This window comes from Triturus cristatus, chromosome 5_2, assembly GCF_964204655.1.
Source record: "Triturus cristatus chromosome 5_2, aTriCri1.1, whole genome shotgun sequence".
NCBI classification, from domain to species: Eukaryota; Metazoa; Chordata; class Amphibia; order Caudata; family Salamandridae; genus Triturus; species Triturus cristatus.
Window position 1 is genome coordinate 303,185,705 of NC_140588.1, and position 1,141,243 is coordinate 304,326,947.

Here is a 1,141,243-nt window from a genome sequence, read left to right on the forward strand (position 1 = left end):
TTTTGTGTTGCCCTCACTCAGGCAGCACGGTGAACGAGGTGTTGTTTTCCCTCATCCTACTGCAACGTGTCAAATAACCTCCTGCCTCTGTTTATAGCTGGTGTCAGGGTCTGGCCGACTCCACTAATCCTCGTCTGGTTTGACTGATCCCTGTCTCGACTATCTGTTGGTTCGCATCATTCTTTCCTGACTTTATCTTATCCTCTGGCCTTCGCTATTCTTTACTCGTATTCTCTCATTTCACAACTGTCCTGCGGGGCATACAAATGTGTCCTGTCACCTGCAAGTCGACTTATAAACACTACCACTGATTAACTTGTGGGGAAGGGTGACAAACACAGTTGGAAGGGAGGCTTATTTGAGTTACTTAATATCTTGTTTTCACATTCTTCTCATTGGTCAACCCTGTATGCATTGGGAGTGTTCTTTGTGAATATGTGTGTTATAAAAGATTGTGCGCCACGAAGTAAAGTGGCAGTCTCCTAAGAACATACTGAGTGTACTTCTGGGACAACTGTACTTAGCTGCAGCTAATAAACCAAACCTTCTACGCCTAACGGAGTGTCCCGTGTCTCTGTTCAACAAAGCAGGTGAACTCAGGAGATTAAGGCGTACCCTGCGCCGCCAGGCCCATAAGGTCTAGGTTCTTCAATTTGGCGCCCGAACGTGGGCCGGCTTCAGAGGTAGCAGTTCTGCCCGAGGATCGTGAGGAGCCCCGCAAGAAAATTCTGGAGGAATCGCAAACCACGTCAAGCGACCCTGTATGTCGAAGGGGTCCGAAGGTCTTTTGCAGCGCGGTTTCTCCTTTCTGACGGCTGCTGACGACTGCTGCCCAGACTGCTGCCCTGCTTTGGTCCCTTTGATGATGTTTGGTATCGCGAGACATTAGACGGGCCTCTGTTGGCGTAAGAAGACACTTAGTTAAGTATTGGTGGGTAGCTCCCACTATGTTGTTTTGTTTTTATTTGGGTCTTTGATTCGGCTATTGCAAAAGCCGAAGCCGAGGGGTGAGTACGTTTGTGCTGTATTATTTGATTTAACCTCTTGATGTTTGTGAACAGTCCAGTGAAATAACGATGCCTGGTCTGAGTAAGTTTAGGAAGTTCTGTTGCCTTGGTTGTAATAGGGATTCCCGGCTGGAGGACTCTTGTCCGATTCCTCCGGTTGGAACTCCCACCTATGAGCTTTATTCAAAACATGGTGTCGGCCCCATTGCCTTTAATAAGGCATGGATCCGATACACGAAGAACGATGGCGTTCTACAGTGGCCACAAAATGGTAGTTTTGAGCCTGACATATTAGACAATTTGGAAGCGATATTGTTCAAAAGACAAGCCCGGCCGGCACTGTTTGACTCTTTCCGCCTCTGGCGTAAGGAAGCCAAACAGAAAGAAATTAAGCAGGCAAAACGAGATAAGAAAGCACAAAATATGACGATTATACAGGCTGCACAGCAGTGTAAATATAATGAGATTGATAATGCAATGGAAATTTCAGAAAGACAGCATCGTATGGCAATAGATAGATGCTATCCGGTGTTGCCTAATTCCCCTTCTGATAAAAGTAAGGATGTGGAGGAAGACCCTTTGATGTCTCACCTATTGAGATTGCCTCCGCTCTATGTACAAGGTGCTAATGCACCCCGTTGTTACAACCTGTTCAGTTGCCTGTTGTCCCCCCACCTGTTCCGGTTCTTCCACATTTGCCCCTTCCGGTATTGCCACTCCCACCTCTCGTGCCACCGATTCCTTTGTCTCCATCTCCTGAACATCAATCTTCTTTGCCTTCGGCTCCCCTTATAACTGCCAGTTCCTCTCCTGTATCGCCTAATACCTTGTCCCCTGTCCTTCTGTCTAATTCTCCTACTGTGGGCAAACGAATAACAGATACTGTCTCTGGCTTTTTGTCCCCTTTCTTTGGGACTCTGAACATGTCTCCGTCTTTCTCTCGAAGACAGTCTCGTAGTCAACTTCCAGGTTCCGACGAACGGGTGGTATTGGACTCTCTCGCTCGCAAATGGATCGAGAAGGGTCCCCAGTATAGTGTGAAAGATATCATAATCACCTTTCATCAGTGGGATGCGCCCACGCAGAGATATGTATTTAATGTTATGTGTGATACTCTTGCTAAAGGATGGGAGGATATGGATTTGGGCTTACTTCCCCAGGGTCTGGTGGATGTTCAGGCTAATTTCGATAAAGGACTCATTGTGGGTTCTAAGGTTGAGGACGCCGTAAGGACACTTGTTACTTTTAGGTCGTTATTTTCTTCACAAACTTTTCTTGATTCTGATCCTGCTGTTCGGCAGACATTGAAACATTACCCAATGAAAGAGGTTCCTCCGATATGGAGGGAAGAGGTTGCGCAAGCAGGTAATAATCCAGCTATTCCCGCTCACTTCCAGCGTATATGGGTACATGTGCCCTGGAAGAGATCTGATGTTTTGGCCCTCAAACAATCTTTACCGGATCCCCGTAAAAACCCTGCTGGTTACTATAAAGAATTGTCCCAGACTGTTGATGCCTGAATTATGAATTTAGCCGATATTGACATGTTGATGGGAAATGTAGTCCCACAAGCGTTATAGGCTCGGATTCGTAGAGAGGATCACGCTCAGGAATTAGGTGGTACATGGAATGCTATAACTGCCTCGGATAGAGCACAAGTGGATGGTGCTAAGCCTGATGTTTTGATCACAGAACTCCCTGGTAGGATTATTACTTTAATGAAAACAACGATGCCCGCCTTACGAGTTAATTGGGATAAATTAGCTGCGTGTAAACAGAAGAAAGATGAGAGTGTCTCCGATTTCTTCACTCGTTGTGAGGAGACGTTTATTGATCACAGTGGTCAGGATATGACTACGGAGGGTGGACAGCGATTATTTGTAGATAAATTCGTATTTAATTTACTCCCCGAGTTGTCACATAAATTAAAAGACTCTGAAAGTTCATGGGCTGTTTCTTCTTCTGCTCAGATAGTGGCTACTGCTCAATATTACGAAAACAGGGACAAAGAGGAAAAAGACAAGCAAGAGAAAAAGACTAAAGAATTAAAAATGAAGGTTCTTCTGCAACAAGCTTATCCTCCTCGCTCTGCTCAGCGCCAGTTTCAACAGCCTCCCCAGTTTCAGAGGGTGTTTCAAAAGCCTGAGCCCTATATTCCGCGGCCTTTGTTAGGTCCTAAACAATGCGCCTATTGTAGGGAGGAAGGTCATTTTAAGAATGGCTGCCTGGTTTAATTACAGCGTAATGGAGGACTATCTACTCCACGAGGTCGTGCTGGTTCCCAGTTAGCGCCCAGGGGTAGAGGTCGAGGTATGTCACCCCAGACACAGCGCTCCCCTCCCCCTCCACATTCTACGAACTACTTTGATCAGCAAAATACTCAGTCTACACAGTATTACAATGATGATTACTATGTTGAAGGTGAGAATGACGGTCTTCACGCTAACTAGGACAGCAATAGACAAAGTGGGGGAGTTGTATCGATTCCAGTAGATCAGAATGGGCCTTATGTTAATGTCACTACAATGGGTGTTTCAGAGCCATTTCTTTTAGATACTGGTGCAATGAGAAGTTCTATTATTCACTCCAAACTCCCTGGGGCACCTTTGTCTGGCTTAACAAACGTATCCGTAGGATTTTCTGGCGCCCCAGTTCATAGCCCTGTCTCTTGTCCTCTGCCTATTTCAATTGGTTCTTATGATTTGGAAGCTCCGCTTCTTTTAACGACTGGTTGCGGCGAAAATCTGTTGGGTTTGGATTTATTGAAAAGACTGCATGCAACGATATATTGTTCTCCTTCTGGTGTACATCTCGTTTTGGGGCAAAAACTGACTTCTCCAATGTATTTGTCTAAAGATCAATTTCCACATGAATTGCTCTCTCTCCCTGCGACACTTTGGGCTACGGGTGCAAATGATGTTGGTTGTCTTGAGATCCCACCCTATGTCGTTACCCTCAAGCCCAATGCTAAATTGCCACGCATCCCTCAATACAAAATTCCCAATGATGGTGAAAGAGCACTTTTTGCTATTATTTATGATTTGGTTCAGAAGGGTGTGGTTGAGGAGACGAGGGGAAATGTATGCAATAATCCTGTTCTCCCAGTTCTTAAATGCACTGATCCTTCTCAGCCTCCTGTTTATCGTTTTGTAATTGATCTCCGGGAGGTTAATAAAATTGTTGTACGGCAGTTTCCTGTCGTTCCAGATATCACTGCCCTGTTAACTCTGATACCTACCTCGGCAGCTTGGTTTTCTGTTATTGATCTGAAGAATGCTTTCTTCAGCATCCCCATTGCTGAAGAGAGTAGGGATATTTTTGGCTTCTCTTTAGGAGGCCGAAGTTTCCGGTTCAAGCGCACACACTGGCAGAGTCCAGAACCCAATTGTCCACGGACTCGATAATTCTCGCTTCGGTGCCCACTCTAAGCATGAGTTCACACTATGCAGCTCTGGGCAACAAGCCTGCTTAATCTCCACAACGGCCCCCCGCGGCGGGATGCCTGGCTTTCACCTTGGGGATACCCAGTACGGGTTATCTTACAGGGAAAAACCAGGACGGGTTCCCAATGCAAGCGCCAAGATGCCCGTAGGGTGATAGTTGCGCTCTATAAGTACCCCAATCAATCAATCAATCAATCAATCACCCCAAGGCTATTGTGAAAGTCCCTCCATCTATAGCCAAGCTCTGAAGTGCCAGCTTGATGCTTTTCCTTTGCCGCCAGGTGCTACCCTTATTCAGTATGTGGATGATTTATTGATTGCTGCTGATTCAGAGGATATTTGCAAAAATGTGACTATTGCACTATTGCGTCACTTGTCTGATCTTCACCATAAGGTTTCACCTTCTAAATTACAATATGCCCGCCAAGAGGTTACCTATCTAGGTCATCTCTTGTCGAAGGAGGGAAGGCGACTGACCCCAGAACGTATTCAAGCAATTGCACAAATGTCTGTGCCATCCACACAAAGACAAGTGCGTGCCTTTCTGGGCATTACCTCTTATTCTAGACAGTGGATTCCAAATTTTTCTTTGTTGGCTAAACCTTTGTTGGCACTCACTTTGAAAGACACACCCCAACCTCTTCCTTGGACTGACAAATGTCAGAAGAGTTTTTCTGATTTACGTGCTGCTCTGTGCTCTGCTCCTGTGTTGGGTACTCCGGATTACAGTAAGCCCTTCACGCTCTATGTCCATGAAAGAAAGGGTTGTGCGTTGTCAGTCTTAACACAACGATTTGGAGACAAGCAGCGGCCATGTGCCTACTTTTCGGCTACATTAGATCCAGTAGCCAAGGCATTGCCTAGTTGTCTTAAAGCTACAGCAGCAGCAGCAATTTCTATTCGTCAGTCTGTTGGAGTGGTGCTAGATAACACTCTTATTGTTATGGTACCACATGCAGTGGATACCTTGCTAAATAGGACGAAAACGCAGCATCTTACGAGTGCTCGCTTGTCTGGGTATGAGCTGACGCTCTTGGCTAGTCATGTGCACATCAAACGATGTAACACTTTAAATCCAGCCACATTGATACCTCTTCCAGAAGAGAAAGGTATTCAGGAACAACATGATTGTTTTCTCCGTACTGAGGAGGAGACAAAAGGTAGGATTGATTTGAAAGATACACCACTAATGGACCCGGATGGGATCCTATGGGTGGATGGTTCTTGTTTTAAACTCCCTAATGGTGAAACAACTTCAGCTTATGCTGTTACCACCTTGCATACAATCGTGGAGACAGCACGCATCAGACATAATTCAGCTCAGGCGGCTGAACTGATAGCTTTGACCAGAGCGTGTGTGTTATCTAAGGGGAAGAGAGTGAATGTATATACCGACAGCTAGTATGCGTTTGGTGTGGCACATAGTTTTGGTCGTTTGTGGAAGGAAAGAGGATTCTTTATCTCCCACTTTACTAAAATACAGCATGGTCAGTTGGTAACTGATCTTCTTGAGTCACTTGCTTTGCCTACCCAGATAGCAATCATAAAGTGTAGTGCGCATAAGAGGATTACTGATGATGTTGGTCGCGGGAATGCTTTTGCGGATGAGGTAGCGAAAGAAACAGCCAGAGAGTCTATGAGTCGCATGTATGTTGCGGGCCCTGCAAATTGGGTCAAGGAAACAGGAATGTGTGAGGATACAATAGAAAGTGTGAGATCGATTCAAGGAGAGGCCACAGAGAAAGAGTTGAGTAAGTGGAAAGAGAGTACAGGAATGTTAGACGCGATGGGATGTTGGATAAAATTGTCAGAACGTCAGCGTTGACTGTTACCAGATGCCTATGTACTGCCTGTAGCTGCTAAGGCACATGGTCCAGCCCACATCAGTGCGAAAGGAATATGTAAGCATCTGGCTCCAGTGTGGCTGAACGAAGGGATTAAAAAATGTGCAGATAATTTAGTGAAGCATTGTATCGTTTGCTTGATGCATAATCCAGGAAAGGGAACCCCAACTCCAGCAGGTCATTTTGCTCCCCCAACATATCCTTTTGAGGTGTTGCAAATTGATTATATTCACATGGAACGATGCAACAATCTCAAATATGTTTTGGTGGTGGTGTGTGCCTTCTCCAGATGGATAGAGGCCTACCCCCTGAAAGACAACACTGCTTTGTCCACTGCCAAAGCTCTTCTAAAAGAGTTCTTCCCTAGGTTTGGTTTGCCGCGCATTGTCTGGAGTGACAATGGAATTGAATTTGTGGGCCAAATTATGAAAAAGGTGTGTGCCGGTCTTGGTATCGGGCAGAAATTCCATGCGGCGAACCATCCCCAATCAGCGGGTTTGGTAGAGTGCTATAACGGCACTCTCAAACTTAAGCTTGCAAAGGTACAGGCTAGCACGGGACTTGCCTGCCCCGATGCTTTACCTTTGGCTCTCCTATCCACTAGAACAGCTGTACATTCTCGTTTGGGACTCAGCCCATACGAGGTTGTTTTTGGGCGCCCGGCTAATGTTTGGGGAGTCCCTCGCCCTAAAAAGTATTCTGACATACAGTATCCAATGCTGATTGACTACTTACATGACCTCACCACTAAATTACGTGTTCTCCCCCAACAGGTTCGAAACACTTTACCAGAGGCCTCCACAGACCCAGGTCATTCTATCCAACCGGGAGACTGGGTCTGTGTGAAAAATTTTCAGAGGACATGGAATTTGGAACCTCGTTGGAAGGCGCCTCGACAGGTTCTTCTGGTGACACGTACAGCAGTGAAGGTCGAAGGGAAAAATAACTGGATCCATGGCATGCACTGCAAAAAGGTGCCCTTGCCCTTGTCTTTTGACCAGTGGGTCCATAGGGGTGTAGGTGATTTTGAAGGCGAAAGGGTCCCCCGGTTTGTACCTTTCAGTAGTGCACACCTAGATGGAACTCGGTCAGAGAAAGAAGATGACGACGTTTTACAAGAAGCCGTACCGCCACATCTCCGATTGAACACTACAGATCTACAGACACTATTTCAGGACCAAACTGTACTGAACAGAACTCGATATAATTTAAGGCCTAGACTGGTCTCATCTCTTTCGTGACATGTATCATCTGTCCAGGTTGCAGGGTCACGGTAGGAGTCTTGGTTCGTGACCTGTATAGTGGCTAGGCCCCCAGGACTTGCAGTGTCATAGGACAGCTAATAATCACAGCCAAGTGAGTAAGGAAGATTGCCGTGAGCAACTATTTTAGAGGATGGATGTCAAATTGGGAAAGAATAATAAGAAGGAAGAGATGAGAAAGAAATATTGTAAATTAGTGTACAGTCAATGTGGCATAACATTGTGTGTTCTTATGTTTTCTAGTATCTTATTGGCTTGTATAGGTTGGATTGTTCATGCTATGCAGCACAAATCTGTCCCTACTTCTATTTCCTTGCCTTTTCATTCTACTATCTCCCCACATCAATTACATACGCTTCCCCAACATGAACTAATCAGGAGAACAGAATATTTTAACAATTCATTTATCCAGTTGTTGCATCAACACCAATTGGTAGTCAGCACAACCGACTGTTGGGTGTGTGGACTTATGCCTCATACCACAGACAAAGGGATGCCATATTTAGCCCTCCCATTTTCTTATGAAGGTTCCGCTTGGGCCTATTTTGTGATGTTTTCAAATGCATACCAGAACCGATTTAGACGTCCGGTTGGTTCATATGGTAGTGGGCAAGATTTTAGTCCTAGTTCTCTGATAAAAGGAATAGTGGCTATGGCTAGAATTGTGGAGAATAGTAGGGTTCCTGTTGATGAGAAACGGGCATACGATGTTTGGAACGTGACTCTACTAGCCTTACAGATAGAGTTAAACAGGGAAAATCTCCACCAATTTGGACTGTGCCTCATCGAGGTAACTTTATTTTACAAATGAATGGCCAGACTACTGACACTGGACAAGGAAAGAGTGTTTGTTCCCATACATACATTCACACATCTCAGAATTCACCACCGTTAGTGTCATCCCAGGGCACATATTTTGTCTGCCACGATAGAGCGTACACGTGGCTACCGACGGATTTTTCAGGAACATGCTATATAGCCTTTCTTCTCCCTCCTACCTACACTGCTCCTTCGGGACATCATAGAAACAGATATGGCAGAGGGATTATTGATTCTAAAGACACGGCAGGACAAGAGGGGGGTGATTTCCTTACAGGATTTCTTCCTTTTTGGGGCCCAATGGCCAACAGTAGAAACATGAGACAATTGGTTCGTGTTGTTGAGACTACCATAGATGTCACTGTGGGAGCCTGGAGTAATCTCACAGCTGAACTTCAAGCGGATCGGCTCATGACATTGCAGAACCGGATTGCTCTGGATGTTATTCTTGCGGATCGTGGTGGAGTTTGTAAATTGATCGGATCTAGCTGTTGCATTTGACGACGCCCCTACGGTATACCAAGCCATCTCCAAATTACATGTGATCTCCGAGTCGCTCCATCAGGACGAAGGAGATTGGTCTTTATTCGAATGGTTTTGGGGATTACTGTCTAAATGGGGATGGAAGGTATTAACATTCCTTGGAGTGGTTTGGCCATAATTTTTTCCTGTTGTCTCTGTATGCAGTGTGGCCCCGCCATCTGTGGTCTTTGTGCCACTATATGTGTCCCAAGGCCTGTGCCACAGAAGACGGAGAGCATTAAAATGATGTTGAAGCAACAGCTTGATGACCTCATAGCCATTGACGTCGACTCAGATTAAAATGAGTCTGTGTGTCTTGCCTGAGTAATGGCAAAAGGAGGGTCTGAGGTAATTCAGTTTTCGTATTTAGCCACCATTTTGTGTCTTTCCGCCATTTTGTGTTGCCCTCACTCAGGCAGCACGGTGAACGGGGTGTTGTTTTCCCTCATCCTCATTGTGTGTTCTTATGTTTTCTAGTATCTTATTGGCTTGTATAGGTTGGATTGTTCATGCTATGCAGCACAAATCTGTCCCTACTTCTATTTCCTTGCCTTTTCATTCTACTATCTCCCCACATCAATTACATACGCTTCCCCAACATGAACTAATCAGGAGAACAGAATATTTTAACAATTCATTTATCCAGTTGTTGCATCAACACCAATTGGTAGTCAGCACAACCGACTGTTGGGTGTGTGGACTTATGCCTCATACCACAGACAAAGGGATGCCATATTTAGCCCTCCCATTTTCTTATGAAGGTTCCGCTTGGGCCTATTTTGTGATGTTTTCAAATGCATACCAGAACCGATTTAGACGTCCGGTTGGTTCATATGGTAGTGGGCAAGATTTTAGTCCTAGTTCTCTGATAAAAGGAATAGTGGCTATGGCTAGAATTGTGGAGAATAGTAGGGTTCCTGTTGATGAGAAACGGGCATACGATGTTTGGAACGTGACTCTACTAGCCTTACAGATAGAGTTAAACAGGGAAAATCTCCACCAATTTGGACTGTGCCTCATCGAGGTAACTTTATTTTACAAATGAATGGCCAGACTACTGACACTGGACAAGGAAAGAGTGTTTGTTCCCATACATACATTCACACATCTCAGAATTCACCACCGTTAGTGTCATCCCAGGGCACATATTTTGTCTGCCACGATAGAGCGTACACGTGGCTACCGACGGATTTTTCAGGAACATGCTATATAGCCTTTCTTCTCCCTCCTACCTACACTGCTCCTTCGGGACATCATAGAAACAGATATGGCAGAGGGATTATTGATTCTAAAGACACGGCAGGACAAGAGGGGGGTGATTTCCTTACAGGATTTCTTCCTTTTTGGGGCCCAATGGCCAACAGTAGAAACATGAGACAATTGGTTCGTGTTGTTGAGACTACCATAGATGTCACTGTGGGAGCCTGGAGTAATCTCACAGCTGAACTTCAAGCGGATCGGCTCATGACATTGCAGAACCGGATTGCTCTGGATGTTATTCTTGCGGATCGTGGTGGAGTTTGTAAATTGATCGGATCTAGCTGTTGCATTTGACGACGCCCCTACGGTATACCAAGCCATCTCCAAATTACATGTGATCTCCGAGTCGCTCCATCAGGACGAAGGAGATTGGTCTTTATTCGAATGGTTTTGGGGATTACTGTCTAAATGGGGATGGAAGGTATTAACATTCCTTGGAGTGGTTTGGCCATAATTTTTTCCTGTTGTCTCTGTATGCAGTGTGGCCCCGCCATCTGTGGTCTTTGTGCCACTATATGTGTCCCAAGGCCTGTGCCACAGAAGACGGAGAGCATTAAAATGATGTTGAAGCAACAGCTTGATGACCTCATAGCCATTGACGTCGACTCAGATTAAAATGAGTCTGTGTGTCTTGCCTGAGTAATGGCAAAAGGAGGGTCTGAGGTAATTCAGTTTTCGTATTTAGCCACCATTTTGTGTCTTTCCGCCATTTTGTGTTGCCCTCACTCAGGCAGCACGGTGAACGGGGTGTTGTTTTCCCTCATCCTACTGCTACGTGTCAAATAACCTCCTGCCTCTGTTTATAGCTGGTGTCAGGGTCTGGCCGACTCCACTAATCCTCGTCTGGTTTGACTGAACCCTGTTTCGACTATCTGTTGGTTCGCACCATTCTTTCCTGACTTTATCTTATCCTCTGGCCTTCGCTATTCTTTACTCGTATTCTCTCATTTCACAACTGTCCTGCGGGGCATACAAATGTATCCTGTCACCTGCAAGTCGACTTATAAACAATACCACTGATTAACTTGTGGGGAAGGGTGACAAACACAGTTGGAAGGGAGGCTTATTTGAGTTACTTAATATCTTGTTTTCACATTCTTCTCATTGTTCAACCCTGTATGCATTGGGAGTGTTCTTTGTGAATATGTGTGTTATAAAAGATTGTGCGCCACGAAGTAAAGTGGCAGTCTCCTAAGAACATACTGAGTGTACTTCTGGGACAACTGTACTTAGCTGCAGCTAATAAACCAAACCGTCTACGCCTAACGGAGTGTCCCGTGTCTCTGTTCAACAAAGCAGGTGAACTCAGCAGATTAAGGCGTACCCTGCGCCGCCAGGCCCATAAGGTCTAGGTTCTTCAATTTGGCGCCCGAACGTGGGCCGGCTTCAGAGTTAGCAGTTCTGCCCGAGGATCGTGAGGAGCCCCGCAAGAAAACTGGAGGAATCGCGAACCACGTCAAGCGACCCTGTATGTCGAAGTGGTCCGAAGGTCTTTTGCAGCGCGGTTTCTCCTTTCTGACGGCTGCTGACGACTGCTGCCCTGACTGCCGCCCTGCTTTGGTCCCTTTGATGATGTTTGGTATCGCGAGACATTAGACGGGCCTCTGTTGGCGTAAGAAGACACTTAGTTAAGTATTGGTGGGTAGCTCCCACTATTTTGTTTTGTTTTTATTTGGGTCTTTGATTCGGCTATTGCAAAAGCCGAAGCCAAGGGGTGAGTACGTTTGTGCTGTATTATTTGATTGAACCTCTTGATGTTTGTGAACAGTCCAGTGAAATAACGATGCCTGGTCTGAGTAAGTTTAGGAAGTTCTGTTGCCTTGGTTGTAATAGGGATTCCCGGCTGGAGGACTCTTGTCCGATTCCTCCGGTTGGAACTCCCACCTATGAGCTTTATTCAAAACATGGTGTCGGCCCCATTGCCTTTAATAAGGCATGGATCCGATACACAAAGAACGATGGCGTTCTACAGTGGCCACAAAATGGTAGTTTTGAGCCTGACATAGTAGACAATTTGGAAGCGATATTGTTCAAAAGACAAGCCCGGCCGGCAATGTTTGACTCTTTCCGCCTCTGGCGTAAGGAAGCCAAACAGAAAGAAATTAAGCAGGCAAAACGAGATAAGAAAGCACAAAATATGACGATTATACAGGCTGCACAGCATATTAAAGATAATGAGATTGATAATGCAATGGAAATTTCAGAAAGACAGCATCGTATGGCAATAGATAGATGCTATCCGGTGTTGCCTAATTCCCCTTCTGATAAAAGTAAGGATGTGGAGGAAGACCCTTTGATGTCTCACCTATTGAGATTGCCTCCGCCCTATGTACAAGGTGCTAATGCACCCCGTTGTTACAACCTGTTCAGTTGCCTGTTGTCCCCCCACCTGTTCCGGTTCTTCCACATTTGCCCCTTCCGGTATTGCCACTCCCACCTCTCGTGCCACCGATTCCTTTGTCTCCATCTCCTGAACATCAATCTTCTTTGCCTTCGGCTCCCCTTATAACTGCCAGTTCCTCTCCTGTATCGCCTAATACCTTGTCCCCTGTCCTTCTGTCTAATTCTCCTACTGTAGGCAAACGAATAAAAGATACTGTCTCTGGCTTTTTGTCCCCTTTCTTTGGGACTCTGAACATGTCTCCGTCTTTCTCTCGAAGACAGTCTCGTAGTCAACTTCCAGGTTCCGACGAACGGGTGGTATTGGACTCTCTCGCTCGCAAATGGATCGAGAAGGGTCCCCAGTATAGTGTGAAAGATATCATGATCACCTTTCATCAGTGGGATGCGCCCACACAGAGATATGTATTTAATGTTATGTGTGACACTCTTGCTAAAGGATGGGAGGATATGGATTTGGGCTTACTTCCCCAGGGTCTGTTGGATGTTCAGGCTAATTTCGATAAAGGACTCATTGTGGGTTCTAAGGTTGAGGACGCCGTAAGGACACTTGTTACTTTTAGGTCGTTATTTTCTTCACAAACTTTTCTTGATTCTGATCCTGCTGTTCGGCAGACATTGAAACATTACCCAATGAGAGAGGTTCCTCCGATATGGAGGGAAGAGGTTGCGCAAGCAGGTAATAATCCAGCTATTCCCGCTCACTTCCAGCGTATATGGGTACATGTGCCCTGGAAGAGATCTGATGTTTTGGCCCTCAAACAATCTTTACCGGATCCCCGTAAAAACACTGCTGTTTACTATAAAGAATTGTCCCAGACTGTTGATGCCTGAATTATGAATTTAGCCGATATTGACATGTTGATGGGAAATGTAGTCCCACAAGCGTTATAGGCTCGGATTCGTAGAGAGGATCACGCTCAGGAATTGGGTGGTACATGGAATGCTATAACTGCCTCGGATAGAGCACAAGTGGGTGGTGCTAAGCCTGATGTTTTGATCACAGAACTCCCTGGTAGGATTATTACTTTAATGAAAACAACGATGCCCGCCTTACGAGTTAATTGGGATAAATTAGCTGCGTGTAAACAGAAGAAAGGTGAGAGTGTCTCCGATTTCTTCACTCGTTTTGAGGAGACGTTTATTGATCACAGTGGTCAGGATATGACTACGGAGGGTGGACAGCGATTATTTGTAGATAAATTCGTATTTAATTTACTCCCCGAGTTGTCACATAAATTAAAAGACTCTGAAAGTTCATGGGCTGTTTCTTCTTCTGCTCAGATATTGGCTACTGCTCAATATTACGAAAACAGGGACAAAGAGGAAAAAGACAAGCAAGAGAAAAAGACTAAAGAATTACAAACAAAGGTTCTTCTGCAACAAGCTTATCCTCCTCGCTCTGCTCAGCGCCAGTTTCAACAGCCTCCCCAGTTTCAGAGGGTGTTTCAAAAGCCTGAGCCCTATATTCCGCGGCCTTTGTTAGGTCCTAACCAATGCGCCTATTGTAGGGAGGAAGGTCATTTTAAGAATGGCTGCCCGGTTTTATTACAGCGTAATGGAGGACTATCTACCCCACGAGGTCGTGGTGGTTCCCAGTTAGCGCCCAGGGGTAGAGGTCGAGGTATGTCACCCCAGACACAGCGCTCCCCTCCACCTCCACATTCTACGAACTACTTTGATCAGCAAAATACTCAGTCTACACAGTATTACAATGATGATTACTATGTTGAAGGTGAGAATGACGGTCTTCACGCTAACTAGGACAGCAATAGACAAAGTGGGGGAGTTGTATCGATTCCAGTAGATCAGAATGGGCCTTATGTTAATATCACTACAATGGGTGTTTCAGAGCCATTTCCTTTAGATACTGGTGCAATGAGAAGTTCTATTATTCACTCCAAACTCCCTGGGGCACCTTTGTCTGGCTTAACAAACGTATCCGTAGGATTTTCTGGCGCCCCAGTTCATAGCCCGGTCTCTTGTCCTCTGCCTATTTCAATTGGTTCTTATGATTTGGAAGCTCCGCTTCTTTTAATGACTGGTTGTGGCGAAAATCTGTTGGGTTTGGATTTATTGAAAAGACTGCATGCAACGATATATTGTTCTCCTTCTGGTGTACATCTCGTTTTGGGGCGAAAACTGACTTCTCCAATGTATTTGTCTAAAGATCAATTTCCACATGAATTGCTCTCTCTCCCTGCGACACTTTGGGCTACGGGTCCAAATGATGTTGGTTGTCTTGAGATCCCACCCTATGTCGTTACCCTCAAGCCCAATGCTAAATTGCCACGCATCCCTCAATACAAAATTCCCAATGATGGTGAAAGAGCACTTTTTGCTATTATTTATGATTTGGTTCAGAAGGGTGTGGTTGAGGAGACGAGGGGAAATGTATGCAATAGTCCTGTTCTCCCAGTTCTTAAACGCACTGATCCTTCTCAGCCTCCTGTTTATCGTTTTGTAATTGATCTCCGGGAGGTTAATAAAATTGTTGTACGGCAGTTTCCTGTCGTTCCAGATATCACTGCCCTGTTTACTATGATACCTACCTCGGCAGCTTGGTTTTCTGTTATTGATCTGAAAAATGCTTTCTTCAGCATCCCCATTGCTGAAGAGAGTAGGGATATTTTTAGCTTCTCTTTAGGAGGCCGAAGTTTCCGGTTCAAGCGCGCACCCCAAGGCTATTGTGAAAGTTCCTCCATCTATAGCCAAGCTCTGAAGTGCCAGCTTGATGCTTTTCCTTTGCCGCCAGGTGCTACCCTTATTCAGTATGTGGATGATTTATTGATTGCTGCTGATTCAGAGGATATTTGCAAAAATGTGACTATTGCACTATTGCGTCACTTGTCTGATCTTCACCATAAGGTTTCACCTTCTAAATTACAATATGCCCGCCAAGAGGTTACCTATCTAGGTCATCTCTTGTCGAAGGAGGGAAGGCGACTGACCCCAGAACGTATTCAAGCAATTGCACAAATGTCTGTGCCATCCACACAAAGACAAGTGCGTGCCTTTCTGGACATTACCTCTTATTGTAGACAGTGGATTCCAAATTTTTCCTTGTTGGCTAAACCTTTGTTGGCACTCACTTTGAAAGACACACCCCAACCTCTTCCTTGGACTGACAAATGTCAGAAGAGTTTTTCTGATTTACGTGCTGCTCTGTGCTCTGCTCCTGTGTTGGGCACTCCGGATTACAGTAAGCCCTTCATGCTCTATGTCCATGAAAGAGAGGGTTGTGCGTTGTCAGTCTTAACACAACGATTTGGAGACAAGCAGCGGCCATGTGCCTACTTTTAGATCCAGTAGCCAAGGCATTGCCTAGTTGTCTTGAAGCTACAGCAGCAATTTCTATTCGTCAGTCTGCTGGAGTGGTGCTAGATAACACTCTTATTGTTATGGTACCACATGCAGTGGATACCTTGCTAAATAGGACGAAAACGCAGCATCTTACGAGTGCTCGCTTGTCTGGGTATGAGCTGACGCTCTTGGCTAGTCATGTGTACATCAAACGATGTAACACTTTAAATCCAGCCACATTGATACCTCTTCCAGAAGAGAAAGGTATTCAGGAACAACATGATTGTTTTCTCCGTACTGAGGAGGAGACAAAAGGAAGGATTGATTTGAAAGATACACCACTAATGGACCCGGATGGGATCCTATGGGTGGATGGTTCTTGTTTTAAACTCCCTAATGGTGAAACAACTTCAGCTTATGCTGTTACCACCTTGCATACAATCGTGGAGACAGCACGCATCAGACATAATTCAGCTCAGGCGGCAGAACTGATAGCTTTGACCAGAGCGTGTGTGTTTTCTAAGGGGAAGAGAGTGAATGTATATACCGACAGCTAGTATGCGTTTGGTGTGGCACATAGTTTTGGTCGTTTGTGGAAGGAAAGAGGATTCTTTACCTCCCACGGTACTAAAATACAGCATGGTCAGTTGGTAACTGATCTTCTTGAGTCACTTGCTTTGCCTACCCAGATAGAAATCATAAAGTGTAGTGCGCATAAGAGGATTACTGATGATGTTGGTCGCGGGAATGCTTTTGCGGATGAGGTAGCGAAAGAAACAGCCAGAGAGTCTATGAGTCGCATGTATGTTGCGGGCCCTGCAAATTGGGTCAAAGAAACAGGAATGTGTGAGGATACAATAGAAAGTGTGAGATCGATTCAAGGAGAGGCTACAGACAAAGAGTTGAGTAAGTGGAAAGAGAGTACAGGAATGTTAGACGCGATGGGACGTTGGATAGAATTGTCAGAACGTCAGCGTTGACTGTTACCAGATGCCTATGTACTGCCTGTAGTTGCTATGGCACATGGTCCAGCCCACATCAGTGCGAAAGGAATATGTAAGCTTCTGGCTCCAGTGTGGCTGAACGAAGGGATTAAAAAATGTGCAGATAATTTAGTGAAGCATTGTATCGTTTGCTTGATGCATAATCCAGGAAAGGGAACCCCAACTCCAGCAGGTCATTTTGCTCCCCCAACATATCCTTTTGAGGTGTTGCAAATTGATTATATTCACATGGAACGATGCAACAATCTCAAATATGTTTTGGTGGTGGTGTGTGCCTTCTCCAGATGGATAGAGGCCTACCCCCTGAAAGACAACACTGCTTTGTCCACTGCCAAAGCTCTTCTAAAAGAGTTCTTCCCTAGGTTTGGTTTGCCGCGCATTGTCTGGAGTGACAATGGAATTGAATTTGTGGGCCAAATTATGAAAAAGGTGTGTGCCGGTCTTGGTATCGGGCAGAAATTCCATGCGGCGAACCGTCCCCAATCAGCGGGTTTGGTAGAGTGATATAACGGCACTCTCAAACTTAAGCTTGCAAAGGTACAGGCTAGCACGGGACTTGCCTGCCCCGATGCTTTACCTTTGGCTCTCCTATCCACTAGAACAGCTGTACATTCTCGTTTGGGACTCAGCCCATACGAGGTTGTTTTTGGGTGCCCGGCTAATGTTTGGGGAGTCCCTCGCCCTAAAAAGTATTCTGACATACAGTATCCAATGCTGATTGACTACTTACATGTCCTCACCACTAAATTACGTGTTCTCCACCAACAGGTTCGAAACACTTTACCAGAGGCCTCCACAGACCCAGGTCATTCTATCCAACCGGGAGACTGGGTCTGTGTGAAAAATTTTCAGAGGACAAGGAATTTGGAACCTCGTTGGAAGGCGCCTCGACAGGTTCTTCTGGTGACACGTACAGCAGTGAAGGTCGAAGGGAAAAAGAACTGGATCCATGGTGTGCACTGCAAAAAGGTGCCCTTGCCCTTGTCTTTTGACCAGTGGGTCCGTAGGGGTGTAGGTGATTTTGAAGGCGAAAGGGTCCCCCGGTTTGTACCTTTCAGTAGTGCACACCTAGATGGAACTCGGTCAGAGAAAGAGGATGACGACGTTTTACCGCCACATCTCCGATTGAACACTATAGATCCACAGACACTATTTCAGGACCAAACTGTACTGAACAGAACTCGATATAATTTAAGGCCTAGACTGGTCAAGGACACCTGAGATTCTCATCTCTTTCGTGACATGTATCATCTGTCCAGGTTGCAGGGTCACGGTAGGAGTCTTGGTTCGTGACCTGTATAGTGGCTAGGCCCCCAGGACTTGCAGTGTCATAGGACAGCTAATAATCACAGCCAAGTGAGTAAGGAAGATTGCCGTGAGCAACTATTTTAGAGGATGGATGTCAAATTGGGAAAGAATAATAAGAAGGAAGAGATGAGAAAGAAATATTGTAAATTAGTGCACAGTCAATGTGGCATAACATTGTGTGTTCTTATGTTTTCTAGTATCTTATTGGCTTGTATAGGTTGGATTGTTCATGCTATGCAGCACAAATCTGTCCCTACTTCTATTTCCTTGCCTTTTCATTCTACTATCTCCCCACATCAATTACATACGCTTCCCCAACATGAACTAATCAGGTGAACAGAATATTTTAACAATTCATTCATCCAGTTGTTGCATCAACACCAATTGGTAGTCAGCACAACCGACTGTTGGGTGTGTGGACTTATGCCTCATACCACAGACAAAGGGATGCCATATTTAGCCCTCCCATTTTCTTATGAAGGTTCCGCTTGGGCCTATTTTGTGATGTTTTCAAATGCATACCAGAACCGATTTAGACGTCCGGTTGGTTCATATGGTAGTGGGCAAGATTTTAGTCCTAGTTCTCTGATAAAAGGAATAGTGGCTATGGCTAGAATTGTGGAGAATAGTAGGGTTCCTGTTGATGAGAAACGGGCATACGATGTTTGGAACGTGACTCTACTAGCCTTACAGATAGAGTTAAACAGGGAAATCTCCACCAATTTGGACTGTGCCTCATCGAGGTAACTTTTTTTTACAAATGAATGGCAAGACTACTGACACTGGACAAGGAAAGAGTGTTTATTCCCATACATACAGTCACACATCTCAGAATTCACCACCGTTAGTGTCATCCCAGGGCACATATTTTGTCTGCCACGATAGAGCGTACACGTGGCTACCGACGGATTTTTCAGGAACATGCTATATAGCCTTTCTTCTCCCTCCTACCTACACTGCTCCTTCGGGACATCACAGAAACAGATATGGCAGAGGGATTATTGATTCTAAAGACACGGCAGGACAAGAGGGGGGTGATTTCCTTAAAGGATTTCTTCCTTTTTGGGGCCCAATGGCCAACAGTAGAAACATGAGACAATTGGTTTGTGTTGTTGAGACTACCATAGATGTCACTGTGGGAGCCTGGAGTAAACTCACAGCTGAACTTCAAGCGGATCGGCTCATGACATTGCAGAACCGGATTGCTCTGGATGTTATTCTTGCGGATTGTGGTGGAGTTTGTAAATTGATCGGATCTAGCTGTTGCATTTGACGACGCCCCTACGGTATACCAAGCCATCTCCAAATTACATGTGATCTCCGAGTCGATTCATCAGGACGAAGGAGATTGCTCTTTCTTCGAATGGTTTTGGGGATTACTGTCTAAATGGGGATGGAAGGTATTAACATTCCTTGGAGTGGTTTGGCCATAATTTTTTCCTGTTGTCTCTGTATGCAGTGTGACCCCGCCATCTGTGGTCTTTGTGCCACTATATGTGTCCCAAGGCCTGTGCCACGGAAGACGGAGAGCATTAAAATGATGTTGCAGCAACAGCTTGATGACCTCATAGCCATTGACGTCGACTCAGATTAAAATGAGTCTGTGTGTCTTGCCTGAGTAATGGCAAAAGGAGGGTCTGAGGTAATTCAGTTTTCGTATTTAGCCACCATTTTGTGTCTTTCCGCCATTTTGTGTTGCCCTCACTCAGGCAGCACGGTGAATGGGGTGTTGTTTTCCCTCATCCTACTGCTACGTGTCAAATAACCTCCTGCCTCTGTTTATAGCTGGTGTCAGGGTCTGGCCGACTCCACTAATCCTCGTCTGGTTTGACTGAACCCTGTCTCGACTATCTGTTGGTTCGCACCATTCTTTCCTGACTTTATCTTATCCTCTGGCCTTCGCTATTCTTTACTCGTATTCTCTCATTTCACAACTGTCCTGCGGGGCATACAAATGTGTCCTGTCACCTGCAAGTCGACTTATAAACACTACCACTGATTAACTTGTGGGGAAGGGTGACAAACACAGTTGGAAGGGAGGCTTATTTGAGTTACTTAATATCTTGTTTTCACATTCTTCTCATTGTTCAACCCTGTATGCATTGGGAGTGTTCTTTGTGAATATGTGTGTTATAAAAGATTGTGCGCCACGAAGTAAAGTGGCAGTCTCCTAAGAACATACTGAGTGTACTTCTGGGACAACTGTACTTAGCTGCAGCTAATAAACCAAACCTTCTACGCCTAACGGAGTGTCCCGTGTCTCTGTTCAACAAAGCAGGTGAACTCAGCAGATTAAGGCGTACCCTGCGCCGCCAGGCCCATAAGGTCTAGGTTCTTCAATTTGGCGCCCGAACGTGGGCCGGCTTCAGAGTTAGCAGTTCTGCCCGAGGATCGTGAGGAGCCCCGCAAGAAAACTGGAGGAATCGCGAACCACGTCAAGCGACCCTGTATGTCGAAGTGGTCCGAAGGTCTTTTGCAGCGCGGTTTCTCCTTTCTGACGGCTGCTGACGACTGCTGCCCTGACTGCCGCCCTGCTTTGGTCCCTTTGATGATGTTTGGTATTGCAAGACATTAGACGGGCCTCTGTTGGCGTAAGAAGACACTTAGTTAAGTATTGGTGGGTAGCTCCCACTATTTTGTTTTGTTTTTATTTGGGTCTTTGATTCGGCTATTGCAAAAGCCGAAGCCAAGGGGTGAGTACGTTTGTGCTGTATTATTTGATTTAACCTCTTGATGTTTGTGAACAGTCCAGTGAAATAACGATGCCTGGTCTGAGTAAGTTTAGGAAGTTCTGTTGCCTTGGTTGTAATAGGGATTCCCGGCTGGAGGACTCTTGTCCGATTCCTCCGGTTGGAACTCCCACCTATGAGCTTTATTCAAAACATGGTGTCGGCCCCATTGCCTTTAATAAGGCATGGATCCGATACACAAAGAACGATGGCGTTCTACAGTGGCCACAAAATGGTAGTTTTGAGCCTGACATATTAGACAATTTGGAAGTGATATTGTTCAAAAGACAAGCCCGGCCGGCAATGTTTGACTCTTTCCGCCTCTGGCGTAAGGAAGCCAAACAGAAAGAAATTAAGCAGGCAAAACGAGATAAGACAGCACAAAATATGACGATTATACAGGCTGCACAGCAGTTTAAAGATAATGAGATTGATAATGCAATGGAAATTTCAGAAAAACAGCATCGTATGGCAATAGATAGATGCTATCCGGTGTTGCCTAATTCCCCTTCTGATAAGAGTAAGGATGTGGAGGAAGACCCTTTGATGTCTCACCTATTGAGATTGCCTCCGCCCTATGTACAAGGTGCTAATGCACCCCGTTGTTACAACCTGTTCAGTTGCCTGTTGTCCCCCCACCTGTTCCGGTTCTTCCACATTTGCCCCTTCCGGTATTGCCACTCCCACCTCTCGTGCCACCGATTCCTTTGTCTCCATCTCCTGAACATCAATCTTCTTTGCCTTCGGCTCCCCTTATAACTGCCAGTTCCTCTCCTGTATCGCCTAATACCTTGTCCCCTGTCCTTCTGTCTAATTTTCCTAGTGTGCGCAAACGAATAACAGATACTGTCTCTGGCTTTTTGTCCCCTTTCTTTGGGACTCTGAACATGTCTCCGTCTTTCTCTCGAAGACAGTCTCGTAGTCAACTTCCAGGTTCCGACGAACGGGTGGTATTGGACTCTCTCGCTCGCAAATGGATCGAGAAGGGTCCCCAGTATAGTGTGAAAGATATCATGATCACCTTTCGTCAGTGGGATGCGCCCACGCAGAGATATGTATTTAATGTTATGTGTGACACTCTTGCTAAAGGATGGGAGGATATGGATTTGGGCTTACTTCCCCAGGGTCTGTTGGATGTTCAGGCTAATTTCGATAAAGGACTCATTGTGGGTTCTAAGGTTGAGGACGCCATAAGGACACTTGTTACTTTTAGGTCGTTATTTTCTTCACAAACTTTTCTTGATTCTGATCCTGCTGTTCGGCAGACATTGAAACATTACCCAATGAGAGAGGTTCCTCCGATATGGAGGGAAGAGGTTGCGCAATTAGGTAATAATCCAGCTATTCCCGCTCACTTCCAGCGTATATTGGTACATGTGCCCTGGAAGAGATCTGATGGTTTGGCCCTCAAACAATCTTTACCGGATCCCCGTAAAAACCCTGCTGGTTACTATAAAGAATTGTCCCAGACTGTTGATGCCTGAATTATGAATTTAGCCGATATTGACATGTTGATGGGAAATGTAGTCCCACAAGCTTTATAGGCTCGGATTTGTAGAGGGGATCACGCTAAGGAATTAGGTGATACATGGAATGCTATAACTGCCTCGGATAGAGCACAAGTGGGTGGTGCTAAGCCTGATGTTTTGATCACAGAACTCCCTGGTAGGATTATTACTTTAATGAAAACAACGATGCCCGCCTTACGAGTTAATTGGGATAAATTAGCTGCGTGTAAACAGAAGAAAGATGAGAGTGTCTCCGATTTCTTCACTCGTTTTGAGGAGATGTTTATTGATCACAGTGGTCAGGATATGACTACGGAGGGTGGACAGCGATTATTTGTAGATAAATTCGTATTTAATTTACTCCCCGAGTTGTCACATAAATTAAAAGACTCTGAAAGTTCATGGGCTGTTTCTTCTTCTACTCAGATAATGGCTACTGCTCAATATTACGAAAACAGGGACAAAGAGGAAAAAGACAAGCAAGAGAAAAAGACTAAAGAATTAAAAACGAAGGTTCTTCTGCAACAAGCTTATCCTCCTCGCTCTGCTCAGCGCCAGTTTCAACAGCCTCCCCAGTTTCAGAGGGTGTTTCAAAAGCCTGAGCCCTATATTCCGCGGCCTTTGTTAGGTCCTAACCAATGCGCCTATTGTAGGGAGGAAGGTCATTTTAAGAATGGCTGCCCGGTTTTATTACAGCGTAATGGAGGACTATCTACTCCACGAGGTCGTGGTGGTTCCCAGTTAGCGCCCAGGGGTAGAGGTCGAGGTATGTCGCCCCAGACACAGCTCTCCCCTCCACCTCCACATTCTACGAACTACTTTGATCAGCAAAATACTCAGTCTACACAGTATTACAATGATGATTACTATGTTGAAGGTGAGAATGACGGTCTTCACGCTTACTAGGACAGCCATGGACAAAGTGGGGGAGTTGTATCGATTCCAGTAGATCAGAATGGGCCTTATGTTAATGTCACTACAATGGGTGTTTCAGAGCCATTTCTTTTAGATACTGGTGCAATGAGAAGTTCTATTATTCACTCCAAACTCCCTGGGGCACCTTTGTCTGGCTTAACAAACGTATCCGTAGGATTTTCTGGCGCCCCAGTTCATAGCCCGGTCTCTTGTCCTCTGCCTATTTCAATTGGTTCTCCTCTGATTTGGAAGCTCCGCTTCTTTTAACGACTGGTTGCGGCGAAAATCTGTTGGGTTTGGATTTATTGAAAAGACTGCATGCAACCATATATTGTTCTCCTTCTGGTGCAAATCCCGTTTTGGGGCGAAAACTGACTTCTCCAATGTATTTGTCTAAAGATCAATTTCCACATGAATTGCTCTCTCTCCCTGCGACACTTTGGGCTACGGGTCCAAATGATGTTGGTTGTCTTGAGATCCCACCCTATGTCGTTACCCTCAAGCCCAATGCTAAATTGCCACGCATCCCTCAATACAAAATTCCCAATGATGGTGAAAGAGCACTTTTTGCTATTATTTATGATTTGGTTCAGAAGGGTGTGGTTGAGGAGACGAGGGGAAATGTATGCAATAGTCCTGTTCTCCCAGTTCTTAAACGCACTGATCCTTCTCCGCCTCCTGTTTATCGTTTTGTTATTGATCTCCGGGAGGTTAATAAAATTGTTGTACGGCAGTTTCCTGTCGTTCCAGATATCACTGCCCTGTTAACTATGATACCTACCTCGGCAGCTTGGTTTTCTGTTATTGATCTGAAAAATGCTTTCTTCAGCATCCCCATTGCTGAAGAGAGTAGGGATATTTTTGGCTTCTCTTTAGGAGGCCGAAGTTTCCGGTTCAAGCGCGCACCCCAAGGCTATTGTGAAAGTCCCTCCAGCTATAGCCAAGCTCTGAAGTGCCAGCTTGATGCTTTTCCTTTGCCTCCAGGTGCTACCCTTATTCAGTATGTGGATGATTTATTGATTGCTGCTGATTCAGAGGATATTTGCAAAAATGTGACTATTGCACTATTGCGTCACTTGTCTGATCTTCACCATAAGGTTTCACCTTCTAAATTACAATATGCCCGCCAAGAGGTTACCTATCTAGGTCATCTCTTGTCGAAGGAGGGAAGGTGACTGACCCCAGAACGTATTCAAGCAATTGCACAAATGTCTGTGCCATCCACACAAAGACAAGTGCGTGCCTTTCTGGGCAATACCTCTTATTGTAGACAGTGGATTCCAAATTTTTCTTTGTTGGCTAAACCTTTGTTGGCACTCACTTTGAAAGACACACCCCAACCTCTTCCTTGGACTGACAAATGTCAGAAGAGTTTTTCTGATTTACGTGCTGCTCTGTGCTCTGCTCCTGTGTTGGGTACTCCGGATTACAGTAAGCCCTTCACGCTCTATGTCCATGAAAGAGAGGGTTGTGCGTTGTCAGTCTTCACACAACGATTTGGAGACAAGCAGCGGCCATGTGCCTACTTTTCGGCTACATTAGATCCAGTAGCCAAGGCATTGCCTAGTTGTCTTAAAGCTACAGCAGCAGCAGCAATTTATATTCGTCAGTCTGCTGGAGTGGTGCTAGATAACACTCTTATTGTTATGGTACCACATGCAGTGGATACCGTGCTAAATAGGACGAAAACGCAGCATCTTACGAGTGCTCGCTTGTCTGGGTATGAGCTGACGCTCTTGGCTAGTCATGTGCACATCAAACGATGTAACACTTTAAATCCAGCCACATTGTTACCTCTTCCAGAAGAGAAAGGTATTCAGGAACAACATGATTGTTTTCTCCGTACTGAGGAGGAGACAAAAGGTAGGATTGATTTGAAAGGTACACCACTAATGGACCCGGATGGGATCCTATGGGTGGATGGTTCTTGTTTTAAACTCCCTAATGGTGAAACAACTTCAGCTTATGCTGTTACCACCTTGCATACAATCGTGGAGACAGCACGCATCAGACATAATTCTGCTCAGGCGGCTGAACTGATAGCTTTGACCAGAGCGTGTGTGTTATCTAAGGGGAAGAGAGTGAATGTATATACCGACAGCTAGTATGCGTTTGGTGTGGCACATAGTTTTGGTCGTTTGTGGAAGGAAAGAGGATTCTTTACCTCTCACGGTACTAAAATACAGCATGGTCAGTTGGTAACTGATCTTCTTGAGTCACTTGCTTTGCCTACCCAGATAGCAATCATAAAGTGTAGTGCGCATAAGAGGATTACTGATGATGTTGGTCGCGGGAATGCTTTTGCGGATGAGGTAGCGAAAGAAACAGCCAGAGAGTCTATGAGTCGCATGTATGTTGCGGGCCCTGCAAATTGGGTCAAGGAAACAGGAATGTGTGAGGATACAATAGAAAGTGTGAGATCGATTCAAGGAGAGGCTACAGAGAAAGAGTTGAGTGAGTGGAAAGAGAGTACAGGAATGTTAGACGCGATCGGATGTTGGATAGAATTGTAAGAACATCAGCGTTGGCTGTTACCAGATGCCTATGTACTGCCTGTAGTTGCTATGGCACATGGTCCAGCCCACATCAGTGCGAAAGGAATATGTAAGCTTCTGGCTCCAGTGTGGCTGAACGAAGGGATTCAAAAATGAGCAGATAATTTAGTGAAGCATTGTATCGTTTGCTTGATGCATAATCCAGGAAAGGGAACCCCAACTCCAGCAGGTCATTTTGCTCCCCCAACATATCCTTTTGAGGTGTTGCAAATTGATTATATTCACATGGAACGATGCAACAATCTCAAATATGTTTTGGTGGTGGTGTGTGCCTTCTCCAGATGGATAGAGGCCTACCCCCTGAAAGACAACACTGCTTTGTCCACTGCCAAAGCTCTTCTAAAAGAGTTCTTCCCTAGGTTTGGTTTGCCGCGCATTGTCTGGAGTGACAATGGAATTGAATTAGTGGGCCAAATTATGAAAAAGGTGTGTGCCGGTCTTGGTATCGGGCAGAAATTCCATGCGGCGAACCATCCCCAATCAGCGGGTTTGGTAGAGTGCTATAACGGCACTCTCAAACTTAAGCTTGCAAAGGTACAGGCTAGCACGGGACTTGCCTGGCCCGATGCTTTACCTTTGGCTCTCCTATCCACTAGAACAGCTGTACATTCTCGTTTGGGACTCAGCCCATACGAGGTTGTTTTTGGGCGCCCGGCTAATGTTTGGGGAGTCCCTCGCCCTAAAAAGTATTCTGACATACAGTATCCAATGCTGATTGACTACTTACATGACCTCACCACTAAATTACGTGTTCTCCACCAACAGGTTCGAAACACTTTACCAGAGGCCTCCACAGACCCAGGTCATTCTATCCAACCGGGAGACTGGGTCTGTGTGAAAAATGTTCAGAGGACAAGGAATTTGGAACCTCGTTGGAAGGCGCCTCGACAGGTTCTTCTGGTGACACGTACAGCAGTGAAGGTCGAAGGGAAAAAGAACTGGATCCATGGCGTGCACTGCAAAAAGGTGCCCTTGCCCTTGCCTTTTGACCAGTGGGTCCGTAGGGGTGTAGGTGATTTTGAAGGCGAAAGGGTCCCCCGGTTTGAACCTTTCAGTAGTGCACACCTAGATGGAACTCGGTCAGAGAAAGAAGATGACGACGTTTTACAAGAAGCCGTACCGCCACATCTCCGATTGAACACTACAGATCCACAGACACTATTTCAGGACCAAACTGTACTGAACAGAACTCGATATAATTTAAGGCCTAGACTGGTCAAGGACACCTGAGATTCTCATCTCTTTCGTGACATGTATCATCTGTCCAGGTTGCAGGGTCACGGTAGGAGTCTTGGTTCGTGACCTGTATAGTGGCTAGACCCCCAGGACTTGCAGTGTCATAGGACAGCTAATAATCACAGCCAAGCGATTAAGGAGGATTGCCGTGAGCAACTATTTTAGAGGATGGATGTCAAATTGGGAAAGAATAATAAGAAGGAAGAGATGAGAAAGAAATATTGTAAATTAGTGTACAGTCAATGTGGCATAACATTGTGTGTTCTTATGTTTTCTAGTATCTTATTGGCTTGTATAGGTTGGATTGTTCATGCTATGCAGCACAAATCTGTCCCTACTTCTATTTCCTTGCCTTTTCATTCTACTATCTCCCCACATCAATTACATACGCTTCCCCAACATGAACTAATCAGGAGAACAGAATATTTTAACAATTCATTTATCCAGTTGTTGTATCAACACCAATTGGTAGTCAGCACAACCGACTGTTGGGTGTGTGGACTTATGCCTCATACCACAGACAAAGGGATGCCATATTTAGCCCTCCCATTTTCTTATGAAGGTTCCGCTTGGGCCTATTTTGTGATGTTTTCAAATGCATACCAGAACCGATTTAGACGTCCAGTTGGTTCATATGGTAGTGGGCAAGATTTTAGTCATAGTTCTCTGATAAAAGGAATAGTGGCTATGGCTAGAATTGTGGAGAATAGTAGGGTTCCTGTTGATGAGAAACGGGCATACGATGTTTGGAACGTGACTCGTTACGCTACTAGCCTTACAGATAGAGTTAAACAGGGAAAATCTCCACCAATTTGGACTGTGCCTCATCGAGGTAACTTCTTTTTACAAATGAATGGCCAGATTACTGACAATGGACAAGGAAAGAGTGTTTGTTTCCATACATACATTCACACATCTCAGAATTCACCACCGTTAGTGTCATCCCAGGGCACATATTTTGTCTGCCACGATAGAGCGTACACGTGGCTACCGATGGATTTTTCAGGAACATGCTATATAGCCTTTCTTCTCCCTCCTACCTACACTGCTCCTTCGGGACATCACAGAAACAGATATGGCAGAGGGATTATTGATTCTAAAGACACGGCAGGACAAGAGGGGGGTGATTTCCTTAAAGGATTTCTTCCTTTTTGGGGCCCAATGGCCAACAGTAGAAACATGAGACAATTGGTTCGTGTTGTTGAGACTACCATAGATGTCACTGTGGGAGCCTGGAGTAATATCACAGCTGAACTTCAAGCGGATCGGCTCATGACATTGCAGAACCGGATTGCTCTGGATGTTATTCTTGCGGATCGTGGTGGAGTTTGTAAATTGATCGGATGTAGCTGTTGCATTTGACGACGCCCCTACGGTATACCAAGCCATCTCCAAATTACATGTGATCTCCGAGTCGATTCATCAGGATGAAGGAGATTGGTCTTTATTCGAATGGTTTTGGGGATTACTGTCTAAATGGGGATGGAAGGTATTAACATTCCTTGGAGTGGTTTGGCCATAATTTTTTCCTGTTGTCTCTGTATGCAGTGTGGCCCCGCCATCTGTGGTCTTTGTCACAAGGCCTGTGCCACGGAAGACGGAGAGCATTAAAATGATGTTGCAGCAACAGCTTGATGACCTCATGGCCATTGACGTCGACTCAGATTAAAATGAGTCTGTGTGTCTTGCCTGAGTAATGGCAAAAGGAGGGTCTGAGGTAATTCAGTTTTCGTATTTAGCCACCATTTTGTGTCTTTCCGCCATTTTGTGTTGCCCTCACTCAGGCAGCACGGTGAACGGGGTGTTGTTTTCCCTCATCCTACTGCAACGTGTCAAATAACCTCCTGCCTCTGTTTATAGCTGGTGTCAGGGTCCTGCCGACTCCACTAATCCTCGTCTGGTTTGACTGAACCCTGTCTCGACTATCTGTTGGTTCGCACCATTCTTTCCTGACTTTATCTTATCCTCTGGCCTTCGCTATTCTTTACTCATATTCTCTCATTTCACAACTGTCCTGCGGGGCATACAAATGTGTCCTGTCACCTGCAAGTCGACTTATAAACACTACCACTGATTAACTTGTGGGGAAGGGTGACAAACACAGTTGGAAGGGAGGCTTATTTGAGTTACTTAATATCTTGTTTTCACATTCTTCTCATTGGTCAACCCTGTATGCATTGGGAGTGTTCTTTGTGAATATGTGTGTTATAAAAGATTGTGCGCCACGAAGTAAAGTGGCAGTCTCCTAAGAACATACTGAGTGTACTTCTGGGACAACTGTACTTAGCTGCAGCTAATAAACCAAATCTTCTACGCCTAACGGAGTGTCCCGTGTCTCTGTTCAACAAAGCAGGTGAACTCAGGAGATTAAGGCGTACCCTGCACCGCCAGCCCCATAAGGTCTAGGTTCTTCAGTTCCCCCACTTATTTTACCGGGTTTTTACCTAATGGACGCCGTCCCCCCTGCCCAAAAGCTGGACTTTCAATTATGGCGTTACTTGCCCGCATGGCCGCCCCGTCGATCTCCCTTTACCCAGTGACTCAAGAGATCCGTGCGATTTTACCTGCATTATTACTATTATGATATTATGCATAACGCAAAGCAAGGAGAGTTGTAAAACCAGGACTGGCTGACATCGCCCACATGACAGTGGAAAATTTGAGAGCTCAAAAACTGGAGCAAATGGAGCCACAGATTCACTCTCTGGGGCGAGATCGGAGCTCATTCAGAACGCTGCTCATGCACTGGCTTCTCTGATGCAGTCGCATCTAAGGGGTGAGCAAGGGGAGGCAATGAGTCTGATGGTGCAAGCCACCTTTCGTGACATCACTTCCTGTTGTGACGTCACTTCTGGTGACACCACCTAACTTGGAGAGTCCCCCAACTTCTTTTTTTAGGACTTGTGCCCTGGCTATAAGGCTATAATACTGGACTAACCACCAACTTTGGGTTTCAGAGCAGTGTGCTGCCTGGCGTAAATTGCTTCAATGCCTCATCAGGGGTAGTAAGCATGATATAATTACAATTATAAAACGTCAGGAGGTGGCTTTGTGTCTCACATATAGCAATTTGAATAACGTTTGCTTAAGCAACAAGCATCTGTGATTAAACTCTACAAATTGTGCGGCATATTGTAGATTATGTGACAGATTCAGCGAGTTCACATTTACGCGGAAGTTGCAATGACAGTGGAATCAGTGCATCATTTTAGTTGATGGGCCCCACCGGGCACCCATTTTTGGCGACCAAGCACGTATGTTCACTCATCAAACATTTACAAACAGCAAAAGAGTAAAAAACACACAAAAGCAAAGGAAGAAGGAAGAAAAAGAAAAAAATTCAAAAAGGGAGAAAGCATTAACCTGCAAGAGTGAGATAAAGAGGCAGATGGTGTCTGGTGGTGGATTAAAGAGGCCTGAGGTGGATTCCAGACTATGCAGCCTTGGTATTTGGAACGCCAACATTTAATAGGGTTGGATTTGGGCTTATGAGGAGAGCTTTGGGCACGTGCACTCATTCATTTATAAACTAAGCACTGAGTGGAATCACATTTTTGTAGAAGTACTGACCATAATAAATAGTTATGTTCTATTTCTTTTTATACACCTCCTCACAGAGGCATTGAAGGATATAAATAATAAATCTCTTTCAGAAATACATTTGTGAACATGTTTTCCAATAGCTAGTACACTTAACAAGAAACTTCGCATAGTGAAAATAAAAAAAAACTACCAGTCACCAGATGTCTGGAGTAAGAATATATAAAAACAATGATGTTTCTTGCTCCTGCATTTAGACAGCTTCAATAGAGCCAGATTTCCTATTGCACAATATGCAGGCATAAGTCTAGGCGTTTAAGACAGAGTGCACTTTGGGAGGTGCAGTCAGACTAGTATTCATTAGAATAGCCTTCTTCTCAGGCAAAAAAAAGGAACATTTTATATTGCTGCCGGCAGTATTCAAAGTTATTTAGAAACAATCACATATTCTCTGTTGGCTGTCCTTGAACAGAGTGTGCAAATGTACTGGCTATATCTAGGCCTAGAACAAATGGTCGATGTGCAGTTTGAGCTACATCTCGTAAAAAACAATCTGGTGACACTCATTGCGGCAAAGGAGATTTGGCCTAGGAATATCAGCCAGACAGCCCCATTTTGGGTTAGGATGGAATTAGCTGTACAAAAGAAGTTCCTTTCTTGAAGCTAAACATTGTGTGAAATACTGCCATTATTCCAGTTGGTTACAAGGTCTAGTAATTTCAGCCACAACATGTTTATGTTTGACTTGTATGAATCCTGTAAGGCATCCTTCCGGTTTGATAGCTTTTTGATTGGTTGAGCTGCCAGCATCATGATTCAAAAAGGAGCTTTGCCTGTTTACATTATTTGTTCTACAGCATTTGTTAATTTTTTGGCTTGGTGGTGGTAGAAAAGAAATGAAGTCTTTACAGAAAACATTCAAGCTAGACACAACATTTCCAGATGATAATAATGTTCAGCAAGTGTCTGATAATTTCCTAGAGCATTACATTAAACAAATGAATGATATGGAACTCTCTGTGTCTAGAGTGAAGTGTAATCTTTGGTTGGAAACGTTTCAAAGGAGAAGACTGATTGACATCTATGAAAATATTACGCAAGCTACAGCTCTTGTGTTAGAAGGCAAGGAGCTGAATAAAGGATAGAAAACTTTACAGCTGTGTTGGACATGGCCCTCTTTGCAGGGTCACCCCGAAACGTTTTGCCTTCTGCCCTCCTGTTTTGCTGAATTCGTTGTTGTTGGCTTTTAGGACTCTGTGCACTTTGCCAGTACTAAAGTGCTTGTGCTCACTCCCTAAAATATGTTGAAACTGGCTTACACCCAATTGACACATTTAGTTTAATTAAAGTCCCTGGTAGTGCCACCCACTTAAGTAGCCCTTTTAAACATGTCCCACTTCTGCCATTGCAGCCTGCATGCAGTTTTAAACTGCCAATTCGACTTGGTCAAATATTCTCTTTGCCAAGCATAAAACTCCCTTTTTATTCAGTTTTATTGAATTTTCGAAGTAGCTCGCCAGAGAGTATCCAACATACATCAATTGCATACAGTTCATAAAAGCTTTATTGATATTAAAAAAAAAGGTGTCGATACACAATTCACAAAATAAAACTCATGTCAGTACAATGAAAGTTGCAATAATACATTAATAAGAATTTGGACTCATAAATAAAAGATAAAAAGAAAGAGGGATAAAAACAGTCAAAAACAGTAACAAAAACCACTAAAATATCAAAATATTTGGAAATAGTAAGGGGAGTCAAGGGGGTTTTAAAACTTCTTGTCGAAATGGTTGCATCTGGGAACACTGCTTGGCCTTTATGTCCAGGTATATTGTGACAGGTGCCTACAGATCCAAGCGCTTCATTGCCATATGTAAGGGATGAACAAAAGCAGTATCTAATCTATGATTGTGGCAAACAGTATACCACCATGCCTTGTAAGAACTTTTTGTAAAATCTTTCCAATTTGCAGTAATTTGTTGAAATGCAACCGCTAACAATAAGTAAATAATTTTGATATCAAGCGAAACATTCTCCCAACAAGAAGATAAACTACCTAAGAAAACATTGGTAAAAGAGAAAGGACATTTGGTTCCATAAAACAAGTTAATTTCGGACCATACTTGTTTCCAGAGAGTATGCACATTTGGGCAGGAAAAGATCATGTGAAACAAATCAGCATTTGGGGAGGTACATGTCCAGCAAGCATCAGGTACAGTTGTAAACTGCTTGCATAAGACATTAGGTATCAGGAAAAGCCTATTATACACAAAAAATAATGTCCGTGTTATATTGGCTGCTCTAGATGACTTACGAATCTTGGTCCATATTTTGTTCCATAAGGACACTGGCCAGGATACCGTAAAGTCCTTTTCCCATGCCTCTTCCGTTTTAGATTTCTGCCGAATAGAGTGATTACCTTGTAGATAACTGTATATCGTAGAAGCCTTGGGTGTGGTTTTTAACAATGTGTAGAGAGGCGAGGCGGGGTTAGGATTGCTAATAATACCAGGTGAAGCAGAAAGTTGGTTATATATATCCATCACCGCTTTTTAAGTAAATCATATTTATGAATAAATGAGTCAGGCATATTAAATAATTGACGAAGTGAAGCAAAGGGTAGGAAGTCTGATTGTGAGAATAGTTGATGGATTCAAACTAAACCTTTTTGTCTCCAAGACCGCCAATAAAATGACTTATTACGAATGAGCAAGTGTTTATTATGCCAGATTGTTGAGTGAAGGAAGGATTCCATAGCATCATGAGTAGAGGGAGAAACGGATTCCAGAAGTTTGGAGGTGAATTTAATAATAGGAGTGGATACAGTCTGTGGTTTGCGTGAGAAGGAGAGATATTCAGTAAAGGAGAAAGGGGACAGGAGGAGATGTTCAATTGTAGTCCAAAGGGGACAATCCTCGTTAGAATCTAACAACCAAAGAGAAGCCTGACGTAAGAGGAAGGCTTTGTGGTATGTCTGAAAATCGGGAAAATTAACTCCTCCTTCTGACTTAGGACGAATTAGTTTGGATAAGGACATTCGAGATTTCCTATTGTTCCAAAGGAAAGAGGAGAGGATCGAATCAATTTTCTTTAAAAATTTAGCAGGAATAGGGACTGGAATATTAGAAATGGTGTAAAGAATTATGGGTGACAACATCATCTTTATGGTATCCAAACGACCCCACCAGGATAAGTATAAGGGATGCCATTTAGTGGATAAATCAGAAATTTTTTGAGAACACTTATTCATACAGAGGGCAACCGTGTCCGAAATTATAGGGGTAATGTATAGTCCTAGATATTTAATGTGGTCAGGCTTCCTTGTAAAATTAGAAGCACTAAAGTCAGCCTAAAGCGTAAACTTAGTTAGGGGCAAAATCTCACAATTATAATTATTTAATTTGCAGCCAGAAATCAAAGAGTAAGCTTGCACTTCTGCTAAAAAGGCAGGGATTGAGTCATTTGGTTGTGACATAAAAAGCAGAATATCATCCGCATAAACTGCAAGTTTAATATGGGAATGTGATGTCTGAAAACCATGTACATTGGGTTTCGAAAGAAAGGGTTCCAAAGCCAGATTAAAAAGAAAAGGAGATAAGGGGCAGCCCTCACGTACTCCTCTACCAAAATCAAAAAATGGGGAGATTAAGCCATTGGCGCATACTGCTGCGTGAGGATTTGAGTAAAGAGGGGAAATCAGGGAGATAAATTTAGGGCCGAAACCGAACCACTTAAGAGTATAAAATAAGTAGGTCCACTCAACCCTGTCAAATGCCTTTTCGGCATCCAATGCTATTGCCGCAAGTGATTGCTTGGAGTAGGAGGATTTAGACAGAACATTAAAGAGAAGCCGTGTGTTATCAGTTATAAATCGACCCTTAACAAATCCTGATTGTTCCTTTCCCAGCAGATCTGGCAAGTAAGAGTCTAGCAGTATAGCTAAAGCTTTAGAATTTATTTTATAATCAATATTAACCAGGGATATAGGCCTATAATTCTTACAATATTTAGAGTCTTTCCCTTCTTTAGGGATGAGGCAGATGTGTGCGTCAGAAAAGAAGCCCGAGGAACTACCTAATAAATTAAAAGAGTGTATAAGGGAGTAAAGTTTAGACATTAGATGTTTAGAGAAATGGAGAGAAAACTCAACTGTAGATCCATCCGGTCCCGGTGCTTTGTCTTTTTTAAGGCGGTGAAGGGCATTCGATAATTCTTGCTGTGATATGTCTAATTCCAGGGAAGACAGATTTGGAGGGGTGTGTTGAGCTTTTTGAATATTGGAAAAGAATTGTGACAAGGAATGATCAGTGGGTTGCGTTTCGGAACTATATAATGATGTATAAAAGGAAGAGAATTCTTCTAAAATTGCTACATCTTTGAATTGTAAATTTGATTGTGCATCATAAATTGCTTCAATGTTTAATTTGTTATGTTTAACTTTTAAGTAATTGGCCAAAATTTTCCCCGCTTTATTTTTACCCCCATAAACTTTTGCTCTAGATTTTAGCAAGTATAATGAGGCATCTTCAGTAGACTTCTTATTAAACTGCAATTTGGCATTAATGAGAGCTTTCAAACAATCTTTTGAATGGGAAGAATAATAAGAGTGCTCCAGTCTCTTAATGTCCTGAAGGAGGTCCTTAGTAAATCTGCGGGCATTTTTCAGTTTCTTAGCCACAAACCCAATTATAAAATCTCTCGCAGAAGCTTTAAAAGCATCCCATACAGTTGAGAAAGGCATGGAAGGGGTCTGATTTATCTCGAAAAATTTGTCAAAAAATGTAATGAAGGAGGCAGTACATTTTGGATCCAAGAGGAGGGCATTATTAAAACGCCACCTTCTAGAGCCAGGTGCCCACAGATCCAAGCGCTTCACTGCCATATGTAAGGGATGAACAAAAGCAGTATCTAATCTATGATTGTGGCAAACAGTATACCACCATGTCTTGTAAGAAATTTTTGTAAAATCTTTCCAATTTGCAGTAATTTGTTGAAATGCAACCGCTAACAATAAGTAAATAATTTTGATATCAAGCGAAACATTCTCCCAACAAGAAGATAAACTACCTAAGAAAACATTGGTAAAAGAGAAAGGACATTTGGTTCCTTAAAACAAGTTAATTTGGGATCATACTTGTTTCCAGAAAGTATGCACAATTGGGCAGGAAAAGATCACGTGAACCAAATCAGCATTTGGGGAGGTACATGTCCAGCAAGCATCAGGTACAGTTGTAAACTGCTTGCATAAGACATTAAGTATCAGGAAAAGCCTATTATACACAAAAAATAATGTCTGTGTTATATTGGCTGCTCTAGATGACTTACGAATCTTGGTCCATATTTTGTTCCATAAGGACACTGGCCAGGATACCGTAAAGTCCTTTTCCCATGCCTCTTCCGTTTTAGATTTCTGCCGAATAGAGTGATTACCTTGTAGATAACTGTATATCGTAGAAGCCTTGGGTGTGGTTTTTAACAATGTGTAGAGAGGCGAGGCGGGGTTAGGATTGCTAATAATACCAGGTGAAGCAGAAAGTTGGTTATATATATCCATCACCGCTTTTTAAGTAAATCATATTTATGAATAAATGAGTCAGGCATATTAAATAATTGACGAAGTGAAGCAAAGGGTAGGAAGTCTGATTGTGAGAATAGTTGATGGATTCAAACTAAACCTTTTTGTCTCCAAGACCGCCAATAAAATGACTTATTACGAATGAGCAAGTGTTTATTATGCCAGATTGTTGAGTGAAGGAAGGATTCCATAGCATCATGAGTAGAGGGAGAAACGGATTCCAGAAGTTTGGAGGTGAATTTAATAATAGGAGTGGATACAATCTGTGGTTTGCGTGAGAAGGAGAGATATTCAGTAAAGGAGAAAGGGGACAGGAGGAGATGTTCAATTGTAGTCCAAAGGGGACAATCCTCGTTAGAATCTAACAACCAAAGAGAAGCCTGACGTAAGAGGACGGCTTTGTGGTATGTCTGAAAATCGGGAAAATTAACTCCTCCTTCTGACTTAGGTCGAATTAGTTTGGATAAGGACATTCGAGATTTCCTATTGTTCCAAAGGAAAGAGGAGAGGATCGAATTAATTTTCTTTAAAAATTTAGCAGGAATAGGGACTGGAATATTAGAAATGGTGTAAAGAATTATGGATGACAACATCATCTTTATGGTATCCAAACGACCCCACCAGGATAAGTATAAGGGATGCCATTTAGTGGATAAATCAGAAATTTTTTGAGAACACTTATTCATACAGAGGGCAACCATGTCCGAAATTATAGGGGTAATGTATAGTCCGAGATATTTAATGTGGTCAGGCTTCCTTGTAAAATTAGAAGCACTAAAGTCAGCCTAAAACGTAAACTTAGTTAGGGGCAAAATCTCACAATTATAATTATTTAATTTGCAGCCAGAAATCAAAGAGTAAGCTTGCACTTCTGCTAAAAAGGCAGGGATTGAGTCATTTGGTTGTGACATAAAAGCAGAATATCATCCGCATAAACTGCAAGTTTAATATGGGAATGTGATGTCTGAAAACCATGTACATTGGGTTTCGAAAGAAAGGGTTCCAAAGCCAGATTAAAAAGAAAAGGAGATAAGGGGCAGCCCTGACGTACTTTTCTACCCAAATCAAAGAATGGGGAGATTAAGCCATTGGCGCATACTGCTGTGTGAGGATTTGAGTAAAGAAGGGAAATCAGGGAGATAAATTTAGGGCCGAAACCGAACCACTTAAGAGTATAAAATAAGTAGGTCCACTCAACCCTGTCAAATGCCTTTTCGGCATCCAATGCTATTGCCGCAAGTGATTGCTTGGAGTAGGAGGATTTAGACAGAACATTAAAGAGAAGCCGTGTGTTATCAGTTATAAATCGACCCTTAACAAATCCTGATTGTTCCTTTCCCAGCAGATCTGGCAAGTAAGAGTCTAGCAGTATAGCTAAAGCTTTAGAATTTATTTTATAATCAATATTAACCAGGGATATAGGCCTATAATTCTTACAATATTTAGAGTCTTTCCCTTCTTTAGGGATGAGGCAGATGTGTGCGTCAGAAAAGGAGCCCGAGGAACTACCTAATAAATTAAAAGAGTGTATAAGGGAGTAAAGTTTAGACATTAGATGTTTAGAGAAATGGAGAGAAAACTCAACTGTAGATCCATCCGGTCCCGGTGCTTTGTCTTTTTTAAGGCGGTGAAGGGCATTCGATAATTCTTGCTGTGATATGTCTAATTCCAGGGAAGACAGATTTGGAGGGGTGTGTTGAGCTTTTTGAATATTGGAAAAGAATTGTGACAAGGAATGATCAGTGGGTTGCGTTTCGGAACTATATAATGATGTATAAAAGGAAGAGAATTCTTCTAAAATTGCTACATCTTTGAATTGTAAATTTGATTGTGCATCATAAATTGCTTCAATGTTTAATTTGTTATGTTTAACTTTTAAGTAATTGGCCAAAATTTTCCCCGCTTTATTTTTACCCCCATAAACTTTTGCTCTAGATTTTAGCAAGTATAATGAGGCATCTTCAGTAGACTTCTTATTAAACTGCAATTTGGCATTAATGAGAGCTTTCAAACAATCTTTTGAATGGGAAGTATAATAAGAGTGCTCCAGTCTCTTAACCCCTTCCCTGCTCATGACGGAACCGTTCCGTCATGAGCCACGGTTGGCGTGTGCTCATGACGGAACGGTTCCGTCATGACAATCCTGTCGGCGGCCGCTCCGCCTGCGCGGCGCTGTTTCCCCGCCTGTGCGGGGCGACAACGCAAATGGGCGGAGTCATGACGGAACCGTTCCGTCATGAGCACAGCTCAACTGTGGCTCATGACGGAGCGGCTCCGTCATGAGCACAGGCCCACCGCGCTGCCCCCCTGCCCCCCCCAGCGCTGCAGCGGAATGTCCGCAGCAGCGAAGGGGTTAATGTCCTGAAGGAGGTCCTTAGTAAATCTGCGGGCATTTTTCAGTTTCTTAGCCACAAACCCAATTATAAAATCTCTCGCAGAAGCTTTAAAAGCATCCCATACAGTTGAGAAAGGCATGGAAGGGGTCTGATTTATCTCGAAAAATTTGTCAAAAAATGTAATGAAGGAGGCAGTACATTTTGGATCCAAGAGGAGGGCATTATTAAAACGCCACCTTCTAGAGCCTGTAAATTTAGGTGAAATGTCCAGGCCAATCGAGACAGGGGCATGGTCTGATAATAAAATGGGACCAATCTCTGCGTGAGTGAGAGTTTGTGAAATGGCATGAGAGACAAATATGTAATCAATTCGTGATTGGGTATGATGGGAAGGGGAGTAAAACGTGTACTCTCTAGTAGTCGGGTGACAAAGATGCCAAGCATCAAGGAGTTTATGTTGAGTGACTGTGTGAACGAAAGACTTTTAGGGTTTATTAGGAACAAAAGAGACAGTGGAATTCCTATCAATAAATGGATCAAAAATCTGGTTACAGTCACCGGCCAAAATGAAGTTATCTTCTATGCAATGAGAAATTTGCAGAGCGAGCGTGGGCCAAAAAGTGGGATCTCCACAGGTAGGGGCATAAACGTTGAGAAGAGAGACTGGAGCACCCTTCAGTGAAAGTTTAACATTCAACCATCTACCATCATCGTCTGACTCTTGAGATACAAGTGTGAACGAAAGGGACTTACAACAAAGTATCATTACACCATTGCGTCTACCATCACCTGGAGAGTAAAAAACCTCACCCACCCAACCTCTTTTTAATTTTAAAGATTCAATATCTGAGAGGTGCGTTTCTTGCAAAAAAGCAATGTCGGCACCTAATCTGGCCAAGTGAGACAAAACCCTCTGTCTTTTAATGGGAGAATTTAATCCCCTAACATTCCATGTAATTAATTTTAATGACATAGAGTCTGAGACACGAAGTAGGCGAAGAAATAAAATAAAAATAAAAAACAAGAGTCCAAATCATTATGACAACAATAAAGAACATGAGAAGAAATAAGAATGAAGAAAATAATTAGTTCAGAAATAGAATAGAGAAACTTGAAAAAGTCAAAGAACAAAGACCAAAAACAGAAGTCAGAGACGCCTGTACTACAACAGAGGAATCGATTAAATAGATGAGAGAAAAGCGAAAAAACACAGAAAAAAAGACAACATGTGGAGCCCCAATAAGAAATGTTGACGACACCCATGGATAGAAGAATGAAGAAAGCTAGGTAGGAAAAGAGGAGGAAAAATAGAAAAGAGAAGAATAAAAAGGAGATGTAGAGGAGTAACATACCTACACAAAGAAAAATCAGGGAAGTAACACGAGGGGAGGGATGGAACCACATGGAACACACGGGCATCCAGGTCCAGCAACAGAGGACCAGGGGTAACCACGCTGTAAAGGTGAAGGATCTGTGAAGACGGAGGACAACAAGAAGTGAGCCAACAAAAGAACGTTCTATAAACACATGAAGCTATAAGAAACATGACCAACGAGCGAACGTGCAATAAATACAAGAGAAAGCATCAAGATTATCTAGATCATTAAGTAGTATAAAACGTAGAAAAATAGAAGGAACAATCACTATAAACTAAGAAGTGATGCATTCTAAGAAACAGGTAAGCAATGCGTAATAAGAACATAAAACATTGAACAAGCATGAAGCCAAAAAGTAGTACAAATTACAAAAACAGCAGATGTTGAGAGTCAGGTAATATGTGAAGATGAGGATCCTGCAGAATCCATAGCACTCGGCCTACAGGAGTTAATGAAGCTCTGTAGCCGTACAGGATCATCATAGGATGTTGTTCTGTTGTTGTGGGTAACTTTAAGGAGGTAAGGATGGAAGAGACCATAACGGGCATCCATCGATCTCAGAGCTAGTCTCAAATCAAGAAACGCCTTGCGTCGATTGGCAGTGGCCTTAGCGTAGTCTTGCGCAAAAAATAAGGTTGAACCAGACCAAGTGATACGCTGAGAGGACCTAACTGCCGACAAAACCTTCAACAGATCAGTATATTCCAAAAAATATAAAATTACTCCTCTAGGTCGTTGCGCTGGTGAGGTATTTGAAGAAGGCCTACCCAATCTGTGAGCTCGCTGTATGTTGAGAGCCGTTCCATCAGCCATGTAAACATTTTTTGGAAGGTAGGATTTAAAAAAGGTGAGAGGATCCGACCGTTCAATTCCTTCCGCCAGGCCGTAGATGCGCAAATTGTTCCTCCTATTGCGATTTTCAAGGTCCTCGAGCTGTCGCTGAAGCACAGAGACCTGAGACTGGAGCTGAGAGACAGTCATACTCATTAAAGGAGGATATGCTCTGTTCAACTGTGGTGACTCTTGTATCAAGCTGAGACTAGTTGTCTGCGAGAATTTGTAATTTGGTATTAGTTTCCTCCATAAAGGGTCGAAGGGCCCTAATTTCTTCCAACAGTAACTCCATAGAAACAGGTGAAGACGATTTAGGAGGAGAAGGCGGATGTTGTTTTAGACGTTTAGTATCAGATTTGCTAGGGGGTGCCGCAGGAAGATCCATGTTTGTCAAATTAGCCTGGGATGAAGACAACAGAGTTTTCCAATCTGGAAAATGTAGTGAAAATTCTTGAGTTTTTGTTGAAGATGTGTTTTGGATTTTGTTGCTTGAAAAAGGCGCCTTTCAACCTGCCCATAGGTCAAAAAACTGCTTCGCGGGTTGAGTCACAAGCAATTAAGACCAGTTGCCATGGAGTGAAAAGGAAAAATCTGTAGGAAAAAGCAGAATCAAAAATAAGCCTATTCAAGTGACGCAATCAACGGCTACTCTGTGGTGATAAAACTCCGTTATAAGGCATTACAATCTCAAAAAATGAAAAAAAAAGAGAAAAGTCAACATTCTACCCAGGTATTATTGGAAATAGCGCAAGCGTCAAGAAAAATATGCCACCAATGAAGCCCAGTAAGGTTGAAATCCCATGGGATCACAAAATGGCCGCTGAGGAGAGTGTTCGTCCAGATAACAGTCAGAAATGGGCGCATAGAAGTACTAGTATGCTTTGGGGCATAGTGAAACAAAACAAAGTACCAAACCTGCAGGCAGAAATGGAGCGAGAATCGTTGTGGAGGAAGAAAGCTTCATCCAGTTCAAGCACCTCTGAATATGTACATTTCAAAATGGCGGCCGTTACCGCGATGTCGTTTCCCAGTGAGAGGAGGCTTCAAAACAATGCTGTTGTGCTCTCACGCATCTGCAGGGTCTGAAAAGAGCACAGGGCACTCATGGAACCTTCCGGTGTCCGCCGCTCCGCATCTTGAAACAAACGGCAGCTGGGAAGCGCGGGACCTCCGAGTCGTGCTGCGGAGCTTCACCCGGATGCCTCCATGCGTACCGGGTGCCAAGCCACGCCCCCATCAACTGCATACAGGATGATAGCATGTTACACACAATGGGATACCTGTAAGATACACTTTGCGAACAGAACATATGTAAAAATCAAAACTTCACGCTGACTGTCCCACCCCCCAAGCATTGGCAAATATTATTGACAACATGTACACAATGAAAATAAAAGTCAGACATATTATCATATAAATTGGCCATTAACAACCAATAGAAGCAGATTCTTAAGGGTTTTGCGAGGGAAGAGGGGGAAGATCTATACCCTGGTAGTTAGCCCATCTAGACCAAATTTTCCTGTGCTTTTGTGGGCATCCCCGTGCTTGGAAGACTGCTATTTCTGCCCCCATGCAAGTTTCAAACACCCCATGCCATTGTCGGCGGGGAAGTTCCTTTCCAAAGCTGAGCGATATCCCACTTGGCAGTCATGAGCGCTAGGAAAAGTAAGTGTTGCTGTACCGGTTCCCCTCTCCATATCTTCAGTGCTATGAAGAAGGAACCGTCGAGGATCCAGCGGGAGGTCCCATGACAGTACCTCCTTAAGGCAAGTCTGAAACTTGCACCAGAAGCGCTGTATTGCAGGGCAGCTCCACACCATGTTAAAATATGACCACTCTTCCCTGTCACAACGTAGGCACAGTGGGAAAGCTATAACTACCATCTTCCAAAGGTGAAGGCATGTATAGTAGCGTGTATAGTATACCCTATGTACAAATTTAAATTGAATAAGACGGTATCTAGAGGACACCGCAGCGCCCCTAGGACTGGCGATAGCTTCTGCCCAATTGTCATCAGTCAGTTCAGGGATGTCATCCTGCATGCCTTCCTAGTTTTATGGAGGGTCATGGTGGCATGTGTAGTTTGATAAACCTGCCTTATTTTGTGAGTGCTTAGGTCCCCCATGAGGAGGCGGCCTTCCAGTGGGTGAAATTCAGGGAGGTCATTTACGTATTGAATCGCTGGATTGAACTGGAGCGAAACTGGAGATTTTTATAGAATTGTTTTATGAAGTTGGAACTCTTCCTGGAGTTGCTGCAAAGATTTTAAAGTTGTGCCTCGCATGACATCTCCCAGAGTGGGGATGCCAATGAGATTCCAATGCTGGAACCCCCCAAAGCTGTCACCTGGCACAGGTAATTACCCTGCCACAATGACGTAGCCTGGGTCAGACGCCCCTCCATCCCATCCTCCCTGACTAGTGCCACCAATGGGGAAAGGGGGAGAGCACTGACTGGCAACACAGACCAAAGCCATAGGTTTAGTTACAGCAGGCGTACGTATGCCTGAAAACACGGGCCAAGATTACTAGCCTCCAGAAGGTGGAATAGATACTCCCAGCTCAAGGAAACAAAGGCCTTATCAATACCTGCAAGGAGTATGGCGGCGGAACGTCCCAGCTCAGGGGCCAACGCCATAGCGTTAAGGACCTGGCGAATATTGTGGCGGGTGGCTCGATGTGGCATAAAGCCAGTTTGGTCCAAGTGGACCAGTTCTTGAATGCAGGTCCGCAGGCGATCCGCTAAAACCTTCCCCAAGAGTTTGGGTTCAAATTAATTAGAGAAATAGGGCGGTAGGAGGATGGCTCTTCTGCAGGATGGCCTGGTTTTAAAAAGAAAACTACCTCCGCCTGACACCAGTCCCGGGGCAAAGATTTTCTTTCAAGGGCCTCATGTATTGTGTCCAACATATGTGGACCTAACGTAGACATATGAGAGTGAAGAAATTCCATGGGGAACCCTTGGGACCTGGGGCACGGCCAGGCCGCATCGCAGATAGTCATCCACCGTAATGGGAGAATCCAAGTGATCCCGCATTTGATCAGTCAATCTCCGGGGGGGAATTACGCGAAGGAATTCTGCTATGAGGTCCTCTGAGAGCTGTTCCCTCTGTGTGTATAGTGTGGTGAAGTAATATGTAAATTCGGTAACCACCGCTGCGGGGGATGAATGTAAAACACGTCACTACCTCTAATGGTTGGGACCACGGCTGGGGTGTTACCTGCCTGACAGAGTCTATGTAAAATGTTGCTAGATTTGTCCCCCCACTGGCATATTCAGTGTTGAGATGCCAACCATATATCCTTATCCTCCTCTATAAAGTGTTGGTGTAGCCGTTGTTGCGTGAGAGAGAGATTACGATAAAGGGTAGGACTCTGGTCCGATGTGTATTGCACCTCGAGCAATGTTATGTTATGTTATATGGTTCTTATAAAGCGCCTATCACCACTGGTCTCTAAGCGCTAGACAGACGACCAACAACATATCATGTACATTGATCTTCCAGCTCCGTCCTCTGGGCAGAGTGTTCACGCTTGTCATTTGTCCTGTAACTAATGTCCAACCCATGGAGTGTAGCCTTGCATGCCTCCCATAGGGCCTCCTTGGTTGGAGCAGAGTCAGTGTTCAGGGTAAGATACTCTTGAAGTGCATTGGTCAGGCACTCTTGATAGTCAGGATCTCGGAGGTGCAATGGGGATATTCCCACCGAAAGGGAGGTCACTGTACGTGCAAGTGGAGTGTTGCCTTGACCGGGAAATGATCTGACAACCCTCTGGGGAGGTGGAAGACCTGGGAAAACCTGTGGATATAGGTTTGCGGTACAAATATATAATCTAGGCGGGACATGGAGCCATGGACATATACGTGTAGCCTGTCTCAGCGGGATGGTATTCTCGCCATAAATCTGCCCATCCCAACGTCCCAGCAAGCAACGACAGTTCAGAAGTCAGGGCTGAAGAACCTACACCGGCTCCACTGGTTCTATCAGGAGGTGCCATAGTGTTGTTCCAGTCTCCTCCCAGAAGAGATAGGACCTCTGGAAGGTCGCCCCACTGGCTAGTGATGTTGTCTACAAATGTGTTTCCCAGAGGTGGGGGTGCATAGATGCTGCCCAAGTTCAGTGATTCCCCATAGAGTGTACCCATCAAAAGGACATATCGGCCTCCAGGATCTACCCAGTGTGTAATGTGGAGGTACGGAACACGGTGGTGAATCAGAATGGCTGTTCCCCGAGAACCCCTGGTGAATCCTGCTTGAGAAACCTGTTGATACCCAAACCAGGCCAGGTATGGGGCCTTATTACCCAAGAGGTGAGTCTCCTGCAAGAGAAGGATATCAGCTCCATAACGTTTGGCCTGTCTTAGAACGGCCCCTTGCTTTATTTTATTAAGCAGCCCTGGGACATTCCATGTTACTACGGTTAATTCAGTCATGTGGGAAGTTACTGGCTGGGCGGCCATATGTAAGGTATTGGAACCAGATAGACTGACCTACCTAGTGGAGAATGGAACGTGTGTCTGTGTGTGTGAAGAAATAGAAAAAAACTATGAAACTCTAAACCCAAAAAACACCCTTCCCGCCCATCCCCCCTTCCCCCCGATACCCTCAGGAAATTGGAGCATCTGTTGCGGCAGAGAAGGGCCCAGGACCCTAAATGTAGATCCCAGAACCCTCCCTCCAATGGATCCCAACAGCCCGTAGAACCTTAACAGTGGGGTACACGTGTCCGGGTCAGTTCAACCATAGTGGAACGCGTCCACCTATACCCGGTGCTGGATAGATGGGTTCGTTTCGAACTGCTCCAAGTCAACTGCAGTCTATTGGTAACCATGCTAGCGTAAAGTATTCAAGGCACACGCTCAGGGCTGGATGTTCGTTGTGTCTAACCAGAACAGTGTGGCTTGCATTTCATTCTACGTGGTCTATTCGTTTGTGAGCTTCTGGAGGAGTCAGATTCCAGCGGCGGCGAGGAATGAGGTTTCGAATGCATCCGCTCATCAGACCAAGCAAAGACCGCTTTAGGCGAGTCAAAGAAGTATGTCTTAGAATTATACACTGTAGGAGAGTAGGATCTGCTTCTTATGGTTACCCCCACTTTTTGCTGATGTAACACTGTTTTTCAACTTTAGTCTGACTGGGGCCCTGCTATTCAGGACCCCAGCCTAGCTGCTTCCTCTCTAAATGGATTCCTAGTACCTTAGGTACACCACAGAATAGATTCTGGAGTGCCCTTATAAGTCCCTACTACATGGTATACCATGTACCCAGGGCATAGGTACCCCAGAGGCCTACCAGGGGCTGCAGCATGTATTAGGCCACCCCTGGGAAGCCCTCCAAAATGACACCACTGGTTTGCTACTGTAGCCTGTGTAAGGTGGTGCATGCTCCCCTTACTGAGATATAGGTTCACTATATATCACCTATCACTGCACATATAAACCTATCAGTCAACCCTATGGCAGGCCTTATCAATCCTGAAGGCAGGGTGCTTGGTTTTGTGTGAGAGGGTGCCCATGCATGAGCAGAGTCCCTCTGCAGCCTTCGGAATCTCTTCTCCAGGGTTGTCTGTGATGCAGCCTGCCCATATACTCTTAAGTGCATTATAACCAAACAGTAAATGCTAACTTTGGACTGGCTGCACAGAAACATCTTGTGTTTGTGTCAAACACCTTGGAATCATACCCCCACACCAGTAACTGGTGTGGGAGTATGATCTCACCCTTCTAGAGGGAGAGACATGACAGCACCGGTATACCCAGTACCAGCTAACAGAGCCCTGGCATCACAAAATGGATGCTGCAAGCTACAGACAAGGGTCTGGTCTCCTGCTGCTGATTGAAACTTTGGCAGGGGAGGCCTGGACAATAGGTTTCCTGTCACAGGGAGGTGTTACCACCTCCCAGACAGGCCTTAGCGGATTGGGGCTTAGTGGGTGCACTCCAAGAGTGCTTTGAAGTCCTGCACTGGGAGAACATTTGGTGTCCCAGTGCATAGTCCAGTTCAAACTGGTTCCAGGGGCTACCAGCCCCTGCTCAGGCACGAAACTGGACAAAGGATATGGGTGTAGCCACCCCTCTTTCCAAACCCTCCCATAGGTGGGTCCCCAGAGTTAGTCCAACCCCTTCCTTAGGTATAAAGAAAGAACCCCTGACTACAGGACTTTAGATTACACCTGGATGAAACTCTGCTACAGAAATCCTGGAACTTCGATGATCTACACGACTAGATGACTGAAGAAACTCCCTTGGAGTAACGGAGTTACTCCCCTGCTTGGCAGGCACCAAAAACGCATCTGTCCGGTCTGCATCTCCAAAGCTCCTGCCGGACGCCGAAGACTTTGCAGCACAGGAGGTGGGTTTCCAGACTTCCCAGAGGCTGACCCGAGTCCCCAGCAAAGCTGAGACCCGTAGCCCTCATGGTTACTGTGGAACCGGAACCCCTGGACACTGTGCACATTTGCAAGTGCATCAGTTTCTCGACGTCCTATGAGGCTGTGCATTGGGTTACTTGTAGCCCAGACCCCGAGCACCTTTTCCACCGAAGATTGCTGGCCTACACTCTACAAGTGTTCCGTGAGCCCGCTCAAGGTTCCTTCGCGATCCCTGGTCCGTTGACTGGTGGGTCCCTGTGAAGGCAACTCTTACTTCAATTGGGCTTCCCTGGTTGCTCCAGACGTGCCCTGACCCTCCATCGCTTGGGGAGACCCCAGGACCTTGCTGGTCCACACCGAAGCATCTTCTCTCTTCACACTGCAGTACTCAACATCCTTCATGGGACAGCTCGAATCCAGCGCCTGGTCATCCTCAACGCCTCCTGTTGCTCGTGGCTGACGAGTCAATCAATCTATCAATCAGGAAATTTGTAGAGCGCACTACTCACCCGTGAGGGTCTCAAGGCACTGGGGGGGTAGGGGGTGCTGCTACTGCTCGAATAGCCAGGCATTGAGTAGCCTCCTGAAGGTCAGTAGGTCTTGGGTCTGCCGTAGGAGGATGGGGAGGGTGTTCCAGGTCTTGGCGGTGAGGTAGGAGAACGATCTGCCACTGGAGGTCGCTCTTCAGATGTGGGGGACGGTAGCGAGGGCACGGTAGGCGGAGCGGAGCTGGAGGTTCGGGGTGTAGAAGGTGAGTCGTCTGTTCAGGTATGATGATCCGGTGTCGTGAAGTGCCTTGTGTGCGTGGGTGAGGAGCTTGAAAGTGATCCTCTTGTTGACGGGCAGCCAGTGCAGGTCTCTCAGGTGGGGTGTGATGTGGCTGTGTCGAGGGATGTGAGGGATCTGGCGTGCCGAGGCGTTCTGTATGTGTTGGAGTCATTTCAGCAGTTTGGCCGGGGCTCCCGCGTAGAGGGTGTTACCGTAGTCCAGCCTGCTGCTGACGAGGGCCTGGGTGACCGTGCTTCTTGTGTCAGTGGGGATCTGTTTGTAGACCTTGCGGAGGATGCGGAGGGTGTTGAAGCAGGAGGGCGAGACGGCGTTGACTTGCTTGGTCATGGAGAGTGTTGAGTCGAGAATAAACCCCAGGTTGCGTGCATGGTCGATGGGTGTGGGCGCTGTTCCCATGGCGGATGGCCACCAGGAGACGTCCCAGGCTGAGCGGGTGGAGCCAAGGATGAGGACCTCTGTCTTGTCTGAGTTCAGTTTCAGACAACTGTCCTTTATCCATTCAGCGACGGCTTTCATTCCTTCATGGAGGTTGGTTTTGGCGGTGAGGGTATCCTTTGTGAGGGAGAGGATCAGCTGTGTGTCGTCAGCGTAGGAGATGATGTTGAGATCGTGTAGTCTGGCGACGTGGGCGAGCGGGGCCATGTAGATGTTGAACAATGTCAGGCATTCCAGAGCCTTGTCTCGGATCCCTGCGTTGTGAAGGCGGGTGCGTAGGGTGCGGTGGCAGACCGTGTCGAAGGCGACTGATAGGTCCAGGAGGATGAGGGCCGTGGTTTCACCATTGTCCAGCAGGGCACTGATGTCGTCGGTGGCAGCGATGAGGGTAGTTTTGGTGCTGTGGTTACTGCGGAACCCGGACTGGGATGGGTCCAGGATGTTGTTCTCCTCGAGGTAGCGGGTCAGTTGTTTGTTGACGGTTTTCTCGATGACCTTCACCGGGAACGAGAGCAGTGAGATGGGGCAGACGTTTTTGAGGTATCTCGGATCTGCCTTGGGTTTCTTGAGCAAGGCGTTGATCTCGGCGTGCTTCCAGCTCTCCGGGAAGGTCACGGTCTCGAAGGAGATGTTGATGGCCTTGCGGAGATGGGGTGTGATGGTGGCGCTGGCTTTGTTGAAGATGTGGTGTGGGCACGGGTATGACGGGGAGCCGGAGTGGATGGTGTTCATGATTTTGATGGTGTCGTCGTCCTTGATGTTAGTCCAGGTGAGCAGGGGGTTGCTGTGGGTGGTTTGCGTGGAGTCTGAGGTGTCGTTGGCTGTCGGGGTGGTCAGATTGTCGAAGCTGTCGTGGATGTCTGCGATCTTGCGATCGAAGAAGGTGGCGAGGGATTTGCACAGATCTTGCGATGGTGGGATGTCGTTGGTGTTGGAGCTGGGGATGGAGAGTTCCTTCACGATGTTGAAGAGCTCTTTGCTGTTGTGTGTGTTGTTGTCTTGGCGGTCCTTTTGGCGGATCTGATGGGGTGATGGTGTTGGCGCATGGCATTCTTGTGGGCTGTGTGGTTCTCCGGTGTCTGTTCGCGGTGCCATTTCTTCTCTAGTTTTCAGCAGGTTTGTTTGGAGGTCTGGAGGTCCGCAGAGAACCAGCTGGCATTCTTGTTGGTGCGTCTGTTGGAGGGTTTCTTGATCGGGACGAGAGTGTTGGCGCAGTCGTCGATCCAACGCCCGAGATTGCTGGCTGTGGCGTCGGGTTTGATGGGGTCGATGGGTGGGCTTCGGGCTGTGTTTAGCTGGCCTTCGCTGATTTTGTTCCAGCTGCGGCGGGGGATCTGTTGGGTGCAGTGGGGCATGGTGGGTTTCCGAAAGGTGAAGTGGATGCAGCGATGGTCGGTCCAGTGGAGCTCGGTGGTGTGGCTGAAGGAGACGTGGGAGCTTGCGGAGAAGAAGGGGTCAAGCGTGTGGCCGGCGGAGTGGGTGGGCGATGTGACGAGCTGTCTGAGTCCGAGGTTGGTGAGGTTGTCGATCAGGGTGGTGGAGTTGGTGTTGTTGTTCTCGAGGTGGAAGTTCAGGTCTCTGAGGAGGATGTAGTTCGTGGAGACGAGGGCGTGCGTGCTGACGAAGTCGCCGATGGAGTCGCTGAACTGAGGCCAGGGTCCGGAGGGTCTGTAGATCAAAGTTCCTCTGAGGGTGGTGTTGGGATCGGTGTGGACCTGGAAGTGCAGGTGTTCGGCGGTGCTGAGGGTGTCGTTGGAGTTGGTCGAGACCTTGAGGGTGGACTTGTGGATGATGGCGATTCCACCTCCTACTCTGTTTGTGCGGTCTCTGTGGGTGATCTTGTTGCCGTCCGGGATGGATATGGCGATGTCGGGTGCCGCGGATTCATTCATCCAGGTCTCTGTCAGGAAGGCGACGTCCGGGGAGGATGTGTCGAGCAGGTCCCAGAGTTAGACGGCATGTTTGCGCGCGGAGCGGGTGTTCAGTAGTATGCATCTGAGGTGGTTGCATCCTGTCCTGGTGGGCGGGTTGGTGGCTCGGAGACTGCTGAAGCTGCAGCTCCAGCAGGATAAGGGTCCTTTGGTGCGTTTTGTGTTGGCCAGGAAGCAGGCGTGCGATTGTCTGGTGTTGAGTGCATGGAGGGTGTTGGCGTTGTAGCGGCGTTGAGTGTTGTGGCGTTCGTGGGGGCCAGGGGGTCTGGCACTGGGTGCATCCAGGGGCAGAAGGGCGCAGACGGGCTTGCCTTAGGTGCGCCCGCGCAGCGGCGGCCATATAAGGGGAGGTGGAAGGGAGGAGCATCTGGGAGGCAGGAGCGGGGTGGCAAAATGGGCAAGCAGGGGGTTGGGGACGCAGCGGCGGGAACACGGATGGACAGAGGATACAGATGGCAAAAGTACGGGCGGAAAAACAGTGAACAGTGCACAAAGGGGAAACAGAAGAAATATACCTAATACGAAACAAGGAGGAAAATACAACAGGAGAAATACAGTTAATACCAACAAAACAGCTAATACCAACAAAAGTCGGGCAGAGGATACAGAAGGCAAAAGTACGGGCGGAAAACAGTGAATGGCACAAAGGGGAAACAGGAGAAATACACCTAATACGAAACAAGGAGGCAAATACAACAGGAGAAATACAGTTAATTCCCAACAAAAGGCAATTACAGTAGGCAAACCAAAAAAGGGGCAGAACGAGTGCAGAGCGCTAGCGGCTTACCACTGGCTACCAGGGATGAGGCGCAGGTGGTAGCCTGCGGGTGGAGGCGGGCCTCGAACTACAGGCAGCAGCAGCGGCGGGCTCAGGGGCACGAACACACAGGTGGCAATGTGCGGCATGGGGAGCGACCTGCCTGAAAACAGGCTCAAGGGACGCTCTCCTCACCGCGCAGCAGCCGCCATATTAGGGGAGGTGGGAGGGAGGAGTAGTTGGGAGGAGGGAGCGGGGCGGCGAAATGGGTGAGTAGGGGGCGGGGCCGCAGGGGACGCAGCGGCGGGAACACGGGCGGGCAGAGGATACAGAAGGCAAAAGTACGGGTAGGAAACTGTGAACAGTGCACAAAGGGGAAATAGGAGAAATACACCTACTACAAAACCAGGAGGCAAATACAAAAGGAAAAATACAGTTAATACCAACAAAACAGTTAATACCAACAAAAGGCGGGCAGAGAATACAGAAGGCAAAAGTACGTGGGGAAACAGTGAACAGCACAAAGGGGAAACAGGAGAAATACACCTAATGCGAAACAAGGAGGCAAATACAACAGGAGAAATACAGTTAATACCAACAAAAGGCAATTACAGTAGGCAAATGAAAAAAGGGGCAGACCAAGCGCAGAGTGCTAGCCGCTTACCACTGGCCACCAGGGATGAGGCGCATGTGGTAGCCTGTGGGTGGAGGCGGGCCTCGAACTACAGGCAGCAGCGGCAGTGGGCTCAGGGGCACGAACACACAGGTGCTGCTGTGCGGCGTGGGGAGCGACCTGCCTGAAAACAAGGTCAAGGGTCGCTCTCCACACCGCGCAGCGGCCCGCCATATAAGGGGAGGTAGGAGGGAGGAGCAGCTGGGAGGCGGGAACGGGGCGGCGAAATGGACTAGCAGGGGGGCGAGGTCGCAGGGGACCCAGCGGCGGGAACACGGGCAGGCAGAGGATACAGAAGGCAAAAGTACGGGCGAAAACAGTGAAAAGTGCACAAAGGGGAAACAGGAGAAATACACCTAATATGAAACAAGGAGGCAAATACAACAGGAGAAATACAGTTATTACCAACAAAACAGTTAATACCAACAAAAGGCGGGCAGAGGATAGAGAAGGCAAAAGTACGGGCGGAAAACAGTGAACAGCACAAAGGGGAAACATGAGAAATACATCTCATACGAAACAAGGAGCCAAATACAACAGGAGAAATACAGTTAATACCAACAAAAGGCAATTACAGTAGGCAAATGAAAAAAGGGTCAGAACAAGCGCAGAGTGCTAGCCGCTTACCACTGGCCACCAGGGATGAGGCGCATGTGGTAGCCTGCGGGTGGAGGCGGGCCTCGAACTACAGGCAGCAGCGGCAGCGGGCTCAGGGGCATGAACAGACAGGTGGCGCTGTGCGGCGTGGGGAGCGACCTGCCTGAAAACAGGGTCAAGCTTCCCCTCTTCGCAGATGAAGCATCCCACATCGTCAAACATTTGTCTATCGTGCCCCTGGTCACTGGCAAGTGACCCAGGCTCTGTCCCCTCTGCTTTCAAGTTCTACACATCTTTGATCCAGGCTTGGATCTCTTCTGACACTTCTCATCTTCCCGGCAGCAGCACTTTTCAGCAAGCTGCCATTGAAAATGACAACGCGACCTGACATCATGTGACACCAATGCATCTGGCTTCACTGGGTAAGGTAACACGAGTACTCCAGTGCTCCCGTGGGTGTTGGCCCTAGAACCATCTAAGTCCAAAAGGGTTTGTTCCTAATCCACTCCTAAGTGTACTTAAACTTTAAAATTCTAACCGCGACTTTCCCAATAGAAGCTAATGGGAGCTTGCGGCTGTGTTCTCACACTGCACACGTCCCCTGTGGGTCCCCTGTGTAACTACCTTGGGTGGTTCCTTGGGGTCCCAGCGATTCTACAGGCTCTAGGCCTTCTGTCTAGTCAAGTCGTGGTTTTTATACCTGTGGCGTGGGCCCTCCCGACCAGCAAACTACCCTGCCACCACGCCGAACCTCGATGATACAGCCTCCCGGCCCCCGTGGGCCAACATCCCGAGGGCCGGCCAGATCCCCAACACGCATGCCCGGCCGAGAGAGAGAGCGAAACCCCCCCCAAACCAGACCGAGAGGCGCCGATCCTGTCACACCTCTGGTCTCTTCCCCGAGGGAGGTTTCGATCGACCACCAGGCTCCCGGGGAGCAGGCGCCTCGCCCGCTGGGTGTCTGGAGTCCCTCCCGGACCCACCTGAACAGATCAAAGGGCCGAGCGACAGGAAACCCCGACACACCGCCCCCCAGGCACCAGACCCCTGTCCGCGAGGACTCCGGACTTCAAAGAGGAGGGGGAGTATAACAAGGGGTGCTGAAGGGACGAGAGGAGAGAAGACCTGGACTGACGAGAGCCTGCTGACTTGGTCGCGGCTCGATCGCTCCCCGAACCGAAGAACTCTGAACCATCTGAGCCCTGCTGACGCGGCTCCCCGAACTCTGAACCATCTGAGCCCTGCTGACGCTGTCGCGGCTCCCCGAACTCTGAACCATCTGAGCCCTGCTGACGCTGTCGCGGCTCCCCGACCTCTGAACCATCTGAGCCCTGCTGACGCTGTCGCGGCTCCCCGAACTCTGAACCATCTGAGCCCTGCTGATGCTGTCGCGGCTCCCCGACCTCTGAACCATCTGAACCCTGCTGACGCTGTCGCGGCTCCCCGAACTACGAACCTCCGGTGCCTACTGAGTGACTCGCGGCCCGCTCCTCCAAGAGAAACGGCAGAGATTGCCGAGAGAAGTGACATCCCCTCAGCTCGAGGACTGAGAGCTGTGCGCCGGATACTTCGCAGAGACACTGATTCAAAGACTGTCCCGCTACCCCTTTCCCCTCATCACGAGATCGCTGCCGCTTGTGGCATCAATTCTGCACCTGCCTTCCGGATCATAAAGATCCCTGACAACTAACGATAAAAGCCTATTGTCTTGCAACGAATTACTGTGTGGTGTCCCTCTATCCGGAGAGAGTAAGCGCAGCCTGTGCGATCCTAGGTGCGAGACCCTTCCAGGAAGGGCCTCCCCGCTCTTGCTCGGCCTAACTCTGGGAAAGGTGGACCTCCGGGTGGTCAGGAACGCATTCCGTAGCCTCCCCGGGGAACGCCTTCCAACATTTGGTGGCAGGCGACGGGATCCGAGCCAACACCTAGAGATCGTGCAGTAGACGGCTGACGCACTACCAAGAAGAAATGGAAGGAGAAACTTCCCTAGGTGCCGCAGGCACCAACCCGAGCACGACATTCCAAGAGGACCAGTTAGAATCTTATACGCACCGAACTGAAACAATTTTGCAAAGACCTTGGAATCGCTACCACCGGACTAAGCACGAAAGAGGACTTCCAGGGAGCATTAAAAACCTGGGTCGAGGTGGGAACTCCCCGGACACAAACAGAAGGAGAGTCCCCTAACGAACCACGAAGCACCCCGGGAAGGAACGGCGCCCCCGAGGGGAGCCTATCCCCAGAGGAACTAGCGGACCGAGAAAGAGGTCGCAACCACGAACTAGAACTAGCAAAATTAAAAATCGAAGGAGAGCTAAAGCTGGCCGAAAAAAAGCTGGCAGTGGAACAGTTATGCCTACAAGGAGAACTCGAGGAAAAGAAACGACAAAGAGAACACGAAGAAAGAAAACTCCAACTGGAGCACGAACGTAGCCTGAAAGAAATCAAGCTCAAGGCTAAGAATGCGGAGGCCAGACGCTCGGAAACCCAACCCCTCTCCTCCACCGTGGAACCAAAGGTCCAGATCCCCAAAGATGTGGTGAAAGAATATTATAAGAACGACGACATCCAGCAATGGTTCAAAGCATACGAAGTCGCCATGACCTCCCACCGAGTCCCGCAGAAAGACTGGGGGGCTGGGCTGTGGGGCCGGTTCCTGAGCGAGGGGAGAGATACCCTGCTGGACCTGCCTTCCATGGTGATGAACTCCTACAGTCACATGAAAGAGGCCCTAGTAGCCAGATATGGGCTCACCCCTGAAATGTACCGGCAACGGTTTAGAGACTGCAAGAAGATACCCGGTACCACCTGGGTGGAGTACGTGAACTTTTACAGCCGGGCCTTGGACGGGTGGATCAAGGGCAGCAAGGTCTCCACCTTTGAGGAACTGTTCGACCTAATCGCATGGGAACACTTGTCCGCTAATTGCTTTGTAGAGCTGCGCCAGCACCTCCTGGACAGCAAACTCACAGACCCTCGAAAACTGGCCGTCGAGGCTGACCGGTGGGTAAACACCCGGGCCTCCCGGGGCCCCGTGGGAGACTACGGTCGCCACAGTCAGGGACCCCCCCCCCGCCAGAGGGGCAGAGGGAATCAAGGCCGGCCAAGGGAACTCCCGGGGGGATCCCCGCTCAGCCCCCCCAGAGGACAACCTCCGCCCTTTCCAGCTCCACCTCCGGCCAGCACCGGGCCACCGGGGAGGCCGGGGCCCCGAGTGAGGATCACCTGTTTCCGCTGCCAGCAGACCGGACACTATGCCAGCTACCCTCAATGTCCCATGTACCAGCGAACCGCCACAACAACCCCGCCGGCTCGACAAATGGCCTCCGTAGCCCTGGGGGAAGAGATGGAAGACTCCGAAGAATGGGAACCAGCCGCCATGGCCTTGGTCTCCCTAGGGGACCGGGAGATGGTCCCCGTAACGTCCCTGCCCGCCAACACGAAGAAGTACCGACAGCAGGTAACGGTCAACGGTCACCGCGTCGAGGGCCTCTGGGACACGGGGGCGAGTGTCACGGCGGTTCATTGTCACCTGGTCTCCGAAGATCAGATCCTGCCCGGCGCCTTTTGTCCCGTCATATCATCAGACAATTCCGAGAGCCTCTGCCGGATGGCCCTAGTCCCCTTCGAATGGGGGGGAGTCACCGGCAAGTTAAAGGTGGCAGTCCGAACCTCCCAGCCCGTGGACTGCCTCCTGGGCAACGACCTTGAGAATTCCCCGTGGGGACAAGTGGAACGAAGGGCCCATCTCGAGATGATGGGCCTACCCGAATGAGTATGCGCCACCACGCGCTCGATGACTCTCAGAGCGCCTTCCTCCGAGGGGGGGGAAGCCATGCCGCTAAGCACCGCCACCATCCCCGAGGTCCAGAATGCGCCACCAGGGGCCAACGACCCCCTTCCGGACGAAACGACCATTCCCGACGAGGGGTCCGTGCCTTCCGAACCCGAACCCCTGACCGAACTCGGGGACCTGCCAGAAATGGCCCAGTGGCACTGCGAAGGAGGCCCCTCCCATGAAGAATTCTGCCACGAACAATCCACCTGCCCGTCCCTCATTGGACCCCGACAACAGGCCGAGGCCCAAGCAGCAGGCGACCGGACCGGCACCCACTGGGTATACTGGGAAAACGGCCTCCTGTACAGCGAACAGAAGTCGGCCGAGTTGGGATCGGCCCGAGTACTAGTGGTACCCCTGCGCTTCCGAAGTCTCCTCCTGGGCCTGGCCCATGATGTACCCCTGGCCGGACACTTAGGCTAAGATAAGATCTACCAACGACTCGTCACCCACTTCTATTGGCCCAAGATGCGAGCAAATGTGGAGGCCCACTGCAAGTCTTGCCCCACGTGCCAGGCCAGCGGAAAGAGTGGTGGGAAGCGCAAGGCTCCGCTACAACCCTTCCCAGTCGTCAGTACCCCTTTTGAGCGGGTAGGAATCGACATCGTGGGACCACTGGACCCCAAGACCGCCCAGGGCCATCGGTTCATCCTCGTCCTGGTGGATCATGCCACCCGTTACCCCGAAGCCATCCCTCTCCGCACCGTGACGGCCCCCGTGGTAGGCCGGGCCTTGATGGGGATCTTCTCCCGCGTGGGGTTCCCCCGCGAAGTCGTGAGTGACCGGGGTACGAACTTTATCTCCAGATACATGAGGTCCCTCTGGCAGCAGTGCGGAGTAACGTACAAGTTCACCACCCCGTACCACCCCCAAGGGAACGGCCTAGTCGAGCGCTTTAACAAAACACTGAAGGGAATGATCATGGGCCTCGAGGAACCCCTACGCCGGAGGTGGGACGTCCTCCTCCCATGCCTCCTGTTCGCCTACCGGGAGGTTCCACAAAAATCCCTGGGGTTCAGCCCATTCGAACTGCTATATGGACACCCCGTCCGAGGACCCCTGAGCCTGGTCAAGGAGGGTTGGGAAACGACTCCCCGGGGGACCCCTCCGGATGTGTTCCGATACATCTTGGCGCTCCTCAACCAGACCCGGAAATTCCGAGAACTCGCAGAGGCGAACCTCGAGGCTAGCCAAGAAGAGATGAAGCGATGGTATGACCAGAATGCTACGCTGGTCGAGTTTCAGCCGGGCCAACAAGTCTGGGTCATGGCCCCGGTGAAACCCTGCGCCCTCCAAGATAAATGGACTGGACCATTCAAGGTGATCGAGCGGAAGAGCCAAGTCACCTATCTCGTCAATGTGCAGTCCCCGCGGAACCCCCTCCGGGTTCTCCACGTGAACCGCCTCAAACCCCACTTTGTAAGGACGGAATTGAGTTTACTCCTGGCCACCGACGATGGGGCCGAAGAAGACACCGAGCCCCTTCCTGACTCCCTGGGGGCGAAAGAGACCGATGGTTCCGTGGAGGGGGTGAGACTATCAACCACCCTCACAGCCCAACAGTCCGACGACTGCCGCCAGCTACTACGGCAGTTCGCGGACCTCTTCTCCCTAAGCCCTGGGGTCACCAACTGGTGTGTCCACGACGTGAACACCGGCGAGAGCCCGCCAGTGAGACACCGGGCCTACCAGGTCCCTGATCGGGTCCGAGCCTGCATCCAGACCGAGGTAGCGAAGATGCTGGACCTCGGGGTGATTGAACCCTCCGACAGCCCCTGGGCCAGCCCGGTAGTCCTGGTTCCGAAAGCGGCTACCCCGGGCGTCGCACCCGAGCTGAGGTTTTGCGTGGACTACCGAGGACTCAATGCGGTCACCCGGGCGGACGCTCACCCTATCCCCCGTGCCGACGAGCTCATTGACTGCCTCAGGGCCGCTCGCTACCTCAGCACCTTCGACCTAACTAGTGGATACTGGCAGATTGCCCTCACCGAGGGAGCCAAGGAGCGCTCCGCCTTCTCCACCCCGGACGGGCACTACCGCTTTAGGGTGATGCCGTTTGGAATGAAGAATGCCCTGGCCACCTTCCAGCGGCTGGTGAACAGGGTCCTGTCCGGACTAGAGGGGTTCAGCGCAGCATACCTCGACGATATAGCGGTATTCAGCTCCCAATGGACCGAGCACCTCCAGCACCTCCGACAAGTCCTGCTGGCTCTGCGCCGGGCCGGCCTCACCATCAAAGCCAGCAAATGTCAAATTGGGCACGGCTCCGTAACCTATCTGGGGCACCAGGTGGGAAGCGGGCAGGTCGCCCCCCTCCAGCCGAAGATCGACGCCATCTTGTCCTGGGAACCCCCCCCCGACCCAAACGGAAGTCCGGGCCTTCCTGGGCCTCACCGGTTACTACCGGAGGTTTATTAAGAACTATGGCAGCATCGCAGGCCCCCTCACAGAACTAACCTCCAAGAAACACCCCAAGAAAGTACACTGGACTCCCTCCTGCCAGAAGGCGTTCAATACCCTAAAAACCGCCATGTGTGCGGCTCCGGTGCTCAAAGCACCCGACTACGCCCAGGAGTTTGTGGTCCAGATGGACGCCTCGGAACACGGCATTGGGGCAGTCCTCTCCCAGTTCGACGACAAAGGCATAGATCGGCCCATAGCCTTCATCAGCCAAAGGTTGCTGCCCCGAGAACAGCGGTGGAGCACAATTGAAAGAGAGACCTTCGCAGTAGTCTGGGCCCTCAAAAAGCTACGGCCCTACCTGTTCGGAACACACTTCCGAGTACAAACGGATCACCGACCCTTGCGGTGGCTGATGCAGATGCGAGGGGAAAACCCCAAGCTGCTACGCTGGTCCATCTCCCTTCAGGGGATGGATTTCACGGTGGAACATCGCCCCGGGACGGACCACGCCAACGCGGACGGCCTGTCCCGATTCTTCCGCTTCAGTGAGGAGAACCCCCAAGTGGATGGGTAGTTCTCCCCGCCTTTCAGCTGGGGGGGGCACGTGTGAGACCGGCCTCGTGGCGTGGGCCCTCCCGACCAGCAAGCTACCCTGCCACCACGCCGAACCTCGATGAAACAGCCTCCCGGCCCCCGTGGGCCAACATCCCGAGGGCCGGCCAGATCCCCAACACGCATGCCCGGCCGAGTGAGAGAGCGAAACCCCCCCAAACCAGACCGAGAGGCGCCGATCCTGTCACACCTCTGGTCTCTTCCCCGAGGGAGGTTTCGATCGACCACCAGGCTCCCGGGGAGCAGGCGCCTCGCCCGCTGGGTGTCTGGAGTCCCTCCCGGACCCACCTGAACAGATCAAAGGGCCGAGCGACAGGAGACCCCGACACACCGCCCCCCAGGCACTAGACCCCTCTCCGCGAGGACTCCGGACTTCAAAGAGGAGGGGGAGTATAACAAGAGGTGCTGAAGGGATGAGAGGAGAATAGACCTGGACTGACGAGAGCCTGCTGACTTGGTCGCGGCTCGATCGCTCCCCGAACCGAAGAACTCGGAACCATCTGAGCCCTGCTGATGCTGTCGCGGCTCCCCGAACTCTGAACCATCTGAGCCCTGCTGACGCTGTCGCGGCTCCCCGAACTCTGAACCATCTGAGCCCTGCTGACGCTGTCGCGGCTCCCCGACCTCTGAACCATCTGAGCCCTTCTGACGCTGTCTCGGCTCCCCGAACTCTGAACCATCTGAGCCCTGCTGACGCTGTCGCGGCTCCCCGACCTCTGAACCATCTGAGCCCTGCTGACGCTGTCGCGTCTCCCCGAACTACGAACCTCTGGTGCCTGCTGAGTGACTTGCGGCCCGCTCCTCCAAGAGAAACGGCAGAGATTGCCGAGAGAAGTGACATCCCCTCAGCTCGAGGATTTAGAGCTGTGCGCCGGATACTTCGCAGAGACACTGATTCAAAGACTGTCCCACTACCCCTTTCCCCTCATCACGAGATCGCTGCCCCTTGTGGCATCAATTCTGCACCTGCCTTCCGGATCATAAAGATCCCTGACAACTAACGATAAAAGCCTATTGTCTTGCAACGAATTACTGTGTGGTGTCCCTCCATCCGGAGAGAGTAAGCGCAGCGTGTGCGATCCTAGGTACGAGACCCTTCCAGGAAGGGCCTCCCCGCTCTTGGTCGGCCTAACTCTGGGAAAGGTGGACCTCCGGGTGGTCAGGAACGCATTCCGTAGCCTCCCCGGGGAACGCCTTCCAACAATACCACTTTCTTAATATATGGTTTGGTTCGCCCCTAGGGCCTAACGTATATTGTGCTAATTTACAGTGATATTTGAAGTGTAACATATGTGCTTTTACCTCTAGCCTCATAAAGAGACTAGTAGGGTGTGTTTAGGAATAAATACATATATTTTATATATATATATACCTGGTGTGGTCTCCTTTCATTTAGCCACTCAAGATATTATAGACTGGTAAAACAAGCTGCTTCACATTCCTTCAAGACTTATCCTGAAGACTGCTCTCCATAGCTACCACTAGGATAGCTTTCAATAAAGGTTGTCTTTAACCTATCATCAATAAGGGGTTGTTTGGACTGGTGCAAGGTGCCCACTATAACTAGTGGACAGCATATACCAGGCCAACTTCTCACATACACCACCCGGAGTCTGGCCGGATATAGCAGCATGTATGAGACATTCAGGTCTCGTAGACGCTTTTTCGCTGCTGTGAAGAATTGCTGCTGCTGCTGTACCAAGCGAGTATACTCTGGGAAGATCATTATGGGCTTGGAGTCGAAGATGAGTATATCTCTGTGTGATCGTGCAAACTGCAGCACTGCATCTCTGTCCACATAATTGAGCAGCCCGGCGATAACCTGCTGTGGAGCCTCCCCAGGAGGCGGCCTTCTAGTGAGCGCCTGATGAGCTCTCTCAACTACGAAGCACGTGGAGAGCAGTGCGGCAGGCAGCAGATCCTTGAGCCATGAGGTAAGGAAGCGGTTCATAGAGTTACCCTCAACAAAGCATAAGTTATTGCGCCGTGTGCGGCCTTCTGCATCCTCCGCCCGAGTAGCTAGTTCTTGAGATATGACCGTCAATTTATTGACACGCTGCTGGAGGGTCGTAACATTGTCTTCTACCGTGGACACTCTCGTCTCAGCTTCAGTGATCCCATCCACAGCTTTCCTCATGTCCTGATGTAAGAAGGAGACTTCTGTGCCCACTGCGCCGATCTTATCCTCCAGTGTGTCTCTCACCTCTGTGATGGCCGCCAACAAAGCTGCATTGTCCGGGATTGGGCCACATGGGGAACCACCACTCGGAGACGTGGCATATTGGTCCATGGCGCTCTGTTTCTGGCTCGATACGTTAGGCTTTTCTTTCCCCATTGCAAACTCTCGTCACAGCCACCACAAGGAGACTCTGGTTAGAATTCGGCTGGTCACGGGATCACGGCTGCACCAATCCACCACGTAGGGGGCACCAGAGAAAGCGTGACGGGCCAGTCCTCACGGAAATCCCCACTGCAAGGTCACAAGCAGCACCAGGCCTAGCCCACCCGCCTCCGCAACCCACAGCAGAAAACCAAGTAGGCTTCACTAGTGGGACCTACCGTGCCGGACCACCAGCTTGCCACTCCCCCCCCAAGCAGCCCCAGCTCCACAAGGCAATCCTCCTTTGTCACGCAAAAATCAGGCACACAGTAGGTCCAGTGTTGACCGAAGGTCGTACTGTGTGTCGTCTGCCCCACCAGCCAGGCGGTGCCAATGATACTCTATGTCACGTAGCGATAGTGAAGTGCTCGCAGGGGGTCCAAGAAGGTGATGCACATGTCTCTAGTGCCACATCAGGGATCCGTGTACATGTGGCATATACGATGCTGCAATCAGGCTGAGGGTGAGGTGTGGGACTCCAGGCTCTAGGCACCCACGGCGCCGCCCCCAGACAGCAGGAACACCACCGGCTGTACGCAGGCTCCCGGGCACTGTACCCCGGGGGAAGCTCAGAAATGCCACCAGGGAGGCCTCGCCATGCAGAGTTCCACCCCCGTACCCCCAGTGCCAGGAACCCAAGCGGCCATCCCCCACCCCAGTCCGGACTAACCCCATGGCCCCAACCACGATCGGGCCGGCCTGCGAGGCTCCCCGGCAACCAAAACCCCAGCAGCAGGGAGAACGTCCCACAGTAGCGAACCCCGGCAGGGCGGGAAGCAGACACACCCACAACGCTCTCCTTGGCCCCCCGTGCCTCCCGGCTCCTCACCTCAAGGCAGTCCCCGGTCCAGGTATTTCACTGAGGCCTGTAACCGCCCGCGGTGCTAGGGCCGATCCACACCGCCTCCCAGATAGCTCCCGCGGCCGCACGCAGCCACCAGCAACCAGATCTCCGCCTCGCTCCGGATACACTAAGACAGAGACAGTTCCCTTATCATCAGATGGGTGCACCGAGTTTGTAATTGGAGGATTATGTCGGATTAAAGAGGAGGACGCGCGGAGCTCGTTCAAGCTGCGTCCGCCATGATAGCTTCCCAAGCCACGCCCCATAAAACTCCCTTTTTAATGCATATAATTCCCTCCTAGGGTAGGCCCTAAACAGTCCATAGGGCAGGGTGCAGAGTATTTAAAAAGTTGGACATGTACATTTAAGTTTAACATGTCCTAGTGGTCAAAAACTCACAAATGTATTTTTCACTACTTTGAGGCCTACCTTTTCCATAGGATAACATTTGTTACCTTATTACATTTAATACATGATATCTTTGTTTGGGGGCAGGTACACAATGTCATGTTTGGCGTCTAAGGAATTGTAATTTAAAATCACTTTTATTGGTAAAATCTGATTTCTATTCACAGTTCTGAAAATTCCACTTTTAGAAAGCTGGTGTTTTCTTGCCCTAACCACTTGGTGCCGGCAGCCTGGTTCCAAGGTCACATGACTAGATGTAGATGGCCTTTGTGTCTTCCTACCAGACAGCCACACAATAGAGAAGCTGCACCTTGTCAAGACGGGACATCTAAGACAGGATGGGGGCAGAGCTATGCACAGCCCTACTTGCACTTCAAAGACACTGATTCAGCTCACACACAAAGAACTTCACACTAGACTATTGTGCTTGCAGACAGACTAGGAGCAGGGCAGGGAAGCAGGACCTTCCAGACACCCCTGAGGGTGGAAAACTCCAGAAGCTTCTCCAACTTCAAAGCTGGCATCAGGTATAGCAATAGGACCCTCAGACTCACTCTTCAGTTCTCAGAGGACTGCCCGGCTTCCTGTCTTCTGCTGTGGACTTGAGAGGACTGCCCTGATGTCTGAAGCTTGCCCTGTGTCCTCAGAGGACTACCCTGCTGCTTGAGACCTGCTTACACTCAAGACTTTCAGAGTGACTCCAAGGGCTATTTGGCTGGCCTCCTAATAGAGCCTCAGGGGCAGAAAAGACTCAAACCATCTTGAACCTGCACATCGACTCAGCCTGAGGGAGTCCTGACCATTCAAGTGGTGCTCCTCCTGTCATGGACCCTTGAAAGTGGTGGCAAAAGTCCCCAGATAGCCCAAATCCCAAACTTGAGACATAACATTTTCTGCCAGAAAGTGTTCTGAGAGTCAGGAGGCAACCGGGGCCTACCTGCTCGCTGATCCACCCAAAGTAGATCACTGGCTGGCCTGACTTCGCGGTAGCTCCTGCTCCAGTTTTCTCAGCAACAAAAATCCTGTTCATCAGCTCCTCGCAGAAGGAGTATCTGGCATCATGGAGTCCTTGTTGGCTACAGCCTGCAGCTTCGTACCGATGGAGATCTTCGACTTCCAAAAAAGAGATTAAGTCAGAACAAAGAAATCTTAACTGCAACCTCATCCAGTGGCTCTACGACGCCTCCTCCTCAGACACTGCTGACTGGCTTGCCCCACTGAACTTTACCTTCTCAGACGTTTTGCTTCAAAATTTCTTCTAAGTCTGAAGGTAGGTGGAGACCGGGCCCAATCCACTTCGTGTGGTTGGCCATAGCTTTCGACTTTGCCCTGGTCTCACGTGACTAGATGTCCACGGTTGGTGCTTTGATCTTTTAGGTGTTATTTTTCGTCTAATAAATCATAACTCCGGTTCTACTGATTGGATTGTTGTCATTTTGGTGTCAAATAATTTATACAAATTATCACTATTTTCCTTAAATTGGTTTGAGATTTTTCTTATATTATGTTTTCACTTTATTATTGTGTAAGTGCTGCATAAATACTTCACATAATGCCTCTATGTTAAGCCTGACTTCTTTTGTGCCAAGATACCCAAGGGTTAAGCATAGGTTAATTTGGTGACTTTTGTTGTTCACCCTGACAGGGATTGTGGCTGCTGCTTGAGAAGGGCTCACACCCCTTCAACCAGCAACCCAATTTCTCAAAAGCTGCAAATAAGGCATGTCAAATTGCCGCAAAAAAGTGCAAATATATGGGTTTTTAAAACTATACTTTTCATTCACCCATCCATATGTGTAAATGCCAAGTGGGACGTCATGCGTGCACCATCAGGCAGTTTTATGTTTTTTAGTCAATAGCAACTTGCTGTTTGGGACTTGCAATTTGTGTTTATTATTAAAAGTGTATGTTAAAAAACATACCAGCACACAAAATGTGCCTGAATAAAAAGAAAAAACAAAAAACTATCCAGAGGTGTCATTGATGACAAATGGGTAATTAATGTATTTCCCATATTGTACATCACTATCAAGCATTATGTCGTGCACAATTCAGTATCAAGCAATATGTTGTGCCCAATTCTGCAGCTAAACTTCGGTGCCATAATGGTATCTAGAACTCCTAGACTTGAGCATTTAACCTCCGATCAGGCTGCCCCTTCTGGAGGACCTGCTGTTGCAGCAAAAGGGTAGGGTTCTGCACCTGTGCCTTTGCAGAATCTACTTTCATACTTGGAGATGAAGCGCTAACAGCTGAACACCTTTGACCCTCCTCTGGAACTGCTTGATATCATTTTGGGAACCAGGCGTCTCTCGAAAAGAAGTGTATATGCCTGTCATTGGCACAAATCAGTAGTTTCTGTGGTGCTGAGCAGATAAACTCCCCACTCTAGGCAAAGTTATCTGAGGTTTTGTTGTTTGTTTTGTCCCTAGCCTGGCAAGGCTTTGCTCTGGGCACGGTTAAAGTTGGCTCTTTCAACCTTTCAACCTTTCAACCTTTTTGCTGTTGTCAGAGCAGCCGTCTTTGTTTAGGTCTCCAGTTGTTTTGCTTTTTTTGAAAGGTTTACATTTGCTTGCTACCTCTCCCTTTGTGATGCCACAGGGGGACCTCAATTTGGTCTTCGCATTTTTAATGTGCATCCCTTTTGAGACACTTCAGAACAGTTCCTTGTGGCTTCTCACCCTCAAGACAGTGTTGCTTGTTGCCATAACATTGTCACAGCATGCGAGTGAGCTTCACGCTCTTTGTGTCAGCCCAATATACACCACCTTGTTCTCAGACACACAAGTTATGCAGACACAAGCACCTTTCTTGCCTAAAGTTGTGACGCTGTTCCACATGGGTAAATACATCACTTTGCCAGTGTTCTATGCTCGGCTGCACCCCTTTAAGAAGAGAGGCTTTATGTCTTGGGCCCCTAGAGAGCACTAAGCTTTAATATACATCATATTAAGCCCATTGGATGGATGATCAGCTTTTTGTGGGGTTCTCTGTAGTGAAAAAAGGCAAGGCTGTGCAGAAGAGAACAATCTCCCGCTGGATTGTGCTCTGCATTAAGATCTCTTATGCATTAGCTAAAAAGCAGCTGCCGGAAAGACTGTGTGCTCATTCTACCAGGGTCAAAGCTGCAACCAGTGCATTAGCACACAGAGTCCCCTTTCTGGACATTTGCCTGGCGGCTAAGTGGGTATTCCTCCATAGGTTCGGTGATGCACTATTGTCTGGATAGTCAGATTCTCCAAGAGGGGTATGTTGACCAGCCGGTTCCACAGGACTTTCTGGTTTGAGTCCATCCACAGACCCACCTCCAAGTAGGTACTGCTTTGGTATCTATTAAAAAGGTGAGGAATCTTCAGCTAGAAGTTTCTATCAGAAGAACATGTTACATACCTTTGGTAACGCTCTTCCTGGTATGAACTCTTTCTAGCTGCAGAATCCTCATCAATCCTCCCATATTCCCCGTTCTGTGATTAACTCTAACTATTAATAAGATCCCAAGTCTAGGAATCTACACTCTGGTCACCACAAATTTGCTTTTGGGGCCCTGTGTCTGGGTGCACAGACATTCTTGAAATCATCTGATGTCAGAGTGTAAGAGTGCGCCTATATAGGCTCCTCACATCAGTTCCGGAGCACAATGATGTCAGTGCAGAACCACAAGGTGCCACCTACAAGAGGTACTTCAGAATTTTTTTTCAATTCAGTCTGATACCTGGGAGGTGAGAAATTTGCTGCTAGTCTCTACCAGAAAGAACATTATTACAGAAAGTAACATGATCTTTTATATGCCGTTGAGTTTTGCCATAGTCAAAAGGGTATTCCCAGATGTGGACCCTCGATCGTTTTGCTCAGACACTCAAACCAAACTCAGCTGATTTTTCTATCAAATTGTTCATTTTTATTGCGTTTTTGTAGGTGGAATATTTAGGTTTAGATATGGACTATTTGCAAACCATGCTAACAGTATAGGACATCTGTGTGGTATTTGTTGAACCCTAAGTAATTTTTGCTTTTTTTAAAGTCCATTGTTTGCTTCAGAATGGATCCTGGCCCTGTGCAATACAACAAAAAATGTGTTTTGTTAACATGACAATCACATTACATTGTTTGCACCTATAACAAGCATTTGCAATGCAATCGGTCTCGCCTTTGGAACCTTATATGTATTTAGCTATGCAGTACATTAGCCTGGGTGCTGAAACATCTACTGTTCTTTAACATGAAGGCAAAGTAAGCACCAAATTGCATGACATGCCAGGTATGGGAACACATGGAAAGAAATATTGCCTTTCAGCAGCAAATGGTATAGTCCAAAGCTCTGTTTTTAATATAAAATCAGGGCCTTCGGTGGTCATATCACTGAAAATACAAGATTTGAAAAAAATATTATTGTCTACAGGTGCTCATGGAAGACAATTTCTATGGACTGGAATCTAGAGATGGCTAACGGGATTCTGGTATTTTACTGATCTCTGCCGGTCATTTTATATCAAGAAAGTTAACTAGAGGCAGTTGCCAAAAAAATAAAAAAAAGAAAGTCCCTCAGGAGAAAGCAATTCTGGTATGTTACTGACCTCTACTGGTCCTTTTCTATTAAGACAGTTAAATAGAGGCAGTTGAACAGAAAAAAGTCCCTAAGCGGAAGCAGACAAGTCCTAAGGCTGATCTCCAGAGCCCACAAAGTACATACACATATAATTATATACTAATATATAAGTATATACTAAAGTATATACAAGAGGTCTCGAATGCTCGACCCAATAAGGGATGAGGTACGTGTAAGCAGAGGCCACTGAATTAATTGTAAGATTTCTTTTTTAAAGTGAAGTAAGACAAGATCAGTACTAATGCATTATTTAAAAAAACAGCAACGGAAATTACAATCACCAGCATTAAAATCGTTTTTATGCAATTCTTAATAACAGGAAGCGCTCACCAACACTGATGCACAATAGAAAGAACATCGTAATAAGCCCACAATACCAATTAGTACTTTTTAAAATCAAATTCTAAAACCGTGTTATGGTTGGCTTATTTGAATATAATTCCATATATAGGAGTGTTTGGGATTCGTTATGTCTAGCTTTTCTGCAGTGTAGTCATGCCCCCTAAACTATCGTTTCTAGAGCAGTGTTGGCTTCGTTTCCTCACAGAAGAGCGGAGTAAACTCCTTATTTGGGAATAGAAGTGGCTTTTCTCAGTTGGTTTAATTCTTGGAGCCATCCTAGCAATTACGCTTTCTGCTATGTTGACTTGTAAGGCCAGACGGGCCGTAGCGGCACCAGGCAATCCCTGGTGCGCAGCACGGGTGGGGGCCGGTTTTGGGCCCTGGGGGCCGTTTTTGTTACAGGGCCGTTCTTGCAAAATCGGCCGTGTAACAAAACCGGCCGAAAACCGGCCCTGGAAAAGAGCTCGGCCACCCCACTGGGGGGGGGGGAGGAGGGGGGGGGGGGGGGGGGGCTCTGCGGCCGTCCGAGCACTTTGCCAGGGCTGGTTGTGGTTCCCAGTCGGCCCTGTTGACTTGTAGGTAATAACAACTCCCAGAGACCTGGAAGGGTTTTGAGCTTCAATGCAAGTCCACTGTGCGCACCTCAATACTTTGACAACAGGACGGACAGTGGAGCAAGGAGCATTTACCCGCATTGCAGTTTAGTTTTCTCTAGCCAGAGAAAACAGGTCTGAACCTTGTTAGGCAAGTTTTTAATTTGGCAATTAAGGGTCATGAAAGTCAGAAAATAGTCAGTCCACCACTACTTAGGGGCATATTTACAATATTTTCGCATAGGGCAACGCCGCAAGCCTTCTAGGTGCGACTTCCTACAACATTAGTGAACATGGACTGTCAGTAGACACCCTGGCGCTTCGTGTTTTTTGTGAAGGTCCTTTTCTCAGGATCTCTTTCTATCACTATCTGTCACGGTACCCTACCCAATGTTGCATCTCTTCTCAATCTAACAAACCATGTGAATGTTCCGCAAAGGACAAGACATGCAACAGAAATGGGAAAGCAGCATTATATGCAGAAAGAAATACACGCCTAGTCAGGGCAACTTAAACATATGAAATTAATGGTGCACATTTAATATACGTGTGCACATACAACTACAACAAACAAGCATTTGCAATGCAATAGGTCTCGCATTTATAAGAGTTTGAGCTATTGGCATTGTAAAATTACAATGCCTCTTATTTATGTTTTGTTTTTCAAACAAATAAAAGGCATTGTCCTTTAAAATGTCAGTAGCATAAACTCGCATAAAAGCAGTGTGTGGAGTGCAGCAGTGTGCGGCGTGCAGCAGTGTCTGGCGTGCAGCAGGGTGTGGCGTGCAGCAGTGTGTGGCGTGCAGCAGTGTGAGGCGTGCAGCAGTGTGAGGCGTGCAACAGTGTGCGGCGTGCAGCAGTGTGCGGCGTGCAGCAGTGTGCGGCATGCAGCAGTGTGCGGCATGCAGCAGTGTGTGGCGTGCAGCAGTGTTTCGTGTAGCAGTGTGAGGCATGCAGCACTGTGTGGCGTGCAGCGGCGTGCAGCAGTGTGCGGCATGCAGAAGTGTGCTGCATGCAGCAGTGTGCTGCGTGCAGCAGTGTCATGCAGCATGCAGCAGTGAGTAATGCAGCAGTGTGCAGCAGTGTGCGGCATGCAGCAGTGTTCGCCGAGCAGCAGTGTGTGGCGTGCAGCAGTGTGTGGCGTGCAGCAGTGTTTCTTGTAGCATTGTGCTGCATGCAACAGTGTGTGGCGTGCAGCAGTGTGTGGTGTGCAGCAGTGTGTGGCGTGCAGCAGTGTGCGGCGTGCAGCAGTGTGCTGCGTGCAGCAGTGTGTGGCGTGCAGCAGCATGCAGCAGTGTGTGGCGTGCATCACTGTGTGGCGTGCAGCAGTGTGCGGCATGCAGCAGTGTGCGGCGTGCAGCAGTATGAGGCGTGCAGCAGTATGAGGCGTGCAGCAGTGTGAGGCATGCAGCAGTGTGTGGCGTGCAGCTGTGTTTCATGTAGCAGTGTGAGGCATGCAGCACTGTGTGGCATGCAGCGGCATGCAGCAGTGTGCAGCATGCAGCAGTGTGCAGCGTGCAGCAGTGTGTGGCGTGCAGCAGTGTGCGGCATGCAGCAGTGTGTGCCGTGCAGCAGTGTGTGTCGTGCAGCAGTGTTTCGTGTAGCATTGTGCGGCGTGCAGCAGTGTGTGGTGTGCAGCAGTGTGTGGCGTGCAGCAGTGTGTGGCGTGCAGCAGTGTTTCGTGTAGCAGTGTGCGGCGTGCAGCAGTGTGCGGCGTGCAGCAGTGTGCGGCGTGCAGCAGTGTGCTGCGTGCAGCAGTGTGCGGCGTGCAGTAGTGTGTGGCGTGCAGCAGTGTGTGGCGTGCAGCAGTGTGTGGCATGCAGCAGTGTGTGGCGTGCAGCGGCATGCAGCAGTGTGTGGCGTGCAGCAGTGTGTGGCATGCAGCAGTGTGTGGCGTGTAGCAGTGTGCGGCGTGCGGCGTGCAGCAGTGTGCGGCATGCAGCAGTGTGCGGCGTGCAGCTGTGTGCGGCGTGCAGCAGTGTGAGGCGTGCAGCAGTGTGAGGCGTGTAGCAGTGTGTGGCATGCAGCAGTGTGTGGCGTGCAGCAGTGTGTGGCGTGCAGCAGTGGGAGGCGTGCAGCAGTGGGAGGCATGCAGCAGTGTTTCGTGTAGCAGTGTGCGGCGTGCAGCAGTGTGCGGCGTGCAGCAGTGTGTGGCATGCAGCAGTATGTGGCGTGCAGCAGTGTGTGGTGTGTAGCAGTGTGCGGAGTGCAGCAGTGTGCGGCGTGCGGCAGTGTGCGGTGTGCAGCAGTGTGCTGCATGCAGCAGTGTGCTGCGTGCAGCAGTGTGAGGCGTGCAGCAGTGTGAGGTGTGCAGCTGTGTATGGCGTGCAGCTGTGTGTGGCGTGCAGCAGTGTGTGGCGTGCAGCAGTGTGAGGCGTGCAGCAGTGTGAGGCGTGCAGCAGTGTTTCGTGTAGCAGTGTGAGTCGTGCAGGAGTGTGTGGCGTGCAGCAGTGTGCGGCGTGCAGCAGTGTGTGGCATGCAGCAGTGTTTCGTGTAGCAGTGTGAGGCATGCAGCAGTGTGTGGCGTGCAGCGGCGTGCAGCAGTGTGCGTTGTGCAGCAGTGTGCTGCGTGCAGCAGTGTCATGCAGCATGCAGCAGTGAGTAATGCAGCAGTGTGCAGCAGTGTGTGGCGTGCAGCAGTGTGCGGCATGCAGCAGTGTGTGCCGTGCAGCAGTGTGTGGCGTGCAGCAGTGTTTCGTGTAGCATTGTGCTGCATGCAGCAGTGTGTGGCGTGCAGCAGTGTGTGGCGTGCAGCAGTGTTTCGTGCAGCAGTGTTTCGTGCAGCAGCGTGCAGCAGTGTGCAGCGTGCAGCAGTGTGCAGCGTGCAGCAGTGTGCGGCGTGCAGCGGCATGCAGCAGTGTGTGGCATGCAGCAGTGTGTGGCGTGCAGCAGTGTGCGGCATGCAGCAGTGTGCAGCGTGCAGCAGTGTGCAGCGTGCAGCAGTGTGCGGCATGCAGCAGTGTGCGGCATGCAGCAGTGTGTGGTGTGCAGCGGCATGCAGCAGTGTGTGGCGTGCAGCATTGTGTGGCGTGCAGCAGTGTTCGGCGTGCAGCAGTGTGCGCTGTGCAGCAGTGTGAGGCGTGCAGCAGTGTGAGGCATGCAGCAGTGTGAGGCGTGCAGCAGTGTGTGGCGTGCAGCAGTGTTTCGTGTAGCAGTGTGAGGCATGCAGCACTGTGTGGCGTACAGCGGCGTGCAGCAGTGTGCGGCATGCAGCAGTGTGCAGTGTGCAGCAGTGAGTAATGCAGCGTGCAGCAGTGTGTGGCGTGCAGCAGTGTGCGGCATGTAGCAGTGTGCGGCATGCAGCAGTGTGCGGCGTGCAGCAGTGTGAGGGGTGCAGCAGTGTGAGGCATGCAGCAGTGTGAGGCGTGCAGCAGTGTGTGGCGTGCAGCAGTGTGTGGCGTGCAGCAGTGTGAGGCGTGCAGCAGTGTGAGGCATGCAGCAGTGTGAGGCATGCAGCACTGTGTGGCGTGCAGCAGTGTGCGGCGTGCAGCAGTGAGCTGCATGCAGCAGTGAGTAATGCAGCAGTGTGCAGTAGTGTGTGGTGTGCAGCAGTGTGCGGCGTGCAGCAGTGTGTGCCGTGCAGCAGTGTGTGCTGTGCAGCAGTGTTTTGTGTAGCATTGTGCGGCGTGCAGCAGTGTGTGGTGTGCAGCAGTGTGTGGCATGCAGCAGTGTGTGGCGTGCAGCAGTGTGTGGCGTGCAGCAGTGTTTCGTGCAGCAGTGTGTGGCATGCAGCAGTGTGCGGCTGTGAGACCGGCCTCGTGGCGTGGGCCCTCCCGACCAGCAAGTTACCCTACAACCACGCCGAACCTCGTGGACACGGCCTTCCGGCTCCCGTGGGCCAACATCCCGAGGGCCGACCAGATCCCCAACACGAGGGAGAACGAAACCCCCCACCAAACCAGACCGAGAGGCGCCGACCCCGTCACACCTCTGGTCTCTCCCCCGAGGGAGGTTTCGATCGACCACCAGGCCCCCGGTGAGCGGGCGCCTCGGCTGCTGGGTGTCTGGAGTCCCTCCCAGACCCACCTGAACAGATCAAAGGGCCGAGCGACAGGAAACCCCGACACACCGCCCCCCAGGCACCAGACCCCTCTCCGCGAGGACTCTGGACTTCAAAGAGGAGGGGGAGTATAACAAAGGGTGCGGAGAGGACGGGAGCAGAGAAGACCTGGACTGACGAGAGCCTGCTGACCTGGTCGCGGCTCGATCGCTCACCGAACAGAAGAACGCTACCCGAACTCTGAACCACCTGAGCCCTGCGGACGCTGTCGCGGCTCCCCGAACTCTGAACCATCTGAGCCCTGCTGACGCTGTCGCGACTCCCCGAACTCTGAACCATCTGAGCCCTGCTGACGCCGTTGCGGCTCCCCGAACTCTGAACCATCTGAGCCCTGCTGACGCGGCTCCCTGAACTACGACCCTCCGGTGCCTGCTGAGTGACTCGCGGCCCGCTCCTCCAAGAGAATCGGCAGAGATTGCCGAGAGAAGCAACATCCCCTCAGCTCGAGGATTGAGAGCTGTGCGCCGGATACCTCGCAGAGACACTGATCTAAAGACTGTCCCGCTACCCTTTCCCTTCTCACGAGATCGCTGCCGCTTGTGGCATTAATTCTGCACCTGCCTGCCGGATCATAAAGATCCCTGACAACCACCGATAAAAGCATATTGTCTTACAACGAATTACTGTGTGGTGTCCCTCTATCCGAAGAGACAGTAAGCGCAGCGTGTGCGATCCTAGGTACGAGACCCTTCCAGGAAGGGCCTCCCTGCTCTTGCTCGGCCTATCTCTGGGTAAGGTGGGCCTCCGGGTGTTTGGGAACGCATTCCGCAGCCTCCCCGGGGAACGCCTTCCAACATTTGGTGGCAGGCGACGGGATCCGAGCCAACACCTAGAGATCGTGCAGTAGACGGCTTACGCACTACCAAGAAGAAATGGAAGGAGAAACTTCCCTAGGTGCCGCAGGCACCAACCCGAGCACGACATTCCAAGAAGACCAGTTAGAATCTTATACGCACCGAGAACTGAAACAATTTTGCAAAGACCTTGGAATCGCTACCACCGGACTGAGCACGAAAGAAGACTTCCAGGGAGCATTAAAAACCTGGGTCGAGGCGGGAACTCCCCGGACACAAACAGAAGGAGAGCCTCCCAACGAACCACGAACCACCCCGGGGAGGAACGGCGCCCCCGAGGGGGCCCTATCCCCAGAGGAACTAGCGGACCGAGAAAGAGGTCGCAACCACGAACTAGAACTAGCAAAATTAAAAATCGAAAGAGAGCTAAAACTGGCTGAAAAAAACTGGCGGTGGAACAGTTACGCCTACAAGGAGAACTAGAGGAAAAGAAACGACAGAGAGAACACGAAGAAAAAAAACTCCAACTAGAGCACGAACGTAGCCTAAAAGAAATCGAGCTCAAGGCTAAGAAGGCGGAGGCCCGACCCTCGGAAACCCAACCCATCTCCTCCACCGTAGAACCAAAGGTCCACATCCCCAAAGATGTGGTGAAAGAATACTATAAGAACAACGACATTCAACAATGGTTCAAGGCCTACGAAGTCGCCATGACCTCCCACCGAGTCCCGCAGAAAGACTGGGGGGCTGGGCTGTGGGGCCGGTTCCTGAGCGAGAGGAGAGATACCCTGCTGGACCTGCCCTCCACGGTGATGAACTCCTACAGTCACATGAAAGAGGCCCTGGTAGCCAGATATGGGCTCACCTCTGAAATGTACCGGCAACGGTTTAGAGACTGCAAAAAGATACCCGGTACCACCTGGGTGGAGTACGTGAACTTTTACAGCCGGGCCTTGGACGGATGGATCAAGGGCAGCAAGGTCTCCACCTTTGAGGAGGTGTTCGACCTAATCGCATGGGAACACTTGTCCGCTAATTGCTTCGTACAGCTGCGCCAGCACCTCCTGGACAGCAATCTCACAGACCCTCGAAAACTGGCCGTCGAGGCTGACCGCTGGGTGAACACCCGGGCCTCCCGGGGCCCCGTGGGAGACTACGGTCGCCACAGTCAGGGACCCCCTCACCAGAGGGGCGGAGGGAATCAAGGCCGGCCAAGGGAGCTCCCGGGGGGATCCCCGCTCAGCCCTCCCAGAGGACAATCTCCGCCCTTTCCAGCTCCACCTCCGGCCAGCACCGGGCCACCAGGGTGGCCGGGGCCCCGAGTGAGGTTCACCTGTTTCCGCTGCCAACAGACCGGACACTATGCCAGCGACCCTCAATGTCCCCTGTACCAGCGGACTGCCACAACAACCCCGCCGGCTCGACAAATGGCCTCCGTAGCCCTGGGGAAGAGATGGAAGACTCCGAAGAATGGGAACCAGCCGCCATGGCCTTGGTCTCCCTAGGGGACCGGGAGATGGTCCCCGGAACGTCCCTACCCGCCAACACGAAGAAGTACCGACAGCAGGTAACGGTCAACGGTCACCGCATCGAGGGCCTCCGGGACACGGGGGCGAGTGTCACGGCGGTTCATTGTCACCTGATCTCCGAAGATCAGATCCTGCCTGGCGCCTTTTGCCCCGTCATATCATCAGACAATTCCGAGAGCCTCTGCCGGATGGCCCTAGTCCCCTTCGAATGGGGGGGAGTCACCGGCAAGTTAAAGGTGGCGGTCCGAACCTCCCAGCCCGTGGACTGCCTCCTGGGCAACGACCTTGAGAACTCCCCGTGGGGACAAGTGGAACGAAGAGCCCACCTCGAGATGATGGGCCTACCCGAGTGGGTATGCGCCACCACGCGCTCGATGACTCTCAGGGCGCCTTCCTCCGAGGGGGGAGAGGCCATGCCGCTGAGCACCGCCACCATCCCCGAGATCCAGAGTACACCACCAGAGGCCAATGACCCCCTTCTGGACGAACCGACCGCCCCCGACGAAGGGTCAGTGCCTTCCGACCCCGAACCCCTGACCAAACTCGGGGACTTGCCAGAACTGGCCCAGTGGCCCTGCGAAGGGGGCCCCTCCCGTGAAGAATTCTGCCAAGAACAATCCACCTGCCCGTCCCTCCTTGGACCCCGACAACAGGCCGAGGCCCAAGCAGCAGGCGACCGGACTGGCACCCACTGGGTATACTGGGAGAATGGCCTCCTGTACAGCGAACAGAAGTCAGCCGAGTTGGGATCAGCCCGAGTACTAGTGGTACCCCTACGCTTCCGAAGTCTCCTCCTGGGCCTGGCCCATGATGTACCCCTGGCCGGACACTTAGGCCAAGATAAGACCTACCAACGACTCGTCACCCACTTCTATTGGCCCAAGATGCGAGCAAATGTGGAGGCCCACTGCAAGTCCTGCCCCACGTGCCAGGCCAGCGGAAAGAGTGGAGGCAAGCGCAAGGCTCCGCTACAACCCTTCCCCGTCGTCAGTACCCCATTTGAGCGGGTAGGAATCGACATTGTGGGACCGCTGGACCCCAAGACCGCCCAGGGCCACCGGTTCATCCTCGTCCTGGTGGATCATGCCACCCGTTACCCCGAAGCCATCCCTCTCCGCACCGTGACGGCCCCTGTGGTAGGCCGGGCCTTGATGGGGATCTTCTCCCGCATGGGGTTCCCCCGCGAAGTCGTGAGTGACCGGGGTACGAACTTTATCTCCCGATATATGAAGTCCATCTGGCAGCAGTGCGGAGTATCGTACAAATTCACCACCCCGTACCACCCCCAAGGAAACGGCCTAGTCGAGCGCTTTAACAAAACACTGAAAGGAATGATCATGGGCCTCGAGGAACCCCTACGCCGGAGGTGGGACGTCCTCCTCCCATGCCTCCTGTTCGCCTACCGGGAGGTTCCCCAAAAATCCCTGGGATTCAGCCCATTCGAACTACTATATGGACACCCCGTCCGGGGACCCCTGAGCCTGGTCAAGGAGGGGTGGGAAACAACCCCCCGGGGGACCCCTCCGGATGTGTTCCGATACATCTTGGCGCTCCGCAACCAGACCCAGAAATTCAGAGAACTCGCAGAAGCGAACCTCGAGGCCAGTCAGGAAGAAATGAAGCGCTGGTATGACCAGAATGCAACGCTGGTCGAGTTTCAGCCGGGCCAACAAGTCTGGGTCATGGCCCCGGTGAGACCCTGCGCCCTCCAAGATAAATGGACTGGACCCTACAAGGTGGTCGAGCGGAAGAGCCAGGTCACCTATCTCGTCGATGTGCAGTCTCCGCGGAACCCCCTGCGGGTTCTCCACGTGAACCGCCTCAAACCTCACTTTGTACGGACTGAATTGAGTTTACTCCTGGCCACCGACGATGGGGCCGAAGAAGACACCGAGCCCCTCCAGACCCCCTGTGGGCGAAAGAGACCGATGGGTCCGTGGAGTGGGTGAGACTGTCCACCGCCCTCACAGCCCAACAGTCCGACGACTGCGGCCAGCTACTAAGGCAGTTCGCGGACCTCTTCTCCCTGACCCCTGGGGTCACCAACTGGTGTGTCCATGACCTGAACACCGGCGACAGCCCGCCAGTGAGACATCGGGCCTACCGGGTCCCTGATCGGGTCCGAACCTGCATCCAGACCGAGGTGGCGAAGATGCTAGACCTCGGGGTGATTGAACCCTCCGACAGCCCCTGGGCCAGCCCGGTAGTCCTGGTTCCGAAAGCGACTACCCCGGGGGTTGCCCCCGAGCTGAGGTTTTGCGTGGACTACCGAGGACTCAATGCGGTCACCCGAGCGGACGCTCACCCTATCCCCCGTGCCGACGAGCTCATTGACCGCCTTGGGGCCGCTCGCTACCTCAGCACCTTCGAACTGACCAGTGGATACTGGCAGATTGCCCTCACCGAGGGAGCCAAGGAGCGCTCCGCCTTCTCCACCCCGGATGGGCACTACCGCTTTAGGGTGATGCCGTTTGGAATGAAGAATGCCCCGGCCACCTTCCAGCGGCTGGTGAACAGGGTCCTGTCCGGACTAGAGGGGTTCAGCGCAGCATACCTCGACGACATAGCGGTCTTCAGCTCCCAATGGACCGAGCACCTCCAGCACCTCCGTCAAGTCCTGCTGGCTCTGCGCCGGGCCGGCCTCACCATCAAAGCCAGCAAATGTCAAATTGGGCACGGCTCCGTAACCTATCTGGGGCACCAGGTGGGAAGTGGGCAGGTCGCCCCCCTCCAGCCGAAGATCGACGCCATCTTGTCCTGGGAACCCCCTGCAACCCAAACGGAAGTCCGGGCCTTCCTGGGCCTCACCGGCTACTACCGAAGATTTATTAAGGACTATGGCAGCATCGCAGGCCCCCTCACAGAACTAACCTCCAAAAAACACCCCAAGAAAGTACACTGGACTCCCTCCTGCCAGAAGGCGTTCGACACCCTAAAGGCCGCCATGTGCGCGGCTCCGGTGCTCAAAGCACCCGACTACGCCCAGGAGTTTGTGGTCCAGACGGACGCCTCGGAACACGGCATCGGGGCAGTCCTCTCCCAGTTCGACGACAAAGGTATAGATCAGCCCATAGCCTTCATCAGCCGCAGGTTGCTGCCCCGGGAACAGCGGTGGAGCACCATTGAGAGAGAGACCTTCGCAGTAGTCTGGGCCCTCAAAAAGCTACGGCCCTACCTGTTCGGAACACACTTCCGAGTACAAATGGATCACCGCCCCTTGCGGTGGCTAATGCAGATGCGAGGGGGAAACCCCAAGTTGCTACGCTGGTCCATCTCCCTCCAAGGGATGGATTTCACGGTGGAACATCGCCCCGGGACGGACCACGCCAACGCGGACGGCCTGTCCCGATTCTTCCGCTTCAGCGAGGAGAACCCCCAAGTGGATGGGTAGTTCTCCCCGCCTTTCAGCTGGGGGGGGCACGTGTGAGACCGGCCTCGTGGCGTGGGCCCTCCCGACCAGCAAGTTACCCTACAACCACGCCGAACCTCGTGGACACGGCCTTCCGGCTCCCGTGGGCCAACATCCCGAGGGCCGACCAGATCCCCAACACGCATGCCCGGCCGAGGGAGAACGAAACCCCCCACCAAACCAGACCGAGAGGCGCCGACCCCGTCACACCTCTGGTCTCTCCCCCGAGGGAGGTTTCGATCGACCACCAGGCCCCCGGTGAGCGGGCGCCTCGCCTGCTGGGTGTCTGGAGTCCCTCCCAGACCCACCTGAACAGATCAAAGGGCCGAGCGACAGGAAACCCCGACACACCGCCCCCCAGGCACCAGACCCCTCTCCGCGAGGACTCCGGACTTCAAAGAGGAGGGGGAGTATAACAAGGGGTGCGGAGAGGACGGGAGCAGAGAAGACCTGGACTGACGAGAGCCTGCTGACCTGGTCGCGGCTCGATCGCTCACCGAACAGAAGAACGCTACCCGAACTCTGAACCACCTGAGCCCTGCGGACGCTGTCGCGGCTCCCCGAACTCTGAACCATCTGAGCCCTGCTGACGCTGTCGCGGCTCCCCGAACTCTGAACCATCTGAGCCCTGCTGATGCCGTCGCGGCTCCCTGAACTACGACCCTCCGGTGCCTGCTGAGTGACTCGCGGCCCGCTCCTCCAAGAGAATCGGCAGAGATTGCCGAGAGAAGCAACATCCCCTCAGCTCGAGGATTGAGAGCTGTGCGCCGGATACCTTGCAGAGACACTGATCTAAAGACTGTCCCGCTACCCTTTCCCTTCTCACGAGATCGCTGCCGCTTGTGGCATTAATTCTGCACCTGCCTGCCAGATCATAAAGATCCCTGACAACCACCGATAAAAGCATATTGTCTTACAACGAATTACTGTGTGGTGTCCCTCTATCCGAAGAGACAGTAAGCGCAGCGTGTGCGATCCTAGGTACGAGACCCTTCCAGGAAGGGCCTCCCTGCTCTTGCTCGGCCTATCTCTGGGTAAGGTGGGCCTCCGGGTGGTCGGGAACGCATTCCGCAGCCTCCCCGGGGAACGCCTTCCAACATTTAGTGGCAGGCGACGGGATCCGAGCCAACACCTAGAGATCGTGCAGTAGACGGCTTACGCACTACCAAGAAGAAATGGAAGGAGAAACTTCCCTAGGTGCCGCAGGCACCAACCCGAGCACGACATTCCAAGAAGACCAGTTAGAATCTTATACGCACCGAGAACTGAAACAAATTTGCAAAGACCTCGGCAGCAGGGCTCAGATGGTTCAGAGTTCGGGGAGCCGCGACAGCGTCCGCAGGGCTCAGGTGGTTCAGAGTTCGGGTAGCGTTCGTCTGTTCGGTGAGCGATTGAGCCGCGACCAGGTCAGCAGGCTCTCGTCAGTCCAGGTCTTCTCTGCTCCCGTCCTCTCCGCACCCCTTGTTATACTCCCCCTCCTCTTTGAAGTCCGGAGTCCTCGCGGAGAGGGGTCTGGTGCCTGGGGGGCGGTGTGTCGGGGTTTCCTGTCGCTCGGCCCTTTGATCTGTTCAGGTGGGTCTGGGAGGGACTCCAGACACCCAGCAGGCGAGGCGCCCGCTCACCTGGGGCCTGGTGGTCGATCGAAACCTCCCTCGGGGGAGAGACCAGAGGTGTGACGGGGTCGGCGCCTCTCGGTCTGGTTTGGTGGGGGGTTTCGTTCTCCCTCGGCCGGGCATGCGTGTTGGGGATCTGGTCGGCCCTCGGGATGTTGGCCCACGGGAGCCGGAAGGCCGTGTCCACGAGGTTCGGCATGGTTGTAGGGTAACTTGCTGGTCGGGAGGGCCCACGCCACGAGGCCGGTCTCACAGCAGTGTGTGGCACGCAGCAGTGTGAGGCATGCAGCATTGTTTCGTGCAGCAGTGTGAGGCGTGCAACAGTGTGCAGCATGCAGCAGTGTGCGGCAGGCAGCAGTGTGTAATGCAGCAGTGTGTAATGCAGCAGTGTGCACAGCAGTGTGTGGCATGCGGTAGTGTGCAGCGTGCAGCAGTGTGCGGCGTGAAGCAGTGTGTGGCGTGCAGCAGTGTGTGGCGTGGTTTGTAAACAACAAGAAAAGCAGACATCAAAGGAAGGGTGGGAGGGAACGAGCATATGGGGTGTGAGTTATAAGGAAAGTTAATTGTTGTAAGAGGGGATGCAGGAAGTGAGGCCGAGCGCGCGCTGGCAAAAGCAGTCTGCTGCTTTCAAGTCCGATGCCAGATGCCAGCTTCGCGCTTGAATGCCTCACATGCACTGGCCATAAACTGGATTCCTAAGGCCTTGTGCCCCTTACTAAATCTCTCTGAATGCGTGAGGCGGTGCACGCGCAGGAAGTAGCTGGTGGCAAATGGAATGCGCGTGGTTGTGCGCATAACCGCCACCCGATCCGCCTGGGAAGCCTTTGGGAGCATTTTCTGAAGCCCCTACATAAGTCTCGGTGTGCGATCGCTTATGCGATAGCCAGGCGAGACCTAAAAAGAAGATGTCAGTACATTAATTCAGAATTAAATTTATGTTTCCTTTCTCATTTCTGAAGTAAACGCATTCTAATAGAGTGAGAATGGTTGCATCAGATTCTTAAAAGTACAATTCATTTTAATAAGATTAAGGCACACAGTGTATATGAATCTCTAGCTCTACAGTGAGTGCACTTCAGTAGTACATCAAGGTGCAATACTTCTCATTGATAACGTTAGGATACAAGGAGTATATGTTGCTAAGTGCACATATATGTTGCGTATTTGTGACGGGAAAGGGTGCAGCCAAAATTACGCTGCTTCATGACAGAACCCCTGCATAAGGGCTCACGTAAAATTGTAGACTTTTTCTTCTGTGAGCTTGTGTCAGAAATACCGACATTCACTAAACATACTGCTATGATTTCGCTGGAGAAATGGCGCTCGGATATTGCAATATGGACCTATAGTGCGAGTTTAGTGCTGCACAACACACTTGAGAGAAAAACACGCCCCAGACACCCCCATGCTGCTTTATTGTTCATATCCAAACACACTGACACATGTCTATGACTGCCATCATAAGGAGAAACTGAAAATGCCCTTTTGGAATGACCTCGTCAGAGCCGGTCTCTCCTCCCGCCGCGTGGCTCCTCCTGAGTGCGCCGGTCCCCCCTGCTCTTGCCGCCTGTTCGCCGCTGCCCCCAGGGCCTAGGTGCCTCTTGGTTGTATTTTATTCATTCTGCTCTGTGCCTTATTGTGTGTTGTATTCTGCTCTGTGCCTTATTTTGTACACCCACTGTGCCCCTGTACTTTCTAGTTTTTTGCACTTATTCTGCCACCTGTTTCCCGCTGTTTTTTTCCCCGCTCCCTGCCGCTGCTCCCCCGCGGCCCCGCCCACCTTCTCTCTTCTGTACCCTCTCCCCTCCTAGTCGCCACCCCGCTCCCGCCTCCCAGCTGCCCCTGCCTCCTTCCTCCCTCCCTCTCTCCATTTATGGCAGAGTCCGCACGTACGCGCAGCGTTCATGCACAGCAGGCGCGCGATTGTGCGCCGAAGGCACGCCAAAGACAAGCCTGTCTACGCCCGTCCGTGCCTGGACCGCGCCCAGCGCCAGTGAAGTACTGGGTTTTTCAGAACCAACCCAGCGGTGCCAGGGGATACACCCGAAGACTTCGAGTTCTTCCTGTTTCAGACTACAGAAACACAGAGTCTTCTAGGTGAAGTCAAAGATCGTATTTATTGGCTGCAGACCAATCACAGGTATCCGAGAAGTACAGCACAGTGTATGTTCTCAGGAGACTGCTCTCAACCAAAAACCAGTCTTTTCTTCTATACAGAATATTACGCTCTGGGCAACACCGCCCCTATTTTACAAGTGGTCGTTCACATATTTTCGCTTCAAAGAAAGAGCAAAGTCATGATGATAATCCCACATTTCAGCTCGGTCAGCCCATAATTATTTACCCAGCGAGGCTCAGAACCCTCATCAGATATCAGCAGACCCCAATAAAAACGGGCACCCCCTCCTCGTAAAACAAGCCATAAAGTAGGAAACAGAGTCAGATGTGAAAGAGATTAGTCAGGGTTCGTGTGGGATGCACGACTTTATGATGTGTCGGGCCCTGATGCTAATCCCTTTTGGCCGCAGTAAAAGGAACCGGCCGGGCAGGACTGACCTCGGGCAGCGGAGTCAGTTTGCACAGGTCACAAAGAAGTCACGGAAAGATTGCGTGTCCTTTAGGCCTAGGCATGGTCTTAGTGCGCAGCCTATGTGAGGGCAACCACAAAATGGTTACCGTTCTAAAATGGAACCCGAGGGTTTAATATGTAGTATCGTATACACGGTGAGTTCATCGGGGAAACATGACGAAAACACTCATACATACTGCATTAGTCATCTGCGGTTCACTGATACCAAAATCGGCATGGTAGGACTATGCTACCAACATGGTTCCGAAATTTACAGTACCACACCAGAACCCCTGGTCCTCGACGATGCCAGCGCACCCGACGGACCTACAACGCCGCAACCCTCCACGCACTCAACGCCGGCCGGAACCCCGCCTGCTACCGAGCCACCCCAAAACTCACCCACGGACCCTTCACCTGCCAAGCCTGCCGATTCACCTGCCTCCGGACCTGCTCCGCACCCGCCAAGCCGACCACCAACAACAACCACCTCAAGTGCATCCAACTCAACACCCGCTCCGTCCACAGGCACAGCGTGGAGCTCTGGAACCTCCTCGACACAACCTCACCAGATGTCGCCTTCCTCACGGAAACCTGGATGAACGCCTCCTCAACCCCCAACATCGCCATAGCCATCCCGGAGGGCTACAAGATCACCGGGAGGGACGGAGCCAACCAGACCGGAGGAGGCATCGCCATCGTCCACAAGAACACCATCCGCATCACGACCAACTCCGACGACACCAACATGGTTCCGAAATTTACAGTACCACAGACCCTCCTTTTGCCCTTACATAGGCAATCACTATACTCATACTAATCTGAGTCCAGGTCTATATTCATAAAGTCATGAAGATGTTGCTGTAGCATCATCCTATTGCTTAGCTCGTCCCTTGATACAGGTTTCCTTACACATGATGTAACACAGAGGCTACACATTACAGGAGCACACTGTATACATAAACAGAACAGGAAAAGAATGGCTAAGATCGTCCCAGTGACTATTAGAATCTTCCATCCCCAAGCTGATATCAGTCCCCAGAACCACCCTACCATCGACCAGTCTCCTTTATCCACATGAATGGATTCGGAAATTTTATGCAGTTTGGAAATGGCCTGATAGACTGTCGGAGCGTTATCTGGTATGAAAATTAAGCAGCTTGATTGGATAACCTTACATACCCCACCACGGTCTGCAAATATGACATCTAGAACCATACGGTTCTGCAACGTCATGAGGCGATCCGCTTGGAGCTCAGCTGTCAAGTTACCAAGGGCACCAGCCGTTACATTAACAGTGGATTCAACTACACGAGTCAGTTGTCTCAGGTTCCTACTATTGACCATTGGTCCCCAAAACGGCAGGAAACCCAGGAAAAAGTCTCCCGCTTCCTGACCGGCAGTATCCTCCTGACTAGCAACGCCTCTCACAACTCTGGTCTTGTGATAATCAGAGGCAGCAGTAAATGTCGGCGGTAGCAAATTTGCAACATAACACGTGCCCGAGAAATCAGGGGGCAACCATGTATATGCTCGGTCATTACAAACATAGTATGTACCCTTGGCAGCCAAAAACGCAGGGGAAAACTGTGATGGAAAAATGTACGTTTCAGCACAGTCACTCTTCCCAAATTGAGTTCTTGGATTCTGACCATTGCCTTGTAAACAGAACCGACCTATGTGGGGTACGACCCAAATCGGAGATGAACTTTTACGCTGTTTCTCGCCCAGACTAATGCTATACCCCGTCGCGTTCCAACCCACATAAGCTCGCAACTCATCCTTGGGAATAGATGAATATGCATCGATATCTCTACTCATATCAGCAACTCCTCTCATCAAGGCTTTATTGTTCGTGCTAGGTCTATTGGAACGCGGTGGTCGCGGGGAATAGGTCTCAAGTGCAAAAAGAAACATAGTCTGGAGTGCCCATGATGACCCATTAAGCTAAACGGCAGCACTAGATACGGGATACCCTTATCAATGATTTTGACCAGCACCCACGATCCAGGATTGATAGGATGTCCTGGAGCTTCAGAGACCTGAGGCAGAGTATCATGCACCTGTTGGTGTAAAACACGCAATTTAGCCGTCAATTCATACAAATAATCAAGCAGTACTGGATGTTCGATCTCACTGAATTTTGTAGGCCTTGGCACTCCCCATATATTGGCCGGGCGGCCAAACACGATTTCATAGGGACTAAGTCCCACTCGTGAATGTGCAGTCATTCTTGTTGACAGGAGTGCTAAAGGCAGAGCGTCAGGCCATTTAAGACCAGAACTTGCTTGAATCTTAGCCAACTTAAGTTTCAAAGTGCCGTTGTAGCACTCTACTAGTCCAGCTGATTGGGGGTGATTTGCAGCGAGGAATTTCTGCTTAATGCCTAGTCCCTCACATACATTCTTCATCACTCGACCCACAAATTCACTCCCATTATCACTCCATACCATTCTTGGCATTCCAAACCTAGGGAAAAATTATTTGACAAGGGCTTTAGCTGTGGATAAGGCAGTATTGTCTTTCAGGGGATATGCTTCTATCCACCTTGAAAAAGCGCAGACAACAACAAGTACATATTTCAAATTGTTGCACCTTTCCATGTGGATGAAATCTAGTTGCAAAACCTCGAACGGATACGTTGGAGGCGCAAAATGACCAGCTGGAGTTGGGGTTCCCCTACCAGGATTGTATTTCAAACATACCATGCAATTTTTGACCACATTCTCCGCACATTTAGGAATCCCAGCATTTTGCCATACTGGAGCTAACAACTTACAGATCCCTTTCGCACTGATATGCGCCATTCCATGTGCCATCGTGACCACTGGAAGCACATATGCATCAGGTAACAACCATCGCCGGTGTTCTGACAAATCAACCCAACAACCATTTTCATCCAATTTACCCTTACTTTCTTTCCACATACTCGATTTTTTCTCTGTGGCTTCAGTTTGAAGGGACTTCACACTCTCTATCGTGTCTTCACACATTCCAACATCACCAACCCATCTTGCAGGGCCTGCAACATACATTCGATTCGTCACATCCTTTGCTGTTTCTTTCGCTATTTCGTCAGCAAAAGCATTACCACGACCAACATCATCGGTAACCTTCTTGTGTGCACTGCATTTTACAATCGCAACTTGTAGCGGCAAGGTCAACGACTCAAGGAGATCATTCACCAACTGACCATTCGGAATCTTAGTTCCATGCGAGGTCAGGAACCCACGTTCTTTCCACAAGCGCCCAAAACTATGGGCCATGCCAAAGGCATACTGACTGTCAGTATATATGTTCACTTTCATTCCTTTCGACAACACGCATGCTCTTGTAAGGGCAATTAATTCTGCTGCTTGAGCCGAATTATGTGGTATACGTGCAGTTTCAACAATCGTGTGCAAAGTCGTGATAGCATATGCAGCAGTCGTATCACCATTCGGAAGCTTGAAGCACGAGCCATCCACCCATAAGGTACCATCACACTCAACCAGGGGAGTATCTTTAAGATCCACTCTCCCTTTTGTTTCTTCTTCTGTTCTGAACAGACAATCATGTTGTTCAATCTCATCTGTGTCTGCTGAAATCGGCAATAATGTAGCTGGATTCAACGTGTTGCACCTCTTTATGTGCACATGACTCGCTAACAGTGTTAACTCATAACCTGACAATCGAGTACTAGTTAAGTGCTGTGTCTTGGTCTTGTTTAACAATGTGTCCACTGCATGCAGAACCATTACAATCAACGTGTTATCCATTACTAACCCAGCAGACTGTCGAATAGACACATCTGCTGCCGCTGTGGCTCTCAAGCAACTCGGCAATGCCTTAGCTACCGGATCCAAAGTCGGCGAAAAATACGCGCATGGACGCTGTTTGTCTCCAAAAGACTGTGTTAACACTGACAATGCGCAACCTTCCTTCTCATAAACATACAATGTGAAGGGTTTACTGTAGTCGGGGGTACCCAACACAGGAGCTGAACATAATGCATTACGCAATTCTGAAAAACTTTTCTGACACTCTTCAGACCACGGGACGGGATTCGGGGTATCTTTACATGTTAATGCTATCAAAGGTTTTGCCAGCAAAGAAAAACTCGGGATCCACTGCCTACAGTATGAAGTAATACCCAAGAAAGCACGCACTTCTCTCTGTGTTCTTGGCACACTCAATTGTGCAATGGCCTGAATTCTTTCTGGGGTCAGTTTCCTTCCCTCCTTCGATAAGAGATGGCCTAAGTAGGTCACTTCTTGTCGACAATATTGCAGTTTTGAGAGAGACACTTTGTGATGAAAGGTAGACAAATGACGCAACAACGACAATGTAGCTTCTTTACAAATCTCCTCAGTATCCGCGGCAACTAGTAAATCGTCAACATACTGAATAAGGGTAGCACCACTAGGTAAAACAATTGTATCAAGCTGCGCTTTTAAAGCCTGACTGTATATTGATGGACTTTCAAAGTAGCCCTGTGGAGCGCGTTTAAAACGGAAGCTTCGACCTCCTAGACTAAAACCAAAAATATCCCTGCTCTCCTCTGCAATCGGGATGCTAAAGAAAGCATTCTTTAAATCGATCACTGAGAACCAAGCAGCGGAAGCTGGAATCATAGTTAACAAGGCAGTTATATCAGGGACAACTGGAAACTGTGGCACAACTATCTTATTAACCTCTCTAAGATCGATCACAAATCTGTAAACAGGTGGCTGAGAAGGGTCAGTACGTTTTAAAACAGGCAAAACAGGGCTATTGCAAACATTGCCTCTTGTCTCTTCAATTACATCCTTTTCAATCAAATCATAGATGATCGCTAACAACGCTTTCTCACCTTCATTAGAGATCTTGTATTGGGGAATGCGCGGCAATTTAACATTGGCTTTCAAAGTGACCACATATGGCGGTATTTCTAAGAGGCCCACATCATTAGGACCAGTAGCCCAAAGGACATCTGGAAGAGACGACAATTCAGCTGGCAGTTTATTCTTCGACAAATACATTGGAGAAATCACTTCCCTACCCAGTGTAAGTTGTACTCCTAAGGGAGAACAATATAATGTAGCATGTAACCTCTTTAACAAATCCAATCCTAACAGGTTTTCACCACATCCTGTCGTTAGGATAAGGGGTGCTTTCAGCTCACAAGGTCCAACAGAAAGGGGCATAGGACTAAAGATCGGGTTCCTAACCGGGGCGCCAGAAAAACCTACTGAAACATTCATTTCGCCAGACAAAGGCGCGCCAGGGAGTTTTGAGTGCATAATAGAACTCTTTGCAGCACCAGTATCCAATAGAAAAGGCTCTGACACACCCGCTGTAGTCACCTTGACATACGGTCCACTCTGGTCCACTGGCACTGAAACAACTCCCTCTCTCTGTCTATGGCTGTCCTAGTAATCATTACCTTCCGCATTTTCATCTTCCGCATAATAGTCATTATTATAGTACTGAGCTGTCCTACCAGTTGCATTGGCTTGCTGATCAAAACTATTCATCGTATTTTGAGGCGGAAGAGGACGCGCGTTCTGGGGAACATTTCCACGCCCTCTACCTCTAAGAGCTTGCTGACCACCTCTACCTCTTGTGCCATAAGCATTATTCGTACGCTGCAACAATATAGGACAACTATACTTAAAATGACCTTCTTCTTTACAATACGAACATTGATTGGGACCTACAGGAACACGCGGTTGGGAATATTCGAACCTTTGCATGTTTCTTTGAAACTGCTGAGGTTGATGATAGTTACTCTGACTACCGCGTGGTGGGTAGGCCTGCTGTAACAGACCTTTGTTTTTAATTCTTTTGTTTTCTTGTCTGCTCTATCCATCTCATCTTTATCCCTATTTTCGTAATACTGTGCAGTAGCCAGTATTTGCGCTGAAGAGGAATCAGCCCAAGAACTCTCTGAATCTTTTAATTTCTTGCACAACTCGGGAAGCAAATTATGCACGAATTTATCAACATATAACCATTGACCACCTTCCGTACTCATGTCTTGACCACTGTGGTCGATAAATGTTTCTTCAAACCTGGTGAAGAAATCAGACACTGACTCATCTTTCTTCTGCTTGCATGCGGATAATTTATCCCAATTCACACGCATCGCGGGCATTAAAGTTTCCATGTAGGTAATAATTCTAGCAGGAAGTTGTGCTACTAAGGGCTCAGGTTTCGCACCACCAACTTGTCTAGTGTCTGCAGCAATGATATTAGCCCATGTGTCACCTAGTTCTGCAGCATGATCTGCATTACGAATCGATCCCCACAAAGGCTGCGGAACAACATTCCCAAACAACATATCTATGTCAGCTAGATTCATGACACACGATTCTGCGGTCTGTGATAACTCCTTATAATATCCTGCAGGGTTTTTACGGGGGTCAGGCAAGGTCTGCTTAAGGGCTAAAACTTCAGATTGCTTCCAAGGAACATGTACCCAAACACGCTGAAAATGAGCTGGCACAGCAACAATACCCTGAGCGGCATCAGCTGCAACAGCGTCCTTCCATACCGGAGGGACTTCCCTCATCGGGTATTGTTTAACCTTTTTATCAGAGGAGTCATGTTCAAACAGTGACTGAGAAGGACCCTCTATCCTGAAAGACAATAAAGTCGCAACTGCTTTCTCAACATCGGGACCCACAATCATACCTTTTTCAAAATCAAACCGTACATGACAAAACTCCTGCGGGCTTGAGTCTAGACCATGATCTTCCAATTCCTCACAGAGGAATTCACACATTTTCTCGAAAACGTATCTCTGTTTTGGTGCTTCCCATTGATGAAAAACATTTACAACAGACCTTACATCATATCTTGAAGGATAAACAATCCATTTATGTGCCATGCGGTCTAATACTTCTTTCTCTTCAGAACCAGGCAGCTGACTACACAACTGCTTACGTTGTGAACCAGGGGTCGTACTAGATGACCCGAAGAGAGGCGATATAAAACTAGTGACCGCACTAGCTATTCGTTGTCGTGTAGAAGGTGAAGTTGAGGCAAGAACAGGGGGAAAGACAGAGGGAAGAAAAACGGGTGCGGATACAGGTACAGGGGTCGTATCAGGAAGAGCGCCGAGAGAGGCAGCTGATGTACTAGGTAGAGTCGCAGGAAGCGCAGAAGAGATAGGTAGCGAAATCGGCGGCCCGTGAGAGGGCTGCGCTGTAGGGATAGGAGCCGGCTGAGGAGGAGCTGGCGGCTGCGGGAAGGCTTGCGGCAAATTAACTGGAGGCTGTACATTAAAAGGTTGCGGAGGCGCTGTAGCACTCTGCGCATACGGGGGTGGCGAACTCAGCAAATGTGACATTAGGGGATCTTTCTCCTTTTCTTTTGACACATCTTGCTGAAGGGGCGGCAAAACTGGGTAACATTTATCAATCACTAGTTTACGTTGCCTTCGCAGCTGCTCATTCATTTGTTCTTTTTCATTATCTTTAAACTGTAAAGCTGCTTGCATTATCGACATACCTTTCTCTCTTTTATTTTTCTTCGCTAATTTGATTTCTTTCTGTTTGGCTTCCTTTCGCCATAGGCGGAAAGAATCAAACATCGCCGGCCGGGCTTTCTTTTTAAATAATTTAACCTCTAGATTATCCAGAATCTCTGTGTCGAAACTACCATACTGGGGCCATTTTAAATCACCATCTTTCCTGGTGTATCGAATCCATACTTCATTGTACGTAATGGGGCCCACGCCATGTTTCACATAAAGCTCATAAGTTGGAGTTCCAATTGGAGGAACCGGACACAAATCCTCTAATCGGGAGTCCTTATTACAACCCAGACAAAACAAATTTCCAAATATACTAGAACCAGGCATCTTCGCTCACTAGTCTAGTGTCAAACTTCAAAGGATTATCGAATACGATAATCTTGTGAATACACGAGTCCTTCGGCTTTGGCACTTGCAAGTTCCAAATCAAAGCGATCCCAAAGGGATACCAAACTAAGAACCAAACTAAGGACTGGGAGACGCTCCACTTATACTTAACTGAGGTATCGATGACGTCACCAGAAGACTCGTTAAATCGTTTCGCTCTACCAAATCATCAAGGGTCCAAAACAGGGCGATAGTCAGGGCAGCAGTCCTTCGTAGCCGTCGGGACGCGGAGAACCTCGCAGTAAAGACTTTCGGACCACGTCGACATGCAGGGGTCGATGAAGTGGCGGCCTTTCTCCAGAATTTTCACACGAAGCTCCTCAAGAACCTCTGGCTTGGACCGGTACCGCTGAAATCGCCCCACGTTGGGCACCAACTGAAGTACTGGGTTTTTCAGAACCAACCCAGCGGTGCCAGGGGACACACCCGAAGACTTCGAGTTCTTCCTGTTTCAGACTACAGAAACACAGAGTCTTTTAGGTGAAGTCAAAGATCGTATTTATTGGCTGCAGACCAATCACAGGTATCCGAGAAGTACAGCACGGTGTATGTTCTCAGGAGACTGCTCTCAACCAAAAACCAGTCTTTTCTTATATGCAGAATATTACGCTCTGGGCAACACCGCCCCTATTTTACAAGTGGTCGTTCACATATTTTCGCTTCAAAGAAAGAGCAAAGTCATGATGATAATCCCACATTTCAGCTCGGTCAGCCCATAATTATTTACCCAGCGAGGCTCAGAACCCTCATCAGATATCAGCAGACCCCAATAAAAACGGGCACCCCCTCCTCGTAAAACAAGCCATAAAGTAGGAAACAGAGTCAGATGTGAAAGAGATTAGTCAGGGTTCGTGTGGGATGCACGACTTTATGATGTGTCGGGCCCTGATGCTAATCCCATTTGGCCGCAGTAAAAGGAACCGGCCGGGCAGGACTGACCTCGGGCAGCTGAGTCAGTTTGCACAGGTCACAAAGAAGTCACGGAAAGATTGCGTGTCCTTTAGGCCTAGGCATGGTCTTAGTGCGCAGCCTATGTGAGGGCAACCACAAAATGGTTACCGTTCTAAAATGGAACCCGAGGGTTTAATATGTAGTATCGTATACACGGTGAGTTCATCGGGGAAACATGACGAAAACACTCATACATACCGCATTAGTCATCTGCGGTTCGCTGATACCAAAATCGGCATGGTAGGACCATGCTACCAACATGGTTCCGAAATTTACAGTAACACACCAGAACCCCTGGTCCTCGGCGATGCTAGCGCACCCGACGGACCTACAACGCCGCAACCCTCCACACACTCAACGCCGGCCGGAACCCGCCTGCTACCGAGCCACCCCTCCCACGGACCCTTCACCTGCCAAGCCTGCCGATTCACCTGCCTCCAGACCTGCTCCGCACCCGCCAAGCCGACCACCAACAACAACCACCTCAAGTGCATCCAACTGAACAGCCGCTCTATCCACAGGCACACCGTGGAGCTCTGGAACCTCCTCGACACAACCTCACCAGACATCGCCTTCCTCACGGAAACCTTGATGAACGCCTCCTCAGCACCCAACATCGCCATAGCCATCCCGGAGGGCTACAAGATCACCCGGAGGGACCGAGCCAACCAGACCGGAGGAGGCATCGCCATCGTCCACAAGAACACCATCCGCATCACGACCAACTCCGACGTCACCCTCACCGCTGCCGAGCACCTTCACTTCCAGATACACACCGACCCCAAGACCACCCTCAGAGGCACCCTCATCTACAGACCTCCGGGACCGCGCACACAATTCAGCAAAGCCATCGCAGACTATGTCAGCCCACACGCCCTCACCTCCACAGACTACATCCTCCTGGGGGACCTCAACTTCCACCTGGAGAACAACAAGGACTGCAACACCACCGCCCTGCTGGACAACCTCGGACTCAAGCAACTGGTGAACACCCCCACCCACTACGCCGGACACACGCTTGACCCCGTATTCTCCTCCAGCAAGCACATCTCCTTCAGCCACTCCACCGGACTACACTGGACAGACCACAGCTGCGTCCACTTCAACTTCAGGAGAACCACGACCCACCACCACCCGCAACAGGTTCCCCGCCGAAGCTGGAGCAAGATCACCGCCGACCAGCTCACCACCTCCCTCAGCCAGAACCCGCCCACCAACACGACAGACCCCAACGAAGCAGCCCGCAGCCTCACACAGTGGCTCACCGACTGCGCCGACGAACTCGCACCACTGAATAATCCTCCCAGCAAACCCAGCAGCAGGAGAGCCTCGTGGTTTACCATCGACCTCAAAAACTCCAAGAAAACCTGCCGCACACTCGAGAAAGCCTGGCGCCTCGACCAGACAACAGAAAAAATGACAGCCCTCAAGAACGCCACCCACGAACACCACCAGCTGATCCGAAGCACCAAGAAGACAGCATTCAAATAAAGACTGGAGAACAACACCCACAACAGCAAGGAGCTCTTCAACATCGTCAAGGAGCTCTCGAATTCCAGCGCATGCAACACCGACATCACTCCCTCGCAAGACCTCTGCGACTTTCTCGCCTCGTTCTTCCACCGCAAGATCGCCGACATTCACAACAGCTTCGGCGCACAGACCGCGCACCCAACCACCGAACCAGCGCCCCCAAACACCACCCTCTGCACCTGGACCCCTGTCAGCACCGAAGACACCACCCACCTGATGAACACCATCCACTCCGGCTCCCCCACTGACCCCTGCCCACACCACATCTTCAACAAAGCCAACTCCACCATCGCACCCCAACTCCGGAACATCATCAACAGCTCCTTTGCATCCGCCACCTTCCCGGAGAGCTGGAAACATGCCGAGCTGAGCGCCCTCCTGAAGAAACCCACCGCGGACCCCACGGACCTCAAGAACTTCCGCCCCATCTCGCTCCTTCCCTTTCCAGCCAAAGTCATCAAGAAGACCGTCAACAGACAACTCTCCGCCTTCCTCAAGACTAACGGATCCCTCGACCCCTCACAGTCCGGGTTCCGAGCAAACCACAGCACCGAGACCGCCCTCATCTCAGCCACCGACGACATCAGGTCCCTGCTCGACAACAGGGAAACTGCTGCCCTCATCCTCCTGGACCTCTCAGCAGCCTTCGACACTGTCTGCAGCCGCACCCTGATACAGCACCTCAGCAACACCGGAATCCAAGGAGCGGCCATGGAGTGGATCATCTCATTCCTCACCGGAAGAACCCAGAGAGTCCGCCTCCCCCTGTTCCGGTCCGTGGCTACCGAAGTCATCTGCGGCGTCCCGCAGGGATCCTCACTCAGGCCCACCCTCTTCAACGTCTACATGAGCCCCCTCGCAGTCATCGCACGGCAACACAACCTCAACATCATCTCCTACGCCGAGGACACCCAGCTGATCCTCTCCCTCACCAACGACCCCGCCACCACCAAAGCCAACCTCCAGGAAGGAATGAAAGACGTCGCGGAATGGATGAAGATCAGCCGTCTGAAACTGAACTCAGACAAGATGGATGTCCTCATCCTCGGGCCCTCCCCCTCCGCCTGGGATGGCTCCTGGTGGCCCCCTGCCCTGGGCAGCGCACCCAAACCAACGGACCACGCACGCAACCTAGGGGTCATCCTGGACTCCTCCCTCACGATGACCAACCAAGTGAACGCAGTCTCATCATCCTGCTTCAACACCCTGCGCATGCTCCGAAAGATCTTCCGATGGATCCCCACCGAAACCAGGAAGACGGTCACCCAGGCCCTCGTAACCAGCCGTCTGGACTACGGGAACGCCCTCTATGCTGGAACCACAGCCAAACTCCAGAAAAGACTCCAGCGCATCCAGAACGCCTCGGCACAACTCATCCTGGACATCCCGCGCCGCAGCCACATCTCTGCCCACGTGAGAGACCTGCACTGTCTCCCCGTCAACAAGAGTATCACGTTCAGACTCCTCACCCACGCACACAAGGCTCTCCACGACATGGGTCCGAAGTACCTCAACAGCCGCCTCACTTTCCACACACCCACCCGCCAGCTCCGATCCGACAGCCTCGCCCTCGCCTCCGTCCCTAGAATTCGGAAATCCACCGTCGGAGGAAGATCCTTCTCCTACCTGGCAGCCAAGACATGGAACTCCCTCCCCACTCACCCACGGTTGACCCAGGATCACCTCTCCTTCAGGAAACAACTCAAGACCTGGCTGTTCGAGCAGTAGCGCCCCCCCCCCCCTCCCCTCAGCGCCTTGAGACCCTTACGGGTGAGTAGCGCGCTTTACAAATTATTGTGAATGATTGATTTATTGATTAACGATTCAAAGCTGTATCGAACCATAGCAGATTGTCTTATCTATGATTCTGGCCTGCATCCCTCGTGAGCTTCGTTTCTCAATGGACCTAACCCACTGGGAAAGTTTGGATTACTAGTTTTTTATTTAGTTCATTATTATATACAGATATCTGTTGCTAGTGACAAATGTATATCTATAACACCCAAGGCGTTATTGTTTCTACTATCGTTTAAGTCTAAACTATGTTATAATAGATATGTATATATATTACCTATTGGCGGTCGCCAGTAGGTAGATATAGTTAGGACCTATTTTCCATAGGAAATCCGCAACATTCTATTTGGAATAACATTGGCGCCGATTGACGAATCTTCGTGAAGTTTTCCAAACTTTTGGCCAGCTCCGGTCCGCTCCTATCCTGAAAATTTCACGGTAATTCGTCAAGTGGAGTCGAGAAAAAAGGGGGGTCCCAAAACGCGTTTTCCCCATGCATTTTCCCATAGAACCTGTTGACGCAGCTACAGCCCGAAGTGCTGAATGGAATTACACCAAATTTGGCAAAGAGGTAGTCCTCAGTTCAGACTCGTGCCTTTTGCTTAAATGGTGTAAATCCGTTCAGTAGTTCCTGAGAAAATCAAAAGTAAAATCATAGACATATCTATGGCCTCGGAGGATCCGCGCACCCTCCCCGCACCCAGCGCGCACCCTGCCGTGCACGAGCTGTATTCTAATTGGCTGTCAACACTCCAGATCAGGAAGTGTTGGCAGCCATCTTGTGCCTCGGTAGAACCGAGGCACAAGAAACCTATAAAACAAACGCGAAAAATGCAAAAAGGGGGCAGGGTAGAAACAGCCTGACCCCTTAGGCCTGCTCAGGGGGTCCCACAAGGACCCCCAGGGCCAAAAATAGCATTAAAAAAAATAATAAAATCGGCGAGATTCGCGCACCCAGCGCGAATTTCGGCAGAAAAAAAAAAAAAGAAGAGCGGGGCTCCCGCGCTTCATTGGTGATTGGCCCCCGGGGGGGCCAAATCCCGGGGGCAGAATTAAAACACCGACACCCCCTGGGGCTCAAAGATAGTATATGCGGGGGCTCACGGCCCCCCCACAGCCCCGGGAACCGCCACCCTCTGGGGCTTCTTGAAAATGGGGCTTGAAGTAATTTGGGCCCCCAGCCCCGGGGACCGCCACCCCCGGGGCAACTTGTCAATGTGGGAGGGGGGCCACGCGGCCCCTCTCCTGGAGCCTTAAATAGGCCCTGGTGACCGCCACCCCCCAGGGCCGGCTCCTGCAGTGTCCCGGGGTGCCACCCCTGGGACACTGTAGTTTGCAGTGACAGGGCGGGAGCCTCGCGGCTCCCGCCCTGTCATTGCAAACTTCTTTGCTTCATTGAAGAGAGAGCAGGGAAACCTGCTCTCATTTCAATGAAGCAAAGCAGATTGCTTTTCCACATGGGGAGCAGCATGTTAGCTGCTCCCCATGAGGAAAAGCAATGCCGGCTCCCACAGGACGAGGGGAGCCGGCTGGGACCGTTGGGGGATTAGGGACCCCCCATGGCCCCCAAGAGAGGCCAGGCCCCGGGGGGATGCGGTCCCCGGGGCCATAAGTGGCCTAGGAGGGGGGCCACGCGGCCCCCCCTCCCAGATGAAAAAAAAAAAAAAAAACAATGGCTGGCCCCGGGGGATGGGGTCCCCGGGGCCTTAAAGTGGCCAGAGGAGGGGGGGCTACGCAGCCCTCCTCCATAAAAAATAAAAACATTTTTAAAGAAGGGCCATGCCCCGGGGGATGGGGTCCCCATAAATTAGTTTATTTATAAACAAAAATTGGGGGCAGGCCCTGGGGCATGGGGTCCCCAGGACCAAAAAAATGGAAAAAGAAGGGGGGTTACACAACCCCCCTCCTAAAAAAAGAAATACGAAAAAAAGACCGGGATCGGGCCGGAGGCCACGCCCCCTCCTTACACCATTCTGCAAACGCATCCCCTGGCGGGGGAACTAATTCCCCTTAAATACTGGGGTCCCTGGGGGCCAACTAGCCCACCAGGAACCTCCAGTATGCGCCAGGGGGCTGCGTTGCAGAGCGGTGTAATGAGGCCACGCCCCTTTTTACACCTCTCTGCAACGCAGCTCTGTGGCGCATACTGGAGGTACCTGGTGGCCTAGTTGGCCGCCAGGGGACATCAGGATTCAAGGGGACTTAATCCCCCAACTTAAAACGTGCCACGGGGTGCATTTGCACAGTGGTGAAGGTAGGGGTATGGCCTAAGGTGATACTGTGCAAACACGCCCTGTGGCGCGTTTTAAGTTGGGGAATTCATCCGTCTTCAATCCAGAGGTCCCCTAGGGGCCAACTAGCCCACCAGGTACCTCCAGTAAGTGCCACGGAGCTGCTTTTTACAGAGTGTTGTAAAAAGGGGCGTGGCTTCTGAACACCTCTCTGCAATGCAGCTCCCTGGCGCATACTGGAGGTACCTGGTGGGCTAGTTGGTCGCCAGGGGACCTCAGGATTCAAGGGGACTTAATCCCCCAACTTAAAACGCGCCACAGGGCGTTTTTACACAAGTCAGCTCAGGCCCCGCCCCCTTCCTTCACCATTGTACAAATATTCCTCTAGTAATTCTAAGCATACTTACCAGTAACTTGTATTTCCTTCCATAGGAATCCATTGTGTGGTTTTCACCAGAAAAGTTTCTAAGTGTCCATTTTTGAAACGTACAAATATTCCTCTAAAATCAGCCGAAATACGAATTCCAATTTACTCACCTGTTATTAGGAGAGAACCCAGTGCTGGATCTTTTAGACCAGCACTGACCCTGAAAAGTAATTCTAAGCGTACTTACCAGTAACTTGTATTTCCTTCCATAGGAATCCATTGTGTGGTTTTCACCAGAAAAGTTTCTCAGTGTCCATTTTTGAAACGTACAAATATTCCTCTAAAATCAGCCAAACTACGAATTCCATTTTACTCACCTGTTATCAGGAGAGAACCCAGTGCTGCATCTTTTAGACCAGCGCAGACCCTGAAAAGTAATTCTAAGCGTACTTACCAGTAACTTGTATTTCCTTCCATAGGAATCCTTTGTGTGGTTTTCACCAGAAAGGTTTCTAAGTGTCTATTTTCACAAACGAAAAATATTCCTAAAAAATCGTCTGTATGACTTAAACACATTCTTTCAACTGTTTACAGGAGATTGGCCAGTTCTGGATCCAGGATCCACCACTGAGTAAGAAAAAGTAACGATAACACTACTTACCTGCTAAGTGAATGTTCTGCCGTAGGATAACATTGGTGATTCTATGTGGAAAATTTTCTGTCGACTTTTAAAATACAATATTATTCCTTAAAAATCACTACTTTAACCAAAAGGCTTTTACTCAACTGTTTACAGGAGATGTCCAAGGACTGAATCTAGGATTAAGTCCTCTGGTTAGAAAAGTAATCCATAAAGTAACTAATTGCATTTGACGAGAAATTCACATTGAGCTCAATGTTGCATTGTGTTTGAAATTGTGTTGCCCATTGCAACAACAGTAACTACTGTACTTAAAAGTCTATTGCCTATTTGCAAAGTATTTAAACTAAAGTAATTCATTCTGAGAAAGTATATTTTGTATTGTAATGTATAATGTAATTAAAAAAATAAAATATCTAAAAATAAACAGTTTACAAAATGTAGTAAATCAGTATCAAAATAATCAGTATAACAATTAATACATTAAAAATTGTCATTTACAAAACCTTTGAATTTCACTGAAAAAACCATAGGTTTCGATGTCATCAGTGATGTCACTGACCATGTCATGAATGATGTAATATGTGACATCATCAGCAGTGGATAGCGGGCGCGCGTTAGTACAACTAACTATATCGGAGGAATTTCAATGGTTTTGTTCGAGTGAAATGTCCAGTTAGCTATAACACCCCTAAAACCTATTATTTTTTCAGTGAATTTCTAAGGTTTTTTAAATGCTAATTCCTAACTATATCAGGCCTGAAACCTATATATATTTATTCCTAAATGTTGGAAATGCTAACATTGTAATTTGGATATGCCGCAATTCCGTTTGTTTGCAGAGGAACACATAGTACACTGCACTCTATGAAGAGGGCAGATGGATTTGCATAGATTCTACTGTTAGTCTTATCTACCTGCTGATTGCTGTTCAACCCAAATCTCAATAAACAGATTTACAAAAAATCATATTGCTATGGTGATTTGACGAGACTTATGAATTTTTAGTATCCTGTGATATTAAAGTGTTCTACACAAATATCATCCAAAATGCGCTACTAGTATTCCCGGAAAAGGTACTACCAAGTAAACAATACCCACATCAAAAACGAAGTTTGATTCATCACAAATTGCGGACAGCAAGCACTAATGAGAGATTTCTTCTTCAAGAATGAATGTTATCTCCAGAAGACAGGAACAAGCATGGGAGCAATTTTAATCCTAGGGTGGCAAATGCATAGAAGGTATCCTACAAAGAGAGAGAATAAGAGTTTTCAGAAATATTACAGAGATAAGATCCAAGGATGGAAACATCATAGAATTAACTATTTGAATGGGATATAAAGAACTAGCATAACTTTTATAAAGGAGCAACACAAGTGAGAGAAATCTGACAATTAGCTTTGAATACACAAATAGAAGTTTTAGGTAGCTTGATTTATGAGGCACATGGACACCTAGACTGTACCCTGTACATTAAACTGTCTGACATGAAGACAGCCAGGAAGACATTATAACACTTCACACACAAACTCATTTAGACATAATAGGAGTATTATCCTTATTGACAGCTTCTCTGAATATGAAGAAACTGCTGCAGTAAAGAATGAGAAATATTTAGGTCAGTTGAAAGAGTTGAGAAACTTTGCTGAAAAGGATAGCCCGTACATTTTAAGGAAACCTTACAAGAGAACCATAACAATCTTTTGATAGAGTGGGATAAAAAAATCCTTATAAGCCAGAATAGTAGCAGTATTCACATATAATCATGACAGCTAAGAAATCTCAAACAGGAAATGTGATATTATAAATTCTGGAAAAAATAAAGGTTGCAGAAACCTTTGTTTCCATTTAGAGGGTGGATCACATTGAGAGACACATACATACATATGCCGGAAACAAAAAAGAAATATGTTAACTGAAATATAGGGCTTCAAACCCATAAAGAACCTTCATGGCACAAGAAAATGCAGTCTATGCAAATTTTGTATGAACACAAACATCTTTTAATATAAAAGTATAATATAATAATATGCTAGATTTATTTTTTAATATCCAAGGAAAGTAAACATGGGAGAAATACGTCTGTGGAATGAATAAAAATGGTGATTTGATCCAGGGGCTTAAATCACTGGGTTAGATTAAACTCAGTTGAGTCCCCTGTCTTTAATGAAATAAATTGATGACCTAGACGTATAAAATTGAGGGGACAATGATATCAGAGAAAGATCAGAGTAAATATCCCCATGAGTGGTATCCTTTCCATGACTTTGTGAGCAAAGTAGGTTCATCACACACACAAAAGCTGATAAAAGGATGCTTCCAATAATTGACCATTAGATCCCTTGCCCAGATGCGGATCCCTGCTCACTGTACCACTGGAACCAAGCTACACCCAACTTAAGAGCCCCAAATAGGGAGAAAACAGTTTTGAGTTGCATCCGTTTCAGTTCAGGGAGGCCCTGGCTTGGATGTCCAGGCCAGACTGGTCCCATGAGAAGACGGGTCAAGACTGATTTCCATATGCCGGGGTCTAAACTGAGGTGGTGTTGTGGGCAATAGAACTATGGGTTAGAGAGGTATCCCAAGCTATTGCGGGTGGTTAGACCTATTACAAGCATTCCTAAACATCACCTCTTCTGTGTTTGATGTAACACCCTATGTGCCCAAGAGTATGCCCAGGTGTGGATACCTTTGTCACTGTACCACTGGAATCAAGCTACACCCGAATGAAGAGCCCCAATCAGGGCCCCTGGCCTCATTCAGGACTGTGAAAGTACGATATTTAAATTACATGTTAACAAAAATTGCACCTCCTCAGGTCTCCTGATTTACAGACCTCCAGGTCCTTCTAAACAGTTCGGGCCTCTCTAATAGAGCGCTCCTTGACACTTCCACTCCAATTTTCAAACTTCAACATCACTGGAGACATGAATCTGCATCTGATCAATCTAATGACAAGGAAATCCAGGACTTCACTAGTGACCTAGCTGCCTTGCAACTAGTTCAATTAGTAAAATGCACAACCGATGAGTCCGGCCATCTGCTGGACTGTGATTTTCAACATGGCTATCCCCAAACAACTGTCCTTATCCCAGTGACCTGTTTGGACCATCACATAGTACCTATGACTATAGATATTCCTAGCACTAAGAACACTATCACCATTAACCCACCGATGAGAAGGCAATAGCATAAACTGGACCTATCTGCCTTTTCAACTTTATCGAGAGAAGAGTCCCCCTACTAGAGTCCAATATTGAACGGGCAGAGTCTGCCACCAAAGCATGCTAATGATGGAGCGGGTAGTACAAAATGTTGTATACCCCCCCTATTCTGCATGAGATCACTAATTGAATAATCTATTAACTATAATATTTTATTAAATGAGTTTTGCATTTTTTATTAATCAACATTATTAATATACAAAATATATGTGAGATTTGCATTTTGCATGACTAAATAACCTTTATGACTAAAATCTGTATGCATACTAACAGTAGTATATGTAATAAATAGAATATTGCATGGTATATGTTGCTTTTGTGATGCCTCTGTAATGTTGCCCGAGAAGACAACGTAAAGGGTGAATATAAACGCTTTAAATGTTGCTATACGCTAGATAAATACAAGCACATAGAGGGATTAGTTAGGGGTTAACATTAGATTTATTATTTCTATGCATTAATTACTCTTTTGGGTTTGTTTCGCTTGAGTTGGCGTTTGGGCCTAAATAAAATGGCCGCCGACGCGACACGACGATGTGGCCACTGTCCCACGAGGTGCGGAGCGAACAGCGCATGTGCGACAAAGATGAGTGCAGCCTCTGCATGACCAGTAACCCACTGTACTAAGGCAAGGCCACGGTGGGACAACAGCCAAGTGACTAGACAATGGACGTTTATAAAAAACCGGAATAGAATGAACTTGTGACCTCACCCCTCAAACTGTGCTAAACCCCATCGGACGATCTCAACCAACCAATCACAACCGTACGAAATTATCAAAATGTAACTTTTGTTGTGATTTTGTTATAAAAGTACATGGTAGAATAGAGAGGGAACCTTGCTTTACTTGACTGCTACCTACCCTACTGACCGATGACCACGACGACAACGGTGACGCTACGCGAACTCTACTACTTAGGGTGACTGCTGCGTTCCTGAATCCTAAATGGTCTGGATGCTGCCCAATTACCTGATGACTGCGAACCTTTCCTAATTCTATGGGCATTGACAGATGCTTGCACGTCTTTGGTCTTTACTGATCTTGGAGACTGTGGCGTGCTGAGCACAGAACTTGAACATTAATCTGTATTGACGAATGACAACAGACTTAGAGGACTCCAAATAGTCAGAATAGGTAAATATGATGTTCTGTGATTTAATTGAAAATTTTATATAAACTCTCCAAACGCAAATTTAACCATGCTAAGAAATTTTAGATAAACAGATATTGATTAACAAAGAATGAGTTTGTGGTTGATTGAGAAGGGTAAGATCTAAATCTTAAAATGTGTTTTAGCTGTTTCTAGATCACCATCAACCAATCCAAGTATTCGGTCCATTGGCCACGTGGGAGGAGTGCCTTGATGTTTAGGATCGAGATCTGTAGGTGGAAGGGATATTGATGTATATTCTGTAAATTAACTTTTCTTTCCCTATAGGTTAATAGGCATTCCCCTCACATGTAGAGCGCTTGAACCGCTCATTCTCCGACTGTGTGCAGACCGGTGAATGGTCAGTGGGAGTGTTGGTGATATGGGCCCCACCAATGACTGCATGTGTGAATGAGTTAGTGTGACGTTGGGTCTTTGGCACAGGGAGGATATCGGTACGGGTTTGCTTTCTACGTTACTAAGGTTTCTGCGCTCCATCACTAATTTCTGCCTTAGATCATTTTATTCCGACCAAACGCTGCAGAACCAGGAAGCTGCCCCCAGCTGCCTAGTTCAACGAAACACTGCTCACGGAAAAGAAGCAATGGAAAAAACTAGAGAACGCCTGGCACAAATCCTATGATGCTAAAGCAAATTCACATTATCTGAGACTGATTAAAGGCTACCAGAAATCTATTAAAAGAGCTTGCGCAACTTTTTTTGCTGACAAAATTTTAAACTTCAGCAACCCTTCTAAGGAAATATTTTCTATTGTAAACAGCCTGACTAAACCCATATCTACTCCTGGATTAGCAGAGGCTTTTAATAGACACTGCAATAAACATGCTGTTCATTTTGTTAACAAGTTCAACAATATCTATCTTCACTTTAATAAAAAAGAGGAAACAGTCTGTTATGCCCTGCATAGTTCACTTATATCTTGTACTTTATCAATCTTTCTGCTGCTCAGCCAGTGTGCGTGTTTACTGTAGAATGTTGGGAATTCTGTGATGCACGGAATGTTGGGTGTCTGTGTGAGTGAGGAATGACAGTTAGAGATATACTGAGCAGCAGGCAGCCTGCTCCTGGTGGGGTTTCCTGTCACATGAACTAAGAGCTTGACTACTGGCTAACCTACATCTCCTTCACCCATTTACCTGGACTACCTATCTGATTTACTTGTGTACCATCTTCATGTACTTGGACCAACTACAGAATAAACGTACTTATGAACTTTACTTGGCTACCAGTGTTTACTTGTGTCTTAGGGCACAACATATTTTGACGAGGATCTCAGCGTTGGGACTTCACAAGATGGAGAGCAGTGGATTTAACACAGAGACTTCTTGATGGCTTCAGGCAAGAACAAACTTTGCACTGGCAGTGGTTGACGGAGTGGTGCATGCTTGGCGCTTCACAGTGGCAGTATCATAAGGGGCAGGGGCAGGTGAGAGACATTGTGTGACTTTGATTGTTGATCTACTCTGAGACCTCATGTCTCCAGTTTTACCCAACCGTCATTTTCATATGTTAAACTGGAGTACCTCAATAGAACACGCGCTTACCTTAGAGCGTTCCTTGTCTCGTGCTGCTCTTGTTGTGCAGAGTCGTACGTAGCTGCTATGACGGAAGCTTCCCTTCAGCTCCAGTGATCCTCATTGTCGTTTTGGTGCACGCTAATGCTGAGAGCCACCCGGCACAGTGTGAAAAAGAGTGCCACCTTCTTGGGGTTGGCAGTCGCCCTTGTGAATTGTTGGTGTTCAGCCTGTCAATTTGCCAACCACGTTTTTTTTTCTTCACATGCGCGTCGTCTTCATTAAAGTTATTTGGAGTATGAAGACTGACAAGAACGTCGTGTTTAGAGGAATGAGTATGCTGCTACTTCTTGTTTTCATCCAGCACTAGAGGTTATCTCATTATCATGGTGATCGGTCAGGTATCTGACAGAGGACTAAGGATGCTGTGTTTTTCAAATTAACTACCATCCGGCGACAGGATCTCTATTGACTACCATCCGGTGACAGGATCTATTTGTCTTGTTCCCGTTACACACGTGGACAGTAAGAAAGAGTAACATGAAGATATACTCTTGTTAAGAAGTGGCAGAACACGTATGAGAGACTTATAGGAGTAGCGGTCATTTTACAACACGAACTGTGACTTGTTAAAAAAAAAAAAAGGTAACAGTGACTCGTTTTATTTGCTCTAGTGCGGCGTGAAAATGTTCAAAACTGTGGGTATGATTTTTCAGTATTTTCTGCCCAGTGTTATGCTGCCATCTATGTTCAAAACTGGGGGTATGGAGGGAGGAGCCTAGCGCGTGACCAAGATGGCTGCGTGAGCTTTGAGCTCCCGAGACCCTCGCGCCCTCCGTCAATTATCCTGTTCTTCATCCTGTCATCTATGCACGGTATCTTGCAGATGAGTCATCGTGGGGACGATTGACGCATTCCGGGCCAAAATCGCCCGTCGGGGACCGGAGTTGTGGACGATGGCGGATTGAGGCCTACATCCGAGGGATGCCAGGGGCTCGCGTTGGCAGGATGCCCGGCCTCTAATTGAACAACAGCGGGCCAGCGGGGTGTGAACGAGCGGATGGTGACCGTCGCACTTTCACTTTCACTTTCTAGCCTTGTGCTGGATCCGGCCTGAGAGCGCATCCGGAGGCTTCACGGATACCTGGAGGACTCGTGCCAGCCTTGGTCGTTGAGTGACGGTCCGGCCTGTCTCGGCTAACTGGGTGAGGGACTTTTCTCCGGAATTGTCTCACTCGAGCCTGCAATTTCGACCAAAGCGGAGGCTGACAAGCCGAAACTCAAGACAACCAGGCGGGGAGGGTATACCCAGTCCAACAATATGGATCGCTATGCCCAGCAGAAGGGGTCCCCTGGTGGATCGGGACAATCGTTGGAAGTACAGAAAGCTGACCCGGCCCCGGCCACGGAGCTGTCATTGCAGGATGTTATGGGGGCTATAGAGGGGATGCAGACATCGATCGGGCGACAGTTTGATGCCTTGGCACAAAAAGTGGATACTATTTTGGTCGATGTTAACTTGATCCGTGCGGATTTGGCAAAAACCAATGAGCGGGTCAAGTCCCTGGATCTCAAGACTACGGGCCTTGCGGATGATGTATTGGGACTACAAGCGGAGGTCGAGAAGCTGCGGGCTGCTAGTGATCTCTCTGCCCGTCGGCTGGAGGAATTTGAAGGCCGGGCCAGGCGCAACAACGTGCGCATTACTGGAGTCCCGGAATCCTCGGAGGAGCGCTCAGTGGACCTCCTCGTCGAAGACTTGGTTGTGAACCATCTTGGGCCTAAGGGCCTTGGAAAGTTTTTTGCAGTAGAACGTGCTCACAGGGTACCTGGCGGGAGGCCTAAGGTGGGAGCTCCCCCAAGGCCGATTGTCACCCGAATTTTTCATTTTCGGGATCGGGACGCTATCCTGCAAGCATCGAGGGTGACGGGCCCGGTTCCTTTTCAGAACGCCTCTGTGAACTTTTATCCTGACTTCACCCAGATGGTGCAAAAGCAAAGGCAGTCTTTCTTGGGGGTAAAGAGGCGCCTTCGGGAGATGGATTTAAAATACGCTATGCTTTTCCCTGCCAGACTGCGTGTGGTGTATGAGGATCGGACTTTCTTCTTCGATTCGCCTGAAATGGCCGGAGAGTGGTTGGACGCTCTGCCACGGAGGCGGACCAGCGGGGACTGTAACACGGGAAGGGACAGTGACCGGGCTGAGCAGGAGTGATGCCCCGTGTGTTGAGTCCATTTATTTTTCCCCCGGACAATGACTTGTGGCTAACTGCAGTAATGAGGGGGTGGCGGAGGGCCGTTAGGAGTTCTTTCCTCCCTTGGGGTTCTTTTTGTAGATTTGTTTTTGATAGGGCGACAGGCACACTGCAAGTTGGGGGGGCTTTGTAAGCTGACGCAGGGGTGCAGGGAGGGGGGTGGACATGGGGTGTTGGGGTGGTTGTTGGGGGGGTTTTTCTTGCAAGGCGTAGTAATTGTTGTCAGGATGGTTTGGGGGTGGCTTTTCGGGGGGGGGTGAAGGTCTCTTGGTGTTTGGGGATGGGGGGTAGGGGCCTCAATATTATTAGCTGGAACGTTAATGGCTTGGGTGATCGGATTAAGCGGGGGATCGTCTTACAATTCCTGAAACGGGCCTCGCCTGACGTTGCCCTATTGCAGGAAACACACCTTATAGGCAATATGTGCTATGCACTCAATAGAAAGGGCTACAAATTCATTGCCCACTCGGGCTTCACATCGGGCTCCAGAGGAGCGGGCATACTTGTGCGGGCCTCACTGCCACTGGAGGTTGATTCCACCATTGTTGACGATAGGGGCGGTTTGTAGCTGTGGCGAGGAGGTGGGAGGGTAGAAAATTGGTATTGGTTTCTGTATATGTTCCTCCGGCCCTGCAGGCCTCCACGTTTGCGGATCTGGGCAGAGCCTTGTTGGAACTCCCCGAGGGACTGTTGGTGGTGGGAGGAGATTTCAATGCTGTTGGTTCTGGGCTGCTCGATAGGCACCCGCCCAGGGATACCGGGGGGGCTAAGAAGTGGCTTCCTGACTTCATGGACACTTTTGGCTTTGTGGACTGCTGGAGGCTCCTGCACCCTGCTCAGTGTCAGTATACCTTTCAAACCGGGGCGCATGGGAGTCTTTCCCGGATTGATTATGTGCTCACCCTGGCTGCGAATGCCTCGCTAGTTTCTGAGGCTCGACATATGGCACGTGGCATATCTGACCACTCCCCGGTGTGGGTCCGTTTTGATATTGGCCGGGTGGGAGGGGGTAGGGTTGCTCCTATTAACCCCTGGTACTTTCGTGACCCCAAGACGCGCAGGGCACTGCTGAAGGCAGTTGATCACTATTTCCGGGACAATCAGGATTCGGTGGATTCGGCGGTGTCTCTATGGGAGGCGTTTAAGACCGTTTTGAGAGGGGAGGCCCTCTCACTGGTGGTGGCCGCCAAGCGACGGACGGACGCCGAGGTGGTGCAGATTGAGGATGAGATTGCGGCTTTAGAAAAGACCCTAGAGGAGGGGGTGGAAGCGGACACGCTGCATAATCTGAGTTTGAAGCAGTCAGAGTACAGGGATTTGGTGGAGAATGCTGCCAAGACCCTTGGCAGGGAGCAGCAGGGCCGTCTGTATGATGTTGGGGACAAGGCCGGGAAACTGCTAGCTTGGTTGGACAAAAAAGAGCGTGTCAATAGAGTGGTGCCGGAGTTAACGACGGAGGAGGGAGCGATTGTTACTGACCCCGATGGTATCGTCCAATGTTTCTCGGATTATTTCCGCGTAGTGTACACTTCGGTTTCGGACAGGCCGACTGCGGACTCGTGTGACCTCCTGCGTGATATTGCGCTGCCCTGCCTCTCTAACGTAGATAGGGACGACCTGGATGGTGATATAACGGTTGATGAAGTGGCGGGGGCCATTCGGGCGTTGAACTCGGGTAAGGCCTCCGGTCCAAATGGCTTGCCTATCGAATTGTACAAGCTTTGTCCGGATAAGATCGCCCCTCACCTGCGCGCCATGTTCGTGGAGGCGCGGGGGAACGGATCTCTGCCGCTCGACCAACGGCTGGCAACCATAGTGGCGATACATAAGGACGGTAAGCCTTGGGACAAATGTAGTTCCTATCGGCCGATATCGCTTCTTAACGCTGAGCCGAAAATCCTCGCTAAGGTCCTGGCGAACCGCTTGGTCCGAGTGCTTGAAGACTTGATCCACCCGGACCAATCGGGCTTCATTCCTCATCGTAACACTGCCTTGAATCTTAGGCGCCTCCACGGTGTGATCGCTAGGGTGGACACACTGCGGGAGCCGGCTATTGTGGCGTCACTTGACGCCACGATGGCGTTCGACACGGTGGAGTGGGCATATCTGTGGGCGGTACTAGCTAAGTTTGGCTTTGGACCCGGATTTGTTGACTGGGTGAGGTTGCTTTATGAGGGTCCCCTTGCTAGTGTAGTGGTAAACGGGAGGGCTTCCAGGCCGTTCAAGCTTGGGAGAGGCACCCGGCAGGGGTGCCCCCTATCGCCTTTGTTGTTCGCCCTTGCTCTTGAGCCGCTTGCAGCGTGGATAAGATGGCACCCGAGTATACGTGGCCTCCGATGGTCGCCCGACTATGAGGATCGTATCTCACTTTACGCCGACGACATCCTATTATACCTGGCCTCGCCCCAGAAGTCTCTCATAGTGGTTTGCAACGTTTTGACTTCCTTTGGTAGGAACTCGGGCCTTGTTATTAACTGGGGTAAGTCGTATCTGTATGTACTGTGTGGCGATGTTCCACCTGTCCCCCGAAACTGTTCGATCCAGATCGCCCAGCGGGGCTTCCGATATCTTGGGATTTACATCTCCACTGACCCCACCCTGCGATATGAGAAAAATCTGCTCCCCCCCTTGGCGCGTCTGCGGCGGGATGCGGCGGGATGGCGGAGGCTGCCGCTCTCTCTCGTCGGACGCGCCGCACTGTTTAAAATGATGTCTCTTCCCCGTTTTCTGTATGCATTGCAGAATAATCTTGACTGGGTCCCGACTAGTTATTTTAGAGAGGTCGAGAGCCTCCAACGCTCGCTATTGTGGGATGGGGGACCATGTATAGCGATCGCTAAGTTGACGCTTCCGTGGTACGATGGTGGTATTGCGCTTCCGGACATTCGCAGATACTACTGGGCTACCCAGCTATGCGCGATTAATCATGGCGTCTATGGCTCGGCGTCGAGCCCCGGCTTCGCTATGGATCGGTGGCTACTGCGCGGCGGTAATTACCACAGGGCCTTGTACACGACGTCGTTGGACTTGTCCCTTACGGGGCCCACCGGGGTGGCGGTGCGGGTGTGGAAGTTGGCAACGGACTCCCTGGGTTGGAAGGGCAGACTTACCCTTGCTACCCCGCTATTTGACTCGGATATCCTGGGGAAGCTTTGGCATACAAAAGGGTTTGAGAAATGGGACTTGATCGGCATCTCAAGGGTGGGAGACTTGCTGGCTCGGGCGAGGTGAAGTCCTTTGAGGAGCTGCAGAAGGAGTATGAGTTGGGGAACACTGAGTTTTTCCGCTATGCCCAGGTGCGTCACGCCTTGCGATCGGTCCTTATAGAAGGTGAGAAGGTGCCTGCGTCCTCTCCATTGGAGGACCGAATTCTGGATGGCCATATGCCGGAGAGCACGATCTCCCTCATCTATAAGAAGCTGATTAATGTCCGGGCTGACCTTCTTCGTGGGTTGCGGGATCAATGGACTAGAGACGGCCTCGAACTGGATGATGAGGACTGGCAATATGCAGTTTCCTCTCCTAAGGAGGTTGCGATTCCGTCGCGTCTGCGGCTGGTCCAGCTCAAAATACTACATCGAGTCTACGTGACAGGTCCTAGGCTGTTTCATATGGGTTTTTCGGAGGAGGGTCTATGTAAGCGGGGCTGTGGCATGGTGGGCACCTTCCTCCATATTATCTGGGAATGCGGCGTGATTGTGGAGTTTTGGAAGCGAGTGCATGCAGTGATGGGGGAGGTGACAGGCATTGTCATGCAACCGGAGGCGCGGTGTTGTCTCTTGAACGTCTGGGGTCCTACCGATCTTGATGACGCACAGACTCAGTGGGTTACCCTGGGGAACATGGTGGCCAAGCGGGATGTTGCGCGTCTGTGGGGCTCGGCAGTGCCTCCCGCGCTGGCAGCGTGGAAGGAAAACATGGACTGGTGCATGCTCAGGGAAAAGACGGTGTATTGTGCTAGAGGGCGCCCGCGGAAATGGCATGCAGTATGGGGGCGATGGAATCATACAGAGGGGACATATGTCTGCCCCCTGACCTGGATCAGCCAGAGGAGCAGCTCTCCCCTTGACATTCTTTCCGGCTATATGCGTATTGTGGATGATTGATTGCCTATTGTGGGTCCCTGCTTTCCCCCTCTCTCCCTTCATTATAGTATTGTTTCTGGTAGACGAATGGGGCGGACTTCCCCTGATGAGCACCCCTCATGTGCACTCGAAGCTTAACGCCTTGCAAGGGTTTGGTTGGTGTTGGTGTTTCTTTAAAATTGAACCTTTTATTTGATTCTCCTGTTTGTTCAGTGTGAATGCATTTCCATGTTGCTTCACCTACGCTGCTGAACCTCCGGGCTGTCGGCTGAATAGCTGTGTTCCGGATAAACTGAATAAAGGTTTTCAAAAAAAAAAAACTGTGGGTATGATTTTTCAGTATTTTCTGCCCAGTGTTATGCTGCCATCTAGTGTCTAGTTGGAATTTGACGTTTAGGTAGTAGAAGTGAACCATTAATCCACGTACTCTTAAATTATATCTTGCACGATCCGTGTGAGAGATCGCTCACCGGCGCAATTTCTGGGTTTACTTTTTTCTTACAGAAATGTTTTTGCCTTGCTAGTACAATGCGTTTGTATGGTTTAGTATCCATGCTTGTGGTATTTAAGTTTACAGTTTATGTGTGCCAGCTTCCACAATTTAGGTTTTCTGTTGAAAGGACGTCCTTATCTAGTTTATTGTATAGGGTAGCTGCACTACATTCTCCCTTACATTAGGAATGGTCATGGGTTTGGGAACGAGTCCCTTTCTCATAAAGCGTTACACGCGGCACCTACACAGGGATGGGTTATCATGAGTTTCTATCTCATTAAGCGTCACACGCGGCCCCTACTCAGGGGTGGGTTCATGGGTATGGTTCCCATATACAGTTGTTCGGTTGTTCTATTTGGTAACCCTGACACGGGGAATGGTTATTGGGTCTTCACCAATTAACATAACATGTAACTCTTACACTGGGTTGGTTTTGGTTCATGGGCACGATTCCCATTAACAGTTGTTCATTTAGTAGCCCTTACGCGGGGTGTGTTTTTGGGGATTTCTCCACTTAACATTACATGTAACCCTTACATTGGGTTGGTTTTGGTTATGGGTACACTTCCCCTACACAGGGTGTATCTTCATGGTTTATGGTCCCATATACATGGTTAAAGTCTTTTACCCTTACAGGAGGGTGGACTTTAGGGGTCGCAATCCCAAGTGTTTGTACCTCACATGAGGGGCGAAAGATTGGTTTTTAACTCCATCTTCACAACGTTTGTAAGTTTCCTTATGTGAGGAATCTTGTTTATTAATTTGTTTCCTTGCCGTAGGGATCGAAGTTGCGGGGTGTGTTTTTGCCCTTTGCAGTTTGTAACAAAGTTTTCTCATTTTATTTATTGGGAGAGGATGGGTTAGTTTATTTATTGGTTGTAAGTTATCCATTCTTTCTGTTTCAAATGGCTCTGACCCTCTCGTGATGTTTACATTATTGCACATCCCTGGGTTTTGAACTGTTTATTGCATTTGTAATTGTTCTTATGTATAGTTTCTCTCTTAATCCTTATCTGTATGTGCAGCTTTCGTTTTTCATTTTAACAGGAGGGGGATGTGTTATGCCCTGCATAGTTCACTTATATCTTGTACTTTATCAATCTTCCTGTTGCTCAGCCAGTGTGTGTGTTTACTGACTACTGGCTAACCTACATCTACTTGACCCGTTTACCTGGACTACCTATCTGATTTACTTGTGTACCATCTTCATGTACTTGGACCAACTACAGAATAAAGGTACTTATGAACTTTATTTGGCTACCAGCGTTTACTTGTGTCACAGGGCACACACAGTCATGTCTTACTACCTTGATACAGGGGCCACCTACATGCAATGGGCACCCTTGAACCAATTGGCTCTGCTTGATGTCAACAATGCCTCCACCTAATGCGTTAAGAAAGTAAAATCTGGATCCCCGGACGATCCGTTAAAACCCGACCTCATTTTAAAAATTTCAGGAAAGTATTACTCCCATCTTTCTTGAAGTAGCCTTCCTCGTTCTGTGTACTGCAGAAATACCAATATCTTGGAAATATGCAAGGTTATCACTCTTTTAAAGAAGCCTCGTTAGATACCACTCAGCCAGAAAACTACTGTCCTATCTATCTCTTGCCATTTCTATCAAATGTGGTGGAGAAACATGTAAACAATCTCTTAACAAAACATTAAGAACAAAACCAAATACTTGATGTTTCTCAAAATGGATTCCAACTGTCACACAGCACTGAAACTGCTCTTCTAACAGTAACTGAAGCCCTGGGACTACAGGGTAAACGCCGAAACTGGTTTGCCTCTTTTCTAAAAGAGTGGTAGTTTCAGGTTGTATTCCCCCCTTTTGCGTCATCCCAAAAAGCACTGGTACACGGCGTCCCCCAGGGTTCCGGGCTCAGCCCTACTCTTTTTAACATTTACATCAGACCCCTAGCGGAGGTAGAGAAATCCTTCGGAATTTCACTAGTGTCGTATGCTGACGACACTCAGCTGCTCATCTCCTTGTCAGCAGAATCATTCAGCAGCTGTGCTAATTTCAAAAACTGCTTAACAGCAGTTGCTGAATGGATACACAACTGCTTAAAACTTAACACCAATAAAATGAAGATTCTCCTGCTAGGTGGGCATGCCCATCTTTGGAGTGACCAATGGTGGCTTGTAATACTAGGTCCTCCCAGATCTAAAATCAGTGGTAAAAACCTTGGATATAGATGGATAATTCTTTATCATGCAAAAACCAAGACATTAGCAGTTCACAGTTTTGGCATGCTAAGGAACCTCAGGCCCATCTTGGAACTCTCTCCCCAGCAAGTACGCCAACTGATTGTGAAATCCTTAGTCATCTCACAACTTGACTACTGCAAAATCCTCTATCTGGGCTAAAAAAAATCGATTATGAACCGCTTACAGGTTGTCCAAAACGCTGCCGCTAGACTTCTCTTTTCCCTCCGTAAATTCAGCTCTGCCTCCCAACTTCTAGTTAAGCTCCACTGTCTACCTATTGGAAAGCGCACTAAATTCAAGGCCCTATGCATCTCCAACAAAATGGTATACAAGCAAGAAGCACCCAACCTAGCCACCCTGATGTATTTCTACAGACCCTCTAGAGCACTTAGCTCTGCTGAGTTAAACCTGGCCTACATCCCCTACTATAGCAGGGCCATTATGACAGGCTGCTCTTTTAGTTTCTTAGTCCCGATCCTGTGAAACTCTATGCCAACCAACCTCAGGAAGATTCAAGGTCACTTACATTCCCGATAACAGCTGAAAACCTGGCTGTTAGGCTGATGATCTCACTGTCCTGTTGTTGCCTTTTCTTACCTGTGACTAGTGCCTGGAGGCCCCTTTTGGGGTAGCCGTGTGCTTTAGAAATCATTTTACAATAACACAAAAGGGTGAAATTGGTGTTGGGTTGCTAGTGTTCCGGTTCGGATTGGACTAGTCCCAAGAGGAAAAGGTTCAAAACTGATGTGCATATGGCTGGGTTCAAACTGAGGGGCTTGTTACGTACTTGTGGTGGTGATCCAACCACCCCCACACTGCGGGCCCGCCTGCAGTATTAAAAGTGTGGCAGTTGAACCACCACAGGACCGCTGCATCCGAAGGAGATTCAGAATCCCACAGCAGTCACACAGTGGTCAGGAGCAGGTATACGCTGGCGGTGCAGCCACGGCACCGGCGAGCATATTCTGAGCTGCCTGTCCACCCAGGGCGGTGAGCCTGCCATACAAAGGGTGGTGGAGAGACAACTAAGGGGGCCCTAACAGGGCTCCCTGCTGCTCCTTGGGGTGCATGCAGAGGGGCACATGTTGTGCCCTCCTGGAATTGCACCCCAGCTCTTGCACTAGCATGCACAACATGGTGCATGCCACACCGTGCAGGCATGTGCTGCAGGCGTTCTCACGGTGGCAGTCTATATGTTAGGCTCTCCTATGAGCTTAACAGACCACTGCCTTGAGACCGCCTCAGCACTGTCGGCGCGACCTGGACTAAACTTGTTTTCTGGCGACCGGGTGACCACAGCTGTAGTGGTCCTCCAGAAGATGGCGCAGTGGTGGTGCTGCTGGAGGACCGCCAAACTCGTAATAAGGACCCGAGGGTGCTTGGTGAGCAAAAAAACATTGGGTTGGAGTGCTAACCGAGCAATTGTCAGTGGTTACTTTTATTGCAAGCATTCTTCCCATCACCTTTTGTGTGTTTGATGTAATGCTGTAAGTGCACAAGGTTATGCCCAGGTGTGGATCCCTTGCTCGCTATGTAACTGGAACCAAGCTACACCCAACTGAAGAGCCCCAACTAAGACGAAACCAATCTTGCGTTGCTTGTTTTCTGGTTCAGGGAGGATCTGACCTGGCAGTTCAGTCAGGACTGGTCCCATGAGGACAGGATCAAGACTGATTTGCATATGGTTGGGTCCAAAGTGAGGTAGCATGGTGTGCAAAAGAACAATGGGTTAGAGTGCTACCCTGAACGACTGCCAGTGGTTAGACATATTGCAAGCATGCCTCCAATCACCTTTTGTGTATTTAAACTATGTTGATGGTTTAAGTTCGAACCATGGTCCTAATTGTAAACCCATTATATTCTGAACTTTTAAGTAATATGGAAATTGTTGCACAACAAAGTTAAAAGAGCACAGGAAGATCAGTGAGCAATATGTATGAATAATTATAATAACTAAAATACTAAGATTCTGAGTAAGGAAAATTACTTTTAATACACATAGTTATGATTACTATGGCTCTCAGAATATAAAGTAACAGAACATAGTTCTGGTAGGCGTTTCATCTACTTTCTACAGATTAAAGGGTAAGTGGACCCACTGAAATTTGAATCTGTGACCTAAGGCTCAAATACATGTCCCTGCAGTGTATGCATTATTCTACTAAGCCAAGAAACATGGACCATTCATAATGTATTCAAATGATGGAGGCATTAACTAATATAAAAGTGACCTTAGTGCATTAGTATTTATATGTAAACAGAAATACAATGATTAAATTATTGAAGAAGGTTAATATTATCAAAGCCCTACCTTACAAGAAGATTTGTTTATTTTAACGAAATGGAATGTTTGGTAGAAAACAAAGATGCAAAAATGGTTGGAATTTAGCAATGAATAGTAAATAAGAAATAGTTTGTTGACAATAAATAAGAATTTGGTAACTAATAATGGACTATCCAAAATCATAAATTACATTTGCAGCCAGCTGCCAGTGATGTAGTCAACAAAACAGATCAACGAATGGGGAAGAAGGATGTTGAGCTACATATTGGTTGAAACAAATGTAAATTACAAGAGTTTAAATAATGAAAAATATAAACAAGGGTAACATTTAAATGAACACAGCAAACCTACTGAGGAATGTATGTAATGAGTGAATGAAATATGCATGAGATAAAAAACAAGATAGGCGATAAATGCATGTAAGATTGATTTAATGAGTTTTAAACCGAGATACATTTTGGAAATGCATGTACTTCTGGTGATACCCTGATACATGAATTTAATAAGTTAGTCTAAAACATGCAGGATTGCTTTGGCAAACATATGCTATACAGTAATAACAAATTCAAGTAATGATTGTGATGAATTATTATTATTACTGATAAAATATTTTTTTTTAATTTGAAAAGCTTTAAATACATTTTGATTTACAATCCGAAAACAAGTAAATTCTTCCAGCAAAGTCCTTGCCATGGGCATTTCTTTCTTCCATATTTTGTTTCAAAATCACCAACATTCACCGAAGCCTATGTTATACATTTGCAGTATTGTGCTGCCATTTAAAAACAATATTAGACTATAAACATTAACACAACACTTTAATCACTTCGATTTTTCTTGGTTCACCTTCAAATATACAACAATACTTTAACTACACCATCTTGTTCCGAGAGCTTTATTATACAAAATTTTGTATAAGGCAACTAACTTCCTTTAAGAAATGTGGTGTGATTTTTCTCCCAAATGTGGCAGCGTATGAACAAGTTAGCTAAAAACTATTTCCATTTCAATATATTAATTTTCACTATAATATTTTTTTGAAAATATATTTATTGGGATTTATATTACATACAATGTATGCGACAAGGTAGGCCACCCGTAGTTACATTGTTGAAAAAACACATACCATGTAAATACACATTGAATTAGTAAAATCACCTAACGGTGCTTACATCTCAGCAATAAAGAAAACCGTGTAAATACTACGTGTACCCTGCCGCAATGTCGTTAGCTGGGGTACAAATAGTAGCAGGGGAGGGAAGAGGGCGCGTACAGGAGATGGCGGCAGCAGGATGTATCGATTGTTGTGACTATAATATCACCATCGAAGCAACTAAAAGATTGATGCCACTAGGCAACAGAAGAGCTATTATTCAAGAGGGTGGTTTGTGGTATAATTGTTATAAACCAAAAATGATCATTTCACAAGGGATAAAGTCAGTGGCATTCATTTACATAAAAAGTAAAAGCAAATGCAGAATTCTGATAAATGTTGTTTTTAAAACAGAATAAGTACAGCATTTAAACTTTCAAATACTAAATCACATCAGATACACACAACAGACCCCAGTGGTCACTGGGGAATCGGCCACAGTCCAGTTTTTCTAATCCAAGTAGGTCCAATGTACGAGGGACAAAATGGCCTCCATCCTTGGATGCTCGGAAGAATATGCGATCAAACCTCAGACTGCAGGGATAACGTGCTCCTAAGTTATTATTCACTTTTGTGTCCCATGTGTAACGACAGTGCTCAGGTTTACCCAAACATTCCCAAATGTCCAAAATGTTACTTGGAAGGCCTCCTATTTTAGATACCTGGAATGTAAAATAGACAAGATTGAATACCAAAAAATAACACTGCAAGCTATATTTAACTACTGCATCTTCAACAGTGAGAACATCATTGTTGCTTATGAACTGCAAACTCTGGCCACACTCACAACTTGCACCACTGCAAAATCCAGTCTTCCATGCTAATTCCTGGATTACAATGAGGCATTTGTGCTGCAACACAGTCAAATTTATAAGCTGAAATCTAGAATTCAAAAGAGGGGTTGCAATAGGACTTGGGAGCCTTGCAGAATGGTTAGGTAGGGGTTGGGGTGAGACCTGGTCGGAAAAGCAGGCTAGGGCATCAGGCGATACTCATTCTGGATTGGACAATTTAGGCGAGGGAAAGGTTTAAATAGTGGCAGAGAAAGGCTTTCTTTTCCCACCATTCCATGCTTTGGAGGGCCACCTTTATGAGAATGAGAAGACATATGCATTTATGTATATGGAATTTGCACAGTATGCACCTAGCCTAAGGCAGAAGAGAGCTGTACCTGGTCAAAGTCAGTCAACAAGTGATTCAGCGGTAGCTGGTTTGTGAACTGACAAGGCATCATGATGTAGTGTTCTTTAAAGGGGTGTATCATCAACTCTTTCCTGAATTGAAGCAGGGTTGATGCAGTCCTGATGGATACGGGAATGTTGCTCCAGATCCCGCATACATAGATGGAAAAAGCCTATTGCCTTGATTTTTATTTTTTACACTTCTTCGTCTCCAGTCTGATAGAGGATTAGTGGATTCATCCCATGGCAGTGGTATTAGGAATAAGAAATGATGTTATGACTGTGGAATTGCAAAAAGCCATCAGAGATGGTGAGTCTGTCAGCTAGATAGGCAGGGAGTACAGGTAATGATGGCTTTATAATTGAAGCAGTTGGTTTTGAAGATGGTGCATGCTGGCACGCAGACCCAGTTGCGTTCCAACAGGATAGAAATGATATTTCTCAAGGCCCTGGATAAGACGTGCTGAGGTGTCTAATATGTCCTTTTATGGTCTATTTTGGAGATTGGAAGGCCATGAGGTAGGGCATTTTGTTGTACAACACTACGGAGACTTTAACAGCAGGTCTCAAGTTGCTTTCTTGGGTTAAGAACAGCTTTGCTTTACTCATAAAAAAGAGCTGGTTACAGCCATATTTGTTCTTTGAGCGTGAAGTTAGTGGGCAGGGTGAAGCCAAATGACTTGGCATTAGGGTAAAAGTAGTTGCTCGAAGCCCCCAAAGTTTATTTAATTGAGCCAAGTTTATACAATTTCTTGCTTGCTGTACTTGGCAAAAAACAGGAATTCTGTCTTGGTAGGTTTGAGATTGAGGTTCAGATAGGTGCCAGACATCCAGGTGTAAATGTGGCTCAGGCAATGTTTGATGCATTGTATCTCTGGAGTGGCAGAGACTTTCAAGGAAAGTTGTGTATCATCCTCATATTGTTGAATATTTATTCTGGTGTTGTTGAGTACAAACCTCTGAGGGTCTATGTATAGGTTTAAAATGACTGTAGACCGTATGGAACCATGCAGGTGATACGGGCCTGGGTGCATGGCTCATCTCATCAGAGGGAAGCCAGGCTGGGGAATGGTAGGAAGGGTGGTAAATATGGGGAAGAAGATATAAGTAGACGGCCCGTGGGCACCAGCCCAAAACAGGTTAGTGTCCAGTAAGGCCCACACAACTACTGCAACAAGAAGGTGACTGGTGGGCATAGGCGATGAGGAGCAACTAGAGACGAGAGCGATATGTGGTGATCTGATGGATGGTTAATGGAAAAAACATTTGGTGGGAGGGTAAAAAAGTTCCTTAACTGCGACAGGAAGATGACGGGTAAGAGAAGAAGTGCAGAGTAGGGATGAATGAGAGGTAAGTTCAGAGGACAGAGAGCATGTCAAGCATGGGGAATAAGAAGCCGGTCACTTTTTGATGATATCAGGTAGGCTCAGGAGTTCTATAAAGACAACCTGATATAATATGCCTCCAGGAAACTCATCTTCTTAAAAAGGACATACCCAGAATGAGAAACAGATTATACACACAATATTTCTAAGCTACGAGTGAAGTTAAGAGAAGTGGGACCATGCTAGCACTGCATAAAGATGTTGATTATGTGGTGCATAGAGTCATGACAGATTCCAAAGAGTTTAGGTTTGTTTATGTACAGAGATATATACAAGAAACGGAAATAGCCATACTCACTACTTATGCACCAAAGGCAGGCCAGAAACACTCCCTCTTGTACATGCTTGATAGAATGAGTGAGATTGGCCCACTGGAACTGTTACAGGTGGGTGATTTTAACATAGTCCCAAAAGTTGCACTGGATAGACACCCTCAGGATGGATACCTTCCTGGGGCAATGTTAAAAATTGTTAGGGAGGATACCTGACCAAGGACTGCTCGACATTTAATGGGAACGGTATTGTCTAGAGAGGAAGTACACATTCTTCTCACACGTCCATGGTTACTTCACGGATAGAATTAGCATGAGGGTCCCAATCATTTCTGCAGGCTACATCCAGGACAGAGATAGGCATGACTGTACTTTTATGCTCTCATGTAAGGTCAAGGTGGACATATGACTAACATAAGGGACAGTTGGTGATTTAACAGATCCCTTCTAAAAGACAAATTGGTAACCCAAATCCTAACCGAACAGCAACGTAAAATATTTTGAGAAAATTACATGGAGGATGTCCTTCTATGTGTCCTATGGGATACCTTTAAGGCAGCTACAAGAGGTCAATGTATTGCAGCATAAGTTGAGCAAGGACAAATCTGGCTGATATCTAAAGAAAAATTGGAGAAGGACTTGAAATCCAAATAAGAAAGGTGTAGGACTGATGGGTCACTCGCCTGTCACTGTTAAAGACTCCCTGAGTATTTTTCAGGAGGGTGAACATGCGAAAAGGTTAATCTGCAAGGATTATTACAGAACTCTGTACATAGAGGACCCTGTGGATTCTGTAAGTCAAGAGGCTTTCATATATCTACTGTTGGGCTCCCCTTGATGTCCGTTAGTATGAGGGAAGCTTTAGAGTCCCATATCACAGCAGAGGAAATCTCTGCAGTGTTTAAAAATTTGGACCACTATAAGACTCCAGGCCTGAGATGTCCACTTAACGGGCCAGATGTACGACCAAGAAAATTGCACATCGCAAATTGCGACTCTTTTGCAAGTCGCAATTTCCGATGTACAACAGTGTATGTCACACTGTTTGCGATTCCCAATAGGGTTGCAAATTGCGAGGCTCATTAATAATAATGAGCCTCTCGCAATTTGCGAGCCCATTGGGAATGACAGCCCTCCCAGGGATGGTGGCCTACTGGGGCTGGGAATGCTTTTTAATAAAGCAGCTTTTTTTTTTTTTAATGCAGCCCGTTTTCCTTAAAGGAAAATGGGATGCATTTAAAAAAGAATTTTTTTTAACGTTTTCCTTGGGACCACTGCCTGCCCATAAAAATATTTTCATCTGCTTTTGCTAAGGGGAAGGGGTCCCCTGAGGACCCCTTCCCTTTTGCGACCACATTACCACCCTCTTAAAGACGGTAGTAATTTGCAGGTGTTTTGCGCCCGCAATTGCGGACGCAAAACGTTCTTACATAGGGTTGCGCTCGCTATTAGGAAGGGAATGCCTCTTCCTAATAGCGAGTCGCAAAACCCTATTTGCGAGTTGCAAAAATTTGCGAGTCGCAAAATAGGGTTGGTATATTCCCCATGCTGTTTTTTCATGCGCAAACGGGATCGCAAACTCGTTTGCACATGCAAAAATGGTCGGACATCTGGCCCGACATCTTTTACAAACATTTTCAGTCTCTACTCACGCCACAATCAGTAAACATTTTCAGCTCATTTTTACAAACCAACACAGTTATGCCCACAATGAGGAAGGCAAATGTTACCTTAATACATTATTCTGGTCACCCCATAGATCTCTGCGCATCTTAAAAATCATAGCTCTGCTTAACACAACAGCCACTAAGATTTTCACTAAAGTCCTCACAAATAAACTAGCAGTGCTTATTACCCACTTGATTCACCTAGATCAGTCGAGCTTTATCCATGGGAGACAAACACTAGACAACGTTAATCGGGTACTGAATCGTATTGAGAAATCCAATACTTGGAAAATCCCCATAGCCATATTGATCCTGGACACAGAAAGAGCATTCAACGTGACCAATTGGTCCTATATGAGTCTATAAGACAAAACTAAGACTGAATATGAAGACCTTTATCAAGGCCATTGACAAATTCCAGATCGTTAAAGTTCTAGTCAGTGGCCTTAAAATCAGATCCCTTTCCTCTAAGCACCGGGTTATGATTGGAGTGTGGTCTCTCGCCAATATTAACTACCTTGGTAGTAGACCCACTGGTGGTTAAGGTAACGGAATGCGGGGGCATTAAAGGCATGCCATTTGGAGGGGGTCTGAATAAAATTCAGATTTTTGCAGACAATATACTCCTGACCATGTGGGACCCAGTTTCTTCACTCAAAGCAGTGCTGGGCATCTCGCAAGAGTACAATGACCTCTCTGTATTCAAAGTGAATCTGGACATAGAGTTATTGAGTAAGGTTCTAAGTTGGAACGAGTAGCCACAATTTCTTAATTTCAATGAACAAAAGAGAAGATTAAATACTTGGCAATTTACATTACCCCTTCTCTGACTGGGTGGTATAAACAAAATTAATGCCCTACCCATGCTTTTTTAGGCTTTCCTTGTTGTGATCCTTGGGGAAGACTGTGAGACCGGCCTTGTGGCGTGGACCCTCCCGACCAGCAAGCAACCCTGCATCCGCACCTGATCCCCGGTGTCACTGACTTCCGGCCACCATGACCCAACAAACCCGATGGCCGGCCGGGGCCCCAGCCGAACCCACGACACTACCACACATGCCCGGCCGAGGGAGCGGGAAACCCCCAAGCAAGACCAGGAGACGCCGTCTCGGTCACACCTCTGATCTCCTCCCCAAGGAGGGTTTCGATCGGCCACCAGGCCCCCGGTGAGCGGGCGCCTCGCATGCTGGGCGTCTGGAGTCCCTCCCAGACCAACCTGAATAGATCAAAGGGCCGAGCGGCCGGAAATCCCGACACACCGCCCCCAGGCACCAAGACCCCTCTCTGCGAGGACTCCGGACTTCAAAGAGGAGGGGGAGTATAACAAGGGGTGCTGAAGGAACGGGAGGCAGAGAAGACCTGGACCTACGTGAGCCCTGCTGACGCTGTCGCGGCTCCCCGAACTCTGAACCATCTGAGCCCTGCTGACGCTGTCGCGGCTCCCCGAACTCTGAACCATCTGAGCCCTGCTGACGCTATCGCGGCTCCCCGAACTCTGAACCATCTGAGCCCTGCTGACGCTGTCGCGGCTCCCCGACTCTGAACCATCTGAGCCCTGCTGACGCTGTCGCGGCTCCCCAAACTCTGAACCATCTGAGCCCTGCTGACGCTGTCGCGGCTCCCCGACTCTGAACCATCTGAGCCCTGCTGATGCTGTCACGGCTCCCCGAACTCTGAACCATCTGAGCCCTGCTGACGCTGTCGCGGCTTCCCGAACGCTGAACCATCTGAGCCCTGCTGACGCTGTCGCGGCTCCCCGAATTCTGAACCATCTGAGCCCTGCTGACGCCGTCGCGGCTCCCGAGGATCTGAAACCACCTGTGCCTGCTGAGGGACTCGCGGCGCTCCTATCCAGAAAGATCGGCGGAGAGTGCCGAGTGAACCCAAATCCCCCAGCTCGAGGATTGAGAGCTGTGCGAAGGATACTCCGCAGAGACACTGAACTTAAAGACTGTCCCGCTACCCCAATACCCCAATCCCGAGACCGCCGCCGCTTGCGGCATTGATCTACGGCTGTATCACGGATCATAAAGATCCCCTGACCTTCTGATAAAGTATACTGTCTTACTAAGAACTACTGTGTGGTGTCCCTCTGTCATAGAGTGTAAGTTCAGCGTGTACGATCCTAGGAACGAGTCCCTTCCCGGAAGGGCCTCCCCGCCAGTGCTCGGCCTAACTCTGGGAGAGGTGGGTCAACGGGTGGTCAGGAACGTATTCCGAAGCCCCCCCGGAGAACGCCCCTTCCAACATTTGGTGGCAGACGACGGGATCCGAGCCGACACCTAGAGATCGTACAGTAAACGGCTGACGCACTACCGGAAGGAGATGGAAGGAGAAATCACCATGAGTACCGCAGGAACCAACACAAGCCCATCGTTCCGAGAGGACCGACTGGAATATTATACGCATCGAGAACTAAAACAGTTCTGCAAAGACCTTGGAATTGCTACCACCGGATTAAGCACGAAAGAAGATTTCCAGGAAGCATTGAAAACCTGGGTCGAGGCAGGAGCTTCCCTGCCCCAGACCGAAGGGGACGGCCAAGAAAGAGAACCACCAACCGAACCACGAAGCATCCCGGTAAGGAGCCACGCCCCAGAGGGGGGCCTATCCCCGGAAGAGCTAGCGGACCGAGAGAGGGGCCGCAACCACAAACTAGAACTAGCCAAACTAAAAATAGAGGGAGAGCTAAAATTGGCCGAAAAGAAGTTAGCCGTAGAACAATTACGCTTACAAGGGGAACTCGAGGAAAAGAAATGCCAGCGAGAACACGAAGAAAGAAAACTTCAACTAGAACACGAACGCAGCCTAAAAGAAATCGAACTCAAGGCCAAAAGTGAGGAGTCCAGAACCACGGGAAACCAACCGACCTCCCCCGCCGTGGAACCAAAGGTCCACATCCCCAAGGATGTGGTGAAGGAATACTACAAAAACGACGACATCCAGCAGTGGTTCAAGGCCTACGAAGTCGCCATGACCTCCCACCGAGTTCCGCAGAAGGATTGGGGGGCTGGCTTGTGGGGCCGGTTCCTGAGCGAGGGGAGAGATACCCTGCTGGACCTGCCTTCCACGGTGCTGAATTCCTACAGCCACATGAAAGAGGCCCTACTAGCCAGATATGGACTCACCCCCGAGATGTACCGGCAACGGTTTCGAGACTGCAAAAAGATACCCGGTACTACGTGGGTGGAGTACGTGAACTTATACAGCAGGGCCTTGGACGGGTGGATCAAGGGCAGCAAGGTCTCCACCTTTGAGGAACTGTTTGACCTAATAGCATGGGAACACTTGTCCGCAAATTGCTTTGTGGAGTTACGCCAGCACCTCCTGGACAGCAAACTCACTGACCCTCGGAAACTGGCGGTCGAAGCTGACCGATGGGTGAACACCCGGGCCTCCCGTGGTCCCGTGGGAGACTACGGTCGCCACAGTCAGGGACCCCCCCGCCAGAGGGGCGGAGGGAACCAAGGCCGACCGAGGGAATTCCAGGCGGGCTCCCAGCATAGTCCCCCCAGAGGCCAACCCCCGAACTTTCCAGCCCCGCCTCCGGCCAGCACAGGGCCCCCGGGGAGGCAGGGACCCCGAGTCAAGATCACCTGTTTCCGCTGCCAACAGACCGGACACTATGCCAGTGACCCCCAGTGTCCCATGTACCAACGACCCGCAGCGACGACCCCTCCAGCACGACAAATGGCCTCCGTAGCCCTAGGAGAAGAGATGGAAGACTCCGAAGAGTAGGAACCAGCAGCCATGGCCCTGGTCTCCCTAGGAGACCGAGAGATGGTTCCCGGAACACCCCTACTCGCCAACACGGAAAAATACCGACAACAAGTGACGGTCAACGGCCACCGAGTCGAGGCCCTCCGCGACACCGGGGCGAGTGTCACAGCGGTCCACTGCCACCTGGTATCCGAAGACCAGATCCTGCCCGACGCCTTCTGTCCAGTCATATCTTCGGACAACTCCGAGAGCCTCTGCCGAATGGCCCTGGTACCCTTCGAATGGGGGGGGAGTCACCGGTAAATTAGGAGTGGCAGTCCGAACCTCCCAACCAGTAGACTGCCTCCTGGGCAACAACCTCGAAAGCTCCCTGTGGGGACAAATGGAACGAAGAGCCCATCTGGAAATGATGGGCCTACCCGAGTGGGTATGCGCCACCACGCGCTCCATGGCTGCCCGATCGCCGTCCCCCGAGGGGGTTGAAGCCTTACCCCTGAACCCAGTCGCCATCCCTGAGGACCGGGACGCGATACCCGAGCCCGACGACCCTCTTCCGGAAGAAGAACCCGTTCCCAATCACGGGTCAGTGCATCCAGACCCCGAACAACCGACCGAGCTCGGGGACCTACCCGAGATGGCTCATTGGCACTGCGAGGGAGGTCCCTCCCGAGAAGAATTCTGCAGGGAACAAGCCACCTGCCCTTCCCTCATTGGAACCTGACAGCAGGCCGAAGCCCAGGCAGCAGGCGACCAGTCCGGGACCCACTGGGTATATTGGGAAAACGGCCTCCTGTACAGCTAACAGAAGTCGGCCGAGCTGGGATCGGCCCGGGTCCTGGTGGTACCTTTGCGCTTCCGGAGTTTCCTCCTAGGCCTAGCCCATGATGTACCCCTGGCAGGACACTTAGGCCAAGACAAAACCTATCATCGCTTGGTGACCCACTTCGATTGGCCCACGATGCGAGCGAATGTAGAGGCCCACTGCAAGTCATGTCTCACGTGCCAGGCCAGCGGAAAAAGTGGTGGGAAGCGCAAGGCTCCGCTACAACCCTTCCCCGTTGTTAGTACCCCTTTTGAGAGGGTGGGGATTGACATCATGGGACCCCTGGATCCCAGGACCGCCCAGGGCCACCGGTTCATCCTTGTCCTGGTGGACCATGCCACCCGCTACCCAGAGGCCATTCCCCTCCGCACCGTGACGGCCCCCGTGGTGGGGATCTTCTCCCGCGTGTGGTTCCCTCGCGAAGTCGTGAGTGATCGTGGCACAAACTTTATCTCCAAGTACATGAACCTATGGCAACAATGCGGGGTGTCGTACAACTTAACCACCCCCTACCACCCCCAAGGCAATGGCCTAGTCGAACGATTTAACCGGACCCTGAAAGGGATGATCATGGGCCTCGAAGAACCCCTTCGCCGGAGATGGGACGTCCTCCTCCCTTGCCTCCTTTTCACCTACCGGGAGGTTCTCCAAAAATCTCTGGGGTTCAGCCCGTTCGGATTACTCTACGGACACCCCGTCCGGGGACCCCTGAGCCTGGTCAAAGAGGACTGGATAACGGCTCCCCGAGGAACCTCTCCCGATGTATTCTGCTATATCCTGACGCTCCGCAACCAGACCCGGAAGTTCCGGGAGCTCGCTGAGGCAAACCTCGAGGCTAGCCAAGAAGAGATGAAGCGTTGGTATGACCAGAATGCCACGCTGGTCGAGTTTCAGCCGGGCCAACAGGTCTGGGTAATGGCCCCGGTGAAACCCTGCGCCCTCCAAGACAAATGGACTGGACCCTTCAAAGTGGTCGAGCGGAAGAGTCAAGTCACATATCTGGTTGATGTTCAGTCTCCTCGGAACCCCATCCGGGTCCTCCACGTAAACCGCCTCAAACCCCACTTCGTGAGGACGGAGTTGAGTTTGCTTCTGGCCACCGACGATGGGACGGAAGAAGACACAGAGCCCCTTCCGGACCCCCTGTGTGCTAAAGAGAAAGATGGCTCCGTAGAGGGGGTGAGACTGTCATCCACCCTCACCCCCCAACAGTCCGACGACTGCCGCCAGCTATTGAGACAATTCACAGACCTCTTCTCCCTCACCCCTAGGGTCACCGACTGGTGTGTCCATGACGTAGAAACCGGCGACAGCCCACCGGTGAGACACTGAGCCTACCGAGTCCCTGACCGGGTCCGGACCTGCATCCAGACCGAAGTAACCAAGATGTTGGCCCTAGGGGTGATTGAACCCTCCGACAGTCCCTGGGCCAGCCCGGTAGTCCCGGTCCCGAAAGCAGCCGCCCCTGGTGTCGCCCCCGAGCTGAGATTCTGTGTGGACTACCGGGGACTCAATGCGGTCACCCGAGCGGACGCTCACCCTATCCCCCGCTCAGACGAGCTCATCGACCGCCTTGGGCCGCTCGCTACCTCAGCACCTTCGACCTGACCTGCGGATACTGGCAGATTGCGCTCACTGAGGGAGCCAAGGAGTGCTCCCCCTTCTCCACCCCAGATGGGCACTACCGCATCAGGGTTATGCCTTTTGGAATGAAAAATGCCCCAGCCACCTTCCAGCGACTGGTGAAAAGGGTCCTGGCCGGACTAGAGGGGTTTAGCGCAGCGTACCTAGACGACATAGCAGTATTCAGCTCCCAATGGACCGAACACCTCCAGCACCTCCGACAAGTACTGCTGGCCCTGCGCCAGGCCAGCCTAACCATCAAAGCCAGCAAATGTCAAATTGGACAAGGCTCAGTGATCTATCGGGGACACCAGGTGGGGAGCGGGCAGGTCGCCCCCCTCCAGCCGAAGATCGACGCCATCTTGTCCTGGGAACCCCCCACGACCCAAACGGAAGTCCGGGCCTTCCTGGGCCTCACCGGTTACTACCGGAGGTTTATTAAGAACTATGGCAGCCTCGCAGGCCCCCTCACAGAGTTGACCTCCAAAAAACACCCGAAGAAAATACAGTGGACTCCCCCGTGCCAAAAAGCGTTTGACGCCTTGAAAGCCGCCATATGTACTGCCCCGGTACTCAAAGCCCCCGACTACTCTCAGGAGTTTGTGGTCCAGACGGACGCCTTGGAACACGGCATCGGGGCTGTCCTCTCACAGTTCAACGACAAAGGCATAGATCAGCCCATAGCCTTCATCAGCCGAAGGTTACTGCCTCGGGAACAACGGTGGAGCACCATTGAAAGAGAGACCTTCGCAGTAGTCTGGGCCCTCAAAAAGCTGTGGCCCTACTTGTTCGTAACCCACTTCCGAGTTCAGACGGATCATCGACCCTTACGGTGGCTGATGCAAATGAGAGGAGAAAACCCCAAGCTGCTACGATGGTCAATCTCCCTCCAGGGGATGGACTTCACTGTAGAGCATCGCACCGGGACGGACCACGCCAATGCTGACGGCCTGTCCCGATTATGCAAAGGTTGGTCGCACACTGCTCGTCACACCAGCAAGTTGCCCCAAGGGACTGTGGTAGATGTAGTGGCGACGGCGGGTACGCCTATGCCACGATGTATAAAGAACAGTATGTGTTGCGTTAGCCATCCCTGGACACGTGTTTCGAGGTAGTTGCCTCTCGTCAGCAGGGAGCAGGTCAGTGTAAAGGGGTGCCGCGTGGACTGCCAAAAATGTAATTAAAACAGGTCAAGTACCTCTCATGGCGCGCAGGTGCAGATCCAAGGCTCGTCAGCCCGTTGGCTCAAGGGAGCCGTAATAAATTATGCAAAGGTTGGTCGCACACTGCTTGTCACACCAGCAAGTTGCCCCAAGGGACTGTGGTAGATGTAGTGGCGACGGCGGGTACGCCTATGCCACGATGTATAAAGAACAGTATGTGTTGCGTTAGCCATCCCTGGACACGTGTTTCGAGGTAGTTGCCTCTCGTCAGCAGGGAGCAGGTCAGTGTAAAGGGGTGCCGCGTGGACTGCCAAAAATGTAATTAAAACAGGTCAAGTACCTCTCATGGCGCGCAGGTGCAGATCCAAGGCTCGTCAGCCCGTTGGCTCAAGGGAGCCGTAATGAATTATGCAAAGGTTGGTCGCACACTGCTCGTCACACCAGCAAGTTGCCCCAAGGGACTGTGGTAGATGTAGTGGCGACGGCGGGTACGCCTATGCCACGATGTATAAAGAACAGTATGTGTTGCGTTAGCCATCCCTGGACACGTGTTTCGAGGTGGTTGCCTCTCGTCAGCAGGGAGCAGGTCAGTGTAAAGGGGTGCCGCGTGGACTGCCAAAAATGTAATTAAAACAGGTCAAGTACCTCTCATGGCGCGCAGGTGCAGATCCAAGGCTCGTCAGCCCGTTGGCTCAAGGGAGCCGTAATAAATTATGCAAAGGTCGGTCGCACACTGCTCGTCACACCAGCAAGTTGGCCCAAGGGACTGTGGTAGATGTAGTGGCGATGGCGGGTACGCCTATCCCACGATGTATAAAGAACAGTATGTGTTGCGTTAGCCATCCCTGGACACCTGTCCCGATTCTTCAGCTTCAGCGAGGAGAACCACCAAGTGGATGGGTAGTTCTCCCCGCCTTTCAGCTGGGGGAGGCACGTGTGAGACCGGCCTTGTGGCGTGGACCCTCCCGACCAGCAAGCAACCCTGCATCCGCACCTGATCCCCGGTGTCACTGACTTCCGGCCACCATGACCCAACAAACCCGATGGCCGGCCGGGGCCCCAGCCGAACCCACGACACTACCACACATGCCCGGCCGAGGGAGCGGGAAACCCCCAAGCAAGACCAGGAGACGCCGTCTCGGTCACACCTCTGATCTCCTCCCCAAGGAGGGTTTCGATCGGCCACCAGGCCCCCGGTGAGCGGGCGCCTCGCATGCTGGGCGTCTGGAGTCCCTCCCAGACCAACCTGAATAGATCAAAGGGCCGAGCGGCCGGAAATCCAGACACACCGCCCCCAGGCACCAAGACCCCTCTCCGCGAGGACTCCGGACTTCAAAGAGGAGGGGGAGTATAACAAGGGGTGCTGAAGGGACGGGAGGCAGAGAAGACCTGGACCTACGTGAGCCCTGCTGACGCTGTCGCGGCTCCCCGAACTCTGAACCATCTGAGCCCTGCTGACGCTGTCGCGGCTCCTCGAACTCTGAACCATCTGAGCCCTGCTGACGCTGTCGCGGCTCCCCGAACTCTGAACCATCTGAGCCCTGCTGACGCTGTCGCGGCTCCCCGACTCTGAACCATCTGAGCCCTGCTGACGCTGTCGCGGCTCCCCGAACTCTGAACCATCTGAGCCCTGCTGACGCTGTCGCAGCTCCCCAACTCTGAACCATCTGAGCCCTGCTGACGCCGTCGCGGCTCCCGAGGATCTGAAACCACCTGTGCCTGCTGAGGGACTTGCGGCGCTCCTATCCAGAAAGATCGGCGGAGAGTGCCGAGTGAACCCAAATCCCCCAGCTCGAGGATTGAGAGCTGTGTGAAGGATACTCTGCAGAGACACTGAACTTAAAGACTGTCCCGCTACCCCAATACCCCAATCCCGAGACCGCCGCCGCTTGCGGCATTGATCTACGGCTGTATCACGGATCATAAAGATCCCCTGACCTTCTGATAAAGTATACTGTCTTACTAAGAACTACTGTGTGGTGTCCCTCTGTCAGAGAGTGTAAGTTCAGCGTGTACGATCCTAGGAACGAGTCCCTTCCCGGAAGGGCCTCCCTGCCGGTGCTCGGCCTAACTCTGGGAGAGGTGGGTCAACGGGTGGTCAGGAACGTATTCCGAAGCCCCCCCGGAGAACGCCCCTTCCAACAAAGACATAACTGATCTCCAGGATCCCTGAGAAGACTTTTGTATAGCGTTGTATCTTGAGAAGGTAAAACCACCAAGGAGGTGGGGAGGATGGGTACGCTGGAGCCTTTTGGTGCCCGGGTTCACAGAGAACATACGCTACAGAACATTCTTAGCATTTCTGATATAAATCCATGTTATAAGGGCCCAAAGTAGCAGTATGATTAAACCAATGGAATTGAACTACTCCTTTGGTTCCTTCTGTAAAACTGTGTAAAATTCGAGGAGAGACTCTTAATGTGACACTGGTTGGCTGATCCTAACATAAGAGGAAAGATCTCAGACATCTCTGTCTTGCAACATGGATATCAAATTCTGTTGGCAAAGCTATGCTAGACTGGGCTCTTTGTTGTAGTTCCTGAATGCTTGTATGCTGCAAAGTATTGTTGAGCATTGCTTTAAAGGCAGTGTCCACTCAACCTCTTCTTTTACTGGCAGCTGTCATTAAACTGGGCCTTTTCCATCTGAGCAACCAAGACTCACTGCAGCTTATGGTCCATGCACATACATGCGTCAAAACCATAATTTCTTAAATTTTGTTGCAAGTTTAGTCCTTCAGACCAAAATGGTAATAGTATATTTGTATGTTTGCAGGACATGCCCTAAAAGAATGTGCTCCTCTAATACCCTAGAGCTGCCCCAACTAACTATTTTGTGAAGGCAGTGTCTAATTATTTTTTGGGAGTGCTAATGGGTCAGTATGATAAAGACCTTGGAAAACATTAATATATAATTCTCGAAACCTTTCAGATGTGCATGAGTTAATGACAACAAGGAGCCATATTTATCAAAAGTACTAATCTTTAGTTGGCTGAATTTCAGACCTTCTGAAATGAAGTTGCATCACCAACTTTAGGGGGGTGACTGCTTGAGTTAATGTTCACAGCGAGTGTGGACAAAGTAAACAAATACAGTGGCATCATTTACCTCTTGATCTCTGAGATTGGTATCCCCAGCAAATATGACCGTGGAAGACTCAGGAGCTTCATCTATTTTCTTCAACACAATGTTGAGTTGGTTTATGCGTTCCTTAGCATGATCCTTTGTGCTCTCCAGATGCGACGTCATAAGACACAGGTTGGTACCAGATACATTTGCCTGCAAGAAAAAAAATGTATATGTATTTAGTTACGATTGATCTGTATTTTTAACAGAGGTATCTTCAAGTTGTTTGCAGGATGTAAAGTTTTTGGCTTTGTGGTTCTGACTTAATAGGTAGGGCCCAATTGTTTGCATGATAAATGTTGACACTTAGTATATTTATACAAACCAGGCAACAGACAGCTTGTTTAGTTCAATACCATCACTCTTCATTAAGTCAATGTGTGCTAGTATGAGTGCATACCCCACAAATTTAGAATATCAAAAAAAAGAAAAATCATATCTAGTAGAAGTGAACACGGCAACAAGAGCCCTACATTGGTTACAAAAAATCATTTTGTTTAATACAGAAATGAAGGAGTTCAGTGACACAATACAGTCGAATTTTGGTTATCAGTATCTCCATCAAACTAGTTCATTCATTCTTATGCACGTTCCCATGCTCCGGATCTAATAGATAGTTCATAGAGACATAAAAAGGACTAGATTAAAAAAAATGACTATAAAAAAATATTCAGAAAGTAACACTTTCTTGAAGAAATTAAGAAGTAGAAGATTAAAAATGTTAAAAACATACGGGCCAGAAAAAGGGCTATATGCACCACAAAAACTATTAACATAATATTAGTAAATGGCACATTCAAACATATCAATAGAGAATGTTTGTTCTGACTAAAATTATTTATTAGACTAGTCGTTTTGAGTGAAAGCTAATTAGGAAGACAACATTGTGCAAATATATTGTAATAACAAAGGAGAAATCCTTCCTTAAGCATCCTAATTATCTAGGAGTTTTCTAGGTTTTGGTCTGTCACATAAATCTGCTTGCTTACTTTTGGTAACTTTCAATGGTTGTTGAAAGTGAAGTAAAGTATAATGTCAACTGAATACTGTCACAAAGCTACATGGGTACATGGAAACAAGAGTTATATCTCACTGTAAGTAACAAGAATGACAGACATCATTATTTGAGAAGGGCCATTAAATAAATAGTGGAGGAGCAGAGATAGCACCATCCAGTGGGTGTGAGGAGCTGTGGTCAGTACATGGCCCCACTCACAACCGCAGCTAGAAGACACACAGGAAAGTTGTATGAAATCCCTTGCTTTTTTTCCCACACACCTGCTAATTAGCATATTAGCAGAGGGGCAAAGAAAAAAAGTGAATGGTATCTGCTTAGGAAAAAGATTATTCCAGGGAAAGTAACCCAGGGAAATAAGAACACACACAAATTAAAAGAGGAAAGAATCAAATCAATAATCCCTTTTTTTTAATTATTGAATTCATTGGCACAATTTTGCCCATACGTTAAACTTAGAGCAAAGTAACACTCTATTCCAGACGCACAGCGAATTCCTAATAATGTTCACAAATGTTACCAAAAAGTTTTCACGTTCAAAAAACTTTTAATGAATGTGTTCCACCATTTCATTTGATTGAATGTACTTCTCATGTCACAATGGAGACGATTAGTTATGCAAACACAAAGTTGCAAATGCGTCAGATATGCCATTCCAAGCCTTTTTCTGAGGCCCTAAGTTTACATAAAACATCCTCAGTCGTAGTAGCTCATGTTCCCAATGCATTTTGGGGTTATATTTAGCCCTTCGTCAGGGGTTTACTGCAATTATTAAAAACAACACCATTTAGACTGTATGTTCTAACCTTTACGACTTACAAAAATTATTCGACATTGCATCAACAAATTCATGCTGGGTTTTGGTTTCCTGGCTGCACGCCACAAGTTGAAATAAGGATACATTTGAAAAAGTTCACGAAAAATTGAAACAAAGAGGTGTGCACTGTCGACTCATGTTGAAATTGATATTAACCATTGACCCCTTGACAAGCTGTACCCACAGACTATTGGCAAATTTGGATAAACTCATTTAAGTCACAAGCGAGACAACTATTTTAACACCGGACTTCAGGAGCAGGAGTGAATGGACAGCTTATGAGTATAAACATCACTGAAGACTTGGACACGGACTTTGCTATTACAATGAGTGTTTGTTTACGTAAAGTGTTGACAAGCAAATAAAATGCATCGTTTTCAGATGAATGCACTGTAATACATTAATCAACGTCACAGATTCACATGTAAGGGTGGGTGGGGTATTTTATTAAGGCGGTGGAGGTAGTTTCAGAAATAGTGCCCAAGGTGGGGTAAACACTCTAGAGTGCTAATATCTTTAATTGATGTGATCGATATACCACAAGCAGTGCACCTTGGGATTTGTGGGAATACGGGGAATGGAAAGGGAGATAATTGGTGTTCTGCTTGGGTTTTCGGATCAGATAGAACCCGCTCATCAGAGCCTCTCTAACCCAGCCAGAACGTTACCCTCTCCCTAGGGCCTATTCACAACAAGTAACCACCGATATATATACCACCTAAGGACAGGGAATTCCTACTATATATATATATATATATATCTAGACCTCTTATAATACAAGTGGCGGCCTCGCGATCCCAGACGGACCCAGGACTTCCTACCCAGACGGCAGTCTCAGCCTCGCGGTCCCAGACGGACCCAGGACTTCCTACCCAGACGGCAGCCTCAGCCTCGCGGTCCCAGACGGACCCAGGACTACCTACCCAGACGGCAGCCTTAGCCTCGCGGTCACAGACGGACCCAGGACTTCCTACCCAGACGGCAGCCTCAGCCTCGCGGTCCCAGACGGACCCAGGACTTCCTACCCAGACGGCAGCCTTAGCCTCGCGGTCCCAGACGGACCCAGGACTTCCTACCCAGACGGCAGCCTTAGCCTCGCGGTCCCAGACGGACCCAGGACTTCCTACCCAGACGGCAGCCTTAGCCTCGCGGTCCCAGACGGACCCAGGACTTCCTACCCAGACGGCAGCCTTAGCCTCGCGGTCCCAGACGGACCCAGGACTTCCTACCCAGGCGGCAGCCTTAGCCTCGCGGTCCCAGACGGACCCAGGACTTCCTACCCAGACGGCAGCCTTAGCCTCGCGGTCCCAGACGGACCCAGGACTTCCTACCCAGACGGCAGCCTTAGCCTCGCGGTTCCAGACGGACCCAGGACTTCCTACCCAGACGGCAGCCTCAATACAAGTTCATCCTATGATTACCATAACATACAACAGGGGAATCAGTTTTACTATTTATCAGATCACACAAGAACTGCCAGTTTGAGCACAACCTGTTCTCTGGTTCGAGGGGTTCCTCTCCCTTATTCAGTTACCACTTACCTGATCAGGGTTAACATCTGTTCATGTCAAGTCACAGCTGACTAGAAGAATAGGCTACCCTCTTATACAAGAACACGCAGCACATGTTGATTCACTACAAACTGGATACTTTATTATTTATTATATACGCAATCACATAACATTACTGTGTAACACATAACCTGCAAAGAAAAGTAAAAGATTAGGTTGTACACTCTGATAAGAAAGGGGTCGACATCACCTTAGTCGTGTGTAGCCTGCACTCAATGGTCATCTAGGTTCCCTTCTCGTCTGTGCCTCGGCTCGCCTGGAGGTCACACCTCCGTAGTCACAGCTCCCTTCTCCGAGTCACTGGGACCTCTTCCTCATCGGCTACTCTCTCCTCTCTGGCAATTCTGCTAGAAGAGTATCTGTCTCTGGGTTTTTCTCCGCCTTCAAGTTTATCATCTGTCTTCCCTGGAATAAGTAGTAGCTTTACTACTAACGGCTAGATGCCGCCTACGGACTGAAGTAAGTGCCTCGTAATTGCCTCAGACTTTCACTAATATAGAGGTGCATTTCCTCATGGAAAATTCCGGACCGTAACCTGCCGCCCACCAAATTCTTGTACCTCCCCGTACCAAGGACACTTTCCCAGCCGGCCGGCCTGATGTAGTGTCTTCGGCATGAAGAAAAATACAATCCTTCGATAAGGGCCGGTCTGAACCGGTTCTCTCCAAGCGAATAACACCTCATAACTAAAACATCCCCTTTAACCTAGAAGCATCTCAAGCTGCCAGAGCAGAAAGAAAGATGGAGTCTCTCCCGTTTGAGGCCTACCAGGCCTGAATTCAGCACGGCTCCATGAAATACCCTCACTACAGGGCAGGTTATCCCTAATACTAACGAATCTATCCCCTAGGATATGTGTGCAAGCCCTAGTCTATGGGGAAGAACACAGGATCATGTCGAAGTGCCTAGTAAATAGACTTCATTCACTACTCTAACCCTTAGGCTTGAATGGTGGGAGACTGAAGTCACCCTAATCACCCATCAACACAATAGGGCCGGGAAAATCGAGCAGTACATTTCACCCTTGACTTCAGTCTATTATACATTCATTAAACAGAACTAACATCTGTGGAAGAATAATATGAAACAAAGCTAACAGATCTATGTCTAGTACCAAATGTGCAAAATTGAAGTAGTGAAGGAATACACTGAATAAAGCAACAGATAGAAATCAAAACAGCGATGGTAATCAGAATACCTCCTAATATTTGACGTAGCAGATACAAATCAGGTAACCAATTAAAGAGCCAGTCAAACCAGCCCTGGTCAATGTGTTTTTTAACTTCCTCCGTCAAGTCATGTAGCCTGTCAATATGAGCGCGAATAGATTGTGTATGATCAGACAAGTTAAAACAACAAAGACCCTCAAAATCGGAACAGTCGTGTCCATGTTTAAGCAAAAGATAATCAATGGCCGCTCGATTTTGCAAGATGGCTCTCCGTTCACCCTGGGCGTCTAACAGCATGTCAGACAGGACTGTAGAAGTATGATTAATGGATTTTACCATCCAGCAGGCCATTTTCTCAATAGATTTAGCATTATAAACCGCCAAAGCAGGAACACCAATAATTGAAATAGCCAGGCTAAGGTATTCAGACTTGGAATATAAATGCAAAGATGAGTCACAATCCTCCTGTAACATCACTGTATCTCGAATCACACGAGAATTGGCATTCGGATGTGACGAGAACATCAGTAAACTGAGTCTCGTAATGGCACAAGGGCCACCAGAAATATTTGCGGGGACATATGGCCAGGAAGTATTACCACATGAGAAAAGCCATCCGGCAGGTAGTAACATCGTGCGATAATGACTAGGGGTAACGACCAAACTCTTGCAAGTCATATTGTTCTGGACCGAAGCACATGTTTTCGGTGTCCTTTGAAAGCACAAAGTTCGCTCATGAAGGGTGAAGGAAGTAGCACCTTTCAATTTTAGACGCAGACATTCAGAAATTGCACTAGGATTACACGTAAGGAAAAAACACATATCTCCTTGTGTGATATTATAGGTAACTATTTGGGACTGGATGGGGGGTATCTGGTCTGGTAGTTCAGTACATAAGGGGCAATACGCATGGGTGGCAAAATCGCCCAGAAGAACATTGGGGCGAGCCTTTGAAATGTTGAAAATATTAGTTAACGTTTCCAGCGAAGCAGGGACAGCAACCAGACAGGTCGCTAAGATGTCGTGTACAGATCTCATCGACGTCAAACAAAAGTGAGGAGCATCGGTCACCCTTTTCGCCAGTAAGGTCCAAAAGTTCGATGACGAATCCCACGCAGCGAGGGAACGCGACACTCGGGTGCGTAGCTCATCCCGGGTCGACGGGATTCCTCCTCTCTCGTCGAACCAACCCGAAAATAGTCCGACGACGACACATCCTGCAGCAACAGTCCAAAGAATGATCTGAAAGAGAATCAAATACAGGCATTAATCATTCTCGTAAGTAACATTTGTCAGCCGGGACCGCTTCCCAGCTATCTTTCCCTGGTCTCATAACTAAAATGGTGTTATCATGACCGGTGGCGATGACCTCTGCCTGTTCAGGGGGAGTCTTAGGCGACTGCACCCAAACCCTGGCCCCAGGGTTATCTGTGGAGCCAAAACCTTTCTGGCCCCGTACAGTTAGCAAAGTTGGGGCAGTGCCTTTTACCATCCCACCACTGAAGACAGGCATTATGAGTAATTGAGCCACTCGGTCAGTTCGATGGATTAGCAAGTCAGCCTCACTGCTATTCAGCAGGAGCACCTTAATCTCTCCCTGATAATCACTGTCAATGACCCCTCCAAGTACCTGAATGCCTTTTACAGCCAGCCCCGATCTAGGGGCGATTAATCCAAAATTCCCGGGTGGTATATGAACACCAACACCGGTCGCGATGATGACCCGATCTTTACCTTTTATAACGGTGTCATCCATGGCATGCAAGTCTAAACCTGCCGACCCTGGGGTCGCTCTACATGGAGCCAAAGCTCCGGGAGTAATTTCCCAGTACATCACAGTCTCTCTGATTTCATTTGGCTGAGCATTAACATTCGGAGGGAACAAACGCATAAGTGGAGATTCAGCATTTAGAAAAGGACGATTATTTAAAATTAATAGCGCTTGGGGCAAAAAGTCTCGCCAATTCTTATATTTGTCATCTGTCAATTTACGTAGCTGCTCCTTCAGCAGACCATTCAATCTCTCCACAAGACCCGAGGCCTGTGGATAGTATGGGACATGAAATATCCAGTCAATATTGTTTTCCACACAGAATTCCTGTACCAATCTTCCACGAAAATGGGATGCATTATCAGATTGAATTTGGAATGGCACACCATAATACATCATAATCAATTCCAATGTTTTAATGGTATTCAATTGGGTAGCTTGCTTACAGGGAAGGGCTACCAACAGGCCACTGTATGTATCAACAATAGTGCAAACATATTGACAATTCCTACTCATGGGAAGTGGACCGATGTAATCAATTTGCCAAATTTGAGCGGGCAGTTTCCCGCGATGTAAATGACCTTTAACAATTTGGGGCACTTTGCGCTGTCTGATATGCTGACAAATGGGACAATGTAAAATAACATTCTTGATCAAATCTAGGGGAATATAAATTCCCCGATCAGCAGCCCACCTGCTAGTGGCTTTCTCTCCAAAATGTCCTGCCTTCTGGTGGGCCCATTTCGCCAATCCCGCAATATCAGAATCTTGCCTGTCCACCACTGCCTCAGCAATTTTAGATTCCTCATCTGCAATGTTATGAAAAAATTTGTCAAGAGAATCTATCGGGGTGTGAGCATCCACATGGAAGATTGTAACAGTACTCTGTGGGAGCATCTCCCAAATCTCTTGCCATAATTCTTTTCCCCACAATTGTTTTGAATGCAATTCCCAATTATGGGAATGCCAAGTCGGTAACCAAACTGCCAATCCATTGGCAGTAGACCAAGAATCGGTGAAAATATGACATGTGCCAGGTAATTCTTGTTTCAGGACTTGATAAACAGCATAAAGTTCAGCAAATTGACTGCTCTTACCTTCACCAGTTGTGCTCAGCAGTTTTTGTGTGATCGGATTATAGGATACCGCTTTCCAGTGCCGTTTCGTCCCTATGAACCTTGCTGAACCATCCGTAAACCAGACATGGTTCCTGTCCTCTGCGGACAAATCATCAAAAGGTCTACCCCACTTGACAGGAGACTCCTGTACTAAAGGTACGGAACATTCACTCTCAGTCTCAGTCGATGGCGCTCGCGCCACCTGCTCATGTAAAGATGCAACTCCTTTCTGTCCCACACGTGCCCTGTCTTGTATATACCATTTCCATTTAATCACACTAGCCTCTTGCACATGTCCAATTCGGTGAGTTTTCGGCGAACTCATAACCCACTGCATGATAGGAATTTCAGGTCGCAAAACTATATCATGACCCAAAGTCAGTTGCTCGGTATCCACCAGAGCCCAATAACATGCAAGTAACTGTTTCTCAAAAGGTGTATAACGCTCACCAGCATCAGGTAACTTTTTGGTCCAGAAACCCAACGGCACTCTACTCCTGCCTTGCTTCTGCCACAAACTCCAATTCGCATAAAGGCCCTGTACAGACACATTCAAATCTACCTCACCATCACGTACGGGCCATAAATCCAAAGCATGTTGAATTGCCTCTTTTGCTAGGTTGAACGCATTTTGCTGTGGTTTATCCCAATCAAATGCATTCTTTTTACGAGTGACACGGTACAAGGGGGCCAATATTTGACTCAAATGAGGAATATGCTGACGCCAAAAACCAAATAAACCAATGAAGCTTTGGGCTTCTTTCCTATTCCTTGGAACTGCAAAATCAAGAATTTTCTGTTTAACCTGAGGGATCACTTCACGGTGCCCTTCATGCCAATTAATTCCCAAAAATTTTACAGCCTGGGACGGGCCTTGTAATTTATCCGGATTGATTTCCCAACCTTTCTCACGCAGGCACCCAATGACTCTGTCCAATTGGGTCTGAACTTCCTCTTGTGATTCGCCTTGGATCAAAACATCATCAATATAATGACACATCTGAATTTGTGGAGGAACCGGTACCTCAGCCAAATGCTCTGCCACCAGCCGGTGACATATCGTAGGACTATGCACATAGCCCTGAGGAAGACTTCTAAACGTCATCTGACGCCCATTCCATGTAAAACTGAACTGTTCCTGACACTCAGGGGCAATCGGAATCGAAAAGAAAGCATTAGCAATATCAATGGACGCATACCATGTACCCGGATGTTTTTGGATTCTTTCAAGTAGAGTAATGACATCCGGTACTGCAACGGTCAAAGAGGGTGTGTGTTTGTTCAATTCTCGATAATCAACAGTCATACGCCAAGAATTATCACTCTTACGTACAGGCCAAACAGGATTATTCCAAGCAGAGGTAACTGGGGCAATAACACCTGCATCCACCAACTCCTGAATAGTGGTACTAATCTCCTCATGACCACCTGGAATACGATACTGCTTCTGACAAACCACTTTTGTTGCCTGAGGAACTTTTATGGGGGGCATTCGTAAACGACCAACCCGTATAGGCCTGGACGATATATAATGCGTAGTTCCAAATTGGTAACATCCATCATCTAAATGCAAAGTCATTCCTTTCAAAATATCAATTCCAATTATGAATTCCAAGAGTGGCACCACTAGTACAGAGTATTCTTTTCTAGGGATTCTACCTATTCTCATTTCAAGTAAAGTTTGAACGGCAGGAGTTTCCTTTCCACCTAATCCGGTAATTGTAAAAGGCTGACCTGTAAACTTCTTTGATTTTCCATGAATAACAGTGGCCTCCGCTCCTGTATCTACCAATGCTCGGGCCCTTTGGATATTACGATGTCTCCAATAAATTTCAATATCTACATAGGGTCTATTATCTCTGTGAGCCCATCTGTGTACTGGAGCTTGACCTATTTCCTAGTCATGCTTACTGCATTCTGTGTACCAGGATAAATCAGGATAAAGACTCTCACGTTTCTTAGGTATCGGTACCTCCTGTTCATATCCATTCCCAGTACGAAATGGATTCGTGTCTTCTGCAGTACACTGCTGGTTTCGATCGGCTAAACTATGACGATCCTCTCTCCTCCTCAACTCAGGGGATTGATCCCTATCATCTCTACGTCTGCTGTAAACATAATCATTTTTTCCTCTCTCTCTTTCCTCATCTCTCTCTCTATCTCTTTCTCGACGGGGGGACATATCACGTACATAACGTCGATCATCACGACGAACAGAGCGCCCACGGCGGTCGTCATCACCGCTACCGTCAGAACCACCACGATCACACTCAGTCATCCGAACACGCCGGGCACCCTCCTTCCGATCCAAGCCACGTTTGCGAAACAACTCCCACAAACGAGCAGTAGTCTCACCGTCAATGTCCTCCCTCCGCACACCATCGGCCAGAAGACCAGAAAAGATATCACGTCTAGTAAGTTTATTGTCACCAGGAGTACGAGTGTCAGGCCGGGACTGACGTTCAGGTTTAAACCACTCACCCAACTCACCGAGTTGGCGTACCGATTCCAGTACCGTAGATAACACGTTACCAGTTTGATTAATCAATAAAGTCATCATGACCTGCTTATAAGCAACAGGGGAAGAACGAATAATAAGATTCCGCACAGAAGATGTCAACGAACCATCAAGCAACCTGTCAGCAGTACCCAGAAAAATTGCCGTTTTCATCACCTCCTCTTTGAGACGTTGTGCAGCGTCGCGCAAAGTATACCATGGTTTGTCATTCACAGGCCAATCAGACTCAGTAGGATACTTTATATTACAACCTTCAGTCGCCAATTGAAGTAAAGAAATTTGACCACCACCATTATAGTTACGAAAATGATCCTGTACAGTAGAATCCGAACTCAAGGAACAAAACTTCAAACAATCGCCATTATCCAACATAATGCCAGCAGCGCCCAGTTCATAAAGGCGCACCATCCATGTGAGTAAGGTCTCACCAGCTCGCTGCCGAAATCGCTGCAAAATATCACTAATTTCCTGTTGAGTAAAGTCCTCTAAAGAGTCTAAAGAAACACCCTGCGGAGCAGCGGGAGACTGCTGCAACTTCCGACGAAAAACTGGATGCACCGAGACCGCGGGATGAGCATCACAAGGAGCTCGACCAGTACACGTAGAGGAACAATCAGTGGAAGAAGCATCAACCCCGCTCGAAGGACGAGCGCAATCACGGGGTGCACCATCAGGGGTGCGAGAAGCAGGCTTACAATCATGGCGGGAGCGAGAGGACTCGCGCTTGACAGAGTCCTCACCCGAGGAACAAGAATCACTCGAATTCCAGATATTACCATCCCATTCATCAGGATTCCAATCCAGTCCGGCTTTCGCCACGACCAGACGCACCTTTCGCGTCGAAACCCGACCGCGCCGATTCTTGTATTTATAACGAGCAATTCGCACAGCCGCCCTCTCGGCAATAGTCTGGTAAGTCTCAAGTTTGTCAGCAAGCAACTTATTTTGACACCGCAACAAAGTATGAGAATTCTGAATCTCAACAAAGTGCGCTTCCACATCCTTAAGAGATATCTGTAGCTTTAACAACCTCTCATGCAGAATCCTGTACGCAGACAGAACAATCCAACCTCTGCGCTCCAAAATGGGAATCTCCTCACCCTTCGAGATGGGTGCCTTCTGTAAACAAGTAATCACATTAGCCGGCTCCGCCAGCTCCAAAGAAGAATTCCAATTCTCACTCAAACCAGTAGAATCAGCCCACTCACGGGCTAAGGCTTCATAAGGCGTTGAATCCCATCCGGGAATATCAACGGGCAACTTAAAAGTAGATTTTGACTTTCTAGAAAACATCGTGAAAAAGAAAGAAGAAAAGAAAGAAGAAGAAAAACTATACACACAAGTATACCACAAATAATATACAAACAAAACCACGCACACGCCGAAAGCAAACACGAGACAACACGACGCACACAGGTTTCGAAAACGGTTCGTGACGCCAAATGTTCTGCTTGGGTTTTCGGATCAGATAGAACCCGCTCATCAGAGCCTCTCTAACCCAGCCAGAACGTTACCCTCTCCCTAGGGCCTATTCACAACAAGTAACCACCGATATATATACCACCTAAGGACAGGGAATTCCTACCATATATATATATATATATATATATCTAGACCTCTTATAATACAAGTGGCGGCCTCGCGATCCCAGACGGACCCAGGACTTCCTACCCAGACGGCAGTCTCAGCCTCGCGGTCCCAGACGGACCCAGGACTTCCTACCCAGACGGCAGCCTCAGCCTCGCGGTCCCAGACGGACCCAGGACTTCCTACCCAGATGGCAGCCTTAGCCTCGCGGTCCCAGACGGACCCAGGACTTCCTACCCAGACGGCAGCCTCAGCCTCGCGGTCCCAGACGGACCCAGGACTTCCTACCCAGACGGCAGCCTTAGCCTCGCGGTCCCAGACGGACCCAGGACTTCCTACCCAGACGGCAGCCTTAGCCTCGCGGTCCCAGACGGACCCAGGACTTCCTACCCAGACGGCAGCCTTAGCCTCGCGGTCCCAGACGGACCCAGGACTTCCTACCCAGACGGCAGCCTTAGCCTCGCGGTCCCAGACGGACCCAGGACTTCCTACCCAGACGGCAGCCTTAGCCTCGCGGTCCCAGACGGACCCAGGACTTCCTACCCAGGCGGCAGCCTTAGCCTCGCGGTCCCAGACGGACCCAGGACTTCCTACCCAGACGGCAGCCTTAGCCTCGCGGTCCCAGACAGACCCAGGACTTCCTACCCAGACGGCAGCCTTAGCCTCGCGGTCCCAGACGGACCCAGGACTTCCTACCCAGACGGCAGCTTTAGCCTCGCGGTTCCAGACGGACCCAGGACTTCCTACCCAGACGGCAGCCTCAATACAAGTTCATCCTATGATTACCATAACATACAACAGGGGAATCAGTTTTACTATTTATCAGATCACACAAGAACTGCCAGTTTGAGCACAACCTGTTCTCTGGTTCGAGGGGTTCCTCTCTCCCTTATTCAGTTACCACTTACCTGATCAGGGTTAACATCTGTTCATGTCAAGTCACAGCTGACTAGAAGAATAGGCTACCCTCTTATACAAGAACACGCAGCACATGTTGATTCACTACAAACTGGATACTTTATTATTTATTATATACGCAATCACATAACATTACTGTGTAACACATAACCTGCAAAGAAAAGTAAAAGATTAGGTTGTACACTCTGATAAGAAAGGGGTCGACATCACCTTAGTCGTGTGTAGCCTGCACTCAATGGTCATCTAGGTTCCCTTCTCGTCTGTGCCTCGGCTCGCCTGGAGGTCACACCTCCGTAGTCACAGCTCCCTTCTCCGAGTCACTGGGACCTCTTCCTCATCGGCTACTCTCTCCTCTCTGGCAATTCTGCTAGAAGAGTATCTGTCTCTGGGTTTTTCTCCGCCTTCAAGTTTATCATCTGTCTTCCCTGGAATAAGTAGTAGCTTTACTACTAACGGCTAGATGCCGCCTACGGACTGAAGTAAGTGCCTCGTAATTGCCTCAGACTTTCACTAATATAGAGGTGCATTTCCTCATGGAAAATTCCGGCCCGTAACCTGCCGCCCACCAAATTCTTGTACCTCCCCGTACCAAGGACACTTTCCCAGCCGGCCGGCCTGATGTAGTGTCTTCAGCATGAAGAAAAATACAATCCTTCGATAAGGGCCGGTCTGAACCGGTTCTCTCCAAGCGAATAACACCTCATAACTAAAACATCCCCTTTAACCTAGAAGCATCTCAAGCTGCCAGAGCAGAAAGAAAGATGGAGTCTCTCCCGTTTGAGGCCTACCAGGCCTGAATTCAGCACGGCTCCATGAAATACCCTCACTACAGGGCAGGTTATCCCTAATACTAACGAATCTATCCCCTAGGATATGTGTGCAAGCCCTAGTCTATGGGGAAGAACACAGGATCATGTCGAAGTGCCTAGTAAATAGACTTCATTCACTACTCTAACCCTTAGGCTTGAATGGTGGGAGACTGAAGTCACCCTAATCACCCATCAACACAATAGGGCCGGGAAAATCGAGCAGTACAATTGGCTAAATTGAACGGGTGTAGATAACATACATGAGTTGAAAAGGAAGAGCTCAGAAAGTAGAATACCGACTTGGGAAACGAAAGAACTTGGCAGGAAGGAGACAAATTTGAGGACTCATGGAGGTATTGAAGAAGGTTGATGTAGAATGATTTATGAATAGCGGGTAAACTTAAGAATATGAGATAATGGAGAATGGTCAGTGGGGGGTTTGATACGGGAATGGGGAGTAATAAAGGGATGGGCAACCAAAACCCAGCATGAATTTGTTGATGCAATGTCGAATAATTTTTGTAAGTCGTAAAAGTTAGAACATCTAAATGTTGTTGTTTTTAATAATTGCGTTAAACCCCAGACAAAGGGCTAAATATAAGCCCAAAATGAATTGGGAACATGAGCTACTACGACTGAGGATGTTTTCTGTAAACTACGTGCCTCAGAAAAAGGCTTGGAAGGGCATATCTTTTTTTTTTTTTTTTTTTGAAACCGTTTATTGCAATCTCAAGTATATACAAGTATGGGCCTACAACCTTCCGGCCGGCCGCTAGAGTGACAGGAGCACCTAACAAACTTACAAAGGGCACTTGGCGTTACAAAGAAGCAAATCAGGAGACATCAACGACGTGGGCCACATGACTCTAAGCCCACAATACGGTTTCATTTTATACACACGCAACAACATAGAAAAACACACCCGCAAGGCAACCCGCAATCGAAGGTAACCACACGTGCTCCTCGAATGAGGGACCCCGACCATCCACAGGAATCTGAAGAGGGGGAAGGGAAACAAGTCCAGGACTGGGGGAACTCTGTGCCCGGGGCTGGGGGAGGGGGTCAACTAGGGGGACGGAGCCGGTGAGGCAGCAGGCAGCAGTGGTGGCTCGCAAATACCCCCGCGGTAGGCGTTCCAGGGGCCCCATATTTTCACCCACGCCCCAGGCTTGCCCCTCGCCACATACACCACCTTTTCTCGGAACATGCACCAATCCATATGTTCTTTCCAGGCCGACACCGCCGGGGGCCGCTGGGATCCCCACAGTTGAGCGATGTCACGCTTAGCTATCATATATCCCAGAGTCACCCATCGCGTCTGCGGAACCGAGTAATCAGTTGGTTCCCACACATTCAGCAAGCATCTCCTCGCTTCAGGCAACAGCGCGACATGCGTAACCAGACGCAGGACCTCATGCACACCACGCCAGAATCGCTCCACCTTCGGGCATTCCCACAAAATATGCAAAAAAGTCGCCAAGGCACCACACCCATGCTTACACAACCCATCCTCAGCATAACCCATACGCAGAAGCCTTGGCCCCGTCACGTAAACCCGGTGGAGTATCTTAAGCTGGACGAAGCGAAGGCGAGCCGGTATGGCCACCTCCTTCGGAGAGGCCACCGCGGAAATCCAGTCTTCGTCGTCCAACTCCAGCCCGTCGGCAACCCAAGCCTCACGGAGGCCGGTCAGCAGGCCCGAGCGGTCATTAATCAATTTTTTGTAAATGAGGGAGATCGTGCTATCCGGAACGTGGCCATCCAGCACTCTATCCTCCAGGGGGGAAGACTCCGGGATGGAGGCGGCGTCTGGGAAGACGGAGCCCAGCGCATGACGGACCTGCAAGTACCGAAAGTATTCACTGCCCTGCAGCTGAAACTCCGTCTGCAGCGTCTCGAATGTTTTAAATCCCCCTCTCGTCCAGAGGTCCCCCACTTTACTGATGCCAATCGTGTCCCACTTCTCGAAGCCCTTCGAGGTCCACAGAGAGCCCAACCGCTGAGGCGCATACAACGGCGACGCCCGGGTCAAACGGTCCTTCCACCCCATAGCTGCATTGGCCGTGTGCCACACCCGCACCATGACACGCGTGGGCCCCGTCAAGCGGGGATCCGGCGCGCCAGAGTAGAGTGCTCGATTGTAGTCGCCACCGGGCAGGAGCATCTTGTCCATTTCAAATGCCGGGTTCAAGGCGGGCCCATAGAGGCCGTGATTAATTGCAGCTAGCTGGGAGGCCCAGTAATACCGCTTAATGTCCGGGAGGGCAATCCCCCCGTCATACCACGGGAGCGTCAACTTCGCCAGGGCTATACGCGGCCTCCCGTCCCAGAACAGGCGGCGCTGTAGACTCTCCACCTCACGGAAGTAGCGCGCCGGGACTAGGTCCATAGTGTTCTGGAGAGCGTACAGGAAGCGCGGCAACGACATCATCTTAAACAATGCCGCCCGGCCGAGCGGCGAAAGCGGCAGGTGCCGCCAGCGCGCGACGTCCTCCTTCAAGCGCTGGAGGGGGGGAAGCAAGTTTCGCTCGTAGCGGGCCGCCGGGTCCAGCGTGATATAGACACCCAGGTACCGAAACCCCTGCGAGGCAATCTGGATCGGACATCCCCGCGGGAGGATGGGAGCCTCCCCGGAAAGCACATAGACACATGATTTAGCCCAGTTGATGACAAGGCCTGAGTTACGGCCAAAGGAGCGCAGGACATCAACCAGGACAATCAGTGATTTGCGCGGGGAGGCTAGGTACAAAAGGATATCGTCAGCGTAGAGGGACACGCGGTCCTCATACTCGGGGGTCCAACGGAGACCACGGATGGAAGGGTGCCACCGCAGCCACTCCGCCAGGGGTTCCAAGGCCAATGCAAACAGGAGCGGCGACAAGGGGCAACCCTGTCGCGTGCCCCGTCCCAGCGCGAACGGGGCCGAGACTCGCCCATTCACTACCACCTGCGCTAACGGGCCCGAGTACAACAATTTGACCCAGCTGATGAATCCCGGTCCAAATCCAAATTTCGCCAGCATCGCCCAAATGTATGGCCATTCGAGCGTGTCAAACGCCATGGTGGCGTCTAAGGACGCCAAGATGGCCGGCTCCCGCACAAACGGAACACGCGCGAGCACCCCGTGCAAGCGCCGCAGATTGAGGGCCGTGTTGCGATGGGGGATAAAGCCAGACTGGTCTTGGTGGACCAAATCGCCCACCACGCCGACCAGCCGGTTGGCAAGCACCTTGGCAAGGATTTTGGGCTCCGCATTCAAGAGCGAGATAGGCCGATAGGAGGTAACCCGGTCTCGGGGTTTCCCCTCCTTGTGGATCACCACGATTGTAGCCAGACGTTGGTCCGGCGGGAGGGAGCCCCGCGAGTGGGCCGCAAGGAACATCGCGCGGAGGTGGGGTGCCAGTACGTCCGGTCGCAGCTTATACAACTCGATAGGGATGCCGTTCGGGCCCATGGCCTTGCCAGATGCAACCGAGCGTATAGCGAGGGCAATTTCGTCCGAGGTAGGAGCAGCATCCAACGACTCCCTGTCCTCCACCGAAAGGGAGGGCAGCGCGATATCTCGAAGCAGGGCATGAGAATCCGCCTCCGAGCAGGGAGAGACCGGGGAATACACCTCGCGGAAATAATCCGCGAAGCAAGAGACAATGTCTTCTGGCTCGGTGACACATACACCATCCATCCTCTCAATCAGCGGAACCACACGACTCGCTCTCTCCTTTTTATCCAACCACGCAATCAATTTACCAGCCTTATCACCCACATCATACAGTCGCCCCTGTTGCTCTCTACTGAGGCCCCTGGCTGCCTCCGTGACGAGGGCCCTATAGGCCGCTTGCTTAAGGTGTAGAACATGCAGTGCAGCATCCGTCACCCCACTCCCCAAATCACCCTCTAGTTCAGTAATTTCGGCCTCCACTCGGGTCACCTCCTCCTGCTCGCGCCTCCGGGCATGGGATATGAAGGAGAGGGCCTCCCCCCTAATAACTGTCTTGAAGGCCTCCCAAAGGGAGATAGCCGAAGGGACAGACCCCACATTCTCCTCGAAATACCGCTGCAAGGATTTAATCAGGTCAGCGCGAATAGTGGGGTCGCGCAGATACCAGGCATTGATTGGAGCTACCCTGCCCTCCCCCCTCGGGAGGACACCAAAGTGCAACAGGAGCGGGGAGTGATCTGAAATACCCCGCGCCAGATGGCGCACCTCTCCCACCCTCCCAGCATAGGCCGCAGGGACAAGGATATGATCAAGCCGCGAGAGGCTACCATGGGCACCCGAATGGAAGGTGTATTGCAGCTGCGTGGGATGTTTTAAGCGCCAGCAGTCCACCAATCCCAATGTATCTAAAAGGCCGGACAGCCATGCCTGCGCCCGGGGGAGGTCCCTAGGGAGGTGACGATCCATAGTCCCAGAAACCACCGCATTGAAATCCCCCCCAACCACCAGAAGCCCCCCCGGAAGGTCAAGGAGGAGGCGCCCCAGGTCCGCAAAAGTGGTAGACTGTAGCCCCGGTGGGACATACACTGAAACAAAGACAACCACTTTGCCCTCCATTCTCCCCACCAAGGCAGTGTAGCGTCCCCTCTCATCATGGCGCACCTCATCTATTTCCAGCGGGAGCGAGTTCTTAACCATGATGCCCACCCCCGCGAGCCAGACGTGAAGCCCGAGTGGGCCACCAAACGATAGCCACGCCGATTCATGGCAAAGAAGGAATTACCAATAAGGTGTGTCTCCTGCAGAAAGACCACATCTGGCGAAATTCGTTTCAGATACTGCAGGACCACACCTCGCTTAATCCTATCCCCCAGTCCATTAACGTTCCAAGACAACAAAGTCAAGTCCCTACCCCCCATCACATACAGAAGCCATCACTCGTCCCCCCGAGAGCACCTCAAAAACACCAATACAGTAAAGGGTTTGCCTTGCGGTAAAAACGAACAACACCCCACCCCAACCCACCCGTCCCAACAGAACTCCCCCCTCCCTGCACCCCTGCATGAGCCCGAACAGCCCCCCCAAAGTGCAGTGTGCCTGTCGCCCCATAGATGAAAACACTAACTAGTCCCCCAGAGGAGGAGGGAAAGCCCCCAAGAGACCCCGTACGACCTCCACGGGAGGGGAACTTACACAATCAGTCAATGATGACAATAATGTTGTCCAGAGCAAGGCCTACTATTAGTCCCTCAGTCCTGATCCGGCAAGCCCTCCCCACCAACCGCGCCCCCCCCACCCCCCCGGCCCCGATCCCCGGGCAAAGTGTCCAACCAGTCCCCGGCCGCCTCGGGACGATCAAAAAAGTGCGTGCGGCCATCCACCTCTACCCTCAACTTCGCTGGAAAAAGCATCGCATACTTGAGGTTCAGGTCCCGTAGGCGACGTTTGACTCCGAGAAAACTCAGTCTCTGCTTCTGGACCGCCGGAGTAAAATCAGGATAGAAGTTTACATCCATATTGTCGAGTCTGACCGGTCCTTGTTGCCTAGAAGTCTGAAGGATAGCGTCTCTGTCCCGAAAGTTGAAGATCCGGGCAATGAGAGGCCTCGGAGGGGCTCCGATCTTAGGTCTCCCTCCGGGGACCCTGTGGGCACGTTCCACTGCGAAGAGTTTACTCAGCCCCCGGGGCTGGAGACGGGTGAGGATCAGGTCCTCCACAAACAGATCCGCCGCCTCCTCCTCTCGTCCCTCCGGCACCCCGACAATGCGAACATTGTTCCTCCGGGCCCGACCCTCGGAATCTTCCAGTCAACGATCCATCAGGGCGCTCGCCTGGCCCAGTCGGCGCACCTCCTTTTGGAGGGCCGCCACGTCCGTTGTGAGGCCCGAGGTGGTGTGGGCCAAAGAGTCGACCCGGTCATTCGTCTTGGACAGATCGGCCCTCACCAGGCCCACATCCACGAGGACCGAGTCAATCTTTTGCGCCAGAGTGTCAAAGCGCTGGTCCACTGAGGCCTTCATCTCGGCGATGGCGCCCATGACGTCCCGGAGGGTCAGATCCGCGGGCAAAGCAGGGGCATCAGTCGGGCCAACAGGGGACCTACGCGGCGCCTCTGGAGATCCCTTCTGGAGGGTGTAGCGGTCCATGCTGTTAGACTGAGGGGCTGCGCCACGGCGGGTCGATTTCACCTTTGCCCGGTCGCCATCTTGTTTCGTGGACATGGCTCCAGTCCCCAAATCGTGCCAATCTCCTTGAAAGGGGCTGACAGACCGGTTCACGGGCTCTGGGGGAGGGCGACCACAGCTCCGAAGGGCGGATCACAGCTGGCGGGCCGGCAGGGCACCCCGATGAAGTCACACCACCGCACGCCGCCTCGCGACCCTACCTCGCTTGGCAGCAAGGAGGGCGCGAAAGCGAAAGTGCGGGGTACGCGAATCGCCCAGCCTCGCCCGCCGCTGTTGTTCACTTTGTCTCCGGATCGCCCCACAACTCCAATCCGGGGGGCCGGCGTGGAGAAGGCCGCAAACCTCAATCGATGCTCCCGCCAGTGTCCGAGGTCCGATTTGGAAACGGAAAACGGGTGGCACCTCAGCTCGGTCTCACGAACACAGTCCCCTCGTCTAGGACAGGATATAGTCAGGATTTATGCAGGAGGTCGCGGAGGTCCTCGGGAGCCTCGCACCTACGCGGCCATCTTGGTTGCACGCTAGGCTCCTCCTGGAATGGCATATCTGATGAATTTTAAACTTTGTGTTTGCATAACTAATCGTCTCCCTTGTGACATGAGAAGTACATTCAATCAAATGAAATGGTGGAACACTTTCATTAAAAGTTTTTTGAATGTGAAACATTTTTGGTAACATTTGTGAACATTATCAGGAATTCGCTGTGCGTCCGGAATAGAGTGTTACTTTGCTCTTAGTTTAACGTATCTTGAATCCACGTGGTTGGAGGGCATGCCACGAAAAAGTTGATGAAAAATCGAAACAAAGAGGTGTGCACTGTCAACTCATGTTGAAATTGACAATTTTGCCCATACCATGGAGAAAATGTTTTGAAACCTGAACATTGAATTTTGTTGTCATCTTAATGTGCTGTACATAATCCATTCTTGGGTGCCCTCACAAGTTGGCCCCACTCTGGAACTCCTGGAATGTAGCTCAATACTAAGGAATCATTGTGGGGCATGTGGGCTCATATGAGAGGTGAGCATCCTTGAAACCATCCACTATCATACTCACAGGATAGCAAATATCCATAAAGCACCCATTAATTAACCACCCTTCTGAAACACTCATCAGAGGTGATCTTCATGGCCAAATCCATGTCTAGCAAGATGGTGCTCCCTTAAGAGAAGCACAGCTTTGGACCGTGGAGTGAGAAGTGAACTTCTGCTCTGCTAGTAGGATCAGCATCCTAATGGTGAGTAAGTGGAACTGTAATCTGGCATCATGTCTCCTCTGAGCCCAAAAGCACAATCCAATGCAAACTTTAAGGATCGCCTCAAAGCCCCTCCAGCTCCACAGTAGGCTTCACTGGAGAAATCCCAAGAGCAAGTGATTGGTCAGCCTGGTGTGGTGGAAGACTAATAACTGAATTCTTAAATGCAGTTTTAATTGACTTACTGGATTTGTTGGGTGCTTTCAATAATGAAACATGATATATACATCTCTATGGCTGAGGTTAAATGTTGTTTTGAAGAGAGGCAGTGTTGAAATTGTAAAAATAAAAGCAGATGAACTGATCCACAAGCAAGGCAATATGTGGGCTACTTTCCAGGGAATTAAGAAGCATCAAGAACGGACCATGTCAAAACGTGAGGGATCCAAAAAGTGTTCAAAGAGTAACAACTATACATGATAGGGATACCAGTCTCCATGACACTGAGTGAACAGAAGGAATATGTCCTCATTTATTGACAAACTCTTCCAAAATTCTGTAATGCCATTACTCCATCCTGACTGTAAACATAACGTTTGGCAGATTTCTAACAAATGAAGAGTGGATCCCAGATACACCAATTAGGGCCCATTTCCACAACATGATGGAGGAAAATCTAGAAGCTGCTAGAAAGTGTCCTGACCTCACCTTTCAGCCTGAAACATACCCATATTTCAAGTTATTACTCAATCCACAAGGACGAGAAGAAATAATTGATGTTCTTCATTCGTAAGAAATAGATGACTTACTATTAGAGGTTGGCTTTCAGAATTTTCCTTTAGTACAAGAACGTAAGGTAGGCACTACACTATCATGTTGCAAGAAAGCCATGAAAATCCTGGGGCTCCAAGCGCAAGGCCTGAGAACTGATCCTAAGCCATGGCAGTTTCCCCAAGAGCAGGTAATTCTGATGTCCACCCCACCAGCACTATAATGCTGTGAGTGTTAACAGCGAAGCACATTGAAGAAATTATACTATTCAATAGAGACCCAAAAAGATAACTGAACTACCTTGGGGGTTGGTGCCCTCCTAATATTCTTTTACATGAAAGTTGCACTTTATTTTAATTTCAAAAGATGGGTACTGGGTTATACTAGCTTGATTGCCTTTTTTATTATAATCAATTTTATTGATTTTGTGAGAAGACAATAATAAAACCTGAATACAAACAGCACATCATATTCAGCAGCATAAATACATATGACATTGGACGAGCAAAACATTCTTCTATCTGCATAAACTAACGTATCTCCGCCCGCCAATTGATATCTAGGAATGGACTCCGAGAGAACGGGGAAGCTGACTAACCCACCATTCCCAACCATTTGCCCTAAACTTTCCAATCTTTGATCGGGCATCCCCTGGCCTCGTACAGTGACAGTTCTTGTGTGGCACACCAGTCTACTCCCCTATGCCATTTGACTATATTAGGTGGATCAGGATTTTTCCACGCCATTGCGATGTCTCACTTGGCCACCTCAAGGGCAGTGCCCAAGAATAATTTGTCTGCTCTAGACCCATCTAACCCACCTGTGACACCCAATAGTATGTTCAAGGCATCTCCCATACCAGCACCTCTGTAAGCTCCGTTTCCAGTGACTCCCAGTAGGAAGCTATGCTTGGACAAGACCACACCATGTGGTAAAAATCAGTGGGCTCCGCCCCGCATCATATGCAAGATGGGTGTGTCAGTGGGTCCGCCCTATGTAAGCGAACAGGGGTGAGGTAGGAGGTATGCAGATAGTATCATTGGACCAAACGGAGTCTGGCTGAGACAGTGACGGTCTTGGGGTCATCAAGGCATCCCTCCAGTCTTCATCCTCCATAGCACCCAGCCAGGTCTCCCATCTAGTTCTCAGTGGGTCAAGGGAGGTGGGACCATTGTTAGTTAAGGATCGATAGATGCAAGATACTCTACCCCCACCCCCAAGTCACCCATTGTGATTTGAGCTACTACGGGGCTGTGCTCTGACAGCGACGTGCCTGTTGCTATATGTATGCTAAGAGCGTGGCGGGGTTGCATATACTTATATTGTGGGTTACAGTGGGTAAGCTCCTGGGGATGGGTCCCCCTTACATCATAGTTTGGACCTGAGGGAGTCCCAGTTCCCCCAAGTCGGTCCTGTAGGCAGGGTCAGACTAGCCCCCATTGAACCAATCATGCAATGTTAGAAGGCGGGTTGCTAGGTAATATAAGTACAAATTTGCCATCCCATGCCTCCATCGAAGGGTGGAATTTGGCAGTGAGAAAGGGCCATTTGTGGCCACGAACCGTTCCAGAGGAAACTCGCGATCAAACTGTCCAATCCCTTGAACCAGGCCCTGGGAATATGGAATGGGGTGTTCTGAATGACATAGAGAAAACGGGGAAGAATCAATTTTAAAAAGTGCTACTCTGCCTAGTGGAATGAGCATCAGGGTTTGCCACTTCTGGAGGTCTTGTTTGGCTTTTGGGACTAGTGGGGTAATATTAAGCGCTCAGGCCAGCTTAGGGAGCAAGGTAACCCAGATTCCTAAGTACTTAAACGATTGCCGGCTGATGGGGTTGGTAGATTGCCAGTCAAAACACTCTCTAGATAAATGTAGGGGTACCAGGGTTGATTTTGTGGGGTTCAAGCGTAAGCAAGAGGTTCGCTCGAAGGCTTGCAGTATTTGTAGGCATCTGGGGCCGGATAGAGCCGGCTCTGCAAGAAAGAGCAATACATCATCTGCTTATAAGGTGATTTTGTCCTTGTGAGAGCCTGCCCACTTCCAGCCCTGGACCCGACCGTCAGAACGAATGAGGCTGACTAGGGGCTCCATTGGTTGGGCAAACAGGAGGGGCAAGAGGGGACATCCCTGTCTCATCCCCTTCCTGATTGGGAACCTGTCTGAGAGTGCTCCATTGACCAGCACCCTTGCAGTCAGTTTGTACAGGATACAAACCAAATGGCGAAAGTCAGGGCCCATGCCCATAGCAGCCAGAACATCATCTAGGTAACCCCAGTCGACCGAGTCAAAAGCTTTCTCGAAGTTGATGAGGAGAAGTGCCAAATAGGGAGTTAGTGACTGTCGGTTGGCCAAGGCCATGTGAAGGCGTCTAAAGCAGTGCCTGGTACTCCGTGCCAGCATGAAGCCGCATTGATACGGATGGACCAATTTGTTGAGGTATGGATTGACACACTGGGCCAGGACTGTGGCGAATATTTTGACCTCTGTATTGATTAGGGATATGGGGCGGTAGTCCGTGCAGGCTGGTGAGGGTGGCTGTGTTTTGGGAATAATAACTATCGTGGCCACGTCGGTCTCTAAAGGAAGTGAGCCCCTTTCTACGGCTTCTGCATAGAGGGCCTTTAACTGTGCCCTTTAGTTTACTTTAATTAAGTTTCTTTACCTTGAGCCAGGAATGCACAGGCATGGGCTCAAAGGTATGTTACTTCTCACTGTTAAATGCTGGTGGTACATGACTATGCCAGCATCAATACTCTAATGTCTTGGTGCTCGAGTTGGAGTGTTTTCAAGTAGAGTGGGAAGAAAAGGTGATAGATTTCACAGAGTATTGATTTTTTCAATTTGGTGCTTTAACTTGAGAAAATACTTATCCAACATTTTTCTGCCTCATATAAAGGCAATATGGATAAGTCAATTAATTTTCTCATACTGTTATTAAGGCTCAATTCCCTAATTTTGCAAGGATTATTTGTCCAACCTTATGTCCCAAGGGGTGAGCACAATCTTACTTTTCTACTCTTTTGCATTTACTTTCAAACTGTTTAGACATTTTAAAGTGATGACTATGTACTTTAGCAAGTTGGAAGGATATTTCTCTCATTCCTCTACCGGTCTAATTAGTTAGCTTTGACCACCCCATCACTACACCAAACACAGTCTTTTACTGTATATTACAGACACATCAATTTACTTTTGGTTGGTGGGCTTCCACATAATACAGTGTTTTTCTCATGCTTAATAAAACCTCAGCATACCTGTCATAGCAGATGGTTGGGCTGCAAGCACTTTGATGCTTATACAAGGGGACTCTTCCCCTTTACTTTGTCACCTGAAAAGAGTTCTGCCCAAATTAGTTACTAAATCATCCAATCAATATTCAAAGCCCAAGGCTTGAGAGTCTTTCCACATTTGAAACACTATACCCTTACCCAACAATACATGGCCTTTCGAGGATATTTGTTCTGCTGCTCTCCTCTATGGACAAGGCCAAATTGGCCCACCTGCAAAAATATAAACTTAGAGTAATCCCTGAGGAGCAGCAGTATCGGTCCATAGATGAAAAGACTCCATGTGTGTCCAATCGATAGAAAACAGTAATAAAGAATTACCTGGCAAGACTTTCAAAACTTTACACATATGCCCTTATAGGTTACTGGGGGTGCTGTACCCGTTTAGGAGATGTGCTCATGGTAAAATGACACACATATTTTGGAATGAGGTGCTTTTCCACTCTGAAACCCAGCTATCATTGGACCTTCTGGTTTTTCTGTTGGGGCCCAACATTGAAAGAGGCTTATAATCATAGTGAACCCACTTGTGCTTTGTATGTCAATTACTCATGGCTGCCTTTATTACCTTGACCCACAATGGAAGTTTCCTGATAAACCATCAACTGACGCCTGGCAAGACAGACTCTGACATTTTGCAATCCTGGAAATGATTACCTTTAGGGTAAGGGATATATCAATCAGATGTAGGCAAGTTTATAGCCCCTTTCTAACTTGGCACGCTAAACGCACGCAATGTAGTGGACAGCATGGGTTTCTGAAACAAGCTTGCTCCATGGAATGATGTCTCTTCTACCTAATCGTTCACACTCCTTTTGGGTATGTTTTGCAGATTGAGTTTTCTGCTTTAATTGTCTATTTGCTGAAATACGCTTAGTGCAGATAATGTGTAGCTGTAAATTAACATGTCTCCTTGTGCCAATTGATGAAATAAAAAATAATCATTCCAAGCATTGCAACAATAAATATTTCTTTTATTTTTTCCTCTGGGCTATGGGCCTCGTATCCTTGGCTGAGTGTTAGACTTCAACTAAAAAATGTTGACCAATATCGTAAAAAAGAAATATAGTCTCACTGCACCTACTACTTTTATTATATCCAAATACATCCAGTGCCGGGAAATCTTCTGATCTTGTATGTGGATAAAAAGTATGATAATACAACTCCATTATGGGGATAATGGTTCATTATGGTGTGGTTGTGTGACCTCATTGTGCAATACACTCACTACCTGTGCTGGTCCAGTCAGAGCTGTCTGAAAAATCTCTCAGCGTAACCCTGGGTAGCTGTGGCTCAGAACAGTCAGGTTTTATCAAGGGATCAAGTGTATATTATTAGGAAGTACCAAAATAGTTGAATAAGAGAAAAACAAGACACCAATTTCTAAAAATAGGTTATATTTCTTTTGCTAAACAGACACCTTAATGACAAAAATCCATAGGAGGGCTATGGAGATATGAATTTTCAAATGAACAATAAATCACTGCTTTTTCACTTAGCACAATAAATTGCTGTAATGGGCCACGCTAACGTAAACTTTATAAATATAAACGTTGCAAACTACAAATGTGGCAGGGAGCATAATCAAGCTCACTTGGAGTTACTGAACAGTTACTTCACAGTCAAAGGCTCTATGGGAGAACTGCCATTGACTTTAATAGAGTGGTCCTGATGCAAAAGATACAGGATTCTGATCCGGTGACAGGGGTCTTCCTATGGCCAACTCTAGGTGCACAAACATGTGAGGTGACTTGGCCTTAGAGGTCTATGTCCCTCGTACTCTGGGTGAAGTTCAGCCCAAAAACTAGTTGCCACTGGTCTACTGGTCTCAGTTACAGTGAAACCAGTGGCTCCCCGCAAATGGTGATAACTATCTTGCCGGTAAACCAAACTGCACAATGATGACTCTCCACGGTCTAGCAGATTCGGTGCAACTTTTGAGGGTCAGGACTCTGTCTACCAGGCTGCACTTCAACAGTCAGGCGTTCTTGGCTACCAACCTAATACAGCAGGCTTCTTCAGCTTTTGTGGCCCTGTAGCTGTAACAGGAAGTCAGCCAACTGACTCTTGGAAACACATCTTCAATCTGGGGCTCGGGAGGACTTTTCCTACAGCAGGGCTCCACAGGCTCAGTCCTCTCTTTGCTAGCCCATGGAGCAGCAGGTGCAGTCCAGTCTTCGGTGCAGCCTCTCTATGCTGGGGCACAGAAACAGCAGGGCAGTCCTTCAGTCCTCTCTCAAGTACATAAGCGATCTGAGGTCTGGGTGCCACTATTATAGCCAGCTTGTGCCCTCTGGAGATGCGATGACTACCAGCCTAAGGGTGAACAGGTTCACACCCATCTAGTGACAACTACTTGAGAAGTGAGGCCTCAAGCTTGTCCAGAATTAACAATTCTGCCCACACCCAATATGGCAAAACTTTTCCCTTGGACTGTGGAACTCCCTAACCCATCCCAGAGGTGTGGCTACCTGGGGACTACACGCTCACAGGAAAACAGTCTCCCTTCTCTGTCCCGGATGCCAACCTGTCTGCAAGAACATCAAGCAGCCACTCTGGGTGGTGTACATTTGCTCTTCAAAGGCGGCTTCCTCTTTCAAGATCGCCTTTTGGGCTCACACTCTGTTTGACTTTCTTGCCAGGGAGAGGTCATACCTCTTCCAACTCCAGTTCCTTTGTGATCCTTCCAGTGAGCCATTCACAGCTTGCCCCAGGAAGGCTGTCTTTTGGCCATAAACCATAAACGGTCACTAAAAAACCCAGGGCAACAAAGAGGCTACTTACTAAAATTGCTATTTGTGTAAAAGCTGCAGTAAATTCGAATTGAGCATCAAGCTCACTTGGAGTTTTTACTCCCAGAACATGTAAGTTAAGAACCACATGTCTAACTGTTTAATATAATGAACCCTCCCTTTAGGGCTCAGTTGGCCTGCCTCAGGGGTGATTTATAAATATTAAATAGGAAACTCTGGGCTTTGCCATGCCTTCAAATGTCAAAGTAGAGTTAGCAGTCAAAAACTGCTCTGCCAGCCAGCAATGGCAGGCTGGGAGTGACATTTTGCTTTTTCACATTCGTGGTGGCACAATCAGTGCTGCAGTCCACAAAGGATGCCTTAACTTACAGGCCCTGGGTACCCCTGGTACCATACAAAGGGATTTATTTGTAAGTTCACTTATGCAAATTGTGGTTACCCAATCAGAACAATGGCACTAAGGTCTGTTTAGCAGGCCTCTGTATACCTTCAGGGTTGAAATATGGGCAGTATCAGTCCAAAAACCTGGAGGTGATCATGGAAAAAGAGGTATTTCCTTACGTGTCCCCCTCCAGATAAAAGGTGATAAGCAAATAACCTGCACCCTTGTAGGTATCATCTAAGTGGAAGAACCTGGAAAGGCAAATTTGCATTGGCATGGTCAGGCCCTAGTCTGTTGTCCACTGTAAAGTCCATACCCTGTAGGGAACTGGACTACCTCAACAGTTCTAGGTTTTCATCTTTCATCTACATATGCCACCTGATAGGATTGTGGTCCGTTTGAACTCTTAAGTGAGTCCCAAACAAGTATGTTTTCAGCTTGTTCAGGGACCAAACCACAGCAAAGGCTTCCATCTCAATGGCACTTCAATGCTGTTCTTTGGGGAGGAGTTACCTACTCATAAACACAACTGGTTGATCCTGGCCCTCATCATTTACCTGTGCCAACACTTCCCCAATCCCATGTTCAGAAGCATCTGTCCAACCAAAAGGGCATCCCTTTAAATTGAAAGTGGCCTTGAGGAGTGGAAAATGAAGACCTCTCCATGGCTCTTTGTGTGATGGCTATCTGCCAGTATCCTGAAGTTAAAGTGAATGTAGTTAGGTACTTGGCAGACCCCAACTTGTCTATGAGCTCATCAGCCCTGAGTATGGGGTGAGCATCAGTCAGTGACAACATTCAGGCATCTGTAGTCCACATAGAACCTCACCTCAGGTTTTCTCCATTTTGGGTTTTATTTGGGCACCAGCACCTCTGGGCTGGGCCAGGACTCAGCCACCCCAAGTTCTAGCATCTTGGCAACCACAACCCTAATTCTAGCTGTGACTTGGACTGACACCCTATAAATTTTACTCTGAACATGCAGACTGTCACCGGTGTCCATATCATGAAGCAAGTTGTCAGACCTGGAGTCAAGGAGAGCAGACCCGCAAACAGTTTCAACAAGGTTTAATAGTCCTTGTGTTTCTGGTCAGTCAAAGTGGAGGAGTGGACTACTTCAGGTTGTTGGCATTCTTGGACAGTAAGTCAGGGAGAGGTTCACTTTTCTCCTCTTCCCCTCCATCCGTCACCATGAGCATGGCCATGTCCGCTTTGTCAAGGTGTGGTTTCAAACTGTTGACTTATATATATTACCCTGTGAGAGTTCTTTGGGGTACCTAGGTCCAGCAGATAGGTGTATCCCGCCTTCTTTTCAGAAATGGAGAGGGCCTAGTCCACATGTCTTGGAGGGCACTACAAGCTACAGTTTCTAAAACCCACACCAACTGCCCTGATCGGTAATCTACCAAGGAGAATTTCTGGTCACACCAGTGCTTGACAAGCTGTCGCTGGCCTCCAAATTCTTGCTTGCCCTCTTCATATACTTGGCCATCCTGGAGCAAAGGCCCAGTATATACTCTGTGACTGTCCTAAGGAGGTGGCTTCTGGGTACCTTGTGGCATGGTCCACTAACACCTGGATGAAAGATGAGCCTGTGCCCAGATGCAGTCTGAGTGCTAAGAGGGTCAACAATATCGATCCCTACCCTCTCAAGGGAGTCCCCATGACAGTTAGTAGTATCTAGAAACCCTTTGGCTTGCCCCTGCCTTGACAGGTGACACAGAAGTGACAGAGCTCCTTCAATTCTCTGACATTTGGGGCCTACAGAAGTGAATGACCAACCTCTCCCAGGTTTTGGTCTGCTGCAAATGACCAGATAGGGGGATGCCATGGGCCCGGTTGAAGAGGAATTGTCTGTATTGCTGAAGGACCACCACTTTCCTGGTATCCTCAGGTCTTCAAGAGTTGGGCAAGTCCTCTGCCTCTGGCACAAGTCATACCTGGCGGGAAGTTCGCCAACGCTGGCAGATCTTGCAAGTGGGTGATTTCTCCGTGCACTCAGAATATCCTCTCTTGTGTCCTGGCAGCTAACAAACATAACACACCCCAGCCTTTGAAGGGTCATAATTCTTTCCCAAGTACTCCCTCCCCTTGGAGTGGGAAGGGTCTCCGGTTCCCCCACCCCTTGGGTGTTTTTTTGGGGACTCTTTCTTTTTATTTTTGTTGCCCACATCTTTCCCCTGAACAGAGGGCTGACCCGCTTTCTTAGGGGACTTCTTGGGTACCCTAGTGTGCGTCCATTCTTCTGCCAGTGTGCCCAGCTCCTTGGGACTAGACATCCTTGAATTTACCAGGTGCTGGAATAACTTCTCTGATGAACAATTTGTAAGGATATCCTATTTAACCGACAAATTATAGAGCCCTTCTTAAGTATCCACCTTGTTACCTTTAACTCAGCCATTCAGCACCTTTACTGAAGCATCCAAAATGTCCACCCATGTCTGTGCTGTCCCCTTGTGTGTGTTACTACATTTCTGTCAATACACCTCTGGGGGAGACCAAATGAATGTATAAATGCTGCTTTCATGCGAGTGTAAGACTCTGCCACCCCATCCTCTAATGTCAGCAGCCTTTCTCAACCCACCACTGGAACCAGTTCCCACAACAAGGACCCCCGTGCTGAGTACCCACTTTCCTCATCAGGACAACTCTCTCATAGGTTACAAGCCACTTATCTATGTCATTCCCCTCAACATATTTAGGCTGTGCAGTTACCTCAGCCTCTTGGTTGCTATCACCATTCTCTATGGATTTCAAGCCCAGCTTGACCCTTTTCTCCTAATGTGCCAGTCTCCTTTTCTTCAAGGCCAATCTCCTCTCCTCCAGATCTAGGAGGCTTACTAGGCCTCCTCTCTGACCTTAAGCTCCTCTCACTGCTAGATGTTGAAGGAAGCCTTGGGTGGATGGTGGGGGTCAGGGTGCTATCACCCCCCTCCTCCTCGTTGATGATCCTCCTGTGATCATCCTTTTCCCCACTGTCTGGGTCACTCTCCAAAAGTGCTTGGGTTCCCCCGGGCATCCTCACAAGCCCAGAGGGCTCTCTCTAGAGATTCTTCTTTTTTGCTGATGCACCCAAGCTGATGTTTCAGTCCTTGCACAAGACTCTCAATTCATTGATCTTGATAGTGGACAGACTGGCCAAGCCTATCTTTATGTTTTCTAACCCTTTTTGTGACACTCAATAACTTTGCAAAAACGTTGACAAACTTTTTCAAACCTTTTGAAAAGTTTCCAAACTCATGCAAACAGTGTCCAGTAGATTTCAGAACTTGGCAACGTGATTGGAAATTACAAGCACTTCCTTCTAGGTATCAAGTTGGAGGATTTTTTAACTTTTCAAAAGGTATTAACCGGATGTCCCTGGATACACACAAGTTCTGGATCCCACCGCTAGGCACCAATCTGGGGAAAGCGGTTTATTATATGGTGTTGTTGTGCAACCTCACTCTGTAATAAGCTCACTAACTGTACTTGGTTCAGTTAGATTTGTTTCAAACACCTTAGCTCAACTGTGGATAGCAGTGGCTCAGAGCAGTCAGGCTTTATCAGAGGAACAAGTGTAAGTCACATCCTCTCCATGCACTGTTTATAACCGCACATATTACATCACTCATGACATATTCTATGACATCATTGATAATATCAATACAACATCTGAAATGACATCACTATGCATAGTGGGGATGAAAATTATAGTTACTTCAGCTAACCATAACTGATAAATTTCAGGTTTTTCTAAGTTTAAAATGTTAACGTCACTTTAACCTTTGTTTTTTATTCAGTGAAAATATATCCATAAATATAGATACCATATATAAACGCAACATTAAAACTAAATAATTTAAATAATTAGGTAACCTTACCTCAAAGCTTAGCCGGTACACAATATTTAAAACACATATCACACACACACCCAAACGTTTAGAAATAATACCATAAAAGTGCAATGTATAGGTACCATGAGGTAAAACATTGTGGTCTAAAAGTAACTGTGATGTGAATACTGCAATGTAATCTACAGCGATGTAATTATAGGTGTTGTATTCACTGATACTCTTTAAAAAGGGTGTATCACATTAATTAAATGGCTGCAGACTGCACTGAGGGTTAACTTCAAATTAAATTAAAATGAGTTTGCTTGGTACAGGCAATTCTGTGCAAATGTGGTTTTGACTAATACCCACACCTGCTACTAATCTACCTCTTAGACACCTATGGGTGTTCTCCCAAAACTGGTAGGAATGGTTTGGGGTACATCTCTTCATAGAAACTTTACAATCTTATTAAATTCTTAAATCTCCCATCCCCTTTGGATAAGACTTTAGAAAGGTCTTAAAACTCGCCAGACTCGCGGGGTGAGGCCGCAGCCTTCCGACTTCTCTATTAGAACTAGGGCAGTCGGGTCTCCCTGGGACAGCCACAATTGCCAGGGATCAGAGATCCCTGGTGGTGGCGCGCTGTTCTTGAGGCTACAAAAGGCTTGGCGGGTCTGCCGCAGTCCCACCATGCATATTACGAGTTTCCTCTATGCCGCGGGTTTCATTTGAGCTCTACCTCCATGCAAACCGTGGCAGAGAGGAAACAAAGGGGGCCTTACATTTCCCCCTGTTGCCTCTGGGACTGGGGTTGCATGCAGGGGGACACATGTTGTGCCCCACGTATGCATGCACCCCAGTACCTCCACGGCATGGACTGCAGCAGTTCATGCCGTGCAGGTACTGATTTTGATGTTCCCATTTCGGTGCCTATTTAATAGGCATAGCCATGAGAATGCCAAAGAACTGCCTGTTAGACCAGGAGAAAACTCCTAATCTGGCAGGCGGTTCAATCACAGGTTTGGCAGTGCGGTCCTGCTTCCGCTCCGCCAAACTCCTAATCAGGCCCTACGTGTAGCAAGTGAATATGACTGGACAGGGAAAATTTCATATTTGTCTACCAAAAATTGTGCTCTCTCCTCATAAAGGTTTGCCAAGCTGGCTATCCGGTGCACATTTGGCCTTCCAGTCCTGAAACTGGCCCCCTGGTCCTCATGCTACCATGGGTTTTCACTGACGTGAGAACAAACATTTCAGTTTCCTATAATGTGGCAACATTTTTACTAGGAGAAACATTTTAAATTGCTCTGCATTGAGTAAGAGATACATTTAAGGCCTTTCAGCCTGAAAGAAGCAGTGCCACCCTAGAATGGGACAGAACAAATGCCCAACTTATTGCTCAATACTATTTTTCATTCAGTGTAGCATTATCGGCCTCACCTTAAAAAGTCTCTGCCATCAAAAACAAGTCTCAACAAAGATCCAAATAAAAGGGAAGCTGATCACTGAAATTGTGGGATCATTTGGAGTAAACTGATTTAAACCATCCTATTGCTCTGGTCAGGGACGGATATTATCAACCTCTCATAAATTATTTTCAGATTTTTCTGGGCAAGTTATGCCTCTCATTATTAATGATCCTATGCAGCCTGCTAGGTAAGTGACATACTGGCGTCTTTCACTATTTATAATCAGTCAAACCATCAATTGGAAGACTATGGTATTAACCAATGCACAAGAGTCTACCCAACAGTGGTATCAGCAGTGAACTGTTACATGGAGTTGTTCTGCAATAGCTGCGCTCTGATTTGCAGAGAGGATTTTAAGTCAAGTTCCAGACACAAAGGGCCTGATTCACAGAACTAACTTAAGACTAAATCCTAAACTTACTACCATTTTGGTACTCACAGAAGGCACTTACTCATCAATGAGTAAGTGCCTTCTATGAATACCAAAATGAGTAAGTGTCTTCTGTGAATATCAAAATGAGTAGGTGCCTTCTGTGAATACCAAAATGAGTAAGTGCACTTAAACATCTCATTTGGTATTCACAGAAGGCTTACTCATCGATGAGTAAGTGCCTTCTGTGAATGCCAAAATGAGTAAGTGCCTTCTGTGAGTACCAAAATGGTAGTAAGTTTAGGATTCTGTCTTATGTTAGTGCCCAAAGAAAGCATTTGCTACAGCATGAAGAATATGAATAAGATAATTATTATAATCAGTCCTCTTGAAAATACCCCCATCGGCAATAACAAATTGTTTTTTTGCAACTATAAATAATTCTACCCCCAACTACTATAAGCAGGAATTAAAACAGCCACTTTAAAATCCTATATGAAGCCCAGATTTTGTGTGTGTGAAAGATGAACATTCTGGCTCCACATAAATACACAACAACTAAGGAAATGCCCTATAAAGGCACAAGACTCGTCAGTGCAATTATTAAGTACTCACATGAACAGTAAGGAGGTTTCTCATCATGGTTGATGAAGGGAAAGGAGTTATTTCTTGACTGATCAATTTAACCTTAGAATTTTTCAACAGAATGGCAGTAAAATAACGAGCTTCGTTACCTAAAGAACAGGATACAACATTAAGCCTTCACGGAAAGACATTCCTAGGCCAGTTCTGACTTAACTCGGTATATAAATTACTATTCTGCGGCAATGCAACAAAAGGAATTTTGATGTTTCATCCTTTCTATTGTCCTGTCTACATAAAGTGAAGAAGTGCAGGATTTCATGAACGATTTGTGGTAAGATGTTTATCTAAACGTACATATTTTGACAGAGAGTACGGATCTCAAAACAACCACAAAATAACTTGTCTGTCGATTCTATGTACATGTCAGATAATCGTCTAGCAGTGGACAACACTTATTAAGACTTCTTCAAGAAACAAATTCATTAGGACAATACTGGTTTCGAATGAAACTAAAATTCAAAATTAAGTTAGTACGCAGATCATAACCTCAATCAATACAGTGTGCCCTAATGTTGGTCGGTGAAGAAATGCTAAAAACTCCAAGGAAATTACTGTATTTGAGGCACAAAAGGCTCCAGGTGCTTACGGGCAGGACCAAAGCCTAATTTAAGACATTTAGGGACAGGATGATGAATGTATAAATTAATTATTTACTCATTTATTTTAATGATCTGTATAGCAACAGCTTGCAACATGCAGCAATTTTGCAATGCTTGCAAAGTGAGGGTCATAAGGTCCATATCGCGGATGATGCAAATCAACCGGAGGTAGAGAGTAACCCTTAAGTTTGTTTCCAGTAAAGTGTTTCTTAGGAAGATGGACTCAACTCAAAGGGGCAAGTTCTCACCTTTGGAGGAAAGCTGTGGGTTGCCGCCGTACAGTTGAAAGCAGAAGGTCTCTTTCATGTGGCCAGACTTCAAACTTCTTTAGAATGTGTTCAGATGTGGAAAATTACTCAGAATGCGATTTAATGAATTCCAGAGTTGTGCTTTAAGGGCACAGAGCACTCTGCTTGAGGAGTTTAAAGTTTGAAATTGGTTTGAACTATTAGATTTGCTTAGCCTCAAGTTATGACTGTGTTCCAATGATAATAAGGCATCAGCTTCTGTGCCTATTTTGTGCTTGCTTTAGAAAAGGAATAAGCTAAACCTAGTTCTTAAAAATACAGTGTAATGTGAACTTCCTTAGAATGAAGGGGACACTTTCTCAATGCATTTTTATGTCTGGTGTTGGAATATGGCCATCTCGGAATGTTCACCCCAAACTTTTTGCCTTCCTCCTCCTCGTTTTGTTGAATCTTTTTATTGGCCTTAGGACTCTGAACACTTTGCCCCAGCTGACCAGTGCTAAAGTACATGTGCTTTTTCCCTGAACATGTGTGCAATTGGTGTATACATATTTGATGTACTTGTAAGTCCCTTGCAAATTGGTATACCATATACGCTGGGCCTGTAAGTTAGAGTGTGGAGAAGTGTGGCTCAATGGTTAGAGCGGCAGACCCTGATGCAGAGGTCTGGCCCGGGACCAGGGTTCAATTCCCGCCTCGGCGGGTCTTGGGCTCATAATTCCTCGGACCTGATTTCTCGCCTCGGTGCCTATTCTAATCATGGGTCCCACGCTGCAACTCTGGGCAATAGCTTGCTTAATCTCCACAACAGCGCTGGGATGCCTGGCTTCCCCCTGGGGATGCCCAGGAGTGGACATTTCACAGGGAAAAGCCAGGAAGGGTTCCCTAGCGGTATGAGTACAGTGCCGGGAAACCCTGAAATGGGGTAGCTGTGCGCTATATAAGTACAAACACATTTACATTTCACCCTGTCCCTTGCAAATTGGTATACCATATATGCAGGGCCTGTAAGTTAAATGCTACTAATGGGCGTGCAGCACTAATTGTGTCACCCACAAAAGTAGCCTTTCAAACCTGTCCCTGGCCTGCCACAGCAGTACCCGTGTGTGCAGTTTACTGCCACTTCAACATGGCATTTAAAACTACTTAGCAAACACAAGGAGATGATGGGCGGAGTGCTGAAACTTTTTAGACACTAACTCCCAGTCACAGATCTGGGTTGAATCTATCATCATTCTTTAGCTCACTTCGCCACCTCAGTTCAGACCCAGCTATATACAAATCAGTCTTGACCCTGTGCCTTATGGGAACATTCTAGCCCAAACTGCCAAGCCAGGTCTTCCATGAACCGGAAACAAGCATCCTGGGGCCGGTTTCTGGGTAACACCCTTCATCAGCCAGGCTAGCTTGAATCCAGTGGCAAATTGAGCAAGGGACCCACGTCTGGGCATACCCTGCCAACTTAGGGCGAACAAAGCAAACTCAAGGAGATGATGAACGGAGCACTGAAACTTTTCAGACACTCACCCCTGTGGTGGCAAAGTGAGCTAAAGAACGATGATGGATTCAACCCAGATCTGTGACTGGGGTTTAGTATCTGAAAAGTTTCAGCGCTCCATCCATCATCTGCTTGTGTTTGATTTAAAACTACTTGCCAAGCCTTAAACCCCCCTTTTTTATTACATATAGGTCACCTCTGAGGTAGGACATGTGGTTTTATGCTTTGCATGTCTTGGTAGTGACAAACAGCATATTTTGTTTTCACTACTGTGAGCCCTATTCATCGCATAGGTTAGCATTGGGAATTCCGTAAATGAACTTTTAAAACAACAATCCCCTGCACACGCCAACAGTATACAGTTTATATCAATAGCAGTGTAACAAAAAACTTGACTCCTTGCTGGAACATTCGCTTCAGTTTATTCTCAAAAGCCTTAACCAAGACATGTTTCATCGTGCTTTATGGTTGTGCGCAGCGACTTCTCCAAGGCTAAGAAATAAGCAAACGTACAGAATTGGGAATGCAAGGTATCCAACAATAGCATCTAATGTCGATTTCCCATTGTGACAGAACGACTTTGAAGGATCGACTCGTATTGCCTACTCGAGCCTGTGGAAACCCATGCTGTCGTAAACATGTCACCTTGGTTGTCTAATGACAAACTAGTGCGTTTAAGAAAAATTAAGTTTACACTCTAAGACACTACAAACTGGTCTGGAATTAAGACATGCTCGTTCCTCGTGAGTTCAATTGTGACATTTAATCCTAAAGTCAACAGTGACTTTACTAGAGTGAGACATAGAAAGCAACACCCCTTTAATGTTGCCTGATACCCAAAAGGTTCGTAACAAAAAGCAGAAGTACCTATACTCTATTCACGTAGATCCTAGGAGAAGAGAGAAGGGCAAACAAGATTAAAAAAAATGCTAAGTTTACAGTACTCTAAGAACAGGTGTATCATGCTAGTGGTAACCATAGCTGATAGGGAAAACAACCTTAATTTCAGTTGTAGTTCTGTCCCGAAATTGATTTAAGAGGTCCAAAGTATGACACACAGTTAAGACTGTAAGGCATCCTATGTCCAGTATATAGTCACTCCTATTCAGTGAATGTGTATCCTTGTGATTTCAATTCAAAAGTTCCTAAGGATGAATAAAAAAGGAAAACAACCTAATTGCATATAAGAGTATACCCAAAGAAAAACGGCACGGGCATATGCTGTTTTGTTTAGGAATATGATCAAGTGGTCCCACGTACTTTAAGGAAGATTTCATGGTTGTACAAGTCTATTCAGGCGTAAAGAAATGTGAACCGTAGTGCAGTGCACCTACTCTATGAAGGTTGTGTCAAACCAAATCACCAGTAGCCATATCTTTGCGGGTATCTGCAAAACCTATACATGACAGAGAGGACCAAAAGAAGGAGTGTCAGGACAAGTAAGCTAACAGACCCTGTGGTAGGTATGCTGCAATAGTTCCCCCAAAAGCAGAGGCTTGTACCTAGCGTAAGTGGTATTGTACCGCTGGTTGCAGATGAACGTCTGACTATGGGTGCTCACTCCGGCGTGTGCGCTGGAGACCTAATTCTGGCCCGCAGATGAACACAAGTTTATATGGGCAAGAGAGCGAAAACAGTTGTAGGACTGTACCCGCTAGAAGCATGACAGGCAATATCAAACTGTGTACAGAAAAGACGATTGCCATCTTAGAACGGTAACACTCAGTACCCTTCTTTGCCATAAAGGTTAATAACATACAAAGCGTTAGCCCCCAAGGTGTGTTATTGTGGCCCGCTGGGGATCCCGTGTAATTGGGGATAAGAGAGCAGAAGGCTCGTAGGGTTGTGATAAGCATTAAGCATAACAGACTAAAACAAAGTGGTATATAAGAGAATGTCGGACATCTTGGAGCGGTTAGTCACCGCATCCCACTTAGCATCTGAGGTAATTATGGGCAAACAATCAGCCCCGCAAAAGAGTTAAGATCAGATATTGTTATTGCGCTTGTGTCCACATATATTGCGGTCTAAATACAGTAAAAGGTTTAAAAAATTAGACATTGCTGATGTCCACATATACTGGTGTGCCCACAGAAAATTAAGAATTTGGTGGGGGAAACATATAGTAAACGGAACGTGGGAAAACCATCGTAAGAAAACGAATCAATCTTGGCAGGAATTACCTGAAGCAACAAGTTTATTCATATTTGAATCCAAAAATTCTCATGTAATAGAAAACTGAGGCAACATTGAGGGAGACTCGAGGTAAAGGTTCCAATAATTCAGTGGGTTTAAAAACCATCTAAGGTAAACGGTAAAAAACAGTAGTTATCATAATTCAAACTAACTCGTATTGTATGCCTACAGGATCTACAGACACAATCCTGTGAGTCGCCTTGAGAATATAAAGCATTCACAGTAAACAAATCGGTACCAGAGTAAACACATTGGTACCAAAGTAAAAGAAGAGAGGCTATGACAATAGAATCCTACATCAGAAGGGAAACGGGTATAGGGAGCATGATAAATAATGAAGAACAAGTAACCTCCCCAGATGGCAGCGATAGTATTGAGATATCAAATCCATATTGGGACGTGCAGTCCTAGGTAAGCTTGCATGTTAGTGTACAGAAGCATACTTCAAGACTTCGGTTTGAACTTGGCAGTATTGGATGGTTGAAAGTAAGAAAATAAGTGGTCAGCATAGGAGAGCCAAAGTTGAGATCAAATTGAAAATTGTTAGAAAACCACTTGGAATGTGATGTTGAGTTGATAAATACTGTTTCAATTTATTAACATTAAGCCTCATGTAATGACTGAGAGCGTAAGTCCCCCAAAAAGTAGTGTAATTCGTAGTCTGTGCTTAGGCCCATTTCTACACTTCTTAATCGCATGATCCAAGTTACCTCCCTTCGCCTCAACGTTAGTTCCCTATTGCCACCTCTCATGTCTCTGGGTATGGTGTCAAAACGGTAAAAAGAGAAGGTTTTGTGGCTACCCTGAGTAGGACATTCCAATATGTGCAAGGCTATAGGATATCTGGTGTCAGCCTGTTTAACCGCCCTGATGTGTTCTAAAATGAGGTCTTTCGAAGGTCTGATTGTGCTGCCAATGTAGCTGTGTTGGCATTTACATATGACTACGTAAACCACATAGTTGGTCTGGCAGTTAATGTTTGTAGTTATCTTGTAAGACCGTCCATTCGGGCCAGAAAATTCCTTCTTTTTGTCAGTGGCTCATCTGCACGCAGTGCACCGTCCATATTTGAAAAAACCCAGACCGTGAGTCGAGAGACAATGTGCCTGAGTGCCTGTTCTAGGACACCTAGGACTCAGTAAGTTCCTAAGGCTTTTACCCTTACGGAATATCAGTTCCGGTCTGTAAGAAATGAAAGGTTCCAACGTCTTATCAGCATGTAGTAAGTGCCAATGCTTCCTCATGCTTTTTGTAAGTGTCATACTGTTGGACTTGGCCCTTTTTCCCTCATTTTTTTCGTTTTTGTAATGTTAAGGTGCAGGGGCTTACTTCGCCCAAGATGGCTGCCACAGACCCCTGCTACTGCAGGGTGGTCGTTTTTCATAGTAGCACCCTAGCTGCCAGGAGCTGGCTGGGACCCACAACAATGTTGCGATACCAGCCCGCCTTTTTGTCCCATAGTTAGAGTGGGGAAGCTCCTGGAAGAAGCTGGAACCTTCTAGAAGGGAGGTGGGGTTTTACTTTTGCCGCCTTGGCTAGAGGTCACCTGACCTAGGGCTACTTAAGAGTGGGAGGGAAACTTTTGTGGTGAGTTGGCCATTGGGGTGAAGCAGAGCTGGAAGAATCCACCAGGAGTGTAGGCGGTAGGGCCTAGCCAGGGACTTATGCCTCTGAGAGTGACAGGATTTAGGTACTGCCTCTTAAGTGAGTGAGGTGCCCTGTGAATCCCACTGATCTTGCCCAGTAGTAGGAGGACCCAGAGACTCTCTGCCAACCTGACTAGGAAGGACCTAGTCGCCCTCTCCATCCCTACCCCTGTAACAGAACCCCTTAAGGGCGCCAGATACATCTGCGCCAAAAGACTTCATCTGTCAACTGAGAACTGAAACCTAACTTTAAGAACTGAGACTGCATGACAAGAGCGAGCTGTAAGCCTTGAATGCCAGAGCTGAGACTACGTGTTCAAGCTACCCTATTGAACAAATAGTAAGCCGATTGCCAAGTCACCGGGGATCGACCAGGTATTAGCGCTGTGACCCCCGCGCTCCCTGCCCTGGTCTGGGACCCCCGGCAGCGTGCTCCGCTGAGCACTTTACCCCCATCCTTAATTTGAGCCCCCCCCCTGCGACGACGAAGCCAGCGCGCTCACCGCCACGGCCTGGAGGCCTGGGAGAGTGCTCTGCTGTGTCGCGAGGCCCAGGCGAAGTCCGGGGCCCCGTCGCTGCCGTCGCAGCCGTGTGAGGAGAAGCGCAAGGTCGGGGCCGAGTTCCCCCAACGTCGTGAGGACGGACGCCTGCTGACGCCGAGACGGAGGTAAGCCCGGAGGCCGAGATCCCCCCTGGTGCGCCCCCTGCTGGTCTGGAAACCACACCGCACTTGGCCCGGGTTGTCCCCTCCGTGGGAATCCCCTCCCCTGCCTGCGCGATGGAGAGACCCCGCCGAGGGATCCTGTCCGGGTCCCCCCTCCTGTGTTACTGAGCGCGGTGCTCTGTGAACTGCACCGGAGCATAGGGACTCGCTCCTCAAGTCCAGTAATCTTCCCCGCTGGAAGCCGTTCAAAGTACTGACTAACATTACTCTCGTGTGGCGCTTCACGCCACCGACTCTGCTTCCTCAGCCGGAGAGACCGGGACGGCGAGTAACCGCATGTGTTATATGCTCTGCTCGAAAGTAATTAAATGCCAAGGAATGCGAGTAGCGCATTGTGTTATATGCTCTGCTCGAAAGTAATTACATGCCAAGGAATGCGAGTAGCGCACTGTGTTACATGTTCTGCTCGAAAGTAACTATATGCCAAGGAATGCGAGTAGCGCACTGTGTTACATGTTCTGCTCGGAAGTAATTACATGCCAAGGAATGAGAGTAGCGCATGGTGTTATATGCTCTGCTCGAAAGTAGTCACATGCCCAGGAATGCGAGTAGCGCACTGTGTTATATGCTCTGCTCAAAGGTAATGACATGCGACTGATTACGAGTCACGCGATGTATTAAATGTTCTACGCAAACGTATCCACATGCAACTGATTGCGCGTAGCGCTATGTTTATATGCCTTGCTTCACAGTACTAGGGGCCCTTGATCACGAGGAGCGCTCAGTTCTACAGGCGCCATGTTAAGTGAACCCAATGTGTCCCCTTTCAAGTATTACGCTTAGTTAGACGGCCGGTTCAGGGAAAGACTTTACGTAAGCGCGCACGGCGCTAGAACAAGGTTAGGCACTGCATAGATATCACCCAGAGTGTCGAATGTAATGTCACAATGGTATTATGATTCATGTATTACCTTGTTATTTCCTGAACTGCATCTGACCAGCTATACTTGGATAAACTTGAAGTATTTGCATAATTTAAACGGTGTGGCGTCCCTTATTGTGTGTGACTCTCGTCCATGAGAAGCGTGTGGTGTATGGTTGCTTAACACATAGCCCTCTGGTTGCCCGACCGGCTCGCGCCACGCTACCGCCTATAGGGCCTGGTGACCCCAGGTTCCTACATTGTTGGCCAGCGGTGGGATCCTTGGGACTTGTGACCATACAGCACCCTTCCGTGAGGCGAAGGGCGCCACAATTAAACGCCTATCCTACATTTTTTGTTCCACAGCTCAGAAACCATTGTTGCTGGATCATTAGTTCCACTGTCCAGGTAGAGAGTGCAAGAAACCTGGTTAGCCACTAACTGTTGCCTACACCCTAGGAATTTTCTCCTTAGTGTCTAGGTCCCCACCTGCCAGAATGGAATCCCGGTTAGCTGACCTCGAGGGGTACACAGTGAAGCAACTAAGGGAGTTCGCGCAGGAGTTGGGGGTGCCTGGGATGCGGAGGGCCAAAGCGCCGGAACTCCGTACCGCCATTAGGGCATGGGTAGAAGCCCACCAAGAAGGGAGAGGGGATGAGGGACAGGGGGCGCCAGATGCACCTCAGGAGGAGAGCGCCCAAGAAGTCCTAGACGTTGTGAACATAGAGGAGTCTGAAAATGTGCCCCCAGGGACACGTTCTGGGGCCAGTAGTAGGACAGGGTCTAGTAGGAGCGCGTCTCCACAGGAGTATGAGGATAGAAGGGAAGAGAGGCAGTTAAGGTGGTAGCTAGCCAAACTGGAACAGGAAAGGGAAAGGGAGAATAAGAAATGGGCAATGCAGGAGAGGAGGATGGCGCACGAGCTTCGGATGAAGGAGTTGGAGCTGCGTGCCCTCCAGATGAATGTGTCCAGTGAGGACACTGGTGGCAGCATACCGGAAGCTCCACAGGAGCTAGAAGTTTATTTACCCCAGGATGACATCACCAGGGTGTCTGAGGAGGCATTGGGGTGTGACCCTGAAGGGGGTGGTGCAGGGATCTCCCAACCCAGCGAGGTGGGAGAAGTGGCAGATAGCCCAGCTAGGTCCCAGGGAGAGAGGGTTGTAGGGCCTCACGACCTATCTGTAGGAAGGCGTGAGACGGGGAGGTGTCCCGAGGTGCCCAAACCGAAGTCTCAGGGCCTGGAGAGTTCCGCAAGGGAGCCCCAGGTTGGGAGCCTAGGCTGTCCCGATGTGCCATCCAGTGCAGGGGAGCCCCTAGTGTCAGGAGGACCCAGGGCGACTGTAACCAGCGCTCCTGAGGTTCTGGGGTTGGCCCGGTTGCAGGGTTTAGATCCTGGGCTGGGGTGCCAGGCTCAGGGGTTGCCTGACCTGGCGGGTGGGGCCTCTGCTAACAGGGTCCCCCCGAAATTGACTTCCAGGGGTACTTTTCCCGTTAGGAGGGTGCTGAAATCTGGAAGGGGGTGCAGAGGGAGGAAGGTCTCGCCTCGGGCACCGGCTCGGCCTAAGGGTTTAGACCCTAGGTTGAGGAATCAGTTGAAGGGTCAAGGCCCTGTACTGAAGAGGAAGTGGTGGTCTGAGGGTGCCTCGCAGGGTAGGGTGAGGAACCCCAGAAGGAGAGTTAGGGGGAGGAGAACCTCGCCCCTGAAGGCTGGTCAGCCTAAGGGTGTGAACCCCAGGAGGAAGGACCAGAGGCAGTTTAGGACTGCAAGGAGGAGGACCGGAGTGGTCAACAGGCACTACAGGCCTGGGGCTACTGCCCCCCACTCCGCGAGATCACCCGGGCCAGAGACATCTGGACGGCCCAGGGGCCGGTCCTGGCCACAACTAGCTAGGGAGCCCCAGTGGGGTGGTTTCGTTGGTCCAGGGAGGTTTGTTAGGGAACCATCGGGTTCCAGAGCGGAGGAGAACCTGCGGGTGCTCCTGCCGTTGCGGGCCTGCGTCCACCTTTTCTCGCCCCAAGCAGGGAAGACCATCAAGGGAATTGATCGGTCTACCCTGGCTTTCGGCTGGAAGGGGGTTATGTTGGACTTGGCCCTTTTTCCCTCATTTTTTTCGTTTGTGTAATGTTAAGGTGCAGGTGCTTACTTCGCCCAAGATGGCTGCCACAGACCCCTGCTACTGCAGGGTGGTCGTTTTTCATAGTAGCACCCTAGCTGCCAGGAGCTGGCTGGGACCCACAACAATGTTGCGATACCAGCCCGCCTTTTTGTCCCATAGTTAGAGTGGGGAAGCTCCTGGAAGAAGCTGGAACCTTCTAGAAGGGAGGTGGGGTTTTACTTTTGCCGCCTTGGCTAGAGGTCACCTGACCTAGGGCTACTTAAGAGTGTGAGGGAAACTTTTGTGGTGAGTTGGCCATTGGGGTGAAGCAGAGCTGGAAGAATCCACCAGGAGTGTAGGCGGTAGGGCCTAGCCAGGGATTTATGCCTCTGAGAGTGACAGGATTTAGGTACTGCCTCTTAAGTGAGTGAGGTGCCCTGTGAATCCCACTGATCTTGCCCAGTAGTAGGAGGACCCAGAGACTCTCTGCCAACCTGACTAGGAAGGACCTAGTCGCCCTCTCCATCCCTACCCCTGTAACAGAACCCCTTAAGGGCGCCAGATACATCTGCGCCAAAAGACTTCATCTGTCAACTGAGAACTGAAACCTAATTTTAAGAACTGAGACTGCATGACAAGAGCGAGCTGTAAGCCTTGAATGCCAGAGCTGAGACTGCGTGTTCAAGCTACCCTATTGAACAAAATAGTAAGCCGATTGCCAAGTCACCGGGGATCGACCAGGTACTAGCGCTGTGACCCCCGCGCTCCCTGCCCTGGTCTGGGACCCCCGGCAGCGTGCTCCGCTGAGCACTTTACCCCCATCCTTAATTTGAGCCCCCCCCCTGCGACGACGAAGCCAGCGCGCTCACCGCCACGGCCTGGAGGCCTGGGAGAGTGCTCTGCTGTGTCGCGAGGCCCAGGCGAAGTCCGGGGCCCCGTCGCTGCCGTCGCAGCCGTGTGAGGAGAAGCGCAAGGTCGGGGCCGAGTTCCCCCAACGTCGTGAGGACGGACGCCTGCTGACGCCGAGACGGAGGTAAGCCCGGAGGCCGAGATCCCCCCTGGTGCGCCCCCTGCTGGTCTGGAAACCACACCGCACTTGGCCCGGGTTGTCCCCTCCGTGGGAATCCCCTCCCCTGCCTGCGCGATGGAGAGACCCCGCCGAGGGATCCTGTCCGGGTCCCCCCTCCTGTGTTACTGAGCGCGGTGCTCTGTGAACTGCACCGGAGCATAGGGACTCGCTCCTCAAGTCCAGTAATCTTCCCCGCTGGAAGCCGTTCAAAGTACTGACTAACATTACTCTCGTGTGGCGCTTCACGCCACCGACTCTGCTTCCTCAGCCGGAGAGACCGGGACGGCGAGTAACCGCATGTGTTATATGCTCTGCTCGAAAGTAATTAAATGCCAAAGAATGCGAGTAGCGCATTGTGTTATATGCTCTGCTCGAAAGTAATTACATGCCAAGGAATGCGAGTAGCGCACTGTGTTACATATTCTGCTCGAAAGTAACTATATGCCAAGGAATGCGAGTAGCGCACTGTGTTACATGTTCTGCTCGGAAGTAATTACATGCCAAGGAATGAGAGTAGCGCATGGTGTTATATGCTCTGCTCGAAAGTAGTCACATGCCCAGGAATGCGAGTAGCGCACTGTGTTATATGCTCTGCTCAAAGGTAATGACATGCGACTGATTACGAGTCACGCGATGTATTAAATGTTCTACGCAAACGTATCCACATGCAACTGATTGCGCGTAGCGCTATGTTTATGTGCCTTGCTTCACAGTACTAGGGGCCCTTGATCACGAGGAGCGCTCAGTTCTACAGGCGCCATGTTAAGTGAACCCAATGTGTCCCCTTTCAAGTATTACGCTTAGTTAGACGGCCGGTTCAGGGAAAGACTTTACGTAAGCGCGCACGGCGCTAGAACAAGGTTAGGCACTGCATAGATATCACCCAGAGTGTCGAATGTAATGTCACAATGGTATTATGATTCATGTATTACCTTGTTATTTCCTGAACTGCATCTGACCAGCTATACTTGGATAAACTTGAAGTATTTGCATAATTTAAACGGTGTGGCGTCCCTTATTGTGTGTGACTCTCGTCCATGAGAAGCGTGTGGTGTATGGTTGCTTAACACATAGCCCTCTGGTTGCCCGACCGGCTCGCGCCACGCTACCGCCTATAGGGCCTGGTGACCCCAGGTTCCTACATTGTTGGCCAGCGGTGGGATCCTTGGGACTTGTGACCATACAGCACCCTTCCGTGAGGCGAAGGGCGCCACAATTAAACGCCTATCCTACATTTTTTGTTCCACAGCTCAGAAACCATTGTTGCTGGATCATTAGTTCCACTGTCCAGGTAGAGAGTGCAAGAAACCTGGTTAGCCACTAACTGTTGCCTACACCCTAGGAATTTTCTCCTTAGTGTCTAGGTCCCCACCTGCCAGAATGGAATCCCGGTTAGCTGACCTCGAGGGGTACACAGTGAAGCAACTAAGGGAGTTCGCGCAGGAGTTGGGGGTGCCTGGGATGCGGAGGGCCAAAGCGCCAGAACTCCGTACCGCCATTAGGGCATGGGTAGAAGCCCACCCAGAAGGGAGAGGGGATGAGGGACAGGGGGCGCCAGATGCACCTCAGGAGGAGAGCGCCCAAGAAGTCCTAGACGTTGTGAACATAGAGGAGTTTGAAAATGTGCCCCCAGGGAGACGTTCTGGGGCCAGTAGTAGGACAGGGTCTAGTAGGAGCGCGTCTCCACAGGAGTATGAGGATAGAAGGGAAGAGAGGCAGTTAAGGTGGTAGCTAGCCAAACTGGAACAGGAAAGAGAAAGGGAAAGGGAGAATAAGAAATGGGCAATGCAGGAGAGGAGGATGGCGCACGAGCTTCGGATGAAGGAGTTGGAGGATTGCAGAGGGAGGAAGGTCTCGCCTCGGGCACCGGCTCGGCCTAAGGGTTTAGACCCTAGGTTGAGGAATCAGTTGAAGGGTCAAGGCCCTGTACTGAAGAGGAAGTGGTGGTCTGAGGGTGCCTCGCAGGGTAGGGTGAGGAACCCCAGAAGGAGAGTTAGGGGGAGGAGAACCTCGCCCCTGAAGGCTGGTCAGCCTAAGGGTGTGAACCCCAGGAGGAAGGACCAGAGGCAGTTTAGGACTGCAAGGAGGAGGACCGGAGTGGTCAACAGGCACTACAGGCCTGGGGCTACTGCCCCCCACTCCGCGAGATCACCCGGGCCAGAGACATCTGGACGGCCCAGGGGCCGGTCCTGGCCACAACTAGCTAGGGAGCCCCAGTGGGGTGGTTTCGTTGGTCCAGGGAGGTTTGTTAGGGAACCATCGGGTTCCAGAGCGGAGGAGAACCTGCGGGTGCTCCTGCCGTTGCGGGCCTGCGTCCACCTTTTCTCGCCCCAAGCAGGGAAGACCATCAAGGCATTGATCGGTCTACCCTGGCTTTCGGCTGGAAGGGGGTTATGTTGGACTTGGCCCTTTTTCCCTCATTTTTTTCGTTTTTGTAATGTTAAGGTGCAGGTGCTTACTTCGCCCAAGATGGCTGCCACAGACCCCTGCTACTGCAGGTTGGTCGTTTTTCATAGTAGCACCCTAGCTGCCAGGAGCTGGCTGGGACCCACAACAATGTTGCGATACCAGCCCGCCTTTTTGTCCCATAGTTAGAGTGGGGAAGCTCCTGGAAGAAGCTGGAACCTTCTAGAAGGGAGGTGGGGTTTTACTTTTGCCGCCTTGGCTAGAGGTCACCTGACCTAGGGCTACTTAAGAGTGGGAGGGAAACTTTTGTGGTGAGTTGGCCATTGGGGTGAAGCAGAGCTGGAAGAATCCACCAGGAGTGTAGGCGGTAGGGCCTAGCCAGGGATTTATGCCTCTGAGAGTGACAGGATTTAGGTACTGCCTCTTAAGTGAGTGAGGTGCCCTGTGAATCCCACTGATCTTGCCCAGTAGTAGGAGGACCCAGAGACTCTCTGCCAACCTGACTAGGAAGGACCTAGTCGCCCTCTCCATCCCTACCCCTGTAACAGAACCCCTTAAGGGCGCCAGATACATCTGCGCCAAAAGACTTCATCTGTCAACTGAGAACTGAAACCTAATTTTAAGAACTGAGACTGCATGACAAGAGCGAGCTGTAAGCCTTGAATGCCAGAGCTGAGACTGCGTGTTCAAGCTACCCTATTGAACAAAATAGTAAGCCGATTGCCAAGTCACCGGGGATCGACCAGGTACTAGCGCTGTGACCCCCGCGCTCCCTGCCCTGGTCTGGGACCCCCGGCAGCGTGCTCCGCTGAGCACTTTACCCCCATCCTTAATTTGAGCCCCCCCCCTGCGACGACGAAGCCAGCGCGCTCACCGCCACGGCCTGGAGGCCTGGGAGAGTGCTCTGCTGTGTCGCGAGGCCCAGGCGAAGTCCGGGGCCCCGTCGCTGCCGTCGCAGCCGTGTGAGGAGAAGCGCAAGGTCGGGGCTGAGTTCCCCCAACGTCGTGAGGACGGACGCCTGCTGACGCCGAGACGGAGGTAAGCCCGGAGGCCGAGATCCCCCCTGGTGCGCCCCCTGCTGGTCTGGAAACCACACCGCACTTGGCCCGGGTTGTCCCCTCCGTGGAAATCCCCTCCCCTGCCTGCGCGATGGAGAGACCCCGCCGAGGGATCCTGTCCGGGTCCCCCCTCCTGTGTTACTGAGCGCGGTGCTCTGTGAACTGCACCGGAGCATAGGGACTCGCTCCTCAAGTCCAGTAATCTTCCCCGCTGGAAGCCGTTCAAAGTACTGACTAACATTACTCTTGTGTGGCGCTTCACGCCACCGACTCTGCTTCCTCAGCCGGAGAGACCGGGACGGCGAGTAACCGCATGTGTTATATGCTCTGCTCGAAAGTAATTACATGCCAAGGAATGCGAGTAGCGCATTGTGTTATATGCTCTGCTCGAAAGTAATTACATGCCAAGGAATGCGAGTAGCGCACTGTGTTACATGTTCTGCTCGAAAGTAACTATATGCCAAGGAATGCGAGTAGCGCATTGTGTTATATGCTCTGCTCGAAAGTAATTACATGCCAAGGAATGCGAGTAGCGCACTGTGTTACATGTTCTGCTCGGAAGTAATTACATGCCAAGGAATGAGAGTAGCGCATGGTGTTATATGCTCTGCTCGAAAGTAGTCACATGCCCAGGAATGCGAGTAGCGCACTGTGTTATATGCTCTGCTCAAAGGTAATGACATGCGACTGATTACGAGTCACGCGATGTATTAAATGTTCTACGCAAACGTATCCACATGCAACTGATTGCGCGTAGCGCTATGTTTATATGCCTTGCTTCACAGTACTAGGGGCCCTTGATCACGAGGAGCGCTCAGTTCTACAGGCGCCATGTTAAGTGAACCCAATGTGTCCCCTTTCAAGTATTACGCTTAGTTAGACGGCCGGTTCAGGGAAAGACTTTACGTAAGCGCGCACGGCGCTAGAACAAGGTTAGGCACTGCATAGATATCACCCAGAGTGTCGAATGTAATGTCACAATGGTATTATGATTCATGTATTACCTTGTTATTTCCTGAACTGCATCTGACCAGCTATACTTGGATAAACTTGAAGTATTTGCATAATTTAAACGGTGTGGCGTCCCTTATTGTGTGTGACTCTCGTCCATGAGAAGCGTGTGGTGTATGGTTGCTTAACACATAGCCCTCTGGTTGCCCGACCGGCTCGCGCCACGCTACCGCCTATAGGGCCTGGTGACCCCAGGTTCCTACACATACTAAGGACATTATAGTCCGTGACAAGCCGAAAAGTGTTAGGGTCCTCTTGCTTGCCTTTGTTCTGAAGTGTCTGTTGTCTCTCTACTCATGAGATTCTGCTCAGTGCATTGTGTACTGTCCTCTGACTGTAACCTCTGCGCTTGAATCTGTCCCCTATGTTATTGAGGCAACTAACAAAATCGCCATCATTACTGCAATTGCATCGTGCGTGCAGGAATCCCCCGTAGGGAATAACATTATTCTGATGTCTCGGGTGCGCGCTGGTGGCATGTAATATACTGTTACACACTGTCTCCTTCCTGTAAATCTGCTTTCACTTTTGTCATTGGAGACAAAGAGTTCCACATCTAAAAAGATAATGGAGCTCTTGCTATGATGGTGGGTGAACCTAATATTAGCGTCATTACTGTTGAGGTATGTCACAAATTCCGTCAACCTCTCAGTGTTGCCTATCCAGATTAGGAGGCAGTCGTCAAGTATCTGCCCCAGAAAAGGATGGAGTTATATAGCTATGGGGTAAGCTGATAAGCCACTGTACCTGGTACATGACAGTACAAGAAAAAAGGTCGCATTCAATCAACAAAATGTAACATCACCACGAATTCAAATCGTTACAATGTATCAACTTCCAACATATGCTGATTTATTCAATGAAACAGCATAAACAAAATGTACATTTGCATATAAAAATGCAGCTGCTCCAAAGGAAGTGAGAATAAGGCTGTTCGAAGGGGATATACACCTGTTGTTCACGTTTAGGTTAGTCCCCTGAGTCACTAGTGGCCGAATATATACGTATGCATGTCTATACACATGTGCACCTTCAGTGCAATATATCCATCTATGCACTGTTTCCAAGAATGATCATGGGTATACTGTCATGATTAAACTGTAAATTTCTCTCATATGAAAGTATTTTCAACGTTGTCCAGGGATTTTTACTTTATGTACCAGGATATGTCTATTTACATTCTCATACAATTTTCATAGGCACTGTGTCCCTCCTGTTATCTGTTTTCAATTGTCTGAAATATATGACTAATCAAATTTTGAGACGGATCATGTTTCTTGTACTGTTTAAGCATCACATGTTGTACTGATCATAAATATGGTAATTCAGGGTGTGAAGTTTATTTTGTTTTCCTTCAGTCCTTGTCATGTGTGGTATTGTCCTTAGACTAAGGGGTATCATGGTCTTGTCACTTAACAGGGTCCCTTACAGATGTAATGTAATTTTATGTACATTTATGTCCTTGTATCCGAATACTGAGAATGAACACGAAACACAAGCTACGGTATCTGGGGTTTCCCACCAGTGAGTCTGTTTTCTGTGTCTGCATTTAGCCGAATTTATTTCATCATCCAAACAACCGTAATTCCAATTAGATCCATCTCATTTACATCAGGCATACGAAATATGGATCCTTCCCACCCTTTTTAGATTTAATAACTATTCTCACCACAGGGCAATCAACAACACTGTATCTCAATGAGTTAAGTACTACGTCATCGGTGACCGCCCCGCATGGGTTCGGTAATTGTCTTTCGTAGGTTGGAGCGTGTTAGCATCCAGTGTCTGCATGCTACACGTACGCAACATCCACGTTATAAATACCTGCGTTCGCTGAGCACCCGTGGTTATGACCGGAAGCATTCGCACGGTACGGCAAATCTTTAACAGACAGAGTTCCGCTCATACAGAACATTGGTCCTAACAGACATTCTCCATCTCTGTTATGCAGGTTGGATTTATTCCTCGACCATGACGAATATACAAGGTATGCCACAGTCTTTTCCTTTTTCCTCTCTGTTTAGGGGTTGTCCATAGACACCAATGTGTCCAACTACATGTTCGCATGTTGTATAATTACAGGAATCATCCCTCCAATACAGTATAATATTGAACTTTGAATACCACACAGTTAGTATCTTTCAGATGGTATAGGCAATTCACATGTCTGCCCTTATCACCCATGGAGAACAGAACGATTTCAAACATTGATTGCTACTAGAACCATTTAATTCGGTGAGTAGCAGTGGAAGTTGTTCCATGTTAGACACATTTTCTGTTCTGATTGATTAGTACTAACAAACCTTTTATTCACAGCAAGTCCTTTTTCACCTCCCTGACGTTGGAGCCTACAGCCCGCACTTTCTGAAAACAACGGCCTGATTCCTCTAGCCGATCGTGAATGGTAAAACATTAATTGTCCTTTTACCTAATCATCCTCATTTACACATGTCCATCACCCGAATAGTGAGATTACATTATTAATTTATTATAGGTGTCTCCTCTCCCCTCCCCTTTGGTCCTGATGAAGACCCCAACGTAAGGATTATTCTACCTACTCGAGTGAAGGGGGTTGGCAGGTCGACGATTCAGGTCAGAGTTGACGAGTACAGACAATAGGGATTGATTATCTATGTCAGAAAATCACTATGTTCATATGTAAATATTGCCTTCATGCGGCTGGATAGGTCCTCTGATGTAATTATTTGCACATTGCCTTTCCTACCTTAAAACCCTCACGAGTGCACATCCCCTTCTAGCACCTTTTTCTTACTTCCCTTTGAGCACCTGCATTTTTATATGCAAATGTACATATTATTTATGCGGTTTCATTGAATAAATTAGCATATGTTGGAAGTTGATATTGTAACGATTGGATTTCGTGGTGATGTTACATTTTGTTGTTGAATGGTATACCACTGTGACCTCTTTTCTTGCACCAGAAAAGGATGGAGTCACTCCAATCATTCCTTTGGACCCCAAATCCAATTCTCCTCCAACGACCCCATGAATAGATTGGCATATGATGGGGAAAATTTAGAGCCCATTGCTACTTCACGTATCTGTCCATACTATGCCCCTTGAAAAGGAACATATTGTTTTCAAGAATTTTTTGTGTCATTTCCATTATCATGCCCATATGTTCCTTGAGGCTAGCAGGACCTGAGTTAAGTGTATGTCTTAATGCCTGTAGGCCCAGTCATGTTGGATGCTCGTATACAGTGCAGTAACATCCAAAGTGACCAATGTCATAGTATCATCCCAAGTAATGTCAGCCAACATGCTGAGAACATGTTTAGTATCTCTGATGTAAGAGGGCAGATTAGCTACTAGCGGCTGGAGAAATAAATCCACATACTCTGATAATTTCTCTGTGGGTCCACCAATTCCAGACACTATGGGTCTGCCAGGTGGAAAAGGGAGATTCTTATGCATCTTAGGTAGTGTATACAAGCATGGGTGTCTGGGGTGCTCTACTCTAAGGTAAGTGTACTCATTAAAATTTAAGAGGCATAGATCAGGCCAGCCTTTAAGTTTCTTATTGATGAGACTAGTCAATGTCCAGATGAGGTTCTAGGGTAATTTCTCACAGCAATCTATGTCACTAAGTTGTGATGACCTCCTTATCATAGTCAACCTGGTTTATAAGCACCACATTGCTCCCTTTGTCAGCCAACCGTATTGTAATGCTCTCATCTACCATCAGTTGATGTAGTGCTTCCCGTTCTGTCTGGGTGAGGTTGTAGTGAGTCAGCACATTTATCTAAGTCTGACATAACTAGCTTGTAAAAAATGTCAATGTTATTGCCAACCGGCATTGGGGGAGTCCATCTCGATTTAGCCTTAAGTCCACGGCTAATATTCAGGTCTATTTGAACATCAAGATCATAAAGCAGTCTATCCACTGTCACTGGATCCTCCTCACATTCAGAGATTGACATAAGCAACTTGGTATCCAAAGCATCCTGAATAGTCAAATCATCACACAAAAAATTGACTTGCATTGTGATTCTGTTTTTATTGGTACAAGGAAAAAGTGTTTTTTAAGTTTAACGCGTCTGACAAATTTGAACACATCAACCTTGGCCTTGCATATATTGCCCCTATCCATTGGGCAGAAGCTCAAACCCTTCTGTAATAGTGATGTTGCTTCCAGGCTAATTGGTTTATCAGTGAGGTTGATGACCGTGGGAGCCCTCATTTTTCTTGTTCCAGGATCTGGTTCTAAGTCTGTCTTCCTGCCAAACCCCCTTGTCAGTCTATGGTGGGAGTGCGTAGGTTATGCTCCTGGTTCCCCTTATTTATCCTTAAAACCTCCCATAAAAAAGTGTAATCCCTACCTCCAGTCCCCTCTTGTTCACTCTCACTGGTCAGCGGCGTGTCCATTGAAGTGGAACTGGAACTGATCGATGTAGCTGTCTCTTTGGTCCCTCTCTGTGGTTTAGGGTTAAGATGGTCATATTGATTGGTGAAGGTAAATGCCCTACCGCTGTTGTAGTCCTGTTCGTCCCTTTTTAGTTTCTTAGCTTTTCTTTGTTTTACCTCAGTCTGGTGTCTCAGTATTACGCCCTCAAGAATTGCGTAGTTCTTTCCGGCTGCCTCTGGTAGGTTGAGATCTTTAATCTCTGTCTGAAAGGGTGTCTATCTCCTGCAATAGTTTGCTGATCTTTCTTTGTGAGTTTTCAATTAGTATATCCATTAATGTATTTGAGTTTGCTGTCAATTTCCTCTCTCAAGCTGCTAGTATGTCTTCTTCAAGGTCGTCATAGGTGGGGATAATTTGCGACCTGAGGCCCCTTGGGATTCTTCCTAGTCTGATGTATTGTTTTAAGGTGGCCCCATCCCACCATTTCGACAATTCACTCTTTTTTAGTCTCTCCAGTCTAATGAAAAAACATGGGGGTCTCTCGAAGGGGTGTGGCCAATGTAATTAAGGGCATGGCTTAAAAACACATAAGCTAAAAATCTGTGCTTAGCATGGTGTGCTGCCCGACGTGTATTTTGCTGTTTCAGTCATTGCATCCAGATATATGATACAACAAGTAATATCATACCTACAACAAGTCAGGACTATTGGCTTTGTCAATGGTTGTTAGTTGCATAAGATAAATAAGCAGAAAATATGGCTTGTATATAATATTGAAAAAGCTTTCACTTAAAGCCCTGGTGACACCATGACAATGTTGCTGCTCCTGAGTTTCATAAAGAGAAGGGAAATCTAGAGAGAAAATCGCTCTCTTTAAAGGATTTCCCTTCCCCTACGATGATCACCTGGCATGACGTCATGCCGTAACTTCTCCACTAGTGAGAAGTGAGCAGTGCAAGCACGCGCACATCCATGTGCCTGCTGTCTCTACAGTCCTGGAAAAAACGGACCGCCTGTGCCAGGGCACAAAACAGAGCCCAATAGAGACCCGTTTCGAGGCCCCCTTTAAAAAACTGCCAATGCTCAGCACCGGTGAGACCCACTTAAAGCCCTGGGTATAAGCACTGGGTCAGAAGGACTGCAGTGCTGCTTAAAGGACTCATCTTTGGACTGCAGACTTGGACGGCCTGCCATTCTCTTGTGTTGCCCTGCTGCCTTCTGCTCTCTGACTCAGCTGAAGGACAGCTGAACTCTGCCTTTACTACAAGTGATCTTGAAGGGCTTCTTGCTTGCCTCCTGTTGCTTGAGACTCAGAATAATCGAAGTCTCTACCCCTGCTCCTGTGCCTGGCTCACCGGACGTGGCCCAGATACTTGCAACACGGATTTCAAAATACCTCCTGTGTTCGTGTAGCAGAACTGGTGCATCGACCCAATTGCGGGAGTAAAACCGGCGCATTGGAACCAGCACTTTGCCTCCTGAAATCGCCGCATCAGACAGAGCATCGCTGCTGCTGCAGCTTGGTGAAATCGACGCATCCCCTTGACTGCGGGGGAGAATCTGGCGCATCACTAGATGCCTCTCGACTTTGACTTTACACCGGTCCAACGTGACCTTAAGTAGCCTTTTTAGCGCTACTTGTTTCTAAGCGCTTAGCAGCATTTATTCTTTTAAAATTTGTAGTTTTGGTCTTGTTTTGTTTATAATACAATAATCTATTTTTATAAATGTGTGTGGAGTCTTTTTGTTGTGTATTCATTGTGTTACTGTGTTTGTGTTGCACAACTACTTTACACATTGCATCTTTAGATAAGCCTGACTGCTATGTGCCAAGCTATCAGAGGGTGTACATTGGTTATATATTAGTGTGTATCTATCTTACTTTAACTAAGATTGTGGTTTCTACTTGGACCAGGTGCATACCTTTGCCAACCAGACACCCAATTTCTAACATCTGGCATTAGCCAAGACCTTTTGATTTTACTAAAATTATATAGATTACATACACACTTATTAGGGCTTTCAGCCAGCCCTCTTTATCCTTTGGTCTGTTGTGCCATTAACAATTCTTTCCAGTCTCTATGGTGTACAACAGGGGTAATGGGTCAGTCCACTTCAGCTTCTGCCAAACTTCTCTGAGAAGTGACGGTATTTTGACCCTTTAGTTGTGCCTCTATGTCAGAAGGGGAAGCAGTGAGAGGCAAATGAGTTTCTTTAGTATACTGCTTTGAAACCAGCATCTGTCCTGATGCTCTAGCACAGTGGTTGTTAACCTTTTTTTTTACGTCTCTGGACCCCCACTGAATCATTACTGGAAGTCAGGGACCCCGACTGAATCATTATTCACCCACTGAATCATTATACCCCCATTGAGTAATTACTGGAAACCAAGGGACCCGGACTAAGCATTTTCAATATTCTGAACCCCAAAACAATGTATCAAAATAAAGAAACAAGCATTCAAACAAATTCACAAACAATGTCATATTTTATTTAATTCACAAACAAATAAAAAAATCAAAATTTAAATGGGAAGGTTGGAGCTTTTCTAAATTTAATTGAGGCCACTCATCATCTATAGTATATTCTGTTTGATGCACTTGTACTACTCCCATGACTCAATTTGAGGATACTACCTTAATTTTTAACTTCCAATTTCGAATTCCTTCATATTTACAGTGTTTTAAAATTTTCAGCTGTACATTTTGATTTTTTATTCATATACACTTTATTAATGTGTTAATATTATTTCATTTTCTAATCAGTGGTGGACCCTCTCAGTACGCTTCACGGACTACAGATAAAGAACCACTGCGCTAGCATTTGCAAATACAAGATGTTCCACAGACACTGCCGATTAACTCAGTCCTCACTTTAAAAAAAAATTGTGACAGGCCTTGAAAATCATAAAAATGTTACCAGACCTGCAAGTCAAGTATTTTGATTAATCTACTTGACCTAAGTGTAAAACGCTTGACTCATAAACAGGTCATCCTAGGCAAATATTTTATTTTGCTGTTGCCTTTTTCTTGCGGACATCTAAGTCTTTTGAGATTCTGACCCAGAAAGAGGATTCTTGCTCTGACAGTCAATAAACGTTTCTTCACCAATCAGATGCTGTCTTCCTAATTTGTCATTCCCAAAGCCAGTTAATGTACAACTGATACACGTGGCCGGATGTGAACACATTTAGACAATTAATTCCTTAATTCCTTCAAGCAATACATTTTATCATTATATTTGGTTATTTAAGACAGTCACGGCTAACACCACGTCTATATTGCAGGCATGTGGCACAGGAAAGTGCAAAAGTTTCACAATAGTAAGAAGGCACACTTCACAGAGATGGATGAAAGGCATGTCTATTGTAGTGACCAACAATATTGAGACACATTTCTAGGAATGAATGCAAAGCATATGTTAAATTCAAGCCATTTTATAATGCAAAGTTATTGGTAAACATAAAGTGTGCTCTAACGTCACACTTTAACCATCAAGCCACTTTACATCTGCCTGAGAAGGTGAAATCACATTTTGCTGTACACAGTTGGTATGGCTTCTTTTAGTACCAGAGCAACAGTAGTTTTTAGGTAAAAAAACCAAAAGTCAGACTCCAGGACACTTTTCATTCTCCTCATACAAATTGCAAATGATGGCATTGACCTTTAAAAAAATGCAGTTCATAATGTATGCTCATACCTGGAATGATGGTGTAGCCGACTGCTCTCTTCTTCAAGTAGGCAAGGTAAGGAGGAATGACTTCCTGCAGAAAAACTACATCTGGGTCGTATCTAAACAAATATATAAGCAGAGGCAAGAACAGCAGATTGAAGTAAGGTTAGCACACCAAGTTACCAATTCATTAGCAAGCACAAACACAAACACAACACAAATACATAAGTATATTGTATTTGTGACTTAGAATGATGACATACAATTTAGAAATATAATTATTGAAAGCTACATGGCTGAACAATTAAAACATCAACACAACTGACACGTATTTGTTGCAATATCACATGATACAAGAAAGACATTTACACAGAGTAGGCAGAATATCATGAAAACATTGGATGCATTTCAGGTACACATTAATGTTTAGTGTAGCTAGAAACAAGCAATTGAGAAGCTATGAAACAGGATTTTAAATATTCCCCATATTTTCATAACCTGGAATCCCAGTGGTTTTATAGTGAGTACACTTGTTAATTTGAAACTGTGCAGCCCACTGTGTGCGAGGACTGCATGTTAATGGTGAAAACAGAGAGCAAACTACATTTCACACTGAGCTGATACATCTACTGAATCAAGGAGATTATATCGGATATCTGGATTGTTGTACTTGTGCAAAATTGTTTTTAGTCTAAATCAGGAAAGACAGATTTCCCAGTTTATTGGTGTGTCTTTGAAGCCGCCGAGTACACAACTATTCAGGTCTGCCTAAGTCAAGATCTTTTGTTTTTGAAGAATATATTCAAGACGTGCATCTAAGAGGTTTTGTATCAGCCTCTTTCTGCCATTAGCTTATTTTGCTGTGGAGCCTTCAGTCTGAACTTGAGACATTGTCAGATACATTTTAGATTAGTAAACAGGGAATATTTTAGTTTCACTGCTGTTCTACTGGCTGTGTGGTTGTATTCTTTCACCTACACTGGGATGCACGTGAGACTATTTGCATCTCATAAATTCAGTCAGTCACCGCACTTTGTCAATTTCAATTACTTATGCGACCTGTGCACTTCTATTTATAAAGCAATTCTTTTTTTCATTATAGCATCCGTTATCACACTTCATGAAATATCATATGGTGAAAATAATTGATAAAATGCACAAATTATCATTGGTTAGAAAACTGTGATGGGTTAGTTTAAAAAGATTTTTTTATTAAGAGTTACATCCTTATAAATTATGTTCCACGTCAAAAACAATAATACATTCAAACAATTGAACACTTTCAGAACTCTCTGTAGTAAAGACAGTTAAGCTTTATTACTAAAATCCCACAAACAAAAAGAATTATGAACTATAAAATTAACAGCTGCTTTTCACTTGAAACATTTTCCATTTTAAAAAAGACAAAGGAGAAGATAAAATAGGGTCAGATGTCAAGACACAAACAAAACCATCCTAACAGTTACTAATCAATTAGCATGCTAATCATAAAAACAGAGACCATATACCCTCATACAGATGTGAGGTGCCAACCATAACATACAGAACTCTAATTTGAAGATACTACTAACATATCTATTAGCCAATTCAACATGGCATGCATGAATAGACTTTGAAACTTTGGGCATCTGCTTTGTGGCTGATCTCATAGCACTTCCATCCAACCGTTTGTGCTACGGTAAAAGCACGAGGACCGCCTATATAAATGAACAGAGTTAATGACTCTTGTCAGCTTGGTTTTCAAGATTATATATCTATTCAAGCACTTCTAGACATTGCATTCTTTAACATGTGTCAAGTTGTTACTTACATGAAGACAAAGTAAAATTGCACAAGGCCAATTTAGTCACCATACCTTGCATCCACTAAATCTTATAATCAATCCTCTCGTATATATGGCTTAATCTATAATGAACTTCACTTAACAAAATGCCACCACAAATCCCCACATTCATCAACACCAAATAGATAGATGCCCCACTAGCATTTACTCTCACACCTATCTTCTTTAGATGAATGGCTAACACATTTATAAGGCATTTGTTTATAAACACAGCAGTGGGGTATGTAGTATTTAGTCAAATATACAAGACGGTCACGTCAGAAATACCCATTGGAATGATTTTAAGAAATAATTCAACAGCTATTTTAATTTCTCAGAAACTCATAGTCCACTGCTGAATTTTCAGATCACAAACGAACAGCAAAAATATCAGCTGCTGTTTAACTTTTACAAAACAACTGCACATTGTTATTTTCACTACTGTATTCTCAATATTTAAGCATCAAATACTGTCTACCCATTTTCTCAAAATGTGTGATCCATTTTTTGTGGAGTGTACAGGATCGTAGGAAGAACTCTACCGTTATCAAAACCCTTATGTACTGGGAACAGTGACCATAATGGCATAAGGCCCAACACCTAGTGCTCCAATTTTATCAAAATAACCCCTCTTTCACAAAAAATAAGAAACTGTCAGAATAAGGGCTGAAAGAAAATGTAGCAAGCTAGGCACTCCAAATCTCACTTCCTTTAGTCTACTAAAATGGATCGCCTATAGGAGTCACACTTTGTTTGCCCACTCTACCTCCCAAAGGTCAACGAGATGTCATTGACCTGTCTCGAAAATTAAGAAGCAGAGCATTTAAATGTATAATTGATCTAATGATAATGCAGAGGAAGAGTCAGCGGAACACAGTTTCTGCGTACCTCATAAATAAAAACACACCACCTACCTCCAATAACAATGTAACCCTTTCACTGCCCTTAGGATATACCAATATATCATAAAATTCACATGAATTTATAAAATTACTGGTAAAGAAAGGGTCATCTCCTCGCTTTGCTAAATCTACTAGAGGGCACTTTGTTGCCCACTTGCTAAAGATGATGGGTGACATCAAAATGAAAAAGGTTGAAAGCGTACTACAGCCCAATCTGCTGCATAGCGCCACGCCACGCAGCAGTCCCTAACTGGCATCTGGGTCGGGGGCAGAGTTCCTCTCACCTGCTTGTGTTGCCGCCGCTGGTCTACCTCGCCGCCTCTTGTCACTCCGAGGCCGCTGTGGAGGTGGACTACAGCCCCCAGCAGCCAATCTTCGAACCGCCCACATCCGGCGGAGAGCGCGCCCGGAGGCGCTACTTCAATCCAGGCTCCCCCCACGTCGCGGGACGCGCGCGGGCGGCGCCGGGCTGAGCCCGGGCAGAGGGCGGGCCGTCTGTGGCCGTCAGGGGCTGCAGGAGGCTGGGCTGGGCCACCCTATTGACCATTCGCCCTGGACATCTTATTGTGAGTAATGCCAATTGAGACATTGTGAACATTGCTGGTTATATTATAACCTCTATTACTGTGACTCTTTCAGCGCCCGGGGTGTGGCAGCTGGGCTTGTTAATTTTAAGTGAGACATAGAGTTTGTGCTGCAAAAGGCGGGTGATCAAAACTATCCACAATATTCGTATAAGAGACTGACCTGTAGTTGGGGGAAGTATGGCCGGTAAAACTCAGACACGGTTATTAAGACCTAAGCGTTGCATTGTCAATGCCTCCCAGGCACAGAAAGAAGCCAATAGCTCGGTTTTTCCAGTCATAATGCAGCCCACGGCTATTGACCGTATGTTAAAAAGAGCGCTGGGGGCTGTATCCAGTGAAATCGAGCGAACTGAGAGGCGTCTCTCTTTAACCCCTGATACTGACCCTGACCTTGTCGAAAGAACACGAGACCAGGAGCAGGAGATTTTACTCATCTCACCCCCCAGCACTCTAGATACTAGTGAGAGGGACATTCCATGTGCCCAACCTATGTTCACCAGTAATAAGAAGGAGGTAGGTCATACTAAACGCACTACTACACGCATAAAAAAGAAATGCGCCCCTAAAAAGCGAAAGATCACTAATAGTGTAGCCCCGCTTACTAACCCAATTAATAGAAACTCCTGCGGGATTGAGCGTGCCACCCAGACAAGTCCCCAGACAGATGCTCCAATTTGGTTAAATAAGATTATGTCAGACCTTCAGGCCCAGGTCGAATTATTGATTATTAATCAATTAAAGCCGGTCACAAGTAGACTAGACAAAATATTAAGTGAGATAAAAAATAGAGTGTCTAAAGACCCCCTGGCAGGTGCCCCAAGTACTCACACTAGCCCTCGAGTGACCCACCCAGTCACTAAAAAGGTGACTAATGCCAATGAGAGTAGAAACACACATACAATTTTAGCACAAATTGATGAGCCTCCCATCTCTCACGGACAAGTGGCTAGTAATGATACTGCTAGTGAGAGTAAACGGCGCTCAGATAAAGGACCAGGAAAACAGAACGCAGACGCACAGTCTCAGCCTTTGGCCGGTCCCTTAAATGATGTAGTTGCCCACGAAAAGAGGCCCTTCCCTATACATAAGCAACTCCTCACGATAAACCTTCCCCCCGAGGCCTGTCCGTTGGTTGTTGTGTTTGCAGGGGTTCCAGAACTTAAAGAAGCACAGAAAGAATCCCAAGAGGAGCTAAAAAATAAACTCATCTTCTGGCTTAACCAGAATAAACCTATTGCCAACAACCAGGTTGGGGAAATCCTTTTGGTTAGACGAGTGAACTGGATAGGGAGGAGCCCGAAAAATATTGAGGGAAACTGCATCATTGCTAATTTTAGGGACAGCAGGGTGGTCGAGCATATTTTGAATCTGGGACCCTCGGGAAGTATGACAAGTATAAGGCCCCTGCCACTTAGTTTCTTTTATTCAAAGCAACAGGTATTAAATGAGGGACAGTATCATGGGTGGAGACATGCGGATGGACGACACCCTGGTTTAAACAGAGGTCTGAATTTTGCCCATCAAGCTACGGGGATATGGGATGGAGGACACCAGTCCTGGGTAAACAGGTTCGCCCCATTAAGGTCACTAGAGGAGATTGATTGACTTTGTAATTCTCACTCTTCTTTAGCACAGGCTGACATGGATCATATAGGCCTGCCAGATGAAGTTTCCTCGGGATATGGTTTACCCACGGAAGAAGGGCAACCAGCACTTGGGGGGGAGAGGTCTAGGATTTTAGCAAAAACCCAAGGAGCATTAGATACTCCGGGTGTGGGTTGCGCATATATACCCCCTGAGTCAGTCACTTTAGCGACCAAGCGAAGAAAACAAGCTAGTGACACACAGATCCAATCCCTTGGTAAGGAAAACGGGGGGCGACTTATTATTAGTCAAGAACTGGTAGTGGTAGGGCCCGTTACCATCGAAAAAGAGGGCTTGAGAATTATCTCGTGGAATATTGCAGGTATTGCAGGAAAATTTAACAACAAGGAATGGCAGCAGTTTATGACGCCTTTCCATATCATCTGTCTGCAGGAAACCTGGGCTACTGATAACACTCACTACCAAATAGCCGGTTACAAATGCTTCTTCGTACCCGCCCAGAAAACCCCATCTGGCGGGGCCAAGGGAGGCCTGCTAACATATATTGACCTAAATATAGAAGGCAAATGGTCTAAGGTGGATTAGTTCACATGGAACATACAGGCCCTTAGGTTTAGAAACAAAGGGTTGGGCCTTGTTTTGTTCAATGTGTACAATGCCACTGCCTCGGAAAGTGATCTTTCTACTCTGAAGGAGTTGGATGCCAGGTTGAAACATGAACTTGCCATTGCACAGGGTGCTTTGGCCCCTCTGTTATTAGTAATGGGAGACCTGAATTGCCATCTATGTCCTGGCCTGTTCCCCTTTAGTGCTAACTGGTCCAAATGCCCCATAGAAAAGGGTCCCCATTTTAGCCACTCTTCAAGTGGCTTGGAATGGGGAAAGTTGATCCACTCCTTTGACCTTGAGCATACAGTCGACAGGATCACCCTGGGACCGGACGGAACTCTCCCCACGACTTTTAAGGGGAGAGAGTGTTCGTCCTATATAGATTACATACTTGCCTCGAGAGGCTTAAAAAGTCGCATTACCAAGGTAGACATCGAGTGGAGTCCTTTTAGCGATCACAATCCTCTGGTAATGGAGCTCTTGCTCCAAGGAAAGCAAAAAACTAAGTCAGTGGATGGCACTATCATGGAAACTGTGACGGCATAGGGCAGAAGGCTTAAGTGGTCAAAAATAGATGGGCCCAGATTTTATAAAACCCTGATGGAAAAAGGCAAGTCTTTCATCGACAAGTGCTTAGATCCGCTGGTGGCTGGGGCTTGCCTTATAAAAGCGTTCGACCAAATAACGTGTTTGGTGAACGAATTATTGTTGGCCAAGGCCCCTAAGAAACCTTATCCAGATTCACCAAAATGGTTTGACAGGGGTTGCACACGAGCATTGAAGAACCTAAAAATGGCCTTGAGTAGCAATCCGAGGGACCAGGCTGTAGTTAAAACATGCAGGCTAGCTTATAGGAAGGAGCTAAAAAGACGGAAAGTCACGCTCCAGGTGGAAGCTTGGGCGGCTCTGAGGGAGGCATCTGAAAACAGGGACATCACCGAATTTTGTAGATTAATAAACTCTCCTTGTTTTCAAGACAATAATGCCCCGGAGATTGCCTCAAATATCCTCCCCGAACAATGGATTGCCCATTTTGAGGGGCTATACAACCATGGGAAAGATACTTCATTACAGGAGAAGAGGACGATCATCACGAGTAATCAAGTGGCATTCTCTCTGGAAGAGATTAGACTGGGTATCGAGGGACTCACCAAGAACAAAGCCCCGGGCCCAGATGGGATCCCCCCAGATTTATTTTTGAGTCAAGTGGATCTTTGGGCCCCTATTGTCACTAGAGTGCTTAACGCTGATATAATGACCGTTTTGCCACGATCATGGTCAACGGCCATTATAGTCCCTATTTTCAAGAAAGGGAGTAAGGATGACCCTCAATGTTATCGGCCTATCTCTTTGATAGACGTTACTGCTAAAATTTTGGGTAGGGTAGTCTTGACCCGATTGACCGAGTGGGCTGAGGACAATAATATAATCTCAGATGTCCAGTACGGATTCCGGACTGGCAGGTCAACCAGCGATCAATGCCTGAACCTATATATGCTGGTAGCAAAGTACACCAAGACCAGCAACGAAGCCATGTACCTGGGGTTCATGGACTTGGCCGCTGCATTTGACCATGTCAAGAGGAAGAAGTTATGGGCCATGATGAGTCAGCTTGGAATTGACCCTGGGTTAATCCACATTTTGAGGGAATTACATAGCGAAACCTCGGCTAGGGTACGGTACAACAAAGATGGGGGTCTGACTGAATCTTTTGGATGCACAAGTGGAGTGAGGCAGGGATGCATCTTAGCCCCTTTTTTGTTTTCGCTGTACATTAATAATCTGGAACAATCCCTCAATAATTTAAAAGTAGATTGCCCAAGGGTTGGGACTGGTAATATCCCAGTGCTGCTGTATGCAGACGACGCGGTCCTGTTGGCACGGACCCCCAAGAGTCTGCAGATCCTTATCGATGGGTTCGTTAAATTCATGGAGACAATTGACCTGTCTGTCAATCTAAAAAAATCATATGTTATGACAGCAGGCCATAGGCCATTGACCGGCTTCACCTATAGGATTGGTACCCATACTCTTGAAAGGGTGCAAACATTCTCTTATTTAGGGGTGCTATTTGACGAATCCTTAAAATTCACATCCCTTGCACAAGAAAGAAGTGGAAAACTGGTTGCATCTTTTGGTGCAATCTCCGGTTATGGGAGAAAAGTTGTCCGTTGGAGCCCAAAACAAACAACAAATTTGTATGGTTCAATGTGTTGCCCAAAAACTATGTATGGTTCAGAAGTATGGGGTTTTATAAACTTGGATGGTATACAAAGGGAAGAAAACAAAATATTTCGTTCAATATTGAACGCTCCCAATTGTACGCCAGCTGTTATTGCCCATAAAGAACTTGGAAGACCCTACATAGAGGACTTGATCAAGTTCAGACCAATTTTGGCCTGGCTTAAATTATGGACGAATCCTGAAGCAGCACTGAGTAGGATGATCATGCAAGATTGCTGGGGAAGAGACAAATATTTGAAAATCCCATGGATCAGCTATATCAAGAACACTTTGGAAAATATGGGTTATCCAGAGATGTTTCTTAACCCTTTATCGATCACAGCACAGGATAAGTTAAAATTGAAGAGAAGTTTCCTGGAACTTAGAGCAGCGGATAGGAGCACACTAGAAGGGACTAAACCCTCGGTGAGCGCCCATAGCTTGCTTGTAACGACTAGTGGGTTGGAACCATACCTGTGTGTCCTTTATAATGCCCAAGAGAGGTTTTTAATGGCACGTTTTAGGCTCAATTTTTTACCTTATTTATTGGCTGAACCAGCTGGTTTTAACAGGTCTATTGAGCAGAAGGGTCCCTGCGGCTGCGACAATAGGTCTCCGCAGGACACCCTTCATTTTGTACTTTTATGTCCTATGTATAGCCTCCCTAGACGTAAATTTTTGATAGGCATTTTGAAAAAGGAAAGATTCACTCGGGCAAAGGAGGCCTTGACTTTTCTACAAAGGGCTAGTGATCCATTGACTTTATGTGCAGTGAGAAGTTTCTTAAAATTTGCATTTAGACTCAGAGTCTCTAGAGGGTAGCTCCATTCAGGAAGCCTGTAGAATTGGCAATGTGTTAGTTTTAGGCAACCCACTTCTGAGATTTGTAATTGACCAATGATTTATTTGTACATATATAGTATCATTCAATGTTCTATGAATTGATTTAATATTGTCTTAAATGTATAATTGTGTAATCTTTTATGATGATTTTTAACCATCGAATAAAGAACTATTGAATTGAATTGAATTGAAACCGGATACCACTCTCTAAACACTATAAACATAAGGGAAGGTTGGTTTAGATGAGCTCTTTCCCTACCCAATACCTTCAGCCTCGACAACCGCAGCAGGATATCACAACGGCATGGGTATCGCCCACCCGTTATTGTGACAAGAGGTTCGTAGCCTCATGATTCGTAGCTCTGCAATGGGGTTTAAACCTCGAAAATACTTGAACAGACTCAAGTGAAAAGAGCAACTGGTCCTGGATTCATAAAGAAGGGCTCAGTGGGGAGGGATCAAGTGTTAGGGAATGATATACAATCTATATTTCAGAGTTCCATTAAAAGTGTTTGCTTTCAGACAATCAAGAAAAAAACAAGCAACTCGGCAAAGACACTCAAATCCTGGAACTGTTAACACCTAAATTATTTTCTGTCAATAGATTTCGTGTAAATATTTTTGGGGGATTGGAAGTCTAATAACATCAAACATCTATAAAGTTTTCACAGGCACAATAGGGAAGATAATATGACAGGCAAAAGACAAATCCTATAAGAGCATAATATTAATTGCCATATTGGTAGCGGAAATTGGGTAGTCTGACTCATCACTAGAACATTAATACAGATGAGGATGTTAGTCATCTAATATTGGGTGTTCTCAAGCTTACAGAAATACTAATCAGGGCTTATTGAAAGACCAGAGTGTATTCTTCAAAAGCAAAATCCAAGACTATTTTAAGTGGCTTGCAAAGAGCTATGGATGAGGTCAGTTCCCTTTGTGAATGGTAGTTGTGCAGAGGAAAGTGACTCGGCAAAAAATCTTTTAATTGAAAATGAAATCCGAAGAACAAATTTAAAGATCAAATGTGGCTGGAAGACATGAATAAGCATGCAGGGCTTAAATGACAAAAATTCAATAGTAAGGAATATTACATGTATTAGAAAGCAAATAAATTAGGTGAGTTTTCTGTTTGTGGCAGTAAAGGTCATTCAAAAACCAATCATCATGCACGGCACTTCTCTCTTCAGTATTTTTCTTTACTCTTACTTTAAATGCTTTCTCATGGCTTGCAAGCGATTTTTGTAGCAACCGTTTCACCGTAACCTTCAGAGGACATATATGTGCCATTAAAATGTAATGATAACAAACACTGTTGTGTGTCCGTGTGGATACACTTGTATAGTGAATCCACTCAGACACACAACAGCCACTCACACACATTATACTTTCATCAGGACAGAATGTGTTCTAAGTATCCCAACATTAATCACCTAATGAGTGAAGATGAAGACACAGATAGAATATGTGTGTATATATTTACAACTTCTTTGCCCCCTGGTGATGCAGAATGTTTTTCTTTTTAGGTACCTCAATTAAGGCACCTATGTCTGCTACCTAAGCCGAAAGGATTATCTGAGGCCGTAGATATGATACTCTGATCTTTGTTCCCCAGTAGCACTGTGATCACAGCAGAAAGGTCAAGATAGGATCCAAGTGATAACATGACATTCCATAAATGGAAACCTTACCCTATCACCATAGGAAATGGCGGTCATCCTCTTCCATTGAAGACTAGCATATGCTGCAAAGACACTAGTAACTTTCGAAATAGCACTGTTTGAAAGTCAAATTTATTGCTATGGGAAAGTGTTGTAACAACAACTGAAACCATAGCCTTTGAGAACTAATTTATGGCCTCTATCTTTAGGCCTGCATCCAAGACCTCATATTGCTCGCGTCTTTATTTCTTTACACTGGCTGCTTGTAATAAAAGTAAACTTTTCAAGACTCTGGGGCAGATTTAAGAAAAATCTCACACAACGAAGCAAGACACCTTGCTGCACTGCATTGTGTGACAGGATGCGGGCAGGAATGCGCCCTATTTAACATTATATGGCGCATTACTGTCCTCTTTGCGGTGGTGCACTTTGTGCTCCCTAGAGCCAATGCAGGCAGGAATATGTTTGTGCAGGAAGGGACACCTTCCTGCACAAAAACAATACTCTGAGGCTATTTCCTCATCCTATGTGTGCTGCAAGATGCAGCACACATACAAAAAGGAGGAATAAGGAGAAATAAACATATTTCTCCTCATTACGTCTCTCCTGTGAGGGCGTAGCATTTTGACAAAATCCAAGGTTTACAAGTCATGGTAAATCTGGGAATGCACCATAATCCATGGGTGGATGCATGGGAACACCCATGTACCACCTCCTTGGGGTACAGTAGTGCAAAGCAGACACTTGCGCTGCCTTGCGCTACTCCAAATTTACCAAGTCACGCAGGGCCATGCAAAGCGGCCGTGCGTGGCAAGGAAATCTCATTCTAGGTTTTGCATCACACTGTGTCCTCTTGCGTAGCAAAAGGCCAATGCGAAACCTTTGATAAATATGTCCCTATTTATCTAATCCATAAGGCAATGTTTAATTTCCGTTGTTCTCCGCTTAACAAGCATTTTCAATGGTACCAGCCCACCAGAGACCGCCACTGTAAGGACAAATTTCTACCTAGGATTTCCAAGTTTCATTTAAAGACCATGGGTAGACAAGCTTTTTCTGTGGTTTCGGCAACATGGTGGGATCTGCGGCTGCTTCATCTATGCAAGAAAGATATCTGGATAAATTCTGAAAATTGTTAAAGATTTGTTTTTTTTCTTAATTCCTGTACTCACCATTCCTTGTAGCAGAGACTTTGGCAGCAGTTGGTTTTAATTGTGTGTGTTTTAGCGCCAAGGTGCCCCTAGTGGGTAATGTATGTGCTTTACAAAAAGCCATAAAATGTTGGGTTTTTTTAAATACAAAATTACTAAAAAATATACATGGCTAAATTAATTCATATATGAAAAAATCACATAGCCATGATAGACCATTAATTATGGTCATTTTTCCTTTACTATTAAATGCAAATGTGTTTATATTTTCCCATAAACTTGTCACTATAAAATAATACCGCAGGAGGTGAGACACATGTTGGCTGTTACTGCTAAGAACAAAGCTATCATTTTGCTAAGTCAATGAAGAAAGTGAAAAAGAGATATGTAACTGTTATTGTTGAACATTTAATGCAATACTGTGTTGTTAAATTTGAGTGAATTCCACTGCTTACATATTGTTGTTCCCATTCTACCTCCAATTATGTAACTATTTTCTGAGCTCGTGGCCCTACTTATGGTCTTTAGAATACATAAAAGCACCAGCCATACATATGTCCTTTTTTCTCTCACAATTTAGTGGGCTTTCGACCCATAGCATTTCTTCCCAATCTTTTTTTTTTTAATTTGGAAAACCAAAAGTGTTTAACTTTTAGAAAAAAAGAATCAGAAATCAGTCCGGTTTTTAAAAAATCTTATCAAAATCTAATCGCCAAGATCAGTCAGGTTTTTTTTCTGAAAAGAGACCCTGGTCACCCAAGTAGTGAAACGTAAATCTTGTTATCAACTCCTCTTAACTATGGACAAAGAAGAAATAAGGAAGATGCCTGCATGGGACTGAAAAGTAACTAACCTTGTCAGTGCAAGGTCCAGGACTCATTTTACCAAACACAGCATCTCTTTGTCAAGATCATTGAAGCAGCCCAAGACAAGGCATATGTTTGAAGTTTTAGACATTCAAATGTGTCATCGAGTATAGATCTGCATTTTATAATGTGGTTTTGAATGTCTTCTAAGCTGTTTCCTAATTTGTTACCAGTTAGTGCACATGATGTTATATCCTTCAAGAACCAACAGCTCTATTGCAGACTGGCATTAAGTGCTAAGTTAGGATATGTTAATGCACAGAATGTTTAAATCATAGTTGAATGAAGTTGGAAATTTAAGTGCGAGCACTTTCTGATCTGATATTTAGCAGCATGCAGGTTAGGAAGGAGTTTGCACTGGTAAAGGTGTACGTCCGAGAGCATTTGATACTAATGAGGTGATATGGTAGATGAGTTTGACGAGGGTAAGAAAGGAAAGGGAAAGAGTAGGATTATGTGATTATGAGCAGAAGTAAGGGGAGTGAGTATGAGTAAAAGTTTGAGTAGGTATGAATAGGTCGGAGTAAGTAGTACTGGAATGAAAATAATAGAGAAAGAGTAGAATTATGGGTAATAGTAGTACGGATAGGCTTGGGGTGGAGTAGGCATAGTGGTTTGAGAGAGAGTAGCATTTGAGTGAAGTAGGGGTAGGTAATAGAGTAAGATTAATAGACCAAATTGTGATATGAGTAGGATTGGAAGAAGAGAAGGGGTAGGTTGGAAGTAGGTGAAAGAATGCAACCCAACTGCAATTCATTGACACTTCACAGGCTGTGAATTAGAGGAAGCAATGTATAGATGGACTAATACACCTAATAGCAAGTTACTTGATGACACAGAGAAAATACTTGTGTGGGCTGATCCAAAATCTGAATGCCACTTTCATGAATCAGTTGCTGAAGGGGGATGACCCAAAGTCCCTCTGTGTGTATTTGTTTTCCTTTTCTTTTTTTCCATCACATGCGCTCAGACATCCAGTTAAATCCATTTATAGGCCAGAAAATAAAAGTGGACACACTAAAAGAGCTGAGGGCAAACTTATAAACTCCAGAGCCTAGAGGAACTATACAGGTCTACATCAGATGTAGCCCGTTGATGGAAGTGTGTCTCCAAGGTGCATCTGCCTTTAAGATTCTTCGGGATGAAAAAACTTGTAAAACAAATGTAATAAATGGAAAAATCTCTCAGTCTGGTTTGTATATATGCCAGGTTTGAGTGAGTGAAAGTGATTGGCAGGTTTAATTGCACAAGTAGTGAGGTGGGTGAACAGACAGAATATCGAGTTGCAAATATCGACCTACCATAATATCGAGTTGCAAATATCGTGATGCACGAATATTGACTGCAAGAATATTGTGGTCCAGAATATCGACAGTAAGGTAAGAAATGTTGTCTTTTTTATATCGAAGTCAGTAATATCGTTTGTAAAGATATTTTTGTTTATAATATCGATTTTTATATTTGTGTGATGCATTTTAGTATGCATTATAAAAGTATGTGATCTAATTGTTTTGTACAAGTATTGCTTTTTTAATGTATGTGTGAAATTATTTAATGTTAATTACATTTTACATTTTAGTTCCGTAGCGGGATGTGGGTTTATAGGGGAATAGGGTAGGAAGTAATTTAATTATAATAAGTTGAATATTAATTTTATTTTAATTAAATCTTGTGTTTTATTTCCGTAGCGGGTTGTGGGTTTATAGGGAAATAGGGTGGGAAGTAATTTAATTATAATAAGGTAATTAATAATTGTTATGTATGATTATTTATAAATATTGTTTTATTAATTAGTTATTCATTTTTATTAATGTATTGTTAATTGTGTTAATTGTGTCATTTATTTAGGAGCGGGTTGTGGGTTGATAGGGGAGTAGGGTGGGAAGTAATTTAATTATAATACATTTTTAAAGATTTTTTATATGATATTTATTTAATGTTGTTTTATAGTGTTAATTGTTTGAATTAATTTATTAATAATTGTTTATAATGTGCTTGTTAATTGTGTCATGTTTTACAACATTGGTGGTGTAAATTTTTTGTAATTAATGCTAATTAGTTTGCTGGAGTGGGAATAGTAAATTATTCCCCTCCTCTATCCAACACTATCCTTACTGTTGCAGTTGCTGGAGTAGGAATAGTAAATTATTCCCCTCCGCAATCCAACACTTTCCCTACTGTTGCACTTGTTGGAGTGGGAATAGTAAATTATTCCCCTCCACTATCCAACACTTTCCCTACTGTTGTACTTGCTGGAGTGGGAATAGTAAATTATTCTTCTCCGCTTTCCAACACTTTCCCTACTGTTGCTATCCCTGGAGTGGGAATAGAAATCGTTACCCCTACGCTATCCAACACTTTCTCTACTCTTGCACTCCCTGGAGTGGGAATAGTAATTTTTACTCCTTCGCTATCCAACACTTTCCCCACTGTTGCACTCGCTGAAGTGGGAATAGTAATTTAATCCCCTCCGCTATCCAACACTTTCCCTACTGTTGCACTCTCTGAAGTGGGAATAGTAAATTATTCCCCTCCGCTATCCAAAACTTTCCCTACTGTTGTACTTGCTGTAGTGGGAATAGTAAATTATTCTTCTCCGCTATCCAACACTTTCCCTACTGTTGCTATTCCTGGAGTGGGAATAGTAATTTTGACCCCTACGCTATCCAACACTTTCCCTACTGTTGCACTCCCTGGAGTGGGAATAGTAAATTATTCCCCTCCGCTATCCAACAATTTCCCTCCTGTTGTACTTGCTGGAGTGGGAATAGTAAATTATTCCCCTCCGCTATCCAACACTTTCCCTACTGTTGTACCTGCTGGAGTGGGAATAGTGAATCATTCCCTTCCGCTATCCAACACATTCCCTACTTTTGCCCTCCCTGGAGTGGGAATAGTCATTTTATCCCCTCCGCTATCCAACATTTTCACTACTGTTGCAGTTAATATATTGTAAAATGTAGTTTGAAAAAAATAAAAATATTTTAATTATATAAATATATTTTATTTTTATTTTACAGGTGTTTGTATATGTATATATATATATATGTATATTTAATTTTTTATATGTTTCTAACAGTGTATTATTTATTAGTAAATATATATATTATATGTTATATATGTATGTTTAATTTATTTTTATATTATATTTATTACTTATAATTTAAAATTATTAATTCGAACTATGTTTTTTAATTATATGTATTATTTAATTTATAGTACATTATTTTTTAACATTTTAAAAAAACGATATTTTGAAAAACGATATTTTTAACAACGATATTTTTGTCACAATATTTTTGTACTTACCATTATGTAGATAGGAGGTCGATATTTTCGACAACGATATTTTTGTCACAATATTTTTGTAGGTCGCATTCTGTCAGTGATCCAGTGTGGTGATATCTAAGCAACTGAGTTTGGAGTGTGAAGATATCTAGGGTTTTGTTACCGATGAAAGCCAACTATGAAGGCACATTGATTTGGCTGAAACAAAGACCTATAAATGTTAGAGTCCTAACAATTACCCTGATACCATCACCTGTGCTGTTACCCTTGCAAAAAGATCCTAGAATAAACAAAACCTTCAGTTGACCATTAGGATACCTGTAGGCAATTTTAAATATAGGATCCCTCCCCGGAGGTTCAAGGTTGAGCCCGCCCAGATACAACTAGTATCTGGGTGAGGACACTATGATGAAGCATGTCACTAGGAACCTGAATAGGTGAGAGCCATTTCAAATAAATAGGGATTCCCACTAGGAGGAAATGAGAGACAACTAACAATTAGAGAAACCACATAAAGCTTCTTGTTTCCCACTTCATTGATTTTGTCAAACTTACAGATGCAAGAAAGGGGATTGAGGCTTAGGAGAACAGTGAAACTGTGTTAAAGGTGATATATTCCACAAACTCATTCAATAATTTGACCCTTTATTCAATAATATTCAAGTGACAAACCTGTTCGGGGTTTACATTGTCCAGGGTCCTTGGTCAACCACTGGCTAATTGTCAGCTTTCTGATGATAAACAGCTGTGTAACACTGGTGGCCCAAGAAAAGCGTGATATCGTACAGCTCAAAGAATGCTGTGTTCATATCAATGTCATGAATGTTCAATGGTGAAGTGCTAAGTAGTCAAGCCAGATGTATATCTTAAAATATATAGGTTTTTAGTTATAAAAGCAGAAGGTGGAACAGCTGATGCTGTTATAAGCCCTGCTAGGGCTGTGATACAACCCCTAACCTACTTGTAGTGCTTACAAGGTAATGCACTGTTAAGTGGTTAACATTATAGTCTATGTCAGTATTCATCTATAGGAGTGGATTCCTAAATCCTATTAGACATTGGACCCTACTCTGGATTCTCTGGCTCTATAAAGTCTCAGGTTCCTGCGATCTACACCACCAATTTGCTAGACAGCATACAACTTGTCTATTTCAGCCCTACAATCAAATAGGAGTAACTAAGTGGGACAGAGACAACGTTTTCTTTAAAAACGTCATACCAAACAAAACCCATCATCCACACAAGAGCAATGAGAGCTCCATCCAAACTGAATTGGGGATTACTTGCTGTTACATGAAACAGAACTGCACATCTAGGGGTCGATTCCGATCCTGTATTTTTTTTTTTTGTACAACTCGTATCCGTATTTTTTTCCGTACGAATCGTACAAGTCACGTCCGACCCGTGAAGTACGATTCGTAAGGGGAAAAGTACATATGGATCGGCCCGATCCATACGAATCGTAGCGGGAAAAGTTGTACGAGACGGACCCGGACACTTTTCCGTATGAATCGTAAAAATACAGTCCGAGCGTACAAGTACGATCCGGAAAACGTCCCGTACACGGGGAATGACTTGTACATATGCAATGTCGATGTACGCACCATACATACACAATGTTGTTGTACGCACCAATGTTGTATTACGCACCGTGCATACGCAATGGCGGTGTACGCACCGTACATACGCAATGTTGTTGTAGTATGCATCGTACATAGCAATGTCGGTGTATGCACCGTACATAGCAATGGGGGTGTACGCACCGTACATAGCAATGTCGGTGTACGCACCGTACATACGCAATGTCGGTGTACGCACCGTACATACGCAATGGCGGTGTACGCACCGTACATACGCAATGGCGGTGTACGCACCATACATAGCAATGGCGGTGTACGCACCGTACATACTCAATGGCGGTGTACGCACCGTACATAGCAATGTCCGTGTACGCACTGTACATACACAACGCATGGGGGTGTGTGCCTGTACGACTCGTACCCCAGTACCGTACTGAACCATGGAAACTGTAAAACAGCACAAGGAGGGTCTATTCGACTCGCACAACACCACAAAACACGTCTACAGTGCACAAACAATGGAAATGACTGACCTGGCCACATCCAAACAGGCAAACAGAGGGGCAAACTCACAACCACCCCTTATAACACACCCACCAAAAATTCTAACTGAGGCCCACCCACAAATGGACCAATAAAAAGGGCCCACACACACAAACCATGAGTCTTTGCAACAGACTCACTGCAGCTAGAGAGCACACACCAACAACTGCACCCATCCACCTTAACATATTCATACACCTTCACACAACCTCCTTCACACATACCCCCTCTTCACATTCAGACCCACACCGTCACATTCAGACCCACACACCCACAACCATCCACACCCTCTCCCCACACCATGCCCACAGACAAGAATCCAAAGTTCACAAGGGAGGAGCTGTTTGTCTGGAGACGTGGGGGCGCGCTGCTGAATCCTGTTGTATGCCCTACCTGGTCTGTCCTCCGCCGCCGCTAACACCAACGCGGCCGCAGAGTGGGGACTTCAAATCCCAGCTGCCTGTGCGGCCGGAACCCGCCGACAGAGTTTCCCGCGCCAGGAGGCGCTTAAAAATCAGGCACTCCCCCCGCGACGCGGGACGCGCGCGGGCGACGCCGGGCTAAGCCCGGGCAAAGGGCGGGCCCTCTGAGGCCCTCAGAGGTCAACAGTGGTCGGGCGGGCCACCCACCTAAGCTGCACTATCGGGGTTTTACCAGGTGAGAGAAAGGGAAAATGTCGATCAGTGGGAAGTGCTCTGTAAATCAAACTGGCAAACTGGCAACGACACATTCCATCATACCTCCATCACTAGAAAGCATGCTGGATAATGCCTTTAACATGGTTGCAAACGAAATCGCGAGCACAGAGAGACGGATGTCATTGGGGCTCCTACGTACACACTCCGAGCCCGGGGACTTAAGTACAGAATACACCTCACCCTTATCCCCAACTGTTATAATCACTAAGCCCAACACGTCTCACCCACCATCTATTTCCCCTGAGGAGGAAGGCGACACTATCATCCTTGATTCTCAACTGGATGTCACTGAATACGTCCCTATTCCCCAGGCACCCTCGAAAACTAAATCTACCGGAGGGACAAGGAAAAAAGGCCCTCCAAAACAGTCAACTAACAAAAAGAAACCAGCCACATGCAACAAGGACCAACCCACACCACAGAGTATGTGGACCAGAGGGAAACAAAAAACAATAGAGGGTAGTAACGCCATGACTGAACAAGTGCACTTGGCTGAAGGACCCTTGAATACTACCACCCTCAGAAATGGCATAAACTGTACATGTACACAGACTGACCCCGTCAGTGAAAGTTCCACACTTAATAAGCCAAATGCTAATTTTATGGAAACTATTGTGGACACCATTTTTAAATAGTTAGAATCTCAAATGATCAAACAGTTTAATAATATTTTTAAAAGACTAGACCGTATTGAAACCATGATAAAAAACGAAGATGTAAACAGGAAGGGGGTTATTAGCCTTGACCTAATAAGGGGTGAGCGCTTTATAAAAGATCTAGAAGCTGCAAATAGGGGCACTGTGATTGAAAGTCAAAATGCTTCTAATAAAACGACCATCCCTAGTACTGTACCCAAAGGCGCCAATAAAGCCACAGAATCAACACGCCACATTAGTCAGGTCAGTAGTAATATGTTAAGTGACGCTCCCACTTTGTCATCCATAGGGGGGAAGGCACCTACTACCATTGGATCAGATAAGAGCCACACAACTACTACTAGGCCAACAACGCATCCAGGGCCTGTCCTTCATCTGCCCCCCGACGCCTGCCCCAATGTAGTAATCTTGGCAGGCGTACCACAGTTAAGGGAGGGACAGAGCGAGTCATGGATGCAACTAAACAACAAGTGCACAGACTGGCTATCCAAACACAAAGGGGTAGGCCCTAACATTATGAGAGAAATTCTGACCACTAGACGAGTGAGTTGGGTTGGGCCATCACCTAAGCATATAGAAGGGGATTGTATTGTCATCAATTTTAGAAATCCCTCTACAGTCAAATTTATCCTTGGTAGTATTAACATGCGTTTCCCCCTTCCCAGTGACATAACTTCTCTGCCATTGGGCTATTTCTATAGACCGCATCACAGATTACCCAGCCTCACTTTACCACCTCTTCCCTTACACAACAGGTACAGTGCACTGTCCGACCTGGGTACCCTGGACTGACCATCAATTATTCTTCCAGATCCACTGAGTAGAAATCAATCTAATATACTTGATCCAACAGGGGACCTATCTTTGGATCCAACTATAGTGACTGCTAATGCTAAGAGCTATGTTTCCCCCTTGGTAAGACCTATTAACAACCTGACAATTTTGAGCTGGAATATAGCAGGTCTAAATGCCAAAGTAACAAACGGGGATTGGGTGGACTGGGTTTCTAAAATTGACATTTTGATGTTTCAAGAAACCTGGTGCACTACTCCTTTATTTTTTGATGGATACAGTTGCTTTAATCAAACCGCACCAATTCCTGCGATGGGTAGACCAAGTGGGGGACTATCCATATGGGTTAAAATAGGTGCAGATATTAAAATTGAACCATTGGAAACACATGACAGGAACTTCCAAGCGTTGCTTCACATTAGTAGTGTTAGAATATGTTTATTAAATTTTTATAATAATGATTTTAAAACACATCCCAATATGAATTTTATTAGGTTGTTTAATTTTATTGATAATATCTTAGAAGGACAAAAGTGCGGTAATCTTGATGGGATATGCGTAGGAGGAGATTTCAATGCACATATTCACCGTCAAACCCCTCCTTGCAAAAGAGGCAAAGAATTATCCAATCATTTGGCCACAAGGGACTTAATTAATGTTATGGAAAAGGTAAACATTATGGAAAGTAACTGTCCCGTGGCCACTTATGTTGGGCATGGGAGTGCATCTACAATCAACTATGTATTCATGACCTCCGCACTTGTGGATCTTTTACTAGAGGCTAAAGTAGCTAGGTCTGTACACAGTGACCATTACCCGATCCTATCCACTCTGAAACTTCCCCATAAGAGGGTGAATCGGATAGAAATAGGGGCAAAAAACCTAGTCGCATCAACGGACAAACTCAGGGTGGTCTGGAAGGGGATTGATAACAAGGGGGTGCTAGCCCGAGTCATCAAATCCGAACCCAGATTAGTACTCACCTGTCTATCTTCTGAGTGTCCCGATCATACGATTATTGAAGCTTTCACGGAGCTGTGTAAGACCATAAAAAAGGAGATATCTAAGCCAGTTCCAATTAATTCTGATATTAACCCTAGATGGTTCGATAACTCCTGCTCTAGAGCAAACAGAGATTTGAGAGCTGATCCACCTAATCAAGCATTGGTGAGGTCCATGAGGATTAGTTATAAACGCACCTTAAGAAGACGATCTGAAGAGCTACTAAAAACCCACTGGGAATCCCTTGTATGTACTGCAGCTACAAAGGATGTTGCAGGGTTTTGGAGCGAGGTTAAAAACCTGAAATCATTTGGCTCCAATATCACCCCCCTAAATTGTAGTATACCAGGGGATGTATGGGTGAAACACTTCACAAATATTTATATGGCATCGACTCCTCCCACTGAAAACCGCCAACCTTTTAAGTTTCCGCATATCTTATTAACAGAAGTGGAGGATGCAATTCTCCAAAGCGCAGGAAATAAGGCGCCAGGGCCTGATGGGGTATCCATTGACTTAATAAAATCAGAGCCCGACTTATGGTCCCCATTACTGTGTAATGTTTTTAACAATTTGTCCATTACCTCATCGCCCGATACCTGGTCAAATAGCACCATCGTTCCTATTTTTAAAAAAGGCGATAGACTCGACCCCGGCTGCTACCGCCCAATATCACTAATTGACAATACACTCAAGATTTTGGGCAGGGTTATTTTTAATAAGATCAGTACTTGGGCCGAGGAAAACAAAATCTTACACCCTTGCCAGTTAGGCTTTAGAAACAATGTAGGGACGGTTGAGCAGTGCCTGAACCTAAACCTAGTTTTAGATAAATATATTATAGCAAAAAAATCCCCACTCTACCTAGGTTTTATGGACTTAAGCTCTGCTTTTGATTTTGTAAACCGATCTCGTCTATGGACAGCCTTGCTGAGCTATGGTCTAGATGAATCTCTGGTCCAATTTTTCGCTTATTTACACAGAGATCTAAAAGCTCGTGTTCGCATTAACAACGATGGTGAGGTTTCGGACGAGATTTTAATTGGAAGGGGTGTAAGACAGGGTTGCGTCCTGGCTCCCCTGCTTTTTATTTTATATATAAATGAATTAAACTCATCTCTAGATAAACTAACTACTGATGTCCCGCTCGTCAATGGCAATTCTTTACCCGTACTTCTTTACGCCGACGATGCGGTACTTATAGGCCGTACACCTAATGCACTTCGCACTTTAATCTCAGGCTTTGTTTCTTTTATGGCCGATCTCGACTTATGCACAAATTTCAAAAAATCTTATATAATGTCTTGCGGGCCAAGGAAACATAAAATTTGTCACACAATGTCAGGGAATAACATTTTAGACAGCACTTGCACTTTCCCTTATTTGGGCCTGCTGTTCTCCGATTTTGGATCCTGGCAACCACATGTTGCCAGAGGGAGGAACAAACTGGGTAAAGCCATTAACTCCTTAATTACCTTACGCCAACCAAGGCACGCAGAGGTCACCTCATCACTTTTACAAATCTACAAAACCCAGTGCGTCCCGACAGGTACTTATGGTGCCGAGGTGTGGGGTTACTCGAGCTGCACCAATATCCAGATAGAAGAAAACAAATTCTGTAGGAAGGTACTGGGGGGGGTCATTTCGGCCCCTTCATACGTATGTCACAGTGAACTGAACCTGCCTTACATAGAGGATTTTATAAAATCAAGACCCGCTTTGTTTTGGTTAAAAATTTGGCGTAACCAAGCTGCCTCATTGACCCGCGACATAATCTTAGATTGTTTGAAATGTGAGCGGGCAAACTATATTCCTTGGCTTAAAGCGGTACAGACGAGTTTAGAAAGTGTGGAAATGGGGCATCTTTTCTCCGCACCTGAAACAATAAACCCATCGCATAAGCTCACAGTGAAAAGGGCCTTATTCGATCTGTACCGATCGAACAGAGAAAACATTGAATTTAGAAAGCCAGCCATCCTTGGGTACTTACACATACAAGAGCTCTGTACTAGGCCACCTAACAAGCCCCAAGGTTATTTGTGTAAGGAACTGGGCAGATGGAACAGGAGCTTGTTGTTTAGATTTAGGGATGGGAGCGTGGTAAACCTACTTTGCTTCCCCTTAGGTTACTCCTATAATTTAAGAAATCTACCCTGTCCATGTAACCAGGGTGGTAAGCAAAGTTTGATGCACTTTACTCTGTTTTGCGGTTTCTACAAAAAATACACCAAACACTTTCTCATTCCTTATTTTAAAGCCAATGCCCTGACAGATTTCATTGAGGCGTTTAGAACTTTGCGGACACTAAGCAATGATGACTTAATTCACAGAGTTAGTCACTTTCTTCAAACTGCTGTGCGCTCCCGTGCCTCAATGAATACGACTTGAAGTATATCTATCATCTTACATACTTGCACAACGGTTGTTCATATATTATAATGAACTTGGCCTGATAGTTTGTCTATTATCTGTATGTTGCATTCTTGTTCATTAGGTGTCCGACAATATATGTTGAAAATAAGACTTATTTCTTACTGTTTACCGGGATGATCTTTTTATATATTTTAATAATGCATTTTATTGAGCTTTTGATGCGAACAAAATGGATTTGGCTGAAAATAAGACCTATTTTTTACTGTTCATTGGGATGATCTTTTTACATATTTTAATGATGTATTTTATGGAGCTTTTGATGTGAACAAAACGGATTTGGAATGTATAAAATAACTTGTATGTACTTTTATGGATGTTTTAAATATATCCGAATAAAGATCATTTGATTGATTGACAAGGGAGGAGCTGGAGATCCTTGTCAATGAAGTCATCAGAGTCGAGCCACAGCTGTTTGGAACATTGGTCAGACAGACCAGCATAGCTGTAAAATCACGCCTGTGGCAGAGGATCGTCGATAGGGTGAATGCTGTTGCACCCATCAGAAGGACCAGGAATGAATGCCAAGCCAGGTGGTACGATCTGCGGAGGTCGGTAAAGCGCAAAATGAATGATGACTACTCCCAGAGCAACATCACTGGAGGTGGTGGGTCCCGCACACCAGTACATTTCCATCCCTGGGAGGAGAAGGTGATGGCCCTTCTTCCGCCGGTGGGAGTACATGGACTGCAAGGAGTTCCAGAGCCAGGTGAGTACACAAACAACTTAGGTTACATTGGGGTAATGGCATCCACACCCCAACTACACCAAATGCACGCAACTACCCCCAAACCCTCACCGGCCAGAACCACAGTAAAAAATAACGCTAATGCCACTAACATGTGTATGCTCCATTGAGAAAGCAAGGCCATGCTATGTCCCATGCTACACGAAGCAGCAAGCCAAGAATGGATGTCCGGTATGCTGGGAGGGTGGGTGGCACTAAACACATTGTTGAACTCCAAATCAGACACAATTGCCCTCATCCCATATGGCCCAGGTACATACCCATGCACCATGCGTAATGCACAGGGACTGGGAAAGTACTGACAAGATAGCTCACACTCAGCCTGGGTGTAGGCAGCACAAGGCCCTCCTGTGACCAGTGAAAACACAAACACCAAGACAACAAGGTCAGATATCTAGGACAGGAACTCACACTCACTGTCATGGCAGCATGCTCCATGGGGGGACAGCTACATCACCTGGGAGCCCCAGTGCCAAATCACACTACACCCACCAGCAGGCCCTTACACACACACCCCTTACATAAGCAGACACCCCTGGGACAGGCAATGGATTTACCCACTGTCACAATGGACATGTAACACAACAACACCAATACATAGCCGAAGAAGCATCCAAGCCAAAAATCTACATGTCAAAGACTCAGGAGAACATATCAATCTGTCCCCAGCAACATACCCATCCACAAGTGAACATTGAGGAGAATGCTAGGCACATACAACTACCTGGAGGAACAGTGCCAACTTGAATGTGTATGATACATGCATGTTGAGTGAAACAGCATTAACATTGTCTGTCTCTCACACACAGGACAACGTGATGAATCTACCTCCAACAATGGGGGTGAAGATTCACAGTCCCTGGCCCGGGAGGAACCTGATCCCACCGGCAGCGACGCCTCTCAACACTCCACGGATGACCCCGACCGACCTGGACCCTCTGGTGTCCAAGCCCCTGCAGAACCTGGTTCAGGACCATCTGTGCCAACCACCGCCCCCATTCCTGCCACATCCCAGGAGACACCGAGGAGCCCTGCCCGCAGTGAACAACTGAGCCAGTCTGACTAGGAGGGACAAGGAGCGCCGGGCAACCAGGAGGAGGCAGACAACACCGCCACTGCCATCCCTCAGGGGTCCCGTAGACCTGATGTGCCCACAACGGCGGGCCAGGCTCGTGTGGGCAGGGGTGGTGGGAGTGGAGGCAGGCAGAGGCAAAAACCTGACCAGCCAGCTGAAGGGACCGGTATGTCACACATACACAACATCATGGAGGCATACCGGCGTGACACCAGGGAGTTCAGCCAGGTAGTGGTGACCCTCACAGAGATCAAGAACCAGCAGGCCGAGCAACATGCCAGTCAACAAGAACACCAAGGATGGATGGAGGCAAGACTGGTTGAGCTCCTGGCGGTGCAAAGGGACATAAGCCATTCACTCCGTCAGGTCGCCGACAACATGGGCAACCCTCCCTGTGCCACCAGACGAGGACCACCACCAGCCACAGGGAGGGAGGAGGAGGAGGATTCGTCCGACAGAGCGTCCCAAGCATCGTCAAGGCCTGCATCTGAGGGTCCCCCGAGGAAGGTGGGTCGTCCACAGAAAAGACCGTGAGAGGCAGCCACACATCCACATCTCCCAGGTCAACTGGCCTTCATGTGCAACAGCATCACCTCATTGACTGACATCATCTGCCACATGGGCCTGCTGGTCACAGTCTGACTAATGATGCCAAACACTGTGCTCTGGACTCTGATGACTTCAAATGGCAAGGCTCCCATCTCCCCCTGTGAACTTTGGATTCTATGGTCCCTGCATTGCACCTTTTTCAGTGCACAAATCACGCCACAGAGCTATAAATAAATAATTAATACGTGAAATTTTATGTTGCAGTCATTTAGCATGAGTCCACAACATACGTGTGGGGATATGTCAAAGTATGCCTGAGTGTGGAACTAACTCCAGCCATCCATACACTTGGATCTGAGTCCGGTCGAGGACACACATGTGTCTCCATGTATCACCAAATACAGACATGGAGCGCAATACTCACCCGTGATGGCCTCAAGCTGCTGAGGCGGGGCTTGCAATACTGCTCAGACAGACCAATTTGGAAGAGTATCATGAAGGTGTAGAGGTCATGGGTCATGTTGATGTGCCCGGGGAGGGAGTCCCAGGTCTGTTTGGCGAGGTGGGAGAACTATCTCCTGCATGCAGTTTTTATGTGGATGTGATGAATGGTGGCCAGGGCAAGGTGAGCTGCATGGAGTTGGGCCAACGGGGTGTTGGATCACAGACGTCCAAGGTTTGTTTTGGGTCTGGGGTTGTGGACTGCCTCCTGTGTGGTTGAGGAGTCTGAAGGTGATCCTGCAGCAGACAGTGAGCCATTCTAGCTATCTCAGGTGGACGGTGATGTGGCTGGGGCTGGGGATGTTGAAGATGAGGTGTGTGGATGCACCCTGGATGTGGACAAGTTCTCCTGCAGTTTTGCTGTTGTTCTACGTAGAGGCCGGTGCTGTAGTTGAGCCGGCTGGTGTCGTGGACCTGGGGGACGGTCTATCTTGCCATGTAGTGGATCTATCTGTGGATCATTTGCAGCATGCGGAGGGTGTTGCAGCATGAGGTACAGATGGTGGTGAGTTGCATGGTAATTGTGAGCGATGGGTCCATGATGAACACCAGCTTGCGTGCATGGCCACTGGGTGCTGGTGCGGTGCCCAGACCAGTGGGACACAAGGAGTTGACCCAGCCGTAAGGGGACAATCCTCAGATGATGACCTCAGTCCTGTCCAAGTCCAGTCTCAGGTGGCTGATGTTCAGTCATTCGTCAACGGATCTCATGCCTTCTTGAAGTTTGGATCTGGCAATGGCTGGCTCTTTGGTGAGTTTGAGGAGCAGCTGAGTGTCAATGGCATACGAGATGATGATGAGGTCGTGTGCGCATGTGATGGTGGAGAGGGGGGTCATGGAGACATTGAAGATCGTCACACTGAGAGAAGAGCCCTGGGGCATGTGCCACATGACCCCAGTGTACTACATGCTGCAGGGTGGAGGCCGACTCCCTGGGCCTTGCTGGTGAGCTACTTTCTGATTTAATCCTGGGTCCTCCTCTGGATACCAGTGTTGGAGATGTGTGAGCTGACAGTGTGTTAGCACATGGTGTACAATGCCGTTGAGAGGTCAAGGGGGGTGGGCTCACCATTGTTGAGCAGGGCAAAGTTGTCGTTGGTAGTGGCAATGATGATGGTTGCAGTGGTGTGATTACTGTGGAATATGGTCTGGTGTTGGTTGCCTGGAGCTGGTTGCGTGGAGGAAATTTGTCAGTTGCTTGTTGAGTGTCTTCCGGATGACATTTGCTGGGTAGGGAAGCAGGGTGATGTACCAGGAGATCCTGCGGTACTGCCGTCCGTTGTTTAAGAAGGGCCTGGGTCTCTGCATGCCCCCAGCACCCATGGAATGTGGCTAAATCAAAGAAGACATTCATGACGCGCTGGACGTGGGCTTCAAGGATGGGGAATGATGTAGTTGAGATGTTGTGTGGGAAGGGGCCTGATGGAGAGCCAGGGTGGATGGTGCACATGAGCCAGGTGGTGTACTTGCTGCTGACGGGAGTCCAGAACCTGAGGGGGGTTTGTCCTGCGGATAATAGTGCTGTCTGCCTCTGTGTGCCAAGGCTGTTGTGTATGGCCAAGAGCTAGCAGTGGTACAAAGTTGCAAGGGATGTGATCTGCCTTGCAAGGGTGGGGTGTCTTGGATGGAGATCTGCTGTCACTTCACTCACAATGCTGATTAGCTCCTTGATGTCATGTGTTTTGGTGTCTCGGCACTATCTGAAGGATCTCCACTTGTCCTTGCTGATGATATGGTGATGTCTGTGTGGTCTTTTCCAGGCCTGTAAGGTAAATGATGGCTCTTTGTGTTGCAAGGTTTGCACAAGAGTCCGGCTAGGTCTGTAGGAGTCCAGTAGGTCTACCTTGTCCCAGGTGCCTTAGCTGTTGTTGTGCTTCACAGGAAAGTCCGTCAATGTGGCAAGATTGTTGGATCAGTTGCTGATCCAGTGCGTGAGATTTCAGGGTGTTGCGTTGGTGTTGCTTTGAGTGTCCCACACAGCTTGTCTGTGGTGACTCACATCAAGCATCTTTGGGGGATCGTTAGCGGGGTGTGGGGCAGTGTGTTGCTTATCGGAGACGTCGATTAAAATATTGATGGACCAATGATGGATGGTGGTGTGGTTCTTCTCCAGCCAGAAGTTACTGGCCCCCAGCCACATGTATTTTGTGGAGGTGAGGGCGTGCGTGCAGATGTATGTGTTGATGGCTTAGCGCAATTGTGGATGTAGGCCTGGAGATCTGTAGATGAGTGTTACTCTGAGGGTTGCCAGGGAGTTGCTGCAAACCCGGATTTGTGACTCTGAGGGTGTACTTGTGAATAAATTGCAATTTATCCTCCGGGATTGTTTGTGCCGTCCCTGCGGGTGATCTTGTATCCGTCTGAGATGGCAATGAAGAAGTCGTGTGCTGAGGATGCTTATGTCCAGGTTACTGTCATGAAGGTGATGTGTGGGGCTGTTGTGTTGAGGAGGTAACAGAGTCCAATGGCGTGCTGGTGGACGGAGCGGGTGTGGAGTAGGAGGCACATGACCTGGTTGTTCTGACAGGGTCTGGTAGGCGGGGCAGCGCTGTGTAGGCAGTTGGAGTTGCACACTCAGCATGCAAAGGTGTCGTGTGTGCGCTTAGGGGTTGCCTGATAGCAGGCGGATGATTGTCTGGAGGACATTGCTTGGAGGATGGCTGCAGCATGAGCCTGTTGTGTGACGTGGGTCATGCAAAGACCAGAGGCTCGTGCACTGTGCACGTTGCAGGCACAGACGGTCCTGCCTTTGGCACGGCGTTGGCGCAACAGTGGCACAGACAAGCTGCTGGCTGCATTAAGAATGGGTGGAGGGGGGAAGGGAGGAGCATTTTGGAGGCGTGTGGCTTGCAGAATCAGGTCACTCTGCGGGGCGGTGCCGCAGGTGAGGCAGCAGCAGGCGGAAGGGGTGAGAAACTAGGCAAAAAGTAGCACACAAAGACAAGGAGGTCAGAAAGGCACAGTGCAACAGGTGTATGTAAAGGAAGGAGTGTCAGGTTACTCATGGGTCGCTACGAGAAAATTTATGACCAATCACCAAAAATGACGGCCACAGGGTCAGGCAACAAAATGTGGAGCTGCGCACAGGAGACACACCATCAGCATGTGTTCACGTCCCGTTGTGGGGAGCAACCTGCACAAATACATACACAACCAGGGACTTCATGCACAATTGATATTATTAGCCATGAAGAACTGCATGCATGTTGCCGAAGTACACATACACAGATGCTCAATATTTGACAAGTATGCCATAGATGACGCATGCAAACTGGCAAGAGAGCTGCAGTGACAGAGATGAGGCACTTTGGATTGAGCTGAACACCTTTATTCCACATACACACACAAAGGGAAATGTATCCATGTGAACAGACTCACAGGTCAGTTGACAGAACATGTGGGACATACACTGAACCCCCCTTCACGACACGGATGATGTCAATCCCAATGAACTGGCACACAAGTTAAGGGGATGAGCCAAACACATCCTGCTGCACACGGAGAGGCTGCAATTCCCCATAGAGCCTGTTGTTGTGATGTCCCACACTATATCCACCCGTAGCATCGGCAATGTTTCAAAGGCAAGGTTTACGCACATTGATGCCTTCATCAGATTCGACACTCCACTACAGATGACTGTCAAGAAGGGTGACTATATATCGAGGAGGAGCCTAGCGCGCATCCAAGATGGTCGCGTGAGCACAGGGCTCCCCGGACCCTCTCTGCTCCTCGGAATTTATCCTGAGAATATCCTGACGTGGCTTATGGAATCTGGGAGATAAAGACCAGCTGAGCGTATATCTCTTTTCAAAACTCAAATCGGACCTGGGAATCCTGAGTTGTCGTCGTCGGAACTTTTGGGACCCACCCGACGGAGGTGACCGGGGTGAAGGTGACCCGAGGGACCGGGCTGCAATTGAACAACAGCGGCTGCAGCGCGGTGCCAGCTGCCGATCCACCACTTTCGGTTTCGGTTTTGCACTTCAGGAGACCGGCAGGGAGGTGCGCTCGGGGTGGAGAGGTGCTTCCTGGGCCTCTGCATGAGGTTTTCTTTCATCTGCCACTAGAGCGCCTATCGCCTCGGACCCCCTATACCGACATTTTGTGGTCTTCTTGCTGGTGCCTTACACCTCTTGATTGGAGGTCCCCTCGGGTGACCGTGTTCACATGGGGGGCAAAGGGGGTCCCGAGGGCCGCAAGACCAAGGCTTCCCTCCGCGGGGGGGCAGTCCAGAGCAATAACATGGACCGCTACACCCAGGGCAGGGGGCCCTCTGGCGCTGCTGGCCTCCCCTCGGATACTGCGGAAGGAGGCGCGACCGCCACTACGGAATTATCCTTGCAGGACATTATGGGCGCCATTGATGGCATCAGGGAAACCATCGCGACGCAATATGAGGCCCTGGCCCGTAAGATTGACACTGTCGCGATCGATGTCACCCTGATCCGGTCCGACCTCTCCAAAACTAACGAGAAGGTCCAGGCTCTCGACGCACGGACCTCCACCCTCGGTGCGGATGTGTCGGATCTGCGGGCCGCGCTTGGAGACATCAGGGTGGTTAACGACCATATGGCCCGGCGGCTTGAGGACTTCGAGGGACGGGCCCGACGCAACAACATCCGCGTCATAGGTGTACCGGAGTCCTCTGACGGCCGCCCGGTTGACCTCGTGGTCGAGGAACTTATCCTGAAACAGTTGTCCTCGGCTGGCCTAAGTAAGTTCTTTGCCGTGGAGCGGGCCCATCGAGTTCCGGGCGGTCGGCCACGGCCGGGGGCCCCCCCGAGGCCTATCGTGGCCAAACTGTTCTATTACAGGGACCGCGACGCTATTCTGCAGGCCTCACAGACCCACGGCCCGGTTCGTCATGAGAACTCGACCATCAATTTTTACCCGGACTTCACGCAACTGGTCCAGAAACAACGGATGGGATTCCAAGGGGTGAAGCGTCGTCTCCGTGAGCTGGGCCTAAAGTATTCGATGCTCTACCCTGCAAAACTCCGAGTGGAACATGGGGATCGGACAGCCTTTTTTGACTCTCCTGTGGCTGCAAGTGACTGGCTGGACTCTCTGCCGGACGGAGGTGGCCGTCCCGGACCCTCTGCGGGCACCGCAGGTGATGGGTCCCCTTTAGAATGACTTTTGGTCCTTGATTTTGCCTTTTTGCACTGTACAGTCGGGTCTTATTTCATTTGCATATTGTGTTTTACCAGGACCAGTGAGGGGGGCGGGCGGGGACGGGTCCCTTACCTCCTCTGGGTTCTTTTCGTAGAATGGGGTTAGTGGGGCGACAGGCACACTGCAAGTTGGGGGGGTTTTTTGGCCCGCAGGGGTGCAGGGTGGGGGGAGTTGGTCCTGGGGTGGGGTTGGGGGGGAGGAGGGTTTGTTTTGCTGTGTGTTTTTTGTTTACAGGGCGAGGTACTGATTTTTGTCCACATTTGGGAACTGTGCTGCAGGCGGGGGGACCCTTGATCTATTGGGGGGGATGGGGGGGGACGGGTTGAGGCTTATGTCATGGAACGTCAATGGGTTGGGGGACCGTATCAAGCGGGGTGTAGTACTGCAATATTTGCGTCGTTTGACTCCTGATGTGGTGTTTCTCCAGGAGACGCATCTGGTTGGCAATGTTTGTCATGCAATGAACAGGGGGGGATACCGCCTCGTGGCCCATTCTGGTTTCACAACTGGTTCCAGGGGGGTGGGCATTCTGCTGCGAACCTCACTTCCGGTGGAGATCACTAAGATAGTCTCGGATGACAGAGGGCGCTATGTGTGTTTGATTGGGAGGTGGGAGGGGCAGCCCCTTGCCCTGGTTTCAGTTTACGTCCCCCCGGGCCTCCAGAACTCCACCTTCACTGACTTGGGTCGAATGCTGCTTGACCTTCCGGACAGCCTCCTGCTCATGGGCGGGGACTTTAATTCTGTGGTTTCGGGTGAACTGGATCGTCACCCACCAAGGACCCTCCCCGCTGCCCAGGCATGGCTGGGTGGGATGCTGGAGACCTTCGGCCTGGTGGATAGTTGGAGATTAATGCATCCGACCCAATGTCAATTCACCTTTCACTCGGGGGCGCATGGGAGTCTCTCTAGGTTAGACTACTTCCTTATGCCCGCGGCGCAGACTGGTCGGATTCGAGAGGTCAGGCACCTGGCGCGGGGTATCTCCGACCATTCTCCGCTGTGGCTTGTTTTTGACACCGGGCCGCGGTCTGCGGGGCGGATCGCTCCCATTAACCCATGGTACCTGCGAGACCCTACGACTCGTGACAGCCTGGTTAAGGCCATGGACCAATACTTCCTGGATAACGAGGGGTCGGTGTCTTCTGCAATGTCCCTGTGGGAAGCCTTTAAAACCGTGATCCGCGGACACGCCCTTTCCCAGATAGTGGTGGCTAAGAGGGTCAAGAGTGAGGCAGTGGTGAGGCTGGAGACTGACATCTTGGGGCTGGAGTCGGCCTTGGAGGCGAATGTTACTCCGGACGGGCTCCATGCCCTCAGCCTGAAACAGTTTGAATATAGGTCCCTGGTCACTGACGCGGCCAAAACTATGTATAGGGAGCAGCAGGGTCGACTGTACGATGCCGGGGACAAGGCGGGAAAGTTGATCGCGTGGCTGGACAGGAAGGAGAGAGTGAATCGTGTGGTCCCGGAGTTGCGTGCTGCGGATGGTGTGTGTGTGACGGAGCCTGACGAGATTGTGGAATGTTTTGCCGACCACCTCCGGGCTGTGTACTCCCCAGTGACTGACAGGGATGAGGACGACTCTCGCCTTCTACTGAGGGATATCGCCTTGCCCTGCCTGTCCGTTGAGGACCGTGAGCGGCTGGACGCCCCCTTGTCGGTGGATGAAATAGCGACCGCGATCCGCTCCCTTCGCTCGGGCAAGGCTATGGGTCCCAACGGTCTGCCCATTGAGCTATATAAATTGCGCCCTGACAAGCTTGCGCCTTTCCTCAGTCGCATGTTCCGTGAGTCTCTGGCGGCGGGTTCCCTCCCGGCCGATCAGCGTTTGGCCACGATAGTCGTTATCCCCAAGGAGGACAAGCCGCGAGATCGCTGTACTTCTTACCGGCCTATTTCACTGCTAAATGCGGAGCCTAAGATCCTGGCGAAAGTCCTTGCCAATCGTCTGTTGAGCGTCGTGTGCGATCTGATTCATCCGGACCAATGCGGATTCATCCCGCATCGTAACACCGCTCTTAACTTGCGGCGTCTTCATGGCGCCCTTGCCAGGGCGGAGCTCCTCTCCGAACCGGCCGTGCTGGTTTCTTTGGATGCCACGATGGCTTTTGACACCATCGAGTGGCCATTCCTCTGGGCTGTCTTGGCTAAATTTGGCTTTGGGGAAGGATTTATTGGCTGGGTGAAGCTTCTGTACACGGGACCCATGGCTCAGGTGGTGGTGAACGGGCGGGTCTCTCGGCCCTTTGCCCTCGGCAGGGGCACGAGGCAGGGATGCCCGTTGTCCCCTTTGCTCTTCGCTCTCGCCCTGGAGCCACTCGCGGCTTGGCTCCGCTGGGAGCCCTCGCTTCGAGGGATCCGGTGGGCCCCGGGCTTTGAAGATCGGGTTTCGCTGTATGCGGACGATATTCTCCTATATCTCACCTCACCGCGGCAGTCGCTCAACGTCCTCTTTGACGTTCTGACTTCCTTTGGGAGTAATTCGGGTCTCACGATCAATTGGTCTAAATCCTGCGTCTATCCGATCTCCGGTGGTCCTCCACTCCTACCGCCTCGGCTTCCGATCCAGGTATCACTGAGCGGCTTTAAGTACCTGGGGATATACGTTTCGCTGGACCCGGTGGCTCGCTATGAGCTGAATCTCCTGCGTCCGCTTCGGCGATTGCGAGAGGATACGGCCCGGTGGTGCAGGCTGCCCCTGTCCCCGCTGGGTCGGGCCGCGCTGTTCAAAATGATGTCCCTTCCCAGGTTCCTCTATGCACTCCAGAATTCCTTCGACGTCATCCCAGTGGCCTACTTTCGGGAGGTAGAGAGCCTGCAGAGGAGACTGGTGTGGGACGGGCGGGCGCGTATTGCTCTTGCTAAGCTTACTCTCCCCTGGTATGACGGGGGCATCGCGCTTCCCGACATTCGCAGGTATTATTGGGCCGCGCAGCTTTCGGCCATCAACCATGCCACGTATGCGCCTGGCCTGAACCCGGCGTATGAGATGGACAAGTTCCTGCTTCCCGGCGGGGACTATAACAGGGCGCTGTACTCCCGCTCGGCTGGCCGGACCCTTACGGGTCCTACTAAGATCGCTGTGCGGACCTGGAGGACCGCCACTGCGGCCACGGGCTGGGGTGAGCGACTGACATGTGCTACTCCTTTGTTTGCCTCCGATCGCCTGGGGAGCCTCTGGACTACGAAGGGGTTTGACCAGTGGGACACGATTGGTATCAGCAAAGTGGGAGACCTGTGGCATAAGGGCGCGGTTAAGACTTTCGCGGCTCTTCAGGCCGAATATGAGCTTACGGACAGGGAGTTCTTCCGCTATGCCCAGGTTCGACACGCCCTGCTCTCGGTCTTTGGAGAGGGGACCACGATCCCGGTTTCCTCGCCCCTCGAGGACCGCATACTTGACGGACATGTCCCGGACAGCACTATTTCTTTAATTTATAAGAAACTGATTAATCATCGGGCTGACCTCTTGGTGCGCCTTCGGGAGGCTTGGACGGGGGATGGGGTGGAATTGGACGACGAGGACTGGCAGTCTGCACTGTCGTCCCCCAAAGAGGTCGCCATTCCAGCCCGTCTCCGGTTGGTACAGCTTAAGATTCTTCACCGGGTGTATGTGACGGGTCCTCGCTTGGTCTCGATGGGATATTCCGACGATGGGCTCTGTAAACGGGGTTGTGGGCTCAGTGCCACCTTTCTCCATATCCTGTGGGAGTGCCGCGAGGTGGCGGACTACTGGCGCCGGGTACATACGGTTATGGGACAGGTCACTGGGGTTGTGCTGCTGCCGGAGGTGCGTCGCTGTGTCCTGAATGTGTGGGAGCCCAATGATTATAGCGCGGCTCAGACTCGGTGGGCGGCCCTGGGGAACATGATTGCCAAGAGAGATATAGCGCAGCTTTGGGGTGCCCAGCGGCCGCCCACCGTGTCAGTATGGAAGGAGAATATGGACTGGTGTATGTTCAGGGAGAAGACTGTGTATGTTGCCCGTGGTAAGCCGGGGGCATGGGGCAGAATCTGGGGGCAATGGAATGCTTATCGCGGGGGTATCTGTACGCCCCCCCTGGCGGACACCGATATCGCCATGTCCCCCTGACCCTTGACGGTTCCGGGCACCTTTTGGAATGACTACATATGGACGTTCAGTTCCCTTGGCCCCCCCCCCCCCCCGTCCCCAGCCTCCCGGTACTCCTTCCTTTCGTGTGCTGCTTAATGGTCTGACCTGGAGTTCCCCGGAGGAAGCCTGACCTGCGCCGTTTGTCTTTATGCCTCGCCTTTTGTTTTTCTTTTAGTTTTCTGTGTTTGTTTGATCTAAGTCTCCTGTGCCTCTAGAACTATCCGGACTCACTACGGGGCCGACCCCCGGGAACCGACTGCAGCTTTGATAAATGTATATTTCATTCTGTACTTAGCGGCCGGCCCTGGTGGTTGTAGGCCCGTGCTTGTAATCGAATTATTGTTCAATAAAAACTTTTAAAAAAAAAAAAAAAAAAAAAAAAAAAAAAAAAGAAGGGTGACTATCATGTCATGGGAGTGATGCTACATGTTATATGCTCCATGGTGAGAAGACATGTATGCATGGTGCCACAACATGCACAGAAGCAGGCCCACACATTCCAAACCCGTAACACCACCAAAAAGCCTTGCTGCAATCCTTACCCAAACTGACATTTCCACATGTCCATGCTTGTAACGCTGATTCAGAACACGTTGCAATCCTCATGAGGAATGGCAGGAGGACAACGATGACACGAGCAGACAACATGCGCAAAAACCTGGGAATGACAGACACACAAGAAGTCACCTGAAACAATTCTCGCCGCACACATGGACATTTACAAAACATGAACAATGTTGGACATATGTAAATTTCAAAGAAAGTCTCTCCGCAAAACTGTGTGGCATGACATCATCACTAGAGTGACACATCAGAACACACATCAAAGTCACTTTGCATTCAGTCAGCTGGACACACACATTGCAACACATGCCACTCAATGCTACAAGCTTGCACAATCATACCCAGTGACTCACCATTATGAGAAGAGGTTGCGTATGAGCTGACTCCGGATATCATCCTCCTCCTCATCACTAGCCTTGTGAGCAAGCCCTTGATCCTCCACGGGCGGATGTTCCTGCTCATCCGGATCCAGGATGAGTGGCACTGCCTTCTCAACTGCCATGTTGTGCAGCATGCAGCACACGAGGAAGATTTGGCAGACCTTCTCCGGGGCATAAGGGATTGACCCGCCTGTCTTGTCCAGGCACCGGAATCGGCTCTTCAGGAGTCCAAACGTCCTCTCAATCACTTGCCTGGTCTGCCTGTGTGCATTGTTGTACCGGTGATCTGCAGCTGTTCTTACGTTGCGGAGAGGTGTCAGCAACCATGGCATGTTGGGATAATCCAGAGTCCCCTACATGGAAACATCATGTTAAAAAGTGGGTCAGGAGATGCCGTAAGAGCCAAAGATACCGCAACACACAGGACAAACAGAGTATACCCACCAACAAGACATGCTCGTTTGTTGTGCAGCCGCAGCATCATTTGTGGCACCCTGCTACGCCTCATGATGTAGGCATCGTGTGCTGATCCTGGAAAACGTGCACAGACATGGCAAATCAGCATGTTAGCAAGACACACCACAAGGGCATTTATCGAGTGGTAATGTTTTCTATTGCGATAGGCTTGTTCCTGTGCCTGTGGTGGTACCAAAGCCACATGTGTACCATCAATGAACCCAATTACATGGGGCATCCCTCCCAGGGCATAGAAATCACCCTTGACATCTGTCAACTCCTCAGGAATAGGAAATTGGATGAATTCATCAAGGTGCTCCAACATGGCTGCTAAAACATCACGCAGGACAAGGCTGAACATTGTCTGTGACATGCCACCAACATCAGCTATGGTGAATTGAAACGTCCCTGTGGCAAAAGAAGGTAGGGCTGCCATCACCTTCTTCTTGGGGTCAGTGCAGTAGGATACCTGTGTCGCGGTTGCAGGTGTGGTGCCAGCTTGTCTGTCAAGTCCTCAATCAACTTGCGAGTGAATCTGTAACGGCGGATGCAGGCACGTTCCCTCATGGCACCCAAGTCTGGCATTGTTCTTGGGACAGGCTGTACCCTGCAAAACATTGTTTGTAAGAATGAAGATTGAGAGTCTGCCAATATCAATGTCAATGAACATAGCACATGCTACACTGCTAATACACATCAGGTAACTATGGAGTCGGGTGTGTGCAATACATACAGAACACATATGCCAGCTTGCTGGCACTCCTACAAAAAGCCAGATACACCTGTTGATTGTCAAGTCTAGATGACATGCCCTGAAATGAGTTGGTGGCCAGTTTGAGTGAAGAGCCACAGATATCACTGGAGTGACACACAACCACATAGCTGCATTGGAAGGATGTCATCTCATCCACACAGCTGACTGCAAGGCACACGCACAGGTCACATGGAATGTCAAATGTACATATCAAACACATTGCGATGAAGGGGTACACGTGACAAGAGAAAGACACAGCCATTGAGACAACGCAGACATGTATGACTGGGAAAATATGATGTCCAATGCACACAGACCCTACAGCGGTGGGAATCCACATGTGGCATGGTGTGCGTAGATGTGTTCCATGCCCATCTCCACACAGACCCATGTTGGATGCACCAACAGCAGATGCAGTTGATGGAACACTGACATCAAGATCATGGGAACACATGACACACACCTGACATAGTCACAAAGGGGCACGCTGATCGTGACATGTCAGTTGATAGAGTGTCCCTGTCCCTGGCATCAGGAGACAGGTGCGGGTGTCGATGACTGTGCCATCCCACTGCTGCTGTGCATGACACAGTTGGACTACAGACACACATGTGGCAAGTGTCAAGGTGATGTGTGCCACATAGTGCCCCATCACACATGACATGTGTCCACAGGTCATCACAACTCAATTGTGCAACTAGATGAGATGACCTGTGCAATATCACTGGCTGCCACACCTAGGGCCTGCACATGACAGTATGCAATGACAACTACTTGATGGACATCCTTGTGCGAATCGTAGCCCTCCATTCCTGGCATGTGTGCGCCTGTATTACCATTGTAAGCGTGTGAAATGCGTACCCGTACGTGTGAACTAGTGCGTACCTGTACGTGTCAAACGCACTTTACTACTAGTGCGTACTCGAACGTGTGAACTAGTGCGTACCCGTACATGTCAATCACACTTTACTACTAGTGCGTACCCATACGTGTGAACTACTGCGTACCCGTATGTGTCAAACGCACTTTACTACTAGTGCGTACCCGTACGTGAACTAGTGCGTACCCGTATGTGTCAATCGCACTTTACTACTAGTGCGTACCCGTACTTTGTTTCACCATTGTACTTGTGCCGTAGGGGTACGTGTGAAACGCACCGTACACCTGCTATCATCGCATGTGTACGCTTCGTTTCACCATTGTACTTGTGCCGTAGGGGTACGTGTGAAACGCACAGTACACCCGCTATCATCGCGTGTGTACGCTGCGTTTCACCATTGTACTTGTGCCGTAAGGGTATGTGTGAAACGCACCGTACACCCGCTATCATCGCGTGTGTACGCTTCGTTTCACCATTGTACTTGTGCCGTAGGGGTACGTGTGAAACGCACAGTACCTGTGTGTGGATTTCAAAATTACATAGGGGACACATAAGGGACAAGTATTAGGCCCTAAATGCATGCTGGTTGTCATGGAGACAGAGTATTCAGTTGAAAAGTGTTGATCATGTGTCCTGGAACAGTCAGTTGGCCACAAAATACAATGTTGCAAAGTGGTTGTTGACTTGACATGATGCTCAAAATTTGAACGATGCAAATGCTGTCATTGGTGTATGTTTAAAGTCATTGGTGTATGTTTAAAGAGATTGGAGTAACTGTAGGATGCGAATGAGTCTGACCAATCACTATGTACTCCTCTAAATGAATGCCTCTCAGCAAGACAGATATAAGGCAGCCAGAACCCATGAGAGGGCACTTGCCTGCACAACTTTCCAGTCGACCGCACTGCTGCTGTCTCTGCTTCCTCTGGACCATGTCACGTACTGGGGAGAGGGCCCAGCTATTTACCCAGGAGGAGAATGAGGCCTTGCTGGACTGCCTCCTCCCACAGTACACCAAGCTGTATGGGAGACCAGGGGAACAGGTGAGTGTTGAGTCCACTACCTTTGCCTATGCACCTGTTGTGTGACTGTCAATATTGTGTCCAGGTGGGACAGACATGCAATGTTGTTTAGAGTGGGACCCAGGGGGGGGACATGCTGATGTCTCTCATGCAGAGCATGATGTAGTTCCTGTGTGCACTCCTCACTTGCATTGTGCTTACTGTGACTTTCACTGCATAGTGCATGACACTTTCAGCCTGGCAAATCGTTGGTGGCTTTTTTTCCTATTGTCCTGAGGTGATTCAGTGGTCCCCCCGGTGTGACAGGTGACTGTACCCACAGATGTGTATGAGTTGAGTGGACCTGTGGTGAGAGTTTCCAAATGATGTGTACGACCTCATGGACATTGATGTGTGTGAATGTTCCTTGTCATGTGGGTGAGTGTCTATGTGAAGTGTTGCACCACAGCTGCATGGCGGAGGCAACAGATCAACCCATCTGATGTGACAAGTAAGCCGTGCTGTGTGTCTGACTTGCGGAGCTAGCATGACACCTGTGACAACCCACTGGCAAGTGGCACATGTGCAGAGTGAGGGTTGTATCCGCTGTTGTCAATGACAGGCGAGTGATCTGTGCTTGGGTGTGTCTGTCTAGTATGCTGATGGTGCGTCAGTGGAGTGGGACATGTGACTGCTTGGCACGTGCTGGCCTTCAGCCTGCTGTTGCATGTCCTGCACAGTGTGTGGCATGATCAGTGAGTGTGTCGCACCCCTCATGCCAACCTGTTGACTTTCAATGCCATGTAGTGCATTGGGGCTTGCACACAGGCCAATTTCTTATTGTGTATGATGTAATTCCTGTCTGCATCCTATGCCCTGTTCAACATTTCAATGATGTTCAAATGTGTGTCTCTGGGACATGGAGCAGGTGTATTGATGTTGTGTCACTTTGTCATCCTGACAGGTAACTGCCTACGAGAAGGGGGTGATCTGGAAAAACATCATCAGGGCCGTGAGATCTGAGGGGGAGCATAGTCGGCAGCTGCCACAGGTCCGCAAGAGGTGGCAGGACATCCGGTGCTGGACCCGGCGGATCGCCCGGGTCCAGCTGGGGCTCGACAGTCCTCGCCCCCACGGCGGCCGCCGACGCCTGACCCCCCACATGAAACGTGTCCTGGCGGTGGTATTCCCTGAGCTCGATAGGCAGTTACAGGAGAGACTGCAGCAAGGAGGGGGTAGGTACATGGCTGTTTGTCGTGTTATGTGTCGCCAGCTTTTGGAAGTGCTCTGTAGCCTGCATACACTCCCAGAGTTTATATGTGCAGTGCATTTTCGGTTCCCCAATGTCACCTGGTGCTCTTTTTCATCCCTTCCCCTCTTTGACATGTGTCCCATGGTCTGTGTGTAATCACATTTGCACATGGTCATCTAGGGTGCCAGTAAATCTAAGTGCACATTGCTTTCTGCATCATGTGGGAGGGTGGTCTGTGACTTGTGTTGGTACCTTGCCTGTGCCATGACCTGTTCACTATGTTGGGGGTCCATATTTGTTGTCATTGGTGCTGATTCTCAACATAGGAGTGTGAGCTTTCAACTAAACACCCTTGCAGCATGCATGACCAATGTTGTGGCCTCAGACATGATGTGCATGAGTGGGAGATATGCATATTGCCATGACGGTTGAACATGGTACAGTCAGCTCATTCCAGGACCACGGAGCAGTGTGCCCACTACAGTCTCCTGAGACACCCTGGCCTCCTAATCATGTGTGTCATACTACACTGTGCACATTCTCTGTGGGTTCAGCATAGGTCTGCCTCTGTGGCAAATTTTCCCTGGCCTAGTTAGTATTTTGCAAATGTGTGCTACATGTGTCCACTGGACAGGGATACACCATTTTGCGTGTGCATACTCACACTGGGCAGTGCCTGTGTGGCTATTCACAAGAATCTGTTGATGGTTGTTTGTCACAAATATGTGTTGCCAGCCCCAAGAGGTGATGTTGTGGAAATGAAGCTATTTTTCCAGCACAGTTATTGTAACCCTGAATAAGAGGTGTCACTTCTTGATCTGTATCAATCACATTGACTCAGGCATGGGGTGGGGTGTGCGGGAGAGGCATACATGTGCAACCCTGATTTTTCATTGCCAGGTCTGACTTGTGTGTGAGACTTGGCTGTACAAAGAATCACCGTGCAGCGCCCCTGTGATGGTGGCCAGTGCTTAATGTTCGTGCTTTGCAGCCTGTGTCAGTTTTTAAAAAACATGATTCCTGCTCATACATTTTTTGCACCTGTGTGTGGTTCAGATGCAACGCAGTTTGGACTTTGTGTGCTGACATCTGTGTGTATATTCTGGCTTGCCATGAGGGTGTCCCCACAGTACAGCTAGGCTTTTTTTCAACCCAATTGTAGGCCCATTAGCTTATGCATTGTCCTGGGTGTGGACATGTGTGCCACTCAAGATGACAGGCAGTAGGTCATCTGTGTAGCCAACTGTGTAATCAGGTGACGGATGGCAAAGTGATAACTGACATAATTCAAGTTGTTAGTAAAAAAATATTGTACCTTGGCACTCACAGCACTTGTCAACAGTTCTTCATGTTTTAAATGTGGAAATTTGATCATTTGTGTTAAGAACACTGATGTGCCTGCATGAAAAAAGTCTCCCAAGGAAGTTCACACCAAACGACATTTCCACTTTCATGGAACACACTGGCACATTTTCTAAGAAGCCACTGTTAGAATTAAATAGTGTTGCAGATTCTCCATATACATGTTCCCACAGTGCTCTTGATTTTGTGAGACTCCTTTGTTGTTGGTGGTACAAACTGACGAGTCTCAAGACATCAAGACCTGCGTGGGCCCATGTATATGTACTTTCTGCAACACCATTTATTTCTAACAGTGGCTTCTTTGAAAAGGTGCCAGCTTCTTCAATGACAGTGTAAATGTACTTTTGTGTGCACTGCCTTGTGCGACATATTTCATGCAGGCACATGAGTGTTCTTTTCACGAAATGGCGAATTGGCACATTCAAAACATGTAGATTTTGTAAAGTATTGTGAGTCCCAAGGTAGCAAAAGTTTTTCGTTTTGTGTTCCAAAGTACTTACAGGTCTCTGAGTGTGGTGGCACCTTGAGTATTGAGGTGTGTCAGTTTACGTTGGGTGCACTACTACTGTTTCTTTCAGGGTAAACAAGAGGTGGCATGACTTCATTGTATTGCTGTGCTCACCGGTTCACAGACACTAGCTTCTCAGTGTATTTCTCATTCAAGTTGTGGCCTTTTGTGTTCTTTTTTTCCTGGTGTCCAAGTGGCATAGTGGGTCTACCAACTGGGCAGTACGGGGCTTACATATGTGCGGAGTTATCTAGCTGTTACTCATGATGCATTGCCTGATATGCACTGTGACCAATTGTTCTTGTGCTCATGTGTCAGATGTATACAGGTGACTGATGCATTTCGGTTTCTTCTCCTTGCCCACAGCATCATCATCCGCAACCGAGGGAGACACCTGCATGGACCTGGAGGAGGGACCCAGCGACAGTGCCACCAGTGCTGTGGATTCAGAAGGACCCAGTGGCACGGAGGGCGAGGGGAGTCAGTCGGAGGACCTGTCTGGAGGCGAGAGCAGCTACGACGCCGACGGATCCGAGGCTGACATCCTTGAGGAGGCGGAGGCTGCAACACCAACTGGCAGCATCTCCACATCTGTCCCCGCCTCCTCCATTACCATCTCCGCCCACCCAGTTGCTCCCGTCCCTTCTGTCTGTGCAGAGGCCTACCATGTCTCCTTCTGCCCAGGCACCGCACCCCCTGCCCCTGTCACCCCTGCTGCCCTCAGTGGAGTCTGTGGAAATACTGCGGCAGTTGCAGGTTGGGCAGGCATCGGTGCTGAATGTCCTCCATGGACACACTCAACTGCTCACACAGATGGTATCGTTCATGGAGGGCATGTCAGCAACGATGTCTGACCAACACAGGTTTCTGCGGTCCATGGACTCTTCCCTGACGGCAGCAGTTTCTCTCCTGCAGCGCTCCGTCCCCCCCTCTACCCCGGACCCATCCACACTGCCCTCTCCAATGCCTGCCCAATGCACACCCAGTGAGTCACGGGCACGCACCCCACCAGACACATCCAGCACACCCCCAAGTAAGGCACAGCGCACACCTCCTGGCACGCACACTTAGGGGGATGGAGGCACACCCACAGGGTCTGGGCGCAGACGACATACACGCAGCCACAGTCGCAGTCCGCAGTCCTCACAACCCTGTTCCTCCAAGACCACTCCCCTTAGCTCCCCTGCCAAACTCTCACCCAAGGAAATCTATATGGGTGGGCTGGACCTCGCCCCCACTGAGCCACTACCCCACAAGCGGGCAAGGAAGTCCCCGGGCACGGGAGTTGAGTCCCCCACCATGTCCACCCCCTCCCCCAAGAGCACTGCGCCCCATCCCTCACCCACCACACCCTCTGTTGACCCTGGGGAATCCTCAGGTGCAGGGGTTCGGATGGAGGCACTGGCAGCGGTGTGCAGTGCCGAGCTCGCATCCACCTTCGGTGCTGTGGTGGAGACATCCCCCCCTGCACCCGCAACACCTACCATTCCCCCTCCTCTCCCTGCGGTGCCTGGTACTGCCACTGATGATGCCCCCCCGGTCGACAAACCTTGAGGTTCCTTTGTGCAGGCAAGGTAGGGGTGGACACGGTCCCCTACGTCCACCCTTGGACTTGAGAAATGGACTGACCATTGGCCTTTGTACATAGTCTCTTTTTAATTAATTGTTTTTTGGTGCTGAATAAAGCCTTTTCTTTTACTTTCAACACTATTGCATTTCAGGTACTTGATGTTGGTGATGGGGCTCCTAGAGTTGGTGTTCTGGTAATGTGTTAGGGTTCTGAGAAATGTTTTTGTATGATGGTCATGAGGTGGACCATGATATCTGTGTGCCATCACAATGTCTCTGCAAAGAATCATTGGTAGTGTGTGTTCTTTTTGTTTGGAGACATTGTCCCAAGGAGTGTTCCTTCCTCTGTGGCACCTGACATCTTCCCTGCAAACAGTTGCACAATTGTTGTGCTGACCTGTGTCAACATTTCCTTTGTTGGTGAGGGATACCTTCAACAATGGCCATGCCTGCTCACCGATGTCTCCTGCTGAATCGTCTGTGCCATCCTTGCTAGTCCCTGTGCGTGTCTTTTGGGTATGTAGGAATGCCTTCAGGGACAAATTGGCCCTTTTCAGCACTATGCATGTGTGTAATCATGGCCTACCACACAAATTGTACTTGTTATGCAGGGTATTTGGGCACCTGATTCACAATTGTGGGCATTGTATCTAGTGAAATAGAACCCTATTGCTTCCATGAGAGACAACATCTTGATGGCTGGACCAGCACCTGAACATTCCTATCACTCCTGGGATGTGCGTGACAGGGTGTGTTCCCTTTGTCTATCTTAGTTTTGTATGCAGTTACATGACTATACAGTCTGTTGGCATGAAATCAGGGTGTGTACTGTGCTGCATCCGCCATGGGGGGGTATGCATGTGTTAAATTTTCCTCACACCCCCATGTGGTGTGTCATGCAGTGTGTGAAAGACATCCATCCTCCTGGGAGTGGGACACTGCTGTCAGTGATGTGTTGTAATAGCACTAAAATCATAGTCCAAAGTTAGGGATGCGTCCATACCACCATGTAGGTGTGGTCATCTGATAATGATGTACACCCCCCCAAATCTCTGTCCACTGCTGGGAGTCCTCTGCACCCACCCCTCATATCTCTGTCCACTGCTGGGAGTCCTCTGCACCCACCCCTCATATTGTCGGCCACTGCTGGGAGTCCTCTGCACCCACCCCTCATATTGCAGGCCACTGCTGGGGGTCCTCTGCACCCAACCCTCATATGTCTGGACACTGCTGGGAGTCCTCTGCACCCCCCCCTCATATTGCAGGCCACTGCTGGGAGTCCTCTGCACCCACCCCTCATATGTCTGGAAACTGCTGGGAGTCCTCTGCACCCACCCCTCATATTGCAGGCCACTACTGGGAGTCATCTGCAGCCACCCCTCATATGTCTTGACACTGCTGGGAGTCATATGCACCCACCCCTCATATGTCTGGACACTGCTGGTAGTCATATGCACCCACCCCTCATATTGCAGGCCACTGCTGGTAGTCCTCTGCACCCACCCCTCATATTGCAGGCCACTGTTGGTAGTCATATGCAGCCACCCCTCATATGTCTGGACACTGCTGGGAGTCATATGCACCCACCCCTCATATGTCTGGACACTGCTGGTAGTCATATGCACCCACCCCTCATATTGCAGGCCACTGCTGGTAGTCTTCTGCACCCACCCCTCATATTGCAGGCCACTGCTGGTAGTCATATGCACCCACCCCTCATATGTCTGGACACTGCTGGGAGTCCTCTGCACCCACCCCTCATATTGCAGGCCACTGCTGGGAGTCCTCTGTACCCACCCCTCATATTGCAGGCCACTGCTGGGAGTCATATGCACCCACCCCTCATATGTCTGGACACTGCTGGGAGTCCTCTGCACCCACCCCTCATATTGCAGGCCACTGCTGGGAGTCCTCTGCACCCACCCCTCATATGTCTGGACACTGCTGGGAGTCCTCTGCACCCACCCCTCATATTGCAGGCCACTGCTGGGAGTCCTCTGCACCCACCCCTCATATGTCTGGACACTGCTGGGAGTCCTCTGCACCCACCCCTCATATTGCAGGACACTGCTGGGAGTCATATGCACCCACCCCTCATATTGCAGGCCACTGCTGGGAATCCTCTGCACCCACCCCTCATATGTCTGGATACTGCTGGGAGTCCTCTGCACCCACCCCTCATATTGCAGCCCACTACTGGGAGTCATATGCACCCACCCCTCATATTGCAGGCCACTGCTGGTAATCATATGCACCCACCCCCATATCTCTGTCCACTGCTGGTAGTCATATGTACCCACCCCTCATATTGCAGGCCAATGCTGGTAGTCATATGCACCCACCCCTCATATTGCAGGCCACTGCTGGTAGTCATATGCACCCACCCCTCATATGTCTGGACACTGCTGGGAGTCCTCTGCACCCACCCCTCATATTGTAGGCCACTGCTGGGAGTCCTCTGCACCCACCCCTCATATGTCTGGACACTGCTGGGAGTCCTCTGCACCCACCCCTCATATTACAGGCCACTGCTGGTAGTCATATGCACCCACCCCTCATATGTCTGGACACTGCTGGGAGTCCTCCGCACCCACCCACGCACCCCCTTGGAGCAGTACACTGCTGGCCTGGACCTACACACACACCAATATGAAGGTAACATACTGGGCCAGTCCTCTAAGCCCACATTCCTGGCGTGTGTATGCCTCGTATCCCAAATGTACTGGTGCCGTAACGGGGTACGTGTGACACGCACCATACCATGCATTAATTGCGTGTGTACGGTCCGTATCACAGTTCTACTGTGCCTTAGGGGTATGTGTGGTACGCACCGTACCCATGCATTCAATGCGTGTGTACGGTCCGTATCACTGTTCTACTGTGCCGTAGGGGTACGTGTGGTACGCACCATACCCACGCATTCATTGCGTGTGTACGGTCCGTATCACTGTTCTACTGTGCCGTAGGGGTACATGTGGTATGCACCATACCCATGCATTCATTGCGTGTGTATGGTCCGTATCACAGTTCTACTGTGCCATAGGGGTACGTGTGGTACGCACTGTACCCACGCATTCATTGCGTGTGTACGGTCCGTATCACTGTTCTACTGTGCCGTTGGGGTACGTGTGGTACGCACTGTACCCACGCATTAGTTGCGTGTGTACGGTCCGTATCACTGTTCTAATGGTGCCGTAGGAGTATGTGTGCAACGCACCGTACACGTCCACTTCCGTTGTTGCGGTACGCAGGGGTTGCTGGCCACGCCCCCCCAAGTGACCAGAACCTGGTGGTAATGTATGGCCTCCATATTATAGGGTTGGCTTTGAGTATGGGGTTTGTTTCCTGCCCCTCAACCCCACCCTGGCCCCTGGGTGTTGTTCTCACCTTCTGCGGCGTGTGCGTCGGGTGCGGTGCACCAAGTCGTAGGCCAAGAGGACCGGGAGGACACGTACGATGGGGTTCATGGCGTGTACGTCGCGTACCGGGGCTCCGTTGCGTAGCGGTTCGCGTCGGACTCTGCTTTTCCGGCTGTGTTTGACTCCCATAAAAAAAGATCCGTACGGAGTGACTTAGGGACGAATCGTACTTGCTGGGCTGGAAACCGCTGCCTGAATACGTCCAGACGTCGCGTACAGGCTGTTCCGGATCAGAATCGTAGTTTTTTTTTACACGTATGGTCTTTTGTACGATTCGTACGGAAATAGGCTTTCTGTACGAATCGTACTTCCTAGGTTGTAGGGACAGTTTACCGGGTACGAGTCGTACGGAGAAAACGCTCCGTACGACGATTCGTACGGCCTTTTTCCAGGATTGGAATCGGCCCCCTAGTTAGTGAATGTCTGGTCATGTTGAATAGAGGAGACAAGAGTTGGGGGGTGTTGACTGACGTGCTTCAGGGAGCGTTCAGGGTCAAAGTGGTCTGTTTCAGGGCCACTCTGATCAAGTTCTGGTTGTCAAACCGATCCTGGAAATTGGGGTGGCATTTTAGTTAGAACTAATCTCTCTGTCATAAATAATTAGGGACCCGTTTGTCATAAATATGAAACATTGTCAATGTCACTCCGGTCATTGAATCATTTTAAATTAAGCAATAGTTTGTTTCGTAATTTTAGTAATTATTATCTTCCATAGGACTAGTCATTATCTATGAACATTAAGTATTTCAGTTCTGAAATAGACCCAACGCTGGCAAGCCGTAAAGGTTGAGACAAGTGTTAGAAATACAGCTGAAACGGCTTCAACGCATCCAGAACACCTCTGCATGCCTGATCCTCGACATCCCTCGCCACAGCCACATCACACCCCACCTGAGAGACCTACACTGGCTCCTTATTAACAAGAGAATAACCTTCAAACTCCTCACCCACGCACACAAGGCACTCCACAACACCGGACCAACGTACCTCAACAGCTGACTCAGCCTCTACACCCCCTCCCGACAGCTCTGCTCCGCAGACCGCGCCCTCGCCACCGTCCCCCGCATCTGAAGAGTGACTGCCAGCGGCAGATCATTCTCCCACCTCGCCGCCAAGACATGGAACACCCTCCCCATCCGCCTGCGGCATACCAAAGACCTTTTGACCTTCAGAAGACTTCTCAAGACCTGGCTCTTCGAAAAGTAGCAGCTTCCCCACTCCCCCACCAGCGCCTTGAGACTCTCGCGGGTATGTAGTGCGCTTTACAAATACCATGATTGATTGATTCATTGAATGAAATACAAAATATTGTCTTTAAAAGTGGAAACAAAGTAGTGTAACAATACTCACAATGCCAAACAGGAGCAGACACCACGAGCCCTTTCTTGCAGGTTTGACATATCCAGGCCATCAATATTCCACGTGACAAAAATAAGTCCACTGTCATCTTCCTGCTGTGCGTCATTTATACCGCTCTTGGTAATCACTGCATCAGCGTCAGCTTTCAAATCTATGCTGGGGGTGAGGACATATCACACTAATAATTAGCACAAAATAGAACATATCAAGCTTTTTTGTATACACCACAAACATTCAACTCTTATTTGGTTTAATCTCATGCAAGGGAATCGTATATTTAGCATACAGTTCAGAGAAGTCTACTTTCTGCTTTTAAAGAAACAAACAAAAACAACTTTGACAGTAATGTATGCGTTTATGAGAATAGCCAACTATACCATGTTGCAAAGTTGTATAATTATTGGTGTTCAATTGTGTCAAGTGTTGAGGCTTATAGTTTCAAGAAGTCCGATGGGAAAATGTACATGATGCACACATTTGAAACATGCAGGTTACTAGTTAAATGATGGTGGTGGATGAGGCACACACGATCTTCATTACAAATTGAATAAAAATATATGATCTTTGGTCAACTGTTGAGCTGATGACTCGCAAAAGCTTGCAGGGTGCAAATAAAAAGTACCTCAAAGTAACCCAGTATAAGAAGGAAAATTATTCTACCTATTAAAAGTGAAGAATTCAAAATAAGACCTATATAGGATCTGCGCGTTTAGACAACATACACTGTAGGATTGGTGCCAGACTTATTCTGAGCACCCCCACCGAGTATGTTAGCCTGTATACCAGCTAGCTTACAGTGCCACTAGAAACTCCTCTTACCAAGGAGAGAATAGTTCTTGACAACTATCGAACATGACAACCCTGATCCCTCAGGACCGTGGAAACAGTGTACTACTTTTGGATCAGTCACTCATGCTCACTTAGTCTCAGAGAGATACACAAAATAAACGGTAGGGACGTTTTCAATAAGTATTTATTGAACAGTCATTATTCTAGTGTAAAATAGATGTGTTGTAACGATCGTTAGACAGTAGCAGATATAATTAACTAGAAACACCAAGAAAGTAAAAGGATGGCAGATTTATATTATTCTGATATAATCATGAATACAGGCAAGTATATAAAATACACTCCTACGATGCTGCCCTAACTGGATGTACCTAAGTGTACCTAGAATGTATGTAGGTGTGGAGCCAAGAAGCCCTCTAGGATAAAGTCAACCCCCAATGCCTGAAGTAAGAGACTGTGGGACCCCATCCTGGTCTCGGGTTGGACACTCCATAAGGGATGTCAAACCACTGCGAGCTGGAGTGTCTGCATGCAGGGTGCTTCAGCCTCTCGCGTCAGTGTGTCAGCATGGGAGTCCTGATCTCCTCCGTTTGTCTCAGCAAGATGTGATGTTTTTATACCCAAAGGTCTCCCGGGAGTTCTACCTTGCTGTGCGAGTGTTGGACTTAGGATGACGTCGGGAATTACCTTTACACATAGGTATTATGCAGAAAATGAGTCCTGCCGAGTTTCCAAGAAGCCTCATGCATAATGTATGAGTCTGCTACTAGGGAAATCCTGTGTTCTGTGTGCAGTGTTGTATCTAGGTAAAAGGTCAATTCCCCAAGAACTGTTATGTATGTAATGTAGGGGAGAATATAGGTGAAAGTTGAGATGTTACCTGAGCCTATATCGAGGTACCTATAGGGAATATAACAAGACGGCTAAAAATATCATATTAAGAGTTTTTCAAGTCAAATTGCAGGTCCAAGAGAACACTGGCCATCTGAAAAGGAAATCACTTCAAAACAGAAGGGAAAATTGAGGGAAAGGGCCAAGTCATTCTGTCCTAAGCCCCACTTCTTGTTCTGAAACATATAATTACAAAAGTATCAGCAAAGTCAATAGGTCTTGGCTGTGAACTCTAATGGCTTTGCCAATGCTTTGCGTTCTGAGGTAGGCATCCGGTGTGAATGCAGGGGCACCCACAATGGTCATTTCTGAGAAAAATGAAATAGTAATCACAGATGCAAGTGCATGCACTGTGGCCTTGGTTGAAAGTATTTTATCTTATTTTTTACAACTCTAGTTGCTTGCCTATGACGCACGAACATTCATGGTGATCTTCTTTGAAAACCATTTATTTTTACAAGTCCTGTTAACCCCTTCGATGCTCATGACGGAACGGTTCCGTCATGAGCATCGGTTGGGCTGTGCTCATGACGGAACCGTTCCGTCATGAGGACAGCCCCTGGGGGAAGCGCTGGCGCTCCCCCCCTTGCGCATCGATCTTGCCCCCCTTTACGGGGGTGGCAGCGGAAGAGCTTCCGCTGCCACCCCCGAGCCCCCCCACGCTTTCTGATGACGTCAGCGCGCACAGCGCGCGCCGGCGTCATCAGGAAGCGTTGGACGCGCTGGAATCCATTTCTTCCAGCGCGTCCAAGGCAGCAACAGGTAGGTTCCCTTGTCCGGTGGGGGCCGCGGGGGTGATTTCTTTTGTATTGAGGCATCGGGGGAGAGGAAAGAGTATTTCCTCTCCCCCGATGTCTCAATACAGGGCATTCCTGCTCCACGATCGCGCACAGCGTCGCGATCGTGGAGTAGGGATGCCCCACTAGACACCAGGGATTTGTTTTTTTGAATTTGGGAAGCGACCCCTTAGGCAAGGGTCGCTTCCTTGGGGGCAAAATTTTTCGAAGTCTTTTCTGCCCCCCCTGGGGGCAGATCGGTCCGCTTTCTGCGCGTTTCTGCCCCCAGGGGGGGCAGAAAAGCCCACTAGACACCAGGGATGTCGTTTATGTTATGTAGGAAGCGACCCCTTAGGCAAGGGTCGCTTCCTTGGGGGGCCAAATAATTCGAAGACTTTTCTGCCCCCCCTGGGGGCAGATCGGTCTTCTTTCTGCCCGTTTCTGCCCCAAGGGGGGGCAGAAAAGCCCACTAGACACCAGGGATGTCTATTTCGTTATGTAGGAAGCGACCCCTTGGGCAAGGGTCGCTTCCTTGGGGGGCAAAATAATTCGAAGACTTTTCTGCCCCCCCTGGGGGCAGATCGGTCTTCTTTCTGCCCGTTTCTGCCCCAAGGGGGGGCAGAAAAGCCCACTAGACACCAGGGATGTCTATTTCGTTATGTAGGAAGCGACCCCTTGGGCAAGGGTCGCTTCCTTGGGGGGCAAAATAATTCGAAGACTTTTCTGCCCCCCCTGGGGGCATATCGGTCTTCTTTCTGCCCGTTTATGCCCCCGGGGGGGCAGAAAAGCCCACTAGACACCAGGGATGTCTTTTATGTTATGTAGGAAGTGACCCCTTGGGCAAGGGTCACTTCCTAGGGTGGCAAAATAATTAGAAGACTTTTCTGCCCCCCCTGGGGGCAGATTGGTCGTCTTTCTGTCCGTTTCTGCTCCTAGGGGGGGGGGGGGGGCAGAAAAGCCCACTAGACACCAGGGATATAAATATTATTGTAGGAAGCGACCCCTTGGGCAAGGGTCGCTTCCTTGGGGGGCAAAATAATTCGAAGACTTTTCTGCCCCCCCTGGGGGCATATCGGTCTTCTTTCTGCCCGTTTATGCCCCCAGGGGGGGCAGAAAAGCCCACTAGACACCAGGGATGTCTTTTATGTTATGTAGGAAGTGACCCCTTGGGCAAGGGTCACTTCCTAGGGTGGCAAAATAATTAGAAGACTTTTCTGCCCCCCCTGGGGGCAGATCGGTCGTCTTTCTGCCCGTTTCTGCCCCCAGGGGGGGGCAGAAAAGCCCACTAGACACCAGGGATATAAATATTATTGTAGGAAGCGACCCCTTGGGCAAGGGTCGCTTCCTTGGGCCCCTAAATGTTTTGAAGACTTTTCTGCCCCCTCTGGGGGCAGATCGGTTTTATTTTTTTGCCGTTTCTGCTCCCATTGGGGGCAGAAAAGCCCACTAGACACCAGGGAATTAGTTCAATTAGAAATAGAAGTGACCCCTCGCTTCCAGGGTGCAATTTGTTATATGTATTTGGCTCACCCGCCCCGGGACTGAGTAGCCTTTTTTTTCCTGCTGTTTTCTGCCCCACCTGGCACACAACCCGATTGACCATTTGGGTAGTGACATGGCATGTTATAATGTTTATTGTTATATTTTTTGTGATTTCCAATTGTAATGTTTTTTTTTTGTTTACTTTTTTGTTCTAGGTGAAGGCTTTTCTTCTTTTCACGTTGACGTTTTGGTACTGGTGGTTCTGCTGTTTGTGTAGTTTGGTAAGAGACTGTTTTTTTGTACAATGCAAATGTGTTTGATTTCTCTGCCTATTTTTTTTTTGCAAATGGTGTAATAATAGCAGTATGTTTGGTTTTTGAGTGTCAAAAACTTTTTGCATTGGTGCTCGATGTGTATTTTGTTGTCTTGTGAGTAATTTGGTTTTTTTTCTTCTTTCTAGTTTGATATCGTTGGTCTTTGCTGTGTCACTGCAGAGTTTGTTTCTGGTGAGTGCAGCTGTCTCTTGTAATTGGATTGTATAGTTTTTGAGTACATTGATCTTAGTGATAAAAGGTACACATTTCTTTACTTACTTGGTTTGCACATTGTTGGTTGTTGTTGACTTGTTTGTGCAGTCTTCTATCTTAGTAAGTATAATGGCTAGCCGCAGGATGACTGCTCAGCAGGTTGTTGGTTTGCTGTTTGAGTCTTCCTCTGATATTGGGTCAGAGACTGACTCTGCTTCTGAGGGAGAGGAGGCAGGGGACGATTCTGGCAGTGAGTTTTCTCTCCGTATGGGGTCATCGGATGATGAAGATACTCTTAGTGCGGATGAAGTGCCTGTGTTAGAGGAGGAGACTGATGTGCCGATAGTGCGGCAAGAGGCATCTGGGCTGCAGCCTGCGGCTGCAAGGCTTCCCGTTGGTGTAGTGCGGCAAGAGACATCTGGGCTGCAGGCTGGGGCTGCAAGGCTTCCCGTTGGTGTAGTGCGGCAAGAGGCATCTGGGCTGCAGGCTGGGGCTGCAAGCCTTCCCGTTGGTGTAGTGCGGCAAGAGGCATCTGGGCTGCAGGCTGGGGCTGCAAGTCTTCCCGTTGAAAGTGATGACCTCTGGGTTGCCCCTGGCATGGTGCAGCCGGAATTTCCAGAGTTTACTGGTGTTCCAGGGTCTAGAGTGAATACTGAGAACTTTTTGCCTGTAAATTTTTTTCAGTTGTTTATGGACGATGTGTTTTTGGCAGAGATTGTTGAGCAGACTAATTTGTATGCCGAACAGTTTTTGAGGGACAACAGTGCCAGTCTTAAGCCACACTCTAGAGCTACCCGGTGGACTCCCACAAATGTTGAAGAGGTGAAGAAGTTCTTGGGTTTAACTTTTTTGATGGGCTTGCTAAGGAAGCCATCATTGGCTTCATATTGGTCTAGCAGTCCCTTGATGGCAACGTCTATTTTTCCGGCAGTCATGAGTCGTGACAGGTATTTGCTTCTGCTTCGGATGATGCACTTTGTTGATAATGGTTTAGCGTTGCCACGAGATCACCCTGATTGTGACCGTCTTTTTAAGATTAGGCCTGTCCTTGATCACTTTGTTGATCGATTTTCTGAGATTTATGCCCCTGGTAGAGAAATTGCAGTGGATGAGTCTTTGGTGTTGTTCAAGGGCCGCTTGGTTTTTAGGCAATACATTCCTAGTAAGAGGGCACGCTATGGAATAAAGCTGTATATGCTGTGTGACAGTAGGACTGGATATGTCTCTAATTTCAGGGTGTACATCGGTAAGGAATCTAGGTTTAACCTCCCTGGTTGTCCGTCCACTTTTGGAGTGACTGAGAAAATTGTTTGGGAACTTGGTAGAGGATTTTTTAACAAAGGCCACCATTTATATGTAGATAACTTCTACACTGGTGTGCGGTTGTTCAGGGAATTGGCCAAAGTGGACACTTTTGCTTGTGGCACAATCCGCTGTAACCGTAAAGGTTTTCCGAAAGAACTTGTTTGTCAAAAGCTTGTGCGGGGACAGTGCAGTGCGTTGCGTTGCCAGGAGCTTCTTGCTGTGAAGTTTACAGACAGGAGAGATGTCTACATGCTGACTTCCATCCATGATGAAAGCACTGCACCTGTGACTGTTTGGGGTCAGGTCGCCGAAGTGCGCAAACCTGTGTGCATTTTAGACTATAATAGGCACATGGGTGGTGTTGACAGAGTAGATCAGAGGTTGGAACCTTACGCTGCTCTTCGTAAGGCTTACATTTGGTACAAGAAGTTGGCTATCCATCTTTTCCACTTGGCAATGTTTAATGCTTTTGTTGTGTTCCAGGATTCTTGCCCTGAGTCAAAGATGACTTTTGCTAAGTTTCAGGAGTCTGTAATAGGCAGCCTTGTTGTAGTGGAACAGGCAAGTGTTCCTAGAGTTGGACTGGTGGAGGATGTTGCTAGATTGAAAGAACGCCACTTTCCAGATCACATTCCTCCCACACCCGCAAAAGATTTTCCCAGTAGGAGATGTAGAGTCTGTTGGCGAAGAGGTTTGCGGAAGGAGAGTCGTATGTACTGCCCCGATTGTCCCTCTCATCCTGCACTGTGTCTCCCTGCTTGTTTCAGAGCGTACCACACGCGTAAAAATTTCTGGGAACATTCATGAGTGGTAAAGTGAACTGCCTGGTCTGTATTCTTTGGAAAATATGATTCTGTTTCAAGGTTGGTGTTAGTGCAATGTATTTAGTTGCTGATTTTCTGTTAGAAGATTTGTATCTATTTGCAATTTGTTTGTGTTTTTTTTTTTTTCTAAAAAAATCCAAAATGTGATGGCGGTGTGTGTAGGCTTGCGCTTGGCTGTTGGTGTGTGTGGACTGGCACTTGGTTGGTGGTGGGCGTGGAATGGTGCTTGGCTGACGGTGTGCGTGGACTGGCGGTGTGCATGGACTGGCGGTGTGCGTGGACTGGTGCGTGGCTGGTGGTGTGCGTGGAATGGTGCTTGGCTGACGGTGTGCGTGGAATGGTGCTTGGCTGGCGGTGTGCGTGGAATGGTGCTTGGCTGGCGGTGTGCGTGGATTGGTACTTGGCTGGCGGTGTGTGTGGACTGGTGGTGTGTGCGGACTGGTGTTTGGCTGGTGGTGTCCGTGGACTGGAGCTTGGCTGGTGGTGTCCGTGGACTGGAGCTTGTCTGGTGGTGTGCGTGGACTGGAGCTTGGCTGGCGGTGTGCGTGGAATGGTGCTTGGCTGGCGGTGTGCGTGGACTGGTACTTGGCTGGCGGTGTGCGTGGACTGGTGGTGTGTGCGGACTGGTGCTTGGCTGGTGGTGTCCGTGGACTGGAGCTTGGCTGGCGGTGTAGGTGGATTGGCGATTGGCTGCCGGTGTGCCTGGACTGGCGATTGGATGGCGGTGTGCCTGGACTGGCGCTTGGCTAGCGGTGTGCGTGGACTGGCGTTTGGCTAGCGGTGTGTGTCGACTGGTGCTTGGCTGGCTGTGTGTGAGTAGTGACTTTCTGCTGGTCACTACACATAATGCTAGCTGAGTGCCACTCCACGCAATCCTTCAGCCTGTGTAGTTGCTGTGTCTGGATTGTGGGCGTGTGAAAGTGATGGGCCCTTGAATGGCGCTGTGTGCTGGTGTGAGTTTTGTTATGTGATGGGCCTGCGGCTGGCGGTGTGAATGGTTTTGTATGTCTCACACGTATGAAAGGTGTATGAATGGCCTGTAAAGAGGTTGGTGCCTTGTCGTGGCTTTACAGCTCACGAGCTGTGAGTCAATGGTTCAGTTTCTCGCCCTTTCAATTATTACCAGTGCATTTCATGTTTTGTGAAATCACTTGCTAATACAATTTTATCTACTGAACCATCACTCACCCTCGTGCCAAATCCAACCATTATGTGTGTGTGCTTGCGGGTTAGATGGCTGTGCAGTAATATTTGTCTTTCTGAAGCAGGGTGTACCTTGTCCCTTTTTGGTGATTTTTGTACTGTGTTGCTTTTGTACCTGGTGGTGCGAATGGTCTTGTTTGTATCACGTATGAAAGGTGTGTGAATGGCCTGTAAAGTGGTTGGTGCCTTGACGTGGCTTTACAGCTCACGAGCTGCGAGTCATTGGTTTGGTTTTTTGTGAATTTAATTATTGACAGTGCATTTCATTTTTGTGAAATCTCTTGTTAATAAAATTTAATACACTGAACCATGACTCGCCCTCGTGCCAAATCCAACCAGTATGTGTGTGTGTTTGAGGAATAGATGGTTGTGCAGGAATCTTTGTCTTTAGTTTCTCTGCCAAGGTACACTTTCCATGTAAGAATAACCCACCAACTGTAGATATTGTCGAAAACCCTTGGGAGTTCATGGTGATGTCTCTCTAGTGAATTGAAAAATATTTTTTATCCCCATTGTCCTGTAAACCTCAAACTGTCTGCCACATTTTCTTTGCAGTATTATTCCTAAATTCTCACGCTGTAGTACCACCACCCAGCGTTCCCCCAGGTCTCCCGGTAAAAATGGTGCCTCACTTGTGTGGGAGGCCCAAGTACCCGCGGCAGGCAAGGACAACAAACGTAGTGAGGCGACATTTGGGATAGGCAATGTTCATGTCGCCTCACTACGTTTGTTGTCCTTGCCTGCCGCGGGTACTTGGGCCTCCCACACAAGTGAGGCACCATTTTTACCGGGAGACCTGGGGGAACGCTGGGTGGTGGTAAATTTGTGTGAGCCCGGTGATGCCACTACTTTCCCACCCCAAAATGTGTGAAAAAAGTGATTTTTTGAGCACAAATTGAGGTTTGCAGGGGATTCTGGGTAAGGAAACTTTGGGGGATCCACGCAAGCCATACCTCCCTGGAAGCCGCCGGGTGTCTAGTTTTCAGAAATGCGTGGGTTTGCTAGGTTTCCCTAGATGGCCGCCGCGCACCGGGCCAAAAACCAAAGTGACCCCCCTTGCAAAACCAGGTGGTTTGGCGATAGGCCATTTTGATGTCGCCTCACTACGTTTGTTGTCCTTGCCTGCCGCGGGTACTTGGGCCTCCCACACAAGTGAGGCACAATTCTTACTGGGAGACCTGGGGGAACGCTGGGTGGTGGTAAATTTGTGTGAGCCCGGTGATGCCACTACTTTCCCACCCCAAAATGTGTGAAAAAAGTGATTTTTTGAGCAAACATTGAGGTTTGCAGGGGATTCTGGGTAAGGAAACGTTGGGGGATCCACGCAAGCCATACCTCCCTGGAAGCCGCCGGGTGTCTAGTTTTCAGAAATGCGTGGGTTTGGTAGGTTTCCCTAGATGGCCGCCGCGCACCGGGCCAAAAACCAAAGTGACCCCCCCTTGCAAAACCAGGTGGTTTGGCGATAGGCCATTTTTTTTTTTTTTTTTTTTTTTTTTTTGAAACCGTTTATTGCAGTTCGTAAAAGTTACAGGTATGGGCCTACAACCATCCGGCCGGCCGCTAGAATGACAAAAACATATTGCACACATACAGTAAAAGTCTCTAGGCAGTGCAGAGCAGTGAAACAGGAGTAATCAATGGTGCAGGCCACACAGCTCCAAGCCCACAGTACGGTTCCCTTTTCTTGAAACAAAACAACACCAAAAAACCACACCCGCAGGGCAACCCGCGATCCAAAATAACAGCACGTGCTCCATAAGTGGGGGATCCAAACCAGCAGCAGAACTCTGGAGAGGGGAATGGGAATAGATCAGGGACTGGGGGACCGCGCGCCCGCGGCTGAGGGAGGGGGGCCATCTAGGGAGACGGAGCAGGCGAGGCAGCCGGTAGCAGTGGTGGCTCACAAATACCCCCGCGGTAGGCGTTCCAGGGGCCCCAGAGTTTCACCCACGCCCCAGGCTTACCTCTCGCCACATACACCACCTTTTCACGAAACATACACCAATCCATATGCTCTTTCCAGGCCGACACCGCAGGGGGCCTCTGGGATCCCCACAATTGAGCAATGTCGCGCTTGGCTATCATGTATCCCAGAGTCACCCACCGCGTCTGCAGGACCGAATAGTCATTCGGTTCCCATACATTCAGCAAGCATCTCCTCGCTTCAGGCAGCAGCGCAACACGCGTCACCACACGCAGGACCTCATGCACACCACGCCAGAATCGCTCCACCTTCGGGCACTCCCACAGTATATGCATGAAAGTCGCCAACGCACCACAGCCACGCTTACACATTCCGTCACCAGCAAAACCCATACGCAGAAGCCTTGGCCCCGTCACGTAAACCCGGTGAAGGATCTTGAGCTGGACGAAACGAAGGCGAGCCGGGATGGCCACCTCTTTCGGAGAGGCCACCGCGGAAATCCAATCCTCATCGTCCAGCTCCAGCCCGTCGGCAACCCAAGCCTCGCGGAGACTAGTAAGCAGGCACGATCTATCGTTGATCAGTTTTTTGTATATGAGGGAGATCGTGCTGTCCGGGACATGGCCATCTAGGACTCTGTCCTCCAGGGGGGAAGACTCCGGAATGGATGCGACATCCGGGAAGACGGAGCCCAGCGCATGGCGGACCTGTAGGTACCGAAAGTACTCACTGCCCTGCAGCTGGAACTCCGCCTGCAGCGTCTCAAAAGTTTTGAATCCCCCCCTCGTCCAGAGATCTCCCACCGTGCTGATTCCGATCGTGTCCCACTTCTCGAAGCCCTTCGACGTCCACAGGGAGCCCAACCTCTCAGACGCATACAGCGGTGACGCCCGGGTCAAACAGTCCTTCCACCCCATAGCTGCATTAGCCGTGTGCCAGACACGCACCATGACACGCGTCGGTCCCGTCAAACGGGAGTCGGGCACGCCAGCGTAGAGCGCTCGATTGTAATCGCCACCGGGCAGGAGCATCTTATCCATCTCAAATGCCGGGTTCAAGGCGGGCCCGTAAAGGCCATGATTAATTGCAGCTAGTTGGGAGGCCCAGTAATACCGTTTAATGTCAGGGAGGGCGACCCCCCCATCGTACCACGGGAGCGTCAATTTAGCCAGAGTAATGCGCGGCCTCCCGTCCCAGAACAGGCGCCGCTGGAGGCCCTCCACCTCACGGAAATAGCGTGCCGGGACCAAGTCCATAGTATTCTGGAGGGCGTAGAGGAAGCGTGGCAGGGACATCATTTTAAACAAGGCCGCTCGGCCGAGCGGCGAGAGCGGCAGACGCCGCCAGCGCACCACGTCCTCCCTCAAACGCCGGAGGGGGGGTAACAAATTCCGCTCATAGCGGGCCTCCGGGTCAAGAGTGATATAGATACCCAGGTACCGAAAACCTTGGGAGGCAATCTGGATCGGACAGTCCCGTGGTAGGGCCGGAGCCTCCCCGGAAAGCACATATACACAGGATTTCGCCCAGTTGATGACCAGGCCTGAGTTGCGACCGAATGAACGCAAAACATCAACCAGGACGATCAGTGATTTACGCGGGGAGGCGAGATACAGAAGGATATCGTCAGCATAGAGGGACACACGGTCCTCATGCTCGGGGGTCCAGCGGAGACCACGGATAGAAGGGTGCCACCGCAGCCACTCCGCCAGGGGCTCCAGGGCCAGGGCAAACAGGAGAGGCGACAGGGGGCAGCCCTGTCGCGTACCCCTCCCCAGCGCGAATGGGGCCGAGACTCGCCCATTCACTACCACCTGCGCCAATGGGCCCGAATATAGCAATTTGACCCAGCTAATGAAACCCGGGCCAAACCCGAATTTTGCCAGCATCGCCCAGATGTATGGCCATTCAAGCGTATCAAACGCCATGGTGGCGTCCAAGGACGCCAAGATGGCCGGCTCCCGCACAAATGGGACACGCGCGAGCACCCCGTGCAAGCGCCGCAAATTGAGCGCCGTGTTGCGGTGCGGTATAAAGCCAGATTGGTCTTGGTGGACCAAATCGCCCACCACGCCAACCAACCTGTTGGCCAACACCTTGGCGAGGATTTTGGGCTCCGCGTTCAAAAGCGAAATCGGCCTATAGGATGTGACCCGTTCACGGGGCCTCCCCTCCTTGTGGATCACCACAATTGTGGCTAGACGCTGGTCCGGCGGGAGGGAACCCCGCGAGTGGGCCGCCAGGAACATCGCGCGCAGGTGGGGCGCCAACACATCCGGGCGTAGCTTGTAGAGCTCGATGGGAATACCATTGGGGCCCATGGCCTTGCCGGATGCAACCGAGCGAATAGCCAAGGCAATTTCGTCCGAGGTGGGAGGGGCGTCCAGCGAATCCCTGTCCTCCACCGTTAGGGAGGGCAGTGCGATGTCCCGAAGCAGGGCATGGGAGTCTGCCTCCGAGCAGGGGGAAACCGGGGAGTAGACTTCGCGGATTAAGACAATGGCTTCCGGCTCAGTGACACACGCACCATCAACACTCTCAATCAAAGGCACCACACGGCTCGCTCTCTCCCTCTTATCCAACCACGCAATCAATTTGCCAGCCTTATCACCCACATCATACAATCGCCCCTGCTGCTCTCTACTGAGGCCCCTGGCCGCCTCCGTGACGAGGGCCCGATAGGCCGCCTGCTTTAGGTGTAGAACATGCAACTTGTCGTCTGTTACCCCGCTTCCCAGGTCACCCTCCAGTTCTGCAATCTCGGCCTCTACCCGGGTCACCTCCTCCCGCTCGCGCCGCCGGGCATGGGAGATAAAGGAGAGGGCCTCCCCTCTAAGGACTACCTTGAATGCCTCCCACAGGGAGATGGCCGAAGAGACCGACCCCACATTCTCATCGAAATATCGCTGTAGGGATTTGATCAAATCAGCACGAATGGTGGGGTCGCGCAAATACCATGCATTGATTGGGGCCACCCTGCCATCCCCCCTCGGGAAGACATCGAGATGCAACAACAATGGGGAGTGGTCTGAGATACCCCACGCCAGATGGCGCACCTCCCCCACCCTCCCTGCGTGGGCCGCCGGGACAAGGATGTAATCAAGCCGCGAGAGGCTACCATGGGCACCCGAGTGGAAGGTGTACTGTCGCAATGCAGGATGCTTTAATCGCCAGCAATCCACCAGGCCCAGCGTGTCCAGAAGGCCGGGCAGCCACGCCTGTGCCCGGGGGAGGTCCCTAGGGGGATGGCGATCCATAGACCCAGAGGCTACCGCATTAAAATCCCCTCCAACCACCAGCAGGCCACTCGGAAGGTCCAGAAGGAGGCGCCCCAGGTCCGCAAATGTGGTGGCTTGTAACCCAGGCGGGACGTACACTGATATAAAGATAAACACTCTACCCTCCATTCTTCCCACCAGAACCGTGTAGCGTCCCCTCTCATCATGGCGCACCTCATCAATCTCCAACGGGAGCGAGTTCTTGATCATAATACCCACCCCCCGCGAGCCCGAGGTGAAGCCAGAATGGGCCGCCAAACGATATCCCCGCCGGTTCATTGCATGAAAGGAGTTACCTATAAGGTGCGTCTCCTGCAGGAAGACAACATCTGGTGAAATACGTTTTAAGTACTGCAGGACCACACCACGCTTAATCCTATCCCCCAGGCCGTTAACATTCCATGACAACACAGCCAAATCCCTACCCCCCATCATACGTCGAAACAATCGGTCGTCCCCCATCGAGCATCCTAGAAACAACAACATAGTAGCGGGTTTGCCCTGCGGTGCTAACAAACAACACACCCCCCCCACCCCCCGGTCCCAACAAAACTCCCCCCTCCCTGCACCCCTGCATGAGCCCAGACAGCCCCCCCAAAGTGCAGTGTGCCTGTCGCCCCATAGCTAAAATACTAACTAGTCCCCCAGAGGAGGAGGGAAGCCCCCAACAGACCCCGCACGACCTCCATAGGAGGGGAAAATACGCAATCAATAAATGGTGAAGGAACAACGTCCAGAGCAAGGCCTATGCAGTCACCCCTCAATTCTGCTCCGGCGGGCCCTCCTCGCCAGCCGCGCCCCCCCCGCCCCCCCGGCCCCGATCTCCAGGCAGAGTGTCCAGCCAGTCCCCAGCCGCCTCGGGCCGGTCAAAGAAGTGCGTGCGACCATCCACCTCTACCCTCAGCTTAGCTGGAAAGAGCATTGAGTACTTGAGGTTCAGGTCCCTTAGGCGACGTTTAACACCAAGAAAGCTCTGCCGCTGCTTCTGGACCGCCGGGGTAAAGTCTGGGTAGAAATGTACCTCCATGTTGTCAAGCTTGACCGGTCCCTGTTGTCTGGAGGTCTGGAGGAAAGCATCTCTGTCCCGGAAATTAAAAATCCGGGCAATGAGAGGCCGCGGCGGGGCACCAGTCTTAGGTCTGCCCCCGGGGACCCGGTGAGCACGCTCCACCGCAAAAAGCTTACTCAGCCCCCGGGGCTGGAGGTGGGTCAGGATCAACTCTTCCACGAAAAGATCCGCCGCCTCTGCCTCTCGTCCCTCCGGCACCCCCACAATACGGACATTATTCCTCCGGGCCCGACCCTCGGAGTCCTCCAGTCGCCGGTCCATCAGGGCGCTCGCCTGGCCAAGCCGGCGCACCTCCTTCTGGAGGGCCACCACGTCTGTCGTGAGGCTCGTTGTGGTGTGGGCCAGGGAGTCGACTCGGTCGTTTGTTTTGGACAAGTCTGCCCTCACAAGGCTCACATCCACCAGGACCGAGTCTATTTTTTGCGCTAAGGTGTCGAAACGCTGGTCCACCGAGGCCTTCATCTCTGCGATGGCGCCCATGACGTCCCGGAGGGTCAGATCCACCGGATGAGCGGATGCCTCCGTCGGGCCCACCGGGGATGCACGCGATGTCTCCGGAGAACCCTTCTGGAGCGTGTAGCGGTCCATACTGTTGGCCTGGTGCGCCGTGCCACGGCGGGTCGTCTTCACCTTCGCCCGGTCGCCATCTTGTTTGGTGGACATGCTGGCTCTGCCACCGTCGTGCCAAGCACCCCAAACGGGCCGCTATACCAAGTCACGGGTGCCAGGGGGGGGGCAGGGGCGACCACCGAACCGCGGGTCAACCCACCGCCGGCGGGTCAGCCGGGCTCCTGGACAAGGCCACACCACCACACCCCGCTCCGCAGTCCGACCCCGCTTGAGAGCTAGGAGGGCGCAAAAGCGAAAGTGAAAGTGCGGGGTACGCCAGTCGCCCAGCTCGCCGCTGTTATTCACTTTGTCCCCGGATCGCCCCACTACTCCAATCCGGGGGGCCGGCGAGGAGAAGGCCACAACCTTCGATCGATGCTCCCACCGGCGTCCGGGGTCCGATTCGAGCCCAAAAAACGGGTGGCGCCTCAGCTCCGGTTCCCCAACACAGTCCCCTCAACAAGGACAGGATATCGCCAGGATTAATTCAGGAGGTCGCGGAGGTCCTCGGGAGCCTCGCACCTACGCGGCCATCTTGGTTGCGCGCTAGGCTCCTCCCCCGCGATAGGCCATTTTGATGTCGCCTCACTACGTTTGTTGTCCTTGCCTGCCGCGGGTACTTGGGCCTCCCACACAAGTGAGGCACCATTTTTACCGGGAGACCTGGGGGAACGCTGGGTGGTGGTAAATTTGTGTGAGCCCGGTGATGCCACTACTTTCCCACCCCAAAATGTGTGAAAAAAGTGATTTTTTGAGCAAAAATTGAGGTTTGCAGGGGATTCTGGGTAAGGAAACGTTGGGGGATCCACGCAAGCCATACCTCCCTGGAAGCCGCCGGGTGTCTAGTTTTCAGAAATGCGTGGGTTTGCTAGGTTTCCCTAGATGGCCGCCACGCACCGGGCCAAAAACCAAAGTGACCCCCCTTGCAAAACCAGGTGGTTTGGCGATAGGCCATTTTGATGTCGCCTCACTACGTTTGTTGTCCTTGCCTGCCGCGGGTACTTGGGCCTCCCACACAAGTGAGGCACCATTTTTACCGGGAGACCTGGGGGAACGCTGGGTGGTGGTAAATTTGTGTGAGCCCGGTGATGCCACTACTTTCCCACCCCAAAATGTGTGAAAAAAGTGATTTTTTGAGCAAACATTGAGGTTTGCAGGGGATTCTGGGTAAGGAAACGTTGGGGGATCCACGCAAGCCATACCTCCCTGGAAGCCGCCGGGTGTCTAGTTTTCAGAAATGCGTGGGTTTGGTAGGTTTCCCTAGATGGCCGCCGCGCACCGGGCCAAAAACCAAAGTGACCCCCCTTGCAAAACCAGGTGGTTTGGCGATAGGCCATTTTGATGTCGCCTCACTACGTTTTGGGCCCTTGCCTGCCGCGGGTACTTGGGCCTCCCACACAAGTGAGGCACCATTTTTACCGGGAGACCTGGGGGAACGCTGGGTGGTGGTAAATTTATGTGAGCCCGGTGATGCCACTACTTTCCCACCCCAAAATGTGTGAAAAACGTGTTTTTTTGAGCAAAAATTGAGGTTTGCAGGGGATTCTGGGTAAGGAAACGTTGGGGGATCCACGCAAGCCATACCTCCCTGGAAGCCGCCGGGTGTCTAGTTTTCAGAAATGCATGGGTTTGCTAGGTTTCCCTAGATGGCCGCCACGCACCGGGCCAAAAACCAAAGTGACCCCCCTTGCAAAACCAGGTGGTTTGGCGATAGGCCATTTTGATGTCGCCTCACTACGTTTTGGGCCCTTGCCTGCCGCGGGTACTTGGGCCTCCCACACAAGTGAGGCACCATTTTTACTGGGAGACCTGGGGGAACGCTGGGTGGTGGTAAATTTGTGTGAGCCCGGTGATGCCACTACTTTCCCACCCCAAAATGTGTGAAAAAAGTGATTTTTTGAGCAAAAATTGAGGTTTGCAGGGGATTCTGGGTAAGGAAACGTTGAGGGATCCACGCAAGCCATACCTCCCTGGAAGCCGCCGGGTGTCTAGTTTTCAGAAATGCGTGGGTTTGGTAGGTTTCCCTAGATGGCCGCCGCGCACCGGGCCAAAAACCAAAGTGACCCCCCCTTGCAAAACCAGGTGGTTTGGCGATAGGCCATTTTGATGTCGCCTCACTACGTTTTGGGCCCTTGCCTGCCGCGGGTACTTGGGCCTCCCACACAAGTGAGGCACCATTTTTACCGGTATACCTGGGGGAACGCTGGGTGGTGGTAAATTTGTGTGAGCCCGGTGATGCCACTACTTTCCCACCCCAAAATGTGTGAAAAAGGTGATTTTTTGAGCTAAAACTGAGGTTTGCAGGGGATTCTGGGTAAGGAAACGTTGGGGGATCCACGCAAGCCATACCTCCCTGGAAGCTGCCGGGTGTCTAGTTTTCAGAAATGCGTGTGTTTGGTAGGTTTCCCTAGATGGCCGCCGAGCACCGGGCCAAAAACCAAAGTGACCCCCCTTGCAAAACCAGGTGGTTTTGCGATAGGCCATTTTGATGTCACCTCACTACGTTTTGGGCCCTTGCCTGCCGCGGGTACTTGGGCCTCCCACACAAGTGAGGCACCATTTTTACCGGGAGACCTGGGGGAAGGCTGGGTGGTGGTAAATTTGTGTGAGCCCGGTGATGCCACTACTTTCCCACCCCAAAATGTGTGAAAAAAGTGATTTTTTGAGCAAAAACTGAGGTTTGCAGGGGATTCTGGGTAAGGAAACGTTGGGGGATCCACACAAGCCATACCTCCCTGGAAGCCGCCGGGTGTCTAGTTTTCAGAAATGCGTGGGTTTGGTGGGTTTCCCTAGGTGCCGGCAGGGCTAGGGTTCAAAATCTACAGCTAGTCACTTTGCCAAAAAAAGGGTCATTTTTCGCTGCAAAACCACGTTGCGTTTTGCGCCGTTTCCTGTCGCGGGCACTAGGCCGACCCACACAAGTGAGGTACCATTTTTCTCGTAGGACTTTGGGGAACGCGGGGTGGGTGGAAATTTGTGGATCCACGCAGATTCCAGAACTTTCCATCACAGAAATGTGGGGAAAATGTGTTTTTTTTGTCAATTTTTTACGTTTGCAAGGGATTCTGGGTAACAGACCATGGTGGGAGGCAGTCAAGTCACCCCATCCTGGATTCCCCTGGGTGTCTAGTTTTCAAAAATGTATAGGTTTGCTAGGTTTCCCTAGGTGCCGGCAGGGCTAGGGTTCAAAATCTACAACTAGTCACTTTGCCAAAAAAAGGGTCATTTTTCGCTGCAAAACCACGTTGCGTTTTGCGCCGTTTCCTGTCGCGGGCACTAGGCCGACCCGCACAAGTGAGGTACCATTTTTCTCGTAGGACTTTGGGAAACGCGGGGTGGGTGGAAATTTGTGGATCCACGCAGATTCCAGAACTTTCCATCACAGAAATGTGGGGAAAATGTGTTTTTTTTGTCAATTTTTTACGTTTGCAAGGGATTCTGGGTAACAGACCATGGTGGGAGGCAGTCAAGTCACCCCATCCTAGATTCCCCTGGGTGTCTAGTTTTCAAAAATGTATAGGTTTGCTAGGTTTCCCTAGGTGCCGGCAGGGCTAGGGTTCAAAATCTACAGCTAGTCACTTTGCCAAAAAAAGGGTCATTTTTCACTGCAAAACCACGTTGCGTTTTGCGCCGTTTCCTGTCGCGGGCACTATGCCGACCCGCACAAGTGAGGTACCATTTTTCTTGTAGGACTTTGGGGAACGCGGGGTGGGTGGAAATTTGTGGATCCACGCAGATTCCAGAACTTTCCATCACAGAAATGTGGGGAAAACGTGTTTTTTTTGTCAATTTTTTACGTTTGCAAGGGATTCTGGGTAACAGACCATGGTGGGAGGCAGTCAAGTCACCCCATCCTGGATTCCCCTGGGTGTCTAGTTTTCAAAAATGTATAGGTTTGCTAGGTTTCCATAGGTGCCGGCAGGGCTAGGGTTCAAAATCTACAGCTAGTCACTTTGCCAAAAAAAGGGTCATTTTTCACTGCAAAACCACGTTGCGTTTTGCGCCGTTTCCTGTCACGGGCACTATGCCGACCCGCACAAGTGAGGTACCATTTTTCTCGTAGGACTTTGGGGAACGCGGGGTGGGTGGAAATTTGTGGATCCACGCAGATTCCAGAACTTTCCATCACAGAAATGTGGGGAAAATGTGTTTTTTTTGTCAATTTTTTACGTTTGCAAGGGATTCTGGGTAACAGACCATGGTGGGAGGCAGTCAAGTCACCCCATCCTGGATTCCCCTGGGTGTCTAGTTTTCAAAAATGTATAGGTTTGCTAGGTTTCCCTAGGTGCCGGCAGGGCTAGGGTACAAAATCTACAGCTAGTCACTTTGCCAAAAAAAGGGTCATTTTTCACTGCAAAACCACGTTGTGTTTTGCGCCGTTTCCTGTCGCGGGCACTATGCCGACCCGCACAAGTGAGGTACCATTTTTCTCGTAGGACTTTGGGGAACGCGGGGTGGGTGGAAATTTGTGGATCCACGCAGATTCCAGAACTTTCCATCACAGAAATGTGGGGAAAATTTGTTTTTTTTGTCAATTTTTTACGTTTGCAAGGGATTCTGGGTAACAGACCATGGTGGGAGGCAGTCAAGTCACCCCATCCTAGATTCCCCTGGGTGTCTAGTTTTCAAAAATGTATAGGTTTGCTAGGTTTCCCTAGGTGCCGGCAGGGCTAGGGTTCAAAATCTACAGCTAGTCACTTTGCCAAAAAAAGGGTCATTTTTCACTGCAAAACCACGTTGCGTTTTGCGCCGTTTCCTGTCGCGGGCACTAGGCCGACCCGCACAAGTGAGGTACCATTTTTCTCGTAGGACTTTGGGAAACGCGGGGTGGGTGGAAATTTGTGGATCCACGCAGATTCCAGAACTTTCCATCACAGAAATGTGGGGAAAATGTGTTTTTTTTGTCAATTGTTTACGTTTGCAAGGGATTCTGGGTAACAGACCATGGTGGGAGGCAGTCAAGTCACCCCATCCTGGATTGCCCTGGGTGTCTAGTTTTCAAAAATGTATAGGTTTGCTAGGTTTCCCTAGGTGCCGGCAGGGCTAGGGTACAAAATCTACAGCTAGTCACTTTGCCAAAAAAAGGGTCATTTTTCACTGCAAAACCACGTTGCGTTTTGCGCCGTTTCCTGTCGCGGGCACTAGGCCGACCCGCACAAGTGAGGTACCATTTTTCTCGTAGGACTTTGGGGAACGCGGGGTGGGTGGAAATTTGTGGATCCACGCAGATTCCAGAACTTTCCATCACAGAAATGTGGGGAAAATGTGTTTTTTTTGTCAATTTTTTACGTTTGCAAGGGATTCTGGGTAACAGACCATGGTGGGAGGCAGTCAAGTCACCCCATCCTGGATTCCCCTGGGTGTCTAGTTTTCAAAAATGTATAGGTTTGCTAGGTTTCCTTAGTTGCCGGCAGGGCTAGGGTTCAAAACCTATAGCTAGTCACTTTGCCAAAAAAAGGGTCATTTTTCGCTGCAAAACCACGTTGCGTTTTGCGCCGTTTCCTGTCGCGGGCACTAGGCCGACCCGCACAAGTGAGGTACCATTTTTCTCGTAGGACTTTGGGGAACGCGGGGTGGGTGGAAATTTGTGGATCCACGCAGATTCCAGAACTTTCCATCACAGAAATGTGGGGAAATGTGTTTTTTTTGTCAATTTTTTACGTTTGCAAGGGATTCTGGGTAACAGACCATGGTGGGAGGCAGTCAAGTCACCCCATCCTGGATTCCCCTGGGTGTCTAGTGTTCAAAAATGTATAGGTTTGCTAGGTTTCCCTAGGTGCCGGCAGGGCTAGGGTTCAAAATCTACAGCTAGTCACTTTGCCAAAAAAAGGGTCATTTTTCACTGCAAAACCACGTCACGTTTTGCGCCGTTTCCTGTCGCGGGCACTAGGCCGACCCGCACAAGTGAGGTACCATTTTTCTCGTAGGACTTTGGGGAACGCGGGGTGGGTGGAAATTTGTGGATCCACGCAGATTCCAGAACTTTCCATCACAGAAATGTGGGGAAAATGTGTTTTTTTTGTCAATTTTTAACGTTTGCAAGGGATTCTGGGTAACAGACCATGGTGGGAGGCAGTCAAGTCACCCCATCCTGGATTCCCCTGGGTGTCTAGTTTTCAAAAATGTATAGGTTTGCTAGGTTTCCCTAGGTGCCGGCAGGGCTAGGGTTCAAAATCTATAGCTAGTCACTTTGCCAAAAAAAGGGTCATTTTTCGCTGCAAAACCACGTTGCGTTTTGCGCCGTTTCCTGTCGCGGGCACTAGGCCGACCCGCACAAGTGAGGTACCATTTTTCTCGTAGGACTTTGGGGAACGCGGGGTGGGTGGAAATTTGTGGATCCACGCAGATTCCAGAACTTTCCATCACAGAAATGTGGGGAAATGTGTTTTTTTTGTCAATTTTTTACGTTTGCAAGGGATTCTGGGTAACAGACCATGGTGGGAGGCAGTCAAGTCACCCCATCCTGGATTCCCCTGGGTGTCTAGTTTTCAAAAATGTATAGGTTTGCTAGGTTTCCCTAGGTGCCGGCAGGGCTAGGGTTCAAAATCTACAGGTAGTCACTTTGCCAAAAAAAGGGTCATTTTTCGCTGCAAAACCACGTTGCGTTTTGCGCCGTTTCCTGTCGCGGGCACTAGGCCGACCCGCACAAGTGAGGTACCATTTTTCTCGTAGGACTTTGGGGAACGCGGGGTGGGTGGAAATTTGTGGATCCACGCAGATTCCAGAACTTTCCATCACAGAAATGTGGGGAAAATGTGTTTTTTTTGTCAATTTTTTACGTTTGCAAGGGATTCTGGGTAACAGACCATGGTGGGAGGCAGTCAAGTCACCCCATCCTGGATTCCCCTGGGTGTCTAGTTTTCAAAAATGTATAGGTTTGCTAGGTTTCCCTAGGTGCCGGCAGGGCTAGGGTTCAAAATCTACAGCTAGTCACTTTGCCAAAAAAAGGGTCATTTTTCACTGCAAAACCACGTTGCGTTTTGCGCCGTTTCCTGTCGCGGGCACTAGGCCGATCCGCACAAGTGAGGTACCATTTTTCTCGTACGACTTTGGGGAACGCGGGGTGAGTGGAAATTTGTGGATCCACGCAGATTCCAGAACTTTCCATCACAGAAATGTGGGGAAAATGTGTTTTTTTTGTCAATTTTTAACGTTTGCAAGGGATTCTGGGTAACAGACCATGGTGGGAGGCAGTCAAGTCACCCCATCCTGGATTCCCCTGGGTGTCTAGTTTTCAAAAATGTATAGGTTTGCTAGGTTTCCCTAGGTGCCGGCAGGGCTAGGGTTCAAAATCTACAGCTTGTCACTTTGCCAAAAAAAGGGTCATTTTTCACTGCAAAACCACGTTGCGTTTTGCACCGTTTCCTGTCGCGGGCACTATGCCGACCCGCACAAGTGAGGTACCATTTTTCTTGTAGGACTTTGGGGAACGCGGGGTGGGTGGAAATTTGTGGATCCACGCAGATTCCAGAACTTTGCATCACAGAAATGTGGGGAAAATGTGTTTTTTTTGTCAATTTTTTACGTTTGCAAGGGATTCTGGGTAACAGACCATGGTGGGAGGCAGTCAAGTCACCCCATCCTGGATTCCCCTGGGTGTCTAGTTTTCAAAAATGTATAGGTTTGCTAGTTTTCCCTAGGTGCTGGCAGGGCTAGGGTTCAAAATCTACAGCTAGTCACTTTGCCAAAAAAAGGGTCATTTTTCACTGCAAAACCACGTTGCGTTTTGCGCCGTTTCCTGTCGCGGGCACTAGGCCGACCCGCACAAGTGAGGTACCATTTTTCTCGTAGGACTTTGGGGAACGCGGGGTGGGTGGAAATTTGTGGATCCACACAGATTCCAGAACTTTCCATCACAGAAATGTGGGGAAAATGTGTTTTTTTTGTCAATTTTTTACGTTTGCAAGGGATTCTGGGTAACAGACCATGGTGGGAGGCAGTCAAGTCACCCCATCCTGGATTCCCCTGGGTGTCTAGTTTTCAAAAATGTATAGGTTTGCTAGGTTTCCCTAGGTGCCGGCAGGGCTAGGGTTCAAAAACTACAGCTAGACTCTTCGCAAATAAAGTGTAAATTTTCAGTGTGAAAATGTGGTGTGTTCACCTTAGGTTTTGAGACACTTCCTGTCGTGGGCACTATGCCTACCCACACAAGTGAGGTACCATTTTTATCGGGAGACTTAGGGTAGTTCAAATTTTTAAAGCAACTGTTATTACCTATTGATTTTTGATGCATTTCTCCCTTCCAAATGAAAGACATTGTGTAAAAAAAAAGTCATTTTGAAAAATGACCAATAATTGTCATGCAAATATGAGTATTCCCAATTTCGAAAATGTGCAAATATGCACTGTTTCTAAACTCTGTAATTTGTTCCCATTTCAGAAATACATAGGTGACTTTCATACCGATTTTTCCATGTATACATTTTCCCACAATAATTGCTATAAACCCGGACCAAAAAAAAAAAACTTTACAAAATGCTGCTCAGTTTTCTACTCTGGGTTCGTTGGGCTCTTGGTGAACCTACAAGTCCTATATGTCCCCACAACCAGGAAGGTCTACCGGATGCAACGGTACATTGCTTTCAAAGAGATGTCATAATTCGAAGAAGTTACAGGTGAAAACATTGACTCAAAAGGCTGCTTTTTTCAACAAATTTTTAATTTTTTCTATATTTACCTGTAAATTTCTATAAAGAAACCTTGATGGATCTACACAAATGACCCCTTGCTGAATTCAGAATTTTGTCTACTTTTCAAAAATGTATAGCTTTCCAGGATCCATTATTGTTTTTGTACCCATTTCTACCGTTAACTGGAAGGAGGTTGAAAGCACAAAAAATAGCAAAAATAGGGTATGTCCCAGAAAAATGCCAAAACTGTGTAAAAAATGTTGGTTTTCTAACAAAATTCTGTCATTCCCTAAAAGCTGGAGAAATGGTGATTTCAGCCCCACAAACCCTTTTTTGATCCCATTTGCAGAGAAAAACCCAGAAGCTTTCATTTGCAGCCCGTTTTTCCCATTTTTCACAAAAAAAAAAAAAAATTGCTGTATTTTGACTAATTTCTGGGAACCCTCTAGGAGAATCCACAAACCCTGGGTACCTTTAGAATCCCCAAGATGTTGGAAGAAAAGGACGCAAATTTGGCGTGGATACCTAATGTGGTCAAAAAGTTACAGAGGCCTAAGCGCGCACTACCCCAAATAGCCCAAAAAAGGCTTAGCACAGGAGGGGAAAAGGCCTAGCAGCGAAGGGGTTAAAAGAAAACAGAACTAGCAAAAACAATTGAGAATACCCAGAGCACAGCTGGCGGCCATTTTGAAATAAAAAAATTAAGATGGTCTACAAAAACATTAGCAAGGAGGCAAGAGGAGGCCGGGAGGGGCGTCAGAAAGAAGAGAGAGGGTTAAATATGAGTGGGATGGTGAAGGAGTCAGGGAACGAGATAAACAGAGGGATGAACAGTTCCTCACATGCACTGCAATGCATGGTCCGACATCAGCAGTGGATGGATACCTCCAACAAGCAAGACACTGGGACTGATATGCTTCTGGGTGAGACAAATACAAGAATAGGGAAAAATTCTGATGGATCCCAGGAAAAGGAAGTAATACACAACAACAAAGCCACCCAATGGAAAGCCCGCTCAATGTATACAGTCTTGCCAACAGAAACTATAAATAAAGTTGGATATCAGCAATGCTGAAGGTTAACCGCACTATAATACACTTTTAAAACACACTATCACATTGTAAATAAAAATGAGACAACAATCTATAAAGGTCAGAAAAGATTTCAGATACTTACAGGTAGATGATGAAGGGAGGTGGTGAAGAGAAACCAATGCTATAGAAGAAACCAGGAACAACCTAATGCTTCGGCATCCCTCGTACCACTATTCTGAAATTATCAACCTCGCTTCAATTAAGAAACTATAGATTCTGCAGTGAAACAGAACTGAAAAAATAATCACTAAGGACAGTGTGTGGTGGTGGCTGGCGAGCTTTCAGACTGTCTATATCACAGAAGATGGCCAGAGGCGATTTAAAGAACTGCTAGAGTTTGCTCCCCTACTCCTAAATCAGAACACAGAAAGGTACCATTGGGTCTATAGGTATCAATTGCTTAGTTGTGCGGTAAACCACCAAACCAGTGCCAATGGCACAAAAGCAGGTTTAATCATTCCTGCCATGCCACACTGTTTTTAATCCTAGCCCAGGGACACCCTATTAAAGTTTTTTGTGAATCCTGTAGTTAAGTTTTAAATCACTTTATTTCACCTGCTCTGCTGCCATCACCACACCTGGCTCCACATTTGGGTATTTAGAATATATCTCTTTTAGTATGAAAACATCAGTGAGCTCCTCCCTCTCAGTGAGGAGTTTGTAGCCAGACTGTGACAAGGCTTCACGGTACGAGGAGGTTCCCCAATTATGAAGCATGCTACCTTTAGGTGGGTGAGGGAAACTGTCCTTTAAAAGGGACGCCCCAGGTTGGGAGGTTTACTGCACAACTAGGTAATTGATACCTATAGACCCAAAGGTTCCTTTTGTGTTTTGATCTTTCAGACTGGACATGAGTAAACAGCTAACTAACTTAACGAAGGGAATGGTCGTGAGAAGATTTTGGCCAAGTAAATAATGAAAAAGGGATCATCGCACCTTTTGAGTGGATAAACATCTTACATTACCAATTTAAGTTACTGGGGTAACCAGCAAATCCACTTTTCAGAAATACATAATGCTGCTAGGTCTGCCTGGACAAAAAAGCTCCTTCAAGTAAGACACTACAACAAGATTACTTGGGTATTTTTTTTAAACAAAAAGGTGCTGCAAAAGGCAGACACAATTACCACAATACATACATTACATCTCACTTGTAACACAAATAAATTCTTCGGTCTTCCCTAGAAAGCTCACAGAAGACTTTGAAAACCTGCTAGCAGCTCCATCACATAAAATTTTAATGGAGAGTGGTTTAAAAAATATGCTACAGTTTCCCTTGTTCAAAGGGTAAAGGGTAGGCAATCAGCCTTTTCTGCGTGGTCACCCTGATATTTTGCCTTTTGCTGTACCTTATATTTTTGAAAGCTTTAGTAGTCTGTGCACTTTAACCCTGCTAACTAGTAGTAAAATGCCTGCCCTCCCACTTTAAACATTGGTGAATTGAAATATTCCTAAATGGTATATTTAACTTACCTATTGTCCCTAATATGTGGTAAGAAGTGTACCCAAGGTATGGAAGTTAAATGCAACTAGTGGACTGCAGCACATATTTTGAAAACATGGTTTCAGGCCTACCGTTGTAGCCTGACTGTTGCAGGGCAAAACTGCATTTCAACCTGTCAAACTAAACCCTTTTCACAGGTAAAAACCTTCCTTTTAAAATACTAATATGTCATACCTATGTAGGCTTTGTAGTCCACAGGGAAGGGCGCCCAGTATGGCAGGACATGTAGAAATTTAAAGGTAGTGTGTCCTAGTGTACAGTGACTAGCCCCCCAAAATCAATTTTCACTGTAGGAAGGAAACATTTTGAACAAATATTCTTAAGAGTTATAAAAAATCTAATTCAATGACGAATCATATTTTTAAAAAATATTAAGGAAAAGTAACTTTTAGAAAGTTATCCTTTACCTGTCTGAACTGTGAAGATGCTTATCAGCATAACCCTCTGACAGCTCTCAGCCTGTACTCAGCCTTGAATAGATGTAAAAAAGGTGTAAACTGTCTCCTAGGAGCAAACAATAGGCTGACCTGAATGGGCAGAGATGTCTCCTCTGAGCTCGGGATAGTATGCAGGGGGAGCTGTGGGCCTTCTCTTGACAGCAAAGTGTCAAATTCTGCTTGACCGTTCTGCTGAGCCACATGTAACACATGAAAGAGAGAGAACAGGGTGCCAAGACAATTCTTGTGTATCTACTGTCTGGTTGCTGAAGAACCACGTAGTTTTTGTTCTACCGGACTTCTATCTCTGGGATTTATTGTGGATCCAGTGGCTGCCTCAAACTGGGTTTTAGTGTTCTATGTGGAAGGACATTAGAAATACGATAGTTAGGCGTCAAAAAATCAGAACAATGTTACCAGACCTGCATGTATGGTGACTTGAATAACCTATTCAAATGATCTGTAATGTGCTTGACCCATAAACTCGCCTCAAATTGTGTGATCCTAGGAAAATATTTTATGGCACTGTCGCCTTTTTCTTCATTATCACATACAATAGCAACTTTAAATATGTGAGTTTCAGAATGTCTGCTGCACAAAAAACTATTTTTTTCAATAACCATTTGTTCCAGGTATAATGAATTTCCAGTCCACATATAGGGTACATGAGACCCCTCTCAGTTGACTACTAGCATTGTCATCAGGATAATGCAGGAAAGTTTCTCAGTTCATATTTAAAAACCCTTACTTTTAATAACTATATCACTAAAGCATGATGTGGAAGCACACTGTCATTTACAGACACACATTTTCCATTGAAATGGCCACAAACGTTCCTAAATTTTCCCACTGACATGCAGTTTTACTGATAAAACTATAAAGGATACAAAGGATACAAACGATAATCGGGTTTCAGTAAATATTTATTTGAAGTATTTGTACAGTTAATTTACGAGGGGTTATATGTTGTGTGGCCAAAACAATGGCCAGCCAGTTCACGGTCTAAATATAGCTCACCCCCATAAAATCTGACTCTCAATAGTGATTGGGTGACTAGATATCGCAAGGCCTGCTTGTGCACTACCCCCACACACCCCAGCAATCAAAGCCCAAGTTTAGTGGTTACGGTTGGCCTAGTAACTTTTACCCCATTCGTTAGGGTATGTCCAGGAGTCATTCTCACCCACTAACTAGTGCCAGGCATAAACGTAGCACTTCCAGGCACCCACCTCAGAACACTTTGTGGACCACAGGAAGAACAGATGAGGTCTGGGCCTGCTCTCTCTGACCTGACAGGAGCCCTGAAGGATGAGAAGTTATGGCTAGTAGCCCCCAAAGCCTCATGATTAGCAAAAACCACATGCTGACATCCCAGATCATCTGTTTGAGCAAGAAAATAAGTTGGGTTGATTTAAATTTTAAAACAGGATGAAGACATTTTTCTCCAAGAATACTTGAATGTGTATGCCAAACTTTGAGACACCAAAGTATGTTTAACACCCAGTGATCTACAGAACCACACTACAAAATATTAGGCTGTGGGGAGAAATGTTCACTTTTTTCCGGTCCCTCCTACCAGAAATATACACTTAGCCAGACATAGTTACTCTTGCAGAAGGGCAGTTAGTTTTTAGTGTACTGGTTATTGCCTTTGCAAAGGGCTTTAATGGCTGAAAATCAGGGAAGTGTAACAGGGAATGCCGTCATAGCTTTATCCCATTATTTTGATCAAGGATGTTGCTATATAAGAGGTTTCAAGCAATGGTAGTCATTAGCAGTCATAACTCTCACCCTTTTGGATTTAAATCACCACATCACTTTCAGGTTCACAGATCAATCATTAGTCAGCAGTCAGTCTTAGAATTATTTTGCTGGTCAATCAAAAACTTCCGGAACTATTAAGAACAAAAAATGCATTTTACAGAAACAGTCTAAACCCATGTTATCATTTTAACAATTCCTAAGCTCTTAATACACAGTAAAACCAGTATATTTGTGAGTGCACTGTGGTGGATACAAAGGGCCAAAAGGAAAGATAGCTGTCGGATCAAATATCATACAATAGTAAATTATGTACCAGGTTTCTCCTGCTGATGGAGGTTTGTGTATTTCTTGTTTCTGGGGTACGTCTTGTTGGGAGGGCATATCACCATCAGGATCAAGAACTTGTTCCATCATGGGCTCAAAGAATTAATGCAGTGCTCTCTAAATAAAAGAAAAAAATTAAACTTTACTAAAGCAAATTGTAGAATAGAGGCCAGGCCAAACAACATACAAATTTATCTGAACAGAATATCTTGAAAAGTTAAAACATTTGAAGTACAATATAACAACAATAGGATGTGGTTCCACAGACCAGGAAGGAAATGGCCCTTGTTTATTTATTTATTTAAAAAGCTTTCTATAGCGTGAACATGACCACCGGGGATATCAAAGCACTTTACAGTATATAAGTCAGGGAAGGATACAAGGGGTAAAAAACCGAGCAACCAAACAAAAAACAATCTTAACAGTCTCATAAAGCAAGACGCCCTAGGGGGCAAAGGAAGCAATGAGTCCAGGCAAACGTTTATTCATCCATAAAGTTTTTACTTCCTTGAGAATGGAAGTATAGGGATAAGGTCTATGTTGCGAACATGGTCACAGGGGGTATCATAGCACATTACCATATATCAGTTGCAAGCGGAATGAAGCGGAGGTAATAGAGGACCGTTAGATCGGCAAGACAATCTTCATATACTCCAACAGGCAAGGATGTCATCTAGCGACTTGGAAGCTCCATTACAATGGTAAGAGTTTCTTTATCAGTATCAATTTAACTTCCTTTTTGAAAAGGGCAGTAGAGGGATTCATCCTGACTTCAGGGGGTAAGGCCTTCCAAATCTTCGAGGCTATACCTGAGAAGGCTCGATTCTAAGTTGTTTTTATTGTTAACTTTTTGTGGTTTGCGCAGTAATGTGAAATGAATGGCTTTATGTGCCATACATGCAATTTTTAGTTGTATCCTAGCTTCGTAAGAGAGCCAATTTAGGGATATCAGCTCTGCGTGATATGATCGTATCTTTTCAAGCCTGTTATGAGCCTTGCAGCAAAATTGAGGGTAGCCCTGAGAGGGGCGTCTTCGCTCTATGAAGGCCACAAAGGGTTGCGCTTCCATAATCAAGCTTAGAGATCACTAGGGCTTGCACCGCAACCTTTAAGTCATGTGAAGGGAGGAAAGGTTTTATTTTCCTTTAGAGGCTGAGTTGGAAGTTTGCTCCTTTGGGGAGTGCACTAATATGCTTCTGCATGTTCAGATTCTTGTCTAGCATTATTCCCAATGACCTTAGGGAATCAATGATGTGTGGCGTGCAATTTAGAGCTGTTAGTTGACTTATCCATTCTTCGATGAATGGAGAATGCTTGGGTGGTGCAATTAGGAGGAATTCAATTTTAGGAGCGTTGAGCTTCAGGTGGTTCTGTGTCAACCAGCTTTGTATTTTCAGTAAGACTGAGTTGAGGGATCAGGTGCCCTCAGGGGAGGCGACCTTCATGTACAGCTGGGTATCATCGGCGTACATGTGATAGTGAATGCTGGATGATTTCAAGATTTCTGTTAAAGGCTCCATGAACAGGTTGAAGAGAGTGGGTGGGAGCGCAGATCCCTGTGGAACCCAGAGGGTGACCGGTGAAGGATGAGACAGGGACTGGTTCACCTTGAAGCTTTGGGTTCAATTGTGGCAAAATGAGGAGAACCAGTTTAGTACAGGCCCAGAAAGCCCCATCCTGTGTTCCAAGAGGTCAAATAGGTTGCCGTGTTTAACAGTATAGAAAGTTGATGAAAGGTCGAGGAGGAGCAGTAGGCAAGATTTGTTTTGATCTAGCAATCTTAGAGCATCGTCTACAATGTGAGTGAGAGCAGTTTCTGTGCTACGACCCTGGCAGAAACCGGATTGAAATTGGTCCAGGGGTCAGAATTGTTCAATGTGGTCACAAAGCTGGACGTGCACACATTTCTCCAGGAGCTTTGCCAAAGTGGGAGTGTTAGAAAGTGGGCAGAAGTTGTGTGCGTCAGAGGGATCTGCGGATGATTTCTTTAGAATAGGGGTAACCTGCCCAGATTTTAGGCAGTCCGGAGTAGCACCTTGCAGAAGTGAAGCATTGACGATCTTCGTCCAGAGTGGGAGTGAGGAGGCTCTGATCCCAGAGAAGAAGTTTGATGGCAAGGGGTCGTTGAAATGGTTAGATGGTTTCAGAGTAGCTGGAGTTTTGTGTATAGTACTTTCATCCAAAGTTTTGAAAATGCTCCAAGAGGCGTTGTTTTTTGGGAGGGAGGCAGAGCCGACCGAGCAGGATGCCATCCTACCCAGTGGGAAGCAGGGTGTTAGGACGTGCGATCGAAAGGTGCTCCAAGGCTGATTGTAGTTCAACTTCGATCTTAGTTGTCTTATCAGAGAAGAAGTCAGCAAATTCTTCGCAGTTAGGCTGTGGATCTATCCCCAGTGAGGAAAGGTTCGTTTGACTGTTTGATTGAAGCTTGAAGAGCTCGAACCGCTTTTTTGGACGTTATTTTGCATGCTCTAATTGGTTTCTGAAGAAGGTGGCTTTAGAGCATCTGATACTTTTGGTATAAATATTTTGTGAGATGGACTAAGCCACGCCCTATTTACAACACTAAGTTAGCATAACCGAGATCATGGTTAACAAGCAAGCTTGTCGTTTCTGCTGCGCTGCACACGACACTGTTGTTATGTGTTATTCATTTTGTAAAATGCTGACTCGTCTTTGCCCTACAGAATAACAAACGGTTGTTATACATTCTTAACCGTGAAATGTGCCCTTGGTCTGTACATCATGCAAAGAATGCGTCTGGGTCACTAGAAGGTACAGAGTGTTGTGTTTAGATTGATCGTAGACACTTGTTAGACATATCATGCATACAGCTGCCAATGTTTGAAGGACGAGCGTCTTTTAATATTGCAGAACAGTTTGGTTTTACATTCATTCGAACAAGAAGAGCTGATGTATGCTGTAAGAGCTGATCCTTTGATGTGATTCGACTAAGCTGATCTATACGGTATGGGGTCCCCCCTGTTAGCCTAAGAGACCTTCTAATAGTCTAATAATAATAATGTATTAGATTATAGTGAAAGGAGTGTGGCCGCACACCACTGTCATTAATAGTATGATTGCTCCTTTCATTATATATGGTATTGTAATAATGCTCATGATTCTGATCTTTATCGTCAGTCTGCTAGTGTTAGCCAAAGTACTGCATCTTAGGACGCGAGGTTTATAAAATAAACTCTTTAAACTTTACCGTGTCTGTATTATTCAGTTGTGGACTAATAAATAAGTACGAACAGGTATTTCAGATTCCCACCACTCCTGAGAAATATCTAAGTCGCTTGTTCTGGTTTGTCTATACATTGGGACCACCTAGCTAGATCTAGGTTAACGAATGAGATACTAAGCTAGTCGGATAAGGGGTTCTGGGTTCTGAGGAGGATTTTCTGGTACACCACAATTCTCTGAGGTCCTGGTCTCCTGCGCATAGTTCTGTGCAAAAGCAGAATCCCTGCAACATGGCGCACCTAACGTTTGGTCTTAATGTCTGAGACGCTTTAGTAGTGCCGATTTTAGTCCACAACAACCCTCGCTCTCGTTTCCGGAAAACTTGGGTGACGGTTTAACCTACCTAGGTTTAGACTAAAGGTTCTATCAAGCTTGAAAATTAAAAAGGTTATAATTTTTGAGCCCAAGTGCTACTGAGTAGATCGTTGTTATTCTTTTAGGAGTCCTTATGGCGGTTAATATTCCCGCTCAGTCGGGTTCCACTGCACACTCATCTGAGGGCGTATGGGGTACCTGATGACGGGATGTCCGTAGTCTTTGTGGTCAGTGCTGATACCACATACCCATATGAGTTGTTTTACTCATGGGTGACCTTTGCGGAGGTAGATGCAGACGATAATTTGTTCCACGAATATACAGCCTCGGCTGTACCTGCGGCTTATGCCCCATATCGGACTCTGGAAATTCCTATTACTGCCTGGCAGCATACAATTTGGTTTAATGGCGCCCTCCCCCATGAGGTCCTACCGGCGCGAATGGGCCCGTTATCAATTGCGGGAGCTACATGGCCGGTACTGGCCGGATATACTCCACACCCATGCTACCTGACGGTGGGAGTGGGTGATTTAAGAATACTACACACAGCCCTGATTACGGTCCATAGGGCTCTAGTGCAGTACGTGTCACGCACAGTTCAGGTGGGAACACCTGCGGTTGCTGGACACGGGGCGGATCACCATCACGCAGTGGTGATAAGCCCTGTTATGGTTAACGCGGTTGTCAGCAAGCGCCCCCTCAGCAAGGATGAATTTCCTTACTGGCTTGCAGAAAAATTTGATCAATTAGAAGCCGTGTTTCCAAACACTACACCTGTGGATAAACACAGGATACTCACCATTACTTTGCCCAAAGACCTGGTCCCTGAGCTTGTTGATTGTGACAATTGGGGCAAGATCTTTGCGGCGACATATTCGAAGTGCTACGGCACTCCGTCTATAGCTGTACTACCCTCCGTCATCAAGAAAGTTCAAGAAAGTCATGGTGCGGAGGCAGCTATTGAGTTGGGAATGAGGCTTGTCGACAGTTTCGATGTGGTTTGTTCCATGGTAATGGGCAACCTCAAAGGAGATGCCATGCAGTTCCAAGTTGGCAATATGCTGGAGCGTCTGGCTGATGAAGACAAGCCTCTGCAATTCGCAAAAATTATTGCGAAAGCCTACAGGATCGTTGGACGTAGTGCCTTAGGTGTAAAACCCACCATCAAAATTCCAGATGTAGTACAACAAACTAAGGTGAGTTCGTCTACATAGGACGAAAAGCCCAACTTTCCTAAATAAAGTTGGCGAGCCAAAAAACAAGAGAAGCAGCAACAGAAACAGGTTTCTCGTCCTGCCTCACCAGTTCAGTCGTATAGTGAACGCACTTATGATTTGCGCGATCGTACTCGTATTAAGTCACCTGATAGGTTTCAGGTTTCTGAACAACGCTCTCCTCGTTCTTCACAGGAAACATCGACTTCGCACTCTGGTGGTGGAGAGCGTGGAAAAGGACGGGGCACTCAGGGTCGTGACCAGCCCCGCCAGACTGACGGTAAAGGCAAGCAGGAAGACGCTGCCAGACCACGTCCACTGTTTCAGAAAAAGAAAGTTGCTGCTATCTCAGCGAGATATGCCTCATATTGTCAGGACACAGCTTCGGAACCTGACATGGGCACTAACGCTGCTAGACAGCGCGGCGGAAGTTACAGTAGTGCGGGAAGCATTGCGTCCATTTCTGGAGGCGACAGCTACTGACATTTATGTTACAGTCGAAACTGCTGATACTCGCGTATCCCCCCCGGAAAGATTATTTGAAATAGTCCTTAATATTGAGGGTGACATACAGCGCAAAATTAAAGGGGTTTTTTGGGATAATCTTACCACCACATATGATATTCTTTTGGCGGAGAAAGATTGGCCTCCGGCTTTCATTTTAGACGCCCCTAGGGGAGAGGAAGTTATACTTCCTTCTTTTGGGCACGCAGTGCCCACGGAGGAGTCTACTAGGTTGGCCGGGGAGTGGGCGCAGGTGCTTGCGTTATATCGTAATCAGGTTGGCTGGGATAAATGTTCTCCCAATCACGAGATACCATTGCGATCCGATCCCCAGCCTCAACCCCAATATCCCATGCGTCGCGAGGTTAGACTTCACGTCGCGTCAATCCTTGAACAATTGGAATATCAAGGAGTAATTGAGACATGTGTGTCACCCATGAATAATCCTTTATTCACTGTAACGAAGCCTGACGGATCGTACCGCCTAGTTTTGGATTACCGGCATTTAAACTCACATTACCGGACGTGTGCGGTACAGAATACTCATAGTTCGGCTCTCGTAGATAGTCTTGTGAGAAAACGTTTCAAAACTACGCTCGACTTATCCAATGGCTTTTATTGCCATAATCTGGCCCCTCTTAGTTATGAGTGGACAGCATTTACCTCGGGTGGTAAACAAAAATTGTTTAAGAGACTCCCGATGGGCTATAAGAACAGCCCTGGAGTTTTTGCCGCTCGCGTGGTCTCTCTCTTAGAGATGGTAGACCCGGAAGCATACTCGTATGTCGATGACATCTATCTGACAGACGACGAGTTGCTTCCACACCTTGCTCGTGTGGATAACATAGTGACTATGTTTGCAGACTTCGGTTACAAGTTTAACTTTAAGAAGTCGCACATTGCTGAATTTACAGTGTTGTTCTTGGGGTACGAACTCAATAATGAAGGTCGAGGCTTGGCACCGCAGTTCCTTGAGAAATGCGCAAACCTTCGTATCCCTACGACACTGAAAAAACTTCAATCCTTGCTGGGTTTTCTGAATTTCGGTCGATCCTACATTCCTGATTATGCCCAGCGTATCAAGACACTTTATGCGTTGATACAACCAACTTATACCAGATCTTGCTGGCTGCCAGAGCACTCGTTGGCATTATATACTTTGCAAACTGATCTTCTTACAGCTAAATATCTGAAAACTCGTGACAACCACACCAACCTGGTCATTAGAATTGTTCCAGGCGCGGAAGGTTTCACATACTTAATGTTTAATGAGGGTGACACAGTCCCCATTGCTTACAAATCACATCTGTACACAACGGCTGAGCTGCGATTTTCCACTGTTGAAAAAGTCTTGACAGCAGTTCAGATAGCGATCCTGAAAGAACGAGCGCTATCACAAGGAAAACGCATGCTGGTGGTAACACCGTTTCCTGCTCTTGAAGCAGTCACTAAGGCTAGTGTACCAAATTCTAAGGCTTTGCATCCACGGTGGATACAATGGGCAACCTCCTTAGCTTCGCCTGACGTCGAATACATCTTTGACGCAGCGTTGCAGACTCAAGAGAGTTTGGAGTATGAATTCGTTCATCCAGCTCCACAGTCATTGCGCCCTATCGAGGAATACCATTGTGTCATATACACCGACGGGTCGGCGCAACCCGCAACTGGATCAAGGCACGCTTATTCAGCGGCTTGCGCAATTGTAGTCGGTACTTTCGTGAATGGAGAGTTCAAATCTGATGCAGTGCATACGCAGTCATTGGGTGATTGTACCGCGCAACTGGCGGAGCTACGTGCTCTGGTGCTTGCACTGGAGTTTGCTGATCACAGAGTTACTACTCTTATAGTAAGTGACTCTTACTACTGTGTTCAATCTTACAACGACAATATACTTTTTTGGATTATGAATGGTTTTCGTGACTCCAAAGGTTGCTCAGTAAAGCATAAGACAATATGGGCTCGAGTGTCAGAACTCAAAGGGAGTTTGCCACTTGTGGATGTAATTCACACTCTTGGTCACCAACGAGTTGGTGTCCATGCTGTCGGTAACAGTTTGGCTGACGAGGCAGCTAAAACAGCAGTGGCAACATATTTAGTAGCAGCAGTTACAAGATCAAAATCAAAGATAGATGCAGACATCTTAGCAGCTATTGCGGCATCAGAGACAGGGAAAAACTTCCCTAGAGGTTTCCCTTCTCGATACCATTATCCCTTAAGTCCTGATAACGTCCCGTTAGTGAGGATTAACGACGTTGGTGATAGATTGATTCCCAACGCGGACTGCAGACCAAATCTGATAACAGCTGCTCACGAAGGTGTTGCGTCTGCGCACGCTGGAGTGTCAGCGACTGTCTCTCTTTTGCAGCAACGTTACTGGTGGTACGGGTTGTATAAACAAGCGCGGGCTTATGTACTTAATTGTGACATTTGCCAGCAGATCAAACCTTCTTCTGTTGCGCGTCCACCTCCAACGCAGCTGCATATATCTAATCAACCACTAGCGTGTGTTTATTTAGATCACTGCGGTCCTTTTACCTCTGATACTGCGTACAAGTACATCTTCGTTGCAGTGGATTCGTGCACACGTTTTCTGTGGGTGTGGCCACAAAGGAGTGCTGATGCCAGGACTGTCATCAAAGCATTGCGTGTCTTTATAGGGAGTTTTGCGTGTGGTACCCTTCACTCTGATCAGGGCCCGGCGTTCGCCTCTAAGGCTTACAAAGAGGCTATGAGAAGTTTGGGGGTCCAAGTCAAATTTTCGTCTCCATACCGGCCTGAGGGCAATAGTGTTGTGGAACGGATGAACCGTGACCGAAAGCAATCGTTGACAGCCAAGGTGTTAGGTACAGGCCGGAACTGGCTTGCCCACTTGTATGACGTCCAACGTGCACTTAATAATCTCCCTAGAAGGTCTCTGGGTGGGAGGACCCCTTACATGATGCTCTTTGGAGTGAGAATGTTTGTTCCGGACCTTGATGGTCTAGACATGGCGGCGGCTACCGCCCCTTTTGACCTCGATGACCACTGTGCTGTATTGCAGAATCTACAAGAAGCAAGAGACACTCTGGCAAAAGAACACGTGCCCTCTGCATCAGAAGAAGCGCTCCTGATTCCGGTGGTCGGCTGGCTGCCTCGAGTTGGTGATCTGGTCCGTGAGAAGGTGGAGAACAAGAAGGAGTTTGGCCCCTCTTATCGTGCACCAGTCCCAGTGCTTGGAGTATTGGGTACACGTACAGTTGTTTTACCACCACTTCCTGGTCGCAAAGAAAAAAGGTACATTTCAATTGAAAATGTCAAGCTACACAGGGTGGCCGATTCTCCATAGTATAACACCTTCGGTTTCCTGCCCTTCAATGCTGAGAAACTCTGTTGTGGTGCCACCCTCTGTCATCGTGCCTGAAGTTTCCATTGAGATGATCACAGTTAATGATCCGCCACCTACTGCTGGTGGTTTGCCCGCTGATCCTGAGTATGCTTATCCTACAGAAGTTGCTTTGCCCCTTTTAAATACAACAACACTTGCCCAGTCACAGTCTTCCTTTGAAACTGAATCATTGACTTCCACTGTCCCTTCCAAGATCTCTATATTTTTTGCCTGGTTCAAGAGACATTTTTTGGTTGCACCTTGGACTTACATCTGGTTGGTGCTGATTTGTATTTTTTTATTCATGACAATTGGCTTTGTGGTAGTGTTTTTTAGACTTATCAATGGACACTACCTGAATGATCGTTCTACAATTCAATTAATTGATGGAACTTTGGCCCCCCATTCCTCATCACACATCATGAAAAGAGACCAGACGTTTGTGAACATCACCGCCTGGCCTGCACGTGATGGGATTGCTTGGGATGCGGTGAACTTTCAAATTCATGGTCCCACCAAAGTTATTAATGTGCCAACTGTTTTTCGTGTTTCTATGGGGGATGTAGTTAAACAAAACATCCGCTCAGATGATTGGGATGTACAAGCAATAGAAGCACTGTTTTCTGATTTAAAATATGCTGCATTTGATGCTGAAGATCTGTATTTAAATACTGCAAACTATGAGGAGCAGTATTGTTTTCAACATTATGGCACACATTTCCTACACAGAGCAAATACTTTCAGAAATTTTGTTAATTACACCCAATGGGAACATTGTCCTGTCCCTATGCCTGGCAGCTCGGCCACTTTATTGAAAAAATTCACATATTTTTCGGATTTTAGTGTGTCAAACCCTGAGTCTTTTTACTTTAAGGTGGCGGGAGAACCCTCTTCTAAAGTCAGACTGACACACACAAAATTATTATATTCCAAATCCTTTATGGAGGAATTGGCTATTGGAGGTTATGACGTATGGAAAGCTACTATCGATCTTAAATCGGTGGCAGGTACAAGGAACAGAAGCTTGACATCGTGCCTGTCTTATCCCTAACCATATTTTATTTTTAAATTCATCTATTTTTCAGACAACCTGTTTTGGATTGGCTGTATCTAAAAAGTTAATTTCCCCCTCAGTCCCTGATTTGGGTGCTTATCCTGGTTGGGAAAATCACTCAGATCTGTCCCTTACTGGGTTGCAGTCGCTTGTTTCCAATGGCACCTTCAATATTGCAACATTGAATCCTGAGGGTTGGGTGGTATGGCAAACAAGCTCAGATTCCTGTCAACGTCGTTTTCTAGATTTGTCCCCGGGGTATACACAACTTAGGATTGACCCTCGTTTCACATCTTCACACACGGTGACTACCTACTCTGTAGGTAAGTTATGTCAGTCATGGCTGCAACATTCCACCTTAACTTCAGTTAAACTTCATTTGTCACGTTTAAATGAAAAAATAGATTTGAATGATTTCATTAAGGGTCCTGTTAATGGTAGATCTAAACGATGGGCTTATGCTATTTACAATGAAGTTTGGAAGTTGTCGCAAATTGAGGCTGCTTCTAGACTACGTGCTATTGACCAGGCCAATATGGAAAAAGTATTGGCTGTGATAGATAATAGTATTAATACGTTGTCTTCAAGAATTTATACATTAGATAATATCGTTTCTTCTGTTGTAGACATTGTGAAAGATGATGTATCTGTTTTGTATCATGGTCAAAATCAATTGCGTTCAATTATGCAGTTTGCATGGACATTGCAAACGTTAAAGGCAGGGAAAGTCCCTTGGGATTACATGAATATTACATCGTTGTTCCTTCCATTTAATTTGACTGACAAGCAGCAGTTCATGTCCATGAAAGATGCTACTTATGCATTGCTGCACATTGAAAAATTAGAACCTTTGCCTTTTTCTATAGCTGAGTTAAATTCAGCCATGTGGTTAGTACACGGATTAGTAACTTTACCGTTCAGTTTGTTTAAGTTTAGTTCGTGTATGAAACATTATGCTATCGGCAGAAACGAACAACTTGGTGATGCATTTCTGCATGAAGTTTGGTCACTTCCGTTCACTTACAGATGCGTGAGAGATGGCAAGGAAGTTTACTTAAAAGGTGAAGAATGCAGTTCCGCTCCTGATCACTCTGTTGTTTGCAGACATATACAATTACATGGCGCTTGCAATATACACGCTCCTAATTTAGCTTGTGTCTTAAAGGGGATTCCCATGCCAGTTATAACGTCTTCTTTTAAGCTGCTTGCCAACGGTAGTTATTTGCTTTTAAATAGTGAAGCTTGCTGTGGGATGCTAGTGGGTATTCCTTACATAGTGACTGTTACACAAAAAGTAGTTTGCTGTAATAACGTCCTTTTCCCACCCCCGCAAGGCCGACTCGATATATCCATCTGGCCAGCGATTCCAACCTTGAACGCGGAGTTCAACAGGATGAGCAGAATAAGGGCTCTTTTGTCTAAAAAGGAGGTTGCGTTAACTTCATCCCGTGAAACATTTCTTCTTAATGTTGCAAACACACGCACTGAGGTACAAGCTCTTTTAAATACAGACCTCCCCCTCCATTTTGGAACTTTGATTCAAACTATCTTTAATGCTTCGTCTACGACTGGCCTTGTTCATTTTTTTAAAATTGTGGGCTCCGGCCTCGTGACATCTTTCCAGACTGTTTTTGGTGTGATCCCCGCATTTTTACATTCTATTTTTTCGAGTGTCTTCGGAGGGTTGCGCTTGCTCCATCTTCGTAGCCGGATGCTTGATTTCTATGGCACCTTACCACTGGCGGTATTAAGCGTCAAGTATGGATTGTCTTTCCGGTTTCCCTTTTTTACGTGTGTGCAACCTGTTTTTCATTGCCTAGATTGTCCCTTCCAATGGGCTCTGGACTTGTGCCTGTCAAACTTGGCGTCGCCTGACCCGGATTTTGATGAACTAATGTGTCCCTTAGTGGCTCATGAATTCGACTGTTCTGGTGTCGCGTTTATGGCTTTGGGTGCGGCACACGGAGTCCGTGGAAATTGGGATATCGGAGAGGCAGCTATTGATTTCCTTGAAAGGAGTTATATTGAGGAGACTGACAGTTGTCCTATCATGGTGCTGGATGCTCCGAAAATTGACGAACATGTATGCTCCTTTCACTTGCTCAACTGGATGGCTGATACTTTTGCGGGACGCTCCAATGATTTCCTCTTGGAAGCAGTCGCAACTTACGGTGCATATACCTTCATGGATTGACTGATTGACATTGTCAATGCAGCTTGCATCCAGAATTGTTAAATTTCTACAAAAAATTTGGCTTACTTTTTGTCACAATATTTTTTCTTTTTTTAAACGAACATTTTTTTATTTTCGGACTTTACATTTATCTTGTATGTCCTTGAGTCCGTTCTAAGTCACTTGAACTCTGCGTTCTTGATAAATGTATCCCTATTGGTTAGTGCTCCGATCATGGGGGGGTGTGAGATGGACTAAGCCACGCCCTATTTACAACACTAAGTTAGCATAACCGAGATCATGGTTAACAAGCAAGCTTGTCGTTTCTGCTGCGCTGCACACAACACTGTTGTTATGTGTTATTCATTTTGTAAAATGCTGACTCGTCTTTGCCCTACAGAATAACAAACGGTTGTTATACATTCTTAACCGTGAAATGTGCCCTTGGTCTGTACATCATGCAAAGAACGCGTCTGGGTCACTAGAAGGTACAGAGTGTTGTGTTTAGATTGATCGTAGACACTTGTTAGACATATCATGCATACAGATGCCAATGTTTGAAGGACGAGCGTCTTTTAATATTGCAGAACAGTTTGGTTTTACATTCATTCGAACAAAAAGAGCTGATGTATGCTGTGAGATCTGATCCTTTGATGTGATGCGACTAAGCTGATCTATACGGTATGGGGTCCCCCCTGTTAGCCTAAGAGACCTTCTAATAGTCTAATAATAATAATGTATTAGATTATAGTGAAAGGAGTGTGGCCGCATACCACTGTCATTAATAGTATGATTGCTCCTTTCATTATATATGGTATTGTAATAACGCTCATGATTCTGATCTGTATCGTTAGTCTGCTAGTGTTAGCCAAAGTACTGCATCTTAGGACGCGAGGTTTATAAAATAAACTCTTTAAACTTTACCGTGTCTGTATTATTCAGTTGTGGACTAATAAATAAGTACGAACAGGTATTTCAGATTCCCACCACTCCTGAGAAATATCTAAGTCGCTTGTTCTGGTTTGTCTATACATTGGGACCACCTAGCTAGATCTAGGTTAACGAATGAGATACTAAGCTAGTCGGATAAGGGGTTCTGGGTTCTGAGGAGGATTTTCTGGTACACCACAATTCTCTGAGGTCCTGGTCTCCTGCGCATAGTTCTGTGCAAAAGCAGAATCCCTGCAACAATTTCTTACATATCTCAGCTGGTTAAGATGTTCAAGGGAGGGAGAGGATCTCCACAGTCATTCTGCAAGTCTCAGATTCCGGCCTTCAGTATTTAGACTATCGTTGTACCAAGGTTTGGAGACTTTGGGGGACAGTCTTTTTAGCTGCAGAGGCACCATCGAGTATAGAACACTAGTCATGGAACTATTATAGTGGTCCATAAGGTCATGAACGTCGGACATATCCACTGGAGTGGGCAGGGTGTTATCACATAGAGCAGTCAGATCACGCAAGTTGATGTTTCTTAGACATCTTTTCCTGTGCCTGGGGTATTTAGGCTGGACTCTGTTAGATCTCACAGAATCTGAGAGGAGGAAGGTGATGCAGTGGTGGGCTGTCCAGTCAAACGGGATGATAGATTCAAGGTGAATGGAGTTGAGCTTACCGATGACTAAATCTAAGGTAGCCCCTTTAATGTGAGTAGGGCTGCCAAAAATTTGGATTAGGTTAAGGTCTACCAGGAAGGATTTAAGGCTATTGACAGCCACATCATTCATGTTGTTCCAGTGGAGGTTAAAATCTCCCAAGAGGATGTAAGTGCCATGTAGATCTGCGTTAGATGAGATGATATCCATGATCTGTTCTATGAAGGGAATATTGTCACTAAGAAGGGTGGTAGAACATGTGTACTTTGCATGGATGATTATTGCTCCAAGCCACCTCAATGCACAAGTATTTGCAAGATGGCAGGAGAGAGGATTGTGATTGTTTGACTGATAGACTCACTGCTACGAGATATACAAGCGATGCCCCCACCTTGTCATCTAGATCTGTCTAACCTTTTTTACAAATTCCCTTCCTCATCTTAGACAAGGGACTGGGTCGACAGGGTCAACCCCTTAAAGCGAAACAAATGACTCGCAATATGAGAGACCTCAACATTAGTATGATAACCTCAATCACCAAAAATAGACAACAGCCCCCCCTAATTTGACAAACCTTGACGATCTTTCGGAGCATTACATTAACACTTTTTCTTTTTTTTTTTTTTCCTTTTGTTTCCTCATATACCGTTATGGAATTTCTTGAAGGGAGCTTAGGCGGCTCAAGTTGAAAAGGTCAATCCTGCCCGTCCCTGATGATAAACGACCAAGTTCAAACGGAGCCGTGCCTGGTCCCTCAAGTTGCCGCTGCTATCCCAATCCACTCCTTTTCACGCCATTGCTGGCTCCCTGCGTTACTAGGGAGGTTTAGGAACCAACAGGGCCCAAGATAAATCATAGGAGCACCAAATTACCTTTACCTGTCTTGCCATGCCACCAGGGGCTTCCAGATTTTTTCAAAGCTTGTGTGATCACATGCCATATCTGACTTACTGGTAAAAATAACATGTTTAAGGCAGTTTGAAAAAGAAGGAGGTAATGGATCCTTCCAGACTCTGCATAATTCTCGCCTGGCTAGGAGTATGACATAAAAAATGAACCTTGTGTTGAGATCGTCAGTATTGTAAACTGCTCCAAGTCCGGAGAGAATAGTGCTAGTTGTTATTGCCATTGGTATCTGGAGAACCTCCCCCAGAAAGCCCTGTACTGAATCCCAGTAATTTTTTATTTCTGGACAGGCGGCCAGCATATGCACATCGTCGGCAGCCAGAAGTCTACATCTTGGGCAATGATATTCTAAATTAGCAAATTTCATAAGTTTTTTGGGAGATATATATGCCCTATACATAGTGTACAAATGATTCCGCTTTAATGTGGCCGGCTTCACCACAGCCTGCAGGGTAGTGAATGAATCAACCCAAATATCCACAGAGTCTGCACTCTCTGATACTAGTATATTATTCCATAGCTTTTGTACCTCTAGTTCAGAGATGTTTTCGGCTTCTAACATAGCTGTATACCAGTATGAGATTTGATTCTTCCACTTGTTCGTCCTGTGTACAAGATCAAATTTTGGATTAGGGTTATTGAGATTCCAGGGCTTGGTTAACCACCATCTGGATAGCTGGTGGTATTTAAACCTAGTGAGTGTACCCCCGGTAAGACCCGATATTGCCTCCCAGCTGAGAAGCTGTGAGTCAACCTGGAGATCTCTCCAACACTCAATCCCAGCGGCCCTGAGAGGGCGAGACAGTGAGTCATCAAGGCAGTCCGGTGTTCCTGGAGAATCCCAGATTGGAGCCTGCACTGCATAGTAGGGAATATCAAGCTTCTGCCTCACAAAAACCCAATTTCTAATAGCTGTCCCCAAAACCTTTAGTCTAATTTTTTTTAAACATTTTGGGTCTCCAAACTTAAAAAGAAAATATGATTGGCGCTGTGGTACATCCCGTAACAGCGCTTGAAATAATAAGCCTAACGATGTTGCCTCTATCTCCCCCGCTAAGGGTCTAAAGTTTTTAAAATGGAAAGCATGACAATACACCAATAAATCAGGGAAGGCCAGATCTTTAAAGATCTCCTAAGCTTCTTCCATGCTACCCTTGGTGATTTAGAGTTCCAAATAAAGGAACCCAGTTTCCCTTGCAACTTTTTAATAGATGCGGTATTAAAGGATAAGGGGATGGAATTGAAAAAAAAGTACGTTTAGGAAGGATGATCATCTTAATTAGATTCACCCTCCCAAAGATGTTAAAAGGGAGTGATGACCATCTTTGCAATAACGCACAAACCTCCTTAGAAACCTTATCCATGTTGGTTTTAGTAATATCCTCCAATTTATGAAGCAAAAGGACCCCCAGATACCTCATTTTTGACTTAGCTCCCACCGTACTGACCTCTTGGTTCCACTCCATGATTTCGTTTTTTTCTTTGTTAATGGAATAACCAGAGATCTCCCCAAATTCTTCAGCTAAAGCTATCATTTTGGGCAAGGCGACCCCAGGGTTTGAAGTAAACATAAGAAGATCATCTGCATATAAAGCAAATTTTAATTCTAAATCAGAGATCCTAAAGGGTTCAAATGCTAGGTCAGATCTAAGTAAACAAACAAAAGGCTACATTAACACTTTTTCTAACATTATTTGACTTGGTTGCTTCGAAACAGCTCAGAAGGATCCCAGTCAAGCTTTCTACACCATGGTTTAATGGTGCACTAAATGATGAACGGCACAATCTAAGACTCTCTGAGAGACTCTGGAGAAACTCGTCTTCCACCACAAATCTCTCTCAACTGAGGAAAATGAGAAGAGTTTACAATAAACACATACGCTTGGCGAACATCTAACACATCACACTTCAACTGGATGGAGCCAAAAACAGACCAAAAAAACTCTTCGAAATCATTAAGGAACAATCTAACCAAACTTCTAACCAGAGCTCGACTCTGTTATCCTTGCTCCCTAGTGGTGATGATTTTACAGCTCACTTCGCTGAAAAAAACAAAGAAAATAGAGTGGAGCTATTACACACTACCCCAATTTTGCTATCCAAGATACCGCCGGTATGGTCAGGGGACGTGACAGAATCCACGACAATAGACTTGCTTTTGGACCTCAAAAACAACGCCTCTTGGGGCAGTTTTCTCCTACCAGACAGCACTGAGATACTTCGCAACATGGCATCCATCAAACCCTCAAACCACTTTGGTGATCCTCTACCCGCCAAGCCCTATAAAGATTTAACCTCGGCCGTTCTCCCTCTTTGGTTCAGGATCATTCATGAATCTCTCTTACAGGGAAAGATTCCAGGCTGCCTAAAAGTTGGACAAATTACTCTTATTCCTAAGAAGCACAATGCGGACCTATCAGATCCAAACAACTTTTGACCTATCACCAGCAGCATGACTCTAATGAAATTGCTTGAAAAATGCGTTCACTTGCAGCTCTGCAAACATATTGAGAAATATCAACTCCTGGATCCTCATCAGTCAGGAATCAGAGCAGGGCACAGCACTGAAACTCACATTGTTGATGACGCCGTGAGAGCCCTCGACCAATATGTACCTTGTCTCCTGATCCTTCAAGACCTGTCCTCAGCCTTCGATACCATCAAACAAGAAAACTTGATTGATCTCCTACAACATAGGATGGGATTGTCGGGCCCGGTCCTAAACTGGTTTGCCTCCTTCCTTCACACCCGCAGACAAAGGATCAAAGTTAATCATGCCCTCGCTTCCAATACCACTGTCCTGATTGGAGTCCCACAAGGTTCTATGCTCTAACCCACTCTCATCAACCTATTTATGGAACCTCTTGCGGTCATTCTGAACAGACCCAACATCCAATACCACATGTATGTGGATGACATGGAATTGTACCTGAAGATCACCATGAGGGCATAAAAATGTTAAATGCTGCACTCGCCCAAACTCAACAATGGCTATCTCAGAACCATCTCCTACTAAATTCTCTCAAAACAGAATTTCTTTTGATCACCCACCCAATCACTCAGCTCCTACCCTTGACTGGATTAAACACCTAAGTGCTCTAAACTGCACTCCTCACATTGTAGACTCTGCCAAAACTTTAGGTATCACCTTGGATAAACACCTAAATATGCAAGCACACATCAGTGCTACTACTAGGGGAGCCAATTTAAACTCAACACACTGAAGAAAATCAAACCATTCCTCCCCCGAAGATCTCAGGCCAGCTGTTCAATCCCTGATTATCCCTAGATTGGAATATGGGTTGGTGACCCTCACAGGACTTCCCAAAGCTAGCCTGGCCCCTCTCAGAGCTACCTTGAATGCATCGACCAGGCTTTTAACGGGTTCTGGGAAATTTGATCACATTTCACCCGACCTTTTGCCGCTGACCTTTTGCAGCTAACCTGGTTATCTATTGAAGCAAGAATCCGACTCAGGATAGCCTGTCTGACTCAAAGCCATACACCATAATACCCCATACTATCTAGCTAATAAACTTGATTTATCGGGCTCCAACCGGAACCTCAGAAGTACGTCCACCCTTCTCTTGAAACCTCCAAGATTCAAAAAGAAAAGATCGTACAACCGTGCATTCTCCGGTCTTGCTCCAAGAATTTGGAACTCCTTGCCATCAGCGATCAGATCGAATCCTTCCACTACTTCCTTTAACAAAATGGTCAAAAGACTACTAATGAACAAACGTTAATCGTGCTGATCATGTTAGTGTGTTCTGTTAATAACCAAAATCTTGAAATATTTTTCACTGGTGTTCTATGACATATTTTTCCCTTCTTTTTGTTCTAGTCCTAGATAGCTCCTTTAACTGCATCGACTGTTGATTTTTGCTCACTCCGTTTTTGTTAATATTCCTTGAGGCACATCGCATATCTTGGTTCTTTCTATGTGTATGATGTTTTACTCGGAGCGCTATATTGCACCACTGATACTAATGGATTAACTCCTTTATGTTCTGTATAATTGCTGACGACAACGCTGTTACAGCGCTCTGATACCCCCTTGGGTCTTGCTCGCGCTCTAGAAAACGTTCAAAATAAATAAATCAATTAACCTAATGATGTGGTAGTTAGGAGGCACTAGTATGTCGAGGGTGGGTGCAGATGAGTAGTTTAGCCAGCTTTTAGTCAACATTACAAGGTCACGTCATGTGCAAGAATGAGGGCCGTAATGTCAGCACCGTGTCTTACTGCAGATCTGCAGTTGAGAAGCAGGGATTTAAGTTTTGGATTGGTGTTCAGTGTGGTCGAAAGAATGATGGTGACACTCATATGGTTGGTCTCATTTAGGGCTCTGAAGTGTATCCTAGGTTCCCTGAAAGGGTCCACAAGGATTGCTTCTATCTGGTACAAGTTAGTAGTGGTGGCGGAGTGTGAAGGATCATATGAGAGTAGGAGTGAATGTATATCCTTGTCACACAGTGGGTCTTTAAATCTAGAGGGACGTGAGGGGTCATTAGGGTGGTGGGCGGTTTTCCAACTATGGGACGGGGGTGCCATGTTTGGTGACAACTTTGTTGGTGGGGGGAACAGGAAGCATGGCCCCAGAGATAGATGAGGGCACAAGGTTGAGGCGGTTATTCTTTGAGGATTCGCTTAGTGTAAGATTAGCGGATAACTCTGAGGTGATATGTAATAGACTTCAAACCTCTGCCTTAAGTTGTTAGAGGCAAAATGTAATCTCATCTAGTCTAGCTTCCAATGAGGTGTGGGAGTGGATTTTTGAGGCTTGGAGCAGGGGACCCTGCGGAGGTGGAGAACTAGTGGAGGATGGGATAGAAAGGCCTGGAAGAGCCTGTGGCTGCAAGGAGTGGCGGGATTCAGGGCCTTGGGACTGGGCGCTAGAATGGGAGGGTGAGTTAGGGGAAGAGGGGTAAGGCGGATATTGACCCAAAGGCATCTCCGGAAGCAGGGTAGGATTGTGGAATAAGTTGGAGGATGAGAGGTACAACCCTTGGCCAAGAGACATGTTGTTAGCCCAGTTCAGATAATCAGACACCTGGGGTGTTGCCAATTTTGATACATGGAGAGTCTTGGGTACACTCATAATATCTACCATACTGGTCTCGGAGGCCAAGGGAATAGCTGGGGAGATGGTGTGGTTTATGGAGCATGTCAAGTCAGAGCTAGCTGTTCTAGAGGAGAGGTGGCCATGCATACTAGAATGGTGGATTACTGGAGGGGCTCATTACCAGCTGGAATAGACGGAGAGTTGCTACAATGTGTGGTGGTCCCTAAGTGGGAGCAACGACTGGGCAAGGTAGGGTCAAAAGAGAAGTTGAGGATGAGAGATGATAAACTTTGAGGAATCTGGGGGACCTCTGAGGAACTGGCGGCTCCTAAGAAGGGGGAGGATTTAATGCTAGACATTGTGTTCTTAATGATGGGGAAAATATTGTAAAATATGGCTAGGTTGCGGTCTGATTCTTGGATAGGGATAGACCCATTTTTCTAAAGGAAGATGATGGCATCTGCTCTATATACAGGAGAAGGAGCCACCATCACTCTAAGACCATGTGGATCTTCATGGAAGTGGAGATCTGGAGCAGTGTGTGTAGGGCCTTCCACCATTGAGCATGTTGTTTTGTATAAAATATAAGGTCACTTATAATTGCACCTTTAACGGAGAAGGAGGGATCAGAGATCAGGGTTTCAGGGTGGGATTTAAGTAGTCTATGTTTAAAGCTTTTTGCAGCGTTTTTTGATAGGTTAGGGCGATATTTAATTATGAAGGCGTTCTAGCACGGCAGCTCCAGATTAGGAGAGATGGAGCTTGAGGTCTTTGGGTCTAAACTCAGGTAATGGCATTGGAAGAGTCAAATAACTCGTATTAAGGGACCAGATATAGGCCAGGAGTCTTATGAATACAATATACCAGCTAGAGGAGCACCTCTGAAGGGTGTGGCCAAGGTGGCGAGTATGGGTTCGAGGCACAGGCTACAATCTGGACTTGCCGGTCTCAACCATGTCAAGGGGCAGGGAAGTGGTTGAGGCATCTCCCTGGGCTGTACCTTCGCGTAACATATTGGTGAATTGAAGAGATCTTCATGAACAAATGAGTCTTAGAGGTCAGATAGTGAACAGTAAAGCTAGCAAATGGATCTGCGTGGGCTGTGTGGGGCGACTTCAGGCGAAGAAGAGGTAGAGGCGAGGCGAGAGATTAAACTGTCCCAAATGACCACCTCAGAGCGATCATATTCAGTAATGCAGACTAATCCATTGTGAGACAATCGATCATGTACACTCTTTTTAACTTGCGCATGACTGACTGACAGACACACACACAGTTTTATCTTAATGTTTTTTTCATTCCAATGAGAGCATTTTACACTGCATCATGTTCATTACATGGCCATACAGTATAAACATCTAAAATAGATAGACTCATGTTCACAAACAGTCAACGATCTAGTGCATACCAGAGACTGTAATTAAAGAGTTCAGACAAGGAAAGAGATACGGGGTATCAAATGAGGATTGTGAGCAAAGGAAGGAAGGATCTGGCACAACTATCAAGAAAGGAAGAATAAACTTACTTTTCATGTCCAGGAGGTAAGGTATGCTGTCACGTGGAGAAATAAAGCCATTTATGATAGGTTTATAGTACAAACAGGAGAATTATGATCAATGAAGAAAATCACTGTTCACTATACCAGACTTGGGACTAGGATTGCAAATAGGAGTGATTGGTGGTTTAGGCGATGTGCAAGTGCTCCGTTAGTTAGCTGAAGACCTTTTTTACAAGAGAAAGCTGGTACAAGTCTGACTATGGTTCAGATGATGATCCAAATTATCGGTGCATGCCCAGAGAATCATGGATATTTTCATGAAAAGACAGGGGAGCGGGGAACTCTGGGCATAGAATTGATTTACAGATTGTTTCTGCCCTCTAGGGATGGCTATTTTGATGAAGGTGTGGGGATTATATGTCATTGCTTAATAGGTAATGCAGGCTGCTTTTAAAGTAAGTTAATCAAGCATACATTTGTAACCACTGGTGTGTCTTTAGCACTGCCGTACTGTCCTTGTAGTTCCTGCTTTCTAGCCAGGGTATGAATCCTGTGTTGAGAGTTGGTAGCCAAATTGTTGAGAGATGAATTAGTACCAGGTTTCAATAATGTGCTCAGTAGATGACAAATGCATCAATAGCCTGTTTGAGGTAAACTATTTTGACAATAGGCTTAATGGGCAACAGTAACCTCAGGTGGTTGTGGATGATATTTACCATCAGGAGAAAAGGTCATTTCTGAAGTCAGCGGTATAACTGTTTTCTATTGGTTAACTAAAGTGCCCTATGGGTCCTCTAATACTGCATGAATTTAGGCAGTGTAAGATGTGATTCACTGACTGTGGAATTTATACATATCTGCATACTGATGAAAAGTTATTCCCAAAGAATGTATTATTATTTATATTATTATTTAAGGGCAGGCAGAGGTCCCTGGGTACCCATTCCCGAGTGGTTTACCACCCTTCTGTGCTCAGAAGCTAGGCACAAATGGGAGCGTTTCATGCCTATGGTATTAACTATGTCATTTCTACAATACTATAAATTTACACGATTAGGATTGAAGACAGTACAAGTAGTAAACTTTTCTAAAATGCAATAATTATTATCCAATTGGAAAGGAAGTATAGAGTTTGGGTTAGGCAACATTCAACTTCTTGTGTTGAGGTGGTATGGATGAGTGTCTAATGTTTATTACATGCTAAGATTAGTGCAGTGAGGTTAGCGCAGAAAAGTGGGATGGCAGTGCAGTAGGAGAAAACGTGATTAATTAGGCATAAGATGTTATGCACTGGACCTTGGGGAAAAGAACTCAAAAAGGTTTGTTCCCTTTGCTATTCTGTCCCTATCCTGACTGCCCGTGAAGAACACACAAAAAAGAGGAGTGAAAATGGGGTAACAAGGCAGCCTAGAGCACAGAGAGTGAAGACACAACCCACACTCTAAAAGGGAATGCAACTGACAGAATTACAAGCTGCAATACCAAGGACTTCCTTGTTCAATATAGCACATATTTTGTCCGGGCCTTTGTGGTGTTCTGGCAGGTAAAGGTGGGCCACACTTTCCCCTTCTCACGTGTAGAGAATAATCAGTGTGATTGCAGATTTAGAGGTCCAGGGGAGCTAATTACCTCACTTCAAGAAAGACTTCAAGAGACAATTATGGCATTGTTTGTGCTTAACAGAGTTAGCAAAAGCAGCTCTGTGGTTCAGACACACTTTGCATCAAAGAAAATGTTTTGATTCGCTTAAAACGTTGTCACTGTTTGACAAATCTACAGGAATTTGGCACTAACCTAAAGTATATGGCTACGTTTCGGCATGTCACCTTTTTTTGCAGAAAAATGTAGGGCAAACGAAGTTATGGGTGGGGTAAAAAAGATCCCTTTCCATTTTAGGATCTCAAAGGAAATGCTGCTTTCCGCTGCAGCAAAAACACTGTGTGGATTTGCACACAACTTGGTATGACAATAGAAAGTGACTCAGGAAGCATTCATTTCATGGTTTGGTGTAAATCTGTTCAGTAGTTCTTGAGAAATCCACTTGTGAAATAGGTGACCAAGAAACTTGTGAATTGCGTCAACTGCATTTAAACTTCTCAATAAGTAAGACTGGCTTATGGAGGGCTTTAATTATTGTTTTCTACATTCTTAGAATTTGCCCAACCTTCAGAATTCTGTTTTGTGAAAAACCCAAGTCACTGAGAAGGGCAGTTATACTGACCGTAGGCTACAAACTAGAAATTATTTCTCCTACGCAGTGCTCACGAGCTCACACACTACATTTTTTTGACCGGTGTGTTTGGTTTGCTAATGTATGCTCATATCCGAGTGCTCTTTTTTCACGTGGATGTTCATTATTTCTGTCCACTAAATGGATATCATATTTAGGAGAGGGGTGCATGCACATTTTACTGAATACTGAAAAATGCCGTGTGTTGAAAAGCAGATATGTCGTATTGTGAGTGTGTGTAGTTTGCACTGGTGTGTAACAACACTGCCACCTATAAAATATTACAGGTCCTCCTATAATACAACTAGACAAAATAACTTTGGAATAGTATGTAAAGAAATGTGGTGTTGAAGTCCTGAATCAATATATCTCCCAATAATAAGTAAGATGTTCCAAATTAGAGTGTATATAGAATTAGAGTGCATATAAACCTAGAATCTGGATGTCCTCTATGTAATAATACAGTAAGAGGATATTCACAACAGTTTCAATCAGCATTGGTGCTCTCTTTCTTCTTTGTACGACAATATAGCACAGTTAATGCAAAACTATATGCGTAATGAAATTTCTTTGTTGTTGTTACCATTCTCCATCTCATAGCAATACGGAGCAAAATTGTGAAAAGGGAGAGCTTATGTGTTTTAAAATTTTATATCTATGTATATATCATGTAAATATACTTTTTGTATATATTTTTTGTAGCCCTGAAGATGTTCATGAAAGGACGAAACGCGTTGGCCACTACTATCTTTAATCGACAACGTTTCTTTTAAATGATGAAGAAAAAAGCATAAAGAATATTTGAATTATAACTCTGTTGTCGATTGCAGTGATTATATGTTGATCATCACTCTTTCTTGATATGCTTTAACTACAAACCTGCGCACCATTTCTTTTGCCGGATTCCCAGTAATATGGCTATAATGATTATATTTATGTGTGTGCTGGACTGCTCGGTAGATATGTTAATTTGAAAACTTGTTTTCAATTTGGAGTAGAGAAGAGTTGTGCTCCAGGTTCTTTTCACCATATATGCTTTATATTTTGGTCATTACTTTTGATTTTAGGTGTAGTATTGTTTACCTCAACCCTTCTACCTTTGTTCAGATACTGTGGATATACTTTAAAAATCTGTCGCCAACTGAGGTGAAAATCTCACTCTACCTGAAATTTTAAATTCAAAACACTCACAGATACTAAGAGGTATGTTTATACTTTTATCAATAGTGAGTAAGCCATTTGACATTTTCTACAATTCCCTTTTTTTGTTTTGGTGAATTATAAACAATTAGAACCGTGATATGCCCTAAACTGCATATGCACAATCCGCAAAATGGTGTTGTCCAACAGAAGCGACAATGAAACTTGGAACTCTCTTTACGTAGTTACTATTCTGCAGATCTCGGCTACGTAATTTCAGGCACATCATGGTCATAATTGTTTACAATTCACCACAACGTGAAATGAAATTGCAAAATAATTCCACATATCAAATGCCTTCCTCTTTATTAATCAAGTATAAAATTAAGACTTGATAAAGTGAATGAGATTTTGCAAAAAATATATATTTGCTGTTTCTGAATGTATGACTATTTTGAACGCAATGGTTAATTTCAAATAAAACCTTGGGAATAAATACAAAGAATATGAGATTTTATGAACATGAAAGTGAAAATGGAAACTATATAAGTGATTCAGAGTTAAAAAAAAGTTGCATACACCCTAATAGCAGGATTGTGTTTTAACAGGAATCGAAATTTGCCTAGCAGGGTAACGGTAAGTTTCAATTCTATTAAGGACACGGAGGCGAGGATTATGCTTTTCCTTTCTCCGCTTTATTATTATGTAAAACTCACAGCAGCCAGAAAAGCAGAACAAGAGTGAACTTATAACCAGAAATAGGAAAAAACATCCTTTGGTCACCAGAAAACAACTCGAAAAGTTCATTGCGTAAAACATCAACTCCCATCAGTCCGAGGGATAACCCAGCGTCCAAGTCCTTTCATGCTGTCCATGACCCTTAGAAAGCTCCTCCATTCCGTGAAGCCCTCCTCTTTCTTCGCGCAATTCACGCCTGGACATCACTGATCTTGCTTAGCTCCATCATTCCCTGCATGTAAAGAAACACGAGACTTTACTACTGGTTACGCGGCCCAGCCGGCAACACAACAACCCATAACAAGGTCACAAAGCGGCAAATCAACAGCTGAGTGAAAACTGGAAACTGGATTACTTACAGCAGAACGGGGGGGTTCGCACCATCGTGCAACGGGAGGGATAATCCTCGCCTCCGTGTCCTTAATAGAATTGAAACTTACCGTTACCCTGCTAGGCAAATTTCGATTCTATGGCAGGACCGGAGGCTCCGATTATGCTAGTTCAAAGCTTACTTACCACCAACTGAGCCACATCTACCACCGGTTTAAAATAAAACCTCTTGAAGGTGGAATCGGAAGACCAATCTGCCGCTCGCATAAGATCCTCCAAGCGAGCTCCCAAAGAAAACGCCTTAGACGCCATCGCGCCCCTGGCCGAATGCGCTCCAAACTGCTTAGTATCAATACCCGCCTCTTGCATGACCCACCGCACCCACCTGGCTATCGTGGGCGAGGAGACAGCTTTGTGCGGTTTTCTCAAGGCAATAAGAAGTTGCCTTTCGCCCGGAGGGCGTAATTCAAGAGTCATGTCCTCATACGTCTTTAGACAATTTACCACACACAGTTTGGGCGCATCCGTAAAAGCCGGATAAGAGATAGTCCTTGAATCCGATTTGGTACGTCGACCCAACGTAAAAGTAACCCCTTCCGGGGAGAAGGTTCGTGCCGTAACGTCCAACGCCCGGACGTCAGAAACCCGGCGACAGGAAACTAGGCATAACAACATGGCTAGCTTACCGGAGAGTTCCTTCAAGGAAAGATACTTATTCCGCTGCGAGGATAAGAAAAGATTCAAGACCAAATTGACGTCCCAGAGGACCGAGTAGCGCGGTTCCGGGGGAAGAGACAGACGGATACCCCGCAAGAGGCGACAAACAAACGGGTGCTCCCCGATCGGGGCTCCGTCTACCGGATAATGAGCTGCAGAAAGCGCCGAGCGAACCGCGTTAATAGAGCGGTAAGCCAGACCCTCCGTGGCCAATTCAGCCAGAAAATTCAACAGGGGAACGACGCCTGCGACCATAGGATCAAGACCCCGTCGAAGACACCAACGCATCCACTTAGTCCATGCGGACCGATAGCGTTTAGAAGTACTGTCGGCCCAGGCCCTTGACAAGAGACCTTGAGCCGATCCCGAAAGGCCTGGGAGCGACCAGCGTCTCCTGAAAGCCTCCATGCCATGAGGCGGAGAGATCCTTGGCGAATGAGGTGGTGCTGCTCCCCTTGCGGATTCAGAAGAAGATGAGGAAGCGGGGGGAGTAGGATTGGAGAATCCCAAGAAAGTTCCAGAAGAACTGGAAACCAAACCTGAGACCTCCAACAAGGCGTCACCACCACTAAATCCGCTTCCAGGAGCCGGACCCGGGTTGCCGTTCGTATCACCATCGAAAACGGTGGGAAGGCATAACCGTTCTCGTGGCTCCAGTCCTGGAGAAACGCGTCCGTGGCCTCCGCAAGCGGATCGGGCCTCCAACTGAAGAAGCGTGGGAGCTGGTGGTCGAGGCGGGATGCAAAAAGATCCACCGAAAACGGGCCCCAGAGGCCGTTCAACCACTGAAAGACCAGGACATCCAGCTGCCATAGGCTGGAGTCCCTCAGATGCCTGGAATGCCAATCTGCCACCTGGTTGGCCTGGCCCGGCAGGTACTCCACCGTCACCGAAATTTGGTGTGCCAAGCAATACTCCCAAAATTCCTTCGCGAGATGCGCCAAGGTCCGGGACCGGGGACCTCCCAGTCGGTTGACATAACGGACCGCTGAAACGTTGTCCATCTTCAAAAGCACACACGCGGTCGCTTGGCGCTTGGTCCAACAACGGACAGCGAACGAACCCGCCAAAAGCTCCAAAGCGTTGATATGCAACTTCTGCTCCTCTGACGACCAGACGCCGCCTGTAGAAAAATCTCCGCACCGGGCACCCCATCCTGACCTGCTTGCGTCCGATTTTATGACCAAATCCGGTGCCGAGCCGAAGATTGCACAGCCGTTCCAGGCCTCCATGTGTGTCAACCACCATGACATTTCCTCTTTGGCCTCCTCCGACAGGGGGACTGCCTGGTCGTATGAAAGCCCCCTTCTGAGATGATGCGCCTTCAGGCGCTGCAATGCTCGGTAATGAAGGGGTCCCGGAAAGATTGCCTGGATGGAGGAGGAAAGAAGTCCTACTACCCGGGCAATCTGACGGAGAGAGGTTTGGGGTCTGGAGATGGTCTGCCGCAAAGTATGGCGGATTTTGGCCATCTTGCGAGATGGGAGGCTCAAGGAGGCCTGGACGGAATCCACGACGAAACCGAGAAAGACTAGACTGCGCGTTGGTGTTAGGACCGACTTCGTCCCATTGATGACAAACCCCAGGCTCTCCAAGAGGGAAACTGTCTGCTGCAATTGAGCCGTCAGCCTCAGGGGGCACTGCGCCATGAGAAGGATGTCGTCTAAGTATACAATCATCCTGATTCCTTGCCCCCTCAAAAACTCTATCACAGGATGAAGCACCTTTGTGAAGCACCAAGGTGCGGAAGAAAGCCCGAACGGAAGGGCAGTGAACTCGTACACCTGGCCCCGCCAGAGAAACTGGAGAAATCTGCGATGGGGAGGATGGACCGGAACTACCAGATACGCATCTTTGAGGTCTAGCCTCACCATCCAATCGTGCGGCAGGAGTACATCTCGAAGAAGGTGGATCCCTTCCATTTTGAAATGCCGGTAGACCAACCACCCGTTGAACTCCTTGAGGTTGATCACCGGACGCCGCCCCCCATCGGTCTTCTCGACCAAAAAAATATTGCTGAGGAAACCGTGTGGGTGCAGAGCTGATCGACAGATGGCTCCCTTCCCGAGCAGGGCGGATACCTCCTCGTCGATCAGCTGCGCATCGGGGGCGGAAAAAACAATGGGACGTGGAAATTCCGTCTGAACAGGCAAGTCGTAAAATTCTACGTGAAATCCCTTTACAGTCTGCAAGACCCAAGCATCCGCCATAAGCTGCGCCCAAGCGTCCTGAAAGGCCGCCAAACGGCCCCCTATACGCACGTGCTCCGCTTGCATGACACTCACCGCTTGATTGGCCTCCGCCGGAATTGTTCTTAAAGCCACCACGGCCCCGGAAGCGTTGACCTCTGGTAGGGTAGAAGTTGTTGTAGTTGGCCGAGGAGTTGTACTGCCCTCGCCCGGAGCCTTGTCCCCTGTTACTAGTCTGCTGACCGCCACGGCCGGTCGCACGGCCGGTCGCGCGGCCCCTCCCGCGACCGGCCCCTTGGGAAAAACGAGTTTGGAAAACTCTTTTAATGTTGGATTGGGCCTTATCTAAGGAGGTGAAAGTGGCCACGAATTTTCCCAATTCTTTCACAAAGGGATCCCCAAAGAGGCCCCCTTGAGCCACCGCGCCTGCCTCGGAAGATGCCAAATCGCCCAGTTTTGGGTCGAGTTTGATCAGTAATGAACGGCGGCGTTCCGTTGAGAGGGCGCAATTTGCATTTCCCATAAAGATTATCGCCCTTTGCGCCCAGTTGGAAAGCACCTCGGGGGAAATAGTAGAGCCCGTGACTTTTGCCTCCTCCGCCATATCAAGAATCTTGGTCATAGGACCTATGGCATCCAGAAGCTTATCCTGGCACGATCGCCAGGATCGGTCTATACCCTTGCGGGGGTCCTTCACATATTTAGCTAGAAAGGTAGCCATCTTCGAGTCTAACTCTGGCGTAAGGGCTACCTTCCCCTCCAAAGTGGGGCGCGGACACTCCGCTCTTAGACATCCCCGTGCTTCCTTCTCTAGGGGCTTGCGGAGGCGTTCCGCCACGAACTTGGCCACCTTGTCCCCCGGAGCCCAGGCTGCGGAGCGCGGATGCATGATCTCATCCGGATCCAGCATACCTGTATCATCCTGGGGCAATGCGCCCTTGGAACTGGCCGGACGCCAAGAACGCGAAGATCCCTCCTCATCATCGGTATCCGCCGGGGAACCCCCAGTCTGGGATGGCGAGGGGGGGGCGGTGGGAACTGCGGGCACCGGCGGTGGAGGAGGCGCCGAAGGTGGTGGACTGGATTTAGCCCAGAAAGCCTGCCTCAAGCGTTCAAAGGCGTCCTTGTCCACTCCCTGCGACTCCTCCATGGGGCCCTCCCTACATACTTTCTTGGGGAACGGCCCAACCTCCTCAGGTAAAGGACCTGGTACGGGAGAAGGATCCCCCCAATAGGCCTGCGCCAACCTAGCGCATTCCGCTACTATGCGGTTAGACAGGCGGTCTTCCATTGGGGCTACCACCTCACTAACACACCTAAAGATAGAACTATCTACCGCTTCATAGAAATCGTCGTCCAGAGGTAAGTACTGCGTCCCCTCTTCCTCCTCATAATAGTTCCCTTGCTCCATACTGCTTCCAGATACTTTAAGGCAATGCCGTAACCTCAGAAGCTGGGAACCTCGTAACAGGTAAGCAACAGTGCAGGCTGGGACCAACAGACAAGTGTTTAGCAGGGCAGACGTGTACTGGCAGCGCCAGGACGAATTTGGGCAGATCGCAGGAACTGCAAGGGTTTAAGCGCGGCCTAGCCGCTGTGGGTGGAACACACACCCCAAGCGCGCCGGCCCTCAGCACCTGACAAGGCCACACCGCCACCCAGCGCGCTGACAACCAAAAGTGCCAAAACTTGCCCTCAGGCGATAACGGGGCTCGGAGACCTCCGCTTATAAATACAGACCCTCGCGGGCGTATAATGAGGAAAATTCGGGACAATACGGACCCCGAAGGGCGTCTTGGTGAGGCGGCAGGGGGACAGGCTCCGGCGGACTCGGTTCTCTCGCAGCGGCTCCCTTTGAAGAGACAGCCGCGCTGAGAGCAACGAGACGCACGGGCTCCCCCTAGCGGCCAGCAAAGGCCGCCGCAGGTGGGACGGCCGCGAAAGGAGCGAAAAGAAACGCTCCCGCGGCCGTAAAGGGACTCTGTGGAAGGAAAAACCACTTCAATAATCTAAACACACAAGCGAGCCCCTAATTTATAACCACCAAAGCGTCAAAGCATTCAAAAACATACAAATCCCCAGAGAAACAAGTAAGGGACTTAACTGGCTGCCCAGCAGCGAAGAAAGAGGAGGGCTTCACGGAATGGAGGAGCTTTCTAAGGGTCATGGACAGCGTGAAAGGACTTGGACGCTGGGTTATCCCTCGGACTGATGGGAGTTGATGTTTTACGCAATGAACTTTTCGAGTTGTTTTCTGGTGACCAAAGGATGTTTTTTCCTATTTCTGGTTATAAGTTCACTCTTGTTCTGCTTTTCTGGCTGCTGTGAGTTTTACATAATAATAAAGCGGAGAAAGGAAAAGCATAATCGGAGCCTCCGGTCCTGCCATAGAATTCTTGAACCAAGTACTATTGAGCTACCAATGCCAGCAAACAAGGGTGTCACCGTGAAAACATTTAGCATTTTCCCTACTTCATGTTTCAAATAATTTTTGGTGCCCACAATATGATATTACCATTATTCAAAGCCTAACATTATGTCTGAATTGGATGCCATCATGCCATAAGTGTCTTAGTGGTACCCATGCCAATGTGGGCCTTAGCATTGAGATTCAAATCGCTGGAATACCATGGAAATATCCCCATAGCGTCATGGACTGTAGCGTTATGTCAGATGTAGATATCATCATAGTAGGAGTGTCCCCGGAAGACACAACGACCACTGTTATGCCAGGAACACACATCACGTCAGATGAGACCTTTGAATAAAGTGCGAGTCACATGATGGTATGGAAGGCCAGATATAGAGGTCAGATCACTGGCTGGTGGAGAAGGGCTTTGGCCCCGGCCTGGTACGAGAGTTATTGTTACATACAGGGACTAATAATTTCACCCTAGGCAGTTCGATGATCGAAATGTTGCGTGATTAGCAGCCGAGCCAGTTCGCTCAGGGGAAGAACAGGCTCTTGGTCTACCATAGTGCACCGAACAGCAATCGTCTACCATCTATCTGCGAACAACATTAGGGAACCATTACGCTCATTATTTATTTGCCAATCAGCAGCAAGTTTGCATATGCTTATGCTCACAAAATGCCATGTTAAGTTTGGCGATTAAAATGCAAGTGATTCTGAACAATGTTGTTGCATCTTGACACAGCCACAGAGACAGGTCTGAGCAGCACATTAAAGGGAGAAGAGCATTAAGGAGGAAATGCAACATGGGAGCTGCAGGAGGAAGTGATACACAGTGACTGAGTAAGATCAAATGCACCTGCGGCAGGCTGTGCTGTAACTACCAGAAACGGATGCATTCAGTAGCCATATACCTCAATTGAATTAGAAGCTGTAAGAACCTGGGTTACTGGTTGAGAGGGGTGAAGCCCTACTCAAGCAGCAACCACAATCCTTTTCAGGTGTTGAGAAGTAGGCATGAAGCATGAATTACATAAATATAACTTATAGTCCGCATCAACAGCATATATATCCTTATTCCCTTGCAGCCTCTCTGTACTGCTCCCTACCAGACCTTAACATTTTCGAATAGGACCCCTTACTTTAAATGTTGAATTTAGGATACATTTCATCTTACCCCACTCAAAGAAATAAGAGAAGAGAGACAAGAAATAAAATACTGTCTGGGAATCAAACACACATGTGATACAAGAAATAAATAATTATGAAATAATTAAAATTAATTGACTAAGACAAATCAAGTTATTAGATGCTATTTAGATCTTCTGAATTAGATCCTGTGGATGGCGCACAACTCTAAATGGACGTTGTATCACTGCATCGTCTTCAGTTCCACTTATATTCTGTTGTGATGTTGATTCTTCCTTTTGAGTGCCACAAATTTCCCTGAATGATTCATGAGATCTTATTCCATTATCTTGTTGAGATATTTTCTCTCAACAAGTGCATCAAACCCAGGAAACCAAAATTTGTCTCTCAAAAATGCTTTTGTTTTTATTATACCCATATGACTTTCATGAGCCGTTTCTACTATTTTTTTCATAAAGATTGTGTAATCACAATTCAAGTACATCTCAGCAATTATCCACATGCTGATATTAACCATTCATTCTGAACTTGTTTAAAAGCTTATAATTCTTTGGTTACTATTTTGTTAACAAAATTACTAAAAATATTCACATTTAAATTTATTCTCCCTTATGGAATATTTCTTGAAGTATTGAATCTTCTAAATTTGCTTTCGCAAGATCCGATTCTAATATCCTTTCATGAGTTGATTGTTTAATTATAAAGTGGAAATATTCTTCAGCCATTGTAATGATATCTTTTTTTTTGGAAGTGGATGCCAAGAAATATAATCAGCTGGACTGTGTACTTTGCTGGGTCTGTGTATAGTCTGGAAAGCATACTCCATGAGACAAATACCCCATCTTTCAGTTCTTGGAGGTGTCTTTGCTTTCGGATTTCCACATACTGCCAAAAGAGCTTGATGATCTATAACTATGGTGAATGGTTTACCATAGAGGAACAAATGATAATATTAATAAGTCCAAACAGCAGCAAGACTTTCTTTTTCAGCCTGAAAGTAATCTTGCTATATTTCACTAAGCTTTGACTGGCATATGACACTATTTTTCTAAGTGAATCTCTTCCTGGCTTATGCTGTGCTAAAACAGCACCTAGTCCAACTGGACTAGCATCCATAGTTAACTGGGTACAGAGACTGGGATCAACATATGGCATATGTCCTACTTTCTACATTTTTTTAACGGCTTCAATAAATATTTGAGTCCAATCAAAAACTTGCCCTTTGTTTGTTAGTTTTGTTAATGGTGCACTGATAGTTGGAAATTGTGGAATATAGAGTGAATGGTAATTGTCATGCCTAAGAAAGATCTTATTTCTGATACATCAGTTGGTACTGGTGAACAACATATAGAGTCTCCTTTTGATGAATCAGGACGCATTCCTTGACTAGAAAAAATGTGACCAAAAACATTGAGTTCTGTCTAATTCAATTTGTATTAGTCTTCATTCAATATTAAGCCTGCTTCAATCAGACATTTGCAAACTTCTGTGAGTGCATAGACATGCTCTCTACAATCTTTTCCAAATACAAGAATGTTGTCATTGAAACTATTTTTCACTGGGCAAATTATTTGCCTTAAAATTTCTTGAAAAATCTCTGGAGCTGAAGATATGCCAAAATGTAGTTGTTTATACTGAAACAACCCAATATGGGTTGAAACGTTAGTAATATACCGAGATTGTTTATGTAATTCAAGCTAGTGGTATCATTTGTATAAAACTAGTATTGAGAACAGTGTAGCTCCATGTAAACAACTCGTATCTCCAAGAGGTGAACTAGGCTGTCTTTCATGTTCTATTGCTAGATTAGGTTGCCGCATATGAATTTCATCTGTTCCTTTCTTGGGTACAACTGCACTTGGCAAAAACCAATTGAGTTGGTCCCAACACTGGCTCAATAATATCTTGCTTTAGCAAACTTTGGATTTCTTCCTCTACTTGAGTTTGCAAATGTATAGGTATTCTGCAGTGATTCCCAGCAACTGGGAGCATTGCGTCATTTATATATAGTGTAATTTGTGTATTTCGTAATGTGCCAAGACCTGCAAATAACTCTGGAAATTCCCTGTATATAAGGTGCTAAGTTGATATATAATGTCATAGCTACATGTCCCATTATTTGTGCTGTTACATTGTTTAGCAAAGATGGTGCAGGAATATCTCGTCTTAACATGTACTTCCTCTAACAAAGCTTGCTGGGTTCCGACATGTTGTCACACGCGGAGCTGAGCGCAGTGCTTCTGCTTCTCAAGCTTTCTCTGAGGGTCTGTGGATTCCCGGTCACGAGGTGAGCAAGAGACACATGCATTGGGCAGCTGCAGCACTGACCCTTTGAGTCTGACTGGCTTGGAACTGCTTGTTTTGTTTTTGAAGGTGTGGGCTTTTCCGACTCTCATTTCCAATTACATGAACGCTGTTCCGCTGTCTCCTCTTCCATTTGCCTCTCTTTTCTTCTTGTGACATGTACACGAATGCGCCACTTTCCGCTCTCTGCCAAACCATCACTCTAACCTGGTGATCAGAGCCTTAGTATGCGCACAACGGGACATTCCCTCCTCCCCAAATTCTTTCTCCTTACCGCCCACTACGCCCAAGAACTCACGGAATCAGGACATGTTGTCTACGGCGTAGCCTTTTATTCACATCAATCTAAGTGAATCATCATTGTCCATTACCAAATAACAGTATCATTCTTGGATATATAAGAACTATTCACAACTTCACACTTTATCTGTATCAACATGTTAATGGCAGTAAGGAAATTAGGTCGGACATTACACTTTAACATTTATCTCGGCCGTACACTAGAACAACTTGGCCGTACATTTCGAACTTACACTTGAACTTTTAACTCGAACATACACAAGAACTTGGCCGTACATTTGAACTTGGCCGTCTAGTCCGCCAATCTTCCACTCGTCTGCGCACATTGCCCCGGCAGGCCCCAATGCGCTACAGCCAACAGTTACATTACTTGACATCCAGGGCACCGCATACCGCACCGGCCCACCTGAACACAGGTGTCCTCCTCAAGATTCTACTCAGTCCATACGTGGTGGTTTAGTTAGGACAGTAGAGTCCAGGACTACCGGCAGGCCAGTCCCTCCTCCCCCCCCTACGCACTGCACTCGTGGAATCTACCCCTTTCAGGGGTCCATCGAATGGCTGCACCTCCATTGTTGTGCATCCCCCTTTGTTGTAAACTGTCAGCACTCCGCCACAGGGTGAGAAGCTCCCCGGCGCACTCGCCCTCCCCAACGCTGACACTGCTCCATTACACCTACCCTTTTTCTACCGCTGAACCTTATCCTTACAGAACCACACCGAAGTCCTGCTCGGGAAGAGATGAGCAAATAGCGAATTGTTTTGATTAGTTTATTATTTGTGCATCATGGACCGGGGGCGCCCATCCTATAACGCCAAAATAATTGACCCACCGGCAATAAGCTGAATACCCAAGTGAACCATGACTTTTCCCATTTTCAGAACCTCCTGCACATATTAATGTGGCATCCATAGTGCCACCCAAGTGAACCATCACTTTTCCATTTCCAGAACCTCTCGCACAGATTAATACAACATCCGCAGTGTCCCACCCAGACACGTTTGCCCGTTCATACACGGCATTTACTGGAACATACGCGGGATAACTCCACCACATGTCCATGTTCTCCTACATCCAAGGAAAACACACTTTGTGAGACTTCCGCTGTGCGCACAGGCTCTGCCTTGCCACATCCATTCCCAGAACCATTCATGGAGAATATAGTTGCAAGACCCTTGATTACTCTGCCCCACCCCAAAGGGAATTTGCCAAGAAATAAGTCTGCACCACCTATCCAACTCCTCCATCATCAGGAAGGAGGAGAGTATTGCGATACCGCATACGCAGGATAACTCTACCACATGTCCATGTCCTCCTACATCCAAGGAGAACACACTTTGTGAGACGTCCGCTGTGTGCCAACAGGCCCTGCCTTGCCACAGCCTTTCCCAGGACCATTAACGTAGAACATAGTAGCAAGACCCGCGATAAATTCGCCCTGCCCCAAAAGGAGTTTGCCGAGAAATAAGTCTGCACCACCTATCCAACTCCTCCAACATCAGGAAGGAGGGGAGTACTGCATACCGCATTGGCCCCCTGGGCAGCCATTAAATTGCACCATAGCAAGCCCATATCGTGCACTAAGTTATTTACATGAACCGGCCTCTATGTTTGACTAATGGGCTTCGGATCAGAGGAAATTTGTGCACCTACCCTCACTGTTTACAAGGAAAGCACTGCCGCCGGTATACCTGATCACAGGAGACTCTTTCCCGCCATCAGGAAGGAGGGAGCACTGAACACTGCCTTGTCCTACTGACTAGCACTTACACTGCACCAGAGCGAGCCAGTCCTGTGCACTAAGTTATTACCTAGACCGGCACTTATGTTTGAAGAAAGGGCTTTAGAGCAGACAAAATTTGTGCACCTACCCTCACTGTTTACAAGGAAAGCACCCCCACCAGCATACCTGATCACAGGAGACCCCTGCAAGTAACTAAGAAGGTCCCCTCCCCACCGGGGTACCTGAACACCAGCAATTTCCCACTTTAAATCCAGGGCACCGCGTAGCGCACCGGCCCTTTGAGGTGCCTGAACACAGGCAACCTCCCACTTGAAATCTGGGGCACCACATAGTGCACGGGCCCTTCAGGAAACCTGAACACAGGCAACCCCCCCCAAGAAGCACCTCAGTCCATAAGTGGCAATGGAAAATATACTATGCCACAGCAGCAAATTGAAAACCAAACTTGAAATCCAGGGCACCGCATAGCGCACCAGCCCTTCGGGGTACCTGAACACAGGCCACCTCCCCAAAATCACCTCAGTCCCTAAGTGGAAACGGAAAATATAATATGCCACAACCTGCTCCCTAGTATCCACCTGCGAACTATCTGCCCGGTCCCCAGTACTGTGCAGGAAGTTATTTACATGGACCGGCACTTATGTTTGATGAAATTTGTGCATGCCACCAGGATACCTGATCACAGGAGACTCCTGCAAATAACTATGGAGGTCCCCCCCCAAACTGTTATAGTTGGCCACTTTATGGAGAGTGCCATCCCGCTACAACGCGATGTACTGGGATAACAATGCCTGCTAAACAAGTGACACCTTCCAGGTGTTTTAAACTACCCGCCATTGATATATACGTTTGCACCACTGTGTGCAAAATTGGCCTGGACCACCCCGGACCACTGTATTGTGCTTTCTGCCCACTGTACCAATACCTGCCCTTTGCTTGCAATTGATACAGAATAAAACTAATGAGGCCTGCTGGACAGAGCACCTAGCCTATTCCACATCGCGCGCCAACAAGCGCCATGAAATAAACATAGCAAAGCTGAACCATTACCGCTGCGGTATAGGTAATGCCCTTAACTGCTTAAACCGTAAAGAAAGTGAAGGTGATGTGCTAATAGTACTGGTACCGGCTACATCCATGGTAAATCCCAACACAAAACAACGGACTAGCTGAGCGTGCCCCGTTCACCGGGCCCCCCAGGAAGATTCCCCATATGGTATAGCCACAACAGAACAGTTAATGTGTTATCGCCAAGGGGGAAGCTTCCAGGCGTTGTCACGTCTCTATACCAATTATACCTATATGCGGCTATGCCCCAAGTGGTTACCTTGCAACACTCCTACTCACTCAACGGTAAGCACTCACCTCTGTAACTTTGCTCCTCTATGATGGTGAGCCCACACTAAGACCCCAACTCTCTTCCCTTCCTCCAAGTATGCCGGTCTGGCGATTACTCCACTACAATGGCCTATCCCATTGCATGACACATACCCACTGTTAAACTGCTACCACACAGAACCTGGACTCCTCCACCCATGTGTGCTGGTACTGATATGTTGGCCATCCAGAAGGTCCTGCCAGTTTCCGACCAGAGATCGTGTTGCCGCCATATTAGCGCAGTGCGCCTATCACCAGCCATAAAGAACAAGCATTTGCAATGCAACAGGTCTCACATTTACGCAAGACCGATTGCATTGCAAATGGTTGGTATCACGGAGAACAGGAGGGCGGGGGGAGAAGGCATGGACAACTGGAGGGAGGGCGGGGAGAAAGCACAGACAGGTTCGGGGGGTTGGGGAGAAGGCACGGACAACGGGAGGGAGGGCAGGAGGGGAGAAGAAGGCACGGACAACAGGAGGGAGGGCCAGGGGGGTAAAGAAGGCACCAAAGCATGTCCTGCTTGAAGTAAGAGAACCTCATTAAAGAAAATAGAGCTCAAAGTCTAAATAGAACGTACCGTGTAACAACCGAAGTAACGGGGCCAGTCGCTACTATGGCCAGACAATGACACAAGCCAATGGCAAATATGGGCGGAGGGTGGGCGGGCCTTCTATTTGTTACTCCACCACAACAAGTCTCGCAGAGCAGCACATGCACTCTGGCTCTAGGCTCGACCTAAAAAGAAAAGCGGTACAAAAGGGGGTGGTGATGGACGGAGCATCAGAACCAATCAAACACTCACACCCAGTCAACAGATCTGGGTTTGATCCATCACCGTTCTTTAGCCCACTCTGCCACCCCAGTTCAGACATGGCCATATGCAAATCAGTCTGACCCTGTGCCTCATGGGAACAGTCCAGCCCGAACTGCCAAGCCATGCCTTCCCTGGACCGGAAACAAGCTTCCTAGGACCGGTTTCTGGCATTTCAGCCGTCTTCAGCCAGGCTTACTTGAACCAATGGCAAAGTGAGCAAGGGACTCACGTCTGAGCATACCCTGCCAACTTATGGCGAACAAAGCGGTACAAAAGGGGGTGGTGATGGACTGAGCATCAGAACCAATCAAACACTCATACCCAGTCAACAGATCTGGGTTTAATCCATCACCGTGATGGATCAAAGTTGACTGGGGGTGAGTGCTTGCAATGTTCAACACTCCGTCCATCATCCGTCCATCATTTCCTTTGGTTTTTGCTTTGTTCGCCATAAGTTGGCAGGGTATGCTCAGACGTGAGTCCCTTGCTCACTTTGCCACTGGATTCAAGCAAGCCTGGCTGAAGACGGCTGAAATGCCAGAAACCGGTCCTAGGAAGCTTGTTTCCGGTCCAGGGAAGACATGGCTTGGCAGTTCCGGCTGGACTGTTCCCATGAGGCACAGGGTCAGACTGATTTGCATATGGCCATGTCTGAACTGGGGTGGCAGAGTGGGCTAAAGAACGGTGATGGATTAAACCCAGATCAGTTGACTGGGGGTGAGTGCTTGCAATGTTCAACACTCCGTCCATCATTTCCTTTGGTTTTTGCTTTGTTCGCCATAAGTTGGCAGGGTATGCTCAGACGTGAGTCCCTTGCTCACTTTGCCACTGGATTCAAGCAAGCCTGGCTGAAGACGGCTGAAATGCCAGAAACCGGTCCTAGGAAGCTTGTTTCCGGTCCAGGGAAGACATGGCTTGGCAGTTCCGGCTGGACTGTTCCCATGAGGCACAGGGTCAGACTGATTTGCATATGGCCATGTCTGAACTGGGGTGGCAGAGTGGGCTAAAGAACGGTGATGGATTAAACCCAGATCAGTTGACTGGGGGTGAGTGCTTGCAATGTTCAACACTCCGTCCATCATTTCCTTTGGTTTTTGCTTTGTTCGCCATAAGTTGGCAGGGTATGCTCAGACGTGAGTCCCTTGCTCACTTTGCCACTGGATTCAAGCAAGCCTGGCTGAAGACGGCTGAAATGCCAGAAACCGGTCCTAGGAAGCTTGTTTCCGGTCCAGGGAAGACATGGCTTGGCAGTTCGGGCTGGACTGTTCCCATGAGGCACAGGGTCAGACTGATTTGCATATGGCCATGTCTGAACTGGGGTGGCAGAGTGGGCTAAAGAACGGTGATGGATTAAACCCAGATCAGTTGACTGGGGGTGAGTGCTTGCAATGTTCAACACTCCGTCCATCATTTCCTTTGGTTTTTGCTTTGTTCGCCATAAGTTGGCAGGGTATGCTCAGACGTGAGTCCCTTGCTCACTTTGCCACTGGATTCAAGCAAGCCTGGCTGAAGACGGCTGAAATGCCAGAAACCGGTCCTAGGAAGCTTGTTTCCGGTCCAGGGAAAACATGGCTTGGCAGTTCGGGCTGGACTGTTCCCATGAGGCACAGGGTCAGACTGATTTGCATATGGCCATGTCTGAACTGGGGTGGCAGAGTGGGCTAAAGAACGGTGATGGATTAAACCCAGATCAGTTGACTGGGGGTGAGTGCTTGCAATGTTCAACACTCCGTCCATCATTTCCTTTGGTTTTTGCTTTGTTCGCCATAAGTTGGCAGGGTATGCTCAGACGTGAGTCCCTTGCTCACTTTGCCACTGGATTCAAGCAAGCCTGGCTGAAGACGGCTGAAATGCCAGAAACCGGTCCTAGGAAGCTTGTTTCCGGTCCAGGGAAGACATGGCTTGGCAGTTCGGGCTGGACTGTTCCCATGAGGCACAGGGTCAGACTGATTTGCATATGGCCATGTCTGAACTGGGGTGGCAGAGTGGGCTCAAGAACGGTGATGGATTAAACCCAGATCAGTTGACTGGGGGTGAGTGCTTGCAATGTTCAACACTCCGTCCATCATTTCCTTTGGTTTTTGCTTTGTTCGCCATAAGTTGGCAGGGTATGCTCAGACGTGAGTCCCTTGCTCACTTTGCCACTGGATTCAAGCAAGCCTGGCTGAAGACGGCTGAAATGCCAGAAACCGGTCCTAGGAAGCTTGTTTCCGGTCCAGGGAAGACATGGCTTGGCAGTTCGGGCTGGACTGTTCCCATGAGGCACAGGGTCAGACTGATTTGCATATGGCCATGTCTGAACTGGGGTGGCAGAGTGGGATAAAGAACGGTGATGGATTAAACCCATATCAGTTAACTGGGGGTGAGTGCTTGCAATGTTCAACACTCCGTCCATCATTTCCTTTGGTTTTTGCTTTGTTTGCCATAAGTTGGCAGGGTATGCTCAAACGTGAGTCCCTTGCTCACTTTGCCACTGGATTCAAGCAAGCCTGGCTGAAGACGGCTGAAATGCCAGAAACCGGTCCTAGGAAGCTTGTTTCCGGTCCAGGGAAGACATGGCTTGGCAGTTCGGGCTGGACTGTTCCCATGAGGCACAGGGTCAGACTGATTTGCATATGGCCATGTCTGAACTGGGGTGGCAGAGTGGGCTAAAGAACGGTGATGGATTAAACCCAGATCAGTTGACTGGGGGTGAGTGCTTGCAATGTTCAACACACCGTCCATCATTTCCTTTGGTTTTTGCTTTGTTCGCCATAAGTTGGCAGGGTATGCTCAGACGTGAGTCCCTTGCTCACTTTACCACTGGATTCAAGCAAGCCTGGCTGAAGACGGCTGAAATGCCAGAAACCGGTCCTAGGAAGCTTGTTTCCGGTCCAGGGAAGACATGGCTTGGCAGTTCGGGCTGGACTGTTCCCATGAGGCACAGGGTCAGACTGATTTGCATATGGCCATGTCTGAACTGGGGTGGCAGAGTGGGCTAAAGAACGGTGATGGATTAAACCCAGATCAGTTGACTGGGGGTGAGTGCTTGCAATGTTCAACACTCCGTCCATCATTTCCTTTGGTTTTTGCTAAAAAGAAAAGGGCAGTTTGTCCTTGAGATGCACTTCTGTGATTGCATTTACAAAAAGAAAGGCCGTTTGTCGTATAAATGCACTTTTGTGACTGCATTTACAGAAAGAATAGGGAGGGCAGTTTCTCCTCTAGGTGCACTTCAGTGATTGCAGTTACAACTAGGATATTTTGCCATTCATGTTTGAACTGCTCTTGTGGAAAAAGGGAGACGTGCTGATGACAGAAACTCCATGGCTGGGAGACAAATGGCTTGAGATTGCACTTTTCAGGATATTTGGAACATTCTGTGATTTGAAACGTATCCCACATTGGGAATGTATTTTAATGTCAATAACTCACATCAAACCTTAAATAAACATGTGTATCCATTGGTTAAATTAAATAAAGTAATATGCTGTAACCTGTTAGTGAAATGGGAAAAAATACTTAAAATTGGGATATTTTGCTCTTTCTGCCACACCTCTGACTCCGCCCACTGACCCAATCCACGGGTTATTCCCGCCCTCTGATTTTTCGCCCACAGTTCCCCTACTTTTTTCCCCCCACTTCGACCACTGCGTATCAATTATAGTGTTTTCAAAAAATACTAATTATGCGTCTCTGAACAATATTAATCCAGTCTAGCCATTTCAATGTGAAGTCCTGGTTTGGTCATACTTTGGTTTGCCAAGGAACCTTATTACAAGTTCAGAACTACATGGTACAAAAGAGGTACTGTCAAGGATACAAAAAAGCATTTGCAATGCAATAGGTCTCGCATTACTGAAAGTTTGAGCTATTGCTGTTGCAAACAATAATGCAACGCCAATAGCTCAGACTTTCAGTAATGCCAGACCTATTGCATTGCAAATGCTTGTTTGAAATCTTCCGCTTGGCTGTTCTCAAATGTTGATATGTATGCACCCTTGGGCCCCAGCACCACTGCACCTGCTGCGCCATTGATAGCTGCGCCCATGAGTTGGAGGAGAAGGTTGCCAATATTAGAGTTCATTGTGTTAGTAAATTGTAGTTAACTGTCTTCCTTCCGAGTCTTTCAAGAAGTAGTGACACGGGCAGGAAGTCACGTTTTGTTGTTGCTAGTTAGAAAAAAAGCCCCCGGGCAGGCAGAAGCAGGCAGAAGCAGGCAGACAGAAATCCATTGTCTGCAGGGCTCCGTGTTCAGCCGCCCGGACTGGGCGTGAGAGCCGCGTCCCGGGGGCGGAGGGTGGGGTGCACCGCTCCCCGCAGGAGGGCAGGTTCACACCTGGGGCGGAGGGACGTGTGCACCGCTCGCTGCGGGAGGAGAACTGCGCAACGCGGCGCTGGCGAGGGGTCCCCGGCTACAACGCCCCCGAAGGGTTATGATGATTCTGAATGTCGCTTTTCTTGTTTTACTTAGATTTAGGTCTGATCTGCTATGGTAACTAAACTACTTTGGGGGTCGCGATAGCTCGTGCACACCTGCTAAAGTAGCTCAGAGAGTCAGGTGCGTGCTGCAGAGATTTGTGCGAAACCAACAGAGTCAAATCGCGAGACGAAAGTCTTTTATCCTTCTGATGTCGATAAAGTGCAACAGTTAACTTGGGTAATATTAACATATCATGTGCACGTGCGTACGAATCAGCAACCTGTAGTAGCGGCCTTTCGGTTGCAGTGTCTATTATCACATACACTGATGCGATGATAATATTATACTCACCTCTTTTATTTATTTTGCAGTTACGTTAAGAGTTTTTTGTTGTGACCATTTCTTATCTGAGAAAGGCTTGCGTTTGTACGGATTATGCATAGCTGGTAGGATAGCTCAGTGAGTAAAGCGCCTGATATCTGCGTGAAGCCACATGTTCCAGGTGGAGATTCTGACAGGGCTGACGTAGCCTTTCATCATTTTGAGGTCGATAACTGCAGTAAAAACAAGCCGGGTGAAAGTGGCGCAGAACAAAACACGTCTTCTTTCATTTACTTGCTTCCCTGAGAAATGGATCCAAAAACAAAAAAGCCCCAAGCGCGTAATAGACACCAATAGGCCGTGGGCACAGCAACGCGCCCGCTTTTGGCCAATTGTGTGCAGTCTTTTATAAAAAAGACTCACGCAAAGGCCAATGGGGTAGCACAAAAGGAATCGCACACGCACGAGCGTGTGCGATTCCTAGGTCAGTGCTAAAACCCCGTTTTTCACTCACTAAAGGTCTCGCGCTGCGAGAGCACTGCTACACAGGACACCGCAGGCGCGAGACCTAAAAAGAAAACAAGCAGTCAGTGTTTGGTGGAAAACAAGCAGTCAGTGTTTGGTGGAAAACAAGCAGTCAGTGTTTGGTGGAAAACAAGCAGTCAGTGTTTGGTGGTGTACCACTTTGAAGTTGCACTTATGTATAGAGTAGAGAGTACATCTTAAAAACCATAATCAGCTCCCCGGTACAACAGCTGTAGTTCCCATACTCTCTGAAGCTCCTCAGCCCCAAGCTTGAGCTATGTAAGCACACTCTGCATCACGCACACCCGTGCTTAAATCACACCTATGAAAAATATCACCCTGCATATTTGGAATGCCTTATCCCCTGTAATTATTGCGCCTCCTGCACCGCAGCTATTGAGATATTTTGTTTCGAGAATTGCAAATGGCCCAAAATCCAACCTGCCGGCATGCCAGCCGTTCAATGCAAGTGCCCCGACCGATGCTGGGAGTAATCTGCCGGCCTGCCAGCCGTTTAATGCAAGTGCCCCATCTGGTATTGGGAGTGAAAACAATGGTTTGGAAAACTGTCACACACGTATGTATCAATAACCAAACCGGTGATTGTCAAGATAATAAAATACGACTGAACCCTTCAGCTCCCTCCTGGCACACAAGGGCCTTTTTTTTTTTTAGCTCCCCTTGCTCATGAGACTAAAGTAGAAAAAACTCCATGAATGTGCTTCTTTCTTGCGCTGACTCGGTGAAAGAAGCCAGTGAAAGAATTCCTATCCATGCTCAAAACCTAAAAAGCAATAGAAGCCCAAATCATTTTATGGCGCACAAGGTATATGAACAGTGACCCTTTCGCAAATACCTTACGCCTTCCTAGACGCTCAATCCCATTAACTGTGGAGTAACATGGATTACGTAGCTGCTCCGCTAACAAAGACTGACACGTGTAACATGGAATGTAGTTCTGTTGGTCATCGCCTCGATATATCGCCCACCAGGCGGGAAGATTACGTGAATTGCCTTGAATCACAGTGTGTTACGCATGATTGATTACCGAGCCATGGGTGGTTCGCCTCGGTCAAGCTCAACCATCGTAGCCCCCTAGAACCTAACCCTTTCCAACCTGGGTGTCAATTGCACTGAAAGACACACAAGCAAACATTTAAATCGAGCCTGGTGGCTCGGTGGACCAATGCATCCCCTGCGGGGACCTGTGTTTGACCTCATGGTCACAGGTTCAAAACCCAGCGGGTCCACTCAGCCCCCCAACCAACTGAGGTCAACAAAAAGAGTACCCTTGAGTTGTGCAACAAATAAACATCTGCTATCCAGCACCAAGACACCTACGGGTAAACGTGCGCCTCACAAATACATATGCTATGTTATTAACATGCTGGTCAAATTCCCTGCGGCACACAAAAACCTGGCTCACCTCGCTAACCACTGCATGTTGAATTATGTAATTGAGCTATTGATTGTTGTGATATAATAGTGTGATATTGTACCGTGGTATTGGGTTGTCACCTATTAATACCACCACGAATCCTTTTCCCAAGAGTGGCGATAAAAAGTGTTTTCAACAAACACTGTACTATTTTCAATCAAGGAGTTTTAATACCACCATGCAAAACTTGTGTGTGCTGCTGCCCCTTAACTTTAAGTTAGCGCCCCTGGTGAATGGTGAAATGATTGTATTTTTGCCCCCGTGAAATGCCCCTGGCCATATTCAGGAAATCACCTCCAATGTTCATTTAAAAAAACTTTAAGTGGCATTATGCTATCGTAGAATGACTTCAAAACAAATTCATTGAGACCACCGCAGCTTAAAATTATCTATGCTCACTAACCTACACTAAGTGCAGCAGATTCAAAGGGCATTTGCAATCTGGAGCCACTTACAAGTATTGCACTACCGAACATGCTGATGTGTGCATAACTATGCATCCCCAAAACCTTACATTGCTACATATTTCTCTCGAAATCTTACTTCTTTTTCATATAAATTGAAGCGCTGCTTCGGGTTAGAGAACCAAACTTGCCGCCATTTCCTCGGAAACGAGGCCACGCCCCCTCACTCTGCTATATAAGACGCGCTGAACGCGATAGCCCGCATTAGCCAGAAACGACTCTCCTGAGGCGATCAGCCGGGAGGAAACGCGCTTTTTTAAAATTAATTGAATTGTTGAAATTGATTTTACTTGTGTACTGCACCTTCCCCTGGGCACTCCCCCCTCGCCAACCAGTCCAGTTCTCCCCGCGCAGCCGATTGAAGCGCTGCTTCGGGTTAGAGAACCAATCAGGTCACGCCACTGCCTAGGCCACGCCCCCCTCCCCTGCACAAAATGTGCCTCCCCCGGACGCGCAGCGGACGCGCACAGCGGGCGGGCCGCCAGCGCGCCAAAGGCGTGCAAAAGGCAAGCCCGTCTGCGCCCGTCCGCGCCAGATCGGGCCACGGGCCCAGCCCCCCTGCACCCCCGATCCCATCACCCATCACATACTCTGCATGTGATCTGCGGCAACTCAGGACTAGTACCCCTGAGCATTGTCTCCACTCAATAACACCCGAGCAGAGTCAACGCATATGCAGACATTGCTCATACAGACTCACTCCCCACGCTACTCCCAAACCTCGCACAACTAAAATGGCCCTGCTCAACTGCAGATCCCTTCCAAAACACAGGACCGAGATTAACCTTCTCATACTGGACAATGACATTGAGGTACTGTTCCTCACGGAAACCTGGACCAACCCAGCCTCCGCCCCAGACATAGTCCAAGCTCTACCTCCGGGCTACCTTATCAAACATCATGATAGACCATCAGGGCCAGGAGGCGGCATAGCAATCATCACCAAAGCACCCATCTCATGCCAGATCTTGGACAGCCCAATCTTTGATTGTGAAAACATCCACTTCTCCATTCACCTCTCCCCGGAGAAAACCGTGTCAGGACTGCTGGTCTATCGTCCCCCGGGTCCTCTGGGACAATTCCCCAACTCCCTAACGGACACAGTTACCTCACTAGCATGCCTCTCCTCCAACTTCACCGTGCTTGGCGATCTTAATATGCATTTCGATGATCCAGGGAACAAAGCAGCGGTAGATCTTAAAGAAGACCTAGCCGCACTTAGCCTCTCCCTGAAAAATCATCACTCCACCCATAACAAGGGCCATCTCCTGGACCCAATTTTCTCCAATATCCTGGAACTCTCCACAACGACTCCCCTACCCATTCCCTGGTCTGATTACCACCTGATTCGTCTAAACTATCCGTTTATCACCAAAACCACACACACACCCCCGCGCCCGTGGCACAAGCTAGACACGGCTGTCTGGAGCAACCTGCTGGCAGCTTCCACTCCTATGCTGGACCCGGACCCCTCTCTGGCGGACACCCAAATTCGTTCATGGATAGAAACATCCCTAGACTCAATCCTCCCACACAAATACCTACCTAGCAATAGGGGATCTTTCAAATCACCCTGGTTCACTCCAGAACTGCGCGAACTACGAAAACAATGCAAAAAACAAGAACGCCTCTGGAGGAAAGACTGGGCTCCCAGCAGCAGAGAAAAATATAAATCAACCATGAAACAGTACAAAACCTGTATTAAAAACACACAAGCCGCTTACTTCGAAAACAAAATCCTTGCAGCTGCCAACTCCTCTAAAGAGACCTATTGCATCGTACGGTCACTCATGAAAATCCCCGAACCTCAGCCCATCGCAGACCCCACCGGCGCGAGATACACCAAACTCGCCGAGTTCTTCTCCTCCAAAATCCTAAAAATCCTAAAAACCTTCCCCCCTCACAACCCCCCCCCCCCCCCCCCCCGGCCAGATTCACCAGCCCAGTCAACCGTCCCAGACGTCCCCTGCCTGGACGCCTTCTCTCCCATCTCTGTTGAGAGGATGACGGCCACCCTGACCCAAGTGAAGAGCGGGTCACCAGCAGACCCAGCGCCCATGGGCAAATTGAAACTAGTCGCCCACATTATATCCCCTGTCCTCACTAAGCTGATCAACGCCTCCCTCTCCAAAGGGATAGTTCCTACCAACTGGAAAAACGCGATGGTACGCGCCCTCCTCAAAAAACCCCATTTGGACCCTACGGATCCCTCCAACTTTAGACCAATCTCCCTTCTTCCAGGCTTCAGCAAAATGGCAGAAAAAATAGTGAATGAACAACTTTCCACCTTCCTAGAAACCCACAACCTCCTCCGACAATCCCAGACAGGGTTTAGGCCTGGACAAGGGACTGACACCACCCTCCTGGCCGTGACAGAAGAGACGAGATCCATCTTGGACGCAGGGGGATCAGTGGCAGTGATCCTCCTGGACCTGAGCGCCGCCTTTGACACGGTGGACCACACCATCCTCCTCCACCGTTTGCACAGTAGCGGAATCACTGGGACCGCTCTAGCTTGGTTAAAATTGTTCCTAGAGCACAGGACCTTCCAAGTGACCGATACCCACGGTCGCTCCAACGCCCTTCCCCTTCAGTGTGGGGTCGCACAGGGATCCTCCCTGAGCCCCACCCTTTTTAATGTATACATGGCCCCTCTTGACGACATAGTCTCACCATTTGGCATAAAAGTGGTCATGTACGCTGACGACACCCAACTAGTCGTCTCCATCAATCAAGCTGACCAGTCCATGGAGAATCTGATCTCCTGCCTGCAGAGCGTTTCCAAATGGATGGTAGACTCCCGCCTTAAACTCAACGGCGAGAAGTCGGTGATTATGCTCCTAGGCAACCGCGACAAACTCACCAAGTCGCTCGCTTGGCCGCCCAGCATGGGCGCTCCCCCTACTCCAAAAAACGAAATCAAGAGCCTAGGCATATGGCTTGACCAAGACCTCAGCTTTAGAACCCAAGCGAGAAAGACAGCCGGTACATGCTTTGGCCTCTTACGATCAGCCCGGAAGATCCTCCCCCTGATTCCCCCCCGTCCAGAAAAATTCTCATCCAAGGCCTTATCATATCCAGACTTGATTACGGGAACGTCCTATACCTGGGCGCCCCAGCAATTGTGATCAACAAACTCCAGCACATGCAGAACGCGGCAGCAAGACTCCTCACGGGGACGAAATACAGATGTTCTGCCAAACCTTCTCTAAAGGCTCTGCACTGGCTCCCCATTCAGGAGCGCATCACCTTTAAAACCCTGTGTATCTCTCATAAAATCCTCCAGGGTAAAGGCCCCCCGTTTCTCAAACCCCTTATCAAACCCCACACCTCCACCAGACAGCTAAGATCGGACTCCCTTTCATTGGCCAGCATACCCAGAATAAAAAGAGCATGTACGGATGGGCGCCGTTTCGCCTACAACGCCCCAAAGCTCTGGAACAGTCTCCCCATCAGCATCCGTAAAGAAACCAACCTGCTGCCCTTCCGCAGGCTTTTGAAGACCTGGCTCTTCCCCCGATAACTCCGTCCCAGGATCATTTCTAGCTGACACTATAGCGCTGGGACGCCCTCGGGTAGCTACGCGCTTTACAAAACCAAATCCAAATCCATCTCCAAAATAAAAGCAACACCTTTTAAACTGATATTTATTTTCTCAGACTCTTCCTTAAGTGTGAAATCGTCTGCCATCATAATTCGAGTGCAACAAATACCTTTAAACTCGTTTACCACAGGTGGCAACCTGTTGCAAAGTCTGAAGCTCTGGCAGTAAAACAACATGCTCTCCACATAGCAATGTCCGATCCCTCTTGGTCGCAGGAGAAATCTGAGAAGTCCCTCCCCCACCATCCCATCACGTGTCATACTACCAGCCCGAGAGCCTACTTTGCCACGCCCAGAAGCCCTGTTCTTTTGCAAAGCGGCTACTATAAGCGAGCAGACCAACGCCTTGCACACTATTCTCCTAATTGTAGTATGTAGCATAACTTCGAAGAAGCTGCCGATTAATGGAAGTAAACCCATGACAAAATAATTTATAAACAGCAGCCCGGTAAAAAGTATAAACTAGGAGCTCTTTGCTGGAGCCCAGCTAAGATTTAAACCTGTAACAAAGCACTTTTATGTAAACAATGTGTTGCTCGGTGCACAGTAACAACCCCATCAGTTGCAGAGGGTGAGACTCTTCTTTGAAATCCCTGACGCCCTGATCACTATTCTCACTGTGCTGGCTCCCCTTTAATTTTCACCACCAGTTACGGAACCAGGACACGAGGAGACCTGAATCCCCTATAATAGACGACGAATCGGGAATTCATAATAGTCCATGGGCTGTATTTAAGCCTGAGTAAAACTCGTCCGAGGGCGGGGCCTTTCCTCATTCTGTCAGCCTCCACATACCGGTTTTATAAAGCTGGATGGACGCGCGGGAAAGGCAACTTTTTTTTTTTTTAATATGAAAAGAGGTAACATTTTATTTGTGAGCATTCTCCTTTCTATAGCATCTCTGCTAATTAGAATTGGTGTCTAAAGGCATGCCATTAAAAGAGGCCCAGTGCATTAACAGATACTTTTTTTTTTTTATTAAATTATTTTTTTATTGAGCAGAGAAAAGAGGGTGCAATGTACATGGTTTCAAGCATTACATCTGAATGACAACTGAAGATATGTAAACAAGAAGACTTGAAATAGGAAATGCAAGATAATTCCTAAAATCGATGCCATGGACATTTCATTCCATTATATCATACAATGAATCGATATTACAGTGCAGTGCAGGATATAACAACTCCATGGCATGTATATATCTGGATAAATATTCGATCTTGCACAAAAGAAAAATGCTACTCATGTCTTCAAATACAATTTAAAAAAAAAAAAAAATAATGTGCAAATGCAATAACAGCAAATCATTGCCTTGATAGAATATAGTACAATGAGCATCGCACACGAAGATTAATTCCACATAAAGTGCAAATACAATATCAGCAAATAATTATGTCAAGAGAGTACAGTACTTAAGTCCTAAAGTACAGAGCATGGAATAGAGCAACTAAAGTGCATATGCAAATAGCAAGCAATAAATACCATTGTAAATTCACCTTCAGGGAATAAAACCTTTTCCCCCCAGCGCACCCCCCGAAACTTTCTAAATCATAATTAAACAAATAAAGGCACACTACCCCAATCAATATATCAAAACATACAGATCTAAACAATTCCAAATAATCCTAAATCATTAGACCCCGTTAAAATTCTAAGAATCAACGAGAGCCAATAGATCCGCAACTGTCCTTAAATACGAGCAATTCCCTAAACCCCTTCCAATTTTTGTTAAATTTCATTATTCCCCCGACTCTCCTAGCATAGGCCTCTTCAAATCTACAAATCCTTTGCATTTTATTAAACCAAGTTAGATGGTTTGGCATCTCCTTCGATTTCCAATTTTGAAGTATCAGGGAGCGAGCCACCATACAGGAGATTGCTACAAAAGCTTTATCAGCGCTGGATAGAATAGCTTCGTCCCTCACACCCCCAAACAATGCAGTTTCAGCTTGAGGAGAAAGACACAAACCCAAGGCAGTGCCCATATCGCTAAAAATTTCTCCCCAAAACTGGTCCAATAGCGGACAGGAGTAAAAAATATGATGCCAACCACCTTCATCCTCCTGAGGACAGTGAAAACACCTATTCACACAATCGGAGAATTTTTTCTGTAGTATGGACGGTGTCCAATAGGCAAACCACCTTGATAGAAAGGACATTCTTTTAAAGTTAGCAGCACGTAAGGACCTATAGCCTAAGAGACAGATTTTCTCCCACTCCTGGAGACTAAACCTACAACCTGTTTCCTGAACTATTTTCTCCAGATGATTTAATATAACTTTATCCTGGGCTTGATTCCTCAGTATAGAGTACCACTTACCCAACCCACAAAAATTAGAGGCATATAGATCTATCATAATTTTGTGTGGAGTATTTAACATGCCCGCCGTATTAGATATAAAGTGGACTATCCGTAAATATTCGAGAAACGTGGGTTTTCTATGACCTTCTGCTCTTGTGCTAATTTCTTGCCAGGACAGAACTCTATTTTGGACAATAAAGTGCTTGAATTGAAAAAAAAACACATTCTTCCCATATATCAATATGTCTAGATTGAAGGTATAGGCCGATGTTATAACACTCCCTTAATGTAACATATTGAAAACCAGAAGAGCTTGTTTTCTTAAAGACTGCCTGAAGCCTAAACAATAATTCTCAAAGAGACTTGTAGCGGGTCTTTTTCGGTAATTTAGATGTTTTTAGAAAAAAGGAAGATTGAAATCCTGCTTCTAAGATCATTTTATCTAGAAAAAAACTATCAAAGTTGCGCTTGTAGTATAAAATATCGACCACAAAATTTAACAAAGCAGCCTCATAGTATGTTCGTATCTGCGGGAGCGCTAGACCCCCTTGGATTATGGGTAATTGCACTATAGCTAATTTTACTCTGGGGGCTTTTGTCCCCATATAAATTCCCTAAACAAAGTGTCTAATTCATTAAAATATAATTGGTTAATACGAATGGGGACATTGAAGAATAAAAATGTTAAAAGAGGAAGGATAGACATCTTAATCATAGAGACTCTCCCTATAATAGTAAGAGGGAGCACAGACCATTGTTCTAATAAGCTTTTTATCTTCTGCTTAGTCCTCAGATAGTTCAATTCGAATAATTTATGGTACTGATTCGTGACATAAATGCCCAAACATCTTATTGGATCTAATTTCCTGGCTTGAGCCCCGAGATTAATAGGAAACAAGTTGGGATCCGAATTAAGAGCGAGTAGCTCAGTTTTTTTTTCATTTATTTTATAAAAACCAATCTGTTGGAACCGAGAGAATTCAGAAAAAACTCGATCTAAATTCTCTTTCTCCGGGGTTAGGTATAAAATAATATCGTCAGCAAATAGCTTGACTTTAGACATCGCAGGTATTGGAGGAGTAATAGCAGCATTATTTCGAGTTTTTAAAACTAAAGATTCGATAAAAAAAGTGAAAAGTAGAGGGGAAAGTGGGCATCCCTGCCTCGTTCCCCGTTTTATTGCCACTTCCCCTATCTGTTCTTGATTAATGACCACCTTAGCACTCGCACTCTGATAGATATTTCGAAGCATATTAATTACTTGTTGTGGGACGCCAAAATGATCTAAAGTAAGAAATAATGTTTGCCAATTCACCAAATCAAAGGCTTTTTCTGCGTCGACCATTATAACTGCCGCAGGGATTTTGTTAGTGCTAAAAAACTCTAAGGCATGTATTAGGAATTGCGTGTTCATAGCCATTGATCGACCTGCGATAAATCCTGTTTGATCCCTGTGAATTACTTCTTGAGCCACAGGAAGAAAACGCAGGGCCCACAACTTCATCACGATCTTGTAATCAGAGTTGAGTAGGCTTATTGGTCTAAACGAGTTGACATCTTCCGGGTTTTTATCTTTTTTTACAAATGATATTATAATAGATTCTTTAAACTCACTTGATACCATTCCACCCTTTCTAATATTATTTAAAAGTCTCTTTAATGGGGATGCCAATTCTTTCATAAAAACCTCATAAAATTCCAGTGGGAACCCGTCCTGACCACACGCCTTGCCCCCAGCCATTGATTTAATTGCTTTTATTATTTCCTCCTCCCCTATATCCTCGTCCAACTCTCTAATTTTATTCTCAGAAAGCCTGGGAATATCTATGTCTGAAAGATACACCTGAATTTGTTCATTACTAGTAGGATATTCTGTTGAATAAAGCTGCCAATAATGTTGAAGAAAGATCCGTGCAATATTATCCCTGTCTACTATAACATGATCAGAAACCGGATCCCTAAGTGAGACAATCAAGGAGGATTCTGTTTTTTTTCTCCTGGAGTTAGCTGATAACTTTCCAATCAGCTGGCTCTCCTCATAGATTTTTTGTTGAAAGATTTTAGAATTGCAAATTTCCTCCAAGATAAAAAATTCCCTTAGTTCCGAGCTAGCTTCATTATAGTGGTCAGCCCGATGCTGGATCATTAAGGCATATTCTTGATTAACCTTATTCTGGTCCTCTATTTTCAGTCTCCGAGTTTTGGACTGACCGGCCCTCACTGCTATTATTTGGCCCCGAGCTGCGGCCTTGAATCCCCCCAAAATAGCAAAAGGGGCAGCAGTATTATCATTGACCAAAAAATTCGCAAGATCCATTCTCTAAACCCTGAAATCCATTCTGCGTTTTGTAGGAGAAGATGATCCATCTGCCATCTAGCTCATTCCCTAGCCCTCCGCCCTAAGACTAGGGATATCCCTACAAACGCATGATCTGAAAAAGGATTGGCACTGATCCATGCATTTGAGACTTGTAACAACCACTTTCGGGAGATGGATTCGGGTAATAACTGTAGTTAAGGGTATAAGGTTAAATTTTATAAATTATTATGGTCCAATTATTGATAATGTAGTATCCCTGAATCAGATTTATGAAATGTTGATTGGCTCCCCCGGACAAATTATTTTAGGGGGGGACTTCAACTACATCTTAGATATTAGGAAGGATACTACTAACAAAAATAAAAAACAACTAAAACCAAATACTAAAAAAATAATGAGAGCAATTCAAGAGGAATTGTCGCTGGTAGACCCTTGGCGACAACTCCACCAAGATATAGAATTCTTTACTTTCTATTCTCACCGGTTCCACTCAGCCTCCCGGATAGATTACTTCTTAATATAATATCTAGGTCGTTACAAGTCTCAAATGCATGGATCAGTGAAAGCCAACTTGTTAAGCAGAATTCTAGAATAACCTGACAGATTTTCATTGCTCTACGTGCATGTTACACCGTCCGAAGCCCTGTCGTGCCATGGACGACATCATCACTTACGTACAGTACACTTTCTATCCCCGTATCTCGCACTGCTTTACACAACAGGGTAGACATTACCAAGTGCTTTCCTCTCTTACACCGCACAACGCTTACATACAAATTACATAGTGGCTTTCCCCACTGTACCTCACAGCTTTCACAAATGGACATGGGCTGGACCGGGAATACTCACAAAACCCGCCCACCACCATCGAACTACAAAGAAAGCATTTCCAAATTATTTGTGCATGCAAGCATTCCACGACAAACTCAAGCGTGCATTCAAACCGGGGACAGGAATACTCACAACTCCCGCCCGCGGTTAGCGAAGTACATAACATTTGCAGCATTAACGTAAGTGTGCAAACTACATGCAACATTAACTTAAGCATGCAAACAACATGCAAAGTCCCAAGCCGCGCAGCGGGGATACTTACAGCCCTGCCGGCCACCTACGTCCAATAGCATAGCACCATGCAACTCTCTATAGGTTACATCGCAAAAATGTAATATAACAAACCCTTTTTTACACTACGCCACGGCCCCCTCTGACTAAGCCCGCCACACTGATATAGGGAAGAATAGGATACATTTTGTGCAGACACACACAGAGTTAAGGCCTGCAACTTCTATGCAGAAGTTCCAAGTTAAAAGCAGCTTTAGGCCTCAGTAAAAATACACAGGCCTCTGCACGAGAAATAGGTCAGAAAATGCATGTTACAGGGACAATGAGTGTAGCTGAACTTGGTCACACAGTTTGGTGAAAGTTCAGGAAATGGCCTGCAGTCACAAAGATAAGCCACTGCATGAAGCGTAGATCATATCTTCTTCCAGACTCGGGAAACCAGTAGTGTTTTTAATGTTGGAACTACAAAAACCACAAACCACAAGCCCATCTGCTAGAGAGACCGAGCTGGAAGGTGTCAATCATGTCTTTTGCAACCATGTTCCTAATGCATGCACACATAGACTAAGCACGCACACAGGATGGACTGGCCCAGGTGCAAGTTTTGCCCCTGCTCATAAGTCGCTTCAGTTGAAAACCACATGTCACACTTACACGATGCTAGGCATGATGGATGAAACCACAGGTCAGAGGTCAGATAAGCATGGCCAAAAAGCGTTAGGCAAAAATATAACCACTTGCTTCACAGGAAAACAGATGTGTTAAAAATGTTGCTAATAACTATGAGAACAGGAAAACCACCGAGGAGGTTTCTGCCAATATGAGATGCGAGGGCCATGTGGCCCATATCTATATGTGTTTTGTTTTCAGGAAATTCTTGTAACTGCTGATTTTAATCTACTCATTTGTGACGTAAATCCTATGCTTGTAACTTTTTTCTCTTGTGGTTTTATAGTATATAAGCCACTGCTTTTGAACTGTTCGTTGGACATCAGATTCCAGTCTCAGCTGAGCCTGGCTGATCTCCCCAGTTGATTAATGCATTAAACCATATTGTATTGTCAACCTGCTCCTGTGTTATTCTTACAGAGATCTTTTCCCTTCAACATCGTGGCGAGCTGAGCCAGGACATCCACTTCTTCTTGCCTCCTGCCACACCCTGGGCACCGCCTGTCCTTATGGAAATGGTTTTGCACAACTAAAAGAAGGTAAGAAGATGCCGGTTAGAAAGGTCTTCCCATTTCTCTGGGACGGGTGGGGCTTGGGAGTTGGCATTCTTCAAAGGTGAGAACAGTGCGAATGTCGTCTCTTATACCTTAAAGGTAGCATGTTGGCAGTATAATGTATCTTATGGTATTATATTTTTTTATTAATGTTTATATGTGGGGAAATGCATGCATGATTGTGCACTGACACAATAACAAGGACTAGAGCTCCGCTGGTAAGTCCGGAAGGTACTAGGGGACCTGGCTAAAAGGGCCAGAAGTGGTCAGGAAAGAGCAGGACTTGAAGCTAGACAGCCAGCGTACGTTCTGGCAAAGAAACAGGTGAAAACCTGGTGTTCATTGGAACTTTATTCTGAGTAAGAGCAGAACAATTCAAGTCATCTCAGACTTTAAGTCTGAAAGTCACAGCTTGTAGTTACAGGCAGTGAAGTATATCCTCCTTGTGAGTTCAGGAGAAGCGACCAGCTGCAGCAGCAGCAGTAGTAGTAGTTTTTGCCCTAGTTTAGTAGTAGTTTTGCCCTAGTATGAAGTTTTAGAGTACATTAATATGCCTATGCAGATGTGAATAGAAGTAAGGACATACATTAATGTCATTTTGTAGTTTTGTGCTGTTTATACTTAGGATTTCTAAACTGTGTGAAATTCTTTAGAGTTTTAGGAAAAGGATTTTTCATTTAGACAAATGTCTCAAGGGCGCACAGGTACCCAACCACAACCGATTCCCGAATTAATCATCCATTTTTTTATAATGGTCTCCCTGTGGCCCTTTCTAACGGTACTGAGCCTGGTTGGCCAGCAATCCCAATACCATCAGATAACACTTTAATGTCAGAGGTTTGTGAGCGCCTAAGTATTGATTATACATCACCACTAGGTCTCCTAACAACATACATCGATGTGACAGTAAAACGCCTGTCAGATAACTAAAAAGATCGGTCCCAAAGAAGTAAACACAAAGACATTGTCCTCCACATTACAGTGATTAAGAGTAGTGTACAGTAACCTCATGAACTCCACAACAAATACTGATGCTATCAATTATTATCCCTATAGTCAAACCTTTGAGCCTCCAGATTGGAGCCTAGAAGAATTATCAAATAGTATAGATGAGGACCTAAACAGCTATTTTCAAGATACACATACCATAGAAGAAATAACAGATAGTCTTGATAGGAACGTCCTTAATTTTCTTGCAGGTGATTCTGAACAGGACCTTTCTACACTTAACATATTGGAATTGGTTTTGAATTCTACAAAACCTATTGCAGTGGTTCACCCCACTGTGAGACACCCCCCAGAAGGTCCCCCAAGACATTAACTCATTAGCTATATGAGTAGCAAGGAGAATAGCCCGATTTAAATCTACTATAATACCCCATTAGGTAGATAAGGGTATCAGGTGGAAAGTATAATAGAAGCTGAAAATAAGCAATATCATTAGGAAGAGTGAACACTTATAACAGGGACAAGTTAGGCCCAAATATAAGACTAAACAGGGGTCAAGTGCACCGCATAAATAATGGGGACCCCTTTAGAATACATGGTTAAGGTGTTCCCTGGTGACAAGGACAAAATAGAGAAATATTGTAAGGAGTGGTATAAGGCAACATCAAAACTTGAACATGCATGGCCTGAAAAGGGCTCATTTGACACCATAACGTTAGCTCATATAGCCACAGTTTTACATAGCAAATATAATGGGAGAAATTAGAAAAAAGAAAGACCATCTTAGATCAGTGGAAGGTATTTTGTGAAACACACGAGAAGTAGACTGAGATAAAGCCCCAGTTCTCTTCTTCAGCTCCTCCACCCCCGTACCGAGAGGCACAAGCAAGTTTAAACATTGCAAAGGTTCAGGGCATGTATACAATGCAGGCTAATACATCAAACACACCTCCCACCTCCTCAGATCTACCAGCTGTAGGATATGCAGATCCTGAGTGTAGCCCACCATCAGAATCATCTTCCAAACACAGTGATTATGTCTGGCTAACGCCACGCCCAAGAATGGCTAGCACACCTCGGGAGATGTCAGGGGGAGACAACAAAAAATATGTAGGAACAGTGGATGCTACCTTTACATTTTAGTTAGAAGATGAAACTGCACTTACCGAGAATGATAAAAGTGAAGGTCAGCACCCAAAATCAGATTCAAAGGACACACAGAGAGGAGGTGTTACTAGGAAAACAGTCAGCGGTCCAAGGAATTCAAGCCCCGAGAGTGAGAGGAGGACAGGAAAGTTAGCCTTTACACCAAAAATACCTCCTGCAGAACGCTGTAGGCTGATAGAGGAAGGTGGCGATAACATGTGGGTCAAGATAAGGGAAGATGGACAGATGGACACAAGAACAACGTGGGAAAAAGAGGAGGTGCCCTTGTGGCATTGGAGGACACTTGACAGGTCACAAATGATGGAACACCAAAGCTCGGAGGACTTCCTCCGTCCACATAACCTCTTAGGTGAAGAAGACATGAGGTCAGAGAGATCTTACGTAGGATCAGATGGGGCATTAGACGATGTTACAGAGCATGTTAAAAGAATGTCCATCATTAACGACTATGATAAAGAGCAGTCACAATTTGCGTGTGGGGGGGAGATACCATCAGGGGTGCTGAGGCCTTACAGAGGAGACAGCGAGAGTTAAACAGATTGAGATTCGATGGAACGCATGCACGCCCTTATGAGAAGCAGGGGACATTTAACATGACGGGAAGAATGACATTGAGAAAAGACACAGCACGCCTACTCCCTGCGCGCCCAGGCAGTGACCTGACACCCAATGAAATAGTGGCCCAACAAGAACAGAGTTGGTACAATGTTGTCCCTTTTACTGACAATCTAGCAGGTTGGACAGAGGGACTAGCACCACAAATGACACCATGGCCACGAGATGGTTCTTTTGAGCCACGAGACATGGCAAATGTGGAGATGTGCATCCTTCACGGCATATGGGATCCTGAGTGGGATTATCCTTATATGAAGGATAGCCTGAGAATATGGCAAAGATATGCCAGACAGTATGACTCACGTCACCCTACTGGACATAGGGACACGGTCCTGTCACAACTGCCCTTAATATTTAAAGGTTCAGGGTCGCCCCAATACATGCCATGGCCCCAGATGGATAAAGAAAATCTTAAAAAACAGCTGCCACCGCTTGCTGAAGGGGCTACTTTTGAAACACACACAGCAGGGATACCCCTTGCAATAGGCGACATCAAAAGTTCATTAAGCTCCCTTATAGGAGATGAAACAGATACACTGTTCATAAAAGCAGGAGTAAAGGACATGACATTGACTAATTCAAAATGTGATGGGGCACACTTCAACAAAGTAAGGGGTGTTGTTTGGACACAACTAAGACAAATGTACCCGGATAGGCCAGACATTGGATCTCTCATGGCACAGACAATGCAGCCAGATGAAGACCCAGCACAATTCCTAAGCAGAATGAAAGAGAAATGGACACAGGAGGTAGGGGAGAGATGGGATGTGACTGGACAAAATGCAATACTATTCTATAACATAGTGAAGAAGGGATTACCGGCTGAAGTGCAGGACAAACTAGACAACATAGTAGCCTTAGAAGCTAAACCATGAACTGAGATACAGGCTCACATAATACATTATTGTAAAAGGACAAGGAAACGAGTGAGAAAGATAAAATTGAGAAAGCAGCAGCTAAATTAGTACAACAGAAACTAGCAAAGAGGACAGAGGGAGAAACTGCCACTGCGGCTACCCAGATGGCCGCAGTATCTTTGGGCGTGCCACCTGTAAACACCACTTCACAACCCCAACAATATGCCCTCAGATTTAATAGTAGGAATGGGCAAGGAGGGCGAGGAAGGTTTGGGGCAAATAGGCAAAACACATTCAGGGGCGGGCAAACATGCCACTACTGTAACATGCCAGGACATTTCATTAGAGAATGTAGGATCAAAAAGAACAACGAACAGGCAGGGGTAATATATGACCAACAAATGGTACCACCTGATTGCACTGTGGCACAGCCTGCCGTGAGCCCCCAAGTGATATATCTTCCACAGCCCCAAATGCAGCCTCAACAACAGTTCCAGCCCCAACAGGTGCAACAACACGTGCTCCAAATGCAGTATGGGCAGCAACAGGCAGTGCTGTCCACTGTACAACACCAGACCTTACAAGGTGGGGTAACGGTCAGAGGAGGAAACCCCTTTCAGCAACATTATGTGGGAGGATATGCTCAATGAAGGTGCCCACGGAGTAGTCACATGTGTCCAGTACTATCGATAACTCACAGGCCAGACGGGGAACCCACTGTAACGGTAGCCATAAATGACAGGGAATAGAGCTTTCTCATTGATACTGGGGCCACTAGGTCCTGTATCCGTGAGAGAGGACTCCCACTGTCAAATTCATCAATGGACACACAGGGGATCTCCGGGGAAGTGATGAGGGTTCCAGTAACCAAACCTGTGGATATGGAGATAGGAGGGGGGGGGGGAAGTATGTTAACAGCAGTCTCTTATTCTCCCCCACGGCCCCAGCAAACTTGTTAGGACGTGATCTTATGGCAAAATTAAACATGTCCATCCACTTTAAGGAGGAAGGGACAATGGTTTGCTCAACGCCAGGAATGTCTCGCACACGTATCATGACAATGGTCACTCACCACCCAGACGGTGACCGAACCAGAGCTAGGCCTATAGACATCACAGAACTAAAAGGAAAGCTAGTTGAATTGCCAAGGAACTTCCTGTTCCGCCGCCCGAGCCCCTTGTCAGAAAAGCTGAATTCTGAAGTCTCAGGTAAAGATCTCTTACTGGAGCTGGAAGCTGTGGAGATATCCTCCACCTGGGGGATGGTGATGGCCAGTGATTATACCTATACGATGTGGGCCTGTTTTATCTTTCATGACCCCAATATAAAAATAAAAGATATATCAGATGACCAGTTGTTTGCCGATGACCCCACAAGATCAGTGTTAGTTTTTCAAGACAGTATTCCATTGCGTACTACGCTGGAAACAAGGTCTGCAATACCAAAGATTGTTTCTGGTCCTAGTAAGGACAATGACCTTGCGCAGGTACCCTCTGCTTTGTGGACCAAAGGCCCCCACGATGTGGGCCTCGTCCGCACAGCAGTCCCATTCAGAATAACGTTGAAGGAAGGAGCAATACTACCAAGGGTAAGGCAATACCCTCTATCCAAAGAAGCAGAGGAGGGCATCGCCCCAGTTATACAGGCATTGGTAGAGCAGGGAGTCATATGCCCAGGTATATCCCCATGAAACACCACAATTTACCCTGTCAGGAAGGCCAAGGGTAATTCATGGCGCATGATTCAAGACCTGCGCCCCCTTAATGACATAGTGATACCAGAATTCCCTGTAGTACCTGATCCTTCCGTTATCCTGACTAACATACCCAAAGATGCTAAATACTTCTCAGTCATAGACTTGAAAAATGCATTCTTTAGCATTCCACTACACCCAGATAGTCAATACTTGACTGCATTCTCATTTCGTGGCTCCCAGTACCTCCATTCTCATCTACCTCGGGGGTACTGTGAGTCCCCTAGTGTCTTCAACAGAGCAGTCAAAAATGACCTCGCTAATTTTCAAAGTGACAGTAAAATACTGCAGTATGTCGATGACTTACTAATTTGTAGTGCCACAGAAGAACAGTGCAGAAAAGACACTGTGTCTCTGCTTTTCACCCTCGCTCAACGAGGCTACAAAGTAGACAGAGACAAATTACAATATTTCCAGGAAGAAGTCCATTATTTGGGACAATTGCTATCAGCCTCAGGTCGCCGAGTTACACCTGAAAGAGCAGCATCAATTAGACAGATGATTGAGCCTGAGACAGTGAAGGGAATGCAAATTTTCTTGGGCCTATGCAACTATGTCAGACAATGGGTTTTTGACTATAGCACCCTGATAGCCCCTTTGCTCACAACTATCAAACAGGCAAAGACACAGCAAGACAGAATAACATGGACTGCAGAAATGCGAAAAACATTTCACAAACTAAAGACAGAGATAACAAATGCACCAGTGTTAGGAACACCAGACTACACTACAGAGTTTTTCCTTTTTTGCCACTGCAATGGCCAGGTGATGACGGCTGTACTCACCCAAAAGTACCCTTTAGGCCACAAACCAATTGCATACTTTAGTGGCCTATTTGATCCTGTTATGAAAGGCCATTACCCCTGTGAGCAAGCTTTGGCAACAGCAGCCTTTGCAGTTGAGAAAAGTGCCCCCATTGTAATGGGTTCACCTCTGACGCTGTATGCAGAACATGCAGTGTTTGTAATAATTCAGATGGCTAAGACGACACTTACAACACAGAGAGTATCAGGCTATGAGATAATTTTATCACTACCATCTCTCAAGGTAGTCAAGTGTCATACAGTCAACCCTGCTACTTTCTTTGCACCCCCAATTGAAGGTGCAGATAGTGACCCCCATGACTGTGCAACATATACTCCAGATGAGTGTTGCCAAGCAAGAGAAGACCCCATTCCAGGGAGCGTTGTATATTTTGTAGATGGATCTTCCACAATAGATCAGGACACAGGAATACGACATACATGGGCAGCAGTGGTCAGAGACATGCAGCATGAGTCTTCAGATACTTTGCAGATAGCAGAACAGATAACTTTGCCATCCCATTATTCTGCTCAAGCTGCTGAGCTAGTAGCACTGGTGGCGGCCCTTAAACAGGGTGAAGGCGAAACAATTACATTGTATTCTGATTCCGCCTACGACACTACAACAGTGCATTCCAGCATTATGCGGTGGAGCCGACGGGGATTCCTGAAATCCGATGGAAGTCCTGTCATGCATCGCCCTCTTTTAAAAGACCTGATTGTAGCTCTAGCTCCAGCACATGCAGTTGCTGTAGTAAAATGCGCAGCTCACACCAATTCTCAAGACTTTGTGTCCCGTGGAAATGCCTTGGCTGATTGGGCAGCCAAGGAAGCAGCCAAACTCCCTCTAAACAATGTACCTGCCACAATTCTATTAACGACTGACACAGCAGCTAGCGACACAGATGCATCTTATGATCCCCTGGACCCTTCTAGGCATTATACAGAAACAGCTCACCTACATCTAAGAGAGATACAGGAAAATGCTCCAGACTGAGGAAATATGAATTTTTATGATCAATTGTGTCCCCTATCTAGACCCCAACGGCTCCATGTACATGCTACAAGTACATGTATGTTCCCTCCACTTCAAGCTATGAAGACGCAAATACAATTGTGTCCAACGTTAATATATCCTCTTTCAGATCCGCCATGAATGGGTCAGATATTCTGTTCCTAAGTATGCCTTGCCACCGTCTTTATATGGTATACTTTTCACGTTTTCCAGCTCTGGCAAGGTAGGCCCTGAATTCTGCCATCGAGCTTTTCCTGCTTCTGCCTCTGAATGCTCCAGCCTGGACCTGTATCTGTATCCATGAACTTTGTCTTACTTCCTGCGCGGCTAACGGTGCCTAGCCCGGCCTGTTGCCTGCCAAAACTGTATTCAGCCTTCAAGTTATCTGCTCCGCTCCTCGAGAAATGCATTCCTGTCTAGTGGCTTAGGTAAACATCCCTTCAGCTGCAGAGCAAAGGGCCCGGCCTTACTGTCTCCGTACAAGTAATTCATGACTTTCGTTACCATGGTAGGCCCATGCCCCCTCGCATCTCATGTAGACACTTAGACGCTTGTACACGCACTAGCAGTCAGTATAGAATAGGCTCTGTCCGAAAAGACCTTTCCTTCCAGATAATATAGTTCCTTAAACACAAGATATTAGATACGATTTGGGATTAGGTTGTCCTGACATCCCAGACTTTTGTCTCCTCATGTAGGGCTAAATGTCAAGTTCCCTTCACCCTCTAGTTACACGTCAATCACACGTCATGCGGCTGCGCGCGCATCTCTGCCATGTATTTCTGCTGACTTTGCAGGATTCTTTTATGGATCCACCCACTTGTGTCATCATCATAATGACGTTTCTAGTATACGCCTTTATGCACGCCTATTGTAACGCCTTTTTCATTACGTATGTGTATTCTTATCTCTCTTCTCAGCTGTAACGCCTTCTGCATATGTCTTTACTGTAATGCATTTTACTATAAATATGATAACCTGTCAATAATGTATTGCTGATCCCTTCCTGAACCTTCGTGGTGACGGAACTCGATTGCCTGGTTCGAACCATCATTCCTTTGTAAGGAATAAATTCCCTTTTATAAACCTCAAATACCACGGATTCTGCCTCTTATTTTTACTGAGTTATTCTTATTGAATTTTACCGCATAAATTAAGTCTAGGTAATTTAAATTTACCACATAATTGGCGCCCGAACAGGGACACCTCTCACACCCTACGCGCCGGAGGTGCGTTGCAGACCCGGTCTCCTGCCACAGCCGGACGGACAATTACGCGTACCCGCAGGATTTCCTGTATCTCCCTCAGGCCAATGGGGGCGACTGAGGCTGCGATCAACACCCAGACGAGGCGGTGAGGAGTGCGGAGAATCCCGACCAGAGCCTAGCTGAGAGAGCAAGATCCGAGGTATACAGAGGCCCACCAGATTCCGAAGTTCCGAAGTATCTAAGTCACGAGTCGAGTCCAGTCCAGTTTGGTCTAGTCCAGTCCAGACTTCCGAGGCCTTCCGTTCCGTGCTTCCCGGTGAGTACCGTTGCTGGGGACGCATCTAGACGTGCACATTAGTTTGTGCCGGTCAAGACGGGTTTGGGTACACAGACCTGGTCTGCACTGTTTTAGCAGTGTATCTGTACTGTTTAGCAGTACATACAGTATATTTAGTATTATGCAGTTAACTAGTTTTATTCTAATTATTATTGTTCGTTTCTAAAAAGTTTGTGATATGTTTTAAATGTCGTGGTATGAGTGACTGTTCGATCTTCATTATTGTGGTTATTGTAATTATTGTGTTCAAGACCGAGATTAAGTAGCAAGGTTCAAGATGCCGTTATTTTCAAAATTAAGACAGATAAAAACTAGAAAAGGGATACTCGAGGAAGCTGTTCCCATTCCACCTAGGGACACTCCGGGGTACTTTATGTACCATAAACATGGCCTAGATGCCGTATTATATCTTGATCTATGAGTGGACTACACCAAGGATTTAGCAGAGAGTCAGAGATGGCCCGCTGCTGGAACATGGGATGCAGATTGCATCATGAGAGTAGAAGAAGTATTATGGAAAAAGAAAGCCAGACAGTCACAGAAAGATGCCATTGAATTATGACGTAAAGAATCGCATAGGCGCACAGAGAAAGGGCTCAGAAAAGAAGAGAAAAGTAGGGAAGATTCAGAAAGAGCCCGAGAAAACATATTAATTGACGAAGGCATCCGAGTAAAAACAGAACAAGTAGACAGACAACGAAACACTCTTATGAATGGTATGTATCCTCTTCTGGCCGAGGGTTTGCCTAAGGCCACCATGGAGGTACCAAAAGATCTGCCACCTCCATTACTCCCGATTAAAGTACATCCCAAGACCGCAAAGGACATTTTCCTTTCTTCCTATTTAGATGATGCAGCCCCCGAATATGCTAATGGTGCGCAGCCACGTACACCACCTGTTAACGACGCTCAACCCCAAGATCAGCCGCCCCCACCTCCGCAGCAACAAACTCCTCCTAACGTTCTAAACATTCCATCTGCTTCTACAGTTCTTCCTGCATCCACACTCTCTACCCTACACCCAACAAACCCTTTTGGACTTGGCACCTCAGGAGGTGCGACAGGAGGTTTTTCCACGCCACCGCCAGCAACTAGATTGACTTATAGGGATTTAGCACACCAACGTACACCCCAAAGAGCTAATGACAATATATTAAATGAGCCTCTTACAGATTGTAGATATGATCCAGTGCCAGGTAAACACGACAGAATGTTGCTATCTTCAGTACGTTTACGACGAGTTGCAAACTATTTAATGACATTACCAGGAATGGTTGAACATCTAGACAAAATATATCGCTTTGTCCAAACAGGGCAAGGTCCTGAAAGTATTGGCGAGGCCATGGAATACCAGAAAGTAGACATGCAAAAATTATTGTTACGCTTTTTCATAAACTGCTTGATCAGAAACAGAGATAGGCCTGAGGTAGATCCGGAGGAAATGCAAGTACTTACCAGATGGGGTCAGAATATATCAGACGGAAAACATGATAAACAGAAGTATATAGAAGTCATGTGCCGAAAGATCAGAAAAGAAGTAGAACGAATACATGAAAGAAGATTAGAAGCAGATAAAACTGAATCAGAGGAAGAGGAGGAGGAACAGTCAGAAATGAACACAGGACAATTAGAATTACCAGCTAGACAAACGATAGCTTATGTAGGAAAAGGAAGATCTTTCAATAATCCAATGCGTCCGATACGTCCAGAATGTAACAGAATTTTTCAAACAGTTATCTCAAATCCAAGGACCCCTGAACACTTATTCCAGGCTACTGATAAACTACTTCGAGAACGAAGGGGGTACCATGTGCTCGATTCTATGGATGAACAAGAATTAGCCAGGTCAGCAGTACAATGGGCTGACAGCTCTGAAAAATACAGTGATGATGCGCTAGCACACACGTTTCTGAATCTCACCCCAGATGAGCAGTGTTTAGCTAGTATATACATGATACAACATCTCCTTATATTATATAAAGGCCAACACTCCGATCCTGGTCCCCTACCTGATATACTGATAGAACTACTCATGAATAAATGGAGAGGTCTAGGTACCGATCTAATTAAAGTAATTCTAGAATACCGACATAGATATAGTGCCTTTTTGTGTCTAGAACATGATCCAGCTCCTTCCATGGAGGGAAAAACGTATTACATAGACAGACAGAATCCCTTACGCGAAGTACACCCAGTTAGGAATGATGATAATACTTTTAGACGCGTGTTTGTGTACACGCCCATAACTAAAATAGAACTATTGGAAATGAAAAAATTAGTGCCCAGCCATGACAAAGATCCAGCAGGTTTTCACCGTGAACTAAAGGACATGTTACTCATGGGTGATTATACCTATCCTGACATTATGAAAATATTGAAAGTATTATTGCCTGCCGGTATTTACGAGAAACTCAAAGAAAAAGAGTGGGAAGTGGGAGACCAAAAGATTGATTGGACAGTATTAGAAAACGAAGAAAATGCCCGAACTGCAGGCGTAGGGCTTGGGGACAAAACTAAAGCATTACCAGGATTATTAGTACAAGTATTGCCACGTTTATTAACTACGAAAAAGGAAGACTGGGGAGCAATCTCAGCTTGTAAACAGAAACCCGATGAAGACACTAGTGATTTTTATTCCCGATTTGAAAAATGTTTTGGTATTAATAGCGGCCTGAAAGCAAGTAGCGATTCATATCCACATCTTTTTGTAACAAAACTAGTCGAGAATTCTCTGCCACAGGTCAAAAACAGAGTATTGAAAGTTGAGAGCACTTGGCAAGCTAACACTCCTTCACAAATGTTACAAATGTTACAGTATCACCAAAATAGAATTAGAGAAGAACAAGAACACGAACAAAGACGTATGAAAGACACGAAAATGAAAATGCTCGTCGCTCAGTCAGTTCCAGCTGACGGTCATAAAAAGGGTGCGACACAGTCCAGTAATTCAGCGGTTCCCGTTAAAGGGACATGTAACTATTGTAAACAGCCAGGTCATTATATAAACGACTGTGCAGTTCTGAAACATAATATCTCTACGGGTAAAACCAAAGAGAGACCACGTCCGCCTAGACAGGATCAGATCCAACAACAAGCATCTCAACATGTACAGCCTATGCCGGTTCCACAACAGACCGTAGTGGTACCACAACCACAGCCACAGCCTATTGCCGCAACACAAAACACGGCACAACAGATGTACCAGTATGCACAAAATGACTATCCAGATTATCAGCGCTACACATGAAATAGCCTAGAGAGGGAAGTTGGCTTACCCCTTATTGAGGTTCCTGTAGATCAAGAGGGTCCTTATGTACAGAGTCAAGTATTAGGGAAAGACAGAAAGTTTCTACTTGATACAGGGGCAAGCAGAACAACTATAAGTCACGACGAAGTCCCAGGGGCACCCCTCTCAGGCTCACAAAATATTTCCCTTGGTTTTTCAGGAAAGCCTACTATTAACGAAGTATCACAACCGCTTCCACTTACAGTTGGTCCATTGACACGGACTACAGATCTATTGCTTACAAAATCATGCCCAGAAAACTTGTTAGGTATAAAAACATTGAAAGCTCTAGGAGCTATAATATGTTGTTCTCCGGACGGAGTACGACTATTTTTGCGTGACTTTAAAGGTCACTACGTGTCAAGAGACATGGATCACCGGTTACAGAATCTACCTGCACATTTATGGGCAAAAGGCCCCACTGATGTAGGTTGTATGCACATTACACCATATCGAGTCACACTCAAAGCAGGAGTGGTATTACCACGAATGCGACAATACAAGTTACCTCCAGATGCTGTAGTGGCTTTACTGCAAATCATTGACGAGCTCATTGCACAAGGAGTGGTTGTAGAAACCGACTCCAATGTATGTAATTCTCCGATCATTCCGATTCTTAAACGAACTGATCCAAAAGCACCCCCAGTATATCGATTAGTTATTGATCTGCGCGAATTGAATAAATGCATTGTACCACAATATCCCGTGGTCCCAGATATCTCTTCATTACTGACAGCTATTGATTCAGAAGCAACGTTCTTTACTGTAATTGACCTCAAGAACGCCTTCTTTAGCGTCCCAATCGATCCGGAAAGCCAATATTTGTTCGGATTTAGTTTAAATGGACGAAGCTTTAAATTCGCACGCGCACCTCAAGGATTTACAGAAAGTCCTAGCATCTACAGCCAAGCACTGAAAAGACAACTTGACAGTATCCACATGCCAGTTAACACTGCACTGCTTCAGTATGTCGATGATCTGCTGATCACCGCCCGAAGCGAACCCGAATGTGAAAAAGCATCACTGACGGTTTTACATTTTCTAGCCGACAAGGGGCACAAGGTGTCCCCTTCGAAGCTGCAATTCTGTGCCCAGCAAGTTGTGTACCTTGGGCACTTGCTGTCCAAGGGGGGGAGACAGCTCACACCTGACCGCATCCAGTTAATTGTAAACATGCCACCACCCAAGACACAAAAGGAGGTACGGGCCTTCATAGGCCTCACTTCGTACTGTAGGCAGTGGATTCCCCAATATGCATTTTTAGCAAAACCACTCATTCAGTTGACAACCCAGGAGGCAGCGACATCGACTGTCCTCCCTTGGACTCCAGAACATACACAAGCTTTTGAAGACTTAAAGAAAGCTTTATGCCAAGCACCTGTTTTAGCGACACCATGTTACAGTAAGCCTTTTACACTCTTTGTTACAGAACGTGAAGGTACTGCTTTGTCAGTACTCACTCAGGAACAAGCAGGATCACACAAGCCATGTGCTTACTTTTCTAGCACGTTAGATCCCGTAGCTCAAGCTCTTCCTGCGTGCCTGAAATCAGTCGCAGCGACAGCTCTAGCGATCAGACAAAGAGATTCCATAGTATTAGGACATCAATTGACAGTACAAGTACCACATGCAGTAGAGGTTCTCTTGAACCGGACACAAACACAACACTTGACTATAGCACGACTGACAGGTTACGAACTAACATTGTTTCAGCCACACATAGAAATCAGACGTTGTAGTACATTAAATCCTGCCACACTTTTGCCATTAAGTGGAACAGACCCACTGGCACATGATTGCATCGAAGTCATTACTATTACGACAAAACCCAGACAAGACTTGACAGACGTCCCATTACCAGACCCAGACCTGACATTTTATGTAGATGGTTCATGTATGAGAACAAGTACAGGAGAGTTAGTGGCCGCTTATGCAGTCACGACAGACACCGAAGTCATTGAAACAAATTGTATTGACACATTATCAGCTCAAGCAGCAGAGCTTATTGCTCTGACACAAGCCTGTATTCAAGCCAAAAATAGAAAAGTTAACATATACACAGATTCACGTTATGCATTCGGAGTTGTACACGACTTCGGAGTCCTTTGGCGAGAGAGAGGTTATTTGACTTCTCACGGTGCCAACATTCAACACGGTCCCCTCATTCAAGCTCTGTTAGATGCAATACATCTACCTACTTCAATATCTATCATGAAGTGTAAGGCCCATACAAAAGTCACCGATATCATTTCCCAGGGTAACGACCTAGCAGACCGAACAGCTAAGCAAACAGCACAGAATAGGACTCATGCAACTGACTTGACAAAGACAATAGTTCCGACGCCGACACACTGCATGACAGTTAGGGATCCCGCCCTTGATGTAATTGACATACAGACACATGCTACACCAGAGGAAATAAAGAAATGGACTGAATTAGGAGGGATCCAAACAGATCAGGGATGGATGACGAAGGGAAAATCGATATGGTTTCTCCCCGACTCAATGGTTCAAGTTATCATTAACACAATACATAGTCCAGCACATCTAGGAGAAAAAGCTATGTTAGACAGTATTCAACACATTTGGTTCAACAAACACTTACGAGCTGCAGCCAAACAGAAAGTCCGAACTTGTAAGATTTGTTGTCAGTTCAATCCAGGTAAAGGCGTACCTGTAGAGCAGGGTGGATTTCAACCTCCCGATCACCCTTTTGAAGTCCTCCAGATGGATTATATCCAGATGGAACGATGTCGAGGATTCAAATATGTCCTCGTAGTTGTATGCGCTCTTTCCCGTTGGACAGAGGCATATCCCGTCTCAGATTACACTGCCCCGACTACTGCCAAACAGTTAGTTCGTGAATTCTTCCCACGGTATGGTTTGCCCCGTATCGTGTACTCAGATAATGGCCAACCGTTCTCATCCGAGCTAATGAAACACATTTCACTCTTGTTAGGCTATCAATGGAAATTCCACTGTGTCCGACATCCCGAGGCAGCAGGTCTCGTGGAACGTCATAATCAGACCCTGAAAATACGACTTTCTAAAATCTGTAGAGAGAAAGGTGTCGACTGGATAGTAGCCTTACCAGTTGCACTCTTTTACATGAGAATGGTAGCACATTCTCGCACAGGGCTATCCCCGTACGAGGTGGTCTTTGGTAGGCCACCAAATATGTGGGGGACGCCTATACCTCGTAAAATCACTGATGTTGATTGTAATATGCTGACAGATTACCTTGCTTCCTTGATGTCTGCACTACAATCTTGCCGTTCACAGGTAGCTGCAGCCTTTCCCGACAACACCGAGGTGAAGCCCCATGAAGTGGTTCCTGGAGACTTGGTCTTCATAAGAAACTTCGACAGGAGGAGCCCGTTGGAGCCTCGCTGGCAAACGCCAAAGCTGGTACTTCTAACCACGAGGACAGCAGTGAAGGTCGAGGGTCGCAAGGGTTGGTTACACTCGAGCCATATTAAGAAATTTCATGGACTACCATCTGATTTGAACTCTCAGCCCTGCCCCCTTCCACAGACTGACTCAAAACCCCCCCTGGTTGAAAAGACCGAATCACAGGAATACAAACTGAAACTAAGGTCTAGCAAGTCAGACAATTCGATTGTTTAAGTCCTCTCCAAGGTGAATCGGTTGAATAAGTCTCTGACATGTATCCTCTAGACCGAATTAGAGAGAGAAATAGACAGAAACAGCTTGAGAAAGATGCATATTGTAAATCACTTCATAGTCACTGTATAGTGACATTGTTGATTATGTTTTTTCTAAGTCTTTTTATTATTGCTGCAAGTATACTGTTGCACATGTACTATCCTATTTTCAAGCGTGCTCATTCTGCTTACAATGTTACTGCCGAACATTCTTTTAGTGAACTACCTCCACATGAGTTGTCCTATAGATTTGCGCTGCGCAACAACACATTCATTAGTATGTTACATCATTCCCATCAGACCAGCAATGCTACAAATTGTTGGATATGTGGCCGACTTCCTCCCTATCAGAAGTACAAAGGAGTTCTGCCTCTCTTTCCGTACCCGTTCACACACAATGGTTCCTGTGGAGCATGGTTTAGTTTGATTAACTCTTTAGATTCAAACACTGTAGTTTACCAGAGCAACTGGGTATGGGGAAACCTGACCTTAGTTTTGCTTAAAGCCTGTTATCCTAACAAGGAGGGACTTCCCAAAAGAACAGGAACTGACCTAGAAAATGAAGTATATGGATTAGGTAATTTTACACTTAACCTCATGATTCTGAATGTTGAATCTGAAGCTGCACTAGTCTTGCCTGCTATGTCAGTATTTCCAGTCAAAGGTGAATTATGTGTAAGAAAGAATGGTTCAGTACACCTGGGTCATAGTAAATGTACTACTGTGATCGAATTCAATGATCAAGGCAAGTCTACATTTAGAGCTTCCCGTCATTCCTACTTCATATGTGGTCATACCGCATATATACGTTTACCTCTAGATTGGGAAGGTACCTGTTACATTGCATTCCTTCTGCCACCTGTTTTCCTAGCCCCTCCTGATTATCATAGAAATACCAATCTAGTACACCATAGACCCCAGAGAGATATCCCGATTGTTGACTACACTGAAACAGCATGGGAACAATATACAGACTTCAATAAAGGTCTCTTTCCTTACATAGGTGTTGTCTCAAATAGTAAACTGATACGTAGATTAACCAGAACCCTTGAAGCAGTAGTGAATGAAACTACTTCCGCCCTAGGCAACTTAACAGAGGAGCAGTCTGCGATGCGGATTGTTGTTCTCCAAAATCGTCTTGTCCTTGACCTCATCCTAGCCGATAGGGGCGGAGCTTGTAGGGTCATCGGATCAAGTTGCTGTGTTTTCATCCCAGAAAACGCGCCATCCGTATATAAAGCCATAACTCGTCTTCACAAGATTGCAAACCAGATACATCAGAATCCAGGCACCTGGACATGGTCCGGTTGGTTCTGGAGCGTGTTGTCAGCCTGGGGATGGAAAGTCCTATCCTTCCTAGGTATTGGCCTTCTCATAGTATTCAGTTGTTGCCTGTGTCTACAATGTGGTCCAGCGATTTGCGGCCTGTGTGCCACATCGTGTATTCCACGTTCAAGTTTTCGTTCAAAATCCCGGAAGAAGAAAGAAGAGCAAATGATGTTACATGAACAGATTGATGGATTCCTGAAGATCGATATTTCATGAAGGGTCCGTAGGGGACAAGGAGGGAATGAGGAAATATGAATTTTTATGATCAATTGTGTCCCCTATCTAGACCCCAACGGCTCCATGTACATGCTACAAGTACATGTATGTTCCCTCCACTTCAAGCTATGAAGACGCAAATACAATTGTGTCCAACGTTAATATATCCTCTTTCAGATCCGCCATGAATGGGTCAGATATTCTGTTCCTAAGTATGCCTTGCCACCGTCTTTATATGGTATACTTTTCACGTTTTCCAGCTCTGGCAAGGTAGGCCCTGAATTCTGCCATCGAGCTTTTCCTGCTTCTGCCTCTGAATGCTCCAGCCTGGACCTGTATCTGTATCCATGAACTTTGTCTTACTTCCTGCGCGGCTAACGGTGCCTAGCCCGGCCTGTTGCCTGCCAAAACTGTATTCAGCCTTCAAGTTATCTGCTCCGCTCCTCGAGAAATGCATTCCTGTCTAGTGGCTTAGGTAAACATCCCTTCAGCTGCAGAGCAAAGGGCCCGGCCTTACTGTCTCCGTACAAGTAATTCATGACTTTCGTTACCATGGTAGGCCCATGCCCCCTCGCATCTCATGTAGACACTTAGACGCTTGTACACGCACTAGCAGTCAGTATAGAATAGGCTCTGTCCGAAAAGACCTTTCCTTCCAGATAATATAGTTCCTTAAACACAAGATATTAGATACGATTTGGGATTAGGTTGTCCTGACATCCCAGACTTTTGTCTCCTCATGTAGGGCTAAATGTCAAGTTCCCTTCACCCTCTAGTTACACGTCAATCACACGTCATGCGGCTGCGCGCGCATCTCTGCCATGTATTTCTGCTGACTTTGCAGGATTCTTTTATGGATCCACCCACTTGTGTCATCATCATAATGAAGTTTCTAGTATACGCCTTTATGCACGCCTATTGTAACGCCACAGCGTATCCGGTCGTAGTTTGTACAATTCGATGGGAAGGCCATTAGGACCCATGGCCTTGCCGGAGGCGACCGAACGTATGGCGAGGGCAATCTCCTCAGATGTTGGGGTCGCGTCCAACAACACTTTATCCTCCTCCGAAAGGGAAGGCAGCGCAATGTCTTTAAGCAGGGCATGGGAATCCTCTTCCGAGCGGGAAGATACCGGGGAATACACCCCACGGAAATATTCTGCAAAGCAATCAACAATTTCTCCTGGTTCAGTGACACACACACCATCCAATTTCTCAATCGACGGGACAACTCGACTCGCTCTCTCCTTTTTATCCAGCCACGCAATCAGTTTACCAGCCTTATCACCCACATCATACAGTCTCCCCTGTTGCTCTCTACTGAGGCCCCTGGCTGCCTCCGTGACGAGGGCCTTGTAGTCCGCCTGCTTGAGTCGGAGAGCATGCAATTTGTCGTCCGTCACCCCACACTCCAAATCACCCTCCAACTCGGTTATCTCAGTTTCAATACGGGTCACCTCCTCCCGCTTGCGCCTCCGGGAATGGGAAATAAGGGACAGGGCCTCCCCCCGGAGTACCGTCTTAAACGCCTCCCACAGAGAAACCGCGGACGACACAGACCCCACATTGTCTTCAAAATATCGCTTAAGAGATTTAACCAAATCTGCGCGAATTGTGGGGTCACGCAGGTACCAGGGATTAATCGGGGCCACCCTCCCCTCCCCCCTCGGGACAATGTCGAAGTGCAACAGGAGCGGGGAGTGGTCTGAAATACCCCGCGCCAAATGTCGTACCTCCCCAACCCGCCCCGCCTGTACCGCTGGCATCAGGACATAATCAAGTCTCGAAAGACTGCCATGAGCCCCGGAATGAAAGGTGTACTGTATCTGCGTAGGATGTTTCAACCGCCAACAATCCACCAGCCCCAAGGTATCCAAGAGGCCGGACAACCACGCTTGGACACGGGGGAGATCCCTAGGAGGGTGACGATCCTCAGTCCCGGAAACCACAGCGTTAAAATCCCCCCCAACCACTAGAATCCCCTCCGGAAGGCCAAGGAGGAGGCGCCCCAGATCCGCAAAAGTAGTCGTTTGCAACCCTGGCGGGACATAAACAGAAACGAAAACAATCACTCTACCCTCCAATCTACCCACCAGAACCGTGTATCGTCCCCTGTCATCAGGGAGCACCTCATCAACTTCCAACGGGAGCGAGGTCTTAGCCATAATGCCCACACCCCTCGAACTAGACGTGAAGCCTGAGTGGGCCATAAGGCGATAGCCCCGTCTGTTCATGGCACGAAAGGAGTTTCCAATGAGGTGTGTTTCCTGCAGAAAGACTATATCTGGTGAAATTCGTTTTAGGAACTGCAGGACCACCCCCCGTTTTATCCTGTCCCCCAGTCCATTAACATTCCAGGACAAAAGACTCAGTCCCCTACCCCCCATCATAGCCGAAGTCGATCAATCGCCCGCCAGAGAGCACTTTAGAAATAGCACAACAATACTTCTGCCTTGTGGTACAAATAAACAATACCCAACCCCAACCCAACAACCCCAACAAAACTCCCCCCTCCCTGCACCCCTGCATGAGCCCAAACAGCCCCCCCAAATTGCAGTGTGCCTGTCGCCCCTATGTGATTTGAACTACTAAGACCCCCTAGAGGAGGAAGGAGAACCCCCTCGAGACCCAGCACCTCCTCCAATGGAGGGGAGACAAGACACAACAGACAAAAGACCCTAAGCTTGGCCGAAAGTGGCATCATCCGGAGTGAGCCCCCGTGTCAGTACCTCAGACCCGGTCCGGTGGGCACTCTCCTCCCGTCCCCCGTCCCCCATCCCGACCATGACCCCCAGACAAAGTGTCCAGCCAGTCCCCGGCCGTTTCAGGACGATCAAAAAAGTGAGTGCGACCATCCGCCTCCACCCGCAGCCTGGCCGGGAAGAGCATGGCGTATTTTAAGTTCATGCCTCGAAGCCGCCGCTTGACGCCCAGGAAACTCAGTCTCTGCTTCTGGACCGCCTGCGTGAAATCAGGATAAAAGTTCACTTCCATGTTCTCCAGCTTAATCGGCCCTTGCAGTCTGGAAGCTTGCAAAACCGCATCCCTGTCCCGAAAGTTGAAAATACGGGCAATAAGAGGCCGCGGAGGGGCTCCGACCTTCGGTCTGCCTCCGGGAACTCTATGGGCCCTCTCCACAGCAAAGAATTTACTCAGTCCTCGAGGCTGGAGATGGGTAGAGATCAGGTCCTCCACAAAGAGATCCGCCGCCGACTCCTCCCGTCCCTCGGGTACTCCGATGATACGGATATTATTCCTCCGGGCCCGGCTCTCGGAGTCCTCCAGGCGCCGATCCATGAGCGCACTTGCCTGACGGAGCCGGTGCACCTCCGTTTGAAGGGCCGCTACCTCAGTCGTGAGGCCCGACGCGGTGTGGGCCAAGGAGTCGACCCGGTCATTCGTCTTGGAGAGATCAGCTCTCACAAGGTTGACATCAATGAGGACCGCGTCGAGTTTGTGTGCCAAAGTGTCGAATTGCTGGCCCACCGAGGTCTTCATCTCAGCAATGGCGCCCATGACGTCTTGCAAAGTCAGATCCGTAGGCAAATCCGGGGCATCCGGGGGGCACTCGGAGGACTTGTGCGATCCGCCGGGAGATCCCTTCGGGAGGGTGTAGCGGTCCATGACGTTGGCCTGATGTGCGGTGCCACGCCGGGTCGACTTGGCCTTCAACCGATCCCCATCCTGCTTCGTGGCCATCGTCGTGTATCTCGCACCCGCACCAGCCACGCAGTGGAGAGCAGGCAATCAAGGCCAAGAGCCTCGGGGGCCACCCCAGGACGGCAGAGCGGGCCACCGCAGGCAGGCAGGCAGGGTCTCCCAGCGAGGCCACCCCAACACAAAGAAGCGCTGTGATCCCACTTGCGATAATGGCAAGGGGACTCAAAAGCGAAAGTGAAAGTGTGGGGTACGCGACTCGCCAGACCCAGCCCGCCGTTGTTGTTCACTTCGCCACTGGGTCGCCCCCAAACTCGAATCTGGGGTCAGGAGAGAAGTAGGCCGCAAACTTCAGTCGGTGCTCACTCCGGCACCCGGGGTACAATTCGAAAACGGAAAACGGGTACCACCTCGGCTCAGGCTCACCGACACAGTCCCCTCAACTGATTCAGGATGAAGACAGGATAAACGTAGGAGGTTGCGGAGGTCCTCGGGAGCCTCGCACCTACGCGGCCATCTTGGTTGCGCGCTAGGCTCCTCCCCAGATGTCAAAAATTTAAGGGGAAGTGCACCTACTCTAAGTTGAAAAAGAAGCTTTCTTTCTAAGGGCCTTGTTATAATATCCCAGTATGGTTCCAGACAAGGATACATCTTTCCTCTATAAAATCTGAAGTCATAGAACCAGCACTCATACTATTCCAATTCCGTCGAGCAACCAGCTCCCAATACATGTTCTTTAGAATACTTTTGGATGGAAAGCTGGCTCTCGCAGGATCATCCCAGAGTGAGCGCAAGCCAAGCTCATACAGGGATGTCCTAAGTGCCTTTAACCATTCTATTTTGTGATGAACATCAGACCTTATGATGTCTAAGAAACCATCTACATAATGGGAAAGAACAGGAGTCGTCCATAACCTGCGCCAATACAAAATCGGGCGCAGTTGTACCATGTCTGAAATTGCTTTTCTGCCCAAATCATATTTGAGGGGCACCAATGGAGTACTTTTAGGGAGTCCTGTTATTGCCCTAAGAAATTTGTTTTCTGAAGATTGGAGTGCAACAACCTTCTCAAAGCCCCAGAGCTCAGCACCATATAAAGCGGAGCCTAGAGCTTTTGCTTCATAAACCTGTAGAGCAGGTTTTACAGGTTTGGTCAATGATTTTCTGTGCTCTGAGGAAATGGTTCCTGCCAATTGCCTATGTCTGAGTGGAGCAATGTCAACATGATGTCGCCAATTCATCTCGCTAGAAATGTGCATACCCAGGTATGTAAAAGTATTCACAACTTCTAGCGGGCGATCATTTAGGATACTTTTTGATTTAAAGCTACGATGAGGGTTAAATATCATAAGCTTTGTTTTGGCAGTGTTAATTTCTAATCCATACTCCCCACAAAATTGGTCAAAAATAGATAAGGCACGCTGCAGACCACTCGGGGTTTTAGATAGGATGAGCGTGTCATCAGCAAACATTAAAATAGGAGTTTTTATCCCAGCTAAAAAGGGAGCGTCCACTTGTGCAGAGGTCATACGGACTACCACATCATTGATGTATAAGGTGAAAAGGACGGGAGCCATCGAACATCCCTGCCGGACTCCCCTTTCAACAGGGAAGTCCGTGGTTACCGAACCGAGTCCTCCCCACTGAATTCTGGCATAGTTAGATTCATGTAGCCTCATTATTAAAGACAGTAGATCGCTAGGGAGACCCTGCTTGCTTAGAACCGTCCAGAGATTAGAGCGAGGGACAAGGTCGAAAGCGGCCCGTAGATCGACAAAGGCTGCATACAAGCTGCCTTTACCCAGCACCACCGTCTTCCATTGTAGCAGGGTAAAACGGAATACCTGGTCGACCGTGCTTGTGGACCGTCGAAAGCCAGCCTGGAATGGTGAGAGGGCATTTGTCTCATCCGCCCATTCCAGGAGCCTATTGACGATCACGCGTCCCACAACCTTTTGGACGGTATCAATAAGGCTTATTGGCCTGTAATTTCCTGGAAGGGATCGGTCACCCTTCTTAAAAATAGGAATGATAACTGCACCCTGCCAGGATTTTGGTACCGCAGCACCCAAGGCTATAGCATTAATAAGAAGGTGAATATACTGGCACCAGCGATCCTTGTCGTTTACAAATAAGTCAGCTGGCACACCATCAAGACCAGGAGCACGACCACAGGCAACCGTGTTCAGGGCCAGCATAATTTCAGCGGCGCCAAAAAGATTCACTTTAGGGAGATCAACCCTAGGCTCCTGAGCCATGCTGTCATTTTTTGGAGCAGCATACTGGTTTTTGAAAAATTTTATCCATGCTTCTTCAGGCACATTGTTGTTTGGGGACCCCGGAGAACCAACTTTACCCCATCTAACAATATACCAAAATAACCGGGAATCCCTACTGTCACTGGCTGCCTTTAACTCGATCCAGTGATGTTCGTCCCAAGCTTTTTTTGCCTTGGATATGCTAGTTTTATAGTTCTTTCTAGCGGCTTGAATTAGAGTGGATTGACCCCCTTTAATAGCTTCACCTAGGGTTAATCTTGATTTCCTGCATTGTTCGTTATACCATTTGGCAGGTTTAAGAGCTCTATTGCCTTTATTTTTAACAGGTTTCAGAAAATACTCCTTAATCTTGTAGAAAAGAGCATTGTGTAATCCTTCAACTTCGCCTAAGCCACCTCCAAGTGAATTTAGGTTCTTTATATCTGATATTGCAGTGTCCACCCGTGAATTAATCACGGCAATGACCTGGTGGTTGGTTGCTACCTTTTCCCATCTTAACCTCCGCATGTAGTTTGTAGGAACGACCCGTGGGGGAGCAGTCGCAAAAGGACAAGGGGGTAAAATGGTATAGAGCCACCATTTATGAGTGGTACACAAAGGATTGTGGTCGCTCTCTATCCTCTTTACAACCTCCATATCACAGATCAAGGGCCCTAGTTTTAGGCTACATATCACATAATCAATTCTTGTGGTATGTCGACCATTGTCGAATGTATTTGACCCATTCCTGTCGCCGCTAGTCCTACCGTTTAGGGCTCTTAAGCCCTTTTCGTAACATAAGGAATTTAGGGCTATAACATCTGAAGTCCACCGCAGAACCGGTGGAAGCTCTAGTTTGGGAACACCCCATTGTTGATCCTCCTCGTCACCAAATAAGTCATCATTATTAAGTAGGGGTTCAAAAGTTCTGTTAACATCACCCGCAATGACAATGTTATTGTTTAAAGAATAGGTGTCGAGTTTAAAGAATAGGTGTCGAGTAGACTACTTAGAGCGACTAAGGTATCGGACCTTCTACCCTTGTTACTCCGGGCATATACATTGTAAATGTCCAATCTTCCCAATGTATCTGATTCCAGTCTAATTAGTTGGATGTCTAGGTTATTAATATCAATAACTTTAATAACCGGCTTTAGGCACTGGCAAACCCATATTGTTAATCCTCCCATGGGTCTGCCCCTAAGGCCCTTAGAAGCCGGCACAGAATAATTAAGATATCCCTGAGCAAAACAAGGTTCACATGACCAAGTCTCTTGGAATATGCAAAGGTCATAATTGTTGACAAAACTAAGCCAATCTGCTGATTCTAATTTGGAAATCAGCCCAGCAATATTCCAGGACAATAAGCTCCCCTTAGTTCCCTGGACATTACTGGGGCATATAGTGGTCAATGGAGGATCAGAGACTTGTTTTGGACAGATGTCTATAATTGCTTCCTTTTGGAGATTTCTTGTCTTATTTCTAATAAGAAATGGATCAAGCATTGGTTGAACGGTGCTCGCTGTCATGACCAGATTGTTATTAAGTCAATCTACATCTTCGAGGTTGGCTAACACCTCAAAGCGATTACTCGTCAAAATTGGGGCATTTATTTGGTTACATAGTGAGGTTCCAAGATTAAAACTAGAAACTGGCCTAGATCTAGGAAAGAAGTAAGTCAGTTCCCAGGTAGTAATATCGGACCTCCTGTGATCTGTATGCCAGTTTAGGATGTAATTAACAGCCCTGGGGTCCCTGAAGTTAACCAGGATAATGTCTCCTTTTATGTTTTTTGGTGTATTACCCAACCATGATAAACGCCTAACATGTAGGATTTCCCCATTAATGTACGAGGGGAGGGGGCGATTTTGTCCCAGCCAGTGAATCACCTTGTTTTTTAATTGGGAATATCCCTCTTTAACCTCGCTCTTCAAAATGGGAACACCCGCAAGCACCACTACAAGCGGTACAGCCTCTGGTGGGAGATTAACAGAAGGAGAATCGTACATCTTTGCCATAGGGGCTAAACGACGAGTCTCACTATCAGGATTTACTACCCCAGGTAATAGAATATTTCCTCCTTGGCATGGCATGACCTTTTTTGGCTGGATTGACTTAACAATACTGGTTCTTCCTGCATGGTTGTTTATAGCATTATTTATACTACTCTCACCCTGGCTAACTATCTGGTGTGAAAGTAGAGTGGGAGATAATACCGCAGGAACGGGCACAGTAGAAGACGGCATTGTTAACTTTACAGAACTCTTACATGAGTCTCCTTTGCTGACAACTATAGATTCTACTTTCGCCAGCCGTTTTTCAATATTTTTTAGACTATCCAAAATGGGTATCAAATGGGTTTTGAACAATTTGTCTATGTTGCCCATTAGTTCTGCTATTGTGATATCGTTTACAGAACAAGATACCGAGGTACCAGGAAGGGGTGTATCAATGGCAACGTGGATGGAACTATTAGCAGTATGAGCCCGATTCGAATTGTGGCTGGGTTTGCGTTTGCCTTTATTTTTACAGGTTACTGGATCTAGCTTCCTCCTTTTCTTTGGTAATGGACCTATTCGTTTAGGTGCCCCTGTGAAAATAGTGTTTTGAGGTGATGATGCCACTATTTGTAAATCGTTAGATACAACTGGCGGAGAAGTTACCTCTGTAAGACATGGTGAGGTAGTAAAGGACAAATCTTCCAATAGATCATACATGGAAGGATTACCAGGGGGTATTGGCTTGTCGGTGTTATCCGAACAAGATAAAATCTCGTGATCGGGAAGGGGGCTTTTATGAGATAAATTAACATTATCGAGCAAATTTGAAGTTAGGGACATATTTTTTATATGCTCTACAGAGCTGCGACGTCTCGCCCTTAGTTCGGCAAGGGTCGTTTCTCTGTCTGCCCCGGGATTAACTTTCCAAACATAGCCATCTAATGTGCCCTTACTGCTGGCCATGATCATGTAGCTAATAGACCGCAACCCTAGTGAAGCAAATCTAACAATACCTCGACACAAAATGTAATTTACAATACAATACACAAGGTGAACATTTAAAAACTACAACCACAAGTAATAGCTTCTACAATACCCCTAACTACAAGGACCCTTCAAGGAGTTGCACATTGATTATGTTGATATGATTGACAGATGCAACCGTTACCGGTATCTCATAGTTGTAGTCTGTCCATTTTCAAGGTGGATCGAAGCAGGCCCTTGTGTGCACTGTGATGCCAAGTCTGCTGCCACTTTTCTGAACCGTGAGGTTATTCCGAGATGGGGGAATTCCCGAAGGGATCAGATCCGACAATGGCACACACTTTGTGAATAACATCTTTTCCCATCTTACCACCTTGCTAGGAATTACACACAGGCTTTCATCAGCTTATCACCCTCAAAGTAATGGTATTGTGGAGCGCCTTAATGGCCTCCTCAAAAACAAATTGAGTAAACTGTGTGTCACCTTGAAAAAGAACTGGTTGTACTGTCTCCCATTAGCATTATTTGCTCTCAGAAATACCACAGGGTCAGATCACCATTTGACCCCACACCAAATAGTGACTGGGAGGCTTATGAGTACATTTGTGCCCCCAACTAGACACAAGTTGCAAACTGAAAGTGCACCTGAAGTTGTTCAAACTGAAATGTCTGACTATATTGCACAGCTAACAAGAGCCGCAAAGTTCTTCTCTAAACAGGTCACCCAGGCAGCAGATAAGCGCGCCAACGCACTTCCAGCAGATGAACAAAGACCACCTTTACCAGTTGGAACTTTAGTGTACACAAAGAACTTTATCCGTACCTGGAAGGACAGCAATTTCAACGGGCCCTTCCCAGTAACTCACAGCACAGCTACTGCGTTGAAAGTTCAAGGACATAAGCCATGGTACAATCTGAGGGACATCCGCCTGGCGCCGACCTTGCCATTTATCCTTTCGGGCACCGAGCAGGAAAAGGAGGCGGGAGAACAGGAGAAGCAACCAGAGTAAAGCCTCCCTCCAAAGCTTCAGCTTCAACAGACACTTATTTTAAGATATGTACTTTTCTTTTATTTTTCCTCCTCGGTGTGTTAATATTGACGATGATAGCAGTAGTCTATTTCGATTTTTTCGCTACATTAGATATCATGCACATGCGTAGAAGTGTAGAAAATTATACTGATCATCACCCTCTCCACAATGCTCTGCTTGAAAATGGTTGGTACCAGCACATGCATAGTATAGGCCAATCTACAACTAATACCAGTTGTTATGTATGCTCCCTTATTCCCCATGCCACTGTGGTAGATAGATTGCATCACCCTAAGGAGGTACCCCGAATGTTACGCACTGTCTTTTGCACCTCTTTTTATGTAGAATAAAAGCACAGGTACAACCAATGCATGTTAGTCCGGCAACGTCTCGAGTCAATACAACCTTATTTGACACCACCCCTGGGGTCCTACAAATTCTGACAGAAAATGAAGACATAGTGAAGGAAGTACCAAGAATGAAGAAAGCAGGGCAGAGAAGAAACTATACAGTTTGGGAAAAATGGATATTACAGCGGGGCTTTTTAGGAAAGTCTAATCCATCATCCGAATGTAGTAACTATTCAGCCAAACCTCTGCCCCCTGACTGCGCAGCTAGGCCAGTACTCAATGTTACAGGATCAGTATTTGTCAATGATAAATGGCACACTGGTGCCACATTCGTATGTAGAGCTATATCATTGTGCAATGGCACGAAAACAAATAACCCTTTAAAATTTGATAAGGTAGCAGGACAATGTCAGCAAATATGGGATGCAAACATACAGAGATATACCTGGACAGGAACTAACACACACCCTAGGTTAGCAATAAAATTAACACAGTTTTCTCTTTGTTTTAGAGGAAATGGGACAGTAAAGGTGGGAAGAAACCGCAACTGTAATACCACCGTGGACAACGCCGACATGCAGGGGGGCACCGCCAGCCTGATGGACCACTTTTGGCAATGTGGGGCCCGGCTCCACCTACAGCTACCCCCGAACTGGAGTGGTCTATGCGCCCTTGTCACACTGCAAACCCCCCCTCCCTGGTGATACCAGGAGTGGATATTGACATTGCATGACCATCCCATGAGCCGTCCAACGACCCTGCTGCATCACCACGTGAAGAAACGAAATGCGGAGTACTTTGGCATCACAACCTGGAAAGATGTTCCGCAAGAATACAGACTTTTTAATGATGCCCAGCTATTCTTTAGCAGCATTTTACCATTGTTTCAGGCAAAAGCAACTGCCCGCTGGCTCCAGATCACAAGCTGGGAGCTAATGAAGGCCATAAATGCCACGGAAGATGGCATCAATGCCATAAAGGAAGAACTACATGCCCTTAGATTAATGGTGATGCAGCATAGATACATTCTAGATTTGATGACGGCCATGGAGGGGGGTGTGTGCAAGAAGATTGGCTCCGCCTGCTGCACGTATGTGCCAGCCAATGATGCAGACAACGGGACATTGACCGGGGCCATTCGGACATTGCATGATCTCCACAAGAAGATGGTCGAAGAGGGGGGTGCTCCGGATGAGTGGTTCAAGGGCTGGTTCGATTGGGTGCCGTCCTGGATGTCGGGGTTGTTCAAGGCCTTGTTGCCTTCAATTGTTGTATTGCTTTTGATGTGCCTTGTATTTCAGGTGATGCTGGCTTGTTGCAAAAAGATGACAGCTAGCGTAGGAGGAGCATTCTTGGTCAGGAAAAGCCCCACAGATGTCGTAGAACAGAGTGTTATATATGAGGAGATTTCCTTTGAGGCTGGGAGATTAGAGAACAAGTAGTTAAAGAATCACCTAGAGGGGGGAATGATATAGGGAAAAATAGGATACATTTTGTGCAAATCCACACAGAGTTAAGGCCTGCAACTTCTATGCAGAAGTTCCAAGTTAAAAGCAGCTTTAGGCCTCAGTAGAAATACAGGCCCAGGCCTCTGCACGAGAAATAGGTCAGAAAATGCATGTTACAGGGACAATGAGTGTAGCTGAACTTATCAGGTCACACAGTTTGTTGAAAGTTCAGGAAATGGCTTGCAGTCACAAAGATAAGCCACTGCATGAAGCGTAGATCACATCTTCTTCCAGACTCGGGAAACCAGTAGTGTTTTAAATGTTGGAACTACCAAAACCACAAACCACAAGCCCATCTGCTAGAGAGACCGAGCTAGAAGGTGTCAATCATGTCTTTTGCAACCATGTTCCTAATGCATGCACACATAGATTAAGCACGCCCACAGGATGGACTGGCCCAGGTGCAAGTTTTGCCCCTGCTCATAAGTCGCTTCAGTTGGAAACCACATGTCACACTTACACGATGCTAGGCATGATGGATGAAACCACAGGTCAGAGGTCAGATAAGCATGTCCAAAAAGCGTTAGGCAAAAATATAACCACTTGCTTCACAGGAAAACAGATGTGTGTAAAATGTTGCTAATAACTATGAGAACAGGAAAATCACCGAGGAGGTTTCCGCCAATATGAGACCATATCTATATGCATTTTGTTTTCAGGAAATTCTTGTAACTGCTGATTTTAATCTACTCATTTGTGACGTAAATCCTATGCTTGTAACTTTTTTCTCTTGTGGTTTTAGAGTATATAAGCCACTGCTTTTGAACTGTTCGTTGGACATCAGACTCCAGTCTCAGCTGAGCCTGGCTGATCTCCCTAGCTGATTAATGCATTAAACCATATTGTATTGTCAACCTGCTCCTTTGTTATTCTTACAGAGATCTTTTCCCTTCAACAACACCTAGGGCGACCAACCGTCCGTACATTTCACGGACCGTCCGTAAATTGGACCTCACATCCGTTGTCCGTGAGGATCCCTTTTACGGACGCCTTTTGTCCGTAATTTTGGGCCTTTTAGGGAACAGAGCTGCTCCCCTGTGAAAGGCTTCTTTTCCCTGATGGGGCCGCCTTGCACTCCTCTGAACACAAGAGCAGTCCCACCCCGCCCATTGTCATTCTGTGTGGGGCTGATTGCCACATACAGAATGACAATGGGTCAGGCTGGGCTGGTACAGCATGTGGTGGCCTCCTCCAGCCTCGGTCCAGGGCATGGCATTCTGTCACACAGAAGTGCAGAAACACCCATGCTGCTGCTAGGTGAGAATCCAGTTCATCAAAGGAAGGGGTGAAAGAAGTTCAAAGGAAAGGATTATAGTTCTCTCAGAGTCTCATAGGTTGAGACCTGACGCATCTTCAATATTATATTCAAGGAAGCCATGGTTGCTGCTGTTTTATTTTATGCAACTAACAACTATTGACAAAGCCAATAGTTCTGGCTTGTTGTAGGTATAATGTTACTTGTTGTATTATATATCTTGGTGCAATGACAGAAGCAACAAAAATACCAGTCGGGCGGCACATTATACTAAGCACAGATTTTTAGCTTATGTGTTTTAAGCCGCGCCCTTAATTACATCAAACACCCTTTTGGAGAGACCCCCCTAGTTTTTTCATCCCACTTAAAGCTCTGGAAACAACACCGTGTCATAGTCACCCCACGTCCAGGCACTGCGCATCATGCATGACTCATGCCTTCCACTTTTTCAGATTGCCTATGTGCAGGGGCACAGTGAACCCTGCCCCGCCCTACCCCTTACTTTAGGAACTGCAGCGAGGGTGGAGTTCTTGATGGGTCTCTTCTATCTTCAACTCTGCAGACAAAGGCTCAGTTCACAATTATTGTGAAAAGGTGAGTGAGTAAGTAAGTGAAGGGATGGGTGGATGGATGACTGGATGGATGAGTGAAATGATGGACGGATGGATGAGTGAAAGGGTGGATGATGGGCGAGTGAATGGATAGATGAGTGAAATGATGGATGGATTGATGAATTGATAAGTGAAAGGGTGGATTGATGAATTGATAAGTGAAAGGGTGGATTGATGAATTGTTAAGTGAATGGATGGACGGATGAGTGAAAGGGTGGATGTAAGGCTGGATGAGTGAGTGAAAGGGCGGGTAGATGGACAAAAGGATGGATAGATGAGTGAAGGAGTGAAAGGGTGGATGGATGAGAGAAAGGATGGATGGATGAGTGAAAGGATAGATGAGTGATCGGTTCAATGGATGGATTCATGAGTGGATGAGTAGATGGATGGGTGGGTGGATGGAAGGATGGATGGCTTAGTGAAAGGGAATGGGGAGAGAAAGGGAGGATGGGTGGATGAATGGATGACTGAACGGGTGGAAGGATGAGTGACTGGGTGGATGAATGAGTGAAATGATGGCTGGATGGGTAACTGGCTGGATGGATGAGTGTACGGATGGATAGGGTGAAAGGGTGGATGGATGGATAATGGATGGAGTAAAAGGGTGGATGGAGGGATGAATGAGTGAAATGATGGATGAAAGGATACGTGATGGATAGGTTTGTAAATGGTTGATTATGGACATGGATGGGCACAGATGGAAGGACAGAATGAATGGTGAAATACTAAATGATGGATGAAAGTATGATTACACATTGTAAGCCCCATTATCTTAAGCAACATTTCCTTTACATTGACTTTCACATTTATAAGAGTGATTGTCTCTATATAATATGTGTGTGGTGTAACTCACTCCAAAACTCTGCCCTACATACTTGGTATGAGTAGCACTATAAAAGAAATTAAATACACATGAGAGAGGGTCTATGTGAAGATGAGGGGCGCCATTGGAGGGTGGTAGCAAGGCCAGACTGGCCGGACCGTGCATCGGGTGTTTTCTCTGGGAGCTGGAAAGGTGGGGTGGGGGCAGCGGTTTTGTTACAACAAAAAGACCTGCACATTTGCTGAAAGCTGCACGCATACTGAAAAAACCATGAAGTACACAATTGTCTCAACCTAATATAAACTTATTTTCACTTGTACCCAAGTGGTTGTCTATTTACTTACTTATATACTATTGCGCAACCGCCTCTCATGTGTCTGTAAAACTTACCTTTTGTCCTGAATTTTGATCTCCTGTCCTGAATTTTTGTCCTGAATTTTGACCCTTTGTCCTGAATTTTTACACTCACTGTCCTGAATTTGCACCCATGCCAGTTGGTCAGCGTAGCCACACCACGTCAACCGCCGCCAGGACTCCGCCTCGACGATGCTCCTGTAGCCAGGCTGTGGACTGAGAGGACAAAGAGAATGAAGCACCTGGAGAACAGTCTTAAATACCTCACCTACGTTTCGTTTCAGACAAGTTTCGGTTTGCACAGCCTTAAATACCTCAGCTACGTTTCGTTTCAGACAAGTTTCGTTTTGCACAGCCTTAAATACCTCACCTACGTTTCGTTTCAGATAAGGTACGTTTTCCACCGCCAGCCCTTCGTTATCCAGCCAGCCCCACCTCCTTCTCTGATCATGCAGGAGGCTCAGCCCCGCGGCGCAACTAAGGGCGCACCTCCCCTAGTCGCGGGGGGCGCCTGTTCATTCTAATTGCTTGCGGTTCGTTTACAAATAATGGAATTTATTTAACGGAGACAAGACGAGTTGTCCAGGATAACACAATGTAGTCAAGCGGGCAAGCTGGTACTTCATCCCCCTCTTCCTACGGTGCTCAGCAGTGCAGGTACTCTACCGTTCAAATTAAAGAAGGGCAGAAGCTCGGTACGTCAGTGCCGGGCCCTTTAAAGTACTGGCTCAAATATTTTAAACTCTTTCGTGCTCGGATTAAACGAACGACCGCCTTACATGGACCCATCATTCACCCAGTATCCCCTATAGTCCCGAGCTGCATAACTTACTCCAATCATCCAAATTAATTCTAGCTGCAATCTTAACATGAAAAAATATTTAAGTAGTGCGGGCATAGGCTTGATGCTTTATAGCCCTACCAGCAGCAGGTATTAAGGCTATCTCTGTGCAGTGGTGCACCGTTTATCAACCTTTAAAAGGTTAAAGGTGAGTGGACCGCTGAAAATGCAACATCTAGTCACCACTTAGACGCCTTACCGGCTCATGAAATGGGAGCCTTACAGAAATTCCAAGTGAAATTCAAGTGAATAAGTCACCATTCGTCAAAGGCATGTTTTGAAAACACGTGCAATAAATCATGAGACTTCAATAAAATGGCAGCGCCTTATAAAGGCGAACAGGGCATAAACATGTATACTAAAGTTAGAATACGGGAGCAGCGGTCTGTGTCCTCCATGTTTCTGAAGTCCAGCGAGCATAATATTGTATCAGACCATATTTGCACAGGGCATTTATTGTGCGGTGCAACGGCACACGGATGTCAACACAAGCGCTATACAAGCACTTTAATGTTCACTTAGAACAGCAGTGTAGCACTGGTTCATGTTCTCTAATGCAAGTAAACAAAATGTGCCCCGCCCGTATTCACTTTGGGTGCTAAAGACAACCATACTAGGGGCCACCAGTGCCGTTTATATCACGTGTCACTCACCGGTGCCACTGCACCGGATGCACTGTTTATGGCAGAATGTAGGAGGCAGTGTCATTGCAAGGGTGCCAGGGGCCCTAATGCAGGCAATGAAAATGTAAACCCGGCTCCTAGTTTGGCATTAGAAACAGCCCAAACGTGTCTGTTTTGCAAGATATCACTTTATTTATCTTATGCAACTAACAACCATTGACAAACCCAATATTTCTGACTTGTTGTAAATGTAATATTACTTGCTGTATTATATATCTGGTTGTAATGACAAAGTAGACCATACCAGTCTGGCGGCACACTAAGTTGAGCATAGATTTTCAGCTTATGTGCTTTTAAGCCACGCCCTTAATTACACCAGCCAAGCCCATTTGAGACACCGCCCAGTTTTTTCATCCCACTTAAAACCCTGGTATTATGTATGTTGTAGGCGGACTTTCTGCACTGAAAAGAGAATAACGTTCTTGCACTCTACCCGGTGGCACTGTGAGTCATGCATGGGCACAAGGCTTAGCCGTTGAGGCTTGTCTGAGGCCCCCAGCTGGGACCAGGAGGACATGAAACACGAGGCACCTTTAGTTCGTCCTTAAAACATCCAGACTAGTTCAATCGTGGATCTCCCGCTAGAGGTGCATTATAATAAAGTGACATTGGGTGGGTGTCACCACGAAGAAGCAACTCCTGCATGTGAGGGGTTGGTTCCGCAAAACCACCCAGGACTTTAAGTGGGATGAAAAAACTGGAGCGGGGTCTCTCATGGGGGCACGGCCAATGTAAATAAGGGCGTGGCTTAAAAGCATATAAACTGAAAATCTAGCTCCTTGTGTGCTCCGCCACCATCTGCACAATGTCTTTTTCTTTCCCTCTTCATGGCATCTCATAGCTTCTGCCGTCGGTCCCTCCTCCCTCCCAACATCTTCTCCACCTCCTTCCCTCCTTTCTACTTTTCATCCTTATTTTTTACCATCGTCCTGCTCTACTTTCGCTTTCGTTTTTCTTGTTCCTCCTCTCGCCTGCCCTTCCCTTTTCCTCACTTCTTTCCCACTCACAAAGTCCGTCCATCTTTACTTATTATTTCCCTGCTGCTTCCTTTCCTCACCCTCGTCTTCTCCAGTCTTTGTTCTCTGTGCAGCATTCAGCTTTTCTTCACCTTTCATTTACTGCTTCCTCTTCCTACAGTATCTCCCCTCCCTTTTCTCATCCTTCAGTCTTCTCCCCTAGCTTGTCCCCCCTTTCTCTCTCCCCCCTCCCTTCCTCCTCTTCCCATTAGTCTGTTCACGACCTCTTCTCTTTTTCTTTGTCCGCCTGTCTATTTTCCTATTGCTCAATTCCCTCTCTTCTCTTGTTCCTTATCCCCTTCGCTCCCGTTTATATCCCGCCTCCTTCCTTGTCTCCCCTTCAGTATACATCCTTTCCTTCATTCCTCTCACCCTTCCTCCATCATTCTCCCCATTTACTCCCTTCTCTCCCTTCTTTACTTTTCCTTCAACCCATCGTTATCCACATGATATCATTCGGGTATTTGGGGGGCTTCTGGACACTATTCACATTTGCTTCCCATCCACTCACCCATTAACGCATCATCCTTACCTCCCCCCCCCCCTATTTACCTCTTCCGGTTTCACATCTTTGTGTAACACTTTTAAAAGTCCGGTCTGGATGAAGGAGGGGCCTCTTCCTTTCAGCCTTGGAAGGTCCGCTTATAGCACCCCCAATAAACACGTGGGTGCCCTAAACATTTATATTTAAAACCTGTCACCTCTGAGGCGGCGGGCGCAGAGCAGGAGAGGACTATTAACATGGGCCCGCCTCCACGTCACTCATTAGAAAATAAGCGTTAGCAGAGCCAAGAGTTCTGGCTCTAATGTGCTAAAGTATGTGAACAGCATTTCTATATGACTGTTTGCCATATTACAGTCAGACCTATTGGATTTGCCAATGCTTGTTTATCAGTGTATGGAGCGCTCCTGCTGGAAAAGTGCTAATTCGAACTAAAATATTTACAAAAGTGAGAAAACAAATGCTAAACAAATTGCTACCTTCGAGTACTTGGGTATTACCCTGAGAAAATGGTATGGAAAGCTTAAGGGATTTTAAGTTTCATTTGAATCCTTTTAAGAATGAAACCTAAAATCAGAACTTGCCTTTGGCTAAAATATGTATGGAACAGCATGCCATCTGATCTGAGACCGCCTGGTCCTGTTTTTTTGTTGTTGTTTGGAGCAGTGTACAAAAGTGTCCCTGCAAAAATTTACAAATTCGTAATAAAATTCACAGCAAAGGTCATATCAAAGTGAAAAGATACATTTTGCTACAATCATTACGATTTTGATTGTAGGGGCAGGGGGGGGGGGCTCCCAGTACCTTGCAGGGGGCTGTCAAGTTTTCGTTACGCTAGGAATGCAAACCTTTCTTCCCCTTCTAACCCTCTGCTATCCTTCTCACTCCAAATAACTGACTAATCTTCCATACTTCAGCATACTAATTCACCACCAATCCTTTATGGGTTTCCGGAGTAGCGTGCTACTCGCCCCTCCCCCAACCTAAAAAAAGTGCTTCAACACCCCACCAGGGGTAACAAGCGCTATATAAATACAAACCTTTTTTCCTCTTCTATCCATCTGCTATCATTCCAAATCCAAATAACTGACTACGCTATCCACCACTTAAAATTACTTGCATGTTTAACTATACTAATTCAACACTAATCCTCTATGGGTCCCGGAGTAGCGTGCTACTCGCCGAAAAAGCGCTTTGACCCCTCGTCAGGGATAGTAAGCGCTATATAAATGCAATTACAATACAATACAATATTTGCACCCCCCCCCCCCCCGCTTATTTCAGTCCTACTGTGCTAACCTGCCCTCACCTTTGGCCCTACAAGGCATGTACTCCATAAGTCATGCTTTGTGTTCTTATTCACCCACATACCACAGCGGGTATCAAGAGTAAGAGAGCTTTTCATATATACACAGCACCTGGGTTACAGGAAGCGTTTACCGTGGGGCAGGGCACATGAAGGTTTACTCAAGGTATTAAGCATTCAGCAAATAACAACTTTAGGCATTTTACATAAAATACATTAAAACATACACACAAACGTGGCAATCTTAGAATGAGATCTCGGTCTAGCTCTTAAACCATCGATGGTGCCACTCGAAGAGTTGTCGTTAAATCGCAGCTAGTTTCCTTGGACCCATTGTGTGATCCTGGTGAATTGATTTATCTTGGCATCCCTTTCATTAGTGACCAAAAATGCTAGCCTTTTAAAAAGGAGTGATTCTGACCGTGATGTGATATAATAGGGAAGTTGTTACTACGGGTTCTGAAACTGATCTCTCATCGGCCACAGACCAGCACATTGTTATCAAAAGCCCTGCAAGAAACGGGCTGCGGTTTTACATATGCACGTTATTATTATACACCCTTACTCTGCGCAGATTACACCCCGAGGGCTACGCAACTACAGACAACGCGTGGATTATCGGAATTTCTACAGAAGGGCTCTAAGCAGAGAAATGCGAGCAGGTGGTACCATGGAAGGTGGTGGTGGTGGTGGGGAGGGGGGGGGGGGGGAGGAGATGCGGCCTCTGTGGTTACATTATTGCCAATCGTCCCAGGGGACCCGATGTCAAGAGCCTCAAAAAGGCACATTTGTACACAGAAAGGCGCAGAAACGACACGAGATAAAATGAACAGTTGTGGACGCGGAGGCCAGTTACCTCACCTGTGTCTCGGCTGCTGCCTGTTGCTTCCACTGGTTTCTTAGTTTCCGTCCTCCGACCTGAAAAGCGTTATCGTGCTCCGGGGGCATGAAAGAGCACCCGGCCCTGCCCACACACCTCTATTTCCCTCCACGCCAAGATGCTCAAACAGGGCGAGCAGGGTGTTGGCGGACTAGCCTAGGGCCTCTTCAAATAAACCCCACCCTGAAGAACCTTGCCCTTTCCGATTATAGATGTACAATGAAAAGTCAGCGAATGCAGAGCAAAGGGTGTGGTACCAGATGTCACCTAGAGACAAACACGCATTTACAATAGAATAAGACTCGCATATTTACGCGAGACCTTTTGCATCATGGGCGTAGGACGTGTGGGGGAAGCAGGGGATATATCCCCCCCCTTAGATTTTGGAGTGGGGAGTTGACATGGGGGACAAGGTTGGGGTGGACGAGGGGACACAATTATTTCCCCTCACCCTCCTGTGATTCGCAGGGCCATAAGCGTGCGAAACCGCTATCTATAATGGCCCTGCACTTGACCTGTGACCTGCATCTAGTCACAGAAGCCACCAGCCCTCTGCCCTTTGCTATGCTGCACCCCTCGACAGAAATAGCCAATGCCCATAGGTAAGGCTCAGCTACTCTGGGAAGGGCAGAGAAGGAAAAAAGTCTCCGTCTCTTTTCCTTCCTGCCCAGAGAAAGCAAGGACAGTGTCCATTTTTCCTGCTCTGCCGCTGGCAGCTGCCCTCCTCCCCTCTCTCTGTCTTTATTCCTCCCTCTCTTTCTGTCTCTGTCTTTCTCCTCCTCACTTGCATGATTTCAAGAGACACCTCTTGACTCTCCTTTCTTTTATTTGTTCCACTATGAAATGGATCCAAAAAACGAATGTATCACTTTGGCTGGAAATGACGTCATTTTCTGACCATTTTCTATTCCAAAGGGCAACCTCGGGACCGAGAGAAAAAAAGGATCAAAATACGTAAAATAAATAACTAAATAAAGCAATACAGAGTGGTCACAGACAGGCCAGTTTGGTGTTATTCACACCCACACACATTAGCGCCACTTTACATAGTTTGCCAGTGAAGCGCTACTTTCTTTTTATCTTCTTTCTTTAAACAAAATTGTTTTCCCAGGGCGGGGAAGTGCACCATTCCTGGAGGGACGGCAATACCTGGTTGATGGGTGGAGTGGAAAACGTTTAATATGATCCTTTCAACTTTTTCTTTAGCTTATAAAATGGGTACGGCGGCTCTGTGTTCAGGGATTTGGACTTTTCAAACGAAACTCCTTACGTTTTGTAAGGATATAAGCAATGGACATTCAAACGGGTCCCTTCCGGGCACTGTAGTCATGTCCTGAACTTTTCAGACAAAATCACTCACTGATTTCTGAATAATGAGTGTAAAAGCGTTTAGGTAATTGCATTTCACATACATTACTTAGACTTGCATTCCCTATGAGTGTTTGCTTTTTCCAGGATGTTCTTACTTTTTTTTGCAGGCAGGATATTACTCTTGTCTAGTGCCTAATTTGAATTGAGTTGCGGCATAATTGGGTTGTAGCTGAAGGCAGTGCGAGTTTCTCCCAGTGGGGCAGTATGGTGTTCAGTGGGGGAGAGGATGTGGCACTCTGGCCAGAGCTGCCAGATTTGGAACTGTAGAACCAGGTTCAGCCTCAATGACCAGTCCATCAGAACACTCTGCTGACTAACACATTCCCATGCTACACCTTAGAAGCCCTGGTGTCTTAGCACCAGCAGGCGGACCCTAATGGTGGCAAGTGTGGGTTAACCTTGAAGGCCTGTACCCCACAATCCATACTGAAGTTCACCTCCAGTCTTGAGGGCAGGCATATCAAGCAGCATACCCTAGAGCGACAGTGACTCTGTTACTGAGGTCACAAGACCCTTGAGGCCTGTTCACCTCACCCATTAATACCTCCATTGGCCTTTTTCAGCAGTAGTAGAGCAACTCACCAGGGATTGGCAATGCAGGATTTGTATGCACACCACACTAAGTTCACAAACGTGATGGTCTCTCTGCTCAATCACAAGCACTTTTAACATGTGCTGCCTGGTTTGGGGCCACTGGAATTATGCAGCAAAATTATGTCGCAGTGTTTACTAAAATATGCAGCAAAAAAAAGGCTGCAGCTTAATGCGGTACATTTTATGATACTTTATTATTTTGACATTTTTATACATACTAACAGCCCCTGCAAAGATTTTGCCCCATTCGTGCCTGTGAAATATACAAATGCAGCAGGGAGAAAGGTGACAAGTCAACCTTTGCAAAGAGCCCTCCACTTTGCAGCAACATAAGTCATATTTTCTTTAGTAATTTTTGATTCGTTGAGCTACAATCAATTTTTTTGTTGAAATCGTTATATTATGCAGCAGATGATTTATTAACGGACAAATATAGTACAACCATAACTAAGTGGTAAACATTTGCAAACTAGGATATTTTGCCATTTATGTTTGAGCTGCTCTTGTAGAAAAAGGGAGGAGAAGTGCTGATGACAGAAACTGCATGGCTCGGCGACAAATGGCTTGTGATTCCACTTTTAAACGTATTTGGCATATTCTGTGATTGGAAGCATATTCCCCTTAGTGAAGATATTTTAATGTCAATAACTCATACTAAACCTTAAATAAACATGTGTATCTGTTGGTTGAATTAAATAACGTAATACACTGTAACTGGTCAGTGAAATGCCAAACAAATACAAAAAATAGGGCTGTTTTGATCTTTCTGGCCACACCTCTGACTCTGCCCACTGACACAAATCTCAGGTTATTCTCACCCTCTGATTCTCCCCCCACAGTTCTCCTACGTTGTTCCCCTACTTTGACCACTGCTTCCTGTTTATTGGGTTTTGAATGTCGACGCCTCACGAATTGAAGTATTATCACAGCAGTTGCAGATCACAGTTGGCTTAGTTGGGAGCCTGGGCTTGAAATTAGGAATCGCAGACTGCATAGGGCACTTTCCCTGTGCCTTCCCACTTCACTAATGACGCCCAGTAAAGTACCATATGACACCGTATCAGGAAAAACGCTATTTTGCAGTCCCCGACTTTCCTTAAGCACAATAATGTATTCTGGGATATGTAGTCTTGCATTACATCTGCTTAACCAAGAGGACTAATACACCTGAGAGCAATGTCAGGAAAAGGGAAAGGCCATGACTTGGCCGCTGTCTCTCTGATGATATTCTGGAGTCCTCTGATACCATTAAAGGTAAGCCACGCTTATTAAAGCAGTACCACTATGAACCCGGATTGAAATATGAGGGCCCTTTTTGCAGGCGTGCAAAGTGTAAACCAAGTGGCCCCATTATCAAGTCTGTACCATTAATGGCCTGACAATGTTCACAATATAAGACTTAATTTTCCCACTTAGGCCTGTTGTGCTTGTGTTTGTGATTCACAAAAAGTGCAAGAGATTTATTCACAGTATTGCACCAACATTTGAAATGTGAGTAGCCCTTATGACCTCAATGCACCAGTTGGCGCCCCATCCCCCTTTAGAAATCGCAGGCCTGCTAGGGCATCTTCTTGATAAAGCATGTGCTTTAGCACCACATGCCCTCTGTGCTGTCTCTTTGTGTTCGTCTGTGACAGCTTTGGGTCTTCTTGAATTAGGGACACTCAAGTGGGCTTTCAAGGAAAAACTATGCTTCTGAAGACTGTGCAAATTAGATTTCCAGCAGAGTGACTTTACATTTTAAAGCTCCAAGTGAACAAGAATCATAGATGAGATTATCAGCCAGCCGTGGCTCATTAACCAGCAGCGAGGCGCTGCAACGCAAAGAGTATAGGGGGCTGAGGCAGAAGCCGATTTCAATGGAGTGGGCCCAACTGTTATAACATTTCAAAGCACATACTGCAACCGACTCCGAGGGTTGAAGGACTGCTGGGGGCACTCTTTCTCTTTCTCCCCCTCTCGCCCCCCTGCCATGTCCGCCTGCACCTCATTGCCCGGGCACTAGAGTACATTTAAGCACTGGGTCTTGGGCTGATTATACACCCCCCACCTTCCCCCTCTCTCTCTCTGCCCCTACTGCCCTAGCCTGATCACCCGGTTGGAACGTATACTACAACAGATACCCAGACCATAGCGGCTTTGTTTGTTAATGTTTTTTTGTTATTTGTGGGAAGGATTTTTATGCAAGTGGGAGGGGGTGGTTGGGGGGGGGGGACAAGTTTAGTGTTCTATAACTTACTCACTTGAAAAGTATATCTTGATCACTATGTGCAAACCGTTCATATCGCACCTGCATGTGAAAGATCAAATGTAATGATTAATTCTGTCAAATGTAAACCAATATATATCCTTATGACCACTGACAGTATAAGAAACCATCAACTGATGTTATCACTGTTGGATGTCATATATATGAGCATAAAATAAAAATTGAATAACATTTGTGTTAAAAAAAAAACAGCAGCCCTTTGCATTCTGGTACTTGTAGTTTTACGTTTTCTACTATAGGAATGTACTTTGAAATCCAAGCATTCAAAATACAGTGGGCCAAAATTCAGAATGGCCTGAAGGGCCTACATTTGACATGTGGCCAATTGGCAGCTAGGAGCATTACAGCTCTAGGCATGAATCTGGGTCCAGGACGACAGAGGGATGATGGCTCTAAAAGAATGCAATCTGTGGAATTCACCTGTCACCATTGTGGGGCCAGTATGAATACTTCTGGGTTGCATATTGGGGTGCAAATTCAGCAGACAGTTGTAAGTTCTGTACACATCACTGGTGAGGCCTCAACCGTGGTACTGGGTCCAGTGATGCAGGTCACATTTAAAAAACAATGCAAAATTATCAACAGGCCAGTCATTGACATATTCAGACACCTTCAGGGGGAAAAGACGTGCAAGAACCAATAAAACAATGAGGAAACAGGTCTTCCCCATCCACAAAATCAGGGTCTGTATTTACATCCCTGTATCCATCAGGACCACCCTAAGGATTCTCTAAGTTAGGAAGGAGCTGAAGATGCATGTCTTTAAAGAACACTCCATCACAACACAGTAAAGAGTCCACCTCCCATTGCAGAACCCAGGATCTCCCACCCACATTCACGTTTTGGTTAGATCTCTGCCTTTGACCATGTACAGCACTCTGTTGCCTATCAACTATGTGTGCACTTTACAAATACTGTCAATGTCAATATGATGGCATGGGGTTCATGCAACCAGTTCTGCCTTTGGAGGCTCTACATTCTTGCATACCGGGGGAGGGTATGTGGGGGAGGCATGAATGAGAAACAGCAGAATTTGTACAAAGTGCAGTTGGCAAGCAGTTTTAGTAGTGGAACCCTCCAACAATTACAGACAAGAGACTGGTAGCTGGTGATGCTCTGAAACAGCATTCACTCTGCTGGAAATAGTAATGTAAGTACCCCAGAGGAAGTAAAAAGGATAAGAGAAGATGCATTAAAATGGGCTCAGAGTCAGTTGTGCTGAGTAAGCACAGTTAACTTTGGAGACTTTTGGGTAGAAAGGGGGCAGGGACTCTGAGATGAGTTTGACCCTGTGGACCTTATTTTTGGTAATTTGTAATGTTTCTGTGCTACGCCATGGGGGAGGGAGAAGGCTGGGGTCCCTGTGTCTTGCAGAAAGGAGAGAAAATGGTGCATCTGCTCTTTAGGCAGGAGATAAAATGCAGAAAAGTGTCAGAGCTACTCTGGCATTTTCTTTGTGGGCTGCAAGCTAAGGATGCTTGATTTAAGCTGGTGGCTGTAGGTGAGGCCCAACTGCAGTCTTTTTTTATAGACCGGTAAATATTTTTAAACCATCAGACTGTAAAACAGAACACGAGAGAGAAAGGCATCAAGGGGTGTGGGCAGAAGGAGGAAGGAAAATATGGAAAACAATAAAAAGGGAGAAAGCAAATATGAGAAAGAACCTACAAGAGTGAGATAATGTGAATGGAGAACATGTTGGTGGATGAAAGAGTCAGGAGCTGAAATCGAGTAGACAGCCTTGGTATTCAATGACCCAGCTTCGCCACGGATTCCCTCACTACCACCCTTTAACAGTGCCCCTCAAGTCTCCATAACCACTCTCTTAGATGCATTTAATTATATAGCGCCACTCATACCAGTGTAGGGTGTCAGAGCACTTTACGTCACACACGCTACACAAGACAATCAATCATAGGTGTGTAATGGTGTAAAGGAAATGTTACATAAGATCGAGGACTGCAAGGTGAAGGTGTCACATGTCATTCATACTTGTAGACAGTATAGTTTAAGAGTGCTTGGTCTGCAGAAGCACAAACTCTGAATTTAAAACGTAACACCATGGTTGGGGGTTCTCTTTAATAATCAGACTTCATTTCTATCCAAATTCACCCATTTTCCAACATTATGATTTCATGCAGCTTAGTGAGGACGGTTAATAGCTCATTGTTCTATGTTAGGATTTTAACTTTTAAACTGCAAGAAACAAAGCAGGTACAAGTTCTGTGCAGCAGGCATATTAACCCACTGTGGCTACCTTACCATGAGAAAGAAATCCACTAGACAAACCTCCGATCTCTATCAATGAAGAACATTAATCACTGGAATTATCTTGACATTTTTATTGTAGCCTGAAAATTGCTGGACACCAGTAATGCAGCAGCAGGTACTTTTCAAACCATAATGCACTTGCAAACATGACGCCCCCACCCAAAGTCAGCGACCTTTGTTTGCTTGCTGCATGAAGATGCAAGATTCATATAACTTTGTTTTTCACATTTGGTCAAAATACTATGTGAATGTAAATAACTATAAAAACAAACTTGCAAACTGTGACTACATGCCTGCCTTTCCCAATATTTCACTCCAAAACTATGCAATTGTATTTGTTTAGCGGGTTTACTGTCTCACACAATGGGCGATTTGTATAAGGTCACTAGAAAGTCCACATAGTTGTCCCCGCCCCCCCCCCCCAAATGTAAGTGTCTCCCACACCCCTGTATTGCATTGCAAATGATAGTCATCACGGACAACGGGAGGGAGGGTGGGGGGCATGGACAACTGGAGGGAGGGTACGGACAACGGGAGTGAGGGCAGGGGACGAGAATGCACGGAGAATGGGAGTGGGGGAGGGGGAGAAGGGGGCGAGAAGGCACAGATAACTGGAGGGCGGGAGGAGGGCGAGAAGGTGGCGAGAAAGCACGGACATCGGGAGCACGGGTGGGGGAAGGGGGTGAGAAGGCCCAGACAAGGGGGGGAGTGGAGAAGGCAGTAGGAGAACCTCATTAAAGAAAGCAGTGCTCACAGTCTAAATAACACATATTGTGTAACACTTGAAGAAAAGGGGCAGTAGCCATGGGAGGATACAAATGACAACATGGCAGTAATAAGGAGGCACTAACAAGCCTCATAATGAATCAGAAGACAGCATTTACAAAGGACAAACACACAAGCCGATGAAAAATAAGGGCGGGGGAGTGGGTGTGGCTTCTCAACGTACTGAACTACCACTGCTATTCGCAGAGCAGTGCTTGCGCGTTGGCTCACGCTCAACCTAAAAATATTCTACAGGACGGTGAGTATAGGGAAAGTTAATATCCCTGCATACCTCCTACCTGCAAAATTGTAAAGTTTCGGACGGCATCTGTTGCCCATAAGGGTCACTCGGACTTCATCAGGACTACAGATTTCATAATGCCACTAGTTTCCTACTTGTATATGTCGGTAGACAGAGGTCTGCCCCAATCTGGCCTTTTACTGTTAAATCACACTGCAGTAGTTCCTGCAATGAAACACACCATAATTCAATACAGGCACCACTCACAATAGTGAGTAACACTTCTAGAGAGACAGTGCTAATAACAAATACATATACAGTGCATCCCACTCATCCACTCTAACTTTGTGTCTAGATCTAAGAATCTTTGTGGCAAGTTAGAAGAAAGGGTTTACCCTGAGAGAGTGATAAACAGGGCACAGAAGAGAGCATTAAACTGTAACAGGGACACCCGTTTAGAAACAAAGCAGAAGCCGGTAACAAAGAATGTAATCTATGTTGCTACCTTTAATACTATCATCACGGAAAAATTGGCGCATTTTGAATTCCAACAGTCATAATCTTCAAAAATCCTTGTTTTCGTTCAAGAAAAGTGCCAGCATCAGGGATTTACTGGTGCACACAAGACCACCACATCGGGACCCAGAGCAGCACCAGAAATTAAGGGATATCCCACCTGTCTCCGTTCATACTAAGTGTGGCTCTTGTGGTGTATGTGGCTTGACTAGCACCACAAAATCTGTTGATGTGGGTCTGAGATAACCGTGGATATAAATGAAACACACTAATTGTAATTTAGAGAATATAATCTACTTAATCCGAAACCAATGCAATCTCTTTTACATAGGGATGACGACCCGTAAGATTAAGGTCAGGATCATGGAACACAGGAGTAATATCAAGAGCCAGAAAAAGATGACAAAAGTCACTACACATTTCGTGGAGAAGAAACATACAGTACATTACATCTACTGGACAGTATTGGACAAGCCCAACATGCCCAAAACTGTAAGGGATTTAAAAAAAAATTACTAATAAGGGAGCAGAAGTGGATCTATCGGGTTCGTAGTCATGAGAGGGGCCTGAATGGCGATATTCCGTGACACCTACTGAGTGGACTTTAAGCCCTAAAGACCCAGAATAATGAGGCATATATACCTCATTTAGTGTGCATCTGGTAATTTCGAGACACATCGATGTACATCCAGTGAACACTATCTTGTGAGTCTTTCAGGATTAGATATGTGATTTGGAAGAAGAGCACTTTAATACTACAGGGTACGGTCTCCACATTGATGGTGTTTTTTAGGCATCATAGACATCTTTGATGCATACATCCTAGGACGATATATGGAGCAGATGTCAGTATGCACATATATAATAACACAAAAACGGGGCCGTAGCACTATATTCAGTCTGAACAAAACATCTAATCATGAAGTGCAAGCAGGCTTATGCCAGTACTGGCCACAGTTCAAATATTCACAAGCTGGTAGCAGTTAACCCAGATGACTTTTGTAACCTTTTTAATGAACTTAACCCACACCCAATATGATGGTACACACGCGACCTGGTAAGGAGTGTGGGTCTATAAAAAACAAAATAACATTAAGTGGGTGCACGTGACCGGGGCTCCAGGCACGCGACAGGGAGGCTGCGTATACAATTTGAGGGTCCTTTGATAGTACGGAAACCACACACATTATGGCAGTAACATCCACCTGGAAAAGGAGAGGGTTCCAGTCATGTGACTGGGAGGAGGCGTGTATACTGACCGCAGCTCCATTTTAATAACAAAAGCCACACCCAACATGAGGGCAACTTCCCGACTAGCCAGGATAATTGAATGTGGTCTATGGAAAATCATGTTGGGCGCACATGACCTGTAGTCCGGTCACATGACCGGGAGGACGCGTATATATTTCAAGGCTCTAAAATGAGCCTATACCTACACGCTGTAACGAGGGGTTGATGGTGGCAGTGTCCCAACGTTGACAATGTGAGTAAATTATTTGCAGAAAGCGGGCTGGTGGACTTCGATTGCTTGCGCATGAAACTCCTGGCAGTAGGCAATTGCCGGGTCCCACGATTGAGTACTCAGTGTCTGGTGACAGTATGAATCATTTCAGCCCCGGTATGGAGCAGTGTCAAACATATATTCCGCCTTAATGTATCATAGCGCGTGACTGTAGGGAGATGGTCCCGCTCGCACACCAATTTCAGAGGAACATTTGATGCAACTCGGTAAGCATATTTTTAAAATTATTTCTGGCAAATGTCCCGTTCCACTTTATTGTCACACTTTCACTCCTGAGTGTGGCCTCAGTGAGGCTTCGAAATATCGAAGGCATAAATGCATTAGTATACACCAAAGCATTGTATGTGAAGATGGGTCACGCTTCTTAAATCAATGAGTGAGGGGCAATTTTATAAGTAATCTCAAATCATGGTTTCTTAACACGAAGTAAGAGTGGAAGAGTGGGGTGCACTATATATGTATTAGTTATTAGCACTGTCTGTCTATAAGTGTTACCCACTATTCTCAGTGGTGTCTGTGTAAGACCAGATTGGGTCAGACCTCTGTCTACCGACAAATACAGGTAGGAAAATAAGGGGCATTATGGAACCTGAAGTCCTGACAAAGGCCGTGTGACCCTTATGAGCAACAGATAGGGGCTGAAACACGTTGACAATTTTGCAGATAGAAGGGATGCAAGGATAATAACTTTCCCTATCATCACCGTCCCTTAGAGTTTTTTTTAATCCTGGCCTGGAAATCCAAGAATAAAGGCTGTTGTGGATATTCCTGAGACAGTTTGAATCACATTCACACGGAGTTTCTGCACATTAAGATTCCTTAGACTTTTGTGTTTGTATTGTATTCACCTACCTTATGCTCCATTCCAGGCATTGGTCTGCACGGGGATGTTGTTAGCAAGCCCAATAATGAAGCATGCTACTATTAGTGGGTGAGAGTATTTGTAACAAATTTTGCAGTTTTGTTTGTGCCGCACTCATTTCTATGTGTTTTCTTATCCTCCTATTCCTATTTGTGTGTGTGAGGTTATTTGGTTAGGAGGTTGGTTTAGGGGAGGTACCTCTTAACCCTTTATTTTGTGTGTTATAGTGCTAGTACGGCCGCTGAGCTGAAGGGGAAACTATATTAACTAAGGCAAAGAATTCCACCAGTGTACACAGGGGAGTGGGAAATTATTCAACATTCTGTAACAAGCATGACTGAAGAGCAGGGTTTATCATTTGGGGATGATGCAGCAGCACTAATCCTCTCTGGTCCTTCCTTGTTAGGGGAAACCACTATCACTCAGGGGCTCGCCCATGTAGAAGGATAGGATGTGCTGACTGAATTAAAAAAGACCCATGTAAAGACTATCTTGCATGGAGCAATCCTTACTGAGTATTTGAGAGCAAATGCAGCTCATGGGGGCTGTTGGTGAACAACGAACCTCTGATTTTTCTTGAAGATGCATCATTTTCGCATTCGCATTGACCGTCAATCGCCGGTCTCAGTTTGCGAGGCGGGAGAGAAGGAGGACGAAGCATTGCCTCGCCGCCTCCCGCGATTGCCAAGCACCATTTGATCTTTACTGTGACGCCGAGTTGCTACCCATGGCCCCCGCGGCTGCCTCCTGCAATTGCCGCCAAGCTCCATTGATCTTCACTGTGACGCCGAGTTGCTACCCGTGGCCCCCCACAGCTACTGTGGCTCCCACAGCCCCCGCTGAACTCTGCTCTCCACTCTTGCTCAGAGCTCACAGACTACAGACCACAGACGAATTGCAACCGGCTTGGCGTCAAGTGCCGCTGAGCGCGACCGACCCACCTACAGTGCACCCTCAGACATGGGTCCTGGGCTCACTGTGCCACTGGAATCAAGCTATCCTGGCTGATGAGGGGTTAAACCTCGAAACCGGTCCTAGGATGCTTGTTTCCAATCCAGGGAGGACCTGGCTTGGCAGTTGGGGCTGACCTGTTCCCATGAGGCACAGGGTCAAGACTAATTTACATATGGCCAGGTCTAAACTGGGGCGGCATGGTGAGTAAAAGAATGATGGATTTAACACAGATCTTTTGACTAGGGGTGTATGTTTTGATTTGCTCTGCATTCCGCCTATCAATTGTGTGTCTTTTGCCGCCAGTGGTATTCCACCAGGAGGTCGCTGTTTGATCCAGCTGGCACCGGGGGAGCTGAGGGGGGAAACCACAAGTGGCGGTCGGCTGCAGAGAACGGCGCACAGTAGACGGTATGTAAGCAGTAGGTGGTGGTTGGACTCTGGGGCCTGCGGGCAGCAAGCGTGGTGTGTGTGGCCGTCATTAGCGGGCAGCTACCATGAGTGATCCCAGGTTGAGGCGGCAGAAGTACCCCGCCCGCTTGCTTGGCCCCTGGACCCCTCTGACCTACCATTTCAAGTCATTCCAGACATTCCAGCCACATTTCCCCATTCTAGTGGGGCTCAGCATCTACGGAGGCATTTTATTGTTGCGGCATATTGTTCTGGCACCCAAGGATAGCGTGCAGTCCTTTCAGTCCATTCAGCACTCACACGAGGGAGAGTGGTTTGTATACATATAACCAGAGCAACCAATGCAATTTACAATATGAAATTTCCTTTTGTTATTATTGGTACTCACTCTCAGCCAGGTGGTAGAGCCAGGAAGTCAGAAAAGACAGTGGCTGGCTCAGTCAGGCCACCTCATCTTTAACCGTCAATCAGCCAATGCAAAATGAGATCAGGTAGGGTCAGAAAGCAACTCGAGCCAAAGCAAAAATCAAAATCAAGAAGCACCAAGACCCTGCTGGGCAACTCAATAGAATCATCTCCAACCCCTAGAGCTACACTAATATCACCAACGTACTCAATTTTTGGATCAATAAACCCCCTCCAGAAAATTTACGTTCCTAAAAGATTTAACAGCAGTCATTTATTCTACACCTGGCAAAATCACTGGTCTCCCTAAACCTCTGACACCGTATTAATTGAAAACGACACAGGACAAGGTTTCAAAGTGTAGTGCAGGTACAACACCGATAGTAATGGAAGAAAAAGCAGATTCAAGCCCAGCAACCAATGTGGATAAAATTCATCAGTACGTCAATAATAAGTATACCATCTACACACAAGTGCATACGATCAGCACCACTCAGTCCACGCCTAGGTTTGGACCAGCAATCGATAAAATCATGGAAATCACCCCCAACATCTGCAATACTGGTAAACCCAATGGTCACTCCACTCCCAGACAACAACCAGATAAAACCAACACACAGGCCATTACCAACCCTGTAGAAAACCCTGTACCAAATCCTAATGACTCCTGGATTAAGTCCCTCTCAATAACAAATAATACAGATTTAATGCAGGCAACTGGAACCATCACTATGAACCCATGTCAGACTCAATTCACACGTCAATAGGAAGAGCAACAGCATTCAGTAATAGAAATATCAAGCCTTCACAAGCACATTGTAAATGCTGCAATAATTCCTGCAACAAGTCCTGCAAATAACAACTATATCACCTACAAAATAAACAATGAGCAAAAGCACAATCAGGAGGATACATCTGTGAAAGACAACAATGATCAACGTGCAAGTCCAAAGAACACAAAAGTAGCCCAGTTATCAGGAATCATTATTATGAATTAAGCTGTATATGTACAATCTAGCAATAAACCAATTCCCTCATATGAAATTCAACCACAATCAATAATAGAAATATCAAGCTTGCTTGAACATCGCAACAATGGCTTCATCAGCCCAGCAAATAATAGTAATGGATACAAAAGATTCTACTGTTAGTTTTATCTACATGCTGATTGCTGTTCAACCCAAATATCAATAAACAGATTTACAAAAAATCATATCGCTATGGTAATTTGACGAGCCTTACGAATCTTTATTATCCTGTGATGTTAAAGTGTCCTACACAAAAATCCTCCAAGATGCGTCACTAGTATTTCTGGAAAAGGTACTACCAAGTAGACAATATACACTTAAAAAAACAAGTTTGATTCATCACAAATCGCAAACAGCAAGCACTAATGAGAGATTTCTTATTCAAGAATGAATATTATCTCCAGAAGACAGGAACAAGCATGGGAGCAATTTTAACCCTAGCGTGTCAAATGTATAGAAGGTACTCTACAAAGAGAGAGGATAAGAATATATTAGAAATATTTCGGAAATAACATCCAAGGATGGAAACATCAAAGAATTAACTTTTTTATTTGAACAGGATATGAAGAACTCAAATAAATTTTATGAAGGAGCAACACAAGTGAGAGAAATTTGACAATTAGCTTTAAATACCACAAATATAAATTTTAGGTAGCTTGATTTATAAGGAACATGGGCACCTTCACAGTACCCAGTACATTAAACTGTCTTGACATGAAGACTGCCAGGAAGACATTATCACACTTCACACACAATCTCATTTAGACATAATAGGAGTATTATCCTTATTGACAGCTTCTCTGAATATTAAGAAACTGCTGCAGTAAAGAATGAGAAATATTCAATGAGCTGAAAGAGTTGAGAAACCTTGCTGCAAAGGATAGTCCATACATTTTAAAGAAAGCTTACAAGAAAACCATAACAATCTTTTGATAGAGAGGGATACAAATAATCATTATAAGCCAGAATAGTAGCAGTATTCACCAATAATCATAACAGCATAGAAATCTCAAACAGAAATTGGGATATTATAAATTCTGGGGAACAAATAAAGGTTGCAGAAACCTTTGTTTCCATTTAGAGGGTGGACCACATTGAGAGGCACATACACATATGCCGGAACCAAAAAAGAAATATGTTAAATGAAAGATGGGGCTTCAAACCCATAAAGGGCCTTCATGTCTCAAGAAAATGTAGTTTATGCAAATTTTGCATGAACACAAACCTCTTTTAATATAAAAGTATAATATAATAATTTGCTAGAATTGTTGTTGTATATTCAAGGAAAGACAAAATGGGAGAAATACTTCTGTGGAATGAATAAAAATAGCCATTTGATCCAGGGGCTTAAATCACTGGGTTAGATTAACAAACTGAGTTGAGTCCCCTGTCTTTAACGTAATAAAGTGATGACCTGGAAGTATAAAATTGAGGGGACAATGATATCAGGGAAAGATCAGAGCAAATATTCCCATGAGTGGTATCCTTTCCATGACTTTGTGAGCAAAGTAGGTTCATCAAACACACAAAAGCTGATGAGAGGATGCTTGCCATAAGTGACTATTAGGTGCCTTGCCCAGATGTGGGTCCCTGCTCACAGTGCCACTGGAACCAAGCTACACCCAACTCAAGAGCCCCAATCAGGGAGAAAACAGTTTTGGGTTCCATCTGTTCCAGTTCAGGGATGCCCTGGCTTGGCAGTCCAGGCCGGACTGGTCCCATGAGCAGAAGGGTCAAGACTGATTGTCATATGCCTGGGTCTAAACTGAGGTGGAATTGTGGGCAAAAGATCTTTGGGTTGGAGAGGTATCCCAAGAGATTGCCAGTGGTTAGACTTATTACAAGCATGTTTGAGGTAACACCTTAAGTGGCCAAGCGTGATACCTTTGTCACACTACCACTGGAACGAAGCTACACCCAAATAAGGAGCCCCAATCATGGCCACTGGCTTCATTCAGGACTGTAAAAGTATGTTATTTAAATTACATGTTAACAAAAATTGCACCTGCTAAGGTCTCCTGATTTGCAGACCTCCAGGCCCTTCTAAACAGTTCAGGGCCTCTCTAATAGAGCGCTCCTTGATGCTTCCACTTCAATTGTCAAACTGCAACATCACTGGAGACTTGAATCTCCATCTTGATCAATCGAATGACAAGGAAATCCAAGACTTCACTAATTACCTAGCTGCCTTGCAGCTGGTTCAATTGGTAAACTGTGCAACCCATGAGTCCAGCCATCTGCCGGACTGTGTTTTCCAAAATGGGTAGCCTCCAAATAGATCTCCTTGTCCTAGTGACCTGCTCAGATCATCACATAGTACCTATGACTATAGATCTTCCTAGCACTAAGAATACTATCACTAGTAACCCTACGATGAGAAGGCAATGGCATAAACTGGACCCATCTGCCTTTCCAAACTTTATCGAGAGAAGGGTCCCCCCACTAGAGTCCAATATTGAAAGGGCAGAGTCTGCCACCAAAACATGCTAACTTCTGCCTTTGATCATTTTATTCCGACCAAACCCTGCAGAACCAGGAAACAGCCTACAGCTGCCTGGTTCAACGAAACACTGCTCACAGAAAAGAAGCAATGCAAAATCCTAGAGCACGCCCGGCGCAAATCCTATGATGCTAAAGCAAATTCACATTATATGAGACTGATTAAAGGCGACCAGCAATCTATTAGAAGAGCTGGCGCTGACTTTTTTGTTGACATATTTTATAAATCTTTTCTATTGTGAACAGCCTGACTAAACCCACATCTACTCCTGGATTAGCAGAGGCTTTTTATAGACACTGCAATAAACTTGCTGATCATTTTGTTAATAAGGTCAACAATATCTATCTTCACTTTAATAAAGAAGAGGAAACAGTCATGTCTCCCTACCTTGATACAGGGGCCACTCACATGCAATGGGCACCCTTGGACCAATTGGCTCTGCTTGACATCAACAATATCTCCACCTAATGTATTAATAAAGTAAAATCTGGATCTCCGGATGATCCGTTAAAACCTGACCTCATTTTAAAATTTCAGAAAAGTATTACCCCCATCTTTCTTGAAGTAGCCACCCTCTTGCTGAGTACTGTAGAAATACCAATATCTTGGAAATATGCCAAGGTTATCACTCTTTTAAAGAAGCCTCGTTAGATGCCATTCAGCCAGAAAACGACTGTCCTATTTATCTCTTGGCATTTCTACCAAATGTGGTGGGGGAACATGTAAACAATCTCCTAACAAAACTTTAAGAACAAAATCAAATGCTTGATGTTTCTCAAAATGGATTCCAACCATCACACAGCACTGAAAGTGCTCTTCTAACAGTCACAGAAGCCCTTCCCAGCTCCTCAGATGCTGGAAAATCCCAGGCTCTGATCGCCTAGATTTAAGTGCAGCCTTTGACTCGGTCTCCCATGTGATTCTACTATCCCGACTCACTGAACTGGGAGTACAGGGTAAAGCTCTGAACTGTTTTGTCTCTTTTCTAAAAGATCGGTAGTTTCAAGTTGAATTCATCCCTTTTGCGTCATCCCAAAAAGCACTGGTACATGGCGTCCCCCAGGGTTCGGCACTCAGCCCTACTCTTTTAAACATTTACATCAGACCCCTAGCTGAGGTGGAGAAATCCTTCAGAATTTCACTACTGTCATATGCAGAATCATTCAGCAGCTGTGCTAATTTCAAAAACTGTTTAATAGCAGTTGCTGAATGGATGCACAACAACTGCTTAAAACTTAACACCAATAAAATGGAGATTCTCCTACTAGATAGGCATACCCATCTTTGGAGTGACCAATGGTGGCTGGTAATACTAGGTCCTCCCAGATCCAAAATCAGAGGTGAAAAACCTTGGATATAGATGGATAATTCTTTATCATGCAAAACCCAAGTCAAGACATTAACAGCCGACTGTTTTGGCATGGTAAGGATCTCAGGCCCATCTTGGGACTTTCTCCCCAGCAAGTACGCCAACTGATTGTGAAATCCTTAGTCATCTCATGACTTGACTACTGCAACATCCTCTATCTGGGCTAAAATTAATCTATTCTGAACCGCTTGCAGGTTGTCCAAAACGCTGCCGCTAGACTTCTCTAGTCCCTCCGTAAATTCAGCTCTGCCTCCCAACTTTTAGTTAAGCTCCACTGGCTACCTATTGGAAAGCGCACTAAATTAAAGGCCCTACGCATCTTCAACAAAGTGGTATACAAGCAGGGAGTGCCCAACCTGGCTACCCTGATGTATTTCTACAGACCCTCTGGAGCACTTCGCTCTGCTGAGTTAAACCTGGCCTACTTCCCCCACTACAGCAGGGCCATTATGATAGGCTGCTCTTTTAGTGTCTTAGTCCCGATCCATTGAAATTCTATGCCACCCAACCTCCGGTATATTCAAGGTCACTTACCATTATGGTAACAGCTGAAAACCTTGTTGTTAGGCTGATGATCTCACTGCCCTGTTGTTGCCTTTTCTTACCTGTGACTAGTGCCGGGAGGCCCCTTTTGGGGTAGACATGTGCTTTAGAAATCATTTTAACATAACATAAAAGGGTGAAATTGTTGTTGGGTTGGTAGTGTTCTGGTTCAGGGAGGACCTGGCCTGGAAGTTCAGGCTGGACTAGTCCCAAGAGGAACCGGGTCAAAACTGATGTGCATATGGCCAGGTTCAAACTGAGGGGCTTATTACGTACTTAAGGTGGCGATCCGACGACCGCCACACTGCAGGCCCACCTGCATTATTAGGAGCGTGGCATTGGACCACCACAGGACCGATGCGTCCAAAGGGGATTCAGAATCCTGCGACGGTCACGCAGTGGACAGGAGCAGGTATATGCTGGCGGTGCCGCCACGGCACAGCCGAGCATATTCTGAGTTGCCAGTCCACCACCCTTTTCAAGGTGATGAGCCTGCCATACAATGGGTGATAGAGAGGCAACTAAGGGGGCCCTAACAGGGCCCCCTGCTGCTCCTGGGGGTGCATGCAGAGGGGCACATGTTGTGCCCTCCTGGAATTGCACCCCTGTTCCTGCACGACATGGTGCATGCCACACTTTGCAGGCATGTGCTGCTGGCGTTCTAATGGTGGTGGTCTACATGTTAAGCTCTCCTATGAGCCTAACGGAGGGCTGCCTAGAGATCGCCTCAGCACTGCCGGCCCGACCTGGACTAAACTCGTTTTCCGGCGAGCGGGTGCACCACAGCTTTAGTGGTCCTCCAGCGGATGGCGCAGTGGTGGTGCTGGTGGAGGACCGCCAAACTCGTAATAAGGACCCGAGGGTGCTTGGTGAGCAAAAAAACATCGGGTTGGAGTGCTACCCGAGCCATTGTCAGTAGTTACACTTATTGCAAGCATTCTTCCCATCACCTTTTGTGTGTTTGATGTAATGCTGTAAGTGCACAAGGGTATGGCCAGGTGTGGATTCCTTGCTCGCAATGCCACTGGAACAAAGCGACCCCAAACTGAAGAGCCCCAATTAAGACAAAAGCAATCTTGGGTTGCTTGGTTTCTGGTTCAGGGAGGATCTGACCTGGCAGTTCGGTCAGGACTGGTCCTATGAGGACCAGGATCAAGAGTGATTTGCATATGGCTGGGTCCAAAGTGAGGTACCATGGTGGGTAAAAGAACGATGGGTTGGAGTGCTACCTCAAACAACTGCCAGTGGTTAGACTTATTGAAGCATTCCTCCTATCACCTTTTGTGTATTTAAACTATGTTGATGGCTTAAGTTTGAATCAAGGTCCTAATAAAAGCCCATTATATTCTGGATTTTAAGTAATATGGAAAATATTGCACATCAAAGCTAAAAGAACACAGGAAAATCAGTGAGCAATATGTATGAATAATTATAATAACTAAAATACTAAGAATCTGAGTACGGAAAAGGACTTTTAATCCACATAGTTATGATTACTATGGCTCTCAGAATACACATTAACAGCATAGTTATGGTAGGTTTTTCATCTACTTTTTACAGATAAAAGGGTAAGTGGACCCACTGAAATTTGAATCTGCGTCCTAGGGGTCAAATACATGTCCCTGCAGCATATGCATTACTCTATTAAGCCAAGAAAAACAGACCATTCATAATGTATTCAGATGATGAAGGCATTAACCAATATAAAAGTGACCTTAGTTCATTAGTATTTATGCGTAAACAGAAATACAATGGGTAAATCATTGAAGAAAATTAATATCACAGCCCTACCTTACATGAAGGTTTCTTTTATTTTAACGGAATGGAATGTTTGGTAGAAAACAAAGATGCAAAAACGGTTGAAATTTAGCAATGAATAGTAAATAAGAAATAGTTTGTTGACAATAAATAAGAATGTGGTAACTAATAATGGACTATCCAAAGTACATAAGTTACATTTGCCAGTGATGTCGTCAACAATACGGATCAATGAATGGGGAAGAAGAATGTTGAGCTACATACTGGTTGAAACAAATGTAAGTTACAAGAGTTTAAATAATGAAAAATATAAACAAGGGTAACATTTAAATGCACAAAGCAAACCTACTGAGAATTTATGTAATGTGTGAATGAGGTATGCATGAGATTAGGCACGAGATAGGCGATAAATGCACGTAAGATTGATGTAATGAGTTTTTAACTAAGATACATTTTGGAGATGCATGTACTTCTTGGTGATACCCTGATACATGAATTCAATAAGTTAGACTAAAACATTCGGGATTGCTTTGGCAAACATATGCTATATGGTAATAAAAAATTAATGTAATGATTGTGATGAATTATTATTATGACTGATAAAATAATTGTAAAAAAATATGAAGAGGTTCAAATACATTTTGTTGTGCAATCCGAAAACCCACCTACTTTTCCGGCAAAGTCCTTGGCATGGACATTTCTTCCTTCCATATTTTGTTTCAAAAGCACCAACATTTACTGAAGCTTATGTTATACACTGCAGTATTGTGCTGCCATTTAAAGACAATATTTAGACTATAAACATTAACACTACACTTTGATCACTTCGATTTTTCTTGCTTCACCTTCAAATATACAACAAAACTTTAATTACACCATCTTGTCCTGAGAGCTTTATTATACAAAATGTGGTATAAGGCAACTAACTTCCTTTATGAAATGTGGTGTGATTTTTCTCCCAAATGTGACAGCGAAGAAACAAGTTAGCTATAAACTATTTCCATTTGAATGTATTAATTTTGACTATATTACTTTTTTGGAAAATATATTTATTGGGATTTATATTACATACAATATATGTGACAAGGTAGGCAATCCGTAGTTACATTGTTGAAAAAAGCATACCATGTAAATACACATTGAGGTAGTAAAATCATGTAACGGTATGTACATATTACACAAATGTCAGCAATAAAGAAAACCATCTAAAATTCGGCGGTATAAGCCAGCGAGTACTGCCGTAATGACTTTAACTGGGGGTAAAAATAGTAACATGGAAGGGAAGAGGGTGCTTAAAAGAGATGGTGGCGGCAGGCCATATCGGTTGTTGTGACTATAATATCAACCATCCAAGCAACTCAAAGATTGATGTCACTGGGCAACAGAAGTGCTAATTTATTATTCAAGAGGGTGGTTTGTGGTATCATTGTTATAAACCAAAAATGCTAATTTCACAAGTCAGTGGTATTCATTTACATAAAAATTAAATGAAAATGTAGAATTCTGATAAATGTTATTTTTAAAACAGAATAAGTACAGCATTTATACTTTCAATTACAAAACCACATCAAATACACACAACAGACCCCAGTGGTCACTGGGGAATCGGCCACAGTCCAGTTTTTCTAATCCGAGTAGGTCCAATGTACGTGGGATAAAGTGGCCTCCATCCTTGGATGCTCGGAATAATATGCGATCAAACCTCAGTCTGCAGGTATAAGGCGCTCTTAAGTTATTATTCACTTTTGTGTCCCATGTGTAACGACAGTGCTCAGGTTTACCCAAGCTCTCCCAAATGTCCAAAATGTTACTTGGAAGGCCTCCTATTTTAGATACCTGGAATGTAAAGTAGACAAGATTCAATACAGAAATCCAAACGCTGCAAGCTATATTTATCTGCTCATCTTCCACAGTGAGAAAAGCATTGTTGCTTACGAACTACAAACTCTGGCCACACCCACAATTAGCACCACTCCAAAATTACTAGCTTATAACTAGGATAGATAGCATAGGTAAAAGAAGCAATGACAACAGAGGCACAGAGAGGCAGCTGGACGAGGTTTTAAAACGACACAATGACAGCATGAAAATGAGATGGCAGATATTTATTACAATGTCTTCTCACTCACAATTACTTTAGGTTCCCAGTTTTCATTCCAGTCTTCCATGCTACTTCCTGCATTACAATGAGGCATCTGTGCTACAAGGCAGTCATATTTAGAAGCCGATGTCTAGAATTCAAAACAGGGGTTGCCATAGGACACGGGAGCCCTTCAGAATGTGAGGGTAGGGGTTGAGGTGAGACCTGGTCAGATGAGCAGGGTAATCCATTAGGCGATGCTCATTCTGGATTGGACAGTTTAGGCAAGGGGAAGGTTTACATGGTAGTGTCAGAGAAAGGCTGTTTTTTCCACCCTTTCATGCTTGTGGAAGGCCACCTTTTTGAGAATGAGAAGACATATGTGTAGGAGGCTGGCTTAGTATATGGTGCACACTTATTTAAGTGATGAACCTTGCACTAATCCAGACAACCATTATGGTGATTTTAGTGGTCTTAGATATCAAATGCTTTTTGAAAGCTAACTGTCCACTGAACTTTCTTAGGCATCCTTTTGGAGGTGAGATCATTAACCTCTTCAGTGCCCATGACGAGATAGTCTCGTCATGGAGCATGGTTGCGCTGTGCCCATGACGAGACTATCTCTTCATGAACCCCGCCCGCTAATGTAACGTCCGACACAGGGCGGGGAAAGGGCATGGCACTGAAGGGGTTAAGGGGAGTCACAATGGACCCATATCCCTGAACAAACCACCTATAGTACCCAGTCAGGCCCAAGAAAGCTCTGTCCTGAGTCTGGGTAGTGGGAGAAACCCAGTCTATAATGGTTTGGATTTTGCTCTCCAATGGTTGAACTTGGCCTCCACCTAACAGGTGACGAAAGTACACAACCTTTGGGACTTGGTGGCCTTGATAGTGAGGCCTGCCTTTTGCAGGGCCTCCACAACATTTCTGAAGTGGACCAGGTGAATCTCCCAGGTGGAACTAAAGACAGCAATATCATCTCGATATACTGCACTATAGGCTTCCAGACATGTGAAAACTTTGTTCACCAACCTCTGAAATGTGGCAGGTGCATTCTTCACGCCAAAAGACATTACAATAAATTGATAATGCCCAATTTGGGGTTTGAAAATACTGTTTTTGGCTTGGCATCCTCAGAGAATCTGACTTGCCAGTAGCCAGTAGTCAGGTCAAATGTACTAAGATACTTGGATGGGGCCAAAGTATCAATTAGCAATCTGCCCATGGAATTGGATGGTCCTAGCAATTGATTTGAGGCCTCTGTATTCCACACAAAAGCTCATCTCTCTTTTACCATCTTGGGTGTGAGGTTTTGGCACAAGGACAATTGGACTAGCCCAAGGGCTATCTTTTGGACCTCAGTCCTGATGCAATCTCTGACATGGTCAGGCTGTCTGTGAATGTTGTTCTTCACAGGCAGACTGTCCCCTGGGTCCACTTCATGGGTACACAAGGTGGTTTGACTAGGAGTCAGAGAAAACAAGTGGGCAAACTGATTGAGGGCTTTCCTGCAATAAGCTTGCTGCTGGTTAGTGAGGCTGGCTGCCAAGGCTACTCCATCAGCTGACCCATCAACAGGGTCCTCAAGAGAGGAGATTAGGGAGAGGGTCACTCTATTCCTCCTGTCCCTCAACAGTGGCCATGAGCAAGCCTGTCAACAAAAAGGCTTTAGGCGATTCATAAGACTAGGGACTTCTAGGAGTACCTAGGTCAGCCAAATAGGTGACCTCACCTTTCTGCTCAAGGATGGTGTTGGGGCCACTCCATTTGTCATAGAGAGCAGCTGAGGCCACACCCACACTTTCTGTCCTGGCTGGTAAACAGTCAGTACAGCCTTTTGGCCCTGCCAAGCTTTCTGAAGCTCTTGGCTGGCATCAAAGTTTTTGCTGGCCTTCTTCATGTACTCAGCCATATGTGAACGCAGGCCAAGGACATAGTCCACAGTGTGCTGTTTAGAAGGTTTGAGAGGCTGATACCATCCCTCCTTAACCACACACAATGGACCCCTAACTGGACGTCCAAACAGAAGTTCAAATGGGCTGTAGCCCACCCCCTTCTGAGGAACTTCTCTGCAGGCAAAGAGAAGGTAGGGTAGCAAGACATCCCATTTTGCCTGAGCTTTTCTGGAAGTCCCATGAACCTTTCAACACGCCCATTGCACTGTGGATGGTAGGTTATGGTAAACTTGTAGTTTACACCACACTCTTTCCACATGGCAGTGATGTAACTAGACATGAAGTTGGTACCTCTGTCTGTTAAGACCTCCTTAGGAAATCCCACTCTGGAAAAGACTCCCGGAAGGGCCCTAGCCACCACAGGAGCTGTAGTGGTCCTAAGGGGAATAGCCTCTGGATACCTAGTGACATGGTAAGATATAACTGTGCCCAGATTCTGTTGGAGGGTTTAAGGGGCCAACAATGTCTATGCCTACCCTCTCAAAGGGAACCCCAACCACTGGGAGTGAAATTAAGGGGGACTTTGTAGAACCACCTGACTTACCACGGGCTGGGCAAGTGACACAGGAGCAACACAACTCTTTGGTGTCTATAAACATGTGGGGCCAGTGAAAATGTGGGACAGGCCTGTCCCAAGTTTTGCGCTGCCCAAGATGTCCTGCAAGGGGAATGTCGTGCGCTAGGGATAGAAGAAAACCTCTGAATTCTGAGGTATTACCAACCTCCTGGTGGCACCAGGCTTGGGGTCTCTACACTCAGAGAACAGGAGCCCATCTTTCCAATAGAGCCTATATGGACCCACTCACACCCCCTGCCTCCTCAGCAGCAGCTTGCTGTCTGAGCTGTTCAAGAGAGGGACAGGATTTCTGCTCCAAACAGAAGTCTGTCTTGGAAAGGCCCCCTGCCACCAACTACTCTGTCAGGCCCACGATCCTCTGGGACAGTCCCTTCACAGGGCCTGAGGTCATCTACTGACTCTCACTGGGAATTTGGCAGGAGGATGTCTTTACCCTTCCTGCTACTTCTCTTAGGAGCCAGCTGCTCCATTTTTCCAGGATCCAGTGCTCCCTCAGTGCCTAGCTGTTTGGCCTGAGCCCTGGTGACAGCAAATGCACTGGCAGAGATTACCATAATCTCTGCATGTGTCCCAAACTCTACTTCGGACCACGCTGAAGTTTCCAAATCATTGCCCAACGGACAATCTACAGGTAGGTCTGAAGAAACCACAACTCTTTTAGGGCCAGTTACCCCTCCCCAACTGAGATTAATAACTGCCAAGGAGTGATCAGTCCTGACATTGCTGACGTTGGTCACTTGGTACAGTTAACCAAGTAGGATTTGTTCAGAGGACACAAGTTTCTCTGTCACCATTTTGACACTGGCCTCTGTAAGCCATAGCTTCTTGACCATTGATCAGAGAGAGCCATACTACCACTTGTACTGGTGATGGGGGGCTAGTTGCCTTAGGGGCAATGGTAGTAGCTTCTTTGGTGCTGGCCTTAGGACAATTAGCATCCCTTGGCCTATGGCCTTTCTCCTTACATAGGTAGCACCAAGGTTTCTTTTTAGAAATGGTGGAGTTTTGGGACTCAACCCCCAGAGGCAGGTTTTCGGGGACTTTGTGAAGACTCCCTTTTTGTCTTTACCCTTCTCCTCACCCTTCTCTTGGGTCGTAGAAGAATCTTGCCTCTTCTGGTCACCTTCACCACCATTATTTTTCTGCTTAACCCTGGTACGTACCCATTTCTCTGCCTTCTTTCCCAATTCTTGGGGAGAGGCCAGATCAGAGTCCACCAGGTACTGGTGCAGTTGTTGATTCTGACAATTATGAAGGATGTGATCCCTCATCAACAAATTGAACAATCCCTCATAGTCCTGTACCTTGCTTCCATGAAGCCAGTCTTCCAGAGCCTTAATAGCCTTGTCTATTAAATCAACCCAGTGTTGGGTGTGGGCCTTCTGGGTGTCCCTAAACATTACTCTGTACTGTTCATTAGTTAAACCAAACCCACCTAAGAGGGCACTTTTCAAGACTGAGTAATTATCAGCATCCTCTTCTCTAACAGTGAGGAGCTTGTCTCTACTTTTGCTGGAAAAGGAGCGCCACAGGATGGCTGTCCACTGCCCTTGAAGGACCTTCTGAACATTACAGGCCCTCTCCAAAGCAGTGATCCAATTATGGATATCATCCCCCTCCAGGTAAGTGGGGACTATCCTGCTCAGCTTCCTAGTGTCAAAGGATGTTCAGATTAGGTCAGGTAAATGGTAAACAGTAAGTACATATGAATGTGTAGCGGGATGCAGTCAGAGTCGGTGCAGACACGTTGGCTGGAAGTAAGGGGAATTTGTAGGAGCTTTTAGTTAAAAGGAACAAATCGGGCTGAAACTAGGAACATTGAGAAGGGAACCTGGATAGAAGGGGTTGATGAGGCAACAGAAGAGAAGATGGAAGGCACAAAGCATAAATTGCTGAGCTTGCTTTGGCAAAGTGACAAAAAGACCAGGAGGAGCAAATTGCTTAAGGTAGTAACATCCGCAGAGGGGGCTGTAAAAGTGGAAATATTTGCCATATAGAGGGATTACCAAGCCGGTGGGTCTACATTTGATAGCACCAATCAAAGACAAATTATTGAAAGAGGAGCTGGTAGAGGATAATTTTAAGGTACTGGACAGGGATGTGTGCCAGAAATAGGGTTAAAAAAAGATATAGCCAGCCAGCCACAGTTCCCATGACAAATGAAAATCAACGTTTCTGATTTTTTTAGAGTGAGTATTGGGAGCCCTACCAATAGTGACATGTTCAAGAAAACTCAAGTATAGAGCATGGTCCCTTTCAGTGCATTATTTGCCCTTTCAGAGGTACCCCACGAGCAAGTCCAGAGGACAGAAATGCCTCCTGGGTTTCAAATAGGGAGAGTTTAATAGGGAATCTGAACGTAAATACCAGAGTGTTTGAACCATGAGGCATGACACCCAGTTACACAGCGTTGGCTTATTTTTTGTCCCAGACCGATAAGCGGCAAAACTACCACAAGGAAGGTTTTAAAGGTGGTTTTAGTTTAAGTGACAGACGTACAAGGGTGTGTCTCTAGGCTGATATCTTGGCATTGGTATTAGCACTGCAAGACATAGTCCAGAAAAAGCTGTGGAAAGAGATTAAGTGTACAGTAATAGATCCTTTCACAGAATAGCCATTAGAAGCCTTCATTATTTACACATTTAAATGTGGTCCCTAAGGAATTAGCGGGGCAATTCTTAACAGTCGATTTATGTTGGCTAGAAATGCTGTCCGCTAAAAACTTTATTGTGGTGGTGGACAGTAAGGTGCACTATGCTAGTATAAATGACGTAGTACAGGTGTCCAGGTATTGTCAAGTGCAACATTAAGTCCATTTTTGAGGTTTCCATTTGCTATGCATGCTGTTTACAGGGCACAAGTATGTAGGCAGAGCATAGTGTTTTTTTGCCCAGCTCCTATGCAGAGGCGTAGGATTATTTCAAGCCTTCCTACTGAGGCTGAAAATTAGGCGCCGCAAAGCAGATTCAGTAGCTCCTTTAGTATTGAAGGCATACAACTATTGACTGCCTTGGTTAACTGCTTCAGTGCTCATGACGAGCCCAGCTCGTCATGAGGCACAGTGGAGCTGTGCTCATGACGAACTGGGTTCTTCATAACTGTTGCGGCCCACCCACGCGCGATTGATTCCCCGCCTGTACGGGTGAATCAATCAGTGGGCGGGGTCGTGACGAGCTCAGCTCGTCATGAGCACAGCTCCACTGTGCCTCACGACGAGCTGGGCTCGTCATGAGCACAGCGCCGCCGCCCCCCCCCCCTGCACCACGGGGGAATTACCCCCACGGCGAAGGGGTTAAGTTTGTGAAGCTGGCAGAAAGTACGTTAATTTGACTCGAGCGATGCTTGTGATATTTATGGGAAACAAGCTGATAAATCCTGGTGGAAGGTGAAGCAACGACAAGACACCGGTGTTTCACAGTAGTTTGTGATTTGATGGAATGTTGACAATTGCTACTGTATTGCTACTGTATAAATGAGGTACATTTCAATTTTAATTCAACTCGTTTAAGACTGTTTAGGCCAGATTGAATTTCTACATACATTTTATCCGTTTAAATTATTGATACACTTTGAAATGTGACACACACTGTCATACTAATAATATTTGGCCACCTGTTTTGAAGCCAGCTCCATTGTGAATTTTTGAATTTGAAATTAGTAACACCTATAGACTTTAAATATGTGCTTTAATTATGGACCTTATGTATTGCAATGGATGGCAATTGTGCAATAAAAATTGAATATGAACTTGAAAAATGTGCACTGTCCCAGTGGTTTTGCTATTTGAATTTGTAAGGCACGGCTAATCACATGTGAGGGTATCCAGGCGCTGAGTAGAGCGAGGGCCCAAGAAAGGTGGACGGATTGGAATCATGCCTTTTTGTTTTTTGGAAGAGCCAGGTCATGAGTTTCTTTCGAAGTCCATGATGGAGGGAGTGATTGTGAGGTATAGCAGGAGGTCGTTCCAGGCATTTGCTGCGATGTGTGAGAAGGATTGTCCCCCACATCTGGTCTTCTTGTCCCCCACATATGGTCTTCTTGATGCGTGGCATGCATGCGGTAGCCTGGGAGACCAACCCGAAGGTGTCAGGAGGTTGTTGGTAGAAGTTGAGGCGGTGGTTAAAATATGCTGGTTCGATTTTGTGGAAGGCTTTGTAGGCGTATGTGAGCAGCTTGAATTTGCATCTTTCCTGGACTGGGAGCCAGTGGAGTGCGCTGAGGCACGGTAAGATGTGGGCGTTTCATGGAATATCCAAAATGAGTCTGGTGGCGGCATTCTGGGAGGTTTGGGGTTTGTGTAGGATGCGGACTGAGATTCCTTCATAGAGAGAGTTTCCGTCATCTATTCTGCTAGTGATTAGAGCCTGGGTGACAGTTCATCTAATGTTCATAAGGATTCATTTAAAGATCTTGCACAGCATTCGCAGGATGTGGAAGCATGATGAGGAGACGGTGTTGATCTGTTTATTCATGGTGAGGTTGGTGTCTAGGATGTTCCTGAGATTCTCGGCATGATCAGTAGGGTTGGGTGGGGAGCCCAGTTCGGAGGGCCACCATGAGGCATTCTAGGGGGAGTTGTTTCCGAAAATCAGGACTTCTATTTTGCATGAGGCTGAGCTGGAGGCAATTGATACTCATCCATGATGGAACGTTGATCATGCAGTTGGCAAAGTTGGTTTTGGTCATGCTGGATCGGTCTGAGGGAGAGAATGAATCGTGTCATTGGCGTATGAGACGATGCTGATGTGCGATTTGACGGTGTATGCGAGCGGTGCCATGTATACACTGAAGAGTGTTCGACTGAGGGACGAGCCTTGAGGGACCCCACAAATGAGACTTTTGGGTTCTGAGGTGTAAGGGTGATAGTATCGCGTGATGCCTTCTGATGAGTGTGTTGTGGGAGACAGTGTTAAAGGCTGCAGAAAGGTCGAGAAGGATGAGGGTGGCTGTTTATTCTCAGTCGTGGATGCTTCTGATGTCATTGGTGACGCAATGATGGCTGCTTCAGTGCTGTTGTTGGGGCAGAAGCCTGATTGCGATCTGTCAAGGAGTTGGTGGTGTTCTAGGTGTTCAGAGAGTTGAATGTTGATGGCTTTCTCCATGATTTTGGCTGAGAAAGGTAGAAGTGAGATGGGTCTCTAGTTGCTGAGGGTTTTGGGAACTGTTGATGGCTTCTTTAACAGGGCGGCGACGTCTGCATTTTTCCAGTTTTCTGGGAAGGTGGTGGTGGTTAGGTAGGTACTGATGATTGTGGTGAGAGCAGAGGAGATAACACTGCTTCCAGATGAAGTGGGGCAGGGGTCAGAGGGGGCTCCTGAGTGGAGGGTTTTCATCAGGGGCAGAGGTGTCTATGTTTGACCGGGGTTCCCAGTTGTTGATCTTCTGGTTGGAGGTGGTGGAGGCATCTGGCTGACTGAAGAGGTTTGAGTCGGTGGGCTGAAGGTCGAATTTGTTGTAGAGCATGGTGAACCTCTGGTTGAAAAGTTTGAGAGAGCATCACAGAGTGTTTGGGATGGGGTGATGTCACTGTTGACAACTGCAGGATTGGAGAATTCCGTGAAGATGGTAAAGTATTCTTTACAGTTGTTAGGGCTGGCTTCGAGTATGAGGGCAAGAAGTCTTTTCTTTTATATTATTGTATAAAATAGAAAGACAATATACTTACCAACGATAATACTTAATAAGATATAATGATGTTCCTGATATTCTGTCTTTGATATTTAGTACTATTGATAATCGAACTTACACAATAATAAGGGGGAACACTGTTAGGGCTATAGGAGTGGGCAGTTTGGCACATGCTGTTTTAGGATTGGAGCAGGGAATTGAGGCCAGAAGGGTTTGGTTTTCAGCAAAGCAAGCAGGCTCTCAGGAGGTGGGCCTCCAACTAAAGCACAAGGGATGCAAGCCAAGTAGGTGCAATGCACCTGCAAGACTAATTATTTTTTCATTGAGCCTCCCTCATCCATCCTAGGACGTTTGAATGCCAGGGTAGAAAGATGGGTTGATATATTGTTGGATCTGTGGCCTTTATAGTGTGGAAAGTATTCCAATGGTTTTGGTGGGGAAAAGGGGGCAAAATATCACGTGATCAACTAGTTCCTATGCTAATTAGAGACAAACATGGTAAGGTTGACCGGATTTACTGTTGGTCCATTCGTGTGAAAATTATATAGTTCAGTTGGCAGCAGCGGCTGAAAAAGGACATTGTGGAGCTAAATGGGTGTTGGCAATGGACAGGAACAGTGTGGGCAGAGCGAATGCTGAAGCAATTTTAATGGGAGCAATACAATTAGCAGTAAAGCTAGGGGGAAAGTAAACCTAGATATAATCAGCCACAGTGACATTTAAAGCTAGGAGTTTTAATGGAATATGGAGATCATCTATTGTTTCTGGATACTGAATACTACTTGTCCGAATTGTCGATCAGTAGCAAGATCACTAAGGGGACATTTTGAAGTTAAAGGCAGGCCAGATATTACTGTGGGTGGGTAGGAAGGAACTAGGCAACAGGTTAAAGAGCTAACTAAAAGTAGGGCAGGAAATTTAGTTTAGGAGGGCTTTCCCACATATGAAGTAGTTGTCCGATTTCAAGGTGACAGACCAGGTGGCTTGGCTTCGAACAGTGTCCAATGAAATAAGCTTGGGCGAGGGAGGGGTTGAGTACGAAGCAAAGCTGAGATGCTCTGAGGGGGAAGTACATTGGAATATTATAGCAAATGGGTGCAAGGACGAGGGAGAATCCTATTTGGAAGGTGAAGGAGGCTTTGGGATAATTAGTTGGGCAGCAGTTTGTTAGGGAACGGTGAAGTGTTGAAAGGAGTTTTAGACACTTAGGGTCCGTATTCAAAGGTGGTTGGGGTTTAGTTTGTTGATATGTATTAGAGCAGGCTTCTCCAAAATGTAGCTCGTGAGATACTAGAAAATCTCCAGCTACCTAATTTTTATTTTATTTTATAAACGTTATTTAAAGTTTTACATGAACATAACCATGGGTGTGCACTCAGTTGCGAGCAAAGGAAATACATATTAATGCAATGCAGGGATAGTGGTTCAAGACCGACCCTCCGCTACGCCCCCCGCTCCACATTCTAAGACTGGGCGGTTAGACATTCAAAACATTTACTCCCCCTCTCAATCAGAACTCACAGGTCTACCGCCTGTAGTGGTACTTTGTGAGCCTATCAGAAAACCATTAGCTAATAAACCACAACATAGCTCCCTCCAAAGCCCTAAGTCTTCCTCTAGTTTCTCATTCCTGCCACTCCTCTTCATGTGATCCAGCTACCTATTAGTAGCTCTCCTGCTTCAAGTACAGCCTTCTAAATTTGAAACTTTTGCTAGGTTGAATCAATATTCATAAAACAAAATGTAAAAGTGTGCATTCAAGACAAAAATGTGTGTATTTTCACAATTCATAAAGCTGATATTTGCATAAAAATGACTGAGTTTCCAAAATATATTTAGAGCTTATATTTGAGTGATAATCATGTGGCTATCAGAAAACATATTACTAACAATAATACCTTGATGCTCTGGCATTGCACCTGTGGCTGTTATGTATTACCCATGTAAAAGCAATCCAAATTGAGAAAGCCTTTTTTACATTACTTCTGGCAAGCCTCCTGATGCACTGAGGTGATCACTGCTGGTAATCTTGCATAGGGTGGCCATTAAGGTAATATTGTCTGTAGTGGTCACTATTACAAAACTAATAATAGTAGCTCATGATGATATTCATTGAACAAAGGTAGCTCTTAATACATAAAAGGTTGTAGACCTCTGTATTGGAGAGATCATTTGCTTCAAGCTGTAATATGGGAAGTCAGGTTGTAAAAATTATTTAGTGCACAACCATATTCGTAAAGATTCCTTTTTAAAGCTTAAGCCCTTATGAGTTAGACAAAACATTCTGATATGTGCAGTAACTCCCTTTACCGCACATATCGCAATTATGAGTTTTGAGGCTTTTATCATTGCCAGTAATAGCGGGTGTGATTAAAAAAACAACAGCCACGGATTTATTTTGGCAGTATTTATTGGGAGGGGGATACCTGGCAAATACCAGAACAGGACGAATAAATATTGCACCAAAACCTAGGCACTCATAATGAGGGTCTAAAGAGGGTCGATAAACGGATTGAGTCATTTTGTCAGACTCTAAAGTGAAAGCAGGTGGATACACTTCTTAGCTGCAGTCAGAGCTACAGACCGTTGCAACAGAAACCTTTAAGGGCTGAAAGAATGCACATCATTTCCACTGGGCGGACACACCTATATCAAACCCTTCCAGGAGTTCTTGTCATTGACCAGGCTTCACAATAAATGTAGTCTTACCGGTGACTAGCTTAGGTTATGGAGAATAGGCATCATAGGACCGTGCTCGCAAGTCCAATTCAGGATTGTGTCCTAGAACAACCATGCTTTAAAAAAAAACTAGACAACTCGGGCCTCAGCAGAGCATTTATATAGAAGCCTATGTTAATGTTTGGAGTGCTGGCAGTCAAAGTTTAGCCACACTGGAACCTGTATGTGTTAGCACATGTCACTTAACACACTGGCAAGGGTTCTCTCCTTTGGCCCTAGACTTGGTTGTCCACAAGTTCCGACATATTGGGGAGAACACAAGTGTGTCACCAGCAGTTCCTGCACTAACCCTTCGTTTGTTTAAGGCTCTTGTTGCTATCATGAACTGATGGGAACTACGATCAGAACGCCACTGGATTATAATAAAGCTAAATGAAAATAATATGTTCATAACGTTGTTGTTGATATACCATGCTTGAAAATGGTGTGTTTATTCGAACAGCCTGGTAAGTATTCTTGATGTCATGTTTAAGACCCAGGGCCAATGCCACATATTATTACTCCTTCAATACTAAAATTATATTTTTTGAAGCTTGCAAACAAAATTGAAACCTAGCATAAACCAATGGTGCACTGAACGTCGTCTGTTTGTTACAAGTAATAAGTCAAGAGGTAGTTACAATCTACTTTTGAAATTAGATGTCTCTTTATATTTGCCTCTAAAATAATCACCTTGTTACCAAGACTTTCTCTAGCAGCTTAACTTTCATGAAAAGACAGATCAAGAAGTGCGTTGATGGGTATCTAGTACTATGTATTTTTAGTGAAACCCGTGTCTTCATAGGTAGTAGCACACCCCTGTTCGTAGAGGGCAGGGATGAACCCTATGATGAAGCATGCCACCATGGGGCAACCCGGGTGGGTGAGGGTTATTTAAAAGAAAATATTATTTTCCCAGTCCTACCTAGAGGTCAGGTCCCCCCTTTTTCCTTCTCCAGCAGGAGAGACTCTTACTTGGTTATTTTGATTGTTTTCTGGAGGACGAGTCCACCTCCTTATACCTCTACCCTCCCTTATTAATGTGATATTTTTAGTGAAACAGACGTTTGTTTGATGGGTTATCTAATACTATGTATTTTTTATAGAAACAGACATTTGTAATCAAAAGTAAACCTCTATTCTATTTCCATGCTTACATTACACTATTGTGTTATATGACCACACTTGCATAATTGTTAATTATTATTATGAAGCTTATAGAGCGCAATGGTTACTCCAACCAGAGTGTCCCCGTGCTAGGACATAATGAACCCCAAAGACCCTCCCAAACTGCCCATCATCGAGCGTGGATAGCCACAACAAGAAAGCACTCTGCTACTTTAGCCCTGACGGAAGAGCCAGGTTTTCAGTTTTTTGCGGAACAGAGACTCCGACTCAGATGTCCTCAGATCCACTGGGAGCTCATTCCATGCTTTGTCTGCCAGGAAACCGAAGGATCTCCCGCCGACCTGCACCTTCCGTACCCTGGGCACAGTCAGTCTTGCACTGCCCAGCGATCTCAGATTGCGAGCAGGCTGATAGACTGTCAGGAGAGGAAGTAAAAAACACGTGGCCCGCTTTTCCTAAGGTTCCTATGACTAAAGCATAAGGCCTTAAAGGTAACTCTGGCCCGAATAGGGAGTCAATGCAGTTCCTTCAAAGCTTCTCCCACCGAGGACCTCCTTGGGACATTCAAGATAAGCCGGGCTGTGGCATTTTGGACCTTCTGCAAGATGTTAAGATTTTTTGCAGTCACCCCTAGATACAGGACATTGCAAAAATCAAGGCGAGACGTAACCAAAGCTTGTACAATAGTTCTCCTAGCATCCAGGGGAGAAGGTCCAGAATCTTAAGTAGCATTTTTAAGATGCCAAAACATCTCCCGGCCATAGCAGATATTTGCTCGGAAAAGGAGTGAATTCCGCCGAACCACACTCCCAAATTTTTCACCTTGGCTTTCAGTACTGGACTAGGTCCCAGTGCATCTGGCCACCAGTGCTGCGACCAGAGGGAGGGCTGTTTTCCAACCACCATCACCTCAGTCTTCCCTGCATTTAACTGGAGGCAGCTCAGTCTCATCCAATCCATAAGCTCCCCCAGGCCAGATCTGAAATCGGCATCCCTTCCAGATTCCTTCTGTTCCAGGGTCACAACTAGTTGAGTGTCATCAGCATATGACACCTGCTGAATTCCATGTCTCAGAACAATATTTGCAAGTGGGCGCATATAAATATTAAACAGGGTAGGGCTAAGAGCCGATCCCTGCTGCACCCCCTGATTTAAAGGACAGACCCTGGAGCTGAAAGGATGTTGCAGAACCTGGAAGGATCTACGTTCCAGAAAATTCTTCAACCATATCCACGTGACACCTCCGACCCCGATCTCCCATAGCCTCTCAAGTAGGAGGCCGTGGGATACCGTGTCGAACGCGGCACTTAGGACGTGAAGAATCAAGGCTGTAGTCCTACCTTCATCTGCCGCAGCCGTCAACACTTCAGCTGCCAGTAGGAGAGCGGATTCCGTACTATGCATAGGCCTAAAGCCAGACTGGGTATCATGAAGAACCCGCCTCTCTTCCAGAAACCTCGAAAGGCGGCCATTCAGATGTTTCTCTGCAATTTTAGCTACACAGGGAAGTAGAGATAAGGGTCTTAGATTTGAAGGGAGAGTGGGGTCTAATGAGGGTTTCTTCAACAGAGGGACCACCATGGCATGTTTCCAATTACTGGGAACCTGCCCCGTGCTAAAGGACAGGTTCAGTAGCGAGGTGAGAACAGGAGTGATCATTTTCTTTCCTAGTTGCAGAAATTTTGGAGGGGCCGGATCCAGAGGTGACCCAGATTTCACCACCTCCATCAGCCTGAGGACTTCGTCTTCCACCAGAGGTCAGAGGGCAAACTTATCCTCAGTCCACGGAACCTCCATACTAGGCGCGGGGGCATGCCTCCTACTACTTACTGGAAAAGTGGCATATATCTTCTCAATCTTATTAATGAAATAGTCAGCGACCTGATTACAATAATCTGTGGAGGCAGGGAGCGCAGCTGTCACCCGTTCCAAATAGGATAATTGTTTCACGACTGGAAAGATGGACTTCGTGGAATTTTTTGCTAGTTCAACTTGCCCTGTGTAGTATTCCCTCCGCACTTTCCTGATCTGGCGATGGTAAAGCTTCAAAGCCTCTAAATAATTGTCTGTTCTCATCCCAATAGCTCTTCCTCCATTGGCGCTCAAGATACTTACAACTGGATTTCATTTGCGCCAGATCTCCCGAGAACCACTTCGCAGAGGCAGATGTACGCCCACTTTTACATTGTTTTAACGGTATCAGAGAGTCCACAGCCTCCAACATCTAGATATTAAATTATCAGCACTCTGGATGTTGTACCCTACCTCAGGAAGTCTGCCGACCAATGCTTCTTCAATGGAATCCTGAGTTAAAGCGGCCCATTTCCGGACCAATGTAGGTTTGGAGCAACTACCCAGCGAGTGGAGGGCCTGACCTGGTGGCAATAAACTGAAAGACAGTAAGTAATGGTCTGACCAGGCTACCGGGACCGGCAGTGCAGCAACTGTCCCTGCGCAATTAGTGAAAATATTATCTAACTGTTATGTGTAGAAATATGGACCAATTGGTCCAGGCCCAAAGCCTGAAGGCCTACTAGAAACTCAGCCGATTCTTTGCAGCCTTTATTTTCCAAATGCAAATTAAAATCCCATAGATTTCCATATCACAGTATTGCCATTAGTACTACCTAGCAGCCATGCTGCTTACTTCTGGTCTGTCGTCCTCTACTGTCTCACAACTAATCTTGTCCAGGTAATACGCCTGCAGCATGCTGTGAGCTGCAGGTCACAAGACCGAATTCATGCTAGGGTGGCTCTTTCTTAAACCCTTCAGAGGATGGTAAATTGGGTACTATCATACTGGACAATACTAACAGCTTCATTTACAATACTTAGAAACGATAGAAGTACAGCATGACGTGCAATTTAAACAAGCATTGGCAAAGCAGTCCGTTTTGCTTTACCAACTCAGCCAACTTGCGGACTCAGCCTTTCATCCTCCTGGAGGTCTGTAAATTGAGTATCATTATTATAATAAATATTTCTAGACCACACTATTAACTCAAAGACGTCCTGGCGCCAAGCAACGTTCACACTCCCCATCTACATACTCAGTTACAGAGTAAAATCGACAACAATAACATCTGTTAATAAAAGCATGTAGAAACGTCAGATGTGTAGTATAAAACACTATATGGCAAACAAGTTATACACTTATTCTTAATTAACTATAGACACCACAGAATGTTGGATGAGGATTCCACAAAAACGGATCTATTAACATAGGGAATATTAAATTTGTTCTGTCTGCACCTATGGGAGTTTCAGTTATCAATTAATATCCTTCCACCAGCAGCTGCACACCAGGATGCATTGCTGTCCTTGTAAATGATAGTGCATCTGGTGGGGGTGGTTTATCTGGATAGCAATCCAACCCTTTCGCATATGGTGCTTGTTAGAATCCGGGTTATCTGGTTGGCACAGGTAGGTACTTGTGTCAAGCAGGGAACCTTTCCTCCAGTCAGGGTAGGGAGGTACACTCCAACAATAACCCCTGCTCACCCTCTAGGTAGCTTGGCGCGAGCAGACAAGGCCTATCTCAGAGCGTTCAGGTTAAGCATTTGTGAACACACACACAGTAACTCAGTGACAACCCCACAAATGGACTCCACACTGGGATATAGAAAAATAATACTTTATATATATATAGTTTAGGCTTAGCACAAGACCAGATAACGTTTAAACGGCCCACAATACTTATTAAACAAAGAGTTATTGGTTTTAGCGTAGTTTTGAAGTTCTGTGCGCTTTGTTCCTGACTGTACGCTTCGTACGCGGAAAAAACTGCTTGGGAACGGGTCTCACACGCACTGTAGGCGCTTTGGGATGAAGCGTACACCCTACGGTGCGAACAGGTAAAGTACCTTTACTTTTGGTGAGTTCGTCATGGATGCTGCGCTGACATCAAGCACGATGTACGGTGCGTTGTCCTACTGGTGCGATGCATACTACGGTACGTTAGACCATGGGCGTGCAGGGCTTCAGGGGACGGTGCGTAGGTACGGAGCGTTCAAAGTTCGTTGCGGCGTTCGTGCCGTACCATGAGATCAGCAATCTTGATTCGAAGCGCTGGATACAAGCGAACAGTACGCTCCGTACAGGGGAGACGTATACAACTACCGTACGCACCGCAGCCTTTCTAAAGCAGGGGAAAGGAGCGTACGCCGGCAGTACGGTTCGTAGGGGATAGCAAGTACGGTTCGCAGTCCTTCCGTTACAGTGCGAGCTACGGCTCGTAGGGGCCTGTTAGTCGCGTTGCTCAGGCCGGACGATACCTTCCTTTGCGGTGCGAGCTACGGCTCGTAGAGGGGCCTTAGTCACGTTGTTCGGGCCGGACAGCGGGATACCAGCTTTCAGGGGGTATGCTGCGATCAGCGAGACGTACGCAGCAGTTCAAGTCAAAGATGCAGGGAAAACGGTCCATTTTCCAAGGTGATCTCACGGCGGTGAAGTCCACTGGTCCTGGGACTTCGTTCAGGGGGCAAGCTCACTCACAAGCCCTTGGAGATCTCTCAGCACAAGTCAAATAAAAGTTTCTTGAGTCTTTTCTTCCTCTTCTTCGGCAGCAAGGCAACCACTGCAGGCCAATCCCCCAGGTCAGGGACAGTACTCCTCCATGCAAATTTTCCAGTTCCTTCAGGTCGGACAGAGGTTTCTTCTTGGCAGGACAGGATCTAGTTTCTTAGGAGCAGGGCTCCTACATTTATACCACAAATCCTTTGTTCTCTCAGGCCAGGGGGGCCCTTGCCTAGTTCAGTCCAGTTCTGGAGCACTTTGTTGATGCGATGCAGGCTTCTTCTTTCAGGGTGCAGGGCAGAGCCATCAGACGCTCCACAGGGGGCGGAGCCAGCATTGTGGTGGCAGAGCACAGCCCTATTCAGAGTCCAGGTGTACTCCTCCCACCCATCTACAGGTCAATCTTTCTATTCACCACCAGGCTACCTAGCCCTGCCCATCTGGGTTTCCCCAGCCCTGTCACTCACACAAGCCAGACAGCAGTTACAGATCACGCAGAGGCGGGCTGAAATGGTTAGGCAAGCAAAGACCAACTTTCTAAAAGTGGCATTTGCAAACGCAGAATATTAAAATAAACCTTACTAAAAGATGTACCTTATTATTCTGAGTTCAGGCATACTAAACTCAATGTTCTACCATGTTCCCTGGGTCTGTTAGGATCATAGGATGTAACAATCTTAAATGCCCATTCTGGCCTATGAGAACAGGTAGCCTTACAATAGTGAAAAACGAAAATGGCTGTAATTCACTATTAGGACATGCCACACACATCAGGGCTTGTCCTACCTTATGCTTACAATGCACCCTGCCCTTGGGCCTACCATAGGGGTGACTAACATGAAGTTAAGGGAAGGTTTAGGGACTGGCAAGTGGGTGCACTTGCCAGTCAGCATGTCAGTACCAGACTGCACGCAGGTTCTGCAATGGCAGACCTAGACACATTTTACCAGGCCGCTTCTGTGGGTGGCACAACCAGGGCTGCAAGCCCACCAGCGGCATTTGTATTTACACGCCCTGGCACTCTTGGTGCACTTTACTGGGGTCTGATAGTAAACCAAATAAGCCAATCATGGAATCCAACCAACATATACATTTTACAAAGGGAGCACTAGCACTGTGGCACTGGTTGGCAGTGGCACAGTGCTCTGAGCGGCCAACACCATAAAAACACATGAGGCACCGCGACAAAAAGTGGAAGGGAGACTCACGCCAAGGTGCCAGGTCTAACAGTGCTCGGTAGTCCTCAAAGACCCATTTGAAGTCTTCTACAATAGCTATCTTCTCACAAAAAGGTATGGGTAGGACTTTGGTAATGAAAAGTCTCAGTGCAGTCGTTTTTCCACACATTTTTTAACGAATTTTTTTTTTTCCTCATGAACATTTTTTCACTTTCTGGGTATTGTGTGGTGTTTCCAGCCAGATACTGATGACAATTTAAAAGTCGTTTTTCCCCATAAAAAAGGTCTTATATTGAGAGTTCCATGTTCATGTTATTCTGCCAAGCCTATGGTAGAAACCTAACATCTTAAGACTGAAGCAAACAAAACGCTACACAACCAGTAAATGGTAGGATTATGCTCAGCATACAATTCTATGATCCTTTGACATTGCAGAACCTTTGATGTTGAAATATTATGTATAATTGTACGCTAATCTCTAATCTTTGGCTTTGGACGGAGTTGAATCCTTCAGGTTGATAATTCAGATTTTTCATTATGACAAAGGGCCAATGGTGTTGGGTATGCTATCTTTCGACTGATCGTATTTTCCACTTACTCCCTATGTATAATGCGAACTAAATGGAAGACAAAATATAATTCCATGATGTCTCTGTCTGGTCTTTTATGGGTTTATGCATTTTAGACAGTTATATGCTTGATGATCAACGAAAAATCAGAGAAAAACTCGAGTTGCAGGTCCCAAACCAAAACACTAGTTAATCCACAACAGATACTAGCTGATAAAAACCTATGGCTAAAAAATAAAACTCAAGAGGGCACCTCTGGGGTAAGCTCTGAACACTCAGCCCCTTCGGCCGCCAACTCCTGGGGAGGAATCGGGAGCATTAAAGGTGACCAGATGTCCTGCATAACATAGCAATCCTGAGAGGCTGGATACCAACTACTGGCAGACTCGGGCGACCATCTTGGGGTTTGGTGGAACTCCAAATAATGAAAACAAAGCCAAACTAGAGTGGAATGCAGGCACGCCGGTGTGAAGAGGTGAGAGGGAGCTGCACCATCAAACACATCTAATTTGAGTACAGCAAGGTGTGGAATGCGCCCTCACGCATACTTGATGAGTCCTCACACTGATATATGCTTCAATCCCATAAATCCTAAGACACAGAGAGTTTTCCCAACCTTCAAAGGGCAAATACATGCTATGCAGCAAAGGAACAATTGAACCAAGTAATGCCTGGTGCCATAGGAGGTACTGTACAGGCCTAGAGAGGCAATGTTTCTTGCACTGCACAACCCATGCCTGAAGCTATGGCCCCATCTGCTATAAACTACAGTAGAGTATCCACTATTGAAAACCAAAATGGCAGCACAAAAGGGTGACAACCTTATTACCAAAGAGGATCCGAACTTCATTAAAAGATATCGGAGACCATCTCCTCCCAATTACAAGCTCTCAAAACAGAGATGGTAGCAACTTTAACAGACATCAACAATGACTTACAGGCCATTTGTGAGACGGTCTCAACAAACGAAGACGATATAGCTGGCATGAGCCAAGGTGTGTTATCTACTGAATCAGCGATCATTGACATGGAAGAGGAATTAAAGGAGCTGAAGAAAACATGTGCGGACTTGGAGGACCGGTCGGGTAAGGACAACACCTTGATTTGTAATGTGAAAGAGACATTGACAGGCTAGGACAATGTGTTGTACTGCACAGAACTCTTCAGGTGTTTGCTACAAAAGGAACAGAATTTTGTAGTCCAGAAAGTGTGAGCACATACAGTTGGTGTTGCAAGAGATGGCCTACAGTCTCATCCCCAACATATTCGACTGAATCTCAGTTCAACCAAATTGAAGGACACCATCACCATAGAACTGAGAAGATTGGAAAGGTTCACCTTCAAGGAAAGCAGGGTCTCCATGTTCCAAGACTTCTAACAAAGCACTCTCAACAAAAGGCGAGCAATGCATCCCATCACAAACAGACATGGCAAGACAACGACGCAATATAGATGGTCCTTTCCCTTTGCACTATGGTTCACAGAAAGTATACAAAGGCCTGGGAATGATCGATGTCTCCCAACCACTAGTATCCCAAGGAACGGGAGAGGTAGTGCGGAATCCAAGGGAGTATTGGGAGAAAGCCCATCCAACCCAGGAAAACAGGTCAGTGGGACGTTATGCATCCTCTGGCTGATTACCATGTCAAGTTACAGGTCGAACAATTGCTCTATCCAGACTGCTTAGTCTGAACGTAGTGCTGGCAATGATTGCAGCTAGGGCGGCCCAGGAAGTGTGTTTGGCCACGACGTGCTTCACTCACTGGTCAAGCATGTATCCATTCCTTTCCCTGGAACTCTGTTTTATCATTGATTTAGTTCAGTTCCGTTTGTTTTAGGGGGAGAAGGGAGATGCTCAGTCATGGGACATAGGAAGCCTTGGTGAAGGATCAGCCGATCAATTTTTGAAAACATCAGTCAGGCCCAAATATGATAGTAGTCAGTTGGACTTCTCCTACAGCACCATCATGGTGAAGATAATATCTTGAAATGCGAAGGGACTGAATTCCCCCATTAAAAAGCACAAAATCGGGAGTTCGATGAAGACAACCGGATATAATATGCCTCCAGGAAACTCATATTCTCAAAAAGCACACCCAGAACGAGCAACAAATGATACCCACAATATTTGTAAGCTATGAGTGAAGCTAAGAGAAGTGAGATCATGCTAGCACTGTACAGAGATCTTGATTATGTGTTACAAAGAGTCATACCAGATTCCAAAGAGTCAAAGAAACAGAAATAGCCATACTCACTACTTATGCACCAAAGGCAGGCTAGAAACACTCCCTCTTGAATATGCTTGATAGGATGAGTGAGAGTGGCCCCCTGGAACGGATACAGGTGGTGGAGTTTAACATAGTCCCAAAAGTGGCACGGGTAGACACCCTCAGGATAGATACCTTCATGGTGCAATGTTGAAAATAGTTTTAGGGAGGACACCTGACCAAAGACTGCTTGACATTTAATGTAAACTGTATTTTCTATACAGGGAGTACACATTCTGCTCACATGTCCATGGCCAATTCACGGATAGAACTAGGATGATGGTCCAAATCAGTTCTGCAGGCAACATCCAGGACAGAGATAGGAGTGACTGTACTTTTATGCACCCATGGGAGGTCAAGGTGGGCCATAAGATCAACATAAGAAACTGTTGGTGATTTCACAAAGACAAATTGTAAAATATTTTGAGAAAACTGACACGGAGGATGTCCTCCTTTGTATCTTATGGGATACCTTTAAGGCAGTTTCAAGAGGTCAATGTATTGCAGCATGAGTTGAGCAAAGACAAATCTGGCTGATAACTAAAGAAAAATTGGAGAAGGACTTGAAATCTAAAAAAGAAAAGTATAGGACTAATGAGTTGCACGTCTCTCTCCGAGCTCAAACCGCACTAAGGGATCAATTCAATCTTTTAACTATAGAATAATCAGAAGATGCTCTCTTCGGTTGGAAACAAATATAATACAAGAAAGCCAATAAGGCCGATACTTTATTAGCACAATGACAGAGTGGCGGTCACAAATTGCCAATGTTATTTTTCAGGAGGGTGAACATGTGAAAAGGCTAACCTGCAAGGATTATTACAGAACTCTGTACGAAGAGGACCCTATGGATTCTGTAAGTCAAGTGGCTTTCATATCTACTGTTGGGCTCCCCTTGATGCCTGTTAGTATAAGGGAAGCTTTAGAGTCTCATATCACAGCAGAGGAAATCTATGCAGTGTTTAAAAATGTGGACCACAATAAAACTCCAGGCCTGGGATGTCCACTTAACATCTTTTACAAACATTTTTAGTCTGTACTCATGCTACAATTAGTAACATTTTCAGCTCATTTTCACAAACTAACACAGTTATACCCACAACAAGGGAGGCAAATGTTACCTTAATACATCATTCTGGTCTTCCCATAGATCTCTGCGCATCTTAAATATCATAGCTCTGCTTAACACAGCCACTAAGGTTTTCACTAAAGTCTTTGCAAATAAACTAGCAGTACATATTACCGACTTGATTCACCTAGATCAGTCGAGCTTTATTCATGGGAGACAAACACTAAACAACATTAATCGGGTACTGAATGGTATTAATAAATTCAATACTAGGAAAATCCCCATGGTCATAGTGATCCTGGACACAAAGAGCATTCAACACGGTCAATTGGTCCTTCATGAGTCTATAACACAGAACTTAGATTGAATATGAAGACTTTTATCAAGGTCATTTACAAATTCCAGATCGTTAAAATTCTAGTCAATGGCCTTAAAATCAGAGCCCTTTCCTCTGAGCAGGAGGTTATGATTGGAGTGGGTTCTCTCACCAATATTAACTACCTTGGTAGTGGCGCCACTGATGATTAAGGTAAGGGAATGTGGGGACATTAAAGGCATGCCATTTGGAGGGGAACTGAATAAAATTAAACTTTTTGCAGACAACATACTCCTGACCATGTTGGGCCTAGATTCCTCACTTAAAGCAGTGCAGGGCATCACGCAAGAGTACAGTGACCTCTATATTCTAAGTGAACCTGGACATAGAGTTATTGAGTTAGGGTCTAAGTTGGGAAGTGAAACAAGTAGCCACAATTTCTGAATTTCAATGAACAAAAGAGAAGATTAAATACCTGGAAATATGCATTATCCCTTCCCTGACTGGGTTTGATAAACAGTCAAAATTAATACCCTACCCATGCTTTTTTTTATACTTTCCTTGTTCTGATCCTTAGGAAAGACATAACTAATCTCCAGGATCCCTGAGAAGACTTTTGTAAAGTATCTTGTGAAGGTAAAACCACCAAGGGGGTGGGGAGGATGTGCACCCTGGAGCCGCTTGGTGCCTGGGTTCCCAGTGGAACATACACTGCAGTACATTCTCAGCATTTCTGACATAAATCTGTGTCATCAGGGCCCAAAGCAGGAGTGTGATTAATACCAAAAGAAAATAACTACTCCTTTGGTTCCTTCTGTAAAGCTATGTACAATTCGAGGAGAGACTCTTAATGTGACACTTGTTGGCTGATCCCAACTCAAGAGGAAAGATCTCAGAAATCTCTGTCTTGCAACATGGAAACATCTTCTGATGAGCTATCACATTCTGTTGGTAAACCTATGCTAGACTGGGCTCTTTGTTGTAGTTCCTGTATGCTTGTATGCTGCAAACTATTGTCGAGCAGAGCTTTAAAGGCAGTGTCCACTCAACCTCTTCTTTTACTGGCAGCGGTCATTAAACTGGGCCTTTTCCATCTGAGCAACTTAGGGTCACTGCAGCTTATGGTCCATGCACATACATGCCTCTCAATCATAATTTCTTAAATTGTGTCGCAAGGTTAGTCCTTCAGACCAAAATGGTAATAGTATGTCAGTATTTGTGAGGGACATGCCCCAAAAGTATTTGCTCCTTCAACACCCTAGAGCTGCCCCAACTATCTATTTTGTGAAGGCAGAGTCTAATCATTTATTTGGAGTGCTACCAGATCAGTATGATAAAGACCTTGGCAAACATTAATATATAATTCACTGAACCTTTCAGATTTGCATGAGTTAATGACAACGAGGAGCCATATTTACTACAAGTACTAATCTTTTCCCAGTTGACTGAATTTAAGACCTTCTGAAATGAAGTTGCATCACCAACTTTATAGGGGTGACTGCTTGAGTTAATGTTTACACAGAGTGTGGACAAAGTATGTGAAACTGATAAACAAATACAGTGACATCATTTACCTCTTGATCTCTGAGATTGGTATCCCCAGCAAATATGACTGCTGAAGACTCTGGAGCTTCATTTATTTTCTTTAACACAATGTTGAGTTGGTTTAAGCGTTCCTTAGTATGTTCCTTTGTGCTCTCCAGATGAGATGTCATAAGGCACAGGTTGTTACCAGATACATTAGCCTGCAAGAAAAAAGTTACATGTGTTGAGTTACAATTGATCTGTATTTTTTTAACAGAGGCACCTTCAAGTTGTTTGCGGGATGTAAAATTGTTGACTTTGTGTTGCTGATTTATTAGGTAAGGCCAATTGTTTGCACGATAAATGTTTTCACTTAGTATATTTACACAAACCAGGCAAGAGAGAGCTTGTTTAGTTCAATATCATCACTCTTCATTAAGTCAATATGTGCTAGTACTAGTGCATACCCTACAAATTATTTAGAATACAAAAAAAAATGAAAAATCACAGTTAGTATAAGTGAACACAGCATCAAGAGCCCTGCATTACTTACAAACAAATCATTTTTAACACAGAACTGAAGGAGTTCAGTGACACAATACAGTCTAATTTTGGATCACAGTATCTCCATCAATAGTCAATTCATTCTTATGCAAGTCCCCTTAATAATAATTCATAGAAACTTAATCAGGACTATATAAAAAAAGATGATGATAAAAAAAAAAATCGACAAAAACAAATCAGAGAGTAATACTTTCGTGAGGAAATAAAGAAGTAGAAGATTAAAAGTTTAAAAAACATACGGGCCATAAAAAGGGCTATGTGCACCACAGAAAATATTAATATAATAATAGTATGCTGCACATTCAAACATATCAATAGAGAAGGCTTGTTCTGACTGAAATAATTTATAAGACTAATCCTTTTGAGTGAAAGCTAATTAGAAAGACAACATTGTGCAAATATGTTGTAATAACAAAGGAGAAAGCCTTGCTTAAAAGCAGGCAACTCAAATAAATAGTTGTTGTTTCAGGTTATAATGAAACTCACTTCAGTTACAAAAAATAACTCTTCTATGAATAATCAAGAATTTTGCGACACGCTTGCCCAGACGTTTTAAAATAAGGTTGATCAAATCTTTGACCTATTCGACAAATCTAAAGTTAATACAGACTTAAAAGACCAGAAGTGAGTAATGACACGATGCTCACTGAATTCACTCCAACATCTCCAAATTGAGTAGCCACTCTTCTTTTAGCTGCCAAATCTGGCTCCCCTGAAGACCCATGCCCTCTAAGATTTTACAGCTTGCAAATCAGCACATCGCCTCTTATCGATCATCAGTGTTTAATCAAATGTTTTTGCAAGGATCATTTCCCATTATTTGGAAACAAGCTTGTATCCTTCCTCTTATTAAGAAGCCAATTCTTGACATTAGCAATCTTGCTAATTATCGTCCCATCTCAAGACTTCCGTTGCCAGCTACAATTGTAAAAAAAAAAAAAAAAAAATCAATGCTGAACGATCCAATTTTATTTCCAAAAATCAGCTTTTAGACCCGAGTCAGTTTGGGATTAGAGCGAATCACATTACAGAGACTGCACTGATAAAAACCACTAAAGAAATAAGAATGACGTTAGATGGTGGAGGGTCAGCAGCTCTTATTTTACTGGACCTATCCGTGGCATTTGACACGGTTAACCATGGTTTATTGATCCACTGTCTGAACGCTATAGTAGTTAAAGGTAAAGCTCTTACTTTGCTAAAATCCTTTCTATCATGGAGATCTCAAACTGTCAATCTGGGCCAGTATAAATCCTCGCCCTTTACTCTGCCATGTGGGGTTTCACATGGCTCTTCATTGAGCCCAAAGCTTTTTAATATTTATGTTTCAGAACTTGCCCCTTTGATCAAAAGTTTCAACCTGAATCCAACATCCTAAGCTGACGACACCCAATTGTTGGTCAACAACTCTCTAAGATTACACGATTGTATGATCGCTCCGAGTTACTGGATGAGCAAACACTGCCTAAAACTGAACTCAGGCAAAACAGAGGTTCTATTATTTGGTAACGTCTCTCCAACATGGTCTACTGCCTGGTGGTCAGACAGTCTAGGCCCACCCCCCACTCAAGTGATTAAAGCCAAAAGTCTTGGCTTTATTATGGATGAGAAGCTTAGATATGAGGCCCAGGTGTCTAAGGTAGTGTCCTCCTCTTTCTATACCATTAGAACTCTGATGAAAATCCTCCAGTTTATTCCCAGAAATACCAGGAAGACTGTCGTTTCCTTGCTAATCAGGTCTAAGCAGGATTATTGTAACGGCTTATACATGAATCTCCAGGTTAAATTACTTGGGAAGCTCCAGGCGGTGCAGAATGCAGCCGCCATATTGATACTGGATATTCCTAAATATCAGCTGATATCTGTAGGCATTCAGGATCTTTATTGGTTTCCGGTGAGACAGTGAATTAAATTTAAAACACTCTGTGTGGCTCACAAGACCTTGCACAGAGATGGACTACAATTTCTATGGAAGGCTTTTAGCTGGTACACTCCTAGTAGAAATTTTCGATCGGCTAAGTCTAGATTGGTTACCACCATAAGAGGCAGAAAAGTGAGCTGGGGAGGAAGGAGTTTCATTAGCAGCACAGCCAGGCTGTGGAACTCTATTCCGTTACATCTCAAGACTATACCCCCCTTTCTTGCCTTTGGAAAGGCTGTTTAGAAATCAGCTATACCTCGGCACAGTACGTTCATGTTAATGAAAGCGCCAAGGCACCCACGGGTATACAAGCGCTATACAAGTTTCTATAACATATCTTAAGCCTCATATTTATCTAGGAGAATTCTAGGTTTTGGTCTGTCACATAAATCTGCTCGCTTACTTTTGGTATCTTTGAATTGTTGTAGAAAGTTAAATTAATTATCTCACATGAATACGGTCACAAAGCTACATGAGTACATGGAAACAAGAGTTATATCTCACTGTAATTAACAAGAATGTGAGACATCATTATTTAAGAATGGTCCCTAAATAAATAATGGAGGAGCAGAGACAGCTCTAGCAAGTGGGCGTGAGGAACTGTGGTCAGTACATGGTCCCACTCACAATGCAGCAGGAAGACACAGAGGACAGTTGAGTGGAATCTCTAGTATTTTTTCCACACACCTGCTAATTGGCATATTAGCAGAGGGGCAGAAAAAAAGTGAATGGTATCTGATTAGGAAAAAGATTATGCCAGGGAAACTAACCTGGGGAACTAAGAACACACAAATTAAAAGCGGAAAGAACCCAATCGACAATCCTTTTTTTTATACTATTGAATTGGAGGAAAGGTTTTCAAACCTGAACAATGCATTTTGTTGTAATGTTAATGTGCAGTACATAATACATTTTTGAGTGCCCTCACAAGTTGGCACCATTCTGGAGCTCCAGGAGTGTATCTCAATACTAAGGAATCATTGTGGGGCATGTGTGCTCTTATGAGAGGTGAGCATCCTTGAAACCATTCACTATCAAACTCACAGGACAGCAAATCTCCAGAGAGCACCCATGTATTAACCACCCTTCTGAAACACTTATCAGAAGTGATCTTCATGGCCAAATCCATGTCTAGCAAGATGGTACTCACTTAACAGAAGCACAGTTTTGGATCGTGGAGTGAGAAGTGACCTTCTGCTCAGCTAGCAGGATCAGCATCCTACTAGTGAGTGATTGGAACTGTAGTCTGGCATCATGTCTCCTCTGAAACCAAAAGCACAATCCAACGCAAACATTAAGGATCAACTCCAAGCCCCTCCAACTACACAGTAGGCCTTACTGGAGTATTCCCAAGAGCAAGTGTTTGTTCGGTCGGGTGGAAGACCAATAACTTTGAATTCTAAAAGCAGTTTTAACTGACTTTCTGGGTTTTTTGTGCATTCAACAATGAAACATGATATATACATCCCTGTGACCAAGGTCAACAATGTTGTTTGAACAGAGGCAGTGTTGAGGTTGTAGAAATAAAAGCAGATGAGCTGATCCACAAGCAAGGAAATATGTTGGCTACTTTCCAGGAAGTGCAGTAGCATCAAGAACGGACCATGTCAAGATGCGAGGGCTCCAAAAGTGTTCAAAGAGTAACAAGGTCTCCGTAGAACTGAGTGAACTGGATGAATATGTCCTCCCTTATTGACAAACTCTGCCATAATTCTGAAATGCCATCAATCCATCCTGCCTGTATGCCTACAGTTTTGTCAGATATCTAACAAATGAAGAGTGGATCCCAGACACAACAATTAGGGCCCATTTCCACAACATGATTTCTAGAAGCTGCTAGAAAGTGTCCTGACTATATGTTATTACTCAATCCACACTAATAAAGGGGTAAGATATGAAATCAGAGAGGTTCTTCTTTTGAAAGAAATAGATGGCTTATTGTTGGCACTTGGCCTTCAGCATTTTTCTTCAGTTCAAGAATGTAAAGTAGGCACTATCATGATGCAAGAAATCTATGAAAATCGTGGGGCTCCTTGCACAAGACCTGAGAATTGATGCTAAGCAATGGCAGTCTCCCTACGTGCAGTTATTTCTGATCCCACCACACCAGCACTATGATGCTGTGAGTATCAACAGCGAAGCACATTGAAGAAATTATACTTTTCAATGGAGACCCAGAAAGATACCTGAACTACCTTGGGGGTTGGTGCCCTCCTAATATTCTTTTACATGAAAGTTGCAGTTTCTTTTCATTTCAAAAGACGGGTAATGGGTTATACTGTAGCTTGATTACCATTAGCTGTGCCTTTTAGCTTACTTTAGTTAAGTTTCCATACCTTGAACCAGGAATGCACAGACATGGGGTCGAGGGTATGTTACTTCTCTTTGTTACATGCTGGTGGTACAGGGCTATGCTACCATCAATACCCTAAAGTCTTGGAGCTCGACTTGGAGTTTTTTCAAGCAGAGTGGGATGAAAAGGTGAAAGCTTTGACAGAGTATACATGTTTTCAAGTTTTGAGCTTTAACTTGAGAAAATCACTTACCCAATATTATTTCTGCCTCATGTAAAGGCAATATGGAACTGTTATGAATTTTCTCATATGGTTATTAAGGCTCAATTCCCTTATTTCACGAACAGTGGTTGTCCAACTTCATGTCCCAAGTTGGAGCACAATCTTACTTCTCTAATTTTTTGCATTTACTTTCAAACGGTTTAAACAATGTATTTATGCACATTTTTAATGTGATGACTATGAACTCTAGCAAATTGGAAGGATATTTCTCTCATTCCTCTACCGGTCTAGGTAACTTCGCTTTGATCAACCCATTGCTACACTAAACACATTCCTCTACTGGATATTATAGGCACAACAATTTACTTTTGGATGGTGGACTTTCAAAAATACAGTGTTTCTTCTCATGCAAGTCACTGACTTCACATCATAATAATAAAACCTCAGCATACCTGTCATAGCAGATGGTTGGGCTGCAAGCTCTTTGCCGCTTATACAAGGAGACTGTTCCCCTTGACTTTGTCACATGAAAGGAGTTCTGCCCAAATTAGTTACTAAATCATCCTATCGATATTCGAAACCCGAGGTTCGAGAGTCCTTCCACCTTTGAAACACTTTACCCTTACCCACCGATATAATGGTCTTTCAAGCAGATTTGTTCTGCTGCTCTCCTCTATGGACAAGGTCAAATTGACCCACCTCCACAAATGTGAAATTAAGAATAATCCCTGTGGAGAAATGGCAGCAGTATGGGTTCATGCATGAAAAGATTCCATGTGTGTCCAATTGAAAGAAAAGAGTTATAAAGAATTACTTGGCAAGACTTGCAAAACTTTACCCATATGCCCCTACCGGTCACTGGGGGTGCTGCACCCATTTAGCAGATGTGGTCATGTTAAAATGGCACAAATATATTGGAATGAGGTGCTTTTCTACTCTGAAACACAGCTACCATTGGACCTTCTGGCTTTTCTGTTGGGGCCCAACACTGGATGAGGATTATGATCATAGTTAACGCACTTGCGCTTTCGTATGTCAATTACTCATGGCTGCCTGTGTTACCTTGACCCACACGTGGAGGTTTCCTTATAAATCATCAACTGACTCCTGGCAAGACAAGTTCTGCCATTTTGTGATACTGGAAATGATTACCCCTAAGGGAAGTTTGGAGCCCCTTTCTAGCTTGGCACTCTAAACGCACGCAATGTAGTGGAAAGCATGGGTTTCTGAAACAATCTTGCTTAATGAAATGATGTCCCTTGTACCGAACTGTTTACACTCCTTTTTGGGTATATTTTGCAGATTACGTTTTCTGCTTTAATTTTCTATATGCTGAAATATGGAAGTGCCGAGACTGTGGAGCTGTAAATTAACATGCCTGCTTGTGCCAATTGATGAATTGAATAATAATCATTACAAGCATTGCAACAATAAATATTTCTCTGATATTTTTGTTTGGTATCCTTGGCTGAGTGTCAGACTTCGACTCCTTAATGTTGACCAGTATCTTAAAAGAGAAAAATAGTCTCACTGCACCTACTAATTTTTTTATTATATCCAAATACATCCAGTGCAAACCGAAAAATCTTCTGATTTTGTATGTGGATAAAAAGTATGATAATATAACTCTATTGTCGCTATTGTGAGGAAAGTAGTTTACTATATGGTGTTGTTGTGTAACCTAATCGCGCAATAAACCTGTGCTGGTCCAGTCAGATTGGTTTGCAAAACCATAGCTCAACCCTGGGTAGCTGCGGCTCAGAACAGTCAGGTTTTATCAAAGGAACAAGTATAAATCATTAAAAAGTACCAAAATAGTTGAATAAGAGAAAAACAATACTCAGTAAAAATCCGACACCAATTAATAAAAATAGGTTGTATTTTTATAGCTAAGTAGACACTTCAATGACAAAAATCCACAGAGGGCTATGGAGATATGAATTTCCAAAGCAACAATAAACCATTGCATTTTCACTTAGCACAATACTGTTGTAAAGGGTCATGCAAATGTAAACTTTGTAAAAAAAAATAAAAAAAAAAAGCTGGAAACTACTAATTCAGCTCGCTTTTGGTGACCAACTCTGGCAGGAAGCATGTCACAGGGACCAACGAGTTCCAGTTACTGAACAGTTACCTCACAGTCAAAGGCTCTATGGGTGAAGTGCCACAGACTTTAATGGAGTGGTCCTGATACAAGAGATACAGGATGCTCATCCGGTGACAGGGGTCTTCCTGGGATCAACCCAAAGTGCACAAACATGTGGGGTGACATTGGCCTCAGGGGTCTATGTCCCTCGAACTCTGGGTGAAGTCCACCCAAAAAACAGTTGCCACTGGTCTACTGGTCTCTGGTTACAGTAAAACCAGTGGCTCCCTGTAAATGGTGGTAACTTCCTCGCCGGTCAATCAAACTGCACTCTGATGACTCTCCAGGGTCCAGCAGACTTGAGTGCAGCTTTTGAGGGTCAGGACTCGGTCTCCCAGGCTGCACTTCGGCAGTCAGGTGTTCTTGCTCTCTTTAAAACCCAACAATGGTTATCGCCCAATCACCTTCTGCTAAATTCACTTAAAACAGAATTCCTCTGGCTCGCCCCACACAATCATACGGTGCCCATTCAGGACTGGCTCAAACAGCTTACAGCCATTAACTGCACTCCTCATGTAGTTAACTCTGCTAGATCACTAGGCCTAATTCTGGACGAATGCCTAAATATGCAGGATCACATCAGTGCTAAAACCAGAGGAGCCAATTACCAACTCTGCACATCAAGGAAAATCAAAATGTTCCTGCCACCCTCTGACCTGCAACACACTGTCCAGTCCCTGGTGATCTCCCGCTTAGAATACGGAATCGCGACCTTGGCTGGACTACCCAAATCCAACTTTGCACCTTTAAGAGTCACTCATTACTGGCTCAAGAAAGCGTGACCACATCACACCTGATCTATGCCAAATGAATTGGCTGTCCATTTACGCAAGAATCAAACATAGGATAGCTTGCTTCAATCACAACGCTCTGCACCAAGTACAAACGCGATCTGAGGTCTGGGTGTCAGGGGTGGGTGCCACTTTTTTGGCCAGGTTATGCCCTTCTGGGATGCGGTGACTACCAGTCAAACGCTGTCCAGGTTCATCCCCATCTAGTGACAACTATTTGTGAAGTGAGGCATCTAGCTTGCCCAGAATGCCAATTCTGCCCACTCTCAATATGGCAGAACTTTTCACTTGGACTGTGGAGCTCCATAACCCAACCCAGAATTGTGGCTACCTGAGGGTGACACGCTCATGGAATAAAAAGTTTGACAATGGCTTCCCCTTCTCTGTCCCCGATGCCAACCTGTCTGCAAGAACAAAGAAGCAGCCCCTCTCGTAAGTGCCACCATTTGCCCTTCAATGGCCGCATCCCGTTTGACGCTGGCATTTTGGGCTCACACTCTGTTTGGCCTTCCTGCCAGGGAGAGGCCATGCCTCTTCCAATGCCAGGCCCTTTGTGGTCCTTCCAGGGAGTCGTTCACAGCTCCCCAAGGAAGGCTGTCTCATGGCCATAAACCATAAACGGTCACAAGAAAGGCTACTTACTAAAGTTGCCATTTGTGTAAAAGTTACATTAAATTTGACTTGAGCATCAAGCCGGGTTTAATACAACAATTCTATTGATACCTTGAAGTACCATATTTAGAAGTCCCATTCAGAATTTAGCACTGCTGAATGGTCAGCGTGTAACCCTGAGCTCGCCGATGGGGCTACTAGCCTTTCTACAGTAAAAACATTAACTTGGGGGTTTTGCTGCCAGAACATGTAAGTGAAGACTACCTGTCCAATTTTTTAATGTAATGCATCCTTCCCTTTAGGGCTCAGTAGGCCTGCCTCAGGGGTGACTTATAAATATTAAAGAGAAAACTTTGGGCTTTGCCATTCCTTCAAATGTCAAATTCGAGTTAGCAGACAAAAACTGCTATATTAGCCAGCAATTGCGGGCTGGTGGTCACATTTTGCTTTGTCACACTTGTGGTGGCACAATAAGTGCTGCAGTCTCCGAAGGATGCCTTTACTTACAGGACATGGGTACCCCTGGTACCATACACAGAGACTTATAAGCAAGTTAACTTATGTTAATTGTGGTTAACCAATCAGAATAATGGCAGGGAGGTCTATTTAGCAGACCTCAGTATACCTTCAGAGTCAAAAAACCGCCAGCATCAGTCCAAATTGGAGGTGATCATGAAAAAAAGAGGCATTTCCTTACATGGTCCCCCCCTCCAGATGAAAGGTAATAAGCAAATTAACCTGCGCCCTTGTAGGTATCATAAGTGGAAGAACCTGGAAAGGCAATCTGCATTGGTATGGTCAGCCCCAGGTCTGTTTTCCTCTGTAAAGTCAATACCCTGTAGGGAAATGGACTACCTCAACATTTGCGGGGGTTTCTCCTGTCATCTGCATAAGCCACCTGATAGGTTCATGGTCCGTTTGAACACTGGAGTGAGTCCCAAACAAGTAAGTTATCAGCTTCTTCAAGGACCTAACCACAGCAAAGGCGTTGCTCTCAATGGCACTCCAATGCTGTTCTTTGGGGAGGAGTCACTACTCATAAAGGCAATTGGTTGAACCTGGCACTCGTCAATTACATGTGGCAACACTGCCCCAACTCCATGTTCAGAAGCATCTATCCAACCAAAGGGCATCACTTCAAATTGAAAGTGGCCTTCAGGAATGGCAAATGCAGACCTCTACTTGGCTCTTTGAGTGATGGCTATCTGCCAGTATCCTGAAGTTAAACCCAAAGTAGTTAGGTACTTGACATACCCCAACTTGTCAATGAGCTCATTAGCTCTGGGTATGGGGTGAGCATCAGTCAGTGATAACATTCAGGCCTCTGTAGTCCACATAGAACCTCATCTTAGGTATCCCACATTTTGGGTTTGTTTGGGGCACCAGCACCTCTGGGCTGACACAAGGACTGTTAGAGGACTCAGTCACCCCAAGTTCTAGCATTTGGCAACCTCTGCCCAAATTCTAGCTTTGACCTGGTCTGACAACCTAGAATGTTTACTCTGGACATGCAGGCTGTCACCTGTGTACATATCATGAAGCAAGTTGTCAGACCTAGGGTCAAGAAGAACAGACAAGCAAACAGTTTCAAAAAGGTGTAATAGTCCCTTTGCTTCTGGTCAGTCAAAGTGGAGGAGAGGACTCCTTCATCCACTGAGCGGTCTTTGGCATTCTTGGGCAGTAGGTCAAGGAGAGGTTTACTTTCCTCCTCTTCACCTCCATCTGTTACCATGAGCATGGTCATGTCTGCTCTGTCATGGTGTGGTTTCAACCGGTCGACATATTTTACCCTGTCCAGCAGATAGTTGTATCCCCCTTCTTTTCAGAAACGGATAGGGACCAGTCTACTTGTCTTGTGGAGGGCACTACAAGCTACAGTTTTCAAAACTCACACCAACTGTCCTGATTGGTAATCTACTAAGGAGGACTTCTGGTCATACCAGTGCTTGACAAGCTATCCACTGGCTTCCAAATTCTTGCTTGCCCTCTTCATATACTCTGCTATCCTGAAGCAAAGGCCCAGTATATACTCTGTGACTGTCCTAAGGGGGTGGCTTCTGTGTACCTCGTGGCATGGTCCACTAACACCAGGATGAAGGATGAGACTGTGCCCAGGTGCAGTCTAAGTGCTAAGAGGGTCAACAATATCTATCCCTTCCCTCTCAAAGGAGTCCCCACGACAGGTAGTGGTATCTAGGAACTCTTTGGTTTACCCCCGGCTAGACAGGTGACACAGAAGTGACAGAACTTCACTTCCACATCTGGGACCCACGGAAGTGGTTGACCAACCTCTCCCAGGTTTTGGTCTGCCACAGATGACCAGATAGGTGGATGTCATGGGCCCGGTTGAAGAGGAATTGTCTGTATTGCTGAATGACCACCACTCTCTTGGTTGCCTCAGGCCTTCAAGAGTGGGACAAGTCCTCTGCCTCTGGCACAAGTCATACCTGGAGGAAGTTCTGCCAACTTTGGTAGGTCTTGCAAGTGGGTGATTTCTCGGTGCACTCAGAATCACCTCTCTTGTGTCCTGGCAGCTGACAAACATTACAAACCAAAGCCTCTGAAGGATCATAATTCTTTCCCAGGTACTCCATCCCCTTGGACTGGGATGGGACTCAGGTTCCCCCACTTGGGCGTTTTTTTGAAGACCCTTAGAGGACTCTTTCCCTTTATCTTTGTTGCCCACGTCTTTCCCCTGAACAGGTGCCTGACCCCTATCTTAGGGGACCTCTTAGGTACCCTACTGAGCGTCCATTCTTCTGCCATCGTTCCCAGCTCTCTGGGACTAGACAGCCTTGAATTTACCAGGTGCTGGTGTATCCTCTCTGAAGTACAATTTGTAAGGATATTCTCTTTAACCAACAAATTATAGAGCCCTTCTTAAGTATCCGCCTTGTTACTTTTAATCCAGCCATCGAGCACCTTTACTGAAGTCTCCACAAAGTCCACCCATGACTGTGCTGTCCCCTTGTGTGCGTTACTAAATTTCTGTCGCTACACCCCTGGGGTGATGTCGCAATTCTTCAGCATAGATCAGGAAAGATGGGTCTCCCTGCACCTACAGTTAAGGCTCTTTTCCTTGTATGCATGTTACCAGGTCTATTGGCAAATGGAGCACAGCGGACTACATGTCTCAGAATCCCTTGGGACAGAATGCTGGTAGATGGATAAGGAGACGCCTGGATTTCTGCTCCCATAAAGCCCCTCCCCTTCCTGGGGTCGGGGCTTAACAATCTCACCTGTTTTTGAGTTCGAGTAAGTGGATGGTATTCCCCACTGGATTTCTGGTTTGGAATTGTTGTTTCCTGCTGAAGTTCTTTCGACAAGCAAGGCAATTGCTTTCCGAGGCCCAGGCTTTTTATGAGGAGTTTTCCAGTTGGTCCACATGAAACTCTTTTCGTCAAGCAAGGCAATTGCTTTCCGAGGCCCGGGCTTTCTCTGAAGAGTGTTCCAGCTGGTTCACATTAATAACCGTGGCTGACATTTCTTCATTCCGAAGTGTTTGAAGGGTTGCTTTCAAGGTCAGAGAATTCTGTTTTTTACCAACACTGGAAAAACAAGGTATTTAACCTCACTCGGAAAGGAAGGGCTGGAGTGCTCCTTCTGCTTTTTTGAAACAGTGTAATTTCGTAGTTATTTCCACGCTGGTCTTCTCTTTTAGAGCCTGTGCTTACCATCTACACAGTGCTTGCAAACAGTAGGTTGGCGCGCAATTGCTCAGTGGTATTGAACTTGAGCTTGTGACTATTGCGTGCACAACTTTATTCCTTCGCTCTTATGCTGTGCTATTAACAACGTTTTTATGCTTGTTTATGGTGCTATTCATAGTCCTTTTTAGGCACCATTTACCGTGACTGTTGATTGAAATCCTCCTTGGGTTCAGTGAGCTCATAAACTCCCAGGCATTCCAGTTCATCGTCTCTCAGTGTATGGTCTCACTGGGATTGGATAGTCTCAGAACCTTCTCTAAGAGTATTGCTGCCCGTTATATTGTGAGTATCTGACTATAGGAGCATCCTATTGTGTGATATAAATGAATCCCCGAGTTATTTCTCATATCCCTCTCTGTTCTTTCATCTGCAGCTTATGTTTGTGGGGTGACTTCTGAAGTTATACCGAGCCATAGACCAGACTTAAGGTGCAAGAAGACTCCAGCACAGCAGCAGAGTTTCTTATTTTATCCCTGTTCCCTATTCCCCGGGGGGCTTCCTTGCATAGCAGTGTATATCTACTCTGTGTGTGGTTGTGCTCAGGGAAGTAGGGGGACTTTTCTACACTCCGTTGTCCCCGCTGGTGGTACTAAAGGTTAGTGGCATTACTTGTTTTGGCGCTGCTGACACATCCTGACAGATTGTCAAGACCAAGACTATAGCCTTGCCTGGACGATGGATACTAATGCCGTTTTGACCTCCCTCCTGGAGAGCCTATCGTCTCTTCAGCAGGAGGTGCAAACTTCCCGATCAAAAAACCAGGAATTGAGGAAGGAGTTGGGTACGTTACGCAGGGAAGTTGCAGGCCTAACCAGGAAGGGTAAACCCGATAATACAGGGGCAGGTGCCTACATAAAAGATTGGACTCTTCCTCCTCCCATACAGGCCAACCAACCACACCCTCTAGGAAAGACGCAGGGAACAGGGTTCTTTTCTGCGCCACAAGTATCCACTCATTCTTCTGAGTCTATTCCCACGGTCCACGTAATACAAAATACAGGGATTCCCTTGGCTCCTCCTGAACGCTTTTTTGGGGACCCGAAAAAGTTTGAAACATTCCTGAACCAATGTAGGTTACACTTCCTATATAAGCCTGCAGTTTTTCAAGATGAACCAGCCAAAACAGCTTTCATGATGTCTTACATGGGGGGCAATGCTGCTAATTGGACCATACCGTTGATGGAGCGAAATGACCCCATTCTACATAACTTCACAAATTTTTGTTTGGAGATGAGAAAGTTGTTTGATCGTAAATCCCACATGATGACTCTAGATCGGGAGCTTATAACCCTTAAACAAGGATCTCAGGATTTATTGACATATATAACCACGTTTAACCGTCTTGTTGAGGAAACTGACTGGCCCCAGGAAAAACGCACCACTCTGTTTTACCAGGGACTGCGCGGAGAACTAAAAGACGTCCTGTCTCAAGTGGTGCAACTACCCCAGACTTGTGAAAAGATGATAGATCTCACGGTGCAACTGGACCACCGATTACAAGAAAGAATAGGGGACAGAACCAGAGGAGAGAACCGTCTCTTTGTTCCCAGGTCAAAACCCGTAACTGAAGAACATACTAAAGGAATAGAAGGAACCGAACCCATGCAGATCGGTGGCATTCGAGGACCCCTCACAACTGAGGAAAGAGAAAAAAGACGGAAGCTGAAGTTGTGTCGTTATTGTGGGAAGAGTGGACACTTCATCAAGGAGTGTCGCGCCAGAACAAAAATTCCGGAAAGACCAAACACTCAACGGTCACAAGCGGCATTACTTCAGCAATCTGAAAGGATTGAGGTGGCGGAAAACTGAAGAGCCTGAGCCAGGAAGAGATCTCTGGATCGGGTGGTGAACATGAAAAGATCTCATCAGTAATAGCCAACACCATAAAACCATCAGTGGCGCATTTGAATGTGTGCATAACTCTATGGATTACCGAAGAAACACCAGTAAAGATGTCTGCCTTGCTGGACTCAGGAGCAACTGGGAACTTCATAGACCAGAAGTACGCTCAAAACATTGGGGTACTGTGTGAGAAAAAGACGTCCCCTGAACCTGTGAAAGCCGTAGATGGGACGGCACTGATGTCAGGACCAGTAAGGTACCATACTATTCCCATAACAATGCAATTCGGGACTGACCACTTCGAGACCATCCAGTTTGACCTCATAGATGCCCTACAATTCCGTCTTATTCTAGGGATGCCATGGTTGACGCTACATGATCCTGTCATTCGATGGGCAGCACGCACCGTTACCTTGAATTCCGAATATTGCAGAGAGCATCGCACCAAACAATATATTCACCAGAAAATGGATTGCGATACTCAGGCAGGTCTTTTGGCCACTGGGTGCGAAGACGCCCAGTATTGCTGTTCCACTACCTTGCCTAACGTCTATGAGGAATATCAACCTGTGTTTGATAAACAGAAGGCTACCCAATTACCTCCTCACCGGACCTATGACTGTCGCATAGATTTGATGCCTGGATCAGCTATTCCTTGTAGCAGAGTTTATGCCCTTACCGAGCCAGAAACACAGTACTTAAAAAACTATCTGGAAGAGAACCTTGCCTCTGGTTTCATCCGGCACTCCTCATCTCCAGCCTCATCCCCTCTCTTCTTCATTCCGAAAAAAGATTGTGACGATCTTAGGACCTGTATCGATTACAGAGCGCTCAACAGGATCACCATAAAAAAAAACGGTACCCCCTACCACTCATACCTGTGCTTCTGGACCAGCTCAAGGGTGCTCGAATCTTCACGAAATTGGATTTACGGGGTGCCTACCATTTGGTGAGAGTTAAAGCCGGTGACGAATGAAAGACAGCATTCCGAACCAAATTCGGACTATATGAGTATCAAGTGATGCCCTTTGGGCTATGTAACGCCCCAGCTGCCTTCCAGTATTTTATGGATGAAGTACTTCGGGGGTATTTAGAAACATTCTGTATTGTCTACATTGATGATATTCGGATGATATTCTTATCTATTCATCAACACCCCAAGAACATGTTGCCCATGTGAAGGCGGTCCTGAATAGACTTCATCACCATTCGTTATTTACAAAACTAGAGAAGTGCCTTTTCCATGTAGAAGAAGTCGCCTTCTTGGGTTACATTATCAACGCTCAAGGGTTCCAGATGGATGCGGGCAAAGTAGAAGCAATTACGCAGTGGAAGGCTCCTCATAATGTTAAATCCATACAGAGCTTCTTGGGTTTTGCTAACTTTTACCGGCGTTTCATCAAGGATTTCTCAAAGATCATACAACCTATATCCAGTTTGTTGAGAAAAAACACACCCTTTATATGGAGCAAAGAAGCAGACCATTCGTTTCAAACATTAAAAGAACGATTCACTAAGGCTCCTATCTTGCGGCATCCTGACTCTCAATTACCCTTTGTTGTAGAAACAGATGCCTCTCTGTACGCCCTAGGGGGAGTGTTATCTCAAAGACATCCGGATACAGGACAGCTGCATCCTGTGGCTTACTTTTCAAAGAAACTCACACCCTGTGAAGTGAACTATTCCATCACCGACAAAGAACTGCTAGCCATAAAAAGAGCCTGTGAGGAATGGAGGCATTACTTGTTAGGAGCACATCACACTGTCGAAATGTATACAGACCATCGCAATTTGCTGTTTTTGAAGACCGCCAGAGCCCTGACACCTCGACAGCTCCGGTGGTCCCTCTTCTTCTCTGATTTCATTATCAAGTATCGACCAGGTCCTCAAAACGGTAAAGCAGATGCCCTTTCACGTATTGAAGAACCAGAAAGGAGTACACAGGAAGATATTCCCGAACCGCCCACAATCCTCCCTGAAGGAATATGCTACTTACCAGTATGCATCTGTTCTTGGCATGTAGAGCTGCAGAGTCACACACTGAGGATAAGATCGCCATCTGGTGTTGGGCTCGGATGATTGCAGGTTGTTGTCGTCTTCGGAAGAAGCCTTTGGTCACGAGGTTGGTGACTCCTCCCCTGGACAACAGTGCGCATGGGCATCCACTCCATCGGCAGATTGTTTTTCGCCATGATGGGAAAAGATGGAGTATATAGAAAAGAAAGAAAGGATGTCCATGTGTAGTGTCTAAGTAAGACGGATGCTGGAACAGATACAGGTCCCGGGGAGGCGGGCGGGCGTGTGTGACTCTGCAGCTCTACATGCCAAGAACAGATGCATACTGGTAAGTAGCATATTCCGTTCGAGGCATATGAGCTGCAGATCACACACTGAGGATAGATTATACAGCAGTGCTCCCCTTAGCGGTGGTCGCCTGTATCCGTTGCAGCAGCTTGAAATAAAGTTTTTAGGACAGCCTGGCCCACGGAGGCCTGTTGTTTGGCCTGCACGTCAACACAATAGTGTTTAGTGAAGGTATGCGTGGTAGACCATGTGGCTGCCTTGCAAATGTCTTCTAAGGGAATATTGCCTAAGAAGGCCATAGAAGCCCCTATTTTACGCGTGGAGTGCGCCCTAGGGGGAACTGTAAGTGTACGTTTAGCCTTGAGGTAGCATATTTGGATGCATTTAACTATCCACCGGGCTATTCCTGATTTGGAGATCGGGTTGCCTTTGTGTGGTGGCGCGAAAGCAACAAAGAGTTGTTTTGTCTTTCGAAAAGGTTTTGTCCTGTCGATGTAATAAAGCAAGGCTCTTTTAACATCTAAGGTATGTAGGGCCCTTTCAGCTACCGAGTCTGGATTTGGGAAGAAGACCGGTAGTTCTACTGATTGGTTAAGGTGGAAAGGGGAAATCACTTTTGGAAGAAATTTAGGGTTTGTCCTAAGAACCACTTTGTTACGGTGTAGTTGTAAGAAAGGTTCCTCAAGTGTAAGGGCTTGTATTTCACTTACTCTGCGCAGGGAAGTGATTGCGATAAGGAAGGCTACCTTCCATGTTAGGAATTGCAATTCACATTTGTGCATAGGTTCAAATGGGGGACCCATGAGTCTTGTTAGAACCACATTGAGATTCCACACTGGTGCAGGTGGCAATCTTGGGGGAAGAATTCTTTTGAGACCTTCCATAAACGCTTTGATGGCAGGTACCTTAAAAAGGGACAGGTGTTGCCTGTTTTGCAAGTAGGCTGCCAAGGCTGCTAGGTGTAAACGTATAGAGGAATACGCTAGATTGCATCTTTGCAAGTGTAGTAGATAGCAAATGATGTTTTGGATGGAAGCATCCAATGGATGTATGTTATTATTAGCGCAGTAGATGGCAAATCGTTTCCATTTAGCGGCATAACACGCTCTAGTAGTAGGTCGTCTGGCTTCCTTTATGATATTCATACAGTCTGGAGGGAGATTGAGGTAACCGAACTCTAGGACCTCAGGAGCCAGATCGCTAGGTTCAGTGTTTGAGGATCTGGGTGTCTGATTTCTCCATGGTTCTGGGTTAATAGATCCGGGGAGAGGCGTAGCTTTTGATGTGGAACTAAAGATAGTTCCAGAAGTGTGGTGAACCACGGTTGACGTGCCCAAGTGGGAGCCACTAGTATTAGTGTTAGTGACTGTTGTTTCAGTTTGCGTACCACAAATGGAACTAGTGGGAGAGGCGGAAAGGCGTACGCAAATCTGCCTGACCAGTTCATCCATAGGGCATTGCCCTTCGACTGTGGGTGTGGAAACCTGGCGGCGAAGGTTGGGCATTTTGTGTTTTCGGGAGTGGCGAACAGGTCTATGTCTGGTTGTCCCCACTTTTGGAAGAAGGGGAGTAGAACCTTGGGGTGTAGTTCCCATTCGTGGATCTGTTGTGTGTGGCGACTTAGGAGGTCGGCCACTTGATTGTGGATCCCTGGGAGATGTTCTGCTAACAGGTAGATGTTTTGGGGAATTGCCCATCTCCAGATTTGCTGTGCCAGTTGGGACAGTTGGAGAGAGTGTGTCCCTCCCTGTTTCTGTATATAATACATTGTCGTCATGTTGTCTGTGCGTATGAGGACAGTTTTGTTCTTTAGGTGAATTTGAAAGGATTTCAGTGCTAGGAACACTGCTAAGAGTTCCAGGTGGTTGATGTGGAGCAGTTTTTGTTGGCTGGTCCATCTGCCCTGAGTGGTATGGTGAAGGAGGTGGGCTCCCCACCCCGTGAGAGATGCGTCTGTAGTTAGCACAACTTGTGGAAGAGGCTCTAAGAACGGTCTCCCTTTGGACAGGTTGATGGTGTTCCACCATTTCAGTGATCGAAGTGAGCGACTGTCCACCAACACCAGATCGGTAAGTTGTCCGTGAGCTTGGTTCCACTGTTGTGCTAAGCATTCCTGTAAGGGACGCATTTGAAGTCGTGCGTGTGGGACTATGGAGATGCATGACGCCATCATGCCTAGGAGCTGCATGAACACTCTTGCTGGAAGAGATGGATGAGTTTGAAATTGAGAGATGAGATTTTGTATACTGGCTATCCTGGCTGTGCTGGGGTAGGCAATGGCTTTGGATGTATCTATGGTTGCTCCTAGATACTGATGTAAGTGGGAAGGTTGTAGGTGGGATTTGGGGTAGTTGATAGTGAATCCCAAATCGTGGAGTGTTTGAATCGTGCGATGAGTGTGGAGAACGCATTTTTGGTATGTATTGGCTTTTATGAGCCAATCGTCCAGATAGGGGAAGACATGGATCTGTTGTCTTCTGAGATGCGCTGCCACGACTGCTAGGCACTTGGTGAACACTCTGGGTGCTGTTGTTACTCCGAATGGGAGAACTGTAAATTGATAGTGTTGCCCATCTACCACAAATCGTAGATATTTTCTGTGAGCGGGATGCATAGGGATGTGAAAGTATGCGTCCTTGAGGTCCAATGTGGCGAGGAAGTCTCCCTGTTGTAAAAGTGGGAGGACTTGTTGGAGAGTGGTCATGTGAAAATGATCCGAATGTATATACTGGTTTAGTAGTCTGAGATCCAGTATGGGCCTTAGTGTTTTGTCCTTTTTGGGAATGAGGAAGTATAGAGAATATACCCCTTTTCCCTGATGTTGAAGGGGGACTGGTTCTATCGCATGTTTTTGTAACAGGGATTGAACTTCTTGTTTGAGGAGAGAGAGATGATGCGAGGACATTGGACGTTGTTTGGGCGGTATGTTTGGGGGGGATTGTATGAGTTCGAGGCAGTAGCCAGACTGGATAATTTGTCTTACCCACCTGTCTGTGGTGATGGAAGTCCAGACAGGCAGGAATTGTTGGAGTCGCCCCCCGACCGGAGTGGAATGGTCTGGGGGGGAGTGGTGGCAAGTCACTGTTTGGTGGCTGGTGAGGTGCGGGTGTTGTTGTTGTTGCCCCGCCCTCGACCTTTGTTATTGTTTCCCCTATAACCTCCCCGGAAATAACCTCTGTTAGGGGATGTTTGTCCCGAATTTTTAAAGGTGGACGTGGTCTCAGTTGATGTGTTTTTGGAGCCTCCTCTATAAAAGGAGCGACGAAAGGAACCCCGGTTTTGATGAGACTGCAGTGCTCCCATAGACTTGGCAGTTTCATTATCCTTTTTCATTTTTTCTAATGCAGTATCCACTGCAGGGCCAAATAGCTGCTCTTGGTTGAAAGGTTGAGCTAGAATTGCGGTTTGAACCTCCGGTTTAAAACCGGAAATACGGAGCCAGGCATGTCGTCTGAGTAAGACGCTAGTATTGACCGCTCTAGAAGCAGTGTCTGCTGCATCTAAGGCGCATTTAATGGAGGCATTAGATATTAATTTGCCTTCTTGGATGAGGTCAGAGGCCTGGGACTTAAAAGGTTCAGGCAGATGTTGCATAAGGTCCTCAAGTTGGTCATAATGCGCTCTATCATACCTGGCTAACAGGGCCTGGGTATTCGCAATACGCCAATGGTTAGCCACCTGCGCGGCGACCCGTTTGCCCGAGGCTTCTAAAAGCTTAGACTCTTTGTCTGGGGGAGGCGTTTCTCCAGTTGTCTGTGAGTTAGCGCGCTTCCTGGCATTTGATACGACTAGGGAGTCTAAAGGGAGCTGGGCCTTAATGTATGCAGGGTCTTGCGGGGCTGGTCGGTACTTTTTTTCGATGCGTGGGTTGAGAACCCTAGCTCGAACAGGGTCCTTAAAGACTTCAGTAGCATGCTTTATAACCCCTTTGATCATGGGCAGTATGTGAACAGTCTTTTGTGACTGCTCAAAGGTATCAAGGAGAAAGTCCTCTTCAAGGGCGTCTGTGTGCATTGTAACGCCATGGAATGTTGCTGCCCTATTTATAAGTTGGCCGAACCCTAGGTGGTCATCAGGAGGGGAGGGCTTGGAGGGGTAGGTAGTGGGGTCAGGCATGTCAGGTATAGGATAAGACCAGTCATCCATGGGTGCTGGGTCTGGGAACGTAAAAGGGTCGTTTGGATCAACAGGATCATTAAATAAATCAGGGTCCGCCCCTCCCCCTAAGTCATCATTATCATCCTGTGGAGGAGGTGAATGATAGGGAGATGGTAAAGGTAAAGGTAAAGGAGAATCAGGAGGAGGAGGGGGGGACGGGTTAGGAGGTAAAACAGGAGAGGAAGGACGAAGTGGTGAAGTAGCACAGTCCTTTTTCCGTATGGGAGCTGGGGGAGGTGTAGTGTCCAGCTTCCGCTTTTTATATGGGATGGCAGTCACATGTCCCGTGTTAGGATTGATGTAGATCCGCTTCTGAGTAGGATCTGGTCGAAAAAGTTCATCTGGCTCCGAAGGTGGTGTCTGTGATGTCCGCTTCGGGTCTTTATGAACTTTTTTCGGCGGGGACGCAGTTTTCGGCGCCGATGATTTTTTCGGGTCCGATGGATTTTTCGGAGCCGACTGAGTTTTCGGTGTCGACTGAGTTTTCGGTGTCGACTGAGTTTTCGGTGCCGACTGAGTTTTCGGTGCCGACTGAGTTTTCGGTGCCGACTGAGTTTTCGGTGCCGACTGAGGTTTCGGTGCCGATGGACTTTCAGGCATCGATGTTGAAGAACGTCTCGGTGCCGGTGGAGACTTCGGTGCCGAGGAACGTTTCTGTGCCGAAGGAGATTTCGGTCTTGGAGCCTGTTTCGGTGCAGACAGTGGGTGTTTGGGTGCCGAGGGTGTTAAAGGCACAATCAGGTGAGGTTTGCTCGAGCCCGAGCCACCCACAGGCTTAGATGTCTTCGGAGCCGGGCCCGAGGGCGGGGCTTCTGAAGAGGATTTCCGGTCGCGACTGGGCCCAGCTGGCGGAGTCTTGACCAATGCTTTTGTGGATGGGGCAGGGGCAGGGGGGGTGGTACTCACACGCTGCCCTGGAGTGATGAGGTCATCGGAATCGTCGGCCTCGGACACGATCTCGAGATCTTCGGTGTCGTCTTCGGGAACATCTTGAGCAAAGATGTCCTCCGGTTCTGGAGCTGGTTTGGCCATAATATGGCGTCGAGCTCTTCGGTCCCGGAGGGTCTTCTTCGAACGGAAAGCGGAACAAGCTGGACAGGTGGACTCGTTGTGTTCCGGCGACAGGCAGAGGTTGCAAACCTCGTGGTGGTCACTGTGGGGGAACTTCGCTCCACACTGGGGGCATTTTTTGAAGGGTGTCCTGTCCATCAGCCGCTTCCGGAACCGGTCCGAGTTGATGTCGACGTCGATGGAATGAAGATTAAAGAGTTAAATCGATTGCTGGAAGTTTTCTGCTGGAGCGGAAAAAAGTTCATCCGAACCCAATGGCGGAAAAAAACAATCTGCCGATGGAGTGGATGCCCATGCGCACTGTTGTCCAGGGGAGGAGTCACCAACCTCGTGACCAAAGGCTTCTTCCGAAGACAACAACAACCTGCAATCATCCGAGCCCAACACCAGATGGCGATCTTATCCTCAGTGTGTGATCTGCAGCTCATATGCCTCGAACACAGCATTTCAAGGTAAAACACTTGCCTTGATTACATCGCAAGATTTCTTGTAGGACTTAAAGGTGTCCTTAGCAGATTTGGATGTTGAGGCCTGGAAACAAGGAGACCCAGAACACCGAACAGAAACCGGAAATCTGCTATATCATTATCATGCTTTGTATATTCCTGATGCCATCTTGCAACTACGAGTACTGGCTTGGGCACATGATTCAACGTTAGGAGGACATTTGGGGGAATACAAAACAATATCCTGCATAGAACGATCCTTTTGGTGGCCCACGCTACGAAAAGATACACGAGAATATCTAAAGAATTGCGCTATTTGTGCACAAGGAAAATCCGGTCATTCGAAACCTGCAGGATTACTACGTCCATTACCCATTCCTCCTCGGCCTTGGCACACAGTGTCTATGGATTTCATTGTGGAAATGCCTCCCTCTGATGGGTACACCACCATACTGGTTGTCGTGGATCACTTGACTAAAATGGGACACTTTATCCCCTTGAAGCATCTGCCCACCTCTTCCGAATTGGCCACCACCTTCCTCCAGCATGTAGTCAGAGCTCACGGAATTCCAAACGTTCTTATCACAGACCGTGGAACTCAGTTCACTTCCCGCTTTTGGAAAGCCCTATGCGAAACCATGAGCGTTAAAGCCAAGCTGTCTACCAGTTACCATCCCCAGACAGATGGAAAGACAGAACGTCTTAACCAGACATTGGAACAATGCCTCCGCTGCTTCACTTTACAGAACACCACGGATTGGTACACATTACTTTGGATGGCAGAATTCGCCTACAACAATGCAGAACATTCAACGCTAGGTTGCTCCACTTTCTTTTGCTTAACTGGACATCACCCTAACATGCTTCCTTTTGAATGGCCAATAGTCTCCAAACATCCTTCCATACATGAACACCATGCCCATCTCAGAGCTGTGTTAATTGATGCCAAGCAGCATTTGGCCGCAGCGCAAGCAACCCAGAAACTTTTCGCTGACAGAAAGAGGGCTCCAGAACCCGTATACAAAGTGGGAGATAAGGTGTGGCTGACAACTAGGAATCTCCATCTCAAGGGGGTAGACAAATTGAAACCAAAGTACATAGGCCCCTATAGTATTGAGAAAGTGATTAATCCAGTGGCCATGAAATTATCCTTACCTCGCTCTTGGAATATACACCCTGTCTTTCACGTCTCACTACTCCATCCCTGTCCTATGAGTACAAGGTTACAGGAGAAACCTTTGCCCTTGGAGATAGATGGTCAGGAAGAATACGAGGTACAGGAAATCCTAGATTCCCGATTGGTGAGGGGACGAGTGCAGTATCTGGTAGATTGGAAAGGTTATGGGGTTGAGGATAGAACCTGGGAACCTTTACACAACCCTTCATTGCCCTTTTCTATTGGAACGCTTTCACACCCAGCATCCGGGCAAACCAGGCCGACCGCCGAGACGACGGTCTTTGGGAGGGGGCTCTGTCGCGATTCTTCAGCGTAGATCAGGAAAGATGAGTTTCCCTGCACCTACAGTTAAGGCTCTTTTCCCTTGTATGCATGTTACCAGGTCTATTGGCAAATGGCGCACAGCGGACTACATGTCCCAGAATCCCTTGGGACGGAATGCTGGTAGATGGATAAGGAGACGCCTGGATTTCTGCTCCTATAAAGCCCCTCCCCTTCCTGGGGTTGGGGCTTGACAATCTCACCTGTTTTTGAGTTCGAGTAAGTGGATGGTATTCCCCACTGGATTTCTGGTTTGGAATTGTTGTTTCCTGCTGAAGTTCTTTCAACAAGCAAGGCAATTGCTTTCCGAGGCCCGGGCTTTCTCTGAAGAGTGTTCCAGCTGGTTCACATTAATAACCGTTGCTGACATTTCTTTATTCCGAAGTGTTTGAAGGGTTGCTTTCAAGGTCAGAGGATTCTGTTTTTTACCAACACTGGAAAAACAAGGTATTTAACCTCACTCGGAAAGGAAGGGCTGGAGTGCTCCTTCTGCTTTTTTGAAACAGTTTAATTTCGTAATTATTTCCACGCTGGTCTTCTCTTTTGGAGCCTGTGCTTACAATCTACACTGTGCTTGCAAACAGTGGTTTGGCGTGCAATTGCTCAGTGGTATTGAACTTGAGCTTGTGACTACTGCGTGCACAACTTTATTCCTTCGCTGTGCTATTAACAGCATTTTTATGCTTGTTTATGGTGCTATTCATAGTCCTCTTTAAGCACCATTTACCGTGACTTTGCTGATTGAAATCCTCCTTTGGTTCAGTGAGCTCATAAAATCCCTGGCATTCCAGTTCATTGTCTCTCAGTGTATGGTCTCACTGGGATTGGATAGTCTCAGAACCTTCTCTAAGAGTATTGCTGCTTGTTATATTGTGAGTATCTGACTATAGGAGCATCCTGTTGTGTGATATAAATGAATCCCTGAGTTATTTCTCATATCCCTCTCTGTTCTTTCAGCTGCAGCTTATGTTTGTGGGGTGACTTCTGAAGTTATACCGAGCCATAGACCAGACTTAAGGTGCAAGAAGACTCCAGCACAGCAGCAGAGTTTCTTATTTTATCCCTGTTCCCTATTCCCCGGGGTGCTTCCTTGCATAGCAGTGTATATCTACTCTGTGTGTGGTTGTGCTCAGGGAAGTAGGGGGACTTCTCTACACTCCGTCGTCCCCGCTGGTGGTACTAAAGGTTAGTGGCATTACTTGTTTTGGCGCTGCTGACACATCCTGACAGGTGAGACCAAATGAATCTATAAATGCTGCTTTCATGCGAGTGTAAGACTCAGCCACCGCATCCTCTAATGTCAGCAGTCTTTCTCTCCCCACCACTGGAACAAGTTCCCACAATAAGGACCCCCAGTGCTGAGAACCCACCTTCCTCATCCGGACAACTCTCTCATAAGATGCCAGCCACTTATCTAGGTCATCCCCCTCAACCTATTGAGGCACAGTACCTTTGGGAAATCTAGGATCATAGGCACCCCATGCAGTTAGCTCAGCCTCTTGGTTGCTACCACCGTTCTCTCTGGACTTCAAGCCCAGTTTGAACCTCCTCTGCTAAAGGGCCAGTCTCCTTTTCTTCAAGGCCAATCTTCTCTCCTCCAAATCTAGGAGGCTTACTAGGGCCTCCTCTCTGACGTTAAGTTGGCAGATGGTGAAGGCAGCCTTGGGTGGATGGTGGGGGTCAGGGTGCCATCATCCCCCTCCTCCTCGGTGATGATCCTCCTGTGATCATCCTCTTCCCCACTGTCTGGATCTCTCTCCAAAAGTGCTTGGGCTCTCTGGGCCTCCTCCCAAACCCCGATGGTTCTCTCTAGAGATCCTCCTTTTTTGCTGAGGCAACCAAGCTGATGTTTCAGTCCTTGCATAAGACTCAATTCATTGACCTTGAGGGTGGACAAGGTGGCCAAGACTATCTCTGTTTTCTAACCCTTTTTGCGACACTCAACAACTTTGCAAAAATGTTGACAAACGTTTTCAAAACTTTTTAGAAGTTTCCAAACTCTTTCAAACAGTGTCCATGAGATTTCAGAACTTGGCAAACTGATTGGAAATCACAAGCTCTTCCTTCTAGGTATCAAATTGGTGGATTTTTAACTTTTCAAAATTATTAACCGGATGGCCCTGCAAACACACAAGTTCTGGATCCCATCGGTAGGCACCAATCTGAGGAAAGCGGTTTATTATATGGTGTTGTTTTGCGACCTCACCCTGTGATAAACTCACAACCTGTACTGGGTCCAGTTAGATTCATTTGAAAAACCTTCGCTTAACTCTGGATAGCAGTGGCTCAGAGCAGTCAGCCTTTATCAGAGGAACAAGTGTAACTCAGGTCCTCGACTTGCACTGCTTATAACCTCACATATTACCTCACTCATGACATATTCTATGACATCATTGATAATATCAATACAATATCTGAAATGACATCAATGATGACAACACTATGCATAGTGGGGATGCAAATTATAGTTACTTCAGCTAACCATAAATGATAAATTTCAAGTTTTTCAGAGTTTAAATTGTTAACATCACTTCAACCTTTGTTTTTTTCAGTGAAAATATATCCATAAATATAGATACTATATATAAACGAAACATTAAAACTCAAAAAATTTAAATAATTAGGTAGCCTTACCTTAAAGCTTAGATGGTAAGCAATATTTAAAACACACATAACACACACGTTTAGAAATAATGCCATAAACGTGTGATGTACAGGTACCACGAGGTAAAACATTGTGGTCTAAAAGTAACTGCGATGGTAATACTGCAATGTAATCTACAGTTATGTGATTACACACAATGTAATCACTGATACTCTTTAAAAAGGGTGTATCACAGTAATTCAATGGCTGCAGACTGCACTGAGGGTTAACTTCAAATTACATTCAAATTAGTTTGCTTGGTACAGAAAATTCTGTGCAAATGTGGTTTTGACTAATGGGCACACCTGCTGCTCATCTACCTCTTAGACACCTATGGGTGTTCTCCCAAAACCGGTAGGAATAGTTTGGGGTACATCTCTTCATAGAAACTTTACAATCATATTTAAATCTTAAATCTCCCATCCCATGTGAATAAGACTTTAGAAAGGTCTTAAAACCTACTTTTTATACCACGCATATGCAATCGAGGCTGTGTAAATGCTTGACATTCTCTAATGTCCCCCGCTTACAATCGACCCTAAATCACAAATTACCCTAAAGCAATTAATTGGCAGTTTGAATCAAATGAATGAAGAAATAATTTCAAAAGGGAAATTTGATCAATTAGAAATACACACTGCCCAGAGATGTGTATCTCCATATCATTGAAATGTCCCTCAAGTTCCCGGAACTTTACCAAGTTTAAGCATACAAACACCTAAAAGCAAAAGATATGCTTATCTTTCAACTCAGTGTCGTTATTGCAACTCAAACAGGAATCATACCATATGCCCCAGCTGACCTGAGTAAAAACCAATGATTGAGGGGAACTGCCACTATGATCAAATTAATGGGCTGTATGCCCTATGCTGCATCAACCCTTCCCTGCATAAACAGTCACAACAGTGTAAGCCCCTTAGTTTGACGGTTTATAAAGGATATGTGTATTTACTTTAACAAATGGAGAGCTGATTACTGTGAATTGTGGAAAATTTCCCCATGAGATGTCAAGTGGCTCACCCGTTTCTGTATGGATTTGCTTCCAGGCCTGGTCTTGGCGCTCATGGATACCAAATACTGGACATTGAGAATTTGTGCATAGGCAGCTGTAAGCAAGGAACTCAGTGCCTGCAGGGGCATCAGGACTCAAAATAGGCACCTTTCCTAAAAGTGTGCTCTCCCCTAGTGAGCACTGTTAGTTGCGGCGTGAGATGATAGTATGGTGCAGAAGTGGGTCGATTCCTGTCTGCATCTATAAGGCAGAGAGGCCAGAAGGTTGCGATTAAATGACAACAGGCTCTTAGATGGTTGGAAAGGTGTTTAAGTCTATGGCAGTGCAACACTGTATGCTAGGTGCTATGTTTTAACTTAGACGCTTCCTGAAAGGAAGCTAGTGTAGAGACTGGATGGTAGACCAGATTAATCACAGGGCCTCAGAATGAGTGCAAGATAAGAAGGGTGGTTATGGACCCCTTTGGAATTTGATTAGGTATTTTGTTTTGGTGGATAACTCCAGATGGCACAGTTACACTGCAGCCACACGGAGTACCAAGGCAAATTTGTGAAGCTTTAGAAACAGAGGATTCCATACAATTGTAAGTGAAAGAACACATTCTTGTTGGCAATATTAACCTGGGGAGTGAAAAAGAGGTCACTATCGATGAAGAACTCTAGATTTCCTTTTGTACAGGTGTTGGGGGGGATAGCAAACACAATCAGGTCAGACGAAAGGTAAAAGAGTTGGATCCACTTGGTCCAGAAGCACTTCTAACTTTTGAGGCAGAGCTAATTTAGCTTCATCCAGTGCTGCGCATCTTTAAGACAATTAACACCTCTGTGAGGGAACCCCGTGCATGCCATTAATTTAACTTAGATCTTGGTGCAATCTGTGTGCATGTGATGGCAGATGTGATATTATCTGTGTTAGAAGGCGACCTCAGAGGGGCCCGGAGGGGGCCCTGACTATCCTGAGACCAACCCTCGAGGTATCGTAGCCGGGCACTGGCGGGAGACTCCTCAGGGGAGGAATCTCGTATCTAGGATCGTACCCTCGGCACCACACGACAAAGAGACACCACACCGGGAGTTCTTAAGAACAAATCTTTATCAGATCGGAGTTGTAGGTTCTTTATGACCTGCAAGGCAAAGTATATACAAGTGGAGCGCAGGCTCACAGAGTCTCGGAGGGGGTAGGAGGTAGCGGGACAGTCTTTGGGGATATGGATCAAATGCAGGGGCGTACCCGGCGCACAGCTCACAATCCTCGAGCTGGGGGATACGCTTGTCGTCGTCGGGGTCCGGCGGGACCAAGAGAGTCTGTGGGAGCCGCGAGTCACTCAGCAGGGCTCAAGCACACGTCGGAGGTCTTACGATCTTCAGGGAGCCGCGAGTCACTCAGCAGGGCTCAAGCACAAGTTCGGAGGTCTTACGATCTTCAGGGAGCCGCGAGTCACTCTGCAGGGCTCAAGCACAAGTTCGGAGGTCTTACGATCTTCAGGGAGCCGCGAGTCACTCAGCAGGGCTCAAGCACAAGTTCGGAGGTCTTACGATCTTCAGGGAGCCGCGAGTCACTCAGCAGGGCTCAGGTGTTTCCAAAGGCGAATCTGCCGGATAGTCCCCGAGCACCCCTTGTTATAGGACGACTCCTCTTTTGATGTCCGGAGTCTATGCAGGCAGGGGTCTTGTCACCTGGGGGTCGCTTGTCGGGGTTTCCTGCTATTGTCTTTTGATCCTTTCAGGGCCGGGTCGGGAGGAGTCCCAGACACCCAGCAGGCGTGGAGCCAGCCCTCGGGGAGGCCGGCGGCCGATCGAAACCCACCTTCCCAGGGGAGCTCAGAGGTGCGATGGAAACTGCTCCTCCCTCTCTCATCCCAATGGGAGCGCGATGTCTCCCAGCCGGAGTGGCGCCTCTAGGCCAGGGTCGCACTGGGGCCGGGCGGCCATCTTGGTGCATGAAGTGGGCACGCGGGCCCGGTGTGGCCGAAAGGAGGAAGGCCACGGACGGGGAAGTCCGGGTCGGGTGTGTGTGGGTTCTAGTGGGAAGGATCGGCTAGGCCGTGGGCTCGGGGGCTATGTGAGGTGCATGGGTCAGGTTATGTGGTGTGGGGACAGGGATGGCTATGCTACGAGGCCGGGTCTAACACGCGTCCCCCCCAGCTGAAAGCCGGAAAGAACTACCCATCCTCTTGGGCGTTCTCTTCGCTGAGGCGGAAGAACCGGGAGAGGCCATCAGCGTTGGCGTGGTCAGTACCAGGGCGATGTTCCACGGTGAAATCCATCCCCTGGAGGGAGATTGACCACAGCAGTAGTTTGGGGTTTTCTCCTCGCATCTGCATGAGCCATCGCAAGGGGCGATGGTCGGTTTGGACCTTGAAATGGGTGCCGAACAGATAGGGGCGTAACTTCTTGAGGGCCCAGACTACAGCGAACGCCTCGCGCTGGATGGTGCTCCATCTCTGTTCTCTGGGCAACAGCCTTCGGCTGAGGAAGGCTACGGGCTGGTCTAGGCCTTGGTCATTCACCTGGGACAGGACGGCCCCAATTCCATGCTCGGAGGCGTCCGTTTGTACCACAAACTCCTTGGAGTAGTCGGGAGCCTGAAGGACGGGGGCTGTGCACATGGCTGTTTTTAGGGCATCGAACGCCTCTTGGCAGGCAGGGGTCCACTGCACTTTCTTGGGCTGTTTCTTGGACCTGAGTCCCTTGAGGGGGCCGACTAAGCTGCCGTACCCCCGGATGAATCTCCGGTAGTAGCCTGTGAGGCCCAGAAAGGCTCGGACCTCCGTTTGGGTAGTGGGGGGTTCCCAGGCTAGGATGGCATCGATCTTGGGCTGTAGCGGGGCGACCTGGCCGCTTCCGAACTGGTGCCCCAGGTAGACTACCGAACCGTGCCCAATCTGGCACTTGCTAGCTTTCACGGTGAGGCCTGCCTGGCGCAGGGCGGTTAGCACCCTCCGGAGGTGATGGAGGTGCTCACTCCATTCGGAACTAAAAACTGCGATATCGTCTAGATAGGCAGCGCTGAACTTTTCCAGCCCGGCCAGGACTCTATTTACCAGTCGCTGGAAGGTGGCCGGGGCATTTTTCATCCCGAAGGGCATCACGCGAAAGCGATAGTGCCCATCCGGGGTGGAGAAGGCGGACCGCTCCTTGGCTCCTTCTGTGAGCGCAATTTGCCAGTAGCCGCAGGTGAGATAGAAGGTGCTGAGGAACCGAGCAGCCCCGAGTCGGTCAATGAGTTCGTCGGCTCGGGGAATGGGGTGGGCATCGGCTCGGGTGACTTCATTGAGTCCCCGGTAGTCCACGCAGAAGCGGAGTTCTGGGGTGACACCGGGGGCAGCTGCTTTCGGGACCAGGACCACGGGGCTGGCCCAGGGACTGTCTGAGGGTTCGATCACTCCTAAGGTCAACATCTTTTAGACTTCGGCTTGAATGCAGGACTGGACCCGATCAGGGACTCGGTAGGCTCGGTGTTTCACCGGCGGGCTGTCTCCGGTGTCCACGTCATGGACACACCAGTCGGTGACTTGGGGGACCAGGGAGAAGAGGTCGGAAAACTGCCCTAGGAGCTGGCGGCAATCCTCACGTTGCTGGGAAGTGAGGGATGGGGAGAGGTTCACTCCCTCTACGGAGCCGTCCTTCTCTTTGGTACACAGGAGATCAGGGAGGGGATCCGACTCCTCCTCGGCCCCGTCATCGGTGGCCAGCAGCAGGCTCAGCTCCGTCCGCACAAAGTGGGGCTTGAGGCGGTTCACGTGGAGGACCCGGAGGGGATCCGGTGGTGACTGGACGTCCACCAAGTACGTGACCTGGCTCTTCCGCTCAATCACTTTGAAGGGCCCGGTCCATTTATCCTGGAGGGCGCAGGGTTTCACGGGGGCCATGACCCATACCTGCTGGCCCGGCTGGAACTCGACCAGAGTGGCGTTCTGGTCGTACCAGCGCTTCATCTCTTCCTGGCTCGCCTCCAGGTTGGCCTCGACCAGCTCTCGGAACTTCCTAGTCTGGTTTCGGAGGGTCAGGACGTATTGGAACACATCGCGGGGGTGGCCTCGGTGCGCCGCCTCCCACCCTTCCTTGACCAGGCTGAGGGGCCCCCGGACGGGGTGCCCGTAGAGTAACTCAAAGGGGCTGAACCCCAAGGATTTCTGGGGAACTTCTCGGTAGGCGAACAGGAGGCAGGGGAGCAGGATGTCCCACTTACGCCGGAGGGGCTCTTCCAGGCCCGCGATCATTCCTTTCAGAGTCCTGTTAAACCGCTCTACCAGGCCGTTTCCTTGGGGGTGGTACGGGGTGGTGAACTTATAGGACACTCCGCATTGTTGCCACAAGGACGTCATGTATCTGGAGATGAAGTTCGTACCGCGATCGCTCACGACCTCGCGGGGAAAACCCATACGGGAAAAGATTCCCATCAACGCCCGGCCCACCACGGGGGCTGTGACGGTGCGCAGGGGTATGGCTTCAGGGTATCGGGTGGCATGATCCACCAGGACGAGGATAAAGCGGTGCCCTTGGGAGGTTGGGGGGTCCAGAGGCCCCACGATGTCGATCCCAACCCGTTCAAAAGGGATACTGACGACAGGGAAGGGTTGGAGGGGAGCCTTGCGCTTTCCTCCGCTCTTCCCACTGGCCTGGCACGTGGGACAGGACTTGCAGTGGGCTTCTACATCTGCTTTCATTCTGGGCCACTAGAAGTGAGTCACAAGGCGACTGTAGGTTTTGTCCTGGCCTAAGTGGCCTGCGAGGGGAACGTCGTGGGCCAAGCCCAGGAGGAGGTCTCGGAAGCTTAGGGGTACCACCAGCACCCGGGTGGATCCTAGCTCCACCGACTTCTGCTCGCTGTACAAAAGGTAATTCTCCCAATACACCCGGTGCGTTCCAGTTTGGTCGCCCGCGGCCTGGGCCTCTGCCTGTGGCCGGGGCCCGACCAGGGAAGGACAGGTAGCCTGCTCTCGGCAGAACTCCTCTCGGGAGGGGCCCCCCTCGTGGGGCCACTGGGCCAACCCGGGCAGATGGCCTAACTCGGTGACCTGTGCGGAGTCGAAAGGTGGGGGTTCGTAACTGGTGACCGACCCTCCTTGTGGGGGTTCGTGGGGTCCCTCGGCGGGGACCATCCTGTCTTCAGTGGTCGGGGCGTCGTCGACTTCCCCAAGGGGGGTCAGTCGGGCCGCCATGGATCGGGTGGTGGCGCACACCCACTCAGGAAGACCCATCATCCCTAGGTGGGTCTTGTGCTCGACTTGTTTCCAGGGGGAACTTTCCAGGTCGTTCCCCAGGAGACAGTCGACTGGCTGGGAGGTTCTCACTGCGACTTTCAGTTTCCCGACCACCCCTCCCCATTCAAAAGGCACCAGGGCTACCTTACACAGACTTTCCGTGTTGTCAGCGGAAATTCCCGGGCAAAAGACGTTGGGGAGGACCTGGTCTTCGTTGACCAAATGACTGAGGACACCGGTGATGCTGGCTCCGGTGTCACGAAGGGCTTCTACTTGGTGGCCATTGATTGTGACGAGCTGCCCATATTTCTTCGTGTTGGAGGGTAGGAGGCTTCCAGGGACCATTTCTCTATCTCCTAAGGATACTAGGGCCATGGCTGCGGGTTCCCACTCTACGGTCTCCTCAACCTCCCCCCCCCCAGTGCTACATTGGCTATTTGTCTAGCGGGGGGTGCTGCCTGGGTGATGTGGGGGGCCATGGGGCACTCAGGGTCGTTGGCGTAATGCCCGGGCTTCTGGCAACGGAAACAAGTGATGGTCACCCGGTGCCCCCGTCTCAGGGGGGGGGCCGGATACAGCTAGTGGGGGTGCCGGGAAAGGCGGAGGTTGGGTTTTCGGGGGACTGGACTGGGACTCTCTCTGCCCTCCCTGGTTCCCCCCCCCCTCTCTGGCGGGGTGGTCCCTGACTGGCTCGGGGGTACTCTCCTACAGCGCCCCGGGAGACCCGGGTGTTGGTCCAGCGATCCGCCTCGACAGCCAGCTTTCTCGGATCCGTGAGCTTGCTGTCGAGCAGATGCTGGCGCAGTTCCACAAAGCAGTTCGCAGCCAGGTGTTCCCACAACATAAGGTCCGTTAGTTCTTCTAGGGTGGTTACCTTGCTGCCCTTGATCCACCCATCGAATGCGCGGCTGAAGAAGTTTACATACTCCACCCAGGTGGTGCCCGGGATCTTCCTGCAGTCCCGGAACCCCTGGCGGTACATCTCTGGGGTGAGGCCATACCTTGTGAGGAGGGCCTCTTTCATGTGGTTGTAGGAGGTCTGCATGGAGGTTGGTAGGTCGAGCAGGGTGTCTCTTCCCTCGCTCAAGAATCGTCCACACAACCCGGCCCCCCAATCCTTCTGCAGGACCCGGTGAGAGGTCATGGCGACCTCGTATGCCCTGAACCACTGTTGAATGTCATCGTTTTTGTAATATTCTTTGACCACATCCTTGGGGATGTGGACCTTTTGCTCCGCCGGGGAGGCCGCCTCTCGGTTCCCCGGGGGCCGCGCTTCTTCGCTTTTTGCTTTTAGCTCCATTTCCTTCAAGCTGCGTTCGTGCTCCAGTTGAAGTCTCCTTCCTTCGTGTTCCCGTTGGAGTTTCTTCTCTTCTAGTTCTCCTTGCACTCGCATCTGTTCCACTGCTAGCTTTTTCTCGGCTAATTTCAACTCGCCCTCGATTTTGAGTTTGGCTAATTCGAGTTCGTGATGGCGACTTCTTTCTCTGTCTGCGAGTTCCTCCGGGGATAGGCCCCCGTCTGGTACGAAGCTTCGCACCTGGTTGCTGCTGCGTTCTCCTTGGGAGGGTTCAGCTTCGTCGTGGGGCTCCACCGCTCCTTCTGGGCGGGGGGCTCCAGAATCCACCCAAGCTTTCAGTGCCTTCTGCATATCTTCTTTGGTGTTGAGACCAGTGGTAGCGATTTTGAGTTCTTTGCAGAATTGCTTCAGTTCTCTGTGTGTGTACTCCTCCAGTTGTTCCGCCTGGAACACGGTACTGGTGTCGTTTTCTGTGAGAATCACGGCGTTTCCTTCTGCCATCTTTGTCGGTAGTGAGTCAGCCGTTCACGGTACGATCTCTAGATTATGGGCCCGAATCCCGTCGCTTGCCACCAATGTTAGAAGGCGACCTCAGAGGGGCCCGGAGGGGCACTGACTAGCCTGAGGTCAACCCTCAAGGTATCGTACCCGGGCACTGGCGGGAGACTCCTCAGGGGAGGAATCTCGTATCTAGGATCGTACCCTCGGCACCACACGACAAAGAGACACCACACTGGGAGTTCTTAAGAACAAATCTTTATCAGATCGGAGTTGTAGGATCTTTATGATCCGCAAGGCAAAGTATATACAAGTGGAGCGCAGGCTCACAGAGTCTCGGAGGGGGTAGGAGGTAGCAGGACAGTCTTTGGGGATATGGATCAAATGCAGGGGCGTACCCGGCGAACAGCTCACAATCCTCGAGCTGGGGGATACGCTTGTCGTCGTCGGGGTCCGGCGGGACCAAGAGAGTCTGTGGGAGCCGCGAGTCACTCAGCAGGGCTCAAGCACACGTCGGAGGTCTTACAATCTTCAGGGAGCCGCAAGTCACTCAGCAGGGCTCAAGCACAAGTTCGGAGGTCTTACGATCTTCAGGGAGCCGCGAGTCACTCAGCAGGGCTCAAGCACAAGTTCGGAGGTCTTGCGATCTTCAGGGAGCCGCGAGTCACTCAGCAGGGCTCAAGCACAAGTTCGGAGGTCTTACGATCTTCAGGGAGCCGCGAGTCACTCAGCAGGGCTCAGGTGTTTCCAAAGGCGAATCTGCCGGATAGTCCCTGAGCACCCCTTGTTATAGGACGACTCCTCTTTTGATGTCCGGAGTCTATGCAGGCAGGGGTCTTGTCACCTGGGGGTCGCTTGTCGGGGTTTCCTGCTATTGTCTTTTGATCCTTTCAGGGCCGGGTCGGGAGGAGTCCCAGACACCCAGCAGGCGTGGAGCCAGCCCTCGGGGAGGCCGGCGGCTGATCGAAACCCACCTTCCCAGGGGAGCTCAGAGGTGCGATGGAAACTGCTCCTCCCTCTCTCATCCCAATGGGAGCGCGATGTCTCCCAGCCGGAGTGGCGCCTCTAGGCCAGGGTCGCGCTGGGGCCGGGCGGCCATCTTGGTGCATGAAGTGGGCACGCGGGCCCGGTGTGGCCGAAAGGAGGAAGGCCACGGACGGGGAAGTCCGGGTCGGGTGTGTGTGGGTTCTAGTGGGAAGGATCGGCTAGGCCGTGGGCTCGGGGGCTACGTGAGGTGCATGGGTCAGGTTATGTGGTGTGGGGACAGGGATGGCTATGCTACGAGGCCGGGTCTAACAATCTGGAATTAAAAGAGGCAAACCAGGGTTTCTGCTGATAATTAGTATTGCAGGTGACTTAATAGTAGGTTGTGGTCGATGGTCGCAAATGTTGTTCAGAGATTCAATAGGAACAGAGCACATACCGGGCCTTGGATAATTAGGTGTTTATCTCTAATAGTTAGGAAAGTTATTTCAGTGCATAATAAGTTGGATCCACAATGCTGTTGCACTGTTAGCAAGTTGTTTCACTTCCAGGAGTGCAGATAATTGTGACAGTTTTCCGGGTCAAAGTAGGGCTTTTTCCCACAAATGGTATGACAATAGCATACTTGAGGTTGAGATGGATTTCGTCTCAGGGTAGTAAGCTGTTTATTTCACTTGTGATGACGGGGAAAGAAGTGGAAGGTATTAGTTGAACATTTTTTTGAATGGAAACATTAGTAGGTGGCATGATTTTTTTAACGCAAAGACATTCTTGGTGGCTTCCAGTTCTTGGACAAGGGGGGAACGCTGTGAGTGGAAGCTGTTAAGTTTGTGCTGATGTAGTTATTATTATTATTATTATTATTAAGGAGTTTTATAACGCGCCTGGTTACCCTTGGGCATCCCCGCGCTCATCCAGAGAGAGACGCCATGACACGAAAGCACCGGAGTTAAGCAGGAAACAGGTGAGTTTTTAACAGCTTGCGGAAGCGTAAGAAACTTGTTTCCGAGCGCACGTACAGAGGAAGGGAGTTCCACAAGATGGCCACCTTGATAGAAAATCTTCTGCCCCCAGTTCTTACCTTCCTTACCCTCATGACCTGCAGCAGATGTTGATGGTCTGAACGGAGGGAACGGGAGGCCTTATAGGGTTGAACCATATCCCGTAGGATAGGTGGGCCTTTCCCCTGCAGGATTTTATGGGCCATACAAAGTGCCTTGAATTTCACCCTCTCCCTAACGGGGAGCCAGTGCAGCGCCTTCAGTGCAGGTCGAGCAGACTGACGCCTGGGAAGGTCCATCAGGAGCCTAGCGGCCGCATTCTGCACTTGCTGCAGTTTATTTAGGGTGGACTCTGGAGCCCCCAGAAACAACGCGTTACTGAAGTCCAGCCGAGAGATGATAAGCCCCTGGATGAGTAACCTCCTGGAGGCCACTGGGAGGAGAGGTAAGATCTTCCGGGCTGATCGGAGCAGACCAAAGCACACGCCTGCGGTCTTTTTAGCGTGTGTCTTAAAGGCAAGGTCCTGCTCCAACCACACCCCCAAGCTCTTGATCTCCTGTTTGGGGGTGGGAGCCGCTCCCAGGCAGCTAGGCCAGCTGCTCGGAGATAAGGAGGGAGGGGAATTCCCCAGCATCATCAGTTCCGTTTTGGAGCCGGTAAGCTTGAGTGCTGAGCTACACATCCACGTGAAGATCTTATCCAAACACATGTGCAGCCGGTCGGGATGGTAAGCCGACTGGGGAAGACCTACCACCAGCTGAGTATCATCAGCATAGCTGATAATCTTGATACCCAGGGGCAGTATCACACTCTCCAGGGGGGCCATATAAATGTTAAATAGAGTAGGGCTCAGCGATGAGCCCTGTGGCACACCACACTGGAGAGGGACCGATGATGATTTCTTGTGGCCTTCCCATACCTCAAACGTCCGGCCATCCAAAAAGGACGCAAACCACTTCAGGGCCATCCCAGAGACCCCCACCCCCGACAGTCGTTGGAGAAGCACCTGATGGTCTACGGTGTCAAATGCCGCACTGAGGTCCAGGAGGATCACTGCCACCGATCCCCCTGAATCCAAAATGCTCCTGCATTCTCCACGACTGCCAGCAGGGCAGTATCGGTCCCCTGACCGGGGCGAAAGCCCGTTTGGGAGTCACCCAGAAGGGAGTTGGACTCCAGGAAGCCCGAGAGGCGACGATTCACCAACTTCTCCGCCACCTTGCTAAGGCCGGGGAGCAGGGAAATAGGCCTGAAGTTGGCAAGGTCAGCGGGGTCCAAGTTAGGCTTCTTCAAGAGAGCCTTGACAACCGCTCCCTTCCAACTCGGGGGCACCACTCCTTGGGTAAAAGATAAATTTATCAAGTCCATCACTGGGCCACCGATGGTAGGGGCTACCTGCTTAAGATATTTCATTGGTGCAGGGTCTTTAGGGGAACCACTTTTCATGGTCATCAAGACTGTGAGAACTTCTTCCACAGTAACAGGTCCGAAAGAAACCAACTCCGCTGTCCGCACCCTGGACTGAGACTCTGGGTTACCACCAGAGGGAGTCTCCTCGGCTAGCCGAGGGAGAGATGCCAAGATGTTGTCTATTTTGGTTTTAAAGAAGGAGGCAAGTTCGGAGCATTTCTCACGGGGGTCATCGTGAATGACTTGAGGTTCGGGAGTTTTAAGAAGTTCTTTGATAACCCTAAATGATTCTTTTGAGGAGTTGGCCGCAGAGCCTATTCTCTCCTCAAAGAACACAGATTTAGCTACCCGAATAGCAGATTTGTAGGTACTACGTGCCGCCCGATATTCTCTCCGGCTCGTTTCGCTCCAATCTTTCCTCCAGGTCCGTTCCAACCTCTTGCAACCCTTCCTCAAAGTTCTCAACTCCAATGTGTACCAGGGCGCCGATCCCACTCTCTTACCCCTGGTGAGTTGTTTCTTCTTGGGGAGGAGAGCATCAAGCGAGTTGGTGAGCCAGATGTTTAACTTCTCATCGGCAACTAACGGATTGGACCCAAGGGGAGGCCGGGACGCCTCCAGATGTACCGCCCAGGTATCCACTGGGAGCCTGGACCAGGCTCTTTCCACGGTATATACCCTGGGGGCCGATGTAACTGGGACATCAAACTGCCACTGGGAAGGCACCATAAAATGGTCTGTCCAAGGCAGGGCCAGCGCTGGAAAAGCTTTAAGGCAAACAGAGTTTGAGAATATAGGATCCAACAAGTGGCCCTTCCCATGTGTAGCACCCGAATTAGCCAAGTTGATCCCAAAGGCTTTGAGATCGCCTTGCAGATCTACTCCCAGGGAGTTGGAAGGGTCATCGAAGTGGATGTTAAGCTCACCCAAAGCTATAAAGTTACCAGTGGACGAGGCAAGGAGCGCAGCTGATTCTAGGAAGGAGTTAAGAAAATTTCCCAAGGTCCCGGGTGGACGGTAAATCAAAAAACCCGTCAAAGACGCAGTGGGTGACAGGCGAAGAGAGAACTGACAGCTCTCGCAATCGCTCATCCCTCCGTCCTGCACCTTACAAACTAGCGAGTCCCTATAGAGGATGGCAATTCCTGCTCCCCTCCCCACAGGCCTATCCAAATGTGTAATAAGAAAACCAGAAGGAAGAGCTCTAACCATGTCGGGGCCCGAGCAGGAGGAAATCCAGGTCTCTGTTAAAAATAACACATCCTGCTTGTGGTCCAAAATAAGGGAATTAATTTCTGTGGCGTGACTGGGTAAAGACCGACAATTCAACAAAGCTATCGAAAGCACCGATTTATCAAGGGTCATACCCCGACCCCCAGTACATGTCCCGCAAGGCAGGAACGGTAGTCCACCCTCGTGGGCATATCTACATGTGGAGGGTTTCGAGGACCGCCAAGACATAAGTTCCTCCCTCCTATACCCAATACGAGTGTAACGCGGTTCCAGAGGGGCGGGCATAGAGACCAGCCCTAAGCCCGTCTGGGCCCGGACGGGCACAGACGGGCTAAACTCTGGCATAACTCCGGCGTCAGTCCGGCGTCCCCGCTGCGCGTGGCCGCTGCGCGTAAGCATGCCTACCTAAGTAGTCTCCAAACGAAATGGAGAGAGGACTTGCTGGCGCGCTGGGACCCACTCACCCAAGATGGCCGCTGCGAGTCAGGGGCGATGGACCCGCAAAACGCGGTGATATACCAAAATTACAGTGCAGGAGTGATGGCAGAGGTGGGGGTATGCGAGGCCAGGCAGGTAAGACCAGGAAATAACTCTAAAACAATTTTCAAATCAAATGCAAAACGGGTAGTTAAAAACAGAAGCTGCCACAAAACAAGCGCTGCATGGATAAATTATCTCAGGGGATGTGGTAGGATGAGCACTGCTGTTTCTTTGACAAAGGGCACTAGGTTGTTGCACAGATCTAGAGAATTGTCTCCTAAGGGAGTGTAGGATTTCTAGAGGTTAATTAGTTGGAGATTTTGAAAAGGTCTAAAAATAAATTATAAGTGCTAGTAATGCAAATTTTAAAATGTGCAACTTTATATCCACCGGAGAAAATCTGTCAGCTAGGGTGGTCAACAGAAGATTGAGGTTCATTATTCCACTTCTTTAAGGGGGACTGGATGCCCTGGAAGGTAGCTGCTTGTATTATTACAACATTGCATAGACTATAGGTAGGCAAATAGTTGTTGTTATAGGTTATATTGATTTGTATAGTGCACTAATTACCCAAGAGGGTATCCAGGCGCTTGGGCAGACTTGTGGTCCCCAAGGTGCTTAAATAAAAAGCCACGTCTGGAGCTTCTTGTGGAATGCAAGAAACGAGGAGTAGACTCTGATGTGTTGAGGGATGTCGTTTCATGTCTTGAGTGCAATGTAGGAAAATGCGCGACATCCAGTTTTGCGGATGTGGGGATGTGTGCGAGTGAGAGTGAGGCAGAGTGTCTGGTGGGTTGGTGAAAGTGTATGCAGCCGTTAAGTTGGTGATGGGGATTTGAAGTTCTGAGATCAATAGGGATTGGATGTCAAGGCAGTCCCGTAAGAATAGGTTTCTTGAACAAATACGTTATTTACATAGTAGTAGTAAAAGGTGGATTGAGAAACTGCTTTCACTTTCCATATAATTTCCGTGAATTCCAATCTTAAATAACATTAAAATAAACTGGGTCAACCATCCACAATATGGTGGAGGGACAATGTGCCCGCTTGTCCAGGATGAGCTCCAGACACAATAGGTTGGGAAATACTTGAACTGTAAATCATTTGGAGCCAAAGTGGACTGGGATATAAAAGCAGCCCAAGAAAATATGATTAGTTCCAGGTCCTTACGGTATAGACTGGGGGGCTAATTACAAGTCTGGTGATCTATAGGCCACCAGACTTTCGGGGCGAGGCAGTGCCCTTCTATCTACTCTATTACAACTAGGGTGGTCAGGCCTCCTTGGGACCGCCGCAAATCGACAGCGATCAGAGATCCATGGCAGTGGTGCGGCGGTCTTGAGGTCGCAATATGCTTGGCGGGACTGCCGCAGTCCCACCAAGCATATTACAAGTTTCCTCACTGCCACGGTTTTCATGGCAGTTATACCTCCATGAAAACTGTGGCGGTGAGGAAACAAGGGGTGGCTCTGTTACTTCTGGGACTGCGGATGCATGCAGGGGGGCACATGTTGTGCTCCATGTGTGCATACACCCTAGTACCTGCACGGCATGGACTGCAGCAGTCCATGGCGTACAGCTACTGATTTTGATGTTCCCATTGTGGTGCCTACATGATAGACACCGCCGTGGGCACGTCAAATAACTGACACCAGACAAGGAAAACAATCCTAATCTGGAGAGCGGTTCAGCCACAGGTTTGGCAGTGTCGTCCTGCTACCGCACCGCCAAACTCGTAATCAGGCCCTAAGTGTAGCAAGCGAATATGACTGGACAGGGCAAATTACATGTTTGTCTACCAAAAATTGTGTTCTCTCTTCAAAAATGTTTTCCAAGCTGGCTATCGGTGCACATTTGTCCTTCCAGTCCCAAAACTAGCCCCCTGGTCCTCAAGCTACTAAATATTTCAGGTTCCTATAACGTGGCCACATTTTTACAGGGAGAAACGTTTTAAATTGCTCTGCATTAAGCAAGGGATGCATTTAGGGCCTTTAATCCTGACCGAAGCAGTGCCACCCTAGAATGGGACAGAACAAATGTCCAACTTGTTTCTCAATACTAGGTTTCATTCACAGTAGCATTATCAGCCTCCCCTTAAAAAGCCTCTGCAACCAAAAACAGGTTTCAACAAAGATCCAAATAAAAGGAAATCTAATCACTGAAGTTGTAGGCTCATTTGGAGTGAAATGATTTAAACCATCCTGCTGCTATGGTCAGGGACAGATATTACCAACCTTTCATAAATTAATTTTGGATTTTGCTGGGGAAATTATGCCTCTTTCCAGGTAAGTGGCGGACTGGCCTCTTTTACTATTTATAGTCAGCCTAACCCTCCTATTGGAAAAAATTGGTGATTAACCAATGCCAAAGAGTCTACCCAACAGTGGTATCAGCAGTGAACTGCTAAAAGAAGTTCTGTAATTGATGCACTCTGATGTGAAGACAGGATTTTAAGTCAAGTTCCGGATACAAAGAAAGCCTTTGCTACAGCATCAAGAATATGCATAAGTCAGAATTATATTCACCCCTCTTATAAATACCCCCATCGGCAAGAACAAACTCTTTTTTAAACTATAAATAATTTGACCCCCTTTTAATAGAAGCAGAAAATAAAAAGCCTACTTTAAAAGCTTATATGAAGCCTCGACTGTGTGTGTGTAAAAGATGAACATTGTGGCTCTGCAAAAATGCATAACAACTAAGGAAATGCCCTATCAAAGGTACAAGACTCGTCAGTGCAATTATTAAGTACTCACATGAACAGTAAGGAGGTTTCTCATCATGGATGATGAAGGGAAAGGAGTTATTTCTTGACTGATCAACTTAACCTTAGATTTTTTCAACATAATGGCAGTAAAATAACCATCTTCATTACCTAAAGAACAGGATAAAACATTAAGCCTTCACGGAAAGACATTCCTTAGCCAGTTCTTACAACTTAATATATAAACAACTATTCTGTGGCAATGCAACAAATGGAATTCCATGTTTCATGCTCTCGATCTTCGTGCCTACAGAAAGCCAAGAAGTGCAGGATTTGATGAACGATTTATGGTAAGATGTTTATCTAAATATACACATTTAACAGAGAGTAGGGACCTCAACACAACCACAAAACAACGTGTCTGTCGCTTCAAAGATGTTCAAATTTATATGTCAGATAATCATCTAGAAGTGGACAACAGTTATTAAGACTTCTTCAAGAAACAAACAGTGGCGGTTGTTGCTTAACGGAGGTGGCGGGGGAGATACAAAATAAAATCCACTTACCTGCAGGCCGGCCGCCGTCTCTTGTTGCTCTTCAGTCGTAGACACGCAGGAAGCACACAGGCTCCCTTTCGTGATTGGTCTGAGCATCGCGGTTTAGTGCTCAGATGGGGACTAGATGCCTGTGTGTGTACTCCACCCAGGCTGGGCAATACATTTGGTGGAGAACATGCAAAGTGCACATGACGGTTTGGCTAGCCAAACAGTCATGTGCACTTAGAGAGTGCTCACCACTCCTCCCCCCTGTACCATGCTCTGGGCCAGCTCAGCCCGCCCGCATCTAAGCCAGTATGAAAAATAATATGATAACGTTATTATCATTTTATTTTTCCTTTTTAAACTGCTCATAGAGCAGTGGGGTGACGCTCTACCACCTGGGCGGAGGAGCCACCGCTGGAAACAAAAGAATTAGGACAATACTGGTTTCCAATGAAAATATAATTCAAAATTAAGTTAGTACACAGATCATTACCTCAATCAATACAATATGCCCCAATTATGGTCAGAGAAGACACGCAAAAAGCTCCAAGGAAATTACTGTTTGACGGCACAAAAGGCTCCAGGTGCATACGGGCAGGACTAAAGCCTACTTTAGGACATTAAGAGGCAGGATGTTCAAGATATAACTTAATTATTTACTCATTTATTTTAATTATCTGTATAGCACCAGCTTGCAACATGCAGCAATTTTGCAATGCTTGTAATGCGAGTGTCATAAGATCCATATCGTGGATGATGCAAATCAACATGAGTTGAGTGTTACCCATAGGTTTGTTTCCAGGGAAGTGCTTCTTAGGAGGATGGACTCCACTGAAAGGGGCAATTTCTCTCCTTTGGTTGCCGTCGCACAATTGAGAGCCGAAGGTCACTTTGACAAGGCTAGACTTCCAACTAAGGGCACAGAGCACTCTGCTTACATGAGTCTAAAGCTTGAAATTGACTTGAACTATTAGATTTGCTTAGCCTCAAGTTATGGCTACGTTCCAATTCCAAATAGGCTTCTGTGCCTATTTTGTGGTTGCTTTAGAAACGAAATAGGCTAAACCTAGTTCTTCACAATAAAGCAGACACTTTCTCCATGCATTTTTAAGTCTGGTGTTGAAAAATGGCCCACTCTGAAGGGTCAACCCAAATGTTTTGCCTTCCTCCTCCTCGTTTTGCTGAATCTTTTTGTTGGCCTTAGGACTCTTAGCACTTTACCACTGCTGGCCAGTGCTAAAGTGCATGTGCTTCTTCCCTAAACATATGTACAATTGGTGTATACATATTTAATTTACTTGTAAGTCACTTGTTATTGGTATACCATATACCCAGGGCCTGCAAGTTAAATGCTACAAGTGGGCTGCAGCACCGATTGTGCCATCCCCAAAAGTAGCCTTTCAAACCTGTTGCAGGCCTGCCACTGCAGTACCTGTGTGTGCTGTTTACTGCCACTTCGACTAGGCATTTAAAACTATTTACCAAGCCTTAAACTCCCCTTTTAATTACATATAAGTCACCTTTAAGGTAGGCCATAGGTAGTCCTAAGGGCAGTGTGCTATGTAAGTAAAAGGTAGGACTTGTACTTTTATGGTTTGCGTGTCCTGGTAGTGACAAACAGCCTATTTCGTTTTCACTTTGGGAATTCCTTAAATACACTTTTAAGCTGTAATTCCTGATCAGAGAGGAGTAACTTTATCATGTTTCATATGTTTGGAATGGTATTGATAAATCCTACTTACTGGTGAAGTTGGATTTAACATTACTATTTTAGAAATTGCACTTTTATAAAGTGGACATTTCTCTGCACTTACTGCTCTGTGTCCTTGACAGCCTGTCTCCAATACACATCTGGGGTGGGTGACAGTTACACTTTGTGCATTCCCTCTAGACAGCCACAACACAGGAAGTATAGGTGTGTCCTAGTACCCATCTACATACATCTGCATTCTTATAGCCTTGCCTGTGAAGGGGCGAAGGGAGGGACTAAAACTTTATATGAACAGGTATTGTCCTGTCCCCACACAAAGGACTGATTTACCCCCCACATATAGCCTGTCAGACAGGACTGGGCTGAAAGGGGAACCTGTGCACTTCATAGAGCATCTTTGAAGTCACCCCTTATCAGCCGAGTGAGGGACGCAAGATGGCGGGCTGAACTCGCCACTGAGCGGCAGCGCTGTGAGATGCTCCTTCTCTCCCACTCGGTCCGAGAACAGTGCCGTATGAGAATCATCTAAGAAACGGAAACGGAGAAAGTAGAAGAGCAAGTTACCCGTTTTTTCTTCACTTACCTGCTGACTTCTATTGACGAAACCTATACTTCGGATGCTGCGTTTTCTGCTGGGTCGCTGTGGGCAGAGGTTTCTCTTCACTCGACCGGCGATGACCCTGGGAGTAGCCGGAGTTTGGTGGGATTCTGCATTTGGCTGCTCTGGTCTTGGTCTGCAACGGCCCCCGCTTGTGTGCTTTGCTCACGGCTTCCACTCCCGCTCAGGGAAAGAAACGCGGCTCTTCTTGGATACTTGCGTCATGGCCCCAAAAAATGCACACAGATCGGCTCGGGCCAGGAGGGCTCTCATCGCTGAGAGCACTGTTTGCAGTGGAAACATTGTTGCAGGAACAACGTCGGCTCCTCTGGCTCCTTTGGCGGCTCCCTCGGCGGCTTCAGAGGTTATGGCGGAACACGCTGGGAGAGCCCAGAAAGCAGCTGCAATCCCCGGTAAGCAGATTATCCGACCTACCTCATTTTTTACAGATATACAGGGCAGGTCAGGCTCCGTATTGACTTCTGAGAACAACGCTGTCTCTGTCAGCCCCCCCATGCCCTACTCGCCCTTCGTGCTTAACGACACTGTGTCTATGACTGGTACTGGTACTGGTTGTGGATTAACTATAAACCAACAATCAGATAATCACAGCGTCAATGGTGAAACAAACCATATCTTATCCAACAAGGCATCTTTAGAGGCATCTTTAGAGACTCTTATATTAGCTGGGGAGGGGGCATGCACGGCTGACACCCTGAAACCTCCTGAATGTTCACAAAGGGCCCGCCCGACCTGTGTATATACAGAAATGAGCTCGGATACACTGACATCCCCTACCACGGGCGTGCAAACTATATCAACTGAAGATGAAATGAATCGCAAGGAAACTCAAGACTGCCTTATCGATGATTATGAAGACTCAGCTGAGGAAGAAGAGGAAGATACGTCTAGTCCTCCTATACGACACTCCGGCCCCAAAAAGGGAAAATCAAAAGTGAAACATAAAATAAAGAAAGGGAAGATTTTCAATGCCTCCATTTTGTCCGCTTCAGGTTCGGTTTTGAAGCCACGGGGTAAAGCCATTACTGATGAAAGTCCTTTGCGTAGGTGGATACAAGCTAAAGGAGGGGTTAAGAATATGGCCTTACGGCTCTCAGGCACTAATCCCGCTGAAGAAGAAGAGCACCTAAAGGAATGCCCTGCTACAACTGGAGATAACATAATCCAACCTGCCTCAACTGTTTCATCTGCTGCTGCAGGCATTCTCTCATCTGATTCTCAGGTTTCTATTGTCTCTACTGCAGTAACAACTACTGATCTGGATTTCCAACGAACGCCTTCAACTCCTGCAAGCGCCTCAATTGTTTTGCTTGCCCAAGACTACACTGGGAGTGCAGAATGTAACCCTTCCTCCTTTGATCAGATCTTAAAAAATTTGACCGATCATAGAAATGAGGCACAACAACACTTCTTGCAGCTTAGAGAGGATAACTGTCAAATACAGAGGTCTTTAGTAGAAGCCACCAACAAATTTGGCATAATTACTCAAGAAGTGACGGAGTTACAACAAAGGGTTGCTGGCATTGAGGAAACATCCGCCCGGGCTGAGACTTTAACCAGCCAACATGCATGATACGCAGATATTAAGTCTCCAGAACAAACTCGAAGACATGGGGAATCGTCAAAGAAGGCAGAATCTCCGACTTTTTGGTATAGCAGAAGGCTCAGAAGGATCTGATCCGCAGGCCTATATGGTGAACCTTTTTCGGAGAGCTTTTCCAGACTTATCAGACTGGGACTGGGATTCCCAGCTACAAAGGGTCCACAGGTTACCTCTGGCTCAGAGAAATAAAGAGAGTACATTTCCACGGCCTTTCTTGATTTACTTTGGCAATTATCTATTACGGCAAGCGGTTTCCTCTAAGGCCAAGCCTCACTCCCCTATGAAAGTTGATAATGTCACGTTTTTTGTTAGATCTGACTTGAGCAAAGTCACTATGGATAAACGTTGGAAGCTGCGACAATTAATCGACCCTTTTAAATCTTTGGGTGGACAGGTATTCCTGCAGGAACCTGCCCGGTTAAAAGTAATGAAAGGCGGTCATACATACATTTTTACTGATGTTAAGGAAGCTGAGACCGCACTATCGAAATTTGGCTAAGAACCTCCGATAAATCTCTGATATTCATAATTATTTACTTTAGGGCTTTAGTAGATTGCTCACTACACTTAGCATTTTGTCTAGGCAAATTGTGTATAAGAGCTGGGTCACTAATATGGGAGTTAATTATGCGATGTGATATTTTTCTTATGTGGTTCTTCTTAGGCTCTTTAATCTTTCTAGCTGTATCTGTATTTGTATCTGTATTTGCATTTGCACATGTACTGTACTTTTTTTTGGGACGGAGTGGGGGGGGACTAGAGGGTCAGAGGGAGTTATCCGCTGCTGCCTCTCAGTCAGGCTGCCCCAAAAACGGCAGCATGAACAAGGGGGTGCTCTCCCCCAGGGGTTCTGGGGGAAGGTCCAGGTTGGGGTGGGTTTGGAGCAAGGGTTCACGGGTGGTAGTCAATAATGATAAAAATGACAACACAATAGTAATATTTACTGAAAATAATAAAAAAGAAAAGCTGATATATATGATAGTCCTTATTAGAGTAGCTGACTTTCCAACACTTCTGAAATGCTTAGACTCAGTTTCTTAGTATGGAATGTCGCTGGCCTCAATTGCAAGAATAAAAGACGGTTAGTACAAGAAGAGCTTAAACTGTATAATCCCCATTTAGTTTTACTCACTGAGACACATATTAGTTACAAAGATAGGAACTTGTTAAGGCTATTAGGCTATGAGGTTATTGCTTGTACAACTCTAAATGCCACTATTAGAGGGGTCGCCATTTTAAAACAAAGACAACTGAAACTAAATGTTATTAAAACTGCTGTAGACAAAAGGGGTCGATGGATAATCATCCAAGCTGATCTGGAAAACTGTAAATATGTTATATGCTCTGTATATGGACCTAATATTGACGACCCTTATATTTTTGATTGGTTAAACATTGAACTATTGCAATGGGAAGGAGAACTCTTAATCGGGGGCGATTTCAATTGTATAATTGATTATGATATAGATACTACTAAACACAGGGGGTTTCAACGTATGCGGAAGATACGTGCGTCCATTCTGGAACTAGGCCGTCTACATAACCTAAAAGACGCTTGGCGAATTCTTCATCCTAAAATCCCAGGCTACACGTACTATTCCGCATCTCATAAACTATGCTCCCGCATAGACATGATTTGGGCCTCTGATAAGATTTTAGAATCTAGTACTATCGATATCTGCCCTAGACTTACCTCTGACCACAATCCCATTCTTTTTATTTTTAATACAGCTACAAGAAGACAAGATACAAGATCATTTTCATTCCCCAGATATCTTTTTTCAGATTCAGAATTTATACTACAACTTAAAGAACATATCTCTGAATTTATTGATATAAATTTTCACTCTACCTCTCCAATTTATGTATGGAACGCGTGTAAGGCCAGTATAAGAGGGTTTACTCAACAATTTATCTTCACACAAAACTCCAAACTTCGTAAAGAGGATAAGACTATTATTACCAAAATCCAGCTGCTAGAAAATCAGCTAGCAGACGCTCTTATACAAGACTCATCAGATGCGGATAAACTAGGACTAGAGTTAATCAGTCTTCGATCTGCTACTAAAAATATTCTTAGAGAACGAACCAGTGTAAAATTACATAAATTTAAAATCTCTCAATATGAGAGTGGCGATAAAATCGGTAAGATCCTGGCTTATAAAATCGCGGATGACAAAGCCAATACAATAATTAAATTTATCAAGGGACCCAATAATATGATTTATGATCAAACTACAGATATAATTGAACAATTTGTTAAATATTATAGTCATTTATATACTCCGGAACACAACCCTACCTTACATAATATTCAAGCATACCTCGGAAACAATGTTACCAATAATATAGAAATTGAACATAACAGGCAATTAGGGGAGAAGGTCACCACTACCGAAATCAGAACGGCTATTACTTCTCTCCCGTCCGGCAAAGCTGCAGGAGAAGACACACTTCCTATAGAATTTTATAAAATTTGTATGGATGAAATACTTCCCCTTTTCTGCTCTGTAATTAACTCGATTGGTCAAACAGGAAAGGCTCCAAACTCTTGGAATTCTGCTAAAATAGTCTTTTTCCTTAAAAAAACAAACCTGCTGAGGAATGTGGCTCCTACAGGCCTATTTCATTAATCAACGTAGACGCTAAAATATTTTCCAAAATTCTTGCACTTCGATTGGCTCCCTATATGCCGGAGCTGGTCAATCCACAACAACATGGATTTATTACCGGCCGGGACACTACAGCCCATGTTAATATGGCAATTACCGCTTTTGACGAAGCAGCAGTTAATTCCACCCGACTCGGCATGATACTTTTAGATGCTGAAAAGGCATTCGACCGAGTCGGGTGGGATTACCTCTGGGCCGTAATGAGGGCGTACGGCTTCAATGGTCAATATCTAAGATGGATACAGGCCCTATATGATTCCCCAACTGCTAAAATTCGTTATGCAGGCATGATCTCCCCAGGCTTTAAAATACTTAGGGGTACGCGGCAGGGGTGCCCGCTTTCACCCCTGCTCTTCGTACTTTCCATGGAACCGTTTATAAATTCATTACTAACTCAACCTCATATTATCCCACTGGAATCCGGCTCTAATTCTTTGAAAATCACTGCCTACGCCGATGATATTGCCATATACTCCACTGATGTAGAAAAAGCTCTTATAACGATAATTGAGGAATCTAATGCTTTTGGATTAATTTCAGGATACAAATTAAATTTAAGTAAAACACAGGTCATATTAAACTACAAACCATTGACTTTTGTCCAAGGTACTTGTCGGGTGGCGAAATATTTAGGTGTTAAGATATCAGCTAAAATAAGCGACATAAACACCCTCAACTATGATGCCTTACTGAAAGAAATAGCTGGCCTATTTAAAAAATGGCATAAAATACCTGTAAGTCTTATAGGCCGGATTAACTTAATTAAAATGAAGATTCTGCCAACATTTTTGTATTTATTTAGGTCTATACACCTACGTGTTAATAATTCTTTCTTTAAGAAACTAGACGGGATTTTAAGCAGCTATATCTGGGGGTACAAGAAAGCTAGAAGATCGCTTGCTCTGCTTAAATTACCAACCGACAAAGGCGGCTTAAACTTCCCTGATTTCAAATTATATTTTCTGGCAACCTTTCTTGGCCGTCTTCGTAGTTTATTCAACCCTAATAGTCAATACTATTACCACCAATTTATGTTAGGCAATGATTCTAATCGATTTCTTACAAGAGTAAATGACCCTAATTATTTCAAGAGGGTTAAGTTTAAGACTGCGAGAGAGACAGTTGCTATTTGGAAATCTTTATTAATTACATGTAAGACTTCTTTTTTTCACTCAAAGCTTTCTTTGTGGGGCAATCCTGGGCTACCAGGAATATTTAATGACGGACTTGGGACCGTCTGGGCCAATCTGGGAATTAAGTTTTTGGGGGACCTTTATGGAAATCAGGGATTTTTAAATTTTACAACACTTAAATTTCTCTTCAATTTAACTGAATCTATGCGATTTAAATATATGCAAATTAGAGACTATTTGATTTGCAAGATGAAAATCATTCAAATTTCGGACTCAGATTTATGGACGTGCTTCTACTCGGAGAATCAGAAATCATTAATCAGCAAGGGGTACAAATGTTTAAATAATTTCAAAGAGGACAACTGTCCAAAAATTGCTCTGAAATGGACATCTAGACTAGTGACTAATATTACCGCTACTAAAATCTCGGCGTCACTTTGCAATATCAACAAAGTGGTACAATCTTCGAGTCTGAGGATTCAGTTATACAAAACCATCTGCTTTTTATATTATACCCCGTTCAGAATTTCTAATTGGTCTCAAAACTCTTCATCAAGTCCACGCTCTAAGTGCCCCAAATGTGATCTAGTGGCGGCTGATATTACTCATACATTTTTTTCATGTCCAGCCTTGCACGAGTTCTGGACCGGATTTGAAAATATCTTATCGCAAAAACAAATCATATTTGGTTCTCTCTCGCCTTTATCTGTATTATTAGACGTACAATCTATAAATTGCCCACACAGAGATTCATTAACAGTACTATTTTCTTGTGCTCGATTGACCATTGCTAGGGCATGGATCTCCCAGAAACCCCCACATATTTTGGAATGGTGGTTTTTGATTAATTAAATTTACACTATGGAGCGTGCTATTGCCAAAACGAGGGGATTGAAATCTATGAAAAAATTTGATAAAATTTGGGGAACTTTTCTTAAACCCTTTTCCTTTTTACGCCTTTATTTGTTTATGTGTATGGCCTACCTGATATCAAATGTATATGTTATTATTATCAGCTAATCTTCGGTTTTTGTATTATTTGTGTTGTCAATAAAAATATATGGAAAAAAAAATATATAAAAAAAAGAAGTCACCCCCACATCAAAAGCACTTTTGGGTATAAGCACTGGGTCTCTGACCCCCCTAAAATCAGTCACTTCTGGATTTTGATCTGAACTTCAGTCAGAAGGACTGCTGTGCTGCTTAAAGAACTAATCTTTAGACTGCAGAATTGGAAGGCCTACTTTTCTCTTGTGTTGCCATATTGCCTGCTGCTCTCTGACTCAGCTGAAGGAGAGCTGAACTCTGCCTTTACTCAAAGAGATCTTGAAGGGCTTATTGGCTTGCATCCTGTTGCTTGACACTCAGGGAAATCAAAGTCTCTATCCCTATGCCTGGCTCACTGGAAGTGGCCCAGATACTTGCAACACATATTTTTCCACATCTTCTGTCTGCCTGTACCAGAACCGGCACATCAACCCGGTTGCGGAAGGAAAATTGGCGCATCGCATCCAAACCAGCTCTTTGCTTCCGGAGATTGGCGCATCGGACAACGCATCGCCACTGCAGGTTGGTGAGATCGATGCATCCTATTTGACTGCGTAACAGAATCAGGCGCATCACCCAACGCCCCTCAACTCCAGCACCCGCCTTCAGAACTGACACATTGCCTTCACTGCCTTCACTGAGTGGCGATGATTGACGCATCGCGCTGTTTGTGACCAGGAAAGGGACTTTGTTCACTGGGCCCTGTAGCCGGCCAGGGCATCCATGAGGTCAGCCCAAACTTTGACTTTGCTCTCGGTTCAGTGCAACCTAAAGTAGCCTTTTTAGCGCTACTTGCTTCTAAGTTCTTTGCGGCATGTATTCTTCTAAAATTCAATATCTCAACTTCTATATATTGGATTGTCGTAGTTTTATTCTTGTTTTGTTTATAACATAATAATCTATTTTTACAAACCTGTGTGGAGTCTTTTTGTTGTGTATTCATTGTGTTATTGTGAGTGTGTGTTGCACAAAACCTTTACACATTACCTCTTTACATAAACCTGACTGCTCTGTGCCAACCTACTAGTGGGTGAGCATAGGTTATCTTTTAGTGTATATCTAGCTTAGTTTGACTAGGATTGTGGTTTCTGCATGGACAGGGTACATATTTTTGCCAACCAGAAGCCCAATTTCTAACATCTAGCATTAGCCAAGACCTTTTGTTTTACTAAAATGATGTAAATTATATACATAGTTATTAGGACTTTCAGCCAGCACTCTTAAGCCTTTGGTCTGTTGTACCATTAACAGTTCTTTCCACTCTCTAAGGTGTACAACGGGGGTAATGGGTCAGCTCACTTCAGTCTTTGGCTAACTTCACTGTGAGTGACGGTATTTTGCCCCTTCAGTTGTGCCTTGGTGTCAGAAGGGGAAGCAGTGACAGGCAAATAAGTTCCTTTAGTATACTTCTTTGAAATCAGCATCTGTGGTGATGCTCTAGCACAGTGCTTGTTAACCTTTTTTTACTTATGTGCACCCCCACTGAATCATTACTGGAACCCAAGGACCCCCAATGAATCATTATTGGAATCCAGCGACCACACTGAGTAATTACTGGAAGCCAAGTACACCGGACTAAGTATTTTCAATAATTTGAACCGCAAACAATATATTAAAATAAAGAAACAAGCATTCACCAAAACAAATAAACAAACCATTGCATATTTAATTTAGTTCACAAACAAATATTTTAAAAAAATCTGAATTTGAATGGGAAGGTTGGAGCTTTTCTATATTAAATTGAGGCCCCTCATCTATACTATATTCTGTTTGACGCATGTGTACTACTTCCATGACTCAATCTGAGGATACTACCTTAATTTTTAACTTACAATTTCAAATTCCTTCATATTTACAGCGCGTTTTAAAATATTCAACTGTACATTTTGCTTCTTTATATACACTTTATTAATTTGTTAATATTATTTAATGTTCTAAGTTGTCAAGTGCCCTCTGAGTAGGCTTCATGGACCACATATAAAGAACCACTGCTCTTGCATTTGCCAATACAAGACGTTCCACAGACACTGCCGATGAACTCAGTCCTCACTTAAAAACAAATTTGTGACAAGCCTCAAAAATCATAAAAATGTTACCAAACCTGCAAATCTGGTTACTTGAATAATCTACTCAGCTTAAATGTAATACGCTTGACCCATAAACAGGTCATCAAAGGCAAATATTTTACTTTGTAATTGCCTTTTTCTTCATTATCACACATGAGAGCACCTTCAAAAATGTGAGTTCTGCATATCTGCAGTACAAAAAATTATTTTGTTTTATTTGACAGACTAAGCTTTTGATCCATATGTAATAAGAATCTAGCCCACATATAGGGTACACATGACCTGTGACTCGTCTCTTATATCACCAATTTCATTGTCATCAGGGTTAGGGCAGGTGGGCTCAGTTCAAGTTTAAAAACACTCACTTTTAATAAATATATTAGTAAAGCATGATGTGGTAGTCACTGTCATTTACCGACAGCACATTTTCCATTGAAATGGCCACAGACTGTCCCACTGACGTGCTGTTTTACTGATAATTTACATAGTTTATAAACGATAATGTGTGAAAATCGGGTTTCCGCAAATATTTATCATTTGCAAATCACCATGCAAGTGTTGCGATATGTTTTGATCCTATCAAAATCTTTGTTTCCATCACACTTCAAAATTACCAAAAAATGTGCATTGCTAACTGCTGTTGATTACATATCCGCAGAGTTCATTTACAAGCTATTTAAATGTTGTGTGTTAGAAAGTAACTGACATCATGTAGCCTTTCATTTCACACTTCCTTGTCAGACAGTTCACTTCACAAAATTCTCTAACTTTGCAGTCAGAGGAAGAAAAGTAAACATCATTCTCCAGGATAAAATAAGCAGCGATTTGTAAGAAGACATAAGCTGTCATTTGAGGTCTGTTTTTGAATGCACTGAAAATGTGACCAGATAAAAACAAGATTTAAAGGCATCTTTATTGCTCATTCCCTGTCTGACTGAACAGAACACATGCTTTTTGCCAGCTCCAGCTGTCTCGCCAGACAGGACCTGCAGGCCCAAAAGATAGCTTGCTCTGATAAAATCTGGCTCACCATAGCGAGATGGCGAGTAGATTTCTTTAGGCCTGCGTGACACGTAGCACTCTTCAAGGTCTCTATATTTCCATAACAAAGATACAAAAGCAAGCAATGTGGATTTCAATACTAAATTTCTTCCCAAAATGTGTCTGCCATGGTTGAAAGTGGGATCCTTCTTTAATGTTTACTTTAAAGGAATATCGTTAAGATCAACAGTGCTCCCAGGTAGGTGCTGTTGGTTTAGGTCATATCAAAGCACCCAGGGTAGGTAATCTAATTGGTGCTGACACCCCAGGGATTACCTTTTTTCACTTTAAGGGTGGGGCAACTGGGGAATAGCTTGACCAGAAGCCCAACACTTTTTTTTTTTGCAATGAAAATAAGCACTCCGGGAAGGCTCACGTAATTAAGTTGAAATTGAAAGTAAAAAGTGGAAAGCAACACTTTTGATAGGAGAGGCGTCATTAGAAAGGTAACTACCTCCTCTTTATTTGCCCATTTGTTTGTCCCATTTTCACAATGCTGGCTTCAGTGTGAGGCCAACTAGTGTACGCTTTCCTTCATTATTTTTACACCTTTGTATTCCCTAGGAAATTTACAATAATCACTTTTCTGTTTGTAGTTCTGATATACTGGGTGGAGCAGCAGTTCTCTCCCTAAGCTTGGTCTAGAACTCTCGACTACTCCAATATGGCTGCTCCATTCAGGACCTCTGTGAACTCTATTTCTCTCTACTGCCCTGTTATTCACACATCCTAGGTGTGAAAAAGTGGGTTTCTGTTGCAGTAAACCCCCCTCCCCCTTTTTTTTGTTGCCAGACTACTGATGCTCTTTGACTTGATGTGCTCTGGGGCCCTGCCAATCAGGACCCCAGGGCCTGTGTTCTTTCCCCAAAACAAAACCCAATTGGCATCTCTGGCCGCATGTCAGCCCATGGTAAATGGTACCATAGGTACCCAGGGCACTGTGACCAGATAAGGTCCCTAAGGACTGCAGCACTTATTGTGCCACCCTTAGAGGCCCTGTACCCTGACACACACACACTGCCTTTGCAGGCTGGATGTTTAGGTGCAGAACCAAACAAAGAGTCGACATGGCACACATCCCTGTGTGCCATGCCCACAAACCACTGCCCTGGCATACATCAGTCACCGCTCTAGCTGGGTGCCCTATGCCAGTGGTGAGGGTACAGGTACATGAGCCCTGTACCCCTACAGTACCCAGGTCCATTCCTTGGCCCTGTAAGTGCAGTTCTGCCATTAAGAGTATGTGGTGCTGGGAGGTTGCCATTACGAATTCCACAGCACCATAATGGCTACACTGAAGACAGGGAAGTTTGGTATCAAACTTCTCAGCACATTAAACCCACACTGATGCTCGTGTGGGATTTAATGTAAAATGCACCACAGAAGGCATCTTAGAGATGCCCCCTGAAAAACGACCAACTACCAGTAACCTGACTGAACGGCTGCTTAGGCTCCCTCCACCAGACATGTTTCTGGACCCCTGGGTCGAGAGCCTGCTGCTCTCTGGGGCCTGAAACAATGCACATCCTGGGACGAGGTGCCAAGCCTCCTCCCCCAGGATGGGCAGGGTTCACGAAGGAGAAGCTTCAAAGGCATGCCGCCTTTGTGAGCCTCTCAAGACCATTTGGTGCTTTCAGAAACTGGTCCCCACTGGTTCTACCCCCCACTTTGAGAGGGAGAACTGGCGGGAAAAACAAGTGAGGGAGAGGTGTCCCCATCTCTGCCAACTCCACCCCTAAGGTAGGGGAGGAGAGGTGAAGCACAACCTCGAGTCCCCGCCATCTTGAGGATGGGGTGACCCAGCCAACCAGGGACCGGCTCCTGCCCCCTCCCACTGGAGAGTGGCAGAATAGGGGGTGTACCCACCCCAGGGAAGGGACCATTGGTCCCTGCCCTTTACCTACCTGTAACGCCCCTAAATTTGGTATTTAGGGGCACCCTGAATCTTCCTTCCTCAGATCCTGAAACTACAAAGAAGAACAAGAAGAAAGAAGACCTGCCGTGCAGCTGCTAACAAGAGGACGACACCAACTGACTTGGCCCCAGCCCTACCGGCCTGTCGACCCTCGAACCTGCTCCTGCTAAACCCCGGCGTCTCCAGTGGTCAGCAACCTCAAAAACCCCAAAGGACCTGGCTGCCTTGCTCATCTACAGACTGGGACTCCCACGAGCAGTGGTTCTGCTCAAACAGCAACAACCCCTGGTGCCAGCCAGGAACCGCGAATCCAGCACACTCTGCACCCGTCGAGCCTGGCCTGTGCCTGAGTGAACAAAGACCACGAGGATGTCCCCCCGGCGACTGTGACCAAGAATGCAGCACCCAAGGACCCTCCTTGACGCTCCTGACGTCGCCTGCAGCCTCAACTCCAGGGACCCCCCCCAACCGCGACCAGCAGAGGGTAAGATTTCCCGACGCCAAAAGACACTCCTGCACTCGGCGCCCTGCGGCCCACTGTGCCCAACTCCTGGGTGCCTACCTAACCTACAGCTTCACAACTTACCTCTCGAAGTGGTGGTCGCACCTGAAAAATCTCCGTCCCCGAGCCTGCAGCCTTTGTTCGTCTCGCAGCTTTCCCATTGAAATCCATTGGGCGCCCGAAGGTCGAAAAGCACCCTGCACCCAGCTGCCCGAGTGCCCCTGGAAGTGCAGCATCTGTTCTATCCTACTTCCTGACTTGCCCTGTGTAAGTGACCAGGAGCTCCGCTCCCAGCACCGCGTGGCCTGCCTGCTAGCAGCCACCAAGCACAGGCCCCCTACCCGCCATAGGCTAACATTGGGCCTACTCTCTCTGCACCCGGCTGCCTCTGTGCCGCTGAGGGTGTAACTACTGTACCTACCTGAACCTGAGAGACTCCGGAGTCTAACCCCAAACCTTAACTCTGCCAGTCGAGTACTTACCTGAAAGCCGATATCTCACATTTTCTCCATAGGGTAACATTGACTGGTTTTCACTTGGAAATTCTTCTAAGTGTCGAGTTTTGAAACTGAAATATTCACTATAAATCATCCGATCAACGAAAACGAAATTACTCACCTGTTACCAGGAGAGATCCCAGTGCTGGATCTTGGTGCTCAGCACTGACCCTAAAAAGTAATTACAACTGTGATTTTCAGATAACCTGATTTTCCCCCATAGGATAACATTGCCTGGTTTTCACCAGAAAAGTGTCGATTTTTGCAACTTACAAATATTCCTCAAAAATCGCCTGTTTACTATAAACGATTTCTTTCAACTGTTGTCAGGAGATGCACCAGGGCTGAATCCAGGATCCAGCCCCGAGTAAGAAAAACATACGTAAAGTAATTGATATTGCAATTACTTAAAATTCCCATTGAGCTCAATGTTATTATTGTGTTAGGATTGTGTTGCATATTGCAACAACTGTATCTATTGTATTGAAAAGTCTATTGCTTATTGAAAGTATTCATCTATAGTATTTTTTATACCTACTTGTGGTTCTAAAAAAAAACAACAATATATTTTTACATACAAAACAATTGGCCTAGAGTTCAGTTCTTGAGTGTGTGAGACCATTTGCTGACTGAGTGTGAACAACAAATGCTTTACACTGTCCTCCTCTGATACTGCCTTACTGCTGAACCAAGCTACCACTTTAGAGAGTAAAAGGTTATATCTAACTTTAAACTTTGCCAAATCTCTGGGGACTGTTGGACTCTGTACACACTGAATGAACCTTGCTTTGGTGCAGTATATACAGAGCCACTTCCTTACACTAGACACCACCCATTTTTGGTGTACTTTCATTTTCGCACCGCTGGCATAAATGTGGAACTAACAAGTAGTCGCTTTCTTTTCCACTCACAATTCACTTCGCCGTCGGAACACTGTTTTCATCGCACTACACCCGATTTTCTCTCATTCGCTCCTCCTTTGGGACAGCTTTTGCAGGGATAGACTCATGCTACCCACCAGGCTGTGGAGCACTGTCTCCCTTGGCTTGGGGATTTGGCTCCCGGTGTCCTCATCCCGGAGTTTTAGATCATTATACTCCGGTGATTAGGGCTCTCTTGGATTTCCCAATTTTGGTCTTGTAATATATTTTTCTCACTTCTCATTAGTTCCCTCTTCTTAATCACACATATCACGCCCTAAGGACTGCTAACTTTTGCATTACCCCATGAGGTAAGCAATGTTTATTTTCGATTTTGGTAATCTATTATGATTTTGCATGAGGTTCATGTCTCCCCCTTTTCTATATTCTTTAAGTCTTGTGCAAGGCCTATTTTTACTGTGAGTACCTTTCTATATATGCTTTTGTACCTTATACGCTACTTCTTGATTCCTTACTATCTCTAACTTTTCTTTATTTCAGCATGATTCTCTGGCTCAGTTTTATCTAGAGTACGGAAGATGATCCCGTTAACTCCTAAGGGTTCGAAGTGTCGACTGAAATAGTGGACCTTTGCCTATATCGTTGATTAGCCAAGAATGGGTCATGCTATTCTTCTTTATAGATATGCGCTTTTGATCACTATTGTCACATGTGTCTATCACCAACGAGAGAGCACCAAGCACCATTATACAATCCTTTGGAAAAGAAACAATTACTTGATTATTGTTTGGAATAAATAGCCATTTGGTTGGTAGCACTGTTGCATTCATATGTCTAGGGGCCATTGTTTTGTATTACAGTGACTACCCAAGAACAGGCGCAACAGTGGCTAAAATATCCTCCTTGAAAGCGAGAGGAGATTTTTATTCTTTTGGCTGTAGTTTTTATACCTGGGCTAGCAGAGTGGGGGTAAATCTCAATTTCCTATCACTTACCATTATGAATGGCTGCAATATTCGGGCACAAAGTCAGGTGGCAACTAGAGAAACCTACTAAACCCAAACATTTCTGAAAACAAAACACCCAGAAGAGTCTAGGTTAGAGAGAATTGCATGGATCCCACTACGTTTTCGCCCCACAGTGCCTTGCAAACCTCAAATTTTGCCTAAAATCACACATTTTCCCCTCAGTTCTGGGCAGGAAAGTTCCAGCAGTTGCGGGGATCCACAAATTCCTACCACCCAGCATTCCATACTTCTACTGTGAAAACAGTATCCCACTTGTGTAGCTTTGCCAATTCTTGATCTTTTCTGGCGTTTCAGGATATATGACTTGGGTGCAGCACCATAGGTTATGTTATTGTGATCCAACCGGGCAACCACAAAGCACTTGGAATTGTTTAACTGAAGGAGAGGATCTTTTCTTAGTCTAAGGAGCTGGTATACTTGTTGTGCTTTGGTGCGTAAAGCAGAGCTTTGAACTGAGCTACATCCAGTGCTTTAAATGGGCCGGTACTCACTGGTACTGAGTACCGGCACTTCTTAAATTTATCGCTCTGAGTACCGGCACTTCTCTACTGCCCTAGAGAGCACCGGTACTCATGAAAAGGTTGCCTCATTAGCTGTGCTGGTGAGCAGGAGTGGGACGTGTCTCCGGCAGGCAAGGCGCCGCTTCTGTGGCCCCGATCTGAGCCCCAGCTGAGCTATTCAGCAGGGCTCGTTTGAATAATCTCCGGTGCTCACTATCACGCTGTCCTTGACAGAGTATGGTCGAGATTCATTTTACCTGCTAGTGTGCGAGTGTGATTTTCAAAGCGCAGCACTTCAGGTAGTGAAAAGTCAGTGCAGGGTAATATTTTAAACAGAGAAATGTTATCAGGGGCAAGGGCGGCGGATTCTCACACTTTCCATACTTTCTCTCGATCGGCGGGTTAATGCCCAGACAATGCGTTCGAAAGAGGCCTCTGGAGCGCTTATCTAACTGCTTTTTGCTCTGAGGCACCTACCTTCCTGACTCTCTGAAGAAGAGACAGGCTAGCGATCCCGGTGGTGCCCCGCCAGCAGCTCTTCTCGGTGGATCGTTCTGAGAGCTATAAAGAGATTCAGGTCAATCAGATATTAATTTAATAATCTCCTGCTGCTGACATTTAAAATGTTTGTTACGAAAATGATTAGGGGGCTCCAGCACAGTATAGGGCCTTGCAAATGGGCACACTAGAGTTGTCTGTCTGAGCTGAAAATGCGCTACCTTTTGTCTAAACTAGCAGTTTTGATGATTTATTAGTAGTTCAAAGTGTTTAACATCCCTGCTTGACAGTGACACTATGAAGCAGCAGCCTTTCTTTTCCCAGCACAGACTTGTATAGTACGAGATAAGTCATGTGATTATTGTTCCCGCTGGAGAGAGGTCAGAGTTTTCTCTACTGACAGATTTCACTCTCACCATTAAGTAGCGTAGAGGGTTAATATGCCTCCTTCAAAAAAGCATATTGTGATGTACTGTATTGTATGTGGATAGCTCAGTGAGTTGCTATTTTTGTCAGAGATCTTTGTTTCATGTGGTTTGGCCGCACCTGAAGCGGAGGTTGGGGTGGAGGGTGCTGATTTTTTTTTAGAAATTAAATAATAGCTTCAAAAGCACCTGCTGAGTTTGACTTCCTTGTTGCTCAAATGAGTGTGATTTGTGATATTTGTCTATTTCCATTGACTTCATTCCATGATTTTGGTCGCAAGAAAGTGCCACTCTAAGTGTTACACATCTAGTTGTTGCCTGACTCTCGTAAATCCACTGAATCTATGAAAATGTCACACATAAGCAATCAAGCATTAGCAGCTATACTCAAATGGGTGTCATTTCTGATATTTATATGATTCCCTCGTCTTCATTGCTTAATTTTGCTAGCGAGAAAGTGTCACTCATGGTCGTTGAAATGTCACTCATAATTGCAATGAAAATATGAAAATGTCACACATGGCAATCTGAAAACTTGGCAGCTATGGGGTCCATTCAGGCCCTGTGCTGTCAACCACATTCACACTATCCTCTACATTTGCGCAAACACAGGAATCATGGCAGTTCCCTGGCAGTGGCAGTTTAAAAAGCCATGGTGAAGACTATAACATGGCTTTTAACATACCAGAGTCTTTTGTGTGTCTGCTTAGGTTTGTGTGTTTGCCTGCATTTGTATGCCTGATTTTTGTAAGAAAAAAGTGAGAGAGAGAGAGAGAGAATCAAGACAATCTCAGGAGGTATTTTAAAGAAAATGGGTGGCACTTTGTGTATATATGATTGCTCGGTGACAAAGGTTCATAAATAATGTAGTAGGAAGGGTTGGTGGGTGAGTGAGTGGATGGATGAGTGAGCAAGGGTGGATGTATAGATGGATGGATGAGTGAATGGATGGATGGATGGGTGAAAGAGGGTGGATGATTGTATAAGAGGGTGGATGATTGTATAAAAGGGCGGATGATGGGTGGATAAGTGAAAGATTGGATGGATGAATGAAAGGGAGGGAGGATGGATGAAAGGGTGGATGGTATAAAGGGGTGAAAGGGTTGATGTATAGATGAGCGAAAGGATTGATGGATGAGTGAAAGGGTGGATAAAGAGATGGATGAGTGAAATAATGAATGGATAGATTTACAGATGGATGGATAGGTTTTAATATGAAGGGTGGACAGACAGAATGGTGAAAAACTGAATGATGGATGAAAGTCTGAATAGACAATAGAATGTAAAGGTTAAATGGTGGACATCAGCAGGTAAATGGTAGGATGAAAGGATGAATGGAAGAGACAAGAGATCTTCTGGGGAGGGTCGTGATGATTTGCTTCATTTGCTTCGTGCCATAAGAGCTTTGGATCAAAGTGGGGGTATTTTCAGTTTCTTCTTACTCATGTGCTCAAAAATATATAGTATCGTGCCAAACAGCAACTAACTGTATGGCATTAACAAGGTGCAACAATTGCAAAAAAAGGAAATGTTAACATATTATCGCATTTCTCTTTCATTTTGTGTAATGAGTTAACCTACTTTGTTTATATAAACACATTTATCATGTGTTTTGGTGTGTGCTGCAACTATAATAGAAGTTGTTAAGTATCATCATGTCTTGCTCATAGCCCCGCCCCTAGCCCCGCCCACACACCACACCTCTAGCTCATTTTAATGAGTACCTGCACTTATTTTTTTCCCATTTAAAGCACTGGCTACATCCCAAGTTGTTTACTACTCCTAGTTCATCTGGCCAGTGAGAATAGAAAGTGAAGGCTGGCACACCTACAGGTACGAGGAAACTGGTCTTTATGCCATTCAGGCGAAGATGGTTCTCTTTCATCCAAACATTAGGGGAATTTTACAAACTGTGATTGTTTTCTGTCTTCCATGACTATCCAAGCAGATATGCAACGGAAAATCGTTTATATACAACTGAAATTTCAATTGATGTAATAAGCTGCCCTGCATTCTCATGTAGATACTAAAAACAGAGGAAACAGTGATGAACCCAGGGGATGCCACAAGAGATAGAGGACAAGGAGTACAAACCGATCAGACGACATCTATCTGAAAGTGCAACTTTGTGGGTATTCAAAAACAATGCGATTCCCTACAAATAATACACTTCTAAACCTACAGCTACCGCAAGTAAGCATGCGTGCGGCCATAGGTGTGGAAAAGAACACCAAACGCATTCCAATTTATCAGGAGATATAGGGGAAGGATTTCATAATGAAAAAGGTTTCTAATAGAAAAAAAATGTAAACAAGCATTTACAATGCAATGGTCTCGGCATTGGTAAAGTTAAGAGCTATTGGCATTGCTCATGACATTATTTTTGTTTATCTTTTTGTTTTTAAAACATTTAAAGAAACGGCATTGTCACGAGCAATGCCAATAGCTGTAACTTTAACAATGCCGAGACCGTTGCATTGTAAATGCTTGTTTTCTTACCTTTCAGAAGCATGGAGCGCGATGGCAGGCAGAGAGAGGGTTATGCAAGTGTTCTGCACTCACTGGCCTGGCAGGTTGCTGGCAGTGCATATACCAACCCTCCCCCCTCCCCCACCTGTGTGGCAGCCCAGGCACACACACAGCTGCCCCCAAGTACTTCACAGGTCTTTAAAAGACCATTCGCTTGTTAATGGGGCTTTGTTGGTTTTTCACCCCTTCTAGAGCCCCTGCATCGCCATTCTGACTATTGCTGGAAGAATTAGCACGTTACACATTACCAAGCCCTGTCAGCTGAAACCCCGAGGAATCGGGAGACTTGCCTTGAAATCGGTAGTCTCCCGCCTGAATCGGGAGGGTTGGCATGTCTGGGGTAGGGTCTGAGGAGAGCAGAGACGCACACTTACAGAGAGGCCAGGTAGCGCAGCAGAGAGGCCCTGTGTCTGAGCCGGGAGAGCCTGGCACTCAGTGATGGCGCAGACATGGCCTCCGGCTCATGCAAGATCTGAGATCGCACCTGGTTGGGGGAGGGGGTCTGCCCCGAAGTGAGGCGCTCTAAGTGGAACACGCAGGCCTCACAAGCACTGAATTCTCCGTGCGACGTGTGTATTGCTCTAATCTTTCCACACTCATTTACTTTGCCATTCTTCTTTCGATTTGTCACCCCTCATGCCTCCCTCCGGTACCTCCACCCCCATCCTCCATGCTCCCACCGGCCCCTCCAGCCCGCCCTCCCTCTGTGGCATGGAGGATGGGGGTGGAAGTGCCGGATTGGATCGGTCACTCTGCACTGGCTTTTGTACGGAGCCCCTGTTTCCCCTGTGAAGTGTGTGTTTGGGTGAGTCAGAAAGCATGCTTGCTAGTGGAATGGCAGGGGATGGAGTTCGACATTTGGATTGGTAAATAAAACAATTTAAAAATATTTTAGCAAGAAAGCTCATGTAAAAAAAACAGCAGGATGGAAGGGCAACAGACCAGAGGAGCGAATGGGGGAGCGGGTGGGGCAAGGAGGGAAAAAACATCAGAAAAGGGAGAGAGCAATACAGGTGCCAGGGTGGCATGCACACCTGGAGAGAAAAATACAGGGTGCGGGGAAGGAGAGCAAAACATGGAGGGCACGGGGGACACACACACAAGAGAACGAGCAACATGTAAAAGTGACAGCAACATGGGGGGTGGGGCAGAAGCATATGGGGCAGGAACAATATGAATCACAGGGAAATTAGGGTGAAATGTACGGAAATGTACACATGAGAGGAACACGAAGTGAGAGGGTGGGCATTTGAGGGGAGCACATAGGGAGACAAGGAGAAAGCTGGAAAACACATGCACTCTCAAGCAGTACTTAAAAAAAGAAAAATAAATTGCTCCCTAAAAGTGAGTACGGGATGGATAGAAGGCAGACAATCAGGGAGATGGTAAAGAGACTATTCTCCAGAGGAGGGACATACAGAGGATGGACGAGCTGGGACGGGGAAAGCCAATGAATAAGAAGCAAACAATTGAGAGTGACAATAATGCCAACCAATGGTACCCAATGGCCAAACTGTAGACTCCTGTAAGTCCACCCATAGACTGTTGATCCATTAAATATTTCTATTATATTTATATTATTATCTTGAGGACACTGATACATTCTTACTAACTAAATTATATCAGGCATTGTATCTCAATCTACAGAGCGCAGGAGGAACAGCTCATCTGCTGGGAATCATTACAAGCAGCATTGTTAAGCGTACTGAGGAATTTCGTATCGTCATGTAAAAATATTGAGTTGCACAACTTTGCTATTTTAGTGCTTTTATTGCAAATGCAATATGTACACCTCTCTCACATATACAGTGACTTGTCTGCGCTGTATAAAAACGCAAATCTTATTTTAAAAAGATTACATTCTCCTTAATGGCAAAGTCTGCTCCTGTTTCATCGCGATGTATCAACAGTTTTCAAACTCTCGGGTAGAGCTGTGAGACAACTGTAGAATGGCGTAAATCGCTCTTAAATAATAAAAACACCCAAGAACGTCAACTTTGCCCAGCAGATAAGCAGCTGCTCAGGCCGGTAAGTACTCAATGTAGTCAAATAATTTGCTCTTAGTGATAGGAAAACAGCATTTTAATTAATTGCACGGTAAAAATGGGGCTGTAGAGGGCGCTCGTGCCTTCCAGAACCTAGTGTGAGGCTGCTCTCTTTAACTTCAAACGCGTCGGAAACGATTTATGTACTGAGGGACATTTAATATTCGGAGGAACGAAATTTTCTGGTATGCAAAGGCGTCTCAGCAGATCTCTCGATTTTCTCAGGTCCATGCGCGCATATCTCATTCAGAACAGTTTTTTCGGTGCACTCTGGGAATTGCAGTCCTATCATTACATTATAAAATTAAGGCTACAATTGCAGAATGCACAGAGAACGGTCCTGTGGGGCCTGTCAAGGAGAGGAAGACAAATGAGCTCCTGCATATACCCCGGGGTCCGCCTTTCCCAAAAAGCACTGGCCCGGTGTGAGCTACGAGAATGTCCCGATCTGGGCTGAGGAGAGGGTTTTAAAGGGTCGGGTGAATACGAACGGTTTTAGTTCCGAGCCTGGGAGGCAGCAGAGTTCGGGTGGGTGGGGGAGGGAGGGAGGAGCAGGGCAGGAGGTGATCTCATCGCAGCGGCTCGGAGGAAAGCGAGACTGCGTGCTGTTGGAGATCAAAGACTCGGAATGTGTTTGCACAAAGCTCACCATCTGTAGAACGATCCTGTGGGCCTGTCAAGGAGAGGAAGACAAATGACAGAAAGAGAGAGAGACAACTGCCTTTCTCCGAGGCGAAGCAGAAATGCCTCGGAGAAACGCAGCGGCATTTTCGGTTTGGGGGGCGTGTTTGTCTTTTCTCTCCTCCAGCCATTGGCTGGAGGAGAGAATGAGACTTTCTGCAAAAAACACGCCCCCCGATCCGAAAAGGACGGGGCATGATTGGAGTGACGGGACCTCTTCTCCAATGGCTGGCCAGCATTTACTAGGCCAGCCAATGGAGAACAGGGGAGAAGAGGGGCGGGTTCAAGCCCCTCTTCTCCCAAGTCATTATCTCTCGCGAGCGAGACTGCGCAAGCGCAGCCATCACTAGCCGAGACCTAAAAATGGGAGAAAAAAGTTGCAGTAGCTCATTCACTTTAAACTTCTGTGTTCCGCCACTGATTTGTCATGAGCTGAGAGACAAGTGCAGGGAAAGCTACAAAAGTTGTGGTTTTCACGTAAATTTAGGACAGGATTCTGTAGATTTCAAAACAAATGTAGAAAAATAGGCAAATTGTGGAAAGACATCTATGCAGATGTGGACTTTTAAGATTTTTGAGATTCTAACCCAGGAAGAGGATTGTTGCTCTGACAGTCAATAAACGTTTCTTTACCATTCAGCTGCTGTCTTCTTAATTTGTCATTCCCAAAGCCAGGTAATGTACACCTAATACACGTGGGTGGCTGTGAACACATTTAGACAAAGGAAGCTAAACAGACTATAGATTAATTTCTTAATTCAAGTTTTAAGAAGCAATACAGTTTATCATCATTATGCTTTTAGTTATTTATGTCAGTCACAGCTAACACCAAGTCTATACTGCAGGCATGTGGCACAGCGAGCGAAAATGCCCACAATACTCAGATGGCACACTTTACAGAGAAGGAAGAAAGGTATATCCATTGTAGAGACTTAAAATATTGGGACACTTTTTTTTGTTTGTTTTATATAGCACGAACTCGACCCGAAGGTATCAGAGCACTTTACATGAGCACCAGTTGCGTTACAGACAGACACATTCAGCTTTTGGTAGGCATGGGGAGATTAAGTGATTTGCCCAGAATCACAGGATGTTGAGCGTCCCTGCCGAGACTCATACCTGGTTTCCCAGCTTCGAGGTCAACTACTCTAGCCGTTAGGCCACATCCTCTAGGACTGAATGCAAAGTATCTGTTAAATTCAAGCCATTTTATCATGCAAACTGTTTTGGTAAACATCAAGTATGCTCTATCATCCCACTTTAACCATCAAGTCACTTTGCATCTGCCTAAGAGAGTTAAATCACATTTTGCGGTACACAGTTGGTAGGACTTCTTTTAATACCAGAGCAAAACTATTTTTTAACTAAAAAAAAAACAAAAGTCAGACTCCAGTACACTTTATTTCTGTTCCAAGATTCTCTCCACCCAAATTAAAATTGATGACAATGACCATTAAAGAAAAGGCAGTTCATGATGTATGTGCATACCTGGAATGATGGTGTAGCTGACTGCTCTCTTCTCCAGGTAGGCAAGGTAAGGAGGAATGACTTCCTGGAGAAAAACGATATCTGGGCTGTATCTAAACAGATATATAGACAGAGGCAAGAACAACAGGTTGAAATAAGGTTAGCCCGCCATTCAGTTACCAATTCATTAGCAAGCACATACACAACAGAATACTTATTGTATTTGTGAATTAGATTGATGACATGCATTTTAGAAATATAATTATTCAAAGCAACATGGCTGAACAACTAAAACATCACCACAACAGTTGCAGACACTTATTTGTTGCAATATCATATGATACAAGAAAGACATTTACACAGAGTAGGTAGAATATCATGAAAATATTGGACGCATTTCAGGTACACATTAATGTTCAGTGTAGCTAGAAACAAGCAATTGAGAAGCTATGAAACAGGATTTAAAATATCCCCCATATTTTTATAACCTGGCATCACAGTGGTTTCTTTAGTGAGTACACTTGTTGATTTGACATTCTGCAGCCCATTGTTTGTGAAGACTGCATGTTAATGGTGAAAACAGAGTGCAAACTACAATGGCCACTGATATGATATATCTACTGTGTAAAGAAGATTATAGCGGATATCTGGTTTGTTGTACTTGTGGAAAAGTGTTTCGAAATCAGGGAAGACAGATTTCCCAGTCTATTAGTGCGCCTTTGAAGACGCCGAGTACACAACTATTCAGGTCTGCCTAAGTCAAGACCTTTTGTTTTTGAAGAATATATTTAAGACGTGCATCTAAGAAATAAAATCAAAGAAACATTTATAGAGTGCATAGCTACCCTAAGGCATCCCAACGATGTTTGCAGACGCAGACCAAGACAACACCTTTACTGAACAGTGACTTTGAAAAGCCACGTTTTAAGTAATTTCCGAAAAGACAGATGGTTGGATTCGTGACTTATGTGGGTAGGAAGGGCATTCGACAGCCTAGCCGCATTATAGGAGAAAGAGCAGCCGCCGCTTCTTGCTCTCTTTATTTTTGGCACTGTGGCGAGCAACATGTTTGCCGAGCAGAGGCTTCTGTTAGGGTGGTAGGGGATGATCATAGATTGATCGCCGGTTCCTTTCCCCTGAAAGACTTATGGGTAATACAGAGTTCTTTGAATTTGATATTCTCCAATATTGGCAGCCAGTGTATAATTTTCAATGCAGGTTTGGCTGATTGCCGATAAGGGAAATCTAGGAGTAAACGGGCTGCACAGTTTTGAATGATCTGTAGTCTGGTTGTCGTGGCCTTAGGAGTTCCTAGATAGCGCTCATTTCCGTAGTCCACGCGAGAGAGAATCAAAGCCTGGACCATTATTTATCCTTCTTGCCAGGAACGGGAGGAGAGGAAGCACTTTCCGAAGCATCCTCATGATGCCTTAGCATGTTGCAGACAGTTTTGCTGTTTGGTATCCAAAAGTCAGGGAGCGATCCAGCCACATGCCAAGACTTTTAATCTGATTCTTTGGTGGTGGGGCAGGGCCAAAACAATTTGGCCACAGTAACCATGTATTCAAAGTTGGGGAGTTGCCTGGGAGAATGAGCTCCGTCTTGTCTCCGTTCAATTTTAAGCTTGAGAGCTCCATCCATTTGACAACCTCCTCTAAGCAAGGGCCTAAGCCTGCAGATGAATTTTCTGGGCTGTTTACGGCCATGACAAGTTGTGTATCATAGGCGTATGTAACGATTTTTATACCAAATGGTTGGACTATTTCAGCCAGGGGCCTCATGTATATATTAAATAACGTGGGGCTCAGGGAGGATCCCTGAGGCACACCGCAGCTGAGGGCCATACGCTTAGACACCGCTTCTCCTTCGAAGACCTGAAAGGATCTGTCGGCTAAGAAGGATTGTAGCCAAGTGATAACACCCCCTGACACTCCCAGTCTCCCGAGTCTGAGGGTCAAGATGTTATGGTTGACGGTGTCAAATGCGGCGCTGAGATCCAGGAGAATGATAGCCGCTACGCCACTCTGATCCAAGATCCTCCTGGACTCTTCAGCCACTGCTAGGAGTGCTGTCTCCATCCCATGTAGGGGCCAGAAACCCGTCTGTGAAGAGAGAAGCAAGTTATTTGATTCTAGCAACCCGGATAGCACTGAGTTAACATGCCTCTCCAGGATTTTGCTGATCACTGGGAGGAGGGAAATAGGCCGATAATTCCCCAGGGTCGCTGGGTCCACATTGTGTTTTTTTTAGCAAGGTTTAGAGGTTTTATGTGAGCCTCTTTCTGCTATTAGCTTTTTTGGCTGAGGAGCCTCCAGTCTGAACTTGAGGCATTGTCAGTTACATTTTGGATTAGTTCACAGGGAATATTTTTCTGGTTTTCTACTGGTTGTGTGGGTGTATTCTTTCAACTACACTGGGATGCACGTGAGACTATTTGCCAGCTCATCAGTCACTGCACTTTCTCAATTTCAATTACTTGAATGACATGTGCACTTACATTTAAAAAACAATCCTTTTTCATTATAGTATCCATTATCACACTTCAGGAAATATCATATGGTGAAAATAATTGATAATCTGTACAAATTATCATTGGTTAGAAAACTGGGATGGGTTAATTTTCAAAAAACTTTATTTAAAGTTACATTCATACAAATTATGTTCCACGCCAAATTTAATAATACATTGCAACAATTGAACACTTTAAGAACTCCCTCTACTAAAGATAATTAAGCTTTAATACTAAAATCCCACAATCGGAAAGAATGATAAACTAAAAATTAACTGCTTCCTTTTACTTGAAATATTTTCCCTTTTTTTAAAAAGACAAAGGAGTAGATAAAACAGGGTCAGATGTCAAGACACAAACAAAACTATCCTAAACAATCAATTAGCATGCTAATCAGTAAACGGAGACCATATGCCCTCATTCAGATGTGAGGTGCCAACCTTACCATACAAACTAATTTTAAGATACTATTAACACATCCATTAGCCAATTCAACATAGCATGCATGAATAGACTTCAAAACGTTAGGCATCTGCTTTGTGGCTGATTTCATAGCACGTTCCATCCCAACCTTTTGAGCTGCAATAAATGCACGAGGACCGCCTATATAAATAAACAGAGTTAGTGGCTCTTGTCAGCTTGGTTTTCAAGACTATATATCTATTCAAGCACTTCTTCTAGACATTGCAATCTTTAAAAGGTGCCAAGTTGTTACTTACATGAAGACACAGTAAAATTGCACGAGGCCTATTTAGTCACCATGTCTTACATCCACTAAATCTTATAATCAATCCTCTGGTATATATTGCTTAGTTCATAATGAATTTCACTTAACAAAATGCCACAATAAATCCCCACATTCATCAACACCTAATAGATGCCCCACTAGCATTTACTCACACACCCATATTCTTTAGATGAATAGTCAACACATTTATAAAGCATTTGTTTATAAACACAACAGTGGAGTAATGTATTTAGTAAAATACACAAGACTGGCACGTCGGAAATACACATTTTTATAATTTTGAATCACACTTGGTTTGCCCCCTCTACCACCCAAAGGTCAACGAGAGGTCATTGATCGGTCTGGACTATTAAGAAGCAGAGCATTTCAATGTGTAACTAATCTAATGAAAATGCAGAGGGAAATTCAGCAGCTCCAAGAGCAGAGCACGGTTTCTGCATACATCATAAATAAAGACACACCACCCACCTCCAACAATAATGTAACCCTTTCACTGCCCTTAAGATGCATCAATAGATCATACAATTCTTATAAATGGTTAAAATTACTGGTCGAGAAAGGGTAATCTTCTCCTCACTTCACTAAATCTCCTAGATGGCCCTTTGTTGCCCACTTGCTAAAGATAAAGGTTGGCACCAAAAGGAAACAAGCATTTGCAATGCAACAGTCTCGCCTTTAGGATCTTAAAAGAATTTAGACATGCAGCACATTATCCTGGGTGTTATATTAACTCTTCTCATTTAGCCTTACAAAAGTGCTATAACCGGATGATAAGAGCATTTGTTCTCAGTGGGGTGCTATGGAAAGGGGTTAAGGTAACTGTTAGGCCCAAACAATAAAGTTTTACAAAAACCAATATGCATTGACAAAGCTAATGCATTGACAAAGTCAAAAGGCTGGCAGCATAAGTCAGACCAGCTAGCTTTGCAAATGCTTGTGTTGCTTTGTCAGGGACGTGGAGCAGCAGAGGAATGTGGAGCTAAAGAACAGTAGGGTATGAAACTGAAACTGATCATGAGCAATAGCTAGACTGAAACAGAAGTGTGTTCTGTACTCGAGAAAAACACGAGCCGAACTTAAAATATGATCTGCGAAACAAATATGATCTGCGAAACTTGTTATGGTTTGAGATCGGGCTAACCTTCGCTGGAATGTCAAGGTTGAACAAGCACTGCCAACGACATTAGGTCTGGCTTTAACACCTCCAGAGTTTTCTGTTTGTATAGACTTAAGTCATCTATATGCATGAGCGGCTTGAACTCCAAGCCATACGAGAAATTGTGCAGTTTAAATAATGTTCTAACCTGTAAACGCTCTTACATTTTGCACAGTGGGGTCATGGAACCCATTCTACAAACTTCAGAATTAAAACTTGCACTGGTAGCTCTGTACGGTAGAGCACCCCAAGCATTCTGAAATCTAAGCAGCTTGTTACGAGTGACACGGTAATTGCGAGCTTATACTGCTAAATATCGCATGTGGAGGTCTTTGCTGAGTGCGTTAATAAGTCACAGAATAAGTGTTAACTCAAATGTGTGCGTTAATCTTCTGCTGTAAAATCTGTGTTGGGTGACACCACAGAGGAATAATGCGCGATGAACACAGCATGCATGCTGTTCCAAGTTACACCAATGCATCAGTGGGGTAACACAATCTTAGCCTCCACCCCTCCCCCCCATGGATTGTAAGGGGCCCTCTACAATCATATGGCCTTGCGCTGTTTTCAAACACCTTGCCCTTGCAAGGAAGCCAACGTGCTCTGTAGGCAGGGAGACATTAACGCGTCTGAAAAAACATTTCAGATGTTGTTGATTCACAAAATTGGGGTTCCAGAAGTAACAAGCATTTGTAATGCAAATAGGTCTCGCATTTGGGAGTTAGAGCTATTGACATTGTAAATGGCATTGTTTTTTACCTACACGTTTTATTATTGGAGTGAATTTATGTAGTGTGCAAAATCCCTTGGAAAGTTCCTGCACTTTGTAATAAATATATTGAAAAAGACACAAAGTGTGGATTGTGTCAACAATTGCTTGGCACATACCTCATGTATAAAGTGTCGCCACACATGCACACTGTTGTGCTTTACTAATGCGAAACTCATTTATAAAAGTAGTGCTTACAGACTAACCAATGCGATTGGGATCGGAGCATGTGAATCCGAATCCCGGCTTCTCTTTTATTTTCTAGACTATTTGACTCACTCTCCTGCGTCTTGGTTATCCCCCTAACACTGGGAGGCAATGAAGTTTGCCAAGGGGGCAGGGGGGCTTCGGGGAGTACATGAAAATGTAATCATTGCCTAGTTGTCAAAGGTCACCCGGTGCTATTAGTTAAAAGTGTGCAGATTTCATTAAGATATTAAGAGTACTTTACTCACATCTATGAGAAAATCGACATTAACTAAACAAAATGCCAGAATGCGTGTCAGTTTTCACAGTGTTTTAGAAAGTACTGGTTGCTTTGTTTCATTGCATTAATTTTTGCATTTACTCTTTTACACAGCATCCAAAGTAGGTTACCTAACCCCAAGCCCCGAGTTGTTAAATGACCCATAGAAGGGAGTGTTTTACAGTTGAGCAAATGTGTCCAAATGTAATTTTGGTAGTGCTATGGAATGATCAGCCAATGAGGTACTGATAAGCAGGTATTTAACTACACATTCATACTGTACGGTATTGTGGCTGTTGTTTGTTTGTACACAAACACCTCTCTGAATGTGTTTATTAACACAGAGCTTCATCTACCAGACAGCGCTCATAGAGGGGAGACTAAAGCACAGAACAAAATCTATTCATTTATCCTGAGTGTGAAGGCACCCGGAAGGCTTAGGTGCCCGCCCGGAGAGGCTAGGGATCCCAGCGCTTCTACAGACTCTGCTGTGCTCCTCTGCACCAGCAGGGCACAGCTCAGAATCTGCCGCTTCTGCTAAGAATAGGTGAGCGGGATGAGGTTGGGACATGCGGGAGTTGCCGGCAGATTTCCAGGTTATTGAAAGTGATGATTCTGACATGAGGCAATGGAGCCTGACTTTGTCTGTTCGACTGCACCAGTCTATTTCTCTACCATCTACCGGGCTCACTGTCATGCATCCATTCATCTCTCTTTGTTAGAGGTGCGCGAGCCAATATATTAAATAACAGGTAGAGCCAGCCGGAGATGAGCCAAGCGTTGACGAGCCAGTGGGCGAGCCGTGAAAATGATCGGCATGTTAATCATACAGTAAACATAATGTAAATGTGCGATAATGTCTCTTCAGAATTCAAAAAAGTGCATTTCTTTAGCGCGTCACCTCAGTACACAAGATTATAGCACTGAATTGAGAGGAAGTTATTAAAAGTTCTTGTTTTAAGCATGAGTTAAAACACTGCCGCTCCTCCCGCCCGACAACAAAGCCATTTGTGAACTAAGAGGTGTCAGTTGCCATGCATATGTTGCCTAGAGTCTTATTATATGTAGAGTAACATTAAAACCTAGTTCATTAAACACGAGAAGTTTTTGTACAGCATGCATCTTGAACTTGCATATTTCACGGTGGCAATAATAAAGATGAAAACGGAAGTGCCGGCAGGCAAGAAAACATTAACAAGAATGGGGGGGGGGGGGGGGCTGGGGAGGGTGAGAAGTCACAGACTGGGAGAGGGGGCGGTGGGGAGACAGGGAAGAAAATAGTGTTAGGAGTAAAGGGGACAGTAGTGAAAGGATACAAATGATAACTGAGGAGGGCCTAACAAGCCTCAAACCAATCGGAAGGCAGCATTTAAGACAAAAGCCAATGGGCAGTGAGTGGGCGGAGCTTCCACGAAGCTTCCACACTACAGTGTATACTGCACGCCTCGCAAAGCGATGGCAGCACATTCGTGCTGCATCTCTAGGGGAGACCTAAAGAGGCTGAAACCGGATACCACTGTCTAAGCACTATAAACAAAGGTGGGCTTGTTTAGTTGAGCTCTTCCCCTACCCAATACCTTCAACCTCAACAACCCCAGTAGGGTATCACAAAGGCAAAGGATTATGCCCACCCGCTATTTTGACAAGAGGTTCATAGCCTCATGATTCGTAGCTCTGCAATTGGTTTAAACCTTTTATATTTTCCTGAAGCAAACCTGTGGGAAAATCCTTGAACAAACAAGTGAAAAAACAACTTGAAATGGATGCTTATAAAGAAGGGCTCAGTGGGGAGGGATCAAGTGTTAGGGAATGATATACAATCTATATTTCAGAGTTCCAAGAAAAGTGTTTGCTTTCAGACAATCAAGAAAAAAAACAAGTAAATAGAATCCTGGCACTGGTAATACCTAAATTATTCTGTCAATAGATTTTGTACAAATATTTTTGGGAAACTGGAAGTCTAATAACATCAAACATCTATAAAGTTTTCACATGCACACAAGGGAAGATAATGTGACAGGAAAAAGAAAAATACCATGGGAGTACAATATTAATTGCCATGTTGAGAGTGAAAATCAGGTAGTATGACTCATCAACTTCAGATATTACGGCTTGGCCTTAACCATTTGATTCAACAGAAAAGCACTGAAGACTCTAGAATAAAATGCATAAAGAAGGGTGGTGCACAACTAGCATTTACTAGAACATTCATACAGATGATTATGTTAGTCATCTACAATTGGGTGTTCTCAGGCTTACAGAAATACTAATTAGGGTTCAGTGAAAGACCAGAGGTTATTCTTCAAAAGCAAAATCCAAGACTATTTTAAGTGGCTTTTGAAGAGTTATGGGAGAGGTTAGGTCTCTTTGTGAATGGTATTTGTGCAGTGGGACAGGACTCGGCAAAAAATGTTTTAATTGAAAAAGAAATCTGCAGAACACATTTAAGAATGAAATGTGGCTGGTATAAATGAATAAGCAAGCAGGACTTAAACGACAATAATTTAATAGTAAGGAATATTATTACATGTATTTAAAATTATAAATTATTAGAAGAGTTTTCTGTTTGTGGCAGTAAAGGCCATTCAAAAACCAATCCTCATGCATGGCACTTCTCTGTTCAATATTTGTCTCTACTCTTACTTCAAATGCTTTCTGAAGACTTGCAAGTGCTTTTTGTAATAACTTTTCCACCGTAACCTTCAGCGGGCATATATGAACCATTAAAATGTAATTATAACAAGCAAGCACTGTTGTGTGTCTGTGAGTATAACCTTGTATAGTGAATCCACACAGACACACAACAGCCACTCACACACATACTTTTATCACGAAAGAATGTTTTCTAAGTATCCCAACTTCAATCACCTAATGAGTCAAGATGAAGACACAGATAGAATATTTGTGTATATATCACCAACTTCTTTGCTCCCTGGTGATAAAGAATGGGTAATTTTTTTGGGTACCTAAATAAAGGCACCTATCCCAGGAAGTGGTGGGGGGTATACTATTTCTGAGATCCACACTGAGACTGTTGATGATCCTATCTGATTGTGTATTTGGCATTAGTTCTGAGGAAATATGGTATGACATGTTACATTGCATTAATGCAGGTTGATAGCCTATGCGACATGTTCGGATAGTCTGTGTACTGTGCCCTTTTATTCTATGCCTGGGGCGGGAACAGTGTGCTGCCTCACCTTGATGCTACACTGCTAATTTATTACAGTATGTCTGCTTTGCTCTGCTATCTTTTCTATTTGCTTGCCATTGGACTGTGTCGTGGCCAATTCAGTGTCTTGCAATGTAACGGTTACATTATATTGCTTGTTTGAAATAAAAAATAAATTAATAAATAAATAATAATAAAGGCACCTATGTCTGCTACCAAAGCCGAAAGGATTCTCTGAGGCTGCAGATATGATACACTGCTCTTTGTTCCCCAGTAACACTGTGATCACAGTAGAAAGGTCAAGATAGGATCCATGTGATAAAAGGCCATTCCACAAATGGAAAGCTTACCCTTTCCACCATAGGAAATGGCGGTCATCCTCTTCCATTGAAGACTAGCATACGCTGCAAAGACACCAGTAACTTTCGAAATAGTACAGTTTGAAAGTCAAATATATTGCTATGGGTGAGTGTTGTAACAACAGCTGAAACCATAGCCTTTTGGGAACTAATTTATGGCCTCCGTCTTTAGGTCTGCATCCATAGACATATTACTCGATTCACGATTTCTTTACACTGGCAGCCTGTAAGAAAAGTAAACTTTTCAAGACTGGGGCATATTCATCAAAATCTCACACAGCGCAGCAAGACACCTTGCTGTGCTGCATTGTGAGACAGCGAGGGTGCAGGAATGCACCATATTTAACATTATATAGCGCATTCCTGTCCTCTTTGCGGAGACGCACTATGTACTACCAAGAGCCAATACAGGCACCCTTGCACTATGGTGCAAGGGTGTCTGCATTGCAGGCAGGATTGTTTTTGTGCAGAAAGGGACACCTTCCTGCATAAAAACAACCCTTTGAGGCTTTTCCCTCTTCCTATGTGTACTGCAGGATGCAGAACCTATACAAAGAGGAGAAATAAACATATTTTTTCTTGGTACGCCTCCCCTGGGAGGGCGTAGCATTTTGGCACATTTCCAGGTCCACAGGTAAATCTGGGAATTCCAAAATCCATGGACGTATGCGTGGAAACACCCACGCTCCACCCATGTACCACCTCCTTAAGGCATCATAACGCAAAGCAGACACTTGCATTTCCATGCGTTACTCCAGATTTACCAAGCCACGCAGGGCCATGCAAGGTGGCCTTGCGTGGCAAGTAAATGTCATTCTAGGTTTTGTGTCACCCTGTGTCCCCTTGCGTGTCACAAGGTCAATGCAAATCCTTTGATAAACATGTCCCTATGTACCTAATCCATAAGGCAATGGTCTCCACCCAACAAGCATTTTTAATGGTACCAGCCCACCAGAGACCGCCACCAAAAGAACAAATTTCTACTTAGGATTTCTAAGTTTTGTTTAAAGACCATGGATGTTTACCTTTTCCAGAGGTAGCAGTCACATGGTGGGATCAACGGCTGCTTCATCTATGCAACAAAGATATTTGGCTAGATTTTAAAAATTGTTAAAGATTTGGATATTTTCTTAATTCCTGTACTCCTCATTCCTTGTAGCAGAGACTTTGGCAGCAGTTGGTTTTAGTTTTAGAGCCACGGTACCCCTAGTAGGTTAACATGTGTTCTCTATAAAAACCATGAAATTAATTTTTTTTTAAAATACAAAATTACTAAAAAATACACGGCCAAATTAATTCATAAATAAAACAAAATCACAAAGCCACGACAGACCATTAATTATGGTCATTTTTCATTAACTATTAAATACAAATGTGTTTATATTTTCCCATAAACTTGTCACTGTAAAATTACGCAGTAGGAGGTGAAACACATGTTGGCTGTTACTGCTCAGAACGAAACAAGCTATAATTTTGCTAAGTCAATGAAGAAAGTGCTAAAGAGATATGCAACTGTTGTTGTTGTTGAACACTGAATGCAATACTGCATTGTTAAATTTGAGTGAATTCCACTGCTTACATATTGTTGCTCCCATTCGACCTCCAAATGTGTAACCATTTTCTGAGATCGCTGCCCTACTAATGGTCTTTAGAATACATAAAAGCACCAGCCATACAAATGTCCATTTTAGGTCTCGCCTGAGCCAGCGCATGCGCTGCTCTGCGAGACATTTAGTAAGTGGGTTTTCAAAGTGCTACCCACTGGCTTTTGCTGGCCTAAAGCTTGCGTTGACGTGAGCGTGAAAGTGCACAGCTGCCAGCTTTCAGCGCCCGAGGCGCCATCTGGAGCGTGATTACTTTCACTTTTGGCACTGCTGTGTGCACACCACTCGCGTGTTTGCCGAGGCGCGAGCGCACCCTTGCTTTCACTTTTGCCGTTTTTTTTTTTAACTTCTCGCTCTTCAAATGCAAAGCACCTTGAAGAGATCTTGTTGTCTCTTCAATGGGGACGATCTAGCACAGTGGACCCACGTGTGAAGAAGGCCATCCTCGAGTGCTGGTTCCTGCACTCCATTGCAGGCACATCGTTACCTGCAAGAGTTGCTTCCTGTGGTCTTGGTATCTGTGCTTCGTGGCTTTCCCGGCGAGGTTGAGCAAATTCAGGTACTGGTACATTCAGCCCATGTCAAAACTCCCCACTCAGATGTCCTGGCTCTGAATAACAGGCTAACTGGTGGCCGATCGTGTCATGACAACATATCATCGCCAGCTATTTTGACTACACTGCGTTGCAGTTGATGGAGCAGGTAAAACAAAACTTTGTATACCTCCTCTATTTGCATGAAATTAATTACGTAATCATTCTAAGCATTAACTCGTACTAATTGGTTTGAAGTGAGACAATTAACCAACCCTTACACTTTGATAAACACAAGATACACGTGGGACTAAAATGCTAAATGCATGGCAGAACAACAAAATTAATTAACTGGGGTTTGCAAACTAACTGTAGATTGTGGTGAGATAGAGATTTCCATGATTCATGTTGCTTTTGTGATGGTTAGTCCTTTCAGAAATGCAGAATGGTGAGTATTATTGCTTTAAATGTTGCTATAAGCTAGGAAAATACTAATATACATTGGGATTAGTGTGGGTTTAAACATTAGAACCTCCATTTCTATATTTTAATTACTGTTATGTCTGTTTTTGCTTAAGTTGGCATTCGGGCCTGCTAGGCCGCAGTTCTTAATATGGAGCTCCGAGAGTGCCGTCGTCATGTGAGCGCGATGTCTACTGCGCAGAATCGGATGGCTCTGGAGATCTCCAAGTGGCCTCAGCTCCTGTAAGCAGTGTGTCCCTTGTCAAGGATAGGAGCATGGAGGGTTGCCAAGTGATGAATGGTGTGAACTACCAAGGGGACAATGAATCATTATAACTCTGGAACCTTTGCCTATGAACTACAGAAAAGGATATACATTTGTTCTCTGCCATGACAGGTCTCATGGGAAACCAGTCGGACATGAGAAAACTCGGATAACTTACAAATTGAATTGGATTAGCCAATTGGAACGGTTTCTATCCCTAAAATTGTTGCTTATTGATCTGAAGTAAGCGGGGAAAAGGGTATAAAAGAATCTGATCTGCCAAAGGGGTGGTTCACTGGGACGATCATCTATGGAGTTGGGTCTACGTTGAGCTGATGAAGATTTCCATGATTTACCTTGGGTTTCTTTAAATTCAAGAGAAAGATTCCATCTGATGGTTTGGTTATTGCCGTGGGTTGAACAGTTTATCCTGGAGATTGTCGCAGAGACATGAATAATCCTCTGTGTGATCGGAGGGTCGCCAATTTCGAGATTTTGGTAAATATAATGCAATGCGAAATATATGCTTATGTTCTAAAGATATGATGTCATTTTGAAATAAATCAAATTAGGTTATATTCTGTAGCGCCTAAATGCTACTGCAGAGCAAACTAATGTTAGATAAACAAAAATTGGATTCATAACAAATGAGTTTGTGATTCTTTAACTGAGTACTGAAATTTAAACAAATGTTTCCTAGGCTTTAATTGTGTTTTAGCTGGTTCTAAATCACCATCAACCAGTCCAACTAATTGGTCCGTCGACCAAGTAGTGGAGTGCCTTGATGTTAAGGTCAGGATTCCATAGGTGCAGATGTATATAATGTAAAGAAATTCAATCCTTATAGGTAAATAAGGTACCCACATGTCCAGCGCCTATTCTCCTGTGTACAGATTCGAGTGAGACGAGTGTGTGTTGGTGTATGGGCCCCACCAATGAATGAATGTATGGATGAGTTAGTGTGATGATGAGTCTGTGACATAGGGATAATATATAAATTTGCCTTTTTCTGCTGGATCAGTTTTCTTGGTAGCAGATTGATGGTTATTATGGACTGGTTTGGTGGTTAGTAATGGTTATTTTTACTAGTTTAGTGTATATAAAACACTTATATTCAAAGGTTTAGGTCTAACACTTTATGTTGAGTTTGTGTTGCGTTTTATGGTGTCATATGTTCTAAAGACTTGCGGGAAGTAGGAAGTTGGTTTGATTGCCCTGTATATAGGCGGGGGAAATGTGTGGCAAGTGAAGTCGCACAGCGCATTGTCTGGTTTCAAGGTGGTAACATCGTCGTGTGTTATCGGTAGGGACATTTACCGTATGAATGTGGGTGAGTGAAATAGCAATAGGTTCTCTTGTGAAACCCTGGCCTTAATTCCCAGGAGCATTGTAGTCTCCACATGTATTTTATCCCCAGAGAAACGGTTAGCCTTTTTGCTTGTTAGAAGGGTAAGATAGAGGGAAGTGCTACTTTATCAGCAAAACGGGAACATTCTGTGGTAGGGTAGAGGTAAGCGCTGCCTACTGGAAATACAGAATTCTTGTGCAAAAAGACAAACTATCTCTTTGGTTTAGCAAAACAGGCAATGGAGATGTTTTATGTTGTCACTAACAGGTTTTAATTAGAGAAAACGTAAGAAAACGTTTGCCGAAAAAACATTTTGTAAAGGAGGGGTCAGCAGGAGTAGCGAGAAAGGCTGACGTCAGAAAGGCCGTGCTGGGATTGGTCAGCTGTAGGGAGAGGAAGCTTTCACTGATTGGTGCGTTAGTGTGAGTCGCGCTGGGATTGGAGAATTACCGGTGTGATGTAGACGCTCAGGATTGGTGCGTTATTGTGAGTCGCGCTGGGATTGGACAGAATACGGAGAAGCCGTGAAAAGAAGTGATTTACAAAGCCTAGTGATTAAGAACTTTGAAATTTAAAAATGATGTACTACGATCCACCTGAGAAAGAGAAAAAAATCACGGTTTGGGAAAATTAAAAACCTATTTAAGAAGGATAAGCCGATTGTGACTAGGGAATGTCAGATACTTCCTCCACCGAAATCACCTGCATCTTTTATGGTAGCGAAATATGAGTATCATACATGTATCTGGTTGGAGAACTGGGCGAAGTATACCAAAGAAGATGGGGTACTAGCGTTTCCAGACAGTGGTTCGTTTAGTTTGGCTGTATTACGAAATTTGAGAGAAAGCATGATGAGGTTAGAACCGAAACCCAGACCTACGCAGTTCGAGGCTTTGACGGAGTGGGAAGAAGAGATGTATGAAAGGGAAAGGCATCGGAGTGGAAGAAGGTATAATTACATGTTTGGTAGACATTGCGGTCAAGAAAGTCATAATGACAGAATGAGAAGATGGCGGAATGCAAATATGACTGATGGTATGTTTCCTCTGAGAAGTGCTGAAGAGAGAAGTGGCAGGAAATGTACAGAAAAAAGAAATAACACAGGGTCAGAAGGTTATCGATACGGAGTGAGTCAATCAGAAGATGAAGTGCTGGAGGACATGTTTTATAAAAATCCTCCCCCGTATTAACCGAATTCTACGTTACTGACGCCTAGTGCACCGGTAAAAGAAACCACGATAAATAAAGACTTTGAGCAAACGCCACCTAATTTGGGAAAAATTAATCCATTTAAAGATTCTGAAATGCCGCAACCATGTTAGGATGGGGAATGAAAATTCAGCTGAATTAGCTAGAACTACACTGGAATTAACGGAGAAAATTAGAGAGTTAACTAAGAGTATGGCAGCGGTGACCATACCTGAAACTATAGGGTCGGTGATGCCTGTCTTTGATAAACAGAAAGACAGTGAGTATTGTTTAACAGTTCCTTATAATGGTAGTAGGCAAAAGGAGACAGAAAGAAGCGGTTCCGGAGGGAACGAATGGAAAAATATGGCAGGAACATCAGGTTTGAGTACTCCTAAAAATGTAACTGTAAATCAAAGTCCAGCAAGTAAGACACTTATGACAACAGAACCTGCGACTGAATCCCCAGACACAATAACGGACAAAATAAGAATTGAGACAACCCCTTTAGGACCCACATCTGAGGAATTAAGTGATTGGTTAAGAAGTCTACAGAGTAAAGATACAGAACCACAACCCTTAGATGTAGCAAAATTAAAGATAACATTAGAAGAATTAATCGTAGGAACCATTCCAACTGAAAAGTTAAAAGCATATCAGGATGAGGAGCTAATGTTCCTCTGCAAAAGTATAACTTGGAAAGCGAGAACTTTGCATGAAATATTAGAAGAGACAGCGAGTGAAATGGGAATTGATTTTGAGAAAATAAGGTAATTACAAAAACCCTATAGAGTAGATTTTTCTGAAAAGGATATTGAGAACTTGAATACGACAGGAAGGTTGACCCAAATTAAAGAACTGATTGCCTTGCTGAGGAAATGGGGAGATGTGGATCGGTGGAAAAGTAGATGGTTCCGAAAGAGAGAGGAAACTACAGATAAGACTTTTTCAGCATTCCCGGTGAGAGAAAAGGAGCCAGTGGTAACCGAATGTCCCATGAGGGAAATCCCAGGAGGAGGGTATGTGCATGTCCCTTGGACTAGACAGGATATTTTGTCGTTTACCAATGATTTCCCAAGGTTAAGAGAGAAACCAGTTGAATGGTACCGACAGGTAGAAAGGTTTGTCAAACTTTCAAAGGTGTTGTGGATAGATCTGAACGGTCTTTTTGAAATAATTGTACCTACAGATTATATGGGCAGAATGTAAAATTACAATAGATTGGCCAACGCAAGAGTATCCTAGGGATCCTAAGACGGGAGCCCCTGATTCGGAAGTAATGAAAAAATATGATCAGGTAATTATCTTTTTGAAAAATAAAGTACCTCCCAAATAAACTGACTGGGTAAAAATTGACAGAACTCACCAAGAGGCTAAAGAATCTGTTCATGCATATTAGGAGAGGTTGTGGTTAGCTTTTAAGCAATACAGTGGAGATGAGAAATTAAGCGAAAAGGATCGGAGTCATTTCGTGTATAGATTTGTTTATTGTTTAAAGCCTGAGGTTAGTGAAATGTTCAAACAACATACAGTAGATTGGCAGAATAAAAAGATAGATGAGGTGTTACGACATGCAAAATATTTTAGTGATGAAATTGAAGCCAAACAACATAAACTGAAAGAAAAGGCAATATGGGCACAGGTTAAGGTAGCGGAGCGACAAGAAGCCCAGCTGATCGAGCAAGCTAATAGCATGGGCCAAGCTAAACAAAAGTCTAATATTGGAAAAGGAAAAGGACAGGTCAGCCTAGAGGAAGCTAAGAAGAAGTGGCTATGTCATAACTGCGGAAAATTAGGCCTTTGGAAATCACAGTGTGAATTGCCACTGAGGGCTAATGGTGATAATTCATCATTGAATCCACAGGTGCAGAATGAGGTGAGTTGCCAACCGCCGCGACAGCAGCAGATTGTTACCAAACAGTGTCAGGTGCCAAAGCCACCTTTCCCACAGCACGTAAATCCTTAGAGATACAGTAATGAGACAGGATTCTACACCGAGGAACAGGTAACAAAGCTACTGCGCGCTAGTGCTGCTTCGCAGTATTGGCTGCAACGCGATGAGAGTGAGTCAGAAGAGAGTTATTGACGGTGCCTATGAGAGGAAGAGGAGTGCGTACTTGGTGCAACTCTAGCGGTAGACCAGACAGGACCCTTTGTGGATGGAAAGGTAAATGACAAAAATATTACTTTCCTAGTGGATACTGGTGCTACTCGTTCAACTGTTAGATCAGCTGACGTTAAAAATCTTCCTCTCTCTGGTGAAACAATCCAAGTAGTTGGAGTCTCAAATAGACAGCTAAAAACTTATTTTACGGATCCTGTAAAGGTTAAAATAGGGAAATTCACCGACATGCATAGATTTGTCGTGTGTGATACTAGTCCCGTAAATCTGTTGGGGAGAGATTTGTTTTACAAAATGAATTGCACTATTTTCTGCACCCCTGATGGCATCGCTTTTGAAACTCCTGATGAAGATGTACTGTATAGAATGACAATGGCAAACTTAGAACCTGAAATCACTGAGGCATTCGTTGTATTTGATCTGGAGGGATTGCTTCAAGAATTGAAGAAAACCGTAAAACCCGAAGTATGGGATTTCACAGGAGAAGATATTGGATTGATGAAAAAAGAGTAGATCCTGTGAAAATAATTGTAAAGGAAGGAGTAAATTAACCGAATATTCCCCAGTATAAACGGACGCCAGAAATAATTTCAGGAGTAACGCCTGTAATTGACAGAATGATTGAACAAGGAATTCTGAGAGAAATAATGAATAGTCCATGTAATTCTCCGATCATGGGTTTGAAGAAACCGAATAGGACTTTTAGGATAGTACAGGATTTGAGAAAAGTGAATAAAGTCGTTGTTCCATGCTGTCCCATTGTACAGAACCCTCGGTAATCCTATATCAGATTACCCATGATGCGGAATGGTACACAGTCATTGACTTGTGTCATGCTTTCTTTTCTATCCCATTGCACCCTGATAGCCAACAAATTTTTGCGTTCCGGTTCGGCGAGCGTATTTTGGCGTGGTGCCGTATCCCTCAGGGGTATACAGAAAGTCCATCGATATTTAATCAGATTCTAAAGAAGTCCCTGGAAGATTTAAAAATTCCTGAAAGTTCAGTGCTCGGGCAATACATCGATGACCTATTGGTGGCGTCGAAGACACAAGAGGCATGTGTGGTGGACACAGTTGCACTGTTAAATCATTTGGCAGATGGAGGACTCAAAGTATCCCCATCGAAGTTACAGTTTTGTCAGAAAGAAGTACAATACTTAGGTCATAAGATCGAAAAGGGTCTGAGAAAAGTGACTGTGGACAGGACAGGAATAATAAAAGTAATGAGAGCACCAATGACAAAGAGAAGTTAGAATGTTTCTTGGGATGGTAGGATATTGTCGCCAGTGGATCAGCAACTTTTCGCTGATTGCAAAACCATTGGTACGCTAGACAAAAAGTGATGTGAAAGATCCCCTTGAGCTAAATAAATAAGAGATGAAGGCTTTTAGACAATTGAGAGACAGCTTGTGTGAAGCGCCGGCTCTTGGAATGCCTGACTACGAAAAGGAATTTGAGCTCTATTGCAGTGAGAGAGAAGGATGTGCGCTTTCTGTGTTGGTGCAAAGGCATGGGAGACTAAGATGAACGATTGCATATTTTTCTGCTGTACTAGATCCCGTAGCTGTAGCTTTGCCTGGTTGTTTGAAAGCTGTGGCTGCCACGTGTAAGAGTTTGGAACAGAGTGAAGGAATCGTGATGGGTTTTTCTGTGAGAGTGTTTGTGCCCCATGATGTTGCGATTCTTTTGACAAGGAGCCGAACACAATTTATGACGCATAGTCGTCTCACGAAATATGAAAAGGACATTTTGGGTGCCACAAATGTGAGCCTCATAAGGTGCCTTAATGTGAACCCATCGACATTACTACCTGATGCTGTGAATGTGGAAATGAAGGACGATGTTGATCATGACTGTTTGAAAGTGCTTGATTTCTGCACCAAACCACGTCCTAACATAAAAGATGTGCCCCTGAAAGAGAGTGACTATGTGATGTTTGTGGGTGGATCATGTCTGAGAACTGGAGAAGGGATTTTGAGTGCTGCATATGCTGTATGTACTGTAGTGGCTGTGTTGGAAGCATCCTGTTTGAAAGGAGTACGATCAGCTCAAGTTGCTGAGTTGTTTGCACTGATTAGAGCATGCAAGTTAGGAAAGAATCTGCGAGTCACTGTGGTTACTGACAGTCAGTACGGGTTTGGAGTGGTGCATGATTGTGGGCAGATTTGGTCCCGAAGAGGTTTCTTGACGTCGAGTGGCACTCCAATCAGAAATGCTGAAATGGTTGGAAAATTACTTGAGGCGCTACAGCTGTCTAAACAAATTGCATTTATAAAATGTGCAGCGCATACAAAAGGGAATGGACTACGTGCTAGCTGGCAATGAGTTTGCAAATGACATAGCGCAATACTGTGCGCGGAATCAAAATTCTCTGAATAGAACTCGGGAGAGAGAAATGGAGTCATGTCCCTTACTTTTTACTAACACTGTGAGTACATGGGATGAGGTGAGGCAGTTACAGGAAGAGGCAGGAGAAGAGGAAAAGAAACAGTGAATAAAATCAGGATGTGCACCACGAGAAATAGACAGAGTTTGGGTTTATTGTGATGGAAGACCGGTAATGCCTGATAGCATGATCTCTACCATGGCACAGAAGTACCATGGGCAGGCTCACATAGGTAGGGATGCCATGATTAGACTTTTCAAACTGACCTAGTATAATGCAAAGTTTTGGCTTATAGCTGAAAGCCTTTGTCAGAGATGCCTTATATGTCAGCAATATAATCCAGGAAGAAAAACAGTGTTGAGTTTGGGAACCATAGGCCGGGAGGGAGGTCCTTTTACTAGAATGCAGATTGATTTCATTGAGATGCCCCCATGTAACCGGCTAAGATATGTACTAGTGATTGTCTTCCTGTTTTCACGTTGGGTGGAGGCTTACCCGACCAGACGGAGTGATGGAGTTACTGTAGCGAAACTTGTATTGAGAGAGTTCATTCCTAGGTTTGGCTTCCAAGTAACGATTGAATCAGATAGAGGAAAGCATATCCAAAATGAGATTATAAAATTGATTTGTGAAGCATTGAATGTACAACAGAAACTGCATTGTGCCAATCGACTAGAGCTTCTGGAGTGGTGGAACAAATGAATGTCACCATAAAGAACAGATTGGGGAAAATGTGTTTGGCCACAGGTCTAAAATGGCCAGATGCCTTGCCTCTTGTGCTTATGACTATTAGGTCAATTCCTGATAGGAGCACTGGTCTGAGCCCCCATGAAATTATCATGGGTAGAGCAATGAGACATGTTTTCATTCCTGTCAACAAACTACTACCTATATCTGATGACTTTGCCTTGGATTATTGAAAGGGGTTGGCTGAAACAGTTCATTCAGTTCATTCTGTGTTTCATCAGATTGGATCAGGTGCGACCACTCTCGAAAAGAAGCCAGCTCATGACTTGAGTCCAGGAGATTGGGTATGCATCAAAGTACACAGAAGGAGAAATTGTCTGGTTCCACGCTGGGGGAAACTACGTCAAGTGATTCTGACCACAATGACTGCTGTGAAGTGTGCAGAGGTAAAGAATTGGATTCATGCCAGTCACACTCTTCGAGTCCCTGGTCCTGAAAATCGGCCTGAAGAAGAGCATCTGGAAGTGTCAGATACCAGCTCTGAATCAGAATCAGAAGAAACAAGAACAAGACAAACACCAAGAGCAGAAGAAGCGGATTTGAGCCCAGTAATGGGGCAAGAGAATATACCATTAAGGAGACGACTGGAAATTTCTGATACCAGCTCCGAATCAGAGACAGAACAAGAGGGAATACAAGAAGGGATAAACTAAAATACTGGAGAAACTGAACAATAAATCTTTGATAGAGAAGCACCAAGTACAAGCACAAGAGAAATTCCACCTGAAATCAATGAAATAGGTGAGGAATTAGATACAGAGAGAGAGGGGTAAGATTATTGCGGAAGACCCCTGAGGAGGTGTAGGGACAAAACACACTCAGGTAGAAGAAGGGACAGTTAGTCAGCAGGAAGATTGTGTGGAAGAAACACAAGGAGGGATAAATGTAGATAATGAACCTGAAGTCCTGAGAATAAAATCCAAAGACAGTAAAAGCCAGACCGATACAGAATCTGAAGAAGAAGATAAAGGAGGAAGAACTTTAAGGAAAAGAGCTTGGAAAACAGAGCGAGAAGGGAAAGGAACAAAATTAAAGAGGCCGTCAAAAGATGAAATTTGGCCCAACAACTTTAAAAGATTGAGATATCGATTAACGAGAATAAAATCTTCCAATGCTGAACAAGTGAATGAAGTGTCTTGTCAAGAAAAATCAGAAGACACTGATCAGAAACTTTGCAAGGAGCAAAGAGGATAAAGAAACCGAACAAGAAGTACAAGTCATCGGAATGGACATATGTGGCACTTCCTGATATACAAGAGGAAGCAGATAGCCAAGAAAGTCTAGGAGTGACTGTGCAGGGAGTGGTTGAAGAGGAAGAAGATTCGGAAATCCTGAGAGTTATCTTGTCTGACATCAGGAAAAAAACGCATGATCAGGAAGTTCTGAACAAAGATTGTGAAAACAGAGACAAAGACGATTCATGCACGGATTGAAATGACAACAAAAGACGCAAGGAATTAAAACTCCGTACGAGACACACGACCAGAAAAGAACCAAGTAGGCAGTCAGAGCCTTAGGTTTAAACAAAGGAAAATTGTTGATGAGAAGAGGCTAAGTCAAAAGACACTGATCATTACCGAAATGGCAAACAGAGAAAGTAGAAAACCTACATGTGGGTTTCTCCGAAAATGGTGTAAAATGTGTTTTGTTGTACAGGATTACTAATGCTTTTCTGGATCATATTAGCAATAACAATTTCATTTAGAGTAACATTTGAAGATATAGAAAACCACACCGAGAACAGGACTAATAAGGGAAAGATTGATGACAGTCATGTTACTAAACTGGTAGATAGAACAGAATTTCACAAGGATAAGTCCATTAATGATTTTTCTAATAATGTTTTTTCGAAGTTACTATACGAGTATGTAAAAACCATGGAGGTTAGGGATGCTACATTTGCATGCAGTTATCTGCATCTGTATCCGAAGGTGTCACTTATCATCATCTTCCTTTGACATATGGGATAACTTGTAGAGTTTTAGCTAGTTTGTTTTATAGAACTGGGAAATTAGAATACTATTACACTGATGTTGATTATGTTTTCTCACAAATACCTGTAGTTCCCGAACTAAATAAGGTGACTCCTGGTAGAATCTTAGGTGAATTTTTAGGTGCAAATGAATACCATGACTTATATAAAATCATGGGAGGATGGGGATTTAAAGGAGGAAATGATCCGGTATTCCCTGGAATATCTGTGGGAACAGAGCTTATTATAGGTTACCGGACCACTGGTATGGAACATGCTACCTAGGCCTGGTCTTCCCAAAAATATTTCATGTGGAAAGGGGAGAGGATGGTTTGCACGAAATAGGTAGACAGCTAACACGTAGAAGGAGGGACAGTTGGTCAGAAATTATAGGGGATGTTTTTGGAGAACTGATACCAGCAGTTGGAATATCTCTGAATGCCCATAAAATTAGAAAATTGTCTACAGTTGTGGATCGTTTATCAACCAGCATAGCTGGAGGGTTCCTGATGGTAAATACTGAAATGGTTGCCATGAGAGTATGATTATGCAAAATCGACTTGCCCTTGACATTATATTGGCAAAAGAGGGAGGAGTCTGTGGAATGCTGAAGGTGCAACATTGTTTTACTTACATTCCAGACGAAAGTCAAAACTTAAAGAAATACATTAAGAATATAACTGATTTGCATGAAGAAATTGTTCCACTGGAGGTCGAAAAAGTTTGGGAGAAACTTGGTAAATGTTTTTCTACTATTAAGAGTTTATTAATAAAATTAGGTAGTTCTTTTGTGGGTAAAATACTGATACCTGTGACCTTTGTGATTATATTAGTGTTATTATTGAGAATAGGATGTGTGTGTATAAAAAGAAGAAAATTACACAATAAAATAATAAGAGAAATTAAGAAAAGAGAAGGAAATAAGAGAAAGAGAGGTAGAAGATATAGAACTAGAAGAATTGAAAGAAAACATGTACAAGAAAACGAGAGAGAATGATATGGGAAACACTATGATGTAACTTAACCAATGTAAGGGAACCGAGTTACCATTTCCATAGAAAAATTTGAATTTTTTTTTGTGATTAGTGGTGATGTTAAAAATCCCCAAAGGGGGGATTGATGGAGCAGGTAAAACAAAATTTTGTATACCTCATCTATTTGCATGACATTAATTACGTAATCATTCTAAGCATTAACTTGTACTAATTCGTTTGAAGTGAGACAATTAACCAACCCTTACACTTTGATAAACACAAGATACACGTGGAACTAAAATGCTGATTGCATGGCAGAACAACTAAATTAATTAAGTGCGGTTTGCAAACTAACTGTAGATTCTGGTGAGATAGAGACTTGCATGATTCATGTTGCTTTTGTGATGGTTTGTGCTTTCAGAAATGCAGAATGGTGAGTATTATTGCTTTAAATGTTGCTATAAGCTAGGAAAATACGGATATACATTGGGATTAGTGTGGGTTTAAACATTAGAACCTCCATTTCTATATTTTAAATACTGTTATGTCTGTTTTTGCTTAAGTTGGCATTCGGGCCTGCTAGGCCGCAGTACTTAATATGGAGCTCCGAGGGTGCTGCCGTCATGTGAGCGCGATGTCTACTGCGCAGAATCGGATGGCTCTGGAGATCTCCAAGTGACCTCAGCTCCTGTAAGCAGTGTGTTCCTTGTCAAGGATAGGAGCATGGAGGGTTGCCAAGTGATGAACGGTGTGAACTACCAAGGGGACAATGAATCATTATAACTCTGGAACTTTTGCCTGTGAACCACAGAAAAGGATATACATTTGTTCTCTGCCATGCTAGGTCTCATGGGAAACCAGTCGGACATGAGAAAATTCGGAGAACTTACAAATTGAATTGGATTAGCCAATTGGAACAGTTTCTACCACTAAAATTGTTGCATATTGATCTGAAGTAAGCGGGGAAAAGGGTATAAAAGAATCTGATCTGCCAAAGGGGGGGTTCACTGGGATGATCGTCTATGGAGTTGGGTCTACGTTGAGCTGATGAAGATTTCCATGATTTACCTTGGGTTTCTTTAAATTTGAGAGAACGATTCCATCTGATGGTTTGGTTGTTGCCGTGGGTTGAACAGTTTATCCTGGAGATTGTTGCAGAGACTTGAATAATCCTCTGTGTGATCGGAGGGTCGCCAATTTCGAGATTTTGGCAAATATAACGCAATGTGAAATCTATGCTTATGTTCTAAATATTTGATGTAATTTGGAAATAAATCAAATGATGTTATATTCTGTAGCGACTAAATGCTAATGCAGAGCAAACTATTAGATAAACAAAAATTGGATTAATAAGAAATGAGTTTGTGATTCTTTAACTGAGTACCGAAATGTAAACAAATGTTTCCTAGGCTTTAATTGTGTTTTAGCTGGTTCTAAATCACCATCAACCAGTCCAACTAATTGGTCCGTCGACCAAGTAGTGGAGTGCCTTGATGTTAAGGTCAGGATTCCATAGGTGCAGATGTATATAATGTAAAGAAATTCAATCCTTAAAGGTAATAAGGTACCCACATGTCCAGCGCCTATTCTCCTGTGTACAGATTCGAGTGAGACAAGTGTGTGTTGGTGTTATGGGCCCCACCAATGAATGAATGTATGGATGAGTTAGTGTGATGACGAGTCTGTGACATAGGGAGAATATGTAAATTTGCCTTTTTCCGCTGGATCACAGTCTAACCTATGTCTTGGGTGGGAGCAACATCTTTATAAGTTGCCCTATTTTTACTGGCCCTATATCTAACGCTACAATTTCTGCTATTAGCGCAGGATAATTCACCTGGCAGCAACAGTAGGCATATTTTGGAGTGACATCTCTTACACCCTAGTGTATTGTATAGCATATATATAAAACAAGCATTGGCATAGCAAATAGGTCTCGCCTTTAAGACCTTATAAGTGTTTAGCCATGCAACAGTTAATGTTGTTGCACCAAGGATATTGTGCTGCATAACTAAATACTTATAAGGTCCCAAAGGCGAGACCTATTGGCTATGCCAGTGCTTGTTTCTCTCGCAGTTTAGTGGCATTTCTAAGGGCTTTCGGCCCATTGTATGCCTTCCCAATCTTTTTTTTTTTAAGTTGGAAAACCTCAATTTTGTAACTTTTAAGAAATCATCAAAACTTTCCTCTCTGAAGATTTATTAAGATCAGTCAGGTTTCTTCTCTGAAAAGAGATCCTGGTCACCCAAGTAGTGAGACGTAAATCTTGTTATCAACCCCTCTTAACTGTGGACAAAGAAGAAATAAGGAAGATGCCTGCATGGGACAGAAAAGTAACAAATCTGGTCAGTGCACGGGCCAGGAGTCATTTTACCAAACACAGCATCTCTTTGTCAAGATTATGGTAGCAGCCTAAGACAAAGCATATGTTTACATTTTGAGACATTCAAATGTGCTTGTGAATGTCTTCTATATCATCTCCTAATTTTTTACCAGTCAGTGCACATGACTTTAAATCCTTCAGGAATCAGCAGCTCTTTTGCAGACTGACAATAAGTGCTAAGCCAGGATATGGTGATGCACAGAATGTTTAAATCGTGGTTGAAAATGAGATTGGAGATTTCAGGGACAGCACTTTCTGATCTGACATTTAGCAGCATGCAGGATAGAAAGGACTTTGCACTGAGAAACGTGTACATACAACAGCATTTGATACTGATGAGGTGATATGGTAGATGAGTTTGATGAGGGTAAGAAAGGAAAGGGAAAGAGTAGGAGTATGTGACTATGAGCAGAAGTAGGGGAGTGAGCATGGGTAAAGGTTTGGGTAAGTATGAATAGGTGAGAGTAAGTAGTATTGGAGTGGAAGTAATAGAGAAAGAGTAGAAGTATGGGTAATAGTGGTACAGATAGGCAAGGGGTGGAGTAGGGAGAGTGGTGTGAGAGAGATTAATAGGGGTAGGCAACAGAGTAAGATTAAGAAACCAAATTGTGATACGAGTAGGAGTGGAAGAAGATAAGGGGTAGGTTGGAAGTAGGTGAAAGAATGCAACCCAACTGCAATGTATTGACTCTTCACAGGCTGCGAATTATAGAGGAAGCACTGTATAGATGGACTAATACACCTAATAGCAAGTTACATGATGATACAGATAAAATACTTGTGTGGGCTGATCCAAAATCTGAATGACACTTTCATGAATCAATTGCTGAAGGGGGTTGACCCAAAGTCCCTCTGTGTGTATTTGTTTTCCTTTTCTTTTTTTCCATCACATGAGCTCAGACAGGCAGTTAAATCCAAAAAGAGCTGAGGGCAAACTTATAAAATCCAGATACTAGAGGAACCAAACAGGCCTATATAAGATGCAGTCCCTTGATGAAAGTGTGGCTCCAAGGTCCATCCGCCTCTAAGACTTCATGGAGTGAAAAAAACTTGTAAAACAAATGTTATAGCCAGAAGAAATCTCTCAGTTGGGTTTGTATATATGCTAGGCTTGAGTGAGTGAAAGTCATTGTCAGGTTTCATTGCACAAGTAGTGTGGTGATATCTAAGCAACTGAGTTTGGAGTGTGAAGGGATCTAGGGTTTTGTTCCAGAAGAAAGCAAACTATTAAGGCACATTGATTTGGCTGAAACATAAAGACCCATAAATGTTGGAGTCCTAACAATTACTCTGATAACAACACCTTTGTTTTTGCCATTGCCAAACGATCCAGGAATAAACAAAACTTTCATTTGATCATTAGTAGAGAATTTAAAATATAAGATCTGTCCCCGGAGGTTCATGGTTGAGCCCACCCAGATAAAGCTAGTATCTGGGTGAGGATTCGATAATGAAGCATGTCACTAGACACCTTAATAGGTGAGAGCCCTTTCAAAATAGGGATACCCAAATAGAAGGGACAGAGAGTCGACCAACAATTAGAGAAACCACATACAGCGTATTTTTCCCCACTTCATTGATTAAGGCACACTTACAGATGCAAGAAAAGGGATGAAAGCTTAGGAGACCAGTGGGACTGCATTAAAGATGACATAGTCCACAAAACCATTCAATAATTTGACTCTTCATTCAAAAATATTCAAGTTAGGAACACACCAGAAGAGGAACCTGTTCGGCTTTTGCATTGTCCCGTGTCTGTGGTCAACCACTGGTTAATTGTCAGTTTTCTGATGATAAACAGCTGTGTAACACTGGTGGCCCAGGAAGAATGTGATATTGTACTGCTCAAAGAATGCTGTGTTCATATCAATGTCACGACTATTCAATGGTGAAGTGCTAAGTAGACAAGCCAGATGTATATCTTAAAATATGTAGGTTTTTATTTACAAAAGCAGAAGGTGGAACAGCTGATGCTGTTACAAGCCCTGCTAGGGCTGTGATACAACCCTTAACCTATTGGTAGCGCTTACAAGGTAATGCACTGTTAAATTGTTAACATTATAGTCTATACCAGTATTAATCTGTAGGAGGGGGTTTCTAAATATTATTAGACCTTGGACCCTACTATGGATTCTCTGGCTCTATCAAGTCTCAGGTTCCTGTGATCTACACCACTAATTTGCTAGACAGCATACAACTTGTCTGTTTCAGCCCTACAATCAAATAGGAGTGACTAAGTAGGACAGAGACAACTTTTCTTTAAAAAATGTCCTACTAAACAAAACCCATCACCCACACAAGAGAAATTAGATCCCATCCAAGCTGAATTGGGGATTACTTACTGGTACATGAAACAGAACTGCACATATAGTTTGTGAATGTCTGGAATGTCTGGTCATGTTGAATAGAGGGGACAGAAGATGGGGCGTTGACTGACGTGCTTCAGGAAGACGTTCAGGGTCAAAGTAATCCGTTTCAGGCCCCCACTGATAAAATAAAAGTTCTGGGTGCCAAACCGACCCTGGAAATTTTGGGTGGCATTGTGGTTGTCTTTGTCATAAAATATTAGGAGCCCGTTTCTCATAAATGTGAACCGTTGGGACTCATCCATTGGACTGGTCAGCACCAAATTGGGTAAGGGGCCACCGGGAACTAAATTGCAACCCACAATAAACCGGGAACTGCTAGTCGCAGACTGATGGCTCCAATCGTTTGAACTTGGGACAACCAATGGAAAGAGCCTAGGGCAAAAGTGGATAAATACCATGGCTTCTCTCTACGGTCCTCCTCATGTCATGGAAATGTGTTATGGGTTTGTATCTGGCCAGCTGAACTGCAAGCCCTTGCGGGTCCAAGGTAGGCTGTTCCTTCAGTCGGCCTCCATAAAGGTTTCAGGCAGTGGGCCATGTGTCCATTTCCGTGTTTTTGTATGTTTCTGCAGCATTGTCAGCCTATAAAGAGTCTTAGACATTCATCAAGACACAATTTAATAACGAAAAAGTTCTAAGGTACATGTTTTGCAGAGTGTTTAAAGCAGAAAGTTCATGTGCATCTTTTCATCCTGTGAATCTTTGTTTACTTCATGCGAGCTGAGCACCACCTGTGTGAATATCACTCCGGGCATTGCATCTATATAAATTAAGTCATGATTTGTTTAGTAATTTTATTAATTAATATCTCCCATAGGACTGGTCATTATCTATTAACTTTACGTATTTCAGTTCTGAAATAGCCCCAACGCTGGCAAGCCGTAAGGGCTGAGACAAGTATTAGAAATACGAAGTATTGTCTTTAAAAGTGCAAACAAAGTAGTATTACAATACTTACAATGCCAAATAGGAGCAGACACCACGAGCCCTTTCTTGTAGGTTTGACTCGTCCAGGCCATCAATATTCCACGTGACGAAAATAAGTCCACTATTATCCTCCTGCTGTGCATCATTTATACTGCTCTTGGGAATAACTGCTTCAGCTGTCAAATCGATGCTGGAAGGGTGGGGGAAACTAACAATTAGCACAAAGCGCAACAAATCAAGCTTTTTTGTATACACCACAAACATTCACCCCTTACTTGGTTTAATCCCATGCAAGGAAATCGGATATTTAACATACTGCTCAAAGGTGGCATGCTTCATAATTGGGGAACCTCCTCGTACCTCCGTGAAGCCTAGTTACAGTACGGGCTACAATCCCCTCGCTGAGAGCGAGGAGCTCAGGGATGTTTTCATACTAAGAGAGGTATATACTAAATACCCAAATATGGAGCCTGGGGTCGTAGCAATTCAAGCCCAGGGTCGCCCTATTAAAGTTTATTGCGAACCCTGTAGTTAGTTTTAAATCATTTTTTTCACCTGCAGGGTGAGGGGGTTGTACCTTGTACTGTGACAAGGCTTGACGGTATGGGAGGTTCCGTAATGATGAAGCATGCCACCTTTTGGTGGGTGAGGGAAACGGTCCTTTATAAGGGATGCGCCCGGTTAGGTGGTTTACCACACAACTAGGCAATTGATACCTATAGACCCAAGGGTTCCTTTCTGTGTTTTGAACTTTCAGACTAGACATGAGTAAACAGCTAACTAACTTACCAAGGGATTGGTCGTGAGAAGATTTTGGACAAGTAAATAATGAAAAAGGGATCATGGCTCCTTTCGAGTGAATAAACACCTTACATTCCAATCTAAGTGACGGGTTTTACCAGCAAATCTACTTTTCAGAAATACATAATGTTGCTAGGTCTGCCTGGACAAAAAATCTCCTTCAAGTAAGACACTGCAAAGAGATTACTTGGGTATATTAGTATTATTTTTTTAACAAAAAGATGCTGCAAGAGGCAGACAAAATTACCATAATACCTACATTACGCCTCACTTGTAACACATATAAATTCTCTGGTAGTCCCTAGGAGGATGACAGAAGACTTGGAAAATCTGCTAGCAGCTCCATCACATTAATCTGTAATGGAGAGTGGTTTATGAAATATGCTACAGTGTCCCTTGTTCAATTGGTAACTTGTAGGATATCTGCCTTTTCTGTGTGGTCACCCTGATTTTTTGCCTTTTACTCTACCTTATGTCTTTGCTAGTTTTAGAACTCTGTGCACTTTAACCCTGCTAACTTGTAGTAAAATGCCTGCCCTCCCCCTTTAAACATGGTCGAATTGACATATTGCTAAATTGTATATTTATAACTAACCTACAGTCCCTAATATGTGGTACACAGTGTACCCAAGGCTTGGAAGTTAAATGCAACTAGTGAACTTTAGCACATATTGTGAAAACATGGCTCTAGGCCTAGCACTGTAGCCTGACTGTCGCAGTGAAAAACTGCAATTCAACATGTCAAACAAAACTCTTTTGACAGGTAAAAACCTTCCTTTTAAATACTAATATGTCATCCCTATGTAGGCCTTATAGCTCACAAGGCAGGGCACATAGTATTTAAAAGCAGGACATGTAAAAATTCAAAAGTACGAAGGAAGCGTTTTTGAACCAATATTTCTAAGAGTTACCAAAAATCAAATTCAACGACAAAGTCATATTTTTAATAAATATTAAGAAAAAGTAACATTATCCTTTACCTGCCTGAACTGAGAACATGCTAATCAGCATAATCCTCTGACAGCTCTCAGCCTGTGCTCAGCCTTGAATTGATTGATTGATTGATTGATTGATGTACTTATAGAGCGCAGCTATCACCCTACGGGCATCTTGGCGCTTGCATTGGGAACCCGTCCTGGTTTTTCCCTGTAAAATAACCCGTACTGGGCATCCCCAAGGTGAAAGCCAGGCATCCCGCCGCGGGGGGCCGTTGTGGAGATTAAGCAGGCTTGTTGCCCAGAGCTGCATAGTGTGAACTCGTGCTTAGAGTGGGCACCGAAGCGAGAATTATCGAGTCCGTGGACAATTGGGTTCTGGACCCTGCCGCGTCGGGAATCGAACCCAGGTCCCGGGTCTGATCTCTGCTTCAGGGTATGCCTCCTCTAACCAGTGAGCTACACTTCTCCACTTGAATTGGTGAGAAAAGGTGTAAGTCTCACAGGAGTCTCCCAGGAGCAAACGATAGGCTGACCTGAATGGGCAGAGATGTTTCCTCTGAGCTCAGCATAATATGCAGGGTGGAGCTGTGGCCCTTCTTTTGACAGAAAAGTGTCAAATTATTCTTCACCGTTCTGCTGAGTCACATGTAACACTTGAAAGAGAGAGAACAGGATGCCAAGACAATTCTTGTGTATCCACGGTATGGTTGCTGAAGAACCACGTGTTTGTTCTACCAGACTTCTATCTCTGGGATTTATTGTGGTTACAGTGGCTGCCTCAAACTAGGTTTTAGTGTTCGATCTGGAAGTGAATTAGGAATATGATAGTTAGTCCTCGAAAAATCTGAAAATTTTTACCAGACCTACAGGTCTGGTGACTTGAATAACCTATTCGACCTAACTCTAATGTGCTTGACCCATTAACCGGTCTCAAAATTGTGTGATCCTATGAAAATATTTTTTGTCACAGTCTCTTTTTTCTTCATTATCACATTCAAGAGCACCTTCAAATATGTGAGTTCAGAATGTCTGCAGCACAAAACCCTATTTTGTTTGATTTAATACACTAAACATTTTGTTCCAGGTATAATACAAATATAGTCCACATATAGGGTACATAATACCCCTGACTTGCCTCTCAGTTCACTACTAGCATTGTCATCAGGATGAGGCATGAAAGTTTCTCAGTTCATGTTTAAAAACCCTTACTTTTAATAAGTATATCACTAAAGCATGATATTGTAACGCACTGTCATTTACAGATAGACATTTTCCATTGAAATGACCACAAACATTCCCACTGACATGCAATTTTACAGATAAAACTTTATAGAATACAAACATTAATCAAGTTTCAGCAAATATTTATCATTTGCACATCACCAATTATACTGATTTGTATTGATGCCATTAAAATCTTTGTTGCCAACTCACTTCAGATTTACAACAAAAGTGCTTTTAAGCATTGAAATATATTTTGAAGTATTTGAACAGTTAATTTACGAGGGTTTAAACGTTGTGTGCCCAAAACAATGGTCAGACTCTACATAGCGATGGGCCAGTAGATTTCTCAAGGTCCGGTAGTGCACTACCCCCACACACCCCCAGCCATTAAAAGCCCAAGTTTAGTGTGGCTGAAAACATTTTGAGTGGTTAGGGTTGGCCTAGGATCTTTTACCCCATTTGTTAAGACGTATCCAGGAGTCATTCTTACCTTTGAGACACCAGAGTGTGTTAAACACCCATTGTCATCTACAGAACCACATGACAAAATAGTAGCCATGGGGAGACATTTTCAAATTTTTCCGATCCCTCATACAAATATATACTTTGCCAGACATAGTTACCCTTGCAGAGGGGCAGTTAGTTTCTAGTGTACTGGTTATTACCATTGCCAAGGACTTTAATGATTGAAAATCAGGAAACCGTATAGGAATTCCGTTACAGCTTTATCACCCCGTTATTTCAATCAAGTATGGTGATGTAAGAAGTTTCGACCAATGGTAGTCATCAGCAGTCATTACTCTCACTCCTTTGGATTTAAATCTCCAAATCACAATCAGGGTCACAGATCAATCATTAGTAAGCAGGCAGTATTAGAATTGTTTTGTTGGTCAATCAAATACTGCTGAGGCGGAAACTATTCAGAGCAAAAAATGCTTTTTTAGGTAACACTCTATAACCATGTTATAATTTTAACAATTTCTATGTTCTTAACACACAGTGAAACCAGTATATTTGTGAGTGCATTGTGGTGGAGCAAAGGGCCTCACGTACAAGTACAGATAGCTGTCGGATCAAATAGCATACAGTAGTAATGTTATGTACCAGGTTTCTCCTGCTGATGTAGGTTTGTGTATTTCTTGTTTCTGGGGTACTTCTCGTTGGGTGAGCCTATCACCATCAGGATTAGGATCAGGATCAGGGTCAATATCTTGTTCCATCAAGGGCTCAAAAAATGAATTCAGTGCTCTCTAAATAAAAGGAAAAATATGAACTTTATTAAAGCAAACTGTAGTATGGAGGCCAGGCCTACAAACACATTTATCTGAACACGATATATTGAAAAGTTAAAACATTTGAAGTAAAATATAACAACAACCGGTTGTGTTGTGATTCCACAGACCAGGAAGAATAAACGGCCATGTTAACACTTTTTAATTTCCCCATGGGCATGAGACAGACACAGACACACACATTTTTATCTTAGTGTTTTTCTCGTTCCAGTGGGAGCAGTTTACACTGCACCATTTTCATCACATGGCCACATAGTATAAACATCTAAAATTGGTAGAATCATGTTCACAGTCATACCAATCAACAATTTAATGTATACCAGAGACTAATTAAAGAGTTCAGACAAGGAGAGAGAGATGGGGTATCGGATGAGGATAGGGAGCAAAGGGGGAGGAAGCTGGTAGTACCAGTGGCGTTACTAGGGGGTGCGGACCGCACCGGGTGACACCATCCCATGGGGTGACACCGTGGGATACAAGGAAAATGTGGAGGTAGGGAGTGCGGGGGCAGGGTACAGGGGGGTGCGGACTGCGTAAACGTCTCTGTAATGCAACACAACAATACATACAATGCCATTTGTATCAAGACATTGCGTTGTCGCTGAATCCGTTTCCTTTCAGTTGCAAAATGTGACGGGAGGGACTGACTTCACCACTATATTGCATCTGATATAATTGCTAGAGGAAAGAGAACCACCTCGTGTGATGTGAATGGACCTGCCCAGGCTTTTCCTGCGCGTTTGCCAGCTGTCTCCCCTCAGTGAGTAGCTGCCTCACTGCCAGCCGGAGCTCCTTCCGCGCCTTTGTCTTCGCGTCTGAGGAGATCGCTTCTTCAATAGTCACCATCCCCGAGGCATGGGCCGTCCTTCAGGGGCGGCAGGGGCTTTGACACGGTCTACACGCTCAACACCCGACACGTAGATTCACTTTTATATCAATTACTCATATGTTTTGCCTGTAGCATACAGGAATTTTTTTAATTGACGCGGGAAGGGGGAGGGGCACTTGCACCAAACATTTATTATTTACAGATAGAAATTTAGCGGAATATACTTGTAAGGTGTATGTTACTATTAGCGAAAATCTCCTTTCCGTTCAAAAGAGTGAATAAAGATTTTTAAAAATAAACATGAAACTCCGTGGTAGACCATCCCTGTCTTGTTTAGCCAACGTGACTTTCAGTGGCGTCACTAGGGGAGTGCGGGCGGTGCGGACCGCACGTCACCATGAGTTACTGCACTGGGTGACACCAACCCTAGTGACGCCGCTGGGTAGTACTATCAAGACAGGGAGAATAAAGCATACTTTTCATGCCTAGGAGGTGTGGTATGCTGTCAAGTGGAGAAAGGAGAGGAGTTGGCCTAACGGCTAGGGCACTCGACCTCGGACCTGTGGAACTGGGTTAGAGTCTCGGTAATGATGCTGAACATCCTGTGATTCTGGGCAAATCACTTAATCTCCCTGTGCCTAACAAAAAATGAATGCGTGTCCTCATGTAGTGTAACTGGTGCTATGTAAAGTGCTCTGATACCCGATTGGATTCGGGTCAAGTTCGTGCTATATAAAACTCTGCAAAAAAAAAAAAAGCGATTTAGGGTAGGTTTATAGTATGAACAGGAGAATTATGATCACTGAAGGGAATCACTGTTTATCTATAGCAGACTTGAGGCTGGGATTACAAATACGAGTGGATGATGGTTTGGGTGATGTGCAGGTGCTCCATTAGAAGCTGAAAACCTTTTTTGCAAGAGAACGGTGGTACAAGTCTGACTTTGGTTCAGATGATGTTCTAAATTATTGGTGCATGCCCAGAGAATCATGGATATTTTCGTGAAAATACATGGGCGTGGGGAACTCTGGGCACAAAATTGATTTACAGGTTGTTTCTGGCCTAAAGGGACGGTTATTTTGGGGAGGGTGTGGGGTTTAGATGTAATTGCTTAATAGGTGATGCAGGCTGTTTTTAAAGTAAGTTAATCAAGCATATATTTGTAACCATTGGCGTGTCTTTGGCATTGCAGTAATGTCCTTGTATTTCCTGCTTTCGAGCCAGGGCATATATCCTGTCTTGAGAGGTGGTAGCCAAATTGTTGAGAGATCAATTAGTACCAGGTTTCAATATTGTACGTTGTGGATGACAAATGCATCAATAGCCTGTTTGAGGTCAACTATTGTGACATTAGGTTTAATGGGCAACAGTAACCTCAGGTGGTTGTGGATGATTTTCACCATTAGTTTGATGTGTGTGTCCCTATTCAGTTTAGGCTTCTACAACTAACGAAATTAACTTTAAATAGACTTGAGTAAGTCAAAGCTTGCACAATGTGCACGCTTTTGGGGAAAAGGTCATTTCTGAAGTCAGCGGTATAACGTTTTTCTATTGGTTAATTAAAGTGTTCCATGGGTTCCCTAATACTGCATGCATTTTTGGCAGTGTGTGGTGTGACTCACTGACTGTGGATTTTATACCGACCTTGGGCAATATCTGCATACTGAAGACAAGTTATTCCCAAAGAATTCATACGGTCACATAGTGGTTCAAGGCATAATTGAACAAGTATGGGGACAGTATAGATTGCCAAGAAATCTCAAAAGGTAAAGTGGTATGGAGATTTGCCTTGTGCTAATGAGGTGTTATGATTCTGAGCCAGTGGGGAATAAGGAGTGATCGCAATATTCTGGCTACTTGCAAGTAGAGTGGATGCATGATATCCCTGGACCAAGTTGAGTGCGATTTTGGCTGCTTTTTTTTTTTATTTTAAGAAGGCCTGGTTTGGAGTTATGACAAAAAAATGTGGAAGGTGTCACACAGGTCAACGGCTATGGGTTCATCAATGCTGAGGAGCTAGTGGATTAGTTCCGATTAGATCAGGTATAGCCACATTGCTTTGGGTTAGCTTCTGATATTACTGATGAAGATGGTTATCTTTGAAGAATGAAGTAAGCATCTTGACTCTTTGGTCTAAATTGTCATTCCAGTGCAGGTTTAAATCTTCTAGGTAGAAACACCAATTTGATGTCAGAATGTTTTGTCTATATCCAGTAAAGTCTTCAACAAATGCCTGGTTGTTTTATAGGAGGCGATGAATTAGGCTTATTGTTAAGGTGCATGAGAAGGACATAGATTTCTTGGTTTTTAGGTACCAGAAGGTTGAAAACTGGGGCCTCTGTACCCTTCTTACATGAGTTAAAGAATTTGTGAAGAATTGATACTCCCCCCCGCTTGTTACAACTGACAAAACATCATAGCACATGGGTAGTATAAGGACTAAAAAGTGTATGAAAATGTTGGAGAACCATGTTTGGTCAGAAGATTATATCCAGATGTTCAGCTAGTAGGAGGGCTGGGGTTGATGTAGCCTTTGCCACTAATTGCCAAAATTTCATTGCTTATTTATTGGGAGATTTCTGTGCAATAGAGTGATTGGAATGAGACTGATGAGACATGCAATGTTTTTTTGTATGATGATTTTCTATTGCTTTAACTTGTACGCACTGTACTGTGGGGTAGGCATAGTCCTCTGTTAATGGGACAGTATTGTTTATTGGAAGAGAGATGGTAAAAAAAAAGCAGGTTCGAAGTAGCTTCATTTTCCATTGAGGAGCAAATTTACAATCATGTAAGCAATTTACCTCTGGGAGTTATGTATGATATTTATGTAAGGTGCTGCTTGGAGTAAGTGAAGTGGCCACATGTACGGAAGGAAAATTACGACACAAAGGTATGGCACATAATTGGAGAGTTTGGTTATAAATTTTGCACAGTGAAGATGTGATTGCGTTTGTACTCCTGACAGTGTTGGATAGGTGTGGCAGGTTTGAGTGGATAGTGATGGTGTTTGTGAGTGACAGAGAGAATTATTTGCATTTTGGTGATGGGGAGTGGTTTAAGGGACTAATTTTGATTTGTGTGTCATTATACAATAGGAAGAAATAAGCACCATTTGAGCTTCATGTGATTTCGATAGGTGGATGGTATTTGGTAACAACATCAGTTTGATGTCATTGTTCATGTAATACTGGTGGGTGACATACAATTGAGAGGAGGTATATGTCAAATCTTTTCAGTAGTTAGTAGCATGGGAGGTTGCTCTTAGCAGTAGTAGTGGTAGAAGTATTATAAAGATGTCTAGTGTAAAGTGCATACAATCATCTAGACCTCACAGGAATTTCCCCCTGATATTCTCTTTTTTTGGAAGACATATTGGAAATTGTACAATCAACTAGTGAGAAGACCTAGCAGTGCAATGTGAATTGTTATGAGAAGCTGGGCAAGCAGAGAGGTGGGTGAGTGGTGGAGGGTTATGACTGTTCTCTAAACTAGTGCAGCAGTATGGAGTTTTGTTTTGAAGACTATGATGAAAATAAGGACGTTTGTGTATTTGAAACTTGTGGTTTTTGAAGTAAAAAAAATAAATTGAACTACATTACAGATGGCAACTGTCCATAATTGTGAATATAATCTTATCAATAACTACCCCAAATTTCTATACTAATATTTTTCTGGTATCAGGGTTTCTGGCTTAGATGCATAGGATGTACAATTTTATATTTAATTTTGTAGCATTTTATACACAGACCAGGTGAATATATGCTTTTGAAGACACTCTGTATATTTAACTCTAGTATGTGGATGCTTGACTATATGGTTTGTATATAGTAATTTAATTGTAAAGACTGTACACATAAAGGTAAAGATATTTTTTTAGCGCCTGGTGGCCAGCTATATAGGGGTCATCAGATATGGGAAGGAGTGGACATTGGAAAGGTGCAGTGCGGTAAGGTAAATTGGGGCAGGAATGTTGGATACCTGGATAACTGGCAAGTGGTCTGCGAAATATATATGACAATTACATAGTTGGCCGTTTGAGACTATGGGTGGATCTCAGAGCTCTTAATCAAGAGGTAATCACAGACACATTTCCTCTCTTAAACATAAATGAGCTATTGGTCTTGGTAAGGGGTGGTAAGTACTTCTCCAAATTGGATGTGAAATGCCCTTACCATCAGATCAGATTAAAGAAAGACTCAAAGACTTAGACAGCATTTATCACTTCTGAAGGTACTTATCAGTTCACTCTTATGCCATTCGGCTTAGCGTCGGCCGCAAGTGTATTCCAAAGGATGATGATGAAAGTCTTGGAGGGAGTCGAAGATGTTGTATACTTCCAAGATGACATTTTGATCACGGGAGAGATGGTGAAACAACATTGAGGAGAATGGGGTAATTTGGGCTAACACTCAATAAGGAGAAGTGCACTTTTCTGAGTGAACAAATAGAGTACTTGGGTTACACCATAGCTAATGGTGGGGTCAAACCCAAACGCTCGTTAGTGGATTCCATAAGGTTGGCTCCTGCTCCAGTGGACAAAGATCAACTAAGATCATTTCTAGGGCCCATTGAATACTTTTCTAAATTTGTAGATAGATTAGCAGATAAGACTGAAAGCCTGAGGAAACTTTAGCATAAAGGAGAGAAGTTTGTGTGGGGGGAAGGAGCAGAACATATGCTTTGACAAGATAAAGGCTGAAATTTGTGATGCTGGGATTTTGTCTTTGTTTGACAATAAATTGAGATTCATATTGACTGTGAATGTGAGTGCGACTGGTTTAGGAGTGGTGCTATGCCAAATGCATGCTAAGAAAGAAAAACCTGTTGCATTTGCATCACGCACCCTTATGCAAACTGAGAGGAATGACTCAGTTATAGAAAGGGAGGCATTAACAGCCCCCTGGGGTGCTGAATATATTTGTGTATATTTCTGGGGAGTTACTTATACCATGCGCACTGACCACAAGCCACTATTAAGAATACTATCATCTGGTGGAGCTAGGAAAGGTTCTGTTAGGCTGGCTAGACTAGTGGCAAGACTTCAAGAGTATTCATATGTGGTGGACTATGTGCAAGAACGGAAGAATGTACAGTTTGACTGTCTAGACTGTCGTTGGATTGGGAAAGTATTGATGGTGTAGCAGTCAGAGAGTCAGAGGTGGAAGGTGCTGGAGTTTTGGTGGAGGATGCAGTACAATGTGGCTTGAAAGCATTCACTTCTGTGGTATGGGAGGGAGAGATGCGAGTGGATGGTGTTCCCAGGGAAGTTGGCAATTTGATTCAGCGGGGTGCGTCAAGGGAGAGTATGTTGTCATAGTCAGTGCAGGTTTATGTTAAAATCTTGGATGAATTGGCATTGTGTGGTCAGACTATCATAATGAGAGGAAATCGTTTTCGTGCCCCAGTTGGATTGCAACACATGTTTAACTTCGCTCATGAGGGTCATGTGGGTCAAGGTTTGACTAGTAAGAGGATTAAACAGGAATTTTGATGGCCTGGTCTAGATGAGCAAGTCAGAAGATGGGTTGAGTCCTGTTGTATTTGCAAGGAGAGTGAGAAAAGGTTGAGAGTGGGATGCAGGAGTAAAGCAGGGCACATTGAAGATCCTGGAAATCCTTGACACACCATATGTTTGGACTTCATTGGACCTATTGCAGACTTATTGGGGGAGTTAAGGTTCGCAAAGGTCATTGTGGATGTTTGTTCCAGATGGATAATTATGAGGTTCATGAAGGATGTGACCACCAGAAGTACCATCTCAGCTTTGAGGAGGTTTTTGAGGATGAAGGGGTTCCTTCAGTTCTTATAACTGACAATGGTACTCAGTTGACCTCACAAGATATGACAACTTTTCTCAAAATGTCTGGTGTACGACACTATTGCACCTTGTTGTACAATCCGGAGAAAAAATGGTATGGAAGAGAGAGTCAATAGATTGGTGAAGGGTACCATACAACTGGCTATTACCAATCGCTGTGATGTAAGAAGAATGGTCACCAACAGGGTGTGGGCTTATCGCACTACTGCGCATAGTGCTACAAGTAAAATCCCTTTTCAAGAAATGCGTGGGTGAATACCAAGAACCAAGTTGGTACCTGCATGGTTGAAGGATGGACTGAGGAATGTGGGTCAAGGAGTGAATTCCTCTGGTGGAAGAAGGCTAGTTATTGGAGATTGGGCCTTAGTCAGGAAGAGTTGCAAAGGGACTTTCTTCGTTCAGAGGTCCTTTTCGTGTTGATAAGGTGGGGATTTATTTTTTTATTTTGGACAATGGTGAGAGGTGAAATTTCAGAATGTTGCACTTCATCAGAAAGGAGGCTTTTGTGTGAGGGAGGAGGACGAAGGGTCATCGGAATTGATGTTGATGAAGGATGAGGATGTTAGTGGTGCGCAGTTACAGTCCTGATTTGGATTTCTCTGAAAGAAATAGCAAAGGTGGTCCCATACCCATGGGTGATGTTGATGTACCTACTTCTGTGGGTATCTCTAGGATTCGGAGGCCACCTTCTTACCTTAGTGATTTTGTTACAGGGAAGGGCAATGTCTGCAGTTCAGGTAATATTTTTGTCCATATGTTAATGCTGTTCAAACTTGTATTTATGGTTCATTAATTGAAAGCCTTTATTATTAGGGTGAGCACTCCAAGTAAATGTGGTAAGCTCTGGCTGCACTACTAACAGTAGTTCCAGCATACGAATGTGTACCCACGTTTTCAAAGTTTAGCAATATGAGGCTATGTATAATGCTCCCAGAATGCTCTCTGATTTGATGCAAATATTTGCAGAAGCTTGAAAGCAAGATTGATGGTTTTTTGCTTTCAAAATAAAATGTTGATGAAAAACATGAAAGCAGGAAAAAACATTTCGCTAAACTACTGTAAAATTTCAGGTACCATTTCTTTGCAGCATCATTTAGTAACATGTGTTGGTGCATGCTAGCATTTCCCCAAAATATTCATAATGGAAAATCAGTGTAACAAGTTTCAATAAGATTATGGGAAACAAAAATTAACAAGCATTGGGAAGGCCAGTAGGTCTAAAATTGGGGGTCAGCTTTATAGTTTTGTCAATGTGTGACTTGTTTTGGCATGGTGTTTGTAAAACCTGATTGGTGTGGGAGCTGCTGGGCCCTCACCTTTATAACAAACATTGGCAATAGCAAGAATTGTTTTTGGTCTCACAAAGCACACACTGCAGTTACCGGCACTGAACAAAACTACTTTGTGTGCCGATATGCTTCTTGTGAAAGAAGAATGCTGTCACTCACAGCGAAGCCAGGAGAGAGCGAAAAGGAGAGAGCGTGAAGGAGAGAGAGAGAGCGTGAAGGAGAGAGAGGGAGAGAAAGGAGAGAGAAAGAGAGAGAGAGAAAGGAGAGAGAAAAAGAAAGAGAGAGAGAGAGCGAGAGAGCGAGTGAGTGAGTGAGTGAGAAGGAGAGAGAGAGAGAAGGAGAGAGAGAGAGAAGGAGAGAGAGAGAGAAGGAGAGAGAAGGAGAGAGAAGGAGAGAGAAGGAGAGAGAAGGAGAGAGAAGGAGAGAGAAGGAGAGAGAAGGAGAGAGAAGGAGAGAGAAGGAGAGAGAAGGAGAGAGAGAGAGAGAGAGAGAGAGAGAGAGAGAGAAGGAGAGAGAGAGAGAGAGAGAGAGAGAGAGAGAGAGAGAGAGAGAGAGAGAGAGAGAGAGAGAGAGAGAGAGAGAGAGAGAGAAGGAGAGCGAGAGAAGGAGAGCGAGAGAATTTTAATAAACGCAAAAGGTCATGGTCAACGCCGGACCAATTAAGGTGCCCAATCATTAAAGAAAGTCTCAAAAGTGCACCCATAGTATATGTCCTTGCATTAAGTGCAGCTATACGGCTTTTGCGAATTCCCAAGAATTTACAAAAGTAGGACAAGAAATAGTACTGCAAGAAAATATTTGGGAACTGCATTTTAGCATGGGCAAATATGCATGCGTAGATTTGCTCATGCGAAAATATGAGTGTTTGCAAGTTTACTTTCCCTCCAACCACTTTTTTCCCAACTCTGGAAGAAGGTTTAGGTCTGCCATTGTCAGGAGGAAATTTCCAACATTTCTCAGTACAGGAAATGATTAGAGAAGAGTTGTTGAAAACCCTTACAACAAGCAAGTTAGTAAGTTTGCACAGACTCAAAAGGGCATTCTAACCATGGAACTATTGCTTACAACTAGCTTCATCCCCAGTATGTAGATCTGCGGAAACGTGGCAACATAAGGGGATTGCAATTATTCAAACACTACTATCGTATGAGCCCTGACATAATCAGAGAGGCTATATCAGAGCTTTTATATAATAAAATTGCTGCCATAATTTGTCGCCGCACTACCAGGCACCAAAGGGACAAGTGAATTTTGTTACAGGACAAGTAGATTTATGAAGCAACCTGCCCCATGGACAAGTAGATATTTTATTAAATTCCACACCCCTAGGTCTTTAGTTTGCTCACAATGAAGGGATGGAGATGTGTTATGATGTGAGCACATTATCCTGAGATTCCATTCATTTGCATATGTTCCATGTGTGGCATTCTATGTTACATTGTGAGGTTGAGGGAGTTCCAAGGTCCCTATCTATGTGGTGTGGAGCAGTGCTTTCATCCAGTACAACATGCAGCTGATATCGCCAATCTCATCCTCGCTCACAATCTCGACCTTTTATTCTTAACATTAATGTGGCTCAATGAATCCTCCTCACCAATTTCAGACATTCTTGTTCCACCAAACTATGACATCATCAGATTGGATAGAACTGGAAGAGTGGGTGGCGATATAGCCTGCATCTACCGCTCAACACTAACCTTGGAACCTGCACAAACTGCTACATTGTTATCGTCCTCGTGTGAACACCTAGGTATTGAAATATGGAACAATGACAAGTCCACATGCTAACTACACAGAATCTACCACCCCCCGGGAAACAATTTATCTTTTGTTGAACAAGTAATAGAGACCATCTCCAACACAGACCAACACACCAACCAGATCTTCCTTGGGGATGTCAATATTCGCTGGAATGACCCAAATTGAACACCTTCCTCACAGATTTCAACCTTACCAAGTCATGTAATGGCTTGGTAAGCCATTACAATGGCCCAACACACAATAGAGGCCCCACCCTCAATCTGATTATTGCCAAGGATAATGTATAACAACTGGAATCCATTTCCCCAATGTGATTGGTCAGATCACTACCTAATCTCCTTCCTTACCTTGGAAAAGGTGCTGATTAAACCGGGCCAACCTCTTAAACCTAGACAATGCACCAGAGACTTGAGAAATATTAACCTAACCAATTTAACTTCTATTAGCAACAACTTGCTCACACTAAATGATCTAACGTAACATTACATACAATCCATGTCAGACATTCTTGATACCATTGCTCATAAACAACTAAAAAGAATACCCAGTAGACACTTCGAACCCTGATTCAACTGCAACCTTAGCAAGGAAAGGCGCAACTTAAGGCTTGCAGAGAGATGATGGAGAATCTTGCTTACCTCAAACACCTGAGGTCGACAAGAAGCTCCTACAACAAACTAATCTGAAGTTCAAAAGCAGATTATTTTAGGGCACAACTTGACAACACTAAAAACAGACCCAAAAAACTGTACAACAAACTATTTGCAAAGCTAACCACCATTCAGTAATCAATGTGTCACTGCCCAGCAGAGCTGAATTCTCCGCCCATTTCATTGAAAAAACTAAGACTGAATCAGAACTGCAACTTGCAGCGCTTACCAAGCCAGGTCCAGCCCAGTCTCCTCCCAGTGCAGCCCCTGGTGAGATCCCTTCTTACTGGCTATACTACAAAAAACAATGCTACTTGGAACGCCTTCAAACTTCTGGATGAAGACGAGATACTCAAAACACTATTATCAATAAAACCTTCCACCCACCTCATTGACCCTCTGCCTGTCAAGGTCATCAAAGATGTTAGATCTTCAATACTCCCGCTTTGGACCAAGATTGTAAATGCATCTCTCTCTCTGAGGGCATGATTCCTGACTACTTAAAGAAAGATTAAGTCACCCCATCCTAAAAAAACCTAATGCTGACCTCTCCAACCTAAGTAATTTCCATCCAATTACCATCATCCCGACTCTAGCCAAATTACTTGTGAAACGCGTACACCTGCAACTCTGCAAAAACATTGAGCAGTTTCAGCTCCTGGACCATAGCCAATCTGGCTTCAGAAAGGGACACAGCTCTAACACATATTGTAGAGGTTACCCTGAGACTGCTTGATCAGAATAATCCATGCCTGGTTATACTTCTTGATCTCTCCTCTGCGTTCGACGCGGTCAAACATGACGGCATGATGGACCTTCTGGAGGAAGGGATGGGGCTGTATGGTCCCATTTTAAATTGGTTTGCCTCATTCCTACATAACAAAGCTCTAAGAATAAAAGTCAAACAAGCCCTTTCTGACTTTACTATCGTCTTGAGTGGAGTGCCCCAAGGATCCACTCCATCATCCACGTTATTCAACTTGTTCATGGAACCCCTTAATGAAATTTTGATGCAATCAAACATTCACTACCATATGTACACTGATGACACACAGTGGTACCTGAAAATCTCCTCACCCAAAGATATCAAAACCCTCAACCGCACCCTACTGAAAATCCAACAATGGTTAACCTGCAATTACCGTTTGCTAAACACACTCAAAACTTAATTCCTCTTGATCGCCCCTCACTGTGCCCATAGGAGAATGGCTCAAACAACTTACAGCTCTCAACTGCGCCCCCCACGTTATTGACTCTATTCGATAACTAGGTATAACGTTGGGCAAACACTTGAATATGCAAGCTCATATCAGTGCAACCACTAGGGGAGCCAATTTCCAACTGAACACACTAAGGAAACTCGAACCATTTTTGCCCCCAGAGGACTTTCAATTAGCAGTCCAATCCCTAATCATCTCATGTCTAGATTATGTGAGTTTGACTCTTGCAGGCCTACCAAAGTTAGTATGGCACCACTGTGGGCCACACTAAACTCAGCTGCTAGGCTCATCACTGGATCGAGAAGATTCAACCGCATCACACCAGATCTAATACATCTAATATGGCTCCTGTTTGAAGCCAGGATCCTGCTGAAAATAGCCTGCATGACACACAAGGACCTTCACCATAATACTCCTGTCTACCTGGCCAATAAACTCAAACTATCTGGAGGTAGTTGACCCTTGAGAAGCGCCAACTCCCTACTATAGAAACTAAAGAAGTTCAACAAAAAGAAAACATACAACCGCTCCTTCTCCGGTCCAGCCCCAAGAAGATGGAATGCACTGCCTCCTGAAATCAGGTCAAACCCCTTGACTACCTTAAGCTGAATAGATTCCTCGACTAGAAGCCTGGAAGACCCTTAGCTGGACTATTTTTTCTGTGGGCACCTCCAGATCTTGAATCTGCCAGCCATCCATTATAATATAACTAACTCTATTGCTGCATGCTGATTCCTTGCTGCATTTCGACCTTTATCTACCTTTATCTACAACTTGTCTGCTATTTATACTTTTTGTATTTGTACAATGCTCTGATACTCTGATGGGTCATATTTTCTCTATATAAAACTTTTCAAATACAAATAACGGAGTGTCCTACTTTCAACTTTACTGAAGCTGTCTTTTTTATTTGTTTGCGATCTAAAAAATGCACTTGTTCATAGTAACTTGCATTACAATCACTTCTGTCTTCCATTAAGTAGAGTTTCTCCTCCACTCTTCTGGTAGGAGACATATCACATTCATCCTCCTTATCTCTGCTTTCCATTTGCGGCACATATGTTTTATTTTTTTCTGATCTCTCGTGTTTCAAGTTAATTTCTGGCTTAAACATTTTGCTGTTAGCCTTGCAAACATTTGCAAAATTATTATTTTTGTCACATTGAAGACATTTTTATTCCATTGCTGGGCAGGTTCCTTAGTATGGAAATGTCATTTCAGATCTATACCACAATTTTCCATCAATAGCACAATTTTCCATCTTTGTTCCTCATTACATTTTAGCTTTTGAATTTCCTCTTGTAGTCATGTTTGTGACTTGACCTATTATTTTAGTTCATCCAATTTCCATATTATTTGCATGAGCTTCTGCTCTTGCTTGCGAGCGAGCCATTTGTAAAATTGTTGGTAAATTGAATGATTCTTTCAACAATTTTGTCCTAAATGTGACAGTGACATTCTCCAATGACACGTAAACGTATTGCTTCTTCGTTACTGAATTTGTGAAAATCTCAATGTTTTATGAATTTTCTTAAACTCGTTACAAAATCCTCCATGGTGTCATAAGCTTCTTGACATGTCATATTAAATGCATCTCGCTCAAAGTCAATATTTCTTTGTGGGTCAAGTCGTTCAATTAAGCATTTCACTACTCCTTCATACATATCAATTTGTTCAAGTAAGTAAGTTGTTAGTAGTGGGCAACATCGTTTACAACGCGGGGATTACATCGCGATGCCATTACATCGCGGTTTTTACAACGCAAGTCGTTACAACGACTTGCGCTAGATGGCAAGGAATAGTATAATTTACTATCCAACACCTTCCCTACTTTACGTAGACTGGAGTTGGAATAGTAAATTATACTACTCCTAAGTCCAGCGCCCTCCAACGCAAGTCGTTGTAACGACTTGCGTTGTAAAAACCGCGATGTAATGCACCGCGATGTAAATGTATGCGTTGTAACGTCATACATCCGTTAGTAGTTCTTCAACAGCATCCCCTATTAGATTAATTAATAGATCTCTTGCTTGTTCATCTGTGCGTCTCTCACATGTCGCTTTTAAATAATGCTCAAATCGCCTATGCCATTTTCCCATCTTGGCCTCACATTTCTTGACTCAGTCATATCAACAGGATGCGGTCCTCAAAATATTGTTCTAGAAATATCTTGTTTATGGTCACCAGATCGAACTTGAGTAAATGTTGACATTATTTTGTTGTAGTGATTATATTAATATAATAATATATTATATAACAATATTAATAATATTAATATAGTTTTCAAACAAGTTCTATGCATTCTTTGTTGTCTTAAAGCTTCTTTCCCCGAAGAATGCCGCTTGCTGTAGCAATGAATAGGATTACACAGGCAGTGCATAAACCTCAAATCTCCACTAGATGACAGTATATCGTAAAATAAAGCGTAATGCTGACGTGAGGTAAAATACTTTTATGAAGTCTGGAATTTATGAGGCGAAACACACTCACGAGTTGGTGACCAAATCCTAGGTAAACAGTATTTTACACTGTTTTATATTCCTTAAATGTATTTTTAGCACAGCCTCCCACTGAACCGAGTGTGAATGTTAGAGCATGAGTTCTGAGTTAATTTATTATTTCATTAATTAAAATCATTACAATTGTTTAGAAAATAATAAATAAACAATATCATAAAAAGACCATAAACTAAAGTACAATACTGGTATCGCAGGGCTATCCATTAATAAAGCGCTGGGCCCAGACGGTATCCCACCGGACCTATTTAAATTTGATCCACCATTCTGGGCCCCGGTATTGGAGGCTGTGTTTAATGCAGCAGCTCAGAATGGCTGTCCTCAGTCTTGGGCCTCTTCCATCATAGTCCCTGTTTTCAAGAAGGGTGATAGGAGTAGCACTCATTGCTATCGGCATATCTCCCTTATTGACTCAGTGGTCAAGGTTGTAGGACGTATCCTCTTGCAGCGGTTATCCACCTGGGCAGAGAAGCACGAGATTCTGTCGGACGTCCAGTTTGGATTCCGAACGGGTCGTTCGACTGTTGCTCAGTGTCTCAATTTATCCATGTTATTGAGCAAACATACTGTCGCCCCCCCAGGTACTATTCACCTTGCCTTCATGGACTTGACTTCCGCATTTGATTGCGTTAACAGGGAGAAATTGTTGCAGTCCATGAGGGAAATGGGGTGGATAACAGTATTGTTAATTTTTTAGAGGACCTCCATAAATCAACCAAGGCTAACGTTAGGTTCTCTCAGGACCTTCGGGTCACCAGGGACTTTGACATCAAGAGGGGAGTATGGCAGGGACGCATTTTGGCCCCTTTTTTGTTTAATCTTTATATTAATGATTTGGACACCGCACTAAGAGCAACGGGGGTTGATTACCCATGCGTAGGGCAGCGTGGTATTCCCGTCCTGCTATATGTGGACGACACCGTCCTTATTTCTAGGACTGCAATCTCTTTTAACAGCATTCTCTAGATTCATAATTGACAGGGAGCTGGCAATAAACAATTCAAAATCTTACATATTGCTGGTGGGGCAACAACCTAAGAAAAGCTTCCAATTCAGTGTTGGTACTGCTAAGATCCCCCACATTAAGGTATTCTCCTATTTAGGGGTTCTCTTTGACGACCAACTAAAATGGGGCCCTTTAATTCTGAGGAAACAGGGGGACCTTGTCTGGGCGAATGCTGCAGTTTTGAAATTTCACCTCAAAACTAGGGAAGAAACCTATAGGAGCCATGTTGAAAGTCTACCAAGCCAAAAGCATGGCTATAGCTACATATGGCAGCGAAATCTGGGGACATACTGCTGCAGATTCCCTTCAGCTGGCTGAAAATGACTTTTTAAAGCGCTTACTGTGTTTTCCGCGTGGAACCTCTAATCTAGCGGTTCACGAGGAACTGGGGGTCCCTTATTTAAGTGATGTTCTTGCGCTGCGCCCCCTGGTGTTTTGGCTGAGGTGCTGGTTAAATAATGATTTAACTCTTAACCATCTAATTTTAAGAGAGTGTATGTCTTTAGATAATGCACTCTGGATTCTGGCTAAAATATATTAAAAGTGGTTTGGAGGGGGTAGGCCGTGCTGACTTATTTTGTAACCCTGAATCCATCATTAAGAAGGACATGGAACCAATCAAGGTAGCCTTCTTAACTTTAAGGAAATTGGACAGGGAGGCGAAGGAGATGCAGAAACCAAGTGTTTGCATGTTTTTAATGCTTAAAACAACCCGACCACAGAACCTTACCTTATGGGGTTTCTATCAACACATGAGAGGTTCTTACTAACTAGGTTCAGGATGAACATTTTCCACCTCTTATTAGCTAGGCCCAAAGGATACAGTAGTGGCTAGGTGCTAGCTCCCTGTGGCTGCAACGGACAGTCCCCGCAGGATTTGCTGCACTTTATGTTTTTATGTAAATTGTATGAAACCCCTGGAAGGCATTTTTTGGTTCCAATTTCAAAAACAATGAATTTTAGACAGGCCCGTCCTGCTCTCAAGTACCTGCAAACGTTGAAAGAGGACTGCATTAGTTTTATAGTAGGGTTTTTAAAAGCATCTGTGAAATCTAGGGCCTGTATGGATGTGTAGATAAAATGGATGTTTTATGTATGACTTACTAGCTTAATAGGCCTAGTTTTTGCTATAGATATATCTAACAGAGTGCTATTTCTTGCGGGCACATTGCACTTTATGGTTCTGAACATCTTGGGTGGCTGGGGACCGGGTTTTTAGCTAGGAACTGTGTAGATGGTCTGATTTTTATTACCTGTTTTTACTGTGTCTTAATTATATACTAGTGTTTTTAGGCATTTGTATCTGTGTAACTTTTATGTTTTTTTTGTAAAACCGAATAAAGTTTAATAATAATAATAATAATAATAAAAAAAAAGTACAATACAATGTTGATATGAACATGAGCTCAGTATAAAAAAGATTAAAAGACAAAACGCAGGGCTGGCTCTAGGGCTGTGCGATCGGTGCCATCGCACCAGGGGCTGACTAGGGGTGTGGTGTCATTTTTGCAAGTATATTATCATTTTAGAAGCACCTGCTGCCCCGTTCCTGGTCTCTAGCAAATTACAGGCATTCATTAAAATGCAAAGATAACTCTGGTGATTAATCGTCTTCCTGGAAACAGACGGGAGGTTTGTCTAGTGGACGTTTTGACTCATCCTAAGGTTGCACAGAGGGTTAAAATGCCTGCTGCTAAGAACGTGTACCATGCAGATAACAAATTGCATAAAAGGTAAATAGGTCAGAAGGTTACTGTTTCTGTAAGAGAGGTCCTTTTGTAACTTGTCCTTTACAAGTCAAAATCCTAATATAGACCATTGAGCTATTAACTGTCATCAAAGAGCTGCATGCAAACTGCACTGTATATGTTACAGCTGAATGTATGTCGTCATCCCACAGTCTTTTTCCCCGCAGGGAATCACAACGCGGTTGTTACAACGTGTTTGTGCATGTGTGTGGGCTGATAATCTCAACATTATCTGCAGACGGATCCTTAACACAAGTGGCAAAGATGGCTAAGGTGCGATGGTGAAAAATGGTAGTCTCGGGCCGACTAAAGAAAAGCGGATTCAAATAGCCAGTATACCATTCGCCATATAATTTGACTTTTCTGGGTTTCAGAGTGTAGTAGTCCGTTAGGAAACTTAATGTGTAATTGACAGGTTGAGAGTCCTTTATTGAGGTTGGAGATGAGCCCTAAATTCTTTGAAGAATGTGCCACACCTTGATAAAGATCTTGGGTCCGATTGTGAAAAGTATATCATGGAGGCCTCCTGGCAAGTGCGGGCCCCCTTCATCAAGAAGATTGGTTTCAGCAAGGAGCTTCTAGCGGCTCCAAGAGAGGGACAGCAGCACAGGAGATGCAACCATGATTCTCACTTAAAATTACATAATCTGCATGCCCCCCCCCCTTTTTCTAGGTTGACCCTGCTAGGTTGAAGTCTGCTATCGGAAGACCAAGCATGTACAAAATATCTCTACACATTCAGCAATTGATGGCTTTAGAGAGGTATGGCTGGGGTCTGCCTACCGGGTAGGAGGTGTTCGGATGGACTAGGATGTCTAAAGACTTTAGGAAAGCAATATCTTGCTGAAATTAGGCTGTGAGCAGCCACCTATTAATTGTCTTCATCCAGGTCTGGAGAGAGATGGTGTCAGATGTTGATGCAGACGTTCGATTTGAAAGGATGTAATTGCCTTCTGAAGTTGACGATGCCATTAATTACCTGGACACTCAATTGTGTGTTTCAGGCAGGTCTTAAGAACATTTACTGGCACTTTCATTATTCATAGTATTTCAAGATGTCGGCCTCACAGGTTAGCGTTTGGTTAGGCAGGCCGAATTCCAGGCAGGTCCTAGACCTACGAAGATGCTTAGGCATTTGAAAAGCTTTCTTCACACCTGAGCACTGTGCATGTTCTAGACTCAGAGCACAGGTCCCAGGAAAAGCCTGGTGCTCATAGTATAGAGCTGGAAGAAGATAGGCTTTTATGACTTTCAGGAATGGAGCAGCAGGGGCATTTTTTTATTTCTTATTGAGGCAGGCGAGCCCATGTGTGATGGCTGTGTCTTACTTTTTCAGCATGTTTAAGTGGGTTGAGCGTTTGGAGGTCTCCAAAAACCAAACCCTGATGTAGTTGTATTTCTTTGCTGTTTTAATAGTCATGGCCCCCATGTGCCAGGAAAGAAGTTTCTTAATCTTGTGGTGACCAAAGACTACCACTTTAGTCTTGGACTGGTTGATCGGGAGATAGTTCTTTTCATTGTATTTATGGAGGCTACTCAATGTTCGCTGTATGCACACTTTGGTGTGGTCCATTATTACAATTTCATCTGCGTGTTGGAGGATATGTAGAGTTGACTAGCCTAGTCGTGCGGAGGGGTCAATACAACAGTTTGCCAGGGCTGTGCCCATGTCTGCTGTATATAGATTAAAGAGTGACTCAGCCTTGCTTCAGACTGCCTTGGATAGGAATTTTAGAAGTGACAGTATGTGGCCCTGTCCTTACGTGGACCCATGAGTCTAAGTAAAGAGGGACTATGGCCATTAGGAGATCAGAGGGGATAGCCCACTTGTTTACTTTCCTCCAAAGCGTAGTCGACCTTGCGAGGGCGACACTGTAAATCGATAAAACAGCAGAGAAGTGGTAGTTGTTTTCTTTGGGCTGCTTGATGACTTAGGACCACAACTGTGGTGATGTTATCTATGGTTGACGCTGCTGCTCAAAAACTTGTCTGAAAAAATGGAAGAACATCATTGTGCTGAGTCCAGGCCTTTAGGTTTTTATGTAACAGTCGGGCGTATGCTTTTGCCTCTAAATCCAACAAGGCTATCAGACAGTAATTGGGTGGCTTTGTTGTGTCTCCTTTTGTGAGTATAGTGCACAGGAAGAAGCTCCTCCACGTGTCTGGTACTTGGGCAGAGAGGAAAGCTTGGGTGAATATGGGGTTAGACCCCTTACCCATTCTTCAGGGGCACATTTGAAGACTCCGGCAGGAAGGCCGCTGGCTCTTGGCTACCCGGCATTTTTCAATGCCTTGATGATTTTACAAACCTGAGCTGTCATTGCTGCTGGTTCTTTGTAGGCTGGTCGGTGGCCTCCTGCTCGTTTATGTGCCTAGATGCACTTGGATTGCTAGCACACAGTGCTATGACATTGGTCACCCAAGCTCCTTCAGTGACTCAATTTTCCCTTGCTGAGTTTGCAGCTTTTAATCTGTGGATTTAATTCCAGAAGTGAGTGAGGCTTCTAGCCTGAAGCATTTTATGTATCTTTAGCCATTCCTTTTCATCCGAGGCTTTCTTTGTTTCCCAAACAGTTTTTTATATTCTTTGTTTAGGTTAGTGGTGTCCACTGCAGTTTTAATGGCGGGGTTGCGTTTGTAAATGCGCGCAGACCTTCTTAACATTCTTTGTGAAGTAATGATAACCTTGTTATGCTGTTGATTTGTGTACACCCTCCCTGCTGTTTTTGGGGATGGTTTGCCACCCCGGTACTTTGTAGAAAGTCCAAACGCTCCATGATCAGTCCACCCCATGCATTTTGCCTGAGACCCAGAGTGCCGGTAGTGGGCGCCGTGGTTAGTTTGCTAAGCCACTTAAATACCGCAGAGGTGTCTGTTGGCCTCCGTTTGATCTACCTAACTAGTTTTGTTGCTTCGAGCCATGTGGAGGTGCCCCCTGCACAGGATTTTGGTGCAAAGGAGCTTCTAAGTTTCAAGTCAGAATCAGGGGATTGTGATCGCTTTTTCACCTGCTGAGAATCTCAAAGTTGGCGCGATAGTTCACTAGAGATTCGGACAGGAAGGTATAGTCGATTATTGAGATTACTTTGGAAAGTGGGGGGGGGGGGCTGAAGCTGGAGTGCTTGGATCTTTAAAGCTTGTTTGGCAGAGATTAATTTGAAGGTTTTCAGGCTGCAGGTATAAAATGGTTAGGACAATATAATGCAAACAATCTAAAAGTGGCATTTTCACAACTGTGAATACAAATCCAACTTTGTCGTTAAATAGGGCTTTTAATTACAATTCTTTAGACACCAACCTTGACCTGTTCACCTACTCTCAATTGGAAGTTACGGCTTATTAAATGTAAAAAGATAAGTCCAATATTAACCTATGGGAAAGGCAGGACTTTCAGAAGTGAAAAAACAATTTATGAGGTTTTCACTACCGGGACATGTAAAACTCGAAAGGACATGTCCAAATTTTTAAATACACCGCACCCTGCCCTCTGGGCTCTTCAGGGACTACTCTAGGGGTGACCTATATGTATTAAGAAGAAAGGTTTGGGACTTGCAAACATTTATTTTGCCAGGTTGGCCTGGCAATTTAAATACAGCATACGCCGGCTCAAATGGCAGGCCTGAGAGACGTGTTTAAAGGGTTATTTAAGTGGGTCGCACAATCAGTGCTGCAGGCTCACTAGTAGAATTAAATTTGCAGGCACTAGGGACATATAAGTAAATTAAAATATGCCAATTGGGCGTAAGCCAATTCTACCATGTTTAAAGGAGCGAGTGCAATCACTTTAGCACTGGTTAAAAGGGGTAAAGTGTACAGAGTCCTAAAAGCCAACAAAAACAAGTTCAGAAAACAGAAGGGTGAAGGTAGAAAGTTATGAAATGACTCTGAACAAAGGGTTAAGTCCAACCAAAGCAATAAAATTGTAGGAACCCGGGGTCACCAGGCCCTATAGGCGGTAGCGTGGCGCGAGCTGGTCGGGCAACCAGAGGGCTATGTGTTAAGCAACCATACACCACACGCTTCTCATGGACTAGGAACACACACAATAAGGGACGCCACACCGTTCAATTATGCAAATACTTCAAGTTTATCCAAGTTTAGTTGGTCAGATGCAGTTCAGGAAATAACAAGGTAATACATGAATTATAATACCATCATGACATTACATTCGACACTCTGGGTGATACTTATGCAGTGCCTAACCTTGTTCTAGCGCTGTGCGCGCTTACGTACAGTCTTTCGCTGAACGGGCCGTCTAACTAAGCATGATACTTGAACGGGGACACATTGGGCTCACTAACATGGCGCCTGTGGAACTGAGCGCTCCTCGTAATCAATGGCCCCTAATCCTGTGAAGTAAAGCATATGAAACAAAGCGCTACGCGCAACCATTTGTAGGTAATTACAGTCGAGCAGAGCATATAATACAATACGTTACTCGTGATCCTGGTGTAGACTTTCCTTCGTGCAGAACATAAAACACAATGCGCTACGCGCATCCCTTAGCATGTAATTACTGCCGAGTAGAGCATATAACACAAGGCGCTACTCGCATTTCCTGGCAAAACAATTACTATCGAGTAGAGCATGGAACACAGTGCGCTACTCGCATCTCCTGGCAAACAACTTCGTTCGAGTAGAGCATGTAACACAAGGCGCTACTCGCATTTCCTTTTAAGGTAATCACTATCGAGTAGTGCATATAACACAAGGCACTACTCGCGATCACGGGCATGTGAATACTTTCGAGCGGAACAGGTCATACAGTGCGCTACTCGCATCCCTTGTCACTCCAGCGGGGGAAGCAGGGTCGGTGGCGGGAAGCGCCACACGAGGGTAATGTTAGTCAGTTCCTTTAGGCGGCTTCCAGCGGGGAGACTGACAGGACTTGCGGAGCGGGTCCCTATGCTCCGGTGCAGTTCACTAAGCACCGCTCTCAGTCTTACAGAAGGGGGGACACGGACAGGATCCCTCGGCGGGGTCTCTCCGTCGCGCAGGCAGGGGAGGGGATTCCCACGGAAGGGACGACCCGGGCCAAGTGCGGTGCGGTTTCCGGACCAGCAGGGGGCGCACCAGGGGGGATCTCGGCCTCCGGGCTTACCTCCGTCTCGGCGTCAGCAGGCGTCCGTCCTCACGACGTTGGGGGAACTCGGCCCCGACCTTGCGCACCTCCTCACTCGGCTGCGACGGCAGCGACGGGGCCCCGGGCTTCTCCTGGGCCTCGCGACACAGCAGGGCACTCCTCCAGGCCTCCAGGCCGCAGCGGTGAGCGCGCTGGCTTCGTCGTCGCAGGGGGGGGGGCTCAAATTAAGGATGGGGTAAAGTGCTCAGCGGAGCACGCTGCCGGGGGTCCCAGACCAGGGTAGGAAGCGCGGGGGTCACAGCGCTAGTACCTGGTCGATCCCCGGTGTCTTGGCAATCGGCTTAGTATTTTGTTCACTAGAGTAGCTTGGACACGCAGTCTCAGCTCTGGCATTCAAGGCTTACAGCTCGCTCTTGTCATGCAGTTTCAGTTCTTGAAGTTAGATTTCAGTTCTCAGTTGACAGATGAAGTCTTGTGGCGCAGATGTATCTGGCGCCCTTAAGGGGTTCTGTTACAGGGGTAGGGATGGAGAGGGCGACTAGATCCTTCCTAGTCAGGTTGGCAGAGAGTCTCTGGGTCCTCCTACTACTGGGCAAGATCAGTGGGATTCACAGGGCACCTCACTCACTTAAGAGGCAGTACCTAAATCCTGTCACTCTCAGAGGCATAAGTCCCTGGCTAGGCCCTACCGCCTACACTCCTGGTGGATTCTTCCAGCTCTGCTTCACCCCAATGGCCAACTCACCACAAAAGCTTCCCTCCCACTCTTAAGTAGCCCTAGGTCAGGTGACCTCTAGCCAAGGCGGCAAAAGTAAAACCCCACCTCCCTTCTAGAAGGTTCCAGCTTCTTCCAGGAGCTTCCCCACTCTAACTATGGGACAAAAAGGCGGGCTGGTATCGCAACATTGTTGTGGGTCCCAGCCAGCTCCTGGCAGCTAGGGTGCTACTATGAAAAACGACCACCCTGCAGTAGCAGGGGTCTGTGGCAGCCATCTTGGGAGAAGTAAGCACCTGCACCTTAACACTACAAAAACGAAAAAAATGAGGGAAAAAGGGCCAAGTCCAACAAAAATAAATCAAGCAATGTCAATAGGTCTGGCTTTAAAATGAAAGTTCCACGTTAGTCATTGATGTGTTAAGGCACTCAGGTCCTCAAACATGCAACAGTGACTCATTCTTACACTTAATGATTTGTTCTTTCATTCACCCACTTACACCAATACAATAAAACACACACAAGTCAAAAAATATGCAATATAAAATGAAGGACTAAAGGTGAAAAAAGGAAAATATACTCTGCCTAATTGTGGCAGGCATGTGATTGCATTAACAAATTAAAACAAATGCATCAATGGATGGTATTGTACATAGTGTGCAGCTGTTTTAAAGTTCAAGAATGGGCGCCAAGTTTTAAGTCAACGTGTGGGCCATCTGGGAATGGTACAACAGTGGCACAGTATAGAAAATACCATTCTATTACGGTCGCCTGGTTTAAAGTCAGTGGCTGTGTGGAATGCAGAGAGGTGTAGATGAAATTAGTGTCAAGGAAGTGGCCCATTAGCAATTTATGGGGAGCTGTACTATGCTCTAAAAATGGAAACAAAGAGAAGGAAAAAATTAAAGGGACCTATAAAATGAAAAATTTTAAACTAAAGAACTGGCCCACTAGCTGTCGCACTGAAGCTAATTAATTTTCAGGGAGATGTGCCCATGTGGTCAGGGAACTGCTGCCACTGACTCACAGGGCAATAGTGTCAATAGCCAAATTTGAATGATCAATTGCTGTATGCGGTCATGGATGGAAGGGGAATGTAAATGATAACCATTCAGACCAAAGGTAGAAGAGGGCTGACCCAAAGCCCCACTATGCATGTATACATAAATATTTACATATATATTTAGATTTAGATTACAGGATCCTGGCAAACTACTAGGTCTGTCAGGTATTTTGAAGAAAGACTAGCAAGAATGCAAGAATTATTACTGTGCAAATATTCTACCCCGAGGGTTTGGCAATTGGGATAATTATCACCAAAAACCTTGCCTACTAAGGTAATCCGAGAGATTTCATGCATTAAATTATATGTCTGCAGTCTTTAACACTTGTGCAGTAACAATCTACCCTTAAGAGGTCTATTGGCTTCAACATACGCATTTTATAAAAAACAAAACAAATTAGGCCTACTGCCTTTGTTGTAACTTGTCAGACTAAATAGATCATACCAGTGGCATTGAACATAAATTCTCCAATTAACCAATCAGGCCGGTATTGAGCCTGGACCTTCCCACCAGTCAACTGCTATGTTTAACACATAGGTACTAAATTAAAGTTGTTGCAACAAGATAAAATCCCTCCCTCAAGAATCTAGTAAAGGTTATCTTACTGCAGCTCTTCGATCTCCATGGTTTGTTCGAATGGGTTACCAACACCAAAACGCTTGCCTACTACATTAACCAATGAGATTCCATTTAATAGAGTACCTGTCTACAGCTTATAACACGGTATATGAACAATCCACCTTTAAAGGCCTATTGGCTAGAACAGCTGCTTTTCCAAATAAATGACCCAAGCCTACTGCTTTCGTCATAACTTTTCATAACGAGCAGATCAAACCTACGGAATCTGAGATTACTTTTCCCAATACACCATTAAGGCCTGTAGCCATTAACACTGGATTGTAGCCATAACCAACACATGGCTACTGAATTGTTCATAGGACAACTATCCGGCATACAGTTCTAAAAGTACAAATATGTACAAAATCTTGTTTTATCTTGACCCATTTAGCAACTGCTTAAGGACAGAGGTCAAATGTCAGTTTGTCTATTTACTAATTGTTGCTCATGTGTTTCTGGAAAATGGTGTTTACTTTTCTTTCTCTTTTTACAGTTAATGCTTTTTGTCAAGTGAGCTATTTGACAATAGTTGTGAAACAAAATGCAGTAAAATGTCAGTTTTTTTTCTCCAAAACAACATTTGAACAGCTTGTAAATGAATAGTACAAGTGGATCAGAAATTATGAAAGAACTTTTTTGTCAGATTTAAATTGGAGGAAAACAAATCAGAAAACTTTAGTTGGTGATGTGCAAATGACAAATATTTTGCAGAAACTTTATTTCCAAACATTGTACGCTATATAGTTTCAAAACCACATGTCAGTGACAAATCCTGTGGCCATTTCAATGTAAAATCTGCTGATTGCAAATAACAGTGGGCTGCTACTTTATGCTTTAGTTCTGTATTTATTAAAAGTGATAGTTTTTAAACATGATGTGAGACACATTCCTGGCCAAACCCTGGTGACAATGCATTTAATGAAGGAAGAGGCAAGTCTGCAGTCAAGTGTGTCTTATATGTGGCTAGATTTGCATTCTATTTGAAGGTAATGTTTAGTCTAGTAAATCAAACAAACGCATTTTCTGTACAGCAGACGTGCTGAACTTGCATATTTGAAGGGTCTCTCATATGTGATAAAGAAGAAAATGGTGTCTCAGGGAATTAAAATACTTGCCCAGGATCACATAATTTGAAACCAGTTTATGGGTCAAGAGCATTAAAATTAGGTCGAGTAGAATATTTAAGTCACTTGAACTGCAGGTCAAGTAACATTTTGGGAATTTTTCAAGCCCTGCATAAGCAGCGCCTGCTGTACTAAGCATAACATTTCCCTCAAGCAAAAAGTCTTACCCAAGCATTCTTTTCCACTGAAAGCACACAACTTCTATCCAATCAAAATCTGCTCTCAAGGGCATCAACATATAGGATCAGACTAGCCCTTGTATGAGTAGTGCTTTCTAAAGCGCTTTTTCTGTTGATCACATAAGGTAGAATGCAGCTGTATACTGATGAACAGAAAATCTCCAAACAATGAAAATTACAATCAACTATAGGACAGTATGGGAGGTGTCAATATGCGAAGAACACTATAACCAGTTCCAGGAAGGGGTGCCATTTTGGTCGTCTAACGCAGTATAGATTGTAGACTGACTCAGACCCTAATTATAGACACATAAAAGGGCTTCAAATGGTTTAAAACCGCTCCAGTGAAAAAATGTTTAGGTACTCTAATATGACATCCTTTTGTGCTAGACACCTACACAAAACGCAAGGTCAAATTATTATAACATAGCCACTGCTAAAACACGCTGTGCTGCCTCAAAGTTCTGGACCTTTCACTTTCCAATGTTACAGTGGATCACCCTCCAACTAAGCATTTGCGAAAAAGCATTTCTAAAAAAAAAAATAACAAATGAAATGAAAGGTCATATTTTGCACCTTGATGGATGAGGATAAATTCTGACCCTCTCTTATGTAAATAGATTCATTCCACGCCTACATGCTTAAGAAAACATAGAAGTGTGCCTCTTCTAGATGTGCAGGTCTGTCACTATTATCCATATGCAACTGCTGTCCTTCATATATTAATGTTAACTACCTCACTTCAAATGCTATATGTACCAACAAGGCTATTATAGTAGAACGTCCCTGAGTGAATTGTTATCGCGCATAAATAAAATAATACTTTGACGCCTTATATACACCAGTATTGAATAAGCCAGACATGCAATATGATGGTAGGTTTCCGATTATATGATTTCCTATCATGAAACATTCTATGCAGATTGTTCTGGGGTTTTTTTTTTTTTGTTTTAAACAAACGAGTGCCTGTGAAAAGATGAGGATCAGATTGCATTAAATGCTCTGGGGGAGGGAGCAATGTTCATGCTTTTTGCGATTGCCTAGAAGGAACACAGCACATTACCTCTACATCCCTAGTTCTCTACATTACAACATGAGGGTGACTCCACCCTCTGGACAGAAAAAAAACCACACAGGAATATTCTAGTAAGCCCTATCCACCCTCCTGGGCACCATATGAGGCACTGGGTTATCCTAAATTCTCCTTGATATTTTTTCTATCTACAAGGGCAGTACATACAGGACAACCTGTTTGGAGGACGGGAGACTTTACCGCTGGGCTCAGGAGTCCCCGCTCCTCTGTAGCACGAGATGTCTTGCCAGGACCTACAGCCTAGGGTGGTGGTACACGTCCTGCCATTGTCCTCTCCTCCAGTCGCTTGTGGTCGTTCTTCTTCCTGGCCATGGTGCAGCTTGGGGCCGGGCGGTCTTTCTCTATTATCCGGCTTGATGTCTGATAGCCTGGAGATTGGTCCACATCAGCAGAGGGGTGGAGTCAGGTTTCCCTTTGCTCCTGAGATGGTCTCAGTGGGCAGGTGTGAGTTTTGGGCTAATATCTGTATGGAGGAGATTTATCTGCAGCCTTGGACTTCAGCCCTTACTTTTTGTACAGGGCAGTGGGACTTACTGCAGCATCCATCGGGGGTGGGGGGAGGGGGGATGGTGTTCACTGTGCCCTTTAGTGCTTTTTGTCTGCCAGCTTCTTCTTTCAGTTTTGGAAGGAGATCGGCCTTTACATTGAATGCACATGCTCAGAATTAGGCTCTCTGAGCATGCGCGTCATTTCTTTTCTGGCTGGGGCATTCAAGGACACGCCTGCCACATATATAAACAGCGATCCTGGGGGCAGGTAAGCATTATTTGGTATAAGCTGGCTGGATTTTCTTCTTGTATTTGTTCCCAAGTATTTTGCTGCCATTTGCCTGCAGTTGGTGCTTGATTTGCTACTGCTGCTATTCACCATGAGGAAGCATACTTCAAAAAGGAATCACACCTCTCTTTCCCTGTCCCCTTCCTTATCGGAAGATGAGTCTTCTTCTCCCTCCCATCCCCTCCCCTAAAAGGCATAAGCAAGGGAAGCGGAAGAGGAGGACAGAACTCAGCGCATTTTCTGGGAAACGTATAAAGGAGACTCCAGGGAGGACTCTGTTATGGGAGCGTCTGCTAGCCTGCAGGTGACCTCCTTTCAGCATTTGATGTTTCCTCACACAACAAAACTTCTCTTACGGATCCTGACCTTAAAAGGAAGTATATCTCCAAGGAATTATTACAGGACATTCTTTCTCATGTTTGAGAAAATATGGGATTTCCTCCAGTGAAACAAACTTCTTCATCTCAGGATAATTTACTTCTACAGTTTTGTAAACCTCTTAATGTGGGTCTTCCTATTCACCAGTTGATTTTTGATATCATCAGGAATGAGTGGATATATCCTAAGAAGATTTATTTGCCGAGATTTATGACAAAGCGTTATCATTGACATAGAGGCTGTTCTTCCAGATGCTGTCCAAGTAGATTTGGTGGGTCATTCTTCGATGGCAGAGGAGAATATTCTCAAAGACCTGGTAGGAAAGAAAGTGGACTCTTCCTTAAAGTATTTTTTTCTGGATCTTATGTTGCGCTCAGAGCTGATGTTTATGGGGCTTATATCGCTCTTTAGGTTGCTCTTTAAGGCAGCTCAAGAAGAAAAGGATTGTCTTCCTCTACTGGAGTCTCTGGAATGGCAAAATGTGTACTCTCGGACATAGCCTTTGATGTGGTGAGATCCTCAGCTCTGGTGTGCGGAGCATCCATTTTGGCCAGGAGAAATCTGTATTTAAAGGACTGGAATACAGTTGTGGCCCAAAAAGCAACAGTCCTTAAAATCCCTTTTGATGGCCAGAAATTGTTTGTAGCAGACTTAGAGGAGAAGCTCCATTGCCTCTTCAAGGAAACACTCCTCGTCCTTTAAAAAACAAAATGCTGGAGATCTTTATAGCAACCATAGAGGAGGCAGATGTTGCATCCGCCCTCTATATCCGAGGGTAAATCTTCTTTGTTTTGTTGCTTCAGGAAACAGAAATCGGATGCAGGTTCCAAGACACACAATTCCTGACTATGCCGGGGAGCAGGCATTATTACAGGTCGGCAGACTGATAAGGGAATTTTGCTGCACATGGAGTTCCTGAACCACAGACAGATGGGTCTTCATCATTGTCATGAGGGGTTACTGAATAGAATTCCAGAATCTTCTGACTCCATCGGGAACAATCCTCATCCCTGTTCCCCAGGATGCCATCAAAAAATGTGCCTTGAGGGAGAAAATTGCCTTTTTCCTCAAGAAGAAAGCAATTTGCCCTTTGCCTCGGTGAAAAAGAAGCCACGGGTTCCAATCCATTGTCTTCCTTGTTAAGAAGTGGGATGTGGGATATCATCTAGTGATAGACGTAAATGCTCTGAATCTATTCATCTCAGATGTCAAATTCAAGATGGAAACCCTTCAATGAATTGCTCCATTAATTCCATCTCAGTTTCATGATTACCCAGGATCTAAAGGATGCTTACCTGCATATACCTGTTGATCAGCAAGACTGGAGGTTCCTGAGATCTGCTGTATGGAGCAGTTTATGGTCATTCCCTTTGAAATAAAATTAGCCCCCAGGTTTTCACCAAGATGATGGCTCTGGTTGTGGCTTATCTTCACTTACAGGGTATTCAAGTTTACCCTTATATTGACGACTGGCTTCTTCACGTCCTGTCCGTTAAAGAGACCTTTAATATTCTGGATCACACGAAGGGGGTGTTGGATCGATTGGGCCTTCTCCTCAATCTTCCCAAATGTCAGTTGATACCTTTGAGAGATCAGGTTCATATGGGCATTTCCAGAACAGATCTTGCAATAATCTTTCTTCCTCCAGAAAGGATCAATCAAATGCAATGCCTGTTCAGGTCGCGTCTTTTGTGTTTACAGGTACCAGCTCAACTGTGTCTGGAGGTCCAGGGGCTTGTGGCGGCATGTCTGTTCGCAGTCCACTGGGCTTGCCTACATCTACACCAATTCCTTCGGCATTTACACAGGTTGTACTTTCAGAACCAGTGCTTAATTTGAGCTGGTGATTTCCAGTGATTAGCACTGGCACTAATGCCAGTCAACCACATGGTGGTGGTGTTTGTCTAAATTTGAGATTAGCACAATAAATGTGTTTAATAATTCAATATACATTAAAAACGACAATTCAGACTAATCCATGCTATTCTTATAGCTTTCTGTGGCCTGGAATAGTTTGAATTGTTACACTTGTAGCAGTATGATAGTCAGTAGTTGTACTGGTACTTGTAAAGAATAAATCGTCAGGAGCGTGAGAGAGAGGATTCACTGAAGTTTATTCTCATGAAACGAGGGGCCTAATGGAATGTACCCTTCAGCATGAAAGTCCCAAAAGATAGCCATTGTTCTTAACTCTTCATGCTGAAGGATACCAGAGTGCAGATACCAAGAGCGTTCGAAGCAAATGAACAAACAGGTAGGAAACAGTAAAACATATAATGTGGTTTTGGCCAGATCGCTCAGCAGCGGATGCTGGGCTACAGTAGTGGCCAAAAAAAATAAATAAATATATATATATATATATATATACACACACACACATACACCAGAGTGTACAATTAATATCACATAGTATGTAACACACCTACATAGTATGTACCAGTACAATTATTGGCAGTGGGTGATGCAGGCTGTGTTGCAGTGGCCTCCTGAGAAGGGCATGGGCATTTTCATTTTTACAAATTAAGCACTGCAGAAAACTCACTCCCTGAATCACTTGGTTCCTCTCTTCAGTCAGGTCAAGCAACGTTTTATGCAAGAAAGAAAACAAATACTGCCAGCAATGAGAGAAGTTGAGGGAATAGGTTTTGCGGCTTTGCAGAAAAAAAAAATTGTTCACAAATATTACTTTTTTCCACTAAAAAAAGAGCACAATATTTAGAGCAGATTCGATAATATTATTTGGCTGCCAGAGTTAATAAAAAGGGTGCACGTACTTCCATGTGCCACTCGTTCTCAGCCAGGTAACACTGAGCCACAGCCTGATCACAGCTTGCGATAGCTGCAAACTCATCACACTGCTGCGCTCGGTCTCTGGCCAAACGGCTATCTGCAGTCTCCTCGTCCATATGTCCAGGGGCAAGGACGCCACCATCATCCTTCACAACCTCACTATCCACAGAGTCAGACATCACCTAAAGTTGCACGCGAGCTCAGACTCTACAGAAAACAACCAAGACCCCGCCTCCGGCCGCTGGTAACATTGTAAACTCCCGCAGTATAAAGACTCCCACAGTGCGTGCGTCACAGTTGAGTATAGAAGCGGCTGACAGTGCATAATAGAAACTGCTAAATGTGGACGTAGACAGTGCAAGACTGTAGCAAACGTAGAACCGCTGTGGCTTCTCATTTAAAATACATTAAATGGGGTGGCCACCTTTAACACATCGTCACAAAATGAGTTTGAAGTAGCCTCAATTAAATTATTTCATGATCGACAGCTAATTGAGAAACAAACAGTCAAGTAACTGTATAATGGAATAAAATGTGAACCTGTTACTATACGTCATTTGTATATATATATTTGCCACACAGCCCTGTTAGACTTTTCCTTGGTAAGCTTCTGGCTTTCACGCCCGTAGGTTTCTCTTGTAATTAATAGAACGCTGCACCATTTCAAGATGGCGCTTTAGCGTGCCTTTTTGACTACATTGTTATAAAGCTCATATTTGTATTACTGTCTAGGTACATATTGAGCAGGCTCTACATGAAGGAGCCGCAACTACATGAAAGATTGCTAAATGTCAGAAGCTGCACAGCTGCCTCATTGTTGTCATAAAAATGTCAAGACATAATAGGAACTGATAAACAATACAGACACAATCACGCGGCGCCTTGCGGAGTTAAGTGACAGGTTCTCTCTCTTGGTGGCCATCTTTGATTGTAGTTGTATTAGAGAAATAAGTGTATAATAGTTACGCAATTAAATGCTTACATGAACGATTGGTACATGAAAATATGAAAAAGAGATATAGCTGTAAATTGCATTGACTGCATCGATCTCTGTCGTAATGAACGAAAAGTAGCAACATACCAAGATGGCGGCTCGGTTTACGGTCAGGACTATGCTTTGCTGAGGCTCAAGTTGCCTTCTAGTAACCTGACCTTCTCAAAGACGCCTTACTACCGAACTAGTCCTTGCACAGGGTGAAGGAGGCGTTTCAGCACGTGGCAGTGAGGATCAGCTGGAGACCATGAGCGGCACATTGTGCGCCAATTCTCTGCGACAGGCAATAAATGCCATGTGGCGACCGCCCGGCTTCGACCGGGTGATGAGCAAGGTACAGAGACACTTAAGTTCGCCCACCCTTTTTACCCATGTTTGTGTTAATTTAAACTCCCTAACTGGTTAGGGTGTTATATTTTTATTTTAAACATTTATATAGTGATTTTTTATGCTATCCAGGAAGAGCTTTCATAGCTGCTAGTTTTCTAAAGTCCAAACTACTCTGGTCCAGTTATTTTTCTTTGAATTCTGGAACTTGTAGTCCTGGTTTTATAATGCAATAAACAAGACTGCAAGTCCAGATTATTATTATTTTTTTTTTATGTACTGGCGCACCTAGACACGCTTGGAAATTTGGCAGGGCTGCGTTTCCATGTTTATGCAAGATGTTCATTAATTGCCCTCTTCTTCGTCTGGGCTTCCCTGTGTGACCCTGCCTGGACCAAGTACAGTTTCTTGTCCGTGGCCAGTGCCCTTCTACTGGCCGCAGGCTCCTTCAGGTACTCTTTTTTTCTTTTTTTGGACATGCACTTAATAGAGTGCATTTCTCTGCACTCCCCCTCCTTCACCCCTGCTCTCTTCCCGTTGTCCGTTCTTCCTTTCCAACCAGACTGCTCTCCCGCTGTGTGTGCTTTAAAACTCCTACCCTCTTCCTCTTGTCCATGCTTTCCCTCCCAGCACCCGCTCCGTGGCAGTTAGCTTAAATTAAAAAAATGGTGGGGCATGAAGTTGTGCGACACCATACATTTTGGAGCATGACCGGTGCAGCACTTCTCTTTGCTATCCTCAAGTAGGACAAGCATTTGCAATGCAATAGGTCTCGCATTTACTTGAGTTTGAGCTATTGGCATTGTAAATGACAATGCCTTTTATTTATGTTTTGGTTTTTAAAACAGATAAATAAAAGGCATTGTCATTTACAATGCCAATAGCTTAAACTAGCGTAAATGCGAGACCTATTGCATTGCAAATGCTTGTTCTCTTCTGCACACACAAAACATCAATCCTCATAGTGATAGCCAGGGACAGCTTTTAGCGCTAGTGGGGCACAATTAAAAATTTGCTAACATTCGTGACAAGAATTTTCAATTCTATTAAGGACAAGGAGGCGAGGATTATGCTTACTCATTTCTTTACTAGAAATGCTCAGCAGCCAAAACACAGTATAAGAAAAAACTACAATACCCATGAACACCAGGGTATGACGTATAACCATAGAGTCCATTGTCTATATAAGCCAACATAGCAAGTACAACATCCTCTTTCTTTGGTGAGGAGAACAGTTTCCAAAAGTAGAAGAAACAGATGAAGAGTCACAACGACCAACAGGAGGGATCACCAGCAAAGATCGCAGGAGACTGTAAGGCAGAACGCACATCCCTGGAGGGCGACAGGATTCTGGTAGCCAGACGCCATCGGATGCAGAGGAAACCAAAAGATGCAGTAAGAGTGTCACTTCGGGTCAGAACCTGAAAAGAGACAGACTGCCGTAAAATACATCCAATATAAGAAAAAATGTAACAAGGGGGGGAGAATATCAGAGAAATATATAACAGCAGAAGGTACATAATACATATGCGAACATCTGTGTAAATGCAAATTAATACATGAGAAGGAACATAATGGGTGGGATAATCCTCGCCTCCTTGTCCTTAATAGAATTGAAAATTCTTGTCACGAATGTTAGCAAATTTTTAATTCTATGTCAGGACAGGAGGCTCCGATTATGCTTGTTCAAAGCTTATCCACCACTACTGAAGCAACATGATCAATAGGTTTATAATAAAAAGCCTTAAACATGGAATCAGAAGACCAATCTGCGGCCTTCATAATGTCAGACAAAGTCACACCCAAGGAAAAAGCTTTAGAAGCCATAGCTCCCCGTGCAGAATGCGCCCCAAAAATAGATACATCAATGCCTGCTTCTGACATAAGCCAGCGCACCCAACGAGCTAACGTAGCCGGGGTAACAGGACGAAAGGGTTTCTGCAAAGCAATCAACAGTTGACCCTGTAAATCAGAACGTAAAGAAGCAGTACTTACCTCATAATCTTTGAGACATTGGACCACACAAAGATTGGGACGGAGAGGAAAAGAAGGATAAGATATCACTGAAGTATTCGTCTTGGTACGACGAGAAATGCGAAAAGTAACACCCTCAGGGGTAAAACAACGACCAGCCAAATCTAAGGCCCGAACATCAGAGACTCGTCTGCACGAGACCAGGCAAAGTAACATGGTCAGTTTGGCTGACAGCTGTTTGCGGGAAAGCAAAGGGTTGGAAGGCCAAGCGTCCAAAAAGTTCAGGACAATGGAAACGTCCCATAAAGATGAATATTTAGGACACGGGGGAGTCGTTAGGCGAATACCCTTGAGCAATTTAGTAATCAAAGGGTGCTCCCCCGCAGGTTTACCGTCAAGAGGAGACTGGCCTGCCGAAATGGCCGAACGGAAATTGTTAACGGTCCGATAAGCTAAGCCTGAAGAGGCAAGAGACGCCAAAAAATTAATAATTAGAGAGACATCCGCTGAAGCGGGATCAGCTTCCCGTTGAACACACCAATCACACCATCGTTTCCAAGAACCTGCGTAGCGTTTGTGAGTGTTGGGTGCCCAGGACTCGCTGATAAATTTGCAAGCGTCGCTTGAAAGGCCTGGGACCGACCAACGGTCCCCGAAAGTCGCCAAGCCAGAAGACGGAGAGAGCCTGACTGGATTAGGGGATGCGGATTCCCTAGAGGGTCCAGCAACAGATTCCACTTCTGGGGAAGAAGGATCGGCACCGCACAACACATTTCCAGAAGAACCGGGAACCAAGCCTGAGCCCTCCACAGAGGAGCAATCAGAATCAGCTCTGATTGAAATCGCTTTGTTCGAGCTAGGACTCTCGGAATCATCATGAATGGAGGAAAGGCATAGCACAGCTGGGCAGGCCAGGTCTGGAGAAATGCGTCCGTGGCCAGAGCCTCCGGATCCGGTCTCCAACTGAAGAATCGGGGAAGTTGCGCGTTGAGGCGAGAGGCAAAGAGATCTATGTGACTCTGCCCCCAAAATCGACTGAGGGAACGAAAGATGCGGGGGTGAAGTCTCCAATCGCTGAAATCCCGAAGGTGACGTGAATGCCAATCCGCAATCAGATTGTTGCGGCCCGGAAGATATTCTGCAATAACAGTGATCTTCCTTTGCAGACAATAGTGCCAAAAATCTTTGGCGATCTCCGCTAACAATTTGGACCTCGTGCCGCCCAACTTGTTGACGTAACGAACCGCGGACACATTGTCCATGCGGAGAAGAATGCAACAATTGGCCTGAATAGGTGTGAGACAACGAATCGCAAAGGAACCCGCCAGGAGTTCCAGACAATTGATGTGAAGAGACAATTCCTGCGGGGACCAACGACCCCCCGTTGAAATCGGGCCGCACCGGGCTCCCCAGCCCCACCGACTGGCATCTGACTCTATCACTATCTCCGGAGAGGATCCGAACAGGGCTCGACCATTCCAGGCCTCCATGTGGTCCAGCCACCACTGCATCTCGCATCTGGCCTCGTCTGATAGAGGAATCTGATCGGAATAGCGAAGACCCTGCTGAAGATGACGGATCTTCAGCCGTTGTAATGCCCTGTAATGCAGAGGACCTGGAAAGATCGCTTGAATTGAGGACGCTAATAGACCGACTACACGAGCTATAGATCTCAATGACACAATCCGTTTGGAGATAATCGACACCAACTCCCGTTTGATATAACGAATCTTCTGAGAGGGCAACAGAAGTTGACAGGTGAGAGAATTGACCTGGAAACCCAGAAACTCCATCACCTGTGAAGGAAGGAGGACAGATTTTTGAGGATTCACTAGAAACCCTAATGATTGGAGGAGATCGATCGTCCAATCGAGTTGCAGGGTCAATTTGTGAGGACAGTCCGCCAAGATCAGAATGTCGTCCAGATAAACAATCAGGCGGAGACCCCGCGCGCGTAAATGTTCCACCACTGGCTTCAGAAGTTTTGTGAAGCACCATGGGGCCGACGAGAGGCCGAACGGAAGGACCTGGTATTCGAACCAGCTCCCTTGCCACTGGAACTGAAGAAAACGCCGATGTGGCTTGAAGATTGGGACTGACAGATATGCGTCTTTGAGATCGAGACGAACCATCCAATCTCCCGCTCGGAGAAGGTCTCGCAAAAGATGGATCCCTTCCATCTTGAAATGTCGGTAAACCACTCCGCCGTTGAACTCCTTTAGATTGAGGACGAGGCGAGAACCGCCCCCTCGTTTCGGAACTAGAAACACCGAACTTACAAACCCTCTGGGGTGGCGGGTAGTTTGAAGAATAGCCCCTTTCGCGAGAAGAGAAGCGATCTCCGAGGAGATGATCTCCTGATCCTGAAGAGAAAAAGTCAACGGGGTAGGAAGGAGAAGTTGAGGCACGGGCTGATAAAATTCTATTTTGTAGCCCTGAACAGTTTCGAGAATCCAGGCATCGCTGGAGATTAGTTGCCAATTGTGTAGAAAAAACTGGAGCCTTCCCCCCAAAACCACATTGGAAAAAGGAATCACTCTCACCTGAAGTATTGGAGTCGTGATGACCTCCTTGTTGTCCTCCGAAGCGACCCTTCCGGAATTGTCCCCTTCCCTTGCGGGAGGGATAGAAGTTTGAACGGGTGGAGAAACCGGGATCCTGTCCGCCTCCACTGTGGGACTGAAATCCTCGTTGAGAATTTTGCTGTGATCCGCGGCCGAACGAACGTCCCCTGAGACGTCCGGCCTTAGCGAAAACCGGCCGAAACGCCCGCTTCAGCGAAGCCTGGGCTTTGTCAAGGCCACTGAAGGTGGCCACAAAACTAGAAAGTTCTTTGAGGAATGGTTGTCCAAATAAAAGCCCCTGAGCCAAGGGACCGGCCTCAGAAGAGGAGAGCTCCGCTAACCTGGGATCCAGGCGAAGAAGGATGGAGCGGCGTCTTTCGCAAGAAAGCGCACAATTGGCATTACCCAATTGACATATGGCTCTCTGAGCCCATTGAATGAGTTCATCTGGGTTGACCAGAGCCGATGATTCCTTGGCCAGAACACCCAAATCTAACATCTTCGTGAGTGGGCCCAATAAATCTAGAAGTTTATCCTGGCAGGACCGCCAAGATCTATCCAAACCCTTTTTAGGGTCTCGTGCATACTTTTTCAGGTAGGTGACCATGGTAGGGTCAACCTCCGGAGTGTCGGCCAAATGATCTGCTAGATCAGGACGGGGACATTCAGATCTCATACGTGCCCGGGCATCTTGAGGAAAGGGCTGGCGAATGTGGGATTGGACGTAATCCGCCACCGCTGGGGAAGGTAGCCAGGAAGTGGAATGGGGATGCATAATTTCTAAAGGTTCAAATGTAAGAATGGGTGGAGTGGAAGGCGCGTCAACAAAATGCTCTTTGCGAGCCCTCTTCCGAGGAGGTGGTTCAAATTCAGGTGAGGAAGCATCATCACCGTCGGGATCATGGAAGGACGAAAAAGAAGAAGTCCCAGCCGCCCCTGCAATGGAAGACGTGTCCGAAGACAGCGACTTAGCCAATCTTTGAAAATCAACCTTGTGAGGATTGACAGGGGACTTTGACGCACGGGACGGTAACCAACCTTGTTGCTGTGCATACAGAGACAAATGTCGCTTCAGAGGATTTATTGCGCGCACAAGCGCCTTATTCACGGAGTGCTGAACCCCTTGATCAAGAGCTTCCACCAAGTCCTGCTCTAAAGATTCTGAAGGATCTTCCTCATAATAATATTCCTCTTCATCATAGTATTCTGCCATACTGACACAAAGTGTAACAGTAGTCAAAGCCCACACAAACAAATCAATAGTGGCCAAAGGCACAATGCAAGGGGGAGTGAAAAACCCCACAGCAAGCCGAAGTGTAGATAAAACTAAACACTTCAAGTAAATAAAATTCAAATGTGGAGGGAGGGCTTGCTGTAAACAAAAGCTAGCACTCTAGGCAAAGCCTATGCACAATTATACAGCCCAAAACCTCGAAATTGCAAGAAATGGGCGTAATTAGGGGAAAAAATACTGAAGCAGTGGGCTCTCGGCGCGTAGCGTCGATTCTGACAGGCGAGACACCTGTTTGTCAACAACAAATATGGCCGCCGCGCATGCGCGGTAACGGCCGTCCAGTATTTGCAAAAAACGGAGCCCTCGCAGCATCAGCGCGAGTCTCCGAGCCCCTTACTCCCTCTCCACAGAAACAGATACGCAGGCGCAACGCGCCCGGTAACGGGAGGTGAACCACACGCTCCCCGCACTCGTAATTATACACGCGGCGAGCGAAGGACACAAAAACAACAGCGCCGATAACGGTGACAGCGTCACCATGACAACAATGCGCGCTGAAACATAAAGCGTGGCAGCGTATAAGCAATAAAACAAAGCTGCAACAATGTTACAATAAAAACGTAATAAACAAAGTCAAAAGCACTTAACTGGCTGCGGAGCAGCAAAGAAAGAGGATGTTGTACTTGCTATGTTGGCTTATATAGACAATGGACTCTATGGTTATACGTCATACCCTGGTGTTCATGGGTATTGTAGTTTTTTCTTATACTGTGTTTTGGCTGCTGAGCATTTCTAGTAAAGAAATGAGAAAGCATAATCGGAGCCTCCTGTCCTGACATAGAATTGGGTTGCAGTTGAAGTCAGTGTGAGTTTCTCTCTGTGGGGCAGTATGATGTTCAGTGGGGGAAAGGATGTGGCACTCTGACGATGACAGAAACTGCAAGGCTCTGAGACAAATGGCTTGTGATAGCACTTTTAAGCATATTTGGGACATTTTGCAAATGGCAAAGTTTTCAGGTGAATGTATAGTGTTGACCAATAACAACTGAGCGCATGTGTGCATTGTCAATTTAAATAAATGTGGAAAAATACTAGCTGTAGCGTCGTCTTTTGCTTGTGGCAAAAATAAATGTGGATAAATACAGAAAAAATGCCCGAAAAATAAATATGGATAAATACAGACGGAAATGGCAAAAAAATAAATACCATAAAACCGGGAGCCCTACTTATAAGTATTTAGGTATGCAGCACAATATCCTATAACTGTTGCATGGCTAAACACTTATAAGGTACCAAAGGCGAGACCTATTGGCTATGCCAATGCTTGTTTTCTGATGCCGTGAACTGCTCCAAGATTGTTAGGAGGACGCCTGCCTTGCCACCGGAGACATCTTCACCTATCTCTGGAAGGACCGCACTAGCAAAGCATTGCATGGACTTGCCCCTCATGGTCTGTTCTTCCATCACGAAAAACAAGAGCTTGAGTTTTCTTCCATCTGTGCGGTTACTATGTAACCTTCAGGCCATCATCGGTATTTAGAAAACAAAATGAGGACAAAAGCAGAGAATGGAAGCCCTCAGCCTTGGGTTCCAGCAAATGCTTCATTGTGCCTGTGGAGGCCATTGGCAGCTGCTCCACAGCTCTGCTCATACCTCACACTTGCAGTCACCATAACATTTCACAAGAGCAGGCGGATGGAAAGAGAGTAATGTTTAAAGGGTACTAGAATGTATAACTGGGGAGAGAAGACTGAACCCAACATTGCACCACGTGCACATCAACCAAAAGGATTCTTCCTCCCAATTACCCGTTCCAGAATGGAAACCATGCAGATGTTATTGTTGCCTCCATGTCTGTCCTCTAATGTAGGCGTGTGGTTGTGGTAGCTGCAGCAGTGTTTCAGGCCACTCCGGTCTGAAAAGACCACTATCTCGTGTGCTTCACTACCCTTGTTGACTTGCGATGGACGCCTTGCTGTTTGGTGCCTGGGATAGGTTAAGGGAACCACCGTCATTTTGATTTTTTGCTGAACCAATAAAACTAGCTGGACAAATACAAGTTGAACACTTTCATTAATTATTATTTTTTGGTCCTTCACAACAGATCCATCTCAATATGTACACTCGAGCAATATGATTACCATGAATCTGGCGGACTGTTTTATTTGTGGACAATTGACTCACTAGTGCAATACAGCAAGTTTTTATTGAAAAAAAAAAAAATAACAATTGTTAACTCGCAGATTCTACACATATATTACCAGAGTTTTCCATGTTTATGTATTTACATACGGGTATTTCGATGAGCGACGGGGCCACGAAATGTTCTGCTTTTTCCACCATCTCCAGCATGCCTCCTTCACAATGTGATGTTGTTTCCACCTGCAGTTCTGTGAACCTGTAGTCCTCCTGTTCTGCGTCGCCCCAAATCGTTCACCATTTTCAATCACAACGACAGTTACTGCTCAGTGCTCACTGTTCTTGTGATCTATAACTCATTCAATGGCGTTGCTTGGAGCTGTGGTGTAAAGTAGACACCTGGAGCTGTCTTTGGGAGTACCCACGTTTGGAGAAGTTTCCGAAATTTCTAAAACGTCTCTCTTATTGTGAGGTAGAGAATTCCACCGCTAGAGGGCGGGTGCTTGGTTTGTTCTGCACCAAATTATGATGATGTAAGCCTGGCTAAATGGCGCGTGGCAGGTCCTGTGTGTTTGCTTTGCTCACTCCTTTGTTACTAGTCCTTAGCGCCATGAAGTCTTTTTAAACAGCCGAGCGCTTTATATATATATATATATATATATATATATATTTTTTTTTTTAATAGCTTCACATTTTCTCATAATATGCATCGTAGCGTTTTTCTATGATATGCGGCTCGTTTAAAAATTAAACCCACGAATAATGGCCTATTTATTACTAGGCATCAGTGCTGAATTTTAACCCGTGGTTGCGGGGGCGGTTAAAGTGAAATGGGTCATCCAAATTAAAAGCGTGAGAGCATGGTCTGAGATACAGAAAGGGAGGTGAGTGGTGAGAGGTGAATGTGTGAGGCTCGTGCATTTCACAACGGAAGGCGAAGGAATGATAGAGGAGCTTGAGTAAGAATGGACATGACAGACAAGAGAAACTGGAGCAGTTCCATAAAACGAGAACGCTAGGTGAGTGCCTAGACTCCCACCACTAGCCGCTCTAATACCACCAGTGCAAGCAGCTAATGTGGCACCATTGCTAGTGGGGAATGGTACAGAGAGAGGCACCTTCGCCTAAGTTGGAAAACATTCTGTACCAGTCCTAGGTGGTGGAGAGGGAGGTACAAGTAGGAGAAAGGTGGGAATGACACAGGAGGCAGATAGATCTGTGGGGTGGGAGAGTGGGGTAAATGAGAAGAGTGTGATGAAATATATGCACAAGACTAAATCAGGAGGGGAAATGGAGAGCGAGCATGTGAGGATGTGAAGATGGAAAGAGAAAAGTAACGGCCGCGCGGCCGTGAAAACGAAAGTAATAGCGATCGCGATCAAAGCGAAAGTGATCGCGATCGCTTGGACGGGAGCGCTGTGTGGCAAGCACGTGAGTGGTGCGCGTGCAGCAGTGATTGGCGGCTGCGCGCGTGCACGCTCACGTGCACTCAAGCTTTAGGCCACAGGCAGCACTTTAAAAATCCCAACTACAAAATGTCTCTCCGAGCCAGCGCATGCGCTGGCCTCAACGAGACCTAAAAAGGAAGGACTTCCTTCCTGCTTGTGGAATTAGGATGACCAGACGTCCCTGTTTTCCCAGGACGGTCCCCGTTTTTGGAGAAGTGTCCCGACACTTTTCTCCAAGTGACTCTAATGTCCCTGTTTTCAAACAGTGTCCAGGTTAAACACAGAAATGTCCCTGTTTTTCATTGTTCCGGTTGAGCATGCACGCGCATGCTCTCTTTGCACTGTTTACGGCATCTGTCGTAACTAAGGTGAGCGCTGTAGCAAGAAGGGAAATTCTTTGAAGAGAGACATTTTGTAACACGCAGCGCCACCTACGTCATCGTGCCAGCCAAAGTTTCTACTTTGGATAAAACAATAATTCTTCGTCCTGTAGCTTGTATTCATAGCCATACAAACTTTTCAGTAACCCTTATGCATACCGTGATAGGATTAATGCATTGCTCATTGCATGTTTTATTCATAAACAATTGATGCATGCTATGTGTTCTCCATATCAAAGCTATGACTTGACCTTTTGACTGACCTTTCAGATCACGGCAAACTGTTTAGCTGGAAAGCACTTAAAGGAGCAGTGTTAACGCCAGTGGAAGAGGCGAGCAGTGCTGCTCGAGTTTTTTGTTCAGGTCTTCACACTATTGCACTATGAGATGATACCAATGGCTAGAGTGCATTATACATACCCCAGTAAGGTAACGTGACATCCCAGCAGTGACCACGCAAATGTGGGAGGACTGTGTGGTCGGCCAGCCTTTGCGACCCTTAAGACCCTAAGGCAGTAATACCTGTAGAGAAGTGTTTTTCTTACATTGGTCCATGGCTGCCCTTTGGCAATTTAGCATTCCACAGTTTACCTCCCATGCTTTGCTGTCATGAGCAACTAAGCAACATTGGTGAGTTGTACTTTACGTGGTGCTGATGAGCAGCTATAGAAACGAGCATTGATAAAGCTAGTAAATCTGGCGTTTGCTAGCCTGTGATGTTTTATTGATTTTTGGCAAATATATGCTATAGTCCTTAAAAGAGTAAATGTAATAAAAAGTACTAATGCTGCTGTGTAAAGGAGAGGGGTGCCAATAAAAGACTGCGGATTTGTTGTCTGTAATGCTTCATCTCGGTCTGTGGAGGGAGCTGTCATTGTAGTCATTTTTCTATGTTTATGACAGCTGTCAAATAGTCCTACTTTTATGTCGATGGTTACTGAAAACCGTAGTCCTACTTCTATGTCTATGACCTGTCCCCGTTTTTTGTTTTGAGAATCTGGTCACCCTATGTGGAATGCAACTCCAACCAATCCTGGAGCTGCTCTCATACTGTGAAAGCAGCTCCAGGATTGATAGGAGCAGTCTCACCCAGCGCTCACTTTGAGGCTGGGGGCATGTGTCAGCAATCCCCAGGCTGTTTCACAGCCTTTTGATTGCTGGGTCTACAGTGCACATGTCGGGCTGGCCAATCTGACATGCCCACTGTAGACCAGTGCTGTCATCCTGCATTTGCAGGAATCGGCCTCGCCCCCACTCTCGCGTTGTACACAGCGTAAGCCGGCGCAGTGGCATTTATTTATTTGTGTTTGCCTGCTGCGCTCGCAGCTGGCAGGCCGATGCTCTGGAGGAGGAGCCGCCCCTGCTTCTGCTGTACTTGCTTCCCTCTCCTGTGCCTTACTTTTGCTGTCTGTCCTTTTGTCTACCCCGCCTTCCTCCCTCTCTGTGTATTCTCTCCTCCAGCCCTCCTCTCGTTGTCCTTGCTTTCCCTCCACCCGCCCTCTTTCCCTGTCTGTGCTTTCCCATCCCCGCCGTCCTCTAGCTGTCTATGCTTTCCCACCCCTCCCGCTTTCCGTGCTTCCCCCTCCTTCACCCGCTGTCTGTGCTCTCCCACCCCTGCCCTCCTCCCACTCTTTCCTTTCCCGCCCCCATCCTCCCCCCGCTTGGAAATTTGGCAGGGCTGTGTTTAAATGTTCTGCAAGATGTTCATTAATTGCCCTCTTCTTTGCCTGGGCTACTGTGTGTGTGCCTGCCGTGCTGCCTGTGCCAAGTACAATTTCCTGACTGTGGCCAGTGTCCTTCCACTGGTCACAGGCTCCTGCAGGTAATCTTTTTCTTCTTTTGGACATGTACTCATATAAAGTGCATGTCCCTGTAGTCTTTCTCTGTCACCTCTGCCCTCTTCCCGCTGTCCGTGCTTTTCCTCTACCCGCGCTAATCTTCTGATGTCTGTCCTTTGTCTCCTCCATCCTCCTCATGCTGTCTGTGCTTTTCCACCCTCCCGTCCATCTCCAGCTCTCTGTACTTTCCCACCCTCTGCCCTCCTCCTGCTGACCGTGCGTTCCCACCCCCTGCCCTCCTCCTGCTGACCGTGCTTTCACCCCCGCCTGCTGACCATGCTTTCCCACCCCTCCCTCCTCCTGCTGACCGTGCTTTACCAACCCGCCCGCCTTCTGCTGACCGTCCTTTACTATCCCCGCCCTCCTCCTCATGACTGTGCTTTAACACCCCTGCCCTCCTACTAACTGTGCTTTCCCACCCCTGCCCTCCTACTAACTGTGCTTTCCCACCCCTGCTCTCCTCCTAACTGTGCTTTCCCACCCCTGCCCTCCTCCTGCTGACTGTGCCTTCTCACCCCTTCTGCACTCCTCCTGCTGATTGTGCTTTCCCACCCCTTCTGCCCTCCTCCTGCTGACTTTGCTTTCCCACACCTTCTGCCCTCCTCCTGCTGACATTGCTTTTCCACCCCTTCCGCCCTTCTGCTGATCGTGCTTTCCCACCCCGTCCTCCCACTGCTGACTGTGCTTTCCCACCCCGTCCTTCTCCTGCTGACCGTGCTTTCCCACCCCGCCCTCCTCCTGCTGACCGTGCTTTACCACCCCGTCCTCCTTCTGCTGACCGTCCTTTACTACCCCCCGCCCTCCTCCTCATGACTGTGCTTTAACACCCCTGCCCTCCTACTAACTGTAATTTCCCACCCCTGACCTCCTCCTGCTGACTGTGCTTTCTCACCCCTTCTGCACTCCTCCTGCTGATTGTGCTTTCCCACCCCTTCTGCCCTCCTCCTGCTGACTTTGCTTTCCCACCCCTTCTGCCCTCCTGCTGACATTGCTTTCCCACCTCTTCTGCCCTCCTGCTGACTTTGCTTTCCCACCCCTTCTGCCCTCCTCCTGCTGATATTGCTTTTCCACCCCTTCCGCTGATCGTGCTGTCCCACCCCGTCCTTCTCCTGCTGACCGTGCTTTCCCACCGTCATCCTCCTGCTGACCGTGCTTTCCCACCCCTTCCGCCCTCCCCATATTGACTGTGCTATCCCACCCATTCTGCCCTCCTCCTGCTGACTGTGCTTTCCCACCCCTTGCCCTTCTCCTGCTGACTGTGCTTTCCCACCCCTTTCCCGCTGACCGTGCTTTCCCACACCTGCCCTTCTCCCGCTGACCGTGCTTTCCCACACTCGCCCTCCTCCTGCTGACCATGCTTTCCCATACCTGCCCTCCTCCTGCTGACGGTGCTTTCCCACACCCTCCCTCCTCCTGCTGACCAAGTTTTCCCACGCCTGCCCTCCACCTGCTGACCGTGCTTTCCCACACCGCCCTCCTCCTGCTAACCGTGCTTTCCCACCTCCCTGCCCTCCTGCTGACCGTGCTTTCCCACCTCCCTGCCCTCCTGCTGCTGACCATGCTTTCCCACCTCTCTGCCCACTGAAATTCTCCCTCTTGACCAGTACGAATTTATACTGACAGATCTGCACAACCCGCTACGGGGGTGAGCAAGCTTATAGTGCAGCATGCGCGATCGTTAAAGGTCGTATTCTCGATGGCAAATTTAAGCCAATGGTCACAAAAAACGCAATCTCTAGGAGATTGTACAGCTCAGCAAGCTGAACTACAAGCATTTAAAATGGCACTTGAAAATACGGATCGTGAATTCCCCACACTCAGTGTGCGATTCTTTTTATTGTGTTCAATCATACAATGAATATTTACAGAATTGGCTTCAAAATGGTTTCAAAGATGCAAAAGGTGGCACAATCAAGCATAAAACGCTTTGGGAACAAGTAGTTCAGTTGCGAAACGGACTACAAAACACTCATGTGATACACACGCTGAGTCATCAACGTGATGGCGTTCACGTTGAAGGGAATTCATTGGCTGATGAAGCCGCGAAAGGGGCTGTACAAACTGCTTCCGTAGCTGCAATCACTCGTTCAAAAACGAAAATAGACAGTGAAATAATACTGGCTGTCAATGCTTCAAGCAAAGGCAGCGGTGCAGCGTTACCTAAAAGGTTTCCACTCAAATAATCATATATAATTGATGCGAACAATGTTCCATTTGCTCGAAACCCTGGAGTGGGGGATAGGGTAATACCAAACATGGAACATAGATTAGGACTAATCCTAGCAGCTCATGAAGGGATCGCCTCTGCCCATGCAGGTGTTTCCGCCACAGAATCGTTATTAAAACAGAGATACTGGTGGCCAGGCATTAGGAAACAGACCAGGAATTATGTTTTTGACTGCGAAATATGCCAGAAGATAAAAGTCTCTACTGTGAAACGTCCTGCGCAGACGCCCCTGTTAATTTCACATAAACCATTGGCATGTGTTTACCTGGACCACTGCGGTCCCTTAAAAAAGGATGGTAACTATAAATATATTATGGTCGCAGTGGATTCGTGTTCAAGGTTCCTTTGGATGTGGCCTCAGCGCTCGGCTGACGCTCTAACTGTTATAAAAGTTTGGCGAGTCTTTATCGGCACATACGCAATTGGCACACTACGTTCTGACCAGGGTCCTGCTTTTAGCTCTCGAGCTTACAAAGAAGCCATGGCCAGTTTGGGCGTAGCATTGCGGTATTCTTCTCCATTCTATCCTGAGGTAAATTCTGTTGTAGAAAGAAAAAAACGGGACATAAAGCAGTCTATAACAGCTAGGGTATTAGGTTCGGATGATGGGTGGGTCAAACATCTTTATGGGGTCCAATGCACATAAAACAATTTGCCAAGAAGTTCTCTAGAGGGTGTCACTCCATATGAAGTCCTATTTGGAACTAGAATGTTGATTCTGGACCTTGACATAAAAGGCACAGTGGTGGAAAATAAAAAGTTTGATAGCAAAGATCATTTGCCTGTTTTACAGGACTTAAATGAACTAAGATCGAAACAAAACAATGTGTTCCTGAAGCCAACCACCACTGGGGAAAATCAACCGTCCCAGCAAGACCTGTCTGGATCCCAAAGCTTGGTGATCTAGTCAGAGAAAAGATCGCAGACTAGAAGGAATTTGGGCCTTCTTACAGACAACCAGTACCTGTCCTAGCAATCCACGGATCGAGAACAGTACTACTGCCGCCCCTTGCTGGTAAAAAGGAGAAAAGATTTGTGTCCATCGACATGATCAAACCACACTATGTGGCCGATACTAAGCAGTAGGCCAAGTGGACTCCGACAATGTAGCATGCGCACTCTGCTAGCTACAATCCAAGAGGTTCAAACTGAGAGACTCATCACCTTTGAAGATTCTACAGTGAGAAATGAAGGACTAAGCAACAAAGCTATGGAACTCGTCACTCTTGAGACCCAAATAACAGCTCGCCCTGATACACCTGTCTACAACAAAGTAACAAGTGATCAACTGGTTCCAGCGATTTCAACGAATCCTGATGTAATTCCAACCATTGACAGAACTGCCTCTGGCTATTTCATTAACTTTGATTTTCTTAGGATCCCAGCGAACCTGAAACAACGCCAGCACAAAGAACTTTCAAAGAACAAGCAACAGACTTTTTTCAACTCCTGAAGAAGACTTATCTGGTTTCACCATGGATTGAACTATGGATTGTTTTGGGAATATTCTTCTTTCTACTTTGGTTAGCTCTGGTAATAACTCTGGGTATGCTGTTAAACGGACGATATATTCAAATGGACACAGCAAGTAAAAGAGTGAACTTAATTGTCCAGCAACACAAATAATCCCATCGTGAAGCAAGAGACTTGTCAGCAGTGAACATCACAGCCGTTCCTATACCAGATGGTATAGTTTGGGACAGAACTGACTATGACATTTTTGGCCTGTCTGAACATTTGAAGATTCCACACATTTAAAATTTCATTAAGTGAATTTATTACCTCTAGTACCTTTTTCTGATGATTAGGACTTCGAGACTGTTAATAACATGATGTCTAATCTAGAAATGTCTGCAGTATTCACAAATCATGAATATTTAGAGGGTTCATCAGACTATATGAACAAATGTATTGTTATAACCACTATGGTCATCATTTCTTGCATAAAACTGCATCACCTAGAAATGTATTTATGTATAACCAATGGGAACATTGTCCTACACCTCCAAAGGGTAGCTCAAAAACTTTTGCAATGAAATTTCCATATTTTTCAGGGTTCAACTTATCAAATCCAGAATCGTTTTATTTTAAAAATATGAACAAGTCAGGAACTAAAAATATGTTAACCAATACGAAACAGATTTATTCTGCAGCCTTTATTGCCCAGCTGTCTAGACAGGGTTTCGACTTTTGGAAACACAACATTGAGACAAAATCTGTCTGGGGTACAAAAGATTGGCAAGTTCAGGGGGTAGAAGCTTTGTTTAGAGCCTGTATCATCCCTGAGCAAATTATGTTTTTGAATGACACTGTCCAACAAACGTCTTGCCTTGGGTTAGCCAAGATCAAAGACATGAACACACCGACCATACCTATACCTGCAAGTAATAGGACTACACAGGGGGAGGGTGACGTACATAATGTTTTGCATCACAATAGATCAGATCCAGAATGGAAAAAATGGTTGCTCTGGCCCACAGACACAAACAACTGTCAAGATCGATTCCTGAACAAAACACAGGGTTTCACTATCAATAGGCCAGACCCACGCTATGTTCAAAGACAGCATCCAGGGGTAGTAACAACATACAGTGTAGGGAAACTCTGCCTTGATTGGCTACAGAAAGCTACACTGCAGGCTGTAAAACAACACTTATCTTTACTTAGAGAAGGCGCAGACCTTAGGGAATTCTTGCTAGGACCGAGAAAACGGAGTCAAAAACGTTTCATATATGCCGGTATCTACGCTGCTTATAATGAAATATGAAGATTACCCAAGCAGAGACTGCAGAACGAATACGAGAAATTGATCGTATTAATTTAGAGAAATCTCTCTCTGTAGTAGACAATGGGTTAACGACACTGTCGTCCAGGATATATTCATTGGCCAGCATTGTGTCTTCTGCCATAGTCATCCGGGAACAAGACTTGGTCATGCTGCAACATGGTCAGTCTCAATTACGTTCTGTAATGCTATTAGGCTGGACGCTCCAAAACTTGCGTGCAGGCTATGTGCCTTGGCATTTCATCAACACTACGTCACTGTTTTCAGAATTCAATCTCACTGATAAACAGATGAAACTGGCACAAAGGGGAGCAGACTATACGGTGCTGAGCATTGAAAAACTGGAAAAATTACCATTCACGGTGGCAGAAAAACCAGCTACTAAGTGGATCATACATGGTACAATTACTCTGCCTGTTACAACTTTCCATTTTCAATATTGCCTAAAACATATACCAGCAGGCAAATATGAAAGATTGGGTAAAGAATACATCAAGACATCTTGGGATTTACCTTACACACATAGATGTTGGAGTGGGGGGCGTAAAGTGTTTCTTAGCAGTACAAACTGTGAAAACGCACTAAGCGGTTCTCTCCTTTGTCAGGGTATTAATTTACACGGGGACTGCGATGGTTCCACTACAAACTTATCCTGTCACCTGCAAGGCTCACCAGCTGCAGTGATTGAATGATCACAGCTGCTGTGGCATGTTGCCCGGTATGAACATGATTTGAACTGGGGTGACATCTCGCTCCAACCAAGCGCACAGCTAAATTGCGCCTTTGTGGCGGTCATGTCTTTATTCCTTCTTTAACCAAGTAATCCTATTAATCCAAGCTTTTCATTAACTTATTTCAACTTTTTCATGGTAAATGCATCCACACGTGGAATGGAATGCCAATTTTCTGTTTTCTTATGTTCTAGGTGGGCCATCCGAACCTCTTCCAAAAACACGAATGACGCAAATTCATCCAAGACAGTATTTATGTAAAAACCCAATGCATTTCGGGCCGAAGTTGCCCTTCATCAGGGGTTACTGTAATGACAAGCAAAGCAATAACCATTATTCCTTTAAATCATGATTAAGTATAAAATAACATCCCTGATCAAACGACAATATTTTGTTGCGAAGTGCTATGCGTGTCTACCCCCTTAAGAAATCCCTCCGGTAGTAATCTGCAACTCTGAACCAACATCCCTACATTTAACGTGAGCTGTTGCCCCATTGTGTAATAATTGGCACCCCTTATACACCGACGGGACTGTACTCCATCTAGTTTTTTGAGCAGTGACTACACAGATCATTCCTCATGGGGCGCGTGCTCCTTTTCCCTATTTATATGTTGCCAGGTATCCCATATCTAGTAATGGTTACATCCAGGGTCACTTGCTGTATGCAAGTTTTGTTTCCACAAATACAGACAGTCAGGGAGTCGCCTCTATGGCCTTCACTGAACATCTCTTCTATACGAGTTGATACTCTAAGCAGAATGAAAGCCATTCTTTTACAACAAACTGTGCCACTGACCTCGGCCAAAGAAACCTATGATCTACAAGTCGCAAGGACTTCTGCCGAGATACAAGCCCTTTTGAATACAAACTGCCCTATACATTTCTCAGAAATGTTGGAACATATCTTAAACATGTCTGATACGAGCGATATTGTACATGTATTTAAGACCGTGTGTTCAGGACTGTTAGCACCTTTTCAAGCAGTCCTCGGAATAATTCCAACTTCGTGCACTCTGTGTTTGGCGGACTGCCACTACTTTTTGGACTCGTTGCAGGGATCCTATTTTTGCTCCTACTGCTCCGATATGGCAAGCCAAATCATCAGCGTCACTCCAAGCACCATAGAGAGAGCTCTAATGGAGATGAAGTGTTGTGAGCGCATCGTCCAAATTTTAGGTTTACCTCGTCTACGAGAATTAAATACCACATGGTTTCTGTCATTCAGACCAATCTGGCAAGATTGCATCTTACCTGTTTTACGCTATCTGCTTTGCAGTGAAGAATGCGTGCTAGACATCAGTCATGCCTACGGATATCGATACTCTGCTGGACCCAGTAACGGCCCATGCTATGTGTTGTCCCCAGCGGCTACCAATCCTGATGACGGCATTCATTGAGATCTCACAGGCGCAAATTGCTACTGCTGAGGTACGAGAGGAAACAACAGGCACGCAGGTAACATCCGATACGAACATTGCTGATGCGTCCAATGCTGACGGCGATGCTTCTCATCTATATGCGGTTAGTCTTCTAAACTAGGTAATCCAACTTTCACCTACAACAGTAGGCGACTTTTTGTCTACGGGGTTAGAAGATTACATGTTTTCTCCATCCCCATACACTGTCTTTTGATTCAGCACACAGTGTACTGGGAAGAATCTGAATTTGGCCTTCATTTTTCAAAACAAAGACTAGATTGGAACTTTTCCTGTGCTTTTTTTTTTTTTTCTTTTCCAAATTAGAATTTTTCTTTTTATGGCACAGTAATCTGCTTATAGTAGAACTATTCATAGAGAAAATAATTCTTTCATACACTTTCAGTGACAATATGTCACCGTGTCAATACCAATTGATTTATGTAACTTAGCATGAAATGGTTTCGGCCTTTTTTCTTCTGTATTTACGAGCCATTTTATAATGTGTGTATATATATGTATGTTCATTCATTTAGCATTCAATGTAAATATATGCTTAGAATGAAACATTGCTTTCATATGTACAGCACCTATGCATGGCAACAGTTTTTATGCATTTTACAATGTATTTTAGACCTGTTCTTAGCCATCCATATGTAGCTATATTTTAAACATGTTTAGCATTTTTAGGATTTAGTAATGTCGTTCATACGAAAGTGGAGTGGGTGTTGTGTGTCGATTTAGATACCGTATATAGGTTTCCCGATTTTATGTCCTTATATAGGCACAATTCGCATTGCCCATATTTAGGCATAGAAATCCTACCCTTATTTAGGCATTATCCATGCTAACCAAATACAGGCATGGCCACACACATCTGTTCATCTACGTCACAAGAACTCCTTTATTATGTATGAACATCTATTCCTTAGGGGTTCATGCCTGACTTTTACGTCAATACTGGCATTTCTAAACACCTTCACGGTATAAATATACCTTCACTTACCATGGCAAACCACTGTTCGGCTGCCTACTTGCACGACGTGGTTCGCCACGGCAAGTTCAGAAGGAAGTCAAGTCCCCGCCTGACGCACTGACCAGACGCTGTCATCCTCCTCGCAGAGAATCCAGCTCCAGTGTTTCTGACTCCCCTTGCGGGGTGTTAGAGATCGAGACTCGGAAAGAGATTCCAACCTCACTCATTCTAAGGTATGGAGCAGACTAGATCCTAGAGGGAGTTTTGGCAAATCTTGGCAACTATAGCTAAACTAGACTATAGACAAACAGCACCTACTTCTTACCTTGTACTACACTTAGGTTAGGTTCACTGGGGTAGAACTAGCTAGAAGCATCAGATGAGTATTAACATTTTAGCCTGTGTTATTTATGTATGTATTTTTATGAAGATCTGTCATAGCTACAAACCATGCTATTGCAGTATTATTTTATCTTACTGCTAACGCTGTACATATAATACTTCGCATTCTGTCTTACGATTGTAGCAGTTCATATCTCTTGCACGAGAAATAAGACTGTTCAATAAACCCCTTTATTGAAACGCCCGTCTATCTATTTCTGTGTAAATCTGTAGAAACGAAGCATGCATGATTGACTGAGTGAAACTGTCATCTATTGTTTCCACGATTCTGAGCTTGTTCCGATTCTAAGGGAAACAAAGTTGTCATGTTTATGCGGTTGTCAGAAACTAATCCCTTCTTGATTGTTTGATATGTTTTCTAGTGATCTCTGAGTTAGCTGGCACACACAAGTAATTACGTTTAAAGTACTCGATAGAGACATACTGACCTCAGTCCTATGTCAAAACTATAGTGTATGTTATTCCAATGCGCAGAGCCTATCGGGGATATAGGAACTACACTACACCGCCACCCTCCCATTGTCTGTGCTTTTCCGCCGCCCGCCCTCCGTGCTTTCCCATCTCCACCTTCCCGCTGCCCTTGTTTTTTCACCCACTGCCCTGCTGCTGTCCGTGCTTTCCCACCCTCCTGCTGTCGTGCTTTTCCACCCCCGCCCTCCTGCTGTCCGTTCTTACCCACCCCCGCCCTCCTGCTGTCCGTGCTTTCCCACCCCCGCCCTTCTGCTGTCCGTGCTTTCCCACCCCCGCCCTCCTGATGTACGTGCTTCCCCCTATCCTACCGCGGTCCATGTTTTCCCACCCCACTTCCCTCTCTGTCCCGCCAACCTGCTCTTCCACTGTCTATGCTGTCCCTTGCCCTCCATCTTTGTGCTGTTCCACCCACTGACCTCCCGCTGTCTGTGCTGTCCCACTCCCCCGCCCTCCTATTGTCCCCCCTCTTGAGCCAATCACGTGACCCATGCAAAGTGAGCAAACCCAGCACTCTTTGGAGGAATTCCTCCTATAATTTCATCCTCGTTCCTGGTCATCTATCCATCCATTCAGCCTTCCATCTAATAATTCATCTGTCCATTCCTTCACCATTCCATCCACCCACCTGTCCCCATCCAACACTTTTTTCCATCCATCCACTCATCAATTCATGTTTACATAAATTCTTTCATTCATTTACCCATCAATATATTAATTTATCCATCTAATCTTTCACCCATTCATTCATTTTCTCCATCTTTTCATTCTCCTCTCCCCTCTTTCGCTTGCTCATCTTTTCACTGTTTCCTCCAACGTTTAACCCTCTAATCTATTGATCTGTTCACTCTTCATCCACTCATTCTTTCAGTCTGTATCGTACCTTTCAACCTTTTTCCTTCTTTCTTTTCACATTTCCTTCCTGTCACCCTACCATCCTCCTACTTTCTATATTTCTCCTTTCTGTCTACCCAGCATTTTTTTTCTCTTTACTTTTTCTTTCTCGTTCTTTCTCATCATTGTTTTTGTTTTTGTTCCTATCCCTGTGTTTTACAACTATTACTGTCATTTCTCTTTCTCTGTTTCTGTCACTGTGCACGTTAGCCCAAGGCCTGCACCCATCAGCCATAGTTTTCCCTAGCAGCGTTATTTATGATAATTTTGTCTTCATAACTACAGACAGAAGAGGCCCATAAACAACTAATTGGTGTATAAGAGCGATCACGTTCTCCATCCAATCGGCCGGTGGCAGCCCCCGTTCAAGCTGCTAGAGAGGGTGCGCCCTATGCCACTGATATACCTACACATGTATGAGGAGCGTCCTCTGTTCGGAGTCTTGGACACAGTTTCACAACTCTTACGTGAGATTGTACTGTGATTTCTGATAACATGTCAGCCGGGTTTGTTATTAACCAGCTAGGAGCGAGGCAAAGTCTAATCTGCAGCAGCAGGACAAGTAAGAATGAATGTTTAAACTGAACGTGCTATCAGATGAGATCAGCTGATCTGCATGACAAAACATTGACCGCGTGGTAATTTGAGGCGTAACTGAAAAAGTTTTAGTTTAACCCTCATGAATGGCGCTTGGCAGGGCTGTTATTCTGGCAAGACACTTTCGGCGAGGTTAGCGCTCGCTTCGGACATTAATGAGTTCAATTGCTGGTGTGTGGTCGATTTAGCTTTTATCAATACAGTGTCAATAAATATGTGATTATATTGGGCACTGGTAAGACTTCATGGTCAGTTCATATTTTAACCATACTGAGGTCGACAAACTTGGTGTCTTTAAACTGGATTATAGAAACACCGGTGATTTGTGTCCACTAGAGGCAAAACCGGCGGAATTGATTGTTAAATAAAAAAAAATTAAAACATTGTTGCAAATTAGTGTACAGCTATGCCATTCTTCGTGAGCAAACCAAACATGGTAATTGGCTCCTTCCCAAAGTTATTTTTTAAACTTTTTTTGGGGTGCGGGGTACTCACCTTTCCATAGATGATTCTCAAATACCATTGAACTGCATGGAGTGAGCTAGGAAAATTTATCAGGCTAAAAAACGGCTGACAGGTTTACAAATTCCAGAGTTTGGACCTATACATATCCCTTTAGAATAATAACATAAAGTTTTCAAATTGCATGTTTTCCCCACATTGTTATGAGGATCCATGGAATTTTCATTAAGATATCTTGAATTGCAATGGCTGTGGAATGAAAGAGGAAACAGAACAGCCAGCCCTCAGCCCCCTGGAATACCCAGGCCCCTGGTGACTATCATCTTCACTGCAAACACTTGGAGGGTAAGTGGAGGAAAGCGTACAAGGCCGATGACTTAATTCAATACCAAAAAGTTCAAAAATCATGGCCGGATTAAGTTAGCAAAGAAGGAGTACTTTTTACAGCAGTTAAATAAAGCCCATAATCGTCAAAAAAGCTAGTTTCGCTATTGGTAAATCTTTCCTTCAAACAAAATCAATGGTTAAAGTAATTTCAACCTCACAGACCCTTTGTAATCTAATTTCCCCATATTTGGAAGAAAAAGTTCTCAAGATACAATGTGAATTTAGTTCTTCCTCCCTGGCTAACACCGATCTAGACGAACAACCCTACACGACAGGAGCCTCTTTTCAAGCATTTCAGAGTTTTAGCCTAGCAGGGTCCCAAAACCCTATTGTAACCTGCAAATCAGAATCTCCCTTTGATCCCTGCCCACCTCACATTCTTCATTCTATGATAGATATTTTAAATCCAGTGATCAATGATAATCTTAAACACTTGTCCACTTCAAAAGTCCCTACAGACTGGAAACTTGCTATTATTAACCCTCTTCACAAAAAGCAACTAGCAGTTCCATCAAATCTCTCCAACCTCCGACCCATCTCACTTCTTCTTGCCTTGGGTAAAATATTGGAAACATTGGTAAATGTCTAGCTAGTGATGTTCCTGGAGGAGTCCAATATCCTGCATCTGTGGCAGTTCGGTTTCCGTCCCAAACACTTGACAGAGTGCTTGAAGGTGCAGACACACTAAAGTTAGTGCTGGATGCTTGGAAAAATGCTGTGCTTATTCTTCTAGACCTGTCGGCCGCATTTGATACCTTCTTCCACGAGATACTACTACAGCGGATCAAAAAATGTGACATATCTCATTCGGCCCTAGCATGGCTGGAATGTTTTCTTACTGACCATAGGCAAATAGTAGTATTGGGACCATATCTTTCTCCTGAAAAAACACTTCTTCAGTAGTTCCTCAGGGCTCGTTGCTTAGCTCGGCATTGTTCAACATCTATATGACCACCCTTATCTCATTGATCTCCTCTTTTTGCATTGAAACTACATTATATGCCAACGACACATAACTTATCTTTTCTCTGGATAAAATGTCTATTGGCTCTGAAATTAATTCAAAAGATGTCTTACAGGTTTATCGGTGGATGCAAACTAACCACCTGACATGCAACACCGACAAAACGGAGATCATGCTTTTAGGCAGACATACATATTTGATCTACGACATGGTCTCCCCCGCCCAACACTGTAGAGGTAGTGAAAAATTTGGTTGTGAAATTTAACTCTTCATTATCTTACCGCTCTCAGTCGATGGCAGTTGCAGAAATTTGCTTTAATGTAATTAAAAGACCCAAAAATGTTTTTGACTACCTTCCTCTTTCTAGAAAAATAGTGGCAGTCTCATTGATTACATCCACATTAGACATTAGACTATTACAATGCCCCGGTTACTTACCGGCATTCTTCATTATGCCGAGTATAGTCTTCCTCGCCACATGAGTTACGCAGTGAGCATTAGCTCCACACCAGAACCCTCCAAAGCAAATTAGCATCCCATGCCTCCCATCCCTCCCCAACATGGCCGACTGCCGTCACCCCTGACCCAGTATAAGGGGAGGGTCGACCCATCCCACTTCCTGTAGAACTACCAAGCCCCAAGAACCACATGAAGCCGATAGTCTAACGGAGGGAGGGATGGGAACTCATGTGGTGAGGAAGACTATACTCAGAGTAATGAAGATTACCAGTAAGTAACCAGGGCATTACCCCCTCGTAAGTCTTCCCCGCCACCGGAGTCACGCAGTGAGCACATACCCAAGCCCAGCGGCTTCATGTAAACACACAAGAAACCATAGACAAAGGGACTATGTAAAAACAAGAAGGGGTAATCCAAAAACAAACATTCGGACACCAACCAAGAGGAAGCACAGAAAGCCAGATCAACAAGAACCATAAGGACCAGTCCTGAGAACTGCCCAGCAAAGACTTCAGCAGAAGGACCACACCACACAACCCTGTAGCGATCCATGAACAAGAGCGAGGAGGACCAGGCGGAGGCCCAGCAGACAGACAGACCCCGGGGAGACCGACCCGGCACCCGGGCAAACACCACAGAACCCAGTGCAACAGAGGCCAGCAACACCGGGATGAGAGAGAAACCAAAAGAGACAAACAAGCTGACCCAGCAGCAAGAAGACGCAGGTAGCCCCAAACGTAGCAACCCCACCCCTCGGACACCAAACAGCAAGAGAGCAGAAGCCACCCCAGACCAAATGACTGGAGGGAAAGTAGGCAAAACACCAGCCCGGGAAAGTGTGACAACCGATGGGACCCAGGACAGAATAGGCAGGAACCGGACGTAACACAACCTTAAAGTTTGGGACCAGTCTTCTTAATTTATCGTTTTATAGCTTTTATAGGAGTTTTGGAATCTTTTAGGAAATTAGCTTCAGCAGGCACAAGAAGAGTGGACAATGAAGAGGATGGTAAGGAACGAGAATGGAAACCCTAAATGCAATAGAATGGAAGTGAACAGAGTTGTTCTATGAGAACTCTGTTAAGGGTAAGTATTGTGACCACTTGTTTTAAGTAGCATTACAGAAACACTTCAGATACTGTTGAAGACTGGTTGACCCGCTCGTTGTCCATTGGATAGAGGATTGTAACCAGAGGACAAAGCTTGATGAATTCTGAGGGTACAGCAACTTGTGCACATAGAAATGTACTAAGAGCCCCTGTCTGAGATTATGGTGTCAGGCACCCCTTGAAGGCGGAACATATCAGCCAGAAAGTTACTTGCCATAATGCTGGCAAATGGAACATGAGACCAGCATTGGCAAGGTTAATAGGTCTGGCACTGGTCACCAGCCTTTTGGCTTTTTCAATTCTTGTTTTATTCAGTCAGGTTTTTGTTGGGCCTTCCTCGGTTTAAAAAAGCCCTCATTACCATGGTAGTCGCTGGCACCGAACTGAACTAATTTGTGTGTGGGTGTACTGCTTATGGAAGGGCAGCATGCTGTAACTTACAGAACAACTAAGGTCAATCACAAAAGAATTTACAACAGCATTAGCATGAGTCAAGAACTGATAATGCTGGAATATGTTCTGTGCTTACACGAAGAGCTGCTAGAAACCTTCCTGATATCACAACAGAAACACTAAAGTGAATAATAAAGTAAATGCAGAAACACTAGCAATGATGGCAACTACCTTGTGCGCGGATGTGCCCCTTGTGAAAGAGTAAAATGCAGTCAGTCAAAGTTAAGTTAGCCCATGGCTGAAGTAGGATGACCCATTGCTCCATTCCACATGCTGTAGTGGGAGGAAGTAAAATGTGAATGACACAAAGGACCAGTGGCTGAAGTGAGCTGTCCAAAAGCCCCTTTGAGTAAGTATAAGATGCATAGTAATTTAGTAAAATCAAAAGGTCTTGGCTTTTGCCAAACCAAAAAATGGACCATTTTCCCCCAAAAAGATTTACTGTGACCATGATTGCCCTATTTCCTGCAGAAGGAGGCAATTCAATAATAAAGCTGGCGAAAGGCGTGGGCCATGAATGAGTAGGGACAGACAAAGGCTGGAGTAAGCCATGAGGCTTATTGCGGAATGCCTTGGATTGTGCACAAACTGGACAGGATTTAACATAAAGCTCTACATCCCTGTAAACAGTAGTCCACCAGAAGGAATGTAGAAATAGCTGTAAGGTTGACGTAACTCTGCAATGACCTGCCACTGTAGTGTGTTGACCTATTCCCAGAACCCCAGTTTGAAGGACCCTAGTAGGGATCAACAGGACCAGCTGGAAAAATTCCTGGTCCCAGTAATGGAATTCTTCTGGAGCAAACAGTTAAGATCAGCAAGTGGAGGGAGCGAGGAAATAAGGGTAAAGGAACACAGCTTTGTTGCGATGCACCTTCCAACCAAACTGAAGCCATTATATAGCAAAGGAAATTACATCACATGACAGTAAAGTCAAAGGATTGGTAAAATCATTAAGGAACCAAGGAAGAAACAGCCATGATGGTAAAGGAAAGTAAATGAAAACCTGAAGTGGACTTGCTTTGGAGCAGCTTTGAAAGGCAGCTGCAAGCCCTCAGACATGTGATTGCCATTTTGGAGCTGGAGAAGCAAGGAGCAGTAACTAGTAGCCCAGGTTCATAAGGGATGGCAGCCTCAGATGAGTGAAATGCACAGCCTGCAGGTGCTATTCTTCATGTGGCATCTTCTGAGCCCTGGGAACTGCATGACAACCCACACTACTGAGGTCCACGGGGTGCCTCTGCTGAGACTCTGCAACCACAACACACAACAGGGATGCAGGAGAGCGAAGGATGTTAGCAATTTAAAGAAATGTTTTTAAACTCTCAGCATAGGATGGATGGGGTGGGTTGTATGGCATTTTTCTTCACCCAGGGAAATGTGCATATAAATTGAAACGACGCTTCATGGATGATTTCACAATCAAGATGTGTCAGCATGGCAACACTCATGTTTTTACCTGGAGTGTTGATGCCTCAGATCCCACTCAAGGAGTGTATCTATTACAACACGTCAGTCTCATTTATGACCAGTCTCTGTGCTGCATTTACTTATTTGTGGCACTTTGCACTTGGAGCAGCCCAGATCCAGAAGACCCAATTCCGCACTCACAATCACAGGGTCCCTGGTAATTTTCAGGGTCTCAGTGAGGTCTCCTGCTATGCACACTATTGACTGCTCTATGGGCCTCGCTTCCATCACTGGCAGCATCTCCTTCTCAGTTTCTTGCCAATTCGAGCACAGTATTACCAGACCCTGTATCAGGCTGCACCACACATGTGTGAAGCTGCCCTATTGTCGGCCACGAATCGCAATTGTGCCATGGGGAGTACAGTAAACTTTACAACCAATCCATATTTCAGACCCTCACAGGTTTGTGGCTGTCACCAACACTGGCTTTAGCCTTGCTCCTGATTGGCTGTCTGTGCCAGCAAAGACCCAAGGGAGCAGGCTGTAAAGCATGAAAGATAATATTTGTAAAACAATACACCCTCCGCTTTTGTTCAGCTCTCTATTATCTGTGTCACCTTTCACTTATGATGAGAAGGATGGATCTCCACATCCCTCTGAACTGTTTTAAAAGACGTAATCCATCTCACACACAGCCCAAGTTTCACAGATCAATGCAGAGTTGCATTGCTGTTTTTTAGCGGGCTACAGAGAATTCCAAGTCTTAGAATTCGGTGTAAATGCCTTGCCCTCTTGTGGCCTACTGAACTCTGCCCTTCCCCCGCATTGACAAACGACGTCTGCATCTTCTGCTTCATCTTGGACATCAAGCTATCTATGCAGAAACTGGTAAATGCAGTCTCATCTGCCTGCTTCCGCGCCGTATGCATGTTCCGTAAGATTTTCAGGTTGCTTCCCAATGAACACCAGAAAGACCGTCGCTCAAGCCCTCATCGCCAGCAGGCTGGACCACGTTAATACTCTACGTAGGAATCACTGCACACCTCCTGAAGAGACTACAGACGATACAAAACCCAGCGGCAAGACTCATCGACCTCGCCAGGCGAACTCTCATCACTCCTTACCCTAAGAAGCTACACTGGCTCTCGATCTAGAAGAGATACCAGTTCAAGATGATGACCCACGCATACAAAGCCCTGCTCAACGAAGGACCAGCATACATCAACAAATGAATGACCTTCATCCAAATGACCAGACACCTGCGATCCACCTCCTTCTTCCTCACAGAATCCCCCTGGATCTGCTGAGCCAACAGCAGAAGATGCTCCTTCTCCCACCTGGTGGCCAAAGCTTGGAACGACCTTGCCTTGCTCCTCAGGACCACCTCATCGCTCCAAGAAAGTACTCAAGACCTGGCTGTTCGAATGAACAGAGCACTGCGAAGCAGCTAGCAATTCAAGCACTGTGAGACCCTCACCGGTGATTTGCCGCGCTTTATAAATCCTGTATGACTGGTTGATGGACTGAACCAGCCAATAATGCATGGACCTGGGAAACCTGAGAGCTCTGACCACATTTCCTAGGTAAGCCAGGTTGAGAAATGGACACATATTGAGACCTGAAGGTGCACCAGCTGATGCCCATAAAATGTTTCAAAGGAACACTTCTAAATATTTCTGTGCTGTGAGTATTTTATTTAAATTTTTGGGTCAGCTACTTCGAGAGAGTCTCACAGGGGCATATAATGTCCAAGTATGTTTTTTTATGGTGGAGAAATACAAATGTTCCTGTGCTAGACATCTTTTTTTTTTTTTGGAGGAAGACACAGGGCAAGCATACATAACATGCCTTTTTCTATATGTATGCTTATCTAGTGTGAATTAGAAAGTGTGGTAAGTAGGGTTCTTACCTTTCTCAGAGAAATTTACCAGCCATTTATTCATGTTATGAACTTGTGTAAGGGCCTGGATCGAGTACTTGAATAAGAATTAAAAACAACTTTATTCATTTTAGGCCTGGTTAAAAAACATTTTCTGTTGGAGATTATACCTTGAAAAATATTAGAGAGAAAAGCTTTGGGTCAACCTCATTCAGCCACTGTTTTTTGCAATGTGTCATTCACATTTTGGGTCAGCCGGTCCACAGGCGTGTGTCGTATTTAATGTCCTCCTGCCATTCTATTTATATATGTGCCCACCAACAAAGTCCGTCCTTGGCAAAGTATGGACTATAAAGTAGCATGGCACTGCAATGGAAGACCATTGTATTGTCATTTTCTTATGCTAGCTGCTCATCGTTTGAACAATGCCAATTGCTGCACACTGTTAATAAGAGGTAAGAAAGGTCAATAGTCACAACCAAGTGGGAGCTGGCAGAGGGCCATTTATTTCCATCAAATCTCCTTCGGAAACTGGTATAACTGGGTTGGTTGGCCCTGTTGCCCATGCTATTGATTGTTCTTGCCTCTCATGAACAGCCTATCAGTATGTCAAACTACAGGTAAAAACAAGGAGCTAGCAGAAGACCTATGTAAACCCTCTGTAACCTCTAACAGGGCTGTGGAATTCCTATAGCCCGATGCCCAGGACATATTGTTTTGGGTCAAGGGCAACAAGTTTTCATGTGTATTTCGTCCTTGGGACAAGTAGTCCCAACCCCCTGCAGCACAAACCCTTTTGCTGCATGTTTGTAGTACCACATTATGGATCAGGGAAGTCACTGTCTGCAATTAAGGTAATATTTTTGTCCATATGTTAACGCTGTTCAAACTTGTATTTATGGTTCAATAAGTAAAAGCCTTTATTATAAGAGTGAGCGCTCTAAGTAAATGTTGTAAGCTCTGACTGCACAACTGACAGTGGTTCCAGTATAAAAATGTGTACACACGCTTTGAGAGTTTAGCAATATGAGGCTGTGTATAATGCTCCCAGAATGCTCTCTGATTTGATGCAAATATTTGCAGAAGATTGAAAGCAAGATTGATGATTCTTTGCTTTAAAAAATACTAATGTTCATTAAAAAAATGAAAGCAGGGAAAAAAAACATTCAGCTAAACTACTGTAAAATTACAGGTACCATTTCTTTGCAGTATCTTTTAGTGACATGTGTTGATGCATGCTAATATTTCCCAAAAATATTCATAATGGAAAATCATTGTAACCAGTTTCAATAAGATTATGGGAAATAAAAATAAGCAAGCATTGACAAAGCTAGTAGGTCTGAAATTGGTGGTCAGATTTTTAGTTTTGTCAATGGGTGACTTGTTTTGGCATGGTTTTTGTAAAACCTTATTGGTGTGGTAGCTGCCAGGCCCTCAACATTATAACCAACATTGACAAAAGCAAAAATTGTTTTTGGTCTCAAAAAGCACACACTGCCACTTTGTATGCCGATATGCTTCTTGTGAAAGAGCATAGTGCTGTCACTCACAGTGAAGCCAGCTGATACAGAGAGAGAGAGACAGAATTTTAAACACAAAGGGTCATGGTCCACGCCAGACCAAATCAGGGGCCCAATTATTAAAGAAAGTCTCAAAAATGCACCCATGGTATATGTCCTTGCATTAAGTGCAGCTATACGGCTTTCGTGAATTCACAAGAATTTACAGAAGTAGGACAAGAAATAGTACTCCTAGAAAATATTTGTGAACTGCATTTTACCATGAACAATATGCATGTGTAGAGTTGCTCATGAGAAAATCTGAGTGTTTGCAGGTTCACTTTCCCTCTAACCACTTTTTTCCCAACTCTGGGAGAAGGTTTACGTCTGCTATTGTCAGGAGTACATTTCCAACATTTCTCAGTATGGGAAAAGATCAGAGAAGAGTTGTTGAAAACCCTTAAAACATGCAAGTTAGTAGGTTTGAACAGCCTCAAAAGGACATTCTAACCCTGGAAGTATTGCTTACCACTACCTTCAGCCCCAGGGCTTGAAAAATCATAAAAATTGCACTAGACCTGCAGGTCCAGTAAGGTTAAACATCTACTCGACCTAAATGAAATGCACTTCACCTCTGACTCTGAAAGCTGAGCAAATGTGACAAGTTAACAAGGTTTAAACACAGTTTTATTGCTCATTCACTTTGTGAGCAATAAAGATGCCTTTAAATGTTGCTGTCTTGTCAGATTTGCTCTGCTTTCAGGGGCAGAGGTCAAGTGTCAGTTTGTCTTCCTACTCGCCAGAAAGGGCAAGTAGGACCTAAAAATAGCTCGTCCGTAATGAATCTGACTGGAAAATTCGAGCGGGCAAGTGGATTTTTCGAGCACTGGAGTATGTAGATCTGCGGAAACGTGGCAACATAAATGGATTGCAAGTATTTCAAACACTATTATGGTATGAGCTCTGTCATAATCAAAGAAGCTATATCAAAGTTCCTATATAATGAGATTGCTGCCATAACTTTTCGCCGCACTTCATGGCACCAAAAGGACAAGTGGATTTTGTTACAGGACAAGTAGATTTATGAAGCAACCTGCTCCATGGACAAGTAGATATTTTATTAAATTCCACACCCCTGCAGACTCTAGTGATAAAGTGAGAGGCCAGAAAATCAATTCTCTGAGGAGTTTATGGGGCATCTTTACTAAATTAGAAAGACTTCTGAAGAAGATGGTTATCAAAAAAGTTGTGTAAGCCCTGTAAATTGAAGAATAAAAACTGTGACACAGTATATCACGATTGAACCTACCCAAGAGAACGTCATGAATTTATTTTGAGCAATTTTTCTGCAATATGTATTTATCTTGTAAATGTAATATGTAAAAAGGATGAAATGTAGGCATGAACTGCCCCCACTGCTCTGTAATTGTTCTCCGAAACTATTTGCCTGGAGGGTACATGGTATCTAGTGGGTGGAAGTAGTTTAGGCCGTTAATCCTTGTCAAAACCCAACCTTCTTCAGTCCCTTAAGGCCTAGTACTTACTATTTACATCCTCTTGCCATGAAGCCTTTGGTATAGTACTACTCTCCACAGTATTTCAGTTTATATGGAGATTAAATACAAGCCAAGAGGTAAATTACTCCATCGAACTTTTCCATATAAGGCTGTCAAAAACTCAGTAATTGCAGATGTTATGTTTCATGTATACAGTAGTAGAGCACAAAACTCAGACACGATTTTGAAGCAACAGACAAGGTGGGATAAAAGGACAAGGGCAAGCAAACTCACACGGGTGCATATGGTGCACATGTGCAGGTTTACTAGTCTGGCACTGTTGGTATTCTCAGCACTTCTGTGTGCACCCTCCAGACTCATAAAGGAATCATTACATACATTGGCCTGTTATACCATTCCTCTTCCTACACAGGCCTTTTCCAGGTCCTGTGGACAAAGCCGGAAAGGCACCTTTCTGTCTCGAGTAAACACTTCTTGCTTAATCTTGGAAGTCTGATCAAGATTAATGCACAGAAACAAATTGTTTTATTGGAAATACTTGTAAGGTCTCATGTTTAGAAACGTACTTCATCTTGTAGTAGGCATGTGGAAATAATGGTTGCTTTTTAGGTTTTGCTTGCACAGTGTGCTGTTCTTGAGAATTCTCTTGTAAACAAAAAAAATCCTAAAACAGGCTTAAACTTCGTCCATTGGTTGGCTCCAACGCCACCGTGGTTTATTTGCTTCTTGTTTGTCAGAGCCTTCGCTTCCTCCTGGTGCTTCTCAGTGTGTCTGTGCTGTGAAGCCTGGACCAAGTAGAGCTTCCCGTCTGTGACCAGTGTTGTTCCACTGGCCATAGGCTCCTGCAAGCACTTTTTTTTCACTTTTGTGCCTGCACTCTTCTAGAGTTTGTAACTGGATTCCCCCACCCCCGCCGTCCGTTCTGTTTCCCCACCCTCCTTCAGCTGTCCATTGTTTCCCCACCTCTCCTCCCACTGCCTGCCCTGTTTACTTGCCCCCCTCCTCTTGCTGTCTGTTCTTACCAACCCCTACCCTCCTCCCGCTGTCCAGTCTCTTTACCCACCCCTCACCCTTCTGCCCATGTCCGTTCTGTTTACAACCCCCAGTCCTTCTCCCTCTGTCCATTCTTTGTTTGCCACCCTCCTCCCTCGTGTTGCTTGCCTCCCTCGCCCCCTGTGCTGTTTTAGTACATATTGCATAGCAGTGTAGGCTGCTGTGCAACATGGCCTTAAGGAAAAATAAGTGTTATAACGAGGTCAGCGCTGGTTACATCATACTGTTTTTTTTTTTTTACGTTAAGCCATGTTATACAGCAGCTCGTGCTGCTGTACCACATGAAAAAAACATTGACAAAGTCAATAGATCTCGCATAGGTGAAATCTATTGGCTTTGCCAATGCTTGTTATTATCCAGGAAGCAGTTATGAGGGAGAAATTCTATGTAAAATGTTTTGAAAATATATTTCTGTGCAGAACTGAGTCTCATGCACAATATTATCAATAAATTAAGCATGAGACCCATACCCTTTAGGTTTAACAATGTGTAAGCACCACTGTGTGGGAGCAGCAAGCGGATTGGGGGAGGGGAGTATCCAATTCATGCTAGACCAGGGTATGCCAACATTCAGGTAGAGCAGGAATTGTGTCCCATTCTAATGCTAGTCTAGTGCAGTCTCTCATGAATCGGTATCAGCTGTCCAGTGGACTGGCACAGCCAAAGTTAGGATGCCTAGCCTTCTTTTGTCCTTTTCTTACATTACATACATAGTAGGTAAGTCCTATCTTATAGCGAGACCAACAGGACTGCTCCGGAGAAATTGGCAGCATGTTCTGCACGTGTTACCCTAGTCTTTTATTGAGAGTTAGTGTTCAGTTAAAACTGCCCTCACTCAAACCATTGCTTACAAAGGACCAGTCTCTTTTGACTTTGCGGTGCAATGCCTTTGCTGTTTTAGAAGCTTGTCCTTGATAACAATTTTTGAAAAATGTAGTTAATTCTGATTTTTCTGCCTGCTTTACATCTGCCTGCTTGCAGGGAAAAAGCAAGCATTGTGAATCCTTTGGCTCAACATATGGGCTTGAATAAAACAGTGAATGATGCATAGCATGGTTAGCATGAGTACGCCCATTCTGTGATTTAAAATTATGAATGCAGTGTATGTTGAGGGCTATTCAGTTAACACCTTTAAGAACAATCTTGATGGTTTACATTTTTAGATATTGACTACAAACAACTTTAGCTGTCAGTTGGCCATGCCTATTTTTTTCCAATATATAGTGTCAGACCCTTGCTCATGGTTGGATATCTTTCTTGACTATCTCAGTTGTCTCCTATTGATTTGATGGGTTTCCTCCCATTATTCTTGTGTTTATATGTCCAGAAGCATTTCGGTCTCCCAGTATTTTGATTGTTTAACTTACTTGTATCCTTCCACTGCTGACGTTGCTTAAATGCAGGGAACTGTTTTATTCTTTTTGTCTGTGCACTCCATGGTAGTGCATTTATTTTGCTCTCTCCCTGTGCGCTGCTTCCCCCTTGACTTTCCTCATCTCTGTTTGCTTCCCATCCACCTCCCCTAGTTTGTCTGTTACTTTTCCCCCCCCCCCCTCCCCATATCATTTCTGTTTTTTTTTTTAAACACACCCTTGGCCTCCATTATTCCCTCCTTCCCTTGCTGCTGGTTACCTTCCTCCTCTATCTCTCAACCAGTTTTCCTTTATCTTGTGTTTTTTGGAGCCCCTGGCACCATCAGTGGCTATCCATCTTAAAATGTGTATGTACTGATTTCAAGATAGCTGCCCACAAATGCACATGCATGTGCTGTGGTCACAAAGAAAGAGGTCTGTAATTTTTTAAGAATTCCATTGAGGTTGCTGCCATGAATTTGTGCATCTACACGTCAGCCCACTTTTGAATGTGTTTGTTCAGATATGACTAATATGGCCACCGTTGATACGCATGCATCAATGGTGTACATCTCTGAATGGAGTTGTAAGGATTCTACAAACACATTTGAAGATGGCCTCTACTGATGCGTTTTTTTTAAACATTGGACAAGCCTATAGGATTCACTTCCAAGACCTGTTGGTTTTGTCAATGGTCGTTTATTGAACGTGTCTCCTCCTCCACTTTTAACTCCGAAGCCATTTTTAGTAGTGAAACGTCCTACCAATATAACTTTGAAGGATTCTCCTCTAACCACATGTATAATACGTAGCTGTATAGAAGCAATTCTACACAAACTCTGGATGTATTCCACACTATTCCTCACAAAACATCCAAAGAGAAGGAGATCTGGTGACAGAGATTATTTGATCTTCCAAATTGGATTTATTTCTGGCGCCAAGAATTAAAAAAAGCAGGACATAAGACCAGCATGTGAGCTATATTAGACTTATTCTGATTGCATTATGGGCATTTGATAATGAAGGGCGCCATTCATCTTAGATAGTGATAGGAGTAAGGCCAAATTGAAAATATAGATTTTCCTTTGCATATGTATCTTTTACAAAACGAATCTTAAATGAAAGATTAGTACAAACATAGCAGAAGGTATATTTTGTAATCATTTAAATGTACTGCCTGCTTTCGATAGTTTCGTGCTAAAGCAATAATATGTATCTGACAAAATTTCCAGTAAGACAAATTGTCCCTTAACAATAACGTCTTAGTTGATTAATTGGGAATGAACCATTTGCTGATTTTCCTAATGAAGGTGAAGTTGTTGAATAACCGCCACATTCGATTTATCTAATTCAGCTGATTGAAATATTTTGTAATGTGTTCTCCTTTGTTTCTTGAGCAGCCGCTGCATAAATGTATTAATTGTGTCCCAATTAGGTAGAACTTGTTTCTGCAAGTCCTGGAAAGGTTGTTTGTGAAATGAGAGTTGAAGAGGAACATACAAACAAACTCGGCACACTGCATGGTGGTATGACAGCCACTCTAATAGATGTAGTTTCAACAGCAGCGCTTGCGTTCACAGAAAGAGGAATTCCAGGGGTCAGTGTGGATATGAACATTACGTAAGTTTATTTTTGCAAAATTAATATTGGATAAGTAACTGCAAACTGCCCACCAACAGTTTGCTTTTTATTAGTACTGACATTACTGTTTAACAGTCCTAAATGCATTTTATGGTATTTCCAGCTACTGAACTGAACAAACTGATTAAGCTAACTTTTTTTATTTAAAAATTATAATATAGTTCAAAGAGGAAAATTATAATTCAACTGGTGGTATAAATCATCTATCTTTGGCCTATTTGGGTGCCCAAGGTGGGTTGTGGATTATGGGTTGAGGCACTGTTTTTGTTGTATGCCTTTTTTTTTTTCTTCACTGTTTATCCACTTTGCTCCGTGGTCCTTCCTCTCTACACTGCACACACCTGACAGACTGTGGACTCCCCCTGCGTTCCCCATGTCTCTCAATGGCATCAGTTAAATGCTTAACTTGAAACATTAGGGGCATGAATGACAGACGGAAGGCACGACAAGTCTTTTCGTATTTACAACGAAATAAAATCGATATCGGCTTGCTGCAGGAGATAATTTTGACAGACTCAACATAGACGTGATTAAGGGCAAAATGGATTGTTGAGCAGCATGCAGGCTGCTACTTGAATTATGCTCAGAAAGCTGCACTAGTGTACGCGTTGCGCACTTCTCAGTCCACAGGGGCGCTTTGTCATTCTGGCAGTGATTTTATGTGGAAACCCATTGAGACTACTGTCAGTGTATTGCCCCAATACGGATGATTCCCCTCTTTTTTGCAGAGGTCTGGCACCTACTGGGGTCGATGGGCCTGGGGCTGTGGGGGCTTTAATGTCTTACTTGACAATAGTGCAAATAGATCTAGCGAGACACGCTGCCTGCACCCACAAGCCTCTGCACTACTGCATAGCATTATCACTGGCAATAGCCTTACAGCTATCTGGTGCCCTCGCCACATTCACAGCTTTGAGGGAACATGCATAACATCCGTACACAATACTTCCAGAATCGACTTCTGGTTGGCCACCAGAGATGTTTCCTGGACGACTGATGTCCAGCATCTCCTACAAACGTTACCCAACCACGCCCCAGTTCTTTTGGAGCTCCACCCACCTGGCACAGCCCAGCGTGCGTTTTCTTGGGGACTGCCCCTGGTGCATTGCAGGACCAGGTATTCTGAAGTGAAGTTTGGGAGGCCATCATAGAATATTTTGAACATAACTCGCAGTCGGTTGACTCCATTTATCAACCCTGTAGGAGGCCTTTAAGGTGGTCATTAGTGGGGTTTGCATTGCCAAACAGGCTGGGGTGCTTAAGACACTAGGGGTGGACCTGTCCAGACTGGAGGCTGAGATTCGCACTTTAGAACTCCATTATTTTGAATCGTGCAAGCAGCACTTCGGAAGACGCACTATCTTTGAAAGGAGGCTCGTGCTCTGTGGTACGGGGAAAGGGACAGGGCGGGCAAAACCTTGGCTGGGCTACTGCGCAAACCCTGGGTAAGCGGCTATGTGGTCGCACTGCTGGACGATCACCACAATATACAGGTAGGCAATTATGCCATACAGTGTACCAATGTGAGCTTTTATACTGATCTATACTACTTCTCCCATCATTCATCCCCATGGACTTGACACCCTATCTGGACTCGGTACAACTGCTCTGGCTGGAAGAGGGCCATCGCCTCTTCCTCAATGAACCACTCACAGTAGAAAAAAATGTTCATGTTATTTGGGGTTTGCCTGGGATAAAGCATCTAGCCTCACCGCTTCCTTTTATAAGGATTTTGCACCTCTCCTTGCTCCACACCTCCTTGATATTTACGAGGAGTCTGTCCATACTGGTGCACTCCCTCCTTCTCTGTGCGAGGCCTTCATAGTAACTTTCTTGAAATAAGGACGCTCGGTGCTGTGCTTCTTAAAGGCTGATCGCCATCAAAAATATTGCAAAGAAAATCCTCACGAAGCTGATTGCCGCGCGGCTCCTCCCCATCTAGTCACTCGTGATCCGACCGGACCAGTTGAGCTCTGTGCTTGGCAGGTCGATGGCTCAGTACCTCCTAATGTGGCTCCCTGCCAAACTGCTTTGCCAATGTGGGATGAGGCCCTAGCCTCTTGTCTAGTTAGGCGCATTGCTGTTAGAAACCTATTTACTACCCATTAACATGCCCACTGAGCACCATGTTAGTTTTTTCTTCACCTGTAATCCCTTGCCTTTCTCTATTCCACCCCCCCCCCCCCCACTTCCCTCCATTCCACATACTTACCCGATGCATTTTAGTGATTTGGGGTTTATCTGTCGACCAATTTCACAATATATTTTAGACCAAAATGCATACTACCCTGTAGTTATGCTGTAACTGTCTAATGTGAAATTCAATAGGTAAAAAAATTGTCGATTAACTCTGTACGTCCGAGCCAAGCAGTGTCCCCTACTGCTAGAAAGACCCTGCTAGCAGAGGACACTGTTCACCTTCACTGATCTCATTTGATAAATGATTACTGGATGCTAACGCCGATTACTGCCTGGCAGCCATTGCTGTACCCTCATTTTCATTTAAAATATTTTCTTAATATTTTTGGAAAACATGGCAAATACAAAATGAATTACAATATCAGTAGATAATATATGAGAAAATAACCTAAAAATATAGAAAAATATCATCACGTCTTGCAAATGTAAAATTATGTTTTCAGCAGATATGTACATTATTTTCATCCTTACCTTTATTGCCTCTGTGCTTTAAATCATTTGCCTCAAGCCCTGGCATTTAATCCTCAATTTAGAATTTGGCGTAAATATCTTTTACGCCAGGTTTTATGGATTCCCTAATAACCCATTCACCTGTGGGTCATCTCCACTTCCTGGGCAGCCCCTTATATCACCACTTAAAGGAGTAAGACATCAGGACTTGCTTGGAACTCTCCCGAATTTTGCCCATTTTAGGAAAAGGCGTGTCTGGTGGCTCCCAACCTCCGAATATAGTTGTGTGTGATGGAAGTGTCTGCATTTAAAATTAATATGCTGTTTAATGGACAGACTGTCCTAGTAGCAGCATTGTGATTAATTTGAAGATTTTGCTCCGAATTTTATATTTGTTGTTAGGTATTGAGAATTGCTTGTAGGGTAGCTCACGAGTGGGTTCCAACCATGCTTTTCTTTTTTTTTAACTGTTCATTCTAGTTTAAAACTCCCAGATTATATTATAACACGTAATTAAAGTAATTGCAATACATTGTCAGAAATGTATTGTTTCGTCCACACTTTTCATACTACATGTATTGCCTGCCTTTTTGGGCATATTACCTCAGTCCAGAGACTTGCATCATAGTACTCCGCAAAAAAACATATCCTCATCAGAACATTATCAGCTCCATCAAGCAACTTGTATGATCTGACATTCGCTATGTGCCACCCGTGCATCCATTTTCACAATACATATTCCAAAGCATTTCTCATTGGCTCCTACACCCTTTTCCACTTTACAGACAAACCCTACCTTCACAGATGTTTTTCTCTATTCCCATGAGCAACTCGATTCCCTGCGACTACTCTTCAGTATTTGTGGCCTCCTAGGCAGCAATAAGCCTAGGGCATAGAACATCTTGTATCTGGCCAGGTCGTCCTGTCTCACTCCCCAAGGTTGGCCAGCTGTGGACTGAGGCTTAACTGTCGACCAAATATGTACAGTAATTCTGCATGCACTTTCATCCAGAGTTCTTGAATAGCTATACATCCCCGTATAGTATGAAAAAAGGAGCACAACTCCTGTTCACAACCCCACAACAGGGCCCATCTGAAACAATTTAGCAATGTGGTAATATACTTTATGAACGTTCTTGAATTAAATCATTGTCAAGTTTTATTGTACAGCGACTTTTGCTGTGGTGAGCTAATGCATCTTTATGATCTGTATCTTTCAGTGCACACAAGTCTTTCATCCATATCTGTTTTAGGGTATCTATTTGACCCTTTGTATTTTAAAAACTGTGTTATAAATCTTTGAGGTTGGCATAGCAGAGTGCCGTCTCCCTACTTCTATTGCATGCTCATCCCATGAACCTTGTTGCCTTCTTCCAAATTTCAATCTCCATAGCTGTTGCTGGTGGGAGACATCTTTGGTTCCCCCTCTCAATCAACATTGAGCTGGTATGTTAAGCTTCCCATAGCGATTTGATCCAATCAAAGCGTGGGTTCCTCTAATGGAAAATATGCCAGTTCATTTACCTGTACCACCTGGCCACCCATTATTACCCTTTCAAGGCAAGAAGATATATACCTGTGTCACCAGTAGGGGTGGGCGGAATTTGCGTAATCGCGTTACGCAAATCTCCGCGAAACGGTAAAAAATCTCCGCGAACATGCAGAATTTCCGCGAACACGCGGAATTGCATGTTCGCGATGCTTTTTTCCTGTTCACAGTTGCTGTTTGCGTGCTCGGGGAGAAATATCTCGCGAACACGCATTGTGAGAACGCGAACAAGAAAAATTTTCGCGAAGTCGCGGAAGGCAGAATTTTGGGCAATTTCGCGTTCTCCGCGGAACCCGAAATTCCGCAAATTCCGCGAGCGGAATGGAATTTACCGCCCAGGCCTAGTCACCAGTTGGAATAACTTCAGCAAGGATATTTGAAAGGCCTATGAAATCCATACTAGGGTACAAATATAGCATCCACTTTCTTAAAATATGTGTCAAGTACCCAATCTTGTATATTTTGTAAGGTGGAAAGAAATCTAATTAGTGAAATCACTTTGTAGAAGGCAGTTCTTTCCAAAATAAACAAAGGGAGTGCACACTAGTGCGAGATATTTTTTATTTTATTTTATCCAAGAGTACACACATTTCTTTCTGTAATCTGTCCCCAAGTACACCTAACCCATTAAATGTTGAGTCATGTCTCGTCCAGCATTCGGGGGCAGGGCAACAAGAATTGGTGAGAGGGGAAAGCAATGCCACATGCCGCCCTGCAATTCACAAATGCAGTACACTGTCTGATTAACTTTTAACTATTGTTGTAGCCTTTGAATACACCAATGCTATCCGTGGCAAGAACATCTGACAGGTACCAAGCGCAAGCGGTATCTTAAAAAAAAAGTGCCCGTGTAATGAATCAAAAGCTTTCTCGTTTTCCAAGGCCCATATCGCGAGAAGGCCCTTCATGTTAGTGGATTCATGAGGACCGCTATCCAGACAGTGCAGGTCCAGTCTGTAACCTGGGTTTCTTGGAGCCCAATTGGTCTGAGTGAATCACCCTTGCTGAAATGGGCAGCAACAGATTTGAAGGTAGTCTTGCCAAAATCCCTGTCTCCACGTTAATCCACAAAATAGACCTGTAAATCTGCAACGCAGTCACCGGCTTGTCTAATTTAAATATCGGTGTGTTAATATCTCGGTTAATATCTCTCAACAAGACCCCATGAGACTTCGCACGTTCATGAAGCACCAGTAATATCTGACTCTCAATTTCTTTTAAAAATCCACTTGCACTCTATCCATTCGGGATATTACTTGCCTGAAACAGTGCAATTTGTGTGTTGATTGCCTCCATCAGTATACTCTCTTCTAGCCTTAAGCAATCACACTCAGATCTTCTGCGATAAAGGAGTCCATGTCCATTTCGCTGGACATGGACTCCTAGGAGTAGTAGTGGTGGTGTTGAGTCCAGAATGGTATTCTCAAAACACCACTCCCTTTAATTGATTATCCTTTACTAAAATTTCCCTGATTCTTTAATTTGGCTTATTCATCCTCCAGCTTCTTCAAACGTGCTCAACCATGATAACGTTACCCTGCTCTTAAAATCTCTGCTGTTTGCTGAGATGGTGTTGTTTGGCAGTATTCACCCTACATCAGTGTATTTGCTTTCAAACTTTTTAGGGATTGATTACATGTGGGAGACAGCCCTGACAATAGCTTCCTCTAAGCCCTTGGTTTACTTAGTTCTCTGTTTTTACTTGGATACAATCTGGGATCCTTGCCCCAGAGTATCGTTTATGTGCCTCCCCGATGACGACCAAGAGCCTACTGAGCCCCTGTTAAGTGTAAAATAAGGAATGTCATATGGCAAAGGTGCTCCATCACATCCCCACATCTTCTGGTTTCCATGAGTATAAGTGCCATGGGCCCACTATGTTTCAACAAAAGACCGAAATGCCATAATCAAACGTGAGTGGTCAGAAATCAGAAAGTCCGCGTTTTCTATTGGAAGAGTCTCATTAGCGATGTAAATAATCAATTAATGCAGAAGTATTTGGTGTGAGCACCTAAGTAAAAAGAGTAATGATTGCCTTGTGCGTGCGTAAATTTCCTCATGTCCCTCGAATTCATCACTGTGCTCAATTTGTCCAGACCTGTGGATCTGGAATCTGGCTTCATTGCTTGTGCCCGATCCACTCCAAAGAATGTGAAACCATCCTTGACTCCCTCACCACCAATAATTATAATTCTGTTGCCTCAGTTAGGAGATGCCCAATATCTTACAAAGACACAGCCTGAAATTTGGGCGGAGCATATACATATAATACAGTCATAGTGTCTCGTCCCATTTGAACCTTGATCTTAACATAAGATATTCCTCAGGATCTGACTATGTTTTTGTCACCTGAAAGAGAACCAATTTATGTGAATAGATCAGAAGACCTTTGGGTCCTCTTGTAACCCCTGCATACACCATCAATATGCATTTTGTCTTGCCGATACATTGGTATTCATTCCCCAATAAATGATTCTCTTGAAGCAGAAAGGCTTGGGTTAATATGTGAGGTGAAACTGGGTGACCAAAACTTGCTTAATTTTATTTTTATGGATAGTAACGTTCCATAATAACACAGTGTTGGCAATGCAGCATCTCATCTACTTTCAGCCCATCATCCCAGTACATTTTAGTAAGAGCTTTAGCATAACAGCCAGTCCCATCAGGCATGGAAATTTAGACTGTTCTTTCACTCACAGAGTGTATCAGACTGTTCTTTCACTCACAGTGTGTATCTGCAATCATAAATTCGAAATTCAGATTTCCCCACAAAATCTTCTCTCCCCACACTATTGCATGGAGGATTCCAAACTGCATGCCACAAATGTATGAGGTAGCTGTTGGCCCAACATCCCAACTATTCAACTATAACACTAGGCATACACCAGTAATAACTGTATCATGAGAACAAATAATTGCTAATGAGGGATGCTACACAAAACTCCAGCAAAAAAAGTAAATCGAGGTCAGGACTTTAATAGACCTTAGAAAAAATCTTTAAGTGGTGCATCTCGTTTTCCCACACTTGACACACCGCCATCATGCCCGGTGCTAGAAAGAGAGCTGCTGGGTCTTTCTCCCTTACATTCTCAGTAATTAAAAAAAAAAAAAAACTCTAGTGCAACTTAAATAAATGATTTCAGATGAATCCAGGTTTCATTATGTCGTCTGTCAAGGGGGTTACCACAGGGTCCCCGTGAACTTGGCTTCCTTTCTTGTAAATCAGCATCAATGTTAATCTATTGAGTGTCTGTATCACTTCCAGTTCTGGGAGCCTTGTTATTTCGCATCACCTCTGCCAAGTCAATCATCCCTAGCTCTTCTATCTTTGTCTGCTGTTTAGTAATCTTCCATGGGCCCCAAGTCCATTTCCTGGTGCCAGGGTGTTTGCTGTCCCCGTGAGATGGAGTGCCAGCCTGCACTCCTTTCTGTGCCGCCCGTTCTTCTGTATAATCCATGCTGCCAGAGTTAATCAAAAACAGTTGACTTCCCTTTGACCCTAATTTCAGTTTTGTGGGGAAGAGTAACATATTTAGGGTGCAGGTTCCTTAGCGTCCATTTCAATCTGTGAAGAACAGTTGTTGTTGCTGCACCGCCAGTGTGCAGTCTCTAAACAATCAATCATTGTTCACCATCGTTCCAAAATGAGCCGTTCTGCCTGGCCCTGATGGCCTTGGAAGGGATCTTGGGAGAGTGGGGACCGAAGGCCACTGGCACTAATGTAAGGTACCAACACACTTAATATATCTTTAAAGTTAGGCACTTCGCAGCTGAAAAAACTAGATGTGTTTAATGCCCGTTACCTGGCACCAGGAAGTGGTATGTAAGTTCCTCCGGTGGAAATGTAGTTACCGCAACATCTACTTCGTTGCTCCCTGCGTGACTCTGACAGACACAGTGCACAAGGCTAACATCCGAGTCCTTCATGCAAGGGATACAATAAAGAAAATACATTAAAAAAACTTACACAGACAGAGGACAAAAGCTACTTCATCCAGAGCTGAACAAGTGACTTGGAGCAGTTACTGTCATTCAGCCTCGGCCCGTGCAGGTAAGAGCGGTGGTGCCGTGGGTGGGGGGGGGGGGGGGGGGGGGGGGGGGGGGAGGGGATTTCGACAGACGATGAGGGAAAATTATTTATTTTTAATTTTCCTTCGCCATCGTAACTCCCTACCGCTCTTACCTGCACAGACAGCGGCTGTTGACAGTGACATCTAAGAGGTTAAGAGCTACAATAGAAACAAACGGAAAAGTGATGGATGGAATGAGTGACTTAATCTCAGCCACTGTCAGAGGTGTGGTATTTTGTTATCAGCTGACGACTGGGACATGAATTTCCTATCTGGAATAAGAGATCTAAGGGCCAGATGTACGACCCTTTCATTTAGCGCCTTGCAATTTGCGAGTCGCAAATGTCGAGGCGCTAAATGAAATTTACAACAGTGTTATTACACTGTTTTGCGATTACCAATGTGGTCGCAAATTGAGAGGCTCATTAATATTAATGAGCCTCTCATAATTAATTTGTGAGCCCATTGAGAATGCCAGCCCTCCCAGGGATAGTAGCCTGCTGGGCTCAGCAGACCACCATGTCTGGAACTGTTTTTCAATGTAACGTTTTCGTTTCACTTTTTAAGGTCAGGCAGTGGTCCCTGGGACCACTGCCTGCCCTTAAAAAATATTTTTAAAGACCGTCACAAAGTGGAAGGGGTTCCCAGGGACCCCTTCAAAATTGCGACTGCATTACGACCCTCTTGAAAAGGGTGGTAATTTGCGAGTGTTTTGCAACCGCAATTACGGTCACAAAACATTCACACATTGCATTGCGGACGCAATTAGGAAGGGAACGCCCCTTCCTAATTGCAACTCACAATTCCTAAATAGCGAGTCGCAAATAAATTGCGACTCGCTATTTAGGAATTGTATATGGCCAACAGTGATTTTGCATGCGCAAACGGGTTCGCAAATCTGTTTGCGCATGCAAAATCACGTCGTACATCTGGCCCTAAACGTCTGTTTAGTCATTGGAACATGTAGACGTTTACTTTTACCCTCCTGCTTCTAATATATACTATTTTTATTAGATTGTAATCTGAAATACTTGTTTAATGCGCCTCGTCCGCTGTAATTATGGCATCCAAGTTAAGCAGATCATTTGTGGCACCCGCAGGGTGATTGAAGTGGCACAGAGCAATGAGACAATCGGTGGCAGTCCCTGGGACCAATGGTGGTGGAAGGAGTCAGAGGATCAAAGTGACCCAAAATGTGCCGCTCTCTCTCAGCTGATGGTCAGGCATGGTTCCCGATTGAAGAGCGTTCTTTAAAATGCTTTGTGGTCCTTTACCAATTTGTCCCAAGAGTGCTGCCGAGGAGGCCCCTCTCTGGGAGTTCCTTGATATTGTTCCAATCTCCTAATGTTACCCCCAATTCAACACCTTTTTCTCCCGCCTGTTTGCCTGTTTTTCACTGTCAGCCAGGAACCATCTGGTTGAATTCCTGGACTCCCAAGGGATAAGCAAAATGCACTTTGTGCCTCACTTCAAGCCTACCGTACCTTGGATTTCCAGTCCCTGGCTACACCAGAGCCTACAATGTGAAGGCATTAGTAGACTCCATAGACTCCTGCAGCCATCTGACTTGTAACAGTTCACTTGGGTTGGCCAACCGTACCTCATTTTTTTAGGGATGTCCTATAGTCATGGCTCCTGCCCACTGCCTGCACGGAGGCACTGCAGGGCTCCCACTGTCCTGCATTTTCATTCCATGTAATTTTTGACCCTCTTAGAGGACAACCAATTCACATTTTTCCAGCCTTGTATGAGCTGTGAAATAGGTATGTGTTGGTGGCTTAGGGGCAAAAACTTCAGCGCCGGACTGGCCCTACACAAGACAACTTAAGGAGCATGTTCTTCTGTTGAGATGCAGATCCATCCACTTTGTCATAAACAGCCCTAAATGTGTTAATGAATGCTGTGCTGGGGACCTGTCCTGTGAGTATAATGTTGATATTTATTTCTTCCATTAAGCCTGTTTAAAAGTGGTGATATAGTGTCAGCTCAGTAGAGAGATATAGGAAGAGTATGATTTGCTCAGGATGACACAGTTAGTTAAGTAGTAGATCTGAGGTTGCTCCACCTTGCAATCTGGGGCAAAGGATATAAACATACCGCTATATTGCATATTGGTAAATATACTCTGAGACTGAGCACTTCTCTCCTCCACCAGGTAATATCCAGTCTTTGTTTTACCAACACGTGTACTGGTAGCTTTTACAGTGATTCTAAATTCTCCCAGTCTTGCCATAAGGAGAGCAGAGAAATATGTTCAAAAATTGGTTGCTGTTAGACCTGGCACCTTGGCGTGAGTCTCCCTTCCACTTTTTGTCGCTGGTGTTGGCCGCTCAGAGCACTGTGCCACTGCCAACCAGTGCCACAGTGCAAGTGCTCCCTATGTAAAATGTATATGTTGGTTGGATTCCATGATTGGCTTATTTGGTTTACTATCAGACCACAGTAAAGTGCACCAGGAGTGCCAGGGCTTGTAAATACAAATACCGCTGGTGGGCTCGCAGCACTGGTTGTGCCACCCACAGAAGCAGCCTGGTAAAATATATCTAAGGTCTGCCATTGCAGAACCTGCGTGCAGTCTGGTACTGACATGCTGACTGGGCAAGTGCACACACTTGCCAGTCCCTAAAACCTTCCCTTAACTTCATATTAGTCACCCCTATGGTAGGCCCCAGGGCAGGGTGCATTGTAAGCATAAGGTAGGACAAGCCTGATGTGTGTGGCATGTCCTTATTACAGCCATTTTCGTTTTTCACTATTGTAAGGCTACCCTGTTCTCATAGGCCAGAATGGGCTGATAAGATTGTTACATCCTATGATCCTAACAGGCCCAGGGAACATGGTAGAAGATCAAGTTTAGTATGCCTGAACTCAGAATAATAAGGTACACCTTTTAGTAAGGTTTATTTTAATATTCCGCATTTGCAAATGCCGCTTTTAGAAAGCTGGCCTTTGCTTGCCTAACCATTTCAGTCCGCCTCTGCATGATGTGTATCTGCTGTCTGGCTTGCGTGAGTGACAGGGCTGGGGAAACCCAGATGGGCAGGGCTAGGTAGCCTGGTGGTGAATAGGACGATTGACAGGTAGAGGGGTGGGAGGAGTGCACCTGGACTCTGAATAGGACTGTGCTCTGCCACCACAATGCCGGCTCTGCCCCCTGTGGAGCGTCTGATGACTCTGCCATGCACCTTGAATGAAGCAGCCTGCATCGCGTAAACAAAGTGCTACAGCACTGGACTGAACTAGGCAAAGGCCCCCTGGCCTGGGAGAACAAAAGAAATGTAGTATAAATGTAGAAGCCCTGCTCCTAAGAAATCAGATCCTGCTACAAGACGAACCTCTGCCTGAGGAGAAGGAACCGGGAAAGCTGTAGGAGGAGTACTGTCCCTGACCTGGGGGATTGGCCTGCAGTGGTTGCCTTGCTGCTGAAGGAGAGGAGAAAGATTGCTGATAAACTTTGCTTCAACTTGTGCAGTTTAAGGTCTCCAAGGGCTTGTGCTGAGCTTGCCCCCTGAACGAAGTCCCAGGACCAGTGGACTTCACCTCCTTTGAGAACCGCCGTTCTCCCCGTGAAGCTGACACAGAGAGAAGTGTGCGCCTCCCAACCCGGCGCGTACTTTCGCAAGCCTGTGCCCCCCTGCCCGGCCCAAGCACCGTGACTAAGGCCCCCGAGCCGTAGCTCGCAACGCAAAGGAAGGACTGTGTGACACCTGATTTGCCTCTCTGCGTCGGGCCACTTTGCATGCCCCCCTACCCTGGCTGAGGGCAGACTGTGGCTCCTAGAGTGGGTGGTTCGTGGGTCCCCACCGGAGCGTGTTACCGGCTTTGCCTCATGCTAAGAGAACAAAGGCGCCGTCCTCGAAGGTACGGCTCGAACGCCGCAACTAAGAGCCAGCGCACCGTACGTCTGCACCGTCCCCCTGAGCACCGCGACTGAGGCCCCCTTCGAGCCGGAGCTCGCACCGCGATTGAAAGGACATCGCGCCGTACACGCGCGCTGAGGATTCACTGCACCGTCCCTAACGAACTTCTACAAAGACCAAGGTACTGTGCCCCCTTCACACCGTAAGATGCACGCATCACCCGGAGTGTCTGCCAACGCATGTGAGCCCCGCTCGCAGCCTCTTATCACCGCACGAACCGGCCGACACGCACGAAGCGCACAGACCTCCTGAACTAAGCTTTAACCAAGAACGCTTGAACTAAATAGTATTGTGGGCCCGTTTTACACGTTATTGGGTCTTGTGATAAGTCTGCTTACATAAAGAGGTATATTTTTGATAACCCAGTGTGGAGTCCATTTGTGGGGGGGGGGGGGGGGGGGTGTCATTGAATTGTTGTACATAGTCACCAATGCTTAACCATTACGCCTGAGATAACGCCTTGTCTGCTCGCGCCAAGCTACTTAGAGGGTGAGCAGGGGTTATTGATAGAGTGTAACCCCGTACCCTGACTGGAGGAAAGGTCCCCTGCTTGGTATAAGTACCTACCTGTGCCAACCAGAGAACCCGGATTCTAACAGTTGCCCACTCAATTGGCCAAATGGGAGGCCAGGATTAAAGACAGTTTCTCCTTGTTCTGCGTTTCCAACTAGGCCAGTACACCGTAACTGGGCTCTCAGGCGTTCTCATGGGAAGGCCAATGGCCTGTCCTTCCCAGGGAAATGTCACTGTGTTATGACCCCCTACCCTAGAACATAGTGTTCATTTCCATCATTTTTAGGTAAAGTAGAAAAGCTGAGATTAAATGCCAAGTATCCTAGTTCCTTGGTTGAAACGTACCCACTGGACCAGGTTCTTTGGCAGTAGATGGATACTGGGCAGTATCCGATATTTACCATTTCTTTCCCATGCTTTGGATGCCATAGTTGTTCTTTTCCTAAATTTCTTTCTCAAGAGCAGTTAAGGCTTACTCCTGGAAGTGGTCAATAGATTACAATTTAGCTATAGTATGAACAGCAATTGCATTTGATAAGCTCAATCTATGGGTGAGTTGTATCTTTTAATATGGCTGTATGTAGAGGAAGGGTATTGGGAATGATACCCCCAAAATGTGCTTTGTGAATCATAACCCCATGCTCTCCAACAAACGCCTTATATTGTTGACGCGCTAGCAAAGTGTTCAACTCTGAAGTGTCCTGCGAAGTGATCATAGAAAGTTGGACACCCTCATTTTGCTTGCTCTGCCTAATCTTTACTCTCATTCTTCTGTCTCCGCTCAAGTATCTCGAATCTGTTATCTAAATACCTCGGCTCCTTGTGCCACACCATATGCTTACAGATACTTGCCATTTGCTCTTCACTTGATGTTTCCCGTTTGCCTCATATGCTCTACTGCTTGCTTCCAGGTCCTTTTCACCGCCACTGCAATTATTTCCCCCCATTGCTCACTTCCTGCAACGTGCCTCAACTCCTCTCAACTCTACCCTCCACATACTCTCTCTGTTCTTTTTTGCAGCCCCTCCCTGGCTTCCAGCTGCTGTAACCTACTGCCCACCTGACCTCAGCACATCTTCCTTTCCCTCTTGCTGCTTTTCCAGCACTGTCCTTCTTTGTCTCATCCATACCTCCCGCGCCCTTGCAGCCGTAGCTTTTTTTTTTCTATCTTGTCTACTCTTCTTCATCAGCCTTTGGCTGTTTCACCATTCTGGCCAAAAACTCCATCCTTAAATTCCTCAGGTTGCCTTGTAGATAATACTAGTAATTTGTTTTTAACATGGCTTCTTTTGCCCCTCTTCTTTCATTTCTAAGTGCTATAAATCACAGATGTTGTTGCTGTTTAATGTAATTCTATTTATCAGTCTCTGACGGGTAAAAGTTGGTGGCTGCCTTGCTGGGATTTCAACTCCTGACCAGAAGATTACGCCACGTCACTGTTGAGCTTTGACCCATTAAGACATTTAGCTGATTCTACTTTTCTGCTCTGCATGCGTGGACCACAAACAGCTGTGGTCTTGCCTTATCTGACTGGCTCATTCACCTGCTCTGTATTCTGTGCTTTTCTAACCTCATCTGCACTTTCCCTCTCTTCTGCACTCCAAAATCTGTGTTTTTTGGTCACGCCTATTACACAGCACATGCACTGTCTATTGCGAGACATATTGTGGCTTACGAAGACTACGGAGGGGCTTGGAGTCCGCCCATTGGTTACCATTGGTTGTTTTTCCTTGACAGTCTCTTTTGCCTGCTCCTTAGTTGTGCCCCAGCTTGTCCTATGAAGCATTGCCTCGTTACCATCACTTTGATTGGCTGGTATTTCTGCTTCCACTGTTTGATTTCCAAGCATTACTTTTTAGGTCTCGCCTAGGCAGTGCGCATGCGGCGCTCTAGGAGATGACCTTTAGAAATCTTCCCCACACTTGTGCTTGTGCTGGCATCCACCTTGCCGGAGCGAGCAGCGGCGCGCGTGCTAATGTATGTATGTGTGTTCTTATATAGCGCTCGACTTACCCTTGGGCATCTCGGCGCTTGCATTGGGAACCAGTCCAGCAGGCAGACACAGCACACCTCCCCCTCTTGGGATCAGCTTACAGCGCGGGCCGTGCTTCTTTTTTTGCATTCCCACCTTGACACACACACACACACACACACACACACACACACACTCTCTCTCTCTCTCTCTCTCTCTCTCTCTCTCTCTCTCTCTCTCTCTCTCTCTCTCTCTCTCTCTCTCTCTCTCTCTCTCTCTCTCTCTCTCTCTCTCTCTCTCTCTCTCTCTCTCTCGGTCACACTGTCTCTTGGCTTCGCTCGCAGTCTCTCTCATTCGCTTTTGTGATGCTACACGTCGCTTTTGGTTGGGTTGCTGAACTGTGACTCTAAAAAAGTGAACAGCAGCACATTAAAGTGACTTCCACATAGATAAAACTTTGTAAATGCCGATTTTGTCTGCCCTCTGCTGTATAATTCTGCATCATTAAAACTCCAACAAGGTAGCATGCATGCAAAATATAGCTCCTACCACTTCATTCCTCTCCAGAATTAATGTGACTGACTGGGGCAGGGTAAATGCTTCCAATTATGTCAGTGGCTTCTTATGGCCAGACTAGAAGCAGATGTCATTCGCATCCCCATCTGCAAGCCAACCTCTCTCTCGGTCTCTCTCTCTCGCTCTATTTTGTTCGCGCTCTCTCTTTCGTTCGCACTCTCTTTTGCCCGCTCGCATTCTCTTTCGCTCGCACTGTCTGTCTTTCGCTTGTTTTATGAACCGTTCATACCTGCCTGGTAAATTCTCCACCATTTAAAAACACTTCTCTTTCCAACCCATTGGCCCGTACAGTGTAGCCTACTATCGTCTGAACACCAAGCCATCCAATCTAAGGAGAGGACGAGGCCTGGGCACGTTGAAGGCGTCTCATTTCTACCAGTTGCATATACGGTAGTTATGGAAGCGGGGTTTAGAAAATGCCAATAGCCAATAACAAGCGGGCGCAAGAAAATTCAAGCGCACTGCCTCGTAGTCTTTGCTTCCGCTGTCTGGAGTTTTCATCTTTGCTGCACGCGACAAAAGGGGATCCGTTGCTGTGAAAGTTGTAGAGGTGGCTTGGCAAGGTGAGGAAGGGTTTGTGATTCGATTTTCTAGGGTTGCTTTTCCGTTCGTTGCCTTTCCGCTAGACTCTTTCATAAACGGCTGAGGTGTGCGCGCTTGTTTTTCTTGTGGCTTCTTGTTTGTGTTACAGTGCCCTAGCAACGGGCACTCTTCCAACACTGCCCCGTACGTGTCGGACAGCTCCAGCAGAGTGGGTGGCCCCTACTGTGAAACATACGCACGGTTTACTTTTTTTTATCTTTGAAATTTTAGCCGTTTATTGTGATCCTTTATTTGGAAGCCGCCGTTTAACTCGCAATATGAACATTTCCACCCAAACCTCAATGCTGCCCTTTTCACACATATATTAAACCAAATGTTTGATATTACCCATGCTAGCGGTGATAGCTTTGAGAAAAGCCTAATACATACGTGACGATTGTGACACAGATCATCAAGCCATCACTTATTCTAGCGGGCAGTGTGTAGGGTTGCCACTGGGCCGATTTCTATAGCCACCGTCGGAATTTTAACATCTTCGAAGGTACAAAAAAAGCAAAATCACCTAAAGCCGGTATTTCCCCCATTGCCTCTACATACTTCAAACAGCAAACATGACTAGAAGTACGAGTTACTTACCTTGGGTAACAATGTATCTGGTAGAGACGATTCTAGCCGCAGATTCCTTCACGTAGAATTATCCCCAGGCGTGAGACTGGATCCAGAATTCTTTTTGCCACAGCATCCCTGTGCGCCGGGGGCGATATCATGCGACTCCGCCCAGGCATTGTCTGTGTACGTGATGTCAGCGAGGTCACATAAGACCAGCCCCGGCGCACCTACGTCAGTTTTCTTCGGAGAACTTTTCCACACCCCAACGCGGAACCACCAGATAAACTGTGGAAGCATGGGAACAGTGTGTGAAGAGCAGAAAAATTGGAAAGAAACTGTTGGATTTGGCCCTTTTTGTAGGGTCATCCCTGAAATGTTTACCTTCCTCCTGTATTTTTTCTGACCTGTCGTTGGCTGTTCTATGACTCTGGGCAGTTTACCACTGCTGATCAGTGCTAAAGTGCATATGCTCTCCCTACTGTAAAATGTATATGTTGGTTGGATTCCATGATTGGCCTATTTGGTTTACTGTCAGACCCCAGTAAAGTGCACCAGGAGTGCCCAGGGCTTGTAAATACGAATCCTGCTGGTGGGCTTGCAGCACTGGTTGTGCCACCCACAAAAGCGGCCTAGTAAAATATGTCTAAGGTCTGCCATTGCAGAACCTGCTTGCAGTCTGGTACTGTCATGCTGACTGGGCAAGTGCACCCACTTGCCAGTCCCTAAACCTTCCCTTAACTTCATATTAGTCACCCCTATGGTAGGCCGAAGGGCAGGGTGCATTGTAAGCATGAGGTAGGACAAGCCCTGATGTGTGTGGCATGTCCTAATAGTGAATTACAGCCAATTTCGTTTTTCACTATTGTAAGGCTACCTGTTCTCCATAGGCCAGAATGGGCTGTTAGAATTGTTACTTTCTATGATTCTAACAGACCCAGGGAACATGGTAGAAATTCGAGTTTAGTATGCCTGAACGCAGAATAATAAAATACATATTTTAGTAAAGTTTATTTTAATATTCTGTGTTTGCAAATGCCACTTTTAGAAAGCCAACCAGCTAAAGTTCTTAAAGACAATCTACATCGGACAAACGATTAATGTCACACTAAAAATTGACTTTCTGATTGTTTTCAAATTCATTGCAATGTTATTTTTGATATGTCATGAAGTCACTGTACAAATGTAAATATTTGTCACTGTATTTTGTATTTAAAATGTGCAATGCGAGATGAAGTAGTGTTCGTTCAGTCTAAACTGATTAAGCAAGTGAAAAAATCGTTTCTAATCGCAGTCATTAAATAGACTAGCTGATAAAACAATTTGTGATCAATGGTGTCAGAGGTAAACCGATTGTTGTAAAAAACTTTTAGAAAGCTGGTATTTGCTTGCCTAACCATTTCAGCCCGCCTCTGCTAGGATGTGTATCTGCTGTCTGGTTTCTGTGAGTGACAGGGCTGGGGAATTCCAGGAGACAACAGGCGGGGGCAGCCCGGTGGTGAATAGAAAGATTTACATCCAAATGGGTGGGAGGAGTACACCTGGACTCTGAATAGGGCTGTGCTCTGCCACCACAATGCTGGCTCCACCTCCTGTGGAGCGGCTGATGACTCTGTTGACATGTCTCTGACTTTCCATTCAGAGTGCAGGGCAAAGTGCTCAGGAGCTGGTTTGGACTGGGCAAAGGCCCCTCTACCCCCGAGGAACAAAGGAATTAGGGGTATAAGTATTGGGACCCTGCTCCCAAGAAATTAGATCCTGCTTGGCAAGAAGAGCCTCTGCCTGAGGAGAAGGAACTGGGAAAGCTGTATGGAGAAGTACTGTCCCTGACCTGGGGGATTGGCCTGCAGTGGTTGCCTTGCTGCTGAAGGAGAGGAGAAAGACTACAAAAGACTTTATTTCAACTTGTGCTTAAAAAGACCTCCAAGGGCCTGAGTAGAGCTGGCCTCCTGTTAAGAAGTCCCAGGAACAAAAGGACTTCACCCCCAGCTTCCCCCTGAACTCTGCTGTGTGAGTTCTGCCCCTCCTAGAGTGCTGGAACCAATTTTGGGGCCTCTGGGAGCTCTGCCTGCTGTGGGAAGCCGGCCAAGAAGAAAGAAATCCAAGATCTCCACTTTTTCACACACAGCCGGCTTAGCGAGAAAATTTCCGTCGCACCGCTCGTTAGCGTGCAGAATTTTATCGCTAAGGACATCGTCGAAGAGCCTGCTGCCGCTGAGCCCGATCAGCGCTGGGAAAATCGTTGCCCCGCTCGTTAGCGGGCCGAATTTGATCGCTACCAGCCCAAGATCCCCGCTCCGCCTGTTAGCGGGCAGAATTCTATCGCTGCGAACTTCGTCCCAGCGCCTGCTGCCGCTGAGCCAGATCAGCGCTGGAAAAATCATCGCCCCGCTCGTTAGCGGACCGAATTTGATCGCTACCAGCCAAGATCCACGCTCCGCCTGTTAGCGGGAAGAATTCTATTGCTGCGAACTTCGTCGCAGAGCCTGCCGCTGCTGTGTGAAATCGTCGCAGACCAAGCCAAGATCATCGCACCGCTCGTTAGCGTGAGTAATTTTATCACTGCGAAAATCGGCGCAGACCCAACCAAGATAACCGCTGGTGAAATTGTCGCCACGCTCGTTAGCTGGCCGAATTTTGTCGCATTGTGCCTTAGCGAGTAAATTTCTACCGGATAAGCTACACCTTGATCTTCAACGCTGGAGTGCCGCTAGGAACTTTTTATCGCATCATAAGGTACTGTGGGTTAAAACGGACGCTAAGGTGGATGATTTTGTCGCTAACCTAAGAACTCTTTCTGAAATCATATTCTTGAACTGTGTATGTCATTTTTGTCGTTATTTGGTCTTGTGCTAAGTCTTTATATAAAAGATCCCTATTTTTGATATAAATCTAGTGTGGTGTCCATTTGTGGTGTTGTCACTGAGTTACTGTATATGGTCACAAATGCTTAACCTATAACGCTCTGAGATAAGCCTTGCCTGCTCGCGCCAAGCTACCTAGAGGGTGAGCAGGGGTTATTTTAGGAGTGTAACCCCTTACCCTGACTAGAGGAGAGGGTCCCTGTTTGTCACAAGTACCTACCTGTGCCAACCAGAGATCACCGTTTCTGTTAGAATTGGGGATTAACACCACCACCAGAGTAGTGCCAACACCGCAGAACCCAAGGTCAGGGAAAGAAGAACAACAACCAGAAACCTGCGCAGTCACCCTGCCAGCACATAGACAACCTCCCATCCCTGTGCCTCGGAGGCAAAGAACATGCGTAAAAGTCATGGCACACGTAGGAAACCCATCCTGAGCAAGGAATGGGACCAGTCCCAAGACAAACGGGGACAACAAACCTCCAAGTCACCCCAACCTAGAGGGCAACCACCCACAAGGGCAAGACAAGGCCAGAAGACCCTTAATCAGAGGATAGCAATGGAAGGAAGGGAGGGGAGGGAGGACAGGGGTAGAAAGCAATCCCACCCCCCCCCCCCCCCCAAACCTGGAGTAGCCAGAGCAGCATGGCACCGGAGCACTGGAACCCCATCCTCCAAAGGACCAAAGGAGGAATGAACTGCCCCCAGATGGAGCCAGCCGTCAAGAACAAGGAAGGCACTCACAGGAGACCACCTCAAGGCTCTCGCAGAATAGGGGAGGAAGGGCGGGCCATGAAGGAATCTGCGGCTAGAATCGTCTCTACCAGATACATCGTTACCGAAGGTAAGTAACTCGTACATCTGATGGAGACTACTAGCCGCAGATTCCTTCACGTAGAATAGATACCTTAGCCATACCCCCTGGGAAGGAGGGTCTGCGAAAGAACCCCACCAGCCAATGCAGAACAGAGGGCCCCACAGGGGACCAAATCCGTGGACCAGGAAGAACCTCACCCCTGCCAGGCCAAAGGAACCCCCACAAGCAGAACCCCACCGGCCCCAAGGTGATGTAGGAGGGAAAGAAGGCTGAAGAGGCTCGTACACTCACAGCAGAGGAACCAAGGGCAAGGACGGAGAGGCCGAAGCACCCTACTTCCCCACAAGGCAACATAGCTTCCACCCAATGCCAAGACAGGAAAAGTGGAAGAAGCATAGAGGGCCCAAGGAAACAAGGGAAAAGAAGGCGAACCCACTCCAGATGGAGAGCAGCCTGCCAGCCAGAACAGGGCTGGCAGTCAAAGCCGCCAGAAGCAAGAAGAACATCCCGAGGCCCCAGGAAGGCCGAGTAGGCGACGCCTGGCAAGGGAGAACACAGGATCATTCCAGACCTCAGGACAGGAGCAGGGAGAGGAGGCCCAACGCCCCAAACCCTGGTAAACGGTGGATAGGACAACACGCGGAGCCGCATCACCCACGGAGAGTCCACACCCCCGGAAGGCCGGAAAGCACATGTGTTTTTGAGCTGTCTTCCTCATACTTCTCTCCCCTGCATTGCTCCCTCTCACAACCCCCTCCCCATTGCTCTCACCTATGTGCTTCTCTCCATTTCTTTCACTCACCAGCCCCCGTTGTTGCTGGTGAGTGAAAGAAATTGGGAGAAGCATTCTGTGTTGCTTTTGTGTGGTATGCGGACCCTCATCTTCCCCCGTGTTGCCTTCACATTCTACAAAATGATGCGGGTGGCTGCATCAATAGTTTTTTTGTTTTTGTTCTTTTTGTAACTTTAGCCACGCTATCAGAGATATTGTTCAACGTGGCTATAAAACAGTGGTGAGACCTATTAGCTTTGCCAATGCATGTTTATTTATCTTACAAGCCTTGTTTCCTCCATGTATTATGGTATTTCTACTGATACCTTGAACACTAAACTTCTTCACTGTCACGAAGATCTATCATATCATTCATATTGCTGTGCCCTTGCCCTCTGCCCGGCCACTGCTTCTTCTCTCAGTAAAATGGCTCTCCATTTACTGACCCTCAGAAGGATGGAATGTGGAGTCTGATTTGCTGGGATTTCAGTAAGACCATTCGATCTTTCCACGTTAGCAGCAAGCCTTGAGCTGCGGAGCTATCTGGCCAGGAGGCAGGGTCTGCTGCATCCATCGAGCACAAACAGTGATACTGGCCTCTTTCTTTGAACGGTACTCCAGCCACCTGCTCTCGCTCTGTCCTCAGATTTTCGTTCCTCCTGATCCTTGCTTTCCACAATCTGCTTTTTGTCTTGCCGGTTTCGTTTTCTTCACAAACTCTGCCTCACACCTTGCTTGTACCTTTTTGCTGAGGTTTTCCATATTATCCTGGCCTATGCCTGAGCCCTGTTCTTTCAATCTATCACTCGTTCATAACTTGTTTTTCGCGCTTTCTATCACATATCCGAGGTTTCTATGCACTATAAATAACCAATGAAAATGTTGGTCAGTTTGATTGTACTCTGTTAGACTTTGCATCTTTGAAGTGGTTTCCCCAGACTATTTGCCTCTACTTTCTGTATTTTTGATGCTGTGCTGGATTTCGTTTTTGCTGGCTTAGATGCTTTGGACACTTTGCCACTGCTGATCAGTGTCCAAGAGCAAGGGCTCCCTCTGTAAATTGTTGTTACAATTGGTTCTCCCTGATTGGCATATTTGATTTACTGGTAAGTCCCTAGTAAAGTGCACTGAAGTGTGCCAGGGCCTGTAAATCAAATGCTACCAGTGGGCCTGCAGCACTGATTGTGTCACCCACATGAGTAGTCCTGAAAAGGTAACTCAGACCTGCCACTGCAGTGTCTGTGCACAGTTTGCTAACTGCAATGTCGACTTGGAAAGTGCACCCACTTGCCAGACCCTAGCCTTCCCTTTTCTTACATGTAAGGAACCCCTATGGTTGCCCCAAGGTACCCCCCTGGGCAGGGTGCAGTGTATATGAAAAGCAGGATATGGTGTGTGTGACATGTCCTGATAGTTAAATACTTTCAATTTCGTTTTTCACTATTGAAAGGCTATCTTGCCCATATGATAGAATGGGAAATGCTTTGTAACATCTCATTGGGACCAGATAGAGAAATAAAGTTTAGGCTCTCTGAACTCCAAATTTAATAACACATCTTTTAGTAAAGATGGTTTTTGAATTGTGTGTTTGAGAATGCCACTTTTAGAAAGTAGGCATAGTCTTGTTTAACCATTCTGTGTGCCTCTGCCTGTTTGTGTATGGACTGTCTGGTTTTGGAGTGACAGGGGCTGGGGACGTGCATACACCGTAGACAGCCATGGGGGGAGGGGCTTGAGGTATACTTGGCCCTTCCTGGATGAATCAGAGCTGAGCTGAATAGACCTTGGCTGAATTTAGAGTAGTGGGAGGAGATTTCTTTGCACCTGAATAGGGCCTGTCTCCCTTGCACACTGCTGTCACCACCCCCTGTGGTCATACTGCACCAGTGAGGATAGAACTGGTTTGGACTGGGCTCAGAGACCCTTGCACAAAGAGAACAAAGGCATTTTGGGGTAAAAGTATTAGACCTAAAACCTCTGAACATTAGACTACTTCTGGAATCAAGAGTAACTTTGCCAAGGGGAAGAGCTGGAGAAACGGGAGGAGGAGTACTGCCCCTTTGATGTGTGCTGTCTGGGATTAGCCTGCAGTAGCTGTTTCTGCCAAGGAAAGAACAAGGACTTAGCTGTGTGCTGTGTCTCCCTGCTTGAGGAAGATCTCCAATGGCTTGAGTAGAGCTTGCCTCCTGTTCTGAAGTCTCAGGGACACTAAGACTTCTCCCCCAGCTCCCCTGAACTTCCTTGCTGGGAGTTCTGACCTGCCAAGAGGTGCCTGTGACTGTGTTGGGCCTCTGCAGGTTGTTCCTGCTATTGGGAGCTGGAAAAGCAACGCAACTACAAGAAATTTGACGCATCACTCTTCTTGTGTTTGTTTTTCCGACGCAGCACCATTGTGCAAGAAGAATCGCCACGCTGCAGCAAGAATCGACGCATCGAGGGATCGCAGCTGAAGAAATCGATGCCGCTGCTTCGATCGCTGACGCATCTTGGACTTCCACGCATCGTACCTGTGCGACAAGTTTTCCCACTGCATCACCCGCGAACCAGAATCGTCTTGGAGTCGACGCATCACTTTCCCCTACAGACCGGGCACGACGCATCATTTCTCCTGCGTGTAGCAGAACTGTTGCATCGCCTCCACATGGTCTCAAGAACTGAGGCATCTCTTTGTGTTCTCGATGCTTCCCATCTCTGCGGCTGTTTGGCCTTGTGAATTTTGTCGCAACTACAGGTACTTTTCGAGTAATCACACATCCATAGTTTTCTATGGACCCAGTTGCTTAAAACCTCTTTAAAGTCATATTCTTAATACATGTATGTTGGATTTTTTGTCGTTTTGGTCTTCTTGAGTTTAAATAAAGATACTTTATTTTTCCAAACTGGTGTGGTGTCCATTTGTTGTGTTACAACTGTAATACTGTGTGTTTTGAGTACAAATACTTTACACATTGCCTTTGGGATAGGCCTGTGTGCTCGTGCCATGCTACCCAGGGGGTATCTAAAGTGGGTATCCCCCTTACCCTGTCTAGAAACAAGGGTCCCTATTTGGACAAAGGTACCTACCTCTGCCAACTAGAGATCCCCATTTCTAACATGCTCTATTTGCTTCTCTCCAATGGACGGTACATGGTGTTTCCCTTGCTGGGATTTCAATTGTGCACCTGCATATCGCACCAGATGTCAGCGTGTGTCTTAATACTGAGCTACCTTGTCAGTTTTCCCTCTTCCCTTTTCTACTATGTGTCTGTGAACCATTCGTGTACACCCCCTTTGTTTCCCCACAGTGTTACTCCGTGGCTGATCTCTGTTTAGAGTGACATAGTCAGTAAAAAGACCATGGACCCGGGTAATTAGCAGTGACTGAGATTAATTCAAGCATTCCACCAATCACCTTTTTCTTTCCTCACTCTGTCGCTGCTGTCCTAGTCAGTCCCACATGGGTCCAATCTATACATCAGTTGCAACCTTTTATTTGTCTCCGATGCTCCCTCAGTGCTCCCTCGGTGTAGTCATGTGATCTCCCTGTGAGCCTCAGTTGTCCTGCCAGCCCTACATCCTGCCTGATGGTGCTCCATTTCAGCAGTCGAAGCTGGAGCATCTCTGGTCTTTCTCCACCTTGCTGACATTCCAGTGTCTTTCTCAGTGTCCTTGACCTTCCACTCACTGATGCTGCCAGTTCACTGCTGAAATGCCCATTCATCCCTTCCTGCCCTGCAAGTGTTGTCTGTTTTACAGCGCAATTGTACAACTCATCAGTCACCTCTGCTGCCTTACTCCACTTGGCATACCTCTCAACGTTGTACGCCCCGCACTTACTGTGCTATTAATACCTTCCTTCCACATGTTTTTTCTTTCCACCACTAATCTGTTCTCCAGCCATGATGCTTCACTCGTTACTCCTGATCATTACCCTCCTTCGTGTTGAATCTGCTTGCATTTTAGTTTATGCTTTGGGCATCCATAAAATTGTTGTATTGTTAAACTCCTACTTGTATGTGTGTATACTTAATTGAAACACAAATTCTGGCCTTATTTACATTTTATCATTTTACCATCACTGCATCAGTGGCATAAATTAGGTTTTGCATGTTCCAACCTGGACCAGTGCATGTTTCTAGGACTCTGATTAAGTCGGGTAGTTTGTAGATCTTTTGGTGGGTAGGAAGCAAGGGTACTGAGGAAAGGAAGTGGGGGTGCTGCTGACAGCCTTTCTGTTAACCATGTGTAGATCAACTATAGGCTACCTATTGTGAAACATTTGAGGGGAAGGGAGTCAACACGAGCGGAAGAAAGGGTTTTGGAATCTAAGCTGAGATATTGGAGAGAAAGGGCGGATGGACCCTGTGGTGACATTGGGGAAGGACTATGGAACCTGTGATGAGGAGACGGGTACAAGAATCGTACATATTGTGGGAGATTTGCCAATGGTACATGAGCCTGTTGAGTGAGAAAGTGAATGAGAAGAAACTATGGAACCTGTGGTAAGATGAGTAGGGATTGAGCCTTTATTGAGATAAGAGAAGGAAGATAGAACCTATGATGAGTGAGTGAAAGGAGTATGGGTTCACTTGAAATGAAAATAATGGAACCACGTCTAGCACGAGTGGTGAGATGACTGTGTCTGGTAATCAGTAGCTGGCAAAGAATTTGCACGACTGCTCACTATTGTTGAGTTAGGGGTGAACAGGCTGAGTGCTAGCTTACATGCGAGCCTGAATTTGACTACAAATGCATGTGTGCTTACCCTTTTAAAGGAATTCTGCAGTAGGTGGAGCAAGTGGATTTTCATATGGGACACGTAGATTTCTTTAAAATGTTGTCCCTTGGACAAGTATTTATTTTCAAAAATTCCATATACCTGCACTGATAATTAAACTGGGTCACATTCTTGTCAGTCGTTATTTTATTTTATATTTTTAAGCTCTTTTTATTGATAGCAGCACAAGTTATAAATGCAGTTCAAACAATATTGGCAATATTGCAACAACATAAATGTAATATTGTCTGTCGTTATTTTCATTACTTTGCCTCTCCAAGCGGTAAGAAACCATATGGAAAGGAGTCTTAGACCTGCCCTGGAAGGTACAGTCCAGCCCTAATGCTAGCTTTTACCCACTCTGTAAAGAACACAAGCAACCCTGGGCATGTTTCTACCTTTTTGGGCATCATTAGTGAGGTTTATCTTGAGTAGTATGGCACAGTGGCGTAGCTAGGGGGGGGGGCGGTCCGCCCAAGGCGGCACTATTTTGGGGGCGGACAACGGCATTCAGATAAGGCTCGGCTTGCTTTCGTGGACGTTCGGGGACGGGCAGAGAAGGAATTGGACTCGGGCAATGTCCTCTTCTTTTTTTGTGTGGCAGCTGTCCCCCCCCTCTTTTCCTATTATTCCCTCTTTCTGTCTTGCTCCTCACTTACTGAAAACCGTAACTTGAAGAAACGGTTCACAACCTCTTTCCTTCTTTCATTTAGTTGCTTCCCTGTGAAATGGATCCAAAAAAGAAAAACACTCTTGCGGGAAATGTCCTTTTTCTGACATTTTTGTATTCCAAAGTGCAGCGGGATGTAGAGAAATAGGTTTTAAATATGAAAAATAAATACATAATTAAATAAAGCAAGACAGGGTGGTTGCAAAGTGGCCAGATTGGTTGTATTCACATCCAAACACATCAGCCTCACTTTACAGACTTTGCAGTGAAGCGCTACTTTTGTTTTCTCGTCTTTCTTTGAACAGCATTGTTGTCCCCAGGTGGGGAAGTGCACCATTCCTGGAGGTACTGCAATACCTGGTTGATGGATGGATTGTAAACAAAATGTGTACCAAGGCTCTGTTTATGGATGTGGTCTTTTTAAACCATACTGCTTACGTTTATTAAGGATATAAGCAATGGGCATTGAAACGGTTCCCTTGAGGGCCCTGTAGTCATGTCCTTAACTTTTCAGGTAAAACCACTCGCTGATTTCTGAATAGTGAGTGAGAGATCGTTAAGGTAACCATGTTGTTTCTGCTTACATTTGACATGCTTTACTTAATCTTGCATTCCCTATGAGTGTTTGCTTTTTTTTTTTTTTTTAGACAGCATAATACTCTTATCAAGTGCATAATTTGAATTGAGCCACATCCAAGTGTTTATAGCGGGCACAATTAGGTTGTAGCTGAAGGCAGTGCGGGTTTCTCTCAGTGGGTCAGTATGGTGTTCAGTGGGGGAGAGTATGTGGCACTATGGCCAGAGGTGTCGAATTTGGAACTGGGGAACTGGGTCCAGCCTTCATGACCAGTCCACCAGACCACTCTACTGAGGGAGCACAATCCCATGCTAGACCTTAGAAGGCCCCACTAGACGGCTTGATGTCTTAGCACAAGCAGGTGTACCCTAGTGGTGTCAATTGTGGGTTAACCTTGAAGGCCTGTCCACCACAATCCATACTGAAGTTCATCTCCAGTCTTGCGGGCAGGCCTACGAAGCAGCACACCCTAGAGCAACAGTGTTCCAGTCACTGTGACTCTGTCACTGAGGTCACATGAACCTTGAGCAGGTTAGGGCGGTGCGAACGGTGTGACCGCACTGGGTACCTATTTCGGGTGGGTACATAGTGTTTGCAAGTATATTACGGTTTAAAAAAAACTTGCTGCCACCTTCCTGGCCTCCAGCAAGTTTCAGAAACAATAAAAATGTCATGATAACTTCGGTGATTAATGTTCTTCCTAGAGAGAGATCCGAGTTTTGTCTAGTGGAAGAGTTGACTCCTGGAAAGGTAGCACAGAGGGTTAATATGCCTGCTGCAAAGAACATGTACCATGCAGATCACAAAGTGCACTGCTTTAATGGAGGGACCATGATGAATGTTCAGCTGTAGATGATGGATCCCTGAACAGTGTCATGTATGTGCATGTTTGCATTGTGCTGAGGGGATTACCAGCTAATTGTTCACGCAGCTCTCTAATGGATGTCACATGCGGTTTTTCTGAGTCCCCAGATAGATCATGCAGTCTGTGTGTTCTCTTTTGTACTGCCAGTCACCGGTGTATTCAACTGTGTAGCCTTGGACCGTGTCATGTATGTGCATGTAACTTGCATGATCGAGGTAACTATTAGCGGCGATACAACATGTCTCTCGGTCCTCTTTCAAGTGCTTGCCGTCCTTTTTCCCCAGCATATTCCTTTAAGGAAAACAGGATGCATTTAAAAAAAAAAAACTGCTTTACTAAAAAAAGCAGTCACAGACAAGGTGGTCTTCTGACCCCAGCAGGCCCACATCCCTGGGAGCGCTAGCCATTCTCAATGGGGTCGCAAATTCTATGCTCATTAATATTCATGAGGCAAGTGCAATTTGCGACCCAATTGGGAATCGCAAACAGCGTCTGAGACACTGCTGTACATTCACTTTTGTGAGTCGCAATTCGACGCAATTTGCAACTCGCAAAGGTGAATAGTCATACATCTGGCCTTAAGTAATTTGCCCAGAATCACAGGATGTTGAGCGCCGTTGCCGAGACTCGTACCCGGTTCCCCACCTTCGAGGTCGACCGCTCTAGCCGTAAGGCTACACCCTCTCTGTTTGTAATGCTTACGACCAGTAGGAGGGATGTGAATAATGACACTTTCCCTGAGTTGTGGGCCAACAGGAGACTTTCACTGTTGCAGTTTTCAACTCCTTATAAGGTCAGCAGAGGTCCAGATTAACATTTGAAACACCATTATCTCCAAAACTTGCTTGGTGGAGGCAGCACGAGTTACTTCAGTGCCAAGGGGTGGTTGGGATCATCCTTGTAATTCACCTTGAATGACCTTCCATATGGACATGGAAACTTGATACTGTGTTCATGCAGTGGTAATAGACTAGAAAAATGCACCAAGCACTGTAGGAAGGTGGAATCTGACTGCATGGTTACCCCCCACTTTTTTCCTGGTGTTTTGCTGGTTTTTGACTAGTCTTACTGGGATCCTGCTATCCAGGACCCCAGTCTATCTGCTTTCTCCCATAAATTGCAATGCATGTACTTTAGGTACACTCCAGATTGGATTCTGGGGTACCCTTCTCAGTCCCTAGTATATGGTACACCATGTACCCAGGGCATAGGTACCCCAGAGGCATCGCGTGGGCTGCAGCATGTATTATGCCACCCATGAGAGGCCATCCAAATTGACATGACATGACAGGCCTGCTACTGCAGACTGTGTAAGCTGGTGCTTGCACCACTTACGGAGATGTAGGTTCACTATATCTCTCTAGATCACGACACTTACATTCCTATCAGTCACCCCTATGGCAGGCCTTATCAATCCTGAAGGCAGCGTGTTGGGTTTTACGTGAGAGGGTGCCCCTGCATCTGCAGAGCCCCTCTGCAGCCTTCGGAGACCATTCTCCGGGGCTGTCTGTGATGCAGCCAGACATATATGTTTAAGTGCATTATATCCTTGCGGTAAATGCTAACTTTAAAACGGCTGCTTAGAAACATGTTGTGTTTGGTGTCAAACACTTTGGAATCATACCTCCATACCAGTAACTGGTGTGGGAGGTATGATTCCCCCCTTCTAGAGGGACATATGTGGGTCACCGGTATACTCGGTTCCAGCTTTCTCGACCTGGGCAGCACAAATTGGATGCTGCCAGCCACAGACACGGGTCTGCCCTCCTGCTTCTGAGCCAAGCTCGCTCAGAGGAAGGCATGACAATAGGCATCCTGTCACAGGGAGGTGTAACCACCTCCCAGACTGGATTTAGTGTATTGGGGCTGGGTGGGTGCACTCTCTGAGCGCCAGAAAGTCTGCACTGGGGGCACATTTGGTGTCCCTGTGCATAGTCCGGCTCAAACCAGTTCTAAAAGACATTAGCTCCTTCGCTGGCGTGAAACTGGACAAAGGACATGGGCGTAGCCACCCCTCTGTCCTGCCCCTCCCACAGGAGGGTCCACAGAATCTTTCCAACCCCTTCCCATGGGTATAAAGTGGATTACCTGATCACCGGACTTTAGATTTTACCTGGAGAAGATTCTGCTAAGAAGAAACCAAGTACTTCAACTGCCTGCACTACGGCTGCATGACTAAAGAATATCCCTTGGAGTAAAAGAGTTACTCCCCTGCAAAAGCAGGCACCTTAACGCAACTGACCGGTTTGCTTCTCCCGAGCTCCTGAGGACTCCGAAAGTTTCAGCAACACAGGATGTGGGTTCGCGAAGGTCCCGGAGGTCGATCTGTCCTCTCAGTGATTCTGAGACCAGTATCCCTCGTGGAGACCGTGCAACCCGAACCCCTGTGCAACGCTTACTTTTGCAAGTGTATATGCTTAGTGACGATTCCAGAGCCTGTGCATTGGACTCCGTGTAGTCCCGACCCCAAGCAGTATTTGCACCGAAGATTTCCGGCCTCCACTCTCCGAGTGTCCTGTGGGCTGGCCCTTTGCATACTTGCTTGAGGTCTCCTTGCGATCCCTGGTCCGTTGGCCTGTGGGTCCTATCGAGGGTCACCTTGTGAATTCTTGAGCTTACCTGGTTGCTCCAGACGTGCCTTGACTCTCCATTACTTAGAGAGTCCCCTGGACCTTGCTGGTCCACACCGTAACCTGTTTCCTCTGACCGCGTGAGTTGCAGTTGCCAAGGCTTGTTGGTGCTCCAGCTGGACATCGACCCCTCAGCTCTCGACATCCTTTGTGGGACAGCTCACCTCCGGATTCTGGTCTCCCTAGACGTCTCCTGGTCCCTGTGGCTGCAGAGTCAAGCAACCCTTCTCTTCACCTGAAGCACCAGACATCGTTGGGCATTCGACTACCGAGCCCCTGGTCACCAGAAGTGACCCAGACTCTGTCCCCTCTGCTTTCAGGTTCCTCTCACCTTGAATCCAGGCTTGGATTCTACCGGACATTCTTCGCCTTCCTGGCAGCAGTACTTCTTTGCAGCTCTCCATTGAAAACGACGAAGGTTTCTGACACCACTTGACACCTAGGCACCCGGCTCCTCTAGAATAGGTAACCGGTACTCACTGGTGGGTTGGCCTTAGAACTTCCTATGTTCCAAAGGTTTTGCTTGAAGTCCTTGTGGAAGTGTCCTTAACTTGTAATTTTCCAACCGCGGCTTTCCCATAGAGTTGTACAGAGCACGTGTCCGTGTTTCCTCACTGCACCCGTCCTCCGTGGGCTCACTGTGTCACTCCTCTGGGTGGTTCCCCCCCCTCCACCTCCCTTTTACTCATCCCATTCCACCTCCCTTTTACTCATCCCAAGCCTCCTACTGCTATGAGCTCAAAAACATTGAAATCATCCCCTTCTATCCCTCCACTATCCTTTTCAATCCAAATAACAGACTAACATGTCCACCACTCAAATTAATTTCATATTTCACTATACTAATTCACCACTATTCCTTTATGGGTTCCGGAGTAGAGTGCTACTCGCCGAAAAAAGCACTTCAAACCCCCATCAGGGGTAGCAAGCGCTATCAAATTGCAAACCCTTTTACTTCTTCTATCCCTCCACTATCCATCTCAAACCAAATAAGTGACTAACATATCTACCACTCAAATTACCTTCATATTTCACTATACTAATTCACCACTAACACTGTATGGGTTCCAGAGTAGCGTGCTACTCAGCGAAAAAAGCACTTCAACCCCCCCATCAGGGGTAGCAAGCGTTATATAAATGCAAACCATTTTCCCTCTTCTATCCCTCCACTATCCTTCTCAAACCAAATAACTGACTAACATATCCACCACTCAATTACTTTCATATTTTCACTATATCAATCAATGCGCTGAGGGGAAAGGTGTGCCGCTACTGGTCGAAGAGCCAGATCTTGAGGAGTCTTCTGAAGGTGAGTAGGTCTTGGGTCTGCCGTAGGTGGTTAGGGAGGGTGTTCCAGGTCTTGGCCGCGAGGAAGAAGGATCTGCCGCCGGAGTTAGTTTGTTGGATGCGGGGGACCGCGGCGAGGGCGAGGCAGGCGGAGGAGAGCTGGCGGGTGGGGGAGTAGAGGCTGAGTCGGCCGTTGAGGTAGGCTGGTCCGGTGTTATGGAGGGCTTTGTGTGCGTGGGTGAGTAGCTTGAAGGTGATCCTATTTTCGACGGGGAGCCAGTGTAGGTCTCTCAGGTGAGGGGTGATGTGGCTGTGGCGAGGGACGTTGAGGATCAGTCGGGCGGAGGCGTTTTAGATGCGTTGCAGTCGTCGTAGGTGCTTGGCCGGGATGCCTGCGTTGAGTGCGTTGCCGTAGTTCAGTCTGCTGCTGACGAGGGCCTGGGTCACCGTTCTTCTTGTTTCGGTGGGGAGGGTGTTGTAGCAGGAGGAGGAGACGGCGTTGACCTGCTTTGACATGGAGAGGGAGGAGTCGAAGATGAATCCCATGTTGCGTGCGTGGTCGGTGGGTGTCGGTGCTGTTCCCACTATACTAATTAACCACTAATCCTTTATGGGTTCTGGAGTAGCATGCTACTCGCCGAAAAAGCGCTTCAAAGCCTCGTCAGGGGTAGTAAGTGCTATGTAAATGCAATTACAATATATGGATTTTGATGTAGAAAGCACCTAAATCTGCAGCGTCTGCCCCATGTTTAAGGTAAAACTCTTGACAGGCCTAATCTGTCACACCTAAAAAAATCTGAACAGGGTATCAGATTTTATCGGCTGCCCTCTTAATCTGGTCCCAAGTCTGCACATAAACCATTAAGCAGTGGAATCATTCACTGTGTGACCGATACTATATCTGCCAATTGGACCTCTTTCGACAGAGGTTCAATTTGTTTCTTCAACTTAACTCTAACGACAGCATGCACACTTAACCACATTCAGAGTGAAACTTCCACTGTTTGGTCTGGATTAACCACAAGGGATTTTTGCATTTAACATTTGAGGTTTCAGAAAGAAATACCACAGCACAGAGTCATTTTTGTGAACATTTTTAATTTAATTTGCACCCCATTGGATATTTCTTAATATTTGTCCCAGGTTTTTATACAGTGACCAGCTAGCTTAGTTTAAACACGGTTGCAGTGTTTTCCTTTATACATATTATTTTAATTGTATCGGGCTTTTTTCTGCATGATGCATAGTTTCTGATGCAAGGCCTCATTAGGTCAATATTGGGACAATTTGGAACTATGTTTCAGTGTGAAAATGAAGATTCCCCATATATCGCTTTACTATGTCTGAAAATATGCCTTTCGAAGGCGAAAATACTACATCATATTAGAAATAAATGCACCTTCCTGTACGAGGAGGCTTTCTCGCCTACACTTTCGCCTTCTTTCACCACCTCCCAGAAGGCGGGCACTTGTAGGTGTGTGCAACAGCTGAAATAGTGTTGGGGCAGAACTGTAAAGCTTGTACATGAGCACTTTGAAAAACATAAAAAATTATGATGCAGTAAAAATAATAAAAGAAACTTGATTTGTCGCTTGCTTGGCTGACATAAAGAATGTAGTGTGGGATGATTGGGCCTACTTTGAAGATCTTTGTAGTGCAGTGGAAGGAAACGCCCACACAGTCAGTGGCATGATCTGAGATAGGAGAGTGAAATATATTTTCCAATTTAGACAATTTGCACTGGTTGTGGTTGTATTTGATAGCGAGAGAGAGAGATTTTATTTCGTAATGGGCTGTCTAATCAGTTTCTTTGTTTTCTCCTGTTTAATTCAGGTACACGAATGCAGCTAAAATTGGGGACTCTGTGCTAATCACTGCTCAGATTTTGAAGCAAGGAAGAAGCCTCGCCTTTGCCACAGTAGATGTCACCGACAAAGCTACAGGGAAATTGATAGCCCAGGGAAGACACACAAAGCACATTGGGAAGTAACGACAAGCACATTTCAATTCAAAGGAAGCTTGCCCTTTCGCGCGAACCTTGAAAGATCAACGCTTGCGTCATGATCGTTTTTCCTCCTGTTATCTCTGACTGGTTTGGGCCGTTTTTCGCAATTTCATGTTGTTTCTGGGTGAAATGCTTCCAGTGCGATTCTTGTATATGTTCCTAACAGTGTGCTTACCATAGAGAGCTGAGGTGAGAGTATATCGCTATTCAGAAATGCTTCGTTGCAAATTTTAGCTGTGTAGGTGTTAACTCCTTCCCTATGGCCATCCCTCTGTCATTGCTGTGGAAAAAATATAGTCTCACCTCTTACCAAACACTTAAGACCAGGCAAAATGGACCTTGCATGTTATGGTATGAAGTCTGTATTTGTTTCCGTTAATTAAAACCGTCGCAAAAGATAAATAAATAAAAAATGGAAAACGAAGATTAAAAAAAAAAATCGAATTTCTGCCTATAAGATCTAGTACGCGGAAATTTAGCAGCAGATAACTTAGCCAAGGCACAGCCGATAGCATTATGCTCTGTTAAATGTTTAGAACACAAGTGTCTCTAAAATGACTGAGTGCATGGAAAAAAACACCTTACATGGAGATTTTCCACAATGGCACATTCTGTCTACCGATGTAAATGTTTGAATATCCGGATTCTGTGAATCGTGATCTGCCGTTTATGCTCCAAGGTGGCGCTTTTTTGTGTTGCTTGTGCTCAAAACGTTTTGTCTGTTTTTCCCCTAAATGTTTGCGGACGACTTGAAGGTAAAAATTACATGGCCATTAAAGTTCTTTCACTAGACTGTTAGGTTCCATGTTCATAAACATAGAGGAGGGTAAAACGTATTTTAGTGACAAAAGAACAGATAGTATTTACCCCCACTTAATTACTGTAACTTGTTCGCACCTAACCAGAGATCAAATTCCGATCTTAGTCATGTGTGGAACTATGATTTTGATACTTTTTATACTTTGGGCCTCATTGTATGAAGATTTGCGCCATGGAATAAAAAAGTTGGAGTAGACCAGTGTGGTGTCCTCTTTAAAGCCTGCAAATCATAGTCCGTCCCTTAAAAGGTAATTTCACAGGAGGCCAAAAAGAACGAACCGCTTTTGTGCTTCTTAGAATACTTGTATAACAAGAACTGGAACAGACTTGCTTGTAACTTGCTTTCATCTTTCAGTGCATAAAAGCAGACGTAGCACCAAATACTTTTACTCCATTTTTGCCTGGTGCAGTCTTTACGAACAGGTGCAAAACCTCAAAAGGTGCTTGCAAGAACTCGAGCTCCAAAGATTGGGCAAAATAGAGTCTGTTCATTTTCGTAATAGTGGACATGTCACAAAGCCCTCTGTGTTGTTTCAGTAAACCTCCTTGTGGCAGGCATACTTAACGCCTCTAAAGTGCATTTGTCACGAATCAGTTGACTTGTTTTATTCTCAAACCTTTGACTATAATTGTGTTAAGAATGTTTTTTTTAATTTGCAATTGCAAATATCAAACTATAAATATATTTGAAAATTGGAAATAAAGGTACGCTATTTGAATGAAACAGCTGTGGTGTCACTTGTGTGTGAAACAAATGTGAATCCCGGGATTGCATGTAATAAATATAGCTCTGAGATGTATTCAGGTTGGCAATTTGTATTATAAAAAGAAAGGGCGCACAGTGTAAATTGGCAGATAGTCGAAATGTGCAAGTAGAGCAGAGTAAATCCTGAAATACTGACCGAGATTGGTAAAACCAATTAAATAACTTTAGCCGTTTGATTTGCATTGGTTGCTCTTGTTGCGAGCTTTGTGCAAACATTTAATATTGAGAGTGAATTCCAAAGTACATGCACAGTTCGAAGTTATTGGTAGTGGCCACCTTTTCATTACTTTAATATTTTCAGGTCATTTGAAATCTGGCCAACAGTTACTTCAAGCTTTAGTAAAAGGGTATTTAACGACAGGGGGAACGGTGAATAAAAGGTTATCCTGCAACACCAAGGGTGTTAAGTAGCTTCCACTTCAATTTTCAATCACCTCTACTGTGAACTTCGCCAATTTGAATAAGGCTTCCAAATGGATGCCACTCATGACAGCAGTGAAAGTGTAGCACACTAGAAGTAGTGGTCTTGTACAAACAATATAGGGAGAAGAGCATAATGCGTAAAAGGCACCTGCGGAGCTATCGCACATGCAGCCATTTCACGTGTTGATGGACTAGCAGCACCCAGTGTTCTGTGCCGCACAGATTCCAGTTTCTTGTGCCCGGCTCCTCTTCGTGCATCTACTGTTTGTGTCCCACTCTGGATGCACCAGACTCCTAGATCTTTAGGGGGGGTACAGCAAACACTTTTTGGAGCTATGTATTGCCACGCTGGGTCAGTGATGCTGGGGAGAGGGATGTGTGGTGCCAGAAATCACAGATTTCAAATTCATTTCTGCACACTCCCAGGAATGCGGCATTCCTCTCCCCAGCTTCCCCTAAAGCGAATGTCCCAGGGACTGTTTTTGCAGGTGGTTTATGTAGTTATGTAGAGGGTCGTTTTGTAGGTGACACCAATGATGAGATGTTTATTAAAGGTAATAGGCTTGGTCCCCAATAGCCTATGCATGGATCCCAGTAGGTTGAATTTTATAGCTCTATAAATATTCAGGCTATAAATCAGGGTGACATGGAAGGTTTAGCTTCCACGTTACAAGCATTAGAGATAGCGAAGGTGCCAATTTTTGCTATTAAAAGCTACACCTTTGTGAAGCCATGATGAATTCTGATGGACATCGTACATCTAAATTGCAGAAGATTATTTACCCTTCAGAGACAAAATTGAAAAGATGTTGAGCGAGAACTACCCATGATCAAATGCTTTTTCAAGACCACTGTGGAGAAGATAGAAGGATGTGTCCTGAGAATTACACAGTCCTTCAAAGGAGAATGCAAGACTTCTCACTTGACATAGTTTGTAGATCACTAGTTAGGTAGCTTAAAGTAAGTCATTAAGAAGGCTACTTTCAATGCAACACTTTAAGGTCAGTGAATTTAATGGTTTCGAATGTGTATGGCCCATCACAATACAATTTTTCATAAGAGAAAGTAACTAGGGGTGACCGTCAAAATGCCTATGACCAACTTTATTCTAAAATGTGAATGACTGTGGGAGCCGGCCTTGTGGCGTGGTCCTATTCCCCCTCGCTAAGCCGCACGAGGTCCCATGCACCTCGGGGCTCCTCCATTTTGGATTATACGTCACTCCACGTGACCACCTGCGTGACCCCGCTTCACCCGGCCTCTGTCCCAGCGAGGCCCGACATCGAGGCGCCAACCCCTGGCCCGGGGGATACCACGTGAACCCTTCCCACTCCCGGCGGAGGGCAGTATCGATGGGACCCCCAACCGTCCTTCCACACCTAGGTGCGATCGCCCCACAGCTCTTTGGGGCCTGGCGCCTCTCCTGCTGGGCGTCTGGCCGCTCCCTACCCGGCCTCTCCGCCCCCTCCGGGCGCAAGGGTCCGGACATCAAAGGGCTCCAGTCCTACATCTGGGGCGACCCGACAAGAGGACAACAGTTGTATCCCGGAGTCAAGAGCCCTGCTGATCGGATCGCGGCTGACCCTACGGAAGAAGACTCATCCTGAACCCACACTCTGAGCCCTGCTGACGACGTCGCGGCACCACCGTGCTTAAAGACCTTCACGAACCTTTGGGGCCCTGCTGACGCTGTCGCGGCCCGACCTTGTTGAACCTGACCATCAGAGCCCAGCTGACCTCGTCACGGCTCGACCGAAGCGGACCTACCACCGGAGCCCTGCTGACTGTGTCGCGGCTCGACCCAAGAGGAACTACCACCCGAGCCCTGCAGACGCCGTCGCGGCTCCCCACGTCCGAGCCGCTCTGAGACCAGCACTCAAGGTCTGGCGCAGAGCCCTCCCGTACCTGGTTGGTACTAAGACTGTCCCGCTACCCTATCCCTCTAACAGACATTGAGACTCTTACTGGATCCCTCGATCCCACTGTAAATATTGAACATACTACTTCTGATAAAGAACCAAGTCAAGCAACTGAAATTGAGTCCTGTGTGGTGGTGTTACTGGGCCTAGTACGATCATAGGAGAAGGACCTCCCCGAAGGGGGCTTCTCAACGGCGCTCGGCTATACCTTTGCGGTAGGAAGGTGCCCCGGAATAGTCTCCCCGACTCCCCGGTGGTCCTCCCTCCAACATTTGGTGGCCGGCGACGGGATCCGAGCCAGACGCAATCGTACAGGCAAGTAACGCACCCACTACCTAACCATGGAAGGCCAAGAGGCAACCGTGGCCGCAACCTTCCAGCCGGAAAGGTTGGAAGAATACACCCACAAAGAACTGAAACAATTCTGCAAGGACAAAGGGATCCCAACCACAGGATTGGGCACCAAGGAAGAAATGCAGAAAGCCCTGAAAGCCTGGACAGAACCCGAGACCACTCCACCCCGAGCCGAAGGGACCTCGGCCCGGGACGGAAACCTGCCGACCCCAACCCCGACAGATGGGGGGCGAACCGTCCCAGAAACCAGCCTTTCCCACGAAGAAATGCGAGAACGGGAGAGGGTCCGGACACACGAAATGGACCTCGCCCGACTCCGGCTGGACGGTGAGCTCCTACTGGCGGAGAAGAAAATAGCCTTGGAGCAACTACGGCTGCAAGAGGAAATCGAGGAAAAGAAACGGCATCGGGAACTAGAGGAGAGACGGCTAACCCTCGAGCACGAGAGGAGCCTTAAGGAACTTGAACTAAAAGCTAAAACCGGGGAGACCAACAACCCCGGAGACCAACAACCCCGGAGCCCGGGACGCTCTGCCCCTGACCGAGCCAAAGGTTCACATCCCCAAGGATGTCGTCAAGGAGTACTATAAAAATTACGACATCCAGCAATGGTTCCGAGCGTACGAAGTAGCCATGACCTCCCATCGGGTACCCCGGAAGGATTGGGGTGCCGGCCTATGGGGGAGGTTCCTCAGCGAGGGCCGGGATAACCTGCTGCAACTCCCCGACGCGGTGATGACATCATACGACCACATGAAAGAAGCCCTACTCACACGCTACGGACTATCAGCCGAGATGTACCGGCAGCGCTTCCGGGACTGCAAGAAGCTCCCCGGTACCACATGGGTCGAATACGTGGACTTCTTCAGCCGAGCGTTGGAAGGATGGATAAAAGGAAGCAAGGTCACCTCATACAATGAACTGTTCGACCTCATTGTCTGGGAGCACCTCGCCAACAACTGCTTTGTTGAACTAAGGCAACACCTCCTGGACAGTAAACTGACCGAGCCCCGGAAGCTCGCCGCCGAAGCAGACCGATGGGTCAACACCCGGGTCCCCCGGAATCCAGTGGGGGACTACCAACGGAGTACCACGGGACCTCCCCGCCAGCGAGGCGGAGGAGGGGGGTCCCACCGCAGTCAAGAATTCCCGGCCGGGCCGGCCAGAAGCCCGCCACGAGGCCAAGCCACCAACCACACTTCCCCGACCCTGGGCCGAAGGGGGACCCCTATCGCCCTGCCTGGACCACGACCGACAGTGACCTGCTTCGGCTGTCAGCAGACCGGCCACTATGCGAGCGACCCGGCCTGCCCCGTGAACCGACGGAACGGGACCGCTGGGCCCCCTCCCCGACAAATAGCCGCCGCAGCCCTGGGGGAGGGAGAAGACGAGGAGGAAAACCACGACGACGGGTCCCCCGAGTGGGAACCAGCTGCCATGTCGCTTGTATGCCTGGGCTCCCGAGAAATGGTGCCCCGAGCTGCCATCCCAAGCAACACCCAGAAGTACCAACAGTGGGTCACCATCAATGGACGACGGGCCGAGGCCCTCCGGGACACTGGGGCCAGTGTGACCGCTGTCCGCTGCCACCTGGTGACCCCCGAACAAATCCTGCCGCATGTCCTATGCCCTGTCCGGACCGCGGACAACACCGAGAGCATGTGCCGGATGGCCAGGATCCCCTTCGAGTGGGGAGGAGTGTCCGGCACCCTAAAAGTAACTGTCCACGACGACGCCCCAGTGGACTGCCTCCTGGGGAATGACCTAGAGAACTCACCCTGGGCCCAGGTGGAACGCCGAGAGCATCTGGGGATGCTAGGACTGCCCGAGTGGGCCTGCGCCACCACCCGGTCCATGTCCGCCCAACCAGCCGCTGCCACAGCCCCCAACAAGCCGGCGGGCCCCGAACTATCACCCTCCTCCGGCACGGAGGAACCTGACGAGGAGGCCGGGCCATCCGAACTTTCTCCCGACGAGGCCGCCTCCCTCAGCGAGATCCCCGAGCTGGCCCAGTGGCGCCACGACGGGGGCCCCACCCGCGAACAATTCCAGCAAGAGCAGAAGGCCTGCCCGTCCCTCGAGGGGGCCCGACAGCAAGCGGCCGCCCAGGCTGCGGGGGACCCCACGGGAACCCACTGGGTCTATTGGGACAATGACTTATTGTATAGCGAGCAGAAAGTCGCCGAACTAGGGGCCGGCCGGGTGCTGGTGGTCCCCCTCCGATTTCGAGAGTTCCTCCTGAACCTGGCACATGACGTGCCCCTCGCCGGACACCTCGGGCGGGACAAAACTTACAGCCGCCTAGTGACCCATTTCTATTGGCCCCGAATAAGAAGAGACGTGGACCATCACTGCCGGTCCTGCCTGACCTGCCAAGCTAGCGGGAAGACTGGGGGGCGAGTGAAAGCCCCCCTCCAACCATTTCCAGCCGTCCACACCCCGTTCGAACGAGTGGGAATCGACATCGTGGGGCCCCTCGACCCCCGAACTGCCCTGGGGCACCGCTTCATCCTGGTACTGGTCGACCACGCCACCCGATACCCGGAGGCCATCCCACTCCGCACCGTGACAGCTCCAGTGGTGGGCCGGGCCCTGATGGGCATCTTCTCCAGGGTGGGGTTCCCCCGAGAAGTGGTGAGCGACAGGGGTACGAACTTTATTTCCAAGTACATGAGATCCCTCTGGCAACAATGTGGGGTCACCTATAAATTCACCACCCCTTACCACCCCCAGGGGAACGGACTGGTCGAGCGGTTCAACAGAACCCTGAAGGGGATGATCAAGGGCCTGGAAGAGCCCCTGAGGAGGAGATGGGATGTCCTGCTGCCCTGCCTCCTGTTCGCCTATCGGGAGGTACCACAGAAATCCCTGGGCTTCAGCCCCTTCGAACTATTGTATGGGCACCCCGTCCGAGGGCCCCTCAGCCTGGTCAAGGAGGGCTGGGAGGCGCAAGTCCAAGATGCCCCTCCTGACGTCTACCGGTACCTCCTGACCCTGCGGAACCAGACTCGTAAGTTCCGGGCCCTGGCAGAAGCCAACCTCGAAGCCAGCCAAGAAGACATGAAACGCTGGTATGACGAAAATGCCTCAGCCATCGAGTTCGAGCCGGGCCAGCAAGTCTGGGTCATTTCACCCGTGGACCCCTGCGCCCTGCAGGACAAGTGGACCGGGCCCTTCAAGGTAGTTGAGAGGAAGAGCCCCGTCACCTACCTGGTCGACATGGAGTCCCCGAGGAACCCCCTCCGGGTCCTGCACGCCAACCGGCTCAAGCCCCACTTTGCCCGAACTGAACTAAGCCTGCTGCTGGCTACCGACGATGGGGGCGAAAGTGACTCCGAGCCCCTACCAGACCTCCTGGGGTCCTCGGGCCAAGACGGCTCCTTGGAGGGCGTCCGCCTCTCCGCCACCCTGACACCAGAACAGCGCCATGACTGCCAGAAGCTGCTGCAACCCTTCGCTGCCCTCTTCTCTCTCACGCCCCGGGTGACCCCCTGGTGCGTCCACGACGTGGACACGGGGGACAGCCCCCCTGTGCGACACCGCGCTTACAGAGTACCTGACCGAGTCCGAGCCTGCATACAGACCGAGGTCGCCAAGATGCTCGCCCTCGGAGTCATCGAGCCTTCCGACAGCCCGTGGGCCAGCCCGGTAGTCTTGGTGCCGAAGGCCGCCGCCCCCGGCACTGCCCCGGACCTCAGATTTTGTGTCGTCTACCGGGGCCTGAACGCAGTCACCAAGACCGATGCCCACCCCTTGCCACGAGCAGACGAGCTGATCGATCGCTTAGGGGCCGCCCGCTACCTAAGCACCTTTGATCTCACCGCTGGGTACTGGCAGATCAAGCTCACTCCCGGCGCCCAGGAACGATCCGCCTTTTCCACCCCCGATGGGCACTACCACTTTCGGGTAATGCCCTTCGGTATGAAGAACGCCCCAGCGACCTTTCAGAGGCTAGTGAACAAGGTCCTGGCCGGACTAGAAGCCTTCAGCGCGGCCTACCTCGACGACATTGCAGTCTTCAGCGACCACTGGGCCGCGCACCTAGGACACCTCGGGGAAGTCCTGGCCGCTCTCCAAAGAGCCGGGCTCACCATTAAGGCCAGTAAATGCCAGATCGGTCAAGGATCTGTGACCTATCTGGGCCACCAGGTGGGGAGTGGCCAGGTGGCACCCCTCCAGTTAAAGGTCGACGCCATCCAGGCGTGGGAGCCCCCCGCAACCCAAACCGCTGTCCGGGCCTTCCTAGGCCTCACAGGCTACTACCGACGATTCATCAAGGATTATGGCAGCATTGTGGGCCCCCTTACGGAGCTCACTTCCAAGAAACAGCCCAAGGCGGTGCACTGGACGCCCCGCTGTCAGACCGCTTTTGAGGCCCTCAAGGCGGCCATGTGCGCGGCCCCTGTGCTACAGGCCCCTGACTACAGCAAGGAATTTGTAGTCCAGACCGATGCCTCGGAGTACGGTGTCGGGGCGGTCCTCTCCCAGATGGACGCCAAGGGCCTCGACCGACCTGTGGCCTTTATCAGCCGCCGACTGCTGCCGCGAGAACAGAGGTGGAGCACCATCGAGCGGGAGGCCTTCGCCGTGGTATGGGCTCTCAAGAAGCTCCGGCCCTACCTTTTCGGCACCCACTTCAGGGTCCAAACTGACCACCGGCCCTTGCGGTGGCTCATGCAAATGCGGGGCGAGAACCCCAAGTTGTTGCGATGGTCCCTCTCGCTGCAAGGGATGGACTTCACTGTGGAACACCGGCCCGGCAGCGACCACGCCAATGCTGACGGCCTGTCCCGATTCTTCCGCCTCGGCGAGGAGAACCCCCAAGGAGATGGGTGACTCTCCCTGCCTTCAGCTGGGGGGGACGCGTGTGGGAGCCGGCCTCGTGGCGTGGTCCTATTTCCCCTCGCTAAGCCGCACGAGGTCCCATGCACCTCGGGGCTCCTCCATTTTGGATTATACGTCACTCCACGTGACCACCTGCGTGACCCCGCTTCACCCGGCCTCTGTCCCAGCGAGGCCCGACATCGAGGCGCCAACCCCTGGCCCGGGGGATACCACGTGAACCCTTCCCACTCCCGGCGGAGGGCAGTATCGATGGGACCCCCAACCGTCCTTCCACACCTAGGTGCGATCGCCCCACAGCTCTTTGGGGCCTGGCGCCTCTCCTGCTGGGCGTCTGGCCGCTCCCTACCCGGCCTCTCCGCCCCCTTCGGGCGCAAGGGTCCGGGCATCAAAGGGCTCCAGTCCTATACCTGGGGCGACCCGACAACAGGACAACAGTTGTATCCCGGAGTCAAGAGCCCTGCTGATCGGATCGCGGCTGACCCTACGGAAGAAGACTCATCCTGAACCCACACTCTGAGCCCTGCTGACGACGTCGCGGCTCCACCGTGCTTAAAGACCTTCACGAACCTTTGGGGCCCTGCTGACGCTGTCGCGGCCCGACCTTGTTGAACCTGACCATCAGAGCCCAGCTGACCTCGTCGTGGCTCGACCGAAGCGGACCAACCACCAGAGCCCTGCTGACTGTGTCGCGGCTCGACCCAAGAGGAACTACCACCCGAGCCCTGCAGACGCCGTCGCGGCTCCCCACGTCCGAGCCGCTCTGAGACCAGCACTCAAGGTCTGGCGCAGAGCCCTCCCGTACCTGGTTGGTACTAAGACTGTCCCGCTACCCTATCCCTCTAACAGACATTGAGACTCTTACTGGATCCCTCGATCCCACTGTAAATATTGAACATACTACTTCTGATAAAGAACCAAGTCAAGCAACTGAAATTGAGTCCTGTGTGGTGGTGTTACTGGGCCTAGTACGATCATAGGAGAAGGACCTCCCCGAAGGGGGCTTCTCAGCGGCGCTCGGCTATACCTTTGCGGTAGGAAGGTGCCCCGGAATAGTCTCCCCGACTCCCCGGTGGTCCTCCCTCCAACAATGACTCATTTACAGTATTTCCGGGGATACAGAATGCTAAAAGGTATGCCATTCTGGATACAGTGTGAAATGTACCTTGCCAGTGCAAAACCTATGCTTGACATCACACACGCACTCTTGCACTGGTCTGTAAAGGTTTGTGCTTTGGCTTAAAACAGCCAAAAGTGAACCAGCTCAGGTTTGGAGAGGGCTACACTGCCATATCTTACGGGATCCTGTGCCCTTCTGCCCTCTTCCTTTCACACAATGCAATGCAGCAACTTTTGTTGCTGCCCATGCGTGGAACCTAGTAAATTTGCTCTATAGGAATGGGCATCACACAATCACCCGTACTATATGCTCTGAGGAATTCACTCCGGAGTAACAAACCCAAATGAAAGGATTTATTCAAACAGCCATGCTATATGATCTGAGCACTCCACCCAGGAGTGACAAAGGAGGAACCCAGTCCTAATAAGCACAGTTTAGTCTACCCATGAGTAGCAAAGTGATAGCTTAAACTCAACAAGCCACAATATATACTCTACCTGGGAGTCTCGACAAAACTATGGGAAGTGGGGTGGCGGCAGGTTGACTGTGGGGGAGTGAAACTATGGGAAGTGGGGGCGGGGGCGGGAAGAGAGATTGGAAGAGTTTTATTAAAATAACATGTTTTTCATATTTGCTTAGGCCTAGGAGTTGTTTCCTCTGCGATCAAGACAGTTCTTAAATTATGTGTGCATGTAGCGAGGGGGTGTGGCTCTCTTTCCCGGACAAGCCGCAGGAACATGCTGTGGCGAAGCAGTTGCTGGAGTTGTCTGGGTGCCGGCAACTGGTGGCGCACTTGCAGGCAGCACTGGTGCAGGATAGAGGGGGATCTATGGATATGCCCAGGGACGGTGGAATGTGGACTGCCCTGAGGAGATTACTGGGGCGGAATGGAGAAAAGCCTGTGAGTGGATTCGACAGGTCTCCCCTAACTCTAGATTCAAACTCCTACAATTCCACTATCTGCACAGGACGTATCTAACACTGGCCAAGATGATGAGGATATACCCAGACAGCCCAGTGGCCTTTAGCAGATGTACGCTCTTCTCTGCTGATCTACTATATAACTTGATCCTGCCCTCCACTGGTGGTCTATTGGCGGTTGGTGCTGAAAGCACTGACAAGCATGGTGGTGCTGAGAGTGAAAGGCTCCGTAAAACTGTTTTTGATTTGGGAGGTGCCATGCCGGGAGCCCTTCAGGATGCAAATGGATATGGGGGCAATGGAAATGGTACTGGCTAGGAGGCGAGTGGCAATACATTGGAAGGCAACTAGAGCTCCCGCTGAATTGAGGCATGGGGAGGCAGACCTGATGGAATGGACACTCGCAGATGAGCAGCACATCAAGCATACTCGGAGGGATGATCAGGTGGGGGAGGACTTGACGTGGAGGAAAAATGCTTGCAAGGATCTTGGACCCGTTGCCAGTTGGAGTAGGATGAGGGAGGTAATACATTCATTCTCACACATAAGCAACTGATTAATCAAGAATTCTATTGGGGAAGAAATTCCCTCTTTATCAGGAAGTTGGTATTGACCTCTGCCTTTTCCAAAGAAATTGGAATATCCAAAGATGTTGGAGTAGATGCCTCACTCACTTATCCTGACATGCTTCATCATCGGCGCCTGTCGACACCCTGGTAAGATGCTACCAGCAGGGCGGATTCAACCATAAATGGAATGGGAGTGCTTAGATAAATTCAATGTGGGCATGCAGGGATCCAGAAGAGTGATTAGTTAAAAAATACCTCTAGGTATACCCAAAGATGCTTCTTTATTTTGAGGGTACCTGGGGTGTAAATACAATCATAAATCTCTTGGGTTCTATTGAATATAATTGTTCAATTATACCCTTCTTTCCAACATGTTTTGGCCCATTCCAGGAGCCCGATCGGGTCTGGGGCCTTCATCAGGGCTGTTTTTTCTGTATCCCTGCACATTCTCGTGCACGCACACCATGCATATTCGTGAGGCCTAACACTCTCACCTGTCTTGATCTTTTTCCAGAGGATTTTTTGTAAGACAGAAAGGTCAATCAAGAAATAAACAACGAGGTGACTTCCAACTCAGTATTTCATTCTGAATTCCATTCAAGAGTCTCAGTCATATCTAATGATGGACGACCCTGTTTAATTGACAAGTGACACTTATCTATATACATCTATTCTGACACTAACTTTATTCCTTCAAAACCGTGATTTGGTGCTCCCTGAAACTGAATGCGGGAGGAAATCGGAAGCCAGTGAAGGTTCTTTAGGTGAGGGGAGATCGAATGGCGGTAAGGGGTATTACAAATCAACCTGGCCGCCGCGTTTTGAACCATCTGCAATCGGTGTAGGAGATATGCTGGTGCACCCACGTATAGGCAATTAGAATAGTCCAGGTGGGAAGCAATAAGAGCATTCACGATAGTCTTCAAAGAATCCGTGGGCACATAGGGGGACATCTTTTTTATCGTGCGCAATTTGCCAAAGCAGGCAGAAGTGACTTTATGAATTTGGGTTTTACCTGACAACTCGTTATCAATTTGAAAGCCCAAATTACGAGCAGCTTTAACAGGTGACGGGGGAGGGTTCAATTCAGACGGCCACCACAAGGATGGTAGTAATGGAGATTTTTGGTTAAAAAAAAGCACCTCGGTTTTGTCGGTGTTTAGCTTCAGGGTATTAGAGGGCATCCATGATACAATGTTAGAGAGGCAGGTTTTAAAATTAGAGAGTCCATTGTCAGAGTGGTCTCTGAAAGAAAAAATAAGCTGTGTATCATCAGCATAAGAGACCACTCTGACTCCAAAGGCCTCCACCACCTTTGCCAACGGTGACAGGTAAACATTGAAAAAAGGGGGGCTGAGAGCCGACCCCTGAGGGACTCCGCAGCTGAGGTTTTTTTTTTCTTTGGACATATAGGGATGACACCACACCTGTTGCTTTCTATCTGTTAAAAATGATTTCATCCAGGCCAATGGAGTGTCTCGTATCCCTATATTATAGAATCTGTCCAACAGTATAGAGTGCGAGACGGTGTCGAAAGCTGCAGACAGATCGAGGAGTACCAACATGGCTACCTCGCCTCTGTCCACGCTTTCCTTAATTGTCTCAGGGACCTCTAATAGTGCTGTCTCTGTACTATAACCGGATCTAAAACCGGATTGTGAGTCGTGAAGGAGATTTCGGGTCTCTAAATAGTCGGCCAGCTGTTCCTGCACGACTTTTTCCAGTATTTTGGCTGGTTTGGGTAGAAGCGATATGGGCCGATAGTTAGAATATACTGACGAATCAGCTTCTGCCTTTTATAAGATAGGAATCAACATGGCCTGTTTCCATATTATGGGGAACTGGCCAGAGGAGAGAGATGAATTCCAAACTGTAATTAACGGTTGGATGATAGCTGGAGCTAGGGTCGTAAACACCTGAGCGGGAACCGGGTCGAGAGGTGAACCTGATTTGCACCGCTGTATTTTTTGAATAGCAATGTCTTGTGGGATTGCTTTGAAGGCACGGAACAACTTTTCGTTGGAGGGGATAGGATCCTGAGGTGGTGTACCTTCACCTGACCTCTCCGTGGGATTAAAGGAAGAGAATATACCAATAATTTTATTGTGAAAAAAGTCAGAGAGGCCATCGCAGAGCTCTTGACTTGGTTTTGTAAGGCAAGTAAGGGCTGTCGGTTTAGTGAAGTTCTTCACAATTTGATATAGTGTTTTGGCCGAATTTTCCGCAGTAATAATTTTGTTGGCAAAATATTCTTTCATAGTGGCCTTTTTGAGTGTGTGGAATTTTTTTACGGCAGCTCTGTATATGACCTTAGCAGAAGGGTCATAAGTTAGTCACCATCGACGTTCGAGCTTCTTACATTTACTTTTTTCTTCACGTAACCTCGGAGAGAACCAGGGGGCAGAGGGTTTTGAACGAGCTGAAGAGATGGGTTGTAAGGGGGCAACAGTGTCAATAGCTGTGGAAAGGTACATATTAAACTTCTCTACATCGGCGTTTAGGTAATCCGAAGATTGCCACTTCAGGTTGGCCAATGTGGGCTCGATTGTGTCACAGGTAACTTTATACCACTTTATACCCAAGCCCTCCCTCCTACTGTCAGTGGCCAGCAGGGGGATGGAGGTCAGGTTAAACGGGATTAAAAAGTGGTCAGACCAGATCAGGGGAAGCGGCTGCAGGGTAGTAAGGACAGGTAAATTCGTGAATACAAGGTCCAAGGTATGACCCACCTTATGAGTGGGACCGTGTATTCTCTGGTCTAGGTTTATACCCGCCAGAGTTTCTACTAAAGACCTTGCTTTTGGGCAAGACATGTCATCAACATGCAGGTTAAAATGGCCTAAAATGGTAAAGTGGGGGTGTTTCAATGATAGGTCTGCTAGGGTCACTAATAACTCCGAGAGATACGAAGGTTGTGTGCCCAGAGGGTTGTAAATCAGGGCTCCCGCAAGAATCAGATGCGTTGAGTCTGAAATACTAAAATACATAGCTTCGATAGGGCCGGTATTTCCTAGAAGTGATATTCCATTGTATTCGCAATATTATGGCGAACCCTCCACCCACTTTTGTACCTGGCCGACTAATCCCAACAAAGTGGTAGTCCGGGGGGATAGCCAGGGTGATATCTGGTTTGGAAGTATCCTTAAGCCAGGTCTCAGTCAAGAACATCAAATCCCAAGAATGAGATGTTAGAGATAGCCAAATGTCGCCCGCGTGCCGTGGGAGAGACCGGCAGTTGAGGAGGCAGGCTTTTATTTCTCTAGGTGTGGCTTCTCTATGCTACATACTTGCGGGCTGTCTGATACAGAGGCGAGAGAAAAGGAACAGTCCTTACACGCAAAGTGCTTAATAAGCAGCTGTGAAGGGTTGAATGTGCTGCCCTCAGTGTAGCTGCAAACTCAAGCTGCCCTTGGGCAGCGCATTCAAGTAAAATATGAAGCATCTCTCTGCAAGATGCTCTGTGCTTCTCCATGCAGGCGGCAATCCAACTGTACTTTCAAGAGGGATACCATTGCAGTGAGTGAGTGACTGCACCTGCCTGTAGAGGCGGTGTCTGGGAGGCCCCCTCCTGAGGGCTGCCCCCGGGGGGTTCACTGACAGTGTGCCACCTTTGTGAGGCCAGGCTTCCATGCAAATGAGGAAACGCCCTCTCACAATAGCCCTAGTACACATGTGGGCCACCACTATCAGTATTACAAAATGGGGCACAAAAGCATCTGTGGCTCCTGTAATACCACGGTGCATATGGGACGTACAAAGTAGGTGCACACGACCCTGTACCCCCAGGGTACTTTGTGTAATACAGATCCAGGAAGGGAACCTCTGTGTGCTTCTCGAGATTCCTGCACACCGTTGCTTTCCACCTGATAGACATAAACATTTATATTGTGGCGAGAGCTATCTACAATCCCTGCACAGTGCTATCCATCCCAAACGCAAAGAAGGAAGTTTCCTCTGATTAGGTTCGAATGTGGGATCAGAAACTGCCTCAAGTGGAGGCATCCAGCCCACTCTCATGCTGGAGGTCCACCATCAAAAATGCTCTGGAATCTAGATGTGGAGAAAGTGGTTCCCTTCGTAATTAGTATCCTTCTTGAGAGGTCACTAGTAATTATCTTACATTGCCTCATATACGTCACCAAAAACATCAATGCACTGTTCAGTAATGAGCATACTTTAATACGATGCCAGGCCTGAAAGCAGAACTCTAGTATTTCACTTTTTTGCCTTGTTTTAAGGCCCTCTACCACTTCCATGACTACCTACAAGACTGACATTATCTGTACCTTCCAGGTAGTCAAAGCAATTGTCAGAAAGTCATGCACATCAGTAATTAGCCCTATAGCATCAACTGGTCTTCTGAATCACTCTTGTCAATGTCAACTATACTGTACATTAGTTAGAAGGCATTCAAGGGACTGATTTCTAACTTCATGAAAGTTTGAAACTATTCGCTATGATCTACTCTCGAGTCTGTTGACAGTTCTGCTGTTTCACTGAAAATGTGTGCGATTAGGGAAGTGCCGCGGCGAGATTCACATTAAGACTAATGGGGTAACCCAGTATCCTGCAAAACCTGGGACATCTTTTAGTATGTAACAACAATTGGTTGTGTAGAGAGTGTTCTATTTCTTCTACAAGTACCCTGAATCACTAGGGATATGACGAATCAATCATACATGTATTCAAATATTACCTAATGAAAAACCAAGACACCAAAAAGATATGAAATTATGACGACATGGTATATTATTCACCATATACCGTGAACCACTGCAAATAATAACACTTCAAGGGCACATACAAGACTGTTGCATAACATATACATAAACAAATACATACAAACTTGACATGAGTGTTTCCGGACTGTGATACATAAAATACGAGAGACATTTACAAAGGTTAACATACAATACATAAATTAATCAATACGGTGTCCGCAGAAAACATATATATGTTGGAGCAGATATCCTATCTTGCTTGGATATATAGTCTGCTCATCATAGGTAAGGAACACCTCTAGTTGCCGTCGACATTTCAACCCAAGGAGGTTATGTGTTAGCATAAAACATCAACACAGGTCTTCTTCAGGACTTGAAATAAAAAGAACAGCCTTTGGTGAGGCAGCCTCAGAAGTAGGCGTACTCCTCAGATAATAAATATCGGTCACAGGAGGTCCTTATTAAGGGCTGAGTCTGTATTTTTCGATAACGGAAACCATGGGTCCTTTGCGATTCTACCTCTTTATATACTAGAGCCAACAACTAGACTCCCATTAATATATGGCTGACTAGCCAATATCTCAGAGATCCCGAACGGATTCTCGTTAAGGGCGACTGTGGCGCTTCTCACTGCCCAGGGAAATGATTCAACATAACTGAGTGACAGTAGCCACTCTGTAGTTATTGTGCGGGTTCTCAGAGAGGAATTCCTTTTGACATTTAAAAACTTTGTACCCGTTTGACAAATCTCCACAAAACATTCCAGACCTATTCTTCCTTCTACATCGGTTGATGGCAAAAAGTTTCACAGTGATAGGTCAAGAGGCTGCAAAGAAAAATGGGGGTCCCAAAACAGGTTTTGACCCCAATGCATTTTACATAGACTTTTTGTATTGGGCATAGTGACGAAACGGCTGAATGGATTGTAATTAAATGTGCAATGTACATTAGACTATGTAGATAATCTTCATTGCTATTTTCAGTGATTTTATGAAGTGGTTATAAAGTTATAAGGGCCAAAATCTTAGTGATATCTGTAGCACAAAACTACTAACAGTAGCAACAAAGCCCTAAAAATAAAATAAACTGTATATGTAAAATTTCAGATTTACTACATGAACAACCAAAAGACCCATTTATGGTCACATGCTAACGGAAACTAATAAACAAGTACATGTCAATAGGAATACATCTTAATCTATATAATGTTTCTTTGCAAGCTCACAAAATAAAACATGCTGAACAAGCCAAACAAAAACCACCTTCCTTGTGCACTTCTGGCAATAAAATTGAAAAGTGACTTAGCAGTGAGCTATACAAACTACTATATGGAGGACATGATAATTAGGCACTAGGAAAAAAAGATTTTCAATTTTTATGACCACATTAATTGGCTTTCGTTCACTTTGGGCTTCATATGTATCACAATACTATTAAAAGTAGAAAGGAATCCCAAAAAGTAAATTAGACAGCATACATAAAGTTTCAGAATTACTACATCAACAACTAAAAGACACATTTATGGTCGTATGACAATGTAAACCAATAAACAAATACATAACAAATAGAATAGGTAAAAGAAAGAAGTCACTCTTAATGTGATTGCTACCCTGTAGTTATAGTTAGGACTCCCAGAGACAGTAATTCCTCATATTTTTGCTCCTTAATAGCTTTCCACCCATTTGACGAAATGCCACATAACTTTCCGGACCTATAGCATTTTCTACATTTTGTGATGATGTAATTTATTGTGGTGAATCGTTCAAGGGGGGGATCCTTTTTGTGTACTGCAGGTAAGTAGGGTAAGTATTTTTTATGGTATAAGGCATTTAAACATAGTGATATCTGTGACCACTGTAATTTTGCGGAATTTCACAAAACTACCACAGTACATGGCAATAAGTCATTATATAATTGGATAATGGCTGCCTTTGCAAGCGTTTAAGACAGCCATGTTGTTTTGAGGCCAATTTGCTAGTGTTTGCAACTCCACAACACTGTATTACACTCCATGCCACTCTCACACTCTACTCCACTCTTTGCCCATCCACTCTATGCCACTGTACTACAGTGTATGACACTCAACAACACACCATTTCTCTTTATTACACAGCACTCCACGACACTCTCCTCCACTGTACTCTACAACACTCCACTCAATGATACTTTACTCTGTGACAATGTACTACACCCTACTCCACCCTACTTCATTCTGAAAGTCTACGAGACCCTACTCTATGACATACCATTCCAAAGGTACAATTCACTACTCCACTCTACAATACTTGACTTCCCTATATGAGACACCATGCCACTACACTATATAACACTTTACTGCACCAAATGCAATGCCACTCCACTCTGCTCTCTCCACTCTACTCCACTCTACAATACTCCACTCTTTGACAATAAACTTTTCAATACTCTCCTCCAGTATCCTGTACGACACTCCACATAAAGTCACTCCACTCGATGACACTGGACTCTGATTTGAAACACATTTTAATTAAAAAAATAAAAATTCAATGAGAAAACCAAAGCTTAAAGCTTAGTTCTAGTTAGGTAAACCTTTTTTCTCCAATACTAATCAAACTGCACAAACTTTAAAAATTATAAAGTTATAAATATAACTGTCATTTACAAATTATGCACCACTGTCAAATTATTAGTAGCGTGCCTCCATACACACTCTTTTCAGCACAGTAACCAGACAACATATAACTTGCTACTCTACCATGCACTGTGTTCTCACAAATAATGACACTCCACTGTACGACACTACCCTGTACGACACTACACTGTACGAGACTCTCCACAACTCTACTGTACGACACTGCACTCAACAACACTGAACTGTATGACACTACTCTACTGAACTCCACACTTTGCCACTACACTCTATGCCACTATATGACACTCTACTCAATGACCCTCTACCACACTCCATTCCATGACACTCCAGTCAACAACACTGCACTGTAGAACACTCAACTCTACTGTACAAAATGCCACTACAATGTACAACACACTGCTCTACTCTACGATATTCCGCAGTACAATATGATTCTCCACTCCACTCCACTGTATAACACTTCACTCCACTGTATGCTATGTCACTCCACTCTATAATACTCCACTCTATGACAATAAACTCTACAACACTCTCCTTCACTGTACTGAATGACAATCCACTGAATGACACAACACACTCAATGGGTCTGTGATTCGTTTTATAACTCTCGGTAAATCTGTGAGTAGGTGCATGAGTCATCAGTGATGTCACTGACCATGTCATGAGTGATGTAATATGTGAGGTCATAAGCAGTGCATTTCGGGGCGCGAGTTAACTGCTGAATTTCTCTGTTTTTTTACGAGTGAAACTTGAGCCTAACTATAGCGTCTCTGTAAGCTTTGTTTTTTTCAGTGATTGCTAAGGTTTGTTTAATTCCATTTCCTAACTATAACCTTCCTGTAACCTTTTGGTTTTTTCATTTTCAGTGAATATATATATATATATATATATATCTATACCGCCTGATGAGCACTTTGCCTTGGAGGATGTGTATATATATTTATATATCAATGCTCCATTGCCAATCCCACCAGGTGAGCAGCACTCGAACAAGCACTAAGGTGGTAAGCCTTTAATTCAGGGTGCAGGCAGGTTCAGTTTGTAGTTTCAATCAGACAGCCAGAACGCGATTCGCCTGACGCGTTTCGAAAGTCTATCTTTCTTCTTCAGAGGCAATCGCTGTAATGAATGCGTGCTCCGGTCTCCATTCTTAAATGCCAAAATCACGCCCCCAGATGGGCCGGTCTAATGACCCTCGGCATTATGGATACTGAAGTCCCGGTAAATACAACCTCAGATGGTGCACTAATTTCTGTTAAAAGTTTTCAAGCCCATAGATGAGCCACCACAAACAGCGCCTGCTTTCAATCCCAAGCGCGTGCTCCCACATCACGGCTCGACAGATGCTCCGCCGTAGGGTCCCCTCTCTTCACGGGGTGGTGCAGGCTCGACGGCTGGGTCGCCGTCAGATATCAATGCTCCATTGCCAATCCCACCAGGTGAGCAGCACTCGAACACGCACTAAGGTGGCAAGCCTTTAATTCAGGGTACAGGCAGGTTCAGTTTGTAGTTTCAATCAGACAGCCAGAACGCGATTCGCCTGACGCGTTTCGAAAGTCTATTTTTCTTCTTCAGAGGCAATCGCTGTAATGAATGCGTGCTCCGGTCTCCATTCTTAAATGCCAAAATCACGCCCCCAGATGGACCGGTCTAATGACCCTCGGCATTATGGATACTGAAGTCCCGGTAAATACAACCTCAGATGGTGCACTAATTTCTGTTAAAAGTTTTCAAGCCCATAGATGAGCCACCACAAACAGCGCCTGCTTTCAGTCCCAAGCGCGTGCTCCCACATCACGGCTCGACAGATGCTCCGCCGTAGGGCCCCCTCTCTTCACGGGGTGGTGCAGGCTCGACGGCTGGGTCGCCGTCAGATATCAATGCTCCATTGCCAATCCCACCAGGTGAGCAGCACTCGAACACGCACTTAGGTGGCAAGCCTTTAATTCAGGGTACAGGCAGGTTCAGTTTGTAGTTTCAATCAGACAGCCAGAACGCGATTCGCCTGACGCGTTTCGAAAGTCTATCTTTCTTCTTCACAGGCAATCGCTGTAATGAATGCGTGCTCCGGTCTCCATTCTTAAATGCCAAAATCACGCCCCCAGATGGGCCGGTCTAATGACCCTCGGCATTATGGATACTGAAGTCCCGGTAAATACAACCTCAGATGGTGCACTAATTTCTGTTAAAAGTTTTCAAGCCCATAGATGAGCCACCACAAACAGCGCCTGCTTTCAATCCCAAGCGCGTGCTCCCACATCACGGCTCGACAGATGCTCCGCCGTAGGGCCCCCTCTCTTCACGGGGTGGTGCAGGCTCGACGGCTGGGTCGCCGTCAGATATCAATCCTCCATTGCCAATCCCACCAGGTGAGCAGCACTCGAACACGCACTAAGGTGGCAAGCCTTTAATTCAGGGTACAGGCAGGTTCGGTTTGTAGTTTCAATCAGACAGCCAGAACGCGATTCGCCTGACGCGTTTCGAAAGTCTATCTTTCTTCTTCAGAGGCAATCGCTGTAATGAATGCGTGCTCCGGTCTCCATTCTTAAATGCCAAAATCACGCTCCCAGATGGGCCGGTCTAATGACCCTCGGCATTATGGATACTGAAGTCCCGGTAAATACAACCTCAGATGGTGCACTAATTTCTGTTAAAAGTTTTCAAGCCCATAGATGAGCCACCACAAACAGCGCCTGCTTTCAATCCCAAGCACGTGCTCCCACATCACGGCTCGACAGATGCTCCGCCGTAGGGCCCCCTCTCTTCACGGGGTGGTGCAGGCTCGACGGCTGGGTCGCCGTCAGATATCAATGCTCCATTGCCAATCCCACCAGGTGAGCAGCACTCGAACACGCACTAAGGTGGCAAGCCTTTAATTCAGGGTACAGGCAGGTTCAGTTTGTAGTTTCAATCAGACAGCCAGAACGCGATTCGCCTGACGCGTTTCGAAAGTCTATCTTTCTTCTTCAGAGGCAATCGCTGTAATGAATGCGTGCTCCGGTCTCCATTCTTAAATGCCAAAATCATGCCCCCAGATGGGCCGGTCTAATGACCCTCGGCATTATGGATACTGAAGTCCCGGTAAATACAACCTCAGATGGTGCACTAATTTCTGTTAAAAGTTTTCAAGCCCATAGATGAGCCACCACAAACAGCGCCTGCTTTCAATCCCAAGCGCGTGCTCCCACATCACGGCTCGACAGATGCTCCGCCGTAGGGCCCCCTCTCTTCACGGGGTGGTGCAGGCTCGACGGCTGGGTCGCTGTCAGATATCCATGCTCCATTGCCAATCCCACCAGGTGAGCAGCACTCAAACACGCACTAAGGTGGCAAGCCTTTAATTCAGGGTACAGGCAGGTTCAGTTTGTAGTTTCAATCAGACAGCCAGAACGCGATTCGCCTGACGCGTTTCGAAAGTCTATCTTTCTTCTTCAGAGGCAATCGCTGTAATGAATGCGTGCTCCGGTCTCCATTCTTAAATGCCAAAATCACGCCCCCAGATGGGCCGGTCTAATGACCCTCGGCATTATGGATACTGAAGTCCCGGTAAATACAACCTCAGATGGTGCACTAATTTCTGTTAAAAGTTTTCAAGCCCATAGATGAGCCACCACAAACAGCGCCTGCTTTCAATCCCAAGCGCGTGCTCCCAGATCACGGGCTTGAAAACTTTTAACAGAAATTAGTGCACCATCTGAGGTTGTATTTACCGGGAATTCAGTATCCATAATGCCGAGGGTCATTAGACCGGCCCATCTGGGGGCGTGATTTTGGCATTTAAGAATGGAGACCGGAGCACGCATTCATTACAGCGATTGCCTCTGAAGAAGAAAGATAGACTTTCGAAACGCGTCAGGCGAATCGCGTTCTGGCTGTCTGATTGAAACTACAAACTGAACCTGCCTGTACCCTGAATTAAAGGCTTGCCACCTTAGTGCATGTTCGAGTGCTGCTCACCTGGTGGGATTGGCAATGGAGCATTGATATCTGACGGCGACCCAGCCGTCGAGCCTGCACCACCCCGTGAAGAGAGGGGGCCCTACGGCGGAGCATCTGTCGAGCCGTGATGTGGGAGCACGCGCTTGGGATTGAAAGCAGGCGCTGTTTGTGGTGGCTCATCTATGGGCTTGAAAACTTTTAACAGAAATTAGTGCACCATCTGAGGTTGTATTTACCGGGACTTCAGTACCCATAATGCCAAGGGTCATTAGACCGGCCCATCTGGGGGCGTGATTTTGGCATTTAATAATGGAGACCGGAGCACGCATTCATTACAGCGATTGCCTCTGAAGAAGAAAGATAGACTTTCGAAACGCGTCCGGCGAATCGCGTTCTGGCTGTCTGATTGAAACTACAAACTGAACCTGCCTGTACCCTGAATTAAAGGCTTGCCACCTTAGTGCGTGTTCGAGTGCTGCTCACCTGGTGGGATTGGCAATGGAGCATTGATATCTGACGGCGACCCAGCCGTCGAGCCTGCACCACCCCGTGAAGAGAGGGGGCCCTACGGCGGAGCATCTGTCGAGCCGTGATGTGGGAGCACGCGCTTGGGATTGAAAGCAGGCGCTGTTTGTGGTGGCTCATCTATGGGCTTGAAAACTTTTAACAGAAATTAGTGCACCATCTGAGGTTGTATTTACCGGGACTTCAGTATCCATAATGCCGAGGGTCATTAGACCGGCCCATCTGGGGGCGTGATTTTGGCATTTAAGAATGGAGACCGGAGCACGCATTCATTACAGCGATTGCCTCTGAAGAAGAAAGATAGACTTTCGAAACGCGTCAGGCGAATCGCGTTCTGGCTGTCTGATTGAAACTACAAACTGAACCTGCCTGTACCCTGAATTAAAGGCTTGCCACCTTAGTGCGTGTTCGAGTGCTGCTCACCTGGTGGGATTGGCAATGGAGCATTGATATCTGACGGCGACCCAGCCGTCGAGCCTGCACCACCCCGTGAAGAGAGGGGGCCCTACGGCGGAGCATCTGTCGAGCCGTGATGTGGGAGCACGCGCTTGGGATTGAAAGCAGGCGCTGTTTGTGGTGGCTCATCTATGGGCTTGAAAACTTTTAACAGAAATTAGTGCACCATCTGAGGTTGTATTTACCGGGACTTTAGTATCCATAATGCCGAGGGTCATTAGACCGGCCCATCTGGGGGCGTGATTTTGGCATTTAAGAATGGAGACCGGAGCACGCATTCATTACAGCGATTGCCTCTGAAGAAGAAAGATAGACTTTCGAAACGCGTCAGGCGAATCGCGTTCTGGCTGTCTGATTGAAACTACAAACTGAACCTGCCTGTACCCTGAATTAAAGGCTTGCCACCTTAGTGCGTGTTCGAGTGCTGCTCACCTGGTGGGATTGGCAATGGAGCATTGATATCTGACGGCGACCCAGCCGTCGAGCCTGCACCACCCCGTGAAGAGAGGGGGCCCTACGGCGGAGCATCTGTCGAGCCGTGATGTGGGAGCACGCGCTTGGGATTGAAAGCAGGCGCTGTTTGTGGTGGCTCATCTATGGGCTTGAAAACTTTTAACAGAAATTAGTGCACCATCTGAGGTTGTATTTACCGGGAATTCAGTATCCATAATGCCGAGGGTCATTAGACCGGCCCATATGGGGGCGTGATTTTGGCATTTAAGAATGGAGACCGGAGCACGCATTCATTACAGCGATTGCCTCTGAAGAAGAAAGATAGACTTTCGAAACGCGTCAGGTGAATCGCGTTCTGGCTGTCTGATTGAAACTACAAACTGAACCTGCCTGTACCCTGAATTAAAGGCTTGCCACCTTAGTGCGTGTTCGAGTGCTGCTCACCTGGTGGGATTGGCAATGGAGCATTGATATATTTATATATATATATATATTTATATATATATATATATCCTGCATAAAATCTCCAAGTGATGGGAGCCCCCGTCCCTGCAGGGCAGCTTTGAAAATGGGTATGGAGTGTCCCGTAATCAACATTTCGCCAAAGAACAAAATACCGAAGCTACAACTCCAGGAATATATATATTCTATGGCAAAGTGGTCATCAGGCGGTGTGCACTAACTGCCAGTGCAGGCGTTTTGGGATTAACCAGAGAGCGGAACATTTAGAGCAGAACCAAAGAGAACGTCGCACTCCAGAGGAGTATATCTTTTTCTTTTTTATTCCAAATAGCCTTCCTTATCTCACCCAACATCACTTGACACGTTTCGACAACAGTTTCTTTCAAAAGTGGAGGAATGTGATTGGGACTGCTGACGTCCCCTCCTCCAGGATGTGACCCCTTGGAGGACATGTAGGTCTGGCTGGGCAGACAGGAGGTGGCAGGTCAAGGTCGATAGCAGCTGGGCCTGGTGTGCCGCGGGCCGGCTACTGAAGAGAGAGCTTTTCTGAAGCTTCAGGAAGGGGGAAACTCTTCACCCCTGGCAGTGAACGCTGCTCACTCTGTCCTGGGTGGCCTGGTCTCTGGATCCCCATCTTGGGAAATGTTCAGAGTCCTGGCTCATTGTCAATGCTTACACTGGACAGTGGCACATGGCCAACTGACATTAGGTCTGCACATGCCCCCTAGAGACTCTTACGGTATATGTGGGGGTGGCGGGACCTGTGTCTGGAGGCCTTTGGGAGACACTGGTGGAAGCTCTGGAGCGTGAGTCTGGACAGTGTGCTGCTCTGCCCCCTTGTTCTACCATAAGTGGGTTTTACCTCGCCCTGTTGGGGATTCCCTCTCATGTTGGATTGACTGTTCCGCCAGCCTGGTGGTGGGCCATGAAGATGGTTGGGGCACTGGTATATTAACATGGGTAAGCATGATAGGAGACAGTGCAAGCTCCAGTTCGAGGTGCGCAGGAGTGCACACACTGCCATGCCGGAGCCAAATCAGGATGCAGAAAAGCTTGGCCTCCATTAATAATTAAATGGATGGTCTCATGACGTGACTGGATGGTGTCACGCACAGGATCAACAAGCACAACAGCCAGCTGAAAGAGGCAGAGCAAAGAATATTCATGGTGGAAGATGACTTGGTGCCTAAAGGTGAAAAGATGCTCAACATGGAGAAAATACTCAAGGTAATTGCTGCCAAGAATGAGGACCAGGAAGCCAGGTCGCCCGTAACAATATTCAGATTCTGGGAGTGCCAGGGTGCACAAACACTAGCAGACTGGAGGACTAGATTGAAAAGCTGCTGGTGACACTGTTCGGTACTGAGACCTTCTCACTTCTTCTGGTGTTGGAGAGGGCTCACTGGTCCTTGGGGGCCCGACCTCCGCCCAGGGCTCCAGAATTGCCCATTACCGCAAACGGTAACATTTTCACGATTGAGATGCTGCACTCATCTTCAACAGAAATGAGGTTTCATTGTTCCCAGATTTTACAGTAGCAGTCCAAGAGGCGAGACATAAGTTTGTTCCAGTGAAACAGAAGCTAGTTCAGGCGGAAATACAATATGCTTTGTTGTGTACTTGAGGCCAGGACTTCAGGGCCCAGACTTCTCTGTCTGAGGAGTAGGCAGAGTGACTCTGTGACAAGTGCAGAGCTGGGGTATTTAACCTGAACTGTTGGACTGCGGTGCAGGAAGCTTTGTTGTGTGCTGGGGTTCAGGACTTCAGGGCCCAGACTCCTCTGCCTCAGGAAGAGGTGGAGTGACGCTGTATCAAGCACCGAGTGGGAGCATTTCACCCACACACTTGGACTGTGGCACAAGATGCATTGTTGTGTGCTTGGGCCAGGACTTCAGGGCCCAGACTCCTCTGCCTGAAGAGACAGTGGAGTGATCCTGTACAAAATTGTTGGCTTTCCCTGCTTTGCATATCGGGAGACTTGGGATGATAAAAGCTACTGACAATAGGTAGTATAACCCTTTGCTTAATCCAATGTGCTATTATAGGGCAGATGCCTTCCTCTGCCTTATATTTTAGCAAGCACAGAGTTATCCTAGGTAGATTGTTCTGTTGATCGACCCGTTCCATTGAAGAGATGAATTCTACATCGTTGGCACCTTTGGACCATAATGTGGACAGTGCTTGTGAAAGCAATTCAGTTAAATCAGGAGACATGACAACAGTGCCCATTTCCTCTGATCAATTTAAACTTTCCATAATAAAGCAAGTACCATACCTTCTTGTTTCAGAAGTTTATTCAAAAACACTCCAACTAGGGTGCAGATCACAATACAATTAAGTTTGCAGAGAGTATCACTGCTTAGCAGGTTAATCAGAGAAATTGTACAGAGCTAGAAAGAATTGTTATCAATAATTAGTACTACAGAAATGAACATGGGGTATGTAACGTCCTGGGTAACTCTTTCATTAGAAATACTGACTCCATTTATGGACTAGTCAAGTAGAGGCAAAGGTGAGAATTCAAAGGTTTTATGGACTGAGTGACTTGTGCCCGTACCAATAAGATGAGTGGTGTATTTACCTTAGATGATGGAGTTTACATTTGGGCCCTTTTGATCTACAGGTATTACTGTATTCATTTCACAGTCGGAACCGCTCAGGCTGTCCTAAAATTTAGGATAGGGTTTCTGGACAGTTTGGTGGTACTCAGGTTGATCTGGAAGACCTGACACACCTAGAAGCGGTATTAGGACAATCTCACTTCCAGTACCCCAACTGACTGTATGCAACACACAAATGCCCCAGCCAGGGACCTCTCCTTGGCCCCTTCTATTTTCCCTTCCAATTACCTATCGCCCTGACATTCATGAGCCCCATCTCCTTATTGCGATGCTCCTTGGCCTGGTCCTTTAATCAATCAATCAATTGTTTATTTTGGATTGAAAATTCATAAAACACATAAAAGCAAATACAGTTCTGTGTGAGCATCAATTACATATCAATTTACATATCAAAAGTTCTAAAACTCCAGTAACCGGTGTGGGAGGTATGATTCCACCTTTCTGAAGCGAGCTTTGTGGGGTCACTGGTCTTTCCAGTGCTAGCCTTCTCAACCCGGTCAGCACAAAATAGATGCTGCCGACCAGAGACACCTTTCTGCCCTCCTGCTGCTGAGCCAAGCTCAAGCAGAGGAAGGCAGCACAATAGGCATCCTGTCACAGGGAGGTGTGACCACCTCCCAGACAGAATTTAGTGTATTGGGGCTGGGTAGGTGCACTTCCAAAGTCCCTGGAAGTCTGCACCTGGGGCACATTTGGTGTCCCTGTGCATAGTCCAGCTCAAACCAGTTCTGGGAGCCATTGGCTCCTGCTCTGGCGCAAAACTGGACAAAGGACATGAGAGTAACCTCCACTCTGTCCTGACCCTCCCCTAGGAGGGTCCCCTGAATCTTTCCAACCCTCTTCCATGGGTACATAAGGGCTTACCTGACTGTAAGACTCTAGACTTTACGAGGACAAGATTCTGCAACAAGAAACCACTGAACTTCGACCGTCTGGACACTCTGGACTTCGCTGGACTTCGACTGGGCCCGACTTTGTCTCCATCTCCGTCCAAAGCATTGTCTGTGCCCTTGCACCATACAGGCTCCGTGCAGGACTTGTGGAGCACCAAGGACAACTGAAGAATCTCCCTTGGGAGTGAAGGAGTCACTCCCCTGCATTCGCAGGCACCTTAATGCAACTGACTGGCCTGCTGATCCTGAGCTCCTGCAGACTCCAAAGGCTCCAGCAACACAGGAGGTGGGTCCCTAAGTTCCTAGAGGTTGAGTTGCCTTCTCACAGAGTTTGAGGACAGTATTCCTTGGGGGACCGCATAACCCGAACCCCTGTGCACCGCGTACGTTTGCAAGTGTATATGCTTGTTGGTGATTCCCGAGCTTGTGCATAGGACTCCGTGTAGTCCTGACCCCGAGCAATATTTCCACCAAAGAACTCTGGCCTCCTTGCACCGAGTGCTCCGTGGGCTGGTACTTTGTGATCTTGCTCTAGGTCCCCTCGCGACTCCTGGTCATTCGGCCTGTGGGTCCTCTTGAGGGTCATTTTGATTTCTATTGGGCTTTCCTGGTTGCTCCAGACGTGCCCAGACTCCCCATTGCTTGGTGAGTCCCATGGAACCCTGCTGGTCTACACCATACCTTGCTTGACCTTCCTGCGTGGGTTGCTGTTGCCAAGGCTTGTTGGTGCTCCAGCCGGACACTGACCCCTCAGCACTCAACATCCTGGCTCCTGGTCATCCTCGACGTTTCGTGGACTTTGTGTCTTCAGAGTAAAGCATCCCTTCTTCGCATCTGAAATCGGTGGGCATTCGTCTACCGTGCCCCTGGTCACCCTGCAGTGACCCAGACTGTCTCCTCTGCTTTCAGGTTCCTCACATCACAAATCCACCCTTGGATTCCTACGGACACTTTCTTCCTTCCCGGCAGCAGCTCTTCTTCGCAGCCCTCCATTGAGAACGACGGCGGTTTCCAACACCACTCCAGGCCGATGCACCCGGCTCCTCTGGGATAGGTAACTCAAGTACTACGGTATCGGCGGGTGTGGTGGCTCTCCAACCTCCTTAGTACAGAAGGTTTTCCTCGAAGTCCACGAGAAGGGTCCTTAAACTTTAAAATTGTTACCGCGACTTCCCCTTGTTAGCACACTGCACCCGTCCTCCATGGGGTCCCTTTCTACTCACCTTGGCTGGTTCCTTGGGGTCCCAGCAATTCTACGTGATCTAGACACTGTCCTGACTCCAGTTGTGGTTCTTATACCACTTTTTTAGTACATGTTTTGGTCTCCCCCTGGAGCCCACTGTGTATTGTGCTACTTTCAACTGTTTCTTTGCTAAAGTATTGTGTGATTTGTGTTGTATCTTAGTGTAGAGGGTACTAGAGAGTGTCATATAAATCAATACATATTTTTATAACTACTGTGTGGTTCTCCTTTCATTTATTTAATACTAAAGGTGATATTCTGGTAAAACAAGCTGCTTTACATTCCTTCAAGATTAAGCCTGAAGGCTGCGCTCCACAGCTACCACTTGGATAGCTTTCTAAAGGTTATCTTTGACCTCATACATCATAAGGGTCGTTTGGACTGGTGCAAAGTGCCCACTTGAATTAGTGGACAGCATACACCAGGCCAACTTCTCACACACATCATAGTGAGGAATAATGTAATGATCTAAAAAAAATCTCTTAAACTTCCTGTGACGCATTTTTTAATCACTTCACCCCAAAGGTGGTCCTTACATCGTTTTTTTATCAAGTGCCTTGGTATTTTACTGGCTTCATCAGGTTTGTCCCACAGAGACTCCAAGGAAAGGGTTTTAAACATTTTTTTAGATAAAGCAGCCAAGGTATTCTCAGAAGGCCCGTGAGTTTAAAAGACCTCTGAGGGGGAGTCTATAGGGTTTCAGTCCAGGGGTTGTCCAAAGCCTGCACCAGAATAGCAGAGGTCCCAACTGTTCTGTAAAGGAATTAGGATACCAGACCAAATCCAGCAATATGAGAAATGTTGGAGTACTTTGTGGGAGATTGAGTTGTTGTCTAACAAAATGATTCTCTACCACAGATAGCTCATTTATGCCTGAGTAGCCCCATAATTTCGCACCATAAGTGCAGGATCTTTTGCCTTGGCTTTATAAAGTTCTGTTGCTGTGGTCAGATTCTTAGATTACATTTTTGGGGCAGGTTCTTAGGTTCAATTTTTTGGCCAGTTTAAGATTTGCCCCAGTCTATTGATGGATCTTAAGCATACATTTGCTAACCTTGGCCTTCAAGTTGGAAATTTGGGACAGAATTACACCCAGGTAGGCAAAATCATGCACACGCTCGAGAGGGGAGTTGTTGGCCAATATTCTTTTTTAGGTAACCCCATAAGGATTCAGTATGATATATTTTGTTTTACTTATGTTTAGCTCTAGACCCCTTTCAGGCACAACTGCAAAAAAACTATTTAGAGTTGCTTGCAGACCTCTCTGGGTTTTGCAAATAGAAGTGTTGGAATTTTAATGGGACCAATTTTAGGGCACCGTTTTTTGGGAAGTTAAGGGCATAAGCCAAATCCTTAACATATCAGTCAGCCCCCCATTCTTGGCAAATTTGACGTGCGCAGTATTGTTCTCTAAGATCCTGACAGGGATATCTAGGATAGTGGCTGATACTCCCATATTTTCCAAAACTTCCCATTGTTTCCTTGGGGGATTAAGTTAAACGCAGATTTTAGTGCCACGAAAATGACAGAGATATCCTCTGCCCAGCACTATAGTTTTCCAATATATTCTCAGAATTTGACCTAGGGTACTAATTTCCGTGTTATTTATTTGGTCTCAATCAAGAAGTTTCCCTAACACTTATCAGCAGAAAATCGTCTGGAGCCCATCTAGCAGGCTAATGGGCCTGTAGTTCCCAGCCTTGTCTTGTTGCCCTGAGATGCAAATAAGAACAATCTCAGCATTACGCTAGGAGTCTGGTATAGCACCCCAATTTAGAATTGCCCTCATTAGGAGGTTTAGATAGGTTGCCCAGGTTTCAAGTTCTTTGTCATAAAGGTTGGACGGAATACAGTCCGGACCTGGTTAGGGGCGGTCATTCATTTTACCTGTTCTCTACTGTATAGCTGCTCTTCATTGCTGCTATTTTTGCTTTACTGTGTGGGGTTCGCTTTTAAAAAGTATGGTGATCTCTTTTAAAACAAATCATTTTGAGCGTTTTTTGCACATGTTCTGTTCTTATTCATGAATTTGGGGACCGCTTTTAAAAAGTGTGGGGATTTCTTTTTAACAATTTCTTTTAGAGCGTTTTTGCACATGTACTGTTTTTACTGACGAAGTTGGGGGCAATCCTAATCTGACCGCATCTCTGTTCTCTGTTTTTGCCTCACTTCTGGTGTGCCAGAGAGAGGCGCCATTTTGTTTTGGCGGGCGCGCTCTAGTTATCTGGCCACCAGAGCTACTTGAATGCACGCTGCACGTTCGCACAGCAGACGAGCGCAGTGGGCGTGCCGAAGGCGCGCCTAAGGCAAGCCCTTCTGCGCCCGTCAGCCTCTCGTCGGCGGCCGGGGCCAGTTATGCTGCTCCGCAAATGTTGGGTGCTGCAGGTCGTCGATGCTTTTCGAGTGAGTCTCTTAAAGGTTTGCGGGGAGCATGCTGCGACAATCAGAGTCACCCCAACCTAGGGGGGATGCAAAACTATGTGTGCGGGGTTTGTGGGGTTTTTCTCTGTTTGGATCCTATCCCGGCGTCTAGAGCTCCTCCCATTTCAGCTGCATTGTTAAACGTGCGCTCATTGAAGAAACACCACTTGGAGGTGTTTGATTTATTGGTAGACAACTCTTTGGACCTTCTATTTATCACTGAGACTTGGCTGGATTGCTCCTCTGACCCAATAGTGACGATGGCAATCCCTGTGGGTTACAAAATTTGCAGATTAGATCGCACTGTGGGGAAAGGAGGTGGGGTGGCTGTTATTTTTAAGGGAAAGTGGGAGCTCGGTAAAAGTGAGCTTTGTACTTGGGGTGGTTGCGAAGCCCTGGATTTTAGTATTCGTTTCTCAGCTCATTTCACGCTGGGCGGGTCTTTGATCTACCGCCCTCCAGGCGTGGCTAAATCTTTCCTTCAGGCTTGCAATGAGGCTGTCTCATTGCGGGCGCTTCGGTTTTCCCACTATTTAATTCTTGGAGACCTCAATATCCATCTGGATCAAGGGGATTTAAGGGACACGTTGGAGCTTCTTGATATCTGCCAGGTTGCGCAGCTTTCGCAATGGGTCTGCCAGCCGACCCATCAAGGTGGCCATATTCTTGATCCCATTTTTTCGACTTTTCCCATCAAAATTAGGGCTCCACTTCCAGTCCCGTGGTATGAACACTACTTAATTTACTTTTCATGGGAAGTAGCCTTTCCGAGCTTTAGGCCCGCAGTTTATTATAAACCCTCTTTTAAGAAAATTGACCCCGTCAATTTGGCCAGAGTTTTAGAGGCAAACAGACCGTCCCTGCCGCTGGACTTGGATGGGAGTCTCGCTACCTTTCATAACTGGTTGCAGGACTCTATGGCTGAGATTGCCACTCCGACTTCTTCTAGACGGTCTAGGCCCGGGATTCTCCCACTAAACCCTGGTTTACAGTGGAGCTGCTCCACCTGAAGCAGGACTGTAAGAAATTGGAGCGTTCTTGGCACCTTAGCAACTACTGTCGGGAGGCCAAGGGCCGGCTCAGGCTGGGCCAGAAAATGTATTACAAGGCCATCTCTTTGGCTAAAAGACAGTATTTTATGTAGGTAAAAAACTGTAGCAAGTGGATAAACATACATCATAACGTATGCCCAATGTAAACCATAAATGTAACCACTAAAGTACCAATCAAATAGACAGAATCTTTATACACGATTATTGTTAGAAAAATGATTTTATTTCTTCATTTGATATTCTTTTATGTATATTATTTTCTATCTTAGTTTGATATCATGTATAACAATTTAATATATGGTAATATTTACAAGTCAGTGAGCAGAAAAATACAATAAAAATATTTCATCAAAAAAGACACAAATGACTGTGATATGACTACCATCATTTCCACTTCTTCAGCCAAGCGGGTATCCAGGAGGCCCTGGAGTAAACTCAGGCTGGATGAGTTTTACCATCTTCTGTCAGTGGAACCTCTGGCCTTACCTAACAACGTAGAGGAGGGGTATGATCTCTTCTGTGCCTGGCTCACTAGGGCTCTGGATGTTTTGATACCTGTTGCAACAACGAAGATCAACCCTCGAGTGTCAAGCCCCTGGTTTGATGATGCTTTGCGCGCTCTGAAGGGAGCCTGTAGACGGGCGGAGAGGGCCTGGCGGAAGACATATGGGGCTGAGTTAAAAGCCACCTATGTAGCGTCCGTCAAGCTCTACCACCGGGCCATTTGCCGTGCCCGAGCGGCATTTTACGCCGAGGAATTTCGGAATAGCCCGAACCCGTCGAAGGCTATCTTCAAGGCGGTGAAAGACCTCATGTCTAAGCGGGCTATTTCTATGGCTGAGAGCTCTGTCACACACTGCGAGTCTCTCGCTTCCTACTTCTTGGGAAAGGTCCAGTCTATATATCGGTCCCTCCCGAGCTCTGACATAGCGACGGGTAGTCTTAGGGAGTCACTTCAGCCCACCCTGCTTTCATTCCCCCCCCTTACCTTGGAAGGGTTTGATAAACTTGCTATGCAAGTCAAATCTGGGTCTCCATCTGACCCAGTGAGGCCTGTCCTCTTTTGAGACCAGACCTTTGTGGGGCGTGTGGCCATACACTCACTGGTCAATCTCTCCTTAGAGACCGGGGTTGTTCCCACCAGTTGGAAGCGGGCGGTGGTGTCGCCGATTATTAAAAAACCATCTCTTGACCCGTCTAAGCCGGAAAGCTATCGTCCCATTTCGCTGCTGCCTTGGCCTGCCAAGTTGACAGAGGCTCATGTCAATCTGGCCCTGTCTGCACACTTAACCCGGTCCAATGCCCTCGACCCCACACAGAATGGCTTCCGTGCTGGTCACAGCACGGAGACTGCCCTTCTGGTGATGGTGGAACACCTACGCGCAAGGTTGGATGCTGGGCAGACGGCGGCGCTGATTTTGTTAGATCTCAGCGCCGCATTCGATACTGTATCTCACAGCATCCTCCTTGGGCGACTTGAGGAGACGGGTATTGGCGGCCTGGCACTGCAATGGTTCCGCTCCTTCCTAGACAACCGCTCCTTTTGTGTTTCCATCCCTCCCTTCAAGTCCGGGTTTTTGCCTCTGGCCATGGGGGTTCCGCAGGGATCCTCGCTGAGTCCCACGCTGTTTAATATCTACGTGAGACCGCTGGCTGATGTCGCAAGGCTGTGGGGCCTAACCATGGTCTCATATGCCGATGATACTCAGCTGGCGGTTACGCTCAGCGGGGATGCGGCTGTGGACGCCCCCAGGTTTCAGTCCGGACTGAAGGCGGTGGCTAGCTGGTTGACAGCTAACTGTCTCCAGCTCAATGCCACAAAAACTGAGGTTATGGTTGTCGGGAAGGGAGTGGAGCTCTGGGGCGATCAGTGGTGGCCTTATGAGTTGGGCCCCACTCCGACCATAGTTTCGGAGGTGAAGAATCTTGGGGTCTGGTTAGACGCTGGTCTTACATTTATAGGTCACACTAAAAAAATTGCAGCTTGTTGCTTCGGTCTACTAAGGGGCTTACGGCCGGTGCTTAAGTTCTTTGACGCCCCTACCAGACAGCTCGTGGTCCAGGCAACTATCATCTCTCGTCTAGATTACGCTAGCTCTTTGCTGGTGGGGGCTAATCAGGCTGAGCTAACCCGGCTGCAGCGGGTGCAGAATGCCGCTGCTAGAGCCATTGTTGGACTTCCTAAGTTCTGCCCTGTGTCTCATGTCATCCGTTCTTTGCACTGGCTTCCGGTGAAGAAACGTATTGTCTTCAAGGTCTTGTGTTTGACCTTTAAAATCCTCAGAGGCATAGGCCCTGAGATCCTGGCCAATATCATTTCTTTTTATGTTCCCACCCGCAATCTTCGATCACAGGGTCAAGCTCTCGCTGTTGTCCCCAGATTTAGGCTCAGCAGGATGGGGGGCCGGTCCTTCAGGGTGCGAGCCGCGTCAATCTGGAATACTCTTCCAGTTGAAATCCGGCTGATAGAGGACTTGTTGACGTTTCGCAGAGCCATAAAAACCTTTTTATTTTAGTTGTCTCGTTTCTGTCCTTCTCTGTGGTACTATCTCCATGTTGTGTTATGACTGCTCCGTGTCTCGGCGCCGGGATGCTCCTTCGCTGGAGTCGCTGTGCGCTTAATAAATTGTTTTAACATAACATAACATAACATATCATAAGGACAGGTAACAAAAGACTTTATAAACATGTAGATGATAGAAGCAATGTGGTAGATGTGAACAAAGACAGTATTTTGCCACTCGCATAGATCAGGCTCAAAATAACTCAAAAGAGATCTTTGCCATCGTTCAGAGCTTTATGTCTCCATCAGCTCAAAGCAGCACGATGCCTGCGACGGTGGCTTGGTGTGAGTCCCTTTTCAAATTTTTTTGGGTTTTTGGGATAAAATTCAAGGGATAAAACATAGCTTCTTATGTCCTGCTGTCCAAGACTGCATGCCTCCATTTGAAGTCTCTCATGCTCCCAGCCGGGTGGCTTTCTCTTCCAACCATTTCTTGGTTAATTTCTCCTCGGTTGACCTGTCCTGCACGTTGAGAGTAGTGAAGGGCTTGAAGTCCGGCTCCCCGGCTGACCCGTGCTCGGCAAGACTCCTGGCTTCCGTGGCAGAGGCTGTGAATGCTTAAGTCAATTACATTATTAATATGTCCTTACATGTCGCTAGGGTTCCGAGCGTCTGGAAGCAGGCTAAAATCCTCCCCCTCTTGAAGAAACCTACTCTTAATCCCTCGATACCGGGGAATTATAGACCGATCTCTCTTCTCCCTAGCCTCTCTAAGGTGTGCGAGAAGATAGTAAACAGACAGCTTTCAGAGTATATGGAGGGGGCGGGCCTATTACATCCTGCTCAGTCGGGCTTCCGCCCTTCCTTTAGCACGGCAGGTGCTTTGGTGGAAGTATCGGAAGCCATTCGGGAGTGTCTTGATGCCGGTGGGAGAGCAGCCTTAGTGCTGCTCGACCTGTCGGCCGCTTTTGACACGGTCCCCCACTCCTTACTGCTGGACAGACTGACAGAGATTGGTGTGGCTGGCTCAGCCTGGGGCTGGATTAAGTCCTTTTTGGAGGGTCGGTCTCAGCAAGTTTGGCTACCCCCGGTGGCTTCTTCACCTCAGCGGGTTTGCACAGGGGTTCCTCAGGGTTCCTCCCTTAGCCCCCTTCTGTTTAACATCTACCTTACCCCTCTTGTTATGTTGGCGGAGGGTTTGGGGGCTAAGGTGATCCCTTACGCTGATGACACGCAGCTATTGTTTACATGGAATAAAAACGTGGCTGATGTGGCCCCGGTGCAATCGTGTCTTGCTGCAGTTTTCAAATGGTTGGCCAACGCCCAGTTGAAATGCAATGAAGACAAATCAGAGGTTCTGCTGTTTGGTGAGTTTCCACCTGGGTTCAGAGATTCGATCTGGCCAGCTGAGTTTCCGCCCCCCCTGTCCAGCAGCCAGATCGCTAAGAACCTGGGTGTTTGGTTCGATGGGAATCTTTCCTTCTCCAGTCAGGTGAATCGACTGGCGGGTTGCTGTTTTGGGCTCCTTAGAGTCCTGAGAAGATTTTTTCCACTTCTTCCTCAGACGGCCCGCGAGTCGGTGGTGCGTGCGCTTATTTTGTCCGGCCTGGACTACGCTAACGCGCTATATGTGGGGATTCCAGCCTACTCCCTTAATAGACTTCAGGTGATTCAGAATGCGGCTGCCCGCCTCCTGGGGGGGATCCCGCCCAGGGAGAGTGTACGGGAGTACCTGCGCTCTCTGCACTGGCTTCCGGTCAAGGCGCGGGTGGTGTTTAAATCCCTCACCATAGCCCATCGTGCACTCCACGGCCTAGGCCCGGGCTACTTGCAGAAACGATTCTCTTTTTATGTTCCGGGGAGGCCTCTGCGCTCCTCATCCCTTAAACTGGCAAAAATCCCTGGGTTCCAGCGACATCGTTTGGGGGGTGCGTCCCTGGCCGTTTTGGCGGTGCGTGCCTGGAATGCACTTCCCTTTGCTCTTCGATGTGTGGAAGATATTGCTGTTTTTAAAAAATTGTTAAAAACGTATCTCTTTATTTAAACTTCAGGTTTTGCTTTGTTTCCCTTTGCCCGCGCCGGGACACTCCTAGGAGTAGCCGTGCGTGCTATAAATTTAAATAACATAACATAACATAACCTGGTACTTTTTTTAGGACAATTAATTTCAAAGCTCTTTGGGAGTCTAAGCGAATTATCAATAAAGGATCTATTTGTCTGGGAGAGCTGTTACTGCCAATACCGCCATACCCCTGCCCACTCCCTTGAAAAACTATTTTTTGCAAGGGGATCTGTTTGGTTTTGGGTATTGGAACAAACGGTGTCATGTCAGCATAGCCCGACCACATCCTCCACTGTTAGATGCAGAATAGAGCTTCCCAAAGTGGTCAACCCACTTTTGTGGCTGGACATTAAAGACTACTGAGTCTAGTTGAGGAGTGACTGCCATGTGCTATAATACTCCAGAATAACTTAGGGTCCCCTGCTTCGGCTGCCTGTGTCAAATCAGAGCATCATCTACTTTAACTTGTGATGTAGCTTTCTTGTATTTTTTACGGACCTCAGGAATTTTATTCTGGTCTCTACTTTTTATGTGGCCCAGTAGAGAGGATTTTGCTATCCTACACTGCGTGTTGAACAATGGGTGGGGTTGAAGCAATCCCTTCTAGCTTTCCATGGCTAGGTAGAGAGCAGGTTCTTCAAACTATCAAACAAATCCTCATGTATTTTTATTATAGAGTTTGGGTCTGTGTCAATTCTCATTGTATGGCTAATTTTTTACAAAGCATCTTCCACTCTTAGGTAGACCTGTTTTAAAAGGTCTAGATGCGCTTTTACATATTCCCAGTTAAGAGCTTTTTTGTTGTTAGCTAGAACTAAGTCTCCCAATAAGGAGGGCTTAATTATCCCCTTTCCAATACCAACTATTCCTGTCAGTTCTAGTTTCAGGCCCTCTCAATGACAATAATGTTGATCATAAATGCCCAAGTGTACAGTGATAAATATATGTAATCAATTCTACTTCTACAATTTAAATGTTTAAAGGTAATGGCATCGTCCTGGTCAGACTGGGATCTCCCATTACAGGCTCTCAACCTGTATCTTAAGGTAAAACCCACTAGCTGATGTGCCAACCTTGAGCTTCTGTTAACTGAGGAAATACCAGTTTTGGGAACCTGCCATAAAGCATCTTCCTCTTCAGTTAGGGGCAAGTCGCAGTTGTCCAAGAGTTCATACGTCACATTGAAATCACCTGCAACTATTGTAAGAGCTTCAGGGGGTAGATTACCAAGATGGTTATCCAGGGTCACAAGGATGGAAGATTCCCTAATCACAAGGCCGATTGTAAACATTATAAAGGAAAACACAGTTATTAACTTTGTGAAGAGATTGGCTACCTCCTAATAATACAATTTAACAAATTCTTCATCCAAATTAATAGTTCCCCCACAGGGTGACCTCTTTCCTGAGACAGAGCTGGACAATATACCAAGTTTCCTGGAAGACACAAATTTCATGATTGTCAATAGAAAGACCCCAATCTGGATCAATCAGCTTAGATTTTAAAACAGCGATATTCTATGATGGCATGCTCCATGAGACTTTAGCTATTGGACCTCGCTATACACTTTGATGAAGACCTTTTTGTACCAGACAAGACCTTCTTACTTTCCCGTTTATCGTACTGAGTGATTTTAGGCCTAGCACCTTTTCCCTCTACTCTTGTTGGTTTGTCATCCAATGTACCCTCTCCCCTCTCTATTAGCTTGTCTATGGTGTCTAGGGTACAATTGCCTGTCGCATGCCTTTGTCGCGTGCCTTTGTCGCGTGCCCTGCCCAACTGTAGCATCCAGCGCTTTCCTCTTCTCCATGTTCAGTTTTACAGAAATCCAATCACAACCAACAAGGCCAGGTACTCCCAGTTTTATGAGTAATTCTGTTGTGCAAAAAGGAGAGCTGAAGGAATTATGTTCTAGCAAGGACCAAGGGGGTAGGCCAGGTCCTGCATCTCCAAAGGAAAAGCTACACTCGAGTACCTAAATCTGTTCAAATAATCAGCCTAAGCCTCACCCTTATTCTGTTTACAGGTGCAAATTTTAGCCCAGTCAGCTTTAACTGGGCATATCAGCAGAATCACATTCAATCCCAAATCTTTTGCCCCATTCAACTCGCAATCATTTCCGGGGTTCACTCTTGGCCATGGCACTTTCTCCACCAATCTCCGAACTATCAACTGAAATAATTGGATCACGCCTGCCCAACTGGGTTGATATACTTTAATTACATTCTGTAATTCTTCTAGAAACTTGGTTGAGTTTACCCTTATGTTGGAGAATTGTTACTTTTTGCTCGTTAAAGCTGAGGGGCTCCGGGAAACATGGACTATGACTTTACCCCCGCCTGCTGGTTAGACCGTCAAAGGGAAAAGGGTAGAAGAGGACAAACTCTCGTCATCAGCATCAACTTGGAGGGGAGAAGGTGGAGGTTGTCTAGACCCCTCCCCTGTAGTTTGTCTCAATTTTCTGAGGGTGATGATAGGACTTTGCTCTTGCCAGTCTCTATGCGGGGGCGGAATTTGCACAAGTCTTAGACCAATCCACAGTACTGGAATCAGCTTCCAACCAGGTGCCTTCACTGCCAGCCAATCTCTGTACTCACTTGCACGTTACCTCCATGTGCTCCATTATTCAAAGGTCCGGCAGGCACTGCTCCGTTTCCTGGTGCAACTCCAATAACACACCCCGTCCCATCAGCCGGCATGGGGAACATGTCCAACAGAACCGCCTCCCTTGTATCCTCACTCTCTCTCATCTCGCGGTTTAGTGAACTGGAGGAATAGGTAGGGAGGAGACAGAGCAGTTAAAATATAAGTTTTGACCCTGGCCATATGGTGGCTAATTTGGTATTCCAAATTCTCCAGTGTATCTTTCATACCCTGAATGTGGGATTTGTGCTTTTGCTCGTGTGCCTCCTGTGCCACTGGATGACAAGTGGCCGCTGTTCCATATCTATTTTATTTTTGGGGTCTTTCGTTCTCTGCTACAAATGAGCTATTCTCTTTATGTAAAAACTACTATACTCTGCAAAGAACGTTGTCCTATCCTCTTTAGTGAGTCTTACCCACTCTTTTAAGTAGTGGCACATGTATTTACCATATTGCTGGTAAATAGTATAGAAAGGAGTCTTTTTTGGTGGGGGCTCTCTAGGTTTAGACTGTCCTGCCCCCCATTATGATTCTTTATCAACCAATCTCGCTTGTATGAAAGGGGAAAGGGTCTACAGAACTTATGCTCACAGCTCTTTGTGTGGAGGGAGGTAGGGCAGGAAATGAAAAGCAGAATAGGGTTCCCTTCCGTTGTTATTTCTTCTAACTGATCTCATGGAGAGGGAAGGTTTCACATCCTTGTGTTCGACAAACCTTCAGTCTATACCTAGAGAGGCTCGTGGAGGTGTGGGGAGGCTAGATGAGAGGATCTCTTTATCTTGTGTGAAGATGTAAGCCCTCTCTGTGATTCAGTATTGTCTAGAGCCCTCTTTAGCAGCAATATCAGTGTGAACACATACTTAGAAGCTGCTCATATTATGCTCATCTATTTCTTAGAAGTACCACGTTACCAAACATATGCAGCTATAAATGTATTAGCTAATAACCAAATATGTACATGGCTTTCTATTTTGTTTGAAGCTGCCAGAGACATTGGTTTATTTGCAGTACTTCTCACGGCCTTAGCAGGCCTAGAAGTCATAATGCCCCATGTATTACATTGCACATTTTCCAGTAGTGTTCCCTAATTTTCAAACTTGGCAAGGGAAGTGGTATTTTGTGAGAATAATTCAGCTAGTATTTTGTATGTGCGTGACATCTCCCCTCAAGGCCGTCCTGCCTTACCTTGAGGGAAAAACCCGAACACCTGCACAGTAGGTAAGTTTTCACTCACAATAATTCCTGGCACACAGTCATGTTACTTGTATAGAGAGAAATTGCGCATATACTCGGTTGATTTTTCATGTTTTTCAGCTCTTAGTTCCTACTGAACATTTTCTAGCGAGTGCGTTGTTCGGGTGAAATGACAGTCCTCTCTGATCTTTTGCTGTGCTGCCTGCTGTTGTGCATTATAGATTAGCAGGACTTTAGGCTTCCCGTCTTTTGTATTTTATTTCTAACAGCACCTAGTCCTCATTGCTGGGATAAAGATTTCTGGAACGAGTCGGGCTCTTGCAGATATATACAACAGATGGTGAATCTGTGGGAAGTATTTGCATCAATCAGAAAGGCACTTTTTTGTCATCAAAGGTAAGTTCATTTGCCGAGTTGATTTCCAATAAGTCAGTGCAATCATTAATGCTACTTCACTATAAAAGATCTCACCTTACATTATCTTTTTCTTTTCTTTATTTAATTTGTATACCCTGCATTATTTGTTGATGGGTCCATAAAAAGACAGAACAGTTATGCTATCATGTACGCCTTGGGTTACATATGAGAGCTTTAGCCATTCTTGTGGACTAAAAATTAGTCTGATAAACGTAGCGCTGAGGTTTTAATTTGCCACCTCAGGACCACTGATTATCCTGTGCAAATTGTTCCTTCCTGTTGACAGATACATCTGGCACCTAGTAGAAGGTGGGTTATTTATTTGGAAAGGTATGCATTTAATAAGCACACACTGGTTAGGACTCAACACAAGTCTAAAAAAAACTCTCTTCCACCACAGGAAGCTATGGTAGAAGCAGCAGGCAATTCCCTGGAGAAACATGTGTTAAGTGTAAGCAGTGCCACCGATGTTAAATGCAAGGAAACAACACAAATTCCAAAACCAATTTAGAAAAACTGAGAAACATTACATGAGCAGAAACACCATAAAATCATTAAAACTGGATAAGTGGGAATGGGAGACATGAATTCTTACATTTTTAAAATAGAAGGCACTAAGAAAATTTAAAGCGCCATGAAAAAATTAGTTTGAGGTTGTGTCGGTACCTGGGTTATCGGTTAGGCTGACTATGATGGAGCAGAAATCGGACACACCAAGTGGGTTGTCCCAGTCAATTTTTATTACCTCTGGACTTAGTCACTGAAATGGAAGTCAAACTCCTTCATCAGGGAAAGTTATAAGGCTGAGGTAGACTAGGGTCTTGAAGTCAGATATGTTTTTGTCGAGCTTTCGCAACTATGAGCGGGACAAAGCTGGATTTCTTCATCACTGAGGATGCTTCCTCACTGCAAAGGATTTGCCTCTTTCCCCCACTCCAAGGCTTTACCTTTGGATTTCTTCACTTTTTTGGTGGTTCTTAAAATCCTGCATCTGGGTAAGTTTCAGTCTGAGGTGGACAAGGGTCTCTCGAAATTAGATATGTTGTTGTCGAGCTTCCACTGAGCTTTAACTGTAGCCGTTAGTTTTGGCACCAAAAACTTTGAGTGGCACAAATTTGGATATCTTATTCACTGAGGATGCTTCGTCACTGCACTGGATTTGTCTATTTTCCCCAGTCCAAGGTTTTACCTTACACACTTTTTTAGTTCTTAAAACCCTGCAGCACGGCAAGGCTGAATGCTGTAGCCCGGCAGGGCTCCACCATGTCGGATACATTTAGCATGTGGCTGTGCTGAATCCTTGCTCAGTGCGGCAAAAAGTACTGAGCAGGACGAATCAGGTTTTCTTACCCACCTTGTGTGCGCTTTCCCAAGGAAAGCCTCATCACCCAGTCCTTCAGAGGTGGAGCAACTCCCACTTTAATCTAACTGCTGGGAAAGGTATTCTGGTCAATTTCCTATAGCCTCAAAGTAATCAAGGCAGGCATACAGTCATTAGACCTTTCTCCAGGCAGAGCGCATGCAAGGTCAAGTTGTCAGTGGCTCTCTTGGAGTCAGGAGTCCTCGTGCTTCTATGTCCTTGGAGTAGACAAACAAGAAGCCAACCAGCAGACACTTGGAGAGCAGTTTCAGAGCTTGAGTGTCAGCAGAAGTCAGGAATCCTAAGTCCTTGAATCCTCTTCTTCTAGCAGGAGTCTTCTTTCTTCCAACAGGGTCTTGTTCTTTAGACGTAGTCTATATAGGTGCAGGAATGTTTCGAAGAGGTGGTGGTGAGGAGACAGTGATTGGAGAATGTTTCCCTACCCAATCAAGGCTACTTTCTTACCCTCAGTCCACTTCATTTGCAGCTCTTTCTCTTTACTTTACAGCAAAAATGTTCAGAAGCCCTAAATTCAAGAAGGCTGAATCTTGTTCTCCCCCAGGCAGGCCTTTAGTCACCACTTTATTTATATGAACACTCCTCCCCTGTCAGGGTCAAAACTGGTTCTCCCTCCTGCTGATATTGTAGCCAAAGGCCCTGGGAATGAATGGGAGCAGATCCTATTAGTCCCATTCGGGATCAGCAAATCTAAAGAAGTTTTATGGTTGTCCTTAGTTATACCAGCTAATTGGTACCCCTTACAGGTGGCTAAACCCTACTAAGTGGCCAGTTGTTAAGTACATGTGGCCCTTCCTGGATCCAGAGGCCAGACCATTGTCCTCTAGCAGGCAGAGTCATTAACTCTAGACTAGAATGTATATTGGTCTCTGGAGATATGATGAGTGACAGAGCTGGTTTTAGTTAGGCTCGTTCTAGATCAGGCAGACTAAAGTACATTTATACAAAATTACTTTTCCACTTAATATATCAAAAATCTGATTTTTAAGTGATATTTTGAAAATTAAGTGGGAAATAACGTTGACTTATTTCTCTAGCATTTTCTCCAGTGAAATTGTGATATAAATATTTTAATCACACTCAGGCTTGCCTATGGAAAATCTAGATGTGTTTACTCAGTGAAATTGTTTTTAGGCATTTAGTCACAGTGAGTGTACTTATTTCAACTATATAGTGTGCCACTTATTACTACACTAGTTAACCCCCCCTTATGGGCTTACGTGTCAAACTTTAGGAGTGACATTAAAATATATAAATTGGTTTTCATACATGGCAAAAGCATTTTTCCTTGTCATGTGTTACTGCAGCCCACCCTTCACTGTATATGCTCCTATCAACAAAGGTAACAAAAACACATACAAACCCTCACAACTCACATATGGACACATGCCATGTCTGACACATTTAAGTTGTCCTGGATTTTTTGTCACAGCGGAATTTGACATGCCAGGATTTTGAAACCTACACTTTATGAAGTTAAAAGCAAAAAAACACTCTGTTGGACAAAGGCACATTGTGCTCAGGTGCTACCTTACGTGGTGTGTGTATTTGTATGTTAGAAGACACATTTGATCTTGTGAAAAGCATCTTGTTACCACTGCCTTCTATTCTTTTCTAACAATATTCTTGGGAATAGCAGGCATACTACTGAATCTCGTGTACTCTCAGTGTGATTGACAACCCCGATTGGACTTCCACAAGAGTAGATATCCAATAGCAAAGGAGCAGGCTCGAGTAGAAACAGCTGAGGCTAGGCTGCCCTGGGAATCTCAAGTGCCAGGGCCATCAACCATGGCACTCTGGAGGAGACCTCCCCTTTCAATACTTTGGGTACCTTGTTCACACAGGTATTGGTGCTTTTCAGCTTTAAAGGGCTGATTGACAGACCAGGGCTGTGTGTGAGTCTATTCCAAATGAGAGCCCTACATTTACTCAGGGTACAAAGACAATCCCTTCAGGAACATCCACATGATACCTAATTTCAAAGTATAAACCAAGAAGGTTTTATTTAAACTATGAAGCAATACAGAAAATTAATCTCCCAAAGCAACAACGGCAGACCTCCTATGCATCACCTTGTGCCAGTTCCTATACGTGAGTTCACTGTGCAAGCTACCCCTACGCCAGCCGTTGAGTGGCGTCACTGTGCTCCAGATCAGAGAATATTGTAATGAACGGGGGTGCACAGCTCAAGAAGTCTAATAGGCCAAAATAGTTAAGGAAAATAACTTCTTTATTCCAAAAGTCTCTTTTTTTTAAAGCATCAGGTATAAACAATCCAAACAACGCGTTTCATTCCCATATAGGGAATGGAGGAGAAGGACGGGCTCATGCGCGATGCTAAGGATTCCGCAATTCTACTTAGAATATATATGGGCCACGGTGAAATACACGGTATTATTTGAAAAATTTTGAACAGTTGATTTGGGATAGTAAGAAAACACCGAGGCGCTCCATATCACTTTTCCAGGTAAAATTTTGTGTACACGGATTCATTTACTTAAATTCTGTGGAGTGTCTTGGGCAGTTACGACAGCCTATTCTTGGTTACTGATCAGCCTTCGTGGGGCTATCTCACTCCATTTGGATCCACATTTCAGACATCTGGTTGAAGTCTTTTTCTGTTTAATCCAGGCTCATATAGGAATATACTAAAGAAGTCAACCGCTGCTATACAACCGTGGTTATCAAGTAATGCTGACATCTCTTACAAAGTGCTCGTAACGAGTGATACACTTTTTGCCCTGAGGAAGTTCCCTATATGGGAATGAAACGTGTTGGCTGGATTGTTTATACCTGATGCTTTTAAAAAAGAGATTTTTTGGAATAAAGAAGTTATTTTCCTTAAATATTTTGGCCTCTTGGACTTCTTGAGCTGCGCACCCCCGTTCATTACAATACAGAAAATGCTCAAAAGGAAAATATATATTCGTAGTAGAATCTAAACCCTACTCTAGTTAATAGCCAGCAATAAATACAGTCTAGCAGAAGGCAAATGAGAAGTAGGGAGTAATTTTTCATAAGGACTGCTCAGTAAGACCAGAAAGAAGGAGCATGGATTACTCTAATTATTAAGTAAATAAGGCTTTGATGTGAAGTATGCTTCAATGGGAATCAGGGAAAGTGCACGTTGGTAAAAAGACCAACATGGATCTGCTTTTTAAGAGTCAGGAAAGGAATCCTGGCTCATCCCCAAAATGGTGAGCCTTTACACATTTTTGGATCAGGAAACTGTGCAGCCACTCTGGTGCGACAGAGAAAGTTACATATCACAGCCAATGAATATTTAGAAAACACATCACACTGTAAACTTAACATCTGTCCTACACCTGGTGAATATGCTGTACTATGTCTTAGACAGAGAACAATACTACATTAAGAATACAAACAGCACCTCACCCGGCCCAAAATAAATGGCATTCAATTGTATGCAGTTGTAGACTCTGTCGTGTTGAGGAACATCAGGAAGAGAAAACATTGCATTTTATAATTATACAGTGCAGGCAGACCATTGAACTGACTGAATGTTGCACAATAATTATGAAGCCTGAGGACACATTCTGAACTTCACAGTGCACAGGCATACAAGCAAATAAGGGGAAGATGAGTTTGTGCCAAGCACTGCAGAACTGCATGCGTTACAATGTGCAAATATAAAAAAAGGAGTAGGCCTAAAGGCTCACTCATGTCAGTTTGCAGTTCTCTAGTATTAGTTAAGGAACAGAATTATTTATGGTGAAACTGGTGTCCACACAAGCCTTCAGTAACGTAACTAGACCTTTTGCTGCCCGTGGTGGTCCTTGCGTTTGCTGCCCCGCGATGGCCACTGCTAAGGTAAGAGCAAGGGGATGGGGGGGTTTGGCGATCCCTGTGTGTTTGTTGCACGACCCGCCCCCAAAACCGGGCCTGTCCTCCCACCCACCCACCCCTTGCTACGCCACTGCAAGCCTTGGACTTTAGTAGAAATGAGGACTAACAATGCCCTTGTTCAGTCTCCCCCATCCTCAAAAACTTTATCCAGTGCTGAGTTCTTTCATTAATTGTATCTAGAAGGAATAGCATTCACGAAGAACATTCTCCTGAAGAATTCTCATGGATAGGGCAGACACACGTACCTGGATAATGAATAGACTTGAAAATTGAACTTGGGGACATGGCAAATCTGACAATGTGGCAGCACGTTGCCAAGTAAACACAAAGAGATGATGGACGGAGCGTTGAAACTTTTCAGACATTCACCCCTGTCACAGATCTGGGTTGAATCCATCATTGTTCTTTAGAACACTTCACCCCAGTTCAGACCAAGCCATATGCAAATTAGCCTTGACCCTGTTCCTTATGGAAACAGTCCAGCCCAAACTGCCAAGCCAGGATTTCCCTAGTAACAAGCAACCTGGGACTGGTTTCGGGGTAACACCCCTCATCAGCCACGCTAGCTTGAATCCAGTGCTAAAGTGAGCAAAGGACCCACGTCTCGGCATACCCTGCCAAATTAGGTCGAACAAAGGAAACACATAGAGATGATGGACAGAGCACTGAAACTTTTCAGACACTAACCCCCAGTCACAGATCTGGGTTGAATCCATCATCATTCTTTAGCTCACTTTGCCACTCCAGTTCAGATCCAACCATATGCAAATCAGTCTTGACCTTGTTCCTTATGGAACAGTCCAGCCTGAACTGCCAAGCCAGGTCTTCCCTGGACCATACACAAGCATCCTGAGACCGGTTTCGGGGTGACACCCCTCATCAGCCAGGCTAGCTTGAATCCAGTGGCAAAGTGAGCAAGTTGCCAAGTGCCAGACAAAAAACGTAAGAACAAGGCATTATAATCCAGGAAAAACAGAATAATAAGTATAAAGATAGGCCCAATTTCAAAAAGAGAGAAAACAAGTTATTACTATAACATCCACTTTATCAGAACCAACCCCAGGAACAAACATCCTAACTAAGAGATTGTATGCTAGAATATCACAACAAAAATATCATTTGATATAAATATGGAGACTAATTTTTTTTAATTTCATTTAACTCAAACCGAGTACCACATAGTTGATGCACATAGTTGATGCAAAATAACAAGTGAAGCACTCACAATGAATCAGTACAGGTATATCTTGATTTACCCACAACCTACCAACACTACCAATCTGTACCATACATGTCAGGCCGACAATAAATATTGAGACTTTATCATCTTTTACAAATATTTTGCTCCTTTGAGTGTACATTTTCTATTACTAACTCCAACAGGGTGATATATTTGTAAACCAATATTTAGGACACTATGGCTCAAATTTGATGCATTGCGCAAGGGGGAAACACAGTGCAGACCCTAAGAATGAGCTTGCTGACGTCCCCTGCGCTGGTGCACTAAACATTTGCCTTGCATGATGCACAGTCTTGCAGAGGTCCATGTGTGTACTGTCTAGTATAGGAATTGTACTGGTAGTACCCCCTTGAGTTCAAATTCCTATGTCTAGACAAACAGCAGTACCCCATGCATTGGTTGTGCTGTGCACTTCAGCACACGTGCAATTAGATTTTTTTCCAGAAATGACAACATTTATTCTTGTTAGCACCTCTTTCAAGGTGGCATTAATTTTTAATGCAAAGCTGATCTGGCTATCCTAGTAGATCGGACGGTGCATCGAAACCTATGGGGTTTGCGCTGATCTGTCCAAGTAATACCCTAGTAATGCTCCCTTGATGCAAAGCAGTGGAAAGGGGTATTTGCTCATAATAGGGCATCTTTCCAATGCAAAATACATTGCAAAGTAATGCATAATTTTTCGTCAATTTGTATGACTTCGCGATGGTGCAAAGCGTTTGTAAATCTGGGCCTATACTTTAGCAAACGATGTTTAGGACACAATACCCTAGTATCATACTAGACAAGAATAAACGAGTCACATAGCCCAGACCCACATAAGTCTTTGTTACAGAACAAGATGTTTTGCCTCTCCAGCGACGGTCCGAGACTCCAAAAATGACCAACATCCAGAGTCAAATCCGACACGTGTTACCTGGAGGGATGGAAAATGAGTGCTGCATTCGCTTCTTGGAAGAAGTGTATACTTTGTGATTGGGTTGTGAGAGTAGTTCTTGCTTTCATGAGGTACTAATGAGTGACCTCTTTAATTTTTGGTTACTGGTGGGCTTTATGAAATATCCAGATTTATTACGATCATCACAAATCACTCTTAGCCAGTCTTTATGTTTGTATGCAATAGGGGTGTCTTTTTATTAACTTCTTCCTGCCCCCCTCCTTTTCAGTCAGTTGGAATCTTTAGTACAGCATTCGGAGGAGAGACTGTACATGATGACCAAGCATCATACACATAGGTTTTATTCAATTTCCTGACTAAAAGCCATTTCCTTTCTGAAGGGAAGAATTCTTACAAAACAATCATCCCACTTGTCTGCTCTACAATTTTCAGAAATCAGTTTGTTTCCTCGGGAAGACCAGCAACTCCGCCTTTGATCAGGATGATTGAGCAGAAAGTCTCAGAGGAACCAAAAATTCACAACAATCTTAAAAAGGAGATTTGAGAGACAATATACATTAAAATGATGGTTTCAGCCACTTTATTTACATAGCAGGATTACCTTTGGTGATGAATAAATAAGCAAAAAATGTGTAAGAGTCCATGAGGCAATTTTCACAGGAGTCCCAGGGCAAGTGGTATACTGGCCTCATACTGTGACAATCAGAGTATTTTACCACAGATGTCCTGGAGCTTAACCTTAGTACTGATTTCAAAACTGAGCGCTGAGTGCACCCCTTTAGCACTTGACCCTCAGGGAAGTGGAGTCTACTATTACAAGGCTTTTTGAGAGAGGTGGTTTGGGATTAGTGACACATCACTCAGTTAAACACTGGTTCACTGTCCAGCCAGTACTTTACTTTGTAAAAGAAACAGTACTTTAAGTTTAGTCCTCAATGCAATTACCATACATGCATGAATGTATGTGAGCATGTATCTATGCATGTGGAATTTCTATAGCACAAACCTAGTCAAAGGCAGTGGAGTACTGTATGGTCAAAGTCTAGCATAAAGTCAAGAGGTGATAGGAGAGTTAGCTGCTTTGTCGTTAATGCATTGTGATGTAGTGTTCTTTAAAGAGTTGCATCTTCAACTCTTTTCTAAATTAAAGTAGCATTGGGGAAGTCCGGATAGATATGAGGATGTTCTTGCAGATCCTGGCTGCAAAGGGCAGAATTCCTGCTGAGCCTGCAAGGGAAGCCAATGAAGTTCCATCAGGAAGGGGTTGATGTAATTAAATTTCTTTTAGGCCATGGATCTGAGGTGCTATGGCATGTGGTATGTTCTTTAGGACTACCAGTGTGGAATCTGGGAGACCATGGAGTAGGCCACCATCCACATGCAAGAGTACATGGTCTTGAACAGCAGTTCTGAAGTCTTTTTCTTGAAGAATCGATTTCACTTTCAAGCGAATATCAGAGGAAATATCAGGCTGTCTTTGTTTATTTGGCAAAATGTCCCTTGAGGGTGGGGTTGGTTTCCCTGGTGAATCCAAGTGACTTGGCATTCACTGAAAATTGGAGTTCAAAGCAGTCAAGGTTTATCTCATTGTGCCAGATTTGACCTATTTCTTGTTTGTTGTTCTTGACAAATAACAGGAACTCTGTCTTGGTTGTGTTGAGCTTAAAGTACGGTCCGGTCTGGATGATGTGCAGGTAGTGTTTGATGTGTTGGACATCTGAAGCAGAGGAGAATTTCAAGTAGAGCTGTGTATCATCAGCATATAGAGAAATCCTGATACAGATGTGTGTAAGAAGAGCACTAAGCAGCTCCATGTAGAGGAAGAAGATGATAGAAGACATAATGGAACCCTGAGGGACTTCGCAGGTGATAAGGATCTTTTGGGGCCTCGAGATGCCCGTGATAACCAGCTGGTGTAATTTGAAAAGGTAGGAAACGAACCAGTGAAGGACATTGCAGATGAATCCCATTTGAGACTTCAGGGTATGAGTATGAGGGTGAGATGGTCAACTGGGTCAATTTAATCCTCAGAGGGCACTGTAAGCGGTATACTGACTAATTCATTAATTACAGCAATCTGAAGGACAATATAAATTGTTTGCTATAGACAAGTCCTAAGAGGTAATGTTCAATAGCCATTGGCTATTAAAGGGGAATCTCAGAAGAGTTGTGCTTGGGGTAACTCCTGCTACTGAGGGCCTAATTAAGATCTTACAGCAGAACGCCGTGACGCCACTCTGCCGAAGGTCACCGCTGCCCACCCACCAGATTACTTCTTTTCAGTGTTCTGGCGGGCGGCGTGGCGGTTCCCCCTGCAGTTCCCTTTAAAAGGCAGTGGTGCCTTTTAAAAGGGCACCGCATTGGTAATGCCTCACAAGGTTCCTGGACGGCATGGACTCAAAAGTCCATGCCGTGCAGGAACCTATGTGCATGTACCCAGGGGGGCACATGTTATGCCCCCCTGTGTGCATCAACATATGTTTGAGGCACAGGGGGGCCCTTTAGGGCCTCCGTTGTTTCCTCTCCACCAGGTTTTTCATGGTGATCGAACCACCATGCAAAGCCTGGCGGAGAGGAAACTCATAATATACTTGGCGGGACCGTGGTGGTCCCACCAAGCATATTGCAGCTTCTAACTGCAGCTCCAGGACCACAGGCTCCACCAGGGAACTGCTGTTCCCTGACAAAGCCGGCGGTCCTAGTGTGGTCCGACTGCCCGAGTCGTAATCGGGCGGTCAGACCGCCGGTGCGGCAGTGGATGGATCCGCCACTGCCAGACCACCATGGGTTTGGCGGTCCGAGGACCACCAGACTCGTAATCTGGCCCTAAGTGTAAACTTTCTGGTTCAAGAGGTATCTTTTTCAGTCCTCAAAAGTACATGATCATTCATTCCCCCAACACCTCTGGGGTGACAGCACCTTTCTATCCTTGGTTGTAGTTTATGCAAGCTTGCCCTGCAGTACGTCATTGGTTGGTGTTCTTTATGTACAAGGTTGTATGTGCCTTGCATGACCTAGCGAGCTAGACATCCAAGAATGCACTCAGTTAGGGAAGTGTAGGCATAGCCAAAATGTGGCACAATTGTGCATCAGTTATGCTGCTCACAATCAGGTGAGTCCTGTTCCTTGGGTTCTTCCTTGGACCTAGACAACCAAGCCTCGCCCAAACAAAGATAGCAACCCACACTGGTTACAACTGTGAGTTAGGTGATGTCTGATGTCCTCATCAGTTAAAAGGGGCTGCCCTCCTCCTTGGCATAGCTCTGTCCAGAACAATCGCCAACTGTGGTCAAATTTCAGTGAGTACCCCTTATTTCTAGTCACTGGTTTCTAGTAATGGGGTTGCCACTAGCAATTTGTGAACCTTTAGAAAGCACCTCCATCTCAGGCCCTTCCCCGATACAGCACATGCTGTAGATGCACTCAGGTCATTCAAACCTCACCTATTGTAAACAGCAGAGGACCCACAACAGTGCCCATCACAATTTACCTCCTCCTCAACTCCTTCACTGTCCTCCTTTTCTAGGCAGTGTCTTCCTCGTGCAAGGCTAATGATTCTCCTCAGCAGTCAGTCAGCTATTTCATTCATGACATGCTCCACGGCAGCTTCTCCTTGCAGGCTGTCAAACTTCCCCAGGTTCTGGTCAGAGAACCAGGTACTTGTCAGGCAACTAGTTTTTGTTTGGTGAACCTGGCAAGAGAAGTTGGCTACGGATATCCCAACCCTGGAGCACAAAATAATTTTTCTGATGTGGGACCCTGAATTCTTGTAGAGAAATACTGGCACACTGGCTGTAAGATTTTGGACCTTCATTACACAAATTTTAAGAAAAACAAGGGTACCCCAATACGTGAACCTGGGGTGAAATATGCGGTAAAAAAACAATGGTTCAGGTGTGGCCAAAAGGGCCAATGATAAAGTGATCCTAAGGAGAGCACTTATGGTTAGAGAGTTGATGATTAATTATTTTAAAGGATCAAAAAAATTAATAATGTACATATGGACATAAGTCAGTTAATGTGAAACATTTATTTCCACAACAATAGAATTCAGGTGCTCACACAATAAGTGAAAGAGGCGTGACGTGCAGAGTGATGGTGAAGTTTAAAATAACGGCATCGCATTGACAACAATAGTGTAAAACTCCTCAAGCAACTTTATAGAATAGGAAGAGTTTTATTGTAAAGGGTCAACGGCGTTTCGATCTCAACTGTTCGAGATCATCATCAGGACATATAACGGGTGAGCAAGCTGAATTGATGCAATTATTCGTAGCGCAAGGAAGAGCAATTGAGGGCTTCAGAAAACAGCTGAGGGTAGACAAGTTCACCCAGATTAATTCGCTGAAGGTACGAGCGTGAGAATATCACGTGTGTGTAAACTTGAAAGGCAGGGTCAGCTGTATAAATTGCGCTTAATGATTTGCTGCCAATAAGTTTAGTTAAAGTCACTCCCAGTTCATATTTGGAAAGTCTTGGGAGAGAAGCTCAGTGCGTCATGCTGCTTGGGCTGTTCACGTTTACTAAATGTGAACAGCCCAAGCAGCATGACTAGCAGCATAATTAACTTTTTTGAGAAATGATCATATTTATGTTTTGCAGCTGGCGATGCTAAATTTAGAAACTGAGGAAGCAGTTGGTTTTTTTTTGGTGCCAAGAATAAGGACTCCTGCCAAGTTCCTCCCAACTCTTCAAGGACTACCACTGTCATCCAACATACCTAAAACTATCCGGAGCTTAATTAATCTTCAAGAAAAACCCACACATCTAGTAATTCAAACCATGAACTTACAGGGGCTTGCAATAAAGTTCAACCTTTCACATTTTGCAACGACCCAGTAAAATGCAATGCTGCTACAAAAAAGCCTAAATATACATTCTACACACTTTAAATGCATTTCCAGTCTGAAAGACAAGTAAACGTACATTTTTGACTGGAAGAATTACTAGAACCAGGGTGCAGGTACTCATATCCTTTAACCATTTACTGCTTCATTAGCAACCCATCAACCACAAGCTAATGTCAAACATGAGTGAGTGCAGAACATACGAGGCACTACAAGCCACAACCTAAAATATCCGTCTGCCAGGTCTCCAGTCTAGCAAACATCACTTCCGTCTGGGCTCAGGCAAACTTAACCTGTCAATTCTCAAACCTGAATTAAACCTCAGGCCATCACCATCAATGCCGGCAATATAACTGTGGAATTGCCATCCTGCAAACATTCATGTACTGAAAAATTTCTTGAAATTGCAGAAAAACAACCCGCCCTTCCAACTGCAGCAATCCTCCGACATGCACAGACACATTCCACTCTGATAAAGAGCGCCATAGAATGAGCCAAATGGACGGACACCCCTAATAACCCATCACATTCAAAATGTGGATGGACTAACCCCGCCTCTTATTTTTCAACACCGAAACCACTACAAGGGACATTTTCCACGCCTCACCACCTACTCCAGACATCACTCCTTTGTAAACCACTCTAAATCTAAATGTTAAACAACAATGCTGTGTTTTGTAACCGCGACAAATGTAAACGGATTCATTTGAAATGGCATTACATTTCTGTAGGAAGGCCACATTTTGATCCAAAAATGCAAGTCATGGATAATGCGGTTTTGACACTTGCAGGCTTGCATGCTGGTTTCTCATCTGTGGTTAACTGCACGTCCACACCGAATTGTGCACTTAAAGGCCCTTACATGGAAGTAAAAATAAAATTTGGGTCAACAGTGAAGTATCTCTTACTCAAAACTGTGACAAGGTTAAATTCGCACATTTACTTACTGAGTCAAGGCACAACTGGGGGTTGCTTGCAGCGAAACATGTTTTGAAAAACGCCTTTTCTCATCTCAGACAACGTACGCGCCACAGCCAAGCATGTGATTTCAATTATCGCTCCGTGTCTGAGCACGATAATTGAAACCACATGGCCTATTGGTGTCTATTACGCGCACCAAGCGCGTAATAGACACCAATAGGCCGTGGGCGGAGCAACGCACCCGCCTTTGGCCAATTGCGTGCAGTCTTTTATAAAAAGAGGCACGCAAAGGCCAATGGGGTAGCACAAAAGGAATCGCACACGCTCGTGCGTGTGCGATTCCTAGGTCAGTGCTAAAACCCCGTTTTTCACTCACTAAAGGTCTCGCGACCTGCGCGAGCACTGCTGCGCAGTGCAGCGCAGGTCGCGAGACCTAAAAACCAGCGTGTTCCATAAAGCAACGGATTCTTAGTCTATTTAACAAGAACCTAACCTATTAGAACCAATAAAGTGTTTCTGGAAAAGGGCAAGATCATAGAAGCATCAAAATTGAAGTCGAAAGGTAAGTCGAACTCCCCATAAAGAGTAGTTTTGAAACCCAGCTGAGTCTCATTTCTCCCAAGCCTCAATATACAGTTGCAGTAGCAGACTGTACAAATGCAATCTCAATCAGGGACAGAAGGAACCAAAGAAACGCAGAATTAGCCCCATCCCTCAGACCAAAAGATAAGACGCAGTGAATTGCCCTCCAGTAGAAGTGGCAAAAATGGGACCTCGAGTTGGGTATAGTAGCAGAAGTGATGTCTGGAAGTGGTGGTAACTAACTAGAAACACACACTAATATAAGTCATGGGAACTTCCTAACAACATTGTTGCATATCCTTATGTTTCCATCCAATGAGAAGACATCTTCTGACAAGTCAGCAGCTCCATTCTTCTTCCCCACGGCAAGACACATGACGTTCACTATTCACTAGAAATTGTATCATACCACCTAGCTGGGACAAGATAACCTTGGTTTCACTGAGGAACAATGAACTAAACTAGAGACAGAAACATGTACTTGCAAATCTCCTATTAGGTAATGGCAGTCAATTGCTTATAAACATACTTTTATTGTTAAAACATACTCTCTACTCAATATTTAAACACATCTATGACGTTGAAGGAAATTGAATTTTAGTTTATCAAAAAATATCTAGCTGTAGAAATTAATAGATTTGATAAACTCTGCACATTCTACAGTTACAAGGAAATCTGAGGATGTCATAATAAGGTCAAGCTATAGGATTCACTTGAGCATAGTTCAGCATCTCTTAAAGCACTTCCTTATTAGAGGGTACGAATCAGAAAAAGAAAGAAGAAAAAAACAGAGCTGAGTACTACTACTGAAAATGAACGTCTCGTGTTTTCAGCACCATTTGTCTACGTGTTAAAGTGTTTAAATGCATTTTCGTAAATCAGTTTTATACACAGGTTTTCTGGTTATCAGTGTGCACCCACAACATCCATGTCCCTCATGGATGGGCCAAGGACCAGGTTACATGGGACTTTGCGACCACTTTAAAATGCAGAACAGGCCAGCAGGCATATCACCAAGGCAGGAACAGGGGAAAAGGCATGTCTTGCAAGTTGCCACTTTAATTCTTCATGCTGCCACCAGTGTCAGTCCTACAGTAAGGTGAGCAGACGGAGGCGTGCACCTCTGGACCACAAAGCCACGCTTTGGGTCTCATCCCATCTCGCAAATGCCTGCAACGCACATGTATGATCGTTCTTTGAGCTAAGGCGATATCTAAAATCTTGACCCTGCTATGATGAACTTGATGCGGGTGCACTCTCCCAAACCATTCAGGATACCTTTCTGGGTCCCCACAGCCTATGATTTCTAAATAAAAAGTAAGAAGAAAGGAAGCATGAAAGATGTGTAAAGTGTCTATAGCAAAAGAAGCAGGAATACTTGTTTGGAAAACAGACACAGTTATATCTCGATACAGATTAAATTCTGCTTGAACTTTCGAAATAAAACAAAATGGTCGTGGATAATGTATGCTTATTTAAGCAACAAAGCCTATAGCTTGTTAATCCTGCATACTGCAGTCATATCCACAGAAAGGTGTCTTCTACGCAAGGCAGTCTGTGATATGAAAGGGATTTATCCGTATATATTGCTGGATTTCTGAACTACAGCGAAGTCTTGTGGCTGGTGTATGAAAATTTCCTGACTAGTACAAGAGTAGAGTATCTCACAGAGACATCTTTAGGTCTCGCCTGAGTCAGCGCATACGCTACACTGCGAGACATTTAGTAAGTGGTGTTTTGAAAGTGGTACCATACGCTTTTGCTGACCTAGCGCTTGCGGTTACGCGCGCGTGCACACGCGCAGCCGCCATCTCGCTTTCTGCCATGCCTCAATAAGCGCATCGCTTGGGGCACCCTTACAGCGCGATCGCGATTACTTTCACTTTTGCCACCGCCGCGCACTCGCGTGCTTTTTTTTAGCGTGCTCACTTTTGCCACTGCCGCGCGCTCGTGCACAGTACTCGTGTGCTTTTTTTTTTTTTGCGTGCGCGCGCACACAACTCGAGGCTTGTTCCTAGAGAGGTGCATAGTAATGGCAGCCTGTTGCGTTGTTGCCACAGCAAGATGAGCTTCAAGTGTGCTGTCACAATCTAGCTTAACTGTGTCCATTCGCCTCTCTTTGGTGCGGCATGAACGAACCCTATGAAAGTGTGTCATTAAGAAATAAAACTGACGCTAGACTGGTCAGCTTGGCGCTAGGTGTTTCTGCATCTAATTGTGCATGTAAAATTGCATCTCGTAGATATGGGCTCCACATGGGTGAGGACAGGGAGTGACGCTGAAAGTGAGGTGAGTAAACAAATCCATCCTATCTACATGTAGGATACATGCAGTTTGGCAGCAAGTATGTTTTTCGCACCTTCGCGTATTTATGGAATGCATAATCAATGGCATTGAATGCGATTTTCCTGATATTTTATTTACAAGAGTGAAATGAGGAGTAGTAAGCTCATACACAGATTTAATGTGTGATTCCACTGAAAGGGCACAGTTTAAGGATGTACATTCTCAGCAGGGAGCTGAGCTGATGCCTTTGTGCGGTGTGAGAGAAGCAGAAAGCTTGTAATGTTTATACATATCAAAACAGCCCTAATGACCTGGTCTCTGTTATCGGATGCCGTTTACTTGGTGCAATTATCTGACATTCCCAAGGTCTAATTGCGCTGTTTGAGGTGAGATACCTTAGTGCTTGAGTTTTAACTCAGGGCGCTGTGGCAGCCTTCGACCTCAACCCAAATCTGCCTGTTCCCACCCAGTACCCACAGGGACTGATTTTGAGTGTACTGTTAAATTTAGGATCCCTGTGCAAACCGTTCCTTATTATAGGCCCATTTATAATCAGCTCCCAGTGGTACACTCCTTTTATCCATCTCGGACAGGGAAAGGTCTTAGTCAGACAGCAGGGTTAAAGCCGCGACCTGGAGTTCACGCACTGATTTGTTCAACAGAAGTGTCATCTCACTGAGGTATTTATTTAGGGAATGACCTAAGATTGCATTCAGGTGGAAACTTGCTGTTGAAAAGCCTCCTTCACTCACAAGTCATACAAAGGAAGCCCTTAACCCCTTCAGTGCCCATGACGAGATGGTCTCGTCATGGAGCGCGGTTGCGCTGTGCTCATGACGAGACTATCTCGTCATGAACCCCGCCCGCTAATGCAACGCCCGGCACAGGGCGGGCAAAGGGCGGGGCACTGAAGAGGTTAATCCCCCTTACAAATTAAAGATCGTAATTTAAAGTGAGGTAAATCCTTTCCCTTTTAAAGATGCCCATCTTTTTGAAGTTCTAAGGTGGCTTTACACTGCTCAGCCAGCCCCATTGAAGTTTCTTCTTTTCTGTGTCTTTAACAAACGTGATGACAGCCCACATACGAGGCCTTCCAGAAGCTTCCTGCGCGTGTCCTCTGAAGGAACCCTCTCAGGTTTGTTTATCCGCAGAGTCTTACCTAGTGTTTATGGCTTTTTTCTTTAAATTAACAGAATTAATGATGGTGGTTCTTGTGAAAAAGGAAACCGTATACTTTTACCGTACTGCCTGGGACTAGGGTTTTGTGTTAGGTTGCACAAAAGTAGATGCATACTGCAACATTTTAAGTTGTCGTATTTGGTAATCGTCTCTGCGTACCTTTTGAAACCTTTGCAGAGAAGTGTCTGTTTCGTCACTAAATGAGAATGTGTTGCTGCGCAGTTGAAAGTTTTGGGGCGCCATTTGGCAGGATTTGGGTGGTGCACTTTTGGGGAGGGCGCATGCGATTCACTGTAAATGACAATTGTACATGCTGAGGGTCCTTAAGTGAAGATAGTATTATTGCAGGCCTGAGGGTGATGCTGTTTATCCTCGTGTACTTTCCTTGGTCTTCCCTTCCACCCACCCGTGTTTTGTTCCTTTTCTCCTCTCTGTTACAGTTACAGTTTAGAAAGTGCTAAACCCTCTCAGGCTGCCTTCGGCGCGACACCTGATTACCTCAGCATCAACCCAGATGTCGCGGTGGCCGTTCCCACTGGTTATTCGCTTTTCAGACTTGACAGGCCTTTAAAAAAGGCGGAGGCCTCGCCCTGAAATATCACAGTGGCCTGAATGCTAACTGTACCGCCGTTCCTTCCACTGACTGTGAAGCCTTCTTTTTTAGCCTAGGTTGCCATAAGTTTCAAAGGTATACTTTTATACCGCCCACCTGGCACCAAAAACAACTTTGTAAACAAATTTCAGTCACTATTTCAGTATAGCCTCCAGTGCAACAAGTTTTCTGTTTTAGGTGATTTAAATTTTCATCTGGAAGCTAAAGAGGATAAAGACACTGAAGCCCTCTTGGAAATTTCAATGTCTTTAGGACCTAAACAACTCATTAAGGAAGCTACACACACAGCTGGACATACCCTGGACGACCTCTTCACCAGTAACCCCCACATCACAGTTAACAAGCATTGGCTTAGCCATGCAACAGTTGAGATTGTTGCACCAAGGATATTGTGCTGCATAACTAACTACTTATAAGGTCCCAAAAGCGAGATTATTGGCTATGCCAATGCTTGTTACTTATTGCCAGGTCTGAACTAAACTCTAAAATAAGAGCATTTTGTCTCTGGCAAGAAGAACTGAGAAAAACCTCAGGCAGGCAAAAGTATGGACTTTGCTGTGATTGATCCATTTCCGTGGAAGGCATTGCAAATTCAGCATATGAAGCATTTCTTCATCAGACGTCTTCCCTAGCAGACAAGACACAGTCAGCAACATGTTAAGCAAAGCATGATCCCAAACCCAGAGGTGAAAAGCTACCTGATAAAAGGTATGTTTGTTCAAACAAGACATATCTGTTGTATGGTCCATAAGGATTTGAACAAGTATCCGTTGTTAGAGAAAAGGTAAGCATTTGAGTCCCCGAAAAACAGACTTATGTTTTCAATAATTGATGTGAAACTCCCTTTCGTTAACGGACAAGAAAGTGCCCATGTGTCGAGCAACTCTGTCATGAGCATATTCATTATCTTAGGCACATACATCTGAAAATGATCCCTATTAAGAGGTTGGTCTGTTAAATCCAAACATTGAAGGGTTAAAGAAATTACAATCTTGTTTGCTTGCAGCTCCACAAACTAGAGGGAGCCACATTACGTAACAAAGTTCTCTTTCTCAACTTGGCTAAGGAAACCTTAAAGAGGCATGAAGTTGTGACACATGGCAGCCTCTGGACCACTTTGCGGCTGTGGTGAGAGAACAGAAATGATGCTCAGAACTGGTTCAATTAAGTGAATCTGTTGGTAGAAGGAAAATTCTAGAAGGCTTCAAGGAGTACATGGTCCTGATTTTTATTTAGTTATTGTGTGTTAAGCAGGGAACAATTGTGATGCTTTTGTGCAATCACCTGCAACTGTATTGTGGATTCAAATATTTTTTCTAATTAAAATAGTTTTCAGCTTTAGAGTATACCATTTTGGGTTTCATATCTCTTTTGCTTATTTTGCAGTTTTTTACCCACAAAAAGATGTCCAGAAATGGGGGTCTAGAGCGAGTAGATGGGTACTTGGGTGAACACCCTAAATATCGATTCCAAAATATCGACTGCCCAGAATATCGAAGTTAAAATATAGAGTGGACAGAATATCGAATTATCAAAATATAGATAGGTCAGAATATCGAAATTGGGGTACAAAATATCGATTTCCATAATATAGAATTTAAAAATATAGAATTCCATAATATCGAATTTTAAAATATAGATTACCATAATATCGAAAACAATTTAGTGTTATGTATGGTAGTATATGTGTTAAAATTATGTATTATTTTTGTAATGTATGTTTAATTTATTTAAACTAATGAATGTTATGTAATTTAATTTTTGCGTAATTTAATCCCGTAGCGGGTTGTGGTTTTATAGGGGAATAGGGTGGGAAGTAATTTAATTATGGGTAATTAAATATTAATTATATTTATATGTTTTGATAAATAATTAATTATTAATTGGTAATAATTTTTATTAATTGATTAATTGATAATTATGTTAATTGTATTTTTTATTATTAGCAGCGGGTTGTGGGTTTGTAGGGGAATTGAGTGGGAAGTAATTTAATTGTAATAAAGTAAATAATTATTTTTTTAATTATGTGTATTGATAATTAATTTATAATTAATTATTAATTGGTAATTCATTTGTATTAATGGGTAAATAATTTGTATGAATTGCTAATTCATTTTTATTAATTGCAAAATTATTTTTATTAATTGATTAATTGATAATAATGTTAATTGTATTTTTTATTATTGGGAGTCGGTTGTGGGTTTATAGGGGAAATGGGTGGGAAGTAAATTAATTGTAATAAAGTAAATATTTTTTTATTTATTTATGTGTATTGATAATTGATAATTAATTATTAATTGGTAATTAATTTGTATTAATTGGTAATTAATTTTTATTAATAAATAATATATATTGTTCAATGGTAATTAATTGTTATGAATTGGTAATTATTTTTAATTAACTTTTTATTGGTATTGATAATTAATGTAATCTTATTTTAAATTTAAATCATTACTTTCCCTACTTTTGCACTCTCAGGAGTGGGAATAGTAATTTTTACCCCTACACTATCCAGCGTTTTCCCTACTGTTGCATTCACTGGAGTGGGAATAGTAATTTGTACCCCTACGCTATCCAACGCTTTCCCTACTGTTGCACTCCCTGGAGTGGGAATAGTAATTTTTCCCTTCCCGCTATCCAACGCTTTCCCTACTGTTGCACTCTCTGGAGTGGGAATAGTAAATTTTATCCTCCCGCTATCCAACGCTTTCCCTACTGTTGCACTCTTTGGAGTGGGAATAGTAATTTGTACCCCTACGCTATCCAACGTTTTCCCTACTGTTGCACTCACTGGAGTGGGAATAGTAATTTTTACCCCTACGCTATCCAACGCTTTCCCTACTGTTGCACTCATTGGAGTGGGAATAGTAATTTTTCTCTTCCTGCTATCCAATGCTTTCTGTACTGTTGCACTCTCTGGAGTGGGAATAGTAATTTTTACCCCTACGCTATCCAATGCTTTCCCTACTGTTGCATTCACTGGAGTGGGAATAGTAATTTTTCCCTTCCCGCTATCCAATGATTTCCCTACTGTTGCACTCTTTGGAGTGGGAATAGCAATTTTTACCCCTACGCTATCCAACGTTTTCCCTACTGTTGCACTCACTTGAGTGGGAATAGTAATTTTTACCCCTACGCTATCCAACGCTTTCCCTACTGTTGCACTCACTGGAGTGGGAATAGTAATTTTTCTATTCCCGCTATCCAACGCTTTCCCTACTGTTGCACTCTCTGGAGTGGGAATAGTCATTTTTACCCTCCCGCTATCCAATGCTTTCCCTACTGTTGCACTCACTGGAGTGGGAATAGTAATTTTTACCCCTATGCTATCCAACGTTTTCCCTACTGTTGCACTCACTGGAGTGGGAATAGTAATTTTTACGCTCTCACTATCCAACAAAAGCTCTACTTTTATTCCATTACTTTTATTATGTTTACATTTTAAGCTTTTTTATATTATATTATGTATGTTTTATTTAATTGTATTTAATATTTAATTACTTTTATATTATTTTTAATACATTTAAAAAATTCGATATTTTAGTTAACTATATTTTAACATTCTATATTTTGGAATCGATATTTTAGTACTTACCTGTTTGTAGATAGGGAGTCGATATTCTGTCCTTCTATATTTTGGCGTCGATATTTTGGGCATTCTATATTATGTCCCTCAATATTTAGTCACTGAACCGGGTACTTGTGCCTATTTACCAAGATGGCTCATTGCACACCTTTAGTCACCACAGAAGGGCTTCATGCTACAACTTAGGTACCGATTACGATCCGGTAAAAAACTCCCCGTACGACTCGTATCCGGTCCTTTTACCGTACGAATCGCACAAGTGCCGTACAAACTGCCAATTACGATTCGCATGGGAAAAAGTCCATACGAATCGCATTGGGAATTATTCCCCACACGTCCTCGGGTCGGAAAATGTGTCCGACTCGTCCTCGGACGAATCACCGTACAAATGTGAAAAGTGAAGTCCGACCGCGGAATCACGATCCATCCCGTGCGTCCGATGTTACAACCGTATGGAAAAAACACCGTCCGCACCGAACTCCCATGGCAACCATGGAGACATGTGCCAGCATACGCGCCCGACACTCCCCCCAGCCCCTGTACGTTCGAGTCATTCCCCCCGTGTATGTACACCCCTGTACGTGTCGAACCCCCCGTGTATGTACACCCCTGTACGTGTCGTACCCCCGTGCATGTACACCCGTGTACGTTAGAGTAGTACCCCCGGGTATGTACACCCGTGTACGTTCGAGTCGTACCCCCCGTGTATGTACACCCGTGTACGTTAGAGTCGTACCCCGCCGTGTATGTACACCCGTGTATGTTCGAGTCGTACCCCCACCCGTGTATGTACACCCGTGTACGTGTCGTACCCCCCGTGTATGTACACCCGTGTACGTGTCGTACCCCCCGTGTATGTACACCCGTGTACGTTCGAGTCGTACCCCGTGTATGTGCACCCGTGTACATTCGAGTCGTACCCCCGTGTATGTACACCCGTGTACGTGTCGTACCCCCCGTGTATGTACACCCATGTACGTGTCATACCCCCGTGTATGTACACCAGTGTACGTTCGAGTCGTACCCCCACCCGTGTATGTACACCCGTGTACGTTCGAGTCGTACCCCCCGTGTATGTACACCCGTGTACGTTCGAGTCGTACCCCCCCATGTATGTACACCCGTGTACATGTCGTACCCCCCGTGTACGTTCGTGTCGTACCCCCCTGTATGTACACCTGTGTACGTGTCATACACCCCCCCTGTCTGTACACCCGTGTACGTGTCGTACCCCCCGGGTATGTACACCCGTGTACGTTAGAGTCGTACCCCCCCTGTCTGTACACCCGTGTACGTGTCGTACCCCCCGTGTATGTACACCCGTGTATGTTCGAGTCGTACCCCCCCTGTCTGTACACCCGTGTACGTGTCGTACCCCCCGTGTATGTACACCCGTGTATGTTCGAGTCGTACCCCCACCCGTGTATGTACACCCGTGTACGTGTGGTACCCCCCGTGTATGTACACCCGTGTACGTTTGAGTCGTACCCCCACCCGTGTATGTACACCCGTGTACGTGTCGTACCCCCCCTGTACGTTCGTGTCGTACCCCCCTGTATGTACACCCGTGTACGTTAGAGTCGTACCCCCACCCGCGTATGCATGGAGCGTACCCCCACCCCAACATTCTAAGTACGGAGCGCACCCCAGGCCCCAACATCACCACCTTCACACAACATCGCGCATGTACGAGTTGTAGCAAGCCACACACAAGGACAGCACTGTACAACAAAATGGCCCATGTACACACCGTACACACGCTAGAAACGCACGTACACAACCAGGACAAACCAAAACGACACAAGAATACACCATTCGAATGGCACAAAGCCACAAAACATGTCCAACAACCACTAAAACAACACATTCACTGACCTGCAACTGCCAAAAACCAAAACAGAGGCCCAAAACACAACCACTCCTTATAACACACCCACCCAAAGTTCAAACACAGCCACACCCACCAATGGACCAATAAAAAGGGCCCACACACACAAACCATGAGCCTTTGCAACAGACTCACTGCTGCCAGACCCCACAGACAACCTACAGCACCATACTAGAAGCTTTACCACACCTTACACTTGCACACCTTCACACACACACCTTCACAAACACCCCCACATCACATTCACACACACACCTGCACAACCACACCCACACACCCACAACCATCCACACCCCCCCACCATCCACACCCACACCCCTCACCATGCCCACTAACAAGAATCCAAAGTTCACTAGCCGAGAGTTGGAGGTCCTTGTCGATGAAATCCTCAGAGTTGAGCCACACCTCTTTGGAACATTGGTCAGACAGACCAGCATTTCAGAAAAAACAGTCATGTGGCAGACGATCGTCGATGCTGTGAATGCTGTTGCGGACACCAGAAGGACCAGACATGAATGCCAAGCCAGGTGGTACGATCTGCGGAGGAGGGTCCGAGCCTAAATGACGGACGAACACAACCAGGCCAACGTCACTGGAGGAGGGCTGCCCCGCAGAACCGTACAATACCATCCCTGGGAGGAGAGGGTGATGGCCATACTGCCAGTGGTGGCAGTCGACGGATTAGAAGGACTCTGAGACCCGGGTGAGTACACAAACAACTCACCTCACATGGGGGGAACATCATCCACAACCAAACTCACAAACAGGCACGCAACCACCCCAAGCTATCGCATGACTCAACCACACTCCATGAACACGCACATGCCACTGGCGCCACCATGCCCCATGCACCCAGCTGGACAATGCCAAGTCACAGGCCACAGAAAACACCAACACAAGACACGGTAAGCCGGATGGCGGGAGTGTGGGCCCCAAAAATCACATAGTGCAACTCAAAAGCAGACAACAATGCCCCCTGCCCATATGGCCTAGGTCACAGCCAGACAAACAGTGTGTCCCCACACAGGAAAGACTTGCCAGCAAATGGCGGACGCCTTGCATTAACACATGGGGGTGACGGCACATTCTTGCACATGACAGCAGCTAATGAACAGCCAACACTGTGAAAGAGTGGCAGCACACACCACCACAGCAGCAGCGCAGACACAGACACTACACCTAATGGGTGCCTGGAGATCAGAAACAAACTCACATCAACAATCCTAGGGCCATTCAAAGATCTGCTAACAGTGTGTGCCCAGGAAGCTGGGCTGAGGTGACAGAGGGTGACACACAGAGGGAGGGAGAGGGGGACAGAGAGGGAGGGAGACACAGGGAGATGGACAGAGGGAGGAGGCTGACACACAGAGGGAGGGAGAGGGGGACAGAGAGGGAGTGAGAAAGGGACACACAGGGAGAGCAAATCAGCCTTGGGGTGTGTGGGAATGTCTGCTCGTCAGCAGGTGGACTGCGTGCATGTAGACAAGGGTGGCCAGTGCCAGAACCCCCCCTCTTCTCCATGGCAAAACACAGGGCCATGTCACAACCTGTGCACGAGCACAACGACAGCTACCTGCATCATATAAGTGTGTGGAACCACTCCATGTGCACACGTACAGTGCTACACGGAAGGCGCCAATGCATGGCTTGCCACACCTGCCCACTCCACTGCTGACTGCAGTCACAATTGACGCAGCAAGTAAGACTGTGCCACACATAGGTAAAGTTGCAAAAGCTGTGCCCAAGGGACATACCCATGCACAAGTGCACTGTGAGTGGAATGCAAGACATATCCAAATTCCCAGAGGAAATGTGCCAACTTTGAAACCAATGAAACATGGATGTTGCATGGAACAAAATTAACATTGTCTCTCTCACACACAGGTCAACGTCGTGGATCACCCCCCAACACTGGGGGGGAAGACTCACAGGACCCGGCTCGGCGGGATGACGGAGCCACCGGCAGCGACGACTCTCACCACTCTGTGGACGAACCCGACCCGACCAACCTGGCCCCTCTGGTGTCCAACGACCTGCAGCACCTGCGTCAGGTACAACTGGGCCAACCACCACCCCCACTCCTGCCACATCCCAGGAGACACCCAGGATCCCTGCCCCACTACCACAATGCAGCCAGGCTGGCCAGGAGGGACACGTTGTCCCGGGCACCCAGGAGGAGGCAGGCGACAACGCCAATGCCACCCCTCAGGGGTCCCGGAGACCCGATGTGCCCACAAGGGCAGGCCAGGTGCAAGTGGGCAGGGGTGGTGGGAGTGGAGGACGGCGGAGGCGCGAGCCTGACCGGTTGGCTGGGGAACCGGTATATTCCCATGTCCGAAACATCCTGGACACATACCGGCAGGACACCACGGGCATGGCCCAGGTTGTGTCCACCCTCAACGATATGAAGGGGACCCTCGATGAGATCAAGACCCAGCAGGCCCAGCAACATGCGGAACAACATGCCTGTCTACTGCAACACCAACGGAGGATGGAGGACAGACAGGCTGAGCTCGTGACGGTGTTCACGGGAATTCACAGTACACTCCGTCGGATGGCCGACAACATGGGCAACCCTCCCTGTGCCAGAAGGCGTAGAACATCACCACCCACAGGGAGGGATGAGGAGGAGGAGGAGACATCCGACGGAGCATCCCAAACATCGTCACGGCCTGCTTCTGAGGGTCCCCGCAGGAGGGCGGGTCGTCCACGGAAAATACCGTGAGGGTCGGCGCAACAGCCCCATCTCCCAGGACACCTGGCCTGGCACCTGGCCCACTGGAGCAACAGCAGCACAGCATCAAAAGACATTCTCTGCCACATGGACTTGCTGGTCACTGTCTGACCAATGTTGACAAAGACTGTGGCATGGACTCTGAGGATTTCAAATGGCAAGGACACCAACTCCCCTAGTGAACTTTGGATTCCACACACCCGGAAAGCTCCTCATGTCAACCCCCCCCCCCCACCCCAACCAAAATAAAAAAGTCACACCATAAAGAGAAGATGCCTACTGATTGCATTATTACCTTACATGTGTCTTGTAAAGTCTAACTATGCCTGAGTTCTCATTTGACTGCAACCATCCACACCCTGGGGCCTGAGTCTGGCACAGGACACACATGGGTCACATTGTATTAGGCAAGACAGACATGGAGCACCATACACACCCGTGATGGGCCCAACCAGCTGAGGGGGTGGCCGCACAACCGTGCCGACAGACATATTGAGTACAGCGACAGCCATGCGCAGAGGTCAGGGATCATGTGGAGTATCCTGGGGGGCACCCAGGTATGTGTGGACAGGTGGCAGAACCATGTCCTGCAAGCTTGAGTCAGGTGGATGCAGAGAATGGTGGCCTGGCCAACGTTGGATGCATGGGGATGGCACATGTCACAATACCCACACAGTCATGGACATCATGCACAATACACAGTCTAATCCCACACAAACAGCTTGCATCTTGCTACTCGACACATAGACACATAGCCACTATCACGGAAAACCATGCCAGACATGCCGGAAGCACCGTGGCAACACACCAGCATTGACTGAGAAAAGGCACCTTGGAGGCATAGGGACACCTTTATTAGTCATGTATTCGGGATTGCAGAGGCAACTAGGAGTACACATGAACGGGTCATGTGGAGTAACATGTGGGTCCAACACTGGAACCCCCCTTCTGCAGCACAAATGCGTGATAGCCATGGAACTGGCACACAAGTGTCGGCTAACAGCTAAACACCCCCTGCTGCTCACGGAGAGACTGCCATACACCATTGATCCGCTGATGTGGAAGTCCCACACCATGTCAAGCCAAGGCAAACCGTATGTGTCCGAGGACAGTGTAACACACAATGATGCCATCATCACATTCCACAATCCCATCACTGATGAATGTCAACAAGTCTGACCATCTATTCAGGTGTACCCAGCTGCATGTAATGTGTACCATGGTGATGCGACATGTCTGCAGAGGAACCAAACATTGACAGGGGCAGTGTGCATACATCGTGAACAACTGCCACACCCAATACACCCCTGATGCATCCCTTACCCTAAGGAGACTTCCAAACTTGTCCGTGCGTGTAACGCTGAGTCAGCACACAATGACGTGTCCATGAGGAATAGCAGTGCCACAACAATGCAACCAGCAGACGGCATTCGCAAGTACCTGGGGATGAGAGACACACAAGAAGTCAGCCACAAAAAGCACAGCCACTTGCCTGTGCATGTACTCGACACATGTAAGGATGACAACATGCCAGGTCACAATTATGACTGGGGAAATACACATCACTGCCACCATCACTCCAGTGACACATCCACACACACTTCTGACTCACGTGGCATACATGCAGATGGACACACACATCGCAACACATGCCACACGGGGACCAATGCGTGCACACACAGACACTGGTACTCACCACTAAGCAAAGAAGTCGCGTATGAGCCGAGTCCGGATGTCCTCTTGCGGAACCACGTCCTCCACATCACTAGCCCCATTGCCAAGACCTTCATCCTCCACGGGTGGATGGTCCTGATCATCTTGATCCAGGATGAGTGGCACAGCTTTCTCAACTGCCATGTTGTGCAGCATGCAGCAGACCATGAAGATTTTGCAGACCTTCGCCGGGGCATATGGGAGTGCGCCGCCGGTCTTGTGGAGGCATCGGAATCGGCTCTTCAGGAGGCCAAACGTCCTCTCTATCACTCGCCTTGTCTGGCCATGGGCGGTGTTGTAGCGGAGCTGGGCCGGCGTGATGGGGTTGCGGAGAGGTGTGATCAGCCATGGCATGTTGGGATAGCCAGCGTCCCCTACATGGAAAGCACATGGACATCAGTAGGACAGGAGAAGCGGTCGTGCTAGAAGTCTACGCAAAATACAGGACAGACAGACTGTACCCACCAACAACACATGCTCGTTCGTTGCGCAGCTGCGTCATCATTTCAGGCATCCTGCTACGCCTCATGATGTAGGCATCGTGTGCTGATCCTGGAAAACGAGCACAGACATGTGAAATCACCATGTTGGACAGACACACCACAAGGGCATTGATGGAGTGGTAGTGCTTGCGATTCCTGTACGCTACCTCCTGTGCCTGTGGTGGTACCAAAGCCACATGTGTCCCATCTATGGACCCAATGACATGGGGCATCCCTCCCAGGGCATAGAATCCATGCTTGACCCCAGTCAACATTTCAGGGGTTGGGAAATGGATGAAGTCATCCAGGTGAATCAACATGGCCTCTAAGAAATCATGCAGCACACGGCAGAACATGCTCTGGGACATGCCACCAACATGAGCTATGGTATTTTGAAAGGTACCCGTGGCAAGAAAATGTAGGGCTGCCATTACCTTCAGCTTGGGTGTCAGTGCCGTAGGATACCTGTGCAGCGGTTGCAGGTGTGGTGCCAGTCTCGCCGTCAACTCCAAAATCAACCGTTGGGGGAAGCGGTAGCACCGGATACAGTCATTCTCCCGCATGGCAGCCAAGTCCGGAATTGGTCGTGGAAGAGGCGGCGCTCTGCAGTAATTTGGAAGTGACAAGGAAGAGTGAGTGCACAACAACAACAATTTATTTGTACTGAGCACATGTTAATCTGTCAATACACATATGCTACATACGGAGTCAGGTATGTGACACATGCCCTGGATACGTATGGCTGCCAGGTGACACTCCTACCAAGACCCAGCTACACGGAGATTGTGAACCTCCACATGCCATGGCATGGGATTAGCTGTGTCCCAGTGTAAGTGAACAGCCAGACGCAAGACAGGAGTGACATACATCCACACATCAGCAGAAGTAGGATGTCGATTGCAGAGACGGGTAGCGGTACACTAGAGCCACAGGTCACATGACATTACACTAGGACAGCCCACACACCTTGCCATGAAGGTGTACATGTGATGACTCACCACACATTCATAGAGAGGATGCAGACATGTCCTTGTTACGCTACTCCGTGTCCCATGCATACATACGCACCTCACATCCGATACCACATGTGGCATGGTGTGCGGAACAGTGTGCCATGTCCATCTACACACAGACACATGTTGGTTGCTGCAACAGCTGCAGCTTTTGAGGGAGCTCCAACATCAAGCTAATGGAAATCCCCCACACATACATGGCATAGTCACATCGTGCACCGTGGGTAGTGACATGTCAGGTGTGGTAACCCCTGTACCGGGCCTCAGGGGACACTTCCGTGTGTTGTTGTCCGTGCCATGCCAGTGACGCTCATCCCAAGTGTGCAGTACGACATGCACACATGTCAAAGGAGTGAAGGGCATGCCTGGCACACATTGCACCGTCACACATAACATCTGTACACATCTCATCATACATCTGGTGCCTTCTCCACTCAGGAGTAATGTGCCACATCACAGCCTTTCACACCTGTGCCCCACACATGTAGTACTGCCCAGACAATGCCTTGATGTCCATCCATGGACAAGTATGTCAGCCCTATTCCTTCCTGTGTGCTGCCTGTCACCACTGTGATGTGTGAAAACCACCGTACTTTCGCAAAGAGGGCCTGTGTACGTTCCCGTATCACTATGGGAGTGCTGCCGTATGTGTACCCATAGTGATGGTGAGCGTACAGGCATGTGTACGGTCCGTACCACCATGAGTACGCATACGCAAGAAGACCCATAGTGGTACGGACCGTACACGCGTGCGTACGCCCGCTATCACTATGGGTGTCCTCGCGTATGCGTACTCATAGTGGTACGGCCCGTACACACGCCTGTACGTTCACTATCACTATGGGTGTCCTCGCGTATGCGTACTCGTAGTGGTACGGCCCGTACACACGCCTGTACGCTCACTATCACTACGAGTACGCATACGCGAGAACACCCATAGTGATAGTGAGCGTACGCACGCGTGTACGGTCCGTACCACTATGGGTGTTCTTGCGTATGCGTACTCATAGTGGTACGGCCCGTACACACGCCTGTACGCTCACTATCACTACGAGTACGCATACGCGAGAACACCCATAGTGATAGTGAACGTACAGGCGTGTGTACGGGCCGTACCACTATGAGTACGCATACGCGAGGACACCCATAGTGATAGTGAACGTACAGGCGTGTGTACGGGCCGTACCACTATGAGTACGCTTACGCGAGGACACCCATAGTGATACGGACCGTACACACGCCTGTACGGGCCGTTGCTATGCATTTGGGGTGCCCTAGGGCCCCGGAACGCACCGTACCTGTGTGTGAAGCTCAAAATTACATAGGGGACACATGAGGGACAAGTATTAAGGCCTACATGCATGCTGGTTGTCATGGAGACCAAGTTTAAAGTTTGAATTTGTTCTGGAAGGTGCACAGCAGAAGTCAGTTGGAATGAATCTACTTTGTTGCAATGTGTTTGTGGGGTTGACATCATGCTGAAGAAAAAAACACAATAAGAACCCACTGACTGTGCTAGGTTTGAAGGGATTGGAGGAAACATAGGATGCAAATGTGAGTGACCAATCACTCTGTACTCCTGTGCATGAAACAGGCCAGCAAGGCAGATATAAGGCAGCCAGGTCCCATGAGGGAGCACTTGCCTGCACATCTCTGGATTCCACGACCCAGCTGCTGCTACTGATTCCCTGGAACCATGTCAAGGTCTGTGGAGAGGTCACAGCCCATCACCCTGGAGGAGAACATGGCTTTGCTGGATGTGATCCTCCCACAGTACCCCATGCTGTATGGGCGATCAGGGTATCAGGTGAGTGCAGAGTCCACTAGCACAGACTGTGTCCCTTTTTTGTGAGTGTGACTTCTGCCATTGTGTCCAGGTGTCTCACACATGCTATGTACTGTAGGGGGGGTCGTAGGGGGGGTCCCAGGGGGGGGGAATGCCTGATGTCTCCCAGCCAGAGCATGCAATGGTGCATGTCTGCCGTCCTCACTTGCATTGTGTTTACTGTGACAATCACTGCATGGTGCATGCCACATTCTGCCTGTCTTATCCTCCTGGGAATGTTGCCTCTACAGTCCTCATGTGATTATGTGGTCAGCCCAGTGTGACAGGTGACTGTACCCACAGATGTGTGTTAGTTCTGTGTACCTGTGCTGAGAGTGTCCACATGATGTGTTCGTACCCTGGACATCGGTGTGTGTGTAAGTCCCCTGTCATGTGGGTGGGTGCATATGTGGAGTGTAGCACCCCAGCTGCATGAGGGATGGATATACCCTGGCCATGTGATGTGAGCAGGGAGCAGTGCTGTGTGTCTGACGTGCAGAGCCAGCCCCACACCTTTGAGCCCCCCCCAGTTTAGTGGCACATGTGCAGAGTGAGGTTTGTCGCTGCATTTGGCAATGGCAGGTGAATGTCCTGTGCCTGTGTGTGTCTGTGTACTCTGCTGCGGTAGCGTCAGTGGCCTGTGGCATGTGACTGCTTAGAGGTGCTGCACATTATCCTGGTGTAGCTTGTGATGCACAGTGTGAGCCTGGATCATTGATTGTGTAGTTGCCCTCATTCCACCTGTGTCCTTTCAATGGCACGTACTGCTTTTGCCCTTCCCCAGAGGATCATGTCCCTATGACAAAGGTGCAATGCGTTGGATGCATACTATGCCTTGTTGTAAACAGCAAATGTGTTCTAATATGTGTCTCTGTGACATGTGCCAGGTGTATTGATGTAGTGTCACTTGTTCATCCTCACAGGTAGGCGCCTCTGCCAAGGAGCAGATATGGCTGACCGCCGTCAGCGCCGTGAGGAGTGCGGATGGTCGGAAGCGGCGGCTGTCCCAGGTGAGGAAACGCTGGCAGGATATCCGGTGCTGGACGCGGAGGATCGCACGGGTCCTGCTGGGGGACACCCCTGAGAGCCATAAGAACCGCGGGCGCCGTCGACTGAGCCACATCCACAAGCGTGTGCTGCCGGTGGTCTTTCCAGACTTGGAGAGGCGCTTACAGGAGATGCAGCAGCAGGAAGGGGGTAGGTACATGTGTGCTTGTTGTGTTTCACCAGCATTTGTAAGTGCACAGTTGCATGGATACACTGCCAGGGTTTAAAGGTGCTGTGCAGATCCAGTTACCCACTGTATAGCTGTGCTCTCCTGCCTCCCTTCCCCTCCTTGCAATGTGTTCCCTGGTCTGTGTGTAGTCACTCCTTCACAAGGTTATCTAGGCTGGCACTTTCTCCACGTGAACTATGCCTGTAGCATCATGTGTGGGGGTGGTGTGTAACAGGTTTTGGGACCTTGCCTGTGCCCTGTCCAGTTCAGTACATGTGGGTTCCATGTCAGTTGGCACTGATGCAGAGTCCAGACATGGGAGTTAGTCTCACAAGTTTCATGCCTTACAGTGCGCATGTCCTATGTTGTGGCCTGTGACATGATGTGCATGAGTGTGCGATACGCATAGTGCAGGGATGGTGGCGTGTGTTGCAGTCATTCCCATTCAGGACCATGGAGCTGTGTTGCCACTACTGTCCCCTGGGTCATATTTTCCTAGGTGTCATGTGTGTCATCACAAAACGTGGACACTCTCAGTGTCTACAGCATAGGTTGTGCTCTGTGTCATTGTCCCCTGGCACCATGTATATTGACGTGAAATGTAGTACAAGTGTCCACTGTACAGCCTGACCTGATTTTCCTTGTTCATAGTCACAGTGGCCAGTGCCTGTGTGTCTTGTTACAATCATCTGATGCTGGCCATTTGTATATGATTATTTGAACAGGCGCACCTCGGGTATTTGGCGTCCAATCTTGCATTTATGCATCCCCTGTGTATTTCACCCAGACTAAGAGATGTAAGTGCCACCTGTGTCTCAACAAATTGTCTCATGTAGGGGGTGGTTGGTGCGGGGCAAGCCTACATGTCAAAACCTGAAATCTCCTTGCTAGTTCTGGCCAGTGTGTGATGTTTGGCTGGAGATACACTCAAGGTGCAGTGAGCCAGTCATGTTGGGCATGTTTTCAGTATTACCTATGCAGCATGTGCCTCAAGCTCATGGATTTGGTCCCTCCTCATCCCTATTGTCGGCAACGCTGTGTGGTGCAGATGCAGTGCTGGATTGTCCCCAGGGCCTGGCTCCTATGTCAAACCCCATTTCATGTCATTTGCTATTGTGTCATGCTCTCCATGGATTTTCATTGGCATGGTGGGTCAACCAACTGTGTGTTGCATGCCCTACATCTGTACCTTGTTTTGTAGATGTTACTGATCTTTCTTTGCAGGCTATGCACTGTAACCTATGTAGATTGGACTCATGTGACATATGTATACAGGTGTGTGATTAATTGCTGTCTCTTCACCTTGCCCACAGCATCGTCGGGGGACACGGAGGGAGACATGAGCACAGACGGAGCGGAGGGACCGAGCACCAGTGCCAGCGTTGACATCGTGGCTGGCACATTGAGTGGTACAGAGGCGGAGGAGAGTGAGGCCGAGGACCTGTCCACTGGCACCACCGAATATGAAGCCGACGGGTCCGAGGATGATCTCTCCGAGTGGGCGGAGGCTGCACCACCAGCTGACAGCGGCACAACATCGCACCCCGCCCCCTCCATTGCCATCAGCCGCCTCCCACTTGCTCGTGTCCCTTCCCAACGTGCCCGGTCACCACATGTCTCCTTCCTGCCAGGCACCGCACCCCCTGCCCCTGTCTCCACTGCTGCCGCCAATGCTGAGTCTGTGGACATCCAGCGGCAGTTGCAGATTGGTCAGGCTGCGATCCTTAATGTCCTCCATGGCCACAGCCAGGTCCTCAACAACATGGAGGCATACTTGGAGGGCATTCACTCATCGCAGGCTGACCAACGCAGCTTGCTGAGGTCGATAGACTCGACACTGACTGCAGCAGTGGGTCTCCTGCAGCGCTACGTCCAACCCCCTACCCCTGATCCATCCACACTTCCCACTCCCATGCCTGTCCCACGTACACCCAGACATCAGCATGCACCCACCACGACGGACACAGGCACCACACCAGCAGGGAAGGTCACCCGCACACCTCCTGGCACGCACACACAGGGTGAAGTAGGCACACCCACTGGGTCGGGGGGCAAACGTAAGACACGCAGCCAGAGTGGGAGTCCGCATTCCACCAAATCCACTCCCTCCAAATCCCCTCCCCTCAGCTCTCCTGGCCACATATCACACAAAGACTCCTTCATGGCCGCTCTGTCCCTGAGCCCCACAGTGACACCACCCCGCAAGCGGTCAAGGGAGTCCCCGGTCAGGGTGGTTGAGTCCCCCCCCCTGTCTACACCCTCCCCCAGTGGCGCTGCGACCCATCCCTCTGACCCCCCCCCCCTCCTTGGGGCCTGTGGTTCCTTCGGGTGCAGGGGATTCCCTGGAGGACCTTGCTAAGGTGTGCAGCGAGATCCTGGCCTCCGCCTTTGGCCCTGCCCCACCCCCTGTGGTGGAGTCCTCCATCCCTGCACCCACGACGCCTACCCTTCGCCCTCCTGTCCCTGTGGTGCCTGGTTCTTCCCCCCCACATGATGCCCTCACCCCTGTGGAAGACGACGGAATCTAATTGTGCAGGCAAGCTAGGGGACACGCATCCCACTGTGTCCCCCATCCAGCTGTGACTTCTGGACTGCCCTATGGGCTTTGTAAATATTGAACTTCCTACAAACAAGATGTTTTGGTTCATGCTGAATAAAGCAATTTATTTTTTTCCCCTTGGAACACTACTGCTTTGCTGGTATTGCTGTTGGTGGGGCTGCTACATGGTTTTGGGTGGTGTTCATGTGTTGGGTGTGTGGGAAATGTAGTAGTGTGCTGGTCATAGGGGGGACCCTGGGATCTGTGTGCCATCACACGGTGTTAGCTAGGTTTCTCTGTTCATGTAAGCAGTTGCTGCATGGTGAAATTGTCCAAAGGTGTATTCCTTCCTCTGTGTACCCTGACATCTTCCCTGCAGGGTGTTCCCAATATTTAGCGCTGAGCTGTGTGTACATTAGCTGGGTGTGTGACGGACTCCTTCAACTTTGCACATGCATGCTGAGCGATGTCTCCACCTGCATTATTCGTGGCATCCTTGGTAGTCATTGTACTTGTGTATGTGGACTATTGACATGACTTCATGTGGACATGTTTTCTTTTCTGCGCTATGCATGCGTATACTCCCAGCCTCGCACACATGTGGTACATGTACTGCAGGGTCTTTGTGCACCTGACTGACATTTGTGGGCATGGTATCTGTGGCTACTCCACCCTTTGTGTTCCATGGGCACTGCTGTGAGTGTTAGGCACACACCCCTCTTGTGACTGGGCACTGCTGGGAGGACTCTGCACACACCCCTCCTGTGTCTGGGCACTGCTGGGAGGACTCTGCACACACCCCTCTTATGACTGGGCACTGCTGGAAGGACTCTGCACACACCCCTCCTGCGTCTGGGCACTGCTGGGAGTGATAGACACACACCTCTCCTGTGTCTGGGCACTGCTGGGAGGACTCTGCACACACCCCTCCTGTGTCTGGGCACTGCTGGGAGGACTCTGCACACACCCCTCCTGCGTCTGGGCACTGCTGGGAGTGATAGGCACACACCCCTCCTGTGTCTGGGCACTGCTGGGAGGACTCTACACCCACCCCTCCTGCGTCTGGGCACTGCTGGGAGGACTCTGCACACACCCCTCCTATCTCTGGGCACTGCTGGGAGTGATAGGCACACACCCCTCCTGCGTCTGGGCACTGCTGGGAGGACTCTGCACACACCCCTCCTGTCTCTAGGCACTGCTGGGAGTGATAGGCACACACCCCTCTTGTGTCTGGGCACTGCTGGGAGGACTCTGCACCCACCCCTCCTGTGACTGGGCACTGCTGGGAGGACTCTGCACAAACCCCTCCTGCGTCTGGGCACTGCTGGGAGGACTCTGCACACACCCCTCTTATGACTGGGCACTGCTGGGAGGACTCTGCACACACCCCTCCTGCGTCTGGGCACTGCTGGGAGTGATAGGCACACACCCCTCCTGTGTCTGGGCACTGCTGGGAGGACTCTGCACACACCCCTCCTGTGTCTGGGCACTGCTGGGAGGACTCTGTACTCACCCCTCCTGTGACTGGGCACTGCTGGGAGGACTCTGCACACACCCCTCTTGTGACTGGGCACTGCTGGGAGGACTCTGCACACACCCCTCCTGTGTCTGGGCACTGCTGGGAGGACTCTGCACCGACCCCCTCCTGTGTCTGGGCACTGCTGGGAGGACTCTGCACACACCCCTCCTGTGTCTGGGCACTGCTGTGAGTGTTAGGCACACACCCCTCCTGTGTCTGGGCACTGCTGGGAGGACTCTGCACACACCCCTCCTATTTAACAATATGTACGCTTAGAACATACACGTGTGTGGGTTCGCTCCATGGGGGTACGGGTCGTACTTACACTGTTGGGGTGGGAGTACGCTCCATACATACGCGGGTGGGGTACGGGTCGTACTTACACTGTTGGGGTGGCAGTACGCTCCATACGTACGCGGGTGGGGTACGGGTCGTACTTACACTGTTGGGGTTGGGGTACGCTCCATGCATACGAGGTGGGGGTACGTGTCGTACATACACGGTTGGGGTGGGGGTACGCTCCATGCATACGCGGGTGGGGGTACGGGTCGTACTTACACTGTTGGGGTGGGGGGTACGCTCCATATGTACGCGGGTGAGGGTACGGGTCGTACTTACACTGTTGGGGTGGGGGTACGCTCCATACGTCCGCGGGTGAGGGTACGGGTCGTACTTACACTGTTGTGGTGGGAGTACGCTCCATACGTACGCGGGTGAGGGTACGGGTCATACATACACGGTTGGGGTGGGGGTACGTGTCGTACATACACGGTTGGGGTGGGGGTACGCTCCATGCATACGCTGGTGAGGGTACGGGTCGTACTTACACTGTTGGGGTGGGGGGTACGCTAAATACGTACGCGGGTGGGGTACGGTTCGTACTTACACTGTTGGGGTGGGGGGTACGCTCCATACATCCGCAGATGAGGGTACGGGTCGTACTTACACTGTTGGGGTGGGAGTACGCTCCATACGTACGCGGGTGGGGTACGGGTCGTACTTACACTGTTGGGGTGGGGGTACGGTACGTACATACATGGTTGGGGTGGGGGTACGCTCCATGCATACGGGGGGTGGGGGTACGGGTCGTACATACACGGTTGGGGTGGGGGTACGGTACGTACATACACGGTTGGGGTGGGGGTACGCTCCATGCATACGCGGGTAAGGGTACGGGTCGTACTTACACTGTTGGGGTGGGGGGTACGCTCCATATGTACGCGGGTGAAGGTACGGGTCGTACATACACGGTTGGGGTGGGGGGTACGCTCCATGCATACGCAGGTGGGGGTACGGTCCGTACATATCCGTACCCACGCTGTGGAATGCTCGTGCGGGCCGTATCCAGGCCTTTGCCATGTGGGTACATCCGTCCCGCCATTGTTGGGGTGACGTAGGTGTGGGCGTGGTACGACTCGTATCCACGCTCTTAAGGCGTGGGTACGGGACGTACCTGTATTGTTGTGTTGCCGGTTCGCGTCATCAGGCACTTCCGTTGTGGCGGACGCTGGCTTTGCTGGACACGCCCCCACCCCCTCGTAGTGACCAGGGCCTGGGGGTCAGGTATGTCCAGGGCATGTGTGCTGTGTGACTTTGGTGGGGGTTTTGTGGCCTGCCCCTGGTCCTGCCCCCCTCCCCTTTCCCCCCTCCCTTTGTTGTTCTGACCTTCTGCGGCGTCTGCGTCCGAACCTGTAGAGGAGGTCGACTGCTATGAGGGCCGGGATGACATGTAGGTTCAGGTCCATGTCTGTCCGTCGCGTACAGGTACTCCTTGTTCGCGTCGTACTGATTTCCCGGCAGTTTTTGGCAGCCGGAAAATATTGTCCGTGCGGGATGACGTCGGTGCGAATCGTAATTCCTGGTTCGTGAATGGAAGGCTGCGTGCGTCCCGACGTCATGTCGGCGCTTTCCCGGATCGCATTTGTATGTTTATTTTCGTCGGTCGGGGTTTTGTACGATTCGTACGGAAATTGAGTTTCCGTGCGAATCGTAATTCCATGTTTGTATATTGTTACGACCGGGTACGCGTCGGACGGAGAATATGCTCCGTCCGACGGTTCGTACCCGGTTTTTACAGGATCGTAATCGGCACCTTAATGTGTTTTTTCCTGAAACGAACGACGTTGACAATAGGGAGAAAAGAAGAGCTAAATTCGAAGGGCACGTAAAAGAGACTGCCCTAGAAGGAAAAACATTTGCCGCAGTGGGCACTGGAGGTGGTTCACCTCACGGATACTTGGGGACATGCAGATGCTGATGGCAGTTCTCAACACCTTTACTGTCAGTCAGTCAGTCAAAAATCTTTATTCCGCTAAATATCAACCATAAAACAAAACATCATTAAAAAACATTTACATTGGATAAATAAAATATGAACAACTAATAATAATTCTATGTAGATCACAATTTCATTCTCAGGATATCAATATTCTAAATAGTAATTCCCACAAATAACATCTTGAAAATGTAAAACTGGGGTATAAGTAAATTCATAAAACCATTTACCAACAATGTCCCGTAACCGAACATCCGAAGAAATAGATCTGTAGATCATTAGACAAGTAAATTCATTATTTAAAAGCTGGAGGTGATGTAATGTTGCGTGACACTTTCTAATGTTTAAAATTTTTAAAAGAGGAATAATAAAAGCACGCCTTGGTATAATGTAAAGTTTACAAAAAAACATGAAATGTAAAGTACTCTGAACAGTCTTAGAGTCACAAGGGCACTGTTCCAGTTTGGCATCACAATAAACTTTACGTGGATAAGATACCAAAACCTGAATCTTATGAGATAAAACAATTTGGCGTGACTAAAATGAAAAGAAAGATAGGGCTCAACACGTGGAGTGCAGACTAACAATGAATGTTCTACAACACTCTTTTTGGCAATCTCTATTCTTCCTCTGGTTGAATATAAATGCGTTAAAAGATCTCTTTTTAACTTCACTTTGGGTATCTTAGCGATACTAGCTGGATTATAGAAACAATCCACCAACTCCATGTTCTCTAGCTGCTTCTTTATACAGCTAAACCAGGGTATTTTTGTCATGCACTCCAGTTTAAGGCAATCTAAAATAATAGCACAATTTTAGGCTGGTTCTTCCTTAGCCCAAATAGTGTGCCATAGTAGTATCGGAGCTAGCTGGATACGAAAAGACAAAGGAACCAAGCCAAGTTCGCTGTGACAGATGGTGGCAGCAGCACTTTTAGGGACTGTCAACAAGCGTTTCATAAACATATTCTCGGCTCTTTGTAGGTCTCCTACATTACAAGAACCCTGGACTCCAGCACCATACAAGGTGACAGCCCATGAGCGGGCTTTATAAATATTAATGATTGCGTTGATTGGTTTAGAGCCTAGCTTTTTAGTAAATCTAACAATTACCTCCAGGTTTTGGTTAAAACGACTAGTCCTTGATTCTACTAGATGACGCCACGTGCTTTTCTGATCGAAAAGAATTCCCAAATAGGAGAAGATGGGAACATAAGACAATTTTTCATTATTTATAAAACAAGATTTTAAAATGGTGGGGTTTTACCCACCACCATAGTATAAGATTTTCCTACATTAGTCTTCAAGCCAAAGTCATTCATAAAATCATTAAACCTGGTTAGGAGCCTCTGCAACCCCACCCCAGTTCTAGACATTAGGATGCAATCATCTGCATAAAGTAATGCAGGTAGCGGCCTGCGGCCTATCATGGGGACGTCCACACTCCCCTGTTTAATAAAATTTTCTAGATCATTTGTATACAAACAGAATAGAAAAGGCGCGGGAACGCAACCTTGGCGAACCCTTCGTTTCATTTTTATTGAGGCCGTCTGTTCGCCACCTACTCCATATCGGACTCTCCCCGTCACATCTTTATTCATGGCTGCTAGAAAATGAACAATAGATGGTTCAATGCCCATATTCAGCATCTTTTCCCACAGCCTTCCTGTCTGCACCCAGTCAAAAGCAGACGTCAGCTCCATAAAACCAAGGTAAAGGGATCCCGACTTGGCTACTGTATATTTGCCTATGACCAGATGCAGATTAAGGCATTGTTCTACCGTGCCCTGGCCTCTCCTAAAACCATATTGGATATCTGAGAACTTTCCACTGTCAGATACCCAGGTCTCCAAACTGCTCTAATATTACCCTGCCCACCAATTTACAGGTACAATCAATTAGGGAGATGGGCCGATAACATTTAGGATCAGACCTGTCCCCTTTTTTAAAAATAAGGACTATTGTCACGGTTCTCCATGAATCAGGAGGACCCTGGGCCTTATAACAACTTAGAATGTTTGTTAACAGTGTTAACCATAGTGATTGATTAGCTAAAAACAGGTCCGCTAGAATGCCATCAGGGCCTGAGGCATTGTTCTTCACAGAATTATTTAAAGCCCTTTCTACCTCCTCTAGTGTCATGTGTGCCAAAGCTGATGGCCCATGATTAAAATTACAATCGGGGCGTGGCTCGCTGTCAGTGTTATATAAGACAGAAAAATGTTCTACCCAGGTTTCAGGCATAATTGTGACATCAATATTACTGTTATTGGAGCTATTAAAATAATCCTGATTAACGGTTTGCCAGAATAGTCTAGAATCTCTACTCTGGCAAGCTAAGTGGAGTTGTTCCCAAGCTTCTTGTCTTATGTGTAATTTATGTCTCCCTAACACCTGTTTATATTCCAAACGTGACTGTTTTACCTCCAATTTGTCTCGAGGTTTTTTCTTCAGTGTCTTAATTAGTTTATTATGTGAGTGTGTGCAGTCACTATTAAACCACTTTTTTTCACTCCGAGGTCTTATTTTGTGGTTACCAGTTAGGGCGGCATTAATAGTTTCAGTAATTGCCGTGAAAGATGTTAGCATGGATGATGGATTTATGCTATCTTTCAGGCAATCTAAGACTTGCCTCATATTCGATGTTACGATCTGCTGTAAGACTAGATCAGGATCTATGGTAAACCATTTTCGCAATAGCCCCTTATTTTTGACATAACTGATTGGACATGATTTGGTAGGTATAGTGTGGTCATCAACTTGAATCTCCAATTCCAGTGATAATGGGTAGTGATCACTTAGACAAACCTTATGTACAGTAAAAATCAGATGAAGCGATAAAATCAATTAAGGCCCCTTGACCTCTCCCAACATATGAAATTAATTCCATACCATCCAATTGGGTAAGATCGAGTGTAAGGAAAAGAGAACATTTCGACAATAGTGAATTAAAAATGTTCCCACAGGGGTTATGTTGAAAATGACAACTGCCATCTCTACCCCCATCTACTTAATGGCATGCAGACAATTTTGATAGGGAGCATAATTTACAATGAAAGTCGCCCCCCATAATACTATAAAATCCATATTTACTTCCTGTATGTGTCTGCACAATGAATCTTCTAATTCTTGGGCAATGTTGGTATTCTTAACATTAAAATTATTGTGATAGAAATTAACAAGGATCACGCTCATAGTTTTTCTAAAAAGAATATTGATAATCTGGAATAGTGGTGAATGGAGCTGGGACTTTCCTACTCTACCAGATAGTGTCGTTGATACCAAAGTTAGTAATCCTCCTATGGCATGACCACCTCGAGGTGCGTTAGCTGGTGTATGTATAGAAACATAGCCATTCATTTGTGCAGGCTCTTTCAGCCAAGTTTCTTGTGGGCACACTATGACCTATTTTTGGATAAAAGCAACTCATTTTTCAGATTTTAACTTATTGGACAGGCCTGCAATGTTCCAAAAAATGCTACCATAAACAGTTGTACCGCTATGACTACCAGAAGCTACCTTCATACGGTGGGTAGCTGACTCACACACATCTTGAGGTGTCATAACCATATCAGATGATTCCACAGATAGGGCCACCTCTCCCAGTAGAGTAACATTAGGTACAAGTAACGCTGGCTCTGTTGGGCCAGGAGAATTGAAACTAACTTCATGGGGCACAACAGGAGGTGTTAAATTTTCCAAATCACACATGTGGCCTTCAGACAATCTAAATTTTTGGCCAAGCTTAATTTGTCTAGGGCGGCCAGTAACCAAAGGGTGTAGTCAATCCACATAGTCTAAAGGGTAAAAACGATTAAACGTTGGAATTGCAAAGTCATTTGTGTTAGCGATTGAACTTGCAGGCCCATGACCTATGTGTGCACCTTTACTGTATTATCTGTAATCTTACCGTAGTGTGGACTACTGTGGAATTCTTTAGATCATTCATATATTAAGTGTGTGCTCAGTTCTTTACAAAGAGGAAACAAAACAATAATAAATACAAAATTATTACATAATTCTGCAAACATTTTTTTTGCATCTAACAAATTCATCAACTGTCTATATATTTTTTTAATGATATTCGTTTTCTTGATCAATCTCAATATCAGTAAAATGACCTTCAGTATACATTATTTGAGGCGTGCCAGATGTAAACAAAATAAGTAGAAATGTTTTTAGGTGATATGTTGTTACTGTTATTGTTTTAGATCACTTCATCCACTGCGGTGGCACGTTTTTCTTTATTAGGTCAAGGCTGAGAAAGACCTTTTGTTGGCTTACCAAGAATGTACAGGGGCTTCCCAGCCTGTCCTTTGCTTACCATTTTTAATTGCGTGCTTTCTATTGGATGGGATCCTTTGTTTCAGCCTGTCCATCATGGGTTTGTTGGCTCATGGACTATAGCCTCTTTACCATCTCTTTGCTTGGCTGGCTTCTGTGCTTCCTCTGCTTGCTTTTAGGAAAATACTTTTTAATAGGTTTTTTTAAGCATTTCATAAGAGTGCATGTGTTAATGAGCGGTTTCCCTGGTGTGCTTTTCTCCCCACTCACTCTTTCTAGCCCATTTGCTTCTCTCCCCCATCTGCATTCACGATGCTCTCTCTCGCCTCTGGGCTTCTCCCCAAACCCCTAAGCTCCACACTGTTCTTTTGTTTGTGTTCTCTCTCTCTTGTTGCTCTCCCACACCTGCCGTGTTGCATCTTTTCCATGTTATCAAACCTCCTCAGCCTCCATCCCTTACCATAACGCGGTTGCCCTAAATGTTTTTTTTTTAAACAAAGTACTTTCATACTATGTTTTAAAGCAGTACTTTGATGCTCCTCCTTTGTCATTTATCAATTCATCTTGGATGATAAATATAAAAAAAACTGTCCATTTTCTTTACAACTACATCCCTCTACAGAGAACATACACCTTATCATATTCAGAACAGAAAACAGTATGTCATTGAAATACACAACAAAACCAAACGTTAACTTGCTGCAAGCACAAAAGAAGTAACTTGACAACACTAAATTGGCATGTAAGCCCCCATGCACTTACAGCAGTAATGTCCACTGTTACAGTTCAATGGCTTTAAAAATGCATGGTGCTGTTCATCAAAGTAGAACTTCTTCAATTATTTTGGATAAGAAGTTATACAATTAATTCTTAAAACTTAGGGAGTAAATTATCATTAAGAATTTGAGCACTTCTTTAGGTCGACCTAATTATTTTTTTACAAATCCTAATGCATTAGCTAAAAACTATATGGTCAGGGTCAAGAATGCGTTCCATGGGGAATCTTTAGAATTAACTAAAACTCTAGTTGAATTCCTTCTTTACAAAAAACAAAAACAAATCACCCTTAAAGGGGATAGACAAAGGGCCTCATAATGATGTCATCGGAAAGCAATCTAACCGACTCCTTTTCAGAATAGTTTCCGACCGGCTCGGGTCCGGCGAGTCCGATCGACCAATTACGATGTTTCCAAACACCGTTCGGTCAGACTCCCATTGACTTCAATGAGAGCCAGTGTTCCGACCGACAACACAGGCTCCCATTGCAAAAAGGGGTGGTTGTGCAAAACCTTTCACCCTGTTGCGGGCACCGCATGATGCCTGCCACACTGTGCATGGTTGTAAAGAGGGGTCCTATGGGCCCCAACCTGAAGCCTTTGGGTGAAGGGGGCCTGCTACAGGCGCCCAAAGTCAGATTTCGACAGCCGTTCCAGGTCAGACAGACTGATTCGGAAAGACTGTCTGAATCTGACATCGTAATGCGTCGGTCGGATATGCGGTCCATGGCGATGTACTATTCGGCTTCGACCAACTCGGAGTCTCCGAATGCAAGTCGGAACTGATTCGGACTGACCTAACGTTTACCTTTCTATCATAATTGGTCGGTCGGAAAGGTTTCTGAATCAGTCGGAAACATAAGTTCCGAAATGGTTTAGTAGAATCCGAATGCCGTTCAGAGCCTTTCCAACCAACATCGTAATCAGCCCCAATGTTAGACAGTATAGACCATCTCATTCTAACACATTTGCAAATTGGTATTTTTTATAATTTTCTATTCTTCCATAAGGGGTTATATTGTTATGCAGATTTGTAGAGCACACTATCACCTAGGGAGGTAACCTGGCGCTGAGCAGGTGGGAGTCTAGCCAAACCGAGACCATGGTGGGATGTCTCAAAAAGCCAGGTCTTCAACTTCTTGCTTGAATTCAAAAAGTGGGGAGGAGGCTTTTATGTGTAATGGGAGGTTGTTCCATGCTTTAGGAGCGATGTAGGAGAAGGTTTGACCGCAGGAACTGGTTTTGCTTATGCATGTGTCATGTAGTTCCTATATTTCCCATATAGGACCTGTACATTTGGATAACACAAACTGTGGGTTTGGTGGCAGACTGGCTCTGAGCACCCCCACCGAGAATGTTAGCCTTTCTGTTTTAGCTAGCTCACAGTGCCACTAGAATCTCCTCTTATCGGGGTGAGAATAGTTTCTGGCAACCTCAGAACATGACAACCCTGATCCCTCAGGATTGAGGAAACAATGTACTACTTTTCGCTCAGTCACTCATGCTCACTTATGCGGTCTCAGAGAGTTACACAGAAGAAACAGTTGGGCGTGTTACAATAAGAATTTACTGCACAGTTGTTCTTCTAGTGTAAAATAGATGTGCTGCAACAACCGTTAGACAGTAGCAGATATATATGATTGGCAGTACAGTGAATATAAAAGTATAGTACAGTTCTACCATCTTGCAATAAACATGAAAAAATACATGAATATAAAATGCATGATAAAAGTGCCCGTACAATGCTTATTTAGATGTACCTAAGTGTACCTAGCATGTGAGTAGGTGTGAAGCCAAGAATCCCTGTAGGATTTAGTTGAATCCCATTACCTGAAGTGAGAGAGTGTGAGACCCCGTCCTAGTCTCGAGTTGGACACCCTGCAAGGGATGTGTTAGACCACTGTCAGCTGCAGCGTCTGCATGCAGGAGCCTTAGCGTCTCTGGTCAGTGTGTCGGCCTGGAAGTCTCGGTTCCCTCTACCAACCCTAGCAAGATGTGCTGTATTATACAAAAAGTATCTAGGGTTTCTCTGTCCCTTGTCTCATGTATTAGCCATTGTTGGATTTGAGAATGACGTATGGGATGAACCTTGTACGTAGATATGGTGGGGTAGGAAGTGTAGCCCCTGCCTGGTTTCCAAGAACCCTCATGAATATTCATTCATACTGTATGAGTCCATTGATGAAGTTATAGGATGCTATTGTTCAGGAACAACCCTCCTTCTGCACCCGGGCCTAGAACTATGTAAAGGTTCAATCCTAAAGGCTCGTTACTGTGTAGTATAAGGGAGGTAATGTAGGTGAAGGTGTATGATATTACCCGGGCCTATATTAGGGTACCTATATGAAACATACCACCCACTCCTCTTCCAAACAGTCAATAATGATAAAAATGCTAGCGAACTACACTTTTACTAGGTAGCAGCGCAAAATATAAGTGAGCTTCATAAAATATTGTTGCTAAAAGCATTTAAACCAGTTTCTTTTTGAGAGTTAGTATTTAGAAATGTTACTCTAAGCCAAAGTCCATGCCGAGTTCCTTTATAGAAGTTGAACCACTACAGGCGTCAGAAGGCCATGCTTTTCCAAGCGAAAAGTGTCAATTTAGAGAAAATGTTCCAAATTCAGTTGAGTTTTGAATCAAATCAAATCAAATCATAGCATTTGTAAAGCGCGCTACTCACCCGCAAGGGTCTCAAGGCGCTGGGGGGGGGGAGGGGTCTGCTACTGTTCGAATAGCCAGGTCTTGAGTTGCTTTCTGAATGAGAGGTGGTCCTGGGTCGTTCGAAGGCAGATGGGGAGGGAGTTCCAAGTCTTGGCGGCCAGGTAGGAGAGGGATCTTCCTCCGGCGGTGGCTCTGTGAATGCGTTGTATGGCGGCGAGGGCGAGGCTGGATGAACGTAGCTGGCGGGTGGGTGTGTAGAAAGTCAGGCGGTTGTTGAGGTACTTGGGGCCCAGGTCGTGTAGGGCCTTGTGTGCGTGGGTGAGGAGTCTGAACGTGATCCTCTTGCTGACGGTGAGCCAATGCAGGTCTCTCAGGTGGCCGGAGATGTGGTTGTGTCCGGGATGTCCAGGACGAGACGTGCGGAGGCGTTCTGTATGCGCTGGAGACTTTTCTGTAGTTTGGCTGTGGTTCCGGCGTAGAGGGTGTTTCCGTAGTCCAGTCGGCTGGTGACGAGTGCCTGGGTGACCGTCTTCCTGGTTTCGGTGGGGATCCATGGGAAGATCTTACAGAGCATGCGCAGGGTGTTGAAGCATGATGAATAGACGGCGTTGACTTGTCTGGTCATCGAGAGGGAGGAGTCCAGGATGAAGCCCAGGTTGCGTGCGTGGTCCGTTGGCTTGGGGGTGGTGCCCAGGGCAGGGAGCCACCAGGTGTTGTCCCAGGCGGAGGGGGCTGATCCCAGGATAAGGACTTCCGTCTTGTCTGAGTTCAGTTTCAAGCGGCTGTTCTTCATCCACTCAGCGACGTCTTTCATCCCTTCGTGTAGGCTGGCTCTGGCGGTGTCGGGGTCGTTGGTGAGGGAGAGGATAAGCTGGGTGTCATCGGCGTAGGAGATGATGTTGAGGTTGTGTTGGCGTGCGATGGCTGAGAGAGGGCTCATGTAGACGTTGAAGAGGGTCAGGCTGAGTGATGATCCTTGTGGTACGCCGCAGATGACTTCAGTGACCTCGGATCTGAACGGGGGAAGGCGGACTCTCTGGGTGCTGCCGGCGAGGAATGAGATGATCCGCTCCAGTGCCTTCTCTCGGATGCCGATGTCACTGAGGCGCTGTACTAGGGTGCGGTGGCAGACAGTGTTTACACCGCGGAGAGGTCCAGGAGGATGAGGGCCGCTGTTTCCCCATTGTCGAGCAGGGATCTGATGTCATCGGTGGCTGCGATCAGGGCGGTCTCGGTACTGTGGTTGGCTCGGAAACCAGACTGCGAGGGGTCGAGGGAACCGTTCGTCTAGAGTAAGGCGGCGAGCTGTCTGTTGACTGTCTTCTCGATGACTTTGGCAGGGAAAGGGAGGAGCGAGATGGGGCGGAAGTTCTTAGGTCGGTGGGGTCCGCTGTTGGTTTCTTCAGTAGTGCGCTGAGCTCTGCGTGCTTCCAGCTCTCCGGGAAGGTGGCGGTGTTGAAGGAGACGTTGATGATGTCCCGGAGTTGGGGTGCGATGATGGAGTCGGCCTTGTTGAATACGTGATGGGGGCAGGGGTCGGTTGGTGATCCGGAGTGGATGGTGTTCATCGTGCGGGTGGTGTCTGCGGTGCTGACCGGGGTCCAGTTGCAGATGGTGGTGGTGGGGGGCGTTGGTTCGGTGGTTGGTTGCGTGGTTGGTGCGCCGAAGCTGTTGTGAATGTCGGCGATCTTGCGGTGGAAGAATGAGGCGAGTGAGTCGCAGAGGTCTTGCGAGGGGGTGATGTCGTTGTTTTCGGAGCTGGGGTTGGAGAGCTCTTTGACGATGCTGAAGAGCTCCTTGCTGTTGTGGGTGTTGTTTTCCAGTCGTTCTTTGAAAGTTGACCTTTTGGTGGTGCGTATCAGCTGGTGGTGTATGCAGGTGGCGTTTTTGAGGGCCGTCATGTTTTCTGTGGTCTGGTCGTGGCGCCAGGCTTTCTCGAGGGAGCGGCAGTTCTTCTTGGAGTTAATGGGCCCGATTCACAGAACTAACTTAAGACAAAATCTTAAACTTACTACCATTTTCGTATTAACAGAAGGCACTTACTCATTTTGGTATTCACAGAAGACACTTACTCACTTCGGTATTCACAGAAGTTAGGAGTCCTAACTTTAGGACTCCTAAATGCCTTCTGTGAATACCGAAAGTCTTAAAATTAGGATTTTTCTCAGTTTAGGAGTCCTAAAGTTAGGACTCCTAACTTTACTACTACTAAACTGAGATAAATCCTAATTTTAAGGCTTTCGGTATTCACAGAAGGCATTTAGGAGTCCTAAAGTTAGGAGTCCTAACTTTACTACTACTAAATTGAGAAAAATCCTAATTTTAAGACTTTCGGTATTCACAGAAGGCATTTAGGAGTCCTAAAGTTAGGAGTCCTAACTATACTACTGCTAAACTGAGAAAAATCCTAATTTTAAGGCTTTCGGTATTCACAGAAGGCATTTAGGAGTCCTAAAGTTAGGAGTCCTAACTTCTGTGAATACCGAAATGAGTAAGTGCCTTCTGTGAATACCAAAATGAGTAAGTGCCTTCTGTGAATACCAAAATGGTAGTAAGTTTAGGATTTTGTCTTAAGTTAGTTCTGTGAATCGGGCCCTTTGAGTTCGTTGTGTTAAATGGTAGCAGCAGTTTCAGTCGATAACCTTTCAAGTATTGCCCGGCGGTAATCGCCTCTTATACCATTCGATGATTAACCAACAAAAGAGGCAGGCGCCGGAGACTGGAAGGCAGGAAACAAAGTTTTATTCCGTCGGAGCAGAACACATCAGATCGGACAGCAAGGTATCGACTCGAGGTGCTCTCTCTGCATCTCTGAGACCTGGTCTCTTATACACACATTTTTGACTTTATTACCGGTTTATTGTACATGGCAAATTCTTGAGATTGCTTTGATACATGAAAGAACATCCTCGGAATCCCCGGCTCGGATCCGCTCCCACACATAACTATAGTGGAAGTCCCCACCCCACCCACAGTAGGAGATGGCTATTACACAGCTGGACATTCCGCCAATTCCCGGGGGTGTGTGCGACTGGTCGGGTCTCAGGGGGTGGGGGCCTTGATCTACTGTAATCCCTTTGATGTGAGGTGTTTCCCTTAGAGTAGGGGCAATAAACTGCATCCGCAGGGCTAGGTGATGGCCTGGGATCGGTTCGGACAATCGGGTGCAGAGGAAGGGGGTTATCAAAAGGATGTATGACCATGTATGGGATGAAAGGAGGTGTTGGTCAGGCGCGGGATGTGGTTCCATGGCAGGGTCGCACAGAAGGAGAGGGTTTATGGCCCATGTATGAGAGAGCGTGGGGGGGTGGCCGGCATGCGGGGGATGTTTGCAGCGCCTGAGGGACGCGCTGGCGATCGGCAATGAGACCATGGTGCCTAAAATGGCCGTTGCGCGTTTTCTGCGTGTGGCGCTTGGGGAGAGACAAGATGGCGCAGATAATGTTCAGATACGAACTAAATTTCCACAGTCCTCCCTTTTAACATATCTCGCCAGCTTGTTTAGTTCGGATCTATCCCCATAATACCACGTACTTCTACTTCGTACAGGGCTTTCATTCGTTCTGCTTCAAAGTTCAGAGTCTTAGGGCAGATGTAGTTCGTGAAAAGTGAACATAAAGGTGGCAAGCACTGAATCCCCAGACAGCACCCACACAGTATCACAATTGGTATCATGATAAATGTAAACAACCTCCACCCCCAACTTTTAATAGTGTCCCAAAACCAACTCCCAAGCGACCATCCTTCTTGCTCCTGATGAACCTCTGCGGAAAGTCTGTGGAGGTGTTCAATCGCCTTGTAGACTGAGGGTGAGTTATCCGGTACGTAGGTACAACAGCTGGACCCAATGATGCGGCATGCTCCTCCACGATCAGCCAGAACCACGTCTAGAACGAGGCGGTTCTGAAGAGCTACCAGGCGGACGGCCTGAAGCTCAGCGGTGTTGTTGGTGAGGATGCCGGCTGTAATGTTCATTGTGGTTTCGACTGCCTGGGTTAGGTGCTGGATGGCACGGCTGTTTGCCATTGGACCCCACAGTGGAACAAGTCCCTTTACTGCATCCATGAACTGTGCTCCAGTGGAGTCGGCTTGTACAATGTCCTTTGCACGTTTCTGCCGGTGATGGTTTGCTGGAGCCACATATGTTGGAGGAAGGATAAAAGCGATGTAGCAGGTGCCTCCCCAACCTTTCGGAAGCCAGGTGTAGGCCTTAGTACCACAGACAAAGTACATATTTGGGGAGGTAACAAAGGAGGGTGGGTCAACTGAGTCCAATGTTCGGGTGATGAGACAGGAACTGTGGCCTACCGGCTGTGTTCCTAGGCCTTCGAGGCACACCAGACCTGTGATGTTGACAACGGATAGGGCCACTGTTAGGGTGGCGGCCGTTCGCTTCCGGAGGTAAGAGAAGGTGGGTCTGGCTGGGTTGTTGAACACCTGCATTTCAACTCGCTCCTTGGCAGGGATGTCCATATGGAAAGAGGTGTTTGATCTCAGAGGACAAAAGGGGGCAGAGGTTTTTCCAGTTTGGTTCAGCCAGAACCCATGATAGAAGTGCGACACAGTTTTGCCGGAAGTGGCATTGTCCTTGTAACTTTCTTGCAGGAGGATTAGCCAAGCGAGGCAGGAGCCATGGACAGAGAAGGGCGAAGGGATGAAAGGGATAGAATGTCCAGTGGCATGTGGTAGCAATCCACAGATCCAGCAGTTAGTGGCATTGGCGGCAAGATTGTGTTGGTGGAGCAGTTGCACAAAAGAGTTATTCCAGAACTCCTTACGTCTTTCTCGGAGTTGGGGTGAAAGTGAAATCAGATGGTGTTCTTTCATGGTGGTGGGTTGAGCAGTGGTCAGCAATGTCTTATGAGCGGGTGCGTTTTCTTCCATGATCCAGAAAGTGGCCATGAGAAGGAGGCAAAGGAGAAGGGTAATAAAAAGTGCAATAGTCTTTGAGCTGTGCATTTTGTCAGTCTTTGGGTTTTTGTAGTGGATCTTCGGACGTCCGGTTGCTTCCATCATCTTCATGTCGGGCGCTTCCATCACCTTCAAGGGACTCGGTAGCGGGCAGAACCACAGACTTTGTTTAGTTTCTCTCTTGGAGGCCTTTGAGGTGACTAGGCTACCGCTCTGAGATTTCAACTTAGTTCGTGGTCTGCTTAGCCGAAGTTCCCTCCTTTCGTCGTAGGTTATACCCTTCTTTGGATGGCACAGTGGGATCGGGATATTCAGTCAATTCAAGTGTCTCTGTATTCGGGTAGCAGCTCAGGGATGGTCGGTCTTTGTCCAGAAGTTCCTCTTGGGCGGTGATGTTGTCGGTGGTCGTCAGGGTCGATGATACCTTCTTGCAGTGGTGTGCATGCAGCCAATTACGTTTCCCCTCCACTCGAAGAGCTGTTCGGGTGGTGATCAGGACTTGCAGGGGGCCCGTCCCCCGGGGCTCCAGACTCTTGGTGCGCTGGAAGTTGCGCACTAGGACAAAGTCACCGGGTTGGATGTCGTGTCCGGGGCCCCTGGAAGCATCGGGAATGGCTTGCAGCACCTGCTGATGGATAACAGACAACGTTTTAGTTAGATTTTACAGATAGTCAGACATGAGGACGTCCGGGACGTCGTGAATGGATGCTGGTTTTGGTGCAGTCCAAAGGTTCATGGGTCGCCCGAAGACGACCTCGTAGGGGGTTAAGTGGTGTTTGGTAGGAGTGGAACGCATTGATAGCAATGCTAGTGGGAGGGCGTCTGGCCATTTCAGTCCTGTGGTGGCAACTATTTTGGCTAGTTTGAGTTTCAATGTGGCATTATGTCGCTCAACCAAGCCTGCAGATTGGGGGTGGAAGACCGCATGAAACTTCTGTTTTACACCCAACCCTTTTAAGATGAGTTGGATAACTTTGGCTATGAAGTGGGGGCCGTTGTCGCTCCACAAAATTCGACAAAGGCCGTAACGGGGGAAGAATTCTTTCAGTAGTACTTTTGCGGTAGTCATAGCAGTGTTGTCACGGGTAGGGTAGGCTTCCACCCATTTGCTGAAGGCGCACACAACGACAAGCACGTACTTCAGGGTTTGGCACCTTTCTAACTGAATGTAGTCCATCTGTAGGACCTCAAAGGGATGACTAGGAACCCCAAACCCTCCCCGGGGTACAGCAGTTCCTTTACCAGGGTTGTGTTGGAGGCATATCAGACATTGTTGGACTAGGCGTTTAGCTGAGTCTGGGATTTTGTCGATGTGCCAGACTTTGGAGATGAGTTCAATCATGGGGGCAGACCCTATGTGTGTGGGGGAGTTTGTCATGGTCAGCATGGGAATCAGGTATGAGTCAGGTAGCAACCATTTGTTCGTGTCTCTAGTTCGCCAGCAGCCTTCATCGTCTTTCAATCCCACCCGTGCCCATTCAGTCAATTCGTGTGCTGAGCTGGCCAATTGTATGTCTCTAATGGTTTCCCTAGCATCCTTCCATTTTTCAGTTTGTGACCTGGTCACGTACATGCGTGTTGTTGACCTATTCTCGGCTGTGGTTCGGGCAGTGATGTCAGCCAGCGCATTTCCTTGTCCTATAATGTCCGTCACCTTTTTGTGTGCCTGGCATTTGATCACAGCTAGCCGTGTGGGGAGGAGGACTGCTTCGGTCAGAGCGGAGACTAGATCTCCATGTAGGATAGGTGTGCCATGGGAAGTCAGGAATTCCCTCTCCTTCCATAGGAGCCCAAAGTGGTGAACCACCCCGAAGGCGTACTGGCTGTCGGTGTAAATGTTTGCGGTTGTCGCCGCTGCTAGGGTGCATGCTCGTGTGAGAGCAATCAGTTCAGCCGCCTGTGCGAATCGCTGTGTGATGCGGGCTGTCTCAACAACTGTTCGGGCCGTGGTGACTGCATAGGCGGCTGAAGTGGTGCCGTCGGGGAGCTTGATGCATGAGCCATCTACCCACAGCTCTCCGTCAGGATCTGGGAAGGCAGTATCTCGGAGGTCAACCCTACTCTTGGTCTGTTCGTCGGTGAGGGTCACACAGTCATGTATAGGGGACGCATTGAGGTCATTGTCAGGGAGAGGTAGCAGAGTGGCTGGGTTCAGAGTGGTGCATCGTTTCAACGTGATGTGGGGTGCAAGCAGAGTCAGTTCATAACCAGTCAGTCGTGCGCTAGTCAGGTGTTGAGTCTTAGTCTGGTTCAGGAGGGTGTCAACTGCATGGGGTACTAGCACGGTGAGGGGGTTTGAAAGCACGATCCCCTCACTTTGTCGGATAGAGACAGCAGCGGCGGCTACCGCTCGAAGGCAGGCGGGCAAAGCTCTGGCTACAGGGTCAAGAGTGGCAGAGAAGTAGGCACAAGGGCGTTGCTTGGGACCTATGGACTGGGTTAGAACAGACAACGCGCATCCCTCCCTTTCGTGGGTGAAGAGGGAGAAAGGTTTAGTGTAGTCTGGGGTTCCTAGGACTGGTGCTGAGCAAAGGGCATCTCGTAATTGTTTGAAGGAGGATTGGCATTCGGGTGTCCAGGGGAGGGGGAAGGGGAAGGGGACATCTTTAGCCAACAGGGAAAGCAGAGGTTTTACAATAAGACTGAAGTTTGGCAACCACTGTCGACAGAAGGAGGTGAGGCCTACCAGAGACCGCACTTGCTTCTGAGTTTTGGGAACAGGGGGTTTCTAGGATGGTCTGAATTCGGTCAGGTGTAAGCTTCCTCCCATCTTTGGATAGGAGGTGGCCTAGGTATGTCACTTGGGGTTGGCAGAATTGCAACTTCTTCCTGGAGACCTTGTGACCGTTCTCCGCGAGGAAGTGGAGGAGGTGGATGGTGGCTGTGACTGCAAGCGGAGTGGTGTCGGCCGCCAAAAGAATATCATCGACGTACTGTATTAACACCACTCCGTCCGGTAGTTGAACTGCATCCAGTTGTCTCTTGAGGGCTTGGCTATATATGCTGGGACTCTCAGTGTAGCCTTGTGGTGCCCTACAAAATCTGTACGAACGGGCTTTTAAGGTGAAGCCGAAAAGGTAGCGGCTGTCTGGGTGGATGGGGATGGAAAAGAATGCGTTCTTGAGATCAATAACGGTAAAGGTAGTGGCAGTGGACGGAATCAGGGTGAGGATGGTGGTGATATCTGAGACTACGGGGTACTGAGGTATGACTACTTTGTTAACCTCTCGTAAGTCGACAATGAAGCGGTATGCTTTCTCATCTCCCTCGCCTTGCTTCTTAACAATGGGTAGGATAGGGCTGTTGCAAACATTACTAACTACTTCTTCTACCACTCCTGCATCGACTAGGGACTGGATGATTTCCACAAACGCCTTCTCGCGATATCCGATACTGTGGAAGCTTTGGGAGCACGGCGTCCGGTCGGACAGTTATGTGTACAGGGTCGATCACCATGCATCCTACGTCTGAGTCGGTTTTAGCCCATAGATGTGTGGGTAACGTGTCAAGTAGGGACAGGTCAGCATCGGTTATGGAGAACATACGTCGTGCGAGACAAGGCCTGAACAGATCTGGGTTATCGTGCAGTATGACTCGAACTCCGTCTGGGGAACATCTGATGGTAGCCCGGAAATGTTTTAGTAAATCAAGACCCATAATGGCGTCGGGGGTGTTGGAGGAGAGCAGAAATGTCGTGTCAGTGGTGTTATTTTCCAAGTCAAAGGAGATTGGTGCGGACAAGGGATTAGTGGAGGGCGTTCCATCAAAGCCTATTGAGGTTACATGTGAGCCAGACAAGGGTGCCCTTGGGATCAGCCGTTTAGATAGCGCACTACGTGTCGCCCCAGTATCTACCAAAAATGGAGACTTTGTGCCCAGGACCATAGCAGTGACGTAAGGACCTTGCTGGTCAACACGGAGTTCGACTGGACCCCTCCCTTGCCCCTGGCGGTCCTATGCAAAGTCATGGGTGTTTTCGTAGTCGGACTGCTGGCACTGGTTCTGTCGGGGGCGGTCGAAGGTGTTTGGCCTGTCGTTGGTGGTGTCGTTCGTGTACCCTCCTCCCTGTCCTCTATTTCTGGGGCTGTTTGCTATGTCTCTTGTGTCCCTATTCTTGTTCATATCCAGAAGGACTGGGCACTGGGATTTCCAGTGTCCGAACCCTTTACAGAACGCACACTGATTCTCGTCTAAGTCCCTGCGTCCAGCGTAGGGTGTGGGTGCATGGTCTCTAGGGGGTAGTTTTCTAGGAGCAGTCGGTTGGTAGTTTCCCTTGGGAGGTTCCCTTCCTATGGTCACCCCTTGCAACTGTGCGATCATTACCCTTTCCTTCAGCTCCTTTTTCTTTCTCTCGGACGCCCTATCGTTCTCATTCTTTTGGTGTTCGTAGTACTGGGCCATCTGGAGGATAGCCGCGGGTTTGGAGGCTGCCCAACTACTCTCGCTGGTCTGTAACTTCTGGGAGACTTCCTGTGACAGACCCTTCACATAATTCTGGACAAAGAGGTGATGTCCGGTTGCAGTGGTCATGTCCTGGCCACTATAATCGGAAAACACTGTCTCGAATCGAGAGAAGTATTCGGATACATCCTCCTGGGGTTTCTGGCGGCAAGCCGTCACTATCGACCAGTCTACCTTCCTTTCTGGGATTAGGGTCTTTAATTTCTGAACAATCTTGTCTGGGAGTTCCAATATGGCCTTTAGAGGTTTCTGTCCAGGTTCTCGCTGCTTGTCTATGGTATCGAGTTGTACCCAGGTATATCTGAACGGCTCAGCGTGGTCGACTTTCCGGATTTGCTTCCACACATCAGCCGGCAGACATAACCCGAAGAACAAATCGATATCCGCCAAGGTCATTATAGTTGAACCTAAGGCCGTACCTAGTTCTGTGTGAAAGGCAGTCGGGTTCTTTCTTAAGTCGGGTAGGGTTTTTCTAAAGGTCAGGATGTCTTGTCGGTCCCATGGCTGATAGACCCAGTTATATACAACCCTTCCCTTCGCATCTTGGTGGTTGATGTCATCGTGTGTTCCCTGACCTCGTGGGGGGACCCAGTAAGGAGCGGCTTCCTTGATGGGCATCATGGTATCAGCTTTTCCTGCCTGGGGTTCAGTCGCTATGGGGGTTTCTGTCTTGGTCGTCTGCCTGTGTTCTTTAAGATGTCGGAAGACTTCGAGTGTACGTGTGAAGAGGTCCGTCACATCGCCCTCTCCCTCTTCCCCAATATCAACCTTTCTATACAAGGTTACTAAGCCTTCGGGACCTCTATCCTGGTACCTATCCTCATAGGCATTCAGAGTGTGATAACAAAGTCGTACGACAAAGTGTCGTCTGTGGTTGTCGGCATACGAGTTATACATATCTGTCACATATTCCTCACTTTCCTTCCGTTCTGCTAGTGTTCTCACTACCTTATTGATTCCGGCTCGTTCACCCTTTGTTAGCCGATTCATTCTGGCGGAATCTTTCTTTCTCGTCTCGGGGTCATCTAACGTTATTGCTAACGTTGTGTTCAGTACAAGAGGCTTGGCCGGCGTGAAGGCCGTGAGGACCGAGGCCCTGGTACTGCTTTCGCTTGCGTTCGGGGGTTGTGGGTGCTGCACTATAGGTTGGGAGGGAGCGTATGGAGGGGGCATGTAGATGATCGGAGGACCTAATAGCAATTCATCGTTCGCCCGTTGCTTGGAAGGCAACTCAGGGTAAAGCGTAGAGGGGGTCCTAACAGGGCACTGGCCTGACGTTTCAGATTCTTGTTTTTGTTTAGCTTCCTTTCTCTCCTTTATTTCTTCCTCTAACTTTCTAGCGACAAGGTGAGCTGCCTTTCGTAGTTCTTTTTCTGCCTTTACTTCTTCTCTCTTTTTCCGTTGCGTTGTTTCTTTGCGCCACATGCCGATACTGTCGAGCATAGTGGGCGTCGTTTTATTGCTACGTAGAGCTATTTCTAGCGTTTCTATTTTATGGTCATCAAAGGATCCCATCAGTGGCCACTGACTTTCGGAGTCCTTCTTTGTATATTTATGCCATAGTTTGCTATAAGCTACGGCGACTAGTCCATATTTAGTAAACATGTCCTTATTAGGGGTGCCTTCCAGTGGAGCCGGATGGTTCATCTCTAATAAGCGGTCCGGGCAGAACCAACTACCAATCAGTGGGGAGAAGATAGGCATGACAGGTTACAAAGGGGGACAAAAGTCCGCACTACCTATCCTTCACTATCTGCAAAGACTAGACAGAATATTTCTATTCTACGTTATTTGCAAACAGAGAATATCTCAAAAAGCACTATTCGTCAAAAACAATCAATGTTCGGACAATCAATCAGTGGGGAGAAAAATAGGCACGACAGGTTACAAAGGGGGACAAAAGTCCGCGTTACCTACCCTTCACTATCTGCAAAGGGAGAGAGAGTATTTCTACTCTTCCCCGTTTGTAGGCAGCGAATATCTCAAAAAGAACAATCAAATAAGCAATACTAGTATTTTCAATCAATCAATCAATCGTTTCGCAATTTGTCGTGTTACACGACCTTACCCGGACCGCATGGACAGTTTCTCGTCTTCCGCCTCCAGCGCCCGATCGTCCTCTACTCTCCGTATTTGCCGCGGCACTCCTGATGGTTCCCAGTCAGGACCGTAGATCACTCGAGAGAGGTCTGCTCGGAACCAGTGAAGTTCGGATGATCGGCTGCCAGACGAGGGTCTATCGGGCAGGAGCTCTTCCCGATCGTTGCAGTCGTTCACTCTGTCGTCGGGACCTCTCCCGTTGGATCCACGTGTCGCTGATGGGCCCCACGTTTGGGACGCCAATTGTTAAATGGTAGCAGCAGTTTCAGTCGATAACCTTTCAAGTATTGCCCGGCGGTAATCGCCTCTTATACCATTCGATGATTAACCAACAAAAGAGGCAGGCGCCGGAGACTGGAAGGCAGGAAACAAAGTTTTATTCCGTCGGAGCAGAACACATCAGATCGGACAGCAAGGTATCGTCTCGAGGTGCTCTCTCTGCATCTCTGAGACCTGGTCTCTTATACACACATTTTTTACTTTATTGCCGGTTTATTGTACATGGCACATTCTTGAGATTGCTTTGATACATGAAAGAACATCCTCGGAATCCCCGGCTCGGATCCGCTCCCACACATAACTATAGTGGAAGTCCCCACCCCACCCACAGTAGGAGATGGCTATCACACAGCTGGACATTCCGCCAATTCCCGGGGGTGTGTGCGACTGGTCGGGTCTCAGGGGGTGGGGGCCTTGATCTACTGTAATCCCTTTGATGTGAGGTGTTTCCCTTACAGTAGGGGCAATAAACTGCATCCGCAGCTCTAGGTGATGGCCTGGGATCGGTTCGGACAATCGGGCGCAGAGGAAGGGGGTTATCAAAAGGATGTATGACCATGTATGGGATGAAAGGAGGTGTTGGTCAGGCGCGGGATGTGGTTCCATGGCAGGGTCGTGCAGAAGGAGAGGGTTTATGGCCCATGTATGAGAGAGCGGGGGGTTGCCGGCGCGCGGGGGATGTTTGCAGCGCCTGAGGGACGCGCTGGCGATCGGCAATGAGACCATGGTGCCTAAAATGGCCGTCGCGCGTTTTCTGCGTGTGGCGCTTGGGGAGAGACAAGATGGCGCAGATAATGTTCAGATACGAACTAAATTTCCACAGTTGGTGAACCAAGAGGTTTTCTTGCTGCCGGGTCTGCAGGGAGGGGTCTTCAGTGGTGCAAGGTCATCAGCGCAGTCGGTGAGCCACTGTGTGAAGGTGCGGGCTGCTACGTCGGGGTCCGTTGCGCTGGCGGGAGGGTTCCGTCTGAGGGAGGTGGTGAGCTGGTCGGCGGTGATCTTGTTCCAGCTTCTGCGGGGAACCTGTTGAGGGTGGTAGTGGGTCGTGGTTCTCCCGAAGTTGAAGTGGATGCAGCTGTGGTCTGTCCAGTGCAGTGGCTGAAGGAGATGTGCTTACTGGAGGAGAAGATGGGGTCAAGCGTGTGGCCGGCGTTGTGGGTGGGGGTGTTCACCAGTTGCTCGAGTCCGAGGTTGGCGAGGTTGTCCAGCAGGGTGGCAGTGTTGCTGTCGTTGTTGTTCTCCAGGTGGAAGTTGAGGTCACCTAGAAGGATGTAGTCTGAGGAGGTAAGGGCGTGCGGGCTGACGAAGTCTGCGATGGCTTCACTGAATTGTGTGCGTGGTCCTGGGGGTCTGTAGACGAGGGTGCCTCTGAGGGTGGTCTTGGGGTCGGTGTGTATCTGGAAGTGAAGGTGTTCAGCGGCGGTGAGGGTGTCGTCGGAGTTGGTCGTGATTCGGATGGTGTTTCTGTGGACCATGGCGATGCCTCCTCCGGCTTGGTTGACGCGGTCCTTCCGGGCGATCTTGTAGCCATCCGGGATGGCTATGGCGATGTCGGGAGCTGAGGAGGCGTTCACCCATGTTTCTGTGAGGAAGGCGACGTCTGGTGATGTTGTGTCGAGAAGGTTCCAGAGTTCGACGGTGTGCCTGTGGACGGAGCGGGTATTGAGCAAGATGCACTTGAGGTGATCGTCGCTGGGGCCTGGCTTGGTGGGTGCGGTGCAGGATCGGGTGCAGGTGAAGTTGCAGGCGTGGCAGGTGAATGCTCCGTGGGTGCGTTTCGGGATGGCTTGGTAGCAGGCTGGCTGTCGGCCGGTGTTGAGTGCGTGGAGGGTGGCGGCGTCGTATCTCTGACGGGTATGCTGGCTCCGGCGAGGTCCGGGGGACCTGGCGCTGGGCGCGGGCCGGCCGCAGACGGGCGCGGACGGGCTTGCCTTAGGCGCGCCTTCGCCGCGCCAGCGGCGAGCCCGCTGCGCGCGTCCGCTGCGCGGCCTCCATATGAGGGGGAGAGGGAGGGAGGAGCAGCTGGGAGGTGGGAGCGGGCGGCCAATGGGATGCAAGGGGGCGGGGCCACCGGGACACAGCGGCGGGAACGGGTGGCGAGGGGAGTAGACGAGGCGCAAATACGAGGGTACAGAAGTCAAAGAGGAGAACTAATCAGGGCACAAAATGCAAAAAAGGACACAGGCACTCGGGACACAGAAGGCAGAAAAGGACACAGGCACTCGGGACACAGAAGGCAAAATGAGACACAGGCAATCAGGGCACGGTAGAGAGAGGGGCGGGGAGAGGCAGAGAGACGGCAGGAAAATCACCAAGGCAGAGGGCTAGTACGAGCGGCAGCGAGAGAATGCAGGTCACACTGGGGGCTGCGTGGCGGTGAGAGGAGCGACCTGCCTGGGAAACAGGGTCAGAGGTCGCTCTCTCTACTGCTGCGCGGCCTCCATATGAGGGGGAGAGGGAGGGAGGAGCAGCTGGGAGGTGGGAGCGGGGCGGCCAATGGGATGTAAGGGGGCGGGGCCACCAGGACGCAGCGGCAGGAACGGGTGGCGAGGGGAGTAGACGAGGCGCAAATACGAGGGTACAGAAGTCAAAGGGGAGAACAAATCAGGGCACAAAATGCAAAAAAGGACACAGGCCCTCGGGACACAGAAGGCAGAAAAGGACACAGGCACTCGGGACACAGAAGGCAAAAAGGGACACAGGCAATCAGGGCACGGTAGAGAAAGGGGCGTGAAAAGCCAAATTCTTTCCCAGCACGCGATGAGCCAAGTGCAGATTAAGTGTCCTGGCTTGGAGTCGCAACATCGCTGTTGCTCCTCGCTGCAGAGGACGGTCCCTGTAACACCTCGCAGAGTACATCAATGGTGCACAGATGATACTCAGAACCGCCAAAAGCTGGTGTTGAGTCAGCTGGTGCTGTAGTCGATACAAGAGTGCTAGTGGTGGAGCTGATGCTCAACCCAGTTGTAGTGAAAGGCACCTGCAGGTTTTCAAGGAATGCAGCCATCGGTATCGGAATACGCTGGGAACACTGCCGAGCATTGGACCTCAAGGGTTCCAGCCTGGTATTCAAGTCCGCAGGCGTGTCCGATGCAAGTGTCAGACAGAGATCCAACACACATTTGTCACAGCACAACAGGCATCGAAGAACAGGTAAGATGCAGACCATTCAGACTGGTCTAAATGATAGGAACCAAGAAGCGCTCAGTTCCCGTAGGCGAGGGGTGCCCAGATGCTGTACCATGTGTTCACGGTATTTACGCTCCAGGAGTGCTTTTGCAATCTCTTTGGTGATTGGGCCGTCCATTGCGTAGCAGAAAAATGACAATCAGGATAACAGCTATAGAGAACAGGATCAGCGGAAGACCTCTAAAAATGCTTCCCAACACGGAGTTTCGGAATTACTCCGAGTATTGTTTGAAAGGTGCTTAGAAATCCTAACCCTATGGTCTTAATTAGGTGTACAATACCACTCGTATCAGACATATTAAAGAAACGACCCACCATTTCTGTGATATGAAAGGGGCAGTTTGTACGTATAAGTGCCTGTATCTCAGTCGAGGTCCTTGCCATTTGAAGATCAAAGGTCTCTCGGGCGGAGGTTAAGGGTACGGTGTGCTGTAATAGCAGGGCTTTCAGTCTGCTCAAAGTATCAAACTATATAAAGGAAACATTTAACGAAGGCCATAATGGCACCTCCCTGACTGTACTTGTTGGGGAAAACAATATTTGCCTTACTTTGTGTCGGGTAGGCATTACATGGGTGGAGCCTGGGCGTTCTCATGCATCTACCCATGTATACTGACCCAAAACCAGATTTACAACAACTTATAACCTTGGTTTGCTCCAAAATAGTCCACCACCCTAGCAGAGGCGTAATAGGAAGAAATATCTTTATCTCTCCTTGTTATTTTCTCTCTCCATGTGTGCTGCATTCTGCAGCACACATAGAAAGAGGAATATATATGCCTTTAAGGATTGTTTTTGTGCAGGGAGGTGCCACTTCCTGCACAAAAACAATCCTGCCTGTAATGCAGGTTCCCTTGCATCACAGTGCAAGAGAATCTTCATTGATGCTAGGGAGCGCACAGTGTGCCATTGCAAGGTTAGATCATAAATGCTCCATATCTTTGTAAATATGGAGCTTTTCTGCACTCTCCCTTTTCTGTGACAAAGTGCAGTAAGTTCCCTTGCTACACTACAATCCGTGAAATAATAGTAGATGTGCCCCTTTATTTTTCTTGCCAGTTTTACATGTCTGAAAGACACAGATTTTTTGTTCTTTTGCTTTATGAAATGTTTTTTCCTAGTTATAGACCAGGACTTTTATATTTATAGTTGCTCCCTAGATACATAACCTTTTTTGCTGTTAGCTCTGTTTGGCGGCTGGCTTTCTCCAGACATTATGTGATCTACAAAAATAGTTATTTCAGAGTGCTACTGAGAAAGTGGTTAAGTGCTCAACTAGATGCTGGTTCACCTAAGTACAGGATATGATTAAGCCGCAGTTGTGTGCTCCTACTGAAGAGAGTGCTTGTATTGCACACTTTGGATTGTGGCAAACCGTATACTCTACCCCAGAGGTTCTTTTTTTTAAATTTTAAACATATTTAATTATTTTTGCTGTTTGAACAAAAACAAAGCCTACAAGGACAGCAAAGATCCAAGTTATGACAAAATAATTATACAAAATAAAAGAAAAAGGAAATACAAGTGTCTGCACATTCATACTCCCCACCCCACAGCCATCTGTTCAACAAAATAAAAGTCGACAAATAGTAGGTAATGTTCCACATTCACCCCAGCCTCCCTCAACCCACACATTTCTTCATTTCAACACTGAGCCGTGGACACATTGTTCGAACAGGTTAAATTTAATTCCACAGTAGTCTGCCCATACCTGCCATATCTTGGGGTGCTTCTGGGTGCAACCTCTAGACTTATATACTGCCACCTCCAACCCCATACTATGGTCCATACTATTCTTCTACACCGCCAAAGACTAAGGGGCCATAGCCTTCCACTCTCATGCTATGTCACACTTTGCTAAGGTCAAGCCTAGGTACAGGAGAGACAATCAATCTCTATTACCACCTAAATCGTTGGTGAGATGTAGGAGAGTGAGTTTTGGGTCTCTGGAGATCGATAAGGCAAGAACTCTGCCCAGACAGGCTGTTACACCTTGCCAATATTTCTATAGAGTCGGTCAGATCCACACTGTGTTAATAAATGTGCCCTTCCCTGTGCCATACCGAAGACATGTTGGGGATGCCATCACACCCATGTGTCATAGAGTTTGTGTCGTGTAAAGTATATTCTGTGAAGATATTTAAGCTGAATTAGCCGGAGTTGGGCCGATATTACAGCTGTGCTCGGTGCACCCAATGCCTCCGTCCAGTCTTTATTCTCAAGGACCCCAACATCTGCCTCCCACGCAGCCATGAGGGCCCAAAATACGTTACCTGGTTCGATATGAGTGTTTGATATATCTGTGGCACCTTGTGGTCCCACAGGTCTCCCATCAGTAGCTTGCCCATCAATGGACTGAATTCGGATAGGGTCTGCAGTTCCACAATATATGCAGGCCAGGGCATGGCCAAGCTAGAGATACCTATGGATCTGCCTACGATGAAGTTGGTATTTATACTAGCGATTCTTATCCTGTGGTCTGGGGACCCCTGGGGGTTCTTGACACCTACTCGAGTCTGCAACAGCAAATTAAATAATATTGATAAAGTATATATAAATATGAAGCAATAAGTGTAAAAGTGAAATGTAAAAAATACATTCAAGTAAATGTGAAGGAATATAAAATTGAAGTTGTTTTGCTCATATTGATTCGTGGGAGTCATGTATGTGTACCAAACATATTATGGACGGTGGGTGGCTTCAATTTAATTTAGAAAAGTTCCAACCTTCCGATTAAAATTAACATTTAGATTTTTTTAGATTTGCATGTGACTTAAAATAAATATTACATCATGTGTGTATTTGTTTGATAAATGCTTGTTTGTGTATTTTTGTGTATTGTTTTGCAGTTCAAATTATCAGAATTGTTTAGACCGTTGTCTCTGGCTTCCAGTAATGACTGATAATGACTGGTTCCCGTATTCCAATAATGATTCAGAGGGTGTACCTGCAATTCACTTAATGGTTAGGTGGAAGTTCACAGATGTCAAAAGGTTAAGAACCACTGCTTTATACAGCAGGACAGACTTGGGCATGGTGACAAGCCAATGATCATGGTCTGATCTGTTTATTATCAAAAGTCACAATAAAAGCAGTAGTCCTGACGTATTCATTGTGAGAAGCAAATAGTAGTATCAATCAATTTAAAGGTGGATTGTTATTACTCTATATGAAAGTGTTAGACCTGACAGCTTGAGTGCGGTGTTCCCCAAACCTTTTGCCTGTTTGCCTCAATGTTTTGCTGATTTATTTCTGTCTGCCTTAGAACTCTGAGCACTTTACCACTGCCAACCAGTGCTAAAGAGCATGTGCTTCTCCCCTAAAACGTGGTTTGATTGACTTATCCACAATTGCATATTTATCTATAAGTCCCTAGTAGAGTGCACTGCCTGTGCCCAGGGTCTGTCAATTAAATGCTACTAGTGGGCCTGCAGCACTGATTGTGCCACCCACACAAGTAACACTTTAACCATGTCTCAGGCCTGCCACTGCAGATCCTGTGTGTGCAGTTTTCCTGCCATGTTGACTTGGCATTTAAAACCTCTTGCCAAGCCTTAAACTACCCTCTTATTACATATAAGTCACTGTCTCAGGCCTGCCACTGCAGATCCTGTGTGTGCAGTTTTCCTGCCATGTTGACTTGGCATTTAAAACCTCTTGCCAAGCCTTAAACTACCCTCTTATTACATATAAGTCACCCTTATTGTACGCCCTAAGTGCCGATAGGGCAGGGTGCTGTGTAATTAGGAAGTAGGACATCTCCTTTGCGTTTTACATGTCCTGGTAGTGAAAAACTCCCAAATTAGTTTTTCACTACTGTGAGGCCTACCCCTCTGATAGGTTAACCTAGGATTCAACAGGTTTGTCTGGGCAAGATTAGTTTTATGAAAAATCAATACGGAATCGGAATTTCTTACAGAAAAAATCAGATAAAACGAATCTTGCCCAGACAAACCGGTTGAATCTTGCTTAATCTAGGGGACTAGGGGTCTCTCCCCCTGTCAAGGGCAAAAACCAGAAAAAGAAGAATCTACGCTTAATATCCGGTTAGTAAGGGATTGGGACCTCTTTACCCCTCAATTCCAAAAACTAGGGAATTAGCTTGTCTCCAATACATGGCTGAGGTGGGTGATAGCGGGACTCTGTGAATTCTCTCTAGACAGTCACACACAAAGTGAGTTCAAGTGTTACTGAGTGGCCATCCACATCTGATGGGTTATCCTGGGCAATTTGGCAGGGAGGAGCTGGTACCTACACTTGAATAGGCTGTGTCCTGTCCCCACACAAAGGGGATGCATACCCCACTGTAGTGAGTCTGGAGTCAGAACTGGGAGGGAGAACCTCTGTGTACTTCAAAACCCCTCTTTGAAGCCACCTCTACTTCAAAGGCACAACTGGGTATACGTTCTGGGTCTCTTACCCCTCCAAATCAGACACTAGTGGACCTGTGAAGAACCCTGCCTGGAGGAAGGACTGCTGTGTTGCTACAAGATCTTCCACTCTGCTGGACTGCTGCTCTGAAATAACTGCTTTTCTGTTGTGCTGCCCTGCTGCCTGCTACCCCCTACCTGCTGAGGAAGAACTGGACTAGCTTACTTGAACCCAGAGTGATCTCCAAGGGCATGCTGGCTTGCCTCCTGTTTTTAAGACTCAGGCATATCAAAGTATTACCCCCAGCTCCTGTGCCTGGTGCTTGCTCCAGTGAAACTGATACATCCTCTGTTGCGTGAGCAGAATCCACGCATCACCGATGTTGAGGAAAGAACTAGTGCATCTCACTTGGAACCAGCGCATCGCCATCGGAAACGATGCATCGGAACCATCGCATTGCAGCCACTGCAGTGAGGCGATCAACGCATTCCCTCGACTGAGTGGAGAAACCCAGTGCATCGGCTTCAGAACAAAAGCATCTTGGAACCGGTGCATTGCCATTGTTGCTGTTAAAATCTGGGGTCTCTGGTTGGCGCAGGTATGCACTTGCGACAAGCAGGGACCCTTTCCTCTAAGTCAGGGCAAAGGATTACTCTCAGAAAATAACCCCTGCTCACCCTCTAGGTAACGTGGCGCGAGCAGTCAGGCTAGATTCCAGAGGGCAGCAGGTTAAGCATCCAAGGCATCCCACAATAACCACCAACCCACCACACAGAGACACAAGGCTATATTTTGTAAAAATAAAGTTCTTTATATAAAGTTCTTTAAGCAGGCTTTAAAAATACAGTTCTTCACTTAAAAATGAGGTTCTAGTTACTTGCAATTATTCTTAGGGAGTCCACAGTTCTTAAAATGGTTGCTTTTGGTGCAATCTGCACCTTCTGGGGGCCTGTGCACCTCGTAGGGCCTTCTGTATGCTTCGTACCAGCTTTTGGACGCGTCGTGCCGTTTCTCACGCTTCCCGCGTGAGCACGCGTACTAGGACTCAAGCCGTACGGACCGTACCTTCGTAGGTACGCGTCGTACGAGTCCGGTACGCCTCTTGCTACACCTCACGCTTCCCGCGTGAGTAACGTGTATATCTTCAACGCTGGCCGGACCGTACAGGCGCAGGGACGCACCGTACGAGCTGGGGACGAGCCGCACAAAGCCTCACGCTTCCCGCGTGAATGGCGTAGCGGTACGATAGCGTAGTACGGGCCGTACACAGGAAAGTACGGTTCGTACGACGGCGCTTGGGCTCACAGTACCTTAGTTCTTGGGGGCAATGTTCGTGGCGGCCTCAGAAGTCCGTAGAGGGGCGTCCCACGTCGCGTTGCAGTCCCGCTTGGGCAGAGGACGACGATGCTTCGTGGGGTGCTTCAGGACGTCGCAGCACACCTTGGGGGTCAGAAGCAGGAGGGGCAGCTCGGGGTGATTTCTCAGCACTCAGCGCTGTCGCGTCGACCAGGATCGGCGAACCAGGGCACCGTCGGTCCTGACAGTGATCTCCACGACCAGGGGTCGCAGAGGCTCGGCGCTTGGACGTAGGTAGTCTCTTCTTCACGTTGCGAGCTACGGTTCGAGGGGGCAGCTGTTTACTTTGTTTCAGCCAGGCAGGGCAGGCCTTCACGGTGCTCACAGCAGCACAGGCGGGTAGAAGTCGCGGTGCTCAGCAAGATGGGGGGCACACAGGTTCTCTGGGGTCAGCGTCAGCAATCCACCCACAGCAGCTTCCTTCTCTTCCAGGGAGGGGTAGCGCCCACTGTTCCTGGGGCGCAGTTCAGGGGGCAAGTTCACAAGCAAGCCCTTGGAGATTGTTTTAAAAGCACAAGTTGAATTCAAAGTCTTTCTCAGTCTTTTCCTCCTCTCCTTCAGCAGCAAGGCACCCACCACAGGCCCGTCTCTCAGGCTTAGAGACAGTACTCCTCCATGCAGCTTCCCCAGGTCTTTCTCTTCGGGCAGAGGTTCTCCTTGGCGCAAACAGGATCTGATTTCTTAGGAGCAGGGCTCCTTCTTTTATAGCAAGTTTCTTTTGTTCTTTGTCGCCAGGGGGCCGGGGCCTGGCTCAGTCCGGTTTTGGAGCACTTTGTTGTGGTGACTCTGCTCTTTCCTTTCAGTGCACAGGGCAGAGACATCAGCCGCTCCACAGGGGGCGGAGCCAGCATTGTGGTGGCAGAGCACAGGTCTATTCAGAGTCAAGGTGTACTCCTCCCACCCATCCTGATGTAATCTCTCTACCCACCACCTGGCAGCCAGCCTGTCTCCTGGAATTCCCCAGCCCTGCCCCTCACTGAAACTAGGCAGCACACACACACAAAGCAGAGGCGGACTGAAATGGCTAAGCAAGTAAATACTAACTTTCTAAAAGTAGTATTTACAAACACAGGATATTAAAATAAACTTTACTAAAAGAAGTATTTTATTATTCTGAGTTCAGGCATACTAAACTTGACTTTCTACTATGCTCTCTGAGTCTGCTGGGATTACAGCGTGTAGTAATTCCAGCAGCCCATTCTGGCCTATGGAGAGCAGGTAGCCTTCAATAGTGAAAAACAAAAATGGCTGTAATTCACTATAAGGTCATGCCACACACATCAGGGCATGTCCTACCTTAGGCCTACAATGCACCCTGCCATTGGGCCTACCAGAGGGGTGACTAATCTGTAGTTAAGGGAAGGTTTAGGGACTGTCAAGTAGGTGCACTTGCGCAATCAGCGCGACAGTACCAGACTGCGCACAAGTTCTGCAATGGCAGACCCTAGACACATTTTACTAGGCCGCTTCTGTGGGTGGCACAACCAGTGCTGCAAGCCCACCAGCAGCATTTGTATTTACAAGCCCTGGCACTCCTGGTGCACTTTACTAGGGGCTGATAGTAAACCAAATAAGCCAAATATGGACACCAATCAATGTATACACTTTTCAAAGGGAGCACTTGCATTGTGGCACTGATTAGCAGTGGCACAGTGCCCTGAGCAGCTAAGACCAACAAAACACATGAGGCACATCAGCAAAAAGTGGAAGGGAAACTCACGCCAAGGTGCCAGGTCGAACAGTTGCGTGGAGAAAATCGACGCATTACCTTGACTGAAGGATCGACACCGACGCATCGCTCAGCTGCACTCAGCATCTCTTTGGTGCGACCAGGATCAAGGTACTTTTGTTCGGGTGGCCTTACATGGCTCCTGTATCCGGCCCGCACTCCATTGCGGTCGGCCTGAATTCTTGACTTTGTTCCAGTCTAGTGTAACCAGAAAACCCCATAGGCTCTCATTGCTTCTAAGCGCTATTTTTCACTATTTAGCTTTAACAATTCATGCATCGACTTCTACATATTGGATTTTTGTAGTTTTGGTTGTGTTTAATATTTATAAAATCATCATCTATTTTTACAAACTGGTGTGGAGGATTTCTGTGGTGTTTTCGTTGTTACTGTTTGAAGTGTTGCACAAATACTTTACACATTGCCTCCTAAGTTAAGCCTGCCTTCTCTGTGCCAAGCTACTAGAGGGTGAGCACAGGTTAATTTATGGTGTGTATCTGACTTACCCTGACTAGGATTGTGGTTTCTGCTTGGACAGGGTGCATACCTCTGCCAACCAGAAACCCAATTTCTAATCGAAAGCCTGCAGAAAAGTCGTAGGAAAGGGTTATGGTGTTAGACACATTACTCTTACTCTCACTGTGATGATTCCTGTTGGGGCCTATTGAGAGGGGTTGTGTATTGTTTTGTGATGACTCTTGTTAGGCCTATAGGGTTTTTTATTTTATTTAGCAAACGTTATTTCTCTACCCATGATGAATGCCAGTTTATTTGCACTTAAATAGGTATGTGTTGGTTATGGTTGTCAAGCCAATGGTGAAGGTGATAGGCAGGACCACTTGAATTATGCAATTCTGCTACATTTTCTTTTTTGTGTCATCATTTTTTTATTGAAACAGATTATACAACATGGAAACAATAGACCGGGTAGGCCATGGGCCACCGGCAGGGAGGAATGAGTGGTGGTCCCGGGGGGGGGGGGGGGGGGGGGGGGGTCTGTGATGGGGTAGCGGGATCGTGGTGGTAGCTGCCCATGCATGTCGGAGGGGAGTGGAAAAAGAGAGCCATGGTAGAGGTGGGGAGGAAGCATAATGAGAAAGAGTGGTTAAATGGTGAGTGTATGGGAAGGAGGGGGTGGGAGAGAGAGGGAGAAAGAAGTGTGTGGGGTGGGAATGGGAGGCCGTTACAGTGCGGGCCATTGCAGCACGTGGTTGCCATAGCTGGGACAACCAATATTGGAGGCTGCTGAAGGAAGCCCTCGGGGCCATCAGCCCTCTGCTACATTTTCCACTTATTATGAATTCACCACGAGTATGCCTCTTTATAACGCATGCCTTTACTCCGCATGCAATTACAACGCGGTCGTTACAACGACCGCGTTGTAACAACGCATACCATTACCCCGCAAGTCATAACAACAACTTGCTCTGGGTGAGGAGCTGGATGTTGGAATAGCATAATTTACTATTCCAACTCCAGTCTGTGCAACAGTAGGGAAGGTGATGGATTTTAAATCCAACACCTTCTGCCCCCTCCGCAAGTCTTTGTTACAACTTGTGGGGTAATGGTATGCGTTGATGTAACGACCGCGTTGTAAGTGCATGCAGAGTGAAGGATTCGTTGTAAGGGCTGTTCACCATTCACTACATATGCCACATAATTCAACATCTGCTGTATAATCTGCAGATTGTAACAAAAAAAGTTTATATCTCAAACTGATCAAAAGTTACTAAAAACACGGCGACAGATGTTGACGCACAGTGGAAGGCCTTTTGTGAAGGTTGTCTGGTCACCTTGCAGTTGCTAGAGGGTGGAGTCGCACACTGGTCACAGGTCTGTTCCAGTCCTCCTCAGATCCTCTTGAATGTAGATCAAGAAAGTCCATAATTGGGCTCCGATCTACCCGTCTCCTCGCCTCTGGAGGATAGACTCCTAGACGACTATCTTCCGGACAAGGCCATCTCCCTGACATATCGTAAAATACTTAATAATTCCCCGGAGACCCATGATAAACTATGTACAAAATGGTGTGAGGATGTGGGAGACCTACCTGATGAGGATTGGACGGAGGCCCTGGCCTCACCCCGGGAGGTGGCTATCCGCTCCTGCTTCGAGCTAATACAGCTTAAAATACTTCAAAGGGCCTATTACACTAGTTTGGCTCTAGTTAAGATGGGGCTCCTAGATTCCCTGCTATGCCCCCGAGGCTGTGGTTTCACAGGTACCTTCCTGCACCAGTGGTGGGAGTGTCCTGTCCTTCAACAGTACTGGAGGAGGGTTGTGTACACCATGTCCGCATATGTCATAAATCAAGAGAGACCTCCCCTCGACTTTGCCTATTGAATATTTGGGAAGCCACTGATCTGTCTTGAACAGAACAACTGTGGGTCTCATTGGGTTGTATGTCGGCAAAGCGTAATATCGCCAGAAGATGGAAGGGGGGAGCTGTGCCCCAACACAACGACTGGGCGGCTGACATGGACTGGTGCATGCAAGCCGAGCGAGTGGTGTATGAGAGCAGGGGGAGCCCAGGCAAACGGACTAAAATATGGGGCCCCTGGAACAAAAGTAGAGGTTTCTGTGTTCCCCCTTTGGTGATGCTTCCCCACTCACTGTTGACACTAAGACGCTATAAGATCTTAATGCAAATCTGTGACCAAAATCTATTCAATGATGTTCTCTACCCATTATATGGATTGTACGCACGTATGTGATCGCACCGTGCGACTTGGACCATTTTGATTATTGCTCCTTATTGTTTTTGTGTTTCTTTCTGTAATGTTTTTGTTGCTATTTTAATAAAAGAGATTTTCCACACAAAAAAAGAAAGTCCATAATTTACAATTTTTTGTGTGTTCCCTTGAGTTTTGAAGCACAGCAGAGCTGTTAGCCCTTGACACCAGTGTTTCATTGTTCTGAACTCTTCATAAGGGAAAGAGTCCTTTGGGGGAATATGACATGCTGTTTAGTGTCTGTGGACGAGCAGCAAACAGCTCCCAGGTGGTGGATTCTTTTACTTACATCGCTATGAGGTGGAGTCACACAGTTGTTATAGGTCTATCCCAGTCTTCCCATGTGCATCATGGTGTTAGAAATTAGGTGCCAAGTTGGCAGAGTTATGCACCCTGTCCAAATAGGGATCACACTCCTAGTCAGGATAAGCCAAATACATACTAAAAGAAAACCAGTGCTCACCCTCTGGTAGCTTAGCACAAATCAATCAGGTTTATCTAAAGAGGCAATGTGTAAAGTAAAGTATTTGTGTAATACATACAGGAACACAATGAAAACACCACAAAAATACTCCACACAGGATTTGAAAAACGGAGAATACTTTTATGAACAAAACAAGACCAAAATATCAAAATTCCAATAAGTACAACCAGAGTTATGAATTTTTAAAGAATAGACCAAAAATAGTACTTAGACGTCGACAGCGCTAAGGGTTACTTAAGGTATCGCTGGCCCGAGGCAAATCCAAAGTTCAGGCCGACCGCAACAGAGGGCAGGCTGGCTACATGACTCACACAGGTTGTACCTTGGATGGAACAAAGCGTCGATGTCAAAGTCTTGATGCGTCGGCGTCAATCCACGCAGGCGATGCAGTACCCCTTTATGATGCAGTCACTGCTTTGTCAGCGAGGTGCGCTGTCTGTCGAGGTCATGTCATTAATCGGCTCCTGCGTTGGAGTCGAAGGGCAATGTGTCAGTTTTGATCGGTGCAAAGTCGTCACTGTGTTGATTTTGATGGTTCTGGACAGCAGAAATCACTTTGCAAGGGCCCTGGACTGAATTGACACTACCTGGCAGGGCAGGACTCACAGATGGCAGAGCCCAGGTGCTGTTGCAGAGTTGAAGGAAGTCTTTGATGGCCTAAGACTTCAGAATGGGGGCAAGCCAGCAAGCCCTTGGAGTCACTCTGGGTTCATGTGAGATGAGTCCAGTCTTTGTCCTCAGCAGGGCAGAGATCAGCAGGCAGCAGGGTAGCTCAGCAAAGCAGAAAGCAGTTCCTTCAGAGCAGCTGTCATACAGAATGGCAATCTTTGTAGCACAGGCTTCCTGGCAGAGTTCTTCACAGGTCCAGCATTGTACTGTCTTGATAGGGTCAGAGCCCTAATACTTATACCCAGTTGTGCCTTTGAAGTGGGGGTGACTTCAAAGCAAGCCCTCGAAGTGCACAGGTCCCCCTTTTATCCCAGCCCAGTGCTCCAGACTACCACTAGGGGGTAATCAGCCCTTTGTGTGGGACACAGGGCACTGCCTATTCAGGTATGTCAGCTCCTTCTCCCCGCCCAGGAAGAACTATCAGAATGTAGATGAATGCAGATGAGTTCTCTGTAACACCCACCCTTTCTGTGTTTGTGGCTGTCTAAAGGGAATGCACAAAGTGTAGCAGTCAGCCATACCAAACATGTATTGGAGACAGGCTACAAGGCACGCAGAGCAGTAAGAGCAGAGAAATGTTCACTTTCTAAAAGTGGAATTTCTAAAACAGTAATGTTAAATCCAACTTTACCATTAAAGAGGATTTGTCATTACCATTCCAAAGATATGAAATATGATGCAACTACTCCTTTCTGATAAAGAATTACAGCTTAAACGTGTTTTAAGGAATTCCCAATGCTATCCTATTAGAGAAGTAGGCCTCACATTAGTGAAAAACTAATTTAGCTCTTTGTCACTACCAGGACATGTAAAACTTGGAAGTACATGTCCTACCTTTTAGTTACACAGCACCCTGCCATTAGGGCTACTTTAGGGGTGACTTATGTGTAATAAGGGGTGACTTATGGGACTTTAGGGGTAACATGAACAAGTTACTTACCTTCGGTAACGCTTTTTCTGGTGGATACAGTATCTGCCAGTGGATTCCTCACCTTGTGAATATCCCCTGCGCCAGCATTCCACAGAATTTTTCTTCCCCAGCACTCCACGTCGACGTGGGCGACGTCATAATACATCGGCTCCGCTCGCGACTCCGTATGACGTCACCGGAGCCATAAGAGGCCCACGTCGGCGTGATGACGTCAGTTCCACCCATTTTTTCCGTGCCTTCGAGGCGAACAGGTGAACCAACGACAAACTCAAAGTATACACAGTATACAGTATACCAACACATATACACAGTATACAAAGGAAAAGGATGCTAAATAAACAAGCATTTCCAACAAATGTACAAGCATTTCAAACAAGACCTATTTCATGGTATACAAAGGTGGACAACGGGGAGGCGGGTGGGCCAGTGAGGAATCCACAGGCAGATACTGTATCCACCAGAAAAAGCGTTACCGAAGGTAAGTAACTTGTTCTTCTGATGGATACATCTGCCAGTGGATTCCTCACCTTGTGAATAGATTCCCACAGTAGTCCCCACTCCCGGAGGAGGGTGTCCACCTTCCTATACCAGAAAGTCCTGCAACACAGAGCGCGTGAAGTGGCCCTCCCTCCTCATCTCGGAGTCAAAGCAATAATGCTTTGCGAAAGTTTGGAGGGAGGCCCAAGTCGCAGCTTTACAAATATCTGCCACAGGAACACCCCGGGCCAAAGCAGATGTAGATGATTTTGCTCTAGTCGAATGAGCCCTAATGCCCTCAGGAGGAGTCTTACCAGCCAGGGCGTAGCAGATCTTGATGGCAAGGATGATCCATCTTGATAGTGTGCGCTTGTGCACCGCTCTACCCTACGAATGACCAACTTAGCCAATGAAGAGTTGATCATCTAGACGAAAGTCTTTAGTCCTGTCCAGATAAAAACTCACAGCCCTCTTCGGGTCCAGGTGATGGAGTCTTTCCTCCTCTTTGGAAGGATGAGGAGGTGGATAACAAACAGGGAGAGTAATAGACTGCCCCAAATGGAACGGAGTAACAACTTTTGGCAGGAAGGCAGCCCTGGTCCTAAGAACCATCTTTTCAGCATGTAATGTAAGAAAAGGGGGTCTAGAACTAAGAGCTTAGAGCTCACTCACCCTCCTTGCCGAGGTTATGGCTACAAGAAAAATCACCTTAAAGGACAACAGCCCCAAAGGACAGCTATGTAGAGGCTCAAATGGGGACCCCATCAGAAAAGTTAAGACAAGATTGAGGTCCCACTGTGGCATTACAAAGGGAGTGGGAGGAAACATGTTTGTAAGGCTCTTGATAAACCTCAGCACAACCGGAGATTTAAACACTGACGGTTGATCAGGAAGGCATAGAAAAGCTGATAAGGCCGAAAGATAGCCCTTGACCGTGGCCACAGCACAGCCCTGCTGAGCCAAGGAAAGAGCAAACTGGAGCACCTCAGAAAGATGGGCTTTTAAAGGGTCAATGGACCTCTCTCCACACCGCTTTACAAATGTAGACCACCTGTAGGAGTAAATGGACTTGGTGGAGTGTCGCCTGGCCGATAAAATAACGTCTACCACATCAGGTGGGAGAGAGAAAGAACTCAGGTTGCCCCGTTCAATCTCCAGGCATGAAGGTGTAAGCTCTGGAGGTGGGGGTGTAGAACCTGCCCCTCCGACTGCAAGAGGAGGTCTGCCCTCAGAGGGAGAAGGAGCGGAGGGCACGAGGAGAGGTGGAGGAGATCTGTATACCACACCCTTCTTGGCCAATCCGGGGCGACCAATATGACTTGGGCCCGGTCTTGGCGAATCTTCCTCACAACCCGAGGAATCAAGGGTATGGGAGGAAACGCGTAAAGGAGTTGTGAGCCCCAATTCAACTGAAACGTGTCCCCCAACGCCCCCTGCATCGGAAACTGGAGACTGCAGAATGACGGGCAGTGCGCGTTCTCGCGGGTGGCAAACAGGTCCACCCGAGGTGTCCCCCACATCCGAAAGACGTGACGAACCACCTCCGGATGGAGCCTCCACTCGTGGTCGGCGGAGAACTGCTGACTGAGACTGTCCGCACGTACGTTCAACACCCCGGCCAGATGATTTGCCATCAGACAAATCTGATGGTCCTGAGCCCAGGACCATAGACGCAAGGCCTCTCTGCATAGACTAAGAGACCCCACTCCTCCCTGCTTGTTGACATACCACATTGCAGTAGTGTTGTCTGTCAGGACTTGAACCGACTGACCGCGAAGGGAAGGGAGGAAGGCCTTGAGCGCCAAACGAATCGCCCGCAACTCCAGAAGGTTGATGTGAAGCAACCTTTCCTCTGGAGACCAAAGACCCTTGATCTCCAGATCCCCCAGATGAGCACCCCACCCTAAAGTGGAGGCATCCGTTATCACTGTGGCCACCAATGGAGGCAGATAGAAGGGCTTTCCTTGCGACAGATTGCCCTCCACGCTTCACCAAGATAGATCCGCTGCAGCTTCTTTGGAGATCTTGATCGACTCCCTGAGATCCCCGTTGTGCTCATACCACTGCTTGCGGAGGCACCACTGGAGCGCCCTCATGTGCCAGCGTGCATGGTTGACCAACAGAATGCAGGAAGCGAACAGACCGAGCAGGCGAAGGACCTTCAGAACTGGAACAACCGCTCCATTGTGGAATAAAGGGACCATCTCCTGAATGTCGAGAATTCTTTGTGGAGGAGGAAATGCTCGACACACAGTAGTGTCCAGTACCGCCCCTATAAACAGGTTGCGTTGAGAGGGCACCAGGTGAGATTTGGGCACATTGATCGAAAAACCCAAGTCGAATAACAGCTGAGATGTTACCTGCAGATGATGCTGCACCATCTCTGGGGACTCTGCCTTCAGAAGCCAGTCGTCCAGGTAGGGGAAAACTGGAATCCCCGACCTCCTGAGATGAGCAGCCACCACTGCCATCACCTTTGTGAAGACTCGAGGTGCGGTAGTAAGACCAAACGGGAGGACCGCAAACTGGTAATGTTGCGACCCAACCGTAAAACTGAGATACTTCCTGTGCGACTTCAGGATTGGGACATGAAAGTACGCGTCCTGCAAGTCGAGCGACACCATCCAGTCTCATTGCTGCAACGCTTGAAGAACCTGCGCAAGGGTCAGCATCTTGAATTTCTCCTGTTTCAGGTAAAAGTTCAAGATTCTGAGGTCCAGGATTGGACGCAATCTGCCGTCCTTTTTGGGAATCAGGAAATACCGGGAGTAGCATCCCTGACCCCTTTCCTGCTCCGGAACCACCTCTATTGCACCCTTTTGAAGTAAGGCTAGAACCTCTTTCTGAAGGAGAAGCAGATGGTCCTCTGAGCACTAACCTTGGCAAGAGGGTAAAGGGGAGGAAACTCCCGAAAGGGAAGGGCGTACCCAGTCTGTACGAGGTTCAAAACCCAAAGGTCTGTTGTAACAGATTTCCAACCCCGTAGAAAGTAGGACACCCGACCCCCCACAGGTCTTACATGATCCGAGATGGGGGATCTAGGGCTGCTTCTCTGATGCCTCATTGGGAGCAGAGGAGGAGGAAGAAGAAGAGGGGTTGCATCCAGAACCTCTCCAACCCCTTTGTCTCCCTTTATAGGATTTATAGAGGGGATTCCGACTGGATCACCTGTCTGGCAGCGGCCTGAGTGTCTGTGAGCACCTCCAAGAAGGACGCCTTATCGCCCTCCGGCAGCTTAGGGGCCAAAGTCTTCATTGAGTCCATCAATGCGTGCACGTAACGCCCCAGCAAGCACGTGGCATTGGAAGACTTTAATGCCATACTCCCCGAAGAGAAAGTCTTTTTAGCAGCCTGGTCCACCTTCTTAGACTCCCTATCTGCGGGAGACTGAGGGAAAGCCCCCGAAGCATGCTTCGAGCAGGATGCCTGCACAACTAGGCTCTCTGGAGACGGGTGTATAGATAGAAAATCCGGATCCCCAGGCGCCACCCTATACCTTCTCGCCACCTGTCTGGAAACCGCCGGAGAAGAAAGTGGTTTCCGCCATACCTCCAAAACAGGCTCCAAGATGGCCTCATTAAAGGGCAGTAAAGGCTCTGAAGTGGAAGTAGGAGAGTGCAGAACCTCTGTCAACAAGTTCGATTTATACTCTGCTGAGGGCAACTGTAAATCTAACAGCTCTGCAGCCTTTTTGATAACAGTATGGTAGGGAGCCAGTTCTTGTGGTGGAGAGGATCTTGCCGATGTGTGCTCCCATTCTGGGGTGGTGTCTAGGCCACTAGCCTCTTGTATGCCCTCAAAATCATCAGAGGATGTGTCCACCTCACCTTCCTCTACCTCTTCTCTGTACCTTCCTTCTTCCAATACCCTTTGGGCCTCCCTTCTCGATCGAATCCGGGGAGCCGGCGTAGACAACGCCGTACGCGGCGTCGGTGGAGCCAGAGGTGTTGGAGTCGGCGGCACCATAGACGGAGTCGGCGGCGCCGGATGCGGTGCCGATGGAGTCGGCAGCGGCGTCGAGGAAGGCTCTGAAGCAGGTCGATCCATCTGAAGTCGTGACGGATCCCAAGACGGCGCCGGAAACTGCCACGAAGGTGCCATCGGCAGACAGGGCATGAAGGGGGCCTGAGCATAATGCTGCGGCACCCCCAACGTATAAGACATGGGACCCACGGGACCAGTTGGTGCTCCAGATGGGAAGGCCGCCCTATTAAAAATACCATACATGGCATTTAAGAACTGAGTAAAATCAGTACCTGGAGCAGGAAACTGAGGATACCGCACTGAACCTGCATCCCTCTGCGGAGTATTTGGCAGCGGCGCCGTAGTGTCCTCCACCGGAGCCATAGACTCTTCAAGCGCCGGAGTCGGTTCTTCCTCCCGTTCCTGATCCGAAACATGCGACTCCACCTGATCCGGAGACGGCGCCGGGGACTGCGCCAGGGACTGTGCCGGTGAACGCTCTGGAGCCCACTTCGGAGACGGAGAACTTCCCGGAGTCTTAGAGGGAGAAGGAGAAGGTGAAATGTCCTTACTCCGATGACGCCGAGGTGAAGTCGACCTCGACTTTCTGCTCTTCGAGGACCGGCGTTGTGAAGAGTGTTTTCTTTTTTTATGATGTCTCCTTGACTTCGACGACCTCGAAGTCGACGACGACGCCCTCGATTTCTCTTTCTTTCTCCCTCTCTTCTCCTTACCGATCTTCGCCATAAACAAATTGGCCTTTCTTTCCTTTAATGCTTTAGGATTCATCCTCCTACAGCATGCACAGTCTTCGACATCGTGGTCCGAAGAAAGGCACCACAAACAGTCCTCATGTGGGTCCGTCATGGACATATGTCCACCACATTCCCTACATGGCTTAAAGCCCGACTTCCTCGTCGCAGACATTACAGAATTTTGCAACAGAAACACCTTACAACTACAAAGTAGCAGGAGTACTGGAAAAAACCGTTGCGCGTCGCCGACGCGGAAAAAAGGGAAGTGATGTCATCACGCCGACGTGGGCCTCTTATGGCTCCGGTGACGTCATGCGGAGTCGCGAGCGGAGCCGATGTATTATGACGTCGCCCACGTCGACGTGGAGTGCTGGGGAAGAAAAATTCTGTGGAATGCTGGCGCAGGGGATATTCACAAGGTGAGGAATCCACTGGCAGATGTATCCATCAGAAATGTGTGTGTGCAGTTTACTGCCACTTCAGACTTGGCAACTGATTTTAAATGTCAAGTCAAAGTGGCAGTAAACTGCACACACAGGCCTTGCAATGACAGGCCTGAGACAGGTTTGAAAAGCTACTTGTGTGGGTGGCACAACCAAGGCTGCAGGCCCACTAGTAGCATTTAGATTACGGGCCCTGGTTATATGGTATAGCACTTTACAAGTAACTTATACGTATATTAAATATGTCAATTGGGTATACACCAATGTCACCATGTTAAGGGGAGAAGCACATGCACTTTAGCACTGGTCACCTTTGGCAAAGTGCTCAGAGTCCTAAGGCCAACACAAAATACAGCAAAAAGTGGAGGTAAGCAGGCAAAACATTTAGGGGGAGACCACCCAATGGTTGACAGATTTAATACATGGTAAATGCAGTGCGAGCCAGTCCATACCATTTTTCTTGTAGCCACTTGAGTGTTGAAGCGCAGCCAGTCCTGTTAGCCCTAGACATCAGTGTTTCATTCTTCTAAACTTTTCAGAAGCATAAAGAGTCCTTTGCAAGGGACATGACATGCTGCCTAGTTCTTTAGAAGAGTGCCAAACAACTCCCAGGTGCAGACTCCTGGCTCCAGAAACCAATCACCTGCTTCCCGAGGGAACAGAGACTTATAAATCTATTGCTAGGGGGTGTAGTCACATATTGATCGCAGGTTTGTCCGAGTTTTCCCCAGTGCACCCACAACTTTACAGTTTTTCTTGTGGGTGCTTGAGTGTTGAAGCACAGCCAGTGCTGTTAGCCCTTGACACATGTTTAGTTCTTCTGAACTCTTTAGAAGCATGAAGAGTCCTTTATGGTACACATGACCTGCTGCATAGCTTTTTAGAAGAGTGCCAAACACCTCCCAGGTGCAGATTCCTGATTCCGGAAACCACCCTAAGGGAAAGGAGCTTGTTAATAAATTGCTAGGGGTGAAGTCGAACACTGTCCTTCCCAGTGCATCATGGTAATTGAAGTTAAAGGAAGTCCATAACTTGCAATGTTTCTTGTGGTCGCTCGAGTGTTGAAGCGCAGGCAGTGCTGTTGGAACTTGACACCAGTGTTTCGTTCATCTGAACTCTTCTGAAGGGCAAAGAGTCCTTTGGGAGAGAAACAAACAGCTCCCGGGTGCAGACTCCTGGCTCCCGATACCAATCACCAGCTTCCCAAAGGGGCAGGAACTTGTATATTCATTGATGGAGTCGCACATTGGTCATAGGACTGTCCTAGTCCTCCACAGGTCTCCATCACGGCAAATGTAGTTTGAAGGAGTCCAACATTTACAATTGTTCTTGTGATTGCTTGAATGTTGAAGTGGAGCCAGTGCTGTTAGCCCTCGAAACCAGTGTTTCGTTCTTCTAAACTCTTTAGAAGGGCAAAATAATTTTTTGGGGGGGCATGACACACTGCTTAGTTTCTGTGGATGAGTGCCAAACAGCTCCCAGGTGCAGGCGCCTGGCTCCAGATAAAGATCACCAGCTCACCCAATGGGCAGGAGCGTGTATGTTCATTGCTAGGGGGAGGAGTCCCACACTGGTCACAGATCTGATCGTTTGTTCTAAAAAGTTACAATAAAGACAGTAGGCCTGATTTATTCTTTGTGAAAATCATAGGTTAAGATCATTTCAGGGTGGATTGTATTTACACTGTTTTCAACTATACAGGTATTTTATTACATGGAATCTCAATAATTACCATAGTAGGCAAGGATTGTGGTGTAGGTTACCTTCTCAGACAAACTGTGGCTATGGAAGGTTTGCACTGTGAAAATCCTTTTTAGTCTCTCCTCGGAGAGATGCTATTTTGTCGTACCAATTGTAATTTTGGCTACATTTGTAATTTTATGACTGTATGCCTGAAGGTTGCCTTGTGGGAAAGTTTAAGCTCCATAGAGTTGGCATGAGCTGGTTATAGTGTCAAGCCAAAGATAACAGTCACAGCCCTCATTTATTCCCTAACAAAAGGTACTTCAGAATAATTTTTTGAGGGACTTGAACAAACTCTCAGAAAGTACCCCCTATATCCTTTACGAATAGATAATGGATTAAAGAGAGTTAATGACGTAACCTATTGGCAAAGACTATGGTCAGCCCCTGAAATCATGCTTCTCTGAGGAGGCTTAGAAGAAGTAATTGGCTAGTCGGGGTCCAGTAAGATTTCCTGGTCTAGGGTTGTTGAGGATCGGTTAAGACAGATTGGTTTTGGCAATTTGTGGTCAACAACAATTGATGTTGCACTGGTCTCCAAACAGGCACTGAAAGGAGCCTATTGACAATATGTGGACCAAAATACTGTGAGTATCTCTAGGGTGGGCTCCCTCACTGCCCTATTCGAGCCTTTAACACTGCATGGAGGTCTGGGAACATGGAGCCTGACAAATCATGCCATCTTTGCCCTGGGGTGATTGAAGTGGCAGAACAAGTAATTCTATTCTGTCCAGCCTATCATGGTCCAAGGAGAAAGTGAATTTTGCCCTTTGTTGTAATTTGGGTCTGAGGAATTACAACATCACTTTTAGAATATTAGAATACTCAAAAGTAATAAAAGGCAGCCTATTATCTTTGCAGTCTCAAGGTATTTGATGTATATGTGGAGGTTAAGACAGAAAAAGGTGTCCCCCTAATGTTGCTGAATACATAATGTTTTAACATATTTTATCCCGGTTTTATTGTAATATTTTCAGTCAGATCTTTTTTCTTTCTTTTATATGTTGTATTTTTATTTGTTTTAATATAATCTGCATCTATATATTTATCTTGCTCTTTCATGGCTTTTTATGCTGAGATAAAGACACATATTGATAATTTTATGACTGTATGCCTGAAGGTTGCCTTGTAAGAAAGCTTAAACTCAATACAGTGGGATCTGGTTATAGTGTCAAGCTAATGATAACAGTCATAGCCCTGATTGATTCCCTAAGAACAGGTACTTCAGGTGACATAGGTCTAATCTATTTATTGTGAACAATTATGACAAAGGCAGTAGACAAGATTTATTTACTATGCAACATGTGTTAAACCTAAGAGTTCTTTAAGTATGGATTGCTTTTGCTCCAATTTAAAGCCTGCAGTCTGTTACATGAAATCTCACAGATTACCATTGTAGGGAAAGAGTTTGGTGTTGGCCATCCCTTTAAAAAGATGTACGGGTAAAAGAGTTGCACTGTAATTACCATAATAAATCCATACATCCATACGATTATATATCTATATAGATACCTAGAGGGTCTCTGGGTCAGCCCTCTTCTGCTATTTGTATGCCTGGGTGCCATTTAAACTCTGCTTCTAACCATGACAAAGTACTGCATGGGTAATGGTTCTATCCACATCACTCATTCGCTCTCTTGTCCTGTGAATGACTGCATTTTTATCACATGTGCTCATCCACCTGGAAAAGAGTGCACTTCGGGGGGCGTGGCTTAGCAAGCCATCATGGCGGACGTGTGCTGAGCGAGCTCCATCCAGCCCGCTTTACATCCTGCATTTATCCGGACTCTCCCGACCCCCGAGTGATCCTTGAGATGACTCCGCAGCACCAACAAACCCCCGGAGACGCCCGGTGTAGCTTTGAGGCATCCAAGACAGCTGGTGGCTGAAAGATCTAGCCCGCGCGTGGTGCGGCCTAGCTGCCGGCGGAGGAGCCGTGGTGCTTTACTTGGGATATCTGGAGGGAGCTGGGAGACCTGTGGTGATCTTGGCCCCGCCCGCAGGTCCTGTGAGCTGCCCGGGGTACCCCAGAGACATCGGGTGACGGCGACGGCAGCTGGGGGATTGATCGCCGCCTGCAGATCTGCAGTGTGGCCTGTGACCAGGTCGGAAGGGGAGGCACGGCGGCCGGATCGGGCCGCGTGGGCGAGGAGAGACGTGGAGAGGCGGGAGCTGCGACCCGCGATTGAGCCCCCTAGCCTCCAGAACGCTCTCCGGCAGTGAGCGCCTCGGCAGACGGAGAGGCTGGTAAAGCGGGCGATTGGACAGCTTGCTGCAGCACTTCCCCCCCTGCCCAGGGCTGCAGCGGGGGATCGGCGGCACTACCGCGTGTGGAGGGGTTGAGGGATCCGCCATCTGTTCCCCCCTCCTTTACACACACCCCCCCCCCCTCCGGGGCCATCCTCATCGGCAGCCGCTCGGATCTTGGCCCCGCACGCAGGTGCTGTGAGCTGCCCGGGATACCCCGGAGACATCGAGGGACGGTGGCCGGGGGATTGACCGCCGCCCCGCAGTTATGCAGCGCAGCCTGTAACGAGATCGGAGTGGGAGATATGGCGGCCGGGCTGTCCCACGCAGGTGAGGAGAGACGTGGAGAGGCGGCCCACGATTGAGTCCCCTTGCCATCGGGACGTACTCCGGCGGTGAGCGCTTTGGCGGAGGAGGAGGCCAGCAATGTGGGCGATTGGACAGCTCGCCGCAGCGCATTCCCCCCCTACCCAGGGCTGCAGCGGGGGATTGGCGGCACTACTGGGCTGCGTGGGGGAGGGTTAAGTGATCCGTCATCTGTTCCCCCCACTTTTCTACACCCCCCCGGGGACACCCACATCGGCGGCCGATCAGACCTCGTGGGCCCTGAAGTTGGTGGTTGCTGCTGTCCGCAGTTGGGATACACAGTTTGGGGCATGCTTGGGCTCCCCCTATCGTCCCAAGGCGCGATCGCCTCGGCGGTCAGTTGGACCGCGCACGCGCTGCGGGGGGCCCAGGTGGATTCGGGCCCTTGGGGTGGCTCGCCGGCCCCGGTTCAGGGGCGATTCCCTATAGGCGCCGGTTTGGGGCTCAGGTCGGACTGTGTGGGCCGGTCCAGAGGTGATCACTGCTTCTGCGCCTTGCCCGGCTTTTCCTGGACCTGCGGGGGGACCCCAGAGGGCAGCCATGACAAGGGACAAAGGAGGCAGCGGTTCGTCCAAGCATGGGCCCATCGATAAATTCACTGGCCCGGGATCGGCGGCTGGTGCTCCTGGGGGCCAGTCGGAGGCCATACCGGACAACGCGGCTCTCATGGCGGCTATCACCCAATCCAGAGACATGTTAGATGCCAAAATAGGGACAGTAGGGTCGGACGTTATCCTGTTGCGGCAAGATTTGCGCAAGGCAGTGTCTCGCATCACCAAAGCCGAGACCTGTATCTCGGGAGTAAAGGACGACGTCGCGATATTGAAGTAGAAGGTGGCTACTATGGAGACTATTCAGAAGGGCCTAGCGCTTCGGGTCGAGGATGCAGAGGGACGGGCCCGGCGCACTAACCTTCGCTTTGTTGGATTTCCGGAGGGCTGTGAAGAGGACAACATGGAACGCTTTCTCACGCAATGGCTGGAAAGCTGTCTCCCTCCGGAAGCCATGTCCCGGTGTTTTGTCGTGGAGCGGGCCCACAGAGCACTCATGCAGAAGCCCCAGCCTGGGGCCCGCCCACGGCCAGTTATAGCGAAGCTCCTGAACTATCTGGACCGCGATGCCATACTGAAGTAGGATCGAGCTAAAGATCCTCTGCTCTACGATAATGTGCACATTCTAATCTTTCCTGACTACTCACGGCAAGTGCAGAACAGCGCCAATCGTTCATGGCCGCGAAGGCCCGCCTGAGAGACCTCAAGCTCCCATACGCCCTTCTGTTTCTGGCTCGCCTGAGGGTGGTATACCGTTCCCGCACTCACCTCTTTGACACTCCGGAGGAGGTCTTCAAATGGACGGATGAAACAGTGCGGGTGAGGGCGCACACGCCACCCGGGAGGGAGTTGGATTCCTCATCGAGCGAGGCAGCCCGGAGGGGTCCTCAGGGACAGCAGCAGAGGGGCAATAGATGATCACGATCCTGGCGGCGCTCCTTGTCCTGCGGGGCCTCCTCTCGGGGGACCCTACTCCTGGGAGACAGACATTGGAACCCTAATGTTTGCAGTTAATGTGGTGCTGCGGAGTTTTTGGTCTGGTGAATACTCTGATGAATGATCTTCGGGGGAATCTTAACATGGGCTGGTTCTCTGCCAGACTCGTGCTGGTCGGGGTCATGCCCGGAGGACATGGGCTGTAAGTTGGAGATCCATTGATTGGGGCGGTCCTCGTCCCCCCGTTGAGGATTGAGAGCTAGCCCTGCCACGACAGATACTTCAGCGTTCTTGAGGTATGGGGTGGGGGGTTTGTATAAGGTTACGAGTCGCACTTCCGCTATGGGTCTGCTGTTCTACACTCACACACGGCCTACTGTCTGTTATACAGGAGGATCCACCCCCTTATGGCTAGCGTGCCCAATAGAGGTCAAGTAATCCCGGGTACCTTCTGCATTATAAGTTGGAATGTGCGCAGGGCCCTACACAAAATCAAACGCGGGGATATACTTCACCAGGTAAAGAGGGCTAGAGCTGATGTCCTTATGTTGCAGGAGACTCACCTTATGGGTACGAAGGCCCTATGCTTGCAGCGCTATGGGTTTCAACAGGTTTTTCATGCCGGGTTAACGAGGGGTTCAAGGGGAGTAGCGATCCTGGTGCACCGTAGGGTCCCTTACATACATGCACAACAGTGGACCGACACGAAGGGGCGCTATTTGTTTTCCGGGGCAAGATTGGTACTGGGCTGTGTATATGACCCCCCTTACAGTGGACACTTGTGGAGAGGTTACTTACCCTATAGGCCGATATACCTGATGTGTTGTCCGTGGTGGGCGGGGACTGGAATGATGTTATGGATCTGGTTAGGGATAGGAGTAGAGCTTGGGGTGGCCCAGGGAGTGGCCATCCCACGAAATTACACTTGCTGGTGACAGGCCTTGACTGGGTCGATGTATGGCGGAGCATTCACGGCGATAGCCGGGAGTTCACATATCTCTCGGTGGTCCATAAGTCCTTCTCCAGGCTTGACTACCTCTTTGTTCCCCGGGCAGTGGTTGGTAGGGTGGCATCGGCTGAGATCCTGCCCCGCGGCCTCTCGGATCATTCCCCGGTGTCCCTTGAGCTCCGTATGGGCAGGGGGCGACAACCATTTCGGTGGCGCCTCTCAGTGTGACACTTACAGAACGACGATTACGGGACACATATGAGCGAAGCTATTGCCCAATACCTAACCTTGAATGAGGGGTCTGTCTCTAGAGCCGAGATTCTATGGGAGGCACTGAAGCCTACCCTGCGGGGGTAGACATATCCTGGTGCGTGGCAGCCAGCAGGAAGCGAAGGGAGGAATTGATTCGGGCGGAGGTGGACATAGAGGCACTTGAGCATCGCAGTCGGGAGGCAGGGGGGGGGGTCAGCATGTGAGACAACTGCTCCTAACTCAACAATCCTGCGCTGCTCTCCTGATGGACGAGGCCGGCCAAGTTTGGCTGGCGACGCGTAGCAGGATATGCCAATGGGGGACAAGTCCGGCAAGATGCTGCGTCGACTTTGTCAGGGCGCTTTCCACTCCCAGACGCCTCCGGGTATTCTGGACCAGGCGGGCATACTGATTACAGACCCTATTGCTATAGCGGAGAGTTTCGCTACATATTACGCGGATCTTTATACCCCCCAACGAATGTTTATCGGCGTCCACCATAGATAAATTCATAGCCAATCAACCGCCCAAAACGGTGTCGGATGAGGTGCGTGATCAGTTGGAGGTACCCCTGACGGTTGAGGAGCTGGGCACGGTCCTAGGTGAGATAAATTCTGGGAAGGTGCCTGGACTCAATGGGTTCCCGAGCGAATTTTTTCGACGCTATAATATACAGCTGGCCCCTTACTTTCGGGCGGTGGTAGAAGAGGCCCGGGAAAAGGGCCTGCTCCCCCCGGACTGGAGGCATGCGGAGGTGCGGGTGTTCCATAAGCCCGGCCGGCCCCCGGAACAACATGCCTCATATCGCCCAATCTCTCTCTTAAATATGGTGGTCAAAATTCTGGCCAAAGCATTGGCCAACCGCCTCCTGCCCCACATCTCGACGCTTATACACCCCGAAAAGGCTGGGTTCATGCCCCAGAGGGCGACCAGGCATAACATAAGGCGGGCACAGATGGCGGCTATTCAGCAGACGGAAGAACCAGCGGCACTTCTCTTAGATGATATGGACAGGGCGTTTGATTCCCTGAGCTGGGTATATTTATTTGCATTGTTGCACAGACTCAATCTTGGCCCACGTTTCCTTTCTTATTCACGGCTCCTATATACGGATCTGACGGTGTCAGTACGGGTGGCAGGTGCGGTCTCTTCCATCTTCTCTATTAGTCGAGGCACACGGCAGGGGTGCCCCCGTCTCCGTATTTATTCGCCCTGGCCATGGACCCGTTGGCAGCGTGGGTGCGCATTGATGTGCAGATCCGGAAATCGAGTGGGCTCCGGACCTGTCCGACAGGATTGCACTGTACGCGGATGATGTCCTCTTCTTCCTCACGGCAGTGGACAGGACGGGGCCACGACTCCTGCGGATCATGCAAATATTTGGAGCGACATTGGGTCTCTATATGAAGCCCCGCAAATCCACACTATGGGCTCTGGGGGATCGGACGAGCATTGGCACATGGGCGTCCACGTTCCGGTTGGCGGTGGGAGGCCTGAAATACTTTGGGGTGTTTCTTTTGGACGTGCCGGCAATCTCCTGGGAGTGGAACCTGGCCCTGGTATGGGAGCGAGTCCGTGCTGATCTTAAGTCCTCTGACATTGTATGGCAGATCAGCAATATTCAAGATGGTGGCGCTTCCTCGGTTGCTCTACCAGCTACAGAATCACCCGTACCCGATCCCGCCCAGATGGTTCCGGCTGGTAAATTCTGTGCTTCAGCAATTTCTGTGGGAGGGGGGAAAGGTGTGTGCGGCTCTGTGAACATGCTTCCTATCCACCTATTAAGGAGAACTTGCGTCCTCGGACATTCTCTCGTACTACCAGGCCTCGTACCTACTGGTTCTTAATGAGTGGTGGTATGGCGACTGGAGCGGCGACTCATGGGGCCCCACACACTGCATACAATTCTTTACTCAGCGCCGTTGTGGGGCGCGATGCCATCGGCCACACGGGTGGTATTCCTGATTTGGAGGCAGGTGTTACGAAGCATGGGGTGGTGGAATACCCTGACTCGGGAGACTCCTCTTTGGAATAATGAACGCTTGCCCCTATTGGCGGCCCTGCAGGGCTTCCGGGGATGGGATGGTATTTCAACTCTGGGGGATGTTATGAGGGGCACGGCACTCAAGTCTTTCCAGGATCTACAGAGGGAATTTCTTATGCCACAGTCACAATTCTATCGGTACCTACAATTTCGCCATGCCCTGTCCCCTAGCCTGGAAAGTCTAGAGTCTCTCCCTGACTTCGGCCCGCTGGAAGCAAAAGTCTTTATGGGGGATCTGGAGATAAAGAAGATTTCCCGGATCTATCAATCCCTAGTTACTCATTGCTCCCCCACACTCCAGAGGCATCGGTGGGACTGGGAGGAGGATGTGGGCACGCTAGAGTAGGAGGACTGGAGGGAGGCCTTGGCAGCCCCAGGGGGGCGGCCATAGCGATACACCTTCACCTCGTCCGGTTTAAGTATCTGCACAGGGTCTATTTTACCCGGGCTCGACTGTGGCGATCGGGTTTGTCTCCCCGGAATGTCTTCGATGTGGTCGGGAGGAGGGCACGTTCATACATACTATCTGGCGGTGTCTTTCCCTAGATCGTTTTTGGAGAGGGGTGTTTTCCTGCCTCTCGGAGGTCTTGGGGTGGGAGCTCCCACGTACACCGCAGCTGGCCCTGCTTCACATTATGGAGGGAATTGGGGTAATGTCTACAAACGACATCTCATGCAACTGGGCCTCACATTGGCGAAGCGAGATATTGCCAGGGCGTGGAAGGCGCCGCGGGCCCCCTCGGTGGCTGCATGGAAGAATGGCTTGGACTTTTGTATGGGGCTAGAACAGCCTATTTTTGTAGCCAGGGGATGCCCATGCAAGCACTACAAAATATGGAAAAGATGGGTGGATTACCGGGGTCTGTGGCTGGAGCCCCCAGCCGTTGTAGAGTCTCATACATTGGGATAATTTCTGGTGCATATGGGGTCTGTGGAGGTGGACCCGGGGGGGGTGTGCTATCATGCTAGAACTACTTTGCTCTGTATAAAGGCTGTGGACAGGACTGTGCAGACTCTGTGTGGCTTCGGGGAGAGGGAGGGAGGGAGTTGGGGGGGGTTCTGTAATATTTGGTATGCTTTTGTTCTGCATTTTGATGTGATTCACAAAAGTCGATTGCTCCCGTGGTAATGTCTGGCCTGATTCTGCAGATGTCTCTGGTGTACAGAGCCCTGCGATATATGCGCAATTTGACAAATAAAATGGGCCCGATTCACAGAACTCACTTAAGACAAAATCCTAAACTTACTACCATTTTGGTATTCACAGAAGGCACTTACTCATTTCGGTATTCACAGAAGTTAGGAGTCCTAACTTTAGGGCTCCTAAATGCCTTCTGTGAATACCGAAAGTCTTAAAATTAGGATTTTTCTCAGTTTAGTAGTAGTATAGTTAGGACTCCTAACTTTAGGACTCCTAAATGCCTTCTGTGAATACCGAAAGTCTTAAAATTAGGATTTTTCTCAATTTAGTAGTCCTAAATTTAGGACTCCTAACTTTAGGACTCCTAAATGCCTTCTGTGAATACCGAAAGTCTTAAAATTAGGATTTTTCTCAGTTTAGTAGTAGTATAGTTAGGACTCCTAACTTTAGGACTCCTAAATGCCTTCTTTGAATACCGAAGGTCTTAAAATTAGGATTTTTCTCAATTTAGTAGTCCTAAATTTAGGACTCCTAAATGCCTTCTGTGAATACCGAAAGCCTTAAAATTAGGATTTTTCTCAGTTTAGTAGTTGTAAAGTTAGGAGTCCTAACCTTAGGACTCCTAAACTGAGAAAAATCCTAATTTTAAGGCTTTCGTTATTCACAGAAGGCATTTAGGAGTCCTAAAGTTAGGAGTCCTCAATTTAGGACTACTAAATTGAGAAAAATCCTAATTTTAAGACTTTCGGTATTCACAGAAGGCATTTAGGAGTCCTAAAGTTAGGAGTCCTAACTATACTACTACTAAACTGAGAAAAATCCTAATTTTAAGACTTTCGGTATTCACAGAAGGCATTTAAGAGTCCTAAAGTTAGGACTCCTAACTTCTGTGAATACCGAAATGAGTAAGTGCCTTCTGTGAATACCAAAATGAGAAAGTGCCTTCTGTGAATACCAAAATGGTAGTAAGTTTAGGATTTTGGCTTAAGTTAGTTCTGTGAATCGGGCCCCATATGTTTTAAAGAAAAAAAAAAGAGTGCACTTCAGTGCAGAACAGGTTAGCCAGTCCTTTGTTTTTCAATTTTCTCCTCTTATAGCTCCCCTTTAATTTCTTTGCTTGTCCTCGTTTTATGATACTACAGCATCATAGGCAGTGCTAATGGACCACCGACTTGCCACTCGTTTGATCCACAGTGTGCCTCATTCTAAGTGGCCACTTCCTTTAAACCAAGCAATCATTATGTAGTGTTTTTGTCCATCCTGTATCATCGTTTTACCATTCCAAGATGGGCAGCATGTTGGTCTAAATATGGCGGTCAGGCTGTAATGCTAAAGCAACAGACTTTGTTCAATACCACTGCAAGACGGACACTCGCTGATATATTTATTTTCATTTTTGTAAACATATGCCCGCCTTGTTTACGCGGCAGCATGTTTTCTTTTTTCTATTTGTATTCTTTTAGTTGATCTTGCATATGTTACTGGGTTTGTGTGTTTTTCATTGTGGTTGTGCCAGAGGGTGAATTCAAGAATGAGTTAGTAGATGGATGCATGAATGCAAGGATGATTGACGAAGTGCATGTATGATGACTTATTCAGTTCCCTATAACCATCAATGACACAAAATGAGTTTTAATTTATAAGCCAAGCCTTTTGATATTGAAATGCTTGTTACATAGTGTAGTAAAAACTAAAGATATGTTGCTGTGAATATTATTATGATGGATATTTATGTATGTGCTCGATTCTCTTTAAAAAAAATGTTTGATTTATTTTTATTGTTAACGTTTGTTTTTGTCACGTAGTTGATATTTTTAAATTATGTTTCTATCCTTTAACTGTGATTGGTAATTTATTCCCGTTATAATTAACCATAAACAGACTATAATAACAAAAATATAGACAATGAAACTGACTGTCTTCCATGCCAACAAACGGCAGTAAGGTGAGGTTCCATGTGCAATCCTCATGATATCTGTAGTTCAAGTCTGATAACAAAATAGATCGAAGAGCAGCTAATGACATTTATTAGAGACCCGACTTTAGGACATGGAGGTAAGGACTCTGTAAGGCATTATAGGGCCATACATTTTTAGTCGGGTAAGGAATAATTCAGAGGCTGTAAATCTGGAAATTTCTCGCCGTGATCAATGAACATATTGACTTTTGGCTCAAACTACTGACATTTTTATGGACAGGTTTTTGACTTACAAAGTTGGAGAAGTTATCATGATTGTCGACCAATGGTGGACACAGTTAATTATTTAGCTAGTAGACTTTACTGGATATGGAGGAGACTTAGCTAAAGCTAACCCTGAATTTTTACACACTATTACACATGCAGAGCAAGACTCACGCACAGCTCCTACTGGGGGAGGCAAGGATTGCGTGACAGGCGTCCCAACGCAGTGTTTACTAGCTGGATTATAAAATATGTAAATTGCTCCACTGGCTATGTCAACATAGACACGTAATCAGATACACAAGCTCCATGCAATGGGCGGCCAGCAACAGGGGTCAGACCACACAAGTATTTGCTACTCACTAATATTGGTTACAGGTTAGGACCCTGCTGACTTAAGAGCAATGGCCAATTTGATCCAGAATGTACCTGTAGCCCTGTTCTCCTACAGAGACAAGACCTCCTAAATAAAGAAGTAAGCGAGGAGGATTTACCTGAAATATTAGCCCACATACAAGAAAAGAAATCCACAGGTCCAGATAGGTTCTCTGCAGAGTTCTTCAAATGTACTACCAGGTCTACCAACCCAGCTGTCAAGGCAGTTAGATGAGGCTGTGGACCTAGGGGAACTCTCACCAGACCTTTGGATGGCAGACATAACAATGATCCCCAAATCCAGGATTCCAGCTGATCAGTGTGCCTCATATCATCCAATATCCTTAATCAACGTCAAGGCCACGATGATAGCTAGTGTACTTGCTACGCTTCTGCCCAATGCGATCTATTCTTTCATCTACCTCAACCAGTATGGGGTTGTGCTCCAAAAAGCATCAGCATAAAATCCCTAAGCTTCACAATGCACTGGCACTTGACAGTCGAATGCATGGCCCCTTGGCACTACCTATGTGGACTTTGAAATAGCTTTTGACTCTGTGGCATTGGATTACGTGTTTGCTGTATTAGGAAGGCTAATTTTCTGACTTGCAGGGTAGGGGTGGACCCTGATGTCTTGAATGTTTTTCCTATCCAGACTGTGTCCACTCTCCTTTTCTCACTTTTCACAGAGTCCCTTGCAGAATGGCTATGCATTGACACTCTGGTGAGGAATTTGAGTGGGGACATGGAGTAGCTATATGCTGATGAGATAATAATGTACCTCCAACACCCACAGGTATCAGTAACGTGACCCTTCTGGATCCTGCAGGTATTCAGCACCTACTCCAGCATCAGGGTAAACCCAGCCAAGTTGGTGGTATATCCAATCAGCACTGGCAGCCTAGATATGCTATGGGTCACTGAACTGAGTGTTGCCACAGACCACTTCGAATATTTAGGAGTACATATTACTAGAGAGATGTGGAAAGCATGGAAATATAACATACTTGGTCAACTTACCATTCTGCAGAGGGACATCTCCTTCTGGTCCCCACTCCCTCGGGACTTTACAGGGAACGCTGTTATATTTTAATATTAATATGCATTCTTTACTAAAGATGAATATTAATGATCAGAAACGCTCTTTGGAATGGTGTTGCTCCTTGCATCGCAAACGCTAAGTGCTGTGAATCGCCATTTGATGGTAGCATTGGTGCAGCAGATATCCTGACATATTACTGAGCAGCATACCTAATATTGATAAATGGATGGTTATATGGACCTCGAACCTGCGTCCGCCACCAAAATGGAAGAGATTAATTTTGGACATTACATATATGGTGGGAAGCTAATGGTCCAGCAGCTCCCCCCTCCCCACCCTGTTATTGTAGATACAGCTTCTAACGTGGTAGGAAGGCAGAAGCTGGGGGTCCTCAGCATACTCTCCGTCAAGGAATGTGATTTTACTGCCTCTCCAAGGCCAAAGCCATTACTGTAACTTGCCAATTCTCGAGATACTCGGAGTACTGTTGTCTGGCTGGGCACAACAAAACGTCCACATTTGGGACTCAAATATTACTGAAGATTTGGAAATGGGTTCTTCTAAACAGAGCCTGAAATCTCTTAAGTGAAGATGTCCCGACTTGTTAATTGGTATGTGAAGAGGTGGCGTCCTCAGAAGCCACTGTCATGTTGCCCACCAAGGTTGATAGAAGTTCACCTTCAAGATGTCTGAAAAACCAGTTTCAAACCTCTGGATGGAAGATAATGTAAGCCAGACCATTGGGCTGGCATTCTTCTTAAGTTAAGCCCACACCCTTAGGAAGAATTTAAAATGCTTGGTAGAAGGTGTTGGCCCAGACGAGCTGGAGGTTGATAACCGTGAATGCATCTTCCACAAGGACAGCATCTTGAACTGAAATAGAGGGGTTGACAAGGGGTTTCAGTCCAAGGTTACTCCTCATACTCAACCACCTTATCCTTGCTGATAGACATTTGTCCGAATATCCCTTTCCCTGCACATCATCTAAATCAGATTCATCCTCAGTTGGAGCTGTAATTCACTCAGAGAATCTTAAGGTCAGATTACCCTGGCATTTTTTTGTCCACAATGGCATAGCTTCAATGATTAGGACCTGCAACTGTGCTGCCAACATAGGTGCTACTGGAGGTCTATACATGCGCTGATGGAGTTCCTAGAGGCAAGAAACTGAAGGTCCAGGATTGGTCTAAACCACAATAGATTAATCCCACCTGGACAGAGCGTCTGGATATCTGAAAAGGGGGATCGCTTCTTGTGGCCCTGCTTAAAATTTGCATATTTGTGTTTTGATTGACTCATGCTCCATAGAGGCTGATTTGATGTGTGCTTGCTTCTTAGACAAGCGTCTGGTTCTGGAAGGGCAATTCCTGTTTTCCATCACAAATATATGTTAGACCTAGAAAATACAGCCTTCAATCAGAAGTTGCACAGAGAATGAGGCAAAGAAGACCTTCCCTTTATAGACCCACAGGCCTCATCACAAAGGTGAAATTCTTTGGTGGCACCTGCTGATCTACTTAGATGTGTGACAATTCCATGTTCCAGCACACAACTCTGATGCTAAGCTGAGGTGTACTCCCAGTGCTGGGACTGCTAACGTGAATAGAGTGGAAGTGAGAAAGCACTGCATTCGTGTTTCTTATCTGGAGCCTGCACAATTGCAGCATTAATTGATATACTTCCAACATTTACAATGAAGAACAACCAAGACAAAAATGAAGGAAATTAATCAGCTGTGTGGTATAGTGCAGCATATCGAGTGCCTCATTCTGCCAGACCAAGGAATACCACCGGTCTTCCATAAGGGAAGTAGTATGTTCCAATTCCAAATGTGGCAGTGGTTTGAGGATTTGATAGTAAGGAAATGGGAGGATATTGGAGGATTGAAGAAACAGTGGAGTGAAGAGGTAGATGAGGACCAGGCGATGGCATCAGAGGATGAGAATAATATCCCATAGCTGTGACTGCTCCGCAGGGTGACACTGGAATACCCATTAAGGGAGGTTTTGAGACAAGACGGGCAGCAGGTGGATATTCATTTACCCTGGACAAGATATGATCTGTGGTCTTTAACTAAAGACTTCCCGACTCTGTGGGAAGCCTGAGAGGTGGTACATGGAAGTAAAGAGAATAGTGAAATTGTAAAAATTGTTGTGACTCCATGGGACACTTGTGAGGTGGCAGTGAGATGCAAGCCAAAGATGAAAATGTACATGGTTATAATGAGGCATTGTTACAGGTGTACAAACATTATAGTGGAATAGAAAACACCACCCATTGCAAGATGCTGGCAATAGTGTCAACTTTTGCGTTGGGGCTACGACCCGATAAGAGTACATAGGTGAAAATCTTTGATGTGTTGGCAAACTAAGGTGATTGAAGAAACGTTAGCATGGGCACACTATTGTAGTGAATATCTTGATTGGAAACCAAAGAAAGACAAAGATAAACTGATGATCGTGCAACTTGAATTGCATTTCAACTCGCTCCTTCTGGGATCTTAGCTACACTGGTTCAACCTACTGCTCCTGCACACACAATTGTGTTGCTTTCTTCGTTCTATCTGCCCAATCCTCCCCGACCAAGATGCGTATAAACAAGCCAATATCTGGAGTCCTTCATTTTTCTGCATCTACAGTGTTTCCATCAGGGCTGCCCGGAAGGGGATAACTGCTCCCAGTCTCTTATGCTTTCAGCTGATCAAGAAAGTCCTTGCCTTAGTGCTTAATTTGAGTCAGAGATTTCCGGTGCTCGGCACCGGTACTTAATTGTTCAACAGCAAGACTTATGACAGTCTGTCACATGGTGGCACTCTATTTCTAAATTAGAGATGAGGTCTACAACATTTGTTTATTTGTTCAATATACAGTAAAAATGACTAATGCCTGACGCCCAAGTCATTCTTATAGCATTGGGGGCAAGGAATAGTCTGAATTGTCACACTTGTAGGAGTGTGATGATTAGTAGTCATGCTAGCATTTTCATTGGCAGCTGCAATAGCTGTAGCAAGCTGCAGCTGCCTCCTGCCCAGGGCCTTGGCACTTATGTACAGGGTACACTAAATGGACAGCTTGTGATACTGGAGCTGCTCGATCTACCATAACAGTAGTTGAATAGGCAAGCGTCACCTGTGTAGGGGACGTCCCCCTGAGCACAGCTAAAGCCCACAGAGAAGCGGGTTAAAAATTATAAACACACTTATGTATCAAAAATAATTTGAATCAAAAAAGGTGCAAACTTGAATTTTTAATATGCGTGGATCCATGATTTTCAATTATTCATATCAATCCAAGATGCATTGATGTGATGTGAATCACAAGGAAGCTGGGGGTCGCATAACTAGTTGTGTGCGCAGTCCAATTCTGACTACTCCAGCAGTAGTTGCTCAATTACCCCTCTCAGGAAAAATGGTACAAGCGGTCGGCATTTTTGCCCTTAACTATCCAAGTTTCAGCCCTGTCTCGGTACCAATAGGTCCTATTACTAAACAACATGCATTTTTGATCAGTCGTACCAGCTCTGTAAAGGTTTGGAGACAAATCTTCTATGTGGAAGAGGTGTGGCACAGCGGCCAGGGCAACTGACACCAGAAACATGGGGGCTCACGGTTCGATCCCCAGTGCCGGCGGCAGATCAGCCCAGCACCATGTGACTCAGGGCAATAGCTTGCTTAATCTTCCTGATGGCCCTCAGTGCCATGACACCTTCGGGTAATTGTTCGCACTTTACAAATACTGGACATTTATGTAAATTGAACTGAATTGTCTATTATTAAACCCCTGAAGGTGTGACAACCGTACAGACAGGGATGCACATTTTAAAGCATTGTCTCTATTCGAAGTGAGAAATCTCTACCTTGAGTCATGTTAGATTCCAGAAGATGTGCGAACTACTGAACCAGTCGAGCTTTGGGCAGTGAAGGGAGGACAGATAGAAAGGATGCAGAATGCTAGGGTGACCAGATCATGCGACCCAAAAACCGGGACATTTTGCAAAAATAGAGGAAGGACTACAAATTTACATCAATAAAGTGGCAGAGAATGACTGCCCTCATCCTCATAGAAACCCAGAAGAGACACTGAGAAAATAAATAAAATGTAAGTTTTATAACCAGCATCATACTTGTTAATTAAATTGCTTACTCATAATAGCTGCTTACCAGCCCTGCTTTGGAACACCTAAAAAAGCGCCTCTCACTGTTTTCAGTTTATGCTCTTAAAAAACCAGGACATGAGCGACTTTTACCGAACTTTGCCAGGACAGCTGTTAAAAAACCGGGATGGTCCGGGCAAATCTGGGACGCCTGGTCACCCCAAGAATGCCCAACCAGTACAGTGCAATTGGAAGAGGGAGCTAGCTTGTCCCGAATTCCCTAGTAAAATCTGTTTTAGGATGCGGAAGAAGGGATTGAGTCAGTGATACAAGACCTACTGCAGCAGGGCATAATTAAAAGGATATTATCAATCCCCTGTAACACTACCCTTCTATCCATACAAAAGGGGGTGCTGTGTCTGGGCGAAAGAGCCAGGATTTAAGAGCTGTTAATGATATTGTAGTTCCCACTTTGCCCTTTGTCGCGAATCTCACTTTGATCCTGTCTCAGATCCCTGTTACAGTAGAGTGGTTTACAGTTGTCAATTTACGTTCAGCATTGTATTCCATACCAATGCATGAGGACAGTCAATACTCATTTGCATTCACCTTTAAAACAATGGTGCTCTGTTGGGTAAGGCTTCTGAAAGGCTATACCAAACCCCCTACATCTCCCAGGATCTTCGGAAGGATTTGGAATCCCTCCAGCTAGCACAGAGGTCTGTGCTGGTCCAATACATTGAGGATTGGCTAGTCACTTCACCTCCCAGGAAGCCATGTAAATGAGACACTATTGCACTGATGGACCAATTAGCCTGAATGGGCACAAGGTCTCCCTCATGAAGTCAAAATATTGTCAAAAGAAAGTGATATATTTGAGATATGAGTTAGAGAAAGTAATGCAAATTGTGTCCCAAAAAAGGATAACAGCAATTTTGCAGGTGGTACCATCTCATACACAAAGAGAAGTAAGGGTTTTTTCTTGGGATGGTAGGCTATTGTAAGCAATGGATGCCAATTTTTTCTTCCATGGCTAAACCTTTACAGCGAATGACCCACAAAGATGTACCTGACCCCTTGCCCTGGTCAGACGAGTGCCAGAAAGCATTCTTGAAATTAAAACATGCCCTGTAGTCTTCCCTAGCCTTAGGAATGCCACATTATGATAAAGAATGTCTCTATATTGTAGAGAAAAGGAAGGGTATTAACTGTCTGTACTGACACAACAACATGGTGATCAACAACGCCCAGTTGCATATTTTCAGCCGTGCAGGATCTGGTTGTGGTAGGCCTTCTGGAGTGCTGATCAGCTGTTGCGTCTGCAGCGTGGCAATTGGACAGTCTGATACTATTGTGTTGGAACAACCCCTGACATTGTATGTGCCTACATTTTTCTCACCAGAAGTAAAACTCGGCATTTAACTGATGCCCGGCTTACTCAACATGGAGTAGTATTCTTGTCCACCTCTACTCCATCTATTAAACATTGTGATATTTTGAATGTTGATATGCTATTGCCATGACCCTTTCAGCAAGTGGGGGAAGAAGACAATGACCATGATTGTATTCAAGTAATGAAGGTGTGTACCAAGACCTGACCAGACATTAAAGCGGACCTCCTGAAAAATTATGAGTATGCATTATTTGTTTGAGGAACAATTTAAAAACTTTGAGCTGCATGTGCTGTTTTTTGACCAAGTACACATGGAAAGATTATAGAAACTTCTTTATTAGCAAATGTACGATCTGCCCCTACAGCTAAACTAGTAAATCTCACGCGGGTCTGCTATTGGGTCAAAAATTTTATTGCAACCTTTTTTACTATCTTGCGTTATGTTTTTGGAGTGGTCTATGATTTTAGCCAGTTATGGTCACAGAGAGGCCAGGCTTCTTGTACACCAGTACGCAATTACCCCATGTGTCTGATTTGTTGCAATCTCTGTAAATAAATGCCCAAATAACCGTTAAGAAGTGCGCAGCATATCCGGGAGGGTGAGATGAAATTTTAAGAGGCACTAATTATGGATGCTGTGGCTATCATTGAATGCAAATGTGGGGCAAGCTGCTTTATTTATGGCAGTGGAGTTCCCGACGTGTCTGCACAAAACTTTAAGGAGATCAGGACCATAACGGAGAATGCAGAGCAACTAGAGTGAAGAAATGTTGCAGATGCAATGAAGTGGGGCTGTGGGTGGAGACCAGAGGAACAGTGTTATTAACAAATGCCTTATTGACATAGATGACTAATTTGTTTCATTGACCCACCCACCCAAATTTGATGACAGCTTTCAGAGAATATGGCCAAATTAAAATTTCTAGCAAGTTGCTCAAGATTACTGTTTACCATGTTTGGTGTGTTAGGCGAATAACATAGGGAAATTAACTGTGGCTACGAGTCATTCTCCTCTAGCATATAGGCCTTTCCTGAGACTGTAACTAGATTTTATCAAACTGTACCCCTATCAAGGTTACTGCTATGTTCTGATAGTAGTGTGCATGTTTTAAAAATGGGTAGAGGGCTATCGAACGTGCAGATTTGATGCAAGGACTGTGGAAAAGCTGTTAAAAGAACTGATCCTACAAAGTGGTGTCCAGAGGTAGAAAGTGATCAAGGGCAAACATTTTAAAAACTAGGGGGCACATGCAACAAGCTAATTACCGGTCGCAAACGGGCCGATTCACAGATTCGGACCCTTTGTGACCCGTAATTAGCCTTTTGGGATGCATCAAGCCCAAATCCATTCGTAAAATAGGTGATCGCAAAATTTGTGATTACCTATTTTGCGAATGCAGTTAGGGAATAGCAATTTGCTATTCCCTAAATGCAATGCAAGAAGCATTCTCAGAATGCGACTTTGCATTAAGGAATCGCAAATTACCGTCAACTTCAAGTTGATGGTAATTTGCAATTGTTTAGAAAAATGCACAAAATTGCATTTTTCTAAGTACCGTGTGGTGCGCACACATGCCCTGTGTTCTCATTGTGTTCATCCTACCTCGATTACATTCTATATCCTGGTTGTCTTATATTTCTCTATTCACTCACGCACACATGCCAATTTTGGGGGTGCATCAGGGTGGCCTTTTGCCCCCCCGGCACCTTTGAAATTGCAGTCGCAATTTGCGACTGCCTATTTGGTAATCGCAAATTTCGAATGGTTTCTCAATAATTCCTATGGACCTCTAAAGCATTCCCTAATAGCGAATCACAATTTGCGATTCGCTATTAGGAAATGTGCAGGAATCGCTATTTTTTTTAGCGAAACCTACATGCATAGGCAATCGCAATTCCTTAATAGCTATTCCTCAATAATTGCTATTAAGAATTCGCAATTGCTTTGCTTGATGCATGTGGCAGTAGATCATGAAACTGATCATAAGGCCATGGTCATAACCCAGAGTCTACAATGTTCCTAGCATCCTTAGTCCTTTGGCATATAGGAGAGACTTTACGGAGTGATTAGGATCAAACTGGCTAAAGTATGTGCATCCACCACTCTGAACAGAAAGATCGGGTTGAGCCCGCATGAGATTGTCATGGGCGAGCCAAGGAGAGTGCCTGGTGTTGTTGCAGCTGCATTGATTTTGATAACTGATGACAGCCTTTGACTACTGCAAACAACTGACATGATATGCGCTTTGTCTTGCCAGGTCCAACAAGTTGCACCAGACCCTTCAACAACTGTGTGCCACAGTTTGGAGCCGGGGAACTGAGTCCTAGTAAAGAACCATGTATGGTAAAACTGTCTGCAGCCCAGGTGAACTGGACTGTCTCAGTTCTTTGGGTCACAAACAGTGCCGTAAAATATGAAGGGTTGCCTGCTAGCTGCACACCCACGTACAAAGAATGTAAATGCAGCAGAGAAGCATTGCCCCCCTGACAAAGACTGCCCCAGGTCTGGGTGAAAAGACCTCCCAAGTAAGGGAAGCGGGGGATGGCAGCATAGTCACCCGTAGTCAATGAAGAATAACATTGCAGACTGACTAAAGGAGAGAAACTGAAAGCCAAAGAACAGCAAATGGTTCTAGTCCTCATGGGAGTTGCATTTGCTACTTCCAAATTAGGACTGGCTGGCCCCGCTTATTATGCAAGGTATTCTTCTGATAGGACATAGTAGGTCGCCCACCCCAGCGATCATCAGCACGATAAAGTACAAAAGATACTTCTGTAGTTGTGGTTCAGAATTATTCAACTATGAACATGCCAGATTTTGGGCTGTGCACTCCTGTGTCTGCATCATTGTCAGAAGGGGTTACCTATTCAGAGACCTCTTTCTTTTTCTTTATCTTACACCATTTATCTTTCCATACTGGGTTAGAGATAACCAGAGTTTGCTTCAAAAGATGTAGAGTTCATTTAGAATTTAGATGAGAAAAGTAGGGATCATACGTTTACTATGCCTATAACCACCCAATACGTCAGTGTAGAAGTAGGTCTCTCACAATAAAAGGTCCAGGCTATGGTAGTTGAAGTGAGTAGACTTTATTCAAGTAAGAAGAAGCTTTGAGACCCATCCAGCAGCTAGTCAGCCACAACTGCTCTCCCAGTTCAAACAGTGCTAGGCAACCTTCACCACATTCCAGAACAAGTCAGCTCAACAAGAAACTTTTTGACAGAAGGCGAAAAAGACTCTAGACGACATTACATGAATATGAAGGGAAGGGTGTTGTGATTTCACTTTGGACAAGGTTCCAGAGACAATCCTTTTCTACTAACGCATCCAGCTCCAAACCTTTGGCATGAAAGAGTATGAACACTTTGCATAACATAAAGGAATTATTAGCCTATGTTAGAGTCATTGCTTGCACATTTTTCATATGTCTGCAGAAGTTATGTATTACAATCACATAGGGTAAAAAACAAATAGAGTTTATAAAGACATGTATCATGTTCGTGGGAAGAAAGGCGGCTTACTTTTTGTTGTCAGCTGGTTGAAGTTGCTCCTGTTGCTGTCAGTCCATATATATCACACTAAACAATTGAGGAGTACCCATTTTTATCATCGCCTAAGGAGGGACATGGGGGAAATACGCCATTAATCTATTTTCAGCAATGGTTCCTCCGGTAAGGGTTGCCTTATGTACTGTGAGAATATGAAAGCAGGCTCGGTTGATTGAGAGGCTGGCGATGACACGGCTGCTGCCCTTCCTAGTGTTAGAGAAGAAATTATTGCAATGTGTATAGTATCGTCATTGGCATCCCTCTGTCCACCCCTACAAAAAATATACATTTCCCAATAATAAACACACAACACAGACTGTTTGATTGGGTACAATTCCTGCAGGTTTATTACATACACCGTTATGTAATAGGTGGGTTATCTTACGGGCGATCCAAGGGCAGGCAACCAACTGGGCCGCCTGCCCGCCAGATGAGCCAGGCAGCACTGGGGCGAACCCCGCCTTTGCTGGCCTCCAAGTGATTCTCTTACAAGATCACGTGACCGTTGGTAACTTCTACTCACGCCCCTTCCTGGGGCGGAGCGTCGCATAGCAAACCCCCGGTTGTTCAGGCCCACAACCGCCCGAAGGACTAGCGGGGCGCTGACACGGCTTCCAGGACCCTCCCATGAGGCTCCTCGCATTTGGCTCTGGCACCCCCTATGGTGCCGCGCAGAGGTACCCTTGGTACCGGCCTGCTTCCAGATCGCCCTGTAACTCCGCCTGCAACGAAAAAAGAAAACATTACAATAGTCTCACCCCCCACCTGCCATCACCACGCCGGGTAAGCGGTAGGGAGGGATGCGGTGTGCGAGGCGATCAAGAGGTTGCCAGCATGGTGGGGGAGGGCTATATAGCCTCCCCCCAGAACAAAGAAGCACCGGAAGTGACGCCCCTCGCGTCACTTCCGGGCAGGAAGAGGTGGGGACACCGACCGAGTCCCTGCCCTCGGATTTGGCTCTGGTACCCCCTATGGTGCCGCGCAGAGGTACCCTTGGTACCGGGCTGCTTTCAGATCGCCCTGTAACTCCGCCACAGCTCTGAAGGTGGCCCCCGTCACCGCCAGGGCCCCCACCACAGCTATAGTCTACCTGCAACCTCTCATCTCTAGTACCTCGCTTAGGTCTAAAAGGAAAAGGTCCATGCCTACTGGCGATAAGTGAACTCCATCGTCCTCAAAGTAACCCTTCACGTTCTCTTTGATCATCTCGTGTCTGATGAAGCCCAGGCCCCTCTGGTCAGTGAACTTGCACATTGCCCCATTGAGTCGCTTCCGTGAATGCTTAACCGCCTCGCCCGATTTGGCCCCTCGCCAGTTTCTGCGTGGGATCATCTCTGACCAGAGAACGTCGCACTGCCCTATGTGCTTGCAAATCTCGCCTAGGTCGCTTTTCATGGCCTGCAGGAGAAGCCTTCTACCCATGGCGATGAGGTGAATCACTAAAATTTTGGGTGGTGCCCCCCACGCCGCCAGTCTCTGTTCCATTTTGGTCCTGAGCCAGTTACATCTCATGCCCGGGAAACCCATCCACTCAAACTGTGTCTGTGGGAAGTGCCACTTCCAATTTCGGTGCGCCGCCCACTGAGCCACCCTGGAAATATATGAATGCCCGATCACCCATACCGGTCGCCCTAGTAAAACAAGAGACAAGGTTTCACTCTCTAGTCATTTAATCTTATCAAAACACACAAAATAAGACAATCACCACTGCAATACACTGCAAACAATAAATGATAAGGTACATCACAGGCGAACGTATCGTTTGTAGCAATCCGACTCCCACCGCCCCACCTTCTTCACACTCCCGGGCTCCAGACCTGCCCTGAAAGCAGCCGTGGCCGCCCGATCCTGAATGAGTGGCTGGAGTATCTCTTATCTGGCTGGGCCAAACCTGCTCTGAACAAACTAGCCCTGATAATTCTTTCCATCTGATACCTGGTCAGGGTGCCCTGGTCCACGTGCATCAGTACGTAGCCGGGGGCAGGGGTGCGGCACACCAAGTACTCCCTGACCCAGTGGACTGGACAAAATCGCGGGTCCCTGAGGGGCCTGAGGACCACATCCACCCCCCGCCCAGCCTGGTCAGTTGATCTCCGGAGGCGAATGGACAGGGAATCAGAGAGGGACACCTCTAGTATGCCTAAGGCGTCCCCCGAACTGTCTGTCTTGGACCTAGCCACCAGCTCACTAATGCGGAAGGCGCCAAAGAAAGGCAAACAGAAAGCAGCCGCGAAGAGGGTAGCCTCATACTTGGAGTAGGTGACCCCATCCAGTACCCCCAGCATGCCCATGAGGATGTTGAAATCGATGGGGGCCCTAGGCTCGTCCCTAGCCCACCCCTTGAAAGCTGCCCTTATAGCGAAAGATTTGGTTGGGTCCATCCCCCCAGACAGCTTGGCGTTGTGGCTTACAGCCGCCAGGTGGCCGCACACCCATGAGTGGCTCCTCCCCTGCTCCCTGGCCCACACCACAAATGCCCGTACTCTACCCTCGATTGGTACAGAAGTGATACCCAAGATGTGGGACATGGATTTGAAAGTGGCTGTTAGAAATGGGATTTCTGGTTAGCTAAGGCTTGCGCCAAAGCCAGGCAGAAACCACCACTCTAGTCAGGGCAAGGGAGTTACACACCAAAGATAACCCCTGCTCACCCCCTTGGTAGCTTGGCACGAGCAGTCAGGCTAATCCCGGAGGCAATGTGAAAAGCGTTTGGGCACGCACACAGCAACAACACCCTAGGCCCACCACAAAAGAATCTCCACACAAGTTTTATATAAACAATAGCCTTTGTATTATAATAAAAACATTAGATGATAATCACATAATTTACACTGTGCCAACTGGCACTGGGCAGAATTTTACAGGGGACTATTTACACAAGACAGGGCCACATGGACAACTGTCAGAATTAGCACCAATCACCAATTGTAAATGTAGAACATATACCAACTGTAACACAAATTATCACTGTAGAGCACAACCAGTAACTACTGGCGCAATAATGACTTCAGCATTATCACAATAGAATCAGGTATAAAACCTATCCTGTATACATCACAGGGGCATAAACACATTATGCAGTCTCTCACAAGACTAACGCATTAGACCCTACCACCTAAGTATAATTACACTAGGGGCGTACATCACACAGGGAAGTATTACCTCCCTAACATCAACATAAACAGGTAAAACAACCTCCTATGCAGAAATCATATCTAGAGGTATAAAACACAGGGTGCGCAAAACATGCTACACACAGTACATTTCCTAACACCCAACGCATTAGTATAGAAATCACAATAACACCTAAATCACATTAGGGTCCAGGTTGCGCCAGAACCTAAATGTAGCAGCTGCCCACTACTTGCTGGGCAGCTGGGGACAAGACCAGGGCCTAAACGCTGCAGCTGGCACTAAGTGCTGCGCAGCTGGGGAAGTAAACTGAGGCATGGGCTCTCAATAGCCCTGGAAATAATGTCCAAAACGTTGGAGCCACCTAGGCTCTAAAAACGACATGTCCCCCAGTACTGTGGAGCCACACGGGGCTGCTGAAATGAATATGCGCCAAACGTTGGAGCTATCTAGGCTCTAAGAACAACCTCGCCCACGTGTTGGAGCCACTCAGGCTCTGAGATAACTAACAAACTGGCCCCCATGTTGGAGCCACCAAGGCTCTGTAAACTATGCCCCTCTCGGTGGAGCGCACTGGCGCTCTAAAATAACCATGAAAAATAGCACTGGCACTACGTGTGCCATGAGAGTCCCCCTCCGGGACTCTTAGGAAGTAGATATGGCCCAGCAACATTGGAGCAGCCCCCTATCAGGCGGGGGCTGCTCAGCACATGGGCAGTGACTCTGTGTCTCGACCGGCACACACAACAGAGGAGCTCCTACTCACCGGCTCTCTTCGTCGCTCTGGGTCTCCTCTCCCGCAGACAGCACTGCTGTCGCGGCGCGGGGAGGCTCGCACCTCCGGACTCTACTTGCTGGCCCCGCATGGCAGGTGCCGTCCCCTTCACCCGGGCTCCCTCCTGGGACCCGGGACTTGGTTGTGGAGCCCGCAAGGCTCCGGGGCCATTTTCCTCTTCTCCTGTCTCCGGGAGGCGGGGTGGGCTCCCGTCCTCCCTCCGGCCGTAAGCTCCGGGGCTCCCTGTTCCCTAGGAAATGGGCGCACTTCCGCTTCCTTCCAGCGGCCCCGCCCACAACCAGGCGTGCCGCGGACTCGGCGGCGATTTTTGAATGCGGCTCGGGCCGCGGCGGTTTGATTACCAGGTGAAAAAGCGCCACGAGGGGTAGTGTGAGACCGGCCTCGTGGTGTGGACCCTCCCGCCCAGTAAGCAACCCTGCAACCACCCCTGATCCACCCCGGTACCACAGACTTCCGGCCACCATGGCCCAATAAACCCGATGACCGGTACGGGCCCCAGCAAAACCCAAGACACTACCCCGCATGCCGGCCAAGGGAGAGAGAAACCCCCCAAGCAAGACTGGGAGGCGCCGTCTCTGTCACACCTCGGATCTCCTTCCCAAGGAGGGTTTCGATCGACCACCAGGCACCCGGTGAGCGGGCGCCTCACATGCTGGTCCCTCCCAGACCCACCTGAACAGATCCAAGGGCCGAGCGGCAGGAAATCCCAACACACCGCCCCCGGGCACCCAGACCCCTCTCTGCGAGGACTCCGGACTACAAAGAGGAGGGGGAGTATAACAAGGGGTGCTGGAGGGACAGGTCGCGGAGAAGACCTGGACCTCCGAGAGCCCTGCTGACCTGGTAGCGGCTCGACCGACATCTGAACCCAAGGACGCTACCGGAGCCCTGCTGACGCCGTCGCGGCTCCTCGAACTCTGAAGCCATCTGAGCCCTGCTGACGCTGTCGCGGCTCCTCGAACTCTGAAACCATCTGAGCCCTGCTGACGCTGTCGCGGCTCCTCGAACTCTGAAACCATCTGAGCCCTGCTGACGCTGTCGCGGCTCCTCGAACTCTGAAACCATCTGAGCCCTGCTGACGCTGTCGTGGCTCCTCGAACTCTGAAACCATCCGAGCCCCGCTGACGCTGTAGCGGCTCCTCGAACTCTGAAACCATCTGAGCCCTGCTGACGCTGTTGTGGCTCCTCGAACTCTGAAACCATCTGAGCCCCGCTGACGCTGTCGCGGCTCCTCAAACTCTGAAACCATCTGAGCCCTGCTGACGCCGTCGCGGCTCCCGAGATTCGGATACCACCTGTGCCTGCTGAGAGACTCGCTGCGTTTCTATCCAGAAGGAACGGCAGAGATTGCCGAGTGCACCCGAATCTCCCGGCTCGAGGATTGAGAGCTGCGCGACAGATACTCCACAAGAGACACTGACCCACAGACTGTCCCGCTACCCCACTACCCCATCACGACACCACCACTGCTGGTGGCATTGATTCAACGGCTGTATCACGGATCATAAAGATCCCCGAAACTTATGGATAAAGAATAATATCTCCCTGAGAACTACTGTGTGGTGTCCATCTGTCGAATAGTGTGAGCTCAGCAGGTACGCTCCTAGGAACGAGACCCTTCTAGGAAGGGCATCTTCACCAACGCTCGGCCTAACTTAGGAAAGGTGGGTCAAAGGGTGGTCAGGAACGTATTCCGAAGCCGCCCGGAGAACACCCTTCCAACATTTGGTGGCAGACAACGGGATCCGAGCCGACACCGAGAGATCGTACAGTAAACGGCTGACGTACTACAGAACAGAGATGGAAGAAGAAACCGCCATGAGTACCGCAGGAACCAGCACAAGCCCGACGTTCCGAGAGGACCGGTTGGGATATTATACGCATCGAGAACTAAAACAGTTCTGCAAAGACCTTGGAATCGCTACCACCGGATTAAGCACGAAAGAAGATTTCCAGGAGGCATTGAAGACCTGGATCAAGGCAGGGGCTTCCCCGCCCCAAACCGAAGGAGACGCCCAAGAAAGAGGACCGCCAAACGAACCACAAAGCGTTCCGGTAAGGAGCCACGCCCCAGAGGGGGGCCTATCCCCGGAAGAGCTAGCGGACCGAGAGAGGGGCCGCAACCACGAACTAGAACTAGCCAAACTAAAAATAGAGGGAGAGCTAAAGTTGGCCGAAAAAAAGTTAGCCGTAGAACAATTACGCCTACAAGGGGAACTCGAGGAAAAGAAACGCCAGCGAGAACACGAAGAAAAAAATTTCAACTAGAACACAAACGCAGCCTAAAGGAGATCGAACTCAAGGCCAAGAGTGAGGAGTCCAGAAACACGGGAAACCAACCGACCTCCCCCGCGGGGGAACCAAAAGTCCACATCCCCAAGGATGTGGTGAAGGAATACTACAAGAACGACGACATCCAGCAGTGGTTCAAGGCCTACGAAGTCGCCATGACCTCCCACCGAGTTCCACAGAAGGATTGGGGGGCTGGCCTGTGGGGCCGGTTCCTGAGCGAGGGGAGAGACACCCTACTGGACCTGCCCTCCACCGTGCTAAATTCCTACAGCCACATGAAAGAGGCCCTATTAGCGAGGTATGGACTCACCCCCGAGATGTACCGGCAGCGGTTTCGAGACTGTAAAAAGATACCCGGTACTACGTGGGTGGAATACGTGAACTTTTACAGCAGGGCCCTGGACGGGTGGATCAAGGGCAGCAAGGTCTCCACCTTTGAGGAACTATTTGACCTGATAGCATGGGAACACTTGGCCGCAAATTGCTTTGTGGAGTTACGCCAGCACCTCCTGGACAGCAAGCTCACTGACCCTCGGAAACTGGCGGTCAAAGCTGACCGATGGGTGAACACCCGGGCCTCCCGGGGCCCCGTGGGAGACTACGGTCGCCACAGTCAGGGACCCCCCGCCAGAGGGGCGGAGGGAACCAAGGCAGACCAAGGGAGTCCCAGGTGGGCCCCCAGCATAGCCCCCCCAGAGGCCAACCCCCGCATTTTCCAGCCCAACCTCCAGCCAGCACAGGGCCCCCGGGGAGGCCAGGACCCCGAGTCAAGATCACCTGTTTCCGCTGCCAACAGACCGGACACTATGCCAGTGACCCCCAGTGTCCCATGTACCAACGACCCGCAGCGACAGCCCCTCCAGCCCGACAAATGGCTTCCGTAGCCCTAGGGGAAGAGATGGAAGACTCCGAGGAGTGGGAACCGGCCGCCATGGCCCTGGTCTCCCTAGGAGACCGAGAGATGGTTCCCGGAACGCCCCTAACCTCCGACACGGAAAAATACCGACAACAAGTGACGGTCAACGGTCACCAAGTCGAGGCCCTCCGCGACACCGGGGCGAGTGTCACAGCGGTCCACTGCCACCTGGTCTCCGAAGACCAGATCCTGCCCGACGCCTTCTGTCCAGTCATATCTTCGGACAATTCCGAGAGCCTCTGCCGGATGGCCCTGGTACCCTTCGACTTTGGGGGGGGGGTCACCGGAAAATTGAGAGTGGCCGTCCGAACCTCCCAACCAGTAGACTGCCTCCTGGGCAACGACCTCGAGAGCTCCCGGTGGGGGCAAGTGGAACGAAGAGCCCATCTGGAGATGATGGGCCTACCCGAATGGGTATGCGCCACCACGCGCTCCATGTCTGCCCGATCGCCTTCCCCCGAGGGAGTTGAGGCCTTACCCCTGAACCCAGTCGCCGTCCCCGAGGACCGGGACGCGTTACCCGAGCCCGACGACCCGCTCCCGGAAGAAGAACCCGTTCCCAATGATGGGCCAGCGTATCCAGACCCCGAGCCACTGACCGAGCTCGTGGACCTACCCGAGATAGCCCATTGGCACTGCGAGGGAAGTCCCTCCTGAGAAGAATTCTGCAGGGAGCAAGCCACCTGCCCATCCCTCATTGGACCCCGACAGCAGGCCGAAGCCCAGGCAGCAGGCGACCAGTCCGGAACCCACTGGGTATATTGGGAAAGCGGCCTCCTGTACAGAGAACAGAAATCAGCCGAGCTGGGATCGGCCCGGGTACTGGTGGTACCCCTACGCTTCCGAAGTTTCCTCCTAGGCCTAGCCCATGATGTACCCCTGGCAGGACACTTAGGCCAAGACAAGACCTATCATCGCCTGGTTACCCACTTCTATTGGCCCAAAATGCGAGCAGATGTAGAGGCCCACTGCAAGTCATGTCTCACGTGCCAAGCCAGCAGAAAAAGTGGTGGGAAGCGCAAGGCTCCGCTACAACCCTTCCCCGTGGTTAGTACCCCCTTTGAGCGGGTGGGGATCGACATCGTGGGACCCCTGGACCCCAGAACCGCCCAGGGCCACCGTTTCATCCTCGTCCTGGTGGACCATGCCACCCGCAACCCCGAGGCCATTCCCCTCCGCACCGTGACGGCCCCCGTGGTGGGCCGGGCCTTGATAGGGATCTTCTCCCGCGTGGGGTTCCCTCGCGAAGTTGTGAGTGATCGTGGCACGAACTTTATCTCCAAGTACATAAGGTCCTTGTGGCAACAATGCGGGGTGTCATACAAATTCACCACCCCATACCACCCCCAAGGCAATGGCCTAGTCGAACGATTTAACCGGACCCTCAAAGGAATGATCATGGGCCTCGAAGAACCCCTTCGCCGGAAATGGGACGTCCTCCTCCCTTGCCTCCTGTTCGCCTACCGGGAAGTTCCCCAAAAATCCCTGGGGTTCAGCCCATTCGAATTACTCTACGGACACCCCGTCCGGGGACCCCTGAGCCTGGTCAAAGAAGGCTGGGAGACGGCTCCCCGGGGAACCCCTCCCGATGTATTCCGCTATATCCTGGCGCTCCGCAACCAGACCCGGAAGTTCCGGGAGCTCGCCGAGGCAAACCTCGAGGCTAGCCAAGAAGAGATGAAGCGCTGGTATGACCAAAATGCCACGCTGGTCGAGTTTTAGCCGGGCCAACAGGTCTGGGTAATGGCCCTGGTGAGACCCTGCGCCCTCCAAGACAGATGGACTAGACCCTTCAAAGTGGTCGAGCAGAAGAGCCAAGTCACGTATCTAGTGGATGTTCAGTCTCCCCGGAACCCCCTCCGGGTCCTCCACGTGAACCGCCTCAAACCCCACTTCGTGAGGACGGAGTTGAGTTTGCTCCTGGCCACCGACGATGGAACTGAAGAAGACACAGTGCCCCTCCCGGACCCCCTGTGTGCCAAGGAGAAAGATGGCTCCGTGGAGGGGGTGAGGCTGTCATCCACCCTCACCCCCCAACAGTCCGACGACTGCCGCCAGCTATTGAGACAATTCACAGACCTCTTCTCCCTCACCCCTAGGGTCACCGACTGGTGCGTCCACGACGTGGACACCGGAGATAGCCCGCCGGTCAGACACCCAGCCTACAGAGTCCCTGACCGGGTCCGGACCTGCATCCAGAAAGAAGTAGCCAAGATGCTAGCCCTAGGGGTGATTGAACCCTCCGACAGCCCATGGGCCAGCCCGGTAGTACTGGTCCCGAAAGCAGCAGCCCCTGGTGTCGCCCCCGAACTGAGATTCTGTGTAGACTACCGGGGACTCAATGCGGTCACCCGAGCGGACGCTCACCCTATCCCCCGCGCAGACGAACTCATTGACCGCCTCGGAGCTGCTCGCTACCTCAGCACCTTCGACCTGACCTGCGGATACTGGCAAATTGCGCTCACCGAGGGGAGCCAAGGAGCGGTCCGCCTTCTCCACTCCGGATGGGCACTACCGCTTCACAGTCATGCCTTTTGGGATGAAATATGCCCCGGCCACCTTCCAGCGGCTGGTGAACCGGGTTCTGGCCGGGCTAGAGGGGTTCAGCGCAGCGTACCTAGACGACATTGCAGTATTCAGCTCCCAATGGACCGAACACCTCCAGCACCTCCGACAAGTACTGATGACCCTGCGCCAAGCAGGCCTAACCATCAAAGCCAGCAAGTGCCAAATTGGACTGGGATCAGTGACCTATCTGGGACACCAGGTAGGAAGCGGGCAGGTCGCCCCCCTCCAGCCGAAGATCGACGCCATCTTGTCCTGGGAACCCCCCATGACCCAAACAGAAGTCCGGGCCTTCCTAGGCCTCACCGGTTACTACCGGAGGTTTATTAAAAACTATGGCAGCATCCCCGGCCCCCTCACAGAGTTAACCTCCAAAAAACACCCGAAGAAAGTGCAGTGAACTCCCCCGTGCCAAGAAGCGTTCGACGCCTTGAAAGCCGCGATATGTACCGCTCCGGTACTCAAAGCCCCCGACTACTCTCGGGAATTTGTGGTTCAGACGGACGCTTCGGAGCACGGCATCGGGGCAGTCCTCTCCCAATTCAACGACAAAGGCATAGATCAGCCCATCGCCTTCATCAGCCGAAGGTTACTACCTCGGGAGACACGGTGGAGCAACATTGAAAGAGAGACCTTCGCAGTAGTCTGGGCCCTCAAGAAGCTACGGCCCTACTTGTTCGGAACCCACTTCCGAGTTCAAACGAATCATCGACCCTTACGGTGGCTGATGCAGATGAGAGGAGAAAACCCCAAACTGCTACGATGGTCAATCTCCCTCCAGGGGATGGACTTCACTGTGGAGCATCGCCCCGGGGCTGACCACGCCAACGCCGACGGCCTGTCCCGATTCTTCCGCTTCAGCGAGGAGAACGCCCAAGTGGATGGGTAGTTCTCCCCGCCTTTCAGCTGGGGAGGGCATGTGTGAGACCGGCCTCGTGGCATGGACCCCCCCGCCCAGTAAGCAACCCTGCAACCACCCCTGATCCACCCCGGTACCACAGACTTCCGGCCACCATGGCCCAATAAACCCGATGACCGGCCCGGGCCCCAGCAAAACCCAAGACACTACCCCGCATGCCGGCCAAGGGAGAGAGAAACCCCCCAAGCAAGACTGGGAGGCGCCGTCTCTGTCACACCTCGGATCTCCTTCCCAAGAAGGGTTTCGATCGACCACCAGGCCCCCGGTGAGCGGGCGCCTCGCATGCTGGGCGTCTGGAGTCCCTCCCAGACCCACCTGAACAGATCAAAGGGCCGAGCGGCAGGAAATCCCAACACACCGCCCCCGGGCACCCAGACCCCTCTCTGCGAGGACTCCGAACTTCAAAGAGGAGGGGGAGTATAACAAGAGGTGCTGGAGGGACAGGTAGCGGAGAAGCCCTGGACCTCCGAGAGCCCTGCTGACCTGGTAGCGGCTCGACCGACATCTGAACCCAAGGACGCTACCGGAGCCCTGCTGACGCTGTTGCGGCTCCTCGAACTCTAAAGCCATCTGAGCCCTGCTGACGCTGTCGTGGCTCCTCGAACTCTGAAACCATCTGAGCCCTGCTGGCGCTGTCGCGGCTCCTCGAACTCTGAAACCATCTGAGCCCTGATGACGCTGTCGCGGCTCCTCGAACTCTGAAACCATCTGAGCCCTGCTGACGCTGTCGCGGCTCCTCGATCTCTGAAACCATCTGAGCCCTGCTGACGCTGTCGCGGCTCCTCGAACTCTAAAACCATCTGAGCCCTGCTGACGCCGTCGCGGCTCCCGAGATTCGGATACCACCTGTGCCTGCTGAGAGACTCGCAGCGTTTCTATCCAGAAGGAACGGCAGAGATTGCCAAGTGCACCCGAATCCCCCGGCTTGAGGATTGAGAGCTGCGCGACGGATACTCCACAAGAGACTCTGACCCACAGACTGTCCCGCTACCCCACTACCCCCATCACGACACCACCACTGCTGGTGGCATTGATTCAACGGCTGTATCACGGATCATAAAGATCCCCGAAACTTATCGATAAAGAATAATATCTCCCTGAGAACTACTGAGTGGTGTCCCTCTGTCGAATAGTGTGAGCTCAGCGGGTACGATCCTAGGAACGAGACCCTTCTAGGAAGGGCCTCTTCACCAACGCTCGGCCTAACTTAGGAAAGGTGGGTCAAAGGGTGGTAAGGAACGTATTCCGAAGCCGCCCGGAGAACACCCTTCCAACAGGTAGGCTCCCCCCAAATTTGGCGATAAAGCAGGGTGGGCTCCTGCTAGTTAATGGGCAATGAGGGGTAGGCTCCCGCAATACGAAATAAATAGCAAGCGGGGTGGGCACCCGCAACAGGACACAATGCGGGGGAATCCCTACGTCGGGATTCCCTCCGAAGATCGCAGCCCAGCGCTGCAAAGACAAGGCACAGGCTCCCTCTCAAATCAGAGGGGGCCAATTAAGTTAAAGCGCTCCCAGGCACTAGAAGAATGCAAAAGGTCCTGGGGCAAAGAGAATCAATCCAAAAAGGTCCCAGAAGTCCATCAGGCATCCAGGGGCTGGGCAGGGCCCAGGGAGGCAAGCCTTCCCCTGGGCCCCAGAAGCAGCACCCCCCTGGTCGATTCAAGTCAGAGCAAGGACAAGAACATTTTCATGGGGTCACAGCCCCTCTTTTATGCACAGAATCCTTTGTCTCCAAAGGTGCAGGGAAGGGGCGAACCAGATGCAACTGGTTCCTGAGCACTTTGTTTTGCTCAGCCCCTCTCCTTATTCACAGGCCAGGGACATCGGACGCACCACAGGGGGTGGAGCCAGTATTGTGTAGGGAAAGCCCAGCCCTATTCAGGTCCCAGGTGTACTCCTCCCTGCCATCAACATGCAGCTCTCTCCACTCACCACCGGGGCAGACCCATCCTGACTCCTGGAGACAGACACACCTGCCAATCGCAAGCCAGACAGTCACTGCACATTTATTATACAGACAGGCCAGCTTCTAGAAGTGGCACTTCTACACGAGACACCGTAACGCCGCACACATCATTGCGCAGCATTCACTCTCACGAGTTCGCACATACCAAACTCGACCCTGCACTCCTCTCACATCAGGACTTAACACGGTCACTCAGATTCCCCAAGCATTCCTATGGGAGGGCAGGTCAGTCTCACTAAACATACACAGAGCGCACGCATTTTCCACTGGGACACAGTGTAAAAGCGCCTAGAGGCCTAAACCCACTAGCACAACATAGGAAAAATTCTAAGATAATGCAAAAAGTTCTAGGGGTGAACTGGCCAGAAGGGCCAAGTCCAACAGTGGCCAAGTGTGCCCCATAGCACTTCCTGGTACCTGGAGCCAGTGCTCTTTCCCTCATGGTTCTTAGTCATTGGCCCACTGCAGGATCCTCCAAATGTGCGCCAGGAAGGGTGTCATCTGTGCTCTCGCCCGCGGCCTGGCCTCCCTGAAGCGGAGACACTGAAAACGAGAAAGAGCATCAGCTACCACATTCTTTACCCCCTCAATGTGTCTAGCCCTGCATTCCACATTACATCGCAGGCAAGCCCTGCCCAGTTCCCTAAGCAGGCAGAGGACCAACGGGCACCTGGCAGTTTGACCATTGATGGCCTGGACTACCGCCATGTTGTCCGACCAGAATAGGACCTTTCTGTCTGACAGGGTCTCCGGCCAAAGGTGTAATGCAACGACGATGGGGAAGAGCTCCAGTACAGTGATGTTCGCAGTGATGTTGCGCCTGCGCCAGTCATTGGGTCACCCATGAGCGCACCAGTCCTCGCCTAGGATGGCCCCAAAGCCCTCCCTGCCCGAGGCATCCGTGAATAGACATAGCTCCTGACTATCCACCCAGGGTTCCCGCTAGATCACCGTCCCGTTGAACTGCGAGAGGAAGTCCCCCCACATGGCGAGGTCATGCTTCAAACCTGACCCCAGACGGACCCAGTGGTGCTTCTTCTTGACCTTCGATGTGGCCCTGGCTAGTCTACGAGCAAACACCCTCCCCACAGGAATGACCCTAGCTGCAAAGTTTAGTTTGCCCAAGAGGCATTGGATGTCACCCAGAGTTGCCTTGTCTTTCCCCAGCAATGCCTGAATGTCCTGGCGCAGCGCCTGTACCTTATCCGCAGGGAGTCTGGACTTACCCTTGACCGTGTCCAACTCGATGCCCAAAAAAGTCAGTACTTGCGCCGGACCCTCAGTCTTGCCAGGTGCTAACGGCACCCCTAGGTGTTTAGCCAAGTCCTGAAAGCACTGCAAGGCTCTCATGCACTCCTGCGTGTCAGCCCCCGATAAACAGGAAGTCATCAAGGTAGTGTGTCACTCCCTCAACCTTGAACTTACTCATTAGCACCCATTGAAGGAATGAGCTCGAAGTTTGCACAAGAAACTGAGCAGCCCATGGGCATGCACCTGTCATAGAAGACTTTGCCCTGCCACTTGAAGCCCAAGAGGTGTTGGCTGTCGGGGTGGACCGGCAGCAGTCGGAAAGGCGACTCAATGTCTGACTTAGCCAACCAGGCTCCCTTCCCCGCCCTCCTGACCATATCCACCGCCAGGTCGAGGGAGCAGTAGGACACAGAACACCTCCCTTCCTCCAACCACGAGTTCACAGAGTCCCCCTCTGGGTACGACAGGTGCTAGATCAGCCGAAAGGACCCAGGCTCTTTCTTGGGCACGACCTACAGTGGTGAAATTACAAAGTGCGGGAGGGGGGTAGGTTGAAAGGGACCAACACCCTCCCGAGGGCCGCTTCCTTCTTTATTTTGGCCTGCACGATCTCAGGGTGGTCTCTAGCCGATTTGAGGTTCTCCGCGTCCCTGCTCACTAGGGGGCCTAGGTACGGAATTCTAAAACCCTCCACAAAGCCCTCCGCGAGGAGCGATCCATCTTTGGTGTTGGGATACCCACGGATCAGGGGAAGGAGGTTGGTGATACTGATAGGGGAAGGACCCTTAGCCCGAGGGAGAAGTTTCGATCCACCCCCGGGGAGCACAAGGTGGTCTGTATCACTGTCAGGAGAAAACTGGGGAAGGGATAGTGGGTGGGGGACATGGGAAGGGCAGGGATTACTTGTCATGTCTGCCCGGGGGCTGGGCTGTCTCGCTTGGAGCAGGAGGAGGCAGGATGGGCGGCACCACACTTGCTGCAGTTGTGTGTGAACATGCATGCTTTCCCCCAAGAGCAGGAGCCCGCATTGAATAGCCTACAGGTTCCATTGGACATTGATCTATTGCCCTGCTTCCACCCACCTCCACGACCCCCACAAAAGGACTTTTTAGACTGGCCCTTCGCTTTCTTTTTCGTGTCCTTGGGCTTGTCACTATTGGGGGTGCTAGGCTTTGCTGTCCCCTCAACTGTGCGCTTCCCCATGTGCATGACCCAGAACCTCACCTCTAATTGGTCCCACTCTAATTCGGGGCACATGGACATTTTCTTCCTAAAATCGCAATCGTAGCGGTACCAGCCCATCCCCCCACTTGTCTCTGCCTCCTTAGTGATAATGCTAGCGTACTGGAAAAGGCCCTGCCCTTGCTCCGGAATTCTTTCCATGATCACCGCCGCCAAGATGGCGAAGGCTTGCCCCCACGTGCCAATGTTCTTTTCGGGCCAGGACTGAAGGCGCACTTTCTCGTCGTCATCTTTCCCATCCATTTTTCTAGTGTCGACCCCCTCGGCCCCATGCATGAGGAGGGTGAAAATATCAATAAACTCTCTTCTCCATATACCTTCTTTAGCTGCCAAGGGCACTTCCCACCCCAAACAGCAGCGACCGCATAGCAACGGTGCCATGGTAACCAGGGCTTTGGCACTACTGCGGTGGGTAATACTGCTGGTTTCATGACCGTGGAGACCTCCGTGGGTGTGGCGGGCGCGGTTGCTGCCGTGGGCGGGGCCAGGGTGGGGGTACCCCTCAGCAAGGGGGCCGCGTCCGCTGGAAGCTGTCCTCCCATGGACGAGGGGCTCGCCAGAGCTGGACCCCCCACCTGAGCAGGCGGTACGCCAGGCAGGCTGCCCGCACCCCCCAGACTTGCGTGAAGGCCGGGACCGCTGATACCACAGCAGGGGGGGGTAGCAGCTATCCCAACCATGCTGACCGGGCTGGCCAAAGCTAGGCCCGCTCTAACCTTGGACATAAAGCTCCGCAGAGTATCTGAGAGCTTACCCAGGTCATCCGATGTGGCGTAAGCCACAGAGGGCAGGCAGCTGGCCGGAGCGGGCACTGGTCCAGGAGCCAGCGCTGGTGGCGCAGGTAAGGGGGCGGTGCCCCGGGGGGTGGCCAAAGCCTGGCTCTTCGCTGGCAACTGCTCGGCTGGGAACTCTCTGACCGTGGGCCTGTGGATCCTCTTAGACCTGGAGGAGCCAGCCTCCTCATTGGGCTCGTGTTCTGCGGCCCAAGCCAATCCCTTGGTCTTGGCCAGTTCTAAAAAAGCTGTGATCCGCGCATCTTCGGAGATGCCAGTCTGGGTCGCCTCGACTTGGGACCTCATCGAGAAAAGCAGTGGGGATCCCTGACTATCCATCGATTCACCTGCGGGTGCCTCCCAATCTGGAAGGATAAGGGAAAAGTGTTTAGCCCAAGAAGCCACCCCTGCGGACACCAGTAACACAGGTCAATGCCCAGGGGACCCACTCTGGCCCCCCCGTGGCTCAGTACCTACTTACAACCAGGAGAGCAAGGACGGAGCGTCTGGCCGGGCGGAAGGGCTTCGGCAGCACTGTGAGGGAGATGAAGGATAAGTTAGCCGGTGCCCCCTTACTGCCCTGCCCCTCCCTTGAGACCCACCATCCAGCTAGGGCTCAGCGATGGCCCAGCTCTGCCCCCCCCCCCCATCGACGGGGCCAGGCAGATGAACTTCATGCTCGCAGGCGCAATTGGTGTCCCTAGGGCAATCGAGGACCCTCCCCAGTACCCGTACCTGCTGCCTTCGTATGTCCTTTTACACAACCTGCGTCGACAGCGCTGCTCGTCTCACGAGGACCTGCTTGTGGGAGACAAAACCAAGTGTGAGGCGCCGGGGGAAAGGTGCTCCCAAAACTACCACTGTGCAACCATGGCAACACCCTGTGCCAGGGGCGGTGGGGGGCCAGCCGAACCCTACGCGGCAGGCCAGAGCCCCCAAGGGCCCAATGTTATCTGGCCACCCCAATTGGTTACCTTAACCTTGGATCCCGACGTGCACTCCAATGCTATTCCTTTGAACCTGGAGTGCCGCAGTAGCTGTAAAACAAGATATGAAAGGCATGTTAGCTGCACGAATCGCCGCTGGACTCTTCCCTGGGTCCCGGGCGATTCACATGGTGAAGCACAAGCGGGTTTGCACATGGTGGGCGTTGGTACCTGTTGACCCTAGGGCCCCGGCCATGCTGTGCACCCTAGAGGTGTGAAAATATTTCCCCCCTTGCTGAAGTAAATACCATTGCCTACACTTTATACTGAGCAAACAGTGACATTGAAAGTCCAGGGATTGAACACCTAATCTTCAGAGTAAGAGTCTAAGACTTTAACCAATAGGCCAGAGTGACCGCTTCCCACAAATCCCCTGATGTTGCGCCGCGGCGCCCCCCCCGCCCCCTGTTTCTGCGCTCCGCTGCACCCACGGGGGCCGCGATTCATGTATTGTGCAGGGCCTCCCGTGAGACCAACCCATGCGTGCACGCTGGGTGTGGGCTGTGCGGCCTGGCTGGTACTGAGACCTTGTACACTGTCCAAATCCTGTGCCGCGATGTATGGATGACCAGGGAAGGCACCCTCCCAGTTGTGGCCCCTTCATGGCAGGCATCTTGAGGCCCCCCCTGCCGCTAGCGCGTGTGTAGCGGCCTGGCCGACATTTGCGCCGTGCAATACGCGGCCAACCTGTGCGTTAATAAGGCAGAGGCTAAAGTTATTTGCGTGAAAGTGACTGTACATGACCGACATGATTTGAACCGCAACCTTCTGATCTGGAGTCAGACGCGCAACCGTTGCGCCACCAGGCCAGCTGCTCTGTTGACGGGCAGGGGGAGGAGCGGATGCCTGCGCGGCAGCGAGCGTGTTTAGCGGCCGGCTGCACGGCCACGCGTCTCCTCCCCCACGTTTAGCCCCGGATCCACTCGTATTGCACAATGAAGACCGGGTGGCCCCGACGATAAAAGCACACCCCGCGGGGCATCATCAGCCCCGTCACGTACAGGGCAGGGGGGGCGGGAGTGGCCTGAGTAAGCATAAAGCGGGCTAGACGCCACGGTGCTCGCATCCCCCCCCACCCATGGCAGTCGATGCCACAGGGCCCCATTCAACCTGGTACTGCCCAGGGACAGGGCCGGGGTGGTGGGGGTCGGAGCGGGACTCACCGTAGCGGCTCGAGGAGAACGGGCGGCAGGACCTTCAATGCGGCGTGCGAGGCGATCATGAGGTCGCCAGCATGGTGGGGGAGGGCCATATAGCCTCCCCCCAGAACAAAGAAGCCCCGGAAGTGAAGCCCCTTGCGTCACTTCCGGGCAGGGAGAGGGGGGGACACTGACCGGAGTCCCTGCCCCCCAAGAGGGGGGGCGGGGTGGGGTGAACTGTGCCCAGGCGATACTAGGGCGCCGACCGCTCTAGTGGCCCCCTGTGGGTGCCGCGGGCAGCGGCAGAATAGATGGGCTCTGTATCTATTATGTAAGGTAATAAACACCCAGTGGTGCACCCAATTCCAGATAATACAAAGATTCTGCAGGAACTTATATTTGATATTTCAAAGATCTTGCAAGAACAGGACATAGGTAGTTCAGGTTTTTGAGAGTAGGTGGGTGGATTGATAACTGCGGGAAATGGCTATTAGGCCATATCAGCTTCTTAGTCGCAGTTACTATTTTTGCTGTTAACTAATTTTGTTGGACCAAGTTTGTGCTCAATGTGCTTGGAATTAGGGAGGGGCTGCAGGCACCCCAAGGGGTATGAGAAAAAGGTTAGGAGAAACAGGAGGAGAGATCTGGGGAGAATGAATATCTAAAAGAAGGCAGACGATTAAATCATCAAATGGGGAATGGTTGGCGCATATTGCTGAGAGGAAGGAATGTGAACATCTAGTCTGCATTTAAGAAACATAACCATTTCCATCTTATTTAAGTCACATGACCTCACAAGTACAGTTAAAAAACACACAGCAGGGTTAACAATTTAAATCATAAAACTGTATTTTGCAAAGCTTGACTTTCCTGTGCTGTAAGAAGTTTTAGGGAGGCGGTCCACGGTGTTCTATTCTCAGACTTGCAACTGCGTTTCAAGGTTGAATCCATGCTGGGAAGAATGTTTCTCTCTAGTTAGTAACATCGACTATTGCAGGATGAGTTATCAGGTATTACTGATAAATGCTTGGTTTTTGTATACACGGTCTTGGTTTTCGTATACACGGTCTGGAAATGTCCATTGTTTGATGAGGGTATATTTGCCCATGATTAGCTACAGCAGAGGCTTCTGATTTCTACAGATACATTCAGACAGAAACCCATTCATTTTCCTGCCTGTATTTATTTTTAAATGCGCAAGGAAATGGAAAGTGAATTCTTTTTTTTAGAGATTCTAGTTTTTTTTCCATATATCTTTTTATTAAATTTTCAATTACAAAAAATACATATGCCATTAGCCCTCCAAACAATAATATCCATCTTTTTTTAGCGATTCTAAATGCGATCAGTCATGACTGCCAGGCCAATAGCTGTGCTATGTTAATAAAAGAATGGAATTTTAGTAAAGCCGCTTAAATAGCAGTAGATATGCACAACCTTGATACTAAAATGTTCATGTTTTCATATAAGTGCATTGATTTCATCTGTGGGTGTCCCTATGAGACATTCAAGCATGAATGCACATTTATCGGTTATAAAAATGTGGAAATATACTGGTTTCAACTTCATTAATTTACACAACCCAAAATAAATATGGATAAATCCAGATGACATCAGGAAAAAATAAATATGGATAAATACAGATGGAAACAGGGAGCCCTACTTATGATGCCCTTTCAACAGGGAGAAAAGCATCGCTCTCAAAGACTCTTCCACCTCAAATTTTTTATTGAATCATGCTTTCACAACCTCTTATACATCTGTTAGATGTATAGATTGGGAAGGACCTCAAACATTTACTATAGAAAGGCGATCACTATTCAGTGATGCTCACTCACGCACATAGATATCAGTTCCCCAAAATGGAATAGGTACCACTCTTACCCTCTCACTAGCCTATTTGTTCTTGAGGAGCAGGAGAAATGGCATGGAGGGGAAGCCTTCAGACATAAAAAAAAGGGCTATTAGACTAGTGTTTGCTGCTGGTTTTTCTACAACAGTCTTGAGCAATAAAAGACTGATTAGAAAGGGCTGTGCCAAAGTTGGCAGCCACTTTATCTGGATCCTCCCATTTTTTGACTATGCGTTTAGTTGGTAAGGACGGTGACAAAGAAGAATGAATGTGTAAATAGCACACTCAAGGGTGATCCTAAGTATAGGGATAAAGGAATTATTCGAAATAATAAGGCCCAGTACATTATGTTAAGCCAGAGTATGTACCTGAAACTGTAACCAGTACTTTAGTCTCTATTTCTTAACTTTAGGGATTATTGTTATTCTTACGTGGGTTTTTCTCATTTAATGATAGTTCCACAAAGGAAGGTTCTTTTTAAGAATGTATACACCAATTGTATTCATTTTTATAGTTGCACTCGCGTTCAGACATAGATGTCTACTCATCCTTCTTACGATGGCCCACAGCAACAACCCTTAAACTTTTAAACCTACAGGTTTTTAGGCTATCACAAACATTAACACTTCATATTTTTTTAAAAATATTTTAAAATTCATTGTGCTCTTCAAGCGCTCTATTACTAGTCACCCTTTATCAGGACCTGAAAACATGTTAAGATTAGAATGTACATTTTGTTTTAATGTTAGGCTTACACATAGAGCAATGTGTCTGAGTCAATGGTAGTGTAGGCTACCAAGGTCATTGTGCAGGGTATAGGGGCGTTTATGGTGGGGTATGGGTAGTGAGTTAGATCAGACATTGTGTGATGTAATGTTCTTGTCTCGTCCCTGGTTTTGGCTCCACCGTGATATTCTGCGTCCACGTTCTCAGCTAGCTCTGTTTAAAACAGTAGGAGCCCGAGTCGAGCACGTTTAGTCACAGGCCAATTGGCAGACAATAAACCACCTTTCCTTGCCTTTAGATATCTGCCAATTGGTTGGTTTCCATCCCACAGAACGGAGGTGGGATAGCAGTAAGGAATCTGCGCTTAAATTGAGTATCAACCAGAAAGGTGCCAAATCTATACCGCCTGTAAGAAATTGGGTTATTAGTTGAGGGTATAAGTCCCACCACAATGAATAATAGTCCTTGTTAGGGTGAACCAACAAGTCAAAAATGTAACCTGAGCTCAACCCCTTGGTAGCTATGGCAAAGAACAAACACACTTAACTTAGAGGCAATGTGCAAAGTCATAAAACATAAATGTAAAACAAAAGTCCCCAAAAAATAAAACAAAATTCATATACAGAATGACACAAAAATCCAATAAGGGGGCAAGAAATTACTTTCTACATTTTTATGTTGAAATAGTGTTAAGAAGCACAAAGTGATAATTACAGTCAATGGTCACAGAAGAAGAGGACATAGGCGCAATTTGACGCAGACCATGAGGGAGCGAGGGTCAGATACACTATCCAGGTTCATCCGGGTCAAAGATTTGACCTTCCGACTTTAGTCGTTCAGTTCCCGATCCACCAGAGGAGTACACTTCTAAAGCCCCACAGGACCTCAGGAGAAGCACTTAATGATTCACAGGGTAGCAGGCAGAGGCCAACAAGAGAGTCCAGTCCAGGTCCAGCTGTCCTGGTCAATTGCAGGCAAATGCCTCTTGTAGATTGTTTTTCCCTGTGGCTAAAACAGGAGGTCAACTATGTGACCCTTGGAGTCCACTTCATTGTCTTGGGCACAAGAGGAAGTACAGGTCCAATCTTCAAGACTATTCTTAGGTCTTAGACAGCATCTCTCCTCTTCTGATCTTCTGCAGGTTCAGGAGTGGTCCGAAGTGTGTGCCTGGAGATACCAAATGTATGCCTGGCACAAGCTAGTGGGTGGGAAGACCTAATGATTGGGATAAAGGTTCCCAATGCTAACCCTACCAATTTTCAGCATTTTCAAGATTACCAAAGTCCTCCCTCAGACTAAACATGGGCTCTGAGGAGTTTTAGGCAGTCCCTGTACCCACGACCATCTCAGAGACAGATGTCTGGTAGAACAAAGTTTGGTTTTCAGCAACCAGACATGGAATACACAATAGTGTGGGCCTAAATGCAGCCCAAATGTTATATGTAAACCCAGCACATCTCTCAAAGAAACTGTGACACTAATGTCAAAAAGAGGCCCAATGTAATTGGACCCTGTCTGGCTGGGGGGACAATAGGGCCCTGCCCAAGTGTCAGCTAAAATTTGCCTGTGACAGTGGAGGCTCTGAAGTGTGCCCCAGGTGTAATTTGAAAAACCACAGAGGACCCGTCAACCAGGATGTGCCATTAAAGCAGGACTTAACACTTTACAGTCAAAAGGGATCCTCCAAAACCCTCTGCATATTCCGTCAGGTTCAGATAGGTCATCTCTCCCCATTCAGGTCAGCCTATTGTTTACTCCTGCGAGCAAGTTCACATCTCATTCAGAACTATTTAAATGCTACTTATTGGCTCATAGGAGAACACAATCCAGATTTAGCTTCCAGAGATTTCAGGCAAGGCAAAGGTAACTGTCTAAAAGTTACTTTTCCATAATATCTAGTAAACATCTGAATGTACCATTAAATTGGATTTTTTATTAAGTATTAAAAATAGAAGTTAAAATATTTTACTAGCTAGTCTCATTCCCAAGACACAGCATTCGTATTTAATATTGCATCCCAGTGTTTTCCTATGCAACAGTCAGCCTTGCTACAGTGAAAATAGCTTCAAAATTAAACTTTTACTGGTCCTACTTTTAAATACCATGCACTCTGCCGTATGGGCAATAAGGCCTACTTAGGGGTGACACATTTTTGAAAGGAAGGTTTAGGCCTGTCAAATGCACAGCCAGGCTACTCGTGGCCCACTGCAGTCATGTTTACATTGTCACTGTAGGGGATGGCACAATGGGTGCTGCAGTCCACTCGTGACTGTTAACTTACAGGCCCTGGATACACCATGGTGCCATATAATAGGGTCTCATAGGTAAGTTAAACATATCAGTCAAGTGTATACCAGTTTCCTCATGTTGAAAGGAGGAGCACAAGCACTTGACAACAGTTAAGAGTTCTACAGCTAGCAAAAATAGCGGTCAGTATAAACATTTTTAAAATGTAATGATAATGACCCTGTAGAAAGGGCAAAACTTTCCAACACTTTCCCTGGAGGTGGGCCTGTGGATTGGCTCAGACCAAAATAGTCCTGCAGGATTAAATGGGCAAAATGCCCACTCCTATGGACTGGACTGCCAAAACATTGATTTGTGAACATGTTCACAGATGCCCACATAGCATCCTGAAAGATATACAGGAGAGGTACCCCACATGCCAACACAATAGAAGCAGCCTTAGCTCAAGTGGAAGTGCCTTGAACCTTTCAGGAGGCTGTGGCTGTTCTTAGCAGATGTTAATGCAGAGTACTATCCAACTAGATACTGTCCTTTTCGGCACTGCACTGTGGATTCTATGCCCCTGAGGAATCCACAAAAAACTGATCGTCACTATGTGGTCCCTGGTACTGTGAATAAAAAATTGAGGGCTCGCTTGGGGTCCAGATGGTGCAGTCTCTCCTTTTTCTCTGGAAGAGGTGGGGAAAACAACCTGCGCCACAACCAGTTGTACCATTTGTGATCCTCTAGGCATGGCAACAGTTTGTCCAATCTGTCGTTTAGAGATCCCACTAGGCGGTTTTTACACAAATAAATGCCCTGGTGAGTCAGCCAATTCCAGAGGTACAGAGCCTCCTGGCATGGGACTAAAGACCCCCATCCTGTTCTGCTTGTTGTAGTACCACATTGTGATGGTGTGGTCTGTGAGGACCTTTACTAGCCTCCCCTTGCTGGTTGGTAGATGGCCTTCAACACACATCAGCTTGTCCATTACTCCAACATATTGATATGGAGGTGGGTTTCATCTCGAGACCAGTCCTCTGATCTTCACCTTTCCCAGATACCCAATAGTGATGCATCATGGTGAGCTCTTGGTGATGAGTCTGCCACTGACCCAATCTCAGTCAAGCAGCCACCTCTGCAGATCGTTTGCAGTCTTCTACAAAACCTGGATGGAATCTGAAAGGTTCCCTTGGTTCTGTGCCCACTGAGACTTCAGATCCCACTGCAAAGTTCAGTGGACTAGCAGGATGCAGGAGGCCAGTAGTCCCAGTAGCCTCAACATCATCCTCACTAAGATCCAGGACAGGCGCTGAAACGTGCAGATCATGACCAGAATGTCCTGGACTCTATGCCTGGCGGGAGTGGGAGACGGCACAAAACTACACTGGATCCAGGATGGTTCAGATGAATGGGAGTGTCTGCAAAGGAGTCAGGTGAGACTTAGGCATGTTACTAGTGAACCACATGGATGATAGGAGGTTAGCAGTCTAGAGGTGGTCTGGGGCAAGTCCGCATTCATAAGTCAGTTGTCCGAGTAGGGGGAAGAGTGGCACTCACTACCTCCAAAGGGGCACTGTGACGACCACCATCATTTTAGTGACTACCCGAGGGGCCCAGGTGAAGCCAAAGGGGAGCCACTGCAAACTGAAAATGTTGCTGGTTCATTGTGAACCACAGATAACACCTGTGGGCCTGCAGGACATGATTATGGAAAATAACCACCATGCAGGTCCAACCCTACCTTCAAGGATCCAGGGGCAGACAATACCTACGCCAGTGTGAGCATCTTGAATTTATCCTGCTGCAAAAAGGCGTTCAAAAAGGGAAGAGATCTCAAATGGGCCAAAGGCCTCCGTCCTTTGGCACAAGGAATTAGCATGAGCAACAACCTGTTCCTGAGGCAGGAACCCTCTTTATGGCTCCTTTGGCCAAGAGTGCCTTCACTTTCTCCTGCAAAAGACATGTGGACCTCAGTCAGTCACACTGATGGGGTTAGAAGGTACAACGGAGTTAGAAAGAAATAGAAGGCCACTATTGAAAACCCCTGGCACACATCCAAAAGGGGTGCAACTGCGAATTTTTGCAGCACAGTCAGCTGTCTCTCCAAAAAGACACTGAATGGCATGTCCATCAAGTGTGCCTGAATATCTGGAGAAAGCAGTGGAACTCATCCAGGTAGGGAGCCTAAGCACCACACATATGCTGACAAGGCCAAACCGATTAACTACTATGATGCATCCCAGTCACCTGGATGGTTTAGTCTGAAGAGTTCCGTAGGTTGTCTGTGCTGTCGGTAGGATTTGGTTCACCATGTCCTACAATGCAAGGGCGTGGCAACCCAGGGAGGAACTGGCGATGACAGGATATAGGGCAATGCTGGCAGAAGCAACCATGTGCTTGCCAAAGGCCTTCATGCGTTGGGATTCACAGTCAGGATGAGTCATGGGAAAAACATTTAGGTTTACTTTGCTGGTGGGCACCTGTAGTACCAAACTCTCTGGTATTGCGTGTTGAGTCAGGAAGTCATGGTCATCTGGTGCTGGTCTGTGGCAACAAGCTACTGGTCTATTGACTGGGGGCCCAGAACATGTTTTGCCCAAGAGGGCATCTGTAAGCACTTTATTAAATGGAAGGATATTCAGTAGGTGCCTGGCCAGACTGAAGAACCTCCATGAGAACGTTAGTCTTTCTTTCCATGGTTAGGGAGCTGCAGGTAAATAGCCTTTGCACGACAACAGTGAAAGACGCACCCCTATGTGGCAGGACTGGAACTTGGGGGGGGGGGGGGGGGAGAGATAAGTTTAGTGTGTGGTGAGGTGTCTACACCACAGTCATCCCGTAGTTTTTTCATACCAATTGTCCTCATCATACTGTGGAAAAAAATAGGTCTTCATCATAGTTGTAGTTGTCTGAATCAGAACCAAGGAACGGATTATGAAATGTATAATCTATATTGTGTGGTAAAGGCAATGGGTCAGTCAGAAAAGTTGCCAATTGGCTGCACTCCGGTGGGATCTCAGCAATTCCTCAGCTGAGACAAGGCCAGCTCGAAGTCTGAAATCACTTTGGGTGGTTGATTCTTCACTGGCTTCTGCATCAATGTCAGAGGTACCAGCGCATGTAGTGGCACTGTAACTGAAGCCAGTGCAGACCCCCAAAACAGGTTCAAGAGGAACAGGCCGTGCCAAAGATGAACCTGCTGGTGGAACAAAAACTGGAGACCTCCGGAGACCCTTGGCATACAAAGGCACATCAGGAGCCAGCAGCATGACAAATATGTCTTTTTTAAACGCCTCAATCTACTGTGATGTCACTGATGGACCCGGAAATTCAGGTTGCCACAGGAACAGATTCAGAAATGGTTATTGAGGGGTCGAGGACAGAGTGGCACGTTGATACACGTGCATCCTCTACAGTTCAAGCGAGGTTCAAATAGGCAGATTTCCATGCGGGTCTCTTACACTTTTTTGACTTACCCAAAATCTTAGACTAAAGCTAGGATCTGCGGCGGGAACAGGATGCTCCTTTCGACTTTGATCGATCACAACACGGAGTCTTCTGATGTTTTGATCAGCGTTACACCTCACAGTACCGTATGGCCTTTGGATTATTCTGGGCACTCAGTCACAGGCCCTGGAGTAGTGTTCTAAGCATTGTTTATGACAGTCTCTACAAAGTTTAACCAATCTTGTTTTGGGAGACTTATTTCCCATGCACACTGGTAAAAGAATACATTTTTGCTGAAAACCCTGTCAAAGATGAAAGGAGTAGAGCTCCAGGTTCGTGTCTGAAGGCGCAAAAAGAAAGGTGACGTCAGTGCACCTGGGTGCTTATATGCAGCCCTGCTGGTCACTTCTGGAGCAGGAACGATGTTGGCACAGAGCTGCATGATACCACATATCGGGGCAGGCGTGCAACGCCCATTGGGCTCAAAGGGCTTCAGCACCACCCCCGTAGTGTGTGACAGCTTCCCAGGCACACACACACAGTTTTTGAGTTGCTGTGGGCTGGTGTCCGTTTTCTTGCAGCCACATCAGAGTACTTCACAGGTCTTAAAAAGACCGTTTGATTGTTATTGAGGCTTTGTTGTGTTTTCACCCCTTCTTAGAGCCCCTGCATCTCCACTCTGCATATTGTCGGGGGAGTCGCCGCCCCCCCCCCCCCCGAATTATTTGGTAGATTTCAACAAAAAAACATTGTTTCTAGCTCAAACGGTTCAAAAGTTACTAAGAATAAAGTGATGTGGTGCTGCGCAGTGAATGGCCTCTTGCATAGCTGTAGTCTTCTATGTAGTCATCTTTTTGTTGCTTACAGCTATATTTGGGTGTTATAATGCTACTTATGAGGTGTAACCAATGCCCACGCAGAGTTACGAAGTTTAAAAAAGACAAAATACCAAAGTAATACTATTACAAAATCTGCTTCATTATGCCACATAATTTGCCTTTCTTGCCCCATAATTTATGAAACCGTGCCGCATAATTCCAGTGGCCCCGACTATACATTACCAAAATAATTAAATCAATGTTATTAGATTATGTATGGTTGAAACCGGATCCTCCAACCCACCCAAAAAAAAAGCAACTCTGCTGCCCGCAATAGATAAGAAATGAGACTTTTTAGACTAACCATTAAACTGATATGCAGTGGCGACATAAAAAAATGTGTCAACGGTTAATTTTATTCTTTCACATGTACTGTTTGGTTGCCCGGAGAAGACCGAACTTAAGACTTTACTGAAATAGTTTCTGCACATAATGTAATGAGCGATAATCATGGTATGGGTTAATAAACAACGTATTTTATTTAAGTGTTTAAAGAAAAAAAAATTATCGGAAATGTGCTTATGTAAACTTTGTCCTGATTTTGAAAACCATTAATTTGGATCAACAAGGAAAAGTTGCATATCTTTGGTCCTAGGTCGGCATCGTAGGAATCTTCATTGAAGTCATAAATGTTGCTTAATTCCCTGCTGCCTGCATGGAACCCCTTTAACCTCTTCAGTGCCCATGACGAGATAGTCTCGTCATGGAGCACGGCTGCGCTGTGCCCATAACGAGACTATCTCGTCATGAACCCCACCCACTAGTGCAACGCCCGGCACAGGAGGGGGAAAGGGCGTGGCACCGAAGGGGTTAATAATATAGTCCTTCTTAAAATTACCTTTGTAGAATGTTACAAGTCCAATTTTGTTTTCAATCTAACTGCAATGTTAGACTTCAGATGTCATTTTCTTTCTGAAGGCTGGTAAATATTGATAACTAACTTCTTGAGTTTACATCATCTGCCATGGAAAGAAGAGGTCTTTTAACATGTAAAGCATGAAGAGAAAATGCCGTAGGCTATGCTTACATTGAGAGGAGGAAATAAAGACTGTCCCTTTAAGAACATAGAAGGAATCCTACCCATAATGCCTTTACTGGCAGTTGCCTCAGAGTGTCAGTTCTTTTTTATGGATATATATTGCATTAAGAGTTAGTCGAGGAAGAGGATAGTTTGTTTATGACTTCAATAAAGATTCCTACAATGCAGAACAAGGACCACAGGTATGTGACCTTTCCTTGTGCATGGTAGGATCTTCACTGAGTGTCATAAACCCTGACTAGAGTAGCAAAATAAAGATAATCAATTTTGCGTCTGTTCATATGATACAACAAAACATTCAATTAGGAAAGCAATTCAGGCAACATGCTTAGTTCTTAAAGTGGTAACAGAATTACTTAAGGCTTCTAAGTGTTTCTTGGCCAACTCTTGCTTCAGCTCGCTTATCAGTGTCTAAACAGTAGTGTTTGAATGAGTATGTATTTATTTTCAAGTGGCTGCTTTACAAATTCCTAGAGTCGGATGCAAAATATGGTGCTGAAGTCTGGATAAGAGCTCTGGAATGAGTGGAAGACGATTGTGCTGTCGCATGAATAGTTGAATAATGTCTATGCACCACCACAGTTTGACAGTCCGGTGCTATTAGAATTATGTTCGATTTCTGCAACTTGTGAATTACTAGTGCCATTGGTTGAAATGTGTAGACAAATGGAGTCAACCAGTTGATCAAAAGGGCATTGCCCACTGAGTGCAGTTTTGGTACCCTGGATGCGAAGTCTTAACATTTTTAGTTTTGTGCTGTAGCAAAAAAAAATCTAATGTCGGAGTCCCCACTCTACGAAGACATTTTGCATTATTTTGCTGTTGAGAACCCATTCGTGGTTTTCTTAGCAATCACTGAGAAAATTTGCCTTGATGTTTTGAATTACTGGCATTTGAAAGGCTGTGAGTGACAATTTCCCTGCTAGTCCCCGGTGCCACATTGTTGAGCTTGAAGCGATAATTTTCTTCCTCCTAATTTGTTGATGTAATAAACAGTTGTCCTATTGTCTGTCTGAATAAAACACATTTGGGGACAGATAGTTAACAAAACAAAATAGCTTTGAGCGCCGGATGTACTGCTTTGTGTTCTAATAGATTTTTACGGTAAGATATGTCCTTGTGTCTCCATAAACCCTGAATAATGAGGTAGTTCATATGTGCACCACATCCTGACAGGGAAACCTCCATGACAACGTCTATGACAAATTCCTTGAGAAAAGGAAATCCAAATTGTAAATTCAGAGTTTTGGACCACCAAGTCAGATAGTCACGAAAGTTCTGTCAAGTAAATGGGATCTTCCGCAGTCTCTGGTTTTTGAGATTACTGATCTTCTAGACAGTATTGAAGAGGTCTCATGAAGCGTCTTGCATTTGGGACTATGAATGCACAAAATGACATGGATACTAGGAAGGTTGAGATTTGACAAACAGTTGTCTGCACACTTTATGTATCGGTGATACTTTCTCCTATGAAGGATACAATCTTTTTTTCAGTATCTATCTTTGAGTCTAGGAAAGTCAGGCATTGCACTGGTGAGGTTACGGACATGCTCATTTATTTGAAGGTCCAGCCTGGTCAGTATCTGTGTTGCAGTTTTGAAGTCTTGTTTCATCCTAGACTGGGAAGCTGCCTTTATCAGCCAACAGTTGAGATACAGGTATACAAATATTTCATTGATTTCTAGAGTGTGTTGCGATTACTGCCACACACTTTGGCATGGTTTGAGGAGCGGATATTAATTTTTTTAAAAAAGGAATACAGCATACTGATAATTGTCGCTCCTTACCAGGAATCAGATATTTTCTTTTAGGATGGGAAACTGGAATGTGAAAATATTATTCCTGTAAGTCTATTGCACATAACCAAACTCTTTTTCTTCTGCACTGGTAGAGTTGATGAAGAGCTAACATCCTGAATTTTTCTTTGGTGATAAATTGAAGAACCAAAGGCCTAGAACCAGTCGAAATGTAGGTCTTGACTTTTCTTTTGGACCATAAAATATCTAGAAGTACCCTTTTCTATCCCTAATTTTTACAGAAATAGAGGAGTTTTGTGTTGCAAATTAGGTGAGACAGCTCAATCGTGTTTTGGTGAAATGGGGGGTTGAACTTATTTGAATATCAATTTTGAATGATGTTTAATAGCCATCTGTCCATAGAGTGGGAAATGTAGGGGGAGGGTGTCAGATCTTTGTGCGAGGGATTCTACCCTCTGGAATGGGGGTATTTAGGTGGAGACAAAAGCTTCCATACCATCTCATATCTGGGACATCTCCGCAGAAGAGCTGCTAAATTGGCGTCAGAGTGGAAGCTGTACCACAGATCTTTTTCCCTGCAGTGCCCATTCTTTTGCTCTGTTCAGAGCTGTAGACTCTGGAGCTGAAGCATGCTTCACCCTATCAGTTATAACTAGGAGTCAGGTTTAGGATCCATTTTAAGAAAATCAGGATCTTGCTGTGGTGGCATATTTCTTATGAAGGGTTGGAGTGGCAGCGGTAAGATTTGTTTTTAACACAATGTCCAACAGACCTGGTAGAAATGGCAGAAGATGCTTTGGAGCGTATCTTGGTTGTAGAATTTCAAGAATGACAAAGTGCGATCTCGATAATGATCAGGAATAGGATGCATCCCTTCGGTTAGAGGGAGTTTTGGGTGGTGTAGTCATAATCGCAGAAGGTGGTTTCCATTTTTAGATTTGAGACATGGAAGTTGCCATCCATGCGCTCACTGGCAAGACAACCTTTTCGAAGACTACTGATGCAACGGATCTATGCCTTTGACAATATGTTTTAAGAATAGAGCTCTTGGCTGGGTAAACGAGCTGGTGCACTCGTAATCTTCAGTGCCAATGGATGCTAGTCATCTCAAAGCAGATTGACAGCAAGGGTAAGTAGCTGTGGCAACATCAATCCTTTCAAGGAGGCGCATGTCAGCACTGAACACCTAGGCAGCGACACTGCTGATCTTTTTCGGTGATCATGTCAACGAGTGACGTAGAGGAATATCTTGAAGGTGATCTTTTATGTATATATCTCTGGGTCTTTACTAGATCAATGACTATTTTCATTGGAAAGATGAGAAGCATCGCTTTCCAATGTTTTTCTCCTCTTCTGCATCAGACATCTTAATCTGATGCCCTTTGTCTTTAAGAGCCCTTTGACATTTTACTGCAAATGTCATCATTTTGCCAAATGAGATGGTGACAGGCATACCAGACAGACTGTGTGCATCAGAACTCAGTGGTGAGTCCACCATCTTCCTTCCACAAGGACAGTTGGTGATAAGGCGTGCTTACAGAAAATGAAACCGATTTATGGAAGAATGTTTATAACAGAGTAAAAATGGAAAGGTGTTCAGAGATCCAGTCTGAAGAAGCCAGAGAATTGACTCTCAGGCAACTGCAAGTACAAAGCATTGTGGGTTGGGGTTGCTCCTAGGTTCTTGAAAGCAGTCTCTCAGTGTAAGCCTATCAGACTGCATTTTCTCTTCAGGCTTTACATGTTAAAAGGTAGCTTCTTCCCATGACAGATTGTTAACTCAAGTTAATTTATCTAAATTTACCAGCATTCAGATAAAAATGAAATCTGACCATCTAACATTGGAGATCCATAGGAAATTGATTTGGACTTACAACATTCTACAAAGTTTATTTCATTAAGGTCTATTTTTTAAAGGTGTTCCTGGGTCATATCGCGTGCAGAATCCCCAAACTAATTAAGCCACAGATGAGGAGCCTTGAAAAATTACCACGGGCTACATATGTTCTTGATCTTCGGGGGGAGGGCAGAACAGGAATGGCATCAGAATTCCCAATTACTCTGGAATTGTTTCAAAATACTAATCTCGTTCTAACAGTTTGTGAACGTCACAAACTGCCCATTGGTTCTGGGTGAAAATAAGTGACATTTGCATTTTAACAATGACCTCATCCTGCTTAGGCCAGCTTTTAGTTTGTATAGTAGCCAGGAACCTTCTCTTTCGGAAATCCAACATGTGAAAGGATGTCACTCCTGCCTTGGCAACATAAAGAGATGCCATTCTCTCAGGACTGCTTCTAGGTATCCTGTCACAGGGCAAGCCACCAAGATTTGTTTCCAGAAGTGATGGATAGGCCATTAACCCAACAACGCAAATTCTTAACCTCTCAAAGGTACTCCCTCCGGCAGTAGAACTATAGACTGCCTTATCTGCCACTTAACTTGAGGCTTTTTGCAAGTTGGGTAACTGCATGAGCCATTCAATTTCTGCACTGACAGTGACCAAGACAAGTCTCAAGTTTTTTCCATCCCGAACTATCCTGAAGAGATGCTAGAAGACAAATTATTGAAGCTGAATTTAGGACAGCAGTAGTGACATCTGACAGCACTATGCCTCAAGGTTGTGATAACTACACTAGCATTTTGATTATGCAGTTGAATGCCTTTGAAGTGACATGACATGCAGAAATTAAGCAAGGGTGAAAAAACAGCTCCCATTATGGACCCAATTTCCGCATGTAACTAGGCTATTTTTGAGCAATTGGCAAGACTAAGTATGTGATGGAGATTAACTCACTTACGAAAGGTTGCAGTACAGACAAGATACCAAATGTGAACAATGGGGGCGTGGCCAGCCAACATGGCCGATCGGACGTGAATCTGATCGGCTCCGTCCCAGGCATATCAAGTACTTACAGGGTACCAACATGACTGTTGACCCCAGCCACAGAACAGGAAACCTGAAAAGAGGTCCCGGTGTGCGGCGGGGACCCGCCGGCACCTACGGACGGCTGCTGGAGATTTTTGGGAACGGAGTGGGAGGATCCCGCGGCAGCTCTGCAAAATGGCAGCAGGGCGCTGAGCGAGCCCGCAGCCGCTTAGGGTCTGATGAATCGCTTCTCCTAAGCTGCATTTGAACCCGGAGGGCCGCGAAGGGGGCGCATGTTGGAAGCACCCCCCAGGAGCAGCTTTCCGGTGGCATCACGCAGCCGTCCCATGGTCGGCACTTAAAGCCCCAACACCCAGGCGAAGATACTGCCTATAGAAGCAGCGTCGGAGCCTGCAGCCCGTCGGCGCGGTAAGAGGGGGGACCCCCTGATTAGAATAGCAGGAGGGCTCCTCATCAGCCACCTGACCTCCAAACCGGTCACTGCCTGACTTCAAAATGGCACCGACATTACACACCGCGAGGCAGCTTGACTGCACGATGCTCCAGCTTTCCAGCCAGAGCTTGTGGTGAGCCACAGCAGCAGCAGACGTAGCCTACCCAACAGAGGTCCCACAGCAAGAACCACAGTAAACTACACCCGGCCCTGCGCAGGTCCCTGAGGACTGGAGGCATCGCATGAGACTGAGGGGACTCGGGTCCTGGTGAACACGTGGGTCTGGTGGAGGGGTGGGACGGGCGACTTGAACTCAACCCATCGACGTCCGCTGCAGCGCGGAGTGTCCCTGGAGGCCATCTCTTCCGCCCCATATGCCGTCCAAAAATGTTGCAGCTAACAAAGTCTCCAGTTATTTTCCCCAGGCGGTCCCAAGTCCAGCCACTGACGGTGATAGGAAGCAGGGTGACAATATGGCACTCACCCGTGAAGATTTCTTAGCATCCCTTAGGGACTTTAAGAGGGAATTAAGGGAAGACAACATGGCCAACATGGAGGCCTCCTTCGAATCCTTCAGAGCGGAGGTGAGGGGGAAGATGGTGGCCCTGCAGGCAGACGTGGACTCGGTGGGGACGCGCACACGGGACGTAGAGGCGAAATGCCTGGAGGTGCGCCTGAAGCCGATGGAAGGCACAACAGAGCTACATTCACAACTAATATATATATATTCAGGTGGGCGGATGGGAAGGGAATGCTAAGGCAAACCGCATCGAGGGAAGGAGGGTCATGTCCAATACAATGGCGGTCAATTGCATTTCTTGGAATGTAAGGGGGCTTAACTCCCCCCAATAAAAGACATTCCCTATGGAAGTTCCTGGGGGACCACCAGATTCTGATAGCCGCACTACAGGAAACCCCTATGGAAATACAATGAATAGACAAACACAAAAGGTACCCTCTGATCAGCCGCCACGAAGCAGAATGGGGTGGCTCTGCTATTCCATGCCTCAATCCCCTTTAACCACCAAGCTACCAAATCAGACACCTCAGGGCGTTTCCTTATGGTGAAGGGGGAACTCAGGGAGTGTGTGCACCATAGCTACCGTCTATGCTACTAACACGCGTGAGATGGATTTCCTGGTTCCCTTTCTTGCTGCTTTGGAGGGGTTTGCAGAGGGAGATATTCTGCTTCTGGGGGACTTCAATCTGATATGGGATCCCACACTGGACACGACACACCCCCAGCGGGTTGCGGGAGGGACTTTCAGCAAAGGACTCAAAGCGACACTCCAGGGGTTGGGCCTACTAGACACCTGGAGGGATACTCAACCCTCAATGAGGGATTATTCTTTTTTTTCCCCCACTCCCACAGGACTTACTCCAGGATAGACTATGTATTCCTCAGTCAGGCTCTCCTCTACACAGTTGCTGATGCAGGTTTCCACCTGACGTCTCTTTCGGACCATGCCCCTCTGGAAATACTCAATTGGGCTGCGCCGCGCCCAAAACAGATGGTTTTTCCCCAACATCCTTACTAGAGATAATCTCTTTAGGGACGAGATACGCCAGACTATTAAAGAATATTTCCAACATAATGACCCGGCTCTCACTTACTTAACCAACAACTGGGACGCCTTCAAGGCGGTCATGAGGGGCAAATGTATAGAGTTGGTCACCACCCTTAGAAACCAGCAAGGGGGGGGGGGGGGGGGGAGGCTCCTACTGGAAAAGGAACTACAACTAGCGGGAAAAATCCACCAGGAGTCCCCCATAGTTCCAAACATTCCGCAAAGTCACCTCTGAAGGGAAACTGAAAGCCATTTACACAAATAGGGCGGGAGCACACAATCACAGCTGCAAGTGTAGGGATATGACAATGGGAATAATATAAGCACACTACTAGCTCGCCAATTAAGGGCAAAGCAGGTAAGGTAATAAATTAAACAGATAGTAGACGACAAAGGGCTTTCTCATCGGAGTGAAGAAAACAAAGCGAATACCTTTGGCCAGTTCTACAAAGCTCTGTACACAGCAGAACCGAGCGACCCCCAAGAGCAGGAGCCCTACTTGCAGTCCCTATCCCTACCACAGGTATCGACACTCGAACGAAGAACTGTGCAGGCCCATCTCAAGGGAAGAGATCCAAAAAGCGATTGATGCCCTGAAGCTGCTGAAGGCGCCGGGCCCTGATGGGCTTAATGCCCACTTCTATCGTACCTTCGCACCTGAACGGACACCTCATCTGTTGCTCTTTAATGAAATAGCGAGTGCCCAGAGAGTAACAAACTATGGGGGAAGCGCTGATTACAGTCATCCCCAAAGCTTGCACCTCTTACAGGCCAATAGCCCTCCTGAATCTAGATGCCAAATTGTTTTCTAAAATTCTTGCCACTAGTCTAGAAAACATCCTCTCAGCACTTACTGTCCCGGATCGGGATTTGTCAAGGGTCGGCAGACTCATGATAATCTGTGCAGAATAGTGCACATAATTGAAAAAGGACAGAAAAAACATCTCGGCTGCTCTAGCTGGACACGGAGAAGAGCTTTGATCGGGTCGATTGGGCTTTCTGGCGCGAACTCTGAAAAGCTTTGGGTTAGTCGACAGGTTTATTGGCATGGTCAAGGCCAATTATCACTCCCCGACCTAGAGTCCTGGTCAATGGGGCCGCATCAGACGCCTTCACATTAGCACGGGGGACTAGGCAGGGATGCCCCCTGCCCCCATGCTGTTTGCTCTTCGCATCAAACCCCTAGCAGTAAGAATGAGGGAGAATAAAGACATCACGGGGTACCTTTCAGAACAGACGCCCATAAAATCTCACTTTTCGCAGACTGTGCTCCTCCCCATTAGAAACCAGCTGTCCTCACTACCAGCTATCTTAGAAGAACTCAGTCGCTTTGAAAGGGTGGCAGGTTTTAAGGTGAATGCTGCTAAATCTTTCTTGCTCAACCTTAACCTATCAGTTGAGGAGTGGGACCATATACTAATAGCATCACCCTTCTGTTGTACGAGCAAGGACATTACTACTAAATCACGGGGCTCTATAAAGCCAATTTCCCACCTTTGCTGCGACAAATTAAGGCAGACCTGAACTAGTGGAAATAGACTTGTACCTCCTGGATAGGGAGAATTAACGCGGTGAAAATGAACATCCTCTCTAGACCCCTTTATCTATTTCAAGGTCTTCCGATACCGGTAGGCAGGGATCTTTTTTACGGATCCAAAAAAGGCTGTCTCAAACTTTATTTGGCAGGGGCAAAGAGCCAGACTTTCACACAGGGCCCTGATCAGGCCGCATTCAGGGGGAGGTCTGGCCCTACCAGATTTCAGAAGTTACTATCGAGCTACCCAACTGTGGGCCATCATGGAGTGGTCCTTTAGGGAGAACGCATTGGCTCTACATGGATTGCCAGATAATGGGGAGGACCATATGGGACCTCATATGGCTAAATAAACAGCATAGGTCACCAAATGAGTACATCAGGACCCCCACTACCTACGAGTGTGGGACCTACTCACTAAAACGCAGTCCTTGACAACCTGCCCCTCACTGTACACCGCTATACATTTCAACCCAAATTTCCCTCTGGCACTGAAGGACCATTCTGAGTGGAAAGAGGGGTGCTGCCTGATCTCCCATTTATTTAGGAAAGGGGAATCTATGTCCTTTGCGGATTGTGCTAAAGAGTCCCAATTAATGCCATTTGAGGGGATTCACTACACACAACCTAAACACTGGGTGGTACAACCACAGGAGAGGCTAGCTGCAACTAGGGACTTGTTCCCAAGAGAAATTTGCGCAATCAGGGGCATCCTCCAAGGGCACCATTTCCTTCACTCGCACATTCGGTCATTATCTCCACAGGAACACCGGAGACAGTTTTCTGGGAAAACACCGAGTCCAGTGGAGGAGAAGCAATGGAGCCGCCTATATAAGGACATAAACACAACCGCTGTATGTACCTCCGTGAGGCACACTACAAAATAACATACGATTGGTATTTACATCCCCAGAAGATATTCCCGGACACCTTGGACAGATGCTGGCGAGGCTGCGGCCTTTTGGGGGGCTTTAGATATATTTGGTGGGACTGCCCCTCAATCAAGCTCTTGGAAAGAAATCCTATCACAAATCAAACTTATCTTCGGTTACCCCATTCTGCAGACAATTGAACACACCCTACTGGGGCTTAGAAGCCTGATGCAGCAGAGGCATACAAATAGCGACCGGGCCATCATGTGGTTGCGTCTTGGGGCCGCCAAGAGGACGGTAGCAGCAGTCTGGAAGATGGAGGCCCCATTCCTAACAGTGGCAGCGAGATTATGGCGGGCATCAGAGGACAGTAGGAAGGGCTTTGACTATCTTGGCTCCATTGGTGACATATGATGGTCGTCCCTTACTTGCGTGCAGCCCCAAACTCCGGTCCCGCCACCTCTTCATCTAATTGATCAGAGAGGCCCCCAGGTGCTATGCGACCCCCTGCTGTTGGGCCACTTTGCAAAGAGTCATTCTGGCACCACCTCACCATGATACACAGGTTAATAAGTTTTCACTTTCCTTTTGTCTTCAAGGCTTCATACGATGCCTTCGTTGTGGCACATAGTTTGTACAGAATACATCAGTTTAGCAGCTTCAAGTCATTACAACAGAGTACTGATATTGAGGAAATGCAATGAGAAGATTGCATTGGTCAGCTGGTAATGTCTATGTACAGTTACTTAAGGGGTCGAGTCCTTGTTAACAAGCTACGTTTACTTGAATGCAATCAAACAATTGACCTGTACGCAGAAACGGATGTCTGTCATGTCTTTCAATATTTGCACTACTTTAAAAACTAAATAAAAAGATTTTGAAACAAATGTGAACACTAAACAGTTTTTCAAGGCATTCATGAAAGCCTGATCGCGTATGGAAAAGTAGGTGGCATATACCTTCAATGTTTAATCTGCTACTAACCAAAGCTTTTGGATGTTGATCCAGTAGATGGTCAGCAGTTTAGACTGGGTTATTAAAGAATGACAGCATATAATCAAATTGAATAAGTCAGAAAGGCACAGTAACCAGTAAGCAAAGGCATGTGAGCACAGTACCCCACAGTGGGCACAGACTTTCAGAACAAATGAAATGGCTGCCGTAGTTCTGCTTCCAACAAAAGCTTTGATGTTGGCCCAGTAGATCTGTGTCAGCGCGATTCAGAGTGGGAGATGTGGCAATTGCAGCATAGAACCACAAGTGGATAGTAAACTGGAGAAGCCAGTAAGCAAAGGCATGTGAGCAGAGGACCTCACAGGCACAAACTTTCAGAACAAATTAAATGGCTGCCGCAGTTCTACTTCCAACAAAAGCTTTTTGATGTTGGCACAGTAGATCTGTCAGGGCAATTCAGAGTGGGAGATATTGCAATTACAGCATAGAACCACAAGCTGATAGCAAACTGGAGAAGCAAGAAGGGGACAGCAGCCAAAATTAGGTCTGCCAAGTGCCTCACAGTAGGACCAGACTTTCAAGAGAAATTAAGGTGCTGCAGTGAATCCCAAGTTGAACCTTCCAGGAGAAGTTTAAAGCCAAGGGATTTTCCAAGGGCCACAAGTACAGGAACACTGAGCAAGCAACCTTACACTAAACACTGGCATGGCACCGACGTGACCAATGTAAAAGTAACTGCTCACGTTTCTCCTCCCTCAGATCAAGCCAGTTTATTAAATTGATGGTTTTCCCAGTGACTTCTGAAGCAATATTTGCTACTACCTGGAAGATCAATCAAGACACGAGGTCCACCCCAATTCCCTCAGTGATAAGAGCGAGTCTTTGCAGATGGCACAAAGTTGAAAAATCAAAACAGAACTACTGAGGCTATGAATGCTCTAGTACTTTAGATTAGGTTCCTCTTAACATGCATGCTTTCAGAACAGGTGCAAAACTGGCATCTTCAGTGCTTGCAATTGTGGACTTTCAGCCACATCATGACATTATTTGATGCAGGTCTACGTCTCACGTTTTTAATTAATGAAGAAATGACGACATTTGTTCCAAGTTCTCTTTAAGTCACAAGGCTGTGACTTCTCTTGGTAATACTGCGCATGGTCATCAACCCCATCTTCAAATTGTTTTTCCATGGGTAGGTGAGAATGTAAGGATGCTATGGATCATTAGTGATCCATGCAGTAGTATGATAAAAGTATATCAAGAACTGCAACCTACACAGGGTTTTTGGGCAAGAGGGTTGGCGCATGTGAATCTACACTACTACCTGCCAAGAACAGATGCTTACAGGGACAATCCATTTGAGGCATGTGTGCTGTAGATACACATGCTTTGCATAGACTGAAGCAGTCCCTCTTCCTAAGCAGTGGTTAACCTGTGGGGGTTTTAGTTTTAAAATGTTTAGGCCTGTTTGACAACATTGGCTTGTTTGAGTGCAAAGAAATGGACAATGTTTTGTGCACGTGTGGAGTGGACCATGTAGCCGCTTTGCAAAAACCAGCAATAGGAATGTTCCCTAGGGGAAAAAAGTAGAGGATGCTCCAATTTTCCTAGTGGAGCGAGCTTAGGAGAACAGGTAAAAGCCTTTTAGCTTTGGCATTGCAAGTTAATGCATTTAACTATCAATTTTGTAATGCCAGATTTAGAAACTGCCTTTTCCACGCGAGGTGCGAAGGCAAACAATTACTGGTTTCCTGAAAGTTTAAGTTCAGTTTATACCTTTGGGCCCTTTTGACAATGTTTGTAATACCCTTCAAGCTACAGAATATGGTTGCAGGGGGAGGAAAAAAACAGGCAAGTCAATAGACTAATGAAAATAGGAAATAACCTTTGGAAGGAACTTAGAGTTTGTTCCAAGTACTACCTTGTCCCTATGTAGTTTGAAGAAAGGCTCAAGGGTTAATGCCTGAAATTCACAGACACTCCTAAGTGAAGTGAGCTATTAAAAAAAGCGAGTTTCCATGATAAGTATTGCAATTGACAAGAGTGGGGTGGTTCAAAAGGAGTCCCCATAAGTCGTGTGAATACAATGTTCAAGTTCCATGCTGGTGAAAGTAGAAGTTAGGGAGGAATGCTTTTCAAGTCTATTCATAAAGGCTTTAATAACGGGGATTTTAATCCAAAGTAAAATCTATTTTGCAAATAAGCTGCAATCGTCGCAAGGTGTAAGCATATAGAACGATGTCAACCCTGTGGTCTGTAAAGCAATAAGTAATTGCCTGTACTTTTGCATTGAGGGCTGATGTGTTTGAAAGAATAGAACATCTTTTCCATTTAGCTGCACAATACCACCTTGTGGTGGGTTTGCAAGATTCAAGAATGCCCATTCATTCTTGTTTTAAGTATCCAAATTCTAAGACTTCAGGAGCCAAATTGAAAGATTAATTTCCTTGGGATGTCTTAGTGTTCCTTGGTTCTGTGTGAGAAGGTCCAGGATGAGGCGATGCTTCTCGTGGGGAACTAGGGATATCTCCAGTGTTGTCAAGCTAATGTTGGAACTACAAGTATCACTAAGATGTTTGCCAGAGTTTCCTGACCACTAATGCAAGTAGTAGGAGCAGAGGAAAAGCATATGCACATATTACTGACCAATTCCTCCGAAGAGCATTGCCCCTGGATTGTTGGTGTGGATACCAGCTTGTGAAGTTTGGCATGGTTACAAACAGATCAATTTGTGAGAACCACCATTTTTTTTAAAGTATGGTAGAAGGACCATAGGGTGGAGTTCCTGTTTGTGGACTTGTTGCTGCGTCCTGCTTAGAAAGTCCGCAATTTTGATTGTCCCTGGGACGTTCTGCTAGGAGGCGAATGTTATGCTGTATTGCTAATCTCTGTACTTTCTGTGCAGAGACAATACAAGTGATCCCCTTGATTTTGTATACAATACATAGATCTTGTTCAAATTAGGACAACTTGGTTTTGTAGGTGAGGTGGAAGGCTTTCACTGCTAGGTTAACAACTTGCAGCTCTAGGTGATTGATATGGAGAGTGCTGTGTTTGGAGTCCCATACCCCTTGAATTGAGAGATGTGCACACCAACCAATTAGGTAAGCATCTGCTGTGAGAATTGTTTTTGTAATTGGGTCTTGAAACTGCCACCCCTTGGAAAAATTGTGGATTCTACTAGTAGAGAGTGAAGTTTGTTGCTATCTACAAAAACTAGATTGTGAAATGTACCCAGGGACTATCCATTGATGGGACATTGAGGTTTCATGTAGTCTGGCCTGTGGAACTATTAAAAAACAAGATCCCATCATGCCTAGAAGTCGCAGAAGTGTTTTGGCTGAGATTTGACTTAGTTTGAAACTGATGAATTGGTTACTATGCTGTGCATTCGGTCTGCTTTTGGGTATGCCAATGCTGAATGTGTCGCTTGTGGCTTCTAGGTATAACTGCATGGTAGCTGGGTGTAGATGTGACTACTGTAAATTGATGAACCCTAGTTGATGTAGCAAGGTTAGGGTTTGAGTATTGGGTTTGCAAAGGTGGTTTGCTTTTATTAACCCAGTCATCTAAATATGGCAATACATGTATGTTTGTCTGCTTAGATGTGCTGCCACTATGGCTATTCAGTCTAGCAGTAGCTAGACTGAATAGCCATAGTGCGAAGGTAATCCCAAAGGGAAGAACCTTGAATTGATATTTGTTTTATTGGAACTGAAACCTCAGATATTTTCAGTGCGCAAGATGAATAGGTATATGAAATACGCGTCCCAGAAGTCTAATGCAGCCATGAAAAATCCTCTGTAGCAAAGGCATGATTTCCTGAAGTTTGACCATATGGAATTGTTCTGATAAGGATTAAGTGGTCTGAGAATGGTCTGGGCGACCCTTCTTTTTTTGGGAATAAGTTAAGTATAGTGAGTATACGGTTAGCTGAAACCGTTTAATCTATATTGCTCCTTTTTAGTGAGGTTATTTCTTGTAGGAGATTGATGCTGGACAGCATTTGCAAGGTGGGATATTTGGAGGAGTTGTAATTAGCTCCAAACAGTTACCATGATAGAAAATATCCAACACCAATTGATCTGTTGCGATTGATTTCCAAATCGGGAGAAAGTTCCAAAAACTACCCTCCACAGGAGTTAAGTGGTCCGGGGGAATGGTGACAGTCATTGCTTGGTATGGTTTGAGGTATGGGCATTGTTCCCTCAACCTCTTCCTTTAAGATGGTTTCCTCTGTAAAATGTTTTTGGAGTGAAGGTTTGTCCCTGGCTTTGGCATGCAGACCTGGTGTTGTCTGAAGTGGTAGATCTTGCACCTTTCATATAATGGACTTAAAGGAACCACAGTATGTGCTGGTTTGTAGAGTCCCTATTGATTTTGCGACCTTTTTTTCCATTTAAGGGTTGTGTCCACTAGAGGTCCAAAAAGAGGTTCCTTATCAAAAAGGTAGGTTTAAACTAGTGTGTTATATCCAGATTAAATCCTGAAATAGCCATTCATGACTACTAGTACTTGTACCTCCAGCATCGATGTCTGCTGCATCCGATGCACATTTAATGGAGTCACTGGTAAGGAGTCTTTCCCAATTAAGAATGTCCTGCCCCCCTTTTCCTGTGGTCCTCTGGGAGGGGTTTGAGGAGCCCCCCATTTCGCAGTCATATCTAATAGAGCCTGGCTGTTGGCTATGCGCCAATGGTTACTTGCTTGTGCAACTAATTTCCCAGATGCATCTATCAGTTTGGACTCTTTGGAGGCGACACATCTCCTGATGTTTGGGAGTTAGCCCTCCTGTATTAGAGACTAGAGTCTGGGGTTAACGGACCTCTAATACACATAGGATCTGATAGTGCAGCCTTATATTTTGTCAATGTGTGGTGTTATGACTAGCTTTGACGGGGTCTTTAAAAATTGGTGTTGTATCATGCCCTTAATGAGTGATCAGTATTGTGCACCCTGCTGAGCATTTAAGTTGATAAGAAAATCCTATGTCGTTAAACTAGGTGACCCAATGGAAATCTCTTGCCCTGGATATTAAATTGATATGCAGAAGCATCAGGAGGTGATTGTAGTGTGGGATAGAAATCCGGGTCTGTATCCTTGTGGTTCAACATAGTCCTCCCAAGCATCATCAGGTGTATGTTTTGTGGCATCTCATCAGCTAATGTGCGAGCGAGGTGACTTCATTGGCATCAGATAATTGTGGTGAGTGAGGTGGTGTAGATCATGGGGGTGGCGTTTGTGGGTTAGGCGAACTAGAAATCAGGATGAGTAATGGGCTAGTGGCAGCATCATTCTTTGGAGGCTGTAGAGAAACGTCCAAAGCCTCTTGGAAAGAACTTTAGAAGAATGAGGTTCTGCTGCTCAAAGCACTACTGGTCTTAGTTCCAGGCTGAATCTGGAGCATTTTGCTTCAGGTCAAGCTGTTTTTGCGTTAGATGATGCGCTCTGGTGGAGATCAGTCCGAAAACAAAAGCATTAGTGGAAGAAGCTGATTTAGTTGGAGCAGCGGTCGGTTCTCAAACTGTATGCTTGTCTGTGTAGAGATGGAGGGGCTGTAAGTGGAGACCCCTGCTGCAGGCTCAACTTTGAGCCAGAGGGCGGGCCTTGCAAGTCAGTTTCAGTACACGCCATAGCCTTTTTTGCAGTGTCATACTGCGAGCAGTTTATTTGGTCGAAGCCGATGTTTGGGGCTTTGGATCAGGGGGAATAGTGTTCTGTCCGATGCTTCTGTGCTGCTGGGGTGTGGCAGGGTCCTGATCGGATTGGGACTCTGAATCATGGATAGTGATTCTTCATGCGACCAAAGCTGCCTAGTCTTACTTACGTTGACTAAACATGTACAGTACATGGTCAGCTTGCCTACGGCGCATGTCTTAGAGTTGAGCACATTGACCTGAAGAGTCTTGATCCAACAGACTTGCAGGCCTCACAGCTTTCCTCTCGATCGAGGCATAGGCTGCAAATGGAGAACGAATAGAGTGTTGGTTGGTATGGTGATAAGAGTGTGACACTTGACAGAAGCAGAATGGAGTTTTTAATTGGCGGGTCATTCTCCGAAGGATGTTGGAAGTGGATAAAAGGAGGCCCAGCCTTGTGTGGCCCATGGGCAAAGAAGCCAGCCATGGACATGCTATGCAGAAGGGTGATCACTTAGTTTCATTGCATCCAAGCGATCAGGACAATCCAGTCAAGTGGAGATCTACTGGAGAACCGAAGGGCATCTGAAGGAGTCTCAAACCAGAGCATGAGAGATTGTATTTTCCTGCTTGCAGGTTCGAGTGTAATCTGAAGACAGTCTTATGACCGTGCGCAGTATTACTAAGGAGTCACAGCACCATGACTGAAGTAAACTTCTCGGAACAAAAAATGTTAATCTTAGAGATCAACACTAGATGAAGAACTTGTGCAAAGCATGTGCCTACAGTACACAGATCTTGAATTATGCATGTTAATCCAAAGTCACTCAAATCAACACCTATGTTAATGCTGAACTACACCTTTAAATAAAAATGTAAAAGATGTGTACCACTGAGCCACACAATCTCAAAGGTGATAGCACTATTCTGGTTGGTGGAGGCTTAGAATGAAGTATCACTCAACAAGATAATCATTGCGCTATTTAGCCAGGGACACATGCAACTATCAAGAATGGGGCAACACTTTACTGCTGGGTCGAGAGTGGTTGCTTCACACAGATTGTGTACCTTCCGTGCTTTCAATGAAAGGACTAACAGTGGTTCTGAAATGCTGAGCTCTGACCCACTCAAAAAGGATAAGACCCACGCATTTGTCTCCCCTTTGCTAAAAATGCAAACTTCAGCAATGGAGCAACTGCATTTATTCTATTCACTTTGAAAATCAGTCACATTGCTTCTTTTCCTTCATTCCCAGTCGTATGTCTGAGCAAGAAAGATTGAAAATCCGGCTTCTCTAAACCTGCACTCAAGTTAAGATCAGTTATTGCCATGGGTAGTTTTGGCTGTGCAAACTGCTGTGTCCATGACCCAGCAACTGCTAGCATTTGCTATGTGCCTTGACACTGTACCCCCTCAAGATTGGCGTGTTTATAAGTGCTATATTAAGGGGAAGATTTAAATATACTGTGCCACAATGAGATGCCATATCTATAAGTATCACTAGCAATACACCACTGCAAAAAATGTAGTGCGGTTGTCACAGCCTAGGACACTCAAACCAGAAATTCCCTGCAGAATATGCAGAAAGTAAAGTCAATGCAAGCCTTCAAAATTGTACAAAATTTGTTAATGCAAAAATGGCTGGTTTTATATTGTCTTAATCACAGACTTGGTTATTGTACGCCCTGCTGTATATCTATGTCCATGCCTCCATACACAAATTGCAAAATTCACCAGTTAGCGCAGCCGCGGCCATGGTTGGTGTATGAGTAATGCAGCATTCATAATTTGCTGAAATTATACTACTGCCATGTATTACTCCCTCTAAGACCTGCTTTCAATGAAAGACTAGATTGAAGTGCCTAAGAGATTCCAATGTTACCCAATAAACCAGAATGCAAAGTTCTGCACAATTACACGTTTGGTAGCATCAACAGAACACAAGAACTTGTTTTAAGACAGTGTTAAATCAGATTTCACCTCCTTTATTTCGATTCCCAATCTTTCAATTTTCAAACAAAAGCTAAATACAAATTTTAAACAGGAAAGCACTAATTTTACCCAAAGGAAGCAGGCTTTTACAGATTAACTTAAAGATTCTCAAACTTCAAAGCCTTCTTTTTCAAAACTATACAGTAGTTTGTGTTCATTGCACAGTCTTAAAAACAAAGCAAAAACAATCCCAGCAGAACCAGCTTTGACAAACCAAGCCACCTGACAGTCCAGACTGCTCAAAAGTAAGCATTCCTAAAAATAAGTTAAGAATGCTACTTTAGTAACCAGCATTTGAACTCAATCTGTTGCCATTATACAAAAGTATCTCTAGAAATCCATTCAAACCCTCACCACAGCAACTAAGGCATTAATCTTAGCCACTTTACAACTGCCTCTGCATAAACTAATCCACTGAGAAAAATACTTTCATGCAGTTCTGCCGAAACTGGAGAATTAAAAATTAAAGTGCCTGTAAACTTAAACATGGCCTTGTAAAAATTAAAAAAGCAAAAATGGCCAGTAACGCACAAGATGCATTTTCATTAACTTTCCCATGTTTACTGCCTCTGGTCTTTTCATTAATATGAAAGATAATGCACATTTCATTCATTCTATAATGGTCACATTAAAGCAATAGGGCTTTTACATCCATTACATTCACTTCGCACCCTTTAAATACTGCCAGAAAGAACATACTTAAAGATGTTAGGGAGCAGGACTAGCTCAAATGGGAAGATCAATGCACTTCTGAACAGTGTGCAACAGTCCCATTTCAATTCACATTTTAGCAGGTTGCACTGCAACAATCGGCAATGCACCCTCTTTCAAAAGGTCCATGCAGAAAAGAAAAAGTTCGACAAATGATTTAAAACAAAATCCAGGATGAACAGGTTTCACAACGTACAAGTGTTCTGAGCATGAGTCCATTTTCTTCTTAAATTCAGAGAATTAATGGCAAGAAAACGAGATTTCGCTGCTGTTGCATTCTGTGATCTTCTCCATTTGGCTGGCTGTAACCCTACTCTGGCATATAAGGGCGAAGATGATCCTCAATGGTGCCAACTGCCCAGTGGGTGAGTTGCTCCTGCGGCAGATATAGGCAAATGCTGCATAGCTTTAAAATTGTAGCTTTGTTTTTAGGAGTCTGAAAAACAAAAAGTCCTAAATTAGCAGGTTTTTTTTATGGAACACAACTCACTTTGATTATGCATTAAAATGGTCTGCAAAAGGTAACTCCGATCTAAAGGCTGTACTAGGAATAAGTACCATTTTGAGCACAGCTCATGCAGCCACATTCCCTGCAGAAAAAGTGTGAAGCAGAATGCAGTCACAAATGGGCTACTACCTGACTCAATTACAATATTGCATGCAACAAACTTCTCACAAAAATTTGGAATACAAACATTCCTTCTGTCTATTAAAATCTCGTTTAATAACCATGCAATTTTAGAATAGACTACTCAGAAATATAATGAAAGCCTACATGGGATAAACAGACAATGGGAAATAAACTAGGATAAAGTGCTACATAGTTTATAAACCAGTTAAGAGTCAGTGTCTTTGACCACAGTAGGTCACGGAGATTGTGTGGTTTACAAGTGTTGGAGCCATTAAGCTACTTTAAGATCATGGCACATTGTATTAAGTGTGCAAATTAGCATAAAAACATTTGGCTTCGATAAAGGTGCAAAAGCAATGCGTTTCTTCACTGGTGTACAATGTAACAGAGGAACACTACAGTTATAACTCATACGAATAGGACAAAACTAGTATTAGGAAATGCAGTACCTGCAAGATCTGTCTGTCGATGAAGAGAAACACCGACTGATTCGGATTGTTGATAACAATTCCAGTCTTATCCTTCCGGCTCAGTATGTGCATAAACTGTTTTTCGTAATCCCCATGATGAAATTCAAACCTGGCCTGCAGATGAAATAGTACAGCCATTAAAAACCAAACCTAATTGGTTATAAGTTTCAGGTTTTAAAACCCAGGACACTAGGCCAAGCAAACAAGAGCCTTCTGAGGGACAACATTGGAATGAAAAGGGTGTGTAGTTTAGAAGCACTATAGATTGAGAATGCTGAGAATAAGACTAGTCACTCAGTTACACAATTGGCAGATGCCAATTAAATTGGCATATAAAGGGATCCAATCGTCTTCACCACAAACATTTACAGCAAGATGACCAGTAGACGCATCCGTGATGTGATTAGTGCTAATTATTACACTAAGCAGACCTACACCTCAAAGTACATGCATCACAAAAGTGCACATCAGCCAGGGCGTTGGAAAATTATTAACACATGAAACAATGATCTATTAAAATGGACTGTTTGTCCAGGCCTAATCTTACACAGCACATTTTAGCAAGAGTATATCGAGTTTACCATACGGAGAAGTATGGACAGTGTTTTGCAGCAGGCAAAAATCAATGCCTATTACAAATCACTGCAGAGAAGTTTAGATTTGCCCATCCCAAAAAGTTGATCGTAGCACAAGAATTCCCCATACAGGAAGGAATGCGATTAAATTTACGCTATTGCTATACTTTGGTAGAACTGTCCTTTATAAATTTAATATGGGACTGTCAAACTGCAAGGAAGCCCATACATATTGATCAAGAACCTTAACACATGCTACAATCAGGGAGGACCAACTGACAGCAATTAGCTCACAGCAAAGATAATCAACTTCGGTTTGAATGCCAAATGTTAGAAAAAGCAAATGCTATTTTACTAACAATACTAGGCCCTTTAAGTAAAGACAAGAAAGCCATTCTACAGAACTTATACAATGGACATTCTATTAATTAAAAAGCAAGCAAGAGTAATCAGTCACAACCTGTAAGAAATTATGGGTCACTGGTTTATGCACAGGTCTTTAGGAGTGAAGTCTGACTTTGCTATTAAAGTAATTTTTTCAGCCATAGGTTTACTGGCATTTTGGATCACTGCTTTGCTGCATGGTCCACTTTTGGCTACGCTTTAACGGTTTACTTTTTCCCCTACAACGCATTGGAGGGGAATTCATGGCAGACTCCAGGATCGTGAAGTATTCAGACAGTCTACAGAAATAAAGCAAATGCCACCATTCAGCCTCAGTGAACTACTCACATTAAGTTCTTGTGGCAATATGCAGTAGACATCGCCACAAAAAACCTGCATCAGTCACACCTTCATTTGTGTGCTGTCCAGAGGTCAATCCTACAAATCTGGTCTGTTTTTTCTGGAAAGGATTTTCTTCTGATAATGGTCCACATAAAGTCAGTGTTCAGTCATATGATTGAATCAAGAACACAGACTGACTATCGACAGACCTACTCTGGAGATGGCTTGCAGTACCTAGGAGAATCATAGGTCAGATATTGGGCCGAATTTGCCAAGATGCCCAAGGGAATGCCAACTGTCTTGAACTTTTACTTGTGAAGTATCTTGATCATGCTGGAATATTTGACTGGTTTGTAACCCGCTTTATAATCTCAGAACAAGGAGTCAATTTCTGGGACTGTTGCATCATTTAACCTAGATATCACACGCTACCTATACCTAAATACTTCAGCTCAACCATATAACGTTTTTATAGACATGTGGTGGGATTTCAAGCCTGCAAAGTAATCCTGGGCACTTGTGTGGCAGCACATGATTTGGTTAGCCTGGAGAACTTCACACAAGACTTCTGAATGTTGGATACTTTGGTGTTTAAAAAAAAGTTGTGCTGCTTGTCACAGGAAATTCGATGTATCTACTTTTACGACTTGGTGAGTACTGGTTGAATGTCTAGCATGAAACCATAGGCCCATACAGGTGTACTTTCTTCACATGACTATTATACACATCACTCAACTTTGAGCCATTTCAAAGCACTTGCATTTAGATTTCAGCATGCACATCTATAGTACACTAGTACTTAAAGAAACTCACTCTTGTATCGCAAAATGAAAGGACTATCGACCAATGGCACCTACCCGGTCAGCAACAAGAACAAAATACCTGCACTGGCCTAAAAGGCTCATCATCAGACCCTTTCCATCGAGAAAACAGGAGGCAGACAATCTTCTCAATATCATTTCGAGGCCAGAGCATGAAGTCCATCTCTTGAGTACATCCAATAACGTCCTGTTAAGAAAAGTTAATATTGCTTTTCACACCCTTGGACAAAAACAGGAAGAATGTTGCTTTTCACTGTGGGTGTTAAAGATAAAGCTTTGTAAATGGAAGGCAAGACATCTGCCTATAAAACAAAAATTAAGAATGCAGCAGAACTAGAACTGCTAAATTACTACGGGATCAAAAGTGCCATTAATTCAGCTGAACTGGACTGTACCCCCAAAACCAGATTCTTTTATCGTCAAAGACCACGCCATTGATCGGTGTCTGTATTAGCCAATGTCTGCATGGTTACAAAAACAAGCTCACTCCTGCTGGCATATGCATCTTTGGTTAGAATCTATGATTCTCACCTTACACAACTGGAAAGAAATGGTATGCCCGTAAACACAAGACTGAGCCAGTGAGATGCTAAGTCACTTGCGACAAAAACCAAACAAATAAGGTGTATATGCACTAAACTATAGGAATGAGGAAGACCTCAAGATAAGTCAGTACAGCAACAGTAAGTGCAACACAAACTGAACATGACCATTTGTGGCTACGACAGTACTATGGAATATAATGCATGCTGGAAAAACAGTTGGGACAGAATGCAGAACAATGTTATACAATTCAATTTAAAGCTTTTATTCGATTTGTACATACAAATCATACAAGCAGAAGATACATAGTTAAAATGTTTAAAATCACCATATGAACACTTATAAGAAAAGATGGTAAGACGTTGTGCAAAAGACTGAAGTGCAACAATTAATAAGTAATCTTGCCATTTTGAGTCAACGTACTATTATAAAATGCAAGACATTCATAAATGAACAGACAGATGTTATACATTCACCCCTGTACAGAGATCTGGGCCTAAATCCATCGTTTTTTGCTCACCATGCCATTCCAGTTTGAGCCAAGCCAGGTCCTCCCTGGATTAGAAACAGTCATCCCAGGACCTGTTTGGTGTTTCACCCCTCTTCAGCTAGGATAGCTAGATTCCAGTGGCACGGAGAGCATGGGACCCACGTCTGGCTAAAGAATGATGGATAAACCCAGATCAGTTGACGGGGGTGAGTGATTTGCTCAAATGCTCCCTCCATCCTTTGGTATCGCCATATAATGCATGCTGGGCCTGGGACTAGAGTAGCACATCTAAACAAGTCAGTGGGAGTTGAGGGTTCACAATGTAATACATTTATGTATGCTTAAGCGCCTATTGTGTTGTGGCAGAAGGAGTGTAACTTTTATATTTGTATTTAAATTGTTTTATGAGGACTCGTTACTCAACCAAATTCTTATAAACCCAAGGACGCTAGTTCCCAAAATCACCAAGGAAAACCAGCAGGACAAGTGCGAAGCACGCTCCACTGGGTCAAACACTACTATGCACAATGCTCTATTTACCTTTCCCTGATGCCACCTCCATCCTTTAGATCTCTTGAGCCGATGCTGCTCTATGCTTTAAGCCACCATGTAACCCAAGCATGTGATTGGGCCACACCACTACCACGGGAAAACTACATATCCCAGCGGCACTTCGATATGAGCAAATAAGCTGTTCTTTCCGCACAATTTCTGAATTAGTTTAAGATGCAACCATTGACAGTCTTGTTAAACCCACATATACAGCCACCTCGTAATCTGAACATTGCTCCTTGTACACAACTTGGGTGCATTAACTACAATTCCCATCAACACTACTAGATCTCGTCTCCAGGCTATCAGGGTAGCTGGACCTCAGTTTTGCCTCCCGTTTGAGATTGGTGGAAACTAGCGGTTCCAGCCCCTTGCTTGGATGGGAGCAGGTTTCCACATGGCGGATGAAAGGTTTCCATCCGGACTAAGGCAAGAGAAGACACCTGCAGAGAAATACTGCTGCCGTTTGCTCCACACCCTGTAAATCACTCAAACGATAAACTCGTGCTATTTCAGGGACCTGCTTTTGTGTTGCATTGAAGTCATGGCAGCCATTTAACCTTCACCTCGTGTAACTTTCACGTCACTATTTGGTAGCAGATCTTAGGGCGTGATTGTAGAATTCTGTCTAGAGGGTGCGCTGGTATTTACTCCACACAGAGCGCCCCCCTCGTTAAAGTGTATAAAACGGACACCTTTGCTCTAGGACCGGGAACTCCACTTTATTTTCCAGTAAAAATGGGGTACAACCCACCACATACTTTGGAATGCATTTCCGTATGGTGCACTTAAGTCACGTCAGCTTGTTACCCCCACACTCAGATGCTACAATTTAAAGGTCTTCAGGCACGCGCTCGAGTTACGTTTAGATGTGGTGACGATATTTCAGAAAAGTGCACCGCTTGCTAAAACCTATAACATTTACAAGTCCTTTTGTTCTCCAGGACGGGGGAATGCCACATTTGATGTGGTTTCTTTAAAATCAAGGAAGTCATGCCCTACATCATAAAGTGGACCGCTAGGTACACAGACCTAGCACTCCAACCAGACATGAAGGTTGTCTCTTGGACATTGTAGCAGTTTCTCCCAACAACTTAAATTGTGCAGGCAATTTGACCCCCCAATACCACTCTTGTATTCCCAGTCGTTTTATTTCGAGCATCTGCATCTATGGATGTAAAGATAACTGCAGCGGCAGCTCCTCCGTTATGGCGGCTGAGCGTCGCCTCACTGAAAAATGATAAAATGGCTTTATCATTTTATTTCAGTACTGCCAACCGGCAAAGGCGACCTTTGAGCCTGATCAGGCAGGTTGCTTCCCTCACCTCCACAACAGCTCCTGGTGTGAGCACCTCACCCAGGTCGCTACTGCGGCCGGTCAAGTTCGAGGCTCGCTCGCTGCACTTGGTCTGTACTTTGCCACCTGTAATCTTCCTTTTGTTTCTGCACCCTTTATTTCATTTGTGCCCAGTGTTACGCTTTGCCTTTACCTTCTTGTTGCCCCTGTGATTGTGCCCTGTTCCACTGCTGCTCCTCACCTGTTTTCTCGCCGCTGCGTTCCTGCCCCCAGCTCGTCCATTTGCTGCCCTGCCCCCGCCGCTCCTCCCTCCCACATATGCTGGCCTCTGGCACCCCAAAGGCAAGCCCGTCTGCACCTGAACCATGCCCAGCACCTGAAACCCTGGCCCCCGTGAACGCCACGACACCCACCTCTGCTACGATGCCAGCACCCCGCATGCATTAAACGCCGGTCGATCGCGCACCTGCTGCCTGGCTGCCCAAAAGAGCACCCAAGGACCATTCTCCTGCCAAAACTGCAGCTTCAAATCACCAGCACCCAGCCCGCCAACCAGGAATGAACCCAACCACCTCAATCTCATTCTAAACACCCGCTCTGCCTGCAAATACACTGTTGAACTTTGTGAGTTACTCGACTCAACCTCCTGAGATGTCGCCTTCCTGACAGACCTGGTTGAACCCCTCCTCGGCACCAGACACCGCCATAGCCTACAAGATCTCTCGCAGGGACTGCACCAACAGAGGAGGAGGAATCTCCTTCATCCACAGGAACAGTCTCGACCAACGACTATACCCTCAGCACCGCCAAACACCTGCACTTCCAGATCCACAATGACCCCCCGATCCACAATGACCCCCCCAACACCACACTCAAGAGGAACCCTCGTCTACAGACCCCAACCACAGTTAAGCGACTCCATCGCCAACTTAGTCAGCACACATGCCCTCGCCTCCACAGAACTCCTCAGGGACCTGAACTTCCACCTCGAGAACAACAACCACACAACTCCTCCACCCTGATCGACAACCTCGGACTCAAGACGACTAGCCACAACGCCCACCCACTCCGCTGGCCACACACTGACCCCATCTTCTCCGCAAGCTCCCATGTCACTTCAGCCACACCACCGACCTCAACTGGACCAACCATCGCTGCATCGACTTCACCTTCCGGGAAGCCACCATGCACCCAACAGATACCTTGCAGCTGCTGGAGCAAAAACACTGAAGACCAGCTGAAGACCAGCTAACGACCACCCTCGCCCGGAGCCCACCCGCTGACCCTGCAACCTCAGTGGATCTACTACTGTCTGAACACCCTCACCCCGCTCAAGAAACCCTCCAACAGCCACACCAGCAAGAAAGCCAGCTGGTTCACTGTAGACCTCCAGGACCAAGCAAACCTGCCGAAAGCTAGAGAAGAACTGGCACTGAACGAACACCGGACAGCTACACGGCCCACAAGACCACCTGCAGACACAATCACCTCATCAGATCTGCCAAATGGGCCTCCTTCAAAGACCGCCTAGACAACAACGCACACAACAGCAAAGAGCTCTTCATCGTGAAGGAACTCTCCAACCCCAGCTCCAACACAGACATGCCACCTTCGCAAGACCTGTGCAACTCGCTGGCCACCTTCCATCGCAAGATCACCGACATCCATGACTGCTTCAATGCCACAACTGCCCGACAACCACTGAGACCTCTGCCCCCACGACCAACATCTGCCCCAACCATCTGCTCTCCTGGACCAACAAATGACGATGACACCATCCAGATCATGAACACCACCCACTCCGGATATCCGTCAGACCCATGCCCACACCACATCTTCAAAGCCAGCACCGCCATCGCACCCCATTTCTGGAAAGCCATCTCCAAGACAGCAACCTTATTGGAAAGCTGGAAACATGCAGAGATAAACGCCTTACTCAAGAAACCCAAGGACCTCAAGAACTTCCAGCCCATTTCCCTGCTCCTGGCGAAGGTCAGAGAAGAGTCAAATCACTGACCCGCTACCTCAAGGAGAATAGCATCATTGACCAGTCCCAGTCTGGGTTTTGCAGCAACCACAGCTCCGAAACTGCCCTCATTGCCACCACCGATGACATGAGGACCCTGCTGGACAGAGACCATGGCCGTCATCCTCATGGATGAACTCATCACCACACTATGCACACGCCTCCGGGATCCAAGAGAAGGCCCTGAACTGGAACACCCCCATCCTCTCCGGCAGAAAAGATCATCCACCTCCCACCCCACCCCCTTCTACTCCGAAGCCACCGAGATCTGCAGCGAACCCCAGGGCTCAGCCCAACTCTGTTTAACATCTACATGGCACTGCTCGCCCACGTCGCCCAACCTCATCTTACGACGAGGACACCCAGCTGATTCGGTCCCTTACCAAGAACCACCAAAACCAACCTCCATGAAGGCAGTTGCCAAATGGATGAGGAACAGACTGAGGCTGAACTTGGACATCCTTGGAGCCACCCCCTCGGCTGACTCCTGGTGGCCTACTGCACTGGGAACAGCTCCAACACCCACCAACCATGCACACAACCTAGGGGTCATCCTCTCCATGACTAAGCAGATCAACATGTCTCTTCCTCCTCCTTCAACACCCTCTGCATGATCTACAAGTGGATCCCCACCGAAAAGAGAATAACGGTCACCCAGGCCCTCGTCAGCAGCAGGCTGGACTATGGAAACACTATATGCTGGAACACCCTCCCCATCCACCTACGGCAGACCCATGACCTGCTGATCTTCAGAAGACTCCGCAAAACCTGGCTTTGAGTAGTAGCAGCACCCCCCCCTCCCCAAGCACCTTGAGACCCTCACGAGTATGTAGTGCGCTTTACAAATGCTATGATGTTAGGGCAGGGACATCCTCCCGAAAGCCCCTCCCGAGAGCCATGCTTTAGGGAGGAGAGTTGGGCACTTGTAAATGCGCATGTCTGTTTGGGCAGCCAAACAGACATGCGCACTCCTGTTTCTCCAACCCAGCTGTATTGCAACAGCTGCGTTGGCGAAAAGCTCCAAGCTCCCTGGGCCCGAGCAAGTCACGTTAGCCCTCAGGAGATTCATGGTGCTGATCTCATGCTGGCATCACCAGCAAGACAGCAGCACAGTAATCGCCCCCATGAGCCTGAGCAGCATGATCAGGAGAGGCGCAACAAAGCAGCTGTCGCAGTTTGGCAAAATTTGCTCTCACCCCTGTGTTTGCGTTGTCCCACCACCCCAAAATTACAGCAGCCACCATTGGGTACTGCCTTGCGGCCAGGACGCCATCATCTCTCAAAGTGGAGTCCACTCATTTGATGAATGGAGTGTTAAACTTGAAGCTACTAGTACCTTTTGGGCACAATGAGTGATTCATTAATAAGGACAGCCTCGAAAAAGTGTCAAAATGTAGTTTCTTTTGAGAACAGGCATGCATTCCCACCATATGCTCCGTTTCTATACAGTGTTCCATCCATGCAAGGATCTTGACCAGAGGAAGACCGTCACTAAATCTATCCAGGCCCACTAGGAAGGTTAAAATTACACACACAACTTGTCAGGAGAGCCATTCTCAAGGAAAGATCAGTAACAGGTTAAGGAGTAGTGAGACCTCAGAGACCAAAAGAATTTACTCAAACCATTGCGGGCCACAGTACTTTAAGGACCCTAACCGACGGCTACAAGATGCCCCCGGTTAATTGCAATATTTAAACTGGATTATTTTTGGACACTGCCCCAAAGAATAGAACATGTAAATATATATGCTGGACACCTGTAAATAGACATGTTTTTCATGAAATGTTGCATTGAATGAATATAGAAGTTTGATGCAAATTGGTCATGATTGCTCAAAATCTGTTTCTTGCTCAAAATCTGTTTCTTGCACACGATATAATGCACATGTGGTGTACTTTGAAGTAAATCATACAATTCAGTATCAGACATGATCACTTGTGGTTGCATGCCACATCTTTCCAATTTAGTAAGGTGATAGATCATGGATTCTAACCAAAGATACATATGCTAGCAGGACTGAGCACATGTATGAAACAAGTAGACATTGGCTAATAGACAGATCAATTACGTGGTCTTAAAGAAAATTAAATTAGTTTAGGGGTACACTCTTTAATACATTAATCTGATCGCTGCCCCATATTAACTTAATTGAATCACTCCCTGCCATGACAAATTCAGCTCAGTCACCAAACAAAACAAAACGGTTGGATCTAAAAGGTCTGAAACGAAATCTTACTTTAGAGTCTTGCTAGCCTTGGACCAGGGTCTTCAACCTTTCCTGTACTGAGCTACTTCTGTTAAATGAAATGCACTAAGCTACTAATTGTAGTGTTTACAATTTCTATATGTATAATTCAACCAAGCAAAACTTTCCAATTTAATAAGCTGGGCTACAAACAGGTGAGCTACTCTGGTAGCTGGAGAGCTACAGAAGGTCACAAGCAATGGGTTGGGGACCCCTGCATTAGACATTGTAATGCCACCATTTAGTGATTACTAAACTTATTGCAACAATTTGGGATTACTGTTTAGTAAAGATATTACAGTGTTAAAGACCTTGAGCTATATTATTGACTGTTTTGGGGGCTGAGGAATGCAATACGCACGTGCCGGTCTGCAACTCTAAGGCACTTCCATATTACAAAATGGCCTGCACATGCTAGCCTGGCTCCTTCAGAAATATGGATCGTTCCAGCGCACATTTAGAAACACCCCAATCACAACGGGCCAAAGTAGAGGCTGCCAGGAGGCACCCATCTACAGGGTGATCTCTCCTATCCTTGAGATCAGGCAAGGTCAGCCACTTCTGTGAAAAGCAAACCATTCCCTTCAAACAGCTGGTTTGCCTTTCGCCAAATTGATGTTCCCAGTGCAGGTTTGAGTTTGCACCTGCACTTGGAACAGTACATTGACTAAGGCACACGGTTCTAGTCTGCATCTGGTACACCCCGTTAAAAGCGAGGCAGAGTGAAGAATGAGACATTTGTAATACTGTCTTTCCTAGTTAGCAAAAAGCAGTATCAGTTGCTTGCTTTGGAGAATCGCTGGAAGTATTCATGCAAGTTTAAGGATTAATCATGCCTAGAAACTTTAGCCACACCCCACTGCAAGTTCAGATTCACCTGGTATTGTGAAGACTTTCAAACGGTGGCTATTTTATTAACGGTGATAATGAACCGGGTGTACACAAATACAGCTCAAAAACGTACCCACCCTGTGATATCCAATAGTCATTTGTTGGCAGCAGAAAGTGGGAGGGGTATAGGCAAGTGCAAAAACAAGTGAGCAGAATATTATGGAAAGCAGTCAAGCTCTAGTCAGAGGTTCTTCATGTGGGACCTCAAAGCTAAAAGGAGGGCATTTATTTCCTTAGCCGGTACAGGTGTTTAGGTTGTCTGGTCTTAATATATTCATTGAAAGACCTGGGAGGGGCATCCAGTGATCAATCTACGGGAATTAAATTGGTTGTTATACAGACAGGTTGTGGGTACTGCAATGCCTCAAACTTTAAAGAGAAATACCTTATTCGGGCAGTAATCTGGACAGAAGTGAGCTGGTGGCTGAACCACGTAGAGGCGATTTAATCAGGTGCCATCTGCTGGACAGCCAGATGTGGGGATGTTTCAGATAGAAGATGGTCCCAGGGATGGTTAGGTCTTCATATCAATTACCTCGAGTGCCTGGTTCCTTCGTGATATGCAGCCTGGCAAAGAACAGTGTGAAGAGTTGCATTTTTTTTTTTAAACTGACATCCAAAAAGGACACCAAGTCAATGAGCTGATGGGTCCGAGGTCCAGGACACTGGCAGAAGTTGGCAATCCACCTTCCAACACAGCTGCAGACTGAACTCATGATAACTGACATATTTCAGTGACTGAACACTATATCTGTAGGTCTTTATACTTCTAAGCTGGTGATAAGGCAAACCAATATGGGAACTTCGCAGCAAATCTGAATGTACAGGTACTGCAATTTAACTGGAGACCAGGAAGCCACAGAAGTGGATGCATTCCTTCAGGATTGGAGCGAGTTGAATTATGCGTCCCAGCCCCCACTATTTATGACGACCAGGGTGGTGACTCAGGCCAGATGACAACGCAAAGATTATCCTAGTGACTCCAATCTGGAGATAAAGCTGTATTCCCTCTTCTTGACATGTCAAGGGATGGTCCAGCGGTCCTAACATTCCAGGGAATGTTAAAAGGACTGGGGGAGAAGTCCATCCGAGACAATCTGACTGCATGGAGGATTTCTGGCAACAATGGAATATGCAGGTACTTTCAGACTGCTTCCTCATTTATTGTGCAGATATGTGCCTCCGGGACCCATAAAACACGACCAACATGGTCAGCCTGGAGCTGCGGGTGTCTCAGACTGATCCTGTGGGGACCAACATTGTGCACATCAAGGTTTCTGACAGAACTGGAGGTACATAGAGCATACTCCAATTTCTTTTAGATTGGACATTCCAAAAAGGCACGTTCGGTTGCAGGTAAGCCAGTTTTGCATCCTTTTGTTGGTCAACCTGTTGAAGGTAGCAGGTTGTATAACCTTCCCCCACCCCAAAACCTAGATAAAGGTATACTTGGGAAGTAAAAAAGTGCTAGGCCTGTGTACAAACTGGCAGGATAATCCTGGAAGCAGCTTTTTGCTCAACTGTCCAATTCTGTGCCTCATATCCAGCAAAAGGGTCTCTTGGAGTTACTTCCTGTGGGTGGGACAGTTTATTGCCATTACTGATCCACATTAAGTGGTCTCTTCAACACTATTGAAATAGCCGATGCAGGAACTGACATTTCCACATTCAGTGCCTATTTGACCAGAAGTGTGATCTTATATGGGACCTACAGCTTGAGTTCATTTGGAAGATTAGACTGGTCTTCTGATTCCATGTTTGAGATTTTACTTCAAGCCAGTTTCTCAATTTGCTGTAGTAGTAAGCTCTGAACTAACAAAGTTAAAGACTAATCACTTCCTTAATAAAAACTGAAATGTTCCTTCATGCGAACAGCATGTCTGCTGAAGCAAGTGTTGTAAAAAAGCAAATATAATACAAATCTATAAGTGTTGATAGTCTACCCTTCATGTGGATGAAAACAACATTTGACACCAGACACTGGCAAATATTTACAAACGTTTGTATGGACAATTAACCTACTTTAGATTATCTGTTTTGTCCATTACTACTTTATCACTTGGGGTCATTGTCAACTGTGTTAAAGTTGGAGATCTGGCTCCTACAGAACATAACTGTTTATAACCTTGATATCTAGATATCAAGGTTATATCAACGTTATACCACGATATCAACTGTTTATATCGTTGTTACTAAAAGGATGGGAGCGTTTAATTTTTATACTATCAAAAAACTAAATAAGGTGAAAAGTCTATATTTCTTAGAATAGTGACACTAGTATATATATATTTTTATTGTGATATATATTGTCATTACAGAGCACAACATTCGGTGGTGGAACTCCTGAGGAAGGCAGTGATCTGCCGAAACTCGTGTAGAGCTATTTTGGAAACCACCTTAACAATGTGTTCATTGAATTGTCTTGTTATATCAATTGTAATTTAAATTGTTTTTCAAACAAGATCATGTACATCAATATGATCAATAGTGTGTAGTATGAATGTGTGATGTATGAATGTGAGCTAGAATGTTGTGTTATTGCTGCTCAGTCTCTAGATTTTTTTTATAATGACCACCAAGTCCCAATAAATTATTTTTGTACTTTCTAACCTTCAGTGTCACTATTGCTCATTTCTGATATGTTGAGTTTTGTAGCATGATTGAAGTTGCCCTAGATTTACATTATGTATTTCCCTGTCTAGGTGAAATACACATTAGAATCAGGGGGCCCCTTTATCTTTGCAGCTATAACCTTGATATCCTTCAAGTAAAACCAGTGCTTGGGCCTTCTTGCTTGTAAAGGCAAAGCATGAAGGAGCTTTTTTGGGAGTAGGGAGGTCTCCTCTAACATTATAAAACCAGTTACACAAGCAAAAGAACTGAATCATTAACAATTTTAACACTATGGTTCAACATTTTACTGCAGTTACCCTGCGCATGGACTGGTAGCGCGGTGCATGAAGTTGTACTATATCCTTCTGTAGCAGCTCGAAGGAACTTTCCAAGGAATAGCTGGAATCTCGCACACCTTTCAGAATATTTTCTTCATAATTATTGGTCATAACTGGTATCACTTCAGACACTTCAAAAAGAGCTGACCTTTTCTTCTGCAAGAGAGAAAAAACGTTAGTTCTTAAAAGGGTCAGCTGTAAGCTTGAAATAATATTTCAAATTTAAAGCGGCGTACCTTGATTTACAAGCTTTAAAGGAGAGTAATCAATAGGTTTAAACATTTTACATGATCATTAGACAATATACAGTCTGAAGGGACTAGTTTTACATTTGAACAGCAACCAGGAATTTGCACTTTTCCTTTAAGCCAAACTTCTTTATTCAAAGAGCCTTTAGAAAAAACATTGCTAAGACACCACTACTAGTAAATGCAGAAACGTGGCGTTCAGTGGTGTCCTGTTAAGCTCTTGTGCCTTCAGAGTATTTGGGGCAGTAGGTGGCAATACAACTGGATAAGACTAAAGCACACGTAGCCTTGCTCTTTTCACAAGAGAACTTAGAGAATTTAGCCTTCGAGAATGAGAGGCAGGTATAGAAGCAAATACATGGGCTAAAACGCAATCGATTGAGACTTCTAACGTTTTAGTTAGTGTGTAAAGACTTGTGGGTGAGAGGAATACATGTCGTTACTACGCATTCCGTTGCAACGCATGCCTTTACCACCCATGCGTTACAACGGAATGCTTTTTCTATGCATTGCCTTTACCTCGATTTTTCCTTTAACCCGCTTTTTGGGGGGGGAGACCCCCCCCTTCCTTTTTTGCCTTTTTCTCATGTATTCGCCGACACTAAAAAAGGACTTGCGCATTTTTTCGAATGAGGAAGATGACGTTGCTTGCGTGGTAAAGGCGGTCGTGGAAGCAATACACGTTGTGAAGAAGTTTTAAGTACCGTTGTAAATGCAACGCGTAGAAAAGCCTTCGTGGTAAAGGTTGTTTCCCGGGTGAGAGACTAGCTTTAAACTGATGCGGGCATCTTTACACAGACAAGCAAATACCCCGAGGAAGGTAATTGTCAAAATGGTTTCTGAACGGATAGTGGCCTAGCAGCCAAATGGAGGAGCACCGAGGGGTGAGTAATGATTCTATGCATTTCTTGGCTGTTCACAATTAGCTACGACTTTAGTAGTTTATAATCTTGGGGTCAAGGAGCTTCGATTCAAGTTTTTTTTTTTTTTACATAGCACCTACTGATAAATTAGGTCACGGACGAAAATTAGATGCAAGCATTTTTCAGGGGGCTTGATTAGTGCATTTCTAGTTTAACATTTCAAATTATGACCTGGTAATTTTTTTATTTTAGGAAAAAGATTAAGCTTTTGAAAACTGGAACAGACTTTACAGAAAGGGCTTCACTTAATCTCATAGATTGCATTTGAATTGCTTGAATAGGTCTGAACAGATATACAGGCTTGAGATCAATTCTCTTACTGCATTGTGGTTCTGGCAACTTCGTATTCTGAGAAGCACCTCAGACTACAGTTGATCAAACCAATCTAATCTTGCACATCCAATATAACATTATTCAGGCCGACTCGAACGTTTCTCACTGCCAATCATCGCTACTGTATGTTGGGAGGGATTTAAACTAATCTGCCGTTTGAGACGTTGTTCCCCAAATCCGCCAGTTCTCAGAATTCTTAATTACCAATACACTACGGCAAGGATAAGTTTAACGTGTTAGATAACAGTAAAATGCAAAATGAAGTAATTTACACTTGGTCTTCAGAAGGACAGAAGTGTCACAAGTTCTCCCAGGGACTCCAAACCAAAGAAGGAAAACTATCTGGTTTAGGACATCTCACGTTAGTGGTCTTCCAGGGCTGTTCACATGTAAAAACTATGCAGACAATGGCCTTTGGGTTCACATTGAGCCCACCCCTTTTCAGCCAGTGGATGTGCAGTCATGCAGTGGTGAAAATAGGCACTAGAAGCCATCACTGCCAGCTGAGTAACTGCAGCACGCATACAAGTTGATCTGTGTGTCCAGCACAGCAGTAGGAAACACTGCATGGTTATATGCACTACAAGACGGGTCTGTCACTAACATCACAAAGGACGGAGACTGATTCGAATTTCTAGTTTCTACTCCATAAACAGGTACCACATTTTGGTGTGCAGCCTAGTGATTTATTAGGCAATTGACAATTAGGAAAAAGTGTTTTGGGGCCTCAGTAGGATTAAGTTTACTAGAACTAACCTGCTCAAATGTCAGTTGCCTAGTCTTACTTAAACCAATACATAACATTTGCTCTTCTCGTTCCCTCACTGCCTAGCTTCATACTCGAGAGAACACTCGCCATCCATGCCACAAGTTGGGGGAAATCTCAATTAACCAACGCTAATTTTGCCCGCAGTCTGACCCGTTTCTGAATCTTTCAGAGCAAGTAAATATGTGTGTTACTGTAAAGAAGATATCAGTAGTGTCATGCAGGAAAGACACAAATATAGTCACACTCGTGGTTGAATTGTCAGACAAATTGTATTGCTAACTGGCAAGCGTGAATGCGTTCCAATGAGATCAGAAAAAAAGGCTGTTTCCTTCCCACACTGTTACCCTTTAAAAGCTTCTATCGAACTGCTCAGGTTTCCACCAAATCATTGTTATCCGCTATATGGACGTCCTGCGATAGCTAGCTCCCTCTAAGACCTTCAGTACTCCAAATGGCTTAGGTATTCAGAACGTTCAATCAAAGCAAACACTAAGTGGCGACTTTTGGAATTAAAATTATTATTTAACTGGAGGTTGGAAACTGCAGCTTGAAATTAGAGAAGTTAATACATATGGACATTACTTTCAACGGGTGATAATCAAAGCCCCTCGCTACCAAAAAGAAAGTGAATCTAACATTTCAATGGTTTCATTAAGTACAGGCATAGCTGGCAACAAGTGCACTTAAAAGGTATCAGCTGACCTTTGGCTTTACCAACAAAGTTGCAGACAGTGCACAAGCATCCGGGGAAAAGAAAGTGGCCAGCTCTAGTGCGAAGATACATGTTACGTTATGACGCAGGTGGCATCTTCATTAAAATGAAAGCTAAAGGTGGAACACAGCTGGACGGGTACGAGTAAGCAAGGGACGAGATCCTATGGGTGATCTGGGACCGCTTGTGAGCCACCTATACAAGTAGACAATTCAACGGGCAAAATGTCAACCCCAAATCGAAGTACTATGCTCCGTTCATCCTATACGTGTGAGGCTTATGTCCACATAACGATTGTGTGTTAGGTTCCCTTCAATGAAGGAAAAATCTGAGGGGGCACAAGTTAAACAGATTAAGTCAGTTTGACCTTTATTTGGAGACCTATTATTGGGGCGAAAAGGGTACGAAAATGGGCCGCACATAAAAGTTAACATTAGCACGCCAATCAAGCCTAGAGGGCCACAGCTCAAATAGAGGGCAAGAGACTGTCACCACAGTTGCACATTCAACATTGCAGTTAAGTGATGACATACCGCGCCTTAGAGGTAAGAGGGAGATTTGGACAGGGCGAAGATGCATTCGCCCAACGGAGTTGGCATAATCTCAACAGCAGGAATAAGGCACGGCAGAAAAGCTGGAAGGAACTATGAAGTTTCTAATGTCACTAGAGACCCCCGATTTAATGTAGTGTGCAATGGACTGCCACTACAGTCTGTGCTTACGTTTATAAACTATTGACTAAAGAAGGAAAGGAAAGTAAACATTTATTCTCAGTTTTCTGCCCTTCGACGTATCTGCAAATTTAACTCAGTGCAAACACTGACTGCTCTGAGGACTACACAATTCTAATTACCTATTTTTGGATGCACCTATTTTTGGATGCACCCGAAGGACACCAACAGCTTTTTTTATTTACTCTCCCAGCCTAGGCATGTTAGATGATTCCAAGTCAAATCCTCATGACCACGTGCATTGCGTGGCAGCATGAACAGTGCAAATCAGAATCATTGGGGAGCATCTTGCCCAAGTAAACCAGATAAGATGTACATTGTGATATTGCACATGTGTTCAATTGAGTGGTTTAACAGTACTTAAAAGACGGAAGGAGGGGGTATGAAGCAGTATGTAAACACTTTACCGCTCGGGCAGCACGAGCGCATATAATTCACTCAACTATAACTACATTTAAGAAAACCACGTATTAAGATTTACCATTACCGTGTAGTGGGCTACACTGAAACGCCCAGACAAGAATGAATTAATGTAAAATTAAAGCACAGGTCTGAACACGGAGTTTGTTTTACCAACTAAGGGGCTTATTATCAAGCCAGGCGATAAAATTATCGCCGCTTTATGGGCAGAAAACTGCAGCTAAAACGGCGATAATTGACTTGATAATATGCTCTATGGAATTCCAATTGAAGCCCGTGTTAGATGTGAAGGACGTCTAACATAGGGTTCAGTTGGAATTCCATAGAGCATATCAAGCCCATTAGCGCCGTTTTAGCGGCAGTTTTCTGTCGCTAAAACAGCGATAATTGTATCGCCTGGCTTGATAATATGCCCCAAAGTACCGAGTTAATTTAAAATTACAAGACTTGCAAGCCATGAAGCTTATTTTAAGGCATGGCGGAGTTAAGCAAAATAAAATGTACTGTTCCCCTTTTAGTGCTCTATACTTCAAGTAATGCTGCTCCATAATATTAAACACAGCGTTCCAGGCTAAACCGGAAACAGCCCATCTGCAAATAAATATCGGTCATGCCCCAATAGCAATTGTCCAGGCCTAACTACCTGTCATACTAAGGGCATCGCTATCAAGAAAGCGATACTGACTATTGGCCAACAAAGTATTCTCTTTAAGCCGGTCTCTTCTGGGCAATGTCGCCAAGGGACTGAATCCTGTAAAAGTGTCTAAGTCTGTTTATAAATGAGCACTTTTTAAAGTACACCCAATACACGAAGTTAAGTATTCCATTTACACCAAATGTAAAAATATTGTAACTCAAGTTTGTCACGTTTTTACAAGATTTACGTGCCAAATCTTATGTTCGCCTTTTGGCTCCTAGGGCAAAGGACAGACGGCTATTTTAAAGCCACTTATGAAATTCATACAAGGTATAAACTCCAATCTCCTTCAAATCCAGTTTTTAAAGTCAAATCTCTGAAAGAGCTCACCTTCTGTTGTGTTACTTATTCTGTCCTTGCGACTTGCCTCGCGCTGCCTTCTGCCTCGAGCCTTCGCCCAAGGTTCCATGACGTTTACCCGTTCGATTATGGAACCTTGGGCGAGGGTGACGGTTGGAAGGACAGTTGAGTTTTGCCAGTTAGAGTGTCAGACGCCTCTTGGTGTCAGGGCTTTACCGGAATAAACTTTATCATTATATCCTTACCTGATTCTGGATATCATTACAAATTGGCGACGAGGATGGGATACGTGCGACACCCTGCGAGTCCACTGGCTCTAGTCCTTTTGTTTTATTAAGAGGCAGGACACCTATCACTAAAGACTGTATTGGGTGGTCATTCCCTAAGAAAGTTGACTGGTCTGTGGAATCGGTTAATAACAAGATTACACGTACCCAGCAAAGGAGTAGAGACCATTATGACTAAGCATTCATGCAAACATGTCAATATTCATGTAGGACAGTGGGTTAGAGTAAAGAGTAGTGGTTTTGTCAAAAAAGGATTTAGGCGCTATTCGCAACCCCTTATGGTCAAGGAAATCTTTTGCAATTCTGCGCGTTTGAGTGATGGGAAGGTGTGGCATTTGTCGTCCCTGTCATTGTGCCGGGGAGATGGCACCTTGCCCCCACAGTACTCTGATCCAGGAAGGAGGAGTGGTTGCACCTCTTCTAGATATGATTGGATTCTTGACGACGACATCCACCAGGGATATTCCCATGTAGGTAGCGAGGTTCCACCTTCAAACGATCCTGGGGAGGGCACCAGTGGTTGTTCTGTCTTGAGGGGGAATTCCACCAGTCTTAGTGACTCTAGTGTTGTTTCCAATGATCAACCTATTCCTGAGAGTTCCGCTGGGGAGACCATTGTTCGCACGTCATTTGATTCCACAACTCGCAGTGCTGACGATACTCCCCAAGTTGGAATTCCTGAAACGCCACAAGATGGTTTTCCTCCTCATGAGCTTGACGTTGGTGTTCCCAATGTTAAAGAGTCCACCGTTAGTAGACACAGGAGAGATAATTCCTCCTAAAAAGTTACAAGATTTTGTATGTGATTAATTACATATTGTTTCACCTCTTGCCTTTGATTTTCCTGTAACCATATTTTCCCTATAGTTCTTTCACTACTTTGTGGTTCCACTTATCCCGTTTAATTTTATTCTGTAAATGAGGAGATGTGTTGTGTTACTTCTGTCCTCGCGACTTGCCTCGCGCTGCCTTCTGCCTCGAGCCTTCGCCCAAGGTTCCATGACGTTTACCCGTTCGATTATGGAACCTTGGGCGAGGGTGACGGTTGGAAGGACAGTTGAGTTTTGCCAGTTAGTGTGTCAGACGCCTCTTGGTGTCAGGGCTTTACCGGAATAAACTATCATTATATCCTTACCCGATTTCGGATTTCATCATTACACCTTCTACAATACGTTAAGCACTTTGTATGGCCACGCCCCTCCCGATCACTACATAACTTCTCGCTCACAATATTTCCGCACCAAGTCCCGCCCACCTGGGAGGGATCCTCTAAGGAGGCAGAACAGTTGCAGGCGGGTCAGTGAGTTTAGGAATGGAGTAATGCTTGCTACAGCAACTGAAGACCTTTCCAGTTGAAAACGCGTGTATACCCTCTTAACTCCACGCACATAAATGTGTATATATATTGACACCAGCCTTGTTAATATTCACCACGCAGTACTTACCGATGGACCAAGACAAAATAACTTTCAGACTTGGCAATACGATGGTGAGATGGGAATAGAAGCGATTGTTAAGACGGCATTAGGGGCTGGTAGAGCGCCAAACAAGAACACAATGCAAATCAAACTACATAATAAAAATGGTAATGTGTGTTTTTACTACATTGAAATGTTAATTAACTTTGGTGGCCGCGTCTGCACAGCACTTTCACCCCAGCGCAACACTGCATTAATGCAGACTTATTAAAAGTACGTCTTTCACTAAACATACGATTTGGAGGCAGTAGGGGTAAAAGTCTTACCTTGTCCTTAAACACAACTGCGACAAACATTTTGAAGTCAAACTGGTCAGCCAGGGATTCTTTTTTCTTCCTGAGCTGAGCACGAAGCCTGTTTAGCGCTTGCTTCTTCCGGGAATTTGGGTCCCCCATGATTGCTGTGTGGGAGATGCTGTCACTATATAAGAGCACTTTTTTCCTTATTAGGAACCCAGGTCACCATAGAAGGGCCATGGTCACCACTTACTAGGTTGGCTCGAATACAAAGCTACCTTCAAACCCAAAACGAGCGCGGATCGGTCATATTTACTGTGGGTTTAAGAGCAGGCAGGCATCCAACCATGGTGGACGGCTAATTTTGTGACAACAAAATGCCCACCTGGAACTGAATGCATTTAGGCCAACTAAGTTTGACCGCAAGGAGAGGGGAAGTGGGGTGTTCAATCCCTTACAAAAGGTAGCAAGTTATGTGTCCCATAAAATGCAACTGGCATCAGCCCAAACCTTTACCATCATGTCATCCCCTCGAACACAAAAAAATGTCAACAAAAAAAAGCAGTGGTCACCCAGTCAAAATCATGACTGCACTTTGTATTTTCCGCGATTTTTCGTGCTCAGCGGCCGGGTCATTTGTGGTGGTTAATAGTGCAGGGGCTGCAGCGCAGAGACTAGGTGTCAACGGCTACTCAGATGCAAATGGTAAAAGGGGAGAAAAACAGGCGAGAAACCGCCCGAGACCAAAATCAGCAGCCCTCCACCCTCTGTGCCTGTCTGTGTCTCCCGCTGAGCCGCGGCCGCTCCCTCTGGTGACAGGGGATCATCGTGGAGAGTCCCCCGACGGGGTACATCTGAAGGCCGCTCAGGGCCACACTCATGGTCGCGGGGACGCCCGCATTGCTTGCTAGGACGCCATCTTACAACTCCCGACAGGGAATCATGAGTAGCCCGCACACGACCTCTGTTAACCTTTACTTAAACTGATTTAAAGACTATTCGGTCGCTACTAATCCCCCCGTGCTTTCCTTCCCCTGTCTTGTTCGTTTAACCCGAGCATGTTTATGCGGTTGTGAAATAGTGACGGGCCTCTCCGGGACGCCTCTAAGATGGCGGCAGGTGGAGGGGCGGCCGCCATCTTTTGTTTATCTGCTTCCTTGACTCGTTACCACTTACTCATAAACAAGACCCACAAAGCACCGCCGCTGGACTATACTCAATAGATAGATATATATATCTATAGACTCAGAGAAATAAAAAATAAATAACGCCGCCGCCTCGGCCGCTCACGGGCGGAGCAGTGGGAAGGGGCCGCCGAAACCTCCGAAGGCACTCGGCGTCCGCAGGGCTCCGCGCCCGGCGCTACTGCGTCATATTTCGCTAGCTGCTCCGTGCAGCTGCAGGCAGGGGCCTCTCGTCGGGCTCCCTCCGCCCCTAGAAAACCGCCTTTACAAGCTCGCTTTATCTGCACCAAGACGAACACCACCTCCCTGATTCATGCTCTCCAAGCGCGACTAGCTGTCAGAGGAGGTGTTCCCTGTAACCTCTTATAGGATCGGTTGCATCACACGCCCTTGACGCCCATCCCGGAAGAAGACGAGTGCACCTACCAGCAAGGCCTTCGATAGGCGCTGCCTTCCCTAGAGGCTCCACCCCCGCTCGTGATTGGTCAGCATCAGCATTGGTCAGCAGGTCTGTTCCAGTATTGTCAACGTAATGACGTTACAGTCGACGTGGATCCTGTGACGCACCTTAGCCTTTTAGCTGCCCATGACGCTTCAACCTCGGGCTGTCACGCGCTAGCAGATAAGAAATGGAAAACAGACAAAAGTGCTCATTTCAATAGGACATGGAAAGAGGACAAGTAGGGATTTTTTTAAACAAGTGTGGCTTAAGAAAAGAAAAAATAGTAAATCGGCATGCTTTAATTGCCATATATGTAGCTTCCAAGTTTCAGTTGCCTATGAAGTGACTATACAATTTTATGTCAAGACCGGATGCTGCTATTATGCTTTTCTAATCTTTCTTTATTCAATAGCAGCCAAGATAAATAGTAACAAGCATTGGCATAGCCAATAGGTCTCGCCTTTGGGACCTTATAAGTGTTTAGCTATGCAAGAGTTGCATAACTAAATACTTACCTATTGGCTATGCAAAGCAGCCGTGCGGCCGCGAAAGTGAAAGTGATCCTGATCGCGATCAAACATCAAAGCGGCCGTGCGGCCGCGAAAGTGAAAGTAACCGCGGTAAAGCGCGGTGCGCGTGCCCGCGCACGTGCACTATAGCTCTATGCTGTCCTGGTAGCACTTTTTGGAGCCCTCTCAATAAGTCTCGCCAGAGACCTAAAAACTACAGCTCCCAGAAGGCCAAGCAACCAATTGGCCAATGGGGAAACATGTAATCTAACTCTAATAACCAATGAAGGGGCAGTCCCATGTATAATGCTTGCACTGACTGCGAACAGCCCTCTTTTCTTGCTGCTCGCAGTCAAGATAAGTACACAGGCTTGTTATTTATATTTTTCATATGTTTATACTGTTTATTTAATTCAGTTAAACATAGGATGCCTATGCACACGTCAGCAAATGAATTGTATAAATACAAATAGTAGTGGAGAGAACAAAACTTCAAAAAACACTTAGTGAGTCCAAAAGTGTGTATTTCTTGGTTTAATATGGTTCCGTTGCCCAGCCAACACGTGTTTCGTCCGGGTGTGAACCCACGACTTCTTCAGGGCTACAAAAACATACAAGGATACAATGTAGATATAGTTGCAGTCTCAACATACAATGGTTGTTTACAACATAAGGAACACCGGACACCGCGACTGTGAGTTTGTACATTAAAGACCCATGAGATAGAGGATCTGTTCCATGAAACAAAGCGAGAAACGGCTCCTACATAGGATAGTAAAACCTAAAACGTGATACCATAAAACCGGTGCATGGCATAATAGTGCAGAAAAGACACATCATGAAGAGTAATACAGCGAAGATCCTATACATGCATATACAATGTAAAATACACATCAGGTTAGGATGAATCAATACATTAGTGGAGTTAAGGTCATGAAGGGCCGTTGAATATTTCAGGAAATCAGTATTCAAAGCACACTGGTAGAAGAAAACGTCGGACCCAGTAAAAATCTACTGGTTAATAAACACATAGTCTACACGCAGGTGAGGATCCAGTAGGATCTCCTCGGTAGACCGTAACTGAGAATTCATGTGTACTGTATAACTTTGGTTATTTAGAAGTGCCAGTGCCTTCCGTTTGTGCTTTGCGCTCCCCTGCTGCCGCCTGCTCCTCGTTTGCTCATTATTTCTTCAGCTCAAAGCAGCCATTTTCTACCGCGTCCTGCATCAGCTGTGTTATCAGCATTTCTCGCTGACAAACTTCAGCCCTGCTGTGCCTTTCTGTAACGGAGCTTCGTTTCCCTTCGCTCTCTCTCTGGTTATGTTCTGCCCCTTTGAGAGTGGTTTCCCTTCTCGGCTGGGCTTCTCAGCTTTCTCCTCACGCCCAGGGGCGGTCCCAGGTTTCTCAGTTTGCCTGTTAACCCTTTCCTACCTAGTTTTTTTTGCCTGCCTGTAATTTGTCTATGGAGCTTGATAGCTTTCCAGGCTCTGACATGCAAGATCCAAGATACATTTCCTATCGCCCTTTGGGCTAACAATGTGGACAGGGTCCCCTCCCATCCTTCCCCTTGGCCCGGTTGTGCCTCTCTTTACGGACTTACCTCCTCTTCCGCTGGTAACCTCATTAGGCATCCTGAAGAATCTGAAATCTGGTGCTCCATCTGATCCCTGTCCTGCGTCTATTTTGGCAGCAATAGCTACGTCCATTAATCCCTATGTCAATCAGATATTGAATACCTCCTTGCAGCAGGGGTTTGTCCCTGGCAAGTGGAAGGAAGCACACATACTTCCCCTCCTGAAAAAAACTCACATGGATCCTGAGACACCTGCTAATTATAGGCCCATATCCCTCCTGCCTTCCTTTTCCAAAGTATTGGAAAAATATGTTCACTCAGTCACCTCTGCTTTTCTAGAGACAAACACCAGTTTGCACCAAAGTCAATCTGGGTGTCGGCCAAATTTTAGTACCGAAACGGCACTCCTGGAAATTTCGGAGTCTATCAAGGAAGTTTTGGACAGGGGCGGCAAGGCTATGCTGATACTATTAGATCTTTTGGCAGCCTTTGATACCGTCCCCCATAGCCGACTCCTAATGAGACTCCAGGAGTCTGGCTTTGGAGGGACGATACTCAAATGGTTTGCCGCTTTTTTGTCGGGGGCGCCAACAAACTGTCTGGGCTCCCCCTTTTTCAGCACTAATTCCCCCTTTGGAGGTGGGAGTACCTCAGGGCTTGGTTCTCAGCCCTACCTTATTTAATTTGTACATGTCTCCTCTGGCTAGTCTTGCTGAGTCGCATGGAGCTAAAATAGTGTCGCATGCTGATGACACCCAATTACTTTTCACATGCGACAAAGATTCAGCGTTTAAGGGGGAAGCTATTAAGACCTGTCTGTCGGCAGTGTTTTCCTGGCTCCAACAGAATCAACTCAAATGTAATTCTGACAAGTCGTAAATAATTTTCTTTGGCTGCCCATGCAACAACCTGTGGCAGAGCTGGTGGTTTCAGGATATGCACCCTCCGGCCAACGCGGTGTTGTCCTAAAACACCTAGGTGTAAAGCTGGACAATTCCCTGAGCATGAAGCTACAGGTTCAGACTGTGGCCAGTCAGTGCTTTGGCTTTTTGAAAATGCTTAAACAATTTCTGCCACTACTTCAGATCTCAAACAGGAAAACTGTGGTCCAGGCCCTGATCGGCTCTAGGCTGGACTATGTGAATATTCTATATCTTGGCCTCCCAGAGTATCTGCTTACCCGCCTCCAGGTAGTGCAAAATGCTGCTGCCATGGCTATTCTATCTCTTGGCCCCAGGACTCGGGTATCTGTTCATCTGAACTCTCTCCACTGGCTACCGATTCGTAAGCGGATACAGTTTAAGACCCTTGTGTTGGCTTTCAAGTCCTTACATGGCTCTTGAGCCCCTATCTGAGGAAGAGAGTTCAATTTTACCATCCTCACCGCCCTCTTCATTCCGCCTACTTGGCGTTAGTCTGCACTCCGGTGGTGAAGCACTCCTGAATAGGAGGAAGCTTCTTTCAGCTTCAAGTGGCTAAACTATGGAATAACCTTCCACTTGCTCTGAGACTACTTCAGGATCTGCTTCCCTTTAGAAAAGCCCTTAAGACATGGTTGTTTCAGCAATTCCTTTCCACCATGTTTTCCTGCATATTACCTCTCCTGTTTATAGTAGTCTTCACTCACTCTGCACCGGGACACTCAGTAGAGTAGCTGTACGCTTTATAAAACCCCTGTTAACATAACATAACAAAATGAAGACGGAGAGGCATTTAAGAATGATTTAAATGTATTTATTAATTCCTCTGTGGAACATGCTGTGGAAGCTTCTATGATAAACATTTCTAAAGATATGGAAAACTCTATGTTATTTTTAATGTCCAAAGCTGTGGCCCATTCTGCGGGGGATAGCAGAGAGAGAAAGTTGGTACCTTCCAGCACTAAATATGATGTTTCTACCAATGTGAAATCACGTGTGTTAAGTGAGGTTTCCTCACGTGAGGTTGGTGACATTGTGCCTCCCAGGCTTCCTTCTAAGGAGGGGAATTCTATTGTTAATGCTGGTAAATGAAAATCTAAACTGAAAAATCCAGAGTTACCTAAGAAACTGGTTATTGCTGAGATTTGGACACAGATGATGATCTTGGTGACGCAGATGATGTGTTTGACCTTTTTGATGCCAATGACCCTTCTTTTCCTCCTGCAAAGAAGTCAAAAACGGATTCTTTTGACTTCAGACCTCTTTTGGACTCGGAGGGTTCTCCTATGTTTGATCCTTCTTCTATTCACCATCCGAATTCCACGGAATGGTTCCCTGCCTCTCATGGTGACTATATATCAGCTAGACTTCGTCTGCCTTTGGACATCCACCAGGTCCAAAATCAAGTCGGAATGTCCTAAACCGTCCCTTTCTTCCAATATTACTGTTACGCCAACGATAGACCAACCTTTGTTAACTTTCTTCTCCAAGTTTGGTAAGGACCCCCATAAAGGGGTGGATAAGGCCTGGTCTACTTGTCAGGACAAGTTATTGGATGTTGTGGGGCCATTGGCTCGTATTTCTGATATGGCAGAAACTGCTTGTTTGGACAGCGCGGACTTGGACCCTCAAGACATTTCTTGATGGGTTCAAAGAGCCTTTTGTCTCCTTGGTACTGCCAATTCTGCTATTATCCATGAACGCTGCAAAGGTCTTCTTATTAAGTTTGATCCTAAGTTGACTAACTCTTCTGCCCTTGGCCCTTGTATTAAGGGCGATGGTCTTTTGTTTGGTGATTCTTTAGTAAAGGACTTGAGTAGGTTCGACACTAACTTTGCTTCTATTGACAAGGTTCAACAATCTTTAAAGAAAGTTTTTTAACAACAGGTTTTTGGACGGGCTGGTAGAGGCAGGAGTCGCTTTGCTGGCCGTTCATATCATAACCAAGGCTCCAGAGGATCTTTCAATTCCACCTCCCACTATCAAGAGTTCAAACCCCGATTCTACCCTCAAAGAGACCGTGGTTTTAGAGGTCGTGAACAAAAGAACTTCAGGAATAATACTCAACAAGGTGAGTCTCTCAGAGCCTCCCCCTGTAGGGGGTCGTTTAAGTATTTTTCTTCCAAAATGGCAAATTCTAACTGCAGATCCTTGGGTTCTAAACCCTATCCAAGGTTATCTTATAAAATTCTACGCTCCACCTTTCCAAACAGTTTTCCCTCCTGAGGTTCTGGACTTTTAAGAGTCCAGAGGTGTCAGGGAAACAACACCCGAAGACCCCTGAGTTCCTCCTGTCCCGGTGCACAAATAAACAGAGACACGGGCTTCTCGATGGTGGTGTCAAAGACCAAAGGTTTATTTACTGCAGGGACACAGAAATCATAGGAACCACACAGAGGCAGAATCTACGAGACTGTTCAAATTGCATTAAGTGGGTTGTTCTTTAAATACACGCAAAATGTCTTTAGGCAACATTACACGAATATTTCTCATGCCCAACCCGGTATCCCAAACAAACAGTAACTAGACATCAAACAATAATTAGTCGTAGGTTTTCGGTATTCGATCAAGTCCCCTCGACAGTTTTCCATTCTTTGCCCGATCCTCCCCATCATAAAAATCGTAACCTCCCCATTGTAAAAGCCCAGAAGGAGAGGAGCAGAGCCAGGTGCAAAGGATTGAAAAGTAGGATGAGAGGTGTTTATGGATCATAAACGGGCATGGCTACCGTCTTCGGCCTTTCAGTCAGGACAACAACGGACACGAGAACCAGTATAGCAGGACTGGCCTCAGGCAAGGGAGGCAGCTTGATTCTGCCTAGTCATGCAGCATCAGCCTTTCTCGGGCTCGAGCTTACGTGTCTTTAACAAGGTGACTCTGCCGGGGTCATTGTCCGTTCATTGACTATGTGAGGGCAAGAAACAAAATGGATGCCGTAACTAAAATGGATGCCATGACTTTACAACAAAATGCCCTATTTCTCAGTGAATTCATGCTAGTTGCGCAGCGAAAACACTGTCATGTATGTAATGGATCGTTTGCGGTTCATTGGTACCGAAATCGTGTCAGTACTACGATACCGAATTCACGGGTTCAGATCGCTACAGAACCTCAGACCGTCCTTTTGCCCTTACATAGGCAATAACTCACTCTATGTCAGAGTCCATTTCTATGTTCATCAGGTCACTAATATGTTGTTGAAGCATTACTCTATCTCGTGGCTTATCTCTAAAAACAGGTGGTCTTCTTACGCATGTAGAAATGCAGAGATTACATAAGGCAGGACCACACTGAACAATGAGACAGCACGAAAATAAAAATACCAACGCAACACCAGTGACTATCAGAACCTTCCATCCCCACGCAGACAACAGGCTCCAGAACCATCCCATTAATGACCAGTCACCTTCCTCTACATGAATAGAGTCAGAAATCTTATGTAACTTAGAGATGGCCTTGTATACTGTTGGCGCATTATCTGGGATAAAAACACAGCAACTCGATTGGATCATCTTACATACTCCACCTCGATCTGCAAGTAAAACATCAAGAACCATACGGTTCTGTAACGTCATGAGGCGATCCGCTTGAAGCTCAGCTGTCAGGTTACTAAGGGCACCCGCAGTTTCGGTGAGAGTGGATTCAACCACCCGTGTTAGTTGACGTAAGTTTCTACTGTTGGCCATAGGACCCCAGAACGGAAGGAAACCTTTGAAGAAGTCTCCTGCTTCTTGGCCAGCAGTATCTTCTTTACTGAAAACACCTCTCACAACTCTAGTTTTGTGATAGTCCGGTGCAGCAGTGTATGTCGGAGGTAATAGTTGAGCGATATAACATGAGCCTGAGAAGTCAGCAGGCAGCCATGTGTATGCTCTGTCTTGGCAAACAAAATAGGTACCCTTAGCAGCTAAGAATGCAGGGGAAGACTGTGACGGGAAAACATATGTTTCGATACAGTCACTCTTCCCTAGTCGAGCTTTCGGATTCCTCCCATTTCCTTGCAAACAGACCTGACCTTGGTGGGGTACGACCCAGATCGGAGTCGAGCTTTTACGTTTGTTCTCACCCAGAGTAATGCCATATTCCGTAACATTCCAACCCATGTAAACTCGTAATTCATCCCTGGGAATGAACGGAGTATTATTGACATCTCTAACCATGTCAGTGATTCCTTTTACCAAGGCTCTATTAGCAGAGTTATACCGAGTGGAACGCGGAGGTCGTGGAGGATAGGTTTCTAGGGCATAAGCGAACATGGTCTGAAATGCCCAGAATGATCCATTATAACTAAAGGGCAGAACCAGATAAGGAATACCCTTGTCCATGGTATGGGGTATCAAGACACACACCCAGCAGTTTGTTGTGTTAACCACTAGTTGATGTTGGTGCAAGAGCTGAATGAAAGTGTTATTTATAAACTCAGAGCGTCGAGCTTGCTCATGGGCAGGAAAAGGATGGAAAGAATGAAGAGAAACAACAGTTGGAGAAACAGGAACATGAGGAGATACTGTAGATGTAACAGGTGTAAAGATCAATTGAATACCAAAAATAATTCCGCCTACCAAAGTTATTAAAACAATTAGGAGTGTCAGAGTACATTGTATTAGAAAACATTTACTGTATAATATGTCATATAGTTTTGTCTTGTGCACATTTATGACATTAACCCGTCGCAGTTCAGGAAGCTCCATCTTCTACAACCGTTCGCAACGGATGGTTTGTACCTGTTAAAAACTTGCCTCTGTTTACCCTGGGAGTTCCCAGGATAGACAGAAGAAACCGACCTTGTGTCTGATTCCCTGCAAATTAAAACAAGGCACACGTTACGACCCTACGGTAACCCAGATGGTAAGGCGAGAGATAAAAGATAAAAAATTTGAGCAAACTTCCTAACTGAATGGAGTGCAATACGATCAAAACAGTTTTCAAACAGAAAGGTAATTATGCAATGTCATTAGTTCATAACATGAGAACGTAGATTATATCTGTACTTTCCGGGTCTTGTCTGGTCTTGAAATAGCTGGTCTATAGGTGCGGAAATGTTTGACTCCACAGGTGACAAATGTTCACTTTGTACAATACTCGGTTCAAGATTCGAAGGAGCGGTCCCTGCTGGGGTGTCAAAGTTCTGTGTTTCAGTTCGTGGGTGGTCCATTATGTACTCTGCATCACTGAAAGGGATGTGCCTAGGAACAGGTTCTGTTTCGGATACACCAAATCCCTGTCTAACCCAGTTGTCATAGGGGAGTGGGAGAGGGACACGCTTCGTATGGCTAGCGTGCACCCAATTTTTCCTTCCAGCTAGGCGTACAGCAGTTCTTGTTGTGAGGAGTACCTGGAACGGACCCACGAATATTGGCTGGAGGTTCCGAGTACGTTCAAAGTTCCGTACTACAACTTGGTCGCCTGGTTTCAACGTGTGGCCTGGACTCTCCGGCAGTTTAGGCAAGGATTCGAATACCTGTTGATGAATAAGGCTTAATTTAGCAGTCAGATCATAAAGATAATCAATCAACATTGGGTATTCAATCTGTTTGAATTCCTTTGGCCTAGGGACTCCCCAAACATTAGCAGGGCGGCCGAACACAATCTCATATGGGCTAAGCCCTACTCGAGAGTGTACAGTCGCTCTGGTGGACAGTAGAGCTAAAGGCAATGCGTCTGGCCAAGAGAGACCAGTGGAAGCTTGAATTTTAGCAAGTTTCAGCTTCAGGGTGCCATTGTACCCTTCAACCAAACCCGCTGACTGTGGGTGATTCGCACTGTGAAATTTTTGGGAAATACCCAAACCCGTACACACACTCTTCATAACTTTCCCTACAAACTCACTTCCATTGTCCGACCAAACAATCCGTGGCATACCATACCTGGGGAAGTATTCTTTGAGGAGGATTTTGGCAGTGGACATAGCAGTGTTATCCTTTAACGGATATGCCTCAATCCATCTTGAAAAGGCACAGACTACCACTATGACGTATTTGAGATTGTTACACCTGTCCATGTGGATAAAATCCAACTGAATCACTTCAAAGGGACAAGAAGGGGGAGCAAAATGGCCAGTTGGGGTTGGGGTTCCCTTGCCAGGATTATGCATCAGGCATATCATGCAATTTTTCACCACTCTTTCCGCACACTTGGTAATTCCATCATTCTTCCATACTGGAGCTAACATTTTACAGATCCCTTTCGAACTGATGTGCGCCGCTCCATGCGCCATCGTGACTACCGCAAGTACATACGCATCAGGTAACATCCAACGTTGCTGCTCAGACAAATCAATCCAACATCCACTTGAATCCATTTTACCCGTTTTCTCCTTCCATTCATTCTTCTCGTTTTCGGTTGCTTCATTCTGGATTGCCTTCACACTTTCAATCGTATTCTCACACATTCCTGATTCAGCAATCCATCTCGCAGATGTTGCAACGTACATTCGGCTCGTCATGTTCTTGGCCGTCTCTTTGGCGACCTCATCAACAAACGCATTCCCACGGCCAACATCATCCGTAATCTTTCGATGTGCACTGCACTTCACAATTGCAACTTAATTCGGTAGAGTCAGGGATTCCAGTAGATCACTGACTAACTGTCCATGTTGGATCTTAGTCCCATGGGACGTGAGAAAACCTCTTTCTCTCCAGAGACGTCCGAAGTTATGTGCTACGCCGAAGGCGTACTGGCTATCAGTAAACACATTCACTCTCTTTCCCTCAGCTAAAACACACGCTCTTGTTAGTGCAATTAATTCTGCAGCTTGGGCAGAATTCTGACTTACTCTTGCAGTCTCAACAATCGTACTCAAAGTCGTAACTGCATACGCGGCCGTCACATCACCATTCTGCAACTTGAAACACGACCCATCGACATAAAAAATGCCGTCTGGATCTAGTAACGGAGTATCTTTCAAATCAATCCTACCTTTTGTCTCTTCCTCAGTTCTGAAACAACAGTCATGGGGCTCTGAATCACTCGACTCCTGAGTAGTCGGCAACAGCGTTGCTGGATTCAATATGTTGCATCGTTTAATCTGAATGTGACTTGCCAAAAGCGTCAGCTCATAGCCTGATAGTCTAGCACTGGTGAGGTGCTGAGTTTTCGTTCGATTCATGAGTGTATCCACAGCATGTGGAACCATGACTACTAACATGTTGTTCATGACTAGTCCAGCAGACTGTCGGATAGACACTGCAGCTGCTGCTGTAGCTCTCAAACAACTTGGCAATGCTCTGGCTACCGGATCTAATGTAGATGAGAAATATGCACAAGGCCGCTGTTTGTCACCAAATTGTTGCGTTAATACGCTCAACGCACAACCTTCTCTTTCATGGACATATAAAGTAAATGGCTTACTGTAGTCAGGAGTACCCAACACAGGAGCTGAACACAGCGCATCACGTAAGTCGGAGAAGCTCTGTTGGCATTCATCAGACCATGGCAAGGGGCTCGGAACACCTTTTCCAGTCAGGGCTACCAATGGTTTTGCCATGAGAGAAAAATTTGGGATCCATTGCCTACAGTATGACGTAATACCCAAAAACGCACGTACTTCTCTCTGTGTGCTTGGTACAGTCATCGGTGAAATTGCTTTGATTCTCTCTGGGGTCAACCTTCTTCCCTCCTTTGACAAAAGATGACCTAAGTAGGTCACTTCTTGGCAACAATATTGCAGTTTAGAAGGTGACACCTTGTGATGTAAGTCTGACAAATGACGTAATAAAGAAATTGCAGCTGCTTTGCAAGTTTCCTTGTCATCAGCGGCTACGTATTGGATCAGAGCAACACCAGGAGGAAGTACAAGAGCATCTAATTGACTCTTCAATGCTTGGCTGTAGATTGAAGGGCTCTCACAATAACCTTGTGGAGCGCGTTTGAATCTGAAACTGCGACCTCCTAGGGAGAAACCAAAAATGTCTCTACTTTCCTCGGCTATCGGAATGCTGAAAAAGGCATTTTTCAAATCGATCACTGTAAACCATGAGGCCGAGGCAGGAATCAACGTCAATAATGCAGTGATATCTGGTACCACAGGAAACTGCGGAATCACTATTTTGTTAACCTCTCTGAGGTCAATCACAAATCTGTAGATTGGAGGTTTGGATGGGTCAGTACGTTTCAAAATCGGCAAAACAGGACTATTGCAGACATTTCCTCTAGTTTCCTCAATCACATCTTTTTGTATTAAGTCTTTCACAATCAGCAAGAGTGCTCGTTCACCTTCATTCGAAATCCGATACTGTGGAATTCGTGGGAATTTAACATTTGCTTTCAGACTTACCACATAAGGGGGAATTTCCAAGAGGCCTACATCGTTAGGACCAGTTGCCCAAAGAGTATCAGGGAGAGAACGCAGCTCCGGTGGGAGCTTATCCATCGACATATACATTGGAGAGATAACTCTTTTGCCTAATGTGAGCTGTACTCCCGAAGGAGAACAGTACAGTGTCGCATGCAGGCGTTTCAACAGATCTAAACCAAGTAGATTCTCATTACAACCGGTTGTTAGAATAAGGGGCGCTTCCAGTTCGCATGGCCCAACAGATATTGGCATAGGACTAGAAACGGGATTGTGAACAGGGGTGCCTGAAAAACCTACTGAAGTGTTCGTTAAGCCAGACAAAGGTGCGCCAGGGAGTTACGCATGCATAATTGAACTTTTTGCCGCACCAGTATCCAACAGAAACGGTTCGACCACGCCTGAGGTAACTACTGCGACATAAGGTCCACTCTGATCAACTGGAACTGATACTACTCCCTCTCTTTGCCTGTGGCTGTCCTAGTGCTCGCTTCTCTGAATCTCTTCATTATAATCATAATAATCTTCAACATGATACTGTGGAGATCTGCCTGGTTGCGCAGATTGTACATTTCGCTGATCAAAATAATTCGATAGGCGATCGGCCTGTGGTGTCATAGTACCACGTCCTCTACCTCTAGGAGTTTGCATAGATCCAACAGTACCTCTCTGAGCTGGGACACCGCTAGTCTGTGCGTGCAGTATTGGACACTCATTCTTGTAATGACCCTCCTTTTTACAATAGGCACACTGATTCCATGCTAACTGTTGTCGGGGAAAACCATAATTAAATCTTTGGGACGTTCCTTGCTGGAATTGTGGCTGTTGCTGAAACTGGGGTCGCTGCTGTGAATCTGATTGATTCGAACGAGGCGGATACGCCTGTTGCAAAAGAACTTTAGTCTTTAAATCTTTTGTTTTCTTTTCTGACTTTTCCTTCTCTTCTTTCTCTCTATTCTCGTAATACTGAGCAGTTGCAAGTATCTGTGCTGTCGTCGACACTGCCCATGCACTTTCAGAATCCTTTAACTTGTTACTAAGCTCAGGTACTAAATTAAACACGAACTTGTCGACAAACAATCTCTGGCCTCCCTCAGTACTCATATCTTGCCCACTGTGGTCTACGAAGGTCTCTTCAAATCTAGTGAAAAAGTCAGAGACGCTTTCGTCCTTCTTTTGTTTGCATGCCGATAGTTTATCCCAATTGACTCGTAACGCTGGCATCAGCGTTTTCATCAGATTAATTATTCTGCCAGGTAAGGCAACAATCAGAGGTTCAGGTTTAGCACCACCAACTTGTTGCGCATCTGCTGCTACAATAGCTGGCCAATCACCTCCTAAGGCGACTGGGTGGTTCTCTTGTCGGATCTTGGCCCATATAGGCTGTGGCACTACATTACCAAATAACATTTCAATATCTGCCAAATTCATGATGCACGCTTGAACTGTCTGCGTTAACTCTTTGTAATAACCAGCAGGATTCTTACGTGGGTCTGGCAACGCTTGTTTTACGGCTAACACTTCTGCCCGCTTCCAAGGGATGTGTATCCACACCCTCTGGAAATGTGCTGGGGCAGCTAAAATATTATTAGCCCCATCAGCTTGAACTGCATCACGCCATATGGGTGGAACTTCCCTCATCGGATATTGACCTTGTTTTTTCCTAGTAGTAATCGGTGAACCATCAGGGTCTCTTGTCGCTCGAAGAGGGGAATCGTCCCTATAAGCTAAAATCAGTTCTATCGCTCCCCTTACTTCTGAACCTATCACCATTCCGGTGGCGAATTTCTGCTGAATATTTATTAGATCAGGGGGGACGGAATCTAAGTCATCATCTTCCCATTCTTCACGCACAAGAGAACACATCACGTCAAAAACATAACGTTGAGTAGGTTCATTCCATTGCATAAAGGTGTCTAACACTCTTCGTGCATCATACTTCACAGCTTTCGACATCCACCTAAGAGCTGTCGAATCTAACATTTCTCGTTCCTGAGGACCAGGAAGCTGGCTACGTCTCTGTATAGAGTCAGAAACGGGGGTCCCAATTAAAGACCTGTAGAGAGGAGTTAAGATATTAGTTACAGAGTCGGTTATTTTCCGACGAACGGAAAGCGGAGTCAGAATGTTCACAGGGTTCGGGAGTAGGGCAGCTGAAGCAGATGAAATAGTAAGGGTGGGAGTAGCAGGTGCAGTAGTTTGCGAAATGACAGGCAAAGGCGGAACAGGCGACCCAGGAAGAGGGGGTGCCGAAGGAACATTAACCACGGGAAGGGCAGGAACTGGAATCAAAGGAAGTGGAGCAACTATTCCAGGCTGACCAGCAGCTGGCTGTACAACAGGTAGTAAATGTGGTACTGTAATACCCTGTGCATACGGTGGAGGTGAATTTAACAGGTAAGACAACAGAGGATCCTTCTCATGATCCTCTATCGGCTTAGTAGGACAAGATGGCAATGCAGGGTAACATTTATCAATTGCTAAATTATATTTTCTATTCGCCATCTCTATTGTTTTCTCAGTCTCGTTGACATGCAGCTGCCTAGCAGACTCCATTAAAGTCAACCCTTTCTCTTTCTGTTCTTTCTTCGTCTTCCTAATTTCTCTCTGTTTGGCTTCTTTGCGCCATACGCGAAAGGAATCAAACATTGCCGGCCGGGCTTTTCTCTTGAACAACTTCATTTCTAGATTGTCTAGTATTTCCGTTTCGAAGCTACCATGCGGTGGCCAACTAAGGACACCATCTTTTCTGGTATAACGGACCCATACTTCATTATACGTAATAGGACCCACACCATGTTTACAATAGAGCTCATATGTAGGAGTTCCAATCGGAGGAACCGAACACGAATCCTCCAACCGGGAATCCCCGTTGCAACGTAACCAGGACAAGAAACAATTACTACTGGTAGTCATGACAAACAAAGACAAATTCCAACCAAAATGCGCAGAGAACTTTTAGGCCTACCAAATGAACTAATACCAAAACAAAGATTATCTAAACAAGAGCAACCAATGATAATCTACGAATCAAACCAGAGCAACAAGGAACAACTAAACTGAGCGTAACCCACTTAATACTTAACTGAAATGTGGAAGACGTCACCAAGGAGAACCTGTCTACATCTCGCCGTACTAAGGTCTGCACCTCGGGTCCAAGACAGGGCGACAGTCAGGGCAGCGGTCCTCTGTAGCCGTCTGGGAACGGGAACCCTCGTGGAAGAGATCGTCGGGCCACTTTTACGACATGCAGGGATCGATGAAGCGGGGTACCTCCCTCCGGAATCTTCACACGAAACTTCTCGAACTTTTCAGGCTTTGGACCGGTACCGGATGACGTCGCCCCACGTGGGCGCCAATTTGAGGTTCTGGACTTTTAAGAGTCCAGAGGTGTCAGGGAAACAACACCCGAAGACCCCTGAGTTCCTCCTGTCCCGGTGCACAAATAAACAGAGACACGGGCTTCTCGATGGTGGCGTCAAAGACCAAAGGTTTATTTACTGCAGGGACACAGAAATCATAGGAACCACACAGAGGCAGAATCTACGAGACTGTTCAAATTGCATTAAGTGGGTTGTTCTTTAAATACACGCAAAATGTCTTTAGGCAACATTACACAAATATTTCTCATGCCCAACCCGGTATCCCAAACAAACAGTAAATAGACATCAAACAATAATTAGTCGTAGGTTTTCGGTATTCGATCAATTCCCCTCGACAGTTTTCCATTCTTTGCCCGATCCTCCCCATCATAAAAATCGTAACCTCCCCATTGTAAAAGCCCAGAAGGAGAGGAGCAGAGCCAGGTGCAAAGGATTGAAAAGTAGAATAAGAGGTGTTTATGGATCATAAACGGGCATGGCTACCGTCTTCGGCCTTTCAGTCAGGACAACAACGGACACGAGAACCAGTATAGCAGGACTGGCCTCAGGCAAGGGAGGCAGCTTGATTCTGCCTAGTCATGCAGCATCAGCCTTTCTCGGGCTCGAGCTTACGTGTCTTTAACAAGGTGACTCTGCCGGGGTCATTGTCCGTTCATTGACTATGTGAGGGCAAGAAACAAAATGGATGCCGTAACTAAAATGGATGCCATGACTTTACAACAAAATGCCCTATTTCTCAGTGAATTCATGCTAGTTGCGCAGCGAAAACACTGTCATGTATGTAATGGATCGTTTGCGGTTCATTGGTACCGAAATCGTGTCAGTACTACGATACCGAATTCACGGGTTCGGATCGCTACAGAACCTCACTCCTCCTCTCATTTTTTCAACGGACATGTCCAATCTCATTTCAATAGAGGTGCAATCCCTTCTTCTAAAACAAGCTACTCAAGCCGCACCTCTAGACCCTTCAGGGTTTCTCAGTTCCATCTTTCTGGTTCGCAAGAAAAACAAGAAAATGTGTCCTGTCATAAATTTGAAGTGGTTCAACCAATTCGTGGTTTATCGCCACTTCAAAATGGAAACCATTATCCATCTCAGAGACTCTCTCCGTTTACACGGCTGGATGGTCAGAAAAGACTTACAGGATGCATACCTTACACTTCCAATTCATCGTACTCACAGAAAGTTTCTCCAATATCAATGGTTAGGAGTGACTTATCAGTTTTGCTCCCTCCCCTTCGGTCAGTCGTCAGCACCATGGTGCTTTACAAAGCCGATTAAACCGGTGGTGACATATCTGAGGTCTCTTGGGGTCAGGTTAATAATCTATCTCGACGACATCTTGATAATGGATTTAGACAAACAAATCCTGCTGTCTCATTTGGACATCACTCGTTCCCTTCTTTCAGAGCTTGGTTTCCTTTTAAATCCATAGAAATCCATGCTTATTCCTTCTCAACAAATCGAATTCTTAGATTTTCTCGTAGATTCCTCCACTGCTTCCCTTCATTTTCCGCAAGCAAATGTGTCAGCTATAAAATCAGAAATCTCCCAAGTTCTACGGAGTTCCTCGATTTCCCTCAGATCTTGCGCAAGAATCGTAAGTCTTTTGTCTGCCTCCATTCAGGTGATCTTTCCAGTGCCTCTGCACTACCGGGCCCTACAGCGCCTAAAAATATGCCACCTGCGTCAAGGCCTAGCTTATTCAGACCTGATTTCTTTAGATACAGAATCTCGTTTAGAACTTCAATGGTGGATAGACCATTTCGATGCGTGGAACGGTAGGACAATCTTGGCCTCAGCCCCAGATCTTGTATTAGAATCTGATGCAAGTCTGTCGGGCTGTGGCGCCCGTTGTGGCACAATCTCGACTGACGGTACATGGTCACTCGTGGAAGTTGAGATTGCACATAAACTGTTTAGAGATGCTGGCAGGTTCCTTTGCAATCAAAAGCCTCGCAAAGGACAGAGCCCGCTGTTCTATCCTCCTTCGCATAGACAATGTTTCTGCGGCCTGTTACATAAACCATCTAGGTGGCACAAAATCCAAGCCTCTTGCGGAGATGGCAAAGAGCCTTTGGGAATTTTGCCTCCTCAACAAGATCTCGGTCAGAGTAGAATACCTCCCAGGCAATCTCAACTCCATCGCAGACTGGCACTCTCGTTATCTACGGGATTCCAGCGATTGAAAGCTTCTTCCATTCGTCTTTCAATCTCTGTTTAAAAAATGGGGCCCTTTGCAGGTCGAGCTCTTTGCCTCTCACCTCAATTCCCAACTTCCACACTTCTTCAGTTGGCGTCCTGATCCTTTGGCTCTTGCCTCAGACACCTTCCTCCAAGATTGGTCTCTTCATCCGAATTACGCCTTCCCTCCTTTTATCATGATCAACAGAGTCCTTGCCCAGTCCAGATGCCAGCTAGACTCTCTGGTGATTGTAGTCCCCTTCTGGCAATCACAGATTTGGTTCCTGTCTCCTCTAGAGATGGCTGTGGACTTTCCTGTCCTCCTTCCCTCATGCAACAATCTTTTGCTAGATCCCCTGGGTCAGCCGCACAACCTCATTCTGGACAACTCTTTGACTCTGTCCGCTTGGAAGATTTCGGGTCTAACCACATTGACCTCCTCATTTCGCAAGAAGCTTCTCTCTTCATTAGCAGAGCCTGGGCTCCAGGTACAACAAAAGCTTACAAATCAGCGTGGTCTTTATGGGCAATCTGGTGTTTAGGAAAACATATTGATCCCTTTTTAGCACATTTAAATTACATTGTAAATTTTCCGGCTTCTGAAACCAGTTCAGGTAAGTCTTACAGAACGGTCAACCTATACAGATCGGTGATTTCCCTTAATCACAATACTGTTGAAGGCGAACCAGTGGGTGAGCGCCCCTGGTTTTTCATCTCCTCCGAGGTGTAAAGTTTTCTAAACCTCCTTTAGCAAAGTACTCTAAGTTATAAGATGTGAATTTGGTACTCAAACCTTTTTCTGACTGGCCAGATAATGTGGCTCTTTCCTTGAAAATGCTCCAAACTTACTATGCTCTTGTGCTTGGTTTCTATCAAACATGTTTCTGATGTCAAAGCTATGGATGTTTCCTCTCGTCAATTTACCGCTTCTGGGGTGATGTTTCATATTAACAAGCGTACAAAAACGAATTTGAATTCTGTCTTTTATCCTTATTTTCCTCCCAGCCTAAATTATGTGTAGGTCAATGCCTCAAGGTGTATGAACAACAGACCTTTGATCTCAGAACGTCCTCCCATTCCCAACTTCTCATTTCCTTCCGTAAACCTCATAAACCTGTTTCTTCTGCCACTCTAGCCTGCTGGGTTTGTTGGGTTATGTCCCTTGCCGGTATTGATGTTTCTGTCTTCGGTGCTCATTCTGCCAAGGGAGCCATGGCCTCCAAAGCTTTTTTGGCAAGGTCCAGATTGGAGGACATGCTGAGATCGGCTGATTGGGCCAATGACAATGTGTTTTGCATGTTTTATTGTAAACCTGTTATTACTGCTGCTTCTTTGGTTGTTAATATGCTTTGAACAAGCATAATAGGAGCCTCCGGTCTTGACACAAAATGTAGATTTTTCTTGTAATTTAAGACGGAAAGTCTTAATTTTTATTAAAGACACAGAGGCGAGTATTATACCATGGCAACACCTTTTAATATGTGCTCTTATCCCTCCCTATAGCAACTCCAGCTCTACCACCAGCTTCTTCATGACCGAGGCCATCGCCCGCTAAATGATTCTGTTCTGCAATGTCCTGTTCCATCGTTCAACACTGATCCTCAGATCCTAGTTCCAGCTTCAAGAATGACTTTTTTGGACTGTGGTCAAGAGTTTTTTGTTTGGACTCTAGCCTTTGGTATATTTCTCTCTATCTTCCCTTTGTTTATGGACAGTATCTAACCTGCTCACCGAAGAAAAGAGGGCTGTTCGCAGTCAGGTCAAGCATTATACATGGGACTGCCCGTTCATTGGTTATTAGTGTTATATTCCATGTTTCCCCATTGACCAATTGGTTGCTTGGCCTTCTGGGATCTGTCGTTTTTACTGTTTAGCTTGGCTGCTATTGAATAAAGCAAGATTAGAAAAGCTTAATACTCACCTCCATGTCTTTAATAAAATTAAGACTTTCCGTCATAAATTACTAGGAAAATCTACATTGTCGTGTGCTTAGTTGTGACATTTCAGTACAATGTGTTGTACCAGTCAACTCTCTTTTTAGATCAGGCTTAGTGTAGTGAGCCACCCCGTTGTACCGTCTTCCCCAGCCTTCGAGCATGTGAATGAAATACGCCACACGGGAGCTGCAGTCAAATACTTCTTTATTCCTCAGCATACATTCACACACTGCGCATTTTCTCACACTCAACACTGAGAAGCTTGTCGTAGGGTGCCATATGTTGTCCACCGGGTGCTGCCAGGGATGGGAAGGGCAGGGACGCCAGGCCAATAGACTCATAGCTGTCAAGTTTTCATCTTGCATAATTCTGACATTACAATGTTTCATTGTCCTTAAGTGTGACATGTTAATGCTTATGTGTTACACTTCAGTTTTGTCCGTGTAATGCGGATGGTAGCCTGATTCTGCCTCTCCCGGTGGCACGGACTGAAATCGGTGATTTCAACAACAATTATCGCTCCAAAATGGCAATAAGTGACATAAACCCGGTAGTGCTTGATCACTAGACTTGAAGCAACGCTCCAGGGATGAAGTGGATTGTGCCTACGTTGTTTTTTTAGCCTAATTAATCTGCTGAGAGCTGCTAGACTGTCTTTCAAAATGGCTGCTATCCCTTTCAATGCTCCAAACTCATCAGCAATACTGATGCATTAATGACACGCCGCAACTCTGATTTAGGCAAGCTTCTATCTCCTTTTTGCTGCAGAGCTAGTAGCCACATCCTGCCTGCCTGTTTCGCTGCACTTCAAGCCTGTATGCTCCAAAAGAGACGGAGCAACTTTTGGAGGTGAATACAACCCCCTCCGTTGCACAAGCCTATTCTGTTGCAGCTGCCTGGCACTTTCATGTGATGGGGGTCTCCGTGTGCATATGTGATTGCCTTGAGGATGCTGTGAGCATAGGTTTAGTTGCAGTCTTAGCCAGTCAAACATAAGTAGTGGATGTAATGTGAGGTGCCGTGCCTGAACCTAACATGGCGCCACTGCTCCTCTAATCAGTCTACCTGGCCATGAGGTCTCCAGCCTGCTCTGCCCATCCCAGCAGCACCACGACCATAAAGTCAATTTTTGGCTAATGTAACAGGCTATCTACTTGGCTTACGTCTTCCCATCCTGTTGCCCTGTGCTAGAAGTGCCGCTCCATGCAAAGGTGAAAGTAATGCCAAGGGGTAAGTTTGAGCTGCCGCCAAGGGGACGGTGCTCCTTCATTAAAGAGCTGGGAGGCGCCACTTGGGAGGCCCAGATCTCATTGCAGCATTGGCTGGACCAGCCACTAGCCAGTCTCAATCCACAGAAGGCCAACTCAAATGATTTTCGTTCTCAGGCTGGAACCCCTGGAAGCAAACTGCCCGCATCAACCTTTTTGAAGCCGGTGATGCTTTGTGTGGGTTCCTCCAATGTTACAACTGTTCTGGCTCCTGAACTCCAACAAAACAAGTCCATCTTACCTTAGATAACTGTCTATCGTACCAGCTCATCATATCAATGTCTTTGGGATCCCAATCGCAGTTCCTCTACCTTGCTACCCAAGACTTCTGAATGAGATCTCCTTCGAACCCTGAGAACACAGATCGCTTTCAAGGCTGTGGACAACCACGTGACGACTTTCCTTACCTTAGCAGTAGTTGCTTAGGTCATACCTACAGATTCCAAATGGGCATCAGCCTCCATCATGACAACGACACCCCGTTGCCAAAAGCTCCCCCCAATCGCCCCTCTGCAGATCTGGCTGTAATCCTGTCAAAATCAATTTGAGAAAACATTTCAAACCCCCCCTGGAGCCCTTGACTTACCTCCCATATCGCCTCCGTGGTTTCCGTGTATCCTGTGACCTGATGAGGATGACGAAAGCTGGGAAAAGATGCAGACACTAAAAAGGGACTCTTGTTCAATCCCGCAGGGCGGAGACACAGAGATTCAGAGGCTGGACCAACCACGTACCAGGGGTGTGCTATACAAGGGCCAATCAGATACGAGAGAGGGAGGAGAAAATGAGACGAAGAAACAGACGAGGGAGGTGGAAGAAGACGCTGACAGGGAGAAGGACGCCATTAAGGAAATCACCAACCAGGCAGAAGACGCCAGCGAGTGGGAGGACGCTACAGTCGTAGCGAAGGAAGTCACACACAGAGACCTTGCTGAGAAAGACGCCCCCACTAAAGACGCTGAAACCGGGGAGAATCTTGACGTCTGGTCCGAGGAGTGGTGGTTCCCGTAGGAAGCACAGGATCCACCACAACTTTGGAGAGTTGCGGCATCACGCAGTACATAATACGGGAAAAGGGGCGAAGGGCGAGTAATGGGCCACAACAGTGGGTGTGAACCAGAGCTTCACTTTCTTCTTCCCCTCCTTTTCTTCTCATCCACAAGGGCCTAGACTCCCACCAAGGACGCGCATTTGCGTTTGTCCTTATATGATAGAGATTTATATATCGCCCCTTCCCTCAAAAGAGAAAAGGGCCTCATAAAGAATACAAGGAGATTAAGAAACAGCTGATGAAAGAAAGAAAGGGGACCTGAAAACCTGAGTAACAGCATGAAACATAGGACCTTGAGGGACTTTCCGGAAACCCTCTCCATAGACCAATGCCATTGCCAACGCAAAGGCTCCTTCAAAACCAACCTCCTCCTCTTCATTCACAGCACTGACTTATGGATCAGGTCCTAACGCAATTTTCTCCCATCCTTATCTCTCTCTAGCATCCCCTTTGGTCGTAAGCTCGAATACTCTTCCCCCTTTGGCCTCTCGGGTAACTTTTCTATATTCTCACCCTCTTTCCATCACAGTCAGCCCATATATCTCCCCCTTCCTCCATACCTTCTCCGCCCCTTGCCCTAACATCTCCCAACACCAGATACCAATAACCAGCGCCTTCCCCTACCTGCACTGCAACCCCACAGAGTCTGTCCCTGACAGCCCACCCAATACCCCACAATTGCTGAACATAACTGTCCCCTGTTCAACAAGCTCCTTTCCTTGTTCTCACACCTCTTGCAAGCCATGGACATCCTCACATCGGCTCTACTCAATCTAAGTGACTATCGTCTCATTACGGCTACCCTCATCATCCCTTGTGGACCCTCCCCCACATCCTTCCAGCATACCAAGAGACAGCCGATTACCTAACCTCACACATTCGAACAAACAACCTCCTAGACTCTCTCCAATCAGGTTTTCACCAGGGTCACAGTACAGAAACAGAGTTTCTCCAAATACTCGATTCCCTCAGAATCCTCAACTCCAGCAACTCGTGGCTCCTGGTCCTCCTGGAGTTATCCACTGCATTCAACACTGTCAACCATCTCGACCTCCTTTGTACTCTTGAACTTCGCATGGGATGTTGAGGCACTTTCCTCAACTCGTTTTCATACCTATCCAACAGTTCCCAAATTGTAAGAATGGGCAACTCACTCTTGAGGTCAGTCAGCATTCACCAAGGGGACCCCCTAGGTTTGATCCTCTCCAGATCTCTCTTTAAATTCTACCTAGAACTTCTATGTGGGATTCTCAGAAACTCTGGGATTCTCTTCCACCTCTATGCCGACAACACCCAAATATACTTGATAATCTCTTTCCCGGAAGACGCTGCCCTGCTTTCAAAAACTCTCTTAAAGATTCAAAACTGGATGTCCAACCATCATTTAAAAATCAACACAACAAAAACAGAAGTTCATATGATCTCACCTCCGAAAGCAAAAACGCCAATTCAAGAATGGATTGCTATCCTTGCTGCCCTGGATGGTTTCCCCGTCATTGTCCAGAGTGCCAGATCACTCGGCATCACCTTCGATAATCATCTCAGTCTTCACATTCACATCACAACCATGGGCAACAGTGCACAACTCCAACTTAGGCAGCTTTGGGGCATCAGACAATTGATTCCAGAACAAGACCTCAAAATAGTGGTGCAGTAACTTGTTCTCTCCAGAATTGACTATGTAATTGCCCTTCTCTTAGGCATTCCCCAAGTTCACAGAGGCCCACTGAGAGCAACTCTGCATGTTGCAGCATGCTTCGTTTTAGATCTCAAGAGATTTGACCACATTTTCCCGGCCCTGCTAACCCTCCACTGGCTCCCCATTGAACCGCGGCCCCAATTGAAAACCGCTTATATTACTGTTCTGCTCGATTTTACCGGCCTTCTTGTGAGGAAAAGATGATTGAATGTGACTTCAGTCTCTTACCATTCAAGTCTAAGGGTTAGAGTAGTGAATGGAGCCTATTTACTAGGCACTTCGACATGATTCTGTGTTCCTCCCCATAGATCAGGGCTTGCACACATAGCCTAGGGGATAGATTCGTTAGTATTAGGGATAACCTGTCCTGTAGTGAGGGTATTTCATGGAGCCGTGCTGAATTCAGGCCTGGTAGGCCTCAAACGGGAGAGACTCCATCTTTCTTTCTGCTCCGGCAGCTTGGGATGCTTCTAGGTCAAATGTAATGTTTTAGTTATGAGGTGTTATTCGCTTGGAGAGAACCGGTTCAGGCCGGCCCTTATCGAAGGATTGTATTTTTCTTCATGCCGAAGACACTACATCAGGCCGGCCGGCTGGGAACGTGTCCTTGGTACGGGGAGGTACAAGAATTTGGTGGGCGGCAGGTTACGGGCCGGAATTTTCCATGAGGAAACGCACCTCTATATTAGTGAAAGTCTGAGGCAGTTACATGTTCAGTCCGTAGGCGGCATCTAGCCGTCAGCAGTAAAGCTACTACTTATTCCAGGGAAGACAGACGCCATTTTGAAGGCGGAGAAGAACCGAGAGACAGATATTCTCCTAGCAGAATAGCCAGAGAGGAGAGAGTAGCCGATAAGGAAGAGGTCCCAGTGACTCGGAGAAGGGTGAAGAGAACAGCGCATAGTGGTGCAGACATGTATCCGTGATTGCGGAGGTGTGACTTCCAGGCGAGCCGAGGCACAGACGAGAAGGGAACCTAGATGACCACTGAGTGCAGGCTACACACTACTAAGGTGATGTCGACCCTTTCTTATTAGAGTGTACAACTTAATCTTTCACTTTTCTTTGTAGGTTATGTGTTATATTGTAATGTTATGTGATTGTGTATGTAATGAGTAATAAAGTACCCAGTTTGTAGTGAACCAACATGTGCTGCGTGTTCTTGTATGAGAGGGTAGCCTATTCTTCTAGTCAGCTGCGGCTACATGAGCAGATGTTAACCCTGATCAGGTAAGTGGTAACTGAATAAGGGAAAGAGGAGCCCCTCGAACCGGAGAACAGGCTATGCTCGAACTGGCAGTCCTTGTGTGATCTGGTGAATAGTGAGACTGATTCCCTTTTTGTATGTTATGGTGATCATAGGATGAACTGTCGTATGAGACTGCCGTCTGGGTAGAGAGGTCTGGATTCGTATGGGATCGCGAGGCCGCCACTTGTGCTGAGACTGCCGTCTGGGTAGAGAGGTCTGGATTCGTATGGAATCGCGAGGCCGCCACTTGTGATACTGTCGTATGGGCAGAGAGGTCTGGATCCGTATGGGATCGCGAGGCCGCCGATTATAAGAGGTCTTGGTATGTATGAGTAGGAATTCCCTGTCCTTAGGTGGTAGATATATGTGGTTACCTATGCTGTAAATAGGCCCTAGGGAGGGGGAGGGGGTAACGTTCTGGCTGGGTTAGTGAGGCCCTGATGAGCGGGTTCTATCTGATCCGAAAACCCAAGCAGAACATTTGGCGTCACGAACCGTTTACGAAACCTGTGTGCGTTGTGGTTGTATCGTGTTTGCTTTCGGCGCGTGCGTGGTTTCGTTTGTATATTATTTGTATATAATTGTGTGTATAGTTTTTTTTTTCTCTTTCTCTTCTTCTTGTCTTTCTTTTTTCTTCTTCTTTCTTTTCCGAGATGTTTTCTAGAAAGCCGAAATCTACTTTTAAGTTGCCCGTTGATATTCCCGGCTGGGATTCAACGCCTTATGAAGCCTTAGCCCGTGAGTGGGCTGATTCTACTGGTTTGAGTGAGAATTGGAATTCTTTTTTGGAGTTGGCGGAGCCGGCTAATGTGATTACTTGTTTACAGAAGGCGCCGGTATCTAAGGGTGATGAGCTTCCCGTTTTGGGGCGCAGAGGTTGGATTGTTCTGTCTGCGTACAGGATCCTGCATGAGAGGTTGTTGAAGTTACAGAATTTGCATAAGGATGTGGAAGCGAACTTTGTTGAGATTCAGAATGCTCATACTTTGTTGCGGTGTCAAAATAAGTTGCTTGCTGACAAACTTGATACGTACCAAACTATTGCCGAGAGGGCGGCTGTGCGAATTGCTCGTTATAAATACAAGAATCGGCGTGGTCGGGTTTCGACGCGTAAGGTGCGTCTGGTCGTGGCGAAAGCCGGACTGGATTGGAATCCTGATGAATGGGATGGTAATATCTGGAACTCGAGTGATGCTCCTTCCTCGGGTGAGGAGTCTGCCAGGCGCGAGTCCTCTCGCTCCGGCCGTGATTGTAAGTCGGCTTCTTGCGCCTCTGATGGTGCACCCCGTGATTGCGCTCGTCCTTCGAGTGGGGTCGATGCTTCTTACACTGATTGTTCCTCTACGTGTACTGGTCGAGCTCCTTGTGATGCTCGTCCCGCGGTCTCGGTGCATCCAGTTTTTTGGCGGAAGTTGCAGCAGGCTCCCGGTGCTCCGAATGGTATTGCTTTAGACTCTTTGGAGGATTTTACTCAACAAGAAATTAGTGATATTTTGCAGCGATTTCGGCAGCGAGCTGGTGAGACCTTACTCACATGGATGGTGCGCCTTTATGAACTGGGCGCTGCTGGCATTATGTTGGATGCTGGCGATTGTTTGAAATTTTGTTCCTTGAGTTCGGATTCTACTGTACAGGATCATTTTCGTAACTTTAATGGTGGTGGTCAAATTACTTTGCTTCAATTGGCGACTGAGGGTTGTAATCAAAAATATCCTATTGAGTCTGACTGGCCTGTGAATGACAAACCGTGGTATACTTTGCGCGATGCTGCACAACGTCTCAAAGAGGAGGTGATGAAAACGGCAATTTTTCTGAATACTGCTGACAGGTTGCTTGATGGATTGTTGACATCTTCTGTGCGAAATCGTATTATTCGTTCTTCCCCTGTTGCTTATAAGCAGGTCATAATGACTTTATTGATTAATCAGACTGGTAACATATTATCTATGGTGCTGGAATCGGTACGCCAACTCGGTGAGTTGGGTGAGTGGTTTAAACCTGAACGGCAGTCCCGGCCTGACGCTCGTACTCCTGGTGACAATAAACTTACTAGACGTGATATGTTTTTTGGTCTTATGGCCGATGGTGTGCGGAAGGAGGATATTGACGGTGAGACTACTTCTCGTTTGTGGGAAATGTTTCGCAAACGTGGCTTGGATCGTAAGGAGGGTGCCCGGCGTGTTCGGACGACTGAGTGTGATCGTGGTTTTTCTGACGGTAGCGGTGATGACGACCGCCGTGGGCGCTCTGATCGTCGTGATGATCGACGTTATGTACGTGATTTGTCCCCTCGTCGTGAGAGAGACAGAGAGAGAGAGGGGGAAAGAGAAAGGGGGAGAGATGATTATGTTAACAGCAGACGTAGAGATGATAGGGATCAATCCCCTGAGTTGAGAAGGAGAGAGGATCGACACAGATTGGCCGATCGAAACCCGCAGTACAATGCAGAGGACAGGAATCCATTTCGTAATAGAGATGGATATGAACAGGAGGTATCGATACCTGGGAAACGTGAGAGTCTTTATCCTGATATATCCTGGTACACAGAACGCAGTAAAAACGACTAGGAAATAGGTCAAGCTCCAGTACACAGATGGGCTCACAGAGATAATAGACCCTATGTAGATGTTGATATTTATTGGAGACATCCTAATGTCCAAAGGGCCCGAGCATTGGTAGATACAGGAGCGGAGGCCACTCTTATTCATGGAAAATCAAAGAAGTTTAAAGGTCAGCCTTTTACAATTACCGGATTAGGTGGAAAGGAAACTCCCGCAGTTCAAACTTTACTTGAAATAAGAATAGGTAGAATTCCTAGAAAAGAATATTCTGTATTAGTGGTGCCACTCTTAGAATTCATAATTGGAATTGATATTTTGAAAGGAATGACTTTGCACTTAGATGATGGATGTTACCAATTTGGAACTAAACATTATATATCGTCCAGGCCTGTACGGGTTGGTCGTTTAAGAATGCCCCCCATAAAAGTTCCCCAGGCGACAAAAGTGGTTCGTCAGAAGCAGTATCGTATTCCAGGTGGTCATGAAGAGATTAGTACCACTATTCAGGAGTTGGTGGATGCAGGAGTTATAACCCCAGTTACTTCTGCTTGGAATAATCCTGTTTGGCCTGTACGTAAGAGTGATAATTCTTGGCGCATGACTGTTGATTATCGAGAATTGAATAGACACACACCCTCTTTGACTGTTGCAGTACCGGATGTTATTACCCTAATTGAAAGAATCCAAAAACATCCAGGTACATGGTATGCGTCCATTGATATTGCTAATGCTTTCTTTTCGATTCCGATTGCCCCTGAGTGTCAGGAACAATTCAGTTTTACGTGGAACGGGCGTCAGATGACGTTTAGAAGTCTTCCCCAGGGCTATGTGCATAGTCCTACGATATGTCACCGGCTGGTGGCAGAGCATTTGGCTGAGGTACCGGTTCATCCGCAAATTCAGATATGTCACTATATTGATGATATTTTGATCCAAGGCGAAACACAAGAGGAAGTTCAGACCCAATTGGACAAAGTCATTGAGTGCCTGCGTGAGAAAGGTTGGGAAATCAACTCGGATAAATTACAAGGTCCGTCCCAGGCTGTAAAATTTTTGGGTATTAATTGGCATGAGGGGCACCGAGAAGTGATCCCTCAGGTTAAACAGAAAATTCTTGATTTTGCAGTTCCGAGGAATAGGAAAGAAGCCCAAAGCTTCATTGGTTTGTTTGGTTTTTGGCGCCAGCATATTCCTCATTTGAGTCAAATATTGGCCCCTTTGTACCATGTCACTCGTAAAAAGAATGCATTTGAATGGGATAAACCACAGCAAGATGCGTTCAGTCTGGCAAAAGAAGCAATTCAGCATGCTCTGGATTTATGGCCTGTATGTGATGGTGATGTGGATTTGAATGTGTCTGTACAAGGCCTTTATGCGAATTGGAGTTTGTGGCAGAAACAAGGCAAGAGTAGAGTACCGTTAGGTTTCTGGACCAAAAAGTTACCTGATGCTGGTGAGCGTTATACACCTTTTGAGAAACAGTTACTTGCATGTTATTGGGCTCTGGTGGATACCGAGCAATTGACTTTGGGACATGATATAGTTTTGCGACCTGAAATTCCTATCATGCAGTGGGTTATGAGTTCGCCGAAAACTCACCGAATTGGACACGCTCAAGAGGCGAGTGTGATTAAATGGAAATGGTATATACAAGACAGGGCACGTGTGGGACAAAAAGGAGTTGCATCTTTGCATGAGCAGGTGGCGTGGGCGCCATCGACTGAGACTGAGAGTGAATGTTCCGTACCTTTAGTACAGGAGTCTCCTGTTAAGTGGGGTAGACCTTTTGATGATTTGTCCGCAGAGGACAGAAACCATGTCTGGTTTACGGATGGTTCAGCAAGGTTCATAGGGACGAAACGGCATTGGAAGGCGGTGTCCTATAATCCGATCACACAAAAATTGCTGAGTACAACTGGTGAGGGTAAGAGCAGTCAATTTGCTGAACTCTATGCTGTTTATCAAGTTCTGAAACAAGAGTTACCTGGCACATGTCATATTTTCACCGATTCTTGGTCTACTGCCAATGGACTGGCAGTTTGGTTACCGACTTGGCATTCCCATAGTTGGAAAATCCATTCAAAAGAACTGTGGGGAAAAGAATTATGGCAGGAGATTTGGGAAATGCTCCCACAGAGTACTGTAATAATCTTCCATGTGGATGCTCATACCCCGATAGACTCTCTTGACAAATTCTTTCATAACATTGCAGATGAGAAATCTAAAATTGCTGAGGCAGTGGTGGACAGGCAAGATTCTGATATTGCGGGATTGGCGAAATGGGCCCACCAGAAAGCAGGACACTTTGGAGAGAAAGCCACTAGCAGGTGGGCTGCTGATCGAGGAATTTATATTCCCCTAGATTTAATCAAAAATGTTATTCTACATTGTCCCATTTGTCAGCATATCAGGCAGCGCAAAGTGCCCCAAACTGTTAAAGGTCATTTACATCGCGGGAAATTGCCCGCTCAAATTTGGCAGATTGATTACATTGGTCCACTTCCTATGAGTAGGAATTGTCAATATGTTTGCACTATTGTTGATACATACAGTGGCCTGTTGGTGGCCCTTCCCTGTAAGCAAGCTACCCAATTGAATACTATTAAAACATTGGAATTGATTATGATGTATTATGGTGTGCCATTCCAAATTCAATCTGATAATGCATCCCATTTTCGTGGAAGATTGGTACAGGAATTCTGTGTGGAAAACAATATTGAATGGGTGTTTCATATACCATATTATCCACAGGCCTCGGGTCTTGTGGAGAGGTTGAATGGACTGCTGAAAGATCAGTTACGTAAATTAACAGATGACAAGTATAAGAATTGGCGAGACTTTTTGCCTCAAGCGCTATTGATTTTGAATAACCGTCCTTTTCTAAATGCTGAATCCCCACTTATGCGTTTGTTTCCTCCGAATGTTGATGCTAAGCCCAATGAAATCAGAGAGACTGTGATGTACTGGGAAATTACTCCCGGAGCTTTGGCCCCACGTAGAGCGACCCCAGGGTCGGCATGTTTAGACTTGCATGCCATGGATAACACCGTTATAAAAAGTAAGAACCAAGTCATCATTGAAACTGGTGTTGGTGTTCATATACCAACTGGGAATTTCGGATTAATCGCCCCTAGATCGGGGCTGGCTGTAAAAGGCATTCAGGTGCTTGGAGGAATAATTGACAGTGATTATCAGGGAGAGATTAAGGTGCTCCTGCTGAATAGCAGTGAGGTTGACTTACTGATACATCAAACTGACCGAGTGGCTCAATTGCTAATAATGCCTGTTTTCAGTGGTGAGATCACAAAAGGCACTGCCCCTACGTTGCTAACTGTACGAGGCCAGAAAGGTTTTGGCTCCACAGATAATCCTGGGGCCAGAGTTTGGGTGCAGTCGCCTAAGAATCCCCCTGAACAAGCAGAGGTCATTGCAACCGGTCAAGACAACACCATTTTAGTTATGAGACCAGGGAAAGATAGCTGGGAAGCAGTCCCGGCTGACAAATGTTACTTACGAGAATGAATAATGCCTGTATTCGATTCTCTTTCAGATCATTCTTTGGACTGTTGCTGCAGGATGTGTCGGCGTTGGACTCCTTTTGGGCTGGTACGACGAGAGAGGAGGGATCCCATCAACCCGGGCTGAGTTGAGAACCCGAGTGTCGCGTTCCTTCGCTGCGTGGGATTCGTCGTCGAACTTTTGGACTACGTTAGCCAAACGAGTGACTAAAGCCCCTCATTTCTGCTTGACACCGATGAGATCGGTGACTGACATTCTAGCGACTTGTTTAGTTGCTGTCCCTGCTTCATTGGAGACTTTGACTCATATTTTCAATATATCGAATGCTCGCCCCAATGTTCTTCTGGGCGATTTTGCTACCCATGAGTATTGCCCCTTGTGTACTGTACTGTCAGACCCGATACCCCCTATCCAGTCCCAAATAGTTACCTATAATATCGCACAGGGTGATTTGTGTTTTTTCCTTACTTGTGATCCCAGTGCGATTTCTGAATGTATGCGTTTAAGATTGAAAGGTGCCACTTCATTCACCGCTCATGAACGAACTTTGTGCCTTCAAAGGACACCGAAAACATGTACTTCTGTTCAGAATAACATGACTTGCAAGAGTTTGGTAGTTACCCCCAGTCATTATCGCACGATGTTACTACCTGCCGGATGGCTTTTCTCATGTGGTAATACTTCCTGGCCATATATCCCTGCTAATATTTCTGGAGGCCCTTGTGCCATTACTAGACTGAGCTTGTTAATGTTTTCATCGCATCCAAATGCCAACTCTCGTGTGATTCGAGATACAGTGAGGTTACAGGAGGATTGTGACTCATCTTTGCATTTATATTCCAAGTCTGAATACCTTAGCCTGGCTATTTCAATTGTTGGTGTTCCTGCTTTGCCAGTTTATAATGCCAAATCTATTGGGAAAATGGCCTGCTGGATGGTAAAATCCATTAATCATACTTCTACAGTCCTGTCTGACATGCTATTAGACGCCCAGGGTGAACGTAGAGCTATCTTGCAAAATCGAGCGGCCATTGATTATCTTTTGCTTAAACATGGACACGATTGTTCTGATTTTGAGGGTCTTTGTTGTTTTAACTTGTCTGATCATACAAAATCCATTCAAGCTCACATTGATAAACTACATGACTTGACAGAAGAAGTTAGAAAACACATTGACCAGGGCTGGTTTGACTGGCTCTTTAATTGGTTACCTGATTTGCATATGTTACGTCCGATATTAGGAGGTATTCTGGTTACTATCGGCATTTTGATTTCTATCTGTTGCTTTATTCAGTGTATTCCTTCACTACTTCAATTCTGCACACCTGGTACTAGACATAGATCAGTTAGTTTTGTTTCATATTATTCTTCCACAGATATTAGTTCTGTTTAATGAATGTATAATAGACTGAAGTCAAGGGTGACATCAGATTGGTCGCACACTGCTACACCTACCAGTCGTGTTCCCCCAATGAAAATGGTCCCTGAAGGTCAGCGTCGGCGGATACACCTATGCTCAAGAGTGCGTGCAAGTATGCGTGGCGTGTGCCATCCCTGGACACGTGTTTCGAGGTAGTTGCCTCTCGTCAGCAGGGAGTAGGAAAATGAGAGTGGGGTTGCTGTGTAAGCTGCTAAAAACATAATCAGGTCTAGTACCTCTCTTAGCGCGCAGGTGCGTAACCATGAGTCCGTCGACTCCACCGGCTCAAGGGAGCCTGAATATAAAGTTACATCAGATTGGTCGCACACTGCTACACCTACCAGTCGTGTTCCCCCAATGAAAATGGTCCCTGAAGGTCAGCGTCGGCGGATACACCTATGCTCAAGAGTGCGTGCAAGTATGCGTGGCGTGTGCCATCCCTGGACACGTGTTTCGAGGTAGTTGCCTCTCGTCAGCAGGGAGTAGGAAAATGAGAGTGGGGTTGCTGTGTAAGCTGCTAAAAACATAATCAGGTCTAGTACCTCTCTTAGCGCGCAGGTGCGTAACCATGAGTCCGTCGACTCCACCGGCTCAAGGGAGCCTGAATATAAAGTTACATCAGATTGGTCGCACACTGCTACACCTACCAGTCGTGTTCCCCCAATGAAAATGGTCCCTGAAGGTCAGCGTCGGCGGATACACCTATGCTCAAGAGTGCGTGCAAGTATGCGTGGCGTGTGCCATCCCTGGACACGTGTTTCGAGGTAGTTGCCTCTCGTCAGCAGGGAGTAGGAAAATGAGAGTGGGGTTGCTGTGTAAGCTGCTAAAAACATACTCCCTGCTGACGAGAGGCAACTACCTCGAAACACGTGTCCAGGGATGGCACACGCCACGCATACTTGCATTCACACTCGAGCATAGGTGTATCCGCCGACGCTGACCTTCAGGGACCATTTTCATTGGGGGAACACGCCTGGTAGGTGTAGCAGTGTGCGACCAATCTGGTTTAACTTTATATTCAGGCTCCCTTGAGCCGGTGGAGTCGACGGACTCATGGTTACGCACCTGCGCGCTACGAGAGGTACTAGACCTGATAACGATTTTAGCAGCTTACACAGCAACCCCACACATTTTCCTACTCCCTGCTGACGAGAGGCAACTACCTCGAAACACGTGTCCAGGGATGGCACACGCCACGCATACTTGCATTCACACTCGAGCATAGGTGTATCCGCCGACGCTGACCTTCAGGGACCATTTTCATTGGGGGAACACGCCTGGTAGGTGAAGCAGTGTGCGACCAATCTGGTTTAACTTTATATTCAGGCTCCCTTGAGCCGGTGGAGTCGACGGACTCGTGGTTACGCACCTGCGCGCTACGAGAGGTACTAGACCTGATAACGATTTTAGCAGCTTACACAGCAACCCCACACATTTTCCTACTCCCTGCTGACGAGAGGCAACTACCTCGAAACACGTGTCCAGGGATGGCACACGCCACGCATACTTGCATTCACACTCGAGCATAGGTGTATCCGCCGACGCTGACCTTCAGGGACCATTTTCATTGGGGGAACACGCCTGGTAGGTGTAGCAGTGTGCGACCAATCTGGTTGAAGTCAAGGGTGAAATGTTCTGCTCGATTTTCCCGGCCTTCTTGTGAGGAAAAGATGATTGAATGTGACTTCAGTCTCTTACCATTCAAGTCTAAGGGTTAGAGTAGTGAATGGAGCCTATTTACTAGGCACTTCGACATGATTCTGTGTTCCTCCCCATAGATCAGGGCTTGCACACATAGCCTAGGGGATAGATTCGTTAGTATTAGGGATAACCTGTCCTGTAGTGAGGGTATTTCATGGAGCCGTGCTGAATTCAGGCCTGGTAGGCCTCAAACGGGAGAGACTCCATCTTTCTTTCTGCTCCGGCAGCTTGGGATGCTTCTAGGTCAAATGTAATGTTTTAGTTATGAGGTGTTATTCGCTTGGAGAGAACCGGTTCAGGCCGGCCCTTATCGAAGGATTGTATTTTTCTTCATGCCGAAGACACTACATCAGGCCGGCCGGCTGGGAACGTGTCCTTGGTACGGGGAGGTACAAGAATTTGGTGGGCGGCAGGTTACGGGCCGGAATTTTCCATGAGGAAACGCACCTCTATATTAGTGAAAGTCTGAGGCAGTTACATGTTCAGTCCGTAGGCGGCATCTAGCTGTCAGCAGTAAAGCTACTACTTATTCCAGGGAAGACAGACGCCATTTTGAAGGCGGAGAAGAACCGAGAGACAGATATTCTCCTAGCAGAATAGCCAGAGAGGAGAGAGTAGCCGATAAGGAAGAGGTCCCAGTGACTCGGAGAAGGGTGAAGAGAACAGCGCATAGTGGTGCAGACATGTATCCGTGATTGCGGAGGTGTGACTTCCAGGCGAGCCGAGGCACAGACGAGAAGGGAACCTAGATGACCACTGAGTGCAGGCTACACACTACTAAGGTGATGTTGACCCTTTCTTATTAGAGTGTACAACTTAATCTTTCACTTTTCTTTGTAGGTTATGTGTTATATTGTAATGTTATGTGATTGTGTATGTAATGAGTAATAAAGTACCCAGTTTGTAGTGAACCAACATGTGCTGCGTGTTCTTGTATGAGAGGGTAGCCTATTCTTCTAGTCAGCTGCGGCTACATGAGCAGATGTTAACCCTGATCAGGTAAGTGGTAACTGAATAAGGGAAAGAGGAGCCCCTCGAACCGGAGAACAGGCTATGCTCGAACTGGCAGTCCTTGTGTGATCTGGTGAATAGTGAGACTGATTCCCTTTTTGTATGTTATGGTGATCATAGGATGAACTGTCGTATGAGACTGCCGTCTGGGTAGAGAGGTCTGGATTCGTATGGGATCGCGAGGCCGCCACTTGTGCTGAGACTGCCGTCTGGGTAGAGAGGTCTGGATTCGTATGGGATCGCGAGGCCGCCACTTGTGATACTGTCGTATGGGCAGAGAGGTCTGGATTCGTATGGGATCGCGAGGCCGCCGATTGTGCTACTGTCGTATGGGCAGAGAGGTCTGGATTCGTATGGGATCGCGAGGCCGCCGCTTGTGATACTGTCGTATGGGCAGAGAGGTCTGGATTCGTATGGGATCGCGAGGCCGCCGATTGTGCTGAGACTGCCGTCTGGGTAGAGAGGTCTGGATTTGTATGGGATCGCGAGGCCGCCACTTGTGATACTGTCGTATGGACAGAGAGGTCTGGATTCGTATGGGATCGCGAGGCCGCCGATTGTGCTGAGACTGCCGTCTGGGTAGAGAGGTCTGGATTCGTATGGGATCGCGAGGCCGCCACTTGTGCTGAGACTGCCGTCTGGGTAGAGAGGTCTGGATTCGTATGGGATCGCGAGGCCGCCACTTGTGCTGAGACTGCCGTCTGGGTAGAGAGGTCTGGATTCGTATGGGATCGCGAGGCCGCCACTTGTGCTGAGACTGCCGTCTGGGTAGAGAGGTCTGGATTCGTATGGAATCGCGAGGCCGCCACTTGTGATACTGTCGTATGGGCAGAGAGGTCTGGATCCGTATGGGATCGCGAGGCCGCCGATTATAAGAGGTCTTGGTATGTATGAGTAGGAATTCCCTGTCCTTAGGTGGTAGATATATGTGGTTACCTGTGCTGTAAATAGGCCCTAGGGAGGGGGAGGGGGTAACGTTCTGGCTGGGTTAGTGAGGCCCTGATGAGTGGGTTCTATCTGATCCGAAAACCCAAGCAGAACAATTACCCACAGAGCGCTGCACTCTTCCTCACCCTCCTATCTAAAACTGAAACTCTCCAGACCAAATAGGGGATCCAGAAATGCCAAATCCCTGCTACTGGAACCCCTCACCTTTAGTCGATAACGATACATGAGCCAGTCTTTTTCTGAAAGTGCTACTAGAATCTGGAACTCTTTGCCTCCCTCCCTCTGTCTAACCACCTGCCTAGTAATCTTCAAAAAGGACCTCAAGCTCCTCCTTTTTGACAGACATCTTCGTTAATTAACCCTCTACTAGACTTATGTACTCGATCCACGGCGATCTGACCTGCCATCGTTAGTTGATCCCACCATCTAAATTGAGGCTTTTGAAAAGCGGTCTTATGCCTTCGGGCCATGTCTGCGCTATATAAAATTTCAAAAATAAAATACTAACCATACCATAATACATCCGCGCATATGACGTAGTTCCTGTTCAGAGTCCGCCCTGGAGCTTCCTCTCCGGCCAATGTTGCTAGTAAATTAATATGCCATACACAGAGCTTAGTATTACACTTCTTTATTCCTCAGTGTCTAACTGTGAACTCGACATTCTAAACACAAACTCTATTCCCTACTCTCTAACACTTACGTCATAATTCTACGGAGTCCACCACCAATATATATATATTATATATATATATATATATATATATATATATATATATATATATATATATATATATACATGGTCCAGTAGAAGGCTGGGAAGCCGAAACGCGCAGACGTCTTTTTAACCATGTTCTGCACTTTGGTGTACCATTAAATATACGTGAAAACCACCTCTGCTGTGGTGCTGTGAAATCTTGCTGTGTTGGTCGGAATCCAAGCGTGGAATTAATCATATATATATATATATATTATCTACTGTCGGTCGTCAGTAGATAGTTATAGTTAGGACCTATTTTCCATAGGAAATCCACAACATTCTATTCCCAATAAGTCTGGTGCCGGTTGATGATTCCTTGCAAAAGTTTCCAAACTTTTGGCCAGCTCCGCTCCGCTCCTACCCTGAAAGTTTCGCGGTGATCCGTCAAGCGGGGGCCGAGAAAAAAGGGGGGCCCCAAAACGCGTTTTCCCCATGCAATTTCCCATAGGATCTGTTGTCGCAGCTACAGCCCGAGCCGCTGAACGGAATGACACCAAATTTGGCAAAGAGGTAGTCCTCAGTTCAGACTCGTGCCTTTTGTATAAATGGTGTGAATCTGTTCAGTAGTTCCTGAGAAAATTAGGGTAAAAAAGTTAGTGATATCTATGGCCAGGGAGGATCCGCGGACCCTACCCGCACCGTAAGCGCACCCTCCCCGAGCCGAGCGCGCACCCTTCCGATCGCGCGCTGAATGCTAATTGGCTGTCGAGTGTCTGTCTACATTCGAAACCAGGAACTGTTGGCGGCCATTTTCTGCTTCGGTAGAAGCGAGGCTGAAGAAGCAAGGGGAATAAGTGTGTAAAACAAATAAAGGGGCAGAGTGAAAATACTCTGACCCTCTAGAGGTGCTTAGGGGGTCCCAACTTTTTTTTTTTTTAAACGGCGAAATGCGCGCACGGTGCGCGCATCCTATCGCGTTGGGTGCACGGATTCTCTCGCGTTGGGTGCGCGGATCCAAGGGAAAAAAAATTGAAATTTTTGGGAGATAAAGATCAAGCTTAAGTGTTTTGTTCTTGAGTGGCTCTAAAAAGAGCCGTTGTGTTAATTGAGAGTTTTTGGTACTTATAAGTAAGTACCTATACAGAGTCTAAAGTTGTTGAGGAAGACTCTGTTTCCTTCATCAGTAAAGTGTACTCCATCTCTCCTATACATCTCTTGCATATGAAAGCGCAGATTGTTATTGTAAATGGACCCCATTCTATAGTCTCGGAGAAAAGCAGAAACAGATTTATTCACATTTTTCCTAGCTTTCTCAATTTGTGGACAAAAATGATCGGACAAGTTCCATTTCTGCCTTTGGCATATGTTAGAATACACAAAGGCAGTTTTGGGAAAAAGTGAAATCAGTTCTGCAAAGGTGTCCTTCATAAGCATTTCCAGACCTACCCCAGTCAAAGTGCCTAGGTCATTGCCACCACAGTGCACTATTATGAGGTCAGGGTGTTGGATATGCATGAAGGATTTCACCAATGGTATCAATTGGTGCCACTTTAACCCTCTCTGTCCAATCCATTTAATGTCTCCATTTGGCAAACCCAGGTCTTTGTGAATGCCTTTGTTTTCTGCATACCTTTGGCTCCAGAAAATATAGCTGTGTCCCACAATCCACACTCTAAGCATCTTGAAAGGAGGTCTGGATGCACTCAGATAGTCTCTGTAAATGAAATGACAGTTTGGAAAGTAAGATTTTTCTAAAATGGTGGCTAAGATGCAGTTTTGAAAAAAGACAAGAAATCATTGGTTGTTTGACAGCCTTTTACACTGAAAGGTAGTGTGCATATTTCTGTTTTTTAAACGTATGATTCTTATTGGTTAACAAAAACTGATTGTAAGGAACATTATATATGATTCACTGAAAAAACCAAAATTTTCAGGGGCGTTATAGTTAGGAATTGGCATTTAAAAAACCTTAGAGATTCACTAAAAAAAGCATAGGTTTCAGGGACGTTATAGTTAGCTGGACATTTCCCTCGTACAAAACCCTAGAAATTCCCCTGTTATAATTAGTTCAGCTAACTATAACTCGAGCCCCCGCAATGCACTGCTGATGACATCACATATTACATCACTCATGACATGGTCAGTGACATCACTGATGACATCACTGATGATGTCTCAAATGACATCACTCTGTGGCTCACTGGTTAGAGGCGGCAGACCCGTAAGCAGAGGACGGCCCGGGACCAGGGTTCGATTCCCGACGCGGCAGGGTCGTGGACCAGGGTCAGCGGGCTCGATAATTCTCGCCTTGGTGCCTACTCCAGTCAGGGACCACACTCGGCAACTCTGGGCATTAGCTTGCCTCATCTTCACAACGGCCCCCCCAGACCGCCGGGGATGCTTGGTCGCACCTTAGAGATACCCATTAGGGACCATCTCTCAGGGTGAGCCAGGACGGGTTCCCCAGCGGTCGAAGCGTGGAGATACTCCTCTGGGAGTCGATTCTAGTGCTATATAAACCCACAATTAAATTAAATTAAATTAAATCCAGTGAATATGTGTTTTTCTGAAAAGTTTAAATATGTTTTATATATTTATAGTGAAAGGCCTATGGAAGAATGAGTGGGTGTATAAGTGTGTGAATGGGTGATTTTCTAGGTGTGTAACTGACTCTATAAGTGAGTCATTAAATGTATCTTACTGCAGACTAGTGACTAAACTGTGTGAATGTCTGTATGTGTCTGTGTGTTGGTGTATAAGTGCCTGCATGGTTTTGTGAATAGCTATATGAGTGTCTATGTGGGTTATTAATTGGTTGTCTGAGTATCTGTATGGGTGCCTGAGTGTTTGTGAGGGTAGGGTGTGTGTGACTGTGCATAGATGTGTGAGTGGGTGACTCAGTGGGTGCATGGTTTTAAGAGTGCATCTGTGATGGACTATATGGTTGGGTGACTGTATGTAAGGGTGTGTTAGTGATTGAATGTATATCTCAGTTGTACATGTGTCAGTAACTACATATGTGAAACACAGTGTATATGTGTGTTAGAGTATATAACTATTTATATGTGAGAGTGTGTGATTTTGGGAGTGGCTGTATGGATGAGTGTGTGCTTGTATCAGTAATTGTATAAGAGCGTCAGAATGAGTTAGTATTTTTATGAGCAAGTGAACTTGAGTGTGTTTAACTGTATAGGTGAGTAAATTGGACTGTAATTAATTATTTGCATGACTGACTAGGTGTGTCAGTACCTCAATGGATGATTGGTGGTGTGTGAGCGTCTATATAGGTGTATAAATGCATATGATTGTCCTGTACTGAGTGACTGTAAGTATGAGTGACTGTACAGGTGAGTGAGTGGAGGTGTATGTAGACCTAAGAGTCAATGAGTGGGTATTTAGTTATTGGTATTGGAGTATCTATGGTTTTCAAAATGGCCGTCTGAAATTTTGAGTCGGTGTATCAAAGGTTATGTTAGGGTGTGAGAAGATGCACTAATTTATCACATGGATGACGTCATCAGTGATGTCTATAGTGATGTCATTTGAGATGTCATCAGTGATGTCATGAGTGATGTCACTGACCATGTCATGAGTGATGTAATATGTGACGTCATCAGCAGTGTATTACGGGGGCGCGAGTTATAGTTAGCTGAACTAACTATAACGGGGGAATTTCTTTGGTTTTGTACGAGTGAAATGTCCAACTAACTGTAACGCCCCTGAAACCTATGGTTTTGTCAGTGAATTTCTAAGGTTTTTTTAAATGCTAATTTCTAACTATAACGTGCCTGAAACCTATGGTTTTTTCAGTGAATTTAAAAAGGTTTTTTAAATGCTCATTTCTAATTATAACGTGCCTGAAACCTATGTTTTTTTAAGTGAATTTCAAAGGTTTTTTAAATGCTAATTTCTAAATATATCGTGCCTGAAACCTATGGTTTTTTAAGTGAATTTCAAAAGGTTTTTTAAATGCTAGTTTCTAACTATGCCTACAGAGGTAGGACATGTGAAGAAAGAAGAAACAACGCACAGAAAGAAGCAAAAGAAATGCAGAAAGAAGCAACAAAAGTCCACAGAGATGAAGAAAGTGCCTGAAGAAGCAAGCCATGTGCAGAAAGAACCAACAGAGGAGCAGAAAGAGGCTGTTGGACCTGTCAGCCCTAGGGTGGTCTCCCCTTCTATTTTTGTATCGTGCCTCATTTTTTCCACCCTCATTTTTATGTTGGACTAGGTCTCCGGGCGCCTTTTCATTGCCAGGCAGTGTTAAGGTGCAGGTGCTCCCTTCTCCCAAGATGGCTGCCACAGACCCCTGCTACTGCAGGGTGGTCGTTTTTCATAGTAGCACCCTAGCTGCCAGGAGCTGGCTGGGACCCACAACAATGTTGCGACACCAGCCCGCCTTTTTGTCCCATAGGTAGAGTGGGGAAGCTCCTGGAATATGCTGGAACCTTCTAGAAGGGAGGTGGGGTTTTACTTTTGCCGCCTTGGCTAGAGGTCACCTGACCTAGGGCTACTTAAGAGAGGGAGGGAAACTTTTGTGGTGAGTTGGCCATTGGGGTGAAGCAGAGCTGGAAGAATCCACCAGGAGTGTAGGCGGTAGGGCCTAGCCAGGGACTTATGCCTCTGAGAGTGACAGGATTTAGGTACTGCCTCTTAAGTGAGTGAGGTGCCCTGTGAATCCCACTGATCTTGCCCAGTAGTAGGAGGACCCAGAGACTCTCTGCCAACCTGACTAGGAAGGACCTAGTCGCCCTCTCCATCCCTACCCCTGTAACAGAACCCCTTAAGGGCGCCAGATACATCTGCGCCAAAAGACTTCATCTGTCAACTGAGAACTGAAACCTAACTTTGAGAACTGAGACTGCATGACAAGAGCGAGCTGTAAGCCTTGAATGCCAGAGCTGAGACTGCGTGTCCAAGCTACCCTATCGAACGAAATACTAAGCCGATTGCCAAGTCACCGGGGATCGACCAGGTACTAGCGCTGTGACCCCCGCGCTCCCTGCCCTGGTCTGGGACCCCCGGCAGCGTGCTCCGCTGAGCACTTTACCCCCATCCTTAATTTGAGCCCCCCCCTGCGACGACGAAGCCAGCGCGCTCACCGCCGCGGCCTGGAGGCCTGGAGGAGTGCCCTGCTGTGTCGCGAGGCCCAGGCGAAGTCCGGGGCCCCGTCGCTGCCGTCGCAGCCGTGTGAGGAGGTGCGCAAGGTCGGGGCCGAGTTCCCCCAACGTCGTGAGGACGGACACCTGCTGACGCCGAGACAGAGGTAAGCCCGGAGGCCGAGATCCCCCCTGGTGCGCCCCCTGCTGGTCTGGAAACCACACCGCACTTGGCCCGGGTTGTCCCCTCCGTGGGAGTCCCCTCCCCTGCCTGTGCGACGGAGAGACCCCGCCGAGGGATCCTGTCCGTGTCCCCCCTTCTGTAATACTGAGCGCGGTGCTCTGTGAACTGCACCGGAGCATAGGGACCCGCTCCTCAAGTCCGGTCACCCTCCCCGCTGGAAGTCGTCTAAAGAACTGACTGACATTACCCTCGTGTGGCGCTTCACGCCACCGACCCTGCTTCCCCAGCCGGAGAGACCGGGACTGCGAGTAACCCACTGTGTTATATGCTCTGCTCGAAAGTAAATTACATGCCGAGGAATGCGAGTAGCGCACTGTGTTATATGCTCTGCTCGAAAGTAAATTACCTGCCAAGCAATGCGAGTAGCGCACTGTGTTATATGCTCTGCTCGAAAGTAATTGCATGCCCAGGAACGCGAGTAGCGCACTGTGTTATATGCTCTGCTCGACCGTAATTACATGCCCAGGAATGCGAGTAGCGCATTGTGTTATATGCTCTGCTCGAAGGTAATGATATGCAACTGATTACGAGTAACGCGTTGTGATAACTGTTCTACGCAAACGTTTCCACATGCAACTGATTGCGCGTAGCGCTGTGTTTTATATGCCTTGCTTCACAGTACTAGGGGCCAGTGGTCACGAGGAGCGCTCAGTTCGACAGGCGCCATGTTGATGAACCCAATGTTCCCCCTTACAAGTATTACGCTGTGTTAGACGGCCTGTTCAGGGAAAGACTTTATATAAGCGCGCACAGCGCTAGAATCTCCCGCATTTAACCATCGGGCGTGGGTACATGAATGAGGTTAGGCACTGCATAGATATCACCAAGAGTGTCGCATGTACTGAACGATGGTATTATGATTCATGTACTACCTTGTTATTTCCTGAACTGCAACTGACCAGCTATACTTGGATAAACTTGAAGTATTTGCATAATTTAAACGGTGTGGCGTCCCTTATTGTGTGTGACTCTAGTCCATGAGAAGCGTGTGGTGTATGGTTGCTTAACACATAGCCCTCTGATTGCCTGACCGGCTCGCGCCACGTTACCGCCCTTAGGGCCTGGTGACCCCAGGTTCCTACAGAGGCCTTGTTGCAAAGTCCGTATAGCGACATAATGGAAGCAGATCCGTGTATCCTTGCCGTAATTCCGAAGTGACCGTGATTGCCATTTGAACCCCAGGATATCGACTGAGGCCTTAGGCGCATATCTACTGATCTTCAGTACGAGACATGATTCTATAAGCATTAATAATTTTTGGGATGTGAAATTTGGTGTACCAGTCTTTCTAGAGATCGTGGTGCATTTTTTATCACATATATCAGAGGATTTATCTATCATCAAGTCTCACTTGCCTGTGTATGTATGACTAGTCAGGTTGTGTTTACAAAACAGATTCTGAATCTAAATATCCCATTGATGATTCTTTGCTCTAGAAATACAAGGGTGACATCGTTAATGAGGAGACTTATTTCATTTTTTTAGAATTTTATATTGACTGAATGAGAGTCATATGCTAGTACACTCAGACTTATACCAGCCCTCGAGCTTTGTCGCAATCCACTGCAATCTGATTATTTATGATTATTCGCTGGCTTCATGATCAAGTAATTTTCCGCTTCTTGAACGAATAATTTACCACACTATAGTAATCACTGCCAAGAAAATTCTGAAGAAGGGTTTGCCGAAACACGTCATAATTTAATATTTTTGTGTACTTGTTCAGTGTTTTATAATCTTATATTTTCGTGTACTTGTTCAGTGTTTTCATGCCATTGAATAGATTTTTTATCAACTGAATTATTCATTCATTCTTGTGATGTGTTTAATGGCTGATCATTGATTATCCTATGGATGTGCTTTTCACAACAAAATCTATTCTTTGATTGAATAACAATAATCATGTATATAAAAGTATTTATCATGCATATTAACAAAGCTATGAATACAAAAAAAATATTAAATAAAAATATTTATTCGAATTAATTTTTGTCATACAATTGTATTGAATTTTGTAGTGTCTCTGGAGTTACCGCGCTTTGTGCCATTTTATCTTTGCACTGAGCCTGGTGCCTTTTTGTCTTTTCCATACATTGTTGCAAAATCATCCTGTGCCCACAACGTTTTCAGACGGGTACTGGTGGTAACTGACTCTGACTAACCAGGCCTAGAGCCAGTGCTGTGCTAAAAGACCCTTAGAATAGAGGGAAAACACTTACATACGCTAGAGAACACTATGCGTTGGGGTACCCCTGTGATTAGCATGACCTCCTCTGTAAGGCCCTAGTACATAATAGGGCAGGGGGATTAAACCTACCTCTAAGTCAGAGGTGCAGAAATATGCTACTTTAACTAGATGCCGCGTTTGCAAGGTGGTGGAGAAAGGGTGCTGGGCGTCCAACCAACGCTCAGGAATGCTGCTGCGTAGGACTTACAGGAGGTACTAGGATGGATTCTTGGCCCCCAAACTCCCTCAGGATTAAATTGGACTTCATCCCCCATCCCATAGTCTGCCACGAGGCACGTTTGCAGAGTGGTAGAGAAAGGGGGCCATGGCCTCCGAAGACATTTTAGCAATCCCACTGTGTGGGATTGACTGGAGGTAACAAGAGGGGTAGTTGGCCCCCAAGGACATCCTTGGGGACCAACTTCACAAACTATTACCTCCAGTCAGTCCCACACAGCAGCATTGGTTAGTACTCGTACCAGGCAACGTCCACTTTGCCCACCACTCGACAAAAGCGCTCCCTGGCACGCTCTTGGATGGGGATTAAAGTCCCCTTCACTGCTGGGGGTCCTTTAGGGGCCAACTAGCCTACCTTTTACCTCCAGTAAGCCCCACGCAGTGGGATTGGTGAGAGGCAGACAAAGGCCATTGCCCCTTTCTCCACCACTCTGCAAACGCGCCCCCTGGTGCGTTGTAAGTTGGGGGATTAAGTCCCCTTGAATCCTGAGGGTCCCTGGGGTCTAACTAGCCCACCAGGTACCTCCAGTAAGTGCCATAGAGCTGTGTTGCAGAGAGGTGTAATAAGGGGCATGGCCTGGGCCACCTCTCTGCAACACAGCGCAGTGGCGCTTACTGGAGGTACCTGGTGGGCTAGTTGGCCCCCAAGGACCCTCATGATTGAAGAGGAAATAATTCCCCACCTTAAAACGCGCCACAGGACGTGTTTGCATACATGTCACCTCAGGCCCCGCCCCCTACATTCCCACTGTGCAAACGCGCCCTGTGGCGCATTTTAAGTTGGGAGACTAAGTCACCTTGAATCCTGAGGGTCCCTGTGGTCCAAGTAGCCCACCAGGTACCTCCAGTAAGCGCCACAGAGCTGCGTTGCAGAGAGATGTAAAAAGGGGCGTGGCCTGGACCACCTCTCTGCAACGCAGCACAGTGGCGCTTACTGGAGGTACCTAGTGGGCTAGTTGACCCCCAGGGACCCTCAGGATTGAAGAGGAATTAATTCCCCACCTTAAAACGTGTCAGGTTCGAGTGCCGGCAATTACGCTATCTGTGCACTGCAGTGGCAAGGCCCTGGGTTGAACTACATTACCCAGGACGCTTCGCGGGATGCGCAGTGCGTCATGCAGCGTCAGCACCGGAAACAGGAACAAGAATCCCGGCCGCCGGCCCTCGTGACCGATTATTCGTCCAAGATCCATGAAGCCGCAGGACGCCTCTTGGTGCATATCCCGTAGGCGGTAAGCGTGTCGTAGACACAACTCGAGAACCGCCATTTTTAGGCACTTGGAGAGATACTCCTGGTGACATAACACTCCCCTGTTGGTGGAGACCGATAGCTACCACGGTCTCGTGCGGGAGAGCGTAGGTGCCCGTAGAGGCGCTTGGGCTGCATAGCTTCACCCTGTTGGCAGAAACCACACTCAGTTTCATGCAGGGTGATTGTAGAGCCCGCAATACCAGCTCAATTACCGAAGGTAACACGGGGTGATATGTGAGGGTATCGGAACAGTGTGTCAGAGATACTTATCACCTATGTGACCTTGAATATCCCGGTGTGTGTGTGTGTACGAAGGGATCCGAACAGCGTGCCAGAGATACGTACCATGCATGATACTCAGAGGGAAAAAACCCCTACGTGACATTGATTATTTAGATCATAGAGTGAGCCGCAGTAGAGGCATCCTTGAGCATATTCCACAAGTACTCCCCGGCTACTCAAAGGTGTGGAGATAACCCAGTGCGACAGTGACCAGACCATTCCGCAGTGTTTGTGTGTGTGTGAAGAGTGTAACACACCTCATCCTGGGTTCAGGAACCATATCCAACATAGAGGAAACGGATTGGTACTTATTTATTCCTCTCTCGCTGATACCTAGCAAGACATAAGGAATAGGCAACCTCCAGCACGATTGTCTGTACCCTGTTTTTTGCCTGGTTGCTTGTGTTTGTCTTTTCCATATTTTGTTACTGCACACAGGAGGGCGTGTCAAGAACGGAAAGCACAGGCATAGAAAAGGCTGGACCTGAACTGGATCGCACAGGACTGTGTATCAAAGCATTGGCCTAGTGGCGTCTTGATCGTTCTCCTCCTGTGTGCTGGGTTGCTCTTCTTTTCTTTTGCAGGTAGGAAAGGGGACAAAAGAGGGGGTGCAGGGTGGCTAGACAACAGCACTAGAAGAAGGGATTGTATAGCAGACTCTGATGGTATCTCATTGTTTCCCTCACAGGTTTTCCTCACCGCAGTCCATACCCTTTCCTCCCCCCGCTCAATTGCCCCAAAAGTCTGTGTATTTCCAATGGAGCCACACTTGGGCCAATTCAGAGGTGGGTCCCAATTGAGCATCGACACAGCCCGAGGATACAGGACTCGACACAACCCTGAGGATACAGGACTAGAGAGCACGACAAAACGCACCACAGGGCATGTTTGCACACATGCCACCTCAGGCCCCGCCCCCTCCCTTCACCACTGTGCAAACACGCCCTGTGGCGTGTTTTAAGTTGGGGGATTAAGTCCCCTTGAATCCTGAGGGTCCCTGTGGTCCAACTAGCCCACCAGGTACCTCCAGTCAGCGACACCCTTGGGGGCCAACTTCCCAAACTATTACCTCCAGTCAGTCCCACACATCAGCATTGGTTAGTACTCATACCAGGCCACGTCCACTTTGCCCACCACTCTACAAACGCGCTCCCTGGCACGCTCTTGGATGGGGATTGAAGTCCCCTTCACTGCTGGGGGTCCTTTAGGGGCCAACTAGCCTACCTTTTACCTCCAGTAAGCCCCACGCAGTTGGATTGGTGAGAGGCAGACAAAGGCCAATGCCCCTTTCTCCACCACTCTGCAAACGCGTCCCCTGGTGTGTTGTAAGTTGGGGGATTAAGTCCCCTTGAATCCCGAGGGTCCCTGGGGTCTAACTAGCCCACCAGGTACCTCCAGTAAGCGCCATAGAGCTGTGTTGCAGAGAGGTGTTAAAAAGGGGCATGGCCTGGGCCACCTCTCTGCAACACAGCGCAGTGGCGCTTACTGGAGGTACCTGGTGGGCTAGTTGGCCCCCAAGGACCCTCATGATTGAAGAGGAATTAATTCCCCACCTTAAAACGCACCACAGGACGTGTTTGCATACATGTCAACTCAGGCCCCGCCCCCTACATTCCCACTGTGCAAACGCGCCCTGTGGTGCATTTTAAGTTGGGAGATTAAGTCCCCTTGAATCCTGAGGGTCCCTGTGGTCCAAGTAGCCCACCAGGTACCTCCAGTAAGCGCCACAGAGCTGCGTTGCAGAGAGATGTAAAAAGGGGCGTGGCCTAGACCACCTCTCTGCAACGCAGCACAATGGCGCTTACTGGAGGTACCTGGTGGGCTAGTTGGCCCCCAGGGACCCTCAAGATTGAAGAGGAATTAATTCCCCACCTTAAAATGCACCACAGGGCGTGTTTGCACACATGCCACCTCATGCCCCGCCCCCTCCCTTCACCACTGTGCAAACACGCCCTGTGGCGTGTTTTAAGTTGGGGGATAAAGTCTCCTTGAATCCTGAGGGTCCCTGGGGTCCAACTAGCCCACCAGGTACCTCCAGTAAGCACCACAGAGCTGCGTTGCAGAGAGGGGTAAAAATTATTTCCCCAACTTTAAACGCGCCAGAAGGCCCCTGCAAAATATTAAAAATGTTCAATAAAAGGTGGTGGTCCCCGGGGCTTGGGGGGGCCTTGGAGGCCCCCACCCATTAAAAAAGAAGACCCGGGAGGTGCCGGTCCCCAGGGCTGCGGGGGGGCTGTGTGCCCCCCACAACTCTTCAATCAAACCCCGGGGAGTCGGCGGTTCCCGGGACAGTGTGGGGGGGATTGGGGTCCCCCCACACATTCTTTTCACTGCCCCCGGGACCTGGCCCACCCGGGGGCTTCAATACAATAAAGCACTTCATTTTTTATTTATTTAAAAAAACATACATATGCTTTTTTGGGTCGTGGGGGTCCTTGTGGGCCCCCCTGAGCAGGCCTAGGGGGTCAGGGCGTTTCTACCTTGCCCCCTTTTCTTGTTTTTCATGTTTCTTTTTCTCTTTTCTTGTGACTCGGTTCTACCGAGTCACAAGATGGCTGCCAACACTTCCTGGTTTGGAGTGTTGACAGCCAATTAGAATAAAGCTTGTGGTCGGCAGGGTGCGCGGATCCACCGCGCCTGTATATATCGAAACCTTTATTTTTTTATTTTCTCAGCAACTACTCAACGGATTTACACCATTTAAAACAAGGACGCTTACTGAAGCAAGCACTACTTTTTTGCCAAATTTGGTGTAATTCCGTTCAGCAGTTCCAGTTGTAGCCGTGTCTAAAGTTTCCTATGGGAAATTGATTTTCTGACCTCTTTTTTTTAATTTCTCAGGATCTACTGAACGGATTTACACCATTTAACAAAAAGGGCTCTTTCTGAGCCAAGGGCTACCTTTTTGCCAAATTTGGTGTAATTCCGTTGAGCAGTTCGGGCTGTAGCTGTGTCTAAATTTTCCTATGGAAACATGGAGAATACACGTTTTGGAACCCCCCTTTTTTCTCGGCCCCCGCTTGGTGAAGCACCCCAAAACTTTTAGGATAGGAGCTGATCGTAGTGGGACACAAGTTTTGAAAATGTCGCGAAGATTCGTCAACCGGCGCCAAAGTTATTGGGAAAAGAAAAAACGCTTTTCCTATGGAAACTAGGTCCTAATTATAACTATCTACTGGCGACCGCCAGTAGATAATATATATATATAACCTACTGGCAGTTCCGAGTAGATATTTATAGTTAGGTCTAAAGTTTCCATAGGTGTTTATTGTTTTGCAAATAACTTTGGCGCCGCTTGACGAATCCTCACAAAATGTTCAAAAAAAGTCCCCTTTTTGGCTCAGCGGTTGTGTTGAAAGTTTCGGGGTGATCTCTCAAGCGGGGGCTGAGAAAAAAAGGGGGGTCCCTGAACGCGTTTTCCCCATGTTATGTCAATGGGGATTTATCATTTTTTGAACACGACTACAGTCCGAACCGCTGAACGGAATTACACCAAATCTGCCTTCTGAGACCCTACTGAAATTTGTTTGACTGCCAACACTTATGCATCCCCCAGCTAGCAGTGAAGCATGCCAAGTAATGAGCGATGTAATATGTGAGATCATAAGCAGTGGACTGAGGGAGGCATGAGTTATAGTTAGCTCAGCTAAATATAACTGCTGAATTTCACTGGTTTTGGGCAAGTGAAACCTGAGCCTAACTACAACGTCCCTGTAACCTTTGGTTTTTCAGTGAATATATATGTGTGTGTGTGTATATATATATATATATATATATATATATATATATATATATATATATATATATATATATATATATACATATAAAATAAAATCCTTCTTAAATGGAAAAGAGAAGGGATGATTTCAATGCAAGAATTCCAATTTCTACATGTTGAGAATCCAGTTCTACCAAGACTATATTTAATACAAAAGGTGCACAAAGAAATATTTCCAGTTCCTGGACGTCCCATTATATCAGCCATACAGAGTGTTGCGGAACATATCACTGAAGATATTGATTATTTTCTACAGGACTTAGTAACAAGTTTGCCAACTTATATTAAAGACACCAGTGACTGTTTAAGAAAGATCAGAAATATTCCCCAGACTGATGATTTGATGTTTATCACGCTAGATATCGAATCACTGTATACAAGTATAGAACATCATACTGGGTTAAAAGCATTAGAATATTTTTTAGGAACCAGATCATTACATTGTTACAGTCATAACAAAATGATTGTGGAATTGGTTACTTGGTGCCTAAATAATAATTATTTTATGTTTGGCAATGAAATACATCTACAAAAGAGAGAAGTGGCGATGGGGGCCTGCTTCTCTCCCAGCTACGCGTGCTTGCACATGGGCTGGTGGGAGGAGCAGGTCCTCAGGCGCACACACCATGTGACTTTCTCGGGCCAGGTGCTAAAATGGATGCGTTATATTGATGACGTTTTTATTTTATGGAAGGGTGATGAAAGTAGTGCTAAGGAATTTATTAGAGAGATCAATATCAATCATGAAAATCTAAAGTTTACTTCAACTATTAGTAGACAAGAAGTTGATTTCTTAGACGTAAAGGTTTTCTTTGAGGAGCGACAAATTACAACTAAACTCCACAGAAAAAGCACTGCTGGAAACACCACATTACACGCCAGCAGTGCTCACCCCAAACACGTCATCAACAATATTCCCTATGGGGAATTATTAAGACTTAAACGCATATGCAGCACAGAGGAAGATCTAGCCATTTGTACCTCACAAGCACTAGAAAATTTAAACAAAGAGGATACAAAGATGTCATTTTAAATCAAGCGCTTAATAAAATGCAGGCTAGGTCCAGAGAATCCCTTCTGATAAGTGAGAAAATCACCAATACAGATACAGTGGCAAATAAGCCATATTCAGTTCCGAGGTTTGTGACCACCTACAACCGTCAAGAAAGAAAGATCAGGTCTATTTTAACACATAGCTGGCCGATTCTTTTAACAGATGCAGTTTAGCTCCCCGACTTCCCAACACTCCGACAATTACATATAGGAAGGGACCTTCCATGAAAACTCAAATCAGTAAAAGATTTCCAGAATCAAGTAAAAGCCAAATGTGGTTGCAGTCCCGGCCGGGATTCGTCAAATGTTCCAGCTGCAGGGCTTGCAGGTTTGGAACTAATACGACACAATATACCACCCCATTCAGTCCAGAAATGGTAAACATTAAGGGGTCCTACAATTGTAAAACTGAGTATGCTGTCTATGTCCTGACATGCACCTGTGGCTTGAGGTATGTGGGCAGCACCAAGCTACAGGTGCATGTCAGAATCCTCCAGCATCTCCGGGCAATCGTTAATAACGACAGCTCATGCCTAAAATACTTTGTAATAGCAGCAATTCCAAAACCACGAAGGGGAGGAGATAGAGATAAAATGCGGAGAAGGTTGTAATTGAAAACAATACTAGAACTAGATAGCAAATTTCCTAACGGACTTAATACCACGGAGGACCTGTACCATTTTCTATAATAGACGGTATTAGGAAAGCATCATTTAATAGACCTTCACATAGGCACCTTCCCTGCCGCGCTGTTGATCTTTCTCTTTTTTGTTGCAGAACAATTAAAAAAAATGTTAAGCCTATTTTGAGAATTTGCCCATTTGAAAATGTATTTTATATGTATATATGGGTCGCACATTTTATTATTGCACTTCAGAAATTGAACAAAACAATAGGGTCCATATTCTTTTGTTTTTATAAAAGAGATGAAACAACGTTTTTTAAAATTAATTATAGCAACAAATCAGGTCATTTCCAATCAATTAGCATTTAGGTTGTACATAGACAGTTCGTCTTTAATTATCATGATAAAGTAAATATATATTATAGCCAATATAAGCGCAATTTGCACTATTCAGAATACATTTGTTTACAAAAAAATCTTTGCGTATTTTTGCACATGTATGTGTACTAATTGCGTATTTTGCACATTTTTGGACATTTGTTTACAAAAAAATCTTTGCGTAATTTTGCACATGTAAAAATATACTAATTGAGTATTTTGCACATTTTTGGCAAAAGATATATTTATTTGCGGATTTTGCACAGATAATTGCGATATTTGCACATGGTTTGAAGTATAGGCTATTAACATGTACACAAATTGGCTTTAGGTTTTTCATAAAATAGTGAGAAATGAACAATGAATTAACAATTAAAATGGTTGTGATCAATGGCCAACAAACTGATGTTTGCTTATAGAACAATATTGCATTGATGCAGTTTAAAAATGTGTATATATTTAAAAATGTGTACATATATAACAAAACGTAACAGAAAATCTCTTTACCATCAAAATGTCAGATGATATTTGACTAGGTAGAAGAAAGACTCACCCATCAGAAAATGGTAAAAAGTGGCAAATAGTATGTTGTTTATGTTTATGATCACATGTGGTGTCTGCACAGCATATTTAAAAAAAAAGAGTCATGGCCGATAACTGACAATCTGTGAGCAAGGGCACCCGCCCGAAACGCGTCAGATTTTGCAGCTCTAAGAAATAAAATATTCGTGCCTGACTTCTGTGATTCGTGTTGTCTTGTTGACTTTGGTTCGCCGAGAGGAAGTGTACAAAAACAACGTACTTTGCTTGATATATATATATATATATATATACCAGCGAGTGATAGCGATATAGCGGCCCGTATTTGTTCACATAACGCTGGGTCAGAGGTGTGCGAGGCGGCGAAGCGGAAAGGGCAATTAAACTATAAAGAACATTGTCAAGTGTACGCTACCCGCCCAACAATTAGTATTTAATTAGTCCAAGCTCGAAGGCAACATCTATCATGTCAGCAGACGCGCTCAAAGACAGAGAGGCAGCAGCAGCAGATATTTTTGATGATTTGAAAGCACCCACCTTGCACTGCATCTCCCAGCATGCAACTGACAGCATTAAAAATACCAGCTTGAAAGAAAAAGTAAAAATCTTGGAGAAGAAAATGAAATCAGAGCAAAGTAAATGGTGGGAGGCGAAATCATTGCAGCGCTATTTGGATGTTGGGAGAATACCGAGAGGCCTACGGATTTTAACAGCTCCCAGTTATGAGAACCCTGACCCTGAAATGATGAGGGAGTGGGCCGAGACCAACTTAGAATCCTCTAGAAAATTAGTCACGATTTTGGTAAAATATGCCGAAAAAGACCGCATAAAGCTACAAGAAGAAATTGTTTTACTCAATGGAGAACTCAATTCAATGGGACAAAATGAAGAATTAAGTAAATTAAAAGAGGAGATGACAAAAAGACTGAAAAAAGAGGAGGAAATCATCCGTGAAAGAAAAGCGTTCAAGTTTCACAGAGACCGCACGGATTACGAATGCGGCCGCATTTTTACATTTGCAAAGAAATTCGACTCCATCAAGGCATCTAAATATGGCACAACACAAGCGAACATAGGAACCAGTGCTAACAGAACAGCAACTTTCTCCAATTCGGATCTTAGCTCCGCCATAGAAAGTGAATCGGAACCTGAAGTTGGCGGGCGCACTACGAGACCAGCACACACCCAAATCTCTCTGGTTGATGAAGTGGATTTTTTATGCAGAGAACGCAGAGAAACACTGCGCCCCAGAAATCAAGTAAATGCTTACGTAAAACACCAACCATCAAACGCAGAGAGAGGCGAGCAGCAAAACGCAAACGCTCCCAGAAAGAGGGGGATGACCCGCAGAAATTGGAGAAGACAAAACCGGCAATAAGTCCAACAATAATCAATTTGGCGAACATCGATTTGACCAAAGCGGAAGAACAATTACTTTCGCTAGGACTATCTTATTGCCCTGAGAGTACTTTTGACTATGCCTCAACACGCATGGATATCTATCGCAGTATACGCAAACTAAAACTGAAAAAACACTTCATGTCACAGAAAACATCAGGGACAGAAGACAGTTCAAAACAAATATCTGGGTCATCAAAATCACCATCTATTGATGCTACCAATGCTGATGTATCCATGCTCAATACAATGCAAGCTTTGCTTGATGAAAACATGACATCTACACAATATGAGATGGAACGACAAGTGCCTATCACCCATATGATTGAAACGGGATTTAAACCTACTTCAACTTTTAATCCCATTATGCCTCGAGATGGAATCGAAATTTTCCAGGAACATGTGGTCAGTCAAATAAAAAAACTCAATCACAGGACACAAAGAATTGCCAGAACTAAGAAGAATAAGACTGAGATTCAATATCATATATTGATGAAAAGATTAAAAAACAATTCTGATGTTGTCATTCGAAATTCAGACAAGGGTGGCAATCTAGTCCTATGGAAAAAATCCGAGTACAATGATGAAGCCATGAAACAACTACAAGACAAAGTATGCTACCGTAAAAGTGATCAGTTAACCCTGAGGAACACTTACAATACTTACAGGATGAAGCTGATCACTTGGAAAAATGCAGGATTGCTCACACAGGATGAATACCTCTATCTCCGTAATGACTATCCAACAACCCCAATCATATACTTCATCCCCAAAATACACAAGGATCCCACGAATCCACCAGGGAGACCTATTATTTCGGCGAGGAACAGCCTGCTAGAACGAACATCTAAATATGTTGACTTTTTTCTCCAGAACTTTGTGCAGCAGCTACCATCGTATATACGTGACACTGGTGACTTTTTATCCAAAATCAAAGACTTCAGTTGGAATGATGACTATTTATTAATTACTTTAGATGTCTCCTCACTTTATACGTCTATTAATCATCAAGATGGCATCAGGGCATTATTACATTACCTCAACCAAAGACCCTCACATTATTCAAATCATAACAAAATGCTCAAAGACATGACTGAGTTCTGTCTTAACAACAACATTTTCATGTATAGAAATACTCTATACCAACAACTACGGGGCGTTGCGATGGGGGCCAGCTTCTCCCCTAGCTATGCATGTTTACACATGGGCTGGTGGGAGGAGTTGGTCCTCCATAAAGAACATGAACAAACCATAAACACACATGTAAAACTTTGGCTTAGATATATTGACGACCTCTTTATCGTCTGGAAGGGGACCCGGTCAGAGGCAGAGATGTTCGTCAATAGACTTAATTCCAATAACTTAAATCTGGAATTCACAGCCAATATTAGCGAGCAAAGGGCAGAATTTCTTGACGTTGAGGTATACATAAAAGAGGGGTCAATTGCCACTAAACTTCACCGCAAGAAAACGGCGGGAAATGCAATACTACACGCCACTAGCTCCCACCCTAAACATCTTATACAGAGCATACCGTATGGGGAGATGCTAAGATTGAAGCGTATAAGTAGCAATGAGAACGATTTGTTTAGTGCCCAGGTGGCAAGCACCAAACGATTTCTTGAGAGGGGGTACTCCAGAAAAACTATAGATATGGCCATAAAAAGATGCAGCAAAATCAGTAGGGACTGCCTTTTGACACCACAGACAGAGAATAACAGCATTAATGCTAGTCCCACCAATGAAATTGCTTCCAATTTAGAAACATTCCGTTTTATATTGGAATACAACAAACAATCGAGGCCCATAAGTAAAATCATTAAAGATAATTGGCCACTCATACTAGGTGATCCCATCATTGGCCATTGCCTAGCGAGCAAACCAGCAATCACATACAGTAAAGGACCCTCGATGAGGGACGAGTTGGTCCATAATGACCCTTTCGTATGTAAAAAAACCACCTGGCTAGAACAACGCACGGGTTTTTTTAAGTGCACGGTATGCAAAGCATGTCAATATGGAGAAAATAAACGGTCCTATAAAACACCTTTTAGTGACAAAGAATTCCCCATACACAGATTTCTGACATGCAAGACAGAATATGTGATCTACGTGCTGGAGTGTCCTTGTGGCCTTCAATATGTTGGGAGCACAGTTCTCCAAGGCCACAAACGTATACTTCAACACATGAGAGCCATCAAGAACAAAGATCACACATACCCTGTGGCACGGCACTTTGAAGAAACCCATAATGGAGATCCCAAAGGTTTAAAATACTTTTTGATTGACAATGTGCCACACAACAAGAGAGGAGGCAACAGGGAGAAAGCCCTAAGATTATTGGAAACTAGATACATTCTTCAACTGGACAGCAAACAACCTGTAGGCCTAAATAGCACAGAGGACTTATACACTTGCCTTTAGACCTAACTTTTCCAAAATATGCGCCCTTTTAATCTATTTTTAAAAATAAATTGCAAATGACTATATATCTATAGTATATTTTATATAGAAGCAATCTGCAAACTGCCTCTCTGTTCTTTATCACTGTCACACGTTTTGGGTAGGGATAAGGTAGAAAAAACACAATAAGCACTTGACACTTTCACACGCCAAATGTTACCAAAAAACAACATGCATTATGGGTTTTAGCAAAAAACATCTCTAGGTTTGACATAATTGGGCTTTCTAATAACATTAATGTTATAAACTGAATTGCCAATATCTACTGAAACTAAGACACTATGTCATTACAACTAAAATGATTATTGAATACAATAACATGTTTCAGCGAAAAAAACTCTTCACAAGAATTTTTTAGTGGCTGCTTTTAGATGACATTTTATCAAAAGCGTTTTTCCCCTTTTTTACACAATTGTATATATATGAAATTATATTTATATATTTATTTATATATTTATTGTCAACAATGAAGTGAATTTTAAATATTAACATTGTGGTATTTATGTATGTCAAACGCATAAGATAGGAATATATCTTCTATGTCTATTACCTGTATATTGCACTATCCCATTGGTAACTCTAGTAAGCACCTTGTCACTTTAAAAAGAAAAAAATGCACTTTTGAAAAAAATGTTTAAAAGCCCAGGTGTGAGTGATAACAGCGTCATGTGATCAAGGGCCCACGGGCTCGAAACGCGTAATGGCTGTCTAACTACCTGAGAGCGGACGAATAAAGATTCCTTTTGAAGCACTTAACCGTGGTCTGGGCTCCTGTTTGCAGCGACAACAAGTGCAAGGGAAAGGAGTGGAAGTAATATATATATATATATGTATATGTATATATTACCTACTGGCGGTCGCCAGTAGGTAGTTATAGTTAGGACCACGTTTCCATAGGAAATCCGCAACATTCTATTTTGAATAACTTTGGCGCCGGTCGACGAATCCTCGCGAATTTTTCAAAATAGGTGGGGCGCTACGCTCCGCTCCTACCCTGAAAGTCTCGGGGGGATTCATCAAGCGGGGGCTGAGATAAAAGGGGGGTCCCAAAACGCGTTTTTCCCATGCATTTTTCCTTAGGACCTTTAGACACAGCTACAGCCCGAACGGCAGAACAGAATTACTTGAAATTTGGCAGAGAGGTAGTCCTCAGGTCAAGGAAGTGCCTTTTGTAGGTTTGGTGTAAATCTGTTCAGTAGATTCAGAGAAAATAGCCTTTAAATCAATATATATATCTGAGCCAGCTTACGGTGCGCTTACGGTGCACTTACCGTACGCGTACGGTGGCGTGCGCGAGCGCGAGCGCGATTTTGATTGGCTGTTAGATCTTAGTAAACATTCGAATCGGTCGAAACCAGGAAGCGGCGGCCGCCATTTTCTCTCTCGCTCTCTGAGTTGGGCAGCAAAAACGATGCCAAAAAATGTCTAAAGAGGCAGTTTCTTGAGATCCTAACCACCCAGCATTGATATAGGGGTCCCCAAACAAACCCCAAGCCCAAATAAAATTTTTTTTTTCTTTCGGAAAATCGCCGATTACGCTTACCGTACGCGTACGGTAAAACATTTAAAAAAAAAAAATTATCCACACCCTCCCCACCCCGTGTGCAAATGATGGCCGAAGGGCACCATTTGTGCATGGCTTATTACAGGTAAGAAATAAGCAAAGAATAAATTTCACAAAGATGCGCATAATATGTCCCCCATGTGCGCAAAGCGCATCGTGCGTACATGGCCCATCCCGCATAACGTGGGCACGCGGTGCGCGCAGCGCACCGCGTGCTCACTGTGCGCGCACGGTGCGCGAAGCGCACGGAACGAACTGCGTTAACTGGGCGCGCATGCCACGAATGGCGTAAAGTAACTTAGCATTTAAAAAAACGTACAAATTCACTGAAAAAACCATAGGTTTCACACAGGTTATAGTTAGGAATTAGCATTTAAAAAACCTTGCAAATTCACTGAAAAAACCATAGGTTTCACACATGTTATAGTTAGCTGTACATTTCACTCGTAAAAAACCAATGAAATTCCCCCGTTATAGTTAGTGCAGGCAACTATAACTCACGCGACCGCAATCTTCTGCTGATGACATATGTGTCTTTATGAAAAAAAAATATTTGTAATATATGTATAGCTAAAATTTAATGGAAGAAGACATGGGCAAATAAGTGTCTAAATACAGTATTAGCATCAGCAGAGGATTGCGGTCGCGTGAGTTATAGTTGCCTGCACTAACTATAACGGGGGAATTTCATTGGTTTTTTACGAGTGAAATGTACAGCTAACTATAACATGTGTGAAACCTATGGTTTTTTCAGTGAATTTGCAAGGTTTTTTAAATGCTAATTCCTAACTATAACGTGTGTGAAACCTATGGTTTTTTCAGTGAATATATATATATATATATATATATATATATATATATATATATATATATATATATATATATATATATATATTACCTTTGGCTCCAGAAAATGTAGCTGTGTCACACAATCCACACTGTAAGCATCTTGTAAGGAGGTCTGGATGCACTCAGATGGTCTCTCTAAATGAAATGGCAGTTTAGAAAGTAAGATGTTTCTAAAATGGTGGCTAAGATGCAAGTTTGAAAAAAGACAAGAAATCATTGGTTGTTTGACAACCTTCTACACTGAAAGGTAGGGTGCATATTTCTGTTTTTTAAATGCATTATTCTTATTGGTTAACAAAAACTGATTGTAAGGAACATTATATATGATAAGCTGATATGTTGAGAAGTCAAGCGCACTTGCTGTCTTGATTAGCAACATTGTGTGTGCTGAACTTCTGACCTGTGTCCTCAGTACAGTGTTCCATGACATATTTCTATGGTAACGGGCAGAAGGCAGATTGAGGGTTGAAATGTTTAACCAATAGAAATGTGTGTTTGCTTTTGAATTTATGTGGGAAGGAGTGTGATTTTATGTTTACATGTATATGTGTGGAAAAAGAGAGGGAAACTTTGCCATTCTTTGGTTCTGCTGACAGGTGCACAGTGCAGAGATTCTGTATAAGAAAATCTGGTGTGTGACTGATATCTGGTGTGTGACTGATATACTTCTTAATCTACAAAACATCTTGAAAGGTGAGGGGATGTATGTAGGCTATTTTGATTTTTATCAGACTAATGTATTTCTTCTGCTAAAGTGTAGGGAGTGCCTTTTTTTCTCTACAATCTTATTGACAGTGTGTGTGCATGTAGAAACCATTCTGTGATAAGCATTTGTGTTTTTCATGTGTTTGCAGACAGATAACTGTGCAGTTTTTATATTTTGGTAGAATTAGAAACCAGACATTGTTTATGAATTTGTGAAAGAAGTTATGTTATGTTTCTATACTAAAATGTAGTACTTCTTCTAGATGAAGAAATGTGTTTTGGTATAGTGCAAGGGATAGTGTTGTTTGTCTAGAATCACACTGTGAGTCTGTGTGCATTTGTGAACCACTGTGAGAGAAGCGTTTGGTAACATTGTCTATTTGCTGACAGATAAGTGTTTTAAAACATGTCATGTTGTCAAGTTTTAGTAGCATTAGAAGCCAGTCTTTGCTTATGCGTTGATTAAATGAGTCAGGCATTGACACTAAAGTGCAGTTGTGAAATATGTAGATTGTGTAGAGTTCCCTTACCTCTTCCACTGTAGTGAATGAGTTTTGGTAAACTCCTAGGGATAGTGGTGCTTGTCTAGAATCATACTGTGAGTCTGTGTGTATTTGTAACCACTGTGAGAGAAGCGTTTAGTAACATCGTCTATTTGCTGACAGATAAGTGCTTTAAAACATGTCATGTTGTCAAGTTTTAGTAGCATTAGAAGCCAGTCTTTGCTTATGCGTTGATTAAATGAGTAAGGCATTGACACTAAAGTGCAGTTGTGAAATATGTAGATTGTGTAGAGTTCCCTTACCTCTTCCACTGTAGTGAATGACTTTTGGTAAACTCCTAGGGATAGTGGTGCTTGTCTAGATTCACACTGTGAGTCTTTGTGCATTTGGGAACCACTGTGAGAGAACTGTTTGGTAACATTGTGTATTTGCTGACAGATAAATGTTTTAAAACCTGTCATGTTGTCAAGTTTTAGTAGTATTAGAAGACAGTTAGGCTGGCTAGATTCTCGATATTAGCCAGCAAGAAACCCCCTTGTAGTGGGCCGAGACAGCATGGCACGGCGCGGAGGGCTCTGCATAGAGTTACACCTGAGATGTTAAGTCAGGCGGCCGAGGACCATCCGTGCCCTATATCAGGCAATTTGGAGCAGGACGTTGAGTCCCTACAGGGGTGGTTGACGGAGAGGTTGGATGATCTTGCCCCAGTTATGGCCCCGAGAAATAAGATCAAGAGGGTCTCGGCCCCCTGGTTCACTGAGGCACTGCTAGCCACTCGTCGCCAATGCAAGGTGGCAGAAAGGGCGTGGCGCCTCCATTATGATCTGGAGGCCAGAGCGGCCTATAGGTTAAGGGTTAAAGCCTACCACTGTGATATTCTCCGTGAAAAAAAGGTTTTCTTGGCCAGGAGGATTGAGGCTGCCTCAAACTCATGCAAAGAGATCTTTGCGGTAGTTAGGGAGTTTATGGCCCCCAGATCCAACCTGCCCCAAGGGGTTCCATCTGAGTTGTGGGTCTGTAACCTTGCCAGATTTTTTACGGATAAGATTAAGTCCATTCAGGACTCTTTCGCAGTGGGCTCAGCCGCAGTGCATGCGAGCGTGGTGGTGAGACCGGTGTGGCGACCTTCACAGGCTGTGGTCCTCGCAGAGTTTCCACCTATTTCCACCGATGCTTCCTTGGCGCTTCTGGCCAATCTTAAGTCGGGTTCGCCATTAAATCCTTGCCCGGCCAAATTTTTGGCTAAGATGGCGACTGTGGTCAACCCTGTGGTCAACCCACTTGTGAATTTGTCTCTGAGGGAGGGGCAGGTTCCATCGCCCTGGAAAAGGGCGATGGTGATCCCCCTCCTCAAGAAGCCTGGGCTTGATTCGGAGGTATTGGCCAATTACAGGCCGATTTCCCTCCTTCCGGCGCTGGCCAAGATCACGGAGAAGCATGTGCACGGCGTTCTTTCCAGCTTTCTTGAGTCCAGTGATCTGCTACACCCTTCACAGTCCGGTTCGTTTCCTACGCTGATGACACGCAGTTGCTTTTCACGTGTGGGAAGGATCAGGCCTTTGATGGGGAGAACATCCGGGGCTGCTTGGAGTCGGTCTTTATCTGGTTCCAGTCGAATGGCCTTAAGGCCAATTCAGATAAATCGGAGGTGTTGTTTTTTGGCTGCTCCCTCGACCCTGATTGGCGGGCCTGGTGGCCGACGGATATGTGTCCCCCTGCCCTGGCTTCGCTGGTGGCAAAGAATTTGGGTGTAAAGATGGATAATAGCCTGACACTGGTGCCACATGTTCGTGGTCTAACGGGCACTTGCTTCGGGCTACTCAAGATGCTCCGGAAGTTTTTGCCCCTGCTCTCGGAAGAGCACAGAAAGATCACTGTACAGGCCTTGGTTGGTTCCAGATTGGACTACGCTAATGTCCTGTACAGTGGTCTCCCGGACTATCTTGTTCAGCGGCTGCAGGTTGTGCAGAATGCTGCAGCTCGCGCTATTTTTGGCCTCCATAGGCGAGTTGGAGCCTCCGGTTTGTTGCAGTCGCTTCATTGGCTGCCCATCCAGAGGCGGATCATGTTCAAAGTTCTGACGCTGGCGCATAAAGCGCTTTCTGGCGTGGGCCGAAATACCTCCAACGCAGGCTCGCCTTTTACCGCCCTGCCAGATCCTTGCGTTCTGAATCTCTGTTCTTGGCTGTGGTTCCTCGAATTAGGAAGGCATGCTCTGGAGGGCGCTCCTTTAGTCTGAGGGCCCCTCAGTTGTGGAACACCCTCCCTTTGGCCCTACGGTCCTCTACTAATCTGCTTCACTTTAGGAAGAGCCTGAAGACCTGGCTTTTTAACCTTTAGTATCTCTGTTATTTCTTTCTCCGTTGTTCGCTGTATGGTGTTGTGTTTTTATTCCGAGCTGCCTTGATAAAGCGCCGGGACACTCCTTTGGAGTAGCCGTGCGCTATAAAAATAAATGTATAACATAACATAACAGTTATGGCTTATGCTTTCATTAGAGTTAGGTATTGACAGTAAAGTGTAGTCGTCAAATATGTAGATTGTGTGCATTTCCTTTACCACTTTCAGTGTAGTGAATGAGTTTTGGTATATTCCTAGGGATAGTGTTGCTTGTCTAGAATCACACTGTGAGTCTGTGTGCATTTGTGAACCACTGTGAGAGAAGCGTTTGGTAACATCGTCTATTTGCTGACAGATAAGTGTTTTAAAACATGTCATGTTGTGAAGTTTTAGTAGCATTAGAAGCCAGTCTTTGCTTATGCATTGATTAAATGAGTCAGACATTGACACTAAAGTGCAGTTGTGAAATATGTAGATTGTGTGCAGTACCTTTACCACTTTCACTGTAGTGAATACGTTTTGGTAAACTAGGGATAGTGGTGCTTGTCTAGAATCACACTGTGAGTCTGTGTGCATTTGGGAACCACTGTGAGAGAACTGTTTGGTAACATCGTGTATTTGCTGACAGATAAATGTTTTAAAACCTGTCATGTTGTCAAGTTTTAGTAGCATTAGAAGACAGTTATGGCTTATGCTTTTATTAAATGAGTTAGGTATTGACAGTAAAGTGTAGTTGTGAAATATGTAGAGTCTGAGCCTTTCCTTTACCACTTTCAGTGTCGTGAATGAGTTTTGGTATATTCCTAGGGATAGTGGTGCTTGTCTAGAATCACACTGTGAGTCTGTGTGCATTTGGGAACCACTGTGAGAGAACTATTTGGTAACATCGTGTATTTACTGACAGATAAATGTTTTAAAACCTGTCATGTTGTCAAGTTTTAGTAGCATTAGAAGCCAGTATTTGCTTATGCGTTGATTAAATTAGTCAGGCATTGACATTAAAGTGCAGTCGTGAAATATGTAGATTTTGTGCAGTTCCTTTACCACTTACACTGTAGTGAATGAGTTTTGGTATATTCCTAGGGATACTGGTGATTGTCTAGAAGCACACTGTGAGTCTGTGTGCATTTGGGAACCACTGTGAGAGAAGCGTTTGGTAACATCGTGTATTTGCTGACAGATAACTTTTTAAAAACTTGTCATGTTGTCAAGTTTTAGTAGTATTAGAAGCGAGTCTTTTCTTATGCGTTGATTAAATGAGTCAGGTATTGACACTAAAGTGCAGTCGAGAAATATGTAGATTGTGTGCAGTTCCCTTACCACTTCCACTGTAGTGAATGAGGTTTGGTAAACTCCTAGTGATAGTGTTGCTTGTCTGGAATCACACTGTGAGTTTGTGTGCATTTGGGAACCACTGTGAGAGAAGCATTTGGTAACAGTATGTATTTGGTGGCAGATAAGTGTTTTTAAACCTGTCATGTTGTCAAGTTTTAGTAGCATTAGAAGGCAGTGTTTGCTTATGCATTGAAAAAATGAAACATGCTTTGACACTAAAATGCAGGACCATGTAGTATTGTCTTCACTGCACCAGAACTGAAAATTTAAAATTTTTACCCAGGTACTGTCCTAGAAGTAGTCTGATGATTTAGTTAGTTTCTAAGTACTTATGGTGTGAACCATTCATTACCAAATACACTGCTTCAAATGTCTATGCAGTATGCATGTAGTTCTCTAACCACCTCTACAGTTGTTTTTCACACCTTCAATTCCCTAGTCAGCATGCATACACTTCCAGGAAACACCCTGTCACTGCCTTTGCAGTGTTCTAGTGACCCATTCAGCACCATGTAGTAATCCATTCACTGTGCCAAAACCCAAACGCTTATAAATTCACCAAGACACTCTCTTTCCAGTACTCTAATGATTCAGTCACTGCCTAAGTATTCATTCAGTGAGCCAGGACTTAGCTCATGGACTGCTTCAAACCCCTATCTACTATGCATGCAGTCTTCTAACCACCTAGGCACTTGTCTTTCACACTTTCAATTCCCTAGTCAGTATCCATACAGACCAGCAAACATCCTGTCACTGCCTTTGCACTCTTCTAGCGACCCATTCAGTACCAAGTACTAATCCATTCCCTGCGCCAAAATCCTACCACTTATAAATCCACCCAGGGACTCTCCTTGTTGTACTCTAATCATTCAGTCAGTACCCAAGTACTCATGCAGTGAGCCAGGCCTTAGCACATGGACTGCTTTAAATGCCTATGCAGTATGGATGCAGTCCTCTAACCACCTATACACTTGTCTTTCACACCTTCAATTCCCCAGTCACTATCCATACACTTCCAGAAAACGCCCTGTCACTGACTTTGTACTACACTACTTATCCATTCAGCACTATGTACTAATCCTTTCAGTGCGCCAAAACCCAAACACTTATAAATTCACCCAGGCAGTGTCCTTGCAGTACTCTAATCATTCAGTCAGTACCCAAGTGCTCATTCAGTGACCAGGCCTTAGCATATGGACTGCTTCAAACCCCTATCCACTATGCACGTAGTTCTCTAACCATCTACACACTTGTCTTTCATTCCTGTGATTCACCAGTCATTATCCATATAATTCCAGCAAACATCCTGTCACTCCCTTTGCACTCCTGTAGTGACTCATTCAGCACCATGTACTAATCCATTGACTGCATCAAAACCCAACCACTGATAAATTCACCCAGGCACTCTCCTTGCAGTACTCTAATCATTCAGTCAGTATCCAAGTACTTCTAGCAAATACTCTGTCACTCCCCTTGGAGTCCTCTAGTGACCCATTCCGCACCATGGAGTAATCCATTGAGTGTGCCAAAACCCGAACACTTATAAACTCACCCAGGCACTCTCCTTGCAGCACTCTAATCATTTAATCAGTATCCAAATAGTATTGGAGTGAGACAGGCCTTAACATATGGATGGATTGAAACATTTGTCCAGTATGCATGTAGGTCTCTAATCACCTACACACTTGTTTTTCACACCATCTATATCCATGTCAGTATTCATACACTTCTAGGAAACACCCTGTCACTCACTCAGTTTGTTTCCTTATAGTATTGTAATCATTCAGTCAGTTAGCATGTAGTCTTTTAGTGAGGTAGGCTTTAGGGCATGAACTGCTTCAAAGTAGTATGCACTATGTATGTAGTGCTTTAATCATCGTCACACTTGTCGTTCAGGGACTATGGGGCATATGTATCAAACTCCCCTTTAGCGAATCTCAAATTGCGAGATTTTGCGATTCGCAAAATCAGATTCGCTAAACGGGATGTAAAAAATAAATCGCTAATCATTTGCGATTCCTTAAAAATCGCAAATAATTCGCAGAATCCCGTATTGCGATTTCTTAATAGCGAAATTCGCTAAATAAGAAATCGCAAAAACGGGAATCTGCAAGCCTGGTGCAGGCTGATGACATCACAAACAGGAAACTGTAGTGATTGCCTGCACCTGCTCACCTGAGCCACACCCAGAGGCTGCTTGTGGAGTGTGAGGAGGCTTTCCTGGAGACAGCAACCAGCAATGGATCCCAAACAAAACCAGCAGGGCAAAGATGCAGAAAAAAGAAAGAGAAAGCACAAGTTTTCAGAAAAGGAGCAGGAGGTCCTCATTGAGGAGATGGTCTGCAGCCATGAGCTCCTGTTTGGGAAGAAGGCACTCAAAGTCCCAGAGGCCAGGAAGAGGAAAATCTGGCTGGAAATACAGAGCAAGGTGAATGCTGTTGGAGTCACCACACGCACCATCGAGGAGCTGCGCAAGCGGTGGTATGATATGCGCCAGAGGTCCAAGGAGAGGGTGGCAGCCAGACTCAAGGATGCCACTCAGACTGGAGGAGGACCATCCACTGCAGAGCAGCCAACCCCCCATGAGGAGCTCGTGGAGTCAACCCTCCTGCCTGAGAGCGTTGGTGGTGTGGCTGCAATCGACAGCTCCGACCCCTCATCCAGCAGACAAGGTAAGATGCATGCCAAATCACCCTGCACTCCTCCCCATCCCTTGCACACTCCCCCAAATGCGCATAGTTAACTCCCAACATGCCAATCCAGCCCAGGTCTTACAGCACACCCAGCAATGCATCATGGTACTCGTAGTACTGTGTCTGACTGTGTGTCCATGACACCATCACAAGTAAATGCAACATATGTGTTTTGGGGATCATTGAATAGAAATGTGTCAGAGGTTAGCCGTCAAAGATTTGTAACTTTATTGAGTGCCACATGCAGACAGTAACACAAACTCATATAGTCCCCTTTACATCCACAGCACACGCCATGCCACAAGAAGACAGCGCTGAGGGAGAGGAGCCTGCAGACCCTGCGGACTCCAGCGATGAGACAGAGCAGCAGCCAATTCAGCGCAGGAAGCGCGCACATGTGCCCCCACTGCCTCCATTTGAGGATGAAGTCCCAGCAACAGGCGATGACACCGACAGGAGAGAGGGGAGTCAGGGTGTGACAGACATGCCCCGTCATGACGCACCAACACCAAGGCAAAGGGAACAGGCCATTTCCAGGTCAAGGCCACGGAGCAGCACTGCAACAGAAGGAGAAGGCACCGTGTTCTCCGGCTTGGAACAGTGCATGTTGCACGAACAGCGCCTGCAAAGCAAGGCAATGCGGTCAATGAATCGCCAGCTAGGCCGCCTACATCAGGACAATCGCAACATGGTAGCGGCAATACGAGAGCTCTGTGCCACTTTGAGGGACACCCAAGCTGCCAATGACAGGGCTGGACGACGTGCCAATGCACGGCTGCACAATTATACCAAGGCAGTCAACCGCCTCTGCACCACCACCAGCGCACTCACACGCAGAAGCGTAACCATGCAGGTGGACATGGCACATTGCTGCCAGGACATAGCGCGAGGGCTGGCGCAGGTGACCACTGCTGTGGAACAGCTGCAGACAGCCAATGCAGGTGGCAGCGCACTAATGGCCTCTGCTGAGAGTGAGGACACATCGAGTCGCAGCAGCATCACTCCAACCTTGCCAGGTGAAAGACGCCGCAGTGGCAGACAGGTAGCAGGCCAAGGGCGCACCATGGGGGTCAACCACCCTGGACGGCACCGACGGAGGTGATCATCTGCGGGGACACTGACTGCAACACGGGTGCATTAACCCGCTAAAGGCTGTTTGCCCTATTTCTTGTGCCTTCTCTGCACTGTGTGTACAACATGTGCTGGGGACAATTACAATTTCTTTCATGTTAAGTGTGATTAAACACTTGACACATCATCAGGCTTTGTAGTCTCATTTCCTCAATACTCACCTAAAAGTAGTTTTGTGTGATCTCAGTCCGTCTCTGGCGTCCAGCAGCTGCCCCAACTCCTGGTGCTGGTCTGGCAGGGGGAGCAGGGCGCTCGTCATCCGATGTGTCTGTATCGGTCACATCAATTGTGGTGCCTTTCCTCATTGCCATGTTATGTAGCATTGCACAGCTTGCCACGATTTTACAGCAGGTCTCAGGGCTGTATTGCAGTGCGCCTCCACTCTTATGCAGGCACCGGAAGCGGCTCTTCAGGATTCCGAAGGTTCGCTCAATGACACAGCGTGTAGATCTGTGTGCCCTGTTGTAGCTCCTCTCACTTGCATTTGCAGGATCCAGGTATGGGGTCAGGATGAAGTCGCGCACTGCATAGGCACTGTCACCTGCATGGAAAAAAACACAATAGGTGAGTCAATGTCCCCCCCACAACTGATGTAGTGGATGTATTGATGTGTGCAATGTATTTACCGAGCAGGTACCCCTCCCCAAACTCTCCAGCACTCAGACGTCTGTGTATTCCACTGTGTCGGAAGATGAAGGAGTCATGTGTACTGCCGGGGTATTTGGCTACGATGTCGGTGATGTGATACTTAGCGTTGCACACAATCTGTATGTTGAGGGAATGGTAGCATTTCCGATTCCTGTAGACATATTCAGTTTCTGCTGGGGGTGTGATGGCCACATGGGTCCCGTCAATGCAGCCGATGACGTGGGGGAAACGTGCAATCTGGTAGAAGTCCAGTATCGTTTGTTGTAATGCCTGTTGGGTGGTGGGGAAGTAAATGTGATGTGGGAGCCTCAGTAGCATTGCATCTAGGAAGGCATGGAAGAAGCGCGAAAGTGCACTCTGTGACACCCCACCAACCTCCGCTATGACCCGTTGAAAACTCCCTGACGCGAGGAGGTGCAGGGAGCACAGGACCTGCACATGTGTGGGAATTGTTTGTGTCCTGCGAGTAGGGTGCTCCAAGTGGGGTTTCAGCTCCTCAATCAGGTCCATTATGGTCTGTGGGTGCAGTCTGTACTTGTCATAGATCTCCTCTTCAGTGTTCTGTAACAGGGTGATGCGCAGCCTGAAGATACGTTCCTGTCTCATTCTCCTGTGTGCAAGGGCCCGAATACGCAGCCTCCTGGCTATCACGTACATAGCAGCCATTGTGGGTGTGTTTGTTGCATTGTGGGCTGGTTTTTGTACCTTGCACCAGTTTACCACCTGCAAGCAATTGGTGTTAATAGCGATTTCTTAATTAGCGAATTTCGTGAAATCGCAATTTGCGATTTTTTCATACATGTGTTTGCAATTTCTTAGCTAGCGATTTCTTGTTAGCGATATTCGCAACGCTAAGGAATCGCAAATTAGGTATTCGCTAGGAAATTCGCAGTTTTCTTGTTTCGCAGCCTAAGAAATCGCTAATTTAGCGATTTCTTATTTTTCAGTTTGGAAGTGTGTCATACATATGAAATAGCGAAAAATCAGTCGCAAACGCTGTTTTTTGCGAATCGCAGCGTTTGCGACTAATTTTTGCTTTCATACATATGCCCCATAGTTTCTTAGTCAGTTTTTATATAAAATGTGTTTGTACAGTAATTGAATATTATAAATTTGCAAGTTATTAATATACTTTTATTTGTGATTCTTTTTTACAGATACTGTTTTTCAACGTTAAAATAGAGAAATTATGCCAGAAAAAAAAAGAAAAAGAAAAGAGCAGAGACAGGAGGATTATTTGAAGAAACATCAACCACAAGTATTGAATGTACAAGATAATGTGGCTAAAAGGAAAAAATCTTCTGGTAAGATCACGAAGCAATTTATTAAAAAGGTTTGTAGGAGCAAACAGAATGTAGAGAATGCTCCAGTTTCACAGATTTTTTTAAGTAAGAAAAAAAATCAAATTAGGAGGAAAAGTAAAAAAGCAAATGTTCAGTCAAAGGAGATAAAGTATGGTGAAAGAAGACAAAATCAGTATAAGGAATTACGCAAAAAAATATTTTACAAGAGAGTAGTGAATAATTTGCTGAAAGATGTGAAGAAATATAAAAAGAGAGCTTTATTTTATAAAAAGAAGAAGCATATTGAAAGCATTGTGGAGAAGGCTTTTGAAGTAAAAAGGAAACTGTTTATTTTATTGTTAAACAGAATTCATTCACTAGATAAACCAATATATGTAATGAAGGCCAAAAGTAGGAGGAAAAGAATTATTAAAAAAAAAAATGTTGTGATGTTTTTTTGGGAGAATGGAAACACAGTTCTAGCTGAGAGCCTTTTTTTAATGATGAGAGTTATTCACTAAGTGAAAAATGATTGTATGCAGTTGACACCAGTGGTAGAGGTTATGAAGTTAGTGATGGTTGTCCAATGGAGAAAGAGAAAATGTGGTTGAAAGAAATACAGAAGAAGTGATAGCTGATGAAGTTTTAGGGAGACGTGCTAAAAACCCTGTGTAGACTTGGGATTGCAGTAGTGTTTGCAGTGTACGACAGGAATCTATTGAAAAATTATGTCATTTTTTACGAACCTATAGTAAAAAAAGTGTAAAACAAAAGATTAAGCTGTTGCAAGGACTACACCGTTGCAGAGTGAGAAAACATACTGGTTTGCAAGGTCATTCTCTGGCTTGTCTTTCTAGGAAAGTTTGTGAAAGTGTTTTTCACCATTTCAGAATGCTGGCAGTACATCATACTCAAACGTGGAAGTTAGTGAGAAGGTTCTATTATGCAAAAAGTCCAGCACTAAAGTTAAGTGAGTTGAACAGTGCTCTTTTGCGTGGGTCAGTATCAGATGTGAAGCAGGTCTTTGAGGATATTGAGTTTTGTTACTTTGGGCCTCAGCAAGAGAGTGAAGAAACTGACACATTAGTAGAACAAAATGTTGAAGACAATGTAGAACCCGTAATTACAGAAAAATTTGAGGATGAAATCACAAAGTTTAAGGTAATTTCAGGTGAAAGACCAAATGTTTCTTGTATTTGTTGTCGGCGAAGTCACTATAAAAATCAGACTAGGGGTGTCAATCTGTATTTAAAAAGTGAAATAGAAGATAATGATAAGTGAATGGAGTATTGTTTTGATTTGGGATCTGAGCAGCGTATTTGCAAATATTGTTATAATAAATTAGATGAGAATAAAATGCCTGCTAGAGTTGTTCATAATAATCTAGAGTTGGTTGCTATTCCTCAAGAGCTGATAGATTTAAATATGTATGAGTCTATTCTGATACAATATGTTCACCCATTTCAGGCTATTGTTCGTATGGAGCCCAAAACAAGTAAATTACCTCCATCAGAGTTGCAAAGAGGATTGAAAGGAAGAGTTGTGTATTTACCATTAGATTTAAGGAAAAATGTTGAAACCATTGGTGTAGATCATGCAGAAAATGAGCCACTAGTCATTCTGGTTAATGGTGTTCCTACTAAGAATAAGAAAATATGGCAAGAGTTAGTGGATGTTAGAAAAGTGCAAAAGGCATCATTGTATCTGTTAAAAAATAATGAGTACTATAGAAATGTGTTTGTTGGAGAAGAAGAAATAGATTTAGCAGAAGATAGTGAAACATTAAGTGGACAAATTGAAAAAGTGGACATGTCCAGATGTGAAGAGATCTATGAACATTACAGTGTACATCCACTTCATTCCAAAGAGGTGATGGGGAATACAATTGAGTTGTTTCAAATGAAAAAAGCAACTGGAAGTGCCATGAGTGTATGGGAAGAGAGCTTGGAAGCTCGTTGTTTCCCGCAGTTGTTTCCAACAGGAAAAGGTGGACGATATGATGAACGTCCTGTGCAGATTCCTGCATCTGAATATCGGACAACAAGATTATATGCAGAAGATCCAAGATTTTGACAATGTATCCCTTATATGTTTCATCTTCTGTTTGAAAGTGACTTGTCTGGACTTTCATATGCAGTAAATCACATTTTAAAAACTGGAATGCATCTTCAAAATGTAACTGCAAAGGATTTTATGGATAAAGTGCATCAGAGAGATGATCATTTAGAATCTCAGTTGATTAATCTGATGGCATGTCAGCGTGGGACTAATGAATATTGGTACCATCGACATGGAGAACTGAAATGCATGCTACGGAACTTGGGAACTCCTACATGGTTTGTTACACTAAGTTGTACTGAGTATGCTTGGGATGATTTACTTGAATTTCTTCGAGAGGCAAATTGCAATATAAAAAATATTGAATACAAGACACCTGGAGAATTGTGCTCTTTGGATCCTGTCAATGTATGCAGATATTTCAATCATAGATTTGAAGCTATGATGTCTTTCATCTGCAATCAAAAGAATCCTCCTCTTGGAGAAGTTGTGGATTTCTTTTGGAGAAAGGAGTATCACGCAAGAGGTGCTCCTCATATACATATGTTGTTATGGGTCAAGGATGCCCCCAAATTTGGAACAGATTCAGATGAAACTGTTTTGTCTTTCATTGAAGATTATGCTACATGTGCTCTTCCAAATAGTAGAGAAGAGAAAAACTTAAAACAACAAGTCTTACGATTTCAAAGCCATAGGTGTGGAAAATACTGTCTACGAAAGTACAAGTCAAAGGATAAGTTCTACACCAAATGTCGTTTTGGATTTCCACGTCCTGTATTAGCCAAAGAAAGAGTGAACAGTTTTATGTCAGCTGTACGACATACCATCACAAGAAAGTCTCCGAAAAACACCTACAACTTAAGAAGAAGCGAAGAATCAAAATACATAAATGACTACAATCCAGTTATTTTATCCATGTGGAACGCTAACATGGATATTCAGTATGTTGCGGACAATTCCATTGCTGTTGCTCGATATGTAACGTATTACATTACTAAATCTGAAAAGACTGAATTGAAAGAAATGTGGGAAGAGATTTATCACGAGAAGACTCTAAGTAAGAAATTATACAGTTTCAGTTTGAAGATGTTAGCGCATCGTGAAATTGGAGCATATGAATGTTCAGATCGGTTATCATCTGCAAGTCTATATTCCAAAAGTAGAAGAATCATTTGGGTGAGTCTAGGTCTTGCAGGAATGCGAAATCGGGTACTGAAATCTGTGCAAGAAATTGAATATTTAGCAGAAAATGACCCAGAAAGTACAGATATTTTGAAAACCAATATGTTGGACACATACTATCCAAAGAGAAGTCATCATCTTGAGAACTTGTGTCTTTATGAAGTGCTGCAAAACTACACTTTTAAACGGAATATTACAGAGAACATCAATGATGGAAAATATGGAGTGATTGGTTCCGAAGGATGTCTGGTGAAACAAAGGAAAGGAAATTTAATTAATCACAGAAAACTGAGTTGCGACACTGCTGACAAAAGGGAATTTTACTATTTAGCCCTTTTGCAAATGTTCAAAACATTGCGTTCAGAACTGGAATTACTTGGAGATCTTCCCAGCTATGAAGATTCATTTAATGCTTCTAAAGATAGCATACAATGCAGTGCTTTTGCAAATTATGTGAAAATGTTGAATGATGAAATTGATCAAGAAGCTACAATTGCAGCTGAGATTGCTAAAGACAGTTCTAAAGACAGTCAAAGTTCTGCTGTACTGAGTCAAGATCCACTAGGACAACCAATTGTTGAAAATGAAGCAGCGATTGCAAAGAATGAAGTGCAAACAGCAATGTATCAAGCACAAGAAGATGCAATACAGTTAGGAAACTTGGAAGAGCAACTATATGTTGAACAGAAAGAAATATATCAGCAAGTGAAAGAGCAGATTGACCATGGATTACTTCATGAAAAGAAAGGATGCTCATGTACATCATTTCAACCTATCCGAATGTATGTGAGTGGTCAAGCTGGAACAGGAAAGAGTTTCTTAATTAAAGTAATTACAAGTTATCTGCAAAAAAAACTGAGTTGCATTTGTCTTGTGTTGTCACTGCTCCAACTGGGTTGGCAGCACATAACATTAAAGGAATTACTTTACATCGTTTACTAATGCTGCCAGTAGAGCATGAGAACAAATTGGAATACCACAAGCTATCTGGAGAAGCTTGTTGTGAAGTTTCAAGAGTGCTGAAGAAAATGAAACTTCTCATTATTGATGAGGTGAGCATGGTTTCAAACTTGATGCTTGCCTTTGTGCATTTAAGAATGCTGCAAATTCTTAAAACAGAGTATGACGTGTTATTTGGAGGAAAACACGTCATAGTTTTTGGAGATCTACTGCAACTGACAACGGTAAAAGGACGACCGGTATTTAAAACACTTGCCCATGAAGATACCAGAAAGTCTCTTGGCAGTGTTGGTAATGTGAACATTTGGAGTAATTTTGAATACAAGGAACTAACAACAAATATGCAACAGGCAAATGATGCTGAATATGGAACTATTCTTCAAGATATAAGAATTGGAATTCTATCAAAAAAAGGGAAAGAAGCTTTGGAGAGTCGATTACTTTGCAATGTCTTTCCAAATGAAAATGCAGTTGCTGCAAAAGTGTACGTGGAAATTGCTAAAAAAAAGTCAGTGATTTGCTTAATGCCGACACTGCGTGAGTGTTCAATATTCAACTAAGAATTATTAAAATTGGAAAATGAAGAAATTGTGAAAATGGAAGCCATCGATAAAATACTACATGAAGGAATCACTATTATTTTGACGGGTAAGTTGAAATCAAAACTAGATTATTTAGAAAAAAAAATATCTAAAACTGCTGGTTTGGATGTAGAGAAAGGTTTAGTTAATGGTGCAATGGGCAAAGTGGTGAATTTTGTGAATTATCAGAAAAAAGAAGGAATTGAATTTTTAAAAATTAAATTTGATCAGATTGATGAAGTTAAAGAAATTGGTCGTTGTTCAGTTCGTTTTTTGCTTGTTAAAGATTTATATGTCCGTAGGAAACAATTTCCATTTTCTTTGGCATATGCAGTGACTATTCATAAATCTCAAGGATTAAGTGTAGACAGTGCATTGGTGAACATTGGATCTACTGTATTTGAAGAGGGTATGGCATATGTTGCTTTGTCGCGAGTCAGAACATTATATGGTTTGTTTTTGATTGATTTTGATGAGACAAAGGTTACTGCAGATGCAAACTGTGTAAAAGAGTATAATAGGTTAAGAAGGGTGTATGCTCCAAATTTAGGTCAATATCCTGTATTTGAAAAGCGTATGGTTGGTCGAAAAAGAAGGTTAGAGAATATCTGTTCTGAAGGTATCAAGAAAAGAAGAAGATAATGTTGTGATTGCAGGTAAAAAGAAATTGGACACTGTTAAAGAGATTGTTGGTTATCATTTTGAAAATAGTTCTGGTGTCAACTGCTATGCTAATGTAGTGGTTAATGTTGTTTTTTATCTGGAAGGTTCGCAAGCACAAATTATGCAGAATCGGCAAAAAAGATTTTGTTCTCTGTTGCATTCTGTTTATGAAAAATTGACAACAGATAGAAGTAAAATACAATCTGTTTCAGATGTTCGTAATCTTTTGGATGTGTGTTCTGGTTCTACACAATTTACACAAAATATCCAACAAGATGCTCAGGAATTTTTAATGTATATGCTTACAATTTTTGAAAATGAAGGTGTAGAAATAGAAAATATTTTTGGCCTTTCTTACAAATGGGAACATTATTGTGAAAATTGCATGTATACATGTACCATCAATGTAGACACTGAGAGATTTCTGTATTTAACATTACCGGACTGTAAATCAGTGTCTTTCAATAAATTAGTGAAAGGTGCAATTCAAAACATGGAGTGTAGCCAATGTAAATCAGAAATGTTATCCACATTATTTTTAAGAAAATATGGAGAATACATAATTTTAATGATGCAATGTTGTACAGCTGACGGAAGAAAATTGGATACTTTAATAAAACAATTTGTAGCAGCACAACTATCAATATCAGGAAGGACTTTTGTGGCAATTGCAATAATTTTCCATGATGGTCCTTCCACCACATCTGGGCATTACACTGCCTATCTAAAATGTGACAAAGGCTGGACACTTTGTAATGATGCCCAGTTAGTTTTCAAACAACGTTTGCCTAGTGAATTACCAAATTCCTACCTAATACTTTTAAAGCCAAAGTTTTAGGAAAATAATTCACTCTCTGAGGAATTTATTATTATAATTTAATAGGACTACCATTGGACAATTTACATAAAGAAGAAGTGCTAAAATACAATTTGGCCTCAAGGAAAGGTATTTTTTTGAATTATGCACTTTTTGGTGGTCAATTGTTCGGTGATTATTTTAATGCGGCAACATTTACAGTTTTTATAAGTTAAAGTTATAAAATTTTGTAATCTGTAAGCATTTCATATATGTATGATTTGTATTTTTTGGTATTTTACTGAGAATAGTATGTTGGTTTTTTTTAACAATCTTTCTGATTGTTTTTTTTTTTGCCCGCTGTTAAGTGATGAGTACTATTGAAATCACTATTTCTAGTGAAATTCAATATATTCTGAGAACAGCAAAAAAGGTAAAGAAATTACTTTGTGGACATTATGTTGTGTTGTAAAAAATGTATTATTATATGTAATAATTTTTTTTTCTTTTCTTTCACAGATCCAAAATTTAAAATAAGCAATTTTTAACAATTTATATTAGATCGAAAAGCAGCAAAAAATGAATACCATTTTTTATTCATATTACTGTAAAGGTAAGTTTAAGTAAGTCTGAATATGCAGTATGAAGAGGCCTGCAAGAAGCTACAAAGTTGAAACACATTTCTAAAAGCACTCTGTTTATGTATTTTTGAAATCTGACCATAATCAGATATCATGTGACCTGCAAAAAAAGAGATTTGAGGGGTTCATCATATTTCACCTTTTTAGCTATTGAAGCACTGCAATCGTTTCAATCATTCTTCTTTGAACATCTTTGCAGACAAAACTCTGTGCTTACTTTTATCATTCACTACAAATTTTAAAAACGGAAATATGACAGTTTTTGTAAAATAGTTATTGTGTAAGATAGTGTTTCATATTTAGAAAGAGGGAAATGGCACTCTGTGCACTTTTTATACTCCATGTAAATACAACCTCATCATGCAGACCACTTTGCGTTGATAGGGTGTTCTATAAGTGTTGCTGTGCATGATTGCACTGAATCCTCATAGAACAAGACATATGTCTAGATTTATCAGAAATCATAAATCTCGATATGTGTGTGAATGCTGTACCATTCTAAAATTGGTGTAGAAAGCACAACAAGGAAAATTGTTTTCATTTATCCACATTTTTATTTCTTCAATGCATGTTGAAATGTTCAGCATACATTGAAGGAGAAAAATGCATTTTCTCATTGTTTTTGTACAGGAAGGTGTGTCTTCCTGCATAAAAACAAACAGCACATGACACAGATATCCTTGCACTATGGTGCAAGAGTGCCTGTGTCACTACGTGGCTGCAGTTTAAGCAGCCATGCAGAGAGAGGCATAGACTTGCAACATATTTATGTACATATGTTGCATCCCTGTGCTTCGGAAGTACTACAGCACACTGCAGTTAAAGAGGTTACTGTGTGATGCTGCAGCACTTCCTCATAGTTCTGCACTTATACATTCACCATACGCTACTAATGCATTCATTCAGTCAATTATGTACTACTCATACATTCATCTAATCTTTCACACACTAACAAAGAAATTTAGTTCTTTTTTTAAACCAGGAAAGTTAGTTCTTATAAGAACTTTTTTTTTTCTTCTTTTTTGTTTTTTAAGTTTTTTTGTACTTTTTGGAACAATTTTGTTATTTTTTTGTTTTTTTCAAAAGGAAAAAAAGACAACAGGGGGAACGAAACAGTTAACTTCTCCAAAAAAAAAAAACCACAAGTTTAGCACTTGTGGTTTTGCTGTGCTCGGCAGATAAGGTCAATTGACTGCTCGCCGTAACATAGCAGTTTGTTGCACTTAATGCAACTTATTTTCAGTTTTCCAAATTCAGGACGTAGTGCTTGCCACTGCTGGCTGAGGCTGCTGTCGGAGTCTTCTGCATTCCTGCCTGGCCAGGTTCACGGGATGCAGAGTCTTCAGGTGTTTTAGCATACTCGCCGTCCCACAAGAGTATTTTTTTGAGGGATCTCCTCTGGAAAGCACTCTTTGACATATTTTACATGTCACTTTAGTGGAGTTAGTTTTGTTTTGTCCTTCTGGGAAGGAAAAAAATTTCCACACCACAGTGGTGTATCTTTCTTGGCGTGGAGGTTCCACAACAAATTCCTCATCGGACGAAAGGTCTGATTCAGATGTTGGTTGTTGTGCAGAAGCCATTGTTTTGAGAAAAATTGCAGCTGTGGAAATCTTTCCCAAAAAGTTTCTTCTAGATGAGATGTTCCTCTAAAGAAGCTCAAAGAAGAATGATTGAAATGGGTGGGGTCTTTCAGTAGTTAGAAGAGGAAGTGTAATGAACCAATCAAATCTCTTTTTTTGGAGGTCACATGGGATCCGCGCATCGTGTGCTTACGCAGCACGCACCCAGCGCGCATCCGCGAAATTGAATTAAAAAACAATTATAGGATTAGATGTAAAAATATATTAGTTTTAAGACTAGTTTAGAGTTTGTCTTCAATTAATATTCACATGAAATACATATATATGTTTTTTTAAATGTTAAATACTTCGCGGGATCCGCGCACCTACCGCATCATAGACGCAGATGACGCATCGCGTAAACGCGTAAACGTCGCGTTACGTACATCGAACGTGTCACGTATAGGCTGGGAGTCGCGTACCGGTCGCATAGAGATCGCGCACTAACCACGTACCCGACGCATACCATGCGCGGACGCTATCGCGTAGGAACCGTGAACGGTGCGCTTAGGGTGCGCGGATGCAAAAACATTAAAAAAATATATATAAAATAAAGTTTTGCACATATAGTTCAAATAATATTTTGAAAAATATAAAAACATATGTTTGAAAAAGCAATTAACTTCAAATAATATTTTTTAATTTTTAAAATAATTAATTGAAAAAATAGATTTAAAAAATGATGATAAAAAAGTCTATAAAAAAACAAAATTAATGAATTTGACACACTAAATTTGAAAAATATACAAATCCAATCAAAATCATTAAACATGATATCTTCAGAGATAAGTTAAAGATAGGAATTAGCATTTAAAAAACCTTTGCAATTCACTCAAAAAACCATAGGTTTCATGCACGTTATAGTTAGGAATTGGCATTTAAAAAACCTTTGAAATTCACTGAAAAAACCAAAGGTTTTAGGCATGTTATAGTTAGGAATTGGCATTTAAAAAACCTTAGAAATTCACTGAAAAAACCATAGGTTTCAGGGGTGTTATAGTTAGCTGGACATTTCCCTCGTACAAAACCCTAGAAATTCCCCTGTTATAGTTAGTTCAGCTAACTATAACTCGCGCCCCCGCAATGCACTGCTGATGACGTCACATATTACATCACTCATGACATGGTCAGTGACATCACTGATGACATCACTGATGGCATCTCAAATGACATCACTGATGACATCACTGAGGACATCATCCATGTGATAAATTAGTGCATCTTCTCACACCCTAATATTACCTTTGATACACCGACTCAAAATTTCAGACGGCCATTCTCAAAACCAAAGATACTCCAATACCAATAACAACATACCCACTCATTGACTCTTAGGTCTACACACACATCCACTCACTCACCTGTACAGTCACTCATACTTACAGTCACTTAGTAAAGGACTATCATATGCATTTATACACCTATATAGACACTCACACACTGCTAATCATCCATAGAGGTACTCACACACCTAGTCAGTCATGCAAATAATTAATCACACTCCCATTTACTCATCTATACAATTATAAACACACAAGTTCACTTACTCATAAAAATACTACCACATTCTTATGCTCTTTTACAATTACTGATACAACTACACACTCATCCATGAAGCCACTCTCACAATCACACACTCTCATATATAGCTAGTTATATACTCTTACACACATATATACAGCCTTTCACATATGTAGTTACTCACACATGTACCACTGAGATATACATTCACTCACTAACACACCCATACATACACTCACCCAACCATACAGTCCATCACAGATGCAGTCTGAAAACCATGCACCCATAGAATCACCCACTCACACATCTATGCAGAGTCACACACACCCCACCCACACAAACACTCAGGCACCCATACAGATACTCAAACAACTAATCAGTAACCCATATAGACACTCAAATAGCTATTCACAAAACCATGCAGCCACTTATCCACCAACAGACAGATACAGACATTCACATAGTTTAGTCTCTAGTCTGCAGTAAGATACGTTTAATGACTCACTTATAGAGTCAGTCACGCAACTACAAAATCATCCATTCACACACCTATACACCGACTCATTCTTCCATAGGCCTTCGCCTATATATATTAAACATATTTAAACTTTACAGAAACACACAGTCACTGGATGATGTCATCAGTGATGTCATCAGTGATGTCATTTGAAATGTCATCAGTGATGTCATCAGTGATGTCACTGACCATGTCATGAGTGATGTAATATGCAACGTCATCAGCAGTGCATTGCGGGGGCGCGAGTTATAGTTAACTGAACTAACTATAACGGGGGAATTTCTAGGGCTTTGTACGTTGGAAATGTCCAGCTAACTACAACGCCCCTGAAACCTATGTTTTTTTTAGTGAATATATATATATATATATATTCACTGAAAAAACCATAGGTTTCACACACGTTATAGTTAGGATTTAGCATTTAAAAAACCTTGCAAATTCAGTGAAAAAACCATAGGTTTCACACACGTTATAGTTAGCGGACATTTCACTCATAAAAAACCATTGAAATTCCCCCGTTATAGTTAGTTAAGCTAACTATAACTCGCGCACCAGCAATCCACTGCTGATGACGTAACATATTACATCACTCATGACATGGTCAGTGACATCACTCATGACATCACTGATGACATCTCAAATGACATCACTGATGACATCATCCTGTGAATGTGTGTTTTTCTGAAAATTAAATATGTTTTATATATGTATATCTCAAGGTCGATGGAAAAATAAATGGGTATATAAGTGTATAAAAGGATGATTTGTTTTTGAAAATTTGATTGTGTAACTGACTGATTAAGTGTATCTTAGTGAATACATGGCTTAGTGAGTAATGTTTAAATATGTAATTATCTGTATCAGTCTCTCACTTTGTGTATAAGTGTCTGCTTGGGTTGGTGAGTAGCTACATGGGTGTTTATATTGGATTTTAGGTTGTTTTTTGAGTATCAGTCTGAGTGTCTGCATGGTTCGGTGGGGGGTATTACGTAGTGCATAGGTGCATGTATGATTGACTCTCTGGTTGTATGTGTTGAAGACAGCATGTGTGCATGACTGTATGGTTGGATGAGTGTGTGTATGGGTGTGTTAGTGAGTGAATGACTATCTCAATAGTGTCTTTATGAGTTACTAAATATGTTTTAAAGAAGTATATTTGACTATTGGTGTATATAAGTGAGTATGTGTGAGAGTGAGAGATTGAAACAGTTCCTGTATGAGTAAGTATGTGTTTTTTTTAGTGATTATTTAAAAGAGTAAGTATGTGTAAGTTTCTGTAGAAGTACGTGTTGAGGTGTGTGTATAACTGAATATGCAAGTAAATGGATGTTTGATTCTTTATTAGCATGAGTGACTATGCGTGTGAGTAACTCTATGGATGAGTGGCAATGTGTAACAGGATGTATAGCTGTATGAGTACATATGATGAGTGAGTACATGTATGAGTGACTGTACAGGACTGTTGGTGAATGAGTGGATGTGTATGTGCATCTAAGAATTACTGAAGAGGTTGTTGTAACTGGTATTGGTATGTCCATTGTTTTGAAAATTTTAGTTTCTATTTTTTAATGTTTGTATCAAAGGTTATATTAGGGTGAGAGGAGGTCTGCCACTCTATCACAAGGATGATGTCATCAGTGATGTCATTTGAGATGTCATCAGTGATGTCATGAGTGATGTCACTGACCATGTCATGAGTGATGTAATATGTTACGTCATCAGCAGTGGATTGCGGGTGCGCGAGTTATAGTTAGCTTAACTAACTATAACGGGGGAATTTCAATGGTTTTTTATGAGTGAAATGTCCGCTAACTATAACGTGTGTGAAACCTATGGTTTTTTCACTGAATTTGCAAGGTTTTTTAAATGCTAAATCCTAACTATAACGTGTGTGAAACCTATGGTTTTTTCAGTGAATTTGCAAGGTTTGTTAAATGCTAATTCCTAACTATAACGTGTGTGAAACCCATGGTTTTTTCAGTGAATTTGTATTGTTTTTTAAATGCTAATTCTTACCTATAACATGTGTGATTCCCATGGTTTTTTCATTGATTTTTTATGATTTTTTTAATGCAAATTCTTATATTAATGTTTTTTTTATTTTTTTATTTGCAAGTTTTTTTTTTTTTTTTACTTTATATTCTCTTAATACACTATGCTTAATTTTAAAAAATTCTGCAATATATTATTTTTTTTTAATTTTTTTTTTTACTAAACAGGTAAGATATATTAGTATAACATAGAGATTTTTTTTTTTTTTTAAGTGCACGTACGGTAAGCTTACGGTAAGCGTACGGTTTGCGTAATGTACGTAATATTTCTACTCTTCTTGCGTATGGTTACGCAATTTACGTAGCCGTGCGTACTGCGTATGGGGCGCGTAAGCGTGTACGCTACACGCGCACGTTACGCGGAAGTGTTGGGGAGTGCCTGTTATGCGCATGTGCGCGAGCGCGTATCTTTTTTACGCGCATGCGTACTTTTATTGTAAGCGCACCGTAGGCGCTCCATAAGCGTAACGTAAGCGTAACGTACGCGCACGGTGGGTCATGTGATCATGAAACAAAACTTTTGATTGGTTCAAAGTAGTTTCAGTTCTAGAACTCTCCTACACCACACCCATTCCCCTCATTTCTGCTTGTGATCCCTTAGGAGAAGGAGCTGAGTTGTCTTTGGGATACGATGGCAGACCAGCACTCTTCTGCTGAGAGTGAGAATAGCAGCACCACCATCAGGCAGAGAAAGAGGAAACAGAAGAGCTCTTTTATATGTGGGGTATTTTACTTTTCCTGAGGGCGAGAAAAAAGTCAATGCTGCTTTGGTGACTTTAAGCTGTGCCAGCGTGTACTTTCAAGAGGTAATCCTAACAAGAAGTATTCCTTCGGGAATCACACTATGTTACGACACCTTGAGGATGTGCACCCTAGGACACATGCACGACATACTAGAGGTAACCCTTCAGTAAGTCGAGCAAGCACATCCACAGCAGCTCAGCCGAGTCCTTCTTCGGAAGCTCAGCAGAGCCCTTCATCTGTGGGGGCAGATTCACCTTTTTCTGATCCTCTGGAAACGAACCATCAGTTTGCGAGGGTTACAATGCGGTGTTCATTTTGCCCTGGTCTAATTGTTCATAGGGAGACCAGTCTTCCCCTCATTAACAACAAAATAGACCAGCACATTTGTCCTACCAGCTAATGTTCCCATTCTTCCTTTCCTCTGTCCCTGCATGAACACAACGGCTCTTTTAAGAACCAACCTTACCTCTCAACTTTTTTTTATTTTTTCTTTAAAACTTTTTTTTTTTACCGTACGCGTACGCGTAAGCGTATTTTTTTTTTTTTTTTTTTTTAAAAACACTAAAAAACAATTACCACATTTCAAGATCCTTGAGGGATTAATAACTAAATACTGTAAATCTGTTTGAGGAGAAGTGGAAGAAAGGGACCATCTAATTTCTGACTTACCTGACCCACCTAACAATTTAATTTTTAATTAAAATTTAAATTGAAATTACTTGTAAAAATGGTTGGTTTTTTTCGAAAATTTTCTTTCACAATCTGAAAAAAAAGAAAAAAGTATTAATATTTAATAAATCATTATATAACACAGTACACGTATTTACATATTTTCCAGAAACACTTTTTTGCCTTTTTTTTGCTGTTTTCAGAATATATTGCATTTCACTATAAATCGTGAAAGCAATTGCATTCATCACTTAACAGCGGGCAAAAATAAAATAACAATCTCAAAGATTGTTTTAAAAAAGCCCAGAATCTATTCTCACTTAAACATAACATTATAGAAATGCAAAATATTAAAAAAAAATATCATCTAATAACAATAACTATTTCTTTAAAATACCGTCTGACAATTTTGTTACAGAAGCATAATCACAAAAATAATATATCTCAAATAACTCCACAATACATCTGGTTCCCTTTCCTTTAGGCCAAATGGTAATTTTAAAATTCTTTTTTGATTAAATTTCCAATGGTAATCCAATAAAATTCCAAAATTTAAATTGGACAGATGTTACCGATTCTCTCTAAAATTTTGGTTTCCGAAAGATTAATTAGGAATTAAATAAGTCCACAATACAATTGATTACCTTTCCTTTAGGCCAAATGGTATTTTTAAAAATCTTTTTTGATGAAATTTCCAATGGTAATCCAATAAAATTCCAAAATTTAAATTGTACAGATGTTACCGATTCTCTCTAAAATTTTTGGTTTCTGAAAGATTAATTAGGAATTAAATAAGTCCACAATACAATTGGTTACCTTTCCTTTAGGCCAAATGGTAATTTGAAAAATCTTTTTTATTTGTAAATTCCAATGGTAATCCAATAAAATGGTAAAATTGTTTTGTACAGATCTTGCCAAGTCTGTCTAAAATTTAGGTTTCAGGAAGATTAGATAGGAATTGGCAAACGTTGCTTGAAAATCAATTGGGAATCATTACACAGTGTCCAGCCTTTTTCACATTTAAGATAAACTGTGTAATGTCCAGAAGTTACAGTAGGTCCTTCATGGAAAATTATTGCAACTGTTACAAAAGTTTTTCCTGAAATTGATAATTGCTGTCCTATAAACTTCTTTATTAAAGTATCCAATTTTGAACCATCAGCTTTACATCGTTGCATCATTAAAATTACATACTGTCCGTATTCCTTTAAAATTAACGTTGAAAACATGTCAGATTTACACTCACCGCATTCCATGCTATGATTAGCATCTTTAACTAATTTAGCAAAAGTGACTGTTTTACTGTCTGGCAATGTTAAATAAATAAACCTTTCAGAATCAACATTAGAGCCACATGTATTGAAACAGTTTTCACAACTATGTTCCCATTTATAAGAGACACCAAACATATTTTCAATTGGCACCCCTTCTTCTTCCAGTACCTGAAGAAAATACATCAAGAATTCCTGTGCGTCTTGCTGTACATTTTGAGAAAACTGTGTTCGTCCTGTACATACATCTAAATGTTTTCTAATTTCAGTGGCACTTTCTATTTGAGTTTTATCATTACTCAGCTTTTGAAAAAGGAGACTCAACTCAGAACAGAATCTTTTTCTCTGATTTACTATTATCTGCTCTTTTAAACTTTCCAGATAAAATGCAACATTCAGCACTACATTAGCGTAGCAGTTGACACCAGAGCTATTTTCAAAATGGCAACCTACAACCTCTTCAACATTTTCCTTTTTCTTTTTGCTTGCAATTACATCACTCCTCTTTTTTTTCCTCCTCTCTACATCCTCATTACAGATATTCTCAATTCTCCTTTTTCGAGAAACTACACGTTTCTCCAACACAGGATACTGACCTAAATGAGGAGCATAGGTTCTTCTTAATCTATTATACTCCTTTACACAGTTTGTATCAGCACTAACTTTTGAATCATCAAAGTCTATCATGAATAAACCAGATAATGTTTTCACTCATGACAAAGCTACATAAGCCATACCTTCTTTGAACACAGTTGAACCAATGTTTACAAATGCACAATCTACAGTCAATCCTTGAGACTTGTGAATAGTTACAGCATATGCTAGAGAAAACGGAAACTGTTTCCTTTGTACATATAAGTCTTTCACAAGCATGAAACGAACTGTACAACGACAAATGTCTATAACTTCTTCAATCTGATCACATTTTATTTTTAAACATTCAATTCCATCTTTTTTCTGATAATTAATAAAACCCACAACTCTTCCCATAGCTCCATTTACTAAGCCTTTTTCAACATCAAAATTTCTCCTTAAAAATACTCTACAGTTCATGCAAACATATAGATTTTTTTCTAATCCAGCAGTTTTTGAAATGTTCTTCTCTAGTGAATCCAATTTATTTTTCAGTTTGCCTGTTAATGTGATAGTAATTCTTCCATCCTGAATTTTGTCAACTGCTTCCAATTTCCTAATCTCTTCCTTTTCCAATTTCAAAAGCTCCTCATTGAATATTGAGCATTCACGTAGAGTTGGCATTAAGCAGATGACACTTTTCTTTTCTGCAATGTTCTTGTATATCTTCTCTGCAACTATTTCTTCCTTTGGAAATAAATTATGTAGCAACCGACTCTGTAATGCTTTTGTGCCAGCTTCAGTGAGTAGACCAATTCTGATATCTTTCAGAATACTTCCATATTCTTCATCATTTGCTTGCCTCATATTAGTAGTAAGTTCCTTGTACTCAAAGAAGGACCAAATATTTGCATTACCAATGCTTCCCAATGACTTCTTTGTGTCTTCATGTGTCACAGTATTAAACACTGGTTGTCCTTTAACTGGAGTAAGCTGTAGAAGATCCCCAAAAACTATGACATGTTTTCCACCAAATAACACGTCATAGTCTGTCCTTAGAATTTGCTGCATTCTTAAATGCACAAAGGCAAGCATTAAGTTTGATACCATGCTCACCTCATCAATAATGAGAACTTGCATCTTCTTCAATACTCTTGAAACTTCCAAGCAGGCTTCTCCAGTTAGCTTGTGGTATTGTATTTTGTTCTCATGCTCCACTGGTAACATTAGCAAACGATGTAAGGTGATTCCTTTTATGTTATATGCTGCTAACCCAGTTGGAGCAGTAACCACACAAGACAAAGTTGAATCCGTTTTTTGCTGTAGGTAGCTTCTGATGACTTTTATTAAGAAACTTTTTCCAGTTCCAGCTTGTCCGCTTACATACATCCTGATTGGATGAAATGATGTGCATGAGCACTCTTTTTTTTCATGTAGTAATCCGTGATCAATTTTGTTTCTGATCTCTTCATAAATTTGTTGCTGCTCTTCATTCAGTTGTCTTTCCAAATTTGGTAAGTCTATAAATTCTTCTTGAGCTTGATTCATAGCCGTTTCCACTTCATTCATGGCTATTGCAGCTTAATTTTCAACGATTGGTTGTCCTAGGGGATCTTGACTGAGTGTTCCTGAACTTTGGCTGTCTTGAGAACTGTCTCTAGCTACTTCAGCTGCAATTGTAGTTTCCTGTTCAATTTCTTCATTTAACATTTGCACATAATTTGTGAAAGTACTGCATTCTATGCTGTCTTTGCAAGCATTAAAGGAATCTTCATAGCTTTGAAATTCTCCCAGTAGTTCATCCTCTGTACGCCATGGTTTAAAGAGCTGTAAAAGAGCCAAGTAGTAAAATTCCTTTTTGTCAGTAGTGTCGCAACTCAGCTTCCTGTGATTTATCAAACTTCCTTTTGTTTGCTTCACCAAACATCCTTCCTCACCAATGACTTTATATTTTCCATTGTTGATGTCTTCTGTGGCTTTCCGTGAATAAATGTAGTTCTGCAGCACTTCATAAAGACACATGTTCTCTAGATGAAGACTTCTCTTGGGATAATATGTGTCCAACATGTTTGATTTCAAAATATCTGTACTTTCTGGGTCATTCTCGGCCAAATATTCAATTTCTCCAACAGATTTCAGTACCCGATTTCTCATTGCTGCAAGGCCTAAACTTGCCCAAATTATTCTTCTTGATTTCGAGTAGAGACTTGCAGAAGATAACCTATCTGAACATTCGTAGGATCCAATTTCTCGATGCGATAACATCTTTAAACTGAAACTGTACAGCTTCTTACTGACAGTCTTCTCGTGAGAAATCTCTTCCCACATTTCTTTCAATTCATTTTTTTCTGATTTAGTAATGTAAGACGTTACATATCGAGCAACAGCAATGGAATTGTCAGCTACACACTGTATATCCATGTTAGCATTCCACATGGATAAAATGACTGGTTTGTAGTCATTTATATTTTTTGATTCTTCTTTTCTTTTAAGGTTGTAGGTATTCTTAGGTGATTTTCTTGTAATAGTATGTCTCACAGATGACATAAAACTGTTTACTCTTCCATTTGAAAGAACAGGTCTAGGAAATCCAAATCGACATTTAGTGTAGTATTTATCTTTGCTCTTGTATTTCCGTCGACAGTATGTTCCACACCGATGACTTTGGAAACGTAAAACTTGCTCCTTTAACTTTTTCTCTTCTGTGCTTTTTGGTATAGCACATGTTGCATATTCTTCAATGAAAGATAACACTGCGTCATCAGTATCTGTTCCAAACTTTGGGGCATCCTTGATCCACAACAGCATATGAATATGAGGAGCACCTCTTGCCTGGTACTCTTTTCTCCAAAAGAAATCCACTACTTCTCCAAGAGGTGGATTTTTTTTATTGCAGATGAAGGACATCATAGCCTCAAATCTATGATTGAAATATCTGCAAACATTAACCGGATCCAATGAGCACAGTTCTCCTGCTGTCTTGTATTCGATGTTTTTAATATTTGAATTTGCCTCTCGTAGAAAGTCTAGTAAATCATCCCAAGCGTACTCAGCACAGCTTAGGGTAAGGAACCATGTTGGTGTTCCTAAATTCCGTAACATGCATTTTAATTCACCATGGCGTCGGTACCAATATTCATTTGTCCCACGCTGACAAGCCATCAGATTGATCAGTTGTGTTTCCAAATGATCATCTCGGTGCTGCACTTTCTCCATAAAATCCTTAGCAGACACATTTTGTAAATGTACTCCACTTTTTAAAATGTGATTTACTGCATATGATAATGCAGACAAGTCGCTTTCAAATAAAAGATGGAACAAATAAGGAATACTTTGTCGAAATCTGGGATCTTCTGCATATAGTCTTGTAGTTCGATACTCAGAAGCTGGAATCTGTTCTGGACGTTCATCGTATCATCCACCTTTTCCTGTAGGAAACAGCTGGGGAAAACATCGAGCTTCCAAGCTCTCCTCCCATACACTCACGGGAGTTCCTTTTGCTTTCTTCATCTGAAACAGATCAATATTGTCTCCCATAACTTCTTTTGAATGAAGAGGATGTATGCTAAAATGTTCATAAATTTCTTCTTCCTTTGACTTGTCCACTTTTTCAATTTGTCCAGTTGGTGTTTCTGTGTCTTCTTGTAAATCTTCTTCTTCTTCTTCTTCTATATAAATTGATTCATACCATTTGTTATTCCTTTTCAAATACAAATTTGCTCTTTGTACTTTCCGTGCATCTACCAGCTCCTGCCAAATCTTCTTATTCTTTGTAGGTACACCATTAACCAGAATAACTAATGGTTCAGTTTCCAAAGTATCTGCATCAATAGTTTCCATATTTTTTTTCAAATCCAAGGGCAAATACACCACTCTACCTTTTAAACCTCTCAGTAAATCTGAAGGAGGTAATTTACCAGTTTTGGGCTCCATACGTACTATGGTCTGGAACGGATGAACACATTGAATAAGTATAGACTCATATGTATTTAATTCAGAAAGTTCGGCAGGAATAGCATCCAATTCTAAATTATTATGTACAGCTCTGGTCGGCATTCTATTTTCCTCTAACTTGTTGTAACAGTATTTACAAATACGCTGATCTTCACCCAATTCAAAACAATTTTCAAGAAATATATATGTGGCAAAATCCTTCCACTTATAATTATCTTCATTTTCACTTTTTCTGTAGAGATCAACATTCCTGGTTTGTTTTCTATAATGAGTTCTGCGGCAACAAATACAAGTAATATTTGGTCTTTCATTGGAGATTATTGCAAATTTTGTTATGTGATCATTAAATGCCTTACTTACAGAGGGTTCTACATTCTCTTCCACTTCTTCCTCATTTACTGTGTCCTTTTCTGCACTTTCTTGTTCTGGACCAAAGTAACAAAACTGAATTTCATCAGTAACCTTCTCTACATCTGATACCGATCCACGGAACAGAGCCCTATTCAATTCATCTAACTTTATTGCTGGACTTTTAGCAAAATACAACCGTCTCACAAACTTTCTCATTTCAGTATGATGAACAGCCAGCATCCTAAAATGATGAAAAACACTTTTACACACTTTTCTAGATAGACAAGCCAGAGAATGTCCCTGCAAACCAGTATTCTCTCTCACTCTGCATGGATCTAGACTTTGAAGCACCTAGATCTTCTGTTTAACACTTTTTTTACTATATTCTCTTAGAAACTCACGAAATTTATCAATAGATTCCTGACGCACAGTGCAAATACTACTACAATTCCAAGTGTACACTGGGGCTTTAGGACGTCTCCCCATAGCCTCATCCGCCATCACTTGTACCCCATCTCTTGGAACCATTTTCTCCTTCTCCATTATACAACCATTTTTCACTTCATAAGCACGACCTCTGGTGTCAACTGCATGCAGCAAACTATTACTTTGAAAATAACTCTCTTCATTAAAAAAAGGTTCACTACTTGAACTATGCATCCATTCTCCTAAAAACACTTTACAAAAGTTTGTTCTTTTCACTAGTCTTTTCCTTTTGCTTTGTGATTTCAGTACATTGACCATTTTATCTAATGTACGCATCCTGTTCAAAATTAAAATGAATAGTTTCCTTTTTAATTCTAAAGCCTTTGCTGCAATGGCTTCAATTTCTTTTTTTCTCTTATAAAATTTAGCTTTTTTCTTATATTTCTTCACATCCTTTATCAAATTGGACATAACTCTTCTCTGAAACATTTTTCTACGAATCTCTTTAAACGCTGTTTTTCTTTTTAAGTTAATCTTTATTGTTTCTGAAGGTACATTTGCATTAACTAAATGCTCAATTTTTTCCTGTTGTTTTCTATTTAAAACATTCTTTCCAGTACAGACATTTTGTACATTTTTCCTTTTTTTGAAGATATTGCTTAAAAAATCTTTTGTCTGCTTACCAGAAGACTTTCTCTTTTTCCCAACATGAGCATCTCCAACTAACTTAGGTCCTCCAGTTGTCTTCAAATATAGTTTTTTTTGTGGTTTTTCCTTAGTCTGGATTTTGTAGGCATCTTAAATTTTGTTCACTGCTCTTCAGCAATACCTGAAAAAAACTAAAAAAAAAATTCCTTTATTTTATTTAAATATATTACTACATTTTTTACGATCTTTTCAAATCTTAAAATACTATGTACCCCTTTCCTACAAGTGAAAATCACAATAACACCATCACAAATTAAATATCTAAAAACAATTCCTGTGTGCACACAGACTCATGGTTTGAAATTAGGCAGAAAACGAAATTTCTTTGCCAATTTGAAAGCACACTTCCTACTGTTTTTTTGGCAAGTGATAAGTACTTTTACAGTCTGACACATTTTGAATCCACTTTTCATATTCTGAAAAAAGCACATGTCCAAACAGCTTTTTGAGACCAGCAACATGTGTAACCTGGGTGACTGACTACACTCCAGCAAGGGCAACCAGCCTTAGTGATGCTGAATGTATTTGCATTACTGACTGCAACCTCAAACCCCACTCGGTTGTGAATACTATGCATGATTCCAGAGGATAAGCAGCTGGGTGTGTGCTAAGAGTCTGCTTCTGCAGAAAAAATAGCTCCCCCTTTCCATCTAATGCAACTGTAAAATTACCAGAGTAATACGCAATAAATCTCTGCCTATAATTCCTCTTTGCACACAGAGTCATGGTTTGATATTAGTCAGAAAACGAAATTTCTTTGCCAATTGGAAAGCACACTTACTACTCTTTTTTTGGCAAGTGATAAGTACTTTTACAGTCTGTCACATTTTGAATCCACTTTTCAGATTCTGAAAAAAGCACATGTGCAAACAGCTTTTTGAGACCAGAAACATGTGTAACCTGGGTGACTGACTACACTCCAGCAAGGGCAACCAGCCTTAGTGATGCTGAATGTATTTGCATTACTGACTGCAACCTCAAACCCCACTCGGTTGTGAATACTATGCATGATTCCACAGGATAAGCAGCTGGGTGTGTGCTAAGAGTCTGCTTCTGCAGAAAAAATAGCTCCCCCTTTCCATCTAATGCAACTGTAAAATTACCAGAGTAATACGCAATAAATCTCTGTCTATAATTCCTCTTTGCACACAGAGTCATGGTTTGATATTAGTCAGAAAACGAAATTTCTTTGCCAATTGGAAAGCACACTTACTACTCTTTTTTTGGCAAGTGATAAGTACTTTTACAGTCTGACACATTTTGAATCCACTTTTCAGATTCTGAAAAAAAGCACATGTCCAAACTGCTTTTTGAGACCAGAAACATGTGTAACCTGGGTGACTGACTACACTCCAGCAAGGGCAACCAGCCTTAGTGATGCTGAATGTATTTGCATTACTGACTGCAACCTCAAACCCCACTCGGTTGTGAATACTATGCATGATTCTACAGGATAAGCAGCTGGGTGTGTGCTAAGAGTCTGCTTCTGCAGAAAAAATAGCTCCCCCTTTCCATCTAATGCAACTGTAAAATTACCAGAGTAATACGCAATAAATCTCTGTCTATAATTCCTCTTTGCTCACAGAGTCATGGTTTGATATTAGTCAGAAAACGAAATTTCTTTGCCAATTGGAAAGCACACTTACTACTCTTTTTTTTGGCAAGTGATAAGTACTTTTACAGTCTGTCACATTTTGAATCCACTTTTCAGATTCTGAAAAAAGCACATGTCCAAACAGCTTTTTGAGACCAGAAACATGTGTAACCTGGGTGACTGACTACACTCCAGCAAGGGCAACCAGCCTTAGTGATGCTGAATGTATTTGCATTACTGACTGCAACCTCAAACCCCACTCGGTTGTGAATACTATGCATGATTCCAGAGGATAAGCAGCTGGGTGTGTGCTAAGAGTCTGCTTCTGCAGAAAAAAATAGCTCCCCCTTTCCATCTAATGCAACTGTAAAATTACCAGAGTAATACGCAATAAATCTCTGCCTATAATTCCTCTTTGCACACAGAGTCATGGTTTGATATTAGTCAGAAAACAAAATTTCTTTGCCAATTGGAAAGCACACTTACTACTCTTTTTTTGGCAAGTGATAAGTACTTTTACAGTCTGTCACATTTTGAATCCACTTTTCAGATTCTGAAAAAAGCACATGTGCAAACAGCTTTTTGAGACCAGAAACATGTGTAACCTGGGTGACTGACTACACTCCAGCAAGGGCAACCAGCCTTAGTGATGCTGAATGTATTTGCATTACTGACTGCAACCTCAAACCCCACTCAGTTGTGAATACTATGCATGATTCCACAGGATAAGCAGCTGGGTGTGTGCTAAGAGTCTGCTTCTGCAGAAAAAATAGCTCCCCCTTTCCTACTAATGCAACTGTAAAATTACCTGTGTAATACGCAATAAATCTCTGTCTATAATTCCTCTTTGCACACAGAGTCATGGTTTGATATTAGTCAGAAAACGAAATTTCTTTGCCAATTGGAAAGCACACTTACTACTCTTTTTTTGGCAAGTGATAAGTACTTTTACAGTCTGACACATTTTGAATCCACTTTTCAGATTCTGAAAAAAAGCACATGTCCAAACAGCTTTTTGAGAGCAGAAACATGTGTAACCTGGGTGACTGACTACACTCCAGCAAGGGCAACTAGCCTTAGTGATGCTGAATGTATTTGCATTACTGACTGCAACCTCAAACCCCACTCGGTTGTGAATACTATGCATGATTCCACAGGATAAGCAGCTGGGTGTGTGCTAAGAGTCTGCTTCTGCAGAAAAAATAGCTCCCCCTTTCCTACTAATGCAACTGTAAAATTACCAGAGTAATACGCAATAAATCTCTGTCTATAATTCCTCTTTGCACACAGAGTCATGGTTTGATATTAGTCAGAAAACGAAATTTCTTTGCCAATTGGAAAGCACACTTACTACTCTTTTTTTGGCAAGTGATAAGTACTTTTACAGTCTGTCACATTTTGAATCCACTTTTCAGATTCTGAAAAAAAGCACATGTCCAAACAGCTTTTTGAGACCAGAAACATGTGTAACCTGGGTGACTGACTACACTCCAGCAAGGGCAACCAGCCTTAGTGATGCTGAATGTATTTGCATTACTGACTGCAACCTCAAACCCCACTCGGTTGTGAATACTATGCATGATTCTACAGGATAAGCAGCTGGGTGTGTGCTAAGAGTCTGCTTCTGCAGAAAAAATAGCTCCCCCTTTCCATCTAATGCAACTGTAAAATTAGCAGAGTAATACGCAATAAATCTCTGTCTATAATTCCTCTTTGCACACAGAGTCATGGTTTGATATTAGTCAGAAAACAAAATTTCTTTGCCAATTGGAAAGCACACTTACTACTCTTTTTTTGGCAAGTGATAAGTACTTTTACAGTCTGACACATTTTGAATCCACTTTTCAGATTCTGAAAAAAAGCACATGTCCAAACAGCTTTTTGAGACCAGAAACATGTGTAACCTGGGTGACTGACTACACTCCAGCAAGGGCAACCAGCCTTAGTGATGCTGAATGTATTTGCATTACTGACTGCAACCTCAAACCCTAAAAGTATTCCTCATTTATAACAATACACCTTATTTTATGGTGAAAACATAGTCCATATTATTTTACATGTTCCTTACATTTAAATTTCTCCCAAAACACAAAACGATAAACACAATCTCTGTCTATAATTCCTCTTTGCACACAGAGTCATGGTTTGATATTAGTCAGAAAACGAAATTTCTTTGCCAATTGGAAAGCACACTTACTACTCTTTTTTTGGCAAGTGATAAGTACTTTTACAGTCTGACACATTTTGAATCCACTTTTCAGATTCTGAAAAAAAGCACATGTCCAAACAGCTTTTTGAGACCAGAAACATGTGTAACCTGGGTGACTGACTACACTCCAGCAAGGGCAACCAGCCTTAGTGATGCTGAATGTATTTGCATTACTGACTGCAACCTCAAACCCTAAAAGTATTCCTCATTTATAACAATACACCTTATTTTATGGTGAAAACATAGTCCATATTATTTTACATGTTCCTTACATTTAAATTTCTCCCAAAACACAAAACGATAAACACAATCTCTGTCTATAATTCCTCTTTGCACACAGAGTCATGGTTTGATATTAGTCAGAAAACGAAATTTCTTTGCCAATTGGAAAGCACACTTACTACTCTTTTTTTGGCAAGTGATAAGTACTTTTACAGTCTGACACATTTTGAATCCACTTTTCAGATTCTGAAAAAAAGCACATGTCCAAACAGCTTTTTGAGACCAGAAACATGTGTAACCTGGGTGACTGACTACACTCCAGCAAGGGCAACCAGCCTTAGTGATGCTGAATGTATTTGCATTACTGACTGCAACCTCAAACCCTAAAAGTATTCCTCATTTATAACAATACACCTTATTTTATGGTGAAAACATAGTCCATATTATTTTACATGTTCCTTACATTTAAATTTCTCCCAAAACACAAAACGATAAACACAACTTCAACAAAAGGAATTCCAATTCTATTATTCATTTCTTAATTTACCATATATATCCCCTCTCAAACTCATAACTCACCTTTAAAATTAGTTAGTTGTGAAAGAAATGTGGCACTCAAACAGCAGATTATCAGAGCCAGGATCTCTGTTCTGTACACCTCTCTCCTCTCAGCAGAACCAGATAATGGCAATGTTTCCCTCTCTTTTTCCACACATATACATGTTAATTTCAAATCTCAGTGCTTCCCCCTTTTTTTCAAATGTAATCACACATTTCTATTGGTTGAAAACCAACCCTTTCCCAAAAGTACCCTTCCCCCAACTTGACTTCAGCCTAGTACCCTTCCCCCAACTTGACTTCTGCCTGCTACCATAGCAACAGCTCTTGAAACACTGCTGTGTAGAGTTAGGTCAGAAGTTCACCACACAATGTTTCATTTCCAAAGAGCAAGAGTGCTTGACTTTTCAAACCTAACAGCAAATCCATAGTACTGTTCTTTGGTAACACATTTTTCTGTACCAATACAAAACATGCTTCTATATATTGACACATACAGCCGAGTTTTTAGTGTAGAATGGTATGAAACAGCCAATGAGTTCTTTTTGTTTTAAAAAAATATGTATGCCTCCATTTCCAAACTGTCTTTCATTTCTTTTTCCCATTCTACTGAAATACACCTCCTGAGTGCATCCAGATCTCCTTGGAAGATGTTCACAGTGTGGATTGTAGGGCACAGCTATTTCTTCTGGAGTGAAAAGTATGCAGAGAAAACAGGTATGGTGAGAGACCTTGCTTTGCCAAATGTAGACATTAAATGGATTGGTCAGAGAGGGTTAAAGTGGCACCAATTGATGCCATTGGTGAAATCCTTCATGCAAATCCAACACCCTGACCTCATAATAGTGCACTGTGGTGGCAATGACCTAGGCACTTTGACTGGGGTAGGTCTGGAAATGCTTATGAAGGAGACCTTTGCACAACTGTTTTCACTTTTCCCTAAAACTGCCTTTGCGTATTCTAACATATGCCAAAGGCAAAAATGGAACTGGTCCAATCATTTTTGTCCGCAGATTGACAAAGCAAGAAAGCACGTCAACAAATTTGTTTCTGCTTTCCTCCGAGACTATGGTATGGGTTCCATTTACCACAACAACTTGCGTTACGAGATGCAAGACATTTATAGAGGAGATGGTGTACACTTCACTGATGAAGGGAACAGAGTCTTCCTCTTGAACCTTAGACTCTGCATCGGTACTTACTTGTAGTTACCACTAAAAAATCAAATCACTTCATAAACACAACGGCTCTTTTTAGGGCCCCCTAATATCTAAACACTTAAATCTGAATTTTATTTCTTTTTTTATTTTTTTTTTCTACCGTACGCGTACGGTAAGCTCACCGTAAGCTTACCGTACGCGTACCCCGCGATTTTTTTTTTAAATTAATAGATGTTTTTTTTGTACTTTTCTGTCCTTCTTTGACCCCCTTTCAAATGTTAGGGGGTCTGTAACTCTCTTCCTAGCCCCCTTTTCACGATATCTCCCTTTTTTTTTCTGAGTGAAACACACGAAATGGCGCCCGACACTTCCTGATTTCGTCCGATTCGAATGTTTACAGTCATGTGACAACCAATCAGATTTGAGCTCGCGCACGGCACCGTACGCGTACGGTAAGCTTACGGTAAGCGCACGGTAAGCGCACCGTAAGCTGCCACAGATATATATATTGATTTAAATGCTATTTTCTCAGGAACTACTGAACAGATTTACACCAGACCTACAAAAGGCACTTCCTTGACCTGTAGACTACCTCTCTGCCAAATTTCAAGTAACTCTGTTCAGCCGTTCGGGCTGTAGCTGTGTCTAAAGGTCCTATGGAAAAATGCGTTTTGGGACCCCCCTTTTTTCTCAGCCCCCGCTTGACGAATCCCCCCGAGACTTTCAGGGTAGGAGCGGAGCGTAGCGCCCCATTAGTTTTGAAAATTTCGCGAGGATTCGTCGACCGGCGCCAAAGTTATTCAAAATAGAATGTTGCGGTTTTCCTATGGAAACAGGGTCCTAACTATAACTACCTACTGGCGACCGCCAGTAGGTAATATATATATATATATATATATATATACAAACAAAGTCCTGATCTCCCAATTGCACCAAGGGGAGTTAAAAAACAGGTACGGACCTCAATCCATGCTCGATGCTGCCGTCCAAAAAGAATACACCAAGCGGTTTCACGGTTCAAATCCTGACATTTATTTCATTTTGTCAGACAAGTGTCCGCCTCAGACGCGTTTCGATCGCCTCCGCGATCTTGATCACCTGACGCGCTGATGCCGGACCTTCCTTTAAAAAGATTGTTTCACCCAATCAAATCTCTTGTTCACAGTAAACATAAACAAAATACTAAAGTAGTGAGAGTGTATCATCGTGAGAGTATTATGGATTCAATTCAGAACAATTAATAACCCGACAAAAGTAACAATAATTAGTACAGATCACGGAAATAGGTATGTGACAGCAAATGAATATCTGGCAAGTGCCCCATAATATATATATATATATATATACATATATATTACCTACTGGCAGTCGCCAGTAGGTAGTTATAGTTAGGACCTATTTTCCATAGGTAATCCGCAACATTCTATTTGGAATAACGTTGGCGCCGATTTACGAATCTTTGCAAAAGTTTCCAAACTTTTAGCCAGCTCTGGTCCGCTCCTATCCTGAAAATTTCACGGTGATTCGTCAAGCGGGGGCCGAGAGAAAAAAGGGGGGTCCCAAAACACATTTTCCCCATGCATTTTCCCATAGGACCTGTTGACGCAGCTACAGCCCGAACTGCTGAACGGAATGACACCAAATTTGGCAAAGAGGTAGTCCTCAGTTCAGACTCGAGCCTTTTGTTTAAATGGTGTAAATCCGTTCAGTAGTTCCTGAGAAAATTAGAGTTAAAAAGATAGATATATCTGGGCGGAGCCTAACCACACATCTCATCGTGAGATCTTATTGGCTGTCAGTACTTCATCCAAGAAGTGTTGGCAGCCATCTTGGGACCAATATATATGATAGCACCTCATTAAAAAGCATTGAAGTTAATAGAAGGTTTTAAGACTTTAGTTACATTATAAATCATGTGTTGATGGTACCATACTCATTTTAGGAATTGTGGTGTGTTCTAAAGTGATTTTACCATGTGAAAAACCCTTCTGCTGTGATATCATGAATCATGTTTGAGAGAAAACTATTTTCTCATGCTTTTCCCACAGAGGTTTGGAAGGTGATCTATAAGCTAAACTGAGAGCATATTTTCTGTAAATTCACATTATCTTTCTCAGTCATGTGAGAATGAAGTCTGACATTCTCATTAAAACATGTACTTCCAACAAGGGCAGAGACTGTCAGTTGATTCCTCTGTGTTCTACTGCAGCTTCCCAGAGTGTTCTAAAGAACAACTAGAGCGCTAACAGTCCTACTTATGACAAACGTATTGCACACCTGAAGCCATCTTAATTGGAATAAACTTGTAACTCTTAAAACATTTAATTTAAAAAGGAACAAAATGAGGGCGTCATTTTGCCATAGAAAGTATGATTACTGCTGGAGAAAGAAAAATTAGGGCACATTTTGAGTGACTTCTCAAATCCTCTTCTATTTCATTAAAACATTCTGACATGCAGACTGAAACATGCACTTTCAATACCAGCAGCAGACTTCCCTGGTGAGCAGTAGCTTTACTACAGTGATCTAATAAGCAACTAGAGTGCCAACATTCTAAATTTATGGCAAATGTGTGACACATCTGAATGCCCTCTTGATGGAACCAAAGTAAAAAACTGAAAGTATTTCCTACTGAGGAGACTGTAGTAAATGAGGAAATTAGGAAACTTCATAACAAATAAGTCTCCCAAAATGGCCACCAGAGACAAAAGAGCCCAAATGTAGCACAAATATCACCCAGATGTAGCCCAAGTATAGCCCAATGACAGAATGCCCCAGAGTGTTCTAATGAACAACTAGAGTGCTAACAGTCTTACTTATGACAAAAATATGGCACACCTGAAGCCATCTTGATTGGAATAAAGTGGTAACACTTAAAACATTTAATTTACAAAGGAACAAAATGAGGGGGTTCATTTCGCCATAGAAATTATGATTAGTGCTGCAGAAAGAAAAATTAGGGCACATTTTGACTTCTCAAATCCTCTTCTATTTCATAAAAAAATTCTGACATGCAGACTGAAACATGCACTTTGAATACCAGCAGCAGACTTCCCTGGTGAACAGTAGCTTTACTACAGTGAACTTATGAGCAACTAGAGTGCTAACATTCAGAATTTATGGCAAATGTGTGACACATCTGAATGTCTTCTTGATGGAACCAAAGTAAAAAACTGAAAGTATTTCCTACTGAGGAGACTGCAGTAAATGAGGAAATTAGGAAACTTCATAACAAATAAATCTCCCAAGATGGCCACCAGAGACAAAAGAGCCCAAATGTAGCCCAAATATCACCCAGATGTAGCCCAAGTATAGCCCAATTACAGAATGTTCCAGAGTGTTCTTAAGAACAACTAGAGCGCTTACTGTCTTACTTATGACAAAAGTATGGCACACCTTAAGCCATCTTGATTGGAATAAACTGGTCACACTTAAAACATTTAATTTAAAAAGGAACTCAATGAGGGGGTTCATTTTGCCATAGAAATTATGATTAGTGCTGAAGAAAGAAATATTAGGGCACATTTTGAGTGACTTCTCAAATCCTCTTCTATTTCATTAGAATATTCTGATATACAGACTGAAACATGCACTTTTAATACCAGCAGCAGACTTCCATGGTGAGCAGTAGCTTTACTACAGTGATCTAATGAGCAACTGGAGTGCTAACATTCAGAATTTATGGCAAATGTGTGACATATCTGAATACCTTCTTGATGGAATCATAGTAAAAACTGAAAGCATTTCCTACTTAGGAGACTGCAGTAAATGAGGAAATTAGGAAACTTCATAACAAATAAATCTCCCAAGATGGTCACCAGAGACAAAAGAGCCCAAATGCAGCACAAATATCACCCAAATGTAGCTCACATGTAGCCCAATGACAGAAGTGTGCAAAACACTTATTTTTTGTGTATTTACAGTTTTATATAGTGCAGACTTGTCAGGTATTGGAGTGCTTAACATGAGCATTGGTTACATCACACAAAATCAAATTCATTTTGGTTGTAGACATGGGGAGATTAAGTGATTTGACCAGAATCACAGAATGTTGAGCTGAAGCAGAAACTCCAACCTGGTTCCCCAGTTGCAAAGTCTGCAGCTCTGGAAGTAACACCACATCCTCTCCCCTAAGTGCAACATTTAATCAAGTGGTGAACTGGAAAAAAACCATAAAGATTACAAATAATTTAAAAGTTCTTTGTCGCTATTTAAAAACTCAGAAAATATGTCCTCATTTTAGTTTTTTAGAGCACTAACCATAATTTTGATGCAAATAAGACCCTCTCATATATGTAATTTCTAAAGGAAATGCTCTAGGTATTACAGTTTTGATTACATCAAGATGACGTCAGGCGTTCCACCCTTTTGTAATAATTATAGAATGTTAGCAATCTAGTTGTTCATTGGGATACTGTTGAGAGGCAGAGGCCAGGGGCACAGACTTTGAAAATTGAAGGCAGGTAGGAGAGTGCAGAGGCAACAATTTGACCACACAGGGCAGGCAGGAAGGGCAGTGGCAGCACAACAGACTATGGAGGGCAGTGGAAAGGGGGGCAGGGGCAACAAACCAACAATACAGGACTGGCAAGAGAGGCTGTGGCAATATAATAGACCATTGTGGGCAGAAAGAAGAGGCAGTGGTTGTACAACCATACATGCCAACAGACCCGTTTCAGCCAGGAAATGTCCAATGTTTTTAAGCTCAAATGGGCTTTCTTTGATCTGTCTCCTGTCTACAATCTCCTCTTTTTCAATGTAACTCAAAGGGGAAAATCAAAACCCCATTTTTTTTTTTAAATCTCCCTCTTACCAAGTTCAAACTGTTCGCAAGTATGGTACATTGGATCATGGTAGGCAGGAGGAATTGGGGTAGGGACATGAACTCGGATAACAGAGGACAGGAGGGACATGGAGAGGTGCACCAAAATGACCCTACAGGGCAGGCATCAGGGTTTGCAGCAGCACAATACACCACACAGGGCATGCGGGACGGGAGTGCAGCACAACAATCCATAGAAAGCAATAGGGAAGGGACAGGACCATGCACATGGACAACAGAGAACAGAGGGGGAAGAGGCAATGGCAGCTAGCTGACCATAATGGACAGACAGGAGAGAAAGCTGCAGCATAACAGACCATAAAGGGCAGGAGGGACGGATCAGAGGCATTACAATGGAACAGACAAGCCAGGAGGGAGTGAATAGAGGTCTGCACATGGAAACAGAGGGCTGGGGGCAAGGGGGCAGGGCAGGAGCAGCAAGATGACCATGGAGGTCAGGCAGGATGGGCACTAGAAACAAGACACACCATGGAGAGCAACAGTGAGACTATGATGGCATACACACAGACCATGGAGGGAAGGTGGGAGGGGGTCAGGGGCAGCTAGCTGACCACACAGGGAAGGTGGGAGGGGCCATGGCAGCACAAAAGACCATGCATGGCAAGCGGGAGGGTTAGTGGCAGCACAATGGCTATGATGGGCAAGAAGGAGGGTGCAGGGGCATGCACAAAGGACCATGTAGGATAGAAGGGAGGGTCAGAACCTGGGCACAGACAAGAGAGTTCAGGGGAAGGGGCCTCACAACAGACTGCGCGTGGCAGGCAGGAGAAGCAGTTGCAGCACAACAGACCAGGGAGGGCAGAAGGGTGTGGCAGTAAAATGGACCATGGAGGACAGGAGGAAGGGGCTAGGGGCATGGCATGTGGACAGGCAGGGTAGAGGTGGCAGGGACAGGTTACAGTCATCTGACAATGCTAGGCAGGTGGGAGGGGAGTGGCAGCTCAACAGAACACTCAGAGTAGATAGGAGTGGCAGGTCCATGGAACATGGTGGGCAAAAAAGATGGAGCAGGGGCATGCACAAAGACATCGGAGAGCAGGGGGAAGGAGAATTGGGGCAGCAAGCTAAGCACAGAGGCTAAGCAGGAGGTCAATGATGGGCCATAGCATTGGGCAGTGGAGGGCAGGACGAGTGGACTGGTACATCATGCTAAATGGAGGGCAGTGGCAGCACATCAGACCATGCATGGCAGGAGGGAGGAGGCTAGTCCATGGATTCAGACAACAGAGGATAGGGAGGAGGTGGATGGGGCAGCAAGCTAACTGTTCAGAGAAGGTGAGTATTAGGAACTTTATTGTGTTTAAAATGTGTGTCTGTGCGAACTACTTAAAATATGAACAAGTATGCAGCATAATCTCAGTTTTATTCAGGAAGAAGAGGACGTTTGTGACTGTGACTCCGGGCTCACTTGGCAGAAACAACCCCTGACCCTCCACCCCCCATCGCAAAATATAATGCCCGTGAAAAGGGTAGGTGGATGCAGTGTTATATAGAACATAGTCCTGAGAACACGATTGAAAATAAAAACTAGATATAGTATATGGTATAAGCTATGCACCAAAAAGTGTGATATAAGATGAACCGGGGCGTGAAATATAATATGCAATACATTGTGCGCAATGACAGATTCATTGGAGAGCACGAGATAGCACAGGCACTAGCGCATGCTATGCGATATGCGCCTTGGAGTGTAATATGCACAGGGCAGTGTTGTGTAACCTAACTAGTCTCTAAAGTTGTAATATAAAATATGTGCTGGGGAGTGTAACGTTGCATATGCAGTGTGACAAAGATATGGATCCCCGATTGTAATATGTATGGCATAGCGCTGTGCGTTATAACATAGGCATCTAGGAAGGCACGATAGATGGGGCAATATAACCCGTGCGAAGGCAAGTGTGGCATGACATATTCACGGGGTGATGTTACGGTGCACATGGGCTAGAGAGTGTCATACATACGCACTAGCTGGTGGAATACAACACAGAGGTGTGTGGCACTCGGCGGGCACTAGTGGGTGTAACACAGCATTGGGCTCAGCCAGGAGCATGCTGTGACTCTCAAGTGAGGTTCGTCTTCTTTCCAGAGAGTAAAATAAAAAGTATTACACATCCAGCGGTGGATGTGTGTTTTATTAACCGTGAGGGTTTTTTTTTGCATAGTTTGGTCGAATTTTTGTCGAATCCCCTCTGAATGGCTTGGTGTGCGTGTGTATTAAATGTGCCTGTCAATAGCTACCCATGTTTGTATAAATAAACGACTAGGGTGTCTACTTGGAGAGAACCCACCGGCGGGCCGCCGGGATAAGGCAAGGTAGGGCGTCATACACGTCAGAGCTTCACTAGCGGTGTAAATACATTCCATGTGGATTCATTGTATGCATAGTCGCCTTTTAATGAATATCACGCAAATCGTCATGGTGATAGGTACATACGGTTTGTCCAGCATGTCCTAGATGTTTCTATAAATATATATATTTTTAAAATAATAAAAAAGAAAGGCCGGCCCCGGGGGATGGGGTCCCTGGGGCCCTAAGTGGCCTGAGGAGGGGGGCAACGCAGCCCCCCTCCTAAAGATTTTTTTTTGAAAAGTCCATGACTCAGGGGTTGGGGACCCCGGGGCCAATTAAGGCTTTGGGAGGGGGGCCACGCGGCCCCCTTCCAAATTAATTTTTTTCAACAAAAAAAACTTAGGGTGCAGGCCCTGGGGGATGGGGTCCCCAGGGCCAATAAATTAGAAAAAAGAAGGGGGGCCACACAGCCCTCCTTCTTAAAAAAATTAAAATAAATAAAAGACCGGCATCGCGCCGGAGTCCGCGCCCCCTCCTTGCAGCACTCTGCAAACGTGCTCCCTGGCCAGTTGTAAGTTGGGGAATTAATTCCCCTTCAATACTGAGGGTCCCTGAGGGCCAACTAGCCCAACAGGTATCTCCAGTATGCGCCAGGGAGCTGCATTGCAGACAGGTGTTCTGAGGCCACGCCCCTTGTTACACCTCTATGCAACGCAGCTCTGTGGCGCTTACTGGAAGTACCTAGTGGGCTAATTTGACCGTAGAGGCCCTTAGGATTCAAGGGGACTTCATCTCTCAATTCAGAACGGCCACAGGGTGCGTTTACACAGTGGTGAAGGGAAGGGACGGGGCCTGAGGTGACGTGTGCAAACACGCCCTGTGGCGCTTTTTAAGTTGGGGAAATAATTCCCTTTCAATCCTGAGGGACCCTGGGGGCCAACTAGCCCACCAGGTGCTTCCAGTAAGCGCCACTGCTCTGCGTTGCAGAGAGGTGGTGCAGGCCATGCACCTTTTTACACCTCTCTGCAATGGCGCTTACTGGACGTACCTAGTGGGCTATTTTGCCCCTAGGGACCCTCAGGATTCAAGGGGACTTAATCTCCCAACTTAAAACGGCCACAGGGCGTGTTTACACAGTGGGGAAGGGAGGGGACGGGGCAAACACGCCCTATGGCGCGATTTAAGTTGGAGAAATAATTCCCCTTCAATCCTGAGGGCCCCTGGGGGCTAACTAGCCCACCAGGTGCTTCCAGTAAGCGCCAATGAGCTGCGTTGCAGAGAGGTGGTCCAGGCCGAGCCACTTTTTACACCTCTCTGCAACGCAGCTCTGTGGTGCTTACTGGAGGTACCTAGTGGGCTAGTTGGACCCTAGGGACCCCCAGGATTCAAATGAACTTAATCTCCCAACTAAAAACGGCCACAGGGCGTGTTTACACAGTGGTGAAGGGAGGGGACGGGGCCTGAGGTAACGTGTGCAAACACGCCCTGTGGCGCGTTTTGAGAGGTAGTTTTAATCCCCTGCTCTATTATATACATGGGGCTTACAGAGGAGGTCATGCTAATCACAGGGGGATCCCGGCGCGTTTTAAGTTCGGGAAATAATTCCCCTTCAGTCCTGAGGGACCCTGGGGGCCAACTAGCCCACCAGGTTCTTCCAGTATGTGCCACTGCGCTGCGTTGCAGAGAGGTGGTCTAGGCCGTGCCCCTTTTTTAATCTCTCTGCAACGCAGCTCTGTGGCCCTTACTGGAGGTACCTAGTGGTCTAGTTGGACCCTAGGGACCCTGAGGATTCAAGAGGACTTAATCTCCTCACTTAAAATGGCCACAGGACGTGTTTACACAGTGGGGAAGGGAGGGGATGGAGCCTGAGGTAACGTGTGCAAACACGCCCTGTGGCGCGTTTTGAGAGGTAGTTTTAATCCCCTGCTCTATTATATACATGGGGCTTACAGAGGAGGTCATGCTAATCACAGGGGGACCCCAACGCATAGTGTTCCCTAGTGCATGTAGGTGTTTTCACTGTATTCTGAGTGTCTTTTAACATAGCACTGGCTCTAGGACTGGTTAGTCAGACTCAGTTACCACCAGTATCCGTCTGAAAAAGTTGAGAGTACAGGATGATTTTGCAACAAGGCTTCTTTCTGCTCTTCTGTTTGTTCTTTCTGCACGTCATCCTTCTTCCTGCACTTTTCTTCGTCTTTGAGGACTTCTGTTGCTTCTTTCTGCATTTCTGTTTTTTTATTTCTGTGCGTTTTTTCTTCTTTCTTCACATGTCCTATCTCTGTAGGCATAGTTAGAAATTAGCATTTAAAAAACCTTTGAAATTCACTGAAAAAACCATAGGTTTCAGGCACGTTATAGTTAGGAATTAGCATTTAAAAAACCTTAAAAATTCACTAAAAAAACCATAGGTTTCAGGGGCACTATAGTTAGCTGGTACAAAACCATTGAAATTCCCCGGTTATAGTTAGTTCAGCTAACTATAACTCGCGCGCCCGCAATGCACTGCTGATGACGTCACATATTACATCACTCATGACATGGCCAGTGACATCACTCATGACATCACTGATGACATCTCAAATGACATCACTGATGACATCACTGATGACATCATCCTTGTGATAGAGTGGCAGACCTCCTCTCCCCCCTAATATAACCTTTGATACACACATTCAAAAATAAAAAATAAAATTTTCAAAAGAATGGACATACTAATACCAGTTACTACAACCTATTCAGTAATTATAAGATCCACATACATATCCACTCATTCACCAACAGTCCTATACAGTCACTTATACATGTACTCACTCATCATATGTACTCATACACCTATACATCCTGTTACACAACGCCACTCATCCATAGAGTTACTCACACACATAGTCACTCATGCTAATAAAGAATCAAACATCCATTTACTTGCATATACAGTTATACACGCACCACCACACTTACTTCTACAGAAACTTACACATACTTAGTCTTTTAAACAATCACTTATAGAAACACATACTTATTCATTCAGGAACTCTTCCAATCTCTCACTCTCACATATACTCACTTATATACACCAATAATCACATATTGCTTGTTCAGAGTTGTGGGGGCGCGTTGTGGACTCTTGTGTCTTACCTGGCGTCCTGTGTGCTCCGGTCCACTCCTCATCTGTCCTCCGCCGCCGCCATTCAAACGCGGCCGCTGAGTGGGGACTTCATTTCCCAGCTGCCTGTGCGGCCGGAACTCGATGACAGCGTTTCCCGCGCCAGGAGGCGTATAAGAATCAGACTCTCCCCCGGCAGAGCGGGTTGCTTGTTCAGAGTTGTGGGGGCGCGTTGTGGACTCTTGTGTCTTACCTGGCGTCCTGTGTGCTCCGGTCCACTCCTCATCTGTCCTCCGCCGCCGCCATTCAAACGCGGCCGCTGAGTGGGGACTTCATTTCCCAGCTGCCTGTGCGGCCGGAACTCGATGACAGCGTTTCCCGCGCCAGGAGGCGTATAAGAATCAGACTCTCCCCCGGCAGAGCGGGTTGCTTGTTCAGAGTTGTGGGGGCGCGTTGTGGACTCTTGTGTCTTACCTGGCGTCCTGTGTGCTCCGGTCCACTCCTCATCTGTCCTCCGCCGCCGCCATTCAAACGCGGCCGCTGAGTGGGGACTTCATTTCCCAGCTGCCTGTGCGGCCGGAACTCGATGACAGCGTTTCCCGCGCCAGGAGGCGTATAAGAATCAGACTCTCCCCCGGCAGAGCGGGTTGCTTGTTCAGAGTTGTGGGGGCGCGTTGTGGACTCTTGTGTCTTACCTGGCGTCCTGTGTGCTCCGGTCCACTCCTCATCTGTCCTCCGCCGCCGCCATTCAAACGCGGCCGCTGAGTGGGGACTTTATTTCCCAGCTGCCTGTGCGGCCGGAACTCGAATAGTTGTAGTAACTGGTATTAGTATGTCCATTCTTTTGAAAATTTTATTTTTTATTTTTGAATGTGTGTATCAAAGGTTATATTAGGGGGGAGAGGAGGTCTGCCACTCTATCACAAGGATGATGTCATCAGTGATGTCATCAGTGATGTCATTTGAGATGTCATCAGTGATGTCATGAGTGATGTCACTGACCATGTCATGAGTGATGTAATATGTGACGTCATCAGCAGTCCATTGTGGGCGTGCAAGTTATAGTTAGCTGAACTAACTATAACGGGGTAATTTCAATGGTTTTGTACGAGTGAAAAGTCCAGCTAACTATAACGCCCCTGAAACCTTTGGTTTTTTCAGTGAATATATATATATATATATATATATATATATATATGAAAAAACCATAGGTTTCAGGCACGTTATAGTTAGGAATCAGCATTTAAAAAACCTTAGAAATTCACTGAAAAAAACATAGGTTTCAGGGGCGTTATAGTTAGCTGCACTTTTCACTCGTACAAAACCATTGAAATTTCCCCGTTATAGTTAGTTCAGCTAACTATAACTCGCGCGCCCGCAATGCACTGCTGGTGACGTCACATATTACATCACTCATGACATGGTCAGTGACATCACTCATGACATCACTGATGACATCTCAAATGACATCACTGATGACATCATCCTTGTGATAGAGTGGCAGACCTCCTCTGCAAGGGTGTGTTTGCACACGTCACCTCAGGCCCCGTCCCCTCCCTTCTCCACTGTGTAAACACGCCCTGTGGCAGTTTTTTAAGTTGGGAGATTAAGTCCCCTTGAATCCTGAGGATCCCTAGGGGCAAAATAGCTCACTAGGTACGTCCAGTAAGCACCATTGCAGAGAGGTGTAAAAAGGGGCATGGCCTGCACCACCTCTCTGCAACGCAGAGCAGTGGCACCTACTGGAATTACATGGTGGGCTAGTTGGCCCCCAGGGTCCCTCAGGATTGAAAGGGAATTATTTCCCCAACTAAAAATGCGCCACAGGGCGTGTTTGCACACGTCACCTCAGGCCCCGTCCCCTCCCTTCACCACTGTGTAAACGCGCCCTGTGGCCGTTCTAGGTTGAGAGATTAAGTCCCCTTGAATCCTAAGGGTCCCTAGGGTCAAACTAGCCCACTAGGTACCTCCAGTAAGCACCACAGAGCTGCGTTACATAGAGGTGTAACAAGGGGCGTGGCCTCAGAACACCTGTCTGCAACGCAGCTCCCTGGCGCATACTGTTGGGCTAGTTGGCCCTCAGGGACCCTCAGTATTGAAGGAGAATTAATTCCCCAACTTACAACTGGCCAGGGAGCGCGTTTGCAGAGTGCTGCAAGGAGGGGGTGTGGCCTCCGGCGCGATGCCGGTCTTTTATTTATTTTATTTTTGTAAGAAGGAGGGCTGTGTGGCCCCCCTTCTTTTTCTAATTTACTGGCCCTGGGGACCCCATCCCCCAGGGCCTGCACCCTAATTTTTTTTGTTGAAAAAAATACATTTGGCCCTCTCAAAGCCTTAATCGGCCCCGGGGACTCCAACCCCCGGGTCATGGCCTTTTTTTTTTTATTCTTTAGGAGGGGGCTGCGTTGCCCCCCTCCTCAGGCAACTTATGGCCCCGGGTACCCCATCCCCTGGGGCCGGCCTTTGTTTCTTAATATTTTTAAAAAATATATATTTATAGAAACACCTAGGACATGCTGGACAAACCGTATGTACCTATCACCATGACGATTTGCGTGATATTCATTAAAAGGCGACTATGCATAGAATGAATCCACATGGAATGTATTTACACCGCTAGTGAAGCTCTGACGTGTCTGACGCCCTACCGTGCCTAATCCTGGCGCCCCCGCCGGTGGGTACTCTCCAAGTGACACCCTTGTCGTTTATTTATACAAACATGTGTAGCTATTGACGGGCACATTTAATATACACGCACACCAAGCCATTCAAAGGGGATTCGACAAAAATTTGACCAAACTATGCAAGAAACCCCCCTCACTGTTAATAAAACACACATCCACCGCCGGATGTGTAATACTTTTTATTTTACTCCCTGGAAAGGAGACAAACCTCACTTGAGAGTTACAGCGTGCTCCTGGCTGAGCCCAATGCTGTGTTACACCCACCAGTGCCCGCCGAGTGCCTCACACCTCTGTGTTGTATTCCACCAGCTAGTGCGTATGCTATGACACTCTCTAGCCCATGTGCACTGTAACACCACCCCGTGAATATGTCATGCCACACTTGCCTTCGCACGGGTTATATTGCCCCATCTAACGTGCCTTCCTCGATGCCTATGTTATAACGCACCGCGCTATGCCATACATATTACAATCTGGGATCCATATCTTTGTCACAGTGCATATGCAACGTTACACTCCCCAGCACATATTTTATATTACAACTTTAGAGACTAGTTAGGTTACACAACACTGCCCTGTGCATATTACACTCCAAGGCGCATATCGCATAGCACATGCTAGTGCCTGTGCTATCTCGTGCTCTCCAATGAATCTGTCATTGCGCACAATGTATTGCATATTATATTTCACGCCCGGTTCATCTTATATCACACTTTTTGGTGCATAGTTTAAACCATATACTATATCTAGTTTTCATTTTCAATCGTGCTCTCAGGACTATGTTCTATATAACACTACGTCCACCTACCCTTTTCACGGGCATTACATTTTGCGATGGGGGGTGGAGTGTCAGGGGGTGTTTCTGCCAAGTGAGCCCGGAGTCACAGTCACAAACGTCCTCTTCTTCCTGTATAAAAGTGAGATTATGCTGCATACTTGTTCATATTTTAAGTAGTTCGCACAGACACACATTTTAAAAACAATAAAGTTCCTAATACCCACCTTCTCTGAACAGTTAGCTTGCTGCCCCATCCACCTCCTCCTATCCTCTGTTGTCTGAATCCATGGACTAGCCTCCTCCCTCCTGCCATGCATGGTCTGATGTGCTGCCACTGCCCTCCATTTAGCATGATGTACCAGTCCACTCCTCCTGCCCTCCATTGCCCAATTCTATGGCCCATCATTGACCTCCTGCTAAGCCTCTGTGCTTAGCTTGCTGCCCCTATTCTCCTTCCCCCTGCCCTCCGATGTCTTTGTGCATGCCCCTGCTCCATCCTTTTTACCCACCATGTTCCATGGACCTGCCACTCCTATCTACTCTGAGTGTTCTGTTGAGCTGCACTCCCCTCCCACCTGCCTAGCATTGTCAGATGACTGTAACCTGTCCCTGCCATCTCCACCCTGCCTATCCCCTTCCTCCTGTCCTCCATGGTCCATTTTACTGCTAAACCCATCTGCCCTCCCTGGTCTGTTGTGCTGCAACTGCTCCTCCTGCCTGCCCTGCGCGGTCTGTTGTGAGGCCCCTTCCCCTGAACTCTCTTGTCTGTGCCCAGGTCCTGACCCTCCCTTCTATCCTCCATGGTCCTTTGTGCATGCCCCTGCACCCTCCTTCTTGCCCATCATAGCCATTGTGCTGCCATTAACCCTCCCGCTTGCCATGCATGGTCTTCTGTGCTGCCATGGCCCCTCCCACCTTCCTTGTGTGGTCAGCTAGCTGCCCCTGACCCCCTCCCACCTTCCCTCCATGGTCTGTGTGTATGCCATCATAGTCTCATTGTTGCTCTCCATGGTGTGTCTTGTTTCTAGTGCCCAACCTGGCTGACCTCCATGGTCATCTTGCTGCTCCTGCCCTGCCCCCTTGCCCCCAACCCTCCATTTCCATGTGCAGACCCCTATTCCCTCCCTCCTGGCTTGTCTGTTCCATTGTAATGCCCCTGATCCATCCTTCCTGCCCTTTATGGTCTGTTATGCTGCAGCTTTCTCTCCTGCCTGTCCATTATGGTCAGCTAGCTACCATTGCCTCTTTCCCCTCTGTTCTCTGTTGTCCATGTGCATGGTCCTGTCCCCTCCCTATTGCTTTCTATGGATTGTTGTGCTGCACTCCCGTCCCACATGCGCTGCGTGGTGTATTGTGCTGCTGCAAACCCTGATGCCTGCCCTGTAGGGTCAGTTTGGTGCACCTCTCCATGTCCCTCCTGTCCTCTGTTATCCGAGTCCATGTCCCTACCCCAATTCCTCCTGCCTACAATGATCCAATGTACCATACTTGTGAACATTTCTGAACTTGGTAAGAGGGAGATTTTGAAAAAAAACTGGGGTAATGATTTTCCCCTTTGAGTTACATTGAAAAAGAGGAGATTGTAGACAGGAGACAGATCAAATAAAGCCCATTTGAGCTTAAAAACATTGGACGTTTCCTGGATGAAACATGTCTGTTGGCATGTGTGGTTTACTACCACTGCCTCTTCCTTCTGCCCACAATGGTCTATTATATTGCCACAGCCTCTCTTGCCAGTCCTGTATTGTTGGTTTGTTGCCCCTGCCCCCCTTTCCACTGCCCTCCATAGTCTGTTGTGCTGCCACTGCCCTTCCTGCCTGCCCAGTGTGGTCGAATTGTTGCATCCACACTCTCCTACCTGCCTTCATTTTTCAGAGTCCGTGCCCCTGGCCTCTGCCTCTCAACAGTATCCCAATGAACAACTAGATTGCTAACATTCTATATTTATTACAAAAGTGTGGAACGCCTGACGTCATCTTGATGTAATCAAAACTGTAATACCTAGAGTATTTCCTTTAGAAATTACATATATGAGAGGGTCTTATTTGCATCAAAATTATGGTTAGTGCTCTAAAAAACTAAAATGAGGACATATTTTCTGAGTTTTCAAATAGTGTTAGATCTGGGGGTCTCTAGTTGGCAGGGTAGGTACCACTGTCCAAGTAGGGACCCTTGCTTCTAGTCAGGGAAAGGGGGATACACTGTTAAGATAACCCCTGCTTACCCTTTAGGTAGCTTGGCCTGAGCAGTCTAGGCTATCAAAGGCAATGTGTAAAGTATTTGTACCAACACTCACAGTAACACAGTGAAAACACCACAGATTTACTCCACACCAGTTTTAGAAAAATAATGTATCTTTACTAAAAACTTCACAAGACCAAATACTACAGATAAACCAACATACAATTAAAAAGATTACTTCAAAGATAGTTCAAGAGTTTGCAGAAAGTACTCCAGGATGTAAAAGTCAGTGTCCTGCACAATGCGACTCTCAATGCACAAAATGCGACACTCTCGTGCCCAACAGTACCTGTAGTTGCGATAAGGTTCCCAAAAGCTATCACAAGGAAGATGGCAAAGGCGATGCAATACTCCTGAGATCCTGGGGAGGCTTTGCAGCAGCCCTGCTTCACGCAGCAGAGGTGGATGCGCCGGCTCAGATCTGTAGGGGGAGGATGCGATGACTTTGGCTTTCGTTGCGTAGGTTTCTTAGGGGGAAGCTTCACGCACAGGTACGATGCGACGATCTTCGGTGCGGCGTTGACTTCTGGCGCCGCAACCCTCGATGCGTCGCGGTGCGCGGCGCAGCATTGACTTTGTGCGCTGCAACCCTCGATGCGTCACGGGACGGGACTCTGCGTCGACACACGCAGCGACTGGATACTTTCACGCACCGGCAGTGGTGCGGCCCGCAAACTGGTTCTGCGACGACCCTCGCAGCGTCAGGAATCTTCTCGCACTGGAACGATGCTCGACGCACTCGGCGATGCGGGGACTCCGAGTGCTGCGATGACGCCGCGATGAAATTTTCCTCGCACTCTCGTTCTTGCGACACGCAATCGGATGATGCGTTGGGTACCAGTTACTCTTTTTCACGCTTCTGCTTCCCAGCTCCCAAACACAGCAAAACGACCTCCTGAGGCCCCAAGACTGGGCAAGCACTCCAAGGCAGGTCAGAACTCCTTCAGCAGAGTTCCAGGGGAGCTGGTGGTGAAGTCCTTTTGTTCCTGGGACTTCTTAACAGGGAGCCAGCTCTTCTCAGGCCCTTGGAGATCAGAATCAAAAGAAGGGGACACAGCAAAGTCCTTCCCCTCTCCTTGGCAGCAAAGCAAAACAGCAAGCAGGCAGTCTTCTCCTCTTCAGTCCTTTCAGCTTTCTCCTTGGCAGAGGTTTCTTCTTAGTTCCAAAGTGATCTAAAGTTTAGGTGTCTGGGGTCCTCTTCTTATACCCCTCCAAGCCTTTGTCTCTCTTTGTTTCAGTGGGGGGATTCCCCTGCTCAAACCGGTTCCTGGGTGTGCTCTGCTGTGGAGCACCTGGTTCCTTTCAGAGTGAGGGGCAGGGTCGTTAGACGCTCAGCAGGAGGTGGAGCCTTCTTTGTGCCAGCAGAGGCAGAGTCCTCAGCCTGGCCAGCAGGGGGTGGAGCCAGCTTTGTGTTGGCAGGGGCAGCCCTATTCAAACCCAGGGACTACTCCTCCCACCCATCTAAAGCAGATCTCCCTATTCACCCTGCTGCTGACTCATCCAGGCTCCTGGAGCTACCTAGCCCATCACATGACATCCTTCAGCCAACCAGCACACAGGCACACAGGAAGGTTAAACAGGAGAATAGCTACTTTCTAAAAAGTGCTATTCTCACACAGTGAATTTAAAAACCATCTTGCTAAAAAGATGTATAATTAAATTCTGAACACAGAGATACCAAACTTGGATTTTCTATCTTGCCCTTATGGGAAGATAGGCATGTAAACAGCCTTCCCCATTCTATCCTATGGGCAAGATAGCCTCTCAGCAGTGAAAAACGAAAATGGCTGTCAGTCACTACCAGGGCATGTTACCCACCTCAGTACATGCCCTACCTTTCAGATACACTGCACCCAGCCCAGGGGGGTACCTAGGGCCACCATAGGGATGCCTGACATGTACAGAAAGGGAAGGATAAGGCCTGGTCAGTGGGTGCACTGGCCAGGTCAACATGGCAGTCCTGGACTGCACATAGGCACTGCAAGCAGGCCTAAGACATTATTTTAGCGCTACTCCTGTGGGTGGCACAATCAGTGCTGCAGCCCACTAGTAGCATTTGAATCACCAGCCCTGGCACACGCAGTGCACTTTACTAGGGGCTAACAGGTGAAAGAAATATACCAATCATGGATAACCAATCAATGTAACAATTTACCAAGGGAGCACTTGCACTTTGACACTGATCAGCAGTGGCAAAGTGCCCAAAGCATCTAAACCAGCAAAAACGAAATCCAGCATAGCATAAAAAAAAAACACAGGAGGTAGAGGCAAAAAGTCAGGGGTAACCACGCCAAAGATGCCAGGTCTAACACGTGTCCCCTCCAGCTGAAAGTGGGGAGAACTACCCACCCTCTTGGGAGTTCTCATCGCTAAGGCGCAAAAACCTGGACAGACCATCAGCGTTGGCGTGTTCTGTACCGGGGCGGTGTTCCACCGTGAAGTCCATCCCCTGTAGGGAAATGGACCAACTCAACAGTTTAGGATTCTCACCCCTCATCTGCATCAACCATCTGAGGGGCCTGTGGTCCGTCTGAACCCGGAAGTGAGTCCCAAACAAGTAGGGTCTCAGCTTCTTCAGCGCCCAGACCACAGCAAAAGCTTCCCTTTCAATCGCACTCCACCTCTGTTCCCTGGGAAGTAGCCTCCTACTAATGAAAGCTACAGGTTGGTCCAAGTCCTCATCATTTAGTTGTGAGAGCACCGCTCCCACTCCATGCTCAGAAGCGTCTGTCTGCACTATGAATTCCTTGGAGAAGTCAGGCGCCTTGGGTACAGGTGCTGTACACATGGCCTCCTTCAGGGCATCAAAAGCTTCTTGGCAGGCACTGGTCCAAATCACTTTCTTCGGTAACTTCTTGGAAGTTAGTTCTGTCAAGGGAGCAACAATGGTGCCATAGCCCTTGACAAAACGGCGATAGTACCCGGTGAGTCCTAAGAAGGCTCTCACCGCTGTCTGGGTTTTGGGGGGTTCCCAAGCCCGGATGGTATCTATCTTGGCTTGTAGGGGCGCCACCTGGCCGCTTCCTACCTGGTGTCCCAAATACACCACCGAACCCTGCCCTATCTGGCACTTACTGGCTTTGATAGTGAGGCCTGCACTATGCAGAGCCTTCAACACTGCGCAGAGGTGTTGCAAGTGTTCTTCCCAAGTGGAGCTGAACACAGCAATGTCATCCAGATATGCGGTACTGAATTGCTCCAGCCCGGACAGTACCTGGTTGACCAGTCTCTGGAATGTGGCAGGGGCGTTCTTCAACCCAAAGGGCATGACACGGAACTGGAAGTGCCCCTCTGGCATTGAAAACGCAGACCTCTCCTTGGCCCCATCAGTTAAGGCAATCTGCCAGTACCCAGAAGTTAAATCAAACGTACTGAGGTAGTTGGCAGCTCCCAACCAATCCACGAGCTCATCAGCTCTGGGGATGGGGTGTGCGTCAGTCTTCGTGACAGCATTGAGCCCACGGTAGTCCACACAAAACCTAAGTTCTGGAGTGGCACCTAGCGCAGCAGCTTTCGGTACAAGTACCACTGGGCTAGCCCAGGGGCTGCTGGAGGGCTCAATCACCCCTAGCTCCAACATCTTAGAAACCTCCTTCTTGATGCTGGCCCTGACCTTGTCAGCCACCCGGTAAAACTTCTGTTTCACAGGCATGCTATCTCCCGTGTCCACGTCATGGACACACCAGTTGGTGATACCGGGGGTCAGGGAGAACAGAGATGCAAACTGACCCAGCACATGGCGACAGTCCCTCTGCTGTTCTGGGGTCAGGGTGGGCGAGAGGACCACTCCATCCACTGACCCATCTTGCTCCTTAGCTTCCAGGAGGTCAGGAAGAGGATCGCTATCCTCCTCCATCCCTGCATCTGTAGCAAGTAGCATTGTGATTTCAGACCTCTCAAAATGGGGTTTGAGGCGGTTCACATGTAGGACCCTCATGGGGTTCCTGGGAGATCGCAAGTTGACCAGGTAGGTCACCTCACTCTTGCGCTCCACCACCTCATATGGCTCAGTCCACTTGTCTTGGAGCGCGCAAGGCTCCACTGGCGCCATCACCCACACCATCTGCCCAGGTTGAAATTCCATCAGAGTGGTATGCTGGTCATACCACCTCTTCATCTCATCCTGGCTGGCTTCCAGGTTCGCCTGAGCGAGGGCCCGGAAGCGCTGTGTCTGGTTGCGGATGGCCAGCACATAGCTGAACACATCCTGGGGGGTTTTCCCAGGGGATTTCTCCCAACCCTCCTTCACCAGACTGAGAGGTCCTCTAACAGGGTGCCCGTACAAAAGCTCAAAGGGACTGAACCCCAGAGACTTTTGTGGTACCTCCCTGTAGGCAAATAATAGGCATGGCAAAAAGACATCCCACTTCCGTCTCATGGGCTCCGTCAGCCCCATGATCATGCCCTTCAGGGTCCGGTTGAACCTTTCAACCAACCCATTTCCTTGAGGGTGGTAAGGAGTGGTGAACTTATAAGTTACCCCACACTCCTCCCACAGAGACTTCATATACCTGGAGATGAAGTTGGTACCCCGGTCAGATACCACCTCTTTGGGGAAACCCACACGGGAAAAGATCCCCATCAACGCACGGCCCACCACCGGGGCTGTGGTTGTCCTGAGAGGGATAGCCTCCGGGTACCGGGTGGCATGATCCACCAGGACCAGGATGAACCTGTTGCCTAAGGCGGTCCTGGGGTCCAGTGGCCCCACAATATCTATTCCCACCCTCTCGAAAGGGGTGCTCACTACCGGAAAAGGCTGGAGAGGGCCTTTGCATTTTCCTCCAGCCTTGCCACTTGCCTGGCAAGTCTGGCATGATTTACAAAAGGAAGCGACGTCCGTCTTCATCCCGGGCCAGTAAAAGTGGGTGGCAAGCCTTTGTCGGGTCTTGTCCTGCCCGAGATGTCCTGCAAGCGGCACGTCGTGAGCCAGACCCAGTAGGAAGTCTCTGAACCCTGCGGGTACCACCAGGGTACGTGATCCACTGGGCTCAGCAAACCTAGGCTCACTGTACAACAAGTCATTCTCCCAGTAGAGAAAGAAGTTCTTCGGATCAGCACCTGCTGCCTGGTCTGCAGCCTGGTGCCGCAGACCTTCAAGAGTAGGGCATGCCTTCTGCGCACGGCAGAACTCCTCCCTGGAGGGACCACCCTCTTGCTGCCAATGGGTCAGCTCAGGTATGTCTCCCAGCTCAGCTACCTGTTCCCCGGTAGGCTCCAGGGCATCCCCCGTAGGTTCTGCTCCTTCCTGGACTGTGGGAACAGCGGGGGTGGACGCACCACGCCCCTTGCCCTTCCTCTTTCTGGCAGGGACCTGGGCCACTGTTTCAGGCTCCAGGTCTGCTTCACAACCCTGTCTGGCTGCCATGGACCGGGTGGTCACACAGACCCACTCAGGCAAACCCAACTTCTCCAAATGAGCCTGGCGTTCCACCTCCTTCCACGGGGAACTCTCCAGGTCATTACCTAGCAGACAGTCTACCGGCATGGATGGACTCACAACAACTGTGAGAGGACCTGAGACCCCCCCCCCTCAAAGGGAACATGTGCTACCTTGCAAAGGCGCACAGAGTTGTCAGCTGACACTACTGGGTGAAGTACGTCTGGAATGACCAGCTCCTCAGGGACCCACTGACACCTGACCGTAGTCACACTGGCTCCAGTGTCCCTGAGAGCCTCCACCCTCCTCCCATTGATGGTCACCCACTGCCTGTACTTCTTAGTGTTATCAGGGACAGGGGTTTCCTGGACCATCTCTGTGTCTCCTAAAGAGACAAGGGACATAACTGCTAATCCCTCCAAATCGCTAGAAATTAAATCCCCACCAAAAGCTACACTAGCTATACCCGGGGTTGGAACACCAGAGGGTGCCTGGGATTTCTTGGGACACACAGGAGACTTGTGACCCAATTCCTGACAGTGATAACACCTAATGGGACCCTTGTTATCCGACCTGCACTTAGGGGGCCAGGTTGTTTTGGGTTTTGACTTGGGGGGCTGGGACTGGTTACCCTGGGAACTATTTTGGGGCCCTTTTGAGAACTCCTTTTGGTTACCCTTGTCCCCCCCACTCTTCTGCTGGGGACCCTGCCCACCTTTGGCAATGGTACCCACAATTCCTCTGTGGACCCTGGTACTGGTCCAGCGGTCCGCCTCCTTAGCAAGCTCAATGGGGTCCGTCAACTTGCTATCTAAAAGATGCTGGCGCAGCTCTGGAACACATAGACTACTCAAGTGCTCCCAACTAATTAAATGTAACAACCCCTTATAATCAGTTACCTTGCTGCCCTTCATCCAACCTTCCAGTGCCCGCGAGTACAGATTCACACACTCCATCCCAGTCTCAGACTCTTTCTTCTTGGAATTCCTAAACTGCAGTCTATACTGCTCTGGAGTAAGTCCATACCTGAGACATAGGGCCTCCTTCATATTGGGATAGGTCATGGTACCTGCTAATTCTAAGGGCTCTAGAGCACTCCTCCCAGAAGCCTCAAAATGTTTCCACAGGCCCGCCCCCCAATGCTGTTCAGGCACACCATTCATCCTCAATGCAATTTCATACGATGTGAACCAGGCATAGATATCCTCACTCCTGTTATAATTCTGCACTAAATCTTTGGGGATATATACTTTACCCCCCTGCACCGGCTGTGCGCTGCCACCATTTGAACCGGACTCCACCTGCTTGGCCTTGATGTCCAGCTCCTTCATGCTCAACTCATGAGCCAAAAGGAATTTTCTTTCCTCAAAAGCAAGGGCATTCTTTTTCTCCTCCTTTGCCATTTCCATTTTCATTTTTTCCATTTCATGGTCTCTCACCCTTTGATTCTCCTCCAACTCCTCTGGAGTGAGCCCCCTACTGGAATGGGAGCTGCCAGCCCTTGAGACTGCTCTGCCCACGGGCAGATCTTGGGGAACAAAACCATCCTCTTCATTTGCATCATCCTCCTCTTGGGCCTCCCACCAGGCCGTCAAGACTTTTTGGAGCTCATCCTTTCTAGCTCCACTTTTAAAGGGGCAACCACGGTCTTTGCAGAATTGCTTGAGTGCTACCACTCCATACGAATACAAATCCGCAATGGAAAACTCCACTTCTGCCTTCTCACTTGTTGCCACCTGAGACATGATGCTCTTGAAGAGTTACTCAAAAATAGAGATCAAAAATACAGTATGTGGTTGTCTATTGGTCTGCACTCCTAGTGATGTACACCAATTACTGTGGGTCAAGTACAAATACAAGTTCAATCCTCACCGCTGACCACCAATGTTAGATCTGGGGGTCTCTAGTTGGCAGGGTAGGTACCACTGTCCAAGTAGGGACCCTTGCTTCTAGTCAGGGAAAGGGGGATACACTGTTAAGATAACCCCTGCTCACCCTCTAGGTAGCTTGGCCTGAGCAGTCTAGGCTATCAAAGGCAATGTGTAAAGTATTTGTACCAACACTCACAGTAACACAGTGAAAACACCACAGATTTACTCCACACCAGTTTTAGAAAAATAATGTATCTTTACTAAAAACTTCACAAGACCAAATACTACAGATAAACCAACATACAATTAAAAAGATTACTTCAAAGATAGTTCAAGAGTTTGCAGAAAGTACTCCAGGATGTAAAAGTCAGTGTCCTGCACAATGCGACTCTCAATGCACAAAATGCGACACTCTCGTGCCCAACAGTACCTGTAGTTGCGATAAGGTTCCCAAAAGCTATCACAAGGAAGATGGCAAAGGCGATGCGATACTCCTGAGATCCTGGGGAGGCTTTGCAGCAGCCCTGCTTCACGCAGCAGAGGTGGATGCGCCGGCTCCGATCTGTAGGGGGAGGATGCGATGACTTTGGCTTTCGTTGCGTAGGTTTCTTAGGGGGAAGCTTCACGCACAGGTACAATGCGACGATCTTCGGTGCGGCGCGATGCACGGCGCGGCGTTGACTTCTGGCGCCGCAACCCCCGATGCGTCGCGGTGCGCGGCGCAGCGTTGACTTTGTGCGCCGCAACCCTCGATGCGTCACGGGACGGGACTCTGCGTCGACACACGCAGCGACTGGATACTTTCACGCACCGGCAGTGGTGCGGCCCGCAAACTGGTTCTGCGACGACCCTTGCAGCGTCAGGAATCTTCTCGCACCGGAACGATGCTCGACGCACTCGGCGATGCGGGGACTCCGAGTGCTGCGATGACGCCGCGACGAAATTTTCCTCGCACTGTCGTTCTTGCGACACGCAATCGGATGATGCGTTGGGTACCAGTTACTCTTTTTCACGCTTCTGCTTCCCAGCTCCCAAACACAGCAAAACGACCTCCTGAGGCCCCAAGACTGGGCAAGCACTCCAAGGCAGGTCAGAACTCCTTCAGCAGAGTTCCAGGGGAGCTGGTGGTGAAGTCCTTTTGTTCCTGGGACTTCTTAACAGGGAGCCAGCTCTTCTCAGGCCCTTGGAGATCAGAATCAAAAGAAGGGGACACAGCAAAGTCCTTCCCCTCTCCTTGGCAGCAAAGCAAAACAGCAAGCAGGCAGTCTTCTCCTCTTCAGTCCTTTCAGCTTTCTCCTTGGCAGAGGTTTCTTCTTAGTTCCAAAGTGATCTAAAGTTTAGGTGTCTGGGGTCCTCTTCTTATACCCCTCCAAGCCTTTGTCTCTCTTTGTTTCAGTGGGGGGATTCCCCTGCTCAAACCGGTTCCTGGGTGTGCTCTGCTCTGGAGCACCTGGTTCCTTTCAGAGTGAGGGGCAGGGTCGTTAGACGCTCAGCAGGAGGTGGAGCCTTCTTTGTGCCAGCAGAGGCAGAGTCCTCAGCCTGGCCAGCAGGGGGTGGAGCCAGCTTTGTGTTGGCAGGGGCAACCCTATTCAAACCCAGGGACTACTCCTCCCACCCATCTAAAGCAGATCTCCCTATTCACCCTGCTGCTGACTCATCCAGGCTCCTGGAGCTACCTAGCCCATCACATGACATCCTTCAGCCAACCAGCACACAGGCACACAGGAAGGTTAAACAGGAGAATAGCTACTTTCTAAAAAGTGCTATTCTCACACAGTGAATTTAAAAACCATCTTGCTAAAAAGATGTATAATTAAATTCTGAACACAGAGATACCAAACTTGGATTTTCTATCTTGCCCTTATGGGAAGATAGGCATGTAAACAGCCTTCCCCATTCTATCCTATGGGCAAGATAGCCTCTCAGCAGTGAAAAACGAAAATGGCTGTCAGTCACTACCAGGGCATGTTACCCACCTCAGTACATGCCCTACCTTTCAGATACACTGCACCCAGCCCAGGGGGGTACATAGGGCCACCATAGGAATGCCTGACATGTACAGAAAGGGAAGGATAAGGCCTGGTCAGTGGGTGCACTGGCCAGGTCAACATGGCAGTCCTGGACTGCACATAGGCACTGCAAGCAGGTCTAAGACATTATTTTAGCGCTACTCCTGTGGGTGGCACAATCAGTGCTGCAGCCCACTAGTAGCATTTGAATCACCAGCCCTGGCAGACGCAGTGCACTTTACTAGGGGCTAACAGGTGAAACAAATATACCAATCATGGATAACCAATCAATGTAACAATTTACCAAGGGAGCACTTGCACTTTGACACTGATCGGCAGTGGCAAAGTGCCCAAAGCATCTAAACCAGCAAAAACGAAATCCAGCATAGCATCAAAAAAAAACACAGGAGGTAGAGGCAAAAAGTCAGGGGTAACCACGCCAAAGATGCCAGGTCTAACAAATAGCGACAAAGAACTTTTAAATTATTTGTAATCTTTATGTTTTTTTATCCAGTTGACCACTTGATCAAATGTTGCACCTAGGGGAGAGGATGTGGTGTTACTTCCAGAGCTGCAGACTTTGCAACTGGGGAACCAGGTTGGAGTTTCTGCTTCCACTCAGCATTCTGTGATTCTGGTCAAATCACTTAATCTCCCCATGTCTACAACCAACATGAATTTGATCTTGTATGATGCATCCAATGCTCATGTAAAGCACTCCAATACCTGACAAGTCTGCACTATATAAAACTGCAAATACACAAAAAATAAGTGTTTTGCACACTTCTGTCATTGGGCTACATGTGGGCTACATCTGGGTGATATTTGTGCTGCATTTGGGCTCTTTTGTCTCTGGTGGCCATCTTGGGAGATTTATTGGTTATGAAGTTTCCTAATTTCCTCATTTACAGCAGTCTCCTCAGTAGGAAATGCTTTCAGTTTTTTACTTTGATTCCATCAAGAAGGTATTCAGATATGTCACACATTTGCCATAAATTCTGAATGTTAGCACTCTAGTTGCTCATTAGATCACTGTAGTAAAGCTACTGCTCATCACGGAAGTCTGCTGCTGGTATTAAAAGAGCATGTTAAAGTCTGCATATCAGAATTTTTTAATGAAATAGAAGAGGATTTGAGAAGTCACTCAAAATGTGCCCTAATTTTTCTTTCTTCAGCACGAATCATAATTTCTATGGCAAAATGAACCCCCTCATTGTGTTCCTTTTTAAATTAAATGTTTTAAGTGTTACCAGTTTATTCCAATCAAGATGGCTTCAGGTGTGCCATACTTTTGTCATAAGTAAGACAGTAAGCGCTCTAGTTGTTCTTAAAAACACTCTGGGACATTCTGTCATTGGGCTATACTTGGGCTACATCTGGGTGATATTTGGGCTACATTTGGGCTCTTTTGTCTCTGGTGGCCATCTTGGGAGATTTATTTGTTATGAAGTTTCCTAATTTCCTCATTTACTGCAATCTCCTCAGTGGGAATACTTTCAGTTTTTTATTTTGGTTCCATCAAGAAGGCATTCAGATGTGTCACACATTTGCCATAAATTCTGAATGTTAGCGCTCTAGTTGCTCATTAGATCACTGTAGTAAAACTACTGCTCACCAGGGAAGTCTGCTGCTGGTATTCAAAGTGCATGTTTCAGTCTGCATGTCAGAATTGTTTTATGAAATAGAAGAGGATTTGAGAAGTCAAAATGTGCCCTAATTTTTCTTTCTGCAGAACTAATCATAATTTCTATGGCAAAATGAACCCCCTCATTGTGTTCCTTTGTTCATTAAATGTTTTAAGTGTTACCACTTTATTCCAATCAAGATGGCTTCAGGTGTGCCATACTTTTGTCATAAGTAAGACTGTTAGCGCTCTAGTTGTTTGTTAGAACACTCTGGGACATTCTGTCATTGGGCTATACTTGGGCTACATCTGGTGATATTTGGGCTACAGTTGGGTCTCTTTTGTCTCTGGTGGCCATCTTGGGAGATTTATTTGTTATGATGTTTCCTAATTTCCTCATTTACTACAGTCTCCTCAGTAGGAAATACTTTCAGATTTTTTACTTTGATTCCATCAAGAAGGCATTCAGATGTGTCACACATTTGCCGTAAATTCTGAATGTTAGCACTCTAGTTGCTTATTAGATCACTGTAGTAAAGCTACTGCTCACCAGCGAAGTCTGCTGCTGGTATTGAAAGTGCATGTTTCAGTCTACATGTCAGAATTTTTTAATGAAATAGAAGAGGATTTGAGAAGTCACTCAAAATGTGCCCTAATTTTTCTTTCTGCAGCACTAATCATACTTACTATGGAAAAATGAACCCCCTCATTTTGTTCCTTTTTAAATTAAATGTTTTAAGAGTTACCACTTTATTCCAACCAAGATGGCTTCAGGTGTGCCATACGTTTGTCAAGTAGGACTGTTAGCGCTCTAGTTGTTCCTTTGAACACTCTGGGAAGCTGCAGTAGAACACAAAGGAATCAACTGACAGTCTATGCCCTTGTTGGATGTACATGTTTTTCTGAGAATGTCAGACTTCATTCTCACATGACCGAGAAAGATAATGTGAATTTACAGAAAATATGCTCTCAGTTTAGCTTATAGATCACCTTCCAAACCTCTGTGGGAAAAGCATGAAAAAATAGTTTTCTCTCAAACATGATTCATGATATCACAGCAGAAGGCTTTTTCACATGGTAAAATCACCTTAGAACACACCACAATTCCTAAAATGAGTATGGTACCATCAACAAATGATTTATAATGTAACTAAAGTCTTAAAACCTTCTATTAACTGCAATGCTTTTTAATGAGGTGCTATCAGGTATATTGGTCCCAAGATGGCTGCCAACACTTCTTGGATGAAGTGCTGACAGCCAATCAGATCTCACGATGAGATGTGTGGTTAGTCTCCGCCCAGATATATATGTGATTTTACTTTTGATTTTCTCAGGAACTACTGAACAGATTTACACCATTTAAGCAAAAGGCAGGAGTCTGAACTGAAGACTACCTCTTTGCCAAATTTGGTGTAATTCCGTTCAGCACTTCGGGCTGTAGCTGCGTCAACAGGTCCTATGGGAAAATGCATGGGGAAAACGCGTTTTGGGACCACCCTTTTTTCTCAGCCCCCGCTTGACGAATCACCGTGAAATTTTCAGGATAGAAGCAGACCGGAGCTGCCCAAAAGTTTGGAAAATTTTGCGAAGATTGATCAATCGACGCCAACGTTATTCCAAATAGAATGTTGCGAATTTCCTATGGAAAATAGGTCCTAACTATAACTACCTACTGGCGACTGCCAGTAGGTGATATACATATACATATATATATATATATAAGGACCACTCCACCTGCCTCTTACCGATTCCTTTGCTAAAATGGAGCACGGACCACAGAGTAGGTGCTTAAAGTTTCTTTATTCCATTCAATTACATGACAGCGATAACGCATTTCAGCCCCGGAGGGCCTTGATCACATGACGTGCAAACCAGTCAACACATGATTTTTATATTGTTTTTTTTACCCAGATTAAAAGTAACAAGTGCTTTGAAACGGATATGTAGCCGTAAACATAAACAAAATACTATTAGTTTTTTGTCATGGCAAGCACCTCTAATTGTGTATCATAACTAATACAGTCTATACACATTCAGTATCTGTAATGTAATGTCATTGTATGAACAGCATGACTACGTAAATAAATACTGGTTTAAATGCCGCTTGTTAACAACATATTTGACCCATCAGCAGTTTAACTAGCTTTACAATAAAAACAATTATATTTTAAAATTTGCTAGCTAAAAACTGTGATAAAAGAAACATCATTGTAAAATACAAAGTGTGTAAATTCTGCCAAATACAGTACTGGATAGATAGGATATTCAGGATGAGCCCATTCTGATTTCCTGGAGGCGCTTGCGTAAACAATTGTATTTAGAAGGTTGTGCTATGTAAACATCAACTAATAAAGTGCAAAATGTGCTTAGCTTATTGTCTAAAGTGCAAGTGCTAAAAATCTCCTCAGTGCTAAAAGAGCTAAAACGATAAATATGATACATTTAAAAAAATATATTTTTTTCGACTGTAATATCGATTGGCATAGCATCATCTTCCCAAGTTATTATGTTAGGTTACAGATAATCATTGTATAAATACTTTTACTACCATGATGTATGAAATGTGAGTCCCTAATGTATACTACAGACATGTGTATAGGTCCTCAGTGATGTTTAGACCCCCAGGGTGTTTGGGGGTCTAACCTGCGCAGGACTTTTTCTCTGTTATCACCTCTTTTACTAGCTTGTATGGCATCAATTAGAAAATATTTCAAATCTCCGGGATCAGATTAATGCATTTCTCCGAAATGACGAGCCACTGGGTATGTTTGATCTTGATTTTTATGGCTCTAATGTGTTGCAATATCCTCTTGTGCCCCTGTAGTTTGGTACTTCCCACATATCTCAAACCACAGGGGCACTCAAGCACTTAAACAACTTGGGGGCACATGCATCAACAATGCCATTTGCGATTCCTTATTAGCGAAAAATAAGGAATCGCTAATAAGGAATAGCAAAAGGCTATGCATGTAGGAATCGCTATTCAAATAGCGATTCCTTAACTTTCTTTAATTGCTACTAGCAAATTGTGAGTAGCAATTAAGGAATGCCATCCCAATCATTCCTATGGGCCTCCAGGACCATAGGAATGAATTGGAGATTGCATGAGCAAATAGCGAGTACCAGTAGGTTCTCGCAAATTGCTCATGCAATTTCAAGGGTGCAAGGGTGTCAAAATGACACCCTATTGCACCCCTGAAATTGATATGTGCACATATGTTGCACACACACATGCTCTAAGGGCATGTGTGTGCGCAACATGAAACTTTGAAAAATGCACAAAAGTGCATTTTTCAAACTTTTAGCAAATTACCATGCAGTTCATCTTCATGGTAATTTGCTCCCCCTATTAGCGAATTCGCTAATTTTTTAACTTTCATGCATTGCATTTAAGGAATCCCAAATTGAGATTCCTTAAATTAAGGAATCTCAATTTGGGATTCCTTAAATGCTATCGCTATTTAAGGAATCGCTATTTAAGGATTCCTTAAATAGCGATTTTTGCTTATGGGTTGATGCATTGGGATTGGGTATTTTTAACTCAATACCGGGAGCTATTAGCGAATCGGTATTTTACCGACTGGATTTTGGCTTGATGCATGAGGCTGTCAATCGGTTTTACAGGTGAGAGCTTTGTTGATGATGTGCTCCTGTTTGCTGAATGATGTTGTGTATGTTGATCTATTGATACCGTGCTGACAGACTTTACATGACTTGGATTTGAAAAAACCTTTTCTTTGGGCCAGCCAAGTCTCAGAAGTTTTGCTGATAGGGCTGTTCTTCACTAGCTCATCTTTCATGGAAGGTGCTCTGCTATGGCTAATTTAGTTGGTAGCAGATGTACTATCATTGGGTCATTTAACACTATTGGCCAATTTCTGCAAATAATGCGATTGATTGCTTTCTCTTGTCTTTTGAACCCAATTATCATACTGAAGGTGTCTCCTAGTGTGTTAGACTTGTCTGTGATTTCCCCAGGTAATGAAGTGGATGTCTGATTCTGGGTTAGTAAGTCTTCCCTATGCAACGCCTGGCTATTGGTAATGGCTGCATTAATGCATTTGCTATTGTACCCTCTCTCTAGAAATCTGGCTTTGCTAGCTTGTTGTGCTGTCCTTAGATCCTCTTTGTTGCTGTAGATTCTTTTCAGTCTAATCATTTCCCCATAGGGGATGCTGTGTATGAGATGTTGTGGGTGGGCACTAGCTGCATGCAACACTGAGTTACCAGCTGTGGGTTTTCTGTGTAACCTGTTCTCCATCTAGCCCTCTTTCATTTATACCTGGACATCAAGAAAGGTTACCGTGTCTGCACTGATGTCTGCTGTAAATTGCCAATTAATATCGTTCTCATTCAAACCATCAATAAACTTCTGTGCATCTGGCACGGTCCCGTGCCAGATTAGAAACAGATCATCAATATACCTTAACCACAATTTGACATTGTTGTGTAATATTGTCTCAAAGGATTTTTGTAGGACCAGCTCCTCCCACCAATCCATGTGAAGGCAAGCAAAGCTAGGGGAGAAGCTGGCCCCCATCGCTACCCCACTTAATTGTTGGAATAAGGCACTCTGAAAAATATTGTTATTCAAGCAAAAATCAATCATATTGATGAGCATTTTGCTGTGCTGCTCATGTGGGGCAGATCTTTTTCTGGGATAATGTTGAACAGCCCTTATTCCATCTTTGTGGTTGATGCTTGTATAGAGTGCAGTTATGTCCATAGTTATTAATAAAAAGTCATTTTGCCACTTAAAATCTTGAATTTTGCCTAAAAAGTCTCCAGTGTCTTTTATGTAGGAGGAAAGTTACTGGACGTGCTCTTGTAAAAAATGATCTACATATTGTGATGTTTTTTCTGTCAAACTATTTTTAGATTATTGGCCGTCCCGGGGGCTTGAGTGGGTTTTTGTGCAGCTTTGGGATGAAATAAATGACCGGTGTTGTCGGTGTGTCATTTAAAAAAAAATGTATATTCATCCATTGTTAGCAAACCTGCGCTTTTCTATGCCAGTAGTTTATTATAGTATGCATTGTAGGTTGCTTTTAAGGAGAGTATGTCACTCTATGGTAACAATTCCGATCTGATAGTTGCCCCGTGGCTTCCTCTATGTAATATGTCTTCCCCCAAATGACTAGGTTACCTTCTTTGTCGGCATTTCTTATAATTAGCTTGGTATTGTTTTTCAATTTAGCCATGAGTTAGTGGTATTGGAACGCCTGTCTGTTATTTTTTTCTCTTTTAATTCCTCTTATTTTGTAGTTGAGTCTTTTGATTCCTGCTATGGTTTGTTCATGGAATATATCAATAGAATCTCCTGGCATGATTGGAGTAAATGTTGATTTAGGTTGAAAGGTTGTGGTGGCAGCGGGCTGTTGTTCTTTCCTGCTATTGCAAAGTTCTTCTGTTATTGTTGGTAATTGGTTGCCCGCTTTCTGTTGTAAATTTTCCTGGGCCAATTCCTGTAAATCTCTTATGGGCGTATATTTACATGGATCTATCGCCGAATTAACGCCACTTTATCGCAGCCAGTTTACCCGCGATAGCAGCTGCAAAAAACATCGCCGCCGAGGCCCCCTGTAACTATCACTAAAGAGATACAGAGTGGGCGTTCCCGTGCAAAAAGCCGCGACCACACCACTCCTCAACATTCTCAACGACCAGACACAAAACAGGCGACAAGGCGCGTTAGCAGCAGAAAATCTACACCTGCTCTGACCTGGTGTTAAGTCGGACGGCAGCCAGCACCACAAAAGGGAGTCCAGCCCAGGGCCACATCGGAAGTGCAACAGATGTCAAGGAGCCACCCATCATGCGGCCCGGACACCCAGAACCCACCCCCGGACAACCACAGAGGCAGTGCAGACAAAGACAGCGGAGCCCCAGGAAGTGTACCAGCTGCCCAGACCCAACATCTGACAATGTCACCGTCCACCACAGGCTGAAAGGGACAACCATCCCACGCATACCAACCATCATCGCCCAACAGGCCTACGGCACCAACACAGCGGACAACCAACATACCAACCCACACCAAGCTGCAGGCTTGACTGCACCTGTTGGCCCCTGGTACCCCCCCATAACACCCGCCAGAGTCGGAGGAGTCTCACTGCCAGCCACATCCAAGTTCCTCACACCTGTCCTGGACATCACCATCACTCTAGTACTCCAGTCCCCATACGTCCAACACAATGCACATGTCACATTGGAGACCAAGCAAGGATCATACGCGATAGCAGGATGCACGCACTTGTTGGGGGCAATCCACAGCACACATGTCCCACCTGTGCCCCCTGGTGACAGAGCACACAATCACCGCAACAGAAATCATACGTCCCACCCCAATGTGCAGGCAACAACAGAACACCGTGGAACCTCCAACAATGTCACCTTCAAATACACAGCCAGTGTGCATAATTTCTCCATACTCCGACAGTCCATCAGCAACCAGTGCCCCCAGGATGGCACAAAGGGAAATGCACAGCCCCTTGGCAAGTTCCAAATGAACACCCTACTCACCTCAACTCCACAACCATGCAAATCACAACTCTGGCAATGCACAGGTCACAAACTCGCATGACACCTCAGCCACACAACAGCCGAATGTGGGGAGAGGTGGCAAACAGGCATGTGCCAAGGATCAGTAGTACCATGATTGGGAAAGTACACAATGCCAAGAGTGGCGGAGATGTGCTGGACAGACCGCAGTATGCAGCACACACCCATATCCATGGCGACATACACCTCTGGTGTCTCGAGTGTAGTGGACAGTGAATGCAACCATGTCACCACAGCCAGTGGGTGACCTCAAGGAAATCTTGCCTGTTATGCCCCCTCCCTAAGCGTGACCGGAGTGGGATGGCCCGGTGTACGCCACAGTAGCGTAGGGGTGTGAATAAGTAGCACGTAGCCCTGGGCGTGGTCCTCTTCCAGAAAGCCCAACATCTCTGCCAGGGCAGCGCCTCTCACCGCGCCACGAGGCCGATGCCATCCTCTAGATTGGAGTTGCCTGCGAAGCTGTGTGCCTGCCGGACCACAAACCCGTCAGGCTCACCCCTGCGCAGCTAGGCCTCACTGATCACCTGCCGGCACCCCGGCGCGTGTCAAGGAGGGCCCACCACGTTCCGGTTCAAGCTGGCATCCTCCTCAGATCATCACAGCCTCCACGACACGGGCCCGCTTGAGTCCTTTTTCATTGACGTACTCTACTGCCACCTCAGGCCTACTCCTCGGCCCAGTAGGTCCCATGTGTGAAGCTGAGTCCTGAGTCATGAATGGCAGTGACCCCAAATCTGGGCCACTGGCAACAGCAAAACACACAAGATGATGGACGGAATGTTGCACATTGGCAAAACATTCACCCCAGTCATAGATCTGGGTTTAATCCATCGTTATTTTGCTCACCACGCCACCCCAGTTCAGACATGGCCATATGCAAATCAGTCTTGACCCTGTGCCTCATGGGAACAGTCCAGCCCGAACTGCCAAGCCATGTCTTCCCTGGACCAGAATCAAGCAGCATAGGACCGGTTTCGGGGTTTCACCCCTCTTCAGCCAGAACAGTTTGACTCCAGTGGCGTAGTGAGCACGGGACCCACGTCTGGGCATACCCTTCCCACATAGGGCGAACAGAAAAACACACAAGATGATGGACGGAATGTTGCACAATAGCAAAACATTCACCCCCAGTCACAGATCTGGGTTTAATCCATCGTTATTTTGCTCACCACGCCACCCCAGTTCAGACATGGCCATATGCAAATCAGTCTTGACCCTGTGCCTCATGGGAAGAGTCCAGCCCGAACTGCCAGCCATGTCTTCCCTGGACCGGAATCAAGCATCATAGGATCGGTTTCGGGGTTTCACCCCTCTTCAGCCAGAATAGTTTGACTCCAGTGGCGTAGTGAGCACGGGACCCACGTCTGGGCATACCCTTCCCACATAGGGCGAACAGCAAAACACACAAGATGATGGACGGTATGTTGCACAATGGCAAAACATTCACCCCCAGTCACAGATCTGGGTTTAATCCATCGTTATTTTGCTCACCAAGCCACCCCAGTTCAGACATGGCCATATGCAAATCAGTCTTGACCCTGTGCCTCATGGGAACAGTCCAGCCCGAACTGCCAAGCCATGTCTTCCCTGGACCGTAATCAAGCATCATAGGACCAGTTTCGGGGTTTCACCCCTCTTCAGCCAGGATAGTTTGACTTCAGTGGCGTAGTGAGCACGGGACCCACGTCTGTCAACAGCACCAGACTCCCTTTGAGACCAAGCAAGGATCATACGCGATAGCAGGATGCACGCACTTGTTGGGGGCAATCCACAGCACACATGTCCCACCTGTGCCCCCTGGTGACAGAGCACACAATCACCGCAACAGAAATCATACGTCCCACCCCAATGTGCAGGCAACAACAGAACACCGTGGAACCTCCAACAATGTCACCTTCAAATACACAGCCAGTGTGCATAATTTCTCCATACTCCGACAGTCCATCAGCAACCAGTGCCCCCAGGATGGCACAAAGGGAAATGCACAGCCCCTTGGCAAGTTCCAAATGAACACCCTACTCACCTCAACTCCACAACCATGCAAATCACAACTCTGGCAATGCACAGGTCACAAACTCGCATGACACCTCAGCCACACAACAGCCGAATGTGGGGAGAGGTGGCAAACAGGCATGTGCCAAGGATCAGTAGTACCATGATTGGGAAAGTACACAATGCCAAGAGTGGCGGAGATGTGCTGGACAGACCGCAGTATGCAGCACACACCCATATCCATGGCGACATACACCTCTGGTGTCTCGAGTGTAGTGGACAGTGAATGCAACCATGTCACCACAGCCAGTGGGTGACCTCAAGGAAATCTTGCCTGTTATGCCCCCTCCCTAAGCGTGACCGGAGTGGGATGGCCCGGTGTACGCCACAGTAGCGTAGGGGTGTGAATAAGTAGCACGTAGCCCTGGGCGTGGTCCTCTTCCAGAAAGCCCAACATCTCTGCCAGGGCAGCGCCTCTCACCCCGCCACGAGGCCGATGCCATCCTCTAGATTGGAGTTGCCTGCGAAGCTGTGTGCCTGCCGGACCACAAACCCGTCAGGCTCACCCCTGCGCAGCTAGGCCTCACTGATCACCTGCCGGCACCCCGGCGCGTGTCAAGGAGGGCCCACCACGTTCCGGTTCAAGCTGGCATCCTCCTCAGATCATCACAGCCTCCACGACACGGGCCCGCTTGAGTCCTTTTTCATTGACGTACTCTACTGCCACCTCAGGCCTACTCCTCGGCCCAGTAGGTCCCATGTGTGAAGCTGAGTCCTGAGTCATGAATGGCAGTGACCCCAAATCTGGGCCACTGGCAACAGCAAAACACACAAGATGATGGACGGAATGTTGCACATTGGCAAAACATTCACCCCAGTCATAGATCTGGGTTTAATCCATCGTTATTTTGCTCACCACGCCACCCCAGTTCAGACATGGCCATATGCAAATCAGTCTTGACCCTGTGCCTCATGGGAACAGTCCAGCCCGAACTGCCAAGCCATGTCTTCCCTGGACCAGAATCAAGCAGCATAGGACCGGTTTCGGGGTTTCACCCCTCTTCAGCCAGAACAGTTTGACTCCAGTGGCGTAGTGAGCACGGGACCCACGTCTGGGCATACCCTTCCCACATAGGGCGAACAGAAAAACACACAAGATGATGGACGGAATGTTGCACAATAGCAAAACATTCACCCCCAGTCACAGATCTGGGTTTAATCCATCGTTATTTTGCTCACCACGCCACCCCAGTTCAGACATGGCCATATGCAAATCAGTCTTGACCCTGTGCCTCATGGGAAGAGTCCAGCCCGAACTGCCAGCCATGTCTTCCCTGGACCGGAATCAAGCATCATAGGATCGGTTTCGGGGTTTCACCCCTCTTCAGCCAGAATAGTTTGACTCCAGTGGCGTAGTGAGCACGGGACCCACGTCTGGGCATACCCTTCCCACATAGGGCGAACAGCAAAACACACAAGATGATGGACGGTATGTTGCACAATGGCAAAACATTCACCCCCAGTCACAGATCTGGGTTTAATCCATCGTTATTTTGCTCACCAAGCCACCCCAGTTCAGACATGGCCATATGCAAATCAGTCTTGACCCTGTGCCTCATGGGAACAGTCCAGCCCGAACTGCCAAGCCATGTCTTCCCTGGACCGTAATCAAGCATCATAGGACCAGTTTCGGGGTTTCACCCCTCTTCAGCCAGGATAGTTTGACTCCAGTGGCGTAGTGAGCACGGGACCCACGTCTGTCAACAGCACCAGACTCCCTTTGATTAGTGAGGCATAGTTCCATATGTGCTTCTTGCGACACGTGGTGCCACTAACCCTGTTCAATGCCAGCCGGCGACACGTGGTGCCACTAACCCTGTTCAAAGCCAGCCGGCGACACGTGGTGCCACTGAACCTGAACTACACAGGCCGGTGGGGCCATCCAACCTATTCCGGCAACACTCGGTGAATGGGCCGTGCTGACTGCTGCCTCAGGCCTACACCACGGTGAGGTAGGTCATACATTTGGGACTGGACATTGGACATTCAAAAGGCATAATACATGTCATCGCATGCACGGAGAGGCGTAAGAGGATGATGTGTTGCAGTCCAGAGGGAACAAGATCATCGTTACGGAGGTGTTTGAACACTACTGACAACTGCCCTTGTGTCACTAACTCTGTGCCGCGCCAGCCAATGACACATGGCTGTGGGCTACTGCTGACCGCTGCCTCTGGCCTACACTGTGGTCCAGTAGGTCACAGAGTCTTCATTTTGCAATGGCTGAGTTCGTATCATCGCAGACAGCATCCCCTCTCAGCCCCGGTGCCACTAAGTCTGTTCCCCGACAATCATAGACACTCTCTGGTCGAACTTTGGTGGTGTCTGAGCCTATGAACTAGGGGGCAGTTTTCATCCTCATGTAGCTGATACCTAATTGGTGGTGGCAACAAGGCTGTCGCATTCCACTCCTCCATTTGCTGCTTCCGGATAAAATCAAACCTTTTGGCATCATGCCCTGGAGGACACCTTCCACTGTCCCCCGATACCCTCCGCAACATACACCTCGGACATTGATGGTGACCCGCTCAGGTCGCATGGCCCATCTGACTGCATCGCAAGTCACCGTCCCGTGGCTGGGTGCCTGTGCCAGCCGCTATGCATCCGGGGCCTTTAACTCTGTGCTAGTCAGGTCCGGGATCCCTTCTTCTGAGATATTGGATGGCCCCTGAAGCGTTGGCCTTGGGGTCATCAACACCATATCTCTGTGGCTCTGCGCTGTACGCAGCCTCTGGGCCCAACAGGGTCCCACCAGGGTTCACACACCAAATCGAGTCCTGACCGGCCCGGACGTGGCATCACCGCAGGAGGCACATGCCACCACCGCAAGGACCACCTTCAATAGCCAGTGTCGAAATGGTGGTCTTGACAGACTTGCGGAGTTGCTCAGACCTGTCATGGATGCCATCATTGGCCTGATACCCTGCTCAGCACTCCAGGGGCCAGTGACTCAGTGCACCGCAAGCCATTGTCCGTTACTTATTGAGTTATGAGCTGTGGAGAGGTTGCGCAGCTATGTCACCTCAAACAGTGTGGGGGCCCTGAGACATTGATGGGGAAGATGATGCAGGTATGAAACACCCTACTGCATCAGCATCAGGTGTCTGTCGAGGGACACAATCCGAGACTTTTTCTTCACATGGGCGCACTCATCTCTAGTGTCCCATCCCCAGTGCACTGCAACTCACAGACACTTCTGTTTGCATGTTGGCTGTCGTCTGGACTTTCTCCGGCTTCCTCCATGTTGCTCAGCAGTTGACTCTTTTATGCATGTGTTTTCTGTTTCCGTTGCACTGGTGTCTAATGTTCAAGTGGTTGCCAGCCCCAGGCATTCCGTGCAGAATGGCTGACACCCGCACCACACACATCCAGCACAGGCGTCACTGTACATGTGGCCCTTCCAATGAAAGGGGCCGGGCGCATGTGCCCGTAGCCAGTTTAACATGGTATCTGCGTGTGTCGCTGTGTTCTTGTTGTATGCATGAGGGCCCTGGGCCCGACGCCATTATATTGTGCTGTGTACATTGGATGCAGACGTGTCACCGCAGGCAGCGGGTTTGAGCTTGGACATGTAGCTTAGTCGTCACCCACTCAATTCGTAAGGGGAGTGGCCAGGGCCATCGTACGCAGAGCCAAAATGGGTGTGTGACTGGAATTTGAGCGCCCCTGCCCGTGGTTCTGTAATGAGAATATGCAACTCTATGTGTCTCTATGGCAGTGTGGGTCTCAGTGGGGTGTTGGTGGCCCCTGAAGGGTGATAGACACCTACGTATGTGTCCTGGTTCGCATTCCATGGGTTCAGCCCCCACCCACACCTGTTGGGCCACCTCCTTTTGGCATGCAGGAACATGGCATTGGGGTGCGATGTGTGGGTGGGTGAAGTGTCGTGAGCCAGCTGTGGTTGCGGGTGCTTCCTGCTGTGTGGTCTGTTGCAGGCTGGGTGTTCTCCTCTGACTAGCTTGGCTGTCCGGGTCCTGGTGGGGGGTTGCATGGGATATCAATGTGCTGTTGTAGGGCGTCGGTGTCGATGGTGTGATGGTCCTCTCCGGCATCACTGATGTGTTGTATTCTGTGCCCTGCTGAAGGTGTTGTGTGCCCCTCTGCGATGTGAAGGGGAGGTGCGTATTGACTTTACATTGACATATATGTTGGCGCATTGTGCAGGTTTGCATGCAGACTGTATGGCAATGTACATTGTGACTGTTTGGGGAGTGCTGGATTCTTCTGCAGGACAGTGTACATTTGGTCTACTTGACGGATGTGATGTCGTACGTGTACATTTCCATTTCACAGTTTCCGGCTCCGTCAGATGTAGTAGGCATGTTTCTGTGCATGTGCGGAGCCAGTTGTGTCCTCTGTTCTGCAGTATTGGCTATGCGCTTTGTTCCTTGTTGTCTTCAATGTGGGTTGTGCTATGTGTGTGTGCTGCAGTGTGCCAAGGGGATCAGGCACATGGACCTGGGTGATTGTGGGTGTGCAGTGTGCTACACCTCGTTGTGCCTGTATGCCATTGTGCCCACTCCCTCCGTCCCTCCCAGTACCTGTTCGTTGCACTCGCTGTTGATGTTGTGTCTGGTCCTCTCGAGCTGTGTCTGTGCTCCCTACTCCTTGCAACATCTCCACACTGATGACTGTGGCCTGGGTTTCCTTCAGCTCCTCTGGTGGCGCTGGACTCCCACCTCCTGTCGCCGTTGCTGCCTTCCTGTTGGCAGCGGGTTTGTGCCTGGTTTAGGTAGTCACGTCATGCCGGCGCCTATTGGCCTCCTGGGCACTACGACTGCAATCCAGGTGGTCTGCTAGTGGGTCAGTTGCTGGTAGTGTTCTGTCACCTCCGTGGCGCTGGTCTAGTTTTCCTGTGGTCTGCACCCCGTCTTCCTCTCCCTCTTATCCTTGGCCTTCCCCGGCCCCGTTGTTCCTTGCTGGTAGTCTGTGGGGGTTGTGGGGTTTGGGTTGGCCCCTGCGCTTTGTCAGGGTGCATTCATGTTGCTACGCACTTTGGATTATTTTTGGTGTATTTTTTCTGTGGTTTTTATAGGGCATAGTTCCGCCAGACACGTGGGGTTTGCAGACCTGTGGCTGGGTTTTGCTACTTTTTGTTCCGCGGTTGGCCTCATCGCATGTTTTTTTACGTTCGCGTATCACATTTATGCTGCGTGGCGTTGATTTTGACTGAGACATTTGGCACGTTATCTGGTGACTATCGCATGCTACCGCCTTGTTGTGAATTCCACGTTGGCACAGGGTAATTTTCCCGCGATAGGCTGCGATATTGAAAGTTGTGTTACGCTACTCTTGCGGTAGTTATCACACGTTCTTGTGAATATACCCCTTAGTATTGACAAATCTGAGGCAGTTAGATTGAAGGGGGCGAAGTTTGTGGTTGTTCAATAATCACATTGGTCTGTGTGTCATTGGTTGCCTTTTCTTTAAGCATGTGGAATTTTTTAAGTTTCAGTTTTCACACCCCCTTAAAAATGTCCATTCTTGTGGCTGCATAGTTAAATGTGTTTTTTTAGGGCAGTATGAGAGCATGAGGGACAGTAATTGTGTTTCTGCTTCACTTAGTTCCACATTGGCCAGATTCACTACCATGTTGTTGGAGACCATCACATTGGTTATTTGCTGTTCCATCTGCGTGTGTTTTGTTCTCCTTCGCTTTGCTTTTCTCCTCTCCCGGCGTTTGGTTGTTCTGTTTTTCCTTGTCTGTTTTGCTGGGGTCGAGGTCGTAGAGCTTGTCTTCGCTCTACGCATAAAAAATCAAGTTCCTCTACCAATGACAGTTTGGCTGGAACTTGCATGCCTCTGAAATTCCTGGAGTCAAGCTCGGTTTTGCTCTCCAGGGCAGAGCTTAGGTCCAAAGTAGAGGAGTCTTCATGTCTCCCCCTGTTGTTCCCAGCATTTACTTTGGCAGTGCTTGTTATAAACATATATATTTTTTAACTTAATATTTACCTGAAAAATACTTACCTTTAAAAGTAAATTTTTTACCACAAGTATGCCTTTACCATTCATGCCTTTACAATGAAATTTGCTGTAAAGGCATCTGTGGTAAAGGCATACTCTAATGACTGTTTTGTTGTAAAGGCATTCGTGGTTTTGCCATTATTGCAAACGATGTTTCCCCCCTCATCCTGGCAAAACGCTAGAATCCCTGGTGAATCGTCAGATCACCAGCTATGTGGAACCGAACAAGATTCTACATCCATCCCAGTCGCTTTTCCGTGCCGGCTTTAGTATAGAACTTGCCCTCCTTGGGGTCACCGAATAAATCAGAAACAACCTCGACTCAGGGCAGAGAGCAGTGGCCATCCTATTTGACCTCTCCGCCGCCTTTAATACTGTGTCTCACCAGATCCTCCTACAAATGCTGGAGCTGGCGGGCATCACTGGCCACACACATGGCTGTGCTCTTCCTAGCAGATAGGCAACAGGCAGATTTCCTCTCACAGATTGCAATAGAAAGCGAGGAGCATACACAAACAATGACGCTTTTTACAAATAGGAAAAATAACTTTTCAAAGATAGAAGAGCAGAGTTTCAACAACAATGCAACACAGGAACTAGACATCTAGAAACATAGAGCCCTTTCTGAAAATTCATCTTTTCATTTCTTTTCTTGCACTGTAAAAACAGGGACAAGGACACAGCCAATGCTTTTCGTCATTTTAGGGTCTTTTTGAACGATTGGCCCTAGGAGGGAGCACCTATTGACCATGGCAACTATACAGAGTGCGGAAAAACTATATCACAATCCTTCTGGTAATTTTTTGTTTAAGATTTCCTCTCACCCTTCACCTCCCAGTCTACAGCCATAAACTGCGGTGTCCTCTAAGGCTCATCATTAAGCCCAACCATTTTAACCATCTACCTGGCCCCACTAGCCCTAGTAGCACAAGGTTGGGGGATGATCGTCATCTCATACGCTGACAATATGCAACTTATTCTATCCTTCCATCAACTTGATGTTTCTGTAATAGGAAATTTTCAGGGCTGTCCAAACTGATTTGCATGAGCCCCTTTAGTCATTTATTGCATCATTTATCACACGTTCCTAATGTTCCCTTTTGTGAAAATTCATTACACTTCATACAGCCCGAGCTGGAGAGTACGGCTGGAGCCGGAGAGTACAGCCTGAGTCGGACTGTACGGCCCGGGTGAGGAGAGTATGGCCTGGGTGCGGAGATTCCAGCCCGACTGCGTACATAAAGATATGACTCGTAAACGATCTCTGTGAATACCAAAAGTCATAAAGTTAGACTTTTTTCTCAGATTACCTTTGTGAATCGGCCCCAGCGTGTTCATATGTTTAAAAATGAGGAAATAATAAGGGAATTCTATCGCAAAACGTGACATATTATGCACCATCATTTGCCTATTATTGCTGCATAATTTAGTAAACCATGCTGCATAATTTGGCCCTCTCCTGCCGCATGATACTAGTGGCCCTGGAATCTGATAACCACTTCTAACAACCAGGACTGTGACTCACTTAAGTTCACCATGTTCAGTTTTGTCCTCCTCCTGCTCACTGTGCACACCTGTAGAAGGACAGCTAACTACAGAGTGGTAGCAGAGTCCAAACATGTAACACTTTTTAGATGATCAGTTTCTCTCATTCTATCTTTTTGCGATGAGATACATTTGAATGTGACTGCAACTAATTTGTCATAACATACGCTGTTGGAATATGCTCTTTAGGAACACAGCACAAAGTTTCAAGGAAATATGACTGACTTATTCCAGGGGTTTCTTCACCTCCAAATATTCAACCCATTTTGCAAATTTGTGCATTTAATTGCATTATTTGAGACCAGGCCCCCTAGGATACTTTATGGCCGACTAACTAACATAATGGCATGATTGTTCCCTTGATACAGTGGGTGGTCTCTTCCATGAGACTACGACAGTATCATGGCACCCCCCCGGCCAATTTCTGTTACATGGGCAGCTGCTGGCAATGATTCGGACTCTGTGTCATACGTTAGATGACAAACCACCCACTCATGCCATAATACACATTTTATACACTATAGGGGGAGGGCATCACCTCGTGACATGGGTGTATAAAGCAATGAAAGAATATACTGAAGCACTCGGGACCCTCCTTCGCCACCTCTGGGAGGAAGATTTGTCACAACCCCTACATGACTCCGAATGATCCAGGGCTCTGGAGTTGCCCCAGGTGGTGTTGTGGAATGCTCGCTTTAAGAACAATCCATATATGATGCTATACAGGGCATATCGTACGCTCTCCTAACTGAACTGCATGTTCCCTGAGGCCACTCTCACCTGCCCAAGATGCCAGGTTCCTATGGCCGACCTCCAGCACATGCTCTGGTCCTGCCCCAGCATAGCTACCTACTGGCATGCAATCCACACTACACTAGCTATCATTATGGAGCTCGAAACATTGAACACTTGGGAGGCCACAGCCTTGGGTATCTTTTCTTGGGGAAAGAATCCCAAGTTGCTGGTGTGCTTTGCCAATCTAGCCTTCCTGCTTGCTTAGCGTCTCCTCACCATACATGGAGAGCCCAACAACCCGCATTGCACCCTCCCAAGCGCACAGGGCGCTTATCCATTGGGGCTCTGCACCACTCTGGAAAGGGCCTGACAGCTCCAAAAATGCTCAATAATAGCTGCCTGGGACATCATGCTCATACATGGCGCAACCTGCTAATGATCTTACACCCCCCTCCCCTCTAATCCCCTATGACCTGACAGAATCTCCCTACTGGTACAATCCCCTCCCTTCCCCCTCCCCCTTCCCTTCCTCCATGCTTTTGGGATGGCTGGGCTTGAGAGTTCATGTTCCCGCCACTCTGATCGCCCCCTACCCCCGTGTCCCCAGACCACATTCACCTGCTTTCTCCTGGCTGGAAGCCTTCCAGTATCACTCGTGGCCCCTCCCTCTGTTACCTCTCACGTTTCATGTTTCTTCCCCAGTTTTCCTGTTAATGCAGGAGGTTGTTCCCCACTCTCCGCTTCATATTGCATATGTTTGTATGGAGTGCCTGAGAACCTTCAACTCAGTGCTTAATTTGAGCTGGTGGTTTCCCCCAGCCCTTATGACAGTCCGCCACATGGTGGGCTGTTTGCATAATTTAGAGTGAGCACAACAACTGTTGTTTACTAATTCAATATACTTTAAAAATGACTAATACCTTCTGCCCTTGCTAATCGTATAGCTTTGAGGGCCTGGAATAATCTGAATTGTCACACTTGTAGGAGTGTGATGGTTAGTAGCTGGTTTGGTACTGTAAATGATAGCACTGGAAGAGGCAATGGGTGGTGCAGGCTGCAGTGGCCTCCTGGTGAGTGCCCTAGTACTTAATGTTTTACAAACTAAGCACTGCTTCAACCTTAGACTCTCAACTAATGGCCTCCACATGGATGGCAGAACTCACCACTCGATCCCTGATGCTACACACTCTATGGACTATACCTCTTTGTTATTGATGCCTGTCTGTTTAACATGTCTGAACATACACTTAATGTTTCCTTTTCCATTGTTGTGACCTAACTGCTTGCTGCAGTTTTCTTCTTTTTCTGTACCAAGCAAGATATGCTGTTGATGGAGCGGGTAAAATATTTTCTTTTTGTATACCCAATCCATTTATATAAGTTTATATTAAAACGAATAAAAACTAATTCTAATGAATAATAGAGTGTTGTGATGAAAATTAATCAACCTTATTAACCAAGAGAATACACGTGGGAATGCATTTGCATGGCTAATATAATAAGCGAACTAAGTTTGTAAGCATATTAAAACTATATGTTTTGCTTAAGCAGTGTTAATGTGATTTGCGCCTAAATAAACCAGCATTAACGGCTTTGAATGTTGCATATGGCTAGATAAATACATACACATAAGGGTATTAGCAAGGGAACAACAATGTTTTAATTATTTCAATGTATTAATTACGATTTTGTGTTTTCTTTGCTTAAGTTGACTATTCTGGCCTACCAAAAGATGGCTGCCGACTGAATCCTAACTAAAGTACATGACTTCATAAATTGAGCAATGAAGATAGGCGCCTGCACCGACTTCGTTGTGGCCTTTCCATGAACCATCGGACCAGGTCCATGAAGACTACCCTGGGCGAGGTGCCAATGTCCCTGAACGTGAAGCAATTGTTGCTATTTGGGAACCAAAAGCCACTTATTTACAATAGACTGATACTTTCTTGACCTGAGAACAGCCTTTCCCATGCGCCTAGTTTATTCATCATCCACATGTGAAATTTGGAGAATGTTTCTTAAATGTATTGGGATGTGGCGGAATTCAGCCAATCAGAGGCCTGGAAATAAAGAAAATTTTACTGTTATATGTAAATTTTAGTATAAATATTAGTAGTCTAGAGAGGGAAATGAGCACGAGACCCTACCCTAGCTGATCGATGCTACTCTATGCGACACTCCATGCTGCTCTTCGCTAGAGATCCTTATGCTGACGGAAGAGGACGGGACTTTAAGACTCTGATGAACTTTCTGAGGACCAGTTCTGACATAGAATACGACAATTAGCCAGAATAGGTAAATATGACAAAAGATACTATTACATTATTAGGATTTAACCTGCATATTATTTAGATAAAGAAAATCATTATTTGAAGAACTGTGTTGGGTGATTATTTCTTGAAATGTCTATTGATTTATTTGAGAATTAAAGAGTCGTCAAATTCAGATCAACTAAATGATCCAATTGTCCTCCGGATATAGGAACTGTCAGGGTAATTTAGTAAAGTGGTTTCCTCTATCCAAGAGAATAGCTGTAGTTCGAGATCAGATATCTCCCTGTAGGCACGGATAGTTTGAGAGAATGAATGTTGGTGTTATGGGCCCCACCAGCGTGTGATGTGTGTATGTGCGTGTGACTGAGAAATCATTCTGTCCGTGGAAGCAGGGGAAGATTTTGTGTTCTGAACTGCACCAGTATTTCTGGTAGCTAGAGATGTTTTTTATTGTTTTGGTTTGATGATTTTGGCATGTATATAGCTTATCGATTATTGATTGGTATTGATATATGTACTAACACTATATGTTGAAGTCGTATTGAGTTTTATGTTGTCTGTACGGCTTCTGAGAGGTAGGAAGTCGGGAATTGGTAACAGTTCCGTAGCAGAGCAGAGGTAAGTGCTGCTCTGGGGAAAGACGGAATTGTGGTTGCCCGTAGGTACACGGGAGAAACGTGTGACAATTGAAGTTGCACGGCGCATTGTCTGGGTTCAATTCGGCAGCATCGTTGTGTGTTGCCATTAGTGAAATTCTCTGTGTGAGAAGTGTGAATGATAGTGAAGGGTTACCTGTGAAATTTTGGTCTTAGGTACCAGAAAACCAATTGGCATACCGATAACGCTTATCACTGAAAAGGTAGCAGGTGTTCTCTGAGCTTGTTAGAAGGACAAAGTAGAGGTAAGCGCTGCTTTGTTAATGTATGTTATAATTCTGTAGTAGGACAGACTGTTCGCTGTTCTCGGGAAAGCAGGATTCTGTGTGAATGAACTATATTTTCTTGTGTGAAAGTACATGAATGAAAATAGCATTCGGATTGATTGCGGAACTCTGGTTTTATTTCTCAGGAGCATTGCGTTTCCACCTATGTGTTTGAATTCCGGAGAAAACAGTTAATTGATGCTTGATAGAAGGGTGAAGTAGAGGGATGCGCTACTTTATCAACGGACGTAATGATTCTGTAGTAGGGCAGAGGTAAGCGCTGCTCTCGGGAAAACAGAATTCTCGTGGGAAAGGTCTTTTGCTATTCTTTGGTTAGTGGAGCAGACAATGGAGATGTTTGTATGTTGTAACTAACAAGTATTGTAAAATTGAAACAAAGTCTACCGAGTAGTTTTGTAAAGGAGGGGTAGACTGTAGACAGGAGTCAGGAGCAGGAGCTGATGCAGGGATTGGACAGCTAGTCAGTGACGTAAACGCTCCAGGATTGGTGCGTTAGTGTGAGTCGCGCAAGGATTGGAGGTTGTGACAGTGACGAAGACGCTCCAGGATTGGTGCGTTAGTGTGAGTCGCGCAAGGATTGGAAATTGTGACGTAGACGCGCCAGGATAGGTGCAGGAGTAAGAGTCGCGTTGCTATTGGACTAAAGATCGTACAGTCGCAGTAAAGACTAGAGGGTCCACAAAAGAAAGGAAGATGTATTATCATTTACCCGAGAAAAAGAAAAAGTCTTTGTTCAGTAAACTAAGAAATTGGTTCGTGAAAGACAAAGAGATTGTGACTAGGGAAGGACAGTTACTTCCCCCAGCGAAGACCCCCGCATCCTTTATGGTTGCGAAATATGGGTACCATACGTGCATCTGGTTAGACAAAGGAAGACGGAGTTCTAGCGTTTCCAGAGGATGGGTCCTTTAATTTGGCAATATTAAGGAATTTACGGGAAAGGATGATGTGCCTAGATCCGCGACCTAGGCCTACGCAGTTTGAGGCATTGACAGAGTGGGAAGATGAGATGCATGAGCGAGAAAAACAGAGAAATGGCAGTAGGTACCGGTACATGTTTGGACGGCCAAATGATCGCGAAACTCATTGTGATCGAATGAGAAGGTGGCGAGATGCTAGTATGACTGAAGGATTGTTTCCCGTCAGAACTGCAGGAGAAAGTGAAGGAAGGAAATGCCTAGAAAAGAAAAATCATGTAGAAACCCGGCGGTATGGGGCCAACGAGACCGATGATGATGTCCTAGATGATATGTTTTTTAAAAGCCCACCTCCGTACAGGCAGGAACCAGAAACGCCAACCGCAGATACACCAGTGAGGGAGACTCTGAGAATCATTAAAATAGAGGTTGTGACTCCAGAAGTAAAAAGAAGGAATTCTCTTAGGGAACGGGGAAAGGAAAATAGGGCAGAGAGTGAAAATTCAAGGGAACTAGCAAAAACCACATTGGAGCTGACAGAGAAAATAAGAGAATTGACGAAAAATCTGGAAGCAGTTACAGTCCCTGTGACTATAGGTCCTGTTATGCCTATTTTTTAGAAGCAGAAAGACAGTGAGCGCGGACTAACAGTCCCGTATGTGAACAATAGACAGGAAGAACAGCCCCTGATGAGAGCAAAAGAGAATTCCTGGGGACATACTATGAGTAAAAGTGAATTGCATGTGTCAAAGAACCCATTTTATTGTCCTGATACTGCCGAAAGAAGCAGGGTGGTAGGAGGATCAGTATTAGACCCACAGAGATTGACAGAACCAGGGAATGTAGAAAAATCAGTGAGTATAACTACCGACGAATTGAACGAATGGCTGAAGGGCTGGCAGGATAAAGAAAAAGAATCTCATACCGTAGATGTGGCAAAATTACGGATGGTGTTAGAAGAATTGATTGTAGGAACCATCCCCACAGAAAAGCTGAAAAATTACCAAGATGAGGAATTACTGTTTTTGTGCAAAAGTGTCACTTGGAGAGCAAAGAATTTACATGACAAACTAGCAGAAATAGCAAGTGAAATGGCAATTGACATGGACAAGGTAAAAGCTTTACAGAAGCCATACCGAGTGGATTTCACAGAAAAAGACATTGAGAATCTGAATGCTGCAGGACGAATAGGGCAGATTAGGGACATAATCACAGTATTGAGGAAATGGGGAGATGTGGACAAATGGAAGAGCAGGTGGTATAGGAAGCGGGATGACACCTCAGACAGAACATTTCCAGCATTTCCTGTGAGAGAAAAGGAGAAGGTGGTGACAGAGTTCCCTATGAGAGAGATTCCAGGAGGGGGATATGTGCATGTCCCATGGACCAGGCAGGACATTTTGTCATTTACAAATGATTTCCCTCGATTACGGGAAAAACCGGTCGAGTGGTACAGACAGGTAGACAGATTCGTTAAATTGTCAAAAGTGCTGTGGATTGATCTGAATAGTCTGTTTGATATAATAGTGCCAGCAGACTTATGGGCAGAATGCAAGATAGTCATAGATTGACCGACCAAAGAATACCCGAGAGATCCCAAAAAAGGAACCCCAGACCCAGAGGTAATGAAGAAATATGAACAGGTCATGGTATTCTTGAAAAACAAAGTGCCTCCAAAAGAAACAGACTGGGTTAAAATAGATCGAACACATCAAGAAGCGAAAGAGTCAGTCCACGCATATTATGAGAGGCTAATTTTAGCTTTCAAACAATTCAGTGGGGATGACAGTCTGGGAGAGAAGGACCTGAGTCATTTTGTGTACAGATTTGTGTATGGTCTGCGTCCCGAGATTGGGGACATGATTAAGCAGCACACTGTGGACTGGCAGAGCAAAAAAATAGATGAGATCCTAAGGCATGCTAAATACTTTAGTGATGAGATTGAGGCAAAGCAGCGAAAACTAAAAGAAAAGGCAATGTGGGCTCAAGTGAAGGTTGCAGAGAGACAGGAAGCTCAGCTGGTAGAACAAGCGAATAATCCAGGTATTAAATCAAGATTTGGCCCGGGAAAAGGGAAAGGTAATATAGAAGAAGCAAAGAAGAAGTTCCCATGCCACAATTGCGGAAGATTAGGGCACTGGAAATCCGAGAGTAAATATCCACCAGGTACTAATAATGAAAATCCGTCATTGAATCCACAGGTGCAGTGTGAGGGGAGTGGCCCACCGCCGCAACAGCAGAAGGCTGTTAATCCACAGAATCAGGTGCCAAAACCGCCCTTACCACAGAGCCGGAATATCCAGAAATATAGTAAGGAGACGGGATTCTACAATGAAGAACAGGTAAACAAACCGCAACACGCGAGCGCTGTGTCACAATATTGGCTGCAAAATGACGAGAGTGAGCCAGAAGAGATTTATTGAGGGTGCCGAAAAGAGGAAGCAGGGTGCGTACTTGGCGCATCTTTAGAAATAGATCAGACAGGACCATTTGTGGATGGAAAAGTTAATGATGAGAACATTACTTTTCTAGTAGACACTGGAGCTACACGATCCACTGTCAGATCAGCAGATGTGAAAAATCTTCCTCTTTCGGATGAAACAATCCAAGTAGTTGGTGTATCAAACACCCAGATTAAAACGTACCTTACTGAACCTGTAAAGGTTAGAATAGGGAAATTTTCAGACATGCATCAATTTGTGGTGTGTGACACCAGTCCTGTGAATGTACTAGGTAGGGATTTGTTGTGCAAAATGAATTGCACCATATTCTGTACACCAGACGGAATAGCCTTTGAAACACCAGATGAAGATGTACTGTATAAGATGACCATAGCTAACAGAAAGTGTGAGGTTGCTGGAACCTATGCAGTATTTAATCCAGATGAATTGCCCCCAGAATTGAAACAGACAGTGAAGGCAGCAGTCTTGGATTTCACAGGAGAAGATGTAGGCCTGATGAGAAATGTAGACCCAGTAAGATTCGCTGTAAAGGAAGGAGCAGTTTACCCAAACATTCCACAATACAGACTGACACCTGAAATAATTGCAGGAGTAACCCCTTTGATTGAGAAAATGATCCAGCAAGGAGTGTTAAGGGAGATAATGAGCGGTCCATGTAATTCGCCTATAATGGGACTGAAAAAGCCGAGTGGGAAGTTCAGGATTGTGCAAGATTTGAGAAAGATTAACAAGATTGTTGTATCATGTTGTCCTGTTGTTCCAAATCCCTCAGTAATTTTGTATCAGATTCCTCACGATGCAGAATGGTACACAGTAATTGATTTGTGTCATGCTTTCTTTTCCATACCGTTGCATCATGACAGCCAGCCGCTTTTTGCATTTCGGTTTGGAGAGCGTATTTTGGCATGGTGCCGAATCCCACAGGGCTACACAGAGAGCCCCTCCATTTTCAATCAATTGCTAAAGAAATTCTTGGAAAGTCTTACCATGCCTGAGAATTCAGTTTTGGTCCAGTATATTGACGACCTATTGGTGGCGTCAAAGACATGTGAGGCCTGTGAAATAGACACCATAGCTTTTTTTTTTTTTTATTTTTTTTTATTTTTTTTTATTTTTTTCACCATAGCTTTGTTAAATCATTTGGCAGATGGAGGACTGAAGGTATCTCCAACAAAATTACAATACTGTAAGAAGGAAGTGACATATTTGGGTCATACTATCGAAAAAGGGCTGAGAAAAGTAACCATAGACAGGATCCGAATCATTAGGGGAATGAGAGCTCCAATGACCCAAAGAGAGGTGAGAATGTTCCTAGGGATGGTTGGTTACTGTCGTCAGTGGATAAGTAATTTTTCCCTGATTGCCAAACCATTGGTGAAATTGACAAAAAGTGAGGTCAAAGACCCCCTTGAACTGAACAAAGAAGAATTGGCAGAATTTAAACAGTTGAAGAACAGTCTTTGTGAAGCCCCTGCGCTAGGTATGCCAGACTATGAGAAAGAGTTTGAGCTATACTGTAGTGAGCGAAACGGATGCGCACTCTCAGTGTTAATACAGAAACATGGAAGGCAAAGGAGACCAGTGGCATATTTCTCGTCAATGTTAGACCCAGTGGCGATAGGTCTGCCAGGATGTCTGAAAGCAGTAGCGGCTACCTGCCGAAGCCTAGAGCAGAGTGAGGGAATTGTGATGGGGTATCCAGTAAGAGTGTTTGTACCTCATAGTGTGGTGATCCTTTTAACAAGGAGTCGAACACAGTTCATGTCACATAGTCGGCTGACTAAATATGAAAAGGTCATTCTAGGTGCAACCAATGTGAGTCTGGAAAGATGTGTGAATGTGAATCCAGCTACACTTTTACCTGATGCAGAGAGAGTGGAGATAAGAGAGGACGTTGATCCTGATTGTCTGGATGTGCTTGACTACTGCACGAAACCTCGACCTGACATAAGAGATCTGCCATTGCCAGAAAGTGATTATGTGTTTTTTGTGGATGGATCCTGTCTGAGAACAGATGAAGGAGTGTTGAGCGCAGCATATGCAGTATGCACAGTTTCAGCAGTTATAGAAGCATCAATCTTGAAAGGAGTTAAATCCGCTCAAGTAGCAGAAATAGTGGCATTGACAAAAGCATGCAAAATTGGGAGGAATGTGAGAGTGACTGTGATGACTGATAGCCAGTATGGCTTTGGAGTTGTCCATGACTTTGGCCAATTGTGGCTACAAAGAGGTTTCCTGACCTCGAGTGGAACTCCCATAAGGAATGCAGAAGTGGTTGGGAAATTGCTTGAGGCAATACAAATGCCCAAAGAACTGGCTGTGGTAAAATGTGCTGCTCATGGACAGGGTAGTGATTACATCACTACGGGAAATCGCTTTGCGAATGACATGGCTCAGTATTGTACTCGAAACCAATACTCAATTAATCGGTCAAAAGAAAAGGAAATGTCTTCTTGCTCCATAATGTTTACTAACGTTGTGGGAACATGGGATGAAGTGAGGCAGTTGCAGGATGAAGCAGTCGATGAGGAAATGAAACAGTGGGTAAAAGCAGGTTGTGCACCCAGGGAAAAGGATCATGTGTGGGTTTATCGGGATGGAAGACCAGTAATGCCTGATAGCATGATGTCAACCATGGCATGGATGTATCATGGCCAAGGACATCTGGGAAGGGATGCCATGATAAGGGCTTTTAAGCAGACCTGGTACAATCCGAAATTCAGGTTGATAGCAGAAAGTCTCTGTCAAAGATGCCTGACATGTCAGCAGTACAATCCTGGAAGGAAAACTGTGGTGAGTCTGGCCACCATAGGCCGGGAGGGAGGACCTTTCACCAGAATGCAAGTAGACTTCATTGAAATGCCCCCTTATAACAAACTGAGGTATGTTTTGGTGGTAGTTTGTCTGTTCTCTAGGTGGGTGGAGGCATACCCAACCAGAAGAAATGATGGAATCACAGTGGCCAAGCTATTGTTGAGGGAATTCATCCCAAGGTACGGGTTCCCAATAACCATAGAATCAGACAGAGGAGGACATTTCTACAATGAGATCATGAAATTGATTTGTGAAGCATTGGGCGTACAACAAAAACTGCATTGTGCCTACCGACCAGAGGCTTCTGGTGTGGTTGAGCAAATGAATGGTACTATCAAAAACAGAATAGGGAAAATGTGTTTAGCCACAGGTATGAAATGGCCTGAGGTCTTGCCTCTGGTTTTGATGACCATTAGGTCTACTCCAGACAGAACTACAGGTTTGAGTCCACACGAGATCATCATGGGACGCGCCATGAGACACGTGTTTGTACCAGTCAACAAGCTGATGACTATAACTGATGACATGATTTTGGATTACTGTAAAGGCCTGGCTGACGCAGTTCATTCTGTGTTTCACCAGGTTGGAGCGGATGCCACCACACTTGAAAAGAAACCAGCCCATGATTTGAGCCCAGGGGACTGGGTGAGGATAAAAGTCCACAGAAGAAGAAATTGCCTGGTTCCAAGGTGGGGAAGGCCAAGGCAAGTCATCTTGACCACAACAACTGCTGTGAAGTGTGCTGGACTGAAAAACTGGATACATGCAAGTCACACTTTGAGAGTTCCAAACCCAGCAGACGGTATTGGAAAATAATATTTCGATGAATCAGAGTCAAGTGATGAGTCAAGCAATGAGAATATAAAGTCAAAAGAAAATCCTGAAAGGGGGGTAAATGAGCCAAGACTAGTTCAGACTCCCAGACAAGAAATTCTGAGGAAAAGATTGCAGATTTCAGATGGTTCAGATTCTGGAGATGAGCAAAACGCCAATGGTGAACACAGAAATAAGAAAAGAAAAGAATGTTCAGTCAGAAGTAACATTACCACCAGATGAGAGAGTAAAAGAAGTTCCACCTGAGAAAATATTGGAAGGAGAAGAAGGGACAGTCACAGAAAGAGAGGGACAGATTGCGGAAAACCCCCGAGGAGGTGTAGGGAACTGCAACACCCAGCCAGGTGAAGGGACAAGTAGTCAGCAGGAAAATTGCGTGCCGGAGACCCGAGGAGGGACAGAAGTAGGGCCAATCCAAGAGGCGGAAAAGGAGATTACCGAAAAAGAAAAGTCAAATGAGACAGAATCTGAGGACAGTGAAACTGAAATACCAGAGGGTCGAGTTCTAATGAAGAGAACTTGGATTGGGGAAAGAAACAGTAAAGAAGGCAAAACAAGAAGAAATGCTAAAGGAGATCTTTGGCCAAACAAAATTAAGAAGCTGAGATATCGATTGACACGAGTCAAACCCTCAGAAGCTGAACAAGTGAATGAAGTAACTAGTCAGCATCCAGAAAAAGAGGGGGAAACAGAAGTGTCTGAAGCAAACAAACGATCAAGAAAACCAAACCAGAAATACAAGTCACCTGAATGGACGTACGTGGCACTGCCTGAACAAAGAGAAGAGGCAGATAGTCAAGGAAATCCAGAGGAGACTTTACTGAGATTGATAAAAGAAGAAGAAACAGGGGAGATGCTGAGAGTTATCTTATCCGACATCGAAGAAGAAGCAGAAGATCAGGAAATCCTGTATGTGGATGACGAGAAAGAAGTGAAAAACGACGAGAGGCCAAGCTGAGTAATTTCAAATCGGTCCTTGTAGAAATACATAGGATTGAATAAGAAATTGAAGTATTTGGATCACCTGATAAGGTCTTAGCTCTTGTAGGAAAGCTACAAGAGGCGGAGTAGAAGAGGCTAAGTCAAAAGTCACGGTTAATTCTAACAAGATGGCTAACATAGATGATAACAAGAGTAGATGTACCTTTATGAGAAGATGGTGCAAGACATGTTGTTGTTGTACAGGACTATTAATGCTTCTTTGGAGCGTACTTGCTCTTTTGATATCTTTCAAAGTAACTTTAGATACACTAGCAGGACATACAGAGAATATGACTAAGATAGTGAAAAGCTCGCAAAAAGTAATACCAGTTAGAACAAGCACTGAGCATATGCATCAAGATAGGTCAATAACTGATTTTTCTAGCAATGTTTTTTCAAAATTATTGTATGAATATGTAAAAACAATGGACGTAAGGGATTGCTACGTATGTATGCAATTACCTGCATCTGTTTCAGAAGGGGTGACTTATCATCACCTCCCAGCAACTTATGGAATAACATGTCGCGTCTTAACTAGTATACTTTATCAAGTAGGAAAATTAGAGTATAATTTGACTAATATAGATAATATTCTTGGACGATTGCCCATGAATAAAGAATTAAACCCAGCTAAAGATGCTGATGTATTAGGAGAAATATTTATAGAAACTAAAGGACTAACTCTAGAATATATTTTTAAGAACAATTTAACTTGCAGTTTGAAAACAGAAGAGAAAACATTTTTGGATATGGTTGAAGAGAGAAGACTAAAGATACACCAGAATGCAGAGGGACATAAAGAAGGGGAAAACATTTGGGAAATAGATGGGAAAAAGGAGACACCGGGTGGAGTTAGACCAACAATAGCTATAGACTCACCCCAGAAAGGCAAATTATGCATTATGAGGGAAAGGTCCCAATATGATTATATTTATATGGGGACAAGTGAGTGTCATGATACATATTTCATTGCATCTGGATGGGGATTTAGAGGTGGAGAAGTTTTCCCTGGATTGTACTATATTTGTGGGAACAAGGCTTACTACAGGTTGCCCGACCATTGGTATGGCACATGTTATGTTGGCCTGGTCTTTCCAAAAATCTTTCACATGGATAGAGTAGAAAATAGTGGACCAAATAACCTACTAATGCGTAGCAGAAGAGAAACCTGGTTAGAAATTGTAGGTGATATTTTTGGAGCCTTGATACCAGCAGTGGGAATATCTTGGAATGCAAATAATATTCGGAAATTGTCAACCATAGTGGATCGCTTGTCAACAAGCACCGCTGGAGGATTTCTCTTGGTAAACACTGAGCTGGTTGCCATGCGTGCTATGATTATGCAAATTCGACTCGCCCTTGATATCTTATTGTCAAAAGAGGGTGGAGTCTGTGGAATGCTGAAAGTTCAACATTGTTGCACTTACATTCCTGATGAAAGCAGAGATCTAAAAGTCTATATTAAGAATATTACAGAATTGCATGATGAAATAAAACCACTGGAAGTTGAAAGTATCTGGACTAGAATTAGTAATAAAATGGCTGCTATTAAAGCTTTCTTAGGCAAATTAGGTAGTACTATAATAGGGAAAATATTATTTCCATTAACCTGTGTGATTCTTGTATTATTAATACTTATATTAGGATGTATGTGTTGTAGATATAGAAGAAATAAAAAGAAGGTTAAAACGAGAAATTTACAAAAAGAGGGAAAAGAAATCAGAAAAAGATCTTAATGAAATAGAATTGGAAGAATGGAAGGAGAGTGTGTATGACAAAACCAAAAGAGAAGATGAAAGGGAAACAGAATTTTAATTGAGCAAGAAAACATTTCAAATTTCTGTAAAAAGGGAAAATAAATTGATTTTTTGTGGGTTTTGTTTGTGGTGATAAAATCACCAAAGGGGGGATTGATGGAGCGGGTAAAATATTTTCTTTTTATATACCCAATCCATTTATATAAGTTTATATTAAAACAAATAAAAACTAATTCTAATGAATAATAGAGTGTTGTGATGGATATTAATCAACCTTATTAACCAAGAGAATACACGTGGGAATGCATTTGCATGGCTAATATAATAAGTGAACTAAGTTTATACGCATATTAAAACTATATGTTTTGCTTAACCCCTTCGATGCTCATGACGGAGCGGTTCCGTCATGAGCATCGGTTGAGCTGTGCTCATGACGGAACCGCTCCGTCATGAGCACAGCCCCTGGGGGAAGCGCTGGCGCTCCCCCCCTGGGGCATCGATCGTGCCCCCACAGAGGGGGATGGCAGCGGAAGAGTTTCTGCTGCCACCCCCGAGCCCCCCCACGCTTCCTGATGACGTCAGCGCGCACAGCGCGCGCCGGCGTCATCAGGAAGCGTTGGACGCGCTGGAATTCATTTCTTCCAGCGTGTCCAACAGGAGCAGGTAGGTGTTTGGCTCCGGTGTGGCGGGGGGGGGGAATTGCGAGGCCTTGAGGCATCGGGGGAGAGGAAAGAGTATTTCCTCTCCCCTGATGTCTCAATGCTGGGCATTCCTGTCCCACGATCGCGCACAGCGTCGCAATCGTGGGACAGGAATGCCCCCACTAGACCCCAGGGATCTCGTATTTGGCCATTTTGGGAGCGACCCCTTGGGCAAGGGTCGCTTCCCTGGGGGAGAATTTGTGACAGACTTTTCTGCCCCCCCTGGGGGCAGATCGGTCCACTTTCGGTCCGTTTCTGCCCCCAGGGGGGGCAGAAAAGCCCACTAGACACCAGGGATGTCGTAATATTGTTATGGGAAGCGACCCCTTGGGCAAGGGTCGCTTCCCTGGGGGATAATTACTACGCAGACTTTTCTGCCCCCCCTGGGGGCAGATCGGTCCACTTTCGGTCCGTTTCTGCCCCCAGGGGGGGGCAGAAAAGCCCACTAGACACCAGGGAATTTCGATATATTGATATGGGAAGCGACCCCTTGGGCAAGGGTCGCTTCCCTGGGGGATAATTATTGCTCAGACTTTTCTGCCCCCCCTGGGGGCAGATCAGTCCACTTTCGGTCCGTTTCTGCCCCCGGGGGGGGGGGCAGAAAAGCCCACTAGACACCATGGATGTCGTTATAGTGAGATGGGAAGTGACCCCTTGGGCAAGGGTCTCTTCCCTCGGGGAATAATTTTTGCACAGACTTTTCTGCCCCCCCTGGGGGCAGATGGGGCAGATCGGTTCACTTTCGGTCCATTTCTGCCCCCAGGGGGGGCAGCAAAGCCCACTAGACACCAGGGATGTCGTTTGTTTGATATGGGAAGCGACCCCTTGGGCAAGGGTCGCTTCCCAGAGGGAAACATTTATGCTCAGACTTTTCTGCCCCCCCTGGGGGCAGATCGGTCCACTTTTGGTCCCTTTCTGCCCCCAGGGGGGGGCAGAAAAGCCCACTAGACACCAGGGATGTTGTTTTGTTCATTTGGGAAGCGACCCCTTGGGCAAGGGTCGCTTCCTTGGGGGCATAATATTCTGGAAGACTTTTCTGCCCCCCCTGGGGGCAGATCGGTCGACTTTCGCTCCATGCCTGGCCCCAGGGGGGGCAGAAAAGCCCACTAGACACCAGGGAATTAGTGTAAATAAAAATGGAAGTGACCCCTTTGGCAAGTGTCGCTTCCAGGGGGCAATTTTTGTAATATGTATTTGGCCCACCGGCCCCGGGACAGAGTAGCCTTTTTTTTTCCTGCTGCCCCACCTGGAACATAACCCGATTCACCATTTGGGTAGTAACATAGCATGTTGTAATGTTTATTGTTTTATTTTTTGTGAATTGCAATAGTAATGTTTTTTTTTTTTACTTTTTTGTTCTAGGTGAAGGCTTTTGCTCTTTTCAGTTTGCCGTGTTGTTATGGTGGTTCCGCTGTTTGTGTAGTTTGGTAAGAGACTCTTTTTTGTACAATGTAAATGTGTTTGATTTCTCTGCATGAATTTTTTTTGCAAATGGTGTAATAATAGCAGTATGTTTGTTTTTTGAGTGTCAAAAACTTTTTGCATTGGTGCTCGATGTGTATTTTGTTGTCTTGTGAGTAATCTTTTTTTTTTTCTTCTTTCTAGTTGGATATCGTTGGTTTTTGCTGTGTCACTGCAGAGTAGGTTTCTGGTGAGTGCAGCTGTCTCTTGTAATTGAATTGTATAGTTTTTTAGTACATTGATCTTTGTGATAAAGGTACACATTTCTTTACTTACTTGGTTTGCACATTGTTGGTTGTTGTTGACTTGTTTGTGCAGTCTTCTATCTTAGTAAGTATAATGGCTAGCCGCAGGATTACTGCTCAGCAGGTTGTTGGTTTGCTGTTTGAGTCTTCCTCTGATATTGGTTCGGAGACTGACTCTGCATCTGAGGGAGAGGAGGCAGGGGACGATTCTGGCAGTGAGTTGTCTCTCCATATGGAGTCATCGGATGATGAAGATACTCTTAGTGCGGATGAAGTGCCTGTGTTAGAGGAGGAGACTGATGTGCCGATAGTGCGGCAAGAGGCATCTGGGCTGCAGCCTGGTGCTGCAAGGCTTCCCGTTGGTGTAGTGCGGCAAGAGGCATCTGGGCTGCAGCCTGGGACTGCAAGGCTTCCCGTTGGTGTTGTGCGGCAAGGGGCATCTGGGCTGCAGTCTGGGACTGCAAGGCTTCCCTTTGAAAGTGATGACCTCTGGGTTGCCCCTGGCATGGTGCAGCCGGCATTGCCAGAGTTTACTGGTGTTCCAGGGTCTAGAGTGAATACTGAAAACTTTTTGCCGGTAAATCTTTTTCAGTTGTTTATGGACGATGTGTTTTTGGCAGAGATTGTTGAGCAGACTAATTTGTATGCCGAACAGTTTTTGAGGGACAACAGTGCCAGTCTTAAGCCACACTCTAGAGCTACCCGGTGGACTCCCACAAATGTTGAAGAGATGAAGAAGTTCTTGGGTTTAACTTTTTTGATGGGCTTGCTAAGGAAGCCATCAATGTCTTCATATTGGTCTAGCAGTCCCTTGATGGCAACGTCTATTTTTCCGGCAGTCATGACTCGTGACAGGTATTTGCTTCTGCTTCGGATGATGCATTTTGTTGATAATGGTTTAGCGTTGCCACGAGATCACCCTGACTGTGACCGTCTTTTTAAGATTAGGCCTGTCCTTGATCACTTTGTTGATCGATTTTCTGAGATTTATGCCCCTGGGAAAGAAATTGCAGTGGATGAGTCTTTGGTGTTGTTCAAGGGCCGCTTGGTTTTTAGGCAATACATTCCTAGTAAGAGGGCACGCTATGGAATAAAGCTGTATATGCTGTGTGACAGTAGGACTGGATATGTCTCTAATTTCAGGGTGTACACCGGTAAGGAATCTAGGATTAACCTCCCTGGTTGTCCGTCCACTTTTGGAGTGACTGAGAAAATCGTTTGGGAACTTGGTAGAGGATTTTTTAACAAAGGCCACCATTTATATGTAGATAACTTCTACACTGGTGTGCGGTTGTTCAGGGAATTGGCCAAAGTGGACACTCTTGCTTGTGGCACAATCCGCTCTAACCGTAAAGGTTTCCCGAAAGAACTTGTTTGTCAAAAGCTTGTGCGGGGACAGTGCAGTGCGTTGCGTTGCCAGGAGCTTCTTGCTGTGAAGTTTACAGACAGGAGAGATGTCTACATGCTGACTACCATCCATGATGAAAGCACTGCACCTGTGACTGTTTGGGGTCAGGTCGCTGAAGCGGGCAAACCTGTGTGCATTTTAGACTATAATAGGCACATGGGTGGTGTTGACAGAGTAGATCAGAGGTTGGAACCTTACACTGCTCTTCGTAAGGCTTACATTTGGTACAAGAAGTTGGCTATCCATCTTTTCCACTTGGCAATGTTTAATGCTTTTGTTGTGTTCCAGGATTCTTGCCCTGAGTCAAAGATGACTTTTGCTAAGTTTCAGGAGTCTGTAATAGGCAGCCTTGTTGTAGTGGAACAGGCAAGTGTTCCTAGAGTTGGATTGGTGGAGGATGTTGCTAGATTGAAAGAACGCCACTTTCCAGATCACATTCCTCCCACACCCGCAAAAGATTTTCCCAGTAGGAGATGTAGAGTCTGTTGGCGAAAAGGTTTGCGGAAGGAGAGTCGTATGTACTGCCCCGACTGTCCTTCTCATCCTGCACTGTGTCTCCCTGCTTGTTTTAGAGCGTACCACACGCGAAAGAATTTTTGGGAGCATTCATGAGTGGTAAAGTCAACTGCCTGGTCTGTATTCTTTGGATAATTTGGTTCTGTTTCAAGGTTGGTGTTAGTGCAATGTATTTAGTTGCTGTTTTTCTGTTAGAAGATTTGTATCTATTTGCGATTTGTTTTTATTTTTTTCTAAAAAAATCCTAAATGTGATGGCGGTGTGTGTAGGCTTGCGCTTGGCTGTTGGTGTGTGTGGACTGGCACTTGGTTGGTGGTGTGCGTGGAATTGTGCTTGGCTGGCGGTGTGCGTGGTCTGGCGGTGTGCATGGACTGGCGGTCTGCGTGGACTGGTGCGTGGCTGGTGGTGTGCGTGGAATGGTGCTTGGCTGGCGGTGTGCGTGGAATGGTGCTTGGCTGGCGGTGTGCGTGGACTGGTACTTGGCTGGCGGTGTGCGTGGACTGGTGGTGTGTGTGGACTGGTGCATGGCTGGTGGTGTCCGTGGACTGGAGCTTGGCTGGTGGTGTGCATGGACTGGAGCTTGGCTGGCGGTGTGCGTGGACTGGAGCTTGGCTGGCGGTGTGCGTGGAATGGTGCTTGGCTGGCGGTGTGCGTGGACTGGTACTTGGCTGGCGGTGTGCGTGGACTGGTGGTGTGTGCGGACTGGTGCTTGGCTGGTGGTGTCCGTGGACTGGAGCTTGGCTGGCGGTGTGCGTGGATTGGCGATTGGCTGCCGGTGTGCCTGGACTGGCGATTGGCTGGCGGTGTGCCTGGACTGGCGATTGGCTGGTGGTGTGCCTGGACTGGCGCTTGGCTTGCGGTGTGCGTGGACTGGTGTTTGGCTAGCAGTGTGTGTGGACTGGTGCTCGGCTGGCTGTGTGTGAGTAGTGACTTTCTGCTGGTCACTACACACACTGCTAGCTGAGTGCCACTCCACGCAATCCATCAGCCTGTGTAGTTGCTGTGTCTGGATTGTGGGCGTGTGAAAGTGATGGGCCCTTGAATGGCGCTGTGTGCTGGTGTGAGTTTAGTTATGTGATGGGCCCGCGGCTGGCGGTGTGAATGGTTTTGTATGTCTCACACGTATGAAAGGTGTATGAATGGCCTGTAAAGAGGTTGGTGCCTTGTCGTGGCTTTACAGCTCACGAGCTGTGAGTCAATGGTTCAGTTTCTCGCACTTTCAATTATTACCAGTGCATTTCATTTCTGTGAAATCACTTGCTAATACAATTGTATCTACTGAACCATCACTCACCCTCGTGCCAAATCCAACCAGTATGTGTGTGTGCTTGCGGATTAGATGGCTGTGCAGTAATATTTGTCTTTCTGAAGCAGGGTGTACCTTGTCCCTTTTTGGTGAATTTTGTAATGTGTTGCTTTTGTGCCTGGTGGTGCGATTGGTCTTGTTTGTATCACGTATGAAAGGTGTGTGAATGGCCTGTAAAGTGGTTGGTGCCTTGACGTGGCTTTACAGCTCACGAGCTGCGAGTCATTGGTTTGGTTTTTTGTGAATTTAATTATTGACAGTGCATTTCATTTTTGTGAAATCTCTTGTTAATAAAATTTAATACACTGAACCATGACTCGCCCTCGTGCCAAATACAACCAGTATGTGTGTGTGTTTGAGGAATAGATGGTTGTGCTGGAATCTTTGTCTTTAGTTTCTCTGCCAAGGTACACTTTCCATGCAAGAATAACCCACCAACTGTAGATATTGTTGAAAACCCATGGGAGTTCATGGTGATGTCTCTCTTGTGAATTCAAAAATATTTTTTATCCCCAATGTCCTGCAAACCTCAAAATGTCTGCCACATGTTCTTTGCAATATTATTCCAAAATTCTCACGCTGTAGGAACAATAGTTAATCTGGTTTTGCAAGGGGGGTCACTTTGGTTTTTGTCCCGGTGCTCGGCGGCCATCTAGGGAAACCTACCAAACCCACACATTTCTGAAAACTAGACACCCGGCGACTTCCAGGGAGGTATGGCTTGCGTGGATCCCCCAACGTTTCCTTACCCAGAATCCCCTGCAAACCTCAAATTTTGCTGAAAAAATCACTTTTGTCACACATTTTGGGGTGGGAAAGTAGTGGCATCACCGGGCTCACACAAATTTACCACCACCCAGCGTTCCCCCAGGTCTCCCGGTAAAAATGGTGCCTCACTTGTGTGGGAGGCCCAAGTACCCGCGGCAGGCAAGGGCCCAAAACGTAGTGAGGCGACATCAAAATGGCCTATCGCAAAACCACCTGGTTTTGCAAGGGGGGTCCTTTTGGTTTTTGGCCCGGTGCTCGGCGGCCATCTAGGGAAACCTACCAAACCCATGAATTTCTGAAAACTAGACACCCGGCGACTTCCAGGGAGGTATGGCTTGCGTGGATCCCCCAACGTTTCCTTACCCAGAATCCCCTGCAAACTTCAATTTTGCTGAAAAAATCACTTTTTTCACACATTTTGGGGTGGGAAAGTAGTGGCATCACCGGGCTCACACAAATTTACCACCACTCAACGTTCCCCCAGGTCTCCCGGTAAAAATGGTGCCTCACTTGTGTGGGAGGCCCAAGTACCTGCGGCAGGCAAGGGCCCAAAACGTAGTGAGGCGACATCAAAATGGCCGATCGCAAAACCACCTGGTTTTGCAAGGGGGGTCACTTTGGTTTTTGGTCCGGTGCTCGGCGGCCATCTAGGGAAACCTACCAAACCCATGCATTTCTGAAAACTAGACACCCGGCGGCTTCCAGGGAGGTATGGCTTGCGTGGATCCCCCAACGTTTCCTTACCCAGAATCCCCTGCAAACTTCAATTTTTGGTGAAAAAAATCACTTTTTTCACACGTTTTGGGGTGGGAAAGTAGTGGCATCACCGGGCTCACACAAATTTACCACCACCCAGCGTTCCCCCAGGTCTCCCGGTAAAAATGGTGCCTCACTTGTGTCGGAGGCCCAAGTACTCGCGGCAGGCAAGGGCCCAAAACATAGTGAGGCGACATCAAAATGGCCTATCGCAAAACCACCTCTTTTTGCAAGGGGGGTCACTTAGGTTTTTGGCCCGGTGCGTGGCGGCCATCTAGGGAAACCTACCAAACCCATGCATTTCTGAAAACTAGACACCCGGCGGCTTCCAGGGAGGTATGGCTTGCGTGGATCCCCCAACGTTTCCTTACCCAGAATCCCCTGCAAACCTCAATTTTTGCTGAAAAAATCACTTTTTTCACACATTTTGGGGTGGGAAAGTAGTGGCATCACCGGGCTCACACAAAGTTACCCCCACCCAGAGTTCCCCCAGGTCTCCCGGTAAAAATGGTGCCTCACTTGTGTGGGAGGCCCAAGTACCCGCGGCAGGCAAGGGCCCAAAACGTAGTGAGGCGACATCAAAATGGCCTATCGCAAAACCACCTGGTTTTGCAAGGGGGGTCTCTTTGGTTTTTGGCCCGGTGCTCAGCGGCCATCTAGGGAAACCTACCAAACCCATGCATTTCTGAAAACTAGACACCCGGCGGCTTCCAGTGAGGTATGGCTTGCGTGGATCCCCCAACGTTTCCTTACCCAGAATCCCCTGCAAACCTCAATTTTTGCTGGAAAAAATCACTTTTTTTCACACATTTTGGGGTGGGAAAGTAGTGGCATCACCGGGCTCACACAAATTTACCACCACCCAGCGTTCCCCCAGGTCTCCCGGTAAAAATGGTGACTCACTTGTGTGGGAGGCCCAAGTACCCGCGGCAGGAAAGGGCCCAAAACGTAGTGATGGGACATATGGGATAGGTCATTTTGATGTCGCCTCGCTACGTTTTGGACCCTTGCCTGCCGCGGGTACTTGGGCCTCCCACACAAGTGAGGCACCACTTTTACTGGGAGACCTGGGGGAACGCTGGGTGGGGGTAAATTTGTGTGAGCCCAGTGATGCCACTACTTTCCCACCCCAAAATGTGTGAAAAAAGTGATTTTTTCAGCAAAAATTGAGGTTTGCAGGGGATTCTGGGTAAGGAAACGTTGAGGGATCCACGCAAGCCATACCTCCCTGGAAGCCGCCGGGTGTCTAGTTTTCAGAAATGCGTGGGTTTGGTAGGTTTCCCTAGATGGCCGCCGAGCACCGGGCCAAAAACCTAAGTGACCCCCCTTGCAAAACCAGGTGGTTTTGCGATAGGCCATTTTGATGTCGCCTCACTACATTTTGGGCCCTTGCCTGCCGCGGGTACTTGGGCCTCCCACACAAGTGAGGCACCATTTTTACCGGGAGACCTGGGGGAACGCTGGGTGGTGGTAAATTTGTGTGAGCCCAGTGATGCCACTACTTTCCCACCCCAAAATGTGTGAAAAAAGTGATTTTTTCAGCAAAAATTGAGGTTTGCAGGGGATTCTGGGTAAGGAAACGTTGGGGGATCCACGCAAGCCATACCTCCCTGGAAGCCGCCGGGTGTCTAGTTTTCAGAAATGCGTGGGTTTGGTAGGTTTCCCTAGATGGCCGCCGAGCACCAGGCCAAAAACCAAAGTGACCCCCCTTGAAAAACCAGGTGGTTTTGCGATAGGCCATTTTGATGTCGCCTCACTACGTTTTGGGCCCTTGCCTGCCGCGGGTACTTGGGCCTCCCACACAAGTAAGGCACCATTTTTACCGGGAGACCTGGGGGAATGCTGGGTGGTGGTAAATTTGTGTGAGCCCGGTGATGCCACTACTTTCCCACCCCAAAATGTGTGAAAAAAGTGATTTTTTCAGCAAAAATTGAGGTTTGCAGGGGATTCTGGGTAAGGAAACGTTGGGGGATCCACGCAAGCCATACCTCCCTGGAAGCCGCCAGGTGTCTAGTTTTCAGAAATGCCTGGGTTTGGTAGGTTTCCCTAGATGGCCGCCGAGCACCGGGCCAAAAACCTAAGTGACCCCCCTTGCAAAACCAGGTGGTTTTGCGATAGGCCATTTTGATTTCGCCTCACTACGTTTTGGGCCCTTGCCTGCCGCGGGTACTTGGGCCTCCCACACAAGGGAGGCACCATTTTTACTGGGAGACCTGGGGGAACGCTGGGTGGTGGTAAATTTGTGTGAGCCTGGGGATGCCACTACTTTCCCACCCCAAAATGTGTGAAAAAAGTGATTTTTTCAGCAAAAATTGAGGTTTGCAGGGGATTCTGGGTAAGGAAACGTTGGGGGATCCACGCAAGCCATACCTCCCTGGAAGTCGCCGGGTGTCTAGTTTTCAGAAATGCATGGGTTTGGTAGGTTTCCCTAGATGGCCACCGAGCACCGGGCCAAAAACCTAAGTGACCCCCCTTGCAAAACCAGGTGGTTTTGCGATAGGCCATTTTGATGTCGCCTCACTACGTTTTGGGCCCTTGCCTGCCGCGGGTACTTGGGCCTCCCACACAAGTGAGGCACCATTTTTACCGGGAGACCTGGGGGAACGCTGGGTGGTGGTAAATTTGTGTGAGCCCGGTGATGCCACTACTTTCCCACCCTAAAATGTGTGAAAAAAGTGATTTTTTACAGCAAAATTTGAGGTTTGCAGGGGATTCTGGGTAAGGAAACGTTGGGGGATCCACGCAAGCCATACCTCCCTGGAAGCCGCAGGGTGTCTAGTTTTCAGAAATGCGTGGGTTTGGTAGGTTTCCCTAGATGGCCGCCGAGCACCGGGCCAAAAACCTAAGTGACCCCCCTTGCAAAACCAGGTGGTTTTGCGATAAGCCATTTTGATGTCGCCTCACTACGTTTTGGGCCCTTGCCTGCCGTGGGTACTTGGGCCTCCCACACAATTGAGTCACCATTTTTACCGGGAGACCTGGGGGAACGCTGGGTGGGGGTAAATTTGTGTGAGCCCGGTGATGCCACTACTTTCCCACCCCAAAATGTGTGAAAAAAGTGATTTTTTTCAGCAAAAATTGAGGTTTGCAGGGGATTCTGGGTAAGGAAACGTTGGGGGATCCACGCAAGCCATACCTCCCTGGAAGCCGCCGGGTGTCTAGTTTTCAGAAATGCATGGGTTTGGTAGGTTTCCCTAGATGGCCGCCGAGCACCGGGCCAAAAACCTAAGTGACCCCCCTTGCAAAACCAGGTGGTTTTGCGATAGGCCATTTTGATGTCGCCTCACTACATTTTGGGCCCTTGCCTGCCGCGGGTACTTGGGCCTCCCACACAAGTGAGGCACCATTTTTACCGGGAGACCTGGGGGAACGCTGGGTGGTGGTAAATTTGTGTGAGCCCAGTGATGCCACTACTTTCCCACCCCAAAATGTGTGAAAAAAGTGATTTTTTCAGCAAAAATTGAGGTTTGCAGGGGATTCTGGGTAAGGAAACGTTGGGGGATCCACGCAAGCCATACCTCCCTGGAAGCCGCCGGGTGTCTAGTTTTCAGAAATGCGTGGGTTTGGTAGGTTTCCCTAGATGGCCGCCGAGCACCAGGCCAAAAACCAAAGTGACCCCCCTTGAAAAACCAGGTGGTTTTGCGATAGGCCATTTTGATGTCGCCTCACTACGTTTTGGGCCCTTGCCTGCCGCGGGTACTTGGGCCTCCCACACAAGTAAGGCACCATTTTTACCGGGAGACCTGGGGGAATGCTGGGTGGTGGTAAATTTGTGTGAGCCCGGTGATGCCACTACTTTCCCACCCCAAAATGTGTGAAAAAAGTGATTTTTTCAGCAAAAATTGAGGTTTGCAGGGGATTCTGGGTAAGGAAACGTTGGGGGATCCACGCAAGCCATACCTCCCTGGAAGCCGCCAGGTGTCTAGTTTTCAGAAATGCCTGGGTTTGGTAGGTTTCCCTAGATGGCCGCCGAGCACCGGGCCAAAAACCTAAGTGACCCCCCTTGCAAAACCAGGTGGTTTTGCGATAGGCCATTTTGATTTCGCCTCACTACGTTTTGGGCCCTTGCCTGCCGCGGGTACTTGGGCCTCCCACACAAGTGAGGCACCATTTTTACAGGGAGACCTGGGGGAACGCTGGGTGGTGGTAAATTTGTGTGAGCCTGGGGATGCCACTACTTTCCCACCCCAAAATGTGTGAAAAAAGTGATTTTTTCAGCAAAAATTGAGGTTTGCAGGGGATTCTGGGTAAGGAAACGTTGGGGGATCCACGCAAGCCATACCTCCCTGGAAGCCGCCGGGTGTCTAGTTTTCAGAAATGCATGGGTTTGGTAGGTTTCCCTAGATGGCCGCCGAGCACCGGGCCAAAAACCTAAGTGACCCCCCTTGCAAAACCAGGTGGTTTTGCGATAGGCCATTTTGATGTCGCCTCACTACGTTTTGGGCCCTTGCCTGACGCGGGTACTTGGTCCTCCCACACAAGTGAGGCACCATTTTTACCGGGAGACCTGGGGGAACGCTGGGTGGTGGTAAATTTGTGTGAGCCCGGTGATGCCACTACTTTCCCACCCTAAAATGTGTGAAAAAAGCGATTTTTTACAGCAGAATTTGAGGTTTGCAGGGGATTCTGGGTAAGGAAACGTTGGGGGATCCACGCAAGCCATACCTCCCTGGAAGCCGCCGGGTGTCTAGTTTTCAGAAATGTGTGGGTTTGGTAGGTTTCCCTAGATGGCCGCCGAGCACCGGGCCAAAAACCTAAGTGACCCCCCTTGCAAAACCAGGTGGTTTTGCGATAGGCCATTTTGATGTCGCCTCACTACGTTTTGGGCCCTTGCCTGCCGCGGGTACTTGGGCCTCCCACACAAGTGAGTCACCATTTTTACCAGGAGACCTGGGGGAACGCTGGGTGGGGGTAAATTTGTGTGAGCCCAGTGATGCCACTACTTTCCCACCCCAAAATGTGTGAAAAAAGTGATTTTTTTGAGCAAAAATTGAGGTTTGCAGGGGATTCTGGGTAAGGAAACGTTGGGGGATCCACGCAAGCCATACCTCCCTGGAAGCCGCCGGGTGTCTAGTTTTCAGAAATGTCTGGGTTTGGTAGGTTTCCCTAGGTGCAGGCAGGGCTAGAGTTAAAAAACTACAGCTAGTCACTTAGCGAAAAAAGGGTCATTTTTCACTGCAAAATTGAGGTGTGACCACCTTGCGGTTTGCGCCGTTTCCTGTCGCGGACACTAGGCCGACCCGCACAAGTGAGGTACCATTTTTCTTGTAGGACTTTGGGGAACGCGGGGTGTGTGGAAATTTGTGGATCCACGCAGATTCCAGAACTTTCCATCCCAGAAGTGTGGGGAAAATGTGTTTTTTTTTGTAATTTTTTTACGTTTGCAAGGGATTCTGGGTAGTAGACCATGGTGGGAGGCAGTCAAGTCACCCCATCCTGGATTCCCCTGGGTGTCTAGTTTTCAAAAATGTATAGGTTTGCTAGGTTTCCCTAGGTGCCGGCAGGGCTAGGGTTAAAAAACTACAGCTAGTCACTTTGCCAAAAAGGGGTCATATTTCACTGCAAAATTGAGGTGTGACCACGTTGCGTTTTGCGCCGTTTCCTGTCGCGGGCACTAGGCCGACCCGCACAAGTGAGGTACCATTTTTCTCGTAGGACTTTGGGGAACGCGGGGTGGGTGGAAATTTGTGGATCCACGCAGATTCCAGAACTTTCCATCCCAGAAATGTGGGGAAAATGTGTTTTTTTTGTCATTTCTTTACGTTTGCAAGGGATTCTGGGTAACAGACCATGGTGGGAGGCAGTCAAGTCACCCTTTCCTGGATTCCCCTGGGTGTCTAGTTTTCAAAAATGTATAGGTTTTCTAGGTTTTCCTAGGTGCCGGCAGGGCTAGGGTTAAAAAACTACAGCTAGTCACTTTGCCAAAAAGGGGTCATTTTTCACTGCAAAATTGAGGTGTGACCACGTTGCGTTTTGCGCCGTTTCCTGTCGCGGGCACTAGGCCGACCCGCACAAGTGAGGTACCATTTTTCTCGTAGGACTTTGGGGAACGCGGGGTGGGTGGAAATTTGTGGATCCACACAGATTCCAGAACTTTCCATCCCAGAAATGTGGGGAAAATGTGTTTTTTTTGTCATTTTTTTACGTTTGCAAGGGATTCTGGGTAACAGACCATGGTGGGAGGCAGTCAAGTCACCCCATCCTGGATTCCCCTGGGTGTCTAGTTTTCAAAAATGTATAGGTTTGCTAGGTTTCCCTAGGTGCCGGCAGGGCTAGGGTTAAAAAACTACAGCTAGTCACTTTGCCAAAAAGGGGTCGGGCCCGATTCACAGAACAAACTTAAGACTAAATCCTAAACTTAGTACCAATCTGGTATTCACAGAATGCACCTAGTACTTTTGGTATTCACAGAATGAACTTACTACTTTTGCGATTCACAAAATGAACTTAGGACTTTTGCTATTCACAGAATCCATTTACGACCACTAAACTTACGTCCGCACTCGGGCCGGAATTTCCGCACCCGGAGCGGAATTTCCGGCCCCGGAGCGGAAAGTCCGCACGCGGGCCGGAAAGTCCGCTCCGAGGGCGGAATATCCGCTCTCGGGCCGGAAACTCCGGCTTCGGGCCGGAAATCCCGCTTCCGGGCCGGAAGTTCCGATGACGGGCCGGAAAATCCGGTTTGGTGGCCATTGATCATGTGAGCCAAGGGGGAACCTGTCCAAGTCCCTACCATCCCCCACCATGCATCAGCTGACACACTCCAGCCAATCCTAGCTCGGCAGCACGTATAACTGCAGAGCAGACACACACAAACCCTTTCAACATGTCACTGAATGTGTTTGTTGCACTGCCCCTTGCCATGCAGCAAAACCACTTGAGGAGGAGGAGGAGGAGAGCCAGAGCAGAGAGGATCTTCAGACAGAGGATCAACTTATTTGGAATGTCCAGTCAAGATATAAGGGCCAGGTACCGTTTCCCTCCAGAAATCGTCTTGGATATGGTATGTGAGTGGGAGCAGGAACTTGACTCCGTGACCTGCTGCTCACATGCAATACCAGCATACCTCAAGATCCTATCAGCGCTCCATTTCTTCGCCACTGGCTCATTCCAAAGGGTCTCCAGTGACCATGTGGGCATATCCCAGGCGAGCCAGTCGCGGTGCCTGCATCAGGTACTGCGATGCATCACTGCAAGATCCCACCACCACATACATATGCCACCGACACTGGCCCTGAGACAAAGGGCAGCACGAGATTTCTTTCGCATTGCACAATTTCCACATGTGCTGGGTGCAATTGACTGTACCCATGTGGCCCTTCAGCCACCCAGCCACATTGCACACATCTTCTGCAATAGACACCGATGGCATTCCATCAACGTGCAAGCTGTCTGTGATGCCAGAGGGAGGTTCATTGATGTGCATGCGGTGTTCCCCGGCAGTACCCATGACAGCTTCATATTCCGCATGTCACCTCTTGCCCGGCGGATAGCTGCGGAAGAATTTGGCAACATGTGGCTACTGGGTAAGTACCAAGCGTTAGAAAGGAGGAATATGTGTTTTTGAAATGTCTGAATGCCCCCCAAAATTAACCATTGTACTTTAAGAATCATAAAGCTAGATACAGGGCCCACCTGACAATGCATGTAATACAGTATAGATCATGTCCTGTGCAAGTCAAAGAGGGAAATCTAACCAACTGCCCTTTCCGCTCTACTCAGGTGACGCTGGGTATGCACTCACCCCACATCTCCTCACCCCTTACAGGCGTGCAGACACTGTACCACAGCGTAGGTACAATAGGGCACACATACGGACTGGAGCCATCATAGAGCGCACTTTTGGTCTGTTGAAGTCGCGATTCAGATGTCTCGACCGTACAGGGGGGGGGGTGCTGCAGTACTCCCCAGAAGTAGTGTGCAAGATCATTTTAGCCTGTTGTGTCTTGCACAACATTGCCTTAACGCATAGCTTACAGATACCGCTGGAACCTCGGCTACCTATGAATCTGGGAAACCGGGCCATGGCACATAACCGAGGTCAGGGCATGCAAGTCCGTGAGCAGCTTGTTGCCACGTTCTTCACATGAGCAACCTGTAGTGGAATGGACCAAATGTGGATTGCTGTCTGTTGCCAATGATGAAACTTGGATATACACGACTGTGTCAATAAATTCCTTCCTGAGGCAACTTTGCAAGCCACACTAACTGCATGTTAATCACAGCTCTTGACAGTAGTCAAAAGGTTGAGCCTGCATCAGCACATGTGCCCATGTCAGCGATCAGTGTAGTGGATGTCCCGAAAGAATCTATAGCCACAGATGCAAGATGATACATGTACTGAGAGACACAGCCGGTCCTCATGAGGATGGGTCTCTTAATCAGAAAAGGCCACAACCATAGCATTGTCGGCTCTGTGCCATCAACAGTTGTGACTCCCCCACAAATGATGCGCCCACGACGTGAGTGATGCAATGGGTCAATCAGACACCATGGGGCAGATTAATGTGGGACTTGCGGCCCTTTCACGCTGCCGTTGCGTCACTTTTGTGACGCTGCGGCGGTGCAAAGCCAGCCCTATGCTGCGGGGTATGTACTATATGACGCATCTGGGAGATGCGTCACGTTGTAAAGGCCTGCGCCACATGTAGGCGTTCTGGCGCAGGGGGGGGGGCCTTCCGGGTGCAGAAACGCCTCCTAAATATCTACAATATTTCACTCAGTCACTTTTAAGGCCATACTGCGTCAAAACCCTGCGCCTGCTTGAAGCAGGCGTAAGGATTGACGCAGCATCATAGGGATAGGGCACCCCCGAGCCTTGCTGGAGCTGCGTTGTGCATGCGACGCAACTCCAGCAATGCGCCGCCTTTCCAACGGGGGATGCGTCACGCATCTGCACATCCGAGCAGCACGGTGCACCAAAATGTCAATGCGGCGCATCTGTGTTGGCGCACGGGTGGGCAGATGCATCGCAACTCTTCTGACGCATCTCTGCTGATTAGCAGAGATGCGCCAGAAGCCGTAAATCTGCCCCCCTGTGTCTGTGATATATCCACACTTCTCAAACACAATGTTCCGGAACACATCACACAACTCTGCAAATGAGCACCTAATATGGACTACATGTACCATAATGCAAAGCATGAGAAACTGAAACAGAAACTGCAGAAATGTCTTGAAATGGTCACTTCACCCTCTTGTCACATTTAAATATTTCTCACATGCACTGTCTTTTCTTTTTTATCCACAACAGAACAGCAGGATGGCAGTAGATGTGATTCCAGATTGTGGATGGATCTGGATGACTACAAAATGGCAGGCAACTACTTCCTGTGATGTATTTGCTGCCTCCCACTCCCTGTCAAACATTTCCTGTATGGAATTATATGTTCCGGGTCATTTTCGGAATTTGCGGCCAAAAAGCGGAAGCTCCGATTACGGAGCGTACGGCCCGTGTGCGGAAGCGCCGATTACGGAGCGTACGGCCCGTGTGCGGACCTCCCGCTCCGGAACCGGAAACTGCGCTTACGGGCCGTAAACTCCGAAAATGACCCGGAACACATAATTTCATTCAGGAAATGTTTTACAGGAAGTGGGAGGCAGGAAATACATCACAGGAAATAGTTTGCAGCCATTTTGTGTTCATTCTGAGTCATCCTCTATCACAGACAGATCCTCTGACATCCTGCTGCTCTCATCCTTCTTATTATCCCCATAATGGCTGAGGGTTACGAAGAGAAGGCACCCCCTTTCACTAAAAGTGAGTTGGACATCTTGGCTGAGGGCGTGCTGGCCAAATTTTCTCAGCTATATGGGGACCCTGAACACCAGCTTAGCAATGCAGCCCGGGCCAGGCTGTGGGCCAACATCGCCGAGCGCTGCAGTGCAGTGGGAGTCCACACCAGGAGTGCGAGGGCATGCCGCAAGCGCTGGGAGGACCTAAAACGGTGGGCCCGGCACAAGGCTGAGGAGCTGGTGGGCCAGTCTTCCCAGCACCATGTGCATCGTCCTCGCCTATCCCCACTGTACAGGAGGGTCCTGCGATCAGCTTGGCTGACCCTCCATGCTCAGCTGGAGGAGCATGAGCAGCAGGGACATGGTAAGTGCATCATATGCTAAATGTGTCTGGGAATATGATGTGAGTGAAACAGTGCTTTACCATTGTGTGTCCGATGCCTCCATTCACAGATTCCGTGTCCATGCAGCAGTAACCAAGCTTAAAAAGGCACACTGTGGCATATGGACTGTACAGGGCAGAGTGCATTTTGGGAGTTGGAGTCTCGTCATGACAACTGGCTAAATGAGCCATATTTGTGCATTTGTACTGAAATCAGCTCTTCCCGCACCACTACAATTGGCACTAGGAAATCATGTGTGCATTGGATAAGCAATGGTACAGACACTGTCCTGTGTGCGCATGGCAGGCCAAAGGGTATTGGATGCTATGACTTGCATTGCATTTTTAGAGTTTGGGTTCCAATTGTGACAAAACATCATGTGCCATGGAGTCAAGACAGACTTTGACATCCTTGCATCACTCTTAAGCGCTTCTAAATTTACAAGGGGTGTCCACTGACAGACGTCTCAGCCTCAGTGGCCTGTTTCACATTTCACATGTACAGGTAGCTGTCACAAAATTCCCCCAGTGTTCAGCGGTGTACTGCATTACCATATCAGTCACCAAAGCCAATATGTGCCACTGGATTGTCAGTACATGTGTGGGGACAGCCAAAGGCTAGACTCACAATTTAGCTACAGAAATAGGCCAGAGCCTCAGTGAATGTGTGACCCACATTCGCCACTTGTCGTGTCCCATACAATGCTACAAAGCAGATGACACTTGTCCAGACCTTCAACAGCTGCGACTCCCTATGAATGGCCATAATCTGAGATTCGGGACTTCATGATCTCCATTGGTGGACTGCTTTTGGAACCTGCACATGTAGCTGTGGCAGGACACACAGATCCCCAGAATGCCAGGTTGAGGGTTGGCCAATACAGTCGTGTAAGCCACACACATCCACGTGAGATGGCCATGTCAGACTCAATCCAGGAACTGACGGTGAACATACACGTAATGTCAGCTCATAGACACTGACAACTATTGAGTGTGATCTGAGGAAAATAAGTCTGACCTTGGCTCCTATGAATGTGTCTCGTCCTGCATGACACAAACATAACATTCGGATTTTGCTTACATTTCAGCAGGCACAGCTGGCGAAACAGAAGGGCAGCAGGACCTGGTCCGGAGCAAGAGGCCACCAGTGCGGCGGCGGCTACACCCTCTTTCCACCAGCGAGGAAGAGGAGGATGAGGAGGGACCCTCAACATCAAGAGGCAAGGGGATTGCGCCCACCCGGACTGACAAGGGACACCCTGATGCTGGTGCCACATCCCGGGTGGAGGCTGCAGACATTGAATCGGGGGGGGGGGGGGGGGGGGTGAACACGACACCTCGGACCATGAGGTGTTGGAGAGCTACTCTCCTCAGGAATCTTCACCTGTGGTCCCTGAAAAGGTGTCCTCGGGGCAGGCCAACAAACAATCTGGGCCTGCCATCAGCCCCTCCCTACCTCTAGAGTTCCCCATTCCATCGGGGGACCCAGCTGCATCCCCTGCAACCAGTCCCCCTCATCGTAGCCGCCAGCTCCCCAACATCATTGGCTCCGGACCTAAGGCACCACATCCCTCCTTTTCCACCCATGCCCCTCCCGGTGTTGTTCCTCCTGTGGCTGTGCCAGTGGACTTGATGTGGATGTGTGAGGGTCAGCCAGAAATGTCCGCTCGCATCCAGCTACAAGTGTGTATGGAGGTGCGCATGATGCGAGAGGACATGCTCCGAACAATGGCCACCCTCACCACCAGCATCAATTCACTGTCCTCAGCCATCTCGTCTGTTGTCTCCCCAATCCCTTCCCATACCACTGTCAATGTCTCCCCCTGTCCGTTGCCCCACACTGTTTCCCCCCGTACTCCTCGTGTGGCACGAACCCAAGTGGTGCCTGTTCCTGCACCCGCCAGACGTGTGCCTGCATCGGACTCTGAGGATCTGGACATTGTGGTCCTAGAGGATGACCAGAAGGACACTTGACTTTTGACGCGAACAATTATTTCATTTTCCCCTTGTAAATAGACTGTTTTCCCTGACGCTCCCTGACGTGTTATATTTTTTTTGCCCCGCCCCAATCCAGGTTCCCATCTCCCTCTGCATTAAGATCATCATTTGTTTTCGTTTCTCCCTTCCAAACGGACGGTTGTTCTTTTGTACCTTCTTAAAATACAATTCGGAATACTAATAACTTCCACTTGTTTTACTTCATTCTGAATGTCTGGTTCTGAATATGGGCACATATTTGGTGAGTCATCTGCTATGCACATAATGGCTGGTTGCAACGATGGGTTACACTTGTAACTGTGTCACACACACACATACCTTCTCACATCTCCAGGCCACCTGCAACGTTACACAGGACATGATACACAACAGATTATTATTTTTGGTAGGTGTTTATTTGGTGCACACACAAACACGTGATCACATTGTCCCGGGTTCCTGTCACTGGTGAGTGCGACGCCGCAATTTGGGGGGGGATGACCGCTCCGAGTGCTCAGGTCTGGCTCGCCGCCTACGTGGAGGTGGGTACTGTCCAAGGGACTGTCCAGGGTCATCCACATGTGCTGGGGCAGATGGTGTATGCACACTTGATGGCTGTACAGGTGGTGGTGGTGGTTGTGCAGGTGGCGGGAGTGACTGTACAGTTGGTGGTGGTGGTTGTGCAGGTGGCGGGAGTGACTGTACAGGTGGTGGTGGTTGTGCAGGTGGCGGGAGTGACTGTACAGGTGGTGGTGGTTGTGCAGGTGGCGGGAGTGACTGTACAGGTGGTGGTGGTTGTGCAGGTGGCGGGAGTGACTGTACAAGTGGTGGTGGTTGTGCAGGTGGTGGGAGTGACTGTACAGGTGGTGGTGGTTGTGCAGGTGGTGGGAGTGACTGTACAGGTGGTGGTGGTTGTGCAGGTGGCAGCAGTGACTGTACAGGGGGTGGTGTTGGGAGTGCCAGTTCAGCCCGCTGGTGTGGATGTCTCCCTTTGCTGTGTTGGTGTGCAGTTGGTACAGGTGTGGGGATGTGCTGTCCTGTGGGCAGATATGATGGCTCCCCTCCCTGCGTTGACCGTGAAGGGAAAGGTTGGCTCACTCTCAATATGCCCTCCATCATCTTCATGGCCAAGGCATGGTGTCTTGCAATCTCTTCCCTCTGGATGGATAGCATGTCTCGCATATTTCTGGACATGTCCTGCCAAGTCCTATCCATCCTATCCAACACTTGGCTCAGCCTCTCCACCGCCTGAGGGAAGTGGACCATGTCCTGCAGGGAGTCCGACATGGTGGACAGGGTAGCCCCTATGGCACTAATGTCCTGCCTCACATCGCTCTGCTGTTGGAAGAAGTCCTGCTCCCACTGGTCATCACAGCCAGGTGCAGGCCCTCTCTGCAGCTGTCTGTCATGGATGGAATGTGCAGGTCCTACGGCAGGGGGTGGGGTGGGAGGTGGGAGCCTGTGGGCAGGTGAATGGTGCCCAGGGGATTCCAGCAGCACAACAGGGCTGGTACTACCCCCAGATGGTGGAGAGGATGGCAGGGATACACTGTCTAGGGAAGAGTGGGTAGGGGAACCACCATGTTGGTCCTGGACGTGAGGACTGTGAGGGAGTGATGTCTGTGTTGTGATGCGTGTGTGCTGTGGCTGGTTTGCTCGAGTCTGGGGACAGGCCATGGTATGCCTGGGAGGAGGCGGAGGGACGTTGCTTGGCAGAGGAGTTGATGCCCTGACCGATTTAACCAATCTGGCACGATATCGCGCATTGGCATCTTCATCGTCAGACATGTAGTCCTCATCATCCACCAAGTAGAGGTCCTCAGGAAATTCTTCCTCCTCCTCCTGAGCAGTGCTTGCAGCCGACATCACAGCTTGGAGGATCAGGGGATTCTCCCCTCTGATTCCATGTCGGCCCGCACTGGTCATAGGCCTGTCATCCTCGTCATCAGCATCCCCTGGAACAGAGGTTGCAACCGTATTAGGGATTGACCTGGTATGACATGTGGTGCAACACAAGGGTTTGTATCAACTGTACTTTGCATCAACAGATGAGGATCATGTGACCTGTGTAGGGTACCACCACAAATGACAGCTCACACCATAGCACTGAGGTGTTACACAGATACAGGCAAACTCACCAGCTCCAGCCACAACTCTCTGTCCCTTGGTGTTCCCCCCTAGTGTCACCTGCTGGACCTGTCTCCTCACGGGCCTAGCTGTCCCTGAACCATCAGCTGTAGAGGGAAGTGACAACATTTTCAATTATCTGCATCACCAATTGTCAGACAGGCACATGACACTCCTGATTTGTATTTCACTTTGTACACAACAACTGCTGATTACATGCAGAGGGGAATCAGGATCTCTGACATGGCTTTGGAGTCGAAGCCAGTGACACACCTCATGCTAGAATTACCTGAAGGACGGCTGCGCGAGGGTTGGATGTCATTCAGTCCCCGGGATGGTGCATGCTGCTGGGGTGTAATCCGGTCAGCAGCTGTGATAAAACATACAGGTCTATATTTTACAACAAGAGATGGTAGCTCTGAGCCAACATGTCATTCTCAATGACCATTTGTGGGTAATCCAGAACTATGTGCAGCATGTTTAGCTCCTGAACTTTACATTTGGGCACCTGCTCACATGCAGCAGTTGCCAGCCGTTCCCTCCACACAGCAGTGACATCAATCAGATGACACATCAACAGACACCTCATGCTAGAATTACCTGAAAGACGGCTGCGCGAGGGTTGGATGTCATTCAGTCCCCGGGATGGTGCACGCTGCTGAGGTGTAATCCGGTCAGCAGCTGTGATAAGACATACAGGTCTATATTTTGCAACAACAGATGGTAGCTCTGAGCCAACATGTCATTCTCAATGACCATTTGTGGGTAATCCAGAACTATGTGCAGCATGTTTAGCTCCTGAACTTTACATTTGGGCACCTGTTCACATGCAGCAGTTGCCAGCCGTTCCCTCCACACAGCAGTGACATCAATCAGATGACACATCAACAGACACCTCATGCTAGAATTACCTGAAAGACGGCTGCGCGAGGGTTGGATGTCATTCAGTCCCCGGGATGGTGCATGCTGCTGGGGTGTAATCCGGTCAGCAGCTGTGATAAGACATACAGGTCTATATTTTGCAACAACAGATGGTAGCTCTGAGCCAACATGTCATTCTCAATGACCATTTGTGGGTAATCCAGAACTATGTGCAGCATGTTTAGCTCCTGAACTTTACATTTGGGCACCTGCTCACATGCAGCAGTTGCCAGCCGTTCCCTCCACACAGCAGTGACATCAATCAGATGACACATCAACAGACACCTCATGCTAGAATTACCTGAAAGACGGCTGCGCGAGGGTTGGATGTCATTCAGTCCCCGGGATGGTGCATGCTGCTGGGGTGTAATCCGGTCAGCAGCTGTGATAAGACATACAGGTCTATATTTTGCAACAAGAGATGGTAGCTCTGAGCCAACATGTCATTCTCAATGACCATTTGTGGGTAATCCAGAACTATGTGCAGCATGTTTAGCTCCTGAACATGACATTTGGGCACCTGCTCACATGCAGCAGTTGCCAGCCGTTCCCTCCACACAGCAGTGACATCAATCAGATGACACATCAACAGACACCTCATGCTAGAATTACCTGAAAGACGGCTGCGTGAGGGTTGGATGTCATTCAGTCCCCGGGATGGTGCATGCTGCTGGGGTGTAATCCGGTCAGCAGCTGTGATAAGACATACAGGTCTATATTTTGCAACAAGAGATGGTAGCTCTGAGCCAACATGTCATTCTCAATGATCATTTGTGGGTAATCCAGAACTATGTGCAGCATGTTCAGCTCCTGAACTTTACATTTGGGCACCTGCTCACATGCAGCAGTTGCCAGCCGTTCCCTCCACACAGCAGTGACATCAATCAGATGACACATCAACAGACACCTCATGCTAGAATTACCTGAAGGACGGCTGCGCGAGGGGTGAAGAGCTGCAGCCAGGATGTCATTGAGTGCCCGGGATGGTGCACGCTGCTGGGGTGTAATCCGGTCAGCAGCTGTGATAAGACATACAGGTCTATATTTTGCAACAACAGATGGTAGTTCTGAGCCAACATGTCATTCTCAATGACCATTTGTGGGTAATCCAGGACTATGTGCAGCATGTGTAGCTCCTGAACTTTCCATTTGGGCACCTGCTCACATGCAGCAGTTGCCAGCCGTTCCCTCCACACAGCAGTGACATCAATCAGATGACACATAAACAGACACACATGTATGAGAAGATTACTGATAGGAAGGGATAAATGACCCGGATTCCTCCCCATTACACTGCTATCACCTTTGCCATTCAGACTTACATATTTCCAGAGTCTCATGTTGTTTGTTGTCAAGTCAGAAAGGGTTTCATGTGTGAGATTTACAATAGTCAGGGACATGATGTTGCTCATTTGTGCTTCCCCACGCATGAAGTCACACATATTTGTATGAGAGAACACAGATGTCTTACGTCCATCCTTTGAGTGTCCTCTCTTTGCGTACTCTATTTCCCAGATCATGGTACTACTTAGCTGACGACGATTGGTGTCTTGTACAGCAGACATCCAAACCTCTTTTGTCAAACACTAACCTATACATGTGAATACAGTAGGAGAGGAGGCAAGCAGAATGTAACATTGCGGATAGGCTGAGAGGCTTTGATGCCTTCTGCCTGCACTGGATTAGCGTGTTGCTCTTCAGCCTAGTCATTTAGCAGGTGTAACTACATGAAGATTCACCTTAGCAGCCCCTACATTCATCTCAAAGGTACACTACTGGCATCAGTGTTGGCCTCAGCCATGCTATTTTCATCATGGTGTTTCCTATCATTGAATTGCAAGCCGGTTGTGTTTTGGTCACTTCATATGACTCATGGTACTATTGAATGTCCATTCTGCACTCACTTGGCATACATTTTGTGTCATCCTTTCATTAGCCACCAGGGTCTGATCTTGCATGGGTTCAAATGCCATATGTGAGCATATTGTGATGCAGGACAACAGTGTTGTAATACACATGCAACATACGGCGGACGTGAAAGGCACATTTCTTGAGCAGTCAGCCTGATATATTCTTGGGTTCCCCTCCCTTGGCCCAGCACGGGAACAGTGTGTGGGCCCTGAACAGATGTCACAGCCAACCTTGTAGCAGAAGTCAGTGTGTGTCTTTGATTCTGGGAGGACCTCGTTGTACCTACAATGATAAGTGTGTTTTGCTACTTAACATTCCGGCAGCCACATGTGATGCACTAGATTTCTGGCACAAAGGATGAGCACAAGCAGTTGTGGGCACCAGCGTTGCATTAGTGTGTTATACGTAATATCATGATTGCTCCCACATTACTTCGAATGGGCCCACTACCTGGATGCAACCTATATCACAATGACATGTCTACGGATCCTGATGTGCGGTCCACTATCGTGTTTTGTTGATGGGCAACACAGAAGCCAGACAATGTAAGTGGTACATGACCAGCTGTGTGGACTGGGCATTTGATCTATATTGGAAACATTCAAAGTTGGACAGTGTATGCATTGTCAATACTAATGACCCTGGAATCTCACTTGTTCATCATTGCCATATTTCAGTCAATTACTTTGATTGATTACGTCTACAGACACCATTACAACATAGTGGGGGCACCCTTTTGAGTAGTTGTGGCACTCGATAACAGGATTGGATTCCCAGGTCTGGGCCTGTTGCTGTAAAACATGTCATGTTCCGCAATTACGAAGGTTTGATGAGCCAAGACATGTAATATATTGTCTTCAGCTGTTCCCAATTATAATTATCTAAAGGTGGATGTCCATTGACTACTCCAATAGTAATGCAGCTATTTGTACATCTCTGGTTGACTTTTATATGTGGGCACTACATGTCCCTCGGTCACTCCTGGCAATGCATGCATTTTGACCATCTCCTGGCCACTTTGACTTACCAGTCGGTGAGGGTGTACGGTGGCAATGCCTCCCAGTAGATGCAGGGACCTCTGCTACGGCAGATGTCTGTGCTCTGGCTGAATGTGTCAATGGGTGAGAAGAGAGAAAACTAAACATCTGGAATATGTGCTTGTGGAACATTTCTGTGATTTCCCCATTTCTTCTGCATGCTAACAGTGTTATGCAGTACTGCTGCTGACTGGGCAGGTAGGAGCAGTGGTGCATTGGGGTCGTAGTGGCGTGGCAGGGTGGGAAATGTACAACAGAATAGGTGTCTGACTTTTGGACCAGATGGTTCTCTCACCTTCTGCTTTGTGCTTTCAGCTTGCACGGGGTGATTTACTTCTTTGATATTTAGTGGCATGTTTCCACGCCCCTTGTAATACATTTACACCGCAGTTGCGTCACTTCTGTGACACAGCGGTGGGGTAATACAGGTGACACATTTAGACTTATTCCCAATGTTATGCATCTATGGGGATGCCTCACGGTGTGCGGTCCTGCGCAACATTAAACATGCATCAGCTGTGATGTAGGCAGGGTGTGTGTTTATTTGGTTATGCCTCGTACAAGTGATGCATTGTAATCGCCGGCATTTCACGTAGTCACTTTTCATAGGGTGTTGCCATGCAAACTTAAACCAGCTTGAGGCACCTGTAATGAGTTGCCCTGAACGTTAGGTGTAGGCGGTCCATGGACATAGTTGGAGTTGCGTCACACTTGCAACACTACTCCAGCAGAGCATCCCCCTAATGCCATCAGTTGCGACACCCATCTGTCTATCCCAGCGCCACAGTGCACCGCATTGTCAATGTGACGCATCCGCGGTTGCACAAGAGTTGGATTGGGTGTGGCATTGTTACTGGCGCATCTCTGCTGTTATTTGTCAATTGCTACTTAGCGGGCTGGTGTATTAATGCAACTGGACAGTGGCCATGTTTTCAGAAGTGGAGGAGGGATTTGCCATTTCCTTCGCTAAGGATTGTGGGACTTGTAGTGCTACATACAGAGGGTGACACAGGAGTCTCTGACTGACGGATTAATTAATACACTTTGGACTACTTCCTTATTCACACTGACAGTGCAACACAGACATTCTATTCATGCACTTTAACTTTTCATCCCACTTACCTGGTACCACGTAGGGGACATCACTGACAGGCAGCCCATGGACCAAGTGGGGGTGTATGGTTGTCAGGATGTCCTCCTCCTGTGTGGTGAGGCGGATGCGTGGTCCAGAGTGTGCGGCTGGGAGGATCCGTTGTAATTCCATCCTGGAGTATTTCTCCTTTACCCTCAGCCGCTCATCCTGCCATTTTTTTTTAACGTCCTGGACAGTGCGCCTGTCCTCCCCCAATGCTGTGACAGCAGTGGCTAATTGCTGCCACAGGGCTGCCTTCTGGGTCCCACTGGTGCAGTAGGGTGGGAGTCCATAGAGGCGTTTGTGGTGCCTGACAATGAACTCCACAAGCATGGTGGTCTCCTCTGCTGTAGAGTTCCTCTTTCTCTTCAGGAGCTCCATTTTCTTGGCCGGTCTCTGCTTGGAAATACAAACTGCGTGTGGCCAAACCGGTTCCTTCACTGTGTGCTGCTTTTAAATGTTTTTTGCTGCTGGTCAATCTGTGTTAATTGGCTTCAGCTGGATCATGGTGGGGGATGGTAGGCACTAGCAACATGATGGCTAACTGGAGCTGTTGGCTGGGATTGGCTGGAGTGCGTCAGCTGATGCATGGTGGGGGATGGTAAGGACTTGAACAGGTGTTTCCCCTTGGCTCAAATGATCAATGACAACAGTTAATGTAGTCTGGTCCCAATTCTGATGTTCCGGCCCGGAAGCGGGATTTCCGGCCCGAGGCCGGAGTTTCCGGCCCGGGAGCGGATATTCCGCCCCCGGAGCGGACTTTCCGGCCCGCGTGCGGACTTTCCGCTCCGGGCCCGGAAATTCCGCTCCGGGGGCAGAAATTCCGGCCCGAGTGCGGACGTAAGTTTAGTGGTCGTAAATGGATTCTGTGAATAGCAAAAGTCCTAAGTTCATTTTGTGAATCGCAAAAGTAGTAAGTTCATTCTGTGAATACCAGAAGTACTAGGTGCATTCTGTGAATACCAGATTGGTACTAAGTTTAGGATTTAGTCTTAAGTTTGTTCTGTGAATCGGGCCCGTCATTTTTCACTGCAAAATTGAGGTGTGACCACGTTGCCTTTTGCGCCGTTTCCTGTCGCGGGCACTAGGCCGACCCGCACAAGTGAGGTACCATTTTTCTCGTAGGACTTTGGGGAACGCGGGGTGGGTGGAAATTTGTGGATCCACGCAGATTCCAGAACTTTCCATCCCAGAAATGTGGGGAAAATGTGTTTTTTTTGTCATTTTTTTACGTTTGCAAGGGATTCTGGGTAACAGACCATGGTGGGAGGCAGTCAAGTCACCCCATCCTGGATTCCCCTGGGTGTCTAGTTTTCAAAAATGTATAGGTTTGCTAGGTTTCCCTAGGTGCCGGCAGGGCTAGGGTTAAAAAACTACAGCTAGTCACTTTGCCAAAAAGGGGTCATTTTTCACTGCAAAATTGAGGTGTGACCATGTTGCGTTTTGCGCCGTTTCCTGTCGCGGGCACTAGGCCGACCCGCACAAGTGAGGTACCATTTTTCTCGTAGGACTTTGGGGAACGCGGGGTGGGTGGAAATTTGTGGATCCACGCAGATTCCAGAACTTTCCATCCCAGAAATGTGGGGAAAATGTGTTTTTTTGTCATTTTTTACGTTTGCAAGGGATTCTGGGTAACAGACCATGGTGGGAGGCAGTCAAGTCCACCCATCCTGGATTCCCCTGGGTGTCTAGTTTTCAAAAATGTATAGGTTTGCTAGGTTTCCCTTGGTGCCGGCAGGGCTAGGGTTCCAAAAACTACAGCTAGTCACTTTGCCAAAAAGGGGTCATTTTTCACTGCAAAATTGAGGTTTGACCACGTTGCGTTTTGTGCCGTTTCCTGTCGCGGGCACTAGGCCGACCCGCACAAGTGAGGTACCATTTTTCTCGTAGGACTTTGGTGAACGCGGGGTGGGTGGAAATTTGTGGATCCACGCAGATTCCAGAACTTTCCATCCCAGAAATGTGGGAAAAATGTGTTTTTTTTGTCATTTTTTTACGTTTGCAAAGGTTTCTGGGTAACAGACCATGGTGGGAGGCAGTCAAGTCACCCCTTCCTGGATTCCCCTGGGTGTCTAGTTTACAAAAATGTATAGGTTTGCTAGGTTTCCCTAGGTGCCGGCAGGGCTAGGGTTCAAAAACTACAGCTAGTCACTTTGCCAAAAAGGGGTCATTTTTCACTGCAAAATTGAGGTGTGACCACGTTGCGTTTTGCGCCGTTTCCTGTCGCGGGCACTAGGCCGACCCGCACAAGTGAGGTACCATTTTTCTCGTAGGACTTTGGGGAACGCGGGGTGGGTGGAAATTTGTGGATCCACGCAGATTCCAGAACTTTCCATCCCAGAAATGTGGGGAAAATGTGTTTTTTTTGTCATTTTTTTACGTTTGCAAGGGATTCTGGGTAACAGACCATGGTGGGAGGCAGTCAAGTCACCCCATCCTGGATTCCCCTGGGTGTCTAGTTTTCAAAAATGTATAGGTTTGCTAGGTTTCCCTAGGTGCCGGCAGGGCTAGGGTTCAAAAACTACAGCTAGTCACTTTGCCAAAAAGGGGTCATTTTTCACTACAAAATTGAGGTGTAACCACGTTGCGTTTTATGCCGTTTCCTGTCGCGGGCACTAGGCCGACCCGCACAAGTGAGGTACCATTTTTCTCGTAGGACTTTGGGGAACGCGGGGTGGGTGGAAATTTGTGGATCCACGCAGATTCCAGAACTTTCCATCCCAGAAATGTAGGGAAAATATGTTTTTTTTGTCATTTATTTACGTTTGCAAGGGATTCTGGGTAACAGACAATGGTGGGAGGCACTCAAGTCACCCCATCCTGGATTCCCCTGGGTGTCTAGTTTTCAAAAATGTATAGGTTTGCTAGGTTTCCCAAGGTGCTGGCAGGGCTAGGGTTCAAAAACTACAGCTAGTCACTTTGCCAAAAAGGGGTCATTTTTCACTGCAAAATTGATGTGTGACCACGTTGCGTTTTGCGCCGTTTCTTGTCGCGGGCACTAGGCCGACCCGCACAAGTGAGGTACCATTTTTCTCGTAGGACTTTGGGGAACGCGGGGTGGGTGGAAATTTGTGGATCCACGCAGATTCCAGAACTTTCCACCACAGAAATGTGGGGAAAATGTGTTTTTTTTGTCAATTGTTTACATTTGCAAGGGATTCTGGGTAACAGACCACGGTGGGAGGCACTCAAGTCACCCCATCCTGGATTCCCCTGGGTGTCTAGTTTTCAAAAATGTATAGGTTTGCTAGGTTTCCCTAGGTGCCGGCAGGGCTAGGGTTCAAAAACTACAGCTAGACTCTTCGCAAAAAATGTGTAAATTTTCAGTGTGAAAATGTGGTGTGTTCACCTTAGGTTTTGAGCCACTTCCTGTCGTGGGCACTATGCCTACATACACAAGTGAGGTACCGTTTTTATCGGGAGACTTAGGGTAGTTCAGATTTGTAAAGCAACTGTTATTACCTATTGATTTTTGATGCATTTCTCCCTTCCAAATGAAAGATATTGTGTAAAAAAAAAGTCATTTTGAAAAATGACCAATAATTGTCATGCAAGTATGAGTATTCCCAATTTCGAAAAAGTGCAAATATTCACTGTTTCTAAACTCTGTAATTTGTTCCCATTTCAGAAATACAAAGGTATTTTTCATACCAATTTTTCCATGTATACATTTTCACACTATAATTGCTATATACCCAGAACTAAAAAAAAAACCATTACAAAATGCTGCTCAGTTTTTTACTCTGGGTTCGTTGGGCTCTTGGTGAACCTACAAGTCCTATATATCCCCACAACCAGGAAGGTCCAGTGGATGTAACGGTACATTGCTTTCTAAGAGATGTCATAATTAGAAGAAGTTACAGGTGAAAACGTTGACTCAAAAGGCTGCTTTTTTCAACTAATTTTTAATTTTTTCTATATTTAACTGTTAGTTTCTATAAAGAGACCTTGATGGATCTACACAAATGACCCCTTGCTCATTTAGAATTTTGTCTACTTTTCAAAAATGTATAGCTTTCCAGGATCCATTATTGTTTTTCTACCCATTTTTACCATTAACTGGAAGGAGGTTGAAAGCACAAAAAATAGCAAAAATAGGGTATGTCCCAGAAAAATGCCAAAACTGTGTGAAAAATTTTGGTTTTCTGACAAAATTCTGTCATTCCCTAAAAGCTGGAGAAATGGTGATTTCAGCCCCACAAACCCTTTTTTGATACCATTTGCAGAGAAAAACCCAGAAGCTTTCATTTGCAGCCCGTTTTTTCCAATTTTCACCAAAAAAACAAAATTGTGCTATATTTTGACTAATTTCTGGGAACCCTCTAGGAGAATCTACAAACCCTGGGTACCTTTAGAATCCCCATGATGTTGGAAGAAAAGGACGCAAATTTGGCGTGGATACTTAATGTGGTGAAAAAGTTACAGGGGCCTAAGGGCGCACTATCCCCAAATAGCCCAAAAAAGGCTTAGCACAGGAGGGGAAAAGGCCTAGCAGCGAAGGGGTTAAGCAGTGTTAATGTGATTTGCGCCTAAATAAACCAGCATTAACGGCTTTGAATGTTGCATATGGCTAGATAAATACATACACATAAGGGTATTAGCAAGGGAACAACACCGTTTTAATTCTTTCAATGTATTAATTACGATTTTGTGTTTTCTTTGCTTAAGTTGACTATTCTGGCCTACCAAAAGGTGGCTGCCGACTGAATCCTAACTAAAGTACATGACTTCATAAATTGAGCAATGAAGATAGGCGCCTGCACCGACTTCGTTGTGGCCTTTCCATGAACCATCGGACCAGGTCTATGAAGACTACCCTGGGCGAGGTGCCAATGTCCCTGAACGAGAAGCAATTGTTGCTATTTGGGAACCAAAAGCCACCTATTCACAATAGACTGATACTTTCTTGACCTGAGAACAGCCTTTCCCATGCGCCTAGTTTATTCATCATCCACATGTGAAATTTGGAGAATGTTTCTTAAATGTATTGGGATGTGGCGGAATACAGCCAATCAGCGGCCTGGAAATAAAGAAAATGTTACTGTTATATATAAATTTTAGTATAAATATTAGTAGTCTAGAGAGGGAAATGAGCACGAGACCCTAACCTAGCTGATCGATGCTACTCTATGCGACACTCCATGCTGCTCTTCGTTAGAGATCCTTATGCTGACGGAAGAGGACGGGACTTTAAGACTCTGATGAACTTTCTGAGGACCAGTTCTGACATAGAATACGACAATTAGCCAGAATAGGTAAATATGACAAAAGATACTATTACATTATTAGGATTTAACCTGCATATTATTTAGATAAAGAAAATCATTATTTGAAGAACTGTGTCGGGTGATTATTTCTTGAAATGTCTATTGATTTATTTGAGAATTAAAGAGTCGTCAAATTCAGATCAACTAAATGATCCAATTGGCCTCCGGATGGAGGAACTGTCAGGGTAATTTAGTAAAGTGGTTTCCTCTATCCAAGAGAATAGCTGTAGTTCGAGATCAGATATCTCCCTGTAGGCACGGATAGTTTGAGAGAATGAATGTTGGTGTTATGGGCCCCACCAGCGTGTGATGTGTGTATGTGCGTGTGACTGAGAAATCATTTTGTCCGTGGAAGCAGGGGAAGATTTTGTGTTCTGAAATGCACCACTGTAACCAGACTCTCCCACGATAGTAATAAAACCTCAATAAAAATTATTTAAAAAAAATTCATTGCATTATTCGAGGACACCGCAGTGGATTGTAAAACTAAAGCATTCTGGCTACATGCCCTGCTGCAGGTTTTCGGCAGGCAAACTGGACAGGCAAAGGAAAGTCAAGCTTTTCCTTAGAAGGGGATCCACAATTTTTAAAAAATCATCTTTTCTTCATAAAATCGTTTGCCAATCGCCAATTGGAAAGGTGAAAAAGTTACTAATTCTGGGAAAGCAAAAAATTAGAATGTTCGTGTTGTAATCCACTTGGTTCATCCCTGCCTGTGTTTCCCCCTTCTCCCCTCTCCCTCTTGGAATGTTCTTACTGTTGGTGAACGAAGGTTCTACAGCTGACTCCAGCTGACTGGAACCTGTTGGTGGTGTTAGACTAAATAAACTCTACTCCTTTTCTACTCAGTCTTATGTCTTTCTAACATTGGCGACGACCAGCTGTGTGGGGACAGCCACACCACCATCCCCAACTGTATACTACCTACTGTATACAGCTGTACTCCAGTGGCAGCGATTTCTACAGATGTTTGGTGAGAAGCATCCCCTTCTGCCAGATTCTACACAATGTTTGGGGATTTCTAAGGTACTGTCCTTTTGTGGCATTTTGTCAACCGGAGTGGTTTGTGCTGGCTGATAAAACAATTGCTCTATTTTTACTTACTGTTTGATCACAGGATGCTGTCCCTCTCTCTATTTCGTCTTTGCATACGTGGTGATCCTTCCTGTGTCGTGCCCATGATTCTCATGACTCCTCTGTGAGGCGTGCAGTGCCTTTGCCTTTGAAGTTGAACTCCTTGCTGGGTTTGCGGTCTTTCAAACAGCTCCTTCAGCGGCCTGCCGGTCCTTTTTAGAACGCCTCCATCGGGACAGCATGTCTGCCTAGGAGCTCTCCCTTCTGTTAGTATTATGGGAGCAAGGATCTGCCCTCGTCCTGGTTCTGCCTCATGCTGACAGGCACAGCAAGCCTGTCACATTGCTCTCTGGGCCAACGAGTCTTCCAGGCATCAGAAGAGAAGGGGCGTGTTGGAGCAAGGACCAGCCCTCTCTCTGCCTCTGTTTCACGCTGACAGGCACAGCAAGTGGGCATTTCCAGAGGATTTTCAGAGCTGGGTGACATCTCTGCATAGTGTGCTCACACGTGCCACTCGCTGCGCCCCACTGCATCACTCCCAAGAAGATGGACAATAGTCATTACTGTGGTTTAACCAAGGGCGTAGCCTTTCAATTACAGAGACACAACTCATTGTGAAATGATAAGTGACAACCTTCATCATAGTTAAACAAACATTGTTCATAAGATCAGCCAGATCATACATAACTGTTTTGAGAAGCAGGACATAGGGCAGATGAACAGCTCATAGATTGTGCAAGCAACACATCAGTATCTCGACCTTCCTTTACAAAGGAACATTTCAGAAAGGTTAATGTCAAGTGCCAGCAGGCCCCTTTACCTTATCCATCACCCTCACCTTCAACCATGGGCATCCCTTTCTTAGTAACTTCCAGGGCACCGCATCGCGGTCCATCCCTGCCAGGGGATACCTACCACTAGGCAAAATCCCCCAAAATGTTCAATTTCTGGCATCCTGGGGTAGGGCAGAAAGGTCCAGGACCACCAGCAGGTCAGTCCCCACTCCTGCCTGCCCAGTGCCCACATTAATCAACCCCCTTCCAAGGGAAAAGTCCTGTAAATCAGTCCACATTTGGGGTAGCCCCCATTTCTGCTGCAAGAAATTCCGCCAATTCTGCCACATTCTGCCTTCTTGCCAGGGTGGGTGGGTGGTTGTGCGAATCCGGTGTGATGGATTCCGGTGCTAAGTGAAGAGAAAAAGAGGCCGATCCCTCGCCTTGCGGGGCCTTATAAACTGCTGCCCCCTTGGGCGCCCCACGATGATGTCATGGGCATGACCCCTCCGTTGTGACGACCCCAAAGAGGGACTCTCCACCCTTGGCTGCTCCTACCCGTACCGTGACTAAGGGCTCCCCTCTGCTATGTGCCGGGTGTGCCTTCATAGTGCGCTCACACGTGCCACTCGCTGCGTCCCACTGCATCACTCCCAAGGAGATGGACAATAGTCATTACTGTGGTTTAACCAAGGGCGTAGCCTTTTAATCACATAGACACAACTCATTGTGAAATGATAAGTGGCAACCTTCGTCATGGTTAAGCAAACATTGTTATGAGAACACCGTTCATAAGATCAGCCAGATCATACATAATTGTTTTGAGAAGCAGGACATAGGGCAGATGAACAGCTCATAGACTGTGCAAGCAACACATCAATATCTCGACCTTCCTTTACAAAGGAACATTTCAGAAAGGTTAAGGTGAAGTGCCAGCAGGCCCCTTTACCTTATCCATCGCCCTCACCTTCAACCAATGGCATCCCTTTATTAGTAACTTCCAGGGCACCGCATCGCGGTCCATCCCTGCCAGGGGATACCTACCACTAGGCAAAATCCCCCAACATTTTCAATTTCTGGCATCCCGGGGTAGGGCAGAAAGGTCCAGGACCACCAGCAGGTCAGTCCCCCCTCCTGCCTGCCCAGTGCCCACATTAATCAGCCCCCTTCCAAGGGGAAAGTCCAGTAAATCAGTCCACATTTGGGGTAGCCCCCATTTCTGCTGCAAGAAATTCCGCAACAGGGCGAGTCGGTCACTGTCGAACTCACCCTCCCCCCCGCTACCACTGATGGGCCTCTTTAACACCACTACGATTGTGCTGTTGCCCAAAACTGAGTTGCTGGTCCTCCTATGGCCAAAAGCGCCCCCTCCCTAAGGGGCCTCTCTCCATCCCCCGCACCCCCACACTATGGGTGCTTAAAGATATGCATCTGCCTCAGATTCTCCAATGGTTACCCATATACTACTTGGTTACAACTGCACCTTATAAACTGGAATCCATATCGACCTTATTGTCTGGCTACGGACCCTCCTAGCCGCGTAGTTCGCTCCATTGCGTTATTGTAAGGATACCTCCCCCCAAACTCAGCTTCCTCCAAACTAGGGGGCTAATAAAATTCTACACCTGTTGAGCCCCCAGGGTCTATGGTTAGGTATACTCTTCTGAGTCCTCATGCCATCCTCGTAGCTTACCTAAGATTTTGTATCCCACAGATGAGTCCCCGCCACTGGCTGATATGCTCAGCTTACCTGACCCTGGAGTCCATACCTTGCCTGACGGAAACCTAGCTGCAGACACAGGTGGGCCTGTGAGTTGTGAGAAGGGTGCTTATTGAGAGACATCGCACTCGCGTCCGGAATCCCATGAAAAAACTGATCCAGGTGATAACACTTACTCATCAGGGGTTAATTCACCACATTTCCTTAGTGCCTCAGCAGCACCCTTCCCCTCCCCCCAGAGTCAATTGCTCCACCCCTTGATCCCTAGGGGTTTCCCCTGAGGGCATACCAATGACCGTTGACCCCAGCGGAGCACTGCAGGAAGGAAGCCGGATTCTACTGCAACCCTAGTGTCACTCAGTTAGTACTGCCTTTCCTTTATAGGAGGATTGTGGGCCAGCCTACTTAGTGCTCAATAAGGAAGTGAGGAGCCCTCCTCCTCCCCATTCCAACTCAAGGCGCCTCTGGCTTCGTCCCTAGATGTCCGCAAGATGTAGACACTAAGACCAGCTCGGGGTCCTCATGATGAAACATACCAATCCCTTACTGTAACCGAGCTCCCACGCTGCCTAAAGTGAATTGCACGACAGTGCCAGGTGAGTAAAGTAAAACCGGAGCCTGGCCACATTATGCTGTCCTCTGTTTTAGACCCCCTGCTCCAACTTCCCTGACCAGCGAGGATCGACTGTAGTTAGTATCAAAACCTCACCTACTATACCTAGTAACACAACTGAGTGACCTGTGTCCCTCCCTTGCAAAGAGCTGGGATGCATTAGCCGTCCATATCGTTAAAGGTTAATGAGACTCCCATCCCACTAAAATGCTGGAAACAACCTGTTGGCCGCTGGTCTAGATGTCCACCTTAAGGCCAAATCGCCCCCCTGACTGGGGCCGAGCGAGTGCCTGAGAGAGTCTGGCCCTGGGGCCATCGTAAAGTATCTCCTGGGGCCCACGAAGGTTTAACTTCTGTGTTGAGAACCAATGCCCTCCAATTGTGTCACCTCTCTACTCAGGAGCAGACTTTTACTGTGAAGAAAACAAGTCATGGGACTTTTGCCCAGAAGCGCCCGCCAATATTATGAATACGAAGTATATTTAAGATCGGGGTGCATAACCCTGCCTCCAGATAAAAGCCCTGTGTGTACCCATCGGTTCCCCCCACCTATTCATCTCGCACTGCAGCCAAGAAAAATGGTGTTGGTAAGCTCCATCGGCAACCCCTGTCACCAGTGAGGCACTACCCAACTTTCTTTTTCTGAAATAGGGGTCGAATGTTGACTGTCTCCCAATGACCTTTCCCTGTCTCTCTAATTACAGATAGAGTGAATTTCCTACTGTACGGGGGCACAGATCCGAGGACAGCGACTATCCCTTGCCCCACTCTGCCGCTCCAAATGTGAGACCCTGACCAAGACTCCCCTGCATATTCTGTTTACGGGCAGCGACCCCTAGGCATAACCACCTCACTAGTGACTACCGTCGTACCTGTTCCTCCCAGGAATCTTTTCCCCTTTTGAAGATGCTGGGAATACCTTTGTTGTTGTCAAGGAGCATCCCATCGCTCTTAAGGCCCGTTCATCTATACATTCCTTCACCGTCCCGTTGGTTAAAAAGGTGATCATGTCGCTTAGGGAATAAGGAACTGAGATGAGGGGGAAGCTATCCTCATGAGTCAACGGAAGCCCAAAAGTGCCCTTTAAGTGATTATATTGCGCGCCGTCAGTCCTCACTAACGACTGCAGACTTTAAAAGAAAAGAGGGGGTACTGCCTATAAATGTTTGGTAAATTAGTCAAACTCCCTTAATCTTGACTGAATCTTAACACTTCCCCACACTGCAACTGAATTTCGAGGGGAGGCCTACTGTGAATTTCTGTCGCAATATATCGCCAAACGTCATTGGATGGCTTAAAAATGCCTTTCCTTCATTTCGGAAACAAGCTTGTGGCACCTCGCGTGGCGCTGGCTAACCTAAGTATTTCCAGGGGAGGGTAACCAGATTGGTGCAAACCGCCGAATCATTTGCAATGCTGGGCATCTGTTGCCACGGCACAAAGCACTAAACCCAACCTCTGAATCACTGCTGATTAATATGCCTGATCAAATGTAGCAGCTGGCAGACTGCGAGGTTATTAACCAACCAGTCCATATACCGAAGGGCGGGATGCAAACCGCCAAATCATTTGCAATGCTGGACATCTGTTGCCACTGCAGAAAGCACTAAACCCAACCTCAGAATCACTGCTGATTAATTTGCCTGATCAAATGTAGCGGCTGGCAGACTGCGAGGTCATTAACCAACCAGTCCATATACCGTAGGGCGGGATGCAGCTGTCGTCAAATTAAAGTTACCCCATGCGCACCTCCGGTTAGATAATGATGTAAGGCTCACCCTAAACCAAAGGTGCTGCGGCGCCCATACTAATGCCATCAGTAAACGGAGTCAAAATACTTAAAACATCTGGGCATGTGTGCTTAACATGTCATAACGCTGGACCTTAGGCAGGCTGAGACTAAAACCAGAGCCGTCTTTCCCACGTGTTTGGAGACCCTGATTTGTTTTGTTTTAATGTGAGTGCAACAGTTAAATGTACTGCCCTGTGTTAAAGACCACATCCTGTTTTTGAATTTAAGTTACCAGGCAGCCTTACTGGATAAGTTGGATAGTAACTGCCCAGCCTTCCATGTAACTGAGCTTCGCACCAGTCATCAGGTGTTTCAGCACACCCGCGAGTACTGCAGCTATTACTTAGCTAATTTGGTAGAGGTTCATTCGACTTCGGAAGGATGAGAAGCGTAGTGAACCTAGCCTGGAGGTTTGAAGCTGCTATCCAGGATCCCAGTCGACCGCCCTGCATCCCAGGCCTGCCCGCAAATTAGCTCACTTTGACATACACAATGAAAGGCTCGGTGTGAATACCCTTACAATAATAAAAACCCAGGATTTGTTTATCACTGCTATATGCCCATGAGGATCCCTTGGCTTGAATCGTCTCAGCAGGTATAATAGGTGTTTTCCTCCCTCAGAACACTGGATGTTAACGCATAGACTCGAACCTGGTTCCCACCGGCCCCCGAATCACCAGCACGGGCTGTTATGCCATATCCTCTCCCTAGCCGGGATATCTAATTTTTAAAGGAGAAGACATTCTTCAAAGACCAGAGCCTTAAAAAGTCTAGGGCCCATAGCAAAAACTGCCACACATGATATGTCCTCATGAACCACTTTGGGCAGGTTAACATCTGCACTGTCCTGAAGCACTATAATCTGACAGAATTGAGCAATTGCTCTGCTATCTTGGGTTTTTGCTTGACTTTAGTGCCCCCGAGGGGTAGGTTTATTTAGTCTACGCAGATCATTACTCCCACGCAACACCCACAGTCGTTCCAAGCCCTGCATACCGATTTATTGTAGTTCAGAGAAAGCAAAGGAGCATTTTGCCAACCCCTGTGCCCCCACAGGCCAAACAACGTAAATACACGTGCCTAACCGTTGCCACCGTATTAGGCCCCGGAGCAATTGAAGAAAGCATGGAGACTTGTACCCCCGGCCTTTGCGCAAATATCGTGTCTACGGTTGCACCGCAGGAAAGGCCGAAGTGCCTCACAACCTATCACCGCCTCCGAAAGACTGCATGTTCCCTCCCGGATAAAAAACAAGTGAACTTTATTTTTCCTACCAACAATGCGTTAATACACCGCGCTATCCGCTGTCAGATGAGAATTATCTAACAGGACCTATACCTTAAACGGCTTATTTTTGATGTGGGTCACTTGCATTTTGTAGAGTGGACGCACCGCCTGTAATCGGCGATGCTCTCCCCACCAAACCCACAGTCCCTCGGCTCTGCCATGGGAAAGCTCCGACCGGAGCCCAGTCTACCACGCGGCCTCCCCCGCTTTATCTAGGTGCACCATTCAATTTTGTCTATTAAAGGGCTTGATATGGAACATTCGATTGTACATTCTGTTCAAGATAATTCACCAAACAAAAGGGGCCGAGTAGAAGGTGGTCTTTCCATCTTACTACGGAATGAGTGCACCCGGAATGTAAACTTCTACCAGTAATTTCCCTTAACATATCTAAACTCAAGAGTGAATGCTGCTCAATAATATATATATATATATATATATATATATATATATATATATATATATATATATATATATATATATATATATATATTCACTGAAAAAACCATAGGTTTCACACACACGTTATAGTTAGGAATTAGCATTTAAAAAACCTTGCAAATTCACTGAAAAAACCATAGGTTTCACACACGTTATGGTTAGCTGGACATTTCTCTCATACAAAACCAATGAAATTCCCCGTTATAGTTAGTACAGCTAACTATAACTCGCGCGACCGCAATCCACTGCTGATGACGTCACATATTACATCACTCATGACATGGTCAGTGACATCACTCATGACATCACTGATGACATCTCAAATTACATCACTGACGATGTCACTGATGATGTCATCCAGTGAATGTTTATTTTTCAATTTTTTTTATAAATATAGGGAAAGGCCTGTTTAAGAATGAGTGGGTGTACAAGTGTGTAAAGGGTTGATTTTCTGTGTTGTGTAACTGACTCGACAAGTGAGTCCTTTAACTACATCTTACTTTAGACTAGTGCATAAACTGTATAAATGTTTTGTATGTGTCTGTGTGTTGAGGTATAAGTCGTGGCATGGTTTTGTGAATAGCTATATAAGTGTCTATATGGGTTTTTGATTGCTTGTCTCAGTATCTTTATGAGTTCCTACGTGTTTGTGTGGGTAAAGTGTGTGTGAGTGTGCATAGATGAGTGAGTGTGTGATTCTATGACTGGATGTTATTAAAAGTGCATCTCTGAAGGACTGTATGGTTGAGTGAGTGTATGTATGGCTGTATTATGGTTTGAATGTATGTCTCAGTGGTACATTTGTGACTAACTAAATATGAAAAAGGCATAATATATGTGTGTAAGAGTATATAAGTGGTTAGATGTGAGAGTGTGTAATTGTGACAGTGTCTGTATGGATGAATGTGTGCTTGTGTCAATGATTCTAATTGAGCATAAGAATATGATACTATTTTTGTGAGTGAGTGAACTTGAGTGTGTATAACTGCATTAATGAGTAAATGGCAGTGTGATTAATTGTTTCAATGACTAGGTGTGAGAGTACCTCTATGGATGATTGTTAGTGTGTGAGTGTCTATATAGATATATGTATAAATTTATATGATACTTTTTTATGGACTGAATGTAACTATGAGTGACTGTACAGGTGAGTGTGTGGAGGTGAACGAAGGTCTTAAAGTTTTTTTTTAGGTATGCAGTTATTAGTATTGCATTATTTTTGGGTTTGAGAATGGAACTGTGTAATTTTCAGTTGGTATATGAATGGTTTTATAAGGGTGTGAGAAGATGTGGTAATTTATCACATTGATGTCTTGAACAGTGACATCGTCAGTGATGTCATTTGAGATGTCATCAGTGATGTCATGAGTGATGTCACTGACCATGTCATGAGTGATGTAATATGTGACGTCATCAGCAGTGGATTGCGGTCGCGCGAGTTATAGTTAGCTGTACTAACTATAACGGGGGAATTTCATTGGTTTTGTATGAGAGAAATGTCCAGCTAACTATAACGTGTGTGAAACCTATGGTTTTTTCAGTGAATTTGCAAGGTTTTTTAAATGCTAATTCCTAACTATAACGTGTGTGTGAAACCTATGGTTTTTTCAGTGAATTTGTACGGTTTTTTAAATGCTAATTTTTGAATTATTAAATTATTATTATTTTTTTTTTATAAAAATAAAATTCCTATGTATTCATTTATATATTATCTGTATCCTTTTATTTGTTTTTGCTCTTTTTTTTAACTTTCAATTAGGATAAAGTTGAACAGTTTATTTTATTTTTGCAATTAATTTTTCTCCACTTTTTTTTTTTATATAAATTCTTGGGGTGCGCGCTCTGAGTGCGCACCTAGTACGTTTTCGTAAGTTTTTTATGAATACCGTCGTACGTTATTTACGTACGCAAACATACGTTATAGTGCGCGCTGGGAGCGCGCACCCTGTACGTATGCGTACGTACGTACGCATGCGTGCGTGCGTCGTACGCGCTCCACGCGGTTCACTTCCGCATACGCTTAAATTACGCGCATTAACGTTCGCGTATACGCGTGTTCAACGTATGCGCGTTACGTACGCGCATATGACGTATGCACATGCGCTCCTACGCGTTCGCGCATGCGTAATCACAAGGTGCGCGCTCGGAGCTTGCGCAGTGCGCGCACCTCGGGTTATATGCTTAATAAAACAACACTTCTAATTGGTTATCATTACTTTCAGTTTCTGATTGTTTCAACACCACACCCAATCCCCTCATGGCAAGTCATGTGATCATGAATCATCACTTTTGATTGGTTTGAAGTACTTTCAGTTCCAGATTCTTCCCAAACCACACCTACTCCCCTCATTATTAGTTCTGATTCCTTTGGAGAAGGAGCTATTCTGTTGTTGAGAGACAATGGCTGAACAGCAACCATCTTCAGACACTGACCAGGACACTCTTGAGAGGCAGAGGAATAGGAAGCAGAAAGACAGCTTTATATGGCAGTTTTTCACTTTTCCAGAGGGACAAAAAAAGGTAAATGCACCTAAAGTTACTTGTGTACTTTGTCAAAAAGTCTTGTCACGTGGGAATCCTAACAAGAAGTATTCTTTTAGCATTCACACTATTTTGAGGCATGTTGACAAAATGCATCCAGTGACTTTTCGTCGAGCTTCTGGAGCAAACCCTCCACCTGCTCAACCGACGACATCTGCAGCAGCTCAGCCGAGCACATCTTCGGCAGCTCAGGCGAGCACTTCTTCTGCAGTGGTGCCTTTGCCTTCTTCCACACCTCTTTTTGGACCACCTTGTTTGGCGAGGTTGTCCACACGCTGCACTGATTGCGGTCGACTTATTTCTGTGGGTGAGACCAGTCTTGATCTCATTCAGAGAAAATTTGATGCGCATGAGTGCAGTAGGCCATAGATGTTTTTTCTTTTTTTTCGTTTTTCTCTTCCTGTTTCCCTCCATTAACTCAAGGGCTCTTTTAAGAGCCACTTAAAAACTAAACCCCCAAATTTTTTTGGGGGATTTATTTATTTATTTATTTTTTCACACCCAAAGATGTTTTTTTTTTTTTTAAATTTAATGTACAAAGAGAGGTGAAGAAATGGAAGCATGAAAAGGGAGGATTGAGAAATACAAACATTTTTCACTTATTTTTTTAAAAAAATAACTTATTTGGAAAAAATAAATTTTTTGTATTTTGCAAGGGAACAGAATTTCGTTTTTTATTTTTTCTTTCTAGTTCTGCAAAAAAAGAAAAAAAGTATTAATATTCAATCATACATTACAAAAAGCATTACATGTTTTTACATATTTTACAAAGCAATTTTTTGCCCTTTTTTGCTGTTTTCAGAATTTTTTAATTTTCACTTAAAATAGTGAAAACAATTGTATTCATCATTTAACAGCTGGCAAAAAAAAAACAATCTAAAAGATTGTTTAAAAAAAGCCCAAAAACTATCCTCACTAAAATATACCTTGTTAGAAATATTACATATATATTACAAGTACTTTTCTAGATGAATAACATTTTTCTAGATAAACCGTCTTTAAACCTTGTCGCAAAAGCACACATGCCAAAATAATTTCTGTCAAAGGAGTCCACAATTGTTTTTATTACTTTTCCTTTAGGCCAAATAGTAATTTCAAAATTCTTTTTAAGTGATATCTTTAATTATAATCCTTTAAAATTACAAAAAATGCTTTCTTCAGATGCAGTTTTTAGTTTTCAATATTTAGGTTTCAGAAAAATTAAGTAAGAATTGGGTAAATCATAAGGCAAACGTTGCTTGAAAATCAATTGGGAATCATTACACAGTGTCCAGCCTTTTTCACATTTAAGATAAACTGTGCAATGTCCAGAAGTTACAGTAGGTCCTTCATGAAAAATTATTGCAACTGTAACAAAAGTTTTTCCAGAAATTGATAATTGTTGTCCTGTAAACTTCTTTATTAAAGTATCCAATTTTGAACCATCAGCTCTACAACGTTGCATCATTAAAATTACATACTGACCATATTTCTGTAAAAATAACGTGGAAAACATGTCAGATTTACATTCAGAACATTCCATGTTGTGATTGGCATCTTTAACTAATTTACTAAAAGTCACTGATTTACTTTGTGGTGATGGTAAAAATATGAACCTTTCTGAATCAACATTACTACTACATGTGTTCATACAGTTTTCACAGCAATGTTCCCATTTGTAAGAGACACCAAATAAGTTTTCTACTTCTACTCCTTCATCTTCAAGTACGCTCAAAATATATATTAAGAATTCCTGTGCATCTTGCTGGACATTTTCTTTAAACTGTGTAGAACCACAACATACATCTAAAAGATTTCTAACATCAGTAGCACTTTCTATTTTAGTTTTATCAGTACTCAGCTTCTCATAAAGGAGACTCAGCAGAGAACACAATCTTTTTCCATGATTTACTATTATCTGTTCTAGCAACTTTTCAAGATAAAATACAACATTCAGCACTACATTTGCATAGCAGTTGACACCAGAGCTATTTTCGAAATGGCAACCAACAACCTCTTCAACACTGTCCTTTTTCTTTTTCCTTGCTATCACATCACTATCCTTTTTTTTTTGTTCTGTTCATCCACATTACAGATATTTTCTAATCTCCTTTTCCGAGAGACAACATGTTTTTCAATCACAGGATACTGTCCTAAATGAGGAGCATAGGTTCTTCCTAATCTATTATACTCCTTTACACAGTTTGTATCAGCACTAACTTTTGAGTTATCAAAGTCTATCATAAATAAACCAGATAATGTTTTTACTCGTGACAGAGCAACATATGCCATACCTTCTTTGAACACAGTAGAACCAATGTTTACAAAAGCACTATCTACAGTCAATCCTTGAGACTTGTGAATAGTTACAGCATATGCTAGAGAAAATGGAAACTGCTTTCTACGCACATATAAGTCTTTCACAAGCATGAAACGAACTGAACAACGACAAATGTCTTTAACTTCTTCTATCTGATCAAATTTTATTTTTAAACATTCAATTCCATCTTTTTTCTGATAATTAATAAAACCCACAACTCTTCCCATAGTTCCATTCACTAAACCTTTTTCTACATCCAAATTTCTCCTTAAAATCACTCGACAATTCATGCAAACATATAGATTTTTTTCTAATCCAGCTGTTTTGGAAATGTTCTTCTCTAGTGAATCCAATTTATTTTTCAGTTTGCCTGTTAATGTAAAAGTAATTCTTTCATGCTGAATTTTGTCCTCTGCTTCCATTTTCTTAATCTCTTCCTTTTCCAATTTCAAAAGTTCCTCATTGAATATTGAGCACTCACGTAGTGTTGGCATTAAGCAGATTACAGTATTTTTTTCAGCAATGTTCTTGTATATTTTCTCTGCAACTATTTCTTCATTTGGAAATAAATTATGTAGCATCCTACTCTGTAATGCTTTTTTGCCAACTTCTGTGAGTAGTCCAATTCTGATATCTTTCAGAATACTTGCATAATCTTCGTCGTTTGCTTGTCTCATATTGGTAGTGAGTTCTTTGTACTCAAAGAACGACCAAACATTCGCATTACCAATGCTTCCTAATGACTTCTTCGTGTCTTCATGTGTCACAGTATTAAACACTGGTTGTCCTTTAACTGGAGTGAGCTGTAAACGATCTCCAAAAACTATGACGTGTTTACCTCCAAATAACACGTCATAGTCTCTCTTAAGAATTTGTTGCATTCTTAAATGCACAAAGGCAAGCATTAAGTTTGAAACCATGCTCACCTCATCAATAATGAGAACTTGCATCTTCTTCAACACTCTTGAAACTTCGAAGCATGCTTCTCCAGTTAGCTTGTGGTATTCTATTTTGTTCTCATGCTCCACTGGTAACATTAGAAAGCGATGTAAGGTAATTCCTTTTATGTTATAGGCTGCTAACCCAGTTGGAGCAGTTACCACACAAGACAAATTTGAAGCTGTTTTTTGCTGTAGGTAGCTTCTGATGACTTTTATTAAAAAACCTTTACCAGTTCCAGCTTGTCCGCTCACATACATCCTGATTGGTTCAAATGATGTGCATGAGCACTGTTTTTTTTTCATGTAGTAATCCATGATCAATTTTTTGGTGACTTCTTCATAAATTTGTTTTTGTTCTTCATTCAGTTGTTGTTCCAGATTTAGTAAGTCGATTGAATCTTCCTGTGCTTGATTCATAGCCGTTTCTACTTCAGTCATGGCTACTGCAGCTTCATTTTCTATGATTGGTTGTCTTAGGGGATCTTGACTAAGTGTTCCTGAACTTTGGCTGTCTTGAGAACTGTCTCTAGCTACTTCAGCTGCAATTTAATTTTTGCTTCCTGTTCATTTTCTTCATTTAACATTTGGACATAAGTTGTGAAAGTACTACATTCTATGCTATCTTTGCTAGCATTAAAAGAATCTTCATAGCTTTGAAATTCTCCCAGTAGTTCGTCCTCTGAACGTCATGGTTTAAACAGCTGTAAAAGAGCCAAGTAGTAAAATTCCTTTTTGTCAGTAGTGTCGCAACTCAGCTTCCTGTGATTTATCAAACTTCCTTTTGTTTGCTTCACCAAACATCCTTCCTCACCAATGACTTTATATTTTCCATTGTTGATGTCTTCTGTGGCTTTCCGTGAAAAAATGTAGTTCTGCAGCACTTCATAGAGACACATGTTCTCAAGATGATGACTTCTTTTTGGGTAATATGTGTCCAACATGTTTGTTTTCAAAATATCTGTACTTTCTGGGTCATTCTCGGCCAAATATTCAATTTCTCCAACAGATTTCAGTACCAGATTTCGCATTCCTGCAAGGCCTAAACTGACCCAAATTATTCTTCTGGATTTCGAGTAAAGACTTGCAGATGATAACCTATCTGAGCATTCGTAGGATCCAATTTCTCGATGCGATAACATCTTTAAACTGAAACTGTACAGCTTCTTACTGACAGTCTTCTCGTGAGAAATCTCTTCCCACATTTCCTTCAATTCTGTTTTCTCAGATTTAGTGATGTAAGATGTGACATACCGAGCAACAGCAATAGAATTGTCTGCCACATACTGAATATCCATGTTAGCATTCCACATTGTTAAAATGACTGGGTTGTAGTCATTTATGAATTTTGACTCTTCTTTTCTTCTTAGGTTGTATGTATTTTTGGGAGATTTTCTGGTTATAGTATGTCGCACAGCTGACATAAAACTGTTGACTCTTCCTTTTAAAAGAACAGGTCTAAGAAATCCAAATCGACACTTTTTGTAGAATTTATCTTTGGTCTTGTACTTCCGTCGACAGTATTTTCCACACCGATGACTTTGGAAACGTAAAACTTGTTCTTTTAACTTTTTCTCTTCTGTGCTATTAGGTATAGCACATGTTGCATATTCTTCAATGAAAGATAACACTGCTTCATCAGCATCTGTTCCAAATTTTGGGGCATCCTTGATCCACAACAGCATATGAATATGAGGAGCACCTCTTGCTTGGTACTCTTCTCCAAAAGAAATCCACTACTTCTCCAAGAGGTGGATTTTTTTTATTGCAGATGAAGGACATCATAGCCTCAAATCTATGATTGAAATATCTGCAAACATTAACCGGATCCAATGAGCACGGTTCTCCTGCTGTCTTGTATTCAATGTTTTTAATGTTTGAATTTGCCTCTCGTAGAAAATCCAATAAATCATCCCAAGCGTACTCGGCACAGCTTAGGGTTACAAACCATGTAGGAGTTCCTAAATTCCGTAACATGCATTTTAATTCTCCATGGCGTCGGTACCAATATTCATTTGTCTCACGCTGACAAGCCATCAGATTGATCAGTTGTGTTTCCAAATGATCATCTCGGTGCTGCACTTTCTCCATAAAATCCTTAGCAGACACATTATGTAGATGTACTCCACTTTTTAAAATGTGATTTACTGCATAAGATAATGCAGACAAGTCACTTTCAAATAAAAGATGAAACAAATAAGGAATACTTTGACGAAATCTTGAGTCTTCAGCATATAGTCTTGTAGTCCGATACTCAGAAGCTGGAATCTGTTCTGGGCGTTCATCGTATCGTCCACCTTTTCCTGTAGGAAACAGCTGAGGAAAACATCGAGCTTCCAAGCTCTTCTCCCATACACTCACGGGAGTTCCTTTTGCTTTCTTCATCTGAAACAGATCAATAGTGTCTCCCATAACTTCTTTTGAATGAAGAGGATGTATGCTGAAATGTTCATAAATTTCTTCTTCTTTTGACTTGTCCACTTTTTCAATTTGTCCAGTTGGTGTTTCTGTGTCTTCTTGTAAATCTTCTTCTTCTTCATCTATATAAATTGATTCATACCATTTATTATTCCTTTTCAAATATAAATTTGCTCTTTGTACTTTCCGTACATCTACCAGCTCCTGCCAAATCTTCTTATTCTTTGTAGGTACACCATTAACCAGAATAACTAATGGTTCAGTTTCCAAAGTATCTGCATCAATAGTTTCCATATTTTTTTTCAAATCCAAGGGCAAATACACCACTCTTCCTTTTAAACCTCTCAGTAAATCTGAAGGAGGTAATTTACCAGTTTTGGGCTCCATACGTACTATGGTCTGGAACGGATGAACACATTGAATGAGTATAGACTCATATGTATTTAAATCAGAAAGTTCTGCAGGAATAGCATCCAATTCTAAATTATTATGTACAGCTCTGGTCGGCATTCTATTTTCTTCTAACTTGTTATAACAGTATTTACAAATACGCTGATCTTCACCCAATTCAAAACAATTTTCCAGAAATATATATGTTGCAAAATCCTTCCACTTATAATTATCTTCATTTTCAATTTTTTTATACAGATCAACATTCCTTGTTTGAATTTTATAATGGCTTCTGCGGCAACAAATACAAATAATATTTGGTCTTTCATTAGAGATGATAGTAAATTTTGTCATTTCATCCTCAAAATTTTTAGTAATAATGAGTTTTACATTGTGTTCCTCATTTTCCTCATTAACTGTGTCCTTTTCTGCACTTTCTTGTTCTGGTCCGAAGTAACAAAACTGAATCTCATCGGTAACCTTCACTACATCTGATACAGATCCACGGAACAGAGCATTATTTAACTCATTTAACTTTACTGCTGGACTTTTAGCAAAATACAATGTTCTCACAAACTTTCTCATTTCAGTATGATGAACAGCCAGCATCCTAAAATGATGAAAAACACTTTTACACACTTTTCTAGATAGACAAGCCAGAGAATGTCCTTGCAAACCAGTATTCTCTCTCACTCTGCATGGATCTAGTGTTTGAAGCACCTTCTTCTTCTGTTTTACACTCTTTTTACTATATTCTCTTAGAAAGTCACGTAATTTATCAATAGATTCCTGACGCACAGTACAAATACTACTACAGTTCCAAGTGTACACTGGGGCTTTTGGACGTCTCCCCATAGCCTCAGCAGCCATTACTTCTTCCTCATTTCTTGGGACCATTTTCTCTTTTTCCATCACACAACCATCCTTAACATCATATGCTCTACCATTGGTGTCAACTGCATGCAACAAACTATTACTTTGAAGATAACTCTCTTCATTAAAAAATGGTTCAGTACTTGAACTGTGTTTCCATTCTCCCAAGAACACTTTACAAAAGTTACTTTTTTTCACTTCTCTTTTCCTTTTGCTTTGTGACTTCATTGCATTGACTAATTTATCTAATCTACGCATCCTATTCAAAATTAGAATAAAAAGTTTTCTTTTTATTTCCAAAGCCTTACTTACAATATTTTCTATAAAAAAATTCTTAATAAATATTGATTTTTTCTTATATTTTTCACATCCTTTAGCAAATTTAACATCACTCTTCTCTGAAACATTTTTCGACGAATGTTTTTAAAATCTAATTTTCGTGTTAAATCAGTTTTACATACTTCTGATTGTACATTAGCTTTTGTTTTTTGCTGTTGACTCTGTTGTTGCTTTGTACATAAAACACTGTTTGTTTTACATTTATTTTTGCCATTTTTTTTTTTTTGAAGATATTTTTAAAGAAAACTTTAGTTTTCTTACCAATAGAGTTTTTCTTTCTTCCATCACATGCTTCTCCTCCTATTTTTTTCCCAGTTTTGTCCAGATATACTTGTTGTTGCTTTTCTTTCCTCTTTCTTGTCCTTAAAGGCATTTTTTAATTTTTACACTGTTGCTCAGCAATACCTGCAAGAAACTTAAAAAAAAATCTTTTTTGTAATTATAATTCATTAAAATATTTTTTAAGCTTTTCATTAATTTCAAATGTTTTACCATTTGCCTCTCATTTGTGATTTACTAATTTGTGCAGAGTGCTAACCACCACAGTTGAAAAAAAACAAGCTGCCCCTTTCCTGCAACTGCAAGTCTTTCAGAACAACTGCAACAGACTTTAAATCTCTGCCCACAATTCCTGTGTGCACACAGCCTCAAGGTGTGATTCTAGGCAGAAAACAATATTTGATTGGCAATTTAAATGCACATTTACTACTGTGGTAGAGCAACTGATAATTGCTGTTACAGCCTGACACATTTTCCTTATAGTTTACAGAGACAGAAAAGAGCACATTTCCTAACAGCTACTTCATACCATAAGCATCTGCAACCTGGGTGAGTGATTAGAGTAGAGCAAAGAAAATGAGGCCTTGATGATGTTTTTATGTGTTTGCGTTATACACTGCTATCTGAAACATCACACAGAGCTAAGTACTACGCATGGGAGTGTTGGAGAAGCTGCTGCATGTGTGCCAAGAGTGTGTTTCTGGAGACTATGTATTGTCAGCTGCAAGAGAGATGAGGAAGGAGACTTCCAGAACTGCATGAAGACTGCAGGGATGTATGTAACAGTGCATGTGTGCTAAGGGATAATTTGTGTAAAGACAACAGGCTGCCCCTTTCCTGGGACTGCAATTCTTACTGAACAACAACTTCACAAATTTAATCTCTGCCCACAATTCCTGTGCGCACACAGACTCATGCCATCATTTTAGGCACATAACACAGGCTGCCCCTTTCCTGGGACTGCAATTCTTACTGAACAACAACTTCGCAAATTAAATCTCTGCCCACAATTCCTGTGCGCACACAGACTCATGCCATCATTTTAGGAACATAACACAGGCTGCCCCTTTCCTGGGACTGCAATTCTTACTGAACAACAACTTCATAAATTAAATCTCTGCCCACAATTCCTGTGTGCACACAGACTCATATCGTCATTTTAGGCACATAACACAGGCTGCCCCTTTCCTGGGACTGCATTTCTTTCAGAACAACAACTTCACAAATTAAATCTCTGCCCACAATTCCTGTATACACACAGACTCATGCTATGTTTTTTGGAACAAAACAGTGTTCCTGAATAGTACCAACTTACTGTTACAGCCTGACACATTTTCCTTATCATTTACAGAGGCAGAAAACAGCACATGTCCTAACAGCTCCTTGAGACCATGACCATGTGTTACAGGGTGAGTGATTAGACTAGATCAAAGAAAATGAGGCCTTGGTGACGTTGAATGTGTTTGCATTACACAGTGCTATCTGAAACATCACACAGAGCTGAGTACTACGCATGAGAGTGTTGGAGAAGCTGCTGCGTGTGTGCCAAGAGTGTGTTTCTGGAGACTGTGTATTGTCTGGTGCAAGACAGATGAGCAAAGAGACTTCCAAAACTGCATGAACACTGCTGGGATGTATGTAACAGTGCATGTGTGCTAAGGGTTATTTTCAGTTTTGAACATATGGCAACTACCTGTGCCTTTGCTATTTTGAAAGGGAAATCTACCCTGTTGGTTTCAAATGTTTTAGCTTTTGCCTCTCATTTGCGATTAAGTGATTTCTGCTGAGTGCTAACCACCACATTTGAAGAAAACAAGCTGTCCCTTTCCTGCATATTTTACAGAACAACTGCAACACAAAATACATCTCTGGCCACAATTCCTATATGCACACAGACTCATGCTGTGTTGGTAGGCACAAAACACAGGCTGCCCCTTTCCTGGGTCTGCAATCCTTACAGAACAACAACTTCACAAATTAAATCTCAGACAACAATTCCTATATGCACACAGACTCATGCTGTGTTGGTAGGCACAAAACACAGGCTGCCCCTTTCCTGGGTCTGCAATTCGTACAGAACTAATGCTAATTAGTGCTGCCATTTTCCTCTCTTTTCTTTCAAAGTGATTTCTGCTAAATCCTAACCATCACAATTAAAAACAAGCTGTCCTTTCCTTTCAACTGCAAGTCTTACTTTTCAACAGCAACGCAAATTAAATCTCTGTCAACAATTCTTCTCTGCACACAGACTCATGGTTTGATGGTAGGCACAAAACAGTATTCCTCATTCTTACCAGTACACATAAACTTATTGTGAAAACATACTCCATAATGTCTTACAAGTTCTAAACAGTTAAATATCTCGCAAACCTCAAAATGTAAAACATAACTTTTGAAGAAGATTCACAATTCTAATATTTATCTCAAAAATCACCACATACATCCCCTCTCAAACTCATAACTCACCTTTTAAAATAGTTAGTTGAGAAAGAAATGTGCCACTCAAACAGCAGACTATCAGAGTCAGAATATCAGAGTTCCACACCTCTCTCCTCTCTCCAGAACCAGTAAATGGCAATGTTTCCCTCTCTTTTTTCAAACATATACATGTTAATTTCAAATCTCAGTGCTTCCCACTTTTTTTCAAATGAAATCACACATTTCTATTGGTTGAAAACTTCAACCCCTTTCCAAATGTACCCTTCCCCCAACTTGTCTCCTGCCTGCTACCATAGCAACAGGTCATGGAACACTGCTTTGAGGAGAGAGGTCAGAAGTTCAGCAGACAATGTTTCATATCCAAAGAGCAAGAGTGCTTGACTTTTCAAACCTAACAGCAAATCCATAGTAATGTTCTGTGGTAACACATTTTTCTGAACCAATACAAAACATGCTTTTAAAAATTTAAACATACAGCCTAGTTTTTAGTGTAGAATGGTTTGAAACAGCCAATGAGTTCTTTTTATAAAAAAAACTATGTGTGCCTCCATTTTTCAACTGTCTTTCATTTCATATTGCCTTTCTACTGAAAGACACCTCCTGAGTGCATCCAGATCTCCTTGGAAGATGTTCACAGTGTGAATTGTACGTCACAGCTATGTCTTCTGGAGTGAAAAATTTGCAGAAAAAAGAGGAATGGTGAGAGACCTTGCTTTGCCAAATGTAGACATTAAATGGATTGGTCAGAGAGGGTTAAAGTGGCACCAATTAATGCCTTTGGTGAAAACCTTTCTTCATCTCCCACAGCCTAACCTTATTATTTTGCACTGTGGTGGTAATGACCTAGGCACTTTAACTGGGGTAGGTCTGGAAATGCTTATTAAGGACACCTTTGTGCAATTGATGTCGCTTTTTCCACAAACTGCCTTTGTATATTCTAACATATGCCAAAGGCAAAAGTGGAACTGGTCCAACCAATTTTGTCTGCAGATTGACAAAGCAAGGAAGCACGTCAACAAATCTATTTCTGCTTTCCTCAGACACTATGGTATGGGTTCTATATACCACAACAACTTGCGTTACAACATGCAAGACATTTATAGAGGAGATGGTATACACTTCACTGATGAAGGCAACAGAGTCTTCCTCTTGAACTTTAGACTCTGCATCGGTACTTACTTGTAGGTACCAAAAAACACACAATAAACACAAGGGCTCTTTTTAGAGCCACCTTATATCTTTTCACTTAATTGCGAATTTGTATTATTTTTTTGTTGTAAATTTTTTTTCGGGTGCGCGCTGGGTGCGCGCACTCGGCGATATTTTTTTTCAAAATATAAATCTTTTTTTTTGCCCAGCAAGGTCCTACTGTGACCCCCTTACAATGCCTAGTGGGTCAATATCTCCCCACTGTGCCCCCTTTTCACGTTCTCCCCCTTTGTATATCACCCCCTCTTTATGCGAGAGACAAAATGGCGGCCGCCGCTTCCTGATTTCCACCGATTCGAATGTTTACTGACATCTAACAACCAATCAGAAGTGCGCTCGCGCACGGCAGGGTGCGCGCACAGGACTTGCTCAGTGCGCGCACGCTGCGCGCGTACAGATATATATATTGATTTAAATGCTAATTTCTCAGGAAATACTGAACAGATTTACACCAAACCTGCAAAAGGCACATCATGGACCTTATGGCTACCTCTCTGCCAAATTTCACATAATTCTGTTCAGCCGTTCGGGCTGTAGCTGCGACTAAAGTCCCTACGGAAAAATGCATGGGGAAAACGCGTTTTGGGACCCCCCTTTTTTCTCGGCCCCCGCTTGACGAATCACCCCGAAACTTTCAGGCTAGGAGCTGAGCGGAGCGCCCCATTAGTTTTGAAAATTTCGCGAGGATTCGTCAACCGGCGCCAAAGTTATTCAAAATAGAATTTTGAGATTTACTATGGAAACACGGTCCTAACTATAACTACCTACTGGCGACCGCCAGTAGGTAATATATATATATATATATATATATATATATATATATATATATATATATATATATATATATATATATATTCACGCTCCATGACTCCTTCAAGATTACCAAAAGGAAACTCGAGCACTCACGGGTAAGTAGTATGGCAGCTTCGTTTAATTCGGAGAAATAAACAACAAACGCGTTTCGGAGCTGGTCCTTCTTCAGTGTTGTTGCTATGTTCATTACAAGATACTCTTTATATACATCATTAGAAATAAACATAAAAGAGGTCAGAGGGGACGGCAGTCCGGGACTTTTGGGCGCCATCTTTGAAGGGTCAATCTATAAATCAAATGTTAAATACAAGGGTGTATAGATAAATAATTGCGGATTGACTGTGAAAATAACAATTAATATATGTCGAAGCACATAAAAATTTCATTAGGTTTTCATCCGACCAATATAGAAGTCAAGATTACTTCATTCAATATGTTTTTCACAGTATAACCCAAATTTATGAAGCCGTGGATCGGCAATTCGCCTACAATAGGCGGTTGTATGACCCTTCATGAGCGCCATCGGATATTGTCCGGTTAACCATAATTTAAATTTTAATGGTTATTGCACCTTTCAATACTCGCCGTGTATCGGCTTGATGCTAACTGATGAAATATATGGTCACGGGCAATCAGTTTAAAGAAAAGGGAAAGAAGCAGAAAAAGAAAAGGAAAGAGAAGGGAGAAAAAAGGTATAGAAGAAAGATTAATATGACACAGTTTCAAGAGTCAATACTTAACAGCATATTCAGTTGGTTCATAATGGGTCACAGTGATAATTACACTTAACGATTGATAGGTCAGTTATTTTAGAGTGGCAGTGACTACTGGAATGTGTACTACTAGGTCCCTAGGTGTACTATCAATTCTTCTCCAGAATTCAACCCATATGGGGTCTTGGTTTGGAGATCGATTATGTATCTTGATTCCAGTCGTCTCAATCTTGCTACTCTGTCACCTCCTCTGGCATGCACAAGAACACAATCAATCGCAAAAAACTGCAACAGGTCCCTATTGCTACTATGTTTTATGGCGAAGTGCCTTGCTACGGGATAGGTGAAATCTTTCTTCGCTATCGCTCGCATATGTTCTAGGATTCTGAATTTTACACTGATCACTGTACTTCCCACATACATGAGTCCACATGGACATTTTAAACAGTATACCACATACGGTGTTTGACAGGTCAGAAATTTGGCAATAACTCTTCCTTTTGGTAGGCCTTTAACGTTGTAGCTAAAAACTCTTTTGCTGAAGGCGCAGGCCTTACACTTTCCACAGGGAAAAAAGACCTTCATTTCTTTTAAAGTGCCCTGTTTACGGGGAATGGGATCTAAATGGCTATGTACCAAATTATCTCTTAAAGATCGAGCTTTCCTGTATGTGATTTGGGGGGTCAGTGAAACATCAGATCCAATAATAGGATCAGTTTTTAACACATGCCAGTGTTTTCTAAGGATAGACCTCAACCTAAATGTGTCACTGGAGAAGGTCGTGATCAGCCGAAATTGACCCTCCATTGATCTATTGATTTGTTTTGGTTGTAAAATTTGTTCCCTTGATGTTTTTCTGACTCGTTCTAGTGTGCTCTTTAAGAGGTTGGTGTTATAACCTCTTATTTCGAATCGTCTGAGACTGCCCTCAGCTGCTAGCTCAAAATCGCACTGTCTTGAGCAATTTCGTTTCAATCTTAGGAGTTCGCCATATGGAATACTATTCTTTAACTTGTCAGGATGGGCACTAGAAGCATGAAGGATACTGTTCCCCGCTGTTGGTTTGCGGTAGAGGTTAGTTGTTAATTTCCCTTCTTTTACTTCTACTTTCAAATCTAGATAGTTTACTGCCACTAAACTGATCTCTCCTGAAAAGTGTAGGTTTACATTGTTTTTATTGAGGTGTTGGATGAATTCATTTGCTTTGCCCATGGAACCTCTCCAGATTATAAAAAGGTCATTGATGTATCGATGCCAGGATACTATTTCCTTTGTCCATTCAGAGTTGTCCGCGCTCCAGACCACCTGCTCCTCCCACCAGCCTACGAATAGATTCGCATAGCTGGGGGCGAAGCAGATGCCCATCGCGGTTCCTGAGATCTGTCTAAAATATTCTCCTTGAAAGAGAAAAATGTTATTATAAAGACAGAATTCAATGAGTTCCAACAGCATTTTGTTATGGGTTGCAAATTTTAAGGCTCTTTTCTTGAGAAAATGTTCAATAGCCTTTAGCCCTTGGTGATGGTTAATACATGTGTAGAGACTCGTAATGTCTAACACGATCATACAAAATGACGAATCCCACTCGATTTTTTCAAGTTGATGAATAAAATCGGTCGTGTCTTTTATATAGGATGGCAGTTTCAATACGAATTCGAATAGAAAATGATCTAAAAATCTGGACAAATTCTCAGTCAGACTTCCCATGGACGAAACAATTGGTCTTCCTGGTGGTAGTGTTGCATTCTTATGAATTTTGGGTAGATGATAAAAGGTGGGCGTGACAGGATTTGTCGTTCTCAAGAACAGATACTCTTCTAAATCCAACATTGTTTTTTCGTGCCATTTCTTGATGGTAAAGTGAAGTTTTTTAATGCTCTCTAAATAACTTTCTTTTGTGGTTTGTTCATAACAGTTGATATTCTGTAATTGTCGCAAGGCTTCATTTATGTACTGGTCACGGGGTATTAATACAATGTTGCCCCCTTTGTCTGAGGGTTTGATAATCATGGAAGTATCCTCTTGTAGGTTTTTTACAGCCTCTCTCTGTTTTAGAGTCAAATTCTGTTCAATTTTGCAATTTCCTGCACTTGCTCGTAGTTTGATTAAGTCTTTGGTTACCCCTTCAGAGAAGACATCAATGGCGTCCATTGGCATTTGGGGTAAAAATTGAGAAGGTTGTTTGAAGCCACTCGTTGGTGCTTCCTGTGTCACATTACTTGCTTCAATCCTTTGTGTTAAGGTCATACATGTCGGTATTTCTTCTAAGGTTCCCTCTTTCCTTAGATTTTCCAAAATTTCCAGGGTGGTTAGGTCGTTTACTGTGAGTAAATCAGTGTCTTTATGTTGAGATTTAAGAAATCTTGCCTCCTGGGTTGTAGGTTTTAACTTGAAGTATTTGTGTAATTTTAATTTTCGCACTAGTTTGAAAACGTCAATCCTGGTTTGAGTATACTCCAGACGAGTCCGTGGGCAGAAAGAGAGTCCTAATTTCAACACTGTTTCTTCTGTTGGATTCAGGATTTTTGAAGTCAGATTAATTATTGTTAGTTGGTCAGTCCCTGCTACCATCGGCCTCCCCTTTTGCTTCGTGTTATTCGAGGGGTTTGATTTCTGATTTTTCCTCTTCCAGCCACCCCTTCTTGTTTGTTTTCTTTTTCGGGGGGCTTGCTCTTGCCTCCTCTTAGCCACGTCTGGCGTATGATGTTGAATTCCAATTGAAAAGGAGTAGTATGTTCACCGGAAGGACCTGCTGCATCATCCTCAGAAAATTCGTTTTCGGTAACATCCGATTCTGAAGTTTCCACTTGGACTGGTATTTCCGGAGGCAAAGTTTTCCTTTTCTGTACTTCTTTCCTTGATTGATCAAATTTCTTTGCGAAAGTTAGCACTCTCCCTGAGGCGTAGTCTCTTTCATCTCGTTGAAACTTCTCTTGTTTACGTTGTTTAATCTTAGTTTCATATGCAGAGAGTCTTCTTTTCATCGCTGATCTCAATAGATCTAGCCGATTTTTGTCAGTTTCTTTAATGAGTTCCGTTTCCAGTTTCTCAATATCCTTTAAAGCCTTTTCTCTATCGCTCCACGCAAACTTTACCAAAAGCTCCAGCGTGCCTTTACAGAACGAGGCTGTGTGTAAAGCCCATTCCTCAAGGAGAAGTGGGTCGGGATTCTCATAGGAAGGCACCGTGTAAACGCGTAACCCCCTTGGTACTCTCTCCACTTCAATGTAGTTTTGCAGGGATGTGGCCTCCCACCACTTTCGTATTTCTCTCTCGTACAACCTTTCCAGTTTCGTGAATTGTAACTGTAGTGTGTTGGGGGTATCACCTGATTCCGATACTGGTGCAGTTTGAGTGTCCGACATTTTCTTTTTGAAAATGCCTGTTGCCGCCTCCCTCCGATCCGCCTCATTAAACATATCCATTGTGTTAACAGCTATTGCAGCGCTCCTATTTGAAACGTAGCTGCCACTACCTTCCCTTCGCCTAGCTTCAATTTCGAAAACTCAGCATCCCATTTGCGTATGTCTGGCTTACCTCGTTGATCTCGATGGTTCGCCGTGGGTGTGCTGGTCTTTTTTGATTCCGTAAATCGTGGTTTCGTTGAATCTTGAAACGGTGCCAGCGCTTAATAATATCTCGCTCAACTGCACCTGAGAAGCGCGGCACGCTGAAGGCGGGTGCTTCAAATGCGGTGGTGCCCCGCAATTTCTATTCACGCTCCATGCTCCAAGTAATCTTGACTTCTATATTGGTCGGATGAAAACCTAATGAAATGTTTATGTGCTTCGACATATATTAATTGTTATTTTCACAGTCAATCCGTAATTATTTATCTATACACCCTTGTATTTAACATTTGATTTATAGATTGACCCTTCAAAGATGGCGCCCAAAAGTCCCGGACTGCCGTCCCCTCTGACCTCTTTTATGTTTATTTCTAATGATGTATATAAAGAGTATCTTGTAATGAACATAGCAACAACACTGAAGAAGGACTAGCTTCGAAACGCGTTTGTTGTTTATTTCTCCGAATTAAACGAAGCTGCCATACTACTTACCCGTGAGTGCTCGAGTTTCCTTTTGGTAATCTTGAAGGAGTCATGGAGCGTGAATAGAAATTGCGGGGCACCACCGCATTTGAAGCACCCGCCTTCAGCGTGCCGTGCTTCTCAGGTGCAGTTGAGCGAGATATATATATATATATATATATATATATATATCATCTGACAACTATAACTTTGTCTCCCGGATGATTTTAATGCCTACCCCTGTTGCTGGGCTCCACTCACTGTGCCAAACGTCCCTGCCTAAGCCCTGGACGCATGCTCCCTATTTTGGCACACAACAAACCTGCTGATACCAAAGAGACCTCTGCGTCTAAAACCATGTCTCCCGGCCGCCATGACGCTCTTCAGCTCACTTGCCTCGCGCTTCTTGCTGGCCGACATCCTCCGGATCCACCGGTCGACTCCCTGGAATCGTGCTATCTCCATCTCCCGAGGTGGTCCCGACATGAAACAAAGATAAAATAGGAATTATCCTCGATCGTGAGACAGTTGCATATTGCTCTGCAACCTGTTTTCTACCGAAACAACAAAATAATATTACTAAAGCTATATTCACATTTCTTCCGTGGCTACGCTATTGGTCGTCTCCCCCCCACTGTGTCCTCACCATCTACCGGGCTATTGTGCCCTATGTGCACAAATCTGGACCTTGTGCGAATCCGGTGTGATGGATCCCGGTGCTCATTGAAGGGAAAAAGAGGACGATTCCATATGTGTGTCTTGTTTTCGTCTGTCAGATTCCATCTGACAGTGGTGAGTTTTTGGATACCGAGGCAATAGCCTCATTACTCCACATTCATTTTGAGTTTTTTGGTCGCTGTTTAGGTAGTCTTATTGATGTGTGACGCTTTGTCACAGTTGAGGTTGGATCACAAGGTCAGCGCTGTGATAGGCCGCGGGTTGCGGACAATTTGGTTTGCGGAAGTGTCAGCAAGTTTTATCGCAGAGTCTTGTATTCGTCTGCCAAATGTCTTCTGGCGGTGATGAGCTTTTGATGGCTGTCGCGGCGGTTGCCTTCTGACAGTGAAGAGTTTTGGGTACCTGCCGGGGCGATTTGCCCTCAGGTAGTGATGAGTTTTTGGATGCTGTGTTGCTGTTTCAGTTTCACAAGGTTAGCGCTTCGATGGGCCTCGTGAAGAACCAGAACCTTATGGGCCTGGCGGCGCAGGGTACGCCTTAATCTCCTGAGTTCACCTGCTTTATCTAACAGAGACACAGGACACTCTGTTGGGCGTAGAAGGTCAGGTTTATTAGCTGCAGCTAAGTACAGTTGTCCCAGAAGTACACTCGGTATGTTCTTAGGAGACTGCCACTTCACTCCATGGCGCACAATCTTTTATAGTACATGGATGACATACAGATTAACCAAGAACACTCCCAATACATACATAAAGAGCCAATAAGAAAAGTTCGAAAACCAGACATTGCCAATAGAGAGAGCTTGAGGAATAAGATATCGAGTAACCCGAAGAAGCCTCTCCACCAACTGTATTTTTCGCCCGTCCCCACAGGTTAATTCATTAACGTGTCTGCAACTGACTTGCAGGTGGCAAGATATATTTGTGTGCTTTGGAGGACAGTTGTGAAACAAGAGAATACGAGCAGGGAACAGCGAAGGCCAGAAGATAAGATAAAGTCAGGAGAGAATAGTGTGAACCAACAGATAGTTGAGACAGGGATTAGTCAAACCAGACAGGGATTAGTGGACTCGTCCGGTCCCTGACACCAGTTCGTAAACAGAGGCAGAAGGCTATTTTGTCACGATGCCGCAGGAAAAGCAGAAAAGACCTCGTTCGCCGTGCTGCCTGAGTGAGGGCGTTACAACAAACAATTGATGGACGGAATGCTGACAATGCAGGCATTCTCCCCCAGTCAAGAGATCTGGGTTAAATCCATCATTCTTTTGCCCACTACACCACCCCAGTTTAGACATGGCCATATGCAAATCAGTCTTGACCCTGTGCCTCATGGGAACAGTCCAGCCCGAACTGCCAAGCCATGTCTTCCCTGGACCGGAATCAAGCATCCTAGGACCGGTTTCTGGCTATCAGCCGTCATCAGCCAGGATAGCTTGACTCCAGTGGCGTAGTGAGCACGGGTCCCACGTCTGGGAATACCCATCCCACTTAGGGCAAAAAGCGTTACAACAAACAATTGATGGACGGAATGCTGACAATGCAGGCATTCTCCCCCAGTCAAGAGATCTGGGTTAAATCCATTGTTCTTTTGCCCACTACACCACCCCAGTTTAGACATGGCCATATGCAAATTAGTCTTGACCCTGTGCCTCATGGGAACAGTCCAGCCCGAACTGCCACGCCATGTCTTCCCTGGACCGGAATCAAGCATCCTAGGACCGGTTTCTGGCTATCAGCCGTCATCAGCCAGGATAGCTTGACTCCAGTGGCGTATTGAGCACGGGTCCCACGTCTGGGAATACCCATCCCACTTAGGGCAAAAAGCGTTACAACAAACAATTGATGGACGGAATGCTGACAATGCAGGCATTCTCCCCCAGTCAAGAGATCTGGGTTAAATCCATCGTTCTTTTGCCCACTACAACACCCCAGTTTAGACATGGCCATATGCAAATCAGTCTTGACCCTGTGCCTCATGGGAACAGTCCAGCCCGAACTGCCAAGCCATGTCTTCCCTGGACCGGAATCAAGCATCCTAGGACCGGTTTCTGGCTATCAGCCGTCATCAGCCAGGATAGCTTGACTCCAGTGGCGTAGTGAGCACGGGTCCCACGTCTGGGAATACCCATCCCACTTAGGGCAAAAAGCGTTACAACAAACAATTGATGGACGGAATGCTGACAATGCAGGCATTCTCCCCCAGTCAAGAGATCTGGGTTAAATCCATCGTTCTTTTGCCCACTACACCACCCCAGTTTAGACATGGCCATATGCAAATCAGTCTTGACCCTGTGCCTCATGGGAACAGTCCAGCCCGAACTGCCAAGCCATGTCTTCCCTGGACCGGAATCGAGCATCCTAGGACCGGTTTCTGGCTATCAGCCGTCATCAGCCAGGATAGCTTGACTCCAGTGGCGTAGTGAGCACGGGTCCCACGTCTGGGAATACCCATCCCACTTAGGGCAAAAAGCGTTACAACAAACAATTGATGGACGGAATGCTGACAATGCAGGCATTCTCCCCCAGTCAAGAGATCTGGGTTAAATCCATCGTTCTTTTGCCCACTACACCACCCCAGTTTAGACATGGCCATATGCAAATCAGTCTTGACCCTGTGCCTCATGGGAACAGTCCAGCCCGAACTGCCAAGCCATGTCTTCCCTGGACCGGAATCAAGCATCCTAGGACCGGTTTCTGGCTATCAGCCGTCATCAGCCAGGATAGCTTGACTCCAGTGGCGTAGTGAGCACGGGTCCCACGTCTGGGAATACCCATCCCACTTAGGGCAAAAAGCAGTACAACAAACAATTGATGGACGGAATGCTGACAATGCAGGCATTCTCCCCCAGTCAAGAGATCTGGGTTAAATCCATCGTTCTTTGTCCACTACACCACCCCAGTTTAGACATGGCCATATTCAAATCAGTCTTGACCCTGTGCCTCATGGGAACAGTCCAGCCCGAACTGCCAAGCCATGTCTTCCCTGGACCGGAATCAAGCATCCTAGGACTGGTTTCTGGCTATCAGGCGTCATCAGCCAGGATAGCTTGACTCCAGTGGCGTAGTGAGCACGGGTCCCACTTCTGGGAATACCCATCCCACTTAGGGCAAAAAGCGTTACAACAAACAATTGATGGACGGAATGCTGACAATGCAGGCATTCTCCCCCAGTCAAGAGATCTGGGTTAAATCCATCGTTCTTTTGCCCACTACACCACCCCAGTTTAGACATGGCCATATGCAAATCAGTCTTGACCCTGTGCCTCATGGGAACAGTCCAGCCCGAACTGCCAAGCCATGTCTTACCTGGACGGGAATCAAGCATCCTACGACCGGTTTCTGGCTATTAGCCGTCATCAGCCACGATAGCTTGACTCCAGTGGCGTAGTGAGCACGGGTCCCACGTCTGGGAATACCCATCCCACTTAGGGCAAAAAGCGTTACAACAAACAATTGATGGACGGAATGCTGACAATGCAGGCATTCTCCCCCAGTCAAGAGATCTGGGTTAAATCTATCGTTCTTTTGCCCACTACACCACCCCAGTTTAGACATGGCCATATGCAAATCAGTCTTGACCCTGTGCCTCATGGGAACAGTCCAGCCCGAACTGCCACGCCATGTCTTCCCTGGACCGGAATCAAGCATCCTAGGACCGGTTTCTGGCTATCAGCCGTCATCAGCCAGGATAGCTTGACTCCAGTGGCGTATTGAGCACGGGTCCCACATCTGGGAATACCCATCCCACTTAGGGCAAAAAGCGTTACAACAAACAATTGATGGACGGAATGCTGACAATGCAGGCATTCTCCCCCAGTCAAGAGATCTGGGTTAAATCCATCGTTCTTTTGCCCACTACACCACCCCAGTTTAGACATGGCCATATGCAAATCAGTCTTGACCCTGTGCCTCATGGGAACAGTCCAGCCCGAACTGCCAAGCCATGTCTTTCCTGGACCGGAATCAAGCATCCTAGGACCGGTTTCTGGCTATCAGCCGTCATCAGCCAGGATAGCTTGACTCCAGTGGCGTAGTGAGCACGGGTCCCACGTCTGGGAATACCCATCCCACTTAGGGCAAAAAGCGTTACAACAAACAATTGATGGACGGAATGCTGACAATGCAGGCATTCTCCCCCAGTCAAGAGATCTGGGTTAAATCCATCGTTCTTTTGCCCACTACACCACCCCAGTTTAGACATGGCCATATGCAAATCAGTCTTGACCCTGTGCCTCATGGGAACAGTCCAGCCCGAACTGCCACGCCATGTTTTCCCTGGACCAGAATCAAGCATCCTAGGACCGGTTTCTGGCTATCAGCCGTCATCAGCCAGGATAGCTTGACTCCAGTGGCGTAGTGAGCACGGGTCCCACGTCTGGGAATACCCATCCCACTTAGGGCAAAAAGCGTTACAACAAACAATTGATGGACGGAATGCTGACAATGCAGGCATTCTCCCCCAGTCAAGAGATCTGGGTTAAATCCATCGTTCTTTTGCCCACTACACCACCCCAGTTTAGACATGGCCATATGCAAATCAGTCTTGACCCTGTGCCTCATGGGAACAGTCCAGCCCGAACTGCCAAGCCATGTCTTCCCTGGACCGGAATCGAGCATCCTAGGACCGGTTTCTGGCTATCAGCCGTCATCAGCCAGGATAGCTTGACTCCAGTGGCGTAGTGAGCACGGGTCCCACGTCTGGGAATACCCATCCCACTTAGGGCAAAAAGCGTTACAACAAACAATTGATGGATGGAATGCTGACAATGCAGGCATTCTCCCCCAGTCAAGAGATCTGGGTTAAATCCATCGTTCTTTTGCCCACTACACCACCCCAGTTTAGACATGGCCATATGCAAATCAGTCTTGACCCTGTGCCTCATGGGAACAGTTCAGCCCGAACTGCCAAGCCATGTCTTCCCTGGACCCGAATCAAGCATCCTAGGACCGGTTTCTGGCTATCAGCCGTCATCAGCCAGGATAGCTTGACTCCAGTGGCGTAGTGAGCACGGGTCCCACGTCTGGGAATACCCATCCCACTTAGGGCAAAAAGCGTTACAACAAACAATTGCTGGACGGAATGCTGACAATGCAGGCATTCTCCCCCAGTCAAGAGATCTGGGTTAAATCCATTGTTCTTTTGCCCACTACACCACCCCAGTTTAGACATGGCCATATGCAAATCAGTCTTGACCCTGTGCCTCATGGGAACAGTCCAGCCCGAACTGCCAAGCCATGTCTTCCCTGGACCGGAATCAAGCATCCTAGGACCAGTTTCTGGCTATCAGCCGTCATCAGCCAGGATAGCTTGACTCCAGTGGCGTAGTGAGCACGGGTCCCACGTCTGGGAATACCCATCCCACTTAGGGCAAAAAGCGTTACAACAAACAATTGATGGACGGAATGTTGACAATGCAGGCATTCTCCCCCAGTCAAGAGATCTGGGTTAAATCCATCGTTCTTTTGCCCACTACACCACCCCAGTTTAGACATGGCCATATGCAAATCAGTCTTGACCCTGTGCCTCATGGGAACAGTCCAGCCCGAACTGCCAAGCCATGTCTTCCCTGGACCGGAATCAAGCATCCTAGGACCGGTTTCTGGCTATCAGCCGTCATCAGCCAGGATAGCTTGACTCCAGTGGCGTAGTGAGCACGGGTCCCACGTCTGGGAATACCCATCCCACTTAGGGCAAAAAGCGTTACAACAAACAATTGATGGACGGAATGCTGACAATGCAGGCATTCTCCCCCAGTCAAGAGATCTGGGTTAAATCCATCGTTCTTTTGCCCACTACACCACCCCAGTTTAGACATGGCCATATGCAAATCAGTCTTGACCCTGTGCCTCATGGGAACAGTCCAGCCCGAACTGCCAAGCCATATCTTCCCTGGACCGGAATAAAGCATCCTAGGACCGGTTTCTGGCTATCAGCCGTCATCAGCCAGGATAGCTTGACTCCAGTGGCGTAGTGAGCACGGGTCCCACGTCTGGGAATACCCATCCCACTTAGGGCAAAAAGCGTTACAACAAACAATTGATGGACGGAATGCTGACAATGCAGGCATTCTCCCCCAGTCAAGAGATCTGGGTTAAATCCATCGTTCTTTTGCCCACTACACCACCCCAGTTTAGACATGGCCATATGCAAATCAGTCTTGACCCTGTGCCTCATGGGAACAGTCCAGCCCGAACTGCCAAGCCATGTCTTCCCTGGACCGGAATCAAGCATCCTAGGACCGGTTTCTGGCTATCAGCCGTCATCAGCCAGGATAGCTTGACTCCAGTGGCGTAGTGAGCACGGGTCCCACGTCTGGGAATACCCATCCCACTTAGGGCAAAAAGCGTTACAACAAACAATTGATGGACGGAATGCTGACAATGCAGGCATTCTCCCCCAGTCAAGAGATCTGGGTTAAATCCATCGTTCTTTTGCCCACTACACCACCCCAGTTTAGACATGGCCATATGCAAATCAGTCTTGACCCTGTGCCTCATGGGAACAGTCCAGCCCGAACTGCCAAGCCATGTCTTCCCTGGACCGGAATCAAGCATCCTAGGACCGGTTTCTGGCTATCAGCCGTCATCAGCCAGGATAGCTTGACTCCAGTGGCGTAGTGAGCACGGGTCCCACGTCTGGGAATACCCATCCCACTTAGGGCAAAAAGCGTTACAACAAACAATTGATGGACGGAATGCTGACAATGCAGGCATTCTCCCCCAGTCAAGAGATCTGGGTTAAATCCATTGTTCTTTTGCCAGCTACACCACCCCAGTTTAGACATGGCCATATGCAAATTAGTCTTGACCCTGTGCCTCATGGGAACAGTCCAGCCCGAACTGCCACGCCATGTCTTCCCTGGACCGGAATCAAGCATCCTAGGACCGGTTTCTGGCTATCAGCCGTCATCAGCCAGGATAGCTTGACTCCAGTGGCGTATTGAGCACGGGTCCCACGTCTGGGAATACCCATCCCACTTAGGGCAAAAAGCGTTACAACAAACAATTGATGGACGGAATGCTGACAATGCAGGCATTCTCCCCCAGTCAAGAGATCTGGGTTAAATCCATCGTTCTTTTGCCCACTACAACACCCCAGTTTAAACATGGCCATATGCAAATCAGTCTTGACCCTGTGCCTCATGGGAACAGTCCAGCCCGAACTGCCAAGCCATGTCTTCCCTGGACCGGAATCAAGCATCCTAGGACCGGTTTCTGGCTATCAGCCGTCATCAGCCAGGATAGCTTGACTCCAGTGGCGTAGTGAGCACGGGTCCCACGTCTGGGAATACCCATCCCACTTAGGGCAAAAAGCGTTACAACAAACAATTGATGGACGGAATGCTGACAATGCAGGCATTCTTCCCCAGTCAAGAGATCTGGGTTAAATCCATCGTTCTTTTGCCCACTACACCACCCCAGTTTAGACATGGCCATATGCAAATCAGTCTTGACCCTGTGCCTCATGGGAACAGTCCAGCCCGAACTGCCAAGCCATGTCTTCCCTGGACCGGAATCGAGCATCCTAGGACCGGTTTCTGGCTATCAGCCGTCATCAGCCAGGATAGCTTGACTCCAGTGGCGTAGTGAGCACGGGTCCCACGTCTGGGAATACCCATCCCACTTAGGGCAAAAAGCGTTACAACAAACAATTGATGGACGGAATGCTGACAATGCAGGCATTCTCCCCCAGTCAAGAGATCTGGGTTAAATCCATCGTTCTTTTGCCCACTACACCACCCCAGTTTAGACATGGCCATATGCAAATCAGTCTTGACCCTGTGCCTCATGGGAACAGTCCAGCCCGAACTGCCAAGCCATGTCTTCCCTGGACCGGAATCAAGCATCCTAGGACCGGTTTCTGGCTATCAGCCGTCATCAGCCAGGATAGCTTGACTCCAGTGGCGTAGTGAGCACGGGTCCCACGTCTGGGAATACCCATCCCACTTAGGGCAAAAAGCAGTACAACAAACAATTGATGGACGGAATGCTGACAATGCAGGCATTCTCCCCCAGTCAAGAGATCTGGGTTAAATCCATCGTTCTTTTGCCCACTACACCACCCCAGTTTAGACATGGCCATATGCAAATCAGTCTTGACCCTGTGCCTCATGGGAACAGTCCAGCCCGAACTGCCAAGCCATGTCTTACCTGGACGGGAATCAAGCATCCTACGACCGGTTTCTGGCTATTAGCCGTCATCAGCCACGATAGCTTGACTCCAGTGGCGTAGTGAGCACGGGTCCCACGTCTGGGAATACCCATCCCACTTAGGGCAAAAAGCGTTACAACAAACAATTGATGGACGGAATGCTGACAATGCAGGCATTCTCCCCCAGTCAAGAGATCTGGGTTAAATCTATCGTTCTTTTGCCCACTACACCACCCCAGTTTAGACATGGCCATATGCAAATCAGTCTTGACCCTGTGCCTCATGGGAACAGTCCAGCCCGAACTGCCACGCCATGTCTTCCCTGGACCGGAATCAAGCATCCTAGGACCGGTTTCTGGCTATCAGCCGTCATCAGCCAGGATAGCTTGACTCCAGTGGCGTATTGAGCACGGGTCCCACATCTGGGAATACCCATCCCACTTAGGGCAAAAAGCGTTACAACAAACAATTGATGGACGGAATGCTGACAATGCAGGCATTCTCCCCCAGTCAAGAGATCTGGGTTAAATCCATCGTTCTTTTGCCCACTACACCACCCCAGTTTAGACATGGCCATATGCAAATCAGTCTTGACCCTGTGCCTCATGGGAACAGTCCAGCCCGAACTGCCAAGCCATGTCTTTCCTGGACCGGAATCAAGCATCCTAGGACCGGTTTCTGGCTATCAGCCGTCATCAGCCAGGATAGCTTGACTCCAGTGGCGTAGTGAGCACGGGTCCCACGTCTGGGAATACCCATCCCACTTAGGGCAAAAAGCGTTACAACAAACAATTGATGGACGGAATGCTGACAATGCAGGCATTCTCCCCCAGTCAAGAGATCTGGGTTAAATCCATCGTTCTTTTGCCCACTACACCACCCCAGTTTAGACATGGCCATATGCAAATCAGTCTTGACCCTGTGCCTCATGGGAACAGTCCAGCCCGAACTGCCATGCCATGTTTTCCCTGGACCAGAATCAAGCATCCTAGGACCGGTTTCTGGCTATCAGCCGTCATCAGCCAGGATAGCTTGACTCCAGTGGCGTAGTGAGCACGGGTCCCACGTCTGGGAATACCCATCCCACTTAGGGCAAAAAGCGTTACAACAAACAATTGATGGACGGAATGCTGACAATGCAGGCATTCTCCCCCAGTCAAGAGATCTGGGTTAAATCCATCGTTCTTTTGCCCACTACACCACCCCAGTTTGGACATGGCCATATGCAAATCAGTCTTGACCCTGTGCCTCATGGGAACAGTCCAGCCCGAACTGCCAAGCCATGTCTTCCCTGGACCGGAATCGAGCATCCTAGGACCGGTTTCTGGCTATCAGCCGTCATCAGCCAGGATAGCTTGACTCCAGTGGCGTAGTGAGCACGGGTCCCACGTCTGGGAATACCCATCCCACTTAGGGCAAAAAGCGTTACAACAAACAATTGATGGATGGAATGCTGACAATGCAGGCATTCTCCCCCAGTCAAGAGATCTGGGTTAAATCCATCGTTCTTTTGCCCACTACACCACCCCAGTTTAGACATGGCCATATGCAAATCAGTCTTGACCCTGTGCCTCATGGGAACAGTCCAGCCCGAACTGCCAAGCCATGTCTTCCCTGGACCGGAATCAAGCATCCTAGGACCGGTTTCTGGCTATCAGCCGTCATCAGCCAGGATAGCTTGACTCCAGTGGCGTAGTGAGCACGGGTCCCACGTCTGGGAATACCCATCCCACTTAGGGCAAAAAGCGTTACAACAAACAATTGATGGACGGAATGCTGACAATGCAGGCATTCTCCCCCAGTCAAGAGATCTGGGTTAAATCCATCGTTCTTTTGCCCACTACACCACCCCAGTTTAGACATGGCCATATGCAAATCAGTCTTGACCCTGTGCCTCATGGGAACAGTCCAGCCCGAACTGCCAAGCCATGTCTTCCCTGGACCGGAATCAAGCATCCTAGGACCGGTTTCTGGCTATCAGCCGTCATCAGCCAGGATAGCTTGACTCCAGTGGCGTAGTGAGCACGGGTCCCACGTCTGGGAATACCCATCCCACTTAGGGCAAAAAGCGTTACAACAAACAATTGATGGACGGAATGCTGACAATGCAGGCATTCTCCCCCAGTCAAGAGATCTGGGTTAAATCCATCGTTCTTTTGCCCACTACACCACCCCAGTTTAGACATGGCCATATGCAAATCAGTCTTGACCCTGTGCCTCATGGGAACAGTCCAGCCCGAACTGCCAAGCCATGTCTTCCCTGGACCGGAATCGAGCATCCTAGGACCGGTTTCTGGCTATCAGCCGTCATCAGCCAGGATAGCTTGACTCCAGTGGCGTAGTGAGCACGGGTCCCACGTCTGGGAATACCCATCCCACTTAGGGCAAAAAGCGTTACAACAAACAATTGATGGACGGAATGCTGACAATGCAGGCATTCTCCCCCAGTCAAGAGATCTGGGTTAAATCCATCGTTCTTTTGCCCACTACACCACCCCAGTTTAGACATGGCCATATGCAAATCAGTCTTGACCCTGTGCCTCATGGGAACAGTCCAGCCCGAACTGCCAAGCCATGTCTTCCCTGGACCGGAATCAAGCATCCTAGGACCGGTTTCTGGCTATCAGCCGTCATCAGCCAGGATAGCTTGACTCCAGTGGCGTAGTGAGCACGGGTCCCACGTCTGGGAATACCCATCCCACTTAGGGCAAAAAGCAGTACAACAAACAATTGATGGACGGAATGCTGACAATGCAGGCATTCTCCCCCAGTCAAGAGATCTGGGTTAAATCCATCGTTCTTTTGCCCACTACACCACCCCAGTTTAGACATGGCCATATGCAAATCAGTCTTGACCCTGTGCCTCATGGGAACAGTCCAGCCCGAACTGCCAAGCCATGTCTTACCTGGACGGGAATCAAGCATCCTACGACCGGTTTCTGGCTATTAGCCGTCATCAGCCACGATAGCTTGACTCCAGTGGCGTAGTGAGCACGGGTCCCACGTCTGGGAATACCCATCCCACTTAGGGCAAAAAGCGTTACAACAAACAATTGATGGACGGAATGCTGACAATGCAGGCATTCTCCCCCAGTCAAGAGATCTGGGTTAAATCTATCGTTCTTTTGCCCACTACACCACCCCAGTTTAGACATGGCCATATGCAAATCAGTCTTGACCCTGTGCCTCATGGGAACAGTCCAGCCCGAACTGCCACGCCATGTCTTCCCTGGACCGGAATCAAGCATCCTAGGACCGGTTTCTGGCTATCAGCCGTCATCAGCCAGGATAGCTTGACTCCAGTGGCGTATTGAGCACGGGTCCCACATCTGGGAATACCCATCCCACTTAGGGCAAAAAGCGTTACAACAAACAATTGATGGACGGAATGCTGACAATGCAGGCATTCTCCCCCAGTCAAGAGATCTGGGTTAAATCCATCGTTCTTTTGCCCACTACACCACCCCAGTTTAGACATGGCCATATGCAAATCAGTCTTGACCCTGTGCCTCATGGGAACAGTCCAGCCCGAACTGCCAAGCCATGTCTTTCCTGGACCGGAATCAAGCATCCTAGGACCGGTTTCTGGCTATCAGCCGTCATCAGCCAGGATAGCTTGACTCCAGTGGCGTAGTGAGCACGGGTCCCACGTCTGGGAATACCCATCCCACTTAGGGCAAAAAGCGTTACAACAAACAATTGATGGACGGAATGCTGACAATGCAGGCATTCTCCCCCAGTCAAGAGATCTGGGTTAAATCCATCGTTCTTTTGCCCACTACACCACCCCAGTTTAGACATGGCCATATGCAAATCAGTCTTGACCCTGTGCCTCATGGGAACAGTCCAGCCCGAACTGCCATGCCATGTTTTCCCTGGACCAGAATCAAGCATCCTAGGACCGGTTTCTGGCTATCAGCCGTCATCAGCCAGGATAGCTTGACTCCAGTGGCGTAGTGAGCACGGGTCCCACGTCTGGGAATACCCATCCCACTTAGGGCAAAAAGCGTTACAACAAACAATTGATGGACGGAATGCTGACAATGCAGGCATTCTCCCCCAGTCAAGAGATCTGGGTTAAATCCATCGTTCTTTTGCCCACTACACCACCCCAGTTTAGACATGGCCATATGCAAATCAGTCTTGACCCTGTGCCTCATGGGAACAGTCCAGCCCGAACTGCCAAGCCATGTCTTCCCTGGACCGGAATCGAGCATCCTAGGACCGGTTTCTGGCTATCAGCCGACATCAGCCAGGATAGCTTGACTCCAGTGGCGTAGTGAGCACGGGTCCCACGTCTGGGAATACCCATCCCACTTAGGGCAAAAAGCGTTACAACAAACACTTGATGGATGGAATGCTGACAATGCAGGCATTCTCCCCCAGTCAAGAGATCTGGGTTAAATCCATCGTTCTTTTGCCCACTACACCACCCCAGTTTAGACATGGCCATATGCAAATCAGTCTTGACCCTGTGCCTCATGGGAACAGTCCAGCCCGAACTGCCAAGCCATGTCTTCCCTGGACCGGAATCAAGCATCCTAGGACCGGTTTCTGGCTATCAGCCGTCATCAGCCAGGATAGCTTGACTCCAGTGGCGTAGTGAGCACGGGTCCCACGTCTGGGAATACCCATCCCACTTAGGGCAAAAAGCGTTACAACAAACAATTGCTGGACGGAATGCTGACAATGCAGGCATTCTCCCCCAGTCAAGAGATCTGGGTTAAATCCATTGTTCTTTTGCCCACTGCACCACCCCAGTTTAGACATGGCCATATGCAAATCAGACTTGACCCTGTGCCTCATGGGAACAGTCCAGCCCGAACTGCCAAGCCATGTCTTCCCTGGACCGGAATCAAGCATCCTAGGACCAGTTTCTGGCTATCAGCCGTCATCAGCCAGGATAGCTTGACTCCAGTGGCGTAGTGAGCACGGGTCCCACGTCTGGGAATACCCATCCCACTTAGGGCAAAAAGCGTTACAACAAACAATTGATGGACGGAATGTTGACAATGCAGGCATTCTCCCCCAGTCAAGAGATCTGGGTTAAATCCATCGTTCTTTTGCCCACCACACCACCCCAGTTTAGACAGGGCCATATGCAAATCAGTCTTGACCCTGTGCCTCATGGGAACAGTCCAGCCCGAACTGCCAAGCCATGTCTTCCCTGGACCGGAATCAAGCATCCTAGGACCGGTTTCTGGCTATCAGCCGTCATCAGCCAGGATAGCTTGACTCCAGTGGCGTAGTGAGCACGGGTCCCACGTCTGGGAATACCCATCCCACTTAGGGCAAAAAGCGTTACAACAAACAATTGATGGACGGAATGCTGACAATGCAGGCATTCTCCCCCAGTCAAGAGATCTGGGTTAAATCCATCGTTCTTTTGCCCACTACACCACCCCAGTTTAGACATGGCCATATGCAAATCAGTCTTGACCCTGTGCCTCATGGAAACAGTCCAGCCCGAACTGCCAAGCCATATCTTCCCTGGACCGGAATAAAGCATCCTAGGACCGGTTTCTGGCTATCAGCCGTCATCAGCCAGGATAGCTTGACTCCAGTGGCGTAGTGAGCACGGGTCCCACGTCTGGGAATACCCATCCCACTTAGGGCAAAAAGCGTTACAACAAACAATTGATGGACGGAATGCTGACAATGCAGGCATTCTCCCCCAGTCAAGAGATCTGGGTTAAATCCATCGTTCTTTTGCCCACTACACCACCCCAGTTTAGACATGGCCATATGCAAATCAGTCTTGACCCTGTGCCTCATGGGAACAGTCCAGCCCGAACTGCCAAGCCATGTCTTCCCTGGACCGGAATCAAGCATCCTAGGACCGGTTTCTGGCTATCAGCCGTCATCAGCCAGGATAGCTTGACTCCAGTGGCGTAGTGAGCACGGGTCCCACGTCTGGGAATACCCATCCCACTTAGGGCAAAAAGCGTTACAACAAACAATTGATGGACGGAATGCTGACAATGCAGGCATTCTCCCCCAGTCAAGAGATCTGGGTTAAATCCATCGTTCTTTTGCCCACTACACCACTCCAGTTTAGACATGGCCATATGCAAATCAGTCTTGACCCTGTGCCTCATGGGAACAGTCCAGCCCGAACTGCCAAGCCATGTCTTCCCTGGACCGGAATCAAGCATCCTAGGACCGGTTTCTGGCTATCAGCCGTCATCAGCCAGGATAGCTTGACTCCAGTGGCGTAGTGAGCACGGGTCCCACGTCTGGGAATACCCATCCCACTTAGGGCAAAAAGCGTTACAACAAACAATTGATGGACGGAATGCTGACAATGCAGGCATTCTCCCCCAGTCAAGAGATCTGGGTTAAATCCATCGTTCTTTTGCCCACTACACCACCCCAGTTTAGACATGGCCATATGCAAATCAGTCTTGACCCTGTGCCTCATGGGAACAGTCCAGCCCGAACTGCCAAGCCATATCTTCCCTGGACCGGAACCAAGCATCCTAGGACCGGTTTCTGGCTATCAGCCGTCATCAGCCAGGATAGCTTGACTCCAGTGGCGTAGTGAGCACGGGTCCCACGTCTGGGAATACCCATCCTACTTAGGGCAAAAAGCGTTACAACAAACAATTGATGGACGGAGTGCTGACAATGCAGGCATTCTCCCCCAGTCAAGAGATCTGGGTTAAATCCATCGTTCTTTTGCCCACTACACCACCCCAGTTTAGACATGGCCATATGCAAATCAGTCTTGACCCTGTGCCTCATGGGAACAGTCCAGCCCGAACTGCCAAGCCATGTCTTCCCTGGACCGGAATCAAGCATCCTAGGACCGGTTTCTGGCTATCAGCCGTCATCAGCCAGGATAGCTTGACTCCAGTGGCGTAGTGAGCACGGGTCCCACGTCTGGGAATACCCATCCCACTTAGGGCAAAAAGCGTTACAACAAACAATTGATGGACGGAATGCTGACAATGCAGGTATTCTCCCCCAGTCAAGAGATCTGGGTTAAATCCATCGTTCTTTTGTCCACTACACCACCCCAGTTTAGACATGGCCATATTCAAATCAGTCTTGACCCTGTGCCTCATGGGAACAGTCCAGCCCGAACTGCCAAGCCATGTCTTCCCTGGACCGGAATCAAGCATCCTAGGACTGGTTTCTGGCTATCAGCCGTCATCAGCCAGGATAGCTTGACTCCAGTGGCGTAGTGAGCACGGGTCCCACTTCTGGGAATACCCATCCCACTTAGGGCAAAAAGCGTTACAACAAACAATTGATGGACGGAATGCTGACAATGCAGGTATTCTCCCCCAGTCAAGAGATCTGGGTTAAATCCATCGTTCTTTTGCCCACTACACCACCCCAGTTTAGACATGGCCATATGCAAATCAGTCTTGACCCTGTGCCTCATGGGAACAGTCCAGCCCGAACTGCCAAGCCATGTCTTCCCTGGACCGGAATCAAGCATCCTACGACCGGTTTCTGGCTATTAGCCGTCATCAGCCAGGATACCTTGACTCCAGTGGCGTAGTGAGCACGGGTCCCACGTCTGGGAATACCCATCCCACTTAGGGCAAAAAGCGTTACAACAAACAATTGATGGACGGAATGCTGACAATGCAGGCATTCTCCCCCAGTCAAGAGATCTGGGTTAAATCTATCGTTCTGTTGCCCACTACACCACCCCAGTTTAGACATGGCCATATGCAAATCAGTCTTGACCCTGTGCCTCATGGGAACAGTCCAGCCCGAACTGCCACGCCATGTCTTCCCTGGACCGGAATCAAGCATCCTAGGACCGGTTTCTGGCTATCAGCCGTCATCAGCCAGGATAGCTTGACTCCAGTGGCGTAGTGAGCACGGGTCCCACGTCTGGGAATACCCATCCCACTTAGGGCAAAAAGCGTTACAACAAACAATTGATGGACGGAATGCTGACAATGCAGGCATTCTCCCCCAGTCAAGAGATCTGGGTTAAATCCATCGTTCTTTTGCCCACTACACCACCCCAGTTTAGACATGGCCATATGCAAATCAGTCTTGACCCTGTGCCTCATGGGAACAGTCCAGCCCGAACTGCCAAGCCATGTCTTCCCTGGACCGGAATCAAGCATCCTAGGACCGGTTTCTGGCTATCAGCCGTCATCAGCCAGGATAGCTTGACTCCAGTGGCGTAGTGAGCACGGGTCCCACGTCTGGGAATACCCATCCCACTTAGGGCAAAAAGCGTTACAACAAACAATTGATGGACGGAATGCTGACAATGCAGGCATTCTCCCCCAGTCAAGAGATCTGGGTTAAATCCATTGTTCTTTTGCCCACTACACCACCCCAGTTTAGACATGGCCATATGCAAATCAGTCTTGACCCTGTGCCTCATGGGAACAGTCCAGCCCGAACTGCCAAGCCATGTCTTCCCTGGACCGGAATCAAGCATCCTAGGACCGGTTTCTGGCTATCAGCCGTCATCAGCCAGGATAGCTTGACTCCAGTGGCGTAGTGAGCACGGGTCCCACGTCTGGGAATACCCATCCCACTTAGGGCAAAAAGCGTTACAACAAACAATTGATGGACGGAATGCTGACAATGCAGGCATTCTCCCCCAGTCAAGAGATCTGGGTTAAATCCATCGTTCTTTTGCCCACTACACCACCCCAGTTTAGACATGGCCATATGCAAATCAGTCTTGACCCTGTGCCTCATGGGAACAGTCCAGCCCGAACTGCCACGCCATGTTTTCCCTGGACCGGAATCAAGCATCCTAGGACCGGTTTCTGGCTATCAGCCGTCATCAGCCAGGATAGCTTGACTCCAGTGGCGTAGTGAGCACGGGTCCCACGTCTGGGAATACCCATCCCACTTAGGGCAAAAAGCGTTACAACAAACAATTGATGGACGGAATGCTGACAATGCAGGCATTCTCCCCCAGTCAAGAGATCTGGGTTAAATCCATCGTTCTTTTGCCCACTACACCACCCCAGTTTAGACATGGCCATATGCAAATCAGTCTTGACCCTGTGCCTCATGGGAACAGTCCAGCCCGAACTGCCAAGCCATGTCTTCCCTGGACCGGAATCAAGCATCCTAGGACCGGTTTCTGGCTATCAGCCGTCATCAGCCAGGATAACTTGACTCCAGTGGCGTAGTGAGCACGGGTCCCACGTCTGGGAATACCCATCCCACTTAGGGCAAAAAGCGTTACAACAAACAATTGATGGACGGAATGCTGACAATGCAGGCATTCTCCCCCAGTCAAGAGATCTGGGTTAAATCCTTCGTTCTTTTGCCCACTACACCACCCCAGTTTAGACATGGCCATATGCAAATCAGTCTTGACCCTGTGCCTCATGGGAACAGTCCAGCCCGAACTGCCACGCCATGTCTTCCCTGGACCGGAATCAAGCATCCTAGGACCGGTTTCTGGCTATCAGCCGTCATCAGCCAGGATAGTTTGACTCCAGTGGCGTAGTGAGCACGGGTCCCACGTCTGGGAATACCCATCCCACTTAGGGCAAAAAGTGTTACAACAAACAATTGATGGACGGAATGCTGACAATGCAGGCATTCTCCCCCAGTCAAGAGATCTGGGTTAAATCCATCGTTCTTTTGCCCACTACACCACCCCAGTTTAGACATGGCCATATGCAAATCAGTCTTGACCCTGTGCCTCATGGGAACAGTCCAGCCCGAACTGCCAAGCCATGTCTTCCCTGGACCGGAATCAAGCATCCTAGGACCGGTTTCTGGCTATCATCCGTCATCAGCCAGGATAGCTTGACTCCAGTGGCGTAGTGAGCACGGGTCCCACGTCTGGGAATACCCATCCCACTTAGGGCAAAAAGCGTTACAACAAACAATTGATGGACGGAATGCTGACAATGCAGGCATTCTCCCCCAGTCAAGAGATCTGGGTTAAATCCATCGTTCTTTTGCCCACTACACCACCCCAGTTTAGACATGGCCATATGCAAATCAGTCTTGACCCTGTGCCTCATGGGAACAGTCCAGCCCGAACTGCCAAGCCATGTCTTCCCTGGACCGGAACCAAGCATCCTAGGACCGGTTTCTGGCTATCAGCCGTCATCAGCCAGGATAGCTTGACTCCAGTGGCGTAGTGAGCACGGGTCCCACGTCTGGGAATACCCATCCTACTTAGGGCAAAAAGCGTTACAACAAACAATTGATGGACGGAGTGCTGACAATGCAGGCATTCTCCCCCAGTCAAGAGATCTGGGTTAAATCCATCGTTCTTTTGCCCACTACACCACCCCAGTTTAGACATGGCCATATGCAAATCAGTCTTGACCCTGTGCCTCATGGGAACAGTCCAGCCCGAACTGCCAAGCCATGTCTTCCCTGGACCGGAATCAAGCATCCTAGGACCGGTTTCTGGCTATCAGCCGTCATCAGCCAGGATAGCTTGACTCCAGTGGCGTAGTGAGCACGGGTCCCACGTCTGGGAATACCCATCCCACTTAGGGCAAAAAGCGTTACAACAAACAATTGATGGACGGAATGCTGACAATGCAGGCATTCTCCCCCAGTCAAGAGATCTGGGTTAAATCCATCGTTCTTTTGTCCACTACACCACCCCAGTTTAGACATGGCCATATTCAAATCAGTCTTGACCCTGTGCCTCATGGGAACAGTCCAGCCCGAACTGCCAAGCCATGTCTTCCCTGGACCGGAATCAAGCATCCTAGGACTGGTTTCTGGCTATCAGCCGTCATCAGCCAGGATAGCTTGACTCCAGTGGCGTAGTGAGCACGGGTCCCACTTCTGGGAATACCCATCCCACTTAGGGCAAAAAGCGTTACAACAAACAATTGATGGACGGAATGCTGACAATGCAGGCATTCTCCCCCAGTCAAGAGATCTGGGTTAAATCCATCGTTCTTTTGTCCACTACACCACCCCAGTTTAGACATGGCCATATTCAAATCAGTCTTGACCCTGTGCCTCATGGGAACAGTCCAGCCCGAACTGCCAAGCCATGTCTTCCCTGGACCGGAATCAAGCATCCTAGGACTGGTTTCTGGCTATCAGCCGTCATCAGCCAGGATAGCTTGACTCCAGTGTCTTAGTGAGCACGGGTCCCACTTCTGGGAATACCCATCCCACTTAGGGCAAAAAGCGTTACAACAAACAATTGATGGACGGAATGCTGACAATGCAGGTATTCTCCCCCAGTCAAGAGATCTGGGTTAAATCCATCGTTCTTTTGCCCACTACACCACCCCAGTTTAGACATGGCCATATGCAAATCAGTCTTGACCCTGTGCCTCATGGGAACAGTCCAGCCCGAACTGCCAAGCCATGTCTTCCCTGGACCGGAATCAAGCATCCTACGACCGGTTTCTGGCTATTAGCCGTCATCAGCCAGGATACCTTGACTCCAGTGGCGTAGTGAGCACGGGTCCCACGTCTGGGAATACCCATCCCACTTAGGGCAAAAAGCGTTACAACAAACAATTGATGGACGGAATGCTGACAATGCAGGCATTCTCCCCCAGTCAAGAGATCTGGGTTAAATCTATCGTTCTGTTGCCCACTACACCACCCCAGTTTAGACATGGCCATATGCAAATCAGTCTTGACCCTGTGCCTCATGGGAACAGTCCAGCCCGAACTGCCACGCCATGTCTTCCCTGGACCGGAATCAAGCATCCTAGGACCGGTTTCTGGCTATCAGCCGTCATCAGCCAGGATAGCTTGACTCCAGTGGCGTAGTGAGCACGGGTCCCACGTCTGGGAATACCCATCCCACTTAGGGCAAAAAGCGTTACAACAAACAATTGATGGACGGAATGCTGACAATGCAGGCATTCTCCCCCAGTCAAGAGATCTGGGTTAAATCCATCGTTCTTTTGCCCACTACACCACCCCAGTTTAGACATGGCCATATGCAAATCAGTCTTGACCCTGTGCCTCATGGGAACAGTCCAGCCCGAACTGCCAAGCCATGTCTTCCCTGGACCGGAATCAAGCATCCTAGGACCGGTTTCTGGCTATCAGCCGTCATCAGCCAGGATAGCTTGACTCCAGTGGCGTAGTGAGCACGGGTCCCACGTCTGGGAATACCCATCCCACTTAGGGCAAAAAGCGTTACAACAAACAATTGATGGACGGAATGCTGACAATGCAGGCATTCTCCCCCAGTCAAGAGATCTGGGTTAAATCCATTGTTCTTTTGCCCACTACACCACCCCAGTTTAGACATGGCCATATGCAAATCAGTCTTGACCCTGTGCCTCATGGGAACAGTCCAGCCCGAACTGCCAAGCCATGTCTTCCCTGGACCGGAATCAAGCATCCTAGGACCGGTTTCTGGCTATCAGCCGTCATCAGCCAGGATAGCTTGACTCCAGTGGCGTAGTGAGCACGGGTCCCACGTCTGGGAATACCCATCCCACTTAGGGCAAAAAGCGTTACAACAAACAATTGATGGACGGAATGCTGACAATGCAGGCATTCTCCCCCAGTCAAGAGATCTGGGTTAAATCCATCGTTCTTTTGCCCACTACACCACCCCAGTTTAGACATGGCCATATGCAAATCAGTCTTGACCCTGTGCCTCATGGGAACAGTCCAGCCCGAACTGCCAAGCCATGTCTTCCCTGGACCGGAATCAAGCATCCTAGGACCGGTTTCTGGCTATCAGCCGTCATCAGCCAGGATAACTTGACTCCAGTGGCGTAGTGAGCACGGGTCCCACGTCTGGGAATACCCATCCCACTTAGGGCAAAAAGCGTTACAACAAACAATTGATGGACGGAATGCTGACAATGCAGGCATTCTCCCCCAGTCAAGAGATCTGGGTTAAATCCTTCGTTCTTTTGCCCACTACACCACCCCAGTTTAGACATGGCCATATGCAAATCAGTCTTGACCCTGTGCCTCATGGGAACAGTCCAGCCCGAACTGCCACGCCATGTCTTCCCTGGACCGGAATCAAGCATCCTAGGACCGGTTTCTGGCTATCAGCCGTCATCAGCCAGGATAGTTTGACTCCAGTGGCGTAGTGAGCACGGGTCCCACGTCTGGGAATACCCATCCCACTTAGGGCAAAAAGTGTTACAACAAACAATTGATGGACGGAATGCTGACAATGCAGGCATTCTCCCCCAGTCAAGAGATCTGGGTTAAATCCATCGTTCTTTTGCCCACTACACCACCCCAGTTTAGACATGGCCATATGCAAATCAGTCTTGACCCTGTGCCTCATGGGAACAGTCCAGCCCGAACTGCCAAGCCATGTCTTCCCTGGACCGGAATCAAGCATCCTAGGACCGGTTTCTGGCTATCATCCGTCATCAGCCAGGATAGCTTGACTCCAGTGGCGTAGTGAGCACGGGTCCCACGTCTGGGAATACCCATCCCACTTAGGGCAAAAAGCGTTACAACAAACAATTGATGGACGGAATGCTGACAATGCAGGCATTCTCCCCCAGTCAAGAGATCTGGGTTAAATCCATCGTTCTTTTGCCCACTACACCACCCCAGTTTAGACATGGCCATATGCAAATCAGTCTTGACCCTGTGCCTCATGGGAACAGTCCAGCCCGAACTGCCAAGCCATGTCTTCCCTGGACCGGAATCAAGCATCCTAGGACCGGTTTCTGGCTATCAGCCGTCATCAGCCAGGATAGCTTGACTCCAGTGGCGTTGTGAGCACGGGTCCCACGTCTGGGAATACCCATCCCACTTAGGGCAAAAAGCGTTACAACAAACATTTGATGGACGGAATGCTGACAATGCAGGCATTCTCCCCCAGTCAAGAGATCTGGGTTAAATCCATCGTTCTTTTGCCCACTACACCACCCCAGTTTAGACATGGCCATATGCAAATCTGTCTTGACCCTGTGCCTCATGGGAACAGTCCAGCCCGAACTGCCAAGCCATGTCTTCCCTGGACCGGAATCAAGCATCCTAGGACCGGTTTCTGGCTATCAGCCGTCATCAGCCAGGATAGCTTGACTCCAGTGGCGTAGTGAGCACGGGTCCCACGTCTGGGAATACCCATCCCACTTAGGGCAAAAAGCGTTACAACAAACAATTGATGGACGGAATGCTGACAATGCAGGCATTCTCCCCCAGTCAAGAGATCTGGGTTAAATCCATCACAAAATGGCGGCGGAACACAAGATGGCGGCTCAATACGATCGAGATCGAAAATCGAATTTCCTCAGACCCTCCTTTTGCCAGAACTCAGGCAAAATACACAGACTCAATTTAATCTGAGTCGATGTCGATGGCCATGAGGTCATCAAGCTGTTGCTGTAACATCATTTTAATGTTCTCTGTGACTTAGATCTTAGGATGCACACAGTAGCACAGAGGCCGCAGATGGCGGTGCCACAGTGCATACAGAGACAACAGGAGAAAATGATGGTCAAAACCATTCCAAGGAATGTTAATACCTTCCATCCCCATTTTGACAGTAGTCCCCAAAACCATCCCAATAACGACCAATCTCCTTCGTTCTGATGAATCGACTCAGAGATTACATGTAATTTAGAGATGGCTTGGTATACCGTCGGAGCATCGTCAGGTATATAAATACAGCAACTAGATCCGATCTATTTACAGACTCCACCACGGTCCGCAAGAACAACATCTAAGGCAACTCGGTTCTGCAATGTCATAAGACGATCCGCCTGTAGTTCTGCTGTGATATTACTTAAGGCTCCTACAGTGATGTCTATAGTAGTCTCTACAACACGAACCAGTTGTCTCATATTTCTGCTATTGGCCATTGGACCCCAAAAAGGAAGAAATCCTTTGAGGAAATCTCCTCCTTCTTGTCCTGCTGTGTCTTTGGAATCAATAATTCCTCTGCCATATCTGTTTCTATGATGATTTGAAGAGGCAGTGTATGTAGGGGGAAGAAGGAAAGCTATATAGCATGTTCCGGAGAAACCAGTTGGCAACCACGTATAGGTTCTATCGTGGCAGATAAAATATGTGCCCTGAGATGGTACTAGCGGCGGCGAATTCTCAGATGAGTGGATGTATGTGTGGGAACAAAAGCTTTTTCTTTGTTCGGTGTCAGCAGACTGGCCATTTATTTGCAAACAGAAATTGCCTTGATGAGGAACAGTCCATATTGGTGGAGATTTTCCCTGTTTAACCTTATCACTAAGGCTAGTGATGTAATGAGTGACGGTCCAATCAGTATATGCTTTTCTTTAATCAACAAAAATTTTACTATTCTCCATGATTTTAGCCATAGCTACCATTCCCTTTATCAACGAACTATGACTAAAATCTGGTCCACCAATATATGAACTGACAGGTCGTTTGAATCGGCTCTGATATGCGTTAGAGAATATCACAAAATAAGCCCAAGCGGAACCTTCATAAGAGAAAGGAAGGACTAAATATGGCATCCCTTTATCTGTGGTATGAGGCATAAGTCCACACACCCAACAGTCGGTTGTATTGATTACTAATTGGTGCTGGTGCAATAACTGGACAAATGAATTATTGTAGTATTCGGTTCTTCTCATGAGTTCATGCTGAGGAAGTGTATGAAATAGATGTGGAGAGACAGTAGAATAAGAAGGCAAAGAGATAGAAGTAGGGACAACTTTTTGCTGCATAGCATGAACAATCCAACCTATACACGCCAATAAAATACACAATAATATAAAAACACATAACGTTACACCACAACGACTGTACATTAGTTTACAATACTTTTCTCTCATCTTGTCCTTTTTCTCTCTTTCTCCTAATGTAGTCTCCATCTTTTTAGTGGATGCTCACGGCAATCTTCCTCAATCACTTGGTTATGATTATCTGCCGTCCTATGACACTGCACGTCCTGCAGGCCTATTGCCACTACTCAGGTCACAACCAAGCCTCCTACCGTGACCCTGCAACTGGGATAGAAACTACATGGAAGAGAGAATCTCAAATTTTCTTAATTAGTCTTGGTCTGAGATTATAACGGACTTATCAGGTACAGTCTGGTCTCGAAACAATGTTTGTGGATTTGTAGTATTTAATCGAAGATGTGGTGGTATAGCTTCTTGAAGAATATCGTCGTCTTCTTTTTCCGACAGTGTTCCATTCAGGCGTGCATCACTAAAAGGTATGAACTGGGGAACCTTTTCGCTTTCAGAGTCACTTATACCCTTGCGGACCCACTGATCAAAGGGCAAAGGCAAAGGAACCTTCTTGCAGTGCACGCCGTGTATCCAGTTTTTCTTTCCTTCAACCTTTATTGCTGTTCGCGTCGTCAAGAGGACCTGTTGAGGCTCCCTCCAATGAGGCTCCAAATTCTTTGTCCTTTGGAAATTCTTCACGCAAACCCAGTCATCTGGTTGGATGGAATGACCTGGGTCTGTGGAGGCCTCTGGCAAAGCGTTCTGAACCTGTTGATGGAGAACACGCAATTTAGTTGTAAGGGCGTGCAAATAATCAATCAGCATTGGGTAAGGTATGTCAGAATACCTTTTAGGGCGAGGGACTCCCCATACATTAGCTGGGCGCCCGAAAACAACCTCGTATGGGCTGAGTCCCAAACGAGAATGCACAACTGTTCTGGTGGACAGGAGAGCCAAAGGTAAAGCATCGGGCCAGGCAAGACCTGTGCTGGCTTGTATGTTTGCAAGTTTAAGTTTGAGAGTGCCATTATAACATTCTACCAAACCCGCTGACTGTGGATGGTTTGCCGCATGGAACTTCTGCTTTATACCAAGACCTGCACAAACTTTTTGCATGACTTGGCCCACAAATTCACTCCCATTGTCACTCCAGACAATGCGCGGCAAACCAAACCTAGGAAAGAACTCTTTCAGAAGAACCTTGGCAGTGGACAAAGCAGTGTTGTCTTTCAGAGGGTAAGCCTCTGTCCATCTGGAAAAGGCACATACCACCACTAGAACATATTTGAGATTGTTGCATCGCTCCATGTGAATATAGTCGATTTGCAACACCTCAAAAGGATATGTCGGGGGAGCAAAATGACCTGCCAGAGTTGGGGTTCCTTTTCCCGGATAGTACATCAAGCAAATGATACAATGCTTCACCACATTATCTGCACATTTTAGAATTCCTTCATTCAGTCACACTGGAGCCAGAAGTTTACATATTCCTTTCGCACTGATGTGGGCTGGACCATGCGCCATAGTAACTACAGGCAGTACATAGGCGTCTGGTAACAGCCAACTTTGGTGTTCTGACAATTCTATCCAACATCCTGTTCCGTCTAACATTCCTGTACTTTCTTTCCACTTTCTCAACTCTTTCTCTGTAGCATCTTCTTGAATCGATCTCACACTTTCTATTGTGTCCTCACACATCCCTCTTTCTCTGACCCAATTTGCAGGGCCCGCAACATACATGCGACTTGTAGCATCTCTGGCTGTCCTTTTTGCTACCTCGTCCGCAAAAGCATTTCCGCGACCAACATCATCCGTAATCTTCTTATGCGCACTACATTTCACAATTGCTATCTGGGTAGGCAAGGCAAGTGACTCAAGAAGATCCGTTACCAATTGACCATGCTGTATTTCAGTACCGTGGAAGGTAAGGAATCCTCTTTCCTTCCACAAACGTCCGAAGCTATGCGCCACACCGAACGCATACTGGCTGTCGGTATACACATTCACTCTCTTTCCTTTAGATAACACACACGCTCTGGTCAAAGCTATCAGTTCGGCCGCCTGAGCTGAATTATGTCTGATGCGTGCTGTCTCCACAATTGTATGCAAGGTGGTAACAGCATAAGGGAGTTTGAAACAAGACCCATCTACCCATAGGATCCCATTTGGATCCACTAGCGGCGTATCTTTCAAATCAATTCTACCTTTTGTCTCCTCCTCAGTACGGAGAAAACAATCATGTTGTTCTTGAATATCTTTCCCTTCCGGAAGAGGTAATAAAGTGGCTGGATTTAGAGTGTTACATCGTTTGATGTGCACATGACTAGCAAGAGCGTCAGCTCATCTCCAGACAAGCGAGCACTTGTAAGATGCTGCGTTTTCGTCCTATTTAGCAAGGTATCCACTGCATGTGGTACCATAACAATGAGAGTATTATCTAGCACCACTCCAGCAGACTGATGAATAGAAATTGCTGCTGCTGCTGTAGCTTTAAGACAACTAGGCAATGCCTTGGCTACTGGGTCTAACGTAGCTGAAAAATAGGCACATGGCCGCTGTTTATCTCCAAATCGTTGTGTTAAGACTGACAACGCACAACCCTCTCTTTCATGGACATAGAGCGTGAAGGGCTTACTGTAATCCGGAGTACCCAACACAGGAGCAGAACACAGAGCAGCACGTAAATCAGTAAAACTCTTCTGACATTCGTCAGTCCAAGGAAGAGGTTGGGGTGTGTCTTTCAAAGTGAGTGCTAACAAAGGTTTGGCTAACAAAGAAAAATTTGGGATCCATTGCCTACAATAAGAGGTAATGCCCAGAAAGGCACGCACCTCTCTTTGTGTGGATGGCACAGACATTTGCACAATTGCTTGAATTCGTTCTGGGGTTAATCGCCTTCCCTCCTTTGATAAGAGATGACCCAAATAGGTAACCTCTCGACGGACATATTGTAGTTTAGAAGGCGAAACCTTATGATTAAGATCAGACAAGTGACGTAACAATGCAACAGTCACATTCCTGCAGACACCCTCTGAATCTGCAGCAATTAACAAATCATCCATATATTGAATAAGAGTAGCACCTGGGGGCAAAGGGAAAGCATCAAGCTGACATTTCAGAGCTTGACTATAAATGGAGGGGCTTTCACAATAGCCTTGGGGTGCGCGCTTGAACCGGAAACTTCGGCCTCTTAGAGAGAAACCAAAAATATCCCTACTCTCTTCGGCAATGGGAATGCTGAAGAAAGCATTTTTCAGATCAATAACAGAAAACCAAGCCGCTGAGGCAGGTATCATAGTTAACAGGGCAGTAATATCTGGGACAACAGGAAACTGTGGTACAACAATTTTGTTAACCTCCCGAAGATCAATCACAAAACGATAAACAGGAGGCTGAGAAGGGTCAGTGCGTTTAAGAACAGGAAGAATAGGACTATTACATAAATTTCCTCTCGTTTCCTCAATCACACCCTTCTGAACCAAATCATAAATGATATCCAAAAGCGCTCTTTCACCTTCATTGGAAATTCTGGATTGAGGAATGCGTGGCAATTTAACATTGGGCTTGAGAGTAACAACATAAGGCGGGATCTCAAGACAACCAACATCATTTGGACCTGTAGCCCAAAGCGTTGCAGGAAGAGAGAGCAATTCAGGTGGGAATTGATCTTTAGACAAATACATTGCAGAAGTCAATTTCTGCCCCAAAGTAAGATGTACACCAGAAGGAGAACAATATATCGTTGCATGCAATCTTTCAATAGATCCAAACCCAATAGATTCTCGCCACAACCAGTTGTTAAAAGAAGAGGAGTCTCCAAATCATAAGGGCCAATTGAAATAGGCAGAGGGCTAGAGACCGGATTACGAACTGGGGCGCCAGAAAATCCTACTGATACATTCGTTGAGCCAGACAAAGGTGCCCCAGGGAGTTTAGAGTGGATGATAGAACTTCTCATCGCACCAGTATCTAAAAGAAATGGTTCTGAAGCACCCATTGTAGTGACATTAACATAAGGTCCACTCTGATCTACTGGAATCGATACAACTCCCTCACTTTGTCCATGGCTGTGCTAGTTAGCGTGAAGGCTTTCATTTTCACCTTCAACAAGATAATCATCATTGTAATACTGTGTAGACTGAGTATTTTGTTGATCAAAGTAGTTCATAGAATTTGGAGGGGAAAGGGAACGCTGTTCTTGGGTCAACACACCTCGACCTCTACCCCTGGGTGCTAACTGATAAATACCTCGACCTCGTGGAGCAGATAGTCCTTCACTACGCTGTAATAAAACCGGGCAACTATTCTTAAAATGACCCTCCTCTCTACAATAGGCACATTGGTTAGGACCTAATAAAGGTCGCGGAATAAAAGGCTCAGGCTTTTGATACACCCTCTGAAACTGTGGAGGCTGTTGAAACTGGCGCTGAGCAAGACGAGGAGGATAAGACTGTTGCAGAAGAACCTTCGTTTTTAATTCTTTAGTCTTTTTCTCTTGCTTATCTTTCTCCTCTTTATCCCTGTTCTCATAATATTGAGCAGTAGCCAATATCTGAGCAGAAGAAGAAACAGCCCATGAACTTTCAGAGTCTTTCAACTTATGTGACAACTCGGGAAGCAAATTAAATACGAATTTATCTACAAATAATTGCTGTCCACCCTCCGTAGTCATATCCTGACCACTGTGATCAATAAACGTCTCCTCAAAACGAGTGAAGAAATCAGAGACACTCTCATCTTTCTTCTGTTTACACGCAGCTAGTTTATCCCAATTAACTCGCAAGGCGGGCATCATCGTTTTCATTAAAGTAATAATCCTACCAGGCAGTTCTGAAATCAAAGCATCAGGCTTAGCACCACCCACCTGGGCTCTATCTGCGGCAATTATAGCATTCCAATCACCACCTAATGCTTGGGCGTGATCCTCTCTCCGAATTCGAGCCCATGATGCTTGTGGAACTACATTCCCCATCAACATATCAATATTGGCTAAATTCATAATGCAGGCATCAACAGTCTGGGACAACTCTTTATTTTTATTTATTTATTTTATGTAGTTTGTAGAGCGCGCAGCTACCCCCGAAGGGGTGTCCCGGCGCTAAAATCCAGAGTTACCAAGGGAAAGGGGGAGTGAAGCAGGAGGAGCAGTGGAGAGACTAAAGTCCGGAGAAGAGCCAGGTTTTAAGTTTGGCTCGAAAGATGGATTCAGAGGGACAGAATCTCAGCTCAATTGGAAGGGAGTTCCACAATTTGGCAGCAATGACACTGAACCCTCTGCCACCAGTTCTAGATAATCTAAAACGGGGCGAGATCAGGAGGCGGAGGTCATTAGATCTCAGGGATCTGGTGGAGCGGGATATCGAAACCCGTTTTTTCAGATAAGTAGGTCCGCAGTCGTTGACAGCTCGATAGGTGAGGGTGAGGACCTTGAACTGAATGCGGCTAGCCACTGGAAGCCAGTGGAGTTCCCTCCGATACGCAGAAACAGATTGACGGTACGGGATATTACCGATCAGTCTGGCTGCAGCATTCTGGACAATCTGCAGCCGGCCTATCAGGTACTGGGGGGCACCAGCATAGAGGCTATTGGCATAGTCCAAGTGGGACGTGATGAGGGCTTGGGTGACTGTACGGCGGGAATCCAGGGGGAGATATGGAAGGATTTTTCTGATCATGCGCAGTTTCATGAAGCAGGCGGAGGTGACTTTATTAACCTGGGTTTTGCATGACAGGGAGTCGTCAAGTTGGAAACCCAGATTCCGAGCCGAGTGAACGGGGGACGGGGCGGGATCAAGCGCCGTGGGCCACCACCAGGAGGAGGGGATGGAGGTTCTCTGATTAAAAAACAGAACCTCCGTTTTGTCTGCATTCAATCTGAGGTGATTCGCGGTCATCCAGACACTGATGTTGTTAAGGCATTGGCGAAAATTGACGAATGCGGAGTCCGAGTGGTCCCTGAAGGAGAACACCAACTGTGTGTCGTCAGCGTAAGAGACCACCCTGACTCCGTAGGACTCCACAACGTCAGCCAAGGGGGCAAGATAGACGTTGAAGAACAGGGGGCTGAGGGCGGAGCCTTGCGGCACCCCACATGACAGAGGTTTTTTCTCAGACTTGAAGGGACGCAACAGTACCCTTTGACTTCTAGATGAGAGGAAGGACTCGATCCAGCTGAAGGCAGTGCCACCAATGCCTATCTGCATAAGTCGGTCAAGGAGGATGGGGTGGGAGACCGTATCGAATGCTGCGGACAAGTCGAGGAGAACCAGCATGGCCTCCTCGCCCCTGTCCACGCATTCTCGAATTGTTTCGGAAACTTCCAACAGGGCCGTCTCAGTGCTGAATCCGGCTCTGAATCCGGATTGTGATCCATGCAGCAGAGAATGGTTTTCTAGGTATTCCGTGAGTTGCAGCTGTACGGCTTTTTCCAGGACTTTGGCGGGTTTAGGAAGAAGGGAAATGGGACGATAATTAGCAAAAACAGTGGGATCAGCGTCTGATTTTTTTAGAATAGGGATCACCAAGGCCTCCTTCCAGGTGGTAGGGAAGAAGCCATGGTGAAGGGAGGCATTCCAGATGGAGAGGAAGGGGCAGGCGAGTGAAGGCGCCAGTTCTCCCATGATTTTTGCGGGGACAGGATCAGAGGGGGCACCGGATTTGCAGTGAATAAGTAGTCTGATAGCCTCGTCCTGGTTAAGTTTGTTAAATGAAAGAAAGGACGGTGACTCTGGGGGACTAGTGGGAAAAGGCAAGGTGACAGGCCCTGTGGGGAAGGAGACACAGAGTTTGTTAATCTTTTCGAGAAAGTAGTCTGAGAGTCCCTCGCAAAGAGCCTGACTCGCGGTGTTCTGAGGAGCCCTGGCCGGAGGGTTAATAAAATCTTTAACAATGCTAAAGAGCGTTTTAGATGAGTTTTTTTTAGCTTTATTAATTTGAGAGGCAAAGTGGTCTTTCATCGCGCTTTTTTTTTGTTTAAGGAATTTTTTTAGGGCAGTTCTATATAGAAGTTTGGCTTCGAGGTCGTAGTTTAATCTCCACTTGCGTTCGAGAGCCTTGCATCTGCTTTTCTCCTCCCGGAGGGAGGTGGAAAACCAGGGAGCAGAGGGTCGCGACCTAGTGGAGATGATGATTTTCTGGGGGGCGATAGAATCAATCGCTTCAACAAGGGTAGTATTCAGCCTAGAGACATTTTCATCAATGTCCGAGGAGAGGTACTCCGACTGAAAATGGAATAACGGGTCCAAGGTGGCACATGTAACCTTGTGCCACTTTCTTCCCAACTCCTTCCTTGGGGCCATAGGGGCAGATTTTCGTCCCAGGGTAAGAGAGAAGGGAATGAGGTAATGATCAGTCCAAGTAAGAAGGAGGGGCGGGAGGACAGTGATAAGTGGAAAATTGGCGAATATGAGGTCCAGAGTGTGGCCAGCCACATGAGTGGGGCCTGCAACTAATTGCTTGAGATTGAGGCTATCCATAGTTTCCAACAGGTTGGTTGCCTTCACACAGAGCGGATTGTCTATGTGGAGGTTAAAATCGCCCAGGACAATGAAGTATTGGTGTTTAAGAGATAAGTCAGCCAGTTGGTGGACGAGGGCAGTGAGGGAGGGGGAGGTGGCGGGGGGGGGATTATAGACTAATGTGCCAGCCAGGATAACTGCCGCAGAGTCGGAAATGGAGAAGTACATGGCTTCAATTGTACCAATGTTGGTGAGTTTGGTAAAAGTCAGCTGGAAAAGGGATTTAAAAATGACGGCTAGACCGCCTCCAGACTTACCACCAGCCCGGTTCAAGCATTTTATATCATATCCTGGGGGAATAGCCAGATAGATATCCGGAGAGGAGGAGTCTGTGATCCAAGACTCGGTGAGAAAGAGAATATCCCATTCATCAGAAGAGATGGTCATCCAGATGTCATTGGCATGCCGGGGAAGAGAACGGCAATTAATCAAACCTGCTTTCAGGGTGCGTTGATTAGAGGAGGATAGCTGTAGCGGGGGACATAGAGAGAGACAAGGTTGGCAGGGCGGAAGAGTGAAACTGCATTGCGAGCAATGGTAATGAGCGGTCTCCAGGTGGTTAGGGATGCAGCGAGAGCTGGTCAAGCAAGGGCGCGTATTAAGTAGGTGAAGTTGGGTATGGGTCCAGCAGGTGCGGGCGGGGCTAGTGGAGGAGGCAGGGGGACTGGCCCTGGGCCCGGTCCAGCCCCGGACGGGCCCAGACGGGCGCGCCTTTGGCGCGCCTTCGGCGCGCTGACGGCGCGCCCGCTGCGCCCGTCCGCTGCGCTTCCTAGCAAGACACATCTTTTTATGTCAGTGTGAGAGGAATCATGGGGGTGTGGCCAGCTGAGGTGGGCGTGTCCGCCGTGGCGCCTCGCCCTCAGTAATGGCGAAGGTAGCGTTCGTTGCAGCGCAAGGAGCGCTGTTTCAGTGCACAGGGAAGTGGTATTAAAAGTACAAGGTATCACACAACAGTATTTTTAAAAAGAACAGATTCACTCCCGGCATCCGCCTCAGGAGACTCCCGGATTTATCATAACCAGCAGGGTTTTTACGGGGATCTGGTAGAGACTATTTAAGAGCCAAAACTTCAGATCTTTTCCAGGGGACATGTACCCATATACGCTGGAAATGCGCGGGAACAGCTAGATTAGCACCTGCTGCTGCAACCGCTTCTCTCCATACTGGAGGAACCTCTCTCATTGGATAATGTTTCGATGTCAGCCTAACAGCAGGATCGGAATCAAGGAAAGTCTGCGAGGAAAATAGGGATCTAAAAGTGACAAGTGTCTTTACGGCGTCCTCAACCTTAGGACCCACAATGAGTCCCTTATCAAAATTAGCCTGAACATCCAACAGACCCTGAGGAACTGAACCCAAATCCATATCCTCCCATCCTTTAACAAGAGTGTCACACATAACATTAAAAACATATCTCTGCGTGGGCGCTTCCCACTGATTAAATGTGGCCATGATATCATTCACACTATACTGGGGACCCTTCTCGATCCATTTGCGAGCGAGAGAGTCCAATATCACCCGTTCATCGAAGGCTGGAAGCTGACTACGAGACTGTCTTCGAGAAAAAACCAGGGACATTTTAAGAGTCTCAAAGAAAGGAGACAGAAACCCAGAGACAGTATCTGTGATCCGTTTACGGACAGTAGGAGAATTGGACATAAGGACAGGGGACAAGGTACTGGGCGAACTAATAGGAGAAGAACTGGCAGTTATAAGAGGAGCCGAAGGTAAAGGAGATTGTGGCTCAAGAGATGGAGGTAAAGCAACCGGTGGCAAAGGAAGTGGGGGTGGCAATGCTTGAAGGGGCAAATGCGGAAGAACCGGAGCAGGCGGAGGCGCAACTAATGGCTGAACTGGTTGTAATAATGGGGGTGCATTAGCACCTTGTACATAGGGAGGAGGCAATCTCAATAGGTGAGACATCAAAGGGTCTTCCTCCAGTTCCTTACTTTTATCAGAAGGGGAAATAGGCAACACCGGATAGCATTTATCTATCGCCATACGATGCTGTCTCTCTGAAATTTCCATTTCACGATCAATCGCATTATCTTTAAACTGCTGGGCAGCCTGTATAATCGTCATACTTTGTGCTTTCTCATCTTGTTTTGCCTGCTTAATTTCTCTTTGTTTGGCTTCCTTACGCCAGAGGCGGAAAGAGTCAAACATTGCCGGCCGGGCTTTCCTTTTAAACAAAATTGCTTCCAAATTATCTAATATGTCAGGCTCAAAGCTACCATTCTGTGGCCACTGCAAAACACCATTGTTCTTTGTGTATCGGATCCATGCCTCATTAAAGGCAATGGGGCCAACACCATGTTTAGAATAAAGCTCATAAGTGGGAGTTCCAACCGAAGGAATTGGACAAGAGTCTTCCAGCCGGGAATCCCTATCACAATCAAAACAACAAAGCTTCCTAAACTTACTCAGACCAGGCATCGTTATTTCACTGGACTGTTCACAAACATCAAGGGGTTAAATCAATTAACACAGCACAAATGTACTCACCCCTCGGCTTCTGCTTTTGCAATAGCCGAATCAAAGACCCAAAGACAAAACAAAATAGTGGGAGCTACCCACCACCAATACTTAACTAAGTGTCTTCTTACGCCAACAGAGGCCCGTCTAACGTCTCGCATTACCATACATCACCAAAAAGGGGCCAAAGCAAGGCGGCAGTCAGGGCAGTAGTCGTCAGCAGCCGTCAGGAAGGAGAAACCGTGCTGAAAAAGACCTTCAGACCACTTCGACATACAGGGGTCACTTGACGTGGTTCGTGATTCCTCCAGAATTTTCTTGTGGGGCTCCTCACGACCTTCAGGCAGAACCACTACCTCTGAAGCCGCCCCACGTTGGGCGCCAGTTGAAGAACCAGAACCTTATGGGCCTGACGGCACAGGGTACGCCTTAATCGCCTGGGTTCACCTGCTTTACCTAACAGAGACACGGGACACTCTGTTGGGCATAGAAGGTCAGGTTTATTAGCTGCAGCTAAGTACAGTTGTCCCAGAAGTACACTCGGTATGTTCTTAGGAGACTGCCACTTCACTCCGTGGCGCACAATCTTTTATAGTACATGGATGGCATACAGATTAACCAAGAACACTCCCAATACATACATAAAGAGCCAATAAGAAAAGTTCGAAAACAAGACATTGCCAATAGAGAGAGCTTGAGGAATAAGATATCGAGTAACCCGAAGAAGCCTCTCCTCCAACTGTGTTTGTCACCCCTCCCCACAGGTTAATTCATTAACGTGTCTGCAACTGACTTGCAGGTAGCAAGATACATTTCTGTGCTTTGGAGGACAGTTGTGAAACAAGAGAATACGAGCAGGGAACAGCGAAGGGCAGAAGATAAGATAAAGTCAGGAGAGAATAGTGTGAACCAACAGATAGTTGAGACAGGGATTAGTCAAACCAGACAGGGATTAGTAGACTCGGCCGGTCCCTGACACCAGTTCGTAAACAGAGGCAGAAGGCTATTTTGTCACGATGCCGCAGGAAAAGCAGAAAAGACCTTGTTCGCCGTGCTGTCTGAGTGAGGACAACACAAAATGGCGGCGGAACACATAATGGCGGCTCAATACGATCGAGATCGAAAATCGAATTTCCTCACTCGGGTAGCAGTCAAATGGGTTTGTAGAAATGTCTGCAAGTTTCCTGATCAGTGGGTTATCTTTTTGATCCAATCCTTTGTAAAATGTCCTGTTGAGTTTGCGGAGATGGTCATCCAACATCTCAATGCGTAGGTCTCTGTGGAGGTCTGCTGTTCTTGTGAAGATTGGAGCACCTGCTGCAATCCGTAAGGCCCTGCTCTGTAGTCTCTGCAGGTCTTTCCGATGCTGCTGGCGGCAGCCACTCCAAACTGGTGAAGCGTACGTCATGGTTGGTCGAATTATTGCGGTGATTACTCGCACCTTGCTCTGCAAGGGCATCGACTTGGTCTTCAGGAGTGGGTATAATGCAGACAGTTTTGTTGCTGCTTTCTGGCAGGTCTTCTCTATGTGGTTTCTCCATGTGAGTTTAGAGTCCAGAGTCACCCCCAGGTAGGAGCTGCTGTTTTCCCATTTGATCTCATCCCCATTGAGGAGGATCGGTGGGTGTTTTCTGTTCAGCTTCCTGGTGAATAATGTTGCTGTGGTTTTGCTTGTGTTCAGGGTGATCTGCTAGTCGCTGTACCATTCGGAGTGTCTGCTGAGTGATGTCTCAAGGTTCTTAGCCACTTCCTTTTCGCTGAAGGATTGGGAGAGGACTGCAACATCATCGGCGTAAAGAGCAAGATCAGTCTTCTTTAGGTCTGTGGGGATGTCGTTTGTGAACATATTAAAGAGGAATGGTCCTAGGATTGATTCCTGAGGCACTCCAGCAAGGATTGGGCGTGACGTTGAGCATTCGTCTCGTACCGCCACGTGAAAGGTCCGTTTTGACAAATAGCTAGACAGCAGTTTAATCAGGTAGCTTGGAAACTTGAGCTTAATAAGTTTGTAAAGCAGTCCCTCATGCCATACTCGGTCAAATGCTTTGGCTACATCCAGAAAGACTACTCCAGTAGAGTTGTTGATGTTGAATCCATGGCTGATGATGTCCACAACTCTGAGGAGTTGGTGATTGGTTGAGTGGTCTTTCCAGAACCCAAACTGTTCTTTGGCGAGGAGGTTTTCGCTTGTCGCAAAGTCCACAAGACGGGCAAGGATAACTTTTTCGAAGAGCTTTGATAGGCCAGATAGCAGACTTATAGGGTGGTAATTTGCAGGATCTCATAGTGGTTTCCCAGCCTTGGGAATTCGATGACTCTTTTTTTTTTTTTTTTTTTTTAAAACCTTTATTCAGTTTATCCGGGACACAGCTATTCAGCCGACAGCCCGGAGGTTCGGCAGCATAGATGAAGCAACATAGAAATGCATTCACACTGAACAAACAGGAGAGTCAAATAAAAGGTTCAATTTTAAAGAAACACCAACACAAACCAAACCCTTGCAAGGCGTTAAACTTCGAGTGCACATGAGGGGTGCCCATCAGGGGAAGTCCGTCCCATTCGTCTACCAAAAACAATACTATAATGAGGGGAGGGAGGGGGAAAGCAGAGACCCACAATAGGCAATCAATCATCCACAATACGCATATAGCCGGAAAGAATGTCAAGGGGAGAGCTGCTCCTCTGGCTGATCCAGGTCAGGGGGCAGACATATGTCCCCTCTATAGTGATTCCATCGCCCCCATACTGCATGCCATTTCCGCGGGCGCCCTCTAGCACAATACACCGTCTTTTCCCTGAGCATGCACCAGTCCATATTTTCCTTCCACGCTGCCAGAGCGGGAGGCACTGCCGAGCCCCACAGGCGCGCAACATCCCGCTTGGCCACCATGTTCCCCAGGGTAACCCACTGAGTCTGTGCGTCATCAAGATCGGTAGGACCCCAGACGTTCAAGAGACAACACCGCGCCTCCGGTTGCATGACAATGCCCGTCACCTCCCCCATCACTGCATGCACTCGCTTCCAAAACTCCACAATCACGCCGCATTCCCAGATAATATGGAGGAAGGTGCCCACCATGCCACAGCCTCGCTTACATAGACCCTCCTCCGAAAAGCCCATATGGACCAGCCTAGGACCTGTCACGTAGACTCGATGAAGTATTTTGAGCTGGACCAGCCGCAGACGCGACGGAATCACAACCTCCTTAGGAGAGGAAACTGCATATTGCCAGTCCTCATCATCCAGTTCGAGGCCGTCCCTAGTCCATTGATCCCGCAACCCACGAAGAAGGTCAGCCCGGATATTAATCAGCTTCTTATAGATGAGAGAGATCGTGCTCTCCGGCATATGGCTATCCAGAATCAGGTCCTCCAATGGAGAGGACGCAGGCACCTTCTCACCTTCTATAAGGACCGATCGCAAGGCGTGACGCACCTGGGCATAGCGGAAAAACTCAGTGTTCCCCAACTCATACTCCTTCTGCAGCACCTCAAAGGACTTCACCTCGCCCCGAGCCAGCAAGTCTCCCACCCTTGAGATGCCGATCAAATCCCATTTCTCAAACCCTTTTGTATGCCAAAGCTTCCCAAGGATATCCGAGTCAAATAGCGGGGTAGCAAGGGTAAGTCTGCCCTTCCAACCCAGGGAGTCCGTCGCCAACTTCCACACCCGCACCGCCACCCCAGTGGGCCCCGTAAGGGACGAGTCCAACGACTTCGTGTACAAGGCCCTGTGGTAATTACCGCCACGCAGTAGCCACCGATCCATAGCGAAGCCGGGGCTCGACGCCGAGCCATAGACGCCATGATTAATCGCGCACAGTTGGGTAGCCCAGTAGTATCTGCGAATGTCCGGAAGCGCAATACCACCATCGTACCACGGAAGCGTCAACTTAGCGATCGCTATACGTGGTCGCCCATCCCACAATAGCGAGCGTTGGAGGCTCTCGACCTCTCTAAAATAACTAGTCGGGATCCAGTCAAGAGTATTCTGCAATGCATAAAGAAAACGGGTAAGAGACATCATTTTAAACAGTGCGGCGCGTCCGAGGAGAGAGAGCGGCAGCCTCCGCCATCCCGCTGCATCCCGCCGCAGACGCGCCAGGGGGGGGAGCAGATTCTTCTCATATCGCAGGATGGGGTCAGTGGAGATGTAAATCCCAAGATATCGGAAGCCCTGCTGGGCGATCTGGATCGAACAGTTTCGGGGGACAGGTGGAACATCGCCACACAGTACATACAGATACGACTTTCCCCAGTTGATAACAAGGCCCGAGTTCCTACCAAAGGAAGTCAAGACGTCGCAAACCACTATGAGAGACTTCTGGGGCGAGGCAAGGTATAATAGGATGTCGTCGGCGTAAAGTGAGATACGATCCTCATAGTCGGGCGACCATCGGAGGCCACGTATACTCGGGTGCCATCTTATCCACGCTGCAAGCGGCTCAAGAGCAAGGGCGAACAACAAAGGCGACAGGGGGCACCCCTGCCAGGTGCCTCTCCCAAGCTTGAACGGCCTGGAAGTCCTCCCGTTTACCACAACACTAGCAAGGGGACCCTCATAAAGCAACCTCACCCAGCCAACAAATCCGGGTCCAAAGCCAAACTTAGCTAGTACCGCCCACAGATATGCCCACTCCACCGTGTCGAACGCCATCGTGGCGTCAAGTGACGCCACAATAGCCGGCTCCCGCAGCGTGTCCACCCTAGCGATCACACCGTGGAGGCGCCTAAGATTCAAAGCAGTGTTACGATGAGGAATGAAGCCTGATTGGTCCGGGTGGATCAAGTCCTCAAGCACTCGGACCAAGCGGTTAGCCAGGACCTTAGCGAGGATTTTCGGCTCAGCGTTAAGAAGCGATATCGGCCGATAGGAACTACATTTGTCCCGAGGCTTACCGTCCTTATGTATCGCCACTATGGTTGCCAGTCGTTGATCAAGCGGCAGATATCCGTTCCCCCGCGCCTCCACAAACATGGCGCGCAGGTGAGGGGCGATCTTATCCGGACAAAGCTTGTACAATTCGATAGGCAAACCATTTGGACCGGAGGCCTTACCCGAGTTCAACGCCCGAATGGCCCCCGCCACTTCATCAACCGTTATATCACCATCCAGGTCTTCCCTATCTACGTCAGAGAGGCAGGGCAGAGCAATATCACGCAAGAGGTCACACGAGTCCGCAGTCGGCCTGTCCGAAACCGAGGTGTACACTACGCGGAAATAATCCGAGAAACATTGGACGATACCGTCGGGGTCAGTGACAATCGCTCCCTCCTCCGTCGTTAACTCCGGCACCACTCTATTGACCCGCTCTTTTTTGTCCAACCAAGCTAGCAGTTTCCCGGCCTTGTCCCCAACATCATACAGACGGCCCTGCTGCTCCCTGCTAAGGGTCTTGGCAGCATTCTCCACCAAATCCCTGTACTCCGACTGCTTCAAACTCAGATTATGCAGCGTGTTCGCTTCCACCCCCTCCTCTAGGGTCTTTTCTAAAGCCGCAATCTCATCCTCAATCTGCACCACCTCGGCGTCCGTCCGTCGCTTGGCGGCCACCACCAGTGAGAGGGCCTCCCCTCTCAAAACGGTCTTAAACGCCTCCCATAGAGACACCGCCGAATCCACCGAATCCTGATTGTCCCGGAAATAGTGATCAACTGCCTTCAGCAGTGCCCTGCGCGTCTTGGGGTCACGAAAGTACCAGGGGTTAATAGGAGCAACCCTACCCCTTCCCACCCGGCCAATATCAAAACGGACCCACACCGGGGAGCGGTCAGATATGCCTCGTGCCATATGTCGAGCCTCAGAAACTAGCGAGGCATTCGCAGCCAGGGTGAGCACATAATCAATCCGGGAAAGACTCCCATGCGCCCCGGAGTGAAAGGTATACTGGCACTGAGCAGGGTGCAGGAGCCTCCAGCAATCCACAAAGCCAAAAGTGTCCATGAAGTCAGGAAGCCACTTCTTAGCCCCCCCGGTATCCCTGGGCGGGTGCCTATCGAGCAGCCCAGAACCAACAGCATTGAAATCCCCTCCCACCACCAACAGTCCCTCGGGGAGTTCCAACAAGGCTCTGCCCAGATCCGCAAACGTGGAGGCCTGCAGGGCCGGAGGAACATATACAGAAACCAATACCAATTTTCTACCCTCCCACCTCCCCGCCACAGCTACAAACCGCCCCTTATCGTCAACAATGGTGGAATCAACCTCCAGTGGCAGTGAGGCCCGCACAAGTATGCCCGCTCCCCTGGAGCCCGATGAGAAGCCCGAGTGGGCAATGAATTTGTAGCCCTTCCTATTGAGTGCATAGCACATATTGCCTATAAGATGTGTTTCCTGCAATAGGGCAACGTCAGGCGAGGCCCGTTTCAGGAATTGTAAGACGATCCCCCGCTTAATCCGATCACCCAAGCCATTAACGTTCCAGCTAATAATATTGAGGCCCCTACCCCCCATCCCCAAACACCAAGAGACCGTCACCCCCCCCGAAAAGCCGCCCCCAAACCATCCTGACAACAATTACTACGCCTTGCAAGAAAAACCCCCCCAACAACCACCCCAACACCCCATGTCCACCCCCCTCCCTGCACCCCTGCGTCAGCTTACAAAGCCCCCCCAACTTGCAGTGTGCCTGTCGCCCTATCAAAAACAAATCTACAAAAAGAACCCCAAGGGAGGAAAGAACTCCTAACGGCCCTCCGCCACCCCCTCATTACTGCAGTTAGCCACAAGTCATTGTCCGGGGGAAAAATAAATGGACTCAACACACGGGGCATCACTCCTGCTCAGCCCGGTCACTGTCCTTTCCCGTGTTACAGTCCCCGCTGGTCCGCCTCCGTGGCAGAGCGTCCAACCACTCTCCGGCCATTTCAGGCGAGTCGAAGAAGAAAGTCCGACCCTCATACACCACACGCAGTCTGGCAGGGAAAAGCATAGCGTATTTTAAATCCATCTCTCTAAGGCGCCTCTTTACCCCCAGGAAAGACTGCCTTTGCTTTTGCACCATCTGGGTGAAGTCAGGATAAAAGTTCACAGAGGCGTTCTGAAAAGGAACCGGGCCCGTCACCCTCGATGCTTGTAGGATAGCGTCCCGATCCCGAAAATGAAAAATTCGGGCGACAATCGGCCTTGGGGGAGGGAATTCGATGACTCTTGCTTCTTTCCAGGCATTAGGGAAATACTGGTGCTGCATACACGCTTTGAATATCTCAGCAAGGTGATCCACTGCGGCATCTGGGAGCATCTTGATGGCTTGGTTGGCTATTCTGTCCTTTCCTGGTGCCTTGCCGTTTTTTAGTGTCTTTACCAGGGCCAGTAACTCGCCTGTTGAGCATTCCTCAATGTTTGCAGCTTCTGTTTCTGGTGGGTGCTCCCAGTGGTGCTTAGCGACCTCTTGCTCGACTTCTGCTGCCAGTTTGCTTGCCTGGTTAGGCCTGAAGGATGCCTCCAACGTGTCAGCGAAGACCTCAGCCTTGTCCCTGTTGCAGCATGCCAAGTGAGTCTTCCCTTGTATCAGTGGGTTTGGTTCCTTCTTCCCAGTCAAGCGTTGGGTCATTCTCCAGAGAGAGTTGTCCGAGTCCTTTAAGTTAGCCGTAGCTGCTTCCCACTTTTCACCTCTGTGCTGGCTTATTTGCATCTTCAGCTGTCTTGTCAGCTCATTGTACTTCTTCAGCAGGTCACGGGTGCGATTCCTTTGCCACTCTCTCCGGGCTCTGTTCTTGTCAGCAATCGACTGCTTGATGCCCTTCGGGAGGTCATAGATAGAGCAGCGTTGGAGTTTCTGTTTGGGAACGCTGCGCTCGATGGCAGTGTGGACTGCAGCTGTGAAGTGGTGAACCGCCTGGTCAATGTCTTCAATGTAGCGTAGGGGGCCAGGGACCAATGTCTCCTCCAGGCTTCTCTTGTATAGGCTCCAGTCTGCCTTCTTGTAGTTGTGTCTGGTGCCCTGTTGCTGGTCTTCAAGCATGTCACCAACTGTGATCAACACTGGGTTGTGGTCAGACGTCAGTGCTATTAAGGTTTCCAGCTCCATAGACTGGGAGAGATTCTTCATGATGACGATGTCCAGAACGTCCGGTTTATGCAGTGCAGTGCCTGGATAGTGTGTTGGTTGAGTTGGGCCAGCCACTACAAAGTCCTCCTTCTTTGAGTGGGCAAGTAGAGCGTGTCCTTTGCTGTTTACCGTGCGAGAGTTCCAGCACTGGTGCTTGGCATTTACGTCTCCGCCAATTAATGTTGGGATGCGGGGGTCCAATAAAGCATCCAAGTCCTTTGGTCTTAGCTTGCCTGGGGGTGAGTAGGCGGCAATCAGCCGTAGGGGGCCTGCAGATGTCTGGATCTGTATGCCAGTTGCTTCAATACTCCCCACTGGTGGTAGTGAGATCTAGTGGTGCTTCACTTTTGTGCTGACTGTCACCGCTGTTCCTCCGCCCTTAGCTCCGGTGGTGCGATCTGTGCGGTACACTCTGTAGTTTACTAAGTTGAGCTTCTGGCTTTCTTGGAGATGGGTCTCGGAGATAAGCGTTATACTCACATCCATGGTTTCCATCAGGTGCAGGAGTTCTGCAGTTTTCTTCTGAATGCTGTTAGCATTCCACATCAAGAAGAGGGAGTTTCCTTTAGATTTTGCTGCCATTGCGGTTGTTTTCTTCACTGTGGAAAAGTCCGGCGATGAGATTCGCCACCATTGTCACCACAGGGTGGATGTTGATGTCGGCGACTGTTTTCGCAATCTTTGTGATGAGTTCCTGCCAGTTGATGGCTGAGCCTATTTCACAGGATGGTGCTGGGGCAGTTGGTGGTGGTGTTGGTGTTGGTGGTGGGCTGTCCTGTTTGGGTCCTGTTACTTCTGCGTATGTTCTTCCATCTACACGCGCGTCGCTATGGCTGGTGGTTGGATTGCCAGTTGGGATCCTGTGTGCCAATGCGGGTTTGTAAGTCTTCCTTTGTCCCTGGTCTGTTGCAGTTGAGTGTGGGGAAGTCTTTTGTGGTTGGGGTGGTTTGCGCGGTCCATCCTTCTTTGCCTTCTGCAGGTAAGGACAGCCGCGATAGCTTGCTGGGTGGGGTCCTGTGCAGTTAGCACATATTGCTGGTTCGGTTTCTCGGTTCCTAGTGCATTGGTTAGAGGTGTGCTCGCCTCCACAGCGTACGCACTTTGGCTTCTGGTGGCAGAAAGCAGAGGTGTTCCCCAAGCGCTGGCAGTTGTAGCACATGACCGGTCCTCGTTTCCCTCTAGGTGCTTCTGTGGTGACGGTGCAACTGCAGAGCCGTGTGACTGCTGAGAGGTCTGCTGGCTTCCCATCATGGCTTGCTGACAGGGTTACCACAAAGAGGGGAAACTTCTTGTTCTTCTCCACTGGAGAGGCGATCTGCGTTATATTTTTGACTGGAAGAGGTGCAGTGTTCCTCCAGTAGCTCCACGAGGACCTTGTGGGTGGCTAAGTTCTTCAGGATGATGGGAGGGATCCGTAGTCGCTTTGTGGGACCTGAAGAGGTCACGGGTTCAAATGCCGTGTGGTCCTGAGGGTGGGCGTCATTGTCCTGGGTAGTTTGGAGAACCAGATAGCAGTTTGTGGTTGGAATCGCGTTGCTTGTGGGGGGTGCGCGGGCTAGCTTTGCTGCATTTTCTGGTGAGCTCGGGCACGAGTCACGTCCTCTCTTTGCCTTAGTGTTCCATTCCATTTCGTCTTCGGTGTTGCCGGATTGAGCCGTGACGTCTGCCTCCATGGTTGGTGCTGCTTGGGGGGGTGCAGTGGAGCGCCTTGGGTAGCCGGGCGAGCCAGAGGGTGAAGGCCCAGCTTTGGGGTTCAGCCACACAGGGTATGGACTCTCAGTCCCTCTCCACTGCGGTGCGCAGCCTGGCCCCGGTCAAGCCAGGGAGACGCAGGCCCAGCACCTTAGAGGGGTGGGAGAGAGGGCGGAGAGGGTCAGACCGCGAGTCTCCCGCCGAAAATCAGAACGCAAAAAGAATCAACCAATCAAGCAGGGATCATAAATGATGAATCTCAGTACAAAATTAATCAAGCAGAGCGCATAAATGATGAATTGCAGTGCAAAATTAATCAAGCAGAGCGCATAAATGATTAATTTCAATCTGACTAAAAATCAATCAAGCAGAGCACATAGATGATAAATTGCAATCTGAATAGAAATCAATCAAGCAGAGCGCATAAATGATAAATTGCAATCTGAATAAAAATCAATCAAGCAGAGTGCATCAATAATACATTGTAATCAGAATATAAAATCAAACAGAGCAAATTAAGCAAGCAATCAAGCAAAAATCGGTACACAAGATAAGTAAAGCAAGGAAGCAGGGCCCATCTATCACAAAGGAAAGAAAATGGCGCTTACCAGGTCGACTTGCTGGCTGGCTGCTTGGCAGGGATTCTGGGGGTCAGTCATCAGGCATGTCCTTCTCTGGTGCTGGGAAGAACCACGCGCGTCGCTGATCCAGGGATCACCACCGGAGTAACCACCGATGCAGGAAAGTCCGATCCCCGTCTCGGCGCCGGCACTGGAGCAAAATGTCCGCCCAGGAACGTCCGATCATCGTCTCCCGACACGTCCGATCATCGTCTCGAGTGTCATCAATGTCAAATGTCTCATCAATGTCAAATGTGAAATGTCTCCATGTCAGACCGATCCCTCGCCTTGCCGGGCTTTATAACCTGCAGCCCCCTTGGGTGCCCCACGATGATGTCATGGGCGCGACCCCTCCGTTGTGGCGACACCAAAGAAGGACAACTCTCCACCCTTGGCTGCTCCTGCCCGTACCGCGACGAAGGGCGCCCCTCTGCTATGTGCCGGGTGCGCCTTCATTTCTCTCGCTGACGGGCACAGCTGACCTGTCAATACAGTTCATTAGCTGGAAAGCAACACCTCCAGGGAACTTTAAATTCCTTATGCTGACTGGCACAGCTTGGTGCTGGCCCTTTTGCTGTATTTCTATGTTTGGTTTACAAGCATGTTATTTTTGTTCTTTTTTTTTTTTTGAAAAACTTTATTGTGCAGAGAGTCAAAATTACAGACATGGGCCTACAACCACCAGGGCCGGCTGCTAGTTTGTGCCAGTCAATTACAAAGCGTCGCAGAGCAGCAACTGATCTCCAAAGGCACAGCAGGAATATAGAATTATTCTCGGCAACTCAAAAGTTAGACAGGATACAGACATTTTTAAATTTTGAAGAAAACTAAAAAAACAAACAAAAAACAAAACTCAAGGCAAAGAACAATCGAAATGGTGCCGAGCGCCGACGGGGGGACCCCACCATACCAGATAAAGAATCAGGAGATCACTAAAATCAACCCGGGGGGGAGGGGAGGCAGCGGGGAAGTCAGAACCATCCGCATAACAAGTACGGTATTCCGGGAACCCCAGGATCAGGGGGACAGAGGAATGTCAGAAGTAGCTTCAAAAGGGGGCGTGCAAATGTTACCTCGGTAGGCGTTCCATTGACCCCAAATTTTACCCCACGCCCCAGGCTTGCCCCGAACCAGATATACCGTCTTCTCTCTGAACATGCACCAATCCATGTTCTCCTTCCACACTGACACGGCGAGAGGCCGTCGGGAACCCCAAAGCTGCGCGATATCCCTCTTTGCAATCATGTTCCCAAGTGCCGCCCACCGGGCCTGGGAAACGTTGCAGTCATTAGGCTCCCATACATTCAGCAAACATCGACGAGCCTTAGGCAACAGAGCGACCCCAGTGACATCCGCCATCACCGCATGCACACGGCGCCAATAAGCCGCGACCTCGCGACACTCCCAAAGGATATGAAGGAAGGTGGCACTCAATCCACAGCCGCGCTTACACAGCCCATCCGAAGAAAAACCCATCACAACCAACCTAGGACCCGTCACATACACACGGTGAAGAATTTTTAGCTGGACAAGACGGAGATGGGCCGGAATGGCGACCTCCTTCGGGGAGGACAGTGCAGACTGCCAGTCCTCGTCGTCCAACTCCAACCCGTCTCCGGTCCAGGCCTCCCGAAGGTGCACAAGGAGGTCTGCCCGATTATTAATTAACTTCTTATAAATTAAGGAAATCGTACTATCGGGCAGATGACCATCAAGTATACGGTCCTCGAGTGGGGAAGCTGCGGGGATCGTGGTACCTGCCCCAAAGGCCGACAGCAGAGCGTGGCGAACCTGTACGCACCTGAAGAACTCCCTCTCACTCAACTCATACTCACTCTGAAGCACCACAAAGGATTTGACCGCACCTTTCACCCAGAGGTCACCCACTCTGCTGATGCCAATCATATCCCAGTTCTCAAAGCCTTTCGTTGTCCAGAGGCATCCCAATCCGTCCGACGCAAACAAGGGGGTCTCTCGCGTCAGGCGCCCATTCCAACCCATGGCAACATTAGCATCCCTCCACACACGTACTGCAATCTTAGTGGGTCCCGTTAGGTTCCTCCCAGCCGCCCGAGCATAGAGTGCTCTGTTGAAGTCGCCACCAGGCAACTGATATTTATCCATCGCGAAAGCCGGATTCGGACCCGGTGCGTAAGTAGCATGGTTGATAGCGGACAGCTGGGAGGCCCAATAATACCTCATGATATCCGGGAGCGCAAACCGGATTGCGAAATTTGGATGGGAAACCTATTTGGCAGGGGGGGAAGGCCACCGGAAATGACATACACACAAGATTTGGACCAATTAATAGTCAACCCGGAGTTTTTCCCGAAAGAAGTGAGGACATCAAAAAGGACATTAAGGGATTCACGCGAGGAGGTGAGGTACAAGAGAATATCGTCGGTGTACGACGAGACTCGGTCCTCAAAGCCAGGGGCCCACTGAATACCCCTTATCGACGGTTCCCATCGGAGCCAGGCTGCGAGCGGTTCTAAAGCAAGAGCAAAGAGCAGGGGGGACAACGGACACCCCTGCCTAGTGCCCCTCCCGAGAGCAAAGGGCTGGGACACCCTCCCATTGACAACAACCTGAGCTAGCGGATCCGTATATAAAAGTCTCACCCAACTGATAAATCCCGCCCCGAAACCGAACTTCGCCAGTGTGGCCCAGAGGTATGGCCATTCGATCGTGTCAAAGGCCATCGTGGCGTCCAACGAAGCCAAGATGGCCGGCTCGGAAAGAAACTCCACCCTGGCGAGAACGCCATGCAAACGCCGCAGGTTGAGAGCAGTGTTCCGGTGGGGAATGAAACCGGACTGATCCGGATGAATCAAGTCACAGATACCAGCGAGTAAGCGATTAGCGAGGACCTTGGCAAGAATCTTCGGTTCAGCGTTTAATAGGGAAATGGGCCTGTATGAGGCACAACGATCACGAGGCTTGCCCTCCTTAGGAATCACAACTATGGTAGCCAGACGTTGGTCACCAGGGGGGGAACCGAGCTCACGCGACTCCAAAAACATATCGCGGACAAACGGCGCCACTTTGTCAGGGCATAATTTGTACAATTCAATGGGCAAGCCATTGGGGCCCATAGCCTTACCAGTACGAAGGGAACGAATCGCGGCCGCAAACTCGTCAGCTGACAACGACGCATCCATGCATTCTCGATCCTCTTCAGACAAGCAAGGCAGCGCAATATCCCTCAACAGGGAACAAGAGTCGGCCACATCTCTGTCAGACACCGGGGAGTAGATCACACGAAAATAGTCAGCAAAACACTCCACAATCTCGTCAGGGTCAGTCACACGCAACCCATCGGGGTTCTGAAGCACAGGGACCACGCGATTCACTCTCTCCTTCTTATCAAGCCAAGCAATCAGTTTACCCGCCTTATCTCCGACATCATACAGTCTACCTTGCTGTTCCCTGTACAATGTCTTGGCGGCATCAGTGACAAGGGATTTGTATTCAAACTGTTTCAAGCTAAGGGCATGAAGCCCCTCATGAGTAACACCCGAGTCTAGCTCAGCCTCCAACTCCAGTATTTCAGCCTCAAGCCCCACGACCTCCCCATTCCTAGCTTTCTTGGTCTCAGCTATTAAAGAGAGGGCCTGGCCCCGTATGACGGTTTTAAAGGCCTCCCACAAGGACACTGAGGACAAGACAGACCCCTCGTTCTCCAAGAAGTAGTGATCGAGCGACTTCAGGAGGCTATCGCGAGTCTTAGGGCTACGGAGATGCCAAGGGTTAATGGGGGCGATCCGCCCCGCGGCCTGCATCCCCGTATCGAAATGCAGCCACACATGGGAGTGATCTGAGATGCCCCGGGCCAAGTGTCGAACCTCACCAATGTGGGTGGCCTGGGCCGCGGGCAGAAGGAAGTAATCAAGCCTGGAGAGACTCCCATGCGCCCCGGAGTGGAAGGTGTACTGACACTGCGTCGGGTGCGTGAACCTCCAACAATCCACCAGCCCAAAAGTGTCCAAGAACCCACCAAGCCATGATTGGGAAACGGGAAGGGCCCTGGGGGGATGACGATCCAGGTCGCCGGATAGCACAGAATTAAAGTCACCACCCATGAAGAGAAGACTATCCGGGAGTTCCAGCAACATCCGACCAACATCAGAGAAAGTGGAGGTCTGGAGGCCCGGGGGGACATATATCGTGACTAAAGAAAGGGTCCTACCCTCCCACCTCCCAGTTAGGGCGGCATAACGCCCTCTGTCATCAAGGATGACGTTGTCAATCTCTAGTGGGAGGGAAGAGCGAACAAGAATACCGACCCCCCTGGAACCGGTGGTGAACCCGGAGTGTGCAACCAGTCGGTATCCCCACCTATTCATAGCATGACACACATTGCCAACCAAATGCGTTTCCTGTAGGAGTACAACATCAGGCGCCAGACGACGCAAATATTGTAGTACAACACCCCGTTTGATACGATCCCCCAATCCATTGACGTTCCAAGTTAGCAACCTCAACCCACTACCCCCCATCCCCACAAAAGTAGCAGGAGTCTCCCCACAGAAAGCAGGACACCGGAAACAAAGAAAGAACAAATATGCCGCCTTGAGAGAAAAAAGAACACCCCCAAACACAAACACCCCCACCAAAACCCGTTACAACTCCCCCCTCCCTGCACCCCTGCAAACTGTAAAACCACCCCAAAATGCAGTGTGCCTGTCGCCCTAACAATCCCATTCTACAAAAAGACCCCGGAGGAGGAGGAAGGCCAGCCACCACCCGCCACCCAGACGAGAGCTACTATAAAACAAAATATACCAGAGAGGTAGAATCCAACTGAGTAATGTCCGAGTATCAAGGTTAGGGACCGAAAAGTCAATTCTGTAGAGGCTCACCACCCTCAGCACCGCCAGAGTGCCCCACTCGATCGCCCCGACCAGGCAGGGAATCCAACCAGTCACTCACATTGTCCGGTCGTTCAAAAAAGAAGGTCCGCTCCTCATGTTCCACTCGAAGCCTGGCAGGGAAAAGCATCGCATACTTCAAGCCCAGGTCACGAAGGCGTCGCTTAACCCCCTGAAAGCCCATCCTCTGTCTCTGAATGAGTTGAGTGAAGTCCGGGAAAAAATTGACTGAGGAGTTTTCGAATTTCACCGGGCCGTGCACCCTCGAGGCCTGCAAAATCGCATCACGGTCCCTGAAATGGAAAAGCTTGGCGACAATAGGCCTCGGGGGAGCGCCAGGCCTAGGCTTACCGCCCGGGACACGATGTGCGCGCTCCACAGCAAAAAATTTGCTAAGTCCAGACGGGGCAAGATGGGTGAGGATTAGCTCTTCAATCAGGAGGTCAACAGACCGAGTCTCGGGATTCTCCGGAACACCTATGACGCGGATGTTGTTGCGTCTTGCCAGGTTCTCAAAGTCATCCAACCGATGGGACATCAAGTCGTTTGCCGATTTCAGGGCGCCAAGGTCTGTTCGAAGCTCCGACACATCGGCCGTGAGGCTGGAGGTCGCTAAATCCAATGACTTCACCTTCTCGTTAGTTTTGGACAGGTCAGCCCTGATTAAAGTGACATCGATGGCGACCGTGTCAAGTTTACGAGCCAGGGCCTCATACTGCTGGCCGATGGTCTCCTTCATACCGGTAATGGTGCCCATAATGTCCTGCAGGGACAAGTCGACAGGGACAGATGGGCCGTCTCTAGCATCCTCCGGGGTAGTGCCGGAGAGCCCTGGGGATCCCTTGGCTTGAGTGTAGCGGTCCATAACATTTGTCTGGAACTGGGCCGCGGGGTCCGGAGAAAGTCACGACTTGACTCAGTACTCCGTAGGGAGAAAGCAGTGATGACACCAGACTGGACTGGTCTCCGGCAGAGCGGAACAGTCCCTCAAGCAGACCGTGCCAGAAACCAAAAGCGAAACTGAAAGTGGGGGTACGTCCACTGGTGAGGTCCCAATGCCGTTGTTGTTCAACTACGTCCCGGATCCACAGCTCACCAAGTCCCCGGCACCGCCCCGAGATGGGCCTCGAAAGTTCAAAATGCTGTAATTTCGGTCCCCCAAGTCCGATTCAAATTCTGAAAGGAGTTATGGACTTAGTCTAGGTTCACCTTCAAAAGCCCGTCCAAGAAATCAGGATATCATCAGGATAAATGGCGAAGAGTGGCGAGGGTCTGGAGAGCCCTGTGCTCACGCGACCATCTTGGATGCGTGCTAAGCTCCTCCCCCTATTTTTGTTCTTAAAGGGGTATTTTAGAGAGTCTTTGCTTGTACTCTTATGTACAGGTTTACAACTTTACCATCTGTTAATTTCTGGCAAGGAAATACACACAGGGAAGTTTTTTATTTATTTATTTAGGAGCTTATAAAGCGCGCTTATACCCAAGGGCATCCTGGTGATGAATACAGGCCCCAGCTAGGCCCGCAGGACACAAGGGTTCGCTCTCCTGTAATGGAATCTATAAGGAAGTTGGCACGGAAACTGCAAAGTACAAAGACAGCATTTATTAACCCTTAAGGGTGGTCCTACAATCCACACAACACTCTTCAGTATTGCATAGAGTAGCACAAAGAACTTACGTACATGGTCCCCTTTTATACACAATAGAGGGGCTCATAAGTGGGTGGATACAACATGAGGCCGAAGATCATTACCATTTATGGTCATTTTCGATACTGAATCAATATGTGGGCGGAGCTAACGCACTCCTCGAGCCCGCGAAAACATGGTCAAGCAAGGCTAACTGATAACAGATGTGGTCAAGTCTGGGCATGCGCCAAATGGACAAAGGAGCTATTTATAGACTGTTACTAGGCAGATTACAAGAGCAACTAACACAGAGGTTGGACTCTTCTCGTGGGGAACACGTGGAAGCATGACAATACAAAATGGAGTCCGAACTTCGGTCAACATAACGGAAAAAACATGATCTAGAGTGAGGGAATTAATGTCTTTAGTAAATGCTTAATCACATCGTTGTTTCAATTTACAACAGACGACCCTTTCAGCATTTACTGAAGACATCCGGTTTGTTAGGATAATCATCATATATGTCGATTGTCATCATTTCTTCAACTTCTTTAGCTAAACGTTTCTGGTGAGCAACATCGGCAATAGCTTTCTTATCAGGGATACAGAATGATACGCATAATGAGCAGAGCAAGGGACCACATTGAACACAGATACAGCACGAAAACAGAACTGCTACAATAATGCAGAGACCAGTTAGGACCTTCCATCCCCAGGCAGTAATTAACGCCCAAAACCATCCAGAAAAGGACCAAGTGCCGTTTTCTGTATGGATCTCAGCTGCAATTTTATGCAGTTTATTGATGGCATTATAAACTGATGGCGTATGATCAGGGATAAACACACAACAGCTACTTCCAATAATTTTACATGCTCCTCCTCTGTCAGCTAGCATAACGTCTAATACCATACGATTCTGCAATGCAACAATTCTAGTAATTTGCAATTCCTCCGTAAGATTCCCAAGAGCAGCAGCAGTCTGATTTGTCACCGCTTCTACCACTCTTGTTAATCTTCGGATCTTCCTACTGTTCAGGGCAGCTCCAACAAAGAAAAACAGTCCTAAGTTAAAATCAATATACTGCTGCAGACTGGTATCAGTCTGATCTACATCATCAATTGATAAAGTACGTTTATACCTATTTACAGTCACATTATTCAATAATTTCAGATCCTTATGATAAGATGCGGGTGCTAGGAATACAGGAGGTAATAGGAATGATACATAGCATACCCCAGACCACCCAGCCGGCAGACGGTAATAACCTTTATTTCCACACACAAAGTACGTATTATGGGAGGCTAAAAGGGTACTATTGTTCAACCCATCAATGTTCAGAACAGTAATACAATCACTAACACCAACAGGGATAAAACCCACACTCTGGACACACAGGTCCGCTTGAGCTTGTGCTACTTGAATCACAAATTTGTCCTTTCCCACAGTGTCTCTTGTGTTCGTGAAGATGTAGGGAATGGATTCATTGTCTGGTCGGTACTCGTCCCACTCCCAAATTGTCCCATTCGCTTGTGGATACCCATTTTTGTCCTGATGGCATTCTTTATTGAGTCTGAAGAGCAATCGTCCCACTGTCGGTTTCCGAGTGGCAAAAAGCAAAGTATACCATGCTCTACAAGAGCCATTATGAGAGAAAGGAAGTGGTATAAATGGCGTTCCTCCTTTCTTCTGATGAGCTGGCATCATCCCACATATCCAACAGTTCGTAGCATTCGTAGCAACGTGGGTATGATGCAGCATCTGGATGAAAGTGTTGTTCAAGTAAGACTGTCGATGCTTCAACTCTTGATACGGTAATGTATAAAAGTAGTGCTCCTCAGGCACCGGAGTTGTCAACACAAGAATTTTCCGAGCGGGAGTTACATCCTCCACGAACCATGTGGTTATCCCAACAATGGCTACTGTCAACATGAACCCTAATGCACAAAGGATTCTCTTTTTCTCCATGTCAAAGTAAAAATAAAAACCCAATATCTTCCTGAAACTAAAAGTCTGTCAGAACTCTTCCCCTTGGGCAGCGGTCGATTTCTTCACCAGCGGGCCAAGACGGGTGTCGCTACACTAATGCAGGGCTGATCCCCCCCCTTGCCTCATCGGCTCTCCGTTTCACTAACCCAAGGGCCGTTCTGACAGTATGTCCCGGTACTGGAAAACTCACTTCCTTGGTCGAAGATGATATCGCCTTCCTCCAGGAGTCGCGTGGTCCGAAAAGAGCTCCTCAGTGGCGTTTGGCTCCGCAGCACGGCCTGGCTCTGCAGCCAAGATTTCTCGTTGATCGGTCAGCACGGCAGGTTCCACCAATCCGGGCGGCACCTTTCTACAGTGCAGGGAATGGATCCAATTCTTTCTGTTGGAGACTCGCACAGCCGTCCTCGTTGCGAGGAGGACCTGCTCAGGACCCACCCATCTCGGTTCCAAGCTGTTTGTTCTGTCAAAGATTTTCACCATCACGTGGTCACCAGGTCGGAGACCATGTCCTTCACCAGTGGACCGATCAGGGAGCGCCTCTCGGACCTGTTGATGAATAGAAACCAAGTTATCCGTTAACTGTGCCAGATAATCGTTCATCATTACACAAGGTACATCATACACAGCTTTAGGTTTTGGTGGACCCCAAATATTCATTGGGCGTCCAAAGACAATCTCGTAAGGTGTAAGGCCGGTTCGAGAGTGGGGTACCGATCTAATTGACAATAACGCCAGCGGTAGAGCATCTGGCCAAGTCAAAGACGTCGAAGCTTGGATTTTAGCGATCTTAAGCTTCAGTGTACCATTATACTTCTCAACTAGTCCTGCAGACTGAGGGTGGAATACCGCGTGAAACTTCTGGGTGATGCCCAGGCCCTTCAAGACGTACTTTATAACATCCGCTACAAAGTGAGGCCCATTATCACTCCACAGAAGTCTACAGACGCCATATCGAGGGAAAAACTCTTTCAGCAGCAACTTCGCAGTAGTCATTGCAGTATTGTCTTTCGTAGGGTACGCTTCAACCCATTTGCTGAAAGCGCAGACCACTACTAGAACATACTTCAGATTATTACAGCGCTCAAGCTGGATGTAATCCATCTGCAAAACCTCGAAGGGTGCAGTAGGTGTCACAAATCCTCCTGCTGGAGTTCGAGTACCCTTTCCTGGGTTATACCTCAGGCAGATCATACAGGTCTGCACCACCCTCTTTGCTGTGCTAGCAATCTCTGGATGCTCCCAGACTTGGGTAAGCAATTTCACAATTGCGGAAGCTCCAACATGTGCTAGCCCATGTGCCATCTGAACCATAGGTTGTACAAAGGCCGTGGGTAATTTCCATCTATCCATCTGCTTATTTCTCCAGCAGCCCTCGTCATCCAGTTCTCCCTCGCTAGCCCATTGTTCCCGCTCTTTGTCAGAAGCGGTCCTCTGCATTTCTCGCACTTCCTCCTTCGCATCATGCCATCTTTCCACCTGTGACTTTACTACATACATGGCAGTAGCGCCGGGCTGCATCGCAGTCTCCTGTGCTACTCGATCTGCTAACGCATTCCCTTCTCCAACTTTGTCAACTACTTTCCTATGGGCGTTACACTTAACGATGGCAATTTTCTTTGGGTATGTCAGTGCAGTTAAAAGATTGTGAACTAACTCTCCATGCATTATCTGTACTCCATGTGACGTCAAAAACCCTCTCTCCTTCCAGAGTAGGCCGAAGTCATGCGCTACTCCGAAGGCATAGCGGCTATCTGTATAAACATTCACACACAATCCTGTACTGAGCTCACATGCTCGCGTTAATGCTATCAGTTCCGCTGCTTGAGCTGATTTCTGTGGTATGCGTGCTGTCTCCACTATTGTTTGCAATGTGGTAATCGCATACGCTGCTGAAGTCGTACCATCTGGTAGCTTCAGGCATGACCCATCCACCCACAGTTCTCCATCTACATCTGAAAAGGGCGTATCCTGGAGATCAATACGACCCTTTGTTTGTTCCTCGGTCACAAGGATACAATCATGTGCTTCTCGTGCCTCAGATCGAGTCTCGGGGTATGGCAACAATGTGGCCGGATTTAACGTTACACACCTTTTCAACGTAATATGAGGAGCCAAAAGCGTCAACTCATATCCCGTCAAGCGGGCACTGGTCAAATGCTGCGTCTTCGTTTGATTAAGCAGGGCATCGACAGCATGGGGGACTAATACCAACAGCTTATGAGATAACACAATTCCCTCACTTTGGCGTATTGACACAGCTGTCGCCGCAACCGAGCGAAAACACCCTGGTAATGCTCGGGCGACAGGATCAAGTACAGCCGAAAAATATGCACAAGGGCGCTGCTTATCGCCGTGCATCTGCACTAAAACTGACAATGCACATCCATCTTTCTCGTGCACATACAGCGAAAAGGGTTTTGCATAATCAGGGGTCCCTAACACTGGTGCTGAACAAAGGGCCTGTCGTAGTTGCTGAAACGCAGTATCACACTCATCTGACCAAGGGATTGGGATAGGCGTGTCCTTTGTCAAGAGGGCTAACAATGGCTTAGCTATGTGTGAAAACCCCAATATCCACTGTCTACAAAAAGAAACAAGGCCCAGAAATGCACGCACATCCTTCTGTGTGGACGGTCTCGGTGTGTCCAAAATTACTTGGATACGATCCGGTGTGAGTGCACGTCCCTCGTTAGACAAAAGGTGACCCAAATAAGTCACCTTTGGTCTACAGAATTGCAATTTCTTCCTAGATACCTTATGATTGTGGGATGCTAAAAAGGAAAGTAAGGATAACGTACTTTTTTCACACAACTCCAGGGTGTCAGCCGCCAGCAAGATGTCATCGACATATTGAATGAGGGCGACCCCCTCAAGCAGAACAAAGGAATCCAATTGTCTTTTCAAAGCCTGACTGTAAATGCTAGGGCTCTCTGTGTAGCCCTGGGGGATCCTACAAAAACGATAAGATCTATTATTTAATGTAAACCCAAAAAGATATCGGCTATCAGGGTGAATGGGAATGGAAAAGAAGGCATTCTTCAAATCGATCACTGAGAACATAGTCGCCGTAGGTGGTACCAAAGTAAGCAACGTCGTGATATCGGAAACCACTGGGTACTGAGGTATCACGATCTTGTTCACTTCCCTCAAATCAATTATAAACCGATAAACTCTGGCATCCGTATCCTTTTTCAGTATGGGAAGAATCGGACTGTTACAGATGTTGTAGGGGACCTCCTCCACTACCCCTACCGCCATCAAATCCTGCACTATCTGTATGAGAGCCTCCTCGCCCTCCTGGGAAATACGGTACTGTGGGAGGCGTGGTAACACCGCCCCCTCCTGGACACTAATGTGGACCGGTGGAATCACCATTTGTCCCACATCAGTATCCGAAGTTGCCCACAAAGCACGAGGGAGGGTAGCTAACAGCGCATCCTCTGACATCGCACACATCCGTTCAGATCGGGGGTAATTGTCATTCAATATTACCCGTACACCAGCAGGGGAGCAGCGGATCGTAGCCCTAAAATGCTTTAACATATCAAGACCCATAATGTTGTCCGGTGTGTACGGGGCAAGCAGAAACGGACAGGGTGCAGAAAAAGAATCAACCTTAAACATGAGGGGCTGCGAAAGAGGGCTTCGGGAGAGTGTACCGTCAAACCCTACCGATGTGACCATTAAGCCGGATGGGGGAGCCCCCGGAACCAATTGCTTAGACAGCGCACTACGTGTCGCTCCTGTATCCACCAGGAACTGATCAGTAGAGCCCAAAACCTCAGCCGATACATAAGGACCCTTCTGATCGACCGGCACCTCAACTGATTCTAACCCCCATCCAACGCATCCCTATGCATGCTGAGAGTCATGGTACCCCGACCGGTCAATCCCCGACACTTGATACTGATGCTGGCGATCGAAAACATTTGATCTATCTCGGTGCTGCCCAGCAGAGTCAAAACGAGCCTGTTCGTTAGAATTCCCTCTAAAGTTCGAGAAACCCCCTCTACCTCGCGGGCCCCCGTGGGTATGCTCCTGACGTGATGCATGCAACACCGGGCAGTCCCTAGCCCAATGACCCGATTGCTTACAATACGCACATTGGTTCCTATGCAAATCAGATCGGCCCGAGGGAGGACCATAAGATCCTCCCCTACCTCTATTACTACCCCGTCGGGGCGGGCCATAGACTTGTGCCAACATCACCTTTGTTTTTAAATCTTTCGATTTCTTTTCCTCCTGGCCCTTTGCTTCTTGCTCCTGACGCTCATAATACTGGGCGATAGTCAGGAGGGCCGTCGGTGTTGCGGAAGACCAAGAACTTTCGCTCGCTTTTAAACGGGCCGCAACTGCCGGCAGCATATTAGCCACATATTTATCCGCAAAAAGGTGGCGGCCCGTATCGTCAGTAAGCGACTGGCCACTAAAATCATGAAACGTCTCCTCAAAGCGCGTAAAGAAGTCCGCAACTGACTCGTCAACTTTCTGTTTACACGCAGCTAACATATTCCAGTCAATCATTTTAGGGGGAATAATTGTCTTCAACTTAGCCACAATAGCAGCAGGGAGATCTAAAATACTCTGGGGTGGTTTCTGCGCGGGCTTCCGCTCCCTATCCTCATCCTCAAGGTCAGACCACCGGGCCTTAAAGGCAACTATATCATCTACCTTCCGGACAGATCGCCACATATCCGGTGGTAGAATAAGGCCAAAGAACAGGTCTATATCTGCTAAAGTCATAACGCAAGAATTCAAGGCCCCCTCGACTTCTTCGTAGAAGGCCGCTGGATTCTTGCGGGGGTCAGGCAGCGCATTCTTTAATGCCATAACATCAGCTCTATGCCACGGAGTATAAACCCAATTATACACAAAATATCCCTTAGCATCGGCGGAGGTAATGTCCGAGCTAGTCCCCGCTCCTTTAGGAGGAACATACAAAGGCGCCGCCTCGCGCATCGGCTTAGCATGCACTGGATCGCTCTTATCTGATTGAGAGGTGGATGAGTGGCCTTCTGCGGTACACGAATCCGACTGCTTCTCCTCCCCTGCTCGTTGGCGCGCTTTTTCTTTATGGGCCAGCACCGCGTCCCGCAAGGCGAACAGCCGCCGAGCCGTATCAGGAGCCTTAGAGGGAGAGAAAACACCATCATGCAATGCTTTAGCATCCGATGTCACTTCTTCAGGCTCAAAGACACTAGAATATTTCCGGAAAGCAGCAATCACTTCTTCAGCGAAATGACTCAGAAAATACAATCTCTCTCTATCCTGCCACGGCCCCCAAGTATGGAACAATTCATCCACGGACACCTTGCCCTTAAGTGCACGGAAGGAAATTTGCCGAAGCTCAGCCATATGCTCAGCCGATAACATGGACCGCGTATCCACCTTACCCGGACCCGGGACAGAATCTTGTGGCCTCGGAGCAGATGCGCCAACATAAGGGGGCGGAGAGCGATCTAGTAAATAAAAATCATCATCAAGATTATTAAGGACAGGATAAAGTGGCTGCCGAACAGCATATTGACCCGAGACTTGCAGCCTACGCTCTTTCTCTTGTCTCTCCGTTTGTTCTTTGTCCTCCCGACGCCTCGCTTCCTGTGCTCGCACATGATCATTCTTCCGTTGTTCTTTATCGAACAGCGCTTTCGCACGCTTCTCTCGCTCACGCACCTCCTTCACCCACAACCGCACACACTCAAACATATCCTGACGAGCACGCCGCTTACACATACACTGTTCCACATACTCAATCTTACGTATATCAAACGATCCATACAAAGGCCATCGTAACTCAGGATCTTTTTTAGTATATTTCCTCCATACTGTGCTGTACATTATGGAAGAAAGACCATGCTTCACATACATATCCCTATTAGGAGTCCCCTCCGGGGGAGCTGGAGCAGATTCCTCGAGGTTCAACCGGTTTCCAAAGCAGCAACACCACTTACGGAGTGCGCTAAAAGCAGGCATGCTCAGGAATAATGCAAAATATGCAATATTATAGAGAAAATGGCACTTAATCGTTGCGCCGTTCAAAGTTACACAGCTCCGGAGAAATCTCTCCACATTACCTGCCTATATGTGTTGCAACGCATATATTTTCACAAAAGACAAATACAAAATATGACTAGTCATCACAAATCAAACTCAAATAGCCGGACCAGGCTTCAAAAACTCGGAGCAAGTACCGTACACCGGTTCTTACCAATCAAGAGTCCAGATTCCAACTGCCAAGCTCCAAAATCGCCCAAACGGCTTTCACGGCAAGACCGACAGAAGAGGTCTCAGTCGAGGACCGGCGCCACCCAGACGGTCAGCTCGGAAGGGAAGGAAGAAAAACCTCGGGATGCCAGGGCTAAGACGCCGCTGGCAGTGATCACGTCCCTGGCCAAATTCCTCACCTTCGTCGCGACCAGTCTTTTGAGCATCCGAGTCGCCGATGAGCCCCACGTGACGGGCGCCAATTGATGAATACAGGCCCCAGCTAGGCCCGCAGGACACAAGGGTTCGCTCTCCTGTAATGGAATCTATAAGGAAGTTGGCACGGAAACTGCAAAGTACAAAGACAGCATTTATTAACCCTTAAGGGTGGTCCTACAATCCACACAACACTCTTCAGTATTGCATAGAGTAGCACAAAGAACTTACGTACATGGTCCCCTTTTATACACAATAGAGGGGCTCATAAGTGGGTGGATACAACATGAGGCCGAAGAACATTACCATTTATGGTCATTTTCGATACTGAATCAATATGTGGGCGGAGCTAACGCACTCCTCGAGCCCGCGAAAACATGGTCAAGCAAGGCTAACTGATAACAGATGTGGTCAAGTCTGGGCATGCGCCAAATGGACAAAGGAGCTATTTATAGACTGTTACTAGGCAGATTACAAGAGCAACTAACACAGAGGTTGGACTCTTCTCGTGGGGAACACGTGGAAGCATGACAATACAAAATGGAGTCCGAACTTCGGTCAACATAACGGAAAAAACATGATCTAGAGTGAGGGAATTAATGTCTTTAGTAAATGCTTAATCACATCGTTGTTTCAATTTACAACACTGGTGCTACCTATTGACTCCTGAGAAGGAAACGGGGATCTACTCCACAAATAACCAGGTCTTAAGCCCCTTTCTAAAAGAGAGGAGCTCCGAGGCATTCCTGAAATACACCGTCAGGCTGTTCCAGGCTTTTGCTGCACAGAAGGAGAAGCTATTTCCTCCCTACCGGGCCTTTTTTATTCGTGGCACCGCAACTAGTCTGCATTCGGCCGAGCGAAGCGCTCTTCCCGGCACATACTCAAAAACTCTGGGCCAGTGGCCATCAAGACTTTAAAGACAGTGCACAGGGCTTTAAATTGCGCACTTCTTGTTAAAGGCAGCCAGTGGAGTTGCCTGAGACCCTCTCGTACTGAAACGTGTCTGGGGGTCCCCGTCAGCAGTCTCGCTGCCGCGTTTTGAACCAACTGCAATCTGTACCCGTGGTTTTTTTTTGAAATTCAGGTACAGGCTATTGTAGTAGTCCAGCTTGACGGAATGAGGGCAGAGACTGCTGTCCTGAATCCATCAGCTGGCAGAATATTTTTTTATTTTCTTTAGTATCCTAAGGATATGGAAACAGGACAAAACCACTCCACTAACCTGATTCCCGAAGTCAAGGTTTTGGTCCACGATCACACCCAGATTTTTTGCTTTTCCAGTGGGGGCTGGTAGCTTTGCCAAGGCCTCAGGCCACATATCAGGAGTCCATATGTTAGGGTTGTTCCCAAACACGATGACCTCGGTCTTCCCAGCATTTAATTTAAGGCAATTGGAGGCCATCCAGCTGGCCACGTTTTTCAGACAATCGTGGCATCTCGCTGCCATATCCACTTGCGACCCTCGTTGTATGGATAACACAATTTGTGTATCATCTGCATAAGATGTAAGTTGCAGACCAAAGGATCTTATCAAGGCCGCCAGCGGGCTGACATAGATATTAAAGAGTGTTGGACTCAGGGAGGACCCCTGCGGCACCCCGCACGGGAGGGCATAAGGCTTAGATTTATCCGATCCCAGGTCAACAGTCTGTATTCTGTCGGCCAGAAAGGAATTCAGGAGGCTCCAAGCCGAGCCCTCCACCCCAGACCCCGACAACCGGTCCATCAACACCCCATGGTGGACTGTGTCGAAGGCTGCCGACAAGTCCAACAGAATCAAAACAGCCACCCATCCCTGGTCCACCGCTGCTCTAACCTCCTCAGTGGCCTTGATAAGAGCCAGCTCCGTGCTATGCTGTAATGGCTGGATTTTCTGTTTAGATGGGATCAGCCCCCAGGGGCCCCTGTGACCCAGCCAAAACGTACTCACCTTCCCTTCTTAGATCGTATTTACAATGGGTAGATATAAAGATGAATATACAGGTCGCACCTAAGAATGGGGAATGACAATATACATATATGGATTTTCTACAATATCTTATTCACATCAGTTGGCCTCGCGGTCGCCCTGACCCAGACCGTTCTACCCTAGGGCAGATCTGACACGCAATCCGGCGTGTCTACACACGGGCCTGCAGAACCCAATGCTCCCTTTTCCAAATCGTTCGCGATCCTGCGAAACTTACACGGCGGTATCCCTCCCGCCGCTCTCATTTACACACGGGCTGCAATCCGGCAGCCCTACACGCTGGTAATCCTCCCCAGCGCTCTCATTAACGCCGCATATCAACGACGACCACATTCCTATGAAACATTATTAGGATGATATCTTAGCAATCTACTTAGGATAAAACTAAAATAATAACTTTGGATATGGATTCAGATTATATAGTGTACTCCGTGCTTACGACATCAAAGGTCCACTCACTCCCTCTTTATTTGATAACTATTCGTCTGATCGGGATTTCCCATCCGTTCGTCTAAACAGTGCTCAACTAGGAGCATCATTTACCAAGATTGGACACAAGAACCAGGTACACGATAATTCTATATGAATTAGGGCATTTATTAACCATAAACATAAATCACATTACTATGCAGCATTACATTTGCACAAGAAATAAAAGAGAAAGATTAGGGTGCACGCACTATAAGAATCGGTCGGACTTCACCTGGTTAATGGGAAATCGGGACTCGGCAGTCATCTAGGCTCCTGTCTCGTCTCTGGGTCCTGGCTCGCCTTGCAGTCACCCTCAGCCGTCACAAGTACACGTCTGCACTGATAGGCTCAAACTCGTCTGCTCTCCCTCAGGACCTCGGAACCTTGCTGTTAATTAGCTACCGTCTCTCTCTCTCTCTGGGTTAGTGCGCTCCGCGCCACTTCTCGTTCAGTCTATCTTCAGAGAGTTTCGGTCTTAAATCTTTCTCCGACTTCAAAGATGGCGACTTGTCCACCATGAAAATGAATAATGGCAGAGATGCTAACGGCTAGATGCCGCCTACGGACTGACTGACTGAAAGACTAACACCTTTGCTAATATCAAAAGCCCGTTCCTTCATGGAAATTCACGGCCAGTAACCTGCCGCCCACCAAATTCTTGTACCTCCCCGTACCAAGGACACTTTCCCAGCTGGCCAGCCTGAAGTTGTGTCTTCGGAGTGGAGAAAAATACATTCCTTCGATAAGGGTCAGCCTGAACCGGTTCTCTCCAAGCGAACAACAGCTTAAAACTAAAACATCACTTTTAACCTAGAAAGCCTTCTCGAGCTACCAGGCAGAAAGCAAAATGGAGTCTGTCTCGCTTAAGGCCTACGGAGCCCATAATATGCATAGCTCCATAAGAAACAGATCGGCATGTTAGCAAATGAGTAAATCATGACTAATACTTATATATCTAACCCCTCACTTAAATTCATAAGCCTTACTCTAAGAGAAATGGCACGAAAATGCCCTTATATCTGTAAGACAAGGTCCCTGTTTATCGGCCTAATCCCTATGCTATGGGGGTGATAGGCTGGAGTCACTCTCCATCATTCTCCTTCTCCAGAGAGCTGGCAAAAAGACAGCCATAACATATGCCCAGCACGAAACCCAAACTGCGTGGGGTCCAGTGCCTTAGTCCTCTGAAAGAAAGTGCTTAGTTGCTGGTTAATAGCCTTCTCTAGTAGCTTGGCCGGAAGCGGGAGTCGTGATATCGGTCTATAGCTATTAGGTTCATTTTCATCCAAATTGGGTTTTTTTATTAGGGGGAGTACCGAAGCGGATTTCCACCTCCTGGGATACTCACCCATGTCAATAATCATGTTGAACACGGGTGTAAGTGTGGATGCAATTACCTCAGAGCAGATCTTAAGTACCGCAACTGGGCAAGGATCATTAGGGGATCCCGACCGAGCCGCCCGCAGTAAGTTTAAGACCTCCGTGGACTGTAAGGGAATAAAACGCTCTAATCTGTCCAACGGCACCCTCAGATTTGATTCTGTGCCGTTTGCTGCTTCCCCCGCATCCCCATTGGGCATTGGAAAAGGAGGAAAAAATCCCTTCCACCTTATTACTAAAGAAGGAGGCTAGTGACTCACACAGGGCCGGGCTACTATGAGAGCTGGGCTTGGTCGGGATAGTCAGCTTTGTGATGGTCCTGAACAGTTCTCTAAAGGATGAGTTGGCCCTCTGTATCTGCTCAACAAAATAATCTCTTTTTGCCTTTTTACTTCACTTGGTCAACACTTAATTATAACTTTCAAGTATTTATACCTCTATATTCTTTATATTCCATCACATTTTAGAGTGTTTTATTTCTGCACCATGGCTGCGATCAATATGTCTTCACCACCTCCATTTCTAAATGAGGTTGGTGAACCGAATATCCCTTGGAAACATTGGAAAGACTTATTCGAGTCCTGTCTCATAGCTATTGGGGGGACAAGTTCTCTCCTTTCAGAAAACAACACATTTTGTTGCATAATTTAGGGATAGAAGGTCGTAAAACCTTCAACAACTTAAATGAGTCTGTACAAGAAGTTGATGAGGGGGATGGTGATGCCAATGTGTACCTGGTAACTATGAACAAACTAGAGAAGCATTTTCAACACATTATTAATGTGGTGTTAGAAAGACACACATTTTTCTCAAGAGTTCAAGGTAGAAATTAAACAATCAGAACTTATATTGCTGTATTGAAGGATTAATCTAACACTTGTGAGTTTGAAGGTTTAGCTCATTCGCTTATCAGGGACCAATTAGTGAGATGCACTAACAATCTCAAAAAACAAGATAAGTTATGAGCCCTTAACCCTGTTCTCAAACAGACCATTGCAATAGCTTTGGGAGTAGAACATACCACAGAAATAAATGAAAGTGAGTACTGAACCTTCCCATGAGGTAAATGGCATTTTCAAGCAAGACAGAAAAGAAATTCACAAGCTAGACAAGGATGGCAAGTTCAAAAACCAGAGTGGTATGAATGCTAAATCTAAATGTTACAGGTGTGTTAACCTAGCACACATGGCAAATAATCCATCCTGTCTAGCTAGAAATGTGACATGTCACAAGTGTGGGACGAGGGGACATTTGGCCAGGGTTTGCCTTGACATGCTTGAGAGAACTGTATCTATGATAGAACCTGCAACTCCAGTAGAAACTAAATTGGTATTTTAACTTGAGAACAAGCATGAGGGAGTCATCTTTCCTGAGTGATGTATTGCACTAGACAAAGAACAAGTCACTGTTTTTGCTGATTCTTGTTCACCCTAAACTCTGTTTGGTTGTAAAGTTTCTAAAGAGATGTTTCCAAACAAATTAAGTGAGCTCCAGACAGCAGATATCAAGCTGGGTGGGTATAATGTGGTCCCTAGTCTGTTATTGGGAATGACCAACATGCTATTCAGTTACAAGGGGAGGAACACAGTGGGCAAAGTTTATATCACCGAGAAAGGATCTAATCTGTTGGGTTGGAAATACCAAATGTAGCTGGGCATCAAATTAGATGCTAATAGCCCAGATCAAGTACTTCTTGTTGATCACTCAGTTTGTGGTTAAGACATTAGTGATGAATTCCCTGAAGTTTTCTTGGACAATCTAGGGCTAATAAAAGATTACCTACACTGCATCAAACTCATAGCCAATGCCGGAGCTGTAGCACACAAAGTCAGGCCCATTCCGCACCTCATGCAGGTTCTCTTTCAAAAGGAACTAGACAGATTGCTGGAGCTGGGTGTTATTGAACCCATAAAGAGTTCGCAATGGTTGGCCCCAGTTGTGATTCGGACCAAATAAGCTAGCAAAGATGTTAGATTGTGCATTGACCTCAGGAATTTAAATAGGAATATCTGGGTTAACCGACACCACTTCTGAGGATACATGAAATTTTAACCCTAATCAAGGACGCCAGCTACTTTAGCATTCTCGGTTTATCCTCAGCATATCACCAAGTGGAACTGCACCCTGATTCTCATCACATCACTTACTTTATCACTCCTTTGGGTGCTTGCCAATATTTACCCATGCCTTTCGGTCTGGCATTAGCTGCAGCTGCCTTTCAAAGGATAAAGCAGCATGTTCTCAAAGATGTCCCTGGCATATTGTGTTTCCAAGACACTATTCAATATTCCCATAGATGGGAAAGCTATTAAAGATCACAATAACATGCTTAGACAAGTACTACACAAGTTGTGTGTAATGCAGGACTCACACTGAAGAAAGATAAGTGCCAAATTGGGGTGGGCTCTGTGGAATACCTAGGGCATACTATTTCCCGCGATGGCATCAAACCGAAATTGAATGTAGTGGAAACCATCCTAAATACTGCTGCACACACCAATGTAAAAGAACTTAAATCCTTTTTAGGCCTTTCTGAGTACTATTCCAAATTCATACAGAATTACACCAGTATGACTGAACCCTTACGAAATCTACTCAGAGTAAAAAACCCATTTGTATGGTGTGAAGACTGCCAGGCGGCATTTGTGGCCATCAAATCTCACATTACAGACGCACCTTTTTTATGCAAGTTTGATTCCACTAAAGCAAACTTTTTGTCTATGGATGCCAGTAATAAAGGGTTGGGAGCCAGCCTTACCCTGAGGTGATAGGGGACATGGAGCAAGTAGTAGCTTTTGCTTCAAGAACATTAAAAGGAGCAGAGTATCATTACTCTCTGGTAGAAAAAGAAGCCCAAGCTTGTTTTTGGGCAGTCAGACATTTACGATGTTTTCTATGGGGCATACCTTTTATGGTCATGACTGATTATACGACTAAAGGGTCCACTAGAACCACGCCTAGGATCTCAAGATGGATCTTAGTGTTAGAAGGGTACAACTTTAAAGTACAATATGTGCAGTGCAAACAAAATGCAGTGGCTAATTTCCTTTCTCGAACACCCTTAAATTCAGGATTGGGACAATTGCAGTGTACAGGATGAAACTGTAAAACTGTGCCTTTACTAAAAAAATACATAAGAGTGGGTTGGCCGGAGCATAAGCACAATTTACCTGATGTGTTAAGAACATTTTGGGAAGGGAGGTTAGAACTGAGTGTAATTGGTGAAACTATTTACAGGGGGGAGAAAATTGTACCTCCAAAGGATATTAGAAACAAAATTGTGGATTTGGCACATGTGGAGCACTTAGGCTGCAGCCTTACTAAGAATAAAATACAGGAGGAGTAATGGTGGCTAGGTATGGATGCCATGGTGGAGGGTTCTGTTAAAGACTGCAGAGAATGTGGGAAAACCCCCGTTATCTCCTGTCCAAGTTCCTGCGCTTTCTTGGTCTAAACTTGCATTGGACATCATTCGCCCACTCAATCTCAGATGTTGAAGTGAACGCTTCATCTTAGTTCTCATCGATTACCATACACATTGGGTCGTCACCAAGTGTTTGCATCAAATAGACACTAAGTCTCTCATTCAGTTTTTAAAAGACACTTTCTATGAGGAAGGTATACCTGACACCCCGGTGACAGACAACATGGTTCAATGAACGTCTGGCCTCATGAAAGACTTTCTTACCAATCTTCACATTTGTCACCAAAAGACTGCTTTGTATTGCCCCCGGGCGAATGGGTTGGTGGAGCGTATGAACCGGGTAGTCAAAGAGTGTTTGCAAAGGGCAGAAGTGACAAATGTACCTGCCAAGCTTGCCTTGCAAGAGATGATATGGACCTACTGCACCACACCTAATATTGTCACAGGTGTGTCACCCTTCATCTCCTTAAAAGGTAGGAAGCCAAAGACTAACCTCACTGCGGGATGGTTGCGAAAAGACAGTACATGTTCTGTGGACAGATCTGAAATTGCCAAAAGAATTGATCTGCTTCAGGACAAATGCAAAACCAGATATGATAACACTATTTATTTATTTATTCATTTGTAGAGCACATGGTTACACCACCGGTGTGTCCCCGCGCTGAGACACAAGCTCTGAGATGATGCGGCTGCCAGCTGCATGTCCCGCCGTATTGCACAGCCTTAACTGCCAATTATCCTTATTCAGATTTCACAAACAGCCAGGTCTTTAGCTGCCTACGAAATCTGCTTTCGCATGGCTCTATTCTTAGGTCCAACGGAAGTTTGTTCCACATTTTTGCTGCAAGGTACCTGAATGAGTGTGCCCCCATTCTTACTCTATATATTCTCGGTACAGTCACCAGAGCCTTCTCCATTGATCTTAAACTGCTCCCTGGGGTGTATCTGATTATTAACGGTTAGAGGTATCTTGGGCCTCTCTTTAGTAGGATGCGGTAGCAGTGACACATTGCCTTAAACACAACTCTCTTTTCCACTGGCAGCCAGTGCAGTGCTGTCAGGGCTTTCTTCGTGTTTGATCTTCTCGGAAGGCCAAGTACCAATCGAGCTGCCGCATTCTGTACCCTCTGTAATTTGGAAAGACCTTTTTTTGTAGCCCCAAAATATAGTACATTCCCATAATCCAATTGGGAGTTTATTACTGCATGTACTATGGTTTTCCTGGCATTAGTTGGTAAGAGATCCAAGACTTTCCTCAAGATTTTCATGGCCTCGTTGCATTTACCCGCTACTTTCTGAATCTGACTGTCAAAAGTCAACTCGGAATCAAGCCAGACTTCGAGGTTTTTCACTTCTACTTTTGGGGTAGGAAGTTGTCCTAATAGTTCAGGCCACCACGCGGATGACCATATGGATGACGTCTTGCCTACCACCAGCACCTCTGTTTCATTCCCATTTAGCTTGAGGCAGTGATTCGACATCCAGTCTGCTACCTCTTCTAAACATTCGGAGAAACGAATTGCTGCCTGGTCCTTGTCCTGTGATAACATCACAATTAGCTGCATGTCGTCTGCGTAGGAAACAATCGACACCTTATGTTTATCCACTCGCTCCACCAGTGGACCCACATAAATGTTGAAGAGAGTGGGGCTCAAAATTGAGCCCTGTGGAACCCCCTGGGACAAGGGAATACTCTCAGATAAATAGGTTTGTTGTGCGACTTGGAAGCTCTGTGCTGAGAAATGATGTCATCCAGCTCAGATCACTTCGCTTGATGCCACACATCTCTGATCTATGGAGGAGCAGTTTGTGGGAGACGGTATCAAACGCCACACTGTGATCAAGCAGGATCAGTGCGGCCGTTTGTCCTACATCTGCAAATTTTCTCAGTGTTTCTGTGGCCATGAGTAGCGCTGACTCTCTGGAGTGAGCCATTCTAAAACCTGATTGAGAGGGATGCAATAAGTTGTTCCTGTTTATATGGTCTACCAGTTTTTTATTTGTTACTTTCGCAGCAATCTTAGCCACAATCGGTTGCAGTGAGATAGGGCGTAGATTTTCTAATATTGTTAGTTCTAATGATGGTTTCTTTTTAAGTGGCTTGACAATGGCCTGTTTCCATTTCATGTGGACCACACCATTTTGAAAGGAGCGTAAAAGGAGCTCCAAGATGTATGGCATAATCGCGTTCGCTCCCTCCATTACTATCTTTGGTCGAGCTGGATCTAAAGGGGAGCCAAATTTTATCCCTATTTCAGTGGCTGTAAGTTCTTCTAGTTCTGGGATCTTTAATTCATCCAGTGTCACCTCTACAAGGTTTGTCTGACTTCCACAAGTCAGGCTGGTTCCTTGTCGCGCTTCTACCGGGAGGGTGTCATATATCTTAGTCACTTTATTCGCGAAGAATTCTGCCACCTTGTTGCAGCTCTCAACAGAGGCAGCTGTGTCACTTCTAGTTTTGTGTGTTCAGAGGGACTTTAGTATGGCGAACATTTCTCTGGAGGAGTTACTAGCCTTTTCAATTCTTTCCGTATAACATTTACATCTGGATTTCTTAATTAATGAATGATATTGTTTTAGTTCCTTTTTATAGTTTTCTTTGGCCCTACTACAATATACCTTCCTCCATACTCGCTCGAGCCTTTTACACTTTTTCTTGGCCATCGTCAGTTCATCATTAAACCAAGGTGCTGTTTCCTTTTGTCTCTTTGGGATCCTGGTGCTCCAAGGTGCTGTCTTATCTAGTGCCTCTATAATCCAGGTTTCCAGTTGGTTATTGGCTAGGTTAATGTTTTTATCTAGTATAAGCTTTTTTCCAGCAGCACCTGGGTGAAAGAGACAGGGTTAAAAAATGTCCACTTCCTAGTAGTGATTTCCTTGGCCTGTTGTTTTAACCTCTCTCTGTGGGAGGGCACTGTAAACTGGACTAGATAATGATCTGACGAGGGGATTGGCTATGGAGTACCAACCTCTGTCTCCGCAATGTTTGAGAAAACAGTATCTAAAATGTGGCCCCCTTGGTGTGTTTGTGTCTCTACTTTTTGTGCTAAGTTCAGTGTCAATAGGTCTTTGCATACTGTGTTTGCTTCTTGGTTCTGCTTGTTATCAAAGTGTATATTCAGGTCACCTAGCACCAGAACATTTTTATATTGGAGAGCTGGGTGTACTGCTTTCTCCTCCAGGCTTGCCATAAATTGTGATACTGGACCTGGCGGGCGGTAGATTAGAAAGCCAGCTTTGGTGTTATCTTCTGTTGCTGTTAGGGTAAATAAGAGCGCCTCGCAGTTTTCTAGGTCGACTTTTTTTAGCTCACACTTCATTGTGGATTTATAAATTATAGCAATACCACCGCCTATCTGACCTTCTCGATCTTGCCTTACTAACATATATTTGCTAGGAATTGCGTCCAGAACATCTGGGGTGGAACTCTCACTAAGGTCAGGTCTCGGTCAGGAATAGAGCGTACAATGATCTTTCCCTTAATAGATCATTGATCTCATATTTATGTTTAGCCAATGACCTACAATTTAGTAATGCTAAGTGCAGCTTGCCTTCATTGTTATTATCCGTTTTAGGCATTAAGGTCATATTACTGTGTTCACATTTTAATTCTTTGCTATCTACATTTATAGTATGTTTGCATACTATATCAATGGGCTTAGTCTACGTAGCTCCTCTACTGAGTTTTCATTCCTCCCTTGTGACCCCAAAAGACCAGGAGTCCTGGCCCCTGGGCCCGTCGGGTGCAGACGGGCACAGACGGGCTTGCCTTTGGCGCCCCTTTGGCGCACCCACGGCGCGCCCGCTGCACAGCCGCATACACATCGGTCTTTAGAAGGGGATCGGCTGGGAAGTTCCGCCTCCCCGACTGGAAGTGATGCTCTAAGGAAGCTCAGCCCTGCCCTCCACACAACGGCACTCAGCCGGGATGAACCGGGGTGGGCACAAGATGAAGGTAACAGTCAGTACAAGTTGTGGATTTAAAAGAGTAATTTGTCAAAACAGTGCTAGATCAAATTTCAACATGCACACACCGGCGATCTCACCAGAGTATCTCTGCGTGGCCGCATACACATCGGTCTTTAGAAGGGGATCTGCTGGGAAGTTCTACCTCCCCGACCGGAAGTGATGCTCTAAGGAAGCTCAGCCCCGCCCTCCACACAATAGCACTCAGCCGGGATGGACCAGGGTGAGCACAAGAGGAAGGTAACAATCAGTGCAAAAATGGCAATTCAAACAGTACAAGTTGTGGATTTAAAAGAGTAATTTGTTAAACAGTGCTAGATAAAATTTCAAAGCGCACATACCGGCGATCTCACCAGAGTGTCTCTGCGCGGCCGCATACACATCAGTCTTTGGAAGGGGATCAGCTGGGAAGTTCCGCCTCCCCGACCGAAAGTGATGCTCTAAGGAAGCTCAGCCCCGCCCTCCACACAATAGCACTCAGCTGGAATGGACCGGGGCAGGCACAAGATGAAGGTAACAGTCAGTGCAAAAATGACAATTCAAACAGTACAAGATGTGGATTTAAAAGAGTAATTTGTTAAAACAGAGCTAGATAAAATTTCAACGCTCACACACCGGCGATCTCACCAGAGTGTCACTAGGTGTGTTAAAACAGAGCTGCTTAGACAAGGTGAATGGGTCCATATTGACCTTCTCAAGGCAAGGAGGAAGAACTACGCCTGTTTTTCTGAACCTTTCAAGATAGTAAGGGGCCCATTAGGATGTAGGGAGGATCGCCACCGCCCACATGGCGGATTGGAGGATTGCTCAGCGCCTGATTTAGTGGCGGCCCTTCCAGATAACTACTTGGCTATTCATTTTAACAGGGAGGGGGCCAAGAGAGGAGGAGGAGTAGCCCTTTTATATCAGTCATGCCTCCGTGCCAATAGGTTCCTCTCTGAAACCCTTGGAGGAGCTGAGGTTATGGGGGTTAAGCTCAGGAGGGGAGCGGTCTGTGTGGTGTTCTTGGTGGTTTATCGGCCACCTTGGGCGTCGTCTGACTTCCCCACTCTCTTTGTAAGACTGGTCCAGGACCTGTGTACAAGATATGATAAAATGGTGATCGTTGGGGACTTCAACTATCATTGGGAAAAATCCCCTAAAGAAGGACAAGCACTACAGATCGAGGAGGCGGTCTCCTCCTTAGGTCTTACCCAACAGGTCAAGGGACCGACACATGAGAAAGGTCATGTGCTCGACTTAGTCTGGACCACCATGCCAGCCCAGGGTTTCACGGAAATTCTTCCCTGTGCTTGGTCTGACCATTTTCTAATAAAGGGTAGACTTATATTGAGGGGCCCCCTGTCCAAACCTGGGGAGGGCTGGAAAACGGCCCGTAAATGGAGAAACCTTGATGGGGAAAAACTGGTCCACCTCTTAGAACACCACCCTTCAGCCAAAGAGCAGGATGCCAACGTTGATGCTCTATGTGGACACCTCCAGCATAAACTGGGAAGTGCCATTGATGTGGTGGCACCTCTTCGCAGGATGAAGAAGGTGGCGAGAGGAGCCGGGGCGCCTTGGTATAATGATTCCCTTAGGGAGACGAAACGCGGGGTGAGGAAGAAAGAACGGGCATGGCGTAAAAAATACGACGCCATCTCCAAACAAGAATATGTTTCATCCTTAGCCCAGTACAAACTAGCCATACAATCAAGGAAGGCTGCTTTCTTTGAGGAAAGAATAACTACTGCAAGAAATCCGCAAAAAGAAATTTTTCGGGTCCTGGCGGAGCTCAGGGTGAACAAGGAGCAAAGTCCCGAGTTCACCCAGGAGGACTGTCAGAGGTTCCAGGATTTCTTTGTAAAGAAGATATCTGACATCTTGGACGAAATTGCGGAAACCGCACCCCTCGAATGTCCGCGCATACCGGACCTTATTGCCCCGCTAAACATTCCATCATTAGCTGAGTTATCCCCTATTTCCAAACAGGAATTACTTAAAATCATAGGCCGAGTTAAATCAGGTTCCTTGGTGGACCCTTGCCCTCCTGACATATTCAAGATGGCAATGCCGGGAATAGAGGAAGAGGTTCTGCACCTATTGAACACCTCTCTTCATACAGGACAGATCCCTTTAGCTTTTAAAGAGGCTCGCCTGATCCCCTTACTGAAGAAACCTGGAGCAGACACAAAATGTCTGAAAAATTTCCGGCCCATCTCCCAGCTGCCTTTCCTTGCTAAGGTAATTGAGCAGCACGTGTTAGCTCTATTATCGGGCCATCTAGAGAGTAACAACCTGCTGGAGACCAATCAGGCAGGGTTCCGTGCTAATCACAGCACGGAACTAGTTATGTTATCCATTCTAGATGAGCTAAGGATGCGAGCTGATGTAAAAACACCGAGCGCCCTGGTACTACTGGATCTCTCCGCGGCGTTTGACACCGTGTGTCATAAACAGCTTCTGTCGCGGTTGAGATCCTTTGGCGTCGTGGGTACAGCACATGCATGGCTCACATCATTTTTGCAGGGTAGGACACAACGAGTGCAGCTGGGGGATCTACTTTCCACCCCTGCTCCGATCACCTGCGGGGTCCCACAGGGCTCTGCCTTGTCCCCCCTACTTTTCAACATCTACCTGCAGCCACTAATTGCTCTCCTGAACAGGATGGACTGCCTAGTGTACAACTATGCCGATGACACCCAGATAATCATCCGGTTGGATAATGGTCCAGGAGCATCCACTAGGTTACAGGACATATTGAAAACTACAGTCAATTGGATGTCCGAGAACTCCTTGAAAGTTAATCCGGATAAGACGGAAGTATTGCCCATTTCCATCTCGGGTAACCCTTGGAGTGAGAAATTTTGGCCTAGGGAGCTGGGCGCACCACCAAAACCGGCAGCTGCAGTCAAAAGCTTAGGCCTATATGTGGATAATAAATTATCCATGGAAAAACAAGTTGCCACTGTAGTAGGCACCAGTATAGGCCTCTTAAGACAACTAAGGAAGATCTCTGCCCTACTCTCATTCCCTACTTTGAGACACGTGGTCTCAGCCACAATTCTGGCTAGGCTGGACTACGGGAACTCCCTTTATTTAGGTTTGCCACAGCGGCTGCTGGACAAACTACAGGGAGTTATGAACGATGCAGCTAGGCTGATATTTAAAAAACCCAGGACTGCCCATGCCTCTCCCCTGATGCAGGAGCTGCACTGGCTGCCAATTCGTCAGAGAATTGTCTTCAAAGGACTGTGTATCGCTCACAAGGCTCAGTATGGCAAAGCACCAAAATACCTGAAATCCCGACTATCCCCCTACACACCGGGTAGGACTTTGCGTTCGTCGGACGCCACTCTTCTGTCTCAGTCCCGCTTTAAATTGACCACGGTGGGGGGCCGTGCTTTTTCCAACACGCTCCCAGCTTTATGGAACAAATTGGATCCAGAGCTCAGGAAGGAAAGTAACTTACTTTCCTTCAGAAAAAAACTAAAAACGGTACTGTTCAAACAAGCATGGAGCAGATCTTAGGTGCACAGCTGGTTTCAAGTGAATGTAACATCTTTCACGTAAATCTGGTCAGACAGCGCTTAGAGACCCCTGTGGTTATAACGCGCCATATAAATTAAATAAATAAATAAATAAATGGCGGTGGCGAACCGCCCTACATCCTTCCCCGCCCACCACCCATTTCCCCCCGCCATATTAGTATGGCGGGGGAACCCCGGCAGATGGAAAGACTGTCTGCCGGTTTTCCGCCGGTCACACAGGTGACCGGGCGGAAAAGGGGGCTGCTGTGGTGGCGGTGTCTGTTAGACACCGCCATCCATATTAGGAAGGCAGCGGGAAGCTGCCTTTTGCCGCCACGGAAAGCTATGCGGACAGTGACTTTGGGGGCCCGTTGTGGGCCCCCAGGGTATTGGGGGGTGCACATGGTACCCCCCCTGCATTTGCATGCACAATGCGGCAGGCACCACGCAATCTGCAGTTTTACCATTGCGGTGGGTGCTGCTGAAAGCACCGCCCGCCGCAATGTTAAAAATGCGTGATGCGCCCGCCAGTGTGGCGGGCGCATCCTAATCTCCCCCACGGGACCGCCGCACATATGGCCATTTTCTAATGATGCCCTAAGTGTGGGAAGGAATAAGGTCCAGTTAGGGAATGGCCAAACATTGGGAATTGGACAAGGTGGTAGCATGCAAGTCCCCCCAGTTATTTAAAAATGGATCCAGTACCATTGGTATGCAGTCGGGAAGGACAACCGTTTTTCCTCAGAGGTCACTGAGAAACAATGTTCATCCTGCATGGCACACGGATTATAGTACTGGGTACAAATTTGCTATGCTGTATAGGTTTTATCTTTCCCAGCTGTTTCATGTTCTTATGCCTTGCATGTACTGGAAGATTATTGATACTTTATGAGACGCTGTGATTTTCTTTTATCTACCTCCCTTTGATTTCTCATCTTTTCCCCTCTTCTTTGGCTCTTTGCATTGTCTGCTTCCCTGCTCAGGGAGGTATGTTGTAATCCACTTGGTTCATCCCTGCCTGTGTTTCCCCCTCTTTCCCGCGCACTCCTAGAATGCTCTTACTGTTGGTGAACAAAGGTTCTACAGCTGACTCCAGTTGACAGGAACCTGTTGGTGGAGTTAGACTAAAAAAACTTCTCTCCTTTTCCACTCAGTGTTTTGTCTTTTTAACAGTCTTGCATCACCTTTGCCAGGGTAGCTTCCCTGTCTTGTAGAGGTTGAAGAACATGTATTTTTCCTACAAGCACACACAGTAGCAGTTCTTGTGCTTCAGATCGGCAAACATGCTTTGGACTTTCCTCCTTTGCCAGTATGACTTACTATGGGCACTGCCTGCCCATGATCTTCTTAGATATTCTCTGAGGTAGGTCCTGTTTCTCTTTATTTAAGCACACATTATGCATGGACTCCTGCGTGTAATTTGCACTTATGTTTATTTATGTTTATTTTTTTATTTTTACGTTTATTTTTATTTTTAAGAAAAAAAGCACTCGTGTTATTTGGTAGAAGCATGTATGTTTGCTGCCCGTGCCTATAAAATGACATGGCTGCTGCATTATAGCACTTTTTAATTGTACTTTTTACTCATGCCGCATTGCTATGGGTGCTGTACATTCAGGAGTCTCCAACGTTTTCTTCAATAAGAGCTACTTATGTTGAATGAAAGTCATCTCGAGCTACTAATATTATTAGCCTCTTATGGGTGGCCACCCCATGCAAGGCTGTAAGCAGTGATTACCTCAGTGCATCAAGCAGGGTTGCAAGAAGTAATGTTAAAAAAGTCTTTATCAATTGGGAATGCCTCTACATGAGTAATACATCGCACCAATAGCTGCACTGCCCCGGCACCTAGCAACAAAGTCAACCATTTTACTCTAAGCCTCAGCTTATAGCTTTTGAAAACATACACATTTCCATCTCAAATACATGCTATTCAATTTTGGAATTCACATATTAATTCAACCAAGCAAAAGTTTCTAATTTAGTAGACTGGACAGCACAAAGGGGCTCTATCAACAGGTAGCTGGAGAGCTCCTAGTAGCTCATGTGCTACTCGTTGGAGAAGCCTCCTGTATAGTATCGCTAAAAATCATTGGCAAAGCCAATGGGTCCCAAAGGTGAGAACTACGGGATTTGCCAATGCTTTTTTCACCTAACATACTGCATTCCACTACACCCTATTAGGTCTTACGTCTGACAGCTGGGCGAGAAATATACAGTGGAGAGGTATGGGAATTGAGCATAGGGTACCTTCTTCATCTGCCTATGTTGCTGTACCATGCGACCTAAACCCCAGAAGTAAAGTTTTCTCTGATACCATAACAATCCCGCAATTTAAGTTAATTTGTGAGTAACGTGTGTTATGTCCTCTAAGTTATGAATCATGGAATGGAAATGCAGGTCCAAAAGTACATCTTACATTATACTTCAATGATAAATACGACATCATAGCAGCCCAGCGTAATCCACTTGATCGTGGCTAGTCATCATAGCATCAGCTGCTTCTTGTGAGGCAGTCTGTATGTGAAGGAGACGAAGACGACACAGAGCCTTAGAGGCTGCTAAAAGAAAATGAATACAGAACAAAGTGAATCTCAATAACTCATTTAGAATTCATTTATTGTGATGTGCAATCCTGAATTGTAGCTCCCCACTATTGAAAACTTACAGCTGGAATGCAGGTGCATTTACAGACAACAAAAGGGCTTGCTTGTTACCAGACATGACTTCAGCTGTTGATTAGGCAACACCCATTTGTTTTACCTTCCCTAGGTCCACTGGACTTCCATAGCTATTGATATAATGCAAAAGCATGAGGCTTTCCTTGTAAATGAGTTAATATACAGGGATAGCACTCCCTGTACCTTTTATGCGCTAGGGTGTAAGGGATCTCTACTCTTTCAGTGAAGAGAGGTTTTGCTACAACAAACTCTCTTCATGAATATGCCACGCTCTGTTAGACTTCTAGATGCAGATGCCTGACCTAAGAATATCCCCTGGTGTCATTCTGGATCTGGAAGATTTTCGAGCAGTACCCTGCACGCCGGTAGGTGGCATTGTTCGGTTCCGCTTTGGCATCATCCGTGCCGCAAGTAATGGGTGCGGTACCTATATAGGTGCAACCTAGGTGCGCTGATGTCATTTCTTTTCTTTCTGCGTCAGATAGCGCTGATCTGAACCAAGCTACCCTTCACTCACTTTTTCAGTGACTTTTTTTGACGTTTTGAGAATTTTATCCTGGTGTGAGGACTTGCCATCCAAGAAGCTGGCTGGTTACAAACCATGTGGGGCCTGTCACAGGCAAATGTCAGTGAGAGACCCCCACTTGGTGTGTTTGAGGACGACTCCAAGACCTGCGAAGACTGCCATGCCATGCATCCCAAGCCGCTGAGGGAGCTCTCCCTCAAGCTCCTCGCAGCCCTACGTCGGTCAACTTCACGAGGCCTGAGATCCTGTTGACGCTGAAGGTCCCGGGACCATTTGCAGAACCCTTCCCAATGGTCGTCTTTGCACTCTAAGTCGTAGGGGAAGTCGGGTAAGTCCCACAAGCACAAGACATCCAAAAAGTTGAAGAGGTCTTCAACTTTGCAGTGTCTTTACGACACACAGGTGTATGGCACTCGAACCAGAGAGTCGACAAAACCTGAAATTCGGTCCGCTAAGCCTTTCCCAATTTTGCCAGAGCGACCGCCGCTCAGCCAAAGCATTTTTTTAGGCCATGTGCCTATTTGGATGGCCCGACTCCTCTGAAGCGCCTGCGGGCCTTATGGGCACAGGAGAGGTCCCTACTGGACCTACGCGGGCAGGTTTGCCCTCGGCACTAGTCAGACCCCATGAATCCCTTGCTAAATCCAGTACAGAACCACCAGCGAGAACAAGATCGTCCTTGGCACCTGCTCCAGTGCTAATGCCCCAGGCCCAACTGATGCCCCTAGGCGGCACAGCCCTATTGTTATTCCCAACTTCGACACGGAGCCAGCTGGTGGTCAACTGACGCCCGCTCCCACGCTGATCAGGTCCATGCTTCCTGGTGCAGAGCCAGCGCCTTATTTGATAGGCCTGGAGAGGGAGACAAATGGAATGGGTCTATGGGCCATTATGGTTACCAGCTCCCAGAAGAGGAATAGGAACAGGACAACTGGTATGAGGAACTGGCAGAGGCCAGTGGGTTAGACACCTCACCTTACACTGACCTGGTCTCTCCTTCTACCATGGCTATGGAGGAGGGAACCTCTTGCAATGGTGGTGCGTAGGGCAGCTGAGGTCTTGAACCTTCAGTTGTCCACAGTGGCAGTCAAGACAAATGACTTGACAAAGTTGCTTCTGCCAGGAGTCTACCCATCTGAACCCCAACTCCCCTTCAATGAAGCCCTTACAGATGCCCTACTAGGGGCCTGATCCAAGCCCTGCACAGAGGCTTCTATGCATAGGACAATTGCTCATCACCATCACTATGTTCCTAGGTACTCCAGTTTCCTTACTCAGTACCCCACCCCTGAGAGCTTGGTGTTCCATGCCCCATGTCCAGAATTAGCCCTGGTGCGTTCCCTACTACTCCACTGTATAGGGAATCCAAGAGGCTGGATAACTTTGGCAAGAGAATGTCCTCTTCCTTCAGACTGAACACTGCGTGCCTTTTGGGCTGTTATTCCCATACAATATGGGACTCGGTTTGCTAAGTGCTGCCTATCGTCACGCAGGATGCCTGAGCCATACTCACACACGCTATTGCTTATGGCCGAGATGCAGCAAATTTTCACCAGAAGGTGTGGACTTAATACAACTGACTCACTGGGCAAAACGATTTCATCATCGGTGGCCTTGCGGCACCACACCTGGCTGAGAACGACTGGCTTTTCAGGGGATGTCCAGGTTTCCCTCATGGACATGCCCTCGATGGCTCTCACCTCTTTGGACAGTTGGTGGATTCAGCGTTGAAGTGCTTTAAGGACATCAGAGTTAAGGCCAGGTCCTCTGTAGCAAAACAGATCAGAAGCAAGATGGCGGCTAAGTGTTTGGCCGCTTGAGCGGGCCGCTCCTCCTCCCGGCCTCCGACTGCTACGCATACCTGTAAGGTAAAGGCTCCCGGTCTCCGTAAATGTGGCAGCATTTGAACGATGCTCTGGCGAATACCGCTTGCCTGCAGAGTGACTTTTCTCCATCGCTACTGTATCCGTGCGGTTGGAAGGCTTGAAACCTCCCCTGATTCGAAGTTTCGACCTCAGAACGCCATGGCATCTAAGGGATCGAGCCGGGCTCTGCGCCCTAAGCCGCTCAGTTCACAGTCGAAGACGCGTCCTGTAGCCGGAGCAGCACTAACTGGAAAAACTCTCGCTGCGGTTCAGGAGGGGTTATCATTTCAGATGGATGCCGGTCAAGGTGCTCGGGAAGGGCAGGAAACCCCCTTGTGCGATGTACGGCCCAAAGTCCCGGCTTTTTTTAAAGCACGGGCGTACAAGAAGCCTTCACAAGAGGATGCAGTTAAAGCAGCTGAAACTCACCTTAGTAGCTCGCTACCTCCAGTACTGGGTCTGGTCTCGGATGTTCCCAGTTGTAAGAGTCTTGTCCGTGAGACTATGGATGCAGCACCAGTAGCCTCACCACAAGTGCTATTGGGGACTGAAGTTGGCAGCCAGAGCGTGGAGCTCGCCGGTGAGAACCCGCAAAAAGGCATTCTGGGAGATGTAGTCCCGCTGCAGGTACAGTCGGCTACGAACATGACTTCTATATCCTTGCGAAGTGAATGGGATTCTAGTGATGGACATCAGAACAATACAGGTACGAGGGTCTTTGAACAAATGAAGGTTATGGATCGTGGGGAGTCTGTAGGGGACCCTGGACTAATGTCAGGCGTTGCGCAACTGGGGGGATGCCACATTGAAGTTCCGGACAAAGTCTCTACCAGAGAAGATTTTTATTCTCTGTCCGACCGTTCCTCGGTCGAAAGCCTGGTGAAAGACTGGCTAGAAGGGGGAAGTTCAGGGGCAGAGGAAGGCGACGGCCTGGCAGTTGAAGTTAAGCTTGTATCAGAGGATGGTGCTCGAGGGGAACTATCTGTCATGGGCAGTGTATAAGGGTCCGACGACTCCTCAAACTGAGCCTATTTAGACTCGCCTAATCCTCAAATTAATACTCAGCCCCTTATAGTGCCTCTACTATCCGGTACGGCTGAATCCACTGGCCATGAGCATCGGAAAGTTACGTTGGACACCATTTATGATGTCATTATGGCGCACAGCAGAGGCGCAGGCTAAAAGTCTCCATACTCAGAACGTTTTAAGGAAATTGCAGAATTCATTTCGTAGGGTGGCTAAGTCATGTGCAGATACTGCCATAAGAATCGGTGAAGCCGAAACTCGGATTTCAACATTAGAGGACAATGCGGTATCTCAAAAAAAGGAGATTGTAGCTCTGAATGCTCATAGGGATGACTATTTATGGAAAATTACGGACATTGAAAATCGGCTAAGGCGCAATAATCTGAGAATTCTCGGAGTTCCTGAGGGGAAAGAAGGATCAGATATCCGGAAATTTGTAGCCGAGCTTTTGTCGGAGGCCTTCCCAGAGGTTATTAGCTGGGATTGGAAGGCAGAGGTTCAGAGGGCCCACCGGTTCCCATTCCATCAGAGGAAACTGGTGGGTCAAGGAAACCCTCTACCAAGAGCTATTTTAATTTCACTAAATCATTTTTTGGCACAAGAAGCTCTTTACGATATGGCCCGTCCCACTAAGAAAGCCCAGGCTAGGGGGTGTGAATTTTTTGTACGTCCGGATTTTTGTCAGGCAACTGTGGACCTCTGGTGGAGATTCCGACAGCTCATTCCGAAGTGTCAAGAAAAAGGAGCACAGGTTTTTTTACAAAATCCGGCGAAGCTTAAAGTCGTGGTCAAGGGACGGTCATCAGTGTTCACGGACGAATGCTCTGCTAAAGAATTTCTGCAAAATCTATAGTCATTTCTTTTTTATGGGCTCAGGACTTAGGGCATGTCGAAGTTTATTATGTATCAGGCTTTAGTCTACGCTTCAGTAATCCTTAGGGATATTGAAGCTGAGTATCTTAGATATAGAATGCTTTTCTATCTTCTTTTTCTTTTGTTGGTATATGATTAGCTTGGATGGGACTGGTCTAATATTGCAGGAGGGGCCGAGGGGGGGGAGGTGGGTGGCTCGACTCTCCGTCTACCGGGACTTTCGTCCCAATGCTTCATGGGATGGGTACGGGTGGGATGGGAGGGGGATGTTGGATGGGTTGGGGTATGGGTGATGTTGGGGGTTTGGGTGTGGGGTGGTGATGGGGGTGTAAAAGGAAAAAAAAATCAGCACTGATACCTGTTTTGATGTTATTTTGTCTGAGACGAGAGGTTTTTCTTTATGCAACAATTAGCTATATAGCTAAGTCTATATTTTTTCATGAGAGGTGTAGTGGACATATGGCAGAGATTATATATGAAGTGGGGGTTCAATGTCTCAAATTTGGAAGAACAAAATGAAACTATTAACATTATGTACTTTAAACATTTGTGGTCTGAACGATTTGAAAAAAAGGCAGGTTTTGACAAAGATAGCTAGAGGACTTTCTTGGGATGTGCTCTGTCTCCAGGAGACACATATCGCCTGGGCCAATAGGGCGTGGCTTAAAAAACTAGGGATGGAGCTGATTGCTTGTTCAAAACAATCTACGAACACTAGGGGCGTGGCAATTCTTTGCAAGATGGGGGTACTGTCCTGTAGGAAATATAAGGAGGACAAGTGTGGTAGGTGGGTGATTATTGAGGTAATGTTTGGAAATACGGAGGTATTAACTATTTGTTCTGTATATGGGCCAAACTTGGATGAACCTGAATTGTATGATCATCTTAATTTAGAACTCTCTACTTGGCCTCAACCTATCATACTATGTGGGGATCTAAATATACATCTGGACGAATCAGTCGACATTAATCTAGGCTTATCATATGTGGGGAGAAAGCCAAGAGTTTATAAATCATTGTGTAACTTAGCCAGGAGTCAGGGCTTATACGACGTTTGGAGCAGGCTAAAGAAAGGACAGATGGGCTATACTTTTTACTCTGCTCCCCACAATAAACTTTTTCGGCTTGACTACATATGGGTCTCATATGTGATATTGGAAAAAGCCTTAATTACTCTGTTGCCGAGACTAATTTCGGACCATAATCCCTTGTGTTAAAATTTGAAATCTCCGCTGCACCTTCTATGATTTCTAAATGGACGTTTGATAGGAAGCTTCTAGCTGATCAGGAATATCGGGATCATATTAAGTTATGGTTGCAAGGTTTCTTTTTAGTCAATAAAAACTCGGCCCCAGATACAGTGGTTTGGGACACATTCAAGGCCGGTGTAAGGGGTGAAACCTTGAGATTTGTGGCACAGAAGCGCAATAATCTAAAATACATATTGGAACAATGTATTCTAGCTTTAAGTATGGCTGAATGTGAGCTAGCTCAAAATATTAGGGATAGGCTGGACGTTTCTGTCTCCCAAAACAAAGTGGCTATACAGAGGTCTCTAATCTTTCAGCAGTATGCTGACGAAGCAGCCGCTAAATATCAGACTTTTCGAAGGGAATGTTTTGAATATGGGGAGCAGGTGGGGAAGTTGTTGGCCAATAGGTTACGGCAAAAACAGAACCAAACTAAGATTGATCAAATTAATGATAGAGATGGCTCACTACAAGAAACTGAGGCTGGTGTTCGGGAGGTGTTTAAAATTTTTTATCAAAAGCTGTATGAAAAGGAAAAAACTATGGATGCGGGGGATTATTTGGGGGAAATTCCATCTCTTTGTCTAGGCTCGGAACAAAAGGATATGCTTTCTATTCCTGTAACCTGGGAGGAAATTGAGCTAGCGATGGTATCTCTACCTCAGGGGAAAGCGATGGGGCCAGATATGATCCCCTTGGAGTTTTATATTATTTTTCAGGCTGAACTGCGCGATGTGTTGTTTTCTCTATTTCAGCAAGCATTTAATGGTATAACACCGGAATCATGGTCTAAGACAACCATAATAGTCTTTAAAAAGAAAGGGAAGGATGCGCTTGAACCGGCCTCTTACCGCCCAATTACGTTAATTAACTCAGACAGTAAGACCTTCTCTAAGCTCATTGCTAGAAGACTAGGGAAGGTTATTGTACCCCTAGTCTCACAACGTCAGCATGGGTTTATAGCGGGGAGAGGTACTACTGACCATGTCCGCCGAATAATATCACTTTTGGATTGGGCCCAGGTTTCTGAAGCTTCAATAGGGGTGGCCCTGTTGGATGCCGAAAAGGCATTCGACAGGGTCTCCTGGGATTTCTTATGGGCGGTTCTCTATTGGAAAGGTTTTCCATTACCTTTTATGAAAGCAGTACAAGCACTCTATATCCGCCCTGCTGCGACAGTCCGTTTATCCGGGAAGCACTCTGAGGAGTTTAAGATCTACAGGGGCACTCGTCAGGGTTGCCCCTGTTCTCCCCTTCTCTTTGCTCTCTATATCGAGCCTCTGTTGACTAAAATTGAGCAAGATTCAGAGATTATGCCAGTCAAACCTATGCAGGAAACCGTTAAAGTACTAGCTTAAGCAGATGATGTGGCTGTTGTTACAGGAGAAGTGGTCAAAACTATGAGACGTATCGAAATTCTGACGTCGGAATTCGGTGCCGTTTCAGGCTATAAATTGAATTTGCAAAAGACACAAGCCCTTTTTACGGGTACAGAGGTTTTGACAGGTGTAAATACAGTGTCAGAGGCTGTCTATTTGGGCATCAGAATTGCCTCAAAGGTACAAACTATTGTTAATTTAAACTTTGATCCAATATTAGCCTCAACCAGTAAAATGCTAGAGAATCTGGATTATCTCCACCTGTCTTTATATGGCAGGTGCAACGTTATTAAAATGGTGGTTTTTCCTAAATTTCTTTATTTATTTCGTACAATCCCACTTTTGTTACCCAATTTAATTTTTATAAGGATAGAAAGAATGTGCTCCCATTTCATATGGGGTTATAAGAGGACAAGGAGAGCTTATAAATGGCTCAGTTTATCAAAAGTAAGGGGGGGGTTGGATATCCCCCAATTTCGTTACTATTATTGGGCCGCAATGCTCCAGCATATGGGGATACTGTTTTTGGTACTCAGATGTATAAAGACCCAGCTGTTTTTCCTTCTATATATGAGTTAATTATGGGGCCTGAAGCTAGGTATTTATTTTCTAAGTTTTTCGAACCAAGTTATTATAAAGGAACTCATTTTAAGACTCTCTGGGCTGCAGTAGTAGTTTGGCGTAAAGATCGCAAACAGAGAGGAGGAGCCTAGCGCGCAACCAAGATGGCCGCGTAGGTGCGAGGCTCCCGAGGACCTCCGTGACCTCCTACATAAATCCTGACAATATCCTGTCCTAGATGAGGGGACTGTGTTGGTGAGCCCGAGCTGAGGTGTCACCCGTTTTCCGCTTCCAAATTGGACCTCGGACACCAGCGGGAGCACCGAGTGAGGTTTGCGGCCTTCTCCACGCCGGCCCCCCGGATTGGAGTTGTGGGGCGATCCGGAGACAAAGTGATCAACAGCGGCGGGCAGGGCCGGGCGACTCGCGTACCCCGCACTTTCACTTTCGCTTTTGCACCCTCCTTGCTGCGTAGGCGAGGTTGGGTTGCGGGGCGGTGTGCGGTGGTGTGGCCTCGTTGGGGTGCCCTGCCGGCCCGCCGGCTGTGATCCGTCCTGCGGACCTGTGGTTGCCCCCCCCCCGGAGCCCGTGAACTGGTTTGTCGGCCTTTTCCGAGGTGATTGGCACGATTTGGGGACTGAAACCATGTCCACAAAGCAAGATGGCGACCGGGCAAAGGTGAAATCGACCCGCCGTGGCGCAGCCCATCAGTCCAACAACATGGACCGCTACACCCTCCAGAAGGGATCTCCTGAGGTGCCACGTAGGTCCCCTGAGGGCCCGACTGATGCTCCTGCTCTGCCCGCGGATCTGACCCTGCGAGATGTCATGGGCGCTATCGCCGAGATGAAGGCCTCGGTGGACCAGCGCTTTGACACACTGGCGCAGAAGATTGACTCGGTCCACGTGGCTGTTGGCCTGGTGAGGGCCGATCTATCCAAGACCAATGACCGGGTCGATTCTTTGGCCCACACCACCTCGGGCCTCACAACGGACGTAGCGGCCCTCCAAAAGGAGGTGCGCCGGCTTGGCCAGGCGAGCGCCCTGATGGATCGTCGACTGGAAGATTCCGAGGGTCGGGCCCGGAGGAACAATGTCCGCATTGTCGGGGTGCCGGAGGGACGTGAGGAGGCGGCGGCGGACCTGTTTGTGGAGGACCTGATTCTCACCCATCTCCAGCCCCGGGGGCTGAGTAAATTCTTTGCGGTGGAACGTGCCCACAGGGTTCCCGGAGGAAGACCTAAGGCTGGAGCCCCTCCGAGGCCTCTCATTGCCCGGATATTCAACTTTCGGGACAGAGACGCTATCCTGCAGACTTCTCGGCTACAAGGACCGGTCAGACTCGACAATATGGACGTAAACTTCTATCCTGATTTCACCCCAGCGGTCCAGAAGCAGAGACTGAGCTTTCTCGGAGTTAAACGTCGTCTACGGGACCTGAACCTCAAGTATGCGATGCTTTTTCCAGCTAAGTTGCGGGTGGAGGTGGATGGCCGCACGCACTTTTTTGATCGTCCCGAAGCGGCCGGGGACTGGTTGGACTCTTTGCCCGGGGATCGGGGCCGGGGGGGGTGGGGGGGGCGCGGTTGGAGGGGAGGGCTCGCCGGATCAGGACTGAGGGACTAATAGTAGGCCTCGCTCTGGACAACATTATCGTCACTTTTGACTGTTCGTGTAAGTTCCCCTCCTGTGGAGGTAGTACGGAGTCTCCTGGGGGCTCTCCCTCCTCCTCTGGGGGACTAGTTAGTTTAATCATTTATGGGGCGACAGGCACACTGCACTTTGGGGGGGCTGTTTGGGCTCATGCAGGGGTGCAGGGAGGGGGGAGTTTTGTTGGGATGGGTGGGTTGGGGTGGGGTGTTGTTTGTTTTTACCGCAAGGCAAACCCTTTATTGTATTGGTGTTTTTAAGGTGCTCTCAGGGGGACGAATGATGGCTTCTGTACGTGATGGGGGGTAGGGACCTGACTTTATTGTCTTGGAACGTTAATGGACTGGGGGATAGGATCAAGCGAGGTGTGGTCCTGCAGTATCTGAAACGAACTTCGCCAGATGTGGTCTTTCTGCAGGAGACACACCTTATTGGTAATTCCTTTTGTGCCATGAATCGGCGTGGCTATCGTTTGGTGGCCCACTCGGGCTTCACGTCGGGCTCACGGGGGGTGGGCATCATGGTGAAGAACTCGCTCCCGTTGGAAATAGACGAGGTGCGCCATGATGAGAGGGGACGCTACACTGTCTTAGTGGGGAGAATGGAGGGCAAAGTAGTTGTCTTTGTATCAGTGTACGTCCCACCGGGGTTACAGTCTACCACTTTTGCAGACCTGGGGCGCCTCCTTCTTGACCTTCCGGGGGGGCTTCTGGTGGTTGGGGGGGGACTTCAATGCGGTGGTTTCTGGGACCGTGGATCGCCACCCCTCTAGGGACCTCCCCCGGGCGCAGGCGTGGCTGTCCGGCTTTCTAGATACACTGGGATTGGTGGACTGCTGGCGCTTAAAACATCCCACGCAGCTGCAGTACACTTTCCACTCGGGTGCCCATGGTAGCCTCTCTCGGCTTGATTATGTCCTTGTCCCTGCGGCCTATGTGGGGAGGGTAGGAGAGGTACGCCATTTGGCGCGGGGTATTTCAGATCACTCCCCGCTCCTGTTGCACTTTGATGTCTTCCCGAGGGGGGAGGGCAGGGTAGCTCCAATCAACGCCTGGTACCTGCGCGACCCCACCATTCGCGCTGACTTGATTAAATCCTTGCAGCAGTATTTTGATGAGAATGTGGGGTCCGTCCCTTCGGCTATCTCCCTGTGGGAAGCCTTCAAGACAGTTCTTAGAGGGGAGGCCCTCTCCTTTATCTCCCATGCCCGGAGGCGCGAGCAGGAGGAGGTGACCCGGGTGGAGGCCGAAATTGCTGAATTGGAGGGTGATCTAGGGGGTGGGGTGACGGATGCTGCACTGCATGTCCTACAACTTAAGCAGGCGGCCTACAGGGCCCTCGTTACGGAGGCGGCCAGGGGCCTCAGTAGAGAGCAACAGGGGCGACTGTATGATGTGGGTGATAAGGCTGGTAAACTGCTTGCGTGGTTGGATAAGAAGGAGAGAGCGAGTCGTGTGGTCCCGCTGATTGAGAGGATGGATGGTGTGCGTGTCACCGAGCCAGAAGACATTGTCTCTTGTTTCGCGGATTATTTCCGCGATGTGTATTCCCCGGTTCTCCCTGCTCAGAGGAGGATTCCCATGCCCTGCTTAGGGATATCGCGCTGCCTTCCCTTTCGGTGGAGGACAGGGTGTCGTTAGATGCCGCCCCCACCTCCGACGAAATTGCCCTCGCCATACGCTCGGTCGCATCCGGCAAGGCCATGGGCCCGAACGGCATCCCTATCGAGTTGTATAAGCTGCGACCGGATGTACTGGCACCCCATCTCCGCGCGATGTTCCTGGCGGCCCACTCGCTGGGCTCCCTCCCGCCGGACCAGCGTCTGGCTACAATCGTGGTGATCCACAAGGAAGGGAGACCCCGGGACCGGGTTACATCCTATCGGCCCATCTCGCTCTTGAATGCGGAGCCCAAAATCCTCGCCAAGGTGCTAGCCAACCGGCTGGTCGGCGTGGTGGGCGATCTGGTCCACCAAGACCAGTCCGGCTTTATTCCCCATCGCAACACGGCCCTCAATCTGCGGCGCTTGCACGGGGTGCTCGCGCGTGTCCCGTTTGTGCGGGAGCCGGCCGTATTGGCGTCCTTAGGCGCCACCATGGCGTTTGACACGCTCGAGTGGCCATACATTTGGGCGATGCTGGCGAAGTTTGGATTTGGCCCGGGGTTCATCAGCTGGGTCAAATTGTTGTATTCGGGCCCTTTGGCGCAGGTGGTGGTGAAAGGAAGAGTATCGGTCCCATTCGAGCTGGGACGGGGCACGCGACAGGGCTGCCCCTTGTCGCCGCTCCTGTTCGCGCTGGCCTTGGAACCCCTGGCGGAGTGGCTGCGGTGGCACCCTTCCATCCGTGGTCTCCGTTGGACCCCCGAGTATGAGGACCGCGTGTCCCTATACGCTGACGATATCCTTTTGTACCTAGCCTCCCCGCGTAAATCACTGATTGTCCTGGTTGATGTTTTGCGCTCATTCGGCCGCAACTCAGGCCTTGTCATCAACTGGGCTAAATCATGTGTGTATGTGCTTTCCGGGGAGGCTCCCGTCCTCCCGCGGGGCTGTCCGATCCAGATTGCCTCTCAGGGGTTTCGGTACCTGGGTGTTTATATTACTCTGGACCCGGAGGCCCGCTACGAGCGGAATTTGCTTCCCCCCCTCCAGCGCTTGAAGGAGGACGTCGCGCGTTGGCGGCGCCTGCCGCTTTCGCCGCTCGGCCGGGCGGCATTGTTTAAGATGATGTCGTTGCCACGCTTCCTGTACGCTCTCCAGAACACTATGGATTTAGTCCCAGCGCGCTACTTCCGTGAGGTGGAGAGTCTACAGCGCCGCCTGTTCTGGGACGGGAGGCCGCGTATTGCCCTGGCGAAGTTGACGCTCCCATGGTACGACGGGGGGATTGCCCTCCCGGATATTAAATGGTATTACTGGGCCTCCCAGCTAGCTGCAATGAACCATGGTCTTTACGGGCCCGCCTTAAACCCGGCATTTGAAATGGACAAGATGCTCCTGCCTGGTGGCGACTATAATCGAGCGCTCTACTCTGGCGCGCCCGGCCCCCGCCTAACGGGACCTACGCGTGTCATGGTGCGAGTATGGCACGCGGCTAACGCAGCTATGGGGTGGAAGGACCGTTTGACCCGGGCATCACCGTTGTACGCGTCTGAGAGATTGGGCTCCCTGTGGACCTCGAAGGGCTTCGAGAGGTGGGACACGATAGGCATCAGTAAAGTGGGGGATCTCTGGACGAGGGGGGGATTTAAAACATTCGAGACACTGCAGACGGAGTTTCAGCTGCAGGGCAGTGAATACTTTCGGTACTTGCAGGTCCGTCACGCACTGGGCTCCGTCTTCCCAGACGTCGCCTCCATCCCGGAGTCTTCCCCCCTGGAGGATAGGGTGCTGGACGGCCACGTTCCGGACAGCACGATCTCCCTTATTTACAAAAAATTGATTAATGACCGATCGGGCTTGCTGACTGGCCTCCGCGAGGCTTGGGTTGCCGATGGGCTGGAGTTGGACGACGAGGACTGGATTTCCGCGGTGGCCTCTCCGAAGGAGGTGGCCATACCGGCTCGCCTTCGCTTCGTCCAGCTTAAGATACTCCACCGGGTTTACATGACGGGGCCAAGGCTTCTGCGTATGGGCTATGCTGAGGATGGGTTGTGTAAGCGTGGGTGTGGTGCTTTGGCTACTTTTTTGCATATTTTGTGGGAATGCCCGAAGGTGGAGCGATTCTGGCGTGGTGTGCATGAGGTCCTGCGAGTGGTTACGCATGTCGCGCTGCTGCCTGAAGCGAGGAGATGCCTGCTGAATGTGTGGGAACCAACTGACTACTCGGTTCCGCAGACGCGATGGGTGACTCTGGGATATATGATTGCTAAGCGTGACATTGCTCAACTGTGGGGATCCCAGAGGCCCCCGGCGGTGTCGGCCTGGAAAGAACACATGGATTGGTGCATGTTCCGAGAAAAGGTGGTGTATGTGGCGAGGGGTAAGCCTGGGGCATGGGTGAAAGTATGGGGCCCCTGGAACGCCTACCGCGGGGGTATCTGCGCGCCACCACTGCTGCCTGCTGCCTCACCAACCCCGTCCCCTTAGTTGACTCCTTTCCCCAGCCCCGGGCACAGAGTTCCCCCAGTCCTCGATCTGTTCCCCTTCCCCTCTTTAGACTCCTGTGGATGGCTGGGGTCCCCCATTCGGGGAGCACGTGCTGTTACTTTCGATTGCGGGTTGCCTTGCGGGTGTGATTTTTCGTGTTGTTTGTATAAAATGAAACCGTATTGTGGGGTCAGAGTGATGTGGCCCACGACGTTGATACCTCCTGATTCTGCTTCTCTGCAAGGCCAAGTGTTTTTGAACGTATGTCATATGCTCCTGTCATTCTAGCGGCCGGCCGGAAGGTTGTAGGCCCATACTTGTATATTCTTGAGATTGCAATAAACGGTTTCAAAAAAAAAAAAAAGATCGCAAACAGTTTATTTTAAAGGAATACAATCGTTATATGCCTCTAGGAATAACAGGGAAGCTCCCTGTAATTTTCCGTGATTCAACTATTTTGAGGTGGAATACTCAGGGGATTAGGACTATTGGGGACCTCTTTTTAAATAATCAAATTATGTCGTTTTCTGAACTTCAAGAGAAGTTTGGGCTGCAACGCTCGGACTTCTTTAAATATCTCCAAACCCGAAGTTTTTTAGATCAACTTAATCTAAGAGGGTTTATTAGTATGGAAAAGAACTTGATATTAGAATCTATAAAGGGGAGATGTAAGATTTCTCAACTTTCTAAACTCATAATGGTAACCCAGCAGGACGATCTTGCACATTTTGAGCAACGCTGGGATAGAAGGCTGGGGATAGTAGGTGTTGATTTACAGTTAGTATTTAGTCTGGTGGATGCTGTCCTTTTATCAGGTAGTTTTAAAAGCCAATGTTATATGGCTATCTTTGACTTATACTACTCCCCAGCGAAGATAGCTAAGTGGGAGACGAATCGGGGGGATGTTTGTCCTAGATGTGCTCTGAGGGCAGCTGATTCGGTGCATATGTTTTATGAATGTTCTGTACTAGTCCCTTTGTTGAATGAGGTAAAACGTTTTTTGAATTTAGCTCTCGGAGTGCATGTCGATATTACACCTCAATTAGTGTTATTTGGACACGAGTTTGGGATAAATACCAGAAAGCGCTCAACTCCTGAAAAGGGATTTTTGCTTTTATGCATGGCTGTTTTTCGTTTATGTATCACCTCTCAATGGCTGAGTCCGGATTCACCGTCTTTTTCTATTTGGAAGGCTAAACTGCTAGTTCGGTATAATTTGGAAATTGCTTTGTATAAACTAAAAGGTAGAAGAAAAAAGAAATTTGGGTTAGCATTATGGGCCCCAATAATTTATTGGATTTGATGAGGTTTTCCTTATGTATTGAATATGTATAGAGTAAAATTCTATGAATGTAAGTATGGAATTATCAATGCTGATTTTCAATAAAATATTAAAAAAAAAAAAAAAGAGTTAAGGCCAGGTCCTTGGGCTTATCAATGGCCCTTCATCAACCCTAATCCGCCTTCAGCCCCTTTCACAGCCATGGAAGGTTTTGGCTCCTTTCCACATGGGAAAGAATATCACCCTGCCTACCTTCTTTGCTCTGCCTCATACCTCTAAAGAGGAGGAGAGACTCCACTGTCTGGTCCCAAAAAGAGTGTTGTCGTTCTACCTTGACCGCACAAAAGAATTCCGGGTGGACGATTAACTCTTTATAGGATATGTAGGAGCAAAAAAAGGGAAGGCAGAGCAGAAAAGGACAATCTTGCAATGGATTGTTCTCTGCATTAAAATCTGCTACGCGTTGGCCAAAAAGTCCCCTGAGGGCTTGCGAGCTCACTGCAGCAGAGCCAAGGCTGCGACCACTGCGTTTGTGCACGTCTTTACGGTCCGCGACATCTGTCAGGCAGCAACGTGGGCCTCACTTCACACGTTCACCAAACACTACTGCCTGGACATTCAGGTTTGTCGATGGGAATTACGCCCGTTCAGCCCTGCAGGACTTTCCGATTTAATTGGATTCGCAGTCCCACCTCTGGGGAGGTATTTCTTGGGTATCTATTCTAAGGTAAGAAATCTGCGGCTACAAGTCCCTGTCAGATTAACAAGTTCCTTACCTTTGGTAGCACTTTATCTGGTAGAGACTCTGGCCGCAGATTTCTTCCCAACCCTCCCATCCTCCTTGCTCTGTGAACTGATTACGGTGTAGGGAATACCCTTCTCAGGGCCTTAGTTTGTCACGCCAGTGGTCAGTGCACATTGTGTCTCCGCGCTCCTGGTGTGGAAAGCCGCGAAAGTAACTGACGTCAGCGCGCCGAGGTGGTGCCTTTATAGTTACTGTACATGTCACTTCCAGCACAGACGCCATTGACACAAAATGGAGCGATGCCACCAACTGGCACGCAGGAGTACTACTCAAAAATCTTCTTGTTCCAGTCTGATGTTTGGGATATTCTAAGGTAAGGAATCTGCGGCTAGATATAGTCTCTACCAGATACAGCGTTATAGAAGGTAAGCAAATTGTTCTTCAATGCCAGTGTTACTGAATACTCCGATAATTACATTTTCCAGTATGTGTGTTGCTGTTTGGGCGAAAGTGGGGGCTCACTTCAACATACCTATAGTTAGCACTCTGCTTAGATGATATCAGAATTAAAAATGTCATTCACAACCCACTACAGCTTAATATCAGATAACATCCTTATTACCTACTGGGTGTACACTCACCCATTCTTTATTTAACTGAATTTAAACACTTTAAATCTGTTCTGCTGCTCTGTATATAATTTATTACAACACTTCTATTCTTGAGGTTCTTCCGTAGGACTATTTACTCTCAACAGGAAATCAGATAGATTGATAGATGGCAAAGATAGACAGATCGACAGATCGACAGATGCTAGTTTACCTCATATAATTTATTGTCTGTGCGTGATTACCTTGGTGCACTTGAAAACACTCCTTCCTCTCTCATTGATTCTCATCATCAACCTCAAAATTTATTTTGGATTACAAATCCATAAAACACATACATCAAATCAACGATTCATAAATACTTAGCCTGGGCGGAGTTTGCGGCGTTCCGTTAATTCCGCGAAGTGCAAAAAAAAATCAGTCACTCTACGCAGAGCTCCACAGTGCTCCGCAAGCGGCGGAGTGTGTTGAATAAATGCCATTCAAGGTGATTTTCAGTGCCAGATGCTTGTCCGAACTGTGCAATCATCGCAAACTGCACCATGCACAGTGCAAGCGGGCGCTGGATTTCCTTTCTGATGCTCGAGTAGATTTTTACTCGAGCTGCAGCTTTTTCAACACGAATGGACCAGTTTCTCAATGCGAGCATTCGCGACCACTCGCAATGAGAAATCTGACCCCCCCCCCCTTTGAGAAATCTCACAGAGAAGTTGATTTTTCACGCTCGCGCCCGCCAACTTCATGTTGACGATCGCGGAAAAATCTCGCCGGGAGGTGGATTTTCCACGCTCATGCTCACCAAATTGACGTTGAAGAACACGAGGAAAAAAACTACCGGAACTCCGCGTGCTCTGCATAACGCGCAGTGAGGAAAACTCTGCAAACTCCGCGAGCAGAACAGAGTTCACTGCTCAGGGTTAATAAATACGACAATACCACAGTAAGATAAATAAGTTAAGAAACAGCTATTAAAATCACCTAAAATGGAAATATGATTAAAAGCTCCAACATTGATTAATTACAGCTGTAGTTCCTACCCAATAACCAGCAGGGACTCAATTAAAGTAGATCAGAAAACATCGAGGGGTTTTACATTAATTACAGCTACGGTTGCTACCCAATAACAAGCAGGGGATCAATTAAAGTAGATCAGAAAACATCTAGGAGTTTACACATCCACAAATGCTGGTTCAGCCACTGCACCTACACAGATGCGTTTTTATCCACTGAGCCCAAACAGGTATGTATTATCCAAACAGCGTGCAGGTATTTGGCTATACTAATCACTACCACTTCCCTTGTGTTAGATTTTAATATCCTCAATGCTAGCTGGGAGTATCTTAAACCCAGCCGTCGGCACATGAAAACAAGGTGGAGATGGAGTCACGCCCAGCATTACACGCTAGACAAAAGTGGCTGAGATTGCTTGAATTCCCCAAACTCCCTACAAAATCAGCCAATGGGAGAGTTCCATAACAAAACTTCAGATAAAGCTGTCTAGGAAGAGTGCCTTGTATGGAGTTTATGGAATCTTCGTAAAGAGGGATAATCTTATGGTCTAGGAACTTGTCTGTTAGGCTTCCTGATGAACATTTCTGAATCTGCTCACCCCAGAAGTAATCCCTGCACCTGTCTTTAATTAACTGCTTTGCTATCATGGGAGCTTAGTTAGGGTTAGCATACAAGGTTTCCAGGGTGAGGGCTTCAACCATCCTCTTTAAATATGACAACCAGGGAATTCTCAAATGTTCTTGAGAGGTTAGTAAATCTCTAATAGAGGACCCATAGGAGTCCAATATGGGTGTCATTCAGAGCCTACAGCAGAACCCAAGGGGTCTGGACTGGAGTGTAAAGGATGTCCAGCAACAAAGGAAGTGTTGGTGTACTTTGTGGGAGGTTTAGCAGCTGTCTAAGTAAACTATTCTCTGCCACAAATACCTCCTAAATACATGAGGTGGAGTAATGGTTTATGATCCGTGTACAGTGTAAAATGTGTGCCCCAAAGAAAACTCTTAAACTTCTCTATTTCCCATGAGCACACCAATGCTTCTCTTTCAATAGTACTGAACTCCCTTTCAGATTGTAACAAAAGGTGAGAGGCAAATGCAATGGTGTGTTCAATACCTTGTACATTCTGAGAACGAACAGCACCTAGGCCTATTTGACTAGCATCAACCATTAATGTGCACTCACAACCAGACATGTAGGAAAGAAGGGCTGGAGCTTGAACAATTAGTTTGATGGATTCAAAAGCTTGTGTCACTAAGTAGTCCCATACACATTTCCCCCTTTCTTTAAAAGCTTACAGAAAAGTTGTACCACAAAAGCATATCTATGAATGAATCGTGAGTGGTATTGACTCATACCAAGGAATGATTTTAATTATTCTTTGTCCTTGGGGGTGGTACCTTTGAGATAGCTTTTACTGGGAAAATGTTGGTTTGATGCCAATATTAGAAATATGATGGCCTAAATAATCAAGTTCTTGTACCAAGAAGCGACACTTATCATACTTCAAAGTAATTCCATACTTTTTTAAAGCATCCAAAACTTTGAACAGACTATCATTATGCTCCTTGATGGACCTACCAAAAATCAGCACATCATCCTGGTAGGCTTTAGTACCAGTAATACCCAGCAATATGGTATCCATGAGCTTTTGGAAAACACTCGCTGCAGATGCCAACCCCAAAAGAATCCTAAGAATTTTTCAGGCTCCAATTGGGGTCACAAAGGTGGTCAAATCTTGGGAATCTGCAGCTAGTGGTACCTGGTGATAAGCTGAGCATAAATCTAGAAGAGAGAAATACCTTGCCGCTGACAAATTGGCTAACAAATCTTGAATTTTAGGAAGTGGGTGACCATCAATCAGTATATTGCTGTTAAGTGTGCCCATGTCCACACATAGACGAATATCGCCAGCTTTTTTTCGTACTATGACGATGGGGCTCACCCACTCAGAGGAGTCTGTGGGAGTAATTATAGCTTCTGAAACTAATTTGTTCAACAACTGCTACAGTTCTGCCCTTACTGATAATGGTACAGGCCTAGGTTTCTGAGAATTGTGTATGGCATGGGCCTTCAAATAATTTTGTGCTCAAAGTCTGAAATTGTGCTTATTTTAGATTGAAACACATCTGGATACGCTTTTGTGATTGATTGATTGATGAGAAACTTATATAGCGCGACTATCGCCCTACGGGCATCCTGGCGCTTAGACTGAGGAACGACAACAGAGATAACAAAAGGAGTCATGAAAGCTTGCCTGGTTTAAGCTTTGGGATATAACCAGGTCTTGAGTCCCTTACGAAATTCAAGAAGGGAATTGCACTGCCGCAAGTTCACCGGAAGCTTGTTCCACATGCCGGAGGCTACTGTGCTGAAGGCTCTTCCACCCACCCTAACACGCTTGTACCTCGGAACCACCAGTAGAACAGCTGTAGAGGAGCGCAATTGCCTACTTGGTAGGTAGTGAGCGAACTTATCCTGTAAGGGGGCTGGGCCTAGTCCATGCACTGCTCGGGAGTTGCAGTAATCGAGTCTGCTTAATACCGTGCTGCGCACCACTGTAGCTCGCGACTCCCTAGGGAGCAGAGGTAGGATACTACGAAGCAGCCGCAGCAAGGCAAAGCAGACATTAGCACTCTTGCTTGCCTGGGATACCATCTGAAGGTCGTCGTCAATGATCACCCCAAGATTACGGACCTTCCTAACTGGTATGAGGGGTCCTTCCTCCGGTGTAAGACAGAATTCGGAGGGGAGATGTTTAGGGATCCTAAATGGTGAGCAGAAGACCACCTCTGTTTTACCGCTATTAAATTGGAGCGAGTTCTTTCTCAGCCAGTCCTTAGTCTGGTTCATGCATTGATGGAAACGATCCATAGATAGAGCGTCTTCCCCCTCAAGAGAGAAGGCCAGCTGCGTATCGTCAGCATAGTTCACCAAGCTGACTCCGAAAGATTTTATTAACGGGAATAAGGGCCGCAGGTAAATGTTAAAAAGGATGGGACTAAATGCGGATCCCTGCGGCACCCCATACGCAACTGGAGACCTGCTAGAAGAGAACGGTGCCAAGGTAACTACCTGCTGCCTGTCTTCTAGATAGGATTGAAGCCATTGCAGCGCTCTACCCTTTACACCTATCTGCCTCAGCCTCTCCAGCAGGACAGGGTGGCTAACCGTGTCAAATGCTGCTGACATATCCAGGAGCACCAGAATCATGGCATTCCCTTTGTCAGCCCGCATTCGAAGATGGTCCAGCATGGTGGTTAAAGCTGTTTCGGTTCCGTGGCCAGGACGGAAACCGAACTGGTCCCTATCCAACAGAAGGTTCTCTTCCAGAAACTGAGATAAGATCTTGCTTACGGATTTCTCCAATAATTTCACCGGATAAGGTAGGAGAGAAATAGGCCTGAAGTTAGCTGGCACCAAAGGGTCCAGATTCGGCTTCTTTATCAGTGGAGTTACCACTGCTAGTTTCCAGCAGTCTGGAACGGATCCATCTGTTAAAGATTGATAACAGATCATCCTTAGCCAAGGGAAGGTGTGATGTCCGTACAGCTTCCAGATCTTGTGGGGTAGAGGATCTAGAGGTGAGCCCGATGACACACTTTCTGTCAGGTTATCAAAAGTTTCCTGAGAGAAGAGTTGACAGCTGTCTAAAAAGGCGATCGTTTTAAGATCTCCGTTAATCTCTTAAATGTCTACTGATGAATCACAAACGGTGGCAATACATGCAGGATTGACTACTACTGGGATATCAGAACCAGGAATTAGCATAAGGCCTAGTTTAGCTAGATCTTGCCACCCAATAATACATTTTCCTTTCAAAGCTACATAAATCTTTATTGTAACTTTCCTTGCCAAACACTCCAGTTCTTCAAAAAAGAAACCTAGCATGGTGATGTCTTGATCCCCATATGCCTTGGGATTTACATCTGTTGGTAACAAGGATTTAGAATCAGCCTAATGTTGGTTGTATAAAATGTCAGTAACAATGGTTATGGGGGGTCCAGAATCAGCCATCATTTGCAACATGACTTCCCTAACCATAGCTTCACACAGGGGTCCCTTCACAAATTTAGTTTTACAATCAATAGTATCTATAGTAAGAACCACCTTGGAAAGATCATGTGAAACCAGAGAAACAGACGGATCTGCATCAAAAGCATGAACATGTGCATTTTCCATGCTCCTGCATACCCCTGAAAATATCCAACCTTGCGACATTTGTTACACCTCTTACCTAGAGCTGGACAACCTGTAAAATTGCTCATGTGAAATAATGAACCACATCTGAAACAAAACTCACAACCCTTTTTGGGTAGAGACTTGTTACCTTTTTACTTCAAAGATAAAGCATTTTTAGTGTCAGACTCTTAAACTACATTAACAGAATGTGAGTTTAAATTGTTTGTCATTCTTTCACTAGAAGTAATCGATCTTTCAATTGCCTTAGCTACGTCAATAACTTCTGTCAAGGTTGTATCCCTTAAGCTACAGCTTACAATACATTCTTGGATCTTCTTTGACTTACATCCAAAAACAAATTGATCTCTTATGCTGATTTCTAGGGTGGTACCAAAATTACAATTAGCAGCAGAATGATGGAAGGCAGATACATAGTCTTCCACAGATTCTTTCACATCTTCTTTTGAAAAAGTTGAACCATTCTAAAAGTACACTGAGTTGTTCAGTAAACTTCTTATGAAGCCTTGCTATATTTTCAAGATATTAATTCCAACCTTCTGGCTCCGGAGACGGTGTTATTTTAGGCACATTTCCAAAATCTTGTTGCCCTTCTGTGCCCAAATTGTTAAAGAGAATGGCTGCTTTTCTTTTTGCTGAATATTTTTCGGCTTCTCGTGCTACCAGATAGCTCTCAAGCACCAAAAACCACTGTTTTCAGGTTAAAGGAGGTTTTTCCAGGAAGAGTTTGTAAGTGAACCAGCTGTGCCAGATTGCTCATGATAAACTGGTAGAAACAAGGTTTGAACAAGATTCCAATTTTGCTATATAACAAGTCCAGTACACAGGCCCCTTTAAGTATAGCCTTTGTGATAACAGTGAGGTAATTTGTCCAGATTTCTGGTTTGACTCCATAAAGATCAGCCAGAATACAGACCGGGCACGGAGCTTTTGTTGGTGATAATTAAATCTAGAGCCAAGTGGGAATCTAGGCTAGATACCACAATGGGGGTTCTATGGTGGTTGAACGGTTGGTACGTTCCAGATTAGTAATATCCAGCTCTGTTCCCTCTTCATTATTTACTGCATATAACTTCCCAAAATGGTTGACCCACTTTTGAGGTTGAACATAGAATGCTACTGGCGAGGTTGAGGAGCGGCTGCCATGTTATTCTTATTATTATGTTTCTTATATAGCGCCTGAATCGACCCCCGAAGGGGTATCTCCGCGCTTGCCTTGGGAACCCGTCCTGGCTTTTCCCTGTGAGATAGCCCCTACAGGGCATCCCCAAGGTGAAAGCCAGGCATCCCGCGGCGGGGGGCCGTTGTGGAGATTAAGCAAGCTTAATGCCCAGAGTTGCAGAGTGTGAACCCATGATTAGGTCAGGCACCGAAGCGAGAATTATCGAGTCCATGGACATTTGAGCTCAAGACCCTGCCGCATCGGGAATTGAACCCTGGTCCCGGGTCTGACCTCTGCTTCAGGGTCTGCCTGCTCTAACCAGTGAGCCACACTTCTCCACAATAACATGCCAAAATGCCTTAGAATCCCATGAATAGGCTGCTGGGGTCAGGTCAGCCCAGACCTCAACTTCCCAGTCAGATTTAGCTTGTGCTAGGGCTTCTTTGTATTTCTTGAGGGCTTCCGGGATATTATCGTGATATCTGTCTTTTATCAGGCCCAGCAGATTGGATTCGGCAATCCTGCACTGTGTATTGAACCACAAATTTGGGTTGGGGCCGATCCCTCCCTTCTCTCCTTGGGGCTCTGGATAACAGGTCTCTCAACCCAGGAAACACATCTTCATGCATTTTTATTATTCGGCTTGTGCCTGTTACATTGTCTGATAGCTGGGTCATCTTTTCTATAGCCTCTACCACCATTGAGTACACCAGCTTCAAGAGATCTGGGTGTGTTTCCACAGAGGACCATTTTAAGCCTTTTAATTATTGGAAAGAGCTACATTGTAGATTTGGATTAGTTACCATTTTGCTGGGCCCGACCAGCCCATTCAGATGTAATACCAAGGCATTATGGTCACTGTCCCCCCTTTCTAAGACTACCATATCAGATATGAATGGCCGAGTGTGCAAGGATAGTAAAAGGTAGTTGATTCTACTCAAACTGTTTGATTGTTTGAATGTCATAGCACCCTTCTGATCAGAGTAGGACCTACCATTACAGGCTCTTAGCCCTACTCTTCGTGTGGTGCCTAACAACTGAAGAGCCAGAGTGGTGCTTCTCTTCAAAGGAGGGATATCTAGCCTTGGGATCTGCCATTGAACGTCTTCCTCATCAGTTAAGGACTGAACATGATCGCACTAGGGTTCATATGACACATTAAAATCACCTGCGACTATCGCGTATGCATCAGGATGTAAGGAGCTTATATGGTTATCTAAAAGTGCTAGAGTAGGCAATTACCTATTCACACTCTGAGGTCTGTTATACACATTGAAAAGGGAAATGCACTTGTTGTTTTCTGTGAGGAGAGACCAAGGATGTCCAAAGAGAAAACTGGCAGCCTCTTGATGATTATAGTTTGGCATATTTCTTACCCAAAATACTTTAAACCTCCCCATCAGTCGACCTTTCACCTGGGACAAAGCTGGACAATAAAAATTTGAATAGCCACATCTAAGACAAAGTTTGGGGGTCCAGGTTTCATTGAATTACACTTTGGTTAGAGCTGCGACCAGGAGAACTATGCAACAGTAGAGGACCAAAGTATGTGGCTCGGTTCCTTAATTTACACAGCAGTTATGAAGCTGCGTTTCCATTAAAAAACAGCTCTGCAGAACAGTATGGTACATTTAAATTTAATATGTCCATGTCTCAGTAAAAGTAACTTTAAAGTTTAATACAGGGAACCTTAAAAAGAGGTGCAACATGTTTGATGTTCTTCTAAAGCCAGAGTAGCTTGTTGAACCTTGTTGAACCTAATGTGGAACCTGAATGCAAGCTAAATGTGAAAAGAAATCATGATACAGAAGGAATCATTCTTAGCACCCAGTTTAAGTTACATTTTAAATAGTTAAGGTTTTTAAGTCTCGGCTACCAGAAAGCACAAGCTGCCGGTTGAAAAAGACCTATTGTGAACGTATAGGGGGCTTTCAGCCCACCCATTGCTTACCTTTGATTCAATTGTCATTCTCATTTGTTTGCTTCTTGTTAGCTTTTCTTCCTCTTCCTGTGTTTGTCCCTCCCTTGGAATGAAGTCCTTTGATGGCTCACTTTTAGGGAACTATTTTTTTATTTTTAGTTTAACACTTGATGAGAGTCCGTGTGATTTCCATCTCTCTCCCTCATATGCTTCTCCACCCCACCAAATACTTGCTTTCGCACTTTCCCTCATGTTCTACTTGCTATCTCTCTCTCTCTCTCACATATGCTCCTTCTCACAAACCCTCCTGCACTCTTCATTGCTCTTGCTTATGCATTTCACACCCCACCCCTGTATTGCTCTCCCCCTTGTTGTGTATTTCCCATGCAACACACCACACATGCATGTATGCTACTCAACACCTGCAAACACGCCACAGAGATATGGGACCTATTGCATGACCACACTCCAGACTTGCTCTCTTCACAGACACATGGCTAAACCCATATTCTACAGCAGACATCACTACAGGCATTCCTGCCGGCTACTAGATCATAAGACAAGACCATCAGCAGAAGCCCAGAGGTGGCGTTGTCATCATATTCAAAGACAACATCAGTTGGACCAGCTATATGGACACTCCCATCAGCAACAATGTATAACTCACGTTCAAGATACATGTCAAAGCCTACTTCTTCCTGGGCGGAGTCCTTGTATAGAGACCACCAGGATCCGTACCAACTTTGCCAGCGATGTCACAGGTTTCTTCGCACCCCCTCATGATCAGCCAGCACTTTCATGCTCCTCGGACACTATTACCTAGAAGACCGCACCGACCCAAACTCCATGGCCATTCTAGAAAACCTTGGCTTCACCCAGCACGGTACCAAAACCAACTACACCGCCTCCCACAATCCAGCAACTATGACATGGACAGACCACGCTGTTGCCAGTTACAGCATACCCGCACGCATCACCAAAGATCTACCACCACGAGACCTGCCCGCCGCAGCTGGAACGGCATCACAGAAGAGGACTAGGCTTCTGTCCTCAAGCCGTTAAGAACCTCAACAGCTGGATCACTACATGTGCCAATACCCTGGTTCCCCTAAAGCTCTACCATAGACTAGCTAGTACACAGTGAAACGTAGGCTGAAAAAACGCCACTGCAAGCAATTGAAGCGTGAATGGAGAGCAAGTCAAGGCACCATGGATAAAGACATCTTCAAATCCGCCCTACCAGCAGATACAGAACACCAAGTGCACAGCTCTCACAGAATGCATTGACGCCGGCACAAATAGCAACAAGGAAATCTTTCATTGCACCTCCTGCCGCCTCCAGCAACATCATGCAAGACATTTACAACAAGCTTTCAGAATTCTTCTGTAACAAAGTTACCTCCATACAAGGCAACTTCGACCATCAACTAGACTCCTCCACCATTGCAACTCAACTTTCCATCATGGCTGAAGAATGAACGCTGACCTTGTGGCCCACCATCACCACTTTCGAAACCGCAGCACCTGGCCAAGGTCTTAGAGAAAATAATTAATCGACGCCTCACTTCAGCAACCGCCATCTCCATGACGCCATGCAGTCCGGATTCAAGCCAAACCTCCCTACAGAAATAGCTCTCAGCATTGCCACAGATGACATCCGCTTGATCCTAGACTGAGGAGACACAGCAGCTCTTGTTCTGCTGGATTTCTCTGCAGCATTTGACATGGTCTCACACCCCATCCCCATTAGGCGCCTGCAGGAGATTGCCATCTAAGGACCCCCTTTCCGCTGGATCTGCTTTTTCTTAATAGATAGAGCACAAGCTGTGAGTGTGACACCTTACTCGTCGGATGCCCGAAAACTCATCTGTAGAGTACCTCAAGGTTCATCACTCAACCTCACTCTCGTCAATGCCTACATGACCCCTCTGACCAACGTCATCTGCACATATGGCATTTACACCCTCTTCTACACAGACAACAAACAACTCATACTCTCCCTCTTGGACAAGGTCCACAGCACAAAAACAAGTTCAGGGTGGTTCACTGCCTGCATGACCAAAATCGCTAACTGGATGAAAGGCAACTGTCTCAAGCTCACCACGACAAGACAGAATTAGTGATCTTTGACAAGAATACCTTGTTATGGGTGTCCAAATGGTGACCTTCTGAACTTGGACTCAACCAGCACCCAGGAACCTCATAATCATTATCAACAGGAAACTGGACATGATCACACAAGTCAACGCCGTCACTGCATCGTGCTTCCACACTCTGAAAATGCTGAGAACAATCTTCACATGACTCCCAAGCAACACCAAAAAACCGTTTCTCACACCCTACTCACTAGCAAGCTGTACAAAGGGAAAATCCTCTACGCCGGGGTCACCAAGCGACTCACCAGAAGAATTTCACTTATCCAGAACTTGGCAGACAGACTCATCCTCAATGTTCCACACAGAACTAACATACCACCATACCTCAGAGAGCTCTACTGGCTCCCAATATATAAACATGCTAATTTTCAACTCCTCACACACATATTCAAGGCACTACACAACTTAGCCCCCCCCTACCTGGATTCAGACATCTCTGCTCCGCAGGGCTCCTACTCGCAGAAATCCCACTTATACACAGAATTAGATCAGGAGGACAGGCGTTCTCTTACATCGGTCCTAAAGCATGGAATGACCTCCCACTCCACATCAGTCTCTCAAGAAGAAGTTGAATACCTGGCTTTTCAATTAGCCATCCTAACCTCAGCAGTGCTAGGCAAACACACCTGCTCAGCACCAAGATACCCTCATGGGTGATAGTGTACTATACAAATACACATAAGAATATATTAGGCCCACAGATTTGTATTTTGCTACATGGAATCTCACAGGGTACTCAGTAGGCAATAATTTGGTCTTGGTCGCCCAGTGTGACAAACTATGAGTATAGAAGGTTTGTCTTGTGAGAATCCATGTTAGGCCTTATAGGAGAGATGGTATTTTGCTTAGCCAACTGTAATTGTGTATATCTTTCTAGTTTTATGACTGTATGTCTGAGGTGGCCTTGTGGAAAAGATTATGTTCAAAAGAGTAAACCTTAATTGGTTATGGTGACAAGCTATATGCCTGTTTGGTGCACTGAAAATGTTATGTTATGTCAAATGCTACAAGTTTGGTCTTATTATGAAACATTATGACAAAGGCAGCTGATCTAGCGTATTAGTTGTGAACAGCATATGTTAAAGCGAGTAAGCCTTTAACTGTTGGTTTTTATCACATTGTTTTACAGGCATTTTTTACATGTAATTTCACAGATTACTATGCTAGGGAAGGGCTTTTGTCATTGGCTACCCACTCTGAAAAAATCTGGGGGGGAAGGGATTCACTTTGATGATTCTTGTTAGGCACTGTTGAGAAGGATTATATATTATTTTTCAAGCTGTATTTTTCTACGTATATAACATTTTATAACTGTATGCATGATGGGCGTTAGTTTATATGCACTTGAATAGGCCTATGTTGTGTAAAGTGTCTATACAGTGCAAGAGGGTAAAATAGGTTCATTGGGAAATGTCTTGCTAGATTTCATAGGTTTGATCTGTTTATTATGAAATGTTATATGGCAAAGCTAGGAAGCCTGACCTACCTATTGTGATAAGTGCGTGAAAACAATAGGCTTTTAAGAATCAATTGCTATTACATTGCCAAAGCCAGTAGCAAGGTTTTTGTTGCATGGAATTTCACAGATTACCATAGTAGGCTAGGGATCTGGTGATGGTGATTCACCAGAACAAACTGTGGGGATAGGAGATATGTATTACAATAATCTCTGTCCAACCCACTGGCCTCCTGCAATTCCATGTAGAAACTGTCATCATGTTAGTGTGGTGGGAACTAATCCCTCTCATCTCCATGGTCATCCCCACAGGCTGGTTGGCTGTGATCAGAGTCCAAACTGAAAAGTTATTGGCATCAAGGGGTGCGGCTCCAAGGTAAAGTTATGGTTCTGTCAGAATTGAATAAGGCTTTGACTGGGTGCACCCTTATGACTTCTGGACACGACTTTGATCAATGCTGAGTTGAATTTGGCTTGGAATCGGAAAGGACTACTAGGGCAGGTTCATCCTCCAGCATCAGCAGGGGTGCGGCAAATGTCGATGTCAAAGGTACCTGAATGGATTTTGGTGCTGGACTGGAAGTTGGCTCTGGCATCAATGGAGCTTGAGATAGGATCAGAAGGAACAAACGGCACAGACGGTGGACCTCCTAGTGGTAACCCAATTGGAGGCTGCTTCAGATTATTTGGGCCTGAAGTCTTTCTAGTGGGAGCTGGAAGAGTGCCAAAAATGGCAACATGGCTTCTCTAAATGCCTCAATATGTTGCTACGTCGCCGATGGACCTAGAAACTTCAGGGGCATTGGGATCAGTTGGGTGATTAGCTCTTTGGAGGGGGACAGGGTGCAAGACCGTGAGGCAGCCTGACATCCTTGTGACTTCTCAGACTGAGAGACAGGGACAGGAACAAATCCAGCGTGCCCTTCTTGTGCTTCTGCTATGACTTACCGGAAGGCTTTGACCACTGCGAGGAACTGTTGCAGGAATGGCCTTGAGAGCGGGAACGGGTCCGCTCCCTCAACTAAGAGAAGGAGTCCGAGACTACTTTTGCTGTTTGGCGACATACAGCTTTGCTTTGCGTCCCCAGATTGCCTTCTGATTCCATAAGGGCACACTCCTTGCAGGACTTGGGAGTCATCGCCAAACCCAGAGATACACCTCGTAGCCATCTGTCAGAGACATTTATGTGCAACAATCCCTGTAAGACATGAGCCCTGTAATTTTAGAAGGGAACATAGTTGCATTGTACACTGGACAAAAGAAGAAGTTTGTTAGAAATATGTGGTTGTAATTACTTGAGAAGTTCAGTTTGTGTAGAGCAATACACGTATATACACAAGAGCCTTACACTTTTGTGGGTGTGTGTTTGTATTGGATGTCCTTCCCTAACCCCCTTGTTACACTTCCCTAAGCTCCTCTGTAACCCTCCTTAACCCCCTGCCATTTTGAAGTATTCCTCATTTCCCAGCCACTCCCTCCTGCTCTCCCACATTTACTGCTAAAATCTAAGACCCATACCTATTTGATCTCCGCAGACATGGTGGAGACATCTGCATAGAAGAGATTGGAGAAGCAGAGGTCTCTGCACAAAAGCTTGCGGACAGCCTTTTGTCGTATTTGAGGATCACTATTGTAGTACTACTAAATGTACTACAAAGTGCAGTTTGTGACTAAGTCCCAGAGAGAGTAGACTGGACATTGTGTGAGTGTGATTGTAGGTGTGTGTGTGTGTGTGTGAGTGAGAGAGAGAAAGAATGAACAAGTGAGAAAAGAACCTTTTGAAAATGCCCATCACCCATACTTGCACAGACACCAAAAAATGAAAAGTGATAAAACACATTGATACAGTGAACGCAATCAAACTATATATATATATATATATATATATATATATATATATATATATATATATATATATATATATATATACACACACATATATACACATATATTACCTACTGGCGGTCGCCAGTAGGTAGTTATAGTTAGGACCCTGTTTCCATAGGAAAACCGCAACATTCTATTTGGAATAACTTTGGCGCCGGTCGACGAATCCTCGCGAAATTTTCAAAATAGGTGGGGCACTACGCTCCGCTCCTACCCTGAAAGTCTCTTGGGGATTCGTCAAGCGGGGGCTGAGAAAAAAGGGGGGTCCCAAAACGCGTTTTTCCCATGCATTTTTCCATAGGACCTTTAGACACAGCTACAGCCCGAACGGCTGAACAGAGTTACTTGAAATTTGGCAGAGAGGTAGTCCTCAGGTCAAGGAAGTGCCTTTTGTAGGTCTGGTGTAAATCTGTTCAGTAGTTCCTGAGAAAATAGCATTTAAATCAATATATATATCTGTGGCAGCTTACGGTGCGCTTACGGTGCGCTTACGGTAAGCTTACCGTACGCGTACGGTGCCGTGCGCGAGCGTGAATCTGATTGGCTGTTAGATCTTAGTAAACATTCGAATCGGTCGAAACCAGGAAGCGGCGGCCGCCATTTTCTCTCTCGCACTCTGAGGGGGGGTGGAAAAAGAAAGTCAAAAAACATGTAAAGGGGCTGTTTAGACAGCTCCTAACCACCTAGCCTTGATGAAGGTGTCCCCAAAGATCCCCCAAGGCCAAAAAGTCAAGTTTATTTTTTTTGAAAAAATCGCCGATTACGCTTACCGTACGCGTACAGTAATTTTTTTTTAAAAAAACAAAATTATCCATACTCTCCCCACCCCGTGCTCAAATGGTTCCCGAAGGGCACCATTTGTGCATGGCATTTTTTCTCAATCAAAATATAAAAGATTACCTTTCACAACGAAGCGCATAAGATGTCCTCCATGTGCGCACGGTGCGCGAAGCGCATCGTGCGTACATGGCCCATCTAGCGTAACGTGGGCACGCGGTGCGCGTAGCGCACCGCGTGCCAACCGTGCGTGCACGGTACTAACTGCGTAAAGTGGGCGCGCGGTGCGCAAAGCGCACCGCGTGCTCACTGTGCGCGCACGGTGCGCGAAGCGCACCGTGCACGCACGGAACAAACTACGTTAAGTGGGCGCGCACGCCACGAATGGCGTAAAGTAACTTAGCATTTAAAAAAACGTACAAATTCACTGAAAAAACCATAGGTTTCACACACGTTATAGTTAGGAATTAGCATTTAAAAAACCTTGCAAATGCACTGAAAAAAACATAGGTTTCACACATGTTATAGTTAGCTGGACATTTTACTGATAAAAAACCATTGAAATTCCCCCGTTATAGTTAGTGCAGGCAACTATAACTCACGCGACCGCAATCCTCTGCTGATGACATATGTGTCTTTATGAAAAAAAAATATTTGTAATATATGTATAGCTAAAATTTAATGGAAGAAGACATGGGCAAATAAGTGTCTAAATACAGTATTAGCATCAGCAGAGGATTGCGGTCGCGTGAGTTATAGTTGCCTGTACTAACTACAACGGGGGAATTTCAATGGTTTTTTATCAGTAAAATGTCCAGCTAACTATAACATGTGTGAAACCTATGGTTTTTTCAGTGAATATGTACATATATATATGTAAATGTATATGTATATGTAAATATATATGTACATATATATATAATTAGTACTATAACTTAGTCACTGAGAATCCAGTAACTTCTTAAAGAAGTTAGTAGCTCTATATTCTCGTGCCCTCTCTAGAAAATGCTTGAAGTACTCAGAATCAAAGTTTTGTAACTGCATTCAGCAACATATCTCTCTATATCTTGATCTCTGATGTGCACTCAAATTGTTGATGCAACATTTGCTTCACATTGACCTTCAGCTTGAACTGAGAAGGCCATCTTACAGTGGGATATTTCAAACAGCAGCAGCAAGCAAAGTTAGTGGTTGAGCTTAAGAGAACTTTAACATCACTACCCGATACGTGAAGATATTTTTTACTGTACCACACACGGCAAGGTTAGAGATACAAGCTTTACATTTTTTGCCCAGTAAGGCGAAAAGGGCACCCTCCAAAATGTGTTGTTTACTGGGCTTCAAGTTTAATTCATTATTACATCTTGCTCTCTTATTAATAATTCCAGTCAATAGCTGAACTGACTCTTGTTTCTACTGTATGCAGCTGCACCTAACATTACAAAGCTATGTCAAGGCTAGTTCTTTATAAAGAGTCAAACGATAAAGTTGCTAAAATACTAAAATAGTGACCACTGGTCAATAGTTACCTTCATGTCAGCTGTACCGTGCACCTATCTGTTTTCTATTTATGAAAAAAAAAACCTCACAACAATATCAGGAATGATCAATCACAGTATTAGTTTATTTTTTATATTGGGAAGCAGTGATTTACATTTCCCATTTGCAGCTCATACTCAGACACTAATATGGACTCCATCAGCAGCCTTCCCAAACGTTTATATTACAAGGATTGGTATTTGTGGAATGAGGTGGAATATACTTTTGCCATGAGGGATGAGCATTCCAAGGTGTCAATAAACTCATGTATAGATAGTACACTGTGATGACAATGACGTAGAATCTACTACTGGGACTGCATTGACCACTAAGATGAAGTAATACTTAGTAAGGTTGAAGCACTTCTTTCTCCACACTGTATTTGTATTTTCGATGAAAACTAGTTTCGTCCCCAAAGTCAAAAGGGCTGAAGAAATTTGAAGAAAGGGATTTCTGCTTACCTTTGAGAACATGGTATCGGCTCTATATATAATAAAACAAACATTATAACATGCCTGGAATTCTTCAACGAGATGTAGTCCATTTAACCTCCGAAGGAAATGTTATTCTTGGATAAGTTGCCCTAATGTATTCAGTATTTTCTTTAATCGAACAAGCACATAATAAATAAAGCGGTCCTTCTATGGACTATGAATAATTTTATTTTGCAATTGTTTAAAAAAAAATGTTTTGTATCCTTTTGAATTCACTAATCCTCTGCGACTCTTTGTTAAAAGCTCATTAATGAATGGATTCATGATACTCGTGTGCATGCTTACAGCTCCAATGTTTTTTTTCAGTTGTATTCTAAAACTGGACTTGTTGATACTCATTTAGGATATTATGTCATCCACACAGCTGATTCAAAGATTGTCCTTCTTTTCCTCACTTTTTAAAATGTTTTTCAGAATTCCTCATATCTGTTTTATCTCTGCAGATTCATAGTATGGGGTGGGGAAATCAGCTTTGGAGTTGATGATCCTGTACATTTTAAGGAACAAATCACTATTGAGGTATATTTTTGTAGTAGAATAGTACTCATAAATACTAACACCAACATTGTCTCTATGTCAAAGTACTTTAATACGTTTCTTGGACAAGGCTCTACGCACACTGAATGGTGCGGGATTGCAGGAGCCTTAGTAAAATCATGGCTATCATGTCCATTTTGTTTTACAAACAACATTTCCATTAAAGCCTCACTTCTACACTCTAGGTGATATATGGGCGGTTCCCTAAGATGTGCAATCATAATAGTCCAAAGTTGATAAAGTAATTATCCTTGGTTTGCATGCTAGAAGAGTGTCCCCCTAGAATGGGGTTCAAATCTATGCAAACCCATGCAACCTCACAGTGGAGTGTGCCCCCCTCTGCTATTTCCAGTGTCGTTTGTCACTTTTACTTAGCAAGCTAGCTGTGTCCATAGTCATCTGCTTCTGTTATACTTCTTCAAAATGCCTTTTTCCTTTGTCTTTCGTCTCTCTTGTTCATACTTTTTCTCCCATTTCTATCACAGCCTTGCAATATTTGAAACTTCCTTCATGGGTTCTTCATGTCTTTTGGGT

General features: G+C 46.4%; 5 protein-coding genes and 2 pseudogenes across 6 annotated transcripts; 4 read left to right on the forward strand and 3 right to left on the reverse strand.

Annotated features, from left to right (window-relative positions):
• Positions 1–115,391: 115,391 nt before the first annotated feature.
• Positions 115,392–359,339, reverse strand: LOC146822902 (tyrosyl-DNA phosphodiesterase 2-like). Its single transcript, XM_085606594.1, has 8 exons — positions 359,291–359,339; positions 354,118–354,297; positions 265,998–266,125; positions 237,570–237,734; positions 188,676–188,767; positions 165,165–165,283; positions 131,073–131,243; positions 115,392–116,792 (listed from the first exon to the last, which is right to left on the reverse strand). The coding sequence occupies exons 3-8, from the start codon at positions 266,096–266,098 to the stop codon at positions 116,514–116,516; spliced, it is 927 nt and encodes a 308-aa protein (XP_085462720.1). The 5' UTR covers positions 266,099–266,125; positions 354,118–354,297; positions 359,291–359,339; the 3' UTR covers positions 115,392–116,513.
• Positions 314,187–326,288, forward strand: LOC146822903 (uncharacterized; annotated as a pseudogene).
• LOC146822904 (uncharacterized) lies at positions 328,160–329,072 on the forward strand (annotated as a pseudogene).
• On the forward strand, positions 350,256–350,972 carry LOC146822905 (endogenous retrovirus group FC1 Env polyprotein-like). Its single transcript, XM_085606330.1, has one exon. The coding sequence runs from the start codon at positions 350,271–350,273 to the stop codon at positions 350,970–350,972; it is 702 nt and encodes a 233-aa protein (XP_085462456.1). The 5' UTR covers positions 350,256–350,270.
• A 19,050-nt stretch (positions 359,340–378,389) lies between the features above and the next one.
• On the reverse strand, positions 378,390–536,250 carry LOC146822906 (tyrosyl-DNA phosphodiesterase 2-like). 2 transcript variants are annotated; one of them, XM_085607060.1, is made up of 7 exons: positions 535,025–535,318; positions 504,192–504,337; positions 500,156–500,314; positions 471,685–471,776; positions 446,314–446,432; positions 404,263–404,433; positions 378,390–380,521 (listed from the first exon to the last, which is right to left on the reverse strand). In XM_085607060.1, the coding sequence occupies exons 1-7, from the start codon at positions 535,217–535,219 to the stop codon at positions 380,240–380,242; spliced, it is 1,164 nt and encodes a 387-aa protein (XP_085463186.1). In that variant the 5' UTR covers positions 535,220–535,318; the 3' UTR covers positions 378,390–380,239. The 2 variants fall into 2 exon arrangements, with proteins under 2 accessions (XP_085463186.1, XP_085463187.1); XM_085607061.1 differs by lacking the exon at positions 535,025–535,318 and adding an exon at positions 536,122–536,250 and having other exon boundaries at positions 379,564–380,521.
• ACOT13 (acyl-CoA thioesterase 13) lies at positions 536,101–607,804 on the forward strand. The gene is made up of 3 exons (XM_085607062.1): positions 536,101–536,368; positions 572,415–572,599; positions 606,090–607,804. Exons 1-3 carry the CDS (start codon positions 536,282–536,284, stop codon positions 606,244–606,246), a joined length of 429 nt encoding a protein of 142 aa, XP_085463188.1. The 5' UTR covers positions 536,101–536,281; the 3' UTR covers positions 606,247–607,804.
• Positions 607,805–796,037: 188,233 nt separating this feature from the next.
• On the reverse strand, positions 796,038–819,738 carry C5_2H6orf62 (chromosome 5_2 C6orf62 homolog). Its single transcript, XM_085607063.1, has 5 exons — positions 818,155–819,738; positions 810,970–811,146; positions 800,056–800,181; positions 797,852–797,986; positions 796,038–797,207 (listed from the first exon to the last, which is right to left on the reverse strand). The coding sequence occupies exons 1-5, from the start codon at positions 818,281–818,283 to the stop codon at positions 797,082–797,084; spliced, it is 693 nt and encodes a 230-aa protein (XP_085463189.1). The 5' UTR covers positions 818,284–819,738; the 3' UTR covers positions 796,038–797,081.
• Between the last annotated feature and the right edge of the window lie 321,505 nt (positions 819,739–1,141,243).

Excerpts from the sequence above, each read along its gene's own strand:
- LOC146822905 (XM_085606330.1), top strand. The coding sequence starts at position 350,271 with ATGAGCCGTCCAACGACCCTGCTGCATCACCACGTGAAGAAACGAAAT.
- LOC146822902 (XM_085606594.1), bottom strand. The coding sequence starts at position 266,098 with ATGATGGAACAAGTTCTTGATCCTGATGGTGATATGCCCTCCCAACAA. Across the intron at positions 237,735-265,997 it reads CCATCAGCAGGAGAAACCTG|CATAGATTTGAAAGCTGACG; the intron begins GTACATAATTTA and ends CCTCACCCCCAG. Across the intron at positions 116,793-131,072 it reads CCAATCTCAGAGATCAAGAG|GTATCTAAAATAGGAGGCCT; the intron begins GTAAATGATGCC and ends TTTACATTCCAG.
- LOC146822906 (XM_085607060.1), bottom strand. The coding sequence starts at position 535,219 with ATGTCTGACTCTGTGGATAGTGAGGTTGTGAAGGATGATGGTGGCGTC. Across the intron at positions 446,433-471,684 it reads CAGCTACACCATCATTCCAG|GTAATGAAGATGGTTATTTT; the intron begins GTATGCACATAC and ends CCTGTTCTTTAG. Across the intron at positions 404,434-446,313 it reads GAAACCTCCTTACTGTTCAT|GCTAATGTATCTGGTAACAA; the intron begins GTGAGTACTTAA and ends TTTTTCTTGCAG.
- ACOT13 (XM_085607062.1), top strand. The coding sequence starts at position 536,282 with ATGAGCGGCACATTGTGCGCCAATTCTCTGCGACAGGCAATAAATGCC. Across the intron at positions 536,369-572,414 it reads TCGACCGGGTGATGAGCAAG|GTAGAACTTGTTTCTGCAAG; the intron begins GTACAGAGACAC and ends TGTCCCAATTAG. Across the intron at positions 572,600-606,089 it reads AGTGTGGATATGAACATTAC|GTACACGAATGCAGCTAAAA; the intron begins GTAAGTTTATTT and ends TGTTTAATTCAG.
- C5_2H6orf62 (XM_085607063.1), bottom strand. The coding sequence starts at position 818,283 with ATGGGGGACCCAAATTCCCGGAAGAAGCAAGCGCTAAACAGGCTTCGT. Across the intron at positions 800,182-810,969 it reads GCTACCAGTCCATGCGCAGG|GACGTTATTGGATGTACTCA; the intron begins GTAACTGCAGTA and ends TTTTCTTAACAG. Across the intron at positions 797,208-797,851 it reads TCGACAGACAGATCTTGCAG|ACTCCTAAAAACAAAGCTAC; the intron begins GTACTGCATTTC and ends TTTGTTTTTCAG.